This window comes from Rutidosis leptorrhynchoides, chromosome 5 (genome assembly GCF_046630445.1).
Source record: "Rutidosis leptorrhynchoides isolate AG116_Rl617_1_P2 chromosome 5, CSIRO_AGI_Rlap_v1, whole genome shotgun sequence".
Taxonomy (NCBI): domain Eukaryota; kingdom Viridiplantae; phylum Streptophyta; class Magnoliopsida; order Asterales; family Asteraceae; genus Rutidosis; species Rutidosis leptorrhynchoides.
This window is the reverse complement of record NC_092337.1, coordinates 165,945,631-167,099,063: the sequence shown is the minus strand read 5'-3', so window position 1 is coordinate 167,099,063 and position 1,153,433 is coordinate 165,945,631. Positions and strand designations below refer to the sequence as shown.

Genomic DNA, 1,153,433 nt, shown 5'->3' with positions numbered 1-1,153,433 from the left:
CAAATTTGCTCAAGAACACAAACCCTAGATTATTCAAAATTTGAAGTTTAAGACTTCTAATCATGTTAAACAGCATCAATCTAGGTTATACAAGCATAATACATAAACAATTTAAGCATAATTACACTAAAAAGCATCAAAATTAAATTGGGGAAAAAAATTGCTCAAGAACACCAAATTTCGGATTAAATGGTGTTTAGGTGTAGAAATTTACCGTTTTTCTTGAGTAATTCTTAGATAGCATCCTTCTCAACATGATTTTAGCAAAAGATTTGGTGATTAACGGTTAAAAATTGTGATTTTGGGGTGTATATTTCGGGTTTTTCGCGTGCAGTTTTTCGCAGTTATTTTCTGTTTTGGGTGTGTGAAACTGAGCTGTTGCAGCTCTTTATTTTTTTTCTGTATCCGATATCTCCGCGAGTCGCGGAGATTTAAGCTCCAAACTCCGCGAGTCGCGGAGTTTGGTATTTTTTTTTTTTTTTTTTATAATCATTAACTCATTAAAACAATTAAGTAATTAATTTTAAAAAAAATATTTCCTTGTTATTTAGGACGAGGTCGTTTCGGATCGATGTCCTAGTCCGTCCCTCGACAAAATTTTAAAATTTGTCTTTTTGTAGCGATTGTTTTAAAAGCTAAGATTTTTGGGGTTTTTTAATGTTTTTGGCATACTTTAATTCAATAAGATTAAAAATAATGATAATAAAAGTTCTCGTCCCTCCCTCGGATAAAGCAATTTCGGTTCAAAGACCTAGTCTTCAACTTACGACGAATTTTAAAAATCATATTCTTAACTTAATGAGATAAAGTAAATTTTTGTTTTTAAAATCACACAACTTAAATATAAAATTCAAAATTAATATTAAAAATTCACACCAAACTTAAAATTTGAAATGCATAAAATTAAAAATTCATATTTTAAAAATTAAAAATTCACACCAAACTTAATTTAAAAATTTATAAATTCATACCAAACTTATATTAATTTTTCAAATATTTACAATTTTAAATATATTGTTTTTACAAAGTTTACAATATTAATTTAAGATTTAAATATTAATTTTAAAAACATGGTAAAAATAAAATTTAAAATCTTTTTGTCTTTTTATCCCACTTTAATCAATCAAATATTATCAAAAATATGCGCCCCTCTTTTCGGTAAAGTAATTTCGGTTCCAAAACCTAATTTAACTCATGACGAATTTTTGAAATATTTTGGGTTGATTAATTAAAGATATTTATACCTTAAGAATAAACGTTAAATTTCGCAGTGATGTAATAAATTTTTGAATGATATCAATAATTTCGGTCGCCAAACCTAATTTTATTTAATACCAATTTAATACTTTTTAGCGAACAAATTAGCGTTTATTATCAAAAGGTTAAAAATAAAAATAAAAATAAAAACTGTACAAACATACCTGTGAAATAGATTTCTTAGTTATATGATCTATCCCATTCATAAGATAGTCGGTTTAATTGATTTTCCATGGCTACATAGGCGTAACCTCGAGCATTCAGTGTCTTTTCTTCTAAACATATGAACGGTCCGTCTCTGCATAAAGTAACAAATTCGGTATTTGAATAGGTTTGATTATTTGAACATTTACCTCCATGTGACCATTTTCCGCATTTGTGACATCGTTCTAGGTGTCGTGCTCTTCTTTTCGCTGCGGATTTTGATTTTCCTTTACCAAATTGTAACTTATTATCTTCGCATCTGGATTCTTTTCTAACTCCGTCCATTCTTTCTCTGATTACTGATACTAGTTCACTCGGTAGTATGTCATTATTTCTTTTAGCGATCAAAGCGTGTAGCATTAGACCATGGTTTAGTTCACAGGCAGTCTTCATTTCATAAAAACCTAAAAAAAATAAAAATTCAGAATGGGGGGAGAAGACTAGTTCTTTAGGGTCTGCTAGGGAAAGACCATTCGGGTTCCATTTTCGAGAACTACACGAAAACAGACAATCTAACTCTAACAGAAATACATATTATCCTTTAAAGACTTGATTCTTCCCACACTTAGTTAGCTGTGGTGTCGAAATTGTGATTAACTTCGTTGTCGACTTCCATCGGACCATGTATGTAATGTTTAACTCTGTGACCATTAACTTTAAATTCAATCCCATTTGAATTTATCAATTCTATCATTCCGTATGGGAAAACTCTTTTGACTATGATTGGTCCAGACCATCTTGATTTCAATTTTCCAGGAAATAGCTTGAATCGTGAATTGAAAAGAAGAACTCTGTCTCCTTCTTTAAATTCTTTTGAACTTCTGATTCTTTTATCATGCCATTTCTTCGTTCTTTCTTTATAGATTAATGAATTTTCGTATGCTTCATGTCTTAATTCTTCTAATTCGTTTAGTTGACTTAATCGTAGACGTCCGGCTTCATGTAAATCAAGATTACATGTCTTCAAAGCCCAAAATGCTTTGTGTTCAATTTCTACTGGAAGATGACATGCTTTTCCATAAACAAGTCTAAAAGGTGTGGTTCCAATTGGAGTTTTGTAGGTTGTTCTAAAAGCCCATAGTGCATCCTCCAATTTAATGGACCATTCCTTCGGATTTGATCCTACGGTTTTCTCTAGAATACGTTTTAAAGCTCGGTTGGTATTTTCAACTTGTCCACTTGTTTGTGGATGATATGCGGTGGAGATTTTATGAGTTACTCCATATCTTTTAAGAACTTTCTCAAGTTGATTATTACAGAAATGAGTACCCCGATCACTTATTAAAGCTTTCGGTGTTCCAAACCTTGCAAAAAGACGTTTTAAAAAGTTGACTACAACTCGTGCATCGTTAGTTGGGAGAGCTTGTGCTTCCGCCCATTTAGATACATAATCAATGGCTACGAGTATATATAGATTATTATGAGATTTTGGAAATGGACCCATAAAGTCAATACCCCAAATGTCAAATACTTCACATACTTGGATGACATTTTGTGGCATTTCATCACGTTGACTTATTTTTCCGGCCCTTTGACATGCATCACAGGATTTGCAAAGAAGGTGTGCGTCTTTGTAAATTGTAGGCCAATAGAATCCAGCTTCATAAACTTTTCTTGCTGTTAGTTGAGGCCCATAATGCCCTCCTGTTGGTCCTGTGTGACAATGGTTTAAAATTTTACTAGCTTCATCTCCAAATACACATCGGCGTATTATTCCATCGGGACAACTTTTAAACAGGCGTGGATCTTCCCAAAAATAGTGTTTTATATCACTGAAGAATTACTTTCGTCTTTGGTACGATAATCCTTTTTCAAGGAATCCACAAACTAAGTAGTTTGCATAGTCTGCAAACCATGGGATTTCATTATAATCTATCTTCAATAGATATTCATCAGGAAAGTTGTCTTGTATGGCCGATTCATTTAGAACTTCTAATTCGGGATTTTCAAGACGAGAAAGATGATCAGCGGCGAGATTTTCTGGTCCTCTTTTATCTCGGATTTCAATATCAAACTCTTGTAAGAGTAAGATCCAACGGATTAATCTTGGTTTAGCATCTTGTTTTGAAAATAGGTATCTAAGATCAGAATGGTCGGTATAGACCACCGTTTTTGCTAGAACGAGATATGATCGAAATTTGTCAAAAGCAAAGACAATAGCAAGGAGTTCTTTTTCAGTAGTTGTATAGTTCGTTTGTGCTCCTTGTAATGTCTTACTAGCATAATATATAGGTTGAAATCATTTTTCAATCCTTTGTCCTAAAACGGCTCCCATTGCAAAATCACTTGCATCGCACATTAGTTCAAATGGTAGATTCCAATTTGGTGTTATCATGATCGGCGCATTAGTGAGTTTCTCTTTAAGAATATTAAAAGATTTGATACACTCATCTGAAAAGATGAATGGAGCATCCTTTTCTAGGAGTTTATTCATAGGAGTGCCAATTTTAGAAAAATCTTTTATGAAACGTCGGTAAAAACCGGCATGCCCTAGAAAACTCCTAACTCCTCTAACATTGGTGGGATGTGGAAGTTTAGCAATTACATCTACTTTAGCTCTATCCACTTCAATTCCTTCTTTTGAAATTTTATGTCCAAGAACGATGCCTTCTTTAACCATGAAATGGCATTTCTCCCAATTAAGTACTAGATTTGATTTTTCGCATCTAATTAGCATTCGTTCCAGATTAACTAGACATGATTTAAATGTATCACCGAAGACTGAAAAGTCATCCATGAAAACTTCCATGCATTCTTCTATCATGTCGTGAAAAATTGCCATCATACACCTTTGAAAGGTTGCAGGGGCGTTGCAAAGTCCAAATGGCATGCGTTTGTAAGCAAAAGTACCATAAGGGCACGTGAATGTGGTTTTCTCTTGGTCCTCGGGTGCTATTGGAATTTGAAAATATCCGGAAAATCCATCTAGAAAACAATAGTAACTATTTCCGGCTAATCTTTCCAACATTTGATCTATGAAAGGTAAGGGAAAGTGATCTTTTCTGGTGGCGTCATTTAATTTTCTATAATCAATACATACACGCCATCCTGTTACAGTCCTAGTAGGAATAAGCTCATTTTTCTCATTTGTAATGACAGTCATGCCACCCTTCTTAGGCATGCATTGAACTGGGCTTACCCATGGACTATCAGAGATTGGATAAATTAAACCTGCATCTAGCAGTTTAATAATCTCTTTCTTAACTACATCTTGCATATTAGGATTTAGTCTTCGTTGGCGTTGCACATACGTTTTATGACCTTCTTCCATAAGGATTTTATGTGTGCAATACGAAGGACTTATTCCTTTAATATCATGAATCTTCCATGCAATGGCTGGTTTATGAGCTTTCAACACAGAAATGAGTTGTGATTTCTCATTTTCAGTAAGAGAAGACGATATTATTACAGGTAATTCAGATTCACCATGTAAATAAGCGTATTCCAAATGGTTTGGAAGTGGCTTTAACTCTAATTTCGGAGGTTCTTCTATCGATGATTTGTATCGATATCTGTCTTCTTCTTTTAGCATTTGAATTTCTTCTGTTGTTGAAAAGAAACTAAAACTTAAAAAGGCGTCGCAAAATTCTAAAGCACCTAAATCTTAGTCTAAAGAAAAAGCACTTAAGGAATTCTACGGCAAAGCCTAAAAATCTAGGAGTAAAAATAACTATGGCAAAAACTAAGTTTAAAACTAAATATGAGCTAAAAATACAAAAGTTACGCTAAAACAATTAAAAAGGGACAAAATATAAAAATATACAAAAAGTTGTAAAAATTACAATTTTTATAAAAATATTATTTTTATTTTATTTATTTAATAAAACTATTAATTTTACAATTTAATTAAACTAATTTAACTAAAATATAAATTAAATAAAACTTAAATTAAAATAAAACTTAATTATAATATTAATAATAATTAGGGTTAATAATAATAATAATAATTAATAATCCGTAATAAATGCAGGATTAGGGCTTCCTGTTCGCGTGTCAGAGCAGCTCCGCGAGTCGCGGTAATTAATGCAGAAAACCCCGCGAGTCGCGGGGTTCAGAAATTCAGATGACAGCTTATTAATTTCGACGCGTTTTTTTCTTTATTTATTTTTTTTTTATTTTTTTTTTATTTTCTATTTTCTGTTTTATAATTTTCTGTTTTATAATCTAAAAGTTATATATAAAAACTTATATTTTTACAAACTAAAGATACTTTATAAAACTTAAATTTTTAACAAAATCTTAAAAATACTTATATTTTTGTTTTTCTTTTTATATTTTCGAATATTTAAAACGTATTTTTATAAAAGCGACTTTTAATAGAAGTAAACTAAAAAATTTTTTTTTTTTTTTTATTAGTGTTGCGCTTCCGGCGTTTAAGAGTGTCCCCGGCAGCGGCGCCAAAAATACTTGATGTCAAAGCTAAGGGGTATAAAATACTATTAGATTTTTTTTTGCAGGAAATACTATTAAATACGATACAATTTTACACAAGATATTTATTTATTTATAGAATGGATATACTTAAACCTTGCTACAACACTTATAGGCAGTGTACCTAATCGTACAGTAGTGTAGTTTTTAGTAAGTCCGGTTCGTTCCACAGGGAAATCTTTAAACAAAGCTTAACGCTATATTAGTTTACTTTTATAAAAATACAAATACATATATATAAGTAATATTATTATTATAAAGGGGGGTTTTTACCGTTTAATGACCGGTTTGTCGATTTTAAAACTTTAGTCGCAGTTAAAACCTAATGTAAAATATAAAATAAATACAAGACTTAAATTAAAGCGTAAAGTAAATAACGATAATGAAATTGCGAATAATAAAAGTGCGATAAAATAAACTTGCGATAATTAAAAAGGACGATAATTAAAAGTGCAATTAAATAACAATAAATAAAAGTGCGATAATTAGAAGTGCAATTAAATATAAAATAAAGGAAATTAAATATGAAATAAAAGAATTATGCTTATTTAAACTTCCGTAATCATGATGTTTGACGTGTTGATTTTAGTTTTATGCCCATGGGTTAATTGTCCTTTGTCCTGGATTATTTAATATGTCCGTCTGGTTTTTGTCCATAACAGTCCATCAGTCATAAATATAAAGTGCGAGTGTCCTCGTCAAATTATTATTATACCCGAAGTTAAATATTCCAACTAATTGGGGATTCGAATTGTAACAAGGTTTTAATACTTTGTTTAATGAATACACCAGGTTATCGACTGCGTGTAAACCAAGGTTTTACTACTTTGTTTATAATTACACCAATTACCCTTGAATGTAATTTCACCCCTGTTTTAATTATTCTAGTGGCTATTAATCCATTCCCGTGTCCGGTTAAATGAACGATTATTCGTACATATAAATACCCCGCCCATCGTGTCCGATCGAGTGTATATGGTAATTTATAGGGACGCCCAATTGTAAATCTTTATATTAACATTAACAAACTATCATTTAGTTAAACAAATATAAAGCCCATTAATAGCCCATAGTCTAATTTCCACAAGTGTCGTTCTTTTGTCCAAACCCCAATTATGGTACAAAGCCCAATTACCCAATTTTAGTAATTAGCCCAACATCATGATTACTTCGTTTTAAATAAGCATAATAATAACTTAGCTACGAGACATTAATGTAAAAAGGTTGAACATAACTTACAATGATTAAAAATAGCGTAGCGTTACACGGACAGAATTTCGACTTACACCCTTACAACATTTGCTAACATACCCTTATTATTAGAATTATAATTAAAATTAAAATATAAATTATAAATATAAATATAAATTTTACGTATGAATGAGGAAGAAAAAGATGGTTTTTACGATCAGAATTCGGATGGCTTTATAGGCAGTTTTTCATTTTGGGTCTCCGCGACTCGCGGCATTTTTGCCTTCAAACTCCGCGAGTCGCGGAGGTTACTTTTACAGCTCAGAGGAGTTTGGCTCTTTGTTTACCGACGGTTTATAATATATATATAATATATATATAATTAATATAATTAATTATATATTATATTATATTTATATACATAGTTAACTTGTAATTTTTAGTCCGTTGCGTCGAGCGTTAAGAGTTGACTCTGGTCCCGGTTCCGGATTTTCGAACGTCCTTGCGTACAATTTAATATCTTGTACTTTGCGTTTTGAATCTTGTACTCTTGTAATTTCGAGACGTTTCTTATCAATAATTAGAACCTTTTTGATTGTCTTTTGTACTTTTGAGCTTTTTGGTCATTTGCGTCTTCAATTCGTCGAATCTGTCTTTTGTCTTCACCTTTTATTATTTAAACGAATATCACTTGTAAATAGAACAATTGCAACTAAAAGCTTGTCTTTCTTGAGAAATAATGCTATGAAATATATGTTCGTTTTTAGCATTATCAGGTTCCTTTTTACACAAAATACGATTACTTCTAATTTCATGTACTCCGTATAAAGTTATTTGAACTTAATTAAGTTGGGTTTGATAAATTGTTACTTGGGCCGAGGTTCGTTTACATTTTATGATTGGGCTGAGGTTCACTTATGTTTTATGAGTGGGCCGAGGATTCCATTTATGTTTTATGATGGGTCTGGGAGTTTGAAGAAAATAAAGAAAGAAACAGACACACGGGATTTAAATCAGTAAGGAATGAAACGGAGGAGCTTTTAGAGGAGGTGTTGGGTTAGTGAGAGGTCTTGGGTTCGAGTCCTGTCTTGGGCATTTTTTTTTTGGAAAACTTTTAAAGGTAGTCTTCCTTACTTTTATTATTATTATTATTATTATTATTATTATTATTATTATTATTATTATTATTATTATTATTATTATTATTATTATTATTATTATTATTATTATTATTATTATTATTTTTATTAATGTTATTATTATTACAAAAATTATTAATATCATTATTATCATTATTAACATATGACAAATTTTTATCATTATTATTATTACTATGAGTATTATCATTTTTATTATCATTATTAAAATAATAATTATTATTATAGTTAGTATTATTATTATTAAAATATAAATATTATTATCATTATTATTATTATTACTATAATTATTATTATTAGCATTATTATTATTAATATTATTATTATAATCAAATTCAACTTTTTACTTATTATTATTGATATTATTTTACCAAATAAATATTAGTTATATAAAAATATATTTAACAACAAAACTATATTAATTTTTTATAACAAATACTAACTATTTATCTAAAGTATATAAAATAAATATGGTTAATTAAGTTATTAATGAAACATATAATTTACTAAAATAATAATTAATAAGAATATATAAATTTGTTCGATTACAATTATATGTGTTAATATATATAAATGATATAGGTTCGTGAATCCGAGGCCAACCCTGCGTTGTTCAGTTTCGTCGTATGCATATTTTTACTAAAAAATATCGTATAGTAAGTTTCATTACTCTCTTTTTAAATGCTTTTGCAATATATATTTTTGGGACTGAGAATACATGCGCTTTTATAAATGTTTGACGAAATAGACATAAGTAATTAAAACTACATTCTATGGTTGAATGATAAATCGAATATGCCCTTTTAGCTTGGTACCCTAAGAATTAGGGAACTGACCCCTAATTGACGCGAATCCTAAAGATAGATCTATTGGGCCCAACAAGCCCTATCCATTGTTGCGGATGTTTTAGTACTTCGAAATTATCATGTTCGAAGGATGTCCCGGAATGATGGGGATATTCTATATGCATCTTGTTAATGTCGGTTACCAGGTGTTCACCATATGAATGATTTTTATGCAGAATTGCTATATGATGATTATGAAAAATGGAAATGAAAATCTTGTGGTCTATTAAAATTATGGAAATGGTTGATTATGATAAACTAATGAACTCACTAACCTTTTGGTTGACACTTTTAAGCATGTTTATTCTCAGCTATTAAAGAAATCTTTCGCTGTGCATTTGCTCATTTTAGAGACATTACTTGGAGTCAATCATGGCATATATTTCAAAAGACGTTGCATTCGAGTAGTTGAGTTCAAAAATATTATTATTAAGTAAATGACAGATTAAGTCATTTATAGTTTGGATATATTATGAAATGGTATGCATACCTGTCAACTTTCGTTGTAATGAAAGTTTGTCTTTTAAAAACGAATGCAATGTTTGTTGTGACGACCCGGAGATTTTTGACCAAATTTAAACTTAATCTTTATATGATTTCGACACGATAAGCAAAGTCTATAATCTTGAGGGTTAAAAATTTTCAACTTTTATATGGATTCAGTTAACCTTTGACTATTCCCGACGATTCACGAACAATTATGTGTATATATATATATATATATATATATATATATATATATATATATATATATATATATATATATATATATATATATATATATATATGAATTCAATACCTAAATAATATCATATATTGTAATTAATAAATGTTAAAGATTCAATATATTATAATTAATAAATTGTATTATATTAAATGTAATTACAAGTTAAAAATATAATACTAATATTATTAGAACTTTCATTAATATTATTAATAATATTATTAATATTAAAATCTGAATTATTAATAGTATTATTTTCATTATAGATAAGAAATTTGATATATATATATCATATTATAATTACAAATTTTATATTATCATTATCATTACTAATAATATTATTATTATTATTACTATTATATTATTATAATTATTATCTATGATGTTAAGAGTATTAATATTATTATATTATATTTATAAGATTATGTATAATACATAAAAACAGGCATATACATACGATATACTACTATAAATATATACACTGATGTACACGACAAATATATATATATATATATATATATATATATATATATATATATATATATATATATATATATATATATATATATATATATATATATATATATATATAATGAGATATTTGTACAGATACATTATACGATATATATACATTATATAATACTTAATGACATAATTATACGTATATACAATAATTGAATCGAATTCAATTTCACATCTCAATCCATACTGCATATGATTTTTATTTTTGTCTCAAGTTGTTACACATCCACATCTGATCGGACCAAGCGGTGAAGAATTTCAAACTGCCTTTAACTTATTTTATTTGATTTATTATGAACGAATATTTTTTTGTCTAACCAAGTAAACTAGCAGACAAAGTCCAATTGGATCAAATGAGCTGTAATGACATCATTCATCCTCTATATACCTATCTGCTATCACATCTTCGATAAAAACATCAAAATTAACAATCAGTTTTAAGAAAACTAGAAGAACCCGATTTCCTCCGTTCTTACACTTTTCACCCATCACTTCATCGCCATTTATCACCATTGAACCACCACCTGTGTAACCCGCTTACTTGACAACCTCGTCAAACCTACAAACAAGTTCACCTTCGTGACTACGTACAACTACCAACCATATAAACTAACTAACGACTTCTACTCCTGTTTATTTTTTTTTCTTCTGATAACAGCAGCAACAATAATGAATAAAGATATTGATGAAGATGATATCTTCTAACCTGTTTTCCTAGTCGAGAAATACCACCAAACACACTTTGATTAATCTTCAACCACCACCACTTTGTTGAGTTACCAAACTCTACAACACCATCAAACGCCACCACCTTTAACTCTTTTATTCTCTCCTCTCTTTTAATCATGTCCAAGAAAAACCAATTGATACTTTTGTGTTGATAATCGAATATCACCACAACTCACCTCACCCGCCACCTTATATTTTTTTCTTTTTTCTGTGAACCATTCACTATTTTTTTTTTCTTTTCTTCCTTCTCCTTGGAACAACGATATACGCAGGAGTTACAAAAGATAAAAGAGGGTTGTGTTATTAATATTGTTTTTGTGCGGTTTCTTTTTCCTAGGTGGGCTCCTGTAATTTTTTTTCTAACCAAATCATGATATGGAATTCCTCCTTTGTCCGACATTTACAAACATGAATTACTCCACTTGCTACTTTATTGACTAGCGGAGATTTAGAGAATTAGAACATGGGACAAATGTTACGTGATATTTTTTTTTTCGGCCGAACTTGGAGAATCAACCAACAGATGACCAACTTGCATCTTCTTTTGGGCCAATGTTTAACTCACTTTTGCTGTTGGGCTGCTGGACCGTAAACTTGATTTAAGAAGTGTGCTGAGTAACCAAGGTTGGGTCTGTATTACACGTATGTAATTTCTTTTCTTTTTTTTGCCTCGATTGATTTAATTGTGGGAAAGGACGAACATAAACAGAAAACAGGATATTTAGATTTGGGTTATAATAATTTCGCAAAATCAAAGATAGAAGAGTGGTATTGGGTGCTTGTGTGTTAGCGAGTGGTTGCGAGTTCGAGTCCCGTCGTGGGCAGTTTTTTTTTTTTTTGGAAAAGCTTTAGAAAAAGGGTAAACACTTTTATATTTCATTTTTATTATTATTATTATTATTATTATTATTATTATTATTATTATTATTATTATTATTATTATTATTATTATTATTATTATTATTATTATTATTATTGTTATGATTATTATTGTTATTAATATTAGTCTTATAGTTATTATTGTTATTAATATTACAAAAATATGTAGTAAGTAACAACTATTATTATTATTAGGTATTAGTAAGATTATGATTAATATTACTATCACTTTACTATTATGAAACATCATTATTAATGTTATTATTAGTATCATTAATAACAATAGAAGTACTATTAAAATTAAGATTATTATTATAAATGTTATTATGAAAATATTACGAACTATTATTAATATCAGTATTAATATCATTTATGTAATTATTAGTATTAACATTATCAATAAAATTATTGTTATTATTATGAGTAAATCCTTATTATCAAAACTAACATTTTTAACAGCTAAATATTTTGTACATAAAATATACTCTTTACATATACTAAAAGTACATTAATATTTCATATACAATATATCAAACATATTAATAGTATTTATATAAATACTTACATATAACCAACTAATAATTTTAAATATAATACTGATCATATAATATATTTAGATATTGACACAACTAAATATATAAAAATATTTATCATTTTAAATATATATACAAAATAAATAAATATAACATATAAAGTAAGATATAATATAAGTAAAAGTTTTAATGGATTTTAGAATAGATTCTATATAACTAAAAATATATAAATAACAAACACTAATAACTGAAATTATGTGATTCCATTATATATTTTAATAATTATACAAATGATATAGGTTCGTGAATCCGAGGTCAACCCTGCATTGTTCAATATAGTCATATGTATTTTTACTACAAAATACATTAGCTGAGTTTCATTATTCCCTTTTTATATACATTTTGGGCTGAGAATACATGCAAATGCTTTATTAACTGTTTTACAATATTTATATGCGTGAATTTCATTAATCCCTTTTTAAATGCTTTCGCAATATATATTTTGGGACTGAGAATACATGCGCTGCTTTTATAACTGTTTTACGAAATAGACACAAGTACTTAAAACTACATTCTATGGCTGAATTATTAAACCGAATATACCCCTTTTTATTAAGTCTGGTAATCTAAGAATTAGGGAACAGACACCCTAATTGACGCGAACTCTAAAGATAGATCTATCGGGCCCAACAAGCCCCATCCAAAGTACCGGATACTTTAGTACTTCGAAATTTATATCATGTCTGAAGGAGGATCCCCGAATGATGGGGATATTCTTATATGCATATTGTGAATGTCGGTTACCAGGTGTTCAATCCGTATGAATGATATTTTGTCTCTATGCATGGGACGTATGTTTATGAGAAATGAAAATATGAAATCTTGTGGTCTATTAAAATATTGAAATGATTATTTATGTTAAACTAATGAATTCACCAACCTTTTGGTTGACACTTGAAAGCGTGTTTATTCTCAGGTATGAAAGAAATCTTCCGTTGTGCATTTGCTCATTTTAAAGATATTACTTGGAGTCATTCATGGCATATTTCAAAAGACGTTGCATTCTTGTCGTTGAGTTCATCAAGATTATTATCAAGTCAATTATAGATAGATATATTATGAAATGATATGCATGCCGTCAAATTTCGATGAAATGAAAGATTGTCTTTTCAAAAACGAATGCAATGTTTGTAAAATGTATCATATAGAGGTCAAGTACCTCGCGATGTAATCAACTGATGTGAATCGTTTATAATCGATATGGACTTCGTCCTGATGGATTAGGACGGGTCCTTTCAGTTGGTATCAGAGCGGTGGTCTTAGCGAACCAGGTCTTGCATTAGTATGTCTAACTGATAGTTTTTTAGATGCATTAGTGAGTCTGGACTTCGACCGTGTCTGCATGTCAAAAGTTTTGCTTATCATTTAGTGTCGAAAAATTAATTGCTTATCATCCTTAAAGTCTAGACACGTCTTACTGCCTCTATTGCATGAATAGTATATAGACAAAATTCATATCTTAGCATATCTACTAATCCATATCTTTGCGTATCTGTTACTATAGACTTTATCTGACACGTTTCCTTAATTTTCTCCGTAATTCACGGGATCTTTGGAAATATGTATAGATATTCTATATATAATTAGAATATCATTCGATATTCGAAAATCATTTCATATCAAAACCCTTTAACTGATCGTGAGAGATGGATCCTACACCTAGCTTGGATTCCATTAGTTCCGGAAGCGATTTCGAGATGTATATTGAAGCAGACTCCGAAGTCAATGAACCAGAAGTGCCTCAACCATTTAGTTATTTTTCTTTCTGGAAGAGATGGGGGTGGGTCCGAGACTTACTCACTCGATGGAGAAATGAAGAAGGCGAGCCCTACCGCGAACCAAACTTACCTCCTAACATCAGAGAAAACGATGTACTCACCGGTGAACCTATGCGCAACACTGTATTCACTCTTCTTGCTAAAGTTTTCCACCTCGAAGGTCGCATTACTGCAATCTCTGAAAATATTCAACCTCTACTTCCGAATACCAATCGAAGGGGAATATTAGAAGAAGTTAGAGAACTTTGAATTCATAATCAAGATCTATCGAATCAGATGAGTGGATGGATAGAAATGATAGAGGGTAGGATAGAAACCCTGACAAGAATGGTGCGTGATCTACAAGCTATACTTACTACACCAACATCATCACCAACCTCAGCACCAACAACACTTGTAGCACCGACAGCAACAGTACCACCATCAGCAGCACCAGCAGCATAACCAGTACCAACTACAACAACATCATCACACGTCTCAACCTCACAGTCTATACCTCAAGCATAATCATCGTTCTACGAATCGTTCTACATAAACTATCTTCGTCCTTCATGGCGATTATATAATCTCTAATGTTTTAGAGATTATGTACTCTAGTTCTAGCCATAAATTTGATGAGTTTAATATCACATTGACTCATTAAATTCATGATTACGTCTGAAGAAAATATATATGTATATATGTTTCATAAAGATGGTAATTAAAAGTTTTATTGTACAAACTGTTAATGGTGAAAATATTTTAATGGGTAGATAATACTCGAGGAATATTTAGATTCCACATTAATAAGTTACACTGTACATTTTTCGAATCGGATTCAACAGTCATTTACTATCCTACTTACATCCACCGATATACAAATCCGTTCACCACAGAATAACCATATTCTTCCAATTTCATATTTGGATTTTGATTTATCAGAATCCAACAAGTGGCATAATGAATAAAACATTTGACAAAATAAAATTTGCTAGAAACAAACAAATTAACTATGAGAAATTTTGTTAAGAATCCACGCTAACTGTTCCTAGCTAATTGTTCCTAGCTAACTGATTACATTTTATTTATCGCAATTTACATTCTCGCAATTTTATTTATCGTCATTTATTTTACGCACTTTAAAGGACACGTATATAAGGTTTTAACATATCATATCGACGCATCTATATATATTATTTGGAATAACCATAGACACTCTATATGCAGTAATGATTGAGTTCTCTATACAAGGTTGAGGTTGGTTCTATAATAATATATATAATTTGAGTTGTGATCGAGTCTGAGACATGTACATGAGTCGCGATACACATTAATTAATTCGAATAGTATATATTAAACTATATATGAATTATTGGACTGTTAACTGTGGACTATCGACTGTGAACTTCCAATATTGGACAATTAAAATGAATTAAAATATTGATTATAACATATGAAACTAAAAAAATTCTTCAAGTTTGCCACTTGATTTCATCTTAAACTTCATCTGTATCTTGACGATTACAATCTGCGTTCAAACCTTTCATAATTCTTGAAAACACCTCAATCGAGAGGATGAACCAACCGCACTTCATCTAAAGAAGGAAATATTTATGCATACAGTTATGCACTTAAAAATACTCGGAACCTGAGTAAATGTTTAACACGTGTCTGTGCTAGCTCCTTTGGCATTATTATTGCCGAAAATAACATTGTAACTCTTTTCAAATTAGCCAAATGTGTCACAGCTCCATCAAGTCAACTTCGACTTTTCAGTCGGACTAGCCTTACTATAACCTTGATATATATGCGTGCTCTTTTATTGTTACCGGGGAACCTTTTATATTCCACCATATTACCAGCAGATGTACCAGCAACCTCGTCGCTCCTTGGTTAAAATCTCTCCGACAAATCACTATATTTATCTATTGAAGTCTTATCATGTACTCATCTGCATCTTGTAACAAGAATTGCCACACCAATTACCGGAAATTAGCAAATCTGTATTGTGAGTCTCGCAACATTTCCACAGCAACAGTTATATGTATCCATATAACATTTATCTTTTAGAACTATGATCTTCCATTCTGAAATCCTGAAAAAGCACCCAGCCTACAAATCAATACATTGAACTTTGAAAAAGCTGAATGAAGCAGCAGAAACTGTGGGCAACTGTAAACAACCTTAATCGTCGGAAGTTTGATGATAAAGAATAGTATGTTGGAAAAGCTCAGAAAAGTTGGAACTGAAAAACTGATTGAGCAAACTATGAAAGAAGTCGTGGACAAATCACAAAGAATAAGTTTGACTTCAAAGAATCTAAATGATTCAGTACCTGCAGAAGTCATTAACAAATACCTTGCTTTTGACTCCAAACTCTTGCGGACACAATTTTCTTCACCGTCCTTCGATATTAAAATTCCAAGATATCATCGTATCTTTCATTATAAATATCCTCCATATTTTTGAAGATATATTTTCATAACTATTCTTATCTGAAATCATTAATCTCTTCCTGATATCAGTGTTACATCATATAGAAACTGCTAGTTTCTATATTCTGTAAACTTTCGAGTTTAAAATATGAATGTTATTGAAGTAATGTGAGAACTGATGCATGAGTTAGTATAATATAATGACACTTGATCAACGTGATTATATTACAGTAAATCATGCTGAGTTTCTAAATGGAACATGATGATTCACAGATTTTAACGTCATCATATGCCATGTTACATAACTCTTTCATTCTGCTTAACTTCTGAACATATCAAGAAAATATATTAACTCTTTCATTCTGCTTAACTTCTGAACATATCAAGAAAATATATTCTTGATAGTTCTATTCTCAGTGATTCAGGTAATTTGACAAAACAAATCGTGCTACTACCTTTCCTCTCTACCTTGTATATTATGATAATTCGAAACTCCATACCTATGAATTCTGGACCGTTACTTGCGAAAAGTAAACAAAAGCATGAAGCTCCTAAATAGGAAGGGGGTATAAATCGCAGCAAATAAAAGAGCGCATAACTGTGGATGACAATAATTATAGGAGACAGAAGCAGGGACATTGAAATATAAGGGAAGATATAAAACCTAATAACAACGCAGAAGTTACAAACCGTAGATATTAATACGAATAGCAATATAAAGACACGGTATAATTAAGAATAGTATCCCTCAAGGTAATAGTAGAAGTAAACAGATACTTCTGGTGGAAGATTGAAAAGAAGAATGACAGAAATGATAATTAGAAAAATATCAAGGATTAGAACTGGATTAAGTATTTTCACAATCTTTTGGATGTATGAACTAAGAAAGAAAGTATAGGAATGGTGAGAATAATGGAACGGAAGAGCTTAATTTATAATGGAAATATCAGACAGAGTAATCGAGACAGATCACCGTATTTAATTATAGAGATCTTAATTTTCTTACTCGCCGAAGAATCAAATATTTTAGATTTCGAAGATTTTCTTTAAATCCCTTGAATTCCGGAATTCAACCAAGACGACGTCAAAAGTTAAGACGAACTTAATTTTCTAAATTCAACTATGACTAGTCAAAAGTTATTATGAAACTTGTCTTTCTCATTTCACTATTTAGTGATAGCTTCATTCGTACTCTTCGAGTAATCGAATTGTCTTATTCATATTACTATATAGTAATAAAGCTCTATTTATCGACTCATATTCGTCATGAAAACATTTTTGTTGTTAACCATGACCACCTCACTCAAATTTCGGGACGAAATTTCTTTAACGGGTAGGTACTGTGACGACCCGGAGATTTCTGACCAAATTTAAACTTAATCTTTATATGATTTCGACACGATAAGCAAAGTCTATAATCTTGAGGGTTAAAAATTTTGAACTTTTATATGGATTCAGTTAACCTTTGACTATTCCCGACGATTCACGAACAATTATGTGTAAATATATATATATATATATATATATATATATATATATATATATATATATATATATATATATATATGAATTCAATACCTAAATAATATCATATATTGTAATTAATAAATGTTAAAGATTCAATATATTATAATTAGTAAATATGATGTAATTAATAAATTGTATTATATTAAATGTAATTACAAGTTAAAAATATAATACTAATATTATTAGAACTTTCATTAATATTATTAATAATATTATTAATATTAAAATCTGAATTATTAATAGTATTATTTTCATTATAGATAAGAAATTTGATATATATATATATATCATATTATAATTATAAATTTTATATTATCATTATCATTACTAATAATATTATTATTATTATTACTATTATATTATTATAATTATTATCTATGATGTTAAGAGTATTAATATTATTATATTATATTTATAAGATTATGTATAATACATAAAAACAGGCATATACATACGATATACTACTATAAATATATACACTGATGTACACGACAAATATATATATATATATATATATATATATATATATATATATATATATATATATATATATATATATATATATATATATATATATATATATATATATATATATATATATACTGAGATATTTGTACAGATACATTATACGATATATATACATTATATAATACTTAATGACATAATTATACGTATATACAATAATTGAATCGAATTCAATTTCACATCTCAATCCATACTGCATATGATTTTTGTTTTTGTCTCAAGTTGTTACACATCCACATCTGATCGGACCAAGCGGTGAAGAATTTCAAACTGCCTTTAACTTATTTTATTTGATTTATTATGAACGAATATTTTTTTGTCTAACCAAGTAAACTAGCAGACAAAGTCCAATTGGATCAAATGAGCTGTAATGACATCATTCATCCTCTATATACCTATCTGCTATCACATCTTCGATAAAAACATCAAAATTAACAATCAGTTTTAAGAAAACTAGAAGAACCCGATTTCCTCCGTTCTTACACTTTTCACCCATCACTTCATCGCCATTTATCACTATTGAACCACCACCTGTGTAACCCGCTTACTTGACAACCTCGTCAAACCCACAAACAAATTCACCTTCGTGACTACGTACAACTACCAACCATATAAACTAACTAACGACTTCTACTCCTGTTTATTTTTTTTTCTTCTGATAACAGCAGCAACAATAATGAATAAAGATATTGATGAAGATGATATCTTCTAACCTGTTTTCCTAGTCGAGAAATACCACCAAACACACTTTGATTAATCTTCAACCACCACCACTTTGTTGAGTTACCAAACTCTACAACACCATCAAACGCCACCACCTTTAACTCTTTTATTCTCTCCTCTCTTTTAATCATGTCCAAGAAAAAACAATTGATACTTTTGTGTTGATAATCGAATATCACCACAACTCACCTCACCCGCCACCTTATATTTTTTTTCTTTTTTCTGTGAACCATTCACTATTTTTTTTTCTTTTCTTCCTTCTCCTTGGAACAACGATATACGCAGGAGTTACAAAAGATAAAAGAGGGTTGTGTTATTAATATTGTTTTTGTGCGGTTTCTTTTTCCTAGGTGGGCTCCTGTAATTTTTTTTCTAACCAAATCATGATATGGAATTCCTCCTTTGTCCGACATTTACAAACATGAATTACTCCACTTGCTACTTTATTGACTAGCGGAGATTTAGAGAATTAGAACATGGGACAAATGTTACGTGATATTTTTTTTCGGCCGAACCAACAGATGACCAACTTGCATCTTCTTTTGGGCCAATGTTTAACTCACTTTTCCTGTTGGGCTGCTGGACCGTAAACTTGATTTAAGAAGTGGGCTGAGTAACCAAGGTTGGGTCTGTATTACACGTATGTAATTTCTTTTTTTCTTTTTTTTGCCTCGGTTGATTTAATTGTGGGAAAGGACGAACATAAACAGAAAACAGGATATTTAGATTTGGGTTATAATAATTTCGCAAAATCAAAGACAGAAGAGTGGTATTGGGTGCTTGTGTGTTAGCGAGTGGTTGCGAGTTCGAGTCCCGTCGTGGGCAGTTTTTTTTTTTTTTTTTGGAAAAGCTTTAGAAAAAGGGTAAACACTTTTATATTTCATTTTTATTATTATTAGCATTATTATTATTATTATTATTATTATTATTATTATTATTATTATTATTATTATTATTATTATTATTATTATTATTATTATTATTGTTATGATTATTATTGTTATTGTTATTAATATTAGTCTTATAGTTATTATTGTTATTAATATTACAAAAATATGTAGTAAGTAACAACTATTATTATTATTAGGTATTAGTAAGATTATGATTAATATTACTATCACTTTACTATTATGTAACATCATTATTAATGTTATTATTAGTATCATTAATAACAATAGAAGTACTATTAAAATTAAGATTATTATTATAAATGTTATTATGAAAATATTACGAACTATTATTAATATCCGTATTAATATCATTTATGTAATTATTAGTATTAACATTATCAATAAAATTATTATTATTATTATGAGTAAATCCTTATTATCAAAACTAACATTTTTAACAGCTAAATATTTTGTACATAAAATATACTCTTTACATATACTAAAAGTACATTAATATTTCATATACAATATATCAAACATATTAATAGTATTTATATAAATACTTACATATAACCAACTAATAATTTTAAATATAATACTGATCATATAATATATTTAGATATTGACACAACTAAATATATAAAAATATTTATCATTTTAAATATATATACAAAATAAATAAATATAACATATAAAGTAAGATATAATATAAGTAAAAGTTTTAATGGATTTTAGAATAGATTCTATATAACTAAAAATATATAAATAACAAACACTAATAACTGAAATTATGTGATTCCATTATATATTTTAATAATTATACAAATGATATAGGTTCGTGAATCCGAGGTCAACCCTGCATTGTTCAATATAGTCATATGTATTTTTACTACAAAATACATTAGGTGAGTTTCATTATTCCCTTTTTATATACATTTTGGGCTGAGAATACATGCAAATGCTTTATTAACTGTTTTACAATATTTATATGCGTTAATTTCATTAATCCCTTTTTTAATGCTTTCGCAATATATATTTTAGGACTGAGAATACATGCGCTGCTTTTATAAATGTTTTACGAAATAGACACAAGTACTTAAAACTAAATTCTATGGCTGAATTATTAAACCGAATATACCCCTTTTTATTAAGTCTGGTAATCTAAGAATTAGGGAACAGACACCCTAATTGACGCGAACTCTAAAGATAGATCTATCGGGCCCAACAAGCCCCATCCAAAGTACCGGATACTTTAGTACTTTGAAATTTATATCATGTCCGAAGGAGGATCCCGGAATGATGGGGATATTCTTATATGCATATTGTGAATGTCGGTTACCAGGTGTTCAATCCGTATGAATGATATTTTGTCTCTATGCATGGGACGTATGTTTATGAGAAATGAAAATATGAAATCTTGTGGTCTATTAAAATATTGAAATGATTATTTATGTTAAACTAATGAATTCACCAACCTTTTGGTTGACACTTGAAAGCGTGTTTATTCTCAGGTACGAAAGAAATCTTCCGTTGTGCATTTGCTCATTTTAAAGATATTACTTGGAGTCATTCATGGCATATTTCAAAAGACGTTGCATTCGAGTCGTTGAGTTCATCAAGATTATTATCAAGTCAATTATAGATAGATATATTATGAAATGATATGCATGCCGTCAAATTTCGATGAAATGAAAGATTGTCTTTTCAAAAACGAATGCAATGTTTGTAAAATGTATCATATAGAGGTCAAGTACCTCGCGATGTAATCAACTGATGTGAATCGTTTATAATCGATATGGACTTCGTCCTGATGGATTAGGACGGGTCCTTTCATTTGTAAAACGTATCATATAGAGGTTAGTACCTCGCAATGGGACCAAATGTTGAAGACTTCGTCCAGGTGGATTAGGACGTGTCACTACACTTAGATTTCTATATCTTTCAAAGCTATACTTTGACTTCAAAACTGTGCTAGAACATCATTTCTATTTATAGAACCCAAAAAAAAAAAACATTTGTAATCCTAGAACATCATATTGTATATTAACGATTACAATCTATGTTCAAACCCCTCAAAATTCCTGAAGACACTTCAAATAATGAACAATCGAAATGATGATCCAACCACATGTTATCCACAATCATGCATCTGGAAACTCCCGGAACCTAAGTAAAAGTTTAACACGTATCCGCGCCAGATCCTTTGGCATTTATTAGAAAAAATAACTTGCGATTCCTTTCCAAAGTAGCCAGTTTTATCACAGCTCCAGCAAGTCATCTTCGACTTTTCAGTTGAAACTGTCTTATTATAACCTCGATATATACGTTGCCCTTTCGCCATCATTACCGGGGAACCATTTATATTCCACCACATTAGCAGTAAACTTACCAACAACTTCATTAATCTTTGACTTTCAGAAAAATCATTATATTCATTGAAACACTATCATATACTCATCCGCACCTTGTAACGAGAATTGTCATATCAATTATCGAGAATCAGCAATCAGTATTTTGAAATCTCGCAGCATGTCTACATCAACAGTTATATATTTACATATAACATCCATCTCCTGGACTTACATACTTCGAAATTGAAGCTTCTGAAAAACACCCTAAACTGCGAACTAGTTCTCCGAATTTTGGAAAAATGCTGATGAAGCAGCAAAAATTGTAAACGATCTTAACAGTCGAGAGTTTGATGATAAAGAATAATTGGAAAAGCTCAGAAAAAGAGAAGGTTTGGAACTGAAAAACGGATTGAGCAAACTATGAAGGAGGCTGTGGACAAATCACAAAGACTAAACCTACCTTCAAAGAATCCAAATGAATCAATGTCTGCTGAAGTCATTAAAGAATACCTTACTCCTTAATCTAAACCTTCGCAGATAAATTTCTCGCATCATCCCTTGATTCCAAATATTTTAAAATACTAAAACATGATCGAATCTTTCAGTACAAATATCCTGGATAGTTCTGAAGATACCATCATAACTATCATTGTCCTAGATTATTTATCTCTTTGCGCTATATGTATTACATCATAAAGAAAACTGTTTAGTTTCTATATCCTGTAAACCTTCGAGTTTAAATTATGAATGTTTTTTAAGTAGTGTTGGGTACTGAAGCATGAGTTAGTATAATATAATGACACTTGATCAACGTGATTATATTACAGTAAGTCATGCTGAGTTTTTAATGAAACATGATGATTCATAGACCATACCGTCATCATGTGCCATGTTACACGACTCTTGCATTCTACTTGATCTCTAATTATATCAAGAACATATTTCTTGATAGTTCTATTTTTTTTCGTGACTTCTGGTAATTTAACCAATCAAGATCGTGCTATTACAATCTCTCTTAGAACATTAGCCATGTTCATTTGAAATTTCATACCTACGAATTCTGGACCATTACTTGTTGTGCTTAATGGATAGAAGAGAAAACAGAGCATGAAGCTCCAAAATAGAAATGGGAGTATAAATTACAGCAAATAGGAGAGAGCATTAACTGTAGATGTCAATGATTATAGAAAGACAAGAGTAGGGACTCCGAAAAATAAGGAAAGATATAAAGCCCGATGACAGCGGATAAATTACAAAACGTATATATCAATAAGTATTGCAACGTAAAGACGCGAGAGAACTAGAAACACTATAAAACCAAGAGTATAGTAGAAGTGAATAGATTCCTCCGGTGGCAGATGAAAAAGAAGAATGATAGATATGAAAGTTAGGAGTATATCAAGAATCAGAACTGGATGAAGCATATTGACGAATGCTTTAAAATATAACTTGAGGGAGAAAGAATAGAAGGTGTGAGATGTGGAATTGAGGTAACGAAGGGGGTGGATATATAGTAAGATATCTGACAGAGCAATCAAAACAAGTTATCGTATTTAACCAAAGCGAATCCTAAATTCCTTAATTACCGAAGAATCAAATCTTATTACGAAGATTTTCTCAAAATCCCTTGAACTCCGAAAATCAATCCTATCTAAGTCAAAAGATATGACGAATCTATAGTTACTCATTTCACTCTTTTGTGATAGCTTCATCCGTACTCTTCACAAAATCAAATTGTTTTATCTATATTATTCAATGATGATAAAACTTTATTTATCAACTTATATTCGTCATAATAACATTCTTATTGTTATCCATGATGACCTCGATCAAATTTCGGGGACGAAATTTCTTTAACGGGTAGGTACTGTGACAACCCGAAAATTTCAGACCAAATTTAAACTTTATCTTTATATTATTCCGACACGATAAGCAAAGTTTGTTAAGTTGAATTTCAAGAAGTTAAAACTATGTTCATACATTCATTTAACCTCGACCAAAATTCCGACGATTCACGAACCATTATATAAATGGATATGAATATATATATATATATATATATATATATATATATATATATATATATATATATATATATATATGTGTGTGTGTGTGTGTGTGTGTGTGTGTGTGTATTTATTATAACTTTAGAATATTAACAAAGTATTAAATGTATAATACTTTACATGAACGTGTTTGTTTTAATATGTTTATCGATGGAATTAGAAGATAATATCAAATGATTGATTTATCAGATATATTGTATGAATACGAGTCTCTGTTGAGAGGTCCACTTTGATTAAGAAACTTTTCCTTTTTAACGGTATTCAGAATAAACGGTAAAGTGATTTACAAGTAAGAAAAAATGTGTCAATTGACGAAGGTTAGACAAAAGTTAGTGAAGAACTAGATTCCATAATATTCGACTGATTTATGTTCAAACGTATGAAAACGATTTCAAAAACTGAGTTATTGTAATCTGTTTTTTGTAAAGGTAAATTGATTATATAGAATTAGAAGAATTTAAGTGAAGCTTTATATTATAAATGTATATATACATATATATGTATATATATATATATATATATATATATATAGTGTTTCAAAAACTTAAACGTGATACGACATAGTAAATTCTATTATTTAAACGATTATATATAATAATCTTTGAAATATAATTAGTTTTGAAAAGCTAAATATTATATTATTAGATAAATATTTCAAACATATATTATGTATAAATTTATAACTCTAAATGAAAATATATATATATATTTTCATTTATCTATATATATATATATATATATATATATATATATATATATATATATATATATATATATATATTTTAACTTAGTCATAAAACATTTTGATTTAAACTAATATTATTAAATATGCTTTGATAAACAACGAGAAGTTGAATTAGAGAAGCTATTGACCAAAACACTCGAACGTTAAAGTTACATTTTGGGTGATATAAATTATGGATAACTTAAGTCTATATTTTGACAAGGGTACGGGTTACGAAACGTAAAATGCAAATTATTAAATCATATGTAATAACGTTCGAATAACCGGAATCGGGACATAAGTCAGGCGTAAATGTACAAGTTTTCGGAACTAAAGTTACAGGTCACCTATGCTCGTAAATATAATATATATATATATATATATATATATATATATATATATATATATATATATAATTATATAAATTAAGTATATATATATATATATATATATATATATATATATATATATATATATATATTAAATATATTAAAAACTGTCGGCAGCCATCAAATTATTGAATGTGAGTTGGTGAAGAAGGCCATGCGATCGCATGGCCATATAGACCAAACCCCATGCGATCGCATGAAGTTTAGCTCAAGTGCTATAAAGCTCGATCGTTCTATTTTTCTGATTCATATTTCACACTCTCTATCTCTCTAAATGTATATATATATATATATATATATATATATATATATATATATATATATATATATATATATATATATATATATTATAATTATTATTATTATTATTATTATTATTATTATTATTATTATTATTATTATTATTATTATTATTATTATTATTATTATTATTAATATTAAGATTCATATTATTATTAATCTTATTATTATTATTAGTATTATATCTAAAATACTACGACGAGGTCATAAGCGAGTTATTTTCAAAACGGGTTTTACGAGCGGGATAGAGCTAAGAAAATTATGGGTTATAGCTACGGAGGTTATGGGTATTGTCGGGGGTATGCTCGCGAGGTCAATCTAGTGTTCATCATCTCCGTTGCGTCTACGTACTTTCCTGCAATATTGAATCTCAATATTGTTACGTGAGCACTCATATCTTATCGTTTATATATTAATAGTGTATCCCTAACTAGTGCTCGAGTATATATGTTTATGCATGCTTGTATGTTTAATTTTGTCGTTAGATAGTTTATGATAAATTATGAATTTATTACATATAATAATGATATAAGGTATATGATATGCATGTCGTTGGAAAGCTGTCGAAAAATTATTAACCTTTCATTTAGAAGTCGTGTGATTTCGATGAACGGATTTAAAGATATGGTCAACTAAATTATAGTTAACTCTAATATTATTATTATTATTATTATTATTATTATTATTATTATTATTATTATTATTATTATTATTATTATTATTATTATTACTATCGTCGTTATTATTCTCGTCGTTATTATTATTATCTAATAAATATTATTATTATTATTATCATTATCATTATTATCACTAAGGTTATTATTAGTATTATTATTATTATTATTATTATTATTATTATTATTATTATTATTATTATTATTATTATTATTATTATTATAATTATTATTATTATTATTGATATTATTACTGAAATTATCGTTATTATTAAAAAGTAACATTTTTTATAAAAACTATCATTTTATTATTTTTATCATTATTATTATTAAAAGTATCATTAATATTAAAAATTATCAATTTTATTAAAATTATCATTTCTAATAGAAATATCATTTTTATTATAAAATATTATCATTATTATCATATTAGGATTTTTAAAAATTATCATTTTTGATAGAATTATTTTTATAAAATATTAATATTACTATTCTTATTATGATAATTATTATATATAGTAAATATTATTATTAAGATAGACTGTATTATTATTATTTTTACTAATATTAAAGTATCGATACTATCAATTATCATTTAAAATTTATCATTTTTATTAAAACTATCATTCTATTAAAAATTATTATTTTTATTAAGAATTGTCGTTTTTATTAAGAATATAGTATTATTAAAAGTATCGAAATTAAAACTACCGTTTTATTTAAAATTATTGTTATTATCAATTTTATTAGTATTATTAATATCATCATTATTATTACCTTTGTTATTTATATTAAACACTTTTAATAACATTATCTTTATTAATATTATCATTATTATTACAGAATAATACAACTTTTACTCATTATTATTATCAATATTATTTTATCAAATAAATATGTGATACAAAGATATTTTTACCACACATAATTTAATTACATTAATAATACATACCACTATATGTTTATGGTTTTGAGTGAATTATATAAATTTTATTACTTGAGATATATATAAAAGTATATTTTTATCATATATAAATTTTAATATAAATTTTTATTTATTAATATATGACTTGTATTATTTACTCTAATAAAATCTGATGAATATATTTAAATATATAAAATGACTATATTTAAACATGAATAAAATTTTTGAAAGTCATTTTGGGTCAAACTGATTTCTGTTAACTTTTGCATATCGGTCTCGAGCATTAGGATCGTGGTACATTATGACTCGACCTTAATTGCTAGACAGATATTGACCATTATATAAATATATATATACTTAATATAGGTTCGTGAATCCAAGGCCAACCTTGCATTGTTCAATGTCGTCATATGTATTTTTACTACAAAATACAATATTGTGAGTTTCATTTGCTCCCTTTTTAAATGCTTTTGCAATATATATTTTTGGGACTGAGAATACATGAGCTGTTTTATAAATGTTTTACGAAATAGACACAAGTAATCGAAACTACATTCTATCGTGGGATTATCGAAATCGAATATGCCCCTTTTTAGCTTGGTAGCCTAAGAATTAGGGAAATGGCCCCTAATTGACGCGAATCCTAAAGATAGATCTATGGACATTGACAAGTCCCATTAGGGTTACGAATGCTTTAGTACTTCGATTTATCATATCTGATGAGAGTACTGGAATGATGGGGATATTCTATATGCATCCTGTTAGTTCGGTTATCAAGCGTTCACCATATGAATGATTTTTATCTCTATGCAGTGCGATATGCCGGATATGAGATGATGTTTATGAGAAATGGAAATGAAAATCTTGTGGTCTATTAAATTAATGGAAATGATTGTTTATGATAAACTAATGAATTCACCAACCTTTGGTTGACACTTGAAAGCATGTTTATTCTCAGGTATTAAAGAAATCTTCCGTTGTGCATTTGCTCATTTTAAAGATATTACTTGGAGTCATTCATGGCATATTTCAAAAGACGTTACACTCGAGTCGTTGAAATCAACAAGAGTATTATTAAGTCATTTATAGTTTGGATATATTATGAAATAGTATGCATGCCTGTCAACTTTTGATGAAATGAAAGTTGTTTTTTAAAAGAGAATGCAATGTTTGTAAAACTTATCATATAGAGGTCAAATACCTCGCAATGTTTATCATATAGAGGTCAAATACCTCGCAATGTAACCATATGTTATTGTATTCGTCCTTATGGATTAGGACGGGCCGTCTCACTTAGGTTATAATTGTGAATATATGTGTTTGATTTTAATTATGTGATTAGTGTTATCTGATTATTTGGTTAAGACCAGTTTGTGACAAGGGTCACAGAACATGTTTGTATATTTAATTTGGACTTCGTTAGGGCCGCCTAACCAAGTACGAAATATATCAGATAACTTTTAAATACCTATGTATTGTGGGGTATGGTTACTAACCCCTTTATATTATGTGAGCTGCTTCATTGGTCATTTCCAGAACCTTCACCAACACACTCGTTCCTAAACACTTCACCACTTGAAACCTAAAATCTATAATCTCGTTTTTTGTACTTGTTGTTCAAAGAAATCAGTGTTTAATGATTTCAAGAGTCCAAACAAGGTAGGATTTGTGTCAATTCATGTTTAAATCTGGGTAAAATTGGGGTTTTGAGTAAGGAATTGCAAAAGTGTGCTCTAGTGTCAAATTTGTTCAAATTTTATGTTGTTTGAGTGTAGAAGTTATGGGTTTAAGTCCCAAATGTTTTGCAAACAAGATGTGGTCAGTTTTGAAGTCAAAAACAGGTCCTACAACGAGATTTAGTGATTTTGGCTTAAAACCCGTAGTGAAACTGCTCCTGCTGTAGATGAACTGATTCCGTACGAATGCAGCTTGCATCCACACGAATTTGTACTGTATCCATACGGATAGAGTACACTCGTATGGATATCACCCAGTGGATACTTATAGATGAAACCCATATATGTACGGATGGGCAGTGGATCCGTACGGATAGGCGTGTATCCGTACGAATCTACATCAGCAGTATGTTTCAGTTTGTTATTGTTTAAGTGTCAGTTTATAGCCGGTATGCTACCCCTGTGTCTAGTTTTGATAAGAACACTATACTGACTTGGTCTATACTGTTCTCGGGCAATAAGAACAAGGAAGAAGCTCAGAAGTTAGATAAATGAGTTTTTGCTCGTAATCAGTGAGTAGCTCTATCTCCGGATAGAGTTTAAGTAGCATGTCATGCTACTATGTTTACCGTATTTCCATGATAGAGTGTAATATTATTTCCATGTTTAGATAATGGTTACCATGCTAGTTAGATAATGCATGCTAGTTTTTGTTGTGTGATCTTATGTACGCACTATGTTTGACATCAGTCGGTCCAGAGGAGGCTGGGGACTCTCAACCGGGTCTATGGATGTTGAAGTATGTATGAGGTAAACCGAGCCTGAAAAGGTTGGTCCAAGTTCTACAGTCTGTATGGTATATCATAAAAGAACGCATGACTTGCGTTTAGATGGTTATGCAAGATACTTGGTATGAGTAATTATCGGTAGACTCTAGCATGATGAACTAGGAGTCATGTGACTGTATAAGCCTTTGATCCTCGTATTTTCTTGTTTATATGTTAGTTGGTTGTTAGAATGCTTGTGGTATCAATTGCATGTTTGGTGGTTAAACATAGTCCGTTAGATACATTCCATTCACTTAGTCGTGTGCTAATCCCCCACATTTCACCCTTGCAGGTTTAGGTACTGCTGTTTGGCCGGGTGCAGGTGCTGATGACATGTTTGACACATAACTCTAGTGTGGAGTTTTGTAACAGATGTTTTGTACTAAGTAACACCATGTATAACCGTTAATGATATTAATGATATGACATTGATTTATGTAATAATGTAATTACTATTGTAGTTGGAATATAATGGTCTTCCGCTGTGTTAAAAAAATGGTCGGTGTTACAAGTTGATATCAGAGCATAGGTTTGGCAGCAAGTACATACGTATATTTTGTTCCCAAACCTTATGATATGTCAAACATGTCTGTGGGATGGGCTTAAGTGAATGCAGGGATACGTGTATGTTAGTACTGCTTTGCTAACTAGTTATCCATTAAGATTTTGTGTGAGCAGTTTTGCAGGTATGGCTAATGGGAATGTGAATGCCACTAGCCCTTCGAATCCCAGAATATATAGAGCACCTGACGAGGGTTATGAGTCTGAGGATGACCAGCTAAATCATATTTATGAATAAGAAAGTAAGCTGAAGGAGGCTCAAGATGAAGTTGATGAGTTCTAGGAAGCTAGGCATACAGGAAATAATGATACACCACTAGGATACTCAGCTGCACAATCCCAATCCTTCCCTAATGTGAACCAAACCTAGTTTCGATATCTGGTGTCGAAACCAATACCACCTCAGTATTACATGACACCACAAAACGTTTTCCCTTACCAAAACGCTGTAATGATTAACCCATACCAGATACCAGTGTTTCTTCAACAATTTATCTAACCAAAAAAGAAGTGCACTTACAAGCATTTCCACAATTGTAAACCCCCTGAATATTCAGGAATTCAAGAAGTACTGATCCGACAGTAACCCTTAACTGGTTGCAGGAAGTTGAGCGGCCATTTGAAGCCTATCAGTGCGGCCCAAGTTACGAGTTACTTTTGTTAGTCGACTGTCGAAAGGTAGGGTAACGGTTTGGTGGGATTCGTTGATTTATAGTGTTCCAAGGGAACAAGTAGGCTTGATAATGTGGGAACAATTTCATGGTAAGGTCTGTGAATAGTAGTGCAATCCGTTTGATATGAATCTTCTTAAAAGCATTACAACACATCATGTCTTTCGAATCATAGATAATCTCAAGTACCTTCTGTGACAACCCGAAAATTTCCAACCAAATTTAAACTTTAATCTTTATATGTTTCCAACACGATAAGCAATATTTGTTAAGTTAAATTTCAAGAATTTTAAACTATGTTCATACATTCATTCAACTTCAACCAAGTTCCAACGATTCACGAACCATTAAACGAATATGATTATATATGTATATGTGTATATATATTATAACTTGAAACGTAAACAAAATATTAGATTAAATACTTTATATGATTGTATCTGTTTCAAAATGTTTATCAATGGAATTAGACGATAAGATCAAATAATTGAATTATCAGATATATTGAATTATGATTACAAGTCTGTTGAAAGGCCCACGTTGATTTGAGAAATCTTTCCATTTTAACAATATTCGGAAAATGGTAAAGTGATTTATAAATAAGAACAAATTGTCAATCATTGAGAACTAGACAAAGGATAGTGGAAGATTGAATCTCATAAAGACTCGATTGATCTATTTAGTTTCAAACGTACAAAAACGTTTTCAGTTTAAAAAGAACTTTATTATTAAAACGTATATAACTTTTATAAATATCTAGAACCACTTTTGACAACTCATTACTTAACTAGTATGATAAAGATAACGATATTTATATTTTATTTTATTAAATATATATAACGATTTAAATTAATATTATATATATTTATACGCGTATTATACGTACATAGTTTTATACTTTTACTATACTTAAACTTTACCTTTACTTTATTTTTACTTTACTTTAACTTTAATAATTCACTTTAATAATTCATACTTTAATAATTCACTAAATAATTCATACTTTAATAATTTACTTTAATAATTCATACTTTAATAATTCACTTTAATAATTCATACTTTAATAATTCACTTTAATAATTCAAAAATCTATTATAAATAGAATTCAATAGGTTTCATTATTTCATAGAAACTTGAAAATATTTTTTTCTAAACTCTCTCAATCGATTTACATATATATATTTACTCCGTATTATTTCAAGATATTATTAGTATACATAAAATATTACGACGGAGTGCTATCCGAGTGGTTTCGAAATTGTTTTTCGAGTAGGATAGGATTAAGGAAATTATGGGTTATAGCTATGGAGGTGATTGAGTATGGTTCATGGGTATGCTCGTGAGGTCAATATAGTGTTTATCATTTCCGTTGCGTCTACGTACCTTTCCTGCAATATTGAATCTCAATATTGATACGTGAGTACTCATAATTTAACTTTTACATACTAATAGTGTATCCCTGACTAGTGCTAGAGTATTTAGGATTATGCATGCTTGTACTTTTGATATTGCCCTTAGACAGGTTAGGTTAAATCTTGAATTAGTTACACTTGCGGTTGAGATAAGGTATAAGATATGCATGTCCTTGGAAAGCTAGCAAAAAATTAAGAACTTTTCCTTTAGATATCGAATGGTTTCGATGAACGGATTAGAAGTTATAATCAATTGAATTTTCGATATTTTTATTAAAAATGATTATTATTATCGTCGTTTTTATTGTCGTTCTAGTTTTATCTTATTATTATCATTATTATTATCTTTATCAATAAAAGGGATTTATCATTAAAAATTGTTATTTTTTTTTATTATTACTATCGTTATTATCGTTAAAGTTATAATTAGCATTATTATTATTATCCAATTATTATTATTATTATTAGTATTATTATTATTATCATTATTAATATATATATCATTATTTAAAAATGGTCATTGTTATTGTTATTATTATTATTACTATATTATCATTAAGATAATTATTAGTATTATCGTTAATAATGTTATAGTAACTATCATTATTAATATTAGTGTAATTAAAACGAATATTTGTAACACCTAATTATTTTGATTACTATTATTATCATTATTATGAACACGATATAAAAGACGATTAAAAGCTATTAAACGAAACGATTAGGAAATAATGAGTAAGAGTATCATGATGAAATTAAAATATTATAAGATATTGATTTAGATAAAATTATCGTTCTTATTATTTTTAACATTACTATTATTATTAAAAGTATCGTTAGTATTAAAACTATCATTTTAACAAAAATTATTATTTTAATAGAAATGACATTGTTACTATAAAATATCATCATTATTATTATTTTAAATAGAATTATTATTTTAAAGATAATATTAAATAAATTATATATAAAAGTATATTTTATTATATAAATTTAATATAAAATTTTATTTATTAATAAATAAATTATATTATTTACTCTAATAAATCTTTTAAAAAATATTTAAAAATATAAAACGACGATATTTAAACTATATATTAATCATGTATAGATTTTTGGAAATTATTTTAAGTCAAATTTACTTTTGTTGACTTTTGCATATTAATCTCGAGCATTACGATTGTGGTACACTGTGACTTGACCTAATTTGTTAGACAAATATTGACCAACACATAAATATATATAATTAATTTAGGTTCGTGAATCCGAGGCCAACCTTGCACTTGTTCAATGACGTTATATGTATTTTTACTACGAAATACAGTATGGTGAGTTTCATTTGCTCCCTTTTTAAATGCTTTTGCAATATATATTTTTGGGACTGAGAATACATGCGCTGCTTTATAAATGTTTGACGATATAGACACAAGTAATTGAAACTACATTCTATGGTTGAATTATCGAAATCGAATATGCCCATTTCTATTAAAGTCTGGTAATCTAAGAATTAGGGAACAGACACCCTAATTGACGCGAATCCTAAAGATAGATCTATTGGGCCTAACAAACCCCATCCAAAGTATCGGATGCTTTAGTACTTCGAAATTTATATCATGTCCGAAGGAGGATCCCGGAATGATCGGGGATATTCTTATATGTATCTAGTTAATGTTGGTTACCAGGTGTTCACCATATGAATGATTATTTTTGTCTCTATGCATGGGACGTATATTTATGAGAACTGGAAATGAAATTCTTGTGGTCTATTAAAATGATGAAAATAAATGATTATGATAAACTAATGAACTCACCAACCTTTTGGTTGACACTTTAAAGCATGTTTATTCTCAGGTGTTAAAGAAATCTTCCGCTGTGCATTTGCTCATTTTAAAGATATTACTTGGAGTCTTTCATAGCATATTTCGAAGAACGTTGCATTCGAGTCATTGAGTTCATCAAAGATTATTATTAAATTAATTTATAGTTGGATAGTGGATATTATGAAATGGCATGTATGCCTGTCAATTTTTGATGTAAAGAAAGTTTATCTTTTAAAAACGAATGCAATGTTTGTAAAATGTATCATATAGAGGTCAAATACCTCGCAATATAATCAACTATTGTGAATTGTTTATAATGTATATGAACGGGTCCTTTCAGTTGGTATCAGAGCGGTGGTCTTAGCAAACCAGGTCTGCATTAGTGTGTCTAACTGATAAGTCGATAGGATGCATTAGTGAGTCTGGACTTCGACCGTGTCTGCATGTCAAAAGTTTTGCTTATCATTTTGTGTCGAAAATTAACTACTTATCATCCTCAGGAAATTACCTGCTTATCATTTTTAGTCTAAGACACGTCTTGCTGCATTGATTGCATGAATAGTGTATAGACAAAAATTCATATCTTAGCATATCTGCTAAATCATATCTTATCGTATCTGTTACTTTAAACTTTGCCTGACATATCCCACAAAGTCCTCCGTAATCTACGAAATCTTTTGATCTATATATATATATATATATATATATATATATATATATATATATATATATATATATATATATATATATATATATATATATATATATATATATATATATATATATATATATATATATATATATATATATATATATATATATATATATATATATATTCTATGTAATTAGAATACCATCCGTTAGCCAAAATCATTTCATATCGAAAAAAAATCCTTTATCCAATCGTACGAAATGGAATTCGTCATCAGTTCAAGTCACTCAGATTCCGAAATGGAATCCCATTCAAGCTCCGAAAGTAGTGTGACCGGAATAGATCAACCAATCTGTCATCACCTATTCTGGATGAATTGGGGATGTGTTCGTAGCCTCCTCAATCATTAGAGACAAGAAGAAGGTGATCCCTTCCATCCACCACATTGCCCTCTTGACGAAGAACCTGAAGCACTTACCAGTGAACCTGTCCGAAACACCATTTTCTCGCTCATTTCCAGAGTATCTCATCAAGATTATGTATTACATCAAATTTTAGATTTTATTTATCCGCTCGTCCGAACCAACAATCACCCCGGTGTAATAGAAGAAGTCAACGAGCTTTGCGCTCAGGTAGTGGCTTTGGAGAATATAGTGCATAGATTACAAACACCAGCAGCAGCATCAGCAGCATAACCAGTACCACCACCATCAACGCCAACAGTACCATTACCACCTCTAACCACAACCGCGTCGTAAACCTCAACTTCACAATCTGTCCCACGAGCATCAACGTCATACGTACCATAGATACCAAGGAGTACCAACAACAATAAATGACGAAGTATTAATTCATAACTTCATTGGAGAAACATTCCGTGGCAATTATGTAATCTCTAAAGTCTTAGAGATTATCTAATCTAGCCCTAACCATAAATCAGTTAAGCGAACCAAAATGATAGAAGGAAGAGTAGAATCCCTGACAAAAATAGTGTGTGATTAACAAGCTAACCTTGCTTTACCAATAGCATCAACAGTACCATCAGCGTTACCAGCATCGTCAGTACAGTCAACATCCGAATCAACAACACCGATAACATCACAAATTCCGTCAGTTCAAGAATCACTGTGGACATCATTACGAATCAATAACGTGTATATTGTATCAACGAGTTATGAAGAATTAACTCATTCCCTCTGAAGAAATTATATGTATATTATATATATATATATTTATATATATATTTTGAAATAAATCTTTTCGTGCTAAGCTATTGTGTGTGAATCTTAACTACTCGGTTAATTCATATTACAAATATGCAATAATGTACGTCCTTCGGCCGCAACTTAACCAGCGTTAACTACAATCTCTGTCGTAATTCAACAAATTCCAATTCATAATAAATCAAGTATATATTTGATTTTACACTTTCATCATCGATGTACCCGAAACTTTTCATATAACATCATTCGTACTTTGCGAAATTCACAAGAATTCTACGAACCGAACATCATACATCAACAAATAACGAAGTATTGATTCATAATTTCAATGTCATTAAAGAAATACTGCGTAAAAGTTATGTACTTTTTAAAGCCTTTAGGGAATATTCAATTCTAGTTTCAACCGTAAATCAAATGAGTTTAATTTAACATTAACTCATTAAATCTATGTTACATCTAAAGAATATATATATATATATATATATATATATATATATATATATATATATATATTCATAAAGACTGTAATAAAATTCTTTTGTACAAAATATTAATTGTGAAATTTTTTTTTTAACGGGTAGGTAATACCCGAGAGATATATAAATTCACAATTAATATGTTACATTCTTCGAATCTGATTCTGCAAATCATCCATTATACTCCCTACTTTCACAACAATATACATTCTTTTATAGAAATCAAAACAACCATACTCATTCAAAATTTAATTACATATTCTGATTTTGAAATCTCAAAATTCAACTTGAGATATGACCAAAATCATCACTCTTAGATCCTTACATCTTTCACAAGCTATATTTTGATTTCAAAACTGTGTTAGAATATCAAATGTATGTTAACGATTACAATCTGTGTTCAAACCCTTCGAAAATTTCTGAAGACACTTCGAATGATGAGCAATCGAGATGATGATCCAACCACATGTTACCTACAGTTATGTACCCGAAAAACTCTTGAAACCAAAGTAAAAGTTTAAACAACGTATCCGCGTTAGATTCTTTGGCATTTATTAGCAAAAATAACTTTGTGACTCCTATTCAAAGTAGCCAGTTTTGTCACAGCTCCAGCAAGTCAACTTCGACTTTTCAGTCAGACTAACCTTATTATAACCTTGATATATACACCATCGTTACCAGGGAACCTTTTACATTCCACCACATTATTAGCAAATGTACCAACAACTTCATTACCCTTTGACTTTAGCCTCTCCAAAAAGTCATTATAATTATTCATTGAAACCCCATCATTTACTCATTCGCATCTTGTAATGAGAATTGCCATACGAATCATTGGGAATTAGCAATCAGTATTTTGAAATCTCGCAGCATGTCTACGCCAACAGTTATATGTGTATATATAACGTCTATCTTCTGGACTTAATTTGAATGTGAAGTTTCTGAAAAACACTCCGAACTATGAATTGGTTCTCCGAAAATGGAAAAAATGCTGATGAAGCAGCAAAAACTATAAACGACTTTAAACGGTAAAAGCTGGATGATAATGATGAAGTGTGCTGGCAAATTGCAGAAAAAGAGAAGTTTTGGAACTGGAAAACGAACTGAGCAAAAGGAGGCTGTGGACAAATTACAAAGACTGAACCTGACTTCAAAGGATCCAAATGATTCAGTACCTGCTGATGTCATTAACGAATACCTTGCTCCTGACTCTAAACCCCTGCGGACAATATTCTTCATCATCCTCTGATATTAGAAATTCTAAAATATCATCATATCTTTCATTATAAATATCCTCCATATTTCTGAAGATATTTTCTTAATTTTTCTTATTTGAAATCATTTACCTCTTCGCGCTATCTGTATTACATCATAAAAGAAACTATTTTAGTTTCTAAATTCTGAAACATTCAAGTTTAAAATAGGAATATTTTGAAGTAGTGTTGGGAACTGAAGCATGAATTAGTATAATATAATGACACTTGATCAATATGATTATATTACAGTAAGTCATGCTGAGTTTCTAAATGGAACGTGATGATTCACAGATCATAACATCATCATGTGCCATGTTATACGACTCTTGTATTCTATTTAACCTCTAAAATATCAAGAAAATATTTCTTGATGATTCGGCCTTTTCCAAGGTATTCTAGTAATTTGACAAGTCAAGATCGTGCCATCACAATTTCCTTCCCAGAACATTAACAATGTTCATTCCAAAATTCATATCTGTGAATTCTGGACCATTACAAGCGGTGCTTAATCGCAAGAAGAAGAAACGAAAGGACAAAACTCCAAAATAGAAATTGAGGTATAAATTGCAGCAAATAAAAGAGAGCATTAACTGTGAATGATAATGATTATAGAAGATAGATGCAGAGACTTTGAAATATAAGGGAACATATAAAGCCCAACGACAAACCAGAAATTATAAACCATATATATCGATGCATATAGCAATATAAAGACACGGGAGAACTAGAAACACTATAAACCCAAGAGTATAGTAGAAGTAAATAGATTCTTCCGGCGGTAGATGAAAAAGAAGAATGACCGATATGAAAGTTAGAAGTATATCGAGAATCAGAACTGGATGGAGCATATTGATGAATACTTTAAAATATGAGTTGAGGGGGAAAGAATAGAAGGTGATGAAACATGACTAGGAACTTAGAAATCAATAGATTTAACTCACACAATGGCGGAATAAGTGAATCAAACCCTCTAGTGAATAGGTTAAGTTTTTTTTTGATTAATTTAGTCAAACCACAACTAAATCAAGTGTGATTAGATCAACACCTGGAGCTATTATTCACCACCTGGGTGATTTGGACTGAGAGAGAATCGGAGGAGCTCACTAGATCTGAGTGTGTGTAACAAATGAGAGGCTTAACCTAAAATGAAGAACATAAGGCTTTATATACCCCTGCTGTTGACTCACCCATACGATTCATTTATCACACGTACGAGTTGGCTTCATCAGCCGTACGGGTGATCACTCACTCGTGTCTTCTCATTTAGGTTGTAATTGTGACTTAGCTCAGCATCAACCGTGTATATGAGCCTGTCAACCGTACTAGTGAGGCTTCACTCGTACGTCTGACTAAGTCTAACATAGTAAAACATCTAAATCTCGTTCCTGCAGTTCCTGTAACCACATACAAACACGGATAGGATAATAACAAGCAATCATGGTGGCCTGTAAACTGTTGTACCTACAATGGACGTGGGTAGATGTCTAGGGACTTGCATAAAATGCATCAACAGAAGGTGTGAGTTGTAAGGAAATGAAGGAGGTGAATTTATAAGAAAATCTCCGACAGAACAATTAAAATGGACGATCGTATTTAAAGCGGATCCTAATTCCCTTGATTACCGGAGAGTCAAATCTTATTAAGAAGATTTTCTTCAAATCCCTTGAAATCTGGGAATCAATCATATCTACATCAAATGATAAGATTAATCTACACTTACTCATTTCGCTCTTCTAAGTTAGCTTCATTCGTACTCTTCATATAAATGGATTGTTTATCCAAATTATTCGCAGATGATAAAACTCTAATTTTCAGCCCGTATGCATCATGAAAACATACTTATTATCATTCACGACCTTTCCACTAAAATTTCGGGACGAAATTTCTTTAACGGGTAGGTACTGTGACAACCCGGAAATTTCCAACCAAATTTAAACTTTAATCTTTAAATGTTTCCGACACGATAAGCAATATTTGTTAAGTTAAATTTCAAGAATTTTAAACTATGTTCATACATTCATTCAACTTCAACCAAGTTCCAACGATTCACGAACCATTAAACGAATATGATTATATATGTATATGTGTATATATATTATAACTTGAAACGTAAATAAAATATTAGATTAAATACTTTATATGATTGTATCTGTTTCAAAATGTTTATCAATGGAATTATCAGATAAGATCAAATGATTGAATTATCAGATATATTGAATTATGATTACAAGTCTCTGTTGAAAGGCCCACGTTGATTTGAGAAATCTTTCCATTTTAACAATATTCAGAAAATGGTAAAGTGATTTATAAATAAGAACAAATTGTCAATCATTGAGAACTAGACAAAGGATAGTGGAAGATTGAATCTCATAAAGACTCGATTGATCTATTTAGTTTCAAACGTACAAAAACATTTTCAGTTTAAAAAGAACTTTATTATTAAAACGTATATAACTTTTATAAATATCTAGAACCACTTTTGACAACTCATTACTTAACTAGTATGATAAAGATAACGATATTTATATTTTATTTTATTAAATATATATAACGATTTAAATTAATATTATATATATTTATACGCGTATTATACGTACATAGTTTTATACTTTTACTATACTTAAACTTTACCTTTACTTTATTTTTACTTTACTTTAACTTTAATAATTCACTTTAATAATTCATACTTTAATAATTCACTAAATAATTCATACTTTAATAATTCATACTTTAATAATTTACTTTAATAATTCATACTTTAATAATTCACTTTAATAATTCATACTTTAATAATTCACTTTAACAATTCAAAAATCTATTATAAATAGAATTCAATAGGTTTCATTATTTCATAGAAACTTGAAAATATTTTTCTCTAAACTCTCTCAATCGATTTACATATATATATTTACTCCGTATTATTTCAAGATATTATTAGTATACATAAAATATTACGACGGAGTGCTGTCCGAGTGATTTCGAAATTGTTTTTCGAGTAGGATAGGATTAAGGAAATTATGGGTTATAGCTATGGAGGTGATTGAGTATGGTTCATGGGTATGCTCGTGAGGTCAATATAGTGTTTATCATTTCCGTTGCGTCTACGTACCTTTCCTGCAATATTGAATCTCAACATTGATACGTGAGTACTCATAATTTAACTTTTACATACTAATAGTGTATCCCTGACTAGTGCTCGAGTATTTAGGATTATGCATGCTTGTACTTTTGATATTGCCCTTAGACAGGTTAGGTTGAATCTTGAATTAGTTACACTTGCGGTTGAGATAAGGTATAAGATATGCATGTCCTTGGAAAGTTAGCAAAAAATTAAGAACTTTTCCTTTAGATATCGAATGGTTTCGATGAACGGATTAGAAGTTATAATCAATTGAATTTTCGATATTTTTATTAAAAATGATTATTATTATCGTCGTTTTTATTGTCGTTCTAGTTTTATCTTATTATTATCATTATTATTATCTTTATCTGTAACGACCCTGGAATTTCCAACGTTAATTTATTAATAATTATTATTATTAATACGTATGATTAAACGAATGTATGTTATTACATTTACATATTGCCATGATTGCCCGTACTTGACTTTTAAGTGCCCGAAACGTCTTTGTGACACCCGAAACTTACACGAATAATATTTTAAGATATTATTTGCATTCATGATTAATTTTATTAATCATTTTAATTAACTAAAGTTATTAGTTAGTTACTTGGGCTTTAATTGAATTTATTTGTTAAATACTTGAACTTGGGCCTTGTTAGTGAAATGGACTTATGATATTGGGCTTTCAAGCCCACCCTACCTTTTAAATGGACTTGAATAGCCCACTTAGTCTTGTAAGTAGTATTTAAATTGTAACTAGCTAAGTTATGGCTCATGGAATCTAGTTACCTTATGATCCCCATGTAAACACCACCATTAACTAACTTTAAGGAACCTTTACCATGCAAGAACTAGTGTGTAATCTCCTCATCCCTCCCCCACCCCTAACCGTCGGCCTTGAAGGGGTCTTGGGGAGTTTTCCTTGCTCATTTTTGTGTTACAACTTACTCTCATTCTCTCATTCTCAAAACACACTCTTCATTCCATACTTGCAACTTTTCTTTTCTCTCATTATTCTCTCTCAAATTGTAAGCAACTTGAACTCTTTTCTCTTCTTTTTCGCTTTGTAAAACCGAATTCAAACATCCCTTAAATCATCATCATCTCTTGTTACTTGTCTTTGATTACTTGTTTGTTATTATTACTTACTTACTTTGTTGTTATTAATTACTTACTAGCTTCCAAGAATCAAACTTGTTAGTTTGATTCTTCATTTTATCTTGTTAAAACAAGAACAACAAGAACATATACTTTCTATATATGTTCTACATTTGTTTTTTTTAAAAGATTAATGTTCATGTGTTGATAAACTCATGCTTGTAAGTCATGTTAGTAAACTTTAAAGTTTACTTTCTTAAAGATCAAACTTTGATTTGAATCTTTAAAGTATGAACAACAATGATCTAATTACTTGTTTAAATTAGTTTGTTACTTCTTTTACTTGCACCTTAATTTCATGATTTATGTTATTATTGGTCAAATGTTACTAGTTAACTTTGATCTCATTAATCTTGAACTAAAAGTTAACTTTGAAAGTTCAAGAACACACAAATAAGTTTTCTTTAAAAACAACTTTGTATACTTATGTTTGATCTAGACTTTTGGGTCTTGGATCTTCAAGATCTAACTAAGTAACTATGTTCTACATCTTAAGATCTTGATTAGTTAGTTTACTTTCAAGTTTGTAACTTGTTATTAGCTTTAAAGTTCATGTAGGTGTTAGATCTAAGACCTTGATGTAACTTTGGTTCATCAAACTTCATACAACTCTTAAGTGAGTTGTGCTTCATGTCTTAGACTTGCACTAGGGTTATGATGGTCAAGACTTGGTTAAGATGATGTAGATACATCAATGAGTTGTACACTTGAAGCTATATGCATCAAGGACGAGAACCATGATGAACATCAAGCACCAAGACCACCGGAACCCACTTAAACTTACTGTTTCTGTCCAAAACCTACTGACCTGCTGTTTCTGTAACAGACCAGCAGACCTGGGCTGTTCTAACCATGATTTTTAGATAGATCTTTTCGATTATATAACATTTCATATAGGACTCGTCTTAATCCGAGTTACGGTTTAGGATTTATGGCCCTCCGAGCGTCACTATGTCTTTTAACGTTGTGCAGAAATTTCAGACCTACTCGCACTTAAACCATCACCACGGTTAAACAAAGACGAGTTTGCTTCTGTAAATTTTACCACACTTAAGGGACTCATATACGGAGCCAAGGCCAGTGGTCTCACCTTAATTCAGTAAGGGTAGATGCCGTGGTGACTGATCGAATTCAGCCTTTGTTTTAAACTACTTTCATAAACGAAACCTACTTTACGTCTTTTGTTTGATGATGAATGATGATGACCTTTATGACCTTAAATACATACTTTTAAACCTATTAAGACGATTTACTGACTTAGTACTATTTGACTTAGGTTGAGGACCTTCGGACCGATTACTTGCACACCTTTTCCGAACCGACCTTACGACTACATTATCATTGTGAGTTATAGCATTCCCTTTTTACTTTAACTTATTTTGGGAACTGAGAATACATGCGGATTTTATGTTTTACATACTAGGCACGAGTACTTAAACTTATATATGTGTGGGTTATACAACGGCATAAACATTCCGTTTAGCTCAGTAACGTTTAATCATTGGTTTTTGAACCGTGAACGCGAATCTTAGATATGGATCCATAAGGTTTGACATCCCCACTCGGGCTAGTAGTGCTAGCATTTAACGAGTGTTTAATACTTCGTAGACATACGCACTTGCCAAGTGTACTTTCAGGGGTTATAAATGTTAAGTTAGTTACCAAGTGCCCACGGTTAGCATATACTTTTACATACTTTCGAAACGCTCGTTGTAGCACTGAAATCTCGTGGCCTACTTACATTACTGTTATACTTAAACTATAGCTCACCAACCTTTGTGTTGACATTTTTAAGCATGTATTTCTCAGGTGCTTGTGGTTGCTTCCGCCGTGTACTAGTTTGTGCTGTAGACACCCGCTGCTTAGAGTTGTCAACGCATGAACTACTTTACTTTGCATTCAAACATTTGTACTTTTGAATTATGACTTGTAATGACCTTTGTGGTCACATACACTTATTTATTGCTTCTACTTAGTGAAGCATACTTTTGGATTGTAAAACTTTCGATGTTGGTTTGACATCACTTTTAATTATGAATGCAAACTCTTTTTGAAAATGCATATAGTACTTAACCTTGTAATGATCCTGTTGTTGATGGTCTGTACATGATGATTTGGTATGGGGCATCACATTTGGTATCAGAGCCAGGTTGTAGGGAATTAGGTTGCATTAGTGAGTCTAATACCGACCCGAGTAGGATTCACTAATAGGACTAATCTACAACTTGCTAGTTTACTTGTTTCCGCTGAGCTTACTACATGCTAATGCTTACTTTTTCTGCTATATGCCGTATGCTACTACATGATATCACTACTGCATGATGCTACTTGCTTTCGATTGCATGCTACTTCTGTACGATTCGTTATTATTGCCATGCTACTTATTGTTATACATGATTTAAACTGTTGGCCTAATACGTGCTTGCTTATGACTTACTGACATGAAAAATTTATTTTTCCTTGTTCAGATGTCGGATGTACCACCTGCTAGCGTTTTGGGTAGTTCGGACTCAGACTCTACCACACCACCTGCTACTGTTGCTGATACACCGGTTCCGTTACCCACTAGTGATCCTGGCGCTTCGTCTTCCGGAGCGAGTAGTAGTGTGCCAGCACCTGTGACTACTTCTGACCCTACGGAGATTCCAGCTCTGTCTGCTCCCGGACCCTCGGGTCACAGCCCCGCATCGGTGGGATTGAGATTCTCGCGGAGTTCGGGGAAGGGCCGTTTCGTAACCACATGCGCACGCCTTGCCGACGCACTCCCGACGGACGTTTAGTCGTGATTCCGCCAGGCAGACATAGACAGATGTTGGCCGCCTTCGGACGCTTCGGATTACCAGCTCAGCCACCAGTGTCACCACCACACGATTCGGATGACTCATCATTCGCCGATTCTTCATCATCAGACGACTCCAGCGATGATGAGGATCCTGCTGATAGATCTATTCAGGCACCCTCCACCCCGTCGAAGAAGCGGTACCGTTTCGACGGCACCGTCATTCCAGGTGTGAATGGAGGTCGTGCTTTTACTGACGCATTTGGCCATCGTCGTAGGGTTACTGCTCGTAAACGAGTTGTGCCATACCCTGCCGACCCACATATACGTAAGGTTCCCCATTACATATTGACTATTCCTGGAACCGTACCACCTAGATTTAGATACGGACCACTTACATCTAGGGACGTACCATCTACATCCGGAGCCGGACCATCTACATCAGCACCACCGGCACCACCCGCCCCACCTGCACCGCCTGCCCCACCAGCTCCCTCTAACGAGGAACTGATGAGGGAGATTGAGACTCTCCAAGCTCGAGTCACTGAGCTCGAGGAGCAGTTGGCTCGAGGAGCAGTTCACCCGCCTTCACCGTAGGACCTTGTATTTAGATTTCATGATGTAATCTGGTTGTAGATTCTTGTATTATTTATGTATTGTACGAACTTATTCAGATGTATGAAACTTATTATTATTAATGAATGGAACTTTGCGTTATTAAATTCTTGCACGATGTTCTATTTACATTACTGTACGATGATTCTGTGGTATTTATACCTAGATGCATTATTTAATAACATGTGATGTTTTGATTCCATGTTGGTCACTATATACTGTATTATTACTACTTGCATACTGGATTTTGACTTGAGTCAAAATTTTTGTTTAGAATACCATGGCTAACGGAAGATCCACACCTACTGCCGCCCAGATTGAGGACATGATCAACGAACGTGTCGCTGCAGCCCTAGCAGAAAGAAATCTTCAAGTTCCACCGCCACCACCACCAGTTATCCCACCCGTTCGAAATGGGTGTACTTACAAGGAATTTCAGAGCTGCAAACCGCATAACTTCAGCGGCACCGAGGGACCGGTTGGTCTCACCAGATGGTTCGAGAAACTTGAATCAGTATTCCGAGTTAGCAACTGTTCGGAGGATAATAAAACCAAGTTTACTTCTTGCACGCTTTCTGATGGCGCGCTTACATGGTGGAATACCATGGCCCAAGCGCAAGGAATCGATGAGGCGTATGCTACGCCTTGGGAAGAGTTTAAATGTGCTATGATTGAGGAATACTGTCCGAGAACTGAGGTTTAAAAGATGGAGATTGAATTCATGCAACATAAGGCCGTAGGAAATGATCTTGACAGCTACAACCGTAGGTTTTTGGAGTTAGCGCTGATGTGTCCAACTATGGTCACCCCCGAATTCAAACGAATGGAGCGATACTTTTGGGGACTTCCTAAGTCCATCAAGGGGAATGTCACCTCATCCAAACCACCGACTGTTCCCGAAGCAATGCGCATGGTGCATACTCTCATGAATCAGATTCTTATTGATGAGCCGGAGAAGGCTAAGTTTGAGGCTGGTAGTAGCGAAAAGAGGAAATGGGACAACAACCATAACAACCACAACAACAACAACAACAACAACAACAACAACAACAACAACAACAACAACAGGGGGAGAAACTACGATCAAACCCCTGCCAAGAGGCACAACAACGGTGGAAACCCTAATCCCAACAACAACAACACCAACCCAAACTACAAAGGAACCTTACCTCAATGCAAGCGATGTTACAAACACCACACTGGGTATTGCAATATTGTCTGTGAGAAGTGCCAACGGGCTGGGCACATCGGGAAGGAATGCAAGGTCACTACTTTGAATGGGAAGCCAAACACCAATGGGACGAAGAAGTGCTACGAATGCGGGCAGATGGGCCATTTCAGAAACGCATGCCCCAACAAGCGAAAAGATGGCGGACCACCCCGTGGACGAGCTTTTAATGTTAATGCAAGGGATGCACGCGATAACCCCGACTTGGTGACAGGTATATTCACAATCAACAATCTTTTAGCTTCTGTCTTGTTTGATACTGGTGCGGATAGAAGTTATGTATGTAGACATTTTTGCGATAAGATTAATTGGTCTTTAGTCCCGTTAAAAGAGAGTATGCTTGTCGAGGTCGCCAATGGAAAACTTGAAAAGGTTGACCATATTAGTCGTGGAGCTATTATCAACATAGCTGGTGCAGATTTCGAAATTGATTTGATACCTATCAAACTGGGAAGCTTTGACGTGATCATTGGTATGGATTGGTTGAGCAAGATAAAGGCCGATATTATATGTGGAGATAAAGCACTTCGCATACCACAAAGAGATGGCGAACCACTAGTTATCTATGGAGAGAGATGTACCTCGAAGTTGAACCTCATTAGTTGCGTGAAAGCGCAAAAGATTATGAAAAAGGGACGTTTTGCTGTCCTAGCACATGTGAAAGCGGTAGAAACTGAGGAGAAGAGCGTGAACGACGTTCGAATTGTGAACGAATTTTCCGATGTCTTTCCAGAAGAATTGCCTGGATTACCACCGCCGAGAGCCGTAGAATTTCAGATTGATTTAGTGCCAGGAGCTGCACCTGTAGCTCGCGCACCTTATAGACTCGCACCTTCCGAGATGCAAGAATTACAGAGTCAACTACAAGAACTACTTGATCGAGGATTTATCCAACCAAGTTTCTCGCCTTAGGGCGCACCTGTTCTATTTGTGAAGAAGAAAGATGGATCCTTCCGTATGTGTATCGACTACCGTGAACTCAACAAATTGACTATCAAGAATTGGTATCCTCTTCCACGAATTGATGATCTTTTTGATCAACTACAAGGATCGAGCGTTTACTCAAAGATCGATTTGCGATCCGGATACCACTAGCTGAGGGTGAAGGAAAGTTACGTGATGAAAACTGCGTTCAGAACTCGTTATGGTCATTATGAGTTTCTTGTGATGCCATTCGGTTTGACAAATGCACCTGCCGTGTTCATGGACCTCATGAATCGTGTCTGCAAGCCTTACTTGGACAAGATTGTTATCGTCTTCATAGATGATATCCTCATCTACTCTAAGAGCGAAGAAGAACATGAGCAACACCTCCAATTAGTGCTTGAACTCTTAAGACAAGAGCAACTTTACGCCAAATTCTCCAAGTGTGAATTTTGGTTGAAGGAAGTACAATTTTTGGGTCATGTTGTAAGCGACTAGGGTATCAAAGTTGATCCCGCCAAGATTGAAGCCATCAGCAAGTGGGAGACCCCCACTACTCCGACGCATATTCGCCAATTCCTAGGTCTCGCTGGTTATTACCGAAGATTCATCGAAGGATTTTCTCTGATTGCGCGTCCTTTGACCGCACTGACTCACAAAGGGAAGAAGTTCATTTGGGAACCCGCACACAAATCAGCATTTCAAACTTTGAAGAAGAAGTTAACCTCCGCACCTATCCTATCGCTTCCCGAAGGCAGTGACGATTTCGTTGTTTATTGTGATGCATCGAAGAGTGGTTTTGGTTGTGTACTGATGCAACGATCAAAGGTTATTGCCTATGCCTCCCGCCAACTGAAGATTCATGAGCGGAACTACACTACGCATGATCTTGAACTCGGAGCCGTTGTCTTTGCGCTCAAATTGTGGAGACATTATTTGTATGGAACTAAGAGTACTATCTTCACCGATCACAAGAGTCTCCAGCACATCTTTGATCAGAAGCAACTGAATATGAGACAACGTCGATGGATCGAGACGCTCAATGACTACAATTGTGAACTCCGTTATCACCCTGGCAAGGCCAATGTTGTAGCTGACGCTTTAAGCCGAAAGGAGAGGACGGCACCTCTTCGTGTTAGGGCTCTGAACATCACCATCCATTCGAACCTCAACAGCCAGATCAGAGTAGCCCAAGTTGAGGCTCTCAAGGAGGAGAATATATCTCACGAACATTTGAACATACTTGTCTCTCGATTTGAGGTTAGGGAGTCTGGACTCCGATGTTATGCCGGAAGAATTTGGGTACCTCTTTATGGAGATCTACAGAACCTTATACTTGATGAAGCACACAAATCGAGATATTCGATTCATCCTGGAGCGGGCAAAATGTACCACGACCTTAAAGAACAATATTGGTGGCCAAATCTCAAGAAGGACGTTGCGACTTATGTTGGTAAGTGTTTGACTTGCTCGAAGGTTAAAGCCGAGCATCAGAGACCTTCTGGGTTACTTCAGTAACCGGAGATCCCACAATGGAAGTGGGAAGGGATCACAATGGATTTCATTACTAAGCTACCAAAGACGGTGGGCGGATACGATACTATTTGGGTTATTGTTGACCGCCTTACCAAATCTGCACACTTTCTAGCGATGAAGGAAACTGATACAATGGAAAGACTTGCTCAATTATACATTAAGGAGGTTGTATTTCGTCATGGTGTACCTTTATCGATCATCTCAGATCGCGATCCCCGTTTTGCTTCTAGATTTTGGCGTTCTTTGCAAGAAGCCATGGGAACTCGTCTGGACATGAGTACTGCTTATCATCCTCAGACTGACGGGCAAAGTGAACGAACAATTCAGACCTTGGAAGACATGTTGCGTGCATGTGTCATCGATTTTGGATAGGCTTGGGAAAGGCATTTGCCATTAGCCGAATTCTCGTACAACAACAGTTATCACTCAAGCATTAATGCTGCACCTTTTGAAGCATTGTATGGCCGTAAGTGCCGATCCCCTATTTGTTGGGCCGAAGTAGGCGAAAAGCAAATCACCGGACCCGAGGTAGTCTACGAAACCACGGAGAAGATTGCTCAGATTCAAGCTAGACTTAAGACTTCCCGCGATCGTCAGAAGAGTTATGCCGATCTTAAACGTAAAGACTTTGAATTCAACGTTGGTGATCGTGTAATGTTAGAGGTTGCACCTTGGAAAGGTGTGATTCGTTTTGGAAAATGTGGAAACTTAAACCCACGATACATTGGTCCTTTTGAAATCTTGGAACATGTTGGACCCGTTGCATACTGTTTGGATCTACCAGCACAATTGAGCTCAGTTCATCCTACCTTCCATGTGTCAAACTTGAAGAAGTGTCTTGCTGCACCTGAACTTATCATACCACTTGAGGAACTTACGATTGACGACAAACTCCACTTCGTGGAAGAACCTGTTGAGATTATGGATCGTGAGATCAAAACTTTGAAACGCAACAAGATTCCAATCGTCCGAGTGCGATGGAATGCCAAACGAGGACCTGAGTTTACTTGGGAGCGAGAGGATCAAATGATGCGGAAGTATCCTCACCTTTTCCCGACTCCTCCATCTACCTCAGCTTAAATTCAGGGATGAAATTTTCTTTAACTGGTAGGTAATGTAACGACCCTGGAATTTCCAACGTTAATTTATTAATAATTATTATTATTAATACGTATGATTAAACGAATGTATGTTATTACATTTACATGTTGCCATGATTGCCCGTACTTGACTTTTAAGTGCCCGAAACGTCTTTGTGACACCCGAAACTTACACGAATAATATTTTAAGATATTATTTGCATTCATGATTAATTTTTTTAATCATTTTAATTAACTAAAGTTATTAGTTAGTTACTTGGGCTTTAATTGAATTTATTTGTTAAATACTTGAACTTGGGCCTTGTTAGTGAAATGGACTTATGATATTGGGCTTCCAACCCACCCTACCTTTTAAATGGACTTGACTAGCCCACTTAGTCTTGTAAGTAGTATTTAAATTGTAACTAGCTAAGTTATGGCTCATGGAATCTAGTTACCTTATGATCCCCATGTAAACACCACCATTAACCAACTTTAAGGAACCTTTACCATGCAAGAACTAGTGTGTAATCTCCTCATCCCTCCCTCACCCCTAACCGTCAGCCTTGAAGGGGTCTTGGGGAGTTTTCCTTGCTCATTTTTGTGTTACAACTTACTCTCATTCTCTCATTCTCAAAACACACTCTTCATTCCATACTTGCAACTTTTCTTTTCTCTCATTATTCTCTCTCAAATTGTAAGCAACTTGAACTCTTTTCTCTTCTTTTTCCCTTTGTAAAACCGAATTCAAACATCCCTTGAATCATCATCATCTCTTGTTACTTGTCTTTGATTACTTGTTTGTTATTATTACTTACTTACTTTGTTGTTATTAATTACTTACTAGCTTCCAAGAATCAAACTTGTTAGTTTTATTCTTCATTTTATCTTGTTAAAACAAGAACAACAAGAACATATACTTTCTAGATATGTTCTACATTTGTTTTTTTTAAAAGATTAATATTCATGTGTTGATAAACTCATGCTTGTAAGTCATGTTAGTAAACTTTAAAGTTTATTTTCTTAAAGATCAAACTTTGGTTTGAATCTTTAAAGTATGAACAACAATGAACTAATTACTTGTTTAAATTAGTTTGTTACTTCTTTTACTTGCACCTTAATTTCATGATTTATGTTATTATTGGTCAAATGTTACTAGTTAACTTTGATCTCATTAATCTTGAACTAAAAGTTAACTTTGAAAGTTCAAGAACACACAAATAAGTTTTCTTTAAAAACAACTTTGTATACTTATGTTTGATCTAGAGTTTTGGGTCTTGGATCTTCAAGATCTAACTAAGGAACTATGTTCTACATCTTAAGATCTTGATTAGTTAGTTTACTTTCAAGTTTGTAACTTGTTATTAGCTTTAAAGTTCATGTAGGTGTTAAATCTAAGACCTTGATGTAACTTTGGTTCATCAAACTTCATACAACTCTTAAGTGAGTTGTGCTTCATGTCTTAGACTTGCACTAGGGTTATGATGGTCAAGACTTGGTTAAGATGATGTAGATACATCAATGAGTTGTACACTTGAAGCTATATGCATCAAGGACGAGAACCATGATGAACATCAAGCACCAAGACCACCGGAACCCACTTAAACTTACTGTTTCTGTACAAAACCTACTGACCTGCTGTTTCTGTAACATACCAGCAGACCTGGGCTGTTCTAACCATGATTTTTAGATAGATCTTTTCGAGTAGATAACTTTTCATATAGGACTCGTCTTAATCCGAGTTACGGTTTAGGATTTATGGCCCTCCGAGCGTCACTATGTCTTTTAACGTTGTGCAGATATTTCAGACCTACTCGCACTTAAACCGTCACCACGGTTAAACGAAGACGATTTTGCTTCTGTAAATTTTACCACACTTAAGGGACTCATATACGGAGCCATGGCCACTGGTCTCACCTTAATTCAGTAAGGGTAGAGGCCGTGGTGACTGATCGAAGTCAGCCTTTGTTTTAAACTACTTTCATAAACGAAACCTACTTTACGTCTTTTGTTTGATGATGAATGATGATGACCTTTATGACCTTAAATACATACATTTAAACCTATTAAGACGATTTACTGACTTAGTACTATTTGACTTAGGTTGAGGACCTTCGGACCGATTACTTGCACACCTTTTCCGAACCGACCTTACGACTACATTATCATTGTGAGTTATAGCATTCCCTTTTTACTTTAACTTATTTTGGGAACTGAGAATACATGCGGATTTTATGTTTTACATACTAGACACGAGTACTTAAACTTATATATGTGTGGGTTATACAACGGCATAAACATTCCGTTTAGCTCAGTAACGTTTAATCATTGGTTTTTGAACCGTGAACGCGAATCTTAGATATGGATCCATAGGGTTTGACATCCCCACTTGGGCTAGTAGTGCTAGCATTTAATGAGTGTTTAATACTTCGTAGACATACGCACTTTTCAAGTGTACTTTCAGGGGGTATAAATGTTAAGTTAGTTACCAAGTGCCCACGGTTAGCATATACTTTTACATACTTTCGAAACGCTCGTTGTAGCACTGAAATCTCGTTGCCTACTTACATTACTGTTATACTTAAACTATAGCTCACCAACCTTTGTGTTGACATTTTTAAGCATGTATTTCTCAGGTGCTTGAGGTTGCTTCCGCCGTGTACTAGTTTGTGCTGTAGACACCCGCTGCTTAGAGTTGTCAACGCATGAACTACTTTACTTTGCATTCAAACATTTGTACTTTTGAATTATGACTTGTAACGACCTTTGTGGTCACATACACTTATTTATTGCTTCTACTTAGTGAAGCATACTTTTGGATTGTAAAACTTTCGATGTTGGTTTGACATCACTTTTAATTATGAATGCAAACTCTTTTTGAAAACGCATATAGTACTTAACCTTGTAATGATCCTGTTGTTGATGGTCCGTACATGATGATTTGGTACGGGGCGTCACATTATCAATAAAAGGGATTTATCATTAAAAATTGTTATTTTTTTTTTATTATTACTATCGTTATTATCGTTAAAGTTATAATTAGCATTATTATTATTATCCAATTATTATTATTATTAGTATTATTATTATTATCATTATTAATATATATTTCATTATTTAAAAATGGTTATTGTTATTGTTATTATTATTATTACTATATTATCATTAAGATAATTATTAGTATTATCGTTAATAATGTTATAGTAACTATCATTATTAATATTAGTGTAATTAAAACAAATATTTGTAACACTTAATTATTTTGATTACTATTATTATCATTATTATGAACACGATATAAAAGTCGATTAAAAGCTATTAAACGAAACGATTAGGAAATAATGAGTAAGAGTATCACGATGAAATTAAAATATTATAAGATATTGATTTAGATAAAATTATCGTTCTTATTATTTTTATCATTACTATTATTATTAAAAGTATCGTTAGTATTAAAACTATCATTTTAACGAAAATTATCATTTTAATAGAAATGTCATTGTTACTATAAAATATCATCATTATTATTATTTTAAATAGAATTATTATTTTAAAAATAATATTAAAAATTATCGTAAATATTAAAGTTATCATAATTAGAATTATCGTTTTATCATAATGTCATCTTAGTAATTATAAATATTGATATTTTTATAATAATAATTATTATTACAAAATAATACAACTTTTACTTACTATCATTATAGATATTATTTTATCAAATAAATATGTGATACAAACATATTTTACTACGTGTAATAACTTACTTTAATAATACCTATCATATTATTTTTATGATATTAAATGAACCCTATAAATTTTATTACTTAATATATATAAAAGTATATTTTATTATATAAATTTAATATAAAATTTTATTTATTAATAAATAAATTATATTATTTACTCTAATAAATCTTTTAAAAATATTTAAAAATATAAAACGATGATATTTAAACTATATATTAATCATGTATAGATTTTTGGAAATTATTTTGAGTCAAATTTACTTTTGTTGACTTTTGCATATTACTCTCGAGCATTAGGATTGTGGTACACTATGACTTGACCTAATTTGTTAGACAAATATTGACCAACACATAAATATATATAATTAATTTTAGTTCGTGAATCCGAGGCCAAGCTTGCACTTGTTCAATGACGTTATATGTATTTTTACTACGAAATACAGTATGGTGAGTTTCATTTGCTCCCTTTTTAAATGCTTTTGCAATATATATTTTTGGGACTGAGAATACATGCGCTGCTTTATAAATGTTTGACGATATAGACACAAGTAATTGAAACTACATTCTATGGTTGAATTATCGAAATCGAATATGCCCCTTTTTATTAAAGTCTCGGTAATCTAAGAATTAGGGAACAGACACCCTAATTGACGCGAATCCTAAAGATAGATCTATTGGGCCTAACAAACCCCATCCAAAGTACCGGATGCTTTAGTACTTCGAAATTCATATCATGTCCGAAGGAGGATCCCGGAATGATAGGGGATATTCTTATATGTATCTAGTTAATGTCGGTTACCAGGTGTTCACCATATGAATGATTATTTTTGTCTCTATGCATGGGACGTATATTTATGAGAACTGAAAATGAAATTCTTGTGGTCTATTAAAATGATGGAAATAAATGATTATGATAAACTAATGAACTCACCAACCTTTTGGTTGACACTTTAAAGCATGTTTATTCTCAGGTGTTAAAGAAATCTTCCGCTGTGCATTTGCTCATTTAAAAGATATTACTTGGAGTCTTTCATAGCATATTTCGAAGAACGTTGCATTCGAGTCATTGAGTTCATCAAAGATTATTATTAAATTAATTTATAGTTGGATAGTGGATATTATGAAATGGTATGCATACCTGTCAATTTTTGATGTAAAGAAAGTTTGTCTTTTAAAAACGAATGCAATATTTGTAAAATGTATCATATAGAGGTAAAATACCTCGCAATGTAATCAACTATTGTGAATCGTTTATAATGTATATGAACGGGTCCTTTCACCTTCGTTTTGCATAAGAAAGTTTAGACCTTGTGGATTGTTAATATGCCGCTTGTTCTGATAGCTCTGATCGTGCCTACAACACATAGAGTCGTCTACACTGTCATGTAGCTATGATGGTGGACATCAGGGGTTGAGGGCATTGTTGTCTATTCAGATTCAACAATTACATATCAGTTATCTGATAGGGACGTTTAGGTACATCATAATAAGTCTGAAATCATCACGTACTCATGTGCTGGCCTTTCATAACTCAGCCAAGTAACTAACTAAATCGTAACATGCACTTGCCTAAGCCTTATCTGAAATAAAAATTTTTATCTATACCGCTTTATTTATTTATCTGTTTATTTATCAAATTAGAAAACCCAAAACCAAACTACTCTTTATTTTAAAAACCCTGCTAAGATAGGTTTAGTTTGCTACAGTAATTAGTTCGATTATGTACTTCTTAAATGAACGATCCTAGACATACTTTCCTTACTCACCCATAGGAATAAGTAGTAGATTTAGGCCCCACCATTATATATAAAACCTTCAGTCCCTTTTGATATATTTAATTGACACTTAGCGACCTAACGACATCTCACTAAGATTGTAATGACCCAACCCGTTATCCAACCGAATACGCAAAATATATTTTTTTACAGAAGGGTGCGCGGCGCGCAACCCTTACTGTGCGCGGCACGCACAGAGCCCAACAGCTTCTGTCCGAATTTTCCATTTTTCATTTAATGAACTCCCACTTCCCGACACTTTTAGACGAAACGGTTTTCACAACATTTAATATTAGTTAAAACTAACACGTTCCAATAATAAAATGAGTTTTACGACACCAGGCCCACATCGGCTGTTTTACGACTTTCAAACAAAATACAAGTTTCCGACCATGTGATTTTTAACACAAAATAAAGACCGAGCATGGCGATTGGGGATACGCTACCCAATCCTAATCAATCCAAAAGCACGTCTTCTAAAGCAACCTATGTGAGTCCACTAGTTCCCACGCTTATCCGAGCCACCGCATCCATGCAAATCTATAAAAAGTAAAAAACGAGAGGGTAAGCTAACGCTTAGTGAGTGAGAATATGCTACATACATATATAAGCATAAAATGGACACGCCACACAAATAATCAATTAACACATACCGGGGCATCCACGTATAAGGCAAACTAAGCATACCGATCAACCGCTATATAACAAGCTAATAATCAACAAGTAAGTTCACCAACGACGATATGAACAACTCCAACAAGCTACACCCGGAGGGTTAGCTACATCACAACGATACAACGATATATAACAATAAAGCGTACAACGCCCAAGGTTAACCCCTTAACCCAATACTAAAGGTCAATTGCCACAATGAAGATTGGCCGAACTACACGAGCCATAGTAAATCCGTATCCACACGAGACTGCTATCTTCATTACCACAGCAACATCGAGGTTGACCGAACTACACGAGCTTTAGTGAATCCGCAACCACACGAGATCACTACCTCAATAAGATGACCGAACTACACGAGTCTTCGTGAATCTGCATCCACACGTGATCCACTTCTCTAATCATAACTCAATACCAACCCTTCGCCATTGGGGTTATATAATCCACATCATAAACACATGTGATAACATACACACGAAAAGTGCACCTCGCCAAAGGTGGTCAACCAGAATGCACAACCGTGCCAATTCGACCTATATGAAAGTCCATCAAATCCACCTATATGTGAAGTGAGCTCTATAACCGAGAACCACTTCACCCGAACCGCACCCATCCTACACATACATATGCATATAAGATATTAACACTCACCTTGTCGCCTCGATGAATGCTATCGAATAATCCGCAACTCGCCGATGGAATGTACCTATTCCAATATCACAATACAAGTAACACACTTAGAGTGGATTTACAAACCAACTCAAAACGACACTTAGTGCAATTTCGACCAATTGCACTTCCAAGCACAAACCGCGCCCAAACTAACAGTAATCACTAACACAAGTGAATATGGTCCTAATACGCTAATTAAACCCAAACACAAGTGTTAAACACTTATCATTCTTAAAATCACCCATAAACCCTAATTTTGACTCAATTCAAATTTAGTCTTTCAAATACACTAAAATGGGTTCCAACACTTCCATAATCACTAAGCCTAGTGATTAAATCCAATTCCAAGTCCTAAATCATGTCCAAGTCGGTTTCCAACCCAAAACCCACCAATAACAATAAACCCGATTACTAGCAACACTAAACTCACTTCATGAGTTTAAATGGGTTTCTCAACAATTTAAGTTTAAACCCTAACTTGAATATCAAAATCAAACAATGAAATTCGGAGTTAGAACTTATCACAATAACCAAAACGTAGCTAGGAGCGAGGTGAACAACTTTAACACTCGAGCTTTTGATCAATTCAAGTTTCTTCTTCTCCAAAACCCCAAATCTCTCTCTAGAACTCTCCCCCTCTCTCTAAGATGGATGAGTGTGTTTGTGGATGTGAAAGTGATCCAAAGTTGGATCCAAACCAGCTGATATGGCTTCAGATCCGTCCCTAAGTGAAAAGACCAAAAAGTCCCTCATTTAAATCTAATTAGAAAAAGACATAAATCTGTCGCATGCCACGTGCGCGGCGCGCTCCCTCAAGTGTGCGCGGCGCGCACACATGTCTGGGCAGATTCTGAGGTTTTAATTTTACCCCACGCTCCACCCACTATACGTACATCATTCTTAAGCTGTGTACCATAAATATTTGGGTCTTACAAAGATAAACAGTCCATTTAGGCCATATTAATGCTATCAGTGAGTCTGAGATATCAAGGCGTAATCTGTATCAACCGATTATTTATTCCGCTCTAAGATAATCGTGATTCTTTGAGATATTATCAATATAATAATAAGTTGAAAATTACTATGACTCGTGTTGATTAACTTTCTTATTATACTGTTTTAAAGTTGTTTAATTAGCAATGTATTCAAACCCCCTACAATACTTCATGTTAAAAATCGGGACAAACAACTGGTGTCAGAGCATCCAGTGTTGATAATTTAAATATCTTGGATCTGAATCTCTGATGGCCAACTATCTAAATACATTGTATCTCAAAAATGGTTCTTCTAATAGACCACCAAAGTTCAATGAAAATGAATATGAAACTTGGATAGATAGATTGATGTTTCATCTTGAATTAGTTGACCCCTTCATGTCTAACATTGCAAATAATGATCTTTTTATTCCCACTGAAACACTTAACGTTATTCCTGCTTCTGCAGATTCTCTTGGTACTGAAGCCAGAGAGTTGTTCTTCCATCATCTAGATGACAGGATGAAGATAAGCGCGTGATAGTCTGGTCCCAAGAATCAAAACTATTATAGTTATCTCTTTACCCCATCATGTGTTTATAATGATTAAGAAAAAAATTAACTTCAAAAGCTATTTAAACTATCTTGACCTAACTTATGAAGGTAAAGATGAGATTAGACAAAATAAAATCATTGCCATGAAATGTGATTATGAAATATTTTTCTCATACAAAAATGAAACAATGAAGGATTCTTCTATCAAATTTACATATCTAATAAGTAAAAAATGAAACAACAACAGCAGTAGGTATAGACAATTTTTTTCCTTTTTTTAAAAAAGAATGAATGCTATGCTTTTATGGATTAATCCGGGTTAAGCTTGATTATTGGATGTTGCTATCTATATCACAAAAGTTATATACTACTCTTTCCATCTCAACTTAATAGTCCGCAGAAAAAACACACAGTTTAAAAAAAATGACTATCACTTGTACTTTTTGTCTATTTTTCAATTTTACCCCTTATTTTTTACCTACATTTTATGTCTTACTTGTATAAAGTAATGACATAAAAGAATTTTAACTAATTATTCTTATCTATTTATGAAAGTGGACTACTTGCTTGGGACACTTCAAAAAAGAAAAGATAGATTATTGTGATGGGAGGGAGAGAGTTAAATTAATTTATTATTTTTTTAATGTCAACACTCCATTGATATGATTATATATATATATATATATATATATATATATATATATATATATATATATATATATATATATATATATATATATATATATATATATATATATATATATATATATATAGTATCTAAAATTGGTGATATAGAAAACTCAATATTAAAAATTAATAAAGAAAACTCTGTATAAAAATTAATAAAGAAAACTTAATATTGAAAAGAAATAAAAAAATACTAGTGAAATGACCCGTGGAATCACGGGTTTGTTTAAACGAAACTGTTTAATGATATGTTTAAGGTATTAAGTGAACGTAAATGTTAAAGTTATTTAGTTTAGTGACCCGTGAAACCACAGAGTCTGACTAAGAAACTCGTCAACTGAACATTTTATCAAACACCTAAAATGTATATTAAACAATCAACATCCAATCATAAGAGATGATATTGATTGTCATATATTCTGCCTAGCTTTTATACCTTCTCGACCTTCTCGTATTCAATTCCAAATAATTAATTAAAATAATTCAAAAATTTTAATTTTAATAATTAAAATAATTATTAATAAGATTTAATAATAATAATAATTAATTAATAAGATTTAATTTTAATTCAAAATTATTTAGATTAATGACATCACCCACCATGCTTAAATTTTTTTCTTTTTCTTTTTGATTTTTTCTTAACAAAGGAATTAGCCTAATAATGACATCATCATTTTAGCATTTTAATATTAACTATAGATTAAACATAGTTAATAGAGCTATGTTAATGTTAACCATATTTAAATTTATATATTTGATTAAATTAATAGTAAAGTATAAATATTATTTTCCAAAATTGATTTTCTTTGTTTAAATTTGTGCAAGTATTTATTCATGACAACTGAATCATAAATAAGAAATTAAGATACATGCTTTTGTAATTAACATGGTAAATATGATAAGTCTAGTCACAACCTTAATTCTTTAAATTTTATTTACTCGAATTTAAATCAACAAATAAAAAACGTTGATTAACGAGAAAAAGGAAACGGTTCAGGAGATTGACACTCCCTCACGGCATCAGAGATTCCATTTCCATTCTTTGTTAATTAACCATAAATGAACATTTACCTTTTTTTCTATATTTTGTCTTTATAACATCTATTCTGTCATTCCAACATGATACTACTACTGTAGTATATAGTCTGTATTTGATCATCTTAAACAGCTACCAAATCTTTGTCTTATTCAAGATGATCTAGACCGTTGGATTGTGATCTGTGATTCCATTGAAAAATGGAAATGGGAACTTGGGAACGTCTATTTCCGGCCGGCCGGCGGTTGTAATGGAAATCGGAATGAGATTAGAAAAGGTCAAAAAGATGGACATAAAAGTTCATTTGGATTGACAACTCAATCAAAGCAATAAAAAGGTTTTAGTCTTTTACAACTTTAAGACTTTAAACCTGTTCCAAATAGTTCTCGTTTAGGGTTAATAATTGGACATATACTTTTATTTTGTTTTGACATGATACTAGTTTTAAACTCGCATTTTTTGTGGGATTTAATGAGTTAGTGTTGTAATTTTGTTGAATCAGTTTTTTAATGACACATTTCGTGATTTATATAAATTTTGTAAATTGTAAGTATAGCTTATATGTTGTTATTAATGTGTATAGGAATAAGACTTGCTTGCAACATGTATTGACCTCTTATATTTGTGACATGTCCATCATGACTTTTCCTTATCCGTTCAGGCTAGTGTATTCGTCACCGTGTTAATTTTTCTGGGCAATTTACATGGACCGTAAAAAAAATACTAGTATAGGCTATAAACTTATAATTTATGAGTTATTAACAATATATATAAAGTTTTAACCTGATAAATTTTTTATCAAACTTACATGACAATAACAACGCACACATTTTTTTTTTTTTTTTTTTTACGAGGAACCCCCTAGCGACGAGCCATAATGGCTCCCCTCTAGTTGGTAAACTTCGGGTAAACGGCAAGCCATGCCTCCACCGCTACCAGGCAAAGCATCCTCTAGTCAATCAGTCACTAAATGGAGCTCGCCCCAAGGTATTTGCCTTGAAGGGAATCGAACTCGTGACCTCTTACTTCATTGAAAGTCCTGGTGGCTAAAAAAAAAAAAAAAAAAAAAAAAAAAAAACGCATACATGACATTTTGGTAGAATTTTATTAGTAAACAATAAAATTAGTTAAATTTCCTAAAATTTTTTGTGATTTTATAATGAACACTTATAATCGAATTGATTGAGTAGTTTTTTTATAGAGTCAAAAAAATTAAGTTTAAAATTTGACAAAGTATAAGTTTTTAATATTGAATAGTTACATTTAGATTTAACAAATTATTCCCTTTTTTATTTTTTATTTTTTGAACGGCAAAGCAAATTTTTATAAATCCTCTAGCAAGTAACTAGAAGGAATGAAAGCAGAAAGTACATACTTTACAACGGCATCGATAGCCAATTGTTCCAAACAAGATTATTTCTACTTCTATTACTTGATTGTAGCATTCAAAAAAACAACCCCATTGCGGTATCTCCACAAAATCCACAAACAAGTCACAAAAATCGTGTAGGCTCGATTTTTAGCTGAATTAGATGCAGCCCAGTTATCTAACCAGTCTATAAGCTCGGCCCAATTAGAAAATACAGGAATATCTTTATTGACACACACCCTTATTTTAGCCCAAATCTGTTGCACCACGTAAAATTTAAAAATTATCACATAATTTAAAAATTATCACGAATAACCAATTACATCTTATTTATATTAACACGCATTATGAAATTTTATAATCTATAAGATAATTTTTGAGATGTATAATCTTTATCGGAATAAAATTAAAAATATATAACCTGAGTTGTAATTTTAACCATTTTGTTTATTCCCTATTTTCTACGGTATCACTACCTATTTGGCTATTTCCCATGTCTGTGACGTAATTTTGCTATAGTTGTCATTATTTGCAGTGCTTTTTGAGTTACTTAACAAATAGCAAGAGTTATAACAATTTATCTTCATTTTTATAAATTATATGGTGCGTTTATAATAAGGGAAGTGATATTATTTTTTTCGAAAGGCAATAATTTTATAAAAAAGATAATAGATCAAGAAGCTAGTAATTACAACAATCTTAAAAGATCAAAAAAGGCAATTTAAATGTCCAGATAACCACGGATAGTTAACCACATGAGAGCTATTTCAATAAAGGTAACTTAACTTTAGAATATGCCAGACAACAAACAACATAGATCATCCAATATTAACTCGATATCGAAGCTATACCCGAAAACATCTCTTAACATCTCACGCTCCTCACACTGAAAACACCCGAAACAACTCCCCAACCACTCGAGACCACTTGAGATCACCCGAACCACTCGAGACCGCCCAAAGCCATACGAAACCACCCGAAATTATTAATCGAAACCACAAGTCGAAACAACACTTAGAACCACCACTTGAAATCAATAGTCGGAACCGATTTGAAATACCAAAAAACCATAACCTGAAAACCAGCTATTACCCTTTGCACAACTCGAACTTGAGGCCGAAACAATCGTAAGCAGCCACCTGTTAACCAACGAATCTCTACCATGAAACGTCCCGTTCATATTGATTATAAACGTTCCATATTAATTGATTTCGTTGCGAGGTTTTGACCTCTATATGAGACGTTTTTCAAAGACTGCATTCGTTTTTAAAACAAACCATAACCTTTATTTTATCGACAAGGTTAAAAAAACACCACCTAGATTATCCAGCAATAATAATCTAAAAATATCACACTTACACACTACTAATACATATTGGTTTACAATATTAATATGTTACAACAAAATAAATCTCGAATGCAGTTTTAAACAATATTATACAAGCATGCTGACACAAAATCTTGTCCATATATTAGCATGCAACAGCGGAAGCTCTTAATAATCACCTGAGAATAAACATGCTTTAAACGTCAACAAAAATGTTGGTGAGTTATAGGTTTAACCTATATATTTATCAAATCGTAATAATAGACTACAAGATTTCATATTTCAATATACATCCCATACATAGAGATAAAAATCATTCATATGGTGAACACCTGGTAACCGACCTTAACAAGATGCATATAGAATATCCCCTATCATTCCGGGACTCCCTTCGGACATGATAAATTCGAAGTACTAAAGCATCCGGTACTTTGGATGTGGCTTGTTGGGCCCGATAGATCTATCTTTAGGATTCGCGTCAATTAGGGTGTCTGTTCCCTAATTCTTAGATTACCAGACTAAAAAGGGGCATATTCGATTTAATAATTCAACCATAGAATGTAGTTTCACGTACTTGTGTCTATTTTGTAAAACATTTATAAAACTGCATGTATTCTCATCCCAAAAATATTATATTTAAAAAGTGGGACTATAACTCACTTTCACAGTTTTTTCTTCGTCGGAAAGTAAGACTTGGACACGGGTTGATTCACGAACCTATAACAAATATGTACATATATATCAAAGTATGATCAAAATATAATTACAACATTTTTTATTACGTTTTAATGATTTGGGTGTGTTAAGTCAGCAGTCCTCGTTAGTAACCTACAACTAGTTGTCCACAGTTAGATGTACAGAAATAAAGCAATATATTTTATCTCGAATCAATCCACGACCTCGTGTATACAAGTCTCAGGTTAGATCACAACTCAAAGTATATATAATATTTTAGAATCAACCACAACCCTGTATAGCTAACTCCAACATTACTGCATATAGAGTGTCTATGGTTGTTCCGAAATATATATATAGATGGGTCGATATGATATGTCAAAACATTGTATTCGTGTCTATGGTATCCCAAAATTACATAATATATGTTGGAATACATGTATAATATAATATAAGTTGATTAAGTTAGGATTTGTATAGATTTGTTACAAATTTCACGTAGCTACAACAAGCAAAATTATCCAATCTTGTTTTACCCATAACTTCTTCGTTTTAAATTCGTTTTGAGTGATTTAAGTTGCTATGGTTTCATATTGAACTTAAGTTTATAAATCTAAATAGAAAAAGTATAAGTTTATAGTCGAAAATATAGGTTACAAGTCGTTTTTGTAAAGGTAGTCATTTCAGTCGAAAGAACGACGTCTAGATGACCATTTTGGAAAACATACTTCCACTTTGAGTTTAACCATGATTTTTGGATATAGTTTCATGTTCATAATAAAAATTATTTTTCCAGAAGAATAGCTTTTAAATCAAAGTTTATCATAGTTTTAATTAACTAACTCAAAACAGCCTGCGGTGTTACTACGACGGCGTATATCCGATTTTACGGTGTTTTTCGTGTTTTCAGGTTTTAAATCATTAAGTTAGCATATCATATAGATACAGAACATGTGTTTAGTTGATTTTAAAAGTCAAGTTAGAAGGATTAACTTTTGTTTGCGAACAAGTTTAGAATTAACTAAACTATGTTCTAGTGATTACAAGTTTAAACCTTCGAATAAGGTAGTTTTATATATATGAATCGAATGATGTTATGAGCATCATTACTACCTCAGGTTTTGTGGATAAACCTACTAGAAATGAGAAAAATAGATCTAGCTTCAAAGGTGTGACAACCCGGAAATTTCCAACCAAATTTAAACTTTAATCTTTATATGTTTTCGACATGATAAGCAATATTTGTTAAGTTAAATTTCAAGAATTTTAAACTATGTTCATACATTCATTCAACCTCGACCAAGTTCCAACGATTCACGAACCATTAAACGAATATGATTATATATGTATATGTGTATATATATTATAACTTGAAACGTAAACAAAATATTAGATTAAATACTTTATATGATTGTATCTGCTTCAAAATGTTTATCAATGGAATTAGAAGATAAGATCAAATGATTGAATTATCAGATATATTGAATTATGATTACAAGTCTCTGTTGAAAGGCCCACGTTGATTTGAGAAATCTTTTCATTTTAACAATATTCGGAAAATGGTAAAGTGATTTATAAATAAGAACAAATTGTCAATCATTGAGAACTAGACAAAGGATAGTAGAAGATTGAATCTCATAAAGACTCGATTGATCTATTTAGTTTCAAACGTACAAAAACGTTTTCAGTTTAAAAAGAACTTTATTATTAAAACGTATATAACTTTTATAAATATCTAGAACCACTTTTGACAACTCATTACTTAAATAGTATGATAAAGATAACGATATTTATATTTTATTTTATTAAATATATATAACGATTTAAATTAATATTATATATATTTATACGCGTATTATACGTACATAGTTTTATACTTTTACTATACTTAAACTTTACCTTTACTTTATTTTTACTTTACTTTAACTTTAATAATTCACTTTAATAATTCATACTTTAATAATTCACTTTAATAATTCATACTTTAATAATTTACTTTAATAATTCATACTTTAATAATTCACTTTAATAATTTATACTTTAATAATTCACTTTAATAATTCAAAAATTTATTATAAATAGAATTCAATAGGTTTCATTATTTCATAGAAACTTGAAAATATTTTTCTCTAAACTCTCTCAATCGATTTACATATATATATTTACTCCGTATTATTTCAAGATATTATTAGTATACATAAAATATTACGACGGAGTGCTGTCCGAGTGGTTTCGAAATTGTTTTTCGAGTAGGATAGGATTAAGGAAATTATGGGTTATAGCTATGGAGGTGATTGAGTATGGTTCATGGGTATGCTCGTGAGGTCAATATAGTGTTTATCATTTCCGTTGCATCTACGTACCTTTCCTGCAATATTGAATCTCAATATTGATACGTGAGTACTCATAATTTAACTTTTACATACTAATAGTGTATCCCTGACTAGTGCTCGAGTATTTAGGATTATGCATGCTTGTACTTTTGATATTGCCCTTAGACAGGTTAGGTTGAATATTGAATTAGTTACACTTGCGGTTGAGATAAGGTATAAGATATGCATGTCCTTGGAAAGCTAGCGAAAAATTAAGAACTTTTCCTTTAGATATCGAATGGTTTCGATGAACGGATTAGAAGTTATAATCAATTGAATTTTCGATATTTTTATTAAAAATGATTATTATTATCGTCGTTTTTATCGTCGTTCTAGTTTTATCTTATTATTATGATTATTATTATCTTTATCAATAAAAGGGATTTATCATTAAAAATTGTTATTTTTTTATTATTACTATCGTTATTATCGTTAAAGTTATAATTAGTATTATTATTATTATCCAATTATTATTATTATTATTGTTAGTATTATAATTATTATTATCATTATTAATATATATATAATTATTTAAAAATGGTTATTGTTATTGTTATTGTTATTATTATTATTATTATTATTACTATATTATCATTAAGATAATTATAATTATTAGTATTATCGTTAATAATGTTATAGTAACTATCATTATTAATATTAGTGTAATTATAACAAATATTTGTAACACCTAATTATTTTGATTACTATTATTATCATTATTATGAACACGATATAAAAGACGATTAAAAGCTATTAAACGAAACGATTAGGAAATAATGAGTAAGAGTATCATGATAAAATTAAAATATTATAAGATATTGATTTAGATAAAATTATCGTTCTTATTATTTTTATCATTACTATTATTATTAAAAGTATCGTTAGTATTAAAACTATCATATTAACAAAAATTATCATTTTAATAGAAATGTCATTGTTACTATAAAATATCATTATTATTATTATTTTAAATAGAATTATTATTTTAAAGATAATATTAAAAATTATCGTAAATATTAAAGTTATCATAATTAGAATTATCATTTTATCATAATGTCATCTTAGTAATTATAAATATTGATATTTTTATAATAATAATAATTATTATTACAAAATAATACAACTTTTACTTACTATCATTATAGATATTATTTTATCAAATAAATATGTGATACAAACATATTTTACTACGTGTAATAACTTACTTTAATAATACCTATCATATTATCTTTATGATATTAAATGAACCCTATAAATTTTATTACTTAATATATATAAAAGTATATTTTATTATATAAATTTAATATAAAATTTTATTTATTAATAAATAAATTATATTATTTACTCTAATAAATCTTTTAAAAAATATTTAAAATTATAAAACGACGATATTTAAACTATATATTAATCATGTATAGATTTTTGGAAATTATTTTGAGTCAAATTTACTTTTGTTGACTTTTGCATATTAGTCTCGAGCATTAGGATTGTGGTACACTATGACTTGACCTAATTTGTTAGACAAATATTGACCAACACATAAATATATATAATTAATTTAGGTTCGTGAATCTGAGGCCAACCTTGCACTTGTTCAATGACGTTATATGTATTTTTACTACGAAATACAGTGTGGTGAGTTTCATTTGCCCTTTTTTTTACTCTTTACGTTTTTGGGCTGAGAATACATGCCAAATGCTTTATGAACTGTTTTACAATATTTATATGTGTGAGTTTCATTAATCCCTTTTTAAATGCTTTTGCAATATATATTTTTGGGACTGAGAATACATGCGCAGTTTTTATAACTGTTTTACGAAATAGACACAAGTAATTGAAACTACATTATATGGTTGAATGATCGAAATCGAATATGCCCCTTTTTATTAAGTCTGGTAATCTAAGAATTAGGGAACAGACACCCTAATTGATACGAACTCTAAAGATAGATCTATTGGGCCTAACAAACCCCATCCAAAGTACCGGATGCTTTAGTACTTCGAAATTTATATCATGTCCGAAGGAGGATCCCGGAATGATAGGGGATATTCTTATATGTATGTAGTTAATGTCGGTTACCAGGTGTTCACCATATGAATGATTATTTTTGTCTCTATGCATGGGACGTATATTTATGAGAACTGGAAATGAAATTCTTGTGGTCTATTAAAATGATGGAAATAAATGATTATGATAAACTAATGAACTCACCAACCTTTTCGTTGACACTTTAAAGAATGTTTATTCTCAGGTGTTAAAGAAATCTTACGCTGTGCATTTGCTCATTTTAAAGATATTACTTGGAGTCTTTCATAGCATATTTCGAAGAACGTTGCATTCGAGTCATTGAGTTCATCAAAGATTATTATTAAATCAATTTATAGTTGGATAGTGGATATTATGAAATGGTATGCATGCCTGTCAATTTTCGATGTAAAGAAAGTTTGTCTTTTAAAAACGAATGCAATGTTTGTAAAATGTATCATATAGAGGTCAAATACCTCGCAATGTAATCAACTATTGTGAATCGTTTATAATGTATATGAACGGGTCCTTTCAGTTGGTATCAGAGTGGTGGTCTTAGCGAACCAGGTCTGCATTAGTGTGTCTAACTGATAAGTCGATAGGATGCATTAATGAGTCTGGACTTCGACCTTGTCTGCATGTCAAAATTTTTGCTTATCATTTTGTGTCGAAAATTAACTACTTATCATCCTCAGGAAATTACCTGCTTATCATTTTTAGTCTAAGACATGTCTTGCTGCATTGATTGCATGAATAGTGTATAGATAAAAATTCATATCTTGGCATATCTGCTAAATCATATCTTATCGTATCTGTTACTTTAAACTTTGCCTGACATATCCCGCAAAGTCCTCCGTAATCTACGAAATCTTTTGATCTATATATATATATATATATATATATATATATATATATATATATATATATTCTATGTAATTAGAATACCATCCGTTAGCCAAAATCATTGCATATCGAAAAAAAAAAATCCTTTATCCAATCGTATGAAATGGAATTCGTCATCAGTTCAAGTCACTCAGATTCTGAAATGGAATCTCATTCAAGCTCCGAAAGCAGTGTGACCGGAATAGATCAACCAATCAGTCATCACCTATTCTCGATGAATTGGGGATGGGTTCGTAGCCTCCTCAATCATTGGAGACAAGAAGAAGGTGATCCCTTCCATCCACCACATTTTCCTATTGACGAAGAACCCGAAGCACTTACAGGCGAACCTATCCGAAACACCATTTTCTCGCTCATTTCCAGAGTATCTCGTCACGATTATATATTACATGAAATTTTAGATTTTATTTATCCGCTCGTCCGAACCGACAATCACCCCAGTGTAATAGAAGAAGTCAACGAGCTTCGCGCTCGGGTAGTGGCTTTGGAGAATATGGTGCAGAGATTACAAACACCAGCATCAGCAGCATAACCAGTACCACCATCATCAACGCCAACAGTACCATTACCACCTCCAACCACAACCGCGTCGTAAACCTCAACTTCACAATCTGTCCCTCGAGCATCAACATCATACGCACCATAGATACCAAGGAGTACCAACAACAATAACTGACGAAGTATTAATTCATAACTTCATTGGAGAAACATTCCGCGGCGATTATGTAATCTCTAAAGTCTTAGAGATTATCTAATCTAGCCCTAACCATAAATCAGTTAAGCGAACCAAAATGATAGAAGGAAGAGTAGAAACCCTGACAAAAATGGTGTGTGATTAACAAGCTAAACTTGCTTTACCAACAGCATCAATAGTACCGTCAGCGTTACCAGCATCGTCAGTACAGTCAACATCCGAATCAACAACACAGAAAACATCACAAACTCCGTTAGTTCAAGAATCAATGTGGACATCATTACGAATCAATAACGTGTATATTGTATCAACGAGTTATGAAGAATTAACTCATTCCCTCTGAAGAAATTATATGTATATTATATATATATATATATATATATATATATATATATATATATATATATATATATATATATATATATATATATATATATATATATTGAAATAAATCTTTCCGTGCTAAGCTATTGTGTGTGAATCTTAACTACTCGGTTAATTCATATTACAAATATACAATAATGTACGTCCTTCGGCCGCAACTTAACCAGCGTTAACTACAATCTCTGTCGAAATTCAACAAATTCCAATTCATAATAAATCAAGTATATATTTGATTTTACACTTTCATCATCGATGTACCTGAAACTTTTCAGATAACATCATTCGTACTTTGCGAAATTCACAAGAATTCCACTAACCGAACATCATACATCATCAAATAACGAAGTATTGATTCATAATTTCAATGTCATTTAAGAAATACTGCGTAAAAGTTATGTACTTTTTAAACCTTTAGGGATTATTCAATTATAGTTTCAACCGTAAATAAAATGAGTTTAATTTAACATTAACTCATTAAATCTATGTTACATCTGAAGAAAATATACATATATATATTTTCATAAAGACTGTAATAAAATTCTTTTGTACAAAATATTAATTGTGAAATTTTTTTTAACGGGTAGGTAATACCCGAGAGATATATAAATTCACAATTAATATGTTACATTCTTCGAATCTGATTAAGCAAATCATCCATTATACTCCCTACTTTCACAACAATATACATTCTTTTATAGAAATCAAAACAACCATACTCATTCAAAATTTAATTACATATTCTGATTTTGAAACTCAAAATTCAACTTGAGATATGACCAAAATCATCACTCTTAGATCCTTACATCTTTCACAAGCTATATTTTGACTTCAAAACTGTGTTAGAACATCAAATGTATGTTAACGATTACAATCTATGTTCAAACCCTTCAAAAATTTCTGAAGACACTTCGAATGATGAGCAATCGAGATGATGATCCAACCACATGTTACCCATAGTTATGTACCCGAAAAACTCTTGAAACCAAAGTAAAAGTTTAAACAACGTATTCGCGTCAGATTCTTTGGCATTTATTAGCAAAAATAACTTTGCGACTCCTATTCAAAGTAGCCAGTTTTGTCACAGCTCCAGCAAGTCAACTTCGACTTTTCAGTCAGACTAACCTTATTATAACCTTGAGATATACACCATCGTTACCAGGGAACCTTTTACATTCCACCACATTATTAGCAGATGTACCAACAACTTCATTACCCTTTGACTTTAGCCTCTCCAAAAAGTCATTATAATTATTCATTGAAACCCCATCATTTAGTCATTCGCATCTTGTAATGAGAATTGCCATACGAATCATTGGGAATTAGCAATCAGTATTTTGAAATCTCGCAGCATGTCCACGCCAACAGTTATATGTGTATATATAACGTCTATCTTCTGGACTTAATTTGAATGTGAAGTTTCTGAAAAACACTCCGAACTACGAATTGGTTCTCCGAAAGAAAAAAAATGCTGATGAAGCAGCAAAAACTATAAACGACTTTAAACGGTAAAAGCTGGATGATAATGATGAAGTGTGCTGGCAAAGCACAGAAAAAGAGAAGTTTTGGAACTGGAAAACGGATTGAGCAAAGTAGGAAGGAGGCTGTGGACAAATTACAAAGACTGAACCTGACTTCAAAGGATCCAAATGATTCAGTACCTACTGAAGTCATTAACGAATACCTTGCTCCTGACTCTAAACCTCTGCGAACAATATTCTTCATCATCCTCTAATATTAGAAATTCTAAAATATCATCATATCTTTCATTATAAATATCCTCCATATTTCTGAAGATATTTTCTTAATTTTTCTTATTTGAAATCATTTACCTCTTCGCGCTATCTGTATTACATCATAAAAGAAACTATTTTAGTTTCTAAATTCTGAAACATTCAAGTTTAAAATAGGAATATTTTGAAGTAGTGTTGGGAACTGAAGCATGAATTAGTATAATATAATGACACTTGATCAATGTGATTATATTACAGTAAGTCATGCTGAGTTTCTAAATGGAACATGATGATTCATAGATCATAACATCATCATGTGCCATGTTATACGACTCTTGTATTCTATTTAACCTCTAAAATATCAAGAAAATATTTATTGATGATTCGGCCTTTTCCAAGGTATTCTAGTAATTTGACAAGTCAAGATCGTGCCATCACAATTTTCTTCCTAGAACATTAACAATGTTCATTCCGAAATTCGTATCTGTGAATTCTGGACCATTACAAGCGGTGCTTAATTGCAAGAAGAAGAAACAAAAGGACAAAACTCTGAAATAGAAATTGGGGTATAAATTGCAGTAAATAAAAGAGAGCATTAACTGTGAATGATAATGATTATAGAAGACAGAAGCAGAGACTTTGAAATATAAGGGAACATATAAAGCCCAACGACAAACCAGAAATTATAAACCATATATATCGATGCATATAGCAATATAAAGACACGGGAGAACTAGAAACACTATAAACCGAAGAGTATAGTAGAAGTAAATAGATTCTTTCGGCGGTAGATGAAAACGAAGAATGACCGATATGAAAGTTAGAAGTATATCGAGAATCAGAACTGGATGGAGTATATTGATGAATTCTTTAAAATATGAGTTGAGGGGGAAAGAATAGAAGGTGATGAAACATGACTAGGAACTTAGAAATCAACAGATTTAACTCACACAATGGCGGAATAAGTGAATCAAACCCTCTAGTGAATAGGTTAAGTTTTTTTTTTGGATTAATTTAGTCAAACCACAACTAAATCAAGTGTGATTAGATCAACACCTAGAGCTATTATTCACCACTTGGGTGATTTGGACTGAGAGAATCGGAGGAGCTCACTAGATCTGAGTGTGTGTAACAAATGAGAGGCTTAACCTAAAATGAAGAACATAAGACTTTATATACCCCTACTGTTCACTCACCTATACGATTCATTCATCACAAGTACGAGTTGGCTTCATCAGCCGTACGGGTGATCACTCACTCGTGTCTTCTCATTTAGGTTGTAATTATGACTTAGCTCAGCATCAACCATGCGTATGAGCCTGTCAGCCGTACTAGTGAGGCTTCAGTCGTACGTCTGACTAAGTCTAACATATTCAAACATCTAAATCTCGTTCCTGCAGTTCCTGTAACCACATACAAACACGGATAGGATAATACCGAGCAATCATGGTGGCCTGTAAATTGTTGTACCTGCAATGGACGTGGGTAGATGTCTAGGGACTTGCATAAAATGCATCAACAGAAGGTGTGAGTTGTAAGGAAACGAAGGAGGTGAATTTATAAGAAAATCTCCGACAGAACAATTAAAATGGACGATCGCATTTAAAGCGGATCCTAATTCCCTTGATTACCGGAGAGTCAAATCTTATTAAGAAGATTTTCTTCAAATCCCTTGAAATCTGGGAATCAATCATATCTACGTCAAATGATAAGATGAATCTACACTTACTCATTTCACTCTTCTATGTTAGCTTCATTCGTGCTCTTCATATAAATGGATTGTTTATCCAAATTATTCGCCGATGATAAAACTCTAATTTTCAGCCCGTATGCATCATGAAAACATACTTATTATCATTCACGACCTTTCCACTCAAATTTCGGGACGAAATTTCTTTAACGGGTAGGTACTGTGACAAACCGAAAATTTCCAACCAAATTTAAACTTTAATCTTTATATGTTTTCGACACGATAAGCAATATTTGTTAAGTTAAATTTCAAAAATTTTAAACTATGTTCATACATTCATTCAACCTCGACCAAGTTCCAACGATTTACGAACCATTAAACGAATATGATTATATATGTATATGTGTATATATATTATAACTTGAAACGTAAACAAAATATTAGATTAAATACTTTATATGATTATATCTGCTTCAAAATGTTTATCAATGGAATTAGAAGATAAGATCAAATGATTGAATTATCAGATATATTAAATTATGATTACAAGTCTCTGTTGAAAGGCCCACGTTGATTTGAGAAATCTTTCCATTTTAACAATATTCGGAAAATGGTAAAGTGATTTATAAATAAGAACAAATTGTCAATCATTGAGAACTAGACAAAGGATAGTAGAAGATTGAATCTCATAAAGACTCGATTGATCTATTTAGTTTCAAACGTACAAAAACGTTTTCAGTTTAAAAAGAACTTTATTATTAAAACGTATATAACTTTTATAAATATCTAGAATCACTTTTGACAACTCATTACTTAAATAGTATGATAAAGATAACGATATTTATATTTTATTTTATTAAATATATATAACGATTTAAATTAATATTATATATATTTATACGCGTATTATACGTACATAGTTTTATACTTTTACTATACTTAAACTTTACCTTTACTTTATTTTTACTTTACTTTAACTTTAATAATTCATACTTTAATAATTCACTTTAATAATTCATACTTTAATAATTCACTTTAATAATTCATACATTAATAATTCACTTTAATAATTCAAAAATCTATTATAAATAGAATTCAATAGGTTTCATTATTTCATAGAAACTTGAAAATATTTTTCTCTAAACTCTCTCAATCGATTTACATATATATATTTACTCCGTATTATTTCAAGATATTATTAGTATACATAAAATATTACGATGAAGTGCTGTCCGAGTGGTTTCGAAATTGTTTTTCGAGTAGGATAGGATTAAGGAAATTATGGGTTATAGCTATGGAGGTGATTGAGTATGGTTCATGGGTATGCTCGTGAGGTCAATATAGTGTTTATCATTTCCGTTCCGTCTACGTACCTTTCCTGCAATATTGAATCTCAATATTGATACGTGAGTACTCATAATTTAACTTTTACAAACTAATAGTGTATCCCTGACTAGTGCTCGAGTATTTAGGATTATGCATGCTTGTACTTTTGATATTGCCCTTAGACAGGTTAGGTTGAATATTGAATTACTTACACTTGCGGTTGAGATAAGGTATAAGATATGCATGTCCTTGGAAAGCTAGCGAAAAATTAAGAACTTTTCCTTTAGATATCGAATGGTTTCGATGAACGGATTAGAAGTTATAATCAATTGAATTTTCGATATTTTTATTAAAAATGATTATTATTATCGTCGTTTTTATCGTCGTTCTAGTTTTATCTTATTATTATGATTATTATTATCTTTATCAATAAAAGGGATTTATCATTAAAAATTGTTATTTTTTTTATTATTGCTATCGTTATTATCGTTAAAGTTATAATTAGTATTATTAGTATTATCCAATTATTATTATTATTATTATTGTTAGTATTATTATTATTATTATCATTATTAATATATATATATATAATTATTTAAAAATGGTTATTGTTATTGTTATTATTATTATTATTACTATATTATCATTAAGATAATTATTAGTATTATCGTTAATAAAGTTATAGTAACTATCATTATTAATATTAGTGTAATTAAAACAAACATTTGTAACACCTAATTATTTTGATTACTATTATTATCATTATTATGAACACGATATAAAAGACGATTAAAAGCTATTAAACGAAACGATTAGGAAATAATGAGTAAGAGTATCATGATGAAATTAAAATATTATAAGATATTGATTTAGATAAAATTATCGTTCTTATTATTTTTATCATTACTATTATTATTAAAAGTATCGTTAGTATTAAAACTATCATATTAACAAAAATTATCATTTTAATAGAAATGTCATTGTTACTATAAAATATCATTATTATTATTATTTTAAATAGAATTATTATTTTAAAGATAATATTAAAAATTATCGTAAATATTAAAGTTATCATAATTAGATTTATCGTTTTACCATAATGTCATCTTAGTAATTATAAATATTGATATTGATATTTTTATAATAATAATAATTATTATTACAAAATAATACAACTTTTACTTACTATAATTATAGATATTATTTTATCAAATAAATATGTGATACAAACATATTTTACTACGTGTAATAACTTACTTTAATAATACCTATCATATTATCTTTATGATATTAAATGAACCCTATAAATTTTATTACTTAATATATATAAAAGTATATTTTATTATATAAATTTAATATAAAATTTTATTTATTAATAAATAAATTATATTATTTACTCTAATAAATCTTTTAAAAAATATTTAAAAATATAAAACGACGATATTTAAACTATATATTAATCATGTATAGATTTTTGGAAATTATTTTGAGTCAAATTTACTTTTGTTGACTTTTGCATATTAGTCTCGAGCATTAGGATTGTGGTACATTATGACTTGACCTAATTTGTTAGACAAATATTGACCAACACATAAATATATATAATTAATTTAGGTTCGTGAATCCGAGGCCAACCTTGCACTTGTTCAATGACGTTATATGTATTTTAACTACGAAATACAGTGTGGTGAGTTTCATTTGCCCTTTTTTTTTACTCTTTACGTTTTTGGGCTGAGAATATATGCAAAATACTTTATGAACTGTTTTACAATATTTATATGTGTGAGTTTCATTAATCCCTTTTTAAATGCTTTTGCAATATATAATTTTGGGACTGAGAATACATGCGCAGTTTTTATAACTGTTTTACGAAATAGACACAAGTAATTGAAACTACATTATATGGTTGAATGATCGAAATCGAATATGTCCCTTTTTATTAAGTCTGGTAATCTAAGAATTAGGGAACAGACACCCTAATTGACGCGAACTCTAAAGATAGATCTATTGGGCCTAACAAACCCCATCCAAAGTACCGGATGCTTTAGTACTTCGAAATTTATATCATGTCCGAAGGAGGATCCCGGAATGATAGGGGATATTCTTATATGTATCTAGTTAATGTCGGTTACCAGGTGTTCACCATATGAATGATTATTTTTGTCTCTATGCATGAGACGTATATTTATGAGAACTGGAAATGAAATTCTTGTGGTCTATTAAAATGATGGAAATAAATGATTATGATAAACTAATGAACTCACCAACCTTTTGGTTGACACTTTAAAGCATGTTTATTCTCAGGTGTTAAAGAAATCTTCCGCTGTGCATTTGCTCATTTTAAAGATATTACTTGGAGTCTTTCATAGCATATTTCGAAGAACGTTGCATTCGAGTCATTGAGTTCATCAAAGATTATTATTAAATCAATTTATAGTTGGATAGTGGATATTATGAAATGGTATGCATGCCTGTCAATTTTCGATGTAAAGAAAGTTTGTCTTTTAAAAACGAATGCAATGTTTGTAAAATGTATCATATAGAGGTCAAATACCTCGTAATGTAATCAACTATTGTGAATCGTTTATAATGTATATGAACGGGTCCTTTCAAAAGGATCCTTGGATGGCTTGAAAGTTCTTGAAGTAGAATCATGACACGAAAACAAGTTCAAGTAAGATTTTCACTCGAAATAAGATTGTTATAGTTATAGAAATTGAATCAAAGTTTGAATATGAGTATTACCTTGTATTAGAAAGATATCTTACTGTAAATAAAAAGGATTTCTTGAGGTTGGATGATCACTCAAAATGGATTTGCAAGATTGGAAGTAAGCCAGCAAACTTGGAAGTGTTGTTGGTGTGTTCTTGAGTAGTTGTTTTATAAATTGGTTTATGTATGGATTTAAGAACTAGATTGAGCTAGATTTTGATGAAGATGATGAAGAACACTTAGAACAATGGAAGAACACTTGAGAGAGATGAGTTTGATTCAAGAAAAATTGAAAATGAAAGTGTTTGTGTGTGTACTCCTTCACGTGAATATGGGGTGTTCATAAAGGCTCCATTAGTTTGTAATTTTGTGTAATCATTCATGCTAGTTGCCAAATGATGGTTCCCACATGGTTAGGTGACTCACATGGGCTGCTAAGAGCTAATCATTGGAGTGTATATACCAATAGTAAATACGTTTAGAAGCTGTGTATTGTACGAGTATAAATACGAGTGCATACGAGTAGAATTGTTGGTGAAAATGAATGAGGATGTAATTGTAAGCATTTTTGTTAAGTAGAAGTACTTTGATAAGTGTCTTGAAGTCTTTCAAAAGTGTATGAATACATATTAAAACACTACATGTATATACATTTTAACTGAGTCGTTAAGTCATCGTTAGTCATTACATGTAAATGTTGTTTTGAAACCTTTAAGTTAACGATCTTGTTAAATGTTGTTAACCCATTGTTTATTATATCTAATGATATGTTAAATTATAATATTATCATAATAATATGATGAATTAATATATCTTAATATGATATATATACATTTAAATGTCGTTACAACGATAATCGTTACATATATGTCTCGTTTCGAAACCCTTAAGTTAGTAGTCTTGTTTTTACATATGTAGTTCATTGTTAATACACTTAATGATATGTTTACTTATCATTTATCATGATTAAACATAGTGTATCAATATCTTAATATGATTCATATGTATTTAGTAAGACGTTGTTATAATGATAATCGTTATATATATCGTTTTCGAGTTTCTTAATTCAATAGTCTCATTTTTGTGTATATAACTCATTGTTAAAATACCTAATGAGATACACACTTATCATAATATCATGTTAACTATATATATATATATATATATATATATATATATATATATATATATATATATATATATATATATATATATATATATATATATATATATATATATATATATATATGTCATCATATAGTTTTTACAGGTTTTAACGTTCGTGAATCACCGGTCAACTTGGGTGGTCAATTGTCTATATGAAACCTATTTCAATTAATCAAGTCTTAATAAGTTTGATTGCTTAACATGTTGGAAACACTTAATCATGTAAATATCAATTTCATTTAATATACATAAACATGGAAAAGTTCGGGTCACTACAGTACCTACCCGTTAAATAAATTTCATCCCGAAATTTTAAGCAGTTGGAGGTGTTGACGTATCTTCTGGAAATAAGTACGGGTATTTCTTCTTCATCTGATCTTCTCGTTCCCAGGTGAACTCGGGTCCTCTATGAGCATTCCATCGAACCTTAACAATTAATATCTTGTTTTGCTTAAGTCTTTTAACCTCACGATCCATTATTTCGACGGGTTCTTCGATGAATTGAATTTTTTCGTTGATTTGGATTTCGTCTAACGGAATAGTGAGATCTTCTTTAGCAAAAAATTTCTTCAAATGTAGACGTGGAAAGTGTTATGTACAGCCGCGAGTTGTTGAGGTTGAAATATCCCGTTCATATTTATTATAAACATTCCATATTAATTGATTTCGTCGCGAGGTTTTGACCTCTATATGAGACGTTTTTCAAAGACTGCATTCTATTTTAAAATAAACCATAACCTTTAAAATATTACGACAATTATCAAATAATTATAATCTAAAATATAGCGTTTTCACACGACCATTACATAATGGTTTACAATAATATTACACATCAACATAAGTCTTCGAATGCAGTTGTTAAATAATATTATACAAGAATGGACTCCAAATCTTGTCCTTAATTTAGTGTGCAACAGCGGAAGCTCTTAATAATCACCTGAGAATAAACATGCTTAAAATGTCAACAAAATTGTTAGTGAGTTATAGGTTTAACCCACATATTATTAAATTATTAAATCATAATAATAGACCACAAGATTTCATTTTTATAACACATCTCTTATCAGGCAATTCGCAAACTTCATAGAGATAAAAATCATTCATATGTTGAACACCTGGTAACCGACGTTAACTTAATGCATAGAATATCCCCAAAACAGAACCACTCGTCTGTATAATAATCTCGAAGTACTAAACCATCCATAACCTGAATGGGGGTTGTTAAGCCCAATAGATCTATCTTTAGGATTCACGTCAATTAGGGGTCATTTCCCTAATTCTTAGGCTACCAGACTTGAAGGGCGATATTCGGTTTAATAAGCACTTCATCAGATTCGAGACGTGAAAGGTATTATGTACATTGGCGAGTTGTTGAGGTAATTCAAGTCGGTAGGCTACTGGTCTGACACGATCTAAAATCTTGAATGGTCCAATGTATCTTGGATTTAGTTTCCCCCGTTTACCAAATCGAACAAAGCCTTTCCAAGGTGAAACCTTAAGCATGACCATCTCCCCAATTTCAAATTCTATATCTTTCCTTTTAAGGTCCGCATAGCTCTTTTGTCGACTCTGAGCGGTTTTCAACCGTTGTTAAATTTGGATGATTTTCTCTGTAATCTGTCTATCCCCCAATTCATTCCAACAAATTGGAGATCTGCACTTTCTACCCTAAAGTGCTTCGAAAGGTGCCATTTCGATACTCGAGTGGTAACTGTTGTTGTAGGAAAATTCTGCTAATGGTAGATGTCGATCCCAACCATTTCCAAAATCAATAACACATGCTCGTAGCATGTCTTTAAGTGTCTGTATCGTCCTTTCACTCTGCCCATTAGTTTGTGGATGATAGGCAGTACTCATGTCTAGACGAGTTCCCAATGCTTGTTGTAATGTCTGCCAAAACCTTGAAACAAATCTGCCATCCCTATCAGAGATAATAGAGATTGGTATTACATGTCTGGAGACGACTTCCTTCAAATACACTCGTGCTAACTTCTCCATCTTGTCATCTTCTCTTATTGGCAGGAAGTGAGCTGATTTGGTGAGACGATCAACTATTACCCAAATAGTATCAAAACCGCTTGCAGTCCTTGGCAATTTAGTGATGAAATCCATGGTAATGTTTTCCCATTTCCATTCCGGGATTTCGGGTTGTTGAAGTAGACCTGATGGTTTCTGATGCTTATCTTTGACCTTAGAACACGTCAAACATTCCCCTACGTATTTAGTAAAATCGGCTTTCATACCTGTCCACCAAAAATGTTTCTTGAGATCTTTGTACATCTTCCCCGTTCCAGGATGTATTGAGTATCTGGTTTTATGAGCTTCTCTAAGTACCATTTCTCTCATATCTCCAAATTTTGGTACCCAAATTCTTTCAGCCCTATACCGGGTTCCGTATTCCCGAATATTAAGATGCTTCTCCGATCCTTTGGGTATTTCATCCTTTAAATTTTCCTCTTTTAAAACTCCTTGTTGAGCCTCATTTATTTGAGTAGTAAGGTTATTGTGAATCATTATATTCATAGCTTTTACTCGAATGGGTTCTCTATTGATGTTTTAGCAGAGTAGTATATAAAATAGCTTATTTTTACAGAAAATACTATTAAATACGATACAATTTTACACAAGATATTTATTTATTTATAGAATGGATATACTTAAACCTTGCTACAACACTTATAGGCAGTGTACCTAATCGTACAGTAGTGTAGTTTTTAGTAAGTCCGGTTCGTTCCACGGGGAATCTTTTTAAACAAAGCTTAACGCTATATTAGTTTACTTTTATAAAAATACAAATATATATATATATAAGTAATATTATTATTATAAAGGGGGGTTTTTACCATTTAATGACCGGTTTGTCGATTTTAAAACTTTAGTCGCAGTTAAAACCAAATAAATACAAGACTTTAAATTAAAGCATAAAGTAAATAACGATAATGAAATTGCGAATAATAAAAGTGCGATAAAATAAACTTGCAATAATTAAAAAGTACGATAATTAAAAGTGCAATTAAATACAATAACAATAAACATGCGATAATTAGAAGTGCAATTAAATATAAAATAAAGGAAATTAAATATGAAATAAAAGAATTATGCTTATTTAAACTTCCGTAATCATGATGTTTGACGTGTTGATTTTAGTTTTATGCCCATGGGTTAATTGTCCTTTGTCCTGGATTATTTAATATGTCCATCTGGTTTTTGTCCATAACAGTCCATCAGTCATAAATATAAAGTGCGAGTGTCCTCGTCAAATTATTCTTATAACCGAAGTTAAATATTCCAACTAATTGGGGACTTAAACTGTAACAAGATTTTAATACTTTGTTTAATAATTACACCAGGATGTTGACTGAGTGTAACCCAAGGTTTTAATATTTTGTTATCAATTATACCAAGTGTCCTTGTACATAATTTCACCCCTGTTTTAATTATTCTAGTGGCTATTAATCCATTCCCGTGTCCGGTTAAATGAACGATTATTCGTACATATAAATACCCCGCCCATCGTGTCCGATTGAGTGTATATGGTAATTTATAGGGACGCCCAATTGTAAATCTTTATATTAACATTAACAAACTATCATTTAGTTAAACAAATATAAAGCCCATTAATAGCTCATAGTCTAATTTCCACAAGTGTCGTTCTTTTGTCCAAACCCCAATTATGGTACAAAGCCCAATTACCCAATTTTAATAATTAGCCCAACATCATGATTACTTCGTTTTAAATAAGCATAATAATAACTTAGCTACGAGACATTAATGTAAAAAGGTTGAACATAACTTACAATGATTAAAAATAGCGTAGCGTTACACGGACAGAATTTCGACTTACACCCTTACAACATTCGCTAACATACCCTTATTATTAGAATTATAATTAAAATTAAAATATAAATAAATAAATATATATATATTTTACGTATGAATGAGGAGAAGAAAAAGATTATTTTTTTACGATCAGAATGCGCGAGCTTTATAGGGAGTTTCTGAAATTGGGGTTTCGCGACTCGCGGCCATTTTGGCCTTCAAACTCCGCGAGTCGCGGAGTTTACTTTTACAGCTCACACAAGCTTGGCTCTTTGTTTACCGACGGTTTTAAATATAAATATAATATATTAAATAATTATAAGAATTATTTAAATATTATATTATATTTATGTGCATAGTTGACTTGTAATTTTTAGTCCGTTGCGTCGAGCGTTGAGAGTTGACTCTGGTCCCGGTTCCGGATTTTCGAACGTCCTTGCGTACAATTTAATATCTTGTACTTTGCGTTTTGAATCTTGTACTCTTGTAATTTCGAGACGTTTCTTATCAATAATTGGAACCTCTTTGATTGTCTTTTGTACTTTTGAGCTTTTTGGTCGTTTGCGTCTTCAATTCGTCGAATCTGTCTTTTATCTTCACCTTTTATTATTTAAACGAATATCACTTGTAAATAGAACAATTGCAACTAAAAGCTTGTCTTTCTTAAGGAATAATGCTATGAAATATATGTTCGTTTTTAGCATTATCAAATATTCCCACACTTGAGCGTTGCTTGTCCTCAAGCAATATCGTCTTGAAATACTAGAATCACTTCTTTATTCTTCACACTTTGTACATCAATGATTTCTATAGGGTGGTATAAACAATGGTAGTAACGATATGGTTTACAGTCCCACATGACTATAAAAATTTAGATCCATTAAGGAAATTGGATCTTTATGAAAACATTTGATCTTTTGAAAATTAAATCTAGTTTTTACCCTAGATAAGTTTTCCGGAATAACCCTTTACCGGTGTTTGCAAAATATTTTTGTGGGTTTGGTGGGTTTCAGATTTGAAAATTTTAGCTCAAAACTTATGGTTTTGTGTCACCCACTTGCTAACCTTGTATTTGGAAAGCAACACGTCCAGTTTACTTGTCCCGTATATTACCTTTCGGTAAACTACCGTCCGGTTGTGAAGGAAAGCGTTGAACAAGCAACTGTTAAGGCAATGTCCCCTGACATGCTTTTAATTATGGTCTATAACGTGTCGGACGCAATTACTATCCTTGGTAGGAGCAATAGTAAAGCTCACCTTTATAATTTTTCGGTATGGCACAAGGTCCTGTCTTTGACCACTATGCAACCACCGTTCTTACGGTTGACACCCTGATGATGTAGCGTGAGGGTACGAAATAGTATTATTTTTACTAGGAAATACTACAAAATATGACACAAGTTTTATTAATTTACGGATGTGATATACCTAAACCTTGCTACAACACTATAGGCAGTGTACCTAATCGTAGAGTAGTGTAGTTTTTAGTAAGTCCGGTTCGTTCCACAGGGAGCTAGTGATTACGTACTATATTTTTATAAAACTATATTTATATAAATATATATATATATATAAGTAGTAATATTATTATAAAAGGGGGGTTTTTACCGTTTAATGACCGGTTTGTCGATTTTATATTTTTAAGCGTAAAGATAAATGACAATAATTAAAGTGCGTAAAATAAATAAATGACGATAAATAAAATAACAATAAATAAAATTGCGATAGAATATGAAATAAAAGGATTATGCTTATTTAAACTTCCGTAATCATGATGTTTGACGTTTTGATTTTAATTAATTGTTACTCGGGTTAATTGTCCTTTGTCATGGTTTATTTGATACCTATCTGGTTTTTATCCATAATAGTCCATCGGTCATAAATATAAAGTGCGAGTGTCCTCGTCAAATTACCCTTATACCCGAAGTCAAATATTCCAACTAATTAAGGATTTAAACTGTGACGCAGCTATCACTTCTGTCAACAATTACACCAGTTATCACCGTATGTAATCTACCCCTGTTTTGATTAGATATGAATATTAATTTACCCACTTGATCAGTTTGAATAATCAATTACCCAACCCGAATAATTAATTAAATGATTATAATAGATTCCATATGAACGTCACTAAATAGGACAACCATAATCATTATTAATTATTAGGATAATTAATTTGAAGATAGGTTCGACAGACTCCAATGAGTTGTCACTCAATTAGACAATACCCCCCATCTATTAATAGTCAATAGTCCAATTTCCACAAGTGTCGATCTTTTGCCCAAACCTTAATTATGGTACAAAGCCCAATTACCCAATTTTAGTAATTAGCCCAACATCATGATTACTTCGTTTTAAATAAGCATAATAATAACTTAGCTACGAGACATTAATATAAAAAGGTTGAACATAACTTACAATGATTAAAAATAGCGTAGCGTTACACGGACAGAATTTCGACTTACACACTCAAACGATCTCTATCATAAATCTTATTATTATCATAATTTAAAATTAAAATTAAGATTATTGTTATATCTTATTAAGTTAACATTATGATAGAGATATAGAATATAGATATTGATAATTGATATTGATAAATAAGAAAAAGATAGAAAAAGGTGTGTTTTTACATTACGATTACAAAGCCTTTTATAGGCGAATTTAGAAATTGAATTTTCACTTATGACCCCTGAACTATGCTCAATTAACAACTTTTTATTATTTAATATTATTCTTATTATGAATTATTTAAATATTATATTTTATTCTTGTGCATAGTTGATTCGTAATTTTTACATCGTTGCGTCGAGCGTTGAGAGTTGACTCTGGTCCCGGTTCCGGATTTTCGAACGTCCTTGCGTACAATTTTATATTTTGTACTTTGCGTTTTGTAACTTGTACTCTTGTCATTTTTAGACGTTCCTCATCAATAATTTGAACCTTTTTGATTGTATCTTGTACTTTTGAGCTTTTTGGACCTTTGTGTCTTCAATTCGTCGTTTTCGCCTTTTGTCTTCGCACTTATTTAAAATAAACGAATATTACTTGAAAATAGAACAATTGCAACTAAAATCTTGTCTTTCTTGGGGGATTTTGCTATGAAATATATGTTCCTTTTTAGCCTTATCAATATCCCCACACTTGAGCGTTGCTTGTCCTCAAGCAATACAGTCTTGAAATAATATAATACATCACACGAATCACTTCTTTATTCTTCACACTTTGTACATCAGTGATTTTGATAGAGCGGTATAAACAATGATAGTAACGATATTGTGACGCCCCGCACAAAATCATCGTGTACGGTACATCAACAACAGGATCATTACAAGGTCAAACACTATATGCTGTTTGAAAACCAGTTTTGCATTCATGAACAGATAATGTTTTACAAAAGATGAATAGGAAACATTAACATGAGTACATGATACTAAGGTCATTACAAAGCTATTGTTTTGAAAATAACATAAGTTGGGAATGCAAAGTAAAATTTTTATGCTTCAGACATCTCTAAGTAATGCAGCGGAAGTCTAACACAGCAAGTCTGTAACAGCAAGTCTATACACCGAGACTAGAACAGCAAGGCTAACAGCAGAAGCAACAACCTCTAAACACCTGAGAAATACATGCTTAAAAAGTCAACACGAATGTTGGTGAGCTATAGTTTGTTTGTATTCAGTAATGTAATGTAGGCCACGAGATTTCAGTGCTTCAAACAAGCGTTTCAAATCAGTAATTCAAATCAGTATGATAAAGTATATGTATAGCCGTGGGCACCCGGTAACTAGACTTAACGTTTATACCCCCTGAAAGTACACTTGGCAAGTGCGTATGTCTACGAAGTATTAAACACTCGTTAAATGCTAGCGCGACTAGCCCGAGTGGGGATGTCAAACCCTATGGATCCATATCTAAGATTCGCGTTCACGGTTCAAAAACCAATGATTAAACGTTACCGAGCTAAAGGGAATGTTTATGCCGTTGTATAACCCACACATATATAAGTTTAAGTACTCGTGCCTAGTATGTAAAACATAAAATCCGCATGTATTCTCAGTTCCCAAAATAAGTTAAAGTAAAAAGGGAATGCTATAACTCACAGTGATAAAAGCGGTAAAGTGGGTAATGAAAGTACGCAAGTAGTAAGTCGGTCCGAAAGGTCGTCAACCTAAATCAAGGGTTACTAGGTCAGTAGGTTGTTTTTATAAATTCTAATAGTGCATAAAATAAGTTTAAGTGTCATCATCATCATCATTCATCATCATAAAAGCTAAGTAAGTTCGACAAGAATAGAGATCTAAACAATAGGCTGACTTCGGTCAGCTGCTGCAACCTCTACGTAAATCAAAAAGATGCATAGTCAGTGGCTATGGCTCCGTATGTGAGTCCCCTAACCGCTGACCAATTTTCAGAACCTAACTCGTCTTCGTTTGACCGTGGCGACGGTTTAAGTGCGAGTAGGTCAGAAATTTCAGCACAACGTTAATAGGGTGTAGTGACTCTCGGAGGGCCATAAATCCAAAACCGTAACTCGGATTAAGACGAGGTATAAACGGAAAATCATCTAATCGAACCGAACTAACTGAAAATAAACTTTCCAGTAGCCCAGGTGGTCTGATCAGATACGAAAATCAGTGGACAAGTGCTCCGGTGAGGTTCTTGATGCTTGATGCTCATCACGGTTCTCATCCTTGATGCTTGTAGCTTCAAGTGTACAACTCGTTGATGGTTTAGCATCACTTTTGACCAAGATTCTACCATCAATACACAATATGTTAAGACCAAGTGGTAACACAACTCCTTTAAGAGTCTTAGATGGATGATGAACCAAGGTTACATCATATCCTCAGTCTTAACACAATTACAAGTCCTATTTACAAACAAAGTTACAAACTTTACATCAATCAAACAAGTATGAACATGATCCAAGTCAAAAGAGGTGATGGAACCCTAAGCTAGAGAGCTTGGATCCCTTTCACACAATTTATAAGGTCACAAAGCTAGAAAGCTTGAACCTTTAGTGTTCTAGAAGATCTTGAAGCATAAAGCTTGGATCTTTAAGATATATGAAGATAACAAACAAAAGTTTGAATCTTTATCACAAAATAACAAGATTAAAGTAAAAGAAAGATGAATCTACAAAGTTGGTGAAGATTCAAAGCTAGAAAGCTTGAATCTTCCATGTTCTTGAAAGATTCATGCTTGAATCAACAAGATATAAGCAAGATCAAAGCTAAAAGGAACTTTGATCTCCATAATATGATGATGATGGCCACGAAAATGAAAGGAAAAGAAGAAGAAAAAGAAGACTTACAAGCAATACTAGAAAGGGAAGAAAAAAAGAACAAGTGTGTGTGAAAACCAAATGAGCAAGTGATTTGAATGAGAGGTAAATGGCTAGTATTTATAAGCAAGGAATTTGACAAGGATTGATGACATGGACAAGGGCTAGTATTTATAAGTAAGGAATTTGACAAGGATTGATGACATGGACAAGGGCTAGTATTTATAAGCAAGGAATTTGACAAGGATTGATGACATGGACAATGGCTAATTAATTGGGTCACTAGCTAGAGTAGGGTGGGCTTGAGCCCAACAAGGTAGAAAGTCCAACAAGACTAACTATTGTGCATAATTAAATTACTATGCGTAATTAAGCATCCAAAAACCCAGGTAATTATTATTATAAAATAATAATTAATATTTCGCAGTCATAATATTCTGATTATGACAAAAGTTAAACGTGCACGCAAGTTCGCGGTTTATTCGAAACGTCAAATAACACTAACGGTTATAAAGGCTTCCAATGATCAAGTTATGCATCCTACGTACTCTAAGGCACGTTTTAACATATAAATGGAAGTAAACCACGTAAATCAAGTTTCCAGAGTATAAAGTAACACAGTACGCACAAATACGCAGTTTCGCAAAAACACAAGGCACAAAAGCAAGTCGAAAAAGCTGGGTCGTTACATTACCCACCTGTTAATGGAAATTTCGTCCCGAAATTTGAGGAGTGACACAAAAAAAAAATGGTACCATATTTAAATAAGAAGTAGCGTATCAAAGTTCTGAAAGATTCGTGGGCTAAAAAGTGAGCTATTTACCTTGAAAGGTACTCGGGCGTATAAAAGTAAGAATAGGTATATGCTATTAATTAAGTCTTTTAGGAGATCAACAAATTGATTTCGTTTCTGGTTAACATGAGTATGTTGTCTGGATATATCCACAAAAGAAAAGATGATGTTTTTAGCCTTACAGGCATCTTTAGTAAGCTGGATGCATGAAATACATCATGAATGTTACTAAACTCATCTAAAACATTGAGCGCTTATGTCGCAATACAAAGCTGACAGGTAGGATGGAAAACATGGTGATCATAACCATGCGATTTGATGTCTGGATAGTGTTAGCCAAGGATTTTACTAACCCCTTGATTTCGGAAAGAGACCATAGGCATAAAGAACTCGATATTTAAGAACGTTTCATTTGACTATATGAATTGAAACTTTTGCTGAAAGTGAATAATCGGACTTATATGCAATGCAAGCCATAATTATCTATAGTGCCTTCAGGACGGTTTGAACGAACAATGAAGGATATCACCCAGTTTACCATACTGCAGGTGAACTTATCCTTAGATGGAATGAAAGAACAGTTCCATAATGTAACTTTATCCTTTCAGTTACATGTTGAAGTTAGGGTTAACATTAACTAGAACAACATATAGTTGCAACCAACGAAGAAAGGAATGTGTAGAGTAACCATATCCGTATTACAGATGTTTTAAGTAGTCCCTTCCAAGAGGATAACAAGATTCATAGATTCATAAAGTATGTTACTTTACATTTCTGAAAGAGAATCGCACGAAAGGTGTGATCTTTGAACCAGGGTGAACTCTTCGAGCAGTTTGTTCTGAATTTATCCTTATACTTAAGGATATGCGCAGACAAGAAGATACGTGGACCCTTGGTCGTAAAGAACGGTTTACTCTAAGTGAAAAGAATCTCAAAACGATTCCTTGTACCTCAACCTACTAATTCATAGAGATGATTTTTACGAGGATGTTGCGATTAGCCGTGAAATATTGAGAATAGAAACCCACCTAGTGCCCTTCCTACAATGGGGTGACCATTGAGTGTACCTCAGAAAATTGATTTATCGGCCCGCGATTTTGCCATGTTTAACCTTAAAAGGAACAATTTTCGAGTACAAAGACTTCCTAACAAATTTTTTTTTTTTTATAAATCTGCCACCCAAAGTGGCTCAAGCGTTTTTAACAAGGATTTTAATAGTAAGCTTCATCCCTAACGGAGGGAGAGAAGAAGTGTGATCCCTACATGGTGTAGTCTAATACGGAAACCTTTAATAAAATCGACCGAGGAAGTTTTGAAAAACCTTTAAACGTTTGATGCGACAACATAAATGGAACGAAGTTCTTGGTAAATTTACAAGTATGTATTACGAGTACCATTTGCACAAAATTATTTGACTTAAAACAACTCAATAAAGGAGCAATTTTTAATCATCTTGAAGGTATAACTTAGTATGTACTAACCCAAAATAAGTAAGGGTAAATTTATACATATATGATTTTATAAATCGCGTAAGTGATAGAAAAGTTTTTAGTACTTTCATTTGTCCATAAATCTCGTGAGCACTGCACAAATAAGCAACGTGTAAATCAACGTGTAAAAATTTTGATAAACATAGTTTTTCGTATTTCAGAGGTTACGAGTTGAAAAAGGTCGAGTGAAAAATCTTTGAATCATCGGTTGACATGTTACTAGGTAATGAAAACTAATGAATTAAATGTAGTTTTGATGATTATCCGAACTTAAGTCTTTGGCCCAAAAATGTTTACGTGCGAAGCCGTTGCTAAAAAGTGAGGTATGAAGGATAGAGCATGAGGATGAGAAGTTAATCACTTCTTGACTTTGCAGAATGCCACACAGGTTATGGCTAATATTAAAGTCGGAATACTAATGATGTTAATATCGCTAGATGAGAATTTCCTTGGAATAGGTCAGGACTTTGAGTTATGTAAGATAGAGCATCGCTCCGACAGGTGTGAAGAATAAGATCCCTGGGGTAACGCAGTAATTTTGAATGGTTTAAGTGTTTGTGGATGCCCGAAGGCTCTGCATGACGTGGTAGTAAGTGTCTTCATCACATACACACACATGAATCTCTTAGTTTCGACAGTTGTCTGTCTTCATGATGACTTAGATACGAATAAGCAACGAAAAATTTTATATTGACAAGCAACGAAAATTTTATAGAATTCATTTAAGGTGACGATGTAAGAAAAGAAATTAAGTTCTTAGAAAACTAGGGTTATGTACAACACGTACCATTCAAGGTAAAATATCCTTTGAATAAAAGATTTGATTTGTAAAAGTGAAAGTAAAATTTCATATGTATTTGTCAAAAAGAAGTAATTATTTACTTTATTTTATATAACGTATACGATTTCAAAAATTTGCACGAATGGCAAATAAAATAAATTTATTTTTATTAAGTTTTGAGAGGATCGCACAGTAAAATAGTGTAAGTAAAATTTTGGCAAACAAAATTTTCATATTTCGGAGGTTACAAGTTGAAAAAAGATTGATGGGAATCGAGTAAAAGACTTTTGAAAATCTCGAGTGATATTTGAGCAAAAATGTTACGAGGTAATGGAAACTGTTGAATTTTAATGTGGTTGATGACTATTAGTAGGGCATAAGTCCTTCGACCAAAAATGCTTAAGTATAAAGTTGTTGCTTATAAGTGAGAAACGAAAGGGAGAGTATGAGGACGGGGATTAACTACCCATTGATTTTGGAAATTCCGAACTGGTATGACTAATATCGAAGTAAGAAGGGTGATGGTGTGATTATCATTGATTAAGAATTCTCTCGGAATAAGTTAGGATTCAGTGTCGCATAAGAATGAGTATCAAATACGATTCTTGGGTAGTATAGAATTTGAATTGCTGAAGTAACGGGATACAATTTCCTTTATGTATCGTTGTCCATTGTATCGGTTTCTTTCATGGCTAGAAAGTGAGCAGATTTGGTGAGGCGATCAACGATAACCCCGATAGTGTCATAACTGCCGACTGTTTCAGAATGAAATCCATCGTCATCCCTTCCCATTTCCATTGTGGGATCTCGGGTTGTTGAAGTAATCCATATGGCTTTTGGCTCACCATTCTCGCGAGGTATACGAATAATCTTCTTACTATAAATAACTTTTGCTTTCGTCCTTGAAAGTCAGTCCGTTCCAACTATTTCCTCAAAGCTTTCTAACTCGATGAGTATTAGGTTAATTTCAAGGTCCATTCCAACCAAATCTTATTATACTGCCGTGAAAATTTTTATCAACCTTCTCAAATAACATCTTCTTATGCGCAGGTAACTAATCCTTTCCAACTACTACTATAAAACTTCCAAGTTTTGTTGGCATGAGGTCATCTCCAAATGACCCACCTGTAAATTTTTAAGGTACTATCTTAAATTACTCCTCTATCTCTGCCAACTTACCATTAGCTTGTCCTATAGAATACTTAACTCTCATAATTGTTAATGGCTTATTAGTCATCACACTAGGATTCTTAGATATAAGGTTTATATCACTCTAGTATTAAACAATTCTGAGACGATAAATCGTTGTGAAGAAACGTACCCTAACTAAAATCAGGATCCATGCGAGTCTCCATAGCTGAGATAACGATTGCTCTATCGTATGTGAGTCCAAAGTTTTTTTTTTTTTTTTTTTTTTTTCCTATTTGAGAACTTTTTCCTTAAGTATCCAGGGTGTCTATATCTATAAAAATTTTTGGGTTATCAATTCTGCAGTCCAGGCCCTTCTCGTACAGTATCTAGACTAAGTGGTTATTCCTGCCTTTATCAGACCATAATGCGTATACTCAAGTGGTTCCTACCAAAATTTCCTTTGAATCACTTCATATTCCTTATGTAGTAACATTGGGACTTCTGCATGATTCACTTCAATATAATTACGCTGGCCTGACGTCATTATATTGTACTAAATCGTACGTTCATTCCAATATCACTCCATATGGTCAATGTAACGTGATCACTTTCAGTTCTACTCAATTTCATCCAACGGTGCTTTATCTATGCTATCTCAAAACAAAATCTACATAATTAATCTCACGGTTTCTCGATGTGGGTGTGTAAGTTCCGTAGGTCATGCACCAATGCCTAAATGTCCCGAAATTTCTTCAAAATGTTCAGGTTCAGGTAACATCGTTAGGTTCCTTTCTAGAAATTCAATCTGGGTCTCGAGTCGAGTTGTATGTGTAGCAAGTAGTAGTACGATATGTCTTGAGGTGACTTCCAAGTCTTTGGGTATGGTTGAGCATCAGTAGAAGTCACTCTGACCTTGTGAAAGGAGATGTCCTCCCGACTTCCCCAATGCCTAAGAGTGTTAGGGTACTAAATCCAGAAATGTCATCAGATCGTCGAGTAGTGGTGAAGAACGAAAGAGATAAGTGACGGTCATGAAAGCGTACGAGATACGAGCCATCTTGCAGGAACTGAACAACCTTCGAATGTTCACACGTCGTACGTGGCTATTTAGAGTGAGCTCGGGGTGCGGTTACGACGACAAATCCTCCAATATCTCCTCCTCCGAGGATCGACTTTAGTGGGCCTGTAATCCGAGGGGTACTCCTCCTAGATTGCGTGAAGAATCGTTTTGATCTCTGGAATGGTGGAACAGTAGTAACAGGTGGATTACAATACTAATCCTTAGGGTTAGACGTGTGGGAAATGGGTTCAGAAGAACATCTGAACTAGGAAAGGTAAGTTTTTCCAAGTCGGTGCAGCAAATAGCAGGCATGAAGCAAGCACGTAATCAGGCACTACAGAAACCTAGCTCGTTTACAGCAGTATATAGTATGGCAATATTAACAGTACTAAACAGAAGTAACATGCAATCGAAAGCAGATAGTAGCATGCAGTAGCTAGAATAAGAAAAAGCATGCAGCGAGTTTACATAGCAGTAAAAGGAAACGGCAGCATGCAGCAAGTTCATACGGTAGTAAAAGTAAGCAGTGGCATGCAGTAGTAGTAAGCAGTAACATGTAGTAATATAACACAGTAGCATGCAGCAGGTTCCGCAGAAACAAGTAAACTAGCAAGTTGTAGATTAGTCCTATTAGTGAATCCTACTCGGGTCGGTCCTAGACTCACTAATGCAACCTAATTCCCTACAACCAATGCTCTGATACCAACTGTGACGCCCCGCACAAAATCATCGTGTACGGTACATCAACAACAGGATCATTACAAGGTCAAACACTATATGCTGTTTGAAAACCAGTTTTGCATTCATGAACAGATAATGTTTTACAAAAGATGAATAGGAAACATTAACATGAGTACATGATACTAAGGTCATTACAAAGCTATTGTTTTGAAAATAACATAAGTTGGGAATTCAAAGTAAAAGTTTTATGCTTCAGACATCTCTAAGTAATGCAGCGGAAGTCTAACACAGCAAGTCTGTAACAGCAAGTCTATACACCGAGACTAGAACAGCAAGGCTAACAGCAGAAGCAACAACCTCTAAACACCTGAGAAATACATGCTTAAAAAGTCAACACGAATGTTGGTGAGCTATAGTTTGTTTGTATTCAGTAATGTAATGTAGGCCACGAGATTTCAGTGCTTCAAACAAGCGTTTCAAATCAGTAATTCAAATCAGTATGATAAAGTATATGTATAGCCGTGGGCACCCGGTAACTAGACTTAACGTTTATACCCCCTGAAAGTACACTTGGCAAGTGCGTATGTCTACGAAGTATTAAACACTCGTTAAATGCTAGCGCGACTAGCCCGAGTGGGGATGTCAAACCCTATGGATCCATATCTAAGATTCGCGTTCACGGTTCAAAAACCAATGATTAAACGTTACCGAGCTAAAGGGAATGTTTATGCCGTTGTATAACCTACACATATATAAGTTTAAGTACTCGTGCCTAGTATGTAAAACATAAAATCCGCATGTATTCTCAGTTCCCAAAATAAGTTAAAGTAAAAAGGGAATGCTATAACTCACAGTGATAAAAGCGGTAAAGTGGGTAATGAAAGTACGCAAGTAGTAAGTCGGTCCAAAAGGTCGTCAACATAAATCAAGGGTTACTAGGTCAGTAGGTTGTTTTTATAAATTCTAATAGTGCATAAAATAAGTTTAAGTGTCATCATCATCATCATTCATCATCATAAAAGCTAAGTAAGTTCGACAAGAATAGAGATCGAAACAATAGGCTGACTTCGGTCAGCTGCTGCGACCTCTACGTAAATCAAAAAGATGCATAGTCAGTGGCTATGGCTCCGTATGTGAGTCCCCTAACCGCTGACCAATTTTCAGAACCTAACTCGTCTTCGTTTGACCGTGGCGACGGTTTAAGTACGAGTAGGTCAGAAATTTCAGCACAACGTTAATAGGGTGTAGTGACTCTCGGAGGGCCATAAATCCAAAACCGTAACTCGGATTAAGACGAGGCATAAACGGAAAATCATCTAATCGAACCGAACTAACTGAAAATAAACTTTCCAGTAGCCCAGGTGGTCTGATCAGATACGAAAATCAGTGGACAAGTGCTCCGGTGAGGTTCTTGATGCTTGATGCTCATCACGGTTCTCATCCTTGATGCTTGTAGCTTCAAGTGTACAACTCGTTGATGGTTTAGCATCACTTTTGACCAAGATTCTACCATCAATACACAATATGTTAAGACCAAGTGGTAACACAACTCCTTTAAGAGTCTTAGATGGATGATGAACCAAGGTTACATCATATCCTTAGTCTTAACACAATTACAAGTCCTATTTACAAACAAAGTTACAAACTTTACATCAATCAAACAAGTATGAACATGATCCAAGTCAAAAGAGGTGATGGAACCCTAAGCTAGAGAGCTTGGATCCCTTTCACACAATTTATAAGGTCACAAAGCTAGAAAGCTTGAACCTTTAGTGTTCTAGAAGATCTTGAAGCATAAAGCTTGGATCTTTAAGATATATGAAGATAACAAACAAAAGTTTGAATCTTCTGTAGTGACCCGAACTTTTCCATGTTTATATATATTAATTGAGATTGATATTTACATGATTAAATGTTTCCAACATGTTAAGCAATCAAACTTGTTAAGACTTGATTAATTGAAATAGGTTTCATATAGACAATTGACCACCCAAGTTGACCGGTGATTCACGAACGTTAAAACTTGTAAAAACTATATGATGACATATATATGGTTATATATATAGTTAACATTATATTATGATAATTAAACATATCATTAAGTATATTAACAATGAACTACATATGTAAAAACAAGACTACTAACTTAATAATTTTGAAACGAGACATATATGTAACGATTATCGTTGTAACGACATTTAATGTATATATATCATATTAAGAGATATTCGTACATCATAATATCATGATAATATAATAATTTAAAATCTCTTTTGATATTATAAACATTGGGTTAACAACATTTAACAAGATCGTTAACCTAAAGGTTTCAAAACAACATTTACATGTAACGACTAACGATGACTTAACGACTCAGTTAAAATGTATATACATGTAGTGTTTTAATATGTATTCATACACTTTTGAAAGACTTCAAGACACTTATCAAAATACTTCTACTTAACAAAAATGCTTACAATTACATCCTCGTTCAGTTTCATCAACAATTCTACTCGTATGCACCCGTATTCGTACTCGTACAATACACAGCTTTTAGATGTATGTACTATTGGTATATACACTCTAATGATCAGCTCTTAGCAGCCCATGTGAGTCACCTAACACATGTGGGAACCATCATTTGGCAACTAGCATGAAATATCTCATAAAATTACAAAAATATGAGTAATCATTCATGACTTATTTACATGAAAACAAAATTACATATCCTTTATATCTAATCCATACCCCAACGACCAAAAACACCTACAAACACTTTCATTCTTCAATTTTCTTCATCTAATTGATCTCTCTCAAGTTCTATCTTCAAGTTCTAAGTGTTCTTCATAAATTCCAAAAGTTCTAGTTTCATAAAATCAAGAATACTTTCAAGTTTGCTAGCTCACTTCCAATCTTGTAAGGTGATCATCCAACCTCAAGAAATCTTTGTTTCTTACAGTAGGTTATCATTATAATACAAGGTAATAATCATATTCAAACTTTGGTTCAATTTCTATAACTATAACAATCTTATTTCAAGTGATGATCTTACTTGAACTTGTTTTCGTGTCATGATTCTGCTTCAAGAACTTCGAGCCATCCAAGGATCCATTGAAGCTAGATCCATTTTTCTCTTTTCTAGTAGGTTTATCCAAGGAAATTAAGGTAGTAATGATGTTCATAACATCATTCGATTCATACATATAAAGCTATCTTATTCGAAGGTTTAAACTTGTAATCACTAGAACATAGTTTAGTTAATTCTAAACTTGTTCGCAAACAAAAGTTAATCCTTCTAACTTGACTTTTAAAATCAACTAAACACATGTTCTATATTTATATGATATGCTAACTTAATGATTTAAAACCTGAAAACACGAAAAACACCATAAAACCGGATTTACGCCGTCGTAGTAACACCGCGGGCTGTTTTGGGTTAGTTAATTAAAAACTATGATAAACTTTGATTTAAAAGTTGTTATTCTGAGAAAATGATTTTTATTATGAACATGAAACTATATCCAAAAATTATGGTTAAACTCAAAGTGGAAGTATGTTTTCTAAAATGGTCATCTAGACGTCGTTCTTTCGACTGAAATGACTACCTTTACAAAAACGACTTGTAACTTATTTTTCCGACTATAAACCTATACTTTTTCTGTTTAGATTCATAAAATAGAGTTCAATATGAAACCATAGCAATTTGATTCACTCAAAACGGATTTAAAATGAAGAAGTTATGGGTAAAACAAAATTGGATAATTTTTCTCATTTTAGCTACGTGAAAATTGGTAACAAATCTATTCCAACCATAACTTAATCAACTTGTATTGTATATTATGTAATCTTGAGATACCATAGACACGTATACAACGTTTCGACCTATCATGTCGACACATCTATATATATTTCAGAACAACCATAGACACTCTATATGTGAATGTTGGAGTTAGCTATACAGGGTTGAGGTTGATTCCAAAATATATATAGTTTGAGTTGTGATCAATACTGAGATACGTATACACTGGGTCGTGGATTGATTCAAGATAATATTTATCGATTTATTTCTGTACATCTAACTGTGGACAACTAGTTGTAGGTTACTAACGAGGACAGCTGACTTAATAAACTTAAAACATCAAAATATATTAAAAGTGTTGTAAATATATTTTAAACATACTTTGATATATATGTATATATTGTTATAGGTTCGTGAATCAACCAGTGGCCAAGTCTTACTTCCCGACGAAGTAAAAATCTGTGAAAGTGAGTTATAGTCCCACTTTTAAAATCTAATATTTTTGGGATGAGAATACATGCAGGTTTTATAAATGATTTACAAAATAGACACAAGTACGTGAAACTACATTCTATGGTTGAATTATCGAAATCGAATATGCCCCTTTTTATTAAGTCTGGTAATCTAAGAATTAGGGAACAGACACCCTAATTGACGCGAATCCTAAAGATAGATCTATCGGGCCCAACAAGCCCCATCCAAAGTACCGAATGCTTTAGTACTTCGAAATTTATATCATATCCGAAGGGTGTCCCGGAATGATGGGGATATTCTTATATATGCATCTTGTTAATGTCGGTTACCAGGTGTTCACCATATGAATGATTTTTATCTCTATGTATGGGATGTGTATTGAAATATGAAATCTTGTGGTCTATTATTATGATTTGATATATATAGGTTAAACCTATAACTCACCAACATTTTTGTTGACGTTTTAAGCATGTTTATTCTCAGGTGATTATTAAGAGCTTCCGCTGTCGCATACTTAAATAAGGACGAGATTTGGAGTCCATGCTTGTATGATATTGTGTAAAAACTGCATTCAAGAAACTTATTTTGTTGTAACATATTTGTATTGTAAACCATTATGTAATGGTCGTGTGTAACCAGGATATTTTAGATTATCATTATTTGATAATCTACTTAAAGCTTTTTAAACCTTTATTGATGAAATAAAGGTTATGGTTTGTTTTAAAATGAATGCAGTCTTTGAAAAACGTCTCATATAGAGGTCAAAACCTCGCAACGAAATCAATTAATATGGAACGTTTTTAATCAATAAGAACGGGACATTTCAGTTGGTATCCGAGCGTTGGTCTTAGAGAACCAGAAAATTTGCATTAGTGTGTCTTATCGAGTTTGTTAGGATGCATTAGTGATTCTGGACTTCGACCGTGTTTTCTTTAAAAATGATTGCTTAACATTTTTGTTGGAAACTATATATTTTTAACATATGAATATTATGTGATATATTAATCTCTTAACGTGTTTGATATTATGTGATAGATTTCTACCTCTAGAACAAGTCCCATTGACTCACCTAATAATAATGAAGAGTCAAATGTAAATTGGAATGATTCGTGGACTGATTCACAAGTTCCCGAAGAGGAACCGGAAGAAGAGTCGGAACCGGAAGAAGAATCGGAACCGGAAGAAGAATCGGAACCGGAAGAAGAATCGGAACCGGTGGGGGAAATAATAAAACGGTTAAGTAAAAGAAAATCCTCAACCAACCGACCAAGGTTAATTATGGTCAATGGTGTTTCCGCCAAGGAAGCAAAATATTGGGAGGATTACCAATTCTCCGATGAATCGGATTCCGACGAGAATTCCAATGATGTTATAGAAATTACCCCAACTGAATTTAAAAAGGCAAAAGAAAATAATAAGGGAAAGGGCATAAAAATAGAGAAATCTAATTCCAACCCCGATGAACTTTATATGTATCGTCAACCCCCGAAGTCCTTAAGTTGTAACAATGACCCGGGAACCTCTAAACCACCAGGTTTTTCTAAACCAATGTGGACAACGACGGCTAGTATTAGGGGAACATCATATATCCCTAGAAACTTGGCAAAACGAACCAAAACCGAAGAAGAAGAAACGAGCGAGTCGGAATAAGATAGTTGTATTCGTGTGGTGTAATATATGTAATATAGTGTTCTTATGCTTTATGATATATGTAAAAATTGCTTGTATTAATAAGTATTTTTTTTTATGAATCTAACTCTTGTCTATTTTACAGTTTAAAAACACAAAATGGATAGACAACCCAATATTTTAAGAGACCTACCCGGAGACATGATTGATGAAATCTTGTCTAGAGTCGGCCAGAATTCTTCGGCACAACTATTTAAGGCGAGATCAGTTTGTAAGACATTCGAAGAACGTTCCAAGAATGTCTTGGTTTATAAGAGACTTTCGTTTGAAAGATGGGGGATATCACATTGGGAAACCCATAAGTTACGATGTGTTTACTTTGACGCATATATTGCGGGGAACCCAAATGCTATTTTACGCAACGGGTTAAGAAATTATTTTGACTCAATATATCCGAATATTGGACTTCGTGATTTAGAAAAAGCGGCTAACATGCAACATAAAGAAGCATGTTATGCTTACGGATTAGTAATGTTCGCTTCTCACCAAAGTGAGAACAAGAACATCGGGCTACAACTATTAAACAAAACGTTTCCACAAGTGACGGAGTCGGTAATTGGGGTAAGAAATGAGGTTTTTAGATTATTACGGGACTGTTGGACATTTCGTAACCCTCGTCCCTTTGATGACGTTACAACACGCTGTCTTATCAACGGCCATAACGGTTATGTTGCACAAGACCAAGGATGGGAAGTAGTCCTAGTAAAACCAGAATGCATGACTTGTTTCTGGACGTATGAATTACGTGTCTTTACTGCCTTTGCTGAACGACTTGTGTACTAACTAGAATTGTCTTCACAACTATCTTGTATCAAAGTTATTGTGTGCTATATTTAATGCTTTATGTAAAATAAGCGGTATTGTAAGTTTGTAAAATATTGTATAAAAGTTTGAACGCGAAATATTATTATAAACAGTTTTTCATATAGAATTGTAGTAGTTGAATTGTATATTAGCTACTAAGTATGAACTTAACGGGTAGGTACTACCCGAATTTAAACTTATAAAACGCTAATATGAAGAAAAAGCTTTTATAAATGAGTTCATATTATGCTACGAAATACTATTAACTACTCTTAATATTCTGTATGATTAACTTGTTCCATTTGACTATTTTGAAGGAAATGGCACCGACAACTCGACACACCGTGAATATGAATGAAGAGGAATTCCGTACTTTTCTAGCTTCAAACATAGCCGCAGTACAGGCTGCGCTACATACCAACAATAACCTTGGATCTAGCAGTACAGGAAATCGTGTAGGATGCACCTACAAAGAATTCACTGCCTGCAAACCTTTGGAATTTGATGGAACCGAAGGACCGATCGGATTGAAACGGTGGACCGAGAAGGTCGAATCGGTGTTTGCCATAAGTAAGTGTACTGAAGAGGACAAAGTGAAGTACGCTACGCATACCTTCACAGGTTCTGCGTTAACATGGTGGAATACCTATCTAGAGCAAGTGGGACAAGATGATGCGTACGCACTACCGTGGTCAGCATTCAAGCACTTGATGAACGAGAAGTACCGTCCCAGAACCGAGGTCAATAAGCTCAAGACAGAACTTAGAGGGTTACGAACCCAAGGATTTGATATTACCACGTACGAAAGACGATTCACAGAATTGTGCCTATTGTGTCCGGGAGCATTCGAAGATGAGGAAGAGAAGATCGACGCGTTTGTGAAAGGATTACCGGAAAGAATCCAAGAAGATATAAGTTCACACGAGCCCGCCTCCATACAACAGGCATGTAGAATGGCTCACAAACTAGTGAACCAGATTGAAGAAAGAATTAAAGAACAGACTGCTGAAGAGGCCAATGTGAAGCAAGTCAAAAGAAAGTGGGAGGAAAACGGTGATAAGAATCACCAATACAACAACAACAGCAATTACAACAATAATCGCAACAATTATCCCAACAATCGCAACATCAATCGCAACTACAACAAACGGCCCAACAACAACAACAACAACAACAACAGCAACTACAACAATCATTCCAACAACAATAATAACCGCAACAACAACAACAACAACAACAGCAACTACAACAATCATTCCAACAACAATAATAACCGCAACAACAACAACAACAATCAGAAGCAGCTATGCCAAAGGTGTGAAAAGTATCACTCGGGGTTCTGCACCAAATTTTGCAACAAGTGTAAAAGAAATGGTCATAGCGCGGCGAAGTGTGAGGTCTACGGACCAGGGGTTAATAGAACGAAAGGAACAAATGGTGTCGGAACGAGTAATGGCGGAGCAAGTAGTGTCGGAGCAAGTTATGCCAATGTAGTTTGTTATAAATGTGGAAAACCGGGCCACATTATTAGAAATTGCTCGAACCAAGAGAACACGAATGGACAAGGCCGCGGAAGAGTTTTCAATATTAATGCGGCAGAGGCACAAGAAGACCCGGAGCTTGTTACGGGTACGTTTCTTATTGACAATAAATCTGCTTACGTTTTATTTGATTCGGGTGCGGATAGAAGCTATATGAGTAGAGATTTTTGTGCTAAATTAAGTTGTCCATTGACGCCTTTGGATAGTAAATTTTTACTCGAATTAGCAAATGGTAAATTAATTTCAGCAGATAATATATGTCGGAATCGAGAAATTAAACTGGTTAGCGAAACATTTAAGATTGATTTGATACCAGTAGAGTTAGGGAGTTTTGATGTGATAATCGGTATGGACTGGTTGAAAGAAGTGAAAGCAGAGATCGTTTGTTACAAAAATGCAATTCGCATTATACGAGAAAAAGGAAAACCCTTAATGGTGTACGGAGAAAAGGGAAACACGAAGCTACATCTTATTAGTAATTTGAAGGCTCAAAAACTAATAAGAAAAGGTTGCTATGCTGTTCTAGCACACGTCGAGAAAGTACAAACTGAAGAAAAGAGCATCAATGATGTTCCCATTGCAAAAGAATTTCCCGATGTATTTCCGAAAGAATTACCGGGATTACCCCCACATCGATCCGTTGAATTTCAAATAGATCTTGTACCAGGAGCTGCACCAATAGCTCGTGCTCCTTACAGACTCGCACCCAGCGAGATGAAAGAACTGCAAAGCCAATTACAAGAACTTTTAGAGCGTGGTTTCATTCGACCAAGCACATCACCGTGGGGAGCTCCTGTTTTGTTTGTCAAGAAGAAAGATGGTACATTCAGGTTGTGTATCGACTACCGAGAGTTGAACAAACTTACCATCAAGAACCGCTACCCACTACCGAGAATCGATGGCTTATTTGATCAACTACAAGGCTCGTCTGTTTATTCAAAGATTGACTTACGTTCCGGGTATCATCAAATGCGGGTGAAAGAAGATGATATTCCAAAGACTGCTTTCAGAACACGTTACGGTCATTACGAGTTTATGGTCATGCCGTTTGGTTTAACTAATGCACCAGCTATGTTCATGGACCTTATGAACCGAGTGTGTGGACCATACCTTGACAAGTTTGTCATTGTTTTCATTGATGACATACTTATTTACTCAAAGAATGACCAAGAACACGGTGAACATTTGAGAAAGGTGTTGGAAGTATTGAGGAAAGAAGAATTGTACGCTAAGTTTTCAAAGTGTGCATTTTGGTTGGAAGAAGTTCAATTCCTCGGTCACATAGTGAACAAAGAAGGTATTAAGGTGGATCCGGCAAAGATAGAAACTGTTGAAAAGTGGGAAACCCCGAAAACTCCGAAACACATACGCCAGTTTTTAGGACTAGCTGGTTACTACAGAAGGTTCATCTAAGACTTTTCCAGAATAGCAAAACCCTTGACTGCATTAACGCATAAAGGGAAGAAATTTGAATGGAATGATGAACAAGAGAAAGCGTTTCAGTTATTGAAGAAAAAGCTAACTACGGCACCTATATTGTCATTGCCTGAAGGGAATGATGATTTTGTGATTTATTGTGACGCATCAAAGCAAGGTCTCGGTTGTGTATTAATGCAACGAACGAAGGTGATTGCTTATGCGTCTAGACAATTGAAGATTCACGAACAAAATTATACGACACATGATTTGGAATTAGGCGCGGTTGTTTTTGCATTAAAGACTTGGAGGCACTACTTATATGGGGTCAAAAGTATTATATATACCGACCACAAAAGTCTTCAACACATATTTAATCAGAAACAACTGAATATGAGGCAGCGTAGGTGGATTGAATTATTGAATGATTACGACTTTGAGATTCGTTACCACCCCGGGAAGGCAAATGTGGTAGCCGATGCCTTGAGCAGGAAGGACAGAGAACCCATTCGAGTAAAATCTATGAATATAATGATTCATAATAACCTTACTACTCAAATAAAGGAGGCGCAACAAGGAGTTTTAAAAGAGGGAAATTTAAAGGATGAAATACCCAAATGATCGGAGAAACATCTTAATATTTGGGAAGAAGGAACCCGGTATAGGGCTGAAAGGATTTGGGTACCAAAATTTGGAGATATGAGAGAAATGGTACTTAGAGAAGCTCATAAAACCAGATACTCAATACCTCCTGGAACGGGGAAGATGTACAAGGATCTCAAGAAACATTTTTGGTGGCCGGGTATGAAAGCCGATGTTGCTAAATACGTAGGAGAATGTTTGACGTGTTCTAAGGTCAAAGCTGAGCATCAGAAACCATCAGGTCTACTTCAACAACCCGAAATCCCGGAATGGAAATGGGAAAACATTACCATGGATTTCATCACTAAATTGCCAAGGACTGCAAGTGGTTTTGATACTATTTGGGTAATAGTTGATCGTCTCACCAAATCAGCACACTTCCTGCCAATAAGAGAAGATGACAAGATGGAGAAGTTAGCACGACTGTATTTGAAGGAAGTCATCTCCAGACATGGAATACCAATCTCTATTATCTCTGATAGGGATGGCAGATTTATTTCAAGATTCTGGCAGACATTACAGCAAGCATTAGGAACTCGTCTAGACATGAGTACTGCCTATCATCCACAAACTGATGGGCAGAGTGAAAGGACGATACAAACGCTTGAAGACATGCTACGAGCATGTGTTATTGATTTCGGAAACAGTTGGGATCGACATCTACCATTAGCAGAATTTTCCTACAACAACAGCTACCATTCAAGCATTGAGATGGCGCCGTTTGAAGCACTTTATGGTAGAAAGTGCAGGTCTCCGATTTGTTGGAGTGAAGTGGGGGATAGACAGATTACGGGTCCGGAGATTATACAAGAAACTACCGAGAAGATCATCCAAATTCAACAACGGTTGAAAACCGCCCAAAGTCGACAAAAGAGCTACGCTGACATTAAAAGAAAAGATATAGAATTTGAAATTGGAGAGATGGTCATGCTTAAAGTTGCACCTTGGAAAGGCGTTGTTCGATTTGGTAAACGAGGGAAATTAAATCCAAGGTATATTGGACCATTCAAGATTATTGATCGTGTCGGACCAGTAGCTTACCGACTTGAGTTACCTCAACAACTCGCGGCTGTACATAACACTTTCCACGTCTCAAATTTGAAGAAATGTTTTGCTAAAGAAGATCTCACTATTCCGTTAGATGAAATCCAAATCAACGAAAAACTCCAATTCATCGAAGAACCCGTCGAAATAATGGATCGTGAGGTTAAAAGACTTAAGCAAAACAAGATACCAATTGTTAAGGTTCGATGGAATGCTCGTAGAGGACCCGAGTTCACCTGGGAGCGTGAAGATCAGATGAAGAAGAAATACCCGCATCTATTTCCAGAAGATTCGTCAACACCTTCAACAGCTTAAAATTTCGGGACGAAATTTATTTAACGGGTAGGTACTGTAGTGACCCGAACTTTTCCATGTTTATATATATAAATTGAGATTGATATTTACATGATTAAATGTTTCCAACATGTTAAGCAATCAAACTTGTTAAGACTTGATTAATTGAAATAGGTTTCATATAGACAATTGACCACCCAAGTTGACCGGTGATTCACGAACGTTAAAACTTGTAAAAACTATATGATGACATATATATGGTTATATATATAGTTAACATTATATTATGATAATTAAACATATCATTAAGTATATTAACAATGAACTACATATGTAAAAACAAGACTACTAACTTAATAATTTTGAAACGAGACATATATGTAACGATTATCGTTGTAACGACATTTAATGTATATATATCATATTAAGAGATATTCGTACATCATAATATCATGATAATATAATAATTTAAAATCTCTTTTGATATTATAAACATTGGGTTAACAACATTTAACAAGATCGTTAACCTAAAGGTTTCAAAACAACATTTACATGTAACGACTAACGATGACTTAACGACTCAGTTAAAATGTATATACATGTAGTGTTTTAATATGTATTCATACACTTTTGAAAGACTTCAAGACACTTATCAAAATACTTCTACTTAACAAAAATGCTTACAATTACATCCTCGTTCAGTTTCATCAACAATTCTACTCGTATGCACCCGTATTCGTACTCGTACAATACACAGCTTTTAGATGTATGTACTATTGGTATATACACTCTAATGATCAGCTCTTAGCAGCCCATGTGAGTCACCTAACACATGTGGGAACCATCATTTGGCAACTAGCATGAAATATCTCATAAAATTACAAAAATATGAGTAATCATTCATGACTTATTTACATGAAAACAAAATTACATATCCTTTATATCTAATCCATACCCCAACGACCAAAAACACCTACAAACACTTTCATTCTTCAATTTTCTTCATCTAATTGATCTCTCTCAAGTTCTATCTTCAAGTTCTAAGTGTTCTTCATAAATTCCAAAAGTTCTAGTTTCATAAAATCAAGAATACTTTCAAGTTTGCTAGCTCACTTCCAATCTTGTAAGGTGATCATCCAACCTCAAGAAATCTTTGTTTCTTACAGTAGGTTATCATTATAATACAAGGTAATAATCATATTCAAACTTTGGTTCAATTTCTATAACTATAACAATCTTATTTCAAGTGATGATCTTACTTGAACTTGTTTTCGTGTCATGATTCTGCTTCAAGAACTTCGAGCCATCCAAGGATCCATTGAAGCTAGATCCATTTTTCTCTTTTCCAGTAGGTTTATCCAAGGAAATTAAGGTAGTAATGATGTTCATAACATCATTCGATTCATACATATAAAGCTATCTTATTCGAAGGTTTAAACTTGTAATCACTAGAACATAGTTTAGTTAATTCTAAACTTGTTCGCAAACAAAAGTTAATCCTTCTAACTTGACTTTTAAAATCAACTAAACACATGTTCTATATTTATATGATATGCTAACTTAATGATTTAAAACCTGAAAACACGAAAAACACCATAAAACCGGATTTACGCCGTCGTAGTAACACCGCGGGCTGTTTTGGGTTAGTTAATTAAAAACTATGATAAACTTTGATTTAAAAGTTGTTATTCTGAGAAAATGATTTTTATTATGAACATGAAACTATATCCAAAAATTATGGTTAAACTCAAAGTGGAAGTATGTTTTCTAAAATGGTCATCTAGACGTCGTTCTTTCGACTGAAATGACTACCTTTACAAAAACGACTTGTAACTTATTTTTCCGACTATAAACCTATACTTTTTCTGTTTAGATTCATAAAATAGAGTTCAATATGAAACCATAGCAATTTGATTCACTCAAAACGGATTTAAAATGAAGAAGTTATGGGTAAAACAAAATTGGATAATTTTTCTCATTTTAGCTACGTGAAAATTGGTAACAAATCTATTCCAACCATAACTTAATCAACTTGTATTGTATATTATGTAATCTTGAGATACCATAGACACGTATACAACGTTTCGACCTATCATGTCGACACATCTATATATATTTCAGAACAACCATAGACACTCTATATGTGAATGTTGGAGTTAGCTATACAGGGTTGAGGTTGATTCCAAAATATATATAGTTTGAGTTGTGATCAATACTGAGATACGTATACACTGGGTCGTGGATTGATTCAAGATAATATTTATCGATTTATTTCTGTACATCTAACTGTGGACAACTAGTTGTAGGTTACTAACGAGGACAGCTGACTTAATAAACTTAAAACATCAAAATATATTAAAAGTGTTGTAAATATATTTTAAACATACTTTGATATATATATGTATATATTGTTATAGGTTCGTGAATCAACCAGTGGCCAAGTCTTACTTCCCGACGAAGTAAAAATCTGTGAAAGTGAGTTATAGTCCCACTTTTAAAATCTAATATTTTTGGGATGAGAATACATGCAGGTTTTATAAATGATTTACAAAATAGACACAAGTACGTGAAACTACATTCTATGGTTGAATTATCGAAATCGAATATGCCCCTTTTTATTAAGTCTGGTAATCTAAGAATTAGGGAACAGACACCCTAATTGACACGAATCCTAAAGATAGATCTATCGGGCCCAACAAGCCCCATCCAAAGTACCGGATGCTTTAGTACTTCGAAATTTATATCATATCCGAAGGGTGTCCCGGAATGATGGGGATATTCTTATATATGCATCTTGTTAATGTCGGTTACCAGGTGTTCACCATATGAATGATTTTTATCTCTATGTATGGGATGTGTATTGAAATATGAAATCTTGTGGTCTATTATTATGATTTGATATATATAAGTTAAACCTATAACTCACCAACATTTTTGTTGACGTTTTAAGCATGTTTATTCTCAGGTGATTATTAAGAGCTTCCGCTGTCGCATACTTAAATAAGGACGAGATTTGGAGTCCATGCTTGTATGATATTGTGTAAAAACTGCATTCAAGAAACTTATTTTGTTGTAACATATTTGTATTGTAAACCATTATGTAATGGTCGTGTGTAACCAGGATATTTTAGATTATCATTATTTGATAATCTACTTAAAGCTTTTTAAACCTTTATTGATGAAATAAAGGTTATGGTTTGTTTTAAAATGAATGCAGTCTTTGAAAAACGTCTCATATAGAGGTCAAAACCTCGCAACGAAATCAATTAATATGGAACGTTTTTAATCAATAAGAACGGGACATTTCATCTTTATCACAAAATAACAAGATTAAAGTAAAAGAAAGATGAATCTACAAAGTTGGTGAAGATTCAAAGCTAGAAAGCTTGAATCTTCCATGTTCTTGAAAGATTCATGCTTGAATCAACAAGATATAAGCAAGATCAAAGCTAAAAGGAACTTTGATCTCCATAATATGATGATGATGGCCACGAAAATGAAAGGAAAAGAAGAAGAAAAAGAAGACTTACAAGCAATACTAGAAAGGGAAGAAAAAAAGAACAAGTGTGTGTGAAAACCAAATGAGCAAGTGATTTGAATGAGAGGTAAATGGCTAGTATTTATAAGCAAGGAATTTGACAAGGATTGATGACATGGACAAGGGCTAGTATTTATAAGTAAGGAATTTGACAAGGATTGATGACATGGACAAGGGCTAGTATTTATAAGCAAGGAATTTGACAAGGATTGATGACATGGACAAGGGCTAATTAATTGGGTCACTAGCTAGAGTAGGGTGGGCTTGAGCCCAACAAGGTAGAAAGTCCAACAAGACTAACTATTGTGCATAATTAAATTACTATGCGTAATTAAGCATCCAAAAACCCAGGTAATTATTATTATAAAATAATAATTAATATTTCGCAGTCATAATATTCTGATTATGACAAAAGTTAAACGTGCACGCAAGTTCGCGGTTTATTCGAAACGTCAAATAACACTAACGGTTATAAAGGCTTCCAATGATCAAGTTATGCATCCTACGTACTCTAAGGCACGTTTTAACATATAAATGGAAGTAAACCACGTAAATCAAGTTTCCAGAGTATAAAGTAACACAGTACGCACAAATACGCAGTTTCGCAAAAACACAAGGCACAAAAGCAAGTCGAAAAAGCTGGGTCGTTACAGATATGGTTAAAGGTGGGTGTGTCATCCACAGTTGCCTTGCGTTTAGGACAACGACACTTGCAATCAAATAGCCGATTTACTTTCGGTTTCCAAAGCAAAGTGCACATTTGAAAGGCGGTTTACAGTCCCACATGACTATAAAAATTTAGATCCTTTAAGGAAATTGGATCTTTATGAAAACATTTGATCTTTTGAAAATTCAAGCTAGATTTTACCCTAGACAAGTTTTCTGATTTGATCCATCATCGGTGTTGCAAAATATATTTGTGGATCAATATTTTGGCTAAAACTTTTAGGTTCGTGTAATCCACTGCTATCCCGGTATCGGAAAGTACACATCCATTTTACTTGTTCCGTATATTATCTTTCGGTAAACTACCGTCCGGTTGTAAAGGAAAGCGATGAACAAGAAACTGTTAAGGCAATGTCCCATGACATGCAGATGATTATGGTCTTTTGACGTGTCGGATGCTAGTACTATCCTTGGTAGGAGCAATAGTAAAGATCATCCTATGATTTTTCGGTCTGGCACAAGGTCCTGTCTCCGACCATGCTATGCAACCACCGTTCTTACGGTTGACACCCGATTTGGTTCAGGTGACCTAATGAATTCCAGGTGAATTCCTAGGATTTTACGTTCAATGGTAATGAACGCATTGAAAATGGGTTTTCAGAAAACAAATCGGTTTGTATTTTTGATCAAAATATTTTCTCGTTCAAGCTCGAATTTAGATATCATTGAATTCCATGAGTTTGAATTCTCAATCTTTAAGGTCAATCTCAAGGATTGAGTAATATCAGTCTTAAAAGCTGATTTTTGATCTTTAAGGAGATTATCCTTTCTGGGGATCTGATTCATTAGTCTTATCAAGCTAATTTGCACGGTGCCTCCCCATTGTACGAGATAAATCCTTCTCATGGTTAGGATAAATCTGACCACTTGGAGACCCTGTTTGATGCTGAGGTCCGTGGATTTCCTGCTGATTTTAGAGATGACTTTTCTAGATTTTTCGTCAACCTACAGCTGGTCTGGACGACAACTTTTTGACCTAAATCAAGAAGCGCGTGTCTTTTTCGGAAGACTTTACTTCCTTTTAATGATGGAATTGATTCATCGTGTAGATCCATCTTTCTTTCAAATATATTACAGTAAACCGGGTAAAACTGATTAGTATCATCCAAAACAAAAGTACCTGCAATAATCTTGTACAAAGATATGTGATAGATAATTTTTAATTGAATAACTTGGTACATTCTCCCCACACTTAGTTTCTTTCTTTGCCTTTTTATTCTCCTTTATTCCATTTTAAATGAATTCAAGCATTTTAGGTTGTTTCTCAATTTATGTCCTTTCCGAGGTAACGATAATTTTGGCATTAACACCTAGTTTTATCGTTCATAAATATGTATAAACATGATTTTGAATTCATTTAGTTAAAAAATTTTAAAATTTTCATAATATTTAGAAAATAAGCCAAGTATAAACCCGAGAGAATTTATAACCCTTCCCCACACTTGAGATCATGCAATGCCCTCATTTGCATGAAATCAGACTATAATTATTAATTCATGAGGGTGATTAGTGTAGAAAAGTGATTAAAAATACCCAGTTTGTAATTACAAAGCTCGTCGAATGATAGATGGCGCGCCTCATCGTTCATTCCTTCATTTATTATATCACATTTGTTGTTTTGCATCTTGTCGTCAAAATCAGTACCTTTTGCTGAACTTAATGTTAGTCTTTGAAAGTGCGTTGTTTTACCCTGTTGTTTACATGATAAAATACGAACATATATACATATTTTTAAAGTTGGGTATATTACCCCACGTTCAAAAATTTATAAAATCAAATATATTTTTTTTTTGGCATACTTTAAATCAATAAAATTAAAAATAATGATGAAAAAATTTTTCGCCCCGCCCTCGGGTAAAGTAATTTCGGCTCAACGGCCTAGTCTTCAACTCACGACGAATTTTAGAAATCATTTTTTTCAACTTAATGAAATAAAGTAAATTTTTGTTTTTAAATTCACACAAAACTTAAAAAGAAAACATATTAATTTCATATAAAACCTAAAAAACAAAAAAAATTCAGAATGGGGGGAGAAAACTAGTTCTTTAGTGTCTGCTAGCGGAAAAGACCAATCGAATTCCATTCTCGGAACTACACGAGAACAGAACAACTAACTCCAAACAGCATTTTCTTTTTAGAATATTTGAATCTCCTCACACTTAGGTAGATGTGGTGTCGAAATTGTGATTAACTTCATCGTCAATTTCTCTTAGACCATAATCAACTTGCATATCTGTGACTTTTGCTTTAAGCCAGTGACCAGCTTTTTCCGTAATATCCACAAATTCAACTAGCTTCGCCTTTTCTTTAGGCGACAGATTGGATACTAACCGGTTATATAACCTAAAGTTTCCCTTACTTTTAGCATCAATAACCCGTTTAAAAAGTTTCTTCATTGAACTGTTAATAACGGGGTTATTTAATTTCGTATCAACTATGGGGTTCTTTATTATCAAGTCATCATTAGGTGTTACTTCATTTTCCCCACACTTAGGCGTTCTATTATTGTTAAGCATTACCGTTGGAGTTGGTAAAACAACATGGTTCTTACCAATCGTTTTTGTCGGTTCAACGGTTTTGGTTTGTGGATATTTAGACTTTCGAATCATAAAGGTGATCGATTTCTCATCATTACTAAGTGTCATTCTACCCTTTCTTACATCAAATAACGCCCCGGTGGACGCTAAGAATGGTCGACCTAAAATTAGAGGAACGTTTGAGTCCTCTTCTATGTCAATGACAATGAATTCGACTAAAAAGGTTAAATTACCTACTTGAACGGGTAGGTTGTCAGCAATTCCAACTGGGTGCTTAATGGTTTGATCAAGGAGTCGAACACTCATATCCGTTGGAGTTAACTCACCTACACCTAATCTCTTATATAATGAAAGAGGCATAACACTCACACTTGAACCTAAATCTGCTAGTGCATCATACATGACACAGTCACTAAGTAGACAAGGAACAATAAATTCACCCGGATCACCTACCCTAGGTGGAGGATTTGGTGGAACTGTCTTCACCGGGTTTACTTCTACTGTTTTTGTTTCTTGCACTTTTTTATTCTTCTTCTTCTTCTTTCCAGAGGTATCACAAACTTTATTACCTATTACTTGCTCATACTCAACTCCTTTTCTTGGAAACGGGATGGGTGGTCTGTATGGTGCCACCACTGGCTTTACATACTCGGGTGGTGGTGGTGGTGTAACTTCTTCATTGTTACTTACATCTAAAACTTTCCCATCTTCTGGTATTGGTTTTTCAGAATTTGTTGATATCATGTTAACATTTTCATTCCGAGGATTTACTTCATTATTACTAGGTAGCTTTCCTTGTTCCCTTTCACTCATCAATCTAACAAGAGTACCTACTTGTTTTTCTAGATTCAAAATGGAAGCTTGTTGAGTTCTAAATGACTGCTCAAACCTCTCATTCGTTTGGGTTTGAGTTTCAATAAATTGTGTTTGAGATTCAACTAGCTTAAATACCACTTCTTCCAGATTTGACTTCTTCTCGTCGGTTTATTGTGGTGGTTTATACAAGCCAGGTCTTTGTTGATTGAAAGTGTTGTTTTGAGTTGGTTGGTTATTCGGACCTTGTTGGTTATACGAGTTATTGTCGGGTCCTTTTGGATTGTAAAGAATGTTTTGATTTTGATTGAAGTTTGGCCTTGGCGGTTGATAATTATTCTGATAACTATTTTTCAGCCTTTGGTTCATGAAGACAACATTCTCACGTTGTTCCATCGTTTGTTCAATGTGACAGTCTTTCATTAAGTGTGGTCCACCGCATTGCTCACAACTGATTCGTATTGCGTGAATATCTTTATTCATCTTTTCCATTCGTCTTTCGAAAGCATCTATTTTTGCGGAAACGGAATCAAAGTCATGGCTAGAATCGGCTCTAGCCGCTTTAGATGAACGAAAAATATCTTTTTCTTGATGCCACTCATGAGAGTGGGAGGCTGTGTTATCAATAATTTTGTAAGCTTCAGTTGCGATTTTCTTCATAATGGAACCACCAGCTGTTATGTCGATGTCTTTTCGTGTAGCAACGTTGACACCTTGGTAGAATATTTGTACTATTTGATAAGTGTCTAAACCGTGTTGAGGACATCCTCTCAACAACTTTCCAAATCTTGTCCACGCCTCATATAGAGTTTCATTTGGCTTTTGCGCGAACGTAACAATTTCTCCTTGAAGTCTCACGGCTTTGGATGCCGGAAAGAATTGTTTAAGAAATTTTTCAACTAAAACATCCCATGTGTCAATCGCCCCTTCAGGTAACGATTCTAACCAATCTTTGGCTTCTCCCTTTAAAGTCCAGGGAAACAACATGAGATAGATCTGCTCATCTTCCACTTCTCGGATTTTGAATAGTGTACAAATTCTTTTAAACGTACGAAGGTGTTCGTTAGGATCTTCATTCGGTGCACCACTGAATTGGCATTGGTTAGTTACCATGTGTAGAATTTGTCCTTTGATTTCATAATCTGGCGCATTAACTTCTGGCTTAAAAATGGCGTGACCTTGGCCCGTGCGTGTGGCTCTCATTCGATCTTCCATACTTAGAGGTTCCGTTACTTCCATAATTGAATTTGTTGAATACGAATCACTAGAGGATTCTGATTTAATGGTTTGTGGCTCAGGAGGAATAATTAGTGGTTCAGGATCTTGGAATTGTCCTTGAATATGCTCCGGGTTCTTAATTGTGAAGTCGGGTTCAAAAGATGGATTATCGGAAATTTGAGTTGGAGTTCTTGTTCGACTAGATGACGATTCTAAAGAAAAATCAACGGCGGCGATATTCGTTAAACGATGTCTTGATCGAGTTACAGGTGGTGAACGTATGACCGGCGGCGAACGTCTTGCTCGGTGCATTCACTGAATATCCTATTAGTTTTTAAAAAAGAAAGAAAAATTATATAAGTTATCCAATCAATAGACTTTTCTGATTTTGCCCACGTTTCGAATAGCCAAAAGATGCAGCAGAGGGGCAGGATTCGTTTGGTCTCAATATAATTGAGTACTGTTTGGCTCCAATAACCCGGTCCACGTACAAATCCAACTATTACTACGAACAAGAAAATTTTGATGTCTATCAATTTAACCACTTAAAATAAATTTTCGTAATTTTAAGAAATTTAGATAAGAAGTAGAAAAAAATCTAAGTCCTAAAAACTAGAATGGCGAGAAATAAGAAAGAAAAAGATTGCGCGTCGAAAAAGGTCGAAAAATAAAAAGGTCGAAAAATAGGCGTCGAAAAATAAAAATAAGAAAGTAGTGCGAAATACGGCGTCGTAAAATTCTAAAGCACCTAAAACTTAATCTAAGGAATAAGCACTTAAGGGATTTTACGGCAAAGCCTAAAAATTCTAGAAGTAAAAATAACTATGGCAAAACTAAACTTAATACTAAAAGTTGCGACTATAGTCTAAAAATCTAAAGGTAATAAAACTAAAAAAAAATAATTTTTTTTTTATAGACAAAATCTTAAAAAATATATATATTTTTTTAATAATTTTATTTATTTTTTTTTTTTACGTTTTTTTTTTTTACGTTTTTGTTTTTTTTACGTTTTTTTTTTTTAAGTTTTTTTTTTTTTTTTACGTTTTTTTTTTAAAAACGAATTTTTTTTTCTAAAAAAAAAAACGTTTTGTTTTTTTACAGTTTTTTTTTTTTTTTTAAAAAAAATGATTTTTTTTACAAATTAATACTTTTTTTTATAATTATTATTTTTTTTTCAAAACTTTTTTTTTTAATTCATTTACTATTCATGAATAGTAAATGAAAAGAAATTAATTAATTTACTATTCACAAGAAAGCGACATGATAGAAATTATTAATTACAATTTACATAATATACCCATGAAGTATTTAATAAATACGACTTTTTAAAACTTTTACGATTCAAAATATATTCTAAAATATTATTATATTATTATATTCTATTTTAATATTATTATATTATTATATTCTATTTCAATATTATTATATTATTATATTTTATTTCAATATTATTATAATTAAAAATATAGCGTTTTAGCGCTCCCCGGCAGCGGCGCCAAAAACTTGATGATGTAGCGTGAGGGTACGAAATAGTATTATTTTTACTAGGAAATACTACAAAATATGACACAAGTTTTATTAATTTACGGATGAGATATACCTAAACCTTGCTACAACACTATAGGCAGTGTACCTAATCGTAGAGTAGTGTAGTTTTTAGTAAGTCCGGTTCGTTCCACAGGGAGCTAGTGATTACGTACTATATTTTTATAAAACTATATTTATATAAATATATATATATATAAGTAGTAATATTATTATAAAAGGGGGGTTTTTACCGTTTAATGACCGGTTTGTCGATTTTATATTTTTAAGCGTAAAGATAAATGACAATAATTAAAGTGCGTAAAATAAATAAATGACGATAAATAAAATAACAATAAATAAAATTGCGATAGAATATGAAATAAAAGGATTATGCTTATTTAAACTTCCGTAATCATGATGTTTGACGTTTTGATTTTAATTAATTGTTACTCGGGTTAATTGTCCTTTGTCATGGTTTATTTGATACCTATCTGGTTTTTATCCATAATAGTCCATCGGTCATAAATATAAAGTGCGAGTGTCCTCGTCAAATTACCCTTATACCCGAAGTCAAATATTCCAACTAATTAAGGATTTAAACTGTGACGCAGTTATCACTTCTGTCAACAATTACACCAGTTATCACTGTATGTAATCTACCCCTGTTTTGATTAGATATGAATATTAATTTACCCACTTGATCAGTTTGAATAATCAATTACCCAACCCGAATAATTAATTAAATGATTATAATAGATTCCATATGAACGTCACTAAATAGGACAACCATAATCATTATTAATTATTAGGATAATTAATTTGAAGATAGGTTCGACAGACTCCAATGAGTTGTCACTCAATTAGACAATACCCCCCATCTATTAATAGTCAATAGTCCAATTTCCACAAGTGTCGATCTTTTGCCCAAACCTTAATTATGGTACAAAGCCCAATTACCCAATTTTAGTAATTAGCCCAACATCATGATTACTTCGTTTTAAATAAGCATAATAATAACTTAGCTACGAGACATTAATATAAAAAGGTTGAACATAACTTACAATGATTAAAAATAGCGTAGCGTTACACGGACAGAATTTCGACTTACACACTCAAACGATCTCTATCATAAATCTTATTATTATCATAATTTAAAATTAAAATTAAGATTATTGTTATATCTTATTAAGTTAACATTATGATAGAGATATAGAATATAGATATTGATAATTGATATTGATAAATAAGAAAAAGATAGAAAAAGGTGTGTTTTTACATTACGATTACAAAGCCTTTTATAGGCGAATTTAGAAATTGAATTTTCACTTATGACCCCTGAACTATGCTCAATTAACAACTTTTTATTATTTAATATTATTCTTATTATGAATTATTTAAATATTATATTTTATTCTTGTGCATAGTTGACTCGTAATTTTTACACCGTTGCGTCGAGCGTTGAGAGTTGACTCTGGTCCCGGTTCCGGATTTTCGAACGTCCTTGCGTACAATTTTATATTTTGTACTTTGCGTTTTGTAACTTGTACTCTTGTCATTTTTAGACGTTCCTCATCAATAATTTGAACCTTTTTGATTGTATCTTGTACTTTTGAGCTTTTTGGACCTTTGTGTCTTCAATTCGTCGTTTTCGCCTTTTGTCTTCGCACTTATTTAAAATAAACGAATATTACTTGAAAATGGAACAATTGCAACTAAAATCTTGTCTTTCTTGGGGGATTTTGCTATGAAATATATGTTCCTTTTTAGCCTTATCACACCCGATTTGGTTCAGGTGACCTAATGAATTCCAGGTGAATTCCTAGGATTTTACGTTCAATGGTAATGAACGCATTGAAAATAGGGTTTTCAGAAAACAAATCGGTTTGTAATTTTGATCAAAATATTTTCTCGTTCAAGCTCGAGCTTAGATATCATTGAATTCCAAGAGTTTGTAATTCTCAATCTTTAAGGTCAATCTCTAGGATTGAGTAATATCAGTCTTAAAAACCTGATTTTTAATCTTTAAGGAGATTATCCTTTCTGGGGATCTGATTCATTAGTCTTATCCAGCTAATTTGCATGGTGCCCCCCCATTATACGAGATAAATCCTTCTCATGGTTAGGATAAATCTGACCACTTGGCGACCCTGTTTAATGCTGAGGTCCGTGGATTTCCTGCTGATTTTAGTGATGACTTTTCTAGATTTTTCGTCAACCTACAGCTGGTCTGGACGACAACTTCATGACCTAAATCAAGAAGCGCGTATCTTTTTCGGATGACTTTACTTCCTTTTAATGATGGAATTGATTCATCGTGTAGATCCATCGCTTCTTTTCTTTCATCGGGTAAAACAGTTTAGTTTAGTCCAAAGCAAAAGTATTTTCAGTTATTTGTTACAGATATATGTGACATATGTTTAAGATAACTTGGTAAATTTTCCCACACTTGGCTTTTATTTTCCTTTTTATCGTCCTCTATTCCATTTTAAATGAATTTTAACATTTTGGTTTGTTTCTCAATTTATGTCCTTTCCGAGGTAACAATAATTTCGGTGTTAAAACCTAGTTTTATCGTTCATAAATATGTATAAACATGATTTTGAGTTCATTTAATTGAAAATTTTGAAAAATTTTACTAGAATTGGGTAGTCAGTATATAAGACTAGGGCTGTTCTTTATTATCAGAGAGCACTAGATTCTAATACAACTACTGCTTTACTAGTATTTTTAATGGTAACCAAGTGTATAAAGTAAAAAATTTTAAAATCCGAAAGAATTTAACCCCTTCCCACACTTAAGATCTTGCAATGCCCTCATTTGCAAGAAATCAGTAATAATTTAAATTATTGAGGGTGATTTGTGTGAAAATGATTAAATTTTTACCAAAGTTTCCAAATATATTGGCGTTTGTTTGCTGAATGATAAATGGTGCACATCATTTGTTCATTCCGTCTTGTTGTTATTTCACATATATTTTGCATCTTGTCGTCAAAATTAGTTGCTTTTGCTGAACTTAATGCCAGTCTTTGAAAATGCGTTGTTTTACCTTGTTGTGTACATAAGATAAATTGCAAACATATATACATATTTTTGAAGTTTGGTATATTACCCCACATTCAAAAATTATTAAAATCTAAGAATAAAAGTTAGACAATTATAAAAACTATTACAATATTAACAAAAGTATTAAACGTATCAATCATTACAAATTACAAAATAAAAAATAATAATAAGTAGACTAGGGATGATATTGATACCAATAGGGGTTCCAGGCATAACCATAGGTGCTATAGAATGCTTCGGCAGGGTTATACGTAGGATACGGTAGTTGCATCTCTATAGACCAGGGAGGGAAGATGGGTTTCGGTGTAGGAATATAGTTTCTACCTATATGTTGGCAATGAGCTATGATTTGGTTCTGATGAACTTGCCAATCTTCAAATGCTCTCTGTCTAGCATTTTCGTACTCCTGTGAAGCTATAAACCTTTGCATTTCTTGCATCTCATTTCCCCCTCCTACATTACCTTGCTGTTGGTTTCTCTCAACCTGTGGATGTCTACCATGGTATGGTACTGCGGCGTTATTTCGCCTCTTCAAAACTTTCGCACCATGGTATACATTTAAATCTATAGTATCGCGGGGTTCTGGTTCTTCTACTAATAATCCCCCCCGACTTATATCCACACCGAGATATTCACCAATCAAAGTAATAAAAATACCACCTCCTATTATGCTATGCGGTCGCATCCCCCTAACCATAGCTGATAAATAATAACCCACACAATATGGTATACTTACAGCGCTTTGTGGGTCTCGAATACACATATGGTAAAACAAATCCTGTTCATTTACCTTTTCCTTGTTCTTACCTCTTTGTGTAATCGAATTAGCTAAAAACCTATGAATCACTCTTAATTCGGCTCTATCTATATCCAAATAAGAGTAATTTCCCCCTTTGAAACGGTTATGGCTTGTCATTTGACTCCACACACCGTGTGTATCAAAATTTTCATCTATCTTTCTACCGTTTAGTATCAACCCTCTACAATCGGCAGATGCTAATTCCTCAGGCGTATATATACGTAAAGCCTGAGCCATGTCTAGTAAAGACATGTGGCGCATTGAACCGCCTAACAAAAATCTAATAAAAGAACGATCGGTTAAACTAGCTACCCGATCATTCAACTCTATACTACACAACAATTCTTCACACCATACTTTATATACAGGTCTACGCATGGTGAATAAACGTACCCAGTCATTAAAAGTAGAATTACCATACCTCTGTACAAGTAATTCCCTAAATGGCCCGGCCAATTCTACAGCTTCTAAGGGTCCCCATTCTATGACCCTCGGTACCTCAACAACCTTAGAATGAAGAGTATGCAAACCCCTTTTGTATTTTGGATAATCTATCCAAAGTCTGTCAAATCTCAGGTTCGGGTGCAACTCTTCCAAGTGCATATCAGAAAATGTCATGACCGGATGAGGTATATCCTGCTTGTAGTAGTTATCCACCTCCTGTTGTTCCGCATTCTCAGCAGGAGCATTGCGAGCTTAGGATGAAGATTCACCCCTTTCAGTCTGCAAAACACATCAAACACAATTTTTGTGCATCCAAATATGCATTAGTGTCAGCAAAATCATCAATCAAAATAATTACAATGACATGATCAATTTATATCAAACTTAAGCTCATTTTCACATTTTTATCAAATCTACACTTTTTCAAATAAGCATATACAAAAATGTTCGCCAAGTTCATAAGCATTCAACTCAAATAACATGTCAAAATAATCATTACTAGCAATTAAACAAGTTTCAAATGGCATTATCTCTCAAAAATCAAGTTCATGAATTTTAGACTTGAAAAAGTCCACTTTAATTTTCAAAATCATGTTTAGGCTCAAAGTTTGGATCATTTAACTACCTAGACATGTTACACGACTTAATTTAGCAACAATTCATGACAAAAATCGGCCATAACCTGTTTATATCAAAAAGCCCCAAATTTGCTCAAGAACACAAACCCTAGATTACTCAAAATTTGAAGTTTAAGGCTTCTAATCATGTTAAATAGCATCAATCTAGGTTATACAAGCATAATACATAAACAATTTAAGCCTAATTACACTAAAAAGCATCAAAATCAAATTTGAAAAAAATAGCTCAAGAACACTAATTTCGAATTAAATGGTGTTTAGGTGTAGAAATTTACCGTTTTTCTTGAGTAATTCCTAGATAGCATCCTTCTCAACATGATTTTAGTAAAAGATTTGGTGATTAATGGTTAAAAATTGTGATTTTGGGGGTGTTTTTGGGTGTTTTTTTTCGGAGTATTTCGCAGTGTTTTCTGTTTTGGGGGTGTGGACTGATCAGTTTGTGCGTTTATATTTTTTTTCTGTATTTTGGTCCTCCCGCGACTCGCGGGGATTAAACCTCCAAACTCCGCGAGTCGCGGAGTTTGCTAATTTTTTTTTTTTTTTTTTTTTATAATCATTAACTTATAAAACAATTAAGTACTTAATTTTAAAATTTTGTTTCCCTTGTTATTTAGGACGAGGTCATTTCGGATCGATGTCCTAGTCCGTCCCTCGACAAAATTTTAAAATTTGTCTTTTTGTAGCGATTGTTTTAAAAGCTAAGATTTTTGGGTTTTTTTTCAATGTTTTTGGCATATTTTAATTCAATAAGATTAAAAATAATGATAATAAAAGTTCTCGTCCCTCCCTCGGGTAAAGCAATTTCGGTTCAAAGACCTAGTCTTCAACTTACGACGACTTTTAAAAATCATATTTTTAACTTAATGAGATAAAGTAAATTTTTGTTTTTAAATTCACACAACTTAAATATAAAATTCAAAATTAATATTAAAAATTCACACCAAACTTAAAATTTGAAATGCATAAAATTAAAAATTCATATTTTAAAAATTAAAAATTCACACCAAATTTAATTTAAAAATTCATATTATAAATTCACACCAAACTTATATTAATTTTTCAAATATTTACAATTTTAAATATATTGTTTTTACAAAGTTTACAATATTAATTTAAGATTTAAATATTAATTTTAAAAACATGGTAAAAATAAAATTAAAAATCTTTTTGGCTTTTTATCCCACTTTAATCAATCAAATATTCTCAAAAACATGCGCCCCTTTTTTCGGTAAAGTAATTTCGGTTCCAAGACCTAATTTAACTCATGACAAATTTTTGAAATATTTTGGGTTGATTGATTAAAGATATTTATACCTTAAGAATAAACGTTAAATTTCGCAGTGATATAATAAATTTTTGAATGATATCAATAATTTTGGTCGCCAAACCTAATTTTATTCAATACCAATTTAATACTTTTTAGCGAACAAATTAGCGTTTATTATCAAAAGGTTAAAAATAAAAATAAAAACTGTACAGACATACCTGTGAAATAGATTTCTTAGTTATATGATCTATCCCATTCATAAGATAGTCGGTTTAATTGGTTTTCCATAGCTACATAGGCGTAACCTCGAGCATTCAGTGTCTTTTCTTCTAAAAATATGAACGGTCCGTCTCTGCATAAAGTAACAAATTCGGTATTTGAATAGGTTTGATTATTTGAACATTTACCTCCATGTGACCATTTTCCGCATTTGTGACATCGTTCTAGGTGTCGTGCTCTTCTTTTTGCTGCGGATTTTGATTTTCCTTTACCAAATTGTAACTTATTATCTTCGCATCTGGATTCTTTTCTAACTCCGTCCATTCTTTCTCTGATTACTGATACTAATTCACTCGGTAGTATGTCATTATTTCGTTTAGTGATCAAAGCGTGTAGCATTAGACCATGGTTTAGTTCACATGCAGTCTTCATTTTGTAAAAACCTAAAAAAATAAAAAATTCAGAATGGGGGGAGAAGACTAGTTCTTTAGGGTCTGCTAGGGAAAGACCATTCGGGTTCCATTTTCGAGAACTACACGAAAACAGACAATCTAACTCTAACAGGAATACATATTATCCTTTAAAGACTTGATTCTCCCCACACTTAGTTAGCTGTGGTGTCGAAATTGTGATTAACTTCGTTGTCGACTTCCATCGGACCATGTATGTAATGTTTAACTCTGTGACCATTAACTTTAAATTCAATTCCATTTGAATTTATCAATTCTACTGTTCCGTATGGGAAAACTCTTTTGACTATGAATGGTCCAGACCATCTTGATTTCAATTTTCCATGAAATAGCTTGAATCGTGAATTGAAAAGAAGAACTCTGTCTCCTTCTTTAAATTCTTTTGAACTTCTGATTCTTTTATCATGCCATTTCTTCGTTCTTTCTTTATAGATTAACGAATTTTCGTATGCTTCATGTATTAATTCTTCTAATTCATTTAGTTGACTTAATCGTAGACGTCCGGCTTCATGTAAATCAAGATTACATGTCTTCAAAGCCCAAAATGCTTTGTGTTCAATTTCTACTGGAAGATGACATGCTTTTCCATAAACAAGTCTAAAAGGTGTGGTTCCAATTGGAGTTTTGTAGGCTGTTCTAAAAGCCCAGAGTGCATCCTCCAATTTAATGGACCATTCCTTCGGATTTGATCCTACGGTTTACTCTAGAATACGTTTTAAAGCTCGGTTGGTATTTTCAACTTGTCCACTTGTTTGTGGATGATATGCGGTGGAGATTTTATGAGTTACTCCATATCTTTTAAGAACTATCTCAAGTTGATTATTATAGAAATGAGTACCCCGATCACTTATTAAAGCTTTCGGTGTTCCAAACCTTGCAAAAAGACGTTTTAAAAAGTTGACTACAACTCGTGCATCGTTAGTTGGGAGAGCTTGTGCTTCCGCCCATTTAGATACATAATCAATGGCTACGAGTATATATAGATTATTATGAGATTTTGGAAATGGACCCATAAAGTCTATACCCCAAATGTCAAATACTTCACATACTTGGATGACATTTTGTGGCATTTCATCACGTTGACTTATTTTTCCGGCCCTTTGACAAGCATCACAGGATTTGCAAAGAAGGTGTGCGTCTTTGTAAATTGTAGGCCAATAGAATCCAGCATCATAAACTTTTCTTGCTGTTAGTTGAGGCCCATAATGCCCTCCTGTTGGTCCTGTGTGACAATGGTTTAATATTTTACTAGCTTCATCTCCAAATACACATCGGCGTATTATTTCATCTGGACAACTTTTAAACAGATGTGGATCTTCCCAGAAATAGTGTTTTATATCACTGAAGAATTTCTTTCGTCTTTGGTACGATAATCCTTTTTCAAGGAATCCACATACTAAATAGTTTGCATAGTCTGCAAACCATGGAATTTCATTATAATCTATCTTCAATAGATATTCATCAGGAAAGTTGTCTTGTATGGCTGATTCATTTAGAACTTCTAATTCGGGATTTTCAAGACGAGAAAGATGATCAGCGGCGAGATTTTCTGCTCCTCTTTTATCTCGGATTTCAATATCAAACTCTTGTAAGAGTAAGATCCAAGGATTAATCTTGGTTTAGCATCTTGTTTTGAAAATAGGTATCTAAGAGCAGAATGGTCGGTATAGACCAACGTTTTTGCTAGAACGAGATATGAACGAAATTTGTCAAAAGCAAAGACAATAGCAAGGAGTTCTTTTTCAGTAGTTGTATAATTCGTTTGTGCTCCTTGTAACGTCTTACTAGCATAATATATAGGTTGAAATCGTTTTTCAATCCTTTGTCCTAAAACGGCTCCCATTGCATAATCACTTGCATCGCACATTAGTTCAAATGGTAGATTCCAATTTGGTGTTATCATGATCGGTGCATTAGTGAGTTTTTCTTTAAGAATATTAAAAGATTTAATACACTCATCTGAAAAGATGAATGGAGCATCCTTTTCTAGGAGTTTATTCATAGGAGTTGCAATTTTAGAAAAATATTTTATGAAACGTAGGTAAAAACCAGCATGCCCTAGAAAACTCCTAATTCCTCTAACATTGGTGGGATGTGGAAGTTTAGCAATTACATCTACTTTAGCTCTATCCACTTCAATTCCTTCTTTTGAAATTTTATGTCCAAGAACGATGCCTTCTTTAACCATGAAATGGCATTTCTCCCAATTAAGTACTAGATTTGATTGTTCGCATCTAAGAAGCATTCGTTCCAGATTAACTAGACATGATTCAAATGTATCACCGAAGACTGAAAAGTCATCCATGAATACTTCCATGCATTCTTCTATCATGTCATGAAAAATCGCCATCATACACCTTTGAAAGGTTGCAGGGGCGTTACAAAGTCCAAATGGCATGCGTTTGTAAGCAAAAGTACCATAAGGGCACGTGAATGTGGTTTTCTCTTGGTCCTCGGGTGCTATTGGAATTTGAAAATATCCGGAAAATCCATCTAGAAAACAATAGTAACTATTTCCGGCTAATCTTTCCAACATTTGATCTATGAAAGGTAAGGGAAAGTGATCTTTTCTGGTGGCGTCATTTAATTTTCTATAATCAATACACACACGCCATCCTGTTACAGTCCTAGTAGGAATAAGCTCATTTTTCTCATTTGTAATGACAGTCATGCCACCCTTCTTAGGTACGCATTGAACTGGGCTTACCCATGGACTATCAGAAATTGGATAAATTAGACCTGCATCTAGCAGTTTAATAATCTCTTTCTTAACTACATCTTGCATATTAGGATTTAGTCTTCGTTGGCGTTGCACATACGTTTTATGACCTTCTTCCATAAGGATTTTATGTGTGCAATACGAAGAACTTATTCCTTTAATATCATGAATCTTCCATGCAATGGCTGGTTTATGAGCTTTCAACACAGAAATGAGTTGTGATTTCTCATTTTCAGTAAGAGAAGACGATATTATTACAGGTAATTCAGATTCACCATGTAAATAAGCGTATTCCAAATGGTTTGGAAGTGGCTTTAACTCTAATTTCGGAGGTTCTTCTATCGATGATTTATATCGATATCTGTCTTCTTCTTTTAGCATTTGAATTTCTTCTATTGTTGGTTCATATCCATTAGCTATTAGTGTAGCTAATATTTCAGCTTCATCAATTGGTTCATTACCTTCTCCTAAAGAACATTCTCCTGTTCCTTGTAATTCTGGAAATTCTTCTAATAATTCTGCATGTGCATCTATAGTTTGAATATAATAACATGTATCATCTGTAGATTGTGGTTGTTGCATTGCTCTATCAACTGAAAAGGTAACACTCTCATCCTCTATACTTAGGGTCAATTTCTTACCAAACACGTCTATCATTGCTTTAGCCGTGTTTAAGAATGGTCTTCCTAATATGAGAGGAACTTGAGAATCTTCTTCCATGTCCAGAACAACAAAATCTACTGGAAATACTAAAGTACCAACTTTAACTAGCATGTTCTTCATTATCCCTCTAGGATATTTTATTGATCTATCGGCTAGTTGTATGCTTATTCTGGTTGGTTTCAATTCTCCAAGGTCTAGTTTAGCATATAGTGAATACGGCATTAGATTTATACTAGCACCTAAGTCTGCCAATGCTTCTATTGAACTAAGACTACCCAGAAAACATGGAATTGTGAAACTTCCTGGATCAGATAGTTTTTCTGGTATCTTATTCAACAGCACTGCTGAACAATTAGCATTCATAGTAACAGCCGAGAGTTCTTCCATTTTCTTTCTATTTGAAATTAGATCTTTCAAGAATTTAGCATATCTAGGCATTCCTGAAATCACATCAATGAAAGGAAGATTTACATTTATCTGTTTAAACATATCCAAGAATTTGGATTGCTCGGCTTCAAGTTTCTCTTTCTTCATTTTACTCGGGTAAGGAAGTGGTGGTTGGTATGGTTTAACATAAGGTTTAGCCTTAACTGTGTTATCTTCATTAACCTTTTCAACTACCGATTATTTTTTCTTATCTTGATCAGGTTGTGGTTCTTGTGGAGTAGGAATAGCTTCATCAGAAGTTACAGGTATTTCAGGTGGTTTAAGTGTTGTACCACTTCTTGTGGTAATGGCTTTAGCTGTTTCATTCCGGGGGTTAGCATTTGTATCACTAGGTAGACTTCCCGGTTTTCTTTCACCTATTAACCTTGCTAGGGTACTTACTTCTTGTTCCAGATTTTGAATAGAAGCTTGTTGCTTTCTAAATGCTTGAGCATTTTGTTCATTGGTTTGTTTTTGAGATGTAAAAAACTACGTTTGAGTTTCAACTAGCTTTGTCATCATATCTTCTAAATTCTGCTTTTTATCATCTGTTTGTTGTGGTGGTTTGTTTTGAAAATTAGGTCTTTGCTGGTTGTAAGTATTATTGGATACTTGTTGATTGCTAGGACCTTGTTGGTTGTTGTATGGAATATTTCTGTTATAATTCTGGTTTTGATTGTAAATCGGTCTTGGCAGTTGATAATTATTCTGATAATTATTTCCAGGCCTTTGGTTTATGTATGAAATATTCTCTCTTTGTTCCATTGTTAATTCAATACTGAGACAATCTTTTGTCAAATGTGGTCCTCCACACTGCTCACAACTAATTCGTATTGAGTGAATATCTTTAGTCATCTTTTCCATTCGTCTTTCCACAGCATCTATCTTTGCGGAAATGGAATCTAAGTCATGGCTAGAATCGGCTCTAGCTGCTTTAGATGATCTAACGATATCTTTTTCTTGGTGCCACTCATGTGAGTGGGAAGCAGTGTTATCAATTATTTTGTAAGCATCAGTTTCGGTTTTCTTCATAATAGAACCACCAGCTGCTATATCTATGTCTTTTCTTGTAGTGATGTCGCATCCTTGGTAGAATATTTGTACTATTTGACAGGTGTCTAAACCATGTTGCGGACATCCTCTTAACAACTTTCCATATCTAGTCCATGCCTCATATAGAGTTTCATTCGGTTTCTGTGTGAACGTAACAATTTCTGCTTGAAGTCTTACGGCTTTAGATGCCGGAAAGAATTGTTTAAGAAATTTGTCAACTAAAACGTCCCATGTATCGATCGCCCCTTCAGGTAACGATTCCAACCAATCTTTGGCTTCTCCCTTTAAAGTCCAGGGAAATAACATGAGATATATCTGTTCATCCTCCACTTCTCGGATTTTAAATAGTGTGCAGATCCTATTAAAGGTACGTAGATGTTCATTTGGATCTTCCTTCGGCGCACCACTAAATTGGCATTGATTAGTCACCATGTGTAGAATTTGTCCTTTGATTTCATAATCTGGCACATTAATGTCTGGATGAGTAATTGCGTGACCTTGGCCAATGCGTTTAGCTCTCATTCGGTCTTCCATACTTAAAGGTTCCAGATTCTCCATAATTGAATTTGTTGAATCGGAATCACTAGAGGATTCTGATTTAATGGTTCGTTCCTCAACAATCTCTGTTTGAATGATTGGTGGTTCCGGAGGAAAGTTTAGTGGTTCAGGATCTACAAACCGTTCCCTAATATTCTCCGGATTCTCAATTGTGAGGTCGGGTTCAAAAAATGGATTATCGGAAATTTGAACTGAAGTACTGGGTCGACTGGATGACGATTCTAAAGAAAAATCAACGGCAGTAATATTCGCTAAATGTCTCGATCTAGTTACAGGTGGTGAACGTACAAAAGGTGGTGAACGTCTTGCTCGGTGCATTCACTGAATATCCTATGAGTTTTTAAAAGGAAAGAAAAATTATAATAAGTTATCCAATCAATAGACTTTTCTGATTTTGCCCACGTTTCGAATAGCCAAAAGATGCAGCAGAGGGGCAGGATTCGTTTGGTCTCAATATAATTGAGGACTGTTTGGCTCCAATAACCCGGTCCACGTACAAATCCAACTATTACTACGAACCAGAAAATTTTGATGTCTATTAATTTAACTATTTAAAACAAATTTTCGTAATTTTAAGAAATTTAGATAAGAAGTAGAATAAAAATCTATGTCCTAAAACTAGAATAGCGAGAAATAAGAAAGAAAAAGAGTTCGTCGAAAAAGGTCGAAAAAGAAAAATGGTTGAAAAATAAAAGGTGACGGAAAAATAAAAGAAACTTATAAAACTTAGAAATACTTGACTAACCTAACCTTATTACTACAACTAACTTAAAATTATAATCGCAAATTGAGATTACTAATTGGAATGATAATTGATACATAGGTAAAAGTCGTCTAAAAATATTAAAGCTTACAGGAAAAACTAAATCCCAAATGGAAATAACTTAAAAAGAAACTAAAACTTAAAAAGGCGTCGCAAAATTCTAAAGTACCTAAATCTTAGTCTAAAGAAAAAGCTCTTAAGGAATTATACGGCAAAGCCTAAAAATCTAGAAGTAGAAATAACTATGGCAAAAACTAAGTTTAAAACTAAATATGAGCTAAATATACAAATATTACGCTAAAACGATTAAAAAGGGACAAAATATAAAAATATACAAAAAGTTGTAAAAAGTACAATTTTTATAAAAATATTATTTTTATATTATTTATTTAATAAAACTACTAATTTTACAATTTAATTAAACTAATTAAACTAAATAAAACAAATTAAATAAAAAGAAACTTTAAAATAAAACTTAATTATAATAATAATAGATAATTAGGGTTTATAATAATAATAATTAATAAATACTCCGTAATTAATGCAGAGTTAGGGTTCTGTCGGTGGCGTCAGAGAAACTCCGCGACTTGCGGTATTTAAAGCATCAAACCCCGCGACTCGCGGGGTTCCAAATTTCAACTGACAGGTTTAAAATTCGACGCGTTTTTCTTTATTTTTTTTTCTATTTTCTGTTTTTATATAAATAAAAGATATTTAAATAAAACTTATATATTTATAAACTAAAATAAAAATAAAGAAACTTATAAAACTTAAATATTTAACAAAATCTTAAAAATACTTATATTTTTGTTTTTCTTTTTATATTTTTGAATAATTAAAACGTATTTTTACAAAAACGAATTTTAATAAAAGTTAACTAAAAATCTTTTTTTTTTTTTTTTTTATATATAGCGTTGCGCTTCCGGCTTTTAAGAGTAGTTCCCCGGCAGCGGCGCCAAAAATACTTGATGTTTTAGCAGAGTAGTATATAAAATAGCTTATTTTTACAGAAAATACTATTAAATACGATACAATTTTACACAAGATATTTATTTATTTATAGAATGGATATACTTAAACCTTGCTACAACACTTATAGGCAGTGTACCTAATCGTACAGTAGTGTAGTTTTTAGTAAGTCCGGTTCGTTCCACGGGGAATCTTTTTAAACAAAGCTTAACGCTATATTAGTTTACTTTTATAAAAATACAAATATATATATATAAGTAATATTATTATTATAAAGGGGGGTTTTTACCTTTTAATGATCGGTTTGTCGATTTTAAAACTTTAGTCGCAGTTAAAACCAAATAAATACAAGACTTTAAATTAAAGCATAAAGTAAATAACGAAAATGAAATTGCGAATAATAAAAGTGCGATAAAATAAACTTGCGATAATTAAAAAGTACGATAATTAAAAGTGCAATTAAATACAATAACAATAAACATGCGATAATTAGAAGTGCAATTAAATATAAAATAAAGGAAATTAAATATGAAATAAAAGAATTATGCTTATTTAAACTTCCGTAATCATGATGTTTGACGTGTTGATTTTAGTTTTATGCCCATGGGTTAATTGTCCTTTGTCCTGGATTATTTAATATGTCCGTCTGGTTTTTGTCCATAACAGTCCATCAGTCATAAATATAAAGTGCGAGTGTCCTCGTCAAATTATTCTTATACCCGAAGTTAAATATTCCAACTAATTGGGGACTTAAACTGTAACAAGATTTTAATACTTTGTTTAATAATTACACCAGGATGTCGACTGAGTGTAACCCAAGGTTTTAATATTTTGTTATCAATTATACCAAGTGTCCTTGTACATAATTTCACCCCTGTTTTAATTATTCTAGTGGCTATTAATCCATTCCCGTGTCCGGTTAAATGAACGATTATTCGTACATATAAATACCCCGCCCATCGTGTCCGATTGAGTGTATATGGTAATTTATAGGGACGCCCAATTGTAAATCTTTATATTAACATTAACAAACTATCATTTAGTTAAACAAATATAAAGCCCATTAATAGCTCATAGTCTAATTTTCACAAGTGCCGTTCTTTTGTCCAAACCCCAATTATGGTACAAAGCCCAATTACCCAATTTTAATAATTAGCCCAACATCATGATTACTTTGTTTTAAATAAGCATAATAATAACTTAGCTACGAGACATTAATGTAAAAAGGTTGAACATAACTTACAATGATTAAAAATAGCGTAGCGTTACACGGACAGAATTTCGACTTACACCCTTACAACATTCGCTAACATACCTTTATTATTAGAATTATAATTAAAATTAAAATATAAATAAATATATATATATATTTTACGTATGAATGAGGAGAAGAAAAAGATTATTTTTTTACGATCAGAATGTGCGAGCTTTATAGGGAGTTTCTGAAATTGGGGTTCCGCGACTCGCGGCCATTTTGGCCTTCAAACTCCGCGAGTCGCGGAGTTTACTTTTACAGCTCACACAAGCTTGGCTCTTTGTTTACCGACGGTTTTAAATATAAATATAATATATTAAATAATTATAAGAATTATTTAAATATTATATTATATTTATGTGCATAGTTGACTTGTAATTTTTAGTCCGTTGCGTCGAGCGTTGAGAGTTGACTCTGGTCCCGGTTCCGGATTTTCGAACGTCCTTGCGTACAATTTAATATCTTGTACTTTGCGTTTTGAATCTTGTACTCTTGTAATTTCGAGACGTTTCTTATCAATAATTGGAACCTCTTTGATTGTCTTTTGTACTTTTGAGCTTTTTGGTCGTTTGCGTCTTCAATTCGTCGAATCTGTCTTTTGTCTTCACCTTTTATTATTTAAACGAATATCACTTGTAAATAGAACAATTGCAACTAAAAGCTTGTCTTTCCTGAGGAATAATGCTATGAAATATATGTTCGTTTTTAGCATTATCATCTATCCTTTCTACTCAAAGCGTCGGCTACCACATTCGCCTTCCCAGGGTGGTAACGAATCTCAAAGTCGTAATCATTCAACAATTCAATCCACCTGCGCTGCCTCATGTTCAGTTGTTTCTGATTAAATATATGTTGAAGACTTTTGTGGTTGGTATATATAATACTTTTGACCCCATATAAGTAGTGCCTCCAAGTCTTTAATGCAAAAACAACAGCGCCTAATTCCAAATCGTGTGTCGTATAATTTTACTCGTGAATCTTCAATTGTCTAGACGCATAAGCAATTACCTTCGTTCGTTGCATTAATACACAACCGAGACCTTGCTTTGAGGCGTCACAATATATCACAAAATCATCATTCCCTTCAGGCAATGACAATATAGGTGCCGTAGTTAACTTTTTCTTCAACAATTGAAACGCTTTTTCTTGTTCATCCTTCCATTCAAATTTCTTCCCTTTATGTGTTAATGCAGTCAAGGGTTTAGCTATTTTGGAAAAATATTGGATGAATCTTCTGTAGTAACCAGCCAGTCCTAAAAATTGGCGTATATGCTTCGGAATTTTAGGGATTTCCCACTTTTTAACGGTCTCAATCTTTGCCGGATCCACCTGAATACCTTCTTTGTTCACTATGTGACTGAGGAATTGAACTTCTTCCAGCCAAAATGCACACTTTGAAAATTTAGCGTACAGTTTTTCTTTCCTCAACAACTCTAGCACTCTTCTCAAATGTTCTTCGTGCTCTTGATCATTCTTTGAGTAGATAAGTATGTCATCAATGAAAACAATGACAAACTTGTCGAGATATGGCCCACACACACGGTTAATGAGGTCCATGAACACAGCTGGTGCGTTAGTCAATCCAACAACATAACCATAAACTCGTAATGACCGTAACGTATTCTGAAAGCAGTCTTCGGAATATCGTCCTCCTTCACCCGCATTTGATGATACCCAGAACGTAAATCAATCTTCAAATAAACTGACGAGCCTTGTAATTGATCAAATAAGTCGTCAATTCTCGGTAGTGGGTAACGGTTCTTGATGGTAAGTTTTTTCAACTCTCGGTAGTCGATACACAACCTGAATGTACCATCCTTCTTTTTGACAAACAAAACAGGAGCTCCCCATGGTGATGTACTTGGTCGTATGAAACCACGCTCTAGAAGTTCTTGTAATTGGCTTTAAAGTTCCTTCATTTCGCTGGGTGCGAGTCTGTATGGAGCACGAGCTATTGGTGCAGCTCCCGGTACAAGATCTATTTGAAATTCAACGGATCGGTGTGGAGGTAATCCCAGTAATTCTTTTGGAAATACATCGGGAAATTCTTTTGCGACGGGAATATCATTGATGCTCTTTTCTTCAGTTTGTACTTTCTCGACGTGTGCTAGAATAGTATAGCAACCTTTTCTTATTAGCTTTTGCGCCTTCAAATTACTAATAAGATTTAGCTTCGCGTTGCTCTTTTCTCCGTACACCATTAAGGGTTTTCCTTCTTCTCGTACAATGCGAATTGCATTTTTGTAACATAAGATCTCTGCTTTCACCTCTTTCAACCAGTCCATGCCAATTATCACATCAAAACTCCCTAACTCTACTGGTATCAAATCAATCTTAAATGTTTCGCTAACCAGTTTAATTTCTCGATTCCGACATATATTATCTGCTGCAATTAATTTACTGTTTGCTAATTCTAGTATAAATTATTATCCAAAGGCATCAATGGACAACTTAATTTAGCACAGAAATCCTTACTCATATTATCACACCCCCAGTTAGGGCCTGGGCGAAATGTGACTTAATATCAAAATATACCAACATATTATAATAAACGAGAACAATACTAAATGATGAATTTAACTTTAATGAGTACGCAGCGGAAATTGAAATGTAGTTACAATGACAGGAATAACAATAATGGAAATGTTCACATGCAGAAGTAATAAATGCGATATCTCTTTATCCTATGTCCAAATAGCATCACATAAGCAGTAAGTATAAGAGCTTGAATCAAACAGCACCTGAGACAAAACATGCTAAAGTGTCAACCAAAAAGGTTGAGTGAAGTTCATAGGTTTAACAAAAAGTTTGACCGTTGTTTTAGACCACAAGATTTAGTTAGTAAAGTTGATCTCAAAAGATCGAAAAAATAGTTATGCCAATTCGTGATATTTAAACTAAACGATAGTATGCCCCATGACAAGTTAGTTCTACTTGTCGGTTTAATTTCATTATCAAGTAATACAAATACATAGTCAAATGTATCGGGGACATTACTCCCGATAGGCCTACCCCCAATAACCTAACATGTCGAGCACTTAAAAATATCACTGTAGGGACTTTAGCCGAACAAAGCCGGGTATAGCATAGTTTAAGCAGTTTGGTACTTGTGTCTAAAGTGTAAAAAGTAAAAAAAACAGCATGTGTCTCGCCCCAAAAGTAAGTAAGTTTTACTAGCAATAAAGAAGGGCTATGAATTCACCTTAAATAGCAGTTGAAGTATTCCACGCAAGAAAGGAAAGTAAAGCAAGTAAGTGACCGGGATATCAACTAGAAGTAGTTCTTCAAGAGATAAATGAGAGATTAAGGTGCAAGTTTAAAATGAGAATTGTATGTGGTATTTATAGTTGAAAATGTTAGGTAAAAAATAAAATAAGTAAAAGAAATAAAAAGAAAAATATATATTAAATCTTAAAATAATAAAAGTAGTTTGTATTTTTATTAAAAGTAAATCTTAAAAATTAAAATAAGAAAAAGTAGTTTGTATTTTTATTAAAAGTAAATAAGAAAAAGTAGTTTGTATTTTTATTAAAAGTAAATCTTAAAAGTTAAAATAAGATAAAGTAGTTTGTATTTTTATTAAAAGTAAATCTTAAAAGTTAAAATAAGAAAAAGTAGTTTGTATTTTTATTAAAAGTAAATCTTAAAAGTTAAAATAACAAAAAGTAGTTTGTATTTTTATTAAAAGTAAATCTTAAAAGTTAAAATAAGAAAAAGTAGTTTGTATTTTTGTTAAAAGTAAATAAGAAAAAGTAGTTTGTATTTTTATTAAAAGTAAATCTTAAAAGTTAAAATAAGAAAAAAGTAGTTTATATTTTTATTAAAAGTAAATCTTAAAAGTTAAAATAAAAAAGTAGTTTGTATTTTTATTAAAAATAAATCTTAAAAGTTAAAATAAGGAAAAGTAGTTTGTATTTTTGTATTTATTTATTAAAAGTAGATATAGTTTTGATTTTTTTTATAAAATTCTAAAAAAATCATTTAATACATTTCTAAGAACATTTAACATTTTATTTCTATATTTGTTTAATTATTAAATACGAATTTTATATAAAAATTATTATTATATTCAGTTTTATAATTAAAATTAAAATTTATGATTATTACTTTATAGTTTTTATTTGTTTTATAAATGTTATAATATTATTTATTATTTAGTTAATTATATATTCTATTAACTAAATAACAAAAGTAATATAAATATTATATATATTCATTGATGTAATTATGTTATAACATAACCTTATTTATAATATTTATAATTATATTATTTATTTTAAGCGTACGTTTATCCGGTCAACGTTAAATTTATTCGTATATAACAACTCTAGGTATTTTAGTAAAATCGAAAGTCGAAAAGTGAGGGTTGTTACACATATAGCTTATATCCGCACCCGAATCAAATAAAACATAAGCAGATGTATTGTCAATAAGAAACGTACCCGTAACAAGCTCCGGGACTTCCTGCGCTTCAACCGCATTAATGTTGAAGACTCTTCCTCGGCCTTGCCCATTATTATCCCCCTAGTTTGGACACATATATTTTTGTAATGGCCCTTCTTCCCACATCCAAAACAGGTAATGTCTGCATAACTTGTTTCGGCATTATTTGTTCCCTTAGCCATTGATCCGTAGATTTCGCACTTTGTTGCACCATGGCCCTTTCTATTACACTTAGTACACACTACTGTACAGAGCCCAGTTGGATGGTATCCTTCACATCTCTGGCAGAATTTCTGCCTCTTGTTGTTATTGTTGGGATTATTGTTGTTGTAGTTGTTATTGTTGTTGAAACAGTTGTTGTAGTTGTTGCTGGGGTGGTTATTGTTGTTGTGTTTGTTGTTGTGAAAATTGGTGCGATTGTAGTTATGATTGTTGGGTTTATTATTGAAATTGTGACCCTTGTCACTGGTTTCTTCCCATTTCCTCTTGACTTGTTTCGTATTGGCTCCTTCGACCGCCTGTTCTTTAATCCTTTCCTCAATTTGATTTATAAGTTTATGAGCCATTCGACTTGCCTTTTGTATGGAGGCAGGCTCGTGTGAGCTTATATCCTCTTGGATCCTTTCCGTTAACCCTTTTACAAATGCATCGATTATCTCTTCTTCATCTTCGAACGCTCTCGGACACAATAGGCACAACTCTGTGAATCGTCGTTCGTACGTGGTAATATCAAACCCTTGTGTTCGTAACCCTCTAAGCTCTACCTTGAGCTTATTGACCTCATTTCTAGGATCGTACTTCTCGTTCATTAAGTGTTTGAATGCTGACCACGGTAGTGCGTAAGCAGCATCTTGTCCCACTTGTTCGAGTTAGGTATTCCACCATGTTAACGCAGTACCTGTGAAGGTATGCGTGGCGTACTTTACCTTATCTTCCTCAGCACATTTTCTTATAGCAAACACAGATTCGACCTTTTTGGTCCATCGTTTCAGCTCGACTGGTCCTTCAGTTCCATCGAATTCCAGAGGTTTACAGGCAGTGAAAGCTTTGTAGGAGCATCCTACACGGTTTCCTGTGGAGTTAACTCCACTGCTAGACCCTGAGTTATTGTTGTTTTGCATTGCAGCCTGTACTGCGGCTATATTTGCTACAAGGAAAGCATGGAAGTCTTCCTCACTCATGTTCAAGTTCTGATGAGTAGTCGGTGCCATTTCCTTCAAAAATAGCCAAAAGAATTAAGTTAATTATATAGAATATTAAGAGTAGTCAATAGTATTCCGTAGCATAATATGAACTCATTTATAAAAGCTTTTTCTTCATATTAGCGTTTTATAAGTTTTAATTCGGGTAATACCTACCCGTTAAGTTCATACTTAGTAGCTAACATGCAATTTAACTACTACAATTCTATATAAAAACTGATTATAATAATATTTCACATTCAAACTTTTATACAATATTTTGTAAACTTACAATACCGCTATTTTACATATAGCATGAAATATAGCACATAAAAACTCTGATACAAAACAGTTGCGAAGACAATTCTAGTTAATACGCAAGTCGTTCAACAAAGGCAATAAAGACACGTAATTCATACGTCCAGAAACAAGTCATGCATTCTGGTTTTACTATGACTACTTCCCATCCTTGGTCTTGTGGAACATAACCGTTGTGCGCGTTGACAAGACAGCATGTTGTAATGTCGTCAAAAGGACGAGGGTTTCGTAATGTCCAACAGCCCCGTAATAATCTAAAAACTTTGTTTCTCATCTCAACTACCGAGTCCATCACTTGTGGGAATGTTTTATTTAAAAGTTGTAACCCAATGTTCTTTTTCTCAATTTGATGAGAAGCGAACATTATTAACCTGTAAGCATAACATGCTTCTTTATGTTGCATGTTAGAAGCTCTTTCTAACTCACGAAATCCTATGTTGGGATATGTTGAGTCAAAATAGGTTCTTAACCCGTAGCGTAAAATTGCATTTGGGTTCCTCGCATTTAACGCTTTAAAGAAAACACGGCGTAACTTAGTTAAAATAAGATAAAGTAGTTTGTATTTTTATTAAAAGTAAATCTTAAAAGTTAAAATAAGAAAAAGTAGTTTGTATTTTTATTAAAAGTAAATTTTAAAAGTTAAAATAAAAAAGTAGTTTGTATTTTTATTAAAAGTAAATCTTAAAAGTTAAAATAAGAAAAAGTAGTTTGTATTTTTATTAAAAGAAAATCTTAAAAGTTAAAATAAGAAAAAAGTAGTTTGTATTTTTGTATTTATTTATTAAAATTAGATATAGTTTTGATTTTTTTTTTATAAAATTCCAAAAAAAATCATTTAATACATTTCTAAGAACATTTAATTTCTATATTTGTTTAATTATTAAATACAAATTTTATATAAAAATTATTATTATATTCAGTTTTTATAATTAAAATTAAAATTTAAGATTATTAATTTATAGTTTTTATTAGTTTTATAAATGTTATAATATTATTTATTATTTAGTTAATTATATATTCTATTAACTAAATAACAAAAGTAATATAAATATTATATATATTCATTGATGTAATTATGTTATAACATAACCTTATTTATAATATTTATAATTATATTATTTATTTTAAGCGTACGTTTATTCGGTCAACGTTAAATTTATTCGTATATAACAACTCTAGGTATTTTAGTAAAATCGGAAGTCGAAAAGTGAGGGTTGTTACAGTACCTCCCCGTTAATAAAAACTTCGTCCCGAAGTTTTAGGTAGGCTTCTCGGATGCATCAGCGGTTGAGAAGAGATGGGGATATTTCTGTTTCATTTGGTCTTCACGTTCCCAGGTATACTCGGGGCCACGTCGTGAATTCCAACGGATCTTAACAATAGGTATGGTGCTTTATTTTAAGCGTTTAGCAGATTGGTCCATGACTTCTATGGGTTCCTCTATGAAGTGCATTTTATCATCAATGCGAACGTCATCTAAAGGAATAACGAGAGTGTCATCAGCGAGACACTTTTTAAGATTCGAGACATGAAATACATCGTGTACACTGCTAAGTTCAGCAGGTAATTCTAATCGATAAGCCACGGGTCCGATCCTTTCAGTAATCTTGAAGGGTCCAACAAAACGCGGACTTAGTTTGCTTCGTTTACCAAAACGAATGACGCCTTTCCAAGGGGATACTTTCAACATGACTTTGTCACCAACTTGGAATTCCAAATTTTTCCGACCTTTATTAGCATAGCTCTTCTGTCGGCTGCGGGCAGTTTCTATTCGTTTCTTAATCTGAACTATCTTTTCGGTTGTCTCGTGTATGATTTCAGGACCAGTTAACTGTCTGTCCTCTAATTCATCCCAGCACAGTGGGGATCTACATTTTCGTCCGTATAAGGCCTCAAAAGGTGCAGCCTTAATACTTTAGTGGTAACTATTATTGTAAGAGAATTCAACCAAAGGCAAATGTCTATCCCAGCCTTTTCCGAAGTCGATAACACAAGCGCGAAGCATATCTTCTGTTTGAATGGTTCATTCACTTTGACCATCGATTTGCGGATGATAAGCAGTACTCATGTCGAGTTGAGGTCCAAGAGCAGTTTGTAAGGATTTCCAGAATCTGGAAGTGAATCTACTGTCGCGATCGGATATGATTGATATAGGAACACCATGACGAGAGACAATTTCTTTGATATACAGTTGTGACAATCTCTCCATCTTGTCAGTCTCCTTGATCGGTAAGAAATGAGCAGATTTAGTAAGACGATCTACTATGACCCATATAGTATCATTGCCACTAGAAGTCTTGGGCAATTTAGTAATAAAGTCCATAGCGAAACATTCCCACTTCCACTGCGGAATATCGGGTTGTGTCAACAGACCAGAAGGCTGTTGATGTTCAGCCTTGAATTTCAAACAAGTGAGACACTTACTAACATAAGTAGCAATGTCGGCTTTCATGTTAGGCCACCAGTAGAATTCCTTCACATCGTGGTACATCTTACTGGAACCTGGATGAATAGAATACCTAGTCTTATGCGCTTCATCCAAGACTAGTTCACGGAGATTACAGAAGCGAGGAACCCAAATTCTGTTGCCAAAGTACCGTGTACCATTAGCTTTCACTTGGAGTTGGTTCTCGAAACTGATAGGTCCGTCACCTTCGATAAATGTTGGTTTATTAGCTTCCAGTTGAGCTTCACAGATTCGTGATATAAGATTTGATTTGATTTTCAGGTTTAAGGCACGAACACGTTTAACATCGTCTTTTTGACTAAGGACATCGGCAACTACATTTGCCTTGCCAGGATGATATTCCATCTTACAGTCATAATCATTCAATAACTCGAGCCATCGGCTTTGCCTCATATTCAGCTGTTTTTGATCAAAGATGTGTCGAAGACTTTTATGGTCAGTGTATACCGTAAACTGGGTACCATATAGATAATGTCTCCATATCTTTAATGCAAATACCACAGCATCTAACTTAAGGTCGTGTGTGGTATAGTTCTCCTCGTGTTTCTTCAACTGTCTAGATGCGTAGGAAATAACCTTTTCATGTTGCATTAAAACACAACCAAAGCCTTGCTTTGAGGCATCGCAGTAAACAACAAAATCGTCAGTACCTTCAGGTAAAGATAGAATCGGGGCTGTGGTCAACTTCTCCTTCAGAATCTTGAAAGCAAATTCATGTTCTTCGGACCACTCAAACTTCTTCCCTTTTTGAGTTAGCTTCGTAAGAGGTTTGGCAAGAAGGGAAAAATCCTTTATGAATCTCCGGTAATAACCAGCAAGTCCCAAAAATTGACGAATATGCTTCACAGTCTTTGGTATCTCCCAGTTCTGGATAGCGGTAATCTTAGCTGGATCGACATGTATTCCATTACTATCAACAACGTGTCCGTGGAATTGTACGGTTTTGAGCCAAAACTCACACTTAGAAAACTTAGCGTAGAGTTGTTCCTTTCGTAAGAGTTCAAGAATCACGCGCAGATGTTGCTCATGTTCCTTCTCACTCTTGGAGTAGATCAAAATGTCATCAATGAAAACAATGACTAATTAATCGAGATAAGGTTTGCAGACATGGTTCATGAGATCCATGAAAATGGCAGGAGCATTGGTCAAACCAAAAGGCATGACACAGAATTCATAGTGCCCATAACGAGTGCGAAAAGCAGTCTTAGGAATATCGGATTCCTTGACTCTAAGTTGGTGATATCCGAACCTCAAATCAATCTTTGAATAAACACTTGACCCTTGAAGTTGGTCGAATAGATCATCAATACGTGGCAACAAATAACGGTTCTTGAGAGTAAGCTTGTTAAGTTTACGATAATCAATGCACATCCTTAATGTACCATCCTTCTTTTTAATAAATAGAATAGGAGCTCCCCATGGGGACGAGCTTGGACGAATGAAACCTTTATCCAATAGTTCTTGGAGCTGGTTGGATAATTCATTCATCTCGGAGGGTACTAAACGGTACGGAGCTTTAGCAATAGGAGCAGCACCGGGAGTTAAATCAATTTGAAATTCAACTTGTCGAGGAGGTGGAAGACCAGAAAGATCTTCGGGAAACACATCGGAAAGTCTTTAACCAATGGTACATCTTTAATAAGCTTCTCTTTCGATTCAATCATCTTAACGTGAGCTAGAATAGCTGGATAACCTTTCTTAAGGTATTTGCGAGTTTTAATACAGGAGATGATGTTGAGATCGGAACCACTGTTTTCACCTTGGATGAAGAGAGTCTCTCCATTTCCCAATGGAACATTAACAGTTTTATCGTAACACATGATATATATAAAACACTTTATATTATTAAGGAACGAGGCATTAAATAAGCCTTTTAGTGCACGATTTGGAAATATAAATAGTTTTAAGGCATAGCCTTTACATAGATAGAAAATGGAAAAATAACTAAAGAATATTAAGATTGAAGTAGTCTTCATGTCTCTTCTTCTCTTCCTCAAACTGCTTCATCACTTTTCCATGTTATCCTTCACAAGTTTCTCTAGCCTTTCGGTTTGAGATTCGAGAGATTCTTTGATAAACTTATCATATCGCTCGTTCTTTCCTTTTTGCTTTTCGTAGAGATACTTGAGATTGTCGTAAAGGTTGGTAACACGACTGTTAACGGAATTGATGTCGTATTCCCTTAAGGCAAGTTGGTTGTCGACTCGGCTTCTCTCCATTTTCATTCGGAAGTTAACATCCTCCTGGAGATGAGCGAGTGATTGCTTTCCCCAACGAGAGTTGCGTTCTTCCTCGTACTTTAGGAGCCTTAATTCTTTTCTTAGTTCAACATTTTCCTCCACCAACTTCTTAATTTCGCGATCCTTCTCATCCATACGGACCTCCACTCTCGCCATGTGGCGAAGCAAACCCTCATACTTAGCAGCATCATTATAAGAAAGAGTCCGGGCTCTCTTCCTTGATGGACTGGCTTCTTCATGACATTTTCCTTTATCTTTGATTCTCGGAGTTGGATAATATTGAGGAGACCTTTGTGAATTTCGCAGAGTATTTGGACTATAGTTTGGTGAAGCAGGACTGTAAGAAGGACTTCGAACAGGTCTTGATGTTTCAGAGTGTCCAACACCTACTTCGGTAGTAGGGTTGTGAGTTGCCTTGTTAGGCTTGTTAACGCTTGAGCTTAACATCCTATCATTAGGGAAAGAGACTTTGATTAGAATCTTTTAGTCAAGTTTAGGAAAGCATAAACGTTAAGATTATAGGGCAATCCTAAGTGCTTTAAAGTCTGAGGCAGGAAAGGTTATAGTTTCCTAGATTGCTAAGGCACCCTAGCTAGCACATAAGGCACACACAAAAATGCAATCCTGGTTCTCTATAACAGCCTGGTTATGCTCTGATACCAATCTATCACACCCCTAGTTAGGGCCTGGGCGAAATGTGACTTAATATTAAAATATACCAACATATTATAATAAACGAGAACAATACTAAATGATGAATTTAACTTTAATGAGTACGCAGCGGAAATTGAAATGTAGTTACAATGACAGGAATAACAATAATGGAAATGTTCACATGCAGAAGTAATAAATGCGATATCTCTTGATCCTATGTCCAAGTAGCATCACATAAGCAGTAAGTATAAGAGCTTGAATCAAACAGCACCTGAGACAAAACATGCTAAAGTGTCAACCAAAAAGGTTGAGTGAAGTTCATAGGTTTAACAAAAAGTTTGACCGTTGTTTTAGACCACAAGATTTAGTTTGTAAAGTTGATCTCGAAAGATCGAAAAAAAATAGTTATGCCAATTCGTGATATTTAAACTAAACGATAGTATGCCCCATGACAATTTAGTTCTACCTGTCGGTTTAATTTCATTATCAAGTAATACAAATACATAGTCAAATGTATCGGGGACGTTACTCCCGATAGGCCTACCCCTAATAACCTAGCATGCCGAGCACTTAAAAATATCACTGTAGGGACTTTAGCCGAACAAAGCCGGGTATAGCATAGTTTAAGCAGTTTGGTACTTGTGTCTAAAGTGTAAAAAGTAAAAAAAAAGCATGTGTCTCACCCCAAAAGTAAGTAAGTTTTGCTAGCAATAAAGAGGGGCTATGAATTCACCTTAAATAGCAGTTGAAGTATTCCACGCAAGAAAGGAAAGTAAAGCAAGTAAGTGACCGGGATATCAACTAGAAGTAGTTCTTCAAGAGATAAATGAGAGATTAAGGTGCAAGTTTGAAATGAGAAATGTATGTGGTATTTATAGTTGAAAATGTTAGGTAAAAAATAAATTAAGTAAAAGAAATAAAAAGAAAAATATATATTAAATCTTAAAATAATAAAAGTAGTTTGTATTTTTATTAAAAGTAAATCTTAAAAATTAAAATAAGAAAAAGTAGTTTGTATTTTTATTAAAAGTAAATAGGAAAAAGTAGTTTGTATTTTTATTAAAAGTAAATCTTAAAAGTTAAAATAAGATAAAGTAGTTTGTATTTTTATTAAAAGTAAATCTAAAAAGTTAAAATAAGAAAAAGTAGTTTGTATTTTTATTAAAAGTAAATCTTAAAAGTTAAAATAAGAAAAAGTAGTTTGTATTTTTATTAAAAGTAAATCTTAAAAGTTAAAATAAGAAAAAGTAGTTTGTATTTTTGTTAAAAGTAAATAAGAAAAAGTAGTTTGTATTTTTATTAAAAGTAAATCTTAAAAGTTAAAATAAGAAAAAAGTATTTTGTATTTTTATTAAAAGTAAATCTTAAAAGTTAAAATAAAAAAGTAGTTTGTATTTTTATTAAAAGTAAATCTTAAAAGTTAAAATAAGAAAAAGTAGTTTGTGTTTTTAATAAAAGAAAATCTTAAAAGTTAAAATAAGAAAAAAGTAGTTTGCATTTTTGTATTTATTTATTAAAAGTAGATATAGTTTTGATTTTTTTTATAAAATTCTAAAAAAAATCATTTAATACATATCTAAGAACATTTAACATTTTATTTCTACATTTGTTTAATTATTAAATACGAATTTTATATAAAAATTATTATTATATTCAGTTTTTATAATTAAAATTAAAATTTATGATTATTACTTTATAGTTTTTATTAGTTTTATAAATGTTATAATATTATTTATTATTTAGTTAAATATATATTCTATTAACTAAATAACAAAAGTATTATAAATATTATATATATTCATTGATGTAATTATGTTATAACATAACCTTATTTATAATATTTATAATTATATTATTTATTTTAAGCGTATGTTTATTCGGTCAACGTTAAATTTATTCTTATATAACAACTCTAGGTATTTTAGTAAAATCGAAAGTCGAAAAGTGAGGGTTGTTACACATATAGCTTCTATCCGCACCCGAATCAAATAAAACATAAGCAGATGTATTGTCAATAAGAAACGTACCCGTAACAAGCTCCGGGTCTTCCTGCACTTCAACCGCATTAATGTTGAAGACTCTTGCTCGGCCTTGCCCATTATTATCCCCCTAGTTTGGACACATATATTTTTGTAATGGCCCTTCTTCCCGCATCCAAAACAGGTAATGTCTGCATAACTTATTCCGGCATTATTTGTTCCCTTAGCCATTGATCCGTAGATTTCGCACTTTGTTGCACCATGGCCCTTTCTATTACACTTAGTACACACTACTGTACAGAGCCCAGTTGGATGGTATCCTTCACATCTCTGGCAGAATTTCTGCCTCTTGTTGTTATTGTTGGGATTGTTGTTGTTGCAGTTGTTATTGTTGTTGAAACGGTTGTTGTAGTTGTTGCTGGGGTGGTTATTGTTGTTGTGTTTATTGTTGTGAAAATTGGTACGATTGTAGTTATGATTGTTGGGTTGATTATTGAAATTATGACCCTTGTCACTGGTTTCTTCCCATTTCCTCTTGACTTGTTTCGTATTGGCTTCTTCGGCCGCCTGTTCTTTAATCCTTTCCTCAATTTGATTTATAAGTTTATGAGCCATTTGACTTGCCTTTTGTATGGAGGCTGGCTCGTGTAAGCTTATATCCTCTTGGATCCTTTTCGGTAACCCTTTTACAAATGCATCGATTATCTCTTCTTCATCTTCGAACGCTCCCGGACACAGTAGGCACAACTCTGCGAATCGTCGTTCGTACGTGGTAATATCAAACCCTTGTGTTCGTAACCCTCTAAGCTCTACCTTGAGCTTATTGACCTCCTTTCTAGGATGGTACTGCTCGTTCATTAAGTGTTTGAATGCTGACCATGATAGTGCGTAAGCATCATCTTGTCCCACTTGTTCGAGATAGGTATTCCACCATGTTAACACAGTACCTGTGAAGGTATGCGTGGCGTACTTTACCTTGTCTTCCTCAGCACATTTGCTTATATCAAACACAGATTCGACCTTTTTGGTCCATCGTTTCAGCCCGACTGGTCCTTCAGTTCCATCGAATTCCAGAGGTTTACAGGCAGTGAAAGCCTTGTAGGAGCATCCTACACGGTTTCCCGTGGAGTTAACTCCACTGCTAGACCCTGAGTTATTGTTGTTTTGCATTGCAGCCTGTACTGCGGCTATATTTGCTACAAGGAAAGCATGGAAGTCATCCTCACCCATGTTCAAGTTCTGATGAGTAGTCGGAGCCATTTCCTTCAAAAATAGCCAAAAGAATTAAGTTAATCATATAGAATATTAAGAGTAGTCAATAGTATTCCGTAGCATAATATGAACTCATTTATAAAAGCTTTTTCTTCATATTAGCGTTTTATAAGTTTTAATTCGGGTAATACCTACCCATTAAGTTCATACTTAGTAGCTAACATGCAATTTAACTACTACAATTCTATATAAAAACTGATTATAATAATATTTCACATTCAAACTTTTATACAATATTTTGCAAACTTACAATACCGCTATTTTACATATAGCATGAAATATAGCACATAAAAACTCTGATACAAAACAGTTGCGAAGACAATTCTAGTTAATACGCAAGTCGTTCAACAAAGGCAATAAAGACACGTAATTCATACGTCCATAAACAAGTCATGCATTCTGGTTTTACTATGACTACTTCCCATCCTTGGTCTTTGAAACGTCCGAGACTAATCCTCCCGGACGGAATCTTCAACAGTTGGTCCCATCGCGATGATCGACTCCAAGTAATGTCCTTAATATGAGCTTATGCACAGCGGAAGACTTATTTCGTACCTGAGAATAACATGCTTTAAAATGTCAACATAATGTTGGTGAGATATATAGGTTTGATGCTAGCAGCGTTATAACTATGGACCACAAGATTTCATATTTATAAACATAATACACTCGCAAGTGTATGAAAAGCATTCCAAGCAGTGGGCACCCGGTAACTAGCCTTAACAAGAGTGTGTACCCCTGAGTTATAATAATATGTGCACCAAATCAAGTGCGTTCCGTTAACCTCAAAGTACTAAACACCCGTTCTTCTAGTTTAGTAGTGACTAGAACAACATCTGGGTGGGGGTGTAAAACCCGATAGATCTATCTTTAGGATTCGCGCCTACCAGTTCATAAACCAATAGTTAAAGTTACCAAGCTAGGGGATTTTTGATTCAAACCCATGTAGAACGTAATTTTAGTCACTTGTGTCCATAACGTAAATTATTTATAAAAAAAAATAGCGCATGTATTCTCAGCCCAAAAATATTTAAAGTTTAAAAGGGACTATATACTCACCACACTGTATTTTGTAGTAAAAATACATATAACATCATTGAACATGTGTAGGGTTGGCCTTGGATTCACGAACCTATAACAAGTATGTATATTAACATATATAATTAACAGCTATTAATAATTTACTTAGTTTATTTATCATAAATTTTAATTTAGTAATATATTTGTTATCTCAAAGTTTATATATATAATTATTCTGTATAATGATATTTATACATATAATTATACTAATACATATATATATATATATATATATATATATATATATATATATATATATATATATATATATATATATATATATATATATATATCTATATAATTAGTTATATCAAAATTTGATATATATAAATATTTATGTAAATAATGTTATTATGTTTGTAGTACTAATAATTTTAATAAGTATGTTATTAATAGTAGTAATAATGATAATACTTATGATAATAATTTCTAATATCTACTAACAATAATAATTTTATTACTAATTATAATATTAATAATAATACAACTTAATAATAATATTTATTTTGATAATAACACTTATTGAATATATTTATGTTTGTAATTAGAGTTATGATAACAATAATAATATTTAGTAAAAATAATAATACTAACAATAATAAGAATAATAATAATATCAAAATTAAAAATAGAAACTACCTTAAGAATCCTTTAAAAAGAAAACTGTCCAAGGTGGGGATTGAACCCTAGACCCCTAGCTCGCACCACAACACCTCAGACCATCGACCCATCAGCCTTTTATGCGTTTTAATCCCAACTGAAACTATTATAACCCGTATCCTTTTAATCCTGACCCCATTTCCTTTCGGCCCATAACCTTAATTAAGCCCAACATGCAATACCCAATTAGCAATTTAAGAAACCCAATTATAGTTTAATGAGTCCAACAGAGCAAGAACAAATTTGGCTTGTCTGCTTTTCCCATATGTTCAACGTCAAAACACAAAAACAAAATTAAACGTGTCACACTAGAAGTCAGCCACAACATGTAAACTTTATTCCCACTTGCATTATAGCTAGATTTATTTAATCATGTAATACAATCCCTTTGATGGGTGTATGTATCTCGGCCCACCACAGAACCGAACAAGCAAAAGAAAAAGCATCAGTAGGTGAATAATCATTATCAGTTCTTCCACTATCTTCATCTTTATGTAATCATTTATACAGTCGATAGTTACCAGCGAATAGATGATGGTTTGTATATTTAAATATGTAATTTATGCCTCAATTCTTTACAGCTAAACACCACTTTATTTAAAGTTATCGACACCTTTGGCCTTACTTTGTTTAAATAATAGTAGAAACAGAAAGAAGATGGTTCTCGTTAGTAGAGAGAGAGCTGGAGAGAGAGAGTAAAAAGGGTGGCGAGGATAACTGTTTTCTTGGTGGTTTGTTGAGGTGATAAAGGTAATTATATTCGAAGGGGAAACAGACAACTATTGCAGATGCAGCAGCAGTTTTACGGGGGTCTTGGTGATGTTCAATCGAAACAGAAATAACATAAAAAGAAGGTACGTACATGGTGGTGATTTATGGTTATTGGGTCGAGTAATTTATGGTTACGAGTGATTTATGGTTACGGTGGTCTTGTTTGATGGTTAGCAGTTTATATGGAAACAGAAAACGAAATACTCAAGTCTAAAGATGATGATGGTGGTGATTTACTTTGGTGTTGGGTGTAGGATGATTATTGGGTCGAGTATGGTTAGAAACGTGCGAGAGAGTTAAAGAGATAGTGATGATAAATTGAGAATGGTGGTTATTGTTAGTGTTTCTAGTGGTGTGTGTGGATTCTTCCTGATGGTGACGGAATGAAGGTGATCACAGAGTGGTTTGTCATGATGTCGTCACAAAACTATGAGATGGTTAATGGTGTCGTGGATATATGGTTATGGGTTTCATGACGTTACATAGTGGCGATCGTATATGGACGATGGTAAACAATAAAGGTGATGATCAAGTGGGTTTGATAATATGTATTTCAAGGTGGTTGATGTTGTTAACGAGTAATAATGGCAAAACTAAAGTGCAGCTGCAAAGTACCCGGGTTTATGTATAATAACGAGTAATTGGATTATTATAAAGCAAGAGACTTGACAGCTGGTTCCCTCAATAAATCAAGAAGGACTAATGAAAAGAAAAAGAAAAATAAATAAATAAAGAAATCAAGAGTGGATTAGAATGTTCAATGAATTTTGTCTGATACTCTTGGTAATTTGTTTGAGGAATCAATCAAGCAGACAGATTTAATAGAGTGGAAAGCGATTTTAAACAAACTTTGTATTTATGCATATGTATATGCGTTTGATTAAATCTTGTATTTAACAGTATTCAAGTATGCATATATATATATATATATAATATTTGTATATCCCCATATATATATTTACATTTATAACCTATAATCAACCATATAATAATACTCTTAATATTATAATAAGAGTAATACAAATATAATAGTATTAATATTAATAATAATATTATTGTATATGATAATGATGATAATTATTATAAGTTGTATATCAACAATACTATTAATAACAATAATACTAATTTCAATAATAATATATCAATTTATATGTATCAATATTTATATTATATATTATCTATTAATAAAGATACTATATCTATATACACATAAATGTTCGTGAATCGTCAGGCTTGGTCAAAGGGTAACTAATTATCTGAATATAGATTTCAAACTTTTCTAGACTCAATAATACAGATTTTGCTTATCGTGTCGGAAACGTATAGAGTTTAAGGTTTAAATTTGGTCGGAAATTTCCAGGTCGTTACAGTACCCACCCGTTAAATAAATTTCGTCCCCGAAATTTGATAGTGGTTGTCATGGATAACAATAAGAATGTTTTCATGACGAATATGAGGTAATAATGGAGTTTTATCATTATTGAAAGATATAGATAAAACGATTCGAGCATGTGAAGCGTACGAGTGAAGCTATCACAAAAGAGCGAAATGAGTAAGTAAATATGTTCGTTTCAACTGATGACGTAATTATGAGTGATTTCCGGAATTCACGGGATTTAATGAAAATCTTACGTAATAAGATTTGATTTTTCAGCGATCAAGATCTTATTTGATTTAATACAGCAATCTGTTTCGATTTCTCTGTCAGATATTTCACTATAAATCTACCCCTTTCGTTTTTCTTATTCTCCACACCTTCTATTCTTTCTCCCTCTACTCATTCCTTAATATATTCCATAAATTCCTGATTCTTGGTATAGTCCTAATTTTCGTATCTGTAATTCTTCTTTTTCATCTACCGCCAGAAAATCTGTTTACTTCTACTATACTCTTGTGTTCATTGTGTTTCTAGTTCTCCCGTGTTTTTATATTGCTATATGCATTGATATACACGGTTTGAAATTTCGGGGTTATTATCGAGCTTTATATTCTTCATTGTTTTCCAAAACTTCATGCTTTCGTTTTCTCTTCCCGACTTCGAGTCAAGCGAGCAATGGTCCGGAATTCGTCGTATGAAATTTGGAATGAATATAGCTAATGCTCTTAGAAGGAATTGGCAATGACACGATTTTGATTTGTCAAATTACCAGAATATCCTGGAAAAGACCGAATCATCAAGAGAATATTTTCTTGATATGTTTAGAGATTGGATAGAATGTAAGAGCCGTGTAACATGGCACATGATGACGGTACTGAAAATCATTATGCTCCATTAGAAACTCAGCATGACTTACTGTAATATAATGAAGTTGATCAAGTTTCATTATATTATACTAATTCATGCATCAGTTTCCAACACTGCTTTAGAACATTCCTATTTTAAACTCGAAGGTTTTAGAACTTAGAAACTAACACAGTTTCTTTTATGTTTTAACGCAGATGTTACGGAGAGATAAATGATCACAGATAGGAATAGTTGTGAAAATATCTTCAGAAATATTGAGGATATTTATAAGGAAAGATACGATGATATCTTAGGATTTCAGAATCAAATTGTGATGAAGAAATTCATTCACGATGATTTCGAGTGGTTAAGGAGTAAGGTATTCGCTAAAAATTTCACCCGAAACAGAATCATCTGTATTCTTTATGTACAAGTTTAGTCCTTGTAATTTGTTCAGAGTCTCCTTCATGGTTTGCTCAATCCGGTTTTCAGTACCAAATTTTCTATCGAGCGTTCCTAACACTTCCTTCTTTTATCATCATCCTTTGGCCATTAAGACCATCTACAACATGCTGCTTCGTCAGCATTCTCAAAGTTAACGGATCTGGGTCATCGGTTATCAAACCAAGGTGGTTTCGGGAGAATTGTGTTTTTAGATGATTAAACGCTGTTGGTAATATGGTGGAATATAAAAGGTTCTCCGGTGACGATGGTGAAAAGATAATGTATATATACCGAGGTTATACTAAGACTAGTCTTAATGAAAAGTCAAAGTTAACTTGCTGGAGCTGTGACAATAATTGGTTATCTTGAAAAGGAATTGTAAAGTTGCGTTTGCTAATAAATGATAAAGGACTCAACACGGGTACGTGTTAAACTATGAATTTGGGTTCGGGAGTTTTTCAGATATATAACTGTATGCATAAATCTTCCTTCCGTAGACGAGGTGCGGCGAGTTCAACTTCTCGATCGAGGTGTTTTCAAGAATTATGAAAAGATTTGAACGCGGATTGTAATTGTCGAGGTTCAAATGAGGTTGAAGATAAAATCAAGTGGCAAACTTGAAGATTAGTTTAGTTTCATATGTTATAATCAATATTTTAATTCATTTTAATTGTCCAAAGTTAGCAGTTCAATAGTTCGATTGTCCAATGGTCCAATAATTTCATATATAAATTAAATATATAATATTCGAATTAATTAATACGTATCGTGACCCGTGTACCGGTCTCAGTGTCGATCACAACTCAAACCATATATATATTTTGGAATCCACCTCAACCCTGTATAGTCAACTATAGAGTGTCTATGGTCGTTCCGAAATATATATATATATAGATGGGTCAATATGATAAGTCGAAACCTTGCATACGTGTCCCGTTATTTAAAATGCGTAAATTAAATAAATATATATCATGACCCATTATACAACGTGTTGTCTCAGAATTAATCCGACGTGTTGTTGTACATGTGTCCCGGCAGTATGTACAGTGCAGAAATTAAAATTGCGAGAATGTAAATTGCGATAAATTAAATGTTAATCAGTTAGCTGGGAACAGTTAGCCGGAACAGTTAGCGTGTAATCCTAACCCAAATTTCAATTAGTTAATTCATCTGTTTCTATCAAATTTTTATTTTGTCCAATATTTTCTTCTTTATGCCACTTGTTGGATTCTGATAGATCAAAATCCAAATATGAAATTTGAATAGAAATGATTATTTTGTGGTGAACGGATACGTATATTAGTCGTATGTAGGATAATATATGACCGTTGAATCAGATTCGAAGAATGTACAGTGTAACTTATTAATGTGAAATCTAAATATTCCTCGGGTATTACCCACCCGTTAAAATATTTTTCACCATTAACAGTTTGTACAAAAGAATTTTTAATTACAATCTTTATGAAAATATACTTGCATATATATTTTCTTCAAATGTAATCATAGATTTAATGAGTCAATAACATATTAAACTCATCAGGTTTATTGTTAATACTAGATTACATAATCTCTAACGCATTAGAGATTACTTAGTCGCCATATTGAACGGAGGTAATGAGGTAGAATGGTACGTGAATCAAGTTAATCGATGTAGAACGATATGTAGAACGAAAATAAAGTGGATAGAGCGATACATAGAACGGTGATTATACTCGAGGTGTAATTTTTGGCGTTGAGATTTACGACGTGGTTGTGGTTTGAGGGGGATAAGGATATCATTGACATTGATGATGGTGACGATATTGATAGTGCTGGTACTGAAGATTGCGATGTTGATGTTACTGGAGGTACTGGTTATGCTGCCGGTGCTACCGCTGATGTTTGTAACCTTCGCACCAGGTTCTCCAAAGCCGTCACACGAGCGTGTAGTTCGTTAACTTCTGCTAGTACACCGGGATGATTGGCGGTCGAAGCGAGCGGATGAACAAGATTTGTGATATGGGATATTATGTAATCGTGACGAGATTCTCTAGGAATGAGCGAGAAAATGATGTTTCGAATAGGTTCGCCGGTAAGTGCTTCAGGTTCATCGCCAAGGGGTAATTGGATGGATGGAAAGGATCTTCAATGTGAAATGATTTCCGGATATCGGATCATATTCTAACTATATAGAATATCTATATGTAATACTAAAGATTTCGAAGGCTACAAAGGATGTTACGGCATATATCAGGCAAATCTACCGATACGCCAAGATAGGAATTATCAGATACGCTAAGATATGAATTTCGTCTATACACTATCGATGCACTAAATGCAGTAGAGCGTGTCTAGACTTGAGAATGATAGGTAGGCAATTTCCTAAGGATGATAAGCAGATGATTTCCGACTAAAAATGATAAGCAAAACTTTTGACAGGCAGACACGGTCAAAGTCCAGACTCACTTATGTATCCTAACAACTACCATTTAGACACACTAATGCAAGGCCTGGTTCGCTAAGACCAACGCTCTGATACCAACTGAAACGTCCGAGACTAATCCTCCCAGACGGAATCTTCAACAGTTGGTCCCATCGCGATGATCGACTCCAAGTAATGTCCTTAATATGAGCTTATGCACAGCGGAAGACTTATTTCGTACCTGAGAATAACATGCTTTAAAATGTCAACATAATGTTGGTGAGATATATAGGTTTGATGCTAGCAGCGTTATAACTATGGACCACAAGATTTCATATTTATAAACATAATACACTCGCAAGTGTATGAAAAGCATTCCAAGCAGTGGGCACCCGGTAACTAGCCTTAACAAGAGTGTGTACCTCTGAGTTATAATAATATGTGCACCGAATCAAGTGCGTTCCGTTAACCTCGAAGTACTAAACACCCGTTCTTCTAGTTTAGTAGTGACTAGAACAACATCTGGGTGGGGGTGTAAAACCCGATAGATCTATCTTTAGGATTCGCGCCTACCAGTTCATAAACCAATAGTTAAAGTTACCAAGCTAGGGGATTTTTGATTCAAACCCATGTAGAACGTAATTTTAGTCACTTGTGTCCATAACGTAAATTATTTATAAAAAAAAATAGCGCATGTATTCTCAGCCCAAAAATATTTAAAGTTTAAAAGGGACTATATACTCACCACACTGTATTTTGTAGTAAAAATACATATAACATCATTGAACATGTGTAGGGTTAGCCTTGGATTCACGAACCTATAACAAGTATGTATATTAACACATATAATTAACAGCTATTAATAATTTACTTAGTTTATTTATCATAAATTTTAATTTAGTAATATATTTGTTATCTCAAAGTTTATATATATAATTATTCTGTATAATGATATTTATACATATAATTATACTAATACATATATATATATATATATATATATATATATATATATATATATATATATATATATATATATATATATATATATATATATATATATCTATATAATTAGTTATATCAAAATTTGATATATATAAATATTTATGTAAATAATGTTATTATGTTTGTAGTACTAATAATTTTAATAAGTATGTTATTAATAGTAGTAATAATGATAATACTTATGATAATAATTTCTAATATCTACTAACAATAATAATTTTATTACTAATTATAATATTAATAATAATACAACTTAATAATAATATTTATTTTGATAATAACACTTATTGAATATATTTATGTTTGTAATTAGAGTTATGATAACAATAATAATATTTAGTAAAAATAATAATACTAACAATAATAAGAATAATAATAATATCAAAATTAAAAATAGAAACTACCTTAAGAATCCTTTAAAAAGAAAACTGTCCAAGGTGGGGATTGAACCCTAGACCCCTAGCTCGCACCACAACACCTCAGACCATCGACCCATCAGCCTTTTATGCGTTTTAATCCCAACTGAAACTATTATAACCCGTATCCTTTTAATCCTGACCCCATTTCCTTTCGGCCCATAACCTTAATTAAGCCCAACATGCAATACCCAATTAGCAATTTAAGAAACCCAATTATAGTTTAATGAGTCCAACAGAGCAAGAACAAATTTGGCTTGTCTGCTTTTCCCATATGTTCGAAGTCAAAACACAAAAACAAAATTAAACGTGTCACACTAGAAGTCAGCCACAACATGTAAACTTTATTCCCACTTGCATTATAGCTAGATTTATTTAATCATGTAATACAATCCCTTTGATGGGTGTATGTATCTCGGCCCACCACAGAACCGAACAAGCAAAAGAAAAAGCATCAGTAGGTGAATAATCATTATCAGTTCTTCCACTATCTTCATCTTTATGTAATAATTTATACAGTCGATAGTTACCAGCGAATAGATGATGGTTTGTATATTTAAATATGTAATTTATGCCTCAATTCTTTACAGCTAAACACCACTTTATTTAAAGTTATCGACACCTTTGGCCTTACTTTGTTTAAATAATAGTAGAAACAGAAAGAAGATGGTTCTCGTTAGTAGAGAGAGAGCTGGAGAGAGAGAGTAAAAAGGGTGGCGAGGATAACTGTTTTCTTGGTGGTTTGTTGAGGTGATAAAGGTAATTATATTCGAAGGGGAAACAGACAACTATTGCAGATGCAGCAGCAGTTTTACGGGGGTCTTGGTGATGTTCAATCGAAACAGAAATAACAGAAAAAGAAGGTACGTACATGGTGGTGATTTATGGTTATTGGGTCGAGTAATTTATGGTTACGAGTGATTTATGGTTACGGTGGTCTTGTTTGATGGTTAGCAGTTTATATGGAAACAGAAAACGAAATACTCAAGTCTAAAGATGATGATGGTGGTGATTTACTTTGGTGTTGGGTGTAGGATGATTATTGGGTCGAGTATGGTTAGAAACGTGCGAGAGAGTTAAAGAGATAGTGATGATAAATTGAGAATGGTGGTTATTGTTAGTGTTTCTAGTGGTGTGTGTGGATTCTTCCTGATGGTGACGGAATGAAGGTGATCACAGAGTGGTTTGTCATGATGTCGTCACAAAACTATGAGATGGTTAATGGTGTCGTGGATATATGGTTATGGGTTTCATGACGTTACATAGTGGCGATCGTATATGGACGATGGTAAACAATAAAGGTGATGATCAAGTGGGTTTGATAATATGTATTTCAAGGTGGTTGATGTTGTTAACGAGTAATAATGGCAAAACTAAAGTGCAGCTGCAAAGTACCCGGGTTTATGTATAATAACGAGTAATTGGATTATTATAAAGCAAGAGACTTGACAGCTGGTTCCCTCAATAAATCAAGAAGGACTAATGAAAAGAAAAAGAAAAATAAATAAATAAAGAAATCAAGAGTGGATTAGAATGTTCAACGAATTTTGTCTGATACTCTTGGTAATTTGTTTGAGGAATCAATCAAGTAGACAGATTTAATAGAGTGGAAAGCGATTTTAAACAAACTTTGTATTTATGCATATGTATATGCGTTTGATTAAATCTTGTATTTAACAGTATTCAAGTATGCATATATATATATATATATATATATATATATATATATATATATATATATATATATATATATATATATATATATATATATATATATATATAATATTTGTATATCCCCATATATATATATTTACATTTATAACCTATAATCAACCATATAATAATACTCTTAATATTATAATAAGAGTAACACAAATATAATAGTATTAATATTAATAATAATATTATTGTATATGATAATGATGATAATTATTATAAGTTGTATATCAACAATACTATTAATAACAATAATACTAATTTCAATAATAATATATCAATTTATATGTATCAATATTTATATTATATATTATCTATTAATAAAGATACTATATCTATATACACATAAATGTTCGTGAATCGTCAGGCTTGGTCAAAGGGTAACTGATTATCTGAATATAGATTTCAAACTTTTCTAGACTCAATAATACAGATTTTGCTTATCGTGTCGGAAACATATAGAGTTTAAGGTTTAAATTTGGTCGGAAATTTCCAGGTCGTTACAGTCTTGTGGAACATAACCGTTGTGATCGTTGACAAGACGGCATGTTGTAATGTCGTCAAAAGGACGAGGGTTTCGTAATGTCCAACAGCCCCGTAATAATCTAAAAACCTTGTTTCTCATCTCAACTACCGAGTCCATCACTTGTGGGAATGTTTTATTTAAAAGTTGCAACCCAATGTTCTTTTTCTCAATTTGATGAGAAGCGAACATTATTAACCTGTAAGCATAACATGCTTCTTTATGTTGCATGTTAGAAGCTCTTTCTAACTCACGAAATCCTATGTTGGGATATGTTGAGTCAAAATAAGTTCTTAACCCGTAGCGTAAAATTGCATTTGGGTTCCCCGCATTTAATGCTTTAAAGAAAACACGGCGTAACTTACGGTCTCCCCAATGTGATATACCCCACCTATCAAAGAAAAGCCTTTTATAAACTAAGGCATTTCTGGAAAGTCTTTCAAATGTTTAACAAGTTCATTTCGCCATAACTAAATGTACTGATGAATTCTGACCGACTCTAGACAAGATTTCCTCAATCATATCCTCTGGTAGGTCTTCTAAAATATTCGGTTGTCTACCCTTAACGTCCATTTTGTTTTTATACTGTAAAATAGACAAGGATTAGATTCGTAAAAGATAATTAACAAACAATACAAGCAATTTTTACATAGAACATAAAAGTACAGGCACACTACAATACACATAATACACAACATGATTTCAACCCTCTAATCTGAATCACTGGTTTCTTCTTCTTCGGACATGGTTCGTTTTCCTAATTTTCTAGGGATATTTGGTGTTCCTCTAATACGAGCCGTCGTTTTCCACAATGGTTTAGAAAAACATGGTGGTTTAGAGGTTCCCGGGTTATTGTTACAATTTAGAAAATACGGATGTTGCCGATACATATAAAGCTCATCGGAGTTGGAATCAGGTTTCTCTATTTTTATACCTTTTCCCTTATTATTTTCTTTTGCTTTATTAAATTGGGCCGAGGTAATTTCTATAACATCATCGGAATCTTCATCGGGATCCGATTCATCGGAAAATTGGTAATCTTCCCAATATTTTGCTTCCTCGGCGGAAACACCATTGACCATTTTTAACTTTGGTCCGTTGGTTGAGGATTTTCTTTTATTTAATCAATTTACTGTAGGTATCAATGTTTCTTCCTCTGGAACCTCTTCTTCTTCTGGTTCTTCCTCTTCCGGTTCCTCCTCTTCCGGTTCCTCCTCTTCCGGTTCCTCCTCTTTCGGTTCTTCTTCGGGAATTTGTGAATCTTTTTAAAATATATTCAACTCTTCATTATTATTAGGTGAGTCATGGGATTTGTACTAGTGGTAGACATCTATCACATAATATCAAACACATTAAGAGGTTAATATATCACATAATATTTACATGTTAATAATATATAGTTTCCAACAAAAGTGTTAAGCAATCGTTTTAAAGAAAACACGGTCGAAGTCCAGACTCACTAATGTATCCTAACAAACTCGATAAGATACACTAATGCAAATTTCTGGTTCTCTAAGACCAATGCTCGGATACCAACTGAAATGTCCCGTTCATATTGATTATAAACGTTCCATATTAATTGATTTCGTTGCGAGGTTTTGACCTCTATATGAGACGTTTTTCAAAGACTGCATTCGTTTTTAAAACAAACCATAACCTTTATTTTATTGACAAGGTTAAAAAGACACCACCTAGATTATCCAGAAATGATAATCTAAAAATATCACACTTACACACTACCAATACATATTGGTTTAAAAGCATGCTGACACCAAATCTCGTCCATATATTAGCATGCAACAACGGAAGCTCTTAATAATCACCTGAGAATAAACATGCTTTAAACGTCAACAAAAATTTTGGTGAGTTATAGGTTTAACCTATATATTTATCAAATCGTAATAATAGACCACAAGATTTCATATTTCAATATACATCCCATACATAGAGATAAAAATCATTCATATGGTGAACACCTGGTAACCGACCTTAACAAGATGCATATAGAATATCCCCTATCATTCCGGGACTCCCTTCGATCATGATAAATTCGAAGTACTAAAGCATCCGTACTTTGGATGGGGCTTGTTGGGCCCGATAGATCTATCTTTAGGATTCACGTCAATTAGGGTGTCTGTTCCCTAATTCTTAGATTACCAGACTAAAAAGGGGCATATTCAGTTTAATAATTCAACCATAGAATGTAGTTTCACGTATTGTGTCTATTTTGTAAAACATTTATAAAACTGCATGTATTCTCATCCCAAAAATATTAGATTTAAAAAGTGAGACTATAACTCACTTTCACAGATTTTTACTTCGTCGGGAAGTAAGACTTGGCCACGGGTTGATTCAAGAACCTATAACAAATATGTACATATATATCAAAGTATGATCAAAATATAATTACAACATTTCTTATTACGTTTTAATGATTTGGGTGTGTTAAGTCAGCAGTCCTCGTTAGTAACCTACAACTAGTTGTCCACATTTAGATGTACATAAATAAAGCAATATATTTTATCTCGAATCAATCCACGACCTCGTGTATACAAGTCTCAGGCTAGATCACAACTCAAAGTATATATAATATTTTGGAATCAACCTCAACCCTGTATAGCTAACTCTAACATTACTGCATATAGAGTGTCTATGGTTGTTCCGAAATATATATTTAGATGGGTCGATATGATATGTCAAAACATTGTATTCGTGTCTATGGTATCCCAAGATTACATAATATATGTTGGAATACATGTATAATATAATATAAGTTGATTAAGTTAGGATTTGTATAAATTTGTTACAAATTTCACGTAGCTACAACAAGCAAAATTATCCAATCTTGTTTTACCCATAATTTCTTCGTTTTAAATCCGTTTTGAGTGATTCAAATTGCTATGGTTTCATATTGAACTTAAGTTTATGAATCTAAACAGAAAAAGTATAAGTTTATAGTCAGAAATATAGGTTACAAGTCGTTTTTGTAAAGGTAGTCATTTCAGTCGAAAGAACGACGTCTTGATGACCATTTTGGAAAACATACTTTCATTTTGAGTTTAACCATGATTTTTGGATATAGTTTCATGTTCATAAGAAAAATCATTTTCCCAGAAGAATAGCTTTTAAATCAAAGTTTATCATAGTTTTTAATTAACTAACCCAAAACAGCCCGCGGTGTCACTACGACGGCGTATATCCGGTTTTACGGTGTTTTTCGTATTTTCAGGTTTTAAATCTTTAAGTTAGCATATCATATAGATATAGAACACGTGTTTAGTTGATTTTAAAAGTCAAGTTAGAAGGATTAACTTTTGTTTGAGAACAAGTTTAGAATTAACTAAACTATGTTCTAGTGATTACAAGTTTAAACCTTCGAATAAGGTAGTTTTATATATATGAATCGAATGATGTTATGAACATCATTACTACCTCAGGTTTTGTGGATAAACCTACTAGAAATGAAAAAAATATATCTAGCTTCAAAGGATCCTTGGATGGCTTGAAAGTCCTTGAAGTAGAATCATGACACGAAAATAAGTTCAAGTAAGATTTCCACTCGAAATAAGATTGTTATAGTTATAAAAATTGAATCAAAGTTTTAATATGATTATTACCTTGTATTAGAAAGATATATTACTGCAAATAAGAAGGATTTCTTGAGGTTGGATGATCGCTCAAAATGGATTTGCAAGATTGGAAGTAAGCTAGCAAACTTGGAAGTGTTGTTGGTGTGTTCTTGAGTAGTTATTTTATAACTTGGTTTATGTATGGATTTATGAACTAGATTGAGCTAGATTTTGATGAAGATGATGAAGTACACTTAGAACAATGGAAGAACACTTGAGGGAGATGAGTTTGATTAAAAAAAATTGAAAATGAAAGTGTTTGTGTGTGTACTCCTTCACGTGAATATGGGGTGTTCATAAAGGCTCCATTAGTTTGTAATTTTGTGTAATCATTCATGCTAGTTGCCAAATAATAGTTCCCACATGGTTAGGTGACTCATATGGGCTGATAAGAGCTGATCATTGGAGTGTATATATCAATAGTAAATACGTTTAGAAGCTGTGTATTGTACGAGTACAAATACGAGTGCATACGAGTAGAATTGTTGGTGAAAATGAATGAGGATGTAATTGTAAGCATTTTTGTTAAGTAGAAGTACTTTGATAAGTGTCTTGAAGTCTTTCAAAAGTGTATGAATACATATTAAAACACTACATGTATATACATTTTAACTGAGTCGTTAAGTCATCGTTAGTCGTTACATGTAAATGTTATTTTGAAACCTTTAAGTTAACGATCTAGTTAAATGTTGTTAACCCATTGTTTATTATATCTAATGATATGTTAAATTATTATATTATCATAATAATATGATGAATTAATATATCTTAATATGATATATATATACATTTAAATGTCGTTACAACGATAATCGTTACATATATGTCTCGTTTTGAAACCCTTAAGTTAGTAGTCTTGTTTTTACATATGTAGTTCATTGTTAATACACTTAATGATATGTTTACTTATCATTTATCATGATTAAACATAGTGTATCAATCTCTTAATATGATTCACATGTATTTAGTAAGACGTTGTTATAATGATAATCGTTATATATATCGTTTTCGAGTTTCTTAATTCAATAGTCTCATTTTTGTGTATATAACTCATTGTTAAAATACCTAATGAGATACATACTTATCATAATATCATGTTAACTATATATATATATATATATATATATATATATATATATATATATATATATATATATATATTATATATATATATATATATATATATATATATATATATATATATATATATATATATGTCATCATATAGTTTTTACAGGTTTTAACGTTCGTGAATCACCGGTCAACTTGGGTGGTCAATTGTCTTTATGAAACCTATTTCAATTAATCTAGTCTTAACAAGTTTGATTGCTTAACATGTTGGAAACACTTAATCATGTAAATAGCAATTTCATTTAATATATATAAACATGAAAAAGTTCGGGTCACTACATACCAAACGTTAACCACTCAAAAAATGATCTTTTCACCAACTTAAACAAGCTAAAAAATCTACTAAAAACAATTTTTTCGAGAAATTATTATCGAAAATATAATAAAATTGATGTAAAAAATAAGTAAAACTTAGAAGAGTAGGTCGGGAGTCTCTCCGGACAACCGGCCATAGTCGATGGCCGGAGGGGAGTGATATTTCCACTTATTAATTTTATAGATCCTCTAATATTATAGGTTATTTTCCTAAAATACCTGTACTCTTAGAGAGCTCCCAACGGTACGTCCACAGCCCCACCCACAAGCCCGCCCAGGTGGGCGCCGATGGCACGAACCCCACCCAGGTCCCGCCCACAATGTCGCCCAGGTGCTCCGTCTCTCCCTTCGTCTATTTGAATCAGATTGCTGGACGGAAGAAATGGGTGTAACGGCTCAAAATGGTTAATCATTTGCTTTTTCCTTTTTTTTTTTTAAATTTTTTTTTGTTTTATTTTTGTGTGTATAAAATGAAAATTGAGTTACAGGTACCGTGGAGAAGATGAAGTGGACATGCTATTTTTAATTTTTAATTAATTTTGGATTCCACACGTTTGTGGCCAAAATGAGTTTCAGGTGCTTTTCGTATGTTAGTAACGTGTCTCGCGTTAATCGTATACGTAATGTTTTTTAATTTTTAATAAAAGTTTAGTTTTATTTAAATAATTGTATTTGTTTGATAATATAAAAAATTAAAAAGGAAAATAAAAATATGGAAGGAGGAGTGTCATAGTTGGGAGTGTTTAGTCCTGGGAAGAAAGTAGGATGGAAGTGCTGATGTGGCGCTGATGTAGTGACTAGTACTGGAGGAAGTGCTGTCATGATTGGGAGCACTCTTATAATTATGTATTATTTAATACTCCGTATAATTTATGTTAGTTTTTTTTATTTTTTTTTCAAAACTTGTTCCCACCAACACATTTCTTTTACTTCATCTCTTTTGTCTTTTCACCTTAGAGCTCTCCCATCAATGTATACTTGACCTCCGCCCACAACTTAGTCCAGGAGGACACCAATGGCACCAAGGCGCCCAGGGTGCCGCCCCCTATTCGTCTCCCACTTCATGTTTGTGTAAAATATTTGTGGACGAAAGGAGTGTATATTTATGTGGTACTTTTTACTTTTAAACTTGTACATTTAATTAATTAATGAAAGAAATGAATGTCACTGAGGTGACGCTTATGTGGCATCTAGTTCCGGAGGACTAAGACTAAACCATTGGGAATGCTCTTACAAACATGACAAACATGACAACTGTTTCTCCTCAAACTAAATAAGTTTCTTTTTTGCCAATGTACTAAACTATACTTCAGACTAAAATACTTCTTACATGCATACATACATGTCGACACATTATCATATCATGAGTTCAATCTCAGACAATAAATGGAAGTATTGAAAGGTAAAAAGATGACTAATAAAAAATTCAAAAATATCACAGTTCATACGAAGTTAAGTTGAACAAGTTTGCACCAATTAGGCTAGATGTTATAAGCAATCAAACCTCGAAAATACTACGGTTTGCTTCCAAAATACTCAATTTTTAAGCTAATAAACTATCATGCTTCTGACTATTCGAAATCAGGGTAACCATTTAAATCTATTATGGAGTTCTCAAAATAAAAGTAACTCTCATCCTCGGCCACATCGTCGCTCCTTTGAGATCTACATGTAGAACTTGGATTATGACTTCGAGATGATTCAAATATTTGGAAGGTTCTCGTGTTGTGGAAGTTATATACTTTTTTCTTTTTGTTTTTGGAGGTCTTCCTTTAGGGCGTTGAATCACCGGATCAAATAATATATCATCTTCATTTAAAAGTTTACTAAGAATCAAAGTAGCATATTCTTTCTTTTTTTGGGGCCATCCTTTATACTTTGAATGCAACGCGTTAACCAAATTATTAAATTTATCACAACCATTAATGTGTGAATTATCTTTTGAATTTAAAGACAATGTATCAATCCTCCAATGTTGATGCCCAAGATCCAAAGAAAGGGTAATATCTTGCATGCTTGCCATCTTGTGAGCACATATGGAAGTCCCATTGTTGCTGCAGTGCATGGCGTCGTTGTACCTATAAAAGTTCATAAATAATAGAAGTAAAAGTAATAACAACGCTCCCAAAAGACACCTGTAGTAAACCAACGTTCATGCAAGCAATTCCATCTAGTGTTCATATCACAACTTAAGTGTATATTTGCTTTTCAAAAATAATAGTTTATAAATATTACCTTTTTTTAGATATTATATACTGTCGATATATCTCCTTCAAAGCGAACTTAGATACATGAAACAAAAGTTCTCGAAATAGAGGCAAATGGTAGCCACGAGGAATTTGAATTTTTCCACTTCCTAGTTTCACTTTAATCTCATGAAACTCATGATCAACCGATAGACATATTTTATCTTTCACTTCCTTCAAATCACCTGTAGAAACTTGTAAAAACTCTTTGAGTTTAGAGTGAGCACCTTCAGCTCGTGAGGATGTACGGTTACCTACTTTTCGGTCCAAGCACTAACAAATTTTTCTTTCCAATACAACCACGTGTTCTTTATGTACTCGATTGCATCTTTTTGTGTCTTTTCTTACAATTCGCATGAATGTTCCTTTTCAATATGCCAAGCACACAAAAGATTTGTTGTTGTTGGAAATACCTTTCTTATGGCATTCATTAGTGCTAGTTCTCTATCTGTCATAATCACAGACAGTTGATTCTGACATCTAATAACCTATTGAAATGCTTTTATGTAACACCCTGTTTTTCGTAGCATGTTGCCATGGCGGTGTTTAAGTTCCTAGTCGTGAAGTTGGGTTTGTAGAATGTTAAAACGTGGGCCGCGTGCGAATTGTAAAAACAAAAAAATGAAGAAAGCTGAAATTGGGCAATGTCGCGGTCGCGACTTCCCATCTCGCGGGTGCAAGATTCAGTCAGGGAAACATGTATTTTTGTGTGCTGGTTTGTGGGCGTGAACCCCATCATCGCGGTCGCGAAATTCGTCAGGCATGTGTATTTTTAAGCCCGTTTTTGGGGCATTTGAGGGGCATTTTGGTTAACTCACTTGGGTATCGGTTTGGAGCCACTAAAACTGATCTATATCTCAGTTTGGATCTCATTTTCACCCACACAAACACTTTCACTTATCTTAGTGGTAAGAGAAACCTTCATTTATATATATATATATATATATATATATATATATATATATATATATATATATATATATATATATATATATATATATATATATATATATATATATATATATAGAGAGAGAGAGAGAGAGAGAGAGAGAGCTCGATTTAAGGAAGAAGAAGTTGGAATCTCTTCAAGGTGCAAGTGTTAAGGTTTTTGCTCTCGCTCTTGGCTACAAATCGATAGTAGTGGTAAGTTCTAACTCCAAATTTTATTTGTTGATTTGATATTTAAGTCAGGGTGTGAGCTTAAATTGATGAGAAATCCTTTGATGCTCATGAAGTGAGATGTTGTAGCTAGAAATTGGGTTTAAGACTCATTGTTGGTGGGTTTTGGGCTGGAAGACTAACTGGCCATGTTAGGGCTTGTAATTTGGGTGTAATCACTAGGGTTATTGATTATGTTGATGTTGGAACCCAAATGGGTGTGTTTGGAAGCGTGACTTTGAAATGGGTCAAAATTAGGGTTTGTGACTTGATTTTGGGGAAGACAAGTGTTTAGCACTTGTGATTTGATCTAGTTGATGTTATAGGACCATTTTCACTAGCGTTAAGTGATTATTTGTTAGTTTGGGCATGGGTTATGCTTGAAAGTGCAACTGTGTCACAATTGCACTAAATGTCAATTTGAGTTGGTTTGTAATCCACCCTAATTGTTTTGTTTGTTTATGTGATAAATGGAATAAGTACTTTCCATTGGCGTATTGCGGATTTGGTTTGCATTCATCAAGGCGACAAGGTGAGTGTAAATATATTATACGCGTATGTATGCATAGGATGGGTTCGGGTGGGGTAGAGTGATCCTTGTGTGTCGGGGTTCACTTTACATTTGTGTGGGATGATGGACCCTAAGATTTTCGGGTCCACTTGGGATGTTTGTGCATTTTAGGTTGCCACCCTTGGGGTAGTGAATCTAGTGTGTTTTCGGATTCACATCGGTGTGAGTAAGCCAACCCGGTTGATGTTGTTGAGGTGATTTGGGAAGTGAATCGCATGTGGTTTCGGATTCACAATGTCGCGTGTGGTTTCGGACATTCCAGTTGTTATTATGGCTTAGGGTAGTGAATCTCGTGTGGTTTCGGATTCACTAGGGCGCGTGTGGTTTCGGCCGACCCTATTGTCGTATGGATTGGGGTAGTGAATCGCTTGTGGTTTCGAATTCACTAGGGCGCGTGTGGTTTCGGCCAACCCCAGTTGTGGTTGAGATGAAGGTAGTGAATCGCGTGTGGTTTCGAATTCACTAGGGAGCGTGTGGTTTTGGCCAATTGTCATATGGATTGAGGTAGTGAATCACGTTTGGATTCGGATTCACTAGGGCGCATGTGGATTTGGCCAACCCCAGTTGTAGTTGAGATGAAGGTAGTGAATCGCGTGTGGTTTCAGATTCACCAGGGCGCGTGTGGTTTCAGCCAACCTTCGTGTGTTTAAGGTTAAGGGGTTAACCATGGGATAATCTTGCGGATTGACATGGTGATACGTAGCGTCTAGCTTACTTAGTTATACATGAGCATGGTATGTGTTTAATACTAGCTATTTGGTGATACGTAATCCTTTTATGCATATGTATGGATATAGTATATTTACATTCACTAAGCATTATAGCTTACCCTCTCGTTGTTTATATTTTGATAGATTCGCAAGGAATGTGACGACCCGGAAAATTTCGACTAATTTTAAATCAAACTCTCAATACGATTTAATATTTTTGACATGATAAGCAAAGTCTGTTAGGTTGAGTCTCAAAAATTTTGAACTGTTTCATATATTCAATTGACCTTCGACCATTCCCAACGATTCACGAACAACTATTTGTAAATAGATACATATATAATTAAATATATATATATATATATATATATATATATATATATATATATATATATATATATATATATATATATATATACTATTTAAGTGTTAGAAATAAAAATGTAAGATATAATATAATTTATTATTAAAATGAATCTATATATAGATATAAAAGTATATTGAATATAAATGAGTTTCGAACTTAATTAGTAAGCGTCAGTAATGCTCGGTTGGCATCTCGTTAATGTTCATATAGATCTAATACATATATATGAAAGATTAAAATAAAAGTTGGTAGGTTTGTTAAAAATATTTTTACTTTTTTAGTTTAAATTTTAGTACTCCGTACATATTATTTGGAATAGAAAATAAATAATTAACGAACATTTTTGATCAGGTTTCAAACAGTTAATGACTGAAATAATTAAATGAATTTAATATAAAAATTTGGAATTTTTAGGAAGACTTTTAGATATTAACTGTTTAGCAAAGGAGCACGATATTATCTCGGTGTTAACAGTGTCGGTAACTAACTTACAATCCTCCGACTGCTAATCAATTCAAATACTATTGTGCACAGTTTAAATGTTATAATTATTAATAAGATTACTATTTTTCCCACTATCTGATTCACATTCTTATTTTATCTATACCCATACATATACAATGCATGAGTTAGGAAATCAAACATCCATCTTTCTGCTTTCTATTTCTTCTATTACCACAACCCCATCTAATCGATCACTGTACTTGCTGTGTTTTAATCCTTGCTCGTTTGACTACAACCAACCAAACATCATCATCTTTAACAATCACCAACACAATACTTAAGTGATATATTTTTTTCTTCTTCTTCTTTGCTACAACTCGACCACTACTCGATCAACCCATCAACTTTGTGCTTGATTGTTACAGCCGTAAACCTCACCTTCAACCATTGAAGACCCACTGGCCACCATCACCGAAGCCTCCAACTTCACCATCAACCACTTTTCTCTCTACCATGTGTGTTTCTTTATTCTTCGACACCAACGTATAAACGTTATCAAAAGATCACCCACTTCAATCAAACAACACCCACCATATTTTTTTTTTTGTTCTTCTCCTACCATCGTGAACAACTGAAGCAAACAACCACCTTGGTTTTTAATTCCTTCAACAGCTTGACAACCCAACTCCATTTTTTTTTCTTGCTCCGGTGACTATGCAGCACCACCGGAGATCACCTTGATCACCTTCAAAAACCACCCCTAGACCGCCACCTCACTACATCTCTTTCTCACTCTCTCATCTCTCCTAACCTTGTTCAAAAACTCCATCACCATGGCTATAAGCCGCTGCGTTTGTAGTCATCAGACGTTACCATCAATAACCACCAATCATCTCGACACCACCACCAACATCCATCGCCTACGCTGCTATGATATTTCCTGTTTGGATCACCACACAACACCACCATCCATCGTAGTCACTATTTGAACACCACAAAACCATTGCTACTGCATACTACTAGCTGTTACTCATGTTTTTGTTCGAACTATATGCTGCTGTTGCAGCTGTTTATCACCGTCACCACCACATTTGAAACCCAACCCACACAACCCACAATAGACTGTTTGCTACTATTCCCTCCTACTTCTGTTCGATAAATCAGCACCCACGATCACCACATGCTACTGCAGTTAACTGCAGATACTACACGATGTTCCTGATGAGCTGAACGATAAACGAAGGTGATGACGAATGAACAAGACGATGAACAGTGGTGAGTGTTGACGATGATACACCAATGATGATGAAATAATGATCGTTCTTCGTGTTTTATATTTCTGATTGAATGTTATATAAAGATAATGATACTGTTATGATTCCATGATGATGATAATTGGTGGTGATTTGCCCCGGTTGTTTAAATTTTTGAAGAAGAAGAGAGTTACAGAAAAAGAGTTATATAGAAATAATTTAGGAATTAAAACAGAAAGTAAGCAGTAGAACAAATGGTGGAGGGTGTTGTGTGTAACCGAGAGGTCGCAAGTTCAATCTGGGTCTGTGGCAGTTGTTTCTTTTTTTTTTTGATAAGAAGAAGAAGAGAAGAGAAGAGAAATAATGGGTTAAAGAAATAAATGTTTGAAATAAATCAGGAAATTGTAAGCGGAGTAGTTGGTTTGGTGTTGTGTGTGGTTAATGAAAGGTCTTTGGTTCGAGCCCAGGCAAGGGCGTTTATTTTTTTAGCTCCTTACTCTAAGGTAGTAATTTCATTATTATTATTATTATTATTATTATTATTATTATTATTATTATTATTATTATTATTATTATTATTATTATTATTATTATTATTATTATTATTTTTATTATTATTATTATTATTATTATTATTATTATTATTATTATTATTATTATTGTTATACTAATTATTATTATTACAAATATTAGTAATATGATTATTATTATCATTAATATAATTATAATTATTGTTATTACTAGTATTATCATTAAATAATCATTAGTATTATCATTATTATTATTATGATATAGAAACTCGATATGATGATGAAAATTAAATGCGATATGTTAAATAACAAAAGTAAAGTTAATATAAGATTAAGTTTAAGAATATAATGAAAAATTGATATTTTAATATGATTAAGAAAATTAAGATTATTATAAGCGATCACTAAAAAAAATTATAGAATAATAAAGTAATGAAAATGATGATATTATGATTATAATATAAATTTTGTTAAATGATAATCGTATGTACTATTAATATTCTTATTATTAAAGATATCATTATTTTTAAAAATATCATTATTAGTAAAATTATCATTATTATTATACTTTTCATTTTTAATAAAATTATTATTATTATTATTAAAAGTATCATTATTATTGTTATTATTATTATTTTATCATTATTATCATTAAACATGATTTTATTATTTTTAACATTATTATTATTATTATTATTATTATTATTATTATTATTATTATTATTATTATTATTATTATTATTATTATTATTATTATTATTATTATTATTATTATTACAACAAATATTCTTTATATAAAATATAATTATTACATGTAACATAAATATAACTAATATTACAAACTACCATGTTTTAATATATAAACTAATATATTATTATTATAACATTAATTAAATTATATATCATATATATAATATAACCTATTATAAGTAATATAATTATATATAAGGATATTAATCATAATACATTATAAAATTTATAAACTTAGTTGATTAATATTATGTGTTAATATATATATAATTGATATAGGTTCGTGAATCCGAGGCCAACCCTGCATTGTTCAGTTCCGTCGTATGCATATTTTTACTACAAAATATCATATCGTGAGTTTCATTTGATCCCTTTTTAAATGCTTTTGTAATATATATTTTTGGGACTGAGAATACATGCACCGCTTTTATAGATGTTTGACGAAATAGACACAAGTACTCAAAACTACATTCTATGGTTGGATTATTAGACCGAATATCACCTTTTTAGTCTGGTAACCTAAGAATTAGTGAACGCCACTAATTGACGCGAATCCTAAAGGTAGATCTATGGGCACTAACAAGCCTCAGTCAGAGAATTTGAACTGCTTAATACTTCGATTTTATTTATACAGATGAAAATGATTCTGTTTTGGGGATATTCTAGATGCATTTTGTTAATTTCTGTTACCAGGTGTTCATCATATGAATGGATTTTATAACAGTGAGCAGACCTGCACTTTGAAACAAAAACGAAATCTTGTGGTCTATTGAAATTATTGTTTATGATAAACCTATGAACTCACCAACCTTTTGGTTGACACTTTTAAGCATGTTTATTCTCAGGTATGAAAGAAATCTTCCGTTGTGCATTTGCTCATTTTAAAGATATTACATGGAGTCGTTCATGGCATATTTAGGTTAGTACCTCTTAATGGGTCCAAATGTTGATACGTTCGTCCAGGTGGATTAGGACGGGCTATCATAGTTGGTATCAGAGCGGTGGTCTTAGTGAATCAGGTCTTGCATTAGTGTGTCTAACTGATAGTCGTTAGGATGCATTAGCGATTCTGGAATTCGACCTTAGCTGCATATTATAAGTTTTGTTTATCATTCCTAGTGGAAAAATTACCTGCTTATTATTCCTAAGTCTTGACACGTGTTTTTGCATTTATTGCATACACGGTGTATAGACAAATCACATCCTAGCATATCTATTACCGTGGATCTTATTTGACACTTTTTGAAATTTCCTCCGTAAATTATGGAATCTTTTTGCTATATATGTGTATTCGAGAAGACGGAGATATCATCCAGTATTCATCCCTCAATTCATATCAAGAATTATTTCATAACTTTCTGTGATCGCGTAAGATGGCCTTTTCAAATAGACCAAGTTCCTCCAGCTCTGAAGACAGTGTGACGGGAGCGCACCAACCGATCAACTACCATGATTTCTTTAGAAAGTGGGGATGGGTTCGCGAAATACTTACCCTATGGAGAAATGAAGAAGGTACTCCATATCACGAGCCAAACTTACCACCTAACGTCGGAGTACTCGATCCACTTACCGGTGAACCTGTTCGGAACACCGTTTTCACTCTTTTTGCAAGGATTTTCCGCCTCGAAGGTCGACTCGATGTAGTTAAAGACAGGATTCGTCCTCTACTCTCGAATTCTAATCAGATAGGGTTATTAGAAGAAGTTAGAAGACTTCAAACTAAATATCAAGAATTGACAAACCTTACGGAAGAATGGGTAGAACTAATTCATAGACTCGAGCGTAAAGTAGAAACCCTGGAGGTGACGGTGTTTGATTTGGAAGCTAGGCTCTCACCTACTACGCAGGTACCACCATCAATACCAACAGCATCAGCAATACCACCACCTCCAGCATCATTCCCATCACTACAAGCCCTGTAAGCATCACAGACATCGAAGAGTACCGAGAAAGATAAGCCGCTGCATCACCATGGCTATAAGCCGCTGCATTTGCAGCCATCAGACGCCACCATCAATAACCACCAATCACCTCGACACCACCACCAACATCCATCGCCTACACTGCTATGATATTTCCTGTTTGGATCACCACATAACACCCTCATCCATCATAGTCACTGTTTGAACACCACAAAACCATTACTACTTCATACTACTAGCTGTAACTCTTGTTTCTGTTCGAACTATATGCTGCTGTTGCAGCTGTTTATCACCGTCACCACCACATTCGAAACCCAACCCACACAACCCACAATAGAGTATTTGTTCCCTCTTGCTTTTGTTCGATAAATCATCACCCATGATCACCACAAGCTGCTGCAGTTAACTGTAGATACTACACGATGTTCCTGATGAGCTGAATGATAAACGAAGGTGATGACAAAAGAAGAAGACGATGAACAGTGGTGGGTGTTGACGATGATACACCAATGATGATGAAACAATGATCATTCTTTCGTGTTTTATATTTCTGATCGAATGTTATATAAAGATAATGATACTGTTATGATTCCATAATGATGATAATTGGTTGTCATTAGCCCCGGTTGTTTAAATTTTTGAAGAAGAAGAGAGTTACAGATAATGATTTATATAGAAAAATTTAGGAATAAAGTAAGAAGAAGAACAGATGGTGGAGGGTATAACAACCATCACTTTTCCATTCTGAATTTACCAAATTGCCCTTAGGGTTTCATTGTCTTATTTTATGTATTATCATTAGGGTTGTTATTCAGATATAATAAGTGCCCGAGTAATTAAACGCTCTGTAAATTAATGCTTGTAATTAATAAACCCTAACCTCAAATATTAATTAAAACCCTAATATTATAAACCCTAACCCAAATCAAATTATTATGTATATATATAAATATATATAAGTCTGTAACTAAACTATACAAAGTTAGCTTCATAATTCAAATATAGTGTCAAATATCTAAATTATCGAACTTCAAGTAGTAAAACTTATAAAATGAGAAATCAAAATAATTAATTAGTTTAATTGTAAAAAAATATATAAATTATATAAATATAAATAGGAACCTAATATATATATATATATATATATATATATATATATATATATATATATATATATATAAATGTTTAAAAAAAATATGGGACGTTTTGTAAAAAAAAAAAAAAAAAAAAAAAGAGAAACTTGCTAACTAAGTAATCTAATGCTAGCTAATCCTAATCCTAATCTAGTTCCAATTTCTAATCCTAATCCCTCTTCAAGCCTTATCTCCAAGAAAACCTAATGTGTTAATGATTCTTGTTAATCCCCTATAAAAAGAACCATTAGGCTCCCTAATATGCATCACAAAAATTAAACCCACAAACCTCCCTCTTCATTATTTTTGTTCGGGAATTTGAGGCTACCACAGCCACTTTTTTTCGTTGCTTTTTGCAGCCCACACATCAACTGCAGTCGACAGAAATTTATCACCATCATCATCCCTTTATTTGACTTTAATCTCCATCCCAACAGCCCTTTTTAGTCGACATCCTGCTGCAATTTTTCGGCTATAATCACACCCTCCAAACTGCCACCCAAACAGCTCCAGTCGCCACCCTTGTTCAGCCTAAAACTGCCACCAAACTCCCTTCTGCAAAAGCGTTTTCTGCAGCCCACAAAACTGCCATCTAGCTGCGTTTTTGCAGCTCATCACCACCGCCAGACTGCTGTGATTTTCACAGCCCATCACCGCCACTCTGCACCTGTTTTTGGCAGCTGGAAACGCCACCTAAACCCTCCTATTTTTGTTGTAATTCGCCATCTAAAACAACCATTTAAATTGCCTTAAAACATCCCCAAGGTTGCTCCTATTTTCTGCTTGTGTGCTGCTATTTTTCTGCTGTTTCTGCTTGTTTTGCGTGACCCAAAATAGACCCAAACAGCCTGCTCGTTGGTCCCATTGTTGCTGCATTTTTTTGCTTGATTTCCTGCTGTTCCTGCGTGACAAAAACATCCCAAAAGCTTGGCCATTCGATCGAGTATTGTTGCTGTAATTCTGCTTCTGTTTCGGGTTATATTAGCCACCCTTTTCTTGATCATAAACCTAATAAGGTATACCTAAAACTCTATGTAAATCTTGCTTTTAATTTATTACTTTTAAGTGTTATGGTTTAGTTATGATATTGATATTTAAGCTATGTTAAGTATTATGAATAAGATTATGAACATGAATGAAGTTAGAGTTAATAAGATGAATAATATTTATGAAGAACGATCTTTATTATGAAGTATTAATAACATGTTAAATATTAAGAATAATGATAATGATTATGAAGAAGGAAAGATTATGATAATGATTAATAAGATTGTTAAATTAAAACTATTATGGTTAAGTATGATGTTAAAAGGTAAGAATAAATTGATAAGGTTGATTGAATGATTATGACATAGATTATGTTTATGAATAATAAGATTAGGGTTGATGAATAAGGTATGATTTTACGTGCATGAGGGTAATTAGAAAGTAATAATAATAATGATACACATGCATGCATGCATGCATGCATGCATACGTACGTATGTGCATGTATAAACTGTATGTATATGTGTGTATGTATATATGAATGTGTATTATATAAGTAATAAGTATAGTAAAAATAATAAGAAAAGTAATAAGTATATGTATATGTACCATCTTACACTATTATATATGTAACACATACACCTACTATATATATATCATATAGTTATAAATACTTACATGAATAATAATAATAAAGAATATATGTATATGTAGGTATCACATATAGGTATATTTATAGATGTAACATATAATGATAGGTATATATATAAAGGTTGAATAATTAAAGTAAATAATAATACTATTATTAGTATAACCTATACACCTAATTATATAGTAACGCTCAATAACACTAAGTATATTATCACTTATATAAATTTAGCTTTTCTCGAAAACGGTCACTGTTAATATAGTTTACTATATTAATAAACAAACTTTATGTCTATTAGACATTAACTAATCGAACATAATATCTCTAGGTTGAGATCTCCGTGTTCAACACTCCGATCATATAACTTGCGTGGAATATCTATCTGCTATTAAGGTGAACTTCATAGCCCCTCTTTTTTTCTATTTCTTAACTGTTTTATAACTTTGGGGTGAGACACATGCTTGCTTTTTAAACTGTTTTACGATTAGACACAAGTACTCAAACTTTATTTTGATTAGTTCAAACTGTTGCTAACATGCTTTGATTCATGCTTAATCCCTACCATGATATCGTTAATTACTGGAATTTGGTAAGCTTAGTTACTGTGATAGCGCTATTGAGGGTGACGTCTCTATCCGGATGACCGCTGGTCAATGGATACATAATAACGATGAACGACACGAACGTGATGTGTTTAGGGTAACTAATGGTTAGTATCGATATCATATACACCAGCACTACTAACGAACTGATTAAACCGCTTATTTAAATCTTGTGGTCTAAAAACTTGTTATAACTATTAAACCTATGTTGCTCACTCAACCATTTTGGTTGACACTTTAAGCATGTTTTGTCTCAGGTACTTAGATATATTGCTTCCGCTGTAGAACTCTGCTGTTACTTAGAAGTCAAGCCGAACACTGGGACCAGAGTTAACATCCGCGTCAATGGCGATTTTGGCGGGGTGTTACAGTTGGTATCAGAGCTCTGGTTATAGGGAACTAGGTTACGTTAGTGTGACTAACATGAATAGTTAGGATGCATTAGTGAGTCTAGTCTATAACCGAGTTGTTTATTGGCATTGATTATTTGCATTACATTCTAGATTATGTCCATTAAGTTCACTTATATTTGTTATGCCTAGAACTCCTATACCATTCAAAATCTTTAGAAACACTTTGCTATAGGAACTATACTTACACATCTGACTCTTAGAATAAGAGCCATGACTTACTTGTATTCCAACAATAGAATGCGACCATACCTATCTCATTATGTAATTTAGGAGAGCTAAGGCTTATTATAGAAAACCAGGATTGCATTCTATGTGTGCCTTATGTGGGTGCCTTAGCAATCTTTAGGTCTATAACCTTTCCTGCCTTAGTTTTAAGTGCTTTTCCTTAATCTTTATACTGCCAATCCATCTTACTACATGTTTACTTCTTCTGACATTATGTATCCTTTCCTAAGGATGTCAAGCCAAAACCCTATCATCTTGCATGATCCCGACTCTGAAGGATCAGCTAATATGTGATTATTATCATATCCAAACATATCCTATGACCTGACTTCGCCATTATGAATCAAAGTATTCTTTGACTCACACGAAGGGATGTCACTCATGACTCAACATTCCCACGTCAACTATCTAAGTTTGATCACGTGTCCTGACCTTATGGAGTGACCTTGGAATGGAAATATGAATTAGTGAAATATAATGACGCTTGGCTGACGTGATTATATTACGGTAATTCATAAAGAAATTCCAATATCATGACATATGGAATAGAAAGTGAATCAAAGAGAAATTTCCAAGCCATTTATTCAAAAATCTCAATGTTATTACATGAAGGGTAATTATCATCTGATTTATATATATACGAAGAGATCATTACGATCAAACTATCTATCTCATACCTATGAGTAGATTAACAAATTCTCCTATGCCATAAAAGCTGTACAACTTTGCATTCTTTCTTTCTTAAACAACTTATCTCTTTATCTTTGACGCTTAATTATCACATCCCCGCTGGAGGGAAGGATGCATGTTCTTAAATTTTTATCTGAAGTGACACCCCCGAAACTTCTTCGAAGCATGCCTCCTGTTATCTGCAATTACGCTCCTAGCATAGATTTTTATAAACCCATTAGGAAACCCATCGAAGTTAAGCGACAACCACTTGCAAGATTTTCATTTGGATATTCAAAGGAAGATATTATAAACACCACATTCACTATCACGTTCTCATACTCTACCATTCATATCTCACTTGTCAGCAACAGCTTCACACATGAACGTTTTGAATTCCAAGAACTTGAACCACATTTAAATTCAATGGTTTTCATTAACTCGTAATATTTTTTGCTTAAATATCCCCGAAGTTTTCAAAAATCATTCACTTGATCTTCATCGATCATTTTCCAACTTGAAAATTCTACGTACCAAAATTTTACACACGCTGTTTTACTATGCGATCCTCTCGAAATTTTATAAAATATTTACTACCATTCATGTAAATTTTATAAATCGTATATGTTTATATAATAAAGTAAATAATATTTACCCTTACTTATTTTTGACTAGTACATATAAAATTATACTCTCACTTCTACAAATCAATTATTTTACTCAAAAGATATTTTATGTAAAATAGTACATGTTGTACATAACTCTAGTTTTACTAAGAACTTTGTTCCTTTTTAAATTGTCACCTTAAACGACTCGAACTTCTATAAAATTTTCATTGCTTGTTTATATAAAACTTTTGTATTATCCTACACCACGTATTAATCACAATCCCTCTTGCCCTTTGAAACTTATCATTAAGTTCATCATTCAAAACTCTATGTTCTCGTCAACTTTTCCCCTTTTGAGGTTGACCGTTGAGAAGACTTTACTTCTAATATCCATGATTAAACCACAACACCCTCGTGAACATCAATTCTATAATTCTATATTTTGTGGTACAAGAAATCATTTTTGGAAGATTTTCTCACCAAATGAAAACTATTCTTATACCCAATGATTCCCATTTCTTCTCATCCGCACTTAAACTCATAAGTGAATGACAGGTCGTCTCGCCATAGGTGCAAGAACGTCTAACTCAATCAGAGATCACACTTCCATACGGTTTCCTTTTAGTAACAAGAATCTATAATCCTCGCTATCTTCTTTACAGGAGTTACCTTAAATGTATATGACATATATTTGTTTACTCCAAATATCTCTCTTCGTTGGTTGCAACTAGATGATTATCCTAGATAAGGGTTCGACCTCTGTTTCGACCTAATGGAAATCATGATCATAAAGTTACATTCGACTGTGTGCCTCCAAAATTTCTTCCAAGATTAAGTTCGCATGTATTATGATCTTTCGTTAATCTTTCATACCATTCTGAGGGCATTTTAGTAATTATGGCATGCTTTCATATAAGCCTGATTAGTGACTCCTCAGCTGGAATGTCGTTTCGTCTATTCACATTAGATATTTCTTGAATACCAAAGGTATCATGCCTATGATTATCTTCCGAAATTTGAAGTCGGTAACATCTCTAGCAAACACAAGCCATGCATCAAACTACATGGTTGTGATCTCCAAGAACTTCTCTCTGATTGTCTGCCCTAGTATGGTGACATAAGTGTACAATGGTTTTAAATAAGCTTGGTAATGTCCGTTGCACATTTCAGGTATCCAACTTACTGAAATGTTTGTACGACTAAAATATCACAATCCCTTTTCAGGAAAACTAGTCAGATGACACTCATGTTATCCCTTTGAATTACCTCCGCAATGATAATAAAATGCACTTCATAGAAGAACCTGTATAAGTTATGGGTCATAAGATTCAAACGCTTAGTACAGGGCAATATTTCTTATTGTTAAAGTCCGTTGGAAATTGCGTAGAGGCCCCGAGTATACCTGGGAACGCGAAGACCAAATGAAATGGAAATATCCACATCTATTCTCAACTGTTGATGCATCCGAGAAGTCTTCCTGAAACTTCGGGATGCAGTTTAAATTAACGGGGAGGTACTATAACAACCCACACTTTTCCATTCTGAATTTACCAAATTGCCCTTAGGGTTTCATTGTCTTATTTTATGTATTATCATTAGGGTTGTTATTCAGATATAATAAGTGCCTGAATAATTAAACGCTCTGTAAATTAATGCTTGTAATTAATAAACCCTAACCTCAAATATTAAATAAAACCCTAATATTATAAACCCTAACCCAAATCAAATTATTATGTATATATGTAAATATATATAACTCTGTAACTAAACTATATAAAGTTAGCTTCATAATTCAAATATAGTGTCAAATATCTAAATTATCGAACTTCAAGTAGTAAAACTTATAAAATGAGAAATCAAAATAATTAATTAGTTTAATTGTAAAAAAATATATAAATTATATAAATATAAATAGGAACCTAATATATATATATATATATATATATATATATATATATATATATATATATATATATATATATATATATATATATATATATATATATATATATATATATATATATATATATATATATAAATATAAATGTTTAAAAAAAATATGGGACGGTTTAGTTAAAAAAAAAAAGAGAAACTTGCTAACTAAGTAATCTAATGCTAGCTAATCCTAATCCTAATCTAGTTCCAATTTCTAATCCTAATCCCTCTTCAAGCCTTATCTCCTAGAAATCCTAATGTGTTAATGATTCTTGTTAATCCCCTATAAAAAGAACCATTAGGCTCCCTAATATGCATCACAAAAATTAAACCCATAAACCTCCCTCTTTATTATTTTTGTTCGGCAATTTGAGGCTACCACAGCCATTTTTTTTCGTTGCTTTGTGCAACTCACACATCAACTGCAGTCGTCAGAAATTTATCACCATCATCATCCCTTTATTTGACTTTAATCTCCATCCCAATAGCCCTTTTTAGTCGACATCCTGCTGCACTTTTTCGGCTATAATCACACCCTCCAAACCGCCACCCAAACAGCTCCAGTCGCCACCCTTGTTCAGCCAAAAACTGCCACCAAACTCCCTTCTGCAACAACATTTTCTGCAGCCCACAAAACTGCCATCTAGCTGCGTTTTTGCAGCTCATCACCACTGCCAGACTGCTGTGATTTTCGCAGCCCATCACCGCTAATCTGCACCTGTTTTTGGCAGCTGGAAACGCCACCTAAACCCTCCTATTTTTGTTGTAATTCGCCATCTAAAATAACCATTTAAATCTCCTTAAAACATCCCCAAGGTTGCTCCTATTTTGCTGCTTGTGTGCTGCTATTTCTCTGCTGTTTCTGCTTGTTTTGCGTGACCCAAAATAGACCCAAACAGTCTGCTCGTTGGTCCCATTGTTGCTGCATTTTTCTGCTTGATTTCCTGCTGTTCCTGCGTGACAAAAACAGCCCAAAAGCTTGGCCATTCGATCGAGTAGTGTTGCTGTAATTCTGCTTCTGTTTCGGGTTATATTAGCCACCCTTTTCTTGATCATAAACCTAATAAGGTATACCTAAAACTCTATGTAAATCTTGCTTTTAATTTATTACTTTTAAGTGTTATGGTTTAGTTATGATATTGATATTTAAGCTATGTTAAGTATTATGAATAAGATTATGAACATGAATGAAGTTATAGTTAATAAGATGAATAATATTTATGAAGAACGATCTTTATTATGAAGTATTAATAACATGTTAAATATTAAGAATAATGATAATGATTATGAAGAAGGAAAGATTATGATAATGATTAATAAGATTGTTAAATTAAAACTATTATGGTTAAGTATGATGTTAAAAGGTAAGAATAAATTGATAAGGTTGATTGAATGATTATGATATAGATTATGTTTATGAATAATAAGATTAGGGTTGATGAATAAGGTATGATTTTACGTGCATGAGGGTAATTAGAAAGTAATAATAATAATGATATACATGCATGCATGCATGCATGCATACGTACGTATGTGCATGTATACACTGTATGTATATGTGTGTATGTATATATGAATGTGTATTATATAAGTAATAAGTATAGTAAAAATAATAAGAAAAGTAATAAGTATATGTATATGTACCATCTTACACTATTATATATGTAACACATACAGCTACTATATATATATATCATATAGTTATAAATACTTACATGAATAATAATAATAAAGAATATATGTATATGTAGGTATCACATATAGGTATATTTATAGATGTAACATATAATGATAGGTATATATATAAAGGTTGAATAATTAAAGTAAATAATAATACTATTATTAGTATAACCTATACACCTAATTATATAGTAACGCTCAATAACACTAAGTATATTATCACTTATATAAATTTAGCTTTTCTCGAAAACGGTCACTGTTAATATAGTTTACTATATTAATAAACAAACTTTATGTCTATTAGACATTAACTAATCGAACATAATATCTCTAGGTTGAGATCTCCGTGTTCAACACTCCGATCATATAACTTGCGTGAAATATCTATCTGCTATTAAGGTGAACTTCATAGCCCCTCTTTTTTTCTATTTCTTAACTGTTTTATAACTTTGGGGTGAGACACATGCTTGCTTTTTAAACTGTATTACGATTAGACACAAGTACTCAAACTTTATTTTGATTAGTTCAAACTGTTGCTAACATGCTTTGATTCATGCTTAATCCCTACCATGATATCGTTAATTACTGGAATTTGGTAAGCTTAGTTATTGTGATAGCGCTATTGAGGGTGACGTCTCTATCCAGATGACCGCTGGTCAATGGATACATAATAACGATGAACGACACGAACGTGATGTGTTTAGGGTAACTAATGGTTAGTATCGATATCATATACACCAGCACTACTAACGAACTGATTAAACCGCTTATTTAAATCTTGTGGTCTAAAAACTTGTTATAACTATTAAACCTATGTTGTTTACTCAACCATTTTGGTTGACACTTTAAGCATGTTTTGTCTCAGGTACTTAGATATATTGCTTCCGCTGTAGAACTCTGCTGTTACTTAGAAGTCAAGCCGAGCACTGGGACCAGAGTTAACATCCGCGTCAATGGCGATTTTGGCGGGGTGTTACAAAGGGTGTTGTGTGTAACCGAGAGGTCGCGAGTTCAATACGGGTCTGTGGCAGTTGTTTTTTTTTTTTTTTTTTTTTTTTTTTTTTGATAAGAAGAAGAAGAGAAGAGAAATAATGGGTTAAAGAAATAAATGTTTGAAATAAACCAGGAAATCGTAAGCGGAGTAGTTGGTTTGGTGTTGTGTGTGGTTAACGAGAGGTCTTGGGTTCGAGCCCGGGCAAGGGCGTTTATTTTTTTAGCTCCTTACTCTAAGGTAGTAATTTCATTATTATTATTATTATTATTATTATTATTATTATTATTATTATTATTATTATTATTATTATTATTATTATTATTATTATTATATTATTATTATTATTATATTATTATTATTATTATTATTATTATTATTATTATTATTATTATAATTATATTGTTATACTAATTATTATAATTACAAATATTAGTAATATGATTATTATTATCATTAATATAATTATCATTATTGTTATTACTAGTATTATCATTAAATAATCATTAGTATTATCATTATTATTATTATTATTATTATTATTATTATTATTATTATTATTATTATTATTATTATTATTATTATTATTATTATTATTATTATTATTATTATTATTATTATTATTATGATATAGAAACTCGATTTGATGATGAAAATTAAATCCGATATGTTAAATACCAAAAGTATAGTTAATATAAGATTAAGTTTATGAATATAATGAAAAATTGATATATTAATATGATTATGAAAATTAAGATTATTATATGTGATCACTAAAAAAAATTATAGAATAAAAAAATTATAGAATAATAAATAATGAAAAAATGATGATATTATGATTATAAATATAAATTTTGATAAATGATAATCATATGTACTAATAATATTCTTATTATTAAAGATATCATTATTATTAAAAATATCATTATCAGTAAATTTATCATTATTATTAAACTTGTCATTCTTAATAAAATTATTATTATTATTAAAAGTATCATTATTATTATTATTATTATTTTATCATTATTATCATTAAACATGATTTTATTATTTTTAACATTATTATTATTACTACTATTATTATTAGTATTACAATAAATATTCTTTATATAAAATATAATTATTACATGTAACATAAATATAACTAATATTACAAACTACCATGTTTTAATATATTAACTAATATGTTATTAATATAAAATTAATTAAATTATATGTCATATATATAATATAACATATTATAAGTATTAATATAATTATATATAAGGATATTAATCATAATACATTATAAAATTTATAAACTTAGTTGATTAATATTATGTGTTAATATATATAAAATTGATATAGGTTCGTGAATCCGAGGCCAACCCTGCATTGTTCAGTACCGTCGTATGCATATTTTTACTACAAAATATCGTATCGTGAGTTTCATTTTCTCCCTTTTTAAATGCTTTGTAATATATATTTTTGGGACTGAGAATACATGCGCTACTTTTATAAATATTTGACGAAATAGACACAAGTACTCAAAACTACATTCTATGATTGGATTATTAGACCGAATATCGCCCTTTTAGTCTGGTAACCTAAGAATTAGTGAACGCCACTAATTGACGCGAATCCTAAAGGTAGATCTATGGGCACTAACAAGCCCGAGTCAGAGAATTTCAATTGCTTTAGTACTTCGATTTTATTTATACAGACGAAAATGATTCTGTTTTAGGGATATTTTAGATGCATTTTGTTAATGTCGGTTACCAGGTGTTCATCATATGAATGGATTTTATAGCAGTGAGCAGACCTGCACTTTGAAACGAAAATGAAATCTTGTGGTCTATTGAAATTATTGAAATCATTATTTATGATAAACCTATGAACTCACCAACCTTTTGGTTGACACTTTTAAGCATGTTTATTCTCATGTATGAAAGAAATCTTCCGCTGTGCATTTGCTCATTTTAAAGATATTACATGGAGTCGTTAATGGCATATTTAGGTCAGTACCTCGCAATGGGAACAAATGTTGATGCGTTCGTCCAAGTGGATTAGGACGGGCTATCACAAGGAAGAGGTGGCAAGGGTAAGCACGGGGACTAGTAGATTATTGCGGGTTGCTTTAGAAGATTTTGCTATTGGATCTGTCATGGGATTGGGTAGTGTACTCCCAATCACCGTGGTCGGTTTTATGTTGCAACTTAAACGCTTTGGGTCGGAAGTGTCTTTGGTTATGTTAAATGGGTCTTGGGTTGTTATGCTCATTTTGACACTGAATATTTTTAAGTTGTTTAAACTTGTTGGGTATTGATAGTATTTTGAAACATAATGGTGGTGTCGTTGTTATTAATATTATTAATGTTGTATATATATAAAAAAATTACAGGTCGGTATAATGATGAGTTGGGTCATTACAAGTGGTGTCAGAGCATAGTTTAAGGGATTTAGGTGACTTGAGAAAGGTGCCTAGACTTAGACTTTTGTATGTGCTTATTTGCTACGGGACTTGTAGGAGTAGGTGAACTAACTGTGATTGTGTGTAGGTGAACTAACTGTGATTGTGGGTGTATTATGATATTATTCGTGTGTGTGCTTATATCGTGTTTGTGTATGTGATTATCATCGCATAAGATAGTCGTTATACTAATAAGTGGAGGCAGCGTGCGCGCTTAATAATGACTAGCTACCATTGTTACGGGTGCATATCGTGTCTAACAAGTGAGGTACAATGTGTGTTGAGCAAGATGGGGCGGTGTTGTGCGTTTGGTTTAATTACGTGTCTTTCTTTAATCGTTTTGCATTCTTTAGAATGAAGACGAGAAGCGAGGCTTCAAGTGAGAACCTAGGTAATTGTTGGTTAGTGATCCAATGATAATATTCAAATGTTAACCACTTTGTTTTGATGATGACACCAAGTCTTATGTGCTTAAACAACGTATAGGAAAACACAAGTTCACAAACCTACACAATCTTTAGAAAACGACCAATACACAAAATAGATAAGTCAAATGAGTCATTTGAAAAACACTAGAAGAGTACAGCTGGGTCCACGGTCGACCTCAGGTCGAAACAAGGTACACTATCGACTCCACGGTCAGCCGTTGGTCGACCGCACTTTTCTCTGTCCGAATATTTGATCGAAAAATGTTTGACTATTTCAGGGCATCTATAATTTACTAAACTTATTTAAACATGCTTAGAATAGTTGCCTCCTTCATATCCAAATGAGTTTCGGTCAATAAAACACTAATCTTTCTTAGAATAGTTGCCTCCTTCATATCCAAATGAGTCATCTTTTTAAATCTAAATGAAAGTAATAAAATGTTTAAGATGATCATTAAAGTCTCAACTAAAGAGATGCTCTCCTTTTGACTAACCATTAAGCATAACTTACATGCTTAATAAGAGTTTAGTGTAAACTCCCAAAAGTCTTCATGTAAAAACAAGTTGGTCTTATTTGAAAAGTTGCAAGTAACCAATGAATGCATATACTTGCAAAACCAATATTGACAAAGGCCTTGAAGACTTGTGACTTGAAGTTTGGAAGCTTATGGTTGTTAAGGGATCAAAATTTTGCATTTGTCATAAAGGGAAATCAATGACACACCACTTGTATAATGGGACTTTCCTCTTTTAAGCCAAGGTCAACCTCAAAGTATACATCCAAGATAAAAGGGGTAATGCATGTCTTTTCAGAAGTTTTTGGCATCTAATTACAGCCATCCAATAAGGGAAAATGACAAAGTTAAAGATCTCAAACGGCTATAAACTCTGAAGTCAGAGGCTTGCACGGTCTACCGTGCTCGTAGTCAGTCGGGTTTGAATTTCTCTTCCCTATAAAAGCTAAACCTTGGAGCACTTAAAGACTCACCTCTTGCACTTACATTTCCATACATTTACTAATATCATTTAAATACTATTGTAATCTATTTGGAGTGACTCAAGCAAGAGTGATTGTAAACTTAGTTGTGAGTTTAATTGTAAACTATATTCTTAAAGGGATCTAGAAGATAGATGAGGTTTCACTTAGTGAACGCATTAGGATCTTGTGGTAAGAGCATTTGGTGATTGTGAATTCTTCAAAGGGACGTAAGTGTTCAAAAGTTGTGGCTTATCGAGGAGCTAGTGTTGTATCCGGACACTCCACTGAGTTTGGAGCATCATAGTGAAACTAACTCTCAATTCATTAGAATTGAGGAGTGGGTTAAGGAAGATTGTTTACATCTTCCCGAACTACTATAAATCTCCGTGTTTGTTCTCTTATCCCTTATCTTTATATTTACTTTACTTGTGAACAAGCTAATCAAATCACACTATAGTAATCTCAAGTTATACATCGAAAAAGTTTCTAAAATTGTATTAAGTAACTATTCACCCCTCTAGTAAGTTACAATTGATATCAGAGAGGTTGCTCTAAACGTTTTGCTAAAATTGTTACTTTTAAGACAAAAATTAATTTTTGCAAACTCTTTAGTTAAAGATCATGGAACAAAAATTTAAGAACTTGAGCTATAGTGAAGGTTCCTCTATGCAATGACCTCCACTACTTTAGAGTGAATGATTTTGCTATTGGAAACAAAGATTTGAAACATATGTCCGTTCAAAAGATATAGATGTTTGGAACATCATTACTAAGGATGATTATGTTCCATTCCAACTAAGTGAGCATAGAAAAACTAGAATAATTATACCCGAAGATAGTTGGTCCAAAGAAAATAAAACAGATGTAGGGAAAAACTATCAAGCTAAAATAGTCATATTTAATCCTTTGCCTAGAAAAGAATATGAAAGGGTTTTTATGCTTAAGAGTGCGAAGGAAATAAGAAATAGTTTAATAATTACTCATCAAGGAAATGAGCAAGTCATTGAAAAATAATTGAACTACTACTAGCACAATATGAACAATTTGTTATATCTCGCTTACTCTAGATTTAACAATATTTGTTCAAGTTTGAAAGCTCTAGGTACTATCTACACGAACAAGCAATATGTTCAGAAATTCTTAAGAGCATTACCCTCAAAATGGAGACCCAAAGTAACGGCAATAGATGAGTCAAAGGACTTGGAAAAATTGTCTCTTGATGAGCTACTTAGAAATCTCAAAGTCCATGAGGTCATCTTAGACAAGGATGAAGAAGCGGATAAAGTTAAGAAAGAAAAGAATAAGTCAATTGCTTTGAAGGCCAAAGCAAGTGAAGAAGGCAAGTACGAAGAGGATGAAGATGATATCCTAAGCAATGATGAACAACTTGCATTAATTATTCGATCATTCAAGAAATTATATCGAAGACCCAGGAATCACTTCCGACCTCCAATGGACTCAAAGAAGGCACCTCTTGATTCCAAGAAGAAGTTCGTAAGGACATGTTTTGGACGTGATGATACAAATAACTTAATAAGTGAATGTCCCAAAAGAAAAAAAAAGAAGGAATTTCTTGGAGGTGCATGGGACGATGAAGAGAATGAGACACAAAAAGAAGGAAATGAGACATGCTTCATGGCTGTTGATGTAGTGACCCGAACTTTTCCATGTTTATATATATATTAAATGAAATTGTTATTAACATGATTAAGTGTTTCCAACATGTTAAGCAATCAAACTTGTTAAAACTTGATTAATTGAAATAGGTTTCATATAGACAATTGACCACCCAAGTTGACCGGTGATTCACGAATGTTAAAACTTGTAAAAACTATATGATGACATATATATGGTTATATATATAGTTAACATGATATTATGATAAGTAAACATATCATTAAGTATATTAATAATGAACTTCATATGTAAAAACAAGACTACTAACTTAATGATTTTGAAACGAGACATATATGTAATGATTATCGTGGTAACGACATTTAATGTATATATATCATATTAAGAGATATTTGTACATCATAATATCATGATAATATAATAATTTAAAATCTCATTTGATATTATAAACATTGGGTTAACAACATTTAACAAGATCGTTAACGTAAAGGTTTCAAAACAACACTTACATGTAACGACTAACGATGACTTAACGACTCAGTTAAAATGTATATACATGTAGTGTTTTAATATGTATTCATACACTTTTGAAAGACTTCAAGACACTTATCAAAATACTTCTACTTAACAAAAATTCTTACAATTACATCCTCGTTCAGTTTCATCAATAATTCTACTCGTATGCACCCGTATTCGTACTCGTACAATACACAGCTTTTAGATGTATGTACTATTGGTATATACACTCCAATGATCAGATCTTAGCAGCCCATGTGAGTCACCTTACACATGTGGGAACCATCATTTGGAAACTAGCATGAAATATCTCATAAAATTACAAAAATATGAGTAATAATTCATGACTTATTTACATGAAAACAAAATTACATATCCTTTATATCTAATCCATACACCAACGACCAAAAATACCTACAAACACTTTAATTCTTCAATTTTCTTCATCTAATTGATCTCTCTCAAGTTCTTTCTTCAAGTTCTAAGTGTTCTTCATAAATTCTACAAGTTCTAGTTTCATAAAATCAAGAATACTTCCAAGTTTGCTAGCTTACTTCCAATCTTGTAGAGTGATCATCCAACCTCAAGAAATCTTTCTTATTTACAGTAATATATCTTTCTAATTCAAGGTAATACTCATATTCAAACTTTGATTCAATTTCTATAACTATAACAATCTTATTTCGAGTGAAAATCTTACTTGAACTGTTTTCGTGTGATGATTCTGCTTCAAGAACTTTCAAGCCATCCAAGGATCCTTTGAAGCTAGATCCATTTTTCTCATTTCCAGTAGCTTTATCCAGAAAACTTTAGGTAGTAATGATGTTCATAACATCATTCGATTCATACATATAAAGCTATGTTATTCGAAGGTTTAAACTTGTAATAACTAGAACATAGTTTAGTTAATTCTAAACTTGTTCGAAAACAAAAGTTAATCCTTCTAACTTGACTTTTAAAATCAACTAAACACATGTTCTATATCTATATTATATTCTAACTTAATTATTTAAAACCTGGAAACACAAAAAACACCGTAAAACCTGACATACGCCGTTGTAGTAACACCGCGGGCTGTTTTGGGTTAGTTAATTAAAAACTATGATAAAATTTGATTTAAAAGTTGTTCTTCTGGGAAAATTATTTTTCTTATGAACATGAAACTATATCCAAAAATCATGATTAAACTCAAAGTGGAAGTATGTTTTCTAAAATGGTCATCTAGACGTCGTTTTTTCGACTGAAATGACTACCTTTACAAAAATGACTTGTAACTTATATTTCTGACTATAAACCTATACTTTTTATGTTAGATTCATAAAATAGAGTTCAATATGAAACCATAGCAATTTTATTCACTCAAAACGGATTTAAAATGAAGAAGTTATGGGTAAAACAAGATTGGATAATTTTTCTTGTTGTAGCAACGTGAAAATTGGTAACAAATCTATATTAATCATATCCTAGCTAACTTATATTGTATTATACATGTATTCTAATATATTATGTAATCTTGGGATACCATAGACACGTATGCAAATGTTTTGACATATCATATCGACCCATGTGTATATATTATTTGAAACAACCATAGACACTCTATATGCAGTAATGTGGGAGTTAGCTATACAGGGTTGAGGTTGATTCCAAAAATATATATACTTTGAGTTGTGATCTAGCCTGAGACGTGTATACACTGGGTCATGGATTGATTCAAGATAATATATATCAATTTTTTTTCTGTACATCTAACGTTGAACAACTAGTTGTAGGTTACTAACGAGGACATCTGACTTAATAAACTTAAAACATCAAAATGTATTAAAAGTGTTGTAAATATATTTTGAATATACTTGGATATATATGTACATATTTGTTATAGGTTCGTGAATCGACCAGTGGCCAAGTCTTACTTCCCGACGAAGTAAAAATCTGTGAAAGTAAGTTATAGTCCCACTTTTAAAATCTAATATTTTTGGGATGAGAATACATGCAGGTTTTATAAATGATTTACAAAATAGACACAAGTACGTGAAACTACATTCTATGGTTGAATTATCGAAATCGAATATGCCCCTTTTTATTAAGTCTGGTAATCTAAGAATTAGGGAACAGACACCCTAATTGACGCGAATCCTAAAGATAGATCTATCGGGCCCAACAAGCCCCATCCAAAGTACCGGATGCTTTAGTACTTCAAAATTTATATCATGTCCGATGGAGGATCCCGGAATGATGGGGATATTCTTATATATGCATCTTGTTAATGTCGGTTACCAGGTGTTCACCATATGAATGATTTTTATCTCTATGTATGGGATGTATATTGAAATATGAAATCTTGTGGTCTATAGTTACGATTTGATATATATAGGTTAAACCTATAACTCACCAACATTTTTTGTTGACGTTTTAAGCATGTTTATTCTCAGGTAATTATTAAGAGCTTCCGCTGTCGCATACTTAAATAAGGACAAGATTTGGAGTCCATGCTTGTATGATATTGTGTAAAAACTGCATTCAAGATACTTATTTTGTTGTAACATATTTGTATTGTAAACCATTATGTAATAGTCGTGTGTAAACAGGATATTTTAGATTATCATTATTTGATAATCTACGTAAAGATTTTTAAACCTTTATTGATGAAATAAAGGTTATGGTTTGTTTTAAAATGAATGCAGTCTTTGAAAAACGTCTCATATAGAGGTCAAAACCTCGCAACGAAATCAATTAATATGGAACGTTTTTAATCAATAAGAACGGGACATTTCAGTTGGTATCCGAGCGTTGGTCTTAGAGAACCAGAATTTTTCATTAGTGTGTCTTATCGAGTTTGTTAGGATGCATTAGTGAGTCTGGACTTCGACCGTGTTTACTTGAAAAATGATTGCTTAACAAATTTTGTTGGAAACTATATATTTTTAACATGTGAATATTATGTGATATATTAATCTCTTAACGCGTTTGATATTATGTGATAGATGTCTACCTCTAGAACAAGTCCCATTGACTCACCTAATAATAATGAAGAGTCAAATGTAAATTGGAATGATTCGTGGACTGATTCACAAGTTCCCGAAGAGGAACCGGAAGAAGAGTCGGAACCGGAAGAAGAATCGGAACCGAAAGAAGAATCGGAATCGGAAGAAGAAATAGAACCAGTGAGGGAAATAATAAAACGGTTAAGTAGAAGAAAATCCTCAACCAACCGACCAAAGTTAATTATGTTCAATGGTGTTTCCGCCAAGGAAGCAAAGTATTGGGAGGATTACCAATTCTCCGTTGAATCGGATCCCGACAAGGATTCCGATGATGTTATAGAAATTACCCCAACACAATTTAATAAGGCAAAAGAGAACAATAAGGGAAAGGGCATAAAAATAGAGAAATTTGATTCCAAACCCGATGAACTTTATATGTATCGTCAACACCCATATTTCTTAAGTTGTGACAATAACCCGGGAACCTCTAAACCACCAGGTTTTTCTAAACCAATGTGGAAAACGACGGCTCGTATTAGGGGAACATCATATATCCCTAGAAACTTGGCAAAACGAACCAAAACCGAAGAAGAAGAAATGAGCGAGTCGGAATAAGATAGTTGTATTCTTGTGGTGTAATATATGTAATATAGTGTGCTTATGCTTTATGATATATGTAAAAATTGCTTGTATTAACAAGTATTTTTTTTTATGAATCTAACTCTTGTCTATTTTACAGTTTAAAAACACAAAATAGATAGACAACCCAATATTTTAAGAGACCTACCCGGAGACATGATTGATGAAATCTTGTCTAGAGGCGGTCAGAATTCCTCGGCACAACTATTTAAGGCGAGATCAGTTTGTAAGACATTCGAAGAACGTTCCAAGAATGCCTTGGTTTATAAAAGGCTTTCATTTGAAAGATGGGGGATATCACATTGGGAAATCCATAAGTTACGATGTGTTTACTTTGACGCATATATTGCGGGGAACCCAAATGCTATTTTACGCAACGGGTTAAGAAATTATTTTGACTCAATATATCCTAATATAGGACTTCGAGATTTAGAAAAAGCGGCTAACATGCAACATAAAGAAGCATGTTATGCTTACGGGTTAGTAATGTTCGCTTCTCACCAAAGTGAGAACAAGAACATCGGGCTACAACTATTAAACAAAACGTTCTCACAAGTGACGGAGTCGGTAATTGCGGTAAGAAATGAGGTTTTTAGATTGTTACGGGACTGTTGGACATTACGTAACCCTCGTCCCTTTGACGATGTTACAACACGCTGTCTTATCAACGGTCACAACGGTTATGTTCCACAAAATCAAGGATGGGAAGTGGTATTAGTAAAACCAGAATGCATGACTTGTTTCTGGACGTATGAATTACGTGTCTTTATTGCCTTTGCTGAACGCCTTATTTATTAACTAGAATTATCTTCGCAACTACTTTGTATCAAAGTTTTATGTGCTATATTTCATGGTATATGTAAAATAGCGGTATTGTAAGTTTACAAGTTATTGTATAAAGGTTTGAATATGATATATATATATTTTTTTATTTTTGTGATTAGTTTTTCATATAGAATTGTAGTAGTTGAAATGGTATGTTAGCTACTAAGTATGAACTTAACGGGTAGGTACTACCCGAATTAAAGAGTATAAAACGCTAATATGAAGAAAGAGCTTTTATAAATAAGTTCATATTACGCTACAAAATACTATTGACTACTCTTGATATTCTATATGATTAACTCGTTTAATTTGACTATTTTAAAGGAAATGGCACCGACTACTCGACACACCTTGAATATGAGCGAAGAGGAATTTCGTGCCTTTCTTGCTTCAAACATAGCCGCAGTACAGGCTGCGCTACATACCAACAATAACCTTGGATCTAGCAGTACAGGAAATCGTGTAGGATGCACCTACAAAGAATTCACTGCCTGCAAACCTTTGGAATTTGATGGAACCGAAGGACCGATTGGATTGAAACGGTGGACCGAGAAGGTCGAATCGGTGTTTGCCATAAGTAAGTGTACTGAAGAGGACAAAGTGAAGTACGCTACGCATACCTTCACAGGTTCTGCATTAACATGGTGGAATACCTATCTAGAGCAAGTGGGAAAAAGATGATGCTTACGCACTACCGTGGTCAGCATTCAAGCACTTGATGAACGAGAAGTACCGTCCCAGAACTGAGGTCAATAAGCTCAAGACAGAACTTAGAGGGTTAAGAACCCAAGGATTTGATATTACCACGTACGAAAGACGATTCACAGAATTGTACATATTGTGTCCGGGAGCGTTCGAAGATGAGGAAGAGAAGATCGACGCGTTTGTGAAAGGATTACCGGAAAGAATCCAAGAAGATATAAGTTCACACGAGCCCGCCTCCATACAACAGGCATGTAGAATGGCTCACAAACTAATGAACCAGATTGAGGAAAGAATTAAAGAACAGACTGCTGAAGAGACCAATGTGAAGCAAGTCAAAAGAAAGTGGGAGGAAAACGGTGATAAGAATCACCAATACAACAACAGCAGCAATTACAACAATAATCGCAACAACTATCCCAACAATCGCAACATCAATCGCAACTACAACAAACGGCCTAACAACAACAACAACAACAACAACAACAACAACAGCAACTACAACAATCATCTCAACAACAATAATAACCGCAACAACAACAATCAGAAGCAGCTATGCCAAAGGTGTGAAAAGTATCACTCGGGGTTCTGCACCAAATTTTGCAACAAGTGTAAAAGAAATGGTCATAGCGCGGTGAAGTGTGAGGTCTACGGACCAGGGGTTAATAGAACGAAAGGAACAAATGGGGTCGGAACGAGTAATGGCGGAGCAAGTAGTGTCGGAGCAAGTTATGCCAATGTAGTTTGTTATAAATGTGGAAAACCGGGCCACATTATTAGAAATTGCCCGAACCAGGAGAACACGAATGGACAAGGCCGCGGAAGAGTTTTCAATATTAATGCGACAGAGGCACAGGAAGACCCGGAGCTTGTTACGGGTACGTTTCTTATTGACAATAAATCTGCTTACGTTTTATTTGATTCGGGTGCGGATAGAAGCTATATGAGAGGAGATTTTTGTGCTAAATTAAGTTGTCCATTGACGCCTTTGGATAGTAAATTTTTACTCGAATTAGCAAATGGTAAATTAATTTCAGCAGATAATATATGTCGGAATCGAGAAATTAAACTGGTTAGCGAAACATTTAAGATTGACTTGATACCAGTAGAGTTAGGGAGTTTTGACGTGATAATCGGTATGGACTGGTTGAAAGAAGTGAAAGCAGAGATCGTTTGTTACAAAAATGCAATTCGCATTATACGAGAAAAAGGAAAACCCTTAATGGTGTACGGAGAAAAGGGCAACACGAAGCTACATCTTATTATTAATTTGAAAGCACAAAAACTAATAAGAAAAGGTTGCTATGCTGTTCTAGCACACGTCGAGAAAGTACAAACTGAAGAAAAGAGCATCAATGATGTTCCCGTCGCAAAAGAATTTCCCGATGTATTTCCGAAAGAATTACCGGGATTACCCCCACATCGATCCGTTGAATTTCAAATAGATCTTGTACCAGGAGCTGCACCAATAGCTCGTGCTCCTTACAGACTCGCACCCAGCGAGATGAAAGAACTGCAAAGCTAATTACAAAAACTTTTAGAGCGTGGTTTCATTCGACCAAGCACATCACCGTGGGGAGCTCCTGTTTTGTTTGTCAAGAAGAAAGATGGTACATTCAGGTTGTGTATCGACTACTGAGAGTTGAACAAACTTACCATCAAGAACCGCTACCCACTACCGAGAATCGAGGACTTATTTGATCAACTACAAGGCTCGTCTGTTTATTCAAAGATTGACTTACGTTCCGGGTATCATCAAATACGGGTGAAAGAAGATGATATTCCAAAGACTGCTTTCAGAACACGTTACGGTCATTATGAGTTTATGGTCATGTCGTTTGGTTTAACTAATGCACCAGCTGTGTTCATGGACCTTATGAACCTAGTGTGTGGACCATACCTTGTCAAGTTTGTCATTGTTTTCATTGATGACATACTTATTTACTCAAAGAATGACCAAGAACACGGTGAACATTTGAGAAAGGTGTTAGAAGTATTGAGGAAGGAAGAATTGTACGCTAAGTTTTCAAAGTGTGCATTTTGGTTGGAAGAAGTTCAATTCCTCGGTCACATAGTGAACAAAGAAGGTATTAAGGTGGATCCGGCAAAGATAGAAACTGTTGAAAAGTGGGAAACCCCGAAAACTCCGAAACACATACGCCAGTTTTTAGGACTAGCTGGTTACTACAGAAGGTTCATCCAAGACTTTTCCAGAATAGCAAAACCCTTGACTGAATTAACGCATAAAGGGAAGAAATTTGAATGGAAGGATGAACAAGAGAAAGCGTTTCAGTTATTAAAGAAAAAGCTAAATACGGCACCTATATTGTCATTGCCTGAAGGGAATGATGATTTTGTGATTTATTGTGACGCATCAAAGCAAGGTCTCGGTTGTATATTAATGCAACGAACGAAGGTGATTGCTTATGCGTCTAGACAATTGAAGATTCACGAACAAAATTATACAACGCATGATTTAGAATTAGGCGCGGTTGTTTTTGCATTAAAGACTTGGAGGCACTACTTATATGGGGTCAAAATTATTATATATACCTACCACAAAAGTCTTCAACACATATTTAATCAGAAACAACTGAATATGAGGCAGCGTAGGATGAAATATCCAAAGGATCAGAGAAGCATCTTAATATTCGGGAAGACGGAACCCGGTATAGGGCTGAAAGAATTTGGGTACCAAAATTTGGAGATATGAGAGAAATGGTACTTAGAGAAGCTCATAAGACCATATACTCAATACATCCTGGAACGGGGAAGATGTACAAGGATCTTAAGAAACATTTTTGGTGGCCAGGTATGAAAGCCGATATTGCTAAATATGTACGAGAATGTTTGACGTGTTCTAAGGTCAAAGCTGAACATCAGAAACCATCAGGTCTACTACAACAACCTGAAATCCCGGAATGGAAATGGGAAAACATTACCATGGATTTCATCACTAAATTGCCAAGGACTGCAAGTGGTTTTGATATTATTTGGGTAATAGTTGATCGTCTCACCAAATCAGCACACTTCCTGCCAATAAGATAAGATGATAATATGGAGAAGTTAGCACGACTGTATTTGAAGGAAGTCGTCTCCAGACATGGAATACCAATTTCTATTATCTCTGATAGGGATGGCAGATTTATTTCAAGATTCTGGCAGACATTATAGCAAGCATTAGGAACTCGTCCAGACATGAGTACTGCCTATCATCCACAAACTGATGGGCAGAGCGAAAGAACGATACAAATGCTTGAAGATATGCTACGAGCATGTGTTATTGATTTCAGAAACAGTTGGGATCGACATCTACCGTTAGCAGAATTTTCCTACAACAACAGCTATCATTCAAGCATTGAGATGGCGCCGTTTGAAGCACTTTATGGTAGAAAGTGCAGGTCTCCGATTTGTTGGAGTGAAGTGAGGGATAGACAGATTACGGGTCCGGAGATAATACAAGAAACTACCGAGAAGATCATCCAAATTCAACAACGGTTGAAAACCACCCAAAGTCGACAAAAGAGCTACGCCGACATTAAAAGAAAAGATATAGAGATTGAAATTGGAGAGATGGTCATGCTTAAGGTTACACCTTGGAAAGGTGTTGTTTGATTTGGTAAACGAGGGAAATTAAATCCAAGGTATATTGGACCATTCAAGATTATTGATCGTGTCGGACCAGTAGCTTACCGACTTGAGTTACCTCAACAATTCGCGGCTGTACATAACACTTTTCACGTCTCGAATTTGAAGAAATGTTTTTCTAAAGAAGATCTCACTATTCCGTTTGATGAAATCCAAATCAACGAAAAACTTCAATTCATCGAAGAACCCGTCGAAATAATGGATCGTGAGGTTAAAAGACTTAGGCAAAACAAGATACCAAATATTAAGGTTCAATGGAATGCTCGTAGAGGACCCGAGTTCACCTGGGAACGAGAAGATCAGATGAAGAAGAAATACCAGCATTTATTTCCAGAAGATACGTCAACACCTCCAACTGCTTAAAATTTCGGGACGAAATTTATTTAACGGGTAGGTACTGTAGTGACCCGAACTTTTCCATGTTTATATATATATTAAATGAAATTTTTATTAACATGATTAAGTGTTTCCAACATGTTAAGCAATCAAACTTTTTAAGACTTGATTAATTGAAATAGGTTTCATATAAACAATTGACCACCTAAGTTGACCGGTGATTCACGAACGTTAAAACTTGTAAAAACTATATGATGACATATATATGGTTATATATATAGTTAACATGATATTATGATAAGTAAACATATCATTAAGTATATTAATAATGAACTTCATATGTAAAAACAAGACTACTAACTTAATGATTTTGAAACGAGACATATATGTAACGATTATCGTTGTAACGACATTTAATGTATATATATCATATTAATAGATATTCGTACATCATAATATCATGATAATATAATAATTTAAAATCTCATTTGATATTATAAACATTGGGTTAACAACATTTAACAAGATCGTTAACCTAAAGGTTTCAAAACAACACTTACATGTAATGACTAACGATGACTTAACGACTCAGTTAAAATGTATATACATGTAGTGTTTTAATATTTATTCATACACTTTTGAAAGACTTCAAGACACTTATCAAAATACTTCTACTTAATAAAAATGCTTACAATTACATCCTCGTTCAGTTTCATCAACAATTCTACTGGTATGCACCCGTATTCGTACTCGTACAATACACAGCTTTTAGATGTATGTACTATTGGTATATACACTCCAATGATCAGATCTTAGCAGCCCATGTGAGTCACCTAACACATATAGGAACCATCATTTGGCAACTAGCATGAAATATCTCATAAAATTACAAAAATATGAGTAATCATTCATGACTTATTTACATGAAAAAAAATTACATATCCTTTATATCTAATCCATACACCAACGACCAAAAACACCTACAGACACTTTCATTCTTCAATTTTCTTCATCTAATTGATCTCTCTCAAGTTCTATCTTCAAGTTCTAAGTGTTCTTCATAAATTCTACAAGTTCTAGTTTCATAAAATCAAGAATACTTCCAAGTTTGCTAGCTTACTTCCAATCTTGTAGAGTGATCATCCAACCTCAAGAAATCTTTCTTATTTACAGTAAGATATCTTTCTAATACAAGGTAATACTCATATTCAAACTTTGATTCAATTTCTATAACTATAACAATCTTATTTCGAGTGAAAATCTTACTTGAACTGTTTTCGTGTCATGATTCTGCTTCAAGAACTTTCAAGCCATCCAAGGATCCTTTGAAGCTATAAAGTTATGTTATTCGAAGCTATGCTATTCAAAGGTTTAAACTTGTAATAACTAGAACATAGTTTAGTTAATTCTAAACTTGTTCGCAAACAAAAGTTAATCCTTCTAAATTGACTTTTAAAATCAACTAAACACATGTTATATATCTATATGATATTCTAACTTAATTATTTAAAACCTGGAAACACGAAAAACACCGTAAAACCTGACATACGCCGTCGTAGTAACACCGTGGGCTGTTTTGGGTTAGTTAATTAAAAACTATGATAAACTTTGATTTAAAAGTTGTTCTTCTGGGAAAATTATTTTTCTTATGAACATGAAACTATATCCAAAAATCATGATTAAACTCAAAGTGGAAGTATGTTTTCTAAAATGGTCATCTAGACGTCGTTCTTTCGACTGAAATGACTACCTTTACAAAAAAAAACTTGTAACTTATATTTCTGACTATAAACCTATACTTTTTCTGTTAGATTCATAAAATATAGTTCAATATGAAACCATAGCAATTTTATTCACTCAAAACGGATTTAAAATGAAGAAGTTATGGGTAAAACAAGATTGGATAATTTTTCTTGTTGTAGCAACGTGAAAATTGGTAACAAATCTATATTAATCATATCCTAGCTAACTTATATTGTATTATACATGTATTCTAATATATTATGTAATCTTGGGATACCATAGACACGTATGAAAATGTTTTGACATATCATATCGACCCATGTGTATATATTATTTGGAACAACCATAGACACTCTATATGCAGTAATGTGGGAGTTAGCTATACAGGGTTGAGGTTGATTCCAAAAATATATATACTTTGATTTGTGATCTAGCCTGAGATGTGTATACACTGGGTCGTGGATTGATTCAAGATAATATATATCAATTTTTTTTTCTTTACATCTAACGTTGGACAACTAGTTGTAGGTTACTAACGAGGACAGCTGACTTAATAAATTTAAAACATCAAAATGTATTAAAAGTGTTGTAAATATATTTTGAATATACTTTGATATATATGTACATATTTGTTATGGTTCGTGAATCGACCAGTGGCCAAGTCTTACTTCCCGACGAAGTAAAAATCTGTGAAAGTGAGTTATAGTCCCACTTTTAAAATCTAATATTTTTGGGATGAGAATACATGCAGGTTTTATAAATGATTTATAAAATAGATACAAGTACGCGAAACTACATTCTATGGTTGAATTATCGAAATCGAATATGCCCCTTTTTATTAAGTCTGGTAATCTAAGAATTAGAGAACATACAACCTAATTGACGCGAATCCTAAAGATAGATCTATCGGGCCCAACAAGCCCCATCTAAAGTACCAGATGCTTTAGTACTTCGAAATTTATATCAGGTCCGATGGAGGATCCCGGAATGATGGGGATATTCTTATATATGCATCTTGTTAATGTCGGTTACCAGGTGTTCACCATATGAATGATTTTTATCTCTATGTATGGGATGTATATTGAAATATGAAATCTTGTGGTCTATTATTACGATTTGATATATATAGGTTAAACCTATAACTCACCAACATTTTTTGTTGACGTTTTAAGCATGTTTATTCTCAGGTAATTATTAAGAGCTTCCGCTGTTGCATACTTAAATAAGGACAAGATTTGGAGTCCATGCTTGTATGATATTGTGTAAAAACTGCATTCAAGATACTTATTTTGTTGTAACATATTTGTATTGTAAACAATTATGTAATAGTCGTGTGTAAACAGGATATTTTAGATTATCATTATTTGATAATCTACGTAAAGCTTTTTAAACCTTTATTGATGAAATAAAGGTTATGGTTTGTTTTAAAATGAATGCAGTCACACGGAGTGGTATGGGTGACATAGTCACACGGAGTCAGGGTTTCTCCGCCAGAATAAACCTTTTGAATATTGAATAAAATGAATGCAGTCTTTGAAAAACGTCTCATATAGAGGTCAAAACCTCGCAACGAAATCAATTAATATGGAACGTTTTTAATCAATAAGAACGGGACATTTCAGTTGAAGCACCAAGCTTGGAAGGAGATGATGAAGCATGCCTAGTCGGACAAATCGACAATGAGGTTCTTCTAAACTCTTTTGAATTCAATATTGATAATTTCATTAAGCTTTGTGATCTAAGTAGTAGAGTTAGCACTAGTAATACTAACTTAAAAGAAGAAAACAACTTACTTAAGTTAGAAGTGTATAGGTTAAAGGAAAGAATAACTAACTCACACTAATGCCTTACTTGTGATGATCTAAAACACGAAAATAAAGCGCTTACTAAAACCGTTAAACTACTTGAAAATAAAATAAAGTTTTCAATATATAATAAAATTGGAAAAGTACTAGAAGACATTTTAAGTGCTCAACGGTCAAGCAATAACAAACATGGGTTGGATTTTAAAGAAAGTTCTCTCGAAATTAAATCATCAAAACAACAACCTATAGTATTTGTTAAGTCCCAAGGAAAGCCAAACATCACCGAAGACGTGCGGTCGAAGTATGGCAAAGCCGTGAAGTTGACCGCAGGCCAATCTTAAAAATTAAGCCATTTCAAAATGAAGAAATTAAACAATTCAAGAAGAATTCCTTAGAAGGTAAAACTAACCACTAAAGAAACCCTAGGAAAGAAATCTTTGAAACTAGGGCCCAACTCAAAGGAAGCTACAACACTAAAGTTGTAAAAAGATGGGTTAAAATAGGAATTGTTGATGTTAATCATCCCGGACCCAATAAAAATTGGGTACCAAAGATATTAATTAACAAAATATTGGTTTTCCTAAATGGCGTTGTACAAGAAGAAGATTGGATAATCGATTGTGGATGAACAACGCACATAACGGGGAACAAAGACTTCTTCACAAAGTACAAAGAACATAACGGTGGTGACGTAATCTTTGGTGGCGATGTACGAGGTAAAATCGTCGGTAGAGGTAACATCACTAAATATAAAATTACTCTTGAGGATGTCTTGCATATTAAGAACCTAATTTTTAATTTGCTAAGTGTTGGTAAAATATGTGATAAAGGTTATAACATGACATTCACTAAAACATCAGCACATATAACCAAAGATGGTAAAAATGTTATAAACGGAATTAGGAAAAAAGGCCTTTACACGTGCAAACTAAATGACTTTAAACATTTAGATTTTTCTCTTACTTCAATTCATGACACTACCACTTTGTGGGATAGGAGACTTGGGCATGCTAATATGAAACTAATTCACAAAATATCTTCTAAAGAAATGGTTAGAGATTTAACCAACCTAAAATATGAGAGTCATTTTTGTGATGCATGTAAAGTAGGAAACAAATCTATACTAGTCATAAACTTAAGAACTTCATTTTAACTAAAAGTTATCTAGAACTCTTACATATGGATTTTTTTGGTCCATCGTCCGTTCAAAGTTATGCTGGGAATTTCTACACCTTGGTAATCGTTGATGATTTTTCTAGATATACATGGACACTTTTTCTAAAACACAAAAATGAGACATTTGAAAGATTCGTAATTTTTACTACAAAAATACAAAACATGTTTGGGTGTACAATTGTCACCATACGAACGGATCATGGAAGAGAATTTGATAACGATGCCCAATTTGGAGTCTTTTGTGATTTACATGGAAATTCTCATAATTTCTCGGTTCCTCGCACTCCTCAATCAAATGAGGTTGTTGAAAGGAAAAACTGAACTCTTTAAGAAATTCGTAGGACAATGTTGAATGAACAATCAATCCCTCAAAATTTTTGGTGTGAAGCCGTAGCAACCTCCACGTATATTCAAAATAGAGTTCTAATTAGGCCTTCAATGGATAAAACACCCTATGAAATTCTAAACGGTAGGAAACTCACCCTTAGTCACCTTGGGGTATTTGGATGTAAGTGTTTTATTTTAAACAAAAAGGAATACCTAACAAAATTTGAACCTAAAGCCTATAAAGGTGTATTCCTAGAATATTCATTAGAAAGTAAAGCCTAAAGAGTTCTAAACAAGTACACGAATGTCATAGAAGAGTTGTTAGATGTCACTTTTGATGAAAATCCTCCACCCAAGTCCAAATCACTAGTAGATGATGATGTGGTTGAACAAGAAACCATTGTGATTAGCACAACTAAAAATGAGTCCAAAGAAGCTGAGGTAACCAATGAGACAGAATCACACTTAGAAAACGATCCTAACAAAGATAATCTAGAACCCACAACCGACCTTAAACATATTAAGGATCACCTAATAGAACAAGTCATAGGAGATATCAACACTAGAACCACACGATCACAAATCTTTAATCTAGTTGTAAACTATGCATTCATCTCCCAAATAGAACCCAAAAAAGTCAAGGAAGCTTTATTAGATGAGAGTTGGGTAGAATCCATGCAAGAGGAATTAAATCAATTTCCAAGGAGTGATATATGGGATTTGGTTCCTTTACTAAGTGAGAAAAATATCATAGAAACCAAATGGGTATACAGGAACAAACTAGATGAAGATGGAAATGTTGTTAGAAACAAAGCTAGGTTGGTAGCTCAAGGGTATAACCAACAACAAGGAATCGATTATTATGAAACCTTTGCTTCCGTAGCTAGAATAGAGTCCATTAGAATACTTCTTGCATATGCATGTGCTAAAAACTTAAAACTATATCAAATGGATGTCAAAAGTGCATTTCTAAATGATGTCATAAATGAAGAAGTATTTCTGTCACAACCTCTGGTCTTTGAAGATTTTGAAAAACCATATCATGTGTTTAAACTTAAGAAAGCCCTATATGGACTCAAACAAGCTCCTAGAGCTTGGTATGAGAGACTTAGAACCTTCCTTATTAATCATGGATATGAAATGGGAAAAATTGATAATACATTATTCGTCAAAAAGCATGAAAAAGATTTAGTTATTCTTCAAATATATGTTAATGATATTGTATGTGGTTCTACTAACGAGTCTCTTAGCAATGAGTTTTCTAAGTTAATGAATGATGAGTTTGAAATGAGCATGATGGGTGAACTCAAGCTCTTTCTCGAACTCCAAATTAAGCAACTAGAAGATGGAACGTTTATCAATCGATAAAAGTATATTCATGATATGCTCAAAATGTTTGGAATGGAAAACTCGAAGCCAATGGCCACTGTTATGGCTAACAATGTCAAGCTTACTCTCGAAGGAGAAAGAGATTCATTCGATAGCACCAAGTATAGAGGAATGATTGGATATCTTCTACACTTAACGGCAAGCCAACCGGATATATGTATAGTATGTGCTTATGTGCAATATTTTAAGATAATCCCAAAATGTCTTACGTGGAAGCGGTCAAACGAATCTTTAGATACTTGAAAGGTACCATGCATCTTGGACTATGGTACCCATAGTTCACTGGTGTTGACATTATGTGCTTTGTGGACTCCACCCATAGAGGGTCATTGATTGATCGAAAAAGCACAAGTGGCATATGTGCATTTGTTGGGCTTTACTTAACATCATGGTTCTTTGGAGAAACAAACATCTATCACATTATCTACTACTGAAGCGGAATATGTTGCTGTAGAAAGAGCATGTGCACTTGTGCTATGGATGAAAAAAAACCTTCATCGACTACGGTATCATCTCCTCTGAAATACCTATTTGTGTGATAATAAAAGTGCTATATACCTATCTAAGAATCAAATATTACACTCTAGGACTAAACACATAGACATTAGGCACCACTTTTTACATGATCATGTCCAAAAATGTAATATTGTGATTAATAAGGTAGACTCCTTAGAGAATATTGCTGATATCTTTACTAAGCCTCTGATAAAGGAGACCTTCACTCTACTTAGGAATGGGTTGGGAATGATGGAACTTGCGCCTTAATGAAAACAATCTCACTGAACCCGTGCAGTCGAAGCACAGTCGACCGTGGCCTTGACCGCACAACAGCTGACGGCTGTTTTGTCTTTTCCTCACCATCTTTATTATCTAAATCACTTTTTCACCAACCCCACTCCTTCTTTAAACCCCAACCACTAGATTCCAGTTTTCATTGTCTCCCTTCTCTCCAACATCTAGTGGTCCTCAAAGGTAAGCATTCAAACTTTTTAATCTTGCTTACTTTTAAAAATTTCTCATGTGATCCTTTACTATTTGCATAATCTCACATGTGAATATTTTTAGTGTCTTTCATACTAATAGGAACACTTGTTTTGATGCATAAGTTATCAATTGGGTGAAAGCCTCTTTGCAAAGATCTTTAACAATAGAGTGCCATATAGTATCTTTTTCTTGCATAATTCATAAAAGTTGTTTTTGAAAACCACTCATGCACACACAAATGTTTGACCAAGCTCTTGTGATAAATGTCAATCTCATGACACTTATCAAACTTTGGCAAACATAAATTGAAATGATGAAACTTGTTTATCTTTTCAAAATGGCACAACTCATTTGTTTTCAAAAATGCATCTAGACAAGAATTAATCGACACATGTTTAACATATAGGTTTTCAAAACTATGTTGCAAACATGACTTTCTTACAATTGGTATCACCGGATCTGTGTTCGAGACTTCGAGATATGTCATGATCTTCAACTCCTCTTAACCGTCATTTTACAAAACATCTTTTGTAAGGAGACTTCCGTCGATCATCTCTCGGGAATCGAAGTAGCCATTCTATGGTCCTTCTTATCAACCGATGCCATAAACTTAGCCTTTATCGCGACTCAACTTCGTAACCTTCGTAACCGTCCACTTCCCTACTCTATTTGTGACAACCCGGAAATTTCCAACCAAATTTAAACTTTAATCTTTATATGTTTCCGACACGATAAGCAATATTTGTTAAGTTAAATTTCAAGAATTTTAAACTATGTTCATACATTCATTCAACCTCGACCAAGTTCCAACGATTCACGAACCATTAAACGAATATGATTATATATGTATATGTGTATATATATTATAACTTGAAACGTAAACAAAATATTAGATTAAATACTTTATATGATTGTATCTGTTTCAAAATGTTTATCAATAGAATTAGAAGATAAGATCAAATGATTGAATTATCAGATATATTGAATTATGATTACAAGTCTCTGTTGAAAGGCCCACGTTGATTTGAGAAATCTTTCTATTTTAACAATATTCGGAAAATGGTAAAGTGATTTATAAATAAGAACAAATTGTTAATCATTGAGAACTAGACAAAGGATAGTGGAAGATTGAATCTCATAAAGACTCGATTGATCTATTTAGTTTCAAAAGTACAAAAACGTTTTCAGTTTAAAAAGAACTTTATTATTAAAACGTATATAACTTTTATAAATATCTAGAACCACTTTTGACAACTCATTACTTAACTAGTATGATAAAGATAACGATATTTATATTTTATTTTATTAAATATATATAATGATTTAAATTAATATTATATATATTTATACGCGTATTATACGTATTATGTAGTTTTATACTTTTACTATACTTAAACTTTACCTTTACTTTATTTTTACTTTACTTTAACTTTAATAATTCACTTTAATAATTCATACTTTAATAATTCACTTTAATAATTCATACTTTAATAATTCACTTTAATAATTCATACTTTAATAATTCACTTTAATAATTCATACTTTAATAATTCACTTTAATAATTCAAAAATCTATTATAAATAGAATTCAATAGGTTTCATTATTTCATAGAAACTTGAAAATATTTTTCTCTAAACTCTCTCAATCGATTTACATATATATATTTACTCCGTATTATTTCAAGATATTATTAGTATACATAAAATATTATGACGGAGTGCTGTCCGAGTGATTTCGAAATTGTTTTTCGAGTGGGATAGGATTAAGGAAATTATGGGTTATAGCTATGGAGGTGATTGAGTATGGTTCATGGGTATGCTCGTGAGGTCAATATAGTGTTTATCATTTCCGTTGCGTCTACGTACCTTTCCTGCAATATTGAATCTCAATATTGATACGTGAGTACTCATAATTTAACTTTTACATACTAATAGTGTATCCCTGACTAGTGCTCGAGTATTTAGGATTATGCATGCTTGTACTTTTGATATTGCCCTTAGACAGGTTAGGTTGAATCTTGAATTAGTTACACTTGCGGTTGAGATAAGGTATAAGATATGCATGTCCTTAGAAAGCTAGCGAAAAATTAAGAACTTTTCCTTTAGATATCGAATGGTTTCGATGAACGGATTAGAAGTCATAATCAATTGAATTTTCGATATTTTTATTAAAAATGATTATTATTATCGTCGTTTTTATCGTCGTTCTAGTTTTATCTTATTATTATCATTATTATTATCTTTATCAATAAAAGGGATTTATCATTAAAAATTGTTATTTTTTTTATTACTATCGTTGTTATCGTTAAAGTTATAATTAGTATTATTATTATTATTATCCAATTATTATTATTATTATTATTGGTATTATTATTATTATTATCATTATTAATATATATATCATTATTTAAAAATAGTTATTGTTATTGTTATTATTATTATTACTATATTATCATTAAGATAATTATTAGTATTATCGTTAATAATGTTATAGTAACTATCATTATTAATATTAGTGTAATTAAAACAAATATTTGTAACACCTAATTATTTTGATTACTATTATTATCATTATTATGAACACGATATAAAAGACGATTAAAAGCTATTAAACGAAACGATAGGAAATAATGGGTAAGAGTTTCATGATGAAATTAAAATATTATAAGATATTGATTTAGATAAAATTATCGTTCTTATTATTTTTATCATTACTATTATTATTAAAAGTATCGTTAGTATTAAAACTATCATTTTAACAAAAATTATCATTTTAATAGAAATGTCATTGTTACTATAAAATATCATTATTATTATTATTTTAAATAGAATTATTATTTTAAAGATAATATTAAAAATTATCGTAAATATTAAAGTTATCATAATTAGAATTATCGTTTTATCATAATATCATCTTAGTAATTATAAATATTGATATTTTTATAATAATAATTATTATTACAAAATAATACAACTTTTACTTACTATCATTATAGATATTATTTTATCAAATAAATATGTGATACAAACATATTTTACTACGTGTAATAACTTACTTTAATAATACCTATCATATTATCTTTATGATATTAAATGAACCCTATAAATTTTATTACTTAAATATATATAAAAGTATATTTTATTATATAAATTTACTATAAAATTTTATTTATTAATAAATAAATTATATTATTTACTCTAATAAATCTTTTAAAAATATTTAAAAATATAAAACGACGATATTTAAACTATATATTAATCATGTATAGATTTTTGGAAATTATTTTGAGTCAAATTTACTTTTGTTGACTTTTGCATATTAGTCTCGAGCATTAGACTTGTGGTACACTATGACTTGACCTAATTTGTTAGACAAATATTGACCAACACATAAATATATATAATTAATTTAGGTTCGTGAATCCGAGGCCAACCTTGCACTTGTTCAATGACGTTATATGTATTTTTACTACGAAATACAGTATGGTGAGTTTCATTTGCCTTTTTATCCTTTATATTTTTGGAACTGAGAATACATGCGCTTTTATAAATGTTTGACGAAATAGACACAAGTAATTGAAACTACATTCTATGGTTGAATTATCGAAATCGAATATGCCCTTTTTTATTAAAGTCTGGTAATCTAAGAATTAGGGAACAGACACCCTAATTGACGCGAATCCTAAAGATAGATCTATTGGGCCTAACAAACCCCATCCAAAGTACTGGATGCTTTAGTACTTCGAAATTTATATCATGTCCGAAGGAGGATCCCGGAATGATAGGGGATATTCTTATATGTATCTAGTTAATGTCGGTTACCAGGTGTTCACCATATGAATGATTATTTTTGTCTCTATGCATGGGACGTATATTTATGAGAACTGGAAATGAAATTCTTGTGGTCTATTAAAATGATGGAAATAAATGATTATGATAAACTAATGAACTCACCAACCTTTTGGTTGACACTTTAAAGCATGTTTATTCTCAGGTGTTAAAGAAATCTTCCGCTGTGCATTTGCTCATTTTAAAGATATTACTTGGAGTCTTTCATAGCATATTTCGAAGAATGTTGCATTCGAGTCATTGAGTTCATCAAAGATTATTATTAAATCAATTTATAGTTGGATAGTGGATATTATGAAATGGTATGCATACCTGTCAATTTTCGATGTAAAGAAAGATTGTCTTTTAAAAACGAATGCAATGTTTGTAAAATGTATCATATAGAGGTCAAATACCTCGCAATGTAATCAACTATTGTGAATCGTTTATAATGTATATGAACGGGTCCTTTCAGTTGGTATCAGAGCGGTGGTCTTAGCGAACCAGGTCTGCATTAGTGTGTCTAACTGATAAGTCGATAGGATGCATTAGTGAGTCTGGACTTTGACCGTGTCTGCATGTCAAATGTTTTGCTTATCATTTTGTGTCAAAAATTAACTACTTATCATCCTCAGGAAATTACCTGCTTATCATTTTTAGTCTAAGACACGTCTTGCTGCATTGATTGCATGAATAGTGTATAGACAAAAATTCATATCTTAGCATATCTGCTAAATCATATCTTATCGTATCTGTTACTTTAAACTTTGCCTGACATATCCCGCAAAGTCCTCCGTAATCTACGAAATCTTTTGATCTATATATATATATATATATATATATATATATATATATATATATATATATATATATATATATATATATATATATATATATTCTATGTAATTAGAATACCATTCGATAGCCGGAAAATCATTTCATATCGAAAAACCCTTTATTCAATCGTACGAAATGGAATTCGTCATTAGTTCAAGTTCCTCAGATTATGAAATGGAATCCCACTCAAGCTCCGAAAGCAGTGTGACCGGAATGGGTCAACCAATCAGTCATCACCTATTCTGGATGAATTGGGGATGGGTTTGTAGCCTCCTCAATCATTGGAGATAAGAAGAAGGTGATCCCTTCCATCCACCACATTGTCCTCTTGACGAAGAACCTGAAGCACTTACCGGCGAACCTGTCCGAAACACTATTTTCTCTCTCATTTCCAGAGTATCTCGTCACGATTATATACTACATCAAATTCTAGATTTTATTTATCCGCTTGTCCGAACCGACAATCATCCCGGTGTAACAGAAGAAGTCAACGAGCTTCGCGCTCGGGTAGTGGCTTTGGAGAATATGGTGCAAAGGTTACAAACACCAGCAGCAGCACCAGCAGCATAATCAGTACCACTAACATCAACGTCAACAGTACCATTACCACCCCCAACCACAACCGCGTCGTAAACCTCAACTCCACAATCTGTCCCACGAGTATCAAGGTCATACGTCCTATAAATAACATGGAAAACCAACAACAACAAACGATGAAATATTAATTCATGACTTCATCGGAGAAATATTTTACGGTGATTATGTAATCTCTAAAATTTTAGAGATTACTTATTCTAGATCTAACCATAAATCAGATGAGTGGACCGAAATGATAAAAGAAATCCTGACCAGAATGATGCACGATTTACAAACTAGACTTGTTTTACCAACAACATCAACAGTACCGCCAGCATCACCAGCATCGTCAGTGTTGTCAGCATCAGCATTAGCAGCACCTATAACCTCACAAACTCCGTCAGTTCAAGAATCACCGCGGACATCATTATGAATCAACAACGAGTATATTGTATCAACGAGTTATGAAGAATTAACTCATTTCCACTGAAGGATTTATATGTATATCTTATATATAAATCTTTAAACCATAATAAATCTTTCCGTACTAAGCTATTATGTGTGAATCTTAACTACTCGGTTAATTCATATTACTAATATGCAATAATGCACATCCTTCGTCCGCAACTTAACTATCATTAACTACAACCTCTGTCTCAATTCAATAAATTCCAATTCATAATAAATCAAGTGTATTATTCAAATATATGTTGATTTTACACTTTCGTCATCAATGTACTCGAAACTTTTCAGATAACATCATTCGTACTTTGCGAAGTTCACAAGAATTTAATGAAAACCAACATCATGCCCCAACCAATAACGAAGTATTGATTCATAATTTCAATATTATTGAAGTAATACTTATGAAATCTCTAAAGCCTTTAAGGGATTATTCAATTCTAGTTTCAACCGTAAATTAAATGAGTTTAATTTAATATTAACTCATTAAATCGATATTACATCTGAAGAAAATATACATATATATATATATATATATATATATATATATATATATATATATATATTTTCAAAAAGACTGTAATAAAAATTATTTTGTACAAAATATTAATTGTGAAATATTTTTTTTAACGGGTAGGTAATACCCGAGAGATATATAAATTCACAATTAATATGTTACATTCTTCGAATCTGATTCAGCAATCATCAACTATACTCACTATTTTCTCAAACAATATATATTCTTTTATAGAAATTAAAACAACCATACTCATTCAAAATTTAATTGCATATTCTGATTTTGAAATCTCAGAATTCAACTCGAGATATGACCGAAATCATCACTCTTAGATCCTTACATCTTTCACAAGCTATACTTTGACTTCAAAACTGTGTTAGAACATCATATGTATATTAATGATTACAATCTGTGTTCAAAACCCTTCAAAATTCCTGAAGACACTTCAAATAATAAACAATCGAGATGATGATCCAACCACATATTAACCACAGTCTTGCATCTGAAAAGCTCTCGAAACCAGAGTCATAATTTAACACGTATCCGTGTCAGACCCTTTGGCATTTATTAGCAAAAATAACTTTGCGATTCCTTTTCAAATTAGTCAGTTTTGTCACAACTTTAGCAAGTCAACTTCGACTTTTCAGTTGAAACAGTCTTATTATAACCTTGATATAGACGTTGCCCTTTCGTCATCGTTACCGGAGAACCTTTTATGTCTCACCACATTAAAAATAAACTTACCAACAACTTCACTGATCTTTGACTTTCCAAAAAGTCATTATATTTATCGAAACCCCATCATTTACTCATCCGCATCTTGTAACAAGAATTGTCATGCCAATTACTGGGAATCAGCAATTAGTATTTTGAAATCTTGCAGCATGTCTCTGCCAATAGTTATAGGTGTATATATAACGTCTATCTCCTAGACTTATATACTTTGAATGTGAAGTTTCTGAAAAACACCCTAAACTGCTAACTAGTTCTCCGAAGTTTGGAAAATGCTGATGAAGCAGCAAAAACTGTAAACGACCTTAACAGTCAAAAGTTTGATAATAAAGGATAGTGTGTTGGAAAATCTTAGAAAAAGAGAAGGTTTGGAACTGGAAAACGGATTAAGCAAACCATGAAGGAGGCTATGGACAAATCACAAACACTAAACCTGCATTCAAAGAATCCAAATGATTCAGTGTCTGCTGAAATTATTATCAAATACCTTACTCCTGACTCTAAACCCTTGTGAATAATATTCTTCATCATCCTCTGATCTTAGATATTCTAAAATATCATCATATCTTTCATTATAAATATCCTCCATATTTCTGAAGATATTTTCTTAATTTTTCTTATTTGAAATCATTTATCTCTTCGCGCTATCTGTATTACATCATAAAAGAAACTATTTTAGTTTCTAAATTCTGAAACATTCAAGTTTAAAATAGAAATATTTTGAAGTAGTGTTGGGAACTGAAGCATGAATTAGTATAATATAATGACACTTGATCAACGTGATTATATTACAGTAAGTCATGATGAGTTTCTAAATGGAACGTGATGATTCACAGATCATAACATCATCATGTGCCATGTTATACGACTCTTGTATTCTATTTAACCTCTAAAATATCAAAAAAAAAAATTTCTTGATGATTCGGCCTTTTCCAAGGTATTCTAGTTATTTGACAAGTCAAGATCGTGCCATCACAATTTCTTTCCTAGAACATTAACAATGTTCATTTCGAAATTCATATCTGTGAATTCTGGACCATTACAAGCGGTGCTTAATCGCAAGAAGAAGAAACGAAAGGACAAAACTCTGAAATAGAAATTGGGGTATAAATTGCAGCAAATAAAAGAGAGCATTAATTGTGAATGATAATGATTATAGAAGACAGAAGCAGAGACTTTGAAATATAAGGGAACATATAAAGCCCAACGATAAACCATAAATTATAAACCATATATATCGATGCATATAGCAATATAAAGACACGGGAGAACTAGAAACACTATAAACCCAAGAGTATAGTAGAAGTAAATAGATTATTCCGACAGTAGATGAAAAAGAAGAATGACCGATATGAAAGTTAGAAGTATATCAAGAATCAGAAATGGATGGAGCATATTGATGAATACTTTAAAATATGAGTTGAGGGGGAAAGAATAGAAGGTGATGAAACATGACTAGGAACTTAGAAATCAACAGATTTAACTCACACAATGGCGGAATAAGTGAATCAAATCCTCTAGTGAATAGGTTAAGTTTTTTTTGATTAATTTAGTCAAATCACAGCTAAAACAAGTGTGATTAGATCAACACCTAGAGCTATTATTCACCACCTGGGTGATTTGGACTGAGAGAGAATCGAAGGAGCTCACTAGATCTGAGTGTGTGTAACAAATGAGAGGCTTAACCTAAAATGAAGAACATAAGACTTTATATACCCCTGCTGTTGACTCACCCATACGATTCATTCATCACACGTACGAGTTGGCTTCATCAGCCGTACGGGTGATCACTCACTCGTGTCTTCTTATTTAGGTCGTAATTGTGACTTAGCTCAGCAACAACCATGCGTATGAGCCTGTCAGCTGTACTAGTGAGGCTTCACTCGTATGTCTGACTAAGTCTAACATAGTCAAACATCTAAATCTCGTTCCTGCAGTTCCTGTATCCATATACAAACACGGATAATATAATAACGAACAATCATGGTGGCCTGTAAACTGTTGTACCTGCAATGGACGTGGGTAGATGTCTAGGGACTTGCATAAAATGCATCAACAGAAGGTGTGAGTTGTAAGGAAACGAAGGAGGTGAATTTATAAGAAAATCTCTGACAGAACAATTAAAATGGACGATCGCATTTAAAGCGGATCCTAATTCCCTTGATTACCGGAGAGTCAAATCTTATTAAGAAGATTTTCTTCAAATCCCTTGAAATCTGGGAATCAATCATATCTACGTCAAATGATAAGATGAATCTACACTTACTCATTTCACTCTTCTATGTTAGCTTCATTCGTACTCTTCATATAAATAAATTGTTTATCCAAATTATTCGCTGATAATAAAACTCTAATTTTCAGCCCGTATGCATCATGAAAACATACTTATTATCATTCACGACCTTTCCACTCAAATTTCGGGACGAAATTTCTTTAACGGGTAGGTACTGTGACAACCCGGAAATTTCCAACCAAATTTAAACTTTAATCTTTATATGTTTCCGACACGATAAGCAATATTTGTTAAGTTAAATTTCAAGAATTTTAAACTATGTTCATACATTCATTCAACCTCGACCAAGTTCCAACGATTCACGAACCATTAAACGAATATGATTATATATGTATATGTGTATATATATTATAACTTGAAACGTAAACAAAATATTAGATTAAATACTTTATATGATTGTATCTGTTTCAAAATGTTTATCAATGAAATTAGAAGATAAGATCAAATGATTGAATTATCAGATATATTGAATTATGATTACAAGTCTCTGTTGAAAGGCCCACGTTGATTTGAGAAATCTTTCTATTTTAACAATATTCGGAAAATGGTAAAGTGATTTATAAATAAGAACAAATTGTTAATCATTGAGAACTAGACAAAGGATAGTGGAAGATTGAATCTCATAAAGACTTGATTGATCTATTTAGTTTCAAAAGTACAAAAACGTTTTCAGTTTAAAAAGAACTTTATTATTAAAACGTATATAACTTTTATAAATATCTAGAACCACTTTTGACAACTCATTACTTAACTAGTATGATAAAGATAACGATATTTATATTTTATTTTATTAAATATATATAATGATTTAAATTAATATTATATATATTTATACGCGTATTATACGTATTATGTAGTTTTATACTTTTACTATACTTAAACTTTACCTTTACTTTATTTTTACTTTACTTTAACTTTAATAATTCACTTTAATAATTCATACTTTAATAATTCACTTTAATAATTCATACTTTAATAATTCACTTTAATAATTTATACTTTAATAATTCACTTTAATAATTCATACTTTAATAATTCAATTTAATAATTCAAAAATCTATTATAAATAGAATTCAATAGGTTTCATTATTTCATAGAAACTTGAAAATATTTTTCTCTAAACTCTCTCAATCGATTTACATATATATATTTACTCCGTATTATTTCAAGATATTATTAGTATACATAAAATATTATGACGGAGTGCTGTCCGAGTGATTTCAAAATTGTTTTTCGAGTGGGATAGGATTAAAGAAATTATGGGTTATAGCTATGGAGGTGATTGAGTATGGTTCATGGGTATGCTCGTGAGGTCAATATAGTGTTTATCATTTCCGTTGCGTCTACGTACCTTTCCTGCAATATTGAATCTCAATATTGATACGTGAGTACTCATAATTTAACTTTTACATACTAATAGTGTATCCCTGACTAGTGCTCGAGTATTTAGGATTATGCATGCTTGTACTTTTGATATTGCCCTTAGACAGGTTAGGTTGAATCTTGAATTAGTTACACTTGCGGTTGAGATAAGGTATAAGATATGCATGTCCTTAGAAAGCTAGCGAAAAATTAAGAACTTTTCCTTTAGATATCGAATGGTTTCGATGAACGGATTAGAAGTCATAATCAATTGAATTTTCGATATTTTTATTAAAAATGATTATTATTATCGTCATTTTTATCGTCGTTCTAGTTTTATCTTATTATTATCATTATTATTATCTTTATCAATAAAATGGATTTATCATTAAAAATTGTTATTTTTTTTATTACTATCGTTGTTATCGTTAAAGTTATAATTAGTATTATTATTATTATTATCCAATTATTATTATTATTATTATTGGTATTATTATTATTATTATCATTATTAATATATATATCATTATTTAAAAATAGTTATTGTTATTGTTATTATTATTATTACTATATTATCATTAAGATAATTATTAGTATTATCGTTAATAATGTTATAGTAACTATCATTATTAATATTAGTGTAATTAAAACAAATATTTGTAACACCTAATTATTTTGATTACTATTATTATCATTATTATGAACACGATATAAAAGACGATTAAAAGCTATTAAACGAAACGATAGGAAATAATGGGTAAGAGTTTCATGATGAAATTAAAATATTATAAGATATTGATTTAGATAAAATTATCGTTCTTATTATTTTTATCATTACTATTATTATTAAAAGTATCGTTAGTATTAAAACTATCATTTTAACAAAAATTATCATTTTAATAGAAATGTCATTGTTACTATAAAATATCATTATTATTATTATTTTAAATAGAATTATTATTTTAAAGATAATATTAAAAATTATCGTAAATATTAAAGTTATCATATTTAGAATTATCGTTTTATCATAATATCATCTTAGTAATTATAAATATTGATATTTTTATAATAATAATTATTATTACAAAATAATACAACTTTTACTTACTATCATTATAGATATTATTTTATCAAATAAATATGTGATACAAACATATTTTACTACGTGTAATAACTTACTTTAATAATACCTATCATATTATCTTTATGATATTAAATGAACCCTATAAATTTTATTACTTAAATATATATAAAAGTATATTTTATTATATAAATTTACTATAAAATTTTATTTATTAATAAATAAATTATATTATTTACTCTAATAAATCTTTTAAAAATATTTAAAAATATAAAACGACGATATTTAAACTATATATTAATCATGTATAGATTTTTGGAAATTATTTTGAGTCAAATTTACTTTTGTTGAGTTTTGCATATTAGTCTCGAGCATTAGACTTGTGGTACACTATGACTTGACCTAATTTGTTAGACAAATATTGACCAACACATAAATATATATAATTAATTTAGGTTCGTGAATCCGAGGCCAACCTTGCACTTGTTCAATGACGTTATATGTATTTTTACTACGAAATACAGTATGGTGAGTTTCATTTGCCTTTTTATCCTTTATATTTTTGGGACTGAGAATACATGCGCTTTTATAAATGTTTGACGAAATAGACACAAGTAATTGAAACTACATTCTATGGTTGAATTATCGAAATCGAATATGCCCTTTTTTATTAAAGTCTGGTAATCTAAGAATTAGGGAACAGACACCCTAATTGACGCGAATCCTAAAGATAGATCTATTGGGCCTAACAAACCCCATCCAAAGTACTGGATGCTTTAGTACTTCGAAATTTATATCATGTCCGAAGGAGGATCCCGGAATGATAGGGGATATTCTTATATGTATCTAGTTAATGTCGGTTACCAGGTGTTCACCATATGAATGATTATTTTTGTCTCTATGCATGGGACGTATATTTATGAGAACTGGAAATGAAATTCTTGTGGTCTATTAAAATGATGGAAATAAATGATTATGATAAACTAATGAACTCACCAACCTTTTGGTTGACACTTTAAAGCATGTTTATTCTCAGGTGTTAAAGAAATCTTCCGCTGTGCATTTGCTCATTTTAAAGATATTACTTGGAGTCTTTCATAGCATATTTCGAAGAATGTTGCATTCGAGTCATTGAGTTCATCAAAGATTATTATTAAATCAATTTATAGTTGGATAGTGGATATTATGAAATGGTATGCATGCCGGTCAATTTTCGATGTAAAGAAAGATTGTCTTTTAAAAACGAATGCAATGTTTGTAAAATGTATCATATAGAGGTCAAATACCTCGCAATGTAATCAACTATTGTGAATCGTTTATAATGTATATGAACGGGTCCTTTCAGTTGGTATCAGAGCGGTGGTCTTAGCGAACCAGGTCTGCATTAGTGTGTCTAACTGATAAGTCGATAGGATGCATTAGTGAGTCTGGACTTCGACCGTGTCTGCATGTCAAATGTTTTGCTTATCATTTTGTGTCGAAAATTAACTACTTATCATCCTCAGGAAATTACCTGCTTATCATTTTTAGTCTAAGACACGTCTTGCTGCATTGATTGCATGAATAGTGTATAGACAAAAATTCATATCTTAGCATATCTGCTAAATCATATCTTATCGTATCTGTTACTTTAAACTTTGCCTGACATATCCCGCAAAGTCCTCCGTAATCTACGAAATCTTTTGATCTATATATATATATATATATATATATATATATATATATATATATATATATATATATATATATATATATATATATATATATATATATATATATATATTCTATGTAATTAGAATACCATTCGATAGCCGGAAAATCATTTCATATCGAAAAACCCTTTATTCAATCGTACGAAATGGAATTCGTCATTAGTTCAAGTTCCTCAGATTATGAAATGGAATCCCACTCAAGCTCCGAAAGCAGTGTGACCGGAATGGGTCAACCAATCAGTCATCACCTATTCTGGATGAATTGGGGATGGGTTCGTAGCCTCCTCAATCATTGGAGATAAGAAGAAGGTGATCCCTTCCATCCACCACATTGTCCTCTTGACGAAGAACCTGAAGCACTTACTGGCGAACCTGTCCGAAACACTATTTTCTCTCTCATTTCCAGAGTATCTCGTCACGATTATATACTACATCAAATTCTAGATTTTATTTATCCGCTTGTCCGAACCGACAATCATCCCGGTGTAACAGAAGAAGTCAACGAGCTTCGCGCTCGGGTAGTGGCTTTGGAGAATATGGTGCAAAGGTTACAAACACCAGCAGCAGCACCAGCAGCATAATCAGTACCACTAACATCAACGTCAACATTACCATTACCACCCCCAACCACAACCGCGTCGTAAACCTCAACTCCACAATCTGTCCCACGAGTATCAAGGTCATACGTCCTATAAATAACATGGAAAACCAACAACAACAAACGATGAAGTATTAATTCATGACTTCATCGGAGAAATATTTTACGGTGATTATGTAATCTCTAAAATTTTAGAGATTACTTATTCTAGATCTAACCATAAATCAGATGAGTGGACCGAAATGATAAAAGAAATCCTGACCAGAATGATGCACGATTTACAAACTAGACTTGTTTTACCAACAACATCAACAGTACCGCCAGCATCACCAGCATCGTCAGTGTTGTCAGCATCAGCATTAGCAGCACCTATAACCTCACAAACTCTGTCAGTTCAAGAATCACCGCGGACATCATTATGAATCAACAACGAGTATATTGTATCAACGAGTTATGAAGAATTAACTCATTTCCACTGAAGGATTTATATGTATATCTTATATATAAATCTTTAAACCATAATAAATCTTTCCGTACTAAGCTATTATGTGTGAATCTTAACTACTCGGTTAATTCATATTACTAATATGAAATAATGCACATCCTTCGTCCGCAACTTAACTATCATTAACTACAACCTCTGTCTCAATTCAATAAATTCCAATTCATAATAAATCAAGTTTATTATTCAAATATATGTTGATTTTACACTTTCGTCATCAATGTACTCGAAACTTTTCAGATAACATCATTCGTACTTTGCGAAGTTCACAAGAATTTAATGAAAACCAACATCATGCCCCAACAAATAACGAAGTATTGATTCATAATTTCAATATTATTGAAGTAATACTTATGAAATCTCTAAAGCCTTTAAGGGATTATTCAATTCTAGTTTCAACCGTAAATTAAATGAGTTTAATTTAATATTAACTCATTAAATCGATATTACATCTGAAGAAAATATACATATATATATATATATACATATATATATATATATATATATATATATATATATATATATATATATATATTCAAAAAGACTGTAATAAAAATTATTTTGTACAAAATATTAATTGTGAAATATTTTTTTTAACGGGTAGGTAATATCCGAGAGATATATAAATTCACAATTAATATGTTACATTCTTCGAATCTGATTCAGCAATCATCAACTATACTCACTATTTTCTCAAACAATATATATTCTTTTATAGAAATTAAAACAACCATACTCATTCAAAATTTAATTGCATATTCTGATTTTGAAATCTCAGAATTCAACTCGAGATATGACCGAAATCATCACTCTTAGATCCTTACATCTTTCACAAGCTATACTTTGACTTCAAAACTGTGTTAGAACATCATATGTATATTAATGATTACAATCTGTGTTCAAAACCCTTCAAAATTCCTGAAGACACTTCAAATAATAAACAATCGAGATGATGATCCAACCACATATTAACCACAGTCTTGCATCTGAAAAGCTCTCGAAACCAGAGTCATAATTTAACACGTATCCGTGTCAGACCCTTTGGCATTTATTAGCAAAAATAACTTTACGATTCCTTTTCAAATTAGTCAGTTTTGTCACAACTTTAGCAAGTCAACTTCGACTTTTCAGTTGAAATAGTCTTATTATAACCTTGATATAGACGTTGCCCTTTCGTCATCGTTACTGGAGAACCTTTTATGTCTCACCACATTAAAAATAAACTTACCAACAACTTCACTGATCTTTGACTTTCCAAAAAGTCATTATATTTATCGAAACCCCATCATTTACTCATCCGCATCTTGTAACAAGAATTGTCATGCCAATTACTGGGAATCAGCAATTAGTATTTTGAAATCTTGCAGCATGTCTCTGCCAATAGTTATAGGTGTATATATAACGTCTATCTCCTAGACTTATATACTTTGAATGTGAAGTTTCTGAAAAACACCCTAAACTGCTAACTAGTTCTCCGAAGTTTGGAAAATGCTGATGAAGCAGCAAAAACTGTAAACGACCTTAACAGTCAAAAGTTTGATAATAAAGGATAGTGTGTTGGAAAATCTTAGAAAAAGAGAAGGTTTGGAACTGGAAAACGGATTAAGCAAACCATGAAGGAGGCTATGGACAAATCACAAACACTAAACCTGCCTTCAAAGAATCCAAATGATTCAGTGTCTGCTGAAATTATTATCAAATACCTTACTCCTGACTCTAAACCCTTGTGAATAATATTCTTCATCATCCTCTGATCTTAGATATTCTAAAATATCATCATATCTTTCATTATAAATATCCTCCATATTTCTGAAGATATTTTCTTAATTTTTCTTATTTGAAATCATTTACCTCTTCGCGCTATCTGTATTACATCATAAAAGAAACTATTTTAGTTTCTAAATTCTGAAACATTCAAGTTTAAAATAGAAATATTTTGAAGTAGTGTTGGGAACTGAAGCATGAATTAGTATAATATAATGACACTTGATCAACGTGATTATATTACAGTAAGTCATGATGAGTTTCTAAATGGAACGTGATGATTCACAGATCATAACATCATCATGTGCCATGTTATACGACTCTTGTATTCTATTTAACCTCTAAAATATCAAAAAAAATATTTCTTGATGATTCGGCCTTTTCCAAGGTATTCTAGTTATTTGACAAGTCAAGATCGTGCCATCACAATTTCTTTCCTAGAACATTAACAATGTTCATTTCGAAATTCATATCTGTGAATTCTGGACCATTACAAGCGGTGCTTAATCGCAAGAAGAAGAAATGAAAGGACAAAACTCTGAAATAGAAATTGGGGTATAAATTGCAGCAAATAAAAGAGAGCATTAATTGTGAATGATAATGATTATAGAAGACAGAAGCAGAGACTTTGAAATATAAGGGAACATATAAAGCCCAACGATAAACCATAAATTATAAACCATATATATCGATGCATATAGCAATATAAAGACACGGGAGAACTAGAAACACTATAAACCCAAGAGTATAGTAGAAGTAAATAGATTATTCCGGCAGTAGATGAAAAAGAAGAATGACCGATATGAAAGTTAGAAGTATATCAAGAATCAGAAATGGATGGAGCATATTGATGAATACTTTAAAATATGAGTTGAGGGGGAAAGAATAGAAGGTGATGAAACATGACTAGGAACTTAGAAATCAACAGATTTAACTCACACAATGGCGGAATAAGTGAATCAAATCCTCTAGTGAATAGGTTAAGTTTTTTTTGATTAATTTAGTCAAATCACAGCTAAAACAAGTGTGATTAGATCAACACCTAGAGCTATTATTCACCACCTGGGTGATTTGGACTGAGAGAGAATCGAAGGAGCTCACTAGATCTGAGTGTGTGTAACAAATGAGAGGCTTAACCTAAAATGAAGAACATAAGACTTTATATACCCCTGCTGTTGACTCACCCATACGATTCATTCATCACACGTACGAGTTGGCTTCATCAGCCGTACGGGTGATCACTCACTCGTGTCTTCTTATTTAGGTCGTAATTGTGACTTAGCTCAGCATCAACCATGCGTATGAGCCTGTCAGCTGTACTAGTGAGGCTTCACTCGTATGTCTGACTAAGTCTAACATAGTCAAACATCTAAATCTCGTTCCTGCAGTTCCTGTATCCATATACAAACACGGATAATATAATAACGAACAATCATGGTGGCCTGTAAACTGTTGTACCTGCAATGGACGTGGGTAGATGTCTAGGGACTTGCATAAAATGCATCAACAGAAGGTGTGAGTTGTAAGGAAACGAAGGAGGTGAATTTATAAGAAAATCTCTGACAGAACAATTAAAATGGACGATCGCATTTAAAGCGGATCCTAATTCCCTTGATTACCGGAGAGTCAAATCTTATTAAGAAGATTTTCTTCAAATCCCTTGAAATCTGGGAATCAATCATATCTACGTCAAATGATAAGATGAATCTACACTTACTCATTTCACTCTTCTATGTTAGCTTCATTCGTACTCTTCATATAAATAAATTGTTTATCCAAATTATTCGCTGATAATAAAACTCTAATTTTCAGCCCGTATGCATCATGAAAACATACTTATTATCATTCACGACCTTTCCACTCAAATTTCGGGACGAAATTTCTTTAACGGGTAGGTACTGTGACAACCCGGAAATTTCCAACCAAATTTAAACTTTAATCTTTATATGTTTCCGACACGATAAGCAATATTTGTTAAGTTAAATTTCAAGAATTTTAAACTATGTTCATACATTCATTCAACCTCGACCAAGTTCCAACGATTCACGAACCATTAAACGAATATGATTATATATGTATATGTGTATATATATTATAACTTGAAACGTAAACAAAATATTAGATTAAATACTTTATATGATTGTATCTGTTTCAAAATGTTTATCAATAGAATTAGAAGATAAGATCAAATGATTGAATTATCAGATATATTGAATTATGATTACAAGTCTCTGTTGAAAGGCCCACGTTGATTTGAGAAATCTTTCTATTTTAACAATATTCGGAAAATGGTAAAGTGATTTATAAATAAGAACAAATTGTTAATCATTGAGAACTAGACAAAGGATAGTGGAAGATTGAATCTCATAAAGACTCGATTGATCTATTTAGTTTCAAAAGTACAAAAACGTTTTCAGTTTAAAAAGAACTTTATTATTAAAACGTATATAACTTTTATAAATATCTAGAACCACTTTTGACAACTCATTACTTAACTAGTATGATAAAGATAACGATATTTATATTTTATTTTATTAAATATATATAATGATTTAAATTAATATTATATATATTTATACGCGTATTATACGTATTATGTAGTTTTATACTTTTACTATACTTAAACTTTACCTTTACTTTATTTTTACTTTACTTTAACTTTAATAATTCACTTTAATAATTCATACTTTAATAATTCACTTTAATAATTCATACTTTAATAATTCACTTTAATAATTTATACTTTAATAATTCACTTTAATAATTCATACTTTAATAATTCACTTTAATAATTCAAAAATCTATTATAAATAGAATTCAATAGGTTTCATTATTTCATAGAAACTTGAAAATATTTTTCTCTAAACTCTCTCAATCGATTTACATATATATATTTACTCCGTATTATTTCAAGATATTATTAGTATACATAAAATATTATGACGGAGTGCTGTCCGAGTGATTTCGAAATTGTTTTTCGAGTGGGATAGGATTAAGGAAATTATGGGTTATAGCTATGGAGGTGATTGAGTATGGTTCATGGGTATGCTCGTGAGGTCAATATAGTGTTTATCATTTCCGTTGCGTCTACGTACCTTTCCTGCAATATTGAATCTCAATATTGATACGTGAGTACTCATAATTTAACTTTTACATACTAATAGTGTATCCCTGACTAGTGCTCGAGTATTTAGGATTATGCATGCTTGTACTTTTGATATTGCCCTTAGACAGGTTAGGTTGAATCTTGAATTAGTTACACTTGCGGTTGAGATAAGGTATAAGATATGCATGTCCTTAGAAAGCTAGCGAAAAATTAAGAACTTTTCCTTTAGATATCGAATGGTTTCGATGAACGGATTAGAAGTCATAATCAATTGAATTTTCGATATTTTTATTAAAAATGATTATTATTATCGTCATTTTTATCGTCGTTCTAGTTTTATCTTATTATTATCATTATTATTATCTTTATCAATAAAAGGGATTTATCATTAAAAATTGTTATTTTTTTTATTACTATCGTTGTTATCGTTAAAGTTATAATTAGTATTATTATTATTATTATCCAATTATTATTATTATTATTATTATTGGTATTATTATTATTATTATCATTATTAATATATATATCATTATTTAAAAATAGTTACTGTTATTGTTATTATTATTATTACTATATTATCATTAAGATAATTATTAGTATTATCGTTAATAATGTTATAGTAACTATCATTATTAATATTAGTGTAATTAAAACAAATATTTGTAACACCTAATTATTTTGATTACTATTATTATCATTATTATGAACACGATATAAAAGACGATTAAAAGCTATTAAACGAAACGATAGGAAATAATGGGTAAGAGTTTCATGATGAAATTAAAATATTATAAGATATTGATTTAGATAAAATTATCGTTCTTATTATTTTTATCATTACTATTATTATTAAAAGTATCGTTAGTATTAAAACTATCATTTTAACAAAAATTATCATTTTAATAGAAATGTCATTGTTACTATAAAATATCATTATTATTATTATTTTAAATAGAATTATTATTTTAAAGATAATATTAAAAATTATCGTAAATATTAAAGTTATCATAATTAGAATTATCGTTTTATCATAATATCATCTTAGTAATTATAAATATTGATATTTTTATAATAATAATTATTATTACAAAATAATACAACTTTTACTTACTATCATTATAGATATTATTTTATCAAATAAATATGTGATACAAACATATTTTACTACGTGTAATAACTTACTTTAATAATACCTATCATATTATCTTTATGATATTAAATGAACCCTATAAATTTTATTACTTAAATATATATAAAAGTATATTTTATTATATAAATTTACTATAAAATTTTATTTATTAATAAATAAATTATATTATTTACTCTAATAAATCTTTTAAAAATATTTAAAAATATAAAACGACGATATTTAAACTATATATTAATCATGTATAGATTTTTGGAAATTATTTTGAGTCAAATTTACTTTTGTTGACTTTTGCATATTAGTCTCGAGCATTAGACTTGTGGTACACTATGACTTGACCTAATTTGTTAGACAAATATTGACCAACACATAAATATATATAATTAATTTAGGTTCGTGAATCCGAGGCCAACCTTGCACTTGTTCAATGACGTTATATGTATTTTTACTACGAAATACAGTATGGTGAGTTTCATTTGCCTTTTTATCCTTTATATTTTTGGGACTGAGAATACATGCGCTTTTATAAATGTTTGACGAAATAGACACAAGTAATTGAAACTACATTCTATGGTTGAATTATCGAAATCGAATATGCCCTTTTTTATTAAAGTCTGGTAATCTAAGAATTAGGGAACAGACACCCTAATTGACGCGAATCCTAAAGATAGATCTATTGGGCCTAACAAACCCCATCCAAAGTACTGGATGCTTTAGTACTTCGAAATTTATATCATGTCCGAAGGAGGATCCCGGAATGATAGGGGATATTCTTATATGTATCTAGTTAATGTCGGTTACTAGGTGTTCACCATATGAATGATTATTTTTGTCTCTATGCATGGGATGTATATTTATGAGAACTGGAAATGAAATTCTTGTGGTCTATTAAAATGATGGAAATAAATGATTATGATAAACTAATGAACTCACCAACCTTTTGGTTGACACTTTAAAGCATGTTTATTCTCAGGTGTTAAAGAAATCTTCCGCTGTGCATTTGCTCATTTTAAAGATATTACTTGGAGTCTTTCATAGCATATTTCGAAGAATGTTGCATTCGAGTCATTGAGTTCATCAAAGATTATTATTAAATCAATTTATAGTTGGATAGTGGATATTATGAAATGGTATGCATGCCTGTCAATTTTCGATGTAAAGAACGATTGTCTTTTAAAAACGAATGCAATGTTTGTAAAATGTATCATATAGAGGTCAAATACCTCGCAATGTAATCAACTATTGTGAATCGTTTATAATGTATATGAACGGGTCCTTTCAGTTGGTATCAGAGCGGTGGTCTTAGCGAACCAGGTCTGCATTAGTGTGTCTAACTGATAAGTCGATAGGATGCATTAGTGAGTCTGGACTTCGACCGTGTCTGCATGTCAAAAGTTTTGCTTATCATTTTGTGTCGAAAATTAACTACTTATCATCCTCAGGAAATTACCTGCTTATCATTTTTAGTCTAAGACACGTCTTGCTGCATTGATTGCATGAATAGTGTATAGACAAAAATTCATATCTTAGCATATCTGCTAAATCATATCTTATCGTATCTGTTACTTTAAACTTTGCCTGACATATCCCGCAAAGTCCTCCGTAATCTACGAAATCTTTTGATCTATATATATATATATATATATATATATATATATATATATATATATATATATATATATATATATATATATATATATATATATATATATATATATATATATATATATATATATATATATATATATATATATATTCTATGTAATTAGAATACCATTCGATAGCCGGAAAATCATTTCATATCGAAAAACCCTTTATTCAATCGTACGAAATGGAATTCATCATTAGTTCAAGTTCCTCAGATTATGAAATGGAATCCCACTCAAGCTCCGAAAGCAGTGTGACCGGAATGGGTCAACCAATCAGTCATCACCTATTCTGGATGAATTGGGGATGGGTTCGTAGCCTCCTCAATCATTGGAGATAAGAAGAAGGTGATCCCTTCCATCCACCACATTGTCCTCTTGACGAAGAACCTGAAGCACTTACCGGCGAACTTGTCCGAAACACTATTTTCTCTCTCATTTCCAGAGTATCTCGTCACGATTATATACTACATCAAATTCTAGATTTTATTTATCCGCTTGTCCGAACCGACAATCATCCCGGTGTAACAGAAGAAGTCAACGAGCTTCGCGCTCGGGTAGTAGCTTTGGAGAATATGGTGGAAAGGTTACAAACACCAGCAGCAGCACCAGCAGCATAATCAGTACCACTAACATCAACGTCAACAGTACCATTACCACCCCCAACCACAACCGCGTCGTAAACCTCAACTCCACAATCTGTCCCACGAGTATCAAGGTCATACGTCCTATAAATAACATGGAAAACCAACAACAACAAACGATGAAGTATTAATTCATGACTTCATCGGAGAAATATTTTACGGTGATTATGTAATCTCTAAAATTTTAGAGATTACTTATTCTAGATCTAACCATAAATCAGATGAGTGGACCGAAATGATAAAAGAAATCCTGACCAGAATGATGCACGATTTACAAACTAGACTTGTTTTACCAACAACATCAACAGTACCGCCAGCATCACCAGCATCGTCAGTGTTGTCAGCATCAGCATTAGCAGCACCTATAACCTCACAAACTCCGTCAGTTCAAGAATCACCGCGGACATCATTATGAATCAACAACGAGTATATTGTATCAACGAGTTATGAAGAATTAACTCATTTCCACTGAAGGATTTATATGTATATCTTATATATAAATCTTTAAACCATAATAAATCTTTCCGTACTAAGCTATTATGTGTGAATCTTAACTACTCGGTTAATTCATATTACTAATATGCAATAATGCACATCCTTCGTCCGCAACTTAACTATCATTAACTACAACCTCTGTCTCAATTCAATAAATTCCAATTCATAATAAATCAAGTGTATTATTCAAATATATGTTGATTTTACACTTTCGTCATCAATGTACTCGAAACTTTTCAGATAACATCATTCGTACTTTGCGAAGTTCACAAGAATTTAATGAAAACCAACATCATGCCCCAACAAATAACGAAGTATTGATTCATAATTTCAATATTATTGAAGTAATACTTATGAAATCTCTAAAGCCTTTAAGGGATTATTCAATTCTAGTTTCAACCGTAAATTAAATGAGTTTAATTTAATATTAACTCATTAAATCGATATTACATCTGAAGAAAATATACATATATATATATATATATATATATTTTTTCAAAAAGACTGTAATAAAAATTATTTTGTACAAAATATTAATTGTGAAATATTTTTTTTAACGGGTAGGTAATACCCGAGAGATATATAAATTCACAATTAATATGTTACATTCTTCGAATCTGATTCAGCAATCATCAACTATACTCACTATTTTCTCAAACAATATATATTCTTTTATAGAAATTAAAACAACCATACTCATTCAAAATTTAATTGCATATTCTGATTTTGAAATCTCAGAATTCAACTCGAGATATGACCGAAATCATCACTCTTAGATCCTTACATCTTTCACAAGCTATACTTTGACTTCAAAACTGTGTTAGAACATCATATGTATATTAATGATTACAATCTATGTTCAAAACCCTTCAAAATTCCTGAAGACACTTCAAATAATAAACAATCGAGATGATGATCCAACCACATATTAACCACAGTCTTGCATCTGAAAAGCTCTCGAAACCAGAGTCATAATTTAACACGTATCCGTGTCAGACCCTTTGGCATTTATTAGCAAAAATAACTTTGCGATTTCTTTTCAAATTAGTCAGTTTTGTCACAACTTTAGCAAGTCAACTTCGACTTTTAAGTTGAAACAGTCTTATTATAACCTTGATATAGACGTTGCCCTTTCGTCATCGTTACCGGAGAACCTTTTATGTCTCACCACATTAAAAATAAACTTACCAACAACTTCACTGATCTTTGACTTTCCAAAAAGTCATTATATTTATCGAAACCCCATCATTTACTCATCCGCATCTTGTAACAAGAATTGTCATGCCAATTACTGGGAATCAGCAATTAGTATTTTGAAATCTTGCAGCATGTCTCTGCCAATAGTTATAGGTGTATATATAACGTCTATCTCCTAGACTTATATACTTTGAATGTGAAGTTTCTGAAAAACACCCTAAACTGCTAACTAGTTCTCCGAAGTTTGGAAAATGCTGATGAAGCAGCAAAAACTGTAAACGACCTTAACAGTCAAAAGTTTGATAATAAAGGATAGTGTGTTGGAAAATCTTAGAAAAAGAGAAGGTTTGGAACTGGAAAACGGATTAAGCAAACCATGAAGGAGGCTATGGACAAATCACAAACACTAAACCTGCCTTCAAAGAATCCAAATGATTCAGTGTCTGCTGAAATTATTATCAAATACCTTACTCCTGACTCTAAACCTTTGTGAATAATATTCTTCATCATCCTCTGATCTTAGATATTCTAAAATATCATCATATCTTTCATTATAAATATCCTCCATATTTCTGAAGATATTTTCTTAATTTTTCTTATTTGAAATCATTTACCTCTTCGCGCTATCTGTATTACATCATAAAAGAAACTATTTTAGTTTCTAAATTCTGAAACATTCAAGTTTAAAATAGAAATATTTTGAAGTAGTGTTGGGAACTGAAGCATGAATTAGTATAATATAATGACACTTGATCAACGTGATTATATTACAGTAAGTCATGATGAGTTTCTAAATGGAACGTGATGATTCACAGATCATAACATCATCATGTGCCATGTTATACGACTCTTGTATTCTATTTAACCTCTAAAATATCAAAAAAAATATTTCTTGATGATTCGGCCTTTTCCAAGGTATTCTAGTTATTTGACAAGTCAAGATCGTGCCATCACAATTTCTTTCCTAGAACATTAACAATGTTCATTTCGAAATTCATATCTGTGAATTCTGGACCATTACAAGCGGTGCTTAATCGCAAGAAGAAGAAACGAAAGGACAAAACTCTGAAATAGAAATTGGGGTATAAATTGCAGCAAATAAAAGAGAGCATTAATTGTGAATGATAATGATTATAGAAGACAGAAGCAGAGACTTTGAAATATAAGGGAACATATAAAGCCCAACGATAAACCATAAATTATAAACCATATATATCGATGCATATAGCAATATAAAGACACGGGAGAACTAGAAACACTATAAACCCAAGAGTATAGTAGAAGTAAATAGATTATTCCGGCAGTAGATGAAAAAGAAGAATGACCGATATGAAAGTTAGAAGTATATCAAGAATCAGAAATGGATGGAGCATATTGATGAATACTTTAAAATATGAGTTGAGGGGGAAAGAATAGAAGGTGATGAAACATGACTAGGAACTTAGAAATCAACAGATTTAACTCACACAATGGCGGAATAAGTGAATCAAATCCTCTAGTGAATAGGTTAAGTTTTTTTTGATTAATTTAGTCAAATCACAGCTAAAACAAGTGTGATTAGATCAACACCTAGAGCTATTATTCACCACCTAGGTGATTTGGACTGAGAGAGAATCGAAGGAGCTCACTAGATCTGAGTGTGTGTAACAAATGAGAGGCTTAACCTAAAATGAAGAACATAAGACTTTATATACCCCTGCTGTTGACTCACCCATACGATTCATTCATCACACGTACGAGTTGGCTTCATCAGCCGTACGGGTGATCACTCACTCGTGTCTTCTTATTTAGGTCGTAATTGTGACTTAGCTCAGCATCAACCATGCGTATGAGCCTGTCAGCTGTACTAGTGAGGCTTCACTCGTATGTCTGACTAAGTCTAACATAGTCAAACATCTAAATCTCGTTCCTGCAGTTCCTGTATCCATATACAAACACGGATAATATAATAACGAACAATCATGGTGGCCTGTAAACTGTTGTACCTGCAATGGACGTGGGTAGATGTCTAGGGACTTGCATAAAATGCATCAACAGAAGGTGTGAGTTGTAAGGAAACGAAGGAGGTGAATTTATAAGAAAATCTCTGACAGAACAATTAAAATGGACGATCGCATTTAAAGCGGATCCTAATTCCCTTGATTACCGGAGAGTCAAATCTTATTAAGAAGATTTTCTTCAAATCCCTTGAAATCTGGGAATCAATCATATCTACGTCAAATGATAAGATGAATCTACACTTACTCATTTCACTCTTCTATGTTAGCTTCATTCGTACTCTTCATATAAATAAATTGTTTATCCAAATTATTCGCTGATAATAAAACTCTAATTTTCAGCCCGTATGCATCATGAAAACATACTTATTATCATTCACGACCTTTCCACTCAAATTTCGGGACGAAATTTCTTTAACGGGTAGGTACTGTGACAACCCGGAAATTTCCAACCAAATTTAAACTTTAATCTTTATATGTTTCCGACACGATAAGCAATATTTGTTAAGTTAAATTTCAAGAATTTTAAACTATGTTCATACATTCATTCAACCTCGACCAAGTTCCAACGATTCACGAACCATTAAACGAATATGATTATATATGTATATGTGTATATATATTATAACTTGAAACGTAAACAAAATATTAGATTAAATACTTTATATGATTGTATCTGTTTCAAAATGTTTATCAATAGAATTAGAAGATAAGATCAAATGATTGAATTATCAGATATATTGAATTATGATTACAAGTCTCTGTTGAAAGGCCCACGTTGATTTGAGAAATCTTTCTATTTTAACAATATTCGGAAAATGGTAAAGTGATTTATAAATAAGAACAAATTGTTAATCATTGAGAACTAGACAAAGGATAGTGGAAGATTGAATCTCATAAAGAATCGATTGATCTATTTAGTTTCAAAAGTATAAAAACGTTTTCAGTTTAAAAAGAACTTTATTATTAAAACGTATATAACTTTTATAAATATCTAGAACCACTTTTGACAACTCATTACTTAACTAGTATGATAAAGATAACGATATTTATATTTTATTTTATTAAATATATATAATGATTTAAATTAATATTATATATATTTATACGCGTATTATACGTATTATGTAGTTTTATACTTTTACTATACTTAAACTTTACCTTTACTTTATTTTTACTTTACTTTAACTTTAATAATTCACTTTAATAATTCATACTTTAATAATTCACTTTAATAATTCATACTTTAATAATTCACTTTAATAATTCATACTTTAATAATTCACTTTAATAATTCAAAAATCTATTATAAATAGAATTCAATAGGTTTCATTATTTCATAGAAACTTGAAAATATTTTTCTCTAAACTCTCTCAATCGATTTACATATATATATTTACTCCGTATTATTTCAAGATATTATTAGTATACATAAAATATTATGACGGAGTGCTGTCCGAGTGATTTCAAAATTATTTTTCGAGTGGGATAGGATTAAGGAAATTATGGGTTATAGCTATGGAGGTGATTGAGTATGGTTCATGGGTATGCTCGTGAGGTCAATATAGTGTTTATCATTTCCGTTGCGTCTACGTACCTTTCCTGCAATATTGAATCTCAATATTGATACGTGAGTACTCATAATTTAACTTTTACATACTAATAGTGTATCCCTGACTAGTGCTCGAGTATTTAGGATTATGCATGCTTGTACTTTTGATATTGCCCTTAGACAGGTTAGGTTGAATCTTGAATTAGTTACACTTGCGGTTGAGATAAGGTATAAGATATGCATGTCCTTAGAAAGCTAGCGAAAAATTAAGAACTTTTCCTTTAGATATCGAATGGTTTCGATGAACGGATTAGAAGTCATAATCAATTGAATTTTCGATATTTTTATTAAAAATGATTATTATTATCGTCGTTTTTATCGTCGTTCTAGTTTTATCTTATTATTATCATTATTATTATCTTTATCAATAAAAGGGATTTATCATTAAAAATTGTTATTTTTTTTATTGCTATCGTTGTTATCGTTAAAGTTATAATTAGTATTATTATTATTATTATCCAATTATTATTATTATTATTATTGGTATTATTATTATTATTATCATTATTAATATATATATCATTATTTAAAAATAGTTATTGTTATTGTTATTATTATTATTACTATATTACTATATTATCATTAAGATAATTATTAGTATTATCGTTAATAATGTTATAGTAACTATCATTATTAATATTAGTGTAATTAAAACAAATATTTGTAACACCTAATTATTTTGATTACTATTATTATCATTATTATGAACACGATATAAAAGACGATTAAAAGCTATTAAACGAAACGATAGGAAATAATGGGTAAGAGTTTCATGATGAAATTAAAATATTATAAGATATTGATTTAGATAAAATTATCGTTCTTATTATTTTTATCATTACTATTATTATTAAAAGTATCGTTAGTATTAAAACTATCATTTTAACAAAAATTATCATTTTAATAGAAATGTCATTGTTACTATAAAATATCATTATTATTATTATTTTAAATAGAATTATTATTTTAAAGATAATATTAAAAATTATCGTAAATATTAAAGTTATCATAATTAGAATTATCGTTTTATCATAATATCATCTTAGTAATTATAAATATTGATATTTTTATAATAATAATTATTATTACAAAATAATATAACTTTTACTTACTATCATTATAGATATTATTTTATCAAATAAATATGTGATACAAACATATTTTACTACGTGTAATAACTTACTTTAATAATACCTATCATATTATCTTTATGATATTAAATGAACCCTATAAATTTTATTACTTAAATATATATAAAAGTATATTTTATTATATAAATTTACTATAAAATTTTATTTATTAATAAATAAATTATATTATTTACTCTAATAAATCTTTTAAAAATATTTAAAAATATAAAACGACGATATTTAAACTATATATTAATCATGTATAGATTTTTGGAAATTATTTTGAGTCAAATTTACTTTTGTTGACTTTTGCATATTAGTCTCGAGCATTAGACTTGTGGTACACTATGACTTGACCTAATTTGTTAGACAAATATTGACCAACACATAAATATATATAATTAATTTAGGTTCGTGAATCCGAGGCCAACCTTGCACTTGTTCAATGACGTTATATGTATTTTTACTACGAAATACAGTATGGTGAGTTTCATTTTCCTTTTTATCCTTTATATTTTTGGGACTGAGAATACATGCGCTTTTATAAATGTTTGACGAAATAGACACAAGTAATTGAAACTACATTCTATGGTTGAATTATCGAAATCGAATATGCCCTTTTTTATTAAAGTCTGGTAATCTAAGAATTAGGGAACAAACACCCTAATTGACGCGAATCCTAAAGATAGATCTATTGGGCCTAACAAACCCCATCCAAAGTACCGGATGCTTTAGTACTTCGAAATTTATATCATGTCCGAAGGAGGATCCCGGAATGATAGGGGATATTCTTATATGTATCTAGTTAATGTCGGTTACCAGGTGTTCACCATATGAATGATTATTTTTGTCTCTATGCATGGGACGTATATTTATGAGAACTGGAAATGAAATTCTTGTGGTCTATTAAAATGATGGAAATAAATGATTATGATAAACTAATGAACTCACCAAGCTTTTGGTTGACACTTTAAAGCATGTTTATTCTCAGGTGTTAAAGAAATCTTCCGCTGTGCATTTGCTCATTTTAAAGATATTACTTGGAGTCTTTCATAGCATATTTCGAAGAATGTTGCATTCGAGTCATTGAGTTCATCAAAGATTATTATTAAATCAATTTATAGTTGGATAGTGGATATTATGAAATGGTATGCATGCCTGTCAATTTTCGATGTAAAGAAAGATTGTCTTTTAAAAACGAATGCAATGTTTGTAAAATGTATCATATAGAGGTCAAATACCTCGCAATTGTGATGACCCGGAAATTTCCGACCAAATTTAAACTTAATCTTTATATGTTTTCGACACGATAAGCAAAGTCTGTAATGTTGAGTCTCGAAAACTTTGGAACGATTACATGAATGCATTTACCCTTTTTACCATTTCCGACGATTCACGAACAATTAATTATAAATAGATATATGGGTATGTATATATATAAATAATAATTCGAAATATAATTTGAAGTATTATATGTTGTTGTTATTAAAATGTAATAAAATAAAATAGGATATTATAATAGTTATTAATTAAAATAAATCCCTATATCCCTATATATAAATAAAGTATATTAAAATAAATATTAAATGATTGTAATACTCGTTTGATGTTTCGGTTGATACTAAGCAAGTTAATATAAAAATTTAAGATTTTTAGGAAGACTGTTATATATTAACTGTTTAAACAATGGACCGCGTTATAACATTCCGTAAATTAAGATTTTATGTCGACGGCATGTGGACAAGAGTATGGTGGCTTCACTGTACTTATAAGACGATATTATTATTATTTTATCATATACGTCTAATTAACTTATCAATCACCTTTCTTGATGCTCATTTCTGTCTACTACTACTAGTATTGTGTTCCCATTTAATTGATGCTTTCTATTCTAATCATTCTCACTAGTATGAATATATAATATATAATATATACATACCAACAATTTAAATTCACGAACTTAATTTATATTACTGTTTTAATTATTTTGATTCCTTTCATGCACCTACTTTATGAATTATTTCCTCAAACCGAATCTTGATCATTTACATAAGAGAGATGGATAGACAATCATTAATCATTAATCATCACCTCTCTTATTCACTCTCCCTCTCCTTTATTCATCCGAAGATCCACCATCTTGATCACCATCGTGATCCATCAATACATTCACCATAACCACACAACCGATAACCATAATCGTTTTTCTGTGTATGTTTTAGTTCAAAACAAGAACCACTTATCATCTCACCACCTTTCACCATCTCGTTTGCTTCCTGTTTCACAACCACATAACAACCGCCGTTATCTTCTTCTTTGTGACCACCATCTACAAACCCACCATAATTCTACTTGATCACACTATCAGCGAAGCCCGGTTACTACTCTGGGTTAATACACGATTGCTACATACTTGGTGTTTCTGTTTTAAAGACCATCGAGAACAACCACCATCTTCATTGATCAAACACCACCTTTGGTTCACCACCCTCAATCACGATCCAATCTTCACCACCAATCACAGTTGTAACTTCCGTCTGGTTCAACTTCGATGATGAGTTGAGCAACCACCAAAACAGCCGTTAGTCACCATTTAAAACCCATCTTTAATCATCTCCATAACCATCATGTATACCATCATCTTTAAGTAAGCCACCCTTGTAAAATTAATGTTGATACACCACCTAGTACCGTCTCCTTTACTTCCACGCTACAATATTATGGTTACTACTACTACATCGTTCTGTTAGTGTACAAATAAAGATGACGATGGCTAGAGAAATGAATGAAGATGTTAAATTTATCACTTGTTAATGATGATACGTGCATGATTGGGATAATAATGTTAATAATTTAAGATTGTAAAGGAGAGATTCAATGTTGGAGAACTTCTTTTGAGCTGTACATTTGCAGTATATAAACACTAACAATAATTAGAAAATGCAAAAGTAATACAAGTGGTAGGCCAAATCATAGAAGATGTGCACACAAGTGGGTGATGAAGACCCCACAGTTATGACCAAGGTAAATCAACTTCATCAAATACCCGTAGATCATAATTTTTTTTGGAACGTGTAAATTGAAAACGAAAGGGAAATGAGGCGGGTCACAGTTCAAGTTTTGTCATTATGGGTGTATCGAATATTAAGTATACATCACATTCTAAATCTCCAAGACAAGTGTTAGAGTAGTGGGACTATGAGTAATTTTTTTTCTTGCCAACCAACTACTCCACTCAAAAATAATTTGGTCCTTTATATTTAATATCAATGATATGGGTGTTGATGAAAACTTATCTACCCCACTTGTAAGTTATCAATCGGTATTTTATATCTATGCGACCAAGATTTGAATAAATAATTGATGGGTTTTTGTAGTATAGATAAGTGGGATCGAGCTACTTGTGAGTGTTCTCCTTGTCACCATATTTTCTATTTATCTGTTCAAGTGGATCGATTAGTTTAGGCCATTTAAACTTAGCTTAGACAGGTGGATATTGGGTTAGGATATATGATTTTTGGACCGAAAGAAATTGAGGATTAGAGACAGATACATGATAAGCTTGACGATGGAAAATTTCTGTTTCAATAGGTTAGGTTTACAGAGAATTAAGGATATTGGTGGTGTTATCATATCAGGAAAATAATGATAATACTTGGTACTAGATACATGTGTGATTGATGGTAATGGAAATAAATAATGATGATCGTGGATGTATGATTATGAAGGAGAAACAGGAATATACGATATAGATACATTAAAGTGATGGCATTTAATAGAAAGAAGAATTGGATGGATTGGTTTGAGAGTTGTTTGTATTTACGAGAGGTTGCGGGTTCAATTACCGGCCATGGCATCGTTTTTGTTTTTCTAATTAACAGAATCTGATTTGAGCCCTTCAATTGGGCTTGTTAACTACCTTGGACTTAATATATATGTATTGGACATCCAATTTGGTTAAGGTATTATTTTTGGTAGATTATTATTATTATTATTATTATTATTATTATTATTATTATTATTATTATTATTATTATTATTATTATTATTATTATTATTATTATTATTATTATTATTATCATGAAGTATACATAAATATATACATATATAAACTTGTTAAAATGCTATCATGTGATAATATTATTTGATATATATATATTTACTTGATATAGGTTCGTGAATCCGAGGCCAACCCTGCATTGTTCAATATAATCATATGTATTTTTACTACAAAATACATTAGGTGAGTTTCATTTGCCTTTTTTTACTCTTTACGTTTTTGGGCTGAGAATACATGCAAATGCTTTATTAACTGTTTTACAATATTTATATGCGTGAGTTTCATTAATCCCTTTTTAAATGCTTTTGCAATATATATTTTTGGGACTGAGAATACATGCGCTGTTTTTATAACTGTTTTACGAAATAGACACAAGTAATCGAAACTACATTGTATGGTTGAATTATCGAAATCGAATATGCCCCTTTTTATTAAGTCTGGTAATCTAAGAATTAGGGAACAGACACCCTAATTGACGCGAACTCTAAAGATAGATCTATCGGGCTCAACAAGCCCCATCCAAAGTACCGGATGCTTTAGTACTTCGAAATTTATATCATGTCCGATGGAGGATCCCGGAATGATGGGGATATTCTTATATGCATATTGTGAATGTCGGTTACCAGGTGTTCAATCCATATGAATGTTATTTTTGTCTCTATGCATGGGACGTATGTTGTTGAGAAATAGAAAATATGAAATCTTGTGGTCTATTAAAAATTATGAAATGATTCTTTATGATAAACTAATGAACTCACCAACCTTTTGGTTGACACTTTAAAGCATGTTTATTCTCAGGTATGAAAGAAACGTTCCGCTGTGCATTTGCTCATTTTAAAGGCAGTATTTGGAGTCGATCATCGCAATGGAACCAGTTGTTGGTGACTTCGTCCAGATGGATTAGGACGGGTCCTTTCAGTTGGTATCAGAGCGGTGGTCGTAGCGAACCAGGTCTGCATTAGTGTGTCTAACTGATAAGTCATTAGGATGCTTTAGTGAGTCTGGACTTCGACCGTGTCTGCATGTCCAAAGTTTTGCTTATCATTTTGTGTCGAAAATCATCTGCTTATCATCCTTAGGAAATTACCTACTTATTATTCTTAGTCTAGACACGTTTTACTGCATTGACTGCATGAATAGTGTATCTGACAATTCATATCTTAGCGTATCTGACAATTCATATCTTAGCGTATCTGACAATTCATATTTTAGCGTATCTGACAATTTATATCTTGGCGTATCTGTTACTGTAGACCTTGCCTGATATCTCTCGTAAATTTCTCCTCAATTTAAGGGATCCTGGTACTATATATATCTATGTAAATTATGCATTGAGAATATCATCCAACTATTAATTACTATCACTAAACTCTTCATATCAAAAAAAAAATCTTTCCTGAGATCGCGTAAGATGGCCTCTACGAATCGATCAAATTCCTCTGACTCCGAAGACAGCGTGACAGGAGCACATCAATCAGTCAACTATCGTGATTACTGGAGAAAATGGGGGTGGGTTCGCGACATACTCACTCTATGGAGAAAGGAAGAAGGTACTCCATATCATGAATCGAATCTACCACCTAACCTTGGAGTACTCGACCCGCTCACTGGCGAACCTGTTCGCAACACCGTTTATACCCTTTTTGCCAGAATTTTTCGTCTTGAGACTACCATTAATGGAACTAGAAAAGATATCCAATCTCTACCTCACATTGATAACCAACCAGGGTTAGTAGAAGAAGTTAAAGAACTCCGAGCTCGAGTGTTAACTTTAGAGAGCACGGTACACAGTCTGCAAACACCAGCAGTATCACCAACACCAGTCACATCACCAACCTTAGCACCAACAACACTAGTACCACCAACAACAACATCCGCATCACCAGCTTCGACATCTCATTCTATACCTCAAGTATAATCATCGTTCTACGTATCGTTCTATCTATTTTATTTTCGTTCGACATGGCGATTATGTAATCTTTAATGTTTTAGAAATTTTATATTCTTGCTCTAATGATAAATCAAATGAGATCAATATCACATTAACTCATTAAATTCATGATTACATCTAAAGAAAATATATACGTATATATGTTTTCATAAAGATTGTAATTAAAAATTCTTTTGTACAAACTATTAATGGTGAAAATTTTTTAACGGGTAGGTAATACCCGAGGAGTATTTAGATATCACATTAATAAGTTACACTGTACATTCTTCGGAATTGATTCAACGATCATTTACTATCCTATTTACAACCACCGATTTACGTATCCGTTCACCAAAGAATAACTATTTTCATTCAAATTCAATTTCATATTTGGATTTTGATCTATCAGAATCCAACAAGTGGCATAATGAAGAAATAATGGACACAATAAAAATTGATTAGAAACAGACTAATTGACAATATGAAATTTTGTTAAGAAACCACGCTAACAAAATCCTAGCTAACTGTTCCTAGCTAACTGTTAATTCCATATTACATTTTATTTATCGCAATTTATTTTATCGCAATTTTAATTCTCGCAATTTTATTTATCGTCATTTAATTTCTGTTATTTATTTTATGCACTTTAAATATCGGGACACGTATACAAAGTTTTGACATATCATATCGACACATCTATATATATTATTTGGAATCACCATAGACACTCTATATGCAGTAATGATCGAGTTCTCTATACAGGGTTGAGGTTGATTCTATAATAATATATATACTTTGAGTTGTGATCGAGTCTGAGACGTATACGGGTCACGACACATATTAATTAATTCGAATATTGTATATTAAACAATATGAATTATTGGACTGTTACTGTGGACTATCGACTGGGGACTAATAACATTGGACAATTAAAATGAATTAAAATATTGATTATAATATATGAAACTAAACAATTCTTCAAGTTGCCACTTGATTTCGTCTTAAACATCATTTGTATCTTCACGACTACATTCTGCGTTCAAACCTTTCATGATTCTTGAAAACACCTCAATCGATAGGATGAATCAACCGCACTTCATCTACGGAAAAAAAAAAAAGAGTTATGCATATAACTATGCACCTGAGAAACTCTCGGCAATTGAGTAAAAGTTCAACACGTAGCCGCATCAGATCCTTTGGCATTTATTAACAAAAACAACTTTGCGATCCCTTTTCAAAATTAGCCAATTTTGTCACAGCTCCAACAAGTCAACTTCGACTTTTCGTACGAAACAACCTTATTATAACGTTTATATATACGCGTGCTCTTTTATTGTTACCAGGTAACCTTTCATATTCCATCATATTACCATCAGCGGTTAATCATTTAAAAACAAAATTCTCCTGAAACCACCTCGGATTAATAACCGATGATTCAGATATCATAGCATTAAATGCAGAGGAAACAGAAAAATGGTAGATGGTCTAAACGGACAAAAGTTGATGATAAAGAAAGGAGTGTTAGGAACGCTCGATAGAAAATTGGGTATTGAAAAACAGATTGAGTTACCCATGAAGGAGACCAAGGACAAATACAAGGACCAAATCCTATATTCAAAGGATTCAGGTAATTCTGGATCCGTTGAAATTTTTAGAGAATATCTTGCTCCGAGGTCATGTTAAAATCTTGCGAAAAATCTTTCTCCATCAACCGTCGAACTTAGAAATTCCAAAAATACCATCATCAATATCTTCGATATTTCTGAGGATAATTTCATAAATATTCTCGTCCGAAATTATATACCTCTACGTGCGTCCTGTGTATCATTATGTTGGAAACATTCAATGGAAAATTTAGTATCGAAAAGCGGATTATGCGAAACTATGAAGGAAGCCATGAACAAATCACAAAGAATAAGTTTGACTACAAAGAATCCAAATGATTCCGTTTCTGATGAAATATTTAGCAAATACCTCGCTTCCGAATCTAAACCCTTACGGATAAATCTGCTTCACCATCCATCGATATTAGAAATTCCAAGATATCATCGTATCTTTCATATAAATATCCTCCATATTTCTGAAGATATTTTCATAACTAATCATATCTGAAATCATTAATCTCTTCGTGCTATCAGTGTTACATCATATAGAAACTGTTAGTTTCTATATTCTGTAAACTTTCAAATTTAAAATATGAATGTTTTGAAGTAGTGTTGGGAACTGATGCATGAGTTAGTATAATATAATGACACTTGATCAACGTGATTATATTACAGTAAGTCATGCTGAGTTATAATGAAATGTGATGATTCACAGTACCATCATTATGTGCCATGTTACACGATTCTTTCATTCTACTTAACCTTTAAACATATCAAGAAAATATCTTCTTGATGGTTCTGTCTTTTCCGTAACTTCTGGTAATTTGACCAAAACAAATCGTGCTACTACCTTTTCTTTCTATCTTGTATATTATGATAATTCGAAACTCCATACCTATGAATTCTGGACCATTACTTGCGAAAAGTAAACAAAAGCATGAAGCTCCGAAATAGAAAGGGGGTATAAATCGCAGCAAATAAGAGAGTGCATTAACTGTGCATGACAATAATTATAAGAGACAGAAACAGGGACATTGAAATATAAGGGAATATATAAAACTCAATAACAACACGGAGGTTACAAACCGTGGATATTAATACGAATAGCAATATAAAGACACGGTATAATTAAGAATAGTATTCCCCAAGGCAATAGTAGAAGTAAACAGATTTTCTGGTGGAAGATTGAAAAGAAGGATGACAGATATATAGATAGGAAAATATCAAGAATCAGAACTGGATGGAGCACTTCCACAATATTTTAGAAGTAGGAATAGAGGAAGAAAGTATAGGAATGGTGAAAGTAATGAAACGAAAGAAGTTCATTTATAGTGAAAATACCAGACAAAGAAATCAAGGCAGATTTCCGCATTATTTATAGAGATCTTAATTTCCTTATTCGCCGAAGAATCAGATCTTATAGATTTCCAAGATTTCCTTTTAAATCCCTTAAATTCCGGAATTCAACCAAGGCAATGTCAAAAGTTAAGACGCGCCTTATTTTCTAAATTCAAACCTGACTACGTCAAAAGTTAAAAACAAATCTTTGTTTCTCATTTCATTCTTTTGTGAATAACTTCACTCGCACTCTTCGAATAATCGAATTATTTTATCTATATTACTCTATGATAATAAAATTCTATTTATCCACTCATATTTGTCATGAAAACATTCTTATTGTTAAACATGACAACCACACTCAAATTTCGGGACGAAATTTCTTTAACGGGTAGGTACTGTGATGACCCGGAAATTTCCGACCAAATTTAAACTTAATCTTTATATGTTTTCGACACGATAAGCAAAGTCTGTAATGTTGAGTCTCGAAAACTTTGGAACGATTACATGAATGCATTTACCCTTTTTACCATTTCCGACGATTCACGAACAATTAATTATAAATAGATATATGGGTATGTATATATATAAATAATAATTCGAAATATAATTTGAAGTATTATATGTTGTTGTTATTAAAATGTAATAAAATAAAATAGGATATTATAATAGTTATTAATTAAAATAAATCCCTATATCCCTATATATAAATAAAGTATATTAAAATAAATATTAAATGATTGTAATACTCGTTTGATGTTTCGGTTGATACTAAGCAAGTTAATATAAAAATTTAAGATTTTTAGGAAGACTGTTATATATTAACTGTTTAAACAATGGACCGCGTTATAACATTCCGTAAATTAAGATTTTATGTCGACGGCATGTGGACAAGAGTATGGTGGCTTCACTGTACTTATAAGACGATATTATTATTATTTTATCATATACGTCTAATTAACTTATCAATCACCTTTCTTGATGCTCATTTCTGTCTACTACTACTAGTATTGTGTTCCCATTTAATTGATGCTTTCTATTCTAATCATTCTCACTAGTATGAATATATAATATATAATATATACATACCAACAATTTAAATTCACGAACTTAATTTATATTACTGTTTTAATTATTTTGATTCCTTTCATGCACCTACTTTATGAATTATTTCCTCAAACCGAATCTTGATCATTTACATAAGAGAGATGGATAGACAATCATTAATCATTAATCATCACCTCTCTTATTCACTCTCCCTCTCCTTTATTCATCCGAAGATCCACCATCTTGATCACCATCGTGATCCATCAATACATTCACCATAACCACACAACCGATAACCATAATCGTTTTTCTGTGTATGTTTTAGTTCAAAACAAGAACCACTTATCATCTCACCACCTTTCACCATCTCGTTTGCTTCCTGTTTCACAACCACATAACAACCGCCGTTATCTTCTTCTTTGTGACCACCATCTACAAACCCACCATAATTCTACTTGATCACACTATCAGCGAAGCCCGGTTACTACTCTGGGTTAATACACGATTGCTACATACTTGGTGTTTCTGTTTTAAAGACCATCGAGAACAACCACCATCTTCATTGATCAAACACCACCTTTGGTTCACCACCCTCAATCACGATCCAATCTTCACCACCAATCACAGTTGTAACTTCCGTCTGGTTCAACTTCGATGATGAGTTGAGCAACCACCAAAACAGCCGTTAGTCACCATTTAAAACCCATCTTTAATCATCTCCATAACCATCATGTATACCATCATCTTTAAGTAAGCCACCCTTGTAAAATTAATGTTGATACACCACCTAGTACCGTCTCCTTTACTTCCACGCTACAATATTATGGTTACTACTACTACATCGTTCTGTTAGTGTACAAATAAAGATGATGATGGCTAGAGAAATGAATGAAGATGTTAAATTTATCACTTGTTAATGATGATACGTGCATGATTGGGATAATAATGTTAATAATTTAAGATTGTAAAGGAGAGATTCAATGTTGGAGAACTTCTTTTGAGCTGTACATTTGCAGTATATAAACACTAACAATAATTAGAAAATGCAAAAGTAATACAAGTGGTAGGCCAAATCATAGAAGATGTGCACACAAGTGGGTGATGAAGACCCCACAGTTATGACCAAGGTAAATCAACTTCATCAAATACCCGTAGATCATAATTTTTTTTGGAACGTGTAAATTGAAAACGAAAGGGAAATGAGGCGGGTCACAGTTCAAGTTTTGTCATTATGGGTGTATCGAATATTAAGTATACATCACATTCTAAATCTCCAAGACAAGTGTTAGAGTAGTGGGACTATGAGTAATTTTTTTTCTTGCCAACCAACTACTCCACTCAAAAATAATTTGGTCCTTTATATTTAATATCAATGATATGGGTGTTGATGAAAACTTATCTACCCCACTTGTAAGTTATCAATCGGTATTTTATATCTATGCGACCAAGATTTGAATAAATAATTGATGGGTTTTTGTAGTATAGATAAGTGGGATCGAGCTACTTGTGAGTGTTCTCCTTGTCACCATATTTTCTATTTATCTGTTCAAGTGGATCGATTAGTTTAGGCCATTTAAACTTAGCTTAGACAGGTGGATATTGGGTTAGGATATATGATTTTTGGACCGAAAGAAATTGAGGATTAGAGACAGATACATGATAAGCTTGACGATGGAAAATTTCTGTTTCAATAGGTTAGGTTTACAGAGAATTAAGGATATTGGTGGTGTTATCATATCAGGAAAATAATGATAATACTTGGTACTAGATACATGTGTGATTGATGGTAATGGAAATAAATAATGATGATCGTGGATGTATGATTATGAAGGAGAAACAGGAATATACGATATAGATACATTAAAGTGATGGCATTTAATAGAAAGAAGAATTGGATGGATTGGTTTGAGAGTTGTTTGTATTTACGAGAGGTTGCGGGTTCAATTACCGGCCATGGCATCGTTTTTGTTTTTCTAATTAACAGAATCTGATTTGGGCCCTTCAATTGGGCTTGTTAACTACCTTGGACTTAATATATATGTATTGGACATCCAATTTGGTTAAGGTATTATTTTTGGTAGATTATTATTATTATTATTATTATTATTATTATTATTATTATTATTATTATTATTATTATTATTATTATTATTATTATTATTATTATTATTATTATTATTATTATTATTATTATTATTATCATGAAGTATACATAAATATATACATATATAAACTTGTTAAAATGCTATCATGTGATAATATTATTTGATATATATATATTTACTTGATATAGGTTCGTGAATCCGAGGCCAACCCTGCATTGTTCAATATAATCATATGTATTTTTACTACAAAATACATTAGGTGAGTTTCATTTGCCTTTTTTTACTCTTTACGTTTTTGGGCTGAGAATACATGCAAATGCTTTATTAACTGTTTTACAATATTTATATGCGTGAGTTTCATTAATCCCTTTTTAAATGCTTTTGCAATATATATTTTTGGGACTGAGAATACATGCGCTGTTTTTATAACTGTTTTACGAAATAGACACAAGTAATCGAAACTACATTGTATGGTTGAATTATCGAAATCGAATATGCCCCTTTTTATTAAGTCTGGTAATCTAAGAATTAGGGAACAGACACCCTAATTGACGCGAACTCTAAAGATAGATCTATCGGGCTCAACAAGCCCCATCCAAAGTACCGGATGCTTTAGTACTTCGAAATTTATATCATGTCCGATGGAGGATCCCGGAATGATGGGGATATTCTTATATGCATATTGTGAATGTCGGTTACCAGGTGTTCAATCCATATGAATGTTATTTTTGTCTCTATGCATGGGACGTATGTTGTTGAGAAATAGAAAATATGAAATCTTGTGGTCTATTAAAAATTATGAAATGATTCTTTATGATAAACTAATGAACTCACCAACCTTTTGGTTGACACTTTAAAGCATGTTTATTCTCAGGTATGAAAGAAACGTTCCGCTGTGCATTTGCTCATTTTAAAGGCAGTATTTGGAGTCGATCATCGCAATGGAACCAGTTGTTGGTGACTTCGTCCAGATGGATTAGGACGGGTCCTTTCAGCAATGTAATCAACTATTGTGAATCGTTTATAATGTATATGAACGGGTCCTTTCACTATTAATCATAATCGCATCTTTCGACACCTAGGTATGATAACTCCTCTAGAGATTCCTCGCTCCATGTCAACCACTCCGCTAACATTTTGGATTGCCACTCCTATCACAATCCCCTGATCCGACTCTGAGGACTCCACAATATCTGATGCCGTCAACAGTAACATCACCATCAGCCCGTAGTATGATATTGTCCGCTTTGGACACAAGCCGATCACCGACGGGCTACCCGCGCACGAGTACAACCCCGGATCGCACTTCTACCTCACGGATTTGTTTCTCGGGTAAACACCCTCAAAACGCGTCATACCAGAAGAGGTATCCACACCCTTATAAGGAGTGCTTTGTTTTCCTCTCCCACCGATGTGGGACGAGTCTGTTACAACTCTCCCCCCCTTCGGGACACTGCGTCCCCGCAGTGCACATTGATACGGGCCCCAGCTCTGATACCATAAGTAACATCACCATCAGCCCGTAGTAGGATATTGTCCTCTTTGGACACAAGCCGATCACCGACGGGCTACCCGCGCACGAGTACAACCCCAGATCGCACTTCTACCTCACGGATTTGCTTCTCGGGTAAACACCCTCAAAACGCGTCATACCAGAAGAGGTATCCACACCCTTATAAGGAGTGCTTTGTTTTCCTCTCCCACCGATGTGGGACGAGTCTGTTACATCAACACCAATGACAATTATCTTTAAAATGTTGGTTTGGATAATATTAAGGGTGGGTAGTTATGCTAACTAGTCTATGATTAAGACTTATGCTATGTAATGTGTTATGTACTCTTATTATGACTTTTATGTGTACTAATCCTCTTTTCTATGAGTCTTATATTGCACATTTTAAGGGGATCTATTGTAGTGACCCCAACTTTTCCATGTTTATATATATTAATTGAGATTGATATTTACATGACTAAATGTTTCCAACGTGTTAAGCAATCAAACTTGTTAAGACTTGATTAAATGAAATAAGTTTCATATAGACAATTGATCACCCAAGTTGACTGGCGATTCACGAACGTTACAAATTTATAAAAACTACATGTTGTGGTATATATAGACATATATATATGGTTGACATGAGATTATGATGAGTAAGTATCTCACTAAGTATATTAACAATGTGTGATATACATAAGAAATGAGATTACTAAGTTAAGAAACTCGAAATGATATATATAACGATTATCGTTATGATAACGTCTACTAAATACATATGTATCATATTAAGATATTGATACACTATATTTAACATGATAAAATGATATTTAAATATATCATTAAGTGTGTTAACAATGAACTACATATGTAAAAACAAGACTACTAACTCAAGAATTACGAAACGAGACTTATATGTAACGATTATCATTGTAACGATATTTTAATGTATATATCATATTAAGAGATATTCATACATCATAATATCATGATAACATAATAATTTAACATCTCATTTGATATAATAAACATTGGGTTAACAACATTAATTGAGATCGTTAACTTAAAGGTTTCAAAACAACACTTACATGTAACGACTAACGAAGACTTAACAACTCCATTAGAATGTATATACATGTTGTGTTTTGATATGTATTCTTACACTTTTTAAAGACTTCAAGACACATATCAAAGCACTTCTACTTAACAAAAATGCTTACAATTACATCCTCGTTCAGTTTCATCAACAATTCTACTCGTATGCACCCGTATTCGTACTCGTACAATACACAGCTTTTAGATGTATGTACTATTAGTATATACACTCCAATGATCAGCTCTTAGCAGCCCATGTGAGTCACCTAACACATGTGGGAACCATGATTTGGCAACTAGCATGAAATATCTCATAAAATTACAAAAATATTAGTAATTATTCATGACTTATTTACATGAAAACAAAATTACATATCCTTTATATCTAATCCATATACCAACGACAAAAAACACCTACAAATACTTTCATTCTTCAATTTTCTTCATCTAATTGATCTCTCTCAAGTTCCATCTTCAAGTTCTAAGTGTTCTTCATAAATTTCATAAGTATAGTTTCAAAAAAATCAAGAATACTTCCAAGTTTGCAAGTCTACTTCCAAGCTTTCTAATCCATTCCAAGTAATCATCTAAGATCAAGGAATCTTTGTTATTTACAGTAGGTTATCTTTATAATTCAAGGTAATATTCATATTCAAACTTTGATTCCATTTCTACAACTATAACAATCTTATTTCGAGTAAAAATCTTACTTGAACTATTTTCGTGTCATGATTCTGCTTCAAGAACTTTCAAGCCATTCAAGGATCCTTTGAAGCTAGATACATTTTTCTCATTTCTAGTAGTTTTATCCAGAAAACTTGAGGTAGTAATCATGTTCATAACATCATTCGATTCATACATATAAAGCTATCTTATTAAAAGGTTTAAACTTGTAATCACTAGAACATAGTTTAGTTAATTCTAAATTTGTTCGCAAACAAAAGTTAATCCTTCTAACTTGACTTTTAAAATCAACTAAACACATTATCTATATCTATATTATATGCTAACTTAATGATTTAAAACCTGGAAACACGATGAACACCATAAAATCGGATATACGCCGTCGTAGTGAAACCGGGGGCTGTTTTGGTTTGGATAATTAAAAACTATGATAAACTTTGATTTAAAATTTGTTCTTCTGGGAAAATGATTTTTCATATGAACATGAAACTTTATCCAAAAATCTTGGTTAAACTCAAAGTGAAAGTATGTTTTTCAAAATGGTCATCAAGATGTCGTTCTTTCGACGGAAATGACTACCTCTTTAGTAATTGACATGTAACTTAAATTTCCGACTATAAACCTATACTTTTTCTATTTGGATTCTTAAATTAGAGTTCAATATGAAAACATAGCAATTTGATTCACTAAAAACGGATTTAAAATGAAGAAGTTATGGGTAAAACAAGATTGGATATTTTTGATCTTTTTAGCTACGGGAAATGTTTAACAAATCTATACAAATCATATCCTAGCTAACTTATATTGTATTATACATGTATTCTAATATATTATATAATCTTGGGATACCATAGACACGTATCCAAATGTTTTGACATATCATATCGACCCATGTATATATATTATTTGGAACAACCATAGACACTCTATATGCAGTAATGTTGGAGTTAGCTATACAGGGTTGAGGTTGATTCCAAAAATATATATATTTTGAGTTGTGATCTAGCCTGAGACGTGTATACACTGGGTCGTGGATTGATTCAAGATAATATATATCGATTTATTTCTGTACATCTAACTGTGGACAACTAGTTGTAGGTTACTAACGAGGACAGCTGACTTAATATACTCAAATCTTTAAAACATAATAAAAAATGGTTGTAATTATATTTTGATCATACTTTGATATATATGTACATATTTGTATAGGTTCGTGAATCAAACCGTGGCCAAATCTTATTTTCGAGGAAGGAAATATCTGTGAAAGTGAGTTATAGTCCCACTTTTAAAATCTAATATTTTTGGGATGAGAATACATGCAGGTTTTATAAATGATTTACAAAATAGACACAAGTACGTGAAACTACATTCTATAGTTGAATTATCAAAATCGAATATGCCCCTTTTTATTAAGTCTGGTAATCTAAGAATTAGGGAACAGACACCCTAATTGAGGCGAATCCTAAAGATACATCTATTGGGCCTAACAAACCCCATCCAAAGTACCGGATGCTTCAGTACTTTGAAATTTATATCATATCCGAAGGGTATCCCGGAATGATGGGGATATTCTTATATATGCATCTTGTTAATGTCGGTTACCAGGTGTTCACCATATGAATGATTTTTATCTCTATGTATGGGATGTGTATTGAAATATGAAATCTTGTGGTCTATTGTTACGATTTGATATATATAGGTTAAACCTATAACTCACCAACATTTTTGTTGACGTTTAAAGCATGTTTATTCTCAGGTGAATACTAAGAGCTTCCGCTGTTGCATACTAAAATAAGGACAAGATTTGGAGTCCATGTTTGTATGATATTGTGTAAAAACTACATTCAAGAAACATATGTCGATGTAATATATTTCTATTGTAAACCATTATGTAATGGTCGTGTGTAAACAGTATATTTTAGATTATCATTATTTGATAATCTACGTAATGTTTTTAAAACCTTTATTGATAAAATAAAGGTTATGGTTGTTTTAAAAATGAATGCAGTCTTTGAAAAACTTCTCATATAGAGGTCAAAACCTCGCAACGAAATCAATTAATATGGAACGTTTATAATCAATATGAACGGGACATTTCAATTGGTATTCGAACATTGGTCTTAGAGAACCAGAAAATTTGCATTAGTGTGTCTTATCGAGTTTGTTAGGATGCATTAGTAAGTCTGGACTTCGACCGTGTTTTCTTTAAAAATGATTGCTTAACATTTTTGTTGGAAACTATATATTATTAACATGTAAATATTATGTGATATATTAATCTCTTAACATGTTTGATATTGTGTGATAGATGTCTACCTCTAGCACAAATCCCATTCACAAGTTCCCGAAGAACCGTAAGAAGAGGAAACGGAACCGGAAGAAGAGGAACCGGAAGAAGAGGAACCAGAAGAAGAGGAACCGGAAGAAGAAGAGGTTCCGGAGAGGGGAATAGTAGGGACCACAGAAAACTGGTCAAATAAAAAAAAATCCTCAACCAATGGACCAAAGTTAATAATGGTCAATGGTGTTTCCGCTAAGGAGGCAAAATATTGGGAAAATTACCAATTTTTCGATGAATCGGATCCTGATGAGGATTCCGATGATGTTATAGAAATTACCCCGACCCAATTTAACGAGGAAAAAGAAAATAATAAGGGAAAAGGCATCAAAATAGAGAAATCTAATTCCGACCCCGATGAACTTTATATATACCGTCAACACCCGTATTTTTAATATCGTGACAATAACCCGGGAACCTCTAAACCACCAGGTTTTTCTAAACCAATATGGAAAACGACGACTCGTATTAGAGGAACATCATATATCCCTAGAAGATTAGGAAAAAGAACCAAGTCCGAAGAAGAAGAAACCAGTGATTCAGATTAGAGGGGTGTGAGCATGTTGTGTAATAAATGTATTGTGGTGTGCTTGTAGTTTTATGTTCTATGTAAAAATTGCTTGTATTGTTTGTTATTACGAATCTAATCCTTGTCTATTTTACAGTATAAAAACAAAATGGACGTTAAGGGTAGACAACCGAATATTTTAGAAGACCTACCAGAGGATATGATTGAGGAAATCTTGTCTAGAGTCGGTCAGAATTCATCAGCACATTTAGTTATGGAGAAATTAACTTGTCAAACATTTGAAAGACTTTCCAGAAATGCCTTAGTTTATAAAAGGCTTTCCTTTGATAGGTGGGGTATATCACATTGGGGAGACTTTAAGTTACGACGTGTTTTCTTTAAAGCGTTAAATGCTGGGAACCCAAATGCAATTTTACGCTACGGGTTAAGAACCTATTTTGACTCAACATATCCCAACATAGGATTTCGTGAATTAGAAAGAGCTTCTAACATGCAACATAAAGAAGCATGTTCTGCTTACGGGTTAGTGATATTCGCTTCTTACCAAAGTGAAAAAAAGAACATCGGATTGCAGCTTTTAAATAAAACTTTCCCACAAGTGACGGATTCAGTATTTGGGGTGAGAAACAAGGTTTTTAGATTATTACGGGGCTATTGGACATTACGAAACCCTCGTCCTTTTGACGACATTACAACATGCTGCCTAGCCAATTGTCATAACGGTTATTTTCCACAAGACCAAGGATGGAAAGTCGTCTTAGTAAAACCAGAATGCATGACTTTTTTCTGGACTTATGAATTACGTGTCTTTATTTCCTTTGCTGAACAACTTGCGTATTAACTAGATTTATCTTCAAAACTGTCCTGTATCATAGTGTACTATATTTCATGTTATACGTAATATAGCGAAGTTGTAAGTTTGAAGAATATTTGTATGTGATATATTTTTATAATCAGTTTTTCATATGGAATTGTAGTAGTTGAATTGTATATTAGCTACTAAGTATGAACTTAACGGGTAGGTAGTACCCGAATTTAAACTTATAAAACGCTAATATGAAGAAAAAGCTTTTATAAATGAGTTCATATTATGCTACGAGATACTATTGACTACTCTTAATATTCTGTATGATTAAATTGTTTCATTTGACTATTTTGAAGGAAATGGCACCGATTACTCGACACACCTTGAATATGAGCGAAGAGGAATTTCGTGCCTTTCTTGCTTCAAACATAGCCGCAGTACAGGCCGTGCTACATATAATCAATAATTCTGAATCTAGCAATACAGTTAACGGCACAAGAAATCGTGTAGGATGCTCCTACAAGGAATTCACTGCCTGTAAACCTTCATAATTTGATGGGACCGAAGGACCAATCAGATTGAAACGGTGGACCGAGAAAGTTGAATCGGTGTTTGCCATAAGTAAGTGTGTTGAAGGAGACAAAGTGAAGTACGCTACGCATACCTTCACAGGTATTGCGTTAACAAGGTGGAATACCTATCTAGAGCAAGTGGGACAAGATGCTGCTTACGCGCTACCGTGGTCAGTATTCAAGCACTTGATGAACGAGAAGTACCGTCCCAGAACCGAGGTCAATAAGCTCAAGTCAGAACTTAGAGGGTTACGAACACAAGGATTCGATATTACTTCGTACGAAAGATGATTCACAGAATTGTGCCTATTGTGTCCGAGAGCGTTCGAAGATGAGGAAGAGAAGATGGACGCGTTTGTGAAAGGGTTACCAGAGAGAATCCAAGAAGATATATGTTCACACGAGCCTGCCTCCATACAAAAGGCATGTAGAATGGCTCACAAACTAGTGAACCAAATTGAGGGAAGAATTAAAGAACAGGCGGCCGAAGAGGCCAACGTGAAGCTAGTTAAAAGAAAGTGGGAGGAAAACGGTGATAAGAGTCACCAAAACAACAACAACTATCCCAACAATCGCAACATCAATCGCAACTACAACAAATGGCACAACAACAGCAACAACAACTACAACAATCATCCCAACAACAATAACAACCGCAACAACAACAACAATCAGAAGCAGCTATGCTAAAGTTGTGAAAAGTATCACTCGGGGTTCTGCACCAAATTTTGCAACAAGTGTAAAAGAAATAGTCATAGCGCGGCGAAGTGTGAGGTCTACAGACCAGTGGTTAACAGAACGAATGGAGCAAATGGTGTCGGAATGAGTAATGGCGGAGCAAGTAGTGTCGGAGTAAGTTATGCCAATGTAGTTTGTTATAAATGTGGAAAACTGGGCCACATTATTAGAAATTGCCCGAACCAGGAGAACACGAATGGACAAGGCCGCGGAAGAGTTTTCAATATTAATGCGGCAGAGGCACAGGAAGACCCGGAGCTTGTTACGGGTACGTTTCTTATTGACAATAAATCTGCTTACGTTTTATTTGATTCGGGTGCGGATAGAAGCTATATGAGTAGAGATTTTTATGCTAAATTAAGTTGTCCATTGACGCCATTGGATAGTAAATTTTTACTCGAATTAGCAAACGGTAAATTAATTTCAGCAGATTATATATGCCGGAATCGAGAAATTAAACTGGGTAGCGAAATATTTAAGATTGATTTGATACCAGTAGAGTTAGGGAGTTTTGATGTAATAGTTGGCATGGACTGGCTGAAAGAGATGAAAGCAGAGATCGTATGTTACAAAAATGCAATTCGCATTGTACGAGAAGAAGGAGAACCCTTAATGGTGTACAGAGAAAAGGGCAACACGAAGCTACATCTTATTAGTAATTTGAAGGCACAAAAACTAATAAGAAAAGGTTGCTATGCTGTTCTAGCACACGTCGAGAAAGTACAAACTGAAGAAAAGAGCATCAATGATGTTCCCGTCGTAAAAGAATTTCCCGATGTATTTCTGAAAGAATTACCGGGACTACCTCCACATCGATCTGTTGAATTTCAAATAGATCTTGTACCAAGAGCTGCACCAATAGCTCGTTCTCCTTATAGACTCGCACCCAGCGAGATAAAAGAACTGCAAAGCCAACTGTAAGAACTATTATAACGTGGTTTCATTCGACCAAGCACATCACCATGGGAAGCTCCTGTTTTGTTTGTCAAGAAGAAGGATGGTACATTTAGGTTGTGTATTGACTACAGAGAGTTGAATAAACTTACCATCAAAAACCGTTATCCACTGCCGAGAATTGACGACTTATTTGATCAACTACAAGGCTCGTCGGTTTATTCGAAAATCGATTTACGTTCTGGATATCATCAAATGCGAGTAAAGGAGGTTGATATTCCAAAAAATGCTTTTAGGACGCGGTATGATCATTACGAGTTTATGGTTATGCCGTTTAGATTGACTAACGCACCAGCTGTGTTCATGGATCTTATGAACCGAGTGTGTGGGCCATATCTTGACAAGTTCGTCATTGTTTTCATTGATGACATACTTATTTACTCAAAGAATGATCAAGAGCACGAAGAACATTTGAGAAAAGTGCTAAAAGTATTGAGGAAAGAAAAACTGTACGCTAAGTTTTCAAAGTGTGCATTTTGGTTGGAAGAAGTTCAATTCCTCAATCACATAGTGAACAAAGAAGGTATCCAGGTGGACCCGGCAAAGATCGAAACCGTTGAAAAGTAGGAGACCCCGAAAACTCCGAAGCATATACGTCAATTTTTAGGATTGGCTGGTTACTACAGAAGATTCATCCAAGATTTCTCCAAAATAGCAAAACCTTTGACTGCATTAACGCATAAAGGGAAGAAATTTGAATGGAAGGATGAACAAGAGAAGGCGTTTTAGTTATTGAAGAAAAAGCTAACTACGGCACCTATATTGTCATTGCCTGAAGGGAATCATGATTTTATGATTTATTGTGACGCATCAAAGTAAGGTCTCGGTTATGTATTAATGCAACGAATGAAGGTGATTGCTTATGCGTCTAGACAATTGAAGATTCACGAGCAAAATTATACAACTCACGATTTGGAATTGGGTGCTGTTGTTTTTGCATTAAAGACTTGGAGGCATTATTTATATGGGGTCAAAAGTATTATATATACCGACCACAAAAGTCTCCAACATATATTTAATCAGAAGAAACTGAATATGAGACAACGCAAGTGGATTGAACTATTGAATGATTATGATTTTGAGATTCGATACCACCCGTGGAAGGCGAATGTGGTAGCCGACGCTTTGAGTAGAAAGGGCAGAGAACCTATACGGGTAGAAACTATGAATATAATTATTCATACTAACCTTACTACTCAAATAAAGGAGGCGCAACAGGGAGTTGTAAAAGAAGGAAAGTTGAAGAATGAGATACCCAAAGGATTAGAGAAACATCTTAATATTCGGGAAGATGGAACCCGATATAGGGCTGATAGAATTTGGGTACCAAGGTTTGGAGATGTGAGAGAAATGGTACTTAAAGAAGCACATAAAACTAGATATTCAACACATCCCGGAGTGAGGAAGACGTATAAAGATCTCAAGAAACAATTTTGGTGGCCGGGTATGAAAGCCGATATTGCTAAATATGTAGGAGAATATTTGACGTGTTCTATGGTCAGAGCTGAACATCAGAAACCATCAGGTCTACTACAACAACCTGAAATCCCGGAATGGAAATGGGAAAACATTACCATGGATTTCATTACTAAATTGCCAAGGACTGTAAGTGGTTATGATACTATTTGGGTAATAGTTGATCGTCTCACCAAGTCAGCACACTTCCTGCTAATGAAAGAAGATGACAAAATGGAGAAGTTGGCGCGATTGTATTTGAAAGAGGTTGTCTCCAGACATGGAATACCCGTCTCTATTATCTCTGATAGGGATGGTAGATTTGTTTCAAGGTTCTGGCAGACGTTGCAACAAGCATTAGGGACTCGTCTAGACATGAGTACTGCCTATCATCTACAAACTGATGGGCAGAGCGAAAGGACGATACAAAAGCTTGAAGACATGCTACGAGCATGTGTTATTGATTTCGGAAACAGCTGGGATCGACACCTACCGTTAGCAGAATTTTCCTACAACAACAGTTATCATTCTAGTATTGAGATGTCGTCGTTTGAGGCACTTTATGGTAGAAAGTGCAGGTCTCCGATTTGTTGGAATGAAGTGGGGGATAGACAGATTAAGGGTCCGGAGATAATACAAGAAACTACCGAGAAAATCATCCAAATTCAACAACGATTGAAAACCGCCCAGAGTCGACAAAAGAGCTACGCGGACAGTAAAATAAAATATATAGAGTTTGAAATTGGAGAAATGGTCATGCTTAAGGTTTCACCTTGGAAAGGCGTTGTTCGATTTGGTAAACGGGGGAAACTAAATCCAAGGTACATTGGACCATTCAAGATTATAGATCGTGTCGGACCAGTAGCTTACCAACTGGAGCTACCTCAACAACTCGCGACTGTACATAACACTTTTCACGTCTCGAATTTGAAGAAATGTTTTGGTAAAGAAGATCTCACTATTCCGTTGGACGAAATCCAAATCAATGAAAAACTTCAATTCATTGAAGAACCCGTCGAAATAATGGATCGTGAGGTTAAGAGACTAAAGCAAAACAAGATACCGATTGTTAAGGTTCGATGGAATGCTCGTAGAGGACCCGAGTTCACCTGGGAGCGTGAAGATCATATTATGAAGAAATACCTGCATCTATTTCCAGAAGATTCGTTAACACCTTCAACAGCTTAAAATTTTGGGACGAAATTTATTTAACGGGTAGGTACTGTAGTGACCCGAACTTTTCCATGTTTATATATATTAATTGAGATTGATATTTACATGACTAAATGTTTCCAACGTGTTAAGTAATCAAACTTGTTAAGACTTGATTAAATGAAATAAGTTTCATATAGAAAATTGATCACCCAAGTTGACCGGCGATTCACAAACGTTACAAATTTGTAAAAACTACATGTTGTGGTATATATAGACATATATATATGGTTTACATGAGATTATGATGAGTAAGTATCTCACTAAGTATATTAACGATGTGTGATATACATAAGAAATGAGATTACTAAGTTAAGAAACTCGAAATGATATATATAACGATTATCGTTATGATAACGTCTACTACATACATATGTATCATATTAAGATATTGATACACTATATTTAACATGATAAAATGATATTTAAATATATCATTAAGTGTGTTAACAATGAACTACATATGTAAAAACAAGACTACTAACTCAAGAATTACGAAACGAGACTTATATGTAACGATTATCGTTGTAACGATATTTTAATGTATATATCATATTAAGAGATATTCATACATCATAATATCATGATAACATAATAATTTAACATCTCATTTGATATAATAAACATTGGGTTAACAACATTAATTGAGATCGTTAACTAAAAAGGTTTCAAAACAACACTTACATGTAACGACTAACGAAGACTTAACGACTCCATTAGAATGTATATACATGTTGTAATTTGATATGTATTCTTACACTTTTGAAAGACTTCAAGACACATATCAAAGTACTTCTACGTAATAAAAATGTTTACAATTACATCCTCGTTCAGTTTCATCAACAATTCTACTCGTATGCACCCGTATTCGTACTCGTACAATACACAGCTTTTAGATGTATGTACTATTGGTATATACACTCCAATGATCAGCTCTTAGCAGCCCATGTGAGTCACCTAACACATGTGGGAACCATCATTTGGCAACTAGCATGAAATATCTCATAAAATTACAAAAATATTAGTAATCATTCATGACTTATTTACATGAAAACAAAATTACATATCCTTTATATCTAATCCATATACCAACGACCAAAAACACCTACAAACACTTTCATTCTTCAATTTTCTTCATCTAATTGATCTCTCTCAAGTTCCATCTTCAAGTTCTAAGTGTTCTTCATAAATTCCATAAGTATAGTTTCATAAAAATCAAGAATACTTCCAAGTTTGCAAGTCTACTTCCAAGCTTTCTTATCCATTCCAAGTAATCATCTAAGATCAAGGAACCTTTGTTATTTATAGTAGGTTATCTTTCTAATTCATGGTAATATTCATATTAAAACTTTGTTTCAATTTCCACAACTATAACAATCTTATTTCGAGTGAAAATCTTACTTGAACTGTTTTCGTGTCATGATTCTGCTTCAAGAACTTTCAAGTCATTCAAGGATCCTTTGAAGCTGGATCCATTTTTTTCATTTCCAGTAGTTTTATCCAGAAAACTTGAGGTAGTAATGATGTTCATAACATCATTCGATTCATACATATAAAGCTATCTTATTCGAAGGTTTAAACTTGTAATCACTAGAACATAGTTTAGTTAATTCTAAACTTGTTCGCAAACAAAAGTTAATCCTTCTAACTTGACTTTTAAAATCAACTAAACACATGTTCTATATCTATATGATATGCTAGCTTAATGATTTAAAACCTGGAAACACGATGAACACCATAAAATCGGATATACGCCGTCGTAGTGAAACCGGGGGCTGTTTTGGTTTGGATAATTAAAAACTATGATAAACTTTGATTTAAAATTTTTTATTCTGGGAAAATGATTTTTCATATGAACATGAAACTATATCCAAAAATCTTGGTTAAACTCAAAGTGAAAGTATGTTTTTCAAAATGGTCATCAAGATGTCATTCTTTTGACGGAAATGACTACCTCTTTAGTAATTGACATGTAACTTAAATTTTTGACTATAAACCTATACCTTTTCTGTTTGGATTCTTAAATTAGAGTTCAATATGAAACCATAGCAATTTGATTCACTCAAAACGGATTTAAAATGAAGAAGTTATGGGTAAAACAAGATTGGATATTTTTGTTCTTTTTAGCTACGGGAAATGTTTAACAAATCTATACAAATCATATCCTAGCTAACTTATATTGTATTATACATGTATTCTAATATATTATGTAATCTTGGGATACCATAGACACGTATGCAAATGTTTTGACATATCATATCGACCCATGTATATATATTATTTGGAACAGCCATAGACACTCTATATGCAGTAATGTTGGAGTTAGCTATACAGGGTTGAGGTTGATTCCAAAAATATATATACTTTGAGTTGTGATCTAGCCTGAGACGTGTATACACTAGGTCATGGATTGATTCAAGATAATATATATCGATTTATTTCTGTACATCTAACTGTGGACAACTAGTTGTAGGTTACTAACGAGGACAGCTGACTTAATACACTCAAATCTTTAAAACATAATAAAAAATGGTTGTAATTATATTTTGATCTTACTTTGATATATATGTACATATTTATATAGGTCCGTGAATCGATCCATGGCCAAGTCTTATTTCCGAGGAAGGAAATATCCATGAAAGTGAGTTATAGTCCCACTTTTAAAATCTAATATTTTTGGGATGAGAATACATGCAAATTTTATAAATGATTTACAAAATATACACAAGTACGTGAAACTACATTCTATGGTTGAATTATCGAAATCAAATATGCCCCTTTTTATTAAGTCTGGTAATCTAAGAATTAGGGAACAGACACCCTAATTGATGCGAATCCTAAAGATAGATCTTTTGGGCCTAACAAACCCCATCCAAAGTACCAGATGCTTTAGTACTTAGAAATTTATATCATATCCGAAGGGTGTCCCGGAATGATGGGGATATTCTTATATATGCATCTTGTTAATGTCGGTTACCAGGTGTTCACCATATGAATGATTTTTATCTCTATGTATGGGATGTGTATTGAAATATGAAATCTTGTGGTTTATTGTTACAATTTGATATATATAGGTTAAACCTATAACTCACCAACATTTTTGTTGACGTTTAAAGCATGTTTTTTCTCAGGTGAATACTAAGAGCTTCCGCTGTTGCATACTAAAATAAGGACAAGATTCGGAGTCCATGTTTGTATGATATTGTGTAAAAACTGCATTCAAGAAACATATGTCGATGTAATATATTTCTATTGTAAACCATTATGTAATGGTAGTGCAAACAGTATATTTTAGATTATCATTATTTGATAATGTACGTAATGTTTTTAAAACTTTTATTGATAAAATAAAGGTTATGGTTGTTTTAAAAATGAATGCAGTCTTTGAAAAACTTCTCATATAGAGGTCAAAACCTCGCAACGAAATCAATTAATATGGAACGTTTATAATCAATATGAACGGGACATTTCATCTATATCATCTACCGCTATGTAAGATTCAAGGGGGAGCATTACTCTAGGACGTGATTAGCTCCAGGGGGAGCATGAAGCAACCCGTCCTAATTTATAAGGACGAATACAATAACATATGGATACATTGCGAGGTATTTGACCTCTATATGATACATTTTACAAACATTGTATTCGTTTTTATAAGACAAACTTTCATTACATCGAAAGTTAACAGGCATGCATACCATTTCATAATATCCAACCTATAAATGACCTAATCTGTCATTTACTTAATAATAATCTCTATTGAACTTAACGACTTGAATTCAATGTCTTTTGAAATATGCCATGAATGACTCCAAGTAATATATTTAAAATGAGCAAATGCACAGCGGAAGATTTTCTTAATACCTGAGAATAAACATGCTTTAAAGTATCAACAAAAAGGTTGGTGAGTTCATTAGTTTATCATGATAAATTTTTTTTTATACTACACATTTACGCGCCAATTAAATATGTAAACCATTCCACACGCTTCATTAAAAACTTACTACGAGTTTAATGTTTACAAAAAGGCACAAAGGCCATTAACGAATATGATACAAGTTTGACCAACTACAAATGATAGTTTATAATCCAAACGACCCCTTGAGCATGTGTGAAGACCCGTCCTTATCCCCTGGACGAAATCTTCAACATTTAGTTCCATTGCGATGATCGACTCCAAGTAATGTCCTTATCATGAGTAAATGCACAGCGGAAGACTCAACTTGTACCTGAGAATAACATGCTTTAAAATGTCAACATAAAGTTGGTGAGATATATAGGTTTGATGCTAGCAGCGTTATAACTATGGACCACAAGATTTCATATAGTTAAACATTTTAATAAAAATATTCTAAGTGGTTGAGCACTTGGTAACCATACTTAACATTTAATCACGTCGCATATTCCCTTTATTATGAAATCTTACTACACTGTACCAAGTGTAGTCACGAAACGAAGTACTGTGCAACCGTTGAATACTGGTCGTCCAGTCCGGTTGGGGTTGTCAGGCCCGATAGATCTATCAACAGGATTCGCGTTTACAATACCGCTGTAAATATTAGTTACCAAGCTACAGGGAAGTATGCCAGTGGTACAACTCAACGTAGAATATATTTTTCAGTTACTTGTGTCCATATTGTAAAACATAAAATACATGTACTCTCATCCCGAAAATATTTAAAGTTTAAAAGTGGGACTATATACTCACCTAATGTATTTTGTAGTAAAAATACATATAACATCATTGATCAAGTATAAGGTTAACCTCGGATTCACGAACCTATATCATTTGTATGTATATATTAACACATATAATATCATTTAAACAAGTTCGTATATTAATATTTATTAATAAAAACTTAGTTATATCTAATTAGATAAATACTTAAAGTTTATATTTTAGATTCATATTGAAGTGGTTTAATTAAAATATATAATGTATTAAAGTTTATATATATATAATTATATTAAAGTATTTTCATATGTTATGTGTAACTTAAATAATAATAATATTTTAGTTTTAAAATATTAGTATGTAATATGATATATGTAGATACTAAATATTTGTTTGTTAATATTATATTAATACTAAAATAATGATAGTATTAATAAAAATAATGATAATTCTAATAATAAAAAAATATATATTTTTTTTTTAAAAAAAAAATAATAATAAATGATAATTTTAATAGTAATAATGAAAATTTTATTACTAATAATAATTTTAATAAAAATGATAATAAAAATATTAGTTTTAATAGAACTTGATATTCCTTATAATTTTAACTATTATGATCATAATGATTATAATAATAATAATAATAATTCTAATAATAATAATAAGAAGAAAAAGAAAAAGAAAAAGAAAACTACCTTCTAATGGATTTGCTAAAAAAATGGCTAGGAGGGGACTTGAACTGAAATGTCCCGTTCTTATTGATTAAAAACGTTCCATATTAATTGATTTCGTTGCGAGGTTTTGACCTCTATATGAGACGTTTTTCAAAGACTGCATTCATTTTTAAAACAAACCATAACCTTTATTTCATAAATAAAGGTTTAAAAAGCTTTACGTAGATTATCAAATAATGATAATCTAAAATATCCTGTTTACATACGACCATTACATAATGGTTTACAATACAAATATGTTACATCGAAATCAGTTTCTTGAATGCAGTTTTTACACAATATCATACAAACATGGACTCCAAATCTTGTCCTTATTTTAGTATGCAACAGCGGAAGCTCTTAATATTCACCTGAGAATAAACATGCTTTAAACGTCAACAAAAATGTTGGTGAGTTATAGGTTTAACCTATATATATCAAATCGTAACAATAGACCACAAGATTTCATATTTCAATACACATCCCATACATAGAGATAAAAATCATTCATATGGTGAACACCTGGTAACCGACAATAACAAGATGCATATATAAGAATATCCCCATCATTCCGGGACACCCTTCGGATATGATATAAATTTCGAAGTACTAAAGCATCCGGTACTTTGGATGGGGTTTGTTAGGCCCAATAGATCTATCTTTAGGATTCGCGTCAATTAGGGTGTCTGTTCCCTAATTCTTAGATTACCAGACTTAATAAAAAGGGGCATATTCGATTTCGATAATTCAACCATAGAATGTAGTTTCACGTACTTGTGTCTATTTTGTAAATCATTTATAAAACCTGCATGTATTCTCATCCCAAAAATATTAGATTTTAAAAGTGGGACTATAACTCACTTTCACAGATTTTTACTTCGTCGGGAAGTAAGACTTGGCCACTGGTTGATTCACAAACCTATAACAATATATACATATATATCAAAGTATGTTCAAAATATATTTACAACACTTTTAATATATTTTGATGTTTTAAGTTTATTAAGTCAGCTGTCCTCGTTAGTAACCTACCACTAGTTGTCCACAGTTAGATGTACAGAAATAAATCGATAAATATTATCTTGAATCAATCCACGACCCAGTGTATAAGTATCTCAGTATTGATCACAACTCAAACTATATATATTTTGGAATCAACCTCAACCCTGTATAGCTAACTCCAACATTCACATATAGAGTGTCTATGGTTGTTCCGAAATATATATAGATGTGTCGACATGATAGGTCGAAACATTGTATACGTGTCTATGGTATCTCAAGATTACATAATATACAATACAAGTTAATTAAGTTATGGTTGGAATAGATTTGTTACCAATTTTCACGTAGCTAAAATGAGAAAAATTATCCAATCTTGTTTTACCCATAACTTCTTCATTTTAAATCCGTTTTGAGTGAATCAAATTGCTATGGTTTCATATTGAACTCTATTTTATGAATCTAAACAGAAAAGTATAGGTTTATAGTCGGAAAAATAAGTTACAAGTCGTTTTTGTAAAGGTAGTCATTTCAGTCGAAAGAACGACGTCTAGATGACCATTTTAGAAAACATACTTCCACTTTGAGTTTAACCATAATTTTTGGATATAGTTTCATGTTCATAATAAAAATCATTTTCTCAGAATAACAACTTTTAAATCAAAGTTTATCATAGTTTTTAATTAACTAACCCAAAACAGCCCGCGGTGTTACTACGACGGCGTAAATCCGGTTTTACGGTGTTTTTCGTGTTTCCAGGTTTTAAATCATTAAGTTAGCATATCATATAGATATAGAACATGTGTTTAGTTGATTTTAAAAGTCAAGTTAGAAGGATTAACTTTTGTTTGCGAACAAGTTTAGAATTAACTAAACTATGTTCTAGTGATTACAAGTTTAAACCTTCGAATAAGATAGCTTTATATGTATGAATCGAATGATGTTATGAACATCATTACTACCTTAAGTTCCTTGGATGAACCTACTGGAAAAGAGAAAAATGGATCTAGCTTCAATGGATCCTTGGATGGCTCAAAGTTCTTGAAGCAAAATCATGACACGAAAACAAGTTCAAGTAAGATCATCACTTGAAATAAGATTGTTATAGTTATAGAAATTGAACCAAAGTTTGAATATGATTATTACCTTGTATTAGAATGATAACCTACTGTAAGAAACAAAGATTTCTTGAGGTTGGATGATCACCTTACAAGATTGGAAGTGAGCTAGCAAACTTGAAAGTATTCTTGATTTTATGAAACTAGAACTTTTGGAATTTATGAAGAACACTTAGAACTTGAAGATAGAACTTGAGAGAGATCACTTAGATGAAGAAAATTGAAGAATGAAAGTGTTTGTAGGTGTTTTTGGTCGTTGGTGTATGGATTAGATATAAAGGATATGTAATTTTGTTTTCATGTAAATAAGTCATGAATGATTACTCATATTTTTGTAATTTTATGAGATATTTCATGCTAGTTGCCAAATGATGGTTCCCACATGTGTTAGGTGACTCACATGGGCTGCTAAGAGCTGATCATTGGAGTGTATATACCAATAGTACATACATCTAAAAGCTGTGTATTGTACGAGTACGAATACGGGTGCATACGAGTAGAATTGTTGATGAAACTGAACGAGAATGTAATTGTAAGCATTTTTGTTAAGTAGAAGTATTTTGATAAGTGTATTTAAGTCTTTCAAAAGTGTATAAATACATATTAAAACACTACATGTATATACATTTTAACTGAGTCGTTAAGTCATCGTTAGTCGTTACATGTAAGTGTTGTTTTGAAACCTTTAGGTTAACGATCTTGTTAAATGTTGTTAACCCAATGTTTATAATATCAAATGAGATTTTAAATTATTATATTATCATGATATTATCATGTATTAATATCTCTTAGTATGATATATATACATTAAATGTCTTTACAACGATAATCGTTACATATATGTCTCGTTTAAAAATCATTAAGTTAGTAGTCTTGTTTTTACATATGTAGTTCATTGTTAATATACTTTATGATATGTTTTCTTATCATAGTATCATGTTAACTATATATATATATCCATATATATGTCATCATATAGTTTTTACAAGTTTTAACGTTCGTGAATCACCGATCAACTTGGGTGGTCAATTGTCTATATGAAACATATTTCAATTAATCAAGTCTTAACAAGTTTGATTGCTTAACATGTTGGAAACATTTAATCATGTAAATATCAATCTCAATTAATATATATAAACATGGAAAAGTTCGGGTCACTACAGTACCTACCCGTTAAATAAATTTCGTCCCGAAATTTTAAGCTGTTGAAGGTGTTGACGAATCTTCTGGAAATAGATGCGGGTATTTCTTCTTCATCTGATCTTCACGCTCCCAGGTGAACTCGGGTCCTCTACGAGCATTCCATCGAACCTTAACAATTGGTATCTTGTTTTGCTTAAGTCTTTTAACCTCACGATCCATTATTTCGACGGGTTCTTCGGTGAATTGAAGTTTTTCGTTGATTTGGATTTCATCTAACGGAATAGTGAGATCTTCTTTAGCAAAACATTTCTTTAAATTCGAGACGTGGAAAATGTTATGTACAGCCGCGAGTTGTTGAGGTAACTCTAGTCGGTAAGCTACTGGTCCGACACGATCAATAATCTTGAATGGTCCAATATACCTTGGATTTAATTTCCCTCGTTTACCAAATCGAACAACGCCTTTCCAAGGTGCAACTTTAAGCATGACCATCTCTCCAATTTCAAATTCTATATCTTTTCTTTTAATGTCAGCGTAGCTCTTTTGTCGACTTTGGGCGGTTTTCAACCGTTGTTGAATTTGGATGATCTTCTCGGTAGTTTCTTGTATAATCTCCGGACCCGTAATCTGTCTATCCCCCACTTCACTCCAACAAATCGGAGACCTGCACTTTCTACCATAAAGTGCTTCAAACGGCGCCATCTCAATGCTTGAATGGTAGCTGTTGTTGTAGGAAAATTCTGCTAACGGTAGATGTCGATCCCAACTGTTTCCGAAATCAATAACACATGCTCGTAGCATGTCTTCAAGCGTTTGTATCGTCCTTTCGCTCTGCCCATCAGTTTGTGGATGATAGGCAGTACTCATGTCTAGACGAGTTCCTAATGCTTGCTGTAATGTCTGCCAGAATCTTGAAATAAATCTGCCATCCCTATCAGAGATAATAGAGATTGGTATTCCATGTCTGGAGATGACTTCCTTCAAATACAGTCGTGCTAACTTCTCCATCTTGTCATCTTCTCTTATTGGTAGGAAGTGTGCTGATTTGGTGAGACGATCAACTATTACCCAAATAGTATCAAAACCACTTGCAGTCCTTGGCAATTTAGTGATGAAATCCATGGTAATGTTTTCCCATTTCCATTCCGGGATTTCGGGTTGTTGAAGTAGACCTGATGGTTTCTGATGCTCAGCTTTGACCTTAGAACACGTCAAACATTCTCCTACATATTTAGCTACATCGGCTTTCATACCCGGCCACCAAAAATGTTTCTTGAGATCCTTGTACATCTTCCCCGTTCCAGGATGTATTGAGTATCTGGTTTTATGAGCTTCTCTAAGTACCATTTCTCTCATATCTCCAAATTTTGGTACCCAAATCCTTTCAGCCCTATACCGGGTTCCGTCTTCCCGAATATTAAGATGCTTCTCCGATCCTTTGGGTATTTCATCCTTTAAATTTCCCTCTTTTAAAACTCCTTGTTGCGCCTCCTTTATTTGAGTAGTAATGTTATTATGAATCATTATATTCATAGATTTTACTCGAATGGGTTCTCTGTCCTTCCTGCTCAAGGCATCGGCTACCACATTTGCCTTCCCCGGGTGGTAACGAATCTCAAAGTCGTAATCATTCAATAATTCAATCCACCTACGCTGCCTCATATTCAGTTGTTTCTGATTAAATATGTGTTGAAGACTTTTGTGGTCGGTATATATAATACTTTTGACCCCATATAAGTAGTGCCTCCAAGTCTTTAATGCAAAAACAACCGCGCCTAATTCCAAATCATGCGTCGTATAATTTTGTTCGTGAATCTTCAATTGTCTAGACGCATAAGCAATCACCTTCGTTCGTTGCATTAATACACAACCGAGACCTTGCTTTGATGCATCACAATAAATCACAAAATCATCATTCCCTTCAGGCAATGACAATATAGGTGCCGTAGTTAGCTTTTTCTTCAATAACTGAAACGCTTTCTCTTGTTCATCATTCCATTCAAATTTCTTCCCTTTATGCGTTAATGCAGTCAAGGGTTTTGCTATTCTGGAAAAGTCTTGGATGAACCTTCTGTAGTAACCAGCTAGTCCTAAAAACTGGCGTATGTGTTTCGGAGTTTTCGGGGTTTCCCACTTTTCAACAGTTTCTATCTTTGCCGGATCCACCTTAATACCTTCTTTGTTCACTATGTGACCGAGGAATTGAACTTCTTCCAACCAAAATGCACACTTTGAAAACTTAGCGTACAATTCTTCCTTCCTCAATACTTCTAACACCTTTCTCAAATGTTCACCGTGTTCTTGGTCATTCTTTGAGTAAATAAGTATGTCATCAATGAAAACAATGACAAACTTGTCAAGGTATGGTCCACACACTCGGTTCATAAGGTCCATGAACACAGCTGGTGCATTAGTTAAACCAAACGGCATGACCATAAACTCGTAATGACCGTAACGTGTTCTGAAAGCAGTCTTTGGAATATCATCTTCTTTCACCCGCATTTGATGATACCCGGAACGTAAGTCAATCTTTGAATAAACAGACGAGCCTTGTAGTTGATCAAATAAGTCGTCGATTCTCGGTAGTGGGTAGCGGTTCTTGATGGTAAGTTTGTTCAACTCGCGGTAGTCGATACACAACCTGAATGTACCATCTTTCTTCTTGACAAACAAAACAGGAGCTCCCCACGGTGATGTGCTTGGTCGAATGAAACCACGCTCTAAAAGTTCTTGTAATTGGCTTTGCAGTTCTTTCATCTCGTTGGGTGCGAGTCTGTAAGGAGCACGAGCTATTGGTGCAGCTCCTGGTACAAGATCTATTTGAAATTCAACGGATCGATGTGGGGGTAATCCCGGTAATTCTTTCGGAAATACATCGGGAAATTCTTTTGCAATGGGAACATCATTGATGCTCTTTTCTTCAGTTTGTACTTTCTCGACGTGTGCTAGAACAGCATAGCAACCTTTTCTTATTAGTTTTTGTGCCTTCAAATTACTAATAAGATGTAGCTTCGTGTTGCCCTTTTCTCCGTACACCATTAAGGGTTTCCCTTTTTCTCGTATAATGCGAATTGCATTTTTGTAACAAACGATCTCCGCTTTCACTTCTTTCAACCAGTCCATACCGATTATCACATCAAAACTCCCTAACTCTACTGGTATCAAATCAATCTTAAATGTTTCGCTAACCAGTTTAATTTCTCGATTCCGACATATATTATCTGCTGAAATTAATTTACCATTTGCTAATTCGAGTAAAAATTTACTATCCAAAGGCGTCAATGGACAACTTAATTTAGCACAAAAATCTCTACTCATATAGCTTCTATCCGCACCCGAATCAAATAAAACGTAAGCAGATTTATTGTCAATAAGAAACGTACCCGTAACAAGCTCCGGGTCTTCCTGTGCCTCTACCGCATTAATATTGAAAACTCTTCCACGGCCTTGTCCATTCGTGTTCTCCTGGTTCGGGCAATTTCTAATAATGTGGCCTGGTTTTCCACATTTATAACAAACTACATTGGCATAACTTGCTCCGACACTACTTGCTCCGCCATTACTCGTTCCGACACCATTTGTTCCTTTCGTTCTATTAACCCCTGGTCCGTAGACCTCACACTTCGCCGTGCTATGACCATTTCTTTTACACTTGTTGCAAAATTTGGTGCAGAACCCCGAGTGATTCTTTTCACACCTTTGGCATAGTTGCTTCTGATTGTTGTTGTTGTTGCGGTTATTATTGTTGTTGGGATGATTGTTGTAGTTGCTGTTGTTGTTGTTGTTGTTGTTGTTGTTGGGCCGTTTGTTGTAGTTGCGATTGATGTTGCGATTGTTGGGATAATTGTTGCGATTATTGTTGTAATTGCTGTTGTTGTTGTATTGGTGATTCTTATCACCGTTTTCCTCCCACTTTCTTTTGACTTGCTTCACATTGGCCTCTTCAGCAGTCTGTTCTTTAATTCTTTCTTCAATCTGGTTCACTAGTTTGTGAGCCATTCTACATGCCTGTTGTATGGAGGCGGGCTCGTGTGAACTTATATCTTCTTGGATTCTTTCCGGTAATCCTTTCACAAACGCGTCGATCTTCTCTTCCTCATCTTCGAATGCTCCCGGACACAATAGACACAATTCTGTGAATCGTCTTTCGTACGTGGTAATATCAAATCCTTGGGTTCGTAACCCTCTAAGTTCTGTCTTGAGCTTATTGACCTCGGTTCTGGGACGGTACTTCTCGTTCATCAAGTGCTTGAATGCTGACCACGGTAGTGCGTATGCATCATCTTGTCCCACTTGCTCTAGATAGGTATTCCACCATGTTAACGCAGAACCTGTGAAGGTATGCGTAGCGTACTTCACTTTGTCCTCTTCAGTACACTTACTTATGGCAAACACCGATTCAACCTTCTCGGTCCACCGTTTCAATCCGATCGGTCCTTCGGTTCCATCAAATTCCAAAGGTTTGCAGGCAGTGAATTCTTTGTAGGTGCATCCTACACGATTTCCTGTACTGCTAGATCCAAGGTTATTGTTGGTATGTAGCGCAGCCTGTACTGCGGCTATGTTTGAAGCTAGAAAAGTACGGAATTCCTCTTCATTCATATTCACGGTGTGTCGAGTAGTCGGTGCCATTTCCTTCAAAATAGTTAAATGGAACAAGTTAATCATACAGAATATTAAGAGTAGTTAATAGTATTTCGTAGCATAATATGAACTCATTTATAAAAGCTTTTTCTTCATATTAGCGTTTTATAAGTTTAAATTCGGGTAGTACCTACCCGTTAAGTTCATACTTAGTAGCTAATATACAATTCAACTACTACAATTCTATATGAAAAACTGATTATAATAATAATTCGCGTTCAAACTTTTATACAATATTTTACAAACTTACAATACCACTTATTTTACATAAAGCATGAAATATAGCACACAATAACTTTGATACAAGATAGTTGTGAAGACAATTCTAGCTAGTACACAAGTCGTTCAGCAAAGGCAATAAAGACACGTAATTCATACGTCCAGAAACAAGTCATGCATTCTGGTTTTACGAGAACTACTTCCCATCCTTGGTCTTGTGCAACATAACCGTTATGGCCGTTGATAAGACAGCGTGTTGTAACGTCATCAAAGGGACGAGGGTTACGTAATGTCCAACAGTCCCGTAATAATCTAAAAACTCATTTCTTACCCCAATTACCGACTCCGTCACTTGTGGAAATGTTTTGTTTAATAGTTGTAGCCCGATGTTCTTGTTCTCACTTTGGTGAGAAGCGAACATTACTAATCCGTAAGCATAACATGCTTCTTTATGTTGCATGTTAGCCGCTTTTTCTAAATCACGAAGTCCAATATTCGGATATATTGAGTCAAAATAATTTCTTAACCCGTTGCGTAAAATAGCATTTGGGTTCCCCGCAATATATGCGTCAAAGTAAACACATCGTAACTTATGGGTTTCCCAATGTGATATCCCCCATCTTTCAAACGAAAGTCTCTTATAAACCAAGACATTCTTGGAACGTTCTTCGAATGTCTTACAAACTGATCTCGCCTTAAATAGTTGTGCCGAAGAATTCTGGCCGACTCTAGACAAGATTTCATCAATCATGTCTCCGGGTAGGTCTCTTAAAATATTGGGTTGTCTATCCATTTTGTGTTTTTAAACTGTAAAATAGACAAGAGTTAGATTCATAAAAAAAATACTTATTAATACAAGCAATTTTTACATATATCATAAAGCATAAGCACACTATATTACATATATTACACCACACGAATACAACTATCTTATTCCGACTCGCTTGTTTCTTCTTCTTCGGTTTTGGTTCGTTTTGCCAAGTTTCTAGGGATATATGATGTTCCCCTAATATGAGCCGTCGTTGTCCACATTGGTTTAGAAAAACCTGGTGGTTTAGAGGTTCCCGGGTCATTGTTACAACTTAAGGACTTCGGGGGTTGACGATACATATAAAGTTCATCGGGGTTGGAATTAGATTTCTCTATTTTTATGCCCTTTCCCTTATTATTTTCTTTAGCCTTTTTAAATTCAGTTGGGGTAATTTCTATAACATCATCGGAATTCTCGTCGGAATCCGATTCATCGGAGAATTGGTAATCCTCCCAATATTTTGCTTCCTTGGCGGAAACACCATTGACCATAATTAACTTTGGTCGGTTGGTTGAGGATTTTCTTTTACTTAACCGTTTTATTATTTCCCCCACCGGTTCTATTTCTTCATCCGGTTCCGATTCTTCTTCCGGTTCCGATTCTTCTTCCGGTTCCGACTCTTCTTCCGGTTCCTCTTCGGGAACTTGTGAATCAGTCCACAAATCATTCCAATTTACATTTGACTCTTCATTATTATTAGGTGAGTCAATGGGACTTGTTCTAGAGGTAGACATCTATCACATAATATCAAACACGTTAAGAGATTAATATATCACATAATATTCATATGTTAAAAATATATAGTTTTCAACAAAAATGTTAAGCAATCATTTTTAAAGAAAACACGGTCGAAGTCCAGACTCACTAATGCATCCTAACAAACTTGATAAGACACACTAATGCAAATTTTCTGGTTCTCTAAGACCAACGCTCGGATACCAACTGAAATGTCCCGTTCTTATTGATTAAAAACGTTCCATATTAATTGATTTCGTTGCGAGGTTTTGACCTCTATATGAGACGTTTTTCAAAGACTGCATTCATTTTTAAAACAAACCATAACCTTTATTTCATAAATAAAGGTTTAAAAAGCTTTACGTAGATTATCAAATAATGATAATCTAAAATATCCTGTTTACATACGACCATTACATAATGGTTTACAATACAAATATGTTACATCGAAATCAGTTTCTTGAATGCAGTTTTTACACAATATCATACAAACATGGACTCCAAATCTTGTCCTTATTTTAGTATGCAACAGCGGAAGCTCTTAATATTCACCTGAGAATAAACATGCTTTAAACGTCAACAAAAATGTTGGTGAGTTATAGGTTTAACCTATATATATCAAATCGTAACAATAGACCACAAGATTTCATATTTCAATACACATCCCATACATAGAGATAAAAATCATTCATATGGTGAACACCTGGTAACCGACAATAACAAGATGCATATATAAGAATATCCCCATCATTCCGGGACACCCTTCGGATATGATATAAATTTCGAAGTACTAAAGCATCCGGTACTTTGGATGGGGTTTGTTAGGCCCAATAGATCTATCTTTAGGATTCGCGTCAATTAGGGTGTCTGTTCCCTAATTCTTAGATTACCAGACTTAATAAAAAGGGGCATATTCGATTTCGATAATTCAACCATAGAATGTAGTTTCACGTACTTGTGTCTATTTTGTAAATCATTTATAAAACCTGCATGTATTCTCATCCCAAAAATATTAGATTTTAAAAGTGGGACTATAACTCACTTTCACAGATTTTTACTTCGTCGGGAAGTAAGACTTGGCCACTGGTTGATTCACAAACCTATAACAATATATACATATATATCAAAGTATGTTCAAAATATATTTACAACACTTTTAATATATTTTGATGTTTTAAGTTTATTAAGTCAGCTGTCCTCGTTAGTAACCTACCACTAGTTGTCCACAGTTAGATGTACAGAAATAAATCGATAAATATTATCTTGAATCAATCCACGACCCAGTGTATACGTATCTCAGTATTGATCACAACTCAAACTATATATATTTTGGAATCAACCTCAACCCTGTATAGCTAACTCCAACATTCACATATAGAGTGTCTATGGTTGTTCCGAAATATATATAGATGTGTCGACATGATAGGTCGAAACATTGTATACGTGTCTATGGTATCTCAAGATTACATAATATACAATACAAGTTAATTAAGTTATGGTTGGAATAGATTTGTTACCAATTTTCACGTAGCTAAAATGAGAAAAATTATCCAATCTTGTTTTACCCATAACTTCTTCATTTTAAATCCGTTTTGAGTGAATCAAATTGCTATGGTTTCATATTGAACTCTATTTTATGAATCTAAACAGAAAAGTATAGGTTTATAGTCGGAAAAATAAGTTACAAGTCGTTTTTGTAAAGGTAGTCATTTCAGTCGAAAGAACGACGTCTAGATGACCATTTTAGAAAACATACTTCCACTTTGAGTTTAACCATAATTTTTGGATATAGTTTCATGTTCATAATAAAAATCATTTTCTCAGAATAACAACTTTTAAATCAAAGTTTATCATAGTTTTTAATTAACTAACCCAAAACAGCCCGCGGTGTTACTACGACGGCGTAAATCCGGTTTTACGGTGTTTTTCGTGTTTCCAGGTTTTAAATCATTAAGTTAGCATATCATATAGATATAGAACATGTGTTTAGTTGATTTTAAAAGTCAAGTTAGAAGGATTAACTTTTGTTTGCGAACAAGTTTAGAATTAACTAAACTATGTTCTAGTGATTACAAGTTTAAACCTTCGAATAAGATAGCTTTATATGTATGAATCGAATGATGTTATGAACATCATTACTACCTTAAGTTCCTTGGATGAACCTACTGGAAAAGAGAAAAATGGATCTAGCTTCAATGGATCCTTGGATGGCTCAAAGTTCTTGAAGCAAAATCATGACACGAAAACAAGTTCAAGTAAGATCATCACTTGAAATAAGATTGTTATAGTTATAGAAATTGAACCAAAGTTTGAATATGATTATTACCTTGTATTAGAATGATAACCTACTGTAAGAAACAAAGATTTCTTGAGGTTGGATGATCACCTTACAAGATTGGAAGTGAGCTAGCAAACTTGAAAGTATTCTTGATTTTATGAAACTAGAACTTTTGGAATTTATGAAGAACACTTAGAACTTGAAGATAGAACTTGAGAGAGATCACTTAGATGAAGAAAATTGAAGAATGAAAGTGTTTGTAGGTGTTTTTGGTCGTTGGTGTATGGATTAGATATAAAGGATATGTAATTTTATTTTCATGTAAATAAGTCATGAATGATTACTCATATTTTTGTAATTTTATGAGATATTTCATGCTAGTTGCCAAATGATGGTTCCCACATGTGTTAGGTGACTCACATGGGCTGCTAAGAGCTGATCATTGGAGTGTATATACCAATAGTACATACATCTAAAAGCTGTGTATTGTACGAGTACGAATACGGGTGCATACGAGTAGAATTGTTGATGAAACTGAACGAGAATGTAATTGTAAGCATTTTTGTTAAGTAGAAGTATTTTGATAAGTGTATTTAAGTCTTTCAAAAGTGTATAAATACATATTAAAACACTACATGTATATACATTTTAACTGAGTCGTTAAGTCATCGTTAGTCGTTACATGTAAGTGTTGTTTTGAAACCTTTAGGTTAACGATCTTGTTAAATGTTGTTAACCCAATGTTTATAATATCAAATGAGATTTTAAATTATTATATTATCATGATATTATCATGTATTAATATCTCTTAGTATGATATATATACATTAAATGTCTTTACAACGATAATCGTTACATATATGTCTCGTTTAAAAATCATTAAGTTAGTAGTCTTGTTTTTACATATGTAGTTCATTGTTAATATACTTTATGATATGTTTTCTTATCATAGTATCATGTTAACTATATATATATATCCATATATATGTCATCATATAGTTTTTACAAGTTTTAACGTTCGTGAATCACCGATCAACTTGGGTGGTCAATTGTCTATATGAAACATATTTCAATTAATCAAGTCTTAACAAGTTTGATTGCTTAACATGTTGGAAACATTTAATCATGTAAATATCAATCTCAATTAATATATATAAACATGGAAAAGTTCGGGTCACTACAGTACTGTAGTGACCCGAACTTTTCCATGTTTATATATATTAATTGAGATTGATATTTACATGATTAAATGTTTCCAACATGTTAAGCAATCAAACTTGTTAAGACTTGATTAATTGAAATATGTTTCATATAGACAATTGACCACCCAAGTTGATCGGTGATTCACGAACGTTAAAACTTGTAAAAACTATATGATGACATATATATGGATATATATATATAGTTAACATGATACTATGATAAGAAAACATATCATAAAGTATATTAACAATGAACTACATATGTAAAAACAAGACTACTAACTTAATGATTTTTAAACGAGACATATATGTAACGATTATCGTTGTAAAGACATTTAATGTATATATATCATACTAAGAGATATTAATACATGATAATATCATGATAATATAATAATTTAAAATCTCATTTGATATTATAAACATTGGGTTAACAACATTTAACAAGATCGTTAACCTAAAGGTTTCAAAACAACACTTACATGTAACGACTAACGATGACTTAACGACTCAGTTAAAATGTATATACATGTAGTGTTTTAATATGTATTTATACACTTTTGAAAGACTTAAATACACTTATCAAAATACTTCTACTTAACAAAAATGCTTACAATTACATTCTCGTTCAGTTTCATCAACAATTCTACTCGTATGCACCCGTATTCGTACTCGTACAATACACAGCTTTTAGATGTATGTACTATTGGTATATACACTCCAATGATCAGCTCTTAGCAGCCCATGTGAGTCACCTAACACATGTGGGAACCATCATTTGGCAACTAGCATGAAATATCTCATAAAATTACAAAAATATGAGTAATCATTCATGACTTATTTACATGAAAATAAAATTACATATCCTTTATATCTAATCCATACACCAACGACCAAAAACACCTACAAACACTTTCATTCTTCAATTTTCTTCATCTAAGTGATCTCTCTCAAGTTCTATCTTCAAGTTCTAAGTGTTCTTCATAAATTCCAAAAGTTCTAGTTTCATAAAATCAAGAATACTTTCAAGTTTGCTAGCTCACTTCCAATCTTGTAAGGTGATCATCCAACCTCAAGAAATCTTTGTTTCTTACAGTAGGTTATCATTCTAATACAAGGTAATAATCATATTCAAACTTTGGTTCAATTTCTATAACTATAACAATCTTATTTCAAGTGATGATCTTACTTGAACTTGTTTTCGTGTCATGATTTTGCTTCAAGAACTTTGAGCCATCCAAGGATCCATTGAAGCTAGATCCATTTTTCTCTTTTCCAGTAGGTTCATCCAAGGAACTTAAGGTAGTAATGATGTTCATAACATCATTCGATTCATACATATAAAGCTATCTTATTCGAAGGTTTAAACTTGTAATCACTAGAACATAGTTTAGTTAATTCTAAACTTGTTCGCAAACAAAAGTTAATCCTTCTAACTTGACTTTTAAAATCAACTAAACACATGTTCTATATCTATATGATATGCTAACTTAATGATTTAAAACCTGGAAACACGAAAAACACCGTAAAACCGGATTTACGCCGTCGTAGTAACACCGCGGGCTGTTTTGGGTTAGTTAATTAAAAACTATGATAAACTTTGATTTAAAAGTTGTTATTCTGAGAAAATGATTTTTATTATGAACATGAAACTATATCCAAAAATTATGGTTAAACTCAAAGTGGAAGTATGTTTTCTAAAATGGTCATCTAGACGTCGTTCTTTCGACTGAAATGACTACCTTTACAAAAACGACTTGTAACTTATTTTTCCGACTATAAACCTATACTTTTCTGTTTAGATTCATAAAATAGAGTTCAATATGAAACCATAGCAATTTGATTCACTCAAAACGGATTTAAAATGAAGAAGTTATGGGTAAAACAAGATTGGATAATTTTTCTCATTTTAGCTACGTGAAAATTGGTAACAAATCTATTCCAACCATAACTTAATTAACTTGTATTGTATATTATGTAATCTTGAGATACCATAGACACGTATACAATGTTTCGACCTATCATGTCGACACATCTATATATATTTCGGAACAACCATAGACACTCTATATGTGAATGTTGGAGTTAGCTATACAGGGTTGAGGTTGATTCCAAAATATATATAGTTTGAGTTGTGATCAATACTGAGATACGTATACACTGGGTCGTGGATTGATTCAAGATAATATTTATCGATTTATTTCTGTACATCTAACTGTGGACAACTAGTGGTAGGTTACTAACGAGGACAGCTGACTTAATAAACTTAAAACATCAAAATATATTAAAAGTGTTGTAAATATATTTTGAACATACTTTGATATATATGTATATATTGTTATAGGTTTGTGAATCAACCAGTGGCCAAGTCTTACTTCCCGACGAAGTAAAAATCTGTGAAAGTGAGTTATAGTCCCACTTTTAAAATCTAATATTTTTGGGATGAGAATACATGCAGGTTTTATAAATGATTTACAAAATAGACACAAGTACGTGAAACTACATTCTATGGTTGAATTATCGAAATCGAATATGCCCCTTTTTATTAAGTCTGGTAATCTAAGAATTAGGGAACAGACACCCTAATTGACGCGAATCCTAAAGATAGATCTATTGGGCCTAACAAACCCCATCCAAAGTACCGGATGCTTTAGTACTTCGAAATTTATATCATATCCGAAGGGTGTCCCGGAATGATGGGGATATTCTTATATATGCATCTTGTTATTGTCGGTTACCAGGTGTTCACCATATGAATGATTTTTATCTCTATGTATGGGATGTGTATTGAAATATGAAATCTTGTGGTCTATTGTTACGATTTGATATATATAGGTTAAACCTATAACTCACCAACATTTTTGTTGACGTTTAAAGCATGTTTATTCTCAGGTGAATATTAAGAGCTTCCGCTGTTGCATACTAAAATAAGGACAAGATTTGGAGTCCATGTTTGTATGATATTCTGTAAAAACTGCATTCAAGAAACTGATTTCGATGTAACATATTTGTATTGTAAACCATTATGTAATGGTCGTATGTAAACAGGATATTTTAGATTATCATTATTTGATAATCTACGTAAAGCTTTTTAAACCTTTATTTATGAAATAAAGGTTATGGTTTGTTTTAAAAATGAATGCAGTCTTTGAAAAACGTCTCATATAGAGGTCAAAACCTCGCAACGAAATCAATTAATATGGAATGTTTTTAATCAATAAGAACGGGACATTTCAGTTGGTATCCGAGCGTTGGTCTTAGAGAACCAGAAAATTTGCATTAGTGTGTCTTATCGAGTTTGTTAGGATGCATTAGTGAGTCTGGACTTCGACCGTGTTTCTTTAAAAATGATTGCTTAACATTTTTGTTGAAAACTATATATTTTTAACATATGAATATTATGTGATATATTAATCTCTTAACGTGTTTGATATTATGTGATAGATGTCTACCTCTAGAACAAGTCCCATTGACTCACCTAATAATAATGAAGAGTCAAATGTAAATTGGAATGATTTGTGGACTGATTCACAAGTTCCCGAAGAGGAACCGGAAGAAGAGTCGGAACCGGAAGAAGAATCGGAACCGGAAGAAGAATCGGAACCGGATGAAGAAATAGAACCGGTGGGGGAAATAATAAAACGGTTAAGTAAAAGAAAATCCTCAACCAACCGACCAAAGTTAATTATGGTCAATGGTGTTTCCGCCAAGGAAGCAAAATATTGGGAGGATTACCAATTCTCCAATGAATCGGATTCCGACGAGAATTCCGATGATGTTATAGAAATTACCCCAACTGAATTTAAAAAGGCTAAAGAAAATAATAAGGGAAAGGGCATAAAAATAGAGAAATCTAATTCCAACCCCGATGAACTTTATATGTATCGTCAACCCCCGAAGTCCTTAAGTTGTAACAATGACCCGGGAACCTCTAAACCACCAGGTTTTTCTAAACCAATGTGGACAACGACGGCTCATATTAGGGGAACATCATATATCCCTAGAAACTTGGCAAAACGAACCAAAACCGAAGAAGAAGAAACAAGCGAGTCGGAATAAGATAGTTGTATTCGTGTGGTGTAATATATGTAATATAGTGTGCTTATGCTTTATGATATATGTAAAAATTGCTTGTATTAATAAGTATTTTTTTTTATGAATCTAACTCTTGTCTATTTTACAGTTTAAAAACACAAAATGGATAGACAACCCAATATTTTAAGAGACCTACCCGGAGACATGATTGATGAAATCTTGTCTAGAGTCGGCCAGAATTCTTCGGCACAACTATTTAAGGCGAGATCAGTTTGTAAGACATTCGAAGAACGTTCCAAGAATGTCTTGGTTTATAAGAGACTTTCGTTTGAAAGATGGGGGATATCACATTGGGAAACCCATAAGTTACGATGTGTTTACTTTGACGCATATATTGCGGGGAACCCAAATGCTATTTTACGCAAAGGGTTAAGAAATTATTTTGACTCAATATATCCGAATATTGGACTTCGTGATTTAGAAAAAGCGGCTAACATGCAACATAAAGAAGCATGTTATGCTTACGGATTAGTAATGTTCGCTTCTCACCAAAGTGAGAACAAGAACATCGGGCTACAACTATTAAACAAAACATTTCCACAAGTGACGGAGTCGGTAATTGGGGTAAGAAATGAGGTTTTTAGATTATTACGGGACTGTTGGACATTACGTAACCCTCGTCCTTTGATGACGTTACAACACGCTGTCTTATCAACGGCCATAACGGTTATGTTGCACAAGACCAAGGATGGGAAGTAGTTCTAGTAAAACCAGAATGCATGACTTGTTTCTGGACGTATGAATTACGTGTCTTTATTGCCTTTGCTGAACGACTTGTGTACTAGCTAGAATTGTCTTCACAACTATCTTGTATCAAAGTTATTGTGTGCTATATTTCATGCTTTATGTAAAATAAGCGGTATTGTAAGTTTGTAAAATATTGTATAAAAGTTTGAACGCGAATTATTATTATAATCAGTTTTTCATATAGAATTGTAGTAGTTGAATTGTATATTAGCTACTAAGTATGAACTTAACGGGTAGGTACTACCCGAATTTAAACTTATAAAACGCTAATATGAAGAAAAAGCTTTTATAAATGAGTTCATATTATGCTACGAAATACTATTAACTACTCTTAATATTCTGTATGATTAACTTGTTCCATTTAACTATTTTGAAGGAAATGGCACCGACTACTCGACACACCGTGAATATGAATGAAGAGGAATTCCGTACTTTTCTAGCTTCAAACATAGCCGCAGTACAGGCTGCGCTACATACCAACAATAACCTTGGATCTAGCAGTACAGGAAATCGTGTAGGATGCACCTACAAAGAATTCACTGCCTGCAAACCTTTGGAATTTGATGGAACCGAAGGACCGATCGGATTGAAACGGTGGACCGAGAAGGTTGAATCGGTGTTTGCCATAAGTAAGTGTACTGAAGAGGACAAAGTGAAGTACGCTACGCATACCTTCACAGGTTCTGCGTTAACATGGTGGAATACCTATCTAGAGCAAGTGGGACAAGATGATGCATACGCACTACCGTGGTCAGCATTCAAGCACTTGATGAACGAGAAGTACCGTCCCAGAACCGAGGTCAATAAGCTCAAGACAGAACTTAGAGGGTTACGAACCCAAGGATTTGATATTACCACGTACGAAAGACGATTCACAGAATTGTGCCTATTGTGTCCGGGAGCATTCGAAGATGAGGAAGAGAAGATCGACGCGTTTGTGAAAGGATTACCGGAAAGAATCCAAGAAGATATAAGTTCACACGAGCCCGCCTCCATACAACAGGCATGTAGAATGGCTCACAAACTAGTGAACCAGATTGAAGAAAGAATTAAAGAACAGACTGCTGAAGAGGCCAATGTGAAGCAAGTCAAAAGAAAGTGGGAGGAAAACGGTGATAAGAATCACCAATACAACAACAACAGCAATTACAACAATAATCGCAACAATTATCCCAACAATCGCAACATCAATCGCAACTACAACAAACGGCCCAACAACAACAACAACAACAACAACAACAGCAACTACAACAATCATCCCAACAACAATAATAACCGCAACAACAACAACAATCAGAAGCAACTATGCCAAAGGTGTGAAAAGAATCACTCGGGGTTCTGCACCAAATTTTGCAACAAGTGTAAAAGAAATGGTCATAGCGCGGCGAAGTGTGAGGTCTACGGACCAGGGGTTAATAGAACGAAAGGAACAAATGGTGTCGGAACGAGTAATGGCGGAGCAAGTAGTGTCGGAGCAAGTTATGCCAATGTAGTTTGTTATAAATGTGGAAAACCAGGCCACATTATTAGAAATTGCCCGAACCAGGAGAACACGAATGGACAAGGCCGTGGAAGAGTTTTCAATATTAATGCGGTAGAGGCACAGGAAGACCCGGAGCTTGTTACGGGTACGTTTCTTATTGACAATAAATCTGCTTACGTTTTATTTGATTCGGGTGCGGATAGAAGCTATATGAGTAGAGATTTTTGTGCTAAATTAAGTTGTCCATTGACGCCTTTGGATAGTAAATTTTTACTCGAATTAGCAAATGGTAAATTAATTTCAGCAGATAATATATGTCGGAATCGAGAAATTAAACTGGTTAGCGAAACATTTAAGATTGATTTGATACCAGTAGAGTTAGGGAGTTTTGATGTGATAATCGGTATGGACTGGTTGAAAGAAGTGAAAGCGGAGATCGTTTGTTACAAAAATGCAATTCGCATTATACGAGAAAAAGGAAAACCCTTAATGGTGTACGGAGAAAAGGGCAACACGAAGCTACATCTTATTAGTAATTTGAAGGCACAAAAACTAATAAGAAAAGGTTGCTATGCTGTTCTAGCACACGTCGAGAAAGTACAAACTGAAGAAAAGAGCATCAATGATGTTCCCATTGCAAAAGAATTTCCCGATGTATTTCCGAAAGAATTACCGGGATTACCCCCACATCGATCCGTTGAATTTCAAATAGATCTTGTACCAGGAGCTGCACCAATAGCTCGTGCTCCTTACAGACTCGCACCCAGCGAGATGAAAGAACTGCAAAGCCAATTACAAGAACTTTTAAAGCGTGGTTTCATTCGACCAAGCACATCACCGTGGGGAGCTCCTGTTTTGTTTGTCAAGAAGAAAGATGGTACATTCAGGTTGTGTATCGACTACCGCGAGTTGAACAAACTTACCATCAAGAACCGCTACCCACTACCGAGAATCGACGACTTATTTGATCAACTACAAGGCTCGTCTGTTTATTCAAAGATTGACTTACGTTCCGGGTATCATCAAATGCGGGTGAAAGAAGATGATATTCCAAAGACTGCTTTCAGAACACGTTACGGTCATTACGAGTTTATGGTCATGCCGTTTGGTTTAACTAATGCACCAGCTGTGTTCATGGACCTTATGAACCGAGTGTGTGGACCATACCTTGACAAGTTTGTCATTGTTTTCATTGATGACATACTTATTTACTCAAAGAATGACCAAGAACACGGTGAACATTTGAGAAAGGTGTTAGAAGTATTGAGGAAGGAAGAATTGTACGCTAAGTTTTCAAAGTGTGCATTTTGGTTGGAAGAAGTTCAATTCCTCGGTCACATAGTGAACAAAGAAGGTATTAAGGTGGATCCGGCAAAGATAGAAACTGTTGAAAAGTGGGAAACCCCGAAAACTCCGAAACACATACGCCAGTTTTTAGGACTAGCTGGTTACTACAGAAGGTTCATCCAAGACTTTTCCAGAATAGCAAAACCCTTGACTGCATTAACGCATAAAGGGAAGAAATTTGAATGGAATGATGAACAAGAGAAAGCGTTTCAGTTATTGAAGAAAAAGCTAACTACGGCACCTATATTGTCATTGCCTGAAGGGAATGATGATTTTGTGATTTATTGTGATGCATCAAAGCAAGGTCTCGGTTGTGTATTAATGCAACGAACGAAGGTGATTGCTTATGCGTCTAGACAATTGAAGATTCACGAACAAAATTATACGACGCATGATTTGGAATTAGGCGCGGTTGTTTTTGCATTAAAGACTTGGAGGCACTACTTATATGGGGTCAAAAGTATTATATATACCGACCACAAAAGTCTTCAACACATATTTAATCAGAAACAACTGAATATGAGGCAGCGTAGGTGGATTGAATTATTGAATGATTACGACTTTGAGATTCGTTACCACCCGGGGAAGGCAAATGTGGTAGCCGATGCCTTGAGCAGGAAGGACAGAGAACCCATTCGAGTAAAATCTATGAATATAATGATTCATAATAACATTACTACTCAAATAAAGGAGGCGCAACAAGGAGTTTTAAAAGAGGGAAATTTAAAGGATGAAATACCCAAAGGATCGGAGAAGCATCTTAATATTCGGGAAGACGGAACCCGGTATAGGGCTGAAAGGATTTGGGTACCAAAATTTGGAGATATGAGAGAAATGGTACTTAGAGAAGCTCATAAAACCAGATACTCAATACATCCTGGAACGGGGAAGATGTACAAGGATCTCAAGAAACATTTTTGGTGGCCGGGTATGAAAGCCGATGTAGCTAAATATGTAGGAGAATGTTTGACGTGTTCTAAGGTCAAAGCTGAGCATCAGAAACCATCAGGTCTACTTCAACAACCCGAAATCCCGGAATGGAAATGGGAAAACATTACCATGGATTTCATCACTAAATTGCCAAGGACTGCAAGTGGTTTTGATACTATTTGGGTAATAGTTGATCGTCTCACCAAATCAGCACACTTCCTACCAATAAGAGAAGATGACAAGATGGAGAAGTTAGCACGACTGTATTTGAAGGAAGTCATCTCCAGACATGGAATACCAATCTCTATTATCTCTGATAGGGATGGCAGATTTATTTCAAGATTCTGGCAGACATTACAGCAAGCATTAGGAACTCGTCTAGACATGAGTACTGCCTATCATCCACAAACTGATGGGCAGAGCGAAAGGACGATACAAACGCTTGAAGACATGCTACGAGCATGTGTTATTGATTTCGGAAACAGTTGGGATCGACATCTACCGTTAGCAGAATTTTCCTACAACAACAGCTACCATTCAAGCATTGAGATGGCGCCGTTTGAAGCACTTTATGGTAGAAAGTGCAGGTCTCCGATTTGTTGGAGTGAAGTGGGGGATAGACAGATTACGGGTCCGGAGATTATACAAGAAACTACCGAGAAGATCATCCAAATTCAACAACGGTTGAAAACCGCCCAAAGTCGACAAAAGAGCTACGCTGACATTAAAAGAAAAGATATAGAATTTGAAATTGGAGAGATGGTCATGCTTAAAGTTGCACCTTGGAAAGGCGTTGTTCGATTTGGTAAACGAGGGAAATTAAATCCAAGGTATATTGGACCATTCAAGATTATTGATCGTGTCGGACCAGTAGCTTACCGACTAGAGTTACCTCAACAACTCGCGGCTGTACATAACACTTTCCACGTCTCGAATTTAAAGAAATGTTTTGCTAAAGAAGATCTCACTATTCCGTTAGATGAAATCCAAATCAACGAAAAACTTCAATTCACCGAAGAACCCGTCGAAATAATGGATCGTGAGGTTAAAAGACTTAAGCAAAACAAGATACCAATTGTTAAGGTTCGATGGAATGCTCGTAGAGGACCCGAGTTCACCTGGGAGCGTGAAGATCAGATGAAGAAGAAATACCCGCATCTATTTCCAGAAGATTCGTCAACACCTTCAACAGCTTAAAATTTCGGGACGAAATTTATTTAACGGGTAGGTACTGTAGTGACCCGAACTTTTCCATGTTTATATATATTAATTGAGATTGATATTTACATGATTAAATGTTTCCAACATGTTAAGCAATCAAACTTGTTAAGACTTGATTAATTGAAATATGTTTCATATAGACAATTGACCACCCAAGTTGATCGGTGATTCACGAACGTTAAAACTTGTAAAAACTATATGATGACATATATATGGATATATATATATATAGTTAACATGATACTATGATAAGAAAACATATCATAAAGTATATTAACAATGAACTACATATGTAAAAACAAGACTACTAACTTAATGATTTTTAAACGAGACATATATGTAACGATTATCGTTGTAAAGACATTTAATGTATATATATCATACTAAGAGATATTAATACATGATAATATCATGATAATATAATAATTTAAAATCTCATTTGATATTATAAACATTGGGTTAACAACATTTAACAAGATCGTTAACCTAAAGGTTTCAAAACAACACTTACATGTAACGACTAACGATGACTTAACGACTCAGTTAAAATGTATATACATGTAGTGTTTTAATATGTATTTATACACTTTTGAAAGACTTAAATACACTTATCAAAATACTTCTACTTAACAAAAATGCTTACAATTACATTCTCGTTCAGTTTCATCAACAATTCTACTCGTATGCACCCGTATTCGTACTCGTACAATACACAGCTTTTAGATGTATGTACTATTGGTATATACACTCCAATGATCAGCTCTTAGCAGCCCATGTGAGTCACCTAACACATGTGGGAACCATCATTTGGCAACTAGCATGAAATATCTCATAAAATTACAAAAATATGAGTAATCATTCATGACTTATTTACATGAAAACAAAATTACATATCCTTTATATCTAATCCATACACCAACGACCAAAAACACCTACAAACACTTTCATTCTTCAATTTTCTTCATCTAAGTGATCTCTCTCAAGTTCTATCTTCAAGTTCTAAGTGTTCTTCATAAATTCCAAAAGTTCTAGTTTCATAAAATCAAGAATACTTTCAAGTTTGCTAGCTCACTTCCAATCTTGTAAGGTGATCATCCAACCTCAAGAAATCTTTGTTTCTTACAGTAGGTTATCATTCTAATACAAGGTAATAATCATATTCAAACTTTGGTTCAATTTCTATAACTATAACAATCTTATTTCAAGTGATGATCTTACTTGAACTTGTTTTCGTGTCATGATTTTGCTTCAAGAACTTTGAGCCATCCAAGGATCCATTGAAGCTAGATCCATTTTTCTCTTTTCCAGTAGGTTCATCCAAGGAACTTAAGGTAGTAATGATGTTCATAACATCATTCGATTCATACATATAAAGCTATCTTATTCGAAGGTTTAAACTTGTAATCACTAGAACATAGTTTAGTTAATTCTAAACTTGTTCGCAAACAAAAGTTAATCCTTCTAACTTGACTTTTAAAATCAACTAAACACATGTTCTATATCTATATGATATGCTAACTTAATGATTTAAAACCTGGAAACACGAAAAACACCGTAAAACCGGATTTACGCCGTCGTAGTAACACCGCGGGCTGTTTTGGGTTAGTTAATTAAAAACTATGATAAACTTTGATTTAAAAGTTGTTATTCTGAGAAAATGATTTTTATTATGAACATGAAACTATATCCAAAAATTATGGTTAAACTCAAAGTGGAAGTATGTTTTCTAAAATGGTCATCTAGACGTCGTTCTTTCGACTGAAATGACTACCTTTACAAAAACGACTTGTAACTTATTTTTCCGACTATAAACCTATACTTTTCTGTTTAGATTCATAAAATAGAGTTCAATATGAAACCATAGCAATTTGATTCACTCAAAACGGATTTAAAATGAAGAAGTTATGGGTAAAACAAGATTGGATAATTTTTCTCATTTTAGCTACGTGAAAATTGGTAACAAATCTATTCCAACCATAACTTAATTAACTTGTATTGTATATTATGTAATCTTGAGATACCATAGACACGTATACAATGTTTCGACCTATCATGTCGACACATCTATATATATTTCGGAACAACCATAGACACTCTATATGTGAATGTTGGAGTTAGCTATACAGGGTTGAGGTTGATTCCAAAATATATATAGTTTGAGTTGTGATCAATACTGAGATACGTATACACTGGGTCGTGGATTGATTCAAGATAATATTTATCGATTTATTTCTGTACATCTAACTGTGGACAACTAGTGGTAGGTTACTAACGAGGACAGCTGACTTAATAAACTTAAAACATCAAAATATATTAAAAGTGTTGTAAATATATTTTGAACATACTTTGATATATATGTATATATTGTTATAGGTTTGTGAATCAACCAGTGGCCAAGTCTTACTTCCCGACGAAGTAAAAATCTGTGAAAGTGAGTTATAGTCCCACTTTTAAAATCTAATATTTTTGGGATGAGAATACATGCAGGTTTTATAAATGATTTACAAAATAGACACAAGTACGTGAAACTACATTCTATGGTTGAATTATCGAAATCGAATATGCCCCTTTTTATTAAGTCTGGTAATCTAAGAATTAGGGAACAGACACCCTAATTGACGCGAATCCTAAAGATAGATCTATTGGGCCTAACAAACCCCATCCAAAGTACCGGATGCTTTAGTACTTCGAAATTTATATCATATCCGAAGGGTGTCCCGGAATGATGGGGATATTCTTATATATGCATCTTGTTATTGTCGGTTACCAGGTGTTCACCATATGAATGATTTTTATCTCTATGTATGGGATGTGTATTGAAATATGAAATCTTGTGGTCTATTGTTACGATTTGATATATATAGGTTAAACCTATAACTCACCAACATTTTTGTTGACGTTTAAAGCATGTTTATTCTCAGGTGAATATTAAGAGCTTCCGCTGTTGCATACTAAAATAAGGACAAGATTTGGAGTCCATGTTTGTATGATATTGTGTAAAAACTGCATTCAAGAAACTGATTTCGATGTAACATATTTGTATTGTAAACCATTATGTAATGGTCGTATGTAAACAGGATATTTTAGATTATCATTATTTGATAATCTACGTAAAGCTTTTTAAACCTTTATTTATGAAATAAAGGTTATGGTTTGTTTTAAAAATGAATGCAGTCTTTGAAAAACGTCTCATATAGAGGTCAAAACCTCGCAACGAAATCAATTAATATGGAACGTTTTTAATCAATAAGAACGGGACATTTCAGTACTGTAGTGACCCGAACTTTTCCATGTTTATATATATTAATTGAGATTGATATTTACATGATTAAATGTTTCCAACATGTTAAGCAATCAAACTTGTTAAGACTTGATTAATTGAAATATGTTTCATATAGACAATTGACCACCCAAGTTGATCGGTGATTCACGAACGTTAAAACTTGTAAAAACTATATGATGACATATATATGGATATATATATATAGTTAACATGATACTATGATAAGAAAACATATCATAAAGTATATTAACAATGAACTACATATGTAAAAACAAGACTACTAACTTAATGATTTTTAAACGAGACATATATGTAACGATTATCGTTGTAAAGACATTTAATGTATATATATCATACTAAGAGATATTAATACATGATAATATCATGATAATATAATAATTTAAAATCTCATTTGATATTATAAACATTGGGTTAACAACATTTAACAAGATCGTTAACCTAAAGGTTTCAAAACAACACTTACATGTAACGACTAACGATGACTTAACGACTCAGTTAAAATGTATATACATGTAGTGTTTTAATATGTATTTATACACTTTTGAAAGACTTAAATACACTTATCAAAATACTTCTACTTAACAAAAATGCTTACAATTACATTCTCGTTCAGTTTCATCAACAATTCTACTCGTATGCACCCGTATTCGTACTCGTACAATACACAGCTTTTAGATGTATGTACTATTGGTATATACACTCCAATGATCAGCTCTTAGCAGCCCATGTGAGTCACCTAACACATGTGGGAACCATCATTTGGCAACTAGCATGAAATATCTCATAAAATTACAAAAATATGAGTAATCATTCATGACTTATTTACATGAAAACAAAATTACATATCCTTTATATCTAATCCATACACCAACGACCAAAAACACCTACAAACACTTTCATTCTTCAATTTTCTTCATCTAAGTGATCTCTCTCAAGTTCTATCTTCAAGTTCTAAGTGTTCTTCATAAATTCCAAAAGTTCTAGTTTCATAAAATCAAGAATACTTTCAAGTTTGCTAGCTCACTTCCAATCTTGTAAGGTGATCATCCAACCTCAAGAAATCTTTGTTTCTTACAGTAGGTTATCATTCTAATACAAGGTAATAATCATATTCAAACTTTGGTTCAATTTCTATAACTATAACAATCTTATTTCAAGTGATGATCTTACTTGAACTTGTTTTCGTGTCATGATTTTGCTTCAAGAACTTTGAGCCATCCAAGGATCCATTGAAGCTAGATCCATTTTTCTCTTTTCCAGTAGGTTCATCCAAGGAACTTAAGGTAGTAATGATGTTCATAACATCATTCGATTCATACATATAAAGCTATCTTATTCGAAGGTTTAAACTTGTAATCACTAGAACATAGTTTAGTTAATTCTAAACTTGTTCGCAAACAAAAGTTAATCCTTCTAACTTGACTTTTAAAATCAACTAAACACATGTTCTATATCTATATGATATGCTAACTTAATGATTTAAAACCTGGAAACACGAAAAACACCGTAAAACCGGATTTACGCCGTCGTAGTAACACCGCGGGCTGTTTTGGGTTAGTTAATTAAAAACTATGATAAACTTTGATTTAAAAGTTGTTATTCTGAGAAAATGATTTTTATTATGAACATGAAACTATATCCAAAAATTATGGTTAAACTCAAAGTGGAAGTATGTTTTCTAAAATGGTCATCTAGACGTCGTTCTTTCGACTGAAATGACTACCTTTACAAAAAACGACTTGTAACTTATTTTTCCGACTATAAACCTATACTTTTCTGTTTAGATTCATAAAATAGAGTTCAATATGAAACCATAGCAATTTGATTCACTCAAAACGGATTTAAAATGAAGAAGTTATGGGTAAAACAAGATTGGATAATTTTTCTCATTTTAGCTACGTGAAAATTGGTAACAAATCTATTCCAACCATAACTTAATTAACTTGTATTGTATATTATGTAATCTTGAGATACCATAGACACGTATACAATGTTTCGACCTATCATGTCGACACATCTATATATATTTCGGAACAACCATAGACACTCTATATGTGAATGTTGGAGTTAGCTATACAGGGTTGAGGTTGATTCCAAAATATATATAGTTTGAGTTGTGATCAATACTGAGATACGTATACACTGGGTCGTGGATTGATTCAAGATAATATTTATCGATTTATTTCTGTACATCTAACTGTGGACAACTAGTGGTAGGTTACTAACGAGGACAGCTGACTTAATAAACTTAAAACATCAAAATATATTAAAAGTGTTGTAAATATATTTTGAACATACTTTGATATATATGTATATATTGTTATAGGTTTGTGAATCAACCAGTGGCCAAGTCTTACTTCCCGACGAAGTAAAAATCTGTGAAAGTGAGTTATAGTCCCACTTTTAAAATCTAATATTTTTGGGATGAGAATACATGCAGGTTTTATAAATGATTTACAAAATAGACACAAGTACGTGAAACTACATTCTATGGTTGAATTATCGAAATCGAATATGCCCCTTTTTATTAAGTCTGGTAATCTAAGAATTAGGGAACAGACACCCTAATTGACGCGAATCCTAAAGATAGATCTATTGGGCCTAACAAACCCCATCCAAAGTACCGGATGCTTTAGTACTTCGAAATTTATATCATATCCGAAGGGTGTCCCGGAATGATGGGGATATTCTTATATATGCATCTTGTTATTGTCGGTTACCAGGTGTTCACCATATGAATGATTTTTATCTCTATGTATGGGATGTGTATTGAAATATGAAATCTTGTGGTCTATTGTTATGATTTGATATATATAGGTTAAACCTATAACTCACCAACATTTTTGTTGACGTTTAAAGCATGTTTATTCTCAGGTGAATATTAAGAGCTTCCGCTGTTGCATACTAAAATAAGGACAAGATTTGGAGTCCATGTTTGTATGATATTGTGTAAAAACTGCATTCAAGAAACTGATTTCGATGTAACATATTTGTATTGTAAACCATTATGTAATGGTCGTATGTAAACAGGATATTTTAGATTATCATTATTTGATAATCTACGTAAAGCTTTTTAAACCTTTATTTATGAAATAAAGGTTATGGTTTGTTTTAAAAATGAATGCAGTCTTTGAAAAACGTCTCATATAGAGGTCAAAACCTCGCAACGAAATCAATTAATATGGAACGTTTTTAATCAATAAGAACGGGACATTTCAGTTGGTATCCGAGCGTTGGTCTTAGAGAACCAGAAAATTTGCATTAGTGTGTCTTATCGAGTTTGTTAGGATGCATTAGTGAGTCTGGACTTCGACCGTGTTTTCTTTAAAAATGATTGCTTAACATTTTTGTTGAAAACTATATATTTTTAACATATGAATATTATGTGATATATTAATCTCTTAACGTGTTTGATATTATGTGATAGATGTCTACCTCTAGAACAAGTCCCATTGACTCACCTAATAATAATGAAGAGTCAAATGTAAATTGGAATGATTTGTGGACTGATTCACAAGTTCCCGAAGAGGAACCGGAAGAAGAGTCGGAACCGGAAGAAGAATCGGAACCGGAAGAAGAATCGGAACCGGATGAAGAAATAGAACCGGTGGGGGAAATAATAAAACGGTTAAGTAAAAGAAAATCCTCAACCAACCGACCAAAGTTAATTATGGTCAATGGTGTTTCCGCCAAGGAAGCAAAATATTGGGAGGATTACCAATTCTCCGATGAATCGGATTCCGACGAGAATTCCGATGATGTTATAGAAATTACCCCAACTGAATTTAAAAAGGCTAAAGAAAATAATAAGGGAAAGGGCATAAAAATAGAGAAATCTAATTCCAACCCCGATGAACTTTATATGTATCGTCAACCCCCGAAGTCCTTAAGTTGTAACAATGACCCGGGAACCTCTAAACCACCAGGTTTTTCTAAACCAATGTGGACAACGACGGCTCATATTAGGGGAACATCATATATCCCTAGAAACTTGGCAAAACGAACCAAAACCGAAGAAGAAGAAACAAGCGAGTCGGAATAAGATAGTTGTATTCGTGTGGTGTAATATATGTAATATAGTGTGCTTATGCTTTATGATATATGTAAAAATTGCTTGTATTAATAAGTATTTTTTTTATGAATCTAACTCTTGTCTATTTTACAGTTTAAAAACACAAAATGGATAGACAACCCAATATTTTAAGAGACCTACCCGGAGACATGATTGATGAAATCTTGTCTAGAGTCGGCCAGAATTCTTCGGCACAACTATTTAAGGCGAGATCAGTTTGTAAGACATTCGAAGAACGTTCCAAGAATGTCTTGGTTTATAAGAGACTTTCGTTTGAAAGATGGGGGATATCACATTGGGAAACCCATAAGTTACGATGTGTTTACTTTGACGCATATATTGCGGGGAACCCAAATGCTATTTTACGCAACGGGTTAAGAAATTATTTTGACTCAATATATCCGAATATTGGACTTCGTGATTTAGAAAAAGCGGCTAACATGCAACATAAAGAAGCATGTTATGCTTACGGATTAGTAATGTTCGCTTCTCACCAAAGTGAGAACAAGAACATCGGGCTTCAACTATTAAACAAAACATTTCCACAAGTGACGGAGTCGGTAATTGGGGTAAGAAATGAGGTTTTTAGATTATTACGGGACTGTTGGACATTACGTAACCCTCGTCCCTTTGATGACGTTACAACACGCTGTCTTATCAACGGCCATAACGGTTATGTTGCACAAGACCAAGGATGGGAAGTAGTTCTAGTAAAACCAGAATGCATGACTTGTTTCTGGACGTATGAATTACGTGTCTTTATTGCCTTTGCTGAACGACTTGTGTACTAGCTAGAATTGTCTTCACAACTATCTTGTATCAAAGTTATTGTGTGCTATATTTCATGCTTTATGTAAAATAAGCGGTATTGTAAGTTTGTAAAATATTGTATAAAAGTTTGAACGCGAATTATTATTATAATCAGTTTTTCATATAGAATTGTAGTAGTTGAATTGTATATTAGCTACTAAGTATGAACTTAACGGGTAGGTACTACCCGAATTTAAACTTATAAAACGCTAATATGAAGAAAAAGCTTTTATAAATGAGTTCATATTATGCTACGAAATACTATTAACTACTCTTAATATTCTGTATGATTAACTTGTTCCATTTAACTATTTTGAAGGAAATGGCACCGACTACTCGACACACCGTGAATATGAATGAAGAGGAATTCCGTACTTTTCTAGCTTCAAACATAGCCGCAGTACAGGCTGCGCTACATACCAACAATAACCTTGGATCTAGCAGTACAGGAAATCGTGTAGGATGCACCTACAAAGAATTCACTGCCTGCAAACCTTTGGAATTTGATGGAACCGAAGGACCGATCGGATTGAAACGGTGGACCGAGAAGGTTGAATCGGTGTTTGCCATAAGTAAGTGTACTGAAGAGGACAAAGTGAAGTACGCTACGCATACCTTCACAGGTTCTGCGTTAACATGGTGGAATACCTATCTAGAGCAAGTGGGACAAGATGATGCATACGCACTACCGTGGTCAGCATTCAAGCACTTGATGAACGAGAAGTACCGTCCCAGAACCGAGGTCAATAAGCTCAAGACAGAACTTAGAGGGTTACGAACCCAAGGATTTGATATTACCACGTACGAAAGACGATTCACAGAATTGTGCCTATTGTGTCCGGGAGCATTCGAAGATGAGGAAGAGAAGATCGACGCGTTTGTGAAAGGATTACCGGAAAGAATCCAAGAAGATATAAGTTCACACGAGCCCGCCTCCATACAACAGGCATGTAGAATGGCTCACAAACTAGTGAACCAGATTTAAGAAAGAATTAAAGAACAGACTGCTGAAGAGGCCAATGTGAAGCAAGTCAAAAGAAAGTGGGAGGAAAACGGTGATAAGAATCACCAATACAACAACAACAGCAATTACAACAATAATCGCAACAATTATCCCAACAATCGCAACATCAATCGCAACTACAACAAACGGCCCAACAACAACAACAACAACAACAACAACAGCAACTACAACAATCATCCCAACAACAATAATAACCGCAACAACAACAACAATCAGAAGCAACTATGCCAAAGGTGTGAAAAGAATCACTCGGGGTTCTGCACCAAATTTTGCAACAAGTGTAAAAGAAATGGTCATAGCGCGGCGAAGTGTGAGGTCTACGGACCAGGGGTTAATAGAACGAAAGGAACAAATGGTGTCGGAACGAGTAATGGCGGAGCAAGTAGTGTCGGAGCAAGTTATGCCAATGTAGTTTGTTATAAATGTGGAAAACCAGGCCACATTATTAGAAATTGCCCGAACCAGGAGAACACTAATGGACAAGGCCGTGGAAGAGTTTTCAATATTAATGCGGTAGAGGCACAGGAAGACCCGGAGCTTGTTACGGGTACGTTTCTTATTGACAATAAATCTGCTTACGTTTTATTTGATTCAGGTGCGGATAGAAGCTATATGAGTAGAGATTTTTGTGCTAAATTAAGTTGTCCATTGACGCCTTTGGATAGTAAATTTTTACTCGAATTAGCAAATGGTAAATTAATTTCAGCAGATAATATATGTCGGAATCGAGAAATTAAACTGGTTAGCGAAACATTTAAGATTGATTTGATACCAGTAGAGTTAGGGAGTTTTGATGTGATAATCGGTATGGACTGGTTGAAAGAAGTGAAAGCGGAGATCGTTTGTTACAAAAATGCAATTCGCATTATACGAGAAAAAGGAAAACCCTTAATGGTGTACGGAGAAAAGGGCAACACGAAGCTACATCTTATTAGTAATTTGAAGGCAAAAAAACTAATAAGAAAAGGTTGCTATGCTGTTCTAGCACACGTCGAGAAAGTACAAACTGAAGAAAAGAGCATCAATGATGTTCCCATTGCAAAAGAATTTCCCGATGTATTTCCGAAAGAATTACCGGGATTACCCCCACATCGATCCGTTGAATTTCAAATAGATCTTGTACCAGGAGCTGCACCAATAGCTCGTGCTCCTTACAGACTCGCACCCAGCGAGATGAAAGAACTGCAAAGCCAATTACAAGAACTTTTAGAGCGTGGTTTCATTCGACCAAGCACATCACCGTGGGGAGCTCCTGTTTTGTTTGTCAAGAAGAAAGATGGTACATTCAGGTTGTGTATCGACTACCGCGAGTTGAACAAACTTACCATCAAGAACCGCTACCCACTACCGAGAATCGACGACTTATTTGATCAACTACAAGGCTCGTCTGTTTATTCAAAGATTGACTTACGTTCCGGGTATCATCAAATGCGGGTGAAAGAAGATGATATTCCAAAGACTGCTTTCAGAACACGTTACGGTCATTACGAGTTTATGGTCATGCCGTTTGGTTTAACTAATGCACCAGCTGTGTTCATGGACCTTATGAACCGAGTGTGTGGACCATACCTTGACAAGTTTGTCATTGTTTTCATTGATGACATACTTATTTACTCAAAGAATGACCAAGAACACGGTGAACATTTGAGAAAGGTGTTAGAAGTATTGAGGAAGGAAGAATTGTACGCTAAGTTTTCAAAGTGTGCATTTTGGTTGGAAGAAGTTCAATTCCTCGGTCACATAGTGAACAAAGAAGGTATTAAGGTGGATCCGGCAAAGATAGAAACTGTTGAAAAGTGGGAAACCCCGAAAACTCCGAAACACATACGCCAGTTTTTAGGACTAGCTGGTTACTACAGAAGGTTCATCCAAGACTTTTCCAGAATAGCAAAACCCTTGACTGCATTAACGCATAAAGGGAAGAAATTTGAATGGAATGATGAACAAGAGAAAGCGTTTCAGTTATTGAAGAAAAAGCTAACTACGGCACCTATATTGTCATTGCCTGAAGGGAATGATGATTTTGTGATTTATTGTGATGCATCAAAGCAAGGTCTCGGTTGTGTATTAATGCAACGAACGAAGGTGATTGCTTATGCGTCTAGACAATTGAAGATTCACGAACAAAATTATACGACGCATGATTTGGAATTAGGCGCGGTTGTTTTTGCATTAAAGACTTGGAGGCACTACTTATATGGGGTCAAAAGTATTATATATACCGACCACAAAAGTCTTCAACACATATTTAATCAGAAACAACTGAATATGAGGCAGCGTAGGTGGATTGAATTATTGAATGATTACGACTTTGAGATTCGTTACCACCCGGGGAAGGCAAATGTGGTAGCCGATGCCTTGAGCAGGAAGGACAGAGAACCCATTCGAGTAAAATCTATGAATATAATGATTCATAATAACATTACTACTCAAATAAAGGAGGCGCAACAAGGAGTTTTAAAAGAGGGAAATTTAAAGGATGAAATACCCAAAGGATCGGAGAAGCATCTTAATATTCGGGAAGACGGAACCCGGTATAGGGCTGAAAGGATTTGGGTACCAAAATTTGGAGATATGAGAGAAATGGTACTTAGAGAAGCTCATAAAACCAGATACTCAATACATCCTGGAACGGGGAAGATGTACAAGGATCTCAAGAAACATTTTTGGTGGCCGGGTATGAAAGCCGATGTAGCTAAATATGTAGGAGAATGTTTGACGTGTTCTAAGGTCAAAGCTGAGCATCAGAAACCATCAGGTCTACTTCAACAACCCGAAATCCCGGAATGGAAATGGGAAAACATTACCATGGATTTCATCACTAAATTGCCAAGGACTGCAAGTGGTTTTGATACTATTTGGGTAATAGTTGATCGTCTCACCAAATCAGCACACTTCCTACCAATAAGAGAAGATGACAAGATGGAGAAGTTAGCACGACTGTATTTGAAGGAAGTCATCTCCAGACATGGAATACCAATCTCTATTATCTCTGATAGGGATGGCAGATTTATTTCAAGATTCTGGCAGACATTACAGCAAGCATTAGGAACTCGTCTAGACATGAGTACTGCCTATCATCCACAAACTGATGGGCAGAGCGAAAGGACGATACAAACACTTGAAGACATGCTACGAGCATGTGTTATTGATTTCGGAAACAGTTGGGATCGACATCTACCGTTAGCAGAATTTTCCTACAACAACAGCTACCATTCAAGCATTGAGATGGCGCCGTTTGAAGCACTTTATGGTAGAAAGTGCAGGTCTCCGATTTGTTGGAGTGAAGTGGGGGATAGACAGATTACGGGTCCGGAGATTATACAAGAAACTACCGAGAAGATCATCCAAATTCAACAACGGTTGAAAACCGCCCAAAGTCGACAAAAGAGCTACGCTGACATTAAAAGAAAAGATATAGAATTTGAAATTGGAGAGATGGTCATGCTTAAAGTTGCACCTTGGAAAGGCGTTGTTCGATTTGGTAAACGAGGGAAATTAAATCCAAGGTATATTGGACCATTCAAGATTATTGATCGTGTCGGACCAGTAGCTTACCGACTAGAGTTACCTCAACAACTCGCGGCTGTACATAACACTTTCCACGTCTCGAATTTAAAGAAATGTTTTGCTAAAGAAGATCTCACTATTCCGTTAGATGAAATCCAAATCAACGAAAAACTTCAATTCACCGAAGAACCCGTCGAAATAATGGATCGTGAGGTTAAAAGACTTAAGCAAAACAAGATACCAATTGTTAAGGTTCGATGGAATGCTCGTAGAGGACCCGAGTTCACCTGGGAGCGTGAAGATCAGATGAAGAAGAAATACCCGCATCTATTTCCAGAAGATTCGTCAACACCTTCAACAGCTTAAAATTTCGGGACGAAATTTATTTAACGGGTAGGTACTGTAGTGACCCGAACTTTTCCATGTTTATATATATTAATTGAGATTGATATTTACATGATTAAATGTTTCCAACATGTTAAGCAATCAAACTTGTTAAGACTTGATTAATTGAAATATGTTTCATATAGACAATTGACCACCCAAGTTGATCGGTGATTCACGAACGTTAAAACTTGTAAAAACTATATGATGACATATATATGGATATATATATATAGTTAACATGATACTATGATAAGAAAACATATCATAAAGTATATTAACAATGAACTACATATGTAAAAACAAGACTAATAACTTAATGATTTTTAAACGAGACATATATGTAACGATTATCGTTGTAAAGACATTTAATGTATATATATCATACTAAGAGATATTAATACATGATAATATCATGATAATATAATAATTTAAAATCTCATTTGATATTATAAACATTGGGTTAACAACATTTAACAAGATCGTTAACCTAAAGGTTTCAAAACAACACTTACATGTAACGACTAACGATGACTTAACGACTCAGTTAAAATGTATATACATGTAGTGTTTTAATATGTATTTATACACTTTTGAAAGACTTAAATACACTTATAAAAATACTTCTACTTAACAAAAATGCTTACAATTACATTCTCGTTCAGTTTCATCAACAATTCTACTCGTATGCACCCGTATTCATACTCGTACAATACACAGCTTTTAGATGTATGTACTATTGGTATATACACTCCAATGATCAGCTCTTAGCAGCCCATGTGAGTCACCTAACACATGTGGGAACCATCATTTGGCAACTAGCATGAAATATCTCATAAAATTACAAAAATATGAGTAATCATTCATGACTTATTTACATGAAAACAAAATTACATATCCTTTATATCTAATCCATACACCAACGACCAAAAACACCTACAAACACTTTCATTCTTCAATTTTCTTCATCTAAGTGATCTCTCTCAAGTTCTATCTTCAAGTTCTAAGTGTTCTTCATAAATTCCAAAAGTTCTAGTTTCATAAAATCAAGAATACTTTCAAGTTTGCTAGCTCACTTCCAATCTTGTAAGGTGATCATCCAACCTCAAGAAATCTTTGTTTTTTACAGTAGGTTATCATTCTAATACAAGGTAATAATCATATTCAAACTTTGGTTCAATTTCTATAACTATAACAATCTTATTTCAAGTGATGATCTTACTTGAACTTGTTTTCGTGTCATGATTTTGCTTCAAGAACTTTGAGCCATCCAAGGATCCATTGAAGCTAGATCCATTTTTCTCTTTTCCAGTAGGTTCATCCAAGGAACTTAAGGTAGTAATGATGTTCATAACATCATTCGATTCATACATATAAAGCTATCTTATTCGAAGGTTTAAACTTGTAATCACTAGAACATAGTTTAGTTAATTCTAAACTTGTTCGCAAACAAAAGTTAATCCTTCTAACTTGACTTTTAAAATCAACTAAACACATGTTCTATATCTATATGATATGCTAACTTAATGATTTAAAACCTGGAAACACGAAAAACACCGTAAAACCGGATTTACGCCGTCGTAGTAACACCGCGGGCTGTTTTGGGTTAGTTAATTAAAAACTATGATAAACTTTGATTTAAAAGTTGTTATTCTGAGAAAATGATTTTTATTATGAACATGAAACTATATCCAAAAATTATGGTTAAACTCAAAGTGGAAGTATGTTTTCTAAAATGGTCATCTAGACGTCGTTCTTTCGACTGAAATGACTACCTTTACAAAAACGACTTGTAACTTATTTTTCCGACTATAAACCTATACTTTTCTGTTTAGATTCATAAAATAGAGTTCAATATGAAACCATAGCAATTTGATTCACTCAAAACGGATTTAAAATGAAGAAGTTATGGGTAAAACAAGATTGGATAATTTTTCTCATTTTAGCTACGTGAAAATTGGTAACAAATCTATTCCAACCATAACTTAATTAACTTGTATTGTATATTATGTAATCTTGAGATACCATAGACACGTATACAATGTTTCGACCTATCATGTCGACACATCTATATATATTTCGGAACAACCATAGACACTCTATATGTGAATGTTGGAGTTAGCTATACAGGGTTGAGGTTGATTCCAAAATATATATAGTTTGAGTTGTGATCAATACTGAGATACGTATACACTGGGTCGTGGATTGATTCAAGATAATATTTATCGATTTATTTCTGTACATCTAACTGTGGACAACTAGTGGTAGGTTACTAACGAGGACAGCTGACTTAATAAACTTAAAACATCAAAATATATTAAAAGTGTTGTAAATATATTTTGAACATACTTTGATATATATGTATATATTGTTATAGGTTTGTGAATCAACCAGTGGCCAAGTCTTACTTCCCGACGAAGTAAAAATCTGTGAAAGTGAGTTATAGTCCCACTTTTAAAATCTAATATTTTTGGGATGAGAATACATGCAGGTTTTATAAATGATTTACAAAATAGACACAAGTACGTGAAACTACATTCTATGGTTGAATTATCGAAATCGAATATGCCCCTTTTTATTAAGTCTGGTAATCTAAGAATTAGGGAACAGACACCCTAATTGACGCGAATCCTAAAGATAGATCTATTGGGCCTAACAAACCCCATCCAAAGTACCGGATGCTTTAGTACTTCGAAATTTATATCATATCCGAAGGGTGTCCCGGAATGATGGGGATATTCTTATATATGCATCTTGTTATTGTCGGTTACCAGGTGTTCACCATATGAATGATTTTTATCTCTATGTATGGGATGTGTATTGAAATATGAAATCTTGTGGTCTATTGTTACGATTTGATATATATAGGTTAAACCTATAACTCACCAACATTTTTGTTGACGTTTAAAGCATGTTTATTCTCAGGTGAATATTAAGAGCTTCCGCTGTTGCATACTAAAATAAGGACAAGATTTGGAGTCCATGTTTGTATGATATTGTGTAAAAACTGCATTCAAGAAACTGATTTCGATGTAACATATTTGTATTGTAAACCATTATGTAATGGTCGTATGTAAACAGGATATTTTAGATTATCATTATTTGATAATCTACGTAAAGCTTTTTAAACCTTTATTGAACCCGCGACCTATTGCTACCCAAACAACAACCCAAACCATCACGCTGCTCCTCCTTTTCTGATTTATGTCACGATTTAAATTTATTTAACGTTTACGGCTGTTCTTTTTCTTCATTAACTTTAAACGGCCCAACTTCTATATCGGCCCAAACAACCAATTAGAATCCAATCCGAGTTTTGTGGTTTCAATCTGGTTTTTCTATTTTAATTCCTTAATCTAGTGGACCAACTAATAAAAGTATGAAGTTGTTCGATCAGTGTATACCCAAGGTGGGTTCCATGACTTGGACAGTATCCACTTACGGCCAATCAATAAAACAATATAATCGAAATCATGTCATATCATTATTTATATCATTGCCATGATTATCTTTATTATCATAACCATCATCATTAACGTTTTCTTTATTCCCCAAAATTGTTACGGTAACAAAACAGAAATAGATAATCTCGAGCAGCAGCAGTAGGTATAAGATAATGGTGGTGGTCTAAATGGGTTTGGGTTGTAGTGATTCGATGAAACTGAAATGGTTGTGTGTTGTTTTAAATCGATAGTAGCGGTGTCGTGGTGGTGTAGGGTGGTGAAAGGTCACGAAGGAGAAGAGATGGGTGAGGTGTTTAAGGTTGAAGATGAAGAGTGATGGTTGGTTGTGTGTTCTTCGGTTCAACATAGAACTACCTGTATTGATATGAAGATTGAGGTGACGTTTTTGGTGGTTAAGGTGTAAAGTGGTGGTAGTTAAGTGTGGCGATAGTGAAGGTTTCATGGTGGTGGTGACTTCTCAAGAAACAGAAACAATAAGACAGGTGGCGGTTTAGATGGTTCACGAAGGATGATTGTAGAGAAAGAGATTTTGAGAGAAAAGAAAGAGGTATAGTGGCTGTGGGGTGGTCGATGAATTGAAACTCATGTTGGTGTGTGTTGTTTCGTCACAAAAGAAATAGCAACGGTAGGACTAATATTGGTTTTGTTGGGTTTCAGTTTCAAGGTGATTAGCCGATGGTGATTGTGGTGGTATTTAAATCAGAATAATTAATAGGAACAAGCAAAGTGGTTTACCACGGTACGAGAATTCATAATGATCTGAGGTTGATCTAATGGTAGTGGAGTGCTTCGGTTTAAACTGAAACGCGTTAAAGTGATAGGTTGTGGTTTAGGGTGTTCAAAAGGTAGTGTTTGGTAGAAGGAAGAGGAAAGAAGTGGTTGATATATGAATATGGTTTTTGTGGGTTTCTTCCTCTTTCTGTTTAATACTCTAAATATAAATGAGCAAGAATTCGTGGAAGTAATAGAATGATTGAAGGAATATTTGGAAATCAATAAAACTGTTTTTGTAGGGTTAAGGTGTCACAAAGATTCTCAACCATGGAGAAGAATACAAAAAAAAATAAAGAGATAGAGATGTTTAACATAATCAAATAATTAACTATCTTTATAATTTATATTTTACCATTAATAGTTAATGAATATAAATATAATAATACTTTTATTGTTATAAAAATAATACAAATAATAACATTGATAACAAATAATAATGTAAATAAAAATAATAATATATCAGATAATGATTTATAACAATAAAATAATATTTATAATATTATTAATAATAATATTGATATAACAAACTACGCGTATCAAATCTCATGTTATATTATATACATATACATCTACACATAAGTTCATATACATATATCTCTTTACAATTTAATTGTTCGTGAATCATCGAAAATGGTCAAGGGTAATTGATTAACCGAATATAGATTTCAAACTTTCTAGACTCAACATTTAAGATTTTGCTTATCGTGTCGGAAACATATAAGGATTAAGGTTTAAATTTGGTCGGAAATTTCCGGGTCGTTACAGTACCCACCCGTTAAATAAATTTCGTCCCCGAAATTTGGTAGAGGTTGTCATAAATAACAATAGGAATGTTTTCATGATGAATATGAGGTAATAATGAAGTTTTATCATTATTGAGAGATTTAGATAAAACAATTCGATTATGTGAAGCGCACAAGTGAAGCTATCACAAAAGAGTGAGATGAGTAAAAATATACTTGTTTTAACCAATGACGTGTTTAGAATTGATTTCCGAAATTTATGGAATTAAAGAAAATCTTACGTAATAAGATTTGGTTCTTCGGCGATTTAGTAAACAGAATCTCCTTTGATTTAATGCGGTAATCTGTTTCGATTTCTTTGTCGGATATTTCACTATAAAACTACTCCCTTCGTTTCTTCTTCCTGTCATCGAGTCAGATGAGTAATGGTCCGGGATTCGTAGGTATGAGATTTGGAATGTACATAGTTAATGCTTTAAGGAAGCAATGGTAATGGAACGATTTTGATTTATCAAGTTATTAGAATATCTTGGAAAAAATAGAACTATCAGGGTGATATGTTCCTAATATGTTTGGAGTTTGGATAGAATGTAAAAGCTGTGTAACATGGCATATGATGATGGTACTGTGAATCATCACATTCATTAGAAACATAACATGAGTTACTGTAATATAATGAAGTTGATCAAGTTTCATTATATTATACTAATTCATGCATCAGTTCCCAACACTGCTTCAGAACATTCCTATTTTAAACTTGAAGGTTTTAGAATTTAGAAACTAACACAGTTTCTTTTATGTTATAACGCAGATAGCGTAGAAAGATAATTAATATCGGACGAGAATACTTTGAAGATATTTTCATAATTATTGAGGATATTTTCAATGAAAGATACGATAATATCTTGGAATTTCTAATATCGAAGGATGATGATGAAGTTTTACCCGTAAGGGTTTAGATTCAGAAGCAAGGTGTTTGCTACATAATCGCCATGATTCTTAATGTACAAATTTAGTCCTTGTATTTTGTTTGGAGTCTCCTTCATGGTTTGCTCAATCCGGTTTTCAGTACCAAATTTTCTATCAAGCGTTTCTAGCACTTCCTTCTTTTATCATTAACTTTTGGTCATTATGACCATCTATAACATGCTGCTTCGTCAGCATTTTCAAAGTTAACGGATCTGGATCATCGGTTATCAAACTGAGGTGGTTTCAGAAGAATTGTATTTTTAGATGGTTAAACGCTGATGATGGAATATAAAAGATTCTCCGGTAACGACAGCGAAAGAATAACGTGTATATATATCGAAACTAACCTTTCTGAGAAGTCGAGGTTAACTTGCTGGAGCTGTGACAAAATTGGCTAATTTGAAAAGGGATTGCAAAGTTATTTTGGGTAATAATAACACTAAAGAAATTAACACTGCTGCGTGTTAAACGTTGACTCAGTCTCCGAGAGTCTTACAGGAGCATAAGTCTTTTCTTCCGTAGATGAAACGCGGTTGGTTCATCCTCTCGATTGAGGGGTTTTCAAGAATCATGAAAGATTTGAACACGCATTGTAATTGTCGAGATACAAATGAGGTTTAAGATGAAATCAAGTGGCAAGCTTGAAGATTTATTTAGTTTCATATATTATAATCAATATTTTAATTTAATTCATTTTAATTGTGTAGTGACCCGGGAATTTCCGATCAAATTTAAACTTTAATCTTTATATGTTTCCGACACGATAAGCAAAGTCTGTAATGTTGAGTCTTAAAATCTTTGAACTGTTTACATAGATTCATTTGACATTTGACTACTCTCGACGATTCACGAACAATTAAGTAAATAAAAAGATATATATATATATATATATATATATATATATATATATATATATATATATATATATATATATATAAATGTAAATATAAAAGTAACTGCAAAAATATATAATAATGTGAAATAATAAATACAATTGAAACATTATTATTTCTATTACTATTATTATTAATTGTTTCATTAAAATCAGATTATAATATTTGTGTAATTAATATTATTATATTATTTTTCCTTTAAAATTACTAGTTCAATTATCAATAATGCTAATATTATTAGAAATATTATTATTAGTAATAATATAGTGATATTTGTTAATTATCAAAAAAAAAAATTATAAAACTTACACAGATATATATCTATAAACTCGCATATATAAACACAATTAATATATATTTATACCAAAAATATATTCAGGATCATAAAAGCAGAATGTTATGCGATTCAGTAGCACCCTTTGTCAAACTTTAAATCTGTTATATGTGTGAGATTCGATCCACCAAGTAAATTCCAAAAGATTTGTTGAATATCTCTTCCACTTTTATTTTATTAATTGTATTTCCTGTCCTTGCAAAACAAAACCTGTCAACCGTCCTTCTCAATAAAACAATCGACTGATTACTTGTATTAAGACAGCTATTCGATTTTTTATTCCATCATTATAGATTACAATTACTCCTAAAACATCTATCTATCTATTTCTCTGTATTATATTTATATAAACATATGCTTAATATATATATATATATATATATATATATATATATATATATATATATATATATATATATATATATATATACAAGACACAATTATAGAAACCACCTTGTACCAGCATAACCCATCACCTCAAACCCTTCAAACCGCCACCTTCGATTCATTCATCGATGTTTACGGCTATAGTTACTTTTACACCGATCAAATCACCATCATCTTTAACCTCCACATGCCACCACCTTCTTTATTTAATCACTCTTGAACACCCTTATCACCACCTCCTGCTCACACGTTTCTGATTCTATTCGAAAACAAACCATCATGAAAACCCTTTATCTTTCTACTCTACTACTATACCGCTACAGTGCACAACTAATCGATCACATCTATCATCGTTGCCATTTCTTATTCGAACAATACATCAAACACCACCTTATTCCATCACCAAACAACCACGTGATTTATTCTTCCCCCGAACGACTGCTATTCCATTTGTTCCTACTTTTCTCCCATCCAAAAACCCGTTATGTAAAAACACTATCATTTTTTTTGCCACTACCAATTAATCTATTTCAGTTCGATAAATCAACACAATCAGTGCTGTTTTCCTTTCTGTGGTGACGCAAAGAAACAAAAAGAAAGAAGCTGCACCACAAATTATGTGAGGTTTTGACAACTTGGTATTATATAACAAATTTAATTATGCAAGTGTAACATAGTGGAATTTAATGGCTGACCAAGGATTACCTAAAGAGAGGTCCATTCATATTTTTTTTTCAATCATTAGCCACGTATCCTTGGATACTTAATCCCACGATTCATGCTCCTTTGGAATTAAACTAATCCTTATTAAATGTTTATTTATACCACGATTGAAGGAAGACAACTAATCGATACCCTACTTGTGTTTCATTAGTCAACAATCTCAATAGATATATGTTATATTGAGGGACAAATTAGGCAAGTGGGAGTTTGCTACCTCTTAGTGGCCGACCCAAACCAAGTCTAATGACTTTTGGGATATTATTTTTTTTACGTGATGATGACATAGAAGATAAGAATACGACAGCTATATTTACATTTCCATTTCAATTCCAGTTGGGTCTAAATTCCTTTACTGCTGGACCACCATTCTCCTTCTCTTCAATTAAACCATAATTTGTGGAGCCACTAAATTGATGCCCTGATTCGTTTTCCTTTTGGGCCGAACACCATAATAGTTAGGATAATCAAGTTATGGTTTCATGATGGAACTAAGATCGTAAATGGTGATGGACCGTAAAGATATCTTTATGATGATTAGGGTTTAGTGATTCATGATTTAAGATGATGATGAGTAGATTTATAGATAATGATCGTTGATACATGAAATAACAAAGTTAGGGAGTAAAATATGATGTATGTTGATGACGATGATGAGTAAGATTAGTACAGGATAATTGATGTTGATCATGGTTACGAAAAAGGTAATGATAATGGATTGATAAAGTGTAATTTTTTTTTATGATTTTCTTCCATCTGCCGTTCGATGTACTCATAGCAAAACCTACTAAAGTCCTAGTTGGATTGAGCTTGGGCCGTGGTTGGGCTGAGATAAATCTTGGTTCATGGACTGCTTGTTGTTGGGCCAAAGATGAAGAAGAAGGAAAAACGTATTTTTTTTGGTTAAAAGATTTAAAGGGCAGTTTATATTAAGAGAAACAAACATGGAAGGATGGTTTGAGGGTGTGTTCATTTAGCGGGAGGTTGCGGGTTCGAGCCCTGTCTGGGGCATTTTGTTTTTAAGAAAAGCTTTTGAGGTAGTTAAGTTATATTATTATTATTATTATTATTATTATTATTGAAATGATTTTTATATAAAAACATTATTATTTTTAATATTATTAATTTACATTATTATTAAAAACTATCATTATTATTATCATTACTATTTTAATTATCATTATTATTTCAATTATCATTATTATTATTATTTTTATAACAAATAAATATTATACTTATATTATATATAATTATACACTAAACATATTAACATTATTTTTATAAATATTACAAATAACAAATTATTGATAAAATACTAATATACATATTAAGATATCTACATGTAAAAATATTAATCATTTTAAATATATACAAATTAAATAAATATAACATATAAACTAAGATATAGTATATATAATTTTGTTCGATTGCAAATATATGTGTTAATATACATTAATGATATAGGTTCGTGAATCCGAGGCCAACCCTATACTTGTTCAATGTCGTCATATGTATTTTTACTACAAAATACATTAGGTGAGTTTCATTGATCCCCTTTTACTCTTTACATTTTTGGGGCTGAGAATACATGCAAATGCTTTATTAACTGTTTTACAATAATTATATGCGTGAGTTTCATTATTCCCTTTTTAAATACTTTTGCAATATATAGTTTTGGTACTGAGAATACATGCGCTGCTTTTATAAATGCTTTACGAAATAGACACAAGTGATCAAAACTACATTCTATGGTTGAATTATCAAATCGAATATCACCCTATATAGTCTGGTAATCTAAGAATTAGGGAACAGAAACCCTAGTTGACGCGAATCCTAAAGATAGATCTATCGGGCCCAACAAGCCCCATCCAAAGTACCGGATGCTTTAGTACTTCGAAATTTATATCATATCCGAAGGAGGATCCCGGAATGATGGGGATATTCTTATATACATATTGTGAATGTCGGTTACCAGGTGTTCAATCCATATGACAGATATTTTTGTCTCTATGCATGGGACGTATGTTTATGAGAAATGGAAATATGAAATCTTATGGTCTATTAAAATTATGAAATGATTATTTATGATAAACTAATGAACTCACCAACCTTTTGGTTGACACTTGAAAGCATGTTTATTCTCAGGTATGAAAGAAATGTTCTGCTGTGCATTTGCTCATTTTAAAGACAGTATTTGGAGTCGATCATCGCAATGAAATCAGTTGTTGGTGACTTCATCCAGATGGTTTAGGACGGGTCCTTTCAGTTGGTATCAGAGCGGTGGTCTTAGCGAACCGGGTCTTGCATTAGTGTGTCTAACTGATAGTTGTTTAGATGCATTAGTGAGTCTGGACTTCGACCGTGTCTGCATGTTAAAAGTTTTGCTTATCATTCGTGTAGAAAATCATCTACTTATTATCCTTAGGAAATTACCTGCTTATCATTCCAAGTCTAGACATATCTTACTGCATTGATTGCATGAATAGTGTATAGATAAAATTCATATCTTAGCGTATCTGTTATTGTTACCTTTGACTGACAGCTTTCGTAGATTCCTCCGTAACTTATGGGATTTTAGTATGATATATGCATATGTAAATTATGTATTGCAGGTTACTAATCTACATCCTATAATCTATTTCTTATCGATAATCCTTCATCTGATCGTACGAGATGAATCCCTCAACCAGTTCGAGTCCCTCAGATTCTGATAGCTATTTCGATATGTATTTCCACCTAAGCTCCGAAAGCAGCGTCACCATAATGAATCAACAAGTCATACATCCCCAATTCATCTGATGGGTTCGTAGTCGACCTAATCAATGGAGATGAGTAGAAGGCGATCCTTTCCACCAACCGAATTCACCTTTTGGTGAAGATTTTTCAACTAGTGATTCTTTTTTATTTTTTTGAGAGAAAAGAAGCCTCTCCTGATGAGGGGGTGGATTCTGTAGCACCCCAGTCCCTGAAGAATTTCTCCTCCGGGGTCTGGAGTGAAACACTTACCGGTGAACCTATCCGAAACACCATTTCCACCTTCATTCCCAGGATATCTCGCAATGATTATATGATATCCCAAATCCTGAACCTTATTTATCCACTCGTTCCGATCGACAATCATTTCGGAGTAATAAGTCAACGAGCTTCGCGCCCGAGTTGTAGACTTGGAAAATATGGTGCAAAACGTACCAGCTTCAGCAACATCACTGGCACCAACAGTACTACCAACATCAACACCAATACCACCAACAACCCAAGTTTCAACATCACAATCCTCAATATCGCAATCTATACTTCGAGCATAATCTTGTTCTACATCGGTTATCTTCGATCTACATGACGTTCTACATCATTGATCTTCGTTCGACATGATGATTATGTAATCTCTAATATTTTAGAGATTATGTAATCTAGTCCTAATCGTAAACCAGATGAGTTTAATCTCATATTAACTCATTAAATTCATGGTTACATCTGAAGAAAATATATATGTAAATATATTTTCAAAAAGAATGTAATTAAAAGCTCTTTTGTACAAACTGTTGATGATGAAAATATTTTAACAGGTAGGTAATACCCGAGGAATATTTAGATTTCACATTAATAAGTTACAATGTACATTCTTCGAATCTGATTCAACGGTCATCTACTATCCTATTTACATCCACAGATATACGAATCCGTTCACCACAAAATAACCATTTTCATCCAATTTTATATTTGGATTTTGATTTACCAGAATCCAACAAGTGGCATAATGAAGAAAACATTGGACAAAATAAAATTTGTTAGAAACAAACAAATTAACTATGAGAAATTCTATTAAGAATTCACGCTAACAAAATCCTAGCTAACTGTTCCTAGTTAACTGTTAATTCCGTATTACCTTTTATTTATCGCAATTTATTTATCGCAATTTATTTATCACATTTTATTTATCGCAATTTTAATTATCGCATTTTTATTTATCGACATTTAATTTCTGTTATTTATTTTACGCACTTTATTTATCGTCATTTAAATACTATTATTTACGCATTTAAATATCGGGACACGTATACAAGGTTTTGACATATCATATCGACGCATCTATATATATTATTTAGAATCACCATAGACACTCTATATGCTGTAATGCCAGAGTTCGCTATACAGGGTTGAGGTTGATTCTATAATAATATATATAATTTGAGGTGTGATCGAGTCTGAGACATGTACACGGGTCACGATACGTATTGATTAATTCGAATATTATATATTAAACTATATATGAATTATTGGACTGTTAACTGTGGACTATCAACATTGGACAATTAAAATGAGTTAAAATATTGATTATAACATATGAAACTAAACAATTCTTCAAGTTTGCCACTTGATTTCATCTTAACCTTATTTGTATCTTGACAATTACAATCTGCGTTCAAATCTTTCATGATTTTTGAAAACACCTCAAGCGAGAGGATGAACCAACCGCACTTCATCTACTGGAGAAAAGATTGATGCATTTAGTTATGCATCTGAAAAACTCTCGGCAACAGAGTAAAAGTTTAACACGTAGCCGCGTCAGATCCTTTGGCATTTATAAGCAAAAATAACTTTGCGATCCCTTTTCAAAGTAGCCAATTTTGTCACAGCTCCAGCAAGTCAACTTCGAATTTTCATTCGAAGTAGCCTTACTATAATCCTGATATATACAATTACCCTTTTAATACCGGAGAATTCTTTTATATTCCACCATATTACCAGCAGACGTACCAGCAACCTCGTTGTTTTCTTGGCTTAAATCTCTCTGACAAATCATTATATTTATTCATTTAAACCCTATCATATACTCATCCGCATCTTGTAACGAGAACTGCCATACCAATTACCGGGAATCAGCAATCAGTACTTTGAAAACTCACAGCATATCTACATCAACAGTTATATGTATGACATTTATCTCTTAGAATTATGATCTCTCATTCTGAAATTCTGAAAAGCACTCAGTCACAAATCAATACTCTGAATGTTGAAAAAGCTGAATGAAGCAGCAGAAACCATAGACAACCGTAAACGACCTTAATCATCAGAAGTTTGATTATAAAGAATAGTATGTTGGAAAAGCTCAGAAAAGTTGGAACTGGAAAACAGATTGAGCAAACCATGAAGGAGACCAAGGCCAAATACACGGACCATACCATATATTCAAAGAATCCAGGTAATTCTGGGTCCGATGTAACCTCCAACGAATATCTTGCTCCGTACTCATGTTAAAATCTTACGAAAAAAAAAAAAAAAAAACTTCCTCATCAACCATCGAACTTAGAAATTCCAAAATATCTTCATCAATATCTTCGATATTTCTGAGGATATTTTCATAAATATTCTCGTCTGAGATTATATACTTCTTCGTGCTTCCTGTGTATCATTATATTGGAAAACATTCAATAGAAAATTTAGTACCGAAAAGCAGATTATGCGAAACTATGAAGAAAGCCGTGGACAAATCACAGAGAATAAGTTTGACTTCAAAGAATACAAATGATTCAATGTCTGCTAAAGTCTATAGTGAATATCTTGCTCCTTACTCTAAACCCTTGCAGACAATAGTTTCTATCATCCTCTGATCTTAGATATTCCGAGATATTATTGTATCTTTCATTATAAATATCCTCCATATTTCTGGAGATATTTTTATAACTATTCTTATCTGAAATCATTAATCTCTTCAAAGCTATCAGTATTACATCATATAGAAACTGTTAGTTCCTATATTCTGTAAACTTTCGAGCTTAAAATATGAATATTATTGAAGTAATGTTGGGAACTGATGCATGAGTTAGTATAAGATAATGACACTTGATCAACGTGATTATATTACAGTAAGTCATGCTGAGTTTCTAATGGAATGTGATGATTCACCGATCATAACGTCATCATGTGCCATGTTACACGACTCGTTCATTCTACTTCACCTCCGAACATATCAAGAAAATATATTCTTGATAGTTCTATTCTCAGTGATCCTGGTAATTTGGTAAATCAAATCGTGCCATTACGATTCCCTTCTTAGAACATTAACAATGTTCATTCCGAAGTTTATATCTACGAATTCTGAACCATTACAAGCGGCGTTTAATCGCAAGAAGAAGAAACGAAGGGACAAAGCTCTAAAATATAAGAGAAAATATAAAGCCCAATAACAACATGGAGGTCACAAACCGTGAATATCAGTACGTATAGCAATATAAAGACACGGGACGATTATAAATACAATAATCCCTAGAGCATAATAGAAATAAACAGATTCTTCAGGTGGGAGTTGGAAAAGAAGAACGATCATTGCAATAGTTAGAATAAGAACAAGGATCAGAACAGGGTTAAACATTTTCATAAATCTGTTGAATTTGGGAATTGAGTATAGAAGTGGTGAAAATAAATGGAATGGAAAAGGTAAATTTATAAAGGAAATATCAGACGTAGTAATCGGGGCAGATCACCGTATTTAATTAAAGAGATCTTAATTTCCATAAATCCTGAAGAATTAGATCTTATAGATCTTCAAGATTTTCTTTAAATCCTTTGAATTCCGAAATTCAACCAAGGCAATGTCGAAAGTTAAGACGCGCCTTATTTTCTAAATTCAAACCTGTCTACGTCAAAAGTTAAAAACAAATCTTTGTTTCTCATTTCATTCTTTTGTGAATAGCTTCACTCGTGCTCTTCAAATAATCAAATTGTTTTATCCATATTACTCAATGATGATAAAACTCTATTTATCAACTCATATTCGTTATGAAAACATTTTTATAATTAGCCATGACGACCTCACTCAAATTTCGGGACGAAATTTCTTTAACGGGTAGGTACTGTAGTGACCCGGGAATTTCCGATCAAATTTAAACTTTAATCTTTATATGTTTCCGACACGATAAGCAAAGTCTGTAATGTTGAGTCTTAAAATCTTTGAACTGTTTACATAGATTCATTTGACATTTGACTACTCTCGACGATTCACGAACAATTAAGTAAATAAAAAGATTATTATTTCTATTACTATTATTATTAATTGTTTCATTAAAATCAGATTATAATATTTGTGTAATTAATATTATTATATTATTTTTCCTTTAAAATTACTAGTTCAATTATCAATAATGCTAATATTATTAGAAATATTATTATTAGTAATAATATAGTGATATTTGTTAATTATCAAAAAAAAAAAATTATAAAACTTACACAGATATATATCTATAAACTCGCATATATAAACACAATTAATATATATTTATACCAAAAATATATTCAGGATCATAAAAGCAGAATGTTATGCGATTCAGTAGCACCCTTTGTCAAACTTTAAATCTGTTATATGTGTGAGATTCGATCCACCAAGTAAATTCCAAAAGATTTGTTGAATATCTCTTCCACTTTTATTTTATTAATTGTATTTCCTGTCCTTGCAAAACAAAACCTGTCAACCGTCCTTCTCAATAAAACAATCGACTGATTACTTGTATTAAGACAGCTATTCGATTTTTTATTCCATCATTATAGATTACAATTACTCCTAAAACATCTATCTATCTATTTCTCTGTATTATATTTATATAAACATATGCTTAATATATATATATATATATATATATATATATATATATATATATATATATATATATATATATACAAGACACAATTATAGAAACCACCTTGTACCAGCATAACCCATCACCTCAAACCCTTCAAACCGCCACCTTCGATTCATTCATCGATGTTTACGGCTATAGTTACTTTTACACCGATCAAATCACCATCATCTTTAACCTCCACATGCCACCACCTTCTTTATTTAATCACTCTTGAACACCCTTATCACCACCTCCTGCTCACACGTTTCTGATTCTATTCGAAAACAAACCATCATGAAAACCCTTTATCTTTCTACTCTACTACTATACCGCTACAGTGCACAACTAATCGATCACATCTATCATCGTTGCCATTTCTTATTCGAACAATACATCAAACACCACCTTATTCCATCACCAAACAACCACGTGATTTATTCTTCCCCCGAACGACTGCTATTCCATTTGTTCCTACTTTTCTCCCATCCAAAAACCCGTTATGTAAAAACACTATCATTTTTTTTGCCACTACCAATTAATCTATTTCAGTTCGATAAATCAACACAATCAGTGCTGTTTTCCTTTCTGTGGTGACGCAAAGAAACAAAAAGAAAGAAGCTGCACCACAAATTATGTGAGGTTTTGACAACTTGGTATTATATAACAAATTTAATTATGCAAGTGTAACATAGTGGAATTTAATGGCTGACCAAGGATTACCTAAAGAGAGGTCCATTCATATTTTTTTTCAATCATTAGCCACGTATCCTTGGATACTTAATCCCACGATTCATGCTCCTTTGGAATTAAACTAATCCTTATTAAATGTTTATTTATACCACGATTGAAGGAAGACAACTAATCGATACCCTACTTGTGTTTCATTAGTCAACAATCTCAATAGATATATGTTATATTGAGGGACAAATTAGGCAAGTGGGAGTTTGCTACCTCTTAGTGGCCGACCCAAACCAAGTCTAATGACTTTTGGGATATTATTTTTTTTACGTGATGATGACATAGAAGATAAGAATACGACAGCTATATTTACATTTCCATTTCAATTCCAGTTGGGTCTAAATTCCTTTACTGCTGGACCACCATTCTCCTTCTCTTCAATTAAACCATAATTTGTGGAGCCACTAAATTGATGCCCTGATTCGTTTTCCTTTTGGGCCGAACACCATAATAGTTAGGATAATCAAGTTATGGTTTCATGATGGAACTAAGATCGTAAATGGTGATGGACCGTAAAGATATCTTTATGATGATTAGGGTTTAGTGATTCATGATTTAAGATGATGATGAGTAGATTTATAGATAATGATCGTTGATACATGAAATAACAAAGTTAGGGAGTAAAATATGATGTATGTTGATGACGATGATGAGTAAGATTAGTACAGGATAATTGATGTTGATCATGGTTACGAAAAAGGTAATGATAATGGATTGATAAAGTGTAATTTTTTTTTATGATTTTCTTCCATCTGCCGTTCGATGTACTCATAGCAAAACCTACTAAAGTCCTAGTTGGATTGAGCTTGGGCCGTGGTTGGGCTGAGATAAATCTTGGTTCATGGACTGCTTGTTGTTGGGCCAAAGATGAAGAAGAAGGAAAAACGTATTTTTTTTGGTTAAAAGATTTAAAGGGCAGTTTATATTAAGAGAAACAAACATGGAAGGATGGTTTGAGGGTGTGTTCATTTAGCGGGAGGTTGCGAGTTCGAGCCCTGTCTGGGGCATTTTGTTTTTAAGAAAAGCTTTTGAGGTAGTTAAGTTATATTATTATTATTATTATTATTATTATTGAAATGATTTTTATATAAAAACATTATTATTTTTAATATTATTAATTTACATTATTATTAAAAACTATCATTATTATTATCATTACTATTTTAATTATCATTATTATTTCAATTATCATTATTATTATTATTTTTATAACAAATAAATATTATACTTATATTATATATAATTATACACTAAACATATTAACATTATTTTTATAAATATTACAAATAACAAATTATTGATAAAATACTAATATACATATTAAGATATCTACATGTAAAAATATTAATCATTTTAAATATATACAAATTAAATAAATATAACATATAAACTAAGATATAGTATATATAATTTTGTTCGATTGCAAATATATGTGTTAATATACATTAATGATATAGGTTCGTGAATCCGAGGCCAACCCTATACTTGTTCAATGTCGTCATATGTATTTTTACTACAAAATACATTAGGTGAGTTTCATTGATCCCCTTTTACTCTTTACATTTTTGGGGCTGAGAATACATGCAAATGCTTTATTAACTGTTTTACAATAATTATATGCGTGAGTTTCATTATTCCCTTTTTAAATACTTTTGCAATATATACTTTTGGGACTGAGAATACATGCGCTGCTTTTATAAATGCTTTACGAAATAGACACAAGTGATCAAAACTACATTCTATGGTTGAATTATCAAATCGAATATCACCCTATATAGTCTGGTAATCTAAGAATTAGGGAACAGAAACCCTAGTTGACGCGAATCCTAAAGATAGATCTATCGGGCCCAACAAGCCCCATCCAAAGTACCGGATGCTTTAGTACTTCGAAATTTATATCATATCCGAAGGAGGATCCCGGAATGATGGGGATATTCTTATATACATATTGTGAATGTCGGTTACCAGGTGTTCAATCCATATGAAAGATATTTTTGTCTCTATGCATGGGACGTATGTTTATGAGAAATGGAAATATGAAATCTTATGGTCTATTAAAATTATGAAATGATTATTTATGATAAACTAATGAACTCACCAACCTTTTGGTTGACACTTGAAAGCATGTTTATTCTCAGGTATGAAAGAAATGTTCTGCTGTGCATTTGCTCATTTTAAAGACAGTATTTGGAGTCGATCATCGCAATGAAATCAGTTGTTGGTGACTTCGTCCAGATGGTTTAGGACGAGTCCTTTCAAATTGTCCAAAGTTAGCAGTCTAATAGTCCGATGGTTCAATGATTCATATATAATTTAATATATAATATTCGAATTAAATAATACGTATCGTGACCCGTGTACCGGTCTCAGTGTCGATCACAACTCAAAGTATATATATATTTTGGAATCAACTCCGACCCTGTATAGCCAACTCCCATCTTCACATATAGAGTGTCTATGGTTGTTCCGAAATATATATATAGATGGGTCAATATGATAAGTCGAAACCTTGTATACGTGTCCCGTTATTTAAAGTGCGGAATTTAAATAACAATAAATAAAATTAATAGAATGTAAATTGCGATAAATTAAATGTTAGCTGGGAATAGTTAGCTAGGAACAGTTAGCGTGGAATCTTAACAGAATTTCAATTAGTTAATTCGTTTGTTTCTAACAAATTTTATTATATCCAATGTTTTCTTCATTATGCCACTTGTTGGATTCTGATAGGTCAAAATCCGAATATGAAATTTGAACGAAAATGGTTATTCCAGGGTGAGCGAATATGAATATCGGTGGTTATAAATAGAATAGCAAATGACCGTTGAATCAGATTCGAAGAATGTACAGTGTAACTTATTAATGTGAATTCTAAGTATTCCTCGGGTACTACCCACCAGTTAAAATATTTTCATCATTAATAGTTTTGTACGAAGGAATTTTTAATTACAATCTTTATGAAAATATACTTGCATATATATTTTCTTCAGATGTAATTATGGATTTAATGAGTCAAACTCTCATTTGATTTATCATTAATACTAGATTACATAATCTCTAAAACTTTAGAAATTACATATTCACCATGTCGAACGAGGAAAAAATGAGGTAGAATGATACGTAAAGCGAAGATAGTCGATGTAGATCAATGTGTAGAACGAAGTTCATACTCGAAGTACAGATGGTGATATTGAGGCGTGTAATATTGATATTCGAAGTACAGATTGTGATGTTGAGAGTTACGGCGCGGTTATGGTTTAGGGATGATAAGGGTACTGTCGACGTCGATGATGGTGGTACTGATTATGCTGTTGGTGCTGCTGCCGGTATTCGTAACCTTCGCACCAGGTTCTCCAAAGTCGTCACACGAGCGCGTAGTTAGTTAACTTCTTCTAGTACTACGGGATGATTGACGGTTGAAGCGAGCGAATGAATAAGATTCAAGATATTGGATAGTATATAATCGTGACAAGATACTCTAGCAATGGAAGAGAAAATAGTTTCTCAAACAGGTTCGCCGGTAAGTGCTTCAGGTTCTTCGCCAAGTGAGCAATTTGGTGAATGGAAGGGATCTCCGATATGAAATTATTTTCGAATAACGAATGATATTCTAACTATATAGAATATCCATATATATATTCTTAAAGATATCGTAGACTACAGAGAAAACTACGGCATATGACAAACAAGACTACAAATGCGCTAAGATATGAATTTTTGTCTATACACTATCAATGCAGTAAATGCAGTAAGACGTGTCTAGACTTAAGAATGATAAGCAGGCAATTTCCTAAGGATGATAAGCAGATGTTCTCCGACTAGAAATGATAAGCAAAACTTTTGACATGTAGACACGGTCAAAGTCCAGACTCACTAATGTATCCTAACAACTACTAGTCAGACACACTAATGCAAGGCCTGGTTCACTAAGACCAACGCTCTGATACCACCTGTGAAGACCCGTCCTTATCCCCTGGACGAAATCTTCAACATTTAGTTCCATTGCGATGATCGACTCCAAGTAATGTCCTTATCATGAGTAAATGCACAGCGGAAGACTCAACTTGTACCTGAGAATAACATGCTTTAAAATGTCAACATAAAGTTGGTGAGATATATAGGTTTGATGCTAGCAGCGTTATAACTATGGACCACAAGATTTCATATAGTTAAACATTTTAATAAAAATATTCTAAGTGGTTGAGCACTTGGTAACCATACTTAACATTTAATCACGTCGCATATTCCCTTTATTATGAAATCTTACTACACTGTACCAAGTGTAGTCACGAAACGAAGTACTGTGCAACCGTTGAATACTGGTCGTCCAGTCCGGTTGGGGTTGTCAGGCCCGATAGATCTATCAACAGGATTCGCGTTTACAATACCGTTGTAAATATTAGTTACCAAGCTACAGGGAAGTATGCCAGTGGTACAACTCAACGTAGAATATATTTTTCAGTTACTTGTGTCCATATTGTAAAACATAAAATACATGTACTCTCATCCCGAAAATATTTAAAGTTTAAAAGTGGGACTATATACTCACCTAATGTATTTTGTAGTAAAAATACATATAACATCATTGATCAAGTATAAGGTTGGCCTCGGATTCACGAACCTATATCATTTGTATGTATATATTAACACATATAATATCATTTAAACAAGTTCGTATATTAATATTTATTAATAAAAACTTAGTTATATCTAATTAGATAAATACTTAAAGTTTATATTTTAGATTCATATTGAAGTGGTTTAATTAAAATATATAATGTATTAAAGTTTATATATATATAATTATATTAAAGTATTTTCATATGTTATGTGTAACTTAAATAATAATAATATTTTAGTTTTAAAATATTAGTATGTAATATGATATATGTAGATACTAAATATTTGTTTGTTAATATTATATTAATACTAAAATAATGATAGTATTAATAAAAATAATGATAATTCTAATAATAAAAAAAATATATTTTTTTTAAAAAAAAAATAATAATAAATGATAATTTTAATAGTAATAATGAAAATTTTATTACTAATAATAATTTTAATAAAAATGATAATAAAAATATTAGTTTTAATAGAACTTGATATTCCTTATAATTTTAACTATTATGATCATAATGATTATAATAATAATAATAATAATAATTCTAATAATAATAATAAGAAGAAAAAGAAAAAGAAAAAGGAAACTACCTTCTAATGGATTTGCTAAAAAAATGGCTAGGAGGGGACTTGAACCCGCGACCTATTGCTACCCAAACAACAACCCAAACCATCACGCTGCTCCTCCTTTTCTGATTTATGTCACGATTTAAATTTATTTAACGTTTACTGCTGTTCTTTTTCTTCATTAACTTTAAACGGCCCAACTTCTATATCGGCCCAAACAACCAATTAGAATCCAATCCGAGTTTTGTGGTTTCAATCTGGTTTTTCTATTTTAATTCCTTAATCTAGTGGACCAACTAATAAAAGTATGAAGTTGTTCGATCAGTGTATACCCAAGGTGGGTTCCATGACTTGGACAGTATCCACTTACGGCCAATCAATAAAAAAATATAATCAAAATCATGTCATATCATTATTTATATCATTGCCATGATTATCTTTATTATCATAACCATCATCATTAACGTTTTCTTTATTCCCCAAAATTGTTACGATAACAAAACAGAAATAGATAATCTCGAGCAGCAGCAGTAGGTATAAGATAATGGTGGTGGTCTAAATGGGTTTGGGTTGTAGTGATTTGATGAAACTGAAATGGTTGTGTGTTGTTTTAAATCGATAGTAGCGGTGTCGTGGTGGTGTAGGGTGGTGAAAGGTCACGAAGGAGAAGAGATGGGTGAGGTGTTTAAGGTTGAAGATGAAGAGTGATGGTTGGTTGTGTGTTCTTCGGTTCAACATAGAACTACCTATATTGATATGAAGATTGAGGTGACGTTTTTGGTGGTTAAGGTGTAAAGTGGTGGTAGTTAAGTGTGGCGATAGTGAAGGTTTCATGGTGGTGGTGACTTCTCAAGAAACAGAAACAATAAGACAGGTGGCGGTTTAGATGGTTCACGAAGGATGATTGTAGAGAAAGAGATTTTGAGAGAAAAGAAAGAGGTATAGTGGCTGTGGGGTGGTCGATGAATTGAAACTCATGTTGGTGTGTGTTGTTTCGTCACAAAAGAAATAGCAACGGTAGGACTAATATTGGTTTTGTTGGGTTTCAGTTTCAAGGTGATTAGCCGATGGTGATTGTGGTGGTATTTAAATCAGAATAATTAATAGGAACAAGCAAAGTGGTTTACCACGGTACGAGAATTCATAATGATCTGAGGTTGATCTAATGGTAGTGGAGTGCTTCGGTTTAAACTGAAACGCGTTAAAGTGATAGGTTGTGGTTTAGGGTGTTCAAAATGTAGTGTTTGGTAGAAGGAAGAGGAAAGAAGTGGTTGATATATGAATATGGTTTTTGTGGGTTTCTTCCTCTTTCTGTTTAATACTCTAAATATAAATGAGCAAGAATTCGTGGAAGTAATAGAATGATTGAAGGAATATTTGGAAATCAATAAAACTGTTTTTGTAGGGTTAAGGTGTCACAAAGATTCTCAACCATGGAGAAGAATACAAAAAAAAAATAAAGAGATAGAGATGTTTAACATAATCAAATAATTAACTATCTTTATAATTTATATTTTACCATTAATAGTTAATGAATATAAATATAATAATACTTTTATTGTTATAAAAATAATACAAATAATAACATTGATAACAAATAATAATGTAAATAAAAATAATAATATATCAGATAATGATTTATAACAATAAAATAATATTTATAATATTATTAATAATAATATTGATATAACAAACTACGCGTATCAAATCTCATGTTATATTATATACATATACATCTACACATAAGTTCATATACATATATCTCTTTACAATTTAATTGTTCGTGAATCATCGAAAATGGTCAAGGGTAATTGATTAACCGAATATAGATTTCAAACTTTCTAGACTCAACATTTAAGATTTTGGTTATCGTGTCGGAAACATATAAGGATTAAGGTTTAAATTTGGTCGGAAATTTCCGGGTCGTTACAGCATGGTTTGGGACTAAACTACCCAAAACGTAGGTCAACTTCCAAAAGCTTCGTCATAACATCAACAAGGACACCTAGTGCCCACTAACTCCCTTGCCCTTGTCCACACCTGCATCTAAAAAGATAAACAACGAGAGGGGTAAGCTAATACTTAGTGAATGCAATAATTATATATACACATATATAATATATCTACTTGCAAACACTTACACAACACCGTACACAAGCTAGCATTTCGACAACCATGCAAAACATTATGCATATACCAATGACCGCAATTCACATCGAGCTAGCAATAGCAAAAGCATATAGTTCATATTTAAGTATACTAATGCACAATTCATACAACCATGGTTAACCAATCGTAAAAGGAATGGTACTCTAATTTCCCATTGGCGTTCATAACAACCGTTAGTGTACAACACATATATCACTAACCATTGGACAACACATATCCGTTTATAAAATCGTTAGTGTACAACACATATAACACTAAATCGGACAACACATATCCATTCATAAATCATTAGTGTACAACACATATAACACTAAATTGGACAACTTATATCCGTTCTTAAAACCGTTAGCGTACAACCCATATATCACTAACTTGGACAACACATATCCATTTCTACAAGTAAACACATCATATACGTACATGTATACTTATACCACTCACCTTGACACAAGGATGATGATTATGCACGTCCGAACTTCAAGATAATGTACCTAATTCATTAAGTACACATTCAGTACACTAACTAGTGGAATTAACCACATTACACTTACTTGAGCATTTAATGACCCAATTCGCATTAAATGACTCAATCACACCAATACTGCCCTTAAATGGCCAAGACCCGACTTTAACCACTAAAGCTAGTGCATTAAAGTCTACTAACCTCAATTAACACAAACTTAGGGTAATTTATACCCATTTCGCCCAAACTAGGTCAACTAGCCATTTTGGATCCATTTAACACTTTCACTACCAAACTTGTCAAACATGACCTATTTACCATTTCAACAACATTTTAACAAGTTTTTAATGCTTGACAATACCATTAGCACCTACAAACTCCATTTCATTAAACCAAACCTTAGATTATGGTTATTAAGGTTCCATAACGACAACATAACCCAATTTCACCCATTTTACCCCCAAATGGGTCATACAAGTCTCTAGTAACCAAACCCTAGTCATTAATCAATTAAAACTCAAAACATAGAGTTGGAACTTACCGAGACTATCAACGCGTAGCTAGAAGCAAGAGGAACAACTTTAATTCTTGCTCCAAAGATCAACCCTCAATCCTTCACTCTCAAATCTCACTTTACATCTAAATAGGTGTTGAGTTTTGGGAGAGAAAATAGAAAGAAAAGGGAAAAGAAATTAAATGAAATGGGTGTGTGGTTGGAATTTAATGCTCCCATCAGATTTATACACCAAATTACCAATTTGCCCCTTAAAGTCATTTAATTTGAGCTAGAACCAGATTCTGTCCAGCAGGACTGCCGCGGCGCGGCCAATTCGTCACGGCGCGACGTAACAAAGGAAAATCAACCCTTCTTAAGTCCCTTTCTGATCCTGGTTTGCTCTATATGTCGCGTCGCGGCCCAGATTGTCGCGGCGCGACATTTGCCTTTGCCTGGACACTTCGACAACACTTAAACCAAAAATCATTTTACACGACTTACAATTCGTTCATGCTTCCGATATACGTCTAAACATCATATCTAAGCTTCACAAGACTTAACGCTAACCAAAACTCATATATAGACTTGCTTATGCACACAATATCAAGTATATATATATATATATACACATATATCTATACAAATACGCATAAACTAGCGAGTTTCAAACGTATAAATGATTAAGTATGTACCTTTCGATACGTACAGGAAAAACGGGGTGTTACAACTCTCCCCCACTTGAATCGGAGCGCGTCCTCGCGATCCAAGCCGCATGACAAGAAGGAAGATAAACCAACACGAATTCTTCGGGCTCCCAAGTAAACTCGGAACCTTTACTACGACGCCATTGGACTTTAAAAGTCCTTACCTCTTTATGTCTCAACCTTTTGACCTTCTCATCGAGTATAGAAATCGGCTCCTCAATATACTCTAACTTGTTGTTTAGCTCGATCTCGTCTAATGGCACCCAAGATGAATCATCTGCGAGACACTTACGGAGATGGGAAACATGAAATGTATTATGGATCCCCGCAAGCTCTTCGGGTAATTCCAAATGATACGCGACTTCACCAACACGAGCTAAAACTTTAAATCGTCCAATAAACCGAGATGCTAACTTTCCTCATTTTTGAAATCGAATAATACCCTTCCATGGCGAAACCTTAACCATCACCATGTCACCTTCTTGAAATTCGATCGTTCGTCTACGCTTGTCAGCATACCTCTTTTGTCTATCTTGAGCCTTTTTCAAATGCTCTCGAATCACATCAATCTTGCTATTCGTCTCTAAAACCAAATCGGTACTCCCGATTTCCTTTTGTCCCACTTCACCCCAACAAATCGGGGTTCGACACCTACGCCCATAAAGCATCTCATAAGGTGGAATCCCAATACTAGTATGATAACTATTATTGTACGAGAATTCCACCAAAGGTAAGTGCTCGTCCCAACTACCACCAAAATCGATAATGCACACACGTAACATATCTTCCAAAGTTTGATTCGTATGTTCGGTTTGACCGTCCGTTTGAGGATGATACGCCGTGCTCAATTTTAATTGTGTACCCATATCCTCATGAAACTTTTCCCAAAATCGAGATGTAAAACGAGTATCTCGATCTGAAACAATCGATATAGGAACGCCGTGTCGAGAGATGACTTCCTTGATAAACAACCTAGCCAAGGTCTCCGACGATATCGCTTCCTTATTGGGAAGAAACAAAGCGGTTTTCGTCAATCTATCTACTATAACCCAAATCGAATCAAATTGGGTTCTCACCGTTTTAGGTAACTTTGTAATGAAATCCATGGTAATGTGCTCCCATTTCCATTTCGGGATTTCTAATGGTTGTAACTTACCATACAGCTTTTGGTGCTCGGCTTTAACTTACAAACACGTGATGCATTGCTCAACAAACTTCACAACATCACGTTTCATGCCCGGCCACCAATAATCTTTCCTTAAATCAAGATACATTTTCGTCGCGCCCGGATGAATGGAATACTTTGACTTATGTGCTTCATCGAGTAGCACTTGTCGGTAATCACCCATCTTAGGCACCCACACTCTTCCTTGAAAAGACAACAAACCACGTGAGCCCATAGTAATGAACTCCGTTTGCCCCACAATCCGTTCTTCATGCTTGTTGTGAACATACGCTTCTATTTGAATCTCACCAAGCTTTACTAGGAAATCGTTAGTAATAATCATGTGTAATGATCCTACTCGTATCGCCGGATGTTGACTCTTTCGACTCAACGCATCTGCGACCACGTTTGCCTTTCTCGGATGGTATAGTATCTCACAATCATAATCCTTTACCACATCCATCCACCTACGTTGACGATAATTCAAATCTCGTTGAGTAAAGAGATGTTTCAAACTCTTATGGTCCGAATAAATCGTATACTTGACACCATACAAGTAGTGGCGCCAAATTTTCAACGCATGAACCACCGTCGCCAATTCAAGATCATGAGTCGGATATCTCGTTTCGTGTTCCTTTAATTGTCGAGAGGCGTAAGCAATGACTTTACCTCTTTGCATTAGAACACACCCGAGCCCATTTAACGACGCATCACAATAAACCGTCATATCTTCCACCCCTTCCGGCAAAACTAACACCGGAGCTTGACACAACTTCTCTTTTAACAGTTGAAAAGCGATTTCTTGCTCGTTCTCCCAATTGAATCTTACGTTCTTCCTCGTCAATTTAGTCAAAGGAGAAGAAATCTAAGAAAAGTCTTGGATGAACCGACGATAATAACCGGACAATCCGAGAAAGCTTCGGATTTCCGTAGGCGTAGTCGGTTGTCCCCAACTCTTCACCGTTTCTATCTTCCCCGGGTCTACTTGAATTCCTTCTTGATTCATAATATGGCCAAGGAATTGAACTTCCCTTAGCCAAAATTCACATTTGGAGAATTTTGCATACAACTTCTCCTTCCGCAATGTCTTCAACACTTCACGCAAATGGCGCTCATGTTCCTTCATACTCTTAGAATAAACAAGTATGTCTTCGATGAACACAATTACCGACTTATCCAACATAGGTTGGCACACTCGGTTCATAAGATCCATGAATGCCGCCGGTGCATTCGTAAGACCAAAAGGCATAACTACAAATTCAAAATGCCCGTAACGCGTTCGAAAAGCCGTTTTCTCTATGTCTTCCTCACGGACCCGCACTTGATGATAGCCGGACCGTAAGTCAATCTTAGAAAAATACGTTGCACCTTGGAGTTGGTCAAACAAATTGTCAATCTGAGGTAATGGATAACGATTCTTGATCGTCACTTTATTCAACTCCCTATAATCAATGCACATCCGCATACTTCCATCTTTCTTTTTTACAAACAAAACCGGAGCACCCCATGGCGAGGAGCTCGGTCGAATGAAACCCTTCTCAAGCAACTCTTGGGTTTGATTTAACAACTCTTGTATTTCTGTCGGCGCTAAATGATAAGGAGTTTTAGCAATGGGAGTAGCTCCCGGAACTAACTCAATGCGAAATTCTACTTGTCTTTCCGCCGGAACACCCGGTAACTCATCCGGAAAAACATCTTCGAACTCACTAACCACCAGAATTTCATGTATAGGTGGTGGCTCGTCACGAGTATCAACAACATGGGCAAGAAAAGCCATGCCACCACTAACAAGAGAACGACGTGCCCATAAAAAAGTGCATATCGGCACAAGTCTCCTACGCTTATCATCGTGAATAACTAACTCTTCCCCACTTGGGGTCTTCACTCGAACAGATTTTTCGTGGCATGCGATATCGGCTCTATTTCGATCGAGCCAATCCATACCAACAACGATATCAAAATCGCCCAAAGTCATAGGAATGAGATCAATTTTAAAGTTTTCGGCACCAAACACAACATCACAATTTTTACATATGTCAACCACTAGCACCGTCTTGCCGTCCGCTATTTCGACTTCAACCGGACGACTTAACTTAGCTAATAGCTTATTAAGTTTAGGTACAAATCGAGGTGACACAAAAGACAAATTTGCACCACTATCAAATAGAATCCTTGCTGGATTAGAGTTAACCATGAAAGTACCTGAGACAACTTCGTTTGATTGTTTGGCTTCGTCATTGGTCATCAAATAGTTTCGACCCCTAGCCGTACCCACCGCCTTTTCTAACCGCTTAACATTATCATTGTGCAACTCGGGACACTCGGGCCTCTTGTGCCCTTCTTTACCACAGTTGAAACAAGTAAATTTGGGTGTGGAAGGTGAGTTGGGGCAATCACGACAGATGTGACCCTTTTGCCCACAAGTATAGCACGTGGGTACATGACAACCGGTGCCACCTTTCTTTCCACTATTAACACCTTCGGAACCCTTCTTGTTCTTTTTGTTGAAAAAGCTCGATTGACTCGAATTCTCGAACTTCCTCTTACCAAAAGTAAAACTACTCTTTCTCAACACAAGCGCTTCAAAACCCTTCGCCATATTGAACAATTAATCAAAGCTCTTCACCACGTTCACACTAATTTTATCTTGATAGTTATCATTCAGGATTCGATAGAAATCTTCTTTCAACATTTTATCATTCCCGACATACTCCGGGCAAAATTGGGTTTTGGACAAAAACACGGATTTGAGAGTGTTCAAATCCATCGACCCTTGCCTCAAGGAACGTAACTCGTCCTTAAGCCTAGTTAGATCGGCCAAAGTTCGGTACTCATCGAAAAACTCTACCTTGAATTCATTCCAAGTAAAATCCATGCATTGTTCTTCACCATAAACTTGGATTTTCGCATCCCACCATAGCTTGGCGTCACCCCTTAACATGCTACAACCATACCTTGTCTTCTTATTAAGAGGACATTCACAAGTACGGAAAGCCCCCTCCATATCGGAGATCCATCGGGCACTCTTGAGAGGGTCTCGTTCACCTTCAAAGGTGGGAGGTTGAGAATCCTTAAAATTCTTATAAAAGAAGTCCCGTCTCCCCACATTATCCTCTTGATGAACGGCCTTCACTTGCTCCTTGACTACATTGACTAATTGCTCGTCAATTGTATCTAGAAACATTTTCTTAACATCCTCGAGGAACTCCGCCTTTTGACGTTTAAAGATGGCCTCAACTTTGGCCGTGAACTCAACGTCCTCACTCGTACCCCCATTTTCGATGTCGTGTCCGTTTCTCATCTTCATTCTATAAAACGAAAAAAATTAAACAACGAACGAACAAAAGGACATAACACGTATGCACATACGTATACCCCACACTACTCCATCTTACTCAACAATCGTCGTACATTACTTGTTTGACACGATTTGCACCCGTAACAATGGTAGCTAATCATTGTTACGCGAACACGTCGCATTAACTTGCTAGTACAACATCCATCTCGCTTGATGATTGCTAAACACCACACAAATCAATTAGCACAAGGTTAGTTCACATAACCTAAGCACTAACAATTCCCGATTAGACCCAAAGTCCTACAAGTCCCGCATAAAAGCGCAAGCACAATAAAGTCTAAGTCTAGGCACCTATCTCAAGTCGCCTAAATCCCTTAGACCATGCTCTGATACCACTTGAAACAACCCAACCCGTACTCCGTACAAATTTTTATTTTTATACTACACATTTACGCGCCAATTAAATATGTAAACCATTCCATACGCTTCATTAAAAACTTACTACGAGTTTAATGTTTACAAAAAGGCACAAAGGCCATTAATGAATATGATACAAGTTTGACCAACTACAAATGATAATTTATAATTAAAACGACCCCTTGAGCATGGTTTGGGACTAAACTACCCAAAACGTAGGTCAACTTCCAAAAGCTTCGTCATAACATCAACAAGGACACCTAGTGCCCAATAACCCCCTTGCCCTTGTCCACACCTTCATCTAAAAAGATAAACAACGAGAGGGGTAAGCTAATGCTTAGTGAATGCAATAATTATACATACACATATATAATATATCTACTTGCAAACACATACACAACACCGTACACAAGCTAGCAATTCGACAACCATGCAAAACATTATGCATATACCAATGACCGCAATTCACATCGAGCTAGCAATAGCAAAAGCATATAGTTCATATTTAAGTATACTAATGCACAATTCATACAACCATGGTTAACCAATCGTAAAAGGAATGATACTCTAATTTCCCATTGGCGTTCATAACAACCGTTAGTGCACAACACATATATCACTAACCCTTGGACAACACATATCTGTTTATAAAATCGTTAGTGTACAACACATATAACACTAAATCGGACAACACATATCCATTCATAAATCATTAGTGTACAACACATATAACACTAAATTGGACAACTTATATCCGTTCTTAAAACCGTTAGTGTACAACACATATATCACTAACTTGGACAACACATATCCATTTCTACAAGTAAACACATCATATACGTACATGTATACTTATTCCACTCACCTTGACACAAGGATGATGATTATGCACGTCCGAACTTCAAGACAATGTACCTAATTCATTAAGTACACATTCAGTACACCAACTAGTGGAATTAATCACATTACACTTACTTGAGCATTTAATGACCCAATTTGCATTAAATGACTCAATCACACCAATACCGCCCTTAAATGGCCAAGACCCGACTTTAACCACTAAAGCTAGTGCATTAAAGTCTACTAACCTCAATTAATACAAACTTAGGGTAATTTATACCCATTTCGCCCAAACTAGGTCAACTAGCCATTTTGGATCCATTTAACACTTTCACTACCAAACTTGTCAAACATGACCTATTTACCATTTCAACAACATTTTAACAAGTGTTTAATGCTTGACAATACCATTAACACCTACAAACTCCATTTCATTAAACCAAACCTTAGATTATGGTTATTAGGGTTCCATAACGACAACATAACCCAATTTCACCCATTTTACCCCCAAATGGGTCATACAAGTCTCTAGTAGCCAAACCCTAGTCATTAATCAATTAAAACTCAAAACATAGAGTTAGAACTTACCGAGACTATCAACGCGTAGCTAGAAGCAAGAGGAATAACTTTAATTCTTGCTCCAAAGATCAACCCTCAATCCTTCACTCTCAAATCTCACTTTAAATCTAAATAGGTGTTGAGTTTTGGGAGAGAAAATAGAAAGAAAAGGGAAAAGAAATTAAATGAAATGGGTGTGTGGTTGGGATTTAATGCTCCCATCAGATTTATACAGCAAATTACCAATTTGCCCCTTAAAGTCATTTAATTTGAGCTAGAACCGGATTCTGTTCAGCAGGACTGCCGCGGCGCGGCCAATTCATAGCGGCGCGACGTAACAAAGGAAAATCGACCCTTCTTAAGTCCCTTTCTGATCCTGGTTTGCTCTATATGTCGCGTCGCGGCCCAGATTGTCGCGGCGCGACATTTGCCTTTGCCTGGACACTTCGACAACACTTAAACCAAAAATCATTTTACACGACTTACAATTCGTCCATGCTTCCGATATACATCTAAAATAGTACCTAAGCTTCACAAGACTTAACGCTAACCAAAACTCATATATAGACTTGCTTATACACACAATATCAAGTATATATATATACACACATATATCTATACAATTACGCATAAACTAGCGAGTTTCAAACGTATAAATAATTAAGTATGTACCTTTCGATACGTACAGGAAAAACGGGGTGTTACAGAACACCTGATAATCGACATTCACAAGATGCATATAGAATATCCCCATCATTCCGGGGCATCCTTCGGACATGATATAAATTTCGAAGTACTAAAGCATCCGCAACCATGGATGGGGCTTGTTGGGCCTGATAGATCCATCTTTAGGATTCACGTCAATTAGGGGCTCGGTTCCCTAATTCTTAGATTACCAGGCTAAAAGGGGCATATTCGACTTCGATCCATTCAACCATATAATGTAGTTTTAATTACTTGTGTCTATTTTATAAAATATTTATAAAAGCGCATGTATTCTTAGTCCCAAAAATATATATTGCAAAAGCATTTAAAAATGGAGTAATGAAACTCACAATACTGTATTTCGTAGTAAAAATACATATGTCAGCATTGAACAAGTGCAAGGTTGGCCTCGGATTCACGAACCTATATTAATTATATATATTTATAAGTTGGTTAATATCTGTCTAACAATTTAGGTTAAACCATAGTGTATCACAATCCTAATGCTCGAGACTAATATGCAAAAGTCAACAAAAGTCAACAAAAGTCAACTTGATCCAAATTGTCTTCCAAAAACTATACATGATTATTATATAACTTAAATATAGTCATTTTATATATTTAAATATGTTTAACAGATTTTTATTAAAGTAAATAATGTAAATCATTTATTAATAAAAATTTATATTAACGTTTATATATAATAAAAATATACTTTCATATATCTTAAGTAATAAAATTTATAAAAATCACTTAATATCATAAAAATATAGTAGTATGAATATATTAATGTAATTATATTACGTGTGGTAAAAATATCTTTGTATCACATAACTCTTTGATAAAATAATATTGATAATAATAATAAGTAAAAGTTGTATTATTTTGTAATAATAATAATCATTATTATTCTACTAATAATAATAATATTTATATTTACTAATGATGATATTAATTATGATAAAATGATAATTCTAATCATGATAATCTTAATAATAATGATACTTTTTAATATTAACTGTGATAATATATTATAGAAAAATAATAATCTTATTCAAAATGATAATTTTTAATAATAATAATACTAATAATAATGATATTTATAATAACACTGATATTTCTTTTGAAAATGATAATTTTAATAAAAATGATAGTTTTAATAATAATGATTCTTTTAATAATAATAATAATAATAATATTAATGAAAATGATTTTTCTCTTAAATCAATATCTTGCTATATTTCAATTTCATCATGATACTCATACTCATTATTTCCTAATGGTTTTGTTTTAGTTTTTAGTCTTCTTTTGTATCGCATTCATAATAATGATAATAATAGTAATCATAATAATTCGATGATGCTAATATTAGTTTTAATTATAATAATACTAATAATAATAAATATTATGATAATATTAATGATAATACTAATAACTATTTTAATGACAACAATAATAATAATACTAATTATAACTTAACGATAATAACGATAGTAATAATAATAAAAATAACAATTTTTAATGATAATACCTTTTATTAATAACAATAATGATAATAATAATAATAATAATTAAACAACAATAATAATGACGATAGTAATAATAATCATTTTAACAACAAATATACTAAAAGTAATAATAATTCAGTTGACTATATTTTTTAATCCGTTCATCGAAATCATACGACATGCATATCATATATCTTATCTCAATCGCATATGTATCTAATTCAGGATTCAACCATAACTTATCTAATGACAATGTCAAACGTACAAGCATGCATAATCCTATAAACTCGAGCACTAGTCAAGGATACACTAATAATATATAAAAGTTAAGTTATGAGTGCTCACGTATCAATATTGAGATTCAATATTGGAGGAATGTACGTAGACGCAACGGAGATGACAAACACTAGTTTGACCTCGCGAACATACCCCCAAACATTACCCATAACCTCCATAGCTATGACCCATAATTTCCTTAGCTCTATCCCACTCAAAAAACTAGTTTTGAAAATCCGTTTTAGATCACTGGAGCAGCACTCCGTCGTAGTATTTTATGTATAATACTAATAATAACACTCCTAAATAATACTAGTACTATTATTAGTAATATTAGGATTTATATTAGTAATATTATTATTAATAATAAATTATATATAAATATAAGAGAGATCGATAGAGGATGAGAGATATGTGCACTCAGCGAACCAGAAATTGATCGATTTATAGGATGTGAGCCACCAAACCACCCCATGCGATCGCATAGGGTTTGTGAGGTAAGACCATGCGATCGCATGGTTAACCATGCTATGATCGACTACTTTCCAGTTGCCGACAGTTTTTATAATAATTATATATATATATATATATATATATATATATATATATATATATATATATATATATATATATATATATATATATATATATATATATATATATATTAAATCTTTATAATTATATAAATATTATATTACATTCTTGTGTTTAATTAAGTTGTAAAATTAGTTCCAATGACTCGTACATGTCACTCGACCTATGTCTTGGTTCCGGTTTATCGAAACGCACGTTCGTACACTGAGAAAACTGGCATTTTACGTTACGCGACAAGTACCTTTGTAATTAATTAGACTTAAAGCATCAATAACTATATTACTCAAAATATAACTTGTATGTTTGAGGGTTATGGTCATTTTCTTTAATAAATCAAAGTCTCGTTGTTTATCAAAATATATTATTTTAAATCATCCGTTAAATATTATATTTTGTCACTTGTAAAAAAAATATATATATATGTATATATATATATATATATCCTAATTTAAAAAAAAAATTATAAATTTGTTCATATTGAAATATGTAATAATACAATATTTAGTTTTTGCAAAACTAATTATATTTTAAAATTCATTTTGGAATAGTTTAGATAGTAGAAAAATATTATATCAAATTACGTTTACGTTTTTTTGAAACACTTTATATATTTATAATTTATAATATAAACTTTATTTAAATTATTTAAAAGTTATATATAAATTATCTTATAAAACGTCCTAATTAATAAAGTTCTTTTTAAACTGATACATTTTTATACGTTTAAATCAAATATGATAACTTTGTTTTCTGTAAAATAATCATTTTATCAAAAGGTTAAAATGGAAATCGTTATATTATAAAACATAAAAAAATAATAAAGTTATTTATACTCAAAATAAATTTCAAGCTTTTAAATTACAGTTTGTTGGTGAAGCGTAAGATAAGGTTTAAAGGTTAGATAAACGTATGAAATCATTTTAAAGTATAACGTTGATATCTAACTTTTAAGTTATCCATATTTCATAACCTTACTTTCACATTAAATACTACGAAAGTTAAAATAGTTATCTTATATAAATCACGAGGAAAATATTGTAAAGCATGAATTGAAGATCAAACAGGAATTTCCACTAAACCTTGTCTATTTCTCGTTAATTGACACTTTTGTTCTTACATGTAATTCACTTACCAATTATTCCGAATACTGTTAAAAGTTTCCTAATCAAAGTGGACCTCTCAACAGAGATCGTAATCATACAATGTATCTGATAAATACATTATTTGATATTATCTTCTAATTCCATCGATAAACATATTGAAACAAATATGCTCATGTAAAGTATTATACGTCTAATACTTTGTTAACATTTTCAAGTTATAATATATACACATATACATATATAATCATATCTGTTCATATAATGGTTCGTGAATCATTGGAATTTGGTCGAGGTTAGTTGAATGTATGAACACAGTTTAAAATTCTTGAGATTTAACTTAACAAACTTTGCTTATCGCGTCAGAAACATATAAAGATTAAAGTTTAAATTTGGTCGGAAATTTTCGGGTTGTCACAGTACCTACCCGTTAAAGAAATTTCATCCTCAAAATTTGATCGGGATTGTCATGGCTGATAATAAGTATGTTTTCATGACACATACGAGCTGAAATTTGAGTTTTATCATTATTGAGTAATATAGATAAAACAATTCGATTTTGTGAAGAGTACGAGTGAAGTTATCACAAAAGAGTGAATTGGGTAAGCGTAGATTTGTCACATCTTTTGACGTAGATAGGATTGATTTCCAGAGTTCAAGGGATTTAGAGAAAATCTTCGTAATAAAATTTGATTCTTCAGAAATCAAGGAAATTAGGATCCGCTTTAAATGCGATCATCTGTTTTTGATTGCTCTGTCGGATATTTTTCTATAAATCCACCCCCTTCTTTTCCTTACAACTCACACCTTCTATTCTTTCTCCCTCAATTCATATTTTAAAATATTCGTCAATATGCTCCATCCCGTTCTGATCCTTGATATACTCCTAACTTTCATATCCGTTATTCTTCTTTTTCATCTACCGCCGGAAGAATCTATTTACTTCTATTATACTCTTGGTTTTATAGTGTTTTTAGTTCTCCCGTGTCTTTACATTACTATATGCATCGATATACACGGTTTGTAATTTCTGGGTTGTTGTTAGGTTTTATATCCTCTTTTATATTTCGAAGCCCCTTCTTCTATCTCCAATAATCATTATCATCCACAGTTAATGCTCCATTCTATTTGATGTGATTTATTTTTTCCATTTCTATTTCGAAGCTTCATTCTTTCGTTTCCTCTTCTTGCGATTAAACACCGTTTGTAATGGTCCAGAATTCGTAGATATAAATTTCGGAATGAACATAGTTAATGTTTTAAGAAGAAAATGGTAATGGCACGATCTTGATTTGTCAAATTACCAGAATACCTCGGAAAAGACTGAATCATCAAAAAAATATTTTCTTGATATTTTTAGAGGTTAAATAGAATACAAGAGTCATGTAACATGGCACATGATGTTGGTATGATCTGTGAATCGTCATGTCCCATTTAGAAATTCAGCATGACTTATTGTAATATAATCACGTTGATCAAGTGTCATTATATTATACTAACTCATGCTTCAGTTCCCAACACTACTTCGAAAGTATTCATATTTTAAAACTTGAAGGTTTCAGAAATTAGAAACTAAAATAGTTTCTTTTATAATGTAACACAGATAGCGCGAAGAGGTAAATGATTTCGATTAACAATAGTTATGAAGATATCTTCAGAAACATCGGAGATATTTATAATGAAAGATATGATGATATCTTAGAATATTTCAGATCAGAGGATGATGAAGAATATTGTTCTCAAGGGTTTAGAATAAGGAGTAAGGTATTCACTTAAGGCTTCAGCAGACACTGAATCATTTGGATTCTTTGATGGTAGATTTTGTCCTTGTAATTTGTCCACAACCTCCTTCATAATTTTTTCAATCCGTTTTCCAGTTCCAAACCTTCTCTTTTTCTGGGCTTTACCAACTCACTATTCTTTATCATCAAACTTTTGACTGATAAGGTCGTTTACCGTTTTTGCTGCTTCATCAGCATTTTTCAAAATTTCGAGAACTAGTTCGTAGTTTTAGGGTGTTTTTTAGAAACTTCACATTCAAAGTATGTAAGTCTAGAAGACAGACGTTATATGTACACATATAATTATCGGCGTAGACATGCTGCGAGATTTCAAAATACTGATTGCTGATTCTTAGTAATTGGCATGACAATTCTTGAGTAAATACTGGGGTTTTGATAAATATAATGATTTTTCGGAAATTCAAAGATCAGTGAAGTTGTTGGTAAGTTTATTGCTAATGTGGTGAGATATAAAAGGTTCTCTGGTAACGATGATGAAAGGGCAACGTCTATATCGAGGTTATAATAAGACTTGAAAGGACCCGTCCTAATCCACCTGGACGAAGTCATCAACATTTGGTCCCATTGCGATGATCGGCTCCAAGTAATGCCCTTATATTGAGCAAATGCACAGCGGAAGACTTAATTCGTACCTGAGGATAAACATGCTTTAAAGTGTCAACCAAAAGGTTGGTGAGTTCATAGGTTTATCATGACAATCATTTCAATATGTTAAGAGACCACAAGATTTCATAATCATAAACATAATACACTCGCAAGTGTATGTAAAGCATTCTAAGTGGTTGAGCACTTGGTAACCATACTTAACATTTAATCAACGTCACATATTCACTTTATTATGAAATTTCACTACACCGTACCAAGTGTAGTCACCAAAATGAAGTACTGTGCAACCGTTGAATACTGTGAAATGTCCCGTTCTTATTGATTAAAAACGTTCCATATTAATTGATTTCGTTGCGAGGTTTTGACCTCTATATGAGACGTTTTTCAAAGACTGCATTCATTTTTAAAACAAACCATAACCTTTATTTCATCAATAAAGGTTTAAAAAGCTTTACGTAGATTATCAAATAATGATAATCTAAAATATCCTGTTTACACACGACCATTACATAATGGTTTACAATACAAATATGTTACAACAAAATAAGTTTCTTGAATGCAGTTTTTACACAATATCATACAAGCATGGACTCCAAATCTCGTCCTTATTTAAGTATGCGACAGCGGAAGCTCTTAATAATCACCTGAGAATAAACATGCTTAAAACGTCAACAAAAATGTTGGTGAGTTATAGGTTTAACCTATATATATCAAATCATAATAATAGACCACAATATTTCATATTTCAATACAAATCCCATACATAGAGATAAAAATCATTCATATGGTGAACACCTGGTAACCGACATTAACAAGATGCATATATAAGAATATCCCCATCATTCCGGGACACCCTTCGGATATGATATAAATTTCGAAGTACTAAAGCATCCGGTACTTTGGATGGGGTTTGTTAGGCCCAATAGATCTATCTTTAGGATTTGCTTCAATTAGGGTGTCTGTTCCCTAATTCTTAGATTACCAGACTTAATAAAAAGGGGCATATTCGATTTCGATAATTCAACCATAGAATGTAGTTTCACGTACTTGTGTCTATTTTGTAAATCATTTATAAAACCTGCATGTATTCTCATCCCAAAAATATTAGATTTTAAAAGAGGGACTATAACTCACTTTCATAGATTTTTACTTCGTCGGGAAGTAAGACTTGGCCACTGGTTGATTCACGAACCTATAACAATATATACATATATATCAAAGTATATTCAAAATATATTTACAACACTTTTAATATATTTTGATGTTTTAAGTTTATTAAGTCAGCTGTCCTCGTTAGTAACCTACAACTAGTTGTCCACAGTTAGATGTACAGAAATAAATCGATAAATATTATCTTGAATCAATCCACGACCCAGTGTATACGTATCTCAGTATTGATCATAACTCAAACTATATATATTTTGGAATCAACCTCAACCCTGTATAGCTAACTCCAACATTCACATATAGAGTGTCTATGGTTGTTCCGAAATATATATAGATGTGTCGACATGATAGGTCGAAACATTGTATACGTGTCTATGGTATCTCAAGATTACATAATATACAATACAAGTTGATTAAGTTATGGTTGGAATAGATTTGTTACCAATTTTCACGTAGCTAAAATGAGAAAAATTATCCAATCTTGTTTTACCCCTAACTTCTTCATTTTAAATCCGTTTTGAGTGAATCAAATTGCTATGGTTTCATATTGAACTCTATTTTATGAATCTAAACAGAAAAAGTATAGGTTTATTGTCGAAAAAATAAGTTACAAGTCGTTTTTGTAAAGGTAGTCATTTCAGTTGAAAGAACGACGTCTAGATGACCATTTTAGAAAACATACTTCCACTTTGAGTTTAACCATAATTTTTGGATATAGTTTCATGTTCATAATAAAAATCATTTTCTCAGAATAACAACTTTTAAATCAAAGTTTATCATAGTTTTTAATTAACTAACCCAAAACAATCCGCGGTGTTACTACGACGGCGTAAATCCGGTTTTACGGTGTTTTTCGTGTTTCTAGGTTTTAAATCATTAAGTTAGCATATCATATAGATATAGAACATGTGTTTAGTTGATTTTAAAAGTCAAGTTAGAAGGATTAACTTTTGTTTGCGAACAAGTTTAGAATTAACTAAACTATGTTCTAGTGATTACAAGTTTAAACCTTCGAATAAGATAGCTTTATATGTATGAATCGAATGATGTTATGAACATCATTACTACCTTAAGTTCCTTGGATAAACCTACTGGAAAAGAGAAAAATGGATCTAGCTTCAACGGATCCTTGGATGGCTCGAAGTTCTTGAAGCAGAATCATGACACGAAAACAAGTTCAAGTAAGATCATCACTTGAAATAAGATTGTTATAGTTATAGAAATTGAACCAAAGTTTGAATATGATTATTACCTTGTATTAGAATGATAACCTACTGTAAGAAACAAAGATTTCTTGAGGTTGGATGATCACCTTACAAGATTGGAAGTGAGCTAGCAAACTTGAAAGTATTCTTGATTTTATGTAACTAGAACTTGTAGAATATATGAAGAACACTTAGAACTTGAAGATAGAACTTGAGAGAGATTAATTAGATGAAGAAAATTGATGAATGAAAGTGGTTTTAGGTGTTTTTGGTCATTGGTGTATGGATTAGATATAAAGGATATGTAATTTTGTTTTCATGTAAATAAGTCATGAATGATTACTCATATTTTTGTAATTTTATGAGATATTTCATGCTAGTTGCCAAATGATGGTTCCCACATGTGTTAGGTGACTCACATGGGCTGCTAAGAGCTAATCATTGGAGTGTATATACCAATAGTACATACATCTAAAAGCTGTGTATTGTACGAGTACGAATACGGGTGCATACGAGTAGAATTGTTGATGAAACTGAACGAGGATGTAATTGTAAGCATTTTTATTAAGTAGAAGTATTTTGATAAGTGTATTGAAGTCTTTCAAAAGTGTATAAATACATATTAAAACACTACATGTATATACATTTTAACTGAGTCGTTAAGTCATCGTTAGTCGTTACATGTAAGTGTTGTTTTGAAACCTTTAGGTTAACGATCTTGTTAAATGTTGTTAACCCAATATTTATAATATCAAATGAGATTTTAAATTATTATATTATCATGATATTATCATGTATGAATATCTCTTAATATGATATATATACATTAAATGTCTTTACAACGATAATCGTTACATATATGTCTCGTTTAAAAATCATTAAGTTAGTAGTCTTGTTTTTTACATATGTAGTTCATTGTTAATATACTTAATGATATGTTTACTTATCATAGTATCATGTTAACTATATATATATCCATATATATGTCATCATATAGTTTTTACAATTTTTAACGTTCGTGAATCACCGGTCAACTTGGGTGGTCAATTGTCTATATGAAACATATTTCAATTAATCAAGTCTTAACAAGTTTGATTGCTTAACATGTTGGAAACATTTAATCATGTAAATATCAATCTCAATAAATATATATAAACATGGAAAAGTTCGGGTCACTACATTACCTACCCGTTAAATAAATTTCGTCCCGAAATTTTAAGCTGTTGAAGGTGTTGACGAATCTTCTGGAAATAGATGCGGGTATTTCTTCTTCATCTGATCTTCACGCTCCCAGGTGAACTCGGGTCCTCTACGAGCATTCCATCGAACCTTAACAATTGGTATCTTGTTTTGCTTAAGTCTTTTAACCTCACGATCCATTATTTCGATGGGTTCTTCGATGAATTGAAGTTTTTCGTTGATTTGGATTTCATCTAACTGAATAGTGATATCTTCTTTAGCAAAATATTTCTTCAAATTCGATACGTGGAAAGTGTTATGTACAGCCACGAGTTGTTGAGGTAACTCAAGTCGGTAAGCTACTGGTCCGACACGATCAATAATCTTGAATGGTCCAATATACCTTGGATTTAATTTCCCTCGTTTACCAAATCGAACAACGCCTTTCCAAGGTGCAACTTTAAGCATTACCATCTCTCCAATTTCAAATTCTATATCTTTTCTTTTAATGTCAGCGTAGCTCTTTTGCCGACTTTGGGCAGTTTTCAACCGTTTTTGAATTTGGATGATCTTCTCGGTAGTTTCTTGTATAATCTCCGGACCCGTAATCTGTCTATCCCCCACTTCATTCCAACAAATCGGAGACCTGCACTTTCTACCATAAAGTGCTTCAAACGGCGCCATCTCAATGCTTGAATGGTAACTGTTGTTGTAGGAAAATTCTGCTAACGGTAGATGTCGATCCCAACTGTTTCCGAAATCAATAACACATGCTCGTAGCATGTCTTCAAGCGTTTGTATCGTCCTTTCGCTCTGCCCATCAGTTTATGGATGATAGGCAGTACTCATGTCTAGACGAGTTCCTAATGCTTGCTGTAATGTCTGCCAGAATCTTGAAATAAATCTGCCATCCCTATCAGAGATAATAGAGATTGGTATTCCATGTCTGGAGACGACTTCCTTCAAATACAGTCGTGCTAACTTCTCCATCTTGTCATCTTCTCTTATTGGCAGGAAATGTGCTGATTTGGTGAGACGATCAACTATTACCCAAATAGTATCAAAACCACTTGCAGTCCTTGGCAATTTAGTGATGAAATCCATGGTAATGTTTTCCCATTTCCATTCTGGGATTTTGGGTTGTTGAAGTAGACCTGATGGTTTCTGATGCTCAGCTTTGACCTTAGAACACGTCAAAAATTCTCCTAAGTATTTAGCAACATCGGCTTTCATACCCGGCCACCAAAAATGTTTATTGAGATCCTTGTACATCTTCCCCGTTCCAGGATGTATTGAGTATCTGGTTTTATGAGCTTCTCTAAGTACCATTTCTCTCATATCTCCAAATTTTGGTACCCAAATCCTTTCAGCCCTATACCGGGTTCCGTCTTCCAGAATATTAAGATGCTTCTCCGATCCTTTGGGTATTTCATCCTTTAAATTTCCCTCTTTTAAACTCCTTGTTGCGCCTCCTTTATTTGAGTAGTAAGGTTATTATGAATCATTATATTCATAGATTTTACTTGAATGGGTTCTCTGTCCTTCCTGCTCAAGGCATCGGCTACCACATTTGCCTTCCCCGGGTGGTAACGAATCTCAAAGTCGTAATCATTCAATAATTCAATCCACCTACGCTGCCTCATATTCAGTTGTTTCTGATTAAATATGTGTTGAAGACTTTTGTGGTCGGTATATATAATACTTTTGACCCCGTATAAGTAGTGCCTCCAAGTCTATAATGCAAAAACAACCGCTCCTAATTCCAAATCATGCGTCGTATAATTTTGTTCGTGAATCTTCAATTGTCTAGACGCATAAGCAATCACCTTCGTTCGTTGCATTAATACACAACCGAGACCTTGCTTTGATGCGTCACAATAAATCACAAAATCATCATTCCCTTCAGGCAATGACAATATTGGTGCCGTAGTTAGCTTTTTCTTCAATAACTGAAACGCTTTCTCTTGTTCATCATTCCATTCAAATTTCTTCCCTTTATGCGTTAATGCAGTCAAGGGTTTTGCTATTCTGGAAAAGTCTTGGATGAACCTTCTGTAGTAACCAGCTAGTCCTAAAAACTGGCGTATGTGTTTCGGAGTTTTCGGGGTTTCCCACTTTTCAACAGTTTCTATCTTTGCCGGATCCACCTTAATACCTTCTTTGTTCACTATGTGACCGAGGAATTGAACTTCTTCCAACCAAAATGCACACTTTGAAAACTTAGCGTACAATTCTTCCTTCCTCAATACTTCTAACACCTTTCTCAAATGTTCACCGTGTTCTTGGTCATTCTTTGAGTAAATAAGTATGTCATCAATGAAAACAATGACAAACTTGTCAAGGTATGGTCCACACACTCGGTTCATAAGGTCCATGAACACAGCTGGTGCATTAGTTAAACCAAACGGCATGACCATAAACTCGTAATGACCGTAACGTGTTCTGAAAGCAGTCTTTGGAATATCATCTTCTTTCACCCGCATTTGATGATACCCAGAACGTAAATCAATCTTTGAATAAACAAACGAGCCTTGTAGTTGATCAAATAAGTCATCGATTCTCGGTAGTGGGTAGCGGTTCTTGATGGTAAGTTTGTTCAACTCTCGGTAGTCGATACACAACCTGAATGTACCATCTTTCTTCTTGACAAACAAAACAGGAGCTCCCCACGGTGATGTGCTTGGTCGAATGAAACCACGCTCTAAAAGTTCTTGTAATTGGCTTTGCAGTTCTTTCATCTCGCTGGGTGCGAGTCTATAAGGAGAACGAGCTATTGGTGCAGCTCCTGGTACAAGATCTATTTGAAATTCAACGGATCGATGTGGGGGTAATCCCGGTAATTCTTTCGGAAATACATCGGGAAATTCTTTTGCAATGGGAACATCATTGATGCTCTTTTCTTCAGTTTGTACTTTCTCGACGTGTGCTAGAACAGCATAGCAACCTTTTCTTATTAGTTTTTGTGCCTTCAAATTACTAATAAGATGTAGCTTCGTGTTGCCCTTTTCTCCGTACACCATTAAGGGTTTTCCTTTTTCTCGTATAATACGAATTGCATTTTTGTAACAAACGATCTCTGCTTTCACTTCTTTCAACCAGTCCATACCGATTATCACATCAAAACTCCCTAACTCTACTGGTATCAAATCAATCTTAAATGTTTTGCTAACCAGTTTAATTTCTCGATTCCGACATATATTATCTGCTGAAATTAATTTACCATTTGCTAATTCGAGTAAAAATTTACTATCCAAAGGCGTCAATGGACAACTTAGTTTAGCACAAAAATCTCTACTCATATAGCTTCTATCCGCACCCGAATCAAATAAAACGTAAGCAGATTTATTGTCAATAAGAAACGTACCCGTAACAAGCTCCAGGTCTTCCTATGCCTCTGCCGCATTAATATTGAAAACTCTTCCGCGGCCTTGTCCATTCGTGTTCTCCTGGTTCGGGCAATTTCTAATAATGTGGCCCGGTTTTCCACATTTATAATAAATTACATTGGCATAACTTGCTCCGACACTACTTGCTCCGCCATTACTCGTTCTACACCATTTGTTCCTTTCGTTCTATTAACCCCTGGTCCGTAGACCTCACACTTCGCCGCACTATGACCATTTCTTTTACACTTGTTGCAAAATTTGGTGCAGAACCCCGAGTGATACTTTTCACACCTTTGGCATAGCTGCTTCTGATTGTTGTTGTTGTTGCGGTTATTATTGTTGTTGGGATGATTGTTGTAGTTGCTGTTGTTGTTGTTGTTGTTGTTGTTGTTGTTATTGTTGTTGGGCCGTTTGTTGTAGTTACGATTGATGTTGCGATTGTTGGGATAATTGTTGCGATTATTGTTGTAATTGCTGTTGTTGTTGTATTGGTGATTCTTATCACCGTTTTCCTCCCACTTTCTTTTGACTTGCTTCACATTGTCCTCTTCAGCAGTCTATTCTTTAATTCTTTCTTCAATCCGGTTCACTAGTTTGTGAGCCATTCTACATGCCTGTTGTATGGAGGCGGGCTCGTGTGAACTTATATCTTCTTGGATTCTTTCCGGTAATCCTTTCACAAACGCGTCGATCTTCTCTTCCTCATCTTCGAATGCTCCCGGACACAATAGGCACAATTCTGTGAATCGTCTTTCGGACGTGGTAATATCAAATCCTTGGGTTCGTAACCCTCTAAGTTCTGTCTTGAGCTTATTAACCTCGGTTCTGGGACGGTACTTCTCGTTCATCAAGTGCTTGAATGCTGACCACGGTAGTGCGTACGCATCATCTTGTCCCACTTGCTCTAGATAGGTATTCCACCATGTTAATGCAGAACCTGTGAAGGTATGCATAGCGTACTTCACTTTGTCCTCTTCAGTACACTTACTTATGGCAAACACCGATTCGACCTTCTCGGTCCACCGTTTCAATTCGATCGGTCCTTCGGTTCCATCAAATTCTAAAGGTTTGCAGGCAGTGAATTCTTTGTAGGTGCATCCTACACGATTTCCTGTACTGCTAGATCCAAGGTTATTTTTGGTATGTAGCGCAGCCTGTACTGCGGCTATGTTTGAAGCTAGAAAAGTACGGAATTCCTCTTCATTCATATTCACGGTGTGTCGAGTAGTTGGTGCCATTTCCTTCAAAATAGTCAAATGGAACAAGTTAATCATATAGAATATTAAGAGTAGTTAATAGTATTTCGTAGCATAATATGAACTCATTTATAAAAGATTTTTCTTCATATTAGCGTTTTATAAGTTTAAATTCGGGTAGTACCTACCCGTTAAGTTCATACTTAGTAGCTAATATACAATTCAACTACTACAATTCTATATGAAAAACTGATTATAATAATATTTCGTGTTCAAACTTTTACACAAAATTTTACAAACTTACAATACCGCTTATTTTACATATAGCATGAAATATAGCACACAATAAATTTGATACAAGATGGTTGTGAAGATAATTCTAGCTAGTACACAAGTCGTTCAGTAAAGGCAATAAAGACACGTAATTCATACGTCCAGAAACAAGTCATGCATTCTGGTTTTACTAGGATTACTTCCCATCCTTGGTCTTGTGGAACATAACTGTTATGGCCGTTGATAAGACAGCGTGTTGTAACGTCGTCAAAGGGACGAGGGTTACGTAATGTCCAACAGTCCCGTAACAATCTAAAAACCTCATTTCTTACCCCAATTACTGACTCTGTCACTTGTGGGAACGTTTTGTTTAATAGTTGTAGCCCGATGTTCTTGTTCTCACTTTGGTGAGAAGTGAACATTACTAATCCGTAAGCATAACATGCTTCTTTATGTTGCATGTTAGCCTCTTTTTCTAAATCACGAAGTCTAATATTCAGATATATTGAGTCAAAATAATTTCTTAACCCATTGCGTAAAATAGCATTTGGGTTCCCCGTAATATATGCGTCAAAGTAAACACATCGTAACTTATGGATTTCCCAATGTGATATCCCCCATCTTTCGAACGAAAGCCTTTTATAAACCAAGGCATTCTTGGAACGTTCTTCGAATGTCTTACAAACTGATCTCGCCTTAAATAGTTGTGTCGAAGAATTCTGACCGACTCTAGACAAGATTTCATCAATCATGTCTCCGGGTAGGTCTCTTAAAATATTGGGTTGTCTATCCATTTTGTGTTTTTATACTGTAAAATAGACAAGAGTTAGATTCATAAAAAAAAAATACTTATTAATACAAGCAATTTTTACTTATATCATAAAGCATAAGTACACTATATTACATATATTACACCACACGAATACAACTATCTTATTCCGACTCGCTTGTTTCTTATTCTTTGGTTTTGGTTCGTTTTGCCAAGTTTCTAGGGATATATGATGTTCCCCTAATACGAGCCGTCGTTTTCTACATTGGTTTAGAAAAACCTGGTGGTTTAGAGGTTCCTGGGTCATTGTTACAACTTAAGGACTTCGGGGGTTGACGATACATATAAAGTTCATCGGGGTTGGAATTAGATTTCTCTATTTTTATGCCCTTTCTCTTATTATTTTTTTTTGCCTTTTTAAATTCAGTTGGGGTAATTTCTATAACATCATCGGAATTCTCGTCGGAATCTGATTCATCGGAGAATTGGTAATCCTCCCAATATTTTGCTTCCTTGGCGGAAACACCATTGACCATAATTAACCTTGGTCGGTTGGTTGAGGATTTTCTTTTACTTAACCGTTTTATTATTTCCCCCACCGGTTCTATTTCTTCATCCGGTTCCGATTCTTCTTCCGGTTCCGATTCTTCTTCCGGTTCCTCTTCGGGAACTTGTGAATCAGTCCACGAATCATTCCAATTTACATTTGACTCTTCATTATTATTAGGTGAGTCAATGGGACTTGTTCTAGAGGTAGACATCTATCACATAATATCAAACGCGTTAAGAGATTAATATATCACATAATATTCACATGTTAAAAATATATAGTTTCCAACAAAATTTGTTAAGCAATCATTTTTCAAGTAAACACGGTCGATGTCCAGACTCACTAATGCATCCTAACAAACTCGATAAGACACACTAATGCAAAATTCTGGTTCTCTAAGACCAACGCTCTGATACCAACTGAAATGTCCCGTTCTTATTGATTAAAAACGTTCCATATTAATTGATTTCGTTGCGAGGTTTTGACCTCTATATGAGACGTTTTTCAAAGACTGCATTCATTTTTAAAATAAACCATAACCTTTATTTCATCAATAAAGGTTTAAAAAGCTTTACGTAGATTATCAAATAATGATAATCTAAAATATCCTGTTTACACACGACCATTACATAATGGTTTACAATACAAATATGTTACAACAAAATAAGTTTCTTGAATGCAGTTTTTACACAATATCATACAAGCATGGACTCCAAATCTCGTCCTTATTTAAGTATGCGACAGCGGAAGCTCTTAATAATCACCTGAGAATAAACATGCTTAAAACGTCAACAAAAATGTTGGTGAGTTATAGGTTTAACCTATATATATCAAATCATAGTAATAGACCACAAGATTTCATATTTCAATACACATCCCATACATAGAGATAAAAATCATTCATATGGTGAACACCTGGTAACCGAGATTAACAAGATGCATATATAAGAATATCCCCATCATTCCGGGACACCCTTCGGATATGATATAAATTTCAAAGTACTAAAGCATCCGGTACTTTGGATGGGGTTTGTTAGGCCCAATAGATCTATCTTTAGGATTCACATCAATTAGGATGTATGTTCCCTAATTCTTAGATTACCAGACTTAATAAAAAGGGGCATATTCGATTTCGATAATTCAACCATAGAATGTAGTTTCACGTACTTGTGTCTATTTTGTAAATCATTTATAAAACCTGCATGTATTCTCATCCCAAAAATATTAGATTTTAAAAGTGGGACTATAACTCACTTTCACATATTTTTACTTCGTCCGGAAGTAAGACTTGGCCACTGGTTGATTCACGAACCTATAACAATATATACATATATATCAAAGTATGTTCAAAATATATTTACAACACATTTAATATATTTTGATGTTTTAAGTTTATTAAGTCAGCTGTCCTCGTTAGTAACCTACAACTAGTTGTCCACAGTTAGATGTACAGAAATAAATCGATAAATATTATCTTGAATCAATCCACGACCCAGTGTATACGTATCTCAGTATTGATCACAACTCAAACTATATATATTTTGGAATCAACCTCAACCCTGTATAGCTAACTCCAACATTCACATATAGAGTGTCTATGGTTGTTCCGAAATATATATAGATGTGTCGACATGATAGGTTGAAATATTGTATACATGTCTATGGTATCTCAAGATTACATAATATACAATACAAGTTGATTAAGTTATGGTTGGAATAGATTTGTTACCAATTTTCACGTAGCTAAAATGAGAAAAATTATCCAATCTTGTTTTACCCCTAACTTCTTCATTTTAAATCCGTTTTGAGTGAATAAAATTGCTATGGTTTCATATTGAACTCTATTTTATGAATCTAAACAGAAAAAGTATAGGGTTATAGTTGGAAAAATAAGTTACAAGTTGTTTTTGTAAAGGTAGTCATTTCAGTCGAAAGAACGACGTCTAGATGACCATTTTAGAAAACATACTTCCACTTTGAGTTTAACCATAATTTTTGGATATAGTTTCATGTTCATAATAAAAATCATTTTCTCAGAATAACAACTTTTAAATCAAAGTTTATCATAGTTTTTAATTAACTAACCCAAAACAGCCCGCGGTGTTACTACGACGGCGTAAATCCGGTTTTACGGTGTTTTTCGTGTTTCCAGGTTTTAAATCATTAAGTTAGCATATCATATAGATATAGAACATGTTTTTAGTTGATTTTAAAAGTCAAGTTAGAAGGATTAACTTTTGTTTGCGAACAAGTTTAGAATTAACTAAACTATGTTCTAGTGATTACAAGTTTAAACCTTCGAATAAGATAGCTTTATATGTATGAATTGAATGATGTTATGAACATCATTACTACCTTAAGTTCCTTGGATAAACCTACTAGAAAAGAGAAAAATGGATCTAGCTTCAATGGATCCTTGGATGGCTCGAAGTTCTTGAAGCAGAATCATGACACGAAAACAAGTTCAAGTAAGATCATCACTTGAAATAAGATTGTTATAGTTATAGAAATTGAACCAAAGTTTGAATATGATTATTACCTTGTATTAGAATGATAACCTACTGTAAGAAACAAAGATTTCTTGAGGTTGGATGATCACCTTACAAGATTGGAAGTGAGCTAGCAAACTTGAAAGTATTCTTGATTTTATGTAACTAGAACTTGTAGAATATATGAAGAACACTTAGAACTTGAAGATAGAACTTGAGAGAGATTAATTAGATGAAGAAAATTGAAGAATGAAAGTGTTTGTAGGTGTTTTTGGTCGTTGGTGTTTGGATTAGATATAAAGGATATGTAATTTTGTTTTCATGTAAATAAGTCATGAATGATTACTCATATTTTTGTAATTTTATGAGATATTTCATGCTAATTGCCAAATGATGGTTCCCACATGTGTTATGTGATTCACATGGGCTGCTAAGAGCTGATCATTGGAGTGTATATACCAATAGTACATACATCTAAAAGCTGTGTATTGTACGAGTACGAATACGGGTGCATACGAGTAGAATTGTTGATGAAACTGAACGAGGATGTAATTGTAAGCATTTTTATTAAGTAGAAGTATTTTGATAAGTGTATTGAAGTCTTTCAAAAGTGTATAAATACATATTAAAACACTACATGTATATACATTTTAACTGAGTCGTTAAGTCATCGTTAGTCGTTACATGTAAGTGTTGTTTTGAAACCTTTAGGTTAACGATCTTGTTAAATGTTGTTAACCCAATGTTTATAATATCAAATGAGATTTTAAATTATTATATTATCATGATATTATCATGTATGAATATCTCTTAATATGATATATATACATTAAATGTCTTTACAACGATAATCGTTACATATATGTCTCGTTTAAAAATCATTAAGTTAGTAGTCTTGTTTTTTACATATGTAGTTCATTGTTAATATACTTAATGATATGTTTACTTATCATAGTATCATGTTAACTATATATATATCCATATATATGTCATCATATAGTTTTTACAAGTTTTAACGTTCGTGAATCACCGGTCAACTTGGGTGGTCAATTGTCTATATGAAACATATTTCAATTAATCAAGTCTTAACAAGTTTGATTGCTTAACATGTTAGAAACATTTAATCATGTAAATATCAATCTCAATTAATATATATAAACATGGAAAAGTTCGGGTCACTACATACTGGTCGTCTAGTCCGGTTGGGGTTGTCAGGCCCGATAGATCTATCAACAGGATTCGCGTTTACAATACCCATGTAAATAGTAGCTACCAAGCTACAGGGAAATATGTCAGTGGTACAACTCAACGTAGAATATATTTTTAAGTACTTGTGTCTATTTTGTAAACATTTATAAAAGCAGCGCATGTATTCTCAGCCCAAAAATATATATTGCAAAAGCAATTAAAAAGGGAGCAAATGAAACTCACTTTTACCTTGAAGGTATTTAATTCGACTTGGTCTCCGATAGATATCACGAACCTAACCATATATATAATATATCAACATATTTTCTTTTTAAGTAATCGTTACATATATATATACTTTTAATATTTTCTTAGTTCGTAGTTAGCAGTCCGATGTTAGTGGTCCACAATTAGTTGCTTAAATAAAATAAATAAAGATCCCATCGTATTCGTATTGATCAGAATTAATCTCGACCCATGGTACCATGTTGTCAAATGACGTGTTGCGTACATAAAGTACCGTGTTGTCAAATGACGTGTTGCGTACAATCATGAGGTCTTATGATTAATCTTCTCGTGTTGTTTACGGGTGGTCCTGAAATATATAAAATCAAATCATAAGTTATTATATATAAAATATCATATTAATTAGAAAAGATATGATTAATTTACTTTTTCTCCAAATATTTTCGTAGCTAAACTAGCTTCGGATACCTAATCTTGTTTTAGTCGTAGTTTCTTCATTACAACTCCGTTTTTGTTGGTTCAACTTGCCACTTCCTTGGATCGAGTCAAATTTTAAGAATATGAACTGAAAATACCTTAGTTTGTATTCAAAATCATAGGTTATAGGTCAAACTTTGGTGAAACTTATGAAAGTGATCATTTTCCATCATAAAAACAACATTTAATGATCATTTTTCTAAAAATACTTACACTTTGAGTTAAATCATGAAATTTTTATGTGTTAACATATTCATAAGAAATATCATTTTTTCAGAACATGAACTTCCAATTCAAAGTTCAAGATGGTTTTTAATTATCCAAACCAAAACAGCCCCCGGTTGCACTCCGACGACGTAGATTCAGTTTTTAAGATGTTCTTTGTAAAACCAAGTTATATCTTGTTAGGTTAGCATATCATTATGATATATTACAGGTCTTGAAGTGTTTTAAAAGTCAAGTTAGAAGGATCTATTTAGTTTGCGAACAAGTTTGAAATCATTCAAACTATGTTCTTGTTGTTAAAATTTTATACCACAAAATAAGATAGCTATATGAATATGTATTGAATAAGATTATGAACAAGGTTACTACCTCAAGTTACTTGGACAAAGTTACTGCAAAAGATAAGAAATAATCTTGGAATCAAAGAGTGGTGGAGTTAGATCAAAAGGTTGGAAGTAAACTTCTTCAAAGGGTGGTTATTTTGATATGTTCTTGAAAGAGTTTTCTTATGGTGTTTAAGGCTTGTAATTGAAGCTAAATGATGGGGAAAATGCTTGGAGATGATCAAGTATGAAGTTAGGAGTATTTTGAGAGAGAAATTAGGGTGTAGGTATGAGAAAATGGAGCGAAGAAATGGTGTTCATTTATAAAAACGTTTTTAGTTTATAAAGAAAGAAAAGGATTCCTAATTTTGTTTTCTTACTAATAATTCATACTACTTGACAAATCCTAGTTACCTCATATCTAGGGCAGTAATAATGTTGATTAGGATGTGATTTTATGTGTATATACCAATAGTAAATACATATAGAAGCTGGGTATGATACGGGTACATATACCCTAGATATACGTATAGAAATCTTGAGGAAACGGAATGAGAATTCAAATATAGCTATCTTTTGTGAATATACTTATATTGTTTTATGTATTTAAGTCCTTAAAAAGTGATTAAATACATTATATATACGATACATGTATAAGCATTATAGATTATAAGTATATATATCAAAGAATGTTACGTATAGTTATCGTTTTGAAAACTTAAGTTAGTAGTTTCAAAATATACTTATAACTCATTGTCATTAGTACACAATGAGATGTTAAACCATCCTTAGATCATGTTATATATATATAAATACATATATATACACAAACGTATAATTATCGTATGTTATATAGTTCGTGATATCATCGGTCATATTGGACGGTCAAACGTTGTGTAAAACTCTTTTCAAAAACACAAGTCTCAACAATTTGGATTGCTTATCATGTTGGTATGGTTTAATTTATGTAAATATTAATCTCATAAGTATAATTTGGTTGGAAAATTCCGGGTCATTACAGTACCTACCCGTTAAAGAAATTTCGTCCCCGAAATTTGATAGAGGTTGTTATGGATAACAATAAGAAGGTTTTCATGACAAATATAAGGTGATAATGGAGTTCTATCATCATTGAGTAATGTAGATAAAACGATTTGATTATGCGAAGAATATAAATGAGACTATCGTAAAAGAGTGAGATGAGTAAAATATATTCGTCTTAACCGATGACGTAGTTATGATTGATTTCCGGGATTTAAGGGATTTAAAGAGAATCTTACGTAATAAGATTTGGTTCTTTGGTGATTAAAGAAATCAGGATCTTCTTTGATTATATGCAATAATCTGTTTCGATTGCTCTGTCGGATATTTCACTATAAATTCACCCCTTCGTTTCCTTATTTTCCACGACTCACACCTTCTATTCTTTCTCCCTTGATTCTTACTTTAAAGCATTCATCAATATGCTCCATCCAGTCCTGATTCTTGATATACTCCTAATTTTTATATCTGTCATTCTTCTTTTTCATCTACCACCAGAAGAATCTATTTACTTCTACTATACTCTTGTGTTTATAGTGTTTCTAATTCTCCCGTGTCTCTATATAGCTATCTGTATCGATATATACGGTTTGTAATTTCGGGGTTATTATCGGAGTTTATATTCTTCATTATTTTTTGGAGCTTCATGCTTTCGTTTTCTCTTCCCGACTTCGAGTCAAGCGAGTAATGGTCCGGAATTCGTAGATATGAAATTCAGAATGAACATAGCTAATGCTCTAAGAAGAAAATGGTAATAGAACGATTTTGATTTGTTAAATTACCAGAATACCCTGGAGAAGACCGAGTCATCCAGAAAAATATTCTCTTGATATGTTTAGAGATTAGATAGAATGTAAGAGTCGTGTAAATGGCACATGATGACGGTACTGGGAATCATCATGCTTCATTAGTAACTCAGCATGACTTACTGTAATATAATGACGTTGATCAAGTGTCATTATATTATACTAATCCATGCTTCAGTTCCCAACACTACTTCAAAACATTCATATTTTAAACTCGAAGGTTTCAGAATTTAGAAACTAACACAGTTTCTTTTATGTTGCAGATATTACGGAGAGATAAATGATCTCAGATAAGAATAGTTGTGAAAATATTGCCAGAAATATGGAGGATATTTATAATAGAACATACGAGAATATCTTAGAATTTCTAATATCAATGGATGATGAAGAAGATTTGTCTGTGAAGGTTTAGAATGAGAAATAAGATGTTTGCTAACGATTTCAGCAGGTACAGAATCATTTGGATTCTTTGAAGGCAAACTTATTCTTTGTGATTTGTCCACGGGTTTCTTCATAGTTTCGCATAATCCGCTTTTCGGTACTAAATTTTCTATCGAGCGTTCCTAACACTCCTTTCTTTATCATCAAACTTTTGGCCATTAAGATCATCTACAACATGCTGCTTCGTCAGCATTTTCAAAGTTAACTGATCTGGGTCATCGGTTATTAAACCGAGGTAGTTTCAGGAGAATTGTGTTTTTAAAATGATTAATCGCTGATGGTAATATTGTGGAATATAAAAGGTTCCCCAGTAACAATAAAGAGTACGCATATATATCGCGGTTATAATAAAGTTGTTTCGGATGAAAAGTCGGAGTTGACTTGCTGGAGCTGTGACAAAATTAGCTACTTTGGAAAGGGATTGCAAAACGATCTTCGGTAATAACAATGTCAAAGGAACTAGAACAGATACGTGTCAAACGTTTACTCAGTTTCCGAGGCTTTTTCAGGTGCATAACTATATGCATCAATCTTTTCTTCCGTAGATGAAGTGCGGTTGGTTTATCCTCTCGATTGAGGTGTTTTTAAGAATCATGATAGATTTGTACGCTGATTGTAATCGTCGAGATACAATGAGGTTTAAGATGAAATCAAGTGGCAATCTTGAAGAAATGTTTAGTTTCATATGTTATAATCAATATTTTAATTCATTTTAATTGTCCAATGTCATTAGTCCACAGTCGATAGTCCACAGTAACAGTCCAATAATTCATATATAGTTTAATATATAATATACGAATTAATTAAGACGTGTCGTGACCCGTATACGTCTCAGACTCGATCACAACTCAAACTATATATATTATTGTAGAATCAACCTCAACCCTGTATAGAGAACTCGATCATTACTGCATATAGAGTGTCTATGGTGATTCCAAATAATATATATAGATGCGTCGATATGATATGTCAAAACATTGTATACGTGTCCCGATATTTAAAGTGCGTAAAATAATTACAGAAATTAAATGACGATAAATAAAAGTGCGATAATTAAATTGCGATAAATAAACTGCGATAAATAAAATGTAATCAGTTAGCTAGGAACAGTTAGCTGGAACAGTTAGCGTGGATTCTTAACAAAATTTTTCATAGTTAATTTGTTTGTTTCTAACATATTTTATTTTGTCATATGTTTTCTTCATATGCCACTTGTTGGATTCTGGGAAGTCAAAATCCAAATATGAAATTGAATGAAAATGGTTATTCTGCGGTGAACGGATACGTATATCGGTGGTTGTAAGTAGGATAGTAAATGACTGTTGAATCAGCTTCGACGAATGTACAATGTAACTTATTAAGATGAAATCTAATTATTCCTCTGGTATTACCTACCCGTTAAAAAAAAAATTTCACCATTAATATTTTGTACAAAAGAACTTTTAATTACAATCTTTATGAAAACATATATACATATATATTTTCTTCATATGAAATCATGAATTTAATGAGTTAATATGATATTAATCTCATTTGCTTTTCGGTTTGAGCTAGAATAAGAAATCTCTAAAACTTTTTGAAACCACATATTCTTCGTAGAATATCAATGAAGTTATGGATCAATACTTCATCGTTCATTATTGTTGGTACTCCTTGGTATCTATGGTGCATATGATGTTGATGTTTGTGGGACAGATTATGATGTCGAGACGTGTGATGTGGATGTTGTTTGTTAGTGGTGATGATGGTATTGTTGATGTTATTGATGGTGGTGCTGATTATGCTGCTGGTGCTGCTGCTGGTGTTTGCAACCTTCACACCATGTTCTCCAAAGCCGTCACGCGAGCGCGAAGTTCGTTAACTTCTGCTAGTACACCGGGATGATTGGCGGTTGGAGCGAGCGAATGAACAAGATTTGTAATATGGGATAGTATATAATCCTGACGAGATACTCTAGAAATGAGAGAGAAAATGGTGTTTCGAATAGGTTCGCCGGTAAGTGCTTCAGGTTCATCACCAAGAGGGCAATTTGGTGGATGGAATGGATCACCTTCTTCTTATCTCCAGTGATTTAGTATATTACGAACCCATCCCTAATTCATCCAGAATAGATGATGGGAAATTGGTTGATCCATTCCGGTGACGCTGCTTTCGGAGCCCGAATGGAAATCCATATCGGCATAACTGTCGGAATCTGAAGAATTCGAACTAGATGCGGAATCCATCTTGTATAATGGGGAAAATGAATTTTTGGTATGGAATAGATTATAGGAGTTAGATTTGGTACTCTTCAATACATAATTTACATATGTATATATAATACCAAAATCCCGTAAATTACGGAGAATCTTTGAAAAGATATCAGTTAAAGTTCGCAATAACAGATATGCTAAGATAAGAATTCGTCTATACACTATCAATGCAGTAAATGCAGTAAAACGTGTCTAGACTTATGAATGATAAGCAGGTAATTTCCTAAGGATGATAAGCAGATGATTTCCGACTAGAAATGATAAGCAAAACTTTTGACATGTAGACATGGTCGAAGTCCAGACTCATTAATGCATCCTAACAACTACTAGTTAGACACACTAATGCAAGACCTGGTTCGCTACGACCACCGCTCTGATACCAACTGAAAGGACCCGTCCGAATCCACCTGGACGAAGTCATCAACATTTGGTCCCATTGCGATGATCGGCTCCAAGTAATGCCCTTATATTGAGCAAATGCACAGCAAAAGACTTAATTCATATCTGAGAATAAACATGCTTTAAAGTGTTAACCAAAAGGTTGGTGAGTTCATAGGTTTATCATGACAATCATTTCAATATGTTAATAGACCACAAGATTTCATAATCATAAACATAATACACTCGCAAGTGTATGTAAAGCATTCTAAGTGGTTGAGCACTTGGTAACCATACTTAACATTTAATCAACGTCACATATTCCCTTTATTATGAAATCTCACTACACCGTACCAAGTGTAGTCACCAAAATGAAGTACTGTGCAACCGTTGAATACTGGTCGTCCAGTCCGGTTGGGGTTGTCAGGCCCGATAGATCTATCAACAGGATTCGCGTTTACAATACCCATGTAAATAGTAGTTACCAAGCTACAGGGAAATATGCCAGTGGTACAACTCAACGTAGAATATATTTTTAAGTACTTGTGTCTATTTTATAAATATTTATAAAAGCAGCGCATGTATTCTCAGCCCAAAAATATATATTGCAAAAGCAATTAAAAAGGGAGCAAATGAAACTCACTTTTACCTTGAAGGTATTTAATTAGACTTGGTCTCCGATAGATATCACGAACCTAACCATATATATAATATATCAACATATTTTCTTTTTAAGTAATCGTTACATATATATATACTTTTAATATTTTCTTAGTCCGTAGTTAGCAGTCCGATGTTAGTGGTCCACAATTAGTTGCTTAAATAAAATAAATAAAGATCCCATCGTATTCGTATTGATCAGAATTAATCTCGACCCATGGTACCATGTTGTCAAATGACGTGTTGCGTACATAAAGTACCGTGTTGTCAAATGACGTGTTGCGTACAATCATGAGGTTTTATGATTAATCTTCTCGTGTTGTTTACGGGTGGTCCTGAAATATATAAAATCAAATCATAAGTAATTATATATAAAATATCATATTAATTAGAAAAGATATTATTAATTTACTTTTTCTCCAAATATTTTCGTAGCTAAACTAGCTTCGGATACCCAATCTTGTTTTAGTCGTAGTTTCTTCATTACAACTCCGTTTTTGTTGGTTCAACTTGCCACTTCCTTGGATCGAGTCAAATTTTAAGAATATGAACTGAAAATACCTTAGTTTGTATTCAAAATCATAGGTTATAGGTCAAATTTTGGTGAAACTTATGAAAGTGATCATTTTCCATCATAAAAACAACATTTAATGATCATTTTTCTAAAAATACTTACACTTTGAGTTAAACCATGAAATTTTTATGTGTTAACATATTCATAAGAAATATCATTTTTCCAGAACATGAACTTCCAATTCAAAGTTCAAGATGGTTTTTAATTATCCAACCCAAAACAGCCCCCGGTTGCACTCTGACGACGTAGATTCAGTTTTTAAGATGTTCTTTGTAAAACCAAGTTATATATCTTGTTAGGTTAGCATATCATTATGATATATTACAGGTCTTGAAGTGTTTTAAAATTCAAGTTAGAAGGATCTATTTAGTTTGCGAACAAGTTTGAAATCATTCAAACTATGTTCTTGTTATTAAAATTTTATACCACAAAATAAGATAGCTATATGAATATGAATTGAATAAGATTATGAACAAGGTTACTACCTCAAGTTACTTGGACAAAGTTACTGCAAAAGATAAGAAATAATCTTGGAATCAAAGAGTGGTGGAGTTAGATCAAAAGGTTGGAAGTAAACTTCTTCAAATGGGTGGTTATTTTGATATGTTCTTGAAAGAGTTTTCTTATGGTGTTTAAGGCTTGTAATTGAAGCTAAATGATGGGGAAAATGCTTGGAGATGATCAAGTATGAATTTAGGAGTATTTTGATAGAGAAATGGGGGTGTAGGTATGAGAAAATGGAGTGAATAAATGGTGTTCATTTATAAAAACGTTTTTAGTTAATAAAGAAAGAAAAGGATTCCTAATTTTGTTTTCTTACTAATAATTCATACTACTTGACAAATCCTAGTTACCTCATATCTAGGGCAGTAATAATGTTGATTAGGATGTTGATTTGATGTGTATATACCAATAGTAAATACGTATAGAAGCTGGGTATGATACGGGTACATATACCCTAGATATACGTATAGAAATCTTGAGGAAACGGAACGAGAATTCAAATATAGCTATCTTTTGTGAATATAATTATATTGTTTTATGTATTTAAGTCCTTAAAAATTGATTAAATACATTATATATACGATACATGTATAAGCATTATAGATTATAAGTATATATATCAAAGAATGTTACATATAGTTATCGTTTTGAAAACTTAAGTTAGTAGTTTCAAAATATACTTATAACTCATTGTCATTAGTACACAATGAGATGTCAAACCATCCTTAGATCATGTTAAATATATATAAATACACATATATACACAAACGTATAATTATCGTATGTTATATAGTTCGTGATATCATCGGTCATATTGGACGGTCAAACGTTGTGTAAAACTCTTTTCAAAAACACAAGTCTCAACAATTTGGATTGCTTATAATGTTGGTATGGTTTAATTTATGTAAATATTAATCTCATAAGTATAATTTGGTCAGAAAATTCCAGGTCATTACAAGACTGTTTCAACTGTAAAATCGAAGTTGACTCGTTGGAGCTGTGACAAAACTGACTAATTTGAAAAGGAATCGCAAAGTTATTTTTTCTAATAAATGTCAAAGGGTCTGACTAATTTGGATCATCATATCGATTGTTCATTATTTGAAGTGATTTCAGGAATTTCGAAGGGTTTGAACACATATAGTAATTGTTAATATACATATGATGTTCTAGCACAGTTTTGAAGTCAAAGTATAGATTTAAAAGATGTAAGAATCTAAGAGTGATGTCTTCTGTTAAATCTTAATTTGGATTTTGATTTGTCAAAGTCAGAATACGTAATCAAATTTGGATGAGAACTGTTGTTTTGATTTCTATAAAAGAATGTATATTGTTGTGAAAGTAGTGAGTATAGTTGGTGATATTAGATTCGAAGAATGTAACATATTAATTGTGAATTTATATATCTCTCGGGTATTACCTACCCGTTAAAAAAAGAATTTCACAATTAATATTTTGTACAAAAGATTTTTATTAATAGTCTTTATGAAAATATATATGTGTATATTTTCTTGAGATATAACATAGATTTAAAATTAAACTCATTTGATTTTTAGCTGGAATTGACAATGAATAATCTCTAAGACATTAAAGATTACATAATTTTCGCGGAGTGTTTCACTAATGTAATAACTATTTCACTATAGATACTAATTGATATTCCTTAGTGAAGGATGTTGATGTTTGTGAAATTCTTGTGAACTTCGCAAGATGCGATGATGTTTCTTAGAGAGTTTCGAGTATATCGAAAGTGTAAAATCAAACATATATTTGAATAATACACTTGGTTTATTATGAAATGAAATTCATTGAATTCGAAACAGAGATTGTAGTTAATGATAGTTAAGTTGTTAAGAAAGGATATACATCTTAACATATTAGTAATATGAATTTAATCGAGTAGTATCTACCCTTATTTGATTCATACATAATAGCTTAGTACGAAAAGATTTATTTTAATCTCAAAATTTATATATATATAATATACATATAATTTCTTCAGAGAGAATGAGTTAATATACTTCATAACTTGTTGATACAATATACGTGTTATTGATTCGTAATGATGTCCACGGTGATTCTTGAACTGGCGGAGTTTGTGATGTTATAGGTGCTGCTGATTCTGACGATGCTAACGGCACTGTTGATGATGTTGGTAAAACAAGTCTAGATTCTAAATCGTGCATCATTTTCTCAGGGTTTTTACTCTTCCTTCTATCATTTCGGTCCACTCATCTGATTTATGATTATGGCTAGAATAGATAATCTCTAAGACTTTAGAGATTACATAATCGTCGCAGAATGTTTCTCGAATGAAGTTATGAATTAATACTTCATCGATTATTGTTGTTGGTACTCCTTGGTATCTATGGTACGTGTGATGTTGATGCTCGAGGTACAGATTGTGATGTTGAGGTGTGGGATGCGGATGTTGTTGTTGGTGGTGGTGATGGTACTGTTGGTGCCGGTGGTGCTGCTGGTGCTTGTAACCTTTGCACCATATTCTCTAAAGCCACTACCCGAGCGCGAAGCTCGTTGACTTCTTCTATTACTTCGGGATGATTGTCGGTTCGGACGAGCGGATGAATAAGATCTAGAATTTGAGATAGTATATAGTCATGATGAGATACCCTGGAAATAAGAGAGAAAATGGTGCTTCGGACAGGTTCGCCGGTAAGTGCTTCAGGTTCTTCGCCAAGAGGGCAATGTGGTGTATGGAAGGGATCACCTTCTTCTTGTGTTGAATGATTGAGGAGGCTACGAACCCATCCCCAATTCATCCAGAATAGATGATGGCTAATTGGTTGATCCATTCCGGTCACACTGCTTTCAGAGCTTGAGTGAGATTCCATATCGGAATTCGAGGGACTTGAACTAGTGGAGAGCTCCATTTCGTACGATTGAATAAAAGATTTTTTAATATAAAATGATTTCCGACTATTGGATGGTATTCTAATTATATAGAATATCTATATATATAGGACAAAAGATTTCGTAGATTATGGAGGAATTTACGGAATATGTCAGACAAAGTTAACAGTAACAGATATGCTAAGATATGAATTAGCAGATACGCTAAGATATGAATTTTGTCTATACACTATTCATGCAATCGATACAGTAAGATGTGTCTAGACTAAGGATGATAAGCAAGTAATGTTTGATAAGAAATGATAAGCAAAACTTTTTGACATGCAGACACGGTCGAAGTCCAGACTCACTAATGCATCTTAACAACTATCAGTTAGACACACTAATGCAAGACCTGGTTCGCTAAGACCACCGCTCTGATACCACATGAAGCGACCCGTCCTAATCTATAAGGACGAATACAATAACATATGGATATATTGCGACCTCTATATGATACATTTTACAAACATTGTATTCGTTTTTAAAAGATAAACTTTCATTACATCGAATGGTAACAGGCATGCATACCATTTCATAATATCCAACCTATAAATGACCTAATATGTCATTTACTTAATAATAATCTCTATTGAACTCAACAACTTGAATGCAATGTATTTTGAAATATGCCATGAATGACTCCAAGTAATATCTTTAAAATGAGCAAATGCACAGCGGAAGATTTCCTTAATTCCTGAGAATAAACATGCTTTAAAGTGTCCACTAAAAGGTTGGTGAGTTCATTAGTTTATCATAATCGATCATTTCCATAATTTTAATAGACCACAAGATTTTCATTTCCATTACTCATAAATAAACATCCCATACATAGCTGATAAAAATCATTCATATGGATTGAACACCTGATAATCGACATTCACAAGATGCATATAGAATATCCCCATCATTCCGGGACATCCTTCGAACATGATATAAATTTCGAAGTACTAAAGCATCCGCAAACATGGATGGGGCTTGTTGGGCCCGATAGATCTATCTTTAGGATTCCCGTCAATTAGGGGCTCGTTTCCTTAATTCTTAGATTACCAAGCTAAAAGGGGCATATTCGGCTTCGATCCATTTAACCATATAATGTAGTTTTAATTACTTGTGTCTATTTCGTAAAATATTTTTAAAAGCTCATGTATCTCCCAAAAATATATATTGCAAAAGCATTTAAAAAGGGAGTAATGAAACTCACAATGCTGTATTTCGTAGTATAAATACATATGACAGCATTGAACAAGTGCAAGGTTGGCCTTGGATTCACGAACCTATATTAATTATATATATTTATAAGTTGGTTAATACCTGTCTAACAATTTATGTTAAACCGTAGTGTATCACAATCCTAATGCTCGAGACTAATATGCAAAAGTCAACAAAAGTCAACAAAAGTCAACTTGATCCAAATTGTCTTCCCAAAACTATACATGATTATTATATAACTTAAATATAGTCATTTTATATATTTAAATATGTTTAACAGATTTTTATTAAAGTAAATAATGTAAATCATTTATTAATAAAAATTTATATTGAAGTTTTTATATAATAAAAATATACTTTCATATATCTTAAGTAATAAATTTTATAAAAATCACTTAATATCATAAAAATATAGTAGTATGAATACATTAATGTAATTATATTACGTGTGGTAAAAATATCTTTGTATCACATAACTCTTTGATAAAATAATATTAATAATAATAATAATAAGTAAAAGTTGTATTATTTTGTAATAATAATAATCATTATTATTCTACTAATAATAATAGTAATATTTATATTTACTAATGATGATATTAATTATGATAAAATGATAACTCTAATCATGATAATCTTAATAATTACGATACTTTTTAATATTAACTCTGATAATATATTATAGAAAAATAATAATCTTATTCAAAATGATAATTTTTAATAATAATAATACTAATAATAATGATATTTATAATAACACTGATATTTCTTTTGAATATGATAATTTTAATAAAAATGATAATTTTAATAATAATGATTCTTTTAATAATAATAATAATATTAATGAAAATGATTTTTCTCTTAAATCAATATCTTGCTATATTTCAATTTCATCATGATACTCATACTCATTATTTCCGAATCGTTTTGTTTTAGTTTTTAGTCTTCTTTAGTATCGCATTCATAATAATGATAATAATAGTAATCATAATAATAAATGATGCTAATATTAGTTTTAGTTATAATAATGCTAATAATAATAAATATTATGATAATCTTAATGATAATACAAATAACTATTTTAATGATAACAATAATAATAATAATACTAATTATAATCTTAACGATAATAATGATAGTAATAATAATGAAAATAACAATTTTTAATGATAATACCTTTTATTAATAACGATAATGATAATAATAATAATAATTAAACAACGATAATAACGACGATAGTAATAATAATCATTTTAACAATAAATTTACTAAAAGTAATAATAATTCAGTTGACTATATCTTTTAATCCGTTCATCGAAATCATACGAGTTCTAAATGAAAAGTTATTAATTTTTCGTCAGCTTTCCAACGACATGCATATCATATATCTTATCTCAATCGCATATGTATCTAATTCAGGATTCAATCATAACTTATCTAACGACAATGTCAAACGTACAAGCATGCATAATCCTATAAACTCGAGCACTAGTCAAGGATACACTAATAATATATAAAAGTTAAGTTATGAGTGCTCACGTATCAATATTGAGATTCAATATTGCAGGAATGTACGTAGACGCAACGGAGATGACAAACACTAGTTTGACCTCGCGAACATACCCCCGAACATTACAAATAACCTCCATAGCTATAACCCATAATTTCCTTAGCTCTATCCCACTCGAAAAACCAGTTTTGAAAATCCGTTTTAGATCACTCGAGTAGCATTCCGTCGTAGTATTTTATGTATAATACTAATAATAACACTCCTAAATAATACTAGTACTATTATTAGTAATATTAGGATTTATATTAGTAATATTATTATTAATAATAAATATAAGTATATATAAATATAAGAGAGATTGATAGAGGATGAGAGATATGTGCACTCAGCGAACCAGAAATTGATCGATTTATAGGATGTGAGCCACCAAACCACCCCATGCGATCGCATGGGGTTTGTGAGGTAAGACCATGCGATCTCATGGTTAACCATGCTAGCCCATGATTGACTACTTTCCAGCTGCCGACAGTTTTTATAATAATTATATATATATATATATATATATATATATATATATATATATATATATATATATATATATATATATATATATATATATATATTAAATCTTAATAATTATATAAATATTATATTACATTCTTGTGTTTAATTGACTTGTAAAATTAGTTCCAATGACTCGTACGTGTCACTCAACCTATGTCTTGGTTTCGGTTTCTCGAACGCACGTTCGTACACTGAGAAAACTGGCATTTTACGTTACACCACAAGTACCTTTGTAATTAATTAGAATTAAAGCATCGATAACTATATTACTCAAAATATAACTTGTACGTTTGAGGGTTATGGTCATTTGCTTCAATAAATCAAAGTCTCGTTGTTTATCAAAATATATTATTTTAAATCATCCGTTAAATATTATATTTTGTCACTTGTAAAAATATATATATATATATATATATATATATATATATATATATATATATATATATATATATATATATATATATATATATATATATATATATATATATATATATATATATATCCTTATTTTAAAAAAATATAAATTTGTTCATATTGAAATATGTAATAATACAATATTTAGTTTTTGCAAAACTAATTATATTTTAAAGTTCATTTTGGAATAGTTTAGATAGTAGAAAAATATTATATCAAATCACGTTTACGTTTTTTTGAAACACTTTATATATTTGTAACTTATAATATAAACTTTATTTAAATTCTTTAAAAGTCATATATAAATTATCTTATAAAACGTCCTAATTAATAAAGTTCTTTTTAAACTGAAATGTTTTTATACGTTTAAATCAAATATGATAATTTTGTTTTCTATAAAATAATCATTTTATTAAAAGGTTAAAATGGAAATCGTTATATTATAAAACATAAAAAAATAATAAAGTTATTTATACTCAAAATAGATTTCAAGCTTTTAAATTACAGTTTGTTGGTGAAGCGTAAGATAAGGTTTAAAGGTTAGATAAACGTATGAAATCATTTTAAAGTATAACGTTGATATCTAACTTTTAAGTTATCCTTATTTCATAACCTTACTTTCACATTAAATACTACGAAAGTTAAAATAGTTATCTTATATAAATCACGGGGAAAATATTGTAAAGCATGAATTGAAGATCAAACAGGAATTTCCACTAACCCTTGTCTAGTTCTCGTTAATTGACACTTTTGTTCTTAAATGTAATTCACTTACCAATTATTCCGAATACCGTTAAAAAGAAAAGTTTCCTAATTAAAGTGGACCTCTCAACAGAGACTCGTAATCATACAATGTATCTGATAAATCAATCATTTGATATTATCTTCTAATTCCATCGATAAACATATTGAAACAAATACGTTCATGTAAAGTATTATACGTCTAATACTTTTTTAACGTTTTCAAGTTATAATATATACACATATACATATATAATCATATCTGTTCATATAATGGTTCGTGAATCATTGAAATTTGGTCGAGGTTAATTGAATGTATGAACACAGTTTAAATTCTCGAGATTTAACTTAACAAACTTTGCTTATCGTGTCGGAAACATATAAAGATTAAAGTTTAAATTTGGTCGGAAATTTCTGGGTTGTCACAGTACCTACCCGTTAAAGAAATTTCGTCCCCGAAATTTGATCGGGATGGTCATGGCTGATAATAAGTATGTTTTCATGACGCATACGAGCTGAAATTTGAGTTTTATCATCATTGAGTAATATAGATAAAACAATTGGATTTTGTGAAGAGTACGAGTGAAGTTATCACAAAAGAGTGAATTGGGTAAGCGTAGATTCGTCACATCTTTTGACGTAGATATGATTGATTTCTAGCGTTCAAGGGATTTAGAGAAAATCTTCGTAATAAAATTTAATTCTTCGAAAATCAAGGAAATTAGGATCCGCTTTAAATGCGATCATCTGTTTTTGATTGCTCTGTCGGATATTTTTCTATAAATCCACCCCCTTCATTTCCTTACAACTCACACCTTCTATTCTTTCTCCCTCAATTCATATTTTAAAATATTCGTAAATATGCTCCATCCCGTTCTAATCCTTGATATACTCCTAACTTTAATATTTGTTATTCTTCTTTTTCATCTACCGCCGGAAGAATCTATTTACTTCTATTATACTCTTGGTTTTATAGTGTTTTTAGTTCTCCCGTGTCTTTACATTGCTATATGCATCGATATAGACGGTTTGTAATTTCTGGGTTGTTTCTAGGTTTTATATCCTATTTTATATTTCGAAGCCCCTGCTTCTATCTTCTATAATCATTATCATTCACAGTTAGTGCTCCCTTCTATTTGCTGTGATTTATTTTTCCCATTTCTATTTCGGAGCTTCATTCTTTCGTTTCCTCTTCTTGCGATTAAACACCGTTTGTAATAGTCCAGAATTCGTAGATATGAATTTCGGAATGAACATAGTTAATGTTTTAAGAAGAAAATGGTAATGGCACGATCTTGATTTGTCGAATTACCAGAATACCTCGAAAAACACTGAATCATCAAGAAAAAAATTTCTTGCTATTTTTAGAGGTTAAATAGAATACAAGAGTCGTGTAACATGGCACATGATGATGGTATGATCTGTGAATCATCATGTCCCATTTAGAAACTCAGCATGACTCAGTATAATATAATCACGTTGATCAAGTGTCATTTTATTATACTAACTCGTACTTCAGTTCCCAACACTACTTCGAAAAAATTCATATTTTTAAACTTGAAGGTATCAGAAATTAGAAACTAAAATAGTTTCTTTTATAATGTAACACATATAGCGCGAAGAGGTAAATGATTTCGATTAACAATAATTATGAAGATATCTTCAGAAACATCGGAGATATTTATAATGAAAGATATGATGATATCTTAGAATATTTAAGATCAGAGGATGATGAAAAATATTGTTCTCAAGGGTTTAGAATAAGGAGTAAGGTATTCACTTAAGGCTTCAGCAGACACTGAATCATTTGGATTCTTTGAAGGTAGATTTCATCCTTGTGATTTGTCCACAACCTCCTTCATAATTTGTTCAATCCGTTTTCCAGTTCCAAACCTTCTCTTTTTCTGGGCTTTGCCAACTCACTATTCTTTATCATCAAACTTTTGACTGTTAAGGTCGTTACCATTTTTGCGGCTTCATCAGCATTTTTCAAAATTTCGAGAACTAGTTCGTAGTTTTAGGGTGTTTTTCAGAAACTTCACATTCGAAGTATGTAAGTCTAGAAGATAGACATTATATGTACACATATAATTATCGGCGTAGACATGCTGCGAGATTTCAAAATACTAATTGCTGATTCCCAGTAATTGGCATGACAATTCTTGAGTAAATACTGGGGTTTCGATAAATATAATGATTTTTCGGAAATTCAAAGATCAGTGAAGTTGTTGGTAAGTTTATTGCTAATGTGGTGAGATATAAAAGGTTCTCCGGTAACGATGACGAAAGGGCAACGTCTATATCGAGGTTATAATAAGACTGTTTCAAATAAAAAATCGAAGTTGACTCATTGGAACTGTGACAAAACTGACTAATTTGAAAATAAATCGCAAAGTTATTTTTGCTAATAAATGTCAAAGGGTCTGACACGGATACGTGTTAAACTATGACTTTGGTTTCGAGAGTTTTTCAGATGTATGACTGTGGGTAACATGTGGTTGGATCATCATCTCGATTGTTCATTATTTGAAGTGTCTTCAGGAATTTCGAAGGGTTTGAACACATATAGTAATTGTTAATATACATATGATGTTCTAGCACAGTTTTGAAGTCAAAGTATAGATTTAAAAGATGTAAGAATCTAAGAGTGATGTCTTCTGTTAAATCTTGATTTAGATTTTGATTTGTCAAAGTCAGAATACATAATCAAATTTGGACGAGAACGGTTGTTTTGATTTCTATAAAAGAATGTATATTGTTATGAAAGTAGTGAGTATAGTTGGTGATATCAGATTCGAAGAATGTAACATATTAATTGTGAATTTATATATCTCTCGGGTATTACCTACCCGTTAAAAAAAGAATTTCACAATTAATAATTTGTACAAACGAATTTTATTACAGTCTTTATGAAAATATATATGTGTATATTTTCTTCAGATATAACAGAGATTTAATGAGTTAATATTAAATTAAACTCATTTGATTTTTAGCTGGAATTGACAATGAGTAATCTCTAAGACATTAAAGATTACATAATTTTCGCGGAGTGTTTCACTAATGTAATTAGTATTTCACTATAGATACTAATTGATATTCCTTAGTGAAGGATGTTGATGTTTGTGAAATTCTTGTAAACTTCGCAAGATGCGATGATGTTTCTTCAAGAGTTTCGAGTATACCGAAAGTGTAAAATCAAACATATATTTGAATAATACACTTGGTTTATTATGAAATGAAATTCATTGAATTCGAAACAGAGATTGTAGTTAACGATAGTTAAGTTGTTAAGAAAGGTTATACATCTTAACATATTAGTAATATGAATTTAATCGAGTAGTATCTACCCTTATTTGATTCATACATAATAGCTTAGTACGAAAAGATTTATTTTAATCTCGAAAATTATATATATATATATATATATATATATATATATATATATATATAATATACATATAATTTTTCAGAGAGAATGAGTTAATACTTCATAACTCGTTGATACAATATACGTGTTATTGATTCGTAATGATGTCCACGGTGATTCTTGAACTGGCGAAGTTTGTGATGTTATAGGTGCTGTTGATTCTGACGATGCTAACGACACTGTTGATGTTGTTGGTAAAACAAGTCTAGATTGTAAATCATGCATCATTTTCTCAGGGTTTTTACTCTTCCTTCTATCATTTCAGTCCACTCATCTGATTTATGATTATGGCTAGAATAGATAATCTCTAAGACTTTAGAGATTACATAATCGTTGCAGAATGTTTCTCGAATGAAGTTATGAATTAATACTTCATCGATTATTGTTGTTGGTACTCCTTGGTATCTATGGTACGTGTGATGTTGATGCTCGAGGTACAGATTGTGATGTTGAGGTGTGGGATGCGGATGTTGTTGTTGGTGTTGGTGATGGTATTGTTGGTGCCGGTGGTGCTGCTGGTGCTTGTAACCTTTGCACCATATTCTCTAAAGCCACTATCCGAGCACGAAGCTCGTTGACTTCTTCTATTACTTCGGGATGATTGTCGGTTCAGACGAGCGGATGAATAAGATCTACAATTTGAGATAGTATATAGTCATGACGAGATACCCTGGAAATGAGAGGGAAAATGGTGCTTCGGACAGGTTCGCCAGTGGGAAATGTGGTGGATGGAAGGGATCACTTTCTTCTTTTCTTGAATGATTAAGGAGGCTACGAACCCATCCCTAATTCATCCAGAATAGATGATGGCTAATTGGGTTATCCATTCCGGTCACACTGCTTTCAGAGCTTGAGTGAGATTCCATATCGGAATTCAAGGTACTTGAACTAGTGGAGAGCTCCATTTCGTACGATTGAATAATAGATTTTTCGATATAAAATGATTTCCGACTATCGGATGGTATTCTAATTATATAGAATATCTATATATATAGAACAAAAGATTTCGTAGATTACGGAGGAATTTACGAAATATGTCAGACAAGGTTTACAGTAACATATATGCTAAGATATGAATTAGCAGATACGCTAAGATATGAATTTTGTCTATACACTATTCATGCAGTCAATGCAGTAAGATGTGTCTAGACTAAGGATGATAAGCAAGTAATTTTCGACAAGAAATTATAAGCAAAACTTTTTGACATGCAGACACGGTCGAAGTCCAGACTCACTAATGCATCTTAACAACTATCAGTTAGACACACTAATGCAAGACATGGTTCGCTAAGACCACCGCTATGATACCACATGAAGCGACCCGTCCTAATCCATAAGGACGAATACAATAACATATGGATACATTGTGAGGTATTTGACCTCTATATGATACATTTTACAAACATTGTGTTCGTTTTTAAATGACAAACTTTCATTACATCAAAAGTTAACAGGCATGCATACCATTTCATAATATCCGACCTATAAATGACCTAATATGTCATTAACTTAATAATAATCTCTATTGAGCTCAACGACTTGAATGCAATGTCTTTTGAAATATGCCATGAATGACTCCAAGTAATATTTTTAAAATGAGCAAATGCACAACGGAAGATTTCCTTAATACCTGAGAATAAACATGCTTTAAAGTGTCAACCAAAAGGTTGGTGAGTTCATTAGTTTATCATAATCGATCATTTCTATAATTTTAATAGACCACAAGATTTTTATTTCCATTACTCATAAATAAACATCCCATACATAGGGATAAAAATCATTCATATGGATTGAACACCTGATAATCGACATTCACAAGATGCATATAGAATATCCCTATCATTCTGGGACATCCTTCGGACATGATATAAATTTCAAAGTACTAAAGCATCCACAACCATGGATGGGGCTTGTTGGGCCGATAGTTCTATCTTTAGGATTCAAGTCAATTAGGGGCTCGGTTCTCTAATTCTTAGATTACCAGGCTAAAAGGGGCATATTCAGCTTCGATCCATTCAACCATATAATGTAGTTTTAATTACTTTTGTCTATTTCGTAAAATATTTATAAAAGCGAATGTATTCTCAGTCCCAAAAATATATATTGCAAAAACATTTAAAAAGGGAGTAATGAAACTCACAATACTGTATTTCGTAGTAAAAATACATATGACGACATTGAACAAGTGCAAGGTTGGCCTCGGATTCACGAACCTATATTAATTATATATATTTATATGTTGGTTAATATCTGTCTAACAATTTATGTTAAACCGTAGTGTATCACAATCCTAATGCTCGAGACTAATATGCAAAAGTCAACAAAAGTCAACTTGATCCAAAATGTCTTCCAAAATCTATACATCATTATTATATAACTTAAATATAGTCATTTTATATATTTAAATATGTTTAACAGATTTTTATTAAAGTAAATAATGTAAATCATTTATTAATAAAAATTTATATTAAAGTTTATATATAATAAAAATATACTTTCATATATCTTAAGTAATAAAATTTATAAAAATCACTTAATATCATAAAAATATAGTGGTATGAATATATTAATATAATTATATTTCGTGTGGTAAAAATATCTTTGTATCACATAACTCTTTGATAAAATAATGTTGATAATAATAATAATAATAATAATAATAATAAGTAAAAGTTGTATTATTTTGTAATAATAATAATCATTATTATTCTACTAATAATAATAATATTTATATTTACTAATAATGATATTAATTATAATAAAATGATAATTCTAATCATGATAATCTTAATAATAAAGATACTTTTTAATAATAACTGTGATAATATTTTATAGAAAAATAATAATCTTATTCAAAATGATAATTTTTAATAATAATAATACTAATAATAATGATATTTATAATAACACTGATATTTCTTTTGAAAAAGATAATTTTAATAAAAATGATAGTTTTAATAATAATGATTCTTTTAATAATAATAATAATATTAATGAAACCGATTTTTCTCTTAAATCAATATCTTGCTATATTTCAATTTCATCATGATACTCATACTCATTATTTCCTAATCGTTTTGTTTAATAGTTTTTAGTCTACTTTTGTATCGCATTCATAATAATGATAATAATAGTAATCATAATAATTTGATGATGCTAATATTAGTTTTAATTATAATAATACTAATAATAATAAATATTATGATAATCTTAATGATAATACTAATAACTATTTTAATGATAATAATAATAATAATACTAATTATAATCTTAACGATAATAACGATAGTAATTGAAATGTCCCGTTCATATTGATTATAAACGTTCCATATTAATTGATTTCGTTGCGAGGTTTTGACCTCTATATGAGACGTTTTTCAAAGACTGCATTCATTTTTAAAACAACCATAACCTTTATTTTATCAATAAAGGTTTTAAAAATATTACGTAGATTATCAAATAATGATAATCTAAAATATACTGTTTACACACGACCATTACATAATAGTTTACAACAGAAATATATTACATCGACATATGTATCTTGAATGCAGTATTTACCCAATATCATACCAACATGGACTCCAAATCTTGTCCTTATTTTAGTATGCAACAGTGGAAGCTCTTAGTATTCACCTGAGAATAAACATGCTTTAAACGTCAATAAAAATGTTGGTGAGTTATAGGTTTAACCTATATATATCAAATCGTAACAATAGACCACAAGATTTCATATTTCAATACACATCTCATACATAGAGATAAAAATCATTCATATGGTGAACACTTGGTAACCGACATTAACAAGATGCATATATAAGAATATCCCTATCATTCCGGGACACCCTTCGGATATGATATAAATTTCGAAGTACAAAATCATCTGGTACTTTGGATGGGGTTTGTTAGGTCCAAGAGATCTATCTTTAGGATTCGCGTCAATTAGGGTGTCTGTTCCCTAATTCTTAGATTACCAGACTTAATAAAAAGGGGCATATTCGATTTCGATAATTCAACCATAGAATGTAGTTTCACGTACTTGTGTCTATTTTGTAAATCATTTATAAAACCTGCATATATTCTCATCCCAAAAATATTAGATTTTAAAAGTGGGACTATAACTCACTTTCACAGATATTTCCTTCCTCTGAAATAAGACTTGGCCACGGATCGATTCACGAACCTATACAAATATGTACATATATATCAAAGTATGATCAAAATATAATTACAACCATTTTTTATTATGTTTTAAAGATTTGAGTGTATTAAGTCAGCTGTTCTCGTTAGTAACCTACAACTAGTTGTCCACAGTTAGATGTACTGAAATAAATCGATATATATATTATCTTGGATCAATCCACGACCTAGTGTATACACGTCTCAGGCTAGATCACAACTCAAAGTATATATATTTTTGGAATCAACCTCAACCCTGTATAGCTAACTCCAACATTACTGCATATAGAGTGTCTATGGTTGTTCCAAATAATATATATACATGGGTCGATATGATATGTCAAAACATTTGCATACGTGTCTATGGTATCCCAAGATAACATAATATATTAGAATACATGTATAATACAATATAAGTTAGCTAGGATATGATTTGTATAGATTTGTTAAACATTTCCCGTAGCTAAAAAGATCAAAAATATCCAATCTTGTTTTACCCATAACTTCTTCATTTTAAATCCATTTTGAGTGAATCAAATTGCTATGGTTTCATATTGAACTCTAATTTAAGAATCCAAACAGAAAAAGTATAGGTTTATAGTCGGAAATTTAAGTTACATGTCAATTACTAAAGAGGTAGTCATTTCCGTCGAAAGAACGACATCTTGATGACCATTTTGAAAAACATACTTTCACTTTGAGTTTAACCAAGATTTTTGGATATAGTTTCATGTTCATATGAAAAATAATTTTATCAGAAGAACAAATTTTAAATCAAAGTTTATCATAGTTTTAATTATCCAAACCAAAACAGCCCCCGGTTTCACTACGACGGCGTATATCCGATTTTATGGTGTTCATCGTGTTTCCAGGTTTTAAATCATTAAGTTAGCATATCATATAGATATAGAACATGTGTTTAGTTGATTTTAAAAGTCAAGTTAGAAGGATTAACTTTTGTTTGTGAACAAGTTTAGAATTAACTAAACTATGTTCTAGTGATTACAAGTTTAAACCTTCGAATAAGATAGCTTTATATGTATGAATTGAATGATGTTATGAACATCATTACTACCTCAAGTTTTCTGGATAAAACTACTGGAAATGAGAAAAATGGATCTAGCTTCAAAGGATCCTTGGATGGCTTGAAAGTTCTTGAAGCAGAATCATGACACGAAAACAGTTCAAGTAAGATTTTCACTCGAAATAAGATTGTTATAGTGGTAGAAATTGAATCAAAGTTTGAATATGAATATTACCTTAAATTAGAAAGATAGCCTACTGTAAATAACAAAGGTTCCTTGATCTTATATGATTACTTGGAATGGATTAGAAAGCTTGGAAGTAGACTTGCAAACTTGGAAGTATTCTTGATTTTTAGGAAACTATACTTATGGAATTTATGAAGAACACTTAGAACTTGAAGATAGAACTTGAGAGAGATCAATTAGATGAAGAAAATTGATGAATGAATGTGTTTTTAGGTGTTTTTGGTCGTTGGTATATGGATTAGATATAAAGGATATGTAATTTTGTTTTCATGTAAATAAGTCATGAATGATTACTAATATTTTTGTAATTTTATGAGATATTTCATGCTAGTTTCCAAATGATGGTTCCCACATGTGTTAGATGACTCAAATGGGCTGCTAAGAGCTGATCATTAGAGTGTATATACCAATAGTACATACATCTAAAAGTTGTGTATTGTACGAGTACGAATACGGGTGCATACGAGTAGAATTGTTGATGAAACTGAACGAGGATGTAATTGTAAGCATTTTTGTTAAGTATAAGTACTTTGATATGTGTCTTGAAGTGTTTCAAAAGTTTAAGAATACATATCAAAACACAACATGTATATACATTCTAATGGAGTCGTTAAGTCTTCGTTAGTCGTTACACGTAAGTGTTGTTTTGAAACCTTTAAGTTAACGATCTCAATTAATGTTGTTAACCCAATGTTTATTATATCAAATGAGATGTTAAATTATTATATTATCATGATATTATGATGTATGAATATCTCTTAATATGATATATACATTAAAATATCGTTACAACGATAATCGTTACATATAAGTCTCGTTTCATAATTCTTGAGTTAGTTGTCTTGTTTTTACATATGTAGTTCATTGTTAATACACTTAATGATATATTTAAATATTATTTTATCATGTTAAATATAGTGTATCAATATCTTAATATGATACATATATATTTAGTAGACGTTATCATAACGATAATCGTTATATATATCATTTCGAGTTTCTTAACTTAGTAATCTCATTTCTTATGTATATCACACATTGTTAATATACTTAGTGAGATACTTACTCATCATAATCTAATGTCAACCATATATATATATATATATATATATATATATATATATATATATATATATATATATATATATGTAGTTTTAAAATTATGTAACGTTCGTGAATCGCCGGTCAACCATATGTAACTCATTGTTAATATACTTATGGAGATACTTACTTATCATAATCTCATGTTAACCATATGTATATCCATATATATATCGTCATGTCGTTTTTACAAGTTTTAACGTTCGTGAATCGCCGGTCAACTTGGGTGGTCAATTGTCTATATGAAACATATTTCAATTAATCAAGCCTTAACAAGTTTGATTGCTTAACATGTTGGAAACATTTAATCATGTAAATATCAATCTCAATTAATATATATAAACATGGAAAAGTTCGGGTCACTACAGTACCTACCCGTTAAATAAATTTCGTCCCAAAATTTTAAGCTGTTCAAGGTGTTGATGAATCTTCTGGAAATAGATGCGGGTATTTCTTCTTCATCTGATCTTCACCTCCTAGGTGAACTGGGTCTTCTACGAGCATTCCATCGAACCTTAACAATCGGTATCTTGTGTTGCTTAAGTCTCTTAACCTCATGATACATTATTTCAACGGGTTCTTCAATGAATTGAAGTTTTTCATTGATTTGGATTTCGTCCAACGGAATAGTGAGATCTTCTTTAGCAAAACATTTCTTCAAATTCGAGACGTGGAAAGTGTTATGTACAGCTGCGAGTTGTTGAGGTAGCTCCAGTTGTTAAGCTACTGGTCCGACACGATCTATAATTTTGAATGGTCCAATGTACCTTGGATTTAGTTTCCCCCGTTTACCAAATCGAACAACGCCTTTCCAAGGTGAAACCTTAAGCATGACCATTTCTCCAATTTCAAACTCTATATCTTTTCTTTTACTGTCCACGTAGCTCTTTTGTCGACTCTGGACGGTTTTCAATCGTTGTTGAATTTGGATAATTTTCGCGGTAGTTTCTTGTATTATCTCTGGACCCGTAATCTGTCTATCCCCCACTTCATTCCAATAAATCGGAGACCTGCACTTTCTACCATAAAGTGCCTCAAACGGCACCATCTCAATACTAGAATGATAACTGTTGTTGTAGGAAAATTCTGCTAACGGTAGGTGTCGATCCCAACTGTTTCCGAAATCAATAACACATGCTCGTAGCATGTGTTCAAGCGTTTGTATCGTCCTTTCACTCTGCCCATTAGTTTGTGGATGATAGGCAGTACTCATGTCTAGACGAGTCCCCAATGCTTGTTGCAACGTCTGCCAGAACCTTGAAACAAATCTACCATCCCTATCAGAGATAATAGAGACGGGTATTCCATGTCTGGAGACAACCTCCTTCAAATACAATCGCCCCAACTTCTCCATTTGATCATCTTCTCTAATTGGCAGGAAGTGTGCTGACTTGGTGAGACGATCAACTATTACCCAAATAGTATCATAACCACTTGCAGTCCTTGGCAATTTAGTAATGAAATCCATGGTAATATTTTCCCATTTCCATTCCGGGATTTCAGGTTGTTGTAGTAGACCTGATGGTTTCTGATGTTCAGCTTTGACCTTAGAACACGTCAAACATTCTCCTACATATTTAGCAATATCGGTTTTCATACCCGGCCACCAAAAGTGTTTCTTGAGATCTTTATACATCTTCCACGCTCCGGGATGTATTGAAAATTCTGGTTTTATGTGCTTCTTTAAGTACCATTTCTCTCATATCTCCAAACCTTGGTACCCAAATTCTATCAGCCCTATATCGGGTTCCGTCTTCCCGAATATTAAGATGTTTCTCTGATCCTTTGGGTATCTCATTCTTCAACTTTCCTTCTTTTACAACCCCCTGTTGCGCCTCCTTTATTTGAGTAGTAAGGTTAGTACGAATAATTATATTCATAGCTTTTACCCGTATAGGTTCTCTGTCCTTTCTTCTCAAAGCGTCAGCTACCACATTCGCCTTCCCCGGGCGGTATCGAATCTCAAAATCATAATCTTTCAATAGTTCAATCCACCAGCGTTGTCTCATATTCAGTTGCTTCTGATTAAATATATGTTGGAGACTTTTATGGTCGGTATATATAATACTTTTGACTCCATATTAATAATGCCTCCAAGTCTTTAATGCAAAAACAACAGCACCCAATTCCAAATCATGAGTAGTATAGTTTTGCTCGTGAATCTTCAATTGTCTAGACGCATAAGCAATCATCTTCGTTCGTTGCCTTAATACACAACTGAGACCTTGCTTTGATGTGTCACAATAAATCACAAAATCATCATTCCCTTCAGGCAATGACAATATAGGTGCCGTAGTTAGATTTTTCTTCAATAACTGAAACGCCTTCTCTTGTTCATCCTTCCATTCAAATTTCTTCCCTTTATGCGTTAATACAATCAAGGGTTTTGCTATTTTGGAGAAATCTTGGATGAATCTTCTGTAGTAACCAGCCAATCCTAAAAATTGACGTATATGCTTCGGAGTTTTTGGGGTTTCCCACTTTTCAACGGTTTCGATCTTTGCCGGGTCCACCTGGATACCTTCTTTGTTCACTATGTGACCGAGGAATTGAACTTCTTCTAACCAAAATGCACACTTTGAAAACTTAGCGTACAGTTTTTCTTTCCTCAATACTTCTAGCACTTTTCTCAAATGTTCTTCATGCTCTTGATCATTCTTTGAGTAAATAAGTATGTCATCGATGAAAAAAATGACAAACTTGTCAAGATATGGCCCACACACTCGGTTCATAAGGTCCATGAACACAGCTGGTGCATTAGTCAATCCAAACGGCATAACCATAAACTCGTAATGACCATAACGCGTCCTAAAAGCAATTTTTGGAATATCATCCTCCTTTACTCGCATTTGATGATATCTAGAACGTAAATCGATTTTCGAATAAACCGACGAGCCTTGTAGTTGATCAAATAAGTCGTCAATTCTCGTCAGTGGATAACGGTTTTTGATGGTAAGTTTATTCAACTCTCTGTAGTCAATACAAAACCTAAATGTACCATCCTTCTTCTTGACAAACAAAACAGGAGCTCCCCATGGTGATGTGCTTGGTCGAATGAAACCACGTTCTAATAGTTCTTGTAGTTGGCTTTGTAGTTCTTTCATCTCGCTGGGTGCGAGTCTGTAAGGAGCACGAGCTATTGGTGCAGCTCCTGGTACAAGATTTATTTGAAATTCAACAGATCGATGTGGAGATAGTCCCGATAATTCTTTCGGAAATACATCGGAAAATTCTTTTGTGACGGGAACATCATTGATGCTCTTTTCTTCAGTTTGTACTTTCTCAACGTGTGCTAGAACGGCATAGCAACCTTTTCTTATTAGTTTTTGTGCCTTCAAATTACTAATAAGATGTAGCTTCGTGTTGCCCTTTTCTCCGTACACCATTAAGGGTTCTCCTTCTTCTCGTACAATGCGAATTGCATTTTTGTAACATACGATCTCTGCTTTCATCTCCTTCAGCCAGTCCATGCCAACTATTACATCAAAACTCCCTAACTCTACTGGTATCAAATCAATCTTAAATATTTCGCTACCCAATTTAATTTCTCGATTCCGGCATATATAATCTGCTGAAATTAATTTACCGTTTGCTAATTCGAGTAAAAATTTACTATCCAACGGCATCAATGGACAACTTAATTTAGCACAAAAATCTCTACTCATATAGCTTCTATCCGCACCCGAATCAAATAAAACAAAGCAGATTTATTGTCAATAAGAAACGTACCCGTAACAAGCTCCGGGTCTTCCTGTGCCTCTACCGCATTAATATTGAAAACTCTTCCGCGGCCTTTTCCATTCGTGTTCTCCTGGTTCTGGCAATTTTTAATAATGTGGCCCGGTTTTCTAAATTTATAACAAACTACATTGGCATAACTTGCTCCGACATTACTTGCTCCGCCATTACTCATTCCGACACCATTTGTTCCTTTCGTTCTGTTAACCCATGGTCCGTAGACCTCACACTTCACCGTGCTATGACCATTTCTTTTACACTTGTTGTAAAATTTGGTGCAGAACCCCGAGTGATACTTTTCACACCTTTGGCATAGCTGCTTCTTGAAATGTCCCGTTCTTATTGATTAAAAACGTTCCATATTAATTGATTTCGTTGCGAGGTTTTGACCTCTATATGAGACGTTTTTCAAAGACTGCATTCATTTTTAAAACAAACCATAACCTTTATTTCATAAATAAAGGTTTAAAAAGCTTTACGTAGATTATCAAATAATGATAATCTAAAATATCCTGTTTACACACGACCATTACATAATGGTTTACAATACAAATATGTTACATCGAAATCAGTTTCTTGAATGCAGTGTTTACACAATATCATACAAACATGGACTCCAAATCTTGTCCTTATTTTAGTATGCAACAGCGGAAGCTCTTAATATTCACCTGAGAATAAACATGCTTTAAACGTCAACAAAAATGTTGGTGAGTTATAGGTTTAACCTATATATATCAAATCGTAACAATAGACCACAAGATTTCATATTTCAATACACATCCCATACATAGAGATAAAAATCATTCATATGGTGAACACCTGGTAACCGACAATAACAATATGCATATATAAGAATATCCCCATCATTCCGGGACACCCTTCGGATATGATATAAATTTCGAAGTACTAAAACATCCGGTACTTTGGATGGGGTTTGTTAGGCCCAATAGATCTATCTTTAGGATTCGCGTCAATTAGGGTGTCTGTTCCCTAATTCTTAGATTACCAGACTTAATAAAAAGGGGCATATTCGATTTCGATAATTCAACCATAGAATGTAGTTTCACGTACTTGTGTCTATTTTGTAAATCATTTATAAAACCTGCATGTATTCTCATCCCAAAAATATTAGATTTTAAAAGTGGGACTATAACTCACTTTCACAGATTTTTACTTCGTCGGGAAGTAAGACTTGGCCACTGTTGATTCACGAACCTATAACAATATATACATATATATTAAAGTATGTTCAAAATATATTTACAACACTTTTAATATATTTTGATGTTTTAAGTTTATTAAGTCAGCTGTCCTCGTTAGTAACCTATAACTAGTTGTCCACAGTTAGATGTACAGAAATAAATCGATAAATATTATCTTGAATCAATCCACGACCCAGTGTATACGTATCTCAGTATTGATCACAACTCAAACTATATATATTTTGGAATCAACCTCAACCCTGTATAGCTAACTCCAACATTCACATATAGAGTGTCTATGGTTGTTCCGAAATATATATAGATGTGTCGACATGATAGGTCGAAACATTGTATACGTGTCTATGGTATCTCAAGATTACATAATATACAATACAAGTTGATTAAGTTATGGTTGGAATAGATTTGTTACCAATTTTCACGTAGCTAAAATGAGAAAAATTATCCAATCTTGTTTTACCCATAACTTCTTCATTTTAAATCCGTTTTGAGTGAATCAAATTGCTATGGTTTCATATTGAACTCTATTTTATGAATCTAAACAGAAAAAGTATAGGTTTATAGTCGGAAAAATAAGTTACAAGTCGTTTTTGTAAAGGTAGCCATTTCAGTCGAAAGAACGACGTCTAGATGACCATTTTAGAAAACATACTTCCACTTTGAGTTTAACCATAATTTTTGGATATAGTTTCATGTTTATAATAAAAATCATTTTCTCAGAATAACAACTTTTAAATCAAAGTTTATCATAGTTTTTAATTAACTAACCCAAAACAGCCCGCGGTGTTACTACGACGGCGTAAATCCGGTTTTACGGTGTTTTTCGTGTTTCCAGGTTTTAAATCATTAAGTTAGCATATCATATAGATATAGAACATGTGTTTAGTTGATTTTAAAAGTCAAGTTAGAAGGATTAACTTTTGTTTGCGAACAAGTTTAGAATTAACTAAACTATGTTCTAGTGATTACAAGTTTAAACCTTCGAATAAGATTGCTTTATATGTATGAATCGAATGATGTTATGAACATCATTACTACCTTAATTTCCTTGGATAAACCTACTGGAAAAGAGAAAAATGGATCTAGCTTCAATGGATCCTTGGATGGCTCGAAGTTCTTGAAGCAGAATCATGACACGAAAACAAGTTCAAGTAAGATCATCACTTGAAATAAGATTGTTATAGTTATAGAAATTGAACCAAAGTTTGAATATGATTATTACCTTGTATTAGAATGATAACCTACTGTAAGAAACAAAGATTTCTTGAGGTTGGATGATCACCTTACAAGATTGGAAGTGAGCTAGCAAACTTGAAAGTATTCTTGATTTTATGAAACTAGAACTTTTGGAATTTATGAAGAACACTTAGAACTTGAAGATAGAACTTGAGAGAGATCAATTAGATGAAGAAAATTGAAGAATGAAAGTGTTTGTAGGTGTTTTTGGTCGTTGGTGTATGGATTAGATATAAAGGATATGTAATTTTGTTTTCATGTAAATAAGTCATGAATGATTACTCATATTTTTGTAATTTTATGAGATATTTCATGCTAGTTGCCAAATGATGGTTCCCACATGTGTTAGGTGACTCACATGGGCTGCTAAGAGCTGATCATTGGAGTGTATATACCAATAGTACATACATCTAAAAGCTGTGTATTGTACGAGTACGGATACGGGTGCATACGAGTAGAATTGTTGATGAAACTGAACGAGGATGTAATTGTAAGCATTTTTGTTAAGTAGAAGTATTTTGATAATAGTATTGAAGTCTTTCAAAAGTGTATAAATACATATTAAAACACTACATGTATATACATTTTAACTGAGTCGTTAAGTCATCGTTAGTCGTTACATGTAAGTGTTGTTTTGAAACCTTTAGGTTAACGATCTTGTTAAATGTTGTTAACCCAATGTTTATAATATCAAATGAGATTTTAAATTATTATATTATCATGATATTATCATGTATGAATATCTCTTAATATGATATATATACATTAAATGTCTTTACAACGATAATCGTTACATATATGTCTCGTTTAAAAATCATTAAGTTAGTAGTCTTGTTTTTACATATGTAGTTCATTGTTAATATACTTTATGATATGTTTTATTATCATAGTATCATGTTAACTATATATATATATATCCATATATATGTCATCATATAGTTTTTACAAGTTTTAACGTTCGTGAATCACCGATCAACTTGGGTGGTCAATTGTCTATATGAAACATATTTCAATTAATCAAGTCTTAACAAGTTTGATTGCTTAACATGTTGGAAAAATTTAATCATGTAAATATCAATCTCAATTAATATATATAAACATGGAAAAGTTCGGGTCACTACAGTACCTACCCGTTAAATAAATTTCGTCCCGAAATTTTAAGCTGTTGAAGGTGTTGACGAATCTTCTGGAAATAGATGCGGGTATTTCTTCTTCATCTGATCTTCACGCTCCCAGGTGAACTCGGGTCCTCTACGAGCATTCCATCAAACCTTAACAATTGGTATCTTGTTTTGCTTAAGTCTTTTAACCTCACGATCCATTATTTCGACGGGTTCTTCGATGAATTGAAGTTTTTCGTTGATTTGGATTTCATCTAACGGAATAGTGAGATCTTCTTTAGCAAAACATTTCTTTAAATTCGAGATGTGGAAAGTGTTATGTACAGCCGCGAGTTGTTGAGGTAACTCTAGTCGGTAAGCTACTGGTCCGACACGATCAATAATCTTGAATGGTCCAATATACCTTGGATTTAATTTCCCTCGTTTACCAAATCGAACAACGCCTTTCCAAGGTGCAACTTTAAGCATGACCATCTCTCCAATTTCAAATTCTATATCTTTTCTTTTAATGTCAGCGTAGCTCTTTTGTCGACTTTGGGCGGTTTTCAACCGTTGTTGAATTTGGATGATCTTCTCGGTAGTTTCTTGTATAATCTCCGGACCCGTAATCTGTCTATCCCCCACTTCACTCCAACAAATCGGAGACCTGCACTTTCTACCATAAAGTGCTTCAAACGGCGCCATCTCAATGCTTGAATGGTAGCTGTTGTTGTCGGAAAATTCTGCTAACGGTAGATGTCGATCCCAACTGTTTCCGAAATCAATAACACATGCTCGTAGCATGTCTTCAAGCGTTTGTATCGTCCTTTCACTCTGCCCATCAGTTTGTGGATGATAGGCAGTACTCATGTCTAGACGAGTTCCTAATGCTTGCTGTAATGTCTGCCAGAATCTTGAAATAACTCTGCCATCCCTATCAGAGATAATAGAGATTGGTATTCCATGTCTGGAGACGACTTCCTTCAAATACAGTCGTGCTAACTTCTCCATATTGTCATCTTCTCTTATTGGTAGGAAGTGTGCTGATTTGGTGAGACGATCAACTATTACCCAAATAGTATCAAAACCACTTGCAGTCCTTGGCAATTTAGTGATGAAATCCATGGTAATGTTTTCCCATTTCCATTCCGGGATTTCGGGTTGTTGAAGTAGACCTGATGGTTTCTGATGCTTAGCTTTGACCTTAGAACACGTCAAACATTCTCCTACGTATTTAGCAACATCGGCTTTCATGCCCGGCCACCAAAAATGTTTCTTGAGATCCTTGTACATCTTCCCCGTTCCAGGATGTATTGAGTATCTGGTTTTATGAGCTTCTCTAAGTACCATTTCTCTCATATCTCCAAATTTTGGTACCCAAATCCTTTCAGCCCTATACCGGGTTCCGTCTTCCAGAATATTAAGATGCTTCTCCGATCCTTTGGGTATTTCATCCTTTAAATTTCCCTCTTTTAAAACTCCTTGTTGCGCCTCCTCTATTTGAGTAGTAATGTTATTATGAATCATTATATTCATAGAGTTTACTCGAATGGGTTCTCTGTCCTTCCTGCTCAAGGCATCGGCTACCACATTTGCCTTCCCCGGGTGGTAACGAATCTCAAAGTCGTAATCATTCAATAATTCAATCCACCTACGCTGCCTCATATTCAGTTGTTTCTGATTAAATATGTGTTGAAGACTTTTGTGGTCGGTATATATAATACTTTTGACCCCATATAAGTAGTGCCTCCAAGTCTTTAATGCAAAAACAACCGCGCCTAATTCCAAATCATGCGTCGTATAATTTTGTTCGTGAATCTTCAATTGTCTAGACGCATAAGCAATCACCTTCGTTCGTTGCATTAATACACAACCGAGACCTTGCTTTGATGCATCACAATAAATCACAAAATCATCATTCCCTTCAGGCAATGACAATATAGGTGCCGTAGTTAGCTTTTTCTTCAATAACTGAAACGCTTTCTCTTGTTCATCATTCCATTCAAATTTCTTCCCTTTATGCGTTAATGCAGTCAAGGGTTTTGCTATTCTGGAAAAGTCTTGGATGAACCTTCTGTAGTAACCAGCTAGTCCTAAAAACTGGCGTATGTGTTTCGGAGTTTTCGGGGTTTCCCACTTTTCAACAGTTTCTATCTTTGCCGGATCCACCTTAATACCTTCTTTGTTCACTATGTGACCGAGGAATTGAACTTCTTCCAACCAAAATGCACACTTTGAAAACTTAGCGTACAATTCTTCCTTCCTCAATACTTCTAACACCTTTCTCAAATGTTCACCGTGTTCTTGGTCATTCTTTGAGTAAATAAGTATGTCATCAATGAAAACAATGACAAACTTGTCAAGGTATGGTCCACACACTCGGTTCATAAGGTCCATGAACACAGCTGGTGCATTAGTTAAACCAAACGGGATGACCATAAACTCGTAATGACCGTAACGTGTTCTGAAAGCAGTCTTTGGAATATCATCTTCTTTCACCCGCATTTGATGATACCCGGAACGTAAGTCAATCTTTGAATAAACAGACGAGCCTTGTAGTTGATCAAATAAGTCGTCGATTCTCGGTAGTGGGTAGCGGTTCTTGATGGTAAGTTTGTTCAACTCTCGGTAGTCGATACACAACCTGAATGTACCATCTTTCTTCTTGACAAACAAAACAGGAGCTCCCCACGGTGATGTGCTTGGTCGAATGAAACCACGCTCTAAAAGTTCTTGTAATTGGCTTTGCAGTTCTTTCATCTCGCTGGGTGCGAGTCTGTAAGGAGCACGAGCTATTGGTGCAGCTCCTGGTACAAGATCTATTTGAAATTCAACGGATCGATGTGGGGGTAATCCCGGTAATTCTTTCGGAAATACATCGGGAAATTCTTTTGCAATGGGAACATCATTGATGCTCTTTTCTTCAGTTTGTACTTTCTCGACGTGTGCTAGAACAGCATAGCAACCTTTTCTTATTAGTTTTTGTGCCTTCAAATTACTAATAAGATGTAGCTTCGTGTTGCCCTTTTCTCCGTACACCATTAAGGGTTTTCCTTTTTCTCGTATAATGCGAATTGCATTTTTGTAACAAACGATCTCCGCTTTCACTTCTTTCAACCAGTCCATACCGATTATCACATCAAAACTCCCTAACTCTACTGGTATCAAATCAATCTTAAATGTTTCGCTAACCAGTTTAATTTCTCGATTCAGACATATATTATCTGCTGAAATTAATTTACCATTTGCTAATTCGAGTAAAAATTTACTATCCAAAGGCGTCAATGGACAACTTAATTTAGCACAAAAATCTCTACTCATATAGCTTCTATCCGCACCCGAATCAAATAAAACGTAAGCAGATTTATTGTCAATAAGAAACGTACCCGTAACAAGCTCCGGGTCTTCCTGTGCCTCTACCGCATTAATATTGAAAACTCTTCCACGGCCTTGTCCATTCGTGTTCTCCTGGTTCGGGCAATTTCTAATAATGTGGCCTGGTTTTCCACATTTATAACAAACTACATTGGCATAACTTGCTCCGACACTACTTGCTCCGCCATTACTCGTTCCGACACCATTTGTTCCTTTCGTTCTATTAACCCCTGGTCCGTAGACCTCACACTTCGCCGCGCTATGACCATTTCTTTTACACTTGTTGCAAAATTTGGTGCAGAACCCCGAGTGATTCTTTTCACACCTTTGGCATAGCTGCTTCTGATTGTTGTTGTTGTTGCGGTTATTATTGTTGTTGGGATGATTGTTGTAGTTGCTGTTGTTGTTGTTGTTGTTGTTGGGCCGTTTGTTGTAGTTGCGATTGATGTTGCGATTGTTGGGATAATTGTTGCGATTATTGTTGTAATTGCTGTTGTTGTTGTATTGGTGATTCTTATCACCGTTTTCCTCCCACTTTCTTTTGACTTGCTTCACATTGGCCTCTTCAGCAGTCTGTTCTTTAATTCTTTCTTCAATCTGGTTCACTAGTTTGTGAGCCATTCTACATGCCTGTTGTATGGAGGCGGGCTCGTGTGAACTTATATCTTCTTGGATTCTTTCCGGTAATCCTTTCACAAACGCGTCGATCTTCTCTTCCTCATCTTCGAATGCTCCCGGACACAATAGGCACAATTCTGTGAATCGTCTTTCGTACGTGGTAATATCAAATCCTTGGGTTCGTAACCCTCTAAGTTCTGTCTTGAGCTTATTGACCTCGGTTCTGGGACGGTATTTCTCGTTCATCAAGTGCTTGAATGCTGACCACGGTAGTGCGTACGCATCATCTTGTCCCACTTGCTCTAGATAGGTATTCCACCATGTTAACGCAGAACCTGTGAAGGTATGCGTAGCGTACTTCACTTTGTCCTCTTCAGTACACTTACTTATGGCAAACACCGATTCAACCTTCTCGGTCCACCGTTTCAATCCGATCGGTCCTTCGGTTCCATCAAATTCCAAAGGTTTGCAGGCAGTGAATTCTTTGTAGGTGCATCCTACACGATTTCCTGTACTGCTAGATCCAAGGTTATTGTTGGTATGTAGCGCAGCCTGTACTGCGGCTATGTTTGAAGCTAGAAAAGTACGGAATTCCTCTTCATTCATATTTACGGTGTGTCGAGTAGTCGGTGCCATTTCCTTCAAAATAGTTAAATGGAACAAGTTAATCATACAGAATATTAAGAGTAGTTAATTGTATTTCGTAGCATAATATGAACTCATTTATAAAAGCTTTTTCTTCATATTAGCGTTTTATAAGTTTAAATTCGGGTAGTACCTACCAGTTAAGTTCATACTTAGTAGCTAATATACAATTCAACTACTATAATTCTATATGAAAAACTGATTATAATAATATTTCGCGTTCAAACTTTTATACAATATGTTACAAACTTACAATACCGCTTATTTTACATAAAGCATGAAATATAGCACACAATAACTTTGATACAAGATAGTTGTGAAGACAATTCTAGCTAGTACACAAGTCGTTCAGCAAAGGCAATAAAGACACGTAATTCATACGTCCAGAAACAAGTCATGCATTCTGGTTTTACTAGGACTACTTCCCATCCTTGGTCTTGTGCAACATAACCGTTATGGCCGTTGATAAGACAGCGTGTTGTAACGTCATCAAAGGGACGAGGGTTACGTAATGTCCAACAGTCCCGTAATAATCTAAAAACCTCATTTCTTACTCCAATTACCGACTCCGTCACTTGTGGAAACGTTTTGTTTAATAGTTGTAGCCCGATGTTCTTGTTCTCACTTTGGTGAGAAGCGAACATTACTAATCCGTAAGCATAACATGCTTCTTTATGTTGCATGTTAGCCGCTTTTTCTAAATCACGAAGTCCAATATTCGGATATATTGAGTCAAAATAATTTCTTAACCCGTTGCGTAAAATAGCATTTGGGTTCCCCGCAATATATGCGTCAAAGTAAACACATCGTAACTTATGGGTTTCCCAATGTGATATCCCCCATCTTTCAAACGAAAGTCTCTTATAAACCAAGACATTCTTGGAACGTTCTTCGAATGTCTTACAAACTGATCTCGCCTTAAATAGTTGTGCCAAAGAATTCTGGCCGACTCTAGACAAGATTTCATCAATCATGTCTCCGGGTAGGTCTCTTAAAATATTGGGTTGTCTATCCATTTTGTGTTTTTAAACTGTAAAATAGACAAGAGTTAGATTCATAAAAAAATACTTATTAATACAAGCAATTTTTACATATATCATAAAGCATAAGAACACTATATTACATATATTACACCACACGAATACAACTATCTTATTCCGACTCGCTCATTTCTTCTTCTTCGGTTTTGGTTCGTTTTGCCAAGTTTCTAGGGATATATGATGTTCCCCTAATACGAGCCGTCGTTGTCCACATTGGTTTAGAAAAACCTGGTGGTTTAGAGGTTCCCGGGTCATTGTTACAACTTAAGGACTTCGGGGGTTGACGATACATATAAAGTTCATCGGGGTTGGAATTAGATTTCTCTATTTTTATGCCCTTTCCCTTATTATTTTCTTTTGCCTTTTTAAATTCAGTTGGGGTAATTTCTATAACATCATCAGAATTCTCGTCGGAATCCGATTCATCGGAGAATTGGTAATCCTCCCAATATTTTGCTTCCTTGGCGGAAACACCATTGACCATAATTAACTTTGGTCGGTTGGTTGAGGATTTTCTTTTACTTAACCGTTTTATTATTTCCCCCACCGGTTCTATTTCTTCATCCGGTTCCGATTCTTCTTCCGGTTCCGATTCTTCTTCCGGTTCCGACTCTTCTTCCGGTTCCGATTCTTCTTCCGGTTCCTCTTCGGGAACTTGTGTATCAGTCCACAAATCATTCCAATTTACATTTGACTCTTCATTATTATTAGGTGAGTCAATGGGACTTGTTCTAGAGGTAGACATCTATCACATAATATCAAACACGTTAAGAGATTAATATATCACATAATATTCATATGTTAAAAATATATAGTTTCCAACAAAAATGTTAAGAAATCATTTTTAAAGAAAACACGGTCGAAGTCCAGACTCACTAATGCATCCTAACAAACTCGATAAGACACACTAATGCAAATTTTCTGGTTCTCTAAGACCAACGCTCTGATACCAACTGAAATGTCCCGTTCTTATTGATTAAAAACGTTCCATATTAATTGATTTCGTTGCGAGGTTTTGACCTCTATATGAGACGTTTTTCAAAGACTGCATTCATTTTTAAAACAAACCATAACCTTTATTTCATAAATAAAGGTTTAAAAAGCTTTACGTAGATTATCAAATAATGATAATCTAAAATATCCTGTTTACACACGACCATTACATAATGGTTTACAATACAAATATGTTACATCGAAATCAGTTTCTTGAATGCAGTGTTTACACAATATCATACAAACATGGACTCCAAATCTTGTCCTTATTTTAGTATGCAACAGCGGAAGCTCTTAATATTCACCTGAGAATAAACATGCTTTAAACGTCAACAAAAATGTTGGTGAGTTATAGGTTTAACCTATATATATCAAATCGTAACAATAGACCACAAGATTTCATATTTCAATACACATCCCATACATAGAGATAAAAATCATTCATATGGCGAACACCTGGTAACCGACAATAACAAGATGCATATATAAGAATATCCCCATCATTCCGGGAAACCCTTCGGATATGATATAAATTTCGAAGTACTAAAACATCCGGTACTTTGGATGGGGTTTGTTAGGCCCAATAGATCTATCTTTAGGATTCGCGTCAATTAGGGTGTCTGTTCCCTAATTCTTAGATTACCAGACTTAATAAAAAGGGGCATATTCGATTTCGATAATTCAACCATAGAATGTAGTTTCACGTACTTGTGTCTATTTTGTAAATCATTTATAAAACCTGCATGTATTCTCATCCCAAAAATATTAGATTTTAAAAGTGGGACTATAACTCACTTTCACAGATTTTTACTTCGTCGGGAAGTAAGACTTGGCCACTGTTGATTCACGAACCTATAACAATATATACATATATATTAAAGTATGTTCAAAATATATTTACAACACTTTTAATATATTTTGATGTTTTAAGTTTATTAAGTCAGCTGTCCTCGTTAGTAACCTATAACTAGTTGTCCACAGTTAGATGTACAGAAATAAATCGATAAATATTATCTTGAATCAATCCACGACCCAGTGTATACGTATCTCAGTATTGATCACAACTCAAACTATATATATTTTGGAATCAACCTCAACCCTGTATAGCTAACTCCAACATTCACATATAGAGTGTCTATGGTTGTTCCGAAATATATATAGATGTGTCGACATGATAGGTCGAAACATTGTATACGTGTCTATGGTATCTCAAGATTACATAATATACAATACAAGTTGATTAAGTTATGGTTGGAATAGATTTGTTACCAATTTTCACGTAGCTAAAATGAGAAAAATTATCCAATCTTGTTTTACCCATAACTTCTTCATTTTAAATCCGTTTTGAGTGAATCAAATTGCTATGATTTCATATTGAACTCTATTTTATGAATCTAAACAGAAAAAGTATAGGTTTATAGTCGGAAAAATAAGTTACAAGTCGTTTTTGTAAAGGTAGCCATTTCAGTCGAAAGAACGACGTCTAGATGACCATTTTAGAAAACATACTTCCACTTTGAGTTTAACCATAATTTTTGGATATAGTTTCATGTTTATAATAAAAATCATTTTCTCAGAATAACAACTTTTAAATCAAAGTTTATCATAGTTTTTAATTAACTAACCCAAAACAGCCCGCGGTGTTACTACGACGGCGTAAATCCGGTTTTACGGTGTTTTTCGTGTTTCCAGGTTTTAAATCATTAAGTTAGCATATCATATAGATATAGAACATGTGTTTAGTTGATTTTAAAAGTCAAGTTAGAAGGATTAACTTTTGTTTGCGAACAAGTTTAGAATTAACTAAACTATGTTCTAGTGATTACAAGTTTAAACCTTCGAATAAGATTGCTTTATATGTATGAATCGAATGATGTTATGAACATCATTACTACCTTAATTTCCTTGGATAAACCTACTGGAAAAGAGAAAAATGGATCTAGCTTCAATGGATCCTTGGATGGCTCGAAGTTCTTGAAGCAGAATCATGACACGAAAACAAGTTCAAGTAAGATCATCACTTGAAATAAGATTGTTATAATTATAGAAATTGAACCAAAGTTTGAATATGATTATTACCTTGTATTAGAATGATAACCTACTGTAAGAAACAAAGATTTCTTGAGGTTGGATGATCACCTTACAAGATTGGAAGTGAGCTAGCAAACTTGAAAGTATTCTTGATTTTATGAAACTAGAACTTTTGGAATTTATGAAGAACACTTAGAACTTGAAGATAGAACTTGAGAGAGATCAATTAGATGAAGAAAATTGAAGAATGAAAGTGTTTGTAGGTGTTTTTGGTCGTTGGTGTATGGATTAGATATAAAGGATATGTAATTTTGTTTTCATGTAAATAAGTCATGAATGATTACTCATATTTTTGTAATTTTATGAGATATTTCATGCTAGTTGCCAAATGATGGTTCCCACATGTGTTAGGTGACTCACATGGGCTGCTAAGAGCTGATTATTGGAGTGTATATACCAATAGTACATACATCTAAAAGCTGTGTATTGTACGAGTACGAATACGGGTGCATACGAGTAGAATTGTTGAATAAACTGAACGAGGATGTAATTGTAAGCATTTTTGTTAAGTAGAAGTATTTTGATAAGAGTATTGAAGTCTTTCAAAAGTGTATAAATACATATTAAAACACTACATGTATATACATTTTAACTGAGTCGTTAAGTCATCGTTAGTCGTTACATGTAAGTGTTGTTTTGAAACCTTTAGGTTAACGATCTTGTTAAATGTTGTTAACCCAATGTTTATAATATCAAATGAGATTTTAAATTATTATATTATCATGATATTATCATGTATGAATATCTCTTAATATGATATATATACATTAAATGTCTTTACAACGATAATCGTTACATATATGTCTCGTTTAAAAATCATTAAGTTAGTAGTCTTGTTTTTACATATGTAGTTCATTGTTAATATACTTTATGATATGTTTTATTATCATAGTATCATGTTAACTATATATATATATCCATATATATGTCATCATATAGTTTTTACAAGTTTTAACGTTCGTGAATCACCGATCAACTTGGGTGGTCAATTGTCTATATGAAACATATTTCAATTAATCAAGTCTTAACAAGTTTGATTGCTTAACATGTTGGAAACATTTAATCATGTAAATATCAATCTCAATTAATATATATAAACATGGAAAAGTTCGGGTCACTACACTTCTGATTGTTGTTGTTATTGCGGTTGTTATTGTTGTTGGGATGATTGTTGTAGTAGTTGTTGTTGTTGTTGTTGTTGTTGTTGTTGTTGTTGTTGTGCCGTTTGTTGTAGTTGCGAGTGATGTTGCGATTGTTGGGATAGTTGTTGTTGTTTTGGTGACTCTTATCACCGTTTTCCTCCCACTTTCTTTTGACTAGCTTCACGTTGGCCTCTTCGGCCGCCTGTTCTTTAATTCTTCCCTCAATCTGGTTCACTAGTTTGTGAGCCATTCTACATGCCTTTTGTATGGAGGCAGGCTCGTGTGAACTTATATCTTCTTGGATTCTCTCCGGTAACCCTTTCACAAACGCGTCGATCTTCTCTTCCTCATCTTCAAACGCTCTCGGACACAATAGGCACAATTCTGTGAATCGTCTTTCGTACAAAGTAATATCGAATCCCTGTGTTTGTAACCCTCTAAGTTCTGACTTGAGCTTATTGACCTCGGTTCTGGGACGGTACTTCTCGTTCATCAAGTGCTTGAATGCTGACCACGGTAGCACGTAAGCAGCATCTTGTCCCACTTGCTTTAGATAGGTATTCCACCATGTTAACAAAATACCTGTGAAGGTATGCGTAGCGTACTTCACTTTGTCTCCTTCAGCACACTTACTTATGGCAAACACCGATTCAACTTTCTCGGTCCACCGTTTCAATCCGATTGGTCCTTCGGTCCCATCAAATTCTGAAGGTTTGCAGGCAGTGAATTCCTTGTAGGAGCATCCTACACGATTTCTTGCACCGTTAGCTGTATTGCTAGATTCAGAGTTATTGTTGGTATGTAGCGCGGACTGTACTGCGGCTATGTTTGAAGCAAGAAAGGCACGAAATTCCTTTTCGCTCATATTCAAAGTGTGTCGAGTAGTCGGTGCCACTTCCTTCAAAATAGTCAAATGAAACAAGTTAATCATACAGAATATTAAGAGTAGTCAATAGTATCTCTAGCATAATATGAACTCATTTATAAAAGCTTTTTCTTCATATTAGCGTTTTATAAGTTTAAATTCGGGTACTACCTACCCGTTAAGTTCATACTTAGTAGCTAATATACAATTCAACTACTACAATTCCATATGAAAAACTGATTATAATAATATATCACGTACAAATATTCTTCAAACTTACAACTTCGCTATATTACATATAACATGAAATATAGTACACTATGATACAGGACAGTTTTGAAGATAAATCTAGTTAATACGAAAGTTGTTCAGCAAAGGAAATAAAGACACGTAATTCATAAGTCCAGAAACAAGTCATGCATTCTGGTTTTACTAAGACGACTTCTCATCCTTGGTCTTGTGGAAAATAACCGTTATGACCATTGGCTAGGTAGCATGCTGTAATGTCGTCAAAAGGACGAGGGTTTCGTAATGTCCAACAACCCCGTAATAATCTAAAAACCTTGTTTCTTACCCCAACTACTGAATCCTTCACTTGTGGGGAAAGTTTTATTTAAAAGCTGCAATCTGATGTTCTTTTTCTCACTTTGGTAAGAAGCGAACATCACTAACCTGTAAGCATAACATGCTTCTTTATGTTGCATGTTAGAAGCTCTTTCTAATTCACGAAATCCTATGTTGGGATATGTTGAGTCAAAATAGGTTCTTAACCCGTAGCGTAAATTGCATTTGGGTTCCCCGCATTTAACGCTTTAAAGAAAACATGGCGTAACTTAAAGTCTCCCCAATGTGATATACCCCACCTATCAAAGGAAAGCCTTTTATAAACTAAGGCATTTCTGGAAAGTCTTTCAAATATTTGACAAGTTAATTTCGCCATAACTAAATGTGCTGATGAATTCTGACCGACTCTAGACAAGATTTCCTCAAACATATCCTCTGGTAGGTCTTCTAAAATATTCGGTTGTCTACCCTTAACGTCCATTTTGTTTTTATACTGTAAAATAGACAAGGATTAGATTCGTAATAACAAACAATATAAGCAATTTTTACATAGAACATAAAATTACAAGCACACTACAATATATTTATTACACAACATGCTCACACCCCTCTAATCTGAATCACTAGTTTCTTCTTCTTCGGACTTGGTTCTTTTTCCTAATCTTCTAGGGATATATGATGTTCCTCTAATACGAGTTGTCATTTTCCACATTGGTTTAGAAAAACCTGGTGGTTTAGAGGTTCCCGGGTTATTGTCACGATATTGAAAATACGGGTGTTGACGGTACATATAAAGTTCATCGGGGTCGGAATCAGATTTCTCTATTTTGATGCCTTTTCCCTTATTATTTTTTTTTTTGCCTCATTAAATTGGGTCGGGGTAATTTCTATAACATCATCGGAATCCTCATCAGGATCCGATTCATCGGAAAATAGGTAATTTTCCCAATATTTTGCTTCCTTAGCGGAAACACCGTTGACCATTATTAACTTTGGTCCATTGGTTGAGGATTTTCTTTTATTTGACCGGTTTTCTGTGGTTCCTACTATTCCCCCCTCCGGAACCTCTTCTTCTTTCGGTTCCTCTTCTTCTGGTTCCTCTTCTTCCGGTTCCTCTTCTTCCGGTTCCATTTCCTCTTCTTCCGGTTCTTCGGGAACTTGTGAATCTTGCCAATATATATTCGACTCTTCGTTATTATTAGGTGAGTCAATGGAATTTGTGCTAGAGGTAGACATCTATCACACAATATCAAACATGTTAAGAGATTAATATATCACATAATATTTACATGTTAATAATATATAGTTTCCAACAAAAATGTTAAGCAATCATTTTTAAAGAAAACACGGTCGAAGTCCAGACTCACTAATGCATCCTAACAAACTCGATAAGACACACTAATGCAAATTTTCTGGTTCTCTAAGACCAACGCTCGGATACCAACTAAAATGTCCCGTTCATATTGATTATAAACGTTCCATATTAATTGATTTCGTTGCGAGGTTTTGACCTCTATATGAGACGTTTTTCAAAGACTGCATTCATTTTTAAAACAACCATAACCTTTATTTTATCAATAAAGGTTTTAAAAACATTACGTAGATTATCAAATAATGATAATCTAAAATATACTGTTTACACACGACCATTACATAATGGTTTACAATAGAAATATTTTACATCGACATATGTTTCTTGAATGCAGTTTTTACACAATATCATACAAACATGGACTCCAAATCTTGTCCTTATTTTAGAATGCAACAGAGGAAGCTCTTTGTATTCACCTAAGAGTAAACATGCTTTAAACGTCAACAAAAATGTTGGTGAGTTATAGGTTTAACCTATATATATCAAATCGTAACAATAGACCACAAGATTTCATATTTCAATACACATCCCATACATAGAGATAAAAATCATTCATATGGTGAACACCTGGTAATCGACATTAACAAGATGCATATATAAGAATATCCCCATCATTCCGGGACACCCTTCGGATATGATATAAATTTCGAAGTACTAAAGCATCCGGTACTTTGGATGGGGTTTGTTATGCCCAATAGATCTATTTTTAGGATTCGCGTCAATTAGGGTGTCTGTTCCCTAATTCTTAGATTACCAGACTTAATAAAAAGGGGCATATTCAATTTCGATAATTCAACCATAGAATGTAGTTTCACGTACTTGTGTCTATTTTGTAAATCATTTATTATACCTGCATGTATTCTCGTCCCAAAAATATTAGATTTTAAAAGTGGGACTATAACTCACTTTCACAGATATTTCCTTCCTCAGAAATAAGACTTGGCCACGGATCAATTCACGAACCTATACAAATATGTACATATATATCAAAGTATGATCAAAATATAATTACAATCATTTTTATTATGTTTTAAAGATTTGAGTGTATTAAGTCAGCTGTCCTCGTTAATAACCTACAACTAGTTGTCCAAAGTTAGATGTACAGAAATAAATCGATATATATATTATCTTGAATCAATCCACAACCCAGTGTATACACGTCTCAGGCTAGATCACAACTCAAAGTATATATATTTTTGGAATCAACCTCAACCCTGTATAGCTAACTCCAATATTACTGCATATAGAGTGTCTATGGTTGTTCCAAATAATATATATACATGGGTCGATATGATGTAACACCCGTGTTACATCCGTCCCACATCGGTTGGAGAGGGGAATGAAGCATGCCTTATAAGGGTGTGGAGACCTTTCCTAGCATGACGCGTTTTGGGACGACAAGCGCAGCAGATCTCATGAGAACTCTGCAGTTAAGCGTGCTCAGGCCAGAGCACTACCAGGATGGGTGACCTCCTGGGAAAGTGCTCGTCGTGTGTGGTTGTCAAGAAAAATTCGTGCGCCTTCGGGCAAAGCGGACAATATCATGCTACGGGGAATTACCTGGGATGTTACAGATGGTATCAGAGCCAGGCCCCGGACCAAACGTGCACAGCGAGGACGCTGTGTCCCATTAGGGGGAGGATTGTAACACCCGTGTTACATCCGTCCCACATCGGTTGGAGAGGGGAACGAAGCATGCCTTATAAGGGTGTGGAGACCTATCCTAGCATGACGCGTTTTGGGACCACAAGCGTAGCAGATCTCATGAGAACTCTGCAGTTAAGCATGCTCAGGCCAGAGCACTACAAGTATGGGTGACCTCTTGGGAAAGTGCTCGTCGTGTGTGGTTGTCAAGAAAAATTCATGCGCCTTCGGGCAAAGCGGACAATATCATTGTACGGGGAATTACCTGGGATGTTACATATGATATATCAAAACATTTGCATACGTGTCTATGGTATCCCAAGATTACATAATATATTAGAATACATGTATAATACAATATAAGTTAGCTAGGATATGATTTGTATAGATTTGTTAAATATTTTTCGTAGCTAAAAAGATCAAAAATATCCAATCTTGTTTTACCCATAACTTCTTCATTTTAAATACGTTTTGAGTGAATCAAATTGCTATGGTTTTATATTGAACTCTAATTTAAGAATCCAAACAGAAAAAGTATAGGTTTATAGTCGGAAATTTAAGTTACATGTCAATTACTAAAGAGGTAGTCATTTCCGTCGAAAGAACGACATCTGATGACCATTTTGAAAAACATAGTTTCACTTTGAGTTTAACCAAGATTTTTGGATATAGTTTCATGTTCATATGAAAAATCATTTTTCGAGAAGATCAAATTTTAAATCAATGTTTATCATAGTTTTTAATTATCCAAACCAAAACAGCCCCCGGTTTCACTACGACGGCGTATATCCGATTTTATGGTGTTCATCGTGTTTCCAGGTTTTAAATCATTAAGTTAGCATATCATATAGATATAGAACATGTGTTTAGTTGATTTTAAAAGTCAAGTTAGAAGGATTAACGTTTGTTTGCGAACAAGTTTAGAATTAACTAAACTATATTCTAGTGATTACAAGTTTAAACCTTTGAATAAGATAGCTTTATATGTATGAATCGAATGATGTTATGAACATCATTACTACCTCAAGTTTTCTGGATAAAACTACTGGAAATGAGAAAAATGGATCTAGCTTCAAAGGATCCTTGGATGGCTTGAAAGTTCTTGAAGCAGAATCATGACACGAAAACAGCTCAAGTAAGATTGTCACTCGAAATACGATTATTATAGTTGTAGAAATTGAATCAAAGTTTGAATATGAATATTACCTTGAATTATAAATATACTGTAAATAATAAAGGTTCCTTGATCTTAGATGATTACTTGGAATGGATTAGAAAGCTTGGAAGTAGACTTGCAAAGTTGGAAGTATTCTTGATTTTTATGAAACTATACTTATGGAATTTATGAAGAACACTTAGAACTTGAAGATGGAACTTGATAGAGATCAATTAGATGAACAAAATTAAAGAATGAAAGTGTTTGTAGGTATTTTTGGTCGTTGGTATATGGATTAGATATAAAGGATATGTAATTTTGTTTTCATGTAAATAAGTCATGAATGATTACTAATATTTTTGTAATTTTATGAGATATTTCATGCTAGTTGCCAAATGATGATTCACACATATGTTAGGTGACTCACATGGGCTGCTAAGAGCTGATCATTGGAGTGTATATACCAATATTACATGCATCTAAAAGCTGTGTATTGTACGAGTACGAATACGGGTGCATACGAGTAGAATTGTTGATGAAACTGAACGAGGATGTAATTGTAAGAATTTTTGTTAAGTAGAAGTACTTTGATATGTGTCTTGAAGTCTTTCAAAAGTGTAAGAACACATATCAAAACACAACATGTATATACATTCTAATGAAGTCGTTAAGTCTTCGTTAATCGTTACATGTAAGTGTTGTTTTGAAACCTTTAAGTTAACGATCTCAATTAATGTTGTTAACCCAATGTTTATTATATCAAATGAGATGTTAAATTATTATATTATCATGATATTATGATGTATGAATATCTCTTAATATGATATATACATTAAAATATCGTTACAACGATAATCGTTACATATAAGTCTCATTTCGTAATTCTTGAGTTAGTAGTCTTGTTTTTACATATGTAGTTCATTGTTAACACACTTAATGATATTTTTAAATATCATTTTATCATGTTAAATATAGTATATCAATATCTTAATATGATACATATATATTTAGTAGACGTTATCATAACGATAATCGTTATATATATCATTTCGAGTTTCTTAACTTAGTAATCTCATTTCTTATGTATATCACAGATTGTTAATATACTTAGTGAGATACTTACTCATCATAATCTCATGTCAACCATATATATATATATATATATATATATATATATATATATATATATATATATATATATATATATATATATATATATACCACAACATGTAGTTTTTACAATTTTGTAACGTTCGTGAATAGCCGGTCAAATTGGGTGATCAATTGTCTATATGAAACTTATTTCATTTAATCAAGTCTTAATAAGTTTGATTGCTTAACACGTTAGAAACATTTAGTCATGTAAATATCAATCTTAATTAATATATATAAACATGGAAAAGTTCGGGTCACTACAGTAATAATAATAAAAATAATTTTTTTTAATGATAATATTTTTTATTAATAACGATAATGATGATGATGATAATAATAATAATAATAATAATAATAATAATAATAATAATAATAATAATAATAATAATAATAATAATAATAATAATTAAACGACGATAATAACGACGATAGTAAGAATAATAATTTTAACAACAAATATACTAAAAGTAATAATAATTCAGTTGACTATATCTTTTAATCCATTCATCGAAATCATACGAGTTCTAAATGAAAAGTCACTAATTGTTCGTCAGCTTTCCAACGACATGCATATCATATATCTTATCTCAATCGCATATGTATCTAATTTAGGATTCAATCATAACTTATCTAACGACAATGTCAAACGTACAATCATGCATAATCCTATAAACTCGAGCACTAGTCAAGGATACACTAATAATATATAAAAGTTAAGTTATGAGTACTCACGTATCAATATTGAGATTCAATATTGCAGGAATGTACGTAGATGCAAGAGAGATGACAAACACTAGTTTGACCTCGCGAACATACCCCCCGAACGTTACCCATAACCTCCATAGCTATAACCCATAATTTCCTTAGCTCTATCCCACTCTAAAAACCAGTTTTGAAAATCCGTTTTAGATCACTCGAGCAGCACTCCGTCGTAGTATTTTATGTATAATACTAATAATAACACTCCTAAATAATACTAGTACTATTATTAATAATATTAGGATTTATATTAGTAATATTATTATTAATAATAAATATAAGTATATATAAATATAAGAGAGATCGATAGAGGATGAGAGATATGTGCACTCAGCGAACCAGAAATTGATCGATTTATAGGATGTGAGCCACCAAACTACCCCATGCGATCGTATGGGGTTTGTGAGGTAAGACCATGCGATCGCATGGTTAACCATGCCAGCCCATGATCGACTACTTTCCAGCTACCGACAGTTTTTATACTAATTATATATATATATATATATATATATATATATATATATATATATATATATATATATATATATATATATATATATATATATATATATATATATATATATATATATATATATATATATATATATATATATATATATTAAATCTTTATAATTATATAAATATTATATTATATTCTTGTGTTTAGTTGAATTGTAAAATTAGTTCCAATGACTCATACATGTCATTCGACCTATGTCTTGGTTCCGGTTTCTCGAACGCACGTTCGTACACTGAGAAAACTGGCATTTTACGTTACGCGATAAGTACCTTTGTAATTAATTAGACTTAAAGCATCGATAACTATATTACTCAAAATATAACTTGTACGTTTGAGGGTTATGGTCATTTGCTTCAATAAATCTAAGTCTCGTTGTTTATCAAAATATATTATTTTAAGTCATCCGTTAAATATTATATTTTTTAACTTGTAATATATATATATATATATATATATATATATATATATATATATATATATATATATATATATATATATATAGTGGTAGGATCAAGAGGGAAATAACCATTCGGGGGGAAGCGGGGGGAAGCAAAAACTTTTTTTTTTCATTTTTTGAAAAAACTTTGTTCACGAACATTATAGATGAGATGAAAATATGAACATTTAGTAGAGACACTTTGTGATAAATGTTTTTATTTTGGCGGAAAAACGCTCGAAGAAGTTATATATAACAATTATCGTATTTTTCGAGGTTATTTTGAGGTTTTAGCTATTGGGGTTTAGATATTAGGGTTTAGATATTAGGGTTTATAGGGTTTAGATATTAGGGTTTAGAAATTTCGGGTTTAGGGTTTAGATTTAGGGTTTAGATTTAGGATTTAGATTGAGTTTTTAACACGAACGGTTTAGAGTTTAGGGTTTAGGGTTTAGGGTTTAGGGTTTGGTGTTTTGGGTTTATGGAATAAACCCAAAACACCAAACCCTAAACCCTAAACCCTAAACCTTAAACCCAAAACTCTAAATCGGGCTAAATTTTACCTCACAAAACATGAAAGAAAAACGTTCATATTCTTCACGAACAATATTATCTTGAATGTTATTTTTGTCGATCGTTTTCCCGCCTAAATAATAACATTCATCACGAAGTGTCTCTTCTAAATGTTCATATTTTCGTGTGATCTTGATGCCAGAAAAAAAAAACCGAAAAAAAAAAAATTTGCTTCCCCCCGCTTCCCCCCGATTGGTTACTTCCCCATTGATCCTGCCCCTATATATATATATATATATATATATATATATATATATATATATATATATATATATATATATATATATATATATATATATATATCCTTATTTTAAAAAAATATATAAATTTGTTCATATTGAAATATGTAATAATACAATATTTAGTTTTTGCAAAACTAATTATATTTTAAAGTTAATTTTGGAATAGTTTAGATAGTATAAAAATATTATATCAAATCACGTTTACGTTTTTTTGAAACACTTTATATATTTGTAATTTATAATATAAACTTTATTTAAATTCTTCAAAAGTCGTATATAAATTATCTTATAAAACGTCCTAATTAATAAAGTTCTTTTTAAACTGAAACGTTTTTATACATTTAAATCAAATATGATAACTTTGTTTTCTATAAAATAATCGATTTATTAAAAGGTTAAAATGGAAATCGTTATATAATAAAACATAAAAATAAATAAAGTTATTTATACTCAAAATAGATTTCAAGCTTTTAAATTACAGTTTGTTGGTGAAGCGTAAGATAAGGTTTAAAGGTTAGATAAACGTATGAAATCATTTTAAAGTATAACGTTGATATCTAACTTTTAAGTTATCCATATTTCATAACCTTACTTTCACATTAAATACTACGAAAGTTAAAATAGTTATCTTATATAAATCACGAGGAAAATATTGTAAAGCATGAATTGAAGATCAAACAGGAATTTCCACTAACCCTTGTCTAGTTCTCGTTAATTGACACTTTTGTTCTTACATGTAATACACTTACCAATTATTCCGAATACCGTTAAAAAGAAAAGTTTCCTAATCAAAGTGGACCTCTCAACAGAGACTCGTAATCATACAATGTATCTGATAAATTAATCATTTGAAATTATCTTCTAATTTCATCGATAAACATATTGAAACAAATACGTTCATGTAAAGTATTATACGTCTAATAATGGTTCGTGAATCATTGGAATTTGGTCGAGGTTAATTGAATGTATGAACACATTTTAAAATTCTTGAGATTTAAATTATAAACTTTGCTTATCGTGTCGGAAACATATAAAATTAAAGTTTAAATTTGGTCGGAAATTTCCGGGTTGTCACAGAGCTAACCTTTTTGCTTCGACAAAAGGGGAGAAAGTGTATGGTAAGTGACGTTAACACATGTGTTGTATTGTATGCTTAAGCACACTTGCATAGGTTTTTCATCGTCAAAAGGGGGATAATGTTGGTTAGTGATCCAATGATAATATTCAAATGTTAACCACTTTGTGTTGATGATGACACCAATTCTTATGTGCTTAAACAACGTATAGAAGAATAAAGTTCACAAGCCTACAAACTCTTTAGCAAACGACTAATACACAAAATAGATAAGTCAAAAGAGGCATTTGAAAAACACTAAAAGAGCACGGATGGGTCACGATCAACCGCAGTTCAGCTCGTGGATGCCCTGTACCTTGGTTCTATGAAACAAGGTGCACGGTCGACTCCACGGTTAACCATGGGTCGACTGTAGTTTTCTCTGTCCAAATTTTTGATCGAAAAATGTTTGACTACTTCGGGTCATCTATAATTTACAAAACTTATTTAAACATGCTTATAATAGTTTCCTCCTTCATATCCAAATGAGTTTTGTAACAACCCTGATTTTTCCGTTACTTCCGTTAACCTTCCGTTAGTTTATTTAACGGCGATTATTTAACTTTTATGCGTTTACGTGTATTAAATGCGTACTTGATCTTTGGAGGGTTTCAATAATTAATATGGGTTGATATTAATTCAAATAAATATTTCGGATAATGAAATACGATAAAAACGATACGATTTTGATAATAGCTTTTTGAGCAACGAAACGCTCGGGTTTATTTTAATAATTAATTTTATTAATTATTAACTTTTTAAAATATTTAATTTATTGGGTTTTTAATAAATTAAACAATTGGTAGCGTTTAACGAACGGGTTAGCGTTCCGGGCCTTCGGTACGACTAAACGGCACTTAAAACGGACCACGATTACACGGGATTGCAAAACGAGAGCCCGGGAACCCCATGTGGGCCATATTCGGCCGACCCCCTTCCCCCTCCCCTTTATTTGTTAATTTTTAGCTTAATGGAGGGACTTAAGTGCAATTAGTGGTAATTAGTCCATGTATAAATAAACCAGTAACCTAAAAACACTGTATTATCCCTAATCACATATACCAGTCGACTTTTTTTGGCTCCTCCCTCCCTCTTAGCCGTCGACCTTCAACCCACCACCACCCCATCAAAAATTAATTTTTAGATTAAGCTTTCAACACAAAGATTGTAATTCCCGATCTCCTCTACGCGTCGATATAATTCTTTTTACGATCAAAGGTATAATTGTATAAACCCTAATTCTTAAAATCTGATTTTCATGTGAGTTTCATAGTTATGTTGTCAATTGCTCAAGTCTATACGCGTACGTGTTAACTATAATCGTTGTTTTGATTGTTTGATGCGCTAGGGTTTTAAAACGAATTTGTATTTGTTTGATCAGAAAAATTAAGTTTTTCAAATGTTAATTATTATATTATAATCAGATTCCTTGCGAAAACTATTGAGTTTAGGCTTTTGATTCGCTTGATTACGTTTCCGTATGATTAAGTTATGTCAATTTGAATTATCGTTGTGTTTTTGTTGCTTGATCAGAAATCTGGTATTGATAGACAATGAATTGACATGTGAGACTTATACCACTAGAAATATAATTTAAAAACACTCAATTTAGACTAGGATATCATGTCGTTTTCTTATGTATAGCTCGAGATATGCTTGAATTAGTGTAAAAGTAGTTTTATACAGCACTTGCATGAAAATAACCTTGTATGATAAAATGTGTTAACTTCTGTGATTAAAGCTTTGCATATTTGAAAATTAGACAAAAATTTATTCATCTCTCATGTAGATATAATAGGCTAATTGTATCTAGATCTCCGGATAATCGCGTGCGAATGTGACTAACTAAATGAGAATCGAATCTGTAAATTGCACACGGTTTTGTACTCTGAGGATTATGTGAATTGCATGAGCATGTATTCTTCTTGAAAATGAAACTTAACATGATATTTGACTTATTTTTAGTTTATGTCAATCTCTAAAACCTTATGCATTGGGCACAATAGAGCCGTACTTTATGTGAATTCTGATTTAAGCTGAAAACTGAATGTTCAACTTGCACGAATAAACTGTATAAATTGGCTAAACAAAAGTTGTTAGATTTTTTATATGTGTCACTTTGATTTGTTCTTGAACTATGGCCACTGGTCTTGTATCAATTGCATGTTCCTAACTCCGGCTATAGCCAAAATGAAATCAGTGCACGGTCAGAAACTGACTTGGCAAACCCCCAATGTATCCCTTCTGATTCCTGACTTTTAATTGTCGTATGAGTCCCTGGCCAGACTTTTTGGAATCTATTTTAAGTATATTTATGATCTGGAGTTTTTTATATTTACGTGGATTTTTTACTATGAGATAATGTGCTAAGTATGCTACGTGTTCATAAACTTTGTGCATGACGATAAACTGAAATTGTGAAAATGATCATTCATGACCTAAAACGTATTGTTTGACTTAGGTTTGACATGTTGACCAATATTTGACATGAACCTAATTATGTTGACTTTAGTTTACTACTTTGACCAAGTTTGACTTTCGGTTTGACTTCGGTTGACTTTGTTTGACTTGCATGATATAGTTGACTTTCACTTTGAAACGCGTCGAGTCGAGCAATAAGACAACGTACACTATGAAACCACACTTATTTAAGATACATATATTGACCAACCTACATACATATACTTAGGTTGCATTACTCGGCTATAAACTGTACAAGTTAATTGATCACTTTTCAATCCGAGCTTTATTCAAAGGTGAGTCTACAGTCCCGCTTTTTACATGTTTTCAGGGATGAGAATACACGCTGTTATATTTACATTTTCAAATACTTTGTATTGACATGAGTACTACACATATGCATACTGAGTTTGTTCAAAAAGCCTCTAGCTTGAATACTTTTAATACCATCGGTGTAAGCACAATTTAGATGGACGGATCCATTAGGTTGACAACCTCACCCGCTATAAAAACTCTGGTGCATTTACTTTGAACATTAAATAAATTTGAACAAGTGTATAACATTTTACGAGGTAAGGCGGGTATAGTGGCTTCTATACTCGGGTCATTGCTAGTATTCAGGTGCTCGGTTTATGCAAACGATAGAATCTCGCTGTCAAGGAAACTAAACTATTTTTCTGATAACTGTTTTTCAGATACTGTTACATTACTTTAAACCTGTAGATTCACCAACATTATTTGTTGACCTGTTTTTGCTTGTTGATATTCTCAGGTCCTTAAGAGGTATGCTTCCACTGTGTTTGTTGCATGACTGGCCGTGGAGTCAGCATTTGATTTTAAAGAACATTATTTACTTTCGCATTTAAAACTTTTATACTGTTTAAATACTGTTGGCTTGTGGTTACGATAACAATAGTGTTTCTATTTCGGGATTATTGACTTATGTTTTTGAAAGTTAATTTTTAAATAAAATTAAATGTGATTGCTTTAAATGTCTCATATAGAGGGCGTAACTGTTAACTGTGGGACCTGGATTAACACGCCGTCAGATGGAAATTTGGCGGGGTATTATAGTTGGTATCAGAGCTAACGGTTCGTAGGGAAACTAGTACTTGCATTAGTTGTCTGATTTGGTCATTAGGAAACCTTGATGAATCTAGACTACGACAGGGACTTAGTCATTACATGAGTACTTTGTGACTAACGTTATTTACCGACTAATCTGTTTCATATGTGTTCTTGTACTATGAGTTAGATGTCACAGGATTCAGGAAACAGGGACAGCGACTCCAGTGTAGTGTGGCTGAGGTGAATGCTCCTGCCCCAGCACCAGCACCTGCTCCGCATCAGATACCTAACCATCCCATGAACCTTTATGCTTTGGATTTGGTTCATCCTAACCGTAACAGGGATATTGTTGATCGTGTTAATGCTTTGAGCGATATTTCTAGGACATATCCTCACCCCGATGATCTTGATAGGTTGGACGAAAGGGTCACAGGTATAAATACTTATACTTACGAGGCTGAAGCGAGGTTTGTTGAGATGGCGGGATTGACAGCAGCCTTGACTGCCAGGGTTGCTGCGTTAGAGGCGGAACGTAATAGGCCGAGGAATGATGGACCTGCCTCCCGTACCCGACAGAAAAGGAAGTGAAGGGTCGTTGACCATGAGCTTCTTTTCCTTTTTCATCCGCCATAGTTTCTTTAATTGATTATATAAGACTTATCGGGTGTTATAAACCGGGCTATTAGCACATTATGTTTATTGTTTGGTTTACTACTTGGGAATTTGGTTTATCACTTTCGGATTTTATTTATATTAATGGTGGATTATGCTATTAGTAACTATTATCTTTTATTGCATGCGGTAATATTCTATATTTAGTAACTTTTTATGATCATAATACTTGTGTTATGTTATACTACTACTATTGTCATTAATGTTACTACTTAGTGCTACTACCACTACTATCACTACATGACACTAGTACCACTACTACTACGACTAGTGTTACTACTAACACTACTATCACTACTAATACTACTTACACTACTTCTCACTACTAGCGAATCTTTTCGTACTATTATTTACTAGTCTTCAACACTCGTTGCTAGTATATTTTTAATAACTCTGTTTTTCATTGATCTAACTTCGATGTATCGTTTGTGTAGAAGGAGACCATGTTTACTACAGAAATGCTCGAGGCTCAAGTGGAAGAACTCGTTAACCAGCGTGTGACGGAAGCTCTTATAGCTGCAGGTTTTGATTGCACGATTGAGAAATACTGTCCCAGACGAGAGCGGATAAGGTGGGAAAATGAACTTCTGAACCTAAGGGTCATTGGAAAAGACATTGCTAGTTACACTAACTGATTCCGGGAGCTATTGTTGCTTTGCCCACATTTGGTCTCATCAGTGGAAAGAGCAATCGAGAGGTACATGTCGGGATTGCCGATGGAAGTGTTTGGTTTTGTCCTTTCCCATCAACCAAATACAATACTCGGGGTCATCAACATGGCGATAAACAGGATGAAGCAAGTTAGTCGATCGGAAGGAAAAGAGAGGCCTGTTACTGGAAATGAAGTTAATGGAAAAAGAAAACAAAGTGAGAACATTGTTGGAAGTCTCGCACAGAACCGAGTTAAGAGGCAAGAGATGCCCCGTAACTTCGAGAAAGGATCTTCATCCAACACGAATTACAAAGGAAAACTGCCATTGTGCGGAAAATGTGGAAGGCACCACCATAGGGGATGCAAAATGCTGGTTTGAATCAAGTGTCAAAAGAAGGGTCACCTGGCCCTAGATTGTAAGGTCAACATTAATAAAAATAGGTGCTTTACGGGTGGCGAAACAGGCCATTACGTGAAGGACTGCCCGAGGAAGAAGAAAGATGGACCCACTCAAGGAACTGCAACCACCCATCACCCCAGTGGGACATGCAATGACCTTAACTCAGTTAAAGGTACGTTCTCGCTCAACTATTTCAATGTTTATGTTTTGTTTGATACTGGCGCCGATAGAAGTTTTATATCTAAGGATATTTGTCACAATGTTAAGAATTCTGTTTCTTCCTTAGATAACGTGTATTCCATAGAACTAGGAAATGGTAACTTGATGAGAGCTAATAAGATTTATTGTGATTGTACTTTGACGTTAGAAAGTAAGCCTTTTAGCATTGATGTGATACCTATTAAACTGGGAAGTTTTGACCTTGTGGTTGGAATGGACTGGTTAGCTGGTAACAAAGCCGAGGTGGTCTGTGACCTAAAGGCTATTCGTATTCCTATTGCTGACGGTGAACCTAGGATGATTTATGGTGAAAAGAATGGCTCACAATTACATCTCATTAACTGCTTGAAAGTCCAGAAGTATGTGAGAAAGGGATGTATCGCGTTCCTGGCTCATGTAAGCCAAATTGTACCAGAAGAAAGGAGACCCGAAGACGTTCCTATAGTTAAGGAATTTCTTGAAGTTTTTCTGGAGGAATTACCTGGTCTCCCACCGCATCGAGAAGTTGAGTTTCAGATAGACTTAGTACCAGGAGCGGTACCGGTGGCTAGCGCACCGTACAGACTCTCACCTTCCAGAGCTTCAAGGGTTGTCTAGTCAATTGCAAGAGTTGTTAGACAAGGGATTTATTAGACCGAGTTATTCGCCTTGGGGAGCTCTGGTCCTGTTTGTTAAGAAGAACGATGGGTCGATGAGATTATGTATCGACTACAGAGAATTGAACAAGCTGACAATCAAGAATCGGTATCCACTACCGAGGATTGATGACTTATTTGATCAGCTGCAGGGATCCAGTTGTTATTCGAAGATTAATTTGAGATCCGGGTATCACCAATTGAGAGTCAAAGAAGCTGATGTCCCGAAGACAGCGTTTAGAACACGTTATGGGCATTATGAGTTTACATTGATGTAGTTTGGTTTGACGAACGCACCAGCAGTGTTCATGGACCTCATGAACCGTGTGTGTAAGACATACCTAGATAAATTCGTCATTGTGTTCATTGATGATATATTGGTATACTCCAAAAATAGAGAAGAGCACGAGCAGCATCTACGATCGATATTGACTATGCTTAGAGAAGAGCAGTTGTATGCAAAGTTCTCTAAGTGTGACTTTTGGTTACCAGAAGTACAATTTCTTGGCCATGTTGTAGGGGCCAATGGAATACAGGTCGATCCAGCAAAGATTGAGTCGATTAAGAATTGGAAAACTCCAAAGACGCCAACGCAGATTAGGCAATTTTTGGGTCTAGCTGGTTACTACTGGAGATTCATTGAAGGATTCTCTAAGATTGCCCGACCATTAACCGCGTTGACTCATAAGGGCAAGAAGTTTGAGTGGTTAGAACCAAAAGAGACTGCATTTCAGTTGTTGAAGGAGAAGTTAACAACTGCACCAGTATTGTCTCTACCAGAGGGAAGTGAAGATTTTGTTGTTATTGTGACGCCTCTCGTCAAAGAATGGGTTGCGTGCTTATGCAACAAAACAAGGTTATTGCTTACGGATCGCGTCAGTTAAAGATTCACAAGCAGAACTACACTACGCATGACCTTGAGTTAGGAGCTGTTGTCTTTGCACTTAAAATGTGGAGACACTACCTGTTTGGAACCAAGTTCACTATCTTCACTGACCATAAGAGTTTACAGCACATATTCGATCAGAAACAGCTCAACATGGGACAACGACGTTGGATGGAACTACTTAACGATTATAACTGCGAACTTCAATACCATCCGGGCAAGGCGAAAATTATGGCGGATGCTTTAAGCAGAAAAGAGTGAGACAGACCTCTTAGAGTTAAAGCTCTTAACATAGTTATCCGTACAAATCTCACATCACAAATCCGCAAAGCACAACAAGAAGCCATGAAACAAGAAAATGTCGATGTTGAATTTCTCATAGGGATGGATAAGAAATTTGACATCAAAGAGGACGGAACACGGTACTTTGCTAACCGAATTTGGGTACCAAAGTTTTGTGGATTGAGAGAACTAGTATTGGAGGAAGCACACAAGTCGAGATACTCAATTCATCCGGGATCAGATAAGATGCACCAAGATTTGAAGGCGTTTTATTGGTGGCCAAATTTGAAAGCTGACATTGCTACCTATGTCGGGAAGTGCTTGACTTGCACTAAAGTCAAGGCTGAGCATCAGAAGCCATCAGGATTATTAACTCAACCAGAGATTCCCCAGTGGAAGTGGGAAGGTATTTCCATGGACTTCATCACAAAACTGCCGAGAACGGCGGGAGGTCACGATACTATTTGGATTATCGTGGATCATCTCACTAAGTTCGCACACTTCTTACCGATAAGAGAAACTGATAAAATGGAGAAGTTGGCTCAGATCTACATTAAGGAAGTCGTCTCTAGGCATTGAGTGCCTATATACATTATATCCGACCGTGACAGCAGATTTACTTCCAGGTTTTGGCAATCATTACAGAAAGCAATGGGGACTCGTTTAGATATGAGTACAGCATATCACCCCCAGACGGATGGCCAGAGTGAACGAACTATTCAGACTTTTGAGGACATGTTGAGAGCGTGTGTCATCGATTTCGGAAACGGATGGGATAAGTATTTACCACTGGCTGAGTTCTCATACAATAACAGCTACCATCCGAGCATTAAAGCTGCACCTTTCAAAGCGTTGTATGGAAGGAAGTGTAGATCTCCCGTTTGTTGGAGCGAGTTGGGAGATAGTCAGTTGACAGGTCCTGAGATTATCCAGGAGACAACTGAAAAAGTCCTACAGATTCGGGAATGATTGAGAACGGCTCGAAGTCATTAAAAGAGTTATGTCGATGTCAGACGGAAGGACATAGAGTTCCAAGTTGGTGACAAGGTTATGCTTAAGGTATCACCTTGGAAGGGTGTTGTACGATTTGGAAAACGAGGTAAACTAAGTCCTAGATATGTTGGACGGTTTGAGATAACTGAAAGAGTTGGAACAGTAGCTTACAGATTGGAACTGCCACAAACACTCAGCGGTATTCATGACGTTTTCCATGTATCCAATCTAAAGAAGTGCCTAGCCGATGATAATTTGATTATTCCTTTAGAGGAACTACGTATCGACGACAAACTTCATTTCATTGAGGAACCTGTTGAAATCTTGGGCCGTGAGGTCAAACAGTTGAAGCAAAGCAGAATTCCTATCGTAAAAGTTCGGTGGAACGCGAGAAGAGGACCAGAGTTCACGTGGGAGCGTGAAGACCAGATGAGGTTGAAGTATCCGCAATTGTTTCCCGAGGAAACTACTTCAGCAGACGATCACTAAAATTTCGGGACGAAATTTTCAATAACAGGTGGGTAATGTAACAACCCTGATTTTTTCGTTACTTCTGTTAACCTTCCACTAGTTTATTTAATGGTGATTATTTAACTTTTATGCGTTTACGTGTATTAAATGCGTATTTGATCTTTGGAGGGTTTCAATAATTAATATGGGTTGATATTAATTCAAATAAATATTTCGGATAATGAAATACGATAAAAACGATACAATTTTGATAATAGCTTTTTGAGCAACGAAACGCTCGGGTTTATTTTAATAATTAATTTTATTAATTATTAACTTTTTAAAATATTTAATTTATTGGGTTTTTAATAAATTAAACAATTGGTTGCGTTTAACGATCGGGTTAGTGTTCCGGGCCTTCGGTACGACTAAACGGCACTTAAAACGGACCATGATTACACGGGATTGCAAAACGAGAGCCCGGGAACTCCATGTGGGCCAAATTCGGCCGTCCCCCTTCCCCCTCCCCTTTATTTGTTAATTTTTAGCTTAATGGAGGGACTTAAGTGCAATTAGTGGTAATTAGTCCATGTATAAATAAACTAGTAACCTAAAAACACTGTATTATCCCTAATCACATATAACAGTCAATTTTTTTTGGCTCCTCCCTCCCTCTTGGCCGTCGACCTTCAACCCACCACCACCACATCAAAAATTAATTTTTAGATTAAGCTTTCAACACAAAGATTGTAATTCCCGATCTCCTCTACGCGTCGATATAATTCTTTTCGCGATCAAAGGTATAATTGCATAAACCCTAATTCTTAAAATCTGATTTTCATGTGAGTTTCATAGTTATGTTGTCAATTGCTCAAGTCTATACGCGTACGTGTTAATTGTAATCGTTGTTTTGATTGTTTGATGCGCTAGGGTTTAAAAATGAATTTGTATTTGTTTGATCAGAAAAATTAAGTTTTTCAAATGTTAATTATTATGTTATAATCAGATTCCTTGCGAAAACTATTGAGTTTAGGCTTTGGATTCGCTTGATTTTGTTTCCGTATGATTAAGTTATGTCAATTTGAATTATCGTTGTGTTTTTGTTGCTTGATCAGAAATCTGGTATTGATAGACAACGAATTGGCATGTGAGACTTATACCACTGGAAATATAATTTAAAAACACTCAATTTAGACTAGTATATCATGTCGTTTGCTTATGTATAGCCCGAGATATGTTTGAATTAGTGTAAAAGTAGTTTTATACAGCACTTGCATGAAAATAACTTTGTATGATAAAATATGTTAACTTCTGTGATTAAAACTTTGCATATTTGAAAATTAGACAAAAATTACTTCATCTCTCATGTAGATATGATAGGCTAATTGTATCTAGATCTCCGGATAATCGCGTGCGAATGTGACTAACTAAATGAGAATCGAATCTATAATTGCACACGGTTTTGTACTCTGAGGATTATGTGAATTTCATGAGAATGTATGCTTATGGAAAATGAAACTTAACATGATATGTGACTTATTTTTAGTTTATGTCAATCTCTGAAACCGTATGCATTGGGCACAATAGAGCCGTACTTTATGTGAATTCTGATTTAAGCTGAAAACTGAATGTTCAACTTACACGAATAAACTGTATAAATTGGCTAAACAAAAGTTGCTAGATTTTTGATATGTGTTACTTTGATTTGTCCTTGAACTATGGCCACTGGTCTTGTATCAATTGCATGTTCCTAACTCCGGCTATAGCCAAAATGAAATCAGTGCACGGTCAGAAACTGACTTGGCAAACCCCCAATGTATCCCTTCTGATTCCTGACTTTTAATTGTCGTATGAGTCCCTGGCTGGAATTTTTGGAATCTATTTTAAGTATATTTATGATCTGGAGTTTTTTATATTTACGTGGATTTTTTACTATGAGATAATGTGCTAAGTATGCTACGTGTTCATAAACTTTGTGCATGACGATAAACTGAAATTGTGAAAATGATCATTCATGACCTAAAACGTATTGTTTGACTTAGGTTTGACATGTTGACCAATATTTGACATGAACCTAATTATGTTGACTTTAGTTGACTACTTTGACCAAGTTTGACTTTCGGTTTGACTTCGGTTGACTTTGTTTGACTTGCATGATATAGTTGACTTTCACTTTGAAACGCGTCGAGTCGAGCAATAAGACAACGTACACTATGAAACCACACTTATTTAAGATACATATATTGACCAACCTACATACGTATACTTAGGTTGCATTACTCGGCTATAAACTGTACAAGTTAATTGATCACTTTTCAATCCGAGCTTTATTCAAAGGTGAGTCTACAGTCCCGCTTTTTACATGTTTTCAGGGATGAGAATACACGCTGTTATATTTACATTTTCAAATACTTTGTATTGACATGAGTACTACACATATGCATACTGAGGTTGTTCAAAAAGCCTCTAGCTTGAATACTTTTAATACCATCGGTGTAAGCACAATTTAGATGGACGGATCCATTAGGTTGACAACCTCACCCGCTATAAAAACTGTGGTGCATTTACTTTGAACATTAAATACATTTGAACAAGTGTATAACATTTTACGAGGTAAGGCGGGTATAGTGGCTTCTATACTCGGGTCATTGCTAGTATTCAGGTGCTTGGTTTATGCAAACGATAGAATCTCGCGGTCAAGGAAACTAAACTATTTTTCTGATAACTGTTTTTTAGATACTGTTACATTACTTTAAACCTGTAGATTCACCAACATTATTTGTTGACCTGTTTTTGCGTGTTGATATTCTCAGGTCCTTAAGAGGTATGATTCCGCTGTGTTTGCTGCATGACTGGCCGTGGAGTCAGCTTTTGATTTTAAAGAACATTCTTTACTTTCGCATTTAAAACTTTTATACTGTTTAAATACTGTTAGCTTGTAGTTACGATCACAACAGTGTTTCTATTTTGAGATTATTGACTTATGTTTTTGAAAGTTAATTTTTAAATAAAATTAAATGCGATTGCTTTAAACGTCTCATATAGAGGCGTAACTGTTAACTGTGGGACCTGGATTAACACGCCGTCAGATGGAAATTTGGTAGGGTGTTATAAGTTTCGGTCACTAAAACACTAATCTTGGTTAATCACACTTAATGACATCTTAATGAAACTTTTAGCTTGTGATTAATGTTTTACACACAAGTATGGCTAAAAGTTATTTTTCAAAAGTAATCTTTTTAAATCTAAATTAAAGTAATGAAATGTTTAAGATGGTCATTAATGTCCCAACTAAAGAGATGCTCTCCACTTGATTAACCATTAAGCATTACTTACATGCTTAATAAGAGTTTAAGGTAAACTCCCTAAAGTCTTCATGTAAAAATCAATTGGTCTTATTTGGAAGGTTGAAAGTAACCAATGAATGCATATATTTACAAAACTAATATTGACAAAAGCCTTGAAGACTTGTGATTTGAAGTTTGGAAGGTTATGGTTGTGAAGGGATCAAAATTATGCATTTATCATAAAGAGAAATCAATGACACACCACTAGTACAATGAGACTTTAATCTTTTAAGCTAAGGTCAACCTCAAAGAATACATCCATGATAAATATGGTAATGCAGGTTGTCATAACCCGACCTTAACCATAAGGACGAATACAATAACATATGATTTCATCGCGAGGTATTGACCTCTATATGCGACGTTTTTCAAAAACTGCATTCGTTTTTACAATACAAACCATAACTTTTATTACAAATACAAGGTTTAAACAAGATAATAATGATTATCATTTAGCGATAATCTTAGACTTACAAACTTTACATGTGATAATAACAATACGACTTCCAACATATTTTACATTACAAATCCTCTGATATGCAGTTTTATTTTTGACACAAATATGCATACTCAAGATCTTGCTTAAATTCAACATGTTGCAGCGGAAGCTTTTAGTTATCACCTGAGAATAAACATGCTTAAAAAGTCAACATAAAGTTGGTGAGATATAGGTTTAATGCCGGCAGCGTTATGAATATAGACCACAAGATTTCATATATAAACGTTTTAATAAAAATATTCTAAGTTGTTGAGCACTTGATAACCATACTTAACATTTAATCAACGTGGCATATTCCCTTTATTATGAAATCTTAATACACCTTACCAAGTGTAGTCACCGAAATGAAGTACTGTGCAACCGTTGAATACTGGTCGTCCAGTCCGGTTGGGGTTGTCAGGCCCGATAGATCTATCAACAGGATTCGCGTTTACAATACCGCATGTAAATAGTAGTTACCAAGTTACAGGGAGATATGCCAGTGGTACAACTCAACGTAGAATATATAATTTTAATCACTTGTGTCCATAACGTAAATCATAAAATGCATGTATTCTCATCCCGAAATATTTAGAGTTTAAAAGTGGGACTATATACTCACCTTTTCCTTGAAGGTATTTAACTCGACTTGGTCTCCGATAGATATCACGAACCTAACCATATATATAATATATCAACATATTTTCTTTTCAAGTAATCGTTACATATATATATACTTATAATACTTATAATATTTTCTTAGTCCGTAGTTAGCAGTCTGTTGTTAATGGTCCACAATTAGTTGCTCAATAAAATAAATAAAGACCCCATCGTATTCGTATTGATCAGAATTAATCTCGACCCATGCTACCATGTTGTCAAATAACGTGTTGCGTACATAAAGTACCGTGTTGTCAGATGACGTGTTGCGTACAATCATGAGGTCTTATGATTAATCTTCTCGTGTTGTTTACGGGTGGTCCTGAAATATATAAAATCAAATCATAAGTAAATATATATTAAATATTATGTTAATTAGCCAAGATATGATTAATCCGATTTTGTCATAATATGATATATTACATGTTTTGAAGTGTTTTAAAAATCAAATTAGAAGGATCTATTTAGTTTGCGAACAGGTTTGAAATCATTCAAACTATGTTCTTGTTGTTAAAAATTTTATAACACAAAATAAGATAGCTATATAAATATGAATCGAATAAGATTATGAATAAGGTTACTACCTCAAGTTACTTGGATAAAGCTACTGGAAAAGATAGAAAATAATCTTGATCAAACTTTCTTATGATGATTATAGGTTGTTCATGAAGCTAGTTCTTCATGAGTATTTGCTGAGATTGTGAAGAACACTTAGAGTTCCTAAGAGTGTGTTTTTGGTTAGAAAAAGATGGTTGTAAGAATGAAATGAAAAACCAAGGTGATGGTGATACTTATAGGACAGTCTGGTTGTTGAGGGAACAATGACAAATTATTGTGTTGAATTTTTGAGTAATAAGATATGCTAGCTTACAAATAAGATTTCCTCTTATCTAGGGCAGATCTAAGGCTGATAAGGATATTGATTTGATGTGTATTTACCAATGGTAAATACGTATAGATGATGGGTATGATACGGTAAAAGAAGCTCAAAATTGGGCTTTTATTTTGGGTCCAGCAAGGGGCTCTGCACCTTGGACCCCGCCAGGGGTTGCCACCCCTTGGACCCCGCTTATCGGGGGCGCTGCCCCCGAACCCCCGTCATAATCAAGATAAGTTCAAACAAGTGTGCACTCCACACTTCCCCAAACTTGTTCGATATTTATCAATATTATTTTGGTTACAAATTAATCCCATTACACTTAAATCATATTGGTGACATAAATCACAACACATTATAGATTGTAAGTATATATGTCAAAGAACGTTACATATAGTTATCATTTTGAAAACTTAAGTTAGTGGTCTCAAAGTATACTTATAACTCATTGTTGTTAGTTCACAATGAAATGTTAAACCATCCTTAAATCATGTTAAATATGTATAGATATGTACATATACATAATCGTATAATTATCGTGTGTTATATAGTTCGTGATATCATCTGTCAAATTGGACGGTCAAACGTTGTGTAAAACTCTTTTCAAAAATATAAGTCTCAACAGTTTGGATTGCTTATCATGTTGGTAAGGTTTAATTTGTGTAAATATTAATCTCATAAGTATAGAATGATCGTAAAATTCCGGGTCATTACACAGGTCTTTTCAGATGTTTTTGGCATCTAATTGCAGCCATCCAATAAAGAAAAATGACAAAGTTAAAGATCTCAAACGGCTACAAATTCAGAAGTCAGATGTCATACCCCGTCCAAAATCTTCCTGAACGAACACAATAACATATGGTACAATCACGATGAACTGACATCTATATGCTTTGAACGTCTCCAAGTAATATCTTTAAAATGAGCAAATGCACAGCGGAAGGTTTCTTTCATGCCTGAGAATAAACATGCTTTAAAGTGTCAACCAAAAGGTTGGTGAGTTCATAGGTTTATCATAAACAGTAAAAATTCATCATTTTGATAGACCACAAGATTTAAATGTGCATGGTACAAATGGGCCCGAATCCTATACCCACCTGTAATGTACATGCGATACTTTTTAAATACAGTACACATTTCTCATGTACGAAACCATTTTCATAAATCTTAGTAACCGTACACATATCTCGTGTACAAAATATCATACACATAACCTGTTTATAAAAATCATTCTCTCGATACATAACATTCACTTTACTTTCATAACTTGACTAGGTAACCGACCTTAACATATAATGCGCATCAATAATATCCCCAAAACAGAACATCTCGTCTGTATAAATATATAAACTTCGAAGTACTAAACACCACGTCCACTAGCTCTTCCGTCTAGTGAACATTCTGGGTGGGGGTGTTAAACCCGGTAGCTACCTTTAGGATTCGCGTCAATTAGGCGTGCATTAATTCTCAAAATTAGTGATGTTCCCTAATTCTTAGGTTACCAAGTAATAATAATCAGGGGAAAAATATTCATATCAATTGTGGCAATTATCACGTCCACATAATTCATTCGAGGAATGTTTTGCTTGTGTCTATCTCGTCAAACATCTATAAAAGCATATCATGTATTTGCAGTTCAAAATATATTTCAAAAGCATTTAATAAAGCAGTTGTAAAAACAGTGCATGTATTCTTAGTCCCAAAATATGTAAAGAGTAAAAGGGAATCAAATGAACTCACATACTGTATTTTGTGGTAAAAATACATATGACGGCATTGAACAAAAGTAGGGTTGACCTCGGATTCATGAACCTATATCATTTATATATATATATTAACACATATAATTGAAGTCAAATAAATTTATATATTATTATTAATATAACTGTTAGTTTTAGTAATTCACGTGTTTCATTATTAACCTAAATATATTTAGTTTATATACTTTGAATAAATAATTAAAAAAAATAGTTTTATTAAATATAACTAACTTTTATGATAATAATATTAATAGTAATATTGATACTAATAATAATATAGTTGTAATAATAATAATGGTAAAAGTAATAATAATGATAGTAATAATACTAAAAATAATAAAGATATTAATAATAATGTTAATACTAATAATAATAATGATAATAATAATAATGATGATAATAAAAATAGTAATTTTATTAATAATGATAATAAATAATAAAAAGTTGTATTATTTTTACAATAAAAATTATAATTTTGATCCTAATTCTTAATACTAATAATACTTATTAATAATATTTGATAGTAATTAATGTTACTAATAATAATAATAACAACAATATTAATAATAATAATAAAAAAATTAAGTAATAAGTAAACTACCTCAAGAAGTAGTCCTTAAAAAAAATACCCAAGTCCATTAACAGTTAAAGTGTAAATAAAAATATTGCTGCCGGCCAGAATCAAACCCAGGACCTTGCACATACCAGACACCACCCAAACCACTCGACCATTAATATTTTTCTGAAATAAATCGCACCCATTATCATAATATCATTTCACGGTTCATCAAGTATGACTTAGCATGACTTACTGTAATATAATTACGTTGATCAAGTGTCATTATATTATACTAACTCATGCATCAGTTCCCAACATTACTTCAAAACATTCGTATTTTAAACTCGAAAGTTTACAGAATATAGAAACTAATAGTTTCTCATATGATGTAACACTGATAGCTCAAAGAGAGAAATGATTTCAGATAAGTTTTGTTATGAAAATATATTCAAAAATATCGAGTATATTTATAATGAAAGATGCAATAATATCTTTGAATATCTAAGATCAGAGGATGATGGAAACTATTGTCCGCAAGGGTTTAGAGTAAGGAGCAAGATATTCGCTAAAGACTTCAGCAGGTAATGAATCATTTGGATTCTTTGAAGTCAAACTTATTCTTTGTGATTTGTCCACGGCTTCCTTCATAGTTTCGTATAATCCACTTTTCGGTATTAAATTTTCTATTGAGTGTTTCCAATACTCCATTCTTTATCACCAAACTTTTGACGGTTAAGGTCGTGTACAGTTTGTGCTGCTGTATTCAGCTTTTTCGGAATTTGTGGTATTGATTTGTAGACTGGGTGCTTTTCAGAATTTCAGAATGGAAGATTATAATTCTAAGAGATAAATGTTATATGTTTAAAGTTATATGTTTACATATAACTGTTGATGTAGACATGCTGCGAGACTTTAAAATACTGATTACTGATTCTCGGTATTTGGTACGACAATTCTCGTTATCAGATGCAGATGAGTAGATGATAGGATTTCAATGAATATAATAACTTTTCATAAAGTCAAAGATCAATGAAGTTTCTGGTATATTTACTGCTAATGTAGTGTGACATAAATGATTCCCCGGTAACGATGACGAAAGGCAAACTTATATATCAAGGTTATAATAAAACCAATCCGGATGAAAAGTAAGTTGACTTGCTGAAGCTGTGACAAAACTGGCTATCTTGGAAAGAGATTGCAAGGTTATTTTCGGTAATAATAACGCTAAAGGAATTAGCACAGCTACACATTAAACGTTTACACAGGTTCCGAGTGTTTTCAGGTGCATAACTATATGCATCAATCTCTTCTTCCGTAGATGTAGTGCGGTTGGTTTATCCTATCGATTGAAGTATTTTCAAGAATTATGAAAGGTTTGAATCACAGATTGTAATCGTCAAGATACAAATGAGGTTTAAGATGAAATCAAGTGACAAACTTGAAGAATTGTTTAGTTTCATATGTTATAATCAATATTTTAATTCATTTTAATTGTCCAATGTCAACAGTCCACAGTTGATAGTCCGCAGTTAACAGTCCAATAATTCATATATAGTTTAATATATAATATTCCAATTAATTAATACGTATCGTGACCCGTATTCGTCTCAGACTCGATCACAACTCAAACTATATATATTATTGTAGAATCAACCTTAACCCTGTATAGGGAACTCGATCATTACTGCATATAGAGTGTCTATGGTGATTCCAAATAATATATATAGATGCGTCGATATGATATGTCAAAACCTTGTATACGTGTCCCGATAAATGCGTAAATAACAGTATTTAAATGACGATAAATAAAGTGCCTAAAATAAATAACAGAAATTAAATGACAATAAATAAAGTTGCGAGAATTAAAATTACGATAAAATAAATTGCGATAATTAAATGTATTATGGAATTAACAGTTAGCTAGGAACAGTTAGCTAGGATTTTGTTAGCGTGGATTCTTAACAAAATTTCTCATAGTTAATTTGTTTGTTTCTAACAAATTTTATTTTGTCCAACGTTTTCTTCATTATGCCACTTGTTGGATTCTGATAGATCAAAATCCAAATATGAAATTGAATGAAATTGGTTATTCTGATGTGAACGGATACGTATATCGGTGGTTGTAAATAGGATAGTAAATGACTGTTAAATTAGATTTGAAAGAATGTACAGTGTACTTATTAATGTGAAATCTAAATATTCCTCGGGTATTACCTACCCGTTAAAATATTTTCACCATTAACAGTTTGTACGAAAGAATTTTTAATTACAATCTTTATGAAAATATATATACATATATATTTTCTTCAGATGTAATCATGGATTTAATGAGTCAATATGATATTAAACTCATTTGATTTACTGTTAGAACAAGGATATATAATCTCTAAAACATTAGAGATTACATAATCGCCATGTCGAACGAAGATAAATGATGTAGAACTATTCGCAAATTGATAATTATGCTCGAGGTACATAATGAGATGTTGAGGTGTGAGATATTGAACTTGGGTTGTTGGTGGTACTGGTATTGATGTTGATGGTACTGTTGGTGTCGTTGATGTTGCTGAAGCTGGTACGTTTTGCACCATATTTTTCAAGGCTACAACTCGGGCGCGTAGTTCGTTGACTTATTACTCCGGGATGATTGTCGGTCGAAACGAGCAGATGAATAAGGTTTTGAATTTTGAGATAGTATATAATCATGGCGAGATATTCGGGAAATGATGGTGAAAATGGTGTTTCGGACTGGTTCGCCGGTAAGTGCTTCGGGTTCCCCGTCAAGTGGTGAATTCGGTTGGTGGAAAGGATCGTCTTCTTCTCGTCTCCATTGGTTAAGTCGACTACGAACCCATCAGATGAATTGAGGATGGCTGATTGATTGATTCATTCTGGTGACACCATTTTTGAAGCTTAGGTGAATATCCATGTCGGAATAGCTGTCGGAATAACTATCGGAATAGCTATCGAAATCTGAGGGGCTCGAACTGGTTGAGGGATTCATCTCGTGCGATCAGATGAAGGATTTTTGATAAGAAATAAATTATAGGATGTAGATTAGTACCCTGCAATACATAATTTACATATGCATATATAATGCTAAAATCCCATAAGTTACGGAGGAATCTACGGAATATACTATGCAAAGTTTACAGTAACAGATACGCTAAGATATGAATTAGTACATACGCTAAGATATGAATTTTCTCTATACACTATTCATGCAGTCAATGCAGTAAAACGTGTCTAGACTAAGAATGATAAGCAGGTAATTTCCTAAGGTTGATAAGCAGGTAATTTTCGACACGAAATGATAAGCAAAACTTTTGACATGCAGACACGGTCGAAGTCCAGACTCATTAATGCATCCTAACAACTACTAGCTAGACACACTAATGCAAGACCTGGTTCGCTAAGACTACTGCTCTGATACCACATGTCATACCCCGTCCAAAATCTTCCTGAACGAACACAATAACATATGGTACCATCACGATGAACTGACGTCTATATGCTTTGAACGTCTCCAAGTAATATCTTTAAAATGAGCAAATGCACAGCGGAAGGTTTCTTTCATACCTGAGAATACACATGCTTTAAAGTGTCAACCAAAAGGTTGGTGAGTTCATAGGTTTATCATAAACAGTAAAAATTCATCATTTTGATAGACCACAAGATTTAAATGTGCATGGTACAAATGGGCCCGAATCCTATACCCACCTGTAATGTACATGAGATATCTTTTAAATACAGTACACCTTTCTCATGTACGAAACCATTTTCATAAATCTTAGTAACCGTACACATATCTCATGTACAAAATATCATACACATAACCTGTGTATAAAAATCATTTTCTCGATACATAACATTCACTTTACTTTCATAACTTGGCTTGGTAACCGACCTTAACATATAATGCGCATCAATAATATCCCCAAAACAGAATATCTCGTCTGTATAAATATATAAACTTCGAAGTACTAAACACCATGTCCACTAGCTCTTCCGTCCAGTGAACATTCTGGGTGAGGGTGTTAAACCCGGTAGCTACCTTTAGGATTCGCGTCAATTAGGCGTGCACTAATTCTCAAAATTAGTGATGTTCCCTAATTCTTAGGTTACCAAGCAATAATAATCAGGGGAAAAATATTCATATCAATTGTGGCAATTATCACGTCCACATAATTCATTCGAGGAATGTTTTGCTTGTGTCTATCTCGTCAAACATTTATAAAAGCATATCATGTATTTGCAGTTCAAAATATATTTCAAAAGCATTTAATAAAGCAGTTGTAAAAACAGCGCATGTATTCTCAGTCCCAAAAAATGTAAAGAGTAAAAGGGAATCAAATGAACTCACATACTGTATTTTGTGGTAAAAATACATATGATGGCATTGAACAAAAGTAGGGTTGACCCCGGATTCACGAACCTATATCATTTATATATATATATATTAACACATATAATTGATGTCGAATAAATTTATATATTATTATTAATATAACTGTTAGTTTTAGTAATTCACGTGTTTCATTATTAACCTAAATATATTTAGTTTATATACTTTGAATAAATAATTTAAAAAAATATTTTTATTAAATATAACTAACTTTTATGATAATAATATTAATAGTAATATTGATACTAATAATAATATAGTTGTAATAATAATAATGGTAAAAGTAATAATAATGATAGTAATAATACTAAAAATGATAAAGATATTAATAATAATGTTAATACTAATAATAATAATGATAATAATAATAATGATGATAATAAAAATATTAATTTTATTAATAATGATAATAAATAATAAAAAGTTGTATTATTTTTACAATAAAAAATTATAATTTTGATCCTAATTCTTAATACTAATAATACTTATTAATAATATTTGATAGTAATTAATGTTACTAATAATAATAATAACAACAATATTAATAATAATAATAATAATAATAATAATAATAATAATAATAATAATAATAATAATAAAATTAAGTAATAAGTAAACTACCTCAAGAAGTAGTCCTTAAAAAAATACCCAAGTCCATTAACAGTTAAAGTGTAAATAAAAATATTACTGCCGGCCAGAATCAAACCCAGGACCTTGCGCATACCAGACACCACCCAAACCACTCGACCATTAATGTTTTTCTGAAATAAATCGCACCCATTATCATAATATCATTTCACGGTTCATCAAGTAAATCTTCTACCTTTTTAGTCAACAACAATAATCACCAAAAAGGGTTAGACACCTTCCACAACACAACAACTTGAGCTCTTTATCCTTCTTGACTAATCACAAAAATCCCACAAGAGGGGGTCCCATATCAAAAGAAAGAAAAAAATGTACCCCTCTTTGTTTCCATCGGTGACAGCATCATATCAATTACCCTTTTCTTTTTTTTGTTTCTTTTTTTTACATTATTTTATTTGATCAACTTGGGCTTCTTTTTGGGAATAGTCTCTATCATACTAACTTAATAACAACTTTCGTTGGTTACAAAATAAATGCAAGCAAACGATATCGACTAGATAACAGAAATCATGAAGGAATTTTTGAGCAGTAGCGGTTAAATATAAAACGTATTTTAGTAGCAGTCGTGATAGTTCATGGTGGTGCTAAGGTTTGATGGGTTCATGATGGTGTAGAGTGCGTGTAGCTATAGGTTCGAAGAAGAAACAGAAGATAACAGCAGCTTGTTCGATCGGTTTAGCACTAGGTGTCTTGAAATGATGAAGGTGGTGATAGTTATTTTGAAAACAGAAAGATTACAAGCAGCAAAGCAACATCATGCGTTTCTATGATGGGGTTTGGTGTTTATTGATGATGATGAGGGTGGTTTTCGTTTTGGGTTTCAAGATATAAAATTTGATAAGAGTTTATTGAATATGTTATGGTTTTACGCAGATACATTGATGGGTTTATATAACCCAACATAGAACTTATTTTGGAAACTAAATAACAATTGTATTCAACTCTAATTGTATTGAAATAAGGACTTCTATTATCCATTAGGACTTCTGACTTTTGTATCTATTCTTTGAGATGTACGTAAATCCAAGTTGCACCCATTTTATTTCATTCTCAACACACGACATGGAAATAGGAAAACAATCGCGTAGCTGTATTGGGCCTGACCACGGTTGTTATGGTGTTTATGGGTTTATAGGGTGGTGAGTGATTTAAAGGTGGCGGATGATAATAAGATGAAAATGGGTGTTGCTTGACAAATAAAGAAAAAAAAATAAAAACAAACAAATGAAAGGGTGGTGATTGGAGATGATGGTGGTGGCACATGGTGGTACCGGTGGATGGTGGTGGTGAAGACGGTGAAGGGTGGTGGTATAGGTTGATGGTGGTGGCTCTCGAAAGGAAAGAAGAAGAAGGATATGCATATGTGATATGTATGCATATGTTTATATATAATTAATTCATATTCATATATGGATTTAGACAGGAGGAGACACTGACCCGTAATAGTGAATGCATAGTATAGCAGCCCCTTTATCTGTTTTCTAGTTACTGACGCTTTTAACACGAATATAATATTGTGCTCCTTTGCTAAACAGTTTACACATAAAAGTTTTTCGAAAAATTCCCAATTTTTAAATTAAGTACATTTAATTATTTAGATCATTTACTGCTTGAAACCTGAGTAAAAAGGTGTTAAGACTTGATTAATTGAAATAGGTTTCATATAGACAATTGACCACCCAAGTTGATCGGTGATTCACGAACGTTAAAACTTGTAAAAACTATATGATGACATATATATGATTATATATATAGTTAACATGATATTATGATAAGTAAGTATCTCATTATGCATTTTAACAATGAGTTATATACATAAAATTGTGTTTATTGAATTAAGAAACTCGAAACGACATATATAACGATTATCGTTATAACAACGTCTTACTAAATACATATGAATCATAATAAGATATTGTTATACTATGTTTAATCATGATAAATGATAAGTAAACATGTCACTATGTATATTAACAATGAACTACATATGTAAAAACAAGACTACTAACTTAAGGATTTTGAAACGAGACATATATGTAACGATTATCGTTGTAACGATATTTAAATGTATATATATATCATATTAAGATATATTAATTTATCATAATATCATGTTAATATAATAATTTAACATCTCATTAGATATAATAAACATTGGGTTAACAACATTTAACAAGATCGTTAACTTAAAGGTTTCAAATCAACATATACATGTAACGACTAACGATGACTTAACGACTCAGTTAAAATGTATATACATGTAGTGTTTTAATATGTATTCATACAATTTTGAAAGACTTCAAGACACTTATCATAATACTTATACTTAACAAAAATTCTTACAATTACATCCTCGTTCAGTTTCATCAACAATTCTACTCGTATGCACCCGTATTCGTACTCGCACAATACACAGCTTTTAGATGTATGTACTATTGGTATATACACTCCAATGATTAGCTTTTAGCAGCCCATGTGAGTTACCTAACACATGTGGAAACCATCATTTGGCAACTAGCATGAAATATCTCATAAAATTACAAAAATATGAGTAATCATTCATGACTTATTTACATGAAAACAAAATTACATATCCTTTATATCTAATCCATATACCAACAACCAAAAACACCTACAAACACTTTCATTCTTCAATTTTCTTCATCTAAGTGATCTCTCTCAAGTTCTATCTTCAAGTTCTAAGTGTTCTTCATAAATTCTATAAGTTCTAGTTTCATAAAATCAAGAATACTTCCAAGTTTGCTAGCTTACTTCCAATCTTGTAAAGTGATTATCCAACTTCCAGAAATCTTTCTTATTTACAGTAAGATATCTTTCTAATACAAGGTAATACTCATATTCAAACTTTGATTCAATTTCTATAACTATAACAATCTTATTTTGAGTGGAAATCTTACTTGAACTTGTTTTCGTGTCATGATTCTACTTCAAGAACTTTCAAGCCATCCAAGATCCTTTGAAGCTAGATCCATTTGTATCTTTTCCAGTAGGTTTATCCACAAAACTTGAAGTAGTAATGATGTTCATAACATCATTCGATTCATACATATAAAGCTATCTTATTTGAAGGTTTAAACTTGAAATCACTAGAACATAGTTTAGTTAATTCTAAACTTGTTCGCAAACAAAAGTTAATCCTTCTAACTTGACTTTTAAAATCAACTAAACACATGTTCTATATCTATATGATATGCTAACTTAATGATTTAAAACCGAAAAACACGAAAAATACCGTAAAACCAGATATACGCCGTTGTAGTAACACCGCAGGCTGTTTTGTGTTAGTAAATTAAAAACTATGATAAACTATGATTTAAAATTTGTTCTTCTGGGAAAATGATTTTTCTTATGAACATGAAACTATATTCAAAAATCATGGTTAAACTCAAAGTGGAAGTATATGTTTTCCAAAATGGTCATCTAGACGTCGTTCTTTCGACTGAAATGACTACCGTTACAAAAACGACTTGTAACATGTAATTTCGAATATAAACTTATACTTATTCTGTATTTATTCATAAACTTAAGTTCAATATGAAACCATAGCAATTGAATTCACTCAAAGCGGATTTAAAACGAAGAAGTTATGGGTAAAACAAGATTGATTATTTTTGCTTGTTGTAGCTACGTGAAAATTGGTAACAAATCTATATTAATCATATCCTAGCTAACTTATATTGTATTATACATGTATTCTAATATATTATGAAATCTTGGGATACCGTAGACACGTATGCAAATGTTTTGACATATCATATCGACCCATCTATATATATTATTTGGAACAACCATAGACACTTTATATGCAGTAATGTTGGAGTTAGCTATACATGGTTGAGGTTGATTCCAAAAATATATATAGTTTGAGTTGTGATCTAGCCTGAGACATGTATACACTGGGTCGTGGATTGATTCAAGATAATATATATTGATTTATTTCTGTACATCTAATTATGGACAACTAGTTGTAGGTTACTAACAAGGACAGCTAACTTAATAAACTTAAAACAGTAAAACGTATTAAAAATGTTGTAAATATATTTTGAAAATACTTTGATATATATGTAAATATTTGTTATAGGTTCGTGAATTGACCAGTGGCCAAGTCTTACTTCTCGACGAAGTAAAAATCTGTGAAAGTGAGTTATAGTCCCACTTTTAAAATATAATATTTTGGAATGAGAATTCATGCAGTTTTATAAATGTTTTACGAAATAGACACAAGTAAATGAAACTACATTATATGGGTGAATGATCGAAGCCGAATATGCCCCTTTTGCTTGGTAGCCTAAGAATTAGTAAACCGATCTACTAATTGACGCGAATCCTAAAGATAGATCTATTGGGCCTAACGAACCCCATCCAAAGTACCGGATGCTTTAGTACTTCGAATTCATTTTTATCATGTCCGAAGGATTTCCCGGAATGATAGAGGATATTCTTATATGCATCTTGTTAATGTCGGTTACCAGGTGTTCACCATATGAATGATTTTTATCTCTATGTATGGGATGTATATTGAAATATGAAATCTTGTGGTCTATTATTATGATTTGATAATATATAGGTTAAACCTATAATTCACCAACATTTTTGTTGACGTTTTAAGCATGTTTATTCTCAGGTGATTATTAAGAGCTTCCGCTGTTGCATACTAAAATATGGACAAGATTTGGAGTCCATGCTTGTATGATATACTGTAAAAACTGCATTCAAGAAACTTATTTTTGATGTAATATATTCTTATTGTAAACCATTATGTAATGGTCGTGTTTAAACGGTATATTTTAGATTATCATTATTTGATAATCTACGTAATGCTTTTTAAACCTTTATAGATAAAATAAAGGTTATGGTTGTTTTAAAAATGAATGCAGTCTTTGAAAAACGTCTCATATAGAGGTTAAAACCTCGCGACGAAATCAATTAATATGGAACGTTTATAATCAATATGAACGGGACATTTCAGTTGGTATCCGAGCATTGGTCTTAGAGAACCAGAAAATTGCATTAGTGTGTCTTACCGAGTTTGTTAGGATGCATTAGTGAGTCTGGACTTCGACCGTGTTTTTCTTCAAAAACGATTGCTTAACATTTTTTTTGTTGGAAACTATATATTATTAACATGTAAATATTATGTGATATATTAATCTCTTAATGTGTTTGATATTGTGTGATAGATGTCTACCTCTAGTACAAATCCCATTGATTCACCTAATAATAATGAAGAGTCGAATATATTTTGGGAAGATTCACAAATTCCCAAAGAGGAACCGGAAGAGGAGGAACCGGAAGAGGAGGAACCGGAAGAAGAGGAACCAGAAGAGGATGAATCGGAAGAGGAGGAACCAGAAGAAGAAGAGGTTTCGGAGGAAGAAATATTGATACCTATAGTAAATCTATTAAATAAAAGAAAATCCTCAACCAACGGACCAAAGTTAATAATGGTCAATGGTGTTTCCGCCGAGGAAGCAAAATATTGGGAAGATTACCAATATTCTGATGAATCGGATCCCGATGAGGATTCCGATGATGTTATAGAAATTACCTCGACCCAATTTAATAAAGCGAAAGAAAATAATAAGGGAAAAGGTATAAAAATAGAGAAACTCGATTCCAACCCCGATGAACTTTATATGTATTGACAACATCCGTATTTCCTAAAATGTAACAATGACCCGGGAACCTCTAAACCACCAGGTTTTTCTAAACCATTATGAAAAACGACGGCTCGTATTAGAGGAACACCATATATTCCTAGAAAATTAGGAAAACGAACCAAGTCCGAAGAAGAAGAAACCAGTGATTCAGATTAGAAGGTTGTAATCATGTTGTGTATTATATATATTGTAGTATGCTTGTACTTTTATGTTCTATGTAAAAATTGCTTGTATTGTTTGTTAATTATCTTTTAAGAATCTAATCCTTGTCTATTTTACAGTATAAAAATAAAACGGACGTTAAGGGTAGACAACCGAATATTTTAGAAGACCTACCAGAGGATATGATTGAGGAAATCTTGTCTAGAGTCAGTCAGAATTCATCAGCACATTTAGTTATGGGGAAATTAACTTGTCAAACATTTGAAAGACTTTCCAGAAATTCCTTAGTTTATAAAAGGCTTTCCTTTGATAGGTGGGGTATATCACATTGGGGAGACCGTAAGTTACGCCGTGTTTTTTTTAAAGCGTTGAATGCGGGGAACCCAAATGCAATTTTACGCTACGGGTTAAGAACCTATTTTGACTCAACATATCCCAATATAGGATTTCGTGAATTAGAAAGAGCTTCTAACATGCAACATAAAGAAGCATGTTATGCTTACGGGTTAGTGATGTTTGCTTCTTACCAAAGTGAGAAAAAGAACATCGGATTGCAACTTTTAAATAAAACCTTCCCACAAGTGACGGATTCAGTAGTTGGGGTGAGAAACAAGGTTTTTAGATTATTACGGGGTTGTTGGACATTACGAAACCCTCGTCCTTTTGACGACATTACAACATGCTCCCTAGCCAATGGTCATAACGGTTATTTTCCACAAGACCAAGGATGGGAAGTCGCCTTAGTAAAACCAGAATGCATGACTTGTTTCTGGACTTATGAATTACGTGTCTTTATTTCCTTTGCTGAATAACTTGCGTATTAACTAGATTTATCTTCAAAACTGTCCTGTATCAAAGTGTACTATATTTCATGTTATATGTAATATAGCGATGTTGTAAGTTTAAAGAATATTTATATGTGATATATTATTATAATCAGATTTTCATATGGAATTGTAGTAGTTGAATTGTATATTAGCTACTAAGTATGAACTTAACGGGTAGGTAGTACCCGAATTTAAACTTATAAAACGCTAATATGAAGAAAAAGCTTTTATAAATGAGTTCATATTATGCTACGAAATACTCTTGACTACTCTTAATATTCTGTATGATTAACTCGATTCAGTTGGCTATTTTGAAGGAAATGGCACCGACTACTCGACACACCATGGATATGAGCGAAGAGGAATTTCGTACCTTTCTTGCTGCAAACATAGCCGCAGTACAGGCTGCGCTACATACCAATAATAACTCCGAATCTAGCAATGCAGCTAAAGGCGCAAGAAATAGTGTAGGATGCTCCTACAAAGAATTCACTGCCTGCAAACCTTTGAAATTTGATGGAACCGAAGGACCAATTGGATTGAAACGGTGGACCGAGAAAGTCGAATCGGTGTTTGCCATAAGTAAGTGTACTGAAGAGGACAAAGTTAAGTACGCTACGCATACCTTCACAGGTACTGCGTTAACGTGGTGGAACACCTATCTTGAACAGGTAGGAGAAAATGCTACTTACGCACTACTGTAGTCGGCATTCAAGCAATTGATGAACGAGCAGTACTGTCCTAGAAACGAAGTCAATAAACTCAAGGCAGAACTTAGAGAGTTACGAACACAAGGGTTCGATGTTACCACATATGAACGACGATTCACAGAGTTGTGCCTATTATGTCCGGGAGCATTCGAAGATAAAGAAGAGAAGATCGACGCGTTTGTAAAAGGGTTACCAGTAAGGATTCAAGAAGATGTGAGTTCACATGAGCCCGCTTCTATACAGAAGGCAAGTCGAATGGCTCATAAACTCATAAATCAGATTGAGGGAAGAATTAAAGAGCAGGCGGCCAAAGAAGCCAACACGAAACAACTCAAAAGGAAGTGGGAGGAAAACGGTGACAAGAGTCACCAGTACAACAACAACAACAATTACAACCACAATCGCAACAAGTATCCCAAAAACCGCAACAACAATCGCAACAATAACCGGAATCCTAACAATAACTATAACAAACATCCCAACAACAACAACAACAACAACTACAACAACTGTTTCAACAACAATAATAATCCCAACAACAATCTCAATAACAACAACGGCAACAAAAACCAAAAACAGCCATGTCATAGGTGTGAAGAAAATCATCAGGGGTTTTGCACGACATTTTGCAACAGGTGTAAAAGAAATGGTCATAGCACGGCAAAGTGTGAGGTCTACGGACCAAAGTTTAACAGAACTAAAGGAACAAATAATGTCGGAACAAGTAATGCCGAAACGAATAGTGTCGGAGCAAGTAATACCAACGCTGTTTGTTATAAATGTGGAAAACCAGGCCACAGTATTAGAAATTGCCCGAATCAGGGGAATACTAATGGGCAGGGCCGTGGAAGAGTTTTCAATATTAATGCGACAGAAGCACATGAAGACCCGGAGCTTGTTACGGGTACGTTTCTTATTGACAATAAATATGCTTATGTTTTATTTGATTTGGGTGTGAATAGAAGCTATATGAGTAGAGAATTTTGTGCTAAATTAAGTTACCCATTGACGCCTTTGGATAGTAAATTTTTACTCGAATTAGCAAACGGTAAATTAATTTCAGCAGATAATATATGTCGGGAGAGAGAAATTAAACTGGAGGATAAAACATTTAAAATTGATTTAATACCAGTCGAGTTAGGGAGTTTTGATGTAATAATTGGCATGGACTGGTTGAAAAAGGTGAGAGCAGAGGTCGTTTGTTACAAAAATGCGATTCGCATTATGCGTGAAAAAGGAAAACCTTTAATGGTGTACGGAGAAAAGAACAACGCGAAATTAAATCTTATTAGTAGTTTGAAGGCGCAAAAACTAATAAGAAAAGGGTGTTACGTCATTCTAGCACACATCGAGGAAGTTAAACCTGAAGAAAAGAACATCAGTGATGTTCCCGTCACAAAAGAATTTCCCGATGTATTTTCGAAAGAATTACCGGGATTATCCCCACATCGATCCGTTGAATTTCAAATAGACCTTGTACCAGGAGCTGCACCAATAGCTCGTGCTCCATACAGACTCGCACCCAGCGAAATAAAAGAATTACAAGTCAGTTACAGGAACTTTTAGAGCGAGGTTTCATTCGACCAAGCACATCACCATGGGGAGCTCCTGTTTGGTTTGTCAAGAAGAAAGATGGTACATTCAGGTTGTGTATCGACTACCAAGAGTTGAACAAACTTACCATCAAGAACCGCTACCCACTACCGAGAATCGACGACTTATTTGATCAACTACAAGGCTCGTCTGTTTATTCGAAGATCGATTTACGTTCTGCATATCATCAAATGCGGGTGAAGGAGGATGATATTCCAAAGACTGCTTTTAGGACGCGTTACGATCATTACGAGTTTATGGTTATGCCGTTTGGATTGACTAACGCACCAGCTGTGTTCATGGACCTCATGAACTGAGTGTGTGGGCCATATCTTGACAAGTTTGTCATTGTTTTCATCGATGACATACTTATTTACTCGAAGAATGATCAAGAGCATGAAGAACATTTGAGAAAAGTGCTAGAGTTGCTGAGAAAAGAAAAATTGTACGCTATGTTTTCAAAGTGTGCATTTTGGTTGGAAGAAGTTCAATTCCTCGGTCACATAGTGAACAAAGAAGGTATTCAGGTGGATCCAGCAAAGATTGAAACCGTTGAAAAGTGGGAAACCCCCAAAACTCCGAAACACATACGCCACTTTTTAGGACTAGCTGGTTACTACAGAAGGTTCATCCAAGACTTTTCTAGAATAGCAAAACCCTTGACTGCATTAACGCATAAAGGGAAGAAATTTGAATGGAAAGATGAACAAGAGAAAGCGTTTCAATTGTTAAAGAAAAATTTAACTACGGCACCTATATTGTCATTACTTGAAGGGAATGATGATTTTGTGATATACTGTGACGCCTCAAAGCAAGGTCTCGGTTGTGTATTAATGCAACGAACGAAAGTAATTGCTTATGCGTCTAGACGATTAAAGATTCACGAACAGAATTATACAACGCATGATTTGGAATTAGGCGCGGTTGTTTTTGCATTAAAGACTTGGAGGCACTACTTATATGGGGTCAAAAGTATTATATATACCGACCACAAAAGTCTTCAAAACATATTTAATCAGAAACAACTGAATATGAGGCAGCGTAGGTGGATTGAATTGTTGAATGATTACGACTTTGAGATTCGTTACCACCCGGGAAAGGCAAATGTGGTAGCCGACGCCTTGAGCAGAAAGGACAGATAACCCATTCGAGTAAAAGCTATGAATATAATGATTCATACTAACCTTACTACTCAAATAAAGGAGGCGCAACAAGGAGTTTTAAAAGAGGGAAATTTAAAGAATGAAATACCCAAAGGATCAGAGAAGCATCTTAATATTCGGGAAGATGGAACCCGGTATAGGGCTGAAAGAATTTGGGTACCAAAATTTGGAGATATGAGAGAAATGGTACTTAGAGAAGCTCATAAAACCAGATACTCAATACATCCTGGAACGGGGAAGATGTACAAGGACCTCAAGAAACATTTTTGGTGGCCAGGTATGAAAGCCGATGTTGCTAAATACGTAGGGGAATATTTGACGTGTTCTAAGGACAAAGCGAAGCATCAGAAACCATCAGGTCTACTTCAACAACCCAAAATCCCGGAATGGAAATGGGAAAACATTACCATGGATTTCATCACTAAATTGCCAAGGACTGCAAGTGGTTTTGATACTATTTGGGTAATAGTTGATCGTCTCACCAAATCAGCACACTTCCTGCCAATAAGAGAAGATGACAAGATGGAGAAGTTAGCACGACTGTATTTGAAGGAAGTCGTCTCCAGACATGGAATGCCAATCTCTATTATCTCTGATAGGGATGGCAGATTTATTTCAAGATTCTGGCAGACATTACAGCAAGCATTAGGAACTCGTCTAGACATGAGTACTGCCTATCATCCACAAACTGATGGGCAGAGCGAAAGGACGATACAAACGCTTGAAGACATGCTACGAGCATGTGTTATTAATTTCGGAAATAGTTGGGATCGACATCTACCGTTTGCAGAATTTTCCTACAACAACAGCTACCATTCAAGCATTGAGATGGCGCCGTTTGAAGCACTTTATGGTAGAAAGTACAGGTCTCCAATTTGTTGGAGTGAAGTGGGGGATAGACAGATTACGGGTCCAGAGATAATACAAGAAACTACCGAGAAGATCATCCAAATTCAACAACGGTTGAAAACCGCCCAAAGTCGACAAAAGAGCTACGCCGACATTAAAAGAAAAGATATAGAATTTGAAATTGGAGAGATGGTCATGCTTAAGGTTGCACCTTGGAAAGGCGTTGTTCGATTTGGTAAATGAGGGAAATTAAATCCAAGGTATATTGGACCATTCAAGATTATTGATCGTGTCGGACCAGTAGCTTACCGACTTGAGTTACATCAATAACTCGTGGCTGTACATAACGCTTTCCACGTCTCGAATTTGAAGAAATGTTTTGCTAAAGAAGATCTCACTATTCCGTTAGACGAAATCCAAATCAACGAAAAACTTCAATTCATCGAAAAACCCGTCGAAATAATGGATCGTGAGGTTAAAAGACTTAAACAAAATAAGTTACCAATTGTTAAGGTTCGATGGAATGCTCGTAGAGGACCCGAGTTCACCTGGGAACGAGAAGATCAGATGAAGAAGAAATACCCGCACTTATTTCCAGAAGATACGTCAACACCTCCAACTGCTTAAAATTTCGGGACGAAATTTATTTAACGGTTAGGTACTGTAGTGACCCGAACTTTTCCATGTTTATATATATTAAATGAAATTGATATTTACATGATTAAGTGTTTCCAACATGTTAAGCAATCAAACTTGTTAAGACTTGATTAATTGAAATAGGTTTCATATAGACAATTGACCACCCAAGTTGACCGGTGATTCACGAACGTTAAAACTAGTAAAAACTATATGATGACATATATATGATTATATATATAGTTAACATGATATTATGATAAGTAAGTATCTCATTAGGTATTTTAACAATGAGTTATATGAAATGTCCCGTTCTTATTGATTAAAAACGTTCCATATTAATTGATTTCGTTGCGAGGTTTTGACCTCTATATGAGACGTTTTTCAAAGACTGCATTCATTTTTAAAACAAACCATAACCTTTATTTCATAGATAAAGGTTTTAAAAAGCTTTACGTAGATTATCAAATAATGATAATTTAAAATATCCTGTTTACACACGACCATTACATAATGGTTTACAATACAAATATGTTACAACAAAATAAGTTTCTTGAATGCAGTTTTTACACAATATCATACAAGCATGGACTCCAAATCTTGTCCTTATTTAAGTATGCGACAACGGAAGCTCTTAATAATCACCTGAGAATAAACATGCTTAAAACGTCAACAAAAATGTTGGTGAGTTATAGGTTTAACCTATATATATCAAATCATAATAATAGACCACAAGATTTCATATTTCAATACACATCCCATACATAGAGATAAAAATCATTCATATGGTGAACACCTGGTAACCGACATTAACAAGATGCATATATCAGAATATCCCCATCATTCCGGGACACCCTTCGGATATGATATAAATTTCGAAGTACTAAAGCATCCGGTACTTTGGATGGGGTTTGTTAGGCCAAATAGATCTATCTTTAGGATTCGCGTCAATTAGGGTGTATGTTCCCTAATTCTTAGATTACCAGACTTAATAAAAAGGGGCATGTTCGATTTCGATAATTCAACCATAGAATGTAGTTTCACGTACTTGTGTCTATTTTGTAAATCATTTATAAAACCTGCATGTATTCTCATTCCAAAAATATTAGATTTTAAAAGTGAGACTATAACTCACTTTCACAGATTTTTACTTCGTCGGGAAGTAAGACTTAGCCACTGGTTGATTCACGAACCTATAACAATATATACATATATATCAAAGTATGTTCAAAATATATTTACAACACTTTTAATATATTTTGATGTTTTAAGTTTATTAAGTCAGCTGTCCTCGTTAGTAACCTACAACTAGTTGTCCATAGTTAGATGTACAGAAATAAATCGATAAATATTATCTTGAATCAATCCACGACCCAGTGTATACGTATCTCAGTATTGATCACAACTCAAACTATATATATTTTGGAATCAACCTCAACCCTGTATAGCTAACTCCAACATTCACATATAGAGTGTCTATGGTTGTTCCGAAATATATATAGATGTGTCGACATGATAGGTAGAAACATTGTATACGTGTCTATGGTATCTCAAGATTACATAATATACAATACAAGTTGATTAAGTTATGGTTGGAATAGATTTGTTACCAATTTTCACGTAGCTAAAATGAGAAAAATTATCCAATCTTGTTTTACCCATAACTTCTTCATTTTAAATCCGTTTTGAGTGAATCAAATTGCTATGGTTTCATATTGAACTCTATTTTATGAATCTAAACAGAAAAAGTATAGGTTTATAGTCGGAAAAATAAGTTACAAGTCGTTTTTGTAAAGGTAGTCATTTCAGTCGAAAGAACGACGTCTAGATGACCATTTTAGAAAACATACTTCCACTTTGAGTTTAACCATAATTTTTGGATATAGTTTCATGTTCATAATAAAAATAATTTTCTCAGAATAACAACTTTTAAATCAAAGTTTATCATAGTTTTTAATTAACTAACCCAAAACAGCCCGCGGTGTTACTACGACGGCGTAAATCCGGTTTTACGGTGTTTTTCGTGTTTTCAGGTTTTAAATCATTAAGTTAGCATATCATATAGATATAGAATATGTGTTTAGTTGATTTTAAAAGTCAAGTTAGAAGGATTAACTTTTGTTTGCGAACAAGTTTAGAATTAACTAAACTATGTTCTAGTGATTACAAGTTTAAACCTTCGAATAAGATAGCTTTATATGTATGAATCGAATGATGTTATAAACATCATTACTACCTTAAGTTCCTTAGATAAACCTACTGGAAAAGAGAAAAATGGATCTAGCTTCAACGGATCCTTGGATGGCTCGAAGTTCTTGAAGCAGAATCATGACACGAAAACAAGTTCAAGTAAGATCATCACTTGAAATAAGATTGTTATAGTTATAGAAATTGAACCAAAGTTTGAATATGATTATTACCTTGTATTATAATGATAACCTACTGTAAGAAAAAAAGATTTCTTGAGGTTGGATGATCACCTTACAAGATTGGAAGTGAGCTAGCAAACTTGAAAGTATTCTTGATTTTATGTAACTAGAACTTGTAGAATATATGAAGAACACTTAGAACTTGAAGATAGAACTTGAGAGAGATCAATTAGATGAAGAAAATTGAAGAATGAAAGTGTTTGTAGGTGTTTTTGGTCATTGGTGTATGGATTAGATATAAAGGATATGTAATTTTGTTTTCATGTAAATAAGTCATGAATGATTACTCATATTTTTGTAATTTTATGAGATATTTCATGCTAGTTGCCAAATGATGGTTCCTACATGTGTTAGGTGACTCAAATGGGCTGCTAAGAGCTGATCATTGGAGTGTATATACCAATAGTACATACATCTAAAAGCTGTGTATTGTACGAGTACGAATACGGGTGCATAAGAGTAGAATTGTTGATGAAACTGAACGAGGATGTAATTGTAAGAATTTTTGTTAAGTAGAAGTATTTTGATAAGTGTATTTAAGTCTTTCAAAAGTGTATAAATACATATTAAAACACTACATGTATATACATTTTAACTGAGTCGTTAAGTCATCGTTAGTCGTTACATGTAAGTGTTGTTTTGAAACCTTTAGGTTAATGATCTTGTTAAATGTTGTTAACCCAATGTTTATAATATCAAATGAGATTTTAAATTATTATATTATCATGATATTATCATGTATGAATATCTCTTAATATGATATATATACATTAAATGTCTTTACAACGATAATCGTTACATATATGTCTCGTTTAAAAATCATTAAGTTAGTAGTCTTGTTTTTACATATGTAGTTCATTGTTAATATACTCAATGATATGTTTACTTATCATAGTATCATGTTAACTATATATATATATATATCCATATATATGTCATCATATAGTTTTTACAAGTTTTAACGTTCGTGAATCACCGGTCAACTTGGGTGGTCAATTGTCTATATGAAACATATTTCAATTAATCAAGTCTTAACAAGTTTGATTGATTAACATGTTGGAAACATTTAATCATGTAAATATCAATCTCAATTAATATATATAAACATGAAAAAGTTCGGGTCACTACAGTACCTACCCGTTAAATAAATTTCGTCCCGAAATTTTAAGCTGTTGAAGGTGTTGACGAATCTTTTGGAAATAGATGCGGGTATTTCTTCTTCATCTGATCTTCACGCTCCCAGGTGAACTCGGGTCCTCTACTATGTAACGATTATCATTGTAAAGACATTTAATGTATATATATCATATTAAGATATATTAATATATCATAATATCATGATAATATAATAATTTAACATCTCATTAGATATAATAAACATTGGGTTAACAACATTTAACAAGATCGTTAACTTAAAGGTTTCAAATCAACATTTACATGTAACGACTAACGATGACTTAACGACTCAGTTAAAATGTATATACATGTAGTGTTTTAATATGTATTCATACACTTTTGAAATACTTCAAGACACTTATCAAAATACTTCTACTTAACAAAAATGCTTACAATTACATCCTCGTTCAGTTTCATCAACAATTTTACTCGTATGCACCCGTATTCGTACTCGTACAATACACAGCTTTTAGATGTATGTACTATTGGTATATACACTCCAATGATCAGTATGGGAACCATCATTTGGCAACTAGCATGAAATATCTCATAAAATTACAAAAATATGAGTAATCATTCATGACTTATTTACGTGAAAACCAAATTACACATCCTTTATATCTAATCCATATACCAACGACCAAAAACACTTACAAACACTTTCATTCTTCAATTTTCTTCATCTAAGTGATCTCTCTCAAGTTCTATCTTCAAGTTCTAAGTGTTCTTCATAAATTCTATAAGTTTTAGTTTCATAAAATCAAGAATACTTCCAAGTTTGCTAGCTTACTTCCAATCTTGTAAAGTGATCATCCAACTTCAAGAAATCTTTCTTATTTACAGTAAGATATCTTTCTAATACAAGGTAATACTCATATTCAAACTTTGATTCAATTTCTATAACTATAACAATCTTATTTCGAGTGGAAATCTTACTTGAACTTGTTTTCGTGTCATGATTCTGCTTCAAGAACTTTCAAGCCATCCAAGGATCCTTTGAAGCTGGATCTATTTTTCTCATTTCCAGTAGGTTTATCCACAAAACCTGAGGTAGTAATGATGTTCATAACATCATTCGATTCATATATATAAAACTACCTTATTCGAAGGTTTAAACTTGAAATCACTAGAACATAGTTTAGTTAATTCTAAACTTGTTCGCAAACAAAAGTTAATCCTTCTAACTTGAATTTTAAAATCAACAAAACACATGTTCTATATCTATATGATATGCTAACTTAACGATTTAAAACCGAAAAACACGAAAAACACCGTAAAACCGGATATACGCCGTTGTAGTAACACCGCGGGCTGTTTTGGGTTAGTTAATTAAAAACTATGATAAACTTTGATTTAAAATTTGTTCTTATGGGAAAATGATTTTTCTTATGAACATGAAACTATATCCAAAAATCATGGTTAAACTCAAAGTGGAAGTATGTTTTCCAAAATGGTTTTTCGACTAAAATGACTACCTTTATAAAAATGACTTGTAACCTGTAATTCCGACTATAAACTTATACTTTTTCTGTATAGATTCATAAACTTAAGTTCAATATGAAACCATAGCAATTGAATTCACTCAAAACGGATTTAAAACGAAGAAGTTATGGGTAAAACAAGATTGGTTATTTTTGCTTGTTGTATCTACGTGAAAATTGGTAACAAATCTATATTAATCATATCCTAGCTAACTTATATTGTATTATATATGTATTCTAATATATTATGTAATCTTGGGATACCATAGACACGTATGCAAATATTTTGACATATCATATCGACCCATATATATATATTATTTGGAACAACCATAGACACTCTATATGCAGTAATGTTGGAGTTAGCTATACAGGGTTGAGGTTGATTCTAAAAATATATATAGTTTGAGTTGTAATCTAGCCTGAGACGTGTATACACTGGGTTGTGGATTGATTCAAGATAATATATATCGATTTATTTCTGTACATCTAATTATGGACAACTAGTTGTAGGTTACTAACAAGGACAGCTGACTTAATAAACTTAAAACAGTAAAACGTATTAAAAATGTTGTAAATATATTTTGAACATACTTTGATATATATGTACATATTTGTTATAGGTTCGTGAATCGACCAGTGGCCAAGTCTTACTTCCCGACGAAGTAAAAATCTGTGAAAGTGAGTTATAGTCCCACTTTTAAAATATAATATTTTGGGATGAGAATACATGCAGTTTTATAAATGTTTTACTAAATAGACACAAGTAAATGAAACTACATTATATGGGTGAATGATCGAAGCCGAATATGCCCCTTTTGCTTGGTAGCCTAAGAATTAGTAAACCGATCTACTAATTGACGCGAATCCTAAAGATAGATCTATTGGGCCTAACGAACCCCATCCAAAGTACCGGATGCTTTAGTACTTCGAATTCATTTTTATCATATCTAAAGGATTTCCCGGAATGATAGGGGATATTCTTATATGCATCTTGTTAATTTCGGTTACCAGGTGTTCACCATATGAATGATTTTTATCTCTATGTATGGGATGTATATTGAAATATGAAATCTTGTGGTCTATTATTATGATTTGATAATATATAGGTTAAACCTATAATTCACCAACATTTTTGTTGACGTTTTAAGCATGTTTATTCTCAGGTGATTATTAAGAGCTTTCGCTGTTGCATACTAAAATAAGGACAAGATTTGGAGTCCATGCTTGTATGATATTATGTAAAAACTGCATTCAAAAAACTTATTTTTGATGTAATATATTCTTATTGTAAACCATTATGTAATGGTCGTGTGTAAATGGTATATTTTAGATTATCATTATTTGATAATCTACGTAATGCTTTTTAAACCTTTATAGATAAAATAAAGGTAATTGGATGTTTTAAAAATGAATGCAGTCTTTGAAAAACGTCTCGTATAGAGGTCAAAACCTCGCGATGAAATCAATTAATATGGAACGTTTATAATCAATATGAACGGGACATTTCATGAATGCCCCCCTGACAAGAAAATGAGACTTGCTACTAGTTTGTTATGGGGTAATGCGAAGAATCAGTTAGATGGTAAGATCGATATCGTTGGTGAGGAACTGTTCATGGGGTTATCGTGGGACGATTTTAAGAATGAATTCTTCGAGGAGTTCTGGACTCAAGCCGATTTGACGAGGTTGTGTGATGAGTTGGGAAATTTGCGACAAGCGTCTATGGACCTAAATACTCTTAGGGCTACCTTTTTGGCGAAGGCCTAATTTTGTCCCGAATATACGAGGAACGATAGGTTATTGATGGAGCATTTTCTTAATACCGTGAATGATGATTTGCGCAAAAAAATTAGCCTTGGGCAAATGGACTCTTTTGCTAAACTATTTTCCGTGGTTAAGGGTTTTAAATCATGTACTACAACGACGGTTCATGATATTTCGGGTAAGAAAAGGGTTAAATCGTATGGTGCTCCGAGCAAGAAAGCTAAGAGTTCAATTGAGAGCACGGGTAGCGTTGAGAAAGGAGTGTCAGAAACTAGTGTGTCCAAATGTTTCAATTATGGAGAAAGAGGTCACAAGTGTTGGGAGTGCCCGGTATCGAGAGGTAATGGCATTATGTGTTTCAATTTCCGTAAAGAAGGGCATCGCAAGACAAAGTGGTTTTGAGTTGCACCCGGTAGAGTGTGTGGTTAATGTGGTGTGCCTTGACTCTATTGTGTGAGTCTTTTGTGCTTAGGCATTTGAGGGTATTCGGGTCGTTAAATTCGCTCGAGTGAGACCCGTATGATGTTGGTTGTGACAGTGTCCTAATGAGTGGAATAAGTATACGTGTATGTATATAGTGTTTATTTATGTGGGATGCGATGTGGGTTTAAAGTTCATGAGTTTGATACCACATCATGAGTGGCATGAGAGGAGGGTTTAAAGTTCATGAGTTCGATACCTCATTGTCAAGTGTGCATGGGCGTGAAGTATGGGTTTAGTCGCAGTGTAAGACACCACATTTTATGTGACGGGTGCGTTTAGTCGTAGTGTAAGACTCCACCTAGGGGTTAGTACTACTAGGCGTATGTACACTTTTGGTCATTGTGCGAGTACCAACATTCATTGTGCGAGTACCGTTCCCTTTTGTGCATGTGTTATGGGGTTAGTATGTACCGGGTTTTATATTATCATGTAAGGGTACATGAAGCGTGTTTGTCTTATTTAGAGTGTTGTGTTTTGTTGCTCGTTGTGAGTGAGGTGGCGAGTGACATACTGGTGTAAGGATTCACTCTTCGTTGGCTAATTGATGCAATGTGGTGAGTGATTTCGTAAGATCTGACTCTTCGTTGACCACAATTGCGGTTTGATGTGTGTAGCGAGTGTTGTTCCCTCTTCGTCAGCCACTTTTGCGTGTGTGAGGCGTGGCGAGTGTTGTTCACTCTTTTTCGGCCACATTTTCGTGTGTGGATGTGTGGTAGTGCTATTCGGGAGGCGCTTTTGTTGGCCACGTACGTGTGCAAGTAGAGTCATGGTTGTTGACTAGCATTTTATGTGTGAGGGTAACCGTGTGAATGCTTGCGAAGATGTTGGAAGGGTGTAAGCCTTGTTGATCCCAAGAATCTCCTTAGTGACAAGTGGAAGGGTTACTAGGCTAGCTGTGTGGCCTAGGTGGATTGTGACTAGCGGGTGTTGCTAGGAAGTTCTGGGTGTTGAGCCGTGAGGTTCGTTGGATTTGTGTGACTTCGAGTCGTCGGGTGACGTGTGACACCGGGAGTAGACCCCATAAGGGTCGAGTTCTTGAGTCTCGGTGGTAGTAGTGGGAGTTACATAACACTGCGTTAGGTGCCTCCTTATACTTACTAGTGTAATGTTCGACTCCGATGGTGTGGTTACTTTGTACTTGGGTACCAGTGAGAAACCCGAAGATACAACTGTGATTGGTCGTGGTGTTTAGCAGGCGTTAAAGATTGACGGACTTGAAAGGTCGAGGTTCGAGCACCTTGTAGTAAATCCGTGCAGGATTGGTGTGGATGACCAACGTTGAGACTGCTCATGCATACTAAGAAATGTTAAATTCCGCGGGATGTTATCATCTTGGCAGTGAGAGTGTGGGGTTAAAACCCTAAGTGGGGGAGTTATGTACCCGGAGGATACGATGTTGCCTCAGTTTGGTAGGCGTGTTCGAGCTATTTGCAAGATGTCGTCCCATTTGGTGAGCGATCTCGAGGTGTAGGGCGTTGATTCGGACTGTCTCATGTAGAGACATATGGAAGTTGAGCGCGTTTGAGAGTGAATTCTCTAGGGTATTGAGAACTTGTACGTGCAGAAGGTTTGACAAGACCAACCTTAATGGACGGTCAAAGCAAGGGTTCACAGGGTAATGGTGGAAAAGTGGTGAGTTGAGTAAGATTGCGTGACGGTCGTAGTTACCGAAGCGCTTGCGGGAATTCCATCACCGTGTGCGTGGTGTGGATGACCAAGTAAGTTGTCAATTAGCGATTGTACTCTAAGTCGTAAGTTAGAGTGTGCCAAAGAATCATGGAGGATTTGTTGTGTGGTTGGAACGTTACGTATTAAGGAAGCGAGACCGATATGATGAATTGTGGCATCGAAGGGTTTCGAGTTATTTGAGAACTCGAAGAGTTGAGGAAGGTGTATTTTCTTGACTGTTATGAGGCTTAGATCGCAAGGACGCGATCTAGTTTAAGTGGGGGAGATTTGTAACACCCCGCTTTTCGTAGCGTGTTGCCATGGCGGTGTTTAAGTTCCTGGTCGCGAATTTCTTGGATTTTCTTGTAAAATCACGTAAAATGTATATAAATATACATATATTTATTTATTTGTATATATTTTTATTATAAAACCTAAAAAGTCAACGTGGACAGCGTGCAAATTGTAAAAACAAAAAAAAGAAAGAAAGCTGAAATTGGGCAATGTCGCGGTCGTGACTTCCCATCTCGTGGGCGTGAGATTCAGACATTCAGTCAGGGAAACAGGAGTTTTTATGTGCTGGTTCGCGAGCGCGAACCTCAGCATCGCGGTTACAAAATTCGTCAGATAGGTGTATTTTTAAGCCCGTTTATGGGGTATTTGAGGGAAATTTTGGTCAATTCTTTAAAGACCCGTCCTAATCCATCTGGACGAATACATTACATCTGGTTACATCGCGAGGTACTTGACCTCTATATGATACATTTTACAAACATTGCATTCGTTTTTAAAAGACAAACTTTCATTTCATCGAAAGTTGACGACATGCATACCATTTCATAATATATCCAACTATAATTGACTTAATAATAATCTTGATGAACTCGACGACTGGAATGCAACGTCTTTTGAAATATGTCATGAATGACTCCAAGTAATATCTCTAAAATGAGCAAATGCACAGCGGAAGATTTCTTTAATATCTGAGAATAAACATGTTTTCAAGTGTCAACCAAAAGGTTGGTGAGGTCATTAGTTTATCATATTCAATCATTTCCAATAATATAATAGACCACCATATTTTCATTTTATAAATATAATTCCCATAGCAGAATCCTCTCGTCTGCTTATAGGTAAAATCATTCATATGGTGAACACCTGGTAACCGACATTAACAAGATGCATATAGAATATCCCCAAAACAGAATCCTCTCGTCTGTATAACAGAATCCTCTCGTCTGTATAAAAATCGAAGTACTAAAGCATCCGTACCTCGGATGGGGTTTGTTAGGCCCATAGATCTATCTTTAGGATTCGCGTCAATTAGGGGTACTGTTCCCTAATTCTTAGGTTACCAAGCTAAAAAGGGGCATATTCGATTCGATAATCCAACCATAGAATGTAGTTTTGATTATTTGTGTCTATTTCGTAAAACATTTATAAAAGCAGTTCATGTGTTCTCAGTCTCAAAAATATATATTGCAAAAGCATTTAAAAAGGTAGCAAATGAAATTCACTATACTGTATTTTGTAGTAAAAATACATATGACGTCATAGAACAAGTGTAGGGTTGGCCTCAGATTCACGAACCTATATCATTTATATATAAATTAACACATATAATTGTAGTCGAACAATTTATATTTTATTCTTAGTGATATAATTATATTTAATAATTTATATGCTTCGTTAATAATTTACTTAGATATATTTACTTTAGATAGATAAAAATACTAATATAGTTATGTTATATGTATTAAATATATTTTTATATACTTAATGTTTATTCGTGATAATATTAATAATAGGAATAATATTAATAATAATGATACTTATAATAATAAGAATGTTAATACTGATAATAATATTAATATTGATAATAAAAATGATATTATTAATAAAATATATAAAATTTTTAATAATGATATTAATAATAATAAATATAAATAGGTTGTATTATTTTTACAATAAAAATATTAATTTTGATAAAATTTATTAATACTAATAATACTTAATAATAATACTTGTTAATAAATATATTAATGTTAATAATAGTAATAATAATATTAATAGTAGTATTGATAATAATAATATAGTTATAATAATGATAATAATAATACTAGTAGTAAAAATGATAATAATAACAATGTTTAAAAAATAATAATATTAATGTTAAAAATAATAATAATAATAATAATAATAATAATAATAATAATAATAATAATAATAATAATAATAATAATAATAATAATAATAAAAATAAAAATAATTGTAGAATACAACCTTTGAAGAACTAAGCAATTAAAAAGAAATGCCACTGACCGGGCTCGAACCCGCAACCTCTTGCTCATCCCACAACACTCCTTACCACTCATCCAACTCTATCTTTCTGATTTAGATTGTATTCCAAATATACTTAACCCGACTGGTTTCAATTCAGCCCAACAAATAATTACAATGGCCCAACATTTAACTTGCTTAGCCCAAAATCATGTAGGTTTAAAGTATGAATCGTGAAATAATAATAAATAAAAAAATATCTGGAAGGTACTATGTTGGGTGGGGTTCGATCAGGAAGATAAAGGGAAATAGCTCGATCCTTATCATCATCAATCATAACTCATCCATCAATATTATCTTTATAACAGTGACCAGGAAAGGGAAAAATATATCATTTTATCAATTCCTTCCTTATCGTGCATCTGGTAACATACTAATCTGTCATTACTTTTGTATCTTTCTTAGTTTCATTCATCATCAACATGGTTTCGTTTATTATGAACTATGAAAAAAATATTAAAGTATCAATTGAGTTGTCTTTTTGTCTGATGAGTAATCGAGTTGTCTTTTGCTCATTTATGAGTTCATTTTGCGAAATCCTAATTAAAGATTGAAGATTATACTTAACTATAGCATCAACAAACCCTAAAGTTTCTTCTTCTTCTTCAAGGTATCATCCTTCTCGCGTTTAACTCGAACAGATACAGCTGCAGGTTCTAGTTCAATAGCAGTAGAATAGAATCGAGAAAAATATAATTGTGTTGTAATATGGGTTATGGTGATCTGTGCTAGCGATGAAAAAAATAGAAACATGGTCGTAGGGTTCGAGGGTTTTGTTTTCGATTAGAACCAGAATAGAAACTACAAGAGGAAGTTGTGATGACCCGGGAATTTCCGACCAAATTTAAACTTAATCTTTATTTGATTCCGACACGATAAGCAAAGTCTGTAACGTTGAGTTTAAAAACTTTTGAACTGTTTACATGGATTCAGATAACCTTTGACCAATACCGAGGATTCACGAATAATTATTTAATCAATATGTATATAAATGAATGTAAGCATATATATAATAATGTGAAATTTTAAAATATAAATTAAAACAATTAAAAAAATTAGATATGTAAAATAAATTACAAGATAAGTAAGCGTAATTTAAAAAGAATCTATACATAAATAGATATAATGTCAATATATGATTATTATTAAATGAATTTTGTAGTATATATAAAATGTATAAATAAATGAAGTTATTATATAATATATAGATATTAAATGTTACAAAAGTATAATACATATATATTATATAAGTATAAATATAGCTGTTAATATTATTACTACTTTCAATATTAATATCAATACTGATATTATTAATATTATTTTATTATATAATCTAAAGATGTGAAATTGATATATATAAATTGTTATAGTATTATTAATACTAATATTGTTATTATCAATAGTATTAGTATTGTTGTAATTAGTATTATTATTATTATTGATAACATCATTATTATAAAATTTATAGTTATTATTATCATTATCATTAATAATAATATTATTATTAATACTGTTATATGATTATAAATTTTGTTATTATCATTTATAATGTTAAGAGTATTATAATTATTGTTACAAGATTTATTATAAAATAAATACAAACATGCGTAGACATTATAAATACATAAATACTTATATCTATATATTATAAATACAGACATACAAATACAGGAAGATACAAATATAATTGCAGATAAATACAGATATAAATATAAAAACAGATATATATTTTTTTTACGTGTTTGATATTCAGCTCTGTCTCCATCAGCTTTATTTTTTTCTTTAATTTTTCCTTCTTGTTCGTTTCCTCCTGCTCGAGATGCTGTTGACACCATGCTACAAAACAATCTTGATCAATTATAATTGCTACATCAAATCATTTAATTACTTAGATAAACCCTCTACTTACTGCTATTCAATTTATATAACAGAAATTAAAAGAAACCAAAACCGACTTATTTTTTTTTTCATAAATTCAAACCCATTTAACCTCTAAATTGATTCAGAACGAATTGAAGGGAAGTAGAAATGCAAAAGTATTCTAAATCACATCATGATTGTTTCTTCAAATTCTCGGTTTTTAATTCGCTCAATCGAGCCCAAATTCGAAGAGTCAAACTTCGGATCAAAAAGTTAATTGAATCGTAATTGTTTAAATTCGAAATTTATAGATCGTTTCAAGTTCAATTGATAAAGTACGAGTATTTTAATGACGATTTGAAGCAGGTCTCTTGAAGAAATCAAAATCTAAAACTCCTTAGATTTTGATATTCAATTATTAGTTCAATAAATTGAAACGGTTCGTGTTCTTCGATAAATTTCACTTTTTGATGATGATGTGGATCGAGCTACTTCACAGATGATGTTAATCACTGCACAAGTAATCTGTTTTCATCGACTCTGATCATCTATTGCTCGATTCACTTATATTTTTTTTTCTTTTCTTCATCCATGTCCAGCAATATATATATATATATATATATATATATATATATATATATATATATATATATATATATATATATATATATATATATATATATATATGTATATATATATATATATATTTTCCTTCCTGTGTGTTTAAGCAAGACTGGAACCATCGAACCATTTATAAGCTGCTATTTGACTGAAATCAAAAGGTGTGATTATTATTGCTATCCCTGTTCGAATCATCACAACCAGATCACTTTTGAACTTCTGCAATTTATACAAACGAAATTAAAACTGAAACAAATCAGGTTTAGTTAATGAATTTGGGCTTGTCATGATCGGGTTTCATGATAATACCTTTGGACATTTTAAATTGGGCTTCTTTTATTTAGTTAATGGAATAGACAAGTGGACTGATGCTTTGGGCCAGATCCTAATGTTGGGCTGAGGTTAACATGGTCCTGGTATAATCTTGGGAGTTTGATGATTAATTAGGCCATTAAAAGTATTGCTGCTCGCTTTTCGTGTATTACTTCGAACGCGACTCAAATTCGACACATATTCAATCCTTTATTCGTTTCCTCGCTCTTCCTCGCTCTTAATAAGGGTATGAATTATTATAACTTGGATATCTATTACTTAAATATATAATTATATATATAACTATGTTATGAAATGAAAATGGATATGGTATGATTATGGACATGTTTAAGTATGATGTTGATTATGAATAAAATATAATAATAAGTATGATTTTATTTGTAAGTAAGATATAAACATAAGTATAATTATAAGTATTGATAAAAGATGATATTATGAATTTGAGATGAATTTAGAAAGATGGTAAGATATAAACATGATGAATAAGGATGAACATAATAATAGTTACGAATATGATTGAGAATTGAAGTTATAGGAACTGTAGTTATAAGTTTAGAAATTAAACACGGAGTTTCTGATAAATCTGATTATCATTATTAACACTGTTATTATTATTTTTTTATCATTGTATTATTAAAGTAAATTATCATTTTTATTATTAGAATTATTAGTATTAGTAAAAAATCATTATTATAGTTATTATTATTATTAGTATTCATTATTATTAAAAGTATCATTTTTATAAAAATTACCATTTTTATTATTATAACTATTATTATTATTATTATTATTATTATTATTATTATTATTATTATTATTATTATTATTATTATTATTATTATTATTATTATTATTATTATTATTATTATTATTATTATTATTGTTATCATTATTATTATAAGATGAAACAATTTTTTTATTTATTATTATCAATATTATTTTATCAAATGACTATTAGTTATATAAAACTATATTTACTACATATAACATAACTATATTAATATTTTTATAATAAATATTAATAAATGTGATTAATTAGATTAATAATGAAACACATAATTAAAATAACAATTAATTCACTAATATTACATAAATTTGTTCGATTACCATTATATGTGTTAACCTATATATAAATGATATAGGTTCGTGAATCCGAGGTCAACCCTACTTTTGTGCAATGTCGTTATATGTATTTTTACTACAAAATACAATATGGTGAGTTCATTTGTTCCCTTTTACTCTTTACATTTTTGGGACTGAGAATACATGCGCTATTTTTACTACTGCTTTATTAAATGCTTTTGAAATATATTTTTAACTGCGAATACATGAAATACTTTTAGAAATGTTTGACGAGATAGACACAAGCAAAACATTCCTTGAATGAATTATTATGCAGACAGAAGTTCTGCGAATTATTATTAAATTATGTGGACATGATAATTGCCACCATTGAATTATGTGGACATGATAATTGCCACTATTGATGTGAATGTTATGTATCGAGAGAATGATTTTTATACACAGGTTATGTGTATTAGTTTTTGTGCACAAGATATGTGTACGGTTACTAAGAGTTATGAAAAAGGATTTCGTACATGAGAAAGGTGTACTGTATTTAAAAGATATCGCATGTACATTACAGGTGGGTATAGGATTCGGGCCCATTTGTACCATACAGCATTTAAATCTTGTGGTCTATCAAAATGATGAATTTTATTATTTTAAGATAAACCTATGAACTCACCAACCTTTTGGTTGACACATGAAAGCATGTTTATTCTCAGGTGTGGAAGAAATCTTCCGCTGTGCATTTGCTCATTTTAAGGACATTACTTGGAGTCGATCATCGCTCTGGGATCAAATGTTGATGACTTCGTCCAGATGGATTAGGACGGGGCATCACAGTTGGTATCAGAGCGGTGGTCTTAGCGAACCAGGTCTTGCATTAGTATGTCTAACTGATAGTTGTTTAGATGCATTAGTGAGTCTGGACTTCGACCGTGTCTGCATGTCAAAAGTTTTGCTTCTCATTTCTAGTCGGAAATCGTCTTCTTATCATTCTTATGGAATCACTTGTTTATCATTCTTAATCTAGAAATATCTTACTGCCTGGATTGCATGAGTAGTGTATAGACAAAATTCATATCTTAGCGTATCTGCTAATTCATATCTTAGCATATCTGTTATTGTAAACTTTGCCTAACATATTCCGTAGATTTCCTCCGTAACTTATGGGATATTAGTATTATATATGCATATGTAAATTATGTATTGCAGGGAACTAATCTACATCCTATAATATATTTCTTATCGAAAATCCTTCATCTGATTGTACGAGATGAATCCCTCAACCAATTCAAGTCCTTCAGATTTCGTTATCTACTCCGATAGTTATTCCGACAGCTATTCTGACATGGATATTTCACCTAAGCTCCGAAAGCTATGTCACCAGAATGAATCAATCAATCAGCCATCCCTAATTCATCTGATGGGTTCGTAGTTTACTTAATCATTGGACACAAGAAGAAGCGATCCCTTTCATCCACCATATTGTTCGCTGGGTGAAGGACTTGAAGCATTCACCGGCGAACCAATCCGAAACACCATTTTCACTCTCATTTCCTGAATATCTCGCCACGATTATATTCTATCAAAAATCCTAAACCTTTTTCATTCGCTCGTTCCAACCGACAAACATCCCGGAATAATAAAAGAAATCAACGAACTTCACGCTCGAGTAATCAATTTGGAGAATATGGTGCAAAACGTACCAGCTTCAGCAACATCACCGGCACCAACAGTACCATCAATAACAGCACCAGTACCATCAAAAATCCATGCCTCAATATCACCGTCTGTACTTCGAGTTTAATCATCGTTCTACGTATCGTTGTACATCTATTATCTTCGTTCTTCATGGCTATTATGTAATCTCTAATGTTTTAGAGATTATATATTCTTGTTCTAATGGTAAATCAAATGAGTTTAATATCATATTGACTCATTAAATCCATGATTACATCTGAAGAAAATATATATGTATATATGTTTTTATAAAGATTGTAATTAAAAATTCTTTCGTACAAACTGTTAATGGTGAAAATATTTTAACGTGTAGGTAATACCCGAGGAATTTCTAAGATTTCACATTAATAAGTTACACTGTACATTCTTCGAATCTGATTCAACAATCAATTACTATCCTACTTACAACCACCGATATACGTATCCGTTCACCACAGAATAACCATTTTCATTCAATTTCATATCTGGATTTTGATCTATCAGAATCCAACAAGTGGCATAATGAAGAAAACGTTGGACAAAATAAAATTTGTTAAAAACAAACAAATTAACTATGAGAAATTTTGTTAAGAATCCACGCTAACAAAATCCTAGCTAACTGTTCCTAGCTAACTGATTACATTTTATTTATCGCAGTTTATTTATGGCAATTTAATTTTCGCAATTTTATTTATCATCATTTCATTTCTGTTATTTACTTTACGCACTTTATTTATCGTCATTTAATTTCTGTAATTATTTTACGCACTTTAAATATCGGGACACGTATACAAGGTTTTGACATATCATATCGACGCATATATAAGACACTCTATATGCAGTAATAATCGAGTTCTCTATACATGGTTGAGGTTGATTCTACAATAATATATATAATTTGAGTTGTGATCGAGTCTGAGACGTATACAGGTCACGACACGTATTAATTAATTCGAATATTATATATTAAATTATATATGAATTATTGGACTTTTAACTGTGGACTATCGACTGTGGACTAATAATATTGGATAAATTAAAATGAATTAAAAATTTGATTATAACATATGAAACTAAACCTTTCTTCAAGTTGCCACTTGATTTCATCTTAAACCTCATTTGTATCTTGACGATTCCAATCTGCGTTCAAACATTTCATAATTCTTAAAAACACTTCAATCGAGAAGATGAATCAACCGCACTTCATCTACGGAAGAAAAGATTGATGCATATAGTTATATATATATATATATATATATATATATATATATATATATATATATATATATACACTCGAAATCTGAGTAAATGTTTAAAACGTATCTGTGCTAACCCTTTAGGAGTTGTTATTACCAAAAATAACTTTGCAATCCCTTTTCAAATTAGCCAATTTTGTCACAGCTTCAGCAAGTCAACTTCGACTTTTCATTTGAAACAACCTTATTATAACCTTGATATATATGCGTGCTCTCTTATTGTTATCGGAGAACCTTTTATATTCCACCACATCACCCGCAGACGTACCAGCAACCTCGTTGCTCCTTGGCTTGAATCTCTCTGATAAATCATTATATTTATCCATTGAAGACTTATCATCCGCACCTTGTAACGAGAATTGCCATACCAATTACCAGAAATCAGCGTTTAATCATCTAAAAACACAATTCTCTTGAAACCTCTCAAATTGATAACCGATGAATCAAATATCATAGCATTAAATGCAGAGGAAACAAAAAAATTGTAGATGGTCTAAACGGCCAATAGTTTGATGATAAAGAAAGGAGTGTTAGGAACGCTCGATAGAAAATTTGGTACTGAAAAATAGATTGAGCAAACCATGAAGGAGACCAGGGCTAAATACAAGTAACATACCATATGTTCAAAGAATCCAAGTAATTCTGGATCCGATGAAACCTTCAATGAATATCTTGCTCCGTACTCATGTTAAAATCTTGCGGAAAATCTTTCTCCATCAACCATCGAACTTAGAAATTCCAAAATATCATCATAAATATCTTCGATATTTCTGAGGATATTTTCATAAATATTCTTGTCCGAAATTATTTATCTCTCCCTGCTATCTATATTACATCATAAAGGAAACTACTTTAGTTTCTAATTTTCTTTAAAATTTGAGTTTGAATTATGAATGATTTTGAAGTAGTGTTGGAAATTGATGCATGAGTTAGTATAATATAATGACACTTGATCAACGTGATTATATTACAGTAGTTCATGCTGAGTTTCTAAAATGGAACGTGAAGATTCACAGATTATAACGTCAACATGGGCCATGTTACACGACTCTTATATTCTATTTAATCTCTAACATATCAAGAAAATATTTCTTGATGATTCGGTCTTTTCCAGGGTATTCTAGTAATTTAACAAATCAAGAACGTACCATTACCATTTCCTTCTTAGAACATTAACAATGTTCATTTCTAAATTTATATCTGCAAATTCTGGACCATTACAAGCGGTGCTTAATCGCAATAAGAAGAAACAAAAGGACAAAGCTCCGAAACAGAAATTGGAGTATAAATCGGAGCAAATAAAAGAGAGCATTAACTGTGGATGACAATGATTATAGGAAACAGAAGCAGGGACATCGAAATATAAGGGAAGATAAAAAACCCAACAAAAACCCTGAAACTATAAACCGTATATATCGATGCATATGGTGTTAAAACTCTATTTATCAACTAATATTCGTCATGAAAATATTTTTATTGTTAACCATGACCACCTCACTCAAATTTCGGGACGAAATTTCTTTAACGGGTAGGTACTGTGATGACCCGGGAATTTCCGACCAAATTTAAACTTAATCTTTATTTGATTCCGACACGATAAGCAAAGTCTGTAACGTTGAGTTTAAAAACTTTTGAACTGTTTACATGGATTCAGATAACCTTTGACCAATACCGAGGATTCAAGAATAATTATTTAATCAATATGTATATAAATGAATGTAAGTATATATATAATAATGTGAAATTTTAAAATATAAATTAAAACAATTAATAAAATTAGATATGTAAAATAAAATACAAGATAAGTAAGCATAATTTAAAATGAATCTATACATAAATAGATATAATGTCAATATATGATTATTATTAAATGAATATTGTAGTATATATAAAATGTATAAACAAATGAAGTTATTATATAATATATAGATATTAAATGTTATAAAAGTATAATACATATATATTATACAAGTATAAATATAGCTGTTAATATTATTACTACTTTCAATATTAATATCAATACTGATATTAGTAATATTATTTTATTATATAATCAAAAGATGTGAAATTGATATATATAAATAGTTATAGTATTATTAATACTAATATTGTTATTATCATTAATAGTATTAGTATTATTGTAATTAATATTATTATTATTATTGATAACATCATTATTATAAAATTTATAGTTATTATTATCATTATCATTAATAATAATATTATTATTAATAATGTTATATGATTATAAATTTTGTTATTATCATTTATAATGTTAAGAGTATTATAATTATTGTTACAAGATTTATTATAAAATAAATACAAACATGCGTAGACATTATAAATACATAAATACTTATATCTATATATTATAAATACAGACATACAAATACAGGAAGATACAAATATAATTGCAGATAAATACAGATATAAATATAAAAACAGATATATATATTTTTTACGTGTTTGATATTCAGCGTTCTCTCCATCAGCTTTATTTTTTTCTTTAATTTTTCCTTCTTGTTCGTTTCCTCCTGCTCGAGATGCTGTCGACACCATGCTACAAAACAATCTTCATCAATTATAATTGCTACATCAAATCATTTAATTACTTAGATAAACCCTCTACTTACTGCTATTTGATTTATATAACAGAAATTAAAAGAAACCAAAACCGACTTATTTTTTTTCTTCATAAACTCAAACCCATTTAACCTCTAAATTGATTCAGAACGAATTGAAGGGAAGTAAAAATGCAAAAGTATTATAAATCACATCATGATTGTTTCTTCAAATTCTCGGTTTTTAATTCGCTGAATCGAGCCCAAATTCGAAGAGTCAAACATCGGATCAAAAAGTCAATTGAATCGTAATTGTTCAAATTTGAAATTTATAGATCGTTTCAAGTTCAATTGATAAAGTACGAGTATTTTAATGACGATTTGAAGCAGGTCTCTTGAAGAAATCAAAATCTAAAACTCCTTAGATTTTGATATTCAATTTTGAGTTCAATAAATTGAAACGGTTCGTGTTCTTCGATAAATTTCACTTTATGATGATGATATGGATCGAGCTACTTCACAGATGATGTGAATCACTGCACAAGTAATATGTTTTCATCGACTCTGAGCATCTATTGCTCGATTCACTTATATTATTTTTTTCTTTTCTTCATCCATGTCCAGCGATATATATATATATATATATATATATATATATATATATATATATATATATATATATATATATATATATATATATATATATATATATATATATATATATATATATATATATATATATTTTTTCCTTCCTGTGTGTTTAAGCAAGACTGGAACCATCGAACCATTTAGAAGCTGCTATTTGACTGAAATCAAAAGGTGTGATTATTATTGCTATCCCTGTTCGAATCATCACAACCAGATCACTTTTGAACTCCTGCAATTTATACAAACGAAATTAAAACTGAAACAAATCAGGTTTAGTTAATGAATTTAGTCTTGTCATGATCGGGTTTCATGATAATACTTTTGGACATTTTAAATTGGGCTTCTTTTATTTAGTTAATGGATTAGACAAGTGGACTGATGCTTTGGGCCAGATCCTAATGTTGGGCTGAGGTTAACATGGACCTGGTATAATCTTGGGAGTTTGATGATTAATTAGGCCATTAAAAGTATTGCTGCTTGCTTTTCGTGTATTACTTCGGACGCGACTCAAATTCGACACATATTCAATCCTTTATTCGTTTCCTCGCTCTTCCTCACTCTTAATAAGGGTATGAATTATTATAACTTGGATATCGATTACTTAAATATATAATTATATGTATAACTATGTTATGAAATGAAAATGGATATGGTATGATTATGGACATGTTTAAGTATGAGGTTGATTATGAATAAAATATAATAATAAGTATGATTTTATTTATAAGTAAGATATAAACATAAGTATAATTATAAGTATTGATAAAAGATGATATTATGAATTTGAGATGAATTTAGAAAGATGGTAAGATATAAACATGATGAATAAGGATGAACATAATAATAGTTACGAATATGATTGAGAATTGAAGTTATAGGAACTGTAGTTATAAGTTTAGAAATTAAACACGAAGTTTATGATAAATCTGATTATCATTATTAACACTGTTATTATTATTTTTTTATCATTGTATTATTAAAGTAAATTATCATTTTTATTATTAGAATTACTAGTATTAGTAAAATCATTATTATAGTTATTATTATTATTAGTGTTCATTATTATTAAAAGTATAATTTTTATAAAAATTACCATTTTTATTATTATAACTATTATTATTATTATTATTATTATTATTATTGTTATCATTATTATTATAAGATGAAACAATTTTTTTATTTATTATTATCAATATTATTTTATCAAATGACTATTAGTTATATAAAACTATATTTACTACATATAACATAACTATATTAATATTTTATAATAAATATTAATAAATGTGATTAATTAGATTAATAATGAAACACATAATTAAAAGAACAATTAATTCACTAATAATACATAAATTTGTTCGATTACCATTATATGTGTTAACCTATATATAAATGATATAGGTTCGTGAATCCGAGGTCAACCCTACTTTTGTGCAATGTCATAATATGTATTTTTACTACAAAATACAATATGGTGAGTTCATTTGCTCCCTTTTGAAATGACCCGTTCATATACATTATAAACGATTCACAATAATTGATTTTATTGCGAGGTACTTGACCTCTATATGATACATTTTATAAACATTGCATTCGTTTTTAATAGACAAACTTTCATTTACATTGAAAGTTGATGGCATGCATACCCTTTCATAATATATCCATCTATAATTGACTTAATAATAATCTTGATGAAATCGACGACTCGAATGCAACATCTTTTGAAATATGTCATGAATGACTCCAAGTAATGTCTCTAATATGAGCTAATGCACAGCGGAAGATTTCTTCATACCTGAGAATAAACATGCTTTCAAATGTCAACCAAAAGGTTGGTGAGTTCATAGGTTTATCATCAAATAATAAAATTCATCATTTTGATAGACCACAAGATTTAAATCCTGCATGGTACAAATGGGCCCGAATCCTATACCCACCTGTAATGTACAAGCGATATCTTTTAAATACAGTACACATTTCTCGTGTACGAAATCCATTTTTCATAAATCATAGTAACCGTACACATATCCGTGTACAAAAATAACATACACATAACCTGTGTATAAAATCATTCTCTCGATACATATCATTCACTTTACTTTCATTGCTTGGCTTGGTAACCGACCTTAACATATAATGCGCATAATAATATCCCCAAAACATAACATCTCGTCTGTATAATAATCATATAAACTTCGAAGTATTAAACACCACGCCCACTAGCCCTTCCGTCTAGTGAACATTCTGAGTGGGGGTGTTAAACCCGGTAGCTACCTTTAGGATTCGCGTGAATTAGGGCCATACCCGATTCTAGTTCTTAGGTTACCAAGAAATAATAATCAGGGAAAAAATATTCACAACAATTAGTGGCAATTATCACGTCCAACTAATTCAATAATAATCCACAGAACTTCTATCTGCATAATAATTCATTCGAGGAATGTTTTTCTTGTGTCTACCTCGTCAAATATTTATAAAAGCATTTCATGTATTCTCAGTTCAAAATATATTTAAAAAGCATTTAATAAATTAGTTGTAAAAACATCGCATGTATTCTCAGTCCCAAAAATATAAAGAGTAAAAGGGAATCAAATGAACTCACACATATAAATATTGTAAAACAGTTAATAAAGCATTTGCATGTATTCTCAGCCCAAAAATGTAAAAAGTAAAAGGGATTCAAATGAACTCACCTAATGTATTTTGTAGTAAAAATACATATGACTATATTGAACAACTGAACAATGCAGGGTTGGCCCCGGATTCACGAACGTATATCATTTGTATTTTCATCAATACATATAATTGTAATTGAACCAATAATTATATTATTATTAGTGATAATTTTTATATTAATAACTTATATACTTTATTATATATTCATTTTGTGTATTTAAGTAAAGTGTTTATATATTTAAGTTATGGTTATTATACATATTTTTATCTACTTAATCTTTTGCTTACAAAATATTAGTTATATTAATCTAGAGTAATATTAATAATAATAAAAATGATAATTTTTATAAAAATGTTACTTTTAATAATAATGATAGAAAAAATGATAGTCTTAATAATAGTTTTTAATAATGATAATAATAATAATAGTAATGATAACTTTATTGAAAATGATAATTTTAATGTTAATGAATACTAATAATAATAATAATACTTTTTCTAATAATAATACTAATAATGCAAATAATCATAATAATAATAATTTTACTACCTTAAGAGTATAAGCTCCAAAAAAAATATTAAACTGTCTCTGCCAGGACTCGAACCCGCGACCTCCAGAATACCGCCAACACCCTAAACCAATGCTCCAATTCAGTTTTTCTGTTTTAATACCACTTCTATATTTATTAAACCTGTAATTCGTTTACTCTTCATCATTTCTAACAAATTTTGGATTTCGGCTCAACTATAAGAAATGGCACCTTAAACCACTAGCCCGATAACAGACCCAAGATCATCATCCAGTAGTTGGGTGTATTAACGTTAGGAGAAACAAATAAAAAAAATAATTAGGAAACCAACTTCAACGAATACATTATTAAATCATCAATATTATCGACATCAGATAATCACGATGTTCATCACCTTTTGCATCTTCATAAATCGTTTATCGATCATAATCATTATCATCATCACTTAACATCGTTAACATCATCTCATCTATACCATCATCTAAATGCTATCATCATTATACCTTATCAACTAACCTCCTTCGTTCGTGTCTTAAAAAAAAATATAGTGCAGTTTGCTGTGAAAAGACTTCGATCAGCAGCATCATGTAGATGCAGTTTTGGGCTTCGTTAGGAAAGGAAATGGATAATTTGATCAGCAGCGCAACAGATATTTACTTCGTGGCCCAACTGAATAAAATCAAACTAACTAGGCTCAAGTACAAAGCTCAATGGGCCGTTTGATTTTTTTTTCCCAGCTAGTTTGCTCGAGAGAAAGGAAATAATGCAGTAGTTAGTTATCATCAACTTTATTTCATTACCAACACTATTTTATTTACATCATAAACGTCTTTATCATCCTACAACGTGCCTATCACTATCATAATTTTAAAATAGAAAACGCAGTAGTGGCAACACCAATAGCCCATCATTACTTCAATGTAAAGTTCATCATTACTACCCTTTACCTTTAATGTTTAACAAAGATAGGAAGTGGTGTTTAAAGGTGATGTTGGGGTGCTTTTTGGTGGTAAAAATTGTATGGTTGTATTTGATTTAAGTAGATGGTTAATGGGTCGAATAAGAAGTATAAATGGGCAGTAGTTGCAGCCTACAGCTCACGGTGGTTGTGGGTTTTTGCAGCGGTTATATACAGAAAAGAGGAGCGAGAGTGAGATGGGTAGAGAGTGGTTTAAAGGTGCTCGTCAAAAAGAAAGGAACACAAAGAAAGAAGAAGAAAATGCAGCAGTCACCTCACGATGGGTGTTACTCGAACAAAATGGAAACTGAAGGGCGGTTGATGGCAGTGTTCTAGTGGTGGTGGTGATCGAGTGAAAGAGAGGTGGTGGTGTTAAGGTTATGGCTTAGTGAGGGTGGTGATTCCTTTGCAAAGACATTAACATACATATATATACACAGATTCAAATTTAACAACTTAATATTTAATATATTAATAATTAATATAATATTATAATAATTAATTATTACTCAATTGAAGGACAAGGAACGTGATGTCTGAGTATATTGCCATGCCACATATTTATGTACATATGATGCAGATATCAATTAATAATAAAATAATAATTATAATAATAATTATTTACTAATCAATAGAAAGAACGTGAATTGCGAAAGAGACAGTGATTGAAATTTAAAAGTAACGTACAGTAAAGCAGCCTACTTCTTAACTTCATCTACCGACAGTTTTAAAGGGCTGGTATATCGTACTCCGTTGTTTAACTCGGAGGCGAATAAAAGTGTTCAGAAAAATCTCATATTTTTAAATTAACTATATTTATTTATTTTTGTCATTATGATATGAAATTCAGTCATTAATTTAATAAATAAAAATTACATCAACTGTCCCTCTCATTTATGAGTAAAATATAAAAAGTGTTAAAATTAAATAATTAGATCCTAAATATACTTTTAATAAGCCTATAACTTATATAACTCATTTTCGGATCGCCTTTTATTTTAAAAATCATATAAGTTCGTTTTTAATTTATTTAATATTAATCGAAACATCAAACGAGTATTACAATCATTTAATATTTATTTTTAATATACTTTATTTATATATGGAGATATATTTTAAATGATAATTGTTATAATATCCTATTTTTTTATTTTGTTAATTTTTAATAACAATAACATATACTACTTTATATTTCAAATTATTATTTATATATACATACACACATATCTATTTAAAATTAATTGTTCGTGAATCGTCGAGAGCAGTCGAAAGTCAATTTAATATATGAACATAGTTTCAAGGTTTTCGAGACTCAACATTACAGACTTTGCTTATCGTGTCGAAAACATATAAATATTAAGTTTAAATTTGGTCAGAAATTTCCGGGTCGTCACAGTACCTACCCGTTAATGAAATTTCGTCCCGAAATTTGAATGTGGTCGTCATGGCTAACCATAAAAATGATTTTATGACGAATATGAGTTGATAAATAGAGTTTTATCACCGCTAAGTATTTGAATAGAATAATTAAATTACTCGGAGCGTATAAGAGAAGCTATCGCAAAAGATTTGAATAGAGATTCGCCTTAGCTTTTGATGTAGTCATGGTTGAACTTAGAAAATAAGGTGCATCTTAACTTTTGACGTTGTCTTGGTTGAATTCCGGAATTCAAGGGATTTAAAGAAAATCTTTGAAATTTAAAAGATCCGATTCTTCGGGATTTATGGGAATTAAGATCTCTATAATTAAATGCGATCATCTGTCCCGATTACTTTGTCTGATATTTTCACTATAAATGAACTTCTTTCATTCCATTACTTTTATCACTCCTACACTTAATTCAAAAGATTGTGAAAATGCTTAATCCAGTTCTAATCTTTGTCCTTATCCTTACTATTGCAACAATTATTCTCCTTTTCCAACTTCCACCGGAGAAATTTGTTTTCTTCTACTTCGCCCTTGGGGTTATAGTGTTTTTAATTCTCCCGTGTCTTTATGTTGCGATAAACATTGATATACACGGTCTTAAATTTATGTGTTGTTATCGGGTTTTATATCTTCCCTTATGTTTCGGAGCTCTTTGCCTTTTTCTTTTCTTCTCGACCTCTAGTAAAGAGAGTAACGGTCCAGAATTCGTAAGTATGGTGTTTCGAATGAACTTAATGTTTTAATCAAGAAAGAACGCAATAGCACGATTTGATTTGTCAAATTACTACAATCACTGAGAATATAACTATCAAGAATATACTTTCTTGATAAGTTCAGAGTTAAGCAGAATGAAAGAGTTATGTAACATGGCACATGATGACGTTATTGTAGTGACCCGAACTTTTCCATGTTTATATATATTAATTGAGATTGATATTTACATGATTAAATGTTTCCAACATATTAAGTAATCAAACTTGTTAAGACTTGATTAATTGAAATATGTTTCATATAGACAATTGACCACCCAAGTTGACCGGTGATTCACGAACGTTAAAACTTGTAAAAACTATATGATGACATATATATGGTTATATATATAGTTAACATGATATTATGATAAGTAAACATATCATTAAGTATATTAACAATGAACTACATATGTAAAAACAAGACTACTAACTTAATGATTTTGAAACGAGACATATATGTAACGATTATCGTTGTAAAGACATTTAATGTATATATATCATATTAAGAGATATTCATACATGATAATATCATGATAATATAATAATTTAAAATCTCATTTGATATTATAAACATTGGGTTAACAACATTTAACAAGATCGTTAACCTAATGGTTTCAAAACAACACTTACATGTAACGACTAACGATGACTTAACGACTCAGTTAAAATGTATATACATGTAGTGTTTTAATATGTATTTATACACTTTTGAAAGACTTCAATACACTTATCAAAATACTTCTACTTAACAAAAATGCTTACAATTACATCCTCGTTCAGTTTCATCAACAATTCTACTCGTATGCACCCGTATTCGTACTCGTATAATACACAGCTTTTAGATGTATGTACTATTGGTATATACACTCCAATGATCAGCTCTTAGCAGCCCATGTGAGTCACCTAACACATGTGGGAACCATCATTTGGCAACTAGCATGAAATATCTCATAAAATTACAAAAATATGAGTAATCATTCATGACTTATTTACATAAAAACAAAATTACATATCCTTTATATCTAATCCATACACCAACGACCAAAAACACCTACAAACACTTTCATTCTTCAATTTTCTTCATCTAATTGATCTCTCTCAAGTTCTATCTTCAAGTTCTAAGTGTTCTTCATAAATTCCAAAAGTTCTAGTTTCATAAAATCAAGAATACTTTCAAGTTTGCTAGCTCACTTCCAATCTTGTAAGGTGATCATCCAACCTCAAGAAATCTTTGTTTCTTACAGTAGGTTATCATTCTAATACAAGGTAATAATCATATTCAAACTTTGGTTCAATTTCTATAACTATAACAATCTTATTTCAAGTGATGATCTTACTTGAACTTGTTTTCGTGTCATGATTCTGCTTCAAGAACTTCGAGCCATCCAAGGATCCGTTGAAGCTAGATCCATTTTTCTCTTTTCCAGTAGGTTTATCCAAGGAACTTAAGGTAGTAATGATGTTCATAACATCATTCGATTCATACATATAAAGCTATCTTATTCGAAGGTTTAAACTTGTAATCACTAGAACATAGTTTAGTTAATTCTAAACTTGTTCGCAAATAAAAGTTAATCCTTCTAACTTGACTTTTAAAATCAACTAAACACATGTTCTATATCTATATGATATGCTAACTTAATGATTTAAAACCTGGAGACATGAAAAACACCGTAAAACCGGATTTACGCCGTCGTAGTAACATCGCGGGCTGTTTTGGGTTAGTTAAATAAAAACTATGATAAACTTTGATTTAAAAGTTGTTATTCTGAGAAAATGATTTTTATTATGAACATGAAACTATATCCAAAAATTATGGTTAAACTCAAAGTGGAAGTATGTTTTCTAAAATGGTCATCTAGACGTCGTTCTTTCGACTGAAATGACTACCTTTACAAAAACGACTTGTAACTTATTTTTCCGACTATAAACCTATACTTTTTCTGTTTAGATTCATAAAATAGAGTTCAATATGAAACCATAGCAATTTGATTCACTCAAAACGGATTTAAAATGAAGAAGTTATGGGTAAAACAAGATTGGATAATTTTTCTCATTTTAGCTACGTGAAAATTGGTAACAAATCTATTCCAACCATAACTTAATCAACTTGTATTGTATATTATGTAATCTTGAGATACCATAGACACGTATACAATGTTTCGACCTATCATGTCGACACATCTATATATATTTCGGAACAACCATAGACACTCTATATGTGAATGTTGGAGTTAGCTATACAGGGTTGAGGTTGATTCCAAAATATATATAGTTTGAGTTGTGATCAATACTGAGATACGTATACACTGGGTCGTGGATTGATTCAAGATAATATTTATCGATTTATTTCTGTACATCTAACTGTAGACAACTAGTTGTAGGTTACTAACGAGGACAGCTGACTTAATAAACTTAAAACATCAAAATATATTAAAAGTGTTGTAAATATATTTTGAACATACTTTGATATATATGTATATATTGTTATAGGTTCGTGAATCAACCAGTGGCCAAGTCTTACTTCCCGACGAAGTAAAAATCTGTGAAAGTGAGTTATAGTCCCACTTTTAAAATCTAATATTTTTGGGATGAGAATACATGCAGGTTTTATAAATGATTTACAAAATAGACACAAGTACGTGAAACTACATTCTATGGTTGAATTATCGAAATCGAATATGCCCCTTTTTATTAAGTCTGGTAATCTAAGAATTAGGGAACAGACACCCTAATTGACGTGAATCCTAAAGATAGATCTATTGGGCCTAACAAACCCCATCCAAAGTACCGGATGCTTTAGTACTTCGAAATTTATATCATATCCGAAGGGTGTCCCGGAATGATGGGGATATTCTTATATATGCATCTTGTTATTGTCGGTTACCAGGTGTTCACCATATGAATGACTTTTATCTCTATGTATGGGATGTGTATTGAAATATGAAATCTTGTGGTCTATTATTATTATTTGATATATATAGGTTAAACCTATAACTCACCAACATTTTTGTTGACGTTTTAAGCATGTTTATTCTCAGGTGATTATTAAGAGCTTCCGCTGTCGCATACTTAAATAAGGACGAGATTTGGAGTCCATGTTTGTATGATATTGTGTAAAAACTGCATTCAAGAAACTTATTTTGTTGTAACATATTTGTATTGTAAACCATTATGTAATGGTCGTGTGTAAACAGGATATTTTAGATTATCATTATTTGATAATCTACGTAAATCTTTTTAAACCTTTATTGATGAAATAAAGGTTATGGTTTGTTTTAAAATGAATGTAGTCTTTGAAAAACGTCTCATATAGAGGTCAAAACCTCGCAACGAAATCAATTAATATGGAACGTTTTTAATCAATAAGAACGGGACATTTCAGTTGGTATCCGAGCGTTGGTCTTAGAGAACCAGAAAATTTGCATTAGTGTGTCTTATCGAGTTTGTTAGGATGCATTAGTGAGTCTGGACTTCGACCGTGTTTTCTTTAAAAATGATTGCTTAACATTTTTGTTGGAAACTATATATTTTTAACAAATGAATATTATGTGATAAATTAATCTCTTAACGTGTTTGATATTATGTGATAGATGTCTACCTCTAGAACAAGTCCCATCGACTCACCTAATAATAATGAAGAGTCAAATGTAAATTGGAATGATTCGTGGACTGATTCACAAGTTCCCGAAGAGGAACCGGAAGAAGAGTCGGAACCGGAAGAAGAATCGGAACCGGAAGAAGAATCGGAACCGGATGAAGAAATAGAACCGGTGGGGGAAATAATAAAACGATTAAGTAAAAGAAAATCCTCAACCAACCGGCCAAGGTTAATTATGGTCAATGGTGTTTCCGCCAAGGAAGCAAAATATTGGGAGGATTACAAATTCTCCGATGAATCGGATTCCGACGAGAATTCCGATGATGTTATAGAAATTACCCCAACTGAATTTAAAAAGGCAAAAGAAAATAATAAGGGAAAGGGCATAAAAATAGAGAAATCTAATTTCAATCCCGATGAACTTTATATGTATCGTCAACCCCCGAAGTCCTTAAGTTGTAACAATGACCCGGGAACCTCTAAACCACCAGGTTTTTCTAAACCAATGTGGATAACGACGTCTCGTATTAGGGGAACATCATATATCCCTAGAAACTTGGCAAAACGAACCAAAACCGAAGAAGAAGAAATGAGCGAGTCGGAATAAGATAGTTGTATTCGTGTGGTGTAATATATGTAATATAGTGTGCTTATGCTTTATGATATATGTAAAAATTGCTTGTATTAATAAGTATTTTTTTTATGAATCTAACTCTTGTCTATTTTACAGTTTAAAAACACAAAATGGATAGACAACCCAATATTTTAAGAGACCTACCCGGAGACATGATTGATGAAATCTTGTCTAGAGTCGGTCAGAATTCCTCGGCACAACTATTTAAGGCGAGATCAGTTTGTAAGACATTTGAAGAACGTTCCAAGAATGTCTTGGTTTATAAGAGACTTTCGTTTGAAAGATGGGGGATATCACATTGGGAAACCCATAAGTTACGATGTGTTTACTTTGACACATATATTGCGGGGAACCCAAATGCTATTTTACGCAATGGGTTAAGAAATTATTTTGACTCAATATATCCGAATATTGGACTTCGTGATTTAGAAAAAGCATCTAACATAAAGAAGCATGTTATGCTTACGGATTAGTAATGTTCGCTTCTCACCAAAGTGAGAACAAGAATATCGGGCTACAACTATTAAACAAAACGTTTCCACAAGTGACGAAGTCGGTAATTGGGGTAAGAAATGAGGTTTTTAGATTGTTACGGGACTGTTGGACATTACGTAACCCTCGTCCCTTTGACGACGTTACAACACGCTGTCTTATCAATGGCCATAATGGTTATGTTCCACAAGACCAAGGATGGGAAGTAATCCTAGTAAAACCAGAATGCATGACTTGTTTCTGGACGTATGAATTACGTGTCTTTATTGCCTTTGCTGAACGACTTGTGTACTAGCAAGAATTATCTTCACAACTATCTTGTATCAAAGTTATTGTGTGCTATATTTCATGCTTTACGTAAAATAAGCGGTGTTGTAAGTTTGTAAAATATTGTATAAAAGTTTGAACGCGAAATATTATTATAATCAGTTTTTCATATAGAATTGTAGTAGTTGAATTGTATATTAGCTACTAAGTATGAACTTAACGGGTAGGTACTACCCGAATTTAAACTTATAAAACGCTAATATGAAGAAAAAGCTTTTATAAATGAGTTCATATTATGCTACAAAATACTATTAACTACTCTTAATATTCTGTATGATTAACTTGTTCCATTTGACTATTTTGAAGGAAATGGCACCGACTACTCGACACACCGTGAATATGAATGAAGAGGAATTCCGTACTTTTCTAGCTTCAAACATAGCCGCAGTACAGGCTGCGCTACATACCAACAATAACCTTGGATCTAGCAGTACATGAAATCGTGTAGGATGCACCTACAAAGAATTCACTGCCTGCAAACCTTTGGAATTTGATGGAACCGAAGGACTGATCGGATTGAAACGGTGGACCGAGAAGGTCGAATCGGTGTTTGCCATAAGTAAGTGTACTGAAGAGGACAAAGTGAAGTACGCTACGCATACCTTCACAGGTTCTGCGTTAACATGGTGGAATACCTATCTAGAGCAAGTGGGACAAGACGATGCGTACGCACTACCGTGGTCAGCATTCAAGCACTTGATGAACGAGAAGTACCGTCCCAGAATCGAGGTCAATAAGCTCAAGACAGAACTTAGAGGGTTACGAACCCAAGGATTTGATATTACCACGTACGAAAGGCGATTCACAGAATTGTGCCTATTGTGTCCGGGAGCATTCGAAGATGAGGAAGAGAAGATCGACGCGTTTGTGAAAGGATTACCGGAAAGAATCCAAGAAGATATAAGTTCACACGAGCCCGCCTCCATACAACAGGCATGTAGAATGGCTCACAAACTAGTGAACCAGATTGAAGAAAGAATTAAAGAACAGACTGCTGAAGAGGCCAATGTGAAGCAAGTTAAAAGAAAGTGGGAGGAAAACGGTGATAAGAATCACCAATACAACAACAACAGCAATTACAACAATAATCGCAATAATTATCCCAATAATCGCAACATCAATCGCAACTACAACAAACGGCCCAACAACAACAACAACAACAACAACAACAACAACAGCAACTACAACAATCATCCCAACAACAATAATAACCGCAACAACAACAAGAAGAAGCAGCTATGCCAAAGGTGTGAAAAGTATCACTCGGGGTTCTGCACCAAATTTTGCAACAAGTGTAAAAGAAATGGTCATAGCGCGGCGAAGTGTGAGGTCTACGGACCAGGGGTTAATAGAACGAAAGGAACAAATGGTGTCGGAACGAGTAATGGCGGAGCAAGTAGTGTTGGAGCAAGTTATGCCAACGTAGTTTGTTATAAATGTGGAAAACCGGGCCACATTATTAGAAATTGCCCGAACCAGGAGAACACGAATGGACAAGGCCGCGGAAGAGTTTTCAATATTAATGCGGCAGAGGCACAGGAAGACCCGGAGCTTGTTACGGGTACGTTTCTTATTGACAATAAATCTGCTTACGTTTTATTTGATTCGGGTGCGGATAGAAGCTATATGAGTAGAGATTTTTGTGCTAAATTAAGTTGTCCATTGACGCCTTTGGATAGTAAATTTTTACTTGAATTAACAATTGGTAAATTAATTTCAGCAGATAATATATGTCGGAATCGAGAAATTAAACTGGTTAGCGAAACATTTATGATTGATTTGATACCAGTAGAGTTAGGGAGTTTTGATGTGATAATCGGTATGGACTGGTTGAAAGAAGTGAAAGCAGAGATCGTTTGTTGCAAAAATGCAATTCGCATTATACGAGAAAAAGGAAAACCCTTAATGGTGTACGGAGAAAAGGGCAACACGAAGCTACATCTTATTAGTAATTTGAAGGCACAAAAACTAATAAGAAAAGGTTGCTATGCTGTTCTAACACACGTCGAGAAAGTACAAACTGAAGAAAAGAGCATCAATGATGTTCCCATTGCAAAAGAATTTCCCGATGTATTTCCGAAAGAATTACCGGGATTACCCCCACATCGATCCGTTGAATTTCAAATAGATCTTGTACCAGGAGCTGCACCAATAGCTCGTGCTCCTTACAGACTCGCACCCAGCGAGATGAAAGAACTGCAAAGCCAATTACAAGAACTTTTAGAGCGTGGTTTCATTCGACCAAGCACATCACCGTGGGGAGCTCCTGTTTTGTTTGTCAAGAAGAAAGATGGTACATTCAGGTTGTGTATCGACTACCGAGAGTTGAACAAACTTACCATCAAGAACCGCTACCCACTACCGAGAATCGACGACTTATTTGATCAACTACAAGGCTCGTCTGTTTATTCAAAGATTGACTTACGTTCCGGGTATCATCAAATGCGGGTGAAAGAAGATGATATTCCAAAGACTGCTTTCAGAACACGTTACGGTCATTACGAGTTTATGGTCATGCCGTTTGGTTTAACTAATGCACCAGCTGTGTTCATGGACCTTATGAACCGAGTGTGTGGACCATACCTTGACAAGTTTGTCATTGTTTTCATTGATGACATACTTATTTACTCAAAGAATGACCAAGAACACGGTGAACATTTGAGAAAGGTGTTAGAAGTATTGAGGAAGGAAGAATTGTACGCTAAGTTTTCAAAGTGTGCATTTTGGTTGGAAGAAGTTCAATTCCTCGGTCACATAGTGAACAAAGAAGGTATTAAGGTGGATCCGGCAAAGATAGAAACTGTTGAAAAGTGGGAAACCCCGAAAACTCCGAAACACATACGCCAGTATTTAGGACTAGCTGGTTACTACAGAATGTTCTTCCAAGACTTTTCCAGAATAGCAAAACTCTTGACTGCATTAACGCATAAAGGGAAGAAATTTGAATGGAATGATGAACAAGAGAAAGCGTTTAAGTTATTGAAGAAAAAGCTAACTACGGCACCTATATTGTCATTGCCTGAAGGGAATGATGATTTTGTGATTTATTGTGACGCATCAAAGCAAGGTCTCGGTTGTGTATTAATGCAACGAACGAAGGTGATTGCTTATGCGTCTAGACAATTGAAGATTCACGAACAAAATTATACGACGCATGATTTGGAATTAGGCGCGGTTGTTTTTGCATTAAAGACTTGGAGGCACTACTTATATGGGGTCAAAAGTATTATATATACCGACCACAAAAGTCTTCAACACATATTTAATCAGAAACAACTAAATATGAGGCAGCGTAGGTGGATTGAATTATTGAATGATTACGACTTTGAGATTCGTTACCACCCGGGGAAGGCAAATGTGGTAGCCGATGCCTTGAGCAGGAAGGACCGAGAACCCATTCGAGTAAAATCTATGAATATAATGATTCATAATAACCTTACTGCTCAAATAAAGGAGGCGCAACAAGGAATTTTAAAAGAGGGAAATTTAAAGGATGAAATACCCAAAGGATCGGAGAAGCATCTTAATATTCGGGAAGACGGAACCCGGTATAGGGCTGAAAGGATTTGGGTACCAAAATTTGGAGATATGAGAGAAATGGTACTTAGAGAAGCTCATAAAACCAGATACTCAATACATCCTGGAACGGGGAAGATGTACAAGGATCTCAAGAAACATTTTTGGTGGCCGGGTATGAAAGCCGATGTTGCTAAACACGTAGGAGAATTTTTGACGTGTTCTAAGGTCAAAGCTGAGCATCAGAAACCATCAGGTCTACTTCAACAACCCGAAATCCCGGAATGGAAATGGGAAAACATTACCATGGATTTCATCACTAAATTGCCAAGGACTGCAAGTGGTTTTAATACTATTTGGGTAATAGTTGATCGTCTCACCAAATCAGCACACTTCCTGCCAATAAGAGAAGATGACAAGATGGAGAAGTTAGCACGACTGTATTTGAAGGAAGTCATCTCCAGACATGGAATACCAATCTCTATTATCTCTGATAGGGATGGCAGATTTATTTCAAGATTCTGGCAGACATTACAGCAAGCATTAGGAACTCATCTAGACATGAGTACTGCCTATCATCCACAAACTGATGGGCAGAGCGAAAGGACGATACAAACGCTTGAAGACATGCTACGAGCATGTGTTATTGATTTCGGAAACAGTTGGGATCGACATCTACCGTTAACAGAATTTTCCGACAACAACAGCTACCATTCAAGCATTGAGATGGCGCCGTTTGAAGCACTTTATGGTAGAAAGTGCAGGTCTCCGATTTGTTGGAGTGAAGTGGGGGATAGACAGATTACGGGTCCAGAGATTATACAAGAAACTACCGAGAAGATCATCCAAATTCAACAACGGTTGAAAACCGCCCAAAGTCGACAAAAGAGCTACGCTGACATTAAAAGAAAAGATATAGAATTTGAAATGGGAGAGATGGTCATGCTTAAAGTTGCACCTTGGAAAGGCGTTGTTCGATTTGGTAAACGAGGGAAATTAAATCCAAGGTATATTGGACCATTCAAGATTATTGATCGTGTCGGACCAGTAGCTTACCGACTTGAGTTACCTCAACAACTCGCGGCTGTACATAACACTTTCCATGTCTCGAATTTGAAGAAATGTTTTGCTAAAGAAGATCTCACTATTCCGTTAGATGAAATCCAAATTAACGAAAAACTTCAATTCATCGAAGAACCCGTCGAAATAATGGATCGTGAGGTTAAAAGACTTAAGCAAAACAAGATACCAATTGTTAAGGTTCGATGGAATGCTCGTAGAGGACCCGAGTTCACCTGGGAGCATGAAGATCAGATGAAGAAGAAATACCCGCATCTATTTCCAGAAGATTCGTCAACACCTTCAACAGCTTAAAATTTCGGGACGAAATTTATTTAACGGGTAGGTACTGTAGTGACCCGAACTTTTCCATGTTTATATATATTAATTGAGATTGATATTTACATGATTAAATGTTTCCAACATATTAATCAATCAAACTTGTTAAGACTTGATTAATTGAAATATGTTTCATATAGACAATTGACCACCCAAGTTGACCGGTGATTCACGAACGTTAAAACTTGTAAAAACTATATGATGACATATATATGGTTATATATATAGTTAACATGATATTATGATAAGTAAACATATCATTAAGTATATTAACAATGAACTACATATGTAAAAACAAGACTACTAACTTAATGATTTTGAAACGAGACATATATGTAACGATTATCGTTGTAAAGACATTTAATGTATATATATCATATTAAGAGATATTCATACATGATAATATCATGATAATATAATAATTTAAAATCTCATTTGATATTATAAACATTGGGTTAACAACATTTAACAAGATCGTTAACCTAATGGTTTCAAAACAACACTTACATGTAACGACTAACGATGACTTAACGACTCAGTTAAAATGTATATACATGTAGTGTTTTAATATGTGTTTATACACTTTTGAAAGACTTCAATACACTTATCAAAATACTTCTACTTAACAAAAATGCTTACAATTACATCCTCGTTCAGTTTCATCAACAATTCTACTCGTATGCACCCGTATTCGTACTCGTATAATACACAGCTTTTAGATGTATGTAATATTGGTATATACACTCCAATGATTAGCTCTTAGCAGCCCATGTGAGTCACCTAACACATGTGGGAACCATCATTTGGCAACTAGCATGAAATATCTCATAAAATTACAAAAATATGAGTAATCATTCATGACTTATTTACATAAAAACAAAATTACATATCCTTTATATCTAATCCATACACCAACGACCAAAAACTCCTACAAACACTTTCATTCTTCAATTTTCTTCATCTAATTGATCTCTCTCAAGTTCTATCTTCAAGTTCTAAGTGTTCTTCATAAATTCCAAAAGTTCTAGTTTCATAAAATCAAGAATACTTTCAAGTTTGCTAGCTCACTTCCAATCTTGTAAGGTGATCATCCAACCTCAAGAAATCTTTGTTTTTTACAGTAGGTTATAATTCTAATACAAGGTAATAATCATATTCAAACTTTGGTTCAATTTCTATAACTATAACAATCTTATTTCAAGTGATGATCTTACTTGAACTTGTTTTCGTGTCATGATTCTGCTTCAAGAACTTCGAGCCATCCAAGGATCCGTTGAAGCTAGATCCATTTTTCTCTTTTCCAGTAGGTTTATCCAAGGAACTTAAGGTAGTAATGATGTTCATAACATCATTCGATTCATACATATAAAGCTATCTTATTCGAAGGTTTAAACTTGTAATCACTAGAACATAGTTTAGTTAATTCTAAACTTGTTCGCAAATAAAAGTTAATCTTTCTAACTTGACTTTTAAAATCAACTAAACACATGTTCTATATCTATATGATATGCTAACTTAATGATTTAAAACCTGGAGACACGAAAAACACCGTAAAACCGGATTTACGCCGTCGTAGTAACATCGCGGGCTGTTTTGGGTTAGTTAAATAAAAACTATGATAAACTTTGATTTAAAAGTTGTTATTCTGAGAAAATGATTTTTATTATGAACATGAAACTATATCCAAAAATTATGGTTAAACTCAAAGTGGAAGTATGTTTTCTAAAATGGTCATCTAGACGTCGTTCTTTCGACTGAAATGACTACCTTTACAAAAACGACTTGTAACTTATTTTTTCGACTATAAACCTATACTTTTTCTGTTTAGATTCATAAAATAGAGTTCAATATGAAACCATAGCAATTTGATTCACTCAAAACGGATTTAAAATGAAGAAGTTATGGGTAAAACAAGATTGGATAATTTTTCTCATTTTAGCTACGTGAAAATTGGTAACAAATCTATTCCAACCATAACTTAATCAACTTGTATTGTATATTATGTAATCTTGAGATACCATAGACACGTATACAATGTTTCGACCTATCATGTCGACACATCTATATATATTTCGGAACAACCATAGACACTCTATATGTGAATGTTGGAGTTAGCTATACAGGGTTGAGGTTGATTCCAAAATATATATAGTTTGAGTTGTGATCAATACTGAGATACGTATACACTGGGTCGTGGATTGATTCAAGATAATATTTATCGATTTATTTCTGTACATCTAACTGTGGACAACTAGTTGTAGGTTACTAACGAGGACAGCTGACTTAATAAACTTAAAACATCAAAATATATTAAAAGTGTTGTAAATATATTTTGAACATACTTTGATATATATGTATATATTGTTATAGGTTCGTGAATCAACCAGTGGCCAAGTCTTACTTCCCGACTAAGTAAAAATCTGTGAAAGTGAGTTATAGTCCCACTTTTAAAATCTAATATTTTTGGGATGAGAATACATGCAGGTTTTATAAATGATTTACAAAATAGACACAAGTACGTGAAACTACATTCTATGGTTGAATTATCGAAATCGAATATGCCCCTTTTTATTAAGTCTGGTAATCTAAGAATTAGGGAACAGACACCCTAATTGACGCGAATCCTAAAGATAGATCTATTGGGCCTAACAAACCCCATCCAAAGTACCGGATGCTTTAGTACTTCGAAATTTATATCATATCCGAAGGGTGTCCCGGAATGATGGGGATATTCTTATATATGCATCTTGTTATTGTCGGTTACCAGGTGTTCACCATATGAATGACTTTTATCTCTATGTATGGGATGTTCACCATATGAATGACTCACCAACATTTTTGTTGACGTTTTAAGCATGTTTATTCTCAGGTGATTATTAAGAGCTTCCGCTGTCGCATACTTAAATAAGGACGAGATTTGGAGTCCATGTTTGTATGATATTGTGTAAAAACTGCATTCAAGAAACTTATTTTGTTGTAACATATTTGTATTGTAAACCATTATGTAATGGTCGTGTGTAAACAGGATATTTTAGATTATCATTATTTGATAATCTACGTAAATCTTTTTAAACCTTTATTGATCAAATAAAGGTTATGGTTTGTTTTAAAATGAATGCAGTCTTTGAAAAACGTCTCATATAGAGGTCAAAACCTCGCAACGAAATCAATTAATATGGAACGTTTTTAATCAATAAGAACGGGACATTTCAGTTATGTTCTGTGAATCATCACGTCCATTAGAAACTCAACATGACTTACTGTAATATAATCACATTGGCCAAGCGTCATTATATTATACTAACCCATGCTTCAATTCCCAACACTTCTCCACAATTCATTCATAATTTATACTTAGATTTTACAGAAGTTTTCAATATAATGAATACAGAAAACACGAAGAGATAGATAATTTCGGACAAGAATAATTATGAAAATATCCTCAGAAATATTGAGGATATTTATGAAGATATTTTGGAGTTTCTAAGTTTGAAGGCTAATGAAGAAAAATTTTCTGCAAGATTTTAACATGACTTCGGAGCAAGATATCCTCTAAAGATTTCATCGGATCCAGAATTACCTGGATTCTTTGAATATAGAGTTTGGTCCTTTTATTTATCCTTGGTCTCCTTCATGGTTAGCTCAATCCGTTTTTCAGTACCAAATTTTCTATCGAGCGTTCCCAACACTCCATTCTTTATCATCAAACTCTTGGCCATTTAGGCCATCTATAATTTTTACTGTTTCCTCTGCATTTAATGCAGCCATATCTGAATCGTCGGTAATCCATCCGAGGTGGTTTCAAGAAAATTATGGTTTTAGATGATTAAATGCTGATGGTAATATGGTGGAATATAAAAGGTTCCCCGGTAACAATAAAGAGCACGCATATATATCAAAGTTATAATAAGGTTGTTTCGAACGAAAAGTCGAAGTTGATTTGCTGGAGCTGTGACAAAATTGGCTATCTCAAACAGGAGTTGCAAAGTTATTTTCGGTAATAATAACGCTAAGGAATTAGCACAGCTATGTGTTAAACATTTACTCAGGTTCCGAGAGTTTTTCAGGTGCATAACTATATGCATAAATCTTTCCTTCCGTAGATGAAGTGCGGTTGGTTCATCCTATCGATTGAAGTGTTTTCAAGAATTATGAAAGGTTTGAATCGCAGATTGTAATCGTCAAGATACAAATGAGGTTTAAGATGAAATCAAGTGGCAAATTTGAAGAATTGTTTAGTTTCATATGTTATAATCAATATTTTAATTCATTTTAATTGTCCAATATTATTAGTCCACAGTTGATAGTCCACAATTAACAGTCTAATAATTCATATATAGTTTAATATATAATATTCGTATTAATTAATACGTATCGTGACCCGTGTACATGTCTCAGACTCGATCACAACTCAAACTATATATATTATTGTAGAATCAACCTCAACCCTGTATAGCTAACTCCAGCATTACTGCATATAGAGTGTCTATGGTTATTCCAAATAATATATATAGATGCGTCGATATGATATGTCAAAACCTTGTATACGTGTTCCGATATGTAAAATGCGTAAAAATAAATAACAGAAATTAAATGACGATAAATAAAGTGCGTAAAGTAAATAACAGAAATTAAATGACGATAAATAAAATTGTGAGAATGTAAATTGCGATAATTAAATTGCGATAAATAAAATGTAATCAGTTAGCTAGGAACAATTAGTTAGGAACAGTTAGTGTGGATTCTTAACAAAATTTCTCATAGTTAATTTGTTTGTTTCTAACAAATTTTATTTTGTCAAATATTTTCTTCATTATGCCACTTTTTGGATTCTGATAAATCAAAATCCAAATATGAAATTGGATGAATATGGTTATTCTGTGGTGAACGGATTTGTATATCGGTGGATGTAAGTAAGATAGTAAACGACTGTTGAATCAGCTTCGAAGAATGTACAGTGTAACTTATTAATGTGAAATCTGAAAATTCCTCGGGTATTACCTACCTGTTAAAATATTTTCACAATTAACACTTTGTACGAAAGAATTTTTAATTACAATCTTTATGAAAACATATATACATATATATTTTCTTCAGATGTAATCATGGATTCATTGAGTTAATATGATATTAAACTCATTTGGTTTACCGTTAGAACTAGAATATATAATCTCTAAAACATTTAGAGATTAATTAATCGCCATGAAGAACTAAGATAGTTGATGTAGAACAATACGTAGAACGATGATTATACTCGAGGTACAGAATGAGATGTTGAGGCATAGATTGTTGATGGTACTGGTGCTGTTATTGATGGTACTGTTGGTGCCGGTGATGTTGCTGAAGCTGGTAAATTTTGCACCATATTCTCCAAATTTATTTTTTTCGAGCATGAAGTTTGTTGACTTCTTCTATTATTCCGCGGTGATTGTCAGTTAGAACGAGCGAATGAATAAGGTTTAGAATTTTAGATAGAATATAATCTTGGCGAGATATTCGGGAAATGAGAGAGAGAATAGTATTACGAACAGGTTCGCCGGTAACTGCTTCAGGTTCATCGCCAAGAGGTAAATTCGTTTGGTGGAAGGGATCGCCTTCTTCGCGTCTCCATTGATTAAATCGACTACGAACCCATCAGATGAATTGGGGATGACTGATTGGTTGATTCATTCTGGTGACGCTGATAGGTGAAACTCCATATCGGAATAGCTGTCGAAATCCGAGGAATTCGAACTGGTTGAGGGATTCATCTCGTATGATCAGATGAAGGACTTTTCGATAAGAAATAGATTATAGGATGTAGATTAGTACCCTGCAATACATAATTTACATATGCATATAAAATACTAAAATCCCATAAGTTACGGAGAAATCTACGGAAGCTGTCAGGCAAAGTCTACAGTAACTGATACGCTAAGATTTGAATTATCAGATACGCTAAGATATGAATTTATCTATACACAGTCCATGCAATAGAGGCAGTAAGGCGTGTCTAGACTTTAGGGATGATAAGCAAATAATTTTCGACACTAAATGATAAGCAAAACTTTTGACATGCAGACACAGTCGAAGTCCAGACTCACTAATGCATCTAAACAACTACTAGTTAGACACACTAATGCAAGACCTGGTTCGCTAAGACCACCGCTCTGATACCAACTGAAATGACCCGTTCATATACATTATAAAGGATTCACAATAGTTGATTTCATTGCGAGGTACTTGACCTCTATATGATACATTTTATAAACATTGCATTCGTTTTTAAAAGACAAACTTTCATTTACATTGAAAGTTGACGGCATGCATACCCTTTCATAATATATCCATCTATAATTGACTTAATAATAATCTTGATGAACTCGACGACTCGAATGCAACATCTTTTGAAATATGTCATGAATGACTCCAAGTAATGTCTCTAATATGAGCTAATGCACAGCGGAAGATTTCTTCATACCTGAGAATAAACATGCTTTCAAGTGTCAACCAAAAGGTTGGTGAGTTCATAGGTTTATCATAAAACAATAAAATTCATCATTTTGATAGACCACAAGATTTAAATCCTGCATGGTACAAATGGGCCCGAATCCTATACCCACCTGTAATGTACATGCGATATCTTTTAAATACAGTACACATTTCTCGTGTACGAAATTCATTTTTCATAAATCATAGTAACCGTACACATATCCATGTACAAAAATAACATACACAACCTGTGTATAAAATCATTCTCTCGATACATATCATTCACTTTACTTTCATTGCTTGGCTTGGTAACCGACCTTAACATATAATGCGCATAATAATATCCCCAAAACAGAACATCTCGTCTGTATAATAATCATATAAACTTCGACGTACTAAACAACACGCCCACTAGCCCTTCCGTCTAGTGAACATTCTGGGTGGGGGTGTTAAACCCGGTAGCTACCTTTAGGATTCGCGTGAATTAGGGCCATACCCGATTCTAATTCTTAGGTTACCAAGCAATAATAATCAGGGAAAAAATATTCACAACAATTAGTGGCAATTATCACGTCCAACTAATTCAATAATAATCCACAGAACTTCTGTCTGCATAATAATTCATTCGAGGAATGTTTTGCTTGTGTCTATCTCGTCAAACATTTATAAAAGCATTTCATGTATTCTCAGTTCAAAATATATTTCAAAAGCATTTAATAAATCAGTTGTAAAAACAGCGCATGTATTCTCAGTCCCAAAAATATAAAGAGTAAAAGGGAATCAAATGAACTCACACATATAAATATTGTAAAACAGTTAATAAAGCATTTGCATGTATTCTCAGCCCAAAAATATAAAGAGTAAAAGGGATTCAAATGAACTCACCTAATGTATTTTGTAGTAAAAATACATATGACTATATTGAACAACTGAACAATGCAGGGTTGGCCTCGGATTCACGAACCTATATCATTTGTATTTTCATCAATACATATAATTGTAATTGAACCAATAATTATATTATTATTAGTGATAATTTTTATATTAATAACTTATATGCTTTATTATATATTCATTTTGTGTATTTAAGTAAAGTGTTTATATATTTAAGTTATGGTTATTATACATATTTTTATCTACTTAATCTTTTGCTTACAAAATATTAGTTATAGTAATCTAGAGTAATATTAATAATAATAAAAATGATAATTTTTATAAAAATGTTACTTTTAATAATAATGATAGAAAAAAATGATAGTCTTAATAATAGTTTTTAATAATGATAATAATAATAATAATCGTAATGATAACTTTATTGAAAATGATAATTTTAATGTTAATGAATACTAATAATAATAATAATACTTTTTCTAATAATAATACTAATAATGCAAATAATCATAATAATAATAATTTTACTACCTTAAGAGTATAAGCTCCAAAAAAAATATATAAAACTGTCTCTGCCAGGACTCGAACCGGCGACCTCCAGAATACCGCCAACACCCTAAACCAATGCTCCAATTCAGTTTTTCTGTTTTAATACCACTTCTATATTTATTAAACCTGTAATTCGTTTACTCTTCATCATTTCTAACAAATTTTGGATTTCGGCCCAACTATAAGAAATGGCACCTTAAACCACTAGCCCGATCACAGACCCAAGATCATCATCCAGTAGTTGGGTGTATTAACGTTAGGAGAAACAAAAAAAAAAAAAAAGGAAACCAAACTTCAACGAATACATTATTAAATCATCAATATTATCGACATCAGATAATCACGATCCTATGTTCATCATCTTATGCATCTTCATAAATTGTTTATCGATCATAATCATTATCATCATCACTTAACATCGTTAACATCATCTCATCTACACCATCATCTAAACGCTATCATCATTATACCTTATCAACTAACCTCCTTCGTTCGTGTCTTAAAAAAAATATAGTGCAGTTTGCTGTGAAAAGACTTCGATCAGCAGCATCATGTAGATGCAGTTTTGGGCTTCGTTAGGAAAGGAAACAGATAATTTGATCAGCAGCCCAACAGATATTTACTTCGTGTCCCAACTGAATAACATCAAAACTAGCTAGGCTCTATTACAAAGCTCAATGGGCCGTTTGATTTTTTTTCCAGCTAGTTTGCTCGAGAGAAAGGAAATAATGCAGTAGTTAGTTATCATCAACTTTATTTCATCACCAACACTATTTTATTTACATCATAAACGTCTTTATCATCCTACAACGTGCCTATCACTATCATAAATTTAAAATAGAAAACACAGTAGTGGCAACACCAATAGCACATCATTACTTCAATGTAAAGTTCATCATTACTACCCTTTACCTTTAACGTTTAACAAAGATAGGAAGTGGTGTTTAAAGGTGATGTTGGGGTGCGTTTTTGTGGTGACGATTGTATGGTGGTATTTGATTTAAGTAGATGGTTAATGGGTCGAATAAGAAGTATAAATGGGTAGTAGTTGCAGCCTACAGCTCACGGTGGTTGTGGGTTTTTGCAGCGGTTATATACAGAAAAGAGGAGTGAGAGTGAGATTGGTAGAGAGTGGTTTAAAGGTGCTCGTTAAAAAGAAAGGAACACAAAGAAAGAAGAAGAAAATGCAGCAGTCACCTCACGATGGGTGTTACTCGAACAAAATGGAAACGGAAGGGCGGCTGATGGAAGTGGTCTAGTGGTGGTGGTGATCGAGTGAAAAAGAGGTGGTGGTGTTAAGGTTATGGCTTAGTGAGGGTGGTGATTCCTTTGCAAAGACATTAACATACATATATATACACAGATTCATATTTAACAACTTAATATTTAATATATTAATAATTAATATAATATTATAATAATTAATTATTACTTAATTGAAGGACAAGGAACGTGATGTCTGAGTATATTTCCATGCCACATATTTATGTTCATACGATGCAGATATCAATTAATAATAAAATAATAATTATAACAATAATTATTTACTAATCAATAGAAAGAACGTGAATTGCGAAAGAGACAGTGATTGAAATTTAAAAGTAACGTACAGTAAAGCAGCCTACTTCTTAACTTCATCTACCGACAGTTTTAAAGGGCTGATATATCGTACTCCGTTGTTTAACTCGGAGGCGAATAAAAGTGTTCAGAAAAATCTCATATTTTTAAATTAACTATATTTATTTATTTTTGTCATTATGGTATGAAATTCAGTCATTAATTTAATAAATAAAAATTACATCAACTGTCCCTCTCATTTATGAGTAAAATATAAAAAGTGTTAAAATTAAATAATTAGATCCTAAATATACTTTTAATAAGCCTATAACTTATATAACTCATTTTCGGATCGCCTTTTATTTTAAAAATCATATAAGTTCATTTTTAATTTATTTAATATTAATCAAAACATCAAACGAGTATTACAATCATTTAATTTTTATTTTTAATATACTTTATTTATATATGGAGATATATTTTAAATGATAATTGTTATAATATCCTATTTTTTTATTTTGTTAATTTTTAATAACAATAACATATACTACTTTATATTAAAATTATTATTTATATATACATACACACATATCTATTTAAAATTAATTGTTCGTGAATCGTCGAGAGCAGTCGAAAGTCAATTTAATATTGAATTATTGAATTATGTGGACATGATAATTGCCACCATTGAATTATGTGGACATGATAATTGCCACCATTGAATTATGTGGATATGATAATTGCCACCATTGAATTATGTGAACATGATAATTGCCACTATTGATGTGAATGTTATGTATCGAGAGAATGATTTTTATACACAGGTTATGTGTATTAGTTTTTGTGCACGAGATATGTGTTCGGTTACTAAGATTTATGAAAAAGGATTTCGTACATGAGAAAAGTGTACTGTATTTAAAAGATATCGCATGTACATTACAGGTGGGTATAGGATTCGGGCCCATTTGTACCATGCAGCATTTAAATCTTGTGGTCTATCAAAATGATGAATTTTATTGTTTTAAGATAAACCTATGAACTCACCAACCTTTTGGTTGACACTTGAAAGCATGTTTATTCTCAGGTGTGAAAGAAATCTTCCGCTGTGCATTTGCTCATTTTATGGACATTACTTGGAGTCGATCCTCACTCTGGGATCAAATGTTGATGACTTCGTCCAGATGGATTAGGACGGGGCATCACAGAAGTGAGCAGGTGCGGTAGAAGATAATGGTGATCGAAGGTTTGATGTTGGTTTCGGTTTAATTATACTTGTAACAGCAATCAATGATGACACTAGTATCCACAGAACAGTAGCGTACCAATTTTTGTTTGACAGAAAACCATCGACTAGTAGCTGTAATAGTAGTAAGATAGTAGAACCACGATGGTGCTTGGTTTGTGTTCGAGCTTGACCACAAGAGACAGAACAGTAGCTGCAGTAGTAGTTTCTTTAGTTGAAACAGAAAATAGAAGGAATATATAAGTGTAACAATGGTTTGTTTATGGATTTTGTGGTGATGGCTGTCTATCATAGTGGGTGAGAGTGTCGACTAAGGTGAGAGTTTTAAGTGGTAAGGTGGTGGGTTGTAGTGGCCAAAAGTGATGGGGTTTGTGGATGTTTCAGTGGTTTTAATAATGTTTGATGGTGTTCAATAATGGGTCACGTAATGTTTGAGTTGCAACTAAAAACGAGCAGTTGTGCAACTAGGAAGTAGCTGTAGCAGGTGGTAACAAGGGTATCAAATATAATTATATGAATTCAGTAATTAACAGAAAGGAATCGTGGTGAAGAGTGATGCATTATATAGAGTATGTAATAGAAGTAAAGAAGAAGAAACATACGCGAGTTTAGTTGTGAGCAACAACGGCGAGAACCATAGCATTTGGTGATGATAATGATGGGTTTGTGTTGGTGTATGATCTTCGATAGGTTTGGGTCTTCGACTAGAAATAGTGGAACGAGCAACAACAAATGTTTCTTGGACGATAGAGAGATGTAGGAAGAGAATGAGATAGATATCATGGTGGTTTGTTTTAAGGTGATGGTGTTAGATCATATGATGGAAAATGGATAGAGATTGATAGTTCAAGTGTAAATATATAAGCCTCCATATTCCGTAAACTTTAATCTAACAATATAATTATAATATAATTTTGATAATTAACACACAAGTGAAGGACAAAGAAAAATGAGTGGGATGATAAAGAAAGAAACAGTACTATAATTTAAATCTCATGAATATTTGTTGGTTGTATACTACCGACAGTTTTATTAAGAATAGTAATTCGTACCCCGTTGTAAAATCAGTGACGGATAAAAGTGTTCAGAAAAATCTCATATTTTTAAATTAACTATATTTATTTATTTTGGTCATTATGGTATAAAATTCGAGCATTAACCATTAAATAAAAATGACATTAATTATTCACTCCCAACCCCAAGTAAAATATAAAAAGTTTTAAAATTCAACATATAGTTTCTAAATATATTTTTTAATAAGCCTATAATTTGTAAAATTCATTTTCGACTAACCGTTTATTTTAAAATCACATAATTCTTTTTAACTCGTTTGCTGTCAATCAAATGACAATTAAGCGTTACATTCGTTTACTAAATAATTTTGAAATTACAAAATATATATATTATATATATTTTATTTATATATAGATACTTTTTTTATATATTATTATTAAAGAAATTTCGTCCCGAATTTTGAGTGTGGTTGTCATGGTTAACAATAAGAATTTCTTAATGACGAATATGAGTTAATACACAGAGTTTTATTACTATTCAGTAATACAGATAAAAAAATTCAATTATTCGAAGCGTGCGAGTGAAGCTACCACAAAATAGTGAAATGAGGAAATAAAGATTCGTATTAACTATTGACGTAGTCACTGTTGAATTTCGGAATTCAAGGGATTTAAGAAAATCTTCGAAATCTAAAAGATTTGATTCTTCGGCGAGTAAGGAAATTAGGATCTCTATAATTAAATACGGTGATCTGCCTCGATTACTCTGTCTGATATTTTCATTATAAATTGAACTCTTCTGTTCCATTATTCTCACCATTCATATACTTTCTTTCTTAGTTCATACATCCAAAAGATTGTGAAAATGCTTAATCCAGTTCTATTCCTTGATATTTTCCTAATTATCATTTTTGTCATTCTTCTTTTCAATCTTCCACCAGAAAAATCTGTTTACTTCTACTATTACCTTGAGGTGATATTATACTGTGTCTTTATATTGCTATTCGTATTAATACCCACGGATTGTAATTTCGGCATTGTTATTGGACTTTATATTTTCCTTTATATTTCGAAGTCCCATCTTCTGTCTTTTATAATCATTGTCATCCACAGTTAATGCTCTCTTTTATTTGCTGTGATTTATACCCCCTTTCTATTTCAGAGCTTCATACTTTTATTTTCTTTTCGCATGTAATGGTCCAGAATTCGTAGGTATAAAGTTTCGAATTATCATAATATACAAAGTAGAAAGAAGGGTAGTAGCACGATTTGATTTGTCAAATTACCAGAATATTCGGAAAAGACCGATTCATCAAGAAAATATTTTCTTGATATTTTTGAGGTTAAACAGAATACAAGAGTCGTGTAACATGGAACATGATGATGTTATAATCTGTGAATCATCACGTTCCATTTAGAAACTCAGCATGACTTACTGTAATATAATCACGTTGATCAAGTGTCATTATATTATACTAACTCATGCATCAATTTCCAACATTACTTCAAAATCATTCATAATTCAAACTCAAATTTTAAAGAAATTTAGAAACTAAAGTAGTTTCCTTTATAATGTAATATAGATAGCACGAAGAGTTAAATAATTTCGGATGAGAATATTTATGAAAATATCTTCAGAAGTATCGAAGATATTTATGATGATATTTTGGAATTTCTAAGTTCGATAATTGATGAAGAAGGATTTTTTCGCGAGATTTTAACATGTGTACGGAGCAAGATATTTGTTGAAGGTTTCATTGGGTCCAGAATTACCTGGATTCTTTGGATATAGGGTTTGGTCCTTGTATTTGTCATTGGTCTCCTTCATGGTTAGCTCAATCTGTTTTTCTGTACCAAATTTTCTATTGAGCTTTCCCAACATTCCATTCTTTATCATCAAACTTTTGGCAGGTTAGACCATCTACGATTTTACTGTTTCCACTGCATTTAATGCTACCATATCTGAATCATCGGTTATCAATCCGAGGTGGTTTCAAGAGAATTGTGTTTTTAGATGATTAAACGCTGATGGTAATATGGTGGAATATAGAAGGTTCCCCAGTAACAATAAAAGAGCACACATATATATCAAGGTGTTAATAAGGTTGTTTCGAACGAAAAGTCGAAGTTGACTTGCTGGAGCTGTGACAAAATTTGCTACTTTGAAAGGAATTACCAAGTTATTTTGAGTAATAATAACGCTAAAGGAATTAGCATAGTTACGTGCTAAACATTTACTCAGTTTCCGAGAGTTTTTCAGGTGCATAACTATATGCATTAATCTTTTCTTCTGTAGATGAAGTGCGATTGGTTCATACTCTCGATTGAGGTGTTTTCAGGAATCATAAAAAGTTTTGAACTCAGATTGTAATCGTCAAGATACAAATGAAGTTTAAGATGAAATCAAGTGGCAAACTTGAAGAATTGTTTAGTTTCATATGTTATAATCAATATTTCAATTCATTTTAATTGTCTAATATTGGTAGTCTACAGTTGGTAGTCCACAGTTAGTAATTCAATAATTCATATATAGTTTAATATATAATATTCTAATTAATTAATACGTATTGTGACCCGTGTACATGTCTCAGACTCGATCACAACTCAAAGTATATATATATTATGGTAGAATCAACCTCAACCCTGTATAGTTAACTCGAGCATTACCGCATAAAGAGTGTCTATGGTTATTCCAAATAATATATATATATATATATATATATATATATATATATATATATATATATATATATATATATATATATATATATATATATATATATATATATATACATATAGTGACCCGAACTTTTCCATGTTTATATATATTAATTTAGATTGATATTTACATGATTAAATGTTTCCAACATGTTAAGCAATCAAACTTGTTAAGACTTGATTAATTGAAATATGTTTCATATAGACAATTGACCACCCAAGTTGACCGATGATTCATGAACGTTAAAACTTGTAAAAACTATATGATGACATATATATGGATATATATATATAGTTAACATGATACTATGATAAGTAAACATATCATTAAGTATATTAACAATGAACTACATATGTAAAAACAAGACTACTAACTTAATGATTTTTAAACGAGACATATATGTAACGATTATCGTTGTAAAGACATTTAATGTATATATATCATATTAAGAGATATTCATACATGATAATATCATGATAATATAATAATTTAAAATCTCATTTGATATTATAAACATTGGGTTAACAACATTTAACAAGATCGTTAACCTAAAGGTTTAAAAACAACACTTACATGTAACGAATAACGATGACTTAACGACTCAGTTAAAATGTATATACATGTAGTGTTTTAATATGTATTTATACACTTTTGAAAGACTTCAATACACTTATCAAAATACTTCTACTTAACAAAAATGCTTACAATTACATCCTCGTTCAGTTTCATCAACAATTCTACTCGTATGCACCCGTATTCGTACTCGTACAATACACAGCTTTTAGATGTATGTACTATTGGTATATACACTCTAATGATCAGCTATTAGCAGCCCATGTGAGTCACCTAACATATGTGGGAACCATCATTTGGCAACTAGCATGAAATATCTCATAAAATTACAAAAATATGAGTAATCATTCATGACTTATTTACATGAAAACAAAATTACATATCCTTTATATCTAATCCATACACCAACGACCAAAAACACCTACAAACACTTTCATTCTTCAATTTTCTTCATCTAATTGATCTCTCTCAAGTTCTATCTTCAAGTTCTAAGTGTTCTTCATATATTCTACAAGTTCTAGTTACATAAAATCAAGAATACTTTCAAGTTTGCTAGCTCACTTCCAATCTTGTAAGGTGATCATCCAACCTCAAGAAATCTTTGTTTCTTACAGTAGGTTATCATTCTAATACAAGGTAATAATCATATTCAAACTTTGGTTCAATTTCTATAACTATAACAATCTTATTTCAAGTGATGATCTTACTTGAACTTGTTTTCGTGTCATGATTCTGCTTCAAGAACTTCGAGCCATCCAAGGATCCGTTGAAGCTAGATCCATTTTTCTCTTTTCCAGTAGGTTTATCCAAGGAACTTAAGGTAGTAATTATGTTCATAACATCATTCAATTCATTCATATAAAGCTATCTTATTCGAAGGTTTAAACTTGTAATCACTAGAACATAGTTTAGTTAATTCTAAACTTGTTCGCAAACAAAAGTTAATCCTTCTAACTTGACTTTTAAAATCAACTAAACACATGTTCTATATCTATATGATATGCTAACTTAATGATTTAAAACCTGGAAACACGAAAAACACCGTAAAACCGGATTTACGCCGTCGTAGTAACACCGCGGGCTGTTTTGAGTTAGTTAATTAAAAACTATGATAAACTCTGATTTAAAAGTTATTATTCTGAGAAAATGATTTTTATTATGAACATGAAACTATATCCAAAAATTATGGTTAAACTCAAAGTGGAAGTATGTTTTCTAAAATGGTCATCTAGACGTCGTTATTTCGACTAAAATGACTACCTTTACAAAAATGACTTGTAACTTATTTTTCCGACTATAAACCTATACTTTTTCTGTTTATATTCATAAAATAGAGTTCAATATGAAACCATAGCAATTTTATTCACTCAAAACGGATTTAAAATGAAGAAGTTATGGGTAAAACAAGATTGGATAATTTTTCTCATTTTAGCTACGTGAAAATTGGTAACAAATCTATTCCAACCATAACTTAATCAACTTGTATTGTATATTATGTAATCTTGAGATACCATAGACACGTATACAATGTTTCGACCTATCATTTCGACACATCTATATATATTTCGGAACAACCATAGACACTCTATATGTGAATGTTGGAGTTAGCTATACAGGGTTGAGGTTGATTCCAAAATATATATAGTTTGAGTTGTGATCAATACTGAGATACATATACACTGGGTCGTGGATTGATTCACGATAATATTTATCGATTTATTTCTGTACAGCTAACTGTGGACAACTAGTTGTAGGTTACTAACGAGGACAGCTGACTTAATAAACTTAAAACATCAAAATATATTAAAAGTGTTGTAAATATATTTTGAACATACTTTGATATATATGTATATATTGTTATAGGTTCGTGAATCAACCAGTGGCCAAGTATTACTTCCCGACGAAGTAAAAATCTGTGAAAGTGAGTTATAGTCCCACTTTTAAAATCTAATATTTTTGGGATGAGAATACATGCAGGTTTTTAAAATGATTTACAAAATAGACACAAGTAAGTGAAACTACATTCTATGGTTGAATTATCAAAATCGAATATGCCCCTTTTTATTAAGTCTGGTAATCTAAGAATTAGGAAACAGACACCCTAATTGACGCGAATCCTAAAGATAGATCTATTGGGCCTAACAAACCCCATCCAAAGTACCGGATGCTTTAGTACTTTGAAATTTATATCATATCCGAAGGGTGTCCCGAAATGATGGGGATATTCTTATATATGCATCTTGTTAATGTCGGTTACCAGGTGTTCACCATATGAATGATTTTTATCTCTATGTATGGGATGTGTATTGAAATATGAAATCGTGTGGTCTATTATTATGATTTGATATATATAGGTTAAACCTATAACTCACCAACTTTTTTGTTGACGTTTTAAGCATGTTTATTCTCAGGTGATTATTAAGAACTTCCGCTGTCGCATACTTAAATAAGGACGAGATTTGGAGTCCATGCTTGTATGATATTGTGTAAAAACTGCATTCAAGAAACTTATTTTGTTGTAACATATTTGTATTGTAAACCATTATGTAATGGTCGTGTGTAAACAGGATATTTTAGATTATCATTATTTGATAATCTACATAAAGCTTTTTAAAACCTTTATCTATGAATTAAAGGTTATGGTTTGTTTTAAAAATGAATGCAGTCTTTGAAAAACGTCTCATATAGAGGTCAAAACCTCGCAACGAAATCAATTAATATGGAACGTTTTTAATCAATAAGAACGGGACATTTCCGTTGGTATCCGAGCGTTGGTCTTAGAGAACCAGAATTTTACATTAGTGTGTCTTATCGAGTTTGTTAGGATGCATTAGTGAGTCTGGACTTCGACCGTGTTTACTTGAAAAATGATTGCTTAACAAATTTTGTTGGAAACTATATATTTTTTAACATGTGAATATTATGTGATATATTAATCTCTTAACGCGTTTGATATTATGTGATAGATGTCTACCTCTAGAACAAGTCCCATTGACTCACCTAATAATAATGAAGAGTCAAATGTAAATTGGAATGATTTGTGGACTGATTCACAAGTTCCCGAAGAGGAACCGGAAGAAGAGTCAGAACCGGAAGAAGAATCGGAACCGGAAGAAGAATCGGAACCGGAAGAAGAAATAGAACGATTGGGGGAAATAATAAAATGGTTAAGTAGAATAAAATCCTCAACCAACCGACCAAAGTTAATTATGGTCAATGGTGTTTCCGCCAAGGAAGCAAAGTATTGGGAGGATTACCAATTCTCCGATGAATCGGATCCCGAAAAGGATTCCGATGATGTTATAGAAATTACCCCAACACAATTTAATAAGGCAAAAGAGAACAATAAGGGAAAGAGCATAAAAATAGAGAAATTCGATTCCAAACCCGATGAACTTTATATGTATCGTCAACACCCGTATTTCTTAAGTTGTGACAATAACCCGGGAACCTCTAAACCACCAGGTTTTTCTAGACCAATGTGAAAAACGACGGCTCGTATTAGGGGAACATCATATATCCCTAAAAACTTAGCAAAAAGAACCAAGTTCGAAAAAGAAGAAACGAGTGAGTCGGAATAAGATAGTTGTATTTGTGCGGTGTAATATATGTAATATAGTGTGCTTATGCTTTACGATATATGTAAAAATTGCTTGTATTAATAAGTATCTTTTATGAATCTAACTCTTGTCTATTTTACAGTATAAAAACACAAAATGGATAGACAACCCAATATTTTAGAAGACTTACCCGGAGACATGATTGATGAAATCTTGTCTAGAGTCGGTCAGAATTCCTCGGCACAACTATTTATGGCAAAATCAGTTTGTAAGACATTCGAAGAACGTTCCAAGAATGCCTTGGTTTATAAAAGGCTTTTGTTTGAAAGATGGGGGATATCACATTGGGAGACCCATAAGTTACGATGTGTTTACTTTGACGCATATATTGCGGGGAACCCAAATGCTATTTTACGCAACGAGTTAAGAAATTATTTTGACTCAATGTATCCGAATATAGGACTTCATGATTTAGAAAAAGCGGCTAACATGCAACATAAAGAAGCATGTTATGCTTACGGGCTAGTAATGTTCGCTTCTCACCAAAGTGAGAAAAAGAACATCGGGCTACAACTATTAAACAAAATGTTCCCACAAGTGACGGAGTCGGTAATTGGGGTAAGAAATGAGGTTTTTAGGTTATTAAGAGACTGTTGGTCATTATGTAACCTTCGTCCTTTTGACGACGTTACAACACGTTTCCATACTATCGGTCACAACGGTTACGTTCCACAAGACCAAGGATGGGAAGTGGTATTAGTAAAACCAGAATGCATGACTTGTTTCTGGACGTATGAATTACGTGTCTTTGTTGCCTTTGCTGAACGCCTTATTTATTAACTAGAATTATCTTCGCAACTACTTTGTATCAAAGTTTTATGTGCTATATTTCATGCTATATGTAAAATAGCGGTATTGTAAGTTTGCAAGTTATTGTATAAAGGTTTGAATATGATATATATTTTTTTTGTGATTAGTTTTTCATATAGAATTGTAGTAGTTGAAATGGTATGTTAGCTACTAAGTATGAACTTAACGGGTAGGTACTAACCGAATTAAAGAGTATAAAACGCTAATATGAAGAAAGAGCTTTTATAAATAAGTTCATATTATGCTACAAAATACTATTGACTACTCTTGATATTCTATATGATTAACTCGTTTCATTTGACTATTTTGAAGGAAATGGCACCGACTACTCGACACACCTTGAATATGAGTGAAGAGGAATTTCGTGCCTTTCTTGCTTCAAACATAGCCGCAGTACAGGCCACGTTACATACCAACAATAACCTTGGATCTAGCAGTACAAGAAATTGTGTAGGATGCACCTACAAAGAATTCACTGCCTGCAAACCTTTGGAATTTGATGGAACCGAAGGACCGATCGGATTGAAACGGTGGACCGAGAAGGTCGAATCGGTGTTTGCCATAAGTAAGTGTACTGAAGAGGACAAAGTGAAGTACGCTATGCATACCTTCACAGGTTATGCGTTAACATGGTGGAATACCTATCTAGAGCAAGTGGGACAAGATGATGCTTACGCACTACCGTGGTCAGCATTCAAGTACTTAATGAACGAGAAGTACCGTCCCAGAACCGAGGTCAATAAGCTCAAGACAGAACTTAGAGGGTTACGAACCCAAGGATTTGATATTACCACGTACGAAAGACGATTCACAGAATTGTGCCTATTGTGTCCGGGAGCATTCGAAGATGAGGAAGAGAAGATCGACGCGTTTGTAAAAGAATTACCGGAAAGAATCCAAGAAGATATAAGTTCACACGAGCCCGCCTCCATACAACAGGCATGTAGAATGGCTCACAAACTAGTAAACCAGATTGAAGAAAGAATTAAAGAACAGACTGCTGAAGAGGCCAATGTGAAGTAAGTCAAAAGAAAGTGGGAGGAAAATGGTGATAAGAATCACCAATACAACAACAACAGCAATTACAACAATAATCGCAACAACTATCCCAACAATCGCAACATCAATCACAACTACAACAAATGGCCCAACAACAACAAGAACAAGAACAACAACAACAACAACAACAACAACAACAACAACAACAACAACAACAACAGCAACTACAACAATCATCCCAACAACAATAATAACCGCAACAACAACAACAATCAGAAGCAGCTATGCCAAAGGTGTGAAATGTATCACTCGAGGTTCTGCACCAAATTTTGCAACAAGTGTAAAAGAAATGGTCATAGCGCGGTGAAGTGTGATGTTTACGGACCAGGGGTTAACAGAACGAAAGGAACAAATGGTGTCGGAACGAGTAATGGTGGAGCAAGTAGTGCCAGAGCAAGTTATGCCATTGTAGTTTGTTATAAATGTGGAAAATTGGGCCACATTATTAGAAATTTCCTGAACCAGGAGAATACGAATGGACAAGGCCTTGGAAGAGTTTTCAATATTAATGCGGCAGAGGCACAGGAAGACCCGGAGCTTGTTACGGGTACGTTTCTTATTGACAATAAATCTGCTTACGTTTTATTTGATTAGGGTGCGGATAGAAGCTATATGAGTAGAGATTTTTGTGCTAAATTAAGTTGTCCATTGACGCCTTTGGATAGTAAATTTTTACTCGAATTAGCAAATGGTAAATTAATTTCAGCAGATAATATATGTCGGAATCGAGAAATTAAACTGGTTAGCGAAACATTTAAGATTGATTTGATACCAGTAGAGTTAGGGAGTTTTGATGTGATAATCGGTATGGACTGGTTAAAAGAAGTGAAAGCAGAGATCGTTTGTTACAAAAATGCAATTCGCATTATACGAGAAAAAGGAAAACCCTTAATGGTGTACGGAGAAAAGGGCAACACGAAGCTACATCTTATTAGTAATTTAAAGGCACAAAAACTAATAAGAAAAGGTTGCTATGCTGTTCTAGCACACGTCGAAAAAGTACAAACTGAAGAAAAGAGCATCAATGATGTTCCCATTGCAAAAGAATTTCCTGATGTATTTCTGAAAGAATTACCGGGATTACCCCCACATCGATCCGTTGAATTTTAAATAGATCTTGTACCAGGAGCTGCACCAATAGCTCATGCTCCTTACAGACTCGCACCCAGCGAGATGAAAGAACTGCAAAGCCAATTACAAGAACTTTTAGAGCGTGGTTTCATTCGACCAAGCACATCACCGTGGGGAGCTCCTGTTTTGTTTGTCAAGAAGAAAGATGGTACATTCAGGTTGTGTATCGACTACCGAGAGTTGAACAAACTTACCATTAAGAACCACTACCCACTACCGAGAATCGACAACTTATTTGATCAACTACAAAGCTCGTCTGTTTATTCAAAGATTGACTTACGTTCCGGGTATCATCAAATGCGGGTGAAAGAAGATGATATTTCAAAGACGGCTTTTAGAACACGTTACGGTCATTACGAGTTTATGGTCATGCTGTTTGGTTTAACTAATGCACCAGCTGTGTTCATGGACCTTATGAACCGAGTGTGTGGACCATACCTTGACAAGTTTGTCATTGTTTTCATTGATGACATACTTATTTACTCAAAGAATGACTAAGAACACGGTGAACATTTGAGAAAGGTGTTAGAAGTATTGAGGAAGGAAGAATTGTACGCTAAGTTTTCAAAGTGTGCATTTTGGTTGGAAGAAGTTCAATTCCTCGGTCACATAGTGAACAAAGAAGGTATTAAGGTGGATCCGGCAAAGATAGAAACTGTTGAAAAGTGAGAAACCCCGAAAACTCTGAAACACATACACCAGTTTTTAAGACTAGCTGATTACTACAGAAGGTTCATCCAAGACTTTTCTAGAATAGCAAAACCCTTGACTGCATTAACGCATAAAGGGAAGAAATTTGAATGGAAGGATGAACAAGAGAAAGCATTCCAGTTATTGAAGAAAAAGCTAACTACGGCACCTATATTGTCATTGCCTGAAGGGAATAATGATTTTGTGATTTATTGTGATGCATCAAAGCAAGGTCTCGGTTGTGTATTAATGCAACGAACGAAGGTGATTGCTTATGCGTCTAGACAATTGAAGATTCATGAACAAAATTATATGAAGCATGATTTGGAATTAGGCGCGGTTGTTTTTGCATTAAAGACTTGGAGGCACTACTTATATGGGGTCAAAAGTATTATGTATACCGACCACAAAAGTCTTCAACACATATTTAATCAGAAACAACTGAATATGAGGCAGCGTAGGTGGATTGAATTGTTGAATGATTACGACTTTGAGATTCGTTACCACCCGGGGAAGGAAAATGTGGTAGCCGACGCCTTGAGCAGGAAGGACAGAGAACCCATTCGAGTAAAATCTATGAATATAATGATTCACAATAACCTTACTACTCAAATAAAGGAGGCGCAACAAGGAGTTTTAAAAGAGGGAAATTTAAAGGATGAAATACCCAAAGGATCGGAGAAGCATCTTAATATTCGGGAAGACGGAACCCGGTATAGGGCTGAAAGGATTTTGGTATCAAAATTTGGAGATATGAGAGAAATGGTACTTAGAGAAGCTCATAAAACTAGATACTCAATACATCCTGGAATGGGGAAGATGTACTAGGATCTCAAGAAACATTTTTGGTGGCCGGGTATGAAAGCCGATGTTGCTAAATACGTAGGAGAATGTTTGACGTGTTCTAAGGTCAAAGCTGAGCATCAGAAACCATCAGGTCTACTTCAACAACCCGAAATCCCGGAATGGAAATGGGAAAACATTACCATGGATTTCATCACTAAATTGCTAAGGACTGCAAGTGGTTTTAATACGATTTGGATAATAGTTGATCGTCTCACCAAATCAGCACACTTCCTGCCAATAAGAGAAGATGACAAGATGGAGAAGTTATCACGACTGTATTTGAAGGAAGTCGTCTCCAGACATGGAATACCAATCTCTATTATCTCTGATAGGGATGGCAAATTTATTTCAAGATTCTGGCAGACATTACAGCAAGCATTAGGAACTCGTCTAGACATGAGTACTACCTATCATCCACAAACTGATGGGCAGAGCGAAAGGATGATACAAATGCTTGAAGACATGCTACGAGCATGTGTTATTGATTTCGGAAACAGTTGGGATCGACATCTACCGTTAGCAGAATTTTCCTACAACAACAGCTACCATTCAAGCATTGAGATGGCGCCGTTTGAGGCACTTTGTGGTAGAAAGTGCAGGTTTCCGATTTGTTGGAATGAAGTGGGGGATAGACAGATTACGGGTCCGGAGATAATACAAGAAACTACCGAGAAAATCATCCAAATTCAACAAAGATTGAAAACCGCCCAGAGTCGACAAAAGAGCTACACGGACAGTAAAAGAAAAGATATAGAGTTTGAAATGGGAGAAATGGTCATGCATAAGGTTTCACCTTGGAAAGGCGTTGTTCGATTTGGTAAACGGGGGAAACTAAATCCAAGGTACATTGGACCATTCAAGATTATAGATCGTGTCGGATCAGTAGCTTACCAACTGGAGCTACCTCAACAACTCGCGACTGTACATAACACTTTCCACGTCTCAAATTTGAAGAAATGTTTTGCTAAAGAAGATCTCACTATTCTGTTGGACGAAATCCAAATCAATGAAAAACTTCAATTCATTGAAGAACCCTTCGAAATAATGGATCGTGAGGTTAAAAGACTTAAGGAAAACAAGATACCAATTGTTAAGGTTCGATGGAATGCTCGTAGAGGACCCGAGTTCACCTGGGAACGAGAAGATCAGATGAAGAAGAAATACCCGCATCTATTTCTAGAAGATTCGTCAACACTTTCAACAGTTTAAAATTTCGGGACGAAATTTATTTAACGGGTAGGTACTGTAGTGACCCGAACTTTTCCATGTTTATATATATTAATTGAGATTGATATTTACATGATTAAATGTTTCCAACATGTTAAGCAATCAAACTTGTTAAGACTTGATTAATTGAAATATGTTTCATATAGACAATTGACCACCCAAGTTGACCGGTGATTCACGAACGTTAAAACTTGTAAAAACTATATGATGACACATATATGGATATATATATAGTTAACATGATACTATGATAAGTAAACATATCATTAAGTATATTAACAATGAACTACATATGTAAAAACAAGACTACTAACTTAATGATTTTTAAACGAGACATATATGTAACGATTATCGTTGTAAAGACATTTAATGTATATATATCATATTAAGAGATATTCATACATGATAATATCATGATAATATAATAATTTAAAATCTCATTTGATATTATAAACATTGGGTTAACAATATTTAACAAGATCGTTAACCTAAAGGTTTAAAAACAACACTTACATGTAACGAATAACGATGACTTAACGACTCAGTTAAAATGTATATACATGTAGTGTTTTAATATGTATTTATACACTTTTGAAAGACTTCAATACACTTATCAAAATACTTCTACTTAACAAAAATGCTTACAATTACATCCTCGTTCAGTTTCATCAACAATTCTACTCGTATGGACCCGTATTCGTACTCGTACAATACACAGCTTTTAGATGTATGTACTATTGGTATATACACTCTAATGATCAGCTCTTAGCAGCCCATGTGAGTCACCTAACACATGTGGGAACCATCATTTGGCAACTAGCATGAAATATCTCATAAAATTACAAAAATATGAGTAATCATTCATGACTTATTTACATGAAAACAAAATTACATATCCTTTATATCTAATCCATACACCAACAACCAAAAACACCTACAAACACTTTCATTCTTCAATTTTCTTCATCTAATTGATCTCTCTCAAGTTCTATCTTCAAGTTCTAAGTGTTCTTCATATATTCTACAAGTTCTAGTTACATAAAATCAAGAATACTTTCAAGTTTGCTAGCTCACTTCCAATCTTGTAAGGTGATCATCCAACCTCAAGAAATCTTTGTTTCTTACAGTAGGTTATCATTCTAATACAAGGTAATAATCATATTCAAACTTTAGTTCAATTTCTATAACTATAACAATCTTATTTCAAGTGATGATCTTACTTGAACTTGTTTTCGTGTCATGATTCTGCTTCAAGAACTTCGAGCCATCCAAGGATCCGTTGAAGCTAGATCCATTTTTCTATTTTCCAGTAGGTTTATCCAAGGAACTTAAGGTAGTAATGATGTTCATAACATCATTCGATTCATACATATAAAGCTATCTTATTCGAAGGTTTAAACTTGTAATCACTAGAACATAGTTTAGTTAATTCTAAACTTGTTCGCAAACAAAAGTTAATCCTTCTAACTTGACTTTTAAAATCAACTAAACACATGTTCTATATCTATATGATATGCTAACTTAATGATTTAAAACCTGGAAACACGAAAAACACCGTAAAACCGGATTTTACGCCGTCGTAGTAACACCGCGGGCTGTTTTGGGTTAGTTAATTAAAAACTATGATAAACTTTGATTTAAAAGTTATTATTCTGAGAAAATGATTTTTATTATGAACATGAAACTATATCCAAAAATTATGGTTAAACTCAAAGTGGAAGTATGTTTTCTAAAATGGTCATCTAGACGTCGTTATTTCGACTGAAATGACTACCTTTACAAAAATGACTTGTAACTTATTTTTCCGAAAATAAACCTATACTTTTTATGTTTAGATTCATAAAATAGAGTTCAATATGAAACCATAGCAATTTGATTCACTCAAAACGGATTTAAAATGAAGAAGTTATGGGTAAAACAAGATTGGATAATTTTTTTCATTTTAGCTACGTGAAAATTGGTAACAAATCTATTCCAACCATAACTTAATCAACTTGTATTGTATATTATGTAATCTTGAGATACCATAGACACGTATACAATATTTCGACCTATCATTTCGACACATCTATATATATTTCGGAACAACCATAGACACTCTATATGTGAATGTTGGAGTTAGCTATACAGGGTTGAGGTTGATTCCAAAATATATATAGTTTGAGTTGTGATCAATACTGAGATACGTATACACTGGGTCGTGGATTGATTCACGATAATATTTATCGATTTATTTCTGTACATCTAACTGTGGACAACTAGTTGTAGGTTACTAACGAGGACAGCTGGCTTAATAAACTTAAAACATCAAAATATATTAAAAGTGTTGTAAATATATTTTGAACATACTTTGATATATATGTATATATTGTTATAGGTTCGTGAATCAACCAGTGGCCAAGTCTTACTTCCCGACGAAGTAAAAATCTGTGAAAGTGAGTTATAGTCCCACTTTTAAAATCTAATATTTTTGGGATGAGAATACATGCAGGTTTTTAAAATGATTTACAAAATAGACACAAGTAAGTGAAACTACATTCTATGGTTGAATTATCGAAATCGAATATGCCCCTTTTTATTAAGTCTGGTAATCTAAGAATTTGGAAACAGACACCCTAATTGAAGCGAATCCTAAAGATAGATCTATTGGGCCTAACAAACCCCATCCAAAGTACCGGATGCTTTAGTACTTCGAAATTTATATCATATCCGAAGGGTGTCCCGGAATGATGGGGATATTCTTATATATGCATCTTGTTAATGTCGGTTACCAGGTGTTCACCATATGAATGATTTTTATCTCTATGTATGGGATGTGTATTGAAATATGAAATCTTGTGGTCTATTATTATGATTTGATATATATGTGTTAAACCTATAACTCACCAACATTTTTGTTGACGTTTTAAGCATGTTTATTCTCAGGTGATTATTAAGAGCTTCCGCTGTCGCATACTTAAATAAGGACGAGATTTGGAGTCCATGCTTGTATGATATTGTGTAAAAACTGCATTCAAGAAACTTATTTTGTTGTAACATATTTGTATTGTAAACCATTATGTAATGGTCGTGTGTAAACAGGATATTTTAGATTATCATTATTTGATAATCTACGTAAAGCTTTTTAAAACCTTTATCTATGAAATAAAGGTTATGGTTTGTTTTAAAAATGAATGCAGTCTTTGAAAAACATCTCATATAGAGGTCAAAACCTCGCAACGAAATCAATTAATATGGAACGTTTTTAATCAATAAGAACGGGACATTTCAATACATATATACATATATACATATATATATGCGTCGATATGATATGTCAAAACCTTGTATACATGTCCTGATATTTAAAGTGCGTAAAATAAATAACAGAATTTAAATGACGATAAATAAATTGCGAGAATATAAATTGAGATAAATAAATTGCTATAAATAAAATGTAATCAGTTAGCTAGGAGCAGTTAGCTAGGATTTTGTTAGCGTGGATTCTTAACAAAATTTCTCATAGTTAATTTGTTTGTTTCTAAAAAATTTTATTTTTGTCCAATGTTTTCTTCATTATGCCACTTGTTGGATTCTGATAAGTCAAAATCCAAATATGAAATTGAATGAAAATGGTTATTCTGTGGTTAACGGATTCGTATATCTGTGGATGTAGGATAATAAATGATCGTTGAATCAGATTCGAAGAATGTACAGTGTAACTTATTAATGTGAAATCTTAAATATTCCTCGGGTATTACCTACCCGTTAAAATATTTTTCATCATTAATCGTTTGTACAAAAGAATTTTTAATTACGGTCTTTATGAAAATATACTTACATTTATATTCTCTTCAGATGTAATCATGGATTTAATGAGTCAATATGATATTAAACTCCTTTGATTTACCATTAGAACAAGAATATATAATCTCTATAACATTAGAGATTACATAATCATCATGTCGTACGAAGATAAATGATGTAGAACGTCATATAGAACGATGATTATGCTCGAGGTATAGATTGTGATGTTGAGGCGTGTGTTGTTGTTGTTTGTGTTGTTGCTGGTGGTACTGTTGATTCCGTTGATGTTGCTGAAACTGGTACGTTTTGAATCATATTTTCCAAGGCTACAACTCGGGCGCGAAACTCGTTGATTTTATTACTCCGGGATGATTGTCGGTAGGAACAAGCGAATGAATAAGGTTTAGAATCTGGCTTGTGATATAGTCGTGGCGAGATACTCCAGAAATGAGAGAGAAAATGGTATTACAAATAGGTTCGCCGGTAAGTGCTTCAGGTTCTTCGCCAAGAGGTGATTTCGGTTGATGGAAAAGATCACCTTCTTCTTGTCTCCGTTGATTAAGTCGACTACGAACCCATCCCCAATTCATCCAGAATTGATGATGGCTAAATGGTTAATCCATTCCGGTCTCACTGCTTTCGGAGTTTGAGTGGAAATTCATATCGGAATAGCTGTCGTAATCTGAGGGATTTGAACTAGTTGCGAGTTTCATCTCGTACGATAGAGTAAAGGATTTTTCGATATGAAATAATTTTCGAATATTAGATGATATTCTAACTACATAGAATATCTATATATATAGTACTAAAGATATCGTAGACTACGGAGGAATTTACGGCATATGTCAGGCAAGTCTACAATAACAGATGCGTTAAGATATAAATTATCAGATACGCTAAGATATGAATTTTTGTCTATACACTATTCATGCAGTCAATGCAGTAAAACGTGTCTAGACTAAGAATGATAAGCAAGTAATTTCCTAAGGATGATAAGCAGGTAATTTTCGACACGAAATGATAAGAAAAACTTTTGACATGTAGACACGGTCGAAGTCCAGACCCACTAATGCATCTAAACAACTATCAGTTAGACACACTAATGCAAGACCTGGTTCGCTAAGACCACCGCTCTGATACCAACTTTAATGACCCGTCCTAATCCATCTGGACGAATACATTACATTTGGTTACAACGCGAGGTACTTGACCTCTATATGATACATTTTACAAACATTACATTCGTTTTTAAAAGACAAACTTTTATTTCATCGAAAGTTGACGACATGCATACCATTTCATAATATATCCAACTATAATTGAATTAATAATAATCTTGATGAACTCGACGTCTTTTGAAATATGTCATGAATGACTCCAAGTAATATCTCTAAAATGAGCAAATGCACAGCGGAAGATTTTTTTAATACCTGAGAATAAACATGTTTTCAAGTGTCAACCAAAAGGTTGGTGAGTTCATTAATTTATCATATTCAATCATTTCCAATAATATAATAGTCCACAAGATTTTCATTTTATAAATATAATTCCCATAGCAGAATCCTCTCGTCTGCTTATAGGTAAAATCATTCATATGGTGAACACCTGGTAACCGACATTAACAAGATGGATATAGAATATCCCCAAAACAGAATCCTCTCATCTGTATAACAGAATCCTCTCGTCTGTATAAAAATTGAAGTACTAAAGCATCCGTACCTCGGATGGGGTTTGTTAGGCCCATAGATCTATCTTTAGGATTCGCGTCAATTAGGGGTACTGTTCCCTAATTCTTAGGTTACCAAGCTAAAAAGGGGCATATTCGATTCGATAATCCAACCATAGAATGTAGTTTCGATTACTTGTGTCTATTTCGTAAAACATTTATAAAAGCAGCGCGTGTATTCTCAGTCCCAAAAATATATATTGCAAAAGCATTTAAAAATGGAACAAATGAAACTCACTATACTGTATTTTGTAGTAAAAATACATATGACGTCATAGAACAAGTGTAGGGTTGGCCTCGGATTCACGTACCTATATCATTTATATATATATATATATATATATATATATATATATATATATATATATATATATATATATATATATATATATATATATATATATATATATATATATATTAACACATATAATTGTAATCGAACAATTTATATATTATTCTTAGTGATATAATTATATTTAATAATTTATATGCTTCGTTAATAATTTAGTTAGATATATTTACTTTAGATAGATAAAAATACTAATATAGTAATGTTATATGTATTAAATATATTTTTATATACTTAATGTTTATTCGTGATAATATTAATAATAGGAATAATATTAATAATAATGATACTTATAATAATAATAATGATAATACTGATAATATTATTAATATTGATAATAAAAATGATATTATTAATAAAATATATAAAAATTTTAATAATGATAGTAATAATAATAAAAATAAATAGGTTGTATTATTTTTACAATAAAAATACTAATTCTGATAAAATTTATTAATACTAATAATACTTAATAATAATACTTGTTAATAAATATATTAATGTTAATAATAGTAATAATAATAATATTAATAGTAGTATTGATAATAATAATATAGTTATAATAATGATAATAATAATACTAGTAGTAAAAATGATAATAATAACAATGTTTAAAATAATAATAATATTAATGTTAATAATAATAATAATAATAATAATAATAATAATAATAATAATAATAATAATAATAATAATTAAAATAATAATTAAAATAATTGTAGAATACAACCTTTGAAGAACTAAGCATTTAAAAAGAAATGCCACTGACCGGGCTCGAACCCGCGACCTCTTGCTCATCCCACAACACTCCTTACCACTCATCCAACTCTATCTTTCTAATTTAGATTGTATTCCAAATATACTTAACCCGACTGGTTTCGATTCAGCCCAACAAATAATTACAATGGCCCAACATTTAACTTGCTTAGCCCAAAATCATGTAGGTTTAAAGTATGAATCGTGAAATAATAAAAAAACAGCTGGAAGGTACTATGTTGGGTGGGGTTCGATCAGGAAGATAAAGGGAAATAGCTCGATCCTTATCATCATCAATCATAACTCATCCATCAATATTATCTTTATAACAGTGACCAGGAAAGGGAAAAATATATCGTTTTATCAATTCCTTCCTAATCGTGCATCTGGTAACATACTAATATGTCATCACTTTGTATCTATCTCAGTTTCATTCATCATCAACATGGTTTCATTTATTTTAAACCGTGACAAAAATATTAAAGTATCAATCGAGTTGTCTTTTGGTCTGATGAGTAATCGAGTTGTCTTTTGCTCATTTATGAGTTCATTTTGCGAAATCCTAATTAAAGATTGAAGATTATACTTAACTATAGCATCAACAAACCCTAAAGTTTCTTCTTCTTCTTCAAGGTTGTGATGACCCGGGAATTTTCGACCAAATTTAAACTTGAATCTTATTTAATTTCGATACGATAAGTAAAGTCTGTAATGTTGATGTTTCAAAAACTTTGAACTGTGTTCATGTAATCAATTACCCTTCGACTATTCCCGACGATTCACGAACAATTAAATTGTAAATAGATTTGTGTGTATATATATAAATAATAATTCGAAATATAATTTGAAATATTATATGTTATTGTTATAAAATTAATAAAATAGAAATAGGATATTATAATAACTATTATTTAAAACATATCTTTATATAAATAAAGTATATTAAAAATAAATATTAAAGGATTGTACTACTTGTTTGATGTTCCGATTGACATTAGAGAAGTTTAATTTGAACTTATATGTAATTTCAAAATAAACGATGATCCAAAAATAAGTATATGAATTATAGCTTCATCAAAGAGATAAGTAGAACCTATTTGATTAGTTTTAACATTTAGTATTTTTACTCGAGGTCGGGAGCTAATAATTAATTTAGTTTATTTAATTTTTTTTTATTTTTAAACTATAAATAATTAATGACCGGGTTTTATACATAATGGCTGAAATAAATAGAGAAAACTAATTTAAAAATTTGAAAAAATTTCTGTGTACTTTTATCCGTAACTGAATTCACAACGGAGTATAAATCACTATCTCTAATAAAACGGTCGATACTAAAGGACACTTGGGAGATGGCTAAACCGTTTTACACAATATTTTATTGAATGAAATGAACATATTAGACATTACTATAATAATTATATATTAAATATAGAACCTACTACTTCATGTTTATATGCTTTTGTTTTAATTTCAAGAATACCACAAACTAAATTACTTTCTGCTTGTTCTCTTGTTTTGTTTAGCATAACAATATATAATATATGAATATATATACTGAGGATACATATATAAATGATCAAACATATATAATTACATATATAGATTTGAATATAGTTACATGCTCAACCAACTATATCACACTAGCTATTTTTTCATTCGATTAGGAATCCAAACACCCACTACATAACAAATCACCAAAACTTTCACTGTGGCTAATTGAATAATTTGTGGGATTTCTATTTCAAATCTCCACTTTCAGTTGCATATCACTATCATATATGACTATCTATAATCTATAATATATACAAGGTATAAGTTACATATACATATAGCTTAGGTTACAGAATGGGAAATCAACCATCTTCATCATGATTAACACAAACCACCAATTAGTCCCTAACTATTAATTCGTCACGTCTTAATCACAAACATCAAGAAACACGGTGATTGAACTGCTAGTATGCTACACTGGTTGCTAATACATACCTGTCCTTGTTTCTTTTCTGCTTCCATTCGAAATCACCACCACACGCTCACCACCATACGCCACCCATGAATTGAACACTCCATTATAATTACCCTGCAACTGCTCAACCACAGTCAACTGACTGCTACCATTTTTCCTTTCTGTTTACAAACTACACCCAACTAAACAACCCAAACCACCAGTTTGATACCCATTTAAATCCTCTATCAAACCGTCACTTGAAACCTTCAAAATCAAATGACCACGACTGCATGATGACTGCTACTGCTGCTGCATACCAGGTTTCACATGACTATTCAATTGAAAAAGCTGTTCATACAATTATACTAACTGGTACCTTTTTATTTCGAGATCAAAAAGAAACCAAACACCATCCTTATGCTATTAACATGCTACTGCCACACCTGTAAACTAATTGTTATTGTTAAGACATGGATCAAACCATAAAACCATCGAGTATTATTACCTGAATCGAACCTATTGGCAAATTTAATACTCAAATCCTTCATACCCTTATCAAACCTGTAACCCTTCAAATATTGTTACTCAAATTCGTGTCACTACTGCCCTTTCAATTCAACACAACCCTATTATCATCAACACATATCCTGCGTCTAATATGCTACTGCTGCTATTCAATTTTGTTTATAAAATAAATAAATGATTAATTATATAAATAAAAGAAAGAAATCGAACCAGGCTGTAAATCGCATATGTTCCTGTGAATTGTTACTATTATTGTGTCTCTGTTTTCAATTCGAATCATTAACTATCACCAGACTTGCAACTACTTATTGTTTCCTTCGTATACCACAAAGAACTTCAATTACTGATCCTGTGCTCTATTATTAATTAGGGATTGATAATAAATGATGATGGATTGATGATACAGCAGATTAATTTGTTGTTAAAACTCCACTGGAATATCACCACAAACCATAACAGTTCGATTGCTACAATAAATTCGGTTTTCTGTTTTGACCGGAAAAAGAACCATCGGAGGTCATTGCTGCTGCTGTGTTTCATTGTTTCCATTTACAACTGATAATAAGGATTGAAGATGATGTTGGTGATGGCGATGATAATGATAAAAGATGATATGAGATGAGAAGAGGATGGAGAAAGATGGAGATGATCCAGATCTAAAATAGTGATCCCTCTTTCTATCAACCGGATCCCATTTAATTCTACTTTATGGTATAATTTATTTTTATTATTATTATTATTATTATTATTATTATTATTATTATTATTATTATTATTATTATTATTATTATTATTATTATTATTATTATTATTATTATTATTATTATTATTATTATTATTATTATTATTATTATTATTATTATTTTTATTATTATTTTCATTTCTATTAAAAATTAGTATCCTTAGTATTAAAATGAGTAAATAAAATTATTGTTATTATTATTACTAACATTGGTATTAGAATTAACATTATTGTTATCATTTAGGTTATTATTATTAATATCACTATTGAAATTATTATTAATACCATTTATAGTAGAGATTATCATTATCATTTTTATTATTAGTATTATTATTAGTAATAAAGTTATTATTATTTTTATTAGTAAAATCATTATTTTTGTAGTTATTATTATTAGTATTCACTATTATTAAAATTATAAAAAAAAAATTATTATTCTTATTAAAGTTATCATTTTATCATTTATACTAAAAGTATTATTTTTAACTCTATTATCATTATTATTATTTTTATCATTACTAATATTATTTTAGTATTATTATAATGTTAACAAAACAAACGATATGTGTATATATACAAAATATATATTTAATACATATAACATAACAAAAATTATATTTTTATTTATTTTAAATAAATAAAATGAATATATGAAACATATAGGTTATTAATATAAAAATGATATAACTAATAGGTTTATATATATATATATATATATATATATATATATATATATATATATATATATATATATATATATATATATATATATATATATATATATATATATATATATATATATATATATATATATATAATTTGTTCGATTACAATTATGTGTGTTAATATATATATAAATGATATAGGTTCGTGAATCTGAGATCAACCCTACACTTGTTTAACGTAGCCATATGTATTTTTACTACAAAATACATTAGGTGAGTTTCATTAATCCCTTTTTAAATGCTTTTGCAATATATATTTTTGGGACTGAGAATACATGCGTTGCTTTTATAAATGCTTTACGAAATAGACACAAGTAATCGAAACTACATTCTATGGTTGGATTATCTAATCGAATATGCCCTTTTTATTAAGTCTGGTAATCTAAGAATTAGGGAACAGACACCCTAATTGACGCGAACTCTAAAGATAGATCTATCGGGCCCAACAAGCCCCATCCAAAGTATCGGATGCTTTAGTACTTCGAAATTTATATCATGTCCGATGGAGGATCCCGGAATGATGGGGATATTCTTATATGTATATTGTGAATGTCGGTTACCAGGTGTTCAATCCATATGAATGATATTTTTGTCTCTATGCATGGGACGTATGTTTATGAGAAATGGAAATATGAAATCTTGGGGTCTATTAAAATTATGAAATGATTATTTATGTTAAACTAATGAACTCACCAACCTTTTGGTTGACACTTGAAGGCATGTTTATTCTCAGGTATGAAAGAAATCTTCCGCTGTGCATTTGCTCATTTTAGAGTTATTACTCCTAGTCATTCATGACATATTTCCAAAGACGTTGCATTCGGGTCGTTGAGTTCATCAAGATTATTGTTTAGTCAATTATAGTTTGTTATATTATGAAATAGTATGCATGCCGTCAACTTTCGATGTAAATGAAAGTTTGTCTTTTAAAAACGAATGCAATGTTTGTAAAATGTATCATATAGAGGTCAAGTACCTCGCTATGTAATCAACTGTTGTGAATCGTTTATAATCGATATGGACTTCGTCCGGATGGATTAGGACAGGTCCTTTCAGTTGGTATCAGAGCGGTGGTCTTAGCGAACCAGGTCTTGCATTAGTATGTCTAACTGATAGTCGTTAGGATGCATTAGTGAGTCTGGACTTCGACCGTGTCTGCATGTCAAAAGTTTTGCTTATCATTTTTGTCAAAAATCATCTGGTTATCATTCTTAGTCTAGACACATCTTACTACATTGATTGCATGAATAGTGTATAGACAAAATTCATATCTTAGCATATCTGCTAATTCATATCTTAGCGTATCTGTTATTGTTACCTTGCGTAACAGCTTCCGTAAATTCCTCCGTAACTTCTGGGATTTTAGTATTATATATGCATATGTAAACTATGTATTGCAGGGTACTAATTTACATCCTATAATCCATTTTCTTACCGAAAATCCTTCATCTGATCGTACGAGATGAATCCCTCAACCAGATCGAATCCCTCAGATTTCAACAACTATTCCGACATGGATATTCACCTAAGCTCCGAAAGCGGTGTCACCAGAATGAATCAATCAATCAGCCATCCCCAATTCATCTGATAGGTTCGTAGTCGACTAAATCAATGGAGACGAGAAGAAGGCTATCCTTTCCACTCAACAACCTGCACTCTTGGTGAAGAACCTGAAGCACTTACCGGCGAACCTATTCGTAACACCATTTTTTTCTCTCATTTCCAGAGTATCTCGCCACGACTATATCACAAGTCAGATTCAAAACCTTATTCATCCGCTCGTTCCGACCAACAATCATCCCGGAGTAATAAAGTTAATGAGTTTCTCACCCGAGTTGTAACCTTGGAAAATATGGTGCAAAATGTACCAGCTTCAACAACATCAACTGCATCAACTGTACCACCAGCAACAACACACGCCTCAACATCACAATCGGTACCCCGATCATAATCATCGCTCTACATGACGCTCTGCATCATTTATCTTCGTTCAACATGGCGAATATATAATCTCTAATATTTTAGAGATTATATATTCTTGTTCAAACATAAATCAAATGAGTTTAATATCATATTAACTCATTAAATCCATAATTACGTCTGAAGAAAATATATATGTATATATGTTTTCATAAAGATTGTAATAAAAATTTTTATTGTACAAACTGTTAATGGTAAAAATATTTTAACGGGTAGGTAATACCCAAGGAATATTTAGATTTCACATTAATAAGTACACTGTACATTCTTTCAAATCTAAATCAACAGTCATTTACTATCCTACTTACATCCACTGATATACAAATCCGTTCACCACAGAATAACCATGTTCATCCAATTTCATATTTGGATTTTGATTTATCAGAATTCAACAAGTGGCATAATGAAGAAATAATGGACACAATAAAAATTGATTAGAAACAGACTAATTGACAATATGAAATTTTGTTAAGAAACCACGCTAACAAAATCCTAGCTAACTGTTCCTAGCTAACTGTTAATTCCATATTACATTTTATTTATCGCAATTTTAATTCTCGCAATTTTATCTATCGTTGTTTAATTTCTGTTATTTACTTTACGCATTTTATTTATCGTCATTTAATTTCTGTATTTATTTTACGCACTTTAAATATCGGGACACGTATACAAGGTTTTGACATATCATATCGACGCATCTATATATATTATTTGGAATCACCATAGGCACTCTATATGCAGTAATGATCGAGTTCTCTATACAGGGTTGAGGTTGATTCTACAATAATATATATAGTTTGAGTTGTGATCGAGTCTGAGACGTATACGGGTCACGATACGTATTAATTCGAATATTATATATATAGTTATATATGAATTATTATTGTACACTGCTAACTGTGAACTATCAACATTGGACAATTAAAATGAATTAAAATATTAATTATAACATATGAAACTAAACAATTCTTCAAGTTGCCACTTGATTTCACCTTAAACCTTAATTGTACCTTGACGATTCCAATCTGCATTCAAACCTTTCATGATTCTTGAAAATACCTCAATCGATAGGATGAATCAACCGCACTTCATCTACGGAAGGAAAGATTTATGCATATAGTTATGCACCTGAGAAACTCTCGGCAACTGAGTAAAAGTTTAACCCGTAGCTGCGTCTGATCCTTTGACATTTATTAGCAAAAATAACTTTGCGATCCCTTTTCAAGGTAGCCAATTTTGTCACAGCTCCAGCAAGTCAACTTTGACTTGTCATTTGAAGTATCCTTACTATAATCCTGATATATAAGATTACCCTTTTAATACCGGAGAATTCTTTTATATTCCACCATATTACCAGCAGACGTACCAGCAACCTCGTCGCTCCTTGGCTTAAATCTCTTTGACAAATCATTATATTTATTCATTGAAACCCTATCATATACTCATCCGCATCTTGTAACGAGAACTGCCATAACAATTACCGGGAATCAACAATCAGTACTTTGAAAACTCACAGCATATCTACATCAACAGTTATATGTATAACATTTATCTTTTAGAATTATGGTCTTTCATTCTGAAATCCTGAACAACACTCAGTCTACAAATCAATATTCTGAATGTTGAAAAAGTTGAATAAAGCAGCAGAAACTGTAGACAACCGTAAATGGCCTTAATCGTCGGATGTTTAATGATAAAGAATAGTATGTTGGAAAAGCCCAGAAAAATTGGAACCGGATTGAGCTAACCACGAAGGAGACCATGGACAAATACAAGGACCATACCCTATATTCAAAGGATCCAGATGATTCTGTATCCGATGAAATCTTTAGAGAATATCCTACTCCGAAGTCATGTTAAAATCTTGCAAAAAAAAAAAAAAAAAATCTTTCTTCATCAACCATCGAACTTAGAAATTCCAAAATATCATCATCAATATCTTCGATATTTCTGAGGATATTTTCATAAATATTCTCGTCCGAAATTATATACCTCTTCGTGCTTTCTGTGTATCATGATATTGGAAACATTCAATAGAAAATTTAGTACCGAAAAGCGGATTATGCAAAACTATGAAGGAAACCGTGGACAAATCACAAAGAATAAGTTTGACTTCAAAGAATCCAAATGATTCAATGCCTGCTGAAGCCTTTAGCAAGTGTCTTGCTCCTTACTCTAAACCCTTGTGGGCGATATTTTTTATCATCCTTCGATATTAGAAATTCCAAGATATCATCGTATCTTTCATTATAAATATCCTCCATATTTCTGAAGATATTTTCATAGCTATCCTTATCTAAAATCATTAATCTCTTTGTGCTATCAGTATTACATCATATAGAAACTATTAGTTTCTATATTCTGTAAACTTTCGAACTTAAAATATGAATGTTATTGAAGTAATGTTGGGAACTGATGCATGAGATAGTATAATATAATGACACTTGATCAACGTGATTATATTACAGTAAGTCATGCTGAGTTTCTAAATGAAACATGATGATTCACAGATTATAACGTCATCATGTGTCATGTTACATAACTCTTTCATTTTAATTAACTTCTGAACATATCAAGAAAATATATTCTTGATAGTTCTATTCTCAGTAATTCTGGTAATTTGACAAATCAAATCGTGCTATAACGTTCTTTCTTGTTTAGAACATTAAATTCATTCAAAACTCCATATCTACGAATTCTGGACCATTACCAGAGATGTCCAATCATAAAAAGAAGAAACGAAGGGACAAAGCTCCAAAAAAAAAAAATTGGAGTATAAATCGCAGCAAAATAGGAGAGAACATTAACTGTGGATGACAATGATTATAGAAAACGGAAGCAGGGATTTCGAAATATAAGAGAAAATATAAAACCCGATAACAACACGGAGGTTGCGAACCGTGGATATTAATACGAATAGCAATATAAAGACACGGTATAATTAAGCATAGCATCATCCCAAGGTAATAATAGAAGTAAACAGATTCTTCTGGTGAAAGATTGAAAAGAAGGATGACAGGAATGATAATTAGGAAAATATCAAGGATTAGAATTGGATTAAGCATTTTCACAACCTTTTGGATATATGAAACAAGAAGGAAAGTATAGGAATGGTGAGAATAATGGGACGAAAGAGTTTAATTTATAATGGAAATATCAGACCGAGTAATCGAAGCAGATCACCGTATTTAATTAGAGAGATCTTAATTTCCTTATTTGCCGAAGAATCAGATCTTATAGATTTCCAAGATTTTCTTTTAAATCACTTGAATTCCGGAATTCAACCAATACAACGTTAAAAGTTAATACGAAACTTCATTTATTCATTTCACTCTTTTGTGATAGCTTCATTGTGCTCTTCGAATTATCTTATCTGTATTATTCAATAATGATAAAACTCTATTTATAAGCTCATATTCATCAGGAAAACATATTTATTGTTAGCCATGACGACCTCACTCAAATTTCGGGACGAAATTTCTTTAACGGGTAGGTACTGTGATGACCCGGGAATTTTCGACCAAATTTAAACTTGAATCTTATTTAATTTCGATACGATAAGTAAAGTCTGTAATGTTGATGTTTCAAAAACTTTGAACTGAGTTCATGTAATCAATTACCCTTCGACTATTCCCGACGATTCACGAACAATTAAATTGTAAATAGATTTGTGTGTATATATATAAATAATAATTCGAAATATAATTTGAAATATTATATGTTATTGTTATAAAATTAATAAAATAGAAATAGGATATTATAATAAATATTATTTAAAACATATATTTATATAAATAAAGTATATTAAAAATAAATATTAAAGGATTGTACTACTCGTTTGATGTTCCGATTGACATTAGAGAAGTTTAATTTGAACTTATATGTAATTTCAAAATAAACGATGATCCAAAAATAAGTATATGAATTATAGCTTCATCAAAGAGATAAGTAGAACCTATTTGATTAGTTTTAACATTTAGTATTTTTACTCGAGGTCGGGAGCTAATAATTAATTTAGTTTATTTTTTATTTTATTTTTTTTTATTTTTAAATTGTAAATAATTAATGACCGGGTTTTATACATAATGGCTGAAATAAATAGAGAAAATTAATTTAAAAATTTGAAAAACTTTCTGTGTACTTTTATCCGTAACTGAATTCACGATGGAGTATAAATCACTATCTCTAATAAAACGGTCGATACTAAAGGACACTTAGGAGATGGCTAAACCGTTTTACACAATATTTTATTGAATGAAATGAACATATTAGACATTACTATAATATTTATATATTAAATATAGAACCCACTACTTCATGTTTATATGCTTTTGTTTTAATTTCAAGAATACCACAAACTAAATTACTTTCTGCTTGTTCTCTTGTTTCGTTTAGCATAACAATATATAATATATGAATATATATACTGAGGATACATATATAAATGATCAAACATATATAATTACATATATAGATTTGAATACAGTTACATGCTCAACCAACTATATCACACTAGCTATTTTTTCATTCGATTAGGAATCCAAACACCCACTACATAACAAATCACCAAAACTTTCACTATGGCTAATTGAATAATTTGTGGGATTTCTATTTCAAATCTCCACTTTCAGTTGCATATCACTATCATATATGACTATCTATAATCTATAATATATACAAGGTATAAGTTACATATACATATAGCTTAGGTTACAGAATGGGAAATCAACCATCTTCATCATGATTAACACAAACCACCAATTAGTCCCTAACTATTAATTTGTCACGTCTTAATCACAACCATCAAGAAACACGGTGATTGAACTGCTAGTATGCTACACTGGTTGCTAATACATACCTGTCCTTGTTTCTTTTCTGCTTCCATTCGAAATCACCACCACACGCTCACCACCATACGCCACCCATGAATTGAACACTCCATTATAATTACCCTGCAGCTGCACGACCACAGTCAACTGACTGCTACCATTTTTACTTTCTGTTTACAAACTACACCCAACTAAACAACCCAAACCACCAGTTTGATACCCTTTAAACCCTCTATCAAACCGTCACTTGAAACCTTCAAAATCAAATGACCACGACTGCAAGATGACTGCTACTGCTGCTGCATACCAGGTTTCACATGACTATTCAATTGAAAAAGCTGTTCATACAATTATACTAACTGGTACCTTTTTATTTCGAGATCAAACAGAAACCAAACACCATCCTTATGCTATTAACATGCTACTGCCACACCTGTAAACTAATTGTTATTGTTAAGACATGGATCAAACCATAAAACCATCGAGTATTATTACCTGAATCGAACCTGTTGGCAAATTTAATACTCAAATCCTTCATACCCTTATCAAACCTGTAACCCTTCAAATATTGTTACTCAAATTCGTGTCACTACTGCCCTTTCAATTCAACACAACCCTATTATCATCAACACATATCCTGCGTCTAATATGCTACTGCTGCTATTCAATTTTGTTTATAAAATAAATAAATGATTAATTATATAAATAAAAGAAAGAAATCGAACCAGGCTGCAAATCGCATATGTTCCTGTGAATTGTTACTATTATTGTGTCTCTGTTTTCAATTCAAATCATTAACTATCACCAGACTTGCAACTACTTATTGTTTCCTTCGTATACCATAAAGAACTTCAATTACTGATCCTGTGCTCTATTATTAATTGGGGATTGATAATAAATGATGATGGATTGATGATACAGCAGATTAATTTGTTGTTAAAACTCCACTGGAATATCACCACAAACCATAACAGTTCGATTGCTACAATAAATTCGGTTTTATGTTTTGGCCGGAAAAAGAACCATCAGAGGTCATTGCTGCTGCTGTGCTTCATTGTTTCCGTTTACAACTGATAATAAGGATTGAAGATGATGTTGGTGATGGCGATGATAATGATAAAAGATGATATGAGATGAGAAGAGGATGGAGAAAGATGGAGATGATCCAGATCTAAAATAGTGATCCCTCTTTCTATCAACCGGATCCCATTTAATTCTACTTTATGGTATAATTTATTATTATTATTATTATTATTATTATTATTATTATTATTATTATTATTATTATTATTATTATTATTATTATTATTATTATTATTATTATTATTATTATTATTGTCATTTCTATTTAAAATTAGTATCCTTAGTATTAAAATGAGTAAATAAAATTATTGTTATTATTATTACTAACATTGGTATTAGAATTAACATTATTGTTATCATTTAGGTTATTATTATTAATATCACTATTGAAATTATTATTAATACCATTTATAGTAGAGATTATCATTATCATTTTTATTATTAGTATTATTATTAGTAATAAAGTTATTATTATTTTTATTAGTAAAATCATTATTTTTGTAGTTATTATTATTAGTATTCACTATTATTAAAATTATAAAAAAAATTATTATTCTTATTAAAGTTATCATTTTATCATTTATACTAAAAGTATTATTTTTAACTCTATTATCATTATTATTATTTTTATCATTACTAATATTATTTTAGTATTATTATAATGTTAACAAAACAAACGATATGTGTATATATACAAAATATATATTTAATACATATAACATAACAAAAATTATATTTTTATTTATTTTAAATAAATAAAATGAATATATGAAACATATAGGTTATTAATATAAAAATAATATAACTAATAGGTTTATATATATATATATATATATATATATATATATATATATATATATATATATATATATATATATATATATATAAATATATAATTTGTTCGATTACAATTATGTGTGTTAATATATATATAAATGATATAGGTTCGTGAATCTGAGATCAACCCTACACTTGTTTAACGTAGCCATATGTATTTTTACTACAAAATACATTAGGTGAGTTTCATTAATCCCTTTTTAAATGCTTTTGCAATATATATTTTTGGGACTGAGAATACATGCGTTGCTTTTATAAATGCTTTACGAAATAGACACAAGTAATCGAAACTACATTCTATGGTTGGATTATCTAATCAAATATGAACTTTTTATTAAGTCTGGTAATCTAAGAATTAGGGAACAGACACCCTAATTGACGCGAACTCTAAAGATAGATCTATCGGGCCCAACAAGCCCCATCCAAAGTATCGGATGCTTTAGTACTTCGAAATTTATATCATGTCCGATGGAGGATCCCGGAATGATGGGGATATACTTATATGTATATTGTAAATGTCGGTTACCAGGTGTTCAATCCATATGAATGATATTTTTGTCTCTATGCATGGGACGTATGTTTATGAGAAATGGAAATATGAAATCTTGGGGTCTATTAAAATTATGAAATGATTATTTATGTTAAACTAATGAACTCACCAACCTTTTGGTTGACACTTGAAGGCATGTTTATTCTCAGGTATGAAAGAAATCTTCCGCTGTGCATTTGCTCATTTTAGAGTTATTACTTGTAGTCATTCATGACATATTTCCAAAGACGTTGCATTCGGGTCGTTGAGTTCATCAAGATTATTGTTTAGTCAATTATAGTTTGTTATATTATGAAATAGTATGCATGCCTTCAACTTTCGATGTAAATGAAAGTTTGTCTTTTAAAAACGAATGCAATGTTTGTAAAATGTATCATATAGAGGTCAAGTACCTCGCGATGTAATCAACTATTGTGAATCGTTTATAATCGATATGGACTTCGTCCGGATGGTTTAGGACGGGTCCTTTCAAAGGTATCATCCTTCTCGCGTTTAACTCGAACAGATATAGCTGCAGGTTCTAGTTCCATAGCAGTAGAAGAGAATCGAGAAAAATATAATAGTGTTGTAATATGGGTTATGGTGATCTGTGCTAGCGATGAAAAAAAAAATAAAAACATGGCCGTAGGGTTCGAGGGTTTTGTTTTCGATTAGAACCAGAATAGAAACTACAAGAGGAAGTGAGCAGGTGCGGTAGAAGATAATGGTGATCGAAGATTTGATGTTGTTTTCGGTTTAATTATATTTGTAACAGCAATCAATGATGACACTAGTATCCACAGAACAGTAGCGTACCAATTTTTGTTTGACAGAAACCCATCGACTAGCAGCTGTAACAGTAGCAAGATAGTAGAACCACGATGGTGCTTGGTTTGTGTTCGAGCTTGACAACAAGAGACAGAACAGTAGTTGCAGTAGTAGTTTCTTTAGTTGAAACAGAAAACAGAAGGAATATATAAGTGTAACAATGGTTTGTTTATGGATTTTGTGGTGATGTTTGTCTATCATAGTGGGTGAGAGTGTCGACTAAGGTGAGAGTTTTAAGTGGTAAGGTGGTGGGTTGTAGTGGCCAAAAGTGATGGGGTTTGTGGATGTTTCACGGTAGTTTTAATAATGTTTGATGGTGTTCAATAATAAGTCATGTAATGTTTGAGTTGCAACTAAAAACGAGCAGTATTGCAACTAGGAAGTAGCTGTAGCAGGTGGTAACAAGGGTATAAAATATTTTTATATGAATTCAGTAATTAACAGAAAGGAATCGTGGTAAAGAGTGATGCATTATATAGAGTATGTAATACAAGTAAAGAAGAAGAAAAATACGCGAGTTTTTTTGTGAGCAACAATGGCGAGAACCATAGCGTTTGGTGACGATAATGATGGGTTTGTGTTGGTGTTTGATCTTCGATGGGTTTGGGTCTTCGACTAGAAATAGTGGAACGAGCAACAACAAATGGCTCTTGGACGAGAGAGAGATGTAGGAAGAGAATGAGATAGATATCATGGTGGTTTGTTTTAAGGTGATGGTGTTAGATCATATGATGGAAAATGGATGGAGATTGAAAGTTCAAGTGTAAATATATAAGCCTCCATATTCCGTAAACTTTAATCTAATAATTTAATAATAATATAATTTTGATAATTAACACACATGTGGAGGACAAAGAAAAATGAGTGGGATGATAAAGAAAGAAACATTACTATAATTTAAATCTCGTGAATATTTGTTGGTTGTATACTACCGACAGTTTTATTAAGAATAGTAATTCGTACCCCATTGTAAAATCAGTGGCGGATAAAAGTGTTCAGAAAAATCCCATATTTTTAAATTAACTATATTTATTTATTTTGGTCATTATTGTATAAAATTCGAGCATTAACCATTAAATAAAAATGACATTAATTATTCACTCTCAACCCCAAGTAAAATATAAAAAGTTTTAAAATTCAACATATAGTTTGTAAATATATTTTTTAATAAGCCTATAATTTGTAAAACTCATTTTCGACTAACCGTTTATTTTAAAATCACATAATTCTTTTTAACTCGTTTACTGTCAATCAAATGACAATTGAGCGTTAAATTCGTTTACTAAATAATTTCAAAATTACAAAATATATATTATATATATTTTATTTATATATAGATACTTTTTTTATATATTATTATTATTTTTACAAAATTAATTATATCAATTACTATAAATACTATTTCATATTATTATATACAAATATATATATATATTTTAAATATATGCATATTCATTTACAAGCAATCGTATCATGAGTCGTCGGGAATAGTCAAAGGTTAAATGAATTCATGAACATAGTTTTCAAAGTTTTCGAGACTCAACATTACAGACTTTGCTTATCGTGTCGGATGTCGGAAATTTTCGGGTCGTCACAAATTCACTTGGGTGTCAGTATGGAGCCACTAAAACTGATCTAGATCTCAGTTTGGATCTCATTTTAACCCACACAAACACTCTCACTTATCTTAGTAAGAGAAACCTTCATTTTAAAGAGAGAGAGAGAGAGAGAGAGAGAGAGAGAGCTTGATTTAAAGAAGAAGAAGTTGGAATCTCTTCAAGGTACAAGAGTTAAGGTTGCTGCTCTCGTTCTTAGCTACAAATCGGTAATAGTGATAAGTTCTAACTTCGAATTTCATTTGTTGATTTTATATTTAAGTTAGGCTTTGAGCTTAAATTAATAAGAAACCCATTGATGCTCATGAAGTGAGTTGTTGTAGCTAGTAATTGGGTTTAAGACTCATTGTTGGTGGGTTTTGGGTTGGAAGACTAATTAGCCATGTTTGGGCTTGTAATTTGGGTAAAATCACTAGGGTTAGTGATTATGTTGTTGTTGGAACCCAAATGGGTGTTTTTGGAAGCTTGAATATCAAATGGGTCAAAATTAGGGTTTATGACTTGATTTCAAGGAAGACAAGTGTTTAGCACTTGTGATTTGATCTAGTTGATGTTATAGGACCATTTTCACTAGCGTTAAGTGATTATTAGTTAGTTTGGGCATGGGTTGTGCTTGGAAGTGCAATTGGGTCATAATTGTACTAAGTATCAATTTAGGTTGGTTTGTAATCCACCCTAATTGTGTTGTTTGTTTATGTGATAAATGGAATAGGTACTTTCCATTGGCGGATTGCGGATTTGGTTTGCATTCATCAAGGCGACAAAGTGAGTGTAAATATATTATATGCGTATGTATGCATATGATGTGTGCGGGTGGGATAAAGTGATCCTTATGCGTCAGGGTTCACTTTACATGTGTGTGGGATGATTGACCCAGTGATTTTCGGGTCCACTTGGCATGTTTGTGCAATTTGGGTTACTACCCTTAAGGTAGTGAATCTCGTTTGTTTTTGGATTACCATTGGCTTGAGTAATCCGACCCCGTTGATGTTGTTGAGGTGATTTGGGAAGTGAATCGCGTGTGGTTTCGGACATTCCCATTATTGTTGTTATGGCTTAGGGTAGTGAATCTCGTGTGGTTTCGGATTCACTAGGGCGCGTGTGGTTTCGGCCAACCCCATTGTTGTATAGATTGGGGTAGTGAATCGCGTGTGGTTTCGGATTCACTAGGGAGCGTGTGGTTTCGGACAACCCCAGTTGTGGTTGAGATGAAGGTAGTGAATCGCGTGTGGTTTCAGATTCACTAGGGCGCGTGTGGTTTCGGCCAACCCTATTGTCGTATGGATTGGGGTAGTGAATCGCGTGTGGTTTCGAATTCACTAGGGCGCGTGTGGTTTCGACTAACCCTAGTTGTAGTTGAGATGAAGGTAGTGAATCGCGTGTGGTTTCGGATTCACTAGGGCGCATGTGGTTTCGGCCAACGTTCGTGTGTTTAAGGTTAAGGGGTTAACCATGGGATAATTATGTGTGAGTGTATATATATATATATATATATATATATATATATATATATATATATATATATATATATATATATATATATATATATATATATATATATATATGGGAAGAATCCAGTGCTAAGTAGCTTTTTTAGGATAAGGGGATAAGTGATTTTGTGATTTTTATATTTTTAGTTCTACAGCTCCGATTTAAAAAAAAAAATGCTGGTATCTATTTTCATTGCGTAGGTTCAGAAATTTTTTTTTTTTAACTGGATCGTTAAGATGCATCTGATGCATGTTAGCTATTGTTTGATGCATGTTAACTGCTTTTCATGCATCAGATGTATGTTAACAAAAAGAAAAAAAGAAAAAATGACATTTGGTTAACGAAAAACAGTGTTTAGGGTTTAATAATTAGAGTTTAGAAATTAGGGTTTAGAAATTTAGGTTTAGGGTTTAGAACTAGTTTTTAATACGAAAGGTTTAGAGATAGGGTTTATGGGTTAAACCCTAACCCCTAAACTCTAAACTCTAAATCGAGCTAAATTCAAAAAAAAAAAAAAAAAAAAACTCAAAAAAATCTGAAAACACGTTAACATACATCACATGCATTTTAAGCTCCTGTTGAAAAAAAAATTTATGAATCTACACAATGTCAGTTAATCACAAAAATATTTTTCTTTTAAATAGGAGCTCTAATGTAAAAGATTTAAAAATCAAATTTTAGTTATCCCCTTATCCCAAAAATGTCACTTATCTCTTGATTTCTCCCTTATATATATATATATATATATATATATATATATATATATATATATATATATATATATATATATATATATATATATTGTTATGTTGTAGCTAATCTTTCGGATTGACATGATGGTACGCAGCGTATAACTTATTTAGTTATACATGAGCATGGTATCTGTTTAATACTTGCTATTTGGTTATACGTATTCATTTTATGCATATGTATGAATATAGTATGTTTACATTCAGTAAGCTTTATAGCTTACCCTCTCGTTGTTTATATTTTTATAGATTCACAAGGAATAGGTGGAAAGGGTAAGCACGGGGACTAGAGGATTATTGCTGGTTGCTTTAGAAGATTTTTCTATTGGATTTGTCTTTGGATTGGGTAGTGTATTCCTAATTACCATGCTTGGTTTTATGTTGGAACCTAAACGTTTTAGGTCGGAAGTGTCTTTGGTCATGTTAAACGAGTCTCGGGTTGTTATGCCCATTTTGACAATTAAACTTATGTATTGAATATTTTAAAGTTGTTTAAACTTGTTGGGTATTGATAGTGTTTTGAAAACATAATGGTGGTGTCGTTGTTATTAATATTATTAATGTTGTATATAAAAAAATTTACAGGTGGGTATAATGACGGGTTGGGTCATTACATTTTAGTGCCAAACATAACTTTCTTCATCTTCTCGTTCCAAAAAAGCAAAACCAGAATAAAATGAAGTATTGAATGAAATGCCCCGTTCATATCGATTATAAATGTTTCATATTAATTGGTTTCAATGCGAGGTTTTGACCTCTATATGAGACGTTTTTCAAAGACTACATTCGTTTTTAAAACACACCATAACCTTTATTTTATCGTCAAAGGTTTTGAAGACATAACATAGATTATCAAGTAATGATAATCTAAATATAACGTTTACACACGACCATTACATAATGGTTTACAATAATAATATGTTACAACAACATAAGTTCGCGAATGCAGTTTTTAAACAATATTAAACAAGCATGCAGACTTCGATTCTTGTCTTTATTTAGCATGCGACATCAGAAGCTCTTAATAATCACCTGAGAATAAACATGCTTTAAACGTCAACAAAAATGTTTGTGAGTTATAGGTTTAACCTATATATATCAAATTGTAATAATAGACCACAAGATTTCATTTATAAATTCGCACACAGATATAAGGAAATTTGTATAAAAATCATTCATATGATGAGCACCTAGTAACCGACATTAACAAAAATGCATCTAGCATATGCCCATACAGGCACCTCGTCTGTATATAGTATAAACCTCGAAGTACTAAAGCAGTTCAAATTCTCTGACTAGGGCTTGTCAAGGCCCATAGATCTATCTTTAGGATTCGCATCAATTAGTGGTGTTCACTAATTCTTAGCTTACCAGACTAAACAAAAAGGGATACGCGGTATAATAATTCAATCATAGAATATAGTTCAAGTACTTGTGTCTATTTTGTAAAATATTTTCAAAACTGCATGTATTCTCATCCCAAAATATTATATAGTAAAAATGGGACTATAACTCACTTTCACAGATTTTCAATTCATCGAGAATTAGATTTGGCCACGGGTCGATTCACGAACCTATAACAAATATATACATATATATATATCAAAGTATGATAGAAATATATTCACATCAATATTTTTTTATTACGTGTTGATGATTTACGTTAACAAGTTAGCAGTCCAACGTTAGTAGTCCACAATTAGTAGTCCACAATTAGTAGTACATAATTAAACTGATATATCATCCTGAAATAATCAAGACATATTACACTTTCTTAATATAATCAAGACCCATAGTATGCATTTTATCTCGAATCACTCCACGACCCATTGTATACATGTCTCAGGCTCGATCACAACCCATGGTATATTATTTTGAAATCAACCTCGACCCATTATATGCTAACTCGAGATTACCGCATATAGTGTCTTATGGTTGTTCCAAAAATAATATATACATGATGTCAATATTATATGTCAAAACATTGTATACGTGTCTATGGTTTATCGATGCATATTATGATGTCATATTGTGTAACTTGTCTTAACTAATCAAGATTAGTATATAATAAGGAAATATATAAAACATGTTAGAATACATGTATAATACAATTAAAGTTAGCTAGGATATGGTTATTATAGATTTTTGTAAAATCATCACGTAGTCATATTAACCATTTTTAACTAATTTTGTTTTACCCATAACTTCTTCATTATAAATTCGTTTTGAGTTAATCAAATTGCTATGGTTTCGTATTGAACCAAAATTTATTAATATAAACATAAAAAGTATACGTTTATAGTCAGAAATACAGGTTACAAGTCATTTTTGAGAGAGATAGTCATTTCCGTCGAAAGAACGACATCTTGATGACCATTTTGAAAAACATACTTCTATTTTTAGTTTAACCAAGATTTTTGGATATAGTTTCATGTTCATAAGAAATATCATTTTCCCAGAAGAACATCTTTTAAATCAACGATTAACATAGTTTTTAATTATCCAACCCGAAACAACCCCCGGTTTTACTACGACGACGTATGTCCGATTTTACGGTGTTTATCGTATTTTCAAGTTCTAATTCATTAAGTTAGCATATCATAAAGATATAACACACGTGTTAAGTTGTTTTTAAAAGTCAATTTAGAAGGATTAACTTTTGTTTGCGAAAAAGTTTAGAATAACTAAACTATGTTCTGGTGATTACAAGTTATATTCTTCGAATAAGATAGTTATATATATACGAATCGAACAAGGTTAGGAACATAATTATTACCTCAAGTATAGTAGGTAAACCTACTGGAAATGATGAAAATATAACTTGAGCTTCAAAGAATCTTTGATGGCTTGAAAGTTCTTGAAGTAGAATCATGACACGAAAACAAGTTCAATTAAGATTACTACTTGAATTAAGATAGTTATGGTTATAGAAATTGAATCAAAGCTTGAATATGATTATTATCTTGATTTAGAAAGATAACCTACTGTAAATAACAAAGGTTTCTTGATCTTGGATGATTACTTGAAATGAATTTGAAAGCTTGGAAGTAATCTAGTAAACTTGAAAGTATCTGTGAAGTGTTCTTGATTGTAATTGAAGCTAGATTAACCTAGATAATCAATGTTACTGAAGTAGAGACATTCTTGAGTTTAGAGAGAGTTAGGATGGAGAGAATTAGGATTAGAAAATCAAAGAAATGTGATGTGTGTATTGTTTGAAAAAAATGCCTAATGCTTAGTCAATATAAGGTTACTAGTTTTTGCATTCATGCATAAATATCAAGTATAAGTTAATACAAGTCATGATCATGATTTATGACTCATTATGGCTGATCATTGGAGTTTACTAATGGTATATACTAATAGTAAATACATCTAGAAGCTGGGTATAATACGAGTACGAATACTGAATGAATATGAGTAAAATTGTTAATGAAAACAAATGGGAATGTAATTGTAACCATTTTTGTTAAGTATAAGTATTTTGATATATGTCTTGAAGTCCTTCAAATGTGTATTAATACATCTTAATACACTATATATATATATATATATATATATATATATATATATATATATATATATATATATATATATATATATATATATATATATATATATATATATTAAATCAACGTTAGTTGTTACATGTATGTGTTGTTTCGAAACCTTTAAGTTAACGATCTCGTTTAATGTAATTAATCCATTGTTATAATATCTAATGAGATGAGATGTTAAATTGTTATGGTATCATGATAACATAATGTGTTAATATATCTTAATACGATATATAAATATTAAGACGTTATTACAACGATAATTTGTAAGTTAGTAGTCTCATTTTTCGTATAGCGTTCATTATTAATATACATAATGAGATACTTAATTATCATTATATCATGTTAAACATATATATATATATATATATATATATATATATATATATATATATATCTAAATATATTTAATCATGTCATTTACAAGTTATAACGTTCGTGAATCATCAGACACTTGGGTGGTTAAACGTTTACATAAAAATCCGTTTCAATTAATGAAGTCTTAACAAGTTTGATTTCTTAACATATTGAAAACATTTATTCATGTAAATATTAATCTCATATAATATATAATCATGGAAAAGTTCAGGTCACTACAGTACCTGCCCGTTAAATAAATTTCGTCCCAAAATTTTAAGTAGATGAAGGTGTTGACGCATCATCTGGAAATAAGTGTGGGTATTTCTGCTTAATCTGATTTTCACACTCCCAGGTGAACTCGGATACTCTACGAGCATTCCATCGAACCTTAATGATTGGTATTTTGTTTTGCTTGAGTCCTTTAACCTCACGATCCATTATTGGGTTCTTTAATGAACTGTAGTTTTTCGTTGATCTTAATTTCGTCTAAAGGGATTGTGAGATCTTCTTTAGCTAAGTATTTCTTCAAATTCGAGACGTGGAAGGTATTATGTACACTAGCGAGTTGTTGAGGTAATTCGAGTCGGTAAGCCACCGGTCCAACACGATCAATAATTTTGAATGGACCAATGTATCTCGGGATTAGTTTACCCCATTTACCAAAGCAAACGATTCCCTTCTAAGGTGATATCTTAAGCATGACCATGTCACCAATCTCAAATTCTATATCTTTTCTTCTAACGTCCGCGTAGCTCTTTTGTCGATTCTGGGGGTTTTCTACCCTTGTTGAATCTGGATGATTTTTTTAGCAGTTTGTTGGATTATCTTCGGACCTATATTCTATCTATCCCCTACATCATTCCAACAAATCGGAGACCTGCAGTTCCTACCATAAAGTGCCTTGAACGGTGCCGCATCAATACTCGAGTGGTAACTGTAGTTGTAGGAAAATTCTGCTAACGGTAGATGTCGATCCCAACCATTTCCAAAATCAATAATGCATGCTCGTAGCATGTCTTCAAGTGTCTATATCGTCCTTTCACTCTGCCCATCAGTTTGTGGATGATAGGCAGTACTCATGTCTAGACGAGTCCCCAATGCTTGCTGTAACGTCTGCCAAAACCTTGAAACAAATCTGCCATCCTGATCGGAGATAATAGAGATTGGTATTCCATGTCTTGAGATGACTTGCTTTAAGTAAATTCGTGCCAATTTCTCCATTTTATCATCTTCTCTCATTGGCAGAAAGTTTGCTGACTTGGTGAGACGATCGACTATTACCCAAATTGTATCATAGCCACTTTCAGTCCTTAGCAATTTAGTAATGAAATCCATGGTAATGTTTTCCATTTCCATTCCAGAATTTCAGGTTGTTGAAGTAGACCTGATGGTTACTGATGCTCAGCTTTAACTTTAGAATAAGTCAAACATTCTCCTACGTATGTAGCAATATCAGCTTTCATACCCGGCCACCAAAAGTGTTTCTTTAGATCTTTGTACATCTTTCCCGCTCCGGGAGGTATTGAATATCTGGTATTATGTGCTTCCCTAAGTACCATTTCTCTCGCATCTCCAAACTTTGGTACCTAAATAATTTCAGCCCTATACCGGGTTCTGTCTTCCCAAATATTAAGATGTTTCTCCGATCCTTCGGGTATTTCATTCTTCAAGTTTCCTTCTTTTAAAACCCCCTTATTGTGCTTCTTTTATTCGAGTAGTAAGGTTGGTATGAATAATTATATTCATAGATTTTACTCGAATAGGTTCCCTATCCTTTCTACTCAAGGCGTCAGCTACCACATTAGCCTTCCCCGGGTGGTAACGAATCTCAAAGTCGTAATCATTTAACAGCTCAATCCACCTACGCTCCCTCATGTTCAGTTGTTTTTGATCAAATATGTGTTGAAGACTTTTGTGGTTGGTATATATGGTACATTTGACTCCATATAACTAATGCTTCCACATCTTTAATGCAAAAACAACAACGCCTAATTCCAAATCATGAGTCGTATAATTCTGCTCGTGAATCTTCAATTGTCTAGACGCATAAGCAATTACCTTCTTTCATTGCATTAACACACAACCGAGACCTTGCTTTGAAGCGTCACAATAAATCACAAAATCATCATTCCCTTCAGGTAATGACAATATAGGTGATGTAGTTAACTTTTTCTTCAACAATTGAAATGCTTTCTCTTGCTCATCCATCCATTCAAATTTCTTCCCTTTATGTGTTAATGCAGTCAAGGATTTTACTATTTTGAAAAAATCTTGGATGAATCTTCTGTAGTAACCAACCAATCCTAAAAATTGACGTATATGCTTCGGAGTTTTTGGTATTTCCCAGTTTTTAACGGTTTCAATCTTTGATGGATCAACCTGAATACCTTCTTTGTTCACCACGTGACCGAGGAATTGAACTTCTTTCAACCAAAATGCACACTTTGAAAACTTAGAATACAGTTTTTCTTTCCTCAACAATTCTAGGACCATTCTCAAATGTTCTCCGTGCTCTTGATCATTCTTGGAGTAAATAAGTATGTCATCGATGAAGACAATGACAAACTTTCTAAGATATGGTCCACACACTCGGTTCATGAGGTCCATGAACACGGCTGGTGCATTAGTCAAAACTAAACGGCATAACCATAAACTCATAATGATCGTAACGCATTCTAAAAGTAGACTTTGGAATATCATCCTCCTTCACCCGCATTTGATGATAACCGGAACGTAAATCGATCTTCGAATAAAACGACAAACCTTGCAGTTGATCAAATAAGTCATCGATTCTCGGTAGTGGATAACGGTTCTTGATGGTAAGTTTGTTCAACTCTCGGTAGTCGATACACAACCTGAATGTACCATCCTTCTTCTTGACAAATAAAACAGGAGCTCCCCACGGTGATGTACTTGGTCGAATGAAACCACGCTCCAAAAGTTCTTGTAATTGGCTTTGTAGTTCCTTCATTTTGCTGGGTGTGAGTCTTTAAGGAGCACGAGCTATTGGTGCAGCTCCTGGTAAAAGATCTATTTGAAATTCAACAGGTCGGTGTGGTGGTAGTCCCGGTAACTCTTTTGGAAATACATCAGGAAATTCTTTTGTGACGGGAACATCATTGATGTTCTTTTCTTCAGAGGTGACTTTCTCGACGTGTGCTAGAACGGTATAGCAACCTTTTCTTATTAGCTTTTGCTCCTTCAAGCTACTAATAAAATTTAACTTCGCGTTGCTCTTTTCTCCGTACATCATTAAGGGTTTTCCCTTTTCGCGCAGAATGCGAATCGCATTCTTGTAGCAAACGACCTCCGCTTTCTCCTTTTTCAACCAATCCATGCCAATTATCACGTCAAAACTCCCTAACTCTACTGGTATCAAGTTAATTTTAAACATTTCCTCAACCAGTTTAATTTTTCAGTTCCGGCATATTTTATATGCTGTAATTAATTTATCGTTTACTAATTCGAGTAAAAACTTATTATCCAACGACGTTAATGGGTAACTTAATTTAGCACAAAAATCTCTACTCATATAGCTTCTATCCGCACCGAATCAAATAAAACATAAGCAGGTTTATCGTCAATAAGAAGCGTACCCGTAACAAGTTTCGGGTCTTCCTGCGCTTCTATTGCATTGATATTAAAGGCTCTTCCACGGGCTTACCCACTATTGTTCCCTTGATTTGGGAAGGTGCTTTTGAAATGGCCAGTCTTCCCGCAACCGTAACAAGTAATAATATTATTTGCTCTGTTCCTCTTATTGGCCATTGGTCCATAGACTTTGAACTTCGCTGCACTATGCCCGCTTCTAGTACACTTGGTACATACTACCGTACAGAACCTTTTCGCATGGTACCCTTCACACCTTAGACATTAAATGTTCTTGTTTTTGTTGCCATTGTTGTTATGGAGATGGTTGTTGTTGCGGTGGTTATTGTTGTTGGGACGGTTGTTGTAGTTGTTGTTGAGATTGCGATTGTTGTTGTTGCGATTGATGTTGCGGTTGTTGGGATTGTTGTTGTGATTATGGTTGTGATTGTTGTTGTTGTTGTACTGATGACCCTTGACACTGTTTTCTTCCCATTTTCTCTTAACTTGTTTCATTTTAGCCTCCTCGACCGCCTACTCCTTAATTCTTCCCTCAATTTGGTTTATGAGTTTGTGAGCCATTCTACTTGCCTTTTGCATTGATGTGGGTGCGCTTGGACTCACATCCTCCTTAATCCTTTCTGGTAACCCTTTTAGAAATGCGTCGATCTGCTCTTATTCATCTTCGAACACTCTTGGACACAATAGACAACTCTGTGAACCGTCATTCATATGTGGTAATATCGAATCCTTGCGCTCGTAACCCTCTAAGCTCTATCTTGAGCTTATTAACCTCATTTCTGGGACGGTACTGCTCAGTCATCATATGTTTGAATGCTGACCATGGTAGCACGCAAATAGCATCTCGTCCCACCTGTTCGAGATAGGTATTCCACCATGTTAACGCCGCACCTGTGAAGATATGTGTAGCGTACTTTATCCTGTCTCCTTTATGTAGTGACCCGAACTTTTCCATGTTTATATATATTAATTGAGATTGATATTTACATGATTAAATGTTTCCAACATGTTAAGCAATCAAACTTGTTAAGACTTGATTAATTGAAATATGTTTCATATAGACAATTGACCACCCAAGTTGACCGGTGATTCACGAACGTTAAAACTTGTAAAAACTATATGATGACATATATATGGATATATATATATATAGTTAACATGATACTATGATAAGTAAACATATCATTAAGTATATTAACAATGAACTACATATGTAAAAACAAGACTACTAACTTAATGATTTTTAAACGAGACATATATGTAACGATTATCGTTGTAAAGACATTTAATGTATATATATCATATTAAGAGATATTCATACATGATAATATCATGATAATATAATAATTTAAAATCTCATTTGATATTATAAACATTGGGTTAACAACATTTAACAAGATCGTTAACCTAAAGGTTTCAAAACAACACTTACATGTAACGACTAACGATGACTTAACGACTCAGTTAAAATGTATATACATGTAGTGTTTTAATATGTATTTATACACTTTTGAAAGACTTCAATACACTTATCAAAATACTTCTACTTAACAAAAATTCTTACAACTACATCCTCGTTCAGTTTCATCAACAATTCTACTCGTATGCACCCGTATTCGTACTCATACAATACACAGCTTTTAGATGTATGTACTATTGGTATATACACTCCAATGATCAGGTCTTAGCAGCCCATGTGAGTCACCTAACACATGTGGGAACCATCATTTGGTAACTAGCATGAAATATCTCATAAAATTACAAAAATATGAGTAATCATTCATGACTTATTTACATGAAAACAAAATTACATATCCTTTATATCTAATCCATACACCAACGACCAAAAACACCTACAAACACTTTCATTCTTCAATTTTCTTCATCTAATTGATCTCTCTCAAGTTCTATCTTCAAGTTCTAAGTGTTCTTCATATATTCTACAAGTTCTAGTTACATAAAATCAAGAATACTTTCAAGTTTGCTAGCTCACTTCCAATCTTGTAAGGTGATCATCCAACCTCAAGAAATCTTTGTTTCTTACAGTAGGTTATCATTCTAATACAAGGTAATAATCATATTCAAACTTTGGTTCAATTTCTATAAATATAACAATCTTATTTCAAGTGATGATCTTACTTGAACTTGTTTTCGTGTCATGATTCTGCTTCAAGAACTTCGAGCCATCCAAGGATCCGTTGAAGCTAGATCCATTTTTCTCTTTTCCAGTAGGTTTATCCAAGGAACTTAAGGTAGTAATGATGTTCATAACATCATTCAATTCATACATATAAAGCTATCTTATTCGAAGGTTTAAACTTGTAATCACTAGAACATAGTTTAGTTAATTCTAAACTTGTTCGCAAACAAAAGTTAATCCTTCTAACTTGACTTTTAAAATAAACTAAACACATGTTCTATATCTATATGATATGCTAACTTAATGATTTAAAACCTGAAAACACGAAAAACACCGTAAAACCGGATTTACGCCGTCGTAGTAACACTGCAGGCTGTTTTGGGTTAGTTAATTAAAAACTATGATAAACTTTGATTTAAAAGTTGTTATTATGAGAAAATTATTTTTATTATGAACATGAAACTATATCCAAAAATTATGGTTAAACTCAAAGTGGAAGTATGTTTTCTAAAATGGTCATCTAGACGTCGTTCTTTCGACTGAAATGACTACCTTTACAAAAATGACTTGTAACTTATTTTTCCGACTATAAACCTATACTTTTTCTGTTTAGATTCATAAAATAGAGTTCAATATGAAACCATAGCAATTTGATTCACTCAAAACGGATTTAAAATGAAGAAGTTATGGGTAAAACAAGATTGGATAATTTTTCTCATTTTAGCTACGTGAAAATTGGTAACAAATCTATTCCAACCATAACTTAATCAACTTGTATTGTATATTATGTAATCTTGAGATACCATAGACACGTATACAATGTTTCGACCTATCATGTCGACACATCTATATATATTTCGGAACAACCATAGACACTCTATATGTGAATGTTGGAGTTAGCTATAAAGGGTTGAGGTTGATTCCAAAATAGATATAGTTTGAGTTGTGATCAATACTGAGATACGTATACACTGGGTCGTGGATTGATTCAAGATAATATTTATCGATTTATTTCTGTACATCTAATTGTGGACAACTAGTTGTAGGTTACTAACGAGGACAACTGACTTAATAAACTTAAAACATCAAAATATATTAAAAGTGTTGTAAATATATTTTCAACATACTTTGATATATATGTATATATTGTTATAGGTTCGTGAATCAACCAGTGGCCAAGTCTTACTTCCCGACGAAGTAAAAATCTTTGAAAGTGAGTTATAGTCCCACTTTTAAAATCTAATATTTCTGGGATGAGAATACATGCAGGTTTTATGAATGATTTACAAAATAGACACAAGTACGTGAAACTACATTCTATGGTTGAATTATCGAAATCGAATATGCCCCTTTTTATTAAGTCTGGTAATCTAAGAATTAGGGAACAGACACCCTAATTGACGCGAATCCTAAAGATAGATCTATTGGGCCTAACAAACCCCATCCAAAGTACCGGATGCTTTAGTACTTCGAAATTTATATCATATCCGAAGGGTGTCCCGGAATGATGGGGATATTCTTATATATGCATCTTGTTAATGTCGGTTACCAGGTGTTCACCATATGAATGATTTTTATCTCTATGTATGGGATGTGTATTGAAATATGAAATCTTGTGGTCTATTATTATGATTTGATATATATAGGTTAAACCTATAACTCACCAACATTTTTGTTGACGTTTTAAGCATGTTTATTCTCAGGTGATTATTAAGAGCTTCCGCTGTCGCATACTTAAATAAGGACGAGATTTGGAGTCCATGCTTGTATGATATTGTGTAAAAACTGCATTCAAGAAACTTATTTTGTTGTAACATATTTGTATTGTAAACCATTATGTAATGGTCGTGTGTAAACAGGATATTTTAGATTATCATTATTTGATAATCTACGTAAAGCTTTTTAAACCTTTATTGATGAAATAAAGGTTATGGTTTGTTTTAAAATGAATGCAGTCTTTGAAAAACGTCTCATATAGAGGTCAAAACCTCGCAACGAAATCAATTAATATGGAACGTTTTTAATCAATAAGAACGGGACATTTCAGTTGGTATCCGAGCGTTGGTCTTAGAGAACCAGAATTTTGCATTAGTGTGTCTTATCGAGTTTGTTAGGATGCATTAGTGAGTCTGGACTTCGACCGTGTTTACTTGAAAAATGATTGCTTAACAAATTTTGTTGGAAACTATATATTTTTAACATGTGAATATTATGTGATATATTAATCTCTTAACGCGTTTGATATTATGTGATAGATGTCTACCTCTAGAACAAGTCCCATTGACTCACCTAATAATAATGAAGAGTCAAATGTAAATTGGAATGATTCGTGAACTGATTCACAAGTTCCCGAAGAGGATCCGGAAGAAGAGTCGGAACCGGAAGAAGAATCGGAACCGGAAGAAGAATCGGAACCGGATGAAGAAATAGAACCGGTGGGGGAAATAATAAAACGGTTAAGTAAAAGAAAATCCTCAACCAACCGACCAAGGTTAATTATGGTCAATGGTGTTTCCGCCAAGGAAGTAAAATATTGGGAGGATTACCAATTCTCCGATGAATCGGATTCCGACGAGAATTCCGATGATGTTATAGAAATTACCCCAACTGAATTTAAAAAGGTAAAAGAAAATAATAAGGGAAAGGGCATAAAAATAGAGAAATCTAATTCCAACCCCGATGAACTTTATATGTATCGTCAACCCCCGAAGTCCTTAAGTTGTAACAATAACCCGGGAACCTCTAAACCACCAGGTTTTTCTAAACCAATGTGGAAAACGACGGCTCGTATTAGGGGAACATCATATATCCCTAGAAACTTGGCAAAACGAACCAAAACCGAAGAAGAAGAAACAAGCGAGTCGGAATAAGATAGTTGTATTCGTGTGGTGTAATATATGTAATATAGTGTGCTTATGCTTTATGATATATGTAAAAATTGCTTGTATTAATAAGTATTTTTTTTATGAATCTAACTCTTGTCTATTTTACAGTATAAAAACACAAAATGGATAGACAACCCAATATTTTAAGAGACCTACCCGGAGACATGATTGATGAAATCTTGTCTAGAGTCGGTCAGAATTCTTCGGCACAACTATTTAAGGCGAGATCAGTTTGTAAGACATTCGAAGAACGTTCCATGAATGCCTTGGTTTATAAAAGGCTTTCGTTCGAAAGATGGGGGATATCACATTGGGAAATCCATAAGTTACGATGTGTTTACTTTGACGCATATATTGCGGGAAACCCAAATGCTATTTTACGCAATGGGTTAAGAAATTATTTTGACTCAATATATCCGAATATTGGACTTCGTGATTTAGAAAAAGCGGCTAACATGCAACATAAAGAAGCATGTTATGCTTATGGATTTTTAATGTTCGCTTCTCACCAAAGTGAGAACAAGAACATCGGGCTACAACTATTAAACAAAACGTTCCCACAAGTGACGGAGTCGGTAATTGGGATAAGAAATGAGGTTTTTAGATTGTTACGGGACTGTTGGACATTACGTAACCCTCGTCCCTTTGACGACGTTACAACACGATGTCTTATCAACGACCATAATGGTTATGTTCCACAAGACCAAGGATGGGAAGTAATCCTAGTAAAACCAGAATGCATGACTTGTTTTTGGACGTATGAATTACGTGTCTTTATTGCCTTTGCTGAATGACTTGTGTACTAGCTAGAATTATCTTCATAACCATCTTGTATCAAATTTATTGTGTGCTATATTTCATGCTATATGTAAAATAAGCGGTATTGTAAGTTTGTAAAATATTGTGTAAAAGTTTGAACGCGAAATATTATTAGAATCAGTTTTTCATATAGAATTGTAGTAGTTGAATTGTATATTAGCTACTAAGTATGAACTTAACGGGTAGGTACTACCCGAATTTAAACTTATAAAATGCTAATATGAAGAAAAAGCTTTTATAAATGAGTTCATATTATGCTACGAAATACTATTAACTACTCTTAATATTCTGTATGATTAACTTGTTCCATTTGACTATTTTGAAGGAAATGACACCGACTACTCGACACACCGTGAATATGAATGAAGAGGAATTCCGTACTTTTCTAGCTTCAAACATAGCCGCAGTACAGGAAATCGTGTAGGATGCACCTACAAAGAATTCACTGCCTGCAAACCTTTGGAATTTGATGGAACCGAAGGACCGATCGGATTGAAACGGTGGACCGAGAAGGTCGAATCGGTGTTTGCCATAAGTAAGTGTACTGAAGAGGACAAAGTGAAGTACGCTACGCATACCTTTACAGGTTCTGCGTTAACATGGTGGAATACCTATCTAGAGCAAGTGGGACAAGATGATGCGTACGCACTACCATGGTCAGCATTCAAGCACTTGATGAACGAGAAGTACCGTCCCAGAACCGAGGTCAATAAGCTCAAGACAGAACTTAGAGGGTTACGAACCCAAGGATTTGATATTACCACGTACGAAAGACGATTCACAGAATTGTGCCTATTGTGTCCGGGAGCATTCGAAGATGAGGAAGAGAAGATCGACGCATTTGTGAAAGGATTACTGGAAAGAATCCAAGAAGATATAAGTTCACACGAGCCCGCCTCCATACAACAGGCATGTAGAATGGCTCACAAACTAGTGAACCAGATTGAAGAAAGAATTAAAGAACAGACTGCTGAAGAGGCCAATGTGAAGCAAGTCAAAAGAAAGTGGGAGGAAAACGGTGATAAGAATCACCAATACAACAACAACAGCAATTACAACAATAATCGCAACAATTATCCCAACAATCGCAACATCAATCGCAAATACAACAAACGGCCCAACAACAACAACAACAACAACAACAACAGCAACTACAACAATCATCCCAACAACAATAATAACCGCAACAACAACAACAATCAGAAGCAGCTATGCCAAAGGTGTGAAAAGTATCACTCGGGGTTCTGCACCAAATTTTGCAACAAGTGTAAAAGAAATGGTCATAGCGCGACGAAGTGTGAGGTCTACGGACCAGGGGTTATGTGACGATCGCTCCAAATCCATATGGACAATACGTCATTCATTGATTTCATTGCGAGGTATTTGACCTCTATATGATACGTTTTGTAAACATTGCATTCTTTTGAAAAGGCACACCATAAATGAATATTTAAATCAAAGGTTTTCAACATCTGATGATTTCTACATATAGACAATCACTGTAAATAATAGTTTACAATAGTACTTCCGTTGATAGTACAGTTAAAATAAGATACATGGTGATGATTTGGTGAATGCAACGTTTCCTTGAAAAATATGCCATGTATGACTCCATGCACATAGCTTGTCTAACATATAAGCAAACAGCGGAAGACTTCTAGAAACCTGAGAATAAACATGCTTCAAGTGTCAACACAAAGGTTGGTGAGTTCATAGTTTTAATATTACACATAATCCGTATATCAATGTGGATTACAAAAGTTCAGTTGTTTTATTCAAAACGTTTATCAATAGGTTTTACATAAAAGGTGGATCACAAGATTTCAGTTGTTTCATCCGAAACGTTTATCAATCGGTTCTACAAAATTGAGCACCCTGGTAACTAAACTTTAATGCTTATATAATTTGTACCCTTTGTATAATCATCTTAATAATACACGCAAACCAACGTGTATGCTTCTCAAATAGCATACGTCCGTTAAAAGGCTAGTGCTCTAGCTCGGACGGGGATATCAAGCCCTATGGATCCATATACTACTACTCGCGCCCACCAGTTCTTATAACTGGCAGTTACTAGTTACCAAAGCTAAGGGATTTTCGGTTCAAACTCAGTGTAGAATTTAGTATGTACTTGTATCCATTGTGTTTAAAATAAAGTGCATGTATTCTCAGCCCAAAAATATATATTGCAAAAGCAATTAAAAAGGGAGCAAATGAAACTCACACATATAAATATTGTATATCGATTAATAAAACATTTGCACGTATTCTCAGCCCAAAAATATAGAGAGTAAAAGGGATCTTATGAAACTCACGCATATAAATCTAGTATTTTCAGTATTTATAAACAGTCGCATGTATTCTCAGCCCAAAAACATATTGAGTAAAAGGGATCATATGAAACTCACTGTTTAATATTGATATACAATATTGCAGGAAAGCACGTAGACGCATCTGAGATGATAAACACGAGGTTTGATTCACAAAAAATACCCCCGAACATTACCCATAACCTCCTTGGCAATAACCCAAAATTTCCTTAGCTCTAGCTTGCTCGAAAACTCATTTTGAAAATTACTTGGACAGCACTCCGTCGTAATATTTGATGTACATTATTATTTTTGTATCGCAAAAATAATAACACTAATAATAAAAAAAAATAATAAGATTAATAATAATCTTATTAATAATAATAATAATAATAATAATAATAATAATAATAATAATAATAATAATAATAATATAAATAATAAATAAAATAAATACGGAGTAATATGTATGTGTGTGTTTTTTTTTCTTTCTTTACTCGGCAGAAAATGTTGCAATTTATAGAACCTGGCCTGAAATCTGGAGTCATGCGACTCGCATGGAAATGGCCTTCTGGCCATGCGACTCACATGAGGACCAGGGACAACTCACATTGTTTTGGCTCCTAGCTTGTCGACATAATATAAAATAAATATAAATATATAAATAATTAATATAATTATTTATATATTATATTTTATTCTTGTGCATAGTAGACTAGATATTTTTGGTCCGTTGCGTCGGGCGTTTCTTCTTGACTCGGGTCCCGGTTCCGGATTTTCAGACGTCCTTGCGTACTATTTTATATCGTGTACTTTGCGTTCCGCAACTTGTACTCTTGTAATTTTTAGACGTTCTTCATCAATAATTTGAACCTTTTTAATTGTATCTTGTACATTTGAGCATTTTGGACCTTTCCGTCTTCAATTCTTCGTTTTCGCCTTTTGTCTTCGCACTTATTAAATATAAACTAATATTACTTGAATATGGAACAATTACAACTAAAATCCTGTCTTTCTTGGGGGATAATGCTATGAAATATATGTTCCTTTTTAGCCTTATCAATAGCCTTAAATTATCCCTTAATTATATCACTCAAAGTGTATCTTAAACTTTCGAGTGTTTTGGTCATTTACTTCTATAAATCATCGTCTCGCTATTTGTTAAAATACATTTTTATAATAGCGTTTTTACTGTAGCAAATTTTACTGTAGCAATTCACTGTAGCATATAGTGATTTTCGAAAACACTGTTACATTTTGAGTAATGTGGCAATTTGAAAACACTGTAGCAATTTAGTGTTTTACTGGTTCATCTTAAACGCTTTAGTTAACTTATCTAAATATCAATCGAATCAATAAACGAATGTTACTATCGTTTACTAAATAACTTGAAATCATATATATTCAAATAGATATATAAACCAATAAGTTTAATGTACGATATCATGCAATTAAAACTTTGTTACGTTTTCAAGTTATAGTATATATATGTATCTATTTACATATAATGGTTCGCGAATCGTTGAGAACAACCGAAGGGTAATTGAATAGTTCAAAATTTTGAGATTCAACTTCATAGGCTTTGCTTATCGTGTCGAAGTCATTAATCATTTAAGATTAAGTTTAAATTTAGTCGAAATTTCCGGGTCATCACAGTACCTACCCGTTAAAGAAATTTTGTCCCGAAATTTGAGTGAGGTCGTCATGGCTAACAATAAAAATGTTTTCATGACGAATATGTGTTGATAAATAGAATTTTATCACCGTTGAATAATATGGACAAAACAATCCAATTACTCGAAGCGTATGAGAGAAGTTATCGTAATAGAGTGAAATGGAGAATAGAGATTCGTATTATCTCTTGACGTAGTAACGTTTGATTTCCGGAATTTAAGGAATAGAAAATCTTCATAATCTAAATAAGATTTGATTCTTCGGAATTTGCGGAAATTAGGATTTCCTTTGATTAAATGCGTAATCTGCCTCGATTTCTATGTCAGATATTTCGCTATAAATTGACCTCTTCCGTTTCATTTATTTTTATCACTCCTACTTTCTTTCCCAATTAATACACTCAAAAGATTGTGAAAATGCTCAATCCAGTTCTGGTTCTTGACCTAATATTGACGTTTGCCACAATCATCCTTCTTTTCCAGCTCCCACCAGAAGAATCTGTTTATTTCTATTATGCTCTAGGGATTGTTGTATTTATCATTTTCCCGTGTCTTTATATTGCTATACGCATTGATATACACGGTTTGTAAAATTATTTGTTTTTATAGGATTTTTATTCTCCGTTATATTTCAATGTCCCTACTTCTGTCTTCTATAATCATTGTCATTCACAGTTAATACTCCCTCCCATTTACTGCGATTTATACTCCAATTTCTATTTCTGAGCTTTGTCCCTTCGTTTCTTCTTCTTGCGATTAGGCATCTCTTGTAATGGTCCAGAATTCGTAGGTATGGAGTTTTGGATGAACATAGTTATTGTTCTGAGAAGGTAATCGTAATGGCACGATCTTGATTTGTCAAATTACCAAAATATCCGAAAAAGACCGAATCATCAAGAAAAATATTTTCTTGATATGTTTAGAGGTTAAAAGAGTTATGTAACATGGTTCATGATGAGGGTGGGATCTGTGAACCTTTATCACGTTCTATTAGAAACTCAGCATGACTTACTGTAATATAATCACGTTGATCAAGTGTCATTATATTATATTAACTCATGCTTCAGTTCCCAACACTACTTCAAAACATCCATTTTTTTTTTTTTTTTTTTGAATTTTTCAGATTTTAGAAACTAAAATAGTTTCTTTTATGATGTAACATAGATAGCGTGAAGAGATAAATAATTTCGGATGATAATAGTTATGAAGATATCTTCAGAAATATCGAAGATATTTATAATGAAAGATATGATAATATCTTAGAATTTCTAATATCGAAGGATGATGAAGAATATGTTCCGTAAGAATTTGAAATAAGTAAGGAGCAAGATATTCGCTAAATATTTCATCAAAAACAGAATCATCTAGATTCTTTATGTATAAGTTTAGTCCCTGTGACTTGTCCACAGTTTCCTTTATGGTTTGCTCAATCCATTTTTCAATTCCAAACCTTCTCTTTTTCTCAGCTTTACCACCATACTATTCTTTATCATCAAACTTTTGACTGTTAAAGTCGTTTACCGTTTTTGCTGCTTTATCAGCATTTTTCCAAAATTCGGAGGACTAGTTTCACAGTTTGGGGTGTTTTTCAGAAACTTCACATTCGAAGTATCTAAGTCTAGAAGATAGATGTTATATGTTTATATATAACTGTTGTCGTAGAAAACGCTGCGAGATTCAAAATACTGATTGTTAATTCCCGGTGGTTGGTATGGCAATTACCGTTACAAGATGTGGATGAGTACATGATCAGATTTCAAGGTATATATAGTGATTTCCGGAGATATTTAAATAGCAGAGTGACGGAGTCGCTGGTACATTTACTGCTAATATGATGGGATATAAAAGGTTCCCCGGTAACAACAATAGAAAGGGTAATCGTATATGTCAAGGTTTAATTAAGGCTTATCCAAATGAAGTTGACTTGCTGAAGTTGTGACAAAACTGGATACTTGAAAAGGAATTGTAAGATTATTTTCAGTAATAATAATGCCGAAGGATTTGTCACAGATACGTGTTAAAGTTTTACTTAGGTTTCGAGAGCTTTCCAGATGTATGATTATAAGTACAAATCTTTCTTCTCGTAGATATCGTGTAGTTGGTTTGTCTTCTCGTTTGTTCATTAGTTGAAGTGTTTCCAAGAATTTCGATGGGTTTGAACGCAAAATGTAATCATATGATGTTCTAGTACTGTTCTGAATTCAAAGCATGGTTTTCGAAGCATGGTTTTGAAAGATGTAGGAATCTAAGAGTGATGTTTTTCGTTTAATCTTGACTTGGATTCTGATCTATCGAAATCAGAATATGAAATTGAATGAAAATGGTTATTCTGCGATGAACAGATACGTATATCTATAGGTTTGAGCAGTATAGTTAATGATTGCTGAATCAGAATTGAAGAATGTATAGTGTAACATATTAATGTGGAATTTATATATTTCTAGGGTATTACCTACCCATTAAAATATTCTCATCATTAACAGTTTGTACAAAAGGATTTTCAATTACAATCTTTATGAAAATATATGTATGTATATTTCCTTCAGATGTAATATAGATTTAATGAGTTATTAAACTCATTTGATTTTCGGTTGGAACTAGAAACGAATAATCTCTTCTATATTAAAGATTACATAATCGTCGCAGGATATTTCTCCAATGAAGTTATGAATTAATACTTCATCGTTTATGGTTATTAGTATTCTTCGGTGTCTACGGTGCGTATGAGGTTGATACTCGTGGGACAGATTGTGAGGTTAAGGTTTATGGTGCGGATGTTGTTGTTGTCGGTACTAGTACCATTGTTGGTTGTGCTGCTGGTTCTGGTGGTGCTACCGGTGCTGCCTGTGATGCCTGCAAATTGTGCATCATATTCTCCAAAGCCACAACTCGAGCGCGAAGCTCGTTAACTTCTTCTATTATTTCAGGATGATTGGCGGTTGGTACAAGAGGATGAATAAAGTTTAAAATTCTAGTTATCATATAATCGTTGCGAAATATCCTGGAAATTAGGGTAAAGATAGTGTTTCGAACGGGTTCGCTGGTAAGTGCCTCAGGTTCCTCACCAAGAGGTGAATTCGGTTGGTGGAAAGGATCGCCTTCCTCTTGTCTCCATTGATTAAGTTGATTACGAACCCATCCCCAATTCATCCAGAATTGGTGATGACTGATTGGTTGATTCATTCCGGTTACACTGCTTTCGGAACTCAGGTGGAAATTCATATCAGAATCCGAAGAACTCGAATTACTTGCAGAATTCATCTTACACGGTTAGATAAATAATTTTCGATGTGAAATGATTTTCGGATATCGGATGATATTTTAATTACATAGAATACCTTTATATAGTAGAAAGGATCCGTAAATTATGGAGAAACTTTCGGAAACTGTCAAGTAAAGGTAACAGTAACAGATACGCTAAGATATTCATTTTGTCTATACACTAGTCATGCAATCCATGCAATAAGGTGTGTCTAGACTACAAATGATAAGCAGGTAATTTTTCACACAAGGAATGATAAGCAGGTAATTTCTAACAAAAAAATTATAAGCAACAACTTTTATCATGCAGACATGGTCGCAGTCCAGACTCACTAATGTATCCTAACAATAACCGGTTAGACACACTAATGCAAATTCTGGTTCGCTAAGACCAACGCTCTGATACCAACTGTGACGATCGCTCCAAATCCATATGGACAATACGTCATTCATTGATTTCATTGCGAGGTATTTGACCTCTATATGATACGTTTTGTAAACATTGCATTCTTTTGAAAAGGCACACCATAAATGAATATTTAAATCAAAGGTTTTCAACATCTGATGATTTCTACATATAGACAATCACTGTAAATAATAGTTTACAATAGTACTTCCGTTGACAGTACAGTCAAAATAAGATACATGGTGATGATTTGGTGAATGCAACGTTTCCTTGAAAAATATGCCATGTATGACTCCATGCACATAGCTTGTCTAACATATAAGCAAACAGCGGAAGACTTCTAGAAACCTGAGAATAAACATGCTTCAAGTGTCAACACAAAGGTTGGTGAGTTCATAGTTTTAATATTACACATAATCCGTATATCAATGTGGATTACAAAAGTTCAGTTGTTTTATTCAAAACGTTTATCAATAGGTTTTACATAAAAGGTGGATCACAAGATTTCAGTTGTTTCATCCGAAACGTTTATCAATCGGTTCTACAAAATTGAGCACCCTGGTAACTAAACTTTAATGCTTATATAATTTGTACCCTTTGTATAATCATCTTAATAATACACGCAAACCAACGTGTACGCTTCTCAAATAGCATACGTCCGTTAAATGGCTAGTGCTCTAGCTCGGACGGGGATATCAAGCCCTATGGATCCATATACTACTACTCGCGCCCACCAGTTCTTATAACTGGCAGTTACTAGTTACCAAAGCTAAGGGATTTTCGGTTCAAACTCAGTGTAGAATTTAGTATGTACTTGTATCCATTGTGTTTAAAATAAAGTGCATGTATTCTCAGCCCAAAAATATATATTGCAAAAGCAATTAAAAAGGGAGCAAATGAAACTCACACTTATAAATATTGTATATCGATTAATAAAACATTTGAATGTATTCTCAGCCCAAAAATGTAGAGAGTAAAAGGGATCTTATGAAACTCACGCATATAAATCTAGTATTTTCAGTATTTATAAACAGTCGCATGTATTCTCAGCCCAAAAATATATTGAGTAAAAGGGATCATATGAAACTCACTGTTTAATATTGATATACAATATTGCAGGAAAGCACGTAGACGCATCTGAGATGATAAACACGAGGTTTGATTCACAAAAAATACCCCCGAACATTACCCATAACCTCCTTGGCAATAACCCAAAATTTCCTTAGCTCTAGCTTGCTCGAAAACTCATTTTGAAAATTACTTGGACAGCACTCCGTCGTAATATTTGATGTACATTATTATTTTTGTATCGCAAAAATAATAACACTAATAATAAAAAAAATAATAAGATTAATAATAATCTTATTAATAATAATAATAATAATAATAATAATAATAATAATAATATAAATAATAAATAAAATAAATACGGAGTAATATGTATGTGTGTGTTTTTTTTCTTTTCTTTACTCGGCAGAAAATGTTGCAATTTATAGAACCTGGCCTGAAATCTGGAGTCATGCGACTCGCATGGAAATGGCCTTCTGGCCATGCGACTCGCATGAGGACCAGGGACAGCTCACATTGTTTTGGCTCCTAGCTTGTCGACATAATATAAAATAAATATAAATATATAAATAATTAATATAATTATTTATATATTATATTTTATTCTTGTGCATAGTAGACTAGATATTTTTGGTCCGTTGCGTCGGGCGTTTCTTCTTGACTCGGGTCCCGGTTCCGGATTTTCAGACGTCCTTGCGTACTATTTTATATCGTGTACTTTGCGTTCCGCAACTTGTACTCTTGTCATTTTTAGACGTTCTTCATCAATAATTTGAACCTTTTTAATTGTATCTTGTACATTTGAGCATTTTGGACCTTTCCGTCTTCAATTCTTCGTTTTCGCCTTTTGTCTTCGCACTTATTAAATATAAACTAATATTACTTGAATATGGAACAATTACAACTAAAATCCTGTCTTTCTTGGGGGATAATGCTATGAAATATATGTTCCTTTTTAGCCTTATCAATAGCCTTAAATTATCCCTTAATTATATCACTCAAAGTGTATCTTAAACTTTCGAGTGTTTTGGTCATTTACTTCTATAAATCATCGTCTCGCTATTTGTTAAAATACATTTTTATAATAGCATTTTTACTGTAGCAAATTTTACTGTAGCAATTCACTGTAGCATATAGTGATTTTTGAAAACACTGTTACATTTTGAGTAATGTGGCAATTTGAAAACACTGTAGCAATTTAGTGTTTTACTGGTTCATCTTAAACGCTTTAGTTAACTTATCTAAATATCAATCGAATCAATAAACGAATGTTACTATCGTTTACTAAATAACTTGAAATCATATATATTCAAATAGATATATAAACCAATAAGTTTAATGTACGGTATCATGCAATTAAAACTTTGTTACGTTTTCAAGTTATAGTATATATATGTATCTATTTACATATAATGGTTCGCGAATCGTTGAGAACAACCGAAGGGTAATTGAATAGTTCAAAATTTTGAGATTCAACTTCATAGGCTTTGCTTATCATGTCGAAGTCATTAATCATTTAAGATTAAGTTTAAATTTAGTCGAAATTTCCGGGTCATCACAGGTTAATAGAACAAAAGGAACAAATGGTGTCGGAACGAGTAATGGCGGAGCAAGTAGTGTCGGAGCAAGTTATGCCAATGTAGTTTGTTATAAATGTGGAAAACCGGGCCACATTATTAGAAATTGCCCGAACCAGGAGAACACGAATGGACAAGGCCGTGGAAGAGTTTTCAATATTAATGCGGCAGAGGCACAGGAAGACCCGAAGCTTGTTACGGGTACGTTTCTTATTGACAATAAATCTGCTTACGTTTTATTTGATTCGGGTGCGGATAGAAGCTATATGAGTAGAGATTTTTGTGCTAAATTAAGTTGTCCATTGACGCCCTTGGATAGTAAATTTTTACTCGAATTAGCAAATGGTAAATTAATTTCAGCAGATAATATATGTCGGAATCGAGAAATTAAACTGGTTAGCGAAACATTTAAGATTGATTTGATACCAGTAGAGTTAGGGAGTTTTGATGTGATAATCGGTATGGACTGGTTGAAAGAAGTGAAAGCAGAGATCGTTTGTTACAAAAATGCAATTCGCATTATACGAGAAAAAGGAAAACCCTTAATGGTGTACGGAGAAAAGGGCAACACGAAGCTACATCTTATTAGTAATTTGAAGGCACAAAAACTAATAAGAAAAGGTTGCTATGCTGTTCTAGCACACATCGAGAAAGTACAAACTGAAGAAAAGAGCATCAATGATGTTCCCATTGCAAAAGAATTTCCCGATGTATTTCCGAAAGAATTACCGGGATTACCCCCACATCGATCCGTTGAATTTCAAATAGATCTTGTACCAGGAGCTGCACCAATAGCTCGTGCTACTTACAGACTCGCACCCAGCGAGATGAAAGAACTGCAAAGCCAATTACAAGAACTTTTAGAGCGTGATTTCATTCGACCAAGCACATCACCGTGGGGATCTCCTGTTTTGTTTGTCAAGAAGAAAGATGGTACATTCAGGTTGTGTATCGACTACCGAGAGTTGAACAAACTTACCATCAAGAACCGCTACCCACTACCGAGAATCGACGACTTATTTGATCAACTACAAGGCTCGTCTGTTTATTCAAATATTGACTTATGTTCCGGGTATCATCAAATGTGGGTGAAAGAAGATGATATTCCAAAGACTGCTTTCAGAACACGTTACGGTCATTACGAGTTTATGGTCATGCCGTTTGGTTTAACTAATGCACCAGCTATGTTCATGGACCTTATGAACCGAGTGTGTGGACCATACCTTGACAAGTATGTCATTATTTTCATTGATGACATACTTATTTACTCAAAGAATGACCAAGAACACGGTGAACATTTGAGAAAGGTGTTAGAAGTATCGAGGAAGGAAGAATTGTACGCTAAGTTTTCAAAGTGTGCATTTTGGTTGGAAGAAGTTCAATTCCTCGGTCACATAGTGAACAAAGAAGGTATTAAGGTGGATCCGGCAAAGATAGAAACTGTTGAAAAGTGGGAAACCCCGAAAACTCCGAAACACATACGCCAATTTTTAGGACTAGCTGGTTACTACAGAAGATTCATCCAAGACTTTTTCAGAATAGCAAAACCCTTGACTGCATTAACGCATAAAGGGAAGAAATTTGAATGGAATGATGAACAAGAGAAAGCGTTTCAGTTATTGAAGAAAAAGCTAACTACGGCACCTATATTGTCATTGCCTGAAGGGAATGATGATTTTGTGATTTATTATGACGCATCAAAGCAAGGTCTCGGTTGTGTATTAATGCAACGAACGAAGGTGATTGCTTATGCGTCTAGATAATTGAAGATTCACGAACAAAATTATACGACGCATGATTTGGAATTAGGCGCGGTTGTTTTTGCATTAAAGACTTGGAGGCACTACTTATATGGGGTCAAAAGTATTATATATACCGACCACAAAAGTCTTCAACACATATTTAATCAGAAACAACTGAATATGAGGCAGCGTAGGTGTATTGAATTATTGAATGATTACGACTTTGAGATTCGTTACCACCCGGGGAAGGAAAATGTGGTAGCCGATGCCTTGATCAGGAAGGACAGAGAACCCATTCGAGTAAAATCTATGAATATAATGATTCATAATAACCTTACTACTCAAATAAAGGAGGCGCAACAAGGAGTTTTAAAAGAGGGAAATTTAAAGGATGAAATACCCAAAGGATCGGAGAAGCATCTTAATATTCGGGAAGACGGAACCCGGTATAGGGCTGAAAGGATTTGGGTACCAAAATTTGGAGATATGAGAGAAATGGTACTTAGAGAAGCTCATAAAACCAGATACTCAATACATCCTGGAACGGGGAAGATGTACAAGGATCTCAAGAAACATTTTTGGTGGCCGGGTATGAAAGCCGATGTTGCTAAATACGTAGGAGAATGTTTGACGTGTTTTAAGGTCAAAGCTGAACATCAGAAACCATCAGGTCTACTTCAACAACCCGAAATCCCGGAATGGAAATGGGAAAACATTACCATGGATTTCATCACTAAATTGCCAAGGACTGCAAGTGGTTTTGATACTATTTGGGTAATAGTTGATCGTCTCACCAAATCAGCACACTTCCTGCCAATAAGAGAAGATGACAAGATGGAGAAGTTAGCATGACTGTATTTGAAGGAAGTCATCTCCAGACATGGAATACCAATCTCTATTATCTCTGATAGGGATGGCAGATTTATTTCAAGATTCTGGCAGACATTACAGCAAGCATTAGGAACTCGTCTAGACATGAGTACTGCCTATCATCCACAAACTAATGGGCAGAGCGAAAGGACGATACAAACGCTTGAAGACATGCTACAAGCATGTGTTATTGATTTCGGAAATAGTTGGGATCGACATCTATCGTTAGCAGAATTTTCCTACAACAACAGCTACCATTCAAGCATTGAGATGGCACCGTTTGAAGCACTTTATGGTAGAAAGTGCAGGTCTCCGATTTGTTGGAGTGAAGTGGGGGATAGACAGATTATGGTTCCGGAGATTATACAAAAAACTACCGAGAAGATCATCAAAATTCAACAACGGTTGAAAACCGCCCAAAGTCGACAAAAGAGCTACGCTGACATTAAAAGAAAAGATATAGAATTTGAAATTGGAGAGATGGTCATGCTTAAAGTTGCACCTTGGAAAGGCGTTGTTCGATTTGGTAAACGAGGGAAATTAAATCCAAGGTATATTGGACCATTCAAGATTATTGATCGTGTCGGACCAGTAGCTTACCGACTTGAGTTACCTCAACAACTCGCGGCTGTACATAACACTTTCCACGTCTCGAATTTGAAGAAATGTTTTGCTAAAGAAGATCTCACTGTTCCGTTAGATAAAATCCAAATCAACGAAAAACTTCAATTCATCGAAGAACCCGTCGAAATAATGGATCGTGAGGTTAAAAGATTAAGCAAAACAAGATACCAATTGTTAAGGTTCGATGGAATGCTCGTAGAGGACCCGAGTTCACTTGGGAGAGTGAAGATCAGATGAAGAAGAAATACCCGCATCTATTTCCAGAAGATTCATCAACACCTTCAACAGCTTAAAATTTCGGGACGAAATTTATTTAACGGGTAGGTACTGTAGTGACTCGAACTTTTCCATGTTTATATATATTAATTGAGATTGATATTTACATGATTAAATGTTTCCAACATATTAAGCAATCAAACTTGTTAAGACTTGATTAATTGAAATATGTTTCATATAGACAATTGACCACCCAAGTTGACCGGTGATTCACGAACGTTAAAACTTGTAAAAACTATATGATGACATATACATGGATATATATACATAGTTAACATGATACTATGATAAGTAAACATATCATTAAGTATATTAACAATGAACTACATATGTAAAAACAAGACTACTAACTTAATGATTTTTAAGCGAGACATATATGTAACGATTATCGTTGTAAAGACATTTAATGTATATATATCATATTAAGAGATATTCATACATGATAATATCATGATAATATAATAATTTAAAATCTCATTTGATATTATAAACATTGGGTTAACAACATTTAACAAGATCGTTAACCGAAAGGTTTCAAAACAACACTTACATGTAACGACTAACGATGACTTAACGACTCAGTTAAAATGTATATACATGTAGTGTTTTAATATGTATTTATACACTTTTGAAAGACTTCAATACACTTATCAAAATACTTCTACTTAACAAAAATGCTTACAATTACATCCTCGTTCAGTTTCATCAACAATTCTACTCGTATGCACCCGTATTCGTACTCGTACAATACACAGCTTTTAGATGTATGTACTATTGGTATATACACTCCAATTATCAGCTCTTAGCAGCCCATGTGAGTCACCTAACACATGTGGGAACCATCATTTGGCAACTAGCATGAAATATCTCATAAAATTACAAAAATATGAGTAATCATTCATGACTTATTTACATGAAAACAAAATTACATATCCTTTATATCTAATCCATACACCAACGACCAAAAACACCTACAAACACTTTCATTCTTCAATTTTCTTCATCTAATTGATCTCTCTCAAGTTCTATCTTCAAGTTCTAAGTGTTCTTCATATATTCTACAAGTTCTAGTTACATAAAATCAAGAATACTTTCAAGTTTGCTAGCTCACTTCCAATCTTGTAAGGTGATCATCCAACCTCAAGAAATCTTTGTTTCTTACAGTAGGCTATCATTCTAATACAAGGTAATAATCATATTCAAACTTTGGTTCAATTTCTATAACTATAACAATCTTATTTCAAGTGATGATCTTACTTGAACTTGTTTTCGTGTCATGATTCTGCTTCAAGAACTTCGAGCCATCCAAGGATTCGTTGAAGCTAGATCCATTTTTCTCTTTTCCAGTAGGTTTATCCAAGGAACTTAAGGTAGTAATGATGTTCATAACATCATTCGATTCATACATATAAAGCTATCTTATTCGAAGGTTTAAACTTGTAATCACTAGAACATAATTTAGTTAATTCTAAACTTGTTCGCAAACAAAAGTTAATCCTTCTAACTTGACTTTTAAAATCAACTAAACACATATTATATATCTATATGATATGCTAACTTAATGATTTAAAACCTGAAAACACGAAAAACACCGTAAAACTGGATTTACGCCGTCGTAGTAACACTGCAGGCTGTTTTGGGTTAGTTAATTAAAAACTATGATAAACTTTGATTTAAAAGTTGTCATTCTGAGAAAATGATTTTTATTATGAACATGAAACTATATCCAAAAATTATGGTTAAACTCAAAGTGGAAGTATGTTTTCTAAAATGGTCATCTAGACGTCGTTCTTTCGACTGAAATGACTACCTTTACAAAAATGACTTGTAACTTATTTTTCTGACTATAAACCTATACTTTTTCTGTTTAGATTCATAAAATAGAGTTCAATATGAAACCATAGCAATTTGATTCACTCAAAACGGATTTAAAATGAAGAAGTTATGGGTAAAACAAGATTGGATAATTTTTCTCATTTTAGCTACGTGAAAATTGGTAACAAATCTATTCCAACCATAACTTAATCAACTTGTATTGTATATTATGTAATCTTGAGATACCATAGACACGTATACAATGTTTCGACCTATCATGTCGACACATCTATATATATTTCGGAACAACCATAGACACTCTATATGTGAATGTTGGAGTTAGCTATACAGGGTTGAGGTTGATTCCAAAATATATATAGTTTGAGTTGTGATCAATACTAAGATACGTATACACTGGGTCGTGGATTGATTCAAGATAATATTTATCGATTTATTTCTGTACATCTAACTGTGGACAACTAGTTGTAGGTTACTAACGAGGACAGCTGACTTAATAAACTTAAAACATCAAAATATATTAAAAGTGTTGTAAATATATTTTGAACATACTTTGATATATATGTATATATTGTTATAGGTTCGTGAATCAACCAGTGGCCAAGTCTTACTTCCCGAAGAAGTAAAAATCTGTGAAAGTGAGTTATAGTCCCACTTTTAAAATCTAATATTTTTGGGATGAGAATACATGCAGGTTTTATAAATGATTTACAAAATAGACACAAGTACGTGAAACTACATTCTATGGTTGAATTATCGAAATCAAATATGCCCCTTTTTATTAAGTCTTGTAATCTAAGAATTAGGGAACAGACACCCTAATTGACGCGAATCCTAAAGATAGATCTATTGGGCCTAACAAACCCCATCCAAAGTACCGGATGCTTTAGTACTTCGAAATTTATATCATATCCGAAGGGTGTCCCGGAATGATGGGGATATTCTTATATATGCATCTTGTTAATGTCGGTTACCAGGTGTTCACCATATGAATGATTTTTATCTCTATGTATGGGATGTGTATTGAAATATGAAATCTTGTGGTCTATTATTATGATTTGATATATATAGGTTAAACCTATAACTCACCAACATTTTTGTTGACGTTTTAAGCATGTTTATTCTCAGGTGATTATTAAGAGCTTCCGCTGTCGCATACTTAAATAAGGATGAGATTTGGAGTCCATGCTTGTATGATATTGTGTAAAAACTGCATTCAAGAAACTTATTTTGTTGTAACATATTTGTATTGTAAACCATTATGTAATGGTCGTGTGTAAACAGGATATTTTAGATTATCATTATTTGATAATCTACGTAAAGCTTTTTAAACCTTTATTGATGAAATAAAGGTTATGGTTTGTTTTAAAATGAATGCAGTCTTTGAAAAACATCTCATATAGAGGTCAAAACCTCGCAACGAAATCAATTAATATGGAACGTTTTTAATCAATAAGAACGGGACATTTCACTTTAGTACATTTACTTATGGCAAACACCGATTCGACCTTCTCGGTCCACCATTTTAATCTGATTAGTCCTTCGGTTCCATCGAACTCAAGGGGTTTACAGGCAGTAAATTCTTTGTAGGAGTATCCTACACGATTTCTTGTGGAATTTGTTCCATTGGTGGACTCTGAATTATTGTTGTTGTTTTGCATCGCAGCTTGTACTACGACTATGTTCGCAGCAAGGAAAACACGGAGTTCTTCCTCGCTCATATTCAAGTTCTGATGAGTAGTCGGTGCCATTTCCTTCAAAAATAGCCAAAAGAATTTAGTTAATCATATAGAATATTAGGAGTAGTATTTCGTAGCATAATATGAACTTATTTATAAAAGCTTCTTCATCATATTAGCGTTTTATAATTTTAATTTGGGCAGTACCTACCCGTTAAAGTTCATACTTAATAGCTAGCACAAAAATTAACTACTACCATCGAAATAATATTCTATCATGAAAAACTTAATTCATTAATACTTCATGCTTACATTTTTGATACAATATCTTATATGAAATGTCCCGTTCTTATTGATTAAAAACGTTCCATATTAATTGATTTCGTTGCGAGGTTTTGACCTCTATATGAGACGTTTTTCAAAGACTGCATTCATTTTAAAACAAACCATAACCTTTATTTCATCAATAAAGGTTTAAAAAGCTTTACGTAGATTATCAAATAATGATAATCTAAAATATCATGTCTACACACGACCATTACATAATGGTTTACAATACAAATATGTTACAACAAAATAAGTTTCTTGAATGCAGTTTTTACACAATATCATACAAGCATGGACTCCAAATCTCGTCCTTATTTAAGTATGCGACAGCGGAAGCTCTTAATAATCACCTGAGAATAAACATGCTTAAAACGTCAACAAAAATGTTGGTGAGTTATAGGTTTAGCCTATATATATCAAATCATAATAATAGACCACAAGATTTCATATTTCAATACACATCCCATACATAGAGATAAAAATCATTCATATGGTGAACACCTGGTAACCGACAATAACAAGATGCATATATAAGAATATCCCCATCATTCCGGGACACCCTTCGGATATGATATAAATTTCGAAGTACTAAAGCATCCGGTACTTTGGATGGGGTTTGTTAGGCCCAATAGATCTATCTTTAGGATTCGCGTCAATTAGGGTGTCTGTTCCCTAATTCTTAGATTACCAGACTTAATAAAAAGGGGCATATTCGATTTCGATAATTCAACCATAGAATGTAGTTTCACGTACTTGTGTCTATTTTGTAAATCATTTATAAAACCTGCATGTATTCTCATCCCAAAAATATTAGATTTTAAAAGTGGGACTATAACTCACTTTCACAGATTTTTACTTCGTCGGGAAGTAAGACTTGGCCACTGGTTGATTCACGAACCTATAACAATATATACATATATATCAAAGTATGTTCAAAATATATTTACAACACTTTTAATATATTTTGATGTTTTAAGTTTATTAAGTCAGCTGTCCTTGTTAGTAACCTACAACTAGTTGTCCACAGTTAGATGTACAGAAATAAATCGATAAATATTATCTTGAATCAATCCACGACCCAGTGTATACGTATCTCAGTATTGATCACAACTCAAACTATATATATTTTGGAATCAACCTCAACCCTGTATAGCTAACTCCAACATTCACATATAGAGTGTCTATGGTTGTTCCGAAATATATATAGATGTGTCGACATGATAGGTCGAAACATTGTATACGTGTCTATGGTATCTCAAGATTACATAATATATAATACAAGTTGATTAAGTTATGGTTGGAATAGATTTGTTACCAATTTTCACGTAGCTAAAATGAGAAAAATTATCCAATCTTGTTTTACCCATAACTTCTTCATTTTAAATCCGTTTTGAGTGAATCAAATTGCTATGGTTTCATATTGAACTCTATTTTATGAATCTAAACAAAAAAAGTATAGGTTTCTAGTCGGAAAAATAAGTTACAAGTCGTTTTTGTAAAGGTAGTCATTTCAGTCGAAAGAACGACGTCTAGATGACCATTTTAGAAAACATACTTCCACTTTGAGTTTAACCATAATTTTTGGATATAGTTTCATGTTCATAATAAAAATCATTTTCTCAGAATAACAACTTTTAAATCAAAGTTTATCATAGTTTTTAATTAACTAACCCAAAACAGCCCGCGGTGTTACTACGACGGCGTAAATCCGGTTTTACGGTGTTTTTCGTGTTTCCAGGTTTTAAATCATTAAGTTAGCATATCATATAGATATAGAACATGTGTTTAGTTGATTTTAAAAGTCAAGTTAGAAGGATTAACTTTTGTTTGCGAACAAGTTTAGAATTAACTAAACTATGTTCTAGTGATTACAAGTTTAAACCTTCGAATAAGATAGCTTTATATGTATGAATCGAATGATGTTATGAACATCATTACTACCTTAAGTTCCTTGGATGAACCTACTGGAAAAGAGAAAAATGGACCTAGCTTCAATGGATCCTTGGATGGCTCAAAGTTCTTGAAGCAAAATCATGACACGAAAACAAGTTCAAGTAAGATCATCACTTGAAATAAGATTGTTATAGTTATAGAAATTGAACCAAAGTTTGAATATGATTATTACCTTGTATTAGAATGATAACCTACTGTAAGAAACAAAGATTTCTTGAGGTTGGATGATCACCTTACAAGATTGGAAGTGAGCTAGCAAACTTGAAAGTATTCTTGATTTTATGAAACTAGAACTTTTGGAATTTATGAAGAACACTTAGAACTTGAAGATAGAACTTGAGAGAGTTCAATTAGATGAAGAAAATTGAAGAATGAAAGTGTTTGTAGGTGTTTTTGGTCGTTGGTGTATGGATTAGATATAAAGGATATGTAATTTTGTTTTCATGTAAATAAGTCATGAATGATTACTCATATTTTTGTAATCTTATGAGATATTTCATGCTAGTTGCCAAATGATGGTTCCCACATGTGTTAGGTGACTCACATGGGCTGCTAAGAGCTGATCATTGGAGTGTATATACCAATAGTACATACATCTAAAAGCTGTGTATTGTACGAGTACGAATACGGGTGCATACGAGTAGAATTGTTGATGAAACTGAACGAGAATGTAATTGTAAGCATTTTTGTTAAGTAGAAGTATTTTGATAAGTGTATTGAAGTCTTTAAAAAGTGTATAAATACATATTAAAACACTACATGTATATACATTTTAACTGAGTCGTTAAGTCATCGTTAGTCGTTACATGTAAGTGTTGTTTTGAAACCTTTAGGTTAACGATCTTGTTAAATGTTGTTAACCCAATGTTTATAATATCAAAAGAGATTTTAAATTATTATATTATCATGATATTATGATGTACGAATATCTCTTAATATGATATATATACATTAAATGTCGTTACAACGATAAACGTTACATATATGTCTCGTTTCAAAATCATTAAATTAGTAGTCTTGTTTTTACATATGTAGTTCATTGTTAATATAATTAATGATATGTTTACTAATCATAATATCATGTTAACTATATATATAACCATATATATGTCATCATATAGTTTTTTTTTACAAGTTTTAACGTTCGTGAATCACCGGTCAACTTGGGTGGTCAATTGTCTATATGAAACCTATTTCAATTAATCAAGTCTTAACAAGTTTGATTGCTTAACATGTTGGAAACATTTAATCATGTAAACATCAATCTCAATTAATATATATAAACATGGAAAAGTTCGGGTCACTACAGTACCTACCCGTTAAATAAATTTCGTCCCGAAATTTTAAGCTGTTGAAGGTGTTGACGAATCTTCTGGAAATAGATGCGGGTATTTCTTCTTCATCTGATCTTCACGCTCCCAGGTGAACTCGGGTCCTCTACGAGCATTCCATCGAACCTTAACAATTGGTATCTTGTTTTGCTTAAGTCTTTTAACCTCACGATCCATTATTTCGACGGGTTCTTCGATGAATTGGAGTTTTTCGTTGATTTGGATTTCATCTAACGGAATAGTGAGATCTTCTTTAGCAAAACATTTCTTCAAATTCGAGATGTGGAAAGTGTTATGTACAGCCGCGAGTTGTTGAGGTAACTCAAGTCGGTAAGCTACTGGTCCGACACGATCAATAATCTTGAATGGTCCAATATACCTTGGATTTAATTTCCCTCGTTTACCAAATCGAACAACGCCTTTCCAAGGTGAAACTTTAAGCATGACCATCTCTCCAATTTCAAATTCTATATCTTTTCTTTTAATGTCAGCGTAGCTCTTTTGTCGACTTTGGGCGGTTTTCAACCGTTGTTGAATTTGGATGATCTTCTCGGTAGTTTCTTGTATAATCTCCAGACCCGTAATCTGTCTATCCCCCACCTCACTCCAACAAATCGGAGACCTGCACTTTCTACCATAAAGTGCTTCAAACGGCGCCATCTCAATGCTTGAATGGTAGCTGTTGTTGTAGGAAAATTCTGCTAACGGTAGATGTCGATCCCAACTGTTTCCGAAATCAATAACACATGCTCGTAGCATGTCTTCAAGCGTTTGTATCGTCCTTTCGCTCTGCCCATCAGTTTGTGGATGATAGGCAGTACTCATGTCTAGACGAGTTCCTAATGCTTGCTGTAATGTCTGCCAGAATCTTGAAATAAATCTGCCATCCCTATCAGAGATAATAGAGATTGGTATTCCATGTCTGGAGACGACTTCTTTCAAATACAGTCGTGCTAACTTCTCCATCTTGTCATCTTCTCTTATTGGTAGGAAGTGTGCTGATTTGGTGAGACGATCAACTATTACCCAAATAGTATCAAAACCACTTGCAGTCCTTGGCAATTTAGTGATGAAATCCATGGTAATGTTTTCCCATTTCCATTCCGGGATTTCGGGTTGTTGAAGTAGACCTGATGGTTTCTGATGCTCAGCTTTGACCTTAGAACACGTCAAACATTCTCCTACGTATTTAGCAACATCGGCTTTCATACCCGGCCACCAAAAATGTTTCTTGAGATCCTTGTACATCTTCCCCGTTCCAGGATGTATTGAGTATCTGGTTTTATGAGCTTCTCTAAGTACCATTTCTCTCATATCTCCAAATTTTGGTACCCAAATCCTTTCAGCCCTATACCGGGTTCCGTCTTCCCGAATATTAAGATGCTTCTCCGATCCTTTGGGTATTTCATCCTTTAAATTTCCCTCTTTTAAAACTCCTTGTTGCGCCTCCTTTATTTGAGTAGTAATGTTATTATGAATCATTATATTCATAGATTTTACTCGAATGGGTTCTCTATCCTTCCTGCTCAAGGCATCGGCTACCACATTTGCCTTCCCCGGGTGGTAACGAATCTCAAAATCGTAATCATTCAATAATTCAATCCACCTACGCTGCCTCATATTCAGTTGTTTCTGATTAAATATGTGTTGAAGACTTTTGTGGTCGGTATATATAATACTTTTGACCCCATATAAGTAGTGCCTCCAAGTCTTTAATGCAAAAACAACCGCGCCTAATTCCAAATCATGCGTCGTATAATTTTGTTCGTGAATCTTCAATTGTCTAGACGCATAAGCAATCACCTTCATTCGTTGCATTAATACACAACCGAGACCTTGCTTTGATGCGTCACAATAAATCACAAAATCATCATTCCCTTCAGGCAATGACAATATAGGTGCCGTAGTTAGCTTTTTCTTCAATAACTGAAACGCTTTCTCTTGTTCATCATTCCATTCAAATTTCTTCCCTTTATGCGTTAATGCAGTCAAGGGTTTTGCTATTCTGGAAAAGTCTTGGATGAACCTTCTGTAGTAACCAGCTAGTCCTAAAAACTGGCGTATGTGTTTCGGAGTTTTCGGGGTTTCCCACTTTTCAACAGTTTTTATCTTTGCTGGATCCACCTTAATACCTTCTTTGTTCACTATGTGACCGAGGAATTGAACTTCTTCCAACCAAAATGCACACTTTGAAAACTTAGCGTACAATTCTTCCTTCCTCAATACTTCTAACACCTTTCTCAAATGTTCACCGTGTTCTTGGTCATTCTTTGAGTAAATAAGTATGTCATCAATGAAAACAATGACAAACTTGTCAAGGTATGGTCCACACACTCGGTTCATAAGGTCCATGAACACAGCTGGTGCATTAGTTAAACCAAACGGCATGACCATAAACTCGTAATGACCGTAACGTGTTCTGAAAGCAGTCTTTGGAATATCATCTTCTTTCACCCGCATTTGATGATACCCGGAACGTAAGTCAATCTTTGAATAAACAGACGAGCCTTGTAGTTGATCAAATAAGTCGTCGATTCTCGGTAGTGGGTAGCGGTTCTTGATGGTAAGTTTGTTCAACTCTCGGTAGTCGATACACAACCTGAATGTACCATCTTTCTTCTTGACAAACAAAACAGGAGCTCCCCACGGTGATGTGCTTGGTCGAATGAAACCACGCTCTAAAAGTTCTTGTAATTGGCTTTGCAGTTCTTTCATCTCGCTGGGTGCGAGTCTGTAAGGAGCACGAGCTATTGGTGCAGCTCCTGGTACAAGATCTATTTGAAATTCAACGGATCGATGTGGGGGTAATCCCGGTAATTCTTTCGGAAATACATCGGGAAATTCTTTTGCAATGGGAACATCATTGATGCTCTTTTCTTCAGTTTGTACTTTCTCGACGTGTGCTAGAACAGCATAGCAACCTTTTCTTATTAGTTTTTGTGCCTTCAAATTACTAATAAGATGTAGCTTCGTGTTGCCCTTTTCTCCGTACACCATTAAGGGTTTTCCTTTTTCTCGTATAATGCGAATTGCATTTTTGTAACAAACGATCTCCGCTTTCACTTCTTTCAACCAGTCCATACCGATTATCACATCAAAACTCCCTAACTCTACTGGTATCAAATCAATCTTAAATGTTTCGCTAACCAGTTTAATTTCTCGATTCCGACATATATTATCTGCTGAAATTAATTTACCATTTGCTAATTCGAGTAAAAATTTACTATCCAAAGGCGTCAATGGACAACTTAATTTAGCACAAAAATCTCTACTCATATAGCTTCTATCCGCACCCGAATCAAATAAAACGTAAGCAGATTTATTGTCAATAAGAAACGTACCCGTAACAAGCTCCGGGTCTTCCTGTGCCTCTACCGCATTAATATTGAAAACTCTTCCACGGCCTTGTCCATTCGTGTTCTCCTGGTTCGGGCAATTTCTAATAATGTGGCCTGGTTTTCCACATTTATAACAAACTACATTGGCATAACTTGCTCCGACACTACTTGCTCCGCCATTACTCGTTCCGACACCATTTGTTCCTTTCGTTCTATTAACCCCTGGTCCGTAGACCTCACACTTCGCCGCGCTATGACCATTTCTTTTACACTTGTTGCAAAATTTGGTGCAGAACCCCGAGTGATTCTTTTCACACCTTTGGCATAGTTGCTTCTGATTGTTGTTGTTGTTGCGGTTATTATTGTTGTTGGGATGATTGTTGTAGTTGCTGTTGTTGTTGTTGTTGTTGTTGTTGTTGGGCCGTTTGTTGTAGTTGCGATTGATGTTGCGATTGTTGGGATAATTGTTGCGATTATTGTTGTAATTGCTGTTGTTGTTGTATTGGTGATTCTTATCACCGTTTTCCTCCCACTTTCTTTTGACTTGCTTCACATTGGCCTCTTCAGCAGTCTGTTCTTTAATTCTTTCTTCAATCTGGTTCACTAGTTTGTGAGCCATTCTACATGCCTGTTGTATGGAGGCAGGCTCGTGTGAACTTATATCTTCTTGGATTCTTTCCGGTAATCCTTTCACAAACGCGTCGATCTTCTCTTCCTCATCTTCGAATGCTCCCGGACACAATAGGCACAATTCTGTGAATCGTCTTTCGTACGTGGTAATATCAAATCCTTGGGTTCGTAACCCTCTAAGTTCTGTCTTGAGCTTATTGACCTCGGTTCTGGGACGGTACTTCTCGTTCATCAAGTGCTTGAATGCTGACCACGGTAGTGCGTACGCATCATCTTGTCCCACTTGCTCTAGATAGGTATTCCACCATGTTAACGCAGAACCTGTGAAGGTATGCGTAGCGTACTTCACTTTGTCCTCTTCAGTACACTTACTTATGGCAAACACCGATTCAACCTTCTCGGTCCACCGTTTCAATCCGATCGGTCCTTCGGTTCCATCAAATTCCAAAGGTTTGCAGGCAGTGAATTCTTTGTAGGTGCATCCTACACGATTTCCTGTACTGCTAGATCCAAGGTTATTGTTGGTATGTAGCGCAGCCTGTACTGCGGCTATGTTTGAAGCTAGAAAAGTACGGAATTCCTCTTCATTCATATTCACGGCGTGTCGAGTAGTCGGTGCCATTTCCTTCAAAATAGTTAAATGGAACAAGTTAATCATACAGAATATTAAGAGTAGTTAATAGTATTTCGTAGCATAATATGAACTCATTTATAAAAGCTTTTTCTTCATATTAGCGTTTTATAAGTTTAAATTCGGGTAGTACCTACCCGTTAAGTTCATACTTAGTAGCTAATATACAATTCAACTACTACAATTCTATATGAAAAACTGATTATAATAATATTTCGCGTTCAAACTGTTATACAATATTTTACAAACTTACAATACCGCTTATTTTACATAAAGCATGAAATATAGCACACAATAACTTTGATACAAGATAGTTGTGAAGACAATTCTAGCTAGTACACAAGTCGTTCAGCAAAGGCAATAAAGACACGTAATTCATACGTCCAGAAACAAGTCATGCATTCTGGTTTTACTAGGACTACTTCCCATCCTTGGTCTTGTGCAACATAACCGTTATGGCCGTTGGTAAGACAGCGTGTTGTAACGTCATCAAAGGGACGAGGGTTACGTAATGTCCAACAGTCCCGTAATAATCTAAAAACCTCATTTCTTACCCCAATTACCGACTCCGTCACTTGTGGAAACGTTTTGTTTAATAGTTGTAGCCCGATGTTCTTGTTCTCACTTTGGTGAGAAGCGAACATTACTAATCCGTAAGCATAACATGCTTCTTTATGTTGCATGTTAGCCGCTTTTTCTAAATCACGAAGTCCAATATTCGGATATATTGAGTCAAAATAATTTCTTAACCCGTTGCGTAAAATAGCATTTGGGTTCCCCGCAATATATGCGTCAAAGTAAACACATCGTAACTTATGGGTTTCCCAATGTGATATCCCCCATCTTTCAAACGAAAGTCTCTTATAAACCAAGACATTCTTGGAACGTTCTTCGAATGTCTTACAAACTGATCTCGCCTTAAATAGTTGTGCCGAAGAATTCTGGCCGACTCTAGACAAGATTTCATCAATCATGTCTCCGGGTAGGTCTCTTAAAATATTGGGTTGTCTATCCATTTTGTGTTTTTAAACTGTAAAATAGACAAGAGTTAGATTCATTAAAAAAATACTTATTAATACAAGCAATTTTTACATATATCATAAAGCATAAGAACACTATATTCCATATATTACACCACACGAATACAACTATCTTATTCCGACTCGCTCGTTTCTTCTTCTTCGGTTTTGGTTCGTTTTGCCAAGTTTCTAGGGATATATGATGTTCCCCTAATACGAGCCGTCGTTGTCCACATTGGTTTAGAAAAACCTGGTGGTTTAGAGGTTCCCGGGTCATTGTTACAACTTAAGGACTTCGGGGGTTGACGATACATATAAAGTTCATCGGGGTTGGAATTAGATTTCTCTATTTTTATGCCCTTTCCCTTATTATTTTCTTTTGCCTTTTTAAATTCAGTTGGGGTAATTTCTATAACATCATCGGAATTCTCGTCGGAATCCGATTCATCGGAGAATTGGTAATCCTCCCAATATTTTGCTTCCTTGGCGGAAACACCATTGACCATAATTAACTTTGGTCGGTTGGTTGAGGATTTTCTTTTACTTAACCGTTTTATTATTTCCCCCACCGGTTCTATTTCTTCATCCGGTTCCGATTCTTCTTCCGGTTCCGATTCTTCTTCCGGTTCCGACTCTTCTTCCGGTTCCTCTTCGGGAACTTGTGAATCAGTCCACAAATCATTCCAATTTACATTTGACTCTTCATTATTATTAGGTGAGTCAATGGGACTTGTTCTAGAGGTAGACATCTATCACATAATATCAAACACGTTAAGAGATTAATATATCACATAATATTCATATGTTAAAAATATATAGTTTCCAACAAAAATGTTAAGCAATCATTTTTAAAGAAAACACGGTCGAAGTCCAGACTCACTAATGCATCCTAACAAACTCGATAAGACACACTAATGCAAATTTTCTGGTTCTCTAAGACCAACGCTCGGATACCAACTGAAATGTCCCGTTCTTATTGATTAAAAACGTTCCATATTAATTGATTTCGTTGCGAGGTTTTGAACTCTATATGAGACGTTTTTCAAAGACTGCATTCATTTTAAAACAAACCATAACCTTTATTTCATCAATAAAGGTTTAAAAAGCTTTACGTAGATTATCAAATAATGATAATCTAAAATATCATGTCTACACACGACCATTACATAATGGTTTACAATACAAATATGTTACAACAAAATAGGTTTCTTGAATGCAGTTTTTACACAATATCATACAAGCATGGACTCCAAATCTCGTCCTTATTTAAGTATGCGACAGCGGAAGCTCTTAATAATCACCTGAGAATAAACATGCTTAAAACATCAACAAAAATGTTGGTGAGTTATAGGTTTAGCCTATATATATCAAATCATAATAATAGACCACAAGATTTCATATTTCAATACACATCCCATACATAGAGATAAAAATCATTCATATGGTGAACACCTGGTAACCGACAATAACAAGATGCATATATAAGAATATCCCCATCATTCCGGGACACCCTTCGGATATGATATAAATTTCGAAGTACTAAAGCATCCGGTACTTTGGATGGGGTTGGTTAGGCCCAATAGATCTATCTTTAGGATTCGCGTCAATTAGGGTGTCTGTTCCCTAATTCTTAGATTACCAGACTTAATAAAAAGGGGCATATTCGATTTCGATAATTCAACCATAGAATGTAGTTTCACGTACTTGTGTCTATTTTGTAAATCATTTATAAAACCTGCATGTATTCTCATCCCAAAAATATTAGATTTTAAAAGTGGGACTATAACTCACTTTCACAGATTTTTACTTCGTCGGGAAGTAAGACTTGGCCACTGGTTGATTCACGAACCTATAACAATATATACATATATATCAAAGTATGTTCAAAATATATTTACAACACTTTTAATATATTTTGATGTTTTAAGTTTATTAAGTCAGCTGTCCTTGTTAGTAACCTACAACTAGTTGTCCACAGTTAGATGTACAGAAATAAATCGATAAATATTATCTTGAATCAATCCACGACCCAGTGTATACGTATCTCAGTATTGATCACAACTCAAACTATATATATTTTGGAATCAACCTCAACCCTGTATAGCTAACTCCAACATTCACATATAGAGTGTCTATGGTTGTTCCGAAATATATATAGATGTGTCGACATGATAGGTCGAAACATTGTATACGTGTCTATGGTATCTCAAGATTACATAATATATAATACAAGTTGATTAAGTTATGGTTGGAATAGATTTGTTACCAATTTTCACGTAGCTAAAATGAGAAAAATTATCCAATCTTGTTTTACCCATAACTTCTTCATTTTAAATCCGTTTTGAGTGAATCAAATTGCTATGGTTTCATATTGACCTCTATTTTATGAATCTAAACAAAAAAAGTATAGGTTTCTAGTCGGAAAAATAAGTTACAAGTCGTTTTTGTAAAGGTAGTCATTTCAGTCGAAAGAACGACGTCTAGATGACCATTTTAGAAAACATACTTCCACTTTGAGTTTAACCATAATTTTTGGATATAGTTTCATGTTCATAATAAAAATCATTTTCTCAGAATAACAACTTTTAAATCAAAGTTTATCATAGTTTTTAATTAACTAACCCAAAACAGCCCGCGGTGTTACTACGACGGCGTAAATCCGGTTTTACGGTGTTTTTCGTGTTTCCAGGTTTTAAATCATTAAGTTAGCATATCATATAGATATAGAACATGTGTTTAGTTGATTTTAAAAGTCAAGTTAGAAGGATTAACTTTTGTTTGCGAACAAGTTTAGAATTAACTAAACTATGTTCTAGTGATTACAAGTTTAAACCTTCGAATAAGATAGCTTTATATGTATGAATCGAATGATGTTATGAACATCATTACTACCTTAAGTTCCTTGGATGAACCTACTGGAAAAGAGAAAAATGGACCTAGCTTCAATGGATCCTTGGATGGCTCAAAGTTCTTGAAGCAAAATCATGACACGAAAACAAGTTCAAGTAAGATCATCACTTGAAATAAGATTGTTATAGTTATAGAAATTGAACCAAAGTTTGAATATGATTATTACCTTGTATTAGAATGATAACCTACTGTAAGAAACAAAGATTTCTTGAGGTTGGATGATCACCTTACAAGATTGGAAGTGAGCTAGCAAACTTGAAAGTATTCTTGATTTTATGAAACTAGAACTTTTGGAATTTATGAAGAACACTTAGAACTTGAAGATAGAACTTGAGAGAGTTCAATTAGATGAAGAAAATTGAAGAATGAAAGTGTTTGTAGGTGTTTTTGGTCGTTGGTGTATGGATTAGATATAAAGGATATGTAATTTTGTTTTCATGTAAATAAGTCATGAATGATTACTCATATTTTTGTAATCTTATGAGATATTTCATGCTAGTTGCCAAATGATGGTTCCCACATGTGTTAGGTGACTCACATGGGCTGCTAAGAGCTGATCATTGGAGTGTATATACCAATATTACATACATCTAAAAGCTGTGTATTGTACGAGTACGAATACGGGTGCATACGAGTAGAATTGTTGATGAAACTGAACGAGAATGTAATTGTAAGCATTTTTGTTAAGTAGAAGTATTTTGATAAGTGTATTGAAGTCTTTCAAAAGTGTATAAATACATATTAAAACACTACATGTATATACATTTTAACTGAGTCGTTAAGTCATCGTTAGTCGTTACATGTAAGTGTTGTTTTGAAACCTTTAGGTTAACGATCTTGTTAAATGTTGTTAACCCAATGTTTATAATATCAAAAGAGATTTTAAATTATTATATTATCATGATATTATGATGTACGAATATCTCTTAATATGATATATATACATTAAATGTCGTTACAACGATAAACGTTACATATATGTCTCGTTTCAAAATCATTAAATTAGTAGTCTTGTTTTTACATATGTAGTTCATTGTTAATATAATTAATGATATGTTTACTTATCATAATATCATGTTAACTATATATATAACCATATATATGTCATCATATAGTTTTTTTTTACAAGTTTTAACGTTCGTGAATCACCGGTCAACTTGGGTGGTCAATTGTCTATATGAAACCTATTTCAATTAATCAAGTCTTAACAAGTTTGATTGCTTAACATGTTGGAAACATTTAATCATGTAAACATCAATCTCAATTAATATATATAAACATGGAAAAGTTCGGGTCACTACATTATAATCATACCATACCGCTATTTTACATACAGCATAAAAGCACAATCACATTATCATACATATATTACAAGCCATGGTAAGAGTAAATGACTTCAACTCTTTTATTCAGACTTGTTTGCTTCATCTTCCTCGGACTCGGTTTGTTTTGCTAATTTCCTAGTGATAAACGGGCCAGTACTCATACGAGGAGTTCTTTTCACAAATGGTTTGGAAAATTCTGGTTCCTTAGATGTTCCCAGGCTATAGTTAAAGTTTAAGAAATACAGGTGTTTACGGTATATTCCATCAGGGTATTTCATGTTAACATATAATTCCTCGGGTTTGGGATCGGTTTTCTCTATTTTTATAGATTTTCCCTTATTGCTTTCTTTTTCTTTATTAAATTTGGCCTGGGTAATTTCTATCACTTCATCAGAATCCTCATCGGGATCCGATTCATCAGAAAATTGGTAATCTTCCCAATATTTTTCCTCCTCAGTGGAGACACCATAAACCATTTTTAACTTTGGTCCATTGGTTGAGGATTTCTTTTTATCTAACCAATTTTCTGTGATTTTTAACAATTCCTCCTCCGGATCTTCTTCTTCCGGTTCTTCTTCTTCCAGTTCCTCTTCTTCCGGTTCCTCTTCTTCCAGTTCCTCTTCTTCCGGAAATTGTGAATCTACCCAAAATATATCCGACTCATCATTGTTATTAGGTGAGTCGATGGGATTGATACTAGATGTAGACATCTATCACACAATAGCAAGTAAGTTAAGAGATTAATATATCACATAATATTTAAATGTCAAAAATATATAGTTTCCAACAAAAGTGTTAAGCAATCGTTTCTAAACAAACACGGTCGAATTCCAGACTCACTAATGCATCGTAACAAACTCGGTTAGACGCACTAATGCAATTTTTTGGTTCTCAAAGACTAACGCACTGATGCCAACTGAAATGCCCCGTTCATATCGATTATAAACATTTCATATTAATTGGTTTCATTGCGAGGTTTTGACCTCTATATGAGACGTTTTTCAAAGACTGCATTCGTTTTTAAAACACACCATTACCTTTATTTTATCGACAAAGGTTTTGAAGACATAACATAGATTATTAAGTAATGATAATCTAAAATATAACGTTTACACACGACCATTACATAATGGTTTACAATAATAATATGTTACAACAACATAAGTTCTCGAATGCAGTTTTTAAACAATATTAAACAAGCATGCAGACTCCGATTCTTGTCTTTATTTAGCATGCGGCAGCGGAAGCTCTTAATAATCACCTGAGAATAAACATGCTTTAAACGTCAACAAAAATGTTGATGTGTTATAGGTTTAACATATATATATCAAATTGTAATAATAGACCACAAGATTTCATTTATCAATTCGCACAAAGATATAAGGCAATCTGTATAAAAATCATTCATATGATGAGCATCTGGTAATCGACATTAACAAAAATGCATCTAGCATATCCCCATACAGGCACCTCGTCTGTATATAGTATAAACCTCAAAGTACTAAAGCAGTTCAAATTCTCTGACTGTGGGTTATCAAGGCCCATAGATCTATCTTTAGGATTCGCGTAGTTCACTAATTCTTAGGTTACCAGACTAAACAAAAAGGGATTCGCAGTTTAATAATTCAATCAAAGAATGTAGTTCAAGTACTTGTGTCTATTTTGTAAAATATTTTCAAAACTGCATGTATTCTCATCCCAAAATATTAGATAGTAAAAATGGGACTATAACTCACTTTCACATATTTTCAATTCATCAAGAATTAGACTTGGCCACGGGTCGATTCACGAACCTATAACAAATATATACATATATATCAAAGTATGATAGAAATATATTCACATCAATATTTTTTTTATTACGTGTTGATGATTTACGTTAACAAGTTAGCAACCCAACGTTAGTAGTCCACAATTAGTAGTCCACAGTTAGTAGTCCACAATTAGTAGTACATAATTAAATTGATATATCATCCTGAAATAATCAAGATATATTACACTTTCTTAATATAATCAAGACCCATAGTATGCAATTTATCTCGAATCACTCCACGACCCATTGTATACATGTCTCAGACTCGATCACAGCCCATGGTATATTATTTTGTAATCAACCTCGACCCATTATATGATAACTCGAGATTACCGCATATAGTGTCTTATGATTGTTCCAAAAATAATATATACATGATGTCAATATGATATGTCAAAACATTGTATACGTGTCTATGGTTTATTGATGCATATTATGATGTCGTATTGTGTAACTTGTCTTAACTAATCAAGATTAGTATATATTAAGGAAATACATAAGACATGTTAGAATACATGTATAATACAATTAAAGTTAGCTTGGATATGGTTATTATAGATTTTTGTAAAATCATCACGTAATCATATTAACCATTTTTAACCAATTTTGTTTTACCCATCACTTCTTCATTATAAATCCGTTTTGAGTGAATCAAATTGCTATGGTTTCGTATTGAACAAAAATTTATTAATCTAAATAGAAAAAGTATATGTTTATAGTCAGAAATACAGGTTACAAGTCATTTTTGAGAGAGATAGTCATTTCCGTCGAAAGAACGACATCTTGATGACCATTTTGAAAAACATACTTATATTTTGAGTTTAACCAAGATTTTTGGTTATAGTTTCATGTTCATAAGAAATATCATTTTCCCAGAAGAACATCTTTTAAATCAAAGATTAACATTGTTTTTAATTATCCAACCCGAAACAGCCCCCGGTTTTACTACAACGGCGTATGTCCGAATTTACGGTGTTTATCATTTTTTCAAGTTTTAATTCATTAAGTTAGCATATCATAAAGATATAACACATGTGTTAATTTGTTTTTAAAAGTGAATTTAGAAGGATTAACGTTTGGTTGCGAACATGTTTAGAATTAACTAAACTATGTTCTGGTGATTACAAGTTATATTCTTCGAATAAGATAGTTATATATATACGAATCAAACAAGGTTATGAACATCATTACTACCTCAAGTATAGTAGTTAAACCTACTGGAAATGATGAAAAAATAACTTGAGCTTCAAAGGATCTTTGATGGCTTGAAAGTTCTTTAAGTAGAATCATGACACGAAAACAAGTTCAAGTAAGATTACTACTTGAATTAAGATAGTTATGGTTATAGAAATTGAATAAAATCTTGAATATGATTATTACCTTGATTTAGAAAGATAACCTACTGTAAATAACAAAGGTTTCTTGAACTTGGATGATTACTTGAAATGGATTTGAAAGCTTGGAAGTAATCTAGTAAACTTGAAAGTATTTGTTAAGTGTTCTTGATGTGTTCTTGAATGATGATGTTTCTTGATTGTAATTGAAGCTAGATTGACCTAGATGATCAATGTTACTGAATTAGAGACGTTCTTAAGTTTAGAGAGAGTTAGGATGGAGAGAATTTGGATTAGAAAATCAAAGAAATATGAAGTGTGTGTTGTTTGAAAAAAAAAATGCCTAATGCTTAGTCAATATAAGGTTACTAGTTTTTGTTTTCATGCATAAATATCAAGTATAAGTTAAAACAAGTCATGATCATTGGTTATGACTTATTTATGGCTGATCATTGGAGTTTACTATTGGTATATACCAATAGTAAATACATCTAGAAGTTGGGTATAATACGAGTACGAATACTGAATGAATACGAGTAGAATTGTTAATGAAAACAAACGGGGATGTAATTGTAACCATTTTTGTTAAGTATAAGTATTTTGATATATGTCTCGAAGTCCTTTAAATGTGTATTAATACATCTTAATACACTACATATATATACATTTTAATTAAGTCATTAAATCATCGTTAGTCGTTACATGTATATGTTGTTTCGAAACCTTTAAGTTAACAATCTCGTTTAATGTAATTAATCCATTGTTATAATATCTAATGAGATGTTAAATTGTTATGTTATCATGTTAACATAATGTGTTAATATATCTTAATACGATATATAAATATTAAGACGTTATTACAACCATAATCGTTACATATATATATATATCGTTTCGAAATTTATAAGTTAGTAGTCTCATTTTTCGTATAACGTTCATTGTTAATATACATAATGAGATACTTAATTATCATTATATCATGTTAAACACACACACACACACACACACACACATATATATATATATATATATATATATATATATATATATATATATATATATATATGTATATATATATATATATATGTATATATATATATATATATGTATATATATATATATATATGTATATATATATATATATGTATATATATATATATGTATATATATATATATATGTATATATATATATATATATGTATATATATATATATATATATGTATATATAGATATATATATGTATATATATATATATGTATATATATATATGTATATATATATATATATGTATATATGTATATATATATATATATGTATATATATGTATATATATATATGTATATATATATATATATATGTATATATATATATATATATGTATATGTATATATATCCATATATATTTAATCATGTCATTTACAAGTTATAACGTTCGTGAATCATCGGACAACTGGGTGGTCAAACGTTTTCATAAAAATCCGTTTCAATTAATCAAGTCTTAACAAGTTTGATTGCTTAACACGTTGGAAATATTTATTCATGTAAATATTAATCTCATATAATATATAATCATGGAAAAGTTCGGGTCACTACATTGAAACATGAAACTCCGAGTATATCAAGAAGTGGAATGTTATATTTATTAGTTTTATATGTGCAATCCATCACAAACGTATCAGAAAAGGTTTTGGCCAATTTAATTGATAAAGGGTATGCACAAAAAGAAACTGGTTATATGCCCATGTTGATCATATAAAATATGATACAAGAAATTACCTTTTTGAAGCTCTTCAAATAAGGCATCAACCATTGACCTATTTCCAAAATTCTCTCTACGAATTTTTGCCTTCAAGTTGTAAAGAGTTCTAGAGGTTGCCGGTAGATTTGGGTCTCCTTGGCGTAAAGAAGATAAGATTTGTCGGAGGTGGTATTCCAGATTTGGACATCTCTTTGACACTTTCTACAATATCAAATGGTAATCGACGAAAAGACGAATTTCCAAAATTATCCGAAGATTGTTCATGGTGTGTTTCAAGTTTTTTGGTTTAAATATCCACAAACCATCTCATCCTTTTCTACCATCAATTCATCCTTTTATACCTTCAATTCTAAAGGGACAATCAATCAAACGAGTGACGGTAGTCCTTTTTCGTGTTTCTCCAATAGCATTTCTGTCTCGATAGGAACCGCCCCGATCACACTTAAAAATTAAAAACATATAGTATTTTCTAGAGTCACATATATATAATCCAACACCTTTACTATAATAAAATTCTCGCACGCTCGCTAGTAACTGATCATCACGAGATTCAAACTTTGAACTCTCAAAATACAATTTTTCTTCTTCACACACCTGATGATGATTAAATAAAATGAGCATAAGCATGTAACCCACATATATAGGTATATTTTTTTTGTTTAGATTCATTATATGGATCGGTCACTCTATCCTCCTATATATACAATTTTTTTAAAAAATATATTAATCTATAAGTTAGCCACCATTATGTATCTAAACTAAGAATCAAAATCCTAATAGTTTCTAAAAAGTTACAACAACTACATGTATTAAATCTAGATAATGTAAAATAAAAACCTCCTATTTTAGTAAAAATGCTACAGAGATTATCATTTGCAAATACTTGAGAAACTAAAATAATATGATACATACTTTAGAGTTGATTGTTGATTCCATTGAATAAAAGTATGACTTCAAAACTCACGAAACGATCAATTGATGAGAAGAAGTATAAGAGGTGTGCCGGTGGAAAGAGAATTAAAAGAAAATAAACAAAAATATAAGGGAATTTTAGGAATAAAGGTGAAATTGTAGTGAATTTATAAAATAAAAAGTGGAAATATCAATTATCTTATAATAATAATAATAATAATAATAATGATGATGATGATGATGATGATGATGATAATAATAATAATAATAATAATAATAATAATAATAATAATAATAATAATAATAATAATAATAATAATAATAATAAACCATTAAATGGTATAATATTTGAATAATTTAAAGGTTCTGATTTAAATTAATTTTGAACGACAATAACTTATTGATTTATAATTTTGAATAAACTTTATGAATAGTGTAAAATCATTATATTATCTTTTAGAGTGAATAAATTAAAGAATCAGTTTGATAAAGATTTAAGTAGTATATTGAAGAAAATGAGTGCTCTAGATAGTTAAGAAAGCAATTCAACTCTGATAAAGCAACGACTTCAAAAGTTGATTTAGAAATTGTCAATCATGTCACTGTGGTTGTTTCCGATAAACCAAAAAGATCTTATGCTAAAAGGGTGAATGCTCCAGGGCAAAAAGGTAGAAAGTTGCTCCGAATATTATCATGAAATCTACATCCAAGCTTGGCTAATTGAAGAATACTAAGTGTGTAGCCAAAATTCACAACTCTTTAATTTCGGCAAGCAAGGGTGGGTTGATATCGGCTAAAAAGTCACGTTTTCACCCCGGTATTAAGGCCCAAAAACAAGAAAGATTCGAACTTTTTTGGAAAAATACCCACTTCATTGGTTAGAATTGAAGAACAAGTAATTACAAAGACAGTGCAAAAAGAATCATGAGAATCGGATCTAAAACAAAGATTCTAGAGCGAAAACGGTGAAAGACAAGAAATCAAGTTACGATCCAAGAAATCCAGCTGACCAGGCAAGCCAAACGGCCTGCTAAACGGTCTGCCAAAAGGCTTGCCTGGATCACAAACGGCCTACCAAACAGCCAGGGCAAACGACCAGAGCAAACGGCCCTTGTAAACGGCCCCTGCAAAAGGCCTGCCAAACAGCCTGCCAGCCGTTTGCGGGGAAAAATCATGCTTATTTAAAGGGTCTTTGTTATTCATTCCCACACACACTTCAATTCACTTCTTTCTCTCTCTTGTACAATATTAGTCATACTTTCAAGGTGTTCGACTCAGTGCGGGAAACCTAGTACCCAGAGAAGAATGCTGAAGATTGTATTAGGAGCGGTCTGGAGTCTTGAATTTGTCACTTTTGTATTCGAAAATCGTTTAATCTACTGGTACTTATATACTTTATCTTTATATAATGTCTTCTATCATTATGTTCTACGATATTGTTGCCATGATTAGTGAGTAGTTATCTTTAGTGTATGCTATGATGTAAGCAGTAATAATACAAAAATAATGTTATGGTTTGTGTATGCTGTTGAAATATTTTCCGATCATGCTTTAAACTCAATCGCTTTTCCAACTAATAGAACATAGTTATTGGCTCTGTTATTGGGAAGTCGCAAACTCCGATTTAGAGTACACTATCTGTGTCACCCCTTGGTAAGAGAAGTCTATCGAATACAACGTAAGATCATCTGAGGCACACCAGTTGTAGTAAGTCTATCGAGCTTTGGATTCCGACTGAGGACTCATTCATAGTGAAACATCTTACTAGACCCTTAGTACATTGTCGGTCCTAGACCATGCTAGTGTAGTCACCAAGCATATAAACTTCGTGCGTGCATACTGAAGCACAGCGGTTGTTGTAAGATGTATCTCTGCTAAGTAAGGCCATGGAACCCGGTCAGTGTTGATTAGTATACTGCACCATAACGCGGTCTCAAGCATTGCACCCCGCTTTAGGGATTCTTAGTTAATTAAGGAACTATTTGTTTAGACACATAAAGGATTGAACAGTTAGGATAACCGAACGTGTTCATGGAAGTCAGCTTGAATTGGCCATGGTGTTCTTTATGGTTGAACTCTTTTTAAGGGTCTAACTATCTTTTAAAACCAATTATTAATGAAAGCATTGAAACACATCATGTCTCTCGGATATGGTAAACCATGTATTCTATTATGCTTAAGAAAGTTTAGACCTTTGTGGAATGTTAATATGTCACCCAACCGAGTCGCTCAATTGGATGAGCTGTCTGAACGTCTATGCCTGGAGTCAGACTGCACGGGCGTCGGGGGAAAGGGATGTTGCTGTCTATTCAGAATCTTCAAACCTAGCGCAGTACCCAGTGCCATGTCTTATGACAGGGGCGTTTAGGACTAGTTTAACGAATACAAGGCCTCTGCCTATTCATGAGCCAGCATTCCATAATCTCGGCAGAATAACTGATGAAATCATAGCACGCACTTACTTTAACCTTATCTGAATTACGAATTTTATCGCATTTACTTTATCTGTCTTATAAATTAGAAAATCCCAAAAATTAAGTAACCACTACTCCTTCATAACTATCTTAGGTTTAAATATAGGTTCGATTCTACTGATATCTCAAAAATATGACTCTAGGTCATACTTCCCTTACTCATATTAAGGAGTAGTACGATTTAGGCCCCGCTAAATATAAATTTAAAATAGTAACCCCCTCTTGGTGGTTGATTCTGATGTGTTGCGACCTAACGACACCGCACAAATAAAATCGTCCGTTTCGGCCATATCATGGGTCTAGTATGTTTATTTTGGTAAATGGTCAAGAAATAAATGACGTTGGGAAAGAAATAGGATCGGTTCGCAACTGGTACTTGAGGGGGGTGTTTCTTTCGTGCAAGGCCCACCTTCACGAACGAAGTTCAGAATAAACAAGGGTTCATAGAACAATGGGAGTTGCCATCGAGAAAGACTAGAGATAGGAGAGCACGCATAGACATCCTTGGGAAAGCACTAACGAACTACGCCATCCCTGAAACTTATGCGGTGAAATATCAACCATCCGATATACCCAAAAAGCTAGGAGACCACTGGCACCGAATAATTTCGGGCCTTGAACTGACCATCCAATGGACCATGGACTAAATGGACACTTCCCGAAAGTGTTCGTGGGAGGTTTAAGTCGAGTGTAGCGAAGGAATGCAATGAACTACAGGGAAACTTGCACGTGTGGTTCTGGCTGGGCTTTCTTGAGGTATCTAATAACCTTGCTTCTGCTCGTCGTTGGCACATCGAGCAGTCTCTGACGAATTAATCGTCGCTTTTTAAGTAGAGTATCATTACATTTGATTATAAATAAAAATCATATCTTTGAACGTACGTGGGTTTGGGAAGGTTGGGAAAGTAAAATTTATTTGGGTAAGAAGCTTAATTGCATAGCATAACCCTGATATAGTTGCGTTTTAAGAAACTACATATTGGCCTCGATTAAGAACAGGAAGTTTGTAGAGGGCGGGTGATTACAATTTTATTCGTTAATTAGGAGGTTTTAACAGTTTATGCATATAATTAACAATCAAGTAAATAAAAGTCATATGTAATTTTCAACATTATTCTTTTATTGAAATAATCTCAAAGAATCACGCTTATCCTTTGGCGGAATAGATAACTAGTTGATACAGATTACACCTAAACAGCTTTCGAACGAATTAAGCTTATACAGGGTTTAGAATCTACCGATTGAATACCCACACCACTACTTATTACAATAGTGGAATTCATCTATTTATAGAGATCCTAACAACTATATAAAGAATCTATTGTCCGTTGGTACAAAGGATGTTTGTACTTCAACTAACAAATACGTCAGAGAGCACGTGACTCACTTTCCTCTTCAATAGCTATTTGTAGGAACACCCCAAATGGTTGGACATCCTATTTGAATAAAAAAATGGAATTTTGGGTTCCCTAGGCGTTAAAAAAGTGTTAACCATAAATTGCGCATGGGTTAACCTTCCGCATTCCTTAAATGTCTTGTAATGTCACTTATCAGCCCAAAACATGTCCTTTTCTCTTCAACTTAGTCTTCAATGTTAGTTGAATATTACTCTTTGATGTAGACAACACAGGAAACAATTATGTTGTAATAGCATAATTTGTCTAAGTGTTGAGTGCTACTCCAGCCTGGTGCTGGTTCTTATTGTGCTGGTTCTTCTGTGATCTTCTGCTGGTTCAGCATACATCCTATGCGGGTTGTGAAGAACCTTTGAATCTTTAACTATCTTGTTCTGATAGTGAAAGCAGTACACCAACTCACTCAAACGCAGCATTCATTGTTGTTCCTATACTTAGAAATAAATAAGTAAACTTATGTTGGCCTGCACATAACCACCATTGTTCATAATCATGTTTTGACATAATTAAATCTTTAATTATGTAGGACTCAATAATCTCCTCCTATTTGATGATGACAAAATATGTGACAGGAAAAGAAAAACACTAAGGGTCAGCTCTTAAATTGTCCCTTAAGTTTACTTTTCCGAGATCGCTTGCTGAGTTATTTATATTTTTCAAACTGATATATTGTTGATGATAACTTAAATTATAATATCCATTATTTTCAATCAGAGTTCATTACCAATTTAATGGAATATTACAAAACTGACAGATTATAAGAAGAACAAAATACTAATCTTCATCAACTAGTTCTTCTTTAATCTTCACACCTGGGAATATTTCAGGAAGATCTTCAATTCTGAGCTGGGGTATGATTGGAGGTAGAATGATTGGTTCTCGTCTGAATGGACCAGCACCAGCTTTATTCTTCTCTTTGTTTACCATTTCAGCTTCAATGTCAACTGGTAGATTGGCATATTGCGTGGCCTTTCTGAACAGTTCTTTCAACTCTTTAATTATAATTCTTCTCAGCTCACTGTCCATTTTGATTTGAAGTATTCAAGAATCTTCATCAATTCAGAGTAACCATATCTTCATAGATCAGTCAGCTTAACCCGCTCAATTACATTGTTATCCCTGCTGGTGTTGAAGACACTTTTAAGTGAATTTCTTACACTTGATAATTTTTTCTAGGCTCATTCTTCGTGTCATCATATTAGCTTATCTTTCCCTCATTATTCTATCCTAGGAAGCTTGAGATTTGGTACTGTGAGTAGGCTTGATTTTCTTTGCTTCCTTTTTTTCCACCTCTTCAGCATCAAACTCTTTATCTTAAGCTATAGCAAGTGACACGCCTACTTTGAGGGATTTTTACTCATCTTCTTCCTTTTGTTGTTTAGCAGCCAATTTTTCTTCTTTTTACTGCCGGCTTATACATTCAACAAGCTCAGCATCAGATTTTGCAAGATGTTCCAGTTGAGCTGGTAGCAAATATTTTTCTAAGGATAAGTTCAATTATTTAGTTGCAGCTACCATCAATTTACCTTCCTCTGCACTCACAAGGATTGTGTATATTTCCAAACCAATGCTTATTCTGCTGGCCTCAACAAACTTCAACTTTTCATCCTCTATACTTAATCCCAGTCAGTTAACTTCAAGAAATTCTTTTATAGGCATGTTGAGGTTGGCAGCAAGGATGTAGTATTCTTGATCTGAAGGATGATAATGCATCCTGATCGTTCTTACATTGTCAGCCCTAAAAGCTGCATCCCTTCGCAGCCATTCCTCAATGGAAATGCTTAACCTTCGGGCTTCTCTTTTTTCAAATGATACTTGAGGAGGAGGCTTTACTGGTTCAGAAGGTTCATCTTTCCAAATTGTATATTTTTCATGTAGCTTGAGGGAAGATGGAGGAAATATAAGTGGTACCTCTGCTGGGCCTGAAGGACCTGCTGGTTCATCTTGTTTCACCTGTTCCATCATTCTATCAAGTGCTACCAAAACTTCAGGTGTTAATGTACTAGATGATCTAGCTGGCTGATCACTGGTTGGTCCTTCAGAAGTAGTAATGTCTTCAATATTACCCAACTCATCCACCTGTGCCTGGTCTTCAACACTTCAATTATCAAGCAACACACTTCGTGCTGGGTCTTCTTCCTCAACTTTACTTATTGAGTCTTCTACTCATGTTGTTGCTGTTATTCAGCTGGTACAGTTTGATCAGTAGCTCTTGTTTGCATGCTAGAGAATAACAATTGCTTGAAGATAGCACTCTTTTCTTCTTGAGGCTGATTGGAATGAAGATAAGCTTCTACTTCTTTGGCAGTAAGATCTTTGATTCATTCAGTTCTCTCAGCATAGAGCTTTGATATCTTCTTCTTAAATTTGATTAGAAAATTAGCTTGTATCTTCTTCTATTATTTTAAGTGTTTCTTGAGGTTAGCTATTTGATCTTTTCTTTGCTTATGATTAGCAGATATATTAACTCGTTCAAGGATATTTTGATGCCTTTTTCTATGGTATTCATCGAACCGAGTATTGAAAGCATCATTACCAGCTTGCTATTACTATGGTGTCTCTCAACATACCTTTGCATCTTTCTTTCAATGCTTTGAGACACATTAGGAATCTTAGCTTTAACCGTTTCTTCTTATTGGACACTATTGGGCTTACTTCTAGTACCAACATCATCAACATATGTACCAGATGCACTACTAGACTTAGTGTTACCAGTACCAACATCCTCAATGCGTGCCTCAGAATGCCGCTACTGGGCTTAGGCCCAGTACCAGCGTCAGTATCATCTCTGCCTCTCTTTCGATGTTTTGGAGCTTTTGCATGTTCATGCTCCACCTTAGTTGTTTTTCTTTTGCGAACAGTTCTCTTTTTATCCCCCTTTTTGGCATCATTAGGGTTCGAAGTAGAAGCTCAGGGAATAATGATTTCATAGTCATTGTCGCTATCACTATGAGACATGACATGGTGATTCTAATCAACATCAGCTCTAACTTCATTCCGGGAGGAAATCATAACCATTCATTCCACATCAAACCTGTTTGCAGCTTGAAGTTCCACCATCTGTTGCAGTGTTTCTGCAAGTTTAAATGATAATATTGATAGTTTAGTTGCGGGAAACCAGCCTAGATTGTTAATAGGTGGATTGATTAGTGAACTACGATAATGACAGTTATACATAGCGATCTAGTTGATTAATTGTAAGAATCGACGGATATTTGCAATATCACCATAAAATTTATTAATATAATGGTTTTAATCAAAGCAATCCAGTATCTAGGAAATTGACTCTAAGTGGATACCTTTATTCCCATTGAATTCTTGTTTTCTTACTTTTTGCGTTGTTTAATTTAAAAATTAAAAACTCTCCAATTTAATTTAGAATAATTGTTAGTTTAAAATCCTCAAAACTACTCCTCCTTGTGGGACGAACTGGTCAATTTACTTACTTGCTACTATATCATCAGGTTTTAGTTGCCTCTGTTTTGTATAAAGTTTTTGAGTCAATTTGTCTATTATTTTTTAAGTTAGGTTTTACACATCAACCTTTTTTGGCGCCGCTGTCGGGGAGCAGTTCTGTTTAGGAATTTTTGTTACTTTTAATTGTTCTAACCATTCGTGGAACTCGTTTTTGCGAAAGTTACATTTTGTTATTTTTTGTGGTTTACACGCTAGTTTGTTGTGGTGTGATTGCAGGTTAGGTGAAAGTGAACTCTGGAACCGTCTAGAGTTTATCACACATGTATCAGGGTTAAGGAAGAATAGTGGATATTAGAAGGTTTTGCTGCATTACCTTGTTATACCTCAGATTCAGAGTTTGTTAAAGAGGAACCAATAATGGCGAATGATTAACCAATGTAGAGTGCTAGGCAAACAGAACCACCAGCACTTCCCCCTCCCATCCGAAGACCAGATATCACTGTTGAGAACTTTGAGATCAAACCTCTATTAATTCATATGGTCTGTGAGAATATGTTTGATGGAAAAATGGGTAATGCGTACGAACATATAGAACAGTTTGATGAGTTGTTTGGTTTGTATAAGAACAAAGATGTAAACTCGAATGTAATTAAATTGAGACTTTTCCCTTTTTCTCTGAAGGGGGACGCAAAGGATTGGTTGAAATCTCAACCATCAAATTTGTAAGTAAATAGAGGGTGTGAATAGTTACTTAGTGCGATTTTTTAAAACTTTCTCCGATTTAGAACTTGAGATTGCTATAGTGTGATTTGATTAGTTTGTTCACAAGTATAATAAATATAAAGATAAGGGATAAGAGAACAAACATGGAGATTTATAGTGGTTCGGGAAGATGTTAACTAATCTTCCTTAATTCAGTCCTCAATTCTAACGAATTGAGAGTTAGAGTATCTATGATTCTCCAAACTCGGTGGAGTGTCTGGATACAACACTAGCTCCTCGATAAGCTGCAAATTATGAACCCTTACGTCCTTTTGAAGAATTCACAATCACCAAATGCTCTTACCAGAAGATCCTTATGCTACCACTAAATGAAACCTCGCCTATCTTCTAGATCCCTTTAAGAAGATAGTTTACAAGTAAACTCTCAACTAAGTTTACAATCACTCTTGCTTGAATCACTCTAAATAGATTACAATATATAAGAATGATATCAGTGAATGTATGGAAATGTAAGTGCAAGAGGTGAGTCTTCAAGTGCTCCAAGGTTTGGTTTTTATAGGCAAGAGAAATTCAAACCCGAACAACTGCGGCTCACCTCACGGTCGACCGTGGGTCGATCGTGCAGGTCTCTGACTTCTGAATTTGTATCCGTTTAAGATCTTTAACTTTGTCATTTTTCCTTATTGGATGGCTGCAACTAGATGCCAAAAACATCTAAAAATTCCTGCATTACCCCTTTTATCTTGGATGTATTCTTTGAGGTTGACCTTGGCTTAAAAGATAGTGGTGTGTCATTGATTTCCCTTTAAGGCAAATGTAGAATTTTGATCCCATGACAACCACAAACTTCCAAACTTCAAGTCACAAGTCTTCAAGCCTTTTGTCAACATTAGTTTTGCAAGTATATGCACTCACTAGTTACTTGCAACCTTCCAAATTAGACCAACTGTTTTTACATGAGGACTTTTGGGAGTTTACACTAAACTCTTACTAAGCATGTAATTAATGCTTAATGGTTAATCAAGTGGAGAGCATCTATCTACATGGGACTTAATGACCATCTCAAGTGTTTCATTACTTTTAATTTAGATTTAAAAAAATACCCTTTGAAAAAAGAACTTTTAGCCATACTTGTGTGTTTAACATTAATCATAAGCTAAAAGTGTCATTAAGGAATCGTTAAGTATGATTAACCAAAATTAGTGTTTTAGTGACCAAAACTCATTTGAATATGAAGGAGGCATGTAATTTATAGATGTCCCGAAGTAGTCAAACATTTTTCGATCAGAAATCCGGATAGGAGAAACTGCGATCGACCCACGGTTGACCATGGAGTCAACCGTGTACCTTGTTTCATGAAACCAAGGTACAGGGCATCCCACAATCAGACCTGAGGACCTAACCGTGCTCCTTCAATATTTTTTCAAATGACTCTTTTGACTTTACGGTTTTGTGTATTGGTCGTTTGCTAGAGATCGTGTAGGCTTGTGAACTTGTATTATTCTATAAGTTGTTTAAGCACACAAGACTTGGTGTCATCATCAAAAAAAAGTGGTTAACATTTGAATATTATTGTTGGATTACTATCCAACAAAATTCTATCACTACCTATACAGAGCTTCGAAACAAGTTTATTAATCGATATTTTTCGCCAGTTAAGGTTGCAAAGTTGAAAGCTGAGATAAACTCATTTTCTTAGAAATTTGATGAGTCTTTACATGATGTATGGAACAGGTTGAAGAAGATGTTGTGTGATTATGGGTTAGATGTTGGTCGAATTGTGAAAATATTTTATCAGCTTATTGATAAGCATACATGAGGTATCCTCGACTCTTCAGCTGGAGTAGTGTTTTTTATAAGACTCCAAATCAGGCATATCAGCTTTTAGAAGATATGTCCCAGCACACATTCGAATGGTCATTAAAAAGAAATGTTCCAATGAAGAAGAAGGTTTCTAGTGTATGATGAAGATGATGGTAGTGGTATGACGTTTGCATGTTTGTCTAATCAGATAAAGGCTTTTGGTAGAGAGTTCAAAAAGCTAAAGAAGACTATGGTTGCGATGCAAGTGTGTTGTGAATGATGCAAAGGGCCTCATTTGACCAAAGATTGTGATATTAATGATACGCCGATGAATTCTCAGGTTAATTATGCATATAATCAGTTTTATGTACGTAGTTCGGGTTATCAGAGAAATGGATCACCAGGGTTCTATAGTAGAAATAGGCAAAACTACCATCAACCACATTATCAGAATCAATATCAGCAGAATAATCAACCACATGGTAAAAAAAATCCAGTTTAGAGGATTTAATCAAAGGATACATGGTTAAGAATGAAGAGAAAGAAGAGATGACAAAACAGCAAATGTAAAATCATTAGTCATCGATTCAGATTCTTGAGAGTGAAATGGGTAGGATTAGTGTTGGTTCCAAATACTCCTAGTCGATTGGTTTGTTTAGTGTTTATGGGTTTGGGTTTTTTATGAAGAAGATAAGGTTGAGAGAAAGTAAGTCTAATAGTTGCAAAGATAATAACAACAATGATAACTAGTTAGTAAAATGGTGAGGAGGTTATTTATATAATAATACAACCTCCCAAAGTTACATCAATGGTAAATTATATTTACCATGGTTACAATCTAATTAACTATTAAAATTAATAAAGTCTAAAACCGCACACCATTAACTGTATAATAACTATCGTCAACAATCTCCCCTTTGGCGTGGGTTTTCAAAAAGTGTGAAATGTCCCGTTCATATTGATTATAAACGTTCCATATTAATTGATTTCGTTGCGAGTTTTGACCTCTATATGAGACGTTTTTCAAAGACTGCATTCATTTTTAAAACAACCATAACCTTTATTTTATCAATAAAGGTTTTAAAAACATTACGTTGATTATCAAATAATGATAATCTAAAATATACTGTTTACACACGACCATTACATAATGGTTTACAATAGAAATATATTACATCGACATATGTTTCTTGAATGCAGTTTTTACACAATATCATACAAACATGGACTCCAAATCTTGTCCTTATTTTAGTATGCAACAGCGGAAGCTCTTAATATTCCCCTGAGAATAAACATGCTTTAAACGTCAACAAAAATGTTGGTGAGTTATAGGTTTAACCTATATATATCAAATCGTAACAATAGAGCACAAGATTTCATATTTCAATACACATCCCATACATAGAGATAAAAATCATTCATATGGTGAACACCTGATAACCGACATTAACAAGATGCATATATAAGAATATCCCCATCATTCCGGGACACCCTTCGGATATGATATAAATTTCGAAGTACTAAAGCATCCGGTACTTTGGATGGGGTTTGTTAGGCCCAATAGATCTATCTTTAGGATTCGCGTCAATTAGGGTGTCTGTTCCCTAATTCTTAGATTACCAGACTTAATAAAAAGGGGCATATTCGATTTCGATAATTCAACCATAGAATGTAGTTTCATGTACTTGTGTCTATTTTGTAAATCATTTATAAAACCTGCATGTATTCTCATCCCTAAAATATTAGATTTTAAAAGTGGGACTATAACTCACTTTCACAGATATTTCCTTCCTCGGAAATAAGACTTGGCCACGGATCGATTCACGAACCTATACAAATATGTACATATATATCAAAGTATGATCAAAATATAATTACAACCATTTTTATTATGTTTTAAAGATTTGAGTGTATTAAGTCAGCTGTCCTCGTTAGTAACCTACAACTAGTTGTCCACAGTTAGATGTACAGAAATAAATCGATATATATTATCTTGAATCAATCCATGACCCAGTGTATATACGTCTCAGGATAGATTACAATTTAAAGTATATATATTTTTGGAATCAACCTCAACCCTGTATAGCTAACTCCAACATTACTGCATATAGAGTGTCTATGGTTGTTCCAAATAATATATATACATGGGTCGATATGATATGTCAAAACATTTGCATTAGTGTCTATGGTATCCTAAGATTACATAATATATTAGAATACATGTATAATATAATATAAGTTAGCTAGGATATGATTTGTATAGATTTGTTAAACATTTCCCGTAGCTAAAAAGATCAAAAATATCCAATCTTGTTTTACCCATAACTTCTTCATTTTAAATCCGTTTTGAGTGAATCAAATTGCTATGGTTTCATATTGAACTCTAATTTAAGAATCCAAACAGAAAAAGTATAGGTTTATGGTCAGAAATTTAAGTTACATGTCAATTACTAAAGAGGTAGTCATTTCCGTCGAAAGAACGACATCTTGATGACCATTTTGAAAAACATACTTTCACTTTGAGTTTAACCAACATTTTTGGATATAGTTTCAAGTTCATATGAAAAATCATTTTCCCAGAAGAACAACTTTTAAATCAAAGTTTATCATAGTTTTTAATTATCCAAACCAAAACAGCCCCCGATTTCACTACGACAGCGTATATCCGATTTTATGGTGTTCATCGTGTTTCCAGGTTTTAAATCATTAAGTTAGCATATCATATAGATATAGAACATTTGTTTAGTTGATTTTAAAAGTCAAGTTAGAAGGATTAACTTTTGTTTGTGAACAAGTTTAGAATTATGATGTATGAATATCTCTTAATATGATATATACATTAAAATATCGTTACAACGATAATCGTTACATATAAGAGTCGTTTCGTAATTCTTGAGTTAGTAGTCTTGTTTTTACATATGTAGTTCATTATTAACACACTTAATGATATATTTAAATATCATTTTATCATGTTAAATATAGTGTATCAATATCTTAATATGATACATATGTATTTAGTAGACGTTATCATAACAATAATCGTTATATATATCATTTCAAGTTTCTTAACTTAGTAATCTCATTTCTTATGTATATCACACATTGTTAATATATTTAGTGAGATACTTACTCATCATAATCTTATGTCAACCATATATATATGTCTATATATACCACAACATGTAGTTTTTACAATTTTGTAACGTTCGTGAATCGCTTGTCAACTTGGGTGATCAATTGTCTATATGAAACTTATTTCATTTAATCAAGTCTTATCAAGTTTGATTTCTTAACACATTAGAAACATTTAGTCATGTAAATATCAATCTCAATTAATATATATAAACATGGAAAAGTTCGGGTCACTACAGTACCTACCCGTTAAATAAATTTCGTCCCGAAATTTTAAGCTGTTGAAGGTGTTGATGAATCTTCTGGAAATAGATGCGGGTATTTCTTCTTCATCTGATCTTCATGCTCCCAGGTGAACTCGGGTCCTCTACGAGCATTCCATCGAACCTTAACAATCGGTATCTTATTTTGCTTAAGTCTCTTAACCTCACGATCCATTATTTCGACGGGTTCTTCAATGAATTGAAGTTTTTCATTGATTTGGATTTTGTCCAATAGAATAGGGAGATCTTTTTTAGCAAAAAATTTCTTCAAATTCCAGACGTGGAAAGTGTTATGTACAGTCGCGAGTTGTTGAGGTAGCTCCAGTTGGTAAGCTACTGGTCCGACACGATCTATAATCTTGAATGGTCCAATGTACCTTGGATTTAGTTTCCCCCGTTTACCAAATCGAACAACGCCTTTCCAAGGTGAAACCTTAAGCATGACCATTTCTCCAATTTCAAACTCTGTATCGTTTCTTTTACTGTCCGTGTAGCTCTTTTGTCAACTCTTGGCGGTTTTCAATCGTTGTTGAATTTGGATGATTTTCTCGGTAGTTTCTTGTATTATCTTCAGACCCGTAATCTGTCTATCCCCCACTTCATTCCAAAAAATTGGAGACCTGCACTTTCTACCATAAAGTGCCTCAAACGGCGCCATCTCAATACTAGAATGATAACTGTTGTTGTAGGAAAATTCTGCTAATGGTAGGTGTCGATCCCAACTGTTTCCGAAATCAATAACACATGCTCGTAGCATGTCTTCAAGCATTTGTATCATCCTTTTGCTCTGTCCATCAGTTTGTGGATGATAGGCAGTACTCATGTCTAGACGAGTCCCCAATGCTTGTTGCAATATCTGCCAGAACCTTGAAACAAATCTACCATCCCTATCAGAGATAATAGAGATGGGTATTCCATGTCTGGAGACAACCTCCTTCAAATACAATCGCGCCAACTTCTCCATTTTGTCATCTTCTCTCATTGGCAGGAAGTGTGCTGACTTAGTGAGACGATCAACTCTTACCCAAATAGTATCATAACCACTTGCAGTCCTTGGCAATTTAGTAATGAAATCCATGGTAATGTTTTCCCATTTCCATTCCGGGATTTCAGGTTGTTGTAGTAGACCTGATGGTTTCTGATGTTCAGCTTTGACCTTAGAACACGTCAAACATTCTCCTACATATTTAGCAATATCGGCTTTCATACCCGGCCACCAAAAGTGTTTCTTGAGATCTTTATACATCTTCCCCGCTCCGGGATGTATTGAATATCTGGTTTTATGTGCTTCTTTAAGTACCATTTCTCTCACATCTCCAAACCTTGGTACCCAAATTCTATCAGCCCTATATCGTGTTCGTCTTCTCGAATATTAAGATGTTTCTCTGATCCTTTGGGTATCTCATTCTTCAACTTTCCTTCTTTTACAACTCCCTGTTGCGCCTCCTTTATTTGAGTAGTAAGGTTAGTACGAATAATTATATTCATAGCTTTTACCCGTATAGGTTCTCTGTCCTTTCTACTTAAAGCGTCGGCTACCACATTTGCCTTCCCCGGGTGGTATCGAATCTCAAAATCATAATCATTCAACAGTTCAATCCACCTGCGTTGTCTCATATTCAGTTGCTTCTGATTAAATATATGTTGGAGACTTTTGTGGTCAGTGTATATAATACTTTTGACCCCATATAAATAATGCCTCCAAGTCTTTAATGCAAAAACAACAGCACCCAATTCCAAATCATAAGTTGTATAATTTTGCTCGTGAATCTTCAATTGTCTAGACGCAAAAGCAATCACCTTCGTTCGTTGCATTAATACACAACCGAGACCTTGCTTTGATGCTTCACAATAAATCACAAAATCATCATTCCCTTCAGGCAATGACAATATAGGTACCGTAGTTAGCTTTTTCTTCAATAACTGAAACGCCTTCTCTTGTTCATCCTTCCATTCAAATTTCTTCCCTTTATGCGTTAATGCAGTCAAGGGTTTTGCTATTTTGGAGAAATCTTGGATGAATCTTCTGTAGTAACCAGCCAATCCTAAAAATTGACGTATATGCTTCTGAGTTTTTGGGGTTTCCCACTTTTCAACGGTTTCGATCTTTGTTGGGTCCACCTGGATACCTTCTTTGTTCACTATGTGACCGAAGAATTGAACTTCTTCCAACCAAAATGCACACTTTGAAAACTTAGCGTACAGTTTTTCTTTCTTCAATACTTCTAGCACTTTTCTCAAATGTTCTTCGTGATCTTGATCATTCTTTGAGTAAATAAGTATGTCATCGATGAAAACAATGACAAACTTGTCAAGATATGGCCCACACACTCGGTTCATAAGGTCCATGAACATAACTGGTGCGTTAGTCAACCCAAACGGCATAACCATAAACTCGTAATGACCATAACGCGTCCTAAAAGCAGTTTTTGGGATATCATCCTCCTTTACTCGCATTTGATGATATCCAGAACGTAAATTGATTTTCGAATAAACCGACGAGCCTTGTAGTTGATCAAATAAGTCGTCAATTCTCGGCAGTGGATAACGGTTTTTGATGGTAAGTTTATTCAACTCTCTGTAGTCAATACACAACCTAAATGTACCATCCTTCTTCTTGACAAACAAAATAGGAGCTCCCCATGGTGATGTGCTTGGTCGAATGAAACTACGTTCTAATAGTTCTTGAAGTTGGCTTTGCAGTTCTTTCATCTCGCTGGGTGCGAGTCTGTAAGGAGCACGAGCTATTGGTGCAGCTCCTGGTACAAGATCTATTTGAAATTCAACATATCGATGTGGAGGTAGTCCCGGTAATTCTTTCAGAAATACATCGGGAAATTCTTTTGCGACGGGAACATCATTGATGCTCTTTTCTTCAGTTTGTACTTTCTCGACGTGTGCTAGAACAGCATAGCAACCTTTTCTTATTAGTTTTTGTGCCTTCAAATTACTAATAAGATGTAGCTTCGTGTTGCCCTTTTCTCCGTACACCATTAAGGGTTCTCCTTCTTCTCGTACAATGCGAATTGCATTTTTGTAACATACAATCTCTGCTTTCATCTCCTTCAGCCAGTCCATGCCAACTATTACATCAAAACTCCCTAACTCTAATGGTATCAAATCAATCTTAAATATTTCGCTACCCAGTTTAATTTCTCGATTCCGGCATATATAATCTGCTGAAATTAATTTACCGTTTGCTAATTTGAGTAAAAATTTACTATCCAACGGCATCAATGGACAACTTAATTTAGCACAAAAATCTCTACTCATATAGCTTCTATCCGCACCCGAATCAAATAAAACGTAAGCAGATTTATTGTCAATAAGAAACGTACCCGTAACAAGCTCCGGGTCTTCCTGTGCCTCTGCCGCATTAATATTGAAAACTCTTCCGCGGCCTTGTCCATTCATGTTCTCCTGGTTCGGGTAATTTCTAATAATGTGGCCCGGTTTTCCACATTTATAACAAACTACATTGGCATAACTTGCTCCGACACTACTTGCTCCACCATTACTCGTTCTGACACCATTTGTTCCTTTCGTTCTGTTAACCCCTGGTCCGTATACCTCACACTTCGCCGCGCTATGACCATTTCTTTAACACTTGTTACAAAATTTGGTGCAGAACCCCGAGTGATACTTTTCACACCTTTGGCATAGCTGCTTCTGATTGTTTGTGTTGTTGCGGTTGTTATTGTTTTTGGGATGATTGTTGTAGTTGTTGTTGTTGTTGTTGTTGTGCCGTTTGTTGTAGTTGCGATTGATGTTGCGATTGTTGGGATAGTTGTTATTGTTTTGGTGACACTTATCACCGTTTTCCTCCCACTTTCTTTTGACTAGCTTCACATTGGCCTCTTCGGCCGCCTGTTCTTTAATTCTTCCCTCAATCTGGTTCACTAGTTTGTGAGCCATTCTACATGCCTTTTGTATGGAGGCAGGCTCATGTGAACTTATATATTCTTGGATTCTCTCCGGTAACTGAAATGTCCCATTCATATTGATTATAAACGTTCCATATTAATTGATTTCATTGCGAGGTTTTGACCTCTATATGAGACGTTTTTCAAAGGCTGCATTCATTTTTAAAACAACCATAACCTTTATTTTATCAATAAAGGTTTTAAAAACATTACGTAGATTATCAAATAATGATAATCTAAAATATACTGTTTACACACGACCATTACATAATGGTTTACAATAGAAATATATTACATCGACATATGTTTCTTGAATGCAGTTTTTACACAATATCATACAAACATGGACTCCAAATCTTGTCCTTATTTTAGTATGCAACAGTGGAAGCTCTTAATATTCACCTGAGAATAAACATGCTTTAAACGTCAACAAAAATATTGGTGAGTTATAGGTTTAACCTATATATATCAAATCGTAACAATAGACCACAAGATTTCATATTTCAATACACATCCCATACATAGAGATAAAAATCATTCATATGGTGAACACCTGGTAACCGACATTAACAAGATGCATATATAAGAATATCCCCATCATTCCGGGACACCCTTCGGATATGATATAAATTTCGAAGTACTAAAGCATCCGGTACTTTGGATGGGGTTTGTTAGGCCCAATAGATCTATCTTTAGGATTCGCATCAATTAGGGTGTCTGTTCCCTAATTCTTAGATTACCAGACTTAATAAAAAGGGACATATTCGATTTCGATAATTCAACCATAGAATGTAGTTTCACGTACTTATGTCTATTTTGTAAATCATTTATAAAACCTTCATGTATTCTCATCCCAAAAATATTAGACTTTAAAAGTGGGACTATAACTCATTTTCACAGATATTTCCTTCCTCGGATAGCTAACTCCAACATTACTGCATATAGAGTGTCTATGGTTGTTCCAAATAATATATATACATGGTTCGATATGATATGTCAAAACATTTGCATACGTATCTTTGGTATCCCAAGATTACATAATATATTAGAATAAATGTATAATACAATATAAGTTAGTTAGGATATGATTTGTATAGATTTGTTAAACATTTCCCGTAGCTAAAAAGATCAAAAATATCCAATCTTGTTTTACCCATAACTTCTTCATTTTAAATCCGTTTTGAGTGAATCAAATTGCTATGGTTTCATATTGAACTCTGATTTAAGAATCCAAACAGAAAAAGTATAGGTTTATAGTCAGAAATTTATGTTACATGTCAATTAATAAAGAGGTAGTCATTTCCGTCGAAAGAACGACATCTTGATGACCATTTTGAAAAACATACTTTCACTTTGAGTTTAACCAAGATTTTTGGATATAGTTTCATGTTCATATGAAAAATCATTTTCCCAGAAGAACAACTTTTAACTCAAAGTTTATCATAGTTTTTAATTATCCAAACCAAAACAGCCACCGGTTTCATTACGACGGCGTATATCCGATTTTATGGTGTTCATTGTGTTTCTAGGTTTTAAATCATTAAGTTAGCATATCATATAGATATGGAACATGTGTTTAGTTGATTTTAAAAGTCAAGTTAGAAGGATTAACTTTTGTTTGCGAACAAGTTTAGAATTAACTAAACTATGTTCTAGTGATTACAAGTTTAAACCTTCGAATAAGATAGCTTTATATGTATGAATCGAAAGATGTTATGAACATCATTACTACCTCAATTTTTCTGGATAAAACTACTGGAAATGAGAAAAATGGATCTAGCTTCAAAGGATCCTTGGATGGCTTGAAAGTTCTTGAAGCAGAATCATGACACGAAAGCAGTTCAAGTAAGATTTTCACTCGAAATAAGATTGTTATAGTTGTAGAAATTGAATCAAAGTTTGAATATGAATATTACCTTGAATTAGAAAGATAACCTACTATAATTAACAAAGGTTCCTTGATCTTAGATGATTACTTGGAATGGATTAGAAAGCTTGGAAATAGACTTACAAACTTGGAAGTATTCTTGATTTTTATGAAACTATACTTATGGAATTTATGAAGAACACTTAGAACTTGAAGATGGAACTTGAGAGAGATCAATTAGATGAAGAAAATTGAAGAATGAAAGTATTTGTAGGTGTTTTTGGTCGTTGGTATATGGATTAGATATAAAGGATATGTAATTTTGTTTTCATGTAAATAAGTCATGAATGATTACTAATATTTTTGTAATTTTATGAGATATTTTGTAGTGTCCCGAACTTTTTCATGTTTATATATATAATAAATGAAATTTTTATTTACATGATTAAGTGTTTCCAACATGTTAAGCAATCAAACTTGTTAAGACTTGATTAATTGAAATAGGTTTCATATAGACAATTGACCACCCAAGTTGACCGGTGATTCACGAACGTTAAAACTTGTAAAAACTATATGATGACATATATATGGATATATATATAGTTAACATGATATTATGATAAGTAAACATATCATTAAGTATATTAACAATGAACTACATATGTAAAAGCAAGACTACTAACTTAATGATTTTGAAACGAGACATATATGTAACGATTATCGTTGTAATGACATTTAATGTATATATATCATATTAAGAGATATTCATACATCATAATATCATGATAATATAATAATTTAAAATCTCATTTGATATTATAAACATTGGGTTAACAACATTTAACAAGATCGTTAACCTAAAGGTTTCAAAACAACACTTACATGTAACGACTAACGATGACTTAACGACTCAGTTAAAATGTATATACATGTAGTGTTTTAATATGTATTTATACACTTTTGAAAGACTTCAAGACACTTATCAAAATACTTCTACTTAACAAAAATGCTTACAATTACATCCTCGTTCAGTTTCATCAACAATTCTACTTGTATGCACCCGTATTCGTACTCGTACAATACACAGCTTTTAGATGTATGTACTATTGGTATATACACTCCAATGATTAGCTCTTAGCAGCCCATGTGAGTCACCTAACACATGTGGGAATCATAATTTGGCAACTAGCATGAAATATCTCATAAAATTACAAAAATATGAGTAATCATTCATGACTTATTTATATGAAAACAAAATTACATATCCTTTATATCTAATCCATACACCAACGACCAAAAACACCTACAAACACTTTCATTCTTTAATTTTCTTCATCTAATTGATCTCTCTCAAGTTCTATCTTCAAGTTCTAAGTTTTCTTCATAAATTCTACAAGTTCTAGTTTCATAAAATCAAGAATACTTCCAAGTATGCTAGCTTACTTCCAATCTTGTAGAGTGATCATCCAACCTCAAGAAATCTTTCTTATTTACATTAAGATATCTTTCTAATATAAGGTAATACTCATATTCAAACTTTGATTCAATTTCTATAACTATAACAATCTTATTTCGAGTGGAAATCTTACTTGAACTTGTTTTCGTGTCATGATTCTACTTCAAGAACTTTCAAGCCATCCAAGATCCTTTGAAGCTAGATCCATTTGTATCTTTTCCAATAGGTTTATCCACAAAACTTGAAGTAGTAATGATGTTCATAACATCATTCGATTCATACATATAAAGCTATCTTATTCGAAGGTTTAAACTTGAAATCACTAGAACATAGTTTAGTTAATTCTAAACTTGTTCGCAAACAAAAGTTAATCCTTCTAACTTGACTTTTAAAATCAACTAAACACATGTTCTATATCTATATGATATGCTAACTTAATGATTTAAAACCTGGAAACACGAAAAATATCGTAAAACTGGACATACGCCGTCGTAGTAACACCGCGGGCTGTTTTGGGTTTAATTATTAAAAACTATGATAAACATTGATTTAAAAGTTATTCTTCTGGGAAAATAATTTTTCTTATGAACATGGAACTATATCCAAAAATCATGGTTAAACTCAAAGTGGAAGTATGTTTTTCAAAATGGTCATCAACACGTCGTTCTTTCGACTGAAATGACTACCTCTTACAAAAACGACTTGTAACTTATATTTCTGACAATAAACCTATACTTTTTCTATTTAGATTCATAAAATAGATTTCAATATGAAACCATAGCAATTTGATTCACTCAAAACGGATTTAAAATGAAGAAGTTATGGGTAAAACAAGATTGGATATTTTTTGATTTTTGTAGCTACGGGAAATATTAACAATTCTATACAAATCATATCCTAGCTAACTTATATTGTATTATACATGTATTCTAATATATTATGTAATCTTGGGATACCATAGACACGTATGCAAATGTTTTGACATATCATATCGACCCATGTATATATATTATTTGGAACAACCATAGACACTCTATATGCAGTAATGTTGGAGTTAGCTATACAGGGTTGAGGTTGATTCCAAAAATATATGCACTTTGAGTTGTGATCTAGCCTGAGACGTGTATACACTGGGTCGTGGATTGATTCAAGATAATATATATCGATTTATTTCTGTACATCTAACTGTGGACAACTAGTTATAGGTTACTAACGAGGACAGCTGACTTAATAAACTTAAAACATCAAAATGTATTAAAAGTGTTGTAAATATATTTTGAACATACTTTGATATATATATGTACATATTTATTATAGGTTCGTGAATCGACCAGTGACCAAGTCTTACTTCCCGACGAAGTAAAAATATGTGAAAGTGAGTTATAGTCCCACTTTTAAAATCTAATATTTTTGGGATGAGAATACATGCAGGTTTTATAAATGATTTACAAAATAGACACAAGTACGTGAAACTACATTCTATGGTTGAATTATCGAAATCGAATATGCCCCTTTTTATTAAGTCTGGTAATCTTAGAATTAGGGAACAGACACCCTAATTGACGCGAATCCTAAAGATAGATCTATTGGACCTAACAAACCTCATCCAAAGTACCAGATGCTTTAGTACTTCGAAACTTATATCATGTCCGAAGGAGGATCCCGGAATGATGGGGATATTCTTATATGCATATTGTGAATGTCGGTTACCAGGTGTTCAATCCATATGAATGATATTTTTTGTCTCTATGCATGGGACGTATGTTTATGAGAAATGGAAATATGAAATCTTGTGGTCTATTGTTACGATTTGATATATATAGGTTAAACCTATAACTCACCAACATTTTTGTTGACGTTTAAAGCATGTTTATTCTCAGGTGAATACTAAGAGCTTCCGCTGTTGCATACTAAAATAAGGACAAGATTTAGAGTCCATGTTTGTATGATATTTTGTAAAAACTGCATTCAAGAAACATATGTCGATGTAATATATTTCTATTATAAACCATTATGTAATGGTCGTGTGTAAACAGTATATTTTAGATTATCATTATTTGATAATCTACGTAATGTTTTTAAAACCTTTATTGATAAAATAAAGGTTATGGTTGTTTTAAAAATGAATGAAGTCTTTGAAAAACGTCTCATATAGAGGTCAAAACCTCGCAACGAAATCAATTAATATGGAACGTTTATAATCAATATGAAAGGGACATTTCATATTTCATGCTAGTTGCCAAATGATGGTTCCCACATGTGTTAGATGACTCACATGGGCTGCTAAGAGCTGATCATTGGAGTGTATATACCAATAGTACATACATCTAAAAGCTGTGTATTGTACGAGTATGAATACGGGTGCATACAAGTAGAATTGTTGATGAAACTGAACGAGGATGTAATTGTAAGCATTTTTGTTAAGTAGAAGTACTTTGATATGTGTCTTGAAGTCTTTCAAAAGTGTAAGAATACATATCAAAACACAACATGTATATACATTCTAATGGAGTCGTTAAGTCTTCGTTAGTCGTTACATGTAAGTGTTGTTTTGAAACCTTTAAGTTAACGTTCTCAATTAACGTTGTTCACCCAATGTTTATTATATCAAATTAGATGTTAAATTATTATGTTATCATGATATTATGATGTATGAATATCTCTTAATATGATATATACATTAAAATATCGTTACAACGATAATCGTTACATATAAGTCTCGTTTCGTAATTCTTGAGTTAGTAGTCTTGTTTTTACATATGTAGTTCATTATTAACACATTTAATGAGGAGTCTTGTTTTTACATATGTAGTTCATTGTTAACACATTTAATGATATATTTAAATATCATTTTATCATGTTAAATATAGTGTATCAATATCTTAATATGATACATATGTATTTAGTAGACGTTATCATAACGATAATCGTTATATATATCATTTCGAGTTTCTTAACTTAGTAATCTCATTTCTTATATATATCACACATTGTTAATATACTTAGTGAGATACTTACTCATCATAATCTCATGTCAACTATATATATATATATATATATATATATATATATATATATATATATATATATATATATATGTCTATATATACCACAACATGTAGTTTTTACAAATTTGTAACGTTCGTTAATCGCCGGTCAACTTGGGTGATCAATTGTCTATATGAAACTTATTTCATTTAATCAAGTCTTAACAAGTTTGATTGCTTAACATGTTGGAAACACTTAATCATGTAAATATCAATTTCATTTAATATATATAAACATGGAAAAGTTCGGGTCACTACAGTACCTACCCGTTAAATAAATTTCGTCCCGAATCTTCTAGAAATAGGTGCGGGTATTTCTTATTCATCTGATCTTCTTGCTCCCAGGTGAACTTGGGTCCTCTACGAGCATTCCATCGAACCTTAACAATTGGTATCTTGTTTTGCTTAAGTCTTTTAACCTCATGATCCATTATTTCGACGGGTTCTTCGATGAATTGAAGTTTTTCGTTGATTTGGATTTCATTTAACGGAATAGTGAGATCTTCTTTAGCAAAACATTTCTTCAAATTCGAGACGTGAAAAGTGTTATGTACAGCCGCGAGTTGTTGAGGTAACTCAAGTCGGTAAGCTACTGGTCCGACACGATCAATAATCTTGAATGGTCCAATATACCTTGGATTTAATTTCCCTCGTTTACCAAATCGAACAACGCCTTTCCAAGGTGAAACTTTAAGCATGACCATCTTGCCAATTTCAAATTCTATATCTTTTCTTTTAATGTCAGCGTAGCTCTTTTGTCGACTTTGGGCGGTTTTCAATCGTTGTTGAATTTGGATGATCTTCTCGGTAGTTTCTTGTATTATCTTCGGACCCGTAATCTGTCTATCCCCCACTTCACTCCAACAAATCGGAGACCAGCACTTTCTACCATAAAGTGCTTCAAAAGGCGCCATCTCAATGCTTGAATGGTAGCAATTGTAGTAGGAAAATTCTGCTAATGGTAGATGTCGATCCCAACTGTTTCCGAAATCAATAACACATGCTCGTAGCATATCTTTAAGCGTTTGTATCGTCCTTTCGCTCTGCCCATCAGTTTGTGGATGATAGGCAGTACTCATGTCTAGACGAGTTCCTAATGCTTGTTGTAATGTCTGCTAGAATCTTGAAATAAATCTACTATCCCTATCAGAGATAATAGAGATTGGTATTCCATATCTGGAGATGACTTCCTTCAAATACAATCGTGCTAACTTCTCCATCTTGTTATCTTCTCTTATTGGCATGAAGTGTGCTGATTTGGTGAGACGATCAACTATTACCCAAATAGTATCAAAACCACTTGCAGTCCTTGGCAATTTAGTGATGAAATCCATGGTAATGTTTTCCCATTTCCATTCCAGGATTTCGGGTTGTTGAAGTTGACCTGATGGTTTCTGATGCTCAGCTTTGACCTTAGAACACGTCAAACATTCTCCTACGTATTTAGCAACATCGGCTTTCATACCCGACCACCAAAAATGTTTCTTGAGATCCTTGTACATCTTCCCCGTTCCAGGATGTATTGAGTATCTGGTTTTATGAGCTTCTCTAAGTACCATTTCTCTCATATCTCCAATTTTTGGTACCCAAATCCTTTCAGCCCTATACCGGATTCCGTCTTCCTGAATATTAAGATGCTTCTCCGATCCTTTGGGTATTTCATCCCTTAAATTTCCCTCTTTTAAAACTCCTTGTTGCGCCTCCTTTATTTGAGTAGTAAGGTTAGTACGAATTATTATATTCATAGCTTTTACCCGTATAGGTTCGCTGTCCTTTCTACTCAAAGCGTCAGCTACCATATTCGCCTTCCCCGGGTGGTATCGAATCTCAAAATCACAATCATTCAACAGTTCAATCCACCTGCGTTGTCTCATATTCAGTTGCTTCTGATTAAATATATGTTGGAGACTTTTGTGGTCGGTATATATAATACTTTTGACCCCATATAAATAATGTCTCCAAGTCTTTAATGCAAAAACAACAGCACCCAATTCCAAATCGTGAGTCGTATAATTTTGCTCGTGAATCTTCAATTGTCTAGACGCATAAGCAATCACCTTTGTTCGTTGCATTAATACACAACCGAGATCTTGCTTTGATGCGTCACAATAAATCACAAAATCATCATTCCCTTCAGGCAATGACAATATAGGTGCCGTAGTTAGCTTTTTCTTCAATAACTGAAACGCCTTCTCTTGTTCATCCTTCGATTCAAATTTATTCCCTTTATGTGTTAATGCAATCAAGGGTTTTGCTATTTTAGAGAAATCTTGGATGAATCTTCTGTAGTAACCAGCCAATCCTAAAAATTGGCGTATGTGTTTCGGAGTTTTCGTGGTTTCCCACTTTTCAACGGTTTCAATCTTTGCTGGATCCACCTAAATACCTTCTTTGTTCACTATGTGACCGAGGAATTGAACTTCTTCCAACCAAAATGCACACTTTGAAAACTTAGCGTACAGTTTTTCTTTCCTTAACAACTCTAGCACTTTTCTCTAGTGTTCTTCGTGTTCTTGATCATTCTTCGAGTAAATAAGTATGTCATCGATGAAAACAATGATAAACTTGTCAAGATATGGCCCACACACTCGGTTCATGAGGTCCATGAACATAGCTGGTGTGTTAGTCAATCCAAATGGCATAACAATAAACTCGTAATGACCGTAACGCGTCCTAAAAGCAGTCTTTGGAATATCATCCTCCTTCACCCACATTTGATGATATCCAGAATGTAAATCGATCTTCGAATAAACAGACGAGCCTTATAGTTGATCAAATAAGTCGTCGATTCTCGGTAGTGGGTAGCGGTTCTTGATGGTAAGTTTGTTCAACTCTCGGTAGTCGATACACAACCTGAATGCACCATCTTTCTTCTTGACAAACAAAACAGGAGCTCCCCACGGTGATGTGATTGGTCGAATGAAACCACGCTCTAAAAGTTCTTGTAATTGGTGCTGAAGTTCCTTCATTTCGCTAGGTGCGAGTCTGTATGGAGCACGAGCTATTGGTGCAGCTCCCGGTACAAGGTCTATTTGAAATTCAACGAATCGGTGTGGAGGTAGTCCCGGTAATTCTTTCGGAAATACATCGGGAAATTCTTTTGTGACGGGAATATCATTGATGTTCTTTTCTTCAGAATTGACATTCTCGACGTGTGCTAGCACAGCATAGCAACCTTTTCTTATTAGTTTTTGTGCCTTCAGGTTACTAATAAGATTTAACTTTACGTTGCTCTTTTTTCGTACACCATTAAGGGTTTTCCTTTTTCTCGTATAATACGAATTGCATTTTTGTAACAAACGATCTCTGCTTTCACTTCTTTCAACCAGTCCATACTGATTATCACATCAAAACTCCCTAACTCTACTGGTATCAAGTCAATCTTAAATGTTTCGCTAACCAGTTTAATTTCTCGATTCCGACATATATTATCTGCTGAAATTAATTTACCATTTGCTAATTCTAGTAAAAATTTACTATCCTAAGGCGTCAATGGGCAACTTAATTTAGCACAAAATTCTCTACTCATATAGCTTCTATCCGCACCCGAATCAAATAAAACATAAGCAGATTTATCGTCAATAAGAATCGTACCCGTAACAAGCTCCGGGTCTTCCTGTGCTTCTGCTGCATTAATATTGAAAAATCTTCCACGGCCCTGCCCATTAGTATTCCCCTGATTCTGGCAATTTCTAATAATGTGGCCCGGTTTTCCACATTTATAACAAACAGCGTTGGTATTACTTGCTCCGACACTATTCGTTTCGGCATTACTTGTTCCGGCATTTTTTGCTCCCTTAGTTCTGTTAAACTTTGGTCCGTAGACCTCACACTTTGTCGCGCTATGACCATTTCTTTTACACCTGTTGCAAAATGTGTTGCAAAACCCCTGGTGATTTTCTTCACACCTATGACATGGCTATTTTTGGTTTTTGTTGCCGTTGTTGTTATTGAGGTTGTTGTTGGGATTGTTATTGTTGTTGAAACTGTTGTTGTGGTTGTTGTTGTTGTTAGGATGTTTGTTGTAGTTATTGTTAGGATTGCGGTTATTGTTGCGATTGTTGTTGCGGTTGTTGGGATAGTTGTTGCGATTGTGGTTGTAATTGTTATTGTTGTTGTACTGGTGACTCTTGTCACCGTTTTCCTCCCACTTCCTCTTGAGTTGTTTCGTGTTGGCTTCTTCGGCCACATGCTCTTTAATTCTTCCCTCAATCTGATTTATGAGTTTATGAGCCATTCGACTTGCCTTCTGTATAGAAGCGGGCTCGTGTGAACTTACATCTTCTTGAATCCTTACTGGTAACCCTTTTACAAACGCGTCGATCTTCTCTTCTTCATCTTCGAATACTCCCGGACATAATAGGCACAACTCTGTGAATCATCGTTCATATGTGGTAACGTCGAACCCTAGTGTTCGTAACTCTCTAAGTTCTGCCTTGAGTTTATTGACTTCGTTTCTAGGACGGTACTGCTCGTTCATCAATTGCTTGAAAGCCGACCACGGTAGTGCGTAAGCAGCATTTTATCCTACCTGTTCAAGATAGGTGTTCCACCACATTAACGCAGTACCTGTGAAGGTATGCGTAGTGTACTTAACTTTGTCCTCTTCAGTACACTTACTTATGGCAAACACCGATTCGACTTTCTCGGTCCACCGTTTCAATCCAATTCGTCCTTCGGTTCCATCAAATTCCAAAGGTTTGCAGGCATTGAATTCTTTGTAGGTGCATTCTACACGATTTCTTGCGCCGTTAGCTGTATTGCTAGATTCAGAGTTATTGTTGGTATGTAGCGCGGCCTGTACTGCGGCTATGTTTGAAGCAAGAAAGGCACGAAATTCCTCTTTGCTCATATTTAAGGTGTGTCGAGTAGTCGGTGCCATTTCCTTCAAAATAGTCAAATGAAACAATTTAAGCATACAGAATATTAAGAGTAGTCAATAGTATCTCGTAGCATAATATGAACTCATTTATAAAAGCTTTTTCTTCATATTAGCATTTTATAAGTTTAAATTCGGGTACTACCTACCCGTTAAGTTCATACTTAGTAGCTAATATACAATTCAACTACTACAATTCCATATGAAAAACTGATTATAATAATATATCACATACAAATATTCTTCAAACTTACAACTTCGCTATATTACATATAACATGAAATATAGTACACTATGATACAGGACAGTTTTGAAGATAAATCTAGTTAATACGCAAGTTGTTCAGCAAAGGAAATAAAGACACGTAATTCATAAGTCCAGAAACAAGTCATGCATTCTGGTTTTACTAAGATGACTTCCCATCCTTGGTCTTGTGGAAAATAACCGTTATGACCATTGGCTAGGCAGCATGTTGTAACGTCGTCAGAAGGACGAGGGTTTCGTAATGTCCAACAACCCCATAATAATCTAAAAACCTTGTTTCTCACCCCAACTACTAAATCCGTCACTTGTGGGAAAGTTTTATTTAAAAGCTGCAATCCGATGTTCTTTTTCTCACTTTGGTAAGAAGCGAACATCACTAACCCGTAAGCATAACATGCTTCTTTATGTTGCATGTTAGAAGCTCTTTCTAATTCACGAAATCCTATGTTGGGATAGGTTGAGTCAAAATAGGTTCTTAACCCGTAGCGTAAAATTGCATTTGGGTTCCCCGCATTTAACGCTTTAAAGAAAACACGGCGTAACTTAAAGTCTCCAAAATATGATATACCCCACCTATCAAAGGAAAGCCTTTTATAAACTAAGGTATTTTTGGAAAGTCTTTCAAATGTTTGACAAGTTAATTTCACCATAACTAAATGTGCTGATGAATTCTGACCAACTCTAGACAAGATTTCCTCAATCATATCCTCTGGTAGGTCTTCTAAAATATTCGGTTGTCTACCCTTAACGTCCATTTTGTTTTTATACTGTAAAATAGACAAGGATTAGATTCGTAAAAGATAATTAACAAACAATACAAGCAATTTTTACATAGAACATAAAAGTACAAGCACACTACAATACATATAATACACAACATGATTACAACCTTCTAATCCGAATCACTGGTTTCTTCTTCTTCGGACTTGGTTCGTTTTCCTAATTTTCTAGGAATATATGGTGTTCCTCTAATACGAGCCGTCGTTTTCCACAATGGTTTGGAAAAACCTGGTGGTTTAGAGGTTCCCAGGTCATTGTTACATTTTAGGAAATACGGATGTTGTCGATACATATAAAGTTTATCGGGGTTGGAATCGGGTTTCTCTATTTTTATACCTTTTTCCTTATTATTTTCTTTCGCTTTATTAAATTGGGTCAAGGTAATTTCTATAACATCATCGGAATCCTCATCGGGATCCGATTCATCGGAAAATTGGTAATCTTCCCAATATTTTGCTTCCTCGGCGGAAACACCATTGACCATTATTAACTTTGGTCTGTTGGTTGAGGATTTTATTTTATTTAATCGATTTACTATAGGTATCAATATTTCTTCCTCTGGAACCTCTTCTTCTGGTTCCACCTCTTCCGATTCCTCCTCTTCTGGTTCATCTTCTTCCGGTTCCTCCTCTTCCGGTTCTTCTTCTTCCGGTTCCTCTTCCGGAATTTGTGAATCTTCCCAAAATATATTCGACTCTTCATTATTATTAGGTGAATCAATGGGATTTGTACTAGAGGTAGACATCTATCACACAATATCAAACACGTTAAGAGATTAATATATCACATAATATTTACATGTTAATAATATATAGTTTCTAACAAAAAATGTTAAGCAATCGTTTTTGAAGAAAAACACGGTCGAAGTCCAGACTCACTAATGCATCCTAACAAACTCGGTAAGACACACTAATGCAATTTTCTGGTTCTCTAAGACCGACGCTCGGATACCAACTGAAATGTCCCGTTCATATTGATTATAAACTTTCCATATTAATTGATTTCATTGCGAGGTTTTGACCTCTATATGAGACGTTTTTCAAAGACTGCATTCATTTTTAAAATAACCATAACCTTTATTTTATCAATAAAGGTTTTAAAAACATTAAGTAGATTATCAAATAATGATAATCTAAAATATACTGTTTACACACGACCATTACATAATGGTTTACAATAGAAATATATTACATCGACATATGTTTCTTGAATGCAGTTTTTACACAATATCATACAAACATGGACTCCAAATCTTGTCCTTATTTTAGTATGCAACAGCGGAAGCTCTTAATATTCACCTGAGAATAAACATGCTTTAAACGTCAACAAAAATGTTGGTGAGTTATAGGTTTAACCTATATATATCAAATCGTAACAATAGACCACAAGATTTCATATTTCAATACACATCCCATACATAGAGATTAAAATCATTCATATGGTGAACACCTGGTAACTGACATTAACAAGATGCATATATAAGAATATCCCCATCATTCCGGGACACCCTTCGGATATGATATAAATTTCAAAGTACTAAAGCATCTGGTACTTTAGATGGGGTTTGTTAGGCCCAATAGATCTATCTTTAGGATTCGCGTCAATTAGGGTGTCTGTTCCCTAATTCTTAGATTACCAGACTTAATAAAAAGGGACATATTCGATTTCGATAATTCAACCATAGAATGTAGTTTCACGTACTTGTGTCTATTTTGTAAATCATTTATAAAACCTGCATGTATTCTCATCCCAAAAATATTAGATTTTAAAAGTGGGACTATAACTCACTTTTACAGATATTTCCTTCCTCGAAAATAAGACTTGGTCACAGATCGATTCACAAACCTATACAAATATGTACATATATATCAAAGTATGATCAAAATATAATTACAACCATTTTTATTATGTTTTAAAGATTTGAGAGTATTAAGTCAGCTGTCCTCGTTAATAACCTACAACTAGTTGTCCACAGTTAGATGTACATAAATAAATTGATATATATTATCTTGAATCAATCCAAGACCCAGTGTATACACGTCTCAGGCTAGATCACAACTCAAAGTATATATATTTTTGGAATCAACCTCAACCCTGTATAGCTAACTCCAACATTACTGCATATAGAGTGTCTATGGTTGTTCCAAATAATATATATACATGGGTCGATATGATATGTCAAAACATTTGCATACGTGTCTATGGTATCCCATGATTACATAATATATTAGAATACATGTATAATACAATATAAGTTAGCTAGGATATGATTTGTATAGATTTGTTAAACATTTCCCGTAGCTACAAAGATAAAAAATATCCAATCTTGTTTTACCCATAACTTCTTCATTTTAAATCCGTTTTGAGTGAATCAATTTGCTATGGTTTCATATTGAACTCTAATTTATGAATCCAAACAGAAAAAGAGTAGGTTTATAGTCGAAAATTTAAGTTACATGTCAATTACTAAATAGGTAGTCATTTCCGTCGAAAGAACGACATCTTGATGACCATTTTGAAAAACATACTTTCACTTTGAGTTTAACCAAGATTTTTGGATATAGTTTCATGTTCATATGAAAAATTATTTTCCCAGAAGAACAACTTTTAAATCAAAGTTTATCATAGTTTTTAATTATCCAAACCAAAACAGCCACCGGTTTCACTACGACGGCGTATATTCGATTTTATGGTGTTCATCGTGTTTCCAGGTTTTAAATCATTAAGTTAGAATATCATATAGATATAGAACATGTGTTTAGTTGATTTTAAAAGTCAAGTTAGAAGGATTAACTTTTGTTTGCGAACAAGTTTAGAATTAACTAAACTATGTTCTAGTGATTACAAGTTTAAACCTTCGAATAAGATAGCTTTATTTATATGTATGAATCGAAAGATGTTATGAACATCATTACTACCTCAAGTTTTCTGGATAAAACTACTGGAAATGAGAAAAATGGATCTAGCTTCACAGGATCCTTGGATGGCTTGAAAGTTCTTGAAGCAGAATCAAGACACGAAAACAGTTCAAGTAAGATTTTCACTCGAAATAAGATTGTTATAGTTGTAGAAATTGAATCAAAGTTTGAATATGAATATTACCTTGAATTATAAAGATAACCTACTTTAAATAACAAAGGTTCCTTGATCTTAGATGATTACTTGGAATGGATTAGAAAGCTTGGAAGTAGACTTGCAAACTTGGAAGTATTCTTGATTTTTATGAAACTATACTTATGGAATTTATGAAGAACACTTAGAACTTGAAGATGGAACTTGAGAGAGATCAATTAGATGAAGAAAATTGAAGAATGAAAGTGTTTGTAGGTGTTTTTGGTCGTTGGTATATGGATTAGATATATAAAGGATATGTAATTTTGTTTTCATGTAAATAAGTCATGAATGATTACTAATATTTTAGTAATTTTATGAGATATTTCATGCTAGTTGCCAAATGATGGTTCCCACATGTGTTAGGTGACTCACATGGGCTGCTAAGAGCTGATCATTGGAGTGTATATACCAATAGTACATACATCTAAAAGCTGTGTATTGTACGAGTACGAATACGAGTGCATACAAGTAGAATTGTTGATGAAACTGAACGAGGATGTAATTGTAAGCATTTTTGTTAAGTAGAAGTACTTTGATATGTGTCTTGAAGTCTTTCAAAAGTGTAAGAATACATATCAAAACACAAGATGTATATACATTCTAATGGAGTCATTAAGTCTTCGTTAGTCGTTACATGTAAGTGTTGTTTTGAAACCTTTAAGTTAACGATCTCAATTAACGTTGTTAATCCAATGTTTATTATATCAAATGAGATGTTAAATTATTATGTTATCATGATATTATGATGTATGAATATCTCTTAATATGATATATACATTAAAATATCGTTACAACGATAATCGTTACATATAAGTCTCGTTTCGTAATTCTTGAGTTAGTAGTCTTGTTTTTACATATGTAGTTCATTGTTAACACATTTAATGATATATTTAAATATCATTTTATCATGTTAAATATATTGTATCAATATCGTAATATGATACATATGTATTTAGTGGACGTTATCATAACGATAATCGTTATATATATCATTTCGAGTTTCTTAACTTAGTAATCTCATTTCTTATGTATATCACACATTGTTAATATACTTAGTGAGATACTTACTCATCATAATCTCATGTCAACTATATATATATATATATATATATATATATATATATATATATATATATATATATATATATATATATATATATATATATATATATATATATATATATATATATATATGTCTATATATACCACAACATGTAGTTTTTACAAATTTGTAACGTTCGTGAATCGCCGGTCAACTTGGGTGATCAATTGTCTATATGAAACTTATTTCATTTAATCAAGTCTTAAAAAGTTTTATTGCTTAACATGTTGAAAACACTTAATCATGTAAATATCAATTTCATTTAATATATATAAACATGGAAAAGTTCGGGTCACTACAGTAACCCTTTCACAAACGCGTCTATCTTCTTTTCCTCATCTTCGAACACTCTCGGACACAATAAGCACAATTCTGTGAATCATCTTTCGTACGAAGTAATATCGAATCCCTGTGTTCGTAACCCTCTAAGTTCTGACTTGAGCTTATTGACCTCGGTTCTGGGACGGTACTTCTCGTTCATCAAGTGCTTGAATACTGACCACGGTAGCGCGTAAGCAGCATCTTGTCCCACTTGCTCTAGATAGGTATTCCACCATGTTAACGCAATACCTGTGAAGGTATGCGTAGCGTACTTCACTTTGTCTCCTTTAGCACACTTACTTATGACAAACACCAATTCAACTTTCTCGGTCCACCGTTTCAATTCGATTGGTCCTTCGGTCCCATCAAATTATGAAGGTTTGCAGGCAGTGAATTCCTTGTAGGAGCATCCTACATAATTTCTTGCGCCATTAGCTGTATTGCTAGATTTAGAGTTATTGTTGGTATGTATCACGGCCTGTACTGCGGCTATATTTGAAGCAAGAAAGGCACGAAATTCCTCTTCGCTCATATTCAAGGTATGTCGAGTAGTCGGTGCCATTTCCTTCAAAATAGTCAAATGAAACAAGTTAATCATACAGAATATTAAGAGTAGTCAATAGTATCTCGTAGCATAATATGAACTCGTTTATAAAAGCTTTTTCTTCATATTAGCGTTTTATAAGTTTAAATTCGGGTACTACCTACCCGTTAAGTTCATACTTAGTAGCTAATATACAATTCAACTACTACAATTCCGTATGAAAAACTGATTATAATAATATATCACATACAAATATTTTTCAAACTTACAACCTCGCTATATTACATATAACATGAAATATAGTACACTATGATACAGGACAGTTTTGAAGATAAATCTAGTTAATACGCAAGTTGTTCAGCAAAGGAAATAAAGACACGTAATTCATAAGTTCAGAAACAAGTCATGCATTCTGGTTTTACTAAGACGACTTCCCATCCTTGGTCTTGTGGAAAATAACCGTTATGACTATTGGCTAGGAAGCATGTTGTAATGTCGTCAAAAGGACGAGGGTTTCGTAATGTCCAACAGCCCCGTAATAATCTAAAAACCTTGTTTCTCACCCCAACTACTGAATTCGTCACTTGTGGGAAAGTTTTATTTAAAAGCTGCAATCCGATGTTCTTTTTCTCACTTTGGTAAGAAGCGAACATCACTAACCCGTAAGCATAACATGCTTCTTTATGTTGCATGTTAGAAGCTCTTTCTAATTCACAAAATCCTATGTTGGGATATGTTGAGTCAAAATAGGTTCTTAACCCGTAGCGTAAAATTGCATTTGGGTTCCCCGCATTTAACGCTTTAAAGAAAAAACGGCGTAACTTAAAGTCTCCCCAATGTGATATACCCCACCTATCAAAGGAAAGCCTTTTATAAACTAAGGCATTTCTAGAAAGTTTTTCAAATGTTTAACAAGCTAATTTCGCCATAACTAAATGTGCTGATGAATTTTGACCGACTCTAGACAAGATTTCTTCAATCATATCCTCTGGTAGGTCTTCTAAAATATTCGGTTGTCTACCCTTAACGTCCATTTTGTTTTTATACTGTAAAATAGACAAGGATTAGATTCGTAATAACAAACAATACAAGAAATTTTTACATAGAACATAAAAGTACAAGCACACTACAATAGATTTATTACACAACATGCTCATACCCCTCTAATCTAAATCACTGGTTTCTTCTTCTTCGGACTTGGTTCTTTTTCCTAATCTTTTAGGGATATATGATGTTCCTCTAATACGAGTCATCATTTTCCACATTGGTTTAGAAAAACCTGGTGGTTTAGAGGTTCCCGGGTTATTGTCACGATATTGAAAATATGGGTGTTGATGGTACATATAAAGTTCATCGGGGTCGGAATCAGATTTCTCTATTTTGATGCCTTTTCCCTTATTATTTTCTTTTGCCTCATTAAATTGGGTCGGGGTAATTTCTATAACATCATTGGAATCCTCATCAGGATCCGATTCATCGGAAAATTGGTAATTTTCCCAATATTTTGCTTCCTTAGCGGAAACACCATTGACCATTATTAACTTTGGTCCATTGGTTGAGGATTTTCTTTTATTTGACCGGTTTTCTGTGGTTCCTACTATTCCCCCCTTCGGAACCTCTTCTTCTTCCGGTTCCTCTTCTTCTGGTTCCTCTTCTTCCGGTTCCTCTTCTACCGGTTCCGTTTCCTCTTCTTCCGGTTCTTCGGGAACTTGTGAATCTTGCCAATATATATTCGACTCTTCGTTATTATTAGGTGAGTCAATAGGATTTGTGCTAGAGGTAGACATCTATCACACAATATCAAACATGTTAAGAGATTAATATATCACACAATATTTACATGTTAATAATATATAGTTTCCAACAAAAATGTTAAGCAATCATTTATAAAGAAAACACGGTCGAATTCCAGACTCACTAATGCATCCTAACAAACTCGATAAGACACACTAATGCAAATTTTCTGGTTCTCTAAGACCAACGCTCGGATACCAACTGAAATGTCCCGTTCATATTGATTATAAACGTTCCATATTAATTGATTTTGTTGAGAGGTTTTGACCTCTATATGAGACGTTTTTCAAAGACTGCATTCATTTTTAAAACAACCATAACCTTTATTTTATCAATAAAGGTTTTAAAAACATTACGTAGATTATCAAATAATGATAATCTAAAATACACTGTTTACACACGACCATTACATAATGGTTTACAATTGAAATATATTACATCGACATATGTTTCTTGAATGCAGTTTTTACACAATATCATACAAACATGGACTCCAAATCTTGTCCTTATTTTAGTATGAAACAAGCTCTTAATATTCACTGAGAATAAACATGCTTTAAACGCCAACAAAAATGTTGGTGAGTTATAGGTTTAACCTATATATATCAAATCGTAACAATGGACCACAAGATTTCATATTTCAATACACATCCCATACATAGAGATAAAAATCATTCATATGGTGAACACCTGGTAACCGACATTAACAAGATGCATATATAAGAATATCCCCATCATTCCGGGACACCCTTCGGATATGATATAAATTTCGAAGTACTAAAGCATCCGGTACTTTGGATGGGGTTTGTTAGGCACAATAGATCTATATTTAGGATTCACGTCAATTAGGGTGTCTGTTCCCTAATTCTTAGATTACCAGACTTAATAAAATGGGGCATATTCGATTTCGATAATTCAACAATAGAATGTAGTTTCATGTACTTGTGTCTATTTTGTAAATCATTTATAAAACCTGCATGTATTCTCATCCCAAAAATATTAGATTTTAAAAGTGGGACTATAACTCACTTTCACAGATATTTCCTTCCTCGGAAATAAGACTTGGCCACGGATCGATTCACGAACCTATACAAATATGTACATATATATCAAAGTATGATCAAAATATAATTACAACCATTTTTATTATGTTTTAAAGATTTGAGTGTATTAAGTCAGCTATCCTCGTTAGTAACCTACAACTAGTTGTCCACAGTTAGATGTACAGAAATAAATCGATATATATTATCTTGAATCAATCCACGACCCAGTATATACATGTCTCAGGCTAGATCACAACTCAAAGTATATATATATTTGGAATCAACCTCAACCCTATATAGCTAACTCCAACATTACTGCATATAGAGTGTCTATGGTTGTTCCAAATAATATATATACATGGGTCGATATGATATGTCAAAACATTTGCATACGTGTCTATGGTATCCCAAGATTACATAATATATTAGAATACATGTATAATACAATATAAGTTAGCTAGGATATGATTTGTATAGATTTGTTAAACATTTCCCGTAGCTAAAAAGATCAAAAATATCCAATCTTGTTTTACCCATAACTTCTTCATTTTAAATCCGTTTTAAGTGAATCAAATTGCTATGGTTTCATATTGAACTCTAATTTAAGAATCCAAATAGAAAAAGTATAGGTTTATAGTCAAAAATTTAAGTTACATGTCAATTACTAAAGAGGTAGTCATTTTCGTCGAAAGAACGACATCTTGATGACCATTTTGAAAAACATACTTTCACTTTGAGTTTGTAACGACCCGGATTTTTCCGATCGTTTTATACTTATGAGATTAATATTTACATAAATTAAACCTTACCAACATGATAAGCAATCCAAACTGTTGAGACTTATATTTTTGAAAAGTGTTTTATACAACGTTTGACCGTCCAATTTGACCGATGATATCACGAACTAGATAACAGACGATAATTATACGATTATGTATATGTACATATCTATACATATTTAACATGATTTAAGGATGGTTTAACATTTCATTGTGAACTAACAATAATGAGTTATAAGTATACTTTGAGACCACTAACTTAAGTTTTCAAAACGATAACTATATGTAACGTTCTTTGACATATATACTTACAATTTATAATGTGTTGGTGATCTATGTCACCAATATGATTTAAGTGTAATGGGATTAATTTGTAACCAAAATAATCTTGATAAATATCGAACAAGTTTGGGGAAGTGTGGAGTGCACACTTGTTTGAACTTATCTTGATTATGACGGGGGTTCGGGGGCAGCGCCCCCGATAAGTGGGGTCCAAGGGGTGGCAACCCCTGGCTGGAGTGCACACTTTTTGGGCTAACATTGCTTTAGTAAAAATGTCTTAAAATTTTATTTTTGGCCCGGTTGGACCCAAAATAAAAGCCCGATTTTGAGCTTCTTTTACCGTATCATACCCATCATCCATACGTATTTACTATCGGTAAATACACATCAAATCAATATCCTTATCAGCTTTAGATCTGCCCTAGATAAGAGGGAATCTTATTTGTAAGCTAGCATACATTATTACTCAAAAATTCAACACAATAATTTGTCCTTGTTCCCTCAACAACTAGACTGTCCTATAAGTATCACCATCACCTTGGTTTTTCATTTCATTCTTACAACCATCTTTCTCTAACAAAAAAAAAACACACTCTTAGGAACTCTAAGTGTTCTTCACAATCTCAGCAAATACTCATGAAGAACTAGCTTCATGAACAACCTATAATCATCATAAGAAAGTTTGATCAAGATTATTTTCTATCTTTTCTAGTAGCTTTATCCAAGTAACTTGAGGTAGTAACCTTATTCATAATCTTATTCGATTCATATTTATATAGCAATCTTATTTTGTGTTATAAAATTTTTAACAACAAGAACATAGTTTGAACGATTTCAAACCTGTTCGCAAACTAAATAGATCCTTCTAATTTGATTTTTAAAACACTTCAAAACCTGTAATATATTATATTATGACAAAATCGGATTAATCATATCTTGGCTAATTAACATAATATTTAATATATATTTATGATTTGATTTTATATATTCCAGGACCACCCGTAAACAACACGAGAAGATTAATCATAAGACCTCATGATTGTATGCAACACGTCATCTGACAACACGGTACTTTATGTACGCAACACGTCATTTGACAACATGGTACCATGGGTCGAGATTAATTCTGATCAATACGAATACGATGGGGTCTTTATTTATTTTATTGAGCAACTAATTATGGACCATTAACAACAGACTGCTAACTACGGACTAAGAAAATATTAAAAGTATTATAAGTATATATATATATGTAACGATTACTTGAAAAGAAAATATGTTGATATATTATATATATGGTTAGGTTCGTGATATCTATCGGAGACCAAGTCGAGTTAAATACCTTCAAGTAAAAGGTGAGTATATAGTCCCACTTTTAAACTCTAAATATTTCGGGATGAGAATACATGCATTTTATGATTTACGTTATGGACACAAGTGATTAAAAATATATATTCTACGTTGAGTTGTACCACTGGCATACTTCCCTGTAACTTGGTAACTACTATTTACATGAGGTATTGTAAATGCGAATCCTGTTGATAGATCTATCGGGCCTGACAACCCCAACCGGACTGGACGACCAGTATTCAACGGTTGCACAGTACTTCATTTCGGTGACTACACTTGGTACGGTGTAGTAAGATTTCATAATAAAGGGAATATGCGACGTTGATTTAATGTTAAGTATGGTTATCAAGTGCTCAACAACTTAGAATATTTTTATTAAAACGTTTATATATGAAATCTTGTGGTCTATATTTATAACGCTGCCGGCATTAAACCTATATCTCACTAACTTTATGTTGACGTTTTAAGCATGTTTATTCTCAGGTGATAACTAAAAGCTTCCACTGCAACATGTTGAATTTAAGCAAGATCTTGAGTATGCATATTTGTGTCAAAAATAAAACTACATATCGGAGGATTTGTAATGTAAAATATGTTGGAAGTCGTATTGTTATTATCACATGTAAAGTTTGTAAGTCTAAGATTATCGCTAAACGATAATCATTATTAAGTTGTTTAAACCTTGTATTTGTAATAAAAGCTATGGTTTGTATTGTAAAAACGAATGCAGTTTTTGAAAAATGTCGCATATAGAGGTCAATACCTCGCGATGAAATCATATGTTATTGTAATCGTCCTTATGGTTAAGGTCGGGTTATGACAGAGTTTAACCAAGATTTTTGGATATAGTTTCATGTTCATATGAAAAATCATTTTCCCAGAAGAACAACTTTTAAATCAAAGTTTATCATAGTTTTTAATTATCCAAACCAAAACAGCCCCCGGTTTCACTACGACGGCGTATATCCGATTTTATGGTGTTCATCGTGTTTCCAGGTTTTAAATCATTAAGTTAGCATATCATATAGATAGAGAACATGTGTTTAGTTGATTTTAAAAGTCAATTTAGAAGGATTAACTTTTGTTTGCGAACAAGTTTAGAATTAACTAAACTATGTTCTAGTAATTACAAGTTTAAACCTTCGAATAAGATAACTTTATATGTATGAATTGAATGATGTTATGAACATCATTACTACCTCAAGTTTTATGGATAAAACTACTGGAAATGAAAAAAAATAGATCTAGCTTCAAAGGATCCTTGGATGGCTTGAAAGTTCTTGAAGCAGAATCATGACACAAAAACAGTTCAAGTAAGATTTTCACTCGAAATAAGATTGTTATAGTTGTAGAAATTGAATCAAAGTTTGAATATGAATATTACCTTGAATTATAAAGATAACCTACTGTAAATAACAAAGGTTCCTTGATCTTAGATGATTACTTGGAATGGATTAGAAAGCTTGGAAGTAGACTTGCAAACTTGGAAGTATTCTTGATTTTTATGAAACTGTACTTATGGAATTTATGAAGAACACTTAGAACTTGAAGATGGAACTTGAGAGAGATTAATTAGATGAAGAAAATTGAAGAATGAAAGTGTTTGTAGGTGTTTTTGGTCGTTGGTATATGGATTAGATATAAAGGATATGTAATTTTATTTTCATGAAAATAAGTCATGAATGATTACTAATATTTTAGTAATTTTATGAGATACTTCATGCTAGTTGCCAAATGATGGTTCCCACATGTGTCAGGTGACTCGCATGGGATGCTAAGAGCTGATCATTAGAGTGTATATATAAATAGTACATACATCTAAAAGCTGTGTATTGTATGAGTACGAATACGGGTGCATACGAGTAGAATTGTTGATGAAACTGAACGAGGATGTAATTGTAAGCATTTTTGTTAAGTAGAAGTACTTTGATATGTGTCTTGAAGTCTTTCAAAAGTGTATGAATACATATAAAAAAAACATGTATATACATTCTAATGGATTCGTTAAGTCTTCGTTAGCCGTTACATGTAAGTGTTGTTTTGAAACCTTTAAGTTAACGATCTCAGTTAATGTTGTTAACCAAATGTTTATTATATCAAATGAGATGTTAAATTATTATATTATCATGATATTATGATGTATGAATATCTCTTAATATGATATATACATTAAAATATCGTTACAACGATAATCGTTACATATAAGTCTCGTTTCGTAATTCTTGAGTTAGTAGTCTTGTTTTTACATATGTAGTTCATTGTTAACACACTTAATGATATATTTAAATATCATTTTATAATGTTAAATATAGTGTATCAATATCTTAATATGATACATATGTATTTAGTAGACGTTATCATAACGATAATCGTTATATATATCATTTCGAGTTTCTTAACTTAGTAATCTCATTTCTTATGTATATCACACATTGTTAATATATTTAGTGAGATACTTACTCATCATAATCTTATGTCAACCATATATATATATATATATATATATATATATATATATATATATATATATATATATATATATATATATATATATATATATGTCTATATATACCACAACATGTAGTTTTTATAATTTTGTAACGTTCGTGAATCGCCGGTCAACTTGGGTGATCAATTGTCTATATGAAACTTATTTCATTTAATCAAGTCTTAACAAGTTTGATTGCTTAACATGTTGGAAACATTTGGTCATGTAAATATCAATCTCAATTAATATATATAAACATGGAAAAGTTCGGGTCACTACAAAGTGTACCCCTCCCTTTGATCATTTATTTGCATGTTCTTCTACAGCCTTCTTCTGGGCTTCAAATTCGGCACGTCGTGGTAGAATCAAGTCACTGCCTGGCGTATAGTTTGGATCATAGTTGATGTGCGAGCGGAGGTGTATGAAATAGTTTTATTTTTACTACGAAATATTGTACAATATGATACAAGTTTTAATTAATTTACTGATGGGATATACCTAAACCTTGCTACAACACTTATAGGCAGTGTACCTAATCGTATAGTAGTGTAGTTTTTAGTAAGTCCAGTTCGTTCCACAGGGAGCTAGTGATTACGTACTATATTTTTATAAAACTATATTTATTTAAAATATATATAATTATATATAGTAATATTATTATTATAAAAGAGGGTTTACCGTTTAAAGACCGGTTTGTCGATTTTATATTTTAAGCTTAAAGATAAATGACAATAATTAAAGTGCGTAAAATAAATAACAATATTAAAATGACAATAAATAAAATCACAGTAAATAAAAGTACGATGACATATAAAATAACACAATTATACTTATTTAAACTTTCGTAACCATGATGTTTGATGTTTTGATTTTAATTTATTCCATGGGTTAATTGTCCTTTGTCCTGGATTTATTTGATACCTATCTGGTTTTTGTCCATAATAGTCCATCGGTCATAATTATAAAATGATCGTCAAATTAACCTTATTCCCGAAGTCAAATATTCCAACTAATTAGGGATTCGGATTGTAACAAGGTTTTAATACTTTGTTAATAATTACAACAGGTTATCGACTGCGTGTAATCCAAGGTTTTAATACTTTGTTAACAATTACACCAATTACCCTTGTATGTAATCCACCCCTGTTTTAATGAGATATGAACATTAATTTACCCACTTGATCAGTTTGAATAATCAATTACCCAACCCGAATAATTAATTAAATGATCGTAAAAGATGTCGTATAAACGTCACTAAATAGGACATGCATAATCATTTAATAATTATTAGATTAACTAATTTAAAGATAGATTCGATAGATTCCAATGAATTGTCATTCGATTAGACAATACCCCCCATCTATTAATAGTCCATAGTCCAATCTCCACAAGTGTCGGTCTTTTGTCCAAACCCTAATTATGGTACAAAATCCAATAACCCCGTCTTAATATTTAGTCCAACATTACGATTACTTCGGCTCAAACAAGCATAATAATAACTTAGTTATGAGACATTAATTTAAAAAGGGAGAACATAACTTACAATGATTATTAATCACGTAGCTTTACACGGACAGAACTTCGACTTTAAAACCCATAAATTAACCGTTACATTACCTAAACTAACTAATATAAAACTAAACTAAAATTTATAATATATATATTTATTACATTACAGAGAGATTGAGAGATATATTGTGAATGGTGCGTAGGTGTAATGAACTCGGCAGACTTCGTGGCTATTTATAGGACATTTTGTGAATTTGATCCCCATGCAAGTGCATGAGGTTTTAGTGTATTTGCCATGCACTTGCATGGGCTTGGTGTCCAGCTCACATATATTTAACTCCTAGCTCGTCGACATAGATAATATATATATATATATATATATATATATATATATATATATATATATATATATATATATATAATTTACATAATTATATAAATTTTGTATTATATTCTTGTGCATAGTTAACTTGTACGTTTACGCCCAATTTATGTCTCGGTTCCGGTTTCTCGAACGTCTTTTCGTATGCTTAGATATCTTGTACTTTGCGTTCCGCGACTTGTACTCTTATCAATATTTAGACGTTAATCATCAATAAATTGAACCACTTGGATTGTAACTTGTACGTTTGAGCATTTTGGACATTTTAGTCTTCAAATTTTCATTTTCGTCTTCCGTCTTTGCACTTATTTAATATAAATGATTACAACTTAAAAATAGAACAATTATAACTAAAAACTTTACATATTGGAAGGATATTGCGACTAAATATATGATCATTTGGAGCACTATCAAATATCCCCACACTTGAACGTTGCTTGTCCTCAAGCAATACAAAACTTGAAATAAAACAAACTTCACTCGAATCACTTTTTTTTATTCTCACACTTTATACATCAGTGATTTTGATACGGCGGTATAAACAATGATAGTAACGATGTGGTTTATAGTCCCACATGAGTATGAAAATTTAGATCCTTTAAGGAAATTGGATCGTTATGAAAATATTTGATCTTTTGAAAATTCATTCTAGCTTTTACCCTATATAACTTTCCAGAATAACCCTTCACCGGTGTTTACAAAATGTTTTTGTGGGTTTTGTGGGTTTCATATTTTCAAATTTTAGCTCAATACTTATGGTTTTGTGTCACTCACTTGCTAACCTTGTATTAGGAAAGCACACATCCAGTTTACTTGTCCCGTATATTACCTTTCGGTAAACTATCGTCTGGTTGTAAAGGAAAGCGATGAACAAGCAACTGTTAAGGCAATGTCTAATGACATGCAGATGTTCATGGTCCACAATGTGTCGGATGCAATTACTATCCTTTGTAGGAGAAATAGTAAAGATCACCCTATAATTTTTCGGTCTGGCACAAGGTCCTGTCTTCGACCATGCTGTGCAACCACCGTTCTTATGGTTGACACCCGATTTGGTTCAGGAGACCTAATAAATTTCGGTGAATTCTTAGGATTTTACGTTCAATGGTAATAAACGAATTGAAAATAGGTTTTCAGAAAACAAATCGGTTTTTATTTTTGATCAAAATATTTTCTCGTTCAAGCTCGAGTTTAGATATCATCGAATTCCATGAGTTTGTAATTCTCAATCTTTAAAGTCAATCTTAAGGATTGAGTAATATCCGGCTTAAATGCTGATTTTTAATCTTTAAGGAGATTATCCTTTCTGGGGGTCTGATTCATTAGTCTTATCAAGCTAATTTGCACGGCGCCCACCCCATTTTATGAGACAGATCCTCTCATGGTTAGGATAAGTCTGACCACTTGGCGACCCTGCTTGATGTTGAGGTCCGTGGATTTCCAGCTGATTTTCGAGAAAACTTTTCAAAGTTTTTCGTAGACTCTACAACTGGTCTGAATGGTAACTTCTTAACCTAAATCAAGAAGCGCATTTCTTTTTCTGAAGACTTTACTTCATTTTAATGGTGGAATTGATTCATCGTGTAGATCCATCTTTTCTTTCAATGTATTACAATAAACTGGGTAAAATAGTTAATTTAGTCCAAAACAAAAGTACCTGCAATAACTTTACAGAAACATGTGATATATGGTTTTTTAGTTGAATAACTTGGTACATTCTCCCCACACTTGGCTTTTTTCATGCGTCTTTTTGTTTCTTAATAAATTCAAGCGTTTTAGTTGTTTCTCAATTTATGTCCTCTTTTTAGGGTAACAATAATTTCGGTATTATCACCTAGTTTTATCTTTCATAAAAATGTATAAACATGATTTTGAGTTCATTTATTTGAAAATTTTTCAAATTTTCACAAAATTTGGCAATTAAACCAAGTGTAAACCCGAGAGAATTTATAACCCTTCCCCACACTTGAGATCTTACAACGCCCTCATTTGCAAGAAATCAGTAAAAATTTAAATTCATGAGGGTGATTAGCGTAGAAAAATGATTAAAAATACCGAGTTTGCAAACATATTGTTTTATATCACATTTGATATTTTACGCCTTGTCGTTAAAATTAGTAGCTTTTGCTGAACTTAATGTCAGTTTTTGAAAGTGCGATGTTTTACCCTGTTTTGTATATAAAATACAAACATATATATATATATATATATATATATATATATATATATATATATATATATATATATATATATATATATATATATATATATATATATATATATATATATATATATATATACGTATTTTTGAATTTGGGTATATAATCCCACGTTCATATAATATTTTTGGCATACTTTAGATCAATAATATTAAAATAATGATAACAAAATTTTTCACCCCGTTCTTAGGTAAAGCAATTTCGGTTCTATGACCTAGTGTTTAACTTACGACGAATTTTGGAAATCATTTTTTAAACTTAATGAAATAAAGTAAATTTTGTTTTTCAATTCACACAAAACTTACATTTAAAAAGCGTATTAATTTCATACAAAACCTACAAAACAAAAAAAAATTCAGAATGGGGGGAGAAACTAGTTCTTTAGTGTCTGCTAGTGGAAAAGACCAATCGGATTCCATTCCCGGAACTACATGAGAACATAACAACTAACTCTAGACAGCATTTTCTTTTTAGAACATTTGAATCTCCCCACACTTAGGTAGATGTGGTTTCGAAATTGTGATTAACTTCATCGTCAATTTCTCTTGGACCATAATCAACTTGCATATCTGTGACTTTTGCTTTAGGCCATTGGTCAGATTCCTGTGTAATATCCACAAATTCAACTAGTTTCGCCTTTTCTTTAGGCGATAGATTGGATACTAACCGGTTACATTACTTAAAGTTCCCCTTGGTTCTAGCATCGCGAATCTGTTTAATAAGTTTCTTCATTGAACTGTTAATAACGGGGTGATTTAAGTCATTTAATTTCGTATCAACAACGGGGTTCTTTGTTATCAAGTCTTCATTAGGTGTTACTTCATCTTCCCCACACTTAGGCGCTTTATTATTGTTAAGCACTACCGTTGGAGTTGGTAAAACAATATGTTTCTCACCGATCATTTTTATTGGTTCAACGGTTTTGGTTGGTGGAGATTTAGACTTTTGAATCACAAAGGTGATCAATTTTTCACCATTACTAAGTGTCATTCTACCCTCTTTTACATCAATAAACGCCCCGGTGGACGCTAAGAATGGTCGACCTAAAATTAGAGGAATGTTTGAGTCCTCTTTTATGTCAATGACAATAAATTCGACTAGAAAGGTTAAATTACCCATTTGAACGGGTAGGTTGTCAGCAATTCCAACTGGGTGCTTAATGGTTTGATCAAAGAGTCGTACACTCATTTCCGTTGGACTTAAATCACCTACACCTAATCTCATATATAATGAAAGAGGCATAACACTCACACTCGCACCTAAATCTGCTAGTGCCTCATACATGACACAATCACTAAGTAGACAAGGAATAATAAATTCACCCGGATCACCCAACCTGGGTAGAAGTTTTGGTGGAACTGTCTTCACCGGGTTTAATTTTACGGTTTTTGTTTCTTGCACTTTCTTATTCTTCTTTTTTTTCCAAAGGTATCACAAACTTTATACCTATCACTTGCTCATACTCAACTCCTTTTCTTAGAAACAGGATGGGTGGTCTGTATGGTGCTACCACTGGCTTTACATACTCGGGTGGTGGTGGTGTTGTAACTTCTTCATTATTACTCACATCTAAAACCTTCCCATCTTCTGGTGCTGGTTTTTCAGAATTTGTTGATACCATGTTAACATTTTCATTCCGAGGATTTACTTCAGTATTACTCGGTAGCTTTCCTTGTTCCCTCTCACTCATCATGCTAGCAAGAGTACCTACGTGTTTTTTTAGATTCAAAATGGAAGCTTGTTGAGTTTTAAATGACTGATCAAACCTCTCATTCGTTTGGGTTTGAGTTGCAATAAATTGTGTTTGAGATTCAACTAGATTTTGTACCATTTCTTCCAGATTTGACTTTTTCTCTTCAGTTTGTTATGGTGGTTAATACAAGCTAGGTCTTTGTTGATTGAAAGTGTTGTTTTGAGTTGGTTGGTTATTCGGACCTTGTTGGTTAAACGAGTTATTGTTGGATCCATTTGGATTGTAAAGAATGTTTTGATTTCGATTGAAGTTTGGCCTTGGCGGTTGATAATTATTTTGATAATTATTTCCCGGTCACTGGTTCATATAGGAAACATTCTCACGTTGTTCAATGGTTTGCTCAACATTACAATCTTTCGTTAAGCGTGGTCCACCGCATTGCTCACAACTGATTCGTATTGCGTGAATATCTTTAGTCATCTTTTCCATTCGTCTCTCGAAAGCATCTATTTTTGCGGAAACGGAATCAAAGTCATGGCTAGAATTGGCTCTAGCTGCTTTAGATGAATGAAAGATATCTTTTTTCTGGTGCCACTCATGAGAGTGGGAAGCTGTATTATCAATTATCTTGTGAGCTTCGGTTGCGGTTTTCTTCATAATGGAACCACCAGCTGCTGTGTCGATGTCTTTTCGTGTGGCGATGTCGATGCCTTTATAGAAGATTTGTACTATTTAAAAAGTATCTAAACCGTGTTGAGGACATCCTCTCAACATCCTTCCGAATCTTGTCCACGCCTCATATAACGTTTCATTTGGCTTTTGCACGAACGTGACAATTTCTCCTTTAAGTCTCACGGCTTTAGAAGCCAGAAAGAATCTTTTAAGAAATTTCTCAACTAAAACATCCCATTTGTCAATCGTTCCTTCCGGTAACAATTCTAACCAATCTTTGGCTTCTCCCTTTAAAGTCTAGGGGAACAACATAAGATAAATTATTTCATCCTCAACTTCTCGGATTTTAAATAGATTACAAATCCTATTAAAAGTTCAAAGATGTTCGTTTGGATCTTCTTTTGTTGTACCACTAAATTGGCACTGATTGGTGACCATGTGTAGAATTTGTCCTTTGATTTCAAAATCTGGCGTATTAATATTTGGTTAATTAATGGCGTGACCTTGGCCCGTGCGTATGACTCTCGTTCGGTCTTCCAAACTTTGAGGTTTTGTTATTTCCATATTTGAATTTGTTGAATTCGAATCACTAGAAGATTCTGATTTAATGGTTTGTGGTTCAGGAGGAATGATTGGTGGTTCAGGATCTTGGAATTGTCCTTGAATATCCTCCGGGTTCTCAATTGTGAAGTCGGGTTCAAAAAATGGATTATCTGAATTTTGAATTGGAGTATTTGTTCGACTAGATGATGATTCTAAAGAAAAATCAACGCCGATTATACTAGCTAGATGTCTTGATCGAGTTACAGGTGGTGAACGTATGAAAGGTGGTAAACGTTTTACTCGGTGCATTCACTGAATATTCTATTAGTTATAAATATAAAAATTATATAAGTTATCAAATTAATAGACTTTTCTGATTTTGGCCACGTTTCGAATAGTCAATAAATTCAGCAGGTAGCCAGGACCCTTTAAATCGGAAGTTCACAACTCGCCACTAACAAATTCAACTATTACTACGAACTAGAAAATTGGCGTCTATTAATTTAATGGCTTGCAATAATTTTTCATCGAAATTTAAAGATTTTAAAAATTCTATGTCCTATGAACTAGCGCGTAGAAAAGAAAAATTGCGTCGAAAAACAATCTAAAATCTTAAACTAAAAGTTGCGACTAAAGGTATTAAAACTTAAATGCAATTCTATTCGAAAAATGGCAATTACTTATATTGGCACTTAAAACGGCGTCGCAAAATTCTAAAGCGTCTAAATTCTAAATCTAAAGAAAAAGCACTTAAGTATTTTACAGCAAAACCTAAAAAAAAAAAATCTATATTTTAAACTAAGGCAAAAAGAAACTAAAATTATAATTACGAACTAAACAATTAAAAAGATACCAATAATAAAAAGATATATTACAAAAATGTTAAAAATAAAACTTTATATGAAAATTTTATTTTTATATTATTAGTATATAAAAATATTAATGTATATAATTAATAACAATTAATAAACTTAATATTACAAATTATATTAAAACTAGAACTAAATATATTAATATCTTTATCTTTATAAATCTCAAGCATAAATCAGCCACGTGTCAGATCCTTATTCAACCTCACAAAATACCTTTTTTCTCATAATTTTGAATTAAAGAAATTACTAATTACGTGAGCATGACGTGTGTCCCGGACAAATTGCAGAAACTATCAAAATTCATTTTAGGGTTATTCTCCGTCTTCAATTGAAATATTCAAACCGTCACTCTCTCTCTTCAAACCATCAAACCTTAATCATCACAATTGAAGATTCATCCATCTCTTGAATTAGGGCTTCCAATTTCATAAACAGATACGTTCTTTTTTTCTTTCATAAACTGATGATGCAATCAGTTGATTTAGGGTTTCCAATTTCATAAACTCACGACGTAATCTCTTGAATCTCATATGGAGATGATGAAATCGGTTTAAAGGTACGAATATTACAACCTATCGTCAACGATTATGAGACCTTTAGTCCATATTCTCAAACGATTTCAACATTCAGTTATCGATTAATATGTTGTAAGTATTCAATGTTTCATGTATCGATTAATGAGTTTTCATTTTTGTTTAATTTTTATTAATATTGATATTGATATATCGATTTTGTGATGGATCAATCTTATTATTTTTCTTCTTAAGGTTTTGTTTTTTTCCCTTTCAGGTTGTTTATGAAGTGTTGGAAAAGATTTCAAATGGATTATCAAATTAAAACAGGTTTTTCATCTGAGGTCCCTAAATCAGAAGTTGCAACTTTGAGCCATAAAGATGTTTCTAAGGTTATTGCTTATAGTTTGTTCTATTAAACAGAAGTGGAAGTTTTTACTTCATTGAGCTATCTGGTTTCTTATATATCATGTTCTTAACAAATATCGTGTTTGTTTTATATTGCGGACCTTCTCTAGATCACACTTTAAGTATCTAGAATTTAATGTAGTACTTCAGTTGTAAGAAAGCAATGTGCAAGTATATTCATTTCATTGTTATATGGAATGCATTATTTATAGTAAAAGAATTTTATGCACTTTTTTTTTATTTACTTATTTTTTTAATTTTTTTTAGCAGCCTGTTAAAAGTCATGTGACAATCTGTGGGGATATTCATGGACAATTTCATGATGTTACTGAACTTTTTTGTATTGGAGTAAAGGTGAGTGTTTACGTTACATTTTATATTTTCTTACACACTGTTTTTTTAATTTTAAAACGGTTAAAATTTGGTCATAACAGGTCTAGACAAGGAAAAAAAACCGTCTAAACAGGTCAACATATATACTGTTAGTCAACAGGTAATAAAAGGGCTAAAAAACATGTTAAAACAACTGCATTTGGTACTAAACAGGTTTATGTACAGAATGCAACTTTCATTACCTCAAAACTCTTGCCTTTGGTGAAAAACAGGTTAATGTACAAGTGGAATCTTTCATTAGGTCAAAAAAGTTTCTATTGGTACAAAACAGTTGCATTTGGTCAAATTAGGTCAATGATACTCAAAATAATCTAATAAAATGTCAAAACAGTACAAACATGCAAAACAGGTTAAAGTTGGTCAAGTACGTGGTAAAATACTTAAACTTTTTTGTTCATGTTTTATGCCCAAATAGGTGTCAAAATGGGTCAGTTGATCATATAATCATTTAGTCAAAGTAGGTGTCGAAATGGGTTAAAAAATAGGCATGTATTGAATCTCTGTAACTATAATGTTTTACGCAGTGGCGACTCCAGGATGAAAATCCAATGGGGTCCTCAAAAAAAATTTCAAAGCTATTTATATTTGAAGGGTATTTTAGTGGTTGTTTACCTCCAAAAAACCATAAATTTTCAATATATATGGGGTCCCTTACTTAAATTTAGTGGTGTCCTATACAATTTGAGATATACAATGTATAAATTCTTTTTGAAGTAGTGGGGTCATAGGACCCCATACCCCAAGGCTTAGAATCGCCCCTGGTTTTACGCCTCATGCTTTAGTCATGTACATTTACCTGTCATAAAGTGGCTAAACGAAAAAAAAAAAAAAAAAAGGTCAAAACAAGTGCATTTGGTACTAAACACGTTAATGTACAGGATGCAACTTTCATTAGCTCAAAACACTTGCATTTGATGAAATACGGGTTAATGTACATATACTCCAAGTAGGTGTCAAAATGGGCTTAAAAATAGTCATGTATTGAATCTCTTCAATTGTAATGTTTTATGCCCATATAGTGGTTTTAGTCATGTATGAGTACGTTAGTCATGTATCATTTCATGTTTATATTTTGAAGGCTGTCTCATGGCTATAGTGGTTATTGCTGTGGTTGACCCCACTTTATCAGCTATCCAAATGGTCGTGCTATAAATGCAGGTACATACACTTTTTGGTGTTTCAAGGAAAAATTGAAGTTATTATTACATTTCACACCACTGTTAAATTTAAATGTTTTTCAACCTGACTTATCATGTAAGTATAAGGTTTAGTAAAAACAAGTACTATTGCTTTAGTAAATTTCAGCAAAATCAAGCACTATTGCTTTAGTAAAAACAAGTACTATTCCTTAAGTTTTGTAGAATTATTGTCATTGTGTGCATATTCAATGTAATAGGTTCCATTAGGATATTTGATTCGAGTTTGATTGTCATTTAAGAAATTTGTATTATAGTCGACTATATGGGTTATTGTGGTAACATGTCAAAGTGGGGTAGTTTTGAAACGTATCAGACTTCAGGATGGGTTGGGTCGGGTCGGGTCATTCAGTCACTTACATGACCGTTCGTTTCTTTTTGTTTGTTGGGCCAGTTGTGGTGGACTTGCTTCCTGGATTTTTTGAGCTGGAGGTCTTCTTTGACTTAAACATGGCTAACTTTGGGGTTGAATAAAGGATATGAAGGGGTAGTGAAGAAATGGTGTAAAGGTAATATGTATATAAAAAAATAAGCTTGAGTTTTGTTTTTTCTTTGTGTGAAAAGAACTTTGTTCTAATTTATAATTTATATCTTTAATTAATTTGTAAATGTAAATCTAACCCTACCAAGTCAAACACCCTGCATATAGCTCTTATTTAGCTTATTTTCTGAAGGAAAAAAAAAAAGAAAATTATGGATACAGTTAAGGATGTTACCTAAACTTCTTTGTTCTAAGACATTCTATCTTAACTTATTGATTTTAGTTACGCTTTTGTTTGTTTGTTTGTTCCCAATCAGTTTCTGTTGTGTTTTAAGATCGAAATTTATCGAGTGGTGGTAGACAATTTGTTTGTGCTTTTGATTTCTGAATGCTTGTCAAGGGCATCAAGTTGTAAATACGGAGTAATAAACACAAGAGTCAAAGATACAAACACAAGCTTGCGCGCAAGTGACCTAAAAGATATTAATATGCCTGGTTCAACAGCTTATGGAAATATAAAAGATATGGTGGGTGACATGAGATTTTTCAAGTGTGATGCCTGATGATTTGCTCGTGGACAAGTGTACCGGGGTTATTTACAGTGGCTATTGGTTTTGGTATATTATTTTTGACATGTATTATTATTTTTATGATTTTCGAGACTGGGATGTTTACTATGGTGGTGTTTGTTTTTTTGCTTGCAGATCTTATTATGTCTTATGTCTGCGGGCGGGCAGACATTTCTATTGAAGACGGTTTGTTTTTCTAAAGACATAAGATAAAATAAGATCTGCAAATGTCTTCAAATGTGCAGCTCTAGATTATTGCTTCTAAACTTATAAGACATTTTTCAATATACTCTCTGCTATCTCTTTCTCTTCCATTCTTTCACCACCAACCAACCAACCTACCTCTACCTTTGCGACAAAACCCTTCTGGTTGCACCCCTTCCGACGATGGCTACGCTTTTCTGGTGGCACCACCTCCGGCCGCAACACTCCCGGTCTAAACCCACCACGTGAACACAATCTGTAAAATTATAAAACCCATTTATAAAACCAATTTGTAAACCCACAATTATAAAACCAATATGTAAAATCAATTTGTTAAACATACCAATTTGTAAAGACAACAGTATTTTGGCCACACCTCTGACCACTGTTGAAGATTAGCTCGTATAGGCTTTGTGCAGACCACAAGTTTGAGTTAGGTGGATGTGATAAAGATTTGATATATGTTTGTAAATATAAATGATTAATTAATAACAATCTTATATTTTATAAATGGGTTACAGATTTAATTTTTGAGGTAGGATTTGTTTATGAGAAGAAGAAAGAGAGAAGAAGCAGGTGTGCACATAAGATGTATTTTTTACTTTACTTTGTTATTTTATTTTATTTATTATTATTTAGTAGTTAAGGAATTAAAATTTTGATAATCTTTCTAATTTATATTTTATAATTTATACGTAGTTTATATTAGTTTAATACTCAATTATTTGATAATACAAAAATGACGTTAATTCGGAATTAGATAAATTTGTGCAGACATAAAAACAAACAGTCATTAATGATCAGCATGCAGATCTTCAGACCACATCTTCTTTACAGACATGGTTCGCAGATCTTCAGTCAAAAACATCTTAAAAAACAAACAACACCTGAGTTGTTAGCCATTTTTTGTCATAATGTTAGTGTTTTTGGTTGTTCACTAAAAACAACCCCTCGAGTATACCCATTGTATTTGTACTTATTTCTTTTATTCTAATGGAATATCCCGTGACATGGTCACTTTATCCAAAAAATAAAAAAATTTGGTAGTAAGGTTACGTTATGTGTTTTTATTCTAATCATTAATGATGCTCTGAAAAAACTTATACTACAATTTGTTATCCATTGTGTCATAACTTACTTAAATTGCTTAGGAAATGTCGAGCTTGTGAAATGGTTAATGACTACCAAATTGTCATTAAATGGGTGATACTATACTAATATTTTCAAAAAATTTACTTTCAATGCAAATACGTTTCGTAACAGGTTCATTTTAATAACAATAGTAAAAGTAGCTATCAATGGGGGTTATTAGAGATATGTTATCTTGCTATTCACTACTCACATACTCCAACCTACAGTACTTGAAGAACCAACCAAATTTTGCCCGCATCAGAGAAAAATCGACCGACCCAATACTTAGAGATAATTATGAGTTCATAGTTTTATCATACCGTTAATTGATGTAACATTTTACGTTTTGAATTTGTTTGATTAAGAGTCTCCGTGCAATGCACACGCTCTTAATTCTACACGTTATTATGCAATTTTCCATAAAAAATTTTCATATTTATGAAGATTTAACAATTAAAATGCCGGAATTAGTAGACTAAATGTATGTTAAATATTATGATGTTATTTATGATGATTATATGGGTCAACCATAAAAGTTCAGCATTTAAGGTTATGTTTTTATCTAATTGATGTTTGTATCTAAATAACATAGAACCGTTTTACATTAACCTTATGTTTACTATTGAGATATTAGAACCCATTTTGCAACTTTCTTTGTTAAACATCATGAATATGCTTATACAAAAATACTTAAGCAGCTTATGTTTATTTTGTGAACAACTAAAATGTTGTCTATAAAGAAGTTTTGCAACAACTATAATAAATTTAAGCAGTTGATTCTTATTTATTTTTCAGTATTTAAATTCTATTACTTAAAACCTTTTGTTTTGGATATTGTTATCCATATTTATTGTTTCCTATGTAAAAGATACAAACGTTTACTATTCATCGTTTACTTTACAAGAAATCATGTTTACATCAATTCCTAACTTTATATTGTGTAATCATTCTATGTATGAACTATAATTTATCAAACTTTTACTAATTTGTTTTGTTTACGAAAACATATTTTAGTAATTCAACCAAAACAGTATTTTTGACACTTTTCGTATCATATCGTTATTTCATATATAAGTTTAAAAAACAATAATGTTTGCTGATGAGTACACGTGCAACGCACGGGCTCATAAATCTAGTATAATAATTAAACCCTAGTTTAATTAAATAATAATAATTAAAATAAAACCCTACTGCCGTATTAAATACGTTTAAGGATCAGCCTGTCAGACCACCCCATGCGATCGCATGGGGTTTATGCTTCGAAGCCATGCGATCGCATGGTATGCAGATTCAGATTATGTTGCAGGCTTAAATTTGTTCGGACGTTTTTTTTTTAATTCACAAAAATATATAAAGAAAATATTTATTAAAATAAACTTATATTTTAAAAACTAAAAATAAAAACAAAATCTTAAATATAAAATATATATATATATATATATATATATATATATATATATATATATATATATATATATATATATATATATATATATATATATATATATATATATATATATATATATTCTTTTTATTGTTTTATATTTTTTTATAATAATTATATTTTTACAAATATAAATTAAAAATATAGCGTTTCGCCGAGTCCCCGATAGCGGCGTCAAAAACTTAATGATGCAACAGAGGGGTACGAAATACTATTATTTTTATTACGAAATACGATACAAATTACACAAGTTTTAATATATTTATTTACAGATGGGATATACCTAAACCTTGCTACAACACTTATAGGCAGTGTACCTAATCGTAGAGTAGTGTAGTTTTTAGTAAGTCCGGTTCGTTCCATAGGGAGCTAGTGATTACGTACTATATTTTTATAAAACTATATTTATATAAAATATATATAATTATATATAGTAATATTATTATTATAAAAGGGGGTTTACCATTTAAAGACCGGTTTGTCGATTTTATATTTTAAGCGTAAAGATAAATGACAATAATTAAAGTACGTAAAATAAATAACAATATTAAAATGACAATAAATAAAATGACAGTAAATAAAAGTACGCTGAGATATAAAATAACACAATTATGCTTATTTAAACTTCTGTAACCATGATGTTTGACGTTTTGATTTTTATTTATTACTATGGGTTAATTGTCCTTTGTCCTGGATTTATTTGATACCTATCTGGTTTTTGTCCATAATAGTCCATCGGTCATAATTATAAAATGATCGTTAAATTAACCTTATTCCCGAAGTCAAATATTCCAACTAATTAGGGATTCAGACTGTAACAAGGTTTTAATACTTTGTTAATAATTACACCAGGTTATCGACTACGTGTAATCCAAGGTTTTAATACTTTGTTTACAATTACACCAATTACCCTTGTATGTAATCCACCCCTGTTTTAATGAGATATGAACATTAATTTACTCACTTGATCAGTTTGAATAATTGATAATGCTAAAAATGAACATATATTTCAGAGCATTATCCTTCCAGAAAGACAAGCTTTTAGTTGCAATTGTTCCATTTTCAAGTGATTATCGTTTAAATAATAAATGGTGAAGACAAAAGACAGAATCGACGATTTAAAGACGCAAATGACCAATAAGCTCAAATGTACAAGATACAATCCAAGTGGTTCAATTTATTGATGAGAAACGTCTAAATATTACAAAGAGTACAAGCCGCAGAATGCAAAGTACAAGATATCTAAGCGTACCAAAGGACGTTCAAAAATCCGAAACTGAGGCATAAACCGAGCATCAACAAGCGAGTCAACGGAGCTAAAATTACAAGTCAATATTGCACAAGAATATAATATAATATATATAATTATATAAAATTATATATAATATATTATATATATTAAATAATCGAGCCGCCACGTTTTAAATCGATGATTGGAGCTGGACAGCCTGTCCATGCGATCGCATGGCCAGGAAGCTTATAACCCATGCGATCGTATGGCTGTAACAGTGAGGTCAGATTCTATAAATAGCAGCAAAATTCGACGAGTTTGAGTACACCATCTTCTATCTTATCTCTCACTCTCTCAATATATATTTATATTTTAATTATAATTTTAATTTTAATTTAAGTTAATAATAATAAGGTTATTGTAGCGAATGTTTTAAGGTTTTGTAAGTCGAAACTTTGTCCGTGTAACACTACGCTATTAATACTCATTGTAAGTTATGTTCAACCTTTTTAAATTAATGTCTCGTAGCTAAGTTATTATTATGCTTATTTAAGCCAAAGTAATCGTGATGTTGGACTAAATATTAAAGACGGGGTTATTGGGCTTTGGACCATAATTGGGGTTTGGACAAAAGACCGACACTTGTGGAAATTTGACTATGGGCTATTAATGGGCTTTATATTTGTTTAACTGAATGATAGTTCGTTAATTTAATATAGAGATTTACAATTTGAGGTATCTATAAATAACCACACACACTCGATCGGATACGATGGGTGGGATATTTATTGTAGTGACCCGAACTTTTCCATGTTTATATATATTAAATGAAATTGATATTTACATAATTTAGTGTTTCCAACATGTTAAGCAATCAAACTTGTTAAGACTTGATTAATTGAAATAGGTTTTATATAGACGATTGACCACCCAAGTTGACCGGTGATTCACGGACGTTAAAACTTGTAAAAACTATATGATGACATATATATATATATATATATATATATATATATATATATATATATATATATATATATATATATATATATATATATATAGTTAAAATGATATTATGATAAGTAAGTATCTCATTAGGCATTTTAACAATGAGTTATATACATAAAAATGAGACTATTGAGTTAAGAAACTCGAAAACGATATATATAACGATTATCGTTATAACAACGTCTTACTAAATACATATGAATCATATTAAGATATTGATACACTATGTTTAATCATGATAAATGATAAGTAAACATGTCATTAAGTGTATTAACAATGAATTACATATGTAAAAACAAGACTACTAACTTAATGATTTCGAAACGAGACACATATGTAACGATTATCGTTGTAACAATATTTAACTGTATATATATCATAATAAGATATACTAATATATCATAATATCATGATAATTTAATAATTTAACATCTCTTTAGATATAATAAACAATGAGTTAATAACATTTAATAAGATCGTTACCCTAAAGGTTTCAAAACAACACTTACATGTAACGACTAACGATGACTTAACGAATCAGTTAAAATGTATATACATGTAGTGTTTTAATATGTATTCATACACTTTTGAAAGACTTCAAGACACTTATCAAAGTACTTCTACTTAACAAAAATGCTTACAATTACATCCTCATTCATTTTCATCAACAATTCTACTCGTATGCACTCGTATTTGTACTCGTACAATACACAGCTTCTAAATATATTTACTATTGGTATATACACTCCAATGATCAGCTCTTAGCAGCCCATGTGAGTCACCTAACCATGTGGGAACCATAATTTAACATCTAGAATGAAATATCTCACAAAATAACAAACTAATGGAGCCTATATGATGGATCATAATTCACGTGAAGATGGGTGTACACAAACACTTTCATTTTGCAACTTACATGCATCAAACTACTCTATCTCAAGTGTTCTTCCATTGTTCTAAGTGTTCTTAATCATCTTCATCAAAATCTAGCTCAATGTAGTTCATAAATCCATACATAAACCAAGTTATAAAATAACTACTCAAGAACACACCAACAACACTTCCAAGTTTGTTAGCTTACTTCTAATCTTGCAAATATACTTTGAGTGATCATCTAACCTCAAGAAATATTTCTTATTTACAGTAAGATATCTTTCTAATACAAGGTAATACTCATATTCAAACTTGATTCAATTTCTATAACTTTAACAATCTTATTTCGAGTGGAAATCTTACTTGAAATTGTTTTTGTGTCATGATTCTACTTCAAGAACTTTCAAGCCATCCAAGGATCCTTTGAAGTTAGATCTATTTTTCTAATTTCTAGTAGGTTTATCCATGAAACCATAGCAACTTGAATCACTCAAAACGGATTTAAAACGAAGAAGTTATGGGTAAAACAAGATTGGATAATTTTGCTTGTTGTAACTACGTGAAAATTGGTAACAAATCTATATTAATCATATCCTAGCTAACTCATATTGTATTATACATGTATTCTAATATATTATGTAATCTTGGGATACCATAGACACGTATTCAAATGTTTTGACATATCATATCGACCCATGTATATATATTATTTCGAACAACCATAGACACTCTATATGCAGTAATGTTTGAGTTAGCTATACAGGGTTGAGGTTGATTCCAAAAATATATATACTTTGAGTTGTGATCTAGCCTGAGACGTGTATACACCGGGTCGTGGATTGATTCAATATAATATATATCAATTTATTTCTGTACATCTAACTATGGACAACTAGTTATAGGTTACTAACGAGGACAACTGACTTAATAAACTTAAAACATTAAAACGTATTAAAAATGTTGTAAATATATTTTGAACATACTTTGATATATATGTACATATTTGTTATAGGTTCGTGAATCGACCAGTCTCCAAGTCTTACTTCCCGACGAAATAAAAATATGTGAAAGTGAGTTATAGTCCCACTTTTTAAATCTAACATTTTTGGGATGAGAATACATGCAGTTTTATAAATGTTTTACAAAATTGACACAAGTACGTGAAACTACATTCTATGGTTGAATTATTAAACCGAATATGCCCCTTTTTAGTCTGGTAATCTAAGAATAAGGGAACAGACACCCTAATTGACGCGAATCCTAAAGATAGATCTATTGGGTTTAACAAACCCCATCCAAAGTACCGGATGCTTTAGTACTTCGAATTTATCATGTCCGAAGGGAGTCCCGGAATGATAGGGGATATTCTATATGCATCTTGTTAAGGTCGGTTACCAGGTGTTCACCATATGAATGATTTTTATCTCTATGTATGGGATGTATATTGAAATATGAAATCTTGTGGTCTATTATTACAATTTGATAAATATATAGGTTAAACCTATAACTCACCAACATTTTTGTTGATGTTTAAAGCATGTTTATTCTCAGGTGATTATTAAGAGCTTCCGCTGTTGCATGCTAATATATGGACAAGATTTGGTGTCAGCATGCTTGTATAATATTGTTTAAAACTGCATTCGAGATTTATTTTGTTGTAACATATTAATATTGTAAACCAATGTGTATTGGTAGTGTGTAAGTGTGATATTTTTGGATTATCATTTCTGGATAATCTAGGTGGTGTCTTTTTAACCTTGTCGATAAAATAAAGGTTTTGGTTTGTTTTAAAAACGAATGCAGTCTTTGAAAAACATCTCATATAGAGGTCAAAACCTCGCAACGAAATCAATTAATATGGAACGTTTATAATCGATATGAACGGGACATTTTAGTTGGTATCCAAGCGTTGGTGTTAGAGAACCATAATTTTGCATTAGTGTGTCTTACCGAGTTTGTTAGGATGCAGTAGTGAGTCTGGACTTCGACCGTGTTTTTCTTCAAAAACGATTACTTAACATTTTTTTGTTGGAAATTATATATTATTAACATGTAAATCTTATATGATATATTAATCTCTTAACGTGTTTGATATTGTGTGATATATGTATACCTCTAGTACAAATCCCATCGACTCACCTAATAATAATGAAGAGTCGAATATATTTTGGGAAGATTCACAAATTCCCGAAGAAGAACCGGAAGAGGAGGAACCGGAAGAAGAGGAACCAGAAGAAGAAGAGGTTCCGGATGAAGAAATATTGATACCTACAGTAAATCCACTAAATAAAAGAAAATCCTCAACCAACGGACCAAAGTTAAAAATGGTCAATGGTGTTTCCGCCGAGGAAACAAAATATTGGGAAGATTACCCATTTTTTGATGAATCGGATCCCGATGAGGATTCCGATGATGTTATAGAAATTACCTCGAACCAATTTAATAAAGCAAAATAAAATAATAAGGGAAAAGGTATAAAAATAGAGAAACCTGATTCCAACCCCGATGAACTTTATATGTATCGGCAACATCCGTATTTCCTAAAATGTAACAATAACCCGGGAACCTCTAAACCACCAGGTTTTTCTAAACCATTGTGGAAAACGAAGGTTCGTATTAGAGGAACACCATATATCCCTAGAAAATTAGGAAAATGAACCAAGTCTGAAGAAGAAGAAACCAGTGATTCAGATTAGAGGGTTGTAATCATGTTGTGTATTATATGTATTATAGTGTGCTTGTACTTTTAGGTTCTATGTAAAAATTGCTTGTATTGTTTGTTAATTATCTTTTACGAATCTAATCCTTGTCTATTTTACAGTATAAAAACAAAATGGACGTTAAGGATAGACAACCGAATATTTTAGAAGACCTACCAGAGGATATGATTGAGGAAATCTTGTCTAGAGTCGGTCAGAATTCATCAGCACATTTAGTTATGGCTAAATTAACTTGTCAAACATTTGAAAGACTTTCCAGAAATGCCTTAGTTTATAAAAGGCTTTCCTTTAATAGGTGGAGTATATCACATTGGGGAGACAGTAAGTTACGCCGTGTTTTCTTTAAAGCGTTAAATGCGGGGAACCCAAATCCAATTTGACGGTACGGGTTAAGAACCTATTTTGACTCAACATACCCCAACATAGGATTTCGTGAGTTAGAAAGAGCTTCTAACATGCAACATAAAGAAGCATATTATACTTACGGGTTAGTGATGTTCGCTTCTTACCAAAGTGAGAAAAAGAACATCGGATTACAACTTTTAAATAAAACATTCCCACAAGTGACGGATTCAGTAGTTGGGGTGAGAAACAAGGTTTTTAGATTATTACGGGGCTGTTGGACATTACGAAACCCTCGTCCTTTTGACGACATTACAACATGCTGCCTAGCCAATGGTCATAACGGTTACTTTCCACAAGTCCAAGGATGGGAAGTCGTCTTAGTAAAACCAGAATGCATGACTTGTTTCTGGACTTATGAATTATGTGTCTTTATTTTGTTTGCTAAACAACTTGCGTATTAACTAGAATTGCCTTTATAGCTTCCGAGTAGCAAAGTTATTATGTGCAATATTTCATCCTATATGTATAATAGCGGTATTGTAAGTTTGTAAAACGTTGTATAAAATTTGAACGCGAAATTTTATTATAATCAGTTTTTTCATATAGAATTGTAGTAGTTGAATTGTATATTAGCTACTAAGTATGAACTTAACGGGTAGGTTCTACCCGAATTAAAACTATAAAACGCTAATATAAAGAAAAAACTTTTATAAATGAGTTCATACTATGCTATGAAATACTATTGACTACTCTTAAAATTCTATATGATTAACTTAATTCTTTTGGGCTATTTTTTTGAAGGAAATGGCACCGACGACTCGTCAGAATTTGAACATGAGCGAGGAAGACTTCCGTGTTTTCCTTGAAGCAAACATAGCCACAGTACAGGGTGCGATGCAAAATAACAATAACTCGGGATCTAGCAGTAGAACTAATTCCACAAGAAATCGTGTAGGATGCTCCTACAAAGAATTCACTGCCTGCAAACCTTTGGAATTTGATGGAACCGAAGGACCAATTAGATTGAAACGGTGGACCGAGAAGGTCGAATCGGTGTTTGCCATAAGTAAGTGTACTGGAGAGGACAAAGTTAAGTACGCTACACCTACCTTCACAGGTACTGCGTTAACGTGGTGGAACACCTATCTTGAACAGGTAGGACAAAATGCTGCTTACGCACTACCATGGTCGGCATTCAAGCAATTAATGAACGAGCAGTATCGTCCTAGAAACGAAGTCAATAAGCTCAAGGTAGAGCTTAGAGAGTTACGAACACAAGGGTTCGACATTACCAAATATGAACGACGATTCACAGACTTATGCTTATTGTATCCGGGAGCGTTCGAAGATGAAGAAGAGAAGATCAACACGTTTGTAAAAGGGTTACCAGTAAGGATTCAAGAAGATGTGAGTTCACACGAGTCCGCTTCCATACAGAAGGCAAGTCGAATGGCTCATAAACTCATAAATCAAATTGAGGGGAGAATTAAAGAGCAGGCGGCCGAAGAAGCCAACACGAAACAACTCAAGAGGAAGTGGGAGGAAAACGATGACAAGAGTCACCAGTACAACAACAATAACAATTACAACCATAACCGCAACAACAATCGTAACAATAACCGCAATCCTAACAATAACTACAACAAATGTCCCAACAACCGTAACAACTACAACAACCGTTTCAACAACAATAACAATCCCAACAACAACCTCAATAACAAAAACAACATAAACAACCATGCTTCAGGTGTGCAGAGTACCATACGAATGCATTTTGCATGACATTTTGCACCAAGTGTAAGAGAAGTGGTCATGGTGCGGCAAAATGTGAGGTTTACGGACCAAAGAACAACAAAAATAAAGAAACAAATAATGTCGGAACAAATAATGCCGACGTAGTTTGTTATAAATGTGGAAAATCGGGCCACATTATTAGAAATTGCCCAAACCAAGGGAATACTAATGGGCAAGGCTGCGGAAGAGTTTTCAATATTAATGCGGCAGAAGCACAAGAAGACCCAGAGCTTGTTACGGGTACGTTTCTTATTGACGATAAATCGGCTTATGTTTTATTTGATTCGGGTGCGGATAGAAGCTATATGAGTAGAGATTTTTGTGCTAAATTAAGTTGCCCATTGACGCCTTTGGATAGTAAATTTTTACTCGAATTAGCAAACGGTAAATTAATTTCAGCAGATAATATATGTCAGGATAGAGAAATTAAACTGGGGGATGAAACGTTTAAAATTGATTTAATACCAGTCGAGTTAGGGAGTTTTGATGTAATAATTGGCATGGACTGGTTGAAAAAGGTGAGAGCAGAGGTCGTTTGTTACAAAAATGTGATTCGCATTGTGCGTGAAAAAGGAAAACCTTTAATGGTGTACGGAGAAAAGAACAACGCGAAATTAAATCTTATTAGTAGTTTGAAGGCGCAAAAACTAATAAGAAAAGGTTGTTACGTCATTCTAGCACACATCGAGGAAGTTAAACCTGAAGAAAAGAACATCAGTGATGTTCCCGTCGCAAAAGAATTTCCCGATGTATTTCCGAAAGAATTACCGGGATTACCCCCACATCGATCCGTTGAATTTCAAATAGACCTTGTGCCAGGAGCTGCACCAATAGCTCGTGCTCTATACAGACTTGTACCCAACGAAATGAAAGAATTACAAAGTCAGTTACAGGAACTTTTAGAGCATGGCTTCATTCGACCAATCACATCACCGTGGGGAGCTCCTGTTTTGTTTGTCAAGAAGAAGGATGGTACATTTAGGTTGTGTATCGACTACCGAGAGTTGAACAAACTTACCATCAAGAACCGCTACCCACTACTGAGAATCGACGACTTATTTGATCAACTACAAGGCTCGTCAGTTTATTCGAAAATTAATTTACGTTCTGGGTATCATCAAATGCGGGTGAAGGAGGATGATATTCCAAAGACTGCTTTTAGGACGCGTTATGGTCATTACGAGTTTATGGTTATGCCGTTTGGGTTGACTAACGCACCAGCTGTGTTCATGGACCTCATGAACCGAGTGTGTGGACCATACCTTGACAAGTTTGTCATTGTTTTCATCGATGACATACTTATTTACTCAAAGAATGACCAAGAGCACGAAGAACATTTGAGAAAAGTGCTAGAGTTGTTAAGGAAAGAAAAACTGTACGCTAAATTTTCAAAGTGTGCATTTTGATTGGAAGAAGTTCAATTCGTCGGTCACATAGTGAACAAAGAAGGTATTCAGGTGGATCCAGCAAAGATTGAAACCGTTGCAAAGTGGGAAACCCCGAAAACTCCGAAGCATATACGCTAATTTTTAGGACTAGCTGGTTACTACAGAAGGTTCATCCAAGATTTTTCCAGAATAGCAAAACCCTTGACTGCATTAACGCATAAAGGGGGAAAATTTGAATGGAAGGATGAAAAAGAGAAAGCATTTCAATTATTAAAGAAAAAGTTAACTACGGCACCTATATTGTCATTAGCTAAAGGGAATGATGATTTTGTAACATATTGTGATGCCTCAAAGCAAGGTCTCGGTTGTGTATTAATGCAACGAACGAAGGTAATTGCTTATGCATCTAGACAATTGAAGATTCACGAGCAGAATTATACGACGCATGTTTTAAAATTAGGCTCGATTTTCAAAGACTGCATTCATTTTTAAAACAATCATAACCTTTATTTTATCTATAAAGGTTTAAAAAGCATTAAGTAGATGATCAAATAATGATAATCTAAAATATACCTTTTACACACGACCATTACATAATGGTTTACAATAAGAATATATTACATCAAAAATAAGTTTCTTGAATGCAGTTTTTACATAATATCATACAAGCATGGACTCCAAATCTTGTCCTTATTTTAGTATGCAACAGCGGAAGCTCTTAATAATCACCTGAGAATAAACATGCTTAAAACATCAACAAAAATGTTGGTGAGTTATAGGTTTAACCTATATATTATCAAATCATAATAATAGACCACAAGATTTCGTATTTCAATATACATCCCATACATAGAGATAAAAATCATTCATATGGTGAACACCTGGTAACCGACATTAACAAGATGCATATAAGAATATCCCCTATCATTCCGAGAAATCCTTCGGACATGATAAAAAACGAATTCGAAGTACTAAAGCATCCAGTACTTTGGATGGGGTTCGTTAGGCCCAATAGATCTGTCTTTAGGATTCGCGTCAATTGGTAGATCGGTTTACTAATTCTTAGGTTACCAAGCAAAAGGGGCATATTCGGCTTCGATCATTCACCCATATAATGTAGTTTCATTTAATTGTGTCTACTTCATAAAACATTTATAAAACTGCATGTATTCTCATCCCAAAATATTAGATTTTAAAAGTGGGACTATAACTCACTTTCACAGATTTTTACTTCATCGGGAAGTAAGACTTGGCCACTGGTCGATTCACGAACCTATAACAAATATGTACATATATATCAAAGTATGTTCAAAATATATTTACAACACTTTTAATACATTTTGATGTTTTAAGTTTATTAAATCAGCTGTCCTCGTTAGTAACCTACAACTAGTTGTCCATAGTTAAATGTACAGAAATAAATTGATATGTATTATCTTGAATCAATCCACGACCCAGTGTATACACGTCTCAGGCTAGATCACAACTCAAAGTATATATATTTTTGGAATCAACCTCAATCCTGTATAGCTAACTCCAACATTACTGCATATAGAGTGTCTATGATTGTTCCAAATAATATATATAGAAGGGTCGATATGATATGTCAAAACATTTGCATACGTGTCTATGATATCCCAAGATTACATAATATATTAGAATACATGTATAATACAATATAAGTTAGCTAGGATATGATTTGTATAGAATTGTTACAATATTTCCCGTAGCTACAACAATCAAAAAATATCCAATCTTGTTTTACCCATAACTTCTTCGTTTTAAATCCATTTTGAGTGAATCAAATTGCTATGGTTTCATATTGAACTCTATTTTATGAATCTAAACAGAAAAAGTATAGGTTTATAGTCAGAAATATAAGTTAGAAGTTGTTTTTGTAAGAGGTAGTCATTTCAGTCGAAAGAACGACGTCTTGATGACCATTTTGAAAAACATACTTCCACTTTGAGTTTAACCATGATTTTTGGATATAGTTTCATGTTCATAAGAAAAATCATTTTTCCAGAAGAACAAATTTTAAATCAAAGTTTATCATAGATTTTAATTATCAAACCCAAAACAGCCCGCGGTGTTACTACGACGGCGTATGTCCGGTTTTACGGTGTTTTTCGTGTTTCCAGGTTTTAAATCATTAAGTTAGCATATCATATAGATATAGAACATGTGTTTAGTTGATTTTAAAAGTAAAGTTAGAAGGATTAACTTTTGTTTGCGAACTAGTTTAGAATTAACTAAACTATGTTCTAGTAATTTCAAGTTTAAACCTTCGAATAAGGTAGTTTTATATATATGAATTGAATGATGTTATGAACATCATTACTACCTTAGGTTTTGTGGATAAACCTATTAGATATGTGAAAAATAGATATAGCTTCAAAGGATCCTTGGATGGCTTGAAAGTTCTTGAAGCAGAATCATGACACGAAAACAAGTTCAAGTAAGATTTCCACTCGAAATAAGATTGTTATAGTTATAGAAATTTAATCAAAGTTTGAATATGAGTATTAACTTGTATTACAAAGATATCTTACTATAAATAAGAAAGATTTCTTGAGATTGGATGATCACTTTACAAGATTGGAAGTAAGCTAGCAAACTTGGAAGTATTCTTGATTTTATGAAACTAGAACTTATAGAATTTATGAAGAACACTTAGAACTTGAAGATAGAACTTGAGAGAGATCAATTAGATGAAGAAAATTGAAGAATGAAAGTGTTTGTAGGTGGTTTTGGTCGTTGGTATTGTATTGACCCGAACTTTTCCATGTTTATATATATTAATTGAGATTGATATTTACATGATTAAATGTTTCCAACATGTTAAGCAATCAAACTTGTTAAGACTTGATTAATTGAAATATGTTTCATATAGACAATTGACCACCCAAGTTGACCGGTGATTCACGAACGTTAAAACTTGTAAAAACTATATGATGACATATATATGGATATATATATAGTTAACATGATACTATGATAAGTAAACATATCATTAAGTATATTAACAATGAACTACATATGTAAAAACAAGACTACTAACTTAATGATTTTTAAACGAGACATATATGTAACGATTATCGTTGTAAAGACATTTAATGTATATATATCATATTAAGAGATATTCATACATGATAATATCATGATAATATAATAATTTAAAATCTCATTTGATATTATAAACATTGGGTTAACAACATTTAACAAGATCGTTAACCTAAAGGTTTCAAAACAACACTTACATGTAACGACTAACGATGACTTAACGACTCAGTTAAAATGTATATACATGTAGTGTTTTAATATGTATTTATACACTTTTGAAAGACTTAAATACACTTATCAAAATACTTCTACTTAACAAAAATGCTTACAATTACATCCTCGTTCAGTTTCATCAACAATTCTACTCGTGTGCACCCGTATTCGTACTCGTACTATACACAGCTTTTAAATGTATGTACTATTGGTCTATACACACCAATGATCAGCTCTTAGCAGCCCATGTGAGTCACCTAACACATGTGGGAACCATCATTTGGCAACTAGCATGAAATATCTCATAAAATTACAAAAATATGAGTAATCATTCATGACTTATTTACATGAAAACAAAATTACATATCCTTTATATCTAATCCATACACCAACGACCAAAAACACCTACAAACACTTTCATTCTTCAATTTTATTCATCTAATTGATCTCTCTCAAGTTCTATCTTCAAGTTCTAAGTGTTCTTCATAAATTCCAAAAGTTCTAGTTTCATAAAATCAAGAATACTTTCAAGTTTGCTAGCTCACTTCCAATCTTGTAAGGTGATCATCCAACCTCAAGAAATCTTTGTTTCTTACAGTAGGTTATCATTCTAATACAAGGTAATAATCATATTCAAACTTTGGTTCAATTTCTATAACTATAACAATCTTATTTCAAGTGATGATCTTACTTGAACTTGTTTTCGTGTCATGATTCTGCTTCAAGAACTTCGAGCCATCCAAGGATCCATTGAAGCTAGATCCATTTTTCTCTTTTCCAGTAGGTTTATCCAAGGAACTTAAGGTAGTAATGATGTTCATAACATCATTCGATTCATACATATAAAGCTATCTTATTCGAATGTTTAAATTTGTAATCACTAGAACATAGTTTAGTTAATTCTAAACTTGTTCGCAAACAAAAGTTAATCCTTCTAACTTGACTTTTAAAATCAACTAAACACATGTTCTATATCTATATGATATGCTAACTTAATGATTTAAAACCTGGAAACACGAAAAACACCGTAAAACCGGATTTACACCGTCGTAGTAACACAGCGGGCTGTTTTGGGTTAGTTAATTAAAAACTATGATAAACTTTGATTTTAAAGTTGTTATTCTGAGAAAATGATTTTTATTATGAACATGAAACTATATCCAAAAATTATGATTAAACTTAAAGTGGAAGTATGTTTTCTAAAATGGTCATCTAGACGTCGTTCTTTCGACTGAAATGACTACCTTTACAAAAACGACTTGTAACTTATTTTTCCGACTATAAACCTATACTTTTCTGTTTAGATTCATAAAATAGAGTTCAATATGAAACCATAGCAATTTGATTCACTCAAAACGGATTTAAAATGAAGAAGTTATGGGTAAAACAAGATTGGATAATTTTTCTCATTTTAGCTACGTGAAAATTGGTAACAAATCTATTCCAACCATAACTTAATCAACTTGTATTGTATATTATGTAATCTTGAGATACCATAGACACGTATACAATGTTTCGACCTATCATGTCGACACATCTATATATATTTCGGAACAACCATAGACACTCTATATGTGAATGTTGGAGTTAGCTATACAGGGTTGAGGTTGATTCCAACATATATATAGTTTGAGTTGTGATCAATACTGAGATACGTATACACTGGGTCGTGGATTGATTCAAGATAATATTTATCGATTTATTTCTGTACATCTAACTGTGGACAACTAGTTGTAGGTTACTAACGAGGACAGCTGACTTAATAAACTTAAAACATCAAAATATATTAAAAGTGTTGTAAATATATTTTGAACATACTTTGATATATATGTATATATTGTTATAGGTTCGTGAATCAACCAGTGGCCAAGTCTTACTTCCCGACGAAGTAAAAATCTGTGAAAGTGAGTTATAATCCCACTTTTAAAATCTAATATTTTTGGGATGAGAATACATGCAGGTTTTATAAATGATTTACAAAATAGACACAAGTACGTGAAACTACATTCTATGGTTGAATTATCGAAATCGAATATGCCCCTTTTTATTAAGTCTGGTAATCTAAGAATTAGGGAACAGACACCCTAATTGACGCGAATCCTAAAGATAGATCTATTGGGCCTAACAAACCCCATCCAAAGTACCGGATGCTTTAGTACTTCGAAATTTATATCATATCCGAAGGGTGTCCCGGAATGATGGGGATATTCTTATATATGCATCTTGTTAATGTCGGTTACCAGGTGTTCACCATATGAATGATTTTTATCTCTATGTATGGGATGTGTATTGAAATATGAAATCTTGTGGTCTATTGTTACGATTTGATATATATAGGTTAAACCTATAACTCACCAACATTTTTGTTGACGTTTAAAGCATGTTTATTCTCAGGTGAATATTAAGAGCTTCCGCTGTTGCATACTAAAATAAGGACAAGATTTGGAGTCCATGTTTGTATGATATTGTGTAAAAACTGCATTCAAGAAACTGATTTCGATGTAACATATTTGTATTGTAAACCATTATGTAATGGTCGTGTGTAAACAGGATATTTTAGATTATCATTATTTGATAATCTACGTAAAGCTTTTTAAACCTTTATTTATGAAATAAAGGTTATGGTTTGTTTTAAAAATGAATGCAGTCTTTGAAAAACATCTCATATAGAGGTCAAAACCTCGCAACGAAATCAATTAATATGGAACGTTTTTAATCAATAAGAACGGGACATTTCAGTTGGTATCCGAGCGTTGGTCTTAGAGAACCAGAATTTTTCATTAGTGTGTCTTATCGAGTTTGTTAGGATGCATTAGTGAGTCTGGACTTCGACCGTGTTTACTTGAAAAATGATTGCTTAACAAATTTTGTTGGAAACTATATATTTTTAACATGTGAATATTATGTGATATATTAATCTCTTAACGCGTTTGATATTATGTGATAGATGTCTACCTCTAGAACAAGTCCCATTGACTCACCTAATAATAATGAAGAGTCAAATGTAAATTGGTATGATTCGTGGACTGATTCACAAGTTCCCGAAGAGGAACCGGAAGAAGAGTCAGAACCGGAAGAAGAATCGGAACCGGATGAAGAATCGGAACCGGATGAAGAAATAGAACCGGTGGGGGAAATAATAAAACGGTTAAGTAAAAGAAAATCCTCAACCAACCGACCAAGGTTAATTATGGTCAATGGTGTTTCTGCCAAGGAAGCAAAATATTGGGAGGATTACCAATTCTCCGATGAATCGGATTCCGACGAGAATTCCGATGATGTTATAGAAATTACCCCAACTGAATTTAAAAAGGCAAAAGAAAATAATAAGGGAAAGGGCATAAAAATAGAGAAATCTAATTCCAACCCCGATGAACTTTATATGTATCGTCAACGCCCGAAGTCCTTAAGTTGTAACAATGACCCGGGAACCTCTAAACCACCAGGTTTTTCTAAACCAATGTGGACAACGACGGCTAGTATTAGGGGAACATCATATATCCCTAGAAACTTGGCAAAACGAACCAAAACCGAAGAAGAAGAAACGAGCGAGTCGGAATAAGATAGTTGTATTCGTGTGGTGTAATATATGTAATATAGTGTTCTTATGCTTTATGATATATGTAAAAATTGCTTGTATTAATAAGTATTTTTTTATGAATCTAACTCTTGTCTATTTTACAGTTTAAAAACACAAAATGGATAGACAACCCAATATTTTAAGAGACCTACCCGGAGACATGATTGATGAAATCTTGTCTAGAGTCGGCCAGAATTCCTCGGCACAACTATTTAAGGCGAGATCAGTTTGTAAGACATTCGAAGAACGTTCCAAGAATGTCTTGGTTTATAAGAGACTTTCGTTTGAAAGATGGGGGATATCACATTGGGAAACCCATAAGTTACGATGTGTTTACTTTGACGCATATATTGCGGGGAACCCAAATGCTATTTTACGCAACGGGTTAAGAAATTATTTTGACTCAATATATCCGAATATTGGACTTCGTGATTTAGAAAAAGCGGCTAACATGCAACATAAAGAAGCATGTTATGCTTACGGATTAGTAATGTTCGCTTCTCACCAAAGTGAGAACAAGAACATCGGGCTACAACTATTAAACAAAACGTTTCCACAAGTGACGGAGTCGGTAATTGGGGTAAGAAATGAGGTTTTTAGATTATTACGGGACTGTTGGACATTACGTAACCCTCGTCCCTTTGACGACGTTACAACACGCTGTCTTATCAACGGCCATAACGGTTATGTTGCACAAGACCAAGGATGGGAAGTAGTCCTAGTAAAACCAGAATGCATGACTTGTTTCTGGACGTATGAATTACGTGTCTTTATTGCCTTTGCTGAACGACTTGTGTACTAGCTAGAATTATCTTCACAACTATCTTGTATCAAAGTTATTGTGTGCTATATTTCATGCTTTATGTAAAATAAGCGGTATTGTAAGTTTGTAAAATATTGTATAAAAGTTTGAACGCGAAATATTATTATAATCAGTTTTTCATATAGAATTGTAGTAGTTGAATTGTATATTAGCTACTAAGTATGAACTTAACGGGTAGGTGCTACCCGAATTTAAACTTATAAAACGCTAATATGAAGAAAAAGCTTTTATAAATGAGTTCATATTATGCTACGAAATACTATTAACTACTCTTAATATTCTGTATGATTAACTTGTTCCATTTAACTATTTTGAAGGAAATGGCACCGACTACTCGACACACCGTGAATATGAATGAAGAGGAATTCCGTACTTTTCTAGCTTCAAACATAGCCGCAGTACAGGCTGCGCTACATACCAACAATAACCTTGGATCTAGCAGTACAGGAAATCGTGTAGGATGCACCTACAAAGAATTCACTGCCTGCAAACCTTTGGAATTTGATGGAACCGAAGGACCGATCGGATTGAAACGGTGGACCGAGAAGGTCGAATCGGTGTTTGCCATAAGTAAGTGTACTGAAGAGGACAAAGTAAAGTACGCTACGCATACCTTCACAGGTTCTGCGTTAACATGGTGGAATACCTATCTAGAGCAAGTGGGACAAGACGATGCGTACGCACTACCGTGGTCAGCATTCAAGCACTTGATGAACGAGAAGTACCGTCCCAGAACCGAGGTCAATAAGCTCAAGACAGAACTTAGAGGGTTACGAACCCAAGGATTTGATATTACCACGTACGAAAGACGATTCACAGAATTGTGCCTATTGTGTCCGGGAGCATTCGAAGATGAGGAAGAGAAGATCGACGCGTTTGTGAAAGGATTACCGGAAAGAATCCAAGAAGATATAAGTTCACACGAGCCCGCCTCCATACAACAGGCATGTAGAATGGCTCACAAACTCGTGAACCAAATTGAAGAAAGAATTAAAGAACAGACTGCTGAAGAGGCCAATGTGAAGCAAGTCAAAAGAAAGTGGGAGGAAAACGGTGATAAGAATCACCAATACAACAACAACAGCAATTACAACAATAATCGCAACAATTATCCCAACAATCGCAACATCAATCGCAACTACAACAAACGGCCCAACAACAACAACAACAACAACAACAACAACAACAGCAACTACAACAATCATCCCAACAACAATAATAACCGCAACAACAACAACAATCAGAAGCAGCTATGCCAAAGGTGTGAAAAGAATCACTCGGGGTTCTGCACCAAATTTTACAACAAGTGTAAAAGAAATGGTCATAGCGCGGCGAAGTGTGAGGTCTACGGACCAGGGGTTAATAGAACTAAAGGAACAAATGGTGTCGGAACGAGTAATGGCGGAGCAAGTAGTGTCGGAGCAAGTTATGCCAATGTAGTTTGTTATAAATGTGGAAAACCGGGCCACATTATTAGAAATTGCCCGAACCAGGAGAACACGAATGGACAAGGCCGTGGAAGAGTTTTCAATATTAATGCGGCAGAGGCACAGGAAGACCCGGAGCTTGTTACGAGTACGTTTCTTATTGACAATAAATCTGCTTACGTTTTATTTGATTCGGGTGCGGATAGAAGCTATATGAGTAGAGATTTTTGTGCTAAATTAAGTTGTCCATTGACGCCTTTGGATAGTAAATTTTTACTCGAATTAGCAAATGGTAAATTAATTTCAGCAGATAATATATGTCGGAATCGAGAAATTAAACTGGTTAGCGAAACATTTAAGATTGATTTGATACCAGTAGAGTTAGGGAGTTTTGATGTGATAATCGGTATAGACTGGTTGAAAGAAGTGAAAGCGGAGATCGTTTGTTACAAAAATGCAATTCGCATTATACGAGAAAAAGGAAAACCCTTAATGGTGTACGGAGAAAAGGGCAACACGAAGCTACATCTTATTAGTAATTTAAAGGCACAAAAACTAATAAGAAAAGGTTGCTATGCTGTTCTAGCACACGTCGAGAAAGTACAAACTGAAGAAAAGAGCATCAATGATGTTCCCGTCGCAAAAGAATTTCCTGATGTATTTCCGAAAGAATTACCGGGATTACCCCCACATCGATCCGTTGAATTTCAAATAGATCTTGTACCAGGAGCTGCACCAATAGCTCGTGCTCCTTACAGACTCGCACCCAGCGAGATGAAAGAACTACAAAGCCAATTACAAGAACTTTTAGAGCGTGGTTTCATTCGACCAAGCACATCACCGTGGGGAGCTCCTGTTTTGTTTGTCAAGAAGAAAGATGGTACATTCAGGTTGTGTATCGACTACCGAGAGTTGAACAAACTTACCATCAAGAACCGCTACCCACTACCGAGAATCTATGACTTATTTGATCAACTACAAGGCTCGTCTGTTTATTCAAAGATTGACTTACGTTCCGGGTATCATCAAATGCGGGTGAAAGAAGATGATATTCCAAAGACTGCTTTCAGAACACGTTACGGTCATTACGAGTTTATGGTCATGCCGTTTGGTTTAACTAATGCACCAGCTGTGTTCATGGACCTTATGAACCGAGTGTGTGGACCATACCTTGACAAGTTTGTCATTGTTTTCATTGATGACATACTTATTTACTCAAAGAATGACCAAGAACACGGTGAACATTTGAGAAAGGTGTTAGAAGTATTGAGGAAGGAAGAATTGTACGCTAAGTTTTCAAAGTGTGCATTTTGGTTGGAAGAAGTTCAATTCCTCGGTCACATAGTGAACAAAGAAGGTATTAAGGTGGATCCGGCAAAGATAGAAACTGTTGAAAAGTGGGAAACCCCGAAAACTCCGAAACACATACGCCAGTTTTTAGGACTAGCTGGTTACTACAGAAGGTTCATCCAAGACTTTTCCAGAATAGCAAAACCCTTGACTGCATTAACGCATAAAGGGAAGAAATTTGAATGGAATGATGAACAAGAGAAAGCGTTTCAGTTATTGAAGAAAAAGCTAACTACGGCACCTATATTGTCATTGCCTGAAGGGAATGATGATTTTGTGATTTATTGTGATGCATCAAAGCAAGGTCTCGGTTGTGTATTAATGCAACGAACGAAGGTGATTGCTTATGCGTCTAGACAATTGAAGATTCACGAACAAAATTATACGACGCATGATTTGGAATTAGGCGCGGTTGTTTTTGCATTAAAGACTTGGAGGCACTACTTATATGGGGTCAAAAGTATTATATATACCGACCACAAAAGTCTTCAACACATATTTAATCAGAAACAACTAAATATGAGGCAGCGTAGGTGGATTGAATTATTGAATGATTACGACTTTGAGATTCGTTACCACCCGGGGAAGGCAAATGTGGTAGCCGATGCCTTGAGCAGGAAGGACAGAGAACCCATTCGAGTAAAATCTATGAATATAATGATTCATAATAACATTACTACTCAAATAAAGGAGGCGCAACAAGGAGTTTTAAAGGAGGGAAATTTAAAGGATGAAATACCCAAAGGATCGGAGAAGCATCTTAATATTCGGGAAGACGGAACCCGGTATAGGGCTGAAAGGATTTGGGTACCAAAATTTGGAGATATGAGAGAAATGGTACTTAGAGAAGCTCATAAAACCAGATACTCAATACATCCTGGAACGGGGAAGATGTACAAGGATCTCAAGAAACATTTTTGGTGGCCGGGTATGAAAGCCGATGTTGCTAAATACGTAGGAGAATGTTTGACGTGTTCTAAGGTCAAAGCTGAGCATCAGAAACCATCAGGTCTACTTCAACAACCAGAAATCCCTGAATGGAAATGGGAAAACATTACCATGGATTTCATCACTAAATTGCCAAGGACTGCAAGTGGTTTTGATACTATTTGAGTAATAGTTGACCGTCTCACCAAATCAGCACACTTCTTGCCAATAAGAGAAGATGACAAGATGGAGAAGTTAGCACGACTGTATTTGAAGGAAGTCATCTCCAGACATGGAATACCAATCTCTATTATCTCTGATAGGGATGGCAGATTTATTTCAAGATTCTGGCAGACATTACAGCAAGCATTAGGAACTCGTCTAGACATGAGTACTGCCTATCATCCACAAACTGATGGGCAGAGCGAAAGGACGATACAAACGCTTGAAGACATGCTACGAGCATGTGTTATTGATTTCGGAAACAGTTGGGATCGACATCTACCGTTAGCAGAATTTTCCTACAACAACAGCTACCATTCAAGCATTGAGATGGCACCGTTTGAAGTACTTTATGGTAGAAAGTGTAGGTCTCCGATTTGTTGGAGTGAAGTGGGGGATAGACAGATTACGGGTCCGGAGATTATACAAGAAACTACCGAGAAGATCATCCAAATTCAACAACGGTTGAAAACCGCCCAAAGTCGACAAAAGAGCTACGCTGACATTAAAAGAAAAGATATAGAATTTGAAATTGGAGAGATGGTCATGCTTAAAGTTGCACCTTGGAAAGGGGTTGTTCGATTTGGTAAACGAGGGAAATTAAATCCAAGGTATATTGGACCATTCAAGATTATTGATCGTATCGGACCAGTAGCTTACCGACTAGAGTTACCTCAACAACTCGCGACTGTACATAACACTTTCCACGTCTCGAATTTAAAGAAATGTTTTGCTAAAGAAGATCTCACTATTCCGTTAGATGAAATCCAAATCAACGAAAAACTTCAATTCATCGAAGAACCCGTCGAAATAATGGATCGTGAGGTTAAAAGACTTAAGCAAAACAAGATACCAATTGTTAAGGTTCGATGGAATGCTCGTAGAGGACCCGAGTTCACCTGGGAGCGTGAAGATCAGATGAAGAAGAAATACCCGCATCTATTTCCAGAAGATTCGTCAACACCTTCAACAGCTTAAAATTTCGGGACGAAATTTATTTAACGGGTAGGTACTGTAGTGACCCGAACTTTTCCATGTTTATATATATTAATTGAGATTGATATTTACATGATTAAATGTTTCCAACATGTTAAGCAATCAAACTTGTTAAGACTTGATTAATTGAAATATGTTTCATATAGACAATTGACCACCCAAGTTGACCGGTGATTCACGAACGTTAAAACTTGTAAAAACTATATGATGACATATATATGGATATATATATATAGTTAACATGATACTATGATAAGTAAACATATCATTAAGTATATTAACAATGAACTACATATGTAAAAACAAGACTACTAACTTAATGATTTTTAAACGAGACATATATGTAACGATTATCGTTGTAAAGACATTTAATGTATATATATCATATTAAGAGATATTCATACATGATAATATCATGATAATATAATAATTTAAAATCTCATTTGATATTATAAACATTGGGTTAACAACATTTAACAAGATCGTTAACCTAAAGGTTTCAAAACAACACTTACATGTAACGACTAACGATGACTTAACGACTCAGTTAAAATGTATATACATGTAGTGTTTTAATATGTATTTATACACTTTAGAAAGACTTAAATACACTTATCAAAATACTTCTACTTAACAAAAATGCTTACAATTACATCCTCGTTCAGTTTCATCAACAATTCTACTCGTATGCACCCGTATTCGTACTCGTACAATACACAGCTTTTAGATGTATGTACTATTGGTCTATACACACCAATGATCAGCTCTTAGCAGCCCATGTGAGTCACCTAACACATGTGGGAACCATCATTTGGCAACTAGCATGAAATATCTCATAAAATTACAAAAATATGAGTAATCATTCTTGACTTATTTACATGAAAACAAAATTACATATCCTTTATATCTAATCCATACACCAATGACCAAAAACACCTACAAACACTTTCATTCTTCAATTTTATTCATCTAATTGATCTCTCTCAAGTTCTATCTTCAAGTTCTAAGTGTTCTTCATAAATTCCAAAAGTTCTAGTTTCATAAAATCAAGAATACTTTCAAGTTTGCTAGCTCACTTCCAATCTTGTAAGGTGATCATCCAACCTCAAGAAATCTTTGTTTCTTACAGTAGGTTATCATTCTAATACAAGGTAATAATCATATTCAAACTTTGGTTCAATTTCTATAACTATAACAATCTTATTTCAAGTGATGATCTTACTTGAACTTGTTTTCGTGTCATGATTCTGCTTCAAGAACTTCGAGCCATCCAAGGATCCATTGAAGCTAGATCCATTTTTCTCTTTTCCAGTAGGTTTATCCAAGGAACTTAAGGTAGTAATGATGTTCATAACATCATTCGATTCATACATATAAAGCTATCTTATTCGAAGGTTTAAATTTGTAATCACTAGAACATAGTTTAGTTAATTCTAAACTTGTTCGCAAACAAAAGTTAATCCTTCTAACTTGACTTTTAAAATCAACTAAACACATGTTCTATATCTATATGATATGCTAACTTAATGATTTAAAACCTGGAAACACGAAAAACACCGTAAAACCGGATTTACACCGTCGTAGTAACACCGCGGGCTGTTTTGGGTTAGTTAATTAAAAACTATGATAAACTTTGATTTTAAAGTTGTTATTCTGAGAAAATGATTTTTATTATGAACATGAAACTATATCCAAAAATTATGATTAAACTTAAAGTGGAAGTATGTTTTCTAAAATGGTCATCTAGACGTCGTTCTTTCGACTGAAATGACTACCTTTACAAAAATGACTTGTAACTTATTTTTCCGACTATAAACCTATACTTTTCTGTTTAGATTCATAAAATAGAGTTCAATATGAAACCATAGCAATTTGATTCACTCAAAACGGATTTAAAATGAAGAAGTTATGGGTAAAACAAGATTGGATAATTTTTCTCATTTTAGCTACGTGAAAATTGGTAACAAATCTATTCCAACCATAACTTAATCAACTTGTATTGTATATTATGTAATCTTGAGATACCATAGACACGTATACAATGTTTCGACCTATCATGTCGACACATCTATATATATTTCGGAACAACCATAGACACTCTATATGTGAATGTTGGAGTTAGCTATACAGGGTTGAGGTTGATTCCAAAATATATATAGTTTGAGTTGTGATCAATACTGAGATACGTATACACTGGGTCGTGGATTGATTCAAGATAATATTTATCGATTTATTTTTGTACATCTAACTGTGGACAACTAGTTGTAGGTTACTAACGAGGACAGCTGACTTAATAAACTTAAAACATCAAAATATATTAAAAGTGTTGTAAATATATTTTGAACATACTTTGATATATATGTATATATTGTTATAGGTTCGTGAATCAACCAGTGGCCAAGTCTTACTTCCCGACGAAGTAAAAATCTGTGAAAGTGAGTTATAGTCCCACTTTTAAAATCTAATATTTTTGGGATGAGAATACATGCAGGTTTTATAAATGATTTACAAAATAGACACAAGTACGTGAAACTACATTCTATGGTTGAATTATCGAAATCGAATATGCCCCTTTTTATTAAGTCTGGTAATCTAAGAATTAGGGAACAGACACCCTAATTGACGCGAATCCTAAAGATAGATCTATTGGGCCTAACAAACCCCATCCAAAGTACCGGATGCTTTAGTACTTCGAAATTTATATCATATCCGAAGGGTGTCCCGGAATGATGGGGATATTCTTATATATGCATCTTGTTAATGTCGGTTACCAGGTGTTCACCATATGAATGATTTTTATCTCTATGTATGGGATGTGTATTGAAATATGAAATCTTGTGGTCTATTGTTACGATTTGATATATATAGGTTAAACCTATAACTCACCAACATTTTTGTTGACGTTTAAAGCATGTTTATTCTCAGGTGAATATTAAGAGCTTCCGCTGTTGCATACTAAAATAAGGACAAGATTTGGAGTCCATGTTTGTATGATATTGTGTAAAAACTGCATTCAAGAAACTGATTTCGATGTAACATATTTGTATTGTAAACCATTATGTAATGGTCGTGTGTAAACAGGATATTTTAGATTATCATTATTTGATAATCTACGTAAAGCTTTTTAAACCTTTATTTATGAAATAAAGGTTATGGTTTGTTTTAAAAATGAATGCAGTCTTTGAAAAACATCTCATATAGAGGTCAAAACCTCGCAAAGAAATCAATTAATATGGAACGTTTTTAATCAATAAGAACGGGACATTTCAGGTATATGGATTAGATATAAAGAAAGTGTAATTTTATGAGATATTTCATGCTAGTTGCCAAATGATGGTTCCCACATGTGTTAGGTGACTCACATGGGCTGCTAAGAGCTTATCATTGGAGTGTATATACTAATAGTATATATAACTAAAAGCAGTGTATTGTACGAGTACGAATACGGGTGCATACGAGTAGAATTGTTGATGAAACTGAACGAGGATGTAATTGTAAGCATTTTTGTTAAGTAGAAGTATTTTAATAAGTGTTTTGAAGTCTTTCAAAAGTGTATGAATACATATTAAAACACTACATGTATATACATTTTAACTGAGTCGTTAAGTCATCGTTAGTCGTTACGTGTAAATGTTGATTTGAAACCTTTAAGTTAACGATCATGTTACATGTTGTTAACCAAATGTTTATTATATCTAATGAGATGTTAAATTATTACATTATCATGATATTATGATATATTAATATATCTTAGTATGATATATATACAGTTAAATGTTGTTACAACGATAATCGTTACATATTTGTCTCGTTTCGAAATCATTAAGTTAGTAGGCTTGTTTTTACATATGTAGTTCATTGTTAATACACTTAATGACATGTTTACTTATCATTTATCATGATTAAATATAGTGTATCAATATCTTAATATGATTCATATGTATTTAGTAAGGAGTTGTTATAACGATAATCGTTATATATATCTTTTCGAGTTTCTTAATTCAATAAACTCAATTTTATGTATATAACTCATTGTTAAAATACCTAATGAGATACTTACTTATCATAATATCATGTTACCTATATATATAATCATATATATGTCATCATATAGTTTTTAATATTTTTAACGTTCGTGAATCACCGGTCAACTTGGGTGGTCAATTGTCTATATGAAACCTATTTCAATTAATCAAGTCTTAACAAGTTTGATTGCTTAACATGTTGGAAATACTTAATCATGTAAATAACAATTTCATTTAATATATATAAACATGAAAAAGTTCGGGTCACTACAGTACCTACCCGTTAAATAAATTTCGTCTCGAAATTTTAAGCAGTTGGAGGTGTTGACGTATCTTCTGGAAATAAGTGCAGCTATTTCTTCTTCATCTGATCTTCTCGTTCTCAGGTGAACTCGAGTCCTCTATGAGCATTCCATCGAACTTTAACAATTGGTATCTTGTTTTGCTTAAGTCTTTTAACCTCACGATCCATTATTTTGACGGGTTCTTCGACGAATTGAAATTTTCGTTGATTTGGATTTCGTGTAACGGAATAGTGAGATCTTCTTTAGCAAAATATTTCTTCAAATTTGAGACGTGGAAAGTGTTATGTACAGCCGCGAGTTGTTGTGGTAATTCAAGTCGGTAAGCTACTGGTCCGACACGATCAATAATCTTGAATGGTCCTATATACCTTGGATTTAATTTCCCTCGTTTACCAAATCGAACAATGCCTTTCTAAGGTGCAACCTTAAGCATGACCATCTCTCCAATTTCAAATTCTATATCTTTTCTTTTAATGTCGGCGTAGCTCTTTTGTCTACTTTGGGCGGTTTTCAACCGTTGTTGAATTTGGATGATCTTCTCGGTAGTTCCTTGTATTATCTCCGGACCCGTAATCTGTCTATCCCCCACTTCACTCCAAAAAATTGGAGACCTGCACTTTCTACCATAAAGTGCTTCAAACGGCGCCATCTCAATGCTTGAATGGTAGCTGTTGTTGTAGGAAAATTCTGCTAATGGTAGATGTCGATCCCAACTATTTCCGAAATCAATAACACATGCTCGTAGCATGTCTTCAAGCGTTTGTATCGTCCTTTTGCTCTGCCCATCAGTTTGTGGATGATAGGTAGTACTCATGTCTAGACGAGTTCCTAATGCTTGCTGTAATGTCTGCGAGAATCTTGAAATAAATCTGCCATCCCTATCAGAGATAATAGAGATTGGTATTCCATGTCTGGAGATGACTTCCTTCAAATACAGTCGTGCTAACTTCTCCATCTTTTCATCTTCTCTTATTGGTAGGAAGTGTGCTGATTTGGTGAGACGATCAACTATTACCCAAATAGTATCAAAACCACTTGCAGTCCTTGGCAATTTAGTGATGAAATCCATGGTAATGTTTTCCCATTTCCATTTCAGGATTTCGGGTTGTTGAAGTAGACCTGATAGTTTCTGATGCTCCGCTTTGACCTTAGAACACGTCAAACATTCCCCTACTTATTTAGTAACATCGGCTTTCATACCTGGCCGCCAAAAATGTTTCTTGAGATCCTTATACATCTTCCCCATTCCAGGATGTATTGAGTATCTGGTTTTATGAGCTTCTCTAAGTACCATTTCTCTCATATCTCCAAATTTTGGTACCCAAATTCTTTCAGCCCTATACCGGGTTCCGTCTTCCCGAATATTATGATGCTTCTCCGATCCTTTGGGTATTTCATTCTTTAAGTTTCCCTCTTTTAAAACTCCTTGTTGCGCCTCCTTTATTTGAGTAGTAAGGTTAGTGTGAATTATTATATTCATAGATTTTACACGAATGGGTTCTCTGTCCTTTCTGCTCAAGGCGTCGGCTACCACATTTGCCTTTCCTGGGTGGTAATGAATCTCAAAGTCGTAATCATTCAACAATTCAATCCATCTGTGCTGCCTCATGTTCAGTTGTTTCTGATTAAATATGTGTTGAAGACTTTTGTGGTCGGTATATATAATACTTTTGACCCCATATAAGTAGTGCCTCCAAGTCTTTAATGCAAAAAAAAAACCGCGCCTAATTTCAAATCATGCGTCGTATAATTCTGCTCGTGAATCTTCAATTATCTAGACGCATAAGCAATTACTTTCGTTCGTTGCATTAATACACAACCGAGACCTTGCTTTGAGGCGTCACAATATATCACAAAATCATCATTCCCTTCAGGTAATGACAATATAGGTGATATAGTTAACTTTTTCTTCAATAATTGAGACGTTTTTCTTGTTAATCATTCCATTCAAATTTCCTCCCTTTATGCGTTAATGCAGCCAAGGGTTTTGCTATTTTAGAAAAATCTTGGATGAATCTCCTGTAATAACCAGCTAGCCCTAAAAATTGGCGTATGTGTTTCGGAGTTTTTGGGGTTTCCCACTTTTCAACGGTTTCAGCCTTTGCTGGATCCACCTGAATACCTTCTTTGTTCACTATATGACCGAGGAATTGAACTTCTTCCAACTAAAATGCACACTTTGAAAACTTAGCGTACAGTTTTTCTTTTCTCAGCAACTCTAGCACTTTTCTAAAATGTTCTTCGTGCTTTTGATCATTCTTCGAGTAAATAAGTATGTCATCGATGAAAACAATGACAAACTTGTCAAGATATGGCCCATACACTCGGTTCATGAGGTCCATGAACACAGCTGGTGCGTTAGTCAATCCAAACGGCATAACCATAAACTCGTAATGACCGTAACGCGTCCTAAAAGCAGTCTTTGGAATATCATCCTCATTCACCCGCATTTGATGTTATCCAGGACATAAATCGATCTTCGAATAAACAGACGAGCCTTGTAGTTGATCAAATAAGTCGTCGATTCTCGGTAGTGGGTAGCGGTTCTTGATGGTAAGTTTGTTCAACTCTCGGTAGTCGATACATAACCTGAATGTACCATCTTTCTTCTTGACAAACAAAACAGGAGCTCCCCATGGTGATGTGCTTGGTCGAATGAAACCACGCTCTAAAAGTTCTTGTAACTGACTTTGTAATTCTTTCATTTCGCTGGGTGTGAGTCTGTATGGAGCACAAGCTATTGGTGCAGCTCCTGGTACAAGGTCTATTTGAAATTCAACGGATCGATGTGGGGGTAATCCCGGTAATTCTTTGGAAAACACATCGGGAAATTCTTTTGCGACGAGAACATCACTGATGTTCTTTTCTTCAGGTTTAACTTCCTCGATGTGTGCTAGAATGACGTAACAACCTTTTCATATTAGTTTTTGCTACCTTCAAACTACTAATAAGTTTAATTTCGTGTTGTTCTTTTCTCCGTACACCATTAAAGGTTTTCCTTTTTCACGCATAATGCGAATCTCATTTTTGTAACAAATGACCTCTGCTCTTACCTTCTTCAACCAGTCCATGCCAATTATTACATCAAAACTCCCTAACTCAACTGGTATTAAATCAATCTTAAATGTTTCATCACCCAGTTTAATTTCTCTATCCCGACATATATTATCTACTGAAATTAATTTACCATTTGCTAATTCGAGTAAAAATTTATTATCCAAAAGCGTCAATGGGCAACTAAATTTAGCACAAAATTCTCTACTCATATAGCTTTTATCCACACCCGAATCAAATAAAACATAAGCAGATTTATCGTCAATAAGAAACGTACCCGTAACAAGCTCCGGGTCTTCCTGTGCTTCTGCCGCATTAATATTGAAAACTCTTCCACGGCCCTGCCCATTAGTATTCCCCTGATTCGGGCAATTTCTAATAATGTGGCCCAGTTTTCCACATTTATAACAAACATCGTTGGTATTACTTACTCCGACACTATTCGTTTCGGCATTACTTGTTCTGACATTATTTGTTCCTTTAGTTCTGTTAAACTTTGGTCCGTAGACCTCACACTTTGTCGCGCTATGACCATTTCTTTTACACCTGTTGCAAAATGTCGTGCAAAACCCCTGATGATTTTCTTCACACCTATGACATGGCTGTTTTTGGTTTTTGTTGCCGTTGTTGTTATTGAGGTTGTTGTTGGGGTTGTTATTATTGTTGAAACGGTTGTTGTAGTTGTTTTTGTTGTTGGGATGTTTGTTGTAGTTATTGTTAAGATTGCGGTTATTGTTGCGATTGTTGTTGCGGTTGTTGGGATGGTCGTTGCGATTGTGGTTGTAATTGTTGTTGTTGTTGTACTGGTGACTCTTGTCACCGTTTTCCTCCCACTTCCTCTTGAGTTATTTCGTGTTGGCTTCTTCGGCCGCCTGCTCTTTAATTCTTCCCTCAATCTAATTTATGAGTTTATGAGCCATTAGACTTGCCTTCTGTATAGAAGCGGGCTCGTGTGAACTCACATCTTCTTGAATCCTTATTGGTGACCCTTTTACAAATGCGTTGATCTTCTCTTCTTCATCTTCGAATGCTCCCGGACACAATAGGCACAACTCTGTGAATCGTCGTTCATATGTGGTAACGTCGAACCCTTGTGTTCATAACTCTCTAAGTTCTGCCTTGAGTTTATTGACTTCGTTTCTAGGACAGTACTGCTCGTTCATCAATTGCTTGAATGCCGACCACGGTAGTGTGTAAGCAGCATTCTGTCCTACCTGTTCAAGATAGGTGTTCCACCACGTTAATGCAGTACCTGTGAAGGTATGCGTAGCGTACTTAACTTTGTCCTCTTCAGTACACTTACTTTTGGCAAACACCGATTCGACTTTCTCGGTCCACCATTTCAATCCAATTGGTCCTTCGGTTCCATCAAATTCTAAAGGTTTGCAGGCAGTGAATTCTTTGTAGGAGCATCCTACACGATTTCTTGCGCCGTTAGCTGCATTGCTAGATTCAGAGTTATTGTTGGTATGTAGCGCAGCCTGTACTGCGGCTATGTTTGCAGCAAGAAAGGTACGAAATTCCTCTTCTCTCATATTCATGGTGTGTCAAGTAGTCGGTGCCATTTCCTTCAAAATAGCCAACTGAATCGAGTTAATCATACAGAATATTAGGAGTAGTCAATAGTATTTCGTAGCATAATATGAACTCATTTATAAAAGCTTTTTCTTCATATTAGCGTTTTATAAGTTTAAATTCGGGTACTACCTACCCGTTAAGTTCATACTTAGTAGCTAATATACAATTCAACTACTACAATTCCATATGAAAAACTGATTATAATAATATATCACATACAAATATTCTTCAAACTTACAACTTCGCTATATTACATATAACATGAAATATAGTACACTTTGATACAGGACAGTTTTTGAAGATAAACCTAGTTAATACGCAAGTTGTTCAGCAAAGGAAATAAAGACACGTAGTTCATAAGTCCATAAACAATTCATGCATTCTGGTTTTACTAAGAAGACTTCTCATCCTTGGTCTTGTGGAAAATAACCGTTATGACCATTGGCTAGGCAGCATGTTGTAATGTCGTCAAAAGGACGAGAGTTTCGTAATGTCCAACAGCCCCGTAATAATCTAAAAACCTTGTTTCTCACCCAACTACTGAATTCGTCACTTGTGGGAAGGTTTTAATTAAAAGTTGCAATCCGATGTTCTTTTTCTCACTTTGGTAAGAAGCGAACATCACTAACCCGTAAGCATAACATGCTTCTTTATGTTGCATGTTAGAAGCTCTTTCTAATTCACGAAATTCTATGTTGGGATATGTTGAGTCAAAATAGGTTCTTAACCCGTAGCGTAAAATTGCATTTGGGTTCCCCGCATTTAACGCTTTAAAGAAAACACGACGTAACTTACTGTCTCCCCAATGTGATATACCCTACCTATCAAAGGAAAGCCTTTTATAAACTAAGGCATTTCTGGAAAGTCTTTCAAATGTTTGACAAGTTAATTTTGCCATAATTAATTGTGCTGATGAATTCTGACCGACTCTAGACAAGATTTCCTCAATCATATCCTCTGGTAGATCTTCTAAAATATTCGGTTGTCTACCCTTAACGTCCATTTTGTTTTTATACTGTAAAATAGACAAGGATTAGATTCGTAAAAGATAATTAACAAACAATACAAGCAATTTTTACATAGAACATAAAAGTACAAGCACATTACAATACATATAATATACAACATGATTACAACCCTCTAATCTGAATCACTGGTTTCTTCTTCTTCGGACTTGGTTCGTTTTCCTAATTTTCTAGGAATATGGTGTTCCCTAATACGAGCCGTCGTTTTCCACATTGGTTTAGAAAAACCTGGTGGTTTAGAGGTTCCCGGGTCATTGTTACATTGTAGGAAATACGGATGTTGCCCTCATCGGGGTTGGAATCGGGTTTCTCTATTTTTATACCTTTTCCCTTATTATTTTCTTTTGCTTTATTAAATTGGGTCGAGGTAATTTCTATAACATCATCGGAATCCTCATCGGGATCCGATTCATCAGAAAATTGATAATCTTCCCAATATTTTGCTTCCTCGGCGGAAACACCATTGACCATTATTAACTTTGGTCCGTTGGTTGAGGATTTTCTTTTATTTAATCGATTTACTATAGGCATCAATATTTCTTCCTCCGGAATCTCTTCTTCTTCCGGTTCCTCCTCTTCCGGTTCCTCCTCTTTTGGTTCCTCTTCTTCTGGTTCCTCTTTGGGAATTTGTGAATCTTCCCAAAGTATATTCGACTCTTCATTATTATTAAGTGAGTCAATGGAATTTGTACTAGTGGTAGACATCTATCACACAATATCAAACACATTAATAGGTTAATATATCACATAATATTTACATGTTAATAACATATAGTTTCCAACAAAAGTGTTAAGCAATCGTTTTTAAAGAAAACACGGTCGAAGTCCAGACTCACTAATGTATCCTAACAAACTCGATAAGACACTCTAATGCAAATTTCTGGTTCTCTAAGACCAACGCTCGGATACAAACTAAAATGTCCCGTTCATATTGATTATAAACGTTCCATATGAATTGATTTCGTCGTGAGGTTTTTACCTCTATATGAGACGTTTTTCAAAGACTGCATTCATTTTTAAAACAACCATAACCTTTATTTTATCTATAAAGGTTTAAAAAGCATTACGTAGATTATCAAATAATGATAATCTAAAATATACCGTTTACACATGACCATTACATAATGGTTTACAATAAGAATATATTACATCAAAAATAAGTTTCTTGAATGCAGTTTTTACATAATATCATACAAGCATGGACTCCAAATCTTGTCCTTATTTTAGTATGCAACAGCGAAAGCTCTTAATAATCACCTGAGAATAAACATGCTTAAAACGTCAACAAAAATGTTGGTGAGTTATAGGTTTAACCTATATACTATCAAATCATAATAATAGACCACAAGATTTCATATTTCAATATACATTCCATACATAGAGATAAAAATCATTCATATGGTGAACACCTGGTAACCGACATTAACAAGATGAATATAAGAATAACCCCTATCATTCTGCGAAATCCGTCGGACATGATAAAAAACGAATTCGAAGTACTAAAGCATCCGGTACTTTGGATGGGGTTCGTTAGGCCCAATAGATCTATCTTTAGGATTCGCGTCAATTAGTAGATCGGTTTACTAATTCTTAGGTTACCAAGAAAAAGGGGCATATTCGGCTTCGATCATTTACCCATATAATGTAGTTTCATTTACTTGCGTCTATTTCGTAAAACATTTATAAAACTGCATGTATTCTCATCCCAAAATATTAGATTTTAAAAGTGGGACTATAACTCATTTTCACATATTTTTACTTCGTCGGGAAGTAAGACTTGGCCACTGGTCGATTAACGAACCTATAACAAATATGTACATATATATCAAAGTATGTTCAAAATATATTTACAATACTTTTAATGCATTTTGATGTTTTAAGTTTATTAAGTCAGCTGTCCTCGTTAGTAACCTACAACTAGTTGTCCATAGTTAAATGTACAGAAATAAATTGATATATATTATCTTGAATCAATCCACGACCCAGTGTATATACATCTCAGGCTAGATCACAACTCAAAGTATATATATTTTTGGAATCAACCTCAACCCTGTATAGCTAACTCCAACATTACTGCATATAGAGTGTCTATAGTTGTTCCAAATAATATATATAGATGGGTCGATATGATATGTCAAAACATTTGCATACGTGTCTATGGTATCCTAAGATTACATAATATATTAGAATACATGTATAATACAATATAGGTTAGCTAGGATATGATTTGTATAGAATTGTTACAATATTTCCCGTAGCTACAACAATCAAAAAATATCAAATCTTGTTTTACCCATAACTTCTTCGTTTTAAATCCGTTTTGAGTGAATCAAATTTCTATGGTTTCATATTAACTCTATTTTATGAATATAAACAAAAAAAATATAGGTTTATAGTCATAAATATAAGTTACAAGTCATTTTTGTAAGAGGTAGTCATTTCAGTCGAAAGAACGACATCTTGATGACCATTTTGAAAAACATACTTCCACTTTGAGTTTAACCATGATTTTGGGATATAGTTTCATGTTCATAAGAAAAATCATTTTCCCAGAAGAACAACTTTTAAATCAAAGTTTATCATAGTTTTTAATTATCAAACCCAAAACAGCCCGCGGTGTTACTACGACGGCGTATGTCCGGTTTTACGGTGTTTTTCGTGTTTTCAGGTTTTAAATCATTAAGTTAGCATATCATATAGATATAGAACATGTGTTTAGTTGATTTTAAAAGTCAAGTTAGAAGGATTAACTTTTGTTTGCGAACAAGTTTAGAATTAACTAAACTATGTTCTAGTGATTTCAAGTGTAAACCTTCGAATAAGGTAGTTTTATATATATGAATTGAATGATGTTATGAACATAATTACTACCTTAGGTTTTGTGGATAAACCTACTGGAAATGAGAAAAATAGATCTAGCTTCAAAGGATCCTTGGATGGCTTGAAAGTTCTTGAAGCAGAATCATGACACGAAAACAAGTTCAAGTAAGATTTCCACTCGAAATAAGATTGTTATAGTTATAGAAATTTAATCAAAGTTTGAATATGAGTATTACCTTGTATTAGAAAGATATCTTACTCTAAATAAGAAAGATTTCTTGAGGTTGGATGATCACTTTACAAGATTGGAAGTAAGCTAGCAAACTTGGAAGTATTCTTGATTTTATGAAACTAGAACTTATAGAATTTATGAAGAACACTTAGAACTTGAAGATAGAACTTAAGAGAGATCAATTAGATGAAGAAAATTGAAGAATGAAAGTGTTTGTAGTTGTTTTGGATCGTTGGTATATGGATTAGATATAAAGGATGTGTAATTTTGTTTACATGTAAATAAGTCATGAATGATTACTAATATTTTTGTAATTTTATGAGATATTTCATGCTAGTTGCCTAATGATGGTTCCCACATGTGTTACGTGAATCACATAGCTGCTAAGAGCTGATCATTGGAGTGTATATACCAATAGTACATACATCTAAAAGCTGTATATTGAACGAGTACGAATACGAATACGGGTGCATACGAGTAGAATTGTTGATGAAACTGAACGAGGATGTAATTGTAAGCATTTTTATTAAGTAGAAGTATTTTGATAAGTGTCTTAAAGTCTTTCAAAAGTGTATGAATACATATTAAAACACTACATGTATATACATTTTAACTGAGTCGTTAAGTCATCGTTAGTCGTTACATGTAAATGTTGATTTGAAACCTTTAAGTTAACGATCATGTTAAATGTTGTTAACCAAATGTTTATTATATCTAATGAGATGTTAAATTATTACATTATCATAATATTATGATATATTAATATATCTTAGTATGATATATATACAGTTAAATGTTGTTACAACGATAATCGTTACATATATGTCTCGTTTCGAAATCATTAAGTTAGTAGTCTTATTTTTACATATGTAGTTCATTGTTAATACACTTAATGACATATTTACTTATCATTTATCATGATTAAACATAGTGTATCAATATCTTAATATGATTCATATGTATTTAGTACGACGTTGTTATAACGATAATCGTTATATACATCGTTTCGAGTTTCTTAATTCAATAAACTCAATTTTATGTATATAACTCATTGTTAAAATATCTAATAAGATACTTACTTATCATAATATCATGTTAACTATATATATAATCATATATATGTCATCATATAGTTTTTACAATTTTTAACGTTCATGAATCACCGGTCAACTTGGATGGTCAATTGTCTATATGAAACCTATTTTAATTAATCAAGTATTAATAAGTTTGATTGCTTAACATGTTGGAAATACTTAATCATGTAAATAACAATTTCATTTAATATATATAAACATGGAAAAGTTCGGGTCACTACAATATGTCGAGCAAAGTTTACAGTAACAGATACGCTAAGATATGAATTAGCAGATACGCTAAGATATGAATTTTATTCTATACACTATTCATGCAATCAATGCAGTAGGATGTGTCTTAGACTTAAGATGATAAGCAGGTAATTTTCGACAAAAATGATAAGAAAAAATTTTGACATGCAGACACAATCGAAGTCCAGACTCACTAATGCATCTTAATAACTATCTGTTAGACACACTAATGCAAGACCTGGTTCGCTAAGACCACTGCTCTGATACCAACTGAAATGCTTCGTTCATATCGATTATAAACATTACATAATAATTGATTTCATTATGAGATATTTGACCTCTGTATGATATATTTTACAAACATTGCATTCGTTTTTAAAAGACAAACTTTCTTTATATCGAAAGTTGACAGGCATGCATACCATTTCATAATATATCCAAACTATCAATGACTTAATAATAATCTTGTTGAACTCAATGACTCGAATGCAACATCTTTTGAAATATGTCATGAATGACTTCAAGTATTATCTCGAAAATGAGCGAATGCACAGCGGAAGATTTCTTTAATACCTGAGAATAAGCATGCTTTAAAGTGTCAACCAAAAGGTTGGTGAGTTCATAGGTTTATCATAAACAATAAAATTCATCATTTTGATAGACCACAAGATTTAAATGTGCATGATACAAATGGGCCCGAATCCTATACCCACCTGTAATGTACATGCGGTTTCTTTTAAATACACCACACCTTTCTCGTGTACGAAACTATTTTTCATAAATCTCAGTAACCGTACACATATCTCGTGTACAAAATATCATACACATAACCTGTGTATAAAATCATTCTCTCGATATATAACATTCACTTTGCTTTCTTTTCTTGCCTTGGTAACCGACCTTAACATATAATGCGCATCAATAATATCTCCAAAATAAACAGAACTTTCAGCCTGTGATAAATATATAAACCTCGAAGTACTAAACACCACGCCCACTAGCTCTTCCATCTAGTGAACATTCTGGGTGGGGGTGTTAAATCCGGTAGCTACCTTTAGGATTCGCGTAAATTAGGGGCCATACTCGTTTCCTAATTCTTAGGTTACCAAGCTATAATAATCAAGGGGAAATATTCACATCAATTAGTGGCAATTATAACGTCCAACTAATTCAATAATAATCAACAAAACTTCTGTCTCTATAATAATTCATTCGAGGAATGTTTTGCTTGTGTCTATCTTGTCAAACATTTATAAAAGCATCTCATGTATTCTCAGTCCAAAAATATAGATTTCAAAAGCATTTAATAAAACAGTTATAAAAACAGCGTACGTATTCTCAGTCCCAAAAATATAAAGAGTAAAAGGGAATGAAATGAACTCACGATACGATATTTTGTAGTAAAATATGCAGACGACTGAACTGAACACTGCAGGGTTGGCCTCGGATTCACGAACCTATATCCAGTATATATATTAAGACATATAATCGTAATCGAATAAATTTATATGTTATTATTAGTGATGTAGTTGTTATATTTAATAATTTATAAGTTTCATTATTTATTTATATATTTTCATTTTATATGTAAAATTATTAATATAGTTAAGTTATGTATATTAAATATGTGATGCCCCGTACAAAATTAACGTGTACGGATCATCAACAACAGGATCATTACAAGGTCAAACACTATATGCTGTTTTAAAATAAGTTTGCATTCATAAGAAAGGGTGACGTCATAACCAACATCAAAAGTTTTACAAACAAAAGTATGCTTCTATGAATAGAAGCAATTAACATAAGTACGAGACCCGAAGGTCATTACAAATTCATTGTTTTAAAAGTAACATAGTTGTGAATGCAAGGTAAACGTTTCATGCAGAGACATCTCTTACAAAAGCAGCGGGAGTCTACACAGCAAGACTACTACAGCGGAAGCATCAAACCTCTAAGCACCTGAGAAAACATGCATAAAAATGTCAACACGAATGTTGGTGAGCTATAGTTTAAATGTAACAGTAATGTAAGGTAGGCCACGAGATTTCGTATTTCAAAACAGTATGAAAAGTATATGCTTAACCGTGGGCACTTGGTAACTAACTTAACGTAATATCACCCCCTAAAAGTACACTTGGCGAGTACGTGAGTTTAGGAAGTATTAAACACCCGTTAAATGCTAGCACGACTAGCCCGAGTGGGGATGTCAAACCCTATGGATCCATATCTAAGATTCGGGTTTACCGGTTCAAAAACCAATGACTAAACGTTATCGATCTAAGGGGAAAGTTTATGCCGTTATATAACCCACACATATATAAAGTTTAAGTACTCGTACCTAGTATGTAAAATTTAAAAAGCGCATGTAATCTCAGTTCCCAAAATAGTTAAAGTAAAAGGGATGCTATAACTCACAGTGAAAAGTAGTAAAGTCGGTACGAGATAAGTAAGCAAGTAGTTGGTCTGAAAGGTCCTCAACCTAAGTCAAAAGTTACTAAGTCAGTAAATCGTTCCCAAAGGTTTAAAAGTATGTAAATTAGGTCTTAAGTATCATCATCATTCAACAACATAAGTAAAAATAAAGTAAGTTTTCAATCAAGAATAGAGATCGAAACAAAGGCGGATTTCGTTCAGCTGCCACGACCTCTATACAAACTGAAATGAGGTGAGACCAGTGGCCATGGCTCCGTATATGAGTCCTTTAACCACTGACCAATTTTCAGAAATAAAATCGTCTTCTTTTGACCGTGACGACGGTTTAAGTGCGAGTAGGTCAGAAATTTCAGCACAACGTTAAAAGGGCGTAGTGACTTTCGGAAGGCTATAAATCCTAAACCGTAAATCGGATTAAGACGAGTCTTAAATGAAAAGTCATCTAATCAAACTGAACAATCTGGAAATAAACTTTTACAGTAGCCCAAGAGCCTGATCAGATCCAGAAAACAGTAAGCAAATTGCTCCGGTGGATTCTTGGTGCTTGATGCTCATCACGGTTCTCATCCTTGATGCTTATAGCTTCAAGTGTACAACTCGTTGATGTGTTTGCATCATCTTTACCAAGTTTTGACCATCATGACACTAGTGTATGTCTAAGATATGTAGCACAACTCATTTAAGGGTTGTAAGAAGGTTGATGAACCAAATTTACATCAAGATCTTAGATCCGACACATACATCAGTTCTAATAGTAATATTAAACTATAAACTTGAATGTAAACTAAATAAACAAGATCATAAGTTGTAGAACTTAGATCTTAGTTAGATCTTGAAGATCCTAGACTAAAAAGTCTAGATCTAGTGTTCTTAAGTTAAACCCTAAGTTATAGAACTTGGATCTTTACTTTAATAAAACCATAAGTTATGAAACTTAGATTTTTGTTTTGTATAATGTATATAAGCTTATAAGCTTTTGTTTTAGAAAAAATTGGAAGACCATAAGCTATAGAAACTTAAATCCAATATAAGTGTATAAAGTTATAACTAGAATGTTTAACTTCCATGTTCTTGAACTTACAAAGTTTAAACTTTAGTTTCAAGAAAAATGAGATCAAGTTTAACTAGTAATACTTGACTAAAATAATATATCACGAAAATAAATAAATGAAATGCAGAAATAAACTAAAGTTACAAGTAACAAGTTCATGTTTGTTTCATACTTAAGGAGATTCAAGTCAAAGCTTGGATCTTAAGACAATAAACCTCAAGTTTCCAAAACATGAACACAAGTAAGATCTTAAAGCTTGTGAACTTTAGACCTTTATAATATTTCAAGTGTAGAACCATAAGCTAACAAGCTTAGGTCCTTGTTCTTGGTTCCTCATCAAACAAAGGATGGAAGAAGCAAGATTACATGAAGATACAAACTAGAAAGCTTAATCTTTAACAACAAACAACAAAATAGTATGATGATGATGTGTTAGTCGATTTTAAAGGAAGAAAGAAGAAAGAAAGAAAATATTTTACTTACAATTTAGAGAGAAAAGGTTTAGAGAAAGAAGTAGTGTAAGAAGATATGTGTAAAATGAAGTTCAAGCTAGCATATAAGTAACAAAAAAAAAATTTGAACTCCCTCCCCATGCCAAAAAGGCCGACGGTTTATGGGCTCCCAAAGGGGTAGTTAACTTCCAGCTTTCATGTGTGGGAGGGTGGTGTATGCTAGGAAGAGATATAAGTCAAATACATGGAAAAGTGGTGCATGCATGCTTGAGACATCTTTGTCTCCTATACCTTAATTAATCTTGTTTAATCTTAATGAATCACTAGCATAAAAATGGGCTCACTAATTAGTCCATTAAGTAATGTAGGGTGGGCCTTGATAGCCCAAGTCCAATAATAAAAGCCCATGTATAAGTATGCAACAAATTAGTAAAAGCCCAAGTAATTAACTACTTACATTAGTTAATTAGGAATAATTAATAATAATTAATTATGAACGTAAATAATATTCGAAATATTATTCGTGAAAAGCACCTGTCGAAAAGATGAGTCGGGACATGGAAAGTCAATTACGGTGACAAGGAAAATGTATAAGAATACATTTATTAACATGCAAGTATTAATAATAAATGTTAATAATATAGTTGGAAAATTCAGGGTCGTTACATTACCTACCTGTTAAAGAAAATTTCGTCCCGAAATTTTAAGCTGAGGTAGATGGAGGGGTTGGGAAAAGGTGAGGATACTTCTGCATCATTTGATCCTCTTGTTCCCAGGTAAACTCGGGTCCTTGTTTGGCATTCCATCGGACTCGGACGATCGGAATCTTGTTGCGTTTCAAAGTTTTGATCTCACGGTCCATAATTTCAACAGGTTCTTCCACGAAGTGGAGTTTGTCATCAATCGTAAGTTCCTCCAGTGGTATGACAAGTTCTGATTCAGCAAGACACTTCTTCAAATTTGATACGTGGAAGGTAGGATGAACGGAGCTTAATTGAGTCGGAAGATCCAAGCGGTAAGCAACGGGTCAAACACGCTCCAAGATTTCGAAAGGATCAATGTATCGCGGATTGAGCTTCCCACGCTTTCCAAAACAGATTATACCTTTCTAAGGTGTGACCTTCAACATTACATGGTTACCCACGTTGAATTCGAAGTCTTTACGTTTAAGGTCGGCATAACTCTTTTGGCGATCACGGGCCGTCTTGAGTCTCGCTTGAATTTGGACAATCTTCTCGGTTGTTTCATGGACTAACTCGGGTCCGGTGATTTTCTTTTTGCCTACGTCGGCCCAACAAATAGGAGAACGGAATTTGCGGCCATACAATGCTTCGAAAGGTGCGGCATTAATACTCGAATGATAACTGTTGTTGTAAGAGAATTCGGCTAGCGGCAATTGCCTTTCCCAATCCTTTCCGAAATCAATAACACAAGCACGCAACATGTCCTCTAAAGTTTGAATCGTTCGCTCGCTTTGTCCGTCGGTTTGCGGGTGATACGCAGTACTCATGTCGAGACGTGTCCCCAAGGCTACTTGCAAGGAAAGCCAAAATCTAGAAGCAAAATGGGCATCTCGGTCTGAAATAATCGATAAGGGCACACCATGACGAGATACAATTTCCTTTATGTATAGTTGAGCGAGTTTTTCCATCGTATCCGTTTCTTTCATGGCTAAGAAGTGTGCGGATTTGGTAAGATGGTCAACGATAACCCAGATGATATCGTATCCGCCCACCGTCTTTGGTAGTTTCGTGATGAAGTCCATCGTTATCCTTTCCCACTTCCATTGTGGGATTTCTGGTTATTAGAGTAACCCAGATGGACTTTTATGTTCGGCCTTAACCTTTGAACAAGTCATACACTTTCCAACATAAGTTGCAACATCTTTCTTAAGATTTGTCCACCAATACTGCTCCTTCAGATCGTGGTACATTTTACCGGCTCCTGGATGAATCGAATATCTCGACTTGTGGGCTTCATCTAGTATAAGGCTCCGTAGATCTCCATAACTAGGTACCCAAATTCTTCCAGCAAAGCATCGGAGTCCAGTTTCCTTGACCTCAAATCAAGAAACGAGAATGTTCAAGCATTCATGAGAAATATTCTCCTCTTTGAGAGCCTCATCTTGGGCTCCTCAGATCTGGCTATTGAGATTCGAATGAATGGTGATGTTCAGGGCCCGAACACGAAGAGGTGCCATCCTCTCCTTTCGGCTCAAAGCGTCGGCTACAACATTGGCCTTGCCAGGATGGTAACGAAGTTCACAATCATAGTCGTTCAGCGTCTCGATCCATCGTCGCTGTCTCATGTTCAGTTTTTCTGATCGAATATGTGTTGGAGGCTTTTGTGGTCGGTGAAGATAGTACTTTTAGTTCCATAAAGATAGTGTCTCCATAATTTGAGCGCAAAAACAACGGCTCCAAGTTCGAGATCATAAGTAGTGTAGTTTCGCTCGTGAATCTTCAGTTGACGAGAAGCATAAGCAATGACCTTCGTTCTTTGCATCAATACGCAACCAAAATCATTTTTCGAGGCATCGCAATACACAACGAAGTCGTCACTGCCTTCAGGAAGGGATAGGATAGGTGCGGTGGTCAATTTCTACTTCAAGGTTTGAAATGCTGATTCTTGTTCGGTTTCCCAAACGAACTTCTTCCCTTTGTGAGTCAGCGCGGTCAAAGGACACGCAATCAGAGAGAAACCTTCAATAAATCTTCGCTAGTAACCGGCGAGACCTAAAAATTGGCAGATGAGTCGAAGTAGTGGGGGTTTCCCACTTGTTGATAGCTTCGATCTTTGTGGGATCAACTTTGATACCTTGATCGCTCACAATATGACCTAGGAATTGGACTTCCTTCAACCAAAACTCGCACTTGGAGAATTTGGCATAAAGTTGCTCTTGTCTCAAGAGTTCAAGCACTATTCGAAGATGTTGCTCATGTTCTTTTTCGCTTTTGGAGTAGATGAGGATATCATCTATGAAGACGATAACGAACTTATCCAAGTATGGCTTGCATACACGATTCATGAGATCCATAAACACAGCAGGTGCATTGGTTAAACCGAATGGCATCACGAGAAACTCATAGTGACCATAACTGGTTCTGAACGCAGTTTTCATCACATCACTCTCCTTTACCCTCAACTGGTGATAACCGGATGGCAAATCAATCTTAGAGTAAATGCTTGATCCTTGCAGCTGATCGAAAAGATCATCAATTCTGGGAAGGGGATACCGATTCTTGATCGTCAATTTGTTGAGTTCGCGATAGTCGATACACATGCGGAAAGATCCGTCCTTCTTCTTCACAAACAAAACAGGTGCGCCCCAAGGTGAAGAACTTGGTTGGATAAATCCACGGTCTAGCAGTTCTTGTAGTTGGCTCTGCAACTCTTGCAGTTCGGAAGGTGCGAGTCGATAAGGTGCGCGAGCTATAGGTGCAGCTCCTGGCACTAAATTGATCTGAAACTCCACTGCTCTTGATGGCGGTAATCCGGGAAATTCTTTCGGAAAGACATCAGGAAATTCCTTCACAATTCGTACATTATCCACGCTCTTCACCCGGGTTTCTAATGTTTTCACATGTGCTAAAATAGTAAGACGTCCTTTCTTCAGGATCTTTTGTGCTTTCATGCAACTAATGAGGTTCAGCTTCGAGTTACATCTCTCTCCGTAAATAATCAGTGGCTCACCATCTCCGTGTGGTATACAAATATCTTTATCTCCATAGATAATGTCGGCCCTTACCTTGGTCAACCAGTCCATACCGACAATCACATCAAAACTTCCCAGTTTGATGGGTATCAAGTCAATATCGAAATCCACACCAGCTATGTTGATAATACTTCCTCGGCTAATTTGGTCAACTTTCTCAAGTTTTCCATTGGCTACCTCAACAAGCATACTCTCCTTTAAAGGAACCAACGACCAATCTATCTTAGAGCAAAAGTGTCTACATACATAACTCCTATCGGCACCAGTATCAAATAGGACAGAAGCTAATAGATTGTTGATAGTGAATATACCTGTAACCAAGTCGGGTTCTCACGGGCATCCCTTGCATTTACGTTGAAAGCTCTTCCACGCGCTGGCCCGCCGTCCTTTCTCTTGTTGGGACATTCATTCCTAAAGTGGCCCTATTGTCCACACTCATAGCACTTCCTTGGTCTAGCAGGGATTGTCTTCACAGTTGGGGTGGTGAACTTGCAGTCTTTGCCAGTGTGCCCAGTCCTTTTACACTTTTCACAGACTACATTGCAGTACCCGGTATGATGCTTGTAGCATCTCTTGCACTGTGGGAGACTACCCTTGTAGTTAGGGTTTGAGCTAGGGTTCGGGTTGGGGTTCCTCCCGTCGTTCTTTAACTTGAAGCTTTCATGCCTCTTAGCTGAGTTTTGATCAAAGACCCTTCCCTTGTTGCTGTCCCACTTACGTTTCTCATTACTAGCTCCCGATTTTGATTTTCCCTTTTCTGGTTCTTTGCTGGTAATTTGGTTCATCAGGGTGTGCGCCATGCCCATAGATTTCGGGACATCAGCTGGTTTTGAAGAGGTGACATTTCCCTTAATGGACTTGGGAAGTCCCCACAAATACCTTTCCATTCGCTTAAATTCTGGGGTGACCATCGTGGGGCACATCAGAGCTAATTCCAGGTACCTTCGGTTATAACCATCAAGATCGGTTCCCACAACCTTCAACTCCTAAAACTCTGCTTCCATTTTCTGAATCTCTATTCTATGGCAGTACTCCTCGATCATAGCCCCCTTAAATTCCTCCCACGTTGTAGCATAGGCCTCGTCAAGTAGTGACCCGGGAATTTCTGACCAAATTTAAACTTAATCTTTAAAGTTTTGAACTATGTCATATATCTATTTAACCCTTGATTATGTCTGACGATTCACGAACATATGTGTATAAGTAATTATGTAAATATATATATATATTGATTTGTATTAATATGATACCATTTATTCATGTGATTTAAACATGTAATGTAAATTACAAAATAGTAAGATATTATTAAATTAAATATATAAATATACATATATGAATTCTGTACGTAATTAATATTGTATGTATGTTATAATACATCTAATATATATTAAACATTAATTATTCAAACGTGTTATTATATGTATTACATAACTAATAAAATGTAATATTACTATATTAAATTTTATTATGAGTTAAAATATAGATATCATATTACTTTTATATATATATATATATATATATATATATATATATATATATATATATATATATATATATATATATATATATATATATATATATGAGATTTGATATGTATAAATTGTTATATCAATATCATTATTATTACTTTTATTAATATTAATAATTGTATTATTAATATTATTATATAAAGTTGAAACATGTAACATGAATAATATTAGTACTATGATTAAATATTATTATTATTACTAAATTCTATTATTAATATTATTAGGATTTTAATTATTATTATAATTATAGAAATACTACACGTTCAAGACTAGAATCAAAAATTAGTTTAGGGTACCTTTCTTACTGTATTTAATTGGAATCCTATTTTCAATCCAGTACAATTATGATCAATATTATCCAAAAGTTGTTAAGGGTCACCATTTATTTTTTATTTTTTTCCTCCTGATTTATTCTCCTGCTGAGTATTATTGTCGACCCAAAATTCTCCATAAAGCAAAAGATTCAATCTGGTCATTTTAAAAATTCTTCGTTTATACACCAACATAATCAACTGTAATTACCTTCAGCTTCATTTAATAGTTGAAATTATACAGAGATATTGTATATTAGTCGATACCTCTGCATCCTTAACTTTTTGGCTAGATTTTGATTTCGAAACAAATTACAAAAAGTATAAAAGCAGTTTTGTTAGGAATGTTTTAAACGATCTCTCTGCAAAGTTTTAGTTACCAATTCATAAAATTCAAGAGTAATTTTGGAAGTCAAAGTTATTTTCAAAAAAGTCAAAGTTTGTGTTCATCATAAAATTCGTAATTATCTTGATGTTTTCAGTTAAATTGGTGATTGATAAAGTCTCTAAGGGTGATTTGAAATACAAGTTGTGTTATAATCTTTGTCCAAAACGCATTCGAAATTGAAATCATATTTTTTTCTTCAATCAGCGATGACAGCAGCAGAATAATTCTTTTTATTATATTTTTTTCAATCCAATGTATCACAAGTATATGGTTCTATGTTGATACTAAAGCTTAGAACTAATTGGTAATTCGTTTTGAACTTGGATTGAATTGTATGGATTTATGGAAGAAGATGAAGAATGGGGATACAAATATAACTGGGTTAAATGGAATTGATGATTGAGTTAAATCAGAAATTAGATAGCAGCTTGATGGTTTGTATGGGTGTTGGGTTAGCGGGTGGTCTCATGTTCGATTCCAGGCTGGGACTTGTTTTTCTTTTTAAGCTCCAATCTAAGGTAGTCTAATATGTTATTTATTATTATTGTTATAATTATTATTATTATTATTATTATTATTATTATTATTATTATTATTATTATTATTATTATTATTATTATTATTATTATTATTATTATTATTATTATTATTATTATTACTATGATTATGTTATTGTTGTTATTATTATTATTGTTATTATAAGTATTATAATAAATATTATTGGTATAATAATAAGTGATATAACAATTATTATTATTATCACTACAAGTATTAGTAATGTTATTCTTATTATTAAATTATCATTTTAGGACTACTAATATTATTATAATTGTGTTTAGAGTTATTATTATTGTTACTATAAAAAAAAATATATAATATAAGCTATTATTATTTTCGCTAATATTAGTATTAATATCATTTTAGTAATTAGTAGTATTACTATTATTATTATTGACATATGTATCATTCTTAACAATATCGTCATTTTAATCAGTATTATCAACATCAAAGAAGATTATTATTATTAGTAAATCATTATTATTGAAAACTATCTTTTTTGTTACAAATAAATATTTTGTACTTAAAATATACGTAATACATATATTATAATTATAACAATAGTTTATATACCACATATCAAAAACATTATTTATATAAATACTTATATATAACAAGTTAAGGATATTTTTTTATATAATACTAACCATATATATATAGGTATATTAATATAACTAGATATATAGATATTAAACATTTTGAATATATACACATAATGAATAAGTATAATATATAATTTAAGTTATAATATATAACTTGTTCGAATACGATTATACATTTTAATATATATACAAATGATATAGGTTCGTGAATCCGAGGCCAACCCTACATTGTTCAGTTGTTCGATATAGTCATATGTATTTTTACTACAAAATACATTAGGTGAGTTTCATTTGCTCCCTTTTTAAATGCTTTTGCAATAAATATTTTTGGGACTGAGAATACATGCGCTGCTTTTATAACTGTTTTACGAAATAGACACAAGTAATCGAAACTACATTCTGTGGTTGAATTATTAAACCAAATATGCCCCTTTTTATTAAGTCTGGTAATCTAAGAATTAGGGAACAGACACCCTAATTGACGCGAACTCTAAAGATAGATCTATCAGGCCCAACAAGCCCCATCCAAAGTACCGGATGCTTTAGTACTTCGAAATTTATATCATGTCCGAAGGAGGATCCCGGAATGATGGGGATATTCTTATATGAATATTGTGAATGTCGGTTACCAGGTATTCAACCCATATGAATGATATTTTGTCTCTATGCATGGAACATATATTTATGAGAAATGATTATGGAAATCTTGTGGTCTATTAAAATGATGATAATGGTTATTTATGTTAAACTAATGAACTCACCAACCTTTTGGTTGACACTTTAAAGCATGTTTATTCTCAGGTATGAAAGAAATCTTCCGCTGTGCATTTGCCCATTTTAGGGATATTACTTGGAGTCATTCATGACATATTTCAAAAGACGTTGCATTCGAGTCGTTGAGTTTATCAAGATTATTATTAAATCAATTATAGTATGATATGTTATGAAATGGTATGCATGTCGTCAACTTTAGATGAAATGAAAGATTGTCTTTACAAAACGAATGCAATGTTTGTAAAATGTATCATATAGAGGTCAAGTACCTCGCGATGTAATCAATTGTTGTGAATCGTTTATAATCGATATGGACTTCGTCCGGATGGATTAGGACGGGTCGTCACAGTTGGTATCAGAGCGGTGGTCGTAGCGAACCAGTTCTTGCATTAGTGTGTCTAACTAGGAGTTGTTAAGATGCATTAGTGAGTCTGGACTTCGACTTAGTAGTTGTTAGGTTACTTTAAGGAGTCTGGACTTGAACCTGGTCTGCATGTCAAAAGTTTTGCTTATCATTTCGTGTCGAAAATTACCTGCTTATCATTCTTAGAGAATCACTTGCTTATCATTCTTAGTCTAGACACGTTTTACTGCATTGACTGCATGAATAGTGTATAGACAAAATTCATATCTTAGCGTATCTGCTACTTCATATCTTAGTGTATCTGTTACTGTAACTTTGTCTGACATATTCTGTAAATTCCTCCGTAACTTATGGGATTTTAGTATTATATATGCATATGTAAATTATGTATTGCAGGGTACTAATCTACATCCTATAATCTATTTCTTATCAAAAATCCTTCATCTGATCGTACGAGATGAATCCCTCAACCAATTTGAATTCCTTGGATTCCGACAGCTATTCTGATATAGAGTTTCAACTAAGCTCCGAAAGCAGAGTCACCAGAATGAATCAACTAATTCATTTGATGGGTTTGTAGTCTACTTAATTATTGGAGACAAGAAGAAGATGATACTTTCCGTCAATCGAATTCACCTCTTGGCGAAGAACCTGAAACACTTACCGGTGAACCTATTCGAAACACCATTTTCAGCCTCATTTCCAGAGTAGCTCGAAAAGATTATATTCTATCCACAATTCTAAACCTTGTTCATCCGCTCGTTCCGACCGACAATCATTCCGGGGTAATCGAAGAAGTCAACGAGCTTCGCGCTCGAGTAATCAATTTGGAGAACATGACGCAAAACTTACCAGCTTCAGCAACATCACCGACATCAACAGAACCATCAGTAACAACACGAGTACCATCAACAATCCATGCCTCGACATCTCATTTTGTACCTCGAATATAATTATTGTTCTACGAATCGTTCTACATCATTTACCTTCGTTCGACATGGTGATTATGTAATCTCTAATATGTTAGAGATTATATATTATTGTTCTAACGATAAATCAAATGAGTTTAATATCATATAGACTCATTAAATCTATGATTACATCTGAATAAAATATATATGTATATATGTTTTCAAAAAGATGGTAATTAGAAATTCTTTTGTACAAACTATTAATGGTTAAGATATTTTAACGGGTAGGTAATACCCGAGGAATATTTAGATTTCACATTAATAAGTTAAACTATACATTCTTCGAATCTGATTCAACATTCATTTACTATCCCACTTACAACCACCGTTATACCTATTCGTTCACCGCAGAATAACCATTTTCATTCAATTTCATATTTGGATTTTGACCTATCAGAATCCCACAAGTGGCATAATGAAGAAATAATGGACACAATAAAAATTGATTAGAAACAGACTAATTAATAATATAAAAAAAAAAAAATTTTTTGTTTTTTTTAAGAATCCACGCTAACTGTTTCCAGCTAACTGTTTCTAGCTAACTGTTAATTACGTATTACATTTTATTTATCGCAATTTAATTATCGCAATTTACATTCTCGCAATTTTATTTATCGTCATTTAATTTCTGTTATTTACTTTACGCACTTTATTTATCGTTATTTAATTTTTGTTATTTATTTTACGTACTTTAAATATCGGGACACGTATACAAGGTTTTGACATATCATATCGACGCATCTATATATATTATTTGGAATAACCATAGACACTCTATATGCAGTAATGATCGAGTTCTCTATACAGGGTTGCGGTTGATTCTATAATAATATATATACTTTGAGTTGTGATCGAGTCTGAGACGAATACGGGTCACGATACATATTAATTAATTCGAATATTATATATTAAATTATATATGAATTATTGAATTGCTAACTGTGGACTATCAACTGTAGACTACCAACATTGGACAATTAAAATGAATTAAAATATTGACTATAACATATGAAACTAAACAATTCTTCAAGTTTACCACTTGATTTCATCTTAAACTTCATTTGTATCTTGACGATTACAAATCTGCGTTCAAACCTTTCATGATTCTTGGAAAACACCTCAATCGAGAGAATGAACCAACCGCACTTTATCTATGGAAGGAAAGATTTATGCATATAGTTATGCACCTGAGAAACTCTCGACAACTGAGTAAAAGTTTAACACGTAGCCGCGTTAGATCCTTTGGCATTTATTAGCAAAAATAATTTTGCGATCCCTTTTCAAGGTAGCCAATTTTGTCACAGCTCCAGCAAGTCAACTTTGAATTTTCATTCGAAGTAGTCTTACTATAATAATGATATATACGATTACCTTTTTGATACCGAAGAATTCTTTTATATTCCACCATATTACCAACGGACGTACCAGCAACCTCATTGCTTCTTGGGTTAAATCTCCCTGACAAATCATTATATGTATTCATTTAAACCCTATCATATACTCATCCGCATCTTGTAACGAGAACTGCCATAACAGTTACCAAGAATCAGCAATCAGTACTTTGAAAACTCACAGCATATCTACATCAACAGTTATATGTATGACATTTATCTCCTAGAATTATGATCTCTTATTCTGAAATTCTGAAAAGCACTCAGTCACAAATCAATACTCTGAATGTTGAAAAAGTTGAATGAAGTAGCAGAAACCATAGACAACCATAAAATGACCTTAATCCTCGAAAGTTTGATGATAAAGAATAGTATGTTGGAAAAGCTCAGAAAAGTTGGAACTGAAAAACGGATTGAGCTAACCACGAAGGAGACCAAGGACAAATACAAGGACTATACCCTATATTCAAAGAATCCAAATAATTCTGGATCCGTTGAAATCTTTAGAGAATATCTTGCTCCGAAGTCATGTTAAAATCTTGCGGAAAATCTTTCTCCATCAACCATCGAACTTAGAAATTCCAAAATATCATCATCAATATCTTCGATATTTTTGAGGATATTTTTATAAATATTCTCGTCCGAAATTATACACCTCTTCGTGCTTCCTGTGTATCATTATATTGGAAACATTCAATAGAAAATTTAGTACCGAAAAGCAGATTATACGAAACTATGAAGGAAGCCGTGACAAATCAGAAAGAATAAGTTGACTTCAAAGAATCCAAATAATTCAATGCCTGCTGAAGTCTTTAGCGAATATCTTGCTCCTTACTCCAAACTCTTGCGAACAAATTTTCTTAACCATCCTTCGATAATAGAAATTCTAAGATATCATAGTATCTTTCATTATAAATATCCTCCATATTTCTGAAGATATTTTCATAACTATTCTTATCTGAAATCATTAATCTCTTTGTGCTATCAGTGTTACATCATATAGAAACTGTTAGTTTCTATATTCTGTAAACTTTCGAGTTTAAAATACGAATGTTTTGAAGTAGTGTTGGGAACTGATGCATGAGTTAGTATAATATAATGACACTTGATCAACGTGATTATATTACAGTAAGTCATGCTGAGTTTCTAATGGGACATGATGATTCGCAGTTCATAACGTCATCATGTGCCATGTTACATAACTCTTTCATTCTGCTTAACTTCTGAACATATCAAGAAAATATATTCTGGATAGTTCCATTCTCAGTGATTCTGGTAATTTGACAAATCAAATTGTGCTAATACGTTCTTCCCTGTTTAGAACATTAGGATCATTCGAAACTCCATACTTACGAATTCTGGACCATTACTCGCTTTACTAGAAGTCGAGAGGAGAATAAAAAGGCAAAGAACTCCAAAATGTAAGAGAAGATATAAAACTCAATCACAACCCGGAGGTTACAAACTGTGGATATTAATACGAATAACAATATAAAGACATGGAATAATTAAGAATAGTAATACCCCAAAGTAATAGTAGGAGTAAACAGATTCTTCTGGTGGAAGATTGGAAAGAAGGATGACAGAAATGATGATTAAGAAAACATCAAGGATTAGAACATGATTAAGCATTTCACAATCTTTTGGATGTATGGACTAAGAAAGAAAGTATAGGAATGGTGAGAATAATGAAACGGAAGAGTTTGATTTATAATGGAAAAATCAGACAGAGTAATCGAGGCAGATCACCGTATTTAATTATAGAGATCTTAATTTCCTTATTCGCCGCAGAATCAAATCTTTTAGATTTCGAAGATTTTCTTTAAATTCCTTAAATTTCGGAATTCAACCAAGGCAACGTCAAAAGTTAAGACGCACCATATGTTTCAAATTCGACCCTGGTTACGTTAAAAGCTAAGTCGAATCTCTATTTCTTCATTTCATTCTTTCGTGATAGCTTCACTCGTACACTTCGAATAATCGAATTATTCTATCCAGGATACACCCTGTGATAAAATTCTATTTATCAACTCATATTGGCCATGAAAACATTTTTATTGTTAGCCATGACAACCTTACTCAAATTTCGGGACGAAATTTCTTTAACGGGTAGGTACTGTAGTGACCCGGGAATTTCCGACCAAATTTAAACTTAATCTTTAAATGTTTCCGACACGATAAGCAAAATATGTAATATTGAGTCTCGAAAGTTTTGAACTATGTCATATATCTATTTAACCCTTGACTATGTCTGACGATTCACGAACATGTGTGTATAAGTAATTATGTAAATATATATATATATTGATTTGTATTAATATGATACCATTTATTCATGTGATTTAAACATGTAATGTAAATTACAAAATAGTAAGATATTATTAAATTAAATATATAAATATACATATATGAATTCTGTACGTAATTAATATTGTATGTATGTTATAATACATCTAATATATATTAAACATTAATTATTCAAACGTGTTATTATATGTATTACATAACTAATAAAATGTAATATTACTATATTAAATTTTATTATGAGTTAAAATATAGATATCATATTACTTATATATATATATATATATATATATATATATATATATATATATATATATATATATATATATATATATATATATATATATATGAGATTTGATATGTATAAATTGTTATATCAATATCATTATTATTACTTTTATTAATATTAATAATTGTATTATTAATATTATTATATAAAGTTGAAACATGTAACATGAATAATATTAGTACTATGATTAAACATTATTATTATTACTAAATTCTATTATTAATATTATTAGGATTTTAATTATTATTATAATTATAGAAATACTACACGTTCAAGACTAGAATCAAAAATTAGTTTAGGGTACCTTTCTTACTGTATTTAATTGGAATCCTATTTTCAATCCAGCACAATTATGATCAATATTATCCAAAAGTTGTTAAGGGTCACCATCTATTTTTTATTTTTATCCTCCTGATTTATTCTCCTGCTGAGTATTATTGTCGACCCAAAATTCTCCATAAAGCAAACGATTCAATCTGGTCATTTGAAAAATTCTTCGTTTATACACCAACATAATCAACTGTAATTACCTTCAGCTTCATTTAATAGTTGAAATTAAACAGAGATATTGTATATTAGTCGATACCTCTGCATCCTTAACTTTTTGGCTAGATTTTGATTTCGAAACAAATTACAAAAAGTATAAAAGCAGTTTTGTTAGGAATGTTTTAAACGATCTCTCTGCAAAGTTTTAGTTACCAATTCATAAAATTCAAGAGTAATTTTGGAAGTCGAAGTTATTTTCAAAAAAGTCAAAGTTTGTGTTCATCATAAAATTCGTAATTATCTTGATGTTTTCAGTTAAATTGGTGAGTGATAAAGTCTCTAAGGGTGATTTGAAATAAAAGTTGTGTTATAATCTTTGTCCAAAACGCATTCGAAATTGAAATCATTTTTTTTTCTTCTCAATCAGCGACGGCAGTAGCAGAATAATTCTTTTTATTATTTTTTTTTCAATCCAATGTATCACAAGTATATGGTTCTATGTTGATACTAAAGCTTAGAACTAATTGGTAATTCGTTTTGAACTTGGATTGAATTGTATGGATTTATGGAAGAAGATGAAGAATAGGGACACAAATATAACTTGGTTAAATGGAATTGATGGTTGAGTTAAATCAGAAATTAGATAGCAGGTTGATGGTTTGTATGGGTGTTGGGTTAACGGGTGGTCTCATGTTCGATTCCACGCTAGGACTTGTTTTTCTTTTTAAGCTCCAATCTAAGGTAGTCTAATATGTTATTTATTATTATTGTTATTATTATTATTATTATTATTATTATTATTATTATTATTATTATTATTATTATTATTATTATTAATATTATTATTATTATTATTATTATTATTATTATTATTATTATTATTATTATTATTATTATTATTGTTATTACTACGATTATGTTATTGTTGTTATTATTATTATTGTTATTATAAGTATTATAATCAATATTATTGGTATAATAATAAGTGATATAACAATTATTATTATTATCACTACAAGTATTAGTAATGTTATTCTTATTATTAAATTATCATTTTAGGACTACTAATATTATTATAATTGTGTTTAGAGTTATTATTGTTGTTACTATAAAAAAAATATAATACAAGCTATTATTATTTTCACTAATATTAGTATTAATATCATTTTAGTAATTAGTAGTATTACTATTATTATTATTGACATATATATCATTCTTAACAATATCGTCATTTTAATCAGTATTATCAACATCAAAGAAGATTATTATTATTAGTAAATCATTATTATTGAAAACTATCTTTTTTGTTACAAATAAATATTTTGTACATAAAATATACTTAATACATATATTATAATTATAACAATAGTTTATATACCACATATCAAAAACATTATTTATATAAATACTTATATATAACAAGTTAAGGATATTTTTTTATATAATACTAACCATATATATATAGGTATATTAATATAACTAAATATATAGATATTAAACATTTTGAATATATACACAAAATGAATAAGTATAATATATAATTTAAGTTATAATATATAAACTTGTTCGAATACGATTATACATTTTAATATATATACAAATGATATAGGTTCGTGAATCCGAGGCCAACCCTACATTGTTCAGTTGTTCGATATAGTCATATGTATTTTTACTACAAAATACATTAGGTGAGTTTCATTTACTCCCTTTTTAAATGCTTTTGCAATAAATATTTTTGGGACTGAGAATACATGCGCTGCTTTTATAACTGTTTTACGAAATAGACACAAGTAATCGAAACTACATTCTGTGGTTGAATTATTAAACCGAATATGCCCCTTTTTATTAAGTCTGGTAATCTAAGAATTAGGGAACAGACACCCTAATTGACGCGAACTCTAAAGATAGATCTATCGGGCACAACAAGCCCCATCCAAAGTACCGGATGCTTTAGTACTTCGAAATTTATATCATGTCCGAAGGAGGATCCCGGAATGATGGGGATATTCTTATATGCATATTGTGAATGTCGGTTACCAGGTGTTCAACCCATATGAATGATATTTTGTCTCTATGCATGGGACGTATATTTATGAGAACTGATTATGGAAATCTTGTGGTCTATTAAAATGATGATAATGGTTATTTATGTTAAACTAATGAGCTCACCAACCTTTTGGTTGACACTTTAAAGCATGTTTATTCTCAGGTACGAAAGAAATCTTCCGCTGTGCATTTGCCCATTTTAGGGATATTACTTGGAGTCATTCATGACATATTTCAAAAGACGTTGCATTCGAGTCATTGAGTTCATCAAGATTATTATTAAATCAATTATAGTATTATATGTTATGAAATGGTATGCATGTCGTCAACTTTAGATGAATTGAAAGATTGTCTTTACAAAACGAATGCAATGTTTGTAAAATGTATCATATAGAGGTCAAGTACCTCGCTGTGATGACCCGGAAATTTCCGACCAAATTTAAACTTAATCATATATGATTTCGACACGATAAGCAAAGTGTATTAAACTAAGTCTCATAATGTTTGAACTATTCCCATGAATGCATTTGACTTTGACTATGCCCGACGGTTCACGAACAATTGTTTGTAAATAAATATAAATATATATATATATATAATTAAATAAATAAAAGTATGTAGATTAAATATAAAAAAAGAAAAAGTACAATAGATCCGTAAGATTTATTATGAAAATAATATACAAAATAATAAATGATTATTAAAATAAAGCTACACATAAAAATGTATGAATTCTATAAATAACTATTATGATATATATATTGGATTACATATAAAAGATATAAATATTAAATATTATATGTAATATAGATATAATTATGATACGTAATTCATAATATGATACAAGTTATAATACAAATTGTTATTGATATTATTATATTCATTAGTATTATTAACATTAGTATTAATATTAATATTAACATTAGTATTATTAATATTAGTGTTTTTAATATGAAATTCGATACATGTGACTTGTTGTATCTTAATTAATAATTGTATTATTATTAAATATTATTATTATCTCTATCAAAATATTTATCATTAATAATAATATAATTATCATTCTTACATAACACTATTATTATTACTTTATCATAATTCTTATTCATATTAGTATTATTATTATTATGATAGTTATTGTTGTTGTTATGTATTATTAATTATTGTTATTAATTCAAGTATTATTGTTATTATTATTAGACTTTATCAATAATATCAATATTATTATTAGTATTATTAATATTAATAGTATATATATAATCATATTAGTTAATGACCAAAAATAAGAAATTGGATATATATGTACATAGATATAGATATATATATATAACCAAATTACAAAATACAGATATATATATATATATATATATATATATATATATATATATATATATATATATATATATATATATATATATGTCAATACATAAAATACAGAATTATATATATATGCATACCTATACAGTTATAACTGTATATATATACGGATTTGTGTTTAAATGAGTGAAATTTCATACGTATTCCGTTTTCAATTGTTTTCCAACTATTGTTGATTGGTTTTCCAGTTTAGAATTCGTACAAATCAGTGTTATATCATGAACAAATCCAAGAGAGTTGTTAGCAGTCAAATCCATTCCTTGTCTGTTCTTAAATTCCTTTTGATTAAACACAGAACAAATGAAACCAAACTGAAACCCACAATTTCTTTGAGTAACTAACAAATTCATCCAATACCGTATCACCCTTATCAATTACAATCACTGGAAAATTGTTTTAAATATCACATTAAATAGAAAAAAATAGATAAAACCTCGACTGTCCCTGTTCGTGGTTCAAACTTCAAAAGGTTCAATTTTTTTTATAAATTTCAAAAATTATAAATGCAGATAGGTTAGGATTCATATATTCAAACTATCTACAAAAGATGGAACTCCAATTTGATCTGTCGATTTGTAATTTTAAAAGTCAAAGTTAAATTCAAAATGGTCAAACGTTTTGATTATCTTAAAATTTGTGTTCGTTTTAAGGTTTCTGGAATAATTGAGGATTCATAAAGATTCTATGAAAGATTTCAAACACAATTCATATTGAAAGTGTTATCTAAAAATGTCTAAAAATCAAAAATCGAAAATTTGTTCATTTTTTTATTCGACGAACAGGTCGACTGTTTTAAATTTTTATATTTTTTTTTTCGTTTTCAATACATACTTATATCGTTATTACTTCCTTCTGTTATTATCAAAGAGTCTAAATCGTTAGAAAATTGATTTGTGTTTTCACTCTGGTTGATTTGGTCACTGATCGAAAGGTTGAAGATGAAAAAGGGAAGCTAGATAATACGGGTTATAATTATTTTGAGGGATAGAGATATCAGAAAAGTAGCCAGCGGTGCTATGGTTAATGGTGTTTCGGGTTGAGCGAGAGGTCTCGGGTTCGAACCCTGCTCGAGACATTTCTTTTTAAGATAAGGCTTTTAAAAGGGTAAACACTTTCATATTTTCATTTTTATTTTGTACTATCATTAAGTATCATTAATATTTTTATTATCATTATTATTATTATTATTATTATTATCATTATTAGATTTATTATGACTATGATTATTATTATTATTAACATTATTGTAATTATTATTATTAATATCATAGTTATAAGAAATATATGTATTACTAATGTTATTATTATCATTGTTAAATGTTATGAAGATTATGATTATTATTATTATTAGGTATTATAATTACAATTATTACTAGTATTATAAATATCATCATTTTTATTATTATTATTACTAATAAAAGTGGATTTATAAAAGATATCATCTAGTACTAATATAATGTTAGAAACAAATATGATTATTATTAAGATTGTTATGAAAGTAATAAGGATTATTATTACTTTCATTAATATTAGTATTAGTATCAATTTTGTAACTATTAGTATTGTTATTATTATTATTATTATTATTATTATTATTATTATTATTATTATTATTATTATTATTATTATTATTATTATTATTATTATTATTATTTAAACCAATGTATCATTATCAAAACTATTATTTTCACTATGATTATTATTAAACTTTTCATTTTACTAAAAACTACTATTATTATCATAAGATTTGTTATTAAAACTATCATTAATATTATTATTAATAAAATCATTAATACTATTATCATTATTATTAATATTAGTATTATCATCATCACTAATTTAAGCACTACTAATGTTGTTTTAGTATTATTATAATTACTATTTTAACAAACAGAAGATGTATTATATACATATAAAATATTTGATACATATAACATAACTAACGTTATATTGTTATATAGTAACAATGAAATATATAATTTAATAATATAAAACATTATATCAATAATAAATAATATATATAATCTTTCGAAAACAGGTATATGTATTAATATATATATGAATTATATAGGTTCGTGAATCCGAGGCCAACCCTGCATTGTTCAGTTGTTCAATGTCGTCATATGTATTTTTACTACAAAATACACTACTGTGAGTTTCATTTGCTCCCTTTTTAAATGCTTTTGCAATATATATTTTTGGGACTGAGAATACATGCGCTGCTTTTACAACTGTTTTATGGAATAGACACAATTACTTAAAATTACATTCTATGGTTGGATTATTAAATCGAATATCGCCCTTTTTATTAAGTCTGCTAATCTAAGAATTAGGGAACATACACCCTAATTGACGCGAACTCTAAAGATAGATCTATCGCGCCCAACAAGCCCCATCCAAAGTACCGGATGCTTTAGTACTTCGAAATTTATATCATGTCCGAAGGAGGATCCCGAAATGATGGGGATATTCTTATATGCATATTGTGAATGTCGGTTACCAGGTGTTCAATCCATATGAATGATATTTTTGTCTCTATGCATGGGACGTTTATTTATGAGAACTGAAAATGAAAATCTTGTGGTCTATTAAAATGATGAAAATGATTATTTATGTTAAACTAATGAACTCACCAACCTTTTGGTTGACACTTGAAAGCATGTTTATTCTCAGGTATGAAAGAAATCTTCCGCTGTGCATTTGCTCATATTAGAGAAATTACTTGGAGTCATTCATGACATATTTTAAAAGACGTTGCAGTCGAGTCGTGGCGTTCATCAAGATTATTATTAAGTCAATTATAGTTAGATATTTTATGAAATGATATGCATGTCGTCAACTGTAGATGAAATGAAAGTTTGTCTTTTAAAAACGAATACAATGTTTGTAAAATGTATCATATAGAGGTCAAGTATCTCGCGATGTAATCAACTATTGTGAATCGTTTGTAATCGATATGGACTTCATCCAGATGGATTAGGACGGGTCCTTTCAGTTGGTATCAGAGCGGTGGTCTTAGAGAACCATGTCTTGCATTAGTGTGTCTAACTGATAGTTGTTAGGACGCATTAGTGAGTCTGGACTTCGATCGTGTCTGCATGTCAAAAGTTTTCTTATCATTTCGTGTCGGAAATCATCTGTTTATCATCCTTAGGAAATTACCTGCTTATCATTCTTAGTCTAGACACATCTTACTGCAATGATTGCATGAATAGTGTATAGACAAAAATTCGTATCTTAGCATATCTGCTAATTCATATCTTAGCATATATGTTTTTGTTATCTTTGCCTGACAGCTTCCGTAGATTCCTCCGTAACTTATGGGATTTTAGTATTATATATGCATATGTAAATTATGTATTGCAGGGTACTAATCTACATCCTATAATCTATTTCTTATCGAAAATCCTTCATTTGATCGTACGAGATGAATCCTGTAACCAGTTCGAGTCCCTCAGATTCCGATACCTATTCCGATAGTTATTCCGATAGCTATTCCGACATAGATTTTCACCTAAGCTCCGAAAACAACATCACCGGCATGAATCAATCAATCAGCCATTATCAATTCATCTGATGGGTCCGAAGTCGACTTAATTAATGGAAACGCGCAGAAGGCAATCCCTTCCACCAACCAAATTCACCTCTTGACAATGAACCTGAAGCGTTTACCGGCGAACCTGTTCGATACACCATTTTCAGTATCATTTCTCAGGTAACTCGATAAGATTATATTCTATCCACAATTCTGAACCTTATTCATCTGCTCGTTCCGACCGACAATTATCCTGGAGTAATAAGTCAACGAACTTCGCGCTCGAATAATCAATTCGGAGAATATGGTGCAAAATGTACCAGCTTCAGCAACATCACCGGCACCAACAGTACAATCAATAACAACACCAGTACCATCAACAATCCATGCTTCAATATCATCATCTGTACTTTGAGTATGATCTTTGTTCTACGTATCGTTCTACCTCATTTATCTTCGTTCGACATGGCAAATATGTAATCTCTAAAGTTTTAGAAATTATTTATTCTAGTTCTAACCGAAAAGCAAATGAGTTTAATATCATATTAACTCATTAAATCCATGAATACATCTGAAGAAAATATATATGTAAATATGTTTTCATAAAGATTGTAATTAAAAATCCTCTTGTACAAACTGTTAATGATGAAAATATTTTAACGGGTAGGTAATACCCGAGGGATATTTAAATTTCACATTAATAAGTTACATTGTACGTTCTTCGAATCTGTTTCAATAGTCATATACTATCCTACTTACATCCACCGATATACAAATCCGTTCACCACAGAATAACCATATTCATCCAATTATATATTTGGATTTTGAAATATCAGAATCCAACAAGTGGCATAATGAAGAAATAATGGACACAATAAAAATTGATTAGAAACAGGTTAATTAACAATATGAAATTCTATTAAGAATCCATGCTAACAAAATCCTAGCTAACTGTTCCTAGCTAAATGTTAATTCCGTATTACCATTTAATTATCGCAACTTACTTATCGCAGTTTATTTATCGCAATTTATATTCTCGCAATTTTATTTATCGTCATTTAATTTCTGTTATTTACTTTACGCATTTAATTTATCGTCATTTAATTTCTGTTATTTATTTTACGCACTTTAAATATCGGGAAACGTATACAAAGTTTTGACATATCATATCGACGCATCTATATATATTATTTGGAATCACCATAGATACTCTATATGCAGTAATGATCGAGTTCTCTATATAGGGTTGAGGTTGATTCTATAATAATATATATACTTTGAGTTGTGATCGAGTCTGAGACATGTACACGGGTCACGATACGTATTAATTAATTTGAATATTATATATTAAATTATATATGAATATGAATTATTGGACTGTCAACTGTGGACTATCGACTGTGGACTAATAACATTGGACAATTAAAATGAATTAAAATATTGAATATAACATATCAAACTAAATATTTCTTCAAGGTTGCCACTTGATTTCATCTTAAACCTCGTTTGTATCTTGACGATTACAATCTGCGTTCAAACCTTTCATGATTCTTGAAAACACCTCAATCGAGAGGATGAACCAACCGCACTTCATCTACGGAAGAATAGATTGATGCATATAGTTATCCACCTAAAAACACTCAGAACTTGAGTAAACGTTTAACACGTATCTGTGCTAATTTCTTTAGTGTTATTATTACCCAAAATAACTTTGCAGTTCTTCTTCAAAATAGCCAATTTTGTCACAGCTCCAGCAAGACAACTTCGACTTTTTATATGAAACAACCTTATTATAACATTGATATATACGCGTGCTCTTTTATTGTTACCAGGGAACCTTTCATATTCCACCATATTACCATCAGCGTTTAATCATCTAAAAACACAATTCTCCTGAAACCACCTCGGATTAATAACCGATGATTCAGATATCATATCATTAAATGCAGAGGAAACAGAAAAATGGAAGATGGTCTAAACGGCCAAAAGTTTGATGATAAAGAAAGGAGTGTTAGGAACGCTCGATAGAAAATTGGGTATTAAAAAATAGATTGAACTACCCATGAAGGAGACCAAGGACAAATACAAGGATCAAACCCTATATTCAAAGGATTCAGGTAATTATGGATCCGTTGAAATCTTTAGAGAATATCTGCTCCGAAGTCATGTTAAAATCTTGCGGAAAATCTTTCTGCATCAACCATCGAACTTAGAAATTTCAAAATATCATCATCAATATCTTCGATATTTCTGAGGATATTTTCATAAATATTCTCGTCCGAAATTATATACCTCTTCGTGCTTCCTGTGTAACATTAAATTGGAAACATTCAATAGAAAATTAAGTACCGAAAAGCAGATTATACGAAACTATGAAGAAAGCCGTGGACAAATCACAAAGAATAAGTTTGACTTCAAAGAATCCGAATGATTCAATGTCTGCTAAAAATCTTTAGTGAATATCTTGCTCCTTACTCTAAACCCCTGCAAACAATAGTTTCTATCATCCTCTGATCTTAGATATTCCAAGATATTATCGTATCTTTCATTATAAATATCCTCGATATTTCTGAATATATTTTTATAACTAATACTATACGAAATCATTTATCTCTTCGTGCTATCAGTGTTACATCATATAGAAACTGTTAGTTTCTATATTCTGTAAACTTTCGAGCTTAAAATATGAATGTTATTGAAGTAATGTTGGGAACTGATGCATGAGTTAGTATAATATAATGACACTTGATCAACGTGATTATATTATCGTAAGTCATGTTGAGTTTCTAATGGGACGTGATGATTCACAGATCATAACGTCATCATGGGCCATGTTACATAACTCTGTCATTCTGCTTAACTTCTGAACATATCAAGAAAGTATATTCTTGATAGTTCTATTCTCAGTGAATCTGGTAATTTGACAAATCAAATCGTGCTATTACGTTCCTTCTTATTTAGAACATTAATAATGTTCATTCTGAAACTTATATCTGCAAATTCTGGACCATTATAAGAGATGCCAAATCGCCAGAAGAAGAAACGAAGGGACAAAGCTCTGAAATAGAAATTGGAGTATAAATCGCAGCAAATAGGAGGGAGTATTAACTGTGGATGACAATGATTATAGGAAGCAGAAAGGGGGACATTGAAATATAAGGAGAGATATAAAGCCCGATAACAATGCATAAATTACAAACCGTGTATATCAATGTTTATCGCAACATAAAGACACGAGAGAATTAAAAGCACTATAACCCCAAGAGTAAAGTAGAAGTAAGCAGATTCCTCAGATGGAAGTTGGAAAAGGAGAATGATTGTTACGATAGTAAGGATAAGGATAAGGATTAGAACTGGATTAAGCATTTCCACAATCTTTTGGATGTATAAACTAAGGAAGAGAGTATAGGAATGGTGAGAATAATGGAATGGAAAAGTTTAATTTATAATGGAAATATCAGACAGAGTAATCAAGTCAGATCACCGTATTTAATTATAGAGATCTTAATTTTCTTACTCGCCGAAGAATCAAATCTTTTAGATTTCGAAGATTTTCTCAAAATCCCATGAATTCCGGAATTCAACCCTAACTCTGTCAAAAGTTAAGATGAATCTCTACTTTCCTATTTCACTCTTTAATGATAACTTCATTCGTACTCTTCGAATAATCGAATTATTTTTATCCATAGTACTCAATGATCATAAAATTCAATTCATCAACTCATATTCGTCATGAAAACATTTTTATTGTTAGCCATGACCACCTCACTCAAATTTCGGGACAAAATTTCTTTAACGGGTAGGTACTGTGATGACCCGGGAATTTCCGACCAAATTTAAACTTAATCATATATGATTTCGATACGATAAGCAAAGTGTATTAAACTAAGTCTCATAATGTTTGAACTATTCCCATGAATGCATATGACTTTGACTATGCCCGACGGTTCACGAATAATTGTTTGTAAATAAATATATATATATATATATAATTAAATAAATAAAAGTATGTAGATTAAATATAAAAAAAAAGAAAAAGTACAATAGATCCGTAAGATTTATTATGAAAATAATATACAAAATAATAAATGATTATTAAAATAAAGCTACACATAAAAATGTATGAATTCTATAAATAACTATTATGATATATATATTGGATTACATATAAAAGATATAAATATTAAATATTATATGTAATATAGATATAATTATGATACGTAATTCATAATATGATACAAGTTATAATACAAATTGTTATTGTTATTGATATTATTATATTCATTAGTATTAATATTAATATTAACATCAGTATTATTAATATTAGTGTTTCTAATATGAAATTCGATACATGTGACTTGTTGTATCTTAATTAATAATTGTATTATTATTAAATATTATTATTATCTCTATCAAAATATTTATCATTAATAATAATATAATTATCATTCTTACATAACACTATTATTATTACTTTATCATAATTCTTATTCATATTAGTATTATTATTATTATGATAGTTATTGTTGTTGTTATGTATTATTAATTATTGTTATTAATTCAAGTATTATTGTTATTATTATTAGACTTTATCAATAATATCAATATTATTATTAGTATTATTAATATTAATAGTATATATATAATCATATTAGTTAATGACCAAAAATAAGAAATTGGATATATATGTACATAGATATAGATATATATATATATATATATACATATATATATATATATATATATATATATATATATATATATATATATATATATATATATATATATATATATATATAACCAAATTATAAAATACAGATATATATATATATATATATATATATATATATATATATATATACATATATATATATATATATGTCAATACATAAAATACAGAATTAAATATATATGCATACCTATACAGTTATAAATGTATATATATACGGATTTGTGTTTAAATGAGTGAAATTTCATACGTATTCCGTTTTCAATTATTTTCCAACTATTGTTGATTGGTTTTCCAGTTTAGAATTCGTATAAATCAGTGTTATATCATGAACAAATCCAAGAGAGTTGTTAGCAGTCAAATCCATTCCTTGTATGTTCTTAAATTCCTTTTGATTAAACACAGAACAAATGAAACCAAACTGAAACCCACAATTTCTTTGAGTTAGTAACAAATTCATCCAATACTGTATCACCCTTATCAATTACAATCACTAGAAAATTGTTTTAAATATCACATTAAATAGAAAAAAACAGATAAAACCTCGACTGTCCCTGTTCATGGTTCAAACTTCAAAAGGTTCGATTTTTTTATAAATTTCAAAAATTATAAATGTAGATAGGTTAGGATTCATATATTCAAACTATCTACAAAAGATGGAACTCCAATTTGATCTGTCGATTTGTAATTTTAAAAGTCAAAGTTACATTCAAAAAGGTCAAATGTTTTGATTATCTTAAAATTTGTGTTCGTTTTAAGGTTTCTGGAATAATTGAGGATTCATAAAGATTCTATGAAAGATTTCAAACACAATTCATATTGAAAGTGTTATCTGAAAATGTCTAAAAATCAAAAATCAAAAATTTGTTCATTTTTTTTATTCGATGAACAGGTCTACTGTTTTAAATTTTTATATTTTTTTCGTTTTCAATACATACTTATATTGTTATTACTTCCTTCTGTTATTATCAAAGAGTCTAAATCGTTAGAAAATTGATTTTTGTTTTCACCCTGGTTGATTTGGTCACTGATCGAAAGGTTGAAGATGAAAAAGGGAAGCTAGATAATACGGGTTATAATTATTTTGAGGGATAGAGATATCAGAAAAGTATCCAGCGGTGCTATGGTTAATGGTGTTTCGGGTTGAGCGAGAGGTCTCGGGTTCGAACCCTGCTCGAGACATTTCTTGTTCAGTTGTTCAATGTCGTCATATGAATTTTTACTACAAAATACACTACTGTGAGTTTCATTTGCTCCCTTTTTAAATGCTTTTGCAATATATATTTTTGGGACTGAGAATACATGCGCTGCTTTTATAAATGTTTTACGGAATAGACACAAGTACTTAAAATTACATTCTATGGTTGAATTATTAAACCGAATATCGCCCTTTTTATTAAGTCTGGTAATCTAAGAATTAGGGAACAAACACCCTAATTGACGCGAACTCTAAAGATAGATCTATCGGGCCCAACAAGCCCCATCCAAAGTACCTGATGCTTTAGTACTTCGAAATTTATATCATGTCCGAAGGAGGATCCCGGAATGATGGGGATATTCTTATATGCATATTGTGATTGTCGGTTACCAGGTGTTCAATCCATATGAATGATATTTTTATCTCTATGCATGGGACGTTTATTTATGAGAACTGAAAATGAAAATCTTGTGGTCTATTAAAATGATGGAAATGATTATTTATGTTAAACTAATGAACTCACCAACCTTTTGGTTGACACATGAAAGCATGTTTATTCTCAGGTATGAAAGAAATCTTCCGCTGTGCATTTGCTCATATTAGAGAAATTACTTGGAGTCATTCATGACATATTTTAAAAGACGTCGCAGTCGAGTTGTGGCGTTCATCAAGATTATTATTAAGTCAATTATAGTTAGATATTTTATGAAATGATATGCATGTCGTCAACTGTAGATGAAATGAAAGTTTGTCTTTTAAAAACGAATGCAATGTTTGTAAAATGTATCATATAGAGGTCAATTACCTCGCGATGTAATCAACTATTGTGAATCGTTTGTAATCGATATGGACTTCATCCAGATGGATTAGGATGGGTCCTTTCACTCGCGATGTGATCAATTGTTGTGAATCGTTTATAATCGATATGGACTTCGTCCGGATGGATTAGGACGGGTCATCACACGTCAATTCCCTTAGCCTGAGCAAGTGTGTTCCACCAGGTTAAAGCGCCGTCTGACAGTATACAGGAGGCATACTTAGTTTTGTTCATTTTTGAGCAGTTGCTCACACGGAACACAGCTTCCAATTTCTCAAACCATTTTGTCAGTCCAACTGGCCCCTCCGTACCACTGAAATTGTGGGGCTTACAGCTTTGAAATTCCTTATAGGTTCACCCGTTATGATTGTTCTGGTTAACAGGTGGAGCTTGGGGGTTGACATTTGCGATTGCTTCGGCTACTCGAGCAGTTATCATTTCCTCAATCTGTGCCGTTGTGGGCATTTTCTGTGAAACTCTTCCATTTGCCATTGTTCTTCTAAACAAAAGTTTTGACTTAAGTCAAAATCCAGCATTCAATAAATAATAATACGGTATATGGTAACCAACATGGAATCAACACAACACATGCTAATTAAGTAATGCAACTAGATACAGGTACCATAAAATCATCATATAGTAACGTAAATAGAACATCGTACAAAAATTAAACAACACAAAGTTTCATTCGTTAATAAGAAAGTGACATACATCCGCATAAGTTTCGTACAATACATGAGTAAAACATGAAACTACAAATGGGATTACATAATGAAATCTAATACAATAGCCCTATGGTGACGGTGGGTAAAGGATGTCCATTATGTGGGACACCTGGTCCTCGAGCTCAGTTACCCGAGCACGGAGGATATGCACTTCCCTCGTCAGTTCCTCGACGACGGGGGATGTTGGTGGGGTAGGCGGTGCAGATGGTACAGGTGGAGCTGGTGGTGCAGATGATGCTGGTGGAGCTAGTGGTGCAGACGGTCTAGCACCAGAAGTAGACGGTGCGTAATGGGAAGCCTTACGCACGAATGGATCGGCAGGGTAAGGCACAACCCGCTTACGGGCGGTAACCCTAACCAACTGTCCGCGTGCGTCCACGAATGGTCTACCTCCATTAACCCCTGGAATAACAGTACCATCAAAACGATACTGCTTCTTCGGTGGGGTAGAGGGCGGCTGCACGGGTGCCTCCTGAAGGTCCTCGTCGGAATCCTCGTCGGAATCCTCCTCGCTAGAGTTATCAGATGATGTGTCGTCTGAATCATCTGAGGGTGGATCTGCTCGACCAGTGGTCATCAGTCGATATCTGCTAGGCGAGATCGGCACGGCACGTCCATCAGCAAGGCGTCTGACCCAATGTCCTCGCTCATTACGGAAAGGACCGTCCTCATTTCCCCCAGGAATCACAGCACCACCGGAATGGTGCTGTGGCTCCGGGAGTCCTGGGCTAGGTGGAGCTGGAATCTCCTCTGGGTCCCTGTCTCCGTCTGAGATGATCATCAGGTCAGGTGCATGGCTACTGTCCCTAGAGGATGAATCGCCAGAGTCACTGGAGGGTAGCGATGACGGGATCTGTAAGTCAGCAGCAGTCGCAGGCGAGGTGGCAGATGAATCTGAGTCGCTCTCCAAGTCAATGATGATGGGTAGGATATCCGACATCTGTACAAGGAAAAATAACTTTTTCCAAGTCAGTAAGTCATATAGCAAGCACGTATTAGGCAAAGTAAATACGACAGTCTAGATCATCTATAACAGTAAGTAGCATGGCAATAATAACAAATCCTACAGAAGTATCATGCAATTGAAAGAAGATAGTATCATGCAGTAGTGAAAACAAGTAGCAATATATGACATATAGCAGTAAAAGTAAGCAGCAGTATGCAGCAAGTTCCGCAGAAAAAAGTAAACTAGCAAGTTGTAGATTAGTCCCTTTAGTGAATCCTATTCGGTCCGGTCTAGACTCACTAATGCAACCTAATTCCCTATAACCAATGCTCTGATACCAAATGTGATGCCCCGTACAAAATTAACGTGTACGGATCATCAACAACAGGATCATTACAAGGTCAAACACTATATGCTGTTTTAAAATAAGTTTGCATTCATAAGAAAGAGTGACGTCATAACCAACATCAAAATTTTTACAAAAGAAAGTATGCTTCTATGAATAGAAGCAATTAACATAAGTACGAGACCCGAAGGTCATTACAAATTCATTGTTTCAAAAGTAACATAGTTGTGAATGCAAGGTAAACGTTTCATACAGAGACATCTCTAACAAAAGCAGCGGGAGTCTACACAGTAAGACTACTACAGCGGAAGCATCAAACCTCTAAGCACCTGAGAAAACATGCTTAAAAATGTCAACACGAATGTTGGTGAGCTATAGTTTAAATGTAACAGTAATGTAAGGTAGGCCACGAGATTTTGTATTTCAAAACAGTATGAAAAGTATATGCTTAACCGTGGGCACTTGGTAACTAACTTAACGTAATATCACCCCCTAAAAGTACACTTGGCAAGTACGTGAGTTTAGGAAGTAATAAACACCCGTTAAATGCTAGCGCGACTAGCCCGAGTGGGGATGTCAAACCCTATGGATCCATATCTAAGATTCGCGTTTACCGGTTCAAAAACCAATGACTAAACGTTACCGAGCTAAGGGGAAAGTTTATGCCGTTATATAACCCACACATATATAAAGTTTAAGTACTCGTGCCTAGTATGTAAAATTTAAAAAGCGCATGTAATCTCATTTTCCAAAATAGTTAAAGTAAAAGGGATGCTATAACTCACAGTGAAAAGTAGTAAAGTCGGTACGAGATAAGTAAGCAAGTAGTTGGTCCGAAAGGTCCTCAACCTAAGTTAAAAGTTACTAAGTCAGTAATCGTTCCCAAAATTTTAAAAGTATGTAAATTAGGTCTTAAGTATCATCATCATTCAACAACATAAGTAAAAAGTAAAGTAAGTTTTCAATCAAGAATAGAGATCGAAACAAAGGCTGACTTCGTTCAGCTGCCACGACCTCTATACAAACTGAAATGAGGTGAGACCAGTGGCCATGGCTCCGTATATGAGTCCTTTAACCACTGACGAATTTTCAGAACCAAAATCGTCTTTGTTTGACCGTGGCGACGGTTTAAGTGCGAGTAGGTCAGAAATTTCAGCACAACGTTAAAAGGCCGTAGTGACTTTCGGAAGGCTATAAATCCTAAATCGTAAATCGGATTAAGACGAGTCTTAAATGAAAAGTCATCTACTCGAACTGAAAAATCTGGAAATAAACTTTTACAGTAGCCCAAGAGCCTGATAAGATCCAGAAAACAGTAAGCAAAGTGCTCCGGTGGATTCTTGGTGCTTGATGCTCATCACGGTTCTCATCCTTGATGCTTATAGCTTCAAGTGTACAACTCCGGTGGATTCTTGGTGCGTTGATGTGCTTGATGCTCATCATGGTTCTTTACCAAGTTTTGACCATCATGACACTAGTGTATGTCTAAGATATGTAGCACAACTCATTTAAGGATTGTAAGAAGGTTGATGAACCAAAGTTACATCAAGATCTTAGATCCGACACATACATGAGTTCTAATAGTAATATTAAACTATAAACTTGAATGTAAACTAAATAAACAAGATCATAAGTTGTAGAACTTAGATCTTAGTTAGATCTTGAAGATCCTAGACTAAAAAGTCTAGATCTAGTGTTCTTAAGTTAAACCCTAAGTTATGGAACTTGGATCTTTACTTTAATAAAACCATAAGTTATGAAACTTAAATTTTTATTTTCTAGAATGTATATAAGCTTATAAGCTTTTGTTTTAGACAAAATTGGAAGACCATAAGCTATAGAAACTTAGATCCAACATAACTGTATAAAGTTATAACTAGAATGTTTAACTTCCATGTTCTTGAACTTACAAAGTTTAAACTTTAGTTTCAAGAAAAATGAGATCAAGTTTAACTAGTAATACTTGACCAAAATAATACATCACGAAAATAAATAAATGAAATGCAGAAATAAACTAAAGTTATAAGTAACAAGTTCATGTTTGTTTCATACTTAAAGCTTCCAAAACAAGAACGCAAGTAAGATCTTAAAGCTTGTGAACTTTAGACCTTTATAATATTTTAAGTGTAGAACTATAAGCTAACAAGCTTAGATCCTTGTTCTTGGTTCCTCATCAAACAAATGATGGAATAAGCAACATTACATGAAGATACAAACTAGAAAGCTTGATCTTTAACAACAAACAACAAAATAGTATGATGATGATGTGTTAGTCGATTTTAAAGGAAGAAAGAAGAAAGAAAGAAAATATTTTACTTACAATTTAGAGAGAAAAGGTTTAGAGAAAGAAGTAGTGTAAGAAGATACGTGTAAAATGAAGTTCAAGCTAGCATATAAGTAACAAATTTTTTTTTTTAACTCCCTCCCCATGCCAAAAAGGCCGACGATTTATGGGCTCCCAAAGGGGTAGTCAACTTCCAACTTTCATGTGTGGGAGGGTGGTGTATGCTAGGAAGAGATATAAGTCAAATACATGGAAAAGTGGTGCATGCATGCTTGAGACATCTTTGTCTCCTATACCTTAATTAATCTTGTTTAATCTTAATGAATCACTAGCATAAAAATGGGCTCACTAATTATTCCATTAAGTAATGTAAGGTGGGCCTTGATAGCCCAATCCTAACTATGTCATCGGTTAAAACCAATATACGTTTACACATTTCACTCTCTTGCGATAGCTTCACTTATACTATTCGCGTAATCAAATTGTTTTATCTATATTACTCAATGATGATAAAACTCTATTTATCAACTCATATTCGTCATGAAAATTTTTTTATAGTTAGCCATGACGACCTCGATCAAATTTCGGGACGAAATTTCTTTAACGGGTAGGTACTGTGACGACCCGGAAATTTCCGACCAAATTTAAACTTAACCTTTATATGTTTCCGACACGATAAGCAGAATTTGTAATATTGAATCTCAAAAATTTTGGAACTACATTCATGTAATCAATTACCCTTTGACCGTGTTCGACGATTCACGAACAATTATGAGTATATAGATATGTATATATAATATATAATATTAACTGAAAACATTAACAAAGTATTAGATGTATGATACTTTACATGAACGTATTTGTTTCGATATATTTATCGATAGAATTAAGAGATAATATCAAATGATTGAATTATCAGATACATTATGATATGATTACAGGCCTATGTTATGAGGTCCACTATGATTTAAGAAATCTATTCTTTTTGACAACATTCGGAAAATGGTAAAGTGATTTATAAGTAAGAACAAATGTGTCAATTAACGGGAACTAGACAAGGGTTAGTGAAAATTCCTGTTTAATTTCCAAGGCATGTTTTATAATATTTTCCTCGTGACCTTGATAAGATAACTATGTTAACTTTCATTTTATTTAATATAAACATAAGAACGCGGAGTATAAATAACTTAGATGTTGGATATAGACAAGTTAAGTAACTCGACATTTTTCATTAAGATGATTTCATACGTTTATTCAACCTTTGGACTTTATCTCATGCTTCACCAACAGACTGTAATTTAAAAACTTGAAACCTATTATGAATATATATAATTCTACTTTTCTAAAATGTTTTATGATATAACGATTTCCATTATTTTAACCTTTTAACAAAATGATTCTTAAATATATTTAGTTTTGGAAAATAAAATTATCATATTTATTTGATTTAGTTTCAAAAGTACAAAAAACGTTTTCAGTTTAAAAAGAACTTTATAATTAAAATGTATATATCTTTTATAAATATCTAGAACCACTTTTGACAACTCATTACTTAACCAGTATGATAAAGATAACGATATTTATATTTTATTTTATTAAATATATATAACGATTTAAATTAATATTATATATATTTATACGCGTATTATACATACATAGTTTTATACTTTTACTATACATTAACTTTACCTTTACTTTACTTTTACTTTACTTTAACTTTAATAATTCATACTTTAATAATTCACTTTAATAATTCATACTTTAATAATTCACTCTTTAATAATTCACTTTAATAATTCACTTTAATAATTCATACTTTAATAATTCACTTTAATAATTCATACTTTAATAATTTACTTTAATAATTCATACTTTAATAATTTACTTTAATAATTCACTTTAATAATTTCATACTTTAATAATTCACTTTAATAATTCATACTTTAATAATTCACTTTAATAATTCATACTTTAATAATTCACTTTAATAATTCAAAAATCTATTATAAATAGAATTCAATAGGTTTCATTATTTCATAGAAACTTGAAAATATATTTCTCTAAACTCTCTCAATCGAATTACATATATATATATTTTCTTTGTATTATTTCAAGATATTATTAGTATACATATAATACTACGACGGAGTTATATTCAGACGATTTCAAAATAAGTTTTCAAACGGGATAGAGCTAAGGAAATTATGAGTTATAGCTATGGAGGTTATGGGTATTGATCGAGGGTATTGCTCGTGAGGTCAACCTAACGTTTATCATTTTCGTTGCGTCTACGTACTTTCCTGCAATATTGAATCACAATATTGATACGTTCGTGAATCCGAGACAAACCCTGCACTTGTTCAGTGCCGTTATATACATAATTGCTACGAAATACAGTATTGTGAGTTTCATTACTCCCTTTTTATATATATTTTTGGGCTGAGAATACATGCGCTGTTTTATAAATGTTTTACAAAATAGGCATAAGTACTAAAACTAATTCTATGTGGGTTTAAACCAGAAATATACCCTTAGCTTGGTAACATTAAACTACTTGTCTATATACGGTAGGCGAGAATCCTAAAGATAGATCTATTGGGCCTGACAAACCCCATCCTGACTATGGGATGCTTTAGTACTTCGAGGTTATTTTAAACACACCTGATCTGGTGTACTTCAGAGGGTAAAACATGAACGTTAAGGCTTGTTACCGGGTGCCTACAACTTATAGAATACTTTTATACACTTGCGAGTGTACATATATTTATAAACAGAAATCTTGTGGTCTATTAATATATTGAAATGATTAATATGATAAACCTATGAAGTCACCAACGGTTTGGTTGACACTTTTAAGCATGTTTATTCTCAGGTATTAAAGAAATCTTCCGCTGTGCATTAGCTGATTTTAAGGATGTTACCTGGAGTCATTCATGACATACTTTGAAAGACGTTGCATTCGAGTCGTTGAGTTCATCAAGATTAATATTAAGTCAATTATAGTTGTATGTAATATGAAATGGTATGCATGCCATCAATTTTTTATGTAAAGAAAGTTTGTCTTTTAAAAACGAATGCAATGTTTGTAAAACGTATCATATAGAGGTCAAATACCTCGCGATGTAATCAATAATTGTGAATCGTTTATAATGTATATGAACGGGTCCTTTCAGTTGGTATCAGAGCCGTGGTCTTAGCGAACCAGGTCTTGCATTAGTGTATCTAACTGATAGTTGTTAAGATGCATTAGTAAGTCTAGACTTCGACCGTGTCTGCATGTCAAAATTTTTGCTTATCATTTTTAGTCAAAAATCATCTACTTACCATCTTTAGGAAATTAACTGCTTATCATTCTTAAGTCTAGACGCGTTATCGTACATTTATTGCATAATAGTGTATAGACGAATTCTTATCTTAGCATATCTGTTACTGTGAACTTTGACTGACATCTTTCAAAGATTCCTCCGTAATTTATGGGATTTTGGTATTATATATACATATGTAAATTATGTATTGAAGAATACCAAATCTAAATTCTACAATCTATTTCATACAAAAAAAAAATCTTTCCCTGATCATACAATATGGATCCCTCAACCAGTTCGAGTTCCTCGGATTCCGACAGCTATGCCGATATGGATTTCCACATGAGCTTCAAAAGCAGCGTGACCGGAATGGATCAACCAATTAGCCATCATCTATTCTGGATGAATTGGGGATGGGTTCGTAATCTACTTAACCATTGGAGATAAGAAGAAGGTGATCCCTTTAATCCACCACATTGCCCTCTTGGCAATGAACCTGAAGCACTTACCGACGAACCTGTCCGAAACACCATTTTCTCTCTCATTTCCAGAGTATCTCTTCATGATTATATACTACACCAAATTCTAGATCTTATTTATCCGCTCGTCCGAACCGACAATCACCCCGGTGTAATAGAAAAAGTCAACGAGCTTCGCGCTCGGGTAGTGGCTTTGGAGAATATGGTGCAAAGGTTACAAACACCAGCAGCAGCACCAGCAGCATAACCAGTACCACCATCAACAACATCAACAGTACCATTACCACTGTCACGACCCGAAAAATTTCGACTAATTTTGAACCAAACTCTCGATACGATTTAATATTTTTGACACAATAAGAAAAGTCTGTTAGGTTGAGTCTCAAAAAGTTTGAACTGTTCCATATATTCAATTGACCTTCGACTGTTCTCGACGATTCACGAACAACAAATTGTAAATAGATACATGTATATTTATATATATATATATATATATATATATATATATATATATATATATATATATGTGTATGTAAATATTTCTTGTAAATATATATAATTAAATTAAAAATATATAATATATTTATTTTAGTAAGTTAAAGCTTGCTATTTAAAACTGTTTGAATACAGAAAAAGAATACATTAAACATAACTGATTTCGAGCCTAATTAGTAAACGTCAGTGACACTCGGTTGACGTTTTGTTAGTTTTAATATAGATGTAATACATGTTCATGAATGAATAAGATAAAAATTTGACTGTAAATTGATTACAAAGATTTTAGATTTGTTAAAAATATTTTTACCTTTTTAAGTTTAAATATTAGTACTCCGTATAGATAAATTGGAATAGAAAATAAATAATTATCTAATCTTTTTGATCAGGTTTCAAACAGTTAATGAGTGAAATAATTAAATATGTTTAATCTAAAAATTTGAGATTTTTAGGAACACTTTTATACGTTAACTGTTTAGCAATGGACACGAAATAATATCCGTGTTGAAATGTCGGCAGAGTAAGGCTGCTACCTAATTACTACTGTAATTCATGTGATTCATAATATTATTATCTAATATTATAATTATTATTTTATATATATAAACCATTACATATATCGTTAGCATACTGGGAAAGATTTATCATGAGGAACCAATCTTCCTCTTTGATCAACAACAGTCATCTCATCACCACACTCTTTCACCATCGGCCACCATCACCATGAACTCAAACCGCCATCACCACTATCCAACACCAATCACCACCATCGTTGCCATCTTTAACTTTACAACCACCAACTTCCATCCATAACCATCCACCATGAGCAACCACCTATCACCATATTCTATTGTTTTCATGTTCAACCCCAAAAACCGCCATACAAAATCTGCTATTATAAATGATTCACTGCTATTAATCCTTCCTGTTTACAGCTGCTCGAAGTCACCATAACCACCTCTTTAAACACCCTCGATTAAAACTGCTTCTTACTTCCTTAATCGTTAATTGCCGTTACTATTTTCTATTTCTGTTCTGTGCTAAAACGTCACAAACAACCTACACCTTCATCGGCTACAGACTGCTGCACATTATCTATTTTGGTTCGAACCAACACCACTTACGACCCCCATTCAATATTACTGCTGCTATCGTTTTTTTTTCTCTTTGTGTTTCCTATTCAAGCAATCGAAAACCACTACCCTTATCTTCGGTTATGAAGACCCATTACCATCATCCACCGTCACCTTCTATTTTTATACAAAACACCACTACTATACCACCACCCTAACCGCCACCCGAACTTATTCTTTCTGTTTAGTTTCAACCGTTGCCACCACTATTATATTTGGTTGATGCTACTATGCTTCTTCCTGTTTCTGTTTCGTTATAGCGGTAATAATGATGATGATAAAGGTGGTTCGCGTATTATAAAGATATTGCCGATGGTAATGGCAAGTGAGTGGGATTGAATACAATAAAGGAAAAAAAAATAAACTAATCAATACACAAGTGTAACAAGTGGGACGTTTTTTTTTATTCTATCTTCAAAAATTGGGTCATGAGCTTTTATTATAGCATGGGTCATGAATCATGCTGTTGGGCCATGTTTAAAATATCCAAAAATCCCTTAGTCAATTACAGCCATTCGGTTATTCTGATTTGGGTCCCTATCCTACGTATGATGAATATGGGATGATGAATTTGAATGATGATGATAAAATACATTAAATAATGAAAACGAACTATGATATTGATAATGATAATTGATGGTTAAGGTCATGATTTAATGGTGATTAGGTGATGGTTAGTTGATAAAGATGATGTTTAGGATAAATGAAAACCGTGATTTACGATTATGTGATGAGGTGATAATGTAGTCGAACGGATGATGATAAAAATAATGATGTTATGATGTAGTAATTAGGACAACGAGGATGAGGATATTATGAAGAAAGCAGGAAAGATAGGTTAAAAGAAATAAATATGTGTGTTATTACAGAAAAATTGAGGTAGAGCAATGGTTTGGGAGTGTTTTCGGGTTAGCGGGACGTTGCGGATTCACAACCGGACTTGGACATTTTTTTTAGATTACTTCATTGAGGTAGTTATTTATTTATTTACTTATCATTATTATTATTATCATTATTATCATTAATATTAATATTCTTAGGATCATTATAATTATTTTATCACTATTATTACTAGTATTAACATTATTATTAATATCTTTATCATTTTTAGTATTATTACTATCATTATTATTACTTTACTATTATTATTATTACAACTATATTATTTTTATCATCAATATTACTATTAATATTATTATTATAAAAGTTAGTTATATTTAATAAAACTACATTTTTTTATTTATCTAAAGTATATAAAGTAAATATATTTAAGTTAATAATGGAACACATGAATTACTAAAACTAACAGTTATATTAATAATAATATATAAAGTTATTCGACTTCAATTATATGTGTTAATATATATATAAATGATATAGGTTCGTGAATCCGAGGCCAACCCTATACTTGTTCAATGTCGTCATATGTATTTTTACTACAAAATACAGTATGGTGAGTTTCATTTGCTCCCTTTTTAATTGCTTTTGCAATATATATATATTTTTTTGGGCTGAGAATACATGCGCTGTTTTATAAATGTTTTACGAAATAGACACAAGTACTTAAAAATATATTCTACGTTGAGTTGTACCACTGGCATACTTCCCTGTAGCTTGGTAACTAATATTTACATGGGTATTGTAAACGCGAATCCTGTTGATAGATCTATCGGGCCTGACAACCCCAACCGGACTGGACGACCAGTATTCAACGGTTGCACAGTACTTCCTTTTGTAGGCTACACTTGGTACGGTGTAGTGAGATTTTATAATAAAGGGAATATGCGACGTTGATTAATAGTTAAGTATGGTTACCAAGTGCTCAACCACTTAGAATGCTTTACATACACTTACGAGTGTATTATGTTTATGATTATGAAATCTTGTGGTCTATTGAAACTATTGATAACTGTTGTTACTATAAACCTATGAACTCACCAACCTTTTGGTTGACACTTTTAAGCATGTTTATTCTCAGGTATGAAAGAAATCTTCCGCTGTGCATTTGCTCATATTAAAGATATTACTTGGAGTCATTCCTACATATTTAAGATCAGTACCTCGCAATGGGACCAGATGTTGAGGACTTCGTCCAGGTGGATAAGGACGTGTCCTCACAGTTGGTATCAGAGCGTTCGTCCTAGCGAACCAGGTCTTGCATTAGTGTGTCTAACTGATAGTTGTTAGGATGCATTAGCAAGTCTGGACTTCGACCTTAGCTGCATATTATAAGTATTGTTTATCATTCCTAGTAGAAAATTTCCTGCTTATCAATCCTAAGTTTAGACACGACTTCCTGCACTTATTTGATAGATAGTGTACAGATAAATTCATATCTTAGCGTATCTGCTAATTCATATCTTAGCGTATCTGTTACTGTAGACTTTATCTGACACATTTCTTTAATTCTCTCTGTAATCTACGGGATCTTCTGTACTACGTACAGGTATTCTATGTAGATAGAATATCATCCGACATCCGAAATTCATTTCATATCGAAAACCCTTTATCTAATCATACGAAATGGAACTCACCACTAGTTCAAGCCCCTTGGATTCCGATATGGAGTTTCACCTAAGCTCCGAAAGCAGTGTCATCAGAATGACTCAACCAATTAGCCATTCACAATTCATCTGATGTGTTCGTAGTCGACTTAATCAATAGGACATGAAGAAGACGATCCTTTTCATCAACCGAATTCACCTCTTGTCGAAGAACCTGATCCACTTACCGGTGAACCTATCCGAAACACCATTTTTAGCCTCATCACCAGGGTAGCTCGTCACGATTATCTTCTATCTGTAATTCTAAACCTTATTCACCCATTCGTTCGAACCGACAATCCTCCCGAAATAATAGAAGAAGTCAACGAAGTTCGCGCTCGAGTTGTAGCTTTGGAAAATAGGGTGCAAAACTTACCAGCTTCCGCAACATCACCGGCACCACCAGTACCACCAAGAACCTAAGTTTCAACATCACACGCCTCAACATCTCACTCTGTACCTCGAGCATAATCATAGTTCTACGTATCATTCTATCTACTTTATCTTCATTCTACATATCGTTCTACATTGATTATCTCCTCTCGACATGGCGATTATGTAATTTCTAAAGTTTTAGAGATTATGTAATCTAGTACTAACGATAAATCAGAGGAGTTTAATATCTTATTGACTCATTAAATCCATGATTACATCTAAAGAAAATATATATGCAAGTATATTTTCATAAAGATTGTAATTAAAAATTCTTTTGTACAAAATGTTAATGGTGAAAATATTTTAACGGGTAGGTAATACCCGAGGAATATTTAGACTCCACATTAATAAGTTACACTGTACATTCTTCGAATCTGACTAAACGTTCAATCACTATCCTACTTATATCCATAGATATATGTATCCGTTCACCGCAGAATAACCATTTTCATTCAATTTCATATTTGGATTTTGACCTAACAGAATCCAACAAGTGGCATAATGAAGAAAACATTGGACAAAATAAAATTTGATAGAAACAAACGAATTAACTAATTGAAATTTTGTTAGGAATCCACGCTAACTGTTCCTAGCTAACTGGTTACATTTTATTTACTGCAATTTAATTATCGCAATTTATATTCTCGCAATTTTATTTATCATCATTTAATTTCTGTTATTTACTTTTACACACTTTAAATATCGGGACACGTATACAAGGTTTTGACATATCATATCGATGCATCTATATATATTATTTGGAATAACCATAGACACTCTATATGCAGTAATGCGGGAGTTAGCTATACAGGGTTGAGGTTGATTCTACAATAATATATATAGTTTGAGTTGTGATCGAGTCTGAGACGTATACGGGTCACGATACGTATTAATTAATTCGAATATTATATATTAAACTATATATGAATTATTGGACTGTAACTGTGGACTATCGACTGTTGACTAATAATATTGGAATATTAAAATGAATTAAAATATTGACTATAACATATGAAACTAAACATTTCTTCAAGTTTGCCACTTGATTTCATCTTAAACCTCATTTGTATCTTGACGATTCCAATCTGCGTTCAAATCTTTCTTGATTCTTGAAACACCTCAATCGAGAGGATGAACCAACCAAACTTCATCTACAGAAAGAAAAGACTGATGCATATAGTTATGCATCTGAAAAACTCTCGGAAACTGAGTAAACGTTTACCACGTAGCTGTGCTAATTCCTTTAGTGTTATTATTAACCAAAATAATTTGGTAATCCCTTTCAAAGTAGCAAATTTTGTCACAGCTTCAGCAAATTAACTTCGACTTTTCATTCGAACAAATCATATTATAACTTTGATATATAAGTTTCCCTTCATCATCATTACCGAAGAACCTTTTATATTCCACCATATTACCATCAACGTTTAATCATCTAAAAACATAATTCTCCGGAAACCACCTCGGTTTGATAACCGATGACCCAGATCCGTTAACTTTGAAAATGCTGACAAAGCAGCATGTTGTAGATGGTCTTAATGGCCAAAAGTTGATGATCAAGAAGGAAGTGTTAGGAATGCTCGATAGAAAATTTGGTACCGAAGATCGGATTGAGCACACCATGAAGGAGATCAAGGATAAATACAAGGACTAAACCCTATATTCAAAAAAAAAAATCCAGGTAATTCTGGATCCGATGAAATCTTTAGAGAATATCATGCTCCGAAGTCATGTTAAAATTTTGCGAAAAATCATTCTTCATCAACTTTCGAACTTAGAAATTCCGAAATATCATCATAAAATATCTTCGATATTTCTGAGGATACTTTCATACATATTCTTGTCCGAAAATTATCTCTCTTCGTGTTTTCTGTATTCCATTATATTGGAAACTTCTGTAAAATCTAAGTATTAATTATGAATAAATTATGGAGAAGTGTTGGGAATTGAAGCATGGATTAGTATAATATAATGACGCTTGGCCAACGTGATTATATTACAGTAAGTCATGCTGAGTTTCTAATGAAATGTGATGATGGTTCACAGTAGATTATACCATCATCATGTGCCATGTTACACGACTCTTTCATTCTACTTAAGCTCTAAGCATATCACGAAAATATTTCCTTGATACTTCTGTTCTTCCGTAATTCCAACAGTTTGCTAATAAATCACGTTATTACATTTTCTTTCTGATTAGAAAATTTCTTTAAATTCCTTGAATTCTGAAAATCAACCGTGACCACGTCGGAAGTTAAGACGAACCTCTAATCACTTCATTTCACTATTTTGTGATAGCTTCATTCGTACGCTTCGAGTAATCGCATCGTTTTATCTATAATGATAAAACACTATTTATCAACTCATATTCGTCATGAAAACATTTTTATTGTTAGCCATGACGACCTCACTTAAATTTCGGGACGAAATTTCTTTAACGGGTAGGTACTGTCACGACCCAAAAAATTTCAACTAATTTTGAACCAAACTCTCGATACGATTTAATATTTTTGATACAATAAGAAAAGTCTGTTAGGTTGAGTCTCAAAAAGTTTGAACTGTTCCATATATTCAATTGACCTTCGACTGTTCTCGACGATTCACGAACAACAAATTGTAAATAGATACATGTATATTTAAATATATATATATATATATATATATATATATATATATATATATATATATATATATATATATATATATATATATATATATATATATATATATATATATATATATATATATATATATATATATATATATATATATATATATATATATATATATATGTGTGTGTGTGTGTGTGTATGTAAATATTTCTTGTAAATATATATAATTAAATTAAAAATATATAATATATTTATTTTAGTAAGTTAAAACTTGCTATTTAAAACTGTTTGCATACAGAAAAAGAATACATTAAAAATAACTGATTTCGAGCCTAATTAGTAAACGTCAGTGACACTCGGTTGACGTTTTGTTAGTTTTAATATAGATGTAATACATGTTCATGAATGAATAAGATAAAAATTTGATTGTAAATTGATTACAAAGATTTTAGATTTGTTAAAAATATTTTTACCTTTTTAAGTTTAAATATTAGTACTCCGTATAGATAAATTGGAATAGAAAATAAATAATTATCTAATCTTTTTGATCAGGTTTCAAACAGTTAATGAGTGAAATAATTAAATATGTTTAATCTAAAAATTTGAGATTTTTAGGAACACTTTTATACGTTAACTGTTTAGCAATGGACACGAAATAATATCCGTGTTGAAATGTCGGCAGAGTAAGGCTGCTACCTAATTACTACTGTAATTCATGTGATTCATAATATTATTATCTAATATTATAATTATTATTTTATATATATAAACCATTACATATATCGTTAGCATACTGGGAAAGATTTATCATGAGGAACCAATCTTCCTCTTTGATCAACAATAGTCATCTCATCACCACACTCTTTCACCATCGGCCACCATCACCATGAACTCAAACCGCCATCACCACTATCCAACACCAATCACCACCATCGTTGCCATCTTTAACTTTACAACCACCAACTTCCATCCATAACCATCCACCATGAGCAACCACCTATCACCATATTCTATCATTTTCATGTTCAACCCTAAAAACCGCCATACAAAATCCGCTATTATAAATGATTCACTGCTATTAATCCTTCCTGTTTACAGCTGCTCGAAGTCACCATAACCACCTCTTTAAACACCCTCGGTTAAAACTGCTTCTTACTTCCTTAATCGTTAATTGCCGTTACTATTTTCTATTTCTGTTCTGTGCTAAAACGTCACAAACAACCTACACCTTCATCGGCTACAGACTGCTGCACATTATCTATTTTGGTTCAAACCAACACCACTTACGACCCCCATTCAATATTACTGCTGCTATCGTTTTTTTTTTCTCTTTGTGTTTCCTATTCAAGCAATCGAAAACCACTACCCTTATCTTCGGTTATGAAGACCCATTACCATCATCCACCGTCACCTTCTATTTTTATACAAAACACCACTACTATACCACCACCCTAACCGCCACCCGAACTTATTCTTTCTGTTTAGTTTCAACCGTTGCCACCACTATTATATTTGGTTGATGCTACTATGCTTCTTCCTGTTTCTGTTTCGTTATAGCGGTAATAATGATGATGAAAAAGGTGGTTCGCATATTATAACGATATTGCCGATGATAATGGCAAGTGAGTGGGATTGAATACAATAAAGAAAAAAAAAATAAACTAATCAATACACAAGTGTAACAAGTGGGACGTTTTTTTTATTCTATCTTCAAAAATTGGGTCATGAGCTTTTATTATAGCATGGGTCATGAATCATGCTGTTGGGCCATGTTTAAAATATCCAAAAATCCCTTAGTCAATTACAGCCATTCGGTTATTCTGATTTGGGTCCCTATCCTACGTATGATGAATATGGGATGATGAATTTGAATGATGATGATAAAATACATTAAATAATGAAAACGAACTATGATATTGATAATGATAATTGATGGTTAAGGTCATGATTTAATGGTGATTAGGTGATGGTTAGTTGATAAAGATGATGTTTAGGATAAATGAAAACCGTGATTTACGATTATGTGATGAGGTGATAATGTAGTCGAACGGATGATGATAAAAATAATGATGTTATGATGTAGTAATTAGGACAATGAGGATGAGGATATTATGAAGAAAGCAGGAAAGATAGGTTAAAAGAAATAAATATGTGTGTTATTACAGAAAAATGGAGGTAGAGCAATGGTTTGGGAGTGTTTTCGGGTTAGCGGGACGTTGCGGGTTCACAACCGGACTTGGACATTTTTTTTAGATTACTTCATTGAGGTAGTTATTTATTTATTTACTTATCATTATTATTATTATCATTATTATCATTAATATTAATATTCTTAGGATCATTATAATTATTTTATCACTATTATTACTAGTATTAACATTATTATTAATATCTTTATCATTTTTAGTATTATTACTATCATTATTATTACTTTACTATTATTATTATTACAACTATATTATTTTTATCATCAATATTACTATTAATATTATTATTATAAAAGTTAGTTATATTTAATAAAACTACTTTTTTTTTATTTATCTAAAGTATATAAAGTAAATATATTTAAGTTAATAATGGAACACATGAATTACTAAAACTAACAGTTATATTAATAATAATATATAAAGTTATTCGACTTCAATTATATGTGTTAATATATATATAAATGATATAGGTTCGTGAATCCGAGGCCAATCCTATACTTGTTCAATGTCGTCATATGTATTTTTACTACAAAATACAGTATGGTGAGTTTCATTTGCTTCCTTTTTAATTGCTTTTGCAATATATATATTTTTTTGGGCTGAGAATACATGCGCTGTTTTATAAATGTTTTACGAAATAGACACAAGTACTTAAAAATATATTCTACGTTGAGTTGTACCACTGGCATACTTCCCTGTAGCTTGGTAACTAATATTTACATGGGTATTGTAAACGCGAATCCTGTTGATAGATCTATCGGGCCTGACAACCCCAACCGGACTGGACGACCAGTATTCAACGGTTGCACAGTACTTCGTTTTGTAGGCTACACTTGGTACGGTGTAGTGAGATTTTATAATAAAGGGAATATGCGACGTTGATTAATAGTTAAGTATGGTTACCAAGTGCTCAACCACTTAGAATGCTTTACATACACTTACGAGTGTATTATGTTTATGATTATGAAATCTTGTGGTCTATTGAAACTATTGATAAATGTTGTTACTATAAACCTATGAACTCACCAACCTTTTGGTTGACACTTTTAAGCATGTTTATTCTCAGGTATGAAAGAAATCTTCCGCTGTGCATTTGCTCATATTAAAGATATTACTTGGAGTCATTCCTGCATATTTAAGATCAGTACCTCGCAATGGGACCAGATGTTGAGGACTTCGTCCAGGTGGATAAGGACGGGTCCTCACAGTTGGTATCAGAGCGTTGGTCCTAGCGAACCAGGTCTTGCATTAGTGTGTCTAACTGATAGTTGTTAGGATGCATTAGCAAGTCTGGACTTCGACCTTAGCTGCATATTATAAGTATTGTTTATCATTCCTAGTAGAAAATTTCCTGCTTATCAATCCTAAGTTTAGACACAAATTCCTGCACTTATTTGATAGATAGTGTATAGATAAATTCATATCTTAGCGTATCTGCTAATTCATATCTTAGCGTATTTGTTACTGTAGACTTTATCTGACACATTTCTTTAATTCTCTCTGTAATCTACGGGATCTTCTGTACTACGTACAGGTATTCTATGTAGATAGAATATCATCCGACATCTGAAATTCATTTCATATCGAAAACCCTTTATCTAATCGTACGAAATGGAACTCACCACTAGTTCAAGCCCCTCGGATTCCGATATGGAGTTTCACCTAAGCTCCGAAAGCAGTGTCATCAGAATGACTCAACCAATTAGCCATTCCTAATTCATCTGATGTGTTCGTAGTCGACTTAATCAATAGGACATGAAGAAGACGATCCTTTTCATCAACCGAATTCACCTCTTGTCGAAGAACCTGATCCACTTACCGGTGAACCTATCTGAAACACCATTTTTAGCCTCATCACCAGGGTAGCTTGTCACGATTATCTTCTATCTATAATTCTAAACCTTATTCATCCGTTCGTTCGAACCGACAATCCTCCCGGAATAATAGAAGAAGTCAACGAAGTTCGCGCTCGAGTTGTAGCTTTGGAAAATAGGGTGCAAAACTTACCAGCTTCAGCAACATCACCGGCACCACCAGTACCACCAAGAACCTAAGTTTCAACATCACACGCCTCAACATCTCACTCTGTACCTCGAGCATAATCATAGTTCTACGTATCATTCTATCTACTTTATCTTCATTCTACATATCGTTCTACATCGATTATCTCCTCTCGACATGGCGATTATGTAATTTCTAAAGTTTTAGAGATTATGTAATCTAGTACTAACGATAAATCAGAGGAATATTTTAAATGTTAATGGTGAAAATATTTTAACGGGTAGGTAATACCCGAGGAATATTTAGACTCCACATTAATAAGTTACACTGTACATTCTTCGAATCTGACTAAACGTTCAATCACTATCCTACTTATATCCATAGATATACGTATCCGTTCACCACAGAATAACCATTTTCATTCAATTTCATATTTGGATTTTGACCTAACAGAATCCAACAAGTGGCATAATGAAGAAAACATTGGACAAAATAAAATTTGATAGAAACAAACGAATTAACTAATTGAAATTTTGTTCGGAATCCACGCTAACTGTTCCTAGCTAACTGGTTACATTTTATTTACCGCAATTTAATTATCGCAATTTATATTCTCGCAATTTTATTTATCGTCATTTAATTTCTGTTATTTACTTTTACACACTTTAAATATCGGGACACGTATACAACGTTTTGACATATCATATCGATGCATCTATATATATTATTTGGAATAACCATAGACACTCTATATGCAGTAATGTGGGAGTTAGCTATACAGGGTTGAGGTTGATTCTACAATAATATATATAGTTTGAGTTGTGATCGAGTCTGAGACGTATACGGGTCATGATACGTATTAATTAATTCGAATATTATATATTAAACTATATATGAATTATTGGACTGTAACTGTGGACTATCGACTGTGGACTAATAATATTTGAATATTAAAATGAATTAAAATATTGACTATTACATATGAAACTAAACATTTCTTCAAGTTTGCCACTTGATTTCATCTTAAACCTCATTTGTATCTTGACGATTCCAATCTGCGTTTAAATCTTTCTTGATTCTTGAAACACCTCAATCGAGAGGATGAACCAACCAAACTTCATCTACAGAAAGAAAAGACTGATGCATATAGTTATGCATCTGAAAAACTCTCGGAAACTGAGTAAACGTTTACCACGTAGCTGTGCTAATTCCTTTAGTGTTATTATTAACCAAAATAATTTGGTAATCCCTTTCAAAGTAGCAAATTTTGTCACAGCTTCAGCAAATTAACTTCGACTTTTCATTCGAACAAATCATATTATAACTTTGATATATAAGTTTTCCTTCATCATCAAAACAACCATACTCATTCAAAATCTAATTACATATTCTGATTTTGAAATCTCAGAATTCGATTCAAGATATAACCGAAATCATCACTCTTAGATTCATACATCTTTCAAAACTATACTTTGACTTCAAAACTGTCATAGAACCTCATTTCTATTCATGGAACTCACAAAAATATTTGTATCATTCAAAATCTTAGAAGATCATATGTATATTAACAATTACAATATGTGTTCAAACACTTCGAAATTCCTAAAGACATGCGAGATGACGATCCAACCACACATTACCCACTGTCATGCACCTGAAAAGCTCTCGAAACCAAAGTTATAGTTTAACACGTATCCCTGTCAGATCCTTTGATATTTATTACCAAATATAATTTTTCAATCTCTTTCCAAAATAGACAGTTTTGTCTCAGCTCCAGCAAATCACCTTCATTTGTTTATACGAATAAACCCTTCATCATGGTTACTGGGAAACCTTTCATATCTCGCCACATTAGCAGTAAACTTATCAACAACTTCATTAACCTTCGACTTAAGCCTCTCCGAAAAGCCAATATACTTATTCATTAAAACCCCATCATGTACTCACCTAAATCCTGTAACAATAATTGTCAGACCAACTACTGGGAATTAGCAATCAGTATTTTGAATTTCGTGACAATTTTACGTCAAAAGTTATATGTATACATATAACGTCTATCTCCTAGACTTACATACTTCGAATGTGAATTTTCTGAAAAACATCCCAAACTATGAACTAGTTCTCCGAAATTGGAAAAATGCTGATGAAGCAGCAAAAACTATAAACGACTTTAATAGTCAAAAGTTTGATGATAAAGAATAGTATGGTGGTAAAGCTGAAAAAAAGAGAAGGTTTGAAACTGGAAAACGGATTGAGCAGACCATGAAGGAGGCTGTGGATAAATCACAAAGACTAAACCTGCCTTCAAAGGATCCAAATGATTTAGTGTCTACTGAAATCGTTAGCAAACACCTTACTTCTTATTCTAAACCTTCACAGATAAATCTTCTTCATCATCCATCTATGTTAAGAATTCTAAGATATTATCGTATCTTTTATTATAAATATCTTCGATATTCCTGAAGATATTTTCACAACTATTCTTATCCGAAATCTTTTATCTCTTCGCAATATCTGCGTTACAACATAAAAAGAAACTGTGTTAGTTTTTAAATTCTGAAAAGAAAAAAAATTCGAATTTAAAATAGGAATGTTTTTAAAGTAGTGTTGGGAACTGAAGGATGAGTTAGTATAATATAATGACACTTGATCAACGTGATTATATTATAGTAAGTCATGATGAGTTTCTAATGGAACGTGATGATTCACAGAACATACCGTCATCATGTACTATTTACACGACTCTTACATTCTACCCAATTTCCAAACATATTAAGAACATATCATCTTGATAGCTCTATATTTTTGGATATTCTGGTAATTTGCCAAATCAAGATCGTGCCATTTCGATATTCTTCTTGGAACATTAACTATGTGCATCCAAAAATTCATATCTACGAATTCTGGACCATTATCCGCTTGACTTAAGGCCGGGAAGAGAAAACGAAAGCATGAAGCTCCGAAATATAATGGAGAATATAAATCCCAATAACAACCCCGAAATTACAAACCGTGTATATCAATGCGTATAGCAATATAAAGACACGGGAGAATGAAAAACACAATAACCCTAAGGTAATGGTAGAAGAAAATAACTTCCTCCAGTGGTAGATGAAAAAGAAGAATGACAGATATGAAAGTTAAGAGTATATCAAGAATCAGTACTGGATGAAGCATATTAACGAATGCTTTAAAGTATGAATTGGGGAGAAAGACTAGAAGGTGTGAGCTGCGAAAATAAAGAAACGAAGGGGGTGGATTTATAGTAAAATATCAGACAGAGAAATCGAGACAGATTATCGCATGTAATCAAAGAAGATCATGATTTCCTTAATCGCCGAAGAACCAAATCTTATTGCAAAGATTTTCTTTAAATCCCATGAATTCCGAAAATCAATCATAACTACGTCATCGGTTAAAACCAATATACGTTTACTCATTTCACTCTCTTGCGATAGCTTCACTTATACTCTTCGCGTAATCAAATTGTTTTATCTATATTACTCAATGATGATAAAACTCTATTTATCAACTCATATTTGTCATTAAAATATTTTTATAGTTAGCCATGACGACCTCGATCAAATTTCGGGACGAAATTTCTTTAACGGGTAGGTACTGTGACGACCCGGAAATTTCCGACCAAATTTAAACTTAACCTTTATATGTTTCCCACACGATAAGCAGAATTTGTAATGTTGAATCTCAAAAAGTTTGGAACTACATTCATGTAATCAATTACCCTTTGACCGTGTTCGACGATTCACGAACAATTATGAGTATATAGATATGTATATATAATATATAATATTAACTGAAAACATTAACAAAGTATTAGATGTATGATACTTTACATGAACGTATTTGTTTCGATATATTTATCGACAGAATTAAGAGATAATATAAAATGATTGAATAATCAGATACATTATGATATGATTACGGGCCTATGTTATGAGGTCCACTATGATTTAAGAAATCTATTCTTTTTGACAACATTCGGAAAATGGTAAAGTGATTTATAAGTAAGAACAAATGTGTCAATTAACGGGAACTAGACAAGGGTTAGTGAAAATTCCTGTTTAATTTCCAAGGCATATTTTATAATATTTTCCTCGTGACCTTGATAAGATAACTATGTTAACTTTCATTTTATTTAATATAAAAATAAGAATGTGGAGTGTAAATAACTTAGATGTTGGATATCGACAAGTTAAGTAACTCGACATTTTTCATTAAGATGATTTCATACGTTTATTCAACCTTTGGACTTTATCCCATGCTTCACCAACAGACTGTAATTTAAAAACTTGAAACCTATTATGAATATATACAATTCTACTTTTCTAAAATGTTTTATGATATAACGATTTCCATTATTTTAACCTTTTAACAAAATGATTCTTAAATACATTTAGTTTTGGAAAACAAAATTATCATATTTATTTGATCTAGTTTCAAAAGTACAAAAAACGTTTTCAGTTTAAAAAGAACTTTATTATTAAAACGTATATATCTTTTATAAATATCTAGAACCACTTTTGACAACTCATTACTTAACCAGTATGATAAAGATAACGATATTTATATTTTATTTTATTAAATAGATATAACGATTTAAATTAATATTATATATATTTATACTCGTATTATACGTACATAGTTTTATACTTTTACTATACTTTAACTTTACCTTTACTTTACTTTTACTTTACTTTAACTTTAATAATTCATACTTTAATAATTTATACTTTAATAATTCACTTTTATAATTCACTCTTTAATAATTCACTTTAATAATTCACTTTAATAATTCATACTTTAATAATTCACTTTAATAATTCATACTTTAATAATTCACTTTAATAATTCATACTTTAATAATTCACTTTAATAATTCATACTTTAATAATTCACTTTAATAATTCATACTTTAATAATTCACTTTAATAATTCATACTTTAATAATTCACTTTAATAATTCAAAAATCTATTATAAATAGAATTCAATAGGTTTCATTATTTCATAGAAACTTAAAAATATATTTCTCTAAACTCTCTCAATTTAATTACATATATATATTTTCTTTGTATTATTTCAAGATATTATTAGTATACATATAATACTACGACGGAGTTATATTCAGACGATTTCAAAATAAGTTTTCAAACGGGATAGAGCTAAGGAAATTATGGGTTATAGCTATGGAGGTTATGGGTATTGATCGAGGGTATTGCTCGTGAGGTCAACCTAATGTTTATCATTTTCGTTGCGTCTACGTACTTTCCGGCAATATTGAATCACAATATTGATACGTTCGTGAATCCGAGACAAACCCTGCACTTGTTCAATGCAGTCATATACATAATTGCGATGAAATATAGTATCGTGAGTTTCATTACTCCCTTTTTATATATATTTTTAGGCTGAGAATACATGCGCTGTTTTATAAATGTTTTACGAAATAGGCACAAGTACTAAAACTAATTCTATGTGGGTTTAAACCAGAAATATAACCTTAGCTTGGTAACATTAAACTACTTGTCTATGTACGGTAAGCGCGAATCCTAAAGATAGATATATTGGGCCTGACAAACCCAATCCTGACTATGGGATGCTTTAGTACTTCGAGGTTATTTTAAACACACCTAATCTGGTGTACTTCAGAGGGTAAAATATGAACGTTAAGGCTTGTTACCGGGTGCCTACAACTTATAGAATACTTTTATACACTTGCGAGTGTACATATATTTATAAACGGAAATCTTGTGGTCTATTAATATATTGAAATGATTAATATGATAAACCTATGAACTCACCAACCTTTTGGTTGACACTTTTAAGCATGTTTATTCTCAGGTATTAAAGAAATTTTCCGCTGTGCATTAGCTGATTTTAAGGATATTACCTGGAGTCATTCATGACATACTTTGAAAGACGTTGCATTCGAGTCGTTGAGTTCATCAAGATTCATATTAAGTCAATTATAGTTGTATGTAATATGAAATGGTATGCATGCCGTCAATTTTTGATGTAAAGAAAGTTTGTCTTTAAAAACGAATGCAATGTTTGTAAAATGTATCATATAGAGGTCAAATACCTCGCGATGTAATCAACTATTGTGAATCGTTTATAATGTATATGAACGGGTCATTTCATAACTAAGGTTATGATAATAATAATAAATGATAACTAATACTTATATTAGTAATAATAACAGTAATAATAATAATAATCGTAGTAACAATACTACTAATAATATTAATATTAATAATAATAATAATAATAATAATAATAATAATAGTAATAATAATAATAATAATAATTATAATAATAATAATAATAATAATAATAATAATAATAATAATAATAATAATAATAATAATAATAATAATAATAATAATAATAATAATAATTAATAATTGATAGAATAAGACTACCTCAACAAAATAGGCACAAAAATAATGTCCCAACCTGGGCTCGAACCTGAGACCTCTCGCTCCCGACAACACCTCCAACCATGCTGCCATTTCTGTTTTTCTACCTTAAACCCATCTGAATTATCTATAAACCGAATTAATCGATTCCCTTTCTCCTTCATCTTCATACAACTAGTCCACCCAAAAATAGATCTCAGACCAAGAGCCATTTACGGCCCAACAGCAATATCCCAAGGCCCATCACGATTTTAAATGGCCTGTTTAACAATTTTTAAATGGCCCATTTAAAAACTCAAATAAACTAGTGATATATATATATATATATATATATATATATATATATATATATATATATATATATATATATATATATCGGTTTCTTTTTCTTTAATGATCAACAAGTGGGGTTTATGTGTTTGAGGTGGGGCTTCTTGTGATGTTAAATGTAATTAAATACAGAAGCACTAGTGACATCTAGACGAAATAATAAAACAGCTGTATTCATCATAACTATTAACCGCCGTTATCAAGCTCAGCTTCATCATTATTTTTCATTACTTTCTTCGTTTAACAGCCATAGAACTGGAACATACATGTGATGACCCGGGAATTTCCGACCAAATTTAAACTTAATCTTATATGATTTTGACACGATAACCAAAGTCTATTAAACTGAGTCTCATAATGTTTGAACTATTTTCATGAATACATTTAACTTTGACTTTCCCGACGATTCACGAACCATTTTTTTTGTAAATAGATAAGTATATATATAAACAGGTATACGATATTATTATGAAATTATATGTATATAAATATGAATTCCTATTAATTATTTGTATTATATTATAATATATAAATATTCAATATCTAATACATGTTGTCATAAGATATATAATTATTAAATATTACATAGTTAATAAGATATAAATTCTACATAGTAAATTTATTTACAAGTTAAAATATAAAAGTTATTTTAAAACCCTTACTTTCATTATAAATATTAATAGTAATAATTGTATTATTATTCATAAAGGAGATAGATAAAACTTGAGACGTACAAGTATTACTATTGATATTATTATTATTAACATAATTATCATTATAAATCTTAGTATTATTTTATAATTATTAGTACAATTATATTTTTTTATAAACATAGGGGTTATCAATATTATGATTAATATGATTAGTATTGTTATTATTAAAAGTTGTATCATTATTATTATTAGTTATTATCATTGTTATTAATAACAATATTATTATTATTACCATTATAGGATTAAATTTTTATTTATTTATTTATTTATTTATTGTTTATAATATTTAGAGTGTTATTATTATTATTATTAGCATTTTTATTTTTTATGTTATTTATTAATATTAATTAAATAAATAATGAATCCAATAATGCCAGCAATAGTTCGGGTTTGTTACAAAATTCCTTGTCGAATCCATTCCTATCACACTCTGTATATTTGATTCATGTATCTGTTGACTGTGAACTTGTTACAAATAATCAATTCATGAAGCTTTACTGTCACTCCGATTCATTATCACTATCAATATTATTTACAACAAACAATTGTTGTGTAAATCGATTTAAATCATTTATATTTTTTTTTACAGTATTATACTCTGTACGACTCCATTTTTGCTAAATTGCAAATTTGAAATTTAATTAAATATCCTTAAATGCGGTTTCATTAGGAATCATCTTCTCAACCTTCCTGTAAAGTTACAACCTTCAATTTCCATTATTCAATTCGAATTTTCGAAGTCAAGTTTTGTTCTTAAAAGTCAAACGGTTTTAAATCCATCAAATTCGAATTCTGTGATGTGTTTTTGGATAAATTAAGAATTTCTAAAGTTTAAAGGATGTATTTAGAACCCAATTCGTGTAGAAACTTTTGTCTGAAACATCCTACAAATCGAAATTTCATTTGGAGTTCTTCACGATTGATACAGCGTTTTATTTTTTTATTTTTTTTATTTCTTATTTATTCTGTTAATCAACAACAACCACAATAATAAATTCTGTTTCGTTTAATAACTTTAAACACATCTTTGGATTTTCTGTGATGGTTCAAGAGATGAACTGGTCGACGTATTAAGGTAGAAGAAGGGGGGGAAAAGGAAAATCAGAATAGTAGGTTTAAGTATTTAAGGGTCTGGGTTTTGATAGATGTAACGGGACAGAGGGATGGTTAGTATGTGAGTCGGGTGAGCGAGAGGTCTTGGGTTCGAGACCCTGCTGGGACACTTCTTTTTATCTCGAATTTTTGAGGTAGCTTTCAAGTTTTAAATTGATTATTATTATTATTATTATTATTATTATTATTATTATTATTATTATTATTATTATTATTATTATTATTATTATTATTATTATTATTGTTATTATTATTATTATTGTTATTGATATTCTTATTGTTATTATTACACTTATCATTAAGGTTATTATTATTATTACCAATAAGTATTAGAATTATTATTATTATTAATATTGTGAAAAACTAATCATTAATTTTATGATTATTAATAAAAGTATGATGATACAAATTTTTATTTATAGGATTATTAATACAAGTACGAATACTATTATTATTATCACTAATAATCTTATTATTATTATTATGATTAGGATTATTGTTATTATTATTATTATTATTATGAAAATAATACGAGTTATCATTATTTTCATTAATTTTAGTATTGGTATCATTCTATAACTATTAGTATTATCATTACGTACTACTATTATTATTATTATTATTATTATTATTATTATTATTATTATTATTATTATTATTATTATTATTATTATTATTATTATTATTATTATTATTATTACTATTATTATTACTAATATGAACCGGATTATTGTAAGTATCATTACTAATGAAATCATGAGTATCATATTTATTATACCATTAATGTTATCATTATCCTAAATTGGATTAGCAGTAAAATTATTATCTTTATAGTTAAAATTATTATCAGTATTATGACTATCACGAACAGTAAAAATTAATATTTTTACAATTATAATTATTAATATCATTATTTATTATCGTTAAAAAGATTATTAACATTATTACCATATTAGAAATATTAAGTATTATAAGTATTATCATTTTTATCACTAATAATATTATTTTGATATTATCATAACTACTATATTTAATACACAAATAATATATATATAATTAACAACATATTTAATAAACAAAACATAATAAAAATTAATATTTTTATTTACCAAAATGAATATAAGATATATATATATATATATATATATATATATATATATATATATATATATATATATATATATATATATATATATATATATATATATATATATATATATATATATATATATATATATATATATATATTCGACTACGATTATGAGTATTCATAATTATACAAATGATATAGGTTCGTGAATCCAAGGTCAACCCTGCATTGTTCAGTTATTCAATATAGTCGTATGTATTTTTACTACAAAATACATTAGGTGAGTTTCATTTGATCCCTTTTACTCTTTACATTTTTGGGCTGAGAATACATGCAAATACTTTATTAACTGTTTTACAATATTTATATGCTTGAGTTTCATTTCCTCCCTTTTTACTCTTTACATTTTTGGGCTGAGAATACATGCAAATGATTTATTAACTGTTTTACTGTAATGATCCGGACTTTTTCGATCGTTCTATACTTATATGATTAATATTTACATAAATTAAACCTTACCAACATGATAAGCAATCCAAATTGTTGAGACTTATGTTTTCGAAAAGAGATTTACACAACGTTTGACCGTCTAGTTTGACCGATGATATCACGAACTATACAATATATGATAATTATACGTTTGTGTATATATATGTATATATACATATTTAACATGATTAATGAATGTTTTAATATCTTATTTTGTATTAATAACAATAAGTTATAAGTATATTTTGAAACTACTAACTTAAGTTTTCAAAACGATAACCATACGTAACGTTATTTGACATAAATACTTATAACCTATAATGTTTATACATATATCGTATATGTAATGTATTTAATCACTTTTAAGGACTTAAATACATAAAATCATATAAGTGTATTCACAAAAGATAGCTATATTTGAATCCTCATTCCATTTTTCACAAAATTTCTATACGTATATCTAGAGTACATGTACTCGTATCATACCTAGCTTCTATACGTATTTACTATTGGTATATACACATCAAATCACCACCAACCAGCCCTTGTTCAATGCCTTATGTATAAGGTAATTGCTTTTGTATGATTGTTTGACAAATACACAAGATTACAAGCTAAAATTTTTGTCTTCATACCCCCCTTTGTCACGTTTTTAAAGGGTCTTCATGGATCCTCATTTTGATTCATTTTAACTTCAATTATCTTAGCTAAAACACACACTCTTTCTTAACCTTTAAACTCCATAATCATTCAGCAAGAAACCTTGAAGATCTAGCCATAGAAACAAGCTTTAAACACCATAAGAAAACCCTTACAAAAACACTTCAAGAATTCTTCCAAGAACACAAACTTACTTCCAATCTTTCATCCAATTCCATCACCCTTTTGGTTCTAGGTTCTTACTCCTCTTTTACAGCAACCTTGTCCAAGGAACTTGAGGTAGTAACTATGTTCATAACCTTATTCGATTCATATATATATAGCTATCTTATTTTGTGGTATAAAATTTTAACAACAAGAACATAGTTTGAATGTTTTCAAACTTGTTTGCAAACTAAATAGATCCTTCTAACTTAACTTTTAAAATACTTCAAGACCTGTAATATATCTTAAATATATGCTAATTTAACAAGGTTTAACTTGGTTTTTCAAAGAACACCTTAAAAACTGTTTTTACGACGTCGGAGTGTAACCGGGGGCTGTTTTGGGTTGGATAATTAAAAACCATCTTAAACTTTGAATTGGAGGTTTATTTTCTGGAAAAATGATTTTTACTATGAATATGTTAACACATAAAAATTTTATGATTTAACTCAAAGTATAAGTATTTTTAGAAAAATAATCATTTAAGGTTGTTTACATGATGGAAAATGATTAACTTCATAAGTTTCACCAAAGTTTGACCTATGACCTGTGATTTCGAATACAAACTAAGGTATTTACAGTTCATATTCTTAAAGAGGGACTCGATCCAAGGAAGTGGCAAGTTGAACCAACGAAAACGGAGTTGTAACGAAGAAACTATGACCAAAACGAAATCGGATATCCAAGACTAATTTAGCTACGTGATTAATTGGAAAAAAATTAAATAAATCACATCTTTCTAAAATAACATGATATTTTATATATATGTACTCATAATTTAATTTTATATGGTTCAGGATCACCCGTAAACAATACGAGAAGATTAATCATAAGATCCCATGATTGTACGCAACACGTCATTTGACAACACCGGTACTTTATGTACGCAACACGTCATTTGACAACACCGGTACCGTGGGTCAAGATTAATCTCGACCAATACATATTCGATGGGGGTTTTATTTATTTCATTGGGGGTTTATTAAACACCTAAAAATGAACCATTAAAATTGAATTACTAACATCGAGCTGCTAACTACGGACTAAGGAATTATTAAAAGTATTAAAAGTATAATATGTATATATATGTGGCGATTGTTTAAAAATGAAAATATATTGATATATTATATATGGATAGGTTCGTGATATCAATCGGAGACCGAGTCGAAATTTCATATCTTCAAGACAACAGTGAGTATATAGTCCCACTTTTAAACTCTAAGTATTTCGGGATGAGAATACATGTATTTTATGTTTTACGTTATGGACACAAGTAACTGAAAAATATATTCTACGTTGAGTTGTACCACTGGCATACTTCCCTGTAGCTTGGTAACTATTATTTACAGCGGTATTGTAAACGCGAATCCTGTTGATAGATCTATCGGGCCTGACAACCCCAACCGGACTGGACGACCAGTATTCAACGGTTGCACAGTACTTCGTTTCGTGACTACACTTGGTACGGTGTAGTAAGATTTCATAATAAAGGGAATATGCGACGTGATTAAATGTTAAGTATGGTTACCAAGTGCTCAACCACTTAGAATATTTTTATTAAAATGTTTACATATGAAATCTTGTGGTCTATATTTATACCGCTGCCGGCATTAAACCTATATCTCACCAACTTTATGTTGACGTTTTAAACATGTCTATTCTCAGGTGATAACTAAAAGCTTCCGCTGCAACATGTTAAATTTAAGCAAGATCTTGAGTATGCATATTTGTGTCAAAAATAAAACTGCATATCCGAGGAATTGTAATGTAAAATATGCTAGAAATCGTATTGTTATCATCACATGTAAAGTTTGTAAGTCTAAGATTATCGCTAAACGATAATCATCTTTATGTTGTCTAAAGCTTGTACTAAAATAAGAATCATGGTTTGTAATGTATAATATATGCAGTTGATCTTTTAAAAATGTCGCATATAGAGGTCAATACCTCGCAATGAAATCATATGTTATCTAACACGTTCTTATGGTTAAGGACGGGTTATGACATGTGGTATCAGAGCGGTGGTCTTAGCGAACCAGGTTTGCATTAGTGTGTCTAACTGATAAGTCGTTAGGATACATTAGTAAGTCTGGACTTTGATCGGGTCTGATTTAAAAACCATTGCTTATCATTGTTGGTTAAAATTTATATGTAAATATTATGTAGTACTAATGGGTTAGTTGTTGTGTGATGGATGTCGGGCTCAAAACTTGTTATCACATTCAGCGACTCCGAACCAGAATCTTCAGATGGTGTTCCAGTCATTAACCTATCTGATGACGAAAATAATATCTTTGGGGAAGACTCACAAATTCCGGATGAACCGACTATAGAGAACCCGGAAAGTGAACCCGAGGAGGAAAGTGAACCCGAGGAGGAAAGTGAACCCGAGGAGGAAAGTGAACCCGAGGAAGAAATACAGGAAATTACAAAAGACAAGTTCGAACTAGGAAAGAAACGAAAGGCTAATGAATTAGAAAATTCAAATCCCGAGTTTAGTAAGGATGATGTGGCACCAACTCCACTAGACACTACCACCCCTATTCCCGCTATTCCTATTCGTTCTATCCCGGCATCCAGTTCTTCAGTCCCACAGCCAAAATATAGGCAGACCGCTAGGATAAGCGTTAGGCGATTCATTGAACCTAAACGTCTTAGAAAATAGACCAAACGATGCGCTGCCGTATTAAACCATGGGATCATATAATGTTTTGTATAATATTATTAGTGTGGTTTGCTTAATGTTCGATGTAAGATAAGCATATGTAAAATAGTGAAGTGTGAAATGCAATAATTTTCCATGGTTAAGTATTATTTAGATGGTAGTAATTGATTCTGTACTAAGCTATTAAGTATGGACATTAACGGGTAGGTACTACCCTAGATATAATTATAAAACGCTAATAAGAAGAAAAGGATTTTATAATAATACCTGGTTCATATTATTAATAAGCTATAATGTACTATAAATATACACTACATCTATAATATTCCATGTGAATAATTATTTTCTTTTCATTCTTATAGAAGAATATGGCGCGATTGAACCGAATGACGGAACAAGAAATCCAGGAACTCATCAATCAGCGAGTGAACGACAGAATGTTATGGGTCGAGGCTGCAAGAGGTGCTGCAGTTAACCCAAATCCTCGTGTGGGGTGCACTTACAAAACTTTTCAAGCTTGCAAGCCCTCATCATTCAGTGGAACAGAAGGACCGATCGGTTTAACCCGGTGGATAGAAAAGATGGAGACTGTGTTTAAAATCAGTGGTTGTGTTGAAAAGAACATGACCAAGTATGCATCGTGCACTTTACAAGATAGTGCACTCACGTGGTGGAAAAATTATGTGAAGGCTGTAGGAGGAGATGTAGCTTATGATACTCCATGGGAAGAATTCAAAACAATGTTAATTAACGAATATTGTCCAAGGAACGAGGTTAGGAAGTTGGAAGATGAATTACGAAGCCTGAAGGTTGTTGGTACTGAAATCACCAACTACAATCAGCGATTCATGGAATTAGTTTTGCTATGTCCTGAATTGGTTCCAACCGAAGAACGGAAGATTGAAATGTACAAAGATGGTTTGCCCAAAAAGGTCAAGGCAAATGTTACAGCATCGAAACCTAAGACAATTCATGAAGCTATAACCATGGCAAACGAGCTAATTGATCAGGTCATCATAGATAAGAAAGTATCCAATACTGATGTGAAGGTATCAGGTAACAAAAGAAAGTGGAATGGAAATTATGATCGAGGTAACCAACAACAATCTTTTAAGAAACAAGAAATCACGCAAGGTGCGGGTAGTGGTTTAAGCTTTGGTTATAAAGGACAAAATCCTTTATGCAACCGATGCCACAAACATCACTCTGGTTACTGTAATGTGGTATGCAACAAATGTAATCGAAAGGGTCATCTTGCTGAAGATTGTAGGGCTCTCGTTACAAATACAAATGGTACCAAGACTCCTGCCACTAATGCAAATAGAACTGCTTTGGCTACTGTTACTTGTTATGGATGTGGGAAACAGGGTCATTATAAGAGCCAGTGCCCGAATCCAGAGAAGAATATCGGACCTGCACGAGGGAGAGCATTTGTTATTAATGCTAGAGAGGCGTGTGAAGACCCGGAGCTTGTTACGGGTACGTTTACCATTAATAACTTATCCGCATCTATTATATTTTATGCTGGTGCTGATAGAAGTTACGTGTGTAGAGACTTTCAGGCTAAATTGAATTGTTCATCATTACCTCTAGATGCTAAGTACATGATTGAGTTAGCTAATGGTAAACTAATTAAAGCCGATAAAATTTGCCGTGATTGTAAAATAAATTTAGCCGGAGAAACATTTAAGATTGATTTGATACCCGTAGAATTAGGAAGTTTTGATGTAATAGTCGGCATGGACTGGATGTCCAAAATAGGAGCTGAAGTTGTGTTCGCCAAGAAGGCAATTCGCATTCCTCGTAAGAATAAAACGCCAGTAATGATTTATGGAGAGAAGGGTAACTCAAAGCTAAAACTCATTAGTTATTTGAAAGCTCAAAAGTGCTTGAAGAAAGGGTGCTATGCTATCTTAGCACATGTTAATAAAGTCGAAAAGAAAGAAAAAGAGAAGTGCATCAATGACGTGCCTGTGGCAAGAGATTTTCCTGAAGTATTTCCGGAAGAGTTGCCGGGATTACCTCCATTTAGATCTGTAGAATTTCAAATAGATCTTGTACCAGGAGCTGCACCGGTTGCCCGTGCTCCATATAGACTTGAACCGTCCGAGTTAAAAGAACTTCAGAGTCAGTTAAAAGAATTACTGGATCGTGGGTTCATACGACCAAGTACTTCACCGTGGGGAGCTCCAATTTTATTCGTCAAGAAGAAAGACGGATCTTTCCGAATGTGTATAGATTATCGTGAATTAAATAAGTTAACTATCAAGAATCGGTATCCACTACCGAGAATTGATGACTTATTTGATCAACTCCAAGGATCATGTGTGTACTCAAAAATTGACCTAAGATCAGGCTATCATCAATTACGCGTCAAAGAAGAAGATATACCGAAAACTGCTTTTCGGACACGTTACGGTCATTACGAATTTTTGGTCATGCCGTTTGGATTGACGAATGCACCAGCTGTATTCATGGACCTCATGAATCGAGTTTGTAGTCCATATTTAGATAAGTTTGTTATTGTTTTCATTGATGACATTCTTATCTATTCCAAGAGTGAGCAAGAGCATGAGCAGCATTTAAGTTTAATATTAGAGTTGTTGAGAAAAGAACAGCTATATGCTAAATTTTCTAAGTGTGCTTTTTGGTTGAAAGAAGTGCAATTTCTTGGCCACGTTGTTAGTAGCAAAGGAATTCAGGTTGATCCAGCAAAAATTGAAGCCATTGAAAAATGGGAGACTCCTAAGACACCAATGCAGATACGCCAATATTTGGGTTTAGCCGGTTATTATAGAAGGTTTATTCAAGATTTTTCCCGAATAGCTAAGCCGTTGACAGCGTTAACGCAAAAAGGGAAGAAATATGAATGGACTTCTGAGCAGGAGAGTGCATTTCAATTACTGAAAAAGAAGTTGACTACGGCGCCTATTTTATCGTTACCAGAAGGGAACGATGATTTTGAAATATATTGTGACGCTTCGCGACAAGTTTTTGGTTGCGTTCTTATGCAACGGAAGAAAGTTATTGCATACGCATCCCGACAATTGAAGATTCATGAGCGGAATTATACGACGCATGATCTAGAATTGGGAGCAGTCGTGTTTGCATTGAAGATATGTTGTATGGGGTTAAATGCACTGTGTTTACTGATCATAAAAGCCTTCAACATATTTTTGATCAGAAACAGCTGAACATGAGGCAACGTAGGTGGGTCGAGTTAATAAATGACTATGATTGTGAAATTCGTTATCATCCCGGGAAAGCGAATGTGGTGGCTGACGCACTAAGCAGAAAGGAACGAGAACCAATTCGAGTACGAGCAATGAACATAAAAATTCGCATGAATCTCAACTCACAAATCAAAGAGGCTCAACGAGAAGCACTTACTAAAGAAAATATAGGAAATGAAATAATGAAGAAGTATGAGAAGCAACTCGTTATACGGGAAGATGGAATTCGATATTTTGCAAATCGTATTTAGGTACCAAAGTTGGGTGGATTAAGGAAGTTGATATTGAATGAGGCACATAAGACAAGATACTCGATACATCCTGGAGTTGGAAAGATGTACCAAGATCTTAAGACACATTATTGGTGGCCTAATTTAAAGACAGACGTTGCAACATATGTTGGGGAGTGTTTAACTTGTTCCAAAGTCAAAGCAGAACACCAAAAGCCGTCAGGGTTACTTCAACAACCAGAAATCCCAGAATGGAAATGGGATGGTATTACCATGGATTTCATCACGAAGTTACCAAAGACTGCCTGGGGATACGACACCATTTGGGTAATTGTTGATCGTCTTACCAAATCTGCACATTTCTTGCCTATAAAGGAAACGGATAGAATGGAGAAATTATTACGATTATATATAAAGGAAATAGTTTCAAGGCATGGAATACCTATTTCCATTATATCTGATCGTGATAGTAGATTTACCTCAAAGTTCTGGCAATCACTACAGGAGGCACTAGGAACTCGTTTGGATATGAGTACCGCATATCATCCGCAAACTGACGGGCAGAGTGAAAGAACAATTCAGACTCTTGAAGACATGCTTAGGGCATGTGTGATCGATTTTGGAAACGGATGGGATAAATATTTACCATTAGCAGAATTCTCGTATAATAATAGTTATCATGCGAGCATTAAAGCTGCACCATTCGAAGCACTGTATGGAAGGAAGTGTAGATCCCCTATCTGTTGGAACGAAGTAGGAGATCGACAATTAACTGGACCCGAGATCATCCATGAAACTACTGAGAAGATAGTACAAATCAAGGAGAGATTGAAAACAGCCCGTAGTCGCCAAAAGAGCTACGCCGATGTCCGAAGGAAACCATTAGAGTTTCAGATTGGGGACATGGTTATGTTAAAAGTGTCACCATGGAAAGGTGTAATACGTTTCGGCAAAAGGGGTAAATTGAACCCAAGGTACGTAGGCCCGTTCAAGATCATCGAACGCATTGGACCGGTAGCTTATCGACTCGAGTTACCGCAACAACTCGCCGGAGTACATAATACATTTCACGTCTCGAACCTTAAGAAGTGTCTTGCAAAAGAAGATCTCACCATTCCTCTTGAAGAAATCCATGTCGACGAGAAACTACAATTCATCGAAGAACCAATCGAAATCATGGATCGTAAAATTAAACGGCTCAAGCAGAGCAATATACCGATCGTTAAGGTTCATTGGAATGCTCGAAGGGGTCCCGAGTTTACATGGGAACGGGAGGATCAGATGAAACAAAAATATCCACACTTGTTTTCCGATGACGCAAAATATGTACAATTTTAAAATTTCGGGACGAAATTTATTTAACGGGTAGGTACTGTAATGACCCGGACTTTTTCGATCGTTCTATACTTATAAGATTAATATTTACATAAATTAAACCTTACCAACATGATAAGCAATCCAAATTGTTGAGACTTATGTTTTCGAAAAGAGATTTACACAACGTTTGACCGTCTAGTTTGACCGATGATATCACGAACTATACAATATATGATAATTATACGTTTGTGTATATATATGTATATATACATATTTAACATGATTAATGAATGTTTTAATATCTTATTTTGTATTAATAACAATAAGTTATAAGTATATTTTGAAACTACTAACTTAAGTTTTCAAAACGATAACCATACGTAACGTTATTTGACATAAATACTTATAACCTATAATGTTTATACATATATCGTATATGTAATGTATTTAATCACTTTTAAGGACTTAAATACATAAAATCATATAAGTGTATTCACAAAAGATAGCTATATTTGAATCCTCATTCCATTTTTCACAAAATTTCTATACGTATATCTAGAGTACATGTACTCGTATCATACCTAGCTTCTATACGTATTTACTATTGGTATATACACATCAAATCACCACCAACCAGCCCTTGTTCAATGCCTTATGTATAAGGTAATTGCTTTTGTATGATTGTTTGACAAATACACAAGATTACAAGCTAAAAATTTTGTCTCCATACCCCCCTTTGTCACGTTTTTAAAGGGTCTTCATGGATCCTCATTTTGATTCATTTTAACTTCAATTATCTTAGCTAAAACACACACTCTTTCTTAACCTTTAAACTCCATAATCATTCAGCAAGAAACCTTGAAGATCTAGCCATAGAAACAAGCTTTAAACACCATAAGAAAACCCTTACAAAAACACTTCAAGAATTCTTCCAAGAACACAAACTTACTTCCAATCTTTCATCCAATTCCATCACCCTTTTGGTTCTAGGTTCTTACTCCTCTTTTACAGCAACCTTGTCCAAGGAACTTGAGGTAGTAACTATGTTCATAACCTTATTCGATTCATATATATATAGCTATCTTATTTTGTGGTATAAAATTTTAACAACAAGAACATAGTTTGAATGTTTTCAAACTTGTTTGCAAACTAAATAGATCCTTCTAAGTTAACTTTTAAAATACTTCAAGACCTATAATATATCTTAAATATATGCTAATTTAACAAGGTTTAACTTGGTTTTTCAAAGAACACCTTAAAAACTGTTTTTACGACGTCGGAGTGTAACCGGGGGCTGTTTTGGGTTGGATAATTAAAAACCATCTTAAACTTTGAATTGGAGGTTTATTTTCTGGAAAAATGATTTTTACTATGAATATGTTAACACATAAAATTTTTATGATTTAACTCAAAGTATAAGTATTTTTAGAAAAATAATCATTTAAGGTTGTTTACATGATGGAAAATGATTAACTTCATAAGTTTCACCAAAGTTTGACCTATGACCTGTGATTTCGAATACAAACTAAGGTATTTACAGTTCTTAAAGAGGGACTCGATCCAAGGAAGTGGCAAGTTGAACCAACGAAAACGGAGTTGTAACGAAGAAACTATGACCAAAACGAAATCGGATATCCAAGACTAATTTAGCTACGTGATTAATTGGAAAAAAATTAAATAAATCACATCTTTCTAAAATAACATGATATTTTATATATATGTACTCATAATTTAATTTTATATGGTTCAGGATCACCCGTAAACAATACGAGAAGATTAATCATAAGATCCCATGATTGTACGCAACACGTCATTTGACAACACCGGTACTTTATGTACGCAACACGTCATTTGACAACACCGGTACCGTGGGTCAAGATTAATCTCGACCAATACATATTCGATGGGGGTTTTATTTATTTCATTGGGGATTTATTAAACACCTAAAAATGAACCATTAAAATTGAATTACTAACATCGAGCTGCTAACTACGGACTAAGGAATTATTAAAAGTATTAAAAGTATAATATGTATATATATGTGGCGATTGTTTAAAAATGAAAATATATTGATATATTATATATGGATAGGTTCGTGATATCAATCGGAGACCGAGTCGAAATTTCATATCTTCAAGACAACAGTGAGTATATAGTCCCACTTTTAAACTCTAAGTATTTCGGGATGAGAATACATGTATTTTATGTTTTACGTTATGGACACAAGTAACTGAAAAATATATTCTACGTTGAGTTGTACCACTGGCATACTTCCCTGTAGCTTGGTAACTATTATTTACAGCGGTATTGTAAACGCGAATCCTGTTGATAGATCTATCGGGCCTGACAACCCCAACCGGACTGGACGACCAGTATTCAACGGTTGCACAGTACTTCGTTTCGTGACTACACTTGGTACGGTGTAGTAAGATTTCATAATAAAGGGAATATGCGACGTGATTAAATGTTAAGTATGGTTACCAAGTGCTCAACCACTTAGAATATTTTTATTAAAATGTTTACATATGAAATCTTGTGGTCTATATTTATACCGCTGCCGGCATTAAACCTATATCTCACCAACTTTATGTTGACGTTTTAAACATGTCTATTCTTAGGTGATAACTAAAAGCTTCCGCTGCAACATGTTGAATTTAAGCAAGATCTTGAGTATGCATATTTGTGTCAAAAATAAAACTGCATATCCGAGGAATTGTAATGTAAAATATGCTAGAAATCGTATTGTTATCATCACATGTAAAGTTTGTAAGTCTAAGATTATCACTAAACGATAATCATCTTTATGTTGTCTAAAGCTTGTACTAAAATAAGGTTTGTAATGTATAATATATGCAGTTGATCTTTTAAAAATGTCGCATATAGAGGTCAATACCTCGCAATGAAATCATACGTTATCTAACACGTTCTTATGGTTAAGGACGGGTTATGACATTTACAATATTTATATGCGTGAGTTTCATTTGATCCCTTTTACTCTTTACATTTTGGGTGAGAATACATGCAAATGCTTTATTAACTATTTTACAAAATTTATATGCGTGAGTTTCATTTGCCTTTTTACCCTTTACATTTTTGGGCTGAGAATACATGCGCAATGTGACAACCCGGAAATTTCCAACCAAATTTAAACTTTAATCTTTATATGTTTCCGACACGATAAGCAATATTTGTTAAGTTAAATTTCAAGAATTTTAAACTATGTTCATACATTCATTCAACCTCGACCAAGTTCCAATGATTCACGAACCATTAAACGAATATGATTATATATGTATATGTGTATATATATTATAACTTGAAACGTAAACAAAATATTAGATTAAATACTTTATATGATTGTATCTGTTTCAAAATGTTTATCAATGGAATTAGAAGATAAGATCAAATGATTGAATTATCAGATATATTGAATTATGATTACAAGTCTCTGTTGAAAGGCCCACGTTGATTTGAGAAATCTTTCCATTTTAACAATATTCGGAAAATGGTAAAGTGATTTATAAATAAGAACAAATTGTCAATCATTGAGAACTAGACAAAGGATAGTGGAAGATTGAATCTCATAAAGACTCGATTGATCTATTTAGTTTCAAACGTATAAAAACGTTTTCAGTTTAAAAAGAACTTTATTATTAAAACGTATATAACTTTTATAAATATCTAGAACCACTTTTTATAACTCATTACTTAACTAGTATGATAAAGATAACAATATTTATATTTTATTTTATTAAATAATTTAAATTAATATTATATATATTTATACGCGTATTATATGTACATAGTTTTATACTTTTACTATACTTAAACTTTACCTCTACATTATTTTTACTTTACTTTAATTTTAATAATTCACTTTAATAAATCATACTTTAATAATTCACTTTAATAATTCATACTTTAATAATTCACTTTAATAATTCATACTTTAATAATTCACTTTAATAATTCATACTTTAATAATTCACTTTAATAATTCAAAAATCTATTATAAATAGAATTCATTAGGTTTCATTATTTCATAGAAACTTGAAAATATTTTTCTCTAAACTCTCTCAATCGATTTACATATATATATTTACTCCGTATTATTTCAAGATATTATTAGTATACATAAAATATTACGACGGAGTGCTGTCCGAGTGATTTCGAAATTGTTTTTCGAGTAGGATAGAATTAAGGAAATTATGGGTTATAGCTATGGAGGTGATTGAGTATGGTTCATGGGTATGCTCGTGAGGTCAATATAGTGTTTATCATTTCCGTTGCGTCTACGTACCTTTCCTGCAATATTGAATCTCAATATTGATACGTGAGTACTCATAATTTAACTTTTACATACTAATAGTGTATCCCTGACTAATGCTCGAGTATTTAGAATTATGCATGCTTGTACTTTTGATATTGCCCTTAGACAGGTTAGGTTGAATCTTGAATTAGTTACACTTGCGGTTGAGATAAGGTATAAGATATGCATGTCCTTGAAAAGCTAGCGAAAAATTAAGAACTTTTCCTTTAGATATCGAATGGTTTCGATGAACGGATTAGAAGTTATAATCAATTGAATTTTCGATATTTTTATTAAAAATGATTATTATTATCGTCGTTCTAGTTTTATCTTATTATTATCATTATTACTATCTTTATCAATAAAAGGGATTTATCATTAAAAATTGTTATTTTTTTATTATTACTATCGTTATTATCGTTAAAGTTATAATTAGTATTATTATTATTATCCAATTATTATTATTATTATTATTAGTATTATTATTATTATTATCATTATTAATATATATATCATTATTTAAAAATGGTTATTGTTATTGTTATTATTATTATTACTATATTATCATTAAGATAATTATTAGTGTTATCGTTAATAATGTTATAGTAACTATCATTATTAATATTAGTTTAATTAAAACAAATATTTGTAACACCTAATTATTTTGATTACTATTATTATCATTATTATAAACACTATATAAAAGACGATTAAAAGCTATTAAACGAAACGATTAGGAAATAATGAGTAAGAGTATCATGATGAAATTAAAATATTATAAGATATTGATTTAGATAAAATTATCGTTCTTATTATTTTTATCATTACTATTATTATTAAAAGTATCGTTAGTATTAAAACTATCATTTTAACAAAAATTATCATTTTAATAGAAATGTCATTGTTACTATAAAATATTATTATTATTATTATTTTAAATAGAATTATTATTTTAAAGATAATATTAAAAATTATCGTAAATATTAAAGTTATCATAATTAGAATTATCGTTTTATCATAATGTCATCTTAGTAATTATAAATATTGATATTTTTATAATAATAATTATTATTACAAAATAATACAACTTTTACTTACTATCATTATAGATATTATTTTATCAAATAAATATGTGATACAAACATATTTTATTACGTGTAATAACTTACTTTAATAATACCTATCATATTATCTTTATGATATTAAATGAACCTGGCCTATAAATTTTATTACTTAATATATATAAAAGTATATTTTATTATATAAATTTAATATAAAATTTTATTTATTAATAAATAAATTATATTATTTACTCTAATAAATCTTTTAAAAATATTTAAAAATATAAAACGACGATATTTAAACTATATATTAATCATGTATAGATTTTTGGAAATTATTTTGAGTCAAATTTACTTTTGTTGACTTTTGCATATTAGTCTCGAGCATTAGGATTGTGGTACACTATGACTTGACCTAATTTGTTAGACAAATATTGACCAACACATAAATATATATAATTAATTTAGGTTCGTGAATCCGAGGCCAACCTTGCATTTGTTCAATGACGTTATATGTATTTTTACTACGAAATACAGTATGGTGAGTTTCATTGATCCCCTTTTACTCTTTACATTTTTGGGGCTGAGAATACATGCAAATGCTTTATTAACTGTTTTACAATATTTATATGCGTGAGTTTCATTTGTCTTTTTACCCTTTATATTTTTGGGACTGAGAATACATGCGCTTTTATAAATGTTTGACAAAATAGACACAAGTAATTGAAACTACATTCTATGGTTGAATTATCGAAATCGAATATGCCCCTTTTTATTAAAGTCTGGTAATCTAAGAATTAGGGAACAGACACCCTAATTGACGCGAATCCTAAAGATAGATCTATTGGGCCTAACAAACCCCATCCAAAGTACTGGATGCTTTAGTACTTCGAAATTTATATCATGTCCGAAGGAGGATCCCGGAATGATAGGGGATATTCTTATATGTATCTAGTTAATGTCGGTTACCAGGTGTTCACCATATGAATGATTATTTTTGTCTCTATGCATGGGACGTATATTTATGAGAACTGGAAATGAAATTCTTGTGGTCTATTAAAATGATGGAAATAAATGATTATGATAAACTAATGAACTCACCAACCTTTTGGTTGACACTTTAAAGCATGTTTATTCTCAGGTGTTAAAGAAATCTTCCGCTGTGCATTTGCTCATTTTAAAGATATTACTTGGAGTCTTTCATAGCATATTTCGAAGAATGTTGCATTCGAGTCATTGAGTTCATCAAAGATTATTATTAAATCAATTTATAGTTGGATAGTGGATATTATGAAATGGTATGCATACCTGTCAATTTTCGATGTAAAGAAAGATTGTCTTTTAAAAACGAATGCAATGTTTGTAAAATGTATCATATAGAGGTCAAATACCTCGCAATGTAATCAACTATTGTGAATCGTTTATAATGTATATGAACGGGTCCTTTCAGTTGGTATCAGAGCGGTGGTCTTAGCGAACCAGGTCTGCATTAGTGTGTCTAACTGATAAGTCGATAGGATGCATTAGTGAGTCTGGACTTTGACCGTGTCTGCATGTCAAATGTTTTGCTTATCATTTTGTGTCAAAAATTAACTACTTATCATCCTCAGGAAATTACCTGCTTATCATTTTTAGTCTAAGACACGTCTTGCTGCATTGATTGCATGAATAGTGTATAGACAAAAATTCATATCTTAGCATATCTGCTAAATCATATCTTATCGTATCTGTTACTTTAAACTTTGCCTGACATATCCCGCAAAGTCCTCCGTAATCTACGAAATCTTTTGATCTATATATATATATATATATATATATATATATATATATATATATATATATTCTATGTAATTAGAATACCATCCGTTAGCCAAAATCATTTCATATCAAAAAAAAAAATCCTTTATCCAATCGTACGAAATGGAATTCGTCATCAGTTCAAGTCACTCAGATTCCGAAATGGAATCCCATTCAAGCTCCGAAAGCAGTGTGACCGGAATAGATCAACCAATCAGTCATCACCTATTCTGGATGAATTGGGGATGGGTTCGTAGCCTCCTCAATCATTGGAGACTAGAAGAAGGTGATCCTTTCCATCCACCACATTGCCCTCTTGACGAAGAACCTGAAGCACTTAACGGCGAACCTGTCCGAAACACCATTTTCTCGCTCATTTCCAGAGTATCTCGTTACGATTATATATTACATCAAATTTTAGATTTTATTTATCCGCTCGTCCGAACCGACAATCACCCAAGTGTAATAGAAGAAGTCAACGAGCTTCGCGCTCGGGTAGTGGCTTTGGAGAATATGGTGCAGAGATTACAAACACCAGCAGCAGCATCAGCAGCATAACTAGTACCACCATCATCAACGCCAACAGTACCATTACCACCTCCAACCACAACCGCGTCGTAAACCTCAACTTCACAATCTGTCCCACGAGCATCAACGTCATACGCACCATAGATACCAAGGAGTACCAAAAACAATAACTGATGAAGTATTAATTCATAACTTCATTGGAGAAACATTCCGCGGCGATTATGTAATCTCTAATGTCTTAGAGATTATCTAATCTAGCCCTAACCATAAATCAGTTAAGCAAACCAAAATGATAGAAGGAAGAGTAGAAACCCTGACAAAAATGGTGTGTGATTAACAAGCTAAACTTGCTTTACCAACAGCATCAACAGTACCGTCAGCGTTACCAGCATCGTCAGTACAGTCAACATCCGAATCAACAACACCGATAACATCACAAACTCCATCAGTTCAAGAATCACTGTGGACATCATTACGAATCAATAACGTGTATATTGTATCAACGAGTTATGAAGAATTAACTCATTCCCTCTAAAGAAATTATATGTATATTATATTTTATATATATATATATATATATATATATATATATATATATATATATATATATATATATATATATATATATATATATATATATATATATTTTGAAATAAATCTTTCCGTGCTAAGCTATTGTGTGTGAATCTTAACTACTCGGTTAATTCATATTACAAATATGCAATAATGTACGTCCTTCGGCCGCAACTTAACCAGCGTTAACTACAATCTCTGTTGCAATTCAACAAATTCCAATTCATAATAAATCAAGTATATATTTGATTTTACACTTTCATCATCGATGTACCCGAAACTTTTCAGATAACATCATTCGTACTTTGCGAAATTCACAAGAATTCCACGAACCGAACATCATACATCAACAAACAACGAAGTATTGATTCATAATTTCAATGTCATTAAAGAAATACTGCGTAAAAGTTATGTGCTTTTTAAAGCCTTTAGGGATTATTCAATTCTAGTTTCAACTGTAAATCAAATGAGTTTAATTTAACATTAACTCATTAAATCTATGTTACATCTGAAGAAAATATACATATATATATTTTTATAAAGACTGTAATAAAATTCTTTTGTACAAAATATTAATTGTGAAATTTTTTTTAACGGGTAGGTAATACCCGAGAGATATATAAATTCACAATTAATATGTTACATTCTTCGAATCTGATTCAGCAAATCATCCATTATACTCCCTACTTTCACAACAATATACATTCTTTTATAGAAATCAAAACAACCATACTCATTCAAAATTTAATTACATATTCTGATTTTGAAATCTCAAAATTCAACTTGAGATATGACCAAAATCATCACTCTTAGATCCTTACATCTTTCACAAGCTATATTTTGACTTCAAAACTGTGTTAGAATATCAAATGTATGTTAACGATTACAATCTGTGTTCAAACCCTTCGAAAATTTCAGAAGACACTTCGAATGATGAGCAATCGAGATGATGATCCAACCACATGTTACCCACAGTTATGTACCCGAAAAACTCTTGAAACCAAAGTAAAAGTTTAAACAACGTATCCGCGTCAGATTCTTTGGCATTTATTAGCAAAAATAACTTTGCGACTCCTATTCAAAGTAGCCAGTTTTGTCACAGCTCCAGCAAGTCAACATCGAATTTTCAGTCAGACTAACCTTATTCTAACCTTGAGATATACACCATCGTTACCAGGGAACCTTTTATATTCCACCACATTATTAGCAGATGTACCAACAACTTCATTACCCTTTGACTTTAGCCTCTCCAAAAAGTCATTATAATTATTCATTGAAACCCCATCATTTACTCATTTGCATCTTGTAATGAGAATTGCCATACGAATCATTGGGAATTAGCAATCAGTATTTTGAAATCTCGCAGCATGTCTACGCCAACGGTTATATGTGTATATATAACGTCTATCTTCTGGACTTAATTTGAATGTGAAGTTTCTGAAAAACACTCCGAACTACGATTTGGTTCTCCGAAAATGGAAAAAAAAAATGCTGATGAAGCAGCAAAAACTATAAACGACTTTAAATGGTAAAAGCTGGATGATAATGATGAAGTGTACTGGCAAAGCGCAGAAAAAGAGAAGTTTTGGAACTGGAAAACGGATTGAGCAAAGTAGGAAGGAGGCTGTGGACAAATTATAAAGACTGAACCTGACTTCAAAGGATCCAAATGATTCAGTACCTACTGAAGTCATTAATGAATACCTTGCTCCTGACTCTAAACCCCTGCGGACAATATTCTTCATCATCCTCTGATATTAGAAATTCTAAAATATCATCATATCTTTCATTATAAATATCCTCCATATTTTTGAAGATATTTTCTTAATTTTTCTTATTTGAAATCATTTACCTCTTCGCGCTATCTGTATTACATCATAAGAGAAACTATTTTAGTTTCTAAATTCTGAAACATTCAAGTTTAAAATAGGAATATTTTGAAGTAGTGTTGGGAACTGAAGCATGAATTAGTATAATATAATGACACTTGATCAATGTGATTATATTACAGTAAGTCATGCTGAGTTTCTAAATGGAACGTGATGATTCACAGATCATAACATCATCATGTGCCATGTTATATGACTCTTGTATTCTATTTAACCTCTAAAATATCAAGAAAATATTTCTTGATGATTCGGCCTTTTCCAAGGTATTCTAGTAATTTGACAAGTCAAGATCGTGCCATCACAATTTCCTTCCTAGAACATTAATAATGTTCATTCCGAAATTCATATCTGTGAATTCTGGACCATTACAAGCGGTGCTTAATCGCAAGAAGAAGAAACGAAAGGACAAAACTCCGAAATAGAAATTGGGGTATAAATTGCAGCAAATAAAAGAGAGCATTAACTGTGAATGATAATGATTATAGAAGACAGAAGCAGAGACTTTGAAATATAAGGGAACATATAAAGCCCAACGACAAACCAGAAATTATAAACCATATATATCGATGCATATAGCAATATAAAGACACGGGAGAACTAGAAACACTATAAACCCAAGAGTATAGTAGAAGTAAATAGATTCTTCTGGCGGTAGATGAAAAAGAAGAATGACCGATATGAAAGTTAGAAGTATATTGAGAATCAGAACTGGATGGAGCATATTGATGAATACTTTAAAATATGAGTTGAGGGGGAAAGAATAGAAGGTGATGAAACATGACTAGAAACTTGGAAATCAATAGATTTAACTCACACAATGGCGGAATAAGTGAATCAAACCCTCTAGTGAATAGGTTAAGTTTTTTTTTGATTAATTTAGTCAAACCACAACTAAATCAAGTGTGATTAGATCAACACCTAGAGCTATTATTCACCACCTGGGTGATTTGGACTGAGAGAGAGAATCGGAGGAGCTCACTAGATCTGAGTGTGTGTAACAAATGAGAGGCTTAACCTAAAATGAAGAACATAAGACTTTATATACCCCTGCTGTTGACTCACCAATACGATTCATTCATCACACGTACGAGTTGGCTTCATCAGCCGTACGGGTGATCACTCACTCATGTCTTCTCATTTAGGTTGTAATTGTGACTTAGCTCAGCATCAACCTTGCGTATGAGCTTGTCAGCCGTACTAGTGAGGCTTCACTCGTACGTCTGACTAAGTCTAACATAGTCAAACATCTAAATCTTGTTCCTGCAGTTCCTGTAACCACATACAAACACGGATAGGATAATAACGAGCAATCATGGTGGCCTGTAAACTGTTGTACCTGCAATAGACGTGGGTAGATGTCTAGGGACTTGCATAAAATGCATCAACAGAAGGTGTGAGTTGTAAGGAAACGAAGGAGGTGAATTTATAAGAAAATCTCCGAAAGAACAATTAAAATGGACGATCACATTTAAAGAGGATCTTAATTCCCTTGAGTACCGGAGAGTTAAATCTTATTAAGAAGATTTTCTTCAAATCCCTTAAAATCTAGGAATCAATCATATCTACGTCAAATGATAAGATGAATCTACACTTACTCATTTCACTCTTCTATGTTAGCTTCATTCGTACTCTTCATATAAATGGATTGTTTATCCAAATTATTCGCTTATGATAAAACTCTAATTTTCAGCCCGTATGCATCATGAAAACATACTTATTATCATTCACGACCTTTCCACTCAAATTTCGGGATGAAATTTCTTTAACGGGTAGGTACTGTGACAACCCGGAAATTTCCAACCAAATTTAAACTTTAATCTTTATATGTTTCCGACACGATAAGCAATATTTGTTAAGTTAAATTTCAAGAATTTTAAACTATGTTCATACATTCATTCAACCTCGACCAAGTTCCAACGATTCACGAACCATTAAACGAATATGATTATATATGTATATGTGTATATATATTATAACTTGAAACGTAAACAAAATATTAAATTAAATACTTTATATGATTGTATCTGTTTCAAAATGTTTATCAATGGAATTAGAAGATAAGATCAAATGATTGAATTATCAGATATATTGAATTATGATTACAAGTCTCTGTTGAAAGGCCCACGTTAATTTGAGAAATCTTTCCATTTTAACAATATTCGGAAAATGGTAAAGTGATTTATAAATAAGAACAAATTGTCAATCATTGAGAACTAGACAAAGGATAGTGGAAGATTGAATCTCATAAAGACTCGATTGATCTATTTAGTTTCAAACGTATAAAAACGTTTTCAGTTTAAAAAGAACTTTATTATTAAAACATATATAACTTTTATAAATATCAAGAACCACTTACTCATTACTTAACTAGTATGATAAAGATAACGATATTTATATTTTATTTTATTAAACGATTTAAATTAATATTATATATATTTATACGCGTATTATACGTACATAGTTTTATACTTTTACTATACTTAAACTTTACCTCTACTTTATTTTTACTTTACTTTAACTTTAATAATTCACTTTAATAATTCATACTTTAATAATTCACTTTAATAATTCATACTTTAATAATTCACTTTAATAATTCATACTTTAATAATTCACTTTAATAATTCATACTTTAATAATTCACTTTAATAATTCAAAAATCTATTATAAATAGAATTCATTAGGTTTCATTATTTCATAGAAACTTGAAAATATTTTTCTCTAAACTCTCTCAATCGATTTACATATATATATTTACTCCGTATTATTTCAAGATATTATTAGTATACATAAAATATTACGACGGAGTGCTGTCCGAGTGATTTCAAAATTGTTTTTCGAGTAGGATAGAATTAAGGAAATTATGGGTTATAGCTATGGAGGTGATTGAGTATGGTTCATGGGTATGCTCGTGAGGTCAATATAGTGTTTACCATTTCCATTGCGTCTACGTACCTTTCCTGCAATATTGAATCTCAATATTGATACGTGAGTACTCATAATTTAACTTTTACATACTAATAGTGTATCCCTGACTAATGCTCGAGTATTTAGAATTATGCATGCTTGTACTTTTGATATTGCTCTTAGACAGGTTAGGTTGAATCTTGAATTAGTTACACTTACGGTTGAGATAAGGTATAAGATATGCATGTCTTTGGAAAGCTAGCGAAAAATTAAGAACTTTTCCTTTAGATATCGAATGGTTTCGATGAACGGATTAGAAGTTATAATCAATTGAATTTTCGATATTTTTATTAAAAATGATTATTATTATCGTCGTTCTAGTTTTATCTTATTATTATCATTATTATTATCTTTATCAATAAAAGGGATTTATCATTAAAAATTGTTATTTTTTTATTATTACTATCGTTATTATCGTTAAAGTTATAATTAGTATTATTATTATTATCCAATTATTATTATTATTATTATTAGTATTATTATTATTATTATCATTATTAATATATATATCATTATTTAAAAATGGTTATTGTTATTGTTATTATTATTATTACTATATTATCATTAAGATAATTATTAGTGTTATCGTTAATAATGTTATAGTAACTATCATTATTAATATTAGTGTAATTAAAACAAATATTTGTAACACCTAATTATTTTGATTACTATTATTATCATTATTATAAACACTATATAAAAGACGAATAAAAGCTATTAAACGAAACGATTAGGAAATAATGAGTAAGAGTATCATGATGAAATTAAAATATTATAAGATATTGATTTAGATAAAATTATCGTTCTTATTATTTTTATCATTACTATTATTATTAAAAGTATCGTTAGTATTAAAACTATCATTTTAACAAAAATTATCATTTTAATAGAAATCTCATTGTTACTATAAAATATTATTATTATTATTATTTAAAATAGAATTATTATTTTAAAGATAATATTAAAAATTATCGTAAATATTAAAGTTATCATAATTAGAATTATCGTTTTATCATAATGTCATCTTAGTAATTATAAATATTGATATTTTTATAATAATAATTATTATTACAAAATAATACAACTTTTACTTACTATCATTATAGATATTATTTTATCAAATAAATATGTGATACAAACATATTTTATTACGTGTAATAACTTACTTTAATAATACCTATCATATTATCTTTATGATATTAAATGAACCTAGCCTATAAATTTTATTACTTAATATATATAAAAGTATATTTTATTATATAAATTTAATATAAAATTTTATTTATTAATAAATAAATTATATTATTTACTCTAATAAATCTTTTAAAAATATTTAAAAATATAAAACGACGATATTTAAACTATATATTAATCATGTATAGATTTTTGGAAATTATTTTGAGTCAAATTTACTTTTGTTGACTTTTGCATATTAGTCTCGAGCATTAGGATTGTGGTACACTATGACTTGACCTAATTTGTTAGACAAATATTGACCAACACATAAATATATATAATTAATTTAGGTTCGTGAATCCGAGGCCAACCTTGCATTTGTTCAATGACGTTATATGTATTTTTACTACGAAATACAGTATGGTAAGTTTCATTGATCCCCTTTTACTCTTTACATTTTTGGGGCTGAGAATACATGCAAATGCTTTATTAACTGTTTTACAATATTTATATGCGTGAGTTTCATTTGTCTTTTTACCCTTTATATTTTTGGGACTGAGAATACATGCGCTTTTATAAATGTTTGACAAAATAGACACAAGTAATTGAAACTACATTCTATGGTTGAATTATCGAAATCGAATATGCCCCTTTTTATTAAAGTCTGGTAATCTAAGAATTAGGGAACATACACCCTAATTGACGCGAATCCTAAAGATAGATCTATTGGGCCAAACAAACCCCATCCAAAGTACCGGATGCTTTAGTACTTCGAAATTTATATCATGTCCGAAGGAGGATCCCGGAATGATAGGGGATATTCTTATATGTATCTAGTTAATGTCGGTTACCAGGTGTTCACCATATGAATGATTATTTTTATCTCTATGCATGGGACGTATATTTATGAGAACTGGAAATGAAATTCTTGTGGTCTATTAAAATGATGAAAATAAATGATTATGATAAACTAATGAACTCACCAACCTTTTGGTTGACACTTTAAAGCATGTTTATTCTCAGGTGTTAAAGAAATCTTCCGCTGTGCATTTGCTCATTTTAAAGATATTACTTGGAGTCTTTCATAGCATATTTCGAAGAACGTTGCATTCGAGTCATTGAGTTCATCAAAGATTATTATTAAATCAATTTATAGTTGGATAGTGGATATTATGAAATGGTATGCATGCCTGTCAATTTTCGATGTAAAGAAAGTTTGTCTTTTAAAAACGAATGCAATGTTTGTAAAATGTATCATATAGAGGTCAAATACCTTGCAATGTAATCAACTATTGTGAATCGTTTATAATGTATATGAACGGGTCCTTTCACGCAACTTTTATAAATGTTTTACGAAATAGACACAAGTAATCGAAACTACATTATATGGTTGAATGATCGAAATCGAATATGCCCCTTTTTATTAAATCTGGTAATCTAAGAATTAGGGAACAGACACCTTAATTGACGCGAATCCTAAAGATAGATCTATCGGGCCCAACAAGCCCCATCCAAAGTACCGGATGCTTTAGTACTTCAAAATTTATATCATGTCCGAAGGAGGATCCCGGAATGATGGGGATATTCTTATATGCATATTGTGAATGTCGGTTACCAGGTGCTCAATCCATATGAATGGTTATTTTTTTCTCTATGCATGGGACGTATATTTATGAGAAATGAAAATCTTGTGGTCTATTAAAATGATAGAAATGTTTATTTATGTTAAACTAATGAACTCACCAACCTTTTGGTTGACACTTGAAAGCATGTTTATTCTCAGGTACGAAAGAAATCTTCTGCTGTGCATTTGCTCATTTTAGAAACATTACTTGGAGTCATTCATGGAATATTTCAAAAGACGTTGCATTCGAGTCGTCGAGTTCATCAAGATTATTATTAAGTCAATTATAGTTGGATATATTCTGAAATGGTATGCATGCCGTCAATTTTCGTTGTAAAGAAAATGTAATGTTTGTAAAATGTATCATATAGAGTTCAAATACCTCGCGATGTAATCAACTGTTGTGAGTCATTTATAATCGATATGGACTTCATCCGGATGGATTAGGACGAGTCTCTACAGTTGGTATCAGAGCGGTGGTCTTAGCGAACCAGGTCTTGCATTAGTTTGTCTAACTAGGAGTTGTTAGGATGCGTTAGTGAGTCTGGACTTCGACCATGTCTGCATGTCAAAAGTTTTGCTTATCATTTAGTGTCGAAAATTATTTGCTTATCATCCTTAAAGTCTAGACAAGTCTTACTGCCGCTATTGCATAGACAGTGTATAGATAAATTCATATCTTAGCATATCTGTTGTTGTTACCTTGCCTGATAGCTTCCGTAGATTCCTCCGTAACTTATGGGATTTTAGTATTATATATGCATATGTAAATTATGTATTGCAGGGTACTAATCTACATCCTATAATCTATTTCTTATCGAAAATTCTTCATCTGATCGTACGGGATAAATCCTTCAACCAGTTCGAGTCCCTCAGATTCCGACAGCTATTTCGATAGTCATTCCGACAGCTATTCCGATATGGAGTTTCACCTAAGCTCCGAAAGCAGTGTCACAAGAATGAACCAACCAATCATCCATCCCCAATTTGTATGATGGGTTCGTAATTGACTTAATCAATGGAGACGCGAAGAAGGCGATCCCTTCCACCAACTAAATTCACCTCTTGATAATGAACCTGAAGCGTTTGCCGGCGAACCTGTTCGAGATACCATTTTCTCTCTCATTTCCAGAGTATCTCGCCACGACTATATCACAAGTCAGATTCAAAACCTTATTCATTCGCTCGTTCATACCGACAATCATCCTGGAGTAATAAAGTCAATGAGTTTCGCGCCCGAGTTGTAGCCTTGTAAAATATGGTGCAAAAATGTACCAGCTTCAACAACATCAACGGCACCAACATTATCACCAACATCGTCACCAACCTCAGCACCAACAACACTTGTAGCACCGACAGCAACAGTACCACCATCAGCAGCACCAGCAGCATAACCAATACCAACAACAACATCATCACACGTCTCAACCTCGCAATCTATACCTCAAGCATAATCATCGTTCTACGAATTGTTCTACATAAACTATCTTCGTCCTTCGTGATGATTATGTAATCTCTAATGTTTTAGAGATTATGTACTCTAGTACTAGCCGTAAATTTGATGAGTTTAATATCACATTGACTCATTAAATTCATGATTACGTCTGAAGAAAATATATATGTATATATGTATTCATAAAGATTGTAATTAAAATTTTTATTGTACAAACTGTTAATGGTGAAAATATTTTAACGGGTAGGTAATCCCCGAGGGATATTTAAATTTCACATTAATAAGTTACACTGTCCATTCTTCAAATCTGATTCAACATTCATTTATTATCCTACTTACATCTACAAAGATACGAATCCATTCACCATAGAATAACCATTTTCATTCAATTTCATAATTGGATTTTAACCTATCAGAATCCAACAAGTGGCATAATGAAGAAAAACATTGGACAAAATAAAATTTGTTAGAAACAAACAAATTATCTATGAGAAAAATTTTGTTAAGAATCCACGCTAACGAAATCCTAGCTAACTGTTCCTAGCTAACTGTTATTTCCGTATTACATTTTAATTATCGCAATTTATTTATCGCAATTTAATTATTGCAATTTTAATTCTCGCAATTTTATTTATCGTCATTTAATTTCTGTTATTTACTTTACGCACTTTATTTATCGTCATTTAATTTCTGTTATTTATTTTACGCACTTTAAATATCGGGACACGTATACAAGGTTTGACATATCATATCGACGCATCTATATATATTATTTGGAATAACCATTGACACTCTATATGCAGTAATGATCGAGTTCTTTATACAGGGTTGAGGTTGATTCTATAATAATATATATACTTTAAGTTGTGATCGAGTCTGAGACATGTACACGGGTCATGATACGTATTAATTAATTCGAATATTATATATTAAACTATAAATGAATTATTGAAATGTCAACTGTGGACTATCGACTGAGGACTAATAACATTGGACAATTAAAATGAATTAAAATATTGATTATAACATATGAAACTAAACATTTCTTCAAGTTTGCCACTTGATTTCATCTTAAACCTCATTTGTATATTGATGATTACAATCTATGTTCAAACCTTTCATGATTCTTGAAAATACCTCAACCGAGAGGATGAACCAACCACACTTCATCTACGAAAGAAGAGATTGACGCATTTAGTTATGCATCTACGGAAGAAGAGTGATAGTGCTCCAAATGAACATATATTTAGTAGCAATATCGTTCCAATATGTAAAGTTTTTAAATGTAATTTCCTTATTTTTAGTTGTAATAGTTAAATAAATAAGTGCGAAGACGAAAGACGCAAATCGCTCGAAAATGAAGATTTAAAGACAAAAACGAAGATTTGAAAGACCAAAACATCCAAAAAGCTCAAAAGTACAAGATACAATTAAAAAGGTTCAATTTATTGATAAGGAACGTCTAAAAATGACAAGAGTACAAGTTACGAAACGCAAAGTACAAAATATCTCAGCGTACGCAAGGACGTTCGAAAATCCGGAACTGGGACATGAACCAACTTTCAGCGCTCGACGCAACGGTGTAAAAATTACGAGTCAACTATGCACAAGAATAAAATATAATATTTAAATAATTCATAATAAGAATAATATTAAATAATAAAAAGTTGTTAATTGAGCATAGTTCAGGGGTCGTAAATGAAAATTCAATTTCTAATTTGCCTATAAAAGGCTATATTACGTTCGATGAAAAGGGAGGAGAATTCTTTCCGATCTTTTTTTTCTTCTATCAATTATCAATATCAATTATCAATATCTATATTCTATATCTCTATCATAATGTTAATGTAATAAGATATAACAATAATCTTAATTTTAAGTTTAAATTATGATAATAATAAGATTTATGATAGAGATCATTTGAGTGTGTAAGTCGAAATTCTGTCCGTGTAACGCTACGCTATTTTTAATCATTGTAAGTTATGTTCAACCTTTTTACATTAATGTCTCGTAGCTAAGTTATTATTATGCTTATTTGAGCCGAAGTAATCGTGATGTTGGGCTAAAATATTAAGACGGGGTAATTGGGCTTTGTACCATAATTGGGGTTTGAACAAAAGACCGACACTTGTGGAAATTGAACTATGGGCTATTAATAGATGGGGGGTATTGTCTAATTGAGTGACAACTCATTGGAGTCTGTCGAACCTATCTTCAAATTAATTAACCTAATAATTAATAATGATTATGGTTGTCCTATTTAGTGATGTTCATATGGAATCTGTTATAATCATTTAATTAATCAATTGGGTTGGGTAATTGATTATTCATTCTGATCAAGTGGATGAATTAATATTCATAAACTAATTAAAACAGGGGTGGATTACATACAGTGATAACTGGTGTAATTGTTGACAGAAGTGATAACTGCGTCACAGTTTAAATCCTTAATCAGTTGGAATATTTGACTTCGGGTATAAGGGTAATTTGACGAGGATACTCGCACTTTATATTTATGACCGATGGACTATTATGGACAAAAACCAGATAGACGTATCAAATAAACCAGGACAAAGGACAATTAACCCATGGTAATAAATTAAAATCAACACGTCAAACATCATGATTACGGAAGTTTAAATAAGCATAATTCTTTTATTATATTTCTCATCGTATCTTTATTTTTCTGTCATTTTATTTATCGCAATTTATTTTACGCACTTTAATTTTTGTCATTTATTTTTACGCTTAAAATCGACAAACCGGTCATTAAACGGTAAAACCCCCATTTTATAATAATACTACTACTTATTTATATATATATTTTTATAAATAAACTTAATAATATAGCGTTAACTTCACCAGCTCCCTGTGGAACGAACCGGACTTACTAAAAACTACACTACTCTACGATTAGGTACACTGCCTATAGTGTTGTAGCAAGGTTTAGGTATATCCCATCCGTAAATTAATAAAACTTGTGTCATATTTTGTAGTATTTTGTATTAAAAATAATACTATTTCGTACCCTCACGCTACATCATCAAGTTTTTGGCGCCGCTGCCGGGGAGCGCTAAAACGCTATATTTTTAATTATAATAATATTGAAATAAAATATAATAATATAATAATATTGAAATAGAATATAATAATATAATAATATTGAAATAGAATATAATAATATAAAAATATTTAAGAATCTTTACGTAAATTTTAAAAAAAAAAAGTCGTATTTATTAAATACTTCAGGGGTATATTATGTAACTTATAATTAATAATTGCTATCATGTCGCTTTCATGTGAATAGTAAATTAATTAATTAATTTTCATTTACTATTCATGAATAGTAAATGAATTAAAAAAAAAAAAGTTTTAAAAAAAATTATAATTATAAAAAAAAATTATTAATTAGTAAAAAAAAATCGTTTTTAAAAAAAAAAAAAAAAAATCGTTTTTAAAAAAAAAAAAAAAAAAAAGAAAAAAATCGTTTTAAAAAAAAAAAATTTGTAAAAAAAAAAAAATCGTTTTTTTTTAAAAAAAAAAAATTTTTAAAAAAAAAAAAAAAAAAAAAAAAAAAAAAAAACGTAAAAAAAAAAAAAAAAAAAAAACGTAAAAAAAAAAAAAAAAAAAAAAAAAAGTAAAAAAAAAAAAAAAAAAAAAAAAAAAAATTATTAAAAAAAAAAATATATATATTTTTAAAATTTTGTCTATAAAAAAAAAAAATGTTTTTTTTAGTTTTATTACCTTTAGATTTTTAGACTATAGTCGCAACTTTTAGTATTAAGTTTAGTTTTGCCATAGTTATTTTTACTTCTAGAATTTTTAGGCTTTGCCGTAAAATCCCTTAAGTGTTTATTCCTTAGACTAAGTTTTAGGTGCTTTACAATTTTACGACGCCGTATTTCGCACTACTTTCTTATTTTTATTTTTCGACGCCTATTTTTCGACCTTTTATTTTTCGACATTTTTCGACGCGCAATCTATTTCTCTCTTATTTCTCGCCATTCTAGTTTTTAGGACTTAGAATTTTTTCTACTTCTTCTCTAAATTTCTTAAAATTACGAAAATTTATTTTAAGTTGTTAAATTGATAGACATCAAAATTTTCTGGTTCGTAGTAATAGTTGGATTTGTACGTGGACCGGGTTATTGGAGCCAAACAGTCCTCAATTATATTGAGACCAAACGAATCCTGCCCCTCTGCTGCATCTTTTGGCTATTCGAAACGTGGGCAAAATCAGAAAAGTCTATTAATTGGATAACTTATTATAATTTTTCTTTCCTTTTTAAAAACTAATAGGATATTCAGTGAATGCACCGAGCAAAACGTTCACCACCTTTCATACGTTCACCACCTGTAACTCGATCAAGACATCTAGCAAATATTGTCGCCGTTGATTTTTCTTTAGAATCGTCATCTAGTCGAACAAGAACTCCAACTAAAATTTCCGATAATCCATCTTTTGAACCCGACTTCACAATTAAGAACCCGGAGCATATTCAAGGACAATTCCAAGATCCTGAACCACTAATTATTCCTCCTGAACCACAAACCGTTAAATCAGAGTCCTCTAGTGATTCGGATACAACAAATTCAATTATGGAAGTAACGGAACCTCTAAGTATGGAAGATCGAATGAGAGCCACACGCACGGGCCAAGGTCATGCCATTATTAAACCAGAAGTTAATGCGCCAGATTATGAAATCAAAGGACAAATTCTACACATGGTAACTAACCAATGCCAATTCAGTGGTGCACCGAATGAAGATCCTAACGAACACCTTCGTACGTTTAAAAGAATTTGTACACTATTCAAAATCCGAGAAGTGGAGGATGAACAGATCTATCTCATGTTGTTTCCCTGGACTTTAAAGGGAGAAGCCAAAGATTGGTTAGAATCGTTACCTGAAGGGGCGATTGACACATGGGATGTTTTAGTTGAAAAATTTCTTAAAAGATTCTTTCCGGCATCTAAAGCCGTGAGACTTCAAGGAGAAATTGTTACGTTCGCGCAAAATCCAAATGAAACATTATATGAGGCGTGGACAAGATTCGGAAGGATGTTGAGAGGATGTCCTCAACACGGATTAGATACTTTTCAAATAGTACAAATCTTCTATAAAGGCGTAGACATCGCCACACGAAAAGACATCGACATAACCGCTGGTGGTTCCATTATGAAGAAAACCGCAACTGAAGCTTACAAAATTATTGATAACACAGCCTCCCACTCTCATGAGTGGCACCAAGAAAAAGATATCGTTAGATCATCTAAAGCGGCTAGAGCCGATTCTAGCCATGACTTTGATTCCGTTTCCGCAAAAATAGATGCTTTCGAAAGACGAATGGAAAAGATGAATAAAGATATTCACGCAATACGAATCAGTTGTGAGCAATGCGGTGGACCACACTTATTGAAAGATTGTCACATTGAACCAACGATGGAACAACGAGAGAATGTTTCCTATATGAACCAAAGGCCTGGAAATAATTATCAAAATAATTATCAACCGCCAAAGTTAAACTTCAATCGAAATCAAAACATTCTTTACAATCCAAACGGACCCAACAACAACTGGTATAACCAACAAGGTCCAAATAACCAACCAACTCAAAACAACACTTTCAATCAACAAAGACCTAGCTTGTATAAACCACCACAACAACCCGAAGAGAAAAAGCCAAATCTAGAAGAAATGATGGCAAAGCTGATTGAATCTCAAACACAATTCATTACATCTCAAACCCAAACGAACGAGAGGTTTGATCAGTCATTAAGAACTCAACAAGCTTCCATTTTGAATCTAGAAAAACACGTAGGTACTCTTGCTAGCATGATGAGTGAGAGGGAACAAGGAAAGCTACCGAGTAATACTGAAGTAAATCCTCGGAATGAGAATGTTAATATGGTGTCAACGAATTCTGAAAAACCAGCATTAGAAGATGGGAAGGTTTTAGATGAGAGTAACAATGAAGAAGTTACACCACCACCACCCGAGTATGTAAAGCCAGTGGTGGCACCATACAAACCACCCATCCCGTTTCCAAGAAAAGGAGTTGAGTATGAGCAAGTGATAGGTAATAAAGATTGTGATACCTCTGGAAAGAAGAAGAAGAAAAAGAATAAGAAAGTGCAAGAAACAAAAGCCGTAAATATAAACCCGGTGAAGACAGTTCCACCAAAACCTCCACCTAGGGTAGGTGATCCGGGTGAATTTATTGTTCCTTGTCTACTTAGTGATTGTGTCATGTATGATGCACTAGCAGATTTAGGTGCGAGTGTGAGTGTTATGCCTCTTTCCTTATATAAGAGATTAGGTGTAGGTGAGTTAAGTCCAACGGATATGAGTGTTCGACTCTTTGATCAAACCATTAAGCACCCAGTTGGAATTGCTGACAACCTACCCGTTCAAGTAGGCAATTTAACCTTTCTAGTCGAATTTATTGTCATTGACATAGAAGAGGACCCAAACATTCCTCTAATTTTAGGTCGGCCATTCTTTGCGTCCACCGGGGCGTTATTTGATGTAGGAAATGGAAGAATGACACTTAAAAGTGGTGACAAATCGATCACCTTTATGATTCGAAAATCTAAACCTCCACCAACCAAAACCGTTGAACCAATAAAAACGATTGGTAATAACCATGTTGTTTTACCAACTCCAACGGTAGTGCTTAATAATAATAAAACGCCTAAGTGTGGGGAAAATGAAGTAACACCTAATGATGACCTGATAACAAAGAACCCCGTTGTTGATACGAAATTAAATGACCCCGTTATTAACAGTTCAATGAAGAAACTTTTTAAACGGGCTATCGATGCTAGAAGTAAGGGGAACTTTAAGTTATGTAACCGGTTAGTATCCAATCTGTCGCCTAAAGAAAAGGCGAAACTAGTTGAATTTTGGGATATTACGGAAGAAGCCGGGCACTGGCTTAAAGAAAAAGTCACAGATAGGCAAGTTGATTATGGACCAAAAGAAATTGACGATGAAGTTAATCACAATTTCGACACCACAGCTACCTAAGTGTGGGGAGATTCAAATGTTCTAAGAAAATGTTATCTAGAGTTAGTTGTTCTGTTCTCGTGTAGTTCCGAGAATGGAATCCGATTGGTCTTTTCCGCTAGCAGACACTAAAGAACTAGTTTCCTCCCTCCATTCTGAATTTTTTTTTTTATTTTGTAGGTTTTATATAAAAATTAATATGCTTTTTAAATTTAAGTTTTGTGTGATTTTAAAAACAAAATTTACTTTATTTCATTAAGTTGAAAAAATGATTTCTAAAATTCGTCGTGAGTTGAAGACTAGGTCATTAAGCCGAAATTGCTTTACCCGAGGGCGGGACGAAAAATTTTGTTATCATTATTTTTAATTTTATTGATTTAAAGTATGCCAAAAAAAAAAAATACTATGATTTATAAATTTTTGAACGTGGGGTTATATACCAAACTTCAAAAATATGTATATATGTTTGTATTTTATGTTATGTACAAAACAGGGTAAAACAGCGCACTTTCAAAGACTAGCATTAAGTTCAGCAAAAGCTAATAACTTTGACGACAATATCAAATGTGAGATAACAACAATATGTTTGCAAACTCGGTATTTTTAATAACTTTTCTACGCTAATCACCCTCATGAATTTATAATTGTAGTCTGATTTCATGCAAATGAGGGCATTGCATGATCTCAAGTGTGGGGAAGGGTTATAAATTCTCTCGGGTTTACACTTGGTTTATTTGCCAAATTTTGTAAAAATTTGAAAAATTTTCAACTAAATGAACTCAAAATCATGTTTATACATATTTATGAACGATGAAAACTAGGTGTTAATACCGAAATTATCGTTACCTCGAAAAGGACATAAATTGAGAAACACCCTAAAACGCTTGAATTCATTTAAAATGAAATAAAAGAAAATAAAAAGGCAAAGAAAGAAACTAAGTGTGGGAAGAATGTACCAAGTTATTCAATTTAAAACATATATCACATATTTTTGTACAAACAATTGAAAATACTTTTGTTTTGAACGATAATCAACTGTTTTATCCGATGAAAGAAAAGAAGAGATGGATCTACACGATGAATCAATTCCATCATTTGAAGGAAGTAAAGTCTTCCGAAAAAGACACGCGCTTCTTGATTTAGGTCATGAAGTTGTCGTCCAGACCAGCTGTAGGTTGACGAAAAACCTAGAAAAGTCATCACTAAAATCAGCAGGAAATCCACGGACCTCAGCATCAAACAGGGTCGCCAAGTGGTCAGACTTATCCTAACCATGAGAGGGTCTGTCTTGTAAAATGGGGAGGGCACCGTGCAAATTAGCTTGATAAGACTAATGAATCAGATCCCCAGAAAGGATAATCTCCTTAAAGATTAAAAATCAGCTTTTAAGACTGATATTACTCAATCCTAGAGATTGACCTTAAAGATTGAGAATTCAAACTCATGGAATTCAATGATATCTAAACTCGAGCTTGAACGAGAAAATATTTTGATCAAAAATACAAACCGATTTGTTTTCTGAAAATCCATTTTCAATGCGTTCATTACCATTGAACGTAAAATCCTAGGAATTCACCTGGAATTCATTAGGTCACCAGAACCAAATCGGGTGTCAACCGTAAGAACGGTGGTTGCATAGCATGGTCAGAGACAGGACCTTGTGCCAGACCGAAAAATCATAGGATGATCTTTACTATCGCTCCTACCAAGGATAGTTCTAGCATCCGACACGTTAAAAGACCATAATCATCTGCATGTCACAGGACATTGCCTTAACAGTTTCTTGTTCATCGCTTTCCTTTACAACCGGACGGTAGTTTGCCGAAAGGTGATATACGGAACAAGTAAACTGGATGTGTGCTTTCCGATACCGGGATAGCAGTGGATTACACGAACCTAAATGTTTTTAGCCAAAATATTGATCCACAAATATATTTTGCAATACCAATGGTGGATCAAATCAGAAAACTTGTCTAGGGTAAAATCTAGCCTTAATTTTCAAAAGATCAAATGTTTTCATAAAGATCCAATTTCCTTAAGGATCTAAATTTTCATTAGTCATGTGGGACTGTAAACCGCCTTTCAAATGTGCACTTTGCTTTGGAAACCGAAAGTAAATCGGCTATTTGATTGCCAGTGTCGTTGACCTAAACCCGAGGCAACTGTGGATGACACACCCACCTTTAACCATCATTACTGTCATTGTTTATACCGCTATATCAAAATCACTGATGTACAAAATGTGATGAATAAAAAAGTGATTCATGTATGTTTTTATTTCAAGTTCTGTATTGCTTGAGGACAAGCAACGCTCAAGTGTGGGGATATTTGATAGTGCTCCAAATGAACATATATTTAGTAGCAATATCGTTCCAATATGTAAAGTTTTTAAATGTAATTTCCTTATTTTTAGTTGTAATAGTTAAATAAATAAGTGCGAAGACGAAAGACGCAAATCGCTCGAAAATGAAGATTTAAAGACAAAAACGAAGATTTGAAAGACCAAAACATCCAAAAAGCTCAAAAGTACAAGATACAATTAAAAAGGTTCAATTTATTGATAAGGAACGTCTAAAAATGACAAGAGTACAAGTTACGAAACGCAAAGTACAAAATATCTCAGCGTACGCAAGGACGTTCGAAAATCCGGAACTGGGACATGAACCAACTTTCAGCGCTCGACGCAACGGTGTAAAAATTACGAGTCAACTATGCACAAGAATAAAATATAATATTTAAATAATTCATAATAAGAATAATATTAAATAATAAAAAGTTGTTAATTGAGCATAGTTCAGGGGTCGTAAATGAAAATTCAATTTCTAATTTGCCTATAAAAGGCTATATTACGTTCGATGAAAAGGGAGGAGAATTCTTTCCGATCTTTTTTTTCTTCTATCAATTATCAATATCAATTATCAATATCTATATTCTATATCTCTATCATAATGTTAATGTAATAAGATATAACAATAATCTTAATTTTAAGTTTAAATTATGATAATAATAAGATTTATGATAGAGATCATTTGAGTGTGTAAGTCGAAATTCTGTCCGTGTAACGCTACGCTATTTTTAATCATTGTAAGTTATGTTCAACCTTTTTACATTAATGTCTCGTAGCTAAGTTATTATTATGCTTATTTGAGCCGAAGTAATCGTGATGTTGGGCTAAAATATTAAGACGGGGTAATTGGGCTTTGTACCATAATTGGGGTTTGAACAAAAGACCGACACTTGTGGAAATTGAACTATGGGCTATTAATAGATGGGGGGTATTGTCTAATTGAGTGACAACTCATTGGAGTCTGTCGAACCTATCTTCAAATTAATTAACCTAATAATTAATAATGATTATGGTTGTCCTATTTAGTGATGTTCATATGGAATCTGTTATAATCATTTAATTAATCAATTGGGTTGGGTAATTGATTATTCATTCTGATCAAGTGGATGAATTAATATTCATAAACTAATTAAAACAGGGGTGGATTACATACAGTGATAACTGGTGTAATTGTTGACAGAAGTGATAACTGCGTCACAGTTTAAATCCTTAATCAGTTGGAATATTTGACTTCGGGTATAAGGGTAATTTGACGAGGATACTCGCACTTTATATTTATGACCGATGGACTATTATGGACAAAAACCAGATAGACGTATCAAATAAACCAGGACAAAGGACAATTAACCCATGGTAATAAATTAAAATCAACACGTCAAACATCATGATTACGGAAGTTTAAATAAGCATAATTCTTTTATTATATTTCTCATCGTATCTTTATTTTTCTGTCATTTTATTTATCGCAATTTATTTTACGCACTTTAATTTTTGTCATTTATTTTTACGCTTAAAATCGACAAACCGGTCATTAAACGGTAAAACCCCCATTTTATAATAATACTACTACTTATTTATATATATATTTTTATAAATAAACTTAATAATATAGCGTTAACTTCACCAGCTCCCTGTGGAACGAACCGGACTTACTAAAAACTACACTACTCTACGATTAGGTACACTGCCTATAGTGTTGTAGCAAGGTTTAGGTATATCCCATCCGTAAATTAATAAAACTTGTGTCATATTTTGTAGTATTTTGTATTAAAAATAATACTATTTCGTACCCTCACGCTACATCATCAAAGAGATCTACGGGTAGGTACTGTGATGACTCGGGAATTTCTGACCAAATTTAAACTTAATCTTACATGATTTCGACACGATAAGCAAAGTCTATTAAACTGTGTCTCATAATGTTTGAACTATTTTCATGAATACATTTGACTTTGACTTTCCCGATGATTCACGAACCATTTTTTTGTAAATAGATAAGTATATATATAAACAGGTATATGATATTATTATGAAATTATATGTATATAAATATGAATTCCTATTAATTATTTGTATTATATTATAATATATAAATATTCAATATCTAATAAATGTTGTCATAAGATATATAATTATTAAATATTACATAGTTAATAAGATATAAATTCTACATAGTAAATTTATTTACAAGTTAAAATATAAAAGTTATTCTAAAACCCTTACTTTCATTATAAATATTAATAGTAATAATTGTATTATTATTCATAAAGGAGATAGATAAAACTTGAGACGTACAAGTATTATTATTGATATTATTATTATTAACATAATTATCATTATAAATCTTAGTATTATTTTATAATTATTAGTACAATTATATTTTTTTTATAAACATAGGGGTTATCAATATTATGATTAATATGATTAGTATTGTTATTATTAAAAGTTGTATCATTATTATTATTAGTTATTATCATTGTTATTAATAACAATATTATTATTATTACCATTATAGGATTAAAATTTTTTTATTTTTTTATTTATTGTTTATAATATTTGGAGTGTTATTATTATTATTATTAACATTTTTATTTTTTATGTTATTTATTAATATTAATTAAATATATAAAGAATCCAATAAAGCCAGCAATAGTTCGGGTTTGTTACAAAATTCCTTGTCGAATCCATTCCTATCACACTCTGTATAATTCAAACAAACAGCTAGATAACAAAATTTATTAGAAGTACCTTTCTCCTTTTAATTTTTTTATTTATTCTCTATATTTGATTCATGTATCTGTCGACTGCAAACTTGTTACAAATAATCAATTCATGACGCTTTACTATCACTCCGATTCATTATCACTATCAATATTATTTACAACAAACAATTGTTGTGTAAATCGATTTAAATCATTTATATTTTTTTTACAGTATTATACTCTGTACGACTCCATTTTTGCTAAATTGTGAATTCGAAATTTAATTAAATATCCTTAAATGCGGTTTCATTAGGAATCATCTTCTCAAACTTCCTGTAAAGTTACAACCTTCAATTTCAATTATTCAATTCGAATTTTCGAAGTCAAGTTTTGTTCTTTAAAGTCAAACGGTTTTAAATCCATCAAATTCGAATTCTGTGATGTGTTTTTGGATAAATTAAGAATTTCTAAAGTTTAAAGGATGTATTTAGAACCCAATTCATGTAGAAACTTTTGTCTGAAACATCCTACAAATCGAAATTTCATTTGGAGTTCTTCACGATTGATACAGCATTTTATTTTTTTTATTTTTTTTATTTCTTGTTTATTCTGTTAATCAACAACAATCACAATAATAAATTCTGTTTCGTTTAATAACTTTAAACACATCTTTGGATTTTCTGTGATGGTTCAAGAGATGAACTGGTCGACGTATTAAGGTAGAAGAAGGAGGGAAAAAGGAAAATCAGAAGAGTAGGTTTAAGTATTTAAGGGTCTGGGTTTTGACAGATGTAACGGGACAGAGGGACGGTTAGTATGTGAGTCAGGTGAGCGAGAGGTCTTGGGTTCGAGACCCTGCTGGGACACTTCTTTTTATCTCGAATTTTTGAGGTAGCTTTCAAGTTTTAAATTGATTATTATTATTATTATTATTATTATTATTATTATTATTATTATTATTATTATTATTATTATTATTATTATTATTATTATTATTATTATTGTTATTGATATTCTTATTGTTATTATTACACTTATCATTAAGGTTATTATTATTATTACCAATAACTATTAGAATTATTATTATTATTAATATTGTGAAAAACTAATCATTAATATTATGATTACTAATAAAAGTGTGATGATACAAATTTTTATTTATAGGATTATAAATACAAGTACGAATACTATTATTATTATCACTAATAATCGTATTATTATTATTATTATGATTAGGATTATTGTTATTATTATTATTATTATGAAAATAATACGAGTTATCATTATTTTCATTAATTTTAGTATTGGTATCATTCTCTAACTATTAGTATTATCATTACGTACTACTATTATTATTATTATTATTATTATTATTATTATTATTATTATTATTATTATTATTATTATTATTATTATTATTATTATTATTATTATTATTATTATTATTATTATTATTGTTATTATTATTATTATTATTATTATTATTATTATTATTATTATTATTATTGTTACTAATATGAACCAGATTATTGTAAGTATCATTACTAATGAAATCATGAGTATCATATTTAGTATACCATTAATGGTATCATTATCCTAAATTGGATTAGCAGTAAAATTATTATCTTTATCGTTAAAATTATTATCAGTATTATAACTATCACTAACAGTAAAAATTAATATTTTTACAATTATAATTATTAATATCATTATTTATTATTGTTAAAAAGATTATTAACATTATTACCATATTAGTAATATTAAGTATTATAAGTATTATCATTTTTATCACTAATAATATTATTTTGATATTATCATAACTACTATATTTAATACACAAATAATATATATATAATTAACAACATATTTAATAAACAAAACATAATAAAAATTAATATTTTTATTTACCAAAATGAATATAAGATATATATATATATATATATATATATATATATATATATATATATATATATATATATATATATATATATATATATATATTCGACTACGATTATGAGTATTGATAATTATACAAATGATATAGGTTCGTGAATCCAAGGTCAAACCTGCATTGTTCAGTTATTCAATATAGTCTTATGTATTTTTACTACAAAATACATTAGGTGAGTTTCATTTGATCCCTTTTACTCTTTACATTTTTGGGCTGAGAATACATGCAAATACTTTATTAACTATTTTACAATATTTATATGCTTGAGTTTCATTTGCTCCCTTTTTACTCTTTACGTTTTTGGGCTGAGAATACATGCAAATGCTTTACTAACTGTTTTACAATATTTATATGCGTGAGTTTCATTTGATCCCTTTTACTCTTTACATTTTGGGCTGAGAATACATGCAAATGCTTTATTAACTGTTTTACAAAATTTATATGCGTGAGTTTCATTTGCCTTTTTACCCTTTACATTTTTGGGCTGAGAATACATGCGCAACTTTTATAAATGTTTTACGAAATAGACACAAGTAATCGAAACTACATTATATTGTTGAATGATCGAAATCGAATATGCCCCTTTTTATTAAGTCTGGTAATCTAAGAATAAGGGAACAGACACCTTAATTGACGCGAATCCCAAAGATAGATCTATCGGGCCCAACAAGCCCCATCCAAAGTACCGGATGCTTTAGTACTTCGAAATTTATATCATGTTTGAAAGAGGATCCCGGAATGATGGGGATATTCTTATATGCATATTGTGAATGTCGGTTACCAGGTGCCCAATCCATATGAATGATTATTTTTGTCTCTATGCATGGGACGTATATTTATGAGAAATAAAAATCTTGTGGTCTATTAAAATGATGGAAATGTTTATTTATGTTAAACTAATGAACTCACCAACCTTTTGGTTGACACTTGAAAGCATGTTTATTCTCAGGTACGAAAGAAATCTTCCGCTGTACATTTGCTCATTTTAGAAACATTACTTGCAGTCATTCATGGCATATTTCAAAAGACGTTGCATTCGAGTCATCGAGTTCATCAAGATTATTATTAAGTCAATTATAGTTGGATATATTCTGAAATGGTATGCATGCCGTCGATTTTCGTTGTAAAGAAAGATTGTGTTTTAAAATTGAATGAAATGTTTGTAAAATGTATCATATAGAGGTCAAATACCTCGCGATGTAATCAACTGTCGTGAATCGTTTATAATCGATATGGACTTCGTCCGGATGGATTAGGACGGGTCTCTACAATACAGCAGTAGCAATGAATGGTGAATATGGTGTGTTTATGGTGGTGGTTTGTGACTGTTTTCAAACATAAACAGGAGAGAGAGGACGAGATAGATAGGTGATGATGTCTGATCAGAACAGAAGTAGAAACAGGTAACATACACAGTAGCAGTTGTTGTAAATGAGATGTCAAATAGGCTGTAGAACAGCGTAAGGAAAGAAAAATAAAATTTGGTGGTGGCGGCTCATTATGGTTTGTGGTTTCATGAAGAAGAAAAGTGAAGAAAAATGGTGTTGTGTGGTGATTGTTCAAAACAGAAAAGAAAGTGGTGAAGGGTGTTATGGTGGTTCCAAGATAGTGACTGAATGGTTGCAACGATGGTGGTTAAGTTGGTTCGATGGTGAGTGATAGTGATGAACCGAATGGTAGCAAAGAAAGATGATGAAGGTGATTTACGGGTAACGGTTTTCAAGTTTCACGAAGGAGAATTTTAGAGAGAGACGAGATATGGTAGCGGTTGGTGGTTGTTCATGATTGTGGAGCCGTGGTGAGGAGGTAAACTATGGTGGTTGTGGTTAACAAAGTTTGCAGGAGGAAGAATAGGAGATGATCAATATCGCATATATTGACATGTATTATGTATATCTGTATATAATGAGATAGTTAGTTAAAGAGTCAAAAGGCAAATAGTGAAACAGTAACATAATTTAAAATCTCGTGACATTCAATTGGATGTATACTACCGTCAGTTTTCACAGACTACTATTTCGTACTCCGTTGCTACTCAGTGGCGAATTAAAAGTACTCCGAAAAACCCCAAATTTTTATTTTAACTATCATCATTTATTTTAGTCGTTATGGTATAAAATTTGGTTACTAACTACTAGATAAAAATTACATCACTGTTCGCGCCCGATTCCAGGTAAAATATGAAAAGTGTTCAAATTTAACAATTAGCTCCTAAATATATTTTTAATAGGCCTATGATTCATATAACTTATTTTCGGATCACCGTTTATTTTAAAATTATATAAGTTTGAATTAAATTTGCTTAATTACCCATTGAATGATGAACGAGTACAACAATCGTTTACTAAATAAATTAGAAACCATTTATATTCGAATTACATTATATTTATTATGTTTTAATAATAATTTAATTATTTCGTAGATTATAATTAGTTCAAATCATTAATTCATATAACACTTTATTCAATATTTCTAATTATTATTTATATACCTATATACACATATATACATATTCATTTACAAACAAATGTTCGTGAATTTTCGGGAGTTGTCAAAGGTCAATTGAATATATAAAACAGTTCAAAATTTTTGAGACTCAACCTAACAAGCTTTTCTTATCGTGTCAAAACTACTAAATCGTATCAAGAGTTTGGTTTAAAATTAGTCGAAATTTTCCGGGTCGTCACATCACTGAGAATTAGGTTTTCGTGATTCTAATTAGATCGCCTATACCTCAGCTCTCGACACTGCCCTTAACTGCCGTTAACTATGGTAGTTGGCTTTGTTATGGCGACGTGCATACATTTACTGAGATGCATTACAGACCTTAGATACTCGAATAGAGTAGCATAGCCAAAATAGGAATATATGATTCCTTTCTGTATTTAACCATTCTTAACACCTTAATATATCTTTTAAATATCTAAGTGAGTGGCCGGTTTGTATGAATTAAACTCTCCTTTATAATACAGTTATAATACCCTGGATCATGTGGCAAAATCTTAAGATATGCTTCTGACGCGGACCATGTCTTTCGGTAAGTGATGTGTGTAAAGTGTGTGCTTATAGTGCTTAGCTTTATTTCAACTTTTAAATTTATATTATCTTAATTCACTGTTCATTTTAACAACCTTACGAGCAACAAAACTCGATCAAGGTAATATAGTAATTAGTAAGTTAATGATTCATCCCAAGAGACTACGGGTAGGAGATATAAATTATTTTTAGTCTAATTCATAAGAAAGAATTCGAAGTAATTAATATTATTATTATAGATTATCTTTATTTGATTAAGATAAGACTATCTTAAGAAAGATAAAATATGAATTAAGTTGAATTAAAATATATTAAAAGAAAGTGGTTACTTGACTTGTAGATTATGAGAGATTCAATATTAGATAGTTTCACTACACATAATAATAAATAGCAAAATAACAATCATAGACTAATTATCATCCCTAAAGGTTAAGTTAATTATCACATAAAGTTCACAAAGTAGGGCTTAAAACATATATTAACTAAGTGGGTGTTCAAAGTTAATATCCTAACTTATAGTATTCAAATAAATAAATAATAAATGTCTTCTTAATCTTGTGGTGTGGACTAAGGCAACATTCAATCAGGCTGACAAATAGATAAGCTGATAAACTTAATCAGATCAATTAAAGTTACTAGCTACTAATCAATCTTTTGACTAAGTTTTCATGCAATTGACAATTAAATTCACATAAGCAAGGGTTCTTCGATTAAGCCTAACAATAGTGAGTTTATTAAATGAGCATAATTAGTGTTTATCTGATTCATTACTACACATGATCTTTAGCTAATTAATCTCCATGCAATCCAAATACTTTATTGATGTGATTAATCTTAAAAGTTAATCCTAGTTCTTATTACCTAATCATTAAGCATGCACATAGAGATCTACAACATGGTAGCAATAAACATATAAAACAGCATTCAAAGAAACATAATTAAACAGTTCTCGAAAAACCTGAAACTGCATAAATTGAAGCATGAAGCCGGCGGCTCTGAGTGTTCTAGCCGGCGGCTAGGAACAGCTCAGCCGGCGGCTTCATCTGAAGTCCAAGATAATCACAATTTTTGTCCACATAACCACTATGAAAGTTTAGTTCATAGTTGAAGACGAACATATGCATTAATAATTAAAAAGAAACATAATTAAATAGATGCAATAAGATAAAAAGAATGGTACCTTGAATTAATAGAAAACAATACTTGAATATAAATCTTCAATCCAAAAGCATAAAAGACTTGAAAATAAACCCTAAAACCTAAATTATTCATAAATTGAAAGTGAATAATGAAAAGTACATTGAAAACTGTAAAATACGGCCTCTATTTATAGATTCGCAAACCGACTCTTTAGCCATTGGCTAAAATGGGTTTAGCCGGCGACTCTGGTGGCTTGGGCTTGAAGCACACAAAAAAGATCTTCTAAAATAAGAAATTCCAAAAATAGGTCTTAGCCGGCGGCTAAAAATGGTCTACCCGGCAGCTCTAATGCATAACTTAGCTTGGGGCCGAAGAAAAACTTGAACGGAGAAATTTTGACTTTTTTGACTGTAGGCGCCGGTTTTAATGGCCTTTTCCGGTGGCTGACAATCCCAAAAGCCAACAGATTACTTCATTTTCGTATAGCTCTCTGTCTCGTGGTCGTTTTGACAGGTGGCTCGTCTTAAGCGGAGTCCGGATGATCGAGATATGGCCAAAACTGTGACAACGCGCAGATTCTTCAAATTTTTTCAGATTTTCTTCAATATTTAGCACATTTTGCACCAACTTCTCACATATGATCCTATAATCAAAATTAACATAATAAAGCATCAAAAGTTCATAATATTGACTATAAACATATAAATTAAGCTAGATAACGTCAAAATAAATGATGTAAAATATGTATAATTTAGGACGTATTAGTAAGTTACAGTACTAGTGCACTGAGTCTTACGTCAACCATAACCTCTAGCGGATAAATCCTTATTATGATGCTTAACACAGATAAATACTTACCCCTACTAGTATTTATTAAGTGCTAACAATGTGTTATAGCTACGAATATAACTGGAATCTAATTTCATACAAACAATTACACAAAAGGTAACCAAATGTTATTGGCGACTTAAGTGAGTCAACAGAAGGGTCGATTTATTGGCGACTCTTCTGCCGCTTAGAGCCTAAATTGAATACCATACTTAATTTAAAACCCATATAAATTTGATTCTACCATTTTCATGGCGTTTTGTTTTGTTTTGCTGGAGGTCCTTTTGGAAACAATCTCTTTACCCGTCGAACAAAGAGGGGGAGGACTTTCTCTACTCCTGGAGTGTTTCACTCGGGGTGAAGATATGACTTCTCTTTATTCAAGGATAAAGGAAGAATTTCTACGTCTCACCTCCTCCATACCTCTAATATGTGAGATTGAGTTTTGTTGTTGTTGTTGTTGTTGTTGTAACCAAATATTATCTAGTATAATAATTATCTAAGTCATGGCAAACATACAAATAATTATCAATAATTAAATATTCCAAACATAAAAGAAAGGATAGATAATACCAAATAATGCAGGTAGAATAACATTTGTATTTTCTCAAATATCAAGAAGTGTTACAGTGCCAGACTAGCTACTAATAATTATATCATAATTTCATCTACCTAAATTAATTACATTAATTAGAGAGAGGAAGTAGAGAATATTACAAAAGACAGAAAATTAATTTGATGTAATTTGGAGGGTAATAGACGGGAAAGGTGTGTTTGAATTGCGGTTAGGAGTGGAGTACGTATAGGTGAAAAACTCTTCAAAATTTCATAAAAGGCCTCTCATGATATTTGTAGTCTAACACCTTAAATGGGTGTCGGAATACCGACATGTAGTGAAGTCGCATTTTAAAATAGAAATTAAAATGGCATCTTGGAAAATATCCCCCGAAATCTTGCCTTTTGGGGTTGGTACCGACACCCGTAGGTATCAGTTTCTTCAATTCGCTTGGTACCAACCTGTATGTCATCTGTTTTTTGCAGCCTCTCAGGACAATTTTCCATGTTGGATGTAATTCTCGACACCTTTTTTCTCTCCACTCGCCAGTTTTGGGCCTCGGTCCCGTTACCTGTGAAGGGTATCAGTGCGCCAGAACCAAAAAATCTTGTATCGATCGGTTTAAATTGGCTCCAGGGGTTAAAAATATGTACCGGGGATATTGGACCTCAAGGGTCAGTTTTGGGATGAAGCATATTGGTCCCTAGGGTGTCAAGGGTCGGTTTTTGACCTTAGGTACTAGTGTCAGTTTTGGGACCCTAGGGGTCGGTTTCGGGCTTTTTGACAATTCATCTTCATTGTTTCGCCATAACTTCTTCGTTTCTCAGTCGATTTTGACGATTCTTTCACCTACACGTTCGTAATTCAATTATCTACAAGTCGATCATAGGCAGGTTCACTATCATCAAAACAAACAGTTAATTGGTGTCTAAACGATTCATCTTTCTTGGTTTTGCTCTGGTTTATTTGTTATAAGTCCCTTTTCTTTTATTCTTACGCCATTGTCTTCATTCTTCCAAGATCTACAAAATAAAATAAAAAAGAGATATATATAGGTTCTTATATATTTTTCTTGGCTAAAATGAGAGAGATAACGGAGGTAAAAACATAACTTTTTACACGTTATGAATAAGCCTAATAAATAAATCTTCACTATATAAGTGTAATTGATATCTTTCATAAATTAATCTTAATAATTCGGGACTAGATTTCATGCAAAAATAAACTTAAACATCTATTTAATATGGCTAATCTTCTCGGTGATCAAATCAAGCAAACAAATAATTTAGAATTAATGATGTGTTAATCTAAACTTTCTATCCACTTTTACATTAAGTAATTAAGTAAAGTCTTAAATTATATCAGCAATAAAAAAATTCATAAAAATCACAGAAACCTTATTTACACAGTTCTGATTGAAAATCAGTAACTGTGTTTTTGACAGTATAGCCGTCGGCTACCAGAAGCCCAGGTGCAAAGCCGGCGGCTGTGACTCCATGGCCAGCGGCTTCATCTCACTAGTCTCAGATTTCTCATTCATCCAGATAAACACTATGAACATTTAGCTCATAGTTGGTGATGAAAATAAACCCATGCAATTAAAAACAAACATAATTAAAGAGGTGCAATTAAAATAAATAAGAAATATACCTTAAAGCAATAAAGAAATTACAAACTCGAATTAATTCTTCAATCCAAAAAGCAAAAAGAAACTAAACTTTGATATTAAAAAATTAAAATTCGTAACTAAATTTGTAATCTACCAACTAAAACTATGTTGAAAAGTGTATTCTCAAAAAACTGAAAAATTCGCATATATTTATAGTTGAGGTTAACCAGCATCATAACCAGCGGCTATAATAGGTATAGCCAGCGGCTCTTGTAATCTGTAACCGTCCAGAACTCGTTTCTTGATCACTAAGTAACTTGTAGCCACAAAATTTCCATATTTAGCTCTATAAGCGTCGGCTTTTAATGACATAGCCCGTGGTTCTTGTACTTTATACTAGACTCGTATATTATTTCCTTATTTTCAATGACTTTGGTTTCAAGCATACGGAATTTAGATACCATGACCGACAACTTTATGTTATTTTAGCCAGTGCCTCTTGTAACTTTTTCTTGTTTTTCAAGTCACTTCGTATTCTGGAACTTTCTTCAGTTTGCATACCATATAGCCGGTGGTTCTCCCCTTTAGAGCCAACGGCTTTCCTTCCTATTTTTGAGATTACTTCTGCTTTTGTCCTGTTTTAACACATTACTAAATTAAAACATAAAAATACCTTTTTACAAGCATAAATAAGAATTGATGAGACAATACTTAAAATGATGATATAATACCAAGATAACGCTTTCATATATATTATAAAAGTATGTATAGTTTAAGCATTATCAAATTTTCCACACTTAAACTTTACTTTTCCCCCCAAGTAAACTAAAAATAATATTTATGAAAAATTTAAATAAATCAAGAGATAGTGGTCAATAGCAAGTATTCTTTAAAGCTAATGTTAAGTGGTTCTTTCGGGCGGGAAGCAGGCCGGGCCCTACGGGCGGGCATCTCCCGCAACGACCTCGGCCACTCTCCCCTTCCCGGGCCGAGGCCCCCCCTTCGTAGCTTCTGGCGAAGCTGCGAGTTCATGAGCAAGTTCAAGTTCAACAAGAACTTCTATCCTTCTTAAGGGAATGGAAATCTATCAACTCATTCTCAAGTAAAAAGTTTTAAGTTAGACTTGTATAAATTTTAAAGAAAAATTTAATTCCTAGTTTAAATGCCTAATAAAATATTCAAAGAGAAAAGTTAGCGTTAAAATCCTGTAAGTTAAAAGTTAAGTCAAGACTCCAAATTTACATTGGTTAGAAATGATTACCGATATATAATTAATCAAACTTTATAAGGTTTAGAATTTTTAACGTGACCCTTATTCATTCAAAGATAAATAAAATCTAAATCGGAATGTCAATTATAACTAGAATCATACATATGTTTGTGTTTTTGTCCACCTTAACTTCTGAACTAGCCAAACTCATACCCTTGTCTACATTAGTATTAAGTGCATAAGGATTAAGTTAAGATTTACCAATGAACCTCATAAGTCTAATTAGAAATACCCTATATCATAAGCCATGTGGATATGTCTTGCCAATAGTATATCAATAAACTTAATGAGAACAATTCTTATGCCTTTAGTGGGTCCATGCTTATTATACCCATGGTAGGGGCTTTAAAGCAGTAAATTCCTTGATCCATGTAGCAAACATTCAACCAACTAATCCCAAACTGAAAAAAGTATTTAGGTGGCTAGATGATCTAGCACCCCATATGATCTAATTGCCTAAATCTCAGAGATTACAACTTTAAGTTTAGCTCTCAACTCTTTATTTTTTTTCTTTTCTTTTCAAGCTCTCATGTAAATGTCTTCTCATATCTTCAAATAATAGCACAAAATACATCAAACCTAATGATAATGTATTATGGTAGTGGTGGCTTGTGACATAAAAGCAATTCCTTTCGACCTTTGCATAAGAAAGAGTAAACTCTACAAGTATTGCATCAGTGACAATTATTATAATTATGCACTTAAATAATAATAATTAAATCGTGAAATCCAGTGTAGAACCTAGGAAACCCACTCCGAGTCAAACTAGCTAAAAAGCCATAAACACTATAATATAATAGCGAGTTATATTTAAATTTCTAATTTAAACTAATTATTTCTAAGCAAAAACGAGTTGCATTGTCACTTAATGTTACTAACTCTGCACAAGTTAAAGTAAGATTAAATTCAACATTAATAATCAAAAATCAAAATAATTAAATTACTAGCAAAAAGTAAAAAATTCCTAAAATTCTCCTATTCTGTTTTACATCACAAAAAATGATCTTACATTGTCTTTAAATTAAACTTTAAATATTCACAAGTCTTTATTTAATCTTTCTTTTAACTGTCATACTAAACAAGGACCCCAAAATAAAAATCTAAGGTGATTATTACAATACTCACATGTTACTATAAAAATCTATGGATTTTATAATTAATTGTATCACTTTCCCCATGTTGAGCAAAAATCTATGTATTTCTTTCAAGTCACCACCGGATCTTTGTCAGTATATCCTGCACCTATCCTTCCTCATCTACTGAATCATGCACCTCGCAATGATATACACATAATAACTTACTTAAGAGAAATTGGAGCTCCTATGGATCCTCAAGCACCCGAGGGTCCTGCCTTAAGAGCTGATATGACACCTGGTGAGGGGTCTAGTAGGAGAGGGTCCAAGAAAAGAAAAACATCAGAGGGGAAAAGAACCGAGGGAAGAAATATGATTAAAATTAAACAACCTTAACTTACTAAACCAATGGTGAACAATGAGCAACTTGCAGAAGCTGTTCAGAATATTGAACGGAGTGATAAGGCTTGTAATGAGGGTGAGGTTGAAAAATTAAGAGAGGTTGTGTGGTCCGGGAGTGAGATAGGTCAAAAAGAAAGAAATCCACTCGGATGTTCGCACATCTATTTCAATAGAGTTTTTGAATCTCGAAGAAATGCAGTTAAAACATTTTAAAAATGTCTCTAGTATAACAACCCGGAAATTTTTGACTAAATTTAAACCTAACCTCGACTAATTTCGACGATTCACGAACCGTTATTTGTAAATAATTATGTATAATAATATTATTATTACTTTCATTATTAATATTGATATCAATATTATTAGTGTTATCTTTATTATTATTGTTATTAAATATTATCATTTATATAATTACTAATAACATTACTAACATTATTAGTAATACCATTATTACTAAAATTATTAAAATTATTATAATGGGTGTTATCATTATAATACACCTTATTAATTTTTATCATTAATATTATCATTAAATCTATTATTTCTATTATTAAAAATATCATTTTATTTAGAATTATTATTATCATTATTATTATTAATATTAATATTATTTTGATACTATTAATTATAACTAAACTTATCATTTCTATTAAAGTTATCATTGTATTATTATTAATATTATAAGTATTATCACTTTTACTAAAAGTGATAAGATTATATCACTATTATTAATGCAACTTATTATTAATAATAATAATATTATTATTAATAATATTAATTACATTTTATAATGATTATTATCATTATTACTAATTATAAATAAAATTATCATTTTTTATTATTAATATTGTCATATTAATAATATTAACATTATTTTTATTATTATTATCATTAATAATATTATTATTAGTATCATGTTCATTATTATTAATGTTAGATATTATTAGTAATATAAGTATTATTAATAGTATTATTTTTATTAATATTATTATTAATTCCATTATTATTAGTATTAGTATTTTTATTATTATTAATAGTTTTATTATTATTAATATATCTATATCTATTAATTATTAATTAAAATTTTGAAATAAATTGAAAAGTCAAATAAAGGGTACCTGCTTCCATTTTTTTCTGCTTTTTATTTTTTTTATTTATTCCATCATGATTTTTATTTTTTTCCCACTATCTGCTTTTATATTTTATTTCCTGCTTTTAATTTTTTTTCTAAGATCGTGAGCGAGATGTATTTTTTTAATTGAATCCATGTTGACTTAAGTACAAAACAAATTTTTGGTAGTTGATCAAACACTACATATGTCGATCTGCAATTAAGGAATGAAAAACAAAAGCATTTGTTTTTTTATATGCTCGATATATCCCTGTTCGTGCCCAATTTTTCAAAAAACTACGAATACGAATCAAAATTCAAAATCTGTTAATGCAGTTGTTTTATAAATCCTATAAACAATCTTTCTGCAAAATCCTAAACTCCAATTTTCTATATCGAATTCTAATTTTCGAGCCAAAGTTTCATTTTTAAAAAGTCAAACGATTGTTCATCATCAAATTCGAATTTGTTTAAAGTTTTAAGTTAAATTGATGATTCATAAACTTTCTATAAATGATTTAGAATATATTTCATGTTATAATCTTGGGCTAAAACGTTCTCAAAAGCAAAAAATCTAATTTTTTTTTTGAAACAGCGACGGTACCAGCAGCAGTTTTTTTTCTTTTTTTATTATTTTTTTTACAAACACCCATAATCAATTAGTGATGTTTCATTTTTGTATTTATTCAAATCTTGAATTAGTGGTGATGTTGCTACCTCTGATCGATTTAAACTGTGAAGAACAAGAAGAAAAAGGAGACAGAAATCATATGGGTTAAATATAGATAAGTCATGATAAAATTCAAAAAAGCTAGCTAGCCCAGCTGGTTAAGAGTGTTAGCGAGGGAGCGGGAGGTCAAGGGTTCAAGCCCGGTCTTGGGCAATTTTTTTGAGAAAACTCTTTAAGGTAGCATCTTTATTTATTATTATTATTATTATTTTATTATTATTATTATTATTATTATTATTATTCTTATTCTTATTAGTATTACTATCATAAGTATTAGTATTATTATTAGTAGTATTACTATCATTATAATTAGTAATAATTTGTATTTATTATTATTATTATTATTATTATTATTATTATTATTATTATTATTATTATTATTATTAGTATTATTATTAAAAGTATTATCGTAATAAAATATACCTTTTTATATATTATTATCGATATTATTACTATTACTAATGTTAAAGTTATTATAAACATTAATATTTAAAATATAATTATAATTAAAAAGTATCACTTTAATTAAAGTTATCAAAATTATCATTTCTAATAAAACTATCATTTTATTAAAAATTAACATTGTTATTAAAATTATAATTAAAATTTATTTTGGTTATTATTATTATCGTAAAAAGATACAACTTTATAATTATACTAATTAATATTATTTTACTAAATAAATACTCGATGTATAAAAATATATTCAAAACCTACAACAGAACTATATTTATATTGAACACTGCTTAATTAATTATAATACATATATTTAACGTACTATTTTCAAATAACATATAAAAATAACATAGATATATATAAACATATATAACTTAAATAACAAATATACTACTGTAAGTAATATATTATACACAAACTGTGTTGATTAACATTATATGTTCAATATACGTGTTAATATATAAATACTTGATATAGGTTCGTGAATTCGAGGACAACTCTGCACTTGTTCAGTGCCATCATACACATATTTACTACAAACTATCATATCGTATCGTGAGTTTTTCATCGCTCCCTTTTTATATATATTATTGGGCTGAGAATACATGCAATGTTTTATATCTGTTTTACAAAATAGATACAAGTACTAAACTTAAATCTACATGGGTTAGAATCACAAATTATTCCCCTAGCTTGGTAACTTAATCTACTGGTCTCTGTACCGTAGGCGCGAATCCTATTGATAGATCTATCGGGTTTGACAACCCCATCCGGGCTAGTCGCGCTAGTAGTCAACGGATGTTTAGTACTTCGAGGGTATTTTTCGCACTTGATTCAGTGCTCTATAGACATCAGGGGTATTCATTATTATATTATTATCGTTAAGGCTGTTACCAGGTGCCCATGGTTGTAGAATCTTTTTATTACACTGCAGTGTAAGGATATTTATGGAAACTGAAATCTTGTGATCTATTACTATTATCAAAATCATTAATTATGACAAACCTATGAACTCACTCAACCTCGTGTTGACTTTTTAAGCATGTTTATTCTCAGGTACTTTTTGCTTCCGCTGTAAAACTTTGCTGTTACATAGAAGTCAAGCCAAGCACTGGGACCAGAGTTAACATCGTCGTTAATGGTTTTTGACGGGGTGTTAGCCCATAAGAATTTGGTTCAATCCCACCAACAACCAACATTGGTGGCTCAGATTTCCTTAACGAGCGTAGAAGCAAGTACAACACCAGAAATCAGCACTCTAGGATCACTCGGAAGTCTTGTTTCGGCATGCCTCATAGTTAAGCCTTTGGGATCAGCAGTGGTGACAATTGAGTTTCTTTGCGAAAACCAGGTTGATTTCACTAAAATTTCATGGGAAGATCTCAACATCTCAACTTCACCACCAAAATCCACCTCACCACTAATCAATCCCTCTGTACCATCACCTCCAATATCCAACTTCCAGCAAAGGGAGGCAGAATATCGTGCGCATCTTCTATCAGTCACACTATCACCTGATGATTGCATTCTGTGACAACCCGGAAATTTCCAACCAAATTTAAACTTTAATCTTTATATGTTTCCGACACGATAAGCAATATTTGTTAAGTTAAATTTCAAGAATTTTAAACTATGTTCATACATTCATTCAACCTCGACCAAGTTCCAACGATTCACGAACCATTAAACGAATATAATTATATATGTATATGTGTATATATATTATAACTTGAAACGTAAATAAAATATTAGATTAAATACTTTATATGATTGTATCTGTTTCAAAATGTTTATCAATGGAATTAGAAAATAAGATCAAATGATTGAATTATCAGATATATTGAATTATGATTACAAGTCTCTGTTGAAAGGCCCACGTTGATTTGAGAAATCTTTCCATTTTAACAATATTCAAAAAATGGTAAAGTGATTTATAAATAAGAACAAATTGTCAATCATTGAGAACTAGACAAAGGATAGTGGAAGATTGAATCTCATAAAAACTCGATTGATCTATTTAGTTTCAAACGTACAAAAAACGTTTTCAGTTTAAAAAGAACTTTATTATTAAAACGTATATAACTTTTATAAATATCTAGAACCACTTTTGACAACTCATTACTTAACTAGTATGATAAAGATAACGATATTTATATTTTATTTTATTAAATATATATAACGATTTAAATTAATATTATATATATTTATACGCGTATTATACGTACATAGTTTTATACTTTTACTATACTTAAACTTTACCTTTACTTTATTTTTACTTTACTTTAACTTTAATAATTCACTTTAATAATTCATACTTTAATAATTCATACTTTAATAATTCACTTTAATAATTCATACTTTAATAATTCACTTTAATAATTCACTTTAATAATTCAAAAATCTATTATAAATAGAATTCAATAGATTTCATTATTTCATAGAAACTTAAAAATATTTTTCTCTAGACTCTCTCAATCGATATACATATATATATTTACTCCGTATTATTTCAAGATATTATTAGTATACATAAAATATTACTACGGAGTGCTGTCCGAGTGATTTCGAAATTGTTTTTCGAGTGGGATATGATTAAGGAAATTATGGGTTATAGCTATGGAGGTGATTGAGTATGGTTCATGGGTATGCTCGTGAGGTCAATATATTGTTTATCATTTCCGTTGCGTCTACGTACCTTTCTTGCAATATTGAATCTCAAAATTGATACGTGAGTACTCATAATTTAACTTTTACATACTAATAGTGTATCCCTGACTAGTGCTCGAGTATTTAGGATTATGCATGCTTGTACTTTTGATATTGCCCTTAGACAGGTTAGGTTGAATCTTGAATTAGTTACACTTGCAGTTGAGATAAGGTATAAGATATGCATGTCCTTGGAAAGCTAGCGAAAATTTAAGAACTTTTCCTTTAGATATCGAATGGTTTCGATGAACGGATTAGAAGTTATAATCAATTGAATTTTTGATATTTTTATTAAAAATGATTATTATTATCGTCGTTTTTATCGTCGTTCTAGTTTTATCTTATTATTATCATTATTATTATCTTTATCAATAAAAGGGATTTATCATTAAAAATTATTATTTTTTTATTATTACTATCGTTATCGTTATTATCGTTAAAGTTATAATTAGTATTATTATTATTATCCAATTATTATTATTAATATTGGTATTATTATTATTATTATCATTATTAATATATATATCATTATTTAAAAATGGTTATTGTTATTGTTATTATTATTATTACTATATTATCATTAAGATAATTAATAGTATTATCGTTAATAATGTTATAGTAACTATCATTATTAATATTAGTGTAATTAGAACAAATATTTATAACACCTAATTATTTTGATTACTATTATTATCATTATTATGAACACGATATAAAAGACGATTAAAAGCTATTAAACGAAACGATTAGGAAATAATGGGTAAGAGTATCATGATGAAATTAAAATATTATAAGATATTGATTTAGATAAAATTATCGTTCTTATTATTTTTATCATTACTATTATTATTAAAAGTATCGTTAGTATTAAAACTATCATTTTAACAAAAATTATCATTTTAATAGACATGTCATTGTTACTATAAAATATCATTATTATTATTATTTTAAATAGAATTATTATTTTAAAGATAATATTAAAAATTATCGTAAATATTAAAGTTATCATAATTAGAATTATCGTTTTATCATAATGTCATCTTAGTAATTATAAATATTGATATTTTTATAATAATTATTATTATTACAAAATAATACAACTTTTACTTACTATCATTATAGATATTATTTTATCAAATAAATATGTGATACAAACATATTTTACTACGTGTAATAACTTACTTTAATAATACCTATCATATTATCTTTATAATATTAAATGAACCCTATAAATTTTATTACTTAATATATATAAAAGTATATTTTATTATATAAATTTAATATAAAATTTTATTTATTAATAAATAAATTATATTATTTACTCTAATAAATGTTTTAAAAATATTTAAAAATATAAAATGACGATATTTAAACTATATATTAATCATGTATAGATTTTTAGAAATTATTTTGAGTCAAATTTACTTTTGTTGACTTTTGCATATTAGTCTCGAGCATTAGGATTGTGGTACACTATGACTTGACCTAATTTGTTAGACAAATATTGACCAACACATAAATATATATAATTAATTTAGGTTCGTGAATCCGAGGCCAACCTTGCACTTGTTCAATGACGTTATATGTATTTTTACTACGAAATACAGTATGGTGAGTTTCATTTGCCTTTTTACCCTTTATATTTTTGGGACTGAGAATACATGCACTTTTATAAATGTTTGACGAAATAGACACAAATAATTGTAACTACATTCTATGGTTGAATTATCGAAATCGAATATGCCCCTTTTTATTAAAGTCTGGTAATCTAAGAATTAGGGAACAGACACACTAATTGACGAGAATCCTAAAGATAGATCTATTGGGCCTAACAAACCCCATCCAAAGTACCGGATGCTTTAGTACTTCGAAATTTATATCATGTCCGAAGGAGGATCCCAGAATGATATGGGATATTCTTATATGTATCTAGTTAATGTCGGTTACCAGGTGTTCACCATATGAATGATTATTTTTGTCTCTATGCATGGGACGTATATTTATGAGAACTGGAAATGAAATTCTTGTGGTCTATTAAAATGATGGAAATAAATGATTATGATAAACTAATGAACTCACCAACCTTTTGGTTGACACTTTAAAGCATGTTTATTCTCAGATGTTAAAGAAATCTTCCGCTGTGCATTTGCTCATTTTAAAGATGTTACTTGGAGTCTTTCATAGCATATTTCGAAGAACGTTGCATTCGAGTCATTGAGTTCATTAAAGATTATTATTAAATCAATTTATAGTTGGATAGTGGATATTATGAAATGGTATGCATGCCTGTCAATTTTCGATGTAAAGAAAGATTGTCTTTTAAAAACGAATGCAATGTTTGTAAAATGTATCATATAGAGGTCAAATACCTCGCAATGTAATCAACTATTGTGAATCGTTTATAATGTATATGAACGGGTCCTTTCACATTCGACATGCCATTCTCGGCCTACTCAACACGCTCAACAATCTTCTGGATTATCCACCAGTATTGGATAAAGCTCCCTGCTGTACAAACATGCCTTCTTCCTCCTGATGATGCTAGTGGTCAACATGAGAGGCCGAATATCGAAGGAAGTTCATCAGTTGCTGCTACTCAACGCACCAATCAGACACAGTAGGGTTTTCAACCAAGTGGTTCTCAAAAATAGAAGGAAATAATGGAGGAGGACTTGAATTTAGAAGGCGGTGTTGAATGTATAGTAGAAGAGTAGGATAAAGCACTAGAAGGATGTGAGGTTATTGAGATTGACTCTAATGATGATTATGATGATTATGAGGAAATGACCCTTGTCGAGGTCAAAGAAGAGGATGTAGAAGATTTTGAAATGGAGAATGCGATTTTAGAAGCTGAAAGCCTCGCGATTGTAACCTTGTCAGAAATAGAAACAAGCATCGACCCTCAACTTCTGGAAGTTAAAAAAGAAGAGGAAGATTATGTAAGCACTGTGCAACCAAAAGTTAAACCAATCATAAACCTCCCTGATTGATTCACCAAATAACATTTCTTCGACGTGGAGGCACCAGGCGAGGATGAAGTAGAAGTAGTTGAACGCTTTGTCCTTCAAGAAACAATCGGTGAACCTGCACCCACTTTCCCGAAACCACTTCCCAACAAAATTTAAGCCAATCTACCTCTCACAGTGTGGCAACTGAACCTTAACATGATGAATTTCACAAAGATATAGTGTGTAGAATAAACTTGATTGTTGCACCAGAGGAAAAAGTGCTCAAAGGTGCATGGATAAAGGAGCAGGTGTACATGATATTCTCAAATAAACAAGTACCTCTGCAAGAAAGGTTTAGGCTAATCGAATGCTATGATATTCTCAATGACCGAACCAAGTTGAATCACTACAGATATAACATGAGAAATCTCAGAATCAAAGATGAAGATGATCTCATTGATCAACAAAAGCATCGAATTGTAATGATCAATAAAGTGCTGTGGAAAACCATAAGTGGGATAGTTTATATTTCATTCTTTAATGTGGTTAGATAAGGCAATAATGTGTACACATTCGGTGAGGTTGATTACGTTTACTTAAAGCCTCTGGACATCCTGTTTTCATATCATTGGCTAAGGAGTTGTACTCGAAAACCTTGGGCTATTCTAATTGTGATGGAAAGGGTTAAACGGTTTATGAAAGATAGGATTAAGCTAGCCTCGTAACAAGATCTTCAACTAGGGATCGAGTCTGTTCAAAGAAAGATCCTCATGTCTACCCCAAATCAAACTATTGAAGGTCTCAACTTAACTCCATTCAAGATAATTCATGTCCTTGATGCCCTAGAAGAAGATTTTGTGTTTCAAAGCAAGATTAGAAAGCAAATCTTCATCCGGATATCTGAATTGTCAAAATACTCTAATGGAACGCTGAACCTAGCTCTACATTGTATTGAAGTATCCAAGAGAACTGGAGACATCGGAAACTTACAAAAGCTAAGGGTCGATGACATAAAGGTCCACATTAATGAGGTGTTCCAATTTCAATTGTGGATGAGACAGTTTGATACTTCAACGGGAATAAGCCGCAAGCAATACTTTGTCGGTTCGTCATATGTTACAAAGTTTGAGTTCAAAGTAGATAACATCAATTGCATCATTCGTCCTAAATACTATTGATAGTGCTCCAAATGATCATATATTTAGTCGCAATATCCTTCCAATATGTAAAGTTTTTAGTTATAATTGTTCTATTTTTAAGTTGTAATCGCTTATATTAAATAAGTGCGAAGACGGAAGACAAAAATGAAGATTTGAAGACGAAAACATCCAAAATGCTCAAACGTACAAGTTACAATCCAAGTGGTTCAATTTATTGATGATTAACGTCTAAATATTGATAAGAGTACAAGTCGCGGAACGCAAAGTACAAGATATCTAAGCATACGAAAAGACGTTCGAGAAACCAGAACCGAGACATAAATCGGGCGTAAACGTACAAGTCAACGGACCTAAAATTACAAGTCAACCATGCACAAGAATATAATATAATATTTATAAAATTATGTAAATTATATATATATTATATATATATTTATCTATGTCGATGAGCTAGGAGTTAAATATATGTGAGCTGGACACCAAGCCCATGCAAGTGCATGGAAATTACACTAAAACCTCATGCACTTGCATGGGGATCAAATTCACAAAATGTCCTATAAATAGCCACAAAGTCTGCCGAGTTCATTACACCTACGCACCATTCACAATATATCTCTTAATCTCTCTGTAATGTAATGTAATATATATATATATATATATATATATATATATATATATATATATATATATATTAGTTTAGTTTTATATTAGTTAGTTTAGGTAATGTAACAAAATTTACGGGTTTTAAAGTCGAAGTTCTGTCTGTGTAAAGCTACGCGATAAATAATCATTGTAAGTTATGTTCTCCCTTTTTAAATTAATGTCTCGTAACTAAGTTATTATTATGCTTGTTTAGGCCAAAGTTATCGTAATGTTGGACTAAATATTAAGACGGGGTTATTGAATTTTGTACCATAATTAGGGTTTGGACAAAAGACCGACACTTGTGGACATTGGACTATGGACTATTAATAGATGGGGGGTATTGTCTAATCGAATGACAATTCATTGGAATCTGTCCAACCTATCTTCAAATTAATTAATCTAATCATTATTAAATGATTATGCATGTCCTATTTAGTGACGTTTATATGACATCTTTTACGATCATTTAATTAATTATTCGGGTTGGGTAATTGATTATTGATGTTAAAGCAGAGGGGTACGAAATACTATTATTTTTATTACGAAATACTATTAAATACGATACAATTTTACACAAGTTATTTATTTATTTATAGAATGGATATACTTAAACCTTGCTACAACACTTATAGGCAGTGTACCTAATCGTAGAGTAGTGTGGTTTTTAGTAAGTCTGGTTCGTTCCACAGGGAGACGGCTTATTGCGGACACTATATTTATTTTACAACTTAAATTTGTATAAATATATATATAAGTATTATTATTATAAAAGGGGATTTTTACCGTTTAATGACCGGTTTGTCGATTTTAAGTCCTATATTACAGTTAAAACCTAATGCAAAATATTAAATATAAATTTGACTTAATTTAAAGCGTAAGGTAAATGACGATAAATAAAAGTGCGATAATTTAAAGTACGATAATTTAAAGTACGATGAATAAAATTGCGGTAAATAAAAGTACGATGAGATATAGATTAAGAGAATTATGCTTATTTAAACTTCCATAATCATGATGTTTGACGAATTGATTTTAATTTAATTCCCTGGGTTAATTGTCCTTTGTCCTGGATTATTTGTTACGTCTATCTGGTTTTTGTCCATAATAGTCCATCGATCATAAACATAAAGTGCGAGTGTACGCGTCAAATTACTCTTATACCCGAAGTCAAATATTCCAACTAATTGGGGACTTAAACTGTAACAAGGTCTTAATACTTTGTTAATAATTACACCAGGTTATCGACTGTGTGTAATCCAAGGTTTTAATACTTTATTACCAATTACACCAATTATCATTGTATGTAATCCACCCCTGTTTTAATGAGTCCATTAACTATTAATTCATCCTCGTGTCCGGTCAAATGAACGATTATTAGTATTTATAAATATCCCACCAATTGTATCCAATCGAGTGTATGTGGTTATTTATAGATACATCAAATTGTAATTCTCTATATTAAATTAACGAACTATCATTCAGTTAAACAAATATAAAGCCCATTAATAGCCCATAGTCCAATTTCCACAAGTGTCGGTCTTTTGTCCAAACCCCAATTATGGTCCAAAGCCCAATAACCCTGTCTTTAATATTTAGTCCAACATCACGATTACTTCGGCTTAAATAAGCATAATAATAACTTAGCTACGAGACATTAATTTAAAAAGGTTGAACATAACTTACAATGAGTATTAATCGCGTAGTGTTACACGGACAGAGTTTCGACTTACAAAACCTTAAAACATTCGCTACAATAACCTTATTATTATTATTAACTTAAATTAAAATTAAAATTATAATTAAAATATAAATATATATTGAGAGAGTGAGAGATAAGATAGAAGATGGTGTACTCAAACTCGTCAAATTTCTTTGCTATTTATAGAACCTGACCTCACTATTACAGCCATGCGATCACATGGGTTATAAGCTTCCTGACCATGCGATCGTATGGACAGGCTATCCAGCTCCAATCATCGATTTAAAACTTGGGCGGCTCGATTATTTAATATAAATAATATATTATATATAATTATATATATTATATTATATTCTTGTGTAATGTTGACTTGTAATTTTAGCTCCGTTGACTCGCGTGTTGATGCTCGGTTTATGCCTCGGTTCCGGATTTTCGAACGTCCTTTTGTACGCTTAGATATCTTGTACTTTGCATTCTGCGGCTTGTACTCTTTGTAATTTTTAGACGTTTCTCATCAATAAATTGAACCACTTGGATTGTATCTTGTACATTTGAGATTTTTTGTCATTTGCGTCTTCAAATTGTCGATTCTGTCCCTTGTCTTCACCTTTTATTATTTAAATGATAATCACTTGAAAATGGAACAATTGCAACTAAAAGCTTGTCTTTCTGGAAGGATAATGCTATGAAATATATGTTCGTTTTTAGCATTATCAAATATTCTCACACTTGAGCGTTGCTTGTCCTCAAGCAATATAGAACTTGAATATAACTTTACAAGAATCACTTCTTTATTCTTCACACTTTGTACATCAGTGATTTTGATACGACGGTATGAACAATGATAGTAACATTGTGGTTTACAGTCCCACATGACTATAAAAATTTAGATCCTTTAGGAAATTGGATCTTTATGAAAACATTTGATCTTTTGAAAATTCATTCTAGCTTTTACCCTAGATAAGTTTTTCGGAATAACCCTTCACCGGTGTTTGCAAAATGTTTTTGTGGGTTGTGTGGGTTTCAGATTTAAAAATTTTAGCTCAAAACTTGAGGTTTTGTGTCACCCACTTGCTAATCCTTGTATTAGGAAAGCAACACGTCCAGTATACTTGTCCCGTATATTACCTTTCGGTAAACTACCGTCCGGTTGTAAAGGAAAGCGTTGAACAAGCAACTATTAAGGCAATTTCTAATGACATGCAAATGTTCATGGTCCACAACATGTCGGATGCAATTACTATCCTTTGTAGGAGCAATAGTAAAGATCACCCTATAATTTTTCGATCTGGCACAAGGTCCTGTCTTTGACCATGCTATGCAACCACCGTTTTTACGGTTGACACCCGATTTGGTTCAGGTGACCTAATGAATTCCGGTGAATTCTCACGATTTTACGTTCAATGGTAATGAACGCATTGAAAATAGGGTTTTCAAAAAATAAATCGGTTTGTAATTTTGATCAAAATATTTTCTCGTTCAAGCTCGAGTTTAGATATCATTGAATTCCATGAGTTTGTAATTCTCAATCTTTAAGGTCAATCTCAAGGATTGAGTAATATCATGCTTAAAAGCTGATTTTTAATCTTTAAGGAGATTATCCTTTCTGGGGATCTGATTCATTAGTCTTATAAGCTAATTTGCACGGTGGCCCCCATTGTACGAGACAGATCCTCTCATGGTTAGGATAAGTCTGACCACTTGGCGACCCTGTTTGATGCTGAGGTCCGTGGATTTCCAGCTGATTTTCGAGAAAACTTTTCAAGGTTTTTCGTAGACTCTACAACTGGTCTGGACGACAACTTCCTGACCTAAATCAAGAAGCCACGTGTCTTTTTCGGAAGACTTTACTTCCTTCACTTCTTTTTTCGGAAGACTTTACTTCCTTTTAAATCAAGTGGCACATTTCTTTCAAATATATTATAAGAAATCGGGTAAAACTGATTAGTATCGTCCAAAACAAAAGTACCTTCCTATTATTTGTACAAAAATATGTGATATGTAATTTGAATAACTTGGTAAATTTTTCTCACACTTGGCTTTTATATTTCTTTCTTTGCCTTTTTATTCTCTTATATTCCATTTTAAATGAATTCAAGCATTTTGGGTTGTTTCTCAATTTATGTCCTTTCCGAGGTAATAATAATTTCGGTGTTAATACCTAGTTTTATTGTTCATAAATATGTATAAACAAGATTTTGAATTCATTTATTTGAATTTTTTTTTAAAATTTTTACTATAAGTGGGTAGTTAGTATATATAAGACTAGGGCTGTTCTTTATTATCAGAGAGCACTAGATTTTAATACAACTACTGCTTTACTAGTAAAATTTAACGGTGGCTATTAAACCAAGTGTATAAGTCAAATGTTTAAAACCCAAAAGAATTTAATCCCTTCCCACACTTAAGATCTTGCAATGCCCTCATTTGCAAGAAATCAGTAAAAATTTAAATTATTGAGGGTGATTAGCATAGAAAATTGATTAAATTTTACCAAAGTTTTCAAATATATTGTTCTTTCTTTGAATGATAAATGGTGCACTTCATTTGTTCATTCCTGCAGTTGTTATTTCACATATATTTGCATCTTGTCATCAAAATTAGTAGCTTTTGCTGAACTTAATGCCAGTCTTTGAAAGTTTGTTGTTTTACCCTATTTTGTACAATTGACAATATACATACAATACAAATATAAACATGTAATGTAATTTGAAATGGGACTTAATATTCCACTTTCAAATTATAAATATGAAATATTAGTAACAAAATAATAAAAATGTTAAAAATTAGATAAAAGTATCAAAATATTACATGTTTAAATATAAATAGATAAAAATGATAAAAGATAAGAAATCACCAATGGAACACTATCAATCTGGATATGGATTCCAGTTCATGTCATCGCTTGGGTTCCATGGCTAGTGATAGGTGTCCTGATAGGCTTGGTTCAATCCGTACAAGTTAAAAGGTGGTCGCATGTCAGGCTGATGTGGTGGATAGTAAGCAGGTTGAGTCGGAATGTAGTTATGTGGTACCTGATATAATAGATGGCTCATGATTTGGTGCTGATGAACGGCCCATCTATCATGCTGGCGTTGTCTGGATTGTTCGTACACATCCGCGGCTCTCCACTGCTCATACTGACGATGCCGAGCATCATTACTCATTTCCAACTCATCTATACGCTGATAAACATCAGTATAACTATCCCTGATGACATCCCTAATGTCATCTACTTCCTCCATCTCTTCGTCCGACCCTCTTTCTACCTGTGGTCGGGGACCCTGATATGGTACTGCCTTATTATGTCTTCTTAACAGTACCTGTGCCCCATGATAAACCTGCAAACCTATACTCTCGACTTGTCCCCCAATCTCGACCATCGGACCCCCTTGCTCTTTATCTACACATAAATACTCTCCAATGAGAGTAACAAAAATGCCTCCCCCTATTATACTTCCTTCTTGCATACCCTTAACAACTTTAGACAAATAGTGGCCAACGCAATAAGGAATGTTAACAAAGCTCCTCGGGTCTCGAATACACTTAAGGTAAAATAAATCGTATAAGGTCATTTTCTCCTTGTTTCTACCTCATTGTGTAATCGAGTTTGCTAAAAATCTATGTATTACACAGAGCTCTGATCTATCAATATCTAGGTAGGAGTGTTTTCCTCCTCGCTTAAACTCATTAAAATTTGACATACGCCTCCATATGGCGTTACTGTCAAAATTCCTATCTACTCTTTCACCTTCATAAATTAAACTACTACAATCAGGTGTAATAATCCCAGCGGGCGTGTAGATAAGTAAATCTCTAGCCATGTCCAACATGGACATCCTGTACATTTTACCGCCTAATAAAAATCTAATAAAAAATTTATCTTCTAACATAGTAACCTGATTATTTAACTCTATAGTGCTAAGCAATTCCACACACCATTCTCTATATACAGTTCTACGCGTGGTAAATATGCGGATCCAGTAGTTAAATATAGAGTTACCATACCTTTGAACTAGTAAACCTCTAACCGAGTCGGCTAGGTCAACCGTTTCTAAAGGCTCCCAATCGATTACCCGTGGCACCTCAATATTTTTGTGGTAGAGGATGTGCATGTTCGTTTGAAATTTTGAGTACTCTGTCCAACAACGATCGAATCTTAGGTTGGGGTGTATTTGTTGTTCATTAATAAGTGGGTGCATAATCCTCTCGTGAGGCAGAAATTTAAAATAATTGGCTATGAATAGTGGTTTCGACTCATGATATGGTAGGTGTTGATCATAGTGATGTTGTTGTTCTTGTTGTGGTTCCGGCTGTGGCTCTTGATCAGCTTGTCTAGAAGACGAACCACCACCATCAGTGTTTGTATTTTTCTGCAAAACGCATTAAGCACAAAATTTTGTGCATCCAAATATGCATTAGTGTTAAGCAAAATAACAAATTAAAACAATTACAATGACATGTTTAATCAAAATTAAACCTATACACATTTTCATAATTTTAACAATTCTACACTTTTTAAAATAAGCATATGAAAATGTATACAATGTTCATAAGCATTCAACTCAAATAACATGTCAAAATTGTAGTGACCCGAACTTTTCCATGTTTATATATATATATATATATATATATATATATATATATATATATATATATATATATATATATATATATATATATATATATATATATATATATATATATATATATATATATTAAATGAAATTGTTATTTTACATGATTAAGTGTTTCCAACATGTTAAGCAATCAAACTTGTTAAGACTTGATTAATTGAAATAGGTTTCATATAGACAATTGACCACCCAAGTTGATCGATGATTCACGAACGTTAAAACTTGTAAAAACTATACGATGACATATATATGGTTATATATATAGTTAACATGATTTTATTATAGGTATGTATCTCATTAGGTATTTTAACAATGAGTTATATACATAAAAATGAGACTATTAATTTAAGAAACTCGAAAACGATATATATAACGATTATTGTTATAACAACGTCTTACTAGGTACATATGAATCATATTAAGATATTGATACACTTGGTTAATTATGTTAAATGATAAGTAAATATATTATTAAGTGTATTAACAATGAAATACATATGTAAAAATAAGACTACTAACTTAATGATTTCGAAACGAGACATATATGTAACGATTATCGTTGTAACGACATTTAACTGTATATATATCATAATAAGATATATTATATATCATAATATCATGATAATATAACAATTTAACATCTCATTTGTTATAATAAATAATGGGTTAACAACATTCAACAAGATCGTTAACCTAAAGGTTTCAAAACAACATTTACATGTAACGACTAACGATGACTTAACGACTCAATTAAAATGTATATACATGTAGTGTTTTAATATGTATTCATACATTTTTGAAAGACTTCAAGACACTTATCAAAATACTTCTACTTAACAAAAATGCTTACAATTATATCCTCGTTCAGTTTCATCAACAATTCTACTCGTATGCACCCGTATTCGTACTCGTATAATACACAGCTTTTAGATGTATGTACTATTGGTATATACACTCCAATTATCAGCTCTTAGCAGCCCATGTGAGTCACCTAACACATGTGGGAACCATCATTTGGCAACTAGCATAAAATATCTCATAAAATTACAAAAATATGAGTAATCATTCATGACTTATTTACATGAAAACAAAATTACATATCCTTTATATCTAATCCATACACCAACGACCAAAAACACCTACAAACACTTTAATTCTTCAATTTTCTTCATCTAATTGATCTCTCTCAAGTTCTATCTTCAAGTTCTAAGTGTTCTTCATAAATTCCAAAAGTTCTAGTTTCATAAAATCAAGAATACTTCCAAGATTGCAAGTTTACTTCCAAGTTTTCTAAATCCATTCCAAGTAATCATCCAAGATCAAGAAACCTTTGTTACTTATAGTAGGTTATCTTTCTAATACAAGGTAATAATCATATTCAAACTTTAATTCAATTTCTATAACTATAACAATCTTATTTCGAGTGGAAATCTTACTTGAAATTGTTTTCGTGTCATGATTCTGCTTCAAGAACTTTCAAGCCATCCAAGGATCCTTTGAAGCTAGATTTATTTTTCTCATTTCCAGTAAGTTTATCCAAGGAACTTGAGTTAGTAATGATGTTCATAACATCATTCGATTCATACATAAAAAGCTGTCTTATTCAACGTTATAAACTTGTAATCACTAGAACATAGTTTAGTTAATTCTAAACTTGTTCGCAAATAAAGTTAATCCTTCTAACTAGACTTTTAAAATTAACTAAAGACATGTTCTATATCTATATGATATGCTAACTTAATGATTTAAAACCCGGAAACACGATAAACACCATGAAACTGGATATACGCTGTCGTAGTAAAACCGGGGGCTGTTTTGGTTGGGATAATTAAAAGCTAAGAAGAACTTTGATTTAAAAGCTATACTTCTGGAAAAATGATTTTTCTTATGAACATGAAACTATATCCAAAAATCATGGTTAAACTCAAAGTGAAAGTATGTTTTTCAAAATGGTCATCAAGATGTCGTTCTTTCGAAGGAAATGACTACCTCTTTCAAAAACGGCTTGTAACTTATATTTTCGACTATAAACTTATACTTTTCTGTTTAGATTCATAAAGTTAAGTTCAATACGAAACCGTGTCTACTGGAATCACTCAAAACGGATTAGAAACGAAGAAATGGCGAGTAAAACAAGATTGATAAAAACTACTCATTTTACCTACGTGAAAGTTAGTAATAAATCTATTCCAACCACAACCTAATCAACTTATATTGTATATTATGTAATCTTGAGATACCATAGACACGTATACAATGTTTCGACCTATCATGTCGACCCATCTATATATATATTGCGGAACAACCATAGACACTCTATATGTGAATGTTGGAGTTAGCTATACAGGGTTGAGGTTGATTCCAAAATATATATAGTTTGAGTTGTGATCAATATTGAGATACGTATACACTGGGTCGTGGATTGATTCAAGATAATATTTATCGATTTATTTCTGTACATCTAACTGTGGACAACTAGTTGTAGGTTACTAACGAGGACATTTGACTTAATAAATTTAAAACATCAAAATATATTAAAAGTGTTGTAAATATATTTTGAACATACTTTGATATATATGTATATATTGTTATAGGTTCATGAATCAACTAGTGACCAAGTCTTACTTCCCGACGAAGTAAAAATCTGTGAAAGTGAGTTATATTCCCACTTTTAAAATCTAATATTTTTGGTATGAGAATACATGAAGGTTTTATAAATGATTTACAAAATAGACACAAGTACGTGAAACTACATTCTATGGTTGAATTATCGAAATCGAATATGCCCCTTTTTATTAAGTCTGGTAATCTAAGAATTAGGGAACAGACACCTTAATTGACGCGAATCCTAAAGATAGATCTATTGGGCCTAACAAACCCCATCCAAAGTACCGGATGCTTTAGTACTTCGAAATTTATATCATATCCGAAGGGTGTCCCGGAATGATGGGGATATTCTTATATATGCATCTTGTTAATGTCGGTTACCAGGTGTTCACCATATGAATGATTTTTATCTCTATGTATGGGATGTATATAGGTTAAACCTATAACTCACCAACATTTTTGTTGACGTTTAAAGCATGTTTATTCTCAGGTGAATATTAAGAGCTTTCGCTGTTGCATACTAAAATAAGGACAAGATTTAGAGTCCATGTTTGTATGATATTATGTATAAACTGCATTCAAGAAACATATGTCGATGTAATATATTTCTATTGTAAACCATTATGTAATGGTCGTGTGTAAACCGTATATTTTAGATTATCATTATTTGATAATCTACGTAATGCTTTTGAAACCTTTATTGATAAAATAAAGGTTATGGTTGTTTTAAAAATGAATGCAGTCTTTGAAAAATGTCTGATAAGGTTAAAAAGGAACATATATTTCATAGCATTATCCCCCAAGAAAGACAAGATTTTAGTTGTAATTGTTCCATATTCAAGTAATATTCGTTTATATTCAATAAGTGCAAAGACAAAAGGCGTAAACGAAGATTTGAAGACAAAAAGGTCCAAAATGCTCAAATGTATAAGATTCAATCAAAAAGGTTCAAAATATTTATGAAGGACGTCTAAAAATGACAAGAGTACAAGTTGCGGAACGCAAAGTACACGATATAAAATAATACGCGAAGACGTCCGAAAATCTGGAACCGGGACCCGAGCCAAGAAGAAACGCCCGACGCAACGGACCAAAAATATCTAGTCTACTATGCACAAGAATAAAATATAATATATAAATAATTATATTAATTATTTATATATTTATATTTATTTTATATTATGTCGGCAAAGCTATGTGACAAACGTATGTGAGCTGTCCAGCATAGCCATGCGACTCGCATGGATTTATGCCTATTTCCCATGCGAGTCGCATGAGGATCAGATTCAGCTCAGGTTCTATAAAAGGCCAGTTTTCTACTCGTTTTTAAAACACCACACACACAAATAATAATAATAATACTCCATAAGATAATAAATATATATATATATATATATAGTATAGATTAGTGTTATATTAGATTAGTTCGGGTTATGTAAAGGTTATTTTACGGGTTTTTGAAGTCGAAATTCTGTCCGTGTAACACTACGCGATAAATACTCAATGTAAGTTATGTTCTCCTTTTTAAATTAATGTCTCGTAACTAAGTTATTATTATGCTTATTTAATCCGAAGTAATCATGATGTTGGGCTAATTACTAAAATTGGGTAATTGGGCTTTGTACCATAATTGGGGTTTGGATAAAAGAACGACACTTGTGGAAATTAGACTATGGGCTATTAATGGGCTTTATATTTGTTTAACTAAATGATAGTTTGTTAATGTTAATATAAAGATTTACAATTGGGCGTCCTTATAAATTACCATATACACTCGATCGGACACGATGGGCGGGGTATTTATATGTACGAATAATCGTTCATTTAACCGGACACGGGAATGGATTAATAGCCACTAGAATAATTAAAACAGGGGTGAAATTACATTCAAGGGTAATTGGTGTAATTGTAAACAAAGTAGTAAAACCTTGGTTTACACGCAGTCGATAACCTGGTGTATTCATTAAACAAAGTATTAAAACCTTGTTACAATTCGAATCCCCAATTAGTTGGAATATTTAACTTCGGGTATAAGGATAATTTGACGAGGGCACTCGTATTTTATATTTATGACCGATGGACTGTTATGGACAAAAACCAGACGGGCATATTAAATAATCCAGGACAAAGGACAATTAACCCATGGGCATAAAACTAAAATCAACACGTCAACCATCATGGTTACGGAAGTTTAAATAAGCATAATATATTTTATTTCATTTTTTTCTCGTACTTTTATTTATTGTCATTTTAATTATTGTTATTTATTTTATTGTTATTTAAATATCATCATTTACTATACGCTTCGCTTAAAATATAAATCGACAAACCGGTCATTAAACGGTAAACCCCCTTTTATATATTATTTTATATAATTATATATATTTTGTACAAATATAGTTGTTTAAAAATATAGTGTGCAATAAGCCCGCTCCCTGTGGAACGAACCGGACTTACTAAAAACTATACTACTCTACGATTAGGTACACTGCCTATAGTGTTGTAGCAAGGTTTAGGTATATCCATTTTGTAAATAAATATATAAAACTTGTGTAATCTGTATCGCTTTTAGTATCAAAAATATAATATTATCACGTACCCCTCCGCTACCACATCAAGTTTTTGGCGCCGCTGCCGGGGAGTCGGCGAAACTATCTATTTTTCATTTTTGTATATATATATATTTATTATTTTTAGAAAAACAATTTAAAAATCTAAAAATTTAAAAAATTAAAACCGAAAAAAAATATATATTTTTATATAATTTTAAGATTTTTATTTATAAAATTATCAAATATTTCTATTTTTAGTTTTATAAAAATATTAAGTTTTTATTTAAATTATATATATATTTTATTTAATATTTAAAACAGAAAATATAAATAAATATAAATAATACGGTTGAGCCTGTCATTTGACCCCCCTCATTTGAACCGGCTCTGGAGGTCATGCGACTCGCATGACCCTTAGCCTGAACCCCATGCGAGTCGCATGAGGGGTCTGACAGGGCCACATACAACCCTACTTTCGCATTAAATACGGTATTTTATTTATTATTATTAATATAAACCCTAATTAGTTTATTAATTTAATATTAATTAGTTTTAATTCTTAATTAATTTGTATTTTACTTTTAATTAGTTTTATTAATATATAAATTAATATCTTTAATAAATAATAATATAAAAATAATATTTTTTTTATAAAAATTATTCTTTTTCTCAACTTTTTATATATTTTTATATTTTGTATCTTTTAGTCGTTTAGCGTAATATTTGTATTTTGTCGTTCGTACTTAGTTTTAAATATAGATTTTGCCGTAGTTTATTTTTATATTTCTAGATTTTTAGGTTTGCCGTAAAATCCCTTAAGTACTTATTCCTTAGACTAAGATTTAGGTGCTTTAGAATTTTGCAACGCCATTTTTCGTACGACTTTCTTACTTTTATTTTTCGACGTCTATTTTTCTACCTTTTTATTTTTCGACACTTTTCGACGCGCAATCTATTTCTTTCTATTTTCTCGACACTCTAGTTTTTAGGACCTAGAATTTTCTCTATTTCTTATCTAATATCTCAAACAGAAAGAAAAATTATTTAAGCGGTTAAATTAATGGACGTTGACATTTTTCTGGTTCGTAGTAATAGTTGGATTTGTTAGTGGCTAGTTGTGGGCTTCCGATTTAAAGGGTCCTGGCTACCTGCTGCATCTTTTGGCTATTCGAAACGTGGGCAAAATCAGAAAAGTCTATTAATTGGACAACTTATATAAGTTTTTCTATTTTTATAACTAATAGGATAATTCGTGAATGCACCACATTGTAGCTAAAATTTGGCCATCGCAATAAAATGGAAAATTTTGAAAACAAGGCCTTGGAAACTCTTTTTGAACTCCAAAATCAATTAAATCAATACTCTCAACCGAGTGTTGATGACAATTCGGTCAGTCAATCTTGGATCGCGAACGACGAAACAATAACTGGTTGTGAAATCTGTGGAGATTATCACTCAACATGGGAATGTTACTATTACGTTCCTACTGAAAATTACGCACCCACAGAACCTGAATGGAACGATTATGAAGAACACAATTCTAATTGGGATTATTCCCAAGAAGATATTCAAACTCAACAACCAGAAGAACTTGAAGATTCTTTAGATTATATGAGAATCAAACTCGAAGAACTTGATGCTCAAAAGGAACAAATGAGAGAGTTTGTAAATAGGCAAGCTGAAACTCTATCAGATTACACACCTGTTGATCTGAGGAGTATTGTGCAAGAAAATCTCAAATCATCGAATTTTGATGAATTCGAGAGCTCCGAAATCACCAACTATCCCGATGATAATTATTATTCAGCCTTACCAATTTCACAACATATCGACACATTAGCCTCTACCGACGAAGAAGATGTAAGGGTGACAAATTGGTACTCTTGGGAAAACGATAATGTTGAAAATTTTACCCCCGAGACCAAAATGGTGAGACCAATAAGTACCATTAATGAAGAAGAATCTACTCCAATCCCGAAATTCACCATTCCACAACCTTCCAACCCAATATTCTCAAAAGACGAGTCATCTACCGAAGATGAACTACGAGCTTTAATAGATAATGACACCTCGGATTTCACCCAATTGGGTAATAGAGGTGAAAACTTTGATCCCGAGAATAAACGGAAGGAAATGTTAGGAATTGTCCACCCTATAGTATGTATGTCGGTGTATATCGATCCATTTGACCAAGAACCAGAAAAGAGACATATACATTTACTAAAAGCTACATTTAAAAAAGAATTAGGTAGTGACGATCGGGTGAGTCTAAACTTTAAACCCATTGATGTATTATACACCACCCGAGATATAAATAACTGGCTCACTATTCTAATTCGTGGAACTTATTCTACCGACTTCACATGTCGTCAGCTAAGTGTGGGGAAGTCTAACCCCACTTAACGTTAAAATAGGGGTTCGGGTTAGTGCATAACTCGTTAATAACCATGCATGATAAGTTAGGGTAAAATATGTATTTTCAAAAAAATTAGCAAACAGTTCAGAAAAGCAACCATTTTTGAAGAAAAACATGTGTGATAAAACAAAAAGGAAGGAACGATGAGGCGCGCCATCTATCATTCGACGAGCTTTGTAAGTACAAACTAGGTATTCTTAATCACTTTTCTACACTAATCACCCTCATGAATTTATAATTAGAGTCTGATTTCATGCAAATGAGGGCATTACATCATCTCAAGTGTGGGGAAGGGTTATAAATTCTCTCGGGTTTACACTTGGTTTATTTGCCAAATTTTGTGAAAATTTGAAAAATTTTCAACTAAATAAATTTAAAATAATGTTTATACATATTTATGAACGATGAAAACTAGGTGTTAATACCGAAATTATCGTTACCTAGAAAAGGACATAAATTGAGAAACAACCCAAAATGCTTGAATTCATTTAAAATGGAATAAAGGAAAATAACAAGGCAAAGAAAGAAACTAAGTGTGGGGAGAATATACCAAGTTATTAAAAACTATCTATCATATGTTTCTGTAAAGTTATTGCAGGTGTTTTTGTTTTGGACTAAATTAACTGTTTTACCCGATTTACTGTAATGAAAGATGGATCTACACGATGAATCAATTCCATCATTAAAAGGAAGTAAAGTCTTCCGAAAAAGACACGCGCTTCTTGATTTAGGTCATGAAGTTGTCGTCCAGACCAGCTGTAGGTTGACGAAAAATCTAGAAAAGTCATCACTAAAATCGGCTGGAAATCCACGGACCTCAGCATCAAACAGGGTCGCCAAGTGGTCAGATTTATCCTAACCATGAGAAGGATTTATCTCGTACAATGGAGGGGCACCGTGCAAATTAGCTTGATAAGACTAATGAATCAGATCCCCAGAAAGGATAATCTCCTTAAAGATTAAAAATCAGCATTTAAGCCTGATATTCCTCAATCCTTGAGATTGACCTTAAAGATTGAGAATTCAAACTCATAGAATTCAATGATATCTAAACTCGAGCTTGAACGAGAAAATATTTTTATCAAAATTATAAACCGATTTGTTTTCTGAAAAACCCATTTTCAATGCATTCATTACCATTGAACGTAAAATCCTAGGAATTCACCTGGAATTCATTAGGTCACCTGAACCAAATCGGGTGTCAACCGTAAGAACGGTGGTTGCATAGCATGGTCGAAGACAGGACCTTGTGCCAGACCGAAAAATTATAGGATGATCTTTACTATTGCTCCTACAAAGGATAGTACTAGCATCCGACACGTTTATAGACCATAATCATCTGCATGTCACAAGACATTGCCTTAACAGTTTCTTGTTCATTGCTTTCCTTTACAACCGGACGGTAGTTTACCGAAAGGTAATATACGGGACACGTAAACTGGACGTGTTGCTTTCCTAATACAAGGTTAGCAAGTGGGTAACACAAAACCACAAGTGTTGAGCTAAAATTTTCAAATCTGAAACCCACAAAACCCACAAAAATATTTTGCAACACCGGTGAAGGGTTATTCCGGAAAACTTGTCTAGGATAAAATCTAGCTTGAATTTTCAAAAGATCAAATGTTTTCATAAAGATCCAATTTCCTTAAGGATCTACATTTTTATAAGTCATGTGGGACTGTAAACCGCCTTTCAAATGTGCACTTTGCTTTGGAAACCGAAAGTAAATCGGCTATTTGATTGCCAGTGTCGTTGACCTAAACCCGAGGCAACTATAAAAGACACACCCACCTTTAACCACATCGTTACTATCATTGTTTATACCGCTCTATCAAAATCACTGATGTATAAAGTGTGAAGAATAAAGAAGTGATTTGTATTATCCTATTTCAAGACTGTATTGCTTGAGGACAAGCAACGCTCAAGTGTGGGGATATTGATAAGGTTAAAAAGGAACATATATTTCATAGCATTATCCCCCAAGAAAGACAAGATTTTAGTTGTAATTGTTCCATATTCAAGTAATATTCGTTTATATTTAATAAGTGCAAAGACAAAAGGCGTAAACAAAGATTTGAAGACAAAAAGGTCCAAAATGCTCAAATGTATAAGATTCAATCAAAAAGGTTCAAAATATTTATGAAGGACGTCTAAAAATGACAAGAGTACAAGTTGCGGAACGCAAAGTACACGATATAAAATAATACGCGAAGACGTCCGAAAATCCGGAACCGGGACCCGAGCCAAGAAGAAACGCCCGACGCAACGGACCAAAAATATCTAGTCTACTATGCACAAGAATAAAATATAATATATAAATAATTATATTAATTATTTATATATTTATATTTATTTTATATTATGTCGGCAAAGCTATGTGACAAACGTATGTGAGCTGTCCAGCATAGCCATGCGACTCGCATGGATTTATGCCTATTTCCCATGCGAGTCGCATGAGGATCAGATTCAGCTCAGGTTCTATAAAAGGCCAGTTTTCTACTCGTTTTTAAAACACCACACACACAAATAATAATAATAATACTCCATAAGATAATATATATATATATATATATATATATATATATATATATATATATATATATATATATATAGTATAGATTAGTGTTATATTAGATTAGTTCGGGTTATGTAAAGGTTATTTTACGGGTTTTTGAAGTCGAAATTCTGTCCGTGTAACACTACGCGATAAATACTCAATGTAAGTTATGTTCTCCTTTTTAAATTAATGTCTCGTAACTAAGTTATTATTTTGCTTATTTAATCCGAAGTAATCATGATGTTGGGCTAATTACTAAAATTGGGTAATTGGGCTTTGTACCATAATTGGGGTTTGGATAAAAGAACGACACTTGTGGAAATTAGACTATGGGCTATTAATGGGCTTTATATTTGTTTAACTAAATGATAGTTTGTTAATGTTAATATAAAGATTTACAATTGGGCGTCCTTATAAATTACCATATACACTCGATCGGACACGATGGGCGGGGTATTTATATGTACGAATAATCGTTCATTTAACCGGACACGGGAATGGATTAATAGCCACTAGAATAATTAAAACAGGGGTGAAATTACATTCAAGGGTAATTGGTGTAATTGTAAACAAAGTAGTAAAACTTTGGTTTACACGCAGTCGATAACCTGGTGTATTCATTAAACAAAGTATTAAAACCTTGTTACAATTCGAATCCCCAATTAGTTGGAATATTTAACTTCGGGTATAAGGATAATTTGACGAGGGCACTCGCATTTTATATTTATGACCGATGGACTGTTATGGACAAAAACCAGACGGACATATTAAATAATCCAGGACAAAGGACAATTAACCCATGGGCATAAAACTAAAATCAACACGTCAACCATCATGGTTACGGAAGTTTAAATAAGCATAATATATTTTATTTCATTTTTTTCTCGTACTTTTATTTATTGTCATTTTAATTATTGTTATTTATTTTATTGTTATTTAAATATCATCATTTACTATACGCTTCGCTTAAAATATAAATCGACAAACCGGTCATTAAACGGTAAACCCCCTTTTATATATTATTATATATAATTATATATATTTTGTACAAATATAGTTGTTTAAAAATATAGTGTGCAATAAGCCCGCTCTCTGTGGAACGAACCGGACTTACTAAAAACTATACTACTCTACGATTAGGTACACTGCCTATAGTGTTGTAGCAAGGTTTAGGTATATCCATTTTGTAAATAAATATATAAAACTTGTGTAATCTGTATCGCTTTTCGTATCAAAAATATAATATTATCACGTACCCCTCCGCTACCACATCAATGTCTCATATAGAGGTCAAAACCTCGCAACGAAATCAATTAATATGGAACGTTTATAATCAATATGAACGGGACATTTCAGTTGGTATCCGAGCGTTGGTCTTAGAGAACCAGAATTTTGCATTAGTGTGTCTTATCGAGTTTGTTAGGATGCATTAGTGAGTCTGGACTTCGACCGTGTATACTTGAAAAATGATTGCTTAACAAATTTTGTTGGAAACTATATATTTTTAACATGTGAATATTATGTGATATATTAATCTCTTAACGCGTTTGATATTATGTGATAGATGTCTACCTCTAGAACAAGTCCCATTGACTCACCTAATAATAATGAAGAGTCAAATGTAAATTGGAATGATTCGTGGACTGATTCACAAGTTCCCGAAGAGGAACCGAAAGAAGAGTCGGAACCGGAAGAAGAATCGGAACCGGAAGAAGAATCGGAACCGGATGAAGAAATAGAACCAGTGGGGGAAATAATAAAACGGTTAAGTAAAAGAAAATTCTCAACCAACCGACCAAGGTTAATTATGGTCAATGGTGTTTCCGCCAAGGAAGCAAAGTATTGGGAGGATTACCAATTCTCCGATGAATCGGATCCCGACAAGGATTCCGATGATGTTATAGAAATTACCCTAACTGAATTTAAAAAGGTAAAAGAAAATAATAAGGGAAAGGGTATAAAAATAGAGAAATCTAATTCCAACCCCGATGAACTTTATATGTATCGTCAACCCCCGAAGCCCTTAAGTTGTAACAATGACCCGGGAACCTCTAAACCACCAGGTTTTTCTAAACCGTTGTGGAAAATGACAGCTCGTATTAGGGGAACATCATATATCCCTAGAAACTTGGCAAAACGAACCAAAACCGAAGAAGAAGAAACGAGCGAGTCGGAATAAGATAGTTGTATTCGTGTGGTGTAATATATGTAATATAGTGTGCTTATGCTTTATGATATATGTAAAAATTTCTTGTATTAATAAGTAATTTTTTTTATGAATCTAACTCTTGTCTATTTTACAGTATAAAAACACAAAATGGATAGATAACCCAATATTTTAAGAGACCTACCCGGAGACATGATTGATAAAATCTTGTCTAGAGTCGGTCAGAATTCTTCGGCACAACTATTTACGGCAAAATCAGTTTGTAAGACATTCGAAGAACGTTCCAAGAATGTCTTGGTTTATAAGAGACTTTTGTTTGAAAGATGGGGGATATCACATTGGGAAACCCATAAGTTACGATGTGTTTACTTTGACGCATATATTGCGGGGAACCCAAATGCTATTTTACGCAACGGGTTAAGAAATTATTTTGACTCAATATATCCGAATATAGGACTTCGTGATTTAGAAAAAGCGGCTAACATGCAACATAAAGAAGCATGTTATGCTTACGGGTTAGTAATGTTCACTTCTCACCAAAGTGAGAACAAGAACATCGGGCTACAACTATTAAACAAAATGTTCCCACAAGTGACGGAGTCGGTAATTGGGGTAGGAAATGAGGTTTTTAGGTTATTACGAGACTGTTGGTCATTACGTAACCTTCATCCTTTTGACGACGTTACAACACATTGTCTTACTATCGGTCACAACGGTTATGTTCCACAAAACCAAGGATGGGAAGTGGTATTAGTAAAACCAGAATGCATGACTTGTTTCTGGACGTATGAATTACGTGTCTTTATTGCCTTTGCTGAACGCCTTATTTATTAACTAGAATTATCTTCGCAACTACTTTGTATCAAAGTTTTATGTACTATATTTCATGCTATATGTAAAAAAAAAAGCGGTATTGTAAGTTTGCAAGTTATTGTATAAAGGTTTTAATATGATATATTTTTTTTTTTTTGTGATTAGTTTTTCATATAGAATTGTAGTAGTTGAAATGGTATGTTAGCTACTAAGTATGAACTTAACGGGTAGGTACTACCCGAATTAAAGAGTATAAAATGCTAATATGAAGAAAGAGCTTTTATAAATAAGTTCATATTACGCTACGAAATACTATTGACTACTCTTGATATTCTATATGATTAACTCGTTTCATTTGACTATTTTGAAGGAAATGGCATCGACTACTCGACACACCTTGAATATGAGTGAAGAGGAATTTCGTGCCTTTCTTGCTTCAAAAATAGCCGCAGTACAGGCTGCGCTTGGATCTAGCAGTACAGGAAATCGTGTAGGATGCACCTACAAAGAATTCACTGCCTGCAAACCTTTGGAATTTGATGGAACCGAAGGACCGATCGGATTGAAACGGTGGACCGAGAAGGTCGAATCGGTGTTTGCCATAAGTAAGTGTACTGAAGAGGAAAAAGTGAAGTACGCTACGCATACCTTCACAGGTTCTGCGTTAACATGGTGGAATACCTATCTAGAGCAAGTGGGACAAGATGATGCTTACGCACTACCGTGGTCAGCATTCAAGCACTTGATGAACGAGAAGTACCGTCCCAGAACCGAGGTCAATAAGCTCAAGACAGAACTTAGAGGATTACGAACCCAAGGATTTGATATTACCACGTACGAAAGACGATTCACAGAATTATTTCTATTGTGTCCGGGAGCGTTCGAAGATGAGGAAGAGAAGATCGATGCATTTGTGAAAGGATTACTGGAAAGAATCCAAGAAGATATAAGTTCACATGAGCCCACCTCCATACAACAGGCATGTAGAATGGCTCACAAACTAGTGAACCAGATTGAGGAAAGAATTAAAGAACAGACGGCTGAAGAGGCCAATGTGAAGCAAGTCAAAAGAAAGTGGGAGGAAAACGGTGATAAGAATCACCAATACAACAACAACAGCAATTACAATAATAATCGCAACAATTATCCCAACAATCACAACATCAATCGCAATTACAATAAACGGCCCAACAACAACAACAACAACAACAACAACAACAACAACAACAATAACAACAGCAACTACAACAATCATCCCAACAACAATAACAACTGCAACAACAACAACAATCAGAAGCAGCTATGCCAAAGGTGTGAAAAGTATCACTCGGGGTTCTGCACCAAATTTTGCAACAATTGTAAAAGAAATGGTCATAGCGCGGCGAAGTGTGAGGTCTACGGACCAGGGGTTAACAGAACGAAAGGAACAAATGGTGTCGGAACGAGTAATGGCAGAGCAAGTTGTGTCGGAGCAAGTTATGCCAATGTAGTTTGTTATAAATGTGGAAAACCGGGCCACATTATTAGAAATTGCCCGAACCAGGAGAACACTAATGGACAAGGCCGCGGAAGAGTTTTCAATATTAATGCGGCAGAGGCACAGGAAGACCCGGAGCTTGTTACGGGTACGTTTCTTATTGACAATAAATCTGCTTACGTTTTATTTGATTCGGGTGCGGATAGAAGCTATATGAGTAGAGATTTTTGTGCTAAATTAAGTTGTCCATTGACGCCGTTGGATAGTAAATTTTTACTCGAATTAGCAAACGGTAAATTAATTTTAGCAGATAATATATGCCGGAATCGAGAAATTAAACTGGGTAGCGAAATATTTAAGATTGATTTGATACCAGTAGAGTTAGGGAGTTTTGATGTAATAGTTGGCATGGACTGGCTGAAGAAGGTGAAAGCAGAGATCGTATGTTATAAAAATGCAATTCGCATTGTACGAAAAAAAGAAGAACCCTTAATGGTGTACGGAGAAAAGGGCAACATGAAGCTACATCTTATTAGTAATTTGAAGGCACAAAAACTAATAAGAAAAGGTTGCTATGATGTTCTAGCGCACGTCGAGAAAGTACAAACTGAAGAAAAGAGCATCAATGATGTTCCCGTCGCAAAAGAATTTCCCGATGTATTTCCGAAAGAATTACCGGGACTACCTCCACATCGATCTGTTGAATTTCAAATAGATCTTGTACCAGGAGCTGCACCAATAGCTCGTGCTCCTTATAGACTCGCACCCAGCGAGATGAAAGAACTACAAAGCTAACTGCAAGAACTATTAGAACGTGGTTTCATTCGACCAAGCACATCACCATGGAGAGCTCCTGTTTTGTTTGTCAAGAAGAAGGATGGTACATTTAGGTTGTGTATTGACTACAGAGAGTTGAACAAACTTACCATCAAAAACCGTTATCCACTGCCGAGAATTGACGACTTATTTTATCAACTACAAGGCTCGTCGATTTATTCGAAGATCGATTTACGTTCTGGATATCATCAAATGCGAGTAAAGGAGGATGATATTCCAAAAACTGCTTTTAGGACGCGTTATGGTCATTACGAGTTTATGGTTATGCTGTTTGGATTGACTAATGCACCAGCTGTGTTTATGGACCTTATGAACCAAGTATGTGGGCCATATCTTGACAAGTTTGTCATTGTTTTCATCGATGACATACTTATTTACTCAAAGAATGATCAAGAGCACGAAGAACATTTGAGAAAAGTGCTAGAAGTGTTGAGGAAAGAAAAATTGTACGCTAAGTTTTCAAAGTGTGCATTTTGGTTGGAAGAAGTTCAATTCCTCGGTCACATAGTGAATAAAGAAGGTATCCAGGTGGACCCGGCAAAGATCGAAACCATTGAAAAGTGGGAAACCCCAAAAACTCTGAAGCATATACGTAAATTTTTAGGATTGGCTGGTTACTACAGAAGATTCATCCAAGATTTCTCCAAAATAGCAAAACCCTTGACTGCATTAACGCATAAAGGGAAGAAATTTGAATGGAAGGATGAACAAGAGAAGGCGTTTCAATTATTGAAGAAAAAGCTAACTACGGCACCTATATTGTCATTGCCTGAAGGGAATGATGATTTTGTGATTTATTGTGACGCATCAAAGCAAGGTCTCGGTTGTGTATTAATGCAACGGACGAAGGTGATTGCTTATGCGTCTAGACAATTGAAGATTCACGAGCAAAATTATACGACGCATGATTTGGAATTAGGCGCGGTTGTTTTTGCATTAAAGACTTGGAGGCACTACTTATATGGGGTCAAAAGTATTATATATACCGAGCACAAAAGTCTTCAACACATATTTAATCAGAAACAACTGAATATGAGGCAGCGTAGGTGGATTGAATTGTTGAATGATTACGACTTTGAGATTCGTTACCACCCAGGGAAGGCAAATGTGGTAGCCGACGCCTTGAGCAGAAAGGACAGAGAACCCATTCGAGTAAAATCTATGAATATAATGATTCACACTAACCTTACTACTCAAATAAAGGAGGCGCAACAAGGAGTTTTAAAAGAGGGAAATTTAAAGGATGAAATACCCAAAGGATCGGAGAAGCATCTTAATATTCGGGAAGACGGAACCCGGTATAGGGCTAAAAGAATTTGGGTACCAAAATTTGGAGATATGAGAGAAATGGTACTTAGAGAAGCTCATAAAACCAGATACTCAATACATCCTGGAACGGGGAAGATGTACAAGGATCTTAAGAAACATTTTTGTTGGCCAGGTATGAAAGCTGATATTGCTAAATATGTAGGAGAATGTTTGACGTGTTCTAATGTCAAAGCTGAACATCAGAAACCATCAGGTCTACTACAACAACCTGAAATCCCAGAATGGAAATGGGAAAACATTACCATGGATTTCATTACTAAATTGCCAAAGACTGCAAGTGGTTATGATACTATTTGGGTAATAGTTGATCGTCTCACCAAGTCAGCACACTTCCTGCCAATAAGAGAAGATGACAAGATGGAGAAGTTAGCACGACTGTATTTGAAGGAAGTGGTCTCCAGACATGGAATACCAATCTCTATTATCTCTGATAGGGATGGCAGATTTATTTCAAGATTCTGGCAGACATTACAGCAAGTATTGGGAACTCGTCTAGACATGAGTACTGCCTATCATCCACAAACTGATGGGCAGAGTGAGAGGACAATACAAATGCTTGAAGACATGCTACGAGCTTGTGTTATTGATTTCGGAAACAGTTGGGATCGACATCTACCGTTAGCAGAATTTTCCTACAACAACAGCTACCATTCAAGCATTGAGATGGCGCCGTTTGAAGCACTTTATGATAGAAAGTGCAGGTCTCCGATTTGTTGGAGTGAAGTGGGGGATAGACAGATTACGGGTCCGGAGATAATACAAGAAACTACCGAGAAAATCATCCAAATTCAACAAAGATTGAAAACCGCCCAGAGTCGACAAAAGAGCTACGCGGACAGTAAAAGAAAAGATATAGAGTTTGAAATTGGAGAAATGGTCATGCTTAAGGTTTCACCTTGGAAAGGCATTGTTCGATTTGGTAAACGGGGGAAACTAAATCCAAGGTACATTGGACCATTCAAGATTATAGATCGTGTCGGACCAGTAGTTTACCAACTGGAGCTACCTCAACAACTCGCGGCTGTACATAACACTTTCCACGTCTCAAATTTGAAGAAATGTTTTGCTAAAGAAGATCTCACTATTCCGTTGGACGAAATCCAAATCAATGAAAAACTTCAATTCATTGAAGAACCCGTCGAAATAATGGATCGTGAGGTTAAGAGACTTAAACAAAACAAGATACCGATTGTTAAGGTTCAATGGAATGCTCGTAGAGGACCCAAGTTCACCTGGGAACGAGAAGATCAGATGAAGAAGAAATACCCGCATTTATTTCCAGAAGATACGTCAACACCTCCAACTGCTTAAAATTTCGGGACGAAATTTATTTAACGGGTAGGTACTGTAGTGACCCGAACTTTTCCATGTTTATATATATATTAAATGAAATTGTTATTTTACATGATTAAGTGTTTCCAACATTTTAAGCAATCAAACTTGTTAAGACTTCATTAATTGAAATAGGTTTCATATAGACAATTGACCACCCAAGTTGTCCGGTGATTCACGAACGTTAAAACTTGTAAAAACTATACGATGACATATATATGGTTATATATATAGTTAACATGATTTTATTATAAGTATGTATCTCATTAGGTATTTTAACAAAGAGTTATATACATAAAAATGAGACTATTAATTTAAGAAACTCGAAAACGATATATATAACGATTATCGTTATAACAACGTCTTACTAGGTACATATGAATCATATTAAGATATTGATACACTTGGTTAATTATGTTAAATGATAAGTAAATATATTATTAAGTGTATTAACAATGAAATACATATGTAAAAATAAGACTACTAACTTAATGATTTCGAAACGAGACATATATGTAACGATTATCGTTGTAACGACATTTAACTGTATATATATCATACTAAGATATATTATATATCATAATATCATGATAATATAACAATTTAACATCTCATCTGTTATAATAAATAATGGGTTAACAACATTCAACAAGATCGTTAACCTAAAGGTTTCAAAACAACATTTACATGTAACGACTAACGATGACTTAACGACTCAGTTAAAATGTATATACATGTAGTGTTTTAATATGTATTCATACACTTTTGAAATACTTCAAGACACTTATCAAAATACTTCTACTTAACAAAAATGCTTACAATTACATCCTCGTTCAGTTTCATCAACAATTCTACTCGTATGCACCCGTATTCATACTCGCACAATACACAGCTTTTAGATGTATGTACTATTGGTATATACACTCCAATGATCAGCTCTTAGCAGCCCATGTGAGTCACCTAACACATGTGGGAACCATCATTTGGAAACTAGCATAAAATATCTCATAAAATTACAAAAATATGAGTAATCATTCATGACTTATTTACATGAAAACAAAATTACATATCCTTTATATCTAATCCATACACCAACCACCAAAAACACCTACAAACACTTTCACTCTTCAATTTTCGTCATCTAATTGATCTCTCTCAAGTTCTATCTTCAAGTTCTAAGTGTTCTTCATAAATTCCAAAAGTTCTAGTTTCATAAAATCAAGAATACTTCCAAGATTGCAAGTTTACTTCCAAGTTTTCTAAATCCATTCCAAGTAATCATCCAAGATCAAGAAACCTTTGTTACTTACAGTAGGTTATATTTCTAATACAAGGTAATAATCATTTTCAAACTTTAATTCAACTTCTATAACTATAACTATAACAATCTTATTTCGACTGGAAATCTTACTTGAAATTGTTTTCGTGTCATGATTCTGCTTCAAGAACTTTCAAGCCATCCAAGGATCCTTTGAAGCTAGATCTATTTTTCTCATTTCCAGTAGGTTTATCCAAGGAACTTGAGGTAGTAATGATGTTCATAACATCATTCGATTCATACATAAAAAGCTGTCTTATTTAACGTTATAAACTTGTAATCACTAGAACATAGTTTAGTTAATTCTAAACTTGTTCGCAAATAAAGTTAATCCTTCTAACTAGACTTTTAAAATCAACTAAACACATGTTCTATATCTATATGATATGCTAACTTATTGATTTAAAACCCGAAAACACGATAAACACCATAAAACTGGATATACGCCGTCGTAGTAAAATCGGGGGCTGTTTTGGTTGGGATAATTAAAAGCTAAGAAGAACTTTGATTTAAAAGCTATACTTCTAGAAAAATGATTTTTCTTATGAACATGAAACTATATCCAAAAATCATGGTTAAACTCAAAGTGAAAGTTTGTTTTCAAAATGGTCATCAAGATGTCGTTCTTTCGACGGAAATGACTACCTCTTTCAAAAACGACTTGTAACTTGTATTTTCAACTATAAAATTAAACTTTTTCTGTTTATATTCATAAAGTTAAGTTCAATACAAAACCGTGGTCACTGGAATCACTCAAAACGGATTAGAAACGAAGAAATGGCGAGTAAAACAAGATTGATAAAAACTACTCATTTTAACTACGTGAAAGTTAGTAATAAATCTATTCCAACCATAACCTAATCAACTTATATTGTATATTATGTAATCTTGAGATACCATAGACACGTATACAATGTTTCGACCTATCATGTCGACCCATCTATATATATATATATTGCGGAACAACCATAGACACTCTATATGTGAATGTTAGAGTTAACTATACAGGGTTGAGGTTGATTCCAAAATATATATAGTTTGAGTTGTGATCAATACAGAGATACGTATACACTGGGTCATGGATTGATTCAAGATAATATTTATCGATTTATTTCTGTACATCTAACTGTGGACAACTAGTTGTAGGTTACTAACGAGGACAGCTGACTTAATAAATTTAAAAATCAAAATATATTAAAAGTGTTGTAAATATATTTTGAACATACTTTGATATATATGTGAAATGTCCCGTTCTTATTGATTAAAAACGTTCCATATTAATTGATTTCGTTGCGAGGTTTTGACCTCTATATGAGACGTTTTTCAAAGACTGCATTCATTTTTAAACAAACCATAACCTTTATTTCATCAATAAAGGTTTAAAAAGCTTTACGTAGATTATCAAATAATGATAATCTAATATATCCTGTTTACACACGACCATTACATAATGGTTTACAATACAAATATGTTACAACAAAATAAGTTTCTTGAATGCAGTTTTTACACAATATCATACAAGCATGGACTCCAAATCTTGTCCTTATTTAAGTATGCGACAGCGGAAGCTCTTAATAATCACCTGAGAATAAACATGCTTAAAACGTCAACAAAAATGTTGGTGAGTTATAGGTTTAACCTATATATATCAAATCGTAACAATAGACCACAAGATTTCATATTTCAATACACATCCCATACATAGAGATAAAAATCATTCATATGGTGAACACCTGGTAACCGACAATAACAAGATGCATATATAAGAATATCCCCATCATTCCGGGACACCCTTCGGATATGATATAAATTTCGAAGTACTAAAGCATCCGGTACTTTGGATGGGGTTTGTTAGGCCCAATAGATCTATCTTTAGGATTCGTGTCAATTAGGGTGTCTGTTCCCTAATTCTTAGATTACCAGACTTAATAAAAAGGGGCATATTCGATTTTGATAATTCAACCATAGAATGTAGTTTCACGTACTTGTGTCTATTTTGTAAATCATTTATAAAACCTGCATGTATTCTCATCCCAAAAATATTAGATTTTAAAAGTGGGACTATAACTCACTTTCACAGATTTTTACTTCGTCGGGAAGTAAGACTTGGCCACTGGTTGATTCACGAACCTATAACAATATATACATATATATCAAAGTATGTTCAAAATATATTTATAATACTTTTAATATATTTTGATATTTTAAGTTTATTAAGTCAGCTGTCCTCGTTAGTAACCTACAACTAGTTGTCCACAGTTAGATGTACAGAAATAAATCGATAAATATTATCTTGAATCAATCCACGACCCAGTGTATACGTATCTCAGTATTGATCACAACTCAAACTATATATATTTTGGAATCAACCTCAACCCTGTATAGCTAACTCCAACATTCACATATAGAGTGTCTATGGTTGTTCCGAAATATATATAGATGTGTCGACATGATAGGTCGAAACATTGTATACGTGTCTATGGTATCTCAAGATTACATAATATATAATACAAGTTGATTAAGTTATGGTTGGAATAGATTTGTTACCAATTTTCACGTAGCTAAAATGAGAAAAATTATCCAATCTTGTTTTACCCATAACTTCTTCATTTTAAATCCGTTTTGAGTGAATCAAATTGCTATGGTTTCATATTGAACTCTATTTTATGAATCTAAACAAAAAAAGTATAGGTTTCTAGTCGGAAAAATAAGTTACAAGTCGTTTTTGTAAAGGTAGTCATTTCAGTCGAAAGAACGACGTCTAGATGACCATTTTAGAAAACATACTTCCACTTTGAGTTTAACCATAATTTTTGGATATAGTTTCATGTTCATAATAAAAATCATTTTCTCAGAATAACAACTTTTAAATCAAAGTTTATCATAGTTTTTAATTAACTAACCCAAAACAGCCCGCGGTGTTACTACGACAGCGTAAATCCGGTTTTACGGTGTTTTTCGTGTTTCCAGGTTTTAAATCATTAAGTTAGCATATCATATAGATATAGAACATGTGTTTAGTTGATTTTAAAAGTCAAGTTAGAAGGATTAACTTTTGTTTGCGAACAAGTTTAGAATTAACTAAACTATGTTCTAGTGATTACAAGTTTAAACCTTCGAATAAGATAGCTTTATATGTATGAATCGAATGATGTTATGAACATCATTACTACCTTAAGTTCCTTGGATGAACCTACTGGAAAAGAGAAAAATGGATCTAGCTTCAATGGATCCTTGGATGGCTCAAAGTTCTTGAAGCAAAATCATGACACGAAAACAAGTTCAAGTAAGATCATCACTTGAAATAAGATTGTTATAGTTATAGAAATTGAACCAAAGTTTGAATATGATTATTACCTTGTATTAGAATGATAACCTACTGTAAGAAACAAAGATTTCTTGAGGTTGGATGATCACCTTACAAGATTGGAAGTGAGCTAGCAAACTTGAAAGTATTCTTGATTTTATGAAACTAGAACTTTTGGAATTTATGAAGAACACTTAGAACTTGAAGATAGAACTTGAGAGAGTTCAATTAGATGAAGAAAATTGAAGAATGAAAGTGTTTGTAGGTGTTTTTGGTCGTTGGTGTATGGATTAGATATAAAGGATATGTAATTTTGTTTTCATGTAAATAAGTCATGAATGATTACTCATATTTTTGTAATCTTATGAGATATTTCATGCTAGTTGCCAAATGATGGTTCCCACATGTGTTAGGTGACTCACATGGGCTGCTAAGAGCTGATCATTGGAGTGTATATACCAATAGTACATACATCTAAAAGCTGTGTATTGTACGAGTACGAATACGGGTGCATACGAGTAGAATTGTTGATGAAACTGAACGAGAATGTAATTGTAAGCATTTTTGTTAAGTAGAAGTATTTTGATAAGTGTATTGAAGTCTTTCAAAAGTGTATAAATACATATTAAAACACTACATGTATATACATTTTAACTGAGTCGTTAAGTCATCGTTAGTCGTTACATGTAAGTGTTGTTTTGAAACCTTTAGGTTAACGATCTTGTTAAATGTTGTTAACCCAATGTTTATAATATCAAAAGAGATTTTAAATTATTATATTATCATGATATTATGATGTACGAATATCTCTTAATATGATATATATACATTAAATGTCGTTACAACGATAAACGTTACATATATGTCTCGTTTCAAAATCATTAAGTTAGTAGTCTTGTTTTTACATATGTAGTTCATTGTTAATATAATTAATGATATGTTTACTTATCATAATATCATGTTAACTATATATATAACCATATATATGTCATCATATAGTTTTTTTACAAGTTTTAACGTTCGTAAATCACCGGTCAACTTGGGTGGTCAATTGTCTATATGAAACCTATTTCAATTAATCAAGTCTTAACAAGTTTGATTGCTTAACATGTTGGAAACATTTAATCATGTAAACATCAATCTCAATTAATATATATAAACATGGAAAAGTTCGGGTCGCTACAGTACCTACCCGTTAAATAAATTTCGTCCCGAAATTTTAAGCTGTTGAAGGTGTTGACGAATCTTCTGGAAATAGATGCGGGTATTTCTTCTTCATCTGATCTTCACGCTCCCAGGTGAACTCGGGTCCTCTACGAGCATTCCATCGAACCTTAACAATTGGTATCTTGTTTTGCTTAAGTCTTTTAACCTCACGATCCATTATTTCGACGGGTTCTTCGATGAATTGGAGTTTTTCGTTGATTTGGATTTCATCTAACGGAATAGTGAGATCTTCTTTAGCAAAACATTTCTTCAAATTCGAGACGTGGAAAGTGTTATGTACAGCCGCGAGTTGTTGAGGTAACTCAAGTCGGTAAGCTACTGGTCCGACACGATCAATAATCTTGAATGGTCCAATATACCTTGGATTTAATTTCCCTCGTTTACCAAATCGAACAACGCCTTTCCAAGGTGAAACTTTAAGCATGACCATCTCTCCAATTTCAAATTCTATATCTTTTCTTTTAATGTCAGCGTAGCTCTTTTGTCGACTTTGGGCGGTTTTCAACCGTTGTTGAATTTGGATGATCTTCTCGGTAGTTTCTTGTATAATCTCCGGACCCGTAATCTGTCTATCCCCCACCTCACTCCAACAAATCGGAGACCTGCACTTTCTACCATAAAGTGCTTCAAACGGCGCCATCTCAATGCTTGAATGGTAGCTGTTATTGTAGGAAAATTCTGCTAACGGTAGATGTCGATCCCAACTGTTTCTGAAATCAATAACACATGCTCGTAGCATGTCTTCAAGCGTTTGTATCGTCCTTTCGCTCTGCCCATCAGTTTGTGGATGATAGGCAGTACTCATGTCTAGACGAGTTCCTAATGCTTGCTGTAATGTCTGCCAGAATCTTGAAATAAATCTGCCATCCCTATCAGAGATAATAGAGATTGGTATTCCATGTCTGGAGACGACTTCCTTCAAATACAGTCGTGCTAACTTCTCCATCTTGTCATCTTCTCTTATTGGTAGGAAGTGTGCTGATTTGGTGAGACGATCAACTATTACCCAAATAGTATCAAAACCACTTGCAGTCCTTGGCAATTTAGTGATGAAATCCATGGTAATGTTTTCCCATTTCCATTCCGGGATTTCGGGTTGTTGAAGTAGACCTGATGGTTTCTGATGCTCAGCTTTGACCTTAGAACACGTCAAACATTCTCCTACGTATTTAGCAACATCGGCTTTCATACCCGGCCACCAAAAATGTTTCTTGAGATCCTTGTACATCTTCCCCGTTCCAGGATGTATTGAGTATCTGGTTTTATGAGCTTCTCTAAGTACCATTTCTCTCATATCTCCAAATTTTGGTACCCAAATCCTTTCAGCCCTATACCGGGTTCCGTCTTCCCGAATATTAAGATGCTTCTCCGATCCTTTGGGTATTTCATCCTTTAAATTTCCCTCTTTTAAAACTCCTTGTTGCGCCTCCTTTATTTGAGTAGTAATGTTATTATGAATCATTATATTCATAGATTTTACTCGAATAGGTTCTCTATCCTTCCTGCTCAAGGCATCGGCTACCACATTTGCCTTCCCCGGGTGGTAACGAATCTCAAAATCGTAATCATTCAATAATTCAATCCACCTACGCTGCCTCATATTCAGTTGTTTCTGATTAAATATGTGTTGAAGACTTTTGTGGTCGGTATATATAATACTTTTGACCCCATATAAGTAGTGCCTCCAAGTCTTTAATGCAAAAACAACCGCGCCTAATTCCAAATCATGCGTCGTATAATTTTGTTCGTGAATCTTCAATTGTCTAGACGCATAAGCAATCACCTTCGTTCATTGCATTAATACACAACCAAGACCTTGCTTTGATGCATCACAATAAATCACAAAATCATCATTCCCTTCAGGCAATGACAATATAGGTGCCGTAGTTAGCTTTTTCTTCAATAACTGAAACGCTTTCTCTTGTTCATCATTCCATTCAAATTTCTTCCCTTTATGCGTTAATGCAGTCAAGGGTTTTGCTATTCTGGAAAAGTCTTGGATGAACCTTCTGTAGTAACCAGCTAGTCCTAAAAACTGGCGTATGTGTTTCGGAGTTTTCGGGGTTTCCCACTTTTCAACAGTTTCTATCTTTGCCGGATCCACCTTAATACCTTCTTTGTTCACTATGTGACCGAGGAATTGAACTTCTTCCAACCAAAATGCACACTTTGAAAACTTAGCGTACAATTCTTCCTTCCTCAATACTTCTAACACCTTTCTCAAATGTTCACCGTGTTCTTGGTCATTCTTTGAGTAAATAAGTATGTCATCAATGAAAACAATGACAAACTTGTCAAGGTATGGTCCACACACTCGGTTCATAAGGTCCATGAACACAGCTGGTGCATTAGTTAAACCAAACGGCATGACCATAAACTCGTAATGACCGTAACGTGTTCTGAAAGCAGTCTTTGGAATATCATCTTCTTTCACCCGCATTTGATGATACCCGGAACGTAAGTCAATCTTTGAATAAACAGACGAGTCTTGTAGTTGATCAAATAAGTCGTCGATTCTCGGTAGTGGGTAGCGGTTCTTGATGGTAAGTTTGTTCAACTCTCGGTAGTCGATACACAACCTGAATGTACCATCTTTCTTCTTGACAAACAAAACAGGAGCTCCCCACGGTGATGTGCTTGGTCGAATGAAACCACGCTCTAAAAGTTCTTGTAATTGGCTTTGCAGTTCTTTCATCTCGCTGGGTGCGAGTCTGTAAGGAGCACGAGCTATTGGTGCAGCTCCTGGTACAAGATCTATTTGAAATTCAACGGATCGATGTGGGGGTAATCCCGGTAATTCTTTCGGAAATACATCGGGAAATTCTTTTGCAATGGGAACATCATTGATGCTCTTTTCTTCAGTTTGTACTTTCTCGACGTGTGCTAGAACAGCATAGCAACCTTTTCTTATTAGTTTTTGTGCCTTCAAATTACTAATAAGATGTAGCTTCGTGTTGCCCTTTTCTCCGTACACCATTAAGGGTTTTCCTTTTTCTCGTATAATGCGAATTGCATTTTTGTAACAAACGATCTCCGCTTTCACTTCTTTCAACCAGTCCATACCGATTATCACATCAAAACTCCCTAACTCTACTGGTATCAAATCAATCTTAAATGTTTCGCTAACCAGTTTAATTTCTCGATTCCGACATATATTATCTGCTGAAATTAATTTACCATTTGCTAATTCGAGTAAAAATTTACTATCCAAAGGCGTCAATGGACAACTTAATTTAGCACAAAAATCTCTACTCATATAGCTTCTATCCGCACCCGAATCAAATAAAACGTAAGCAGATTTATTGTCAATAAGAAACGTACCCGTAACAAGCTCCGGGTCTTCCTGTGCCTCTACCGCATTAATATTGAAAACTCTTCCACGGCCTTGTCCATTCGTGTTCTCCTGGTTCGGGCAATTTCTAATAATGTGGCCTGGTTTTCCACATTTATAACAAACTACATTGGCATAACTTGCTCCGACACTACTTGCTCCGCCATTACTCATTCCGACACCATTTGTTCCTTTCGTTCTATTAACCCCTGGTCCGTAGACCTCACACTTCGCCGCGCTATGACCATTTCTTTTACACTTGTTGCAAAATTTGGTGCAGAACCCCGAGTGATTCTTTTCACACCTTTGGCATAGTTGCTTCTGATTGTTGTTGTTGTTGCGGTTATTATTGTTGTTGGGATGATTGTTGTAGTTGCTGTTGTTGTTGTTGTTGTTGTTGGGCCGTTTGTTGTAGTTGCGATTGATGTTGCGATTGTTGGGATAATTGTTGCGATTATTGTTGTAATTGCTGTTGTTGTTGTATTGGTGATTCTTATCACCGTTTTCCTCCCACTTTCTTTTGACTTGCTTCACATTGGCCTCTTCAGCAGTCTGTTCTTTAATTCTTTCTTCAATCTGGTTCACTAGTTTGTGAGCCATTCTACATGCCTGTTGTATGGAGGCGGGCTCGTGTGAACTTATATCTTCTTGGATTCTTTCCGGTAATCCTTTCACAAATGCGTCGATCTTCTCCTCCTCATCTTCGAATGCTCCCGGACACAATAGGCACAATTCTGTGAATCGTCTTTCGTACGTGGTAATATCAAATCCTTGGGTTCGTAACCCTCTAAGTTCTGTCTTGAGCTTATTGACCTCGGTTCTGGGACGGTACTTCTCGTTCATCAAGTGCTTGAATGCTGACCACGGTAGTGCGTACGCATCATCTTGTCCCACTTGCTCTAGATAGGTATTCCACCATGTTAACGCAGAACCTGTGAAGGTATGCGTAGCGTACTTCACTTTGTCCTCTTCAGTACACTTACTTATGGCAAACACCGATTCAACCTTCTCGGTCCACCGTTTCAATCCGATCGGTCCTTCGGTTCCATCAAATTCCAAAGGTTTGCAGGCAGTGAATTCTTTGTAGGTGCATCCTACACGATTTCCTGTACTGCTAGATCCAAGGTTATTGTTGGTATGTAGCGCAGCCTGTACTGCGGCTATGTTTGAAGCTAGAAAAGTACGGAATTCCTCTTCATTCATATTCACGGTGTGTCGAGTAGTCGGTGCCATTTCCTTCAAAATAGTTAAATGGAACAAGTTAATCATACAGAATATTAAGAGTAGTTAATAGTATTTCGTAGCATAATATGAACTCATTTATAAAAGCTTTTTCTTCATATTAGCGTTTTATAAGTTTAAATTCGGGTAGTACCTACCCGTTAAGTTCATACTTAGTAGCTAATATACAATTCAACTACTACAATTCTATATGAAAAACTGATTATAATAATATTTCGCGTTCAAACTTTTATACAATATTTTACAAACTTACAATACCGCTTATTTTACATAAAGCATGAAATATAGCACACAATAACTTTGATACAAGATATTTGTGAAGACAATTCAAGCTAGTACACAAGTCGTTCAGCAAAGGCAATAAAGACACGTAATTCATACGTCCAGAAACAAGTCATGCATTCTGGTTTTACTAGGACTACTTCCCATCCTTGGTCTTGTGCAACATAACCGTTATGGCCGTTGATAAGACAGCGTGTTGTAACGTCATCAAAGGGACGAGGGTTACGTAATGTCCAACAGTCCCGTAATAATCTAAAAACCTCATTTCTTACCCCAATTACCGACTCCGTCACTTGTGGAAACGTTTTGTTTAATAGTTGTAGCCCGATGTTCTTGTTCTCACTTTGGTGAGAAGCGAACATTACTAATCCGTAAGCATAACATGCTTCTTTATGTTGCATGTTAGCCGCTTTTTCTAAATCACGAAGTCCAATATTCGGATATATTGAGTCAAAATAATTTCTTAACCCGTTGCGTAAAATAGCATTTGGGTTCCCCGCAATATATGCGTCAAAGTAAACACATCGTAACTTATGGGTTTCCCAATGTGATATCCCCCATCTTTCAAACGAAAGTCTCTTATAAACCAAGACATTCTTGGAACGTTCTTCGAATGTCTTACAAACTGATCTCGCCTTAAATAGTTGTGCCGAAGAATTCTGGCCGACTCTAGACAAGATTTCATCAATCATGTCTCCGGGTAGGTCTCTTAAAATATTGGGTTGTCTATCCATTTTGTGTTTTTAAACTGTAAAATAGACAAGAGTTAGATTCATAAAAAAAATACTTATTAATACAAGCAATTTTTACATATATCATAAAGCATAAGAACACTATATTCCATATATTACACCACACGAATACAACTATCTTATTCCGACTCGCTCATTTCTTCTTCTTCGGTTTTGGTTCGTTTTGCCAAGTTTCTAGGGATATATGATGTTCCCCTAATACGAACCGTCGTTGTCCACATTGGTTTAGAAAAACCTGGTGGTTTAGAGGTTCCCGGGTCATTGTTACAACTTAAGGACTTCGGGGGTTGACGATACATATAAAGTTCATCGGGGTTGGAATTAGATTTCTCTATTTTTATGCCCTTTCCCTTATTATTTTCTTTTGCCTTTTTAAATTCAGTTGGGGTAATTTCTATAACATCATCGAAATTCTCGTCGGAATCCGATTCATCGGAGAATTGGTAATCCTCCCAATATTTTGCTTCCTTGGCGGAAACACCATTGACCATAATTAACTTTGGTCGGTTGGTTGAGGATTTTCTTTTACTTAACCGTTTTATTATTTCCCCCACCGGTTCTATTTCTTCATCCGGTTCCGATTCTTCTTCCGGTTCCGATTCTTCTTCCGGTTCCGACTCTTCTTCCGGTTCCTCTTCGGGAACTTGTGAATCAGTCCACAAATTATTCCAATTTACATTTGACTCTTCATTATTATTAGGTGAGTCAATGGGACTTGTTCTAGAGGTAGACATCTATCACATAATATCAAACACGTTAAGAGATTAATATATCACATAATATTCATATGTTAAAAAATATATAGTTTCCAACAAAAATGTTAAGCAATCATTTTTAAAGAAAATACGGTCAAAGTCCAGACTCACTAATGCATCCTAACAAACTCGATAAGACACACTAATGCAAATTTTCTGGTTCTCTAAGACCAACGCTCGGATACCAACTGAAATGTCCCGTTCTTATTGATTAAAAACGTTCCATATTAATTGATTTCGTTGCGAGGTTTTGACCTCTATATGAGACGTTTTTCAAAGACTGCATTCATTTTTAAACAAACCATAACCTTTATTTCATCAATAAAGGTTTAAAAAGCTTTACGTAGATTATCAAATAATGATAATCTAATATATCCTGTTTACACACGACCATTACATAATGGTTTACAATACAAATATGTTACAACAAAATAAGTTTCTTGAATGCAGTTTTTACACAATATCATACAAGCATGGACTCCAAATCTTGTCCTTATTTAAGTATGCGACAGCGGAAGCTCTTAATAATCACCTGAGAATAAACATGCTTAAAACGTCAACAAAAATGTTGGTGAGTTATAGGTTTAACCTATATATATCAAATCGTAACAATAGACCACAAGATTTCATATTTCAATACACATCCCATACATAGAGATAAAAATCATTCATATGGTGAACACCTGGTAACCGACAATAACAAGATGCATATATAAGAATATCCCCATCATTCCGGGACACCCTTCGGATATGATATAAATTTCGAAGTACTAAAGCATCCGGTACTTTGGATGGGGTTTGTTAGGCCCAATAGATCTATCTTTAGGATTCGCGTCAATTAGGGTGTCTGTTCCCTAATTCTTAGATTACCAGACTTAATAAAAAGGGGCATATTCGATTTTGATAATTCAACCATAGAATGTAGTTTCACGTACTTGTGTCTATTTTGTAAATCATTTATAAAACCTGCATGTATTCTCATCCCAAAAATATTAGATTTTAAAAGTGGGACTATAACTCACTTTCACAGATTTTTACTTCGTCGGGAAGTAAGACTTGGCCACTGGTTGATTCACGAACCTATAACAATATATACATATATATCAAAGTATGTTCAAAATATATTTACAATACTTTTAATATATTTTGATATTTTAAGTTTATTAAGTCAGCTGTCCTCGTTAGTAACCTACAACTAGTTGTCCACAGTTAGATGTACAGAAATAAATCGATAAATATTATCTTGAATCAATCCACGACCCAGTGTATACGTATCTCAGTATTGATCACAACTCAAACTATATATATTTTGGAATCAACCTCAACCCTGTATAGCTAACTCCAACATTCACATATAGAGTGTCTATGGTTGTTCCGAAATATATATAGATGTGTCGACATGATAGGTCGAAACATTGTATACGTGTCTATGGTATCTCAAGATTACATAATATATAATACAAGTTGATTAAGTTATGGTTGGAATAGATTTGTTACCAATTTTCACGTAGCTAAAATGAGAAAAATTATCCAATCTTGTTTTACCCATAACTTCTTCATTTTAAATCCGTTTTGAGTGAATCAAATTGCTATGGTTTCATATTGAACTCTATTTTATGAATCTAAACAAAAAAAGTATAGGTTTCTAGTCGGAAAAATAAGTTACAAGTCGTTTTTGTAAAGGTAGTCAATTCAGTCGAAAGAACGACGTCTAGATGACCATTTTAGAAAACATACTTCCACTTTGAGTTTAACCATAATTTTTGGATATAGTTTCATGTTCATAATAAAAATCATTTTCTCAGAATAACAACTTTTAAATCAAAGTTTATCATAGTTTTTAATTAACTAACCCAAAACAGCCCGCGGTGTTACTACGACAGCGTAAATCCGGTTTTACGGTGTTTTTCGTGTTTCCAGGTTTTAAATCATTAAGTTAGCATATCATATAGATATAGAACATGTGTTTAGTTGATTTTAAAAGTCAAGTTAGAAGGATTAACTTTTGTTTGCGAACAAGTTTAGAATTAACTAAACTATGTTCTAGTGATTACAAGTTTAAACCTTCGAATAAGATAGCTTTATATGTATGAATCGAATGATGTTATGAACATCATTACTACCTTAAGTTCCTTGGATGAACCTACTGGAAAAGAGAAAAATGGATCTAGCTTCAATGGATCCTTGGATGGCTCAAAGTTCTTGAAGCAAAATCATGACACGAAAACAAGTTCAAGTAAGATCATCACTTGAAATAAGATTGTTATAGTTATAGAAATTGAACCAAAGTTTGAATATGATTATTACCTTGTATTAGAATGATAACCTACTGTAAGAAACAAAGATTTCTTGAGGTTGGATGATCACCTTACAAGATTGGAAGTGAGCTAGCAAACTTGAAAGTATTCTTGATTTTATGAAACTAGAACTTTTGGAATTTATGAAGAACACTTAGAACTTGAAGATAGAACTTGAGAGAGTTCAATTAGATGAAGAAAATTGAAGAATGAAAGTGTTTGTAGGTGTTTTTGGTCGTTGGTGTATGGATTAGATATAAAGGATATGTAATTTTGTTTTCATGTAAATAAGTCATGAATGATTACTCATATTTTTGTAATCTTATGAGATATTTCATGCTAGTTGCCAAATGATGGTTCCCACATGTGTTAGGTGACTCACATGGGCTGCTAAGAGCTGATCATTGGAGTGTATATACCAATAGTACATACATCTAAAAGCTGTGTATTGTACGAGTACGAATACGGGTGCATACGAGTAGAATTGTTGATGAAACTGAACGAGAATGTAATTGTAAGCATTTTTGTTAAGTAGAAGTATTTTGATAAGTGTATTGAAGTCTTTCAAAAGTGTATAAATACATATTAAAACACTACATGTATATACATTTTAACTGAGTCGTTAAGTCATCGTTAGTCGTTACATGTAAGTGTTGTTTTGAAACCTTTAGGTTAACGATCTTGTTAAATGTTGTTAACCCAATGTTTATAATATCAAAAGAGATTTTAAATTATTATATTATCATGATATTATGATGTACGAATATCTCTTAATATGATATATATACATTAAATGTCGTTACAACGATAAACGTTACATATATGTCTCGTTTCAAAATCATTAAGTTAGTAGTCTTGTTTTTACATATGTAGTTCATTGTTAATATAATTAATGATATGTTTACTTATCATAATATCATGTTAACTATATATATAACCATATATATGTCATCATATAGTTTTTTTACAAGTTTTAACGTTCGTAAATCACCGGTCAACTTGGGTGGTCAATTGTCTATATGAAACCTATTTCAATTAATCAAGTCTTAACAAGTTTGATTGCTTAACATGTTGGAAACATTTATTCATGTAAACATCAATCTCAATTAATATATATAAACATGGAAAAGTTCGGGTCGCTACAATATGTATATATTGTTATAGGTTCGTGAATCAACCAGTGGCCATGTCTTACTTCCCGACGAAGTAAAAATCTGTGAAAGTGAGTTATAGTCCCACTTTTAAAATCTAATATTTTTGGGATGAGAATACAGGCAGGTTTTATAAATGATTTACAAAATAGACACAAGTACGTGAAACTACATTCTATGGTTGAATTATCGAAATCGAATTTGCCCCTTTTTATTAAGTCTGGTAATCTAAGAATTAGGGAACAGACACCCTAATTGACGCGAATCCTAAAGATAGATCTTTTGGGCCTAATAAACCCCATCCAAAGTACCGGATGCTTTAGTACTTCGAAATTTATATCATATCCGAAGGGTGTCCCGGAATAATGGGGATATTCTTATATATGCATCTTGTTAATGTCGGTTACCAGGTGCTCACCATATGAATGATTTTTATCTCTATGTATGGGATGTATATTGAAATATGAAATCTTGTGGTCTATTGTTACGATTTGATATAAATAGGTTAAACCTATAACTCACCAACATTTTTGTTGACGTTTAAAGCATGTTTATTCTCATGTGAATATTAAGAGCTTTCGCTGTTGCATACTAAAATAAGGACAAGATTTGGAGTCCATGTTTGTATGATATTATGTAAAAACTGCATTCAAGAACATATGTCGATGTAATATATTTCTATTGTAAACCATTATGTAATGGTCGTGTGTAAACAATATATTTTAGATTATCATTATTTGATAATCTACGTAATGCTTTTGAAACCTTTATTGATAAAATAAAGGCTATGGTTGTTTTAAAAATGAATGCAGTGTTTGAAAAATGTGTCATATAGAGGTCAAAACCTCGCAACGAAATCAATTAATATGGAACGTTTATAATCAATATGAACGGGACATTTCAAAAATAACCATTATTAGCTGCTAAACTAATTTCAAATGGAATTCATATCAAAATAATCAAGTTCATGAATTTTAGACTTAAAAAGTTCACTTTAATGCTCAAAAATCATGTTTAGGATCAAAGTTTGGATCATTTAGCAACCTAAACATGTTACACTACTTAATTTAGCATGAACTAACAACAAAATTCGGCCATAACCTGTTTATATCAAAAAGCCCCAAATTACTCAAGAACACAAACCCTAGATTGTTAAAATTTGAAGTTTAAGGCTTCTAATCATGTTAAACAGCATCAATCTAGGTTATACAAGCATAATATACTCACAATTTAACTATAATTAAGCTAGAAATCATCAAAATCAAATTAGGTAAAAATTGCTCAAGAACACTATAAATTTGAAATTAAAGAGTGTATTGTGTAGAAATTTACCCCTTTCCTTGACAAACCTTTTGGTAGGAATCTCCTCATTGTGATTTTAGTGAAGATTTGATGAAAAATGGTGAAAAATAGCGAATTTTTGAGAGTGTTTGTGTGTGTGATTGTGGAGACAGAGAACAAGGTCGACTGCTTTTTAATCCTGTCCAGTTTCTGGCCACCATGCGATCGCATGGTTTACAAGGCGAAACCCCATGCGATCGTATGGGGTGTATTCTCTCTCTCTCTCTCTCTCTCTCTCTCTCTCTCTCTCTCTTTTTTATTTTTATTTTTTATATGAAAACCTTTAACTATTAAAACAATTAATTTATTAATTTTTAAAATTTTTTGTTCTTTTTAGATTAAAGTCGTTTCGGTGCGTTCACCTAGTTCGTCCCTCGACAAAATTTAAAATTTGACATTTCAAAGCGATTATTATAAAAGCAAAGATTTTTGGGTTTTTAAATATTTTGGCATACTTTAGATCAATAATATTAAAAATAATGATAATAAAATTTTTCGCCCCGCCCTCGGGTAAAGCAATTTTAGTTCCAAGACCTAGTATTCAACTCACGATGAATTTTAAATCTCAAATTTTTAACTTAATGAAATAAAGTACATTTTTATTTTTAAATTCACAACAAACTTAAATTTAAAATGCATATTAATAAAATTTCATATAAATATTATTAATATTTTTATACATTAGTTTTACAAACTTATATTTAAAATAATATAATATTATATATTTTATAAATTTACTATAATAATAATTTAATATTTATATATTAATTTTTAAAACAAGGTAAAAATAAAATTAAAATCTTTTTGGTCTTTTATCCCACTTTAATCAATCAAATATTAACAAAAATATACGTCTCTCTTTTTGGTAAAGTAATTTCGGCTATATTACCTAGTTTCTCCTGATGAATTTCAGAAATATTTTAAATTGATTAATTAAAGATATTTATACCTTATGAATAAACGGTAAATTTCGCAGTGATGAATTAAATTTTTGTATGATATCAATAATTTCGGTTTATTATACCTAATTTTATTGAATATCAATTTAATACTTTAAAGCGAACGATTCAGCGTTTATTATCAAAAGGTTCAAAGCAATAAATAAAAATAAAAACAGTACATACTTACCTGTGAGATAGAATTCTCAGAGACCTGCTTTAGTCGACTCATAGGAGAGTCGTTCGATTTGGGTTTCCATAGCTACATAAGCGTAACCTCGAGTTTTCAATAACTTTTCTTCTAAACATATGAATGGTCCTTCTCTGCATAAAGTAACGAATTCAGAATTGGAATGTGTTTGATTGTTCGAACATTTCCCTTCGTGTGACCATTTTCCGTATTTATGACATCTTTCAAGGTGTCATGCTCTTCTTTTTGTTGCAGATTTTGATTTTCCTTTACCAAAATGTGTCTTATGATCATCTTTCCTGAGTTCTTTCCTCACTTCGTCCATTTTGCCTCTTATGAATGATGCCAGTTCACTCGGGAAGGTGTTACTATTACGTTTAGTAATCATAGCGTGTAGTAGTAGACCATGGTTCAAATTAAAGAAATTCTTCATCTCGTAAAACCTAAAAACACAAAAATTCAGAATGGAGGAAGAAGACTAGTTCTTTAGGGTCTGCTAGGGAAAGACCATTCAGATTCCATTCTCGAGAACTACACGAAAATAGAACATCTAACTCTAGACAGGATTATATTATCCTTAAAAGATTCGAATCTCCCCACACTTAGTTAGCTGTGGTGTCAAAATTGTGATTAACTTCATCTTCAACTTCCATTGGAGTATTTTTGTAATGCTTAACTCTGTGACCGTTAACTTTAAATTCAATCCCGTTTGAATTTATTAATTTTACCGTTCTGTACGGGAAAACTCTTTTGACTATGAATGGTCCAGACCATCTGGATTTCAACTTCCCAGGAAATAGCTTGAATCTAGAATTGAAAAGAAGGACTCTGTCTCCTTCCTTAAATTCTTTTGAACTTCTGATTCTTTTATCATGCCATTTCTTCGTTCTTTCCTTATAGATTAATGAATTTTCATATGCATCATATCTTAATTCCTCTAATTCGTTTAGTTAACTTAACCGTAGGCGACAAGTTTCATGCAAATCAAGGTTACATGTCTTCAAAGCCCAAAATGCTTTGTGCCCTATTTCTACTGGAAGGTGACATGTGAAATGTCTCGTTCTTATTGATTAAAAACGTTCCATATTAATTGATTTCTTTGCGAGGTTTTGACCTCTATATGAGACGTTTTTCAAAGACTGCACTCATTTTAAAACAAACCATAACCTTTATTTCATCAATAAAGGTTTAAAAAGCTTTACGTAGATTATCAAATAATGATAATCTAAAATATCCTGTTTACACACGACCATTACATAATGGTTTACAATACAAATATGTTACAACAAAATAAGTTTCTTGAATGCAGTTTTTACACAATATCATACAAGCATGGACTCCAAATCTCGTCCTTATTTAAGTATGCGACAGCGGAAGCTCTTAATAATCACCTGAGAATAAACATGCTTAAAACGTCAACAAAAATGTTGGTGAGTTATAGGTTTAACCTATATATATCAAATCATAATAATAGACCACAAGATTTCATATTTCAATACACATCCCATACATAGAGATAAAAATCATTCATATGGTGAACACCTGGTAACCAACATTAACAAGATGCATATATAAGAATATCCCCATCATTCCAGGACACCCTTCGGATATGATATAAATTTCGAAGTACTAAATCATCCGGTACTTTAGATGGGGTTTGTTAGGCCCAATAGATCTATCTTTAGGATTCGCGTCAATTAGGGTGTCTGTTCCCTAATTCTTAGATTACCAGACTTAATAAAAAGGGGCATATACGATTTCGATAATTCAACCATAGAATGTAGTTTCACGTACTTGTGTCTATTTTGTAAATCATTTATAAAACCTGCATGTATTCTCATCCCAAAAATATTAGATTTTAAAAGTGGGACTATAACTCACTTTCACAGATTTTTACTTCGTCAGGAAGTAAGACTTGGCCACTGGTTGATTCACGAACCTATAACAATATATGCATATATATCAAAGTATGTTCAAAATATATTTACAACACTTTTAATATATTTTGATGTTTTAAGTTTATTAAGTCAGCTGTCCTCGTTAGTAACCTACAACTAGTTGTCCACAGTTAGATGTACAGAAATAAATCGATAAATATTATCTTGAATCAATCCACGACCCAGTGTATACGTATCTCAGTATTGATCACAACTCAAACTATATATATTTTGAAATCAACCTCAACCCTGTATAGCTAACTCCAACATTCACATATAGAGTGTCTATGGTTGTTCCGAAATATATATAGATGTGTCGACATGATAGGTCGAAACATTGTATACGTGTCTATGGTATCTCAAGATTATATAATATACAATACAAGTTGATTAAGTTATGGTTGGAATAGATTTGTTACCAATTTTCACGTAGCTAAAATGAGAAAAATTATCCAATCTTGTTTTACCCATAACTTCTTCATTTTAAATCCGTTTTGAGTGAATCAAATTGCTATAGTTTCATATTGAACTCTATTATATGAATCTAAAGAGAAAAAGTATAGGTTTATAGTTGGAAAAATAAGTTACAAGTCATTTTTGTAAAGGTAGTCATTTCAGTCGAAAGAACGACGTCTAGATGACCATTTTAGAAAACATACTTCCACTTTGAGTTTAACCATAATTTTTGGATATAGTTTCATGTTCATAATAAAAATCATTTTGTCAGCATAACAACTTTTAAATCAAAGTTTATCATAGTTTTTAATTAACTAACCCAAAATAGCCCGCGGTGTTACTACGACGGCGTAAATCCGGTTTTACGGTATTTTTCGTGTTTCCAGGTTTTAAATCATTAAGTTAGCATATCATATAGATATAGAACATGTGTTTAGTTGATTTTAAAAGTCAAGTTAGAAGGATTAACTTTTGTTTGCGAACAAGTTTAGAATTAACTAAACTATGTTCTAGTGATTACAAGTTTAAACCTTCGAATAAGATAGCTTTATATATATATGAATCGAATGATGTTATGAAAATCATTACTACCTTAAGTTCCTTGGATAAACCTACTGGAAAAGAGAAAAATGGATCTAGCTTCAACGGATCCTTGGATGGCTCGAAGTTCTTGAAGCAGAATCATGACACGAAAACAAGTTCAAGTAAGATCATCACTTGAAATAAGATTGTTATAGTTATAGAAATTGAACCAAATTTGAATATGATTATTACCTTGTATTAGAATGATAACCTACTGTAAGAAACAAAGATTTCTTGAGGTTGGAAGATCACCTTACAAGATTGGAAGTGAGCTAGCAAACTTGAAAGTATTCTTGATTTTATGTAACTAGAACTTGTAGAATATATGAAGAACACTTAGAACTTGAAGATAGAACTTGAGAGAGATTAATTAGATGAAGAAAATTGAAGAATGAAAGTATTTATAGGTGTTTTTGGTCGTTGGTGTATGGATTAGATATAAAGGATATGTAATTTTGTTTTCATGTAAATAAGTCATGAATGATTACTCATATTTTTGTAATTTTATGAGATATTTCATGCTAGTTGCCAAATGATGGTTCCCACATGTGTTAGGTGACTCACATGGGCTGCTAAGAGCTGATCATTGGAGTGTATATACCAATAGTACATACATCTAAAAGCTGTGTATTGTACGAGTACGAATACGGGTGCATACGAGTAGAATTGTTGATGAAACTGAACGAGGATGTAATTGTAAGCATTTTTGTTAAGTAGAAGTATTTTGATAAGTGTATTGAAGTCTTTTAAAAGTGTATAAATACATATTAAAACACTACATGTATATACATTTTAACTGAGTCGTTAAGTCATCGTTAGTCGTTACATGTAAGTGTTGTTTTGAAACCTTTAGGTTAACGATCTTGTTAAATGTTGTTAACCCAATGTTTATAATATCAAATGAGATTTTAAATTATTATATTATCAAGATATTATCATGTATGAATATCTCTTAATATGATATATATACATTAAATGTCTTTACAACGATAATCGTTACATATATGTCTCGTTTAAAAATCATTAAGTTAGTAGTCTTGTATTTACATATGTAGTTCATTGTTAATATACTTAATGATATGTTTACTTATCATAGTATCATGTTGACTATATATATATCCATATATATGTCATCATATAGTTTTTACAAGTTTTAACGTTCGTGAATCACCAGTCAACTTGGGTGGTCAATTGTCTATATGAAACATATTTCAATTAATCAAGTCTTAACAAGTTTGATTGCTTAACATGTTGGAAACATTTAATCATGTAAATATCAATCTCAATTAATATATATAAACATGGAAAAGTTTGGGTCACTACAGTACCTACCCGTTAAATAAATTTCATCCCGAAATTTTAAGCTGTTGAAGGTGTTGACGAATCTTCTGGAAATAGATGCGGGTATTTCTTCTTCATCTGATCTTCACGCTCCCAGGTGAACTCGGGTCCTCTACGAGCATTCCATCGAACCTTAACAATTGGTATCTTGTTTTGCTTAAGTCTTTTAACCTCACGATCCATTATTTCGACGGGTTCTTCGATGAATTGAAGTTTTTCGTTGATTTGGATTTCATCTAATGGAATAGTGAGATCTTCTTTAGCAAAACATTTCTTCAAATTTGAGATGTGAAAGTGTTATGTACAGCCGCGAGTTGTTGAGGTAACTCAAGTCGGTAAGCTACTGGTCCGACACGATCAATAATCTTGAATGGTCCAATATACCTTGGATTTAATTTCCCTCGTTTACCAAATCGAACAATGCCTTTCCAAGGTGCAACTTTAAGCATGACCATCTCTCCAATTTCAAATTCTATATCTTTTCTTTTAATGTCAGCGTAGCTCTTTTGTCGACTTTGGGCGGTTTTCAACCGTTGTTGAATTTGGATGATCTTCAAGGTAGTTTCTTGTATAATCTCCGGACCCGTAATCTGTCTATCCCCTACTTCACTCCAACAAATCGGAGACCTACACTTTCTACCATAAAGTGCTTCAAACGGCGCCATCTCAATGCTTGAATGGTAGATGTTGTTGTAGGAAAATTCTGCTAACGGTAGATGTCGATCCCAACTGTTTCCGAAATCAATAACACATGCTCGTAGCATGTCTTCAAGCGTTTGTATCGTCCTTTCGCTCTGCCTATCAGTTTGTGGATGATAGGCAGTACTCATGTCTAGACGAGTTCCTAATGCTTGCTGTAATGTCTGCCAGAATCTTGAAATAAATCTGCCATCCCTATCAGAGATAATAGAGATTGGTATTCCATGTCTGGAGACGACTTCCTTCAAATACAGTCGTGCTAACTTCTCCATCTTGTCATCTTTTCTTATTGGCAGGAAGTGTGCTGATTTGGTGAGACGATCAACTATTACCCAAATAGTATCAAAACCACTTGCAGTCCTTGGCAATTTAGTGATGAAATCCATGGTAATGTTTTCCCATTTCCATTCCGGGATTTCGGGTTGTTGAAGTAGACCTGATGGTTTCTGATGCTCAGCTTTGACCTTAGAACACGTCAAACATTCTCCTACGTATTTAGCAACATCGGCTTTCATACCCGGCCACCAAAAATATTTCTTAAGATCCTTGTACATCTTCCCCGTTCTAGGATGTATTGAGTATCTGGTTTTATGAGCTTCTCTAAGTACCATTTCTCTCATATCTCCAAATTTTGGTACCCAAATCCTTTCAGCCCTATACCGGGTTCCGTTCTCCTGAATATTAAGATGCTTCTCCGATCCTTTGGGTATTTCATCCTTTAAATTTCCCTCTTTTAAAACTCCTTGTTGCGCCTCCTTTATTTGAGTAGTAAGGTTATTATGAATCATTATATTCATAGATTTTACTCGAATGGGTTCTCTGTCCTTCCTGCTTAAGGCATCGGCTACCACATTTGCCTTCCCCGGGTGGTAACGAATCTCAAAGTCGTAATCATTCAAAAATTCAATCCACCTACGCTGCCTCATATTCAGTTGTTTCTGATTAAATATGTGTTGAAGACTTTTGTGGTCGGTATATATAATACTTTTGACCCCATATAAGTAGTGCCTCCAAGTCTTTAATGCAAAAACAACCGCGCCTAATTCCAAATCATGCATCGTATAATTTTGTTCGTGAATCTTCAATTGTCTAGACCCATAAGCAATCACCTTCGTTCGTTGCATTAATACACAACCGAGACCTTGCTTTGATGCGTCACAATAAATCACAAAATCATCATTCCCTTCAGGCAATGACAATATAGGTGTCGTAGTTAGCTTTTTCTTCAATAACTAAAACGCTTTCTCTTGTTCATCATTCCATTCAAATTTCTTCCCTTTATGCGTTAATTCAGTCAAGGGTTTTGCTATTCTGGGAAAGTCTTGGATGAACCTTCTGTAGTAACCAGCTAGTCCTAAAAACTGGCGTATGTGTTTCGGAGTTTTTGGGGTTTCCCACTTTTCAACAGTTTCTATCTTTGCCAGATCCACCATAATACCTTCTTTGTTCACTATGTGACCGAGGAATTGAACTTCTTCCAACCAAAATGCACACTTTGAAAACTTAGCGTACAATTCTTCCTTCCTCAATACTTCTAACACCTTTCTCAAATGTTCACCGTGTTCTTGGTCATTCTTTGAGTAAATAAGTATGTCATCAATGAAAACAATGACAAACTTGTCAAGGTATGGTCCACACACTCGGTTCATAAGGTCCATGAACACAACTGGTGCATTAGTTAAACCAAACGGCATAACCATAAACTCGTAATGACCGTAACATGTTCTGAAAGCAGTCTTTGAAATATCATCTTCTTTCACCCGCATTTGATGATACCCGGAACGTAAGTCAATCTTTGAATAAACAGACGAGCCTTGTAGTTGATCAAATAAGTCGTCGATTCTCGGTAGTGGGTAGCGGTTCTTGATGGTAAGTTTGTTCAACTCTCGGTAGTCGATACACAACCTGAATGTACCATCTTTCTTCTTGACAAACAAAACAGGAGCTCCCCACGGTGATGTGCTTGGTCGAATGAAACCACGCTCTAAAAGTTCTTGTAATTGGCTTTGCAGTTCTTTCATCTCGTTGGGTGCGAGTCTGTAAGGAGCACGAGCTATTGGTGAAGCTCCTGGTACAAGATCTATTTGAAATTCAACGGATCGATGTGGGGGTAATCCCGGTAATTCTTTCGGAAATACATCGGGAAATTCTTTTGCAATGGGAACATCATTGATGCTCTTTTCTTCAGTTTGTACTTTCTCGACGTGTGCTAGAACAACATAGCAACCTTTTCTTATTAGTTTTTGTGCCTTCAAATTACTAATAAGATGTAGCTTCGTGTTGCCCTTTTCTCCGTACACCATTAAGGGTTTTCCTTTTTCTCGTATAATGCGAATTGCATTTTTGTAACAAACGATCTCTGCTTTCACTTCTTTCAATCAGTCCATACCGATTATCACATCAAAACTCCCTAACTCTACTGGTATCAAATCAATCTTAAATGTTTCGCTAACCAGTTTAATTTCTCGATTCTGACATATATTATCTGCTGAAATTAATTTACCATTTGCTAATTCGAGTAAAAATTTACTATCCAAAGGCGTCAATGGACAACTTAATTTAGCACAAAAATCTCTACTCATATAGCTTCTAACCGCACCCGAAATCAAATAAAACGTAAGCAGATTTATTGTCAATAAGAAACGTACCCGTTACAAGCTCCGGGTCTTCCTGTGCCTCTGCCGCATTAATATTGAAAACTCTTCCGTGGCCTTGTCCATTCGTGTTCTCCGGGTTCGGGCAATTTCTAATAATGTGGCCCGGTTTTCCACATTTATAACAAACTACATTGGCATAACTTGCTCTGACACTACTTTCTCCGCCATTACTCGTTCCGACACCATTTGTTCCTTTCGTTCTATTAACCCCTGGTCCGTAGACCTCACACTTCGCCGCGCTATGACCATTTCTTTTACACTTGTTGCAAAATTTGGTGCAGAACCCCGAGTGATACTTTTCACACCTTTGGCATAGCTGCTTCTGATTGTTGTTGTTGTTGCGGTTATTATTGTTGTTGGGATGATTGTTGTAGTTGCTGTTGTTGTTGTTGTTGTTGTTGGGCCGTTTGTTGTAGTTGCGATTGATGTTGCGATTGTTGGGATAATTGTTGCGATTATTGTTGTAATTGCTGTCGTTGTTGTATTGGTGATTCTTATCACCGTTTTCCTCCTACTTTCTTTTGACTTGCTTCACATTGGCCTCTTCAGCAGTCTGTTCTTTAATTCTTTCTTCAATCTGGTTCACTAGTTTGTGAGCCATTCTACATGCCTGTTGTATGGAGGCGGGCTTGTGTGAACTTATATCTTCTTGGATTCTTTCCGGTAATCCTTTCACAAACGCGTCGATCTTCTCTTCCTCATCTTCGAATGCTCCCGGACACAATAGGCACAATTCTGTGAATCGTCTTTCGTACGTGGTAATATCAAATCCTTGGGTTCGTAACCCTCTAAGTTCTGTCTTGAGCTTATTGACCTCGGTTCTGGGACGGTACTTCTCGTTCATCAAGTGCTTGAATGCTGACCACGGTAGTGCGTACGCATCGTCTTATCCCACTTGCTCTAGATAGGTATTCCACCATGTTAACGCAGAACCTGTGAAGGTATGCGTAGCGTACTTCACTTTGTCGTCTTCAGTACACTTACTTATGGCAAACACCGATTCGACCTTCTCGGTCCACCGTTTCAATCCGATCGGTCCTTCGGTTCCATCAAATTCCAAAGGTTTGCAGGCAGTGAATTCTTTGTAGGTGCATCCTACACGATTCCCTGTACTGCTAGATCCAAGGTTATTGTTGGTATGTAGCGCAGCCTGTACTGCGGCTATGTTTGAAGCTAAAAAAGTACGGAATTCCTCTTCATTCATATTCACGGTGTGTCGAGTACTCGGTGCCATTTCCTTCAAAATAGTCAAATGGAACAAGTTAATCATACAGAATATTAAGAGTAGTTAATAGTATTTCGTAGCATAATATGAACTCATTTATAAAAGCTTTTTCTTCATATTAGCGTTTTATAAGTTTAAATTCGGGTAGTACCTACCCGTTAAGTTCATACTTAGTAGCTAATATACAATTCAACTACTACAATTCTATATGAAAAACTGATTATAATAATATTTCGCGTTCAAACTTTTACACAATATTTTACAAACTTACAATACCGCTTATTTTACTTATAGCATGAAATATAGCACACAATAAATTTGATACAAGATGGTTGTGAAGATAATTCTAGCTAGTACACAAGTCGTTCAGCAAAGGCAATAAAGACACGTAATTCATACGTCCAGAAACAAGTCATGCATTCTGGTTTTACCAGGATTACTTCCCATCCTTGGTCTTGTGGAACATAACCGTTATGGCCGTTGATAAGACAGCGTGTTGTAACGTCGTTAAAGGGACGATGGTTACGTAATGTCCAACAGTCCCGTAACAATCTAAAGACCTCATTTCTTACCCCAATTACCGACTCCGTCACTTGTGGGAACGTTTTGTTTAGTAGTTGTAGCCCGATGTTCTTGTTCTCACTTTGGTGAGAAGCGAACATTACTAATCCGTAAGCATAACATGCTTCTTTATGTTGCATGTTAGCCGCTTTTTCTAAATCACGAAGTCCAATATTTGGATATATTGAGTCAAAATAATTTCTTAACCCATTGCGTAAAATAGCATTTGGGTACCCTGCAATATATGCGTCAAAGTAAACACATCGTAACTTATGGATTTCCCAATGTGATATCCCCCATCTTTCGAACGAAAGCCTTTTATAAACCAAGGCATTCTTGGAACGTTCTTCGAATGTCTTACAAACTGATCTCGCCTTAAATAGTTGTGCCGAAGAATTCTGACCGACTCTAGACAAGATTTCATCAATCTTGTCTCTGGGTAGGTCTCTTAAAATATTGGGTTGTCTATCCATTTTGTGTTTTTATACTGTAAAATAGACAAGAGTTAGATTCATAAAAAAAATACTTATTAATACAAACAATTTTTACATATATCATAAAGAATAAGCACACTATATTACATATATTACACCACACGAATACAACTATCTTATTCCGACTCGCTTGTTTCTTCTTCTTCGGTTTTGGTTCGTTTTGCCAAGTTTCTAGGGATATATGATGTTCCCCTAATACGAGCCGTCGTTTTCCATATTGGTTTAGAGGTTCCCGGGTCATTGTTACAACTTAAGGACTTCGGGGGTTGACGATACATATAAAGTTCATCGGGGTTGGAATTAGATTTCTCTATTTTTATGCCCTTTCCCTTATTATTTTTTTTTGCCTTTTTAAATTCAGTTGGGGTAATTTCTATAACATCATCGGAATTCTTGTCGAAATCCGATTCATCGGAGAATTGGTAATCCTCCCAATATTTTGCTTCCTTGGCGGAAACACCATTGACCATAATTAACCTTGGTCGGTTGGTTGAGGATTTTCTTTTACTTAACCGTTTTATTATTTCCCCCACCGGTTCTATTTCTTCATCCGGTTCCGATTCTTCTTCCGGTTCCGATTCTTCTTCCGGTTCCGACTCTTCTTCCGGTTCCTCTTCGGGAACTTGTGAATCAGTCCACGAATCATTCCAATTTACATTTGACTCTTCATTATTATTAGGTGAGTCAATGGGACTTGTTCTAGAGGTAGACATCTATCACATAATATCAAACGCTTTAAGAGATTAATATATCACATAATATTCACATGTTAAAAATATATAGTTTCTAACAAAATTTGTTAAGCAATCATTTTTCAAGTAAACACGGTCGAAGTCCAGAGTCACTAATGCATCCTAACAAACTCGATAAGACACACTAATGCAAAATTCTAGTTCTCTAAGACCAATGCTCGGATACCAACTGAAATATCTCATTCTTATTGATTAAAAACGTTCCATATTAATTGATTTCGTTGCGAGGTTCTGACCTCTATATGAGACGTTTTTCAAAGACTGCACTCATTTTAAAACAAACCATAACCTTTATTTCATCAATAAAGGTTTAAAAAGCTTTACGTAGATTATCAAATAATGATAATCTAAAATATCCTGTTTACACACGACCATTACATAATGGTTTACAATACAAATATGTTACAACAAAATAAGTTTCTTGAATGCAGTTTTTACACAATATCATACAAGCATGGACTCCAAATCTCGTCCTTATTTAAGTATGCGACAGCGGAAGCTCTTAATAATCACCTGAGAATAAACATGCTTAAAACGTCAACAAAAATGTTGGTGAGTTATAAGTTTAACCTATATATATCAAATCATAATAATAGACCACAAGATTTCATATTTCAATACACATCCCATACATAGAGATAAAAATCATTCATATAGTGAACACCTGGTAACCGACATTAACAAGATGCATATATAAGAATATCCCCATCATTCCGGGACACCCTTCGGATATGATATAAATTTCGAAGTACTAAAGCATCCGGTACTTTAGATGGGGTTTGTTAGGCCCAATAGATCTATCTTTAGGATTCGCGTCAATTAGGGTGTCTGTTCCCTAATTCTTAGATTACCAGACTTAATAAAAAGGGGCATATACGATTTCGATAATTCAACCATAGAATGTAGTTTCACGTACTTGTGTCTATTTTGTAAATCATTTATAAAACCTGCATGTATTCTCATCCCAAAAATATTAGATTTTAAAAGTGGGACTATAACTCACTTTCACAGATTTTTACTTTGTCGGGAAGTAAGACTTGGCCACTGGTTGATTCACGAACCTATAACAATATATACATATATATATCAAAGTATGTTCAAAATATATTTACAACACTTTTAATATATTTTGATGTTTTAAGTTTATTAAGTCAGCTGTCCTCGTTAGTAACCTACAACTAGTTGTCCACAGTTAGATGTATAGAAATAAATCGATAAATATTATCTTGAATCAATCCACGACCCAGTGTATACGTATCTCAGTATTGATCACAACTCAAACTATATATATTTTGGAATCAACCTCAACCCTGTATAGCTAACTCCAACATTCACATATGGAGTGTCTATGGTTGTTCCGAAATATATATAGATGTGTCGACATGATAGGTCGAAACATTGTATACGTGTCTATGGTATCTCAAGATTACATAATATACAATACAAGTTGATTAAGTTATGGTTGGAATAGATTTGTTACCAATTTTCACGTAGCAAAAATGAGAAAAATTATCCAATCTTGTTTTACCCATAACTTCTTCATTTTAAATCCGTTTTGAGTGAATCAAATTGCTATGGTTTCATATTGAACTCTATTTTATGAATCTAAATAGATAAATTATAGGTTTATAGTCGGAAAAATAAGTTACAAGTCATTTTTGTAAAGGTAGTCATTTCAGTCGAAAGAACGACGTCTAGATGACCATTTTAGAAAACATATTTCCACTTTGAGTTTAACCATAATTTTTGGATATAGTTTCATGTTCATAATAAAAATCATTTTCTCAGAATAACAACCTCTAAATCAAAGTTTATCATAGATTTTAATTAACTAACCCAAAACAGCCCGCGGTGTTACTACGACGGCGTAAATCCGATTTTACGGTGTTTTTCGTGTTTCCAAGTTTTAAATCATTAAGTTAGCATATAATATAGATATAGAACATGTATTTAGTTGATTTTAAAAGTCAAGTTAGAAGGATTAACTTTTGTTTGCGAACAAGTTTAGAATTAACTAAACTATGTTCTAGTGATTACAATTTTAAACCTTGGAATAAGATAGCTTTATATATATGAATCGAATAATGTTATGAACATCATTACTACCTTAATTTCCTTGGATAAACCTAATGGAAAAGAGAAAAATGGATCTAGCTTCAACGGATCCTTGGATGGCTCGAAGTTCTTGAAGCAGAATCATGACACGAAAACAAGTTCATGTAAGATCATCACTTGAAATAAGATTGTTATAGTTATAGAAATTGAACCAAAGTTTAAATATGATTATTACCTTGTATTAGAATAATAACCTACTGTAAGAAACAAAGATTTCTTGAGGTTGGATGATCACCTTACAAGATTGGAAGTGAGCTAGCAAACTTGAAAGTATTCTTGATTTTATGTAACTAGAACTTGTAGAATATATGAAGAACACTTAGAACTTGAAGATAGAACTTGAGAGAGATCAATTAGATGAAGAAAATTGAAGAATGAAAGTGTTTGTAGGTGTTTTTGGTCGTTGGTGTATGGATTAGATATAAAGGATATGTAATTTTGTTTTCATGTAAATAAGTCATGAATGATTACTCATATTTTTGTAATTTTATGAGATATTTCATGCTAGTTGCCAAATGATGGTTCCTACATGTGTTAGGTGACTCACATGGGCTGCTAATAGCTGATCATTGGAGTGTATATACCAATAGTACATACATCTAAAAGCTATGTATTGTACGAGTACGAATACGGGTGCATACGAGTAGAATTGTTGATGAAACTGAACGAGGATGTAATTGTAAGCATTTTTGGTAAGTAGAAGTATTTTGATAAGTGTATTGAAGTCTTTCAAAAGTGTATACATAAATATTAAAACACTACATGTATATACATTTTAACTGAGTCATTAAGTCATCGTTAGTCGTTACATGTAAGTGTTGTTTTGAAACCTTTAGGTTAACGATCTTGTTAAATGTTGTTAACCCAATGTTTATAATATCAAATGAGATTTTAAATTATTATATTATCATGATATTATCATGTATGAATATCTCTTAATATGATATATATACATTAAATGTCTTTACAACGATAATCGTTACATATATGTCTCGTTTAAAAATCATTAAGTTAGTAGTCTTGTTTTTACATATGTAGTTCATTGTTAATATACTTAATGATATGTTTACTTATCATAGTATCATGTTAACTATATATATATATCCATATATATGTCATCATATAGTTTTTACAAGTTTTAACGTTCGTGAATCACCGGTCAACTTGGGTGGTCAATTGTCTATATGAAACATATTTCAATTAATCAAGTCTTAAAAAGTTTGATTGCTTAACATGTTGGAAACATTTAATCATGTAAATATCAATCTCAATTAATATATATAAACATGGAAAAGTTCGGGTCACTACAACATGCTTTTCCGTAAATGAGTTTAAAAGGTGTGGTACCAATTGGAGTTTTGTAGGCTGTTCGAAAAGCCCAGAGTGCATCCTCCAATTTCATGGACCATTCCTTCGGATTTGATCCTACAGTTTTTCTAGAATACGTTTTAAAGCTCGGTTGGTATTTTCAACTTGTCCACTTGTTTGTGGATGATAAGCGGTTGAGATTTTATGAGTTACTCCATATCTTTTGAGAACTTTCTCAAGTTGATTATTACAAAAATGAGGACCCTGATCACTTATTAAAGCTTTCGGTGTTCTGAACCTAGCAAAAAGATGTTTTAAGACGTTGACTACAACTCGTGCATCGTTAGTTGGGAGAGCTTATGCTTCCACCCATTTAGATACATAATCAATGGCAACGAGAATGTAGAGATTATTATGAGATTTTGGAAATGGACCCATAAAGTCATTACCCCAAACGTCAAAAACTTCACATACTTGAATGACATTTTGTGGCATTTCATCACGTTGACTTATTTTTCCGGCCCTTTGACATGCATCACAGGATTTACAAAGAAGGTGTGCGTCTTTGAAAATTGTAGGCCAATAGAATCCAGCGTCGTAGACTTTCTTTGCTGTGAGTTGAGGCCCATAATGCCCTCCTGTTGGTCATGTGTAACAATGGTTTAAGATTTGACTAGCTTCATCTCTGAATACACATCAGCGTATTATTCCATCGAGATAACTTTTGAATAAATGTGAATCCTCCCAAAAATAGTGTTTTATATCACTAAAGAATGTCTTTCGTTTTTGGTAAGACAGCCCTTTTTCAAGGAATCCACATACTAAGTTTTTTGCTATAATGACCCGTCCTAATCCATCTGGACGAATACATTACATTTGGTTACATCGCGAGGTACTTGACCTTTTTATGATACATTTTACAAACATTGCATTCGTTTTTAAAAGACAAACTTTCATTTCATTGAAAGTTGACGGCATGCATACCATTTCATAATATATCCAACTATAATTGACTTAATAATAATCTTGATGAACTCAACGACTCCAATGCAACGTCTTTTGAAATATATCATGAATGATTCCAAGAAATATCTCTAAAATGAGCAAATGCACAGCGGAAGATTTCTTTCATACCTGAGAATAAACATGCTTTAAAGTGACAACCTAAAGGTTGGTGAGTTCATTAGTTTATCATAAACGATCATTTTCATCATTTTAATAGACCACAAAAATTTCATTTTCAGTTCTCATAAGTATACGTCCCATGCATAGAGACAAAAATATCATTCATATGGTGAACACCTGGTAACCGACATTAACAAGATGCATATAAGAATATCCCCTATCATTCTGGGAAATCCTTCGGACATGATAAAAACAACATCGAAGTACTAATGCATCCGGTACTTTGGATGGGGTTCGTTAGGCCCAATAGATCTATCTTTAGGATTCGCGTCAATTAGTAGATCGGTTTACTAGTTCTTAGGTTACCAAGCAAAAGGGGCATATTCGGCTTCGATCATTCACCCATATAATGTAGTTTCAATTACTTGTGTCTATTTCATAAAACATTTATAAAAATTGCGCATGTATTCTCAGCCCAAAAATATAAGGGGTAAAAAGGCAAATGAAACTCACCTAATGTATTTTGTAGTAAAAATACATATGACTATATTGAACAATGCAGGGTTGGCCTCGGATTCACGAACCTATATCATTTATATATGTATTAAAACATATACTCGTAATCGAATAAATATATATATTTATATATATATAAATTTATTAGTTATATCCTTTTTATATTGATAATATATATATATATATATATATATATATATATATATATATATATATATATATATATATATATATATATATATATATATATATTTCTTATATTCATTTTGGTAAATAAAAATATTAATTTTCATTATGTTATGTTTATTAAATATATTGTTAGTAATACATATATTATTTGTGTATTAATAATAGTAGTTATGATAATACCAAAATAATATTAATAGTGATAAAAATGATAATAATTATAATACTTAATATTACTAATAAGATAATAATGTTAATAATCTTTTTAATGATAATAATAATGATATTAATAATTATAATTGTAAAAATATAAATTTTTACTGTTAATGATAGTTATAATACTGATAATAATTTTATCTATAAAGATAATAATTTTACTGCTAATCCAACTTAAGATAATGATACTACTAATGGTATAATAAATATGATACTAATACTAACAATAATGATTTGTATTATTTTCATAATAATAATAATAATAATCATAATAATAATAATAATAATAATAATAATAATAATAATAATCATAATAATCATAATAAAAAAAAAATAATAATAATAATAATAATAATGATATTACTTATAACTATGATAATACTAATAGTAATTATAATACTAATGTTAAGTACAATTCTAATATTAATCATGACAATAATAACAATAATAATAATAATGAAAATGGTAATAATAATAATAATAATAATAATAATAATAATAATAATAATAATAATAATAATAATAATAGATAATAATAATAATAATAATAATAATAGATAATAAATAATAAATAAAAAGAAAACTACCTCATAAACCTTTCATAAAAAGAAATGCCCCAAGCCGGGCTAGAACCCGAGACCTCACGCTTACCCACTAACCCCCTTAACCATTCTTGTAGTTTCATTTTTCTGTAATAAACTCTATCTTATTTCTACTTAATCTGTGATCCTATTTTCTCAAAATAATCATCTCCTTCACCAATTTGACCACAGCAAGAATTCACAATAACAATCAATCTAGGATTTAATTAAACCTTGGAAGTGAATCGTAACAACCCAAATGTAAGTGAATTGATTCATCAACACAGAAAAAAAAATTATAAAAGAAAATACAGGCTGTAGCAGCCATTTTTGAACTCGGTGGACTCAAAATTTGACTTTTAAATCTAAGATCATATTTGATTATCATTACAACATGAATTGTGTTGTAATCTCGATACATAAATGACTTGTGATTATTATTTGTATTAACAGGAAACAAAATAAAAAAAAATATAAACAGACATGAACACACACGTTTAAACTCAAAATCAAATTCAGATTTGGAGGATGTTTTAGATTAAACTTATAACATGAAAAGGGTTTTAAATTAACATTAAAAACTATCTGGATCTTTAATTTAACTTGAAACATCAAATTAAACGCGAATTTTACCAAGAACAGATTCGTTGACTTTTGAAATCGAAAGTTTGACCTCCGAATTGAAATTCAATATGAAGAATTGGACTTTGAAACTTTGCAGTTAGTTTAAACGAAATACTTCTAACAACTCTGCATTAAAACATTTTGAAGATTTACTCGAATTCGATTTTTAACAAGAATCATGGAAGAACAGGGCAGTTCACGTTTATTTTTAAAATTATCATTTAATTCTTCTGTTTTGATTCAATTTGTTTTAGAAGAAGGTAATATGGAGGATAAGTGATGTCATTAAAACTCAATTGACCCCATTAAAAATTGTTTGATAGCTCACGGGTTCGACAAGAAGAATCAGTTGGTACAGAAAGATATATATAAAAATATAAAAAAGGCGAGTATAATTTTAATAGATTGTACTACCGATTAAGATGTTAAACAAATTAGGAGATTCAAACAAAATCTAAAACAGTAATTAATTTAGATGTGAAACTGATTTGATTCCCTATTTGTATATATACGTATAATTATCAGTAATATATGTCTGTATTGTATATATATCTGTATATACGTATTTTTATCAGTATCTATATGTATACCGTATATATGTATCTGAATTTGTAGTTACATGTGTTAACTTTTATAGTTCATAAATATTAATAATAAATATATTAATATTAATAATAATAATGATATTAACTATAAAAATGATAATAATATTATTAAAGATATACTAATAAATTTTATTATTATTTTTTTATAACAATAATAATAATGATAATATGATAATAATAATAAATGAAAATTTTATTAAAATACTAAGTTTAATACTAATGAATAATAACAAATCATATATATAAAATGTTCATATATATAAATTATATATTGAAAATAATAATATTACTACTACTGATATTAGTATTAATATTAATATTAATTAATTTTAGTGATAATAATGAAAGTAAGTATAACAACTATAGTTTAAACTTGTAATTAAATTTAATTTATTAATATTACATATTATTAATTAATTATATATAATATATTATATAATAACATATTTTGAGTATTTACTTTTATGCATACAATTAACAATTATGTGTAGAAGTCACACACACACACACACACACATACACACACACACACACACATATATATATATATATATATATATATATATATATATATATATATATATATATATATATATATATATATATAATTTTGGTTTTAAATATTAAGTAGATAATCATTTTAATTATGTATATTAACAATTAAACTCATTGTATAACAATAACATTACAATAACACTAATACTGATTATAATAATACTAATATTACTAATAATAACCATAATATTAATAATAATGATATTATATCAATTTATATATATATATATCAAGTTCGTATCTAGAGATTTTATATCTAAATAACACTAGTCTTGATATTAATATCGAAAGTAATAATAATATTATTCTAAAAACTATATTTTTACTTGCAATTACATTTAATTATTATTATAATGTAATAATTCTTAATAACAATCATATATATTTATATAGATCCATTTTAAATTATACTTAATTACTTTCTATTTTATTTTACATATTAAATTCTAACGTTTATATTTTATAATTTCAATTTATTATATATACTTACATTTACATATATATGTACATATTTATTTACAAACAAATGTTCGTGAATCGTCGGGAATGGTTAAAAGGGCAAATGCATTCATGTAACTGTTCCAAAGTTTTCGAGACTCAACATTACAGACTTTGCTTCTCGTGTCGGAAACATATAAAGATTAAGTTTAAATTTGGTCAGAAATTTCTGGGTCGTCACAGTACCTACCCGTTAAAGAAATTTCGTCCCGAAATTTGAGTGAGGTCGTCATGGGTAACAATAAGAATGTTTTCATGACAAATATGAGTTGATAAATAGAATTTTTTATCATCATTGAGTAATATGGAATAAAAAATCCGTTTATGTGAAGAGTATGAGTGAAGTTATCACAAAAGAGTGAAATGAAGAATTAGAGATTCGTCTTAGCTTTTGACGTTGTCTTGGTTGCAATTAAAAAAAAATAAGGTGCGTCTTATCTTTTGATGTAGTCAGGGTTGAATTTCTAGAATTTAAGGGATTTAAAGAAAATCTTCGAAATCTAAAAGATATGATTCTTCGGCGAGTAAGAAAATTAAGATCTCTATAATTAAATACGGTGATCTGCCTCGATTACTCTGTCTGATATTTCCATTATAAATTAAACTCTTCTGTTCCATTATTATCACAATTCCTATACTTTCTTTCTTAGTTCATACATCCAAAGGATTGTGAAAATGCTTAATCCCGTTCTAATCCTTGATATTTTTCTAATTATCATTTCTGTCATCATTCTTTTCAATCTTCCACCAGAAGAATCTGTTTACTTCTACTATTACCTTGGGGTGATACTATTCTCAATTATACCGTGTCTTTATGTTGCTATTCGTATTAATATCCACGGTTTGTAACTTCCGTGTTGTTATTGGGCTTTATATTTTCTCTTATATTTTGGAGCTCTTTGCCTTTTTATTATCCTGCCGACCTCTAGTAAAGCGAGTAATGGTCCAAAATTTGTAAGTATGGAATTTCGGATAAACATCATTTCTAAATAAGAAAGAATGTATTAGCACGATTTGATTTGCCAAATTACCAGAATCACTGAGAATAGAACTCTCAAGAATATACTTTCTTTATATGTTCAGAAGTTAAACAGAATGAAAGAGTTATGTAATATGACACATGATGACGTTATGATCTGTGAATCATCACGTTCCAATAGAAACTCAGCATGACTTACTGTAATATAATCACGTTGATCAAGTGTCATTATATTATACTAACTCATGCATCAATTTCCAACACTACTTCAAAAATCATCCATAATTTAAACTTGAAGGTTTACAGAATGTAGAAATTAAACAGTTTCCTTTATGGTGTAATATAGATAACGTGAAAAGATAACTGATATCAGATAAGGATAGTTATGAAAATATCTTCAGAAATATCAAAGATATTTATGACGATATTTTAGAATTTCTAAGATCGAAGGTTGATGAAGAAAATCCTTTCGCAAGGATTTAGAATAAATAAGGAGCAAGATATTCGCTAAAGATTTCATCAGAAACAGAATCATCAGAATTCTTTATGTACAAGTTTAGTCCTTGTGATTTGTTCAGAGTCTCCTTCATGGTTTGCTTAATCTTTTTTCCAGTTCCAACTTTTCTGAGCTTTGCAAGCACACTTATTCTTTATATTTATACCTTTGACTGTTAAGATCGCTTACGGTTGTGTACAGTTTTTGCTGCTGTATTCAGCTTTTTCAGAATTTCAGAATGAAAGATCATAATTCTAAGAGATAAATGTTATATGTAAACATATAACTGTTGATGTAGACATGACGCGAGATTTCAAAATACTGATTGCTGATATTCGGTAATTGGTATGGCAGTTCTCGTTATCAGATGCGAATAAGTACATGATAGAGTTTAACGAACAAATATAATGGTTCTTCGGAGTGACTTAGGCCAATGAGTAATGAAGTTGCTGGTAAGTTTACTGCTAATGTGGTGGAACATAAACAGTTCCCTGATAACGATGTCGAAAGGCAAACTTATATATCGAGGTTATAATAAGGCTAATTCGAATGAAAAGTCGAAGTTGATTTGCTGGAGCTGTGACAAAATTGTCTAATTTGAAAAAGAATTGCAATGTTATTTTCGGTAATAACAATGCCAAAGAAGCTAGCACAGATACGTGTTAAACGTTTACTCAGGTTCCGAGTGTTTTTAGATGCATAACTATATGCATCAATCTTTCCTTCCGTAGATGAAGTGCGGTTGGTTCATCTTTTCGATTGAGGTGTTTTCAAGAATCATGAAAGGTTTGAACATAGATTGTAATTGTCAAGATATAAATGAGGTTTAAGATGAAATCAAGTGGCAAACTTGAAGAAATGTTTAGTTTCATATGTTATAATCAATATTTTAATTCATTTTAATTGTCCAATGTTGATAGTCCTCAGTTGATAGTCCACGTTTAGCAATTCAATAATTCACATATAGTTTAATATATAATATTCGAATTAATACGTATCGTGACCCGTGTACATGTCTCAGACTCGATCACAACTCAAAGTATATATATTATTGTAGAATCAACCTCAACCATGTATAGCTAACTCCAGCGTTACTGCATATAGAGTGTCTATGGTTATTCCAAATAATATATATATATATATATATATATATATATATATATATATATATATATATATATATATATATGCATCGATATGATATGTCAAAACCTTGTACACGTGTCCCGATATTTAAAGTGCGGAAAATAAATAACAGAAATTAAATGTCGATAAATAAAATTGTGAGAATATAAATTACGATAATTAAATTGCGATAAATAAAATGTAATAAGGAATTAATAGTTAGCTAGGAATAGTTAGCTAGGATTTTGTTAGCGTGGATTCTTAACAAAATTTTTCTCATAGTTAATTTGTTTGTTTCTAACAAATTTTATTTTGTCCAATATTTTCTTCATTATGCCACTTGTTGGATTCTGATAGGTAAAAATTCAAATATGAAATTGAATGAAAATGGTTATTCTGCGATGAACGGATACGTATATCTATGGATGTAAGTAGGATAATAAATAACTGCTGAATCAGATTGGAAGAATGTACCGTGTAACTGATTAATGTGAAATCTAAATATTCCTCGGGTATTACCTACCCGTTAAAATATTTTCACCATTAACAGTTTGTACAAAACAATTCTTAATTACAATCTTGATAAAAATATACTTGCATATATATTTTCTTCAGATGTAATCATGGATTTAATGAGTTAATATGATATTAATCTCATTTGCTTTTCGGTTTGAGCTAGAATAAGTAATCCCTAATACTTTTAGAAACCACATATTCTTTGCAGAATATTTCTTCAATGAAGTTATGGATCAATACTTCATCGTTCATTATTGTTGGTACTCCTTGGTATCTATGGTGCGTATGATGTTGATGTTCGAGATACAAATTGTGATGTTGAGGTGTGTGATGCAGATGTTGTTGTTGGTGGTACTGGTTATGCTGCTGGTGTTGCCGCTGGTGCTTGTAATCTTTGCACCATATTCTACAAAGCCGTAACCCGGGCGCGAAGCTCGTTGACTTCTTCTATTACACCGGGGTGATTGTCGGTTCGAACGAGCGGATAAATAAAATCTAGAATTTGGTTTAGTATATAATCATGACGAGATACTCTGGAAATGAGAGAGAAAATGGTGTTTCGGACAGGTTCACCGGTAAGTGCATCAGGTTCTTCGCCAAGAGGACAATATGATGGATGAAAGGGATCACCTTCTTCTTGTCTCCAATGAATAAGTAGGCCACGAACCCAGCCCCAATTCATCCAGAATAGATGATGGCTGATTGGTTGGTCCATTCCGGTCACACAGCTTTCGGAGCTTGAGTGGGACTCCATGTCGGAATCCGAGGGACTTGAACTAGTAGCGAGTTCCATTTCGTACGATTGAATAAAGGATTTTTCGATATGAAATGATTTTTGGATATCAGATGATATTCTTTTTACATAAAATACCTATATATATATATATACATATATATATATATATTTATAGGACAAAAGGTTGCGTAGATTACGGAGGGATTTATGGAATATGTCATGCAAATCTACAGTAACAGATACGCTAAGATAAGAATCATCAGATACGCTAAGATATGAATTTTGTCTATACACTATCGATGCACTAAATGTAGTAAGACGTGTCTAGACTAAGAATGATAAGCAGGTAATTTTTTAAGAATGATAAGCAGATACTTTTCGACACGAAATGATAAGCAAAACTTTTGACATGCAGACACGGTCGAAGTCCAGACTCACTGATGCATCTAAACAACTATCAGTTTGACACACTAATGCAAGACCTATTTCGCTAAGACCACCGCTCTGATACCTCCTATAACGACCCGTCCTAATCCATCTGGATGAATAATTTACATTTGGTTACATCGCGAGGTACTTGACCTCTATATGATACATTTTACAAACATTGCATTCGTTTTTAAAAGACAAACTTTCATTTCATTGAAAGTTGACGGCATGCATACCATTTCATAATATATCCAACTATAATTGACTTAATAATAATCTTGATGAACTCAACGACTCGAATGCAACGTCTTTTGAAATATGTCATGAATGACTCCAAGAAATGTCTCTAAAATGAGCAAATGCACAGCGGAAGATTTCTTTCATACCTGAGAATAAACATGCTTTAAAGTGTCAACCAAAAGGTTGGTGAGTTCGTTAGTTTATCATAAATGATTATTTTCATCATTTTAATAGACCACAAGAATTTCATTTCGAGTTCTCATAAGTATACGTCCCATGCATAGAGACAAAAATATCATTCATATGGTGAACACCTGGTAACAGACATTAACAAGATGCTTATAAGAATATCCCCTATCATTCCGGGAAATTCTTCAGACATGATAAAAATAACATCGAAGTACTAAAGCATCCGGTACTTTGGATGGGGTTCGTTAGGCCCAATAGATCTATCTTTAGGATTCGCATCAATTAGTAGATCGGTTTACTAATTCTTAGGTTACCAAGCAAAAGGGGCATATTCGGCTTCGATCATTCACGCATATAATGTAGTTTCAATTAATTGTGTCTATTTCGTAAAAAATTTATAAAAATTGCGCATGTATTCTCAGCCCAAAAATATAAAGGGTAAAAAGGCAAATGAAACTCACCTAATGTATTTGTAGTAAAAATACATATGACTATATTGAACAATGCTGGGTTGGCCTCGGATTCATGAACCTATATCATTTATATATGTATTAAAACATATACTCGTAATCGAATAAATATATATATATATATATATATATATATATATATATATATATATATATATATATATATATATATATATATATAAATTTATTAGTTATATCCTTTTTATATTGATAATATATATATATTTCTTATATTCATTTTGGTAAATAAAAATATTAATTTTCATTATGTTATGTTTATTAAATATATTGTTAGTTATACATATATTATTTGTGTATTAATAATAGTAGTTATGATAATACCAAAATAATATTAATAGTGATAAAAATGATAATAATTATAATACTTAATATTACTAATAAGATAATAATGTTAATAATATTTTTAATGATAATAATAATGATATTAATAATTATAATTTTAAAAATATTAATTTTTACTGTTAATGATAGTTATAATACTGATAATAATTTTATCTATAAAGATAATAATTTTATTGCTAATCCAACTTAAGATAATGATACTACTAATGGTATAATAAATATGATACTAATACTAACAATAATGATTTGTATTATTTTCATAATCATAATAATAATAATAATAATAATAATAATAATAATAATAATAATAATAATAATAATAATAATAATAATAATAATAATAATAATAATAATAATAATAATAATAATAATAATAATAATAATAATGATATTACTTATAACTGTGATAATACTAATAGTAATTATAATACTAATGTTAATTATAATTCTAATATTAATCATGACAATAATAACAATAATAATAATAATAATTAAAATGGTAATAATAATAATAATAATAATAATAATAATTATAATAATTATAATAGATAATAAATAATATATAAAAAGAAAACTACCTCATAAACCTTTCATAAAAAGAAATGCCCCAAGCTGGGCTCGAACCCGAGACCTCACGCTCACCCGCTAACCCCCTTAGCCATTCTTCCAGTTTCGTTTTTCTGTAATAAACTCTATCTTATTTCTACTTAATCTGTGATCCTATTTTCTCATAATAATCATCTCCTTCACCAATATGACCACAGCAAGAATTCACAATAACAATCAATCTAGGATTTAATTAAACCTTGGAAGTGAATCGTAACAACCCAAATGTAAGTGAATTGATTCATAAACACAGAAAAAAAAAATATAAAAGAAAATAAAGGCAGTAGCAGCCATTTTTGAACTCGATGGACTCAAAATTCGACTTTTAAATCTAAGATCGTATTTGATTATCATTACAACACGAATTGTGTTGTAATCTTGATACATAAACGACTTGTGATTATTATTTGTATTAACAGGAAACAAAATTAAAAAAATATATATAAACAGACATGAACACACACGTTTAAACTCAAAATCAAATTCAGATTTGGAGGATGTTTTAGATTAAACTTATAACATGAAAAGGTTTTTAAATTAACATTAAAAACTATCTGGATCTTTAATTTAACTTGAAACATCAAATTAAACGCGAATTTTACCAAGAACAAATTCGTTGACTTTTGAAATCGAAAGTTTGACCTCCAAATTGAAATTCGATATGAAGAATTGGACTATGAAACTTTGCAGTTAGTTTAAACGAAAAACTTCTAACAACTCCGCATTAAAACATTTTGAAGATTTACTCGAATTCGATTTTTAACAAGAATCATGGAAGAACAGGGCAGTTCACATTTATTTTTAAAATTATCATTTAATTCTTCTGTTTTGATTCAATTTGTTTTAGAAGAAGGTTATATGGAGGATAAGTGATGTCATTAAAACTCAACTGACCCCATTAAAAATTGTTTGATAGCTCACAGGTTCGACAAGAAGAATCAGTTGGTACAGAAAGATATATATAAAAATATAAAAAAGGCGAGTATAATTCTAATAGATTGTACTACCGATTAAGATGTTAAACAAATTAGAAGACTCAAACAAAATCCAAAATAGTAATTGATTTAGATGTGAAACTGATTTGATTCCCTATTTGTATATATACGTATAATTATTAGTAATATATGTCTGTATTGTATATATATCTGTATATACGTATTTTTATTAGTATCTATATGTATACCATATATATGTATCTGAATTTGCAGTTACATGTGTTAACTTTTATAGTTCATAAATATTAATAATAAATATATTAATATTAATAATAATAATGATATTAACTATAAAAATGATAATAATATTATTAAAGATATACTAATAAATTTTATTATTATTATTTTTATAAAATAATAATAATGATAATATGATAATAATAATAAATGAAAATTTTATTAAAATACTAAGTTTAATAATAATGAATAATAACAAATCATATATATCAAATGTTCATATATATAAATTATATATTGAAAATAATAATATTACTACTACTGATATTAGTATCAATATTAATATTAATTAATTTTAGTGATAATAATGAAAGTAAGTATAACAACTATAGTTTAAACTTGTAATTAAATTTAATTTATTAATATTACACATTATTAATTAATAATATATAATATATTATATAATAACATACTTTGAGTATTTACTTTTATGCATACAATTAACAATTATATATATAGAAGTCACACAAACACACACACACACACACACACATACACACACACACACACACACACATATATATATATATATATATATATATATATATATATATATATATATATATATATATATATATATATATATATATATATATATACAATTTTTGTTTTAAATATTAAGTACATAATCATTTTAATTATGTATATTAACAATTAAACTCATTGTATAACAATAACATTACAATAATACTAATACTGATTATAATAATACTAATGTTACTAATAATAACCATAATATTAATAATAATGATATTATATCAATTTATATATATATCAAGTTCGTATCTAGAGATTTTATATCTAAATAACACTAGTCCTGATATTAATATCGAAAGTAATAATAATATTATTCTAACAACTATATGTTTACTTGTAATTACATTTAATAATTATTATATCGTAATAATTCTTAATAACAATCATATATATTTATATAGATCCATTTTCAATTATACTTAATTACTTTCTATTTTATTTTACATATTAAATTCAAACATTTATATTTTATAATTTCAATTTATTATATATACTTACATTTACATATATTTGTACATATTTATTTACAAACAAATGTTCGTGAATCGTCAGGAATGGTCAAAAGGGAAAATGCATTCATGTAACTGTTCCAAAGTTTTCGAGACTCAACATTACAGACTTTGCTTATCGTGTCGGAAACATATAAAGATTTAAGTTTAAATTTGGTCAGAAATTTCCGGGTCGTCACATTTGCAAAGTCTGCAAACCATGGAATTTCATTGTAATCGATCTTCAGTAGATATTCATCAGGAAAGTTATCTTATATGGCCGATTCATTTGGGACTTCTAATTCGGGATTTTCAAGGCGAGAAAGATGATCTGCTGCGAGATTTTCTGCTCCCTTTATGTCTCGGATTTCAATATCGAATTCTTGTAAAAGTAAGATCCAACGGATTAATCATGGTTTGGTATCTTATTTTGAAAATGGGTATCTAAGAGCAGAATGGTCGTTATAGACCACCGTTTTTGCTAGAACGAGATATGAACGAAATTTGTCAAAAGAAAAGACAATAGCAAGTAGTTCTTTTTCAGTAGTTGTGTAGTTCGTTTGTGCTCCTTGTAACGTCTTACTAGCGTAATAAATAGGTTGAAATCGTTTTTCAATTCTTTGACCTAAAACGGCTCCCATTGCAAAATCACTTGCATCGCACATGAGTTCAAATGGTAGATTCCAATTTGGAGTTATCATGATCGGCGCATTAGTAAGTTTTTCTTTAAGAATATTAAAAGATTTGATGCATTCATTTGAAAAGATGAATGAAGCATCTTTTTCAATGAGTTTATTCATATGAGTGGCAATTTTAGAAAAATCTTTTATGAAACGTCGGTAAAAACTGGCATGCCCTAGAAAAATCCTAACTCCTCTAACATTGGTGGGATATGGAAGTTTAGCAATTACATCTACTTTAGCTCTATCCACTTCAATTCCTTCCTTTAAAATTTTATGACCAAGAACGATGCCTTCTTTAACCATGAAATGGCATTTTTCCGAATTAAGAACTAGATTTGATTGCTCGCATCTAATAAGCATTCGTTCAATATTAATTAGACATGATTCAAAAGTATCATCGAAGACTGAAAAGTCATCCATGAAAACTTCCATGCATTCTTCTATCATTTTGTGAAAAATCGCCATCATGCACCTTTGAAAATTTGCAGGGGCGTTGCAAAGTTCAAATGGCATGCGTTTGTAAGCAAAAGTACCATAAGGGCATGTGAAGGTGGTTTTCTCTTGGTCCTCGGGTGCTATTGGAATTTGAAAGTATCTGGAGAAACCGTCAAGAAAACAATAGTAACTGTTTCCGGCTAACCTTTCTAACATTTGATCAATGAAAGGTAATGGAAAGTGATCTCTTCTGGTGGCGTCATTTAATTTTCTATAATCAATACAGACACGCCATCCCATTACTGTCCTAGTGGGAATAAGCTCATCTTTTTCATTTGTGATGACAGTGATGCCACCCTTCTTAGGTACGCATTGAACCGGGCTTACCCATGGACTATCAGAGATTGGATAAATTAAACCTGCATCGAGCAGTTTAATAATTTCTTTCTTAACAATATCTTGTATATTTGGATTTAGTCTTCGTTGGCATTGCACATATGTTTTATGATTTTTTTCCATAAGGTTTTTATGTGTGCAATACGAAGGACTTATACCTTTAATGTCATGAATCTTTCATGCAATAGCTGGTTTATGAGCTTTTAGCACAGAAATGAGTTGAGATTTTTCATTTTCCGTAAGAGAAGAAGATATTATTACAGGTAATTCAGATTCACCATGTAAATAAGCGTATTCCAAATGGTTTGGAAGTGGCTTTAACTCTGTGACGATCGCTCCAAATCCCTTAAGGACGAACACGTCATTCATCGATTTCATTGCGAGGTATTTGACCTCTATATGATACGTTTTGTAAACATTAAATCAAAGGTTTTCGACATCTGATGATTTCTACATATAGACAATCACCGTAAATAATAGTTTACAATAGTACTTCCGTTGACAATGCAGTCAAAATAAGATACATGGTGATGATTTGGTGAATGCAACGTTTCCTTGAAAAATATGCCATGTACGACTCCATGCACATAGCTTGTCTAACATATAATCAAACAGCGGAAGACTTCTAGGAAACCTGAGAATAAACATGCTAACAAGTGTCAACACAAAGGTTAGTGAGTTCATAGTTTTAGTGTTTCGCATAATCTGTATATAAAGGTGGATCACAAGATTTCCGTTGTTTCATCCAGAAACGTTTATCAAAATATTCTACGAAATTGAGCACCCTGGTAACTAAACTTAACGTATATATAATTTGTACCCTTTGTATAATCATCTTAATAATACACGCAAACCAACGTGTACGCTTCTCAAATAGCATACGTCCGTTAAAAGGCTAGTGCTCTAGCTCGGACGGGGATATCAAGCCCTATGGATCCATATACTACTACTCGCGCCCACCAGTTCTTATAACCGGCAGTTACTAGTTACCAAAGCTAAGGGATTTTCGGTTCAAACTCAGTATAGAATTTAGTATGTACTTGTGTTCATTGTTTAAAATAAAGTGCATGTATTCTCAGCCCAAAAATATGTAGTGACCCGAACTTTTCCATGTTTATATATATTAATTGAGATTGATATTTACATGATTAAATGTTTCCAACATATTAAGCAATCAAACTTGTTAAGACTTGATTAATTGAAATATGTTTCATATAGACAATTGACCACCCAAGTTGACCGGTGATTCACGAACGTTAAAACTTGTAAAAACTATATGATGACATATATATGATTATATATATAGTTAACATGATATTATGATAAGTAAACATATCATTAAGTATATTAACAATGAACTACATATGTAAAAACAAGACTACTAACTTAATGATTTTGAAACGAGACATATATGTAACGATTATCGTTGTAAAGACATTTAATGTATATATATCATATTAAGAGATATTCATACATGATAATATCATGATAATATAATAATTTAAAATCTCATTTGATATTATAAACATTGGGTTAACAACATTTAACAAGATCGTTAACCTAATGGTTTCAAAACAACACTTACATGTAACGACTAACGATGACTTAACGACTCAGTTAAAATGTATATACATGTAGTATTTTAATATGTATTTATACACTTTTGAAAGACTTCAATACACTTATCAAAATACTTCTACTTAACAAAAATGCTTACAATTACATCCTCGTTCAGTTTCATCAACAATTCTACTCGTATGCACCCGTATTCGTACTCGTATAATACACAGCTTTTAGATGTATGTACTATTGGTATATACACTCCAATGATCAGCTCTTAGCAGGCCATGTGAGTCACCTAACACATGTGGGAACCATCATTTGGCAACTAGCATGAAATATCTCATAAAATTACAAAAATATGAGTAATCATTCATGACTTATTTACATGAAAACAAAATTACATATCCTTTATATCTAATCCATACACCAACGACCAAAAACACCTACAAACACTTTCATTCTTCAATTTTCTTCATCTAATTGATCTCTCTCAAGTTCTATCTTCAAGTTCTAAGTGTTCTTCATAAATTCCAAAAGTTCTAGTTTCATAAAATCAAGAATACTTTCAAGTTTGCTAGCTCACTTCCAATCTTGTAAGGTGATCATCCAACCTCAAGAAATCTTTGTTCCTTACAGTAGGTTATCATTCTAATACAAGGTAATAATCATATTCAAACTTTGGTTCAATTTCTATAACTATAACAATCTTATTTCAAGTGATGATCTTACTTGAACTTGTTTTCGTGTTATGATTCTGCTTCAAGAACTTCGAGCCATCCAAGGATCCGTTGAAGCTAGATCCATTTTTCTCTTTTCCAGTAGGTTTATCCAAGGAACTTAAGGTAGTAATGATGTTCATAACATCATTCGATTCATACATATAAAGCTATCTTATTCGAAGGTTTAAACTTGTAATCACTAGAACATAGTTTAGTTAATTCTAAACTTGTTCGCAAATAAAAGTTAATCCTTCTAACTTGACTTTTAAAATCAACTAAACACATGTTCTATATCTATATGATATGCTAACTTAATGATTTAAAACCTGGAGACACGAAAAACACCGTAAAACCGGATTTACGCCGTCGTAGTAACATCGCGGGCTGTTTTGGGTTAGTTAAATAAAAACTATGATAAACTTTGATTTAAAAGTTGTTATTCTGAGAAAATGATTTTTATTATGAACATGAAACTATATCCAAAAATTATGGTTAAACTCAAAGTGGAAGTATGTTTTCTAAAATGGTCATCTAGACGTCGTTCTTTCGACTGAAATGACTACCTTTACAAAAACGACTTGTAACTTATTTTTCCGACTATAAACCTATACTTTTTCTGTTTAGATTCATAAAATAGAGTTTAATATGAAACCATAGCAATTTTATTCACTCAAAACGGATTTAAAATGAAGAAGTTATGGGTAAAACAAGATTGGATAATTTTTCTCATTTTAGCTACGTGAAAATTGGTAACAAATCTATTCCAACCATAACTTAATCAACTTGTATTGTATATTATGTAATCTTGAGACACCATAGACACGTATACAATGTTTCGACCTATCATGTCGACACATCTATATATATTTTGGAACAACCATAGACACTCTATATGTGAATGTTGGAGTTAGCTATACAGGGTTGAGGTTGATTCCAAAATATATATAGTTTGAGTTGTGATCAATACTGAGATACGTATACACTGGGTCGTGGATTGATTCAAGATAATATTTATCGATTTATTTCTGTACATCTAACTGTGGACAACTAGTTGTAGGTTACTAACGAGGACAGCTGACTTAATAAACTTAAAACATCAAAATATATTAAAAGTGTTGTAAATATATTTTAAACATACTTTGATATATATGTATATATTGTTATAGGTTCGTGAATCAACCAGTGGCCAAGTCTTACTTCCCGACGAAGTAAAAATCTGTGAAAGTGAGTTATAGTCCCACTTTTAAAATCTAATATTTTTGGGATGAGAATACATGCAGGTTTTATAAATGATTTACAAAATAGACACAAGTACGTGAAACTACATTCTATGGTTGAGTTATCGAAATCGAATATGCCCCTTTTTATTAAGTCTGGTAATCTAAGAATTAGGGAACAGACACCCTAATTGACGCGAATCCTAAAGATAGATCTATTGGGCCTAACAAACCCCATCCAAAGTACCGGATGCTTTAGTACTTCGAAATTTATATCATATCCGAAGGGTGTCCCGGAATGATGGGGATATTCTTATATATGCATCTTGTTATTGTCGGTTACCAGGTGTTCACCATATGAATGACTTTTATCTCTATGTATGGGATGTGTATTGAAATATGAAATCTTGTGGTCTATTATTATTATTTGATATATATAGGTTAAACCTATAACTCACCAACATTTTTGTTGACGTTTTAAGCATGTTTATTCTCAGGTGATTATTAAGAGCTTCCGCTGTCGCATACTTAAATAAGGACGAGATTTGGAGTCCATGTTTGTATGATATTGTGTAAAAACTGCATTCAAGAAACTTATTTTGTTGTAACATATTTGTATTGTAAACCATTATGTAATGGTCGTGTGTAAACAGGATATTTTAGATTATCATTATTTGATAATCTACGTAAATCTTTTTAAACCTTTATTGATGAAATAAAGGTTATGGTTTGTTTTAAAATGAATGCAGTCTTTGAAAAACGTCTCATATAGAGGTCAAAACCTCGCAACGAAATCAATTAATATGGAACGTTTTTAATCAATAAGAACGGGACATTTCAGTTGGTATCCGAGCGTTGGTCTTAGAGAACCAGAAAATTTGCATTAGTGTGTCTTATCAAGTTTGTTAGGATGCATTAGTGATTCTGGACTTCGACCGTGTTTTCTTTAAAAATGATTGCTTAACATTTTTGTTGGAAACTATATATTTTTAACATATGAATATTATGTGATATATTAATCTCTTAACGTGTTTGATATTATGTGATAGATGTCTACCTCTAGAACAAGTCCCATTGACTCACCTAATAATAATGAAGAGTCAAATGTAAATTGGAATGATTCGTGGACTGATTCACAAGTTCCCGAAGAGGAACCGGAAGAAGAGTCGGAACCGGAAGAAGAATCGGAACCGGAAGAAGAATCGGAACCGGAAGAAGAATCGGAACCGGTGGGGGAAATAATAAAACGGTTAAGTAAAAGAGAATCCTCAACCAACCGACCAAGGTTAATTATGGTCAATGGTGTTTCCGCCAAGGAAGCAAAATATTGGGAGGATTACCAATTCTCCGATGAATCGGATTCCGACGAGAATTCCAATGATGTTATAGAAATTACCCCAACTGAATTTAAAAAGGCAAAATAAAATAATAAGGGAAAGGGCATAAAAATAGAGAAATCTAATTCCAACCCCGATGAACTTTATATGTATCGTCAAGCCCCGAAGTCCTTAAGTTGTAACAATGACCCGGGAACCTCTAAACCACCAGGTTTTTCTAAACCAATGTGGACAACGACGGCTCGTATTAGGGGAACATCATATATCCCTAGAAACTTGGCAAAACGAACCAAAACCGAAGAAGAAGAAACGAGCGAGTCGGAATAAGATAGTTGTATTCGTGTGGTGTAATATATGTAATATAGTGTTCTTATGCTTTATGATATATGTAAAAATTGCTTGTATTAATAAGTATTTTTTTATGAATCTAACTCTTGTCTATTTTACAGTTTAAAAACACAAAATGGATAGACAACCCAATATTTTAAGAGACCTACCCGGAGACATGATTGATGAAATCTTGTCTAGAGTCGGCCAGAATTCCTCGGCACAACTATTTAAGGCGAGATCAGTTTGTAAGACATTCGAAGAACGTTCCAAGAATGTCTTGGTTTATAAGAGACTTTCGTTTGAAAGATGGGGGATAGCACATTGGGAAACCCATAAGTTACGATGTGTTTACTTTGACGCATATATTGCGGGGAACCCAAATGCTATTTTACGCAACGGGTTAAGAAATTATTTTGACTCAATATATCCGAATATTGGACTTCGTGATTTAGAAAAAGCGGCTAACATGCAACATAAAGAAGCATGTTATGCTTACGGATTAGTAATGTTCGCTTCTCACCAAAGTGAGAACAAGAACATCGGGCTACAACTATTAAACAAAATGTTTCCACAAGTGACGGAGTCGGTAATTGGGGTAAGAAATGAGGTTTTTAGATTGTTACGGGACTGTTGGACATTACGTAACCCTCGTCCCTTTGATGACGTTACAACACACTGTCTTATCAACGGCCATAACGGTTATGTTCCACAAGACCAAGGATGGGAAGTAATCCTAGTAAAACCAGAATGCATGACTTGTTTCTGGACGTATGAATTACGTGTCTTTATTGCCTTTGCTGAACGACTTGTGTACTAGCTAGAATTATCTTCACAACTATCTTGTATCAAAGTTATTGTGTGCTATATTTCATGCTTTACGTAAAATAAGCGGTATTGTAAGTTTGTAAAATATTGTATAAAAGTTTGAACGCGAAATATTATTATAATCAGTTTTTCATATAGAATTGTAGTAGTTGAATTGTATATTAGCTACTAAGTATGAACTTAACGGGTAGGTACTACCCGAATTTAAACTTATAAAACGCTAATATGAAGAAAAAGCTTTTTTAAATGAGTTCATATTATGCTACGAAATACTATTAACTACTCTTAATATTCTGTATGATTAACTTGTTCCATTTGACTATTTTGAAGGAAATGGCACCGACTACTCGACACACCGTGAATATGAATGAAGAGGAATTCCGTACTTTTCTAGCTTCAAACATAGCCGCAGTACAGGCTGCGCTACATACCAACAATAACCTTGGATCTAGCAGTACAGGAAATCGTGTAGGATGCACCTACAAAGAATTCACTGCCTGCAAACCTTTGGAATTTGATGGAACCGAAGGACCGATCGGATTGAAACGGTGGACCGAGAAGGTCGAATCGGTGTTTGCCATAAGTAAGTGTACTGAAGAGGACAAAGTGAAGTACGCTACGCATACCTTCACAGGTTCTGCGTTAACATGGTGGAATACCTATCTAGAGCAAGTGGGACAAGACGATGCGTACGCACTACCGTGGTCAGCATTCAAGCACTTGATGAACGAGAAGTACCGTCCCAGAACCGAGGTCAATAAGCTCAAGACAGAACTTAGAGGGTTACGAACCCAAGGATTTGATATTACCACGTACGAAAGGCGATTCACAGAATTGTGCCTATTGTGTCCGGGAGCATTCGAAGATGAGGAAGAGAAGATCGACGAGTTTGTGAAAGGATTACCGGAAAGAATCCAAGAAGATATAAGTTCACACGAGCCCGCCTCCATACAACAGGCATGTAGAATGGCTCACAAACTAGTGAACCAGATTGAAGAAAGAATTAAAGAACAGACTGCTGAAGAGGCCAATGTGAAGCAAGTTAAAAGAAAGTGGGAGGAAAACGGTGATAAGAATCACCAATACAACAACAACAGCAATTACAACAATAATCGCAATAATTATCCCAATAATCGCAACATCAATCGTAACTACAAAAACGGCCCAACAACAACAACAACAACAACAACAACAACAACAGCAACTACAACAATCATCCCAACAACAATAATAACCGCAACAACAACAATAATCAGAAGCAGCTATGCCAAAGGTGTGAAAAGTATCACTCGGGGTTCTGCACCAAATTTTGCAACAAGTGTAAAAGAAATGGTCATAGCGCGGCGAAGTGTGAGGTCTACGAACCAGGGGTTAATAGAACGAAAGGAACAAATGGTGTCGGAACGAGTAATGGCGGAGCAAGTAGTGTCGGAGCAAGTTATGCCAACGTAGTTTGTTATAAATGTGGAAAACCGGGCCACATTATTAGAAATTGCCCGAACCAGGAGAACACGAATGGACAAGGCCGCGGAAGAGTTTTCAATATTAATGCGGCAGAGGCACAGGAAGACCCGGAGCTTGTTACGGGTACGTTTCTTATTGACAATAAAGCTGCTTACGTTTTATTTGATTCGGGTGCGGATAGAAGCTATATGAGTAGAGATTTTTGTGCTAAATTAAGTTGTCCATTGATGCCTTTGGATAGTAAATTTTTACTCGAATTAGCAAATGGTAAATTAATTTCAGCAGATAATATATGTCGGAATCGAGAAATTAAACTGGTTAGCGAAACATTTAAGATTGATTTGATACCAGTAGAGTTAGGGAGTTTTGATGTGATAATCGGTATGGACTGGTTGAAAGAAGTGAAAGCAGAGATCGTCTATTACAAAAATGCAATTCGCATTATACGAGAAAAAGGAAAACCCTTAATGGTGTACGGAGAAAAGGGCAACACGAAGCTACATCTTATTTGTAATTTGAAGGCACAAAAACTAATAAGAAAAGGTTGCTATGCTATTCTAGCACACGTCGAGAAAGTACAAACTGAAGAATAGAGCATCAATGATGTTCCCATTGCAAAAGAATTTCCCGATGTATTTCCGAAAGAATTACCGGGATTACCCCCACATCGATCCGTTGAATTTCAAATAGATCTTGTACCAGGAGCTGCACCAATAGCTCGTGCTCCTTACAGACTCGCACCCAGTGAAATGAAAGAACTGCAAAGCCAATTACAAGAACTTTTAGAGCGTGGTTTCATTCGACCAAGCACATCACCGTGGGGAGCTCCTATTTTGTTTGTCAAGAAGAAAGATGGTACATTCAGGTTGTGTATCGACTACCTAGAGTTGAACAAACTTACCATCAAGAATCGCTACCCACTACCGAGAATCGACGACTTATTTGATCAACTACAAGGCTCGTCTGTTTATTCAAAGATTGACTTACGTTCCGAGTATCATCAAATGCGGGTGAAAGAAGATGATATTCCAAAGACTGCTTTCAGAACACGTTACGGTCATTACGAGTTTATGGTCATGCCGTTTGGTTTAACTAATGCACCAGCTGTGTTCATGGACCTTATGAACCGAGTGTGTGGACCATACCTTGACAAGTTTGTCATTGTTTTCATTGATGACATACTTATTTACTCAAAGAATGACCAAGAACACGGTGAACATTTGAGAAAGGTGTTAGAAGTATTGAGGAAGGAAGAATTGTACGCTAAGTTTTCAAAGTGTGCATTTTGGTTGGAAGAAGTTCAATTCCTCGGTCACATAGTGAACAAAGAAGGTATTAAGGTGGATCCGGCAAAGATAGAAACTGTTGAAAAGTGGGAAACCCCGAAAACTCCGAAACACATACGCCCGTTTTTAGGACTAGCTGGTTACTACAGAAGGTTCATCCAAGACTTTTCCAGAATAGCAAAACCCTTGACTGCATTAACGCATAAAGGGAAGAAATTTGAATGGAATGATGAATAAGAGAAAGCGTTTCAGTTATTGAAGAAAAAGCTAACTACGACACCTATATTGTCATTGCCTGAAGGGAATGATGATTTTGTGATTTATTGTGACGCATCAAAGCAAGGTCTCGGTTGTGTATTAATGCAACGAACAAAGGTGATTGCTTATGCGTCTAGACAATTGAAGATTCACGAACAAAATTATACGACGCATGATTTGGAATTAGGCGCGGTTGTTTTTGCATTAAAGACTTGGAGGCACTACTTATATGGGGTCAAAAGTATTATATATACCGACCACAAAAGTCTTTAACACATATTTAATCAGAAACAACTAAATATGAGGCAGCGTAGGTGGATTGAATTATTGAATGATTACGACTTTGAGATTCGTTACCACCCGGGGAAGGCAAATGTGGTAGCCGATGCCTTGAGCAGGAAGGACCGAGAACCCATTCGAGTAAAATCTATGAATATAATGATTCATAATAACCTTACTACTCAAATAAAGGAGGCGCAACAAGGAATTTTAAAAGAGGGAAATTTAAAGGATGAAATACCCAAAGGATCGGAGAAGCATCTTAATATTCGGGAAGACGGAACCCGGTATAGGGCTGAAAGGATTTGGGTACCAAAATTTGGAGATATGAGAGAAATGGTACTTAGAGAAGCTCATAAAACCAGATATTCAATACATCCTGGAACGGGGAAGATGTACAAGGATCTCAAGAAACATTTTTGGTGGCCGGGTATGAAAGCCGATGTTGCTAAATACGTAGGAGAATGTTTGACGTGTTCTAAGGTCAAAGCTGAGCATCAGAAACCATCAGGTCTACTTCAACAACCCGAAATCCCAGAATGGAAATGGGAAAATATTACCATGGATTTCATCACTAAATTGCCAAGGACTGCAAGTGGTTTTGATACTATTTGGGTAATAGTTGATCGTCTCACCAAATCAGCACACTTCCTGCCAATAAGAGAAGATGACAAGATGGAGAAGTTAGCACGACTGTATTTGAAGGAAGTCATCTCCAGACATGGAATACCAATCTCTATTATCTCTGTTAGGGATGGCAGATTTATTTCAAGATTCTGGCAGACATTACAGCAAGCATTAGGAACTCGTCTAGACATGAGTACTGCCTATCATCCACAAACTGATGGGCAGAGCGAAAGGACGATACAAACGCTTGAAGACATGCTACTAGCATGTGTTATTGATTTCGGAAACAGTTGGGATCGACATCTACCGTTAGCAGAATTTTCCTACAACAACAGCTACCATTCAAGCATTGAGATGGCGCCGTTTGAAGCACTTTATGGTAGAAAGTGCAGGTCTCCGATTTGTTGGAGTGAAGTGGGGGATAGACAGATTACGGGTCCGGAGATTATACAAGAAACTACCGAGAAGATCATCCAAATTCAACAACGGTTGAAAACCGCCCAAAGTCGACAAAAGAGCTACGCTGACATTAAAAGAAAAGATATAGAATTTGAAATTGGAGAGATGGTCATGCTTAAAGTTGCACCTTGGAAAGGCGTTGTTCGATTTGGTAAACGAGGGAAATTAAATCCAAGGTATATTGGACCATTCAAGATTATTGATCGTGTCGGACCAGTAGCTTACCGACTTGAGTTACCTCAACAACTCGCGGCTGTACATAACACTTTCCACGTCTCGAATTTGAAGAAATGTTTTGCTAAAGAAGATCTCACTATTCCGTTAGATGAAATCCAAATCAACGAAAAACTTCAATTCATCGAAGAACCTGTCGAAATAATGGATCGTGAGGTTAAAAGACTTAAGCAAAACAAGATACCAATTGTTAAGGTTCAATGGAATGCTCGTAGAGGACCCGAGTTCACCTGGCAGCGTGAAGATCAGATGAAGAAGAAATACCCGCATCTCTTTCCAGAAGATTCGTCAACACCTTCAACAGCTTAAAATTTCGGGACGAAATTTATTTAACGGGTAGGTACTGTAGTGACCCGAACTTTTCCATGTTTATATATATTAATTGAGATTGATATTTACATGATTAAATGTTTCCAACATATTAAGCAATCAAACTTGTTAAGACTTGATTAATTGAAATATGTTTCATATAGACAATTGACCACCCAAGTTGACCGGTGATTCACGAACGTTAAAACTTGTAAAAACTATATGATGACATATATATGGTTATATATATAGTTAACATGATATTATGATAAGTAAACATATCATTAAGTATATTAACAATGAACTACATATGTAAAAACAAGACTACTAACTTAATGATTTTGAAACGAGACATATATGTAACGATTATCGTTGTAAAGACATTTAATGTATATATATCATATTAAGAGATATTCATACATGATAATATCATGATAATATAATAATTTAAAATCTCATTTGATATTATAAACATTGGGTTAACAACATTTAACAAGATCGTTAACCTAATGGTTTCAAAACAACACTTACATGTAACGACTAACGATGACTTAACGACTCAGTTAAAATGTATATACATGTAGTGTTTTAATATGTATTTATACACTTTTGAAAGACTTCAATACACTTATCAAAATACTTCTACTTAACAAAAATGCTTACAATTACATCCTCGTTCAGTTTCATCAACAATTCTACTCGTATGCACCCGTATTCGTACTCGTATAATACACAGCTTTTAGATGTATGTACTATTGGTATATACACTCCAATGATCAGCTCTTAGCAGCCCATGTGAGTCACCTAACACATGTGGGAACCATCATTTGGCAACTAGCATGAAATATCTCATAAAATTACAAAAATATGAGTAATCATTCATGACTTATTTACATGAAAACAAAATTACATATCCTTTATATCTAATCCATACACCAACGACCAAAAACACCTACAAACACTTTCTTTCTTCAATTTTCTTCATCTAATTGATCTCTCTCAAGTTCTATCTTCAAGTTCTAAGTGTTCTTCATAAATTCCAAAAGTTCTAGTTTCATAAAATCAAGAATACTTTCAAGTTTGCTAGCTCACTTCCAATCTTGTAAGGTGATCATCCAACCTCAAGAAATCTTTGTTCCTTACAGTAGGTTATCATTCTAATACAAGGTAATAATCATATTCAAACTTTGGTTCAATTTCTATAACTATAACAATCTTATTTCAAGTGATGATCTTACTTGAACTTGTTTTCGTGTCATGATTCTGCTTCAAGAACTTCGAGCCATCCAAGGATCCGTTGAAGCTAGATCCATTTTTCTCTTTTCCAGTAGGTTTATCCAAGGAACTTAAGGTAGTAATGATGTTCATAACATCATTCGATTCATACATATAAAGCTATCTTATTCGAAGTTTTAAACTTGTAATCACTAGAACATAGTTTAGTTAATTCTAAACTTGTTCGCAAATAAAAGTTAATCCTTCTAACTTGACTTTTAAAATCAACTAAACACATGTTCTATATCTATATGATATGCTAACTTAATGATTTAAAACCTGGAGACACGAAAAACACCGTAAAACCGGATTTACGCCGTCGAAGTAACATCGCGGGCTGTTTTGGGTTAGTTAAATAAAAACTATGATAAACTATGATTTAAAAGTTGTTATTCTGAGAAAATGATTTTTATTATGAACATGAAACTATATCCAAAAATTATGGTTAAACTCAAAGTGGAAGTATGTTTTCTAAAATGGTCATCTAGACGTCGTTCTTTCGACTGAAATGACTACCTTTACAAAAACGACTTGTAACTTATTTTTCCGACTATAAACCTATACTTTTTCTGTTTAGATTCATAAAATAGAGTTCAATATGAAACCATAGCAATTTGATTCACTCAAAACGGATTTAAAATGAAGAAGTTATGGGTAAAACAAGATTGGATAATTTTTCTCATTTTAGCTACGTGAAAATTGGTAACAAATCTATTCCAACCATAACTTAATCAACTTGTATTGTATATTATGTAATCTTGAGATACCATAGACACGTATACAATGTTTCGACCTATCATGTCGACACATCTATATATATTTCGGAACAACCATAGACACTCTATATGTGAATGTTGGAGTTAGCTATACAGGGTTGAGGTTGATTCCAAAATATATATAGTTTGAGTTGTGATCAATACTGAGATACGTATACACTGGGTCGTGGATTGATTCAAGATAATATTTATCGATTTATTTCTGTACATCTAACTGTGGACAACTAGTTGTAGGTTACTAACGAGGACAGCTGACTTAATAAACTTAAAACATCAAAATATATTAAAAGTGTTGTAAATATATTTTGAACATACTTTGATATATATGTATATATTGTTATAGGTTCGTGAATCAACCAGTGGCCAAGTCTTACTTCCCGACGAAGTAAAAATCTGTGAAAGTGAGTTATAGTCCCACTTTTAAAATCTAATATTTTTGGGATGAGAATACATGCAGGTTTTATAAATGATTTACAAAATAGACACAAGTACGTGAAACTACATTCTATGGTTGAATTATCGAAATCGAATATGCCCCTTTTTATTAAGTCTGGTAATCTAAGAATTAGGGAACAGACACCCTAATTGACGCGAATCCTAAAGATAGATCTATTGGGCCTAACAAACCCCATCCAAAGTACCGGATGCTTTAGTACTTCGAAATTTATATCATATCCGAAGGGTGTCCCGGAATGATGGAGATATTCTTATATATGCATCTTGTTATTGTCGGTTACCAGGTGTTCACCATATGAATGACTTTTATCTCTATGTATGGGATGTGTATTGAAATATGAAATCTTGTGGTCTATTATTATTATTTGATATATATAGGTTAAACCTATAACTCACCAACATTTTTGTTGACGTTTTAAGCATGTTTATTCTCAGGTGATTATTAAGAGCTTCCGCTGTCGCATACTTAAATAAGGACGAGATTTGGAGTCCATGTTTGTATGATATTGTGTAAAAACTGCATTCAAGAAACTTATTTTGTTGTAACATATTTGTATTGTAAACCATTATGTAATGGTCGTGTGTAAACAGGATATTTTAGATTATCATTATTTGATAATCTACGTAAATCTTTTTAAACCTTTATTGATGAAATAAAGGTTATGGTTTGTTTTAAAATGAATGCAGTCTTTGAAAAACGTCTCATATAGAGGTCAAAACCTCGCAACGAAATCAATTAATATGGAACGTTTTTAATCAATAAGAACGGGACATTTCAAAATATAGATTGCAAAAGCAATTAAAAAGGGAGCAAATGAAACTCACCTTAGCAGCATATAAAGTCGTTCACCAAAATGTGATCGAAACTCGGATTACCAAATAACCGTAGATCTCAACCTAGAGAACATATGTTGGTCAATAAATGTCTATCAAGCTAGGTCTGGTCATAGTATATCACAATCCTAATGCTCGAGATCGACATACAAAAGTTATCCAAAGTGGTTTCGAAAGGTCAATTTTGACAATAGTTCAACAAAATGAGACGTACCTTATATAAGGATTCATTTACTCGGTTGGTAATATTCAAAAATCCATTTTATCAATCTCGTAAACAAGTTGTTTAAATATTAATTGCAGATTCAAAAGCAATTTCAATTACGTCAGTCATAATTCAGTTGATCATATCTCTTAATCCGTTCATCGGAACTATTCGATATCTAAATGAAAAGTCATTGATTTTTCGCCAGCTTTCCAAAAACATGCATATCATATACCTTTTACCAGTAACATATGTATTAAATTCGTGATCTATTATAAACTATTTAACGACAAAATTAATCGTACTAGCATGCATAATCCTATATACTCGAGCACTAGTCAGGGATACACTATTAATATATAATAGATAAGATATAAATGCTTACGTATCAATATTGTGATTCAATATTGTAGGAAAGTACGTAGACGTAACAGAGGTGATAAACACTAGGTTTGATTTTGAAAGGATCCGAAACTAATCATCCGGACATCGTCCATATAGATTAAAAACGAATTACAATAGTTGATAACATCGCGAGGTACTTGACCTCTATATGATACATTTTACAAACGTTGCATTTATTTCTTAAAGGCAATCTATTATTACATCGAGAGTTGACATATTAGCCTAACATTTTATAACAACCAAATGATCTAATCTGCCATTTGCATAACAATAGTCTTTAATGAACTTCAATGACTCGAATGCAACGTCCTTGTATCATAGCTTAAATGGTCCCAAACAATATCCTTAATATGAGCTAATGCACAGCGGAAGACTTAATTCGTACCTGAGAATAACATGCTTTAAAACGTCAACATAAAGTTGGTGAGATATATAGGTTTGTTGCTAGCAGCGTTATAACAATGGACCACAAGATTTCGTATATAATCATTTCAATAAAAATATTCTAAGTGGTTGAGCACTTGGTAACCATACTTAACATTTAATCAAGTCGCATATTCCCTTTAATATGAAATCTTACTACACCGTACCAAGGTGTAGTCGCAAAACGAAGTACTGTGCAACCGTTGAATACTGGTCGTCCAGTCCGGTTGGGGTTGTCAGGCCCGATAGATCTATCAACAGGATTCGCGTTTACAATACCGCTGTAAATATTAGTTACCAAGCTACAGGGAAGTATGCCAGTGGTACAACTCAACGTAGAATATATTTTTCAGTTACTTGTGTCCATAACGTAAATCATTTATAAAAACAGCGCATGTATTCTCAGCCCAAAAATATTTAGAGTTTAAAAGGGACTATATACTCACTGTTGTCTTGAAGATATGTAATTTGACTCGGTCTCCGATTGATATCACGAACCTATCCATATATAATATATCAATATGTTTTCATTTTTAAACAAACGTTATAAATATATACTTGTTATACTGTTAATACTTTGAATAATTCCTTAGTCCGTAGTTAGCAGTCCGATGTTAGTAATTCAATTTTAATGGTTCATTTTTAGATGTTTAATATACCCGCAATGAAATAAATAAAACCCCCAACGAAATCAATAAAACCCCATCGTATATGTGTTGGTCGAGATTAATCTTGACCCATGGTACCGGTGTTGTCAAATGACGTGTTGCGTACATAAAGTACCGGTGTTGTCAAATGACGTGTTGCGTACAATCATGGGATCTTATGATTAATCTTCTCGTGTTGTTTACGGGTGATCCTGAACCATATAAAATTGAATTATAAGTACATATATATAAAATATCATGTTATCTTAGAAATATGTGATTTATATAATTTTTTTCCAATTGATCCCGTAATTGAAATGATCTAGGATAACCAATTTTGTTTCGGTCATAGTTTCTTCGTTACAAATCCGTTTTCGTTGATTCAAATTGCCATCTTCTTGGATCGAGTTCTTCTTTAAGACTATGAACTGTAAATACCTTGGTTTGTATTCAAAATCATACGGCATAGGTGAGACTTTAGTGAAACATATGAAGTTAAACATTTTTGTTACAACAAAATCATTTAATGACCAATTTTCTAAAAATACTTATACTTTGAAAAACCAAGTTTTACCTTGTTAAATTAACATATACATAAGTTATATTACAGGTCTTGAAGTATTTTAAAAGTTAAGTTAGAAGGATCTATTTAGTTTGCAAACAAGTTTGAAAACATTCAAACTATGTTCTTGTTGTTAAACTTTTGTACCACAAAATAAGATAGCTATATATATATGAATCAAATAAGGTTATGAACATAGATTCTACCTCAAGTTCCTTGGATAAGATTGCTGTAAAAGAGGAGTAAGAAGCTAGAATCAAAAGGGTGTTGGAAGTGGATGAAAGATTGGAAGTAAGTTGGTGTTCTTGGAAGGTTTTCTTGAAGTGTTTTTGTATGATTTTCTTATGGTGTTTTAGTATGGTTTTTGAAGCTAGATATTCTTGAAAACTTTGCTGAATTGATTAAGGGTTTTAAGGCTTCAAAGTATGTGTGTGTTTTGGCTAGAATATTGAAGTAAAATGAAACAAAAATGCTCATGTATTTATACTAAAAAAAACGTGTATAATGGGAGTATATGGACAAAATTTTCAAGTAATCATTTTATGTATCTAGTCCTAATTGCTTCCAAATACAATTACCTAGCCCTAAGGGCATGTACAATGGCTGGTTAGGTGGTGATTTGACATGTATTTACTATTAGTAAATACATATAGAAGCTATGTATGATACGAGTACAAATACTCTAGGTATACGTATAGAATTTTGTGAAAAATGGAATGAGGATTCAAATATAGCTATCTTTTGTGAATACACTTATATGGTTTTATGTATTTAAGTCTTTAAAAGTGATTAAATACATTACTTATACGATATATGTATAAACATTATAGGTTGTAAGTATTTATGTCAAATAACGTTACGTATTGTTATTGTTTTGAAAACTTAAGTTAGTAGTTTCAAAATATACTTATAACTTGTTGTTATTAATACAAAATGAGATATTAAAACATTCTTAGATCATGTTAAATATGTATATATACATATATATACACAAACGTATAATTATCATATATTGTATAGTTCGTGATATCGTCGGTCAAACTAGATGGTCAAACGTTGTGTAAAACTCTTTTCGAAAATATAAGTCTCAACAATTTGGATTGCTTATCATGTTGGTAAGGTTTAATTTATGTAAATATTAATCTTATAAGTATAGAAAGATTGAAAAGGTGCGGGTCAACTTTACGGTTTTTGCTTATCGTGTCGGAACCATATAGAGATTAGAGTTTAAATTTGGTCGGAAATTTCCGGGTCGTTACAGTACCCATCCGTTAAAGAAATTTCGTCCTCGAAATTTGGTAGAGGTTGTCATAAATAACCATAGGAATGTTTTCATGACGAATATGAGATGATAATGAAGTTTTATCATTATTGAGAGATATAGATAAAACGATTTGATCATTTGAAGCGTACGGGTGAAGCTATCATAAAATAGTGAAATGAGTAAATATGGAATCGTTTTTAATCGATGACGTGGTTTAGAATTGATTTCCGGGATTTAAGGGATTTAGGGAAAATCTTACGTAATAAGATTTGGTTCTTCGGCGATCAGAATCTTCTTTGATTTAATGCGGTAATCTGTTTCGATTTCTCTGTCGGATATTTCACTATAAATCCACTCCTTCGTTTCCTTATTTTTCACAACTCGCATCTTCTACTCTTTCTCCTTAATTCCTACTTTAAGGTATCCTTTGAAATGCTTCATCCCGTTCTGATTTTTGTTATACTTCTAACTTTTATATCTTTCATTCTTCTCTTCCATCTACCGCCAGAAGAATCTATTCACTTTTATGATTTTCTTGGAATTATAATGTTTCTAATTCTCCCGTGTCTTTACGTCGCCATACGTATTGATATACACGGTTTGTAGTTTCTGGGTGGTTGTTGGGTTTGATATCTTTCCTCATACTTCGATGCTCCTGCTTCTGTTTTCCATAATCATTGTCATCCATAGTTAATATTCTCTCCTATTTGCTGTGATCTATACCCCAATTTCTATTTTGGGACTTTGTCCCTTCGTTTCTTCTTCCCGTCCTTGAGTCAAGCGATCAATAGTTCGGAATTCGTAGGTATAAAATTTGGAATGAACCTAGCTTTTGGTTTTAGAATGAAATTGTAATGGCACGATCTTGATTCGTTAAATTACTCGAATATTCCGGAAAAATAGAACTATCAAGGTGATACGTTCTAATATGTTTGGAGACTTGATAGAATGTAAGAGCCGTGTAACATGGCACATGATGACGGTACTGTGAATCATCACATTCCATTAAAAACTTAACATGACTTACTGTAATATAATGAAGTTGATCAAGTTTCATTATATTATACTTATTCATGCATCAGTTCCCAACACTGCTTCAGAACATTCCTATTTTAAACTTGAAGGTTTTAGAACTTAGAAACTAACACAGTTTCTTTTATGTTGTAACGCAGATATTACGGAGAGATAAATATTCTCAGATAAGAATATTTGTGAAAATATCTCCAGAAATATGGAGAATATGTATAACGGAAGATATGAAGATATCTTATAATATCTAAGATAAGATGATGATGAAGAATATCATCGGGAAAGGTTTAGGATAAGGGGTAGGGTTTTTACTAATGGTTTCAGCAGGCACTGAATCGTTTGAATCCTTTGAAAGCAGATTCAGTTCTTGTGATTTATCTACATCCTCCTTCATACTTTGCTCAATCCGTTTTCCAGTTCCAACTCTCCTCTTTTTCTAAGCTTTACCAACACAATGTACTTCATCATTAAACTTTTGACTGTTAAAGTCGTTTACAGTTTTTGCTGCTTCTTTAGCATTTCAAGAACTACTTCATAGTCCAGGATGTTTTTTTTTTTTTTTTTTTTTTTTTTTTTTATCTTCACATTCGAAATATGTAATTCTTAGGGGTAGTCGTTCTTGGTATAACTGGGAGAATTTCTACGAGATTTTCAAAATACTGATTGCGGATTTCGCCAAAGAGATAACGAGTTGCTGGTACGTCTGCTGATGATGTTGTGAAAAAGGTTCTCCGGTAACAACGGCGAAAGGTCAAAGTATAAATATCGAGATTATAATAGGAGTAGTCTCACTGAGAAGTCAAAGTGGAGCTGTGACAAACTTAGCTTCTTGAAAAGGAATTGTAGGGTTGTTCTTGCTAATAAATGGCAAAGGATTCAATACGTTATGTGTTAAATTATGAATTTGGGTTCGAGAGTTCTTCAGGTGTATAACTGTATGTATAAATCTTCATTCCGTAGGCGAGGTGCGGCGGGTTCAACTTCTCGGTCGAGGTGTTTTCAGGAATCATGAAAAGATTTAAATGAGGATTATAATTGTCGAAGTACAAATGAGGTTTAGGATGAAATCAAGTGGCAAACTTGAAGAATTGTTTAGTTTCATATGTTATAATCAACATTTTATTTCATTTTAATTGTCCAATGTTTCTTCTTTATGCCACTTGTTGGATTTGGATAGGTAAAAAAAAAAAAATTCAAATATGAAATTTAAATGGAAATGGTTATTCCCGAATGAACGGATACGTATATCGATGGTTGTAAGTAGAATAACAAATGACCGTTGAATCAGATTCAAGAATGTACAATATAACTTATTAATGTGAATTCTAAATATTCCTTGGGTACTACCCACCCGTTAAAATATTTTCATCATTATTAGTTTGTACGAAGAAATTTTTAATTACTATCTTTATGAAAATATACTTGCATATATATTTTCTTCAGAGATAATCATAGATTTAATGAGTCAATAAGATAATAAACTCATTTGATTTATCGTTAATTCTAGATTACATAATCTCTAAGACTTTAGAAATTACATAATCGTCATACGATACGTAAAGAGAAGATAATCGATGTAGAACGATATATAGAACGAAGATCATACTCGAAGTACAGATATTGAGTCGTGTGATGTTGATATTCGAGATACAGATTGTGATGTTGAGATTTTGGGGGTGACAAGAGTACTGTCGGCGTTGATGATGGTGGTATAGATTATGCTGCTGGTGCTGCTGCTGGTGTTTGTAACCTTCGCACCGTATTTTCTAAAGCCACTACCTGAGCGCGAAGCTCGTTGACTTCTTCTATTATACCGGAATGATTGACGGTTGGAACGAGCGAATGAACAAGATTCGAAATATGGGATAGTATGTAATCATGACGAGATACTCTAGAAATGAGCGAGAAAATGGTGTTTCGAATAGGTTCGCCGGTAAGTGCTTCAGGTTCATCGTTAAGAGGACAATTTGGTGGATGGAATGGATCACCTTCTTCTTGCCTCCAGAGATTTAGTATATTACGAACCCATCCCCAATTCATCCAAAATAGATGATGGGAAATTGGTTGATCCATTCCGGTGACGCTGTTCTCGGAGCTCGAATGGAAATCCATATCGGCGTAGCTATCGAAGTCGGAGGAATTCGAACTGGATGAAGAATCCATCTTGTATGGTCGGAGAAATGAATTTTTGGTTTGGAATAGATTATAGGAGTTGGGTTTGGTACTCTTCAATACATAATTTACATATGTATATAATATCAAAATCCCATGAATTACGGAGAATCTTTGAAATACGTCAGACAATGTCTATAATAACAGATACGCTAGGATATGAATTTTGTCTATACACTATCGATGCACTAAGTGCAGTAAGACGTGTCTAGACTTAAGAATGATAAGCAGGAAGTTCCCTAAGAAAGATAAGCAAATGATTTCCGACTAGGATTGATAAGCAAAACTTTTGACAAGCAGACACGGTCAAAGTCCAGACTCACTTAATGTATCCTAACAACTACTAGTTAGACACACTAATGCAAGGCCTGGTTCGCTAAGACCAACGCTCTGATACCAACTGAAAGGATCCGAAACTAATCATCCGGACATCGTCCATATAGATTAAAAACGAATTACAATAGTTGATAACATCGCGAGGTACTTGACCTCTATATGATACATTTTACAAACGTTGCATTTATTTCTTAAAGGCAATCTATTATTACATCGAGAGTTGACATATTAGCCTAACATTTTATAACAACCAAATGATCTAATCTGCCATTTGCATAACAATAGTCTTTAATGAACTTCAATGACTCGAATGCAACGTCCTTGTATCATAGCTTAAATGGTCCCAAACAATATCCTTAATATGAGCTAATGCACAGCGGAAGACTTAATTCGTACCTGAGAATAACATGCTTTAAAACGTCAACATAAAGTTGGTGAGATATATAGGTTTGTTGCTAGCAGCGTTATAACAATGGACCACAAGATTTCGTATATAATCATTTCAATAAAAATATTCTAAGTGGTTGAGCACTTGGTAACCATACTTAACATTTAATCACGTCGCATATTCCCTTTAATATGAAATCTTACTACACCGTACCAAGGTGTAGTCGCAAAACGAAGTACTGTGCAACCGTTGAATACTGGTCGTCCAGTCCGGTTGGGGTTGTCAGGCCCGATAGATCTATCAACAGGATTCGCGTTTACAATACCGCTGTAAATATTAGTTACCAAGCTACAGGGAAGTATGCCAGTGGTACAACTCAACGTAGAATATATTTTTCAGTTACTTGTGTCCATAACGTAAATCATTTATAAAAACAGCGCATGTATTCTCAGCCCAAAAATATTTAGAGTTTAAAAGGGACTATATACTCACTGTTGTCTTGAAGATATGTAATTTGACTCGGTCTCCGATTGATATCACGAACCTATCCATATATAATATATCAATATGTTTTCATTTTTAAACAAACGTTATAAATATATACTTGTTATACTGTTAATACTTTGAATAATTCCTTAGTCCGTAGTTAGCAGTCCGATGTTAGTAATTCAATTTTAATGGTTCATTTTTAGATGTTTAATATACCCGCAATGAAATAAATAAAACCCCCAACGAAATCAATAAAACCCCATCGTATATGTGTTGGTCGAGATTAATCTTGACCCATGGTACCGGTGTTGTCAAATGACGTGTTGCGTACATAAAGTACCGGTGTTGTCAAATGACGTGTTGCGTACAATCATGGGATCTTATGATTAATCTTCTCGTGTTGTTTACGGGTGATCCTGAACCATATAAAATTGAATTATAAGTACATATATATAAAATATCATGTTATCTTAGAAATATGTGATTTATATAATTTTTTTCCAATTGATCCCGTAATTGAAATGATCTAGGATAACCAATTTTGTTTCGGTCATAGTTTCTTCGTTACAAATCCGTTTTCGTTGATTCAAATTGCCATCTTCTTGGATCGAGTTCTTCTTTAAGACTATGAACTGTAAATACCTTGGTTTGTATTCAAAATCATACGGCATAGGTGAGACTTTAGTGAAACATATGAAGTTAAACATTTTTGTTACAACAAAATCATTTAATGACCAATTTTCTAAAAATACTTATACTTTGAAAAACCAAGTTTTACCTTGTTAAATTAACATATACATAAGTTATATTACAGGTCTTGAAGTATTTTAAAAGTTAAGTTAGAAGGATCTATTTAGTTTGCAAACAAGTTTGAAAACATTCAAACTATGTTCTTGTTGTTAAACTTTTGTACCACAAAATAAGATAGCTATATATATATGAATCAAATAAGGTTATGAACATAGATTCTACCTCAAGTTCCTTGGATAAGATTGCTGTAAAAGAGGAGTAAGAAGCTAGAATCAAAAGGGTGTTGGAAGTGGATGAAAGATTGGAAGTAAGTTGGTGTTCTTGGAAGGTTTTCTTGAAGTGTTTTTGTATGATTTTCTTATGGTGTTTTAGTATGGTTTTTGAAGCTAGATCTTCTTGAAAACTTTGCTGAATTGATTAAGGGTTTTAAGGCTTCAAAGTATGTGTGTGTTTTGGCTAGAATATTGAAGTAAAATGAAACAAAAATGCTCATGTATTTATACTAAAAAAAACGTGTATAATGGGAGTATATGGACAAAATTTTCAAGTAATCATTTTATGTATCTAGTCCTAATTGCTTCCAAATACAATTACCTAGCCCTAAGGGCATGTACAATGGCTGGTTAGGTGGTGATTTGACATGTATTTACTATTAGTAAATACATATAGAAGCTATGTATGATACGAGTACAAATACTCTAGGTATACGTATAGAATTTTGTGAAAAATGGAATGAGGATTCAAATATAGCTATCTTTTGTGAATACACTTATATGGTTTTATGTATTTAAGTCTTTAAAAGTGATTAAATACATTACTTATACGATATATGTATAAACATTATAGGTTGTAAGTATTTATGTCAAATAACGTTACGTATTGTTATTGTTTTGAAAACTTAAGTTAGTAGTTTCAAAATATACTTATAACTTGTTGTTATTAATACAAAATGAGATATTAAAACATTCTTAGATCATGTTAAATATGTATATATACATATATATACACAAACGTATAATTATCATATATTGTATAGTTCGTGATATCGTCGGTCAAACTAGATGGTCAAACGTTGTGTAAAACTCTTTTCGAAAATATAAGTCTCAACAATTTGGATTGCTTATCATGTTGGTAAGGTTTAATTTATGTAAATATTAATCTTATAAGTATAGAAAGATTGAAAAGGTGCGGGTCAACTTTACGGTTTTTGCTTATCGTGTCGGAACCATATAGAGATTAGAGTTTAAATTTGGTCGGAAATTTCCGGGTCGTTACAGATTTGCAAACAATACCCATGAATATTACCCATAACCTCCATAGCTATAACCCATAATTTCCTTAGCTTTATCCCGCTCGAAAACCCATTTCAAAAGTGACCCGCTCATGGCTTCGTCGTAATATTTTATGTATATTCTAATAATAATAATAATAAGAATAATAATAATAATATTAATCCTAATAATATTAGTAATAATAATAATAATAATAATAATAATAATAATAATCTTTATTAATAATAATATAAATAATAAAATAATTAATAATAATTATGGAGTAATATAGTAATACAGATAGATAGATGAATGATATGTAAGAGCCAGAATTCGAGCTTTTTATAGAACCTTTTCTGAAAAAGTACCCCATGCGATCGCATGGGATTTGTGCTTCAAGGCCATGCGATCGCATGGCACCCTGGGACAGCTCACAAATTTTTAACTTCTTGTTTGTCGACATAATTTTATATTATATATATAATATATTTAATTTATATAATTAATTATATATTATATTAAATTCACATGCATAGTTGACTTGTAATTTTTGTTCTGATAAGTCGTACGTCATCACTCGACTTATGTCCCGGTTCCGGTTTTTCAAATGTCCTTTCGTACGCTGAGAAAACTTGCATTTTACGTTTTGTGTCACGTACCTTTGTCAAAATATAGCCTTAAATTATCCCTAAACTATACCACTCAAAGTATATCTTAAACTTTCGAGTATTTTGGTCATTTACTTCTATAAATTATCGTCTCGCTATTTGTTAATATATATATAATAACAATTCATTTTTATGACCAAGTTAATATTATATTTTATCGTATTGTTAAATATATATTTTCAATATTAATAAACACGTTTTAACATACATATCGCAAGTTATTCATATATCTAATTCCAACAGTTAATATTCCTTATTATTGTATGTGTCCAAATTAAGTTATTTAAACAAACACTTTACCATTTATTCCGAATACCGTTAAGAATGAATGATTTCCCAAATCAACGTGGACCTCACAACAGAGACCCGTAATAATATCATAATCCTTAAGGGACTCATTAAATATCTTTTAATTCAATCGTTTTGCATAATCTTTTAATTCCGTAGTTGAATATATCAATCAGATAATCAAACCAATAAGTTTAATGCACAGTATCATTTACTTAACATTTTGTTATGTTTTCAAGTTATAGTATATGTACCTATTTACATATAATTGTTCGCGAATCGTTGAGAACAATCGAAGGGTAATTGAATAATTTAAAATTTTGAGATTCAACTTCATAGACTTTGCTTATCGTGTCAGAAACGTTAAAGATTAAGTTCAAATTTGGGCAGAAATTTCTGGGTCATCACAAACTCTAATGTCGGTGTTTCTCATATCGATGATTTATAACGATATCTGTCTTCCTCTTTTAGGATTTGAAGTTCTTCTATTATTGGTTCATATTCATTAGCCATGAGTGTAGCTAACATTTCAGCTTCATCAATTGTTTCAGTTCCTTCTCCTAAAGAACATTCTCCTGTTCCTTGTAATTCTGGAAATTCTTGTAACAATTCTGCATGTGAATCTATAGTTTGAACATAATAACATGTATCATATGCGGATTGTGGTTGTGGCATGGCTCTATCAACAGAAAAGGTAACACTCTCGTCCTCTATACTTAGGTTCAGTTTCTTACCGAACACGTCTATTATTGCTTTAGACGTGTTTAAGAATGGTCTTCCTAATATGAGAGGAACTCGAGAATCTTCTTCCATGTCAAGAATAACAAAATCTACTAAAAATACTAAAGTACCAACTTTAACTTGCATGTTTTCTATTATCCCTCTAGGATATTTTACTAATCGATCGGCTAGTTGTATGCTTATTCGTGTTGGTTTTAATTCTCCAAGGTCTAGTTTAGCGTATAGTGAATACGGCATTAAATTTATACTAGCACCTAAGTCTGTCAATGCTTCTATTGAATTAAGACTACCCAGAAAACATGGAATTGTGAAACTTCCTGGATCAGAGAGTTTTTCTGGTAGCTTATTCAACAGCACTGTAGAACAATTAGCATTCATTGTAACAATCGAGAGTTCTTCCATTTTCTTTCTATTTGTGATTAGATCTTTCAGGAATTTAGCATATCTTGGCATTCCTGAAATCACATCAATGAAAGGAAGATTGACATTTATTTGTTTAAACATATCCAAGAATTTGGAATGCTCGACTTCAAGTCTTTCTTTTCTCATTTTACTCTGGTAAGGAAGCGGTGGTTGGTATGGTTTAACATAAAGCTTTACCTTAACTATGTTATCTTCATTAACCTTTTCAACTATCGGCTCTATTTCCTTCTCTTGCTCAGGCTGTGGTGCCTGTGTAGTAGGAATAGAGTCATCAGAATTTACAGGCATTTCAGGTGGTTTAAGTGTGATACCACTTCTTGTGGTAATGGCTTTAACTATTTCATTCCGGGGGTTAGCATTTGTATCACTAGGTAAACTCCTCAGTTTTCTTTCACCTATCAACCTTGCTAGGTTACTCACTTCTTGTTCCAGATTTTGAATTGAAGCTTGTTGATTTCTAAATGCTTGAGCATTTTGTTAATTAGTTTGTTTCTGAGATGTGAAAAACTGCGTCTGAGATTCGACTAGCTTTGACATCATGTCTTCTAAATTTGGCTTTTTATCATCGGTTTGTGGTGGTTTATTTGGAAAAATAGGTCTTTGCTGGTTGTAAGTATTATTAGATACTTGTTGATTGCTAGGACTTTGATGGTTGTTGTATGGAACATTTCGGTTATAATTCTGATTTTTATTGTAGTTTGGCCTTGGTGGTTGATAATTACCTTGATAATTATTTCCCAGCCTTTGGTTCATAAATGAAACATTCTCTCTTTGTTCCATTATTTGTTCAACACTGAGACAATCTTTTGTCAAATATGGTCCTCCACACTGCTCACAACTAATTCGTATTGCGTGAATATCTTTAGTCATCTTTTCCATTCGTCACTCGAAAGCATCTAAATTTGCGGAAATGAAATCAAAGTCATGACTAGAATCGGCTCTAGCCGTTTTAGATGAACGAAAGATATCTTTTTCCTGGTGCCACTCATGTAAGTGGGAGGCCGTGTTATCAATAATTTTATGAGCTTCAGTTGCGGTTTTCTTCATAATGGAACCACCAGCTGCTGTGTCGATGTCTTTTCATGTAGCAACATCAACACCTTGGTAGAATATTTGTACTATTTGATAAGTGTCTAAACCGTGTTGAGGACATCCTCTTAACAACTTTCCCAATCTTGTCCATGCCTCATATAATGTTTTATTTGGCTTTTGCGCGAACGTAACAATTTCTCCTTAAAGTCTCACGGCTTTAGATGCCGGAAAGAATCTTTTAAGAAATTTCTCAACTAAAACATCCCATGTATCAATCACTCCGTCAGGTAACGATTCTAACCAATCTTTGGCTTCTCCCTTTAAAGTCCAGGGAAATAACATGAGATAGATCTGTTCATCCTCAACTTCTCTGATTTTAAATAGAGTACAGATCCTATTAAAGGTTCGAAGATGTTCGTTTCGATCTTCTTTTGGCGTACCACTAAATTGGCATTGATTAGTTACCATGTGTAGGATTTGTCCTTTGATATCATAATCTGGCGCATTAATGTCTAGTTGAGTAATGGCATGACCTTGGCCAGAGCGTGTAGCTCTCATTCGATCCTTCATACTTAGAGGTTCCGGATTTTTCATGATTGAATTTTTTGAATCTGAATCACTAGAAGATTCTGATTTAATGATTTCTTCCTCGACAACCTCTGGTTGTATGATTTGTGGTTCAAAAAATGGATTATCGAAAATTTGAATTGGAGTATTGGTTGATTAGATGATGATTCTAAAGAAAAATTAACGGCGACAATATTGGCTAGATGTCTTGAATTAGTTACAGGAGGTGAACGTATGAAAGGTGGTGAACGTTTTGCTCGGTGCATTCACTGAATATCCTATTACTTATAAAAATAAAAATTATATAAGTTATCAAATTAATAGACTTTTCTGATTTTGCCCACGTTTCGAATAGCCAATAGATGCAGCAGGTAACCAGGACCCTTTAAATCGGAAGCCCACAACTCGCCACTAACAAATCCAACTATTACTACGAACCAGAAAATTTTGGATGTCTATCAATTTAACCGCTTAAAATAATTTTTCGTCTGGTGTTAAGACGAAAAACACCGTAAAACCGGATTTACGCCGTCGTAGTAACACCGCGGGCTGTTTTGGGTTAGTTAATTAAAAACTATGATAAACTTTGATTTAAAAGTTGTTATTCTGAGAAAATGATTTTTATTATGAACATGAAACTATATCCAAAAATTATGGTTAAACTCAAAGTGGAAGTATGTTTTCTAAAATGGTCATCTAGACGTCGTTCTTTCGACTGAAATGACTACCTTTACAAAAACAACTTTTAACTTATTTTTCCGACTATAAACCTATACTTTTCTGTTTAGATTCATAAAATAGAGTTCAATATGAAACCATAGCAATTTTATTCACTCAAAACGGATTTAAAATGAAAAAGTTATGGGTAAAACAAGATTGGATAATTTTTCTCATTTTAGCTACGTGAAAATTGGTAACAAATCTATTCCAACCATAACTTAATCAACTTGTATTGTATATTATGTAATCTTGAGATACCATAGACACGTATACAATGTTTCTACCTATCATGTCGACACATCTATATATATTTCGGAACAACCATAGACACTCTATATGTGAATGTTGGAGTTAGCTATACAGGGTTGAGGTTGATTCCAAAATATATATAGTTTGAGTTGTGATCAATACTGAGATACGTATACACTGGGTCGTGGATTGATTCAAGATAATATTTATCAATTTATTTCTGTACATCTAACTGTGGACAACTAGTTGTAGGTTACTAACGAGGACAACTGACTTAATAAACTTAAAACATCAAAATATATTAAAAGTGTTGTAAATATATTTTAAACATACTTTGATATATATGTATATATTGTTATAGGTTCGTGAATCAACCAGTGGCCAAGTCTTACTTCCCGACGAAGTAAAAATCTGTGAAAGTGAGTTATAGTCCCACTTTTAAAATCTAATATTTTTGGGATGAGAATACATGCAGGTTTTATAAATGATTTACAAAATAGACACAAGTACGTGAAACTACATTCTATGGTTGAATTATCGAAATCGAATATGCCCCTTTTTATTAAGTCTGGTAATCTAAGAATTAGGGAACAGACACCCTAATTGACACGAATCCTAAAGATAGATCTATTGGGCCTAACAAACCCCATCCAAAGTACCGGATGCTTTAGTACTTCGAAATTTATATCATATCCGAAGGGTGTCCCGGAATGATGGGGATATTCTTATATATGCATCTTGTTAATGTCGGTTACCAGGTGTTCACCATATGAATGATTTTTATCTCTATTTATGGGATGTGTATTGAAATATGAAATCTTGTGGTCTATTATTATGATTTGATATATATAGGTTAAACCTATAACTCACCAACATTTTTGTTGACGTTTTAAGCATGTTTATTATCAGGTGATTATTAAGAGCTTCCGCTGTCGCATACTTAAATAAGGACGAGATTTGGAGTCCATGCTTGTATGATATTGTGTAAAAACTACATTCAAGAAACTTATTTTGTTGTAACATATTTGTATTGTAAACCATTATGTAATGGTCGTGTGTAAACAGGATATTTTAGATTATCATTATTTGATAATCTACGTAAAGCTTTTTAAAACCTTTATCTATGAAATAAAGGTTATGGTTTGTTTTAAAAATGAATGCAGTCTTTGAAAAACGTCTCATATAGAGGTCAAAACCTCGCAACGAAATCAATTAATATGGAACGTTTTTAATCAATAAGAACGGGACATTTCATGGAGATGGTGTACTATGGTGGTGATAGGTGGCGACTGTGATGGGTGGCGACTGTGATGGTGTACTATGGTGTGGTAGCCAGCGGAGGCGAGTCTCCGGGGTGGTTGGTTTCACTTTAACCCGAAAAATAGCAAAGAAGTAACCGAGTAGCAAGTTCATGGGTGTTCTTGGTTATATTTCGAGCAGTACAGTTCTGGGTTTCGAATAGGAAAAGGGTTCGAATATAATAGCACATAAGTGAGATTGTTAGTTGTTTTGGTCATGAGAACAAATGGGTTTTGCTTTAAAGTTAAGATCAGAGAAAGAAGGGAGAATTATTTTTGCAATTCGTGGGACTCTTTAGATGTGAAATTGTTCGATTACATAACAAGTTGATGTTGGTTTTTAGTAAGGGTGGTGAGTTCTTGATTATAGACAGAAGTTGATTGTGGATAGTTGTTCCGGAATGGTGTTATGGTGGTTTGATGATTTCATTTGGGTTGCAAAATAGGATATAAAAACAGTAGGGTGAAGGTGATGGAAGTTTGTTCTTGATTACTCATGGCAAAAATAATATCAAACGAACAATGATTGAGCTGTAGGAAGTAGGAAGTGGGTTTGATATTTTATTTTAAGTGATACATCATATAGCATGCTTATGTATCTATATATAACTCATAAATGATTTTAGATAGTGAGATAGTGATTCACAAAAAAGTAAATAATATAATAAGGAAATCTTAATTTATAGGACACATGTGTAGTAACAGGAAAGCATCCTAATCTCATGGCTTACTCTACCGACGTTTTAATGGCCTAATATATCGTACACCGTTGTTAAATTAGTGGTGGATAAAAAGTCTTTGGAAAAATCCCAAATTTTTAGATTAAATATATTTATTTATTTTGGTCATTATGGTATAAAATTCAATCATTAATTATTGTAACAACCCAACCCTCGTTATAACAAAAACACGACGAAAAAAAAAAATTCCGGGCCTGTACAACTGGACGGCGTCCAGTACTGAAGACCTGGACGGCGTCCAGCCTTTTTGGACGGCGTCCAATTGGGCTAAAAAGTTCTGATCAGTTTTACAATACGCTTGAACGAAAAACCCACTTCCCGACAATCTCCAACGGAACCAATTATCACAACATATCAAAATAAGTAAATCTAATAGATTTCCAACATCGAAACGAGTTTTACAAAATAGGGCCCACAACGGCCGTTTTACGAGTTTCGACCACATTAGTTTAATTTCCAAACGACACTAAGAGCATGGTGTTTGGGGGTTAAACTACCCAAGTCTCGGTCAAACTCCAAAAGCTATCAAATTCCAAAAGCGTCCCTTAAACAAGAAGCAGGATCTCTAATCCAATCGAATGCCCTTACCCTTATCAACGCCGGAACCTATAAAAAGATAAACAACGAGAAGGTAAGCGAAACGCTTAGTGAATGCAATAATTATACACATACATATATAATATACCTACTTGCAATCACTTACACACATACCTCATACATGCTAGCAACACAATTAGCTTACAATTTCAAGTATAAAGCTAGTAACCTCCAATACTGCAAGCTAGCAACAACAAAGGCATATATATATGCTACACTACAACACATTAACCATGGTTAACCAATTGAACAAGGGAACGGTGTTTAAAGACCGTCGGAGTTCATAACAACCATTATTGCACTTAACACGTCGTACACTAACCCCACGGGTGGCATCTTAACACGTCGATACTTCACCCTGGGTGGCGTCTTAACACGTCGAAACTTCACCCCGAGTGGCGTCTTAACACTTCGACACTTCACTCTTCATTTACTTGAGGTGGCATCTTAACACGTCGATACTTCACCTCGAGTGGCTCCTTAACACATCGGCACTTCACTCGTTAATCTCTTGGAGTGGCATCTTAGCACATCGATACTTCACTCCGGGTGGTGTCTTAACACATCGACACTTTACCCCGGATGGCGTCTTAACACATCGACACTTCACCCGTCATATTACTTTGAGTGGTGTCTTAGCACATCGACACTTCACTCGTCACGTGAAATGTGGTGTCTTAGCACATCGGCACTTCACATCTCACGCTACAACAAATAAATACATTATATACCTACGCATATAATTATTCCACTCACCTCAAAGTCTTTTGTGAAGGATAATCGAGCTTGCAAACATCAATGTAACGTACCTATTACATTATGCACCTAATCAATCACAAGATCAAGTTGGTCAACCAACTCACTTACCATTCTAGTGTCGTTTTGGCCCATGGTGCAATTTCGACCCATTTGCACACTTAACCCTAATATTGGGTTAACTTCACCAAAAACCCTAACCCTAGCCATTTATGATCTTAATACACATATAATCACAATATTCTCTCATTTTCACACTAACAAGACAACTTAGGTCATCAAAGACCCGTTTTACCCATTCGAGGTTTCCACACCCATTTGGGTCACCACATGCCCAAATAGCACCCATTTACATAACATCTAGGCATGCTAGTGGTTAACTAACCAATTTAACACTCATACTCTTATTTATCATTTCAAAACCCTAGGTTAGTCATCCTTTGAGTATTCATGACTCAAACTTACCCAAAATCCCCAAATCACTAACAAATGGGTTTTTATACACATCATTAACCCAAACCCTAACCCTTAAACAATCAATAGTAAGGAAATCAAGGTTAAGACTTACCACTATAATCAAAATGTACTAGTGGGGAGATGAACAACTTTAATGCTCGAGCTCTAACCCGAAACAAGCTTCTTCTACTTCGATTTGAGCTTTCTCACACTTGAATCACACACTCTCTCTAGAATTGAAGTGGATGAAGTTTGGTGGTTGTAAATGGAGTAAATGAGGCTCCACGAACTGATCTAGTACCTTAAAGTCGTCCACAATGTGAAATTACCAAGTTACCCCTTTTAAATATCAAAAACACAAAAACAGGCTCGTCAGGCAATCTGGACGGCGTCCAGAATTCTGGAGGGCGTCCAGCCCTTCAATCTGGGATGGCGTCCCACCCTGTTGGACGGCGACCAACATAACAGGGAAAAAATGGTTCTTACAATTATTTAAATAAAAATTACATCAACTGTCCCTCTCATTTATGGGTAAAATATAAAAAGTGTTAAAACTTAACAAATAGTTCCTAAATACATTTTTAATAAGCCTAAAATTTATAGAACTCATTTTCGGATCACCGTTTATTTTAAACCATATAAGTTTGAATTAAACTTCTCTAAATAATAATCGAAATGTCCAACGAGTATTACAATTATTAAATAATTATATTTAATATACTCTTTACATATATTTATATTTTTTTATATGTATACACTTCTATTTACAAATAATAGTTCGTGAATCGTCGAGAATGGTCGAAAGTCAATTGAACATATGAAACAGTTCAAAAATTTTGAGACTCAACTTTACAGACTTTGCTTATCGTGTCAAAGATATTAAATCGTATCGAGAGTTTGGTTCAAAATTAGTTTAAATTTTTCTAGGTCATGACATAATTAAGAAAATTTAATTCAAACTTATATAATTATAAAATAAACGGTGATTCAAAAATGAGTTATATGAATCATAGGCCTATTCAAAATATATTTAGGAGCTAATTGTTAAATTTGAACACTTTTCATATTTTACCTGGAATCGGGTGCGGACAGTGATGTAATTTTTATCTAGTAGTTAATAATTAAATTTTATACCATAACGACTAAAATAAATGAAGATAGTTAAAATAAAAATTTGGGATTTTTCGGAGTACTTTTAATTCACCACTGAGTAGCAACGGAGTAGAAATAGTAGTCCGTGAAAACTGTCGGTAGTATACATTCCAACTGAATGTCACGATATAACGACCCGTCCTAATCCATCTAGACAAATACATTACATTTGGTTACATCGCGAGGTACTTGACCTCTATATGATACATTTTACAAACATTGCATTCGTTTTTAAAAAGACAAACTTTCATTTCATCGATAGTTGACGGCATCCATACCATTTCATAATATATCCAACTATAATTGACTTAATAATAATCTTGATGAACTCAACGACTCGAATGCAACATCTTTTGAAATATGCCATGAATGAATCCAAGTAATATCTCTAAAATGAGAAAATGCACAGCGGAAGATTTCCTTAATACCTGAGAATAAACATGCTTTAAAGTGTCAACCAAAAGGTTGGTGAATTCATTAGTTTATCGTAATCAATCATTTCCATAATTTTAATAGACCACAAAATTTCCTTTATTCAATAATCATACACTTGCAAGTGTTTAAAAATCATTTATATGATGAACACACCTGGTAACCGACATTAACATAATGCATATAGAATATCCCCCGCATACTCGCAAGTATGCCATAAATATTGGCAATCGCAATCACCATTTAAATCGAAGTACTAAAGCATTCCAAATTCCAGAATGGGGTTTGTTAGGCCCATAGATCTATCTTTAGGATTCGCGTCAATTAGGGGCCATTTCCCTAATTCTTAGGTTACCAGACTTGAAGGGGCAATATTCAGTATAGTAATCCAACCATAGAATGTAGTTTTAAGTACTTGTTTCTATTTCGTTAAACATTTATAAAAGCAGCGCATGTATTCTCAGTCCCAAAAATATATATTGCAAAAGCATTTAAAAAGGGAGCAAATGAAACTCACCATACTGTATTTTGTAGTAAAAATACATATGACGTCATTTAACAAGTGTAGGGTTGACCTCAGATTCACGAACCTATATTATTCATATATTTATTAAAACATATACTTGTGATCGAACAAGTTTAGATATTATTATTAATTGTTATTTCAGTAACTTGTATGTTTCATTGGTAACTATATTAACTATATTTATTTTATATACTTTAGATAAATAATTAGTATTTATTATGAAAATATTAATGTTGTTATGCGGTATGTTTTAAATATATTCTTATATAGCTATTTATTTGTTACAATAATATCGATGATAATAGATAAAAATTTGTATCTTTTTATGATAATAATAATACTAATAGTAATTAGATTTAGTAATAATACTACTATTAATAGTTTTGATAATAATACTAATAATAAAAGTAATGTTAGTAATAATAATAATTTCAATGAAAAGATAATAATGATAAGATAAAAATGTTAGTTTTTATAAAAATAATATTTTAAATAATAATGGTACTTTTAATAAAAATGATGATTCTAATAGAAATTTTAATAGTCATATTAGTAATAATACTATCTATTTTAATAATAATAATAATAATAATAATAATAATAATAATAATAATAATAATAATAATAATGATAATGATAATGATAATAATAATAAGATAATAATAATAATAAGTAAGTAAATGAGTAAATAAATAAATAAATAACTACATCACAGAAGTAGCTCTTAAAAATGATGCCCAAGTCCGAGTTTGAACCCGCGACGTCCCGTTAACCCGATAACAAAACTACACAATTAGTATGTCCGTTGGTTTTTGAAATAAATCCCAACCTATTTCCATTTAAACCTTTATCTAATTCTTCTTCTTCTTCACCCATTACAATCGATCAAGGAAACATTAACAACCATGATATCATCACTGTCAAATCTGACTTTTTCATCATCATCATCAAATAATGATACCTTCATCACGATCCACCATCATCGTACATATATATCTTTTTATACTTACGATCATTAACATAAAATCACCATCACTAATTCATCGTATTTTTCGTCTTTTCAACATCATAATCATATTCTAATTATCATCATCAATGACCATAATCTTCGACATCCCTCATCACTAATTATATTTATTAACATCGGTTTAAACAAAAATATAGCAGCAGCTCCTACATCGACTAGCAAAGCCAAATAGCAGGCGGGTTTTCTGCTGGCTCAACAGCAACAGAAAACTCGAACAGGCCTTGTGCCTTAACAGCCCAGCATAAGCAGTAACTGGATCAGACCTCGCAGGGAATCAGAAGCCCACCAGAAATATACCTATCGGCCTAATCTAAAAAGAACATGACCCAATTAGGAAAAAGAATTCGGCCCAATGAGAAAACTTGTTTGGGCCCAATAATGAATAATCCATAATGCAAATTTCATTTAAACTTAAATAGTCCATTAGGAAAGGTCACGATCATATTAGCCTAATATCTATACTTCTACATCCCATCTCAATTTATTTAAAAAAAACGCATGTTAACTATCCCAAAAGATATTCGAAAATTTTGCAGTTTATAAACAATCACTCAGTTATTGGAATTGATTTAAACTATTTGATCCTATCTCTTGTCCCACCACTCACCTAACATTCTACTACTTTAATCATTCAAGTGGATATATGCATTGATTGTTGATTGTGTTGGCTCATCCAAATGGAATAATGTGTCCTTTACATTATTAAAACCCGTATAATAGTAGTAAGCTGGAATGGAAACGGCAAGTAGCAGTAGGCACAACAAGCATGTCATCATTCAATCATTCATTATCCTAATTCTTTATCTTAAACATCAAGTGGGAGTTAGTCCATGAATAAAGTGACTTTATTACATACTTTTCTTCTTTACAGCTCTCCATTAGCAACATAAAATATTCAATCATCAATTTATCATAATCATGTTGTTGTAACAACAATACAACGAATATAATGGCAGTGGTTTTCGAAGGGATAACAAAAAAAGAAAATAGCGAATTAGATGATGGTTTGGTGATGAATATGTTTCATGATTTGCGTCGGTGTTCAAATAAAAAGAAAAACAGGAGCAAAAGTAAGTAGCAATAGTAGTACAGCGTGAAGAAGAAGAGGAAAATATACAATAAAATGATGGTGGTTAATCATACGTGTATAGCAGCAGTTATTTAGTTGATGAAGGTGGCGGTTTCTCACTGCAAGACAGCAGCAACGATCCAGTAATGTGTATAATTTTATGCTCAGCCAGAAACAGGAGAGTTAAGCCCAAGTTGCAAGTGGTTTTCATTAAAGGAGGTAGTGGTTATAATTGTAGTGAGTCAGTAGATAAGGAAAATAATCATAAAGGTGGTGTGGTTTTGTTTGGATTAAGCTGAATTCACGAAGGAAACAAAAGCATAATAGCAACAAGAGTTGCTATTCAAATGGCCGTTGTACACGAATGTTTGATAGTGATGGAAGGTGATTGTAGTTGGTCTTGGTTTTGTTTGACAGAAATCATAACCGAAAGTAATATTAGTTCGTCCAAGATAACACATGGGTTCGTGGATTTGTAGAAACAGTAGTTTGATGGTATTCGATGGAGTTAAGTGAAAACATAAAGGATCTAAAGTGATGAGATTGATGGTTGTTGGATGGTGTATGGTTCTCGAACATCTACAACGTAGTGGTCACGAAGTAGTAATAGAAGATGGTGTTTGTTTTGTTCTTGGTTAACAAGAGTAATAGAAGGTAATGCTAGTTGAATGCTATAGGTTGAAGAAGGAAAGAAGTGGGTGTTTGATGGTTGATCTCCTAACATATGTCTTAAGTATACACATATGCTAGATAGATAGTTTACTGAGTAATCAAGTCCAAACAAGCATAGTATGTAATTATGTAATAATCAAACATATTAACAACTTTATGTCTTAAATCACTTCACGGATATGAATTGAAAACAGTGAAAGAAAATCCTAATTGTTAAAAGAAAACAAACTAAATGGTCTACCTTAGATAGATATATATATATTATAATATTGATGTTTGATATCAAGTAGTAAACAAAGTCAATTTACACGATTAAATTGGAGGGCTATCAATATGATTCGAAAATACCTGCCGACAGTTTTTACAGATATTGATTCGTAGTCTGATGCTAAATAGTTTAAATATATAAGAGTGTTCGTAAAAATCCCCCAAATTTTCAAATCAAGTCCATCTATTTACTCTGGTTATTAACTGTTTGAAACCTGATCAAAAAAGTTTATCTAATATTTATTATTTAGTTCCAAGTAATATGTACAGAGTATTAATAATCAACTCATCAAAGTAAAAATATTCTTTAATAACCTTAAATTTTACATAGCTTAATTAAGGTCCAACGTTAAGTTTTATATTATTCTAAGTTTGTTTTTAACTTGTTTAATATCAATTAGAACATCAAACGTGTAATACAATCATTTAATATTTATATTTAATATACATTAAATATATATATAGATTCATTTTCAAAACAATTTAATTATATCGTATTTCATTTTACATTTTTAGTTCTAACGATTAAATGTATATTAGTATTTCCAGTTATTATATATACATATATTTATATATATATATACACAATTATTTTCAATTAATCGTTCATGAATCATCGGAAGCGGTCGAAGGGTAATTGCATATATGAAATACTTCAAAATTGTTGAGACTCAACCTAGCAGAATTGTCTTATAACATCAAAATATTAAATCGTATCGAGATTTTGGTTTAAAATTAGTCGAAATTTTCCGGGTCGTCACAGTACCTACCCGTTAAAGAAATTTCGTCCCGAAATTTGAGTGAGGTCGTCATGGCTAACAATAAAAATGTTTTCATAACAAATATGAGCTGATAATTAGAGTTTTAACACCATTGAGTAATAAAGATAAAACAATTCGATTACTTGAAGAGTATAGGTGAAGCTATTACAAAGGAGTGAAATGAGAAAGGCAAGTTTCATCATAACTTTTGACTAGTCAAGGTCGAATTCCGGAATTTAAGGGATTTAAAAGAAAATCTTGGAAATCTATAAGATGAAGCTAAAACAATTCGATTACTTGAAGAGTATAGGTGAAGCTATCACAAAGGAGTGAAATGAGAAAGGCAAGTTTCATCATAACTTTTGACTAGTCATGGTCGAATTCCAGAATTTAAGGGATTTAAAAGAAAATCTTGGAAATCTATAAGATCTGATTCTTCGGTGAAAAAGGAAATTAAGATCTCTTTAATTAAATGCGATGATCTGCCTCAATTGCTCGGTCCGGTATTTCCACTATAAATGAACTTCTTCCGTTCCATTACTTCCTACCACTCCCATTATCTATATTTTAATTCATACTTTTAACTCATCAGTCAATATGCTTCATCCAGTTTTAATTCTGGATATATTCCTGACTTTCATATCTATCATTCGCCTTTTTCATCTACCACCGGAGGAATCTGTTTACTTCTACTTCGCTCTTGGGGTTATTGTGTTTATCATACTCCCGTGTCTTTATATTGCTTTTCGTATTAATGTACACGGTTTGTGATTTCTGTGTTGTTGTCGAGTTTTATATCTTCCCTTATGTTTCGTAGCTCTTTGCCTTTTTATTCTCTTCTCGACCTCTAGTAAAACAAGTAACGGTCCAGAATTTGTAAGTATGGAGTTTCGAATGAACTTAATGTTCTAAACAAGAAAGAACGTAATAGCACAATTTGATTTGTCCAATTACTAGAATCACTGAGAATAGAACTATCAAGAATATATTTTTCTTGATATGTTTAGAAGTTAAGCAGAATGAAAGAGTTATGTAACATGACATATGATGATGGTATGATCTACTGTGTACCATCATCACGTTTCATTAGAAACTCAACATGACTTACTGTAATATAATAACGTTGGTCGGGCGTCATTATATTATACTAACTCATGCTTTAATTTCCAACACTACTCCACGAACATTCATAATTTATACTTAGGTTTTACAGAAATTTTCAATATAATGTAATACAGATAGCACGAAGAGGTATAAAATTTCGGACGAGAATATTTATGAAAATATCTTCAGAAATATCGAAGATATTTTGGAATTTCTAAGTTCGAAAGTTGATAAAGAAAAATTTTTCCGCAAGATTTTAACATGACTTTGGAGCAAGATATTCACTAAAGATTTCATCGAATCCTGAATTACCTAGATTCTTTGAATATTGGGTTTGGTCCTTGTATTTGTCCTTGGTCTCTTTCAGGGTTAGCACAATCCGTTTTTCAGTACCAAATTTTCTATCGAGCGTTCCCAACACTACATTCTTTATCATCAAACTCATGGCCATTTAGGCCATCTACAATTTTACTGTTTCCTCTGCATTTAATGCAGCCATATCTGAATCGTCGGTTATCAATCCGAGGTGGTTTCAGGATAATTATGTTTTTAGATGATTAAACGCTGATTGAAATTGTCAAGATACGAAGGATATTTAAGATGAAATCAAGTTACAAAGGATGTTTAAGATTAAATCAAGTGGCAACTTGAAGAATTATTTAACTGTAGTAGGTGTAACTTATTAACGATATTTTAAGTCAAAATGCGTTGTAATTAATATTTCCTACTCTTTTAATACTTTTTAATTGTCCAATGATAGTAGTTCAATAGTCCAATAGTTCAACCAAGACTAGTATATTATAAGGAAATAGTCATAACGGATATAGGAACATTTAGCTAGGATTTGGTTAGTATTGGTTTAAAGTGTTACGTAGTTAATTAATTAGTTAATAATCAATTTTATTTTGTTCATTATTTTCTTCATTATGCCACTTGTCGAATTTTGACTTGGATTTTGTTCATATTAATTATAGACGTTTCATATTAATTGGTTTCTTTGCGAGGTTTTGACCTCTATATGAGACGTTTTTCAAATCTTGCCTTCGTTTTTAAAAACAAGCATAACATTTATTATTGAATAAAGGTCTTAATGACATAATTTAGATTGTCTATCAAAGACAATCTCCTCAAATAAATAAGTTTTTACACAACCCATTACAATATGATCAAATATATTACAACAAATACTCCGAATGCAAGTTTAAACAATATAAACAATTATGCCGACTCCAAATCTTGACCTTGGGTTGGCATACGACAGCGGAAGCATTTTTAATATTCACCTGAGAATAAACATGCTTAAAACTTCAACAAAAATGTTGGTGAGTCATAGGTTTAATTTCTATATAATAATCATAACATTTAATAAGCCACAAGATTTCATTTAATTAAATACGCAGGATCATTACAACTGCAAAAATCATTCATATGATGAGTCGCCTGGTAACCGACCTTAACATAGAGCGCTTAAGATATCTGGCATCATACATTCCACTATTCAAATGTATGACAAGAACTCTTCGAAGTACTAAAGCATTTCCACTATTCGAAAATGGGGGTGGTTGGTGCCCGTAGATCTACCTTTAGGATTCACGTCAATTAGTGTTTTTCACTAATTCTTAGGTTACCAAGCATAATAATAATAAGTACAGATATCCGGTATAACAATTCAATCGTAGAATGTAGTTCCATGAACTTGTGCTTATTTTGTAAAACATTTATAAATTTTGCATGTATTCTCATCCCAAAATAATTTAAATAGTAAAAATGGGACTATAACTCACTTGTGATGATTTCCGAATAGATGGTGATAAGATGTGGCCTTTTGACAAATTCATGAACCTAATAATAATATTCTTGTGTCAAGATATATATATATTATATATATATATATATAATTAATATTCCATACTTATGATACTTGTGATAATTTTAATTGTCCATTGTTAGTAGTCCAATGTTCGTAGTCCAATAGTCCAGTAGTCCAACAGTATAAATATAAATGCGTATATTGTGTTAGAATTCACTAACACTATAATATATTGTCTTAATATAGTAAGACACATAATATGTATATTGTCTGAAGCAATCCGCGACCCATTGTATACATGTCTCAGGCTCGATCACAACTCAAAGTATAGAATATTTTGGAATCCACTTTGACCCACAGCTAACTCGAGATTACTGCCAATGGTGTCTAATAGTTCGTTCCAATAATATATATAAAAGAAATCAAAATGATATGTCAAAACTTTGTAAACGAGTCCACGGTGATCAAGTCATATATATATATGGTGCCTTACGATCTTTATTAAGACTATAATATATTGTCGTAGAACTTAATCACGACTATTATAAATTGTATTTCCATAAGTTAGGGAACAAGACATGTATAAATACATGTAGGATACAAGGTAAGTTAGCTAGGATAAGGTTGGCTTCCATTTTTATAAATCATGACCGTAGCTAAAAATTAAGAAAAATATCCAATTTTGTTTTACCCATAATTTCTTCGTTACAAATCCGTTTTGAGTGATTGAGTTGCCATGGTTTCGTATCGAACTCAACATTATTAATCTTAATAGAAAGAGTATATATTTATAGTCTAAAATACAGCTTAGGTGTCAAATAAGAGAAGATAGTCATATCCGTCGTAAGAACGACATCTTGATGACCCTTTTTGAAAAACATACTTCCACTTTGAGTTTAACCATGGATTTTTGATATATTTCATATCCATATAAAATAAGATTTTTCACTAAAGGAAATCTTTTAATTCAAAGTTTAAGATAGGTTTTTAAAATTAAACCCAAAATAGCCCCCGTTCGACTAAGACGGCGTATATTCGATTTTAAGGTGTTCTTCGTGTTTACAAGTTTTATATCCTTATGTTAGCTTGAAATACTATCATAATAAATGTGTTGAAGTGTTTTAAAAGTCAAGTTAGAAGGATTAAGTTTATTTGCAAACAAGTTTAGAAATAATCTAAACTATGTTCTTGTTGTTATTAGTTATAACTCAAAATAAGATAGCTATATGAATACGAATCGAATAAGATTATGAATAAGGTTACTACCTAAAATCAAATGAGTAAAGTTGCTGGAGAAATAAGGAGAATATCTTGAGTTCAAAGATACCCTTGATGGCTTGGAATTCTTGAAGTGTTCTTGATCAAGCTTTGTTAAGATGATTATAACTTGGATTATGAGACCAATACTTGCTCAATTGAATGGAGGTTTGAGAGAGTGTTTGAGTATGTGTTTAGAGGGTAAAATGATGTAGTTAATTGGAATGAAATGGATGGTTATTTATCCTATATGTTGGCATCAAAATGGGGACAACAACATGGCTCCATGGTTTGTAATTTTATGCATTTAGTCATACTAGTTTCCAAGCCATGGTTCCCACAAGTCTACATCATGTTTATACATGTCTCACAACTGATTGAGGGCTGCTAAGATCAATGATTTGGTATGTATATACCCATAGTAAATACGTATAGAAGCTGGGTATTATACGGGTATAAATACCGTATGAATACGAATAGGATTCTTGATAAAATTGAATGAGAAAATGAGTATAGCTATCTTTATTGAGTATAAATATATTGATATATATTATTAAGTCTTTCAAAAGTGTATTAATACATATTAATACAATACATATACATACATTTTAATTTAGAAGTTATTACAACGTTAATCGTTATATATATATATATATATGTATATAGTCTTGAAGTCTTTAAGTTAGTAATCTCATTTTATGTATATAACCAATTATTATTATATATAATGAGATACTTAAATATCATTTTAACAAATCATAAGTATATATATATCCATATATACATCAATATATAATTATTTAAAATTATGATGTTCGTGAATCGTTAGACAGACTGGGTGGTCAAACATTTGCATAAAATCCATTCCAAATATATATATCTTGACAAGTTTGATTGCATAACATGTTGGAAAAATTTAATTATGTAAATATTAATCTTCAATATATTAGCGGAAAAATCCGGTTCGTTACATTACACACCCGTTAAATTAAATTTCGTCCCGAAATTTAGAATAGTACCTAGTTAACGTGCGATATCGGAAAACAAATGTAGGTACTTCAGCTTCATTTGGTCTTCTCGTTCCCAAGTGAATTCAGGTCCTCTACGAGTATTCCACTGAACCTTAACGACTGGTTTCTTACTTTGTTTGAGTCGTTTGACCTCACGATCCATAATTTCGACGGGTTCTTCGACGAAATTTAGTTTCTCGTCAATCTTAATTTCGTCTAAAGGGATAATGAGATCTTCGGTAGCTAGGCATTTCTTCAGGTTCGAAACATGAAAGGTGTTGTGAATCTTTTCTAATTGTGGAGGTAATTCAAGTCGATAGGCCACCGGCCCAATGCGTTTTTCGATCTTGAATGGCCCAATGTATCTTGGGCTCAATTTCCCTCGCTTTCCAAAATGAATAACACCTTTCCAAGGTGATACCTTAAGCATAACCATATCACCCTCCTCAAACTCTAAAGGTTTCCTTCTAACATCAGCGTAGCTCTTTTGCCGACTCCGGGCTGTTTTCAATCGTTGCTGAATCTGAATGACCTTGTCGGTAGTTTCCTGGATAATTTCCGGACCTGTAATCTGTTTTTCCCCCACATCACTCCAACAAATCGGAGACCTGCACTTCCTCCCATAAAGTATCTCGAATGGTGCCGCCTCAATACTAGAATGATAGCTGTTGTTGTACGAAAACTCAGCTAATGGTAGATGTCGATCCCAACTGCTTCCAAAAATCAATAACACATGCTCGTAGCATGTCTTCGAGTGTCTGAATCGTCCTTTCACTCTGCCCATCAGTTTGTGGATGATAGGCAGTACTTAAATCTAGACGAGTTCCCAACACTTCGTGTAATGCCTGCCAGAATCTAGAAGTAAATCTGCTATCATGATCAGAGATAATAGAGATTGGTATACCATGTCTAGAAACAACTTCTTTCAGATATAATCGTGCTAATTTCTCTATACCATCCTCTTCTTTTATTGGCAGAAAGTGTGCTGACTTAGTAAGACAATCGACTATTACCCAAATCATATCATAACCACCTGCGGTTCTCGGTAACTTAGCAATGAAATCCATGGTAATGTTTTCCCATTTCCATTCTGGGATTTCAGGTTATTGGAGTAGACCCGATAGTTTCTGATGCTCAGCTTTGACTTTAGAACAAGTCAAACATGCTCCTACATATATGGCTATATCGGCCTTCATTCCTGGCCACCAAAAGTTTCTCTTGAGGTCTTGGTACATTTTCCCCGCTCCGGGATGTATTGAATATCTGGTTTTATGTGCTTCATCTAGTATCACTTTCCTCAAATCCCCATTCCTTGGTACCCAAATTCTTTTAGCTAAATACCTGGTTCCATCTTCTCGAATATTAAGCTGTTTTTCTAATCCTTTGGGTATTTCCCTTCCAAAAATTCCTTCCTTCAGAACCTCCTATGGTGCCTCTTTTATTCGAGTAGTAAGATTAGTATGAATAATCATGTTCATAGCTTTTACTCGAATAGGTTCGCTTTCATTTCGACTCAAGGCATCGGCTACCACATTTGCTTTCCCCGGGTGGTAACGGATTTCACAATCATAATCATTTAGCAGCTCAACCCACCTATGCTGCCTCATATTTAGTTGCTTTTGATTTAAAATATGTTGGAGACTTTTGTGGTCAGTTTATATGATGAACTTGGCCCCATATAGATAATGTCTAAACATCTTTAATGCAAAAGAAACGGCGCCCAATTCCAGATCGTGTGTGGTGTAGTTTTGTTCATGAATTTTGAGTTGTCGAGAAGCATATGCAATCACCTTCTTCCGTTGCATAAGAACACACCCAAAACCCATTCTTGATGCGTCGCAGTAGATAACAAAATCTTCCATTTCGTTAGGTAACGATAAAATAGGTGTCGTAGTCAACTTCTTTTTCAACAATTGGAAGGCACCCTCTTGTTCGGAAGTCCATTCATACTTCTTCCCCTTATGTATCAATGCGGTTAAAGGTTTGGCTACTTGGGAGAAATCTTGAATAAATCTCCTATAATAACCGGCTCAACCCAAAAATTGACGTATTTGTGTTGGAGTTTTCGGGGTCTCCCAATTTTTGATGGCTTTAATCTTGGCGGGATCAACTTTGATTCCATTACTACTGACTATGTGGCCAAGAAATTGTACTTCATTTAACCAAAAAAAACATTTAGAGAACTTAGCATAAAGTTGTTCTTTTCTTAACAGCTCTAACAAAAGTCTCAAGTGTTGTTCGTGTTCTTGGTTATTCTTCGAATAGATAAGGATGTCATCAATAAAGACAATAACAAACTTATCTAAATATGGACTACATACTCGGTGCATGAGGTCCATGAAAACTGCGGGTGCATTGGTTAAACCGAATGGCATAACCATGAATTCATTGTGGCCATCACGAGTTCTGAAGATTGTTTTCGGTATATCGGCTTCTTTAACCCTCAGTTGATGATAACCCGACCTTAAGTCGATTTTGGAGTATACGCTCGAACCTTGAGTTGATCAAATAGATCGTCGATTCGGGGTAAAGGGTATCGGTTTTTGATGGTTACTTTGTTCAGCTCACGGTAATCGATACACATGCGAAAAGACCCATCTTTCTTTTTAACGAACAAAATTGGAGCTCCCCATGGTGACGTACTCGGTCGGATAAAACAACGTTCTAATAATTCTTGTAGCTGACTTTGTAATTCTTTCATTTCGGTGGGCACAAGTCTATATGGAGCACGAGCTAGTGGTGCGGCTCCTGGTACAAGATCTATTTGGAATTCAACGGATCAGTGTGGAGGTAGTCCCGGTAATTCGTCCGGAAACACCTCAGGAAATTCTCTTGCAACGGGAACGTCATCGATTTTCTTTTCTTCTTTTTCAACCTTCTCGACGTGTACTAGTATAGCAAAGCAACCTTTTCTTATTAATTTGCGCGCCTTCAAACTTCTAATAAGATTTAATTTGGCATTACCCTTTTCTCCGTACACCATTAAGGGTAACCCATTTTCTCTCGGAATGCGAATCGCCTTCTCATGACAAACAACTTCGGCTTTCACCTTGGACATCCAGTACATTCCAATAATTACGTCGAAGCTTCTCAATTCCACCGGTATTAAATCAATTGCAAACGTTTCTCTAACTAAACTAATTTTTCGATTTTGGCAAATTTTATCAACCTTAATTAGTTTACCGTTTGCTACTTCAACTATACACTTTTTATCCAAAGGCATTAACGGGAAATTTAATTTGGCACAAAATTCTCTACTCATATAACTTCTATCATGAAATGTCCCGTTCTTATTGATTAAAAACGTTCCATATTAATTGATTTCGTTGCTTGGTTTTGACCTCTATATGAGACGTTTTTCAAAGACTGCATTCATTTTTAAAACAAACCATAACCTTTATTTCATAAATAAAGGTTTAAAAAACTTTACGTAGATTATCAAATAATGATAATCTAAAATATCCTGTTTACACACGACCATTACATAATGGTTTACAATACAAATATGTTACATCGAAATCAGTTTCTTGAATGCAGTTTTTACACAATATCATACAAACATGGACTCCAAATCTTGTCCTTATTTTAGTATGCAACAGCGGAAGCTTTTAGTATTCACCTGAGAATAAACATGCTTTAAACGTCAACAAAAATGTTGGTGAGTTATAGGTTTAACCTATATATATCAAATCGTAACAATAGACCACAAGATTTCATATTTCAATACACATCCCATACATAGAGATAAAAATCATTCATATGGTGAACACCTGGTAACCGACATTAACAAGATGCATATTTAAGAATATCCCCATCATTCCGGGACACCCTTCGGATATGATATAAATTTCGAAGTACTAAAGCATCCGGTACTTTGGATGGGGTTTGTTAGGCCCAATAGATCTATCTTTAGGATTCGCGTCAATTAGGGTGTATGTTCCCTAATTCTTAGATTACCAGACTTAATAAAAAGGGGCATATTCGATTTCGATAATTCAACCATAGAATGTAGTTTCGCGTACTTGTGTCTATCTTGTAAATCATTTATAAAACCTGCATGTATTCTCATCCCAAAAATATTAGATTTTAAAAGTGGGACTATAACTCACTTTCACATATTTTTACTTTGTCGGGAAGTAAGACTTGGCCACTGGTTGATTCACGAACCTATAACAATATATACATATATATCAAAGTATGTTCAAAATATATTTACAACACTTTTAATATATTTTGATGTTTTAAGTTTATTAAGTCAGCTGTCCTCGTTAGTAACGTACAACTAGTTGTCCACAGTTAGATGTACAGAAATAAATCGATAAATATTATCTTGAATCAATCCACGACCCAGTGTATATGTATCTCAGTATTGATCACAACTCAAACTATATATATTTTGGAATCAACCTCAACCCTGTATAGCTAACTCCAACATTCACATATAGAGTGTCTATGGTTGTTCCGAAATATATATAGATGTGTCGACATGATAGGTCGAAACATTGTATACGTGTCTATGGTATCTCAAGATTACATAATATACAATACAAGTTGATTAAGTTATGGTTGGAATAGATTTGTTACCAATTTTCACGTAGCTAAAATGAGAAAAATTTTTCAATCTTGTTTTACCCATAACTTCTTCATTTTAAATCCGTTTTGAGTGAATCAAATTGCTATGATTTCATATTGAACTCTATTTTATGAATCTAAACAGAAAAAATATAGGTTTATAGTCAGAAAAATAAGTTACAAGTCGTTTTTGTAAAGGTAGTCATTTCAGTCGAAAGAACGACGTCTAGATGACCATTTTAGAAAACATACTTCCACTTTGAGTTTAACCATAATTTTTGGATATAATTTCATGTTCATAATAAAAATCATTTTCCCAGAATAACAATTTTTAAATCAAAGTTTATCATAGTTTTTAATTAACTAACCCAAAACAGCCCGCGGTGTTACTACGAAGGCGTAAATCCGGTTTTACGGTGGTTTTCGTGTTTCCAGGTTTTAAATCATTAAGTTAGCATATCATATAGATATAGAACATGTGTTTATTTGATTTTAAAAGTCAAGTTAGAAGGATTAACTTTTATTTGCGAACAAGTTTAGAATTAACTAAACTATGTTCTAGTGATTACAAGTTTAAACCTTCGAATAAGATAGCTTTATATGTATGAATCGAATGATGTTATGAACATCATTACTACCTCAAGTTTCTTGGATAAACCTACTGGAAATGATAAAAAATAGATCTAGCTTTAAAGGATCCTTGGATGGCTTGAAAGTTCTTGAAGCAGAATCATGACACGAAAACAATTTCAAGTAAGATTTCCACTCGAAATAAGATTGTTATAGTTATAGAAATTGAATTAAAGTTTGAATATGATTATTACCTTGTATTAGAAAGATAACCTACTGTAAGTAACAAAGGTTTCTTGATCTTGGATGATTACTTGGAATGGATTTAGAAAACTTGGAAGTAAACTTGCAATCTTGGAAGTATTCTTGATTTTATGAAACTAGAACTTTTGGAATTTATGAAGAACACTTAGAACTTGAAGATAGAACTTGAGAGAGATCAATTAGATGAAGAAAATTGAAGAATGAAAGTGTTTGTAGGTGTTTTTGGTTGTTGGTGTATGGATTAGATATAAAGGATATGTAATTTTGTTTTCATGTAAATAAGTCATGAATGATTACTCATATTTTTGTAATTTTATGAGATATTTCATGCTAGTTTCCGAATGATGGTTCCCAAATGTGTTAGGTGACTCACATTGGCTGCTAATAGCTGATCATTGGAGTGTATATACCAATAGTACATACATCTAAAAGCTGTGTATTGTACGAGTACGAATACGGGTGCATACGAGTAGAATTGTTGATGAAACTGAACGAGGATGTAATTGTAAGCATTTTTGTTAAGTAGAAGTATTTTGATAAGTGTCTTGAAGTCTTTCAAAAGTGTATGAATACATATTAAAATACTACATGTATATACATTTTAACTGAGTCGTTAAGTCATCGTTAGTCGTTACATGTAAATGTTGTTTTGAAACCTTTAGGTTAACGATCTTGTTGAATGTTGTTAACCCATTGTTTATTATAGCAAATGAGATGTTAAATTGTTATATTATCATGATATTATGATATATAATATATCTTAGTATGATATATATACAGTTAAATGTCGTTACAACGATAATCGTTACATATATGTTTCGTTTCGAAATCATTAAGTTAGTAGTCATATTTTTACATATGTATTTCATTGTTAATACACTTAATAATATATTTAATTATCATTTAACATAATTAACCAAGTGTATCAATATCTTAATATGATTCATATGTACCTAGTAAGACGTTGTTATAACGATAATCGTTATATATATCGTTTTCGAGTTTCTTAAATTAATAGTCTCATTTTTATGTATATAACTCATTGTTAAAATACCTAATGAGATACATACTTATAATAAAATCATGTTAACTATATATATAACCATATATATGTCATCGTATAGTTTTTACAAGTTTTAACATTCGTGAATCACCGGTCAACTTGGGTGGTCAATTGTCTATATGAAACCTATTTCAATTAATCAAGTCTTAACAAGTTTGATTGCTTAACATGTTGGAAACACTTAATCACGTAAATAACAATTTCATTTAATATATATATAAACATGGAAAAGTTCGGGTCACTACAGTACCTACCCGTTAAATAAATTTCGTTCCGAAATTTTAAGCAGTAGGAGGTGTTGACGTATCTTTTGGAAATAAATGCGGGTATTTCTTCTTCATCTGATCTTCACACTCCCAGGTGAACTCGGGTCCTCTACGAGCATTCCATCGAACCTTAACAATCGGTATCTTGTTTTGTTTAAGTCTCTTAACCTCACGATCCATTATTTCGACGGGTTCTTCAATGAATTGAAGTTTTTCATTGATTTGGATTTCGTCCAACGGAATAGTGAGATCTTCTTTACCAAAACATTTCTTCAAATTTGAGACGTGGAAAGTGTTATGTACAGCCGCGAGTTGTTGAGGTAGCTCCAGTTGGTAAGCTACTGGTCCGACACAATCTATAATCTTGAATGGTCCAATGTACCTTGGATTTAGTTTCCCCCGTTTACCAAATCGAACAACGCCTTTCCAAGGTGAAACCTTAAGCATGACCATTTCTCCAATTTCAAACTCTATATCTTTTCTTTTACTGTCCGCGTAGCTCTTTTATCGACTCTGGGCGGTTTTCAATCTTTGTTGAATTTGGATGATTTTCTCGGTAGTTTCTTGTATTATCTCCGGACCCGTAATATGTCTATCCCCCACTTCACTCCAACAAATCAGAGACCTGCACTTTCTACCATAAAGTGCTTCAAACGGCACCATCTCAATGCTTGAATGGTAGCTGTTGTTGTAGGAAAATTCTGCTAACGGTAGATGTCGATCCCAACTGTTTCCGAAATCAATAACACAAGCTCGTAGCATGTCTTCAAGCGTTTGTATCGTCCTTTCACTCTGCCCATCAGTTTGTGGATGATAGGCAGTACTCATGTCTAGACGAGTTCCCAATGCTTGCTGTAATATCTGCCAGAATCTTGAAATAAATCTGCCATCCCTATCAGAGATAATAGAGATTGGTATTCCATGTCTGGAGATGACTTCCTTCAAATACAATCGTGCTAACTTCTCCATCTTGTCATCTTCTCTTATTGGCAGGAAGTGTGCTGACTTGGTGAGACGATCAACTATTACCCAAATAGTATCATAACCACTTGCAATCCTTGGCAATTTAGTAATGAAATCCATGGTAATGTTTTCCCATTTCCATTCCGGGATTTCAGGTTGTTGTAGTAGACCTGATGGTTTCTGATGTTAAGCTTTGACCTTAGAACACGTCAAACATTCTCCTACATATTTAGCAATATCAGCTTTCATACCTGGCCACCAAAAATGTTTCTTAAGATCCTTGTACATCTTCCCCGTTCCAGGATGTATTGAGTATCTGGTTTTATGAGCTTCTTTAAGTACCATTTCTCTCATATCTCTAAATTGTAGTGAGTTAGTAGATAAGGAAAATAATCATAAAGGTGGTGTGGTTTTGTTTGGATCAAGCTGAATTCACGAAGGAAACAAAAGCATAATAGCAACAAGAGTTGCTGTTCAAATGGCCGTTGTACACGAATGTTTGATAGTGATGGAAGGTGATTGTAGTTGGTCTTGGTTTCGTTTGACAGAAATCATAACCGAAAGTAATATTAGTCCGTCCAAGATAACACATGGGTTCGTGGATTTGTAGAAACAGTAGTTTGATGGTATTCGATGGAGTTAAGTGAAAACAGAAAGGATCTAAAGTGATGAGATTGATGGTTGTTGGATGGTGTATGGTTCTCGAACATCTGCAATGTAGTGGTCACGAAGTAGTAATAGAAGATGGTGTTTGTTTTGTTCTTGGTTTACAAGAGTAATAGAAGGTAATGTGTCATAACCCGTCCTTAACCGTAAGAACGTGTTAGATAACGTATGATTTCATTGCGAGCTATTGACCTCTATATGCGACATTTTTAAAAGAAAAACTGCATATATTATACATTACAAACCATGATTCTTATTTTTGATACAAGCTTTGGACGAAATAAAGATGATTATCGTTTAGCGATAATCTTCGACTTACAAACTTTACAAATGATGATAACAACACGATTTCTAGCATATTTTACAACACAAGTTCTTGGATATGCAGTCTTATTTTTGACACAAATATGCATACGCAAGATCCTGCTCAAATTCAACATAATGCAGCGGAAGCTTTTAGAAATCACCTGAGAATAGACATGTTTTAAAAGGTCAACATAAAGTTGGTGAGATATAGGTTTAGTGCCGGCAGCAATATATATATAGACCACAAGATTTCGTATATAAACAGTTTAATAAAAAGATTCTAAGTGGTTGAGCACTTGGTAACCATACTTAACAATTAATCACGTCGCATATTCCCTTTAATATGAAATCTTACTACACTGTACCAAGTGTAGTCACGAAAGGAAGTACTGTGCAACCGTTGAATACTGGTCGTCCAGTCCGGTTGGGGTTGTCAGGCCCGATAGATCTATCAACAGGATTCGCGTTTACAATACCGCTGTAAATATTAGTTACCAAGCTACAGGGAAGTATGCCAGTGGTACAACTCAACGTAGAATATATTTTTCAGTTACTTGTGTCCATATTATAAAACATAAAATACATGTATTCTCATCCCGAAATATTTAGAGTTTAAAAGTGGGACTATATACTCACTTTCGTCTTGAAGATATATATATATAATTTGACTTGGTCTCCGGTTGATATCACGAACCTATCCATATATAATATATCAATACCTTTTCTTTTTAAACAAACGTCACATATATATACTTGTTATACTTTTAATACTTTGAATAATTCCTTAGTCCGTAGTTAGCAGTTCGTTGTTAGTAATTCAATTTTAATGGTTCATTTTTAGATGTTTAATATACCCGCAATGAAATAAATAAAACCCCCAACAAAATAAATAAAACCCCATCGTATATGTATTGGTCGAGATTAATCTTGACCCACGGTACCGGTGTTGTCAAATGACGTGTTGCGTACATAAAGTACCGGTGTTGTCAAATGACGTGTTGCGTACAATCATGGGATCTTATGATTAATCTTCTCGTGTTGTTTACGGGTGATCCTGAACCATATAAAATTGAATTATATAAAATATCATGTTATCTTAGAAAGATGTGATTTTATTTAATTTTTCCCAATTAATCCCGAAGTTAAACAAGTCTTGGATAACCAATTTTGTTTCGGTCATAGTTTCTTCGTTACAAATCCGTTTTCGTTGATTCAACTTGCCATCTCCTTGGATCGAGTCCCTCTTTAATACTATGAACTGAAAATAACTTGGTTTGTATTCAAAATCACACGGCATAGGTGAAACTTTAGTGAAACTTATGAAGTTAAACATTTTCCTTTATGTAAACAACCTTAAATGATTATTTTTCTAAAAATACTTATACTTTGAATTAAATCATGGAATTTTTATGTGTTATCATATCCATAGTAAAAATCATTTTTCCAGAACATAAACCTCCAATTCAAAGTTTAAGATAGTTTTTAATTATCCAACCCAAAACAGTCCCCGATGGCACTCCGACGTCGTAAAAACAGTTTTTAAGATAATCTTTGAAAAACCAAGTTATACCTTGTTAAACTAGCATATATTTAAGTTATATTACAGGTCTTGGATTATTTTAAAATTTAAGTTAGAAGGATCTATTTAGTTTGCAAACAAGTTTGAAAACATTCAAACTATGTTCTTGTTGTTAAAATTTTATACCACAAAATAAGATAGCTATATATATATGAATCGAATAAGGTTATGAACATAGATTCTACCTCAAATTCCTTGGACAAGGTTGCTGTAAAAGAGGAGTAAGAACCTAGAACCAAAAGGGTGATGGAAGTGGATGAAAGATTGGAAGTAAGTTGGTGTTCTTGGAAGGTTTTCTTGAAGTATTTTTGTAAGGGTTTTCTTATGATGATTAAGTGATGTTTTGAAGCTAAAAACTTATGAGGACCTTGAAGAACACTTGAAGGTTGAAGATAAGAGAGTTTAGAAGATCATTTAACTTGAAAGAAAATTGTTATGAAAGTGTGCATATGTGTATATAGGCGTATATATGTATATGTATATATAGACTTTATTTTTTTGATTTTTAGCTCAAAAGTCCTCATATATGATCCCACATGTATTGACTAATCAAAGGCTGCTAAGATCATATAATTGAAGTCTAATAATTGGTATTTTTCAATAGTAAAACTTCTAGAAACTGCGTATTTATACGGGTACATATACCCTAAGTATACGTATAGAAATCTTGTGAAAACGGAACGAGGATTCAAATATAGCTATCTTTTGTGAATATACTTATATGGTTTTATGTATTTAAGTCCTTAAAAATGATTAAATACATTACTTATACGATATATGTATAAACATTATATGTCATAAGTATTTAAGTCAAATAACGTTACGTATGGTTATCGTTTTGAAAACTTAAGTTAGTAGTTTCAAAATATACTTATAACTTATTGTTATTAATACAAAATGAGGTATTAAAACATCCTTAAATCATGTTAAACATGTATATATACATATATATATACAAACGTATAATTATCATATATTGTATAGTTCGTGATATCATCGGTCAAACTAGGCGGTCAAACGTTGTGTAAATCTCTTTTCGAAAAACATAAGTCTCGACAATTTGGATTGCTTATCATATTGGTAAGGTTTAATTTATGTAAATATTAATCTTATAAGTATAGAATGATCGAAAAAGTGCGGGTCGTTACATTACCTCCCCGTTAAATAAATTTCGTCCCGAAATTTTAAAATTGTACCTATTTTGCGTCATCGAGAAACAAGTGTGGATACTTTTGTTTCATCTGATCCTCTCGTTCCCAAGTAAACTCGGGACCTCTTCTAGCATTCCAACGAACCTTAACAATCGGTATGTTGCTCTGTTTGAGCTGTTTAACTTCACGGTCCATGATTTCGATTGGTTCTTCGACGAATTGTAGTTTCTCGTCGATATGGATTTCTTCAAGAGGAATAGTGAGGTCTTCCTTTGCAAGACACTTCTTAAGGTTTGAGACGTGAAAGGTATTATGTACCCCGGCGAGTTGTTGCGGTAACTCAAGTCGATAAGCTACCGGTCCAATGCGTTCAATAATCTTGAACGGGCCTACATATCTTGGGTTCAGCTTACCCCTTTTGCCGAAACGTATTACACCTTTCCAAGGTGACACCTTTAACATAACCATGTCCCTGACCTGAAACTCTAATGGTTTCCTTCGGACATCGGCGTAGCTCTTTTGGCGACTACGGGCTGTTTTCAATCTCTCCTTGATTTGTACTATCTTCTCAGTCATTTTGTGTATGATCTCGGGACCAGTTAATTGTCGATCTCCTACTTCATTCCAACAGATAGGAGATCTACACTTCCTTCCATACAATGCTTCGAATGGCGCAGCTCCAATGCTCGCATGATAACTATTATTATACGAGAATTCTGCTAACGGTAAATACTTATCCCATCCGTTTCCAAAATCGATCACACATGCCCTGAGCATATCTTCAAGAGTCTGAATTGTTCTTTCACTCTGCCCGTCCGTTTGCGGATGATATGCGGTATTCATATCTAAACGAGTTCCTAGTGCCTCCTGTAGTGCTTGCCAGAACTTTGAGGTAAATCTACTATCACGATCAGATATAATGGAAATAGGTATTCCATGCCTTGAAACAACTTCCTTTATATACAATCGTAATAGTTTCTCCATTCTATCCGTTTCCTTTATAGGCAAGAAATGTGCAGACTTGGTGAGACGATCAACAATCACCCAAATGGTGTCGTAACCCCAGGCAGTCTTTGGTAACTTCGTGATGAAATCCATGGTAATACCATCCCATTTCCATTCTGGGATTTCTGGTTGTTGAAGTAACCCTGACGGATTTTGGTGTTCTGCTTTGACCTTGGAACAAGTTAAACACTCCCCAACATATGTTGCTACGTCTGTCTTTAAATTAGGCCACCAATAACGTGTCTTAAGATCTTGATACATCTTTCCAACTCCAGGATGTATCGAGTATCTTGTCTTATGTGCCTCATTCAATATCAACTTCCTTAATCCACCCAACTTCGGTACCCAAATACGATTTGCAAAATATCGAATTCCGTCTTCCCGTATAACGAGTTGCTTCTCATACTTCTTCATTATTTCATTTCTTATGTTTTCTTTATTGAGTGCTTCTTGTTGAACTTCTTTGATTTGTGAGTTGAGATTCATGCGAATTTTTATGTTCATTGCTCGAACTCGGATTGGTTCTCGTTCCTTTCTGCTTAGAGCATCGGCCACTACGTTCGCTTTCCCGGGATGATAACGAATTTCACAATCATAGTCATTTATTAACTCGACCCACCTACGTTGCCTCATGTTCAACTGTTTCTGATCAAAAATATGTTGAAGGCTTTTATGATCATTAAACACAGTGCATTTAACCCCATACAAGTAGTGTATCCATATCTTCAATGCAAACACGACTGCTCCCAGTTCTAGATCATGCGTCGTATAATTCCGCTCGTGAATCTTTAATTGTCGGGATGCGTATGCAATAACTTTCTTCCGTTGCATAAGAACGCAACCAAAACCTTGTCGCGAAGCGTCACAATATATTTTCAAAATCATCGTTCCCTTCTGGTAACGATAAAATAGGCGCCGTAGTTAACTTCTTCTTTAGTAATTGAAATGCACTCTCCTGCTCAGAAGTCCATTCATATTTCTTCCCTTTTTGTGTTAACGCTGTCAACGGCTTAGCTATTCGGGAAAAATCTTGAATAAACCTTCTATAATAACCGGCTAAACCCAAAAATTGGCGTATCTGCATTGCTGTCTTAGGAGTCTCCCATTTTTCAATGGCTTCAATTTTTGCTGGATCAACCTGAATTCTTTTGCTACTAACAACGTGGCCAAGAAATTGCACTTCTTTCAACCAGAAAGCACATTTAGAAAATTTAGCATATAGCTGTTCTTTTCTTAACAACTCTAATATTAAACTTAAATGCTGCTCATGCTCTTGCTCACTCTTGGAATAGATAAGAATGTCATCAATGAAAACAATAACAAACTTATCTAAATATGGACTACAAACTCGATTCATGAGGTCCATGAATACAGCTGGCGCATTCGTCAATCCAAACGGCATGACCAAAAATTCGTAATGACCGTAACGTGTCCGAAAAGCAGTTTTCGGTATATCTTCTTCTTTGACACGTAATTGATGATAACCCGATCTTAGGTCGATTTTCGAATAAACACATGATCCTTGGAGTTGATCAAATAAGTCGTCAATTCTCGGTAGTGGATACCGATTCTTGATAGTTAACTTATTTAATTCACGATAATCTATACACATTCGGAAAGATCCGTCTTTCTTCTTGACGAATAAAATTGGAGCTCCCCACGGTGAAGTACTTGGTCGTATGAATCCACGATCCAGTAATTCTTTTAACTGACTCTGAAGTTCTTTTAACTCGGACGGTGCAAGTCTATATGGAGCACGGGCAACCGGTGCAGCTCCTGGTACAAGATCTATTTGAAATTCTACAGATCTAAATGGAGGTAATCCCGGCAACTCTTCCGGAAATACTTCAGGAAAATCTCTTGCCACAGGCACGTCATTGATGCACTTCTCTTTTTCTTTCTTTTCGACTTTATTAACATGTGCTAAGATAGCATAGCACCCTTTCTTCAAGTACTTTTGAGCTTTCAAATAACTAATGAGTTTTAGCTTTGAGTTACCCTTCTCTCCATAAATCATTACTGGCGTTTTATCCTTACGAGGAATGCGAATTGCCTTCTTGGCGCACACAACTTCATCTCCTATTTTGGACATCCAGTCCATGCCGATTATTACATCAAAACTTCCTAATTCTACGGGTATCAAATCAATCTTAAATGTTTCTCCGGCTAAATTTATTTTACAATCACGGCAAATTTTATCGGCTTTAATTAGTTTACCATTAGCTAACTCAATCATGTACTTAGCATCTAGAGGTAATGATGAACAATTCAATTTAGCGTGAAAGTCTCTACACACGTAACTTCTATCAGCACCAGTATCAAATATAATAGATGCGGATAAGTTATTAATGGTAAACGTACCCGTAACAAGCTCCGGATCTTCGCGTGCCTCTCTAGCATTAATAACAAATGCTCTCCCACGTGCAGGTCTGACATTCTTCTCTGAATTCGGGCACTGACTCTTATAGTGACCTTGTTTTCCACACCCAAAACAAGTAACGGTAGCCAAAGCAGTTCTATTTGCATTGGTGGCAGGAGTCTTGGTACCATTTGTATTTGTAACGAGAGCCCTACAATCTTCAGCAAGATGACCCTGTCGATTACACTTGGTGCATAACACACTACAGTAACCAAAGTGATGTTTGTGACAACGGTTGCATAAAGGATTTTGTCCTTTGTAACCAAAGCATGAACCACTACCTGCACCTTGCGTGGTTTCTTGTTTCTTAAAAGATTGTTATTGGTTACCTCGATCATAATTTCCATTCCACTTTCTTTTGTTACCTGATACCTTCACATCAGTATTGGATGCTTTCTTATCCATGATGACCTGATCCATTAGCTCGTTTGCCATGGTTATAGCTTCATGAATTGTCTTAGGTTTCGATGCTGTAACATTTGCCTTGACCTTTTTGGGCAAACCATCTTTGTACATTTCAATCTTCCGTTCTTCGGTTGGAACCAATTCAGGACATAGCAAAACTAATTCCATAAATCGCTGATTGTAGTTGGTGATTTCAGTACCAACAACCTTCAGGCTTCGTAATTCATCTTCCAACTTTCTAACCTCGTTCCTTGGACAATACTCGTTGATTAACATTATTTTGAATTCTTCCCATGGAGTATCATAAGCTACATCTCCTCCTACAGCCTTCACATAATTTTTCCACCACGTGAGTGCACTATCTTGTAAAGTGCACGATGCATACTTGGTCATGTCCTTTTCAACACAACCACTGATTTTAAACACAGTCTCCATCTTTTCTATCCACCGGGTTAAACCGATCGGTCCTTCTGTTCCACTGAATGATGAGGGCTTGCAAGCTTGAAAAGTTTTGTAAGTGCACCCCACATGAGGATTTGGGTTAACTGCAGCACCTCTTGCAGCCTCGACCCATAACATTCTGTCGTTCACTCGCTGATTGATGAGTTCCTGGATTTCTTGTTCCGTCATTCGGTTCAATCGCGCCATATTCTTCTATAAGAATGAAAAGAAAATAATTATTCACATGGAATATTATAGATGTAGTGTATATTTACAGTACATTATAGCTTATTAATAATATGAACCAGGTATTATTATAAAAGCCTTTTCTTCTTATTAGCGTTTTATAATTATATCTAGGGTAGTACCTACCCGTTAATGTCCATACTTAATAGCTTAGTACAGAATCAATTACTACCATCTAAATAATACTTAACCATGGAAAATTATTGCATTTCACACTTCACTATTTTACATATGCTTATCTTACATCGAATATTAAGCAAACCACACTAATAATATTATACAAAACATTATATGATCCCATGGTTTAATACGGCAGCGCATCGTTTGGTCTATTTTCTAGGACGTTTAGGTTCAAAGAATCGCTTAACGCTTATCCTGGCTGTCTGCCTATATTTTGGCTGTGGGACTGAAGAACTGGATTCCGGGATAGAACGAATAGGAATAGCGGGAATAGGGGTGGTAGTGTCTAGTGGAGTTGGTGCCACATCATCCTTATTAAACTCAGGATTTGAATTTTCTAATTCATTAGCCTTTCGTTTCTTTCCTAGTTCGAACTCTTCTTTTGTAATTTCCTGTATTTCTTCCTCGGGTTCACTTTCCTCCTCGGGTTCACTTTCCTCCTCGGGTTCACTTTCCTCCTCGGGTTCACTTTCCGGGTTCTCTATAGTCGGTTCATCCGGAATTTGTGAGTCTTCCCCAAAGATATTATTTTCGTCATCGGATAGGTTAATGACTGGAACACCATCTGAAGATTCTGGTTCGGAGTCGCTGAATGTGATAACAAGTTTTGAGCCCGACATCTATCACACAACAACTAACCCATTAGTACTACATAATATTTACATATAAATTTTAACCAACAATGATAAGCAATGGTTTTTAAATCAGACCCGGTCAAAGTCCAGACTTACTAATGTATCCTAACGACTTATCAGTTAGACACACTAATGCAAACCTGGTTCGCTAAGACCACCGCTCTGATACCACATGTCATAACCCGTCCTTAACCGTAAGAACGTGTTAGATAACGTATGATTTCATTGCGAGGTATTGACCTCTATATGCGACATTTTTAAAAGAAAAACTGCATATATTATACATTACAAACCATGATTCTTATTTTTGATACAAGCTTTGGACGAAATAAAGATGATTATCATTTAGCGATAATCTTCGACTTACAAACTTTACAAATGATGATAACAACACGATTTCTAGCATATTTTACAACACAAGTTCTTGGATATGCAGTCTTATTTTTGACACAAATATGCGTACGCAAGATCCTGCTCAAATTCAACATAATGCAGCGGAAGCTTTTAGAAATCACCTGAGAATAGACATGTTTTAAAAGGTCAATATAAAGTTGGTGAGATATAGGTTTAGTGCCGGCAGCAATATATATATAGACCACAAGATTTCGTATATAAACAGTTTAATAAAAATATTCTAAGTGGTTGAGCACTTGGTAACCATACTTAACAATTAATCACGTCGCATATTCCCTTTAATATGAAATCTTACTACACTGTACCAAGTGTAGTCACGAAACGAAGTACTGTGCAACCGTTGAATACTGGTCGTCCAGTCCGGTTGGGGTTGTCAGGCCCGATAGATCTATCAACAGGATTCGCGTTTACAATACCGCTGTAAATATTAGTTACCAAGCTACAGGGAAGTATGCCAGTGGTACAACTCAACGTAGAATATATTTTTCAGTTACTTGTGTCCATATTGTAAAACATAAAATACATGTATTCTCATCCCGAAATATTTAGAGTTTAAAAGTGGGACTATATACTCACTTTCGTCTTGAAGATATATATATATAATTTGACTTGGTCTCCGGTTGATATCACGAACCTATCCATATATAATATATCAATACCTTTTCTTTTTAAACAAACGTCACATATATATACTTGTTATACTTTTAATACTTTGAATAATTCCTTAGTCCGTAGTTAGCAGTTCGTTGTTAGTAATTCAATTTTAATGGTTCATTTTTAGATGTTTAATATACCCGCAATGAAATAAATAAAACCCCCAACGAAATAAATAAAACCCCATCGTATATGTATTGGTCGAGATTAATCTTGACCCACGGTACCGGTGTTGTCAAATGACGTGTTGCGTACATAAAGTACCGGTGTTGTCAAATGACGTGTTGCGTACAATCATGGGATCTTATGATTAATCTTCTCGTGTTGTTTACGGGTGATCCTGAACCATATAAAATTGAATTATATAAAATATCATGTTATCTTAGAAAGATGTGATTTTATTTAATTTTTCCCAATTAATCCCGAAGTTAAACAAGTCTTGGATAACCAATTTTATTTCGGTCATAGTTTCTTCGTTACAAATCCGTTTTCGCTGATTCAACTTGCCATCTCCTTGGATCGAGTCCCTCTTTAAGACTATGAACTGAAAATACCTTGGTTTGTATTCAAAATCACACGGCATAGGTGAAACTTTAGTGAAACTTATGAAGTTAAACATTTTCCTTTATGTAAACAACCTTAAATGATTATTTTTCTAAAAATACTTATACTTTGAATTAAATCATGGAATTTTTATGTGTTATCATATCCATAGTAAAAATCATTTTTCCAGAACATAAACCTCCAATTCAAAGTTTAAGATAGTTTTTAATTATCCAACCCAAAACAGTCCCCGGTGGCACTCCGACGTCGTAAAAACAGTTTTTAAGATAATCTTTGAAAAACCAAGTTATACCTTGTTAAATTAGCATATATTTAAGTTATATTACAGGTATTGGAGTATTTTAAAAGTTAAGTTAGAAGGATCTATTTAGTTTGCAAACAAGTTTGAAAACATTCAAACTATGTTCTTGTTGTTAAAATTTTATACCACAAAATAAGATAGCTATATATATATGAATCGAATAAGGTTATGAACATAGATTCTACCTCAAATTCCTTGGACAAGGTTGCTGTAAAAGAGGAGTAAGAACCTAGAACCAAAAGGGTGATGGAAGTGGATGAAAGATTGGAAGTATGTTGGTGTTCTTGGAAGGTTTTCTTGAAGTATTTTTGTAAGGGTTTTCTTATGATGATTAAGTGATGTTTTGAAGCTAAAAACTTATGAGGACCTTGAAGAACACTTGAAGGTTGAAGATAAGAGAGTTTAGAAGATCATTTAACTTGAAAGAAAATTGTTATGAAAGTGTGCATATGTGTATATAGGCGTATATATGTATATGTATATATAGACTTTATTTTTTTGATTTTTAGCTCAAAAGTCCTCATATATGATCCCACATGTATTGACTAATCAAAGGCTGCTAAGATCATATAATTGAAGTCTAATAATTGGTATTTTTCAATAGTAAAACTTCTAGAAACTGCATATTTATACGGGTACATATACCCTAAGTATACGTATAGAAATCTTGTGAAAATGGAACGAGGATTCAAATATAGCTATCTTTTGTGAATATACTTATATGGTTTTATGTATTTAAGTCCTTAAAAATGATTAAATACATTACTTATACGATATATGTATAAACATTATATGTCATAAGTATTTAAGTCAAATAACGTTACGTATGGTTATCGTTTTGAAAACTTAAGTTAGTAGTTTCAAAATATACTTATAACTTATTGTTATTAATACAAAATGAGGTATTAAAACATCCTTAAATCATGTTAAACATGTATATATACATATATATATATACAAACGTATAATTATCATATATTGTATAGTTCGTGATATCATCGGTCAAACTAGGCGGTCAAACGTTGTGTAAATCTCTTTTCGAAAAACATAAGTCTCGACAATTTGGATTGCTTATCATGTTGGTAAGGTTTAATTTATGTAAATATTAATCTTATAAGTATAGAATGATCGAAAAAGTGCGGGTCGTTACATAATGCTAGTTGAATGCTATAGGTTGAAGAAGGAAAGAAGTGGGTGTTTGATGGTTGATCTCCTAACATATGTCTTAAGTATACACATATGCTAGATAGATAGTTTATTGAGTAATCAAGTCCAAACAAGCATAGTATGTAATTATGTAATAATCAAACATATTAACAACTTTATGTCTTAAATCACTTCACGGATATGAATTGAAAACAGTGAAAGAAAATCCTAATTGTTAAAAGAAAACAAACTAAATGGTCTACCTTAGATATTATCGATGTATATATTGATGTTTGATATCAAGTAGTAAACAAAGTCAATTTACACGATTAAATTGGAGGGCTATCAATATGATTCGAAAATACCTGCCGACAGTTTTTACAGATATTGATTCGTAGTCCGATGCTAAATAGTTTAAATATATAAGAGTGTTCCTAAAAATCCCCCAAATTTTCAAATCAATCCATCTATTTACTCTGGTTATTAACTATTTGAAACCTGATCAAAAAGGTTCATCTAATATTTATTATTTAGTTCCAAGTAATATGTACAGTGTATTAATAATCAACTCATCAAAGTAAAAATATTCTTTAATAACCTTAAATTTTACATAGCTTAATTAAGGTCCAACGTTAAGTTTTATATTATTCTAAGTTCGTTTTTAACTTGTTTAATATCAATTAGAACATCAAACGTGTAATACAATCATTTAATATTTATATTTAATATACATTAAATATACATATAGATTCATTTTCAAAACAATTTAATTATATCGTATTTCATTTTTCATTTTTAGTTCTAACGATTAAATGTATATTAGTATTTCCAGTTATTATATATACATATATTATATATATATATATATATATATATATATATATATATATATATATATATATATATATATATATATATATACACATTTATTTGCAATTAATCGTTCGTGAATCATCGGAAGCAGTCGAAGGGTAATTGCATATATGAAATACTTCAAAATTTTTGAGACTCAACCTAGCAGACTTTTCTTATCGCGTCAAAATATTAAATCGTATCGAGAGTTTGGTTTAAAATTAGTCGAAATTTTCCAGGTCGTCACACACGAGATTTTAAATTATGTTACTGTTTCACTATTTGCCTTTTGACTCTTTAACTAACTATCTCATTATATATAGATATACATAATACATGTCAATATATGCGATATTGATCATCTCCTATTCTTCCTCCTGCAAACTTTGTTAACCACAACCACCATAGTTTACCACCTCACCACGGCTCCACAATCATGAACAACCACCAACCGCTACCATCTCTCTTCTCTCTCTAAAATTTTCCTTCGTGAAACTTGAAAACCGTTACCCGTAAATCACCTTCATCATCTTTCTTTGCTCCCATTTGGTTCATCACTATCACTCACCATCGAACCAACTTAACCACCATCGTTGCAACCATTCAGTCACCATCTTGGAACCACCATAACACCCTTCACCACTTTCTTTTCTGTTTCGAGCAATCACCACACACCACCATTTTTCTTCACTTTTCTTCTTCATGAAACCACAAACCATAATGAGCCGCCGCCACCAATTTTTTTTCTTTCCTTACGCTGTTCTACAGCCTGTTTGACATCTCATTTACAGCAACTACTACTGTGTATGTTACCTGTTTCTACTTCTGTTCTGATCAGACATCACCACCTATCTTTCTCGTCCTCTCTCTGCTTTTTATGTTCGAAAACAGTCACAAACTGAAAGGACCCGTTCATACCGATTATAAACGATTCACGATAGTTGATTTCATTGTGAGGTATTTGACCTCTAAATGATACATTTTACAAACATTGCATTCGTTTTTAAAAGACAAACTTTCATCACATTGAAAGTTGACGGCATGCATACCACTTCATAATATATCCAACTATAAATGACTTAATAATATTCTTGATGAACTCAACGACTCGAATGCAACGTCTTTTGAAATATGCCATTAATGACTCCAAGTGTAGTGACCCGAACTTTTCCATGTTTATATATATTAATTGAGATTGATATTTACATGATTAAATGTTTCCAACATGTTAAGCAATCAAACTTGTTAAGACTTGATTAATTGAAATATGTTTCATTTAGACAATTGACCACCCAAGTTGACCGGTGATTCACGAACGTTAAAACTTGTAAAAACTATATGATGATATATATATGGATATATATATAGTTAACATGATACTATGATAAGTAAACATATCATTAAGTATATTAACAATGAACTACATATGTAAAAACAAGACTACTAACTTAATGATTTTTAAACGAGACATATATGTAACGATTATCGTTGTAAAGACATTTAATGTATGTATATCATATTAAGAGATATTCATACATGATAATATCATGATAATATAATAATTTAAAATCTCATTTGATATTATAAACATTGGGTTAACAACATTTAACAAGATCGTTAACCTAAAGGTTTCAAAACAACACTTACATGTAACGACTAACGATGACTTAACGACTCAGTTAAAATGTATATACATGTAGTGTTTTAATATGTATTTATACACTTTTGAAAGACTTCAATACACTTATCAAAATACTTATACTTAACAAAAATACTTACAATTACATCCTCGTTCAGTTTCATCAACAATTCTACTCGTATGCACCCGTATTCGTACTCGTACAATACACAGCTTTTAGATGTATGTACTATTGGTATATACACTCCAATGATCAGCTCTTAGCAGCCCATGTGAGTCACCTAACACATGTGGGAACCATCATTTGGCAACTAGCATGAAATATCTCATAAAATTACAAAAATATGAGTAATCATTCATGACTTATTTACATGAAAACAAAATTACATATCCTTTATATCTAATCCATACACCAACGACCAAAAACACCTACAAGCACTTTCATTCTTCAATTTTCTTCATCTAATTGATCTCTCTCAAGTTCTATCTTCAAGTTCTAAGTGTTCTTCATAAATTCCAAAAGTTCTAGTTTCATAAAATCAAGAATACTTTCAAGTTTGCTAGCTCACTTCCAATCTTGTAAGGTGATCATCCAACCTCAAGAAATCTTTGTTTCTTATAGTAGGTTATCATTCTAATACAAGGTAATAATCATATTCAAACTTTGGATCAATTTCTATAACTATAACAATCTTATTTCAAGTGATGATCTTACTTGAACTTGTTTTCGTGTCATGATTCTGCTTCAAGAACTTCGAGCCATCCAAGGATCCATTGAAGCTAGATCCATTTTTCTCTTTTCCAGTAGGTTTATCCAAGGAACTTAAGGTAGTAATGATGTTCATAACATCATTCGATTCATACATATAAAGCTATCTTATTCGAAGGTTTAAACTTGTAATCACTAGAACATAGTTTAGTTAATTCTAAACTTATTCGCAAACAAAAGTTAATCCTTCTAACTTGACTTTTAAAATCAACTAAACACATGTTCTATATCTATATGATATGCTAACTTAATGATTTAAAACCTGGAAACACGAAAAACACCGTAAAACCGGATTTACGCCGTCGTAGTAACACCGCGGGCTGTTTTGGGTTAGTTAATTAAAAACTATGATAAACTTTGATTTAAAAGTTGTTATTCTGAGAAAATTATTTTTATTATGAACATGAAACTATATCCAAAAATTATGGTTAAACTCAAAGTGGAAGTATGTTTTCTAAAATGGTCATCTAGACGTCGTTCTTTCGACTGAAATGACTACCTTTACAAAAATGACTTGTAACTTATTTTTCTGACTATAAACCTATAATTTTTCTTTTTAGATTCATAAAATAGAGTTCAATATGAAACCATAGCAATTTGATTCACTCACAACGGATTTAAAATGAAGAAGTTATGGGTAAAACAAGATTGGATAATTTTTCTCATTTTAGCTACGTGAAAATTGGTAACAAATCTATTCCAACCATAACTTAATCAACTTGTATTGTATATTATGTAATCTTGAGATACCATAGACACGTATACAATGTTTCGACCTATCATGTCGACACATCTATATATATTTCGGAACAACCATAGACACTCTATATGTGAATGTTGGAGTTAGCTATACAGGGTTGAGGTTGATTCCAAAATATATATAGTTTGAGTTGTGATCAATACTGAGATACGTATACACTGGGTCGTGGATTGATTCAATATAATATTTATCGATTTATTTCTGTACATCTAACTGTGGACAACTAGTTGTAGGTTACTAACGAGGACAACTGACTTAATAAACTTAAAACATCAAAATATATTAAAAGTGTTGTAAATATATTTTGAACATACTTTGATATACATGTATATATTGTTATAGGTTTGTGAATCAACCAGTGGCCAAGTCTTACTTCCCGACGAAGTAAAAATCTGTGAAAGTGAGTTATAGTCCCACTTTTAAAATCTAATATTTTTGGGATGAGAATACATGCAGGTTTATAAATGATTTACAAAATAGACACAAGTACGTGAAACTACATTCTATGGTTGAATTATCGAAATCGAATATGCCCCTTTTTATTAAGTCTGGTAATCTAAAAATTAGGGAACAGACACCCTAATTGACGCGAATCCTAAAGATAGATCTATCGGGCCCAACAAGCCCCATCCAAAGTACCGGATGCTTTAGTACTTCGAAATTTATATCATATCCGAAGGGTGTCCCAGAATGATGGGGATATTCTTTTATATGCATCTTGTTAATGTCGGTTACCAGGTGTTCACCATATGAATGATTCTTATCTCTATGTATGGGATGTGTATTGAAATATGAAATCTTGTGGTCTATTATTATGATTTGATATATATAGGTTAAACCTATAACTCACCAACATTTTTGTTGACGTTTTAAGCATGTTTATTCTCAGGTGATTATTAAGAGCTTCCGCTGTCGCATACTTAAATAAGGACGAGATTTGGAGTCCATGCTTGTATGATATTGTGTAAAAACTGCATTCAAGAAACTTATTTTGTTGTAACATATTTGTATTGTAAACCATTATGTAATGGTCGTGTGTAAACAGGATTGTTTAGATTATCATTATTTGATAATCTACGTAAAGCTTTTTAAAACCTTTATCTATGAAATAAAGGTTATGGTTTGTTTTAAAAATGAATGCAGTCTTTGAAAAAACGTCTCATATAGAGGTCAAAACCTCGCAACGAAATCAATCAATATGGAACGTTTTTAATCAATAAGAACGGGACATTTCAGTTGGTATCCGAGCGTTGGTCTTAGAGAACCAGAATTTTGAATTAGTGTGTCTTATCGGGTTTGTTAGGATGCATTAGTGAGTCTGGACTTCGACCGTGTTTACTTGAAAAATGATTGCTTAACAAATTTTGTTGGAAACTATATATTTTTAACATGTGAATATTATGTGATATATTAATCTCTTAACGCGTTTGATATTATGTGATAGATGTCTACCTCTAGAACAAGTCCCATTGACTCACCTAATAATAATGAAGAGTCAAATGTAAATTGGAATGATTCGTGGACTGATTCACAAGTTCCCGAAGAGGAACCGGAAGAAGAGTCGGAACCGGAAGAAGAATCGGAACCGGAAGAAGAATCGGAACCGGATGAAGAAATAGAACCGGTGGGGGAAATAATAAAACGGTTAAGTAAAAGAAAATCCTCAAACAACCGACCAAGGTTAATTATGGTCAATGGTGTTTCCGCCAAGGAAGCAAAATATTGGGAGGATTACCAATTCTCCGATGACTCGGATTCCGACGAGAATTCCGATGATGTTATAGAAATTACCCCAACTGAATTTAAAAAGGCAAAAGAAAATAATAAGGGAAAGGGCATAAAAATAGAGAAATCTAATTCCAACCCCGATGAACTTTATATGTATCGTCAACCCCCGAAGTCCTTAAGTTGTAACAATGACCCGGGAACCTCTAAACCACCAGGTTTTTCTAAACCAATGTGGATCACGACGGCTCATATTAGGGGAACATCATATATCCCTAGAAACTTGGCAAAACGAACCAAAACCGAAGAAGAAGAAACAAGCGAGTCGGAATAAGATAGTTGTATTCGTGTGGTGTAATATATGTAATATAGTGTGCTTATGCTTTATGATATATGTAAAAATTGCTTGTATTAATAAGTATTTTTTTTTATGAATCTAACCCTTGTCTATTTTACAGTATAAAAACACAAAATGGATAGACAACCCAATATTTTAAGAGACCTACCCGGAGACATGATTGATGAAATCTTGTCTAGAGTCGGTCAGAATTCTTCGGCACAACTATTTAAGGCGAGATCAGTTTGTAAGACATTCGAAGAACGTTCCAAGAATGCCTTGGTTTATAAAAGGCTTTTGTTCGAAAGATGGGGGATATCACATTGGGAAATCCATAAGTTACGATGTGTTTACTTTGACGCATATATTGCGGGGAACCCAAATGCTATTTTACACAATGGGCTAAGAAATTATTTTGACTCAATATATCCGAATATTGGACTTCGTGATTTAGAAAAAGCGGCTAACATGCAACATAAAGAAGCATGTTGTGCTTACGGATTAGTAATGTTCGCTTCTCACCAAAGTGAGAACAAGAACATCGGGCTACAACTATTAAACAAAACGTTCCCACAAGTGACGGAGTCGGTAATTGGGGTAAGAAATGAGGTTTTTAGATTGTTACGGGACTGTTGGACATTACGTAACCCTCGTCCCTTTGACGACGTTACAACACGTTGTCTTATCAACGGCCATAACGGTTATGTTCCACAAGACCAAGGATGGGAAGTAATCCTAGTAAAACCAGAATGCATGACTTGTTTCTGGACGTATGAATTACGTGTCTTTATTGCCTTTGCTGAACGACTTGTGTACTAGCTAGAATTATCTTCACAACCATCTTGTATCAAATTTATTGTGTGCTATATTTCATGCTATATGTAAAATAAGCTGTATTGTAAGTTTGTAAAATATTGTGTAAAAGTTTGAACGCGAAATATTATTATAATCAGTTTTTCATATAGAATTGTAGTAGTTGAATTGTATATTAGCTACTAAGTATGAACTTAACGGGTAGGTACTACCCGAATTTAAACTTATAAAACGCTAATATGAAGAAAAAGCTTTTATAAATGAGTTCATATTATGCTACGAAATACTATTAACTACTCTTAATATTCTGTATGATTAACTTGTTCCATTTGATTATTTTGAAGGAAATGGCACCGACTACTCGACACACCGTGAATATGAATGAAGAGGAATTCCGTACTTTTCTAGCTTCAAACATAGCCGCAGTACAGGCTGCGCTACATACCAACAATAACCTTGGATCTAGCAGTACAGGAAATCGTGTAGGATGCACCTACAAAGAATTCACTGCCTGCAAACCTTTGGAATTTAATGGAACCGAAGGACCGATCGGATTGAAACGGTTGACCGAGAAGGTCGAATCGGTGTTTGCCATAAGTAAGTGTACTGAAGAGGACAAATTGAAGTACGCTACGCATACCTTCACAGGTTCTGCGTTAACATGGTGGAATACCTATCTAGAGTAAGTGGGACAAGATGATGCGTACGCACTACCATGGTCAGCATTCAAGCACTTGATGAACAAGAAGTACCGTCCCATAACCGAGGTCAATAAGCTCAAGACAGAACTTAGAGGGTTACGGACCCAAGGATTTGATATTACCACGTACGAAAGACGATTCACAGAATTGTGCCTATTGTGTCCGGGAGCGTTCGAAGATGAGGAAGAGAAGATCGACGCGTTTGTGAAAGGATTACCGGAAAGAATCCAAGAAGAAATAAGTTCACACGAGCCCGCCTCCATACAACAGGCATGTAGAATGGCTCACAAACTAGTGAACCAGATTGAAGAAAGAATTAAAGAACAGACTGCTGAAGAGGCCAATGTGAAGCAAGTCAAAAGAAAGTGGGAGGAAAACGGTGATAAGAATCACCAATACAACAACAACAGCAATTACAACAATAATCACAACAATCATCCCAACAATCGCAACATCAATCGCAACTACAACAAATGGCCCAACAACAACAACAACAATAACAACAGCAACTACAACAATCATCCCAACAACAATAATAACCGCAACAACAACAACAACAATCAGAAGCAGCTATGCCAAAGGTGTGAAAAGTATCACTCGGGGTTCTGCACCAAATTTTGCAACAAGTGTAAAAGAAATGGTCATAGCGCGGCGAAGTGTGAGGTCTAAGGACCAGGGGTTAATAGAACGAAAGGAACAAATGGTGTCGGAACGAGTAATGGCGGAGCAAGTAGTGTCGGAGCAAGTTATGCCAATGTAGTTTGTTATAAATGTGGAAAACCGGGCCACATTATTAGAAATTGCCCGAACCAGGAGAACACGAATGGACAAGGCCGCGGAAGAGTTTTCAATATTAATGCAGCAGAGGCACAGGAAGACCCGGAGCTTGTTACGGGTACGTTTCTTATTGACAATAAATCTGCTTACGTTTTATTTGATTCGGGTGCGGATAGAAGCTATATGAGTAGAGATTTTTGTGCTAAATTAAGTTGTCCATTGATGCCTTTGAATAGTAAATTTTTACTCGAATTAGCAAATGGTAAATTAATTTCAGCAGATAATATATGTCGGAATCGAGAAATTAAACTGGTTAGCGAAACAATTAAGATTGACTTGATACCAGTAGAGTTAGGGAGTTTTGATGTGATAATCGGTATGGACTGGTTGAAAGAAGTGAAAGCAGAGATCGTTTGTTACAAAAATGCAATTCGCATTATACGAGAAAAAGGAAAACCCTTAATGGTGTACGGAGAAAAGGGCAACACGAAGCTACATCTTATTAGTAATTTGAAGGCACAAAAACTAATAAGAAAAGGTTGCTATGCTGTTCTAGCACACGTCGAGAAAGTACAAACTGAAGAAAAGAGCATCAATGATGTTCCCGTCGCAAAAGAATTTCCCGATGTATTTCCGAAAGAATTACCGGGATTACCCCCACATCGATCCGTTGAATTTCAAATAGATCTTGTACCAGGAGCTGCACCAATAGCTCGTGCTCCTTACAGACTCGCACCCAGCGAGATGAAAGAACTGCAAAGCCAATTACAAGAACTTTTAGAGCGTGGTTTCATTCGACCAAGCACATCACCGTGGGGAGCTCCTGTTTTGTTTGTCAAGAAGAAAGATGGTACATTCAGGTTGTGTATCGACTACCGAGAGTTGAACAAACTTACCATCAAGAACCGCTACCCACTACCGAGAATCGACGACTTATTTGATCAACTACAAGGCTCGTCTGTTTATTCAAAGATTGACTTACGTTCCGGGTATCATCAAATGTGGGTGAAAGAAGATGATATTCCAAAGACTGCTTTCAGAACACGTTACTGTCATTACGAGTTTATGGTCATGCCGTTTGGTTTAACTAATGCACCAGCTGTGTTCATGGACCTTATGAACCGAGTGTGTGGACCATACCTTGACAAGTTTGTCATTGTTTTCATTGATGACATACTTATTTACTCAAAGAATGACCAAGAACACGGTGAACATTTGAGAAAGGTGTTAGAAGTATTGAGGAAGGAAGAATTGTACGCTAAGTTTTCAAAGTGTGCATTTTGGTTGGAAGAAGTTCAATTCCTCGGTCACATAGTGAACAAAGAAGGTATTAAGGTGGATCCGGCAAAGATAGAAACTGTTGAAAAGTGGGAAACCCCGAAAACTCCGAAACACAAACGCCAGTTTTTAGGACTAGCTGGTTACTACAGAAGGTTCATCCAAGACTTTTCCAGAATAGCAAAACCCTTGACTGCATTAACGCATAAAGGGAAGAAATTTGAATGGAATGATGAACAAGAGAAAGCGTTTCAGTTATTGAAGAAAAAGCTAACTACGGCACCTATATTGTCATTGCCTGAAGAGAAAGCGTTTCAGTTATTGAAGAAAAAGGTCTCGGTTGTGTATTAATGCAACGAACGAAGGTGATTGCTTATGCGTCTAGACAATTGAAGATTCACGAACAAAATTATACGACGCATGATTTGGAATTAGGCGCGGTTGTTTTTGCATTAAAGACTTGGAGGCACTACTTATATGGGGTCAAAAGTATTATATATACCGACCACAAAAGTCTTCAACACATATTTAATTAGAAACAACTGAATATGAGGCAGCGTAGGTGGATTGAATTATTGAATGATTACGACTTTGAGATTCGTTACCACCCGGGGAAGGCAAATGTGGTAGCCGATGCCTTGAGCAGGAAGGACAGAGAACCCATTCGAGTAAAATCTATGAATATAATGATTCATAATAACCTTACTACTCAAATAAAGGAGGCGCAACAAGGAGTTGTAAAAGAGGGAAATTTAAAGGATGAAATACCCAAAGGATCGGAGAAGCATCTTAATATTCGGGAAGACGGAACCCGGTATAGGGCTGAAAGGATTTGGGTACCAAAATTTGGAGATATGAGAGAAATGGTACTTAGAGAATCTCATAAAACCAGATACTCAATACATCCTGGAACGGGGAAGATGTACAAGGATCTCAGGAAATATTTTTGGTGGCCGGGTATGAAAGCCGATGTTGCTAAATACGTAGGAGAATGTTTGACGTGTTCTAAGGTCAAAGCTGAGCATCAGAAACCATCAGGTCTACTTCAACAACCCGAAATCCCGGAATGGAAATGGGAAAACATTACCATGGATTTCATCACTAAATTGCCAAGGACTACAAGTGGTTTTGATACTATTTGGGTAATAGTTGATCGTCTCACCAAATCAGCACACTTCCTGCCAATAAGAGAAGATGACAAGATGGAGAAGTTAGCACGACTGTATTTGAAGGAAGTCGTCTCCAGACATGGAATACCAATCTCTATTATCTCTGATAGGGATGGCAGATTTATTTCAAGATTCTGGCAGACATTACAGCAAGCATTAGGAACTCGTCTAGACATGAGTACTGCCTATCATCCACAAACTGATGGGCAGAGCAAAAGGACGATACAAACGCTTGAAGACATGCTACGAGCATGTGTTATTGATTTCGAAAACAGTTGGGATCGACATCTACCGTTAGCAGAATTTTCCTACAACAACAGCTACCATTCAAGCATTGAGATGGCGCCGTTTGAAGCACTTTATGGTAGAAAGTGCAGGTCTCTGATTTGTTGGAGTGAAGTGGGGGATAGACAGATTACGGGTCCGGAGATTATACAAGAAACTACCGAGAAGATCATCCAAATTCAACAACGGTTGAAAACCGCCCAAAGTCGACAAAAGAGCTACGCTGACATTAAAAGAAAAGATATAGAATTTGAAATTGGAGAGATGGTCATGCTTAAAGTTGCACCTTGGAAAGGCGTTGTTCGATTTGGTAAACGAGGGAAATTAAATCCAAGGTATATTGGACCATTCAAGATTATTGATTGTGTCGGACCAGTAGCTTACCGACTTGAGTTACCTCAACAACTCGCGGCTGTACATAACACTTTCCACGTCTCGAATTTGAAGAAATGTTTTGCTAAAGAAGATCTCACTATTCCGTTAGATGAAATTCAAATCAACGAAAAACTTCAATTCATCGAAGAATCCGTCGAAATAATGGATCGTGAGGTTAAAAGACTTAAGCAAAACAAGATACCAATTGTTAAGGTTCGATGGAATGCTCGTAGAGGACCCGAGTTCACCTGGGAGCGTGAAGATCAGATGAAGAAGAAATACCCGCATTTATTTGCAGAAGATTCGACAACACCTTCAACAGCTTAAAATTTCGGGACGAAATTTATTTAACGGGTAGGTACTGTAGTGACCCGAACTTTTCCATGTTTATATATATTAATTGAGATTGATATTTACATGATTAAATGTTTCCAACATGTTAAGCAATCAAACTTGTTAAGACTTGATTAATTGAAATATGTTTCATTTAGACAATTGACCACCCAAGTTGACCGGTGATTCACGAACGTTAAAACTTGTAAAAACTATATGATGACATATATATGGATATATATATAGTTAACATGATACTATGATAAGTAAACATATCATTAAGTATATTAACAATGAACTACATATGTAAAAACAAGACTACTAACTTAATGATTTTTAAACGAGACATATATGTAACGATTATCGTTGTAAAGACATTTAATGTATGTATATCATATTAAGAGATATTCATACATGATAATATCATGATAATATAATAATTTAAAATCTCATTTGATATTATAAATATTGGGTTAACAACATTTAACAAGATCGTTAACCTAAAGGTTTCAAAACAACACTTACATGTAACGACTAACGATGACTTAACGACTCAGTTAAAATGTATATACATGTAGTGTTTTAATATGTATTTATACACTTTTGAAAGACTTCAATACACTTATCAAAATACTTATACTTAACAAAAATGCTTACAATTACATCCTCGTTCAGTTTCATCAACAATTCTACTCGTATGCACCCGTATTCGTACTCGTACAATACACAGCTTTTAGATGTATGTAATATTGGTATATACACTCCAATGATCAGCTCTTAGCATCCCATGTGAGTCACCTAACACATGTGGGAACCATCATTTGGCAACTAGCATGAAATATCTCATAAAATTACAAAAATATGAGTAATCATTCATGACTTATTTACATGAAAACAAAATTACATATCCTTTATATCTAATCCATACACCAATGACAAAAAACACCTACAAACACTTTCATTCTTCAATTTTCTTCATCTAATTGATCTCTCTCAAGTTCTATCTTCAAGTTCTAAGTGTTCTTCATAAATTCCAAAAGTTCTAGTTTCATAAAATCAAGAATACTTTCAAGTTTGCTAGCTCACTTCCAATCTTGTAAGGTGATCATCCAACCTCAAGATATCTTTGTTTCTTATAGTAGGTTATCATTCTAATACAAGGTAATAATCATATTCAAACTTTGGTTCAATTTCTATAACTATAACAATCTTATTTCAAGTGATGATCTTACTTGAACTTGTTTTCGTGTCATGATTCTGCTTCAGGAACTTCGGGCCATCCAAGGATCCATTGAAGCTAGATCCATTTTTCTCTTTTCCAGTAGGTTTATCCAAGGAACTTAAGGTAGTAATGATGTTCATAACATCATTCGATTCATACATATAAAGCTATCTTATTCGAAGGTTTAAACTTGTAATCACTAGAACATAGTTTAGTTAATTCTAAACTTATTCGCAAACAAAAGTTAATCCTTCTAACTTGACTTTTAAAATCAACTAAACACATGTTCTATATCTATATGATATGCTAACTTAATGATTTAAAACCTGGAAACACGAAAAACACCGTAAAACCGGATTTACGCCGTCGTAGTAACACCGCGGGCTGTTTTGGGTTAGTTAATTAAAAACTATGATAAACTTTGATTTAAAAGTTGTTATTCTGAGAAAATGATTTTTATTATGAACATGAAACTATATCCAAAAATTATGGTTAAACTCAAAGTGGAAGTATGTTTTCTAAAATGGTCATCTAGACGTCGTTCTTTCGACTGAAATGACTACCTTTACAAAAACGACTTGTAACTTATTTTTTCGACTATAAACCTATACTTTTTCTGTTTAGATTCATAAAATAGAGTTCAATATGAAACCATAGCAATTTGATTCACTCAAAACGGATTTAAAATGAAGAAGTTAGGGGTAAAACAAGATTGGATAATTTTTCTCATTTTAGCTACGTGAAAATTGGTAACAAATCTATTCCAACCATAACTTAATCAACTTGTATTGTATATTATGTAATCTTGAGATACCATAGACACGTATACAATGTTTCGACCTATCATGTCGACACATCTATATATATTTCGGAACAACCATAGACACTCTATATGTGAATGTTGGAGTTAGCTATACAGGGTTGAGGTTGATTCCAAAATATATATAGTTTGAGTTGTGATCAATACTGAGATACGTATACACTGGGTCGTGGATTGATTCAAGATAATATTTATCGATTTATTTCTGTACATCTAACTGTGGACAACTAGTTGTAGGTTACTAACGAGGACAACTGACTTAATAAACTTAAAACATCAAAATATATTAAAAGTGTTGTAAATATATTTTGAACATACTTTGATATACATGTATATATTGTTATAGGTTTGTGAATCAACCAGTGGCCAAGTCTTACTTCCCAACGAAGTAAAAATCTGTGAAAGTGAGTTATAGTCCCACTTTTAAAATCTAATATTTTTGGGATGAGAATACATGCAGGTTTATAAATGATTTACAAAATAGACACAAGTACGTGAAACTACATTCTATGGTTGAATTATCGAAATCGAATATGCCCCTTTTTATTAAGTCTGGTAATCTAAGAATTAGGGAACAGACACCCTAATTGATGCGAATCCTAAAGATAGATCTATCGGGCCCAACAAGCCCCATCCAAAGTACCGGATGCTTTAGTACTTCGAAATTTATATCATATCCGAAGGGTGTCCCGGAATGATGGGGATATTCTTATATATGCATCTTGTTAATGTCGGTTACCAGGTGTTCACCATATGAATGATTTTTATCTCTATGTATGGGATGTGTATTGAAATATGAAATCTTGTGGTCTATTATTATGATTTGATATATATAGGTTAAACCTATAACTCACCAACATTTTTGTTGACGTTTTAAGCATGTTTATTCTCAGGTGATTATTAAGAGCTTCCGCTGTCGCATACTTAAATAAGGACGAGATTTGGAGTCCATGCTTGTATGATATTGTGTAAAAACTGCATTCAAGAAACTTATTTTGTTGTAACATATTTGTATTGTAAACCATTATGTAATGGTCGTGTGTAAACAGGATAGTTTAGATTATCATTATTTGATAATCTACGTAAAGCTTTTTAAAACCTTTATCTATGAAATAAAGGTTATGGGTTGTTTTAAAAATGAATGCAGTCTTTGAAAAAACGTCTCATATAGAGGTCAAAACCTCGCAACGAAATCAATTAATATGGAACGTTTTTAATCAATAAGAACGGGACATTTCACCAAGTAATATCTCTAAAATGAGCAAATGCACAGCGAAAGATTTCTTTCATACCTGAGAATAAACAAGCTTTCAAGTATCAACCAAAAGGTTGGTGAGTTCATAGGTTTATCATAAAACAATAAAACTCATCATTTTGATAGACCACAAGATTTAAATACAGTACACATATCTCGTGTACAAAACCAGTTTTCATAATGCTTAGCAGAGTAGGTTCGTATTTTCTCCCCCGTAGGTTGCCTCGCGATTTTTAAATAACCGTACACATATCTCGTGCACAAAAATAATACACATAACCTGTGTATAAAAATCATTCTCTCGATACATAACATTCACTTTGCTTTCATCGCTTGGCTTGCTAACCTACCTATCCATATAATGCGCATCAATAATATCCCCAAAAACAGAATATCTCGTCTGTATAATATATAAACTTCGAAGTATTAAACACCACGCCCACTAGCCCTTCCGTCTAGTGAACATTCTGGGTGGGGGTGTTAAACCCGGTAGCTACCTTTAGGATTCGCGTGAATTAGGGCCATACCTGTTTCTAATTCTTAGGTTACCAAGCAATAATAATCAGGGGAAAATATTCATAACAATTAATGGCAATTATAACGTCCAACTAATTCAATAATAATTCACAGAACTTCTGTCTGCATAATAATTCATTCGAGGAATGTTTTGCTTGTGTCTATCTCGTCAAACATTTATAAAAGTATTTCATGTATTCTCAGTCCAAAAATATAGATTGCAAAAGCATTTAGTAAAACAGTTATAAAAACAACGCATGTATTCTCAGTCCCAAAAATGTAAAGAGTAAAAGGGAATCAAATGAACTCACGATACGATATTTTGTAGTAAAAATATGCATACGATGATACTGAACAATGCAAGGTTGGTCTCGGATTCACGAACCTATATCATTTATATATATATTAATACGTATAATCGTAATCGAATAAGTTTATATTTATAATTTATGAATTATATTATTTTTATATTAATAATATATATATGTCTCATATATTCTTTTTGTATATAGAAATATTAAATTTGGTTATATTATATGTATTACATATAGTTTTATATAACTAATAGTTATTTTAATAATAATAATGTTACTAGTAATAATAATAATGATAATACCAATTATTATTAATGGTAAGGTTAGTAATAATGTTGATGATAATGATATTAATAATTAGTAATTCACTTAAATCATAAGTTTATCTATATTTTTTAAATCTATAAATCTATATATACTTATAATATAAATAATAATATCTTTAAAAACATTTTATTTTCGAAATCATAATACTTTTAATAATAATAATATTGATATTACTAATAATAATAATACTGATAATTTTAATGATAACATTAATAAAATTGATAGTTATGATCATAAGTTTTAAAATAATTTTAATACTAATAATAATAACGATGATAATATTGATAGTAATAATAATAAATGATATTCATAATACTTAATTATAATAATACTAATAATAATAATACTATTACTTAATAATAATACTAATACTTATATTAACATTATTACTAATATTACTCATATTTGTAATCATGAATAAATAATTTTTTTATTACTTGTATTAATAATCATAATAATAATAATAATAATAATAATAATAATAATAATAATAATAATAATAATGATAATAATAATAATAATAATAATAATAATAATAATAATAATAATAATAATAATAATAATAATAATAATAATAATAATAATAATAATAATAATAATAATAATAATAATAATAATAATAATAATAAAGGATTTACAACCTTTGAAGAAAAGCTCAAAAAAATGAACGCCACTGCCGAGACTCGAACCCACGACCTCTAGCTTAACCTGAATCAACACTCAACCACTCGTCTATTTCTGTTTTTCTGAATATATTATAAACCCATTTTATTTATCTTAATTATTCTGTGTCATCTTCTTCTTCACCTCAGTTGAATAGTAATCAACTCCATTCATTCCAACTAATTACCAACCTCAAATTAAGACTTGGAATAATAAACAGATTGACCATTTGATTGTCTTGAATTAACAGAAAAAGAAGAAAGATTAAAAATTAAAAATTGTCTGCTGAAGAACACGATGACAAGTCAGTCACTAATTTCGAATTTTAGACAGTTTAAGCCAACGATTACAACACGAAAAAGGTTCTAAATACTTCCAATAAACTTTCCACATCATCAATTTAACTTGAATCGTAACAGAAAACTCGAATTTAGCTGAAGAACAAATGTTGACTTTTTGATTCTAAAACTTTGACTCACGAATTCGAATTCGATATCAAAAATTGAAACTTGAAACTTTGCAGATAGTTTGATTAAAAGAATCCTCACAAGACTGCATTAATAGATTTTGGAATTTAAATCAAAATTGAGCTATTGTAAAATTGAAACAAGAACAGAGGAACGAACGTTTTCTCTTTTTTTTTTTTAAATTCGATTAATTTAAAAGCTGTAATGGTTTTTAATTGACAATGAAGTTTTTTAGTGAATGACTTAATCAATGTAAGTGTAATTCCTCTGGTTATATAGCCAATTAGCTTGGCAAAAAAAATCAATCAGACACGAGAAAAAAATAAAATAAAAAAATATAAAGGTAAAATAGATTGCTAACAGAATTTGTTTGCTTATAAGACTAATTGTGATTGATCGTACCAATTAGTAGACAGAAACAAAAACTAAACACGGTATTGATCGAGATGTTCAACTGATTTCATACTGTGTTTGTACGTAATTTTATATATATCAATAATTAATGATTATAATTATATTAATAATAATTAAATTTCTAATAATATTAATAATAGAATTAATAATAATAATATTAATGTTATCATTATTAAATAATAAAAAAATGATTTTTAATAATATTAATAATAATAATAATAATAATAATAATAATAATAATAATAATAATAATAATAAATTGTATTATTTTCTAATAACTATAATAATGATAATGATAATAATTTTTAATAATAATAATTCTTAATAATAATATTTAATAATAATAACTAAAATTAAAATTTATTATCAGTTATAATGATATTAACAATGATAACAATAATATTAACACTACTTATAATAATATTAACATTAATATCAACATTAACGAAAGTATTGATCATATCTCAACATTTATACTTTAACTTATAATTACATATAATATATTAGCTTTACAACTTATTACTTATGTATTACTTATTCTATATAATAACATATTTGAATATTTAACATTTATATATATTTCAATATAATAATTATCATATATATTTATATATATTCATTTTAATAGTAACTTCATTATTTTATTTGTCATTTTACATTTTTTTTAATTCCAATTGATTAAAATGTATTTTATTAACTCATAATTTTATATATATACCCTTATATTTATTTTAATATATATATATATATATATATATATATATATATATATATATATATATATATATATATATATATATATATATATATATATATATATATATATATATATATATATATTTACATATTTATTTACACACAATTGTTCGTGAATCGGCGAGTATAGTCAAAGGTAATTGATTACATGAATATAGTTCCAAAATTTTTGAGACTCCACATTACAGACTTTGTTTAACTTGTCAAAATCATATAAAGATTAAGTTTAAATTTGATCCGAAATTTTCGGGTTGTCACAGAAACCACCACCATAAACACACAATATTCACCATTCGTTGCTACTACTGTATGTTCCAGTTTCTATGGCTGTTAAACGAAGAAAGTAATGAAAAATAATGATGAAGCTGAGCTTGATAACGACGGTTAATAGTTATGATGGATACAGCTGTTTTATTATTTCGTCTTGCTGCCACTAGTGCTTCTGTATTTAATTACATTTAACATCACAAGAAGCCCCACCTCAAACACATAAACCCCACTTGTTGATCATTAAAGAAAAACAAATCCATATATATATATATCACTAGTTTATTGGAGCTGTTAAATGGGCCATTTAAAAATTGTTAAACAGGCCATTTAAAATCGTGATGGGGCTAGGGTTATTGCTGTTGGGCCGTAAATGGCTCTTGGGCCGAGATCTATTGTTGGGTGGACTAGTTGTATGAGGATGAAGGAGAAAGGGACCGGTTAATTCAGTTTATAGATAATTCAGATGGGTTTAAGGTAGAAAAACAGAAATGGCAGCATGGTTGGAGGTGTTGTCGTGAGCGAGAGGTCTCGGGTTCGAGCCCGGGTTGGGACAATATTTTTGTGCCTATTTTGTTGAGGTAGTCTTATTCTATCAATTATTAATTATTATTATTATTATTATTATAATTAATTAGTATTATTATTATTATTATTATTATTATTATTATTATTATTATTATTATTATTATTATTATTATTATTATTATTATTATTATTATTATTATTATTATTATTATTAGTAGTAGTCGTAGTAGTAGTAGTAGTAGTAGTAGTAGTAGTAGTAGTAGTAGTAGTAGTAGTAGTATTGTTACTACGATTATTGTTATTACTATTATTATTACTAATATAGGTATTAGTTATCATTTATTATTATTATCATAACCTTAGTTACAATTATGATTATGATTATTATTAATGTTATTATTAATATTTTTATCAATATAAGTAGTATTGTTAAGTAATATGATTATTAATATTATCATTATTAATAAGATTTCTATTATTATTACTATAAGTATCAGTATTAACAATATCATTATTATTACAAATGTTAGTATTATCATAATTAATAATTTCATAAATAAATGATCTTCATATAAAAATATATTTAATATACATAACTTAACTATATTAATAATTTTACGTATAAAATGAAAATATATAAATAAATAATGAAACTTATAAATTATTAAATATAACAACTACATCACTAATAATTACATATAAATTTATTCGATTACGATTATATGTCTTAATATATATACTGGATATAGGTTCGTGAATCAGAGGCCAACCCTGCATTGTTCAGTTCAGTCGTCTGTATATTTTTACTACAAAATATCGTATCGTGAGTTCATTTGATTCCCTTTTACTCTTTATATTTTTGGAACGGAGAATACATGCGCTGTTTTTATAACTATTTTATTAAATACCTTTGAAATCTATATTTTTGGACTGAGAATACATGAGATGCTTTTATAAATGTTTGACGAGATAGACACAAGCAAAACATTCCTCGAATGAATTATTATACAGACAGAAGTTCTGTTGATTATTATTGAATTAGTTAGACTTTATAATTGCCACTAATTGATGTGAATATTTCCCCTTGATTATTATATCTTGGTAACCTAAGTATTAGAAAACGGATATGGCCCCTAATTCACGCGAATCCTAAAGGTAGCTACCGGATTTAACACCCCCACCCAGAATGTTCACTAGACGGAAGAGCTAGTAGGCGTGGTGTTTAGTACTTCAAGGTTTATATATTTATCACAGACTGAAAGTTCGGTTTATTTTGGGGATATTATTGATGCGCATTATATGTTAAGGTCGGTTACCAAGCCAAGCAAAGAAAGCAAAGTGAATGTTATATATCGAGAGAATGATTTTATATACAGGTTATGTGTATGATATTTTGTACACGAGATATGTGTACGGTTACTAAGATTTGTGAAAAATGGTTTCATACACGAGAAAAGTGTACTGTATTTAAAAGAAATCGCATGTACATTACAGGTGGGTATAGGATTCGGGCCCATTTGTACCATGCACATTTAAATCTTGTGGTCTATCAAAATGATGAATTTTATTATTTATGATAAACCTATGAACTCACCAACCTTTTGGTTGACACTTTAAAGCATGTTTATTCTCAGGTATTAAAGAAATCTTCCGCTGTACATTCACACATTTTAGAGATACTACTTGGAGTCATTCAGGACATATTTCAAAAGACGTTGCATTTGAGTCGTTGAGTTCAACAAGATTATTATTAAGTCATTGATAGTTTGGATATATTATGAAATGGTATGCATGTCTGTCAACTTTCGATGTAAAGAAAGTTTGTCTTTTTAAAATGAATGCAATGTTTGTAAAATGTATCATATAGAGGTCAAATATCTCGCAATGAAATCAATTATTATGTAGCATTTATAATCGATATGAACGGGGCATTTCAAGTGACATATCATTTTAGAAAGCGCACTAATTTGGCAGGGTTCTAGAGTTTACACCAATGTCTGTCTAATTAATCTAAGCGTGTCCATATTATCAAAAATCATGGTAAACCTCGTCTTCTTTATCCTTAGTCGTTCCTGGCATGCCAACTTGTTTATTTTATTTCATTGTTTAAATTAAATTATATAAAAACCAACTAAACCCACTATTCTATCTCTACAATTTAAGAACCAAATAGCTTGTGTCTAAAACATTTCTAGCTCTACTTGGTTGTTGAATTTTCTAAAAGATTATATGCCGAATGGATCCTGCCTCTCCACTAAATCTAACTGGACAGTGTCGTTGGGAAATACTTTGTGTAAACTTAACCATCTTGATTTCTAAAATTATCTGAATAAGCTCCGATTCAAATTCGACCGCTCATAAGAACGACCTTAGGTCATACTTTTCACTATTAACCTTAGGATTAATACAGAAAGAGATTTAGGCCCAACACTACAAATATTAAATCTTTGCCATATACGCATTAGATTGTCCTTACATTTACGACGCGTAAAAACATGAATAATCGAAGCATATCACTATTCAAAAGAGCCATAGTTTTCTTGAATTTATATGTTGATTGCATGAGAATCTGGCTAGGTTAAACATTAGCACATCACTAAGTTTGATCTAATGCATAAACTTGTCAACGCATAAACTCTCCAGAACTTGCGGTCACAGTCATAGTCTAACGTATAAACTTGCAGTCACAGTTACGGAGACATGGGCACTCTTCAACTTATAAGAAATTGCAAGTCGTAATTTCAACCAAACAGGTCGTGATGTCAAATTGGTAATATGGGCTGATCATGTCAAGCGATTCGGTAGTCATCTGATTTGCAAAAAAGTATTAGCTTCTAAGCAGATATGCCTAATAGACTGCTACCACTGCTTAAAGTTAGAATATCTACGTTTAGGGTTTATGCTACTCAATAGCTATATTTTTTTGTGCCAATGTAGGCTATATACCCAGAAAAATACTATTGTAGGTTATGTACTTTAAAAATTTTTGCTAATGTAAACCAACTTAACTTGTTAACCCTGATGAATAATGCTGTGAAGTGTTCTTCGTGAAATTTAATAAAATTAACAATCGATCAGAGTATAAGATAACTTTGATTCCTAGGAGTTCCAATAGCTTCAATTAACATTCTTCATTAAGAATTCATAGCCAAAATATCAACAAATTACCGAATTGAATGATTGTACAGTAGCGTTTTTTAAAACATGAACATGAGAATCAAAGTTGAATTCTAGTGCATTTTAATTACGATTTCTTCATGAATTATGCTGCTAATTGTGTCTCTAAGCTTCGACACCTGAATTCATAACTTGAAACAACATCTAATCTTCGATTCAATGAAGATCTAGACAGTTGACTTTTTAAATCGTAGCTTTGGCATCAAAATTCAGATTCGATACTTCGAATTAAGATCCGAGTTTTTGCATAAAGATTTACGAAACAATTCCTCACACCTCTGCATTTTTAGTTTTTGCTAAATGTTTCTAAATCATCCCGAGTACTGTAACAGATGAACTTAGCAAATTGATTTTTATATTTTGTTAATTTGAAAAATGAATATGTAATCTGAACACACTTCAAATGAAAAATGTTAACTTTTTAAACATTTGTTACCTTTAGAGACTACAAATGTTATTTATATTTAACGTACTTTTTAACATCCGTTAACTTTAGAGACTACAAATTCAAAATGAACAAATCACAGGGACTGTAAATGTAATGTTTTCAATTTAAAAAAAAAAATGACATTCAATTAGTTTAACCGGTCTAGTAAGTAACCAGTCACCTTTTGTTTACATCGGCACACTTTTTCAAATACATAGTCTACAATAGTATTTTTCTGAGTATATAACCTATATTGAAACTAAAAAAAAAAAAAGTATGTAGTTATGAGTAGCATAAACCCCTTTGTTTATATACAACTCATTTTGTTAACTATTGATTCATTTGAAAAAATGTTTTATTGAAATAGCAGTGGTCTCTTTAGTCCACTTTTCATCATTGTCCTTAATTCTTCATGATTTTTCTCTTGCTGCAGATATGTTATCATTTAAATACTATAAAAAACAAAATCAGAGAGAAAAGGAACACTTCAAGAGTAGTTGAAGGGTAACCTAAACTATCAGTGTGCACTTCATATATTATTGCTTAGATTGATAACTTCATCACCTATTCCATATTATTACATTGCTGAATTTTACAGTAAAATTCTTTTAGTATGATACAAGTTCAGCTAAACTTAGAAACAAGTTTAGAATACAAGTGGCTAATATGATCAAATTATTTTGTTAAACGCAGCATTAATGTTGTTGTGGTGTATATCAAATGTAGCAAAATAAATAGTAGTATATATAGTTAAAAGATCCAGTCTAAAAATAATATTAATATGTATGCGCAAATAATGTATGACATTAAAGCCAGAAATTTGCCGAAAAAGGAGGACTCCCAAATTCATAGTAATTATGAATGGTGTGCAAATGATCAGTGTATATTCCATATACAAACCTGATATCACTTGGTCAACTATTAGAAGTTGACTAACCATCGTGACCATAAACAAATGAGATCACGAGATTATAGGAGAAAACGTATATAATCATATATAGTTTTATAATTTCTTCCATTTTAATTTCATAACCTTCAACATACATGCATATAATTTCATAACATTGAAGCTCAAATAAGGCTATCCTATATAATTAAATACTACTATTTCATAACATTGAAGCTCAAATAAGGCTATCCTATATAATTAAATACTACTATTGAAGTGAAACATCATCTATAGCAAAGAAAAATATGAAGGGGGTTTGTACTATACAAAAGTGAATGTAAATTACTAATGGTATATATAAGCATAAGCATGCTCATTAAAACGCGGTTGTAAGGGTATGTCTAAGAGATTAAGTCATTTTGTTACTTATGTATGGTTTTTTTAATGGGTAATAGATTGGCATATGCATAATCTTCAAATGGAAATACTCAAATACCATATTAAGTATTTGAGTCCCCTCCCTTAGAACATTCTAATGTATTTATCCGATTTATGGAGTGAATCTTGGGAGGTTTTACCGTATTGGCGTTTAATTATTCTTGAGATAGGGTAGCAGATCTTTTATTTACTTGCTCCCAAAGTTTAGGAGTTGTTTCCTTATGTATTTATGATTCCCTTTGTATAAAACCCTATGATCAGCTAATGAAAATAATTCTTTCGATTCTTACATCTTTCTATATGGCATCAGAGCGGGTGATCCGCTAAAACCCCTCTGTCCCAAAAAAAAAAAAAACTACATATCGATAAGCACTTGTTTGCAGACTTCCAACGATAAAAAAAAAAATCAGATCAACAAATCGTATTCATGGATGGCGATACAAAAGGTTCGTCCAAGAATGGAACAATTGACATCAACTCTCCGATGTATATCCATTCATCGGATTATCCTAAACAGATGCAAGTTAACGAAACATTCAACGACGACAATTATCCAGATTCGTCTCAGGAGATGATGAACTTCCTATTTGCAAAGAACAAGGTGGGCTTTGTGGATGGGTCGCTCCAAAAACCTGATGCAAATTCAACCGAATACATGCCTTGGATGCGATGTGATGCTATGGTTAAAGGATGGCTTACCACTGCAATGGAGAAGGAAATTCGCACCAGCGTAAAATATGCCAAATCAGCTTATGAGATTTGGTCAGATCTTAAAGAACGATTTGGGCAGGAAAGTGCCCCAAGGGCCTACGAATTGAAGCAGTCACTATCGGCAACACATCAGAATGGAAGTTCTGTTTTAGTATATTACACGAAGCTGCGTAGCATCTGGGACGAATTAGATTATGTTTTACAGGTGCCAAAGTGTTCCCGTGATGGTTGTAAATGTGACATCAGTAAGAAAATAAGTTTACTTAAGGATAAAGAAAGGTTGTATGAATTTCTTATGGGATTGGATAATCAATTTTCTGTGATTAAAACTCAAATCCTAGCCATGAAATCTATACCAAGCCTTGGAAATGCATATCATTTGGTGGCGGAAGATGAACGTCAAAGAACCATATCCTCCGATAAGAAACCCAGTATCGAATCAGCTGCGTATAAAACTTCTGCTCCACCTCGACGTGAAGCTAAGAGGAACCAAAGACGTGACAAGTTCATCCCGAAAGACAGAAAACGTGTTGAAACCACAGAGACTTGCATTCACTTTGGAAAAGAAGGGCATCCTAGTGAAGGTTCTTTTAAGGTAATAGGCTATCCTGATTGGTGGCCTGGTAACAAGAGACGCAACAATTCAAGACCAAAGGCTGCGTTTACAGAAGGGACTAATAGTTCACCAATTCCAGGTCTAACAAATGAACCATACGAGTCATTTATCAAACACTTCTCGCAATCAGAAAGTGTCAGTAAGGAGATCATTACACCAAAAGCACTCATGAATACAAAAGGTAACATAGATGATGATTGGGTTGTCGACTCAGGTTCCACCGAACATATTACATATGATGAAAGCATCCTTGAAAACAAAAGGAACACGACCTGTGAAACTCCGATTATTATTCCAAATGGAGACGCCATCCCAGTTAATGGGAAAGCCGAGTGCTTCTTACCAGGGGGAACAAAAATTAAAGATGTTCTTCACATACCCAAGTTCACTTGTAACTTATTATCTGTTAGTCGATTAAGTAATGATCTTCAATCGGCTATAACTTTTTTCCTACCTTTTGTGTTATGCAGAAACTGTACACGAGGGACTTGATTGGTGCGGGTGAGTGCAGAAAGGGGCTATACCGGATAGGGATGCTTGGCAAAGAAAGAAAAGCTATGACAACTACTATGGACATCTGGCATAAATTGTTCCTTTAATCAATCGTGTGATTCATGCTTTAAGGCAAAACATACTAGACTTCCTTTTCCGAATAGTAATATTAAAACAAATAGTTGCTTTGATTTAATACATTGTGATATTTGGGGAAGATACCGCGTTACATCTACTTTGGGTGCAAATTATTTTTTAACGATTGTTGATAATTTTAGTAGAATGGTGTGGGTTTTCCTTATAAAATTTAAACATGAAGCTAGTGGTTGTTTGATGAGTTTTTGCAATATGATAAAACCCTAATTTGGTACATCTATTAAAAGAATACGTAGTGATAATGGTGGAGAGTTCACCTCAAATGATATGCACCACTTCTACAAAGATAATGGCATATTACTTGAAAAATCCTGCCCACATACTCCACAACAGAATGACGTTGTGGAACGAAAACATCGACATTTAATTGAGACTGCTCGGGCCTTGATGTTTCAAGCAAAATTACCAAAACGATTCTGGGGAGAATGCATTTTAACGGCCACTTTCATTGTCAATAGGTTACCTTCTAAACCTATTGGTCATAAAACCCCTCATGAAGTTGTATTTGGACAAAAGCCTGATTATGAATCTATGAAGGTGCTTGGTTGTCTTGCTTATTTTAAAAATACTATGAGCCATAGCTGTGATGCCCCGTACAAAACCATCGTGTACGAATCATCAACAACAGGATCATTACAAGGTCAAATACTATATGCTGTTTCAAAAGTAAGTTTGCATTCATGATAAAAGGTAACGTTTTAACCAACGTCAAATGTTTAACATCCGAAAGTATGCTTCTACGAATAGCAAGCAAAATAATAGTACGTGACCCATAGGTCGTTACATATACATTGTTCAAAAGTAATAAAGTCTGAATGCAAGATAAAATGTTTCATGCGATGACATCTCTAATAAGCGCAGCGGGTGTCTACAAAGCATGACTAGTACAGCGGAAGCAAGCAAACCTTAAGCACCTGAGAAAAACATGCTTAAAAACGTCAACACAAAGGTTGGTGAGCTATAGTTTAAGTATAACAGTAATGTAAGGTAGGCCACGAGATTTCAGTGCTTCAACAGCGTTTCAAAACAGTATGAAAAGTATATGTATAACCGTGGGCACTTGGTAACTAACTTAACATTTATCACCCCCTAATAGTACACTTGGCGAGTGCGTATGTTTACGAAGTATTAAACACCCATTAAATGCTAGCGCTACTAGCCCGAGTGGGGATGTCAAACCCTATGGATCCATATCTAAGATTCGCGTTCACCGGTTCAAAGACCAATGACTAAACGTTACCGAGCTAAGGGGAAAGTTTATTCCGTTGTATAACCCACACATATATAAAGTTTAAGTACTCGTGCCTAGTATGTAAAACGTAAAATGCGCATGTATTCTCAGTTCCCAAAATAGTTAAAGTAAAAAGGGATGCTATAACTCACAGTGGAAAGTAGTAAAAGTCGATACGCGGGAATAGTAAGCAAGTGGTTGGTCCGAAAGGTCCTCAACCTAAGTCAAAAGTTACTAAGTCAGTAAATCGTTCCCAAAGGTTTAAATATATGTAAATTAGGTCTTAAGTATCATCATCATTCATCATTAAACAAAAAGTGTAAAGTAAGTTTTATGTCAAAACTAGGGTTTAAAACAAAGGCTGAATTCGTTCAGTCGCCACGACATCTATACAAACGGAAATGAGGTGAGACCAGTGGCCATTGCTCCGTATATGAGTACCCTAGGTACTGACCAATTTTCAGAACCAAACTCATCTTCGTTTGACCGTGGTGATGGTTTAAGTGCGAGTAGGTCAGAAATTTCAGCACAACATTAATAGGGTGTAGTGACTTTCGGGAGGCCATAGATCCTAAATCGTAACTCGGATTAAGACGAGGTCTAAACGGAAAATCATCTACTCGAACCGAACTAACTTAAAATCAACTTTAAAGTATCCCAGGTAGACTGATAAGTTCCACAAACAGTAGCTAAATGTGTTCTGGTGGGTTCTTGGTGCTTGATGTTCATCACGGTTCTCATCCTTGATGCGTATAGCTTCAAGTGTACAACTCGTTGATGGGTTTGCATCATCTTAACCAAGGTTTGACCATCATAACACTTGTGTAGGTCTAATATAAGTTGCACAACTCACTTAAGAGTTGTATGTAGTTTGATGAACTAAAGTTACATCAAGATCTTAGATCCGACACATACATGAACTCTAAAAGTAATATTAAGCTACAAACTTGAAAGTAAACTAAATAATCAAGATCTTAAGTTGTATAACTTTGATCTTAGATAGATCTTAAAGTTCCTAGACTAGAAAGTCTAGATTTAGTGTTCTTAAGTTAGATCCTAAGTTACAAAACTTGGATCTACACTTTAATGAAACCGTAAGTTATGAAACTTAGATTTTTAACTTGAAAAATGTATGTAAGCTTGTAAGCTCTTATTTACAATAAAATTAGAAGACCATAAGTTATTTAAACTTAGATCCAACATAAGTATATGAAGTGGTAACTAGAAATTTATACTTCCATGTTCTTGAACTTATAAAGTTAACTTTAGTTTCAAGAAGTATGAAATCAAGATTAACTTGTAATACTTTGACCATTAAACCATAAACGAATTCAAAAGTACAAGAAATGAAGAATAAACTAATCTATAAGTTGATAAGTTCATGGTTGTTCATACTTTTAAAAATTCAAGCCAAGGCTTTGATCTTTAAGAAAGTAAACCTTAAGTTTACAACATGAACACAAGTATGGTTTTTACAACTCATGAACTTTAAATCTTTAAAACATTAAGTGTAGAACTATAAACTAGAAAGTTTAGATTCTTTGTTCTTGGTTCTTTACAACAAAAGATGAAAGTAACCAAGATTAGATGAAGATACAAGTTATAGAACTTGATCTTTAACAAAGATAAACAACAAGTAAGTAATCAACAACAAAGAACAAGTAATCAAAACAAGCAATTGATGATGATGTATATATATATATATATATATATATATATATATATATATATATATATATATATATATATATATATATACATATATATATGCTACGGTTTTAAGACAAGAAAAAGAAGAAGAAATGAAGTTTGTTTACTTACAAACTAGAGAGAAAAATGCTTGGAGAAAGAAAGGGTAAGTAAGTGTGTGTAAATGTGAGAGGATACAAGTGAGTAAGTAATACAAAAAAAATATTTGAACTCCTCCCTTTACCCTTCCTTGGCTGTCGGTTTTCAACAAAAAAAAAGGAAGGAATCAATTGCTCTTTCAAACATGGGGAGAAGGTGATAGCTAGAAGTGGTATTAAAGTAAAATGGTGTTGGAAAATGGTGTAAGTAAACTTGTAACTAGCCTCCACATAACACTAACTAATCTAGTTTCATCTAAATGAAATACTTGCATAAAAGATGGGCTAACTTAGTCCATTAAGTGTGTAGGGTGGGCTTTAGTCCATTAAGTGTGTAGGGTGGGCTTCTAAGTCCATGTACATTTATAAAGCCCAAGTATGTAAGTAAGTAACAATTAAATAAACAAAGCCCAAGTAATTAACTAGTAACCTTAGTTAATTAAAAATGATTAATAAAAATTAATCATGAATGTAAATAATATTCTAAATATTATTCGTAAAAAGTTCGTGTGTCACAAAGACGAATCGGGGAATACAAAGTCAAGTACGGTAACAAGTAAATGTATAACAATACATTTGTTAAATCACAAGTATTAATAATAAATATTATTAATTAAACGTTGGAAAATCCAGGGTCGTTACATTACCCACCTGTTGAAGAAAATTTTGTCCCGAAATTTTAAGCTGAGGTAGATGGAGGAGTTGGGAAAAGGTGAGGATACTTCTGCATCATTTGATCCTCTCGTTCTCAGGTAAACTCAGGTCCTCGCTTGGCATTCCATCGTACTCGGACGATCGGAATCTTGTTGTGTTTCAAAGTTTTGACCTCACGGTCCATAATTTCAACAGGTTCTTCCACGAAGTGGAGTTTGTCATCAATTGTAAGCTCCTCCAATGGTATGACATATTCCAGTTCAGCAAGACACTTCTTCAAATTTGATACATGAAAAGTAAGATGAACTGAGATCAATTGAGTTGGAAGATCTAAACGGTAAGCAACGGGTCCAACACGCTCCAAGATTTCGAAAGGACCAATGTATCGCGGGTTTAACTTTCCGCGTTTTCCAAAACGGATCACACCTTTCCAAGGTGCGACCTTCAACATTACACGGTCACCCACGTTGAATTCAAAGTCCTTACGTTTAAGGTCGGCATAACTCTTTTGATGATCACAGGCCGTCTTAAGTCTCGCTTGAATTTGGACAATCTTCTCAGTTGTTTCATGGACTATCTCGGGTCCGGTGATTTGCGTTTCGCCTACTTCGGCCCAACAAATAGGAGATCGGTACTTGCGGCCATACAATGCTTCAAAAGGTGCGGCATTAATACTCGAATGATAACTGTTGTTATAAGAGAATTCAGCTAGCGGCAAATGCCTTTCCCAGGCCTTTCCGAAATCAATAACACATGCACGCAACATGTCCTCCAAAGTCTGAATCGTGCGGTCACTTTGCCCGTCGGTCTGTGGGTGATATGCAGTACTTATGTCGAGATGAGTTCCCATGGCTTCTTGCAAAGAACGCCAAAATCTGGAAGAAACACGGGGATCGCGATCTGAGATGATAGATAAGGGCACACCATGACGAGATACAACCTCTTTTATGTATAGTTGAGCGAGTCTCTCCATCGTATCAGTTTCCTTCATGGCTAAGAAGTGTGCAGATTTGGTAAGACGGTCAACGATAACCCAAATGGTATCGTATCCGCCCATCGTCTTTGGTAGCTTGGTAATGAAATCCATTGTTATCCTTTCCCACTTCCATTGTGGTATTTTCGGTTGCTGAAGTAACCCAGAGGGCCTCTGATGTTTGGCCTTAACTTTCGAGCAAGTAAAACACTTACCAACATAAGTTGCAACGTCCTTCTTAAGATTAGGCCACCAGTACTGTTCCTTAAGATCGTGGTACATTTTACTGGCTCCTGGATGAATCGAATATCTCGACTTATGGGCTTCATCTAGTATAAGGTTCCGTAGATCCCCATAATGAGGTACCCAAATTCTTCTGGCATAGCATCGGAGTCCAGTCTCCTTAACTTCAAATCGAGAAACGAGAATGTTCAAGTATTCCTGAGATATATTCTCCTCCTTAAGAGCCTCATCTTGGGCTACTCGGATCTGACTATTAAGATTTAAATGGATGGTGATGTTCAGAGCCCGAACACGGAGAGGTGTCGTCCTCTCCTTTCGGCTTAAAGCGTCGGCTACAACATTGGCCTTGCCAGGGTGATAACGAAGTTCACAATCATAGTCTTTCAGCGTCTCGATCCATCGATGCTGTCTCATATTCAGTTGCTTCTGATCAAAGATGTGTTGGAGGCTTTTATGATCGGTGAAAATAGTGCTCTTAGTTCCATAAAGATAGTGTCTCCACAGCTTTAATGCAAAGACAAAAGCTCCAAGCTCGAGATCGTGCGTAGTGTAATATCATTCATGAATCTTCAGTTGTCGAGAGGCGTAAGCGATAACCTTTGTGCGTTGCATCAGTACATAACTAAAACCACTTTTTGAAGCATCGCAATAAATGACGAAATCGTCACTGCCTTCAGGAAGTGATAAGATAGGTGCGGTGGTTAGCTTCTTTTTCAAGGTTTGAAATGATGATTTCTGTTCGGGTTCCCAAATGAACTTCTTCCCTTTGTGAGTCAGCGCGGTCAAAGGACGCGCAATCAGAGAGAAACCTTCAATAAATCTTCGGTAGTAACCGACAAGGCCTAGAAATTGGCGGATGTGAGTCAGAGTAGTGGGGGTTTCCCACTTGCTGATAGCTTCAATCTTGGCGGGATCAACCTTGATACCTTGATCACTCACAACGTGACCCAGAAATTGGACTTCCTTCAACCAAAATTCACACTTGGAGAATTTGGCATAAAGTTGCTCTTGTCTCAAGAGTTCCAACGCTAGACGAAGATGTTTTTCATATTCTTCTTCGCTCTTGGAGTAGATGAGGATATCATCTACGAAGACGATAACGAACTTATCCAGGCATGGCTTGCAGACACGATTCATGAGATCCATAAACACGGCAGGTGCGTTTGTTAACCGAATGGCATTACGAGAAACTCATAATGTCCATAACGAGTCCTGAATGCAGTCTTCATCACGTCGCTCTCTTTCACCCTCAATTGGTGACAACCGGATCGCAAATTGATCTTAGAGTAAACGCTTGATCCTTGTAGTTGATCAAAAAGATCATCAATTTGGGGAAGAGGATATCGATTATTGATCGTCAATTTGTTGAGTTCGCGGTAGTCAATACACATGCGGAATGATCCGTCCTTCTTCTTCACAAATAAAACAGGTGCGCCCCAAGGCGAAAAACTTGGCTGGATAAATCCACGGTCTAGCAGTTTTTGTAATTGGCTCTGCAACTCTTGCATTTCGAAAGGTGCGAGTAGATAAGGTGCGCGAGCTACAGGTGCAGGTCCTGGCACTAAATCGATCTGAAACTCTACTGCTCTCGGTGGCGGTAATCCAGGAAATTCCTCTGGAAAGACATCGGAAAATTCGTTCACAATTCTTACATCGTCCACGCTCTTCACTTTGGTTTCTAAGGTTTTCACATGTGCCAAAACAGTAAGACGTCCTTTCTTCATAATCATTTGTGCTTTCATGCAACTAATGAGATTCAGTTTTGAACTACATCTATCTCGGTAAATAATTAGTGGCTCACCATCTCCATGTGGTATACGAAGAGCTTTATCTCTACAGATAATGTCGGCCCTTACTTAGGTCAACCAATCCATACCGACAATCACGTCAAAACTTCCCAACTTAATGGGTATTAAGTCAATCTCGAAATCCACACCGGCTATGTTGATAATAGTTCCTCGGCTAACTTGGTCAACTTTCTCAAGTTTTCCATTGGTAACCTCTACAAGCATACTCTCCTTTAAAGGAACTAACGATCAATTTATCTTTGAACAAAAATGTCTACATACATAACTTCTATCGGCACCAGTATCAAATACGACAGAAGCTAATAGATTGTTGATAGTGAATATACATTGAAACCAAGTCGGGGTTCTCACGTGCATCCCTTGCGTTTACATTGAAAGCTCTGCCATGCGATGGTCCGCCGTCCTTTCGCTTGTTGGGACAGTCATTTCTGAAGTGGCCCGTCTGTTTGCATTCATAACACTTTCTCGGTCCATTGGGGTACGGCTTCCCAGTCATGGTGGTGATCTTGCAGTCCTTGCCAATATGCCCGGTCCTTTTTCACTTTTCACAAACAACGTTACAGTACCCGGTATGGTGCTTGTAGCACCTCTTGCACTGTGGCAGACTGCCCTTGTAGTTGGGGTTCGAGTTGGTGTTCGGATTGGGATTCCCACCATTGTTGTGCCTCTTAGCGGGGGTTTGATCATAGGCTATCCCCTTGTTGTTATCCGACTTACGCTTATGACTACTACCCGCTTCGGATTTTGCCTTTTCAGGTTCATCGATGATGATTTGATTCATTAAGGTATGCGCCATGCGCATTGCTTCTGGGACATTGGGTGTCTTAGACGAGGTGAAATTTCCCTTAATGGACTTAGGAAGTCCCCACAAGTACCTTTCCATACGCTTAAACTCTAGGGTAACCATGGTAGGATACATCAGGGCTAATTCTAGATACCTACGGTTGTAACCATCGAGATCGTTTCCCACAACCTTCAACTGTCCAAACTCAATCTCCATCTTCTGGATCTCTGTCCTAGGGCAATACTCCTCAATCATGGCCCCTTTGAATTCTTCCCACGGAGTGGCATACGCCTCATCAATACCCTTTACTTGAGCCAGTGTGTTCCACCATGTTAGTGCGCCGTCAGACAGCGTACATGAGGCTTACTTGGTTTTGTCCGTCTCTGAGCAATTACTAACTCGGAACACAGATTCTAATTTCTCAAACCACCTAGTGAGACCAACCGGCCCCTCAGTTCCACTAAAGTTGTGGGGCTTACAGCTTTGAAACTCTTTGTATGTACACCCATTACGAATGGGCGGCAACTCGTTCATTGATCATTTCCTCGATTTGTACTGCGGTTGGCGTTGATCTTCCGTTTGCCATTGATGTTCTAAACACAAATTTTGACTTAAGTAAAAATCCAGTATTCAAATGGTAATAATACAGTATATGGTAACCAGCATGGAATCAACACAACACATGCTAATTAAGTAACGCAAATAGATTCAGATACCACAGAATCATCATACAGTAACGTAAATAGAACATCGTGCAAGAATTAAACAACACAAAGTTCCATTCATTAATAATAATAAGTTGCATTGATAATGCTAAAAATGAACATATATTTCATAGCATTATCCCTCAAGAAAGACAAGCTTTTAGTTGCAATTGTTCTATTTACAAGTGATATTCGTTTAAATAATAAAAGGTGAAGACAAAAGACAGATTCGACAAATTGAAGACGCAAATGACCAAAAAGCTCAAAAGTACAAAGTACAATCAAAGTGGTTCCAATTATTGATGAGAAACGTCTCAAAATTACAAGAGTACAAGATACGAAACGCAAAGTACAAGATATTAAATTGTACGCAAGGACGTTCGAAAAATCGGAACCGGGACCAGAGTCAACTCTCAACGCTCGACGCAACGGACTAAAAATTACAAGTCAACTATACACATAAATATAATATAATATTTAAATAATTCTTAAAATTATTTATATATTATATTTATTTATTAAATCCGTCGGCAAGAAAGAAAACAAAGTAACCTGAGCTGGAAAAAGTGGCCATGCGATCGCATGGCCTGGAAGCACATTTTCCATGCGATCGCATGGAAGTAGGTGACAGGCCACATGCTATAAATTTCGCGGTTTTGGCTCAGTTTATATGCATCCTATCTCTTTATCTATCACGTATAATAATATATATATATATATATATATATTATAATTATAATTATAATTTTAAATTCTAATAATAAGGGTATGTTAGCGAATGTTGTAAGGGTGTAAGTCGAAATTCTTTCCGTGTAACGCTACGCTATTTTTAATCATTGTAAGTTATGTTCAACCTTTTTAATTTAATGTCTCGTACCTAAGTTATTATTATGCTTATTTAATGCCAAAGTAATCGTGATGTTGGGCTAAATATTAAAATTGAGTAATTGGGCTTTGGACCATAATTGGGGTTTGGATAAAAGAACGACACTTGTGGAAATTAGACTATGGGCTATTAATGGGATTTATATTAACTTAACGATACCTCGTTAATTTAATATATAGACTTATAATTTGACGTATTTATGTATAACCACATACGCTTGACTGGGCACGGTGGGCGGGATATCTATAAATACCAATAATTGTTCATTTTACCGGACATGGAACTGGATTAATAGTTAATAGACTTGTTGAAACAGGGGTGGATTACATTCAAGGTTAATTGGTGTAATTGTTAACAAAGTAGTAAAACCTTGGTTTACACGCAGTCGATAACCTGGTGTATTCATTAAACAAAGTATTAAGACCTTGTTACAATTCGAATCCCCAATTAGTTGGAATATTTGACTTCGGGAATAAGAATAATTTGACGAAGACTTCCGCATTTTATGATTATGATTGATGGACTATTATGGACAAATCCGTATGGACATATCGAATAATCCAGGACAAAGGACAATTAACCCATGGGAATAAACTAAAATCAACACGTCAAACATCATGATTACGGAAGTTTAAATAAGCATAATTTATATATTTCATATTTAATTGCACTTTTAATTATAGCACTTTTATTTATTGTCATTTTATTTAATTGCATTTTTAATTATCGTACTCTTTATTTATAGCAATTTTATTTTATCGCACTTTTATTTATCGCAATTTCATTATCGTTATTTACTTTACGCTTTAAGTTAAGTCTTTTACATATTTAATATTTTACATTAGGTTTTAACTGCAACTAAAGTTTTAAAATCGACAAACCGGTCATTAAACAGTAAAAACCCCCTTTTTATAATAATAATATTACTTATATATTTTTGTATTTTTACCAATATAGTTTTTAAAAATATAGCGTTAAGCTTGTTTTAAAGATCCCTGTGGAACGAACCGGACTTACTAAAAACTACACTACTGTACGATTAGGTACACTGCCTATAAGTGTTGTAGCAAGGTTTAGGTATATCCACTCTATAAATAAATAAATCACTTGTGTAAAATTGTATCGTATTTAATAGTATTTCGTTGTAAAAATTAATACTATTTTATACACCACCTCGCACACATCAAGTATTTTTGGCGCCGCTGCCGGGGAGAGTCAAACGCCGGAAGCAAAACGCTATATATATAAAAAAAAGATTTTTATTAATTTTTAGTTTACTTTTATAAAAATTCGCTTTTGTAAAAATACGTTTTAATATATAAAAAATTATAAAAAGAAAAACAAAATATATATATATATATATATTTTTAAGAGATTGTTAAATATATAAGTTTTATAAAGTTTCTTTATTTTTATTTTAGTTTGTAAAAATATAAGTCTTATATAAATATTTTTATATAAATATATAAAACAGAAAAATAAATATAAAAACACTCGAGGCCCGGTACTGTAGCAGCCCATAACCTGGCCCGAAACCCCAGCTCATGCGACCGCATGAGCCCGAAGGCAAAAATTCATGCGATCGGATGAACGTACCTGACACGCCAGGTTTGACCCTAATTTTGCATTAATTACGGAATATTATTTATTATTATTAATAAAACCCTAATTAGGGTATTGTTATTATATTATTTAGTTTATTTTGTATTTTTTTAGTTTTAATTAGTTTAATTAGTTTTAATAAATTATAAAATTAATAGTTTTATAAAATAAATAATATAAAAATAATATTTTTATAAAAATTGTACTTTTTACAACTTTAAGTTTATTTTTATTTTTTGTATCTTTTTATTCGTTTTAGCGTAATATTTATATTTTTCGCTCGTATTTAGTTTTAAGACATAGTTTTTGCCATAGTTATTTTTAATTCTAGATTCTTAGGCTTTGCCGTAAAATCTCTTAAGTGCTTTTTCTTTAGACTAAGATTTAGGTGCTTTAGAATTTTACGACGCCGTTTTTATAAATTTTAGTACTTTTTAAGTTATTATCGTTTTAGATATAGTATTTCTTTTAAGCTTTAATATTTTTAGATGCAACTTTTAATTCTTAGTTTTTAGTTCTTTTTTAAGTTCCGACGCGCTACTTTCTTATTTTTATTTTTCGACTATTTATTTTTCGACGTTTTTTGACGCGCTCTTTTTCCTTCTTATTTTTCGCCGCTCTAGTTTTTAGGACATAGATATTTTCTATTTCTTCTCTAAAATTTCTTTAAATTTCAACGAAAAATTATTTTAAGTGGTTAAATTGATAGACATCTAAATTTTCTGCTTCGTAGTAATAGTTGGATTTGTTAGTGGCTGAGTTGTGAGCTTTCGATTTAAAGGGTTCTGGCTCCCTGCTGCATCTATTGGCTATTCGAAACGTGGAAAAAAGCAGAAAATTCTATTAATTTGATAGCTTATATAATTTTTATCTTTTATAACTAATAGGATATTCAGTGAATGCACCGAGCAAAATGCTCACCACCTTTTGTACGTTCACCACCTGTAACTCGATCAAGACATCTAGCAAATATTGTCGCCGTTGATTTTTCTTTAGAATCGTCATCCAGTCGACCAAGTACTCCAATTCAAATTTCCGATAATCCATTTTTTGAACCCGACCTCACAATTGAGAATCCGGAGGATCTTCAGGGACAATTCATAGATCCTGAACCATTAATCTTTCCTCCGGAACCACCAATCATTCAAACAGAGATTGTTGAGGAACCTACCATTAAATCAAAATCCTATAGTGATTCAGATTCAACAAATTCAATCATGGAGAATCTGGAACCTCTAAGTATGGAAGACCGAATGCGAGCTAAACGCACTGGTCAAGGTCACGCAATTTCTCAACCAGACATTAATGCGCCAGATTTTGAAATCAAAGGACAAATCCTACACATGGTGACTAATCAATGCCAATTTAGTGGTTCGCCGAAGGAAGATCCAAACGAACATCTTTGTACCTTTAATAGGATATGTACACTATTTAAAATCTGAGAAGTGGAGGATGAACAGATATATCTCATGTTATTTCCCTGGACTTTAAAAGGAGAAGCCAAAGATTGGTTAGAATCGTTACCTGAAGGGGGGATTGATACATGGGACGTTTTAGTTGAAAATTTTCTTAAACAATTCTTTCCGGCATCTAAAGCCGTAAGACTTCAAGGAGAAATAGTTACGTTCACACAAAAGCCAAATGAAACTCTTTATGAGGCGTGGACCAGATTTGGAAAATTATTGAGAGGATATCCAGAACATGGTTTAGACACTTGTCAAATAGTACAAATATTCTACCAAGGATGCGACATCACTACAAGAAAAGACATCGATATAGCAGATGGTGGTTCCATTATGAAGAAAACAGCAACTGACTCTTACAAAATTATTGATAACACTGCTTCCCACTCACATGAGTGGCACCAAGAAAAAGATATCGTTAGATCTTCTAAAGCAGCTAGAGCCGATTCTAGCCATGACTTTGATTCCATTTCTGCAAAGATAGATGCTGTCGAGAGACGAATGGAAAAGATGACTAAGGATATTCACTCAATAAGAATTAGTTGTGAGCAGTGTGGAGGACCACATTTAACAAAAGATTATCTCAGTATTGAACTAACAATGGAACAAAGAGAGAATGTTTCATACATAAACCAAAGGCCTGGAAATAATTATCAGAATAATTATCAACCGCCAAGACCAATCTACAATCAAAACCAGAATTATAACCGAAATGTTCCATACAACAACCAACAAGGTCCAAGCAATCAACAAGTATTCAACAATACTTACAATCAGCAAAGACCTATTTTTCAAAACAAACCACCACAAACCGATGATAAAAAGACAAATTTTGAAGATATGATGTCAAAGCTAGTTGAATCTCAAACTCAGTTTTTCATATCTCAGAAACAAACCAATAAACAAAATGCTCAAGCATTTAGAAATCAACAAGCTTCTATTTAAAATCTGGAACAAGAAGTAAGTAACCTAGCAAGGTTAATAGGTGAAAGAAAACCGGAAAGTCTACCTAGTGATACAAATGCTAACCCCCGGAATGAAACAGCTAAAGCCATTACCACAAGAAGTGGTACAACACTTAAACCACCTGAAATACCTGTAACTTCTGATGAAGCTATTCCTACTCCACAAGAACCACAACCTGATCAAGATAAGGAAAAAGAACCGGTAGTTGAAAAGGTTAATGAAGATAACACAGTTAAGGCTAAACCTTATGTTAAACCATACCAACCACCACTTCCTTACCCGAGTAAAATGAAGAAAGAGAAACTTGAAGCCGAGCAATCCAAATTCTTGGATATGTTTAAACAGATAAATGTAAATCTTCCTTTCATTGATGTGATTTCAGGAATGCCTAGATATGCTAAATTCTTGATAGGTGAAAGAAAACCGGGAAGTTTACCTAGTGATACAAATGCTAACCCCCGAAATGAAACAGCTAAAGCCATTACCACAAGAAGTGGTATTACACTTAAACCAACTGAAATGCCTATAATTTCTGATGAATCTATTGCTACTCCACAAGAACCACAACCTGAACAAGATAAGGAAAAAGAACCGGTAGTTGAAAAGGTTAATGAAGATAACACAGTTAAGCCTAAACCTTATGTTAAACCATACCAACCACCACTTTCTTACCCGAGTAAAATGAGAAAAGAAAGACTTGAAGCCGAGCAATCCAAATTCTTGGATATGTTTAAACAGAAAAATGTAAATCTTCCTTTCATTGATGTGATTTCAGGAATGCCTAGATATGCTAAATTTCTAAAAGATCTAATCACAAATAGAAAGAAAATGGAAAAACTCTCGGCTGTTACTATGAATGCAAATTGTTCTGCAGTGCTGTTGAATAAGATACCAGAAAAATAATCTGATCCAGGAAGTTTCACAATTCCATGTTTTCTGGGTAGTCTTAGTTCAATAGAAGTATTGGCAGATTTAGGTGCTAGTATAAATTTAATTCCGTATTCACTATACGCTAAACTAGACCTTGGAGAATTGAAACCAACACGAATAAGTATACAACTAGCTGATCGATCAGTAAAATATCCTAGAGGGATAATAGAAAACATGCTAGTTAAAGTTGGTACTTTAGTATTTCCAGTAGATTTTGTTATTCTGGATATGGAAGAAGATTCTCAAGTTCCTCTCATATTAGGAAGACCATTCTTAAACACGGCTAAAGCAATAATAGACGTGTTTGGTAAGAAACTGACCCTAAGTATAGAGGACGAGAGTGTTACCTTTTCTATTGATAGAGCAATGCAACAACTGCAATCTGTAGATGATACATGCTATTATATTCAAACTATAGATTCACATGCAGAATTATTAGAAGAATTTCCAGAATTACAAGGAACAGGAGAATGTTCTTTAGGAGAAGGAACTGAACCAATTGATGAAGCTGAAATGTTAGCTACACTTATGGCTAATGGATATGAACCAATAACAGAAGAAATTCAAATGCTAAAAGAAGAAGACAGATATCGATATAAATCATCGATAGAAGAACCACCGACATTAGAGTTAAAGCCACTTCCAAACCATTTGGAATACGCTTATTTAAATGGTGAATCTGAATTACCTGTAATAATATCGTCTTCTCTTACTGAAAATGAAAAATCTAAACTCATTTCCGTGCTAAAAGCTCATAAACCAGCTATTGCATGGAAAATTCATGATATTAAACGAATAAGTCCTTCGTATTGCACACATAAAATCATTATGGAGGAAGGTCATAAAACGTATGTGCAACGCCAACGAAGACTAAATCCTAATATGCAAGATATTGTTAAGAAAGAAATTATTAAACTGCTTGATGTAGATTTAATTTATCTAATCTCTGATAGTCCATGGGTAAGCCCAGTTCAATGCGTACCTAAGAAGGGTGGCATGACTGTCATCACAAATGAGAAAAATGAGCTAATTCCTACTAGGCCTGTAACAAGATGGCTTGTTTGTATTGATTATAGAAAATTAAATGACGCCACCAGAAAAGATCACTTTCCCTTACCTTTTATTGATCAAATATTGGAAAGATTAGCCGGAAATAGTTACTATTGTTTTCTTGATGGTTTTTTCGGATATTTTCAAATTCCAATAGCACCCGAGGTGTCATAACCCGTCCTTAACCATAAGAACGTGTTAGATAACGTATGATTTCATTGCGAGGTATTGACCTCTATATGCGACATTTTTAAAAGAGAAACTGCATATATTATACATTACAAACCATAACCATTATTTTTGTTACAAGCTTTAGACAATAAAAAGATGATTATCGTTTAGCGATAATCTTCGACTTACAAACTTTACATATAATGATAACAACACGATTTCGAGCATATTTTACAACACAAATCCTTGGGTATGCAGTTTTATTTTTGACACAAATATGCGTACGCAAGATCCTGCTCAAATTCAACATAATGCAGCGGAAGCTTTAGTAATCACCTGAGAATAGACATGTTTTAAAAGGTCAACATAAAGTTGGTGAGATATAGGTTTAATGCCGGCAGCAATATATATATATATAGACCACAAGATTTCGTATATAAACAGTTTAATAAAAATATTCTAAGTGGTTGAGCACTTGGTAACCATACTTAACATTTAATCACGTCGCATATTCCCTTTATTATGAAATCTTACTACACCGTACCAAGTGTAGTCACGAAACGAAGTACTGTGCAACCGTTGAATACTGGTCGTCCAGTCCGGTTGGGGTTGTCAGGCCCGATAGATCTATCAACAGGATTCGCGTTTACAATACCGCTGTAAATAACAGTTACCAAGCTACAGGGAAGTATGCCAGTGGTACAACTCAACGTAGAATATATTTTTCAGTTACTTGTGTCCATAACGTAAAACATAAAATACATGTATTCTCATCCCGAAATATTTAGAGTTTAAAAGTGGGACTATATACTCACTTTCGTCTTGAAGATATATATATAATTTGACTTGGTCTCCGGTTGATATCACGAACCTATCCATATATAATATATCAATACCTTTTCTTTTTAAACAAACGTCACATATATATACTTGTTATACTTTTAATACTTTGAATAATTCCTTAGTCCGTAGTTAGCAGTTCGTTGTTAGTAATTCAATTTTAATGGTTCATTTTTAGATGTTTAATATACCCGCAATGAAATAAATAAAACCCCCAACGAAATAAATAAAACCCCATTGTATATGTATTGGTCGAGATTAATCTTGACCCACGGTACCGGTGTTGTCAAATGACGTGTTGCGTACATAAAGTACCGGTGTTGTCAAATGACGTGTTGCGTACAATCATGGGATCTTATGATTAATCTTCTCGTGTTGTTTACGGGTGATCCTGAACCATATAAAATTGAATTATAAGTACATATATATAAAATATCATGTTAACTTAAAAAGATGTGATTTATTTAATTTTTCCCAATTATTTTCGTGGCTAAACTAGTCTTGGATATCCGATTTTGTTTCGGTCATAGTTTCTTCGTTACAACTCCGTTTTCGTTGATTCAACTTGCCATCTCCTTGGATCGAGTCCCTCTTTAAGACTATGAACTGTAAATACCTTAGTTTGTATTCAAAATCACACGGCATAGGTCAAACTTTAGTGAAACTTATGAAGTTAATCATTTTCCATCATGTAAACAACCTTAAATGATTATTTTTCTAAAAATACTTATACTTTGAGTTAAATCATGAAATTTTTATGTGTTATCATATTCATAGTAAAAATCATTTTTCCAGAAAATAAACCTCCAATTCAAAGTTTAAGATGGTTTTTAATTATCCAACCCAAAACAGCCCCCGGTGGCACTCCGACGTCGTAAAAACAGTTTTTAAGATAATCTTTGAAAAACCAAGTTATACCTTGTTAAATTAGCATATATTTAAGTTATATTACAGGTCTTGGAGTATTTTAAAAGTTAAGTTAGAAGGATCTATTTTGTTTGCAAACAAGTTTGAAAACATTCAAACTATGTTCTTGTTGTTAAAATTTTATACCACAAAATAAGATAGCTATATATATATGAATCGAATAAGGTTATGAACATAGATTCTACCTCAAGTTCCTTGGACAAGGTTGTTGTAAAAGAGGAGTAAGAACCTAGAACCAAAAGGGTGATGGAAGTGGATGAAAGATTGGAAGTAAGTTGGTGTTCTTGGAAGGATTTCTTGAAGTGTTTTTGTAAGGTTTTCTTATGAGGTTTAAGTGTTGTTTTTGAAGCTAAATGATGGGGAAAATGCTTGGAGATGATCAAGTATAAAGTTAAGAGTATTTTGAGAGAGAAATGGAAGTGTAAGTATGAGAAAATGGGGTGAAGAAATGGTGTGCATGCATAAAAACGTTTTTAGGTTATAAAGGAAAAAAAAGATACCTAACTTTGTTTTCTTGCTAAATAATTCATGCTACTTGACAAATGGTTGGTTCCACATGTTTCTTAATCATTTAAGGCTGCTAAGGAGCAGATTTTTATTGGTATATACCAATAGTAAATACATCTAGAAGCTGCGTATGATACGGGTACATATACCCTAGGTATACGTATAGAAATCTTTGAGAAAACGGAACGAGGATTCAAATATAGCTATCTTTTGTAAATATACTTATATTGTTTTATGTATTTAAGTCTTTAAAAGTGATTAAATACATTACTTATACGATATATGTATAAACATTATAGGTCATAAGTATTTAAGTCAAATAACGTTACGTATGGTTATCGTTTTGAAAACTTAAGTTAGTAGTTTCAAAATATACTTATAACTTATTGTTATTAATACAAAATGAGATATTAAAACATTCTTAGGTCATGTTAAATATGTATATATACATATATATACACAAACGTATAATTATCATATATTGTATAGTTCGTGATATCATCGGTCAAACTAGACGGTCAAACGTTGTGTAAAACTCTTTTCGAAAAACATAAGTCTCGACAATTTGGATTGCTTATCATGTTGGTAAGGTTTAATTTATGTAAATATTAATATTATAAGTATAGAACGATCGAAAAAAGTGCGGGTCGTTACATTACCTCCCCGTTAAATAAATTTCGTCCCGAAATTTTAAAATTGTACCTATTTTGCGTCATCGAGAAACAAGTGTGGATACTTTTGTTTCATCTGATCCTCCCGTTCCCACGTAAACTCGGGACCTCTTTGAGCATTCCAACGAACCTTAACGATCGGTATGTTGCTCTGCTTGAGCTGTTTAACTTCACGGTCCATGATTTCGATTGGTTCTTCGACGAATTGTAGTTTCTCGTCGACATGGATTTCTTCAAGAGGAATGGTGAGGTCTTTCTTTGCAAGACACTTCTTAAGGTTCGAGACGTGAAAGGTATTATGTACTCCGGCGAGTTGTTGCGGTAACTCGAGTCGATAAGCTACCGGTCCAATGCGTTCGATGATCTTGAACGGGCCTACATATCTTGGGTTCAGTTTACCCCTTTTTCCAAAACGTATCACACCTTTCCAAGGTGACACCTTTAGCATAACCATGTCACCGATCTGAAACTCTAATGGTTTCCTTCGAACATCGGCGTAGCTCTTTTGGCGACTACGGGCTGTTTTCAATCTCTCCTTGATTTGTACTATCTTCTCAGTCGTTTCGTGTATGATCTCGGGACCAGTTAAATGTCGATCTCCTACTTCATTCCAACAGATAGGAGATCTACACTTCCTTCCATACAATGCTTCGAATGGTGCAGCTTTAATGCTCGCATGATAACTATTATTATACGAGAATTCTGCTAACGGTAAATACTTATCCCATCCGTTTCCAAAATCGATCACACATGCCCTGAGCATGTCTTCAAGAGTCTGAATTGTTCTTTCACTCTGCCCGTCGGTTTGCGGATGATATGCGGTACTCATATCTAGACGAGTTCCTAGTGCCTCCTGTAGTGATTGCCAGAACTTTGAGGTAAATCTACTATCACGATCAGATATAATGGAAATAGGTATTCCATGCCTTGAAACAACTTCCTTTATATACAATCGTAATAATTTCTCCATTCTATCCGTTTCCTTTATAGGCAAGAAATGTGCAGACTTGGTGAGACGATCAACAATCACCCAAATGGTGTCGTAACCCCAGGCAGTCTTTGGTAACTTCGTGATGAAATCCATGGTAATACCATCCCATTTCCATTCTGGGATTTCTGGTTGTTGAAGTAACCCTGACGGCTTCTGGTGTTCTGCTTTGACCTTGGAACAAGTTAAACACTCCCCAACATATGTTGCTACGTCTGTCTTTAAATTAGGCCACCAATAACGTGTCTTAAGATCTTGATACATCTTTCCAACTCCAGGATGTATCGAGTATCTTGTCTTATGTGCCTCGTTCAATATCAACTTCCTTAATCCACCCAACTTCGGTACCCAAATACGATTTGCAAAATATCGAATTCCGTCTTCCCGTATAACGAGTTGCTTCTCATACTTCTTCATTATTTCATTTCTTATGTTTCCTTTATTGAGTGCTTCTTGTTGAACCTCTTTGATTTGTGAGTTGAGATTCATGCGAATTTTTATGTTCATTGCTCGAACTCGGATTGGTTCTCGTTCCTTTCTGCTTAGAGCATCGGCCACTACGTTCGCTTTCCCGGGATGATAGCGAATTTCACAATCATAGTCGTTTATTAACTCGACCCACCTACGTTGCCTCATGTTCAATTGTTTCTGATCAAAAATATGTTGAAGGCTTTTATGATCAGTAAACACAGTGAATTTAACCCCATACAAGTAGTGTCTCCACATCTTCAATGCAAACACAACTGCTCCCAATTCTAGATCATGCGTCGTATAATTCCGCTCGTGAATCTTCAATTGTCGGGATGCGTATGCAATAACTCTCTTCCGTTGCATAAGAACGCAACCAAAACCTTGTCGTGAAGCGTCACAATATATTTCAAAATCATCGTTCCCTTCTGGTAACGATAAAATAGGCGCCGTAGTTAACTCCTTCTTTAGTATTTGAAATGCGTTCTCCTGCTCAGAGGTCCATTCATATTTCTTCCCTTTTTGCGTTAACGCTGTCAACGGCTTAGCTATTCGGGAAAAATCTTGAATAAACCTTCTATAATAACCGGCTAAACCCAAAAATTGGCGTATCTGCGTTGGTGTCTTAGGAGTCTCCCATTTTTCAATGGCTTCAATTTTTGCTGGATCAACCTGAATTAATTTGCTACTAACAATGTGGCCAAGAAATTGCACTTCTTTCAACCAGAAAGCACATTTAGAAAATTTAGCATATAGCTGTTCTTTTCTTAACAACTCTAATATCAACCTTAAATGCTGCTCATGCTCTTGCTCACTCTTGGAATAGATAAGAATATCATCAATGAAAACGATAACAAACTTATCTAAATATGGACTACAAACTCGATTCATGAGGTCCATGAATACAGCTGGCGCATTTGTCAACCCAAACGGCATGACCAAAAATTCGTAATGACCATAACGTGTCCGAAAAGCAGTTTTCGGTATATCTTCTTCTTTGACACGTAATTGATGATAGCCCGATCTTAGGTCAATTTTCGAGTACACACATGATCCTTGGAGTTGATCAAATAAGTCGTCAATTCTCGGTAGTGGATACCGATTCTTGATAGTTAACTTATTTAATTCACAATAATCTATACACATTCGGAAAGATCCGTCTTTCTTCTTGACGAATAAAATTGGAGCTCCCCACGGTGAAGTACTTGGTCGTATGAATCCATGATCCAGTAATTCTTTTAACTGACTCTGAAGTTCTTTTAACTCGGACGGTGCAAGTCTATATGGAGCACGGGCAACCGGTGCAGCTCCTGGTACAAGATCTATTTGAAATTCTACAGATCTAAATGGAGGTAATCCCGGCAACTCTTCCGGAAATACTTCAGGAAAATCTCTTGCCACAGGCACGTCATTGATGCACTTTTCTTTTTCTTTCTTTTCGACTTTATTAACATGTGCTAAGATAGCATAGCACCCTTTCTTCAAGCACTTTTGAGCTTTCAAATAACTAATGAGTTTTAGCTTTGAGTTACCCTTCTCTCCATAAATCATTACTGGCGTTTTATTCTTACGAGGAATGCGAATTGCCTTCTTGGCGCACACAACTTCAGCTCCTATTTTGGACATCCAGTCCATGCCGACTATTACATCAAAACTTCCTAATTCTACGGGTATCAAATCAATCTTAAATGTTTCTCCGGCTAAATTTATTTTAATCACGGCAAATTTTATCGGCTTTAATTAGTTTACCATTAGCTAACTCAATTATGTACTTAGCATCTAGAGGTAATGATGAACAATTCAATTTAGCGTGAAAGTCTCTACACACGTAACTTCTATCAGCACCAGTATCAAATATAATAGATGCGGATAAGTTATTAATGGTAAACGTACCCGTAACAAGCTCCGGGTCTTCACATGCCTCTCTAGTATTAATAACAAATGCTCTCCCACGTGCAGGTCCGATATTCTTCTCTGGATTCGGGCACTGGCTCTTATAGTGACCTTGTTTTCCACACCCAAAACAAGTAATGGTAGCCAAAGCAGTTCTATTTGCATTGGTGGCAAGAGTCTTGGTACCATTTGTATTTGTAACGAGAGCCCTACAATCTTCAGCAAGATGACCCTTTCGATTACATTTGTTGCATACCACATTACAGTAACCAGAGTGATGTTTGTGGCATCGGTTGCATAAAGGATTTTGTCCTTTATAACCAAAGCTTAAACCACTACCCGCACCTTGCGTGTTTTCTTGTTTCTTAAAAGATTGTTGTTGGTTACCTCGATCATAATTTCCATTCCACTTTCTTTTGTTACCTGATACCTTCACATCAGTATTGGATACTTTCTTATCCATGATGACCTGATCCATTAGCTCGTTTGCCATGGTTATAGCTTCATGAATTGTCTTAGGTTTCGATGCTGTAACATTTGCCTTGACCTTTTTGGGCAAACCATCTTTGTACATTTCAATCTTCCGTTCTTCGGTTGGAACCAATTCAGGACATAGCAAAACTAATTCCATGAATCGCTGATTGTAGTTGGTGATTTCAGTACCAATAACCTTCAGACTTCGTAACTCATCTTCCAACTTCCTAACCTCGTTCCTTGGACAATATTCGTTGATTAACATTGTTTTGAATTCTTCCCACGGAGTATCATAAGCTACATCTCCTCCTACAGCCTTCACATAATTTTTCCACCACGTGAGTGCACTATCTTGTAAAGTGCACGATGCATACTTGGTCATGTCCTTTTCAACACAACCACTGATTTTAAACACAGTCTCCATCTTTTCTATCCACCGGGTTAAACCGATTGGTCCTTCTGTTCCACTGAATGATGAGGGCTTGCAAGCTTGAAAAGTTTTGTAAGTGCACCCCACACGAGGATTTGGGTTAACTGCAGCACCTCTTGCAGCCTCGACCCATAACACTCTGTCGTTCACTCGCTGATTGATGAGTTCCTGGATTTCTTGTTCCGTCATTCGATTCAATCGCGCCATTTCCTAATGAAAGAAAATAATTATTCACATGGATTATTATAGATGTAGTGTGTATTTATAGTACATTATAGCTTGTTAATAATATGAACCAGGTATTATTATAAAAGCCTTTTCTTCTTATTAGCGTTTTATAATTATATCTAGGGTAGTACCTACCCGTTAATGTCCATACTTAATAGCTTAGTACAGAATCAATTACTACCATCTAAATAATACTTAACCATGGAAAATTATTGCATTTCACACTTCACTATTTTACATATGCTTATCTTACATCGAACATTAAGCAAACCACACTAATAATATTATACAAAACATTATATGATCCCATGGTTTAATACGGCAGCGCATCGTTTGGTCTATTTTCTAGGACGTTTAGGTTCAAAGAATCGCTTAACGCTTATCCTGGCTGTCTGCCTATATTTTGGCTGTGGGACTGAAGAACTGGATGCCGGGATAGAACGAATAGGAATAGCAGGAATAGGGGTGGTAGTGTCTAGTGGAGTTGGTGCCACATCATCCTTACTAAACTCGGGATTTGAATTTTCTAATTCATTAGCCTTTCGTTTCTTTCCTAGTTCGAACTCTTCTTTTGTAATTTCCTGTATTTCTTCCTCGGGTTCACTTTCCTCCTCGGGTTCACTTTCCTCCTCGGGTTCACTTTACGGGTTCTCTATAGTCGGTTCATCCGGAATTTGTGAGTCTTCCCCAAAGATATTATTTTCGTCATCGGATAGGTTAATGACTGGAACACCATCTGAAGATTCTGGTTCGGAGTCGCTGAACGTGATGACAAGTTTTGAGCCCGACATCTATCACACAACAACTAACCCATTAGTACTACATAATATTTACATATAAATTTTAACCAACAATGATAAGCAATGGTTTTTAAATCAGACCCGGTCAAAGTCCAGACTTACTAATGTATCCTAACGACTTATCAGTTAGACACACTAATGCAAACCTGGTTCGCTAAGACCACCGCTCTGATACCACATGTCATAACCCGTCCTTAACCATAAGAACGTGTTAGATAACGTATGATTTCATTGCGAGGTATTGACCTCTATATGCGACATTTTTAAAAGAGAAACTGCATATATTATACATTACAAACCATAACCATTATTTTTGTTACAAGCTTTAGACAATAAAAAGATGATTATCGTTTAGCGATAATCTTTGACTTACAAACTTTACATATAATGATAACAACACGATTTCGAGCATATTTTACAACACAAATCCTTGGGTATGCAGTTTTATTTTTGACACAAATATGCGTACGCAAGATCCTGCTCAAATTCAACATAATGCAGCGGAAGCTTTAGTAATCACCTGAGAATAGACATGTTTTAAAAGGTCAACATAAAGTTGGTGAGATATAAGTTTAATGCCGGCAGCAATATATATATATAGACCACAAGATTTCGTATATAAACAGTTTAATAAAAATATTCTAAGTGGTTGAGCACTTGGTAACCATACTTAACATTTAATCACGTCGCATATTCCCTTTATTATGAAATCTTACTACACCATACCAAGTGTAGTCACGAAACGAAGTACTGTGCAACCGTTGAATACTGGTCGTCCAGTCCGGTTGGGGTTGTCAGGCCCGATAGATCTATCAACAGGATTCGCGTTTACAATACCGCTGTAAATAACAGTTACCAAGCTACAGGGAAGTATGCCAGTGGTACAACTCAACGTAGAATATATTTTTCAGTTACTTGTGTCCATAACGTAAAACATAAAATACATGTATTCTCATCCCGAAATATTTAGAGTTTAAAAGTGGGACTATATACTCACTTTCGTCTTGAAGATATATATATAATTTGACTTGGTCTCCGGTTGATATCACGAACCTATCCATATATAATATATCAATACCTTTTATTTTTAAACAAACGTCACATATATATACTTGTTATACTTTTAATACTTTGAATAATTCCTTAGTCCGTAGTTAGCAGTTCGTTGTTAGTAATTCAATTTTAATGGTTCATTTTTAGATGTTTAATATACTCGCAATGAAATCATACGTTATCTAACACGTTCTTATGGTTAAGGACGGGTTATGACACGAGGGCCAAGAGAAAACCACATTCACGTGCCCTTATGGTACTTTTGCTTACAAACGCATGCCATTTGGACTTTGCAACGCCCCTGCAACCTTTCAAAGGTGCATGATGGCGATTTTTCACGACATGATAGAAGAATGCATGGAAGTTTTCATGGATGACTTTTCAGTCTTCGGTGATACTTTTGAAACATATCTAGTTAATCTTGAATGAATGCTTATTAGATGCGAACAATCAAATCTATTACTTAATTGGGAGAAATGCCATTTCATGGTTAAAGAAGGCATCGTTCTTGGTCATAAAATTTCAAAGGAAGGAATTGAAGTGGATAGAGCTAAAGTAGATGTAATTGCTAAAATTCTACATCCCACCAATGTTAGAGGAGTTAGGAGTTTCCTAGGGCATGCCGGTTTTTACCGAAGTTTCATAAAAGATTTTTCTAAAATTGCCACTCCTATGAATAAACTCCTAGAAAAGGATGCTCCATTCATCTTTTCGGATGAATGCATAAAATCTTTTAATATTCTTAAAGAAAAACTCACTAATGCGCCGATCATGATAACACCAAATTGTAATCTACCATTTGAACTAATGTGCGATGCAAGTGATTTTGCAATGGGAGCCATTTTAGGACAAAGGATTGAAAAACGATTTCAACCTATTTATTATGCTAGTAAGACGTTACAAGGAGCACAAACGAATTACACAACTACTGAAAAAGAACTCCTTCCTATTGTCTTTGCTTTTGACAAATTTCGTTCATATCTCGTTCTAGCAAAAACGGTGGTCTATACCGATCATTCTGCTCTTAGATACTTATTTTCGAAACAAGATGCCAAACCAAGATTAATCCGTTGGATCTTACTCTTACAAGAGTTTGATATTGAGATCCGAGATAAAAAGGGAGCAGAAAATCTCGCAGCTGATCATCTTTCTCGTCTTGAAAATCCAGAATTAGAAGTTCTAAATGAATCGGCCATACAAGACAACTTTCCTGATGAATATCTATTGAAGTTAGATTATAATGAAATTCCATGGTTTGCAGACTATGCAAACTATTTAGTATGTGGATTCCTTGAAAAAGGATTATCGTACCAAAAACGAAAGAAATTCTTTAGTGATATAAAACACTATTTCTGGGAAGATCCACATTTGTTTAAAAGTTGTCCTGATGGAATAATACGCCGATGTGTATTCGGAGATGAAGCTAGTCAAATATTAAACCAATGTCACACAGGACCAACAGGAGGGCATTATGGGCCTCAACTAACAGCAAGAAAAGTTTACGATGCTGGATTCTATTGGCCTACAATTTTCAAAGACGCACACCTTCTTTGCAAATCCTGTGATGCTTGTCAAAGGGCCAAAAAAATAAGTCAACGTGATGAAATGCCACAAAATGTCATTCAAGTATGTGAAGTATTTGACATTTGGGGTATTGACTTTATGGGTCCATTTCCAAAATCTTATAATAATCTCTACATTCTCGTTGCTATTGATTATGTATCTAAATGGACGGAAGCACAAGCTCTCCCGACTAATGATGCACGAGTTGTAATCAACTTTTTAAAACGTCTTTTTGCAAGGTTTGGAACACCGAAAGCTTTAATAAGTGATCGGGGTACTCATTTTTGTAATAATCAACTTGAGAAAGTTCTCAAAAGATATGGAGTAACTCATAAAATCTCAACCGCTTATCATCCACAAACAAGTGGACAAGTTGAAAATACCAACCGAGCATTAAAACGTATTCAGAGAAAACCGTAGGATCAAATCCGAAGGAATGGTCCATGAAATTGGAGGATGCACTCTGGGCTTTTAGAACAGCCTACAAAACTCCAATTGGAACCACACCTTTTAGACTCATTTACGGAAAAGCATGTCATCTTCCAGTAGAAATTGAACATAAAGCATTTTGGGCTTTGAAGACATGTAATCTTGATTTACATGAAGCCGGACGTCTACGGTTAAGTCAATTAAACGAATTAGAAGAATTAAGACATGAAGCATACGAAAATTCATTAATCTATAAAGAAAGAACGAAGAAATGGCATGATAAAAGAATCAGAAGTTCAAAAGAATTTAAGGAAGGAGATAAAGTTCTTATTTTCAATTCACGATTCAAGCCATTTCCTGGAAAATTGAAATCAAGATGGTCTGGACCATTTATAGTCAAAAGAGTTTTCCCATATGGAACAGTAGAGTTGATAAATTCAAATGGGATTGAATTTAAAGTTAATGGTCACAGAGTTAAACATTACGTACATGATCCGATGGAAGTTGACAACGAAGTTAATCACAATTTCAACACCACAGCTAACTAAGTGTGGGGAGGTTCAAATATTTTTAGGGTAATATGTATTTCTGTTAGAGTTAGATATTCTGTTTTTCGTGTAGTTCTCGAGAATGGAATCCGAATGGTCTTTCCCTAGCAGACCCTAAAGAACTAGTCTTCTCCCCCCATTCTGAATTTTTTTTTTTTAGGTTTTACAAGATGAAGACTTCCTGTGAACTAAACCATGGTCTAATGCTACACGCTTTAATCACTAAACGGAATAATGACACCCTTCCAAGTGAATTGGTATCATTAATTAGAGGTAAATTGGAAGGAGTAAGAAAAGAATTCAGGAACGAAAATAATAAGTTACATTTTGGTAAAGGAAAATCAAAATTCGCAGCGAAAAGAAGAGCACGACACCTTGAAAGATGTCACAAATGCGAAAAATGGTCACACGAAGGTAAATGTTCAAATAATCAAACATATTCCAATACCGAGTTCGTTACTTTATGTAGAGAAGGACCGTTCATATGTTTCGAAGAAAAAATTTTGAATGCTCGAGGTTATGCCTATGTAGCTATGGAAAACCAATTAGTCCGACAATCTTATGAGTGGGCTAAAGCAGGTCATTGAGAATTCTATCTCACAGATAAGTATGTACAGTTTTTATTTTTATTTTATTGTTTTTAACCTTTTGATAATAAACGCTAAATCGTTCGCTATAAAGTATTAAATTGGTATTCAATAAAATTAGGTTTTGCGACCGAAATTATTGATATCATACAAAAATTTATTACATCACTGCGAAATTTACCGTTTATTCATAAGGTATAAATATCTTTAATCAATCAACCCAAAATATTTCAGAAATTCGTCAGGAGTAAAACTAGGTAATATAGCCGAAATTACTTTACCGAAAAGAGAGGCGTATATTTTTGACAATATTTGATTGATTAAAGTGGGATAAAAGACCAAAAAAAAATTTTATTTCATTTTTACTTTATTTTTAAAATTAATATTAAATTTAATATTGTAAATTTTTAAAATCAATATATTTAAGTTTGTAAATATTGTAAAAACTAATATTTTCAATATAAGTTTGTAAAATTTAAAATATTAATTATATTTAATTGAAGTTTTAATTTTATGCATTTTAAATTTAAGTTTGGTGTGAATTTAAAAACAAAAATTTACTTTATTTCACTAAGTTAAAAATTGATTTTTAAAATTCGTCGTGAGTTGAAAACTATGTCGTTGAACCGAAATTGCTCTACCCAAGGGAGGGATGAGAACTTTTATTATCATTATTTTTAATCTTATTGAATTAAAGTATGCCAAAAACATTAAAAAAACCAAAAATCTTTGCTTTTAAAACAACCGCGTTTAAAAATGACAAAATTTTAAAATTTTGTCGAGGGACGGACTAGGACAACGATCCGAAACGCCCTCATCCTAAAAAGAAACAAAATTTTAATTTTTAATTAAATATATGTTTTATTAAGTAAGGGTTTTTATATTAAAAAAAAAAAGCCAAAAGTTACTGTACCCGAACCCCATGCGATCGCATGGGATTTGGCCTTCCAATCCATGCGATCGCATGGAGCTGGAATTTTGGCCAGAAACAAAAGGCAGTCTGTTCTGCTCTCTTCACAAACACACACACAACATACACGAACACATACATATATTATCTCCTAAAATCACCATTTTAACACCAAAATTCACCAAATTTCTTGTTACAATCCGCTCTAAACATGAATTTGATAAGGAGTTTATCAAAAAGGGTAACAATTTCAACCCTAAACCTCTTTAAATTTGATTTTAAGTGTTCTTGAGCTATATTTTTCCTAATTTGATTTTGTTAATTTCTAGTGTAATTAGAGTTAAATTGTTAGTATTTTATGCATGTATAACCTAGATTGATGCTATTTAACATGATTTGAAGCCAAAAACTTCAAAAATTTTAGAAATCTAGGGTTTGTGTTCTTGAGCAATTTGGGGCTTTTTGATATAAACAGGTTATGGCCAATTTTTGTCATGAATTATTGCTAAATTAAGTAATGTAACATGTTTAGGTAACTAAATGATCCAAACTTTGATCCTAAACATGATTTTTGAGAATTAAAGTGGACTTTTTAGGTATAAAATTCATGAACTTGATTAATTTGATATAATTGCCATTTGAGACTTGTTTAATTGCTAGTAAAGGTTGTTTTAACATGTTATTTGAGTTGAATGCTTATAAACTTTGTAAACATTTTCATTTATGCTTATTTGAAAAAGTGTAGAATTGTTAAAATTGTGAAAATGCGTATAAGTTTAAGTTTGATTTAACATGTTATTGTAATTATGTTAATTTGTTATTTTGCTAACACTAATGTATATTTGGATGCACAAAATTTTTGTTTAATATGTTTTGCAGAGATTTACTAATACTGAAACTGGAGGTTCATCATCATCATATAGACGACTGGCTCCAGAACCTGAACCAGAAATGCAATATGAACCTGAACCGGAGCAACAACAGGAACCACAACAACAACCTGATCAACATGTACCTTATTATGATCCGCTACAATTTGTTGATGCCTTCACAGTATTTCTGATGCATCCACCAGTAGAATACCCAACAATTCCTGAACACACGTTGCATCCTAATCTGAAATTCGATAGAAGCTAGAGAGATTACCCATCATATCAAAGTAATAAATTCAAACTAATACCAAAAAATATAGAAGTGCTAAGGGTAATTGATTGGGATCCTTTGGAAAGGGTCCAAATTGCTAACTCAGTTAGACAGCATTTGATCCAAAGGTATGGCATCACTTCTTTTCATGATTGGGAACTTTTATTCACCATCCGTAGACCTGTATATAAGGAATGGTGTATAGAGCTTATGAGTACTATAGCATTAAATGTAGATGTAGATAGATTAGATGATAGAAGTTTTCTTAGATTTATACTTGGCCGTAGGATGTACAGGGAGTCCATGCTGGACATGGCCAGGGCTTTACAGATATATACTCCTGGTGAATTGCTACTACCCGATTGTATGAATTTGATTTATCGTGGTGAAAGGGTAGATAGGAATTTTGACGCGAACACTGTTTGGAGGCGTATGTCAAACTATAATGTTTTTACACTGGGAGGAAAACACTCCTACTTACATATTAACAAAGTCGAACTTCGTATAATTCATAGATTTCTAGCTAACTCGATTACACAGAGAGGTCACAATAAAGAGAAAATGACCTTACATGATTTATTTTACCTAAAGTGTATTCGAGACCCAAGAAGCTTTGTTAATATCCCCTACTGTGTTCGTTTTTATTTGTCTAAGATCGTGGAAGGAATACAGGAAGGGGGATAATAGGAGGAGGTATTTTTGTTACTCTCATTGGAGAGTATTTAGGTGTAGATAGGAACCAAGGGGGTCCACTTTTGGAATGTAGGGAACAGGTTGAGCCTTTAGGATTGAAAGTCTATCAGGGTGCTAAGTTATTAAAGAGCAGACGCAACCAGGCAGTACCCTATGAAGGTAGTCATCCTCGGGTAGAGAGAGTTTCAGATGAGGAAATGGAGGAAGCGGATGACATTAGGGATGTCATTAGGGAGGCTATGACTGACGTCTACCAGCGTGTAGACGAGGTGGATATGACAAACGGAGAGAGATTTAGTCGGATGGAGCAGTGGTAAGCCCGGAATGATTACGAGCATTCCAGGCAACGACAGCATGATAGATGGGACTATCATCAGCGACAGATTATGAGCCGGCTGTCACCTCAGGATCACTACGTCCCAACCCGACCCGCTTACTATCCTTCACACCAGCCCGAGATGAGACCACCATATACTCTCTACGATCCTAACCAGGCCTACCAGTACACCTATCACCAACCATGGAACCCGGACAACGACATGAACTGGAACCCCTATCCAGATTGATATAGTTCCAGTTGGTGATTTCTATGATTTTTATCTTTTTATTATTTTTATTTATTTATGTTTAAACATATGATATTGTGATAAATTAATGTATTGTTTAATATTTTTATTATTTGGTACTAATATTTCATATTTGATTTGAAAGTGGGATTTTAAGTCCCATTTCAAATTACCATGCATGTTTATATTTGTATGTATGTATATTGTCAATTGTACACAACAGGGTAAAACAGCGCATTTTCAAAGACTGGCATTAAGTTCAGCAAAAGCTAATACTTTTGACGACAAAACGAAAAACAAATGTGATGTAACAACAAGACGGAATGAACAAATGATGTGCACCATTTATCATTCAGCAAACAAACGCCAATATGTTTGCAAACTTTGGTAAAATATAATCATTTTTCTACGCGAATCACCCTCAATAATTTAAATTGTTACTGATTTCTTGCAAATGAGTTGCAAGATCTTAAGTGTGCGAAGGGGTTAAATTCTTTCGGATTTTTAAAATTTTAACTTATACACTTGGTTACCATTAAAAATACTAGTAATGCAGTAGTTGTATTAGAATCTAGTGCTCTCTGATAAGAAAGAACAGCCCTAGTCTTATATGCTGACTACCAATTCTAGTAAAAATTTTCAAAGTTTTCAATTAAATGAATTCAAAATCATGTTTATACATATTTATGAACGATAAAACTAGGTGTTAACACCGAAATTATTGTTACCTCGGAAAGGACATAATTTAAGAAACAAACCAAAATGTTAGAATTCATTTAAAATGGAATAGAGGACAATAAAAAGGAAAATATAAGCCAAGTGTGAGAAAAATTTACCAAGTTATTTAAAACATATATCACATATTTTTGTACAAATAACTGAAGATACTTTTGTTTTGGACAATTTTATCAGTTTTACCCAATTTCTTATAATATATTTGAAAGAAAGATGGATCTACATGATGAATCAATTCCATCATTAAAAAGAAGTAAAGTCTTTCGAAAAAGATACGCGCTTCTTGATTTAGGTCAGGAAGTTGTCGGCTAGGCCAGCTGTAGGTTGACGAAAAATCTAGAAAAGTCATCTCTAAAATTAGCAGGAAATCCACAGACCTCAACATCAAACAGGGTCGCCAAGTGGTCAGACTTATCCTAACCATGAGAGAATCTGTCTCGTAAAATGGGGAGGACGCCATGCAAATTAGCTTGATAAGACTAATGAATCAGATCCCCAGAAAGGATAATCTCCTTAAAAGATCAAAAATCAGCTTTTAAGCCTGATATTACTCAATCCTAGAGATTGACCTTAAATATTGAAAATTACAAACTCATAGAATTCGATGATATCTAAACTCGAGCTTGAACGAGAAAATATTTTGATCAAAATTACAAGCCGATTTGTTTTCTGGAAAACCCAATTTTAATGCATTCATTACCATTGAACGTAAAATCCTAGGAATTCACCTGGAATTCATTAGGTCACCTGAACCAAATCGGGTGTCAACCGTAAGAACGGTGGTTGCATAGTATGGTCAGAGACAGGACCTTGTGCCAGACCGAAAAAATTATAGGGTGAGCTTTACTATTGCTCCTACCAAGGATAGTAATTGCATCCGACACGTTATAGACCATAATTAAAAGCATGTCAGGGGACATTGCCTTAGCAGTTGCTTGTTCAACGCTTTTCTTTACAACCGGATGGTAGTTTACCTAAAGTAATATACGGAGCAAGTATACTGGACGTGTTGCTTTCCTAATACAAGGTTAGCTAGTGGGTGACACAAAACCACAAGTTTTGAGCTAAAATTTTCAAATTTGAAACCCACCAAACCCACAAAAACAATTTGCAACACCGGTGAAGGGTTATTCCGGAAAACTTATCTAGGGTAAAAGCTAGATTTAATTTTCAAAAAAATCAAATATTTTCATAAAGATCCAATTTAATAAAGGATCTAAATTTTTATAGTCATGTGGGACTGTAAACCACATCGTTACTATCATTGTTTATACCACTGTATCAAAATCACTGATGTACAAAGTGTGAAGAATAAAGAAGTGATTCTAGTATATTTTTATTTCAAGACTATATTGCTTGAGGACAAGCAACGCTCAAGTGTGGGAATATTTGATAATGCTAAAAACGAACATATATTTCATAGCATTATCCCTCAAAAAAGACAAGCTTTTAGTTGCAATTGTTCTATTTACAAGTGATATTCTTTTAAATAATAAAAGGTGAAGACAAAAGACAGATTCAATAAATTGAAGACGCAAATGACCAAAAAGCTCAAAAGTACAAAGTACAATCAAAGTGGTTCCAATTATTGATGAGAAACATCTCAAAATTACAAGAGTACAAGATACGAAACGCAAAGTACAAGATATTAAATTGTACGCAAGGACGTTCAAAAAATCGGAACCGGGACCAGAGTCAACTCTCAACGCTCGATGCAACGGACTAAAAATTACAAGTCAACTATGCACATAAATATAATATAATATTTAAATAATTCTTAAAATTATTTATATATTATATTTATTTATTAAATCCGTCGGCAAGAAAGAAAACAAAGTAACCTGAGCTGGAAAAAGTGGCCATGCGATCGCATGGCCAAGAAGCACATTTTCCATGCGATCGCATGGAAGTAGGTGACAGGCCACATGCTATAAATTTCGCGGTTTTGGCTCAGTTTATATGCATCCTATCTCTCTATCTATCACGTATAATATATATATATATATATATATATATATATATATATATTATAATTTTAATTTTAATTTTAATTTTAAATTCTAATAATAAGGGTATGTTAGCGAATGTTGTAAGGGTGTAAGTCGAATTTCTGTCTGTGTAACGCTACGCTATTTTTAATCATTGTAAGTTATGTTCAACCTTTTTAATTTAATGTCTCATAGCTAAGTTATTATTATGCTTATTTAATGCCAAAGTAATCGTGATGTTGGGCTAAATATTAAAATTGGGTAATTGGGCTTTGGACCATAATTGGGGTTTGGATAAAAGAACGACATTTGAGGAAATTAGACTATGGGCTATTAATGGGCTTTATATTAACTTAACGATACCTCGTTAATTTAATATATAGACTTATAATTTGACGTATTTATGTATAACCACATACGCTTGACTGGGCACGGTGGGCGGGATATCTATAAATACCAATAATTGTTCATTTTACCGGACACGGAACTGGATTAATAGTTAATAGACTTGTTGAAACAGGGGTGGATTACATTCAAGGGTAATTGGTGTAATTGTTAACAAAGTAGTAAAACCTTCGTTTACACGCAGTCGATAACCTGGTGTATTCATTAAACAAAGTATTAAGACCTTGTTACAATTCGAATCCCCAATTAGTTGGAATATTTGACTTCGAGAATAAGAATAATTTGACGAAGACTTTCGCATTTTATGATTATGACTGATAGACTATTATGGACAAATCCGTATGGACATATCGAATAATCCAGGACAAAGGACAATTAACCCATGGGAATAAACTAAAATCAACACGTCAAACATCATGATTACGGAAGTTTAAATAAGCATAATTTTTATATTTCATATTTAATTGCACTTTTAATTATCGCACTTTTATTTATTGTCATTTTATTTAATTGCATTTTTAATTATTGTACTCTTTAATTATAGCAATTTTATTTTATCGCACTTTTATTTATCGCAATTTCATTATCGTTATTTACTTTACGCTTTAAGTTAAGTCTTTTACATATTTAATATTTTACATTAGGTTTTAACTGCAACTAAAGTTTTAAAATCGACAAACCGGTCATTAAACGGTAAAAACCCCCTTTTTATAATAATAATATTACTTATATATTTTTGTATTTTTACAAATATAGTTTTTAAAAATATAGCGTTAAGCTTGTTTTAAAGATCCCTGTGGAACGAACCGGACTTACTAAAAACTACACTACTGTACGATTAGATACACTGCCTATAAGTGTTGTAGCAAGGTTTAGGTATATCCACTCTGTAAATAAATAAATCACTTGTGTAAAATTGTATCGTATTTAATAGTATTTCATTGTAAAAATTAATACTATTTTATATACCACCTCGTACACATCATGCATACATTCGCATAGGTTCGTACAATACATGAGTGAAACATGAAACTACAACCAGATTACATAATGAAATCTACTACAAAAGCCCTACGGTGATGGTGGGTGTAGGATGTCCAATACGTGGGACATCTAGTCCTCGAGCTCAGTTACCCGAGCACGGAGGATCTCCACCTCCCTCATCAGTTCCTCGACAGAGGGAGATGGTGGGGCAGGCGGTGCATTCGGTACGGGTGGTGCTGGTGGAGTTGGTGGTGCAGATGGTCCGGCTCCAGAAGTAGAGGCTGCAAAGCGGTAAGGCTTACAGATGAAGGGATCAGCAGGATACGGTACAAGCCACTTACAGGCGGTAACTCTAGTCCTCAGTCCATGTGCGTTAACGGATGATCTCCCTCCATTAACCCCAGGAATAACAGTACCGTCGAAACGATACCGCTTCTTCGGCGGGGTGGAGGGTGGCTGTACAGGTGCATCATCAGGGTCCTCATATGAATCCTCGTCACTAGAGTCGTCAGAGGATGAGTCGTCGGATGAAGAATCGGCGAATGATGGGTCATCTAGATCAACTGGGGGTGGCTCTCCTCGGGCGGCCATCATCTGTCAGTATCTGCCGAGCCCGATCAGCACGAAACGTCCATCAGGAAGGCATCGGCACCAATGGTTATGCTCATTACGGACTGGACCTTCCCCAAGTTCCGCGGGAATCACAGCACCACCGGAATGGTGCTGTGGCTTCGAGGGTCCTGGGACAAGTGGAGCTGGAATCTCTTGTAGGTCCTTGGCTCCGTCTGAGGTAATCACTGGGCCGGGTGCATGGCTACTGGCTCCGGAGGATGAATCACCGGAGTCGCTGGAAGGTGTAGATGACGGAATCAAGTCGGCAATAACGGTAGGTGAGGTGGCTGATGAGTCTGTGTCGCTGTCCAAAATGATGACAGGTGGAATATTCGACATCTGAACAAGGAAAAATAACTTTTTCCATGTCAGTAAGTCATAAAGCAAGCACGTATTAGGCAAAGTAACTATGACAGTCTAAATCATGTATAGTAGTAAATAGCATGGCAATAACAACGAATCCTACAGAAGTAGCATGCAATCGAAAGCAAATAATATCATGCAGTAGTGAAAACCAAGTAATAGTATACGGCATATAGCAGTAAAAGTAAGCAGCAGCATGCAGTAAGTTCTGCAGAAACAAGTAAACTAGCAAGTTGTAGATTAGTCCTATTAGTGAATCCTACTCGGTCGGGTCTTGACTCAATAATGCAACCTAATTCCCTACAACCAATGCGCTGATACCAAATGTGATGCCCCGTATAAAACCATCGTGTACGAATCATCAACATCAGGATACTGTTACTAGGTCAAATACTATATGTTGTTTCAAAAGTAAGTTTGCATTCATGATAAAAGGTAACGTTTTAACCAACGTCAAATGTTTAACATCCAAAAGTATGCTTCTAGGAATAGCAAGCAAAATAATAGTACGTGACCCATAGGTCGTTACATATACATTGTTCAAAAGTAATAAAGTCTGAATGCAAGATAAAATATTTCATGCGATGACATCTCTAATAAGCGGAGCGGGTGTCTACAAAGCATGACTAGTATAGCGGAAGCAAGCAAACCTTAAGCAACTGAGAAAAACATGCTTAAAAACGTCAACACAAAGGTTGGTGAACTATAGTTTAAGTATAACAGTAATGTAAGGTAGGCCACGAGATTTCAGTGCTTCAACAGCGTTTCAAAACAGTATGAAAAGTATATGTATAACCGTGGGCACTTGTTAACTAACTTAACGTTTATCACCCCCTAATAGTACACTTGGAGAGTGCGTATGTTTGCGAAGTATTAAACACGCGTTAAATGCTAGCGCTACTTTCCTGAGTGGGGATGTCAAACCATATGGATCCATATCTAAGATTCGCGTTCACCGGTTCAAAGACCAATGACTAAACGTTACCGAGCTAAGGGGAAAGTTTATGTCGTTGTATAACCCACACATATATAAAGTTTAAGTACTCGTGCCTAGTATGTAAAATGTAAAATGCGCATGTATTCTCAGTTCCTAAAATAGTTAAAGTAAAAAGGGATGCTATAACTCCCAGTAGAAAGTAGTAAAAGTTGATACGCGGGAATAGTAAGCAAGTGGTTGGTCCGAAAGGTCCTCAACCTAAGTCATAAGTTATTAAGTAAGTAAATCGTTCCCAAAGGTTTAAATGTATGTAAATTAGGTCTTAAGTATCATCATCATTCATTATTAAACAAAAAGTGTAAAGTAAGTTTTAAGTCAAAACTAGGGTTTAAAACAAAGGCTGGCTTGGTTCAGTCACCACGACCTCTATACAAACTGAAATGTAACATCCTCAATCGAGCCTAGTTGTAAGATTACTATTTTGCCCTTAAGTTAGTATTGTGCTACTATATGCTTTTATTTTTATTCAATATTTATTATTATATAATGATGTTGTTAGGACCAGTTTGTGACAAGGGACACAGAACATGTTTGTTTATTTAATTTGGACTCCGTTTGGGTTGCCAAATGACGTACGAAAGATATCAGATAACTGATAAATACCCGTGTATTGCACAGTGTGGGAAATTAACCTAAATTAAGTGGCTAGTGCATGTGTTCTTCTTCCCGTTTCTAGAAAATTCCCAAACACACCCGTTCTTCATCTTCCTCACCTACATTCAAACCTTAATCCTTAATCTTTAACTAGAGCTCAAATTGTTCATATCTTTGTGTTCCTTGTGATTCAATGATTCGTTTAAGGTAAGGATCACAAGCTTCCATGCTCTAATCTTTGAGAAATTTAAGGTTTTGTGTTAGTTTTCATAAAAGCTTGAATTTGTGTCAAAACAAGTGATTTAAGTGTTGTTATGGTCAAATTGTTGTGGGTTTTGAGTCTATAACAAGTAGTGAATAAGTTGTAGTCGATTTTGGTGTTTAAAACGAGCTCTAGACCGAGATTTGAGGATTTCATCGTGAAGTCTGTAGCCTTTGTTCAGTTTCTGGTGAAGTTGAACACAGTCGGCCGACTGTCGGTCGACAGTTGACCGACTGAGGGTTGAACTGGCTGATTGACGAAGACAACCGACCGACTGTTGAGTGAACCGACCGACTGAGATTTACCTTCGGCCGATTGATGTAATACCAAATGAATCGACCGACTTGGAAGGTCAGTCGACCAGTTGTGTAGACAATCGACCGACTGTAAGATTCAGTTGACCGACTGAGTGTCCAGGGCAGAATATTTTACCTAAGTGTTGATTTTTTAGCCGTTATGCTGCCCGTTTGTATTTTGATGATCTGATGTAAATTTTGAAATTAAGCAAAAAAAATTAGCGGACACTTTTCTGACAAAAATGTCTGTATTGTGTTATTTGGGGTTAACGGACAGAAACTAACTTGTGTATATGTTTTCTCAGGAGAAAAGGAGACAGAGAAGGTTCAGTGATTAGATAGTTGAATACCTTCTCGTTTGCTGGTAATCGGTGAGTGGGACTGACTGGAGAATATAGTATATAGTAGCATGTTATATTATGATTGTCATGCTTGTTAAATATACTTATTGTTGTGATTAGTTAGTTTCGTGTGACGACTGCATGTTGGTTGATGTTTTCCTGTTGGAACCCAGTGCGTCCCTATCTTGTGGTAGCCTAATTCGATAGGAGAGATCAACCTGCGGGTTGGGTTCCTCATGTGGTAGCCAATTTGCATCCGTGTAGTATATGTTTGAATGACGCATTCATCGCGTGTGGATGATTTATGCAGCACGGTATGTAGGAGGAACTTCCGGTAAACCTCAGCCCGAACAACTGGAGGTTAATGGTTTGGCCTAACCGCCGGAGTCTCTGTAGACTGCACTACTGGGTGATGTTTGTGTGTTAGACTATGTGACATGATTAGTATAACACTTCTGTATGCTATAGCCTGTAGTTAGTCGTACTCACTTAGCTTCATGCTAACTCCCCTCCATCTCCTCCCTGCAGGTTGTAGCTTGTAGATATTGCTTTTGGGTGAAGACGGGCATGGTGATGTTATGTTTGACTATGAAGAAACTCTGATGTGTCTTTTCCGTCAAAACTGAATTTTGTTATAATGTCACGTGACACCAGATGTATTAGTTTAATGCTAGCTGTCAGATAATTTGGATATGTAAATACGGTTATGTTATTATAATGGTTTAATTAATGTTAATGCTTCCGCCACGTTTATATATATATATAAAAAATTAGCGGTGTCACAAGTTGGTATCAGAGCTGAGTTTGGCAGCATGTGCATTGTGATCGACATGTCATGTTCCCAAACTTGGAAGAGTCATGTCAAACATAACATGCTGGGGATGGGTTAACTGAGTATTAGGACAGGATATGTGTTAGTTGTTAGTACTAACAGAATTTATACTAAGCTTTGGTGTGAGTGTTGTGGTAGTGCAGTAATGACAGATAACGAAGCTAACGCTACTGGCCCTGCTGCCCCTGGAACTGGTACATTCAGAGCCCCTGACGAAGATGGACATGTGTCTTCGGAAGAAGAAACTTCTCAAGAAGTAATAGAACTTCAAAGTCGGTTATCAGAAGCTCAGGAGAAAATTAAGGAATTGGAACAAGAACGGGCGCAATGGAACCCTAATACCACTGCGTTAAACACAACATTTCCTCCTAACTTTTATACTCAATCCGGTGGCAGTTCCCAATCACAGTTTCCACAAAATACCTATCAAAACTATCAAATACCATTTCTATTCAACCAGACTTTTCATAATCAAATGATGTACCCATTTCAAGTCCCTGAGACAAGAAGGAAGTGTACCTATAAACAGTTTATGGACTGCAAACCTCCTGAGTACAGTGGTCACACAAACCCTACAATGACCCTTAATTGGCTAAGAGAAGTAGAGAGAGCGTTGGAAGCATGTTTTTGTGAGCCTGAATCTATGGTACTGTTTGCTAGTAGGCTTCTCAAAGGTGAAGCAATGGAGTGGTGGGATTCTATTACTGCATATTAACCCAAAGAACAGATCAGTCAGATAACTTGGGAACAGTTTACTGCTAAGGTTCATGAGCAGTATTGTTCTGAGTATGAGATGGAAAGATTGAAAACTGAGTTTCTGAGTATGAAAATGACCGAAAACATGACGATTGATGAGGTTTTCAGAGATTTTACATCGAAGTTAAGGTTTGTTAAACAGTGGGTACCGACTGAAAAGGATAAGATTCAGCATTTTATGCGGGTGATTAAGCCAGAATATATAACAGTTGCGAGATTTGCAACTACATTGGCACAGGCTCATGAGATGGCGAAGATTACCGAAGGTGATATCATGGCAGCGAAAAGAGAAAGTTCGAAAAGTGGATCTTTTGGAGGAAAATCAGAAAGTCAATCGGGTGGTCAGTCTATTCAGCAATCAAGTAAGCAATCAGGATTTCATGGTAAGAAGTCAGGTGGGTTTAAACAGAAGAGTAAGTCTGGTATAAGCGGATCGGGTTCAAGTCAGCCTGATTGGTGTAATGTCTGTAAGTCGACTCATGATGGACCGTGTTCTCCAATGACTAGAAGATGTTTGAAATGTGGAGTGAAAGGTCATGAATTAACAGCTTGTTCATTTAAGTCTAATGTTTGTTGGAGTTGCCATCAAGAGGGGCATAGATCTACAAATTATCCATCTGTGTCATGAGCCGGTTCTGGGGCAGGGTCAGGGGCGAGGTCAGTTACTTCCGGGGGATCTTCTGCTTATACTGTCGGGCAGAAGAGAAAGAATCCTCCAACAGCAGAGGAAAGAGCGTTTCAGATGACAGTAGACGCTGCAACCGCTATCGATGATGTCATTACCGGTATGTTCTTAGTTAATTCCTTGCTAGCTCGTGTGTTATTTGATTCCGAAGCGAATCGATCTTTTATGTCCTTAGGCTTCTGTGATAAGTTGAAGTTGCCTGTTAGGATGTTAGATGTGCCTTTGGGAATAGAAGTAGCTGATGGTAAAATGGTTCCATGCACATCATCTGTGTCTAGAATTACCATCGAAATTGACGGCCATCCCTTTCCTTTAACCTGTTTGTTGATGCCTATACCTAGCTTTGATGTAGTCATAGGCATGAATTGGTTAAGAGCTAATAGGGCTAATATTAAGTGTGATAAGAAGATGATTTCTTTCCGTTTGGCTGACGGATCCCGAGTGATAGCTAGGGGAGAGCGCAGTGGATTTAACTTCCCTATGGTTTCCCTAATGAAAGCTCAGAAGGCAATAACGAAAGGGTGTGATTCATTCTTAGCCTACGTGATTGATGTTAAGAAAGAGAAGAAGCAGGTGACCGATATTCCCGTTGTGTCAGAATTTCCAGAAGTATTTCCAGATGATTTACCAGGGTTACCTCCAGTACGTGAAGTAGAGTATAAAATTGATTTGGTTCCAGGTGCTACACTGAAATGCCCCGTTCATATTAATTATAAACGTTTCATATTAATTGGTTTCTTTGCGAGGTTTGACCTCTATATGAGACATTTTTCAAATCTTGCATTCGTTTTTAAAAACAACCATAACCTTTATTATTGAATAAAGGTCTTAATGACATAATTTAGATTGTCTATCAAAGACAATCTCCTCAAATAAATAAGTTTTTACACAACCCATTACAATATGATCAAATATATTACAACAAATACTCCGAATGCAAGTTTAAACAATAAACAATTATGCTGACTCCAAATCTTGACCTTGGGTTGGCATACGACAGCGGAAGCATTTTTAATATTCACCTGAGAATAAGCATGGTTAAAACGTCAACAAAAATATTGGTGAGTCATAGGTTTAATTTCTATATAATAATCATAACATTTAATAAGCCACAAGATTTCATTCAATTAAATGCGCAGGATCATTACAACTTCAAAAATCATTCATATGATGAGTCGCCTAGTAACCGACCTTAACATAGAGCGCTTAAGATATCTGGCATCATGCATTCCGCTATTCAAATGTATGACAAGAACCCTTCGAAGTACTAAAGCATTTCCACTATTCGAAAATGGGGGTGGTTGGTGCCCGTAGATCTACCTTTAGGATTCGCGTCAATTAGTGTTTATCACTAATTCTTAGGTTACCAAGCATAATAATAATAAGTACAGATATCCGGTATAAAAATTCAATCGTAGAATGTAGTTCCATGAACTTGTGCTTATTTTGTAAAACATTTATAAATTTTGCATGTATTCTCATCCCAAAATAATTTAAATAGTAAAAATGGGACTATAACTCACTTGTGATTATTTCCGAATAGATGGTGATATCACGAACCTAATAATAATATTCTTGTGTCAAGAAATATATATATATATATATATATATATATATATATATATATATATATATATATATATATATATATATATATATATATATAATTAATATTCCATACTTATGATACTTGTGATAATTTTAATTTTCCATTGTTAGTAGTCCAACGTTCGTAGTCCAATAGTCCAACAGTATAAATATAAATGCGTATATTGTGTTAGAATTCAGTAACACTATAATATATTGTCTTAATATAATAAGACACATAATACGTATATTGTCTGAAGCAATCCGCGACCCATTGTATACATGTCTCAGGCTCGATCACAACTCAAAGTATATAATATTTTGGAATCCACTTTGACCCACAGCTAACTCGAGATTACTGCCAATGGCGTCTAATAGTTCGTTCCAATAATATATAAAGAAGAAATCAAAATGATATGTCAAAACTTTGTATACGAGTCCACGGTGATCAAGTCATATATATATATGGTGCCTTACGATCTTTATTAAGACTATAATATATTGTCGTAGAACTTAATCATGACTATTATAAATTGTATTTCTATAAGTTCGGGAAAAAGACATGTATAAATACATGTAGGATACAAGGTAAGCTAGCTAGGATAAGGTTAGCATCCATTTTTATAAATCATGTCCGTAGCTAAAAATTAAGAAAAATATCCAATTTTGTTTTACCCATAATTTCTTCGTTACAAATCCGTTTTGAGTGATTCGAGTTGCCATGGTTTCGTATTGAACTCAAAATTATTAATATTAACAGAAAAAGTATAGGTTTATAGTCAAAAATACAGTTTAGGTGTCAAATAAGAGAAGATAGTCATATCCGTCGTAAGAACGACATCTTAATGACCCTTTTTGAAAAACATACTTCCACTTTGAGTTTAACCATGGATTTTGGATATATTTCATATCCATATAGAATAAGATTTTTCACTAAAGGAAATATTTTAATTCAAAGTTTAAGATAGGTTTTTAAAATTAAACCCAAAACAGCCCCCCGTTCGACTAAGACGGCGTATATTTGATTTTAAGGTGTTCTTCGTGTTTACAAGTTTAATATCCTTATGTTAGCTTGACATACTATCATAATACATGTGTTTAAGTGTTTTAAAAGTCAAGTTAGAAGGATTAAGTTTATTTTCAAACAATTTTAGAAATAATCTAAACTATGTTCTTGTTGTTATTAGTTATAACTCAAAATAAGATAGCTATATGAATACGAATCGAATAAGATTATGAATAAGGTTACTACCTCAAATCAAATGAGTAAAGTTTCTAGAGAAATAAGGAGAATATCTTAAGTTCAAAGATACCCTTGATGGATTGGAATTCTTGAAGTGTTCTTGATCAAGCTTTGTTATGATGATTATAACTTGGATTATGAGACCAATACTTGCTGAATTGAATGGAGGTTTGAGAGAGTGTTTGAGTATGTGTTTAGAGGTTAAAATGATGTAGTTAATTGGAATGAAATGGATGGTTATTTATCCTACATGTTGGCATCAAAATGGGGACAACAACATGGCTTCATGGTTTGTAATTTTATGCATTTAGTCATACTAGTTTCCAAGCCATAGTTCCCACAAGTCTACATCATGTTTATACATGTCTCACAACTGATTGAGGGCTGCTAAGATCAATTATTTGGTATATATATACCCATAGTAAATACGTATAGAAGCTGGGTATTATACGGGTATAAATACTGTATGAATACGAATAGGATTCTTGATAAAATTGAATGAGAAAATGAGTATAGCTATCTTTATTGAGTATAAATATATTGATATATATTATTAAGTCTTTCAAAAGTGTATTAATACATATTAATACAATACATATACATACATTTTAATTTAGAAGTTATTACAACGTTAATCGTTATATATATGTATATAGTCTTGAAGTCTTTAAGTTAGTAATCTCATTTTATGTATATAACCAATTGTTATTATATATAATGAGATACTTAAATATCATTTTAACAAACCATAAGTATATATATATCCATATATACATCATTATATAATTATTTCAAATTATGATGTTCGTAAATCGTCAGACAGACTGGGTGGTCAAACATTTGCATAAAATTCATTCCAAATATATATATCTTGACAAGTTTGATTGCTTAACATGTTGGAAACATTTAATTATGTAAATATTAATCTTCAATATATTAGCGAAAAAATCCGGGTCGTTACATTACACACCCGTTAAATTAAATTTCGTCCCGAAATTTAGAATAGTACCTAGTTAACGTGCGATATCGGAAAACAAATGTGGGTACTTCAGCTTAATTTAGTCTTCTCGTTCCCAAGTGAATTCAGGTCCTCTACGAGTATTCCACTGAACCTTAACGATTGGTATCTTACTTTGTTTGAGTCGTTTGACCTCACGATCCATAATTTCGACGGGTTCTTCGACGAAATTTAGTTTCTCGTCAATCTTATTTTCGTCTAAAGGGATAATAAGATCTTCAGTAGCTAGGCATTTCTTCAGGTTCGAAACATGAAAGGTGTTGTGAATCTTTTCTAATTGTGGAGGTAATTCAAGTCGATAGGCCACCGGCCCAATGCATTTTTCGATCTTGAATGGCCCAATGTATCTTGGGCTCAATTTCCATCGCTTTCCAAAATGAATAACACATTTCCAAGGTGATACCTTAAGCATAACCATATCACCCTCCTCAAACTCTAAAGGTTTCCTTCTAACATCAGCGTAGCTCTTTTGCCGACTCCGGGCTATTTTCAATCGTTGCTGAATCTGAATGACCTTGTCGGTAGTTTCCTGGTTAATTTTTGGACCTGTAATCTGTTTTTCCCCCATATCACTCCAACAAATCGGAGAACTGCACTTCCTCCCATAAAGTGCCTCGAATGGTGCCGCCTCAATACTAGAATGATAGCTGTTGTTGTAGGAAAACTCAGCTAATGGTAGATGTTGATCCCAACTACTTTCAAAATCAATAACACATGCTTGTAGTATGTCTTTAAGTGTCTGAATCGTCCTTTTACTCTGCCCATCAGTTTGTGGATGATAGGCAGTACTTAAATCTAGACGAGTTCCCAACGCTTCGTGTAATGCCTGCCAGAATCTAGAAGTAAATCTGCTATCACGATCAGAGATAATAGAGATTGGTATACCATGTCTAGAAACAACTTCTTTCAGATATAATCATGCTAATTTCTCTATACCATCCTCTTCTTTTAGTGGCAGAAAGTATGTTGACTTAGTAAGACGATCGACTATTACCCAAATCATATCATAACCACTTGCGGTTCTCGGTAACTTAGCAACGAAATCCATGGTAATGTTTTCCCATTTCCATTCTGGGATTTTAGGTTGTTGGAGTAGACCCGATGTTTTCTGATGTTCAGCTTTGACTTTAGAAAAAGTCAAACATGCTCCTACATATATGGCTATATCGGCCTTCATTCCTGGCCACCAAAAGTTTCTCTTGAGGTCTTGGTACATTTTCCCCGCTCCGGGATGTATTGAATATCTGATTTTATGTGCTTCATCTAGTACCACTTTCCTCAAATCCCCATTCCTTGGTACTCAAATTCTTTCAGCTAAATACCTGGTTCCGTCTTCATGAATATTAAGCTGTTTTTCTAATCCTTTGGGTATTTCCCTTCCAAAAATTCCTTCCTTCAAAACCTCCTGTTGTGCCTCTTTTATTCGAGTAGTAAGATTAGTATGAATAATCATGTTCATAGCTGTTACTCGAAGAGTTTCTCTTTCCTTTCGACTCAAGGCATCGGCTACCACATTTGCTTTCTCTGGGTGGTAACGGATTTCACAATTATAATCATTTAGCAGCTCAACCCACCTACGCTACCTCATATTTAGTTGCTTTTGATTTAAAATATGTTGGAGACTTTTGTGGTCAGTGTATATGATGAACTTGACCCCATATAGATAATGTCTCCAATCTTTAATGCAAAAAACAACGGCGCCCAATTCCAGATCGTGTGTGGTGTAGTTTTGTTCATGAATTTTGATTTGTCGAGAAGCATATGCAATCACCTTCTTCCGTTGCATAAGAACACACCCAAAACCTATTCTTGATGCGTCGCAGTAGATAACAAAATCTTCCATTCCGTCAGGTAACGATAAAATAGGTGCAGTAGTCAACTTCTTTTTCAACAATTGGAAGGCACCCTCTTGTTCGGAAGTCCATTCATACTTCTTCCCCTTATGTGTCAATGTGGTTAAAGGTTTGGCTACTCGGGAGAAATCTTGAATAAATCTCCTATAATAACCGGCTAAACCCAAAAATTAACGTATTTGCGTTGGAGTTTTCGGGGTCTGCCAATTTTTGATGGCTCCAATCTTGGCGGGATCAACTTTGATTCCATTACTACTAACTACGTGGCCAAGAAATTGTACTTCATTTAACCAAAAAGCACATTTAGAGAACTTAGCATAAAGTTGTTCTTTTCTTAACAGCTCTAACACAAGTCTCAAGTGTTGTTCATGTTCTTGGTTATTCTTTGAATAGATAAGGATGTCATCAATAAAGACAATAACAAACTTATCTAAATATGGACTACAAACTCGATGCATGAGGTCCATGAAAACTGCAGGTGCATTGGTTAAACCGAATGGCATAACCATGAATTCGTAGTGGCCATAACGAGTTCTGAAGGCTGTTTTCGGTATATCGGCTTCTTTAACCCTTAGTTGATGATAACCCGAACTTAAGTCGATTTTGGAGTATATGCTCGAACCTTGGAGTTGATCAAATAGATCGTCGATTCGGGGTAAAGGGTATCGGTTTTTGATGGTTACTTTATTCAGCTCACGGTAATCGATACACATGCGAAAAGACCCATCTTTCTTTTTAACGAACAAAATTGGAGCTCCCCATGGTGACGTACTCGGTCGGATAAAACCACGTTCTAATAATTCTTGTAGCTGACTTTGTAATTCTTTCATTTCGGTGGGCGCAAGTATATATGGAGCACGAGCTATTGGTGCTGCTCCTGGTACAAGATCTATTTGGAATTCAACGGATCGGTGTGGAGGTAGTCCCTGTAATTCGTCCGGAAACACCTCAGGAAATTCTCTTGCAACGGGAACGTCATCGATTTTCTTTTCTTCTTTTTCAACCTTCTCGACGTGTGCTAGTACGGCATAGCAACCTTTTCTTAGTAATTTGCGCGCCTTCAAACTACTAATAAGATTTAATTTGGCATTACCCTTTTCTCCGTACACCATTAAGGGTAACCCGTTTTCTCTCAGAATGCGAATTTCCTTCCCATGACAAACAACTTCGGCTTTTACCTTGGACATCCAGTCCATTCCAATAATTACGTCGAAGCTTCCCAATTCCACCGGTATTAAATCAATTGCAAACGTTTCTCTAACTAAACTAATTTTTCGATTTCGGCAAATTTTATCAACCTTAATTAGTTTACCGTTTGCTACTTCAACTATACACTTTTTATCCAAAGGTGTTAACGGGCAATTTAATTTGGCACAAAATTCTCTACTCATATAACTTCTATCGGCACCCGAATCAAATAAAACATAAGCAGGTGTATTGTTGATAAGAAACGTACCCGTAACAAGCTCCGGGTCTTCCTGTGCTTTCTCCCCATTAATGTTGAAGGCTCTCCCACGGCCTTGCCTATTTCCATTCCTGCACTGGTTTATGGTATGGCCCGGTTTTCCACATCCATAGCAAACAACGCCGTTATTATTTGTTCCGACATTATTTACTCCTTTGTTTCTATTTGGTCCGTAGACTTAACACTTTGCCGCAATATGGCCATTCCTATTACACTTGGTACATAATTCTCTACAAAACCATTCCGGATGAAACGTATCACACCTGGGGCATATAGTTCTTTGCCTTTTGTTGTCGTTGTTGTTGTTGTTGTTGTTGTTGTTGTTGTTGTTGTTGTTGTTGTTGTTGTTAGGGTTATTGTTGTTGAGTCGTTTGTTGTTGTTATTGTTGTGATTGGGATTGTTGTTGTTGTTATTATTATTGGGATGGTTGTTGTGGTTATTGTTGTGGTTGTTGTTGCGATTATTGTTGTTGTTGGGGTGGTTGCGATTGTTGTTGTAGTTGTACTGGTGACCCTGATCACTGCTTTCCTCCCACTTTCTTTTTCCCTGTTTCATTATGGCCTCCTCGACCGCTTCTTTCTTTATCCTTCTTGTAATTTGGCCTATCAATTTTTGGGCTATACGGCTCGCTTTCTGCATTGTTGCAGGGTCGTTAGCACCTACATGCTCTTGGATTCGTTCCGGCAACTCTTTTATAAATGCTTCAATTTTTGCTTCTTCATCCTCAAATGCTCCAGGAGACAATAAAGCCAGTTCATTGAAATGTCGCTCGTAGGTAGTGACATCTAACCCTTGGGTTGTCAGTGCTTTAAGCTCTTCCTTGAGCTTGTTGATTTCGGTTCTGGGACGGTACTCTTCCGTCATCATGTGCTTGAAAGTGGACCATGGAAGTGCGTAGGCGGTATTCTATCCTACGTAATCCATGTAGGTATTCCACCATGTCAAAGCAGTACCGCTGAAAGTATGTGTGGCATACTTAACTTTATCCTCTTCTGCGCAGTTGCTGATTGCGAACACGGCTTCAACCTTCTCTGTCCACCGCTTTAGTCCAACGGGTCCTTCAGTTCCTTCAAACTCATTGGGTTTGCAGGCCATAAAAGCTTTGTAGGAACATCTACCCGGTTGCCATTGTTTCCTCCACTGCTGGAACCCGATTGGTTATTGTTGTTCATTGCATTCACCACTGCCGCCATATTTGCAGTGAAAGCTTGAAGTTCTTCTGTGTTTAATTGTTGTTGTCTAGTAGCTGGAGGAGCCATTTCCTTCAAAAATAGCCGACTGAGTTAATCATATAGAATTTTAGAAGTAGCCAAAAAGTAATTTGTAGCTTAATATGAACTTATTATTATAAAAGCCTTTTCTTCATATTAGCGTTTTATAACTATAATAATGTTCATACTTATCAGCTAACACACAAATTAACTACTAAAATTCTAATATGAAAAACTATGGTAAGTTATTACGTTACTACGTAATAATAAGTTGTAATAACAATAATAAACCTTCCATGCTTATTCTTATTATTATACAATCATAAGGAAAATTACATTGCGTATTTTCTTACAAACTTAAACACACAATATAATACATATTATACAATGCATGGAATACAGGATAGCTGTCGATGGTTCAAGAACGGCGAGATTTCTTAGATGTTGACGTTGTTTCTTTCTCGGCCAAACGTTTGGATTTTCGTTTGGATAGTTCTTTTTCCAATTCCTCCCAATTGGTTCTTTCGGCTAATTGTTTGGGAGCAAAACCAATAGTCGTTATACGAGCGGTCATTTTATAAGCTGGTCTCTTAGGTGGTTCAGGTGGATGATCACAAACATTTTGGGTCATAATAGGTTCATCGGGTTTGGGATCGGGTATAATAGCCAAAGATTTTCCCAAATCACATTGTGGTTCGGTAATTTCCACAACTTCTTCAGGATCCTCTTCTTCGGGTTCCTCTTCGGGATCTTTTTCTGGATCCTTTTCTGGAACCTCTACTGGCAATTGTGAATCTTCCTAATTTTCCCAACAATTTTCCACTTTAATGGTAGCACAAAAAGTTAACTTTTCCGTTGGTTCATAAGTCGTATGCTTTGACTCATCCTCCGAATCACTTGATAAGTAAATGAAATCTGAATCACTAGAGATGCTTATATGATCGGATGAAGTCACTTATCACATAATAGCAGGCACGTTAAGAGAATGATATATCTTATAATATTTATATGTTAATAATCTTATGTTTCCAACAATTATATTAAGCAATCATTTTTAAAATAATTACGGTCGAAGTCCAGACTCACTAATGCATCAAAAATCAGTTAGACAAACTAATGAAAAATTTTCTGATTCTCTAAGACCAACGCTCGGATACCAACTGAAATGCCCCATTCATATTAATTATAAACGTTTCATATTAATTGGTTTCTTTGCTAGGTTTTGACCTCTATATGAGACGTTTTTCAAATCTTGCATTCGTTTTTAAAAACAACATAACCTTTATTATTAAATAAAGGTCTTAATGACATAATTTAGATTGTCCATCAAAGACAATTTGCTCAAATAAATAAGTTTTTACACAACCCATTACAATATGATCAAATATATTACAACAAATACTCCGAATGCAAGTTTAAATAATATAAACAATTATGCCGACTCCAAATCCTGACCTTGGGTTGGCATACGACAGCGGAAGCATTTTTAATATTCACCTGAGAATAAACATGCTTAAAACGTCAACAAAAATGTTGGTGAGTCATAGGTTTAATTTCTATATAATAATCATAACATTTAATAAGCCACAAGATTTCATTCAATTAAATGCGCAGGATCATTACAACTGCAAAAATCATTCATACGATGAGTCGCCTGGTAACCGACCTTAACATAGAGCGCTTAAGATATCTGGCATCATGCATTCCGCTATTCAAATGTATGACAAGAACCCTTCGAAGTACTAAAGCATTTCCACTATTCGAAAATGGGGGTGGTTGGTGCCCGTAGATCTACCTATAGGATTCGCGTCAATTAGTGTTTTTCACTAATTCTTAGGTTACCAAGCATAATAATAATAAGTACAGATATCCGGTATAACAATTCAATCGTAGAATGTAGTTCCATGAACTTGTGCTTATTTTGTAAAACATTTATAAATTTTGCATGTATTCTCATCCCAAAATAATTTAAATAGTAAAAATGGGACTATAACTCACTTGTGATGATTTTTGAATAGATGGTGATAAGACTTGGCCTTTTGACAAATTCACAAACCTAATAATAATATTCTTGTGTCAAGATATATATATATATATATATATATATATATATATATATATATATATATATATATATATATATATATATATATATATATATTGTAGTGACCCGATTTTTCCATGTTTATATATATTAATTGAGATTGATATTTACATGATTAAATGTTTCCAACATGTTAAGCAATCAAACTTTTTAAGACTTGATTAATTGAAATATGTTTCATATAGACAATTGACCACCCAAGTTGACCGGTGATTCACGAACGTTAAAACTTGTAAAAACTATATGATGACATATATATGGATATATATATATATATATATATATATATATAGTTAACATGATACTATGATAAGTAAACATATCATTAAGTATATTAACAATGAACTACATATGTAAAAACAAGACTACTAACTTAATGATTTTTAAACGAGACATATATGTAACGATTATCGTTGTAAAGACATTTAATGTATATATATCATATTAAGAGATATTCATACATGATAATATCATGATAATATAATAATTTAAAATCTCATTTGATGTTATAAACATTGGGTTAACAACATTTAACAAGATCGTTAACCTAAAGGTTTCAAAACAACACTTACATGTAACGACTAACGATGACTTAACGACTCAGTTAAAATGTATATACATGTAGTGTTTTAATATGTATTTATACACTTTTGAAAGACTTCAATACACTTATCAAAATACTTCTACTTAACAAAAATGCTTACAATTACATCCTCGTTCAGTTTCATCAACAATTCTACTCGTATGCACCCGTATTCGTACTCGTACAATACACAGCTTTTAGATGTATGTACTATTGGTATATACACTCCAATGATCAGCTCTTAGCAACCCATGTGAGTAACCTAACATATGTGAGAACCATCATTTGGCAACTAGCATGAAATATCTCATAAAATTACAAAAATATGAGTAATCATTCATGACTTATTTACATGAAAACAAAATTACATATCCTTTATATCTAATCCATACACCAACGACCAAAAACACCTACAAACACTTTCATTCTTCAATTTTCTTCATCTAATTGATCTCTCTCAAGTTCTATCTTCAAGTTCTAAGTGTTCTTCATATATTCTACAAGTTCTAGTTACATAAAATCAAGAATACTTTCAAGTTTGCTAGCTCACTTCCAATCTCGTAAGGTGATCATACAACCTCAAGAAATCTTTGTTTCTTACAGTAGGTTATCATTCTAATACAAGGTAATAATCATATTCAAACTTTGGTTCAATTTATATAACTATAACAATCTTATTTCAAGTGATGATCTTACTTGAACTTGTTTTCGTGTCATGATTCTGCTTCAAGAACTTCGAGCCATCCAAGGATCCGTTGAAGCTAGATCCATTTTTCTATTTTCCAGTAGGTTTATCCAAGGAACTTAAGGTAGTAATTATGTTCATAACATCATTCAATACATACATATAAAGCTATCTTATTCGAAGGTTTAAACTTGTAATCACTAGAGCATAGTTTAGTTAATTCTAAACTTGTTCGCAAATAAAAGTTAATCCTTCTAACTTGACTTTTAAAATCAACTAAACACATGTTCTATATCTATATGATATGCTAACTTAATAATTTAAAACCTGGAAACACGAAAAACACCGTAAAACCGGATTTACGCCGTCGTAGTAACACCGCGGGCTGTTTTGGGTTAGTTAATTAAAAACTATGATAAAATTTGATTTAAAAGTTGTTATTCTGAGAAAATGATTTTTATTATGAACATGAAACTATATCCAAAAATTATGGTTAAACTCAAAGTGGAAGTATGTTTTCTAAAATGGTCATCTAGACGTCGTTCTTTCGACTGAAATGACTACCTTTACAAAAATAACTTGTAACTTATTTTTCTGACTATAAACCTATACTTTTTCTGTTTAAATTCATAAAATAGAGTTCAATATGAAACCATAGCAATTTGATTCACTCAAAACGGATTTAAAATGAAGAAGTTATGGGTAAAACAAGATTGGATAATTTTTCTCATTTTAGCTATGTGAAAATTGGTAACAAATCTATTCCAACCATAACTTAATCAACTTGTATTGTATATTATGTAATCTTGAGATACCATAGACACGTATACAATGTTTCGACCTATCATGTCGACACATCTATATATATTTCGGAACAACCATAGACACTCAATATGTAAATGTTGGAGTTAGCTATACAGGGTTGAGGTTGATTCCAAAATATATATAGTTTGAGTTGTGATCAATACTGAGATACGTATACACTGGGTCGTGGATTGATTCAAGATAATATTTATCGATTTATTTCTATACATCTAACTGTGGACAACTAGTTGTAGGTTACTAACGAGGACAGCTGACTTAATAAATTTAAAACATCAAAATATATTAAAAGTGTTGTAAATATATTTTGAACATACTTTGATATATATGTATATATTGTTATAGGTTCGTGAATCAACAGTGGCCAAGACTTACTTCCCGACGAAGTAAAAATCTGTGAAAGTGAGTTATAGTCCCACTTTTAAAATCTAATATTTTTGGGATGAGAATACATGCAGGTTTTATAAATGATTTACAAAATAGACACAAGTACGTGAAACTACATTCTATGGTTGAATTATCGAAATCGAATATGCCCCTTTTTATTAAGTCTGGTAATCTAAGAATTAGGGAACAGACACCCTAATTGACGCGAATCCTAAAGATAGATCTATTGGGTCTAACAAACTCCATCCAAAGTACCGGATGCTTTAGTACTTCGAAATTTATATCATATCCGAAGGGTGTCCCGGAATGATGGGGATATTCTTATATATGCATCTTGTTAATGTCGGTTGCCAGGTGTTCACCATATGAATGATTTTTATCTCTATGTATGGGATGTGTATTGAAATATGAAATCTTGTGGTCTATTGTTACGATTTGATATATATAGGTTAAACCTATAACTCCCCAACATTTTTGTTGACGTTTAAAGCATGTTTATTCTCAGGTGAATACTAAGAGCTTCCGCTGTTGCATACTAAAATAAAGACAAGATTTGGAATCCATGTTTGTATGATATTGTGTAAAAACTGCATTCAAGAAACTGATTTCGATGTAACATATTTGTATTGTAAACCATTATGTAATGGTCGTGTGTAAACAGGATATTTTAGATTATCATTATTTGATAATCTACATAAAGATTTTTAAACCTTTATTTATGAAATAAAGGTTATGGTTTGTTTTAAAATGAATGCAGTCTTTGAAAAACGTCTCATATAGAGGTCAAAACCTCGCAACGAAATCAATTAATATGGAACGTTTTTAATCAATAAGAACGGGACATTTCAGTTGGTATCCAAGCGTTGGTCTTAGAGAACCAGAATTTTGCATTAGTGTGTCTTATCGAGTTTGTTAGGATGCATTAGTGAGTCTGGACTTCGACCGTGTTTACTTGAAAAATGATTGCTTAACAAATTTTGTTGGAAACTATATATTTTTAACATGTGAATATTATGTGATATATTAATCTCTTAACGCGTTTGATATTATGTGATAAATGTCTACCTCTAGAACAAGTCCCATTGACTCACCTAATAATAATGAAGAGTCAAATGTAAATTGGAATGATTCGTGGACTGATTCACAAGTTCCAGAAGAGGAACCGGAAGAAGAGTCGGAACCGAAAGAAGAATCGGAACCGGAAGAAGAATCGGAACCGGAAGAAGAATCGGAACCGGATGAAGAAATAGAACCGGTGGGGGAAATAATAAAACAGCTAAGTAAAAGAAAATCCTCAACCAATTGACCAAGGTTAATTATGGTCAATGGTGTTTCCGCCAAGGAAGCAAAATATTGGGAGGATTACCAATTCTCCGATGAATCGGATTCCGACGAGAATTCCGATGATGTTATAGAAATTACCCCAACTGAATTTAAAAAGGCAAAAGAAAATAATAAGGGAAAGGGCATAAAAATAGAGAAATCTAATTCCAACCCCGATGAACTTTATATGTATCGTCAACCCCCGAAGTCCTTAAGTTGTAACAATGACCCGGGAACCTCTAAACCACCAGGTTTTTCTAAACCAATGTGGAAAACAACGGCTCGTATTAGGGGAACATCATATATCCCTAGAAACTTGGCAAAACGAACCAAAACTGAAGAAGAAGAAACAAGCCAGTCGGAATAAGATAGTTGTATTCCTGTGGTGTAATATATGTAATATAGTGTGCTTATGCTTTATGATATATGTAAAAATTGCTTGTATTAATACGTATTTTTTTATGAATCTAACTCTTGTCTATTTTACAGTATAAAAACACAAAATGGATAGACAACCCAATATTTTAAGAGACCTACCCGGAGACATGATTGATGAAATCTTGTCTAGAGTCGGTCAGAATTCTTCGGCACAACTATTTAAGGCGAGATCAGTTTGTAAGACATTTGAAGAACGTTCCAAGAATGCCTTAGTTTATAAAAGGCTTTCGTTCGAAAGATGGGGGATATCACATTGGGAAATCCATAAGTTACGATGTGTTTACTTTGACGCATATATTGCGGGGAACCCAAATGCTATTTTACGCAATGGGTTAAGAAATTATTTTGACTCAATATATTCGAATATTGGACTTCGTGATTTAGAAAAAGCGGCTAACATGCAACATAAAGAAGCATGTTATGCTTACGGATTAGTAATGTTCGCTTCTCACCAAAGTGAGAACAAGAACATCGGGCTACAACTATTAAACAAAACGTTCCCACAAGTGACGGAGTCGGTAATTGGGGTAAGAAATGAGGTTTTTAGATTGTTACGGGACTGTTGGACATTACGTAACCCTCGTCCCTTTCACGACGTTACAACACGCTGTCTTATCAACGACCATAACGGTTATGTTCCACAAGACCAAGGATGGGAAGTAATCCTAGTAAAACCAGAATGCATGACTTGTTTCTGGACGTATGAATTACGTGTCTTTATTGCCTTTACTGAACGATTTGTGTACTAGCTAGAATTATCTTCACAACCATCTTGTATCAAATTTATTGTGTGCTATATTTCATGCTATATGTAAAATAAGCGGTATTGTAAGTTTGTAAAATATTGTGTAAAAGTTTGAACGCGAAATATTATTATAATCAGTTTTTCATATAGAATTGTAGTAGTTGAATTGTATATTAGCTACTAAGTATGAACTTAACGGGTAGGTACTACCCGAATTTAAACTTATAAAACGCTAATATGAAGAAAAAGCTTTTATAAATGAGTTCATATTATGCTACGAAATACTATTAACTACTCTTAATATTCTGTATGATTAACTTGTTCCATTTGACTATTTTGAAGGAAATGGCACCGACTACTCGACACACCGTGAATATGAATGAAGAGGAATTCCGTACTTTTATAGCTTCAAACATAGGCGCAGTACAGGTTGCGCTACATACCAACAATAACCTTGGATCTAGCAGTACAGAAAATCGTGTAGGATGCACCTACAAAGAATTCACTGCCTGCAAACCTTTGGAATTTGATGGAACCGAAGGACCGATCGGATTGAAACGGTGGACCGAGAAGGTCGAATCGGTGTTTGCCATAAGTAAGTGTACTGAAGAGGACAAAGTGAAGTACGCTACGCATACCTTCACAGGTTCTGCGTTAACATGGTGGAATACCTATCTAGAGCAAGTGGGACAAGACGATGCGTACGCACTACCGTGGTCAGCATTCAAGCACTTGATGAACGAGAAGTACCGTCCCAGAACCGAGGTCAATAAGCTCAAGACAGAACTTAGAGGGTTATGAACCCAAGGATTTGATATTACCACGTACGAAAGACGATTCACAGAATTATGCCTATTGTGTCCGGGAGCATTCGAAGATGAGGAAGAGAAGATCGACACGTTTGTGAAAGGATTACCGGAAAGAATCCAAGAAGATATAAGTTCACACGAGCCCGCCTCCATACAACAGGCATGTAGAATGGCTCACAAACTAGTGAACCAGATTGAAGAAAGAATTAAAGAACAGACTGCTGAAGAGGCCAATGTGAAGCAAGTCAAAAGAAAGTGGGAGGAAAACGGTGATAAGAATCACCAATACAACAACAACAGCAATTACAACAATAATCGCAACAATTATCCCAACAATCGCAACATCAATCGCAACTACAACAAACGGCCCAACAACAACAACAACAACAACAACAGCAACTACAACAATCATCCTTACAACAATAATAACCGCAACAACAACAACAATCAGAAGCAGCTATGACAAAGGTGTGAAAAGTATCACTTGGGGTTCTGCACCAAATTTTGCAACAAGTGTAAAAGAAATGGTCATAGCGCGGCGAAGTGTGAGGTCTACGGACCAGGGGTTAATAGAATAAAAGGAACAAATGGTGTCGGAACAAGTAATGGCAGAGCAAGTAGTGTCGGAGCAAGTTATGCCAATGTAGTTTGTTATAAATGTGGAAAACCGGGCCACATTATTAGAAATTGCCCGAACCAGGAGAACACGAATGGACAAGGCCGCGGAAGAGTTTTCAATATTAATGCGGCAGAGGCACAGGAAGACCCGGAGCTTGTTACGGGTATGTTTCTTATTGACAATAAATCTGCTTACGTTTTATTTGATTTCAGGTGCGGATAGAAGCTATATCAGTAGAGATTTTTGTGCTAAATTAAGTTGTCCATTGACGCCTTTGGATAGTAAATTTTTACTCGAATTAGCAAATGGTAAATTAATTTCAGCAGATAATATGTCGGAATCGAGAAATTAAACTAGTTAGCGAAACATTTAAGATTGATTTGATACCAGTAGAGTTAGGGAGTTTTGATGTGATAATCGGTATGGACTGGTTGAAAGAAGTGAAAGCAGAGATCGTTTGTTACAAAAATGCAATTCGCATTATACCAGCAAAAGGAAAACCCTTAATGGTGTACGGAGAAAAGGGAAACACGAAGCTACATCTTATTAGTAATTTGAAGGCACAAAAACTAATAAGAAAAGGTTGCTATGCTGTTCTAGCACACGTCGAGAAAGTACAAACTGAAGAAAAGAGTATCAATGAAGTTCCCATTGCAAAAGAATTTCCCGATGTATTTCCGAAAGAATTACCGGGATTACCCCTACATCGATCCATTGAATTTCAAATAGATCTTGTACCAGGAGCTGCACCAATAGCTCGTGCTCCTTACAGACTCGCACCCAGCGAGATGAAAGAACTGCAAAGCCAATTACAAGAACTTTTAGAGCGTGGTTTCATTCGACCAAGCACATCACCATGGGGAGCTCCTGTTTTGTTTGTCAAGAAGAAAGATGGTACATTCAGGTTGTGTATCGACTACCGAGAGTTGAACAAACTTACTGTAACGACCCGGAAATTTCCGACCAAATTTAAACCTTAAACTCTATATGTTTCCGACACGATAAGTAAAAACCCTAATGTTGAGTCTAGAAAGTCTGAAATCTATATTTGGATGATTAGTTACCCTTTTGACCAAGCCTGATGATTCACGAACATTTATGTGCGTATACGATATATATTTATTATTTGATAACGATAACAAAGTATTAGATATGTAATATTTAGGTTTGGATATAAGAATAATATATTTATCGGCGAGAGTAAAAGATATTAGAATTTTATAAGTATTTGAAACTGTTTTGTCAAACTATTAACGAGTCTTTTTAATAAAACAAAGGTTTCAACGATATCTTAAAAATCGGAATTTTTCTAGAAACCTTTTGTCAAACGGTAAATGATAATGGTTCGGGATTTTAATAAAAATAAATATTTAAATAAAGTGTGTTTATTAAATATACATTTTGTATTTTATAAAATAATTACATATAGTATTTAACTAAATATAAAAGCGTTTTGATTTAAATATGTTTTGATAAATATCAAGACCACAATTTATGTAAGTAAATGACCACAACACTCAAAAGATTATGATACATTTTAAGTGGGTTAGTTTTCCATAAATTTAAATCTAATTTTTGATAAAGGTACGAGTCACGGAACGTAAAGTGTTAATGTTCTTGATATACGAAACTTTGTTTGGAAAACTGGAACCGGGACTTTAGTCATGTGACAAGGTAAAAGTAATTTTTGTAAAAATTTTATTTTTACCCTTAACATAAATATAATATATTATTTAATTAATTATTAAAATTAAATATATTAAAATATAAATAAATTACATCGGATCCTTTATGAAAAGTGGGAGACAGCTGTCGCGGGCTATGTTTTCCAGTTTTCGCCTATAAATTCCAAATGCACTCTGATCTGTTTGACATCTATCCCTCTCTCTCTCGTACCTATCTATATCTATAAAACTAATATATATTTTTTTCCTCTAAGTTACAAACACACTACGTAGTATCAATCTTATTTTCAAGATTATATCATTATTATTATTATTATTATTATTATTATTATTATTATTATTATTATTATTATTATTATTATTATTATTATTATTAAAATTAAGATTAAGATTAATATTATTATTAATCTAGAATTTGGAGTATCACTAATACTAAAATTTTATGACGGGGTTCTGCCCAAATGTTTCAAAAATGGTGCCATGAGTGGGATAGAATTAAGGAGATTATGGGATATAACTATGGAAATTATGGGTATGGATCGGGGGTTTTGCTCGTGAGTCAACTAGTGTTTATCGTCTTCGGAGTGTTTATATATCTATCCTACAATATTGAATCGCAATATTGATACGTGAGCACTCTAAACTTAATTTTTATTTACTTTTAGTGTGTCCCTGACTAGTGCTCGAGAATTTAGGATCAAGCATGTTTATTTATTTATTTTTGTCAAAATATACATTAGGATAGAATCTGAATTAGCTACTCCTGCGGTTAAGATAAGATATATGAATTATATGTTTTTGAAAAGGTGGCGAAAAACTATAAACTTTTCATTTAGATGTCAAATGGATTCGACGGACGGATTTAAAGTTATAGCCAATTAAACTTCTGTACAAATTTTTAAAAATGAATATTTTTATTTTTACGTCGTCGTTAAAATCGTTATTATTATTTGATTATTATTATTATTTATTATTATCAAAATATTATTATGATTATTATTATCTAAAAACATTTAATATTTTAATCCAAAACTATTAAATTACCATTTGATCATTATTATTGTCAACTTATAATTCATATTATTATTAACATAAAAGTTATAATTTTTAACAAAAGTATTATTTTTTTTAATGAAAATATTAATATTATTATTATTATGATTATGATTATCATTATTAAAACAAATAATATTTTTATTAAAAATTATCAAATTATTATATTTGATCAATAAAACTGTTAAATTATTATTATTAATATATTTATTAGAAGTATTATTTTAATGAAATTATTATTTAGTAATTTATCATTTTGGTATTTTTTAAATTAAGTTTATTTAACAATAAATAAGTTATATTATTTACTAAATGAATTTTGACGATATTTAACTATATTTAATCATGCATAAAATTTTTGAAAATCATTCTAAGTTAAACCGATTTTTATTAACTTTTACATTTTAGTCTCGAGCATTAGGATTGAGGTACACTGTAAATTGACTTTATTTGTTAAATAGATGTTAACCAATATATAAATATATATAATTAATTAGGTTCGTGAATCGAAGGCCAACCTTATAAGTTACAAATGGTGTTATATGTATTTTTACTACAAAATACATTAGGTGAGTATATAGTCCCTTTTAAACTCTAAATATTTTTGGGCTGAGAATACATGCGCTGTTTTTATAAATGATTTACGTTATGGACACAAGTGATCAAAAATAAATTCTACGTTGAGTTGTACCATGGCATATCTCTTTATACTTGGTAACTGCTAATTACGTGAGGAGCGTAAACGCGAATCCTGTTGATAGATCTATCGGGCTGACATCCCCAACCAGGCTGGACGACCAGGATTTAACGGTTGCACAGTACTTCGTTTCGTTACTACACTTTGGTACGGTGTAGGGTTTATTTAAGAGTATGCTGCTGTGGCTTTTAGTTAAGTATGGTTACCAAGTGCTCAACGTCTTTTCATACACGAGGAGTGTATTATGTATAAACTTTAAATCTTGTGGTCCATGGATTGTTATAACGCTGCTAGCATCAAACCTATATATCTCACCAACTTTATGTTGACATTTTAAAGCATGTTATTCTCAGGTACGAATTAAGTCTTCCGCTGTGCATTAGCTCATATTAAGGATACTAGTTGGGACCATTTAAGCCATGATACAAGAACGTTGCATTCGAGTCATTGAAGATCATTAAAGACTATTATTAAGTAAACGACAGATTAGGTCATTTGGATATTGTGAAATATTAGACGAACATATCAATTTTTGATGTAATGATAGATTGCCTTTTAAATGCAACGTTTGTAAAATGTATCATATAGAGGTCAAGTACCTCGCGATGTTATCAACTGTTGTAACTCGTTTGTAATCAATATGGACATCGTCCGGATGATTAGTTTCGGATTCTTACAGTTGGTATCAGAGCGTTGGTCTTAGCGAACCAGGTCTGCATTAGTGTGTCTAACTGGTAAGTTGTTAGGATACATTAGTGAGTCTGGACTTCGACCGTGCCTGCATGTCAAAAAGTTTTGCTTATCATTTCTAGTCGGAAACTATCTGCTTATCATCCTTAGGAAAATTTCCTGCTTATCATTCTTAAGTCTAGACACGTCTTACTGCATTTAGTGCATCGATAGTGTATAGACGAAATTCATATCTTAGCATATCTGATAAATTCATATCTTAGCGTATCTTAGACTTGCCTGACATATGCTGTAAATTCCCATGAAGTCTACGAAATCTTTAGTATCATATATATAGATATTCTATATAGTTAGAATATTATCCGACATCCAAAAATCATTTCATATCGAAGATTCTTTCCATTCATCAAATTGTCCTTTTGGCAATGAACCCGAAACGCTTACCGACAAACCTGTTCGAGAAACCATTTTCTCTTTTCTTTTCTGAGTATCTCGTCACAATTATATACTATCCCATATTTCTAATCTTACTCACCCGCTCGTTTCAATCGTCAATCATCCCGGTATAATAGAAGAAGTCAACGAGCTTCGCGCTCGGGTAGTGGCTTTAGAAAATACGGTACGAAGGTTACAAGCACCAGCAGCAGCACCAGCAGCATAATCTGTACCATCATCATCAACGTCGACAGTACTATTATCACCCCCAAACCACAACCACACCGTAAATCTTAACATCACAAATTGTATCTCGGATATCAACATCACATACCTCAAAAACCTCATCGGAACTTCGAGTATGATCTTCATTCTATATATCGTTCTACATCGATTATCTTCGCTTCACGTATCATTTTATCTCATTTATCTTCATTCGACTTGGCGATTATGTAATCTCTAATGTTTTAGAGATTATGTAATCTAGTATTAACGATAAATCAAATGAGTTTAATATCTTATTGACTCATTAAATCCATGATTACATCCGATGAAAATATATATGCAAGTATATTTTCATAAAGATTGTAATTAAAAATTCTTTTGTACAAACTGTTAATGATGAAAATATTTTAACGGGTGGGTAGTACCCGAGGAATATTTAGAATTCACATTAATAAGTTACACTGTACATTCTTCGAATCTGATTCAACGATTATCTATTATCCTACTTACAACCACCGATATTCGCATCCGCTCACCTCAGAATAACCATTTTCATTCAAATTTCATATTTGGATTTTGACCTATCAGAATCCAACAAGTGGCATAACGAAGAAAACATTGGACAAAAATAAAAAGTGTTAGAAACAAACGAATTAATTAATTGAAATTGTGATAGGATTACACGCTAACTGTTCCCAGCTAACTGATTAACATTTAATTTATCGCAATTTACATTCTCGCAATTTTAATTTCTGCACTGTACATACTGTCGGGACACATGTGCAACAATACGTCGGATTAATTCTGAGACAACACGTTGTATAATGGGTCATGATATATATTTATTTATTTTACGCACTTTATATAACGGGACACGTATACAAGGTTTCGACTTATCATATTGACCCATCTATATATATATTTCGGAACAACCATAGACACTCTATATGTGAAGGTGGGAGTTGGCTATACAGGGTCGGAGTTGATTCCAAAATATATATATACCTTGAGTTGTGATCGACACTGAGACCGGTACACGGGTAACGATACGTATTAATTAATTCGAATATTATATATTTAATTTATATATATGAATATATTGGACCATTGGACAATCGGACTATTGGACTGCTAACTTTGGACGATTAAAATGAATTAAAATATTGATTATAACATATGAAACTAAACAGTTCTTCAAGTTTGCCACTTGATTTCATTTTAAACCTCATTTGTACCTTGACAATTATAATCCTCGTTCAAATCTTTTCATGATTCTTGAAAACACCTCGATCGAGAAGTTGAAACCGCCGCACTTTGTTTACGAAAGAAAGATTTATGCATACAGTTATACATCCGAAGAACTCTCGAACCCAAATTCAAAATTTAACACATACCGTGTTGAATCCTTTGCCGTTTATTAGCAAAAACAATCCTACAATTCCTTTTCAAGAAGCTAATTTTGTCACAGCTTCACTTCGACTTCTCAGTGAGACTACTCCTACTATAACCTCGATATTTAAACCTTGTCCTTTCACTATCGTTACCAGAGAACCTTTTATATTTCACAACATCATCAGCAGATGTTCCAGCAACTCGTTATCTCTTCGGCGGAATCCGCAATTAGTAAATTTAAAATCTCGTAGCACTTTTCCAGTTATATCTATAACATTTATCCCTAAGAAATTCATACTCTGAATGTGAAGTTTCTGAAAACACCCTGAACTATGAAGTAGTTCTTAAAATGCTGATGAAGCAGCAAAAACTGTAAACGAATTTAGCAGTCAAAAGTTGACGATAAAGTATCGTGTGTTGGTAAAGCTCAGAAAAAGAGGAGATTTGGAACTGGAAAACGGATTGAGTAAAGTATGAAGGAAGGTGTGGATAAATCACAAGAACTGAATCTGCTTTCAAAGAATTCAAACGATTCAGAACCTGCTGAAACTGTTAGTAAGAACTCTACTCGATATTCTAAACCTTTCCGGATGATATTTTTCATCATCATCTTATCTCAGATATTAAAAGATATTTTCATATCTTCGTTATACATATTCTCCATATTTCTGGAGATATTTTCACAACTATTCCTATCTGTGATCATGTACCTCTCCGTAATATATGCGTTATAAAATAAAAGAAACTGTGTTAGTTTCTAAATTCCGAAACCTTCGAGTTTAAAATAGGAATGTTCAGAAGCAGTGTTGCGAACTGATGCATGAATTAGTATAATATAATGAAACTTAATCAACTTCATTATATTACAGTAAGTCATGTTAAGTTTCTAATGGAATGTGATGATTCACAGTACTATCATCATGTGACATGTTACACGGCTCTTACATTCTATATAAATTCTAAAAATATCAAGAAAATATTTCTTGATAATTCGATCTTTTCCATAATATTCTGGTAATTTGACAAATTAAAATCGTGCCATTACCATTTCTTTCTGAGAACATTAGTCATGTTCATTCCAAATTTTATACCTACGAATTCCGAACCATTGCTCGCTTGGCTTGAGGACGGGAAGAGGAAATGAAATAATGAAGCTCCAAAATAGAAACTAGGGTATAAATCGTATCAAATAGGTGAAAGAGTAGAAGATGTGGGATATGAAAATAAGGGAACGAAGGGGGTAGTTTTATAAGTGAAATATCCGACAAAGAAATCACAACAGATTTGCCGCATTAAATCAAAGGAGATCCTGTTTCCTAAATCACCGAAGAACCAAATCTTATTACAAAAGATTTTCTTTAAAATTTCGTGAATTCCGGAAATCAATCATAACCACGTCATCAGTTAAAACGATACCATATTACTCATTTCACTCTCTTTTGTGATAAGCTTCACTCGTGCGCTTTCCATGATCGAATCGTTTTATCTAAATCTCTCAATAATGATAAAACTTCATTATTACTTCATATTCGACATGAAAACATTCCTATTGTTATTTATGACAACCTCTACCAAATTTCGAGGACGAAATTTCTTTAACGGGTGGGTACTGTAACGACCCGGAAATTTCCGACCAAATTTAAACCTTAAACTCTATATGTTTCCGACACGATAAGCAAAAACCCTAATGTTGAGTCTAGAAAGTCTGAAATCTATATTTGGATGATTAGTTACCCTTTTGACCAAGCCTGATGATTCACGAACATTTATGTGCGTATACGATATATATTTATTATTTGATAACGATAACAAAGTATTAGATATGTAATATTTAGGTTTGGATATAAGAATAATATATTTATCGGCGAGAGTAAAAGATATTAGAATTTTATAAGTATTTGAAACTGTTTTGTCAAACTATTAACGAGTCTTTTTAATAAAACAAAGGTTTCAACGATATCTTAAAAATCGGAATTTTTCTAGAAACCTTTTGTCAAACGGTAAATGATAATGGTTCGGGATTTTAATAAAAATAAATATTTAAATAAAGTGTGTTTATTAAATATACATTTTGTATTTTATAAAATAATTACATATAGTATTTAACTAAATATAAAAGCGTTTTGATTTAAATATGTTTTGATAAATATCAAGACCACAATTTATGTAAGTAAATGACCACAACACTCAAAAGATTATGATACATTTTAAGTGGGTTAGTTTTCCATAAATTTAAATCTAATTTTTGATAAAGGTACGAGTCACGAAACGTAAAGTGTTAATGTTCTTGATATACGAAACTTTGTTTGGAAAACTGGAACCGGGACTTTAGTCATGTGACAAGGTAAAAGTAATTTTTGTAAAAATTTTATTTTTACCCTTAACATAAATATAATATATTATTTAATTAATTATTAAAATTAAATATATTAAAATATAAATAAATTACATCGGATCCTTTATGAAAAGTGGGAGACAGCTGTCGCGGGCTATGTTTTCCAGTTTTCGCCTATAAATTCCAAATGCACTCTGATCTGTTTGACATCTATCCCTCTCTCTCTCGTACCTATCTATATCTATAAAACTAATATATATTTTTTTCCTCTAAGTTACAAACACACTACGTAGTATCAATCTTATTTTCAAGATTATATCATTATTATTATTATTATTATTATTATTATTATTATTATTATTATTATTATTATTATTATTATTATTATTATTATTATTATTATTATTATTATTATTATTATTATTATTAAAATTAAGATTAAGATTAATATTATTATTAATCTAGAATTTGGAGTATCACTAATACTAAAATTTTATGACGGGGTTCTGCCCAAATATTTCAAAAATGGTGCCATGAGTGGGATAGAATTAAGGAGATTATGGGATATAACTATGGAAATTATGGGTATGGATCGGGGGTTTTGCTCGTGAGTCAACTAGTGTTTATCGTCTTCGGAGTGTTTATATATCTATCCTACAATATTGAATCGCAATATTGATACGTGAGCACTCTAAACTTAATTTTTATTTACTTTTAGTGTGTCCCTGACTAGTGCTCGAGAATTTAGGATCAAGCATGTTTATTTACTTATTTTTGTCAAAATATACATTAGGATAGAATCTGAATTAGCTACTCCTGCGGTTAAGATAAGATATATGAATTATATGTTTTTGGAAAGGTGGCGAAAAACTATAAACTTTTCATTTAGATGTCAAATGGATTCGACGGACGGATTTAAAGTTATAGCCAATTAAACTTCTGTACAAATTTTTAAAAATGAATATTTTTATTTTTATATCGTCGTTAAAATCGTTATTATTATTTGATTATTATTATTATTTATTATTATCAAAATATTATTATGATTATTATTATCTAAAAACATTTAATATTTTAATCCAAAAACTATTAAATTACCATTTGATCATTATTATTGTCAACTTATAATTCTTATTATTATTAACATAAAAGTTATAATTTTTAACAAAAGTATTTTTTTTTTAATGAAAATATTAATATTATTATTATTATGATTATGATTATCATTATTAAAACAAATAATATTTTTATTAAAAATTATCAAATTATTATATTTGATCAATAAAACTGTTAAATTATTATTATTAATATATTTATTAGAAGTATTATTTTAATGAAATTATTATTTAGTAATTTATCATTTTGGTATTTTTTAAATAAAGTTTATTTAACAATAAATAAGTTATATTATTTACTAAATGAATTTTGACGATATTTAACTATATTTAATCATGCATAAAATTTTTGAAAATCATTCTAAGTTAAACCGATTTTTATTAACTTTTACATTTTAGTCTCGAGCATTAGGATTGAGGTACACTGTAAATTGACTTTATTTGTTAAATAGATGTTAACCAATATATAAATATATATAATTAATTAGGTTCGTGAATCGAAGGCCAACCTTATAAGTTACAAATGGTGTTATATGTATTTTTACTACAAAATACATTAGGTGAGTATATAGTCCCTTTTAAACTCTAAATATTTTTGGGCTGAGAATACATGCGCTGTTTTTATAAATGATTTACGTTATGGACACAAGTGATCAAAAATAAATTCTACGTTGAGTTGTACCATGGCATATCTCTTTATACTTGGTAACTGCTAATTACGTGAGGAGCGTAAACGCGAATCCTGTTGATAGATCTATCGGGCTGACATCCCCAACCGGGCTGGACGACCAGCATTTAACGGTTGCACAGTACTTCATTTCGTTACTACACTTTGGTACGGTGTAGGGTTTATTTAAGAGTATGCTGCTGTGGCTTTTAGTTAAGTATGGTTACCAAGTGCTCAACGTCTTTTCATACACGAGGAGTGTATTATGTATAAACTTTAAATCTTGTGGTCCATGGATTGTTATAACGCTGCTAGCATCAAACCTATATATCTCACCAACTTTATGTTGACATTTTAAAGCATGTTATTCTCAGGTACGAATTAAGTCTTCCACTGTGCATTAGCTCATATTAAGGATACTAGTTGGGACCATTTAAGCCATGATACAAGAACGTTGCATTCGAGTCATTGAAGATCATTAAAGACTATTATTAAGTAAACGACAGATTAGGTCATTTGGATATTGTGAAATATTAGACGAACATATCAATTTTTGATGTAATGATAGATTGCCTTTTAAATGCAACGTTTGTAAAATGTATCATATAGAGGTCAAGTACCTCACGATGTTATCAACTGTTGTAACTCGTTTGTAATCAATATGGACATCGTCCGGATGATTAGTTTCGGATTCTTACACTTACCATCAAGAACCGCTACCCACTACCGAGAATCGACGACTTATTTGATCAACTACAAGGCTCGTCTGTTTATTCAAAGATTGACTTCGTTCCGGGTATCATCAGGTGAAAGAAGATGATATTCCAAAGACTGCTTTCAGAACACGTTACGGTCATTACGAGTTTATGATCATGCCGTTTGGTTTAACTAATGCACCAGCTATGTTCATGGACCTTATGAACCGAGTGTGTGGACCATACCTTGACAAGCTTGTCATTGTTTTCATTGATGACATACTTATTTACTCAAAGAATGACCAAGAACACGGTGAACATTTGAGAAAGGTGTTAGAAGTATTGAGGAAGGAAGAATTGTACGCTAAGTTTTCAAAGTGTGCATTTTGGTTGGAAGAAGTTCAATTCCTCGGTCACATAGTGAACAAAGAAGGTATTAAGGTGGATCCGGCAAAGATAGAAACTGTTGAAAAGTGGAAAATCCCAAAAACTCCAAAACACATACGCCAGTTTTTAGGACTAGCTGGTTACTACAGAAGGTTCATCCAAGACTTTTCCAGAATAGCAAAACCCTTAACTGCATTAACGCATAAAGGGAAGAAATTTGAATGGAATGATGAACAAGAGAAAGCGTTTCAGTTATTGAAGAAAAAGCTAACTACGGCACCTATATTGTCATTTCCTGAAGGGAATGATGATTTTGTGATTTATTGTGACGCATCAAAGCAAGGTCTCGGTTGTGTATTAATGCAACGAACGAAGGTGATTGCTTATGCGTCTAGACAATTGAAGATTCACGAACAAAATTATACGACGCATGATTTGGAATTAGGCGCGGTTATTTTTGCATTAAAGACTTGGAGGCACTACTTATATGGGGTCAAAAGTATTATATATGAAAGGACCCGTTCATATATATTATAAACGATGCACAATAGTTGATTACATTGCGAGGTATTTGACCTCTATATGATACATTTTACAAACATTGCATTCGTTTTTAAAAGACAAACTTTCTTTACATCAAAATTGACAGGCATGCATACCATTTCATAATATCCACTATCCAACTATAAATTGATTTAATAATAATCTTTGATGAACTCAATGACTCGAATGCAACGTTCTTCGAAATATGCTATCAAAGACTCCAAGTAATATCTTTAAAATGAGCAAATGCACAGCGGAAGATTTCTTTAACACCTGAGAATAAACATGCTTTAAAGTGTCAACCAAAAGGTTGGTGAGTTCATTAGTTTATCATAATCATTTATTTCCATCATTTTAATAGACCACAAGAATTTCATTTCCAGTTCTCATAAATATACGTCCCATGCATAGAGACAAAAATAATCATTCATATGGTGAACACCTGGTAACCGACATTAACTATATACATATAAGAATATCCCCTATCATTCCGGGATCCTCCTTCGGACATGATATAAATTTCGAAGTACTAAAGCATCCGGTACTTTGGATGGGGTTTGTTAGGCCCAATAGATCTATCTTTAGGATTCGCGTCAATTAGGGTGTCTGTTCCCTAATTCTTAGATTACCAGACTTTAATAAAAAGGGGCATATTCGATTTTGATAATTCAACCATAGAATGTAGTTTCAATTACTTGTGTCTATTTTGTCAAACATTTATAAAAGCGCATGTACTCTCAGTCCCAAAAATATAAAGGGTAAAAAGACAAATGAAACTCACCATACTGTATTTCGTAGTAAAAATACATATAACGTCATTGAACAAGTGCAAGGTTGGCCTCGAATTCACGAACCTAAATTAATTATATATATTTATGTGTTGGTCAATATTTGTCTAACAAATTAGGTCAAGTCATAGTGTACCACAATCCTAATGCTCGAGACTAATATGCAAAAGTCAACAAAAGTAAATTTGACTCAAAATAATTTTCAAAAATCTATACATGATTAATATATAGTTTAAATATCGTCGTTTTATATTTTTAAATATTTTTAAAATATTTATTAGAGTAAATAATATAATTTATTTATTAATAAATAAAATTTTATATTAAATTTATATAATAAAATATACTTTTATATATATTAAGTAATAAAATTTATAGGCCAGGTTCATTTAATATCATAAAGATAATATGATAGGTATTATTAAAGTAAGTTATTACACGTAGTAAAATATGTTTGTATCACATATTTATTTGATAAAATAATATCTATAATGATAGTAAGTAAAAGTTGTATTATTTTGTAATAATAATTATTATTATAAAAATATCAATATTTATAATTACTAAGATGACATTATGATAAAACGATAATTCTAATTATGATAACTTTAATATTTACGATAATTTTTAATATTATCTTTAAAATAATAATTCTATTTAAAATAATAATAATAATAATAATAATATTTTATAGTAACAATGACATTTCTATTAAAATGATAATTTTTGTTAAAATGATAGTTTTAATACTAACGATACTTTTAATAATAATAGTAACGATAAAAATAATAAGAACGATAATTTTATCTAAATCAATATCTTATAATATTTTAATTTCATCATGATACTCTTACTCATTATTTCCTAATCGTTTCGTTTAATAGCTTTTAATCGTCTTTTATATCGTGTTCATAATAATGATAATAATAGTAATCAAAATAATTAGGTGTTACAAATATTTGTTTTAATTACACTAATATTAATAATGATAGTTACTATAACATTATTAACGATAATACTAATAATTATCTTAATGATAATATAGTAATAATAATAATAACAATAACAATAACCATTTTTAAATAATGATATATATATTAATAATGATAATAATAATAATAATACTAATAATAATAATAATAATAATTGGATAATAATAATAATACTAATTATAACTTTAACGATAATAACGATAGTAATAATAAAAAAAATAACAATTTTTAATGATAAATCCCTTTTATTGATAAAGATAATAATAATGATAATAATAAGATAAAACTAGAACGACGATAATAATAATCATTTTTAATAAAAATATAGAAAATTCAATTGATTATAACTTCTAATCCGTTCATCGAAACCATTCGATATCTAAAGGAAAAGTTCTTAATTTTTCGCTAGCTTTCCAAGGACATGCATATCTTATACCTTATCTCAACCGCAAGTGTAACTAATTCAAGATTCAACCTAACCTGTCTAAGGGAAATATCAAAAGTACAAGCATGCATAATCCTAAATACTCGAGCATTAGTCAGGGATACACTATTAGTATGTAAAAGTTAAATTATGAGTACTCACGTATCAATATTGAGATTCAATATTGCAGGAAAGGTACATAGACGCAACGGAAATGATAAACACTATATTGACCTCACCAGCATACCCATGAACCATACTCAATCACCTCCATAGCTATAACCCATAATTTCCTTAATCCTATCCTACTCGAAAAACAATTTCGAAATCACTCGGACAGCACTCCGTCGTAATATTTTATGTATACTAATAATATCTTGAAATAATACGGAGTAAATATATATATATGTAAATCGATTGAGAGAGTTTAGAGAAAAATATTTTCAAGTTTCTATGAAATAATGAAACCTAATGAATTCTATTTATAATAGATTTTTGAATTATTAAAGTGAATTATTAAAGTATGAATTATTAAAGTGAATTATTAAAGTATGAATTATTAAAGTGAATTATTAAAGTATGAATTATTAAAGTGAATTATTAAAGTATGAATTATTAAAGTGAATTATTAAAGTTAAAGTAAAGTAAAAATAAAGTAGAGGTAAAGTTTAAGTATAGTAAAAGTATAAAACTATGTACGTATAATACGCGTATAAATATATATAATATTAATTTAAATTGTTTAATAAAATAAAATATAAATATCGTTATCTTTATCATACTAGTTAAGTAATGAGTTGTCAAAAGTGGTTCTAGATATTTATAAAAGTTATATACGTTTTAATAATAAAGTTCTTTTTAAACTGAAAACGTTTTTGTACGTTCGAAACTAAATAGATCAATTGAGTCTTTATGAGATTCAATCTTCCACTATCCTTTGTCTAGTTCTCAATGATTGACAATTTGTTCTTATTTATAAATCACTTTACCATTTTCCGAATATTGTTAAAATAGAAAGATTTCTCAAATCAACGTGGGCCTTTCAACAGAGACTTGTAATCATAATTCAATATATCTGATAATTCAATCATTTGATCTTATCTTCTAATTCCATTGATAAATATTTTGAAACAGATACAATCATATAAAGTATTTAATCTAATATTTTGTTTACGTTTCAAGTTATAATATATATACACATATACATATATAATCATATTCGTTTAATGGTTCGTGAATCGTTGGAACTTGGTCGAGGTTGAATGAATGTATGAAGTTTAAAATTCCTGAAATTTAACTTATCAAATATTGCTTATCGTGTCGAAAACATATAAAGATTAAAGTTTAAATTTGGTTGGAAATTTCTGGGTTGTCACAGTACCTACCCGTTAAAGAAATTTCGTCCCGAAATTTGAGTGGAAAGGTCGTGAATGATAATAAGTATGTTTTCATGATGCATACGGGCTGAAAATTAGAGTTTTATCATCAGCGAATAATTTGGATAAACAATCCATTTATATGAAGAGTACGAATGAAGCTAACATAGAAGAGTGAAATGAGTAAGTGTAGATTCATCTTATCATTTGACGTAGATATGATTGATTCCCAGATTCTAAGGGATTTGAAGAAAATCTTCTTAATAAGATTTGACTCTCCGGTACTCAAGGGAATTAGGATCCTCTTCGTCCATTTTAATTGTTCTTTCGGAGATTTTCTTATAAATTCACCTCCTTCGTTTCCTTACAACTCACACCTTCTGTTGATGCATTTTATGCAAGTCCCTAGACATCTACCCATGTCCATTGCAGGTACAACAGTTTACAGGCCACCATGATTGCTCGTTATTATCCTATCCGTGTTTGTATGTGGTTACAGGAACTGCAGGAACGAGATTTAGATGTTTGACTATGTTAGACTTAGTCAGACGTACGAGTGAAGCCTCACTAGTATGGCTGACAAGCTCATACGCACGGTTGATGCTGAGCTAAGTCACAATTACAACCTAAATGAGAAGACATGAGTGAGTGATCACCCGTACGGCTGATGAAGCCAACTCGTACGTGTGATGAATGAATCGTATGGGTGAGTCAACAGCAGGGGTATATAAAGTCTTATGTTCTTCATTTTAGGTTAAGCCTCTCATTTGTTACACACACTCAGATCTAGTGAGCTCCTCCGATTCTCTCTCTCAGTCCAAATCACCCAGGTGGTGAATAATAGCTCTAGGTGTTGATCTAATCACACTTGATTTAGTTGTGCTTTGACTAAATTAATCAAAAAAAACTTAACCTATTCACTAGAGGGTTTGATTCACTTATTCCGCCATTGTGTGAGTTAAATCTATTGATTTCTAAGTTCCTAGACATGTTTCATCACCTTCTATTATTTCCCCCTCAACTCATATTTTAAAGTATTCATCAATATGCTCCATCCAGTTCTGATTCTCAATATACTTCTAACTTTCATATCGGTCATTCTTCTTTTTCATCTACCGCCGGAAGAATCTATTTACTTCTACTATACTCTTGGGTTTATAGTGTTTCTAGTTCTCCCGTGTCTTTATATTGCTATATGCATCGATATATATGGTTTATAATTTCTGGTTTGTCGTTGGGCTTTATATGTTCCCTTATATTTCAAAGTCTCTACTTCTGTCTTCTATAATCATTATCATTCACAGTTAATGCTCTCTTTTATTTGCTGCAATTTATACCCCAATTTCTATTTCGGAGTTTTGTCCTTTCGTTTCTTCTTCTTGCGATTAAGCACCGCTTGTAATGGTCCAGAATTCACAGATATGAATTTCGGAATGAACATTGTTAATGTTCTAGGAAGGAAATTGTGATGGCACGATCTTGACTTGTCAAATTACTAGAATACCTTGGAAAAGGCCGAATCATCAAGAAATATTTTCTTGATATTTTAGAGGTTAAATAGAATACAAGAGTCATATAACATGGCACATGATGATGTTATGATCTGTGAATCATCACGTTCCATTTAGAAACTCAGCATGACTTACTGTAATATAATCACATTGATCAAGTGTCATTATATTATACTAATTCATACTTCAGTTCCCAACACTACTTCAAAATATTCCTATTTTAAACTTGAATGTTTCAGAATTTAGAAACTAAAATAGTTTCTTTTATGATGTAATACAGATAGCGCGAAGAGGTAAATGATTTCAAATAAGAAAAATTAAGAAAATATCTTCAGAAATATGGAGGATATTTATAATGAAAGATATGATGATATTTTAGAATTTCTAATATCAGAGGATGATGAAGAATATTGTCCGCAGGGGTTTAGAGTCAGGAGCAAGGTATTCATTAATGACTTCAGTAGGTACTGAATCATTTGGATCCTTTGAAGTCAGGTTCAGTCTTTATAATTTGTCCACAGCCTCCTTCCTACTTTGCTCAATCCGTTTTCCATTTCCAAAACTTCTCTTTTTCTGTGCTTTGCCAGTACACTTCATCATTATCATCCAGCTTTTACCATTTAAAGTCGTTTATAGTTTTTGTTGCTTTATCAGCATTTTTTTTTTTCGGAGAACCAATTCGTAGTTCGGAGTGTTTTTCAGAAACTTCACATTCAAATTAAGTCCAGAAGATAGACGTTATATATACACATATAACTGTTGGCGTAGACATGCTGCTAGATTTCAAAATACTGATTGCTAATTCCCAATGATTCGTATGGCAATTCTCATTAAAAGATGCGAATGAGTAAATGATGGGGTTTCAATGAATAATTATAATGACTTTTTGGAGAGGCTAAAGTCAAAGGGTAATGAAGTTGTTGGTACATCTGCTAATAATGTGGTGGAATGTAAAAGGTTCCCTGGTAACGATGGTGTATATCTCAAGGTTATAATAATGTTAGTCTGACTGAAAAGTCGAAGTTGACTTGATGGAGCTGTGACAAAACTGGCTACTTTGAATAGGAGTCGCAAAGTTAGTTTTTGCTAATAAATGCCAAAGAATCTGACGCGGATACGTTGTTTAAACTTTTACTTTGGTTTCAAGAGTTTTTCGGGTACATAACTGTGGGTAACATGTGGTTGGATCATCATCTCGATTGCTCATCATTCGAAGTGTCTTCAAAAATTTTCGAAGGGTTTGAACACAGATTGTAATCGTTAACATACATTTGATATTCTAACACAGTTTTGAAGTCAAAATATAGCTTGTGAAAGATGTAAGGATCTAAGAGTGATGATTTTGGTCATATCTCAAGTTGAATTTTGAGATTTCAAAATCAGAATATGTAATTAAATTTTGAATGAGTATGGTTGTTTTGATTTCTATAAAAGAATGTATATTGTTGTGAAAGTAGGGAGTGTAATGGATGATTTGCTGAATCAGATTCGAAGAATGTAACATATTAATTGTGAATTTATATATCTCTCGGGTATTACCTACCCATTAAAAAAAATTTCACAATTAATATTTTGTACAAAAGAATTTTATTACAGTCTTTATAAAAATATATATATGTATATTTTCTTCAGATGTAACATAGATTTAATGAGTTAATGTTAAATTAAACTCATTTGATTTACGGTTGAAACTAGAATTGAATAATCCCTAAAGGCTTTAAAAAGTACATAACTTTTACGCAGTATTTCTTTAATGACATTGAAATTATGAATCAATACTTCGTTATTTGTTGATGTATGATGTTCGGTTCGTGGAATTCTTGTGAATTTTGCAAAGTACGAATGATGTTATTTGAAAAGTTTCGGGTACATCGATGATGAAAGTGTAAAATCAAATATATACTTGATTTATTATGAATTGGAATTTGTTGAATTGCAACAGAGATTGTAGTTAACGCTGGTTAAGTTGCGGCCGAAGGACGTACATTATTGCATATTTGTAATATGAATTAACCGAGTAGTTAAGATTCACACACAATAGCTTAGCACGGAAAGATTTATTTCAAAATATATATATATATATATATATATATATATATATATATACATATACATATATATAAATATAATATACATATAATTTCTTTAGAGGGAATGAGTTAATTCTTCATAACTCGTTGATACAATATACACGTTATTGATTCGTAATGATGTCCACAGTAATTCTTGAACTGACGGAGTTTGTGATGTTATCGGTGTTGTTGATTCGGATGTTGACTGTACTGACGATGCTGGTAACGCTGACGGTACTGTTGATGCTGTTGGTAAAGCAAGTTTAGCTTGTTAATCACACACCATTTTTGTCAGGGTTTCTACTTTTCCTTCTATCATTTTGGTTTGCTTAACTGATTTATGGTTAGGTCTAGATTAGATAATCTCTAAGACTTTAGAGATTACATAATCGCCGCTGAATGTTTCTCCAATGAAGTTATGAATTAATACTTCGTCAGTTATTGTTGTTGGTACTCCTTGGTATCTATGGTGCGTATGACGTTGATGCTCGTGGGACAGATTGTGAAGTTGAGGTTTACGACGCGGTTGTGGTTGGAGGTGGTAATGGTACTGTTGGCGTTGATGATGGTGGTACTAGTTATGCTACTGATGCTGCTGCCAGTGTTTGTAATCTCTGCACCATATTCTCCAAAGCCACTACCCGAGCGCGAAGCTCGTTGACTTCTTCTATTACACCGGGGTGATTGTCGATTCGGACGAGCGGATAAATAAAATCTAAAATTTGATGTAATATATAATCGTGACGAGATACTCTGGAAATGATCGAGAAAATGGTGTTTCGGACAGGTTCGCCGGTAAGTGCTTCAGGTTCTTCGTCAAGAGGGCAATGTGGTGGATGGAAAGGATCACCTTCTTCTTGTCTCCAATGATTGAGGAGGCTACGAACCCATCCCCAATTCATCCAGAATAGGTGATGACTGATTGGTTGATCTATTCCGGTCACACTGCTTTCGGAGCTTGAATGGGATTCCATTTTGGAATCTGAGTGACTTGAACTGATGACGAATTCCATTTCGTACGATTGGATAAAGGATTTTTTTTTTTTTATATGAAATGATTTTGACTAACGAATGGTATTCTAATTACATAGAATATATATATATATATATATATATATATATATATATATATATATATATATATATATATATATATATATATATATATATATATATATATATATATATATATATATATATATATATATAGATCAAAAGATTTCGTAGATTACGGAGGACTTTGCGGGATATGTCAGGCAAAGTTTAAAGTAACAGATACGATAAGATATGATTTAGCAGATATGCTAAGATATGAATTTTTGTCTATAGACTATTCATGCAATCAATGCAGCAAGACGTGTCTTAGACTAAAAATGATAAGCAGGTAATTTCCTGAGGATGATAAGTAGTTAATTTTCGACACAAAATGATAAGCAAAACTTTTGACATGCAGACATGGTCGAAGTCCAGACTCACTAATGCATCCTATCGACTTATCAGTTAGACACACTAATGCATACCTGGTTCGCTAAGACCACCGCTCTGATACCAACTGAAAGGACCCGTTCATATACATTATAAACGATTCACAATAGTTGATTACATTGCGAGGTATTTGACCTCTATATGATACATTTTACAAACATTGCATTCGTTTTTAAAAGACAAACTTTCTTTACATAAAAATTGACAGGCATGCATACCATTTCATAATATCCACTATCCAACTATAAATTGATTTAATAATAATCTTTGATGAACTCAATGACTCGAATGCAACGTTCTTCGAAATATGCTATCAAAGACTCCAAGTAATATCTTTAAAATGAGCAAATGCACAGCGGAAGATTTCTTTAACACCTGAGAATAAACATGCTTTAAAGTGTCAACCAAAAGGTTGGTGAGTTCATTAGTTTATCATAATCATTTATTTCCATCATTTTAATAGACCACAAGAATTTCATTTCCAGTTCTCATAAATATACGTCCCATGCATAGAGACAAAAATAATCATTCATATGGTGAACACCTAGTAACCGACATTAACTATATACATATAAGAATATCCCCTATCATTCCGGGATCCTCCTTCGGACATGATATAAATTTCGAAGTACTAAAGCATCCGGTACTTTGGATGGGGTTTGTTAGGCCCAATAGATCTATCTTTTGGATTCGCGTCAATTAGGGTGTCTGTTCCCTAATTCTTAGATTACCATACTTTAATAAAAAGGGGCATATTCGATTTCGATAATTCAACCATAGAATGTAGTTTCAATTACTTGTGTCTATTTTGTCAAACATTTATAAAAGCGCATGTATTCTCAGTCCCAAAAATATAAAGGGTAAAAAGACAAATGAAACTCACCATACTGTATTTCGTAGTAAAAATACATATAACGTCATTGAACAAGTGCAAGGTTGGCCTCGAATTCACGAACCTAAATTAATTATATATATTTATGTGTTGGTCAATATTTGTCTAACAAATTAGGTCAAGTCATAGTGTACCACAATCCTAATGCTCGAGACTAATATGCAAAAGTCAACAAAAGTAAATTTGACTCAAAATAATTTTCAAAAATCTATACATGATTAATATATAGTTTAAATATCGTCGTTTTATATTTTTAAATATTTTTAAAAGATTTATTAGAGTAAATAATATAATTTATTTATTAATAAATAAAATTTTATATTAAATTTATATAATAAAATATACTTTTATATATATTAAGTAATAAAATTTATAGGCCAGGTTCATTTAATATCATAAAGATAATATGATAGGTATTATTAAAGTAAGTTATTACACGTAGTAAAATATGTTTGTATCACATATTTATTTGAAAAAATAATATCTATAATGATAGTAAGTAAAAGTTGTATTATTTTGTAATAATAATTATTATTATAAAAATATCAATATTTATAATTACTAAGATGACATTATGATAAAACGATAATTCTAATTATGATAACTTTAATATTTACGATAATTTTTAATATTATCTTTAAAATAATAATTCTATTTAAAATAATAATAATAATAATATTTTATAGTAACAATGACATTTCTATTAAAATGATAGTTTTTGTTAAAATGATAGTTTTAATACTAACGATACTTTTAATAATAATAGTAAAGATAAAAATAATAAGAACGATAATTTTATCTAAATCAATATCTTATAATATTTTAATTTCATCATGATACTCTTACTCATTATTTCCTAATCGTTTCGTTTAATAGCTTTTAATCGTCTTTTATATCGTGTTCATAATAATGATAATAATAGTAATCAAAATAATTAGGTGTTACAAATATTTGTTTTAATTACACTAATATTAATAATGATAGTTACTATAACATTATTAACGATAATACTAATAATTATCTTAATGATAATATAGTAATAATAATAATAACAATAACAATAACCATTTTTAAATAATGATATATATATTAATAATGATAATAATAATAATAATACTAATAATAATAATAATAATTGGATAATAATAATAATACTAATTATAACTTTAACGATAATAACGATAGTAATAATAAAAAAAATAACAATTTTTAATGATAAATCCCTTTTATTGATAAAGATAATAATAATGATAATAATAAGATAAAACTAGAACGACGATAAAAATAATCATTTTTAATAAAAATATAGAAAATTCAATTGATTATAACTTCTAATCCGTTCATCGAAACCATTAGATATCTAAAGGAAAAGTTCTTAATTTTTCGCTAGCTTTCCAAGGACATGCATATCTTATACCTTATCTCAACCGCAAGTGTAACTAATTCAAGATTCAACCTAACCTGTCTAAGGGCAATATCAAAAGTACAAGCATGCATAATCCTAAATACTCGAGCATTAGTCAGGGATACACTATTAGTATGTAAAAGTTAAATTATGAGTACTCACGTATCAATATTGAGATTCAATATTGCAGGAAAGGTACGTAGACGCAACGGAAATGATAAACACTATATTGACCTTACCAGCATACCCATGAACCATACTCAATCACCTCCATAGCTATAACCCATAATTTCCTTAATCCTATCCTACTCGAAAAACAATTTCGAAATCACTCGGACAGCACTCCGTCGTAATATTTTATGTATACTAATAATATCTTGAAATAATACGGAGTAAATATATATATATGTAAATCGATTGAGAGAGTTTAGAGAAAAATATTTTCAAGTTTCTATGAAATAATGAAACCTAATGAATTCTATTTATAATAGATTTTTGAATTATTAAAGTGAATTATTAAAGTATGAATTATTAAAGTGAATTATTAAAGTATGAATTATTAAAGTGAATTATTAAAGTATGAATTATTAAAGTGAATTATTAAAGTATGAATTATTAAAGTGAATTATTAAAGTTAAAGTAAAGTAAAAATAAAGTAGAGGTAAAGTTTAAGTATAGTAAAAGTATAAAACAATGTACGTATAATACGCGTATAAATATATATAATATTAATTTAAATTGTTTAATAAAATAAAATATAAATATCGTTATCTTTATCATACTAGTTAAGTAATAAGTTGTCAAAAGTGGTTCTAGATATTTATAAAAGTTATATACGTTTTAATAATAAAGTTCTTTTTAAACTGAAAACGTTTTTGTACGTTCGAAACTAAATAGATCAATCGAGTCTTTATGAGATTCAATCTTCCACTATCCTTTGTCTAGTTCTCAATGATTGACAATTTGTTCTTATTTATAAATCACTTTACCATTTTCCGAATATTGTTAAAATAGAAAGATTTCTCAAATCAACGTGGGCCTTTCAACAGAGACTTGTAATCATAATTCAATATATCTGATAATTCAATCATTTGATCTTATCTTCTAATTCCATTGATAAACATTTTGAAACAGATATAATCATATAAAGTATTTAATCTAATATTTTGTTTACGTTTCAAGTTATAATATATATACACATATACATATATAATCATATTCGTTTAATGGTTCGTGAATCGTTGGAACTTGGTCGAGGTTGAATGAATGTATGAAGTTTAAAATTCCTGAAATTTAACTTAACAAATATTGCTTATCGTGTCGGAAACATATAAAGATTAAAGTTTAAATTTGGTTGGAAATTTCCGGGTTGTCACAATATATACCGACCACAAAAGTCTTCAACACATATTTAATCAGAAACAACTGAATATGAGGCAGCGTAGGTGGATTGAATTGTTGAATGATTACAACTTTGAGATTCGTTACCACCCGGGGAAGGCAAATGTGGTAGCCGATGCCTTGAGCAGGAAGGACAGAGAACCCATTCGAGTAAAATCTATTAATATAATGATTCATAATAACCTTACTACTTAAATAAAGGAGGCGCAACAAGGAGTTTTAAAAGAGGGAAATTTAAAGGATGAAATACCCAAAGGATCGGAGAAGCATCTTAATATTCGGGAAGACGGAACCCGGTATAGGGCTGAAAGGATTTGGGTACCAAAATTTGGAGATATGAGAGAAATGGTACTTAGAGAAGCTCATAAAACCAGATACTCAATACATCCTGGAACGGGGAAGATGCACAAGGATCTCAAGAAACATTTTTGGTGGCCGGGTATGAAAGCCGATGTTGCTAAATATGTAGGAGAATGTTTGACGTGTTCTAAGGTCAAAGCTGAGCATCAGAAACCATCAGGTCTACTTCAACAACCCGAAATCCCGGAGTGGAAATGGGAAAACATTACCATGGATTTCATCACTAAATTGCCAAGGACTGCAAGTGGTTTTGATACTATTTGGGTAATAGTTGATCGTCTCACCAAATCAGCACACTTCCTGCCAATAAGAGAAGATGACAAGATGGAGAAGTTAGCACGACTGTATTTGAAGGAAGTCGTCTCCAGACATGAAATACCAATCTCTATTATCTCTGATAGGGATGGCAGATTTATTTCAAGATTCTGGCAGACATTACAGCAAGCATTAGGAACTCGTCTAGACATGAGTACTGCCTATCATCCACAAACTGATGGGCAAAGTAAAAGGACGATACAAACGCTTGAAGACATGCTACGAGCATGTGTTATTGATTTCGAAAACAGTTGGGATCGACATCTACCGTTAGCAGAATTTTCCTACAACAACAGCTACCATTCAAGCATTGAGATGGCGCCGTTTGAAGCACTTTATGGTAGAAAGTACAGGTCTCCGATTTGTTGGAGTGAATTGGGGGATAGACAGATTACGGGTCCGGAGATTATACAACAAACTACCGAGAAGATCATCCAAATTCAACAACGGTTGAAAACCGCCCAAAGTCGGCAAAAGAGCTACGCTGACATTAAAAGAAAAGATATAGAATTTTAAATTGGAGAGATGGTCATGCTTAAAGTTGCACCTTGGAAAGGCGTTGTTCGATTTGGTAAACGAGGGAAATTAAATCCAAGGTATATTGGACCATTCAAGATTATTGATCGTGTCGGACCAGTAGCTTACCGACTTGAGTTACCTCAACAACTCGCGGCTGTACATAACACTTTCCACGTCTTGAATTTGAAGAAATGTTTTGCTAAAGAAGATCTCACTATTCCGTTAGATGAAATCCAAATCAACGAAAAACTTCAATTCATCGAAGAACCCGTCGAAATAATGGATCGTGAGGTTAAAAGACTTAAGCAAAACAAGATACCAATTGTTAAGGTTCGATGGAATGCTCGTAGAGGACCCGAGTTTACCTGGGAGCGTGAAGATCAGATGAAGAAGAAATACCCGCATCTATTTCCAGAAGATTCGTCAACACCTTCAACAGCTTAAAATTTTGGGACGAAATTTATTTAACGGGTAGGTACTGTAGTGACCCGAACTTTTCCATGTTTATATATATTAATTGAGATTGATATTTACATGATTAAATATTTCCAACATGTTAAGCAATCAAACTTGTTAAGACTTGATTAATTCAAATATGTTTCATATAGACAATTGACCACCCAAGTTGACCGGTGATTCACGAACGTTAAAACTTGTAAAAACTATATGATGACATATATATGGATATATATATATAGTTAACATGATACTATGATAAGTAAACATATTATTAAGTATATTAACAATGAACTACATATGTAAAAACAAGACTACTAACTTAATGATTTTTAAACGAGACATATATGTAACGATTATCGTTGTAAAGACATTTAATGTATATATATCATATTAAGAGATATTCATACATGATAATATCATGATAATATAATAATTTAAAATCTCATTTGATGTTATAAACATTGGGTTAACAACATTTAACAAGATCGTTAACCTAAAGGTTTCAAAACAACACTTACATGTAACGACTAACGATGACTTAACGACTCAGTTAAAATGTATATACATGTAGTGTTTTAATATGTATTTATACACTTTTGAAAGACTTCAATACACTTATCAAAATACTTCTACTTAACAAAAATGCTTATAATTACATCCTCGTTCAGTTTCATCAACAATTCTACTCGTATGCACCCGTATTCGTGCTCGTACAATACACAGCTTTTAGATGTATGTACAATTGGTATATACACTCCAATGATCAGCTCTTAGCAGCCCATGTGAGTCACCTAACATATGTGGGAACCATCATTTGGCAACTAGCATGAAATATCTCATAAAATTACAAAAATATGAGTAATCATTCATGACTTATTTACATGAAAACAAAATTACATATCCTTTATATCTAATCCATACACCAACGACCAAAAACACCTACAAACACTTTCATTCTTCAATTTTCTTCATCTAATTGATCTCTCTCAAGTTCTATCTTCAAGTTCTAAGTGTTCTTCATATATTCTACAAGTTCTAGTTACATAAAATCAAGAATACTTTCAAGTTTGCTAGCTCACTTCCAATCTTGTAAGGTGATCATCCAACCTCAAGAAATCTTTGTTTCTTACAGTAGGTTATCATTCTAATACAAGGTAATAATCATATTCAAACTTTGGTTCAATTTCTATAACTATAACAATCTTATTTCAAGTGATGATCTTACTTGAACTTGTTTTCGTGTCATGATTCTGCTTCAAGAACTTCGAGCCATCCAAGGATCTGTTGAAGCTAGATCCATTTTTCTCTTTTCCAGTAGGTTTATCCAAGGAACTTAAGGTAGTAATGATATTCATAACATCATTCGATACATACATATAAAGCTATCTTATTCGAAGGTTTAAACTTGTAATCACTAGAACATAGTTTAGTCAATTCTAAACTTGTTCGCAAATAAAAGTTAATCCTTCTAACTTGACTTTTAAAATCAACTAAACACATGTTCTATATCTATATGATATGCTAACGTAATAATTTAAAACCTGGAAACACGAAAAACACCGTAAAACCGGATTTACGCCGTCGTAGTAACACCGCGGGCTGTTTTGGGTTAGTTAATTAAAAACTATGATAAACTTTGATTTAAAAGTTGTTATTCTGAGAAAATGATTTTTATTATGAACATGAAACTATATCCAAAAATTATGGTTAAACTCAAAGTGGAAGTATGTTTTCTAAAATGGTCATCTAGACGTCGTTCTTTCGACTGAAATGACTACTTTTACAAAAACGACTTGTAACTTATTTTTCCGACTATAAACCTATACTTTTTCTGTTTAGATTCATAAAATAGAGTTCAATATGAAACCATAGCAATTTGATTCACTCAAAACGGATTTAAAATGAAGAAGTTATGGGTAAAACAAGATTGGATAATTTTTCTCATTTTAGCTACGTGAAAATTGGTAACAAATCTATTCCAACCATAACTTAATCAACTTGTATTGTATATTATGTAATCTTGAGATACCATAGACACGTATACAATGTTTCGACCTATCATGTCGACACATCTATATATATTTCGGAACAACCATAGACACTCTATATGTGAATGTTGGAGTTAGCTATACAGGGTTGAGGTTGATTCCAAAATATATATAGTTTGAGTTGTGATCAATACTGATATACGTATACACTGGGTCGTCGATTGATTCAAGATAATATTTATCGATTTATTTCTATACATCTAACTGTGGACAACTAGTTGTAGGTTACTAACGAGGACAGCTGACTTAATAAATTTAAAACATCAAAATATATTAAAAGTGTTGTAAATATATTTTGAACATACTTTGATATATATGTATATATTGTTATAGGTTCGTGAATCAACAGTGGCCAAGTCTTACTTCCCGACGAAGTAAAAATCTGTGAAAGTGAGTTATAGTCCCACGTTTAAAATCTAATATTTTTGGGATGAGAATACATGCAGGTTTTATAAATGATTTACAAAATAGACACAAGTACGTGAAACTACATTCTATGGTTGAATTATCGAAATCGAATATGCCCCTTTTTATTAAGTCTGGTAATCTAAGAATTAGGGAACAGACACCCTAATTGACGCGAATCCTAAAGATAGATCTATTGGGTCTAACAAACCCCATCCAAAGTACCGAATGCTTTAGTACTTCGAAATTTATATCATATCCGAAGGGTGTCCTGGAATGATGGGGATATTCTTATATATGCATCTTGTTAATGTCGGTTACCAGGTGTTCACCATATGAATGATTTTTATCTCTATGTATGGGATGTGTATTGAAATATGAAATCTTGTGGTCTATTGTTACGATTTGATATATATAGGTTAAACCTATAACTCACCAACATTTTTGTTAACGTTTAAAGCATGTTTATTCTCAGGTGAATACTAAGAGCTTCCGATGTTGCATACTAAAATAAGGACAAGATTTGGAGTCCATGTTTGTATGATATTGTGTAAAAACTGCATTCAAGAAACTGATTTCGATGTAACATATTTGTATTGTAAACCATTATGTAATGGTCATGTGTAAACAGGATATTTTAGATTATCATTATTTGATAATCTACATAAAGCTTTTTAAACCTTTATTTATGAAATAAAGGTTATGGTTTGTTTTAAAATGAATGCAGTCTTTGAAAAACGTCTCATATAGAGGTCAAAACCTCGCAACGAAATCAATTAATATGGAACGTTTTTAATCAATAAGAATGGGACAATTCATATATAATTAATATTCCATACTTATGATACTTGTGATAATTTTAATTGTCCTTTGTTAGTAGTCTAACGTTCGTAGTCCAATAGTCCAACAGTATAAATATAAATGCGTATATTATGTTAGAATTCACTAACACTATAATGTGTTGTTAATATAATAAGACACATAATATGTATATTGTTTGAATCAATCCGCGACCCATTGTATACATGTCTCAGGCTCGATCACAACTCAAAGTATATAATATTTTGGAATCCACTTTGACCCACAGCTAACTCGAGATTACTGCCAATGGTGTCTAATAGTTCGTTCCAATAATATATATAGAAGAAATCAAAATGATATGTCAAAACTTTGTATACGAGTCCACGGTGATCAAGTCATATATATATATATGGTGCCTTACGATCTTTATTAAGACTATAATATATTGTTGTAGAACTTAATCACGACTATTATAAATTGTATTTCCATAAGTTCGGGAACAAGACATGTATAAATACATGTAGGATACAAGGTAAGTTAGGTAGGATAAGGTTAGCATCCATTTTTATAAATCATGTCCGCAGCTAAAAATTAAGAAAAATATCCAATTTTGTTTTACCCATAATTTCTTCGTTACAAATCTGTTTTGAGTGATTCGAGTTGCATGGTTTCGTATAGAACTCAACATTATTATTCTTAACATAAAAAGTATAGGTTTATAGTCGAAAATACAGCTTAGTTGTCAAATAAGAGAAGATAGTCATATCCGTCGTAAGAACGACATCTTGATGACCCTTTTTGAAAAACATACTTCCACTTTGAGTTTAACCATGGATTTTGGATATATTTCATATCCATATAAAATAAGATTTTTCACCAAAGGAAATCTTTTAATTCAAAGTTTAAGATAGGTTTTTAAAATTAAACCCAAAACAACCCCCGTTCGACTAAGACGGCGTATATTCGATTTTAAGGTGTTCTTCGTGTTTACAAGTTTTATATCCTTATGTTAGCGTGACATACTATCATAATACATGTTTTGAAGTGTTTTAAAAGTCAAGTTAGAAGGATTAAGTTTATTTGCAAACAAGTTTAGAAATAATCTAAACTATGTTCTTGTTGTTATTAGTTATAACTCAAAATAAGATAGCTATATGAATACGAATCGAATAAGATTATGAATAAGGTTACTACCTCAAATCAAATGAGTAAAGTTGCTGGAGAAATAAGGAGAATATCTTGAGTTCAAAGATACCCTTGATGGCTTGGAATTCTTGAAGTGTTCTTGATCAAGCTTTGTTATGATGATTATAACTTGGATTATGAGACCAATACTTGCTGAATTGAATGGAGGTTTGAGAGAGTGTTTGAGTATGTGTTTAGAGAGTAAAATGATGTAGTTAATTGGAATGAAATGGATGGTTATTTATCCTACATGTTGGCATCAAAATGGGGACAACAACATGGCTCCATGGTTTGTAATTTTATGCATTTAGTCATACTAGTTTCCAAGCCATGGTTCCCACAAGTCTACATCATGTTTATACATGTCTCACAACTGATTGAGGGCTACTAAGATCAATGATTTGGTATGTATATACACATAGTAAATACATATAGAAGCTGGGTATTATACGGGTATAAATACCGTATGAATACGAATAGGATTCTTGATAAAATTGAATGAGAAAATGAGTATAGCTATCTTTATTGAGTATAAATATATTGATATATATTATTAAGTCTTTCAAAAGTGTATTAATACATATTAATACAATACATATACATACATTTTAATTTAGAAGTTATTACATCGTTAATCGTTATATATATGTATATAGTCTTGAAGTCTTTAAGTTAGTAATATCATTTTATGTATATAACCAATTGTTATTATATATAATGAGATACTTAAATATCATTTTAACAAATCATAAGTATATATATATCCATATATACATCATTATATAATTATTTCAAATTATGATGTTCGTGAATCGTCAGACAGACTGGGTGGTCAAACATTTGCATAAAATCCATTCCAAATATATATATATATCTTGACAAGTTTGATTGATTAACATGTTGGAAACATTTAATTATGTAAATATTAATCTTCAATATATTAGCGAAAAAATCCGGGTCGTTACATACGCCAGTTGCAAAAGCTCCTTACAGATTAGCTCCGTCAGAAATCCGAGAAATAATGTCTCAGATTCAGGAACTGTTAGATAATGGGTTTATCCGACCAAGTTCTTCACCGTGGGGTGCTCCTGTTTTGTTTGTGAAAAAGAAAGATGGGTCGCTTCGTATGTGTATAGATTACCGTGATTTGAATAAGAGAACAATAAAGAATAAGTATCCCTTACCGAGAATAGATGATTTATTCGATCAGTTGCAGGGTGCTTCTTACTTTTCAAAGATTGATTTACGTTCAGGGTATCATCAGGTACGTGTTGCAGAGAGTGATATATCGAAAACAGCGTTCAGAACTAGATATGGTCATTATGAATTTTTAGTTATGCCATTTGGGTTAACAAACGCACCAGCAGTGTTTATGGATCTCATGAACAGGGTGTGTCATCAGTATCTTGACAAGTTTGTGATTGTCTTCATAGATGATATCTTGATATATTCGAAAACCGAGAAAGATCATGCTACACATTTGAGATTGGTATTAGAACTTCTGAAACAGGAACAGTTGTGCTCTAAGTTTTCTAAGTGTGAATTTTGGTTGCGGGAAGTACAGTTTCTGGGTCATGTGATTTGTAAACAGGGTATTAAAGTTGATCAGTCTAAGATAGAAGCTGTAATGAATTGGAACTCGCCGAAAACGCCGACAGAAATTAAGAGTTTTCTGGGTTTAGCAGGTTATTACCGCCGATTTATCAAAGACTTCTCTAAAATAGTAGGTCCGTTGAATAAGTTAACTAGAAAAGATGTAGCCTTTCGATGGACTGATGAACAAGAAAAGGCTTTTCAGACTCTCAAACAGTTGTTATGTCAAGCGCCGATTTTAGCTTTACCAGAGGGAACATAAAATTTTGTGGTCTACTGCGATGCGTCACGTGCAGATCTGGGTTGTGTTTTGATGCAGAGAAATAAAGTTATAGAGTATGCTTCACGACAGTTGAAGAATCATGAACGAAACTACCCTACTCACGATTTAGAGTTAACTGCAGTTGTGTTTGCTTTGAAGCTTTGGAGACATTATTTGTATGGTACACATTGTGAAATCTATACAGATCATAAGAGTCTTCAATATATCTTTTTGCAGAAAGAATTAAATATGTGTCAACGTCGATGTTTAGAATTGATTAAAGACTACGATTGTGAGATTAAGTACCATCCGGGTAAAGCAAATGTGGTCGCAGATGCTATGAGTCGCAAGAAAACCATCGAAAATGTTAGATTTATGAGAATTGAAATAGTTTTAGACTTGATTGATCGATTGAAAATCGTTCAGTTAGTAGCTTTGAATGACGAAAACCTAAAGACTGAACAAATGACTAAAAGCAAATTTGACCTATGCAATGATTCTAGAGGATTAAAGACCTATAAAGATCGAATTTGGGTGCCTATGCTTGGAGATTTGAGGGATTTAATCCTTACTGAAGCGCATAAATCGAGATTATCAGTGCATCCAGGTAGTATAAAGATGTATAGAGACTTGAAAACATTGTATTGGTGGCCGACAATGAAGACAGATGTTGCGAATTTTGTTGAAAAATGTCATATTTGTGCGTAAGTTAAGGCAGAACATAAGAAACCGTATGGATCTCTAAGACAGTTAGAAATTCCTCAGTGGAAATGGGATCATATAACGATAGATTTTGTAACCAAGTTACCCCGAACCCAGAAAGGACACGACATTATCTGGGTGATTGTGGATCGTTTAACAAAGAGTGCTCACTTTTTAGCTACTCGTGAAACAGCTTCGTTAAGTGATTTGGCAGAATTGTACTTAAAAGAGATTGTTAGTCGACATGGTATACCGTTGTCAATAGTTTCCGATAGAGATACTAGGTTTGTATCGAACTTCTGGAACAGTTTACAACAGAATTTAGGTACATGTGTGAATCTAAGTAGAGCATATCATCCACAGACAGACGGTCAGAGTGAACGGACGATTCAGACATTAGAAGACATGTTGAGAGCGTGTGTCTTAGAATATGGTGGTTCTTGGGATTCACATCTTCCATTGATAGAGTTTGCTTACAACAATTCATATCATTCGAGTATCAGAATGCCACCGTATGAAATGTTGTATGGTCAAAAATGCAGAACTCCTACGTGTTGGTTAGAAGCAGGTGAGAAACAATTTGCAGGTTCCAAAATTGTTCAGATAACTGTAGAAAAGGTTAAAATTGCACATGAGAAGTTAAAAGCAGCCAGAGACCGACAAAAGATGTATGCTGATCCGCGCAGACGTCCGGTGACATTTAATGTAGGTGATCGTGTTTATCTGAAAGTTTCGCCGTGGAAAGGGGTGATCAGATTTGGTAAACGTGGTAAACTAGAACCGAGATTTATTGGGCCATTTCCGATCAAAGAAATTTTGAATGATCAGACTGTTGTTTTAGATCTTCCATCAGAGTTAGCAGGAATACACAACACATTCAATGTTTGTTATTTAAGAAAGTGTAAAGTAGACGATGAAAGTAAGATTCTTCCATTGAAGGATTTGAAAGTTGATTTAACTAAGAAGTTAGTAGAAGAGCCGGTTAGAATAGTGGACAACAAAGTCACAAAGCTAAGAAAGAAACAGATTCCTATGGTGTTAGTGGAATGGCGGCACAGTTTAGGTTCTAACTTGACGTGGGAAACCGAGGAGTTAATGAGGGCGCGCTATCCCCAGTTGTTTGACCTTGACCAGATTCCGAGGACGAAATCTTCTTAAGGGGGGTAGATTTGTAACATCCTCAATCGGGCCTAGTTGTAAGATTACTATTTTGCCCTTAAGTTAGTATTGTGCTACTATATGCTTTTATTTTTATTCAATATTTATTATTATATAATGATGTGGTTAGGACCAGTTTGTGACAAGGGTCACAGAACATGTTTGTTTATTTAATTTGGACTCCGTTTGGGTTGCCAAATGACGTACGAAAGATATCAGATAACTGATAAATACCCGTGTGTTGCACAGTGTGGGAAATTAACCTAAATTAAGTGACTAGTGCATGTGTTCTTCTTCCCATTTCTAGAAAATTCCCAAACACAACCGTTCTTCATCTTCCTCACCTACAATCAAACCCTAATCCTTAATCTTTACCTAGAGCTCAAATTGTTCATATCTTTGTGTTCCTTGTGATTCACTAATTCGTTTAAGGTAAGGATCACAAGCTTCCATGCTCTAATCTTTGAGAAATTTAAGGTTTTGTGTTATTTTTCATAAAAGCTTGAATTTGTGTCAAAACAAGTGATTTAAGTGTTGTTATGGTCAAATTGTTGTGGGTTTTGAGTCTATAACAAGTAGTGAATAAGTTGTGGTCGATTTTGGTGTTTAAAACGAGCTCTAGATCGAGATTTGAGGATTTCATCGTGAAGTCCGTAGCCTTTGTTCAGTTTCTGATGAAGATGAACACAGTCGGCCGACTGTCAGTCGACAGTCGACCGACTGAGGGTTGAACTGGCCGATTGACGAAGACAACCGACCGACTGTTGAGTGAACCGACCGACTGAGATTTACCTTCGGCCGATTGATGTAATACCAAATGAATCGACCGACTGGGAAGGTCAGTCGACCGGTTGTGTAGACAATTGACCGACTGTAAGAGTCAGTCGACCGACTGAGTGTCCAGGCAGAATATTTTACCTAAGTGTTGATTTTTTAGCCGTTATGCTGCCCGTTTGTATTTTGATGATCTGATGTAAATTTTGAAATTAAGCAAAAAAAATTAGCGGACACTTTTTCTGACAAAAATTTATGTATTGTGTTATTTGGGATTAACGGACAGAAACTAACTTGTGTATATGTTTTCTCGGGAGAAAAGGAGACAGAGAAGGTTCAGTGATTAGATAGCTGAATACCTTCTCATTTGCTGGTAATCGGTGAGTGGGACTGACTGGAGAATATAGTATATAGTAGCATGTTATATTATGATTGTCATGCTTGTTAAATATACTTATTGTTGTGATTAGTTAGTTCCGTGTGACGACTGCATGTTGGTTGATGTTTGCCTGTTGGAACCCAGTGCGTCCCTATCTTGTGGTAGCCTAATTCGATAGGAGAGATCAACCTGCGGGTTGGGTTCCTCATGTGGTAGCCAATTTGCATCCGTGTAGTATATGTTTGAATGACGCGTTCATCGCGTGTGGATGATTTATGCAGCACGGTATGTAGGAGGAACTTCCGGTAAACCTCAGCCCGATCAACTGGAGGTTAATGGTTTGGCCTAACCGCCGGAGTCTCTGTAGACTGCACTACTGGGTGATGTTTGTGTGTTAGACTATGTGACATGATTAGTATAACACTTATGTATGCTATAGCCTGTAGTTAGTCGTACTCACTTAGCTTCGTGCTAACTCCCCTCCATCTCCTCCCTGCAGGTTGTAGCTTATAGATATTGCTTTTGGGAGAAGACGGGCATGGTGATGTTATGTTTGACTATGAAGAAACTCTAATGTGTCTTTTCCGTCAAAACTGAATTTTGTTATAATGTCACGTGACACCAGATGTATTAGTTTAATGCTAGCTGTCAGATAATTTGGATATGTAAATACGGTTATGTTATTATAATGGTTTAATTAATGTTAATGCTTCCGCCACGTTTATATATATAAAAAAAAATTAGCGGTGTCACATGACATGAGGTGAGACCAGTGGCCATGGCTCTGTATATGAGTCCCCTAGGTACTGACCAATTTCCAGAACCAAACTCGTCTTCGTTTGACCGTGGTGACGGTTTAAGTTCGAGTAGGTCAGAAATTTCAGCACAACGTTAATAGGGTGTAGTGACTTTCGGGAGGCCATAGATCCTAAACCGTAACTCGGATTAAGACGGGGTCTAAACGGAAAATCATCTAATCGAACCGAACTAACTGAAAATTAACTTTACAGTAGCTCAGGTAGTCTGATCAGTTCCAGAAACAGTAGCTAATGGTGTTCCGGTGGGTTCTTGGTGCTTGATGTTCATCACGGTTCTCATCCTTGATGCGTATAGCTTCAAGTGTACAACTTGTTGATGGGTTTGCATCATCTTAACCAAGGTTTGACCATCATAACACTTGTGTAGGTCTAAGATAAGTTGCACAACTCACTTAAGAGTTGTATGTAGTTTGATGAACCAAAGTTACATCAAGATCTTAGATCCGACACATACATGAACTCTAAAAGTAATATTAAGCTACAAACTTGAAAGTAAACTAAATAATCAAGATCTTAAGTTGTAGAACTTAGATCTTAGCTAGATTTTAAAGATCCTAGACTAGAAAGTCTAGATCTAGTGTTCTTAAGTTAGATCCTAAGTTACAAAACTTGGATCTACACTTTAATGAAACCATAAGTTATGAAACTTAGGTTTTTAACTTGAAAAATGTATGTAAGCTTGTAAGCTCTTATTTACAACAAAATTAGAAGACCATAAGTTATATAAACTTAGATCCAACATAAGTATATGAAGTTGTAACTAGAAAGTTATACTTCCATGTTCTTGAACTTATAAATTTAACTTTAGTTTCAAGAAGTATGAGATCAAGATTAACTTGTAATACTTTAACCATTAAACCATAATCACGAATTCAAAAGTACAAGAAATGAAGAATAAACTAATCTGCAAGTTGATAAGTTCATGGTTGTTCATACTTTTAAAGATTCAAGCCAAGGCTTTGATCTTTAAGAAAGTAAACCTTAAGTTTACAACATGAACACAAGTATGGTTTTTACAACTCATGCACTTTAAATCTTTAAAACATTAAGTGTATAACCATAAACTAGAAAGTTTAGATTCTTTGTTCTTGGTTCTTTACAACAAAAGATGAAAGTAACCAAGATTAGATGAAGATACAAGTTATAGAACTTGATCTTTAACAAAGATAAACAACAAGTAAGTAATCAACAATAAAGAACAAGTAATCAAAACAAGCAATTGATGATGATGTATATGTATATGCTACGGTTTTAAGACAAGAAAAAGAAGAAGAAATGAAGTTTGTTTACTTACAAACTAGAGAGAAAAATGCTTGGAGAAAGAAAGTGTAAGTAAGTGTGTGTAAATGTGAGAGGATACAAGTGAGTAAGTAATACAAAAAAAAAAAATTTGAACTCCTCCCTTTACCCTTCCTTGTCCGTCGGTTTTCAACAAAAAAAAAGGAAGGAATCAATTGCTCTTTCAAACATGGGGAGAAGGTGATAGCTAGAAGTGGTATTAAAGTAAAATGGTGTTGGAAAATGGTGTAAGTAAACTTGTAACTAGCCTCCACATAACACTAACTAATCTAATTTCATCTAAATGAAATACTTGCATAAAAGATGGGCTAACTTAGTCCATTAAGTGTGTAGGGTGGGCTTCTAAGTCCATGTACATTTATAAAGCCCAAGTATGTAAGTAAGTAACAATTAAATAAACAAAGACCAAGTAATTAACTAGTAACCTTAGTTAATTAAAAATGATTAATAAAAATTAATCATGAATGTAAATAATATTCTAAATATTATTTTTTAAAAAGTTCGTGTGTCACAAAGACGAATCGGGGCATGCAAAGTCAAGTACGATAACAAGTAAATGTATAAAAATACATTTGTTAAATCACAAGTATTAATAATAAATATTATTAATTAAACATTGAAAAATCCAGGGTCGTTACAATAGCGATAAGTTTGAAATGAGGGGGAGGCCTGGGATATTTTTGGGGTATCCTCCAGGAACAAAAGGTTATCAAATTTATGACCTAATAGATAAAAAAAATTATTGTTTCAAGAGACGTTCATTTTCTGGAAAATATTTTTCCGTTTAGTGCCAAGCAAAACGTTGCTGAATCACAATCTTCGACTCCAAATTACGATGATGCCAACGAAATTTTTAGTGATGATGTTTTGGCCGAGGCATCTAAACGTGATGAAGTTACTGAACCATCAGATAACAATGAAGATCTTGGTCAAGGCGAACCATCAGATAATAATTCTGATAATTCTGAAGATGGCCCTTGGAAGAAGATACCACTTTAGTTGATGAAACACTATCTGATCATTTGGGCCATTCAGCATGTCCCACACGACATAAAACGTAGCCACGACATCTTGAAGATTTTATTGTCAAACTTCCCCCTTCCATCGACAATGCACAACCCTCACCAAATCATGCTTCCTTAAAGGTACATTCTTTATCTAATTCTGTTTCTTATGGTGAGTTTTCTGAATCTCACAAGGCCGTTTTAGCAGCCATTGACTAGATCAATGAGCCTAAAAGTTTCCATCAGGCTGTGCAACACAAGCACTGGCAGGAAGCTATGAAGAGGGAGATATGTGCACTTGAAGAAAATGATACATGGTCACTTGAACCATTGCCTCCTGGAAAACATGCCATAGATTCTAAATGGGTTTATAAAGTTAAATATAAACCTAATGGAGATGTCGAGCGATACAAAGCAAGACTCGTAGCAAAAGGGTTCACTCAGACCGAAGGGGTTGATTATTACGATACATTTGCTCCAGTGGTAAAGCTTGTCACTGTTCGTACACTTTTGGCAGTGGCAGCCAAAAACAATTGGCACATCCATCAACTCGATGTAAATAACACATTTTTACATGGGGACTTGCATGAAGAAATTTACATGAAAATTCTGCAAGGTTTTTCCAAAAGTGATGGAACAAAAGTGTGTCGTCTTAAAAAGTCCATTTGTGGGTTGAAACAAGCCTCGCGAAATTGGTATCACAAGTTTACTCAAGCCCTTCTTGGTTTAAACTTTCGGCAATCAAAGGCAGACCACTCTCTCTTTAATTATTAACGTGATAAAGAATTTGTTGCAGCTCTTATCTATATTGACGATGTGATTTTGGTGGGTAATAACTTAGACAAAATGTAATAGACGAAAGATGATCTTGATACAAGGTTTAGTATTAAGGATTTGGGAGACCTCAAATACTTTCTTGGAATAGAGGTAGCTCGTACATCGGAGGGTTTGGTATTAAGCCAACGCAAATATACTTTAGATATTCTAGCAGATTGCGGCTTTAATGAATCTCGAACAAGCTCATTCCCCATTGAACAAAACCACACGCCTAATCTATGTGATGACGAGCCTACGGTTGATGCAAGTCGTTATCATCGTATTGTTGGGCGTCTGCTTTATCCACAAGCCACGCGACCAGACATTGCTTACTCTGTTAACATCTTATCTCAGTTTGTCTCTGACCCACGACAGCCTCATATGGATGCAGTACGTCGAGTACTTCGATATTTAAAAGCAACCTCAGGAAAACGTGTGCTTTTACCTCGCAATGGTGGTTTTGAACTTACTGCATATTGTGATTCAGATTAGCTTGGATGTCCCTACACTCGAAGATCAAGAACTGGTTACATATTGTTTCTAGGTGGAAGTCCTATTGAAATGTCCCGTTCTTATTGATTAAAAACGTTCCATATTAATTGATTTCGTTGCGAGGATTTGACCTCTATATGAGATGTCCCGTTCTTATTGATTAAAAACCTATTGAAATGTCCCGTTCTTATTGATTAAAAACGTTCCATTTTGTGTTTTTAAACTGTAAAATAGACAAGAGTTAGATTCATAAAAAAATACTTATTAATACAAGCAATTTTTACATATATCATAAAGCATACGAACACTATATTACATATATTACACCACACGAATACAACTATCTTATTCCGACTCGCTCGTTTCTTCTTCTTCGGTTTTGGTTCGTTTTGCCAAGTTTCTAGGGATATATGATGTTCCCCTAATACGAGCCGTCGTTGTCCACATTGGTTTAGAAAAACCTGGTGGTTTAGAGGTTCCCGGGTCATTGTTACAACTTAAGGACTTCGGGCGTTGACGATACATATAAAGTTCATCGGGGTTGGAATTAGATTTCTCTATTTTTATGCCCTTTCCCTTATTATTTTCTTTTGCCTTTTTAAATTCAGTTGGGGTAATTTCTATAACATCATCGGAATTCTCGTCGGAATCCGATTCATCGGAGAATTGGTAATCCTCCCAATATTTTGCTTCCTTGGCGGAAACACCATTGACCATAATTAACCTTGGTCGGTTGGTTGAGGATTTTCTTTTACTTAACCGTTTTATTATTTCCCCCACCGGTTCTATTTCTTCATCCGGTTCCGATTCTTCTTCCAGTTCCGATTCTTCTTCCGGTTCCGACTCTTCTTCCGGTTCCTCTTCGGGAACTTGTGAATCAGTCCACGAATCATTCCAATTTACATTTGACTCTTCATTATTATTAGGTGAGTCAATGGAACTTGTTCTAGAGGTAGACATCTATCACATAATATCAAACGCGTTAAGAGATTAATATATCACATAATATTCACATGTTAAAAATATATAGTTTCCAACAAAATTTATTAAGCAATCATTTTTCAAGTAAACACGGTCGAAGTCCAGACTCACTAATGCATCCTAACAAACTCGATAAGACACACTAATGCAAAATTCTGGTTCTCTAAGACCAACGCTCGGATACCAACTGAAATGTCCCGTTCTTATTGATTAAAAACGTTCCATATTAATTGATTTCGTTGCGAGGTTTTGACCTCTATATGAGACCTTTTTCAAAGACTGCATTCATTTTTAAAACAAACCATAACCTTTATTTCATAAATAAAGGTTTAAAAAGCTTTACGTAGATTATCAAATAATGATAATCTAAAATATCGTGTTTACACACGACCATTACATAATGGTTTACAATACAAATATGTTACATCGAAATCAGTTTCTTGAATGCAGTTTTTACACAATATCATACAAACATGGACTCCAAATCTTGTCCTTATTTTAGTATGCAACAGCGGAAGCTCTTAATATTCACCTGAGAATAAACATGCTTTAAACGTCAACAAAAATGTTGGTGAGTTATAGGTTTAACCTATATATATCAAATCGTAACAATAGACCACAAGATTTCATATTTCAATACACATCCCATACATAGAGATAAAAATCATTCATATGGTGAACACCTGGTAACCGACATTAACAAGATGCATATATAAGAATATCCCCATCATTCCAGGACACCCTTCGGATATGATATAAATTTCGAAGTACTAAAGCATCCGGTACTTTGGATGGGGTTTGTTAGGCCCAATAGATCTATCTTTAGGATTCACGTCAATTAGGGTGTCTGTTCCCTAATTCTTAGATTACCAGACTTAATAAAAAGGGGCATATTCGATTTCGATAATTCAACCATAGAATGTAGTTTCACGTACTTGTGTCTATTTTGTAAATCATTTATAAAACCTGCATGTATTCTCATCCCAAAAATATTAGATTTTAAAAGTGGGACTATAACTCACTTTCACAGTTTTTTTTACTTCGTCGGGAAGTAAGACTTGGCCACTGGTTGATTCACGAACCTATAACAATATATACATATATATCAAAGTATGTTCAAAATATATTTACAACACTTTTAATATATTTTGATGTTTTAAGTTTATTAAGTCAGCTGTCCTCCTTAGTAACCTACAACTAGTTGTCCACAGTTAGATGTACAGAAATAAATCGATAAATATTATCTTGAATCAATCCACGACCCAGTGTATACGTATCTCAGTATTGATCACAACTCAAACTATATATATTTTGGAATCAACCTCAACCCTGTATAGCTAACTCCAACATTCACATATAGAGTGTCTATGGTTGTTCCGAAATATATAGATGTGTCGACATGATAGGTCGAAACATTTTATACGTGTCTATGGTATCTCAAGATTACATAATATACAATAAAAGTTGATTAAGTTATGGTTGGAATAGATTTGTTACCAATTTTCACGTAGCTAAAATGAGAAAAATTATCCAATCTTGTTTTACCCATAACTTCTTCATTTTAAATCCGTTTTGAGTGAATCAAATTGCTATGGTTTCATATTGAACTCTATTTTATGAATCTAAACATAAAAAGTATAGGTTTATAGTCGGAAAAATAAGTTACAAGTCGTTTTTGTAAAGGTAGTCATTTCAGTCGAAAGAACGACGTCTAGATGACCATTTTAGAAAACATACTTCCACTTTGAGTTTAACCATAATTTTTGGATATAGTTTCATGTTCATAATAAAAATCATTTTTTCAGAATAACAACTTTTAAATCAAAGTTTATCATAGTTTTTAATTAACTAACCCAAAACAGCCCGCGGTGTTACTACGACGGCGTAAATCCGGTTTTACGGTGTTTTTCGTGTTTCCAGGTTTTAAATCATTAAGTTAGCATATCATATAGATATAGAACATGTGTTTAGTTGATTTTAAAAGTCAAGTTAGAAGGATTAACTTTTGTTTGCGAACAAGTTTAGAATTAACTAAACTATGTTCTAGTGATTACAAGTTTAAACCTTCGAATAAGATAGCTTTATATGTATGAATCGAATGATGTTATGAACATCATTACTACCTTAAGTTCCTTGGATAAACCTACTGGAAAAGAGAAAAATGGATCTAGCTTCAATGGATCCTTGGATGGCTCGAAGTTCTTGAAGCAGAATCATGACACGAAAACAAGTTCAAGTAAGATCATCACTTGAAATAAGATTGTTATAGTTATAGAAATTGAACCAAAGTTTGAATATGATTATTATCTTGTATTAGAATGATAACCTACTGTAAGAAACAAAGATTTCTTGAGGTTGGATGATCACCTTACAAGATTGGAAGTGAGCTAGCAAACTTGAAAGTATTCTTGATTTTATGAAACTAGAACTTTTGGAATTTATGAAGAACACTTAGAACTTGAAGATAGAACTTGAGAGAGATCAATTAGATGAAGAAAATTGAAGAATGAAAGTGTTTGTAGGTGTTTTTGGTCGTTGGTGTATGGATTAGATATAAAGGATATGTAATTTTGTTTTCATGTAAATAAGTCATGAATGATTACTCATATTTTTGTAATTTTATGAGATATTTCATGCTAGTTGCCAAATGATGGTTCCCACATGTGTTAGGTGACTCACATGGGCTGCTAAGAGCTGATCATTGGAGTGTATATACCAATAGTACATACATCTAAAAGTTGTGTATTGTACGAGTACGAATACGGGTGCATACGAGTAGAATTGTTGATGAAACTGAACGAGGATGTAATTGTAAGCATTTTTGTTAAGTAGAAGTATTTTGATAAGTGTCTTGAAGTCTTTTAAAAGTGTATGAATACATATTAAAACACTACATGTATATACATTTTAACTGAGTCGTTAAGTCATCGTTAGTCGTTACATGTAAATGTTGTTTTGAAATCTTTAGGTTAACGATCTTGTTAAATGTTGTTAACCCAATGTTTATAATATCAAAAGAGATTTTAAATTATTATATTATCATGATATTATGATGTACAAATATCTCTTAATATGATATATATATACATTAAATGTCGTTACAACGATAATCGTTACATATATGTCTCGTTTCAAAATCATTAAGTTAGTAGTCTTGTTTTTACATATGTAGTTCATTGTTAATATATTTAATGATATGTTTACTTATCATAATATCATGTTAACTATATATATAACCATATATATGTCATCATATAGTTTTTACAAGTTTTAACGTTCGTGAATCACCGGTCAACTTGGGTAGTCAATTGTCTATATGAAACCTATTTCAATTAATCAAGTCTTAACAAGTTTGATTGCTTAATATGTTGGAAACATTTAATCATGTAAATATCAATCTCAATTAATATATATAAACATGGAAAAGTTCGGGTCACTACAGTACCTACCCGTTAAATAAATTTCGTCCCGAAATTTTAAGCTGTTGAAGGTGTTGACGAATCTTCTGGAAATAGATGCGGGTATTTCTTCTTCATCTGATCTTCACGCTCCCAGGTGAACTCGGGTCCTCTACGAGCATTCCATCGAACCTTAACAATTGGTATCTTGTTTTGCTTAAGTCTTTTAACCTCACGATCCATTATTTCGACGGGTTCTTCGATGAATTGAAGTTTTTCGTTGATTTGGATTTCATCTAACGGAATAGTGAGATCTTCTTTAGCAAAACATTTCTTCAAATTCAAGACGTGGAAAGTGTTATGTACAGCCGCGAGTTGTTGAGGTAACTCAAGTCGGTAAGCTACTGGTCCGACACGATCAATAATCTTGAATGGTCCAATATACCTTGGATTTAATTTCCCTCGTTTACCAAATCGAACAACGCCTTTCCAAGGTGCAACTTTAAGCATGACCATCTCTCCAATTTCAAATTCTATATCTTTTCTTTTAATGTCAGCGTAGCTCTTTTGTCGACTTTGGGCAGTTTTCAACCGTTGTTGAATTTGGATGATCTTCTCGGTAGTTTCTTGTATAATCTCCGGACCCGTAATCTGTCTATCCCCCACTTCACTCCAACAAATCAGAGACCTGCACTTTCTACCATAAAGTGCTTCAAACGGCGCCATCTCAATGCTTGAATGGTAGCTGTTGTTGTAGGAAAATTCTGCTAACGGTAGATGTCGATCCCAACTGTTTCTGAAATCAATAACACATGCTCGTAGCATGTCTTCAAGCGTTTGTATCGTCCTTTCGCTCTGCCCATCAGTTTGTGGATGATAGGCAGTACTCATGTCTAGACGAGTTCCTAATGCTTGCTGTAATGTCTGCCAGAATCTTGAAATAAATCTGCCATCCCTATCAGAGATAATAGAGATTGGTATTCCATGTCTGGAGATGACTTCCTTCAAATACAGTCGTGCTAACTTCTCCATCTTGTCATCTTCTCTTATTGGCAAGAAGTGTGCTGATTTGGTGAGACGGTCAACTATTACCCAAATAGTATCAAAACCACTTGCAGTCCTTGGCAATTTAGTGATGAAATCCATGGTAATGTTTTCCCATTTCCATTCCGGGATTTCGGGTTGTTGAAGTAGACCTGATGGTTTCTGATGCTCAGCTTTGACCTTAGAACACGTCAAACATTCTCCTACGTATTTAGCTACATCGGCTTTCATACCCGGCCACCAAAAATGTTTCTTGAGATCCTTGTACATCTTCCCCGTTCCAGGATGTATTGAGTATCTGGTTTTATGAGCTTCTCTAAGTACCATTTCTCTCATATCTCCAAATTTTGGTACCCAAATCCTTTCAGTCCTATACCGGGTTCCGTCTTCCCGAATATTAAGATGCTTCTCCGATCCTTTGGGTATTTCATCCTTTAAATTTCCCTCTTTTAAAACTCCTTGTTGCGCCTCCTTTATTTGAGTAGTAATGTTATTATGAATCATTATATTCATAGATTTTACTCGAATAGGTTCTCTGTCCTTCCTGCTCAAGGCATCGGCTACCACATTTGCCTTCCCCGGGTGGTAACGAATCTCAAAGTCGTAATCATTCAATAATTCAATCCACCTACGCTGCCTCATATTCAGTTGTTTCTGATTAAATATGTGTTGAAGACTTTTGTGGTCGGTATATATAATACTTTTGACCCCATATAAGTAGTGCCTCCAAGTCTTTAATGCAAAAACAACCGCGCCAAATTCCAAATCATGCGTCGTATAATTTTGTTCGTGAATCTTCAATTGTCTAGACGCATAAGCAATCACCTTCGTTCGTTGCATTAATACACAACCGAGACCTTGCTTTGATGCATCACAATAAATCACAAAATCATCATTCCCTTCAGGCAATGACAATATAGGTGCCGTAGTTAGCTTTTTCTTCAATAACTGAAACGCTTTCTCTTGTTCATCATTCCATTCAAATTTCTTCCCTTTATGCGTTAATGCAGTCAAGGGTTTTGCTATTTTGGAAAAGTCTTGGATGAACCTTTTGTAGTAACCAGCTAGTCCTAAAAACTGGCTTATGTGTTTCCGTGTTTTCGGGGTTTCCCACTTTTCAACAGTTTCTATCTTTGCCGGATCCACCTTAATACCTTCTTTGTTCACTATGTGACCGAGGAATTGAACTTCTTCCAACCAAAATGCACACTTTGAAAATTTAGCGTACAATTCTTCCTTCCTCAATACTTCTAACACCTTTCTCAAATGTTCACCGTGTTCTTGGTCATTCTTTGAGTAAATAAGTATGTCATCAATGAAAACAATGACAAACTTGTCAAGGTATGGTCCACACACTCGGTTCATAAGGTCCATGAACACAGCTGGTGCATTAGTTAAACCAAACGGCATGACCATAAACTCGTAATGACCGTAACGTGTTCTGAAAGCAGTCTTTGGAATATCATCTTCTTTCACCCGCATTTGATGATACCCGTGAAATGTCCCGTTCTTATTGATTAAAAACGTTCCATATTAATTGATTTCGTTGCGAGGTTTTGACCTCTATATGAGACGTTTTTCAAAGACTGCATTCATTTTAAAAACAAACCATAACCTTTATTTCATAAATAAAGGTTTAAAAAGCTTTACGTAGATTATCAAATAATGATAATCTAAAATATCCTGTTTACACACGACCAATACATAATGGTTTACAATACAAATATGTTACAACAAAATAAGTTTCTTGAATGCAGTTTTTACACAATATCATACAAGCATGGACTCCAAATCTCGTCCTTATTTAAGTATGCGACAGCGGAAGCTCTTAATAATCACCTGAGAATAAACATGCTTAAAACGTCAACAAAAATGTTGGTGAGTTATAGGTTTAACCTATATATATCAAATCATAATAATAGACCACAAGATTTCATATTTCAATACACATCCCATACATAGAGATAAAAGTCATTCATATGGTGAACACCTGGTAACCGACAATGACAAGATGCATATATAAGAATATCCCCATCATTCCGGGACACCCTTCGGATATGATATAAATTTCGAAGTACTAAAGCATCCGGTACTTTGGATGGGGTTTGTTAGGCCCAATAGATCTATCTTTAGGATTCGCGTCAATTAGGGTGTCTGTTCCCTAATTCTTAGATTACCAGACTTAATTAAAAGGGGCATATTCGATTTCGATAATTCAACCATAGAATGTAGTTTCACGTACTTGTGTCTATTTTGTAAATCATTTATAAAACCTGCATGTATTCTCATCCCAAAAATATTAGATTTTAAAAGTGGGACTATAACTCACTTTCACAGATTTTTACTTCGTCGGGAAGTAAGACTTGGCCACTGGTTGATTCACGAACCTATAACAATATATACATATATATCAAAGTATGTTCAAAATATATTTACAACACTTTTAATATATTTTGATGTTTTAAGTTTATTAAGTCAGCTGTCCTCATTAGTAACCTATAACTAGTTGTCCACAGTTAGATGTACAGAAATAAATCGATAAATATTATCTTGAATCAATCCACGACCCAGTGTATACGTATCTCAGTATTGATCACAACTCAAACTATATATATTTTGGAATCAACCTCAACCCTGTATAGCTAACTCCAACATTCACATATAGAGTGTCTATGGTTGTTCCGAAATATATATAGATGTGTCGACATGATAGGTCGAAACATTGTATACGTGTCTATGGTATCTCAAGATTACATAATATACAATACAAGTTGATTAAGTTATGGTTGGAATAGATTTGTTACCAATTTTCACGTAGCTAAAATGAGAAAAATTATCCAATCTTGTTTTACCCATAACTTCTTCATTTTAAATCCGTTTTAAGTGAATCAAATTGCTATGGTTTCATATTGAACTCTATTTTATGAATCTAAACAGAAAAAGTATAGGTTTATAGTCGGAAAAATAAGTTACAAGTCGTTTTTGTAAAGGTAGTCATTTCAGTCGAAAGAACGACGTCTAGATGACCATTTTAGAAAACATACTTTCACTTTGAGTTTAACCATAATTTTTGGATATAGTTTCATGTTCATAATAAAAATCATTTTCTCAGAATAACAACTTTTAAATCAAAGTTTATCATAGTTTTTAATTAACTAACCCAAAACAGCCCGCGGTGTTACTACGACGGCGTAAATCCGGTTTTACGGTGTTTTTCGTGTTTCCAGGTTTTAAATCATTAAGTTAGCATATCATATAGATATAGAACATGTGTTTAGTTGATTTTAAAAGTCAAGTTAGAAGGATTAACTTTTGTTTGCGAACAAGTTTAGAATTAACTAAACTATGTTCTAGTGATTACAAGTTTAAACCTTCGAATAAGATAGCTTTATATGTATGAATCGAATGATGTTATGAACATCATTACTACCTTAAGTTCCTTGGATAAACCTACTGGAAAAGAGAAAAATGGATCTAGCTTCAACGGATCCTTGGATGGCTCGAAGTTCTTGAAGCAGAATCATGACACGAAAACAAGTTCAAGTAAGATCATCACTTGAAATAAGATTGTTATAGTTATAGAAATTGAACCAAAGTTTGAATATGATTATTACCTTGTATTAGAATGATAACCTACTGTAAGAAACAAAGATTTCTTGAGGTTGGATGATCACCTTACAAGATTGGAAGTGAGCTAGCAAACTTGAAAGTATTCTTGATTTTATGAAACTAGAACTTTTAGAATTTATGAAGAACACTTAGAACTTGAAGATAGAACTTGAGAGAGATCAATTAGATGAAGAAAATTGAAGAATGAAAGTGTTTTTAGGTGTTTTTGGTCGTTGGTGTATGGATTAGATATAAAGGATATGTTATTTTGTTTTCATGTAAATAAGTCATGAATGATTACTCATATTTTTGTAATTTTATGAGATATTTCATGCTAGTTGCCAAATGATGGTTCCCACATGTGTTAGGTGACTCACATGGGCTGCTAAGAGCTGATCATTGGAGTGTATATACCAATAGTACATACATCTAAAAGCTGTGTATTGTACGAGTACGAATACGGGTGCATACGAGTAGAATTGTTGATGAAACTGAACGAGGATGTAATTGTAAGCATTTTTGTTAAGTAGAAGTATTTTGATAAGTGTCTTGAAGTCTTTCAAAAGTGTATGAATACATATTAAAACACTACATGTATATACATTTTAACTGAGTCGTTAAGTCATCGTTAGTCGTTACATGTAAATGTTGTTTTGAAACCTTTAGGTTAACGATCTTGTTGAATGTTGTTAACCCATTGTTTATTATAAAAAATGAGATGTTAAATTATTATATTATCATGATATTATGATATATAATATATCTTAGTATGATGTATATACAGTTAAATGTCGTTACAACGATAATCGTTACATATATGTCTCGTTTCGAAATCATTAAGTTAGTAGTCTTATTTTTACATATGTATTTCATTGTTAATACACTTAATAATATATTTACTTATCATTTAACATAATTAACCAAGTGTATCAATATCTTAATATGATTCATATGTACCTAGTAAGACGTTGTTATATCGATAATCGTTATATATATCGTTTTCGAGTTTCTTAAATTAATAGTCTCATTTTTATGTATATAACTCATTGTTAAAATACCTAATGAGATACATACTTATAATAAAAACATGTTAACTATATATATAACCATATATATGTCATTGTATAGTTTTTACAAGTTTTAACGTTCGTGAATCACCGGTCAACTTGGGTGGTCAATTGTCTATATGAAACCTATTTCAATTTATCAAGTCTTAACAAGTTTGATTGCTTAACATGTTGGAAACATTTAATCATGTAAATATCAATCTCAATTAATATATATAAACATGGAAAAGTTCGGGTCACTACAACCCGGAACGTAAGTCAATCTTTGAATAAACAGACGAGCCTTGTAGTTGATCAAATAAGTCATCGATTCTCGGTAGTGGGTAGCGGTTCTTGATGGTAAGTTTGTTCAACTCTCGGTAGTCGATACACAACCTGAATGTACCATCTTTCTTCTTGACAAACAAAACAGGAGCTCCCCACGGTGATGTGCTTGGTCGAATGAAACCACGCTCTAAAAGTTCTTGTAATTGGCTTTGTAGTTCTTTCATCTCGCTGGGTGCGAGTCTGTAAGGAGCACGAGCTATTGGTGCAGCTCCTGGTACAAGATCTATTTGAAATTCAACGGATCGATGTGGGGGTAATCCCGGTAATTCTTTCGGAAATACATCAGGAAATTCTTTTGCGACGGGAACATCATTGATGCTCTTTTCTTCAGTTTGTACTTTCTCGACGTGTGCTAGAACAGCATAGCAACCTTTTCTTATTAGTTTTTGTGCCTTCAAATTACTAATAAGATGTAGCTTCGTGTTGCCCTTTTCTCCGTACACCATTAAGGGTTTTCCTTTTTCTCGTATAATGCGAATTGCATTTTTGTAACAAACGATCTCCGCTTTCACTTCTTTCAACCAGTCCATACCGATTATCACATCAAAACTCCCTAACTCTACTGGTATCAAATCAATCTTAAATGTTTCGCTAACCAGTTTAATTTCTCGATTCCGACATATATTATCTGCTGAAATTAATTTACCATTTGCTAATTCGAGTAAAAATTTACTATCCAAAGGCGTCAATGGACAACTTAATTTAGCACAAAAATCTCTACTCATATAGCTTCTATCCGCACCCGAATCAAATAAAACGTAAGCAGATTTATTGTCAATAAGAAACGTACCGGTAACAAGCTCCGGGTCTTCCTGTGCCTCTGCCGCATTAATATTGAAAACTCTTCCACGGCCTTGTCCATTCGTGTTCTCCTGGTTCGGGCAATTTCTAATAATGTGGCCCGGTTTTCCACATTTATAACAAACTACATTGGCATAACTTGCTCCGACACTACTTGCTCCGCCATTACTCGTTCCGACACCATTTGTTCCTTTCGTTCTATTAACCCCTGGTCCGTAGACCTCACACTTCGCCGCGCTATGACCATTTCTTTTACACTTGTTGCAAAATTTGGTGCAGAACCCCGAGTGATTCTTTTCACACCATTGGCATAGCTGCTTCTGATTGTTGTTGTTGTTGCGGTTATTATTGTTGTTGGGATGATTGTTGTAGTTGCTGTTGTTATAATTGTTTTTGTTGTTGTTGGGCCGTTTGTTGTAGTTGCGATTGATGTTGCGATTGTTGGGATAATTGTTGCGATTATTGTTGTAATTGCTGTTGTTGTTGTATTGGTGATTCTTATCACCGTTTTCCTCCCACTTTCTTTTGACTTGCTTCACATTGGCCTCTTCAGCAGTCTGTTCTTTAATTCTTTCTTCAATCTGGTTCACGAGTTTGTGAGCCATTCTACATGCCTGTTGTATGGAGGCGGGCTCGTGTGAACTTATATCTTCTTGGATTCTTTCCGGTAATCCTTTCACAAATGCGTCGATCTTCTCTTCCTCATCTTCGAATGCTCCCGGACACAATAGGCACAATTCTGTGAATCGTCTTTCGTACGTGGTAATATCAAATCCTTGGGTTCGTAACCCTCTAAGTTCTGTCTTGAGCTTATTGACCTCGGTTCTCGTACGGTACTTCTCGTTCATCAAGTGCTTGAATGCTGACCACGGTAGTGCGTACGCATCGTCTTGTCCCACTTGCTTTAGATAGGTATTCCACCATGTTAACGCAGAACCTGTGAAGGTATGCGTAGCGTACTTCACTTTGTCCTCTTCAGTACACTTACTTATGGCAAACACCGATTTGACCTTCTCGGTCCACCGTTTCAATCCGATCGGTCCTTCGGTTCCATCAAATTCCAAAGGTTTACAGGCAGTGAATTCTTTGTAGGTGCATCCTACACGATTTCCTGTACTGCTAGATCCAAGGTTATTGTTGGTATGTAGCGCAGCCTGTACTGCGGCTATGTTTGAAGCTAGAAAAGTACGGAATTCCTCTTCATTCATATTCACGGTGTGTCGAGTAGTCGGTGCCATTTCCTTCAAAATAGTCAAATGGAACAAGTTAATCATACAGAATATTAAGAGTAGTTAATAGTATTTCGTAGCATAATATGAACTCATTTATAAAAGCTTTTTCTTCATATTAGCGTTTTATAAGTTTAAATTCGGGTAGTACCTACCCGTTAAGTTCATACTTAGTAGCTAATATACAATTCAACTACTACAATTCTATATGAAAAACTGATTATAATAATATTTCGCGTTCAAACTTTTATACAATATTTTACAAACTTACAATACCGCTTATTTTACATAAAGCATGAAATATAGCACACAATAACTTTGATACAAGATAGTTGTGAAGATAATTCTAGCTAGTACACAAGTCGTTCAGCAAAGGCAATAAAGACACGTAATTCATACGTCCAGAAACAAGTCATGCATTCTGGTTTTACTAGGACTACTTCCCATCCTTGGTCTTGTGCAACATAACCGTTATGGCCGTTGATAAGACAGCGTGTTGTAACGTCGTCAAAGGGACGAGGGTTACGTAATGTCCAACAGTCCCGTAATAATCTAAAAACCTCATTTCTTACCCCAATTACCGACTCCGTCACTTGTGGAAACGTTTTGTTTAATAGTTGTAGCCCGATGTTCTTGTTCTCACTTTGGTGAGAAGCGAACATTACTAATCCCTAAGCATAACATGCTTCTTTATGTTTCATGTTAGCCGCTTTTTCTAAATCACGAAGTCCAATATTCGGATATATTGAGTCAAAATAATTTCTTAACCCGTTGCGTAAAATAGCATTTGGGTTCCCCGCAATATATGCGTCAAAGTAAACACATCGTAACTAATGGGTTTCCCAATGTGATATCCCCCATCTTTCAAATGAAAGTCTCTTATAAACCAAGACATTCTTGGAACGTTCTTCGAATGTCTTACAAACTGATCTCGCCTTAAATAGTTGTGCCGAGGAATTCTGGCCGACTCTAGACAAGATTTCATCAATCATGTCTCCGGGTAGGTCTCTTAAAATATTGGGTTGTCTATCCATTTTGTGTTTTTAAACTGTAAAATAGACAAGAGTTAGATTCATAAAAAAATACTTATTAATACAAGCAATTTTTACATATATCATAAAGCATACGAACACTATATTACATATATTACACCACACGAATACAACTATCTTATTCCGACTCGCTCGTTTCTTCTTCGGTTTTGGTTCGTTTTGCCAAGTTTCTAGGGATATATGATGTTCCCCTAATACGAGCCGTCGTTGTCCACATTGGTTTAGAAAAACCTGGTGGTTTAGAGGTTCCCGGGTCATTGTTACAACTTAAGGACTTCGGGCGTTGACGATACATATAAAGTTCATCGGGGTTGGAATTAGATTTCTCTATTTTTATGCCCTTTCCCTTATTATTTTCTTTTGCCTTTTTAAATTCAGTTGGGGTAATTTCTATAACATCATCGGAATTCTCGTCGGAATCCGATTCATCGGAGAATTGGTAATCCTCCCAATATTTTGCTTCCTTGGTGGAAACACCATTGACCATAATTAACCTTGGTCGGTTGGTTGAGGATTTTCTTTTACTTAACCGTTTTATTATTTCCCCCACCGGTTCTATTTCTTCATCCGGTTCCGATTCTTCTTTCGGTTCCGATTCTTCTTCCGGTTCCGACTCTTCTTCCGGTTCCTCTTCGGGAACTTGTGAATCAGTCCACGAATCATTCCAATTTACATTTGACTCTTCATTATTATTAGGTGAGTCAATGGAACTTGTTCTAGAGGTAGACATCTATCACATAATATCAAACGCGTTAAGAGATTAATATATCACATAATATTCACATGTTAAAAATATATAGTTTCCAACAAAATTTATTAAGCAATCATTTTTCAAGTAAACACGGTCGAAGTCCAGACTCACTAATGCATCCTAACAAACTCGATAAGACACACTAATGCAAAATTCTGGTTCTCTAAGACCAACGCTCGGATACCAACTGAAATGTCCCGTTCTTATTGATTAAAAACGTTCCATATTAATTGATTTCGTTGCGAGGTTTTGACCTCTATATGAGACCTTTTTCAAAGACTGCATTCATTTTTAAAACAAACCATAACCTTTATTTCATAAATAAAGGTTTAAAAAGCTTTACGTAGATTATCAAATAATGATAATCTAAAATATCGTGTTTACACATGACCATTACATAATGGTTTACAATACAAATATGTTACATCGAAATCAGTTTCTTGAATGCAGTTTTTACACAATATCATACAAACATGGACTCCAAATCTTGTCCTTATTTTAGTATGCAACAGCGGAAGCTCTTAATATTCACCTGAGAATAAACATGCTTTAAACGTCAACAAAAATGTTGGTGAGTTATAGGTTTAACCTATATATATCAAATCGTAACAATAGACCACAAGATTTCATATTTCAATACACATCCCATACATAGAGATAAAAATCATTCATATGGTGAACACCTGGTAACCGACATTAACAAGATGCATATATAAGAATATCCCCATCATTCCGGGACACCCTTCGGATATGATATAAATTTCGAAGTACTAAAGCATCCGGTACTTTGGATGGGGTTTGTTAGGCCCAATAGATCTATCTTTAGGATTCGCGTCAATTAGGGTGTCTGTTCCCTAATTCTTAGATTACCAGACTTAATAAAAAGGGGCATATTCGATTTCGATAATTCAACCATAGAATGTAGTTTCACGTACTTGTGTCTATTTTGTAAATCATTTATAAAACCTGCATGTATTCTCATCCCAAAAATATTAGATTTTAAAAGTGGGACTATAACTCACTTTCACAGTTTTTTTTACTTCGTCGGGAAGTAAGACTTGGCCACTGGTTGATTCACGAACCTATAACAATATATACATATATATCAAAGTATGTTCAAAATATATTTACAACACTTTTAATATATTTTGATGTTTTAAGTTTATTAAGTCAGCTGTCCTCCTTAGTAACCTACAACTAGTTGTCCACAGTTAGATGTACAGAAATAAATCGATAAATATTATCTTGAATCAATCCACGACCCAGTGTATACGTATCTCAGTATTGATCACAACTCAAACTATATATATTTTGGAATCAACCTCAACCCTGTATAGCTAACTCCAACATTCACATATAGAGTGTCTATGGTTGTTCCGAAATATATAGATGTGTCGACATGATAGGTCGAAACATTGTATACGTGTCTATGGTATCTCAAGATTACATAATATACAATACAAGTTGATTAAGTTATGGTTGGAATAGATTTGTTACCAATTTTCACGTAGCTAAAATGAGAAAAATTATCCAATCTTGTTTTACCCATAACTTCTTCATTTTAAATCCGTTTTGAGTGAATCAAATTGCTATGGTTTCATATTGAACTCTATTTTATGAATCTAAACATAAAAAGTATAGGTTTATAGTCGGAAAAATAAGTTACAAGTCGTTTTTGTAAAGGTAGTCATTTCAGTCGAAAGAACGACGTCTAGATGACCATTTTAGAAAACATACTTCCACTTTGAGTTTAACCATAATTTTTGGATATAGTTTCATGTTCATAATAAAAATCATTTTCTCAGAATAACAACTTTTAAATCAAAGTTTATCATAGTTTTTAATTAACTAACCCAAAACAGCCCGCGGTGTTACTACGACGGCGTAAATCCAGTTTTACGGTGTTTTTCGTGTTTCCAGGTTTTAAATCATTAAGTTAGCATATCATATAGATATAGAACATGTGTTTAGTTGATTTTAAAAGTCAAGTTAGAAGGATTAACTTTTGTTTGCGAACAAGTTTAGAATTAACTAAACTATGTTCTAGTGATTACAAGTTTAAACCTTCGAATAAGATAGCTTTATATGTATGAATCGAATGATGTTATGAACATCATTACTACCTTTAGTTCCTTGGATAAACCTACTGGAAAAGAGAAAAATGGATCTAGCTTCAATGGATCCTTGGATGGCTCGAAGTTCTTGAAGCAGAATCATGACACGAAAACAAGTTCAAGTAAGATCATCACTTGAAATAAGATTGTTATAGTTATAGAAATTGAACCAAAGTTTGAATATGATTATTACCTTGTATTAGAATGATAACCTACTGTAAGAAACAAAGATTTCTTGAGGTTGGATGATCACCTTACAAGATTGGAAGTGAGCTAGCAAACTTGAAAGTATTCTTGATTTTATGAAACTAGAACTTTTGGAATTTATGAAGAACACTTAGAACTTGAAGATAGAACTTGAGAGAGATCAATTAGATGAAGAAAATTGAAGAATGAAAGTGTTTGTAGGTGTTTTTGGTCGTTGGTGTATGGATTAGATATAAAGGATATGTAATTTTGTTTTCATGTAAATAAGTCATGAATGATTACTCATATTTTTGAAATTTTATGAGATATTTCATGCTAGTTGCCAAATGATGGTTCCCACATGTGTTAGGTGACTCACATGGGCTGCTAAGAGCTGATCATTAGAGTGTATATACCAATAGTACATACATCTAAAAGTTGTGTATTGTACGAGTACGAATACGGGTGCATACGAGTAGAATTGTTGATGAAACTGAACGAGGATGTAATTGTAAGCATTTTTGTTAAGTAGAAGTATTTTGATAAGTGTCTTGAAGTCTTTCAAAATTGTATGAATACATATTAAAACACTACATGTATATACATTTTAACTGAGTCGTTAAGTCATCGTTAGTCGTTACATGTAAATGTTGTTTTGAAATCTTTAGGTTAACGATCTTGTTAAATGTTGTTAACCCAATGTTTATAATATCAAAAGAGATTTTAAATTATTATATTATCATGATATTATGATGTACAAATATCTCTTAATATGATATATATACATTAAATGTCGTTACAACGATAATCGTTACATATATGTCTCGTTTCAAAATCATTAAGTTAGTAGTCTTGTTTTTACATATGTAGTTCATTGTTAATATACTTAATGATATGTTTACTTATCATAATATCATGTTAACTATATATATAACCATATATATGTCATCATATAGTTTTTACAAGTTTTAACGTTCGTGAATCACCGGTCAACTTGGGTAGTCAATTGTCTATATGAAACCTATTTCAATTAATCAAGTCTTAACAAGTTTGATTGCTTAATATGTTGGAAACATTTAATCATGTAAATATCAATCTCAATTAATATATATAAACATGGAAAAGTTCGGGTCACTACACCTATTTCTTGGAAAACAAAGAAACAGTCGGTCGTTTCTCGTTCATCTGCTGAAGCAGAGTATCGTTCGATGGCGTCTACGGTTAGTGAAGTTCTATGGGTTCGATGGCTTTTAAGTGAGTTTTTTGGTACTTCTTTAAAGCCTACTCCTTTATTTTGTGACAACCAAGCTGCTAGACACATAGCGAATAATCCAGTGTTCCATGAACGAACCAAGCACGTGGAGATGGATTTTTTTTTATTCGAGAGAGAGTCGATTCTAAAGAAATTCAATTGTTTCCTATTGACACCAAGCTACAAGTTGCTGATCTACTTACAAAGGGTTTGGGAGCTCAACAACTACGTTTCCTTCTTGGCAAGTTGGGCATTCGAAATCTCCATGCTCCAACTTGAGAGGGAGTATTAGCGTTTAATTATTCTTGAGATAGGGTAGCAGATCTTTTATTTACTTGCTCCCAAAGTTTAGGAGTTGTTTCCTTATGTATTTATGATTACCTTTGTATAAAACCCTATGATCAGCTAATGAAAATAATTCATTCGATTCTTATATCTTTCTATATACCGGCCCGTATTTTAAAATTTCTGCCCGCTCCGCCTGCCCCTCGGAATGATTTAAAGATTGGGTCTCTGTAATGCGGTTCGAGTTTCCGCCCGAAAGCAAGTATGTGGGTGAAAAATTATCGGGTGGATAGGTCATTCCCCCGTTAGTGGTTCCAAATACTTGCATTTAAAAACAAAATACCCATATTCACACACTTAAGAAGAGACATGTACCACATGTAATGTACGTGTTATACTAAATTCAATAATATCAAAATGTCTAGGACACTTAGTCATTCTAAATTGTATCGGGTGAGATTAGTGACTTAATATTGGCAGTTGTATACTGATCTAATGGACATACCTAACCTAACACTTGATTTATACATTATTGTTGTTAGGTTTACGATATTAACACACACTTTAAGATGGTCATAAATCATATCTATAAGCGTTAAATTTATAGCTATAAGCATTCATAACTTGAAGAGTGTGTTTGGATGAAAGTAGCTAGAGCTGGAGCTTGTAGCTGGAGCTGGAGCTTATGAGATAGAGCTGGAGCTGGAGTTTATGAGATAGAGCTGGAGCTGGAGCTTATGAGATAGAGCTGGTAGCTGGAGCTTATTATTTTTTATAAGTGTTTGATAAACTAGCTGGAGCTTATTTTCCAGTTCATAAGCTCTACTTTTTTTCATAAGCTACCAAAGGTAGCTTATTTTTTCAGAGCTTATGATTTTCATAAGCTCTACTTTTTTTCTCTACCAAACGAAGCTTATGACTTGGAGCTTATTAAAATCATAAGCTCAAGCTTCTATAAGCTCTCATAAGCTCAAACAAGCTTGTCACCCAAACACACCCGAAGTGTATTTCTTTTCATAGGAATTTTAGCAAGCAAAAATATCAAGCGTGGACTATCCAGTTTTATACTTAAAACCAAAAAGGTAACATGAAAATTCAAAAAGAATATACCTCAAGTAAAAAGACTTCAAATTTGCAGTCAGAAAGAGTGCTCAATAACGATGCTGGAAGTGTATATGAAGCAACCAACATATGTAAGTTATCTAATAAAAAAAAATGATCGTCAATTATGCTGGAAGTCTATTTGAATGTGTGTAATGTAGTACAAATTAACATTATAGGCAAGCATCTTGGTTCATCCTGTTGTAGAAGTGTAAGCATTCAAAAACTTCCTTGTCTAGAACTCTAAGAAAGATAAATAAAATATATTATAATATTTAGAGTCCACAAATATTATAATAAAATTTTCTTTTTATTGTTATATCAAATACAATTATTTTGAGACGGAGTGAGTATCAAAATTAGACACACAAGTCCACAAAATATGATGGACTCATAACCAATTTAAGTGGGAAAAAGTGAATGAACAATTTAACAGCTAAATTCTCCGTTAATGGACCTAAAACCACAAATAATTCAAAAGATTAATTAGATAATAAGAAAACTAATCATGCCTGATCATAAATTCTAACTATACATGATAACTAATATTGTCATTAAAAGCTACAGAAGCACAAATTATAGTTGCAAAAAGAAGAAGATGAAGAAAATATCGATTGAGTTTTCTTCTTCATCTAGTAGCATACTCGCATTGAACAGTTCGAAAGAGATTTGTGCTTTAATGAGTTTTACTGTATGAATTAGGGTTTATTAGAATATTTTTACGGATAATAGCGAGTGTGAATTGTGAACGGGTGAGTTTGATATATTAGCAAATATATCAATTGATTTTAATCTAAGGGTCATTATTGATATTTACTTTCTAATCTAAGGGAGATAATTTTGCTAAGGGTCAATATGCACTCCTAATATAGCTTTTGCTAATATAGATTACTATCAATTTAATGGATCATTTGTTTATGATGGGGACGAACCTTTTTTCCGTCCCTACTCCCTGTCAAAGAAAATATTGAGAACCAGTGCTCCTATGTCACATAGTATTTTATAGTAGTAGTACCTTTGACATGTAACCCCTTTCGCTAGTTAACTTCTCATTTAATCCTTTTTAAAATAATTTACATCCTTTTTAAAATAATTTATTATTATTATTATTATTATTATTATTATTATTATTATTATTATTATTATTATTATTATTTTAAAATAATTTATTTCAACAGGTTCGAACTCCTCACATATTGCTACGTTAACTTCATCGATCTATACTGAAATATTCCATTAACGCAAATGAACTAGCATACAATTTATTAGAGAAATATACACACCAAAAAAACATCCGAATGTTCAATAACTTACAAAACCAACCATAACACATCAAGACCATAAACAAGATAACAACCCATGACACAAATTATTATTCATCCAAAAATCACACATATCTCAATCCGTGGAGTTTTTAAAATTTGCCATATTTGATCACATTCCACTATGAATGTTAAGTTTCTCGTTTAGAAATCATGTGTAATCTTTTCTTATTCTTCCAAACTTCCACCACCTCTTCTGCCCCTTGACGCTGCGTCAGCTTCCCTTTGTCGTCGAGCCATCTCTTCCTCCTCCCTTCTTGCAGCCTCACCTTCTCCCCCTTGTCCTCCTCTTCCTCCCCCACCACGTCGCCGTCCCTCTCCTTGTCGTTGTTGTCTTCTTGCAGCTTCTTCCTCTTGTTGCTGCCTATCAGCCTCTTGTTGCTGCCTATCAGCCTCTTCACGCCTTCTAGCGGCCTCTTCTTCCTCTTGTTCTCTACGTTGTCTGGCGGCTTCCTCTTCTTGTCGCCTAGCCTCTTCCTCTTCTTGTCGCCTAGCCTCTTCCTCTTGTTGTCTACTTGCCTCTTCTTCTTGTTGCCTTCGAGCTTCTTCTTCTCGTTGTTCTTTCCGTTTCCTGGCAGACTCTTCTTCTTCTTGCCACCTCCTTGCGGCCTCTTCTTCCTCTTGTCTTGCGGCATCCTCTTCTTCTTGTCTTCGTCTAGCCTCTTCCTCTTGTTCTTCTTGTCGTCGCCTGCCAGCCTCTTCACGTTGTCGTCTTCTAGCCTCTTCCTCTTCTTGTCTAGCGGCTTCCTCTTCTTGTTGTCGCCTTCTAGCCTCTTCTTCTCGTTGTTTAGCGGCTTCCTCTTCTCGTTTTCTAGCCTCCTCCTCTTCTTGTTCCCTTGCCGCCTCCTCTTTCCTTTCCTTAGCTTCCTCTTCTTCCTTCTTCCTTTTTTCCTCTTGCTCTCTTTTCGCTTCTTCTTCTTCCTCCCTTTTCCTAATTTCCTCCTCTTCTTTTTTCCTTTCTTCCTCTTCCTTTCTCTTAGCTTCTTCCTCTTCCTCTCTTTGAATTTCTTCTTCCATTAACCGTTCTTCGTCCTCGGCACACGAAGTGCACTCGACAATAATTGCTTCTCTTTGAGCCGACAATATCTCGTCCATAGTTCTATTACTAACCCCCAAAGACGTCGCCAAAACCTCTTTATCTAACGCCTGAAAAACCGAAGCTGAACCAACCAAATACTGTGGATGATTATTCTTTTGCGTAGTTGTAAATCCCACAAACACAAACGACTCGTTATTAAACGATATCTGAGCCATCGGATGGTATCTCGGCACTACAAACACATCACCTTCTTCAACCCTAAACCTCGAGTTCTTACACTCTGTTTCATCTATAGTACTCGGACACACCACACGAACCATTCCTCGTCCTCTCAACGCCACCGCAATCTCTGCGGTCATCGGGTTCCAATGCGGACCCATCATCGCCCCCTATAATATCATACAAAATCAGCACAACAAACATTGAAATTACATACACTAACAAACTACACGTTGATACTCCTCACCTTGGTTAGATTAACCATATAAACACCAAAATCGGAGTCTTTCAACGCGTCCAATTGTTTGCTCGTAACAACGAGACTCCACCCGTTACAATTTTCGACATCACGCTTTGCATCGAGTATATTATACGCTTTGTTTTTACTCTTTTTATTCACATCAATTACTATTTCATTCTTCATACGTCCAACAAACGCCCTCATGATTCTATAATGAACACTTAACCGCTGTTCCTTTTTCGTCACTCCATGCACAATCATCGGCTGATTTTCGCCACTTCTTAACTCTCGTATCACTTCTTCATCAACCTGAATCAAAGAATCACACACATTAAATTCTAATTTCAATTTTCAAATCTGTACATTTATTTCAAAAAATTAATTATAATTATTTTCAATTAAATAAATGTTACCCCAAGTGCTGCTTGAAGGACTTTATTATCAAATCCCAGCACTAAATCACGAACACTAGCATACGCTCCGTATGTTGATCCTTCCTACATATATAATTAATTAATTAATTATATAAATAAATATCTTATGAGGATTTGGAATCAATCCAATATTACAAATGGGCATTATATTACGTACTCGTATTTCATCCTTGGAATCGGAGAAAATGGCGTTGATCCGAAGTTTCCGGCGATCGGATTCTAAGCTACTCTGTAAGTAGAAGAAAGATCCGGTTGGTAACCGGTAAACATCTCCGGTATGCAACTCTACTTGCTTAAGTTTATCGTCATCTTTTTCAACATCAATCCAACTCAAAGTCCCACTCCCTTATTTCATGAACCAATATATAATTAATAACATTAATTTATTTAATATACATATACACATATACACATACACATATAATTCAAAAGGCAAAATATATAGATGTTTTCATAGACCCAGAATAATGTACTCCGTTTCACTAATTAATCCTAATTTTTGCAACTAATAAAAGGCTGCCTATATAATTTATACACAAACAACAAACAATATAAAATATATATATAATATAATGGTTGACAATTAATAAATACTTGTTCCGTCTTTCCCAAAATTATTGTTCGGTTTCACACTTTCAAAAGTCAAAGTCAAAACAGGGTAATCAGGGGAGTAATATATACCAGTAACTTGAAACGCATTGCTATATAACAAAACAAGATACAGTTTACGTATAAATTATTGCACTAAAGTTGCATGGTACAACTAATTACTAAAGCTTAGTATAATGTGAATTAAACTAATAAAGAGTTTTTTCATATAAATATGCATGTAAGTACCTGAATCAACATAAAAGACCATATCGGAATGAAGATGAACAGGAAGAAAAAGCGAATTAGGTTCCATGGTGATGAACTGAAGATGGTAGAATCCATCTCTACCATCACTCACTTTTACGGCGGAGATCTCACCACTTTCCGCCGTAACAAGGCTCCGCCGTTGATCTTTTTTTACAAGTGTCCCGTGATTCACGGGCACCGGAATATTGCCACTTTCTTCCTTCTTTTCAGCTTCATGCAAAGCTGTTGTTGAATGAGGGAAGAAGACCAGTAGAGATACAACAAAGTATGCAGAGAGTACAACCGAAATTGATAAGTAAGAGGTAGTGTTGGTCATCTTTTGTTGAAAGTGTGATCAGCTGTGTGTTTGTGTGTATAAAGGTGTGTACTGAATTAGTTATATATTTGGAGGGTAAGAGTGACGTGGCATTTGGGTGTTGAACACGTGGGTTGATGAGTTGGATACGTGGCAGTGGGTTGGTTTGAGGCATTGACTGTCCTTTTGTTATCTAACATGCACTGGTTGCTTCGTATATGAAGATTAATCTGAAAAGTATATCGTGAGTTGTTATTTTAATCTTATAAACAATAAAACAAACATCCGCGAGTAGTTAAACAATGTTTTGTCCTTGATCTAAATTTTGCAAACATAAAAAGATAGTAAGACCCTAGATTTGTTGATTAACTTTTTGAGTTCCAAGGATCCGGAAGCAATTCACATGCCATGTGTTATTTTGCCAACATGAAAAGATAATAAGAAACTAGCTGGATTTGTTGATTAACTTTTTGAGTTCTAATACCGTTAATTCATTGTTATAACTAGTTTCAAGAAATTGGGTATTTATTTTAGATTTTAAATCTAGTTACTTGGAAGCCAAATTTAAAATTGCATAAATTTTTCAAATTTGGCTTCAAAATCTAGTTGGAAGCCGGGTTACAGAAATGAATTTGTGCCAAAAGGTTGATAATCGGTAATCCCAACCAGCTCACAACTGGCTATCAATTCCATAATTTGAGGGGCATATCTGACTCACTCAACAATTGTGGCATTAGGGGTGAAGGGTTCATCTGCTAATTTCTGACAAACTAACCTTACCTATTACCAACTAAGCTATGCATCATTGACGGTTATAGAAATAAATAGAGTGGATGAAAAATCTAACTTCAAAATCTAAATTAATAAATGCACTATATAATCGGAAGCCAAATCTCGCATCCAATTTATAGAGTACAATTACAATTCTTACACATTATCTATATATTCAATTAGAGATTCACAATTGTTACTGTTCAATTAATCTTAATTTGTCAATTTGTTTTTTTGATTATCGAGTTTTTACATTGCTTTTATAATGTTTTGATTCAGATTATTAATGAATGTGTCCATTGCTTCAGTGGTAACCTGTTGAATGTTGTTTCCTACAGGTCACCTTGCTTCCGGATTTTTTTTCCTCTAAATTTCTTCAGCATACTTTAAGTGGGTTTATAGCTGATATTATATTTGTCAAAAATTGTGTTTAAATTGTATTCGTAACCAATTATATTTCGTTAACTACAATAATGACTACATCTTTTTTATTACTGCCTTGCTGGATTTTGTTATGTCATGTTATACCATATTTTATTGCTAGATTTTGTTATGCCATGTTATATTTTGGTTTTCTTACAATGTTTTATTTGTTTCATTTCATATATTAGATTAAAAAGAGCAGTAAAAATTCGTGCGTTACTGTGAGAAATAATTTTGCTTTAAATTTTGAACATTTGTTTCCAATAGTTTTTAATTACAAAACATAGACCGGTACAATGAAAAGAGTAATCGAATATTTTTAAGAGATTAGGATAATAATTCCATTTTATTTTACTTAGACGATCTGGTCAAACCTTTTAATAAAATAAATAAATAAATAAATATATATATATATATATATATATATATATATATATATATATATATATATATATATATATATATATATATTAAAATAATAATAGTATTAAAATGGTATTAATAAAATGATAATATATGAATTATTGTTCATGAATTAATCATTATTATTTTATATATATATATATATATATATATATATATATATATATATATATATATATATATATATATTAAAATAATAATAGTAATAAATATTATTAACGAGTGGTGGGCCGACCGCACGTTGCTGCAGCAAGGAATCAGACAATCATCTATCTTTTGAAACGATTAGTTTGGTCCGGTTCAAATAAATACTCAAAAATTAAAATATGAGTGAATAATATATAAAATAACTGATTAATTTATCTAGTTATAAAAGTTGACAATTAATTTAGGACAATATCAAAAGATAAAAAGGGTAGTGATATTTAAAAAGTTTAGGGGCGTTTGGTTCGTGCGATTTCGTGGGATTTGCATTTCAAATTCCATGAAATCCCATATTTGGTTGGAGGATTTGGTTGGAGTGATTTGCATTTCAAATCCCATGAAATCCCATAGATAAAGGATTTGAAAATCCTTTATATACATGAGGATTTGAATTCCCATGTTCTAAGATTTTACATTTTGTGTTCACGTTTCGGGTTCCCGTTTTGGATTCGTTTTCCGGGTCCGTGTTACGGGTTCGGGTTTCACGTTTGCGTTTTGAGTTCGCTTTTCGGGTTCCCGTTTCGGGTTCGCATTTCAGGTTCGAGTTTCAAAATTCGAGTTTCGGGTTCGTATTTCGTGTTCGCGATTTGGGCTCGCATTTCGGGCTCGCGTTTCGGGTTCTCATTTCGGGCTCGCATTTCGGGTTCGCGTTTCGGGTTCCGTTTCGGGTTTGCGTTTCGGGTGCGTGTTTTGGGTTCGCGTTTTCGGTTCGCGCTTTGGGTTCGCGTTTTGGGTTCACATTTCAGATACGCGATTCGGGTTCGCATTTCGGGTTCTTGTTTCGGGTTCACATTTCGGGTCCGCATTTTGGGTTCACTTTTCGGGTTCATGTTACGGGTTCGCGTTTCGGTTTCGCGTTTCTTGTTCCATTTCGGGTTCGAATTTTAATTTCGGGTTCGCATTTCGGTTTCGGGTTAGCCATGAACATCATGTGTCTATCATATGCTTTAAGTCTTACCTATTGAATGATATGCAACACTTGTCTTAGTCTATTTAGTGATAATAGTTAGTCTATGATTATTATCTTGATTGGTGTTAATATAAGTCAGGAAACTTGCCTAATATTATTCCCGTACAAATTATTCGTTCATGTAAGTAGTCTTATTATAATTTTTTTATCTGAATTTTTATTTCTTTCATTTATATTTATTATTCAATTCATTACTAACGTATCTTTAATTATCTCTTTCCTAAGAGATAATATTCCAAATTTAAATAACAACCAAAAACCTAAAAAAAATTATACTTCTAGTTCTTTAATTAGAGCTAGACTACATAATAAACCAACTTAAACCGCATCTAAGATCTCTTGGGACGATAACCTAAAATACTACATCTGATCGGGTCTTGTTGCACGTTAGGGTGTTAAAAGTGAATTAAAAGGTTATATAAATTTAAAAGTTTAAAAAAGGCAAATTAAGCACTGCATACTTTTGCACATCAGCTTCGTGCTAGTGTTGCTTAGACAACACACGTCATAGTCAAAAGCTATGGCACCATGTCCTATCAATGAATGGAAGGGTAGTATCTACTTCCTACCATAAGCATAAAAGCTTGTTATGTGGGAAGTAGCTAAGTGTTTTCAAAAGCTTCGAGCTTTGGCACTTTCGGAAGAATCGAGTCCTCCCATAATTGGAAGTAAAATCTTCTAGTGCTTGGAAGTAAAGTCTTCCAAGTTAAGTCAAGAATCAAAAAGATCAAAACTTGAAAGTAAAGTCTTTCAAGTGTCGTTTTGCTCTAGACACCCCGAAAAATTCATACCCAAAGTAGTTACTTTCCCATCGCTATTGATACCGAATATTTTGTCTATAGAGGGAGCAATTACATGTGTGGTCGTCCCATCACCGGGATGGCTTGTATGCACATCGCCTTTATGAGCCCAAGATAGTTATTGTCTCATCACCTCTGAATCGGGAGGTAGTTCACTTTTGTGATATACCGGGACAATAGCTATCCGCGCGATTGTCCCAAAACCGGGATGGCTTCGGATGCACAAAGCTTTAAAAACCATAAAGTTCTGAAAAACTCTCTTGTGTAACAATTCTACTTGTTTTTCCCGTTCTTAAAAGCAAAAAACGGTTTTATAAAAGCCTTGTTTTCCCTAAGGCTAACCTTTTTCTTGGGTAACTCATGAAAATTGGCGCTCGATACACCAAAGTGAAGCTTGTGGGTAATCCTTGAGTTGTGATGATGACAGTTAGATGGAGGAGGTGAATCTTTATTTTATGCGGTTTGAAGAATGCTCCCAGAAAGGTTTACACTAAAAAGCTCGATTCTTAATTTGATTACTTACTACTCTTAAATGTGAAATCTTGTGTATATTTGAGCCTTTCTAGGGAGCATGTTTTATTGATTGATTATTTGAGCTAATTAAATTATGGAAATGTGTAGTTTAGGCTTGAATTTGATTGACTTTGGGGATGATGCGAAGATTGAAGTTGTTTTGTGAGTTTGAAGGCATGAAGTGTTGATTTGGGAGAATGGTTTCTACTTTTGAAGTTAGAATGAAGATGTATGAACCGCATTGAGCTTGAGTTGTGAAGGTTTGCGAAAGAGGAAGAGGTTAATGCTTGATCCTTGGCGAGCGCAAGTTTTGGAGTTCGTTTGAGCCTTCAAAGTGCATACTCATAGAGGTATCCCTTATTGCTTAATTCATGCACTTTAGTTTTGATCTTGGCATGCTTTTTATTCTCTAGACGCGTATCTCCATTGCTTGTTTGTTTTATGCTTCCTTGAAGACAAGCAAGGTTTAAGTGTGGGGAGTTTGATATTGCTCGATTTATACATGTTCTAACTCGCAATATCTCCCCCGTTTCACTCATTCTAGATGTTTATTGAGCCCGAAAGTCGGATATTTGTGCAATTGCATTGGTTCATGGCTAAAAACTCATATTGGTGCAAAATTGACCAAAATCTAGCCAAATTAGTGAATCAAAGTGCAGGGCATGGTTGAAAATGCAATGCAAGTGCAAATGTGCAATTTCAAGTGAGAAAACAAGAATTCTTGAAAGTGCAGTTATAAGGTGCGGCGCACCAAACACCAAGTGTGGTGCACCATTTCAAAGGATTTTCAATTTTCAATATCAGACCATGAAGGAAGTCTGCCACATTATAAGGTGCAGTGCACCAGCCTTAAGGTATGGCACACCTGTGTTCCAAGTTATAATGTGCGGCGCACCTACGCTATTTTGAGTGCAGAAATTTTACAAGTATAAAAGGGATAAGATAGGGTTCCAAAAAGGAGCTGCAGTTTTTACCTCCAATCTCACTCTAATAACCCTAATCTCATCATCTAAGTGAAGATTAAGGCTAATTTGGAGGATCAAGCTAAAGCTCAAGTAATCTTCGTGTTATATCTACATCAATCTTTCATTTGGGTTGTAATATCCACCTTGACTTCCAGTGTTTTTACATTGAATACTTGTAATAGTTGAATATTATTTGTGATTTTTAAACTTTGATTAGCCTTAGTTTATCCATGCTTGGCTAATTTACTTGCGTTATCTAATTTATGAAACCCTAATGTAAGGATTTGCCCCAAATCAATGAATAAAAGTTGTTTAAATGAAATACATGAGAAAGTGTTGTTGAGTTAGCTATAGACCCATTGATGAGTTTTTTATTTGTTTTACAACACATAAGAACTAAACTAAGTATAAGCAACATCAAATACAATTTAACATCAATCAATTAATTGGTAACATAAATGCACACCAACTGTTCGACAAAATGTGTGCAACAAATAACGAATCTAACCAATGTAATATCGATTATACCTATTTCTTTGACATTGTGGGTGATGTGTCAATGTCCAGTTTGTTGATCAAACACTTAAATAAGTCGGATTTAACGGATTTTTTCCTCGTTCAACAACTTTAAAGACGATTGTGGGTTTTTTGATGCTTGATTCTGTGTATGATGTTGGTAACCGAGGGTATAGTCACGATCGTAGGTTGATTTTATCGAGAATTGAGTGAATGACAAGCAAAAAATTGATGAAATGATCGATTTCGAAAAAATCGCCTAGGGTGCGTGATTGGGTGCGGGCTTATTCGGTTATTTAGGGATGAGCAAAAATCCCGAAAAATCGAAACCGAACGGGTACCTAACCGACAGGGATTCAGTTTTGATTTCGATTTTGGTTCTTGATATTGGTCAAATTAGGTTTCAGTACAATCGGGATCGGTACCGATTCGGTACGGGAAAACCGATTTTTTTCTACAAGCAAAGCAACAACTTCTATTATATTTTCTCATATAAAAATTTATATACAACAATATGTACATGGATGGTCTCCATAGATACTTTGAATATGCAAAGCATATGTTCCAGTTATATACAACAAATGATGAAACAAGTAGGTAAAATAAGAAAACAACAGTGAGGACTAAGGTTGGTTCTGTAACGGCACCGAGGAAGGGAAGATGATATCAGCTAAAAAGTCACGTTTTTACCCCCGATATTAGCTCCATTTATGATAAAGTAATTGACTATATCATCTAAATAAGCATTTATTTGTTTCATTTGGTAGATTATGTCATTACAAATGCTATGTTTCAAGAATCACTAAAAACAGATGAAAAACGAGGAAAAACAAGCAAAACCGGCTAAGACGATTAACTCGCGTTTAAATAACTTATTTTATAATTTTTGGAAAAGTTTATTTACTTAATCTCATGTTATAGGATATTTAATTACGAATGCGTGGGCGCAAGAATCGTCAGAAACGGAGCTAAAACGAAGATTCTAGAGCAAAAATGGTGAAAAACGAGTTACGATCCAGCAAACGGCTTGCCATAAGGAAAAATGGTCTGCCAGCAAACGGGCACCAAAAACGGCTTGACTTGGCAAACGGGCATCGAAAACATCCTTAGCAAATGGCTTGCCAAACGTCTTGCCAAACGGCCTGCCAAACGGCCTGCCAAACGTCTTGCCAAGGGTTTTTCAGCCATTTAATTACAAAATTGCCACTAAGCATTTCCTATAAATGGGGGTTTCATCCCACTATTTCAACACACACCATTCTTCAGTTCTCTCTCTAAATATCTCTCTATTTTCACTTTCTAGTGATCAGTAGGAGATTAGTTCTCTCTACTTTCTCTCTCTAGATTCTAGAGAGAGAAAAGTACAGAGATTAGGAAAAATAATTATCTCTATATCGTCGCTCTCTAGTGATCAATAGGAGAATAGTATGTAGTTAGTAGTAGAAGATTTCAAGCATTGTAACGCTATGGATATTATGAAGAAATACAAGTGTTATTCTGCCGATATTATTCGGTAACATCGATCCTTTCTTTTATTAATTTATTTTAATATTCTTGTTCGATGTTTGTGATTTATTAATATTAGAAATACTTGTTTCCATGATGTGTAAGTAATTGCTTGATTATTTGCCATAATTTAATAATGTTACTTTGGGATGATTATTGTTTCGTACTCACTTTCTGTCTATGATATTAAACCTCGTTATTATCGTCCTTCCACCAATAAACGTGATTAAAACCTTTTACAAAGTCGACAATTATAAGGTAATTAATTATTTGTGTTTATACATTGGTCAAGGTATGAACCCATCGGAAATACTATAAAGTACATGGGGAATTACCAGAGGACCAGATCAAGACATTGGTCAAGAGTATAAGACTCGAGGAAATACTGTTGCAATAGTAGAGCACAGTGTTGATGTACTATAGGACCACTTGAGCATGGTCAAGATTAGAAGCTATGGAACAACTATAAGTCTAGTACATGGTGGATAATTAAGGGATTTATTAGGTAGATTTAAGTAAGGGCTGGTTTAAATCATAAATGGGAATTTAATGCACTACAATACAAAATAAGCTTATAAATCTTTAAGGATGACTGAGAACTATCAGAGGTTCTAATTTGTCTACAAACCCTTAGATTTTACCAAACCATTGATAGAAAGGGATTCGAAACACAATCATAACCACTCACTTGGGTGATACACTAAGGTGTTAAGAAAGGTTGGATATTATATGTATATGGCTATGCTACTTTATTCGTGCGCCCAAGGTATGTATTGCATCCAAGATGGGCCGCTTATATCCTTAAACCGGATTAAGCGTCAGGAGTTGAGCATAGTCCATCCGATCAGAATCTTCAAAGCATAGTTCCTTATGACATGCTAATCGGGAAACTGCTTAGTAGGGAATCTAGTGTTCACACCAAGGTATATCTATCCAAAGAGTGTCTCATAATCATCCCGTCACTACATTATCTTAAATCATGGTGAACCACGTCTTCTCTGTCCTTAGTTGTTGCATGCTAGCTGTGACGACCCGTCCCAATCCATAAGGACGAATACAATAACATATGATTACATCGCGAGGTAATTGACCTCTATATGATACATTTTGAAAACATTGCATTCATTTTTAAATGATAAACTTTCTTTACATCGAAAGTTTACAGTATGCATACCCTTTCATAATATATCCAACTATAATTGACTTAATAATAATCTTTGATGAACTCAACGACTCGAATGCAACGTCTTTCGAAATATGCTATGAATGACTTCGAGTAATATCCTTAAAATGAGCTAATGCACAGCGGAAGATTCCTATAATACCTGAGAATAAACATGCTTTAAAGTGTCAACCAAAAGGTTGGTAAGTTCATTAGTTTATCATAAACAATCATTTCCCGTTATGTAATAGATCACAAGATACTCGTATTTAGAAAACAATATGTGCAGGTTGTAGTGACCCGAACTTTTCCATGTTTATATATATTAATTGAGATTGATATTTACATGATTAAATGTTTCCAACATGTTAAGCAATCAAACTTGTTAAGACTTGATTAATTAAAATATGTTTCATATAGACAATTGACCACCCAAGTTGACCGGTGATTCACGAACGTTAAAACTTGTAAAAACTATATGATGACATATATATGGATATATATATAGTTAACATGATACTATGATAATTAAACATATCATTAAGTATATTAACAATGAACTACATATGTAAAAACAAGACTACTAACTTAATGATTTTTAAACGAGACATATATGTAACGATTATCGTTGTAAAGACATTTAATGTATATATATCATATTAAGAGATATTCATACATGATAATATCAAGATAATATAATAATTTAAAATCTCATTTGATATTATAAACATTGGGTTAACAACATTTAACAAGATCGTTAACCTAAAGGTTTCAAAACAACACTTACATGTAACGACTAACGATGACTTAACGACTCAGTTAAAATGTATATACATGTAGTGTTTTAATATGTATTTATACACTTTTGAAAGACTTCAATACACTTATTAAAATACTTTTACTTAACAAAAATTCTTACAATTACATCCTCGTTCAGTTTCATCAACAATTCTACTCGTATGCACCCGTATTCGTACTCGTACAATACACAGCTTTGAGATGTATGTATCTAACGACCCGCACTTTTTCGATCGTTCTATACTTATAAGATTAATATTTACATAAATTAAACCTTACCAACATGATAAGCAATCCAAATTGTCGAGACTTATGTTTTTCGAAAAGAGTTTTACACAACGGTTGACCGTCTAGTTTGACCGATGATATCACGAACTATACAATATATGATAATTATACGTTTGTGTATATATATGTATATATACATATTTAACATGACCTAAGAATGTTTTAATATCTCATTTTGTATTGATAACAATAAGTTATAAGTATATTTTGAAACTACTAACTTAAGTTTTCAAAACGATAACCATACGTAACGTTATTTGACTTAAATACTTATGACCTATAATGTTTATACATATATCGTATAAGTAATGTATTTAATCACTTTTAAAGACTTAAATACATAAAACAATATAAGTATATTTACAAAAGATAACTATATTTGAATCCTCGTTCCGTTTTCTCAAAGATTTCTATACGTATACCTAGGGTATATGTACCCGTATCATACGCAGCTTCTAGATGTATTTACTATTGGTATATACCAATAAAAATCTGCTCCTTAGCAGCCTTAAATGATTAAGAAACATGTGGAACCAACCATTTGTCAAGTAGCATGAATTATTTAGCAAGAAAACAAAGTTAGGTATCTTTTTTTTCCTTTATAACCTAAAAACGTTTTTATGCATGCACACCATTTCTTCACCCCATTTTCTCATACTTACACTTCCATTTCTCTCTCAAAATACTCTTAACTTCATACTTGATCATCTCCAAGCATTTTCCCCATCATTTAGCTTCAAAAACAACACTTAAACCTCATAAGAAAACCTTACAAAAACACTTCAAGAAATCCTTCCAAGAACACCAACTTACTTCCAATCTTTCATCCACTTCCATCACCCTTTTGGTTCTAGGTTCTTACTCCTCTTTTACAACAACCTTGTCCAAGGAACTTGAGGTAGAATCCATGTTCATAACCTTATTCGATTCATATATATATATAGCTATCTTATTTTGTGGTATAAAATTTTAACAACAAGAACATAGTTTGAATGTTTTCAAACTTGTTTGAAAACTAAATAGATCCTTCTAACTTAACTTTTAAAATACTTCAAGACCTGTAATATAACATAAATATATGCTAATTTAACAAGGTATAACTTGGTTTTTCAAAGAACACCTTAAAAACTGTTTTTACGACGTCGGAGTGCAACCGGGGGCTGTTTGGGGTTGGATAATTAAAAACCATCTTGAACTTTGAATTGGAGGTTTATTTTCTGGAAAAATGATTTTTATTATGAATATGTTAACACATAAAAATTTCATGATTTAATTCAAAGTATAAGTGTTTTTAGAAAAATGGTCATTAAATGATATTTTTGTAACAAAAATGATTAACTTCATAAGTTTCACCAAAGTTTGACCTTTGACCTGTGATTTCGAATACAAACTAAGGTATTTACAGTTCATAGTCTTAAAGAGGGACTCGATCCAAGGAGATGGCAAGTTGAATCAACGAAAACGGAGTTGTAACGAAGAAACTATGACCGAAACAAAATCGGATATCCAAGACTAGTTTAGCCACGAAAATAATTGGGAAAAAATTAAATAAATCACATCTTTTTAAGTTAACATGATATTTTATATATATGTACTTATAATTCAATTTTATATGGTTCAGGATCACCCGTAAACAACACGAGAAGATTAATCATAAGATCCCATGATTGTACGCAACACGTCATTTGACAACACCGGTACTTTATGTACGCAACACGTCATTTGACAACACCGGTACCATGGGTCAAGATTAATCTCGACCAATACATATACGATGGGGTTTTATTTATTTCGTTGGGGGTTTTATTTATTTCATTGCGGGTATATTAAACATCTAAAAATGAACCATTAAAATTGAATTACTAACAACGAACTGCTAACTACGGACTAAGGAATTATTCAAAGTATTAAAAGTATAACAAGTATATATATGTGACGTTTGTTTAAAAAGAAAAGGTATTGATATATTATATATGGATAGGTTCGTGATATCAACCGGAGACCAAGTCAAATTATATATATATCTTCAAGACGAAAGTGAGTATATAGTCCCACTTTTAAACTCTAAATATTTCGGGATGAGAATACATGTATTTTATGTTTTACGATATGGACACAAGTAACTGAAAAATATATTCTACGTTGAGTTGTACCACTGGCATACTTCCCTGTAGCTTGGTAACTGTTATTTACAGCGGTATTGTAAACGCGAATCCTGTTGATAGATCTATCGGGCCTGACAACCCCAACCGGACTGGACGACCAGTATTCAACGGTTGCACAGTACTTCGTTTCGTGACTACACTTGGTACGGTGTAGTAAGATTTCATAATAAAGGGAATATGCGACGTGATTAAATGTTAAGTATGGTTACCAAGTGCTCAACCACTTAGAATATTTTTATTAAACTGTTTATATACGAAATCTTGTGGTCTATATATATATATTGCTGCCGGCACTAAACCTATATCTCACCAACTTTATGTTAACCTTTTAAAACATGTCTATTCTCAGGAGATTACTAAAGCTTCCGCTGCATAATGTTGAATTTGAGCGGGATCTTGCGTACGCATATTTGTGTCAAAAATAAAACTGCATACCCGAGGATCTGTGTTGTAAAATATGCTAGAAACCGTGTTGTTATCATTATATGTAAAGTTTGTAAGTCGAAGATTATCGCTAAACGATAATCATTTTTATGTTGTCCAAAGCTTGTAACAAAAATAAGAATCATGGTTTGTAATGTATAATATATGCAGTTTTTCTTTTAAAAATGTCGCATATAGAGGTCAATACCTCGCAATGAAATCATACGTTATTTAACACGTTCTTATGGTTAAGGACGGGTTATGACATGTGGCATCAGAGCGGTGGTCTTAGCGAACCAGGTTTGCATTAGTGTGTCTAACCGATAAGTCGTTAGGATACATTAGTAAGTCTGGACTTTGACCGGGTCTGATTTAAAAACCATTGCTTATCATTGTTGGTTAAAATTTATATGTAAATATTATGTAGTACTAATGGGTTAGTTGTTGTATGATAGATGTCGGGCTCAAAACTTGTTATCACATTCAGCGACTCCGAACCAGAATCTTCAGATGGTGTTCCAGTCATTAACCTATCCGATGACGAAAATGATATCTTTGGGGAAGACTCACAAATTCCGGATGAACCAACTATAGAGAACCCGGAAAGTGAACCCGAGGAGGAAAGTGAACCCGAGGAGGAAAGTGAACCCGAGGAGGAAAGTGAACCCGAGGAAGAAATACTGGAAATTACAAAAGACGAGTTCGAACTAGGAAAGAAACGAAAGGCTAATGAATTAGAAAATTCAAATCCTGAGTTTAATAAGGATGATGTGGCACCAACTCCACTAGACACTACCACCCCTATTCCCGCTATTCCTATTCGTTCTATCCCGGCATCCAGTTCTTCAGTCCCACAGCCAAAATATAGGCAGACAGCCAGGATAAGCGTTAAGCGATTCTTTGAACCTAAACGTCCTAGAAAATAGACCAAACGATGCGCTGCCGTATTAAACCATGGGATCATATAATGTTTTGTGTAATATTATTAGTGTGGTTTGCTTAATGTTCGATGTAAGATAAGCATATGTAAAATAGTGAAGTGTGAAATGCAATAATTTTCCATGGTTAAGTATTATTTAGATGGTAGTAATTGATTCTGTACTAAGCTATTAAGTATGGACATTAACGGGTAGGTACTACCCTAGATATAATTATAAAACGCTAATAAGAAGAAAAGGCTTTTATAATAATACCTGGTTCATATTATTAATAAGCTATAATGTACTGTAAATATACACTACATCTATAATATTCCATGTGAATAATTATTTTCTTTTCATTCTTATAGAAGAATATGGCGCGATTGAACCGAATGACGGAACAAGAAATCCAGGAACTCATCAATCAGCGAGTGAACGACAGAATGTTATGGGTCGAGGCTGCAAGAGGTGCTGCAGTTAACCCAAATCCTCGTGTGGGGTGCACTTACAAAACTTTTCAAGCTTGCAAGCCCTCATCATTCAGTGGAACAGAAGGACCGATCGGTTTAACCCGATGGATAGAAAAGATGGAGACTGTGTTTAAAATCAGTGGTTGTGTTGAAAAGGACATGACCAAGTATGCATCATGCACTTTACAAGATAGTGCACTCACGTGGTGGAAAAATTATGTGAAGGCTGTAGGAGGAGATGTAGCTTATGATACTCCATGGGAAGAATTCAAAACAATGTTAATCAACGAATATTATCCAAGGAACGAGGTTAGGAAGTTGGAAGATGAATTACGAAGTCTGAAGGTTGTTGGTACTGAAATCACCAACTACAATCAGCGATTCATGGAATTAGTTTTGCTATGTCCTGAATTGGTTCCAACCAAAGAACGGAAGATTGAAATGTACAAAGATGGCTTGCCCAAAAAGGTCAAGGCAAACATTACAGCATCGAAACCTAAGACAATTCATGAAGCTATAACCATGGCAAACGAGCTAATGGATCAGGTCATCATGGATAAGAAAGTATCCAATACTGATGTGAAGGTATCAGGTAACAAAAGAAAGTGGAATGGAAATTATGATCGAGGTAACCAACAACAATCTTTTAAGAAACAAGAAAACACGCAAGGTGCGGGTAGTGGTTTAAGCTTTGGTTATAAAGGACAAAATCCTTTATGCAATCGATGCCACAAACATCACTCTGGTTACTGTAATGTGGTATGCAACAAATGTAATCGAAAGGGTCATCTTGCTGAAGATTGTAGGGCTCTCGTTACAAATACAAATGGTACCAAGACTCCTGCCACCAATGCAAATAGAACTGCTTTGGCTACCATTACTTGTTTTGGGTGTGGAAAACAAGGTCACTATAAGAGCCAGTGCCCGAATCCAGAAAAGAATATCGGACCTGCACGTGGGAGAGCATTTGTTATTAATGCTAGAGAGGCATGTGAAGACCCGGAGCTTGTTACGGGTACGTTTACCATTAATAACTTATCCGCATCTATTATATTTGATACTGGTGCCGATAGAAGTTACGTGTGTAGAGACTTTCACGCTAAATTGAATTGTTCATCATTACCTCTAGATGCTAAGTACATGATTGAGTTAGCTAATTGTAAACTAATTAAAGCCGATAAAATTTGCCGTGATTGTAAAATAAATTTAGCCGGAGAAACATTTAAAATTGACTTAATACCCGTAGAATTAGGAAGTTTTGATGTAATAGTCGGCATGGACTGGATGTCCAAAATAGGAGCCGAAGTTGTGTGCGCCAAGAAGGCAATTCGCATTCCTTGTAAGGATAGAATGCCGGTGATGATTTATGGAGAGAAGGGTAACTCAAAGCTAAAACTCATTAGTTATTTGAAAGCTCAAAAGTGCTTGAAGAAAGGGTGCTATGCTATCTTAGCACATGTTAATAAAGTCGAAAAGAAAGAAAAAGAGAAGTGCATCAATGACGTGCCTGTGGCAAGAGATTTTCCTGAAGTATTTTCGGAAGAGTTGCCGGGATTACCTCCATTTAGATCTGTAGAATTTCAAATAGATCTTGTACCAGGAGCTGCACCGGTTGCCCGTGCTCCATATAGACTTGCACCGTCCGAGTTAAAAGAACTTCAGAGTCAGTTAAAAGAATTACTGGATCGTGGATTCATACGACCAAGTACTTCACCGTGGGGAGCTCCAATTTTATTCGTCAAGAAGAAAGACAGATCTTTCTGAATGTGTATAGATTATCGTGAATTAAATAAGTTAACTATCAAGAATCGGTATCCACTACCGAGAATTGACGACTTATTTGATCAACTCCAAGGATCATGTGTGTACTCGAAAATTGACCTAAGATCGGGCTATCATCAATTACGTGTCAAAGAAGAAGATATACCGAAAACTGCTTTTCGGACACGCTACGGTCATTACGAATTTTTGGTCATGCCGTTTGGATTGACGAATGCGCCAGCTGTATTCATGGACCTCATGAATCGAGTTTGTAGTCCATATTTAGATAAGTTTGTTATCATTTTCATTGATGATATTCTTATCTATTCCAAGAGTGAGCAAGAGCATGAGCAGCATGTAAGGTTGATATTAGAGTTGTTAAGAAAAGAACAGCTATATGCTAAATTTTCTAAATGTGCTTTCTGGTTGAAAGAAGTGCAATTTCTTGGCCACGTTGTTAGTAGCAAAGGAATTCAGGTTGATCCAGCAAAAATTGAAGCCATTGAAAAATGGGAGACTCCTAAGACACCAACGCAGATACGCCAATTTTTGGGTTTAGCCGGTTATTATAGAAGGTTTATTCAAGATTTTTCCCGAATAGCTAAGCCGTTGACAGCATTAACGCAAAAAGGGAAGAAATACGAATGGACCTCGGAGCAGGAGAACGCATTTCAATTACTGAAGAAGAAGTTAACTACGGCGCCTATTTTATCGTTACCTGAAGGGAACGATGATTTTGAAATATATTGTGACGCTTCGCGACAAGGTTTTGGTTGCGTTCTTATGCAATGGAAGAAAGTTATTGCATACGCATCCCGACAATTAAAGATTCACGAGCGGAATTATACGACGCATGATCTAGAACTGGGAGCAGTCGTGTTTGCATTGAAGATATGGAGACACTACTTGTATGGGGTTAAATGCACTGTGTTTACTGATCATAAAAGCCTTCAACATATTTTCGATCAAAAACAGCTGAACATGAGGCAACGTAGGTGGGTTGAGTTAATAAATGACTATGATTGTGAAATTCGTTATCATCCCGGGAAAGCGAACGTGGTGGCCGACGCTCTAAGCAGAAAGGAACGAGAACCAATTCGAGTACGAGCGATGAACATAAAAATTCGCATGAATCTCAACTCACAAATCAAAGAGGCTCAACGAGAAGCACTTACTAAAGAAAATATAGGAAATGAAATAATGAAGAAGTATGAGAAGCAACTCGTTATACGGGAAGATGGAACTCGATATTTTGCAAATCGTATTTGGGTACCGAAGTTGGGTGGATTGAGGAAGTTGATATTGAATGAGGCACATAAGACAAGATACTCGATACATCCTGGAGTTGGAAAGATGTATCAAGATCTTAAGACGCATTATTGGTGGCCTAATTTAAAGACAGACGTTGCAACATATGTTGGGGAATGTTTAACTTGTTCCAAGGTCAAAGCAGAACACCAGAAGCCGTCAGGGTTACTTCAACAACCAGAAATCCCAGAATGGAAATGGGATGGTATTACCATGGATTTCATCACGAAGTTACCAAAGACTGTCTGGGGATACGACACCATTTGGGTGATTGTTGATCGTCTCACCAAGTCTGCACATTTCTTGCCTATAAAGGAAACGGATAGAATGGAGAAACTATTACGATTGTATATAAAGGAAATTGTTTCAAGGCATGGAATACCTATTTCCATTATATCTGATCGTGATAGTAGATTTACCTCAAAGTTCTGGCAATCACTACAGGAGGCACTAGGAACTCGTTTGGATATGAGTACCGCATATCATCCGCAAACGGACGGGCAGAGTGAAAGAACAATTCAGACTCTTGAAGACATGCTCAGGGCATGTGTGATCGATTTTGGAAACGGATGGGATAAGTATCTACCATTAGAAGAATTCTCGTATAATAATAGTTATCATGCGAGCATTAAAGCTGCACCATTCGAAGCATTGTACGGAAGGAAGTGTAGATCTCCTATCTGTTGGAATGAAGTAGGAGATCGACAATTAACTAGTCCCGAGATCATACATGAAACTACTGAAAAGATAGTACAAATCAAAGAGAGATTGAAAACAGCCCGTAGTCGCCAAAAGAGCTACGCCAATGTCCGAAGGAAACCATTAGAGTTTCAGATCGGTGACATGGTTATGCTAAAGGTGTCACCTTGGAAAGGTGTAATACGTTTCGGTAAAGGAGGTAAACTGAACCCAAGATATGTAGGCCCGTTCAAGATCATAGAACGCATTGGACCGGTAGCTTATCGACTCGAGTTACCGCAACAACTCACCGGAGTACACAATACCTTTCATGTCTCAAACCTTAAGAAGTGTCTTGCAAAGGAAGACCTCACCATTCCTCTTGAAGAAATCCATGTCGACGAGAAACTACAATTCGTCGAAGAACCAATCGAAATCATGGACCGTGAAGTTAAACAGCTCAAGCAGAGCAACATACCGATCGTTAAGGTTCGTTGGAATGCTCGAAGAGGTCCCGAGTTTACGTGGGAACGGGAGGATCAGATGAAACAAAAGTATCCACACTTGTTTCTCGATGACGCAAAATAGGTACAATTTTAAAATTTCGGGACGAAATTTATTTAACGGGGAGGTAATGTAACGACCCGCACTTTTTCGATCGTTCTATACTTATAAGATTAATATTTACATAAATTAAACCTTACCAACATGATAAGCAATCCAAATTGTCGAGACTTATGTTTTTCGAAAAGAGTTTTACACAACGGTTGACCGTCTAGTTTGACCGATGATATCACGAACTATACAATATATGATAATTATACGTTTGTGTATATATATGTATATATACATATTTAACATGACCTAAGAATGTTTTAATATCTCATTTTGTATTAATAACAATAAGTTATAAGTATATTTTGAAACTACTAACTTAAGTTTTCAAAACGATAACCATACGTAACGTTATTTGACTTAAATACTTATGACCTATAATGTTTATACATATATCGTATAAGTAATGTATTTAATCACTTTTAAAGACTTAAATACATAAAACAATATAAGTATATTTACAAAAGATAACTATATTTGAATCCTCGTTCCGTTTTCTCAAAGATTTCTATACGTATACCTAGGGTATATGTACCCGTATCATACGCAGCTTCTAGATGTATTTACTATTGGTATATACCAATAAAAATCTGCTCCTTAGCAGCCTTAAATGATTAAGAAACATGTGGAACCAACCATTTGTCAAGTAGCATGAATTATTTAGCAAGAAAATAAAGTTAGGTATCTTTTTTTTTCCTTTATAACCTAAAAACGTTTTTATGCATGCACACCATTTCTTCACCCCATTTTCTCATACTTACACTTCCATTTCTCTCTCAAAATACTCTTAACTTCATACTTGATCATCTCCAAGCATTTTCCCCATCATTTAGCTTCAAAAACAACACTTAAACCTCATAAGAAAACCTTACAAAAACACTTCAAGAAATCCTTCCAAGAACACCAACTTACTTCCAATCTTTCATCCACTTCCATCACCCTTTTGGTTCTAGGTTCTTACTCCTCTTTTACAACAACCTTGTCCAAGGAACTTGAGGTAGAATCCATGTTCATAACCTTATTCGATTCATATATATATAGCTATCTTATTTTGTGGTATAAAATTTTAACAACAAGAACATAGTTTGAATGTTTTCAAACTTGTTTGCAAACTAAATAGATCCTTCTAACTTAACTTTTAAAATACTTCAAGACCTGTAATATAACATAAATATATGCTAATTTAACAAGGTATAACTTGGTTTTTCAAAGAACACCTTAAAAACTGTTTTTACGACGTCGGAGTGCAACCGGGGGCTGTTTGGGGTTGGATAATTAAAAACCATCTTGAACTTTGAATTGGAGGTTTATTTTCTGGAAAAATGATTTTTATTATGAATATGTTAACACATAAAAATTTCATGATTTAATTCAAAGTATAAGTGTTTTTAGAAAAATGGTCATTAAATGATATTTTTGTAACAAAAATGATTAACTTCATAAGTTTCACCAAAGTTTGACCTTTGACCTGTGATTTCGAATACAAACTAAGGTATTTACAGTTCATAGTCTTAAAGAGGGACTCGATCCAAGGAGATGGCAAGTTGAATCAACGAAAACGGAGTTGTAACGAAGAAACTATGACCGAAACAAAATCGGATATCCAAGACTAGTTTAGCCACGAAAATAATTGGGAAAAAATTAAATAAATCACATCTTTTTAAGTTAACATGATATTTTATATATATGTACTTATAATTCAATTTTATATGGTTCAGGATCACCCGTAAACAACACGAGAAGATTAATCATAAGATCCCATGATTGTACGCAACACGTCATTTGACAACACCGGTACTTTATGTACGCAACACGTCATTTGACAACACCGGTACCATGGGTCAAGATTAATCTCGACCAATACATATACGATGGGGTTTTATTTATTTCGTTGGGGTTTTTATTTATTTCATTGCGGGTATATTAAACATCTAAAAATGAACCATTAAAATTGAATTACTAACAACGAACTGCTAACTACGGACTAAGGAATTATTCAAAGTATTAAAAGTATAACAAGTATATATATGTGACGTTTGTTTAAAAAGAAAAGGTATTGATATATTATATATGGATAGGTTCGTGATATCAACCGGAGACCAAGTCAAATTATATATATATCTTCAAGACGAAAGTGAGTATATAGTCCCACTTTTAAACTCTAAATATTTCGGGATGAGAATACATGTATTTTATGTTTTACGATATGGACACAAGTAACTGAAAAATATATTCTACGTTGAGTTGTACCACTGGCATACTTCCCTGTAGCTTGGTAACTGTTATTTACAGCGGTATTGTAAACGCGAATCCTGTTGATAGATCTATCGGGCCTGACAACCCCAACCGGACTGGACGACCAGTATTCAACGGTTGCACAGTACTTCGTTTCGTGACTACACTTGGTACGGTGTAGTAAGATTTCATAATAAAGGGAATATGCGACGTGATTAAATGTTAAGTATGGTTACCAAGTGCTCAACCACTTAGAATATTTTTATTAAACTATTTATATACGAAATCTTGTGGTCTATATATATATATTGCTGCCGGCACTAAACCTATATCTCACCAACTTTATGTTGACCTTTTAAAACATGTCTATTCTCAGGAGATTACTAAAGCTTCCGCTGCATAATGTTGAATTTGAGCAGGATCTTGCGTACGCATATTTGTGTCAAAAATAAAACTGCATACCCGAGGATCTGTGTTGTAAAATATGCTAGAAACCGTGTTGTTATCATTATATGTAAAGTTTGTAAGTCGAAGATTATCGCTAAACGATAATCATTTTTATGTTGTCCAAAGCTTGTAACAAAAATAAGAATCATGGTTTGTAATGTATAATATATGCAGTTTTTCTTTTAAAAATGTCGCATATAGAGGTCAATACCTCGCAATGAAATCATACGTTATTTAACACGTTCTTATGGTTAAGGACGGGTTATGACAATGTACTATTGGTATATACACTCCAATGATCAGCTCTTAGCAGCCCATGTGAGTCACCTAACACATGTGGGAACCATCATTTGGCAACTAGCATGAAATATCTCATAAAATTACAAAAATATGAGTAATCATTCATGACTTATTTACATGAAAACAAAATTACATATCCTTTATATCTAATCCATACACCAACGACCAAAAACACCTACAAACACTTTCATTCTTCAATTTTCTTCATCTAATTGATCTCTCTCAAGTTCTATCTTCAAGTTCTAAGTGTTCTTCATATATTCTACAAGTTCTAGTTACATAAAATCAAGAATACTTTCAAGTTTGCTAGCTCACTTCCAATCTTGTAAGGTGATCATCCAACCTCAAGAAATCTTTGTTTCTTACAGTAGGTTATCATTCTAATACAAGGTAATAATCATATTCAAACTTTGGTTCAATTTCTATAACTATAACAATCTTATTTCAAGTGATGATCTTACTTGAACTTGTTTTCGTGTCATGATTCTGCTTCAAGAACTTCGAGCCATCCAAGGATTCGTTGAAGCTAGATCCATTTTTCCCTTTTCCAGTAGGTTTATCCAAGGAACTTAAGGTAGTAATGATGTTCATAACATCATTCGATTCATACATATAAAGCTATCTTATTCGAAGGTTTAAACTTGTAATCACTAGAACATAGTTTAGTTAATTCTAAACTTGTTCGCAAACAAAAGTTAATCCTTCTAACTTGACTTTTAAAATCAACTAAACATATGTTCTATATCTATATGATATGCTAAATTAATGATTTAAAACCTGGAAACACGAAAAACACCGTAAACCGGATTTACGCCGTCGTAGTAACACCGCGGGCTGTTTTGGGTTATTTAATTAAAAACTATGATAAACTTTGATTTAAAAGTTGTTATTCTGAGAAAATGATTTTTATTATGAACATGAAACTATATCCAAAAATTATGGTTAAACTCAAAGTGGAAGTATGTTTTCTAAAATGGTCATCTAGACGTCGTTCTTTCGACTGAAATGACTACCTTTACAAAAACGACTTGTAACTTATTTTTCCGACTATAAACCTATACTTTTTCTGTTTAGATTCATAAAATAGAGTTCAATATGAAACCATAGCAATTTGATTCACTCAAAACGGATTTAAAATGAAGAAGTTATGGGTAAAACAAGATTGGATAATTTTTCTCATTTTAGCTACGTGAAAATTGGTAACAAATCTATTCCAACCATAACTTAATCAACTTGTATTGTATATTATGTAATCTTGAGATACCATAGACACGTATACAATGTTTCGACCTATCATGTCGACACATCTATATATATTTCGGAACAACCATAGACACTCTATATGTGAATGTTGGAGTTAGCTATACAGGGTTGAGGTTGATTCCAAAACATATATAGTTTGAGTTGTGATCAATACTGAGATACCTATACAATGGGTCGTGGATTGATTCAAGATAATATTTATCGATTTATTTCTGTACATTTAACTGTGGACAACTAGTTGTAGGTTACTAACGGGGACAGCTGACTTAATAAACTTAAAACATCAAAATATATTAAAAGTGTCGTAAATATATTTTGAACATACTTTGATATATATGTATATATTGTTATAGGTTCGTGAATCAACCAGTGGCCAAGTATTACTTCCCAACGAAGTAAAAATCTGTGAAAGTGAGTTATAGTCCCACTTTTAAAATCTAATATTTTTGGGATGAGAATACATGCAGGTTTTATAAATGATTTACAAAATAGACACAAGTACGTGAAACTACATTCTATGGTTGAATTATCGAAATCAAATATGCCCCTTTTATAAAGTCTGGTAATCTAAGAATTAGGGAACAGACACCCTAATTGACGCGAATCCTAAAGATAGATCTATTGGGCCTAACAAACCCCATCCAAAGTACCGGATGATTTAGTACTTCAAAATTTATATCATATCCGAAGGGTGTCTCGGAATGATGGGGATATTCTTATATATGCATCTTGTTAATGTCGGTTACCAGGTGTTCACCATATGAATGATTTTTATCTCTATGTATGGGATGTGTATTGAAATATGAAATCTTGTGGTCTATTATTATGATTTGATATATATAGGTTAAACCTATAACTCACCAACATTTTTGTTGACGTTTTAAGCATGTTTATTCTCAGGTGATTATTAAGAGCTTCCGCTATCGCATACTTAAATAAGGACGAGATTTGGAGTCCATGCTTGTATGATATTGTGTAAAAACTGCATTCAAGAAACTTATTTTGTTGTAACATATTTGTATTGTAAACCATTATGTAATGGTCGTGTGTAAACAGGATATTTTAGATTATCATTATTTGATAATCTACGTAAAGCTTTTTAAACCTTTATTGATGAAATAAAGGTTATGGTTTGTTTTAAAATGAATGCAGTCTTTGAAAAACGTCTCATATAGAGGTCAAAACCTCGCAACGAAATCAATTAATATGGAACGTTTTTATTCAATAAGAACGGGACATTTCAGTTGGTATCCGAGCGTTGGTCTTAGAGAACCAGAATTTTGCATTAGTGTGTCTTATCAAGTTTGTTAGGATGCATTAGTGAGTCTGGACTTCGACCGTGTTTCCTTGAAAAATGATTGCTTAACAAATTTTGTTGGAAACTATATATTTTTAACATGTGAATATTATGTGATATATTAATCTCTTAACGCGTTTGATATTATGTGATAGATGTCTACCTCTAGAACAAGTCCCATTGACTCACCTAATAATAATGAAGAGTCAAATGTAAATTGGAATGATTCGTGGACTGATTCACAGGTTCCCGAAGAGGAACCGGAAGAAGAGTCGGAACCGGAAGAAGAATCGGAACCGGATGAAGAAATAGAACCGGTGGGGGAAATAATAAAACGGTTAAGTAAAAGAAAATCCTCAACCAACCGACCAAGGTTAATTATGGTCAATGGTGTTTCCGCCAAGGAAGCAAAATATTGGGAGGATTACCAATTCTCCGATGAATCGGATTCTGACGAGAATTCCGATGATGTTATAGAAATTACCCCAACTGAATTTAAAAAGGCAAAAGAAAATAATAAGGGAAAGGGCATAAAAATAGAGAAATCTAATTCGAATCCCGATGAACTTTATATGTATCGTCAACCCCCGAAGTCCTTAAGTTGTAACAATGACCCGGGAACCTCTAAACCACCAGGTTTTTCTAAACCAATGTGGAAAACGACGGCTCGTATTAGGGGAACATCATATATCCCTAGAAACTTGGCAAAACGAACCAAAACCGAAGAAGAAGAAACAAGCGAGTTGGAATAAGATAGTTGTATTCGTGTGGTGTAATATATGTAATATAGTGTGCTTATGCTTTATGATATATGTAAAAATTGCTTGTATTAATAAGTATTTTTTTTATGAATCTAACTCTTGTCTATTTTACAGTATAAAAACACAAAATGGATAGACAACCTAATATTTTAAGAGACCTACTCGGAGACATGATTGATGAAATCTTGTCTAGAGTCGGTCAGAATTCTTTGGCATAACTATTTAAGGCGAGATCAGTTTGTAAGACATTCGAAGAACGTTCCAAGAATGCCTTGGTTTATAAAAGGCTTTTGTTCGAAAGATGGGGGATATCACATTGGGAAATCCATAAGTTACGATGTGTTTACTTTGACACATATATTGCGTGGAACCCAAATGCTATTTTACGCAATGGGTTAAGAAATTATTTTGACTCAATATATCCGAATATTGGACTTCGTGATTTAGAAAAAGCGGCTAACATGCAACATAAAGAAGAATGTTATGCTTACGGATTAGTAATGTTCGCTTCTCACCAAAGTGAGAACAAGAACATCGGGCTACAACTATTAGACAAAATGTTCCCACAAGTGACGGAGTCGGTAATTGGGGTAAGAAATGAGGTTTTTAGATTGTTACGGGACTGTTGAACATTACGTAACCCTCGTCCCTTTGACGACGTTACAACACGCTGTCTTATCAACGGCCATAACGGTTATGTTCCACAAGACCAAGGATGGGAAGTAATCCTAGTAAAACCAGAATGCATGACTTGTTTTTCTGGACGTATGAATTACGTGTCTTTATTGCCTTTGCTGAACGACTTGTGTACTAGCTAGAATTATCTTCACAACCATCTTGTATCAAATTTATTGTGTGCTATATTTCATGCTATATGTAAAATAAGCGGTATTGTAAGTTTGTAAAATATTGTGTAAAAGTTTGAACGCGAAATATTATTATAATCAGTTTTTCATATAGAATTGTAGTAGTTGAATTGTATATTAGCTACTAAGTATGAACTTAACGGGTAGGTACTACCCGAATTTAAACTTATAAAACGCTAATATGAAGAAAAAGTTTTTATAAATGAGTTCATATTATGCTACGAAATACTATTAACTACTCTTAATATTCTGTATGATTAACTTGTTCCATTTGACTATTTTGAAGGAAATGGCACCGACTACTCGACACACCGTGAATATGAATGAAGAGGAATTCCGTACTTTTCTAGCTTCAAACATAGCCGCAGTACAGGCTGCGCTACATACCAACAATAACCTTGGATCTAGCAGTACAGGAAATCGTGTAGGATGCACCTACAAAGAATTCACTGCCTGCAAACCTTTGGAATTTGATGGAACCGAAGGACCGATCGGATTGAAAAGGTGGACCGAGAAGGTCGAATCGGTGTTTGCCATAAGTAAGTGTACTGAAGAGGACAAAGTGAAGTACGCTACGCATACCTTCACAGGTTCTGCGTTAACATGGTGGAATACCTATCTAGTGCAAGTGGGACAAGATGATGCTTACGCACTACCGTGGTCAGCATTCAAGCACTTGATGAACGAGAAGTACCGTCCCAGAACCGAGGTCAATAAGCTCAAGACAGAACTTAGAGGGTTACAAACCCAAGGATTTGATATTACCACGTACGAAAGACGATTCACAGAATTGTGCCTATTGTGTCCGGGAGCATTCGAAGATGAGGAAGAGAAGATCGACGCGTTTGTGAAAGGATTACCGGGAAGAATCCAAGAAGATATAAGTTCACACGAGCCCGCCTCCATACAACAGGCGTGTAGAATGGCTCACAAACTAGTGAACCAGATTGAAGAAAGAATTAAAGAACAGACTGCTGAAGAGGCCAATGTGAAGAAAGTCAAAAGAAAGTGGGAGGAAAACGGTGATAAGAATCACCAATACAACAACAACAGCAATTACAACAATAATCGCAACAATTATCCCAACAATCGCAACATCAATCGCAACTACAACAAACGGCCCAACAACAACAACAACAACAACAACAACAACAACAACAGCAACTACAACAATTATCCCAACAACAATAACAACCACAACAACAACAACAATCAGAAGCAGCTATGCCAACGGTGTGAAAAGTATCACTCGGGGTTCTGCACCAAATTTTGCAACAAGTGTAAAAGAAATGGTCATAGAGCGGCTAAGTGTGAGGTCTACGGACCAGGGGTTAACAGAACGAAAGGAACAAATTGTGTCGGAACGAGTAATGGCGGAGCAAGTAGTGTCGGAGCAAGTTATGCCAATGTAGTTTGTTATAAATGTGGAAAACCGGGACACATTATTAGAAATTGCCCGAACCAGGAGAACACGAATGGACAAGGCCGCGAAAGAGTTTTCAATATTAATGCGGCAGAGGCACAGGAAGACCCGGAGCTTGTTACGGGTACGTTTCTTATTGACAATAAATCTTCTTACGTTTTATTTGATTCGGGTGCGGATAGAAGCTATATGAGTAGAGATTTTTGTGCTAAATTAAGTTGTCCATTGACGCCTTTGGATAGTAAATTTTTACTCGAATTAGCAAATGGTAAATTAATTTCAGCAGATAATATATGTCGGAATCGAGAAATTAAACTGGTTAGCGAAACATTTAAGATTGATTTGATACCAGTAGAGTTAGGGAGTTTTGATGTGATAATCGGTATGGACTGGTTGAAAGAAGTGAAAGCAGAGATCTTTTGTTACAAAAATGCAATTCGCATTATACGAGAAAAAGAAAAACCCTTAATGGTGTACGGAGAAAAGGGCAACACGAAGCTACATCTTATTAGTAATTTGAAGGCACAAAAACTAATAAGAAAAGGTTGCTATGCTGTTCTAGCACACGTCGAGAAAGTACAAACTGAAGAAAAGAGCATCAATGATGTTCCCATTGCAAAAGAATTTCCCGATGTATTTCCGAAAGAATTACCGGGATTACCCCCACATCGATCCGTTGAATTTAAAATAGATCTTGTACCAGGAGCTGCACCAATAGCTCGTGCTCCTTACAGACTCGCACCCAGCGAGATGAAAGAACTGCAAAGCCAATTACAAGAACTTTTAGAGCGTGGTTTCATTCGACCAAGCACATCATCGTGGGGAGCTCCTGTTTTGTTTGTCAAGAAGAAAGATGGTACATTCAGGTTGTGTATCAACTACCGAGAGTTGAACAAACTTACCATCAAGAACCGCTACCCACTACCGAGAATCGACGACTTATTTGATCAACTACAAGGCTCGTCTGTTTATTCAAAGATTGACTTACGTTCCGGGTATCATCAAATGCGGGTGAAAGAAGATGATATTCCAAAGACTGCTTTCAGAACACGTTACGGTCATTACGAGTTTATGGTCATGCCGTTTGGTTTAACTAATGCACCAGCTGTGTTCATGGACCTTATGAACCGAGTGTGTGGACCATACCTTGACAAGTTTGTCATTGTTTTCATTGATGACATACTTATTTACTCAAAGAATGACCAAGAACACGGTGAACATTTGAGAAAGGTGTTAGAAGTATTAAGGAAGGAAGAATTGTACGCTAAGTTTTCAAAGTGTGCATTTTGGTTGGAAGAAGTTCAATTCCTCGGTCACATAGTGAACAAAGAAGGTATTAAGGTTGATCCTGCAAAGATAGAAACTTTTGAAAAGTGGGAAACCTCGAAAACTCCGAAACACATACGCCGGTTTTTAGGACTAGCTGGTTACTACAGAAGGTTCATCCAAGACTTTTCCAGAATAGCAAAACCCTTGACTGCATTAACGCATAAAGGGAAGAAATTTGAATGGAATGATAAACAAGAGAAAGCATTTCAGTTATTGAAGAAAAATCTAACTACGGCACCTATATTGTCATTGCCTGAAGGGAATGATGATTTTGTGATTTATTGTGACGCATCAAAGCAAGGTCTCGGTTGTGTATTAATGCAACGAATGAAGGTGATTGCTTATGCGTCTAGACAATTGAAGATTCACGAACAAAATTATACGACGCATGATTTGGAATTAGGCGCGGTTGTTTTTGCATTAAAGACTTGGAGGCACTACTTATATGGGGTCAAAAGTATTATATATACCGACCACAAAAGTCTTCAACACATATTTAATCAGAAACAACTGAATATGAGGCAGCGTAGGTGGATTGAATTATTGAATGATTACGACTTTGAGATTCGTTACCACCCGGGGAAGGCAAATGTGGTAGCCGATGCCTTGAGCAGGAAGGACAGAGAACCCATTCGAGTAAAATCTATGAATATAATGATTCATAATAACCTTACTACTCAAATAAAGGAGGCGCAACAAGGAGTTTTAAAAGAGGGAAATTTAAAGGATGAAATACCCAAAGGATCGGAGAAGCATCTTAATATTTGGGAAGACGGAACCCGGTATAGGGCTGAAAGGATTTGGGTACCAAAATTTGGAGATATGAGAGAAATGGTACTTAGAGAAGCTCATAAAACCAGATACTCAATACATCCTGGAACGGGGAAGATGTACAAGGATCTCAAGAAACATTTTTGGTGGCCGGGTATGAAAGCCGATATTGCTAAATACGTAGGAGAATGTTTGACGTGTTCTAAGGTCAAAGCTGAGCATCAGAAACCATCAGGTCTACTTCAATAACCCGAAATCCCGGAATGGAAATAGGAAAACATTACCATGGATTTCATCACTAAATTGCCAAGGACTGCAAGTGGTTTTGATACTATTTGGGTAATAGTTGATCGTCTCACCAAATCAGCACATTTCCTGCCAATAAGAGAAGATGACAAGATGGAGAAGTTAGCACGACTGTATTTAAAGGAAGTCGTCTCCAGACATGGAATACCAATCTCTATTATCTCTGATAGGGATGGCAGATTTATTTTAAGATTCTGGCAGACATTACAGCAAGCATTAGGAACTCGTCTAGACATGAGTACTGCCTATCATCCACAAACTGATGGGCAGAGTGAAAGGACGATACAAACGCTTGAAGACATGCTACGAGCATGTGTTATTGATTTTGGAAACAGTTGGGATCGACATCTACCGTTAGCAGAATTTTCCTACAACAACAGCTACCATTCAAGCATTAAGATGGCGCCGTTTGAAGCACTTTATGGTAGAAAGTGCAGGTCTCCGATTTATTGGAGTGAAGTGGGGGATAGACAGATTACGGGTCCAGAGATTATACAAGAAACTACCGAGAAGATAATCCAAATTCAACAACGGTTGAAAACCGCCCAAAGTCGACAAAAGAGCTACGCTGACATTAAAAGAAAAGATATAGAATTTGAAATTGGAGAGATGGTCATGCTTAAAGTTGCACCTTGGAAAGGCATTGTTCAATTTGTTAAACGAGGGAAATTAAATCCAAGGTATATTGGACCATTCAAGATTATTGATCGTGTCGGACCAGTAGCTTACCGACTTGAGTTACCTCAACAACTCGCGGCTGTACATAACACTTTCCACGTCTCGAATTTGAAGAAATGTTTTGCTAAAGAAGATCTCACTATTCCGTTAGATGAAATCCAAATCAACGAAAAACTCCAATTCATCGAAGAACCCGTCGAAATAATGGATCATGAGGTTAAAAGACTTAAGCAAAACAAGATAACAATTGTTAAGGTTTGATGGAATGCTCGTAGAGGACCCGAGTTCACCTGGGAGCGTGAAGATTAGATGAAGAAGAAATACCCGCATCTATTTCTAGAAGATTCGCCAACACCTTCAACAGCTTAAAATTTCGGGACGAAATTTATTTAACGGGTAGGTACTGTAGTGACCCGAACTTTTCCATGTTTATATATATTAATTGAGATTGATATTTACATGATTAAATGTTTCCAACATGTTAAGCAATCAAACTTGTTAAGACTTGATTAATTGAAATATGTTTCATATAGACAATTGACCACCCAGGTTGACCGGTGATTCACGAACGTTAAAACTTGTAAAAACTATATGATGACATATATATGGATATATATATAGTTAACATGATACTATGATAAGTAAACATATCATTAAGTATATTAACAATGAACTACATATGTAAAAACAAGACTACTAACTTAATGATTTTTAAACGAGACATATATGTAACGATTATCGTTGTAAAGACATTTAATGTATATATATATCATATTAAGAGATATTCATACATGATAATATAATAATTTAAAATCTCATTTGATATTATAAACATTGGGTTAACAACATTTAACAAGATCGCTAATCTAAAGGTTTCAAAACAACACTTACATGTAACGACTAACGATGACTTAACGACTCAGTTAAAATGTATATACATGTAGTGTTTTAATATGTATTTATACACTTTTGAAAGAATTCAATACACTTATCAAAATACTTCTACTTAACAAAAATGCTTACAATTACATCCTCGTTCAGTTTCATCAACAATTCTACTCGTATGCACCCGTATTCGTACTCGTACAATACACAGCTTTTATATGTATGTACTATTGGTATATACACTCTAATGATCAGCTCTTAGTAGCCCATGTGAGTCACCTAACACATGTGGGAATCATCATTTGGCAACTAGCATGAAATATCTCATAAAATTACAAAAATATGAGTAATCATTCATGACTTATTTACATGAAAACAAAATTACATATCCTTTATATCTAATCCATACACCAACGACCAAAAACACCTATAAACACTTTCATTCTTCAATTTTCTTCATCTAATTGATCTCTCTCAAGTTCTATCTTCAAGTTCTAAGTGTTCTTCATATATTCTACAAGTTCTAGTTACATAAAATCAAGAATACTTTCAAGTTTGCTAGCTCACTTCCAATCTTGTAAGGTGATCATACAACCTCAAGAAATCTTTGTTTCCTACAGTAGGTTATTATTCTAATACAAGGTAATAATCATATTCAAACTTTGGTTCAATTTCTATAACTATAACAATCTTATTTCAAGTGATGATCTTACTTGAACTTGTTTTCGTGTCATGATTCTGCTTCAAGAACTTCGAGCCATCCAAGGATCCGTTGAAGCTAGATCCATTTTTCTCTTTTCCAGTAGGTTTATCCAAGGAACTTAAGGTAGTAATGATGTTCATAACATCATTCGATTCATACATATAAAGCTATCTTATTCGAAGGTTTAAACTTGTAATCACTAGAACATAGTTTAGTTAATTCTAAACTTGTTCGCAAACAAAAGTTAATCCTTCTAACTTGACTTTTAAAATCAACTAAACACATGTTCTATATCTATATGATATGCTAACTTAATGATTTAAAACCTGGAAACACGAAAAACACCGTAAAACCGGATTTACGCCGTCGTAGTAACACCGCGGGCTGTTTTGGGTTATTTAATTAAAAACTATGATAAACTTTGATTTAAAAGTTTTTATTCTGAGAAAATGATTTTTATTATGAACATGAAACTATATCCAAAACTTATGGTTAAACTCAAAGTGGAAGTATGTTTTCTAAAATGGTCATCTAGACGTCGTTCTTTCGACTGAAATGACTACCTTTACAAAAACGACTTGTAACTTATTTTTCTGACAATAAACCTATACTTTTTCTGTTTAGATTCATAAAATAGAGTTCAATATGAAATCATAGCAATTTGATTCACTCAAAACGGATTTAAAATGAAGAAGTTATGGGTAAAACAAGATTGGATAATTTTTCTCATTTTAGCTACGTGAAAATTGGTAACAAATCTATTCCAACCATAACTTAATCAACTTGTATTGTATATTATGTAATCTTGAGATACCATAGACACGTATACAATGTTTCGACCTATCATGTCGACACATCTATATATATTTCGGAACAACCATAAACACTCTATATGTGAATATTGGAGTTAGCTATACAGGGTTGAGGTTGATTCCAAAATATATATAGTTTGAGTTGTGATCAATACTGAGGTACGTATACACTGGGTCGTAGATTGATTCAAGATAATATTTATCAATTTATTTCTGTATATCTAACTGTGGACAACTAGTTGTAGGTTACTAACGAGGACAGCTGACTTAATAAACTTAAAACATCAAAATATATTAAAAGTGTTGTAAATATATTTTGAACATACTTTGATATATATGTATATATTGTTATAGGTTCGTGAATCAACCAGTGGCCAAGTCTTACTTCCCAACGAAGTAAAAATCTGTGAAAGTGAGTTATAGTCCCACTTTTAAAATCTAATATTTTTGGGATGAGAATACATGCAGGTTTTATAAATGATTTACAAAATAGACACAAGTACGTGAAACTACATTCTATGGTTGAATTATCGAAATCAAATATGCCCCTTTTATAAAGTCTGGTAATCTAAGAATTAGGGAACAGACACCCTAATTGACGCAAATCCTAAAGATAGATCTATTGGGCCTAACAAACCCCATCCAAAGTACCGGATGCTTTAGTACTTCGAAATTTATATCATATCCGAAGGGTGTCTCGGAATGATGGGGATATTCTTATATATGCATCTTGTTAATGTCGGTTACCAGGTGTTCACCATATGAATGATTTTTATCTCTATGTATGGGATGTGTATTGAAATATGAACTCTTGTGGTCTATTATTATGATTTGATATATATAGGTTAAACCTATAACTCACCAACATTTTTGTTGATGTTTTAAGCATGTTTATTCTCAGGTGATTATTAAGAGCTTCCGCTGTCGCATACTTAAATAAGAACGAGATTTAGAGTCCATGCTTGTATGATATTGTGTAAAAACTGCATTCAAGAAACTTATTTTGTTGTAACATATTTGTATTGTAAACCATTATGTAATGGTCGTGTGTAAACAGGATATTTTAGATTATCATTATTTGATAATCTACGTAAAGCTTTTTAAACCTTTATTGATGAAATAAAGGTTATGGTTTGTTTTAAAATGAATGCAGTCTTTGAAAAATGTCTCATATAGAGGTCAAAACCTCGCAACGAAATCAATTAATATGGAACGTTTTTAATCAATAAGAACGGGACATTTCACAGGTCTTCTCACTGCTGTAAAAATCATTCATATGAAGAACACCGGAACCTTTCAAAACAACTCACCAACGGTAGCTGATATTACTTTAAACATACATATATTTCGACACAATATCATTTATATTTAATATACTTTTACCGTTTAAGAAGTCATTTGATCCATATATTACGAACAAAAAAGATTAAAAGCATACACGAGAGTGAAGTTAGAAGAAAAGACGATAAACGATGAAATTAAATCAAATATATATCAAGAAAACGTTTATCCGAATTCAAGAACGAAGAAGACCGAAGAAAAAAAAAGACGATGTTATAACCTACGCATATCGCGTAAGAGCTACACGCAACTCATACAAATTGTTACAACGCGAAACACGTACAAGGCTACATGAAACGCGTAGGAATATGATCAAATCCAGATTCTAAGTTAACATGGGTTTGCTACTTTTGGATAAATTAATATCATGGGTTTGCTACTTTTGGATATATTAATATCTCTTTACAACTGCCTCAGTCACTCTCAAGCCTACTTTGCAATATACAAAGCATTTACAGATCAAGATTCCTTTCTACTACAATTTAATAATATGGAGTACTGAAGATGGAAAATATATATATACTCATTTGCCAATTTGGATATAGATATTCAACATGGGGCGGCCACTTTATCTACATCATGAAAATATAATATGTAACTTTTGAGTTAGACTAACTGGATGTGGTTGTAATTGTCTTTTAAAATTCATAAAAAATGAATTATGGATGGGATATATAATAGAGAGAATAGAATACATACTGGGAGGAGATATCACACTCAACACATCACAATTTATTATTTTAGCTAATGTCTTGTTTATTTCATTTTTTTTTTACTCCGTACCAATTACTTAAAGTTTCAGTCCGTATTAATATTAAGTTGAAGATTTAAGATAGTTTGAATATTAAGGGTATTATTGTGCGAGTGCAAGGGTATTGTTATTGTAATTTTTCTACCGTTTGAAGTAAATGAAAGTGAAGATTTTCGTAAGTATATTCTATTAAAATTATCGTTATCAATTTTTATCATTGTTATTATGTTTGTATGTTTATATTTTTATGTTTACCCTAGTATAATGAGTAGCTAAATTTCCCTAATGTTTGCTTAGATGTAGAGCCCCTAGTGAAATGGATTGTTATCATTTGTAAAAATTAAAATATAACTTAAGTATTTTTAATATTGAGCCTAATTAAAAGAACCATTATTATGTACTTGGACATTTAACCCTTGTCACGTAATTTATTAGATTCAAATAACGAAAGTTATTTTAATTTATATAAATTAAGCTTCAACATTAAAAATAATTTAGACGAACTTATGAATAATTTATTAACACTAAATTAGAAATAAAGTTCGGTGGTTTGGGTAATATCACTAGTCATATAATAGTGAAATTGTAAAAAGGGAAACCGTTATTATTTGGGTTTTGACGAAAGTTAAAACAATACATGGATCTAGAGGTGACACATTTAAGTAAACACTCCTATTTATATATTGCAAATAATTATATTTGTTATTTATTTACGTATTATTATTATACAGCAAAAATAGAAAAATATAGTCATTGTACATCAGTTTAATAGTCACTGTTTTGTCACATCGAATTTAACATACGTGAACCGTGTAGATATATACACGAAACGCGTAGCTTCTAAAATATACGCGGAATGCGTATACAAATATGCGAAACGTGTACGTATAAAAACAACACTGTTACAAATTTTTAATTAAATTCCAAAGTTTAAATCAAATCTTTTATTATTATTTTAAAGTAATTAATTTACAATTAGTTTAATTATTATAATTATCTTTAATTCTTCTTTAATTTAATTAAAACTTATTATTTAGTTAATTTAAATAGATTTGTATTTTATTTCTTTTCACAAAATTCCTAGTTATTTAGTTTTAATGCAAGATTATTGTTTTACTCATTACCATTTAATAATACAATTGTTTTATCCCAAATAGTATAGTTTCATTTAGTTCACTTTTAATTTAATAATTATAAATCATATAATCTTGTAATTTTAATTAATAAGTAGTTCAATTAAATTAAGAATAAGTTATATTTTATTATTATTATGTTATGCTAAATATAAATTCCTAATCCAAAACCCCCTTTAAATAAGTTTAACTTCAAAGACTATTAAAAACCATTAAACACTGTCTCCCTGTGGAACGAACCGGATTTACCAACAAACTAAACTACGCGAATAGGACTAGTTGCCTATATATGTGTGAAATCAACCTGAATTCATTAAAACACCACATATACAATAAATCAATTCGTGTAACAAAATAACTCAAATCCGTTCATAAATAAAGGTACTGTTTCACCGCATCAACTTTTTGGCGCCGCTGTCGGGGAGAGGTTTTCGTTCATAAAAATTTTAATAGACTTTAGGTTATTCGATCCTTTTATAGGAATTCATTCCTAGAAAAGTTTTTAGTGTTATGATAGAAATTAATGCATGAATTCACGTTCCTCCAACACTGAATTAACTCCTCCATATCCTGAACCCGAAAGAGAATTTCACGAATGTTTAAGAGCTCCAGAAGTAGAATCTCTCGCTGAAGATTTAGAATCACTTTCATTGGATTCTAACTCTGAACAAGATTTTCAACAAATCATTGAACCAGTTATGGCTGTTACAAATCAAACGATGGAAGCATTAATGAAGGCGACAAGAACAGGTCAAGGCCTCGCAATCATCCAACCTACGATGACTGACGGCTTTGAAATAAAAGGTCAATTCCTTCACATGGTGACTAATTCATGCCAATTCGGTGGAGCTCCAAATGAGGATGCTAACGAGCATCTTCGTAAGTTTGTAAGCATTTGCAAACTATTCAAAATTAAGGATATCTCCAATGAAGTCGCATGTTTAAAAATCTTTCCATGGTCCTTAAAGGACGATGCAAGAGATTGGCTAGACTCATTACCAGAAGGTTATATCGAAAACTGGAATGACATGATGGACAAATTTTTGTCAGAATTCTTCCCTGCTTCAAAAGCAACAAAATTGCAAAGTGATATAAATCATTTCAAGCAAAAGTTTAACGAGACCCTTTATGAAGCTTGGACCCGATTCAACAAAATGCTTAGGGTATGTCCTCAACACGGGTTGAATACATTCCAAAAAGTCCAAATATTCTATAAAGGAGTCAATGTAGCTACTAGAAAAGATATAGATGTTGCAGCTGGAGGTTCGATAATGAAGAAAATGCCGGAAGACGCTCACACTATCATTGCTGATATAGCAGCACATTCCCATAATTGGCATCAAGAGATAGAATTCTCTAGATCATCAACCGTTGCTAATATCGAAAGCAATGATGAAATTGCTTCTTTAAAAGTTCAAATGGCAAATTAAGCAAGACAAATTGAGAAAGTAACCAAGGAAATGCATGCTATCAGGGTAGGATGTGAAATGTGCCAAGGCCCCTATCTTACTAGAGATTGTGATAAAACAACAATGGAAGAGCAAGCAAATTTTCTAGGTCACTTGCGAAAAGGTGAAATGAATTTCAACGATTTTCCAGCGATAGAAGCAAATAACCGAAAATATCCTCCAATTAACAACTACCAAACAGGAGGACCTTCAGGTTTAAATAATAATAACTATCAAGGAGGAAATCCAGTTTACCAAAATAACCGAAATTTCCAAAATCAAAATCAAAATCAAAGAAATCCACCACCAGGTTACAATAACCTAAACAACCGAAATCAACCTCAACGAATTTATCAAAATAATTTCCAACACAATCAACCACAACCACAAGCACTTATACAACCACAACCCGAGAAGAAATCCGGTTTAGAAGATCTCTTAAGAGATTTTATGGTTAAGCACGAGCAAACGGCGGAAATTCAAACTCAACAAATTCGAAATCAACAAGCTACGATTCAGAATTTAGAAAGAGATGTTGGAAGGATCTCACAGTTACTATCAGAGAGGCCACCAGGCACTCTCCCCTCAAATACTCAAGTGAATCCTAACAATAATTAAACAAGGTATGAGCAAGTAAACTCCATAACTACGAAAAGTGGGTTAACCATTAACCCCGATATTTCAAAACCTCCTGCTCGTGTTCCTATTCCTAACGAAAAAGAGTCTTCGGTGGAAGAAGATAAAGTGCCAACCACAAGTGCACCTAAAACTCAACCGCCATTAAAAGAATACAAACATCCAATTCCATACCCACAACGTTTGAAGAAAGATAAATTACAAGCACAGTACAACAAGTTTGCCGAAATGATTAAGCAAATTTGTATCAATGTACCACTTGTAGATGTTCTTGCGGTTATGCCAAATAATGGAAGGTTTATCAAGGATCTCATAGCCGATAAAGGTAAATATGAAGAAGTTTCAACCACATTCCTCAATGAGGAATGCTCAGCAATTTTGCAAAAGCAAAAGATGCCACCGAAACTTGGAGATCCTGGTAGTTTCATTATTCCGTGTCTGATGGGAGATTCAGTAATGTACGATGCATTAGCTGATTTAGGGGCAAGTATTAATCTTATGCCACACTCCTTGTACTTAAAACTAAATCTAGGTGATCTAAAACCAACTAAGATGTGTATACGCCTAGTCGATAGAATTTTTAACTATCCTATTGGTATTGCCGAAAACCTACCGGTTAAAGTTAATCATTTAATCTTTCCTTCCGATTTCGTTGTCCTTAAAATGGAAGAAGATAGTAAGGTTCCCCTAATTCTAGGGCGACCTTTTCTAAATACCTCCGACGCAATTGTGCGTGTTAAAGATAAAAAACTTAGTCTAGGTGTAGGGGAAGATAGAGTTACCTTAAACATAGATAAAGCTATGAAACAACCTATCTCCTCCGATGACGAATGTTTTAAAGTAGACATTGTTGATTATTGTGTTGAAAAAGAATTGCAAGAATTACTAAATATAGACACCTCGAACTTCACCCCAATGAGTGAAAGTGATGAATTTGATGTAGAGCTTGAACTTAACGAATTGTTGAAAGTAGTCATTGATGAAGATTGTTGTGAGGAAGAAAATCCCAAGGAAGATGAACCCTTTGAAGAAATTACCGATGGTAATAGGTTCCGGATAAAATCTTCCTTGGAAGAACCACCCACCTTGGAACTTAAAGAACTCCCGGAACATCTGGAGTATGCTTATCTCCAAGGTACGTCACAATTACCCGTTATAATTTCATCAAAACTCTCCGATGACGAAAAGGGTAGGTTAATGTCCGTTCTAAAAACTCACAAGAAAGCAAATGCTTGGAAAACAACCGATATTCAAGGGATTAACCCCGCTTATTGTACTCATAAGATATTAATGGAAGAAGATTTTAAACCCGTGGTACAAAGACAACGAAGGTTAAACCCTAACATGAAAGAAGTTGTCAAGAAGGAGGTTATCAAGTTACTTGATGCCGGGTTAATATACCCTATATCCGATAGCCCGTGGGTTAGTCCTATTCAAGTAGTACCTAAGAAAGGGGGTACAACTGTCGTCCTTAATGATAAGAATGAACTCGTTCCTACAAGAACGGTCACTGGTTGGAGAGTCTGTATAGACTACCGTCGTTTAAACGATGCCACAAGGAAAGATCATTTCCCACTTCCTTATATTGACCAAATGCTAGAACGTTTAGCGGAAAAAGAGTACTATTGTTTCCTTGATGGATTCTCCGGTTATTTTCAAATTCCCATTGATCCAAAAGACCAAGACAAGACAACATTTACTTGTCCATTTGGTACATTCGCATACCGACGAATGCCGTTCGGATTATGCAACGCGCCAGGCACCTTTCAAAGGTATATGATGGCAATATTTCATGACATGATAGAAGGAAGTATGGAAGTTTTTATGGACGATTTCTCTGTTTTTGGAGACTCCTTCGATTCATGCCTTTCAAACCTTGAGCGAATGTTAATTCGTTGTGAAGAATCAAATCTTGTTTTAAATTGGGAAAAATGCCACTTCATGGTGAAGGAAGGCATTGTTTTAGGACACAAGATTTCTCGAGATGGAATGGAAGTAGACAAAGCTAAGATCGATGTAATCTCAAAGCTTCCTCCTCCAACTAACGTTAAAGGAATTCGTAGTTTCTTAGGTCATGCGGGATTCTATCGACGATTCATAAAGGACTTTTCCAAAATCGCTCGACCCATGACTAAACTTCTTGAGAAAGACAGTACATTCGACTTCAATGACGAATGCTTACAAGCTTTCTCCATTCTAAAAGATAAACTTACGAATGCGCCTATCATAGTATCTCCCAATTGGTCTAAACCATTTGAACTAATGTGTGATGCTAGTGATTTCGTACTAGGATCTGTTTTAGGACAACGCCAAGATAACAAATTTCAACCAATATATTATGCAAGTAAAACACTAACAGGAGCACAATTCACTATACGACTACAGAAAAAGAACTCCTTGCAATTGTATTTGCTTTTGATAAATTTAGATCATATCTCTTGTTATCCAAAACGGTTGTTTTTACCGATCATTCAGCCCTAAAGTACTTGTTCAAGAAACAAGATGCAAAACCTAGATTGATACGTTGGATTCTTCTCTTACAAGAATTTGATATAGAAATCAAGGATAAAAAGGGTGCTGAAAATTTCGCTGCTGATCACCTGTCTCGTCTTGAGAATCCCGACCTAGAAAAACTAGATGAGTCAGTTATTCATGACACTTTTCTCGATGAGTTTCTAATGAGAATAGAAACCGAATTTGAAGTTCCATGGTTTGCAGATTTTGCAAACTATCTCGCTGCAGGAGTATTAATTAAAAACCAAACGTACCAGCAAAAGAAGAAATTCTTTGCTGACTTAAAGTTTTACTTCTGGGAAAACCCTAATCTTTTTCGAATAGGAGCGGATCAAGTTATCCGCCGATGCGTATATGGTAAAGAAGCTCAACAAATATTGGAGCACTGTCATCAAGGCCCAGCGGGTGGTCATTTCGGACCTAGCTATACATCTAAGAAGGTCTTTAACTCAGGTTTTTATTGGCCAACCATTTTCAAAGATGCACACCACATGGTTAAAACATGTGATGCATGTCAAAGATCCGGTAACATCTCAAAAAGGGACGAAATGCCACAAAAAGGCATTCTTGTATGTGAAGTATTTGACATTTGGGGTATTGACTTCATTGGTCCATTTCCCGCATCGAATAAATGCAAATACATCCTTGTTGCAGTTGACTACGTTTCTAAATGGGCCGAGGCAAAAGCTTTACCCACAAATGATGCCCGTGTTGTTGTGAACTTCCTAAAAAACCTATTTTCACGTTTTGGGATTCCAAAAGCATTAATCAGTGATCGTGGAACTCATTTTACAAATCAATTACTCGAGAAAGTACTTAAAAAGTACGGAGTTAATCATCGTTTCTCAACTTCTTACCACCCTCAAATGAGTGGCCAAGTTGAAAACACAAATCGAGGTCTTAAACGAATTTTAGAAAGAACGGTTAAAAATAATCCTAAAATCTGGCATAGAAAGTTAGATGATGCGCTTTGGGCATTTAGAACTGCATTCAAAACACTCATTGGTACTACACCTTTTCGATTAATTTATGGTAAGGCGTGTCATCTACCTGTCGAAGTTGAACACAAGGCATATTGGGCTCTAAGAGAATGTAACACCGACCTTGTGGAGGCCGAAGAAAACCGATTCTTACAACTTAATGAATTAGATGAGTTAAGACTACAAGCTTATGAAAACTCTAAAACATATAAAGAGAAAACTAAGAGATGGCACGATGCACGATTAAAAGAAATAAAGGAATTCGAACAAGGAGATAAAGTATTAGTTTTCCAATCACGTTTTAAGTTTTCACCTGGGAAGCTTAGATCTCGGTGGACTGGACCATATATAATAAAACAAGTTTTTCCATCTGAATATGCAGAATTATATAGCAAAGACGGTGGAACTTTCAAAGTGAACGGTCATCGACTCAAATTATACTTTGAAGGAATCAATACTACAGAAAGAGACGAGATCACATTCTACCCTAAGGACAAGTAAATTTAGGGTAACTTTAAGGTTTTCAACTGCATTCTCGAACTTTATTTTCATCTTTAAGAGTGGGGTTTGTTCGGTCTTTCCCTAGCAGACACTAAAGAACTAGTCTTCTCCCTCTATTCTACCTTTTTATTTTTATTTTCTTCTTTTCGTTTTTATTTATTGTTTATTTTCAAGATGCGCAATCAATATGTCTACAACCACTTCTTTTTGATGTGCGATAAAATTTTACCGAGAGATGTGGTGTTAGATATAAAGAGAAGATGCGATCAGGCGAGTAAAGAAATAAGGCAAAAACTTAACGAGAAAAATTATGCCAAAGGAAAATCAAAATCAGCTAAGAAACGTCGAGCGCGTCATTTGGGCAAATGTGTAAAATGTGGAAAACCAGCTCATTACGGAAATTGCCCAAAGAACCAGACGGATTCTAATTACGAGTACGTAACCTTATGCCGAGAAGGACCTTTTAAATGTTCAAAGGAAAACCTCTTAAACCAACGAGGTTATGCCTACGAAGCCATGGGAGGCGAAATGGTACGACTCCACTATGAGGCAAGTCGACGTGGTTTCACAATCTAATTCTTTTTCTCGCCAATTGTGTTTTTGTACATTTTTATGTTTTTGCGCATTTTTGTGTTTGCGAATTTTTTGTGTTTATATTTTTGGTGTGTTTAGTTTGTATTTGTTAGTTGTGATTTTCGTAAAAAAAAAAAAAAAAGGGTCTACCATTTAAAATTGATAAACCCTGAGTTTAACCTGTTTTCATTGAAAACAATAATGTTAAGTGTAATAACTGAATTGTCGTTCTTCAAATTGCACGAAATTTATTGTTGGATTCATAATATATCTTTTAAATAGTAAACCACAAAAACAGAAGAAAAATTAAATCTATTAAAAATATACTTTTTTATCAATAACCGTAAAGATATATAACTTGTAAACTTTTGTCGTGGGTAATGATAGGCATAACAACCGAGATTGTCTCTACCTAGTTGATAGGAAACAAAGTTTTAAGTTTGAAAATTAGTTGGTTTGAAAGTATATATTAAAATTTTAAAATTTTAAAAGAAACAATATAGAGTGTATTTTAATTCATTTAATTTTTATTTTTCATGTACTTGTTTTTAATTTTAAATATTAATTTTCTTTTAATTTTAAAATTTAAAAAGAAAAAAAATAGAGTGTTTTGTTTTTAAGTTGTTTTTGAAAAATATTAAAAACTTTAACTTTTAAATTATTAAATTTTATAAATTGAATTTTAAAACGAATAAAGACTAGGTATAACAACCGAAATTTCCGTAGCAACAAATATAAATTTATAAATGAAATTTTAAAAGTTTGATTAATTATAAAGTTGAAAAAAAATCAAAAACTTTTATTGTGGGGTAAAATTTTTGTACTACTAAAGTACAACCCCATCTCGTGTGTGATTAACATATTTTATTGACAGGTATTTACGATGATGAGATTCGACATAACGAAACACGAAAGTATTATTGTGATAAAAAGGATTGGATATGTTCATACGATAAGCATTTTACAATGTCCAATTACTTAACAAAGGAAGTTCCATATACTTTACACTTTTTGTCCTCTCAAATTTATACATTTAATCTGATTTTATGTAATGATGGCATTACATAATCTTAAGTGTGGGGTGGGAATATATAAATTCTCGAGAACTTAAAACTAGGCGGTTTTTATGAAAAATTTTGAAAATTTTTAAACAAATATATCTAGTCAATTTTTATGTTAATTACGAGCAATTAAAGATTAGGTGTCAAAAACCGAAATTATTGTCTCCATACATTAAAAATACATAAGATTATTTGATTAAAACCTATAAAAGAAAACCAAGTACAACAGAATTTATAAACCCATATTTTAGGAACCATTTATCACATGTTTCTATGAAGTTTATTGCAGATATCATCGCTTTGGAATGTATAAACCTGAATATCCCATTAAGGAAGTAAAGTCTTCCAAAATGACACACTTGTTAACTTATGTTAGAAGATGTAGTCCAGAACAGCTGTAGGTTGACGAAAAATCTTGAAAAGTTATCTCTATCATCGGCTGGAAATCTACCTCACCTCAGCATTAAACAGGGTTTTTGGTGGTCAGACTTATCCTAACCATGAGATGGATCTGTCTCGTACAATGGGGGGCACATTGCAAATTAGCTTTTAAGACTAATGAATCTAATCCCCAGATGGATGATCTCCGTAAAGATCAACTGCATCTATGTTTGATCGCGGTCAACATACATATGCCATAACAAATTGAGGTGTGCAAACTCATGGTTCACCGATGATATTTGGACACAATATAAGTTTCTTCTAAAACTTATGCTATTTTATGAACTATATTGTGTAAAACCATTTTTAGGACATTCGGTTTCAAGTTCCATGATACTTCAATCATGGGGGCAGATAGCTTGCTAATCGCCGACTGAAACTACGGTTTTCAATTACCCTCGACCGGAATTTGAGGTTAAAATCGGAAAACGTGTCTAGTATAAAAACTAGCATGCCATTTTATAAAATCATAAAACGTTTTCACATGGTCCAATTTTCCCTAAGGATCTAAATTTTTAAACCTTAATGACGAGTTTCAACTTTGTTTCTGTTGTCAGAATTTCATTTCGTGTGGTGTGCGTGTGAACCAATAAATATTGTGTAGTGTTTCCAATTTATTCCATATAGCGTGTGTTTTGATTTCGTGTGGAGTGTGTTGTGTGATTTAATTTTCGACATGGAAAAATATGTAATGTTCCGATTCTATTTAAAAGATGTAATTGCTTGAGGACAAGCAATGTTCAAGTGTGGAGTATTTAGATATTGCTTTAAACATACATATATTTCGACACAATGTCATTTATATTTCATATACTTTTACCGTTTAAGAAGACATTTGATCCATATATTACCAAGAAAAAAGATTAAAAGTATACACGAGAGTGAAGTTAGAAGAAAAGACGATAAACGATTAAATTAAATCAAATATATATCAAGAAAACGTTTATCCGAATTCAAGAACGAAGAAGACCGAAGAAAAAAAAAGACGATGTTATAACCTACGCATATCGCGTAAGAGCTACACGCAACTCATACAAATTGTTACTACGCGAAACACGTACAAGGCTACATGAAACACGTATGAATATGATCAAATCCAGATTCTAAGTTAACATGGGTTTGCTACTTTTGGATATATTAATATCATGGGTTTGCTACTTTTGGATATATTAATATCTCTTTACAACTGCCTCAGTCACTCTCAAGCCTACTTTACAATATACAAAGCATTTACAGATCAAGATTCCTTTCTACTACAATTTAATAATATGGAGTACTGAAGATGGAAAATATATATATACTCATTTGCCAATTTGGATATAGATATTCAACATGGGGCGGCCACTTTATCTACATCATGAAAATATAATATGTAACTTTTGAGTTAGACTAACTGGATGTGGTTGTAATTGTCTTTTAAAATTCATAAAAAATGAATTATGGATGGGATATATAATAGAGAGAATAGAATACATACTGGGAGGAGATATCACACTCAACACATCACAATTTATTATTTTAGCTAATGTCTTGTTTATTTCATTTTTTTTTACTCCGTACCAATTACTTAAAGTTTCAGTCCGTATTAATATTAAGTTGAAGATTTAAGATAGTTTCAATATTAAGGGTATTATTGTGAGAGTGCAAGGGTATTGTTATTGTAATTTTTCTACCGTTTGAAGTAAATGAAAGTGAAGATTTTCGTAAGTATATTCTATTAAAATTATCGTTATCAATTTTTATCATTGTTATTATGTTTGTATGTTTATATTTTTATGTTTACCCTAGTATAATGAGTAGCTAAATTTCCCTAATGTTTGCTTAGATGTAGAGCCCCTAGTGAAATGGATTGTTATCATTTGTAAAAATTAAAATATAACTTAAGTATTTTTAATATTGAGCCTAATTAAAAGAACCATTATTATGTACTTGGACATTTAACCCTTGTCACTTAATTTATTAGATTCAAATAATGAAAGTTATTTTAATTTATATAAATTAAGCTTCAACATTAAAAATGATTTAGACGAACTTATGAATAATTTATTAACACTAAATTAGAAATAAAGTTAGGTGGTTTGGGTAATATCACTAGTCATATAATAGTGAAATTGTAAAAAGGGAAACCGTTATGATTTGGGTTTTGACGAAAGTCAAAACTGGGTTGGGTCTCAATTTAAATACTTGGGGACTAGTAACTATCAAAATAAGATCAAATGAAAATTAGACTTAATTTAGCTAGTTGAAACTTTATTTATTCGAAAGAAAAATATAAAGTTTTATACTAAACATTTTAATAGAGCTTAAACTTAAAACAATCCATGGATCTAGAGGTGACACATTTAAGTAAACACTCCTATTTATACATTGCAAATAATTATATTTGTTATTTATTTACGTATTATTAATATACAGCAAAAATAGAAAAATATAGTCATTGTACATCAGTTTAATAGTCACTGTTATGTCACATCGAATTTAACATTCGCGAACCGTGTAGATATATACACGAAACGCGTAGCTTCTAAAATATACGCGGAACGCGTATACAAATACGCGAAACGTGTACGTATAAAAACAACACTGTTACAAATTTTTAATTAAATTCCAAAGTTTAAATCAAATCTTTTATTATTATTTTAAAGTAATTAATTTACAATTAGTTTAATTATTATAATTATCTTTAATTCATCTTTAATTTAATTAAAACTTATTATTTAGTTAATTTAAATAGATTTGTATTTTATTGTTTTTCACAAAATTCCCAGTTATTTAGTTTTAATGCAAGATTATTGTTTTACTCATTACCATTTAATAATACAATTGTTTTATCCTAAATAGTATAGTTTCATTTAGTTCACTTTTAATTTAATAAATATAAATCATATAATCTTGTAATTTTAATTAATAAGTAGTTCAATTAAATTAAGAATAAGTTATATTTTATTATTATTATGTTATGCTAAATATAAATTCCTAATCTAAAACCTCCTTTAAATAAGTTTAACTTCAAAGACTATTAAAAACCGTTAAACACTGTCTCCCTGTGGAACGAACCGGATTTACCAACAAACTAAACTACGCGAATAGGACTAGTTGCCTATATATGTGTGAAATCAACCTGAATTCATTAAAACACCACATATACAATAAATCAATTCGTGTAACAAAATAACTCAAATCCGTTCATAAATAAAGGTACTGTTTCACCGCATCAGTAGCTAATGCGTAGTGCAATGACAAAATCATCTTACCTTGGTATAGTGGTGTTCATCGGTTCGGTTTTTGGTTTGTTCGGTTTATTCGGTTTTGAAATTTTTTTAGGAAAAACCGAAAACCGAATTCAAATTCGGATTCGGTTCGATTTTCGGTTAAAATCGAATATTATGAAAAAACTGAGAACGTTGGTATTTTAATTGTGGCGTTACTGATGTCTTAGTTATTTATATCCTAAAACAATGACATAATAATAAATTATCAAGAATTCGATGATTTATTAATATTTATAGCTTAATTATGACGTTTACTGCTTCTGTTACTAAGAAGAACATAATAATTTAAGTAACATAATTATAATGTGAGCTACCAAATCTTCATATGGGTGAGAATATATTTTATTGATTGAATCCCAAATTATAATGACACTAAAACATTAATATACAAATTAAATATATAAAAAATTTGAATTCGGTTTTGAAATCGGTTTTCGGTTAAACCGAATTCAGAATTTTCAAAACCGAAAACCGAACCAAAAACCGAATTCAAATTCGGTTTCGGTTTGACGCGATCTGAAAACCGTTTATCAAATTCGGTTTGATTTTTTTCCGGTTTGGTTTCGGTTTGGTTTTCGGGTTCCATGGTTTCAAACCAAATACTGACCACCCCTACCGTGGTTGTTAATACAATATAATTTTACAATAGTAGCAAGTGCGTAGTGCAATGCAAAATCATCTCACCGAGGGTAGTTAAAACGGTAGCTAGTGCGTAGTGCAATGCAAAATCATCTCACCGTTACTAACTACTAAATCGAATACAATACAATACAATACATCGGTAGCTAGTACGTAGTGCAATGCAAAATCATCTCACCGATGGTAGCTAAAACGGTAGCTAGTGCGTAGTGCAATGCAAAATCATCTCACTGTTACTAACTACAAAATCTAACCATTTCGGTAGCTAATGCGTAGTGCAATGACAAAATCATCTCACCGATGGTCGATAATACAATCTCATAGAAATCGAACCTCTGAATCCAAATAAATCTATCATAGAATGTAGTTCAAGTATTTGTGTCTATTTCGTTAAACATTTATAAAAGCAGTTCATGTATTCTTAGTTCAAAAATATAGATTTAAAAGGCATTTAGTAAAGCAGTAGTAAAAACAGCGCATGTATTCTCAGTCCCAAAAATGTAAAGAGTAAAAGGGAGCAAATGAAACTCACACATATAAATATTGTGAAATAGTTAATAAAGCATTTGCATGTATTCTCATCCCAAAAACGTAAAGAGTAAAAGGGAGCAAATGAACTCACAATACGATATTTTGTAGTAAAAATATGCATACGACTGAACTGAACAATAGCAGGGTTGGCCTCGGATTCACGAACCTATATCATTTATATATATATATTAATACATATAAATTGTAATCGAACAAATTTATATATATTATTATTAATTGTTATTTTAGTAAATTTTATGTTTTATTAATAATTTAATTAACTATATTTATTTTATATATACTTTAGATAAATAATGGTAAAAAAATAATGATTTTAATGAAAAAAAAATAATAATGATGATAATCATAATAATAATAATTATAATATTCATAAAATTAATAATAATAGTAATTTTCATAGAAATAATATTAATACTCATAAAAATGATAATAATGATAATAATAGTAGTTTTTAATAAAGGTGAAAAGTTTAATAATAATGATAATGAAAATAATAATTTTGATAATAGTACTTAACACTTAATAATAATAATAATAATAATAATAATAATAATAATAATAATAATAATAATAATAATAATAATAATAATAATAATAATAATAATAATAATAATCTTATTACTAATGATTATATTAATAATAATACTACTTAATGATATTACTAGTAATGATGATAATGTTCGTAATAACTATAATAATATTTATAATCATAATTGTAATGGTAATAATAATAATAATAATAAATGATAACTAATATTTATATTAGTAATAATAATAATAATAATAATAATAATAATAATAATTATAATAATAATAATAATACTAATAATAATAGCAATAATAATAATAATAATAATAATAATAATAATAATAATAATAATAATAATAATAATAATAATAATAATAATAATAATAATAATAATAATAATAATAATAATAATTTTAGAATACAACCTTTGAAGAAAACAAGCTCCTAAAAATAAAACACCATTGCCAAGGCTCGAACCTGAGACCTCTCGCTAACTAAATAACACCACTAACCACTCCACCCCTTTCTGTTTTTCGTGGTATATTACGAAATTTATACGTATTTAACCCGTTATCCATGTCCGTTTCATATTCTTTTTCTTCATCAATTAATTCGGCCCAACAAGACATAACAGCCTTCGGCCCAAGTCATTTGCAGTTCATTAATTCGAAAGCCCAACAAAATGAGGATATCGGCCCAATCCAATACACAAACTAAACCCATTAATTTACCTGATTCATTATCCAATTAATGGTAGACAAGCTCGATTAAAAAAAAAATAATGATGGTGGGGTATCTAGTACACAGAAACAACAACACCCGTTTTCATCTTTACAACTCATCATCTTCATTATAAAGTCGCCATTAATATATTTCTCAGTATATAATCATCTTCATCTACATCGTCATACTAGTTTTCGTTGGAGGATTACACATGAGATAATGATAGGACTATGTAAAGTTCTGCACCATAGCACTAATCCGTTAATTGAAGCTAAATAAGTCAAAACGTTTTGCTGTATCTCATGCTAGTAAGTAATGACGATAAGTTAAAACAAGGAGACTCAAAAAATGGAGGATTCAAATATCCAATCGATCATCATGGCAGAAATCATGATATGTAGATTTTGAATGACAATATAGAACAAAAAAGGATTGTTGAAAGGATATTGATTCTGAATATGATGATTGATATTTAAAGAAATATTAAACAAAGGTGGAGGTTGGATGGCGTTTCGCGACGGGTTAAATCAAAAAGTAAAATATAGCAGCGGGTAACAAAAATTCTAAACACATACAGTTTGTAGGAGGTGTGACATCATAGGTGGTGGCGAAAAAGAAATCATAGCAGCAGTCCTAGTTTAGATTGTTGTTGTCGAACTAGAAAAAGAAGCAGCAAACGGAAATCGTTAATGGTAGTTCTTGGTTTATTAAGTTCACAAGGAAGTAGCATTTGTAGTTGTAATGATCGAAGGTTGGTTGTAGGTTGGTGAAGGTGATTGAGAAAAAAACAGAAACATACGTAGTAGTTTTCAAGGATTTGATTGATGGTGGTTATGGTTCTTGTTGGTAGTGGCTTTGGTGGTGAAAGGTTGGCGGATGATAGTGTTCGTGGTACACGATGGTGAGGAGGGAAGTGTAGTGGCCGGTGGTAATTACCAAGGTGGTTGTTCGAATGAAGGAGAAGGGTGATGAAGGTTGCTCCAGCGATGGTTGTCGGGTTCTTAGAGGTGGTGGTCAGTGGTTCATGAGGGTGGTGAATTGGTGCATGATCCCTAGGCGATGGTGGCCGATAGCCCATGGTGATGGAAGAGGTGATCAATGTAGGGTGTGAGTGATGATTGTTTGGTCATGAAAACAAGAAGAATATGATGAAAATGTTTTTATCTTTCCATCTGAATGTATATGTCTATATTTCCATCCATCTATGTATTATATATAATATATGTGAGATGCAGTGAAGCATAACAAAACACATACAGTGATCATATTAAAATATGAATATAACTTTAAACACAGTAATAATAATTCAATTAAAAATAGTGAGCAGCCGCATGATTTGGAATTACTCTATCGACAGTCTTCACGGACTGTGTATCGTCCACTATTTGAAATCAGTGGTGGATAAAAGTCTTCAGAAAAATCCCAAACTTTCACAGTAATTATCTTTATTTATTTCGGTCCTTATGGTATAAAATTTGATCATTAATTTATTAAGTAAAAATTACATCAACTGTCCCTCTCATTTATGGGTAAAATATAAAAAGTGCTAAAATTTAATAACTAGATCCTAAATACATTTTTAGTAAGCCTAAAATTTATAGAACTCATTTTTGGATCACCGTTTATTTTAAAATCACATAAGTTCGTTTTTAAGTTGATTAATGACTATCAAGATGACAAATGAGTGCTACGAGCGTTTATTAAATAAATTCTAAATCAAATATATATATATATATATATATATATATATATATATATATATATATATATATATATATATATATATATATATATATATATATATTCAATATACTTTTCATATATATATAAATTTATAGTAATATCATATATTATTTTATTTACACAACATAATTAAATCATATGAGTTTCTATTTCAATTTAACATATATATATTTATTTACAGATAGTGGTTCGTGAATCGTCGAAAAGAGTCGAAGGGTAATTGAATATATGAACATAGTTTCAAAATTTTCGAGACTCAACATTACAGACTTTGCTTATCGTGTCGAAATAATATAAAGATTAAGTTTAAATTTAGTCGGAAATTTCCGGGTCGTCACAGTACCTACCCGTTAAAGAAATTTCGTCCCGAAATTTGATTGGGATGGTCATGGCTGACAATAAATATGTTCTCATGCTGTATACGAGCTAGAAATTAGAGTTTTTATCATCAGTGAGTAATATGGATAAAATAAATCGTTTATGTGAAGAGTACGAGTGAAGCTATCACAAAAGAGTGAAATGAGTAAATGTAGATTTGTCTTAACCGGTGACGTAGTCACGGTTGATTTTCGGAGTTCAAGGGATTTAGAGATAATCTTCGAAATCTATATAAGATTCGATTCTTTAGTATATAAGGAAATTAAGATATCTATATTTAAATACGGTGATCTGCCTCAATTACTCTGTCTGATATTTCCATTATAAATTAAACTCTTTCGTTCCATTATTCTCACCTTTCCTATACTTTCTTTCTTAGTTCATACTTCCAAAAGATTGTGCAAAATGCTTAATCCCGTTCTAATCCTTGATATTTTCCTAACTATCATTTCTGTCATCCTTCTTTTCAATCTTCCACCAGAAAAATCTGTTTACTTCTACTATTACCTTAGGGTGATACTATTCTTAGTTCTACCGTGTCTTTATATTGCTATTCGTATTAATATCCACGGTTTGTAACTTCCGTGTTGTTATTGGGCTTTATATTTTATCTTATATTTTGGAGCTCTTTGTCTTTTTATTATCTTCTCGACCTCTAGTAAAGCGAGTAATGGTCCAGAATTCGTAAGTATGTAGTTTCGAATTATCATAATATACAAGGATGAAAGGAAAGGTAGTAGCACGATTTGATTTTTCAAATTACCAGAATATCCGGAAAAGACCGAATCATTAAGAAAATATTATCTTGATATTTTTGAGGTTAAATAGAAAACAAGAGTCATGTAACATGGCACATGATGACGTTATGATCTGTGAATCATCACGTTCCATTAGATACTCAGCATGACTTACTGTAATATAATCACGTTGATCAAGTGTCAATATATTATACTAACTCATGCTTCAATTCCCAAAACTACTTCAAAAACATTCATATTTTAAATTCGAATTTTTTTTCTTCAGAATTTAGAAACTAAAATAGTTTCCTTTCTGATGTAACACTGATATCGCAAAGAGATAAATGATTTCAGATAAGAATAGTTATGAAAATATCTTCAGAAATATCGAGGATATTTATAATGAAAGATACGATGATATTTTAGAATTTCTAATATCGATGGATGATGAAGAAAATTTGTCCGTAAAAGTTTAGAGTTAGGAGCAAGGTATTCGTTAATGACTTCAGCAGATACTAAATCATTTGGATTCTTTAAAGGCAGGTTTGTGATTTATCCACAGCCTCCTTCATGATTTGCTCAATTCATTTTTTAGTTCTAACTTTTCTGAGCTTTTGCCAACATACTATTCTTTATCATCAAATTTTGAATATTACACTTGTCTATAGTTTATGCTGTTTCATTCAGCTTTTTCAGAATTTAGTGTATTGATTCGTAGACTTGGTGCTTTTCAGAATTTCAGAATGGAAGATCATAATTCTAAGAGATAAATGTTATATGTATACATATAACTGTTGATGAAGAAACGTTGCGAGATTCAAAATACTGATTGCTAATTCCCAGTAACTAGTATGGCAATTCTCGTTATAAGACGTGGATGAGTATATGATAGGGTTTTGATGAACAGATATAATGGTTTTTCGGAGATACTTAGGCCAATGAGTAATGAAGTTGCTGGTAAGTTTACTGCTAATGTGGTGGGATATAAATGATTCCTTAGCAATGATAACGAAAGGTAAGCTTTTATATCAAAGTCATAATAAGGCTTATTCGAATGAAAGTCGAAGTTGATTTGCTGCATCTGTGACAAAATTGTCTAATTTGAAGAGGGATTGTAAAGTTATTTTCAGTAATGAAAACGCCAAAGGAGCTAGCACAGATATGTGTTAAACGTTTACTCAGGTTCCAAGAGTTTTTTAGGTGCATAACTATATGCATCAATCTTTTCGTAGATGAAATGCGGTTGATTCATCCTCTTGATTGAGGTGTTTTCAAGAATCATGAAAGGTTTGAACGCAGATTGTAATCGTCAAGATACAAATGAGGTTTAAGATGAAATCAAGTGGTAAACTTGAAGAATTGTTTAGTTTCATATGTTATAATCAATATTTTAATTCATTTTTAATTGTCCAATATTGGTAGTCCACAGTTAGTAATTCAGTAATTCATATATAATATTCGAATTAATTAATACGTATCGTGACCTATTGTATACATGTCTCAGACTCGATCACAACTCAAAGTATATATATATTATTTTAGAATCAACCTCAACCCTGTATAGCTAACTCGATCATTACCGCATATAGAGTGTCTATGGTTATTCCAAATAATATATATAGATGACGTGGATATGATATGTCAAAACATTGTATATGTGTCCCGACTTATCCGACTATATTTAAAGTGCATAAAGTAAATAACAGAAATTAAATGACGATAAATAAAATTGCGAGAATTAAAATTGCGATAATTAAATTGTGATAAATAAATGTAATAAGGAATTAACAGTTAGCTAGGAACAGTTAGCTAGGATTTTGTTAGCGTGGATTCTTAACAAAATTTCTCATAGTTAATTTGTTTGTTTCTAACAAATTTTATTTTGTCCAATATTTTCTTCATTATGCCACTTGTTGGATTCGGATAGGTCAAAATCTAAATATGAAATTGAATGAAAATGGTTATTCTATGATGAACGGATACGTATATTGTTGGATGTAAGTAGGATAGTAAATGACTGTTGAATCAGATTTGAAAGAATGCACAGTGTAACTTATTAATGTGAAATCTAAATATTCCTCAGGTATTACCTACCCGTTAAAATATTTTTACCATTATCAGTTTATACAAAAGAATTTTAACTACAATCTTTATGAAAACATATATACATATATATTTCTTCAGATGTAATCATGGATTTAATGAGTTAATATGATATTAATCTCATTTGATTTATCGTTAGATCTAGAATACATAATCTCTAAAACTTTAGAGATTACATAATCGCCATGAAGAACGAAGGTAATTGATGTAGAACGATTCGTAGAATGATGATTATGTTCGAGGTACATAATAAGATGTTGAGGCATGTTTGTTGATGGTACTGGTGCCATTACTGATGGTACTGTTGGTGCCGGTGATGTTGCTGAAGCTGGTAAATTTTGCACCATATTCTCCAATTTGATTACTCAAGCGCGAAGCTCGTTGACTTATTCCATTATTCCGGGATGATTGTCGGTTGCAACAAGTGGATGAATGAGGTTCGGAATTTAAGATAGTATATAATCATGATGAGATACTCTAGAAATGAGAGAAAAAATGGTATTACGGATAGGTTTGCCGGTAAGTGCTTTAGGTTCACCGTCAAGAGGTGAATTCGGTTGATGGAAAGATCACCTTCTTCTTTTCTATAAGGATTAAGTAGACTACGAACCCATCCCCAATTCATCCAGAATAAATGATGGCTAATTGGTTGGTCCATTCTGGTTATAATGTTTTCGGAGTTCGAGTGGAATATTCATATCGGAATAGTGGTCGGAATAACTATCGGAATAGCTTATCGGAATTCGAGGGACTCGAACTGGTTGAGGGATCTATCTTGTACGATCAGGGAATTGATTTTTGATATGAAATAGATTATAGGACTTAGATTGATATTCCAAAATCCCATAAGTTACGGAGGATTCTTCGGAACTGTCAAGCAAAGTTTACAGTAATAGATACGCTATGATATGAATTTGTCTATACACTATCAATGTAGTAAGTGCAGTAAGACGTGTCTAGACTTAAGAATGATAAGCAGGTAATTTCTGACAAGAAATGATAAGCAAAACTTTTTGACATGCATACACGGTCGAAGTCCAGACTCACTAATGCATCTAAACAACTATCAGTTAGACACACTAATGCAAGACCTGGTTCGCTAAGACCACTGCTCTGATACCACATGTGACGACCCATCCCAATCCATAAGGACAAATACAATAACATATGATTACATCGCGAGGTAATTGACCTGTATATGATACATTTTGCAAACATTGCACTCATTTTTAAAAGATAAACTTTCTTTACATCGAAAGTTGACAGTATGCATACCCTTTCTTAATATATCCAACTATAATTGACTTAATAATAATCTTTGATGAACTTAACGACTCGAATGCAACGTCTTTCGAAATATGCTATGAATGACTTCAAGTAATATCCTTAAAATGAGCTAATGCACAGCAGAAGATTCCTTTAATATATGAGAATAAACATGCTTTAAAGTGTCAACCAAAAGGTTGGTGAGTTCATTAGTTTATTATAAACAATCATTTTCAGTTATGTAATAGATCACAAGATACTCATATTTAGAAAACAATTTGTGCAGGTCTGCTCACTGCTGTAAAAATCATTCATATGAAGAAAACTGGAACCTTTCAAAACAACTCACCAACGGTAGCTAATGCGTAGTGCAATGACAAAATCATCTCACCGTGGTAGTTAATACAATATAATTTTACAACGGTAGCTAGTGCGTAGTGCAATGCAAAATCATCTCACCGTTACTAACTACTAAATCGAATACAATATAATACAATACAATACATCGGCAGCTAGTGCGTAGTGCAATGCAAAATCATCTTACCGATGGTAGCTAAAACGGTAGCTAGTGCATAGTGCAATGCAAAATCATCTCACTGTTACTAACTACAAAATCGAACCATTTTGGTAGTTAATGCGTAGTGCAATGACAAAATCATCTCACCGATGGTCAATAATACAATCCCATAGAAATCGAACCTCTGAATCTAAATAATTCTATCATATAATGTAGTTCAAGTATTTGTGTCTATTTCGTCAAACATTTATAAAAGCAGTTCATGTATTTTTAGTTCAAAAATATAGATTTAAAAGGCATTTAGTAAAGCAGTTGTAAAAACAGCGCATGTATTCTCAGTCCCAAAAATGTAAAGAGTAAAAGGGAGTAAATGAAACTCACACATATAAATATTGTAAAACAATTAATAAAGCATTTGCATGTATTCTCAGCCCAAAAACGTAAAGAGTAAAATGGAGCAAATGAACTCACAATACGATATTTTGTAGTAAAAATATGCATACGACTGAACGGAACAATAGCAGGGTTGGCCTTGGATTCACGAACCTATATCATTTATATATATATATATATATATATATATATATATATATATATATATATATATATATATATATATATATATATATATATTAATACATATAAATTGTAATCGAACAAATTTATATATATTATTATTAATTGTTATTTTAGTAAATTTTATGTTTCATTAATAATTTAATTAACTATATTTATTTTATATATACTTTAGATAAATAATGTTAAAAAATAATTATTTTAATGAAAAAATAATAATAATGATGATAATCATAATAATAAAAATTATAATATTCATAAAATTAAAAATAATAGTAATTTTCATAGAAATAATATTAATACTCATAAAAATGATAATAATGATAATAATAGTAGTTTTTCATAAAGGTGAAAAGTTTAATAATAATGAAAATGAAAATAATAATTTTGATAATAGTACTTAATACTTAATAATAATAATAATAATAATAATAATAATCTTATTACTAATGATAATATTAATAATAATACTACTTAATGATATTACTAGTAATGATGATAATATTAGTAATAACTATAATATTATTTATAATCATAATTGTAATGGTAATAATAATAAATGATAACTAATATTTATATTAGTAATAATAATAATAATAATAATAATAATAATAATAATAATAATAATAATAATAATAATAATAATAATAATAATAATAATAATAATAATAATTTTAGAATACAATCTTTGAAGAAAACAAGCTCCTAAAAATAAAACACCATTACCAAGGCTCGAACCTGAGACCTCTCGCTAGCCTAATAACACCACTAACCACTCCACCCCTTTCTGTTTTTCGTGGTATATTACGAAATTTATACGTATTTAACCTGTTATCCATGTCTGTTTCATATTCTTTTTCTTCATCAATTAATTCGGCCCAACAAGACATAACAGCCTTCAGCCCAAGTCAATTGCAGTTCATTAATTCGGAAGCCCAACAAAATGAGGATATTGGCCCAATCCAATACACAAACTAAACCCATTAATTTACCTGATTCATTATCCAATTAATGGTAGACAAGCTCGATGAAAAAAAAATGATGGTGGGGTTCGTCTGGTACACAGAAACAACAACACCCGTTTTCATATTTACAACTCAACATCTTCATTATAAAGTCGCCATTAATATATTTCTCATTATATAATCATCTTCGTCTACATCGTCATACTAGTTTTCGTTGGAGGATTACACACGAGATAATGATAGGACTATGTAAAGTTCTGCACCATAGCACTAATCCGTTAATCGAAGCTAAATAATTCAAAACATTTTGCTGTAACTCATTCTAGTAAGTAATGACGATTAATTAAAACAAGGAGACTCGAAAAATGGAGGATTCAAATATCCAATCGATCATCATGGCAGAAGGACGGATCAAATCATGATATGTAGATTTTGAATGACAATATAGAGCAAAAAGGATTGTTGAAACAATATTGATTCTAAATATGATGATTGATATTTAAAGAAATATGAAACAAATGTGGAGGTTGGATGGCGTTTCGCGACGGGTTAAATCAAAAAGAAAAATATAGCAGCGGGTAACAAAAATTCTAAACACATACAGTTTGTAGGAGGTGTGACATCATAGGTGGTGGCAAAAAGAAATCATAACAGCAGTCCTAGTTTGGATTGTTGTTGTCGAACTAGAAAAAGAAGCAGCAAATGGAAATCGTTAATGGTAGTTCTTTGTTTATTAAGTTCACAAGGAAGTAGCATTTGTAGTTGTAATGATCGAAGGTTGGTTGTAGGTTGGTGAAGGTGATCGAGAAAAAAATAGAAACATACGTAGTAGTTTTCAAGGATTTGATTGATGGTGGTTATGTTCTTGTTGGTAGTGGCTTCGGTGGTGAAAGGTTGGTGGATGATAGTGTTCGTGGTACACGATGGTGAGAAGGGAAGTGTAGTGGCCGATGGTAATGACCAAGGTGGTTGTTCGAATGAAGGAGAAGGGTGATGAAGGTTTCTCCGGCGATGGTTGTCAGGTTCTTAGAGGTGGTGGTCAGTGGTTCATGAGGGTGGTGAATTGGTGCACGATCCCTAGGCGATGGTGGCCGATGGTGTAGTCACCCGAACTTTTCCATGTTTATATATATTAAATGAAATTGTTATTTACATGATTAAGTGTTTCCAACATGTTAAGCAATCAAACTTGTTAAGACTTGATTAATTGAAATAGGTTTCGTATAGACAATTGACCACCCAAGTTGACTGGCGATTCACGAACGTTAAAACTTGTAAAAACTATATGATGACATATATATGTATATATATAGTTAACATGATATTATGATAATTATGTATCTCATTAGTATATTAACAATGAACTACATATGTAAAAACAAGACTACTAACTTAAGGATTTCGAAACGAGACATACATGTAACGATTATCGTTGTAACAACATTTAAATGTATATATATATCATATTAAGATATATTAATACATCAAAATATTATGATAATGTAATAATTTAATATCTCATTAGATATAATAAATAATGGAATAACAACATTTAACAAGATTGTTAACTTAAAGGTTTCAAAACAACATTTACATATAACGACTAACGATGACTTAATGACTCAGTTAAATTGTATATACATGTAGTGTTTCAATATGTATTTATACACTTTTGAAAGACTTCAAGACACTTATCAAAGTACTTCTACTTAACAAAAATGCTTACGATTACATCCTCATTCATTTTCATCAACAATTCTACTCTTATGCACTCGTTTTGTACTTGTACAATACACAGCTTTTAAATGTATTTACTATTGGTATATACACTCCAATGATCAGCTCTTAGCAGCCCATGTGAGTCACCTAACCATGTGGGAACCATCATTTAACATCTAGTATGACTTATGAGCAAGGAAACAAAAACAAGAACTCCTTTTAACCCCACTCACCTTCACCACTCACCACCTACTCCATTTCACTTCCAATTTTCTTCCCAATTCTTTCTCAAAACAAACACACTCTTCCATGAACGTCTAAGTTACTATTTTTCCAGAAAAAATCATCAAATACAAGCTTTGGTTATTACCTATAATCATAATAAAAACAATTACTCAAGAACACATCAAGAACACTTCCAAGTTTACAAGTTTACTTCCAAGTTTCCTAATCCATTCCAAGTGATCATCTAAGATCAAGAAACCTTTGTTATTTATAGTAGGTTATATTTCTAAATCAAGGTAATATTCATATTCAAGCTTTGATACAATTTCTATAACTATAACTATCTTAATTCGCGTAATAATCTTACTTGAACTTGTTTTTGTGTCATGATTCTATTTCAAGAATTTCTAAGCCATCAAAGATCCTTTGAAGCTCAAATTATTTTTTCATCATTTCCAATAGGTTTATCTACTAAACTTGAGGTAGTAATGATGTTCATAATATCATTCAATTCATATATGTATAACTATCTTATTCGAAGATTTGAACATGTAATCACTAGAACATAGTTTAGTTAATTCTAAACTTGTTCGCAAATAAAAGTTAATCCTTCTAACTTGACTTTTAAAATCTAACTTGACTTTTAAAATCAACTAAACACATGTTCTATATCTATATGATATGCTAACTTAATGATTTAAAACCTGAAAACACGAAAAACACCGTAAAACTGGATATACGCCGTCGTAGTAACACCGCGGGCTGTTTTGGGTTAGTTAATTAAAAACTATGATAAACTTTGATTTAAAAGTTGTTCTTCTGGAAAAATGATTTTTCTTATGAACATGAAACTATATCCAAAAATCATGGTTAAACTCAAAGTAGAAGTATGTTTTCCAAAATGGTCATCTAGACGTCGTTCTTTCGACTGAAATGACTACCTTTACAAAAACGACTTGTAACCTGTATTTCTGACTAAAAACTTATACTTTTTATGTTTATATTCATAAACTTAAGTTCAATATGAAACCATAGCAACTTGAAACACTCAAAACGGATTTAAAACGAAGAATATATGGGTAAAACAAGATTGGATAATTTTTCTTGTTGTAGCTACGTGAAAATTGATAACAAATCTATATTAATCATATCCTAGCTAACTCATATTGTATTATACATGTATTCTAATATATTATGAAATCTTGGGATACCATAGACACAAATACAATGTTTTGACATATCATATCGACCCATCTATATATATATATTTCGAAACAACCATAGACACTCTATATGCAGTAATGTTGGAGTTAGCTATACAGGGTTGAGGTTGATTCTAAAATATTATATATACTTTGAGTTGTGATCTAGCCTGAGGCTTGTAAACATGAGGTCGTGGATTGATTCAAGATAATATATATTGCTTTATTTTCTGTACATCTAACTGTGGACAACTAGTTGTAGGTTACTAACGAGGACAGCTAACTTAATAAACTTAAAACAGCAAAACGTATTAAAAATGTTGTAAGTATATTTTGAACATACTTTGATATATATGTACATATTTGTTATAGGTTTGTGAATCGACCAGTGGCCAAGTCTTACTTCCCGACGAAGTAAAAATCTGTGAAAGTGAGTTATAGTCCCACTTTTAAAACCTAATATTTTGGGATGAGAATACATGCAGTTTTATAAATGTTTTACAAAATAGACACAAGTAAATGAAACTACATTCTATAGCTGGATTATTAAACTGAATATGCCCCTTTTTAGTCTGGTAATCTAAGAATTAGGGAACAGACACCCTAATTGACGCGAATCCTAAAGATAGATCTATTGGGCCCAACGAGCCCCATCCAAAGTACCGGATGCTTTAGTACTTCAAATTCATCATGTCCGAAGGGAGTCCCGGAATGATAGGGGATATTCTATATGCATCTTGTTAAGGTCGGTTACCAGGTGTTCACCATATGAATGATTTTTATCTCTATGTATGGGATGTATATTGAAATATGAAATCTTGTGGTCTATTATTACGATTTGATAAATATAGGTTAAACCTATAACTCACCAACATTTTTGTTGATGTTTAAAGCATGTTTATTCTTAGGTGATTATTAAGAGCTTCCGCTATTGCATGCTATTATATGGACAAGATTTGGTGTCAGCATGCTTGTATAATATTGTTTAAAACTGCATTCGAGATTTATTTTGTTGTAACATATTAATATTTGTAAACCAATATGTATTGGTAGTGTGTAAGTGTGATATTTGTTAGATTATCATTTCTGGATAATCTAAGTGGTGTCTTGTTAACCTTATCGATAAAATAAAGGTTATGGTTTGTTTTAAAAACGAATGCAGTCTTTGAAAAACGTCTCATATAGAGGTCAAAACCTCGCAACGAAATCAATTAATATGGAACGTTTATAATCAATATGAACGGGATATTTCAGTTGGTATCCGAGTGTTGGTCTTAGAGAACCAGAAATTTGCATTAGTGTGTCTTATCGAGTTTGTTAGGATACATTAGTGAGTCTGGACTTCGACCGTGTTTTCTTTAAAAACGATTGCTTAACACTTTGGTTGGAAACTACAAGTTGTAACATGTAAATATTATGTGATATATTAATCTCTTAACATGTTTGATATTGTGTGATAGATGTCTACCTCTAGTACAAATCCCATCGGCTCACCTAATAATAATGAAGAGTCGAATATATATTGGGAAGATTCACAAATTCCCGAAGAGGAACCGGAAGAGGAGGAACCAGAAGAGGAGGAACCAGAAGAAGAGGAACCGGAAGAAGAAGAGGATCCGGAGGAAGAAATATTGATACCTACAGTAAATCGATTAAATTAAAGAAAATCCTCAACCAACGAACCAAAGTTAAAAATGGTCAATGGTGTTTTCGCCAAGGAAGCAAAATATTGGGAAGATTACCAATTTTTCGATGAATCGGATCCCGATGAGGATTTCGATGATGTTATAGAAATTACCTCGACCCAATTTAATAAAGCAAAAGAAAATAATAGGGAAAAAGGTATAAAAATAGAGAAACCTGATTTCAACCCCGATGAACTTTATATATATCGTAAACGCCCGTATTTCTTAGATTTTAACAATAACCCGGGAACCTCTAAACCACCAGGTTTTTCTAAACCATTGTGGAAAACGACGGCTCATATTAGAGGAACACCATATATCCCTTGAAAATTAGGAAAACGAACCAAGTCCGAAGAAGAAGAAACCAGTGATTCAGATTAGAGGGTTGTAATCATGTTATGTATTATATGTATTGTAGTGTGCTTGTACTTTTATGTTCTATGTAAAAATTGCTTGTATTGTTTGTTAATTATCTTTTACGAATCTAATCCTTGTCTATTTTATAGTATAAAAACACAAAATGGACGTTAAGGGTAGACAACCAAATATTTTAGAATACCTACCAGAGGATATGATTGAGGAAATCTTGTCTAGAGTCGGTCATAATTCATCAGCACATTTAGTTATGGTGAAATTAACTTGTCAAACATTTGAAAGACTTTCCAGAAATGCCTTAGTTTATAAAAGGCTTTCCTTTGATAGGTGGGGTATATCACATTGGGGAGACCGTAAATTATGCCGTGTTTTCTTTAAAGCGTTAAATGCGGGGAACCCAAATGCAATTTTACGCTATGGGTTAAGAACCTATTTTGACTCAACATATCCCAACATAGGACTCCATTCTTTAGAAAGTGCTTCTAACATGTAACATAAAGAAGCATGTTATGCTTACGGGTTAATAATGTTCCCTTCTCATCAAATTAAGAAAAAGAACATTGGGTTGCAACTTTTAAATAAAACATTCCCACAAGTGACGGACTCGGTAGTTGAGGTGAGAAACAAGGTTTTTAGATTATTACGGGGCTGTTGGGAATTACGAAACCCTCGTCCTTTTGACGACGTTACAACATGCTGCCTAGCTAATGGTCATAATGGTTATCTGCTACATAACCAAGGATGGGAAATAATATTAGTACAACCAGAATGCATGACTTGTTTCTGGACTTATGAATTACGTGTCTTTATTTCTTTTGCTGAACGGCTTGCGTATTAACTAGAATTGCCTTTATAGCTGCCGGGTAACAAGTTATTATGTGCTATATTTCATCCTATATGTATAATAGTGGTATTGTATGTTTGTAAAATATTGTATAAAAGTTTGAACGCGAAATATTATTGTAATAAGTTTTTCATATTGAATCGTAATAGTTGAATTGTATAATAGCTACTAAGTATGAACTTAACGGGTAGGTACTACCCGAATTAAAACTATAAAATGCTAATATGAAGAAAAAGCTTTTATAAATAAGTTCATATTATGCTACGAAATACTATTGAGTACTCTTAAATTCTATATGATTAACTCAATTCTTTTGGCTATTTTTGAAGGAAATGGCACCGACAATGTGATGACCCGGGAATTTCTGACCAAATTTAAACTTAAATCTTTTTATGATCTCGACACGATAAGCAAAGTCTGTAAACCGAGTCTCAAAATTTTTGAACTATTTACATGATTCAGTTGACCTTTAATTATTCTCGACGATTCACGAACAATTTTGTGCAAACAAATATGTGAATAAATATATAAATGAAAATATAAATATAATTATATATATGTTAATTTGAATTAATATAATACTATCTAATCATTTGAATTAAATATGTAGAATAAGATACAAAATAATTAAGTTGTTATTAATCTATAAATATAACATATGATTTTTGTACATATTATTAGGTGTATGATAAAAATGTAAAAGTTATACTATCTGTAGAGACCCGTCCTAATCCATCTGGACGAAGTTCATATCGATTATAAATGATTCACAACAGTTGATTACATCGCGAGGTACTTGACCTCTATATGATACATTTTACAAACATTGCATTCGTTTTTGAAAAGACAATCTTTCATTACAACGAAAGTTGACGGCATGCATACCATTTTATAATATATCTAACTATAATTGATTTAATAATAATCTTGATGATCTCAACAACTCGAATGCAACATCTTTTGAAATATGTCATGAATGACTCCAAGTAATATCCCTAAAATGAGCAAATGCACAGCGGAAGATTTCTTTCGTACCTGAGAATAAACATGCTTTAAAGTGTCAACCAAAAGGTTGGTGAGTTCATTAGTTTAACATAAATAATCATTTCCATCATTTTAATAGACCACAAGATTTTCATTTCTAATAAATATACGTCCCATGCATAGAGACAAAAATAATCATTCATATGGATTGAACACCTGGTAACCGACATTCACAATATGCATATAAGAATATCCCCATCATTCCGGGATCCTCCTTCGGACATGATATAAATTTCGAAGTACTAAAGCATCCGGTACTTTGGATGGGGCTTGTTGGGCCGATAGATCTATCTTTAGAGTTTGCGTCAATTAGGGTGTCTGTTCCCTAATTCTTAGATTACCAGACTTAATAAAAAGGGGCATATCCGATTTCGATCATTCAACCATATAATGTAGTTTCAATTACTTGTGTCTATTTCGTAAAACAGTTATAAAAATAGCGCATGTATTCTCAGTCCCAAATATATATATATATATATATATATATATATATATATATATATATATATATATATATATATATATATATATATATATATATATATATATATTGCAAAAGCATTTAAAAAGGGATTAATGAAAGTCACCATACTGTATTTTGTAGTAAAAATACATATGACTAAATTAAACAATGCAGGGTTGACCTCGGATTCACGAACCTATATCAATTATATATATTAAAACATATAATCGTAATCGAACAAGTTTATATTTTATTATTAATTATTATGTTAGTAACTTGTATGATTCATTAATAGCTAAATTAACTATACTTATTTTATATACTTTAGATAAATAATTAGTATTTATTATGAAAATATAAATGTTGTTATGTGATGTGTTTTAAATATATTCTTATATAGCTATTTATTTGGTAAAATAATATCAATAATAATAAATAAAAATTTGTATCTTTTTATAATAATAATACTAAAAGTAATTAGATTTAATAATGATACTGATATTAATAATCTTGATAATAATACTAATAATAATAGTAATGTTAGTAATAATAATAATTTTATTAAAATTAATAATAGTGATAAGATAAAAATGTTAGTTTTCATAGAAATAATATTTTAAATAATAATGGTACTTTTAATAAAAATGATGATTTTAATAGAAATTTTAATAATAATACCAATATTAATGTTAGCTGATAATTCTATTACTATTATTATTAATAATGATACTTTTAGTAATAATGGTCAAAATAATAATATTAATAACAATAACAATAATAATGAAATAATAATAATAAAAGTATTAGTAATAACTACCTCAAAGGAGTAGCCCTTAAAAAAAATGCCCAAGTTCGGGTTTGAACCCGCGGCCTCCCGCTAACCCGAAAACTCCCCAAACCAATCCTCCAACTGTGCTTCCTGATTTAATTCCTAATCTATATACATATAACCCGCCTTAAACTGTTTCTTCTTAAGTTTAAAAATCTAATTCATCATCATTAACTCCATAATCTAACATCATTAATTCATTATCAAGATCATCATTAATCTTAACATCACAACTATCATCATCACCATTCAATACGTAATACCATTTGGATTTCTGCCAAAACGAGACGTGGTGGCCCAACCATCAAACATCACGACCTAATTATAAAGTTCAATAAACAGTTTAATATGGCTCAAAAGTTGGAACCACATGATCCCGGTCCCATTCGATGGTTTAATTTATTCTGAACATGCGAAAATATAAAAGCATTGGATATTATACCATTATTACTCAAGTGGGAGTCACTTATTTGAAAAGTTTCGGCCACTATTGTTTTAGTAGGTTCCACATTCATTTTCCTTGAAGCTTGACAAAGTAATGCACATTTAAAGTCAATACATCATCTTTATCACTATCTTATAACATCATCATCATCACTATTTTCCTAATCATCTATCATCTATCTATGATCATGCATTATATCATAATTATCATTCAAGTACTCATGTTCTTCATTATTTTCGGCTTCCTAGCAAAACAGGAAACGAGGCCCAAACTTTACTCCTTCTAAACCCACTTAATAGTCCGATACAAATAAGGAATCCACTTAGTAAGTCTAAATGCTTACGGCCCATAACATTTTCCAAAACCCAACTGTCACTTAAATTTTGGTTCAGGTAGATTATAATAGAAGAATATATATCGCCAATCTATTTATCATTATCATTATATTATGCCTTTAATCAATTAAGTGGGACTACCTTTTAATGGATGTCGGCCAATACTTTCCACTTTATTCCCCATTAAAATTAAAAAAACGCTGCATTTGAATTCTATATGTTCAAGTTGACAAACTCTACACTGCATCCAATTACTACCTATCTCATCATTTTATCACTTGCGTACACCAAACACAGAAGTAGCAGCCAGAGTTTAGAACAGGAAACAGAAGAAAATAAATATAAGGATGATGATGGAGGTGATGGTTTTGCGTGGAACAGTAGTGGCAACGATGGGGCTGCAGTAATAGTTGTAGAAAGTGTTGGTTCGTGGTGTTTCTCGCGAAAAGAAAAATATAGCAGCAATGGTAATTGATAAGTGAATTTTCCATGGTGTTCATGGGTGGATTTGTTGAGGTTCATGACTGTTTGCATCACCAAAACAACTACAGCCGTATAACATAGTGTTGGTAGCGGTTTGGTTATGATTTGAACACAACAAAATAAAAGAAACAAAAAGATCAATAGCAGCCGTAGCAGTAACACAACAATAAAACTGTTGTGAGTCGAACATAAAGGCAATCAGGAACATAAGGCATGTGAAGATTGGAGTGGTGGGTTATAGAGATGTGGTTTACGTTTGATGAGAGAAGAGAGAGAGAGACATTAGAGAGAGAAGGAGGTTGTGGTGATGCTCACTGTGGTGGTTTGATGGGTTTATCAAATGTGACAGATTATGGTTGAATCAGTTATCGTTGTGACTCATGAGAAGTCGATGATTAACATGAGTTTGTAGCTTCAACGAATGATCAAACTAATAGCAACAAAAAGATAAATGGGTGTTTGGATTTGGTGATCGTTTGAGGTACTTACAATGGCCAGAGGTGGAGGAGAGTGACGACGTACTGTGATTGTGTCGGAGGAGAGGTGATTCTTGGTGATGGTGTGAGATAGTAGCTGTAATTGAGTAGAGATGGCCGAAGGTGTGTGTTTGAGAGTGGTGAGTGTAGTGACCCGAACTTTTCCATGTTTATATATATTAATTGAGATTGATATTTACATGATTAAATGTTTCCAACATGTTAAGCAATCAAACTTGTTAAGACTTGATTAATTGAAATATGTTTCATATAGACAATTGACCACCCAAGTTGATCGGCGATTCACGAACGTTAAAACTTGTAAAAACGACATGACAATATATATATGGATATACATATGGTTAACATGAGATTATGATAAGTAAGTATCTCCATAAGTATATTAACAATGAGTTATATACATATAAGCAAGACTACTAACTTAAGGATTTCGAAACGAGACATATATGTAACGATTATCGTTGTAACGACATTTAAATGTATATATATCATATTAAGATATATTAATATATCATAATATCATGATAATATAATAATTTAACATCTCATTAGATATAATAAACAATGGGTTAACAACATTAATTGAGATCGTTAACTTAAAGGTTTCAAAACAACACTTACAGGTAACGACTAACGATGACTTAACGACTCAGTTAAAATGTATATACATGTAGTGTATTTAGATGTATTAAAATACTTTTGGAAGACTTCAAGACATATATCAAAACACTCATACTTAACGAAAATGGTTAGTGTTACTTTTCCATTCTTTTCTTTCATCAAGAATTCTAGTCGTATTCTTACCCGTATTATACACAGCTTCAAAATGTACTTACTATGATTATATACCAATAGGAACTAGCATGGGATTCCACTCTTGATTATGTCATGTATGACTAATCAATTTTAACTTCTACCATGAGCTAGTCAACTAACTAGAACTCCTTTTAACCCCACTCACCACTCACCAATTACCACTCATCATTCACTCTATTTCACTTCCAATTCTCTTTCTAATTCTCTCTCAACACACACACACACACTATTATGAACGTATTTTTCCAGTAGTTAATCATCATCTTCATCAAAAATCACTTCAAGAATCAAGCTATAATCATCATAGGAAGAACACTTCAAGAACACTTCAAAAATCTCTTCAAGTTTACTAATTTACTTCCAAGCTTTCTAATCCATTCCAAGTAATCATCTAAGATCAAGAAACCTTTGTTATATACAGTAGGTTATCTTTCTTATTCAAGGTAATATTCATATTCAAACTTTGATTCAATTTCTATAACTATAAACTATCTTAATTCGAGTAAAAATCTTACTTGAACTTGTTTTTGTGTCATGATCCTACTTCAAGAACTTTCAAGCCATACAAGATCCTTTGAAGCTAGATCATTTCTTGTCACTTCCAGTAGGTTTACCTACTAAACTTGAGGTAGTAATGATATTCATAACATCATTTGATTCATATATATAAAACTATCTTATTCGAAGGTTTAAACTCGTAATCACTAGAACATAGTTTAGTTAATTCTAAACTTGTTCGCAAACAAAAGTTAATCCTTATAACTTGACTTTTAAAATTAACTACACACATGTTCTATATCTATATAATATGCTAACTTAATGATTTAAAACCTGGAAACACGAAAAACACCGTAAAACCGGATTTACGCCGTCGTAGTAACACCGCGGGCTGTTTTGAGTTAGTTAATTAAAAACTATGATAAACTTTGATTTAAAAGTTGTTATTCAGAGAAAATGATTTTTATTATGAACATGAAACTATATACAAAAATTATGGTTAAACTCAAAGTGGAAGTATGTTTTCTAAAATGGTCATCTAGACGTCGTTCTTTCGACTGAAATGACTACCTTTACAAAAACGACTTGTAACTTATTTTTCCGACTATAAACCTATACTTTTCTGTTTAGATTCATAAAATAGAGTTCAATATGAAACCATAGCAATTTGATTCACTCAAAACGGATTTAAAATGAAGAAGTTATGGGTAAAACAAGATTGGATAATTTTTCTCATTTTAGCTACGTGAAAATTGGTAACAAATCTATTCCAACCATAACTTAATCAACTTGTATTATATATTATGTAATCTTGAGATACCATAGACACGTATACAATGTTTTGACCTATCATGTCGACACATCTATATATATTTCGGAACAACCATAGACACTCTATATGTGAATGTTGGAGTTAGCTATACATGGTTGAGGTTGATTCCAAAATATATATAGTTTGAGTTGTGATCAATACTGAGATACGTATACACTGGGTCGTGGATTGATTCAAGATAATATTTATCGATTTATTTCTGTACATCTAACTGTGGACAACTAGTTGTAGGTTACTAACGAGGACAGCTGACTTAATAAACTTAAAATATCAAAATATATTAAAAGTGTTGTAAATATATTTTAAACATACTTTGATATATATGTATATATTGTTATAGGTTCGTGAATCAACCAGTGGCCAAGTCTTACTTCCCGACGAAGTAAAAATCTGTGAAAGTGAGTTATAGTCCCACTTTTAAAATCTAATATTTTTGGGATGAGAATACATGCAGGTTTTATAAATGATTTACAAAATAGACACAAGTACGTGAAACTACATTCTATGGTTGAATTATCGAAATCGAATATGCCCCTTTTTATTAAGTCTGGTAATCTAAGAATTAGGGAACAGACACCCTAATTGACGCGAATCCTAAAGATAGATCTATTGGGCCTAACAAACCCCATCCAAAGTACCGGATGCTTTAGTACTTCGAAATTTATATCATATCCGAAGGGTTTCCCGGAATGATGGGGATATTCTTATATATGCATCTTGTTAATGTCGGTTACCAGGTGTTCACCATATGAATGATTTTTATCTCTATGTATGGGATGTGTATTGAAATATGAAATATTGTGGTCTATTGTTACGATTTGATATATATAGGTTAAACCTATAACTCACCAACATTTTTGTTGACGTTTAAAGCATGTTTATTCTCAGGTGAATATTAAGAGCTTCCGCTGTTGCATACTAAAATAAGGACAAGATTTGGAGTCCATGTTTGTATGATTTTGTGTAAAAACTGCATTCAAGAAACTGATTTCGATGTAACATATTTGTATTGTAAACCATTATGTAATGGTCGTGTGTAAACAGGATATTTTAGATTATCATTATTTGATAATCTACGTAAAGCTTTTTAAACCTTTATTTATGAAATAAAGGTTATGGTTTGTTTTAAAAATGAATGCAGTCTTTGAAAAATGTCTCATATAGAGGTCAAAACCTCTCAACGAAATCAATTAATATGGAACGTTTTTAATCAATAAGAACGGGACATTTCAGTTGGTATCCGAGCGTTGGTCTTAGAGAACCAGAATTTTGCATTAGTGTGTCTTATCGAGTTTGTTAGGATGCATTAGTGAGTCTGGACTTCGACCGTGTTTACTTGAAAAATGATTGCTTAACAAATTTTGTTGGAAACTATATATTTTTAACATGTGAATATTATGTGATATATTAATCTCTTAACGCGTTTGATATTATGTGATAGATGTCTACCACTAGAACAAGTCCCATTGACTCACCTAATAATAATGAAGAGTCAAATGTAAATTGGAATGATTCGTGGACTGATTCACAAGTTCCCGAAGAGGAACCGGAAGAAGAGTCGGAACCGGAAGAAGAGTCGGAACCGGAAGAAGAATCGGAACCGGAAGAAGAAATAGAACCGGTGGGGGAAATAATAAAACGGTTAAGTAAAAGAGAATCCTCAACCAACCGACCAAGGTTAATTATGGTCAATGGTGTTTCCGCCAAGGAAGCAAAATATTGGGAGGATTACCAATTCTCCGATGAATCGGATTCCGACGAGAATTCCGATGATGTTATAGAAATTACCCCAACTGAATTTAAAAAGGCAAAAGAAAATAATAAGGGAAAGGGCATAAAAATAGAGAAATCTAATTCCAACCCCGATGAACTTTATATGTATCGTCAACCCCCGAAGTCCTTAAGTTGTAACAATGACCCGGGAACCTCTAAACCACCAGGTTTTTCTAAACCAATGTGGACAACGAAGGCTCGTATTAGGGGAACATCATATATCCCTAGAAACTTGGCAAAACGAACCAAAACCGAACAAGAAGAAACGAGCAAGTCGGAATAAGATAGTTGTATTCGTGTGGTGTAATATATGTAATATAGTGTGCTTATGCTTTATGATATATGTAAAAAATGCTTGTATTAATAAGTATTTTTTTATTAATCTAACTCTTGTCTATTTTACAGTATAAAAACACAAAATGGATAGACAACCCAATATTTTAAGAGACCTACCCGGAGACATGATTGATGAAATCTTGTCTATAGTCGGTCAGAATTCCTCGGCACAACTATTTAAGGCGAGATCAGTTTGTAAGACATTCGAAGAACGTTCCAAGAATGCCTTGGTTTATAAAAGGCTTTCGTTCGAAAGATGGGGGATATCACATTGGGAAATCCATAAGTTACGATGTGTTTACTTTGACGCATATATTGCGGGGAACCCAAATGCTATTTTACGCAACGGGTTAAGAAATTATTTTGACTCAGTATATCCGAATATAGGACTTCGTGATTTAGAAAAAGCGGCTAACATGAAACATAAAGAAGCATGTTATGCTTACGGATTAGTAATGTTCGCTTCTCCCCAAAGTGAGAATAAGAACATCGGCCTACAACTATTAAACAAAACGTTTCCACAAGTGACGGAGTCGGTAATTGGGGTAAGAAATGAGGTTTTTAGATTGTTACGGGACTGTTGGACATTACGTAACCCTCGTCCCTTTGACGACGTTACAACACGCTGTCTTATCAATGGCCATAACGGTTATGTTCCACAAGACCAAGGATGGGAAGTAGTCCTAGTAAAACCAGAATGCATGACTTGTTTTTGGATGTATGAATTACGTGTCTTTATTGCCTTTGCTGAACGACTTGTGTACTAGCTAGAATTATCTTCACAACTATCTTGTATCAAAGTTATTGTGTGCTACATTTCATGCTTTATGTAAAATAAGCGGTATTGTAAGTTTGTAAAATATTGTATAAAAGTTTGAACGCGAAATATTATTATAATCAGTTTTTCATATAGAATTGTAGTAGTTGAATTGTATATTAGCTACTAAGTATGAACTTAACGGGTAGGTACTACCCGAATTTAAACTTATAAAACGCTAATATGAAGAAAAAGCTTTTATAAATGAGTTCATATTATGCTACGAAATACTATTAACTACTCTTGATATTCTGTATGATTAACTTGTTCCATTTGACTATTTTGAAGGAAATGGCACCGACTACTCGACACACCGTAAATATGAATGAAGAGGAATTCCGTACTTTTCTAGCTTCAAACATAGCCGCAGTACAGGCTGCACTACATACCAACAATAACCTTGGATCTAGCAGTACAGGAAATCGTGTAGGATGCACCTACAAAGAATTCACTGCCTGCAAACCTTTGGAATTTGATGGAACCGAAGGACCGATCGGATTGAAACGGTGGACCGAGAAGGTCGAATCGGTGTTTGCCATAAGTAAGTGTACTGAAGAGGACAAAGTAAAGTACGCTACGCATACCTTCACAGGTTCTGCGTTAACATGGTGGAATACCTATCTAGAGCAAGTGGGACAAGACGATGCGTACGCACTACCGTGGTCAGCATTCAAGCACTTGATGAACGAGAAGTACCGTCCCAGAACCGAGGTCAATAAGCTCAAGACAGAACTTAGAGGGTTACGAACCCAAGGATTTGATATTACCACGTACGAAAGACGATTCACAGAATTGTGCCTATTGTGTCCGGGAGCATTCGAAGATGAGGAAGAGAAGATCGACGCGTTTGTGAAAGGATTACCGGAAAGAATCCAAGAAGATATAAGTTCACACGAGCCCGCCTCCATACAACAGGCATGTAGAATGGCTCACAAACTAGTGAACCAGATTGAAGAAAGAATTAAAGAACAGACTGCTGAAGAGGCCAATGTGAAGCAAGTCAAAAGAAAGTGGGAGGAAAACGGTGATAAGAATCACCAATACAACAACAACAGCAATTACAACAATAATCGCAACAATTATCCCAACAATCGCAACATCAATCGCAACTACAACAAATGGCCCAACAACAACAACAACAACAACAACAACAACAACAACAACAACAACTACAACAATCATCCCAACAACAATAATAACCGCAACAACAACAACAATCAGAAGCAGCTATGCCAAAGGTGTGAAAAGTATCACTCGGGGTTCTGCTCCAAATTTTGCAACAAGTGTAAAATAAATGGTCATAGCGCGACGAAGTGTGAGGTCTACGGACCAGGGGTTAATAGAACGAAAGGAACAAATGGTGTCGGAACGAGTAATGGCGGATCAAGTAGTGTCGGAGCAAGTTATGCCAATGTAGTTTGTTATAAATGTGGAAAACTGGGCCACATTATTAGAAATTACCCGAACCAGGAGGATACGAATGGACAAGGCCGCGGAAGAGTTTTCAATATTAATGCGGCAGAGGCACAGGAAGACCCGGAGCTTGTTACGGGTACGTTTCTTATTGACAATAAATCTGCTTACGTTTTATTTGATTCGGGTGCGGATAGAAGCTATATGACTAGAGATTTTTGTGCTAAATTAAGTTGTCCATTGACGCCTTTGGATAGTAAATTTTTACTCGAATTAGCAAATGGTAAATTAATTTCAGCAGATAATATATGTCGGAATCGAGAAATTAAACTGGTTAGCGAAACATTTAAGATTAATTTGATACCAGTAGAGTTAGGGAGTTTTGATGTGATAATCGGTATGGACTGGTTGAAAGAAGTGAAAGCAGAGATCGTTTGTTACAAAAATGCAATTCGCATTATACGAGAAAAAGGAAAACCCTTAATGGTGTACGGAGAAAAGGGCAACACGAAGCTACATATTATTAGTAATTTGAAGGCACAAAAACTAATAAGAAAAGGTTGCTATGCTGTTCTAGCACACGTCGAGAAACTACAAACTGAAGAAAAGAGCATCAACGATGTTCCCATTGCAAAAGAATTTCCCGATGTATTTCCGAAAGAATTACCCGGATTACCCCCACAATGATCCGTTGAATTTCAAATAGATCTTGTACCAGGAGCTACACCAATAGCTCGTGCTCCTTACAGACTCGCACCCAGCGAGATGAAAGAACTGCAAAGCCAATTACAAGAACTTTTAGAGCGTGGTTTCATTCGACCAAGTACATCACTGTGGGGAGCTCCTGTTTTGTTTGTCAAGAAGAAAGATGGTACATTCAGGTTGGGTATCGACTACCGAGAGTTGAACAAACTTACCATCAAGAATCGCTACCCACTACCGAGAATCGACGACTTATTTGATCAACTACAAGGCTCGTCTGTTTATTCAAAGATTGACTTACGTTCCGGGTATCATCAAATGCGGGTGAAAGAAGATGATATTCCAAAGACTGCTTTCAGAACACGTTACGGTCATTACGAGTTTATGGTCATGCCGTTTGGTTTAACTAATGCACCAGCTGTGTTCATGGACCTTATGAACCGAGTGTGTGGACCATACCTTGACAAGTTTGTCATTGTTTTCATTGATGACATACTTATTTACTCAAAGAATGACCAAGAACACGGTGAACATTTGACAAAGGTGTTAGAAGTATTGAGGAAGGAAGAATTGTACGCTAAGTTTTCAAAGTGTGCATTTTGGTTGGAAGAAGTTCAATTCCTCGGTCACATAGTGAACAAAGAAGGTATTAAGGTGGATCCGGCAAAGATAGAAACTGTTGAAAAGTGGGAAACCCCGAAAACTCCGAAACACATACGCCAGTTTTTAGGACTAGCTGGTTACTACAGAAGGTTCATCCAAGACTTTTCCAGAATAGCAAAACCCTTGACTGCATTAACGCATAAAGGGAAGAAATTTGAATGGAATGATGAACAAGAGAGAGCGTTTCAGTTATTGAAGAAAAAGCTAACTACGGCACCTATATTGTCATTGCCTGAAGGGAATGTTGATTTTGTGATTTATTGTGACGCATCAAAGCAAGGTCTCGGTTGTGTATTAATGCAACGAACGAAGGTGATTGCTTATGCGTCTAGACAATTGAAGATTCATGAATAAAATTATACGACGCATGATTTGGAATTAGGCGGGGTTGTTTTTGCATTTAAGACTTGGAGGCACTACTTATATGGGGTCAAAAGTATTATATATACCGACCACAAAAGTCTTCATCACATATTTAATCAGAAACAATTGAATATGAGGCAGCGTAGGTGGATTGAATTATTGAATGATTACGACTTTGAGATTCGTTACCACCCGGGGAAGGCAAATGTGGTAGCCGATGCCTTGAGCAGGAAGGACAGAGAATCCATTCGAGTAAAATCTATGAATATAATGATTCATAATAACCTTACTACTCAAATAAAGGAGGCGCAACAAGGAGTTTTAAAAGAGGGAAATTTAAAGGATGAAATACCCAAAGGATCGGAGAAACATCTTAATATTTGGGAAGACGGAACCCGGTATAGGGCTGAAAGGATTTGGGTACCAAAATTTGGAGATATGAGAGAAATGGTACTTAGAGAAGCTCATAAAACCAGATACTCAATACATCCTGGAACGGGGAAGATGTACAAGGATCTCAGGAAATATTTTTGGTGGCCGGGTATGAAAGCCGATTTTGCTAAATACGTAGGAGAATGTTTGACGTGTTCTAAGGTCAAAGCTGAGCATCAGAAACCATCAGGTCTACTTCAACAACCCGAAATCCCGGAATGGAAATGGGAAAACATTACCATGGATTTCATCACTAAATTGCCAAGGACTGCAAGTGGTTTTGATACTATTTGGGTAATAGTTGATCGTTTCACCAAATCAGCACACTTCCTGACAATAAGAGAAGATGACAAGATGGAGAAGTTAGCACGACTGTATTTGAAGGAAGTCGTCTCCAGACATGGAATACCAATCTCTATTATCTCTGATAGGGATGGCAGATTTATTTCAAGATTCTGGCAGACATTACAGCAAGCATTAGGAACTCGTCTAGACATGAGTACTGCCTATCATCCACAAACTGATGGGCAGAGCGAAAGGACGATACAAACGCTTGAAGACATGCTACGAGCATGTGTTATTGATTTCGGAAACAGTTGGGATCGACATCTACCATTAGCAGAATTTTCCTACAACAACAGCTACCATTCAAGCATTGAGATGGCGCCGTTTCAAGCACTTTATGGTAGAAAGTGCAGGTCTCCGATTTGTTGGAGTGAAGTGGGGGATAGACAGATTATGGGTCCGGAGATTATACAAGAAACTACCGAGAAGATCATCCAAATTCAACAACGGTTGAAAATCGCCCAAAGTCGACAAAAGAGCTACGCTGACATTAAAAGAAAAGATATAGAATTTGAAATTGGAGAGATGGTCATGCTTAAAGTTGCACCTTGGAAAGGCGTTGTTCGATTTGGTAAACGAGGGAAATTAAATCCAAGGTATATTGGACCATTCAAGATTATTGATCGTGTCGGACCAGTAGCTTACCGACTTGAGTTACCTCAACAACTCGCGGCTGTACATAACACTTTCCACGTCTCGAATTTGAAGAAATGTTTTACTAAATAAGATCTCACTATTCCGTTAGATGAAATCCAAATCAACGAAAAACTCTAATTCATCGAAGAACCCGTCAAAATAATGGATCGTGAGGTTAAAAGACTTAAGAAAAACAAGATACCAATTGTTAAGGTTCGATGGAATGCTCGTAGAGGACCCGAGTTCACCTGGGAGTGTGAAGATCAGATGAAGAAGAAATACCCGCATCTATTTCCAGAAGATTCGTCAACACCTTCAACAACTTAAAATTTCGGGACGAAATTTATTTAACGGGTAGGTACTGTAGTGACCCAAACTTTTCCATGTTTATATATATTAATTGAGATTGATATTTACATGATTAAATGTTTCCAACATGTTAAGCAATCAAACTTGTTAAGACTTGATTAATTGAAATATGTTTCATATAGACAATTGACCACCCAAGTTGACCGGCGATTCACGAACGTTAAAACTTGTAAAAACGACATGACAATATATATATGGATATACATATGGTTAACATGAGATTATGATAAGTAAGTATCTCTATAAGTATATTAACAATGAGTTATATACATATAAACAAGACTACTAACTTAAGGATTTCGAAACGAGACATATATGTAACGATTATCGTTGTAACGACATTTAAATGTATATATATCATATTAAGATATATTAATATATCATAATATCATGATAATATAATAATTTAACATCTCATTAGATATAATAAACAATGGGTTAACAACATTAATTGAGATCGTTAACTTAAAGGTTTCAAAACAACACTTACAGGTAACGACTAACGATGACTTAACGACTCAGTTAAAATGTATATACATGTAGTGTATTTAGATGTATTAAAATACTTTTGGAAGACTTCAAGACATATATCAAAACACTCATACTTAACGAAAATGGTTAGTGTTACTTTTCCATTCTTTTCTTTCATCAAGAATTCTAGTCGTATTCTTACCCGTATTATACACAGCTTCAAAATGTACTTACTATGAGTATATACCAATAGGAACTAGCATGGGATTCCACTATTGATTATGTCATGTATGACTAATCAATTTTAACTTCTACCATGAGCTAGTCAACTAACTAGAACTCCTTTTAACCCCACTCACCACTCACCAATTACCACTCATCATTCACTCCATTTCACTTCCAATTCTCTTTCTAATTCTCTCTCAACACACACACACACTATTATGAACGTATTTTTCCAGTAGTTAATCATCATCTTCATCAAAAATCACTTCAAGAATCAAGCTATAATCATCATAGGAAGAACACTTCAAGAACACTTCAAAAATCCCTTCAAGTTTACTAATTTACTTCCAAGCTTTCTAATCCATTCCAAGTAATCATCTAAGATCAAGAAACCTTTGTTATATACAGTAGGTTATCTTTCTTATTCAAGGTAATATTCATATTCAAACTTTGATTCAATTTCTATAACTATAAACTATCTTAATTCGAGTAAAAATCTTACTTGAACTTGTTTTTGTGTCATGATCCTACTTAAAGAACTTTCAAGCCATCCAAGATCCTTTGAAGCTAGATCATTTCTAGTCACTTCCAGTAGGTTTACCTACTAAACTTGAGGTAGTAATGATGTTCATAACATCATTTGATTCATATATATAAAACTATCTTATTCGATGGTTTAAACTCGTAATCACTAGAACATAGTTTAGTTAATTATAAACTTGTTCGCAAACAAAAGTTAATCCTTCTAACTTGACTTTTAAAATTAACTACACACATGTTCTATATCTATATGATATGCTAACTTAATGATTTAAAACCTGGAAACACGAAAAACACCGTAAAACCGGATTTACGCCGTCGTAGTAACACCGCGGGCTGTTTTGGGTTAGTTAATTAAAAACTATGATAAACTTTGATTTAAAAGATTTTATTCTGAGAAAATGATTTTTATTATGAACATGAAACTATATCCAAAAATTATGGTTAAACTCAAAGTGGAAGTATGTTTTCTAAAATGGTCATCTAGACGTCGTTCTTTCGACTGAAATGACTACCTTTACAAAAATGACTTGTAACTTATTTTTCCGACTATAAACCTATACTTTTCTGTTTAGATTCATAAAATAGAGTTCAATATGAAACCATAGCAATTTGATTCACTCAAAACGGATTTAAAATGAAGAAGTTATGGATAAAACAAGATTGGATAATTTTTCTCATTTTAGCTACGTGAAAATTGGTAACAAATCTATTCCAACCATAACTTAATCAACTTGTATTGTATATTATGTAATCTTGAGATATCATAGACACGTATACAATGTTTCAACCTATCATGTCGACACATCTATATATATTTCGGAACAACCATAGACACTCTATATGTAAATGTTGGAGTTAGCTATACAGGGTTGAGGTTGATTCCAAAATATATATAGTTTGAGTTGTGATCAATACTGAGATACGTATACACTGGGTCGTGGATTGATTCAAGATAATATTATCGATTTATTTCTGTACATCTAACTGTGGACAACTAGTTGTAGGTTACTAACGAGGACAGCTGACTTAATAAACTTAAAACATCAAAATATATTAAAAGTGTTGTAAATATATTTAAACATACTTTGATATATATGTATATATTGTTATAGGTTCGTGAATCAACCAGTGGCCAAGTCTTACTTCCCGACGAAGTAAAAATCTGTGAAAGGGAGTTATAGTCCCACTTTTAAAATCTAATATTTTTGGGATGAGAATACATGCAGGTTTTATAAATGATTTACAAAATAGACACAAGCACGTGAAACTACATTCTATGGTTGAATTATCGAAATCGAATATGCCCCTTTTTATTAAGTCTGGTAATCTAAGAATTAGGGAACAGACACCCTAATTGACGCGAATCCTAAAGATAGATCTATTGGGCCTAACAAACCCCATCCAAAGTACCGGATGCTTTAGTACTTCGAAATTTATATCATATCCGAAGGGTGTCCCGGAATGATGGGGATATTCTTATATATGCATCTTGTTAATGTCAGTTACCAGGTGTTCACCATATGAATGATTTTTATCTCTATGTATGGGATGTGTATTGAAATATGAAATCTTGTGGTCTATTGTTACGATTTGATATATATAGGTTAAACCTATAACTCACCAACATTTTTGTTGACGTTTAAAACATGTTTATTCTCAGGTGAATATTAAGAGCTTCCGCTGTTGCATACTAAAATAAGGACAAGATTTGGAGTCCATGTTTGTATGATATTGTGTAAAAACTGCATTCAAGAAACTGATTTCGATGTAACATATTTGTATTGTAAACCATTATGTAATGGTCGTGTGTAAACAGGATATTTTAGATTATCATTATTTGATAATCTACGTAAAGCTTTTTAAACCTTTATTTATGAAATAAAGGTTATGGTTTGTTTTAAAAATGAATGCAGTCTTTGAAAAACGTCTCATATAGAGGTCAAAACCTCGCAACGAAATCAATTAATATGGAACATTTTTAATCAATAAGAACGGGACATTTCAGTGAGCTCCATCTTTAAATTTAGATATAGACTCTTTTAATATATAATATTAAACTTATGATAATATCACTTATTCACTTACTCACGGATGTAAACAACAAGAGCAACAGGAAATTTAAAAGTTGATGGATAAGTGTAACAAACTTCAGACAAGAATATCAATCAAAAGAAATAATTAAAAGTAGACGTTGAAGTTAATTGAATTTATTTTCATCCGATTTATAATTTAATATCAATAATTAATAAATATTAATCATAATAATACTTTTACTATCATCAATAAAAAAATAAAATAAAAATAATAATATTACTAATAAGGAAAGAAAAAAAATGATAATTGTTAATAATAATAATATCAAAATAATAATACTAATAATCGGAATTATATTAATATTTTCAGTTATTATATATACATATTTATGTATATATATATATATATATATACATATATATATATATATATATATATATATATATATATATATATATATATATATATATATATATATATATATATATATATATTTCCATATTTATTTACAAACATTGATTCGTGAATCATCTAGAGCAGTAAAAGGGTAATTGCATACATGATAATAGTTCAAAAATTTTGAGACTCAAGATAACAGACTTTGCTTATCGAATCGAAATCATATAAGGATTAAGTTTAAATTTGGTCAAAAATTTCCGGGTCGTCACAGTACCTACCCGTTAAAGAAATTTCGTCCCGAAATTTGAGTGTGGTCGTCATGGTGAACAATAAAAATGTTTTCATGACGTATATGAGTTGATAAATAGAGTTTTATCATCATTGAGTAATATGGATAAAATGATTCGATTAATCGAAGCGTATGAATGAAGCTATCACAAAAGATCGAGATGAAAAAAATGGAGATTTTCCATAACTTTGACGTAGTCACGATTGAATTCCGGAATTCAAGGGATTTAAAGAAAATCTTGGAAATTTATAAGATCTGATTCTTCGGGATTTATGGAAATTAAGATCTCTTTAATTAAATGCGATCATTTGTCTCAATTTCTCTGTCTGGTATTTCCACTATAAATGAACTTCTTCCGTTCCATTATTTTCACCATTCAAATACTTTCTTTCTTAGTTCGTACATCCAAAGGATTGTGAATATGCCTAATCCAGTTCTAATCCTTGTTATTTCCTAATTATCATTTCTGTCATCCTTCTTTTCAATTTTCGACCAGAAAAATTTATTTACTTCTACTATTACCTTGGGTGATATTATTCTTAATTATACAGTGTCTTTATATTGCTATTCGTATTAATATCCATGGTTTGTAACTTTCGTGTTGTTATTGGGCTTTATATTTTCTCTTATATTTTGAATCTCTTTGCCTTTTTTTTATCTTCTCGACCTCTAGTAAAGCGAGTAACGGTCCAGAATTCATAAGTATGGAGTTTTGAATGAACATCATGTTCTAAACAAGAAAGAACGTATTAGCACGATTTGATTTGTCAAATTTCCAGAATCACTGAGAATAGAACTATCAAGAATATATTTTCTTGATATGTTCAAAAGTTATGTAGAATGAAAGAGTTATGTAACATGGCACGTGATGACGTTAGGATCTGTGAATCATCATGTCCCATTAGAAACTCAGCATGACTTACTGTAATATAATCACGTTGATCAAGTGTCATTATATTATACTAACTCATGCATCAGTTTCCAACATTACTTCAATAACATTCATATTTTAAGCTCGAAAGTTTACAGAATATAGAAACTAAGAGTTTCTATATGATTTAATACTGATAGTACGAAGAGATTAATGATTTCAGATAAGATTAGTTATGAAAATATACCCAGAAATATAGAGGATATTTATAATGAAAGATACGATAATATCTCGAAATATCTAAGATAAGAGGATAATAGAAACTATTGTCTGCAAAGGTTTAGAGTAAAGAGCAAGATATTCGCTAAAGACTTTAGCAGGCATTGAATCATTTGGATTCTTTAAAGTCAAACTTATTCTTTGTGATTTGTCCACGGCTTCCTTCATAGTTTCGCATAATCCGCTTTTCGGTACTAAATTTTCTATTGAATGTTTCCAATATTACATTCTTTATCATCAAACTTTCGACGGTTAAGGTCATGTACAGTTTTTGCCACTGTATTCAGCTTTTTCAGAATTTGTGGTATTGATTTGAAGACTGGGTGCTTTTCAGAATTTCAGAATGGAAGGTCATAATTCTAAGAGATAAATGTTATATGTTTACATATAACTGTTGATGTAGACATGCTGCGAGATTTCAAAATATTGATTGTTGATTCTCGGTGTTTGGTACGGCAATTCTCGTTATCAGATGCAGATGAGTAGATAATAGGATTTCAATGCGTATAATAATTTTTCATAAAGTCAAAGATCAATGATGTTGCTGGTAAGTTTACTGCTAATGTAGTGAGATATAAACGGTTTTCTGGTATCGATGACGAAAGGCAACTTATATATCAGGGTTATAATAAGCTATTCCGAGTGAAAAGTCGAAGTTGACTTGTTGGAGCTGTGACAAAATTGGCTAATTTGGAAAGGGATTTGCAAAGTTCTTTTCAGTAATAACAACGCCAAAGGAACTAGCACAGATACGTGTTAAATGTTTACTCAGGTTCCGAGAGTTTTCAAGTGCATATCTATATGCATCAATCTCTTCTTACGTAGATGAAGTGTGATTGGGTCATCCTCTCGATTGAGATGTTTTCAAGAATTATGAAAGGTTTAAACGCAGATTGTAATCGTCAAGATACAAATGAGGTTTAAGATGAAATCAAGTGGCAAACTTGAAGAATTGTTTAGTTTTATATGTTATAATCAATATTTTAATTCATTTTAATTGTCCAATGTTGGTAGTCCTCAGTTGATAGTCCATAGTTAACAGTCCAATAATTCATATATAGTTTAATATATAATATTCGAATTAATTAATACGTATCGTGACCCGTGTACATGTCTCAGACTCGATCACAACTCAAAGTATATATATTATTATAGAATCAACCTCAACCCTGTATAGAGAACTCGATCATTGCTGCATATAGAGTGTCTATGGTGATTCCAAATAATATATATAGATGCGTCGATATGATATGTCAAAACCTTGTATACGTGTCCCGATATTTTAAGTGCATAAAATAAATAACAG

The 1,153,433-nt window shown here is 32.7% G+C and overlaps 2 protein-coding genes and 1 non-coding gene across 3 annotated transcripts; 2 read left to right on the top strand and 1 right to left on the bottom strand.

The window, feature by feature from the left end:
• The first annotated feature begins 622,941 nt into the window (after window positions 1-622,941).
• On the top strand, window positions 622,942-623,048 carry LOC139851203 (small nucleolar RNA R71). Its single transcript, XR_011760558.1, has one exon. It is a non-coding gene; the product is annotated as a small nucleolar RNA R71 (small nucleolar RNA).
• Window positions 623,049-947,161: 324,113 nt separating this feature from the next.
• LOC139849149 (uncharacterized) lies at window positions 947,162-948,553 on the top strand. The gene has a single exon (XM_071838819.1). It carries the CDS (start codon window positions 947,162-947,164, stop codon window positions 948,551-948,553), a length of 1,392 nt encoding a protein of 463 aa, XP_071694920.1.
• Window positions 948,554-1,066,823: 118,270 nt separating this feature from the next.
• Window positions 1,066,824-1,069,762, bottom strand: LOC139849148 (vicilin-like seed storage protein At4g36700). The gene is made up of 5 exons (XM_071838818.1): window positions 1,069,426-1,069,762; window positions 1,068,746-1,068,933; window positions 1,068,568-1,068,651; window positions 1,068,161-1,068,463; window positions 1,066,824-1,068,083 (listed from the first exon to the last, which is right to left on the bottom strand). Exons 1-5 carry the CDS (start codon window positions 1,069,760-1,069,762, stop codon window positions 1,066,824-1,066,826), a joined length of 2,172 nt encoding a protein of 723 aa, XP_071694919.1.
• Window positions 1,069,763-1,153,433: the final 83,671 nt, after the last annotated feature.

Coding starts and splice junctions, on each gene's coding strand:
- LOC139849149 (XM_071838819.1), top strand. CDS start 947,162: ATGGATGGCGATACAAAAGGTTCGTCCAAGAATGGAACAATTGACATC.
- LOC139849148 (XM_071838818.1), bottom strand. CDS start 1,069,762: ATGACCAACACTACCTCTTACTTATCAATTTCGGTTGTACTCTCTGCA. Junction 1,068,652..1,068,745: donor ATTCCAAGGATGAAATACGA/GTACGTAATATA, acceptor TTATATATGTAG/GAAGGATCAACATACGGAGC. Junction 1,068,084..1,068,160: donor ATATGGTTAATCTAACCAAG/GTGAGGAGTATC, acceptor ATGATATTATAG/GGGGCGATGATGGGTCCGCA.